General features: G+C 43.4%; 2 protein-coding genes, 1 long non-coding RNA gene and 1 pseudogene across 18 annotated transcripts; 3 read left to right on the forward strand and 1 right to left on the reverse strand.

The window, feature by feature from the left end:
- Window positions 1-760: 760 nt before the first annotated feature.
- BMPR1B (bone morphogenetic protein receptor type 1B) lies at window positions 761-368400 on the forward strand. 15 transcript variants are annotated; one of them, XM_053254098.1, is made up of 15 exons: window positions 200894-200968; window positions 202045-202273; window positions 211439-211519; window positions 266437-266656; window positions 270047-270162; window positions 323170-323329; window positions 332952-333054; window positions 335839-335941; window positions 341993-342089; window positions 345032-345170; window positions 347657-347849; window positions 349267-349564; window positions 356038-356213; window positions 357421-357551; window positions 362571-368400. In XM_053254098.1, the coding sequence occupies exons 6-15, from the start codon at window positions 323217-323219 to the stop codon at window positions 362694-362696; spliced, it is 1479 nt and encodes a 492-aa protein (XP_053110073.1). In that variant the 5' UTR covers window positions 200894-200968; window positions 202045-202273; window positions 211439-211519; window positions 266437-266656; window positions 270047-270162; window positions 323170-323216; the 3' UTR covers window positions 362697-368400. The 15 variants fall into 15 exon arrangements, with proteins under 15 accessions (XP_053110066.1, XP_053110067.1, XP_053110069.1 ...); XM_053254091.1 differs by lacking the exons at window positions 200894-200968; window positions 202045-202273; window positions 270047-270162 and adding exons at window positions 761-1076; window positions 105865-105932; XM_053254092.1 differs by lacking the exons at window positions 200894-200968; window positions 202045-202273; window positions 270047-270162 and adding exons at window positions 761-1072; window positions 105865-105932.
- LOC128328617 (uncharacterized) lies at window positions 317934-318070 on the forward strand (annotated as a pseudogene).
- Window positions 368401-375047: 6647 nt separating the features above from the next.
- On the reverse strand, window positions 375048-879565 carry UNC5C (unc-5 netrin receptor C). 2 transcript variants are annotated; one of them, XM_053255346.1, is made up of 17 exons: window positions 879354-879565; window positions 587880-588101; window positions 554855-554998; window positions 514989-515092; window positions 483914-484094; window positions 478054-478221; window positions 475062-475226; window positions 456571-456627; window positions 453661-453852; window positions 448250-448594; window positions 444886-444973; window positions 433503-433671; window positions 429396-429629; window positions 417692-417841; window positions 414302-414466; window positions 387613-387791; window positions 375048-386328 (listed from the first exon to the last, which is right to left on the reverse strand). In XM_053255346.1, exons 1-17 carry the CDS (start codon window positions 879475-879477, stop codon window positions 386163-386165), a joined length of 2853 nt encoding a protein of 950 aa, XP_053111321.1. In that variant the 5' UTR covers window positions 879478-879565; the 3' UTR covers window positions 375048-386162. The 2 variants fall into 2 exon arrangements, with proteins under 2 accessions (XP_053111321.1, XP_053111322.1); XM_053255347.1 differs by lacking the exon at window positions 456571-456627.
- Window positions 468433-488256, forward strand: LOC128327101 (uncharacterized). Its single transcript, XR_008308469.1, has 3 exons — window positions 468433-468559; window positions 469886-469999; window positions 488014-488256. It is a non-coding gene; the product is annotated as an uncharacterized LOC128327101 (long non-coding RNA).
- Window positions 879566-1153433: the final 273868 nt, after the last annotated feature.

Genomic DNA, 1153433 nt, shown 5'->3' on the forward strand with positions numbered 1-1153433 from the left:
AGGCATGCTTATATGCAGGGATTCATATTGACTTTACTGGTTGAAGTTCAGAATCTGAGAACACAGGACTTCCAGATTACTTAACACAAAACATTAGTGGGCTATAAACTTCAGACCTCCACCTTTGCAATGGGATGCTGTCATGTAGCACAATCCTGTGCATGTATGTTTACTCAGAAGCAAGTCCCTTTGTGTTCAATCTCAATGGTTCTTACTCCCAAGGGGTGCATAAAATCACAGCCTTTGAGCTAAAGAACTGCAGCATTTTGACAAGGAAGGAGCATTTCATTCTACGTGATGGTGGGGGAGACCATGTGACCCGCATGGGAGACTGTTTTGCGTGATGATGATCACACAGGTAGGGTCAATGAGAGTGCATTCCTAATTTTGGGTTGGCCCCTTAATTACAATACTGTTTGACGACTCCCTTGCATCGTTTATTCTAACGAGGTGCTAAAGTTCGTTGAAGAACACAACCTCATAAAAAAGGTGTGCTGCACATAAATATGTGTACAAGCAAGCAGCAAAAAATCACTCTTGCGACTGGTGAGATAGTACTTATTTCCTGCCTTTCCTTTAATATATGCCCGAGGTGGGTTGCAAAGCCGGGAGACCAGAGCCTGAAAATCATTGCACGTGACGAGCGACAGACGCCTTGCACGACACGTTGGCCTCTTACACATAAGCTTCGTCTTTGGAACGTGTGAATCAGGCGTTATGGCGAGCGTAACCTGCGCGCGCTCCTGAGGGGGAGAAAGAGCTGCCTGATCATCTCCTCTCTTGGAAGCATTTGGCTCTCTACAATCACTAGTGGGAGCTGGAGAGGGCAAGGAAACGAAATCAAACAGAGCCGTCTGTAGGAGACGGAAAGAGGCAGGCAAGAGCAGCTGTATCAGGGGCTTGGAGCCTGGGGGAGAAGGGACTCGGACCGCGCGGAGCAGAGCCTGCCATTGCTCAGGGGCGAAAAGAGGAGAAGCTTCAGCCAGCACAAGGGGGATTCTCTCCGGAAAGAAAAAGAAGCCCGGCGTGACTCTCCGCAGCTTGCCAAGAACGGCTCCGGTGTTCAGGACTTGTGAGTGAGTTGGAGTGCCCCGGGGAACCGGGCTGGAGCCGGGGTGCTTTGCTCGACCGGCTCTGAGGGGAGCGTGTGGGTTGTTCTTCGCTTGTTCCGCCGCCTCTTGCCTGAGCTCTCTGCTGCGTCCCCCACAACTCGTGCTTTCCCGCCCCCTAGTTCTTTTGGAGGCGCCGCTTGCCCCCTGAAGCGAGGCAGGGCTTTTTGTGGGGCCGCGTCTGTGGCTGGGCTGGATTGAGGGTGGGTATCTGGAGTCAGGGGGACCTGGTTCCTTCCGAAGTTCTCCAACTTGGTCACCAAGGCTTGGTGGGTTCAGAAGAGGAGGTTGCCTCGTCTCCGGTGCGCAACGTTGCAAAGCGCCCCCGCCTCCCCTCAGTTCATTTGAAGGGGGTGCTGAAAAGCGTCCAATGCTTCTGGACGCACAGAATGCCTGGAGAGTCCCGCAGCTCCCCCCCCCCCCATTCCCCGCCGGGTTGCTGTACCATGAAGTGCCTGCAAACTGACCTCGAAGCACGCTGAGCGGGAAAAAGATGTGAGAATGCAGCCGATGGTTTTCTCCGTGTAATTTTCAGCGGCCTGTGGGGAGACCTTGGAGACGTATCTTGGGGTGAAGGTTGCGAAAATGAGGCGTAGTGCAAACCCTCTTACCATTTTGCACCCTCACTTTTCTCAGGCGAGAAATGTAACAGTATCAGCTAGATTGAGTCAGCGTGGTTACAGTGTTGGGAGACCCGAACTCAAATCTTCACTCGGCCGTGAAGCGCACCGGGTGATCTTGAAACAATTAATATCCCTCGCAGGGTTGTTGTGAGGATAAAATGTGGGGGAAGGGAGAAAAACCATGCATACTACCCTGACCTCGGATAAAAATGCAATTGAACCCAATTATAAAAATGCATATCTAGTCCAACCTGTTCCCTCACATTAGGGAACTATTGCTTTGAAACGTCATGCAAAGGTGCCTTTAGGTGGCAACTTCTGTAGTGACAGTGGAACCAAAACTTGGAGAGGCACCATAAAGGACTGATAGTCTTTGGGGAGGAGGTAATGTTGACTATTGTCACTGATTTTGTGCCAGCAGCACACTTTATGTGTTTCCTGTTTAGACTGCTTGGTGGCCAGTGCAGTGATTGGTTCAGCCCTCACATGGGTTGCAGGTGTTGGGTGCCTTGAACAGGACACTTGCAAAAATTGTGTAGCAGATGAACTGAAATTCCAGAAAAGCAACATCCTTAAGTCTGTTGCAGCAACCTACAAAGAGTCATGTGGCACTTGGCGCTTTAAAGATTAATACATTTATTTTAGTGTGAGCTATTGTGGCAAGAGTCGAAATCGAAAAGCCTCCAGGGTCTTGGAACAGAGCAGAATTTCACATATGACAGGGGAGGTTTGATGTCTTTTTTTATTTAGAGTTTTGGCACAGGGGACACCTGTTGCCATTGAATGGGGCTGTATCATTTTGGAATAAGGATAATATTCACAAAACAAGAAATGGTCCTTAAAACAGGACATGGGTAGACTCCATTACAGAATGCTAAAGTCTCTATGGCTGACATTCACTGTTTGCATTCATGTTGCTTCTGAGGACTTGTCTACTATATTATTGTTTCAGTCTTGAGATTAAAGGCTGGTTTATATTAATAATAGTAATACATACAATTTATTATAGAATACTTTACTGTTCAAAAGTGCTTGCCCTATATTATCTTATTCATTCTTGCAGACACTGTGTTCAAAAGTGCTCTCCCTATATATCTCATTGATGCTTACAAACATTGCCTAAGGTTGGTCAATGTTGTTGTTCCTGTGTTGCACAAAGAAGATTGAGGCTTAAAGAGAGTGGTTACCTAAGACCAATATCTCTGAAGTTTCTAAGAGTGACAACATCTAGGACTCTATGTAGTGTCTCTCCAAAGATGTATCTGTGGAGTTCAAGTGCACTACTATCTTGAAAATGGTGTTTGGGAAGTGAAGGGCTATTCTTGCTAAAACGTAGTATGAAACAAACATTTATGGAGACAAGAAAATGCACATTAAACTCATTATGACTATCATTATTGCAGTATGTGAAATGAACCGATTTGATTTTGAATCCTTTCTTGGCTTTCACTCTGCATATCTGCAGCATGAGTAGATGCAATTGTTTTCTGTCAGAAATGAGCAGGAATGCACAACTACACAACTTGCTTTGGGATTAAAAAAATGACAGACCAATATATATGTGTTGGTGGGAAGAATGTGCAGGGACACACATCATCCATACTGATGGGAGAAGCCTTTTTCAGACATGCAAGAAAATCCACTGCTCTGAACTTAGGGTTTGCTCCTAATTTGACATTTAATTTAATTCACAGGTGGACATATCCCCAAAATCATGCAGCTTGAACCAATACTGTGTATTGGCCTACAGTAGGTCACTTACAGAGCAAACCTTGCCTCATGTGTGGCTTTATGGGCTAGGGATAGATGGAAAGTTAAAGGCAAAAGAGAGTTCTGCTCATATCCTTCTGTTAGTAAAGGTCAAATATGCGATCACTGAGCTTGTACTGAGCGTCCTTTATCTAAGAACTGTACTGGCAGCAATGGCAAACTCCTTGTTCTAACAGGTGTTCGCCCTCTCTGCCTGCTTTAACTTCCCACTCCTGCTGGTATAATGAACCACAGTTTACGGAGAACTTCAATAAGTTAACTATAGCTCAGCAAAGGCACTAATTCATAGGATACACACTGCACCTGCATTGTTTTGCCCTTTTCCACTCCGAAGAACAGGCTAAAATATTTACATTGATACTCTTCCAATTTGCCTTGATTTTCCTTTCTGACTACATGGGTGAACAATATTGTGTTTTGGCAGCCCTGAGAACCTCCGCTAGTTTAACTGTATGAGGAACTGGTCTTGGAGAAGCATTTTTTTTTTAACACAAGAGAGTGAATGAGTCCATGTGCATGGTGAAAAGGAAAAGAGAGAGAAGTCTCTGAGAACGATTGCATGTAGCTGCAAATAAGCCATTATTGCTAAGTACATGCTCAGAAAGAGGTCAGTACATTTCTTAATTTTTATGGGCCGTATTCTAGTGTAGGGGTAGAGCGTATGCTTTGTGTGCAGAAGGTCTTGGGTTCAATCCCTGGCATTTCCAGTTAAAGGTTGCAGGGTTTTGAAAGAACTTTGCCTTGGGCAGCTACTGCCAATCAGAGAAGTGGTGGATGAGTCAATGGCAGTACAAGACTGGCATGTGTGCTTAACAGGGCAAAGATTGAGTCTGGTAGAAAGTGAGCTGAAAAACTAGAAGTCCCCTTCAAGAAGAGCAGCTGATGAGAACTGTAACAAGCAACTAGATCTTAGACATTTAAAAGTGAAAACATGGAGTTGCAGATATCTGACATTTATGAAGTTAAACTGTCTGCCTTGAGGCAGGATCTGCTATCTCCAGAACTATTGTTTTTTATTTGTATAGTTCATTCACTGTATAAAGTGCTTTTTATTCTTAGCTTACACTGTTGCAACCACAATATTAACTTGGTTAGGTTGATAGATGAGTTACCCAAGCTTTGAGTCATGTTGTTTCATGGTTTAGCAGAGAATTGAACCTGGGTCTCCAGGGTGAATATTGCAAAACTTTGCTTTTTTCCTAGTCTTGACTAGCGGTTTTTCATGGAAAGCCTGCTGTTCATAAATTTTCAACTCTGTCCAATCTGTATCAATCAATTTTCACAGAAAATCTAGCTATCTCTTCAAATTTCTGTAGGTTCTGGTTGCAGGTCTACATATTCAGTATTCCTTGTTCTACCAAGTGCCCTGGATGTCGTGTGTGTGTGTGTGTGTATGTTCTATGCATGATCATGCTGAATCCTGAGTTTGTTGTTTAAGGCTCCACAGACAACTCTATGTATGTTTTGCTTACAAGCATGAATTTGACTTGTGCAGAAGGGCAAAAATATTACAATGCAAGTACTGAAAAACAGAATTCTTGTTGAATTTGAAGCTCATTTGAGAATCAGTCATGTTGAATTTGTTGGAACTGCAGTATTCAACCTGAATTTCTTTTTTTAAAAATTGGCAGCAAATCTACTTTATACAGGTGGACCTTACTATACGCGGTTCCGCTTTTCACAGTTTCGTGTATCCGTGGTCCACAAATAGCCACCCGACCTCGGCATACGCTGGTGTACAAAGAGTTAATACCCACATATCCGCAGTTGCTAGGTGGGAAGGACCTCCAAGGTCATTTCCGGCCACCATTTTGTGTAAAGGAGCCATTTTGTGGCTACTCGGTTGAAAAATGTTTTTTTCTGCTATTGTTGCTGGAAAATAGCCAAACTCACTGTTTTTAGAGGGCAGTGCTGGACAGATGGAGACCTGCAGAGCATGGTATGGTATTTTCAAGTAATTTTGCAATCTCTCACTGTTTTTTGAACTCCCCCGCCCAGCTGCAGGAACCTAACCTCTCAATTCTCATAGATGCAATGACTCGTTACTCGGGGTTGTAGGTGAGGAACAGAACCCCCGCAAGTAATGAAGTACATCTGTACCCCAAACCATATTCCTGATATAGTACCTAACACATTTGCCCATGTTATGAAATGTTCAGGGGTTCTGAGCATGAAAACAGAAGAAACCAAAATGTACTGTGCTGAATATTTCTGTTTGAAAACAGAAGTTTGAAAACCTCTACTAGTGAGCTTGTAACACTGTAATTGCCTTGTGGGAACCTACTGTAAAGTCCACTGTTCTGTTGCCAGGCAGACTTCTACTTTTGGGGAACTGATGGCTATTCTCTGTTGTTTGTTTTCAATATTTGATAACCTTGTCTCTGAAAATGAAGTAGATGGTGACTAATGGTCATTGTTAGGGGAATCTTCCATGATAGGTCTGTGACAGACACAGTGCAATATAAGGCCAATGTGGCTGTGGATGTTGGGAGTTGTAGTCCAGCAACATCTAGGGACTCAAGTCTGATAACCCCTGGATTAAGGAAATTTACTTTGTAGTATGCCTGTTGTAGATGTATCATGGAGGATTCCCTGAACAGTGAATATTCCATATTTATACCTTCTCCGCTGGGCTCTTGAAGCAGTCTACAATAAAAACTAATTTATTTATTTATCTTATTTATAGATCGCCTGATATATACACACACTATATATTGTAATGTACACAGTTACAATATAAAAACAAAACAAAACATTTTAACAGAATAAAAAACAACTTAAAAACAATTCACAGAATAAAACAATTAATAAATTAAAATTAGTTTTAATTAAAAGCCTGAGAAAACAGGTGTGTCTTAAGGGTCTTTTAAAAAGCAATCAAAGATGGAGAAGTTCTTATTTTTGACAGGGAGTGTATTTCACAGGGAGCCTGGGGGCAGCCACAGAGAAGGCCCGGCTCTGAGTTGCCACCAGACAAATACAATAGCAATTTTAAAAATCTCTAGTAGATATAAAGTTATAACTGTCTTGGTAATTTTGTATCCCATCTACATGCACATTCAGCAACCACTGACAATATTATTAATTGAGAAAAATATTCATTAAACATGAAGAGTACTAGTTGAAAGACTATGCAAACTGCTACCAAAGTAACAATTTTGCCAAAAAGCATTTCCTAGCTTTTGTCGCTTAGCACATCCATTTCGCAGCAACACAAATGTGATGTGGTGTACACTAGCAGATGACTGACAACCTTCCAATCATTTGTAGGCTGTCTGGTGAGCTGAAGTTGGGCAAAAAGCATGATGTCCACTTATGTTTACAGCATTTTATTCTATAGCGGTTTGAGGGTTTTTGAAGTGAGATGATCTTGCATGCCGGAAGCAGAGAGGTTAACAAAAGACTGTACTGCAGATATCTTGCAAAAGCAGGATGTGCAGTTGGCCATCAACCACACATACCAGAACAAGTGTGAATGAACTTTTTTTTTCAAAGGGCAAGGGGGTGAGGTGATTTTGCATCCTGGAATCAGGAAGGTTAACAAAGGGCTATTTTGAAAATATCTTGCAAAAGCAAGATGTGAGAGACCATCGGACCATCACAAAGGATACTAGAATTGGTGGTAGTGAGCTTTGAATAAACCCTGGCCTATAAGCCATGGTGCAGAAGGGAAATGCTTGACTACCAAGCAGAAGGTTGCTGGTTTGTTTCCCAGACTATGAGAAACACCTATATCAGGCAGCAGCGATCTATGAAGATGCTGAAAGGCATCATCTCACACTGCGTGGGAGGAGGCAATGGTAAATCCCTCCTGTGTTCTACCAAAAGAAAACCACTGGGCTCTGTGGGTGCTAGGAGTCAAAATTGACTTGACGACACACTTTACTTTTATGAGCCGCAAGGCAGCTGCAAAAGTGCTCCCTCTGGAGTGAAGAGGGAGCTCTTTCACCTTAACCTCACCCAGTTACTTGTAAAGGAAGAGAGAGGCAGGAGGAGGGTGGCAGGGAGCGAATCTGACAGGATGTCTGCAACGATAGGATCCAACCGGACAGTTGGGAGGGGCCGACATGGCTCTTTCCAACAGTGCTGCTGTGTCGTGTCTTGTCGAAATCTTGACATTTCGGCCATATCCAAGCCTAGTTTAATTCACACATATCTGAAATGAGTGTACAGAGATTCAAGGTTGAATACAGTGTTTCAAGCTTGAGGCCAAACTTCTTTTCTCCATGTGGTGTCCAAACAGCCATATGTTCAGCAGAGACTCTTCCAAATCCTTTCACAGCTATCTCTTTGCAAATAATACTAACACAGAAGCATCACTTATATGAGTGAAGCTCTAATCTCGAATATGATTAAGTGGATAAAAATTATATTTTGCTACCTAGCAATATGCACACTCTTTCATAAGCACACTTTTTTCTGTCTCTACCCAAGGACAGTAGTCTCAAATGTGGCCTTCCAGCTGTTGTGGGACCAAAGCTTACATCATATCCCATCACTAGGGTCAGTTGATAATGAAGTTCTGATTTAAATTCAACACTTACTTTTAATTGTTTTAAAGCAGATTTGAAACCTATTCTTGTGTGATATTAGACAGCATATTTAAAGTCTGGTGGTGCTTTACTATATTGGATTCCTGAGGTAAATGATAGGAAAGCTGTTCATAAAACTAATGTTTATAATCCATTATTTTCTTGTACATAAAAGTCTAAAGTGTCTTGGTTGCATTCAGTATAAAGGGTTTTGCTGTGCAGATGGCGGAAAAGCTGGCTTTCCACACCAGTTAGCCTCTTCATCATGTTCTGTGATGCTCATATTCCATAAAAAGGAAATGGATTTTCTCTGGAATCTTCAGATCTACATAGGCATGTCTACTGTTGAGCTAGGATGCATCTGTTCAATTCATAACAGCATGGGACATTTTTCATGCTTAAGAATTAAAATAGATACACATGTATGCATGCACATGTCTGGTTGAGGTTGTGAGTATTTAGATACCAGAACAATACAACAGGCTTTCTCACAGAATCAAGAAAATGCCCCTATTTCATTCTGGATGTGTGTATCCTATTTAACAAAGCACTGATTTTGGTAAAGCTGACAGACGTTTTATAAATGTTGGTTTGGATCTGAATTTTGCTTGACACAAATTTTACAAACATCAATAGCCCCAAAGATTTCTAAGTTTGCAATACTCCACACAGCTTCCATTGAACTTGCTTGGATTTATTACTGAGTAAGTGTGCATAAGATGGTAAAATATAATTTTTCAGTTTAATATCATTTTGATAGCTTTAGATATCTTCAGTTTCTATCAGGAAAGAGAGGCTGAATATAAACTAAATGAATAAAATGTTTTCATTGTGAAATAGAATATTAATGCACATAATCTCCTAAAGCAATTTTGATTTCAGGTGCAGTTTGGAATCTTTGCTTATCAATGATTGCCTTAATAACTGTTGATTTCCTGTTTCAGTTTCCAGTGCATAGCCAGATGCAGAAGACTTAAAATCTTGCAAGCCTTGAATAACTAGCGAAGCTCATATATTTCCTAAAGAGGGAGATCCAGATGCATTTCAGTGAAATCTGTGTGGGGTTAAGTAGAGTACAGTTCTGCAGGCTGCAAGTGATCAGCTGCTTCAAGGCTGGTGATGAATTTATGGAGTCTGCTATCTCTTATTTCCGAACTCTTCCTAAAAGGGATTAGCTGACACAGTGGCTCTTCTGTCAGTCCGTAGGCCAGGTGGAGACCTGTTCCAGTTCACCCAACTTCATCTTCATCCATTTGATTCAGAAATAAAATTGCTTTTTGTACATACTGCTTTGTTCTAAAGCGTAGAAACAAGTAATACAAACTAAGTCTATATATTATTAGAGTGCTTGCACATCCCAAGCATGATGTTTGGTTTACGTATGACCAGTGCAGTACTTACTATTATGACCAAGAGAGGGGAGAATCCAGCTTGGTGTACTGCTCCCTCCCATAAAGCCATCATCGGCGCTAATGTTGCCTTGTGGGATTCTGTTAGCTCTGCAGCTTTCATATTGCAGCAAGAGTGAAGGGGAAGTCTCATAGGAAGTCACCAGCTACTGAGTCAGACCAGTGGTCCATCTGACTGGCATCAGTCTCCAGTGCTTCAGGGAGGAGTTTTTCTCAGGCCTATGTGGAGATGCTCATCCACATAGAGGATTGAACCTGGAACTTCCTGCATTCTAAGTGGATGCTCTACCATTGAGCTATGGCTAGTCCATGTAGACAATATTGAACTAGATGGACCAATGGTGTGGCTTGATTTAAAGCAGCTTCCTATGTAAGTCTCCCTACTCTTTAATGCAGTGGCCTCTGTTAGGCGGCACAGTTCACCTGAGAGCAACAGAGTTTATTCTTCGATGTGATCTCTGTCTGTCACATGTGGGCTCTGCGTCCACGTAGTAGCAGTTGATGGAACTCAAAAGCTTCTCAGATCTTTGGTGGTAGCTCTGCTCCTTCCAGCTTCAGTTTTATTTCCCTTCAGAGCAGTGTTTTGTCACCCGCCAAACAACTAGCAGCTGCTTCGGCACTCTGTGGCTTCTCAGCATTAAATTCCTTAGGTTTTGCTACTTTACCTTCCTTTTTTGATATATTGTGTGGTTCTTTTCTGCCTTTACTCTCTGTTATCCTTCTGTCGCAGTTTGCATTTTGCTTTGACTCCCGGTTCTCCCCGCCCCCTCAGACTGTTTTAGATAGCTCTTTACTGTCTGTTTTTGGGCAAACAACTTTTTTACAACAATTTTTGTAAGGAGGGAGGTGGTTTTCCTGCCTTCCTCGGCACTTGGTCTCAGTGAGAGTCTCTTTCCCCTCCCTCTTTGTACTCCTCTTCGCTCCTACAATTTTTTCCTGACACACCAATTTTTTGGAGGGTGATTCCCATTGGTTCCCGTCCGGCCTTCCCTGTATGGCCAGCAGAATAATTGTTAAGCACTGTGCACTGTAAGGTAAAGTGTACTGTTAAATCAGTTTTGACTCCTGGTGCCCACAGAGCCCTGTGGTTTTCTTTTGGTAGAATACGGGGGGGGGGGGGGGGCGGGTACCATTGCCTCCTCCCATGCAGTATGAGATGATGCCTTTCAGCATCTTCCTATATCACTGCTGCCCGATATAAGTGTTTCCCATAGTCTAGGAAACATACCAGTGGGGATTTGAACCGGCAACCTTCTGCTTGTTAGTTAAGCATTTCCCTGCTGCGCCATTTAAGGTGGGTGCTGTGCACTGTGACACATGGAAATAACCCTTTCCAGCGGGCACTCTTGGTCTCTTTTGCCTTAGGGACTCTCACAAGGTAGAGGATTGCCCTCAGTGCCTCAGGTTTACTGAGCAGGTGAAGAAGAATAGAACACTTTGCCTTTGCTCCCTGCTGTGGGAAAGAGCTCTTTCACCCATGATGGTGTTAGTACCGAGGACCCTCCTGGATGCCCACCCAAGCAATGTGGATCCCTCCGGTTCTGGGGATCCTGGACTGGAAGCGGCAACAGTGAAGATTTCCATACTGATAGTCGCCCCAGTGGAGCTACCGCCACCTTTGGCCCTGAGCGCTCATGCTACGGTATCGATCGAACAGACACATACTGTGCCGTGCAAGCTCGTTTCCATCACTTTAAAGCTTATAAAATGTCCTGTTGACATGGACGGAAAACAACCAAAGAAAAAAACCCAGAAAGGGCTTGAAGGGGACGCTGCCCCAAAGGTTCCCACAGAAGACCCAACTCTCCCAGCAGATCAACATCTTCCAAAAAAAATCAAAGAAAAAGGTAGTCCAGCCCCCAAGGAACCTGAGAGGAGAGCCGTCCGGACTACAGCCTATGGACATGGACCCAAGACCTATGACTCCATGCCCTGATGCTGACCCCATGTCAGCTCCTGATGGTTTGCCAGTCTACTCCCCAGATTATGTGCTGGACCTGTATGACGACCCTCATGAGCTGTACCCATATATCCGGGCCACTATTATCCTTATCTCTATGATGTACCTCCACGCCATCCTGGGTACTGTGACACTAAGGTGTTTTTCTGGGATCCATATCACTATTCACACTGTGACTCTAGGGAGGATGTGCATTGCAGATACTGTGACACCTCTCCTTTGGATTCATACCTCCGGTACCAAACTGCTGCATCCTGTAGCCTTCGGTTCCATTTTAGAGATAGCTCCTGGACTTGCAGAGATCACTCCAGGGACTGATCGAGATCTAGAACCCCTGTGCCGCATCAACTTGTACCATGGGGGTGTTGTGGGGCTAATGGCAATGATGCTGGTGAGGGGCTCTGCGTCAGTTCCACTGGTGCTGCCTTAACAATCCTAGGTGCCTCTTTCCGCACCACTGCAGCCGATTCCACAACCACCTGTCTTGCCTTCCCAACCCGCCATTCTGCCTTTTGCCTCAGAAGACCTGGACCATGATCCAGATACTGCATCCGAACCAGACTCTGAAAGCTCTGTATCCTCTACCCACTTGTCTCCAGGAGGTGGAGACTTTCCAGACCTATCCCTGGAATCTCCTACTGAAGATTAGCACCTCTGTTCTGAACACATCCATAGAATGGCAACCTCATTGGGACAACCTCATTCAGAGAATGTTAGACTTGATGGCATCCACCATGCCAGTTCTCCCCAGTGCCTGCCTTTACATGTGATGCCTCCAACTTTGGTTCCTAGTTCTCTTCAAAGCTCATTGAAACAGCCCCGCGAAACAGTTCCACCTTCCCCAGATGATTTGTGGATCTCTGGTCTGGTGGACCTTCCGCATGAATCTTGGTGAAGGTACTTGTTTCAACCCGTCCAAACCGAATTTTGTAGTCGCAACGCATGCTTCAGAATTGGGCTGGGGCACCAAATTAGAGGATGCTAGAGTGTGGAGGAATCCAAGCACCACATAAATTATCTAGAATTGCTGGCTGTCTACAAAACGCTAAGGGGATTCCATCTCTTCCTCCGGAACCACTCCATCCAAATCCAGATGGACAACATAAACACAAAGTTGTATATCATTCGACAAGGAGGTACTGGCTCTCGGACCTTACTGTGTCTCGTGCTCCAATGATGGAATTGGGCGCTAACTCGAAATATGATTCTCTCGGCTATTCACATTCAGGGGAAAGACAACTTCCTGGTAGGTGCACTCAGCAGGGACTCAACGGATTCACACAAATGGCTCCTCAACCCCACATGTCTGAGATCCTTGGCTCGCAGTTGGGTTACTCCAGACATAGACATCTTCGCTTCCATTCAGAACCATCATTTCAACTGCTTCTGCACAAGGCTGGGCCTAGGGAAGGACACTCTAGGGGTGCTTTCGTCCTCAACTGGGGTGCAGGCTTAGTCTACATGTTTCCCCTGATACCCTTGCTGCCCAAGATTATCCAACATATTTGGAATCACTGGTCCAAGGTCGTCCTTATTGTTCCATGGTGGCCAAGGAGACCTTGATTTCCACACTTCAAACACCTGGCATCAGGAGGTTGGATCTCCTTGCCTCGTATTCCAGCGCTCCTGTCAATGCAGGACAGCTGTCTACTCAACCCAGACGTATACCACCTACGCCTGATGATGTGGCTCTTGCTCCCGTCCTAGGGTCACCACTCCATGACGTAGTGACAATGTCCCGGAAACTGGCTACGAGGAAGTCATATTGTTGCAAGTGGTCCCGCTTCACTCACAGAATGCGAGGCTTGCACGTAGACCTGTCTAACTCGATACTTTCCGACATCTTGTCATACCTCCTGGAACTAAAATCCTCGGGCCTCACACTGTCTTTGGTTTGGGTGCATTTGGCAGCCATAATGTGTTAGCTCTCAGATTATGACCACCCCTCTTCCATTTGTCAACCCCATTATGAAGCAATGTTTGAGGGGACCAAGTCTGCGCTACCCTGATCCCCCAAGGATCACCACCTTCTGGAATCTTGCACTAATACCAGAGGAACTGATGGGGAAACCGTTTGAGCCCTTGACATCCTGTGATTTCAGACTCCTGACATGGAAGACAGTGTTGCTAGTAGCCCTTACCTCAGCGCGTAGAGCGAGCATAATCGGGGCCCTTTGGGCTGATCCGCCTTTTCTCATATTTCACAAGGACAAGGTTCAACTATGTCCAGATGTTGACTTCTTAACGAAAATGGTCTCTTCCTTCCATCATAGTCAAACTGTCTCCCTTCCGGTGTCCTTCCAAAACCCATCCACAGATTCTGATTGCAGATTCCATTCTTTGGATGCCTGAAGAGCCCTGGCCTTCTACGCATTCTGGACGAAGGGCATCCAGAAGGGTCAATTTCTGTTTGTTTCATATTCTGAAAAAAGTATGGGAGCTTGCCCCTCCACACAGACTGTGTCCCAATGGATTGTAGAAGCCATCAAACTGGCCTGCCAGCTTGATAACTGTTGCCTTGTACTGTTGCCTGGTTCTTTTTGGGTCCATTCGACAAGAGCAATGTCGATGTTGGCTGCCTTTGATGCCCATTTGTCTCTAGAATAAATTTGCCAAGCAGTTACATAGGCTTCTCCGCACACGTTTGTGACTCATTATGCCCTAGATGTCTGGTCCACACAAGACTCGATTTTTGGCCAGACGGTACTCCGCACCCTCTTCCAGTGACTGTGGCCCACCTCCTTTCCAGGTGAGCTTGAGATGTGCCCACGTGTGATGGGCAGAGACCATGCCGAAGAACAAGTTGCTTTTCTGTAACGGAGATTCTTTCAGTGGTCATCTGTCCGTTCACATGCCCGCCTATCCGACCCCCCTGCAGTCTGGGGTTTTCTTTGTCTTCTCTGTTTCAGATCGCTAGACTCCAGAACTGATCTGAGGGTAAATGAGAGTAAAGCTGAAAAAAATCTGAAAAGATTGAAAGTTCTATCAACTGCTGCTATGTGGACGCAGAGCCCACATGTGAATGGGCAGATGACCACTAGAAGAACCTCAGTTACAGGTAAGCAACTTGTTGTTCCACTAAAAGGGCAGCACTGCTTTAAAAAAACACAAACCAGAAGCAGGGGACCTGGCTTTTATAAAGAAAATCCTATAATATTCCATGGGCAAGGGAAAGAGGGAATGTCTCCTGGAAAGGTTAATGGACAGTAGGATTTCAAAAGCTTTAAACTTGCTGCATTATCTGTTGAGGTGTTTCAGATCTAAGACCTGAAACAAAAAGACCTATTAATAGTTCTTTTGGGGGGAAAACAATATTTGAAATAAAGAACTATTGTAATAATGGACAGAGTTTGCAGTTTGGGGATCAATTTCATTTTTTGTGAATGTGGTGCAAGTCTGTATCAAGTGGGCTTTTCAGTGTGAAACTTTACTTGGTCCCTTAACATTTTGCTAAAGAGGTGCATCCTTTTGTAATTGTCAGTTACCTCAGCAGTCTAGTGATGTCACAAGTTACTTGAGCTTTGTCCTTGTGCTAACCATAATGTCATTACAAGCTCCTTGATGTGTGTGGTATCGGATGGCCTGATTCAGATCTCATGAAATAAATAAGGGAAAGCATAATGGAAAGCATTAGTTGAACCAGTTTAAAACTTACATGAGCCCAGAATAAATCTCATGAGCAGATGCAATGTTTTAGGGTTTCTTGGGATCCCTTCCTAGTAATCTCTGCTTAGCTTACCTACAAGCATGTCATTCTAAATGAAGATTATGGCCTTTTCTCTTTGAAAACTGCTTTCTTGAAGGTTGTCTTTAACTGCAGAGTATCAGAGCATGAATCAGCAGCTCTGAGTAAAATGAAATTTCTTGATTCAGGTAATAGGCTGTCTTATTTAACTGTGACTATATTGCTGCTGTGAATTTGAAAATTTTAAGGCATGAAATCTTGCTCTTGTTTCTTGTGTGAATAGCCTCATTGAATCTTTGAGTCACTGTCTGAGTGAGTTCATGGAGCAGTATTTCGTGGAAAATGTGGTAATCGTTTGAAAAGTGGTTCTAAAAATTACATCATCCTCTTTCTCAGTGGTCCAGGTCAAATATACATGTTTGGAATATATAATGTTAAAACACTTGAAAAAAATCCAAACTCACAGGTTTTGTGTTTTGCTTCTTACATCACTGTACTCTCTTTTTGGAGAATTATACTTCACAGTAACACTGTCTGACTCAGAGATCTTATCAAGTGATATAGATGTGAGTTTTCCCATATTGCCTATCATTTAGAGTGATCAAAACAATTCACTTATATTAACTCTGTAATTTTTACAACTATTCTGGAAAGTGCCAATATTATTATCCCTATATGGGGGCACCAGACTGAGTCAGATGTGTAGAATGTTCTGAATTGGAATGTTCCGAGCTCGGAACAGAATGACCTTTGGATAAAGGGGCTACTCTGAGCTTGGAAGAGAACAACCCTGCCATTTTGTATGCCTGTTTTCCCTTGCTGATTGGTTTTCTGGCACTGGCTTCTGATTGGCTTGATCTCCTTGCTTCGATCCAAAGCTAGTGTTGTCATGGGAAACTGCCCTCATTGGCTGAGGGGAGCAAGGAGGGAGGGGGAAGCCAAAGGAGGGATTTTCAAAATTTATTTAAGAGACTGCTTGGAGGCATATTTTGAATGCCTCGGGAGAGGAGAAAGATCAGAGAGAGACAGAGATGGCAGCAGTTCAGCACTGGTGGGTGGCCTGTGCTTATTTGTTTTTTATTTCCTTGCCAACCCAACTCATATATTGTACCAGCAGCCCCAGTGCCTTTAGCAGGCTGCTGCTGTGTTTTTTGAGTTTTATTTTTCTTCTGTGGATTTTTTTTTGTCATCCCAGTGGCTCTAAGTGGGTGCTGCTTTGAATTATTTTTCCCCTTCTGTGGAATTTTCTCCCCTTAATAGTAGAGCAGCAGCCTACCAGCAGCCCGAGTGGCTTTAACTGGGTCCTGCTTTGAATTATTATTTCCTTCTGTGGATTTCTTCTTCTTCTGCTGTGTATCTAGCCCCCAATAACTTTAATAAGTGGGATGCTGTGCTGACTTTTTCTTTTCTTTTGCAGCCTCAAGCTGAATCTTTGCTTCTGATGTGTGTTTCTGGATTGTATTTTTTATTTTTGTAGTCTGGTGTGTTGTGGCTTCTGTCTGGTGTCCAGGCTCTCTTTGTTTCCCTGGTGTGTGTTTCTTTTTTGATATTTTTATTTGAGTGGATGGGTGCCTGACTGGTGCCTGCCTGCCTACCTTCACCCCAGCTATTGAGTCCCGGTGTCTTCTTGGCCGGAGAGCAACTCCAGCCCAAACCGGCTGAAGAGACTGGAAGGTGAGAGCCCCCAGTGCCTTGGTCAGGTTATAGAACTTTGAGTTCTTTATATATGGCCTAGTTTGGGGAAGGGTGGGATTAGGTACTTGTAGGACAGGAGGGGTGGGTTTGGGTTAGAGACTAGAGACTGCCCATTCCCTCCCTTTCCTTTAGAACTACCCAGTTGTTTCTCTTGCTCCCCTCCCCCGTGCAAAAGCCCCACTCCAAAGCCTGCTTCTTTATTGGGGGTGGGATTTAATTTCTATAGCTTCTATGCGTGCAATATAATTCCTATAGATAGCACTGTGTATGGCACACACAGTATAAATACACCATTCCTGATCCACACCCCCTTTTAAAATACCCACCTTAAAGGCGCTTCCTCCCCTCTGGGCTTCAAATAGAAAACCCCCAAGATGTCTGGGTGGGTGTGAGGCAGAGCCAGGACTAGATTGCCAGGAGGGATGGGTGATGCTGCTAGTTGTTGTGGATTATGGCGAGGGGCCTACTGCCAGAGTCATCCCCACTGCTGTGGCACTATGTAGGCTCACCTATCTGGAGGAACCTGGTCCTGCAGTGCAGCTGCCTGTGGCAGCTGAGGTAAAATTGGGGGGGGGTGTGTGTTTCTGTCAAGGAAGAAGATCTTCCTGTGACAGTGAAGGAGGAGGTGATTGTGTTGACTGTTATTTGCCCAGTCAAATCAGTCCCACCTTCCTCCCTAATCCCCCTTGGCAGTGCGAGCCCCCAGTCTGAGGAGGAGCAGAAGGGAGTCATTCCGGTTCCTGGACCTTCTCAGCTCCAGACCAAGGGTGTTGGTGGTGGCCCCCAGAAGGAACCAGAGCTCCAAGACCAGCACCACTGCAATGAAGATGGACTGCCTCTGGTCGTGGCAGCATGGTGTGGGACCACTTTGAGCCTGGTGATCCAGCCTCTGCACCCATTGCAAGGCACAGGTCAGCAGGGGGATTGATCCTAAGTGTTCTGGGGCATCGGGGTTGCTGAAGCACCTGCAATGGCATCACCTGGGGACCCCTTCTCCTGCTGGCAACAATAGGCCTAGTGTGCCCTTGACTAGTGGCAAGGCACCTACTCCTGATGATGGGTCAGCTCCAGACCACGCTGACCACTGAGGAAGCAATCGCCTTGTCAGGTTGGCTGAGGACCGGAGAGGTGGGATCGGCTCAGGACACCCTTGTGTGCATCAGCAGAGCATGTTTTGTCCTCCCTATGTGACCCGAGGATGAAGGGCAAAGCTGTCGCCCCTGAACAGCTGCCCAGGTGGAGGGTTGAAGTGTGGGTTGAAGGTAGAGGGTTATCTAACCTGGTTGAAGAGGTTAGGCAAGCACAGGAGAGGAGACTGGGGCTCAACCAGGAGGAGGGTGCTGGAGTGTCTGTTGTTAGTGCATAGTCCACACCTAGCAGTAGGATCACCACCGCTTCTTGGTCCAGCAGCGTAGTGTCTATGGAAGGGCCAAGGGAGCTGGACATTCTGCCTGATTGTTCCACCCAGTGGTTTACGGAGGACTTCCTTGTCAGCTTTCCAGAGGAATGGGAGGAGCCCACTGAGCCCTGCATCAGTGCTGAGCAATGTGTTCTGTAGTCCTCGCAGGAGCTGTTGGCAGCCTGGGAGTCGGAGCCAATCCAGTTTTGGGCAGCACATTGCCAAGTCTGGCCAGATTTGGCGATGGTTGCCAGTCAGTTCCTCTAATGTCTGCCAAGCAGTGTCCAGAGCGAGAGGGTGTTCTCTGTGTCTGGGGACATGGTCACTCCGTCGTTTACTCTTGGATGCTGACTTGGTGGATCAGCTGGACTTTCTGAAGGCCAACCTGCTCTTGCTGGGCTATCTAGAGCTGGCCATGGAGAGTGAGTGACTCATGGTCACCCCCACCCACTGCAACACCACTACCAGCTCAATCCACCCTGGCCAAATCCAAGACCAGATGTGTCATAGTCTGCCTGTTAGTGCTGCAGACACACACTCACATAACTGCCATGGCCGATGATGAACTGGTGCCCTGACCCGTGTGTCCAGCGGTTAGCCAGAGTTCAGTACTAACCTGAAGCTGTGGTGTTGTTATCCAGACATGGACAGGGAGGTAGGCCAGCAGCAATGTTGCGGGATATATGCTGGAGAAGAAGGATTCTCATGGTAAGAGAGTAGAAGCTTTGTTTCTTGTGCATCTATCTATCTAACTCAGTATTTTCTGCAATCCTCCTGTCTCTTTTTGGCAGGCAGGGTGGAAGGAAGGTTTGATTTTGTGTTTTTATTTTCTCAGCACCAAGTATAATATGATGTGCTATTGCTGCTACATCTGGTTTTGCTGGCATTTAGATTTACAAAGGCAGAACTTGCGTGCCGGCCTTCCTCAAGTTGTAGTTTGTTTGTGAGATAGTGTTCTGGTGAGAAATGAATAGTGGCAGCTCTCTGACTTCTGTGTGTAATATTTCTTGATGATTGGTGTGATGAGCTGCTTCATTTCTGGCCTTGAGACTAACTTGTGCTTCCCTTCACTTCATGGTTTGCTCTGCAATCCATAGGGTGCTATGGGGTTTTTTGGGAAAAGTTAATTAAAAAAATAATAATCTGCTTGCCCATTTCCTTTGTGGTTTGGGTGGGAGGTAGCACCCATCCTGCCCTACCGCCAAATCCACTTTGGTGTCCCTAGAAGCCACCCATGGGGATCAGTGGGTTGTTTTGAATTCCCCATTGCTCCCTATGGCCAGAACACATGGAACACACTTGGAATGTTTCAGCCATCCGTGTTCCGTTCTGAGTTCGGAATGGAATGCGGAATCGGTTCCATGCACAGATCTAGTAAGGTTACTTACTGAATTAATGATAGAGGTGAAATTGAACATGGGGATGGGGCTGTGGCTCAGTGAGACAAAGCATTTGCTTTGTCTGCAGAAGGTCCCAGGTTCTTCAAGGCAGAAGAAGAGGATCATGTCCAATTGAGGCCAGTGTCAATACACACTTCATACCGGTAGTAGCAGATAGGTTGGCTACAGCTTATATTGGTCTGCTTTACAAAAGGTTAATAAAAAAGACTCCGAATAGCCTGAAGGACAAGATTGGTGGGCCACTATGCAAAATAGGATGCTGGACTAGATGGGCCTTGGGCCTGATCCAGCAGGGCTGTTCTTACGTTCTAAGATTCAGTTCTACCCTTGGAGCTGGGCAGGTCTGGTCCTATATACGTACTGGATGGGAAGCATTTGTGTATGCGTAAGACTATTGCAACTCTGAAACCTTCAGAGAAGAGAAAGAAAGAGATAAAATAAACAAATGAGGAATATTTGGGAGAGAATAATGTCTTGACATGTGCTGGGAGCCATGTCTCCACCCCCACCCCCTTCACATTCTGTATGGGAGGAACATTGATGTAAACAAGGCAGGTTTGCAAGGTTAGCATAAAATATGAATTTGCCCTAACCAGTTTTAAATATTCTACCCTTTTCATGAGACAACTAAGCATAATTCATATGGCCTGTTTGTGCTAAGAGGGCCCCAGACTTTAGAATTGTTGCATTCTCCCACATATACTAGCAGGTGGAGGTAGTCTACATAGTTAGCTGCTGCCTTCTGATGTGGGCCTGGGTGGAATAGGAGCTGGCTGGTCAAGGGCTGGTAGTAAGGGTTGGCAGTAATCGGGTCTGGGAGCCTGGCAATCCATGCAGGCTGACAGAAGACACAGATAGTCCAAGTTTCGGGGGCAGGCTAGGTTCCCTGGAGCTGGCAGAAACAGCAATAATCACTGTGGAATCAAGAACTAGTCAAAACTATGGATGTGCATGAATCATGATTTGAAGGACATCCCCGGCGCCTTTAAAATAGAAGGGAGCAGGAGCATACCTGCTCTTCTGCTTGCTGCCACCTCCTGAATCGGCGGTGCTCTTCCCCAGTTGCTCTCGTGTGACATCAGCACGTACATGGCCTCCGTGCTAACCATGCAAATGGCTGCCGTGCATGCACAGAGGCCATGTGCATGCTGGTGCCGCACGAGGGTAATTGGGGAGAGCGCTGCCGATTCAGCTGGGGGAAGAGCGTCGCTGCACAAAGGAGTGCTGCCAGTTCAGTAAGTGGTAGTGAGCTGTGGAGGAGCAGGTATGCAGCTGCTCTCCATTTTTAAAGGTGCTGGGGATGTTTCGAATTACGCTCTGAATCATGATTCGTTCACACCCCTAGTAGGGATATGCGAGCTGGGCTCGCCATCAAGCTGGCCCGGTTCAAGTGGTCCGAATTTGAACTGATCTGCCCCCGCCCAAGCCGGGTGCTGGTCTGAGTTTGAACTGGACTGGCCCCCAGTTCAAAGAACTGGCTCATGGGCTGGCTCAGGTATACTTGTAAAGGGCAATCCCTGAGGATTCCCCTTTACAAGTAAAGGGCATCGCTAATCCTAATGGTAAAGGCAGGTGGGGGGGTTACCTAAAGAAGGTGGCCCCCATTGTCCTCCGTACCTTTCTAGAGAAGGTGGCAGAGAAGTGGCAGTGGGGGCTCCTCCAAGCTCCCCACTGGCCTCCCAATTGACAGCTGTAGCCTGGTTCATGCCTCTGTGCAGCGATTCTCCTTTACAGGTATACCCAAGCTGTCCTGTGAATCAGCTTGGCCCGGTTTGGCCAAGCCTGAAGCCAGGCAGGTTGAATGGTTGGCTCACACACCCCTAATCCCTATCTGGGCTGCAGCAGGCACAGGCTGTCATTTGGGAGGCTGGTGGGGGACTGGGAGGAGCCCCACCACCTCAACTACTTTGCTGCTGCCTCCTCTAAAGGAGGCCACATTCTTTAGCTACACCCCCAGCCTTTACCATTAGTATTGGTAATCCTGAACTGGCCTGTGAACCAGCTTGGCCTGGTTTGGCTGAGCCTGAAGCCAAGCGAGCCAAGCAGTAGGCTCGTGCACCCCTAATCTCCAATAAAAACTTAGTGAAGAAGGCAGCTATAATGCATTTTAGTGAATTTTTTTATAAATCCATTGATGACATATTATGTGCCGTTGCTTATGACATCAGCATATTCTTGTGTATTAGCATATCTTGCCCAGGTTTCTGACCCTTTGAAGCACAGGGACTTTCCCTTTTGATGTTCACAAAAGCAGGATTTAATCTTTATTTTTCTTCATCAAGATTTCATATTCCCCAGCTCTCCCCCGCTGCTCTCTTGCGGACATGTTGCTTGATCTTTGGCCTGGTTTCAGATGTGAAACCCTGACAGATTCTGATGACCGAGTGTCTTCTGAGAAGTTAGAGAGCTGTAATAAGTTTGTCTTTGTCGAATCTGCTTTTGAAAGAACGATTAAAACTTTTAACTGTCAAGTTGTGCCTAAAACAAACCTAGGAATCGGATGACAGGATTCTTTTGAGTGAATAGCAAAGGCAGGTGGTTGTTTGTTTGCATTGTCTTTATGAAGCTGGGAGAGGCTGTTAATTTCCATGCTTTCTGCTGTGTCCAAGATATTGGGTGATCCAGATTCCTGGGAACAATTGCTTGCATAGGCTCCGACCTTAAGGAACTTATTCTTGTCAAAATGTGTTTTGTGAAGCAGGATATTGAGATGTGTGGAGTTGGGCACCATTTCATTTCTTGGTGAATTATTTTCTCACACTTGAGTCTGACTTGCCTGTCGAAGAGCCAACCACCACCACCAAAATCACTACTTTAGAAGAACCTTATTCAAATTCACCTCACATGTTTTGCCATCAAATACAGTTTGATTGTATTGTACAACTTTCTGGTTTAAAACATATGTCCCCGAAGGTTGCACATGAGGAGAGCTAGTCGTGGAGCAGCAAAAATAAACTGTCACCTTTTATATGGTGTCTCTGAATTACTTCATAGGCCATTCTGGCTGCTGAATTTTGTACTAACTGAAGTTCCGGGACTACATTCAAAGAGAACATTGTAGTTGTCAAGCCTAGAGGATACTAGCAGCAACTAGTTTCCAAAATAAGCATCGCATATGATGATTATTAAATTAATCCTGTCTTGCCTTCCCATTTTAAAAATGTCCAAGGTGGCTTACAACAAATATTTTTTGGCAGGATCCTGCCTCAGTTAATGACTAAGTCCCATTGAAATTGGTGGGACCAGTGTTCCCTCTAACAGGGATTCCCAGATGTTGTCGACTATAACTCCCAGAATCCCCAGCTGCAATGGCTTTTGCTTGGGGATTATGGGAGTTTAGTCAACAACATCTGGGAATCCCTGTTAGAGGGAACTCTGGGTGGGACTTAAGTTAGTCATGTCTCATCTCTTTCACACCTTAAGTTGCTGCAGCAGGGAAATGCTTGACTAACAAGAAGAAGGTTGCCGGTTCGAATCCCTGCTGGTACTATATTGGGCAGCAGCGATATAAGAAGATGCTGAAAAGCATCATCTCTACTGCACAGGAGATGGCAATGGTAAACCCCTCCTGCATTCTACCAAAGACAACCACAGGGCTCCGGGAGTTGAAATCGACTTGATGGCACACTTTACTTTACCATCTTTTTCAGTAGTGCTTAACCATGGCTAACTTAGTCTGGATTCTGGCCACTGTTGTCAACCACTTTAAAAGAAATGAATTAAGATGAGGCTAAAATGCAACAGATATTTCACAATCAAATTCAAGTCTAGGGACGCAGAAACTTCAAACCAGCAGATTGACAAACTAAATGTTAGTGGAAAAGAAATGTCTTCACGTGATGAAGAAAAACCAAGCTGGGGGGTGGGGTGAGGGAGATGAACCTTCCTAGGCAGAGTTCCAAGTCTTGTGCAGCTACAGAGAAGGTCTTCTCACATATTCCATCCAACTGCACCTCCAGTATTGGCAGGACACAAGAAGGGCCTCAGTAGCCAGGCAGACTCAAAACAGGTTTTACTTGTGTACTTCAGCTAGTAGTAGTAGTAGTAGTAGTTTTTGTAGTTTTGGGAGCCGCAAAAGCGGAGGAGGAGAGACTACTTAGGCAGCAAGGGGGCAGAGTGCCCTCTCCCCACAACCACAGGGGGCGCTCTCTACCAGCTGGCCTCCTGGAACGACTGCAGAACGGCTGCCTTGTCCTCAGCCACCCACTTGATGTTGGCCTTGTTCTCCATGGCCTGCCCAAGAACCCGGGAAAGTGAGAAAATATTATGATTTTTTTTTTAATGATAGTTTAACAATTCTCTGAGTGATGCTTAATGTTCACTTCTGAAAATGCACAGTGCGATCACCAATATGTTGATGCGTCTCCTGAGAGATATTTGCCAAGTTAATCATTATGTGTGACTAATCAGATGTCTGTTTGGCATGGGCATTTGTCAGACCAACTTCAAAGAAGTTTCTTGGATTCATGTCTCAGAAAAGCTTCATATGTGCATTTTTCATCTTTTTTTCCTTGCTTACTTGCTTCATCAAGGTACACATGGAAAACGAGATGCCATAGCTATTTTTAACAGCACGCTTTGCATAGAATGACTGCAGAAAGTGTCCATGAGGATACATTTTGCAGAGACGCCTTATTAAAAGATGGTATAGTTTCTCTCTTCACATGATGAGGAAGCACCAGTGAGAAGAGAAAAATGACTTGTGTGTTTCCCCCCGCATACACACTAGGTGTATTTTTCCATATATTGTACATAATGTGCTGCCCCGCCCCCCTCCAATATTCTAGCATTTTCCCATTAAGAGTTTCAGGGAAAGAGCCTTGAGAGAGAGAAAAGAATATGGATACCAGCTGTAATCAGTTTTAGAGATTGTAGGTCCTGCTTTGGATATTTACAGTGAAAACTGACATATGTTGTGGTTTTTACTTTAATGTGCAAGAGGCTGTTTGCGATCTTCATTTCATGTGACTTGATATCAGCCAAAGCCTAGAACTAGGCTGTCTTGAACAGACTATCAAGTGGGCCAAGCTGTATATTTGCTGCTCATCAGGATTTTGTCCACAGTTATGAATACCTAACTGTAGTAAGGCCTTGCTTTATTAAAAATGGGAAACTGAAAGCTGAAAAATGTTACAAGAAACGCATTCTGCTTAAGAGACAGATTTGATAATAGGGTTAGATTCCCAGACAACACACTGTTATCAAGCAGTGGTTCATTACAACTTTAAAAGGCTTACTCTTGCTTTTGTTGTCATACTATATGATGTTTTTGTATGGAATCTATGTTCAGGTGTTATGTTTCGGGAACTTTAAAAAAAGTATTAGGTTTAAGACTGCCTTAAGTGAAGGTGTGTCCTGGTCTTCTTGCTGTTGTTTTAAGAGTTCATTTGAGCAACTCCTTTAATGTATTATAAAAGGTTGCAAGACATCTGTTGTTTCAGTGGTTTCATATTATTTTTATTCTGAATGGCTTAAAAAAAATATATTGCCCTGCTTGACAGACCCAAAATACAGCCTGTTTTTTAAATATCAGCCATGAATTTGTCCATTTTTAAAAGGCATAATTCCTAATAAAATTAAAGCATCTTAAAATCCCATGTATTTCTACAGAGGAGTAAATGTATCCTTAACTTTCTCTAATTGAAATCAGTGGGACTTTAAAGTGCTGATATTTAGCACTGGATTATGCTGTGTTTTCTAGCTTAGAGTGGGTTCAGTTTTTCCCCTGTGTTGGAGCTCATCAGATAGGGTTGTGCACTGAGCATGCTCGAGACAGGACTGGATCACGTGGTTTGATTTCCTGTTGGAAGCCACCTCCTAACCCCAGTTCCAGTTCTGTTTTGCTCAAGCTGGCACGTCTTTTAGAGAGCTCTTCAATATTTAGCGGTTTTTTGGCCTCTTATTCCTTCCTTTCCTGCTATTCCCTCCACTGTCTAGATTGTGCGAGGGTGGGAAGGGAGTTATCTTGATCAGATCCTAAATTATCTCTTTCCAAATACAATTCTCTCTTTTCAATTTGGGCTAATTGGACTCCAAAAGATTTTTCTTTTAATTCTTCTTATCTCTGGCGGTTTGCAAAATGGAGCTGGCTCATGCTGAAGCCCTCTTGGAGGGCTCTCAGCTACTGCAGGACCTGGATAGTTTAGAGCAGAGATCCACAACCCTTCTCTGGCAGCCGGAATTGGCTACTCTTGCCACGCCCACCATTTTGATTTGAGAGCCGGACAACTTGGAGCTTCCTCCCAAGAAAACCAAACACTGCAGGGACCAAGTCCAACCAAAGAAAAAGAAGCGCAAGAAGTCTCCTGCCTCTAATGCAGAGAGCTCTGTACGCCTCAGTGAGCGGCTTCTAATCCAGGCGGTATGCAAATGCTCTAAGCAAAAACCACGCATACCGATCCCGATTGAGGTGGACGACCAGCACCCTTTGGGTGATCCTGTGGAGTCTTTGCTCTCACCTTTGATGGGCCCAGTGCTTGGGGGAAACCAGCTGGCCCACGCATTCCCTCCACACTGCCAGCACAGCTGCTGCTGCCTGCCATTCCTTTGGATGCTTCTCTGCCTATGGCCCTGAGCAGCCCTGGTCTCTATAAGTTCTTTTTCTCCTCCTATTGATCCATAGTTTATGCTGTGGCTCAGAGAGTTCTTCAGATCCAAATGTTTTGCAGCCACCCCGCTTGAGCCACCTGCAGCTCCGATTATTGAGCCACCCGATCTCTCCCTCCACAGCCCCCATTCAGCTGCCCGCCATTCCCATGGCGCCCCAGCATGCTCCTAAAAGAGGCAGAGATCGCCTTTCCTCCTTTTCTCCTGACTCCAGCCCCCGCAGGCAGGCTATCCTGCTCACAGAACGGGGTCCTTTCGTACCTAGAGCCCTTGCTCTCAGGTGCAAGAGGTGGTATGGGCACTCATCCTCTTCTGAGGAAGAGATCAGACCCAAGTGTCCTAGGGACCTTCCTCCCCCACCCACCCCTCCTCCTCCTCTCCTCCCTCCCTCAGGGGTCCCAGCTGTGCCTGTTCTGTCCCCCTGACCACCCCCTCCTATGTCTACTCCACAGGCTCCTCTCCCCTTACCTCCCCACTCCTCCTCCTCCCCTTCCAGTCAGGATCCCCGTTTCTGACTGAGGAGGGCAACAGCTCTGCTGCAGGTGAACCAGTGGACCCCCCTGATTCAACTGAGGATGGTGAGCTCTTGGATGAAGAGGTTATCCCTCCCATCCCCAGCTCCTCTAGATTCTTCTCTTCAACTGACTTTGATGTTCTCCTTTCCAAGGCAAAAAGAACCATCAATGATGTTGCACCTTCTGAGTCTCCTGAACCTTTTCCTACTTTGGACCAGAATGTATTTTCCCTCAGGCACCAATATTGCTGCGGCAGTCCCTTTTACATCTCTCTTTCGCAAAGTCATGTGGATGGAATGGCAACGCCCAGCCTCCTCCAAACAAATAGGCAACATCCTGAAGAAACATTACGCCTTGCCACAAGAAATTATGTCCCTGCTGGCAACTCCTAAGATTGACCCCCCGGTAGCGCAACTGGTATCTGGATCTCTCCTTCATTCTGAGGGCCAAGAACAATTGGGAAACCAGGAGGATACGAAGTCTGACTCTCTTCTGAAGAAGGTTCATGATGCTATGGCCACAACCATCAGGGTGGTTACCACTAATTCCATTTACGCTCGCACCACTATTCTCTGGGCCAAAGAACTTGCTATATTGGTCCCACCTGAAAACACTAAGCTCCACCAAGGAATCAGTAAGATAGCCAAGGCAGTGGCGCTTATGGCAGACTCCAGCTTAGACTGCATTCAGCAGTCTTCCAGAGCTATGGTTGCAGGATTGGCAATACGCAGGTCCCTTTGGCTCAAAAGTTGGAATGTGGACATCAAGTCCAAACTTGCCCTGACCTCGCACCCTTCTCCTGCGCCAACCTTTTTGGTTCAGCACTGGACCCTATTCTTATAGAAACCAGAGGCAAGAAGAAGGCTATGTCCTCTAGATACTTGCAGATTTTTTTGAGCCACGACACAGCCCTTTTGCCCCAACAGGCAATTCAACAGCCAACCAGCCTCGCAGTACTGAGACTTCCATCCCCAGAACTCCAGGGGTTTTGGAAGACCACAGTGGTGACAGAGGTTCAGAGGGAACTCTAGGGGCTCCAACTCCCGCCCCTTCTCCTCCACGGCACCACGTAAACAATGACTCCATCCCTGTTGGCAGCAGGTTGCTAGAATTCACCACAACCTGGATATCCACGTCCAACGACAAATGGGTCATCGACACAGTCTCCAAGGGCTACTTCCTTGACTTCTTCTCTTCCACTCTCCACTGCTTTGTGCCTTCACCACGCTCCAACAACCCGGCCAAACATCTTGGGATGCTCCAAGCTGTTCACCATCTCCTGAGGATTCAAGCAATAGAATGTGTTCCATCTATGCAAAAATTTCAAGGCATGTACTCCATCCTATTTCTGGTTCCCCAAAAGGATGCCTCCTGGAGGGCAGTCCTTGACCTGAAATTCCTTAATCGCTTCATCAGGAAAAGAGAGTTTCGGATGGAATCCCTACGCACTATAAAAGAGACCATATATTTGGAAGGTTATCTCGCATCCATAGATCTCTCCGAGGCCTACCTCCACATCCCCATCAGACAGGAGCACCATGTATTACTTCATTTCTCTTGCGACAACCACCACTTCCAGTACCGTGCCCTCCCGTTTGGTCTCTCCTCTGCTCCCCAGGTCTTCATGAAGGTCATGGTAGTGATCATAGCACACCTCCACCTCCAGGGGGTGCACATCCACCCCTATTTAGACGACCGCCTCATCAGATCACATTCCTTCTACCAAGCCCAGGAAGATGTCCACAGGACTCTTCAATGCCTCAAGGATCATGGGTTCGTTGTGAACTTCAAGAAGAGTCACTTCATCCCTTCTCAGTTTCTCATCCATCTGGGAGCCCTCCAACACAGCTCAGGACTGCATTTCACTGACACTGGACAGGAGAAAGAGGATCGTATCCCAGCTACGCCCTCTCCTCCACTGTTAATATGCAGATGTCATGGACCTCTCCCAGGTCCTGGGATCTATGATAGCTTGTCTGGAATGTACTCCATGGGCCAGGTGGCACTCTCACCCCCTGCAGTGGTTACTCCTTCCCTATCAGGACCTTATCATGGTCTCAACCTACCTCTGGATACCCCTTCCTCAGGTCATCAAGCAGTCCCTACGGTGGTGGCTATCCATGGCTCTCCTCAAGGGCCTCCTCCTATCCCAGCCACTCTGCCTTGTAGTTACGATGGATGCCAGTCTCCTGGACTGGGGAGCCCACTGCTTCAGTCACCTAGTGTAGGCCCGCTGGTCCCCGACCGAAGCGCAGCGTCCCATAAATTGGATGGACTCCAGGCTGTCCGCCTTGCACTCCTTCACTTTCAGCATCTTCTCCACGGAGGCCACATCCTGGTCCAGATGGATGTCACCACCAAGGTGCATATCAGTCAACAGGGTGGCACACATTCAAAGTGCCTGATGCTGGAATCTAACCTGTTTCAGTGGGCGGAACACAATCTGGCTTCCATAGCTGCAGAACATCTCAGGGGGACAGAAAATACACAGGCAGATTGGTTCACCAACAGTCCCTCAATCCAGCAGAGTGGTCTCTACACCCAGAGGTCTTCAGGTAAATTGTCCAACTGTTTGGGCATCCCTAGGTAGACCTCTTCGTGTCTACTGCCAACCATCTCCTCCCTCGGTTCTTCATGAGATTCCACTCCTCCCAGGCGGAAGTGACTGATGCCCTGACTTCGCCCTATCCGAAGACTCTCCTTTATGCCTTTCCTCCCATGGCAGTAATTACCAAGGTTCTAAGGAAGGTGGTTCTCGAAAAGGCAGAAGTAATTCTCATTGCTCCTCACTTGCATTGCAGACCTTGGTTCCCCGAGCTTCTCGATCTCTCAGTCAGACCCCCATGGCAACTCCCCACTTGCCCGGATCTGCTCTCACAGGGCCCTCTTCTCCATCCAGATCCAAGTTGGCTACATCTCTTCACCTAGAAGTTGAACACCAAAGATTCGCCTCCTGGGGCTACTCCAAGCAAGTACAAAATACCATCCTGGCCTCTCGGTGGCCCTCCACTAACGGAGTCTATCAAGCAACATGGGTGGCATTTCTACGCTGGTCATGGACCAATCGCAAGAACCCATTGCCCACCGGTGTCCCAGAGGTGCTAGCTATTCTACAGGCCAGGCTGGACCTTCGTCTCCACCCCAACATCCTGCAACACCAAGCCTTGGTGCTTGCATCAGTTCTCGATATTTCCCTCTCTGATAGGGGTTCTTCTTCACTTCACCTGCATATTTCCAAGTTCCTCAGGGGGGCCTCCAACGTAGCTCCCCTTCCAGTTCAGTGTTTCCCGTCTTGGAACCTTAACAAGGTTTTGAACGCTTTGACCAGGTCTCCTTTCAAGCCTCTTGCCTCTATTCCCCTAAAGACCATTGACATTGACCTTCAAGACATTGACCTTCAATGGCTTCATAGTAGCCATTGCATCTACCCGTAAGGTGTCTGAACTAGGCGCCCTATCTGTACGTAAGGAACTGTGTCCTTAGAACATCGTCCTAAGGCTACACCCCACCTTCCTCCCGAAGATCAATTCTACCTTTCATAGGACCCAAGATATTGTCCTCCCTTCATTTTGCCCTTCCTCATCCCATCCCCAGGAAAAACTCTGGCATAAATTCGACATCAGGATTGCTTTGCACATCTACATCAAATGCACCAAGGACCTTTGCAAATCAGATGCCCTTTTTATTTCCTTCTACCCTCAAAGGCAACAAAGCTTCTAAAGCCACTCTCATGAGTTGGATCATGTCTTGTATTATTCTCATCTACGGATCTCTCGGCCTTCCTCCACCAGCGGGGCATAACTGCACGTTCTACCAGAAGCGCGGCCACCTCAGCAGCATTCTCTGTGCACACTCTGCTTCCAGAAATTTGCCATGTGTCCACTTTTATTACCACTTATCTATTACCCCTTTTGTCCGACATTATAAGATCTCCTTTCCTATCCCTCAGGCTGCCTTCAGCCGCACAGTCCAACAAGTGGTCTGATACATCTTTCCCACCCTGTTTTTTCTCTTCTCTTTGCTTGGGCAAGTCCCTATCTGATGAGCTCCAACACAGGGGAAAAAGGTACATTGGCTTACCGTGAAAGGTTCTTTTTCCCTGTGTTCGGAGCTCATCAGCCCCACCCAGATGTATGACAGGACACTGTGCTTCCCCTTTGGGAGGGATAAATGCATAGAAATGTACCTGTTTGTCCCTGATGTCGCCTTTTTGGGAGGGGGAGACAGCTCTCAGGGTAACAATGTTGGTAGGCTGTCGTTTCCTTCTGCCTCTAACTTCTCTCTCTCTCTCTCTCTCTCTCTCTCTCTCTCTCTCTCTCTTTCTTTCTTTCTACCCAAGCTGCTTCCTTCATTCAGCTCACCTTGCCTCAGCTCTCTCTTCCTCACTATCCAAACTCCTTGCAACAGCCATGGAACTTGGGTTAGGAGGCAGCTTCCAACAGGAAATTAAACCACGTGATCCAGTCCTGTCTCGAGCATGCTCAGTACACAACCCTATCTAATGAGCTCCAAACACAGGGGGAAAGAACCCTTCACGGTAAGCCAATGTTCTTTTCTACCTCGCCTGTCTTGTCCCCCCACAAAAAGCCACTGTATGTTAGGATTTGCATAAAGCTGGGACCTAACAACATGTGATGGATTCCAGTGCTCAGCTTCTGGCCATTTGCTATTTCCTGCTTAAGATCTAATCACTTATTTGATTATATAATCAGAGGAGAGGAGAACTGGTCTTGTGGTACCAAGCATGACTTGTCCGCTTAGCTAAGCATGGTATGCCCTGGTTGCATATGAAAGGGAGACTAGAAGTGTGAGCACTATGAGATCTTCCCCTCAGGGGATGGAGCCACTCTGGGAAGAGCAGAAGGTTCCAAGTTCCCTCCCTGGCTCCTCCAAGATAGGGCTGAGAGAGATTCCTGCCTGCAGCCTTGGAGAAGCCTCTTCCAGTCTGTGAAGACAATACTGAGCTAGATAGACCAATGGTCTGTCTCAGTATATGGCAGCTTCCTATGACCAAAAAATGTCATGCAATGAGAGAATAGTCTTTGGTATAAAAAGACTATAATGAAGTTGGAAGCTGTACAAGACCACCTGAATCTGTACAAGATCACCTTGTATAGTCTTCTGCAGGATATGGTGGGACAGTCTGACAAAACTACTTGATTGAAGTCCTGTTAGAATTAATTAGCCCTTTGGAGTAACTCTTGCATAATACTATTAATTAATGTCCATCTGGATATCAGCTGCTGTATCTATGCCTCCTCCACAGATACCTCTCCAATATTTTCTTGTGAACATTTAAAGGAGGAGTGTTCGTAACCTTGCCTGACAGCTTGGTCCAGTTGTTAAACTGGTCTTATGGTTCAGAAATTCCTCCTGTTGTGTTAATCCAAATCTTCCTATATCAGGTTTCATACTATTGCTTCTTGTTCCATTTTTTGTATATATAATTATTTCTCGTTTCCTAGAGATGTACATATCAGGCAGTATAGAGATATGTTAAATGAGTAAATTATCCATGTGACTTCTAAAAAATCCAAGTTTTCTAAACTTGTAAACAGAATCAGTTTTTGCAGTATACAGAGTATGCCAGGCTGTGTCTGGGACACTACATATAAAACTCAAAAGAAAATGGGACACTGAGTGTGCAGAATTTCACAACTTTTTCCTTACTGTTGAAACAGTGGCCAAAGCTAACTAGGGTCACCAGGGTGTCAACCAGAGCACAGGCAACTTGGTGGCCACTGTTGATTTAAAACACCTTTGCTTTTGGTTTATGGTCTGAGTTTGTCTCTTTCTTTGTTCAGATACTCCATGCCCCCCACATAATCGTCTGTGGGAATGTGTAGGCTAGTGTGTATTGCTGACAAGCTTGGAGTTGGGCAGAGGGTTATTTGTGAGCATTGTGGCAACTTTAAAAAGGGCCAGCATGCCTGCACAAATTACTTTGGTCATGTATATAGGCTTCACATTCAGTCCACGTGTCCATGGGATCCCTGTTGGCAGCCTCTCATGGGGCAAATGCAGTTGGGACCACCAAGAATCCATACTGGCCATAAACCTATGATTAGCACCAGCATATGGCATCTCCCCACCTTACGTCCGGTGCTGCTTGGTCTTTTGCTGGCAGACAAGGCCCATATCACTCTTCACATTTTTTTTTTTTTAGTTTATTTGCTCTTGGCAGATTTAGTTGCTGCTGCTCCTGCTAAGTGAGCACTGTTTAGTGACATTTTCTTGTCAGTGCAAGAGGTGGTATAGCAGGAATGTGAGCAAGGCAGCTGGTGGCCTGTGGTGTTGACAAGAAGAGAGGCACTGCCAGCCAGGGAACAGATTTATTAGTAAGGTTAGTATCCTTTTCCAGAGCCAGAACAGAAGATTTCTAATGTGGTTTCCAGCATCACCCGTTAATTGGCCTGTGTATTCGTCCACATCACCAGAATACCAGTGGTGGCAACAAATGTCAAGTCCTTTGCAGACCTTAAATAATTTTACTGAAGTCAGAATGGGTTATTAGTTTAGTGAGTCATTGGCATTTTCTAGCTGAGTTTTGCAGCAAAATGGTTGCTGATTAATATGTATTTCAGTGCAAGGTTTTTGTACTTCAAACAGCCCTGTCAAGACTGCAAGATTCCTTTGCCTTCCCATGACACATGGCCTCTATGGGTTGCATGGTCACAAGGGTTGCTACCCACTTATGCTGGGTGTTGCTCCTTGATTCTCGAGCAGCTGAAGAGGGGGGAAAGGCAGCCATGACTTTTCCAGGGTTCTTCTTCCCATTTCCTCCAGTCTATTTGGGTTTGGCAAAGCTTGAGACCAAATGTTATAACAAGGTAATAGCTAGACATAAATATCACTTTGCTGCTTGCTCCCTCCCTCCCTCCCCCTTTCTTCTGTTAATTTAAAAAGAAAAGAATGAGTAACACAGGTTCCATATGATAATACTTCCAAAACTTCAAGGAATTCTCATCTCTCTGCAGGACTACCCTTCTGTTTGCCAGTAGCTTACACAACTTAGTTTGCATCACTTATGTTCTTTTAGAAGGGTGTTTGTGCGCACACGCATGTTTGCCTGCCTGCTTATGGACCAGAGTGATTGTATATATGGATATTCGGCTTCTGGTAATGATAGAGATGAGAGCTGTTAGAATGGATTAAAAACAGGCTCTCAGTTTCTGTCTGATGTATCTAAAGGGTGAAGCAGGGTATAACATTTACCGAATTTCATTAGGTCACAGGATTGTTGCAGGATTCCCTTATCACTTTCTGCACTTCCAAAGTGAAGTGATAAGAGGTGTCCTGGATTTACATTTGGATCTTGTTCTCTCAGAAGGGGTATGAGGCTCACATGATTGAAAGCTCTCCTATGTAAGAGTTCCCTGCACAAGGAAAACTAGCTGTTGGGGGGAAAGGTTTCTAGCCTAACCATCTCTCTCTGATGTGCTAATTTTCTTTGTGCAGGGAATTATTTTGTATGGGGGTAAATTCAATCATGTATGTGAACCCCATCTGCAGTCTGTAATTCAGACATGGGTTTAATACAGGCCTGCTCAATTTAGGCCCCCCAGCTGTTTTTGAACTACAACTTGCATAATCCCCAGTCACAGTGGTCAGTAGCCAGGGATTGTAGGCCACCATCTGCTGTTGGGCTAAAGTTGAGCAGCCCTGTCTTAGTCTCTGCAACAGGTTGCTCCAGGTAAACATAAGGATTTACTTTATGTCATTTTTAGGGGCTTAAGCAGGTGGTTAGCAATCCATGCCTAGTTATTTTGGTGTTGTTTCGGCTCTCCTGAAAGTGCTCTAGGGCAGGGATTCTCAACACTGGGTTCCCACATGTTATTGGATTTCAACTCCCATAATCTCCTGCCAAAGGCCACTGGGGATTATAGGAGTTGAGGTCCAATAACATCTGGGGACCCAACGTTGAAAATCCCTGCTCTAGGGATCAACCAGTTGGCTAGGAATTCAGCCACTGCTTCCAGTATTCAGTTGGAATCTTGAGTACTGCAGGGTGGCACTGAAGTTCCATCATCTGTCTACAAATATCACTTTGGAAAACCTCTTACATAGTAATGTGCCACTTTGATGAACAATTAGTTGTGCTGGTCCTGCTTTTTCTTGTACAGTAAACTCACTGGGAGATAATTGGTTGGAATGGATACTATATAAAGGACTGATAATTGTCTAAATTTAAACTGGCCAATTTCAAATGCAGTAGTATTAGATCTATTAACAAACACAAAGTCATCCGACTAAATTGTGAGGCCTCTCGAGTAACCTGTTCCTGAACTGCTTAAAAAAAATAAAAAATTATATATATTTGAATGCAGAGTTGAATATATGCCTCTGTGTTTCTCTTGCTTAGTGTTTCAGTTTATGCAATATGGAAACTATTTTCTAGCACATGTACTGAAGCAGTGAGCCTTGTGTTAGATCCAATTAGAATTTTCTGCTTTGACCAAATGGGAGACTCCAAAATGTTTTACTTGGCTGTAGGGGAAAAAATAATAATAATCTAGTCATACGGGACTCCCTACTTTGGTCTTCACTAAAGAAATAGCACTGTGAATATTCCTGGTCATGTGCTATACAGTATGTCCTGAGTTAGTCTAAGAACAGCCAAGAAGCTTTACAGTATATCCATTGTTAGTGCATTATTTCAGAAGTCAGTACATTATCACCTGCCAGTGGTGTGGAAGCCAAAGAAGAAGAAAATGCAGTATGGGAAATGGATTGCTTTATTCCAGCACAATAGTTAGGGTATCTTATGTTGTATCAGTTGTATCATTGTAAACTAGTTAAGGCGGTTATTACTGGCAGGATTCAAAGAGCTGATTTAGGCATGCTCAAGGAATTTCAGCATGCCTAGTAGGATTCTCCTCTTTTTTTTTAATTGAATGGTTCATTTTTTTTTTAAATGAACAATCTTCCTGCCCTTGCCATATCATGTATTGCTTTTGAAAATCCCAGATTCAAAAAGGGTTTGCCATGAGCCATGGAGAGCTGTTCGTCAAGAAACTGAAGCCAGAGCTCCCTTGGGCATATGGAACAAGTTATTTAGTCTCTTTTAATCCTGTCCTTAAAAAAAAATAAATTACTTGTGTTGCAGGAAAAATTGTGCATGCTTTCACGTTACAGAGAGCTCTTCTATTCTTCTGTAAATATAACTGAAAGCAACTTCTTTTCCATTCTACTGATATAATTATATTTACAGAAGAATAGAAGAGCTCTCTCTCCAAAAGCTTGCATCTTCTTTCCCTAACAGAAGTTGATCAAGTATAAGAGATTGTGCCTTGTATTATATGCTTATTCTTTGGGACTAAGGTGACAATAAGGAAGTGTTTATTTCCTTATTTTGGGGAAGCTGCAAACATACTCCTAGGAAAAATTGTGTAAGTCTTATTTATGCACACAAATTACAATATCTTAGAAACTGGCACAATACTTTGGATGCTGCCTTAGTTAAAATTTAGGGTTAATTCAGTAGGCCAGTTGTAGGGCCTATGACTATGACTTCTTGAAAAGTTTATTTTTTGTTCCAGAGCAGAGTACTTATAAGTGTACAGTTTCCTTAGAGGTCTGCTTTTAAGTGTTTTGCTGTGAGACAAAAAGGTTATCCACAGTGTACAACTGATGCAGCATGCACCAGGAGTGCTATCTATACTACTCATTGTCAGCTAAAAATCTTGGTGAATCTTGATATTTTTTAATTACAAAATCTACTTCACTGTTATGCCATACAGTACCTTATTTACATGGGATTTTCCAGGCTGAATATATTACCTCTTTTAGCCACACACCAATTCACTTATCAGAATAAAAACACAATTAAAGTATCTGAATAGGACTGATAAATTAAGCATAAGATCTCCTCGTAGTAGAATTAGTTCTGTTATAAGAGCAGCACAACGGTTCTTGCATAATGAATGTTTCAGATATCGCTCTTCGGGTTGCTTGCATAGCTTCAAGTCACCTTATCGGTACACCTAATGAACAATGCTAGAAAGAAATATGTGATCTTCCAGTTTATTCAGAAGATATTTACTCTTTATTTCTCTTTGCTGATCACTATGAGATCAGTTTTTATTTCGAATCTTTTATAATAAGATCTATTTTGTGATCATATTACGTACATTACATAAGCAGCTTAAGATATTGCTGAACCATGAACTTGATCTTTTGCTCTTTGCTAAAGAAATTATGCTGCTGACTGATGATACTATTCTAACAAAACTTTTGTGGAAGGACACCAGACTGGTGCAAAGCTGTTGTGCCAGCTGCTTGTGCTAAGCCGCTTGTGTTCAGACTAGTGTTGCGCTACCACAAGCATGCTTGCACTTGCACTCCTGTGGCACAGCTCATTTGTTTTAAATGGAACTTCTGCACGATTGCATAAATCTTTGATTTCTTTAGCACAGCTGTGCAGTCTTCTTGCACTAGTGTGCAACTGTGCTCATTATACAAGTGCTTTGTTAGGATGTCAGCCACTGTCTTATTCTACCACCATCCTTTTTGCACTGTTTCTTATACCACAAGTTAGTTGTCAGACCACAACCCTACCCCCACCCCCATGTTCAGTGATAGACAACAGGTCTGGGAACTTGGTTGCTGTTCCAGCAGCAGCAAATTGACAGCAGGCGGTTATGGTTTGAGATGGATAAGCCATAGGCATGTGTGCCCTGTCTGATGATTTCCTTCCACAGCCAGTTCTGCAACCAATTTGTCTGTATGTGTATTGCTGAGATTATGTAAGCCCTTGCTTGAACCTCGTGGAGCATTCTGGGTTGTGACTGTTGAATTTGTAAGGGTATTTTATGTATCTAATTGGGAATATTAATGTCTGTGGAGCTTTTGAAATATATGAACTGTATTCTTGCAGCCCTTTTTGAAATTGTTCTACTATCCAAAACCAGGAAAAGCTGAGGTGCACCAGAATAAAAGAATGGAGGAAATTTGCTTTACAAAATTTGTTTTTCTAAATTGCATAGTAGCTTACCTCTAAAAGACATATTTTGACTATTCTAGTATTGTACTTGCGATTATTCCTGTATTGACTGCTGTTAGTTTACAGTATTTCCATTCAAATTAAAAACAGGGCCTTTGAAAGGTATTTTTTAAATCACTGAGGACCTGATTTGTGGTAGACCACCACAATAACCTACCTGAACAAGAATATTATTTATTGATATATTTTTTATCACATTTCTTTACTACCTGACATTTGCATCCCTAGGCTGCAAATGTATATATATATGTATATATATATGTGTGTGTGTATATATATATATATATGTATGTATGTATGTATGTATATGACGTGATGAAAACAATTTTAGGATAGAAACCCAATTAAAAGCCTTAGAAAACAGGTGCATTTTTTAAAAAAAGAGCCAGAAGTGGAGAAACACTGAAAGCCAGATGAAAATAAAACTCCTACCCACAATGTCTCTTCGTGTAGCCACTATTGTATGTGAAAAAGTCTTAATTTCTCTTTAAACATTTTTTTAAATTGCTGAAGCAATAAGTACTGGAGAAAGATCCATAAATTTCAGTGGCTGTGATCTTTGGCAACAGTTTCTAAAGGAAAACAGAGATGGGATTTTCTTTTTTCCTCTGTTCTGGAATTCATCTGACTTGGTTGTGGACTACGCATGCTTGAGGCAGGACTGGACCACATGGTGCTAATTTCCTGTGGTGGGAACCCAGAGCCCCAGTTCTAGTTCTGCCTTGGTCGTGATTGCTGGTCCGGAAAAGAGCTCTTCATCTAAAAGGCTAATTTTCCTCCATTTTGTGGCATTTTTTTCCTCTCTGCTCCCCCTCTTCCCCCCCTTCTTAGATTGTGCTCGGCTCTCTCTCTCTGAGGGAACTCAGGAGACTGGAGGAAAGTGCATTAAACAGCCATCCTCCTCTCTCTCTGCGATAGACGCACCACGACCGGCTTCTCCAGTTCCCGTCCAGCCATCGTCAGTAGTGTCCGAGAGAACAGATGTGACTCTGCTGGCCCAAAAAGCCGCCCAAAAGATTAAACATTGCAAGGAGCCAAAGAAAGAGTGCAAGAAGCCGCCTCCTTCCATTCAGCTCAGCAAGTGCTTGCTCATTCAGCAAGTCTGCCTGCAGAGGAAACCGCACCACCTCCCCGTAGCTTTGGCAGACTATGTGGTGGTCATGGTAAACGCTAACTGCCCTAAGGCCCATCTGGGACTTCGGACCCAGATAGTTTGGTGATTGGCATGGTGGAGGGGGAAACGGCTGGTCCGCACATTCCCCCTGTGCCTAAACTACCTTGTCTCTTAATGGATGGCTCTGCTCCACTTGACCAAACTCCCACTGGGACAGGAGGAAATTCAACTCCAGCTGAGCCACCAGCTGTGTTTAAGCCATTAACTGAATACTAATGTCCCTCCTCAGGGACCGTTCAATCTACTTAGTGGGAGCAGTCAAGTCCCTCCTCAGGGACCATTTAACCCCTTTATACCTGAAATGGCGGGTTGGCTGAAGGAGTTTATTGCTAAAGACTGCTTAGTGTTCCTCAATAATATTGCACCTCCTCATGTTCCAATCATTCCCGTAGCTCCACAGCCCCCATCTGAGCCCCCGGCAAGACCCAGAAACTCAAAATGCAACTTTCTTATTTGTCTCTAGACACCAGCCCTATTAGACAGGCCATCCCCGCCTTCGAAAGGGGGCGCTTTGCATTAGTTACAAGTTAACACAGGCTGAAAAGGAGGGTTTTTCACTATTCCTCCTCAGAGGATCCTGCTCTTCAACCTAAACACCCAGACCTCCCCCCCAGCCACTTCTGCTCCTGCAGTATCTGCTTCGTCTGTCCCAGTTCCTTTGCCTAGATCCCTACAGCCACCTCTCCCTCCCATGGTACCCAATGTTACCATCCAGTCCTCTCCACATATCCAGCCTGCCTTGCCTGCACAACCTCTCAGGCCTCTCAAAGGCAACACTATATCTGATTCCTCTCACTCTGGGCCTATTGTTCCTGCAGAGCCAGATAAGGAGGATAGGGAGTTATCTGAGGAAGAGGTAGCCCAACAGGCACCTATCTCTTCCCGACTTTTTTCATTCTTAGATTTTGACATGCTGCTGGAAAAAGCAGCCATTCATTATGTCAGCCCACCAGATGAGCCCTTATCCACCACTGAACTGGATCAGAATGTGTTCCCAGCATCTGCCCCATCCTCTGCTTCTGTTCCCTTCCCCTCTATGTTTTGTAAGGTCATGCTAGTGGAATGAGAAAAACTCATGTCTTCTAAAGCAATCAGAGTTTGCCCCCCAAAGCATTATTCCCTCCCATAGGAGGTCTCTTCCCTCTTGGAGGTGTCATGCGTTGACGCTCCAGTGGCACAGTTTATGTCAGGTGCTCTTCTGAACACGGAAGGTCACAAACAGCTCAAGGTTCTAGAAGATAGGAAATGTGACCTAATTCTCAGAAAGGTGCATGAAGCATTGACCACAGTAACCAAGGCCACCACCACTACATCTATTATCATCAGGGCCTCTATTCTCTGGACCAAAGAGTTAGCAGCCCTTGTCCCCCCAGAGAACACCAAACTCTGTCTAGGCCTTAACAAAATGGCAAAGGTTGGAGCCCTTATGGCAGATTCCAGTTTTGATTGTCCTCAATTTGGCTCTAGAGCTATGGCTGCGGGAGTGGCAGTCTTCAGTTCTTTATGGCTAAAGAATTGGAGTGTGGACATCAAGTCCAAATTGACATTGACTGCATCTCCTTTTTTGGGCTCTGACCTCTTTGGGCCATCCTTAGAACTGGTCCTTGTTGAGACCAAAGATGATAAGAAGGCTGTGCCCTCTACCAGACGTGATCCATGCAGGCCATATCGGGGCCAGGGCTACTCCTTTCTCCCTCACAGGCAGTCTCAGGGATACCAGCGTAGTCAGTTCAGAGACTTCAAGGGCCCCATGTTCAGAGGCTTCTGCCATCCCCAGTGGAGACAACGCTACAGAGGTCATTCCAGATCACGAGGCATCCACCTTTTCAGTCTCCTCTCAGCACAACAAAAAAACAATGACTTGCCTCTGGTGGGAGACAGACTGCTGGAGTTTGCGGCCACATGGATATCTACCTCTCAGGACCAGTGAGTGCTCAACATAGTCTCCAGAGGCTATTCACTCAATTTCATGACACCTCCCACCAACCTGTCATGGCTCAGACTTCAGAATCAGAAGACTCAGAGCAGGAAGACTCGCCTGCTAGTGAGCCACAGCAGCAAGATTTGGCAGAGAAACCAGACTTGGGACCGGAGGATTCTCAACAGCTGTCAGACTTGAATTCTGATGTGGAAGAGCCTGGGATTCCACCTATAGTGAGATGAAGTATCAAGAGGCAGGCTCAGAGGGACTCATGCAGGTGCAGGAGATAACAGGGAAGAAAGCCAAACTGCTGACTCAGGGAAGCCTGATTGGTTCCTGGTTCTGTTGAGCCATATACAGGTGAAACTCAAAAAATTAGAATATCGTGCAAAAGTTCATTAATCTCAGTAATGCAAATTAAAAGGTGAAACTGATATATGAGATAGACGCATTACATGCAAAGCGAGATAAGTCAAGCCTTAATTTGTTATAATTGTGATGATCATGGCGTACAGCTCATGAGAACCCCAAATCCACAATCCCAGAAAATTAGAATATTGTGAAAAGGTTCAACAGTCTAGGCTCCAGGTGTCCCACTCCAATCAGCTAATCAATCCATAACACCTGCAAAGGGTTCCTGAGCCTTTAAATGGTCTCTCAGTCTGGTTCATTAGGAATCACAATCATGGGAAAGACTGCTGACTTGACAGTTGTGCAGAAAACCATCATTGACACCCTCCATAAGGAGGGAAAGCCTCAAAAGGTAATTGCAAAAGAAGTTGGATGTTCCCAAAGTGCTGTATCAAAGCACATTAATAGAAAGTTATGTAGAAGGGAAAAGTGTGGAAGAAAAAGCAGCAGGGATGACCGCAGCCTGGAGAGAATTGTCAGGAAAAGGCCATTCAAAAGTGTTGGGGACTTTCACAAGGAGTGGACTGAGGCTGGAGTTAGTGCATCAAGAGCCACCACACACAGACGGATCCTGGACATGGGCTTCAAATGTGGTATTCCTCTTGTCAAGCCGCTCCTGAACAACAAACAACGTCAGAAGCGTCTTACCTAGGCTCAAGAAAAAAAGAATTGGCCTGTTGCTCAGTGGTCCAAAGTCCTCTTTTCTGATGAGAGCAACTTTTGCATCTCATTTGGAAACCAAGGACGCAGAGTCTGAAGGAAGAATGGAGAGGCACACAATGCAAGATGCTTGAAGTCCAGTGTGAAGTTTCCACAGTCTGTGTTGATTTGGGGAGCCATGTCATCTGCTGGTGTTGATCCACTGTGCTTCATTAAGTCCAGGGTCAACGCAGCCATCTTATCAGGAGATTTTGGAGCACTTCATGCTTCCTTCCGCAGACGAGCTGTATGGGGATGCTGACTTCATTTTCCAGCAGGACTTGGCACCTGCCCACACTGCCAAAAGTACCAAAACCTGGTTCCATGACCATGGGATTACTGTGCTTGATTGGCCAGCAAACTCACCTGACCTGAACCCCATAGAGAATCTATGGGGCATTGCCAAGAGAAGGATGAGAGACATGAGACCAAACAATGCAGAAGAGCTGAAGGCCGCTATTGAAGCATCCTGGTCTTCCATAACACCTCATCAGTGCCACAGGCTGATAGCATCCATGCCACGCCGCATTGAGGCAGTAATTGCTGCAAAAGGGGCCCAAACCAAGTACTGAATACATATGCATGCTTATACTTTTCAGAGGTCCGATATTGTTCTATTTACAATCCTTGTTTTATTGGTTTCATGTAATATTCTAATTTTCTGGGATTGTGGATTTGGGGTTCTCATGAGCTGTACGCCATGATCATCACAATTATAACAAATTAAGGCTTGACTTATCTCGCTTTGCATGCAATGCGTCTATCTCATATATCAGTTTCACCTTTTAATTTGCATTACTGAAATTAATGAACTTTTGCACGATATTCTAATTTTTCGAGTTTCACCTGTATATTCAACAGTCTCTCATGGCTGAGTTGCTGTTTGCAACTTCGCTGGCAGCAAATACTGTGCTCTTGGAATTAGATCTTTTCCATGTTCTAGTTTGTTTTGTCTGTACTTCCCTGTCTTGTTCCCTTAATTCCTTGTTCTGTGTCCTTCGCTTGTTTCATTCCTTGTTTTGTCTTTTCTTCCACTTATTACTCAGTTATTGTTAGAGTGGGATACCTAGTTTCAGTTCAGGGGACTTAATTCATTTACTGTTTTCTTTGCGAGCCTTTTATTTTCCTTCATCCAGTTTTGTTGCTGCTTTCTGTTTACTCTTTCTCTGGGGGTTGTAAATCCTGTAGGGATAGCCGGGATAGCAGTTCACGACACAACCACTTCATTGTGTCTCCCAGATCCAAGAACCCAAAGAAGCACCCGCGTAAGATGCTAGCAATTCAACATCAGCTTCAGATCCTGGCTATTGAACCCGTCACACTTGCAGAAATAGGTACTCCATCCTTTTCCTAGTCCCAAAAATAGGTGGATCCTGTAGAACAATCCTGGATTTAAAGAGGCTCAACAGGTTCATACCGAAAAAAGGGTTCAGGACGGCATCCCTCCACACCTTCAAGGAAGCAATCCAGCTGGGTGACTTCCTAGCATATATAGACCTCCCAGAGGTGTACCTCCACATCCACATCTCACCAATGCACAGGCACTTCCTCTGGTTTGCCTACAACCAGACCCATTGTCAATACAGGGCCCTTCCCTTTAGGTTCTCATCGGCCCCGAGGGTCTTCACTAAGGTGATGGTGGTCATGATTGCCCACCTACACCAGCAAGGGGTGCAACTACACCCCTTTTTGATGACCTTCTGATCAGGTCCTGCCTCTCTAACTCAGGCCAGGAAGGACTATCTGCATCTCTCCAATGTCCCAAGGATCACGGCTTTGTAATTAATTATGAAAAGAGCAACCTCCAACCATCACAGGTCCTCCAAGACCTAGGGGCACTATTCGATACAAAACAAGCCCTAGTCTTCCTCCCCCAGGAGCGGAAAGACAAAATAGTCTCTCTCATGGAGCCTCTGCTATGACAGCACTCAGCAGACCTGATATTCTTGTCTACAGTTCTGGGGACCATGGTGACCTGCCTGGATTGTACCCATTGGACCAGGGGGCACTTGTGAACGCTCCAATGGCTCCTCCTTCCCTTCAAGACGATATCATGACCAGCACACACCGACAGGTTCTCCTACTGGTGAAGGTTAACATCTTCCTCTGGTGGCTTTCCCCTGCCATTGACAAGGGTCTCTCTCTGAAGACCCCTCAGCAGATAATCATCACCACGGATGCCAGTCTGACAGGGTGGGGAGCACATTGTTCAGACCAGTTCGCCCAGGTTCGCTGGTTGCTGGAGGAGGCTCACAAGAACATCAACTGGCTCAAACTACGGGCAGCCATTTGACCCAGGACCGCCATGTCCTGGTAAGGATGGACAATATCACCATCAAGTTGCATGTCAGCTGCCAGGGCAGCACCAGATCCTGGACCCTGATGGAGGAATCCGACCTCCTCTTCTCCTGGGCGGAGATGCACCTTGTGTCCCTCATCGCAGAACACCTCTGCGGCAATGCAAACCTTCAGGTGGACTGGCTCAGCAGACACTTGATAGCCGCAGTGGAATGGAACCTACACCCAGAGGTTTTTCATCAGATGGCGGCCCACATGGGCCAACCACAGATAGACCTATTCACCTCCAATGTGAACCACCAACTTCCCCAGTACTTCACAAGGTTCCACTTCCCCACCACTAGGCAGAAGCGACAGATGCCCTCCAGGTGCCATGGCCACTAACTCTCCTTTACGCCTTCCCACCCACCACCATAATCCCACGAGTCCTCAGTAAGATAACCATGGAGAAAGTGGAAGTCATCTTCATCGCTCCTCACTGTCCTCGGAGGTCCTGGTTCTCTGATCTAGTGGACCTATCCGTACGTCCTCCTTGGCATCTTCCCATACACCAGGATCTTCTTTCTCAAGGACTCCTAGTATATCCAGACCCAGGATGGCTACAACTCTGCACCTGGAAGTTGAGCATGTCAAACTAGCCTCCCACGGCTATTCCTCTCTGGTTCAAGACACTATTTTGGCATCTTGGCGTCCATCCACAACTCGCATATATCAGACCACTTGGGCGGCCTTCTCATGTTGTTCCTGCAGGAAGAACATTAATCCTATCTCTGCAGGTGTACCTGAAGTCCTTGCTTTCCTCCAGTCTGGCCTGGAACACTACCTATGCCCAAACTCAAGAAGCAAACTTTGGCGATGGCATTGGTCCTTGATCTCTCTTCTTCTGGCTCCCCTAACCTCCATTCACATATCTCCTGTTCTTGAGAGGAGCTTCCAACTTCATTCTCCCTTCAGTACACAGGTTCCCATCTTGGAATCTGAACAAAGTCTTAAATGCTCTGACCCAGACTCCTTTTGAGCCCCTGTCCTTGGCTGCTTTTCAGATTCTCTCCTGTAAGGTGTTATTCCTAGTGGCCATAACATCGGCCCACGGAGTGTCTGAATTAGGGGCCCTCTCGGTCTGCGAAGTTTTCTGCCTCTTTCAGCTGGATTCGGTAGTCCTCAAGCTGGACCCTATCTTTATCCCTAAAATCAACTCAACCTTTCACCGCTCACAGGATATCATCCTATCCTCCTTCTGTCTAGCTCTGTCCCATCCTAAGGAAAAGGCCTGGTACACCCTGGATTTTCGTAGGGCGCTCCATTTTAGTGTGTGTGTGTGTAGATGAGTTCTGTCGGACACTTGGCACTTGTGTATTGTATGACATGATACTCTGCTCATAATATGGATAGTTATAATGCAGATGTTCCTTTTAAAGAGCAAGGATCCAATGTTAAAATTGCATTTCTTGTGCTTGCTTAACTAGTTGTATGGGCCTTTGGACTGTGAGTGTGACAAAGCAACATCCATAAAAGACAATATTTTCTTTTGTTTCTTAATGTTGATTCCTGCCTTAATTGGTGAACAATAATATAGTTCCATCCCACTTCATTTCCTAAATGTTTTCTGTTTGCCATTTACTACTCTTTTCCTGTTTCATTTGGTATAGTTTTCTGATAGTTTTCCTTGTTTCATTCATCTTTCCTTAACTAACTTGTGCTTATTCCTGTCCCAGCAGTCTCTCTGTGAGTATAAGACTGGATGGAACTGCAGACTCCAGTTCAGAACAGTACAATACATACTTGGCTATTCTCATTCATTCAAAAGGAGTGATATGCTTTAATATTTTAATGAGTGGGGATTTTAATCTTGGTTTATAGAATAGTCTGAAAGTTTCCTTTTTTGGTTGCCTGCAAAACAAAAACAAAGCAAGGTTAGTCCGCAGGACCTTGGAGAGGCCTGAGGGAACAATTTGACTTGATCGCAGTCAAAGGCAGACTCAGCCTTTAAGTACTTAGGAACATTGGAAGCTGCCCTATACCGAGTCAGACCATTGTCCATCTAGCTCAGTATTGTCTACACAGACTGGCAGCAGCTTTTCCAAGGTTACAGGCAGTAGTCTCTCTCTCAGCCCTATCTTAGAGGTGCCAGGGAAGGAACTTGGAACCTTCTGTGTGCAAGCTCTGTCTGCTTCTGCTGAGCTCAGTGCTTTTGTCCACATGAGACCAGATGTTCCTCACCCACCTGGCTAGTCCTGTCCCTGGGCTGGAGCCCACTGACACCATCCCTCATTAGGGATGTGCATGGACCGGTCCGGAGGCCGCACGCGCATGCGTGCTGCTCTTCCCAAGGCTACCAAAGGCTTTGCAACCAATGACGGGGGCAGGGGCGGCAGCGATGAACACTGCCGCCCCAAAAACTTCACTAATCACGACAGTGCCGGAGGGGAAAGTGCGGCGGGAGGGGTAGGTTCTACCCCCCGCCCTTAAAGGGAGACCCCCTCTCGGTGCCGGTCCGGACCGCTCCGGACCGTGCACATCCATATCCCTCATCCTTCTTTTCCCTCGCCTTTGCCTCTCCAACTCTCTGCCTCTTCACTTTCATTAACTTTTAAAATAATTTTAGTGAAATAATTAATTAATGTGCTGAAAATTGACCTTGGCCCCTGCACTCAAAGTAATGGTTGGTTCTGGCCCACCAGGACATTTGAGTTGTGCAACTCTGGATTAGGCTGACTGTGACAACAAGCCAACAATTTTATAGTCTCTTATACAATAATTGTATGTGCATTTTCCAGAACCTATTTGAAATGTTCATTTGAAGACAAATGCATAAATGCTTGGGACATGTTACACTTTAGATATCATACATTTAGCATATTAAAAGTGTGTGTGTGTGTGTGTGTGTGTGTGTGTGTGTGTGTGTGTGTGTATCAAGGCTGATTGATCTCTGTGCTGAATTAGAAGCAGTTTCTCCAGCCACTGACTGGGCAAATGGTTGATGATTCATCCTCTTGCACTCCATCCTTGTGGCTCACAAGCAGAAAAAGCCTCAGTAATGGCTAATTGTTAGCCATTAACCCTGCTAACTGAGCAAAGAGGCACCTTTTAAAGTGGTGATTCTCTTATATTTAGCAAGGGGAGAACAACTGGCCCTATCCCTCAACCAAGGTGAGTGTTCCTGATTTCCAGTAGAAGAAAAACATTCTCTATATTATCATTTTCCTTGTCTAGAATGCAGATTTCTAATAGGCTCTGAAGTTACTAACATGTCTACATATGTATATGGAACTCCTTCCTCCTAATCACACCCAATTTTCAAGCATTGAAAGCTAGGTTAAAATACCATTGGGGCCGTATTTCAAGATATCACTTATTAGAAATCTAGTATTGTATTTTATCCCCAAAGGTTAAAGGTGAATCTGAAAAGCTCAACTACTAAAAATACATTTTTGTTAGACATCTAACCCTGAGTTGGATGTGTTGAGAACTTTGGTGTAGGAACAAAGCAATTATGGATTAATGCTGGCACAATATGCAATACATGCTGTGCCATTTTGAAGTACGATGGGTGCTGGTAAGACCTTTTACAGCCATGTTTTCTTCTATTTATACCTTTTACTTGAACCTTTGACCTGCTCTGAATACTACATAATATAATTTGTTCTTCTTGAATATTAAATTTAGTGCTCCTAACATTCTCAGGCAAAAAAAAATTTAAGTCAATGATGTGTCTACTTACTTAATTTAAGCATATGTATGCTTATTTTAATATTTCCTCAGAAATTTTGGAAGTGTTCTGGAGAACATTCTTAAAGTCTACAGTCTTCTCAGTTAACTGGCCTATTAATGCCTAAGAAGTCATTAAAAGCAGGAGCCAACTGACAATAAAAGTAATGTACATTTCCCAGAAATTAAGTACCATTGGGCTGGATAGTCATTTGGCCCCCAAATTGGTATTTTCCCCTTTTTGTTTTGGTAGAACTTAATTTGTTACTTTTTGGCATTTTATTTAATAAGGAGGTGTGAAACTTGAAGCTTTGAGAACCGATGTAATCTGTGAAGGATGTTGTTTCTCTCTTTTCCAAACTATCCACAGCTGTTGCCAGTGGAACCTGACTTTCTCATTGCTCTGGTCATATTTCACCACTCCTTTAGGATTTGTGCTGGCTTCTCTCTCTCTCTCTCTCTCTCTCTCTCTCTCTCTCTCTCTCTCTCTCTCTCTCTCTCCCAACTTTCTCCTTTTAAAGCCGTAACATTAACTTCAGTCTATATGTGGCTGCTTCATGTCCCCCACTTTAAGCATTTTTCTAATGCTCATCATCTAAAATCGCAGTTTACAGTCTAAATGTTGTGGAAGAGCTACGAGAAGCAGCATCCATTAGTTCTTTCTGTTCCTCCATAATGTGCTGTAATGTTTATGAAGTGTTTGTGAAGCAGTTTGAAAACAAACTGGTTCGTGGTTGGGTGACCGGTTAGTTCCAGTTTGGCCCAACCATGAACTGGTTCAGAAGTTTGAGAGAGGCACCGGTGGTGGGGTGCAGTGAGCGTCGTCTTCAAAAGTGAGTACAGCAGGTCCTTACCTATGTGGTTACCACTCCATGTGGCTTCCTGCTGCGGCAGCACTCTCCCCAAAGCCTGTGCACGGCAGTGGCGTGGCTCTGGCACGCACATGGCTTCCATGCATGTTTGGAGGCCATGTGCGTGCAGTGGCTACGTGGCTGCATGCAGGCTGTTGGGGCAGCACTCCTGCAGTAGGAAGCTGCATGGAGCTGTGGTCACATAGGTAAGAACCTGCTGTACTCACTTTTAAAGATGCTGCTTGCTGCCGCCCTGGCATCACTCTCGAACTGCTGAACTGGTTTGTAGTTGGGCCGAACTGGAACGACCCAGTTTGTTTTCAAACTGCTGTACGGACTGAGGTTCGTGCACATCCCTAGTCAGGATGTGAGATTCTTTTCCACATCACTGGCTTGCAAGGTGGAAATTTCCCAAGAGTCATGTCAAGGGTTAAGTGTTACTGCTTTTTAGTGTGTGCTGTGTGTGTGTCAGTGGGGGGACTTAAATCATGTGTCACACTTGATATGAGCATGCTAATTTTGGTGGCAGCATCAAGGTTTTTCATAACATTTCAGTCCTCCTTTTAGTTTTATCTGTAGACTGAACACACAGAGAGGGAGAGTGATTTCACTGACAGGCCTGCTTCCTCAACCTCTTCATATTGGGCTAGAGAGATGAGAATGGGGATTCTACACCTATATAGCTGTATGTGCATTAACCCTTCTATATAATTGGGAACTCTGCATGTGTAGGGCTTCCAGTCATGTGGAAGCATCTAGGCACATACAGCGGTACACACATAGAAATCTCATCTTGGCCTTAGGCCCAGTGGAAGGAGCCAGATTTATTTACTTACTTACATTTTATATCCTGCTCTTCCTCCAAGGAGCCCAGAGCGCTGTACTACATAAGTTTTCTCCTCACAACAACCCTGTGAAGTAGGTTAGGCTGAGCGAGAAGTGACTGGCCCAGAGTCACCCAGCAAGTATCAAGGCTGAATGGGGATTTGAACTCGGGTCTCCCCGGTCCTAGTCCAGCACTCTAACCACTACACCACACTGGATAGTAGAAGATCACTACATAAGACCTTTCCAGTAAAACTTGTGGCTGCTTGAAATAATTTGCACACTCGTTTGTTGTGTGTTAGTCAATAGAAGTTGAGTGAGTTTTCCTTGCAAGCTACTGGTGACTGGTCTTTTGACACAACTTGCCGTCTTTTAGCTCAGCCAGTATTTCAAAACGTTGAAGACTCAAGCTTTTGCTTCAGCATGTTTTGAGACATTAACATGTCTTGCCACTAAAATTTATTTATTTATTACATTACTGTGCCACCCTACCTGATTGGTTCTAGGCAGTTTACATCACAGTCACTTGAAAAATATGGTGATTTGCCTTGCAAACCTTATTTTGAAAATGCCTTAATAGCAGCTGAAATCTGGGTGTTCAAAGATGTATAAAGTACTTAAATTATCTATCTATCATTTATATACTGCCTAATATGGATTTGGAAAGCCAGAATATGGCAACCCTATGCCCCCACAAGTTGCCATTTCAAGCCACGAGGCGCTCCTCGCAGACCTGCCAGGTAACTTTAGGGGAGCTGAGCATGTCCCATCCCATCACTTGTCATGGTGAGGGTTCCTCAGGGTGCCTGGCTGCAGCTGCAACACAAACCCCACCACTCCCTGCACAGTGTTTCCCAGTGGGTAGATCCTAAAAGCACAATCCCTCATGCAGAGGCAGCAGGAGAAGGTATGTTGCACTAAGCGATGGGATGCCAGATCTGAGTCTGATTCTGGTGTACGAAGTAACTGATCTGCCAGAGTCTCTTGGTGCTACTGGGGGTGAGAGGTATTTGGGACGTGTGTGTCCTTTGGTGCTGTGAAAAATGGCGATGTGCTGCACTTCCAGCCACCGCCACAAATGAATGCTAACACTGTACATGCAAAGGCTGTGAGGGGGGCTGTAGCGAATAGCAGGATTTAAACCCAGCCTTTGTCTCAGAGCAAGCCCATCATGGGGGAAAGAAAAATGCTGATTCATTTCCTCCATGTTTGCTCAACAAAGGCTATTCCTTTAAAACCTAAAACTGTCCCTTTGGTAATCACTGCCACCACACCCAATTTTAACAGAATTTAATCCCTCCCTAGTGTGGGCGAAATTCCAGGGAAACTCTCCTTCGTTTACCAGTGAAACAATACAGAAAACCTTCCACGTGAAGTCTACATGTGAAGAGCAAACTTGGTAGGTGCTGCTGAACAATTAACATTGAGGCATGTTTGCACCAGAGTAAACCCCTTTTTCCTGAGTTAAAAATCCACTCAGAGGCAGGTGAAATATAAAGGATTGGGGGGAACTTTCTTTAAAATACTATAGACTGCTTCAGTCTGAGGCGCTCTCAGTTTTGAGTTACAGGTAAAAATAAATAGTACTTTACAATATTTCTTCCAAAGAACACTCCAGCAGGTATTTGGAGTGGCACGCTTTAAAAATCATGATTACCCGGTTGCAAGGATAATTCAAAAATCATCCCCCATTGCAAGGAACCTTTAAAAGCACCTTAACAGGATACAGAGACTTCTACAGCCACCTGGTTGGATAAAAAGGGCTCAGGCTAGAGTTTCTTAGAAGGTTATATTACAAAATAAAACACAATAGACCAGATGTAAGGATTTGCAAAACAAAGGAAAGTAAATCGTCAAACGCAGGCTAGCTGTCACACTATTCTCTGTCTAAGTCTTTCCAAAGCCAAAGCCCTTGGCTTCCTTTCTCTATGAACTCACCCCAAACTCCAGGAGAGAATTCAAGCTTCCTGCAATCCTGTCTCTCATGGATCTGCAGATGTCCTTCCATGAGAGAAGTCCCCAGGCTGGCTGTTGGCCATGAGGCAGCAAGACTTTGTTGCTGGTGCTCACGTCACAAAGCCTGCTCCCCATCTCCTCTCATTGTCCTCCTGGCCTCTTCTGAGAACAAAGACCCCCTTCAGTTCCTGCTGCCAGGCCCTCTAGGTCCCGGTCACTGTGTGCTGAGTGGCTGATCCCCAGAGGTTACTGCCTGACAGACAGGACAGGGTTCATTTCCGGTTCACTCTTTAGGGTAATGGAGGGGCCGATTGCTACAGGGGCATCCTGCCGGTAAGTGTAGGAGCACATTCTCCCAGCCCCAAATATCTGAGTGTCTGCACCTTCCATCTGCATTATCTATCTGGGCTAGCCACCTGGTTACTGGCTGCTCCTCTTGCTGCATAAATGCTTTCCCCTTTTGTAGTGACATGGTAGGGAAATATCCCCTTGCGCAGGACCATTATGTTATGAGGAGGGAAATGTTAGTGTCTGTGTCAGGATCTCGGCCATGAAATGTAGTGTAATGCATGTGTTAGTCCCTGTGTAGAAGGCAGAGGACAGCCATCTTGCTTAAGAGTTAGTGGCTTGTATAAAGCATTCATTCTCTCTCTCCCCTCCCCCCAGCCCCTTGTTTTGGTTAGTGGTATAATTAGCTACATCGCCTTATCCGCGTTCTGTATGAGAACCTTGTTCATTATATTGTGTCTCTGTGCACCTGTGTTGGCCATGCTTTGCTCATATGTGTGTTTTTGCCAGCAGGTGAAGCTGAATTGTAATCAACTATAAAAAAGCAGCCCCTTTAGAGTGCAAATTGGATATCACTGATGGACTAGTGCACAAGTGCCCTGGAGCAGTGCCAAGAGCTACCTCCCTTAATGCAATGGGATCCTCAATAGTGCGTGTTTAGAGGGATGTAAACCTTTTACTCCTTTATCTTTCTCTAGTTAAAATGGCATTTATTCAGCTTCCACTATATGCATGTCTTAGTCTCAGTCCCAAGAAAACTGTGCCTGCATGGCCACTGGTGTAGTCAGTGGAGTGGTGGCCTGCCCTCCCAAAGTTATTTGCAGCCAGCACTTGCTTCTGGCTGTGTTTGTTTCCCTTCGTCTTCCTCCAGCAAAGGAGAGGAAGGGGAAACAAACGATCAAGCCAGCAAACATTGGCTGAAAATGAGATCTGGAGGACTGGGGCAGGCCCGCTGGCAGTTGGGCCATGCCCCCTTTGCACACGATGTCATGTGCAACAGGTGCTTCGGCGGCCCTTTCCATTGGCAGCCTGTGTTGTTTGAATCCATTCATTAAATAGTGGCTCCACACCTGGGCATGGCACAACAACTTCTCATTGAATTGCTCCTTGTGTCGCCCTCTGCTGATGGGTGCTGGGTTGGTTGGGGCTGCTTGGCATCCCACATAGGGTTGCCGTACATGAGGATCATCGATAGGCTGGGTACTTGGGAGCAACTGGATGGGTGGCCATTACCCCTTGTAGCTACCTTTGCAGTTGCATCTGGGCACTTACCCCTTTCCTAGGCATATCCAGGGGCTGCAGATGAAAAGGGTTGTCTGTGCCCAGCTGCTAGGCACCACCATGCCACTGGTCAGGGGCACTGTTCAGCAGCCGTGCTGACGATTGGTATCCGCGGGAAGGAGAGAAGGGAATGTCTTTAAATCACGCAAACAGAAGTTATGGTCCAGTGGTCAGGCAAGAGGGAGTGGAAAGTCATCTGCTCTTTCTTTCAAACCTCAGTAGCCTTCCTCCCAAAGTTAGCACATTCTATGGGTATGGAAAAGGCATTAAAAAGTAAAATGGGGATGGGAGAAATTCATTAAGTTTATCATGGTGGATACCAAATTATTTGGAGCCATCTCTGTGCAGGTTCCAAGAGAACCCTGTTCTTACAGGCTTTTAACTGGCATTAATTGTAATGATTTGTTTTAACAACTTGTTGTATGAGATTGCTTTTGATGTGTGTTGTGGATTTTTAATTTATTTTTAATTTTTAATTTTTTTAAAATTTTGTGTTAGATTTTGTACAACACCTAGAGAGGTACCTATCAGGTGGTATACAAAATTATTATAAATAAATAATAAATAAAGAGGCTTATAGAGATGGTTCTCTGCAAGTTCCCTGGGATGCCCTTTGAAGCCATGGTGGATGATGGGTGGCTTCCAGCAGGGCTGCTCAAAGCTGTGGGTCAGCACCAACCTGTTCCCATGCCAGTGGCCCCATTTCCACAGTGCACATGCAAACAGGTGCATCCCAGGGAGTGCTGGGAGTTTGCATTCGCCTATTCCCAACTGGCAGTAATGTCTATATGACCTCTGATTGGACTGGTGGGCGGCCTGTTGGGTGATGGCTGCCCACCCTCGCAGCTGCCTCTGCTCTGGGAAGAGGGGTGGCTTGGAGCTCAGAGTGGAGTTTGCAACCTTTGCTGCTGCTGGGAGTACAACTAAAGCATTAAGGGCTGTCTCCAGTGTCTGGATGTATCAGCACCCTGAGGCTTGACGGAAATGTCAGAGGCTTCTTGGCATGGCAGCAGAGGTCATGCGACCCTTTTGGCCCTCTCATGGAGAAGCTGCTGCCATCATCAGGCCTTTCCAGTTTACTAACAGTGCAATGCAATGCTGGTATAGTGTGGGTGTGCCTGGAGGACTTTAACTGGCAAGGTGGGGCTTTCTTCTCTTGATTACTTGCTTCTGCAGGCATAGCTGGCTCCTGGACTCCAATAGTCTGCTTGTTGGTTTTGCTAAACTTAATCACACCTCTGCTTGTGGATGCCTCATGAGGTTGAAACGTGGCCACATTGGAAGCTACCTTACACCAAATGAGACCATTGGTCCATCTAGCTCAGGATTGTTTACACAGACAGGCAGCGGCTTCTCTGCCCTCCTTACAAGCCTAGAATGTTTGTGTGTAAGGGACTAGAGATTGATTTGTAAAGGAAGAGGTGCTGGGGTGCAGCATCCCCAAAGCCAAATTTGCTGACCTGAAAGCTCTAACCTCCATGTGTCATATGTGGTAGGCCTATCTATGGTTACTCAGCAATGAGCAAAATCCAGTCTGTACATGCTTTGTGGTGCTCTGTTCTTTATGGTTACTTCAGATCCATATTTTAATTCTGGCACTGAAAGCATGAGTTATACATGATCATCTTTCTGGTATATGGTTTCACTTTGGTCTTTTTTTACAAAACAAACAACATTTTTATTACTGGGCAGGTATTTATATAGAGAATGGAGCTCTTACTGGAGATTTTCACAAGTTTAGTCCACAGTGCTTCATCACTGGATACCTTTCATTATGCCCTCATGGTACACCAGTTGCCCTACAATGAAACATTATGCCTTGCCTTTGCTGGCAGCAGTGGCTGGCACCCTTTTAATTTCCCAGACCTGGGAACTAGAGCACATCTGTTTCAAAGTGTGGCTGAGCTAGAGGTGATCCCATATGTAAGCTGTTCAGGAGGACCACCCAAGTGGCAGCTCTGGAAAGTAAAATACAGGCACTCATGGTCACCTCCCCCACCCACTGCCCTGCACCATGTGTTGTAGTCTGCAAATCTATAGAAGTAACAATCCCAACTTTCTTAGCATATCTTACCCAGTTTTCTGAAGGTGATATCAGCTACTCTGAAACCACACACAATATTAATTGGAGACAAGGAGGAGGCTTGTTTCCACGCCACACCATTTTAATCTTGCTGGCAAAGTTTTCTCCTGCCCTGCTCTGCTACTATTTGTAGCACATCCTCTTAAAATAGTTGTGCCAATGTATGCTGACCAGAAGCTCTGTTCAGTTCATTAGAATCGGCGGAATATGCGTGAGCACATTATTTTTTAAAATGGTAGTCTTGGTGGTGAAATACATTTGGAGAAATCTTCTAATTGCCCCTCAAGCTATTGTAGCACTAATTCTAATAAACTGCCCAGATTTCATCATGATGAAAAGGTTTATAAAGTGTGGGATAGAGTTGAAACAGAAGTGTTTCCACAGGCGAGCCACAAACATTCATTCCTACATTTGCAGACCTAAACTCCACACGCTCTTATGGAAGCTTCTCAAGCTATGAATTCAGTTCGTAATTGAAGGCCGTATTCTAAGTGTTCCTCCCCTAAAATATGCTTGGGGAAATGGCCAGATGAGATATGGGAATAGCATTTAAGGCAGCAGCTAGTTTTTCGTCTTTGTTGTAGTATTTGTATTTGTTTTGAGTGTGCCTCCTCATTGAGACAATTGGTGGGCCTGGCCCAACAACACTGCAGTTGTTCCCTCCTCACACACCTCTTGTCCCACATGGTCAACCCAAAGGCTAGCCTCTACCCTTTGGGGACCCAGGTTTGGCCTTGGGGTCTCTTACTGCTGATCTCCAGGAGCTTTTCTGTTTGTCCCTCACCATTGATAAATTGCCAGCATTCCATTCTGCACTCTGACTTTTCATGTTATAAGAATACAGATAGAGGAAAAATATTTTGGAAGTGGTCCTTGGTGGTGGCAAGATATTTCTCCAGTGAAGTAAGGTATGCTCGTGATTTTTAATTTTGCAGGTTAGTGTTCAACTAATAATAATAAGGTCCAGCAGTATTGTTCTGAATTTGTCAAACCAAAAAGGAATGCTGATCATGTCCGTACACTTAGCCAGGGCAGGTAAGAACCTTTGTTAGAGCACAGTTGAAGATACAGCAAGTTGAAACAAGCAGATCAGATTTCCAAAGTTGAATATTCTCAAGGAGGGTGGCAGGGTCTGTACCCAAAGCAAGCAAAGGTCAGCATCCAAGGAGTCTGAAGATGAGATGACACATTCAGAGAGGCTTGGGGGTCAAAGGCAAAATCAGCTTCCAAATCCAAAGCATGCTAGGGCAAGACCACAAGATTCTAAGTATTAAGGAGCACTAGTTCGTGTGTATCCCATAACTTTGGCAGAACTGGTAGAAGTACTCAATCATTTAAACAATGTACAGGGGTGCAGTGTTAGAAGATTTTTATGCTAATAGAGAAATACTCTGTATGGGGTAAATTTGGGCTTGGATATTCTTTATAAGCCTTTCCCATTTACATGAGCATTGGTGAAGTCTATTTGACATGACATTCTTCCACAGAATGATCCTGTTGTGTTTGTTCATAGCCTTAGGATTGAAATGTACTACTCATTCCTGGATTGTTTCCCTCTTTTGATCATTCTGTAAACAATCTTTGGTCAATGACCTGTCCACTACTTAATGGCTTGGAAGAAGTGCCTCCTTCTCACTCTTTTAGTTTTGGTTGTAAGTCTTTGGCTGCATTCAGGCATCGCATGAAACCCGAGTTGCAGGTCTGTAACTCCAGTTTCATGCGATGTCTGAATGCATGCAACCATAGCCTCACAACCAAACCACAAGGTTCAGTTTACTTACCAAACTGGAATTTGCATGCATCCGCCGCTGTAACTGTAGTTGCATGTTATGCAGCCAGTGAGAGGGCAGCTCGGAGCAGCACCAATAGTGGTTATGCTCTAGGGCTCACCCAGCACTCCATGGTGTGTGCCTTGACTGAATGCCACACCCCTCCCTGCACACTTCCTAATTCCTCTGCCTGCCAACAGGCACACCAGGCCCTGTTGCTCTTATAATTAAAGGGCCAGAAGCACTACTAGGGAGCACTGCTTGAAGTCTGTGATCCTTGCAGCAATGGCGCTGGTAGATCTGTGCTGGACACGTTGGACCTGTAGGAACACCACCCCCACCCACCCGGCCTTGTGAGCGATTTCCTGGGGCTGTGAAGCCATGTCCACAGCCTGGCACCGGCATGGCTGTACAAGTGGCAGGTCAATGCAATTAGAATTGCTCCTCAACTTAAAAGTGGGCGGAACTGTGTTCAGAGGACCAGAAAGTGGGAGGGGAAACTCTAACCTGCCGCTGGAGTTTCCCAAATTGGCAATGGGGGGGTGTCCGGTTTAGAATGTTAACTGCAAACTGTAGTTCTAAGCCAGTTCCCGGGATGTTTGAATCTGGCCTGTAGGGCTGTCAGTATGTGTTCAAGCATTAGCAGACCTAACCTTTCCTTCCACTTATCCTTGATTTGTAAAAGAAATGGCTATTGACAGCCCTTGTCATAGTGCATTGTTACATATGTGGGGTGTGTGTGGGGGAGGTATTCCAGTGTAGGGCCCTAATTTGGAGCATTTTCTGTATCCCTACTCTATTATTTGCAATAATGGGTTATGGATGAAACCGCAAACATACAAATCCATCAGCATCTGTGGGGTGGTGTAGTTGGGTGCAGTTAAGGCACTTCCATTCAGCATTCTTCCCTGTACACTACAAAATGATCTAAATGGCTGGCATGATTTATTTTATCCATTTATTGTTACATTTCTCTACCGCCTCAAACAAAAGTTAAAACAAGCCTATAACAATTACACAATTAAAATATCTAGCTAGAATATAAAAATACAAATCTGATTAAAATATTAAGAACAAGCACCATATAACCAATATAACAAATACAAAGCAGCAGCAATAGAAATAATCATATAAAAGTCTGGGTTAAAAGCCACATTTTCACTTGCTTTCTAAAAACTGTGATGGAGACTGATGAGTTTATTTATTTAATTATTTAGTTGTTGAATTTGTATACCACCTTTTTTTAAAAACAATCCCATGGCGTTTGAAAAATTAAAACAGGACTATAAAGTTACACAAACCTAGCTGAACCCACACAGAGCGTCTGTGTGCTCTTTGGGGCTGGCGGTCCCCCCCCCCCAACTTCTGCGCCAGTCCCTCGTGCTCTCCCTCCCGCCTTCTGCCCCAGTCTTCTCAGCTTTTCACTCCTGGCCACTGGTAGTGCTTTCCTTCCCGGCCGAGCGCAGCTCTGCCGCCTGCCTAGCTGGGCTGCTCTCTTGGGCATGGCTCTACCACTGCCCGCTGGCTCCACTTCCTGGCGGCCCAGCCACCTCCCCGGGCTGTGCTACCACCTCCCCACCACAGCTGTTGCCAGGCTGCTCTTGGGGGTGCGGCTCTACTGCTGCCCGCCACCTCCCCAGGCCAGACTGGGCTAGGCTGGGCCTCCTCCTCCATTACCATGGTTGGAAATCTCGCGCGACCTTAGGAGAGTTCCGCCGCGAAGAGCTTGACGCGCATTCCCATGGGCAGCTAAGAAAATTAATAATATAGAAGATATTAGGGGTGTGCACGGAACCGCCGTCTGCGGTCCAGCACTGGGGTGGCGGTTGCTTTAAGAGCGGGGGAGGGTTTACTTACCCCTCCCACCGCTTTCCCGCTGTGGCCCCCGTAATTGTAGTAGTAATCGGGGTGGCAGGATACCTCTCTGCCGCCCCTTCGCCCCTTTCGCTCTTCAAAGCAACCAGGAGTCCTGTGCGTGCGCGCACTTCACAGAGACCTCCCTGCCGCACCTTCCGCTATTCAAAGCTAGGGAGCTTTGAATAGCGAAGGGGCAGCAGGGAGGTCTCTGTGAAGTGCGCTCACAGGACTCCTGGGGGCCAGAGCGGGAAAGCGGCAGGAGGGGTAAGTAAACCCTCCCCCGCTCTTAAAGCAACCCCCCCCACCCGAACCGAACCGAACCACCCAGGGCTGGACCAGTCCAGACCGGTTCGGAGGCCTTTACAGTGGCTTCCGGACCGGTCCGGGCACATCCCTAGAAGATATTAAGCCAGAATATAAAAACATAGATTTGACTAAAAAAATTTAAAATACAAAGCAGCAGCATTAGAGACAATCATATAAAAGCCTGGGTAAAAAGCAAAAATTTCATACACTTTCTAAAAACTGTGATGGAGACCGAGGAGCAAATAGCCACTGGGAGAGCATTCCAGAGTCTGGGGGAAGCAACAGAGAAGGCCCTGCCCCGTGTGCATGACAGCCAAACCTCCCTCATTGTCAGCACACATAGCAGAGCACCCCCCCCCGCCCGTGACCTTGTCACACGGGCAGCAACCCTTGAGAGCAGGCATTGAGCTGGCATTGACAGCTCTGGTGACAGGTGGAGGAGTGCAGGTCCACAGAAAGCCTTTCGCATCCCTGAATGGAAGGCTTCTTGTGCAGCAGAGCAAGAGTGGAGGGGGAGTGATTTTTGTGTCTCTCCCACCCTACCTTGCTGCAGAAGCATAAATCTGTTCCTGCATTGTGTTCAGGAACAGATTTATGCAAGTGGAAAGGGCTTTTGCAAAAGAGGTGAGATGGGTGGGGGGGAATTGTTCCCCTCCCCCGCTCTGCGTATTCCACTGCTTAAAAAACCTTCAGTGCTGAAGTTTTTCTGCACACCCTCCAGTCTTCTTCCATCACTTTGCAGCTGCAGAACATGTGGGCTAGTTTTCCTACTGCATTTAACTTCTTCAATCCAAACAATCATATGCCTATTTATATGGTGCCAATTGAAGCACCAACTTTTAAAACTTACTACTTTTTAAAGGGCAGTCAAGACACATTTGTTCACCTAGGCCTTTAATTAGATACTGTTTTAATTGTGTTTTAATATAATTGTTAATGTTTTAATCTTTTTGTTGGTTGTTTTTATTCTCTTGTAAACTGCCCAGGGAACTTGCGTTTTGGGCGGTATAAATAAGTTAAGTAAGTAAGACCATATAGTGTTAGAAGTGTGTCAGCCTTAAGAAAAATAGTAAGTGGGGAAGCATTCAGTTTCCACCCACTGACCAGAGAGAGGGAGAGGGGAAAGAGCTGACAGCGTGACTTCAACATTTAATCGATGCACTAACCAAATTACTTGTGTGTAATTTTGCTTTGAAGAGCGGTGAATAGTGTCAAGACTCTTGTGGAGTGTGCATTGGATCTTGAACTGGTGGCCTGAGGATCTAAAGCAGGGATTCACAGCTGTGTTCTACCAACTAGCTCTGATCAAGGAAGCAAACTGCTGAACAGCAGCCAAGGAAGGCTCCTCACACCTCCTTAGACCAGAGCAATGTGGTTCATGGGATATTCTCTGATTCCTCTAACGCTTCCAGGTTAGGCTTGCTTGTGGTTTGGGCAACTAGGAAATCTGCTTCTGAGAGATTCAGACCCCTTCCCTCGCAGGAACCAGCTCTGACAAGTGGAAGTAAGGGCTGGGATACAGCATGTTTTTCTTCTCTTCCCAGAGAAATCTGCAAGCACATCTGCCGGTCTGGGAATTCTTCTTTTTCACTTTCCTCCCCAAACTCCACACTGGAGGCATGGTCTGTGTCCCCCCCCCCCCATATGGTTTGTAGGGATGTGCACAAACCTGTTCGGCGCCTCCTTAGGGAGGCCACGCATGGCTGTAGTGCTGCTCCCTGCAGCCTGCATGTGGCTGCATGGAGCAACCCTATGCTGCGACCACACACATGGCCTCTGTCTGTGCCGACACCGTGTGCAGGCTGTAGGGAGCAGCGCTGCAGCCCCGTGTGGCCTTCTGTAGAGTGAGCACACACCTGGAAAAGCGGTGGGGTAGTGCAGGAGCAGGTAAGGACCTGCTTTTTAAGAGAGCCGTTCACTGCCCCACCTGTGGCTGCCTGGGCCCTTCAGGCTCATCCCTAATGGTTTGAGCACTTCTCTCTCTCATTCTGAGTCTTCATGCTCATTTGGTAGTTATGCAAGAGAGTTGATGCAGACTGGATTGTATAATCTTGTTCTTTCTGTTACTTAGACGACTTGGATGCAAAGAACTTGTGTGGAAAATGTATCATACGTTTTGTATGAGATCAAACTCGGTAAAGTTGTGAATTAGTCACACACATTGCAATCATTTTATAAAACTCTAAAAGTTACATGTTGACAGGAATGTTATCCAACTGCTTCTTTACACTCCCCCTGCATCTAAAACACAGTTGTTTGTGGGTGGGTGGGTGGAAGGAAGGGAAATGTTATAATTTTATGTTCTGTTCTTTGTGGGGGGAGAGGAGAAACAGCATATAAATTATGTTGTAATAAAATATTTGCTTCAGCATAAATCTGTGTCACATTAGCAAATACAGTCATATGTCTTACAAGGATTTTTAATTATATAGACATGGCAAATGTGAGGGGGAAAGCAAGCTGTTGTGTCATGTAAATTTCCCTGAAATATTTTACGTACTATTGGTTATAACATCTACACTTGCTTGAAATGAGGTGCAGATGAAGTAGGTAAAAAGGTCTATCCACGTTTGGTGAAAATTGGTTCATAAATGTCAGATTAAAATTACTCCTATGTAAGCAAACCCAGATTGCAGATTTTGTGTAGCATTCTCCTTTAAAAACCATAACACTTCCATTTTGTACTCCAAAATTTCAGCATGATGTGACTGGGGTTCCTAGAATGGCCCATTCACCACAGTACTGGTGTGGTGAAAATCAGTGAACCTGTTCAGCTCAGATCTCTCAGCAATGAGACTGGCTCTCCCTGGAGGTCACTGGTGGTTCTCAAAGATGCTCCTAATGAAGCTGACTCTGATTCTTTATATTGTTTTATTTCTTTGGCTCCTGAAGTACCTCATGCTCCTACACCCAGTTTGGAGCTTTTCACAGTCTGCTTGGGTTTTCACCATCTGCTGGGTTCATTCCACTAGAAATTAGGGGTGTGCATGGAACTGGGGGGGGGGGGGTTGAGTCCAGTCTGAGGGGAGTTCACAAACTTTATTTTTTTTGGATTTTTAAAAAACCTTTTAGTCCCTTCGGGGGGGCTTCATCGAGGCTGCGGGGTGTGTGTGTCTGCGAAGGTTCCCCCTCCCTGCCGCTAGCCTCCCTCATCACTGCCACGGCCCGTTTGGCTGCTTTATTAGGCCTGTTTGGGCCTCTGTAGACTTGTGTGGTGGCCATTTTGGACACCGCTGCCCATGCGCAAATGGTCTCTGCCTGGCATGGTCTAGGGCCTCGCAGAGGCCATTTGCGCATGCACGGCAGCCAATTTTTTTTTAAAAAAATGGCCGCCAAAACAAAATGGCCACCGCGCATGTGCAAATGGCCTCTGCAAGGCCCTAGACCATGCCAGGACTCAAAGAGGCTGTTTGTGCATGCACGGCAGTGTCCAAAATGGTCGCTGCGCGAGTCTGCGGAGGCCTGAACAGGCTGCGGCGATGATGAGGGAGGCCAGCAGGGGGAGGGGGAACCTTCACGAACCCCAACCCCCCCCCCGCGCGGTATAGATGAAGTCTCCCAAAGGGGCTAAAAGGTTTTTAAAAAATTGGCAGGGGGTTTGGTTCCGAGCCGAGGGGGTCGAACCCCCCAAACCAGAACCGTGAACCTCTGAACCGGTTCTGCACATGTCTACTAGAAATGTGCATGCCACCCATCATATATTATCTTCTCATTGATCCAGGATCTGTTTAGTCAGTTGACTGCTGTTCTTCAGTTCCAACTATGCATACAACAGTGGCCCATATTCTTTTTCCATGGTATAGGGAGGTCATCCTCAACGTGACGGTTTATCAGTCTCTGCATGCTCCAAGACAGAACCAATCGAATTTCAGGCAGGCTAGTACCTAAGTTAGGTAGCTGTTACTCAATCTTCAGTTCCAGTCCTGTCTTGCTCCGTTAGACAGCTCTTAGTTTGAGCTCTTATTTTACTTGCTATTTTCAGGCTGATTCAGGATAGTTCTTTCCTTTATTGTTCTAATTGGAATTCACTAAAGTGACTTTTAATTTACTAATTGGTGGGATAAAATTTGTGTCTTTTTGATCTTTTATCTTCTTGAAAATTGGCTCTATTGATCACAATCAGGCAGGCCCCCCACTTAGGCAACAAGCTGAAAGGTTCCATTTCTGAGGGACCTTTTTCAGAATCAAGGGGCAGAGACCCAAAGAGGGTGATCTCAGTCCCCAAGAGACCCCATTTGGTTTCTCCTCAGCGTGTTTGTGCACCTGGCACACTGACCAAAGTGGCTGGGGTTTCTAACCACGCGATTTTATTACCACTGATTTTTTTCTGCCAATCTCTGTGTGTGTGTGCGCAGACGCACGCATGCTGACAAGAACAACCAAACATCTGAAGGAGGCAGAGAGGGCTAAAAAAGAAAAGGAAAGCTATATGCACCTCTGGGTTGGGGGGCTCCCCTCAGCGAGAGTCTGCAAATATGGGCGGTTTGCAAGTAGCAGCCTTCCCGATTCCTGCTGAAGCTCTGTCAAGCATTTTGAATATGGCTTGATCTGCAGTTTTGCCCATCAGCTGTGCTGCAGCCTCCATTTTGGGAGCTGATACCTGTCAGGAGTCTAGTTTGTTAGCATATGAACATAAGAACAGCCCTGCTGGATCAGGCCCAAGGCCCATCTAGTCCAGCATTCTGTTTCACACAGTGGCCCACCAGATGCCGCTGGAAGCCTACAGCAGGAGTTGAGGGCATGCCCTCTCTCCTGCTGTTACTCCCCTGCAACCGGTACTCAGAGGCATCCTGCATCTGAGGCTGGAGGTGGCCTTCCGAGTTAGCGCCTGCTGTGAGTGTAACTGTGGTGCCAGTTAGAAATGCTGAGCCTGGACGAGCTGTTTCACCGCATGACCCCTCTGGGGGTCCAGTATCAGCGTAAGACTCCTGTGGGGTTTAATTCTGCTGCTGCCCGCAACACAGTCACTACTGCCATCCTGGGACAGGGAACGTGAGTACTGTTCCTGCCTTCTTGGAGCATCTGTGCTTCCACCTGATATCTCTAAGTGGCTGGAAGAATTCATTGCAAAACAGTGCCTTGCCATTGTGTTCATTTTAAAGTGTACCTGGGTACAGGCTCCTCAGATGCATGGTACAGATAGGAAGTGCACTGCTGCATCTTTTTTCAACATAATGTGTGAATAATTGTAATTGTGTATACTGTACATCATGTGAGTTTTCAACATCATGTGAATGTACATGATGTACATCATGTGAATGGGGCTATTATTGCCAGAACTCGGTGTGTGTCGGGGCCGCGAGGCTTGGCCCCTAATTGGGCGTGGCCTGAGTTCTTTGAACCCGTTGGCCCAATGGTGGCTCTGCCCCTGATAGTCCTTCCCTTCAGTATTTTCTTTTCTTATGTTGAATTGTACATTTCTTCTTCCATCTGCTGTGGCTAGAGTTGGCTTTCCACAGTGTCAGTCGGAAGGCCTCACTCATTTCCAATCAAGACAGCAGGTGGTTGCAATCGACACTTGCTTGTATCACAGTTGAGAAAGTTCAGTTTTTAATGATGGAAACAATAGGTCTATTAGCCACTAAACTTTATCAGTTATATGCTGGCATCTAAACCTAGAAGTGAGATGAAAAAACGACGACAGCTTTAGATTCTAACAAGTGACTACACTGTGTCACTGACCTGGGATTCTGTCCACAATAAACAGCTTATTCTGTGAGGTGTGTGGGCAGAGGAAGGAAGTAGGAATAAGGAGGTAGAACAAGAACACCTGCATGCCAAGGGCTGACAAAGTATTCCTTTTGCATTGGAAGAGCAATCTGAGGACAGTTTGTGGTTATACAATGAGTTACCTATTCTGCTGTGAAGGTCATGGAGACTTTGAGGATATTATTAGGAGTCTGGGGAAGTTTCACATACAGTGCCTTTCAAGTCAGGACACTTTATGTGGCTGACATATACCTGTCATGTCCACCACATGTTTTCTGATGAGCACCACAATGTTTGAAGCAAACATACAGTGAACACGTGCTATAGAGTTTAGCCAGAGTTCCCCAGTACGAGGGATGTGCCAAAACGCAATTTGGCTGTCCAGATTGAGGGCTTACACAGCCCCTTTAAAGTGGAGGAGATCAGGTCCGTAGCTGCTGCTCCTCCACTCACCATCATCATGGTGCCCCCCCCATCTATGCCCGTGCACCAGTGGGGCAGCTTCCAGCTTCTCCTGTGTGGTGCTGCCATGCACATAGCCTCTGAGCATGTGATGGTCATTTATGTGGCCAGCATGGTTGCTGGCCATGTGCATACTGGCGCTGTGCAGGGGCAGCAGGGAGAGGCCCCACTGGTGCACGGGCACAGCTGGGGGGAGCATCCGGATAGCGGCAAGCGGAGGGGGAGCAGGTACGGACCTGCTTTCCTCCGTTTTCAAGGGGCTGTGTAAGCTCTTGATCTTAAAGGGAGGTGCCCACAACTCAGATAGCTGAATCATGTTTCAGCACATCTCTACCCAGGACATGCCAATTGTATATTTTCATATAGTTACTAATGCACACATCTAATTAAAATATTAATAGAGCTCATAATGAGACATACAGTGTGCATGATGGAAACATGTCTGCTATGTAAAACGTTAAATGGTTCCAAGTGTTCCCTAAAATCTCATCCCTAAAACACACACAGGCCCTTGTTTGTATAGTTGTTGTGCAGAAACAGTTTCGCTGTACTAATGGTAAACATGTGAATTGGATCTAGTATTTCCATTTTCACAGAAGAAAATAGGAGGAGAGCTGGTCTTGTGGTAGTAAGCATGAATTGTCTCTTTTGCTAAGCAGAGTCCATCTTGGTTTACATTTGAATGGGTGACTACTTATGAGCTTTGTAAGATATTTCCCTTGGAGGATGGGTGCATAGTACAGTGGAAGAAAAGAAGCTTCCAGGTTCACTCCCAGCCCTACACTCACATGTAGGGCTGGGAAAGACCTCTTCCTGGAACCTTGGAGGACTGCTGCCAGTCAGTATAGAAAGTGCTGAGCTGGATAGACCAGTGGTCTGACTCAGTAAAAGGCAGTTTCCAATGTTCCTGTCACGATGCTGGTCTCTCCAAGGCCATTCTCTTGTTCACCTCTCCTTCTCAGCTCCCCCAGGCAGGGCCTCAGAGTTTTTGAGGGTTGGGGATTGGCTCATCTCAAACCTCCTTCTCTAGGCTCTCTCTCCAGAGGCCTCCACTACTTGCCCTCCAACTGCCCCTCATCACTGGCTGAGCCTGCCTTAAATCCCTCCTGCCCCCTCTAATTGGGCCTCCGCCCTGCCATATCAGGCTGCTTTCACCCTTATCCCCCACAGCTGTATATCTGCCTCCCATTCCCTCCTCCTCCCTCGCCCCGCCCTTCCCTGCAATGCACCCTGCTCACATCACCCAGAGGCTCCTTGCTCATTGCACGTTCCCTCGGCCGCTCTTGCATGGCTCCTTGGTCCAGCAGCATTTTGGCTTGCTGCTCATTGGGCTGTTCCAAGCGGCTGCCTCGCCTGGGACTTCTTCTGCCTCGGCTGCTGAGAGAATGTTGGAGCCAGTAAGGCTGGCGGGGGGCCCAGCCAGACAGTTACTAAAAACCGAGGTAAGGCCACTTGCCTTATGCTATGACGGAAGCAGTCTATGAATACAGATCCAAGTATTTCTATCCACTGGAGAAGTCTGGCTCTTGTTGCCCATAGTTGGTCTGCTTGTCAGAAAAGTCTGAGTTAAGTTTCACTCTTCCTCTTCCTCTGAAAAGAGCTATCTCATGGAAGAACTCATCCTTCTCAGAGATTTGTCAGCTTCTACCTGGTGTTGTGTAACCACCTAATGGCACAGCGAGGAAGTAACTTGCCTAGGGAGCAAGAGTTCAAATCCCCGCTGGTATGTTTCCCAGACAATGGGAAACACCTATATCGGGCAGCAGCGATATAGGAAGATGCTGAAAGACCTCATACTGCACGGGAGGAGGCAATGGTAAACTCCTCCCGTATTCTACCAAAGACAACCAGAGGGCTCTGTGATTTCCAGGAGTCGACACCAACTCGACGACACACCTTTTACCTTTACCAGGTGTTGTATCTAATTGCTTGAAATAATTAGGTGCTGTCTAGGAAGAGTTAAGCTGTAGTAGAACACACCCAATTGATGGAAGACCAAAGTTATGATAACATAGGAAGCTAGTTCCAACTGCTTTTGTGAGTTTCTAAAAACTTCCAGGAGTTTCCTGTTTGCAGCTATTCAAAAAAGGGATGAACCCTGTCTTCCAAATATGCTTCATTGATTGTTATTCCTAGAGTAAGAGAAATTGCTCAAGGAGTAGCAGTAATCCTTCCCATTTGAGAAGATGGTAAATATACTACTGCAAGTGTTCTCAAACTTGAGTCGCCAGTTGTTGTTGGACTGTAACTCCACACAGGGGCGTGGGGACTATTGAGCAAGGGGGAACAACCATCTCTCAGCTGCCAGGGTCTGGAGGGCCACCAAGGAACTTCCTTGCCTTTGGCCAGGGTGCCCCCTCACCCCCTCCTGGACTCAGCTGGCAAATGAAGCGTTCACCCGATGGGAGCACAAAGCATGCCCCTTTTCTCCCCAGTCAGCATTTTATTGAAAGGCTGGCTGGGCTGGGGGGAAAAGCCCACCCAGCCAGCATTTCAATGAAATGCTCACTAGGTAGGATGGGAAAGGGTCCGAATTAAGCACAGTGGCTTCCCTGAAGGGAATATCTTACAGTGCTCATGCATGTCTCCCATTCAAATGCAAACCATGGTGGACACTGCTTAGCAAAGGGGACAATTCATGCTTGCTAGCACAAGAACATATCTCCTCCCTGGATCTCTCCACTCCTGGATCCAGCATAAGCTCCTTATCTTCACCTTCAAATCTCTCTGGCCTAGCCCCTCCCTATTTTTAGATATCTTCTTTTATACCCTTGTCTGTGGCCTTTACTTCTCCAGCTTCACTGTTTCCAACCATCTAAAGATCTACCTCTCCCTTACCTTTTCTTTTTTGCTGCCCCTTATGCTTAGATCTGTCTCCTGAAAACCTTCATGATGCCTTCTTTCAGCCTTCCTTCAAATCCTTTTTCAAATTCCTCATTGCACTAAGGAAGACTTGGTATTCCCATGATCTACTGCTCAAGTACATGTAACTGAAATACTGAGATATTCTATCCTTGTTTATGCCTCCTCAGTTTTCCTCCCATTCCTCTGTTTCCTTCCTGATTTAGTTTGTCATCCCATCAGGGTAGGGACCTGCACCCTCAATTTTTATAAAGCACCATTTACATGGATTACACTATGTAAACAATAATAAATAATTAATTCTCTAAGCCGGCCAGATGTGTGTGGCGGGTGAAAATGCATGGGGATGTGTGGGGATGTGGCAGTGGAGGCAGGACCAGGCCCGGGCCTGATCGGCAGGAGGGAGTGAAGAAGGGGGGCAGAAGCAGGAGGCGGGGAGGTGGTGGCAGGAGTAAGGAGTGGCGGAGCCATGATTGCCTGGCCCGGGCTGGACCTGGTGAGTAGGCAGTGGTGGTAGCGGCGGCGTCCGGGCTGGCCGTGGTGAGGTGGTGGCTGTACCGCCACAAAGAGATGGAGGGCGGCAGAGCCACGCTGCGCCCTGCGGGGGTGAGAGGAGGTGGGCAACGGAGCTGCACCGCCGAGAGGAGCCCAGGCGGCCTTCGGAGCCGTACTGCAAGGAAAGCGTGCTAGCAGCGCAGACTGGGGCAGAAGGTGAGGGGAAGGGGAAACCACTGGCCCCAAAGAGCACACAGATGCTTTTTGCGGGTTCGGCTAGTAATAAATAATAGGCTGTTAGACTAGCTGATAATTGTATTTCCAGCATTCTTTGAATGAGTCAACCATGAGTACAAAAATACTTCAGAAATCCCACTGTTACTTGGTCAGGTTGAGTCCTTAGCCCTATTCACACATTATGTTCAACACTTGGATGAGTGTACAGTATATACAGGTACAGACCTTAAACAGGTACAATTATTTACATGTTGAACACAGGTACAGGACTACACTTCCTCTCTGTACCATGCCTTTGTGATTCACTTTTACAATAAACACAGGTACAGTCATTCACACAAAAATATGTACAACCTAATGTCTGAACAGTGTTCTTGTTGAGTCTGGAAATTCATCAGATGATGATATCTTTGTACACGTGCTTAGCTTAGTCTGCCAGTAAGAACTGGAGATAAATTGCCTTACTCTTCACCATCCCCTTACATTGGAAACATTACATGGCTAACATGCTCTATAGAAATGCAGATATTCTAAAATAGTAATTTTGAAGAATGAAATAAGGATGTGAAAGAGAGCCACCTTGGCTCTCTTTCCTTATATAAGCAAAGCTTATATAATTTCAGTTTTAAAAAAATAATTTCAACTGCTCTGTCAGGACAATTTTAAATAATGGTTGCTCTTGAGTTACTGTTTTAATATTTGATAAAATGACTAGAACTTTGCTTTAGGCATTAGTGTGGTGTTTTATGTTGACCACATCTTCAGCAGCCACATATGCTATTTAAATATCAGACGTTACAGCATGTTTGAAGGTTACAAAGGTCGTGAAGTGTTTGCCTCAGGCTAGGACAGATTAATTTATAATTTCAGGCATTTTAAAAACACACACACATACACAAGTTGAACCTTTAACCTGGTGTTTCCTGCTGAATGATTACAGGATGTGAAAATAGCCCAAGTGAAAAGCTTATTCATAGTTATTAATGGAATTAGTCTAAACTATTGTTACCTTATGTTTGATTCCATAGGGAAGTGATGTAAACGAAACTCAGTCCTAGCTACATGTTAAGTTGTAGGTGGATATATCATTGATTGTAATTAATCATTCAAAATGATGATAGATTGTTATGCTATTGGCTAGCATAAACAGTGGTGGGAAAATCTTTATTTTTCATACTAGCAACCGTTGGGACCTTTCTGTTATTTATTTATCTGACATCCCATTCTTCCTTTCATTAGAAAGCCCAGAGCTGTTTCCATGGGAGTCCCAGTGGTCTCTCGTCCAGACACTAATTGAGTCCACACTTCCTTAGCTGTACCATTGCTGTGGGAGTAGATGCTCCCAGGCCAATCCCAAGATTTTTTTGTTTATGTAAAAATGTTTAGTTACAACACGAAATTAATATGGTAGTCACCATGGACAAGATTGTGACTGAACATTAAGGGTCACCTATCCATGACCTTTCTATGGCTTTTAATACTGAATAGCTATAATCAAACACAATTTGATAAAGGTTTACCAGTCCTTTTCCTTGCATGCTACTTTATTCAATCAGATATTCATACATCACATTTAGTAATAGACTGTCATGCCTTGTTTAGGGAGGTATGGGTGGGCAAGAAGCAGAGGGTCAGGGTAGAAGGAGCAATAGATGATGGGGCAGGTATCACGTTTCAGTCAAACAGAGGGCCAGTCAGAAGCAGACAACAGTCAGGGTTGGGCTGGAATTGAGGACAACAGCAATGCATATTTATATACTGCTTTTCAACAAAAGTTTCCAAAGCAGTTTAGATAGATAGATAGATAGATAGATAGATAGATAAAGATGGATCCCTGTCCCCAAAGGACTCAGTCTAAAAAGAAACACGAGATAGATTCCAGCCTCAGTCACTGGAGGTACTGTGCCGGGGTGGATAAGGCCAGTTACTCTCCCCCTGCTAAATAAAGATAATCACCACGTTTAAAAAGGTGGCGCTTTGCCCAGTTAGCAGGAGGGTCAGTCAAGCAGAGGCAGGCTGAGGGCATGGCATCGCATGGCGAGTTGGGGCAAGTCAGCTTCACTACTCCGATGAATTGCTCAGACTGCCAGGCTGGCCTAGAGGCAAGAGGTTTATAGAATTCAACCATTGTGCCGAAGGGGGGAACATGAAGTTATGCCTTGTGTAGTACTGTATGGGATTGCTCTGGATTGAATCCCAAATCTGCATGTTTTTTCCCATAAGGCAAGTGTTCCAAGGTGACACGAAGCCATTGCACGTTGGGGCTGCTGCAGACCTGTAAGCAGCCCCAGTGCTATAGGGGGGAACAGACAGTTGTGAAAGCAGTACTACTGCATTTCCCCCCATTCATGATTAGGGGAGAAACTGCAGTAGCATTGATTGTGCAAACAACCATTCTCTATAGTCCTGGGGCTGCCTTCTGAGTCTGCAGCAGGCCTGACACAGTGTGCAGCGCTTCCGTACCACTGTGCGTCATGTCAGGCACTGTCTTATTTTTTATTTTATTTTATTTTATTTTATTTTATTTTATTTTATTTTATTACATTTATAAACCGCCCCATTCAGAGGCTCTGGGTGGTCTTAAATGGTATATTCAGAATTTTGTATTTCATTTTGGAAGATTCCTCCAGAAATGACTTATATTTTAACAGGGACAACTATATAAACTCCAGAGTCGACGTTTGAACCAACTGGACTCTTTAGCCAACATTATATTAGAATCCATCGATCAGAATGGGTATTGTACAAACACAAGACATTGTGTAGATGTCCTGGGGTAGGTGAGGCACTGCATCCTATCAGCGGATTTAATTTGGCTTCTCTTTTAGCAAGAGATGCAGAGTTCTCCAGCAGTGGAGGAGTGCATCTGGCTGTGGGTTCCTATCTCCCATTCTCTCCTAGACAGGGCCAATCAGAAATGTACATGACCCCCAGAGAGTTCCCCATTGCGAGTGGAAGGAGCTTCCCCTGAGAACCCAGTTCTGCCTTGTCTTGCTCCACTTAGATAGGATAGCCTTGATGCTCTTCTTTTGTTTTCCTAATTTCCTGGTTCTTAATGGTGGCAGGAATATATTTTAGTTATTAGAAAATCGTTTTTCTCCCCACTGTGGGGGGTTTTGTTCCAGAGGGGAAAAAAGAAAGTGGGGGGAGGAATGAGCATGGCTTCCAGGGAGGGTCCTGGTTCAGACTGTTCTAACGTGGGTACGGCCTCAACATTGCTTCCAAGTGAGCCTCGCAGTACAGGCTCTGGGGCAGAACTACTGGGAACAAAAAAAAAAGGACAACAGAGGGATCATGCATTTCACGCGCCTCATCCTCCTCAGTCGTGAGAACTTGCTCGGCTAGTCTGCGGGAGGGAACCTCTTACGGGGCTTGTTCCATGCCCATCCCTCTCCATGACGTCACTTGGGGGAACTCTGGAGAGGTAGGTGATTTTTCCTCCATATCTCTCCTCATAGTGGAGGACCAGGAGGAGGATCTTGGGCAGCCATTTGTGGGGGATAGGCCCCTTCCCACCAATGTGCAGCAATGGCTGCAAGAGATGGTCCTGAAGGAGGTGAGGAAAGGTTTGTTGGACCAGCAAAGCATCCGCCACAACAGGGGGTGCAGCAAATGGGGGGATTCTGGCACAAAAGTGTCTGCAGCTTCACAGGTTCCCATACCAGAGAACAGAGTTTCTTGTTCCCACTTGTGTTTCCACTCCCGCTCACACACTTTGGAGGGTTCCAATAAGAGTTCTCCAGACCACCTGGATCTGACTAGGAGGAAATTAGGGGGTTCCGGCCCAATAAATAGTTTGCTAGTCTTACCCAATTTCCCTCACACTGACCCTGTTCCGAGAAGCCCCTCTGCTCTTCTGATCTGGGCAGGCCAGTCAGGCCCTATTCCACTAATTCGGAAGAACCCATCTTGCATGGGGAGGTGGAGGCTTCACCTTTAAACAGGCTTTTAAAGGTGGAAGATTTTACTGTTCTCTTTCACAAGGCGCAGAGAGTGTTAAAATTGGAAACCACTGCCAGCAGTTCTGGGCAAGGCAGGGCTTTCTCTGAAGGGGTGGTGCTGGTATTTCCAGATGTCCAGGGATCTGGACATGAGTTAAGCATGCCTTGTCACAAGCTTTTAAAAAAAGAACCCTCCTTGAGGAATGGAAACTTCCAGGAGCTAGTAGCAATCCTACTGCATGCGCTAAGCGCCTTTACACTTTTGACCAAGAGATTATGAATTTATTAAAAGTTCTTCTCATTGATGCACTCGTGGCAGCGTTGGTCAGTGGTGTGGTGTTGGTGAAAAATGGAGATGACTTTCTTATGAGGATAAACGTGATGCTTTATTATTCAGGTCACATTTGTGCAGCCATGGCTACTTCCCTGTTAGCTAGGGCTTCTATTATGTGGTCCAAAGAACTGGTAGAAGCAGTCCCACCTGGCAATACACATTTGAAGCAGGGGATCAACAAACTCCTAAAGGCTTCTTCTTACGTGGCAGATACCAGTCTAGATTCATGCCAGTTCTCAGCAAGGGCCCTTGCAGCAGATGTTTCGGTTAGACATCATCTCTGGTTAAAGAACTGGAGGGTAGATCAGAGGTCCATCACAGTCCAGATCTAGCACAGTAGCCTGTTACGACCTGGTGCCTTGGGTAAAATTCCACTCTTGATTCCTTTAGTGGGCCCTTCTCCCCTACCAAGACAGGATTGTAGAAAGATCACGGGGTCCATTTCTTCTCTCAGAGCCAGCCCTCAAGTCCCTCTCATGGTGGACCTCCTAATCTCTATGTTTCAGGGTTCACTTCCTCCCAGTGGAAAAGGTCCAGGTGACTAAGTCTCTTTGGGTGAGGTGGTCATTGTGGTTCAGAGCAGTCCAGTGATAGTGGTCCATGGAGAAGGTTCACTCCAACTGGCTGGCGCTTCAGGTGATCCTCTTGTCGCTCCTGGCCTTTCAGTCCTTCATTTCTCAAAGGCATGTACTTGTCCAGATGGACAACGCAATGGCCAAAGCCCATATCATCCCGGGGGTGGTGGAATCCAGGTCTCTCATGGCAGAGGCCACCCTACTGTTCGAGTGTGCGGAGAGGCATCACCTGTCAATATCAGCGGAGCATGTCCGGGGAGTAGAAAACATGCAAGCAGACTGGCTCAGTTGCCAGCATGTAGGCCAAGGGGAATGGGCCCTAAGCGACAATGCATTCTCAAGGATCTGTCTGATGTTTGGAGAATTGACTCTGGACCTGTTCGCTTCTCCACAAAACAACAAGCTGCCAAGGTTTTTCTCAAGGTTCTTCAGTCCATGGGCAATGGGCGTGGACATCTTAGTGCACAGGCGGTCAAGAGGCCTTCCTTACACATAACTCCACAGGCGATCTTGCACAAGGAGATTCAACTATTTGGGTCTGCAAAGTGATAATAGTAGCTCCGGTGTGGCTGCGCAGACCATGGTACTCAGACCTGGTTCAATTGTCAGTAGAGCCTTCCTTGACGTTGGGGAGATAGCCTGGGCCTTCTCCACCAGGGTCCAATCTTTCACCCAGATCCGGAGTGGCTGAATCTAAAAGTGTGGAGATTGAACGGAAAGCTCTTAGGTTAAAAGGCTACCCTGGCAATGTTCTAGAATACATTGCTGGCATCAAGGGAGAGCTCCACTAAAAGGTTATACCAAGCCTCTTGGAAAGCCTTCTCTAACTGGTGCAAGAAGAAAGGAGTTTCTCCGACTTCAGCCTCTGTCAAATCTGTTATGTTTTTCCTGCAATGTGGGCAGGATAAGGGGCTTAACCCTAACATACTCAAGAGATAAGTTGTGGCTATTGCAATCCACAACTCTGTCAGCTCATCCCTGTGTCAAGAGTTTTTTGAGGGGTGCCGCTCTATTGAGTCCACCTGTGGTCCATAGATTTCCCACGTGGGATTTAAATTTAGTCTTACAAGCTCTTACTAAACTGCCTTTTGAGCCCTTGAAGTCAGTAGACCTCAAATTTATAACATGGAAGGTTTTCTTCCTAATAACAATCACTTCGGCTTGTAGGGTTTCAGAGCTAGGACTCTGTACAGACCCCTCCTTCATTCCAAAAATTAATTCGGTTTTCCATAAGGTGCAGGAACGTTTCCAGCCATCCTTTTGTCCTAGCCCGAGTAATGCAAAAGAAAGGTCATGGCATACTTTAGACCTTAGAAGGGCCATAAAGATCCTCGTCTTTGGAGAAGAAGGTTTCATCCTCATCCAAGTGGATCAAGGCCTGTATTTCTCAGGCTTATACCTCTTCAGAAGTTCCCCCTCCTTCTGGAATTGTGGCTCATTTTATACGCAATGCGGCTACCTCGGCCACCTTTTCCACAAAGGCCCCGTTACTGGATATTTGTTGGGCAGCGACTTGGTTGTCCCTCTCAACTTTTGTAAGGTGTTACAAATTGAACTCTTTGGCCTCCGCTGATGCTTTGTTTGGCAGAGAGAGATGCCCTCACAGTGGGACTGAAGCTCATGTAGGTCCTGCTGTTGGATGCACTCCTCCCTTGCTGGAGAATGGAGCATTGTGACTTACCTGAAGAGTCCATTCTCAGTGGGGCAATGGAGTGAATCTTTCCCACCCTGTCTCTCGGCTGGGTTCTTTTTGGCCTAACTTGGGTAGGTATGTTCTTGTTTACACAAGTTCTCCAGTTTGTGGGGGTCCATCCCCCCCCCCATGTTGGGTTTTGCTATTTTTCTGATTGCTATTTTTTCTTCTCTGCACCATTGGCTAAGTCAGTCATGTCTGGGCTCTCAGGGGAAGCTCCTCCCATTCGCAAAAGGGGACTCTCTGGGGCTTATGTACATTTCTGATTGGCCCTGTCTAGGGAGAGAGCAACCTGCTGTCGGATGCACTCCATTCCCCTGCTGAGAATGGACTCTTCAGGTAAGTCACAATGTTCCATTCTGCTGCTGATGGGCTACTACATCTCTAACCTGTTGCAGCCCTCTGCCAATACTTTGTAGCTATTTAAGGAAGAAAGCAATTGGTATTTCTAGGGGATCCATCAACAGCAGCATAGGGTCTCGCGCTGTTAATTTTTCCATCATACCTGCATGATTTTGAACAATAGTCATTCTTTGATATTTGCTCAATATTCATTGGCCTCATTTAGTGAGATTGCTGCTCAAGAACAGACTGCCAAAATTTATTGGCATTAAAAAATCCAAAAACACACACCCTACATTTACCTTTATTTTGGCTGTTTTAGAAACGTGAGTTAATTTTGAAAAGTGTGTAATTTGCCAAACTAAGCTATTGTACGGCATTTGTAGATCTTGTGGCATTCTTGATCATAGGTATGGCTACGTGAGAAGTGTGATCCTTCAGTTGGTAAATAATGTACTACATTATCTTTCTTTTAATCTTTTCATGAAAATAAATTGGCAGGTCTTTTGGGCACCTTTTGAAAAGCAATACTGTATGAGAAATAGGCAGGATGCATGTTAAAGTCAGCAGAGGTGGTCTGACAATTATTAACTTTGATACTTCTAAAACATGACCTACTATTTAGTTATTCTGTGTATTTCAAGACATTAACAGTTGTATCCGGCCTTCAATTTTCATTGTGAACAAATCCAAATCCAAATATTGTGTTCTTATTAAGCTGTAGTGTAACTTTCAAAATTACAAGTTATGTTTTCAAAAATGTTGGATTCTGTATCAGTTAAATGTTGGTGTGCCTTTTAAGGATGCTGGATTTTATTGATTTTTTTAAAAAATTCACTTACATGTTGCTTGTCCAAAAGTGGTTCAGGACAGTTCACAATCAGAATAAAACCATTTAAAATAATAAATATTAATTTAAAACTACTTAAATATGATTGAAAGTCAAGCTGACAAGGTGAGTCTTTATAGCTCTCTTGAACGCATCCAGAGATGACAAACCTCTTATACCAATGAGGAACACATTCCACAACCTATGATTTTTTGGCCCAATATGCATCAGCTTATAGGGATGTGCACAAATTGATTTTGATTCAGTTTGTACCCAAATTGAATCACCCCTAATTGTCCAAATCTGTCCCCCTGAATCACCCAGTTTCAGATCAATTCGGACCACTTTTCAAGGTCCTGGGGCACCAAATTTGGGTGGTGGGTAAGTACACATTGGTGCCACCTATCATCCAAATTTCAAGGCAGTGGGGCACTTGTTTTATTTTAAATAATATTTTTTAGTTTTTACTGGTTTTATATATTTCCGCCATAGGAAATAATGGGGATTTGAAGTTGCCCTATCCTATCCTAACCCTAACATTGATCCCCAGCTTTCTTTCTTTCTTTCTTTCTTTCTTTCTTTCTTTCTTTCTTTCTTTCTTTCTTTCTTTCTTTCTTTCTTTTTAAAAAAAGCTAAGCTCTAGCCCTTGTAGAAGTGGAGTTATGGAGCAAAATGTGTGGTCACTATTTCCCCCCCAAGTGTTTAGAGTCTTTGGTGTTGAATAACGTTTCCTCATAATGAATCCCTATGAGGATTCATTGCAGATCTTCATTTTGACTGTCATTACACAGTGCCAACTGTCAAATACACCCCCCCCATTGGGATACTCAGTTTATTTTTTAGGAATTTTTGAAGTGTTTAGATTCTTTGGTGTCTTCATTATACACCTTCATTTCTTCTGTTTATTTTGACCCCACTGCTTTGTGGGTGGGGATGGGGAATTAGTGGCATACCATGTGCCAACTACCCTCCCCCCCAACCTGCAAGCCACTGTGCACTCAGTTTATATTTTAGGAATTTTTGAGGTGTTTAGACTCCTTGATGTGTAATGAATCCTTATAGGGATTCATTATGAGGAAAGATTAATAGACACTAAAGAGCCTAAACACTTGAAAAAAATTCCTAGAATGTAAACTGAGTAGTACCCCACTGCCTTGTGGGTAGGTGGGGAGTGTAGTTGGCACATGGCATTTGACAGTTGACACTGTTCAAAGTCAGTCAAAATGAATAGATGAAATGAAGGTGTGTAAATGAATCCTCATAGGAATTCATTGTGGAAAAGTTATTATATACACCAAAAAATCCAGACACTTGAAAAATAGTGACCACACATTTTGCTCCATAACTCCACTTCTACAAGGGCTAGTGCTTAGCTTTTTGTTTTTAAATGAAAGCTGGGAATCTGGGGAAATTAATAAGTGGAATCAGAATTTTGAATAGATTTGAGTAGAATCTGGCGCGATTTGACTTGGACCCAAATCTAGCCAATGGACCACAGGGGTGATTTGTTGTCTCCAAATCACCCGAATCAGTTAGGTTTAGGTACAAATCAATTTCTACCCAAATCGATTCACACATCCCTATCCACTTGCACTTACTTAAACTGAACATTTGCCATTTCGTTGCCATTTGACCCAGTTTGGTTGGATCGTTTTGGAACTCTTCATTGCATTTTCATTGTCATGTATAATATTGGTGTCATCTGCAGATCTATCCACTTTGTCATCCTTAATGCCAGAGAGCCAACGTGGTGTAGTGTTGGACTATGACCCGGAGACTCAAGTTCAAATCCCCATTTAGCCATGAAACTCACTGGGTGACTCTGAGCCACTCACTTGTGCCTCATCCTAACCTACCTCAGAGGGTTGTTGTGAGGATAAACACAACTATGTACACTGCTCTCAGGTCCTTGGAGGGAAAGTGGGATATAAATATAAACTTTTATTTTTTATAAAAATAAATTTATTTTTTATAAAAATAAATAATAAACTCCAACCAATCTACATACAAGTTAAAAAGCACCAGTCTCAATAAAGATCCTTAGGTAGATGCCTAAAGAAATCCTTCTGAGTACCTTAGGAGGTGCCTCTGAGTACCAGTTGCAGGGGAGTAACAGCAGGAGAGCGAGCATGCTCTCAATTCCTGCCTGTAGGCTTCTAGTGGCATCTGGTGGGCCACTGTGTGAAACAGGATGCTACACTAGATGGGCCTTGGGCCTGATCCAGCAGGGCTGCTCTTATGTTCTTATTAAACCACTGTTTGCTTGCCTAATTATGGGGAAAACCTGTTTATGCCTATTCCCTGATTCTTGTTTAGTCAGCTGCTAGGATAAGAAGATTCTCTTATCCTAAATTTAACATTCATGGGACTGTTACTGCGATTCTCTTATCCTGTTACTGTTGAGTTCACTCACAAGCCTTTGATGAGGAACCTTTTCAAAAGTGTTTGTGTGTGTAGAAATCCTACTTGGTATTGTTTCCTGGATCACCTCATCTACATATTTGTCCTTTCAAAGGTTTCCAAAAGCTTGGTGAGGCAACTTCTTATATTGCACTGCGGTTTGGAGTTGGTATGAATGGGAGTGGGGAATTGCTCAGAGCATGTTGAGGTAAGAGGAAGGGGAATATGTGTGGAGGACAGAATGTTGGAGAAAAGGAGTTAATGTGTGCCCGCTGGGAAGTTAGTTGGGCTGGAGACAAGGCTGGAGGGTAGATTCTTGGGTTAGGAATAGATTAGGAAATCAGTTGACTCATTTGAAACATTGTCTCTGTCTAAAGTAAAAGAAAAAAGATGCACAAAACCAGCAATATCACATGCCTAAGCAAATACTTTTTTGTGCTGAATGTTTGTCATTCTTTTAAGAATAAATTATTAACTTTGACCTATCAGAGACCCATTCATTTAAGGCTTGAACATCTACCCCAAAGTGAAGTAACTGGCACAGACACTGGCATTTCCATTTGTAGAAGAAGCTAACTATTCTGATTCTTCCACAGTATGTCTTGTTCTTCTGTGTGCTTATCACTCTTTCTTTGGTTTCATTTGTTTGTTGGAAGAATTATTTCTTCATTTTTAAAAAAAAGCCTGTGTGAAACAAACCATAGTTCAATCTCCGGGTAGTTTTTCAACCTTTCATTTTTTTAAATTGCTTTTATCCCCACCCCAATTTTACATTCTGCTGCAGTTAAACTTATTTCTTCTTTTTAGGGATGGTGGCACTTTTATTGCAGATGCCTAGACAGATATTTGAAGATATTTTAGTCTTGCAGTGTTGTGGTGCTCCAGGTATACAGAGGCAGGTCTGGGAATGATTTAGGAGGCTGCTTTCTTTGATAGCCAAGTATTTGTCTTAATAGGTGCAGTGTGGACTTGGCACACTGATGAAAAGGTACTTCAAAATTAAGCTAAGATGATGCTCCTGTTAGGAGCCCGTTTCTCTGCAGAAGAACATTTGTGAAAAACAGGGGTTTAACTGGACACAGAGTGATCTAGTGGAGAGAGTATTTTATAATAGAATAACACTTCAGGTATGGTGGTAGGGTTTGGTCTGGAACTGTGTGATTGACGACCTCATTGTGTCAAAGGGGAAAAAACTTTCTTGAGTCTTTCCATGTGTAAGTAAAGCAAAACTAAAACCAGACAGCTTCATTGACATTGCTTGTTTTCTTCTTAAGCTTAGTGAAACAAACTACAGGAAGAAGCTAGAATAGAGCTATATGACCCCATAATAGATAGTGGCATCAGAAATGGATGATTCTTTGAAAATAAGTGGTTTCTTTAGCACTCACAAACTGAAAGACCAGTCCAGAGCCAAAACGTAGACAGATAAATTATATATAATATAAAATGTTGTTTAAATCAATGCTTTAAAATATTTTTAAATATTCACAAAACAATACACTTTCAAAACTAAATATTTAGATATTGTGCACAGTAACAAATATAGGAATTGCAAATGAGGTCTGCATTTTGCACAATAAATAAATGAGAAATATTTTGTTGCCAGAAACATTTTGACTTGTAGAAGTTTGTTGGAAGGCCTCTGAAGAGGATCTTGAAATTTTTTTGAAAAAGTTTTTGGTGGATTTTTAATTTAGACTATCTATCTATAACTAACTAACTAACTAACTAACTAACTTACTAACATATTTGTATACTCCCAAAACTTAGGTCTCTGGGAGGTTTACAATAAATACAAGATACAAAAGAAAAAATGTAAAATGTTACAATAATTTAAAATTTTAAAACTATGTTAAAAACTATTAAAACAGTACTTAATTAAAAGCCTGGGTGAACAGATGTGTCTTTAAGGACTTCTAGTTGTCAGAGATGGGGAGGCTCTTATTTCAGCAGGGAGTACATTCCAGAGTCTTGGAGCTACAACAGGCCTATCCCTGGTGACAACTGCAGACGAACTTCTCCTGATTATCTCAATGGGCGAATAAGACATTCTCTTAAAACCCAGGGCCTAAGCTGTTTAGGGATTTATAGGTTATAGCCAGCACTTTGTAGTTTGCCCAGGATGTTAACATTATAATCATTCATTTAAATTATGTATATATATTATTTGTATACATTTTGGTCCTGGTCTTGGAGGGTTTGTGAACTTTGTTTTTGGTCTGGTATTTATCTGGTGGTTCTAGTTGGCACTGCCATCATAAAAGGGTGGGTTGGGATCACATAGCCACTGACTGAGAGGAGGTAGCCCTCTTCCTTCTAGCAGTGCCGACTCAAGTGGTTGTGGTGCCCTTGGACAATTTTTCAAGTGATTGTGGCACCCTTAGCCACCAACCCCCCCCCCCCGGTTTTTATAGAGTTAAAAACAATTTTACTGTGGTGTTATTGTTTACTTCAGTACAATTTAATAGAATGAAATATATTCTAGTAACTTCCAGGCATCAGGTTCTGTGTAGCAGGCGTCACTTGCAGAATTTCCCCCCCTCATTCCGCCTGAACTTGCTTATAACAACAGCCCTGCTGGATCAGGCAGAAGGCCTATCTAGTCGAGCATCCTGTTTCACACAGTGGCCCGCCAGAAGCCCACAGGCAAGAGATGAGGGCATGCCATCTCTCCTGCTGTTGCTCCCCTGAATTTGGTATTCAGAGGCATCCTGCCTCTGAGCCTGGAGGTGGCCCATAGCCACCAGACTAGTAGCCATTGATAGCCCTGTCTTATGCAAATTTGTCTAAGCCCCTCTTAAAGCCATCTGAGCTGGGATCACCACATCCAGTGGCAGAGAATTCCTTAGATTAATTGTGTGCTGTGTGAAAAAGTGCTTCCTTTTGTCAGTCCTAAATTTCCCAGCCCTCAGTTTCATGGGGTGACCCCTGGTTCTAGTCTTGTGAGAGAGGGAGAAAATGTTCTCTCTGTGCACTCTCTCTTCTCCATGCATAAGTTCATACACCTCTATAATGTATCCCCTCGGTAGTCTTTTTCCCCCTAAACAAAAAAGCCCCAGATGCTGTAGCCTAGCCTCATAAGGAAGGTGCTCCAGGCCCCTGATCATCTTGGTTGTCCTCTTCTGCACCTTTTCCAGTTCTACATGGAGCGTCAGACTAGATTGTTAATGCTGGTTTGCCTGTCTGTCATGGTTTCCTGCAAAGATTTATTATTCTTATCTTGTTTGCACAGTCAGACAGGTGTTATTGACTGGTTTGTTTTATCCAGACATCGAGTCCTTCCCAAGGACCTGGGATGCCAGAATTTTATTGTCAATTGTTATATATATCGTCGCAGAATATAGGCTGTTCCCAGTAAAGCTGCTTTTTGTAATTGGCTGATGGTGATTTCTGTGGCCCCTATGGTGTTGAGGTGCTCTTCAAGGTCTTTTGGGACTGCACCCAGGGTGCCAATTACCACTGGGATTATTTGGGTCTTTTTCTGCCACAGCCTTTCAATTTCAATTTGTAGATCTTTGTATTTGGTGATTTTTTCTCTTGCTTTTTCTTCTATTCTGCTATCCCCTGGTATTGCTATGTCGATTATTTTGACTTGTTTTTCTTTCTTCTCGACTACAGTGATATCTGGTGTGTTGTGTGGCAGATGTTTGTCTGTTTGTAGTCGGAAGTCCCATAATATTTTTACATCTTCATTTTCTTCAACTTTTTCAATTTTATGGTCCCACCAATTTTATTACTAGCTGAACCCGCACAGAGCATCTGTGCGGTAGTTTACTTCCTTTTTGGGTTTAGTTGGGAGAATTTGTTTGGCTGGTCCTCCCTTTGTAGCCATGCACCCTGTTCCCCAGGGAGCAGCTGGCCTGTGCTTATCCCTTTGTGGTTTGTTTGTTTTTGAAGGGGTGACTGGGAGTTGAGGGTTTTTTGTTTTTTTGTTTTTGATGGTGTGGGGTGTGGAAGACTGGCTGGTGTTTTTTGTGGGGTGGCGGAACAATGGCACTAGGTTTGGGTTTTTTCTTTTTGGGCGGGAAGGTCAGCAGCGCGTCCTCGCAGTCCCAACGGTTTTTAACGGCCCCTTACCTCCCAGCGATTTTGGGCTTCATTTGGTTCTACGTTCTGTCCGTTCTGTCGTTTATCTGCCAGCTGCCTTCTCTCTGTGGTCGGTTTCCTCCGCCTTTCCTTTCCTTTTCCTTTCCTTTCTGTTCCATCCCGAGTCTGCCGATTCCCACCTCCCTCGCTGCTGCTCCCTCCCCAGGCAATGGTTCCTCCTTTCCCCTCTGCCTTTCCTCTTTTCTTCTTCTGTCTCCTGAGTCTGCCCATTCCGCCTGCCTCCCTGGCTTGCTGCCCCTCCCTTCCCAAGGCAATGGCTTCAGGCATCCGCACGGCTCCGGACGTAGTCCTCAACTTGATCGTCCGTAAGCGAATTATATATATAGATTATTATTATTTACATTTTATATCCCGCTCTTCCTCCAAGGAGCCCAGAGCAGAGTACTACATACTTGTGTTCCTCCTCACAACAACCCTGTGAAGTAGGTTAGGCTGAGAGAGAAGTGACTGGCCCAGAGTCACCCAGCTAGTATATCATGGCTGAATGGGGATTTGAACTCGGGTCTCCCCGGTCCTAGTCCAGCACTCTAACCACTACACCGCGCTGGCTCCCTGGGAAGATGCCAAGAATTCCCCTGTAGAGGTCCCTCTCCTCCAAACCCTAGGCCAGGCTTACCATTAACCGAAATTCTCTTGGTTGGCATCAGAGACAGGATCCCTATGCATGGTGCTGCCACAGTTGTGGAGTCATCTCTTTCCAGGGAGATCAGATCAGCTGGGCTCCTTCTTTCTCCTCCTCGGCAAAGAGAGCTTTGCTCTAGAAGGCTGTTAGTTCTGTAGAGTCCTCTCACTGGGTGGGTTTATTTTCTTATTTCATGGATCCAAATTCTGTGTTTATTTTTTGTAAGCCACTTTAAAATTCCTAACTTAAAAGTGGAGTATAAATGCATTTGATAAATACATAAGATGAAACAATTTGAAGGCAGGGCAGAATTTTTAAAAGTGACATGTCTTATACATACGAGCAAATATTACAGCAAGTCTGCCCTTAAGGAGACTTCCTGATAAGAGGTGCAGAGGCAGTGCATCTCCTAAAGACAGAAATGATGACACAAGAGGAGCAGTGTTCCCTCTACGGCATGCATGTGGTCGCACACTTGCATGTTTTTTGATGTCCATTCAGTTAATTTTAGATCACACTCAGGTTTAATCAAGAACAAAACTCATTCCCACAACAAAACTCATTCTGCACACAGATGGGGGGAAAATAGAGAATGCTGAAGAGGAGGTCTGGGTGCAAGTAGGGGCCAGTCTAGCAGCCAATGATGTGCTGGCTGGTCTTGGAAATCGAGGATTTTTGCGGCCTTGCCTTTTGCACTTCTGCCCACATGCTCACCTTCGGCTCTAGGTGCTTTCCAATCTAGCCTTGGCAAATAATTTTGCTTTGGAACACAAGAGGGCGGTTCTCCTTTTGAAGATACATCTGTGCTGGTCAGGAAATTGAATTATAAGCAAGGCTAATTAATTCTTGCAAATTGGTTCAGGAAAGGAAATGGGGGCTTTCCATCAGTGTTAGAGTGGAGAATGGTGGGCACACATACCTGCTCATTGTGTCAGCAGAAAATACAGACAGAGATGTGCTTCCCCAAACCTGTTGCTGGGCTCCTTTTGTACAGTTTGCCTGCTGCTCTCTGCTCTGCTCCTCCCACTGACATTGACTTTGCCTCCAGACTGTATGATCCTGCCTGGTTCCTAGATAAAAAGAAGGCTGAGCTCAGGTTCTCTCTTTGAATTCTAAATTGCTGCTTAAAGTTCAGGCCTTTGGTTTTACAGACTGGAGCGGCAGGGAGAGGTGGAACGAAACACTGCAAGGAAACGCACCACCCCAGGATGGCAGCCCTGCCTCGAGATCTTACCCCTCCCTCCAGTGTTCTCTCTATTTTTTTTTCATCCTGTGTTCAGAATGGGTTTTGTTCTGGGCGGCGGTATCGAGGCAGTGTGTACACAGAGTGAGGCCTTCCTGATTCAACATGAGTGGGATCTAAAATTTACTGAGCGGACATAAAAAAACTTGTGAGCACATATGCATGCCTTAGAGGGAACTCTGCCGCCCTCTCCATCAAGTGTAGAATTGCTTAGCCCATGGCATGCATTCATGACATAGTATCTGACAAGTCATCGCTTTTACTGGCAAGCCGGAGGCCTTCTTTATACCATATGTATCTTATGGAACCCATTGCCACTAATTCTGGTGATGGCCACAAGGCTTTAAAATGATGGCTGCAGATGTTTGCAGTGGCAAACAAGGCCAAGGCCAAGTCACAAGGAGTTCACATTCCACTCTATTCCTCATTAGTCAAACCTCATCCAGAGTACTGTGTCTAGTTCTGGGTGCTGCACTTTAAAAACTGGAACATGTTTAGGGGAGGGCAAACAAGCCCTATGAAGAAAGATTGAGGGAACTGGATAAGTTTAGCTTGGAGAAGTCAAGTCTCAGGAGGAATACGGCCACACTCTTCACATCCCCAAAGGGCTGTCACATAGAAGAAAGCAGAGTGTGGTTGTTCTCTGCTGCCCCAAAGGGCTGGACAAGATCTAATGGGCTTAAGTTATAGGAGGGCAGATTTGGGATGAACATTAGGATAAGCTTCTTAATGGTCAGAGCTGTCCAACAACAGAATCAATTAACTTGGGAAAGTGTGAGTTCTACCTGGCTTGAAGTCTTCAGGCAGAGGCTGGACAGCCTCTGCTGGGATTGCTCTGCTCTGGATTTCCTGCACTGAGCATGGGTTGATCTAGATGGCCTCTACGGACGCCTCCAACTCCAGGAAGGATTTCGAACATTCACTTCCAATACTAGAGTATTAAACTGGGCCATGCCATGTCTCTTTCCAAATGTATTCCTTTATAACTACTGTAGCTGAAAAAGTGCAGATCAGTGTTCCTTCTAAGGTGTGTGCACACTCACAAGTTTTTCGAAATCCACTTAGTTAATTTCAGATCCCGCTCAGGATGAATCAGGAAGGTCCCACTCTGAATGCACATGCGTACACACTGCCTTGATACTGCCGCCCAGAACAAAACTCATTCTGCACAGAGATGAAAAAAATTAGAGGCTACAATGGTGCAGATACAGTTTTCTTGCCTAGGAACGCTGTAGATAACTGTCCTCTTAGAGCCCAGGATGCTTAGCCCTTCAGGTTTCTAAGTTTGTTTGTTTTTTTAATCTTGCAGGCAGGGAAAGCTAATAGGAAATGCTGCATGTCATACAGCTCTTAAAGGCACAGGAGGCCTGTGAGTTGAGGTGGGGTGGGGGAGTTGTAGACAGCCCTTTCTAGTTTCCGAATGGCTGAGCAGGGAAGTGACTTGACTTGCAAGCCAGAGGTTGCATAAGAACATAAGAACAGCCCTGCTTGATCAGGCCCAAGGCCCATCTAGTCAAGCATTTTGTTTTGCACAGTGGCCCACCAGATGCTGCTGGCAGCCACAGGCAAGAGTTGAGGGCGTGCCCTCTCTCCTGCCATTACTCCCCTGCAACTGGTACTCAGAGGCATCCTGCCTTTGAGGCTGGAGGTGGCCCACAGCCCTCCGACTAGTAGCCATTGATAGACCTCAACTCCATGAAGTCATCCAAACCCCTCTTAAAGCCAACCAGGTTGTTGGCTGTCACCACATCCTGTTCCACAATTGGATCACGCGTTGTGTGAAAAAGTACTTCCGTTTGTTGGTCCTAGACCTCCTGGCAATCAATTTCATGGAGTCACCCCTGGTTCTACTGTTGTGAGAGAGGGAAAAGAATCTCTCTCTCTCCACTTTCTCCACACCATGCATGATTTTATAGACCTCTATCATGTCTCCCCGCAGCCGTCTTTTTTCTAAACTAAAAAGCCGGAGGTGTTGTAGTCTTGCCTCATAAGAAAGGTGCTCTAGGCCCCTGATCATCTTGGTTGCTCTCTTTTGTACCTTTTTCAGTTCTACACTGTCCTTTTTAAGATGTGGTGAGCAGAATTGTATGCAGTACTCCAAGTGTGGTTGCACCATAGTTTTGTATAAGGGTATTATAATATTAGCCATTTTATTTTCAACCCCCTTCCTAATGATCCCTAGTATGGAATTGGCCTTTTTCATGGCTGCCACACATTGAGTTGACACTTTCAACGAGGTGTCCACCACGACCCCAAGATCGCTCTCCTGGTCAGAACTGACAACTCAGATCCCATCAGCATATACTTGAAGTTGGGTTTGTTTGTCCCAGTGTGCATCACCTTACACTGGAGAGATCCTTTTGGAGCTCCTCACAATCCATTTTGGATTTTACTACCGGGAAGTGTTTGGTATCATCTGCAAATCTGGCCACATCGCTGCTTACCCCTGCTTCTAGATCATTTATGAATAAATTAAAAAGCACAGGTCCCAGTATAGCTCCCTGGGGGTCCCCAGTTCTTACTTCCCTCCATTGTGAAAATTCTCCATTTATACCTACCCTTTGTTTCTTGTCTTCCAGCCAGTTAGCAATCCACACATGTACTTGTCCCCTTATCCCATGACCACTAAGTTTCCTCAGGAGTCTTTGATGAGGAACTTTGTCTAAAGCTTTTTGGAAGTCCAGGTATACTATGTCAACTGGATCACCTTGATCCACACACTTGTTGACACTCTCAAAGAACTCCAAAAGGTTGGTGAGGCAAGATTTACCTTTGCTGAAGCAATGCTGACTCACTCCCAGCAGGGCCTGTTCTTCTAGGTGCTTTACAATTTTATCCTTGAGGATGTTTTCCATCAATTTGCCTGGAACAGACATTAGGCTAACCGGCCTGTAATTTCCTGGATCGCCCCTGGATCCCTTTTTGAAAATCGGTGTTACATTTGCTACTCTCCAGTCCTCTGGTACAGAGCCTGATTGCAAGGATAAGTTCTATATTTTAACAAGGAGGTTGGCAATTCCACATTTGAGTTCTTTGAGGACTCTTGGATGGATGCCATCGAGCCCTGGTGATTTGTTAGTTTTCAGCTTTTCCAGACAGTTTAGAACATCATCATCACCAGTTTGAATCTCTGCTGGTATGCACCTATATCGGGCAGCAGCGATATAGGAAGATGCTGAAAAAATCATCTCAATCTGCATGGGAGATGGCAATGGTAAACTCCTCCTGTATTCTACCAAAGACAACCACAGGGTGATGTGGTCGCCAAGAGTCGACACCGACTTGACGGCACACTTTACCTCTACTGAAGCACTGAGCAAAGAGAGAAGAACAGCCAAGTGCAGTGGCTTCAGTGCCTTCTTAGGTTGTAACACCTAGCAATATGCTAGGAAGCAGATTTCAGTTCTTGTTCTTATTTACCCTGGCAGGCAAATTAGTTCTGTTTTCTTTGTAACTAAATTCATGGCTCCGGCAGAAACAAACAAAAAACCCTTCCAAACAAAAACAACAAAAATATTTATATACCACTTTTTAACAAAGTGTAAAAAGCAGTTTATATAGAGAAATACATAAATAAAACAAGTTCAAGAGTGCTTTGCCTGGCGCAAGCACTGTTGAGTTTGAGGAACTAGGTCAGATGGTTTTATTTGCTCATTCTTTTAATGAACTGAAATGCAGATTTTTATTACTGCTCTTTAGTGTTACTGTTATGTGGTTTTATTTTTAATATATTTTTGTTTTGTGTGGTTTTTCTGTTTTATTCTCTTTCTGTTTTAATTGCAATTTGGAAGTTAGTCACATTCAAACAAAAGTAAAAGATTGAATTTACACAGCTTTAACATATATAACAGCATAAAATAATGAAAATAATATCAGGTTGACTTGTTTTTCCAAGCAAATTTGTGTTTAAAGCGAAACGAACAAAAGAGATTAAAACAGCACTATGTGCTGACAAGCGTGATGTGGTTTGCACCAGCTAGAGTGCAAACCTCTCTCCCACCGCCTACCCCACGGTCAGAGGAAAGAAAGCTGGAAAACGCCTTTTTTTTTCCCCTGAGAGGGGAGAGAAACAGGCTGGCAAGGCCCCAACCCCTTTTCTCCTCAGGGGATGGAAGCCAGTGGCCAGGACTGACTGACTAACTCAGGCAGGGAGGAGGACCCAGCTGCGGATCAGAGAGGCAGCTCTCTCTCTCTCTCTCATCTGTTCGGTTGGAGAAAATGTCAGCCAAGAAATTGTTGCTTTGTGCCTTCTCAACTCCTTCTCTCCCCCATTTAACTTTACTAAATAATTTACTAAGGAAGTAAAATGGCAAGACCAGGTAAATGTTCGTGTAAACGCTCCTTCCCGCCTCCTCTCCTTCCCGCCTTTAGGTGTCTCGCTCAGGCGCAGGCGTGTTGCCTATTTGGGCCAGGCGGGAAAGTGACTTGGGTGCTCCATCGCCGCCTCCACTCACCCCCGAGCAAGTGGGGCTTGCAGTGGGCAGTGGCAGCAAGCTGTGGCGGACTGGCCTGGCTGGTGGCAAGAGACGGCGGGCGGGTGCCCTCGGGATCATGGTGGCAGGTGGGGGTGGGCCTCCCCTAGAGCGAGTGCGCCCCAGGTGTGCCATTTTGGCCTCCAGCTTAAGCTGCCCCTGTCTTCTAGTCCGCTCAGTGCATATACTAAATACTGGACTGGAAGAGTCCTGCTCATCATGCGTCACGTAGCAACTGCCTGTGCATTTTGCGAGGTACATATGCAAATAGATGGCTTTCTGTTTGTTGTTAAGACCACTCCTTACTGACCTCTCACATGCAATGATATATTCTGGCTGTCACTGCAAAACCACCATCCTCTGATCCAAGGCTGGTTTGACCACAGCGCAGTTGCATCCTTCCTCGTAACGGGCTCTGTGGTGGAGCACTGACTGTCATAATTTTATTTTTTTGTTAAGTACTTTGACTGTTTTTAAATTTATATTATTTTTTCCCAGGGAAATGTCACCATTAAGTTAAAAAAAAAATCCCTACCTTTTTCTATGATTTTAGTTGTTATTAATGTGTCTTCAGATGATGAAATAGGTACAGAAAAAGAAACGATAGAAAAATTACAGGGTTTTTTCATCTCATGGGAATATTTTCATGTAAAGCCTGCCCTGCATAAAAATCCTTAGTTGGGCTTCAGGAACATAGGAAGCTCCTTATACTGAGTCAGACCATTGGCTCATCTAGTTCAATATTGTCTACCCAGACTAACAAAAGCTTCTCCAGGGTTACAGGCAGGAGTCTCTCCCAGCCTTATCTGGAGATGCCAAGGAGGGAACTTTCCGGGATTTCTGGGTTTTTAATTACTGCAATGGTTTAATTGTTGTTTTAAAATGTTTTTAAAATGTTAGTTGTTATATTGTTTTTAATTTGTTTTAGCTCTTTACTGTTTTAGTGGTTTGTTTTAACTGTAAACTGACCTGAGCCATTTTGGAAGGGCGATAAATAAACAAACAAACAAACAAACAAACAAATAAATAAATAAATAACTAGCTACCTACCTAACTAACTAACTTAGAACCTTCTGCATGCAAGCATGCAGATGCTTTTCTCAGAGGAGCCCCATGCCCTGAGGGGAATATCTTACAGTGCTTTCATGTGGTCTCCCATTCAAATGCAAACCAAGGTTTAACAAAGGAGCAATTGTCCTGCTTAGCAAAGAGGAGAATCCATGCTTGCTACCACATGACCAGTTCTGCTCCCTGACCTGGCTTTGTGATCATGCATCTTCCTAAATTATGAAAAGAGCTGTTTTGAGCCTTTCCTCAAAATGTGAGAATCCCATATTTAGCCTAAATAAATAAATGCTAGTAGATCATAAGTAGATCACACCTTTTTAGTGTGGATAGTAAAATCAGTTTTATAGAATAGCAACATCTTGCATTTTCCTTGATTCACGAGGACATGCATGACTCCAAATGCTCAGTTGCTTTGAGAGAAGCAACTGGAGTGATTTGGTGCTCAGTGTTTATGTAGACAGTTGACTTCTGAGCAAAAGTAATCTGCCTGTGTGGCTCTGTCTGAATTATGAGACATATGCTGTCCTTTGATTAAAGATAATGGGCTGTGCATGTTGCTGTTACCCAGCCTGAAGTATTCCTGGGTGAGGAGAATGATGGAAAATAACTTTTTGAGCTTCCACAAATAGGGGGATGTATTGTGTCCCAAGCTTTGTAGTATAGAAGATTTCACGAATGATGGATTCTGTAAATGTGGCTTGGCAGCGGTGTCTATGTTGTGTATTCCTGCCTCCATTTGGCATGTAGTCAGCGTGGTGTAGTGGTTAGAGTGCTGGACTAGGACTGGGGAGACCCGAGTTCAAATCCCCATTCAGCTCTGAGACTTGCTGGGTGACTCTGGGCTGTTGTTGTTGTTTTTGTTGTTGTTGTTGTTGTTGTTGATGATGATGATGATGATGATGATGATAATAATAATGATAATAATAATAATAATAATAATGTAAACAATAATAATGTAAACAAGAAATAATAGGAACAGCCTATATTCTGCGATGATATCTATAATAATAGCAACAACATTGATAATAAAATTCAGCCATCCCAGGTCCTTGGGAAGGACCCATTGTTTGGATAAAACAAACCAGTCAGTAACACCTGTCTGACTGTGTAAACAACAACAACAACAACAATAATTAATAATGTATGCCATAGAATAGATTAGCAAGAAATTCAAGTATCTATAAATCTGTTCTTGAGTCCTTCACAGCAAAACCAGTACCTACTTCTTTTTCAGTTATTCAAGGATCTCTTCTTAATGAGATATTGAATCTGTTCTCACGTCCAGCAGGAACTGGGCTAAGGGAGCCCTGCCCAGTTTCTGCTGGTTGTGAGAACCTCCGGGAGTCCTGTGGCTCCCAGTGGCAGCTTAGCGGCAAGCCTGCTTACAGAACCACCCCTTTAAATGAGGTTAATGGAGTGAGCGTTTTGTTAACCTTATTTTTTTGCTTGTGTGTCTGCCATGGCTGCTTGCAGTCACGGTGGACATATTTGGGGGAGAGAGGGGGGCTCCCAGGAATGCACTGCGCGCTCGCACGGTGCATTACTGGGGCTCCAGGGGGTGGGGCGCTGTGCGGTGGCGCTTTCCTTCACCCGACTCCCGGAGTTGCCGGGTGAGATTTGGTGAGGCGTGGGAGCGCTGGAGTCTAGCCACTGCTTGTCTGGGTAGGCATTTCACCCGCCTGAGAAGGGGTAAGTGATCGTCTGTGGGGAGAGTGGGTCAAAGCCGCTCTCCCCGCTGAACCCCTTTCAGCTCTTCACACTGATCATGTGAAGAGCCTTTTTATATCTGTGGCATCTCACCATTTCTTGCTCCAGTTCAAGACAGACAAAGAAGAGTATTGTGTTTACCTGGATCCAAGACTAGATTCCCCCTGCCCCCCAATTCTTTGATGTTAGAAATTGGGGTGGATGGGTCATCTTACATTCAGTGCTGTTCATTTGGGTAAAGCCAGTGTGGTGTAGTGGTTAGAGTGCTGGACTAGAACCGAGTTCAAATCCCCATTCAGCCATGATACATGCTGGGTGACTCTGGGCCAGTCACTTCTCTCTCAGCCTAACCTACTTCACAGGGTTGTTGTGAGGAGAAACCTAAGTATGTAGTACACCGCTCTGGGATCCTTGGAGGAGGAAGAGCGAGATATATTATCTAAAAATAAATAAATAAAAAATAAATAAAAGTATAACCTGTATTTAATCTCTTTTTCTTTTAAGTGGGGTCATCTTAAATTCAAGGTCAGCTTCTTTGGGGGTAGATATGGTACTACTACATACGATGCAAAATGAAGATATAGAATTTGTTGCCGCACAATGGGATGTTGGCCACTACTTGATTCCTTTAAAATAGATTAGGCAAACTTATGGAATTTATATCTAGAAACATCTCTTAGACATGGCAGTAAAATGAGACCGCCTCATATTTGAGGCACTATACGTCTGGATACCAGATGTTGGGAATCACAAGAGGCATAGCTGTTGCCTTCATGTCCTTCTGTTGGCCTTCCTGGCATGTTGCTTCCTGGCATGTTGCTTCCTGGAGGTATCTGGCAGGCAGAATACTGTTGCAGGCAGAATGCTGGACTAGATAGACATTTGAGCTGGTCAAGCAAGGCTCCTCTTGTATTCTTGTGTTCTTAACTTTGGGTTCTCCTTTCCTCTCCAGCTTTTCACACTGGCATGTGTGCCATGATACACAACATTGCAGGACCATAGCTGATATGCTGAGTTACCAAAGTCTTTGGGTAACAGTTTCCAAAGTTGCTTAAGTTTCTTTGAGGAACATGTTCTAAAGAGTTATAAAATCACTAGGACATGTTTTTGGCCACTTATGAGTCCCTAGCTCATCTTGGAATTTTTTCTGGATTATATTAGAAAAGACTGTTACAAGACCCCTCTGGCACTGATGCGGGAAGGGTGGTTGGAAGTCCCTGTTTTGCATCATACTAAAGCTACATTAATTCTTTGCTTCTCACATCTTTGTTTCTCACATGTCTCTCTTATGTTTCTTTTTTAGATTGTGAGCCCTTTGGGGACAGGGAAGCCATTTTATCTATTTATTTATTTTTATTTCTCTATGTAAACTGCTTTGGGAACTCGTGTTCAAAAGCGGTATATAAATATTCACCATGTCATACTGTAAAGATGACTATAGTTATTGTATACTGACTCTGGAGTATTGCTGGAGGATAGTATACTTCTGGCTGCAATCCAATTAACACAGAGTATTTGCAGTTATGCCAGTTTATTTCTGTGGATGTTAATGGGGCTGGAGACTCTTGATAATGAAGTATTGTGGCTCTACTTGGATAATGGATCAGACGGTTTTAAGATTCTGCAACTAGGCAGTCCTGGGCCACATTAAGTCCTGGGCCAAATTCCTTTGAGGAATGCTAACTAGCACCTTTGTTGCAATACAGAGGAAAACGAGGCATGGAAAATGGGGACAACAAACTGGCAACAAAACTTGCAAACAGGTCACTTGTGATAGGAATTGAGGTGGTGGCCCACCACACTTTACTTTTCATTGGTCTTTTATGAAAACAAATTTCTGATTTCAATACTGCATGTTATTGACACTTAAATTGTTGTTTTATAAATTGTTTCCCCAATACTAGCTAATGCATCCCCTTTTAGTCATATCAGTGTAATATTTATTGAGTTTGGCCTTTTTCCTCCTCTCTCATGTGAAATATTTCACCATTTTGCTTCCCTACCAACATGCTCCTACTTGGGTAAGATAAAGTGTGCTGTCAAGTCGATTTCAGCTTCTGGCGCCCACAGAGCCCTGTGGATTTCTTTGGTAGAATACAGGAGGGGTTTACCATTACCTCCTCCCGCCCAGTCCGAGATGATGCCTTTCAGCATCTTCCTATATTGCTGCTGCCTGATATAGGTATTTCCCATTGTCTGGGAAACATACCAGTGGGATTCGAACTGGCAACCTTCTGTTTTTTAGTCAAGCATTTCCCTGCTGCACCACTTAAGGTGGGAGGACTACTCAAATGCAACTTTAACTTGAGTCCTATTCGCACATTATGTTCAACACTTGTAAAGTGTGCATAGCTACAGTTATTCACACATTATTTTGAATGTGGGTACAACAATACATTTCCTATGTGTGTCATTCATTTGAGATGCTTTTACCCAGGTTCATTTTCAAAATGAACACTGGTACAGTCATTCGCCCCAAAACATGTACAAGCGTACAGACATCTGTACACTCCTACAACATACTGTCTGAATAAGGCTTTGGTGAACTTGAAGCTGACAGCTTCTGACTGTTTTGTTTTGTTTTTAACCTTAAGTTGTAGAGCCAAGAAAAACAGGCAGCATATGTGGGTTTCAACATGAGATCTGCTGTAATAAAGTGGAAACTAGGTTGGGGGTGGTGGTGTTGGAAGATTTGATTTAACAGCAAAGGGTTGAACAGCTGGAGTAACCAGAACCCTCCACTCTTCTTTCCCCCGATTCTTTTCTCACAAGTTGGCTCACTTCTGGTAGCCTGACTAAGGGATAAATGCTGTGGGGAGGAGGGAATATGAGGTGGTCAAGTGTGGCAGAAGCAGGGCTTCTGCTTATAAAAAATTCCATCTACCTTTTATAGTATTACATTGGCCCCACCCTCATTTCTACAATCATAATCGCAGTTGATCCAGGTTTAAACACATGGATCTATTGTAGTTGTCACATCTAAGTTGGCCCTCACGTTTGCTCTTTTATCTTCCAGTTCATGGTGTGTGAATTTAAAGCAGCTTTCAGAATATTATCTTATTGGCTTAGTGAAATGGCTTAGTGAAACAGCCTTCTTTTCCTCTGTTCTTTTACTGCCAGTGCTTAGATGCAAGCTGGTTTTAGGGCATGGAAGTATTAGCTTAGTTATCAGTCCATAGTAATTTTGGATACATTATATTTTAATGGTGACCACTTTACTTGGTTGAATCTCAGTATTGCACTTGCTTCAGCTAATTTACTTGAGTTGTTGGATCCAATGAAATGTATTTTGAAAGGTGACTTTGCCTTTAGAATGCAATCTCTTATCTATATTTGCTTTTTACCTGGAAGTAGACATGCTATCTGGAGTAGATAGAATGGTACCCAGTGTTAATAGATTAGGCTTGGCTAATATTTGTGTAATGGTCAATGCAAGCCCTCCAAGGTGAATTCAGTGTTAATAATCTCTAGATGGTGGTGTTCATCAATCTCTTTCTCTCCTGTGCTGAAACACAAAGGCATGATGGAGTGGACTCACTTTACCAAGGCTTAACACATGGATAGTGTAAGCAATATCCTGACATGCCTGTGTTATTAGCACTCAAAAACATCTCTGGATTCAGGCGTATCAATGGTCATGTCAAAAAAGTACACTTCTACATTGCAGGATAAGAAAATTCTTCCATAGTCTCTGGTATCTATAGAAAGTTTGCTACTACAAACATCCTGACACCTTTTTGTTTTATTACATTTTATTATATATTTATTTTCATACTTCTTACAGAAGTATCACATTTGCACCCCACTTTCTTCCAAGGAGCACATACTTTAGGTTATCCCATTTTGATCCCAAAACAACCTTGAGAAGAATGAAATAGGCTCTAATTGTGTCAGAGGCTAGGGCTATTCACATGATTGCGCAGGTTGGTGCATGCATAATTCCCATCTTTTTAAAAGGCAGGAAGGACAATCCAGCCAATTATTAGACCTATCAGCCTGCTCAGCACAATCGGTAAACTCTATGCTAGACAACCTTACTGGAAATGAAGGGACTGGCTGGAACAAGAAAACATCCTGGTGGAGGAGCAGACTGGATTCAAGGAGGGACAATCCACAATTGACCAGAGTCTTGTTTTTCAGCACCTAATTGAAAAATACTTCACTCGCAACCCTGTCTCCCTGAATGCAGCCTTCATTGAGCTCAAGTCTGCTTTTGACTCCATATCAGGACCCAAATTATGGGAAAAATCCGAAGCTTCCTAAATTGACTGATGCCTGCTATTCCTCATTCGTACCCTGCATGATGACACGTCCCTGAAAGTTAGATGCAGCCCCCAAGGACACTCAGCTAATGCCGTCCCAACCCATATGGGCATCAAATAAGGTTGCATACTTACTCCTCTCCTGTTCAACTTCTACATAAATGACTTGGTGGGCCATCTAAACAATCCAGATGTCTACCCCCCTGAAGTTAGCAGAGAAATATAACTCCACCCTGTTATGTGTTGATGATGTGGTAATCCTCTAAAGGACCTGCATAGGATTTAAAAGAGTACTGAGGTTCCTCACCCAATACTGTAAGGAAGACCTCCTGGAAGTCAATTACCATAAAACGAAAATAATGGTCTTCGTTAAGAGACCTAGGACACACTCTTGGAATATAAATGGGGATGTTATTGACCAGGTCTCATGCTTCAAATACCTGGGGGTGGTTTTTCATGCTTCTGGGACTAGAAAGGTCCATGGTGACTTTTTTGCCCCAAATGCCCAGAGAAACGCTGCTGTCAGTCTAATATTATTCAGATCAAAAGGAGGCAATACATACCTGCAACCCTTAAGCTATTTGAAGCTAAGTTGATGGCACAACTTCTATATGGTACCCAGCTTGGCCCCTTCTCCAACTTTGTCCAGAGCAGTACCCTATCCATCCTCAGCACAGTATCTCTTCAGTGGCTGTTGCTTGTGTCTGTTTTATGTTTCTTTTTTAGATTGTAAGCACTTTGGGGACAGGGAGCCAATTTATTTATATCTGTGTAAACTGCTTTGGCAACTGTTGTTGAAAGGTGGTACATAAATATTCATTGTATTTGTGTATATATAAATATTCATCATCTTATTCATTCTGCAAGTCCCCAGATGTGTCTCCTCTACGAGCTTTGCGACTGGAAGCAGGCCTAGTGAAAGTGGAGGCCAGAGTTTGGCTGTCTATACTCAACCACTGGCTGTGATTATCCCACCTCTTAATGGGCCAAGCTCAATCAATGTTTATGGATGTCTTCCAATCCACATGGAATCGATCTCTATCTGCGAGACTATCCTTACTTGGACTCTCCTCTCCCCACCTACTCTCCTCGGCTCGGGACAAGTTGAACTCGACTCGGGACAAGTTGAAACTATTGAGTATGTTCTCCTTCACTGCCTGTTCTATAGGGATGTATGAAATGCCCTTTATTCTTCCACTACTCTCCTTGGGTTACAAGCTGGCCAGAGCACTTATCAAACAGCACATAAAGGATGCAGAATGCAAAACTGATCTAGATAGGTCCCTGAACTCTCCTCTCTCTGAAAGTCTAAGGTATATAACTGCTGGATACCTTACACAGCTAGAAGTACCTGGCAACAGAAGGACCTGTATCCTGGCTTGCTGTATCGCCTTCCCTCGGCTGTCCTTGAAGGAAGACCCCTCTCCTGGAACATTTGTGCCCCTGCGACTCGGGACAAGTTGAAACTATTGAGTATGTTCTCCTTCACTGCCTGTTCTATAGGGATGTATGAAATGCCCTTTATTCTTCCACTACTGGACAGGTTCCAGGATGCTCACGCCAATACTACATCTTCCTATTATTCTCAGACAATAATCCAGCTATAACATACAATGTTGCTAAGTTCTGTGTGGCCGCATGCAGAATTCACTGGGCTCTGACCACCAGCAAGAACTAACTTCTTCAATCATTCAACCTTGCTGCTTTTAAAGTCTGTTTATCGTCTATAGATTTTAGCATTGCAGCAATTTATAACTTATAGTATGTAACTTTGAACAGCATCTCCTAGATTTTAGCCCTACCATGACTCCATAGTCACATGCTACTTTTTTTAAAAGCAATTTTATAGTTCCTTTACAGCCTTTTAGTCATTCATAGTTTATAATCTTATAGTTATTTCATAGTAATCTTACAGTTTTTATGCTTGATGGCTCAGAGAAGTTCCCTGGCTATGCGGAGGTTTTTTTATACTGGAGGAGGCTGTTGTATGGTGCGCAGCTAGGACCCTATCCTTCCTATAAACCCCTAGAAGCTGTACAAAATAAATTTCTTAGGGCAATCCTGAGAGCACCCAGATGTGCTTCTTCTGTGATGTTGAGAGTTGATCTGGGTGTTCTGAGAATTGAGGCCAGAGCTTGGATGCTGATCCTAGCCTTTTGGCTTAGGATAAACTTCTTTCCTCAAGGATGGATCTCGGCAATTTTGGCTGATGGTTTTCAATCCTCATGGGCCCAGGCAATTCATGCTAAAATTATTTCACTGGGATTTCACTGGGATTTTCCATGGATTATCTGGTTTTGCTGAGCCATAATCAAGCTCTGCTGGCCTTGAAGCAGAGAATCCTGGATATTGAAAATCAATACGAGATCTCTATGATCCCTGAATGCTCAAGAAGGAGGTTGGGTTTTTATATTGCTGTTAGAGGTTCCACTACTCATTTGTATACCTTTAGAGAACCCATGCTATCTGCAGGCTTTTTTTTAGAGCAAGGTATGATATGCTCCCATCGGCTGTGCTTGCAGGGAGAGTAAAGAGAATACCTAGGGAAGATAGAATCTGCCCTTGTGGCTATGGGGAGATTGAATCCATCCAGCATGTATTGCTCCACTGCCCCTTTTACAGAGAGCTAAGATGCTCCCTGATATCTACCTGTCAGGCACCTTTTCTACGAGGCTCAGAAGATTTTTAAGCGTCTCTTATCTTCTGGCAGATCAATTTCCATCTGTTACATATAAGGTGGCAAAGTTTTGCTCTAATGTTATGTGGTTACGTCAGCATTTTATTTCATGTGTATGTTCTCCTTGAACTTTGAGTCTTATTATATTCATGCTTTTGTTGTTAGCAATTTCTAGTTAAGTTTTTGTTTGGTACTGTATGATTGATGTTTTATTACTTTCTAGCAATTGTTAACCTTTTGCAGGATTCTCTGTATTTTATTATGTGTAATTGATTGTAAGCTGACCATGGGTTGTAAAACAAACAAACAATCATATGCTAATAGGCATAGATAGACTCTATTGCTTTTATTTGCTTATAATATCATCTGTTATATGCTCTTTTTACCTTATTCTGGTCTGAGACCGTAATAAAGATTGATTGATTGACTGATTGATTGACCCCCACCCCCGCTTCTGCCTTGTTCCTCCCCACTCCTCCCCTATTGCTGAGGCCAGGCATACAGGGAAGGAAAGCACAACTGCCCCCTCGCCCTCTCCAGCCTGCAAAGCCCTTGCTTCCTGCTAACTTGATGCTTCCTTTCACCCAGCTGGCACAAAGCAAGCATTTCATCGACTGAAGAGGGTGAGGAAGCTGCCAGGCTTTATTTCCTAGCACTGACCACAAGGACGCAGGGTGGAATATGGCCAGAGTGGGTCTTTGTACCTGGCCTCTGGAGCTGGAAGAAGGAACAAGGCAGCAGCAAGTGGGAGAAATGCTGCCCTGGCAATGGGGGTGGCCAGTAGAGAAATGGGATGGTGTGTGTGGGGGGTCATTCTCTGGATTGTTGCTTTGCTTGCTATGCCCCGGTGTGAGAAAATGCATGATGCAAATCATACTACACATGACAGGGAAGAGGTTGAGAATTCAGGATGGGAATGTTATTTCCACCACCTCCAGTTACGTTGTACATAACAAGTACACCATTAGAGTAGCTCCAGAGAAAATCAATGACAGCTATGAACAACCAACCCCTTTATGCCCTCATTGTGTATATCTGTGTCTTGTTTCAAATGAGGTGCTGTCAGAAGGGAGCTGGGAACCAGGGGTTGGGCTAGGAAGGCAGAGCTGAAAATTGAAGCCATAGTAGGAGCACACGGAAACACACTGGAACCAGGAAGACTCTTGTTGCTCAGGCAAAATCCCAATCGAAACAGGAGGGCTTTTATAGCCCTTCGTGCCCAGGAGTTCCCTGTGTGAATAGGTAAGGCCAGTACAGAGCCTGAGAACACTTCACCATCCAGGAAGGTCTCCAGACTACAGTTCTGGTGATTTATCAATCCTGGTAGCTCCAGACAGGCTACAAACACTAAGGCAAAGTTTCTCAAACTTGTGTCTGCAGATGTTCCCATAATCTGGGAATCCAGTTTTGAGAACTCCTGCACTAAAGCAATGTCTACATTCTACAAAGGATAATATCTCCCCTTCCTCCCCTTAATTTTCCTCCCTCTGGACTGGTCTTTAAGAGTTTTGTTCCTATTGTGTGTATGCACTGGTCTTTTGCATTATTCTGTTTGTGTTCCTCGAACATCTTTTATATAAAAGTGTAGATGTTCTCTGGCTAGAGAACTTCCTCCCCCCGTCCGCCCCATTTGGGCTGTTTGACATGAATTCCTTTACTTTTCTTGGGAGAAAAACTAACCTCCTTGAAACGGGGAATTCTTTTGACTAATTAGAATCATTTGTTTGCTTTGAGCTGTTTGTTCTAAAATACGATTCTTTAATTTCTGTTGGGAGCCACACAAAGATACCAAACATTATTACTGATAGATCACTTTATTAAAACAAATAGCCCTGCTCTATAGAAAGGACTTTGTATCCAAAGTTGCATTATTTTCCTTATGTTTTGCTTCTCCAAGTACTGGCAGTTGTATAGCTGCGGAATCTTGTGTAGTGCTACGTGAGCTCATTTTTTCTTGTAAGCATTTTCAGTGATTTTACCATGCAGAAAAGGCATCAAATGAAATACTACCTTTTTCATGTTGTAGCACTTTTCTTGTAATTTGCTGCACTCTCAGAAGTTTAATGATAGATTCTTATCTTCTCAAAAGATTTTGAGCTCTATTGAATTTAAGTAATTTCCTTAATTATCTTAATGCTGTCCCTGTAATTATTTCAAGATGTTTCCCTTTATCAGAATTTGCCTGGCGGGGCATATAATTGGCATGGCAGGGTAAAGGCCAACTTGCTTTATTAGGTTACCTTGATGTTGCTTCTGCGGAATTATTCACAGTGCATTGTTTTAACGGCTGTTATTCTTTTCTGAATACCACATTGTGAGAGATCCTCAAAGCAAACTTTCAACAGTGTTGTACTTCATTGAGAACTCTTGCAGGTTTTCTGCACAGTCAATGTGATTGTGTTCCATAATTTCAAAATGAAGCATTTTTAATAAGTTTTCCTTCAACTTTTGCTTCTGCTCATACTAAATCCTTGATTTTGACCTGTCATTGTTTAAGTCTTTGCTGGTGTGAAATTCAGAGAAGTGATCCAGCCCACCCAGTGGGTAAATGGGGTAATCTTTTCCAGGTGGTGAACCTGAAGGATCAGCTGAACTTCTTGCAGTCCCCTTCAGTACTGCTATTCTGAGCTGTTCCAGCCTCAGGGCCCTGGTTTCACTATTGCACCCCAGTATGATTATTTCCTTTTCCTTTCTTTCTCTCACTCTCCAAAATACAAGGAACCCTACTAAAAATAGTGGCTGATGTTGCAGTGAATGGCACAGCCAGCAGAAGCACTGCTAGTGGAACTGCTCATTCTGAGCAGCCCTAACACTGCCATAGGACTTTGCAGCAGCCACAGGGCGAGTGGTAGGGTGACAGAAGGCTGTGCATCATTTCAGCCACCAAACGTAATATAAAACGTTTCTACACAGTTTGATTTTTTAAAAAGTAATGGGAAGAATCCAGAGCTTTAGTGGAGTGGTGTTCCACCAGCAGAACCTTTTTATGGTGTAAGGAATGTTGCACCTTTGCAAGGGATCCTTTTGCTTGTTCAGGGTCCCCTTGCACAAGAGCAGTGCTGCTTCTTTGAACGCAAGCAGCTTGCACTGATGGAGCATCACTCTGTTAAAGATCTGAATGCATCTGTTGACTATGTCCAAGGCTCTGATGCTTTGCACACTTACCTGGCACATCATAACTAAGCAAAGAGATAGCTTTTAAAGTGGTGATTCTCTTATATTTAGCAGGGGGAGAGCAATTGGTCCTATCCAGTCCGAGCACAGCATCCCTCCAGTGGCTGTTGCTGGTGTCTACCTTTTTAAAAAAAAATAGATTGTGAGTCCTTTGGGGACAGGGACATCTTATTTATGTATTATTTATTTTTCTGTGTAAACCACTTTGAGAACCTTGGTTGAAGAGTGGTATATAAATATCCATCGTATTAGAACATTTAAACATAGTGGCTGATATCCTGACTCATTTACTCATAGTGGCTGGTATCCTGACTAATAATTTACTCATTGAAATTAACAGCACAAGTCCCACTGAAATTAAGAGGACAAGCTTGTTAATTTCAATGGGACTTACACTGAGTAATTCAGTCAGGATTTTGGTCAGTAAGACTGACTCTCAAGTAAAGATGCATAGTGCTACATAGTGTAAATATGCATAGAGCTGCACAGTGTAAGCTGCATAGTGTAATTTCTTGCACATTGAGCATTTGAGACAAACATCCCAACCAAGAATAATGCAGGAGATGAATCTCTGCTTAACCACCAGAACGGTACTGTATTTCATGTGCTAACTACATAGATAATTAGATGTTCAACTAACAGTTGAAGCCATTTCTCTCTCAAATATGTATATAGCTCAAATACATGTTCAAAACTGGATCTCATATTTTCTCCATTTCACCAAGATATACTCTTCCTGTTCCATCATCCTAACATTGTGGAAGTCTTCATCTGATTGACATGTGATTAGGTCCCATAACATGTTCTGAAAGCACATGATGCCATAACTTTGCTGAAGCTAAGCAGGCCTGGAGTTTGTTCAGAGTCTGGTTGGGAGAAACGTAAAGATCTTTGACAATAGTGTACCACCCAAGTTTACTTCGATTCCTTCTTCCTTCCATATGCCACTCTTAACTGCAATTTAATTTATGCTGTTGCTGTACCTTGAAATTCGAATTTTTTAATTTAAATAAATAAATCTTCCACAGACCACAGATTTCACCACCATCCACTCTCTGAGGGAGAAGTAGCACATACCCAGACATTCGCATTAATCTACAAAATGCCACCAGAAAAAGGGTAGGCATGAGCATCATGTAGAACATTAATGTGTCTAAAGAGGAGATGATTCTCTTAAGGATCCACTAAAAAAATCAATTTACTGTCTAGTTTGTTGTCAGGTATTGGAGGAGTTCAGCAAGTTGTTCATTGAATACAGAAACAAAACTAATGGCTTACTGATACTAGTAAACAGCATGATATGTTTGCAGTAAATGTATCTTGTACTGCCCCTCCTTCTAAATATTTAAAATGTGTTTTTGTATGGGGTAATACAGAATAGCCTTTTCAAATTGTTTGCTAAGGAAATCTATTCATTTATTACTTTTATTACATGTATATAGTGGTATACACAGGGTTGCTAGGCTTGTTTGTAGTGTGCCTTATTTAGACTTCAGTTTGCTTGATCTTTAAGTTGGAAAAATTGGTTTATTTGAAGATATATGGCTTATACTGAAGCTGTATTAATAAATACACAGTGGATTCAGTGTCTAATATGGTTGTATTCATTATAAATTAGTTCAGATCTGATCCACTGAGCTCTACTATTTTGTTAAGATGTTGTTGTGATATCACTCTGTATTTTTGAAAATAATCATAAGGCAGTTTGCAAGAGCATGATTGCTACATTTAATTATGTGTGAAGAGTAGGAACAGCTTCAGCAACAGAAACGTTTAGGGCCAAGTTACACAGGAGAATAATGTACTTCAGTTCTGGTTGGACTATAGTTTGGACTGCAGGTAAAGGAGTGACTGCTTTCTTATATAAATAAAACCCTTGGCACATAGAAGAAGTGTCATGTCAGTGACAAGGCTAGGCTAGAACTCGGGTCTCTAAGAGGCTGTCTTTCTGTATATAGGGAATGTTGTAATGAAGACTCTTTGATGCCATCCAACAAGAGCTATACTACATGATTCTGCTGTTGTGCATCTGGACATTTAAGGGGTGGCTTTTATTTTATTTATTTATTTAAAATATTTATACCCCGCCCCTCCAGTGCAATACTGCTCGGGGTGGCTTACAACAATAACATACACAGAAACAAGTAATAATTTTTTTTTAAGTCAGATTGAAAACAATTATTAGGTTCAAATTAAAACAGAAAACTATAAAAAAGTTAAAGATGCTAAAGAAGCTACCAGATATAACAAAATAATGATATTAAAAAGCCTCCTTAAAAAGGTATGGTTAAATGTACAAGCCAACTACTTGAATGTAACTGTAAGCCCTTCCAAATAATTGTTGTAAATGTTATCTTAAGCTAACATTTATCTACACGTTGGGAGAGCTTTTTTATCTTATTTTTTGGGGCCTGTCTTCTATTTTTCTTTTCCTTCCATCTGAACAGCAAGCAAAGGGATAGGACAGAGATTGGGAGACAGGTCTGGACTACCTCCCTCCATGGTTCTCTGTGCATGTAATCTGGATTTGAACCCACACAGAGGCTTCCATTAACAAATGTGGACCATCAATGCTTTATGTTCACACTGTCCAATGTGGCCTACTTCCCCTAATAGCTGTCTGAAAGTGATGCTGGTCCCCACAGTAGCAGCAACCAGCCTCAGACTCGAAGTGGTGCATCTGTGATCCCCAGCATCCACATGAGAAAATAGCATCATGGCCATGATGGTACTTCTTGGAGTTCTGTGAAAATGAGGATAAAGCCTTGAAGGCCCTACTTCTAAACATTTCACCCAGCATGCTTATCCAACATTCCTGCACAACTGAGGATCAATGACACGAGTGCTGATATCAACTTCAAAGCATGTAGACAATGTATGGAGGGGGAGCAGGACTGAATTGTTGGCTCTCACCTCACCTCTGTGCAATCAATGGAATACTAGAATTTTAGTGTTGAAAGATAGTCCCTAGAGATCTTCTAGTCCAGGATTGCTGGTCATTGCCTGTAATAAAATTCATCCATCCATCCATCCATTCTTTTAGTCCAGCTTCCCTGCATAGTTTAGGTAACTGTTATATTATTATTCCTGACAGCTGGCTGTCCAGCTTCTGCCTAAAAAAACTTCAGCAAAGGAGAGCCCATCACTGCATGAGGGAGGGTGTTTCACTGTTGTACAACTCCCTGAATCCCCAGCTGCAGAGGCTTTTGCTTGGGGATTATGGGAGTTGTAGTCAACAATATCTGGGAATCCCTGTTAGACGGAACATTGCTCTTACGGTTAGGAAATGCTACCTAATGTCTAGCTTAAATCTGCTTCCTTGTAATTTCAGCCCATTGGTTCTAGTACTGCCCTCAGGAGCAGCAAAGAACAAATCCACACAGTCTTCTTGTGAGCCCTTCAGCTTTTCTGAACAATGTTTATTTTGGCACAAATATATGAATATATTTCCTGCTAAAACTATGATGGACTGTTGATATTAGCTTACTGCTAATGTTAAAATAATTCTTGTTTTTATATAGGATAGAATCCCCTTCATTGCTATACTGAATTGAAAAAGAGAAGCACTTCTTAGATTTTGCTTAAAAAGGTAAGGGACTATTTTTTAATGAGTTTATAGATAATGTGTTTATCACTTGAGATAAAAAGTTGTTGCAATACAACATTATGAAGTGGATAACAATTTGTGACACAGTTAGTGACTTTGTAGCATTCTCCATACTTCCTATAATCCAAAATATTGACTTATCTAGCCATAGTACTGTTGATCAAACATTTGCATAAGTGGCAAGAGCTGTTAAGCTACAGAATAATCTTTATGAAGTACTTTAAATGAAGGGAACAAGAACTTGAGGCCATATTTTGTATTTTAGCATGTTGGTGGAAGTGTGTTTGTGTGTGTGTGTTTTGAGCAGATGATGATTTAGGTCAGGATCCAAACTGCAACTTAAAGCTTGTACCATAGAATTTTGCCAAACTGCTTCTTAAATTAATTTCTGCCTTTAAAAAAACAACAAAAAACAACCCTCCTTCCTTTCCAATAAGTAGGGATGTGCATGAACCCATTTGGAGGCCCTTTTAAAGGCCTCCGAACTGGTTTGAAAAGCCAGCTGTTTGCTGGTTCGAAGGTGGGGGGAGGGGTCAGACTTTAAGTGCAGGGAAGGCTTTTCCCCCACCGGCACCCCGTTTTCCCCCACCGGCACCTCCCTGCTGCCCTGTTCCTTCATTGGCTGGAAATACCCAACGTGTGTGCGCATGCTGGGCATGTGCACGTCATGCTTGTGCCCGACGTGCACATGAGCAAACACCACGTGCACTCGGCGTGCGCACATGCACTGGGTACTTCCAGCCAAAGAAGGAATGGGGTGGCAGGGAGGTATGCTGCCGCCCCGAAGGAGTCTTTCCTAACAGAGCGCTGGCGTTGGGAAAATGGAGGGAGGGATAAATGTATCCTCCACTACCCTTAAAGTCCAACCCCCACCCCCCGCCTTTGAACTTCCTCCACCCAGTTCCGTGCACATCCCTACCAACAAGTATGGAAACATAACAAAAGAAAAACCATACCAGGGAGACATCACAAATATTATCAAGCACTTGGAAAACATGAGTATGCAGTAAGTCTAAATATTACATGTAAAGGGCATATAATTTTTTCCAAAATGTTTGCTGGTGAACTACATTAAATTAATTACATTACATTACATTAATTTAACTACATTAAATTATTATTTAAGTATAGTGTCCTCGATATGAAAGGGGAAATATCTCTACCCCTTCTCTCCACAAGGGACACTTGGTATGAGAAGCTGCAGAAACAGAATGCATTCACAAAATTAAGACCATTTCCCAGTCTGACTAGGGATTATGGTGTGTGCTGTTATAACAAAGAGTAATTGCTTCCCGTGTGGTGTTCCAAATGGACATCATATGGAGGCAATATGCATGCTTTGATGCTGCAGTAAATGTTTGGTTTACGTATTGTATTCATTTTTCCACCCCAGCTATCATGATGTGTTCTTTGCATTCTTGTTATCTTTGGTCTTCACACTTCGTTAAATTGGTTAAAACCAGCACAGGACAAAAAGGGGGAATGAGAACAGAGATCTTATTATTCAAAGTAATGAGGAGCCTGCATTTTCTATTTGCTACTGCCTGAGTACTTGCTTCCGTGTTGGAGATGCATTATATGGACTTTAAGCATGTCAAGGAAAAGCATATGTTTCAATCTAAGCTGTAACTGTGTATCTTCTGCCTTCTATTTCTTGGCCATGCTTTACTAGGGAATATAAATTTTGGGAACTGACTTCTTTATCTATACTTGCTTAACCCATGCAGAGCATCTGCACGCTAGTACTTAATTGCTTCCCTCACCTCAGAGCTCTATCCACCTTCACCTGACCTGCTCTTCTGCTCCTCCATCCCATTGCTTCCATCCCCCTCATCCTCTCACCTCTTTTGGTTTCTTCTCCATCTCATTGCTCCATCCCGCCCCTCTTGGTCGTGGCTGCAGTATTGCTGGTGCCAATTGGCCAAGCCGCAGCCCCATAACCCCAGAGATCTCTCCACCCTCACCCTCCCTGCAGGAGTAGCAACAGTAGTTGATTGGGTCCTTTCTCACTGCTGCCGCTGCCATGGCTGCTCATACCCCTTAGGATGCTGACAGGTTCAGGCCCATCCTTTGCCTTCCTCCCTTCCTCCACCAATGGCCTCTGTAGCTCCGAGCAGCGGTGACGGTTACCTGAATCCAAGACTAGGTTTCCCCCCAAGTTTTTTTTTTTAATACAGGAGGACCTCGCTATTTGTGGGTTCAGCACTCATGTATTCACATGTCCACGGTTGGTAGTTAGCACCCAACCTCAGTATACACAGGAAAAAACCCAGTCAATAAAGCGTTAAACCCACATATCAGTGGGATGGGGGTGGCTGGAAATGACCTCAGAGGTCATTTTTGGTTGCCATTTTGATTGCTGGAGTGATCGGGAGCCATTTTATGGCTGAAACTGGGGCAAAACCCACAATTTTCGGCTGGGTTTCAGCATGGCAGGGCACTTTGCAGCACAGGAGGGCACTTGGGGGGGATCTGGAGGTGATTGGGGGCAAGAACCATGATTTTTGGCCTATGTTTTGCACTTGGGAACCTAACCCTCCGATTCCCATTGCTTTAATGCCCCTTTCTTTGCAAATTCGGTATCTGCGGCTATCCCATGGAATGGAACCCCCACAAATAATGGGGTTCTCCTGTGTTAGAAATCAGGAGGTTGTATTAAATTCAGAATCCCTTTTGAGTAAATGCAGGTGTAACCTGTATTTAACCTCTGCATTTTAATGGGGTTGTCTTAAATTCAGAGTCATCTTCGGTGTGTGTGTGTGTGTGTGTGTGTGTGTGTGTGTAGAGCTGGTCTTGTGGTAGCAAGTGTGACTTTGCTTGCATCCCCTTTGCAGAGCAGGGCCTGCCCTGGTTGCATATGAATAGGAGACTACATGTGTGAGCACTGCAAGATATTCATTCCCCTTAGGAAATGGGGATGCTCTGGGAAGAGCATCTGAAGGTTCCAAGTTCCCTCCCTGACATCTGCAAGATAGGGCTGCGAGAGATTCCTGCTTGCAACCATGGAGAAGCTGCTGCCAGTCTGTGTAAACAATACTGAGCTAGATGGTCTGACCCGGTATACGAGAGCATTCTTGCTCTTGCTCTCTCTCACTCGCTCTGTGTGTGTTTGTGTGATTTAAAAGAGTGTTATTTTATCTTGTACAAGAAATAATAATACCAGAGGGGGAAAGTGCTAAACGTATAATGTGACTTTTGCTGAACCAGTAACCCAGTAATTTCATAATAATTATAGGAATCAAGATATACAGCCACCTGATATTTGTCCATGAGAGACTGTGGGACTTCTTTCCTTCCATTTCTAATCTCCCTGAAAATGGGACTAAGTCTGATTTTGGAAGGGAAAAAATGTGGATCTTTATATCAAAGGAAATAGAAATTCTACTTTATCCCTCTTCCTTGAGTTTCAATAAAATATAGACAGAAACTAGTTCACCTTTTCATCTGCCCTATTATAAATTAATATAACTTTTAAACTTATCAATTTGATGTCTCTTCCACCAATAGTCTATTCCAACCATCTCAAGTGTAGTAATGAAACGTATGACTAGTTCTTCAGAAGTGCTTGGACTGGATTATTTCAGATAGCTTAAAAAGTATGATCCAAAGATCACAGGGTGTCTATAGATAGGATTGTAATAACTTATAGTTATGTCTCCGCATCTCCCCTCCCCCCCGGCCAACTGGGAAAATTCACCACATGTAAATAGATAATCACATTTTAAAGTTGTCAAAATGTTATATGAATGCAGTATGGAAGTCAATTTATTTTTAAACAGTAAAATAATGTAACGTTAATCTAGCTGAGTATGCAACCTAAATGATGCAGAGATAATGCTAGAAAATTGCTATCTCTTTGTTGGGTGCTTTAAGGAGTTGAAGGTATTGGACTGTTTATTGGCTTGAGAGAGAGATTTTTCTCAGCTGTCTCTGGATGGGTGGAGGGCTTACATTCTTGCCCCTTTTACACTTCTACACCTCTATCTACCAACTTTGCTGGTAGAGATGCTGTTGCTGCTTATTTGCTTTCTTCAGTCTTGAACTTTTGTGTTACTCCCTGAATACTGTTTTGGAAACCTTCTCAGGCTTGTACCATCCAGTGTTGCTGGAGGTTTACTCTTGTGCATCAGTGTCAGCGTTCATTATTAGGAAGCCACCTTCTATTATCATTTCTTTGTAGTTGCTATTGTACTTTTGTGCTTCATAGCGAAGAAAACTCTGCATTCCTGCCTTACTTGTCATGGGCCCAGTTTGATTTTGGTTCTTAAAAGAAGAAGAAGAAAAAAAAGCTACTTCATCCCCAGCACATGTTCTGATGCAAACTCAGAGAGACCTAGGCTACATGTTGCATTTGCCACAGGGATAGCATCTTTAGCTCAATTATGGCCACTCCCATATCAAATCTGGGAGAATTTAAGCCCAGAGCTTCCTAGACTTCTGTTTCTGTTCCAGTCAGACCTCCCTGGCCCTTCCTGTGATGGCCTTGTCATCAGCTGCTGAAATGATTAAAGTCATTTCATTTATTTTGTTGGCCCCGATCTCTAGCCTAAGGACTAATACCCCAGTCCTGAGCCTTTTGGAGTTATTGGAATCAACTCCTAAAAAATGGATGAAGCAATGCAAGGACAAGAGCACTCGTACTTTGACCAACTAAAGAAGTACTACAAAAATTAAATATTGTCTACTTTCACATCTGCTATCAGACAGTGTCAGTCTGTGGTTTGTTTGTTTTTTGGTAACCATCCACTTCGCAGCTGGCTCCACTTTCTCCGTCTTTGGAGCCTCTACCTTCTGTGAGTGTTGCATCCTCATCTCAACAGATCCTTCCATCGCAACTGTCTAGCCATATTTGGCCTTCTCCAGAGATCCAGTATGTTGGATTCAGAAGTTGACCGTCTAATCCCCTTGCCTGGGCTGTCCTGAATATCCCAACCCTAGGGATTGGTCCTTAATTGAACTTCAATCCTTGGATCAAACCAGAGAATGTGGAATTGCCTGGCCAATGTTAAGCCCTGAGATGTAGCCATAGATCACTTTATTTAAGATCTAAGAAAGCCGATATGAGTGGATGAAACGGGATGGAAGCTAGCGAGAGCACAGGCCCAGGACACTGATGATGATTCCCTCAGCTGGATTGATGATACTTTCTTCAGAGGCTTGTATACTCCTGTACTACAAATGATGCTAGCTTCAGACCTTCAGCTAATTCTTGCAAAACCCATAACTAAACTCTTCAGAGCTTTAGTTCTAGCTTTGTGTGACCTGTGACCATTGTCCTTCAAAGTCTCCTTTTGGTCACAATTATTTCAGGTTCATAAGTCAGTGCAGTGGGCGCCCTCTAGACTGACTCACTTTTCCTAACTTTTTATTGTGACATGGTTGCTCTGCAGCCACATGTCTTCTCCTTTTTGCAAGGGAACTTCAGTGCTACAGATACTCTTTCCCTCACTGACCTCTGATGGGGAATGTGCTTTTCAGTCACTCAGTGTCAGGTGAACCCTCTCTTTCATTGTACTGCAAGAAGGTAAACTATTTTAAAGAAGCTGCTGTGGTGGGAATGAGGGAGTTTTGTGTGACTGACTGCACAGATGACCACTTGGACAATATCAGTTACAGATAAGCAACCTCTTCTTCTTGATCTCTGTGGAGCCACACCTATGGGAGATTAGCAAGCCACCTTGCTTTGAAGGAGGGTGCGGTGTTCTTAGTTAAGCAAAGACTGCTTTGTTTAATGCCACATCAGAGCAGGAGTGAATGTTGAGAGTCTAGTAGCTCATGCAAGTAGAAATGAGACCATGTGGCTGCTTGACAGAGATCAGGAATTTGTGACAGCTCTGTTAAAGTCTGCAGACATTGCCATGACACTTGTGGAATGACCCTGACAGCTTCAGGGACAGGCTGACGAGTCAGTTGGTAAGACCAATTGATAGTAGAGGAGATTCAGCATGGAAAACATCTAGAAGACAACCGCAAGCTGGAGTGGCATATTAAAAGTTGCAGAGCTCAGCTAAACATTATAGGCTAAGACAGTGCTACTTACTACTGTGGAACCTCTCTTTTAATTCAACTTCCAGATTATTGTAGCAGGAAAAATACCTCAGTAGTACTTATAGTGTGGAAGCAATTTCTATTAAGGGTTCATTCAGTATATTTGTTTAAGACCACAGGTCATCATAAAAGAATAGCAAAAATATAAGAACTTGTGGCTGGTATCCTGGGTAAGGAAGCATGCCCATGCTACTCCTGGATCCTCTAGCACATGTGGTATTATTAAGATAACATTTTGTTATGGGGCAGCTTACTACTACTACTGTTTAGAATTTGGAGCACTCCCTGTGCTCTGGAGCTGCTCTGTAAGTTTGGAAACACATCACAGAGGCTCCACAACATGTTTTTAGTTGTTGTACAAGGCAGTTGCAGAGTACAGGGACTGTGTCAGACCTGAAATCCTCTTCTGCAACAACGTGTATGCTAAGGGACTTTGGGGGGGGGGGTAGCACAGAGGTTAGTGCTGTCTGTACCCAGGGGCTCAAAGCACACATGCATTGTTAAAATGTCAACCAATAACATTTAAAGGAATATTAAATTCAGCAAAGCTCACTGGGCAAATGGGGATAAATCAACAACAGGGTTGACTTGAAGAAAGCATCAAATTCCAGGTTACGGTGGAGAAACGTCTCAGTTCAGTAATCCTATATCAGATCATTGTTCTTACAAAGCACAATGTTTAATTGAATGTGGACATACAGTATGAAGCTGCCTTGTGCTGAGTTGGATGTTTAGCCTGTCTAGATCAGATGTGGGCAGACTTTGTCCCCCAGTTGTTGTTTGACTTCAGCTCCCATTATCCCCAGCCAAAATAAGTTGTGGCTGTGGAAGATCGGAGTTGTAGTTCAATCACAGGTGGAGGGACAATTTTGGCCACCCCTGATCTAGATAATTATTGTTTATGCTGACCAGCTGTGGCTCTTCAGGATATCAGACAGGGGTCATTTCTAGCTTTTTGTCAAAATGCCAGGGATTGAACCTGGGACCTTCTACATGCAAGCATCCTACCACTGAGTTATGGCCTCTTCCTAGATTTACTTGCATCTTACATTCTGGGTAGCTGTTGGAAATAATGCATTGCTAGAAGCGATCAGAAAGCAGTTTACAAATCCTTTCCGGGATTAAGTGTAGCAGGACAGCTATTATATAGACCAGGCCTGCTCAGCTTTGACCCTCTTGCAGATGTTGGCCTACAGCTCCCATAATCCCTGGCTGTTGGTTGTGGATTATGGGAGTTGTGGTCCAAAAATGACTGGGGAGTGGGCCAAAGTTGAGCAGGCCTGATATAGACCCTGAATAAACACTTGTTTAGGTTCGGTTTAGGAACATAGTGCGTAATAGCCTCAGCTGCATCCTGGCAACAAACACAGATGCATAAATTTGTTGTTGCTTTGGTGTACGTAGGAGTAAGATAGTTTGAAGAAAGTGAAGGGCTATGAAGGCTTTTCTCAGTGTATAAATATGAAGGATTTGTGGAACAGTACAGTATTTCTGTGGTCTCAACCAAGCTATTTCCAGTGCCCAGGCAAAAGTGTATGATGGATAAGCTAAACACTACATCAGCTAGCAAGAGCAATCCTGACAAAGCACAAGAAGATGAAGGGCTTTTAGGTCACAAACGATGTCTAGATTGTTTAGGAGAATGTATATTGTCCAGCTGTTCAACATCATACAGGCACTCTAGAATGTACCACTGTTTTGCTTTCAAAGGAACATAACAGGAACACTAAGTCATCTTAATTTTATGCCAAGTGCCTGCAAATTTAAATAGCTTTTTGCAGAAAGATCAGTGACCCATCATCTCTCACACACTGATTCCTGACGTCTTTGTAAACTCACTACCCAGCCCATTCCCATTCATATGTTTCCTTCCACAATTATATTAGAAGCAAAAAGTTGAACTTGCGCTTTTATTTCTAAGCTGAAAATGTGCAAATTGCAAGCAACCTGATAAATTTATATTTTCATAGTAAAAAATTTGTAACTTTTTCATGCTTGCCTTCATTTTGCATGTCTTGGGATAGTTAATGGGAGAATAGAAGGAAACATGGCTAAAACACATGTTCTTTTTTGAAATAGCTAGCACTCTCCACCCTGCCCCCGCCGGGCTTGGAGTTTGCAAGCATTCCTCCTGTATCATGAAATGACCATGCACTCCTCCTTCAATCCTTGCTAGTTTGATAACCAGAAGAGCTGCTTTACTTTGAGTGTGTAATAGTGTTGCTGCCAAGAACCCCTAAAAAGACAAATTCTAGGAGACTCCATGAGATAGATGAACAACTTTTAGTGCAATTTTTTTGTTCATCAATTTCTTAAGCTTTGTGGTAATCTGACACCGAAATCCAGTGAATTGAAACAATATAGCTTGTTTCTTCATCGTTCTGTGAAAATCTGGATTTCTTTTCTGTAAAAGTACTTGAGAAAACAGCCAAAGTTTTGAAATGAAGGCATCATTTCCCATGTTTTTCCAATGGGAGAGTTTTTCTGAATTTTCTAGGAAATTAATTAGTTTTTCTGGTAGTGTGGATGAGGTCTGGAACCTATTTGCCAAACTGCATGTTTCTATCTTCCCTGGTTTGGTCTGGGAATTTTATATCAAGGAGTGAGGCCCAAGCAGCTGTATGTACCCTATGTATGTACCCTCTTTCTTCCATAATGGAACTCAGGGCAGCATGGATGGTGTTCCCAGGCACCACTCATCCAGGCACTGACAAGACCTAGATTTTTTGAACTTCAAAGCAGCTGTACCATTTGCCCCCAGGCCATGCCCTTAAGCAATGTGTGTTGGTGTTGTCTCTCCCTCTTGCTCCCCCCACCCCTGCTGTATATCAAATGCTTTGACGCCAGGAGATCTCTTATGCGGTATCCAATAAATTGTGCCATATTGCATCCCAAACAGTATGCCACAGGAAATAACCCTCTTGTGAGCTCAAAGTACCCAGCCATACAGAATCTGCCTACTATATTTGTATGTGATTGGCTACTCCTTTGTTCTTTCCAGTCAGTTTAAATTTGAAGAGACTGGGACTTTTCCCCATCATTGCAGCTACCCAGATTATCATCTGACCCGGGCCATAGTCATGAACACTGGGATTTCTTCATCAATTCAATGCAGTTCAAAACAACTACAAATTAACCCTTTTGTGTGTGTCCCTGTGTGCATCCTAATAATTTCAGGGATGGCATACAAATTCAAGAAGAAATATTTATTCCAACCCATGTTAACAAGCAAGGCACATTTTATGTTCCCTCCTCACAACTTTTGTGGTTGCAGCTTTTGTGTTGGATTGCTGGAAAGCAACAGCTGGAAAAATGTGGGTTTTTTCCTGTTTTGCTTCATCCATGAATGCTGGTGGTGTGGCCCAACAGAAGCTACTGCAGTAACCTGTGATGTTCTTTTGTGTGCATCTCAGAGACAACTTTCTCAGCCTAGATCTTACTTTGTATTGTTCTACAGTGTGGCTGTTCCAAAACAGAAGAAACCTGAGAAGGAGATACAACTTTACTGCAAGTAACAGATGGTTACTGTTTAAATGCATGCATAACCCAGTCCTTACCTCACACATAGTACTGCAAGAGTATGTATGTTAGTGGGAGGGAAGGTGAAGGCGAGGGGGTGGGGAGGAGGCAGCAAAGGATGAAGAATCAGAAAAGTTGATTGGAGCTTGCTCATATCCTCCTTAATCACAGTCATATGGTAGATTTCTTTAAGCATGCAGGAAGGGGAAGAAGTGATGGCCGTTCAAATGTGTAGCGTGTGTTGGAGTTCTGCAAGTGAACTGTGCCGTCTAGTAAGATTTTCTCTTTTTTGGTGTGTTCTTGCTGCTTTAATGAATAGAGTCTTTCCAAAGCTGCCAAGCCTGCAGCAAATGCGGTCAAGGGATTTATTATGAAAAGTACCAAATCTTGGCATTGAGCTAATTGTGTATAACAAGAAGCGTGCTGGAAACTCAGACCTGAGAAGTGACAAATGCTGCGAGTATTCTATTTCTGACATCTCTGAAAGAGGTTTTGTGTAGGAGAATGCCAGCATGCCAGGGCTCCATTGCTAATGAGCTCCTGAACAGAACTGCATGTTTTCTTATTGCTTTGTGGGGTTAAGATAAATGAAATGGAAGATTCTCATTTGGATATGTTTTTTTCTTTAAAAGCCAGTGTGAGAGGGATAACTCCCACCTCAAATCTTACAAGGAAGTGTTTAAGAGCTGTTTTCTACTTTGTTGAGCACACCCAGATAGTAACGAATGATCAATGTACATTGTTAAGATGGTGCCATTCTTTCAGATATTTATGGTGAACATTTGGAAAGAGGGACCAACATTTTAAAAGCTGGGGCCTTACATTTTAAGGGAAAGAATAACAAATGTTTGCCAATTGTCAGGCTGTGAGGACTGTAAAGGTTTGTTGGTCTCTTTGTGTATATGTCTCCTTCTATTCACTATTGAAATTTATGCTAATTACAAGCAATATCCTAGTAACTACTAAAACAAACATTAAGGGACTGGCTACCTTCTTCTGCCTTTTCCACTGCTCCTCTTTGCATGAGTATTTATAGCACTCCCATTGATTCTAGCTGCCCGATTTAGCAGTATATAGTGAATATATCCTATCTCAGCCACAGCAAATATTTAATCTGCCCCCTCCTTTGAGATCGGTGTGATATTCCAAAAGTAGTCTCAATAGACAGTCTTGAGTTGACCCTCAAAGTACAAACACAAGTATTGGATGTGTTTTGTGGCAAGCACTGGAAAGGACTTAACTACTGAAGCATGTATAGGGCTTCTGAAGTGTTGGAGGCAGTAGCATTTAGGAGACAAAGTTTATTTTATGCTTTCTGCTCTTTTAAGAATTTTAAAAGGTGGGCAGGATTCAGAGTGAGCCTGGTTCAGCTGCAGCTAAGAATGCTGCACTGTAGCCTTCCAGAGTACACACATGCACAATGATTGGCATCTTAGATCAGGTGCCTCAGGCAGGTTTACAAGTGTGGTGTGCTACTTCAAATCACCTGTCTCTAGTTACTAGTACAGTTATTCCCAGTGACTGACACCCTGGCTAACAAAGCATTGGTGCAAGAGGAAGAGCTCTGGTGCTTCTGAAAAGTTCAGATACATTACTTTCTGTGGTCTCCCCTTCCCTAAGAAACACTCTGAGCCACCTGAAAATATGTCCCTGAGGGTCATGCAACCTTCAGAGATAGGTTTTTGGGGGACACAGAGGACTTCTGTGGGAAGGGGAGGTTGCTGAAATTCCCAGCCAAGAGTTCCAGCCAAACCCTTCACTGTTGCTCCCACAGTAGCAGCAACAGTGCAGGGTTGGGCTGGAACTCTTCAGAAGCACTGGTGACCTGCTGATGCTTGGTTAGGATGTCATCCAGTGTGCTAGGTGAACTAAAGTACGAATTTCTGGATCTGCCACTATGAGGCTATTTTCATGCACAGCCAGCCTGGATTGGGCTGTGTGTAAGAACCGCTGGAATCCCAGCGGTGCCCTGGTGGCAAGCCTGCCAAAGAAGCCTGCCAATTAGTTGAGGTTAAGAGTGTGTTCATGCCCATGACCGTGTCTAACTGTTTGTATGTCAGAATCAGCTGCTTGTAGCTGGTGCTGAGACAGTGCGGGGCTCTCAGCTGGCACTGGGCGGTGGCAGGGGTGGGAAAATCCCCACAATGCACCATGCTGGGACAACACACCTCTGTGCTCCCTGAGGCAGCAGCACACTGTCTGGGTGTGTGAACCGTGTGCCCAGATGATCTTTGGAGATTGTCTGCAGAGAAGATTCTTGAGATTGTCTTGGAGATTCTTGAGATCATCTGCAGAGAAGGCAGGTTTCTGCAGCCTTCCGCACTGCCCACCCAGTCATGAGAACGACCTCTACGTATATATTGATTGGAGAGAAAAAGCACTACATGGCTATGATTTCATTCCCACCTGCCAATGTATGAACAGTGACACCATCCTAAGGGAGGGCATAAGGATCTATTAGGCTTCCCTGCTGCATCCTCCACTTCAGCTGCCTGGGTAATCCCAGAAAGCACAGCCTCATCCCCGAGCTCTGTCTGACTGGGTTGGTTTTTTGTTTTTTTTAATATTTACATTTCACTCTTCCTCCAAGGAGCCCAGAGCGATGTACATGGTTAAGTTTCTTCTCACAACAACCCTGTGAAGTAGGTTAGTTGTCCTAAAGTAGTCCCATTGTTCTTGGAGATAATATATATTATTATATTATATATTTTTATATTCTGTAATAATGTATGTAATGGAAATAATGTATATATTTTAAAGAGCAAGTGTGCCTCCACATTTAATCCCAGAGGTGAGGAGCTAATGTCTAGATTTAAACCTTTTGGGAAACACGGCAGAATCTAGTCGAACCAGTCCCATGGTAGCAAGCATGAATTGTCACCTTTGATAAGCAGTGTCTGGCTTGGTTTGCATTTGTATGGTAGACCACATGTGCGCTATAAGATACTTCACTTAGAAGATGGGGCTGTAACGCTGTCTAAGGAGCATCTGCATGTTTGCAGAAAGGCCCAGGTTCACTCCCTGGCATCTCCTGGTAGGGATGTGAGAGGCTCCTGTGGTCATTCCTGCCTGCCCCAGTTGCACCCCAGTGCAGAGAACAAAAATACTGCTCTGATAGGTATCCCCAAAGCATGCACGGAGTGCACCAGAATAGACAAAGCTTTGGAGCACTGAAACTGGAATGCAGTTTCCCTCTCCTAAGGGGAAATGACTTGATTATAAAGCCAGAGGTTGCTGGTTTGAATCCCCGCTGGTATGTTTCCCAGAATATGGGAAACACCTATATCAGGCAGCAGCGATATAGGAAGATTCCAAAAGACATCATACTGCATGGGAGATGGCAATGGTACACCCCTCCTGTATTCTGCCAGAGACAACCACAGGCCTCTGTGGTCGCCAGGACTCAACAGCAGAAACGCCAAGGCCATTCAGAGGGCATCCTCCCTCCCAATAGATAAGATAAGATAAGACTTTTAGATTCAATGGAGTGAGTCATGCTGAAAATCAGTGTCTTGACTTCCTCCATTGATGGAAATTCATTCAACCTTTTTGTTTTAAGAGGAATGTCTAAGAGAGTGTCCACAGTGGGTAATACCTTTAGGAGCTCCCCCCTTTAAAAACAACAACAAACCAATAATAGCTTGGGCACTGGAAGTCCAGTCAGTGCTGAGATCAGGTTTCTAGAAGGTGGAGAACATACAGCCCAGCCGCTGTCAACACTTTTAATCTTAAAACTACCCCCCCTCTACAGAACAATTGACATACCCATTATCATGCCCTCAGGCTACTTTGAAGCTATAAAAAACCCCTCTTGCCACCTCACATTGGAGGAGGAGGAGGAGGAGGAGGAGGAGGAATTAAAACTGCAACCTCTGGAGCCCACGTCCCATTGACCTAGACAGGTAGTTATAGACCTCTTTTTCTATTCTTGACCTTTCTCTGTCTCTCCCATTTCCTAGTGTCTGCAACTGTGTACCTGTCCCTCAGCGCTAAGTTAACCTGTAAATGTGTGTTAGAGGCCTTTCAGTGCCATTCTCAGAGCATTAACCCCTTAAGGGAAGATCATAACCAGCAACCTTGCTCATTGCCTTTACTGTAAATGTCTGCTCTTCAATAAGCCTTGCTTTCAAAGACCGTGTCTGTACTCTCTTATGCCCTTCTGAGTGTTCTAACTTGGATGTATTCTCTACAAGGTCAGCTTTCCCAATACCTTAATTTATAAGTTGGCTGTTTTCAGGCTTGCACTAAATTGAGTTAAATTCCCCACATTAAGCCAAAGCATAGTCACGAAGGGTGGTAACTATTATGCTTCAGAGTAAACCTGGTGACACTCCTGCCTGTAATCTTGGTCAGTAAATAATACTGAGCTAGATGGACCAGTGTTCTGACGCAGTATAAGTCAGCTTCCTATGATTAAGTTAGTTATGAGCACAGGTACTTCCACTTTCAGATATCGGTGTAGTGCCTCTCTGTCCATAAGCTTACATTTTCAGCTACAGTAAACATTAGCATGCTAGGTCACTTGCAGGAAGCATTTGAATGACTAAGGCTTTAATGTGAAACACACTTATTGGGAAGTATATCTCATTAGACCTCTCAGTAGCAAGTGTGGTTAGGATCAGGCTGCATAGATTGTACTAAGTGAAAACTTCATTTTTGTTACAAATAAGAACATTGAATGCTACAGAGCTGGCCTTGACTGGTAATATGAAGTAAAAAGTTTACAAGTCTTTCAAGTGCTGCCTGTAACTGGTTCTCATGTATCACTTTATCAGAGTAGGTACTACCTGGTACTGTTTTTCAGTGATGCAGTAACACATTTTCTCCTAAATACATGACCATAAATTACAAAGGGGTTTCCATAAATATCACAGTTGGAGCAAAGGAAAAGTGTGCTATGTGCATTTGTCTTATGTGAAAAGTCATAGTGGGCTATAGTACAAGCTTGTCTGAATATTTGTTTGCTAACCATTGGAGATGCAAATGAAGCCAACTGTAAGTTCCTGTGCCTAACCTAGAGGTCTCCGTATGTCTTGGGACCTGTTGCCAAAAGTTTGCTTGGCTGTTTCCATTTAATGTGTGAAATTCCACATCTACCCCAGACACCCTGCCAGATGTGCAGATCAGCCGCTCAGTGTCCTTTTCACAACTCCCTACCTTGTTCCTCTTTAGCCCTTTATTTCCTTTATCTTTCTCTTCAGTCTGTGTTTCTAGTTGTTGCTTATTCTGTATACTTCACCTTACACCAGGGGTCTCTGTCTCTTAGCTCCTCTATCTTCTCCCCTTTTCTTACTTGCTGTGTCTATGCACATGATCTCCTTTTCTTTTGCTTACTTTCTGGGAATATCATGTAACCTTTCCCATACCTGTCTAAAGTTTTACCCTCCATCTACCCTGAATTTTCACTTCGTTGAGAGAAGCCACATTGTTTGTCAACATTTTGTTGCTCATAAGTTCACCATGAGCAATTAGAATGTTTGTAAGTGTCCCATGACGTGACTGTACAGTGTCATAAAGTTGTCAGGGCTGTGGACAGGGCAGTCATTGGTTTAAATCCCTGTTGAGGATGAAATTCACTAGTTGGCCTTGAGCAAGTTGCTATCTGTTACTTTATCTCATAGGTTTCTTGCAAGGGCAGAATGTACACAGTATGAGCTCCTTAGTGGATAAATGTGATAAGTAATTGAAGCAATTCGGGCTCACCTGGGACCATGAGTCATGAAGTTAGCTTTGCAGTTGATGTCAGTCCCAGAACACAGAACCATTGCTTAGAATCTGTTGCGTATAGCAATGAGTACTTGACCAGCTACTGTAAACTGGCAGAGCTTCATATTTTCTTATTTATTTAATGCATTTATACTCTGCCTTTCTAGTGCCATACAGCCTATAGGGAATCTTAAAAACATAAAACAAATATCAATTTAAAATAAAGTACAGCAAACACAAGGTCAAACAAGGTATGTTTAAGTTGGATGTTACCAATTAGTTGGATACTACTGTATAACTTAGTTGATTGTTACAGACTAGTGGGCATATTGATTTTAATGTTAATTTTAAGTTACTTACTTACTTACTTACTTTATTTATTTATTAATTATATTGATACCCTGTCCCTCCAGTACATTACTTCTTGGGGTGGCTCACAACAATAGATAACAATGAAAAATAAAACTAATAAAATTTACCAAATTAAACAAATTAAAAATCAGGCTAAAACCACAATCAGAATTAAGTTTTCAAATTAAAAGTTATTTTTAAAGCTAAAATTTGAGAATTATAAGAACTAAGAACCTACCAGATATAACCAAAGATGTAGCATTAAAAATCTTCTTTAAAAAAATTTAGGCCGCTGCTGCCATCCTTCCTCCATCCTTCTCTGGCTGGAGGAGGAGGAGGAGGAGGAGGCTGAGGCCCCTGGCTTGTGGGGCGGGAGTGGGAGGCGACGGCAGCACGGCGCCTTCCCTTTCTGGATGGGGAAATGGGGTGCTGGGCAGTTGAAATGGGGTGCTGGGCATTTGGCCGGTGGCAGTGGGCTCAGCAGAGACTGCACACACCAGAAACGGCCGCTTCGGGGCCCCGGGGTTGGTGCACGCATGCGCACCTTAGAGGAAAGCCTGGTTACTACCACCATATTTACCTGAATCAAAGACAACTCTGAATCTAAGATGACCCCCTTAAAAAGCAGAGGATAAAATACTGGTTATACTTGCATTTACTCAAAAGGAACATGACTCTGAATTTAAGATGACCTCCTGATTTCTAATATCAAAACACTTGGTGGGGGGGAAGCCCTAGTCTTGGATTCAGATTAAAACAGTACTACTACAGCAGCCCCAGATTCTAAAAACATCAGCAAACATACTCCATAAAAGGCAGGCAGAAGTTAAAACAGATCAACTATGAGCCAAAAGCTTCTCAAAAAAAAAGTGTGTGTGTGTGTTTAGTTTCCTTGTAAAAACAGGAAGGATGCAGCCTGACTGGGATGGCGCTACAACTGAAAATGCCCTCTCTCTGGTTACCGCCAAAGACAGTGGCAGGCTTTGAAAGAGAGCAAAGATTGAGAAGGAGATCTTAACGCTCGGGCAAGGTTCATATGGGAGTAGGCATCCCTTCAAGTACTCTTAAGGCAGGGCACTCAAACTTTGGTCCCCAGATGTGAGGAGGAGAACTGGTCCTTGAGAGGACAGCTGGTCTTGTGGTAGCAAGCATGACTTGTCACCTTAGCTAAGCAGGGTCCACCCTGGTTGCATATGAAAGGGAGACACGATGTGTGAGGACTGGAAGATATTCCCTTCAGGGTATTGAGCCGCTCTGGGAAGAACAGAAGGTTCCAAGTGCCCTCCCTGGCTTCTCCAAGATAGGGCTGAGAGAGATTTCTGCGTGCAACCTTGGAGAAGCCACTGCCAATCTGTGTACAATACTGAGCTAGATGGGCCTATGGTCTGACTCAGTATATGGCAGCTTCCTGTGATACTGTGATGTGTTGAGTACAATTCCCATTATCGCCACCCAAAATGCCCCCCTGCCCCCCCAGCTTCATTTGTGTATGTTTTTATGCATCTTTGTTCAATTAGGTTCTTTTTCATCTAATTTGGACTTGAAGTAAAATCAGTAGGGTTGCCAGGTTGCAACCAGGAGTCTCTTTCTGTAACTTTAAATGCTTCACTGCGCTGGGAGACAAAACAAAATGCAGCTTCTCCTGTGTGTTTTCCCTGCAGCCCTGTCACCTAACCTTCCGCCTCTTGCTGTGCAGCACATTTGGATTTCATTACAGCCAGTAGCGAGGAACAAATGGGCAAGATAACGGGGAAGGCAAAGCAGGCAGGCCGAAGACATGGCTGCCAATTTTTAGATTTGCAATGACAACCCTAAAAATTGGTGAGGAGAAATAGCAATCCTCAAGTCAAGTCAAATAATACTAATGCTTTGCAAGCCACTTGTTTTGCAATAATTTTGAAAACTAGTACTTGGAAATAAATTTAAAATGATATGGAAAGAAAATGACCAAAGAGCCTTCATTTATGCTTTAATTGAATGATCTACATTATGACTGTGAATATTTTTGGTCCTTGATCTTTTTTGCTAACTGGGTCAAATGCCTCTATTTATTCAACTTGGGATGATGCCCAAAAGTATTTCCATTGTGGAGAAACACTTTCATCCATTTTTCAAATGTCTTTTTATGCTCCTCCTTCTAGTAGGGTGCAATTGTCAAATTCATTTTCCATGCAGAAGTTGAGAATAATGGAAAGAGTAAACATTTTCCCCTTCAAAAAGGTACAAAATATGTAGCAGTTGTAGGCAACCTACAACAAACCTCCTGGCGACCACAGAGCCATGTGGTTTTCTTTGGTATAATACAGGAGGGATTTACCATTGCCTCCTCCCGTGCAGTATGAGATGATGAGTTTCAGCATCTTCCTATATTGCTGCTGCCCGATATAGGGTTCATACCAGCAGGGATTCAAACCAGCAACCCCTTGCTCGCTAAGCAAGTTACTTCCCCGCTGTGCCATTAGGTGGCTGCTAGTTGGCTAGGACTTGGGTTATTCATGAAGGCTTAAGTGATGAGAGACACAGAGCTGCTTTCATTCCGTGTCTCATGTGTCTCCTTTTCCTGTTAATGTCTAGGTAAGAGCAATGTGTGGTATGATCTGGTATGTGAACTGCACAGGGACATGCGTATGGGGCGGTATTAAAATGTGTTAAACAAAAATAAATGTCATAGATGTGCATGTGCAATGCACAGCATGATGCTACATCAGCCCTATGGGCCCATTCACATATTATGTTCAACACTCATACAATAAGGGTACAGTGTATACAGGTACAGATCTGTACACAGGTACGGTCATTCACATGTTATGCTGAATGCAGGTACAGAAGTACACTTCCTAGCGGTACCATGCATTTGAAGGTCCTGTATCCAAGTTCACTTTTAAAATGAACACAGGTACAGTCATTGACACAAATACGTGTTTAAGTGTATAGACATCTGTACACTCATACAGCATAATGTCAGAGTCTCTCTTATGTCTCCTTTAAATCTAGTTAATCCCTAAGTGTATTTTTCTGTAACATAGGTCTACTATTTTAGGAATTAAAAAATTAAAAAAACTTCCCTCCTCCATGGTATACATTCCAACTGAGCTTTTATTATTGTGGTTTTAAGTAAGTTCCATGCTTTCTGGAAAGCATTCCAAACTTTCGGTAATGTTTGGTACTTCCTAGCAAATGATGAAGCTCAGGACCTAGGTTTCTAACCCAGTTCCTGTTAACTTTCAGTGCAGGTGTGTGCGAATCCCATTTATTTAATTTGATACTGAATGAAGAAGAGGAATAATAGAAAGTAGGGGTGTGCAATTCAGATTTTCTGTGTTTCGATTTGTATCCAAATCGAAACAGGCCTGATTCGATTTGGATCCGAATCTAACCCATCCGAATCACCCCAGATTAGATTCAGATCTGAATCGCGGATGATTCAATTCGAATCAATTCGGGTTCCATATCTATCCTATTATTTCCCCCAGATTCCGAGCTTTCATTTTTTTTAAAAAAGCTAAGCTCTAGACCTTATAGAAGTGGAGTTATGGAGCAAAATGTGTGGTCATTATTTTTCAAGTGTTCGGATTCTTTGGTGTATAATAACTTTCACTCAATGAATCCTTACGAGGATTCATTACACACCTTCATTTCTTCTATTCATTTTGAGTGTCTTTTCAACAGCGCCACCTGTCAATGCCATGTGCCAACTACACCCGACTCCTACCCGCAAGGCAGTGGGGTACTAGTTTAAGTTTAGTGCATAATGGGTAGAGGCTACCACCCAAATTGCAGAGAAGCTGGGCAAAGGGCTGATTTTTGGTGAATTGTTGAAGTTTACGCATCTTTAAGGTTTTCCCCCATAAGGTATAATGGAGGTTTCAGCAGCCCCATAAGTGCACTTGGAGGGTGCTGGGGTGGCCCAGAGCAAGTGGTGGTGTAGTGCACATAGGGTGCCAGCCACTCCCATGGGTTGCTAACCCATGGGGTACAGGGTTCTGTTGCTTCTGAGGTGGTCTGAGTGTAGATTCTATGGTAGGAAATGAGATTGGATGGAGAGTGTATCTCTGTTGCTGCCCCCGGACTCTGGAATGCTCTCCCAGTGGCCATTCGTTCCTCGGACTCCATCACGGCTTTTAGAAAGCTTGTAAAGACTTGGCTTTTTACCCAGGCTTTTACATAATCATTTTTACTGCTGCTTCTGAGTGTTTTTATCTGTTGTATTGTTTTATGCCTGTTTTTATATGTTTTTATTGTATATTTTTAACTTTTGTAAACTGCCTTGGGGCTATCTTTTTAACGAAAGGTGGTATAAAAATGCAAAAATAAATAAATAAATACATACATAAATACATACATACATACATAATCTTATTTGCTACCAGAGAATCTACACTCAGAACACCTCAGAAACAAGGGAACCCTGAACCCCATGGGTTAGAAACCCATGGGGGTGGCTGGAACCTTCTGTTCACTCACTCTGGGCCACCCCAGTGCCCCCCAAGTGCAGTTATGGGGCTGCTGAAACCTACATGATTCCCTATGGAGAAAAGCTTTAAAGATGCATAAACTTCAACAAATCACCAAAAATCATCCCTCTGCCCAAATCCTTTGAAAAAATTCTGGTAGTTTCCTTGCCACCCTTGGGCACTACCACCAACCTCACACCACTCTAGGCCACCCCTTTCCCACGAGCATGAAGCGATACACCTCCAGGCTACTCTACATATGAGGTGAAGGCCCGAGAGCATAGCAAACAGGGATAGCAAACAGGACCTAGGAGCTTTGCAGGAGTTTAGCGGGAAGTGTGCGGGGGAGCCTGGAATAAGCCCCTGCGATCACAAGGATCACAAGGAGCCTGGTGGAGAAGAGAACGTAAGTACATATCCCTCCCTCGTATCTCTCATATTCTTGGGAAAGGCTGTTGGGACAGTTAAATAGTTGTCCATTACAGCTGAGACCTATCATAATAAACTATCTAATAAACGGACAATAAGCTCCCTAAATACTGTAAACAACCAACAAAAACAGTATGAAGATAGGTCAGCAGGGGAAGGGGCACTTCCCAGTGTATTGCACAGAGTGCCACATGTATGACTATTTGCCCCATGGGCAGAAGTCATGGGTGTGTGCTCGGTGCAAGGAGCTCCTGGCTCTCAGGGAACAAATCTGTTCCCTTGAGACCAAGGTGGCGGATCTGGAGAAGTTCAGAGAGGCATGTGGACGAGACCTTCAGGGGTATGATAGAGGCATTCCACTCCAGGGCTTGTAGCTCCTCTGCTGTCAGGGAGAATGAAGGTCTTGGTCAAGGAGGAGATAGATCTGAGGAAGAGGGAAATGCTCCTTTAGAAGAGACCCCTTCTGTGGATGATGAGCCCATATCCTCTCGCACAGGGGATACTTCTCTGGGGGGTGGGGGCCTCCTTGTAGTTGGTGATTCAATCATTAGAGGGATAGAGAGATGGGTTTGTGACCCGCATGACTTGCCTGCCTGGTGCGAAGGTTGCGGACATTACGCAGCATCTAGACAGGCTCCTAGGCAGTGCTGGGGAGGAGACAGCTGTCGTGGTGCACGTCGGCACCAACGATGTGGGGAAATGCAGTCGGGAGGTCCTGGAAGCCAAATTTAGGGTGATAGGTAGCATTTTGAAGTCCAGGACCCCCAAGGTAGCATTCTCCGAAATGCTACCTGTTCCACGTGCAGGTACAGTGAGACAGGCAGAGCTGAGGGGTTTCAATGCATGGATAAGACGGTGCCGGGAGGAGGGGTTTAGATTTGTTAGGCACTGGGACACATTTTGGGGCATGCAAGGCCTGTACAAAAGGGACGGGCTGCACTTGAACCAAGATGGAACCAGACTGCTGGTGCTTAAAATCAAAAAGGTTGCAGAGCAGCTTTTAAAATGACACCTGGAGAACAGCCGATGGGAGCTGGGCAGTATCCCGTTTGGCAAAAGCCATCCTTTAAAGTGTGAGGCTGCAAAGAATTCAGATAAAACAGAAGGGGACAGAGCAGAACCGCATAAAGAGCAGACGGGAGCCTGTGCCAGCAGGTCAAAGAGTCAAAAGAATAGCATACATCAGGGGAGAGATTCAGTGTATAGGTGCTTGTATGCCAATGCCAGAAGTCTCCGAGCCAAGATGGGTGAGCTGGAGTGCTTGGTTGCTAACGCAGAAATACATATAGTGGGCATAACAGAAACATGGTGGAACAGTGAGAACCAGTGGGACACTGTTATCCCTGGGTATAAACTCTATAGAAAGGACAGGGAGGGGTGCCTTGGAGGAGGGGTAGCACTGTATGTTAAAGAAGGGATAGAATCTAACAAGCTAGAAAACCTAGGTGGACTGGAGTCCTCCACAGAAACCCTGTGGGTGACTATACAAGGCCGGAAAGGAACGTGCTACTGGGGACGTGCTATCTAGGGATGTGCACGAACCAGTTCGGAGGCCATTCTAGAGGCCTCTGAACCGGTCCGGGGACGGGCGGTTCAGGTTCGGACAGATTGGGGTGGGGGGGTTCCATTAAGGGTGGGGGAGGGTTTACTAACCCCTCCCGCCGCTTTCCACATTTGACACCGTATTTTCTGTAGCAATCGGGGCGGCAGGATACCTCCCTGCCGTCCCTTTCCCCGCTTGACTGCATGCCGGCTGCTCAGCTCCTGTAACAGTCGGGGCGGCAGGATACCTCCCTGCCGCCCCTTTCCCCGCTTGACTGCAAAAAGCTTTAAGAAGCTTTTTGCGTGCGCGCCGTGGGCTCCCGCTTGCCTCCTCGCTCCCATGAAGGCAGGCTAGTGCGAATGAAGAGGAGGCGTGCAACAGCGGCTGCTCTCTCTTTCCCCCTAGTGTCCAAAAGGCCGAAGCGTGGTGGCATGGAGAGCGTCCTAGGGCCAAAGCCCGCTTCCCTTTAGACGAGACCACTCAGTCACACTGTGCTGCGGCTCTTTAAGTTTGGTGGTGGAAGAAGGGCTTGGCTCAGAGAGTGCGGCGACTACGGCAATGCCCCTCACCTTGCTCTACGCCGCCCGGCCCAGCCCCAGCCTGCTGCTCTGGGCGGGTCTTGGCACTTCTTTTTCTCGCTTGCTCGGAGCTGTGGTGACACTGTCACCGACTCGCGCAGTATATAGTAGAGGCAGCGTGTGCTCAAGCATTGCCCGCTGACTAGGACTCGGAGGAGCATGGAGCCAACTCTTCGCTGCCGCCACCGACTGCTGCTGGCCCTGGGTAAGTCCTGGCATCCCACTTGCTTTGCCCTGCACCACGGCCTTGGCCAGCTAGAAGTCCGCTCAGCTGGATTGTTAGAAGGGAAGGGCGGCAGCAGACTTCAGTCTCTTCCACAAACTGTTGCGCGGGCGGGGTAGGGGGTGGATCCGCTTGGAGATCAACTGTGTGACTACACGGATTGGTTTGGAGGAGCCAGAGTCGATTCCGGTGTGCAGTATGGGTGTGATTTCCAGTTCCCGCCCTTTGGAATATTCGTGGAGAAACTTTATACATTTTGTCAGTGCCCCGCCACCACCACATGCTGTATTTATGGGTGCTGGTGTCATTGATGCCTTTTTCTGCTCAGAGCCTGGTACCACTTGGCATTTTTTTTTAAAAAGTTAACTAGTAGCCACACAGAGCCCATAAGAGAGACCTCTTGCCTTCCCAGAAGAAGTTACCATTGCCGTAACAGATAAACGTTCTGTGCAATGATTAAAACCAAGCAACCCTTTCCGTGCCTTCTCTTGCTGAGTAACTTTTACAAACGTCCCCCAGCACTGCAAGCCTGTCTTTTTCTCCCCATAACTCCGTGTGGGCAGAACTCCACGTTTCTTTCTCCGACACGCAGCTGCGGGTGGCTTCTAGCAGAGCGGAGGACCAGCCTGGGAAGGGACAGTTTGGCCGTTTCCTTTTCAGCTGTTGTCTGCTCAACATCCCCTGACTGACCACCCTGTATCTTTTCCCTCTGGGGGAGGATGGCGTGAGGGTGGTGGAAGCAGCAGCTGTGCTTATTTGGAGAGGGCGGATGGAAGGGAAGGGTTCACAGCCGGAGAGAAGCGAAGCCTAGCCTAGCATTTTAGAGCTGAAAGGGACTTGGAGTCCCCTGCTCAAGTGGGGAAAGGGGTGGCAGGGAGGTATCCTGCCGCCCCGATTGCTACAGGAGCTGAGCAGCTGGTGCACAGTCAAGCGGGGAAAGGGGCAGCAGGGAGGTATCCTGCCGCCCCATTGCTACAGAGAATATGGCGCCAAAGGTGGAAAGCGGCGGGAGGGGTAAGTAAACCCTCCCCCGCCCTTAATGGAACCCCCCACCCCAGTGCCGGATCGCAGCTCTGCGGTTCCATGCACACCCCTAGTGCTATCGCCCTCCGGATCATAATGCCGACAGTGACTGGGAGTTGCAGGAGGAAATCAGGGAGGCGTCAAGGAGAGGCAGGGCTGTAATTATGGGTGATTTCAATTACCCACACATAGACTGGGTAAATTCACATTCGAGTCAGGACAAAGAGGTCAAATTTCTAGATACGCTAAATGACTGTGCCCTAGAACAGTTGGTCATGGAACCAACCAGAGAGAAGGCGACATTGGATCTAATTCTGAGTGACACCGAGGATCTGGTGCATTATGTCAGTGTCATTGACCCTTTAGGGAACAGTGACCACAGTGCCATCAAATTCAGCATACATGCGGGGAGAGAATCACCAAGGACGTCTAACACAGACATTTTGAATTTCAGAAGAGGAAACTTCTCCAAAATGAGGAGTATGGTGAAAAGAAAGCTGAGGGGGAACATCAGAAGAGTCACTTCAGAGTGCATGGAGTTTACTCAAAACCACAATACTAGAAGCCCAGTTAGATTGTATACCCAAAAGGAGGAAAGGTACCACTAAGTCCAGGAGGATGCCAGCATGACTAACGGGTACCGTCAAGGAAGCCATAAAAGGGAAGAATACTTCCTTCCAAAATTTGAAGGCCTGTCCAAACGAAGAGAACAGAAAGGAACACAAACTCTGGCAAAAGAAATACAAGGTGACGATAAGGGAGGCAAAAAGAGAGTTTGAGGAACATTTAGCCAAAAGTATCAAGGGGAATAACAAAAACTTCTTTAAGTACATCAGAAGCAGGAAACCTGCCAGGGAGGCAGTTGGACCCTTAGACAATGAGGGAGTGAAAGGGATTATTAAGGAGGATATGGAAGTTGCAGAGAAGCTGAAGGAGTTCTTTGCATCTGTCTTCACGGCAGAGGATACTGAGCATATACGTGTTCCTGAACCAGGCTTTTTAGGGATGGAGGCTAGAGAGCTGAATCAGATAGAAGTGACAAGGGATGATGTTCTAAACTGTCTGGAAAAACTGAAAGCTAACAAATCGCCAGGGATGGATGGCATCCGTCCAAGAGTCCTCAAAGAACTCAAATGTGAAATTGCCGACCTCTTTGCTAAAATATAGAACGTATCCCTGAAATCGGGCTCTGTACCAGAGGACCGAAGAGTAGCAAATGTAACACCCATTTTCAAAAAGGGATGCGGGGTGATCCGGGAAATTACAGGCCAGTTAGCCTAACGTCCGTTCCAGGCAAATTGATGGAAAGCATCCTCAAGGATAAAATTGTAAAGCACCTAGAAGAACAGGCCCTTCTGGGAGTGAGCCAGCATGGCTTCCGCAAAGGTAAATCTTGCCTCATCAGCCTTTTGGACTTCTTTGAGAGTGTCAACAAGTGTGTGGATCAAGGTGATCCAGTTGACATAGTCTACCTGGACTTCCAAAAAGCTTTTGACAAAGTTCCTCATTAAAGACTCCTGAGGAAACTTAGCGGTCATGGGATAAGGGGACAAGTACATGTGTGGATTGCTAACTGGTTGTAAGACAGGAAACAGAGGGTAGGTATAAATGGAATGTTTTCACAATGGAGGGAAGTAAGAAGTGGGGTCCCCCAGGGATCTGTACTGGGACCGGTGCTTTTTAATTTATTCATAAATGATCTAGAAGCAGGGGTAAGCAGCGAGGTGGCCAAATTTGCAGATGATACCAAACTCTTCCGGGTAGTGAAATCCAAAATGGATTGTGAGCAGCTCCAAAAGGATCTCTCCAAACTGGGTGAGTGGGCAACAAAATGGCAAATGCGGTACAATGTTAGCAAGTGTAAAGTGATGCACATTGGGACGAAAAACCCCAACTTCAAGTATATGCTGATGGGATCCGAGCTGTCGGTGACAGACCAGGAGAGGGATCTTGGGGTCGTGGTGGACAGCTCGTTGAAAGTATCGACTCAGTGTGTGGCAGCCATGAAAAAGGCCAATTCCATGCTAGGGATCATTAGGAAGGGGGTTGAAAATAAAACGACTAACATTATAATGCCCTTATACAAAATTATGGTGCGACCACACTTGGAGTACTGCGTACAATTCTGGTCACCACATCTTAAAAAGGACATTGTTGAACTGGAGAAGGTACAGAAGAGGGCAACCAAGATGATCAGGGGCCTAGAGCACATTTCTTATGAGGCAAGACTACAACACCTGGGGCTTTTTAGTTTAGAAAAAAGACGACTGTGGGGAGACATGATAGAGGTCTATAAAATCATTCATGGTGTGTAGAAAGTGGAGAGAGAGAGAAATTCTTCTCCCTCTCACACAACACTAGATCCAGGGGTCACTCCATGAAATTGATTGCCAGGAGGTCTAGGACCAACAAACAGAAGTACTTTTTCACACAACGCGTGATCCACTTGTGGAACTCTCTTCCACAGGATGTGGTGACAGCCAACAACCTGGATGGCTTTAAGAGGGGTTTGGATGACTTCATGGAGGAGAGGTCTATCAATGGCTACTAGTCAGAGGGCTGTGGGCCACCTCCAGCCTCAAAGGCAGGATGCCTCTGAGTACCAGTTGCAGGGGAGTAATGACAGGAGAGAGGGCACGCCCTCAATTCCTGTCTGTGGCTTCCAGCGGCATCTGGTGGGCCACTGTGCGAAACAGGATGCTGGACAAGATGGGCCTTGGGCCTGATCCAGCAGGGCTGTTCTTATGTTCTTATGTTCATTATACCTTATTGGGGGAAAACCTTAAAGATGCGTAAACTTCAACAATTCACCAAAAATCAGCCCTTTGCCCAAGCCCTCTGCAATTTGGGTGGTAGCCTCCACCCATTAGGCACTACCACCTCACCCCAGTCTTCTATCCCAGATCTCGCTTTATGCCCCAAATCTGCCCCAAAGACACTAAACCTTCAACAATTCACCAAAAATCAGCCCTTTGCCCAGTTTCTCTGCAATTTGGGTGGTAGCCTCTACTCATTAGGTACTTAAGTTAAACTGAGTAGTACCCCACTGCCTTGTAGGTGGGAGTGGGGTGTAGTTGGCACATGGCAGTTGACAGGTGGCGCTGTTGAAAAGACACTCAAAATGAATAGAAGAAACGAAGGTGTGTAATGAATCCTCGTAAGGATTCATTGAGTGAAAGTTATTATACACCAAAGAATCCGAACACTTGAAAAATAGTGACCACACATTTTGCTCCACAACTCCACCTCTATAAGGGCTAGAGCTTAGCTTTTTTTTTTAAAAAATGAAAGCTGAGAATATGAGGGCATTAATAGAACAGATATGGAACCCGAATTGATTCGAATCGTATCAGCCGTTATTCAATTTGTACCCGAATCTAGCCAATGGACCACAGGGGTGATTTATTTTGTCTCTGAATCACCTGAATCAGTTAGATTCGGGTACAAATCGATTTGTATCAGAATCAATTTGCACATCCCTAATATCAGTATGATTATGTAATTAACTATTGAGCCTGTGATGTGACAGTGCATAGTGGGATACACAGCAGCAGCTATACTGTCTTTGCAGCAATGTTACAGTGGCATTACAGAGGCAATTAAACAACCACAAAGGCTTAGGTAAAGAATCAGAATTTTAAGGAATTTTCTAATTACATGTACATGCATAGTAAGCATGAAGAAACTTTCCCCAGTCAATCTAGTCCTTTGTTGTTTCCCGAGTTTGTTGGTGGTGGCTAATTGTAGTAATTTAAATGCTCATCTTGTTCAGTTACTAGTATTGAAAAAATTGTCCTATGAAGAGGCATTCTTGTGGAGTTCATATTTCTCCTTGGTAATGCACCTGCAGATTTCCTTTACACTGAATTTCTTCCTATCCCTTAAGCATTTAAATTATGCAAAAAAACATATGTCTGGCCTCTGGGGCTAGAAATAGCACAGGAACATTTGTCAGGTATGTCCCACATAGCAACAGTGAAGACAGGTTAAAGCTCCAATGAACCATTTGCGAAAGCTGTTGAGTACAGAGATGTGTGATAAACTATCTCTGGGGTCCTTAGCCTCATGTTCAGCAAGTTTGCTGTGAAAAACAGAGGGAAACGTTGCACTCAAGGGAAAGTCAACTGAAGCAACAGGCCCTGAATCATTTGCAGCGTCCAAGCACATGAATGCCCATCTGCTTAAGTAACACAATATTCAGCAAGCTGGAATTTCCTCAGTTGATTCTTTCACAGTTTGGGGTTTTTCTCTAAGGCAGGTGTTCCTCCAATTTGCCATGTTCATTTCCGCATGTTAAAAAAAAAAGAGAGAGAGTGAGTCTTCACTGGTGTAACAACTGCTGGATTTTTCTCTTACCATGAGGTATCTCCTCCCCACTGCCAATTCTTGAGAAGCTCATAGAATCTCACATAGGGTTCCTAAGTGGTTTCCTATCCAAGCAGGTTATACGGTCAGATTTCACAACTGCATCATTTGTCTTCAGACTGTTATCTAGAGATATGTGTTATTTATTTGTTTTATAAATCTATATCATGCCCTTCAGTATAAAACCTTCCCAGGGTGCTTTGTAAGAAAATAACAGTAAAATTGAAGGAAGGGGGTGGGGAACAAAACAGCAACAGATAAAAGAGCAGGCTGAAACCAGCAACATTAGAAACCATTTTCATAAGAAATAAAAAAGCCCTGAAAAATGAGAGAGCTTTCGTTGGGTCCTGGAAAGATATCAAAGTTGATATCTGGCAGGTGTTGCTTGAGAGAACATTCCATAGGTGCAACAATTAAGAAATGCCCAGAGACTTGTGTTTTGGGTGGTATAGAGATATGTTTAATTTAATTTAATTTAGTTTAATTTAATTTAATAAGAAAGCTCTCTCCCCAGTCACCAGCCCAGCTCAGTTTGGATGTCACAACAGTCTGCAGAGGGGTTTGGGGTTGCTCTTAGATTTAGCTTGGTCATTGGCGGCCCAAGTGGCCTCAGCATGGAGTGCCTTCTCCCAGGTAAAGCTAGTGCACTACCTGCAATTGCTCATGGACAGGGAATAGTTTAGCCATCCATACTCTGCTAACCTCCAGGACTACTGTAATATGTTATACATGGGGTTTCCCTTGAAGTCTGTTTGGAAACTGCAGTTAGTTCAAAATACAGCTGCTAGCCTGGGACTGGCTGATGGGAACACATCTTGTCATTGTTTAACCTGCTCCCTGGCTCCTGGTCTATTTCTAAGCACAATTCAAAGATTGTCATGTCATTAAAGCCAATAATGGCTTAGAACCTGGATTGCCTACTTCAGTATTAATGTGCCTCTACGTTCTGAAGTATTGTGACCAAACTACAGGAGAACCTTGATAGTCACAGGGTTTGTGTTCTGGGCTGCAGCTGCGGATATGGAAAATGTGAATATCGAGTCATTGGGCCTATAGGATTGTGGGAGTTAGGTTCTCAGTCGGCTGAATTGTACAGGTGAGGGGAAGCTTCTTACTGTGCTCTGCTGCTCCCTCTGAGTCGTGCTGTGCCCCGAAATTGGCTGAAAATCAGAGTTTCCTCCCTACTTATTTTACAAAGATGGGAGTCATTTTGTGGCTCCCTCAAAGGGTTGCTGGAAATGACCTCTGATGTCATTTCCTGCCAACTCCAACCCGCGGATATGTGAGGTCAGCATGCCCTCCCCCCACCATATACTGAGGTCAGGTGTATTTTTCCTGACCATGGATATATGAATCTGCAGGTGTGGAATCTGTGAATAACGAGGTCTACCAGGGAGCAGAGATGACAAAGAAGCAATGAGCTGCAGTGCTGAATATGACCTAGTGATTTGATTTGATTTAGAGTTGGCACCAGACTTTTGAAAGAATGAAATTCAAATTGAATTACAGGGTTCTTATCTGAGAATTTCCAGGGGAAATCAAAGAGTTTCTATAAGACGAGTGACATTTCGGAGAGGAGAGTTCAACTCTTTAACCAGGCAACAGATGATGGTGGCTGCTTCTTCTTCTTCTAACATTTATATACCACTTTTCAACAAAAGTTTTCAAAGTGGTTTACACAGAAAAAATAAATAGTAAACATTATTAAAATGTATGTTACTCCCAGTGTATGTGGTACATGGCTGGCTGACTTGAATCAATCAGTAGCCTTTTGCCCATGTTAAAGAAAAGTCATGTGATAAACGAATCTCACCTTGCAAGAGCCATTGTGCTTAGCTCAATCATCATTTTGCCCGCTGGGTTATTTTGGAGGATAGAAAGGGCTTTTTGGAAACGAGAAGCGGACTTTTTATCAATGTAGGCTTTGAATAAATGTTTGGCACCTTTTAAAAATAGTTCAAGAGGTCCTGGCCACTTTTGCAGAATTAGTTTGCTTTTCCTGCATGGCTTTAATACTTAGCTCCCAGGGAATGACTTACAAGATAAGGAACTGTTCATAGCCTTAAAACAACCATGTATGTGTATTCAGTGGAATACCAGACACAAGCACAAGTTTGACATTGCTATTAATCTGCTAGGACTTTGTCTTAGTTCTGCTGCTGCTTGCTGACCAACACAGCATTGAGTGGAATGATTACTTCTTATGAACTGGACATTATGCCTCTGATAATGCAGCCTAAGATCACAATAGCTTTTTTGCCAGTGGCATCTCACAGCTTGTTTATTTTAACAAGGCACCATGATGTGAACAGAGTGGTGGTGTCATTTGGAATCGGTGGCAAAAAGTTACTCCTTTGTATTGTTCTGTGGTAAAGCTGGTTTTAAACTTAAAGTACTAGTCCTGGGTGCTCAGGGCTCATGACAAGACTTTGCAGGTACAGTAATGGACTGTCGTAGGATTCAAGAGTTAAGATCAAGGGAAAGCAAGATAAAAGTTAACAATGGGTGAGTGATGGGTGTGCTTAGTGCCAGGGCCAGCCTTACCATGCACCAGTGGGAAGCAATAACTTTGGGCAGCTGATTCCAAGGGTAAGCCCTGCATCCCCATCTCCATCATTAAAATAAACAAGCCTTCGGCCACAAATAGAGTGACTGTGGTCCTTTGACTTATCATAGTTACAGTGAATTTGTTGACTGTGAAATAGTGACAATCCTGGAAAACGTTTGCGCATATTTTCAGACTCAGAGAATACAGTAAATGTTGACAGTTGCCTCCATGTCAGCATTCACTGGTGTATGGGTGTAAAGTTAAGTTGAGAATTAAGTATTATTTGAACCCAGTCATTTAGCTCATAAGTACAATGATCTAAAAAGGTCTATCCATTGTACTTTGTATGAATGATGGAACCCGCCCCCCACCCCCCACTTATAACATGTTTAAACATAGGATCTGCTTATAGCCCTGGGGCAAGATTTTTGCAAGACAGCCCCTGACATGGGGACTAATATAACTGAAACATCAAAGAAGATCCTGCCTTAACATAATTATTTATACAGTATAGTAATCAGTAATGTTCCTTTCTCCTACCCATAACAGAAATGCACGACTCTTAGTCTGTATATGACAGCATTCCTCCTTTAATATAAATAACAATTTGTGCTTTTAGCACACTAAATCAGCATGTCTCTATGCTGAGGGTGGGGGCGTTGCCCAGGCAAGACTCCAGTCTCTACCAATTATAAAGAGCCTATAGCCTTGCTGAAAAATGGGAAGGGAGCTATCTTTCCCACATTGACCCCAGTCACCCTTCCAAAACAACTGCATATCTAATGATATAATTTGGCCTTAAGCTGCTGGGAGTTTTCTGATGAGCCCTTGTGGAAATCACTTGTGAACACACAATCCTCTTCAGTTGCTCCCTTGTTTACAAGTTTTTATGGCCAAAAGAGTTGAACACCATCTCTTCCCCGCCTGAAGCTTCAATACCAGAATCCCCAACAGCACATTTTCAGCTGAAGAGTACTTTATCCTGTCCATAAAGATAATTGATTGGCATGATAGTGGCGGCAAGAATTCTTCTGGATCTTGAGCTTAGAAACCTTTCTAAGTGAGAAGGAATCAAAGCCAAAGTAGATGAAGCATTAAACATGTCATCCTTTCTCTTATGTTTTCTTTCTGTTTAAAATAGAAGCAGCAAGCATGGTAGGGCAAGAGCTGGATATGGACCATGTTAAGAACATAAGAACAGCCCTGCTGGATCAGGTCTAAGGTCCATCTAGTCCAGCATCCTGTTTCGCACAGTGGCCCACCAGATGCCGCTGGAAGGCTACAGGCAGGAGTTGAGGGCGTGCCCTCTCTCCTGTTACTTCTCTGCAACTGGAACTCAGAGGCATCCTGACTCTGAGGCTGGAGGTGGCCTATAGCCCTCCGACTAGTAGCCGATGATAGACCTCTCCTCCATGAAGTTATCCATACCCCTCTTAAAGTCATCCAGGTTGTTGTCTGTCACCACATCTTGTTATGGATGGAGAGGCCTTTTTGTGTCCCCAATTGCTTCCAAAGGTACTATTGTAGAAAATAGAGAGGATTTTCAGCAGAAAAGTAACATGCGCTCTAAGGGTTAAATGCCTCCCCTCCGCCGCCCCACCATGCATACTGCTTCCAGATTTCCTTCTACACCGTTACTATTTTAAAGGAAGAAAGAATGTGAGAGAAATGATGTATTAAATGTCCCATCTAGTTTGACTCAGTTTAGATGCTCATTCGTTTTGTGTGGCCATTACACCACTATTCCAATTTAGATAGTGATTCTATATCTGTGCCACTATTTTCACTGGCTTCCGGATGATGCCCCAGAATTAGCTGTTTGATTATTGCAGCCGTGAACTCTACTGGATAGACTTTTGCTGGTCAAGCCAGCATAAGTCATGCTAAATTAAGCTTAGTTAGAAGCAACTTGAGTTGGAGCCCAGTGCTGTGAACTGTGCTCATGCATATTATATAGCTTGGCCTCAGTGCAACTTAACATCCACACTGCTAGTAATTCATGCAAGTAGCCATGCAGTAGCAACCAGTGTAAAATGAAACTAGCTGTAAAAACCTATCCTTCCTATTTTGTCTTTTGGGGAAATGCTTGTTTTTCCTTCTCACATGGATGCTGTGTTGCACTGGATGAACAAAAAATAGAAATGACATTCCTTAAGCCCATAAGAGGAAAGGGTAAAAATATGCACATTATTTTGGAATAGAATTTTGGGATAAGTTCAATGACCTGTACTGAATTCAGGCAGGCAATTAAAGTGTAATTTATTGCAAACCATGTTGGCCATTCCCCTCTTCACCCTATAAAGTGAATAACTACTAACTTGGTCAGATTGACTTGTAGTAGATCTTATGTGCAAATTAACTGTTTCCCCCCACCTACTGCAATATGCAACACACACATAATTTTTCATATATAGTACCAGTGATTTGTTACCTGATGTTATTGGAGTTGCTGCAGAATATGACAGGTTATTACTTTGTGGGTTGGTTCTGGAGGACCTTGAATTGGAATGATAGGGCAGAGTTGGGGGTGGGGTAGAAATAACCCACCAGGTGGAATTTTCAGAAACCTTCTGTAAACAAGTCAAGAATTATGGCAAGGTTTTTAATATTAGTTATTTGTTCAGTCATAACATTCCATGCTGAGCGACATGTGTGGAACTAAAAAGACCATCCAATGTGTTACATTGCAACATCTCATTCATTATCTATTTTATGTACAACCTGAATATCCTATGTGAGCTGTTTTTGATGATGTGTTTTGTGATTTGGAAATGTGCATGCATATCAAACACGATTACCTGATTCGGATATAATACAGAGCTCTGATTGAATCCAGGTTTCATGTGATGTTTCCTAATGTCAACCATGTGCACATACTCCTCCCCTTTGTGTGCAAGGCATGAGAGGATTCTATTACTGAGCTTGGTGTAGAGTAAGCCAGATTTTTTATTATGTCCAAACCAGATGATCCTGGCTTATACTTTCAGAGTTTTCAAAATTAAACAGGAGCTAGGGTTATATCCCAACTTCAGATCCTGGTTTATTTTGAGTGTTTAGTTAGAATAAGTACACCCAATTCAAATGTTAAAACAGATCCTGACATCTTGTAAGTCAGGATCAGAAGTAGAAGCCTTTCTCCACTCGGGTGCAAAGGGAAGGCTGAGTCGCTGGTTCTGCATGACTTGTGAACCCACCCAATCTGAACTGAGATGAGTATCCTAATTCATCCTTAGAAAGATTAAACATGTTTCAACCAGTGTTCCCTCTAATATTTTTCATCAGTGCGCAGAAAGAGTTTTGTTCTGGGCATCAGTATCAAGGCAGTGTGCACACATGTGCACTCTCTCTCTCTCTCTCTCTCTCTCCACCATGCTGCTTCCCCGGCACGCCCTGCTTTCTGGCTGACTGGCCACTCTCCCCCACCTCACGCGCTTTCTGGTGGGCGGGCCGGCCTGCTTCCTTCCCCCCCACTGCAGTTTCTGGTTGGTGGGCCGGCCAGAAAGCCGGCCCGCCACCTCCTCCCACCCACTCCCGGTAGCGACCTCCTCCTCTCGTCGTCCTGCCCCCCGCCACTGCCTCCTCCCGCCAGTCAGGCCAGGCCAGGCCGGCCTGCCCCAGCTCTGGCTGACCAGCTGCCACCACCATTGTCTCCCCATCGCTATCCCCCAGGCAGCTGCTCTTGCGAGTGCGGCCACACATGGGTTAGCGATGGGTATGTTTAGGAGAATTATATATATATTATAGTTTTAAAAACATTATAGATTTAAAAAAAAATAAAAATAAAAAAAGTTTCAACTGTTTTGTTGGGAAAAAACCACCTTGAGATGTTATAATTTGGTGGTAAATAAATAAAGTGAGTAGGCAGTCCTTCAGGTAATTGTTTTGGGCCAAGTTAAGGACTTTTAATGTCAAAACCAGTGCCTGAGAGATTTTTGCATAACCTACAGCTTCTTCTAGAATCCAAACAATTTTCTAGGCTTCCAAAAAAAAAATTAAAAATTTTTATAGACACACACACACACACACACACACACACAAATGTTAAAGGCTCAGAACCAAAGTAGTTTAAGAAAGCCATAATTCCATGTGTTTAAGCTATTTCTACAGAGCACACCCACAGGAGTATGCTGACCAGCTTTGATATCATCCAGTACATTAACTTGCAACAGGGGAGAGAGACAGCATTTTTACCCAAAAGAACACTTTTTCTTCTCTTCAGAGCCCCAATCACAGCCCAATCCCTGAACAATTTTCCTTGCAGTGGCAGAGATGCAACTCCCCTCGCCCCTCAACTTGATAGGTTTTAATTAATTTTAAAAAACTGTGGTGGCAATAGTTGCAGGGAGGGGTCGAGGGGAAAGTCCCCCTTTTTGCCCCTAAAGATTGCCGCTGCCAGTGGTGGGCTAGGGTGCAGATGGCTGGCTACTCTGTGCAGTGTGGTGGGATGGTGTGCAGCAAGCTCCTTCCACCTCTCCTCCTCTCAAGTGACTGCAAGGGCCCTGTTCTGGCCGGATTTGGGGGGGGGGAGGAAGTGGCGGCGGCCTGGCCGGGGAGAGGGGGGCACAGGGTGCCATGCAGTTGGACAGCGGTGGCGGGCGCAGCAGAGACTGTGCACCTGCCAGAAATTGCTCCGTGGGAGCTTGGGTGTTTGTGCACATGCACAGCTTAGAGGGAACAGTAGTTCCCAACTCAACTGAATAAAGCCAGAATGTCAGGTCTTGAGGTCAATGACTTGAGCTGGAAGCTGGAGCCCAGAGTACAGCAACAGAAAGTATTGCTCTGTTGACCACTCTGGAGTTCAGTATAAGCTTTTAGGACTTACTGGAGGTGGAGTGGCTTCTTGCATGTAACTATAAAAAACTCGGGTCACCAGAGGCAGAACCTTTCTCTGTCCACATCTTCATATGGTACACAATTTGTTGATCGTTTCATTTTAGTATAAAACAGTTTCAACTTAAGGTTGACACCATAACACTAAAAAAAGAACGTTTTTCTTTTAAACGGACCATTAGTAGAACCTGCAGTGTAACAAGGTGCAATGCACATTTACAGATCCATTTAGAATTCTCTAGAAATACTAGTGGTCTTAGAGTGTGTCTCTCCCCCCCCCCACGTTTTCCAGTTATGCTTGGATGGGCATCCGCAAGACTTTTCCAGGGGGCCAAAGGCTGCAATCCTTTATCTGTTTACCTGGAAGTAAACCCCATTGAATTCAATGGGACACACACACCCGCCCTGCAAATGGGTGCCTGTAACTGCAAATTGAGGTGAGAGGAATTAGCCCATTGCTAAGTGCTGCTACAAAATACATTTGTAATTCAGGTTTTGTACTTTTAATAAGTTAATTGGAATGGTTGACCAATTTTAACTTGCAAAACCAAACCCTTCTGAGGAAGCTTTCTTCCTCAAGGAATAAGTCTCTTGACTATTGTAGTAAAATGTTATAATGAAACTAACAGCTATTCCAAGACACACATGCATAAACATGTTTAGATATTAATTAGCAGTAAACATGGGCATGGAAGGTATTTGCTATCAACATGAGAAGAGACAGTCTTTGTCTGTACGATTAGCTAGTGCTGTATTGACTGTCTGGAAATGTTTAACACCATTGAGAATGGTAAGGTTAGTGTTATATGGCCTGAAACCAAAGCCACTTTTGTAGAATTAGTTTGCTTTTCCTCCACAGATTAACACTTAGCACCGATGGGCTGAGTGTCAAGGAAAATGAGCTTGCAAACGTGTATTTTCCTCTTGTTTGTTTTTCTTAGCCTACAGCTGGTGTGTGTGTGTGTGTGTGTGTGTAGGAATGCCAAAAAAAACCCCAACAACCACCCCCCCCCAAACCCACCAAAAACAAAAAAACAAAACTCAGCAACGTTTTAAATTAAATAATCCATTTAAAGACTTCAGGGATTTCTCTGTCTGGCTACTTTAAAAAAAATGAATCACTAAATATAACTCACCTTTTGGTAGACACCAGGAGGATTGTTTTTAGGTTATAAATATTGTGACTGCAGGGCTTTTCTTAATTTCTTTTTAGAAATGACCTAAATAACGACATTCACAGCTAGTCCTTGATACAAATGCAATTGGAGTGTGGATTTGGTTGTTTTATAGTATGTTTACAGGCATAGGCACTTGTGGGCTGAAAGGGAGGCACCGTGTCTGAATTTGAATGGCAATTTTTTCTTACTGTTCTTTCTGAACTTGGGATCAGATTCCCAGATATAAAATAAAAGAATATTGCACCCGCTGCGAATGCACCATTTGTGACTTTTTGATCTAAAATTATTGTAAGTGGTTAATGAGTAATTTCAAGTGGAAAAACTGGAACAGGAGCACTTTTTATCAGTTTTGGCTGATACGTCACCTATGCCCATTTTTGGAGGTAAATGATATTAAAACAGTAGTATATATGCTGGTGGCCTCTGGGCTTGACTGTGTAATGCACAATATGTGGGGCTGCCTTTGTACACAATTCGTAAACTACAACAGAGTGTGGCAGCCAGATTGGTCTCTGGGATAACCCAAAGGGACCATATGATACCGATTCTGAAAGAATTGCACTGGCTCCTGATAGGTTTCTGAATGAAATATAAAGTGCTGGTTATTACCTATGAAACCCTGAACGGTTTAGGTCCAGGGTACTTAAGAGACCATCTTCTTGATCATGAACCCTGCTGCCTATTAAGATCACCTGAGGAGTCCGGTTATGGTTGCCACTGGCTCATCTGGTGACGACTCAGGACTGGACCTTCTCTGTGGCTTCTCAGGGCTTTGGAATGCACTCTCTGTCAAAATAAGAGCATTTCAATCTCTGACTGCTTTTTGAAAGACCCTCAAGACACACCTGTTTTCTCAGGCTTTTAATTAAAATTAGTTTTAAACTGTTTAACTCTTTTTATCCTGTAAAATTATTTTGTTTCACTCTGTGAATTTTTAATTTTTTTCCTCTGTGAAGGTGTTTTAATTGTTTTTGTTTTTATACTGTAATTTGGATTGTGTACACCACCTACAGTATTATATACCAGGCGATATATAAATGTGATAAATAACAAAATTAAAACAGTTAATTCCTGAAATCTTACACAGCGTATTGCCGGAAGCGATCCTAAGTCAAAAAGAATATACGGAGTCATGCTCCCTAGCTTTTGTAAAAGTAGTGAGCAAGGGAGATGAGAGGAAGACATCCAAGACAATTAAAAAGAAGAGAACTGATAGCTCAAGAACTGCTAGTCATGCTGGGTCAGGAACAGGTAAAGAACTGTTCTTGCTTCAGTGAAAGCTGGAAGGCAACTGAAGTCTGTTTTGGGAAAGACACAAATTTGCAGCAAGCTACCATCCCTTGAATATACATTGAGGATTGTTTGTGCATTTCTGAGGTGGTATAGTCCTGTGAAGAAGAGTGTATCATTTGCACTGCTGACCATTTGGACTGGTTCTCAGAGAGAAGGGAAGGCTTAGGGGGTTGACTTAGTCAGGCTTTGGGACTTATGATTGGACTGAACTAATTTAGTTGATTGCTCACACGGAATGCCAGCCAGCTTGATGCTTGATAAAGTGCAGCTGGGCCAAAATTGAGCTAGTTTCCTGAATCCTGGACTATAGCAGACCAATGACTGGTTATGAGTCTGACTGGAAAGGTTTTGGCAAAAGGTGATCACAAAACCTTCTAATTCAGCTTCTTGATATGAAGCAGTAGCATAGGCAGCTAAGATACTGGTGGACGAAGGGTGTGGCAAAGGTTAAACAAATTCCACCTGGGTTTTATAACCAAACCTATAAGATTCACAATTTTCCAGTTGAAGAAGTATGTCTCCTTTTGCCATCAGAACTGTAGATATGCAAAAGCAGCCTAGCCCAACCTGGAAACGTGCACCAGGGATCTCCAGCCCCCATACTGTTGGCACATGCTCTTTGTTCCCTTGGCTTGAGATAGGCAATCAGAAGAGTGGAAAGTACACTAGACTTTCCAGCACACGTCGTTTCCTCTCACGGTATTTTGAAGAATAGGTTATGGGACAGCTCAGTCCTTTTTCCAGGGACAAGTTCTGTTTTTGTTATTAAAGAAAGTGAATTTTGCCAATACAACTGTGATTCAAAGTCCCCGTAATCAGGTGTTGCATTTAAGTTAACACCAGCTATGAGAACTTTACCAAAAGGGATCCTTCCTGTAGCTCCGCAGTTCTTGACATCACAATTAGTGCCATGCTTGTTAAACTATGGAACACAATTTTAAAGGGCGATTCAGGACAAGTACCATCCAAAACCTACATTATGGAAACCTACAATAATTGTGCAGTTGAGCCAAGTGGCATGAAATTGTGGATGGAATTTCCCCATGCTTCCTGTACTTGCACATTTATTGTGCACTATCTGGCTGCATTATACAACCTTGAAATATTTGTCCAGAAAGAGGTTACATTTAATGAAATATTTAGTCCCTTTGTTCTTTATTTGGAGGGAAAATGCTATCCATGCAACTTCAATCATGCTTAATTAGCCCCACATTGTAAGTCAATACTTAAAATGTCATTTTATTAAGTTATATTGGTCCAATATGTAAAAGAAAACAAGCCACTTGAAGACCATACAAGAATATGGAGAAAAACCATATGTTTATATTCTACTAGAAGTCATTGGCCATGCGTGGCATCAGGAAAGATCCTGCCCATTCCAGTCCTGCCTTGGGCCTCATTGCATGTGAAGATTTTGATCTGCACACATTGTATCTGCAGGTTTGCGCGTTCAGCAGAGCTATTTCAGGTTGTGAGGAGTTTAAATTCTGCTCCTTCTGTCTTAAATCAGTCCCCAGAAATGTTCTGCTGTGAAGCTTTTAATGGGTTCTTTGTGGACAAAATCTCCTGTATTCCATCCAACTTGGACTCTACTATTTCTGCAAAGTCTATGAAGGGGGTGTCCAGCAATCCCTCTTGCAGTGTTAGATTGGATCAGTTTTAATCTGTGACTCCTGAGAATGTGGACAAGCTGCTTGGGGCAGTGAGGCCTACCACTTGTTCTATGGATCCTTGCCGAACTTGGCTGTTTCTATCTAGCAGGGAGATTATTGGAGGTGGCCTAGTTCATATCATAAATGCATCCCTGAGGGATGGTAGGGTGCCTCCATGTTTGAAGGAGATAATGTTTAGACCGCTTCTTAAGAAGCCTTCCCTTAGCAATGGATAGTTATAGGCCAGTCTCCAGTTTCGCTTGGTTGGGCAAGGTGATTGAAAGGGTGGTGGCTGACGAGCTCCAGGCAGTTTTGGAGGAAACTGATTATCTAGACCCATTTCAAACTGGCTTTAGAGCTGGCTATGGGGTTGCAACAGTCAGCCTGATGGATGACTTTTACTGGGGATTCAACAGAGGGAGTGTGACTCTGCTGGTTCTTTTGGATCTCTCAGTGGTGTTTCACCATGGTATCCTTCTGGAACGCCTGGGGGAGTTGGGGATAGGGGCACTGCTTTTGCCATGGTTCCGTTCCTATCTCTCGGGTAGATTCCAGATGGTGGAGCTTGATGACAGCTGCTCCTCTCAAAACAGGAGCTGTTACATGTAGTCCCTCAGGGCTCCATTCTGTTACCAATGCTTTTTAATATCTGCCTGCCTACAGGCAGATATTAAATGCCTAAATGCCTGCCTACAGGCAGTAATGGGCTGGATGAGGGATAGCAAATTGAAGCTGAATCCATGCAAGATGGAGGTGCTCATTGTAGGGGCTCAGAATTTGAGGGACGAATGTGCTGGATGAGGTTACACTCCCCCAGAAGGAACAGGTCCACAGCTTGGGGGTACTCCTGGACCCAGGCCTCACCCTGGTATCTCAGGTGGAGGCTATGGCCAGGAGTGCTTTCTACCAACTTCAGCTGATTCAACAGCTGCGTCCATTCCTTGAAGAGAACAATCTCAAAACAGTGGTGCATCAGCTGGTAATCTCCAGTCTTGATTATTGCAGTGTGCTCTATGTGGGTCTGCCTTTGTACATAGTTCGGAAACTTCTGTTAGTTCAAAATTTGGCAGCCAGACTGATCTCTGGGGTAACCTGGAGAGACCATATTATGCCTGATTTAAAACTTTTTTTGTGTGTGTTTATTTTTAGATTGTGAGTCCATTGGGGACAGGCAACCATCTTTTCATTTCTTTTACTATACGAATGACTTTGGAAACATTTTTGGTTGGAAAGGGATATATAAATGTTTTTAATAATGACTGGCTTAATGGCTCAGAATTGATGTAGACTTATCATAGGAAATGCGCAGGTGTATAGTAGGAAGAGTAGTACGCTCTATTTTTCCAGAAGAAGTTTAAAGGTAAAGGTAAAGTGTGCCATCAAGTCGATTTTGACTCCTGGCACCCACAGAGCCCTGTGGTTCTCTTTGGTAGAATGCGGTTTACCATTGCCTCCTCCCGCGCAGTTTGAGATGATGCCTTTCAGCATCTTCCTTTATCGCTGCTACCTGATATGGTACCAGCGGGGATTCGAACCGGCAACCTTTTGCTTGTTAGTCAAGCATTCCCCTGCTCCACCACTTAAGGTGTATAGTTTAGGGAGTGTGAATCTTTCCTGAATAACAGATGTGAGTAGTGCTTTTCATCTGTTATGGTTACATGTATATGTCTTAAAGTAGCACTGAATGTTGTCTTCAGAAAATATTGTGATCTGTTTTTGTTATGTGTTCTTTCCTGTCTTCTAATGACAGTGAAGATCAAGTCACTTGTGCTTGGGTTGCATTATGATGAGTTATTGTATTGCATACTAAGACAGTGGATGAAGTTCTTTACCTCTAGGGCTAGAGGCCGAAGAACAAGGAAGCTAATTCCATTATTTCAAGAGGGCTTTAGATTCCACTTTTTCCCTGGCTGATGTATGGGATGTATATGTTTGATAAAGATAGTTCAAAGGAAAAAAGTCAAACATTACATTGGACTAGTGCACATACTTTGCATTAGCCAAATCCATTTAATTGGATCCCAGCCTAGATAAGCAAATGTGTGCCCTATTTTTGTATTGAATACATCACCACATTTTATGATCTTACAAATTTGAGATAAAACTCAGCCAAAACCAAATAAAACCAAACCAACAACCACCACCAGAAAACCCACCCTTAACAAAAACATGTTGATGGAAACATAATTGGAATGCTTTTAAGCATTCTTAGAATGGTTGGCCATATGCCAACTTTCATTAAAGGGGGTAGAGGGAAACCCTTATTTTAACTGAAAGGCGCTCAAAGATTTTTCCATGCATTTAGCTTTCAGATTTTTAGCCCCAAATTTTCTGTGTGGTTGTTGGATTTTAATTAGTCAAGGAATGTAAGTTAGAATTTGACCTCTGAATGACCTTCTTGCTTGTAATACTGTGTAATCAGTTACACATAGGCCCACAATGGCTGCAGATCTCTTTTCTCAGTAGTTATTTAATTGGTAAGTGTTTGCTCATCGAAGCGTTTGACATGAGAGGTGGAAGATGTCAACTTTGGTGGCACTGACACTCTGGGTATCAAAGGAATTCTCCTTAATGTCCCAAGAGGGCCCCATGCTGCCACAAATGTTGTAACAGGACCAAGACATTCATTCCTTCATGCTGGGTAGTCATGTCTGAAATGTTCAGTCCTTCATTTTAATGAAGGGACAATATGATGGGCACATGCTGCTGAAGCTGGAAAAATTGAAATGTTCTGTATTTCAAAGAGCTAATCTGTACTTGAAGAACAAGGTGCATTTCATGGCACTAATCTGCCCCCCCAAGTGAAAACCAAAGGAAGATAGATTAATAAAATATGATAGAGGTAGAGAGATAATATACTACCACTAATTACAGGATAAAGTCATGGGTTTTCAAAATATCATTGCTTTGTAGATGAAAATTTGATGAAGCAATAATAGTATAATTTATTTTAGAATAAGTCACATTGAACAAAGCTTACTTGTAAAGAAGTCTATTACTGGCAATTACGGATGTAGAATTTTTTTTAATAGTTGTAACTTGTGGTTAAGTGAAGATGGAGTTTACTGTTACAGCAAACATTGGCTGCTGTGGAAAATGGCAGCCCTGTTTTCCTCCTCCTATAACTTGTCAGTCTCCCCTTGTACATTGTTTCCCTGCGTACACAGGGAAAAGAAACGAATAGCACGATGCATGTGCCACAATGTTTGAGCAGTGTCCATAGAAAATGTTGCATATTTTTTCCAGCATTTCCAAAGCATTTTGAGTTTGAGTGTGCGTTTAAACAAAAAAGGGAGATTGGATCTCACATTATCCATAAGTATGTTGTAATAATAAACAGGGATTACCTGATACATCGTATTTCTGCAAGTCTCATACTTCCTGAGTTGGTCTCTTGTCCAAGGTGGAAAGGAAGGTTGCCCTATCCAACTGAACCCTGTGTGAAATATCGAAGTGTGGTTCCTCTGCAACAGAGTGTGCCTGCACAGCACATCTCCCAAATCTCCAGTTTGGTGCTAAAGACCAAATCAGGAACAATAGAAATCCACTAACAGATGAACTAGATTTGTTTGTTCATTGAGAAGAGAGGTTTGGAGTTGCCAAATGGAAAGCATCCTCTCCTGATGGGACTACTAGGTTGGTGCTAATAATATGTATATAGTGGTGGTAGCAAGTCGTAATTAGAGTCAGGAATGGATAATAATGTGTTCTATAGCAAGGGCAGAGGAAATTTAGGTATATTTAAGAGGTAAGTAGCTGAGGAGAAACTTGGCCGAAATAGTGGAGCTCATACCTCTGTACTTCAGAAATGTATTCTGTTATGTTTAATGACCATAATGTGTTCAAGACCTTAGTTTTTAATACTCTCTACAAGTATTTTACAGTTTCAGTCATGGTGCTAAAAGCATATTTTCAGTCCTGTTACCAAAATGAGTAATGACTTAGTGGAGGCTTGGACTTTTTGCTTTACAAAGCAGTGTTTATCATTTATTGTATTTCAATATAATGTCAGTCATACTTTATTATGTTTTGATTGCAAGTATGCATTCCATTGGAATCATTCCAAGGAAAAGTGTTTGAGTCAACTTCAGGTGCCATAGTCTTCCAATCTACTAACACCTGAAACTGACTCAAAATTATTTACATGGAATAATTCTGATTGAACTTACATCCAAGTTTGCATGTTTTGGATTGCAAGTCCATGTTTACTTGAACACAAGTTCCCCTGTGTTCAATAGAACTTACTCTCAAGTATGTTTGCAACCACAGCCTCAGTCTTACAATACTTTGCTATAATTGGCAAATTGTTCACTTGTTTCAAGGGAAATACGTTCACTAGACTGAAGGAACTAAGGGCCTACAAAATTTCCTCTTTAAATTGTTCCCTCTGTGAATTCCAGTATTTGGCAATGTGAATTGGGATAGAAAGGGAAAGGCAGGTCACCCATTGTGGAGGATGACTTCTGCAGCTGAGAACATTTAAAAATGTGAGCAAACATAACTGTTTTCCTGTATTACAATATCAGATGGTATCCAGACATATCTGGATTGTTTTATTCCCAGAAGTTGTTCCTCATCCCTCTTTTGTATATATCCATAATCTTATTCACCAGTAATAATAGGCACATGTTTTTTATACCAAGCAGAAAATTATTTAAGGTCCACCACAAAAATGCAGCAGGAAACTGCCACATAATACAGTATATTAAGTATTATGTGGTTGAGCAGTGCTGTTAGTTAGTGAAGGTAGTTGAGAATAATGTGAGAGTAATGTTTCTAACTCGCATGGAAGCAATAAAGTGTTTTACAGCTTTGATATAAAAATATCTTGTGGATACAATTAAGTATATTAAATATGGGGGGCGGCGGGAATCCATTGGTCTGTAGAGTTGAATCAGAAAACACATTAAAGGCTCAACTGATATATTTTATTTATTTATTTATTTGATTTATTTGATTTATATACCGCCCTTCCAAAAAATGGCTCAGGGCAGTTATATATATAGCAGGGGTTCTCAATGTTGGGACTCGAGATGTTGGACTACAACCCCCCCATCCCCTGCGAAAACAAGCTTTGGTCATTGTGCCTAGGGATGATGGGAGTGGTAGTCTATCATCTGGGGACCCAAGGTTGGTGACCATTAGATCAAGGTTGGTGATCTAATTGATCTACTTGGATCAGTTAGAAAATAAATAAATTCTTTTGGTGTTATGCATCAAAATTGCTCAGAAGTTGTAGTCTGTGACAAACAGTTGCTGATCACAAACTATCCCTCTAATAATATATGGTTTTGACCCTTTGGTTCTGTTTGCATATGGGACCATAGTTCAGTGAAAGAGCATTGGCTTTGCATGTCGAAGATACCAGATTCAGTCCCGGGTATCTCCCGGTAGTGCTGGGAAAGGCTTCTGCCTGAAACCTTGGAGAGCTGCTGCCAGTCAGTGTGAGCAGTGTTGAGCTCGATGAACCCCACTAGTCTGACTCAGTATAAGGCAGCTTCCTACGTTCTCCCCTTTTGCCCTCTACTTTTGACCTGGAGCAAAAAGCATAGAGTAGAGCTCAAATAGTTAACTGCTTTATAAAAGGCATACTGTTGGAATAGGCATTTGCTTCTGTTGAGGAGAATCCCTACATGCCAACAACCACAAACAAAAGAAAAACAACAACATTTTGGCATATAGTAGACTAGTCACAGCCACCTAATGGCACAGTGGGAAATGACTTGACTAGCAAGCCAGAGGTTACCGGTTCGAATCCCTGCTTGTATGTTTCCCAGACTATGAGAAATACCTATATTTTATTGTTTATTTTATTTTATTGTTGCATTTATATACTGCCTTTCGTTAAAAGACAACCCCAAGGAGGTTTACAAAAGTTAAAACATACAATAAAAAGGCAATAAAACATCAAGCTAAAAATATATATAAGAACATATAAAATACAGGTATAAAAACAATACAACAGATAAAAACACACAGAAGCAGCAGTAAAAACGATTATGTAAAAGCCTGGGTAAAAAGCCAAGTTTTAACAAGGTTTCTAAAAGCCGTGATGGAGTCCGAGGAGCGAGTGGCCACTGGGAGAGCATTCCAAAGTCTGGGAGCAGCAACAGAGAAGGCCCTGTCCCGAGTGCACGACAGCCGGGCCTCTCTCATTGTCGGCACCCGGAGCAGGGCCCACTCAGATGTCCTCGTCAAGCGGGCAGCAACCCTTGGGAGCAGGCGGTCCCTCAAATACCCCGGGCCCAAACCGTTAAGGGCTTTAAAGGTCAAAACCAGCACCTTGAATTGGACCAGGAAACGAACCGGCAGCCAGTGCAACTCTTTCAGAATGGGGGTGAAGTGCTCCCAACAGGCAGCTCCGAAAAAAACCCTCGCTGCCGCGTTTTGCACTAGCTGCAGTTTCTGGATATACTTCAAGGGCAGCCCCACGTAGAGCGCGTTACAGTAATCCAGCCGCGATGTGACTAAGGCATGGGTAATCGTAGCCAGATCTGCCTATTTTCCAGTAGGCTTATGAGATCATGCAACATATTGTGTGTATATTGGGCAGCAGTGATATAAGAAGATGCTCAAAGGCATCATCTCATACTGCAGGGGAGGAGGCAATGGTAAACTGCTCCTGTATTTTACCAAAGACAATTATTTATTTATTATTTATTTATTATTTCTCTGCGTAAACTGCCCTGAGCCATTTTTGGAAGGGCTGTATAGAAATCAAATTAATAATAATAATAATAATAATATAATTAATAGTTTGATCAGATACAAGAAAATCAACATGCTGTAAGTTAACAGCAGTTCTGGTTTATAGACAAGAATTTGTGGAGGGGCACACATAGCTGTAAGGACTTCGAAAGGAGAAGTTGTTTTGATACATAAATTCAAAACAGTCAGCCCTTGGGGGGTGAAATGGCGTGTACTCATATGTGTATACTTGTTTTGGCATTGTAGTGGAATTTGAACTAGATGGTTGAAGTATGTATGTCTGTATAATAATCCTAGAAAGACTAATGGTCCATATATATGTATCTGCAGGTAATAAAAGTTTTATCATTGATCGGAATGTATACAGGTGGCCCTTGTTATTCATGAGGGTCCCATTATTGCCTATAGGCGTGAATACAGAAATCATGAATAATGAAATGTTGAATCAATGGGAACTGGGGGGTTGGGTTCCTAATGTTTAAAAAAAAAAGCCCCAAAAGCAAGGGGAGAAGAAATAAGAGACGAAAAGGACAGTACTTTAGTCTCCAGCTCTCTAGCAATGTCCCCCAAACCCCCCAAATGGTCTAATATACACTTTTTTAAAAAAAAGACCTACAGATTGGTTCTCTGCTGGAAAAGGATGGCTGGAAATGATAATGGAAGTAATTTCCGGGTCATTTCCAGCCATTGAAAACCATGGATAGGCAAGTTCCACCTATTTTTCTACCAGCTAATAATGAAACTAGGTCTCTAAGACCCAGTTGCAGATATGTGGAAACTGCGGATATAGAGTCATAAGAACAGCCCTGCTAGATCAGGCCCAAGGCTATCTAGTCCAGCATCCTGTTTCACACATTGGCCCACCACATGTCTCTGGGGAGCCCACAGGCAAGAGGTATGTGTATGCCCTCTCTCCTACTGTTGCTCCCCTGCAACTGGTATTGAGAGGCATCGTGCCTCTGAGACTGGAGGGTGACCCACAGCCACCAGACTAGTAGTCATTGATAGACCTATCCTCCATGAATTTGTCTCTTTTAAAGCCATCCAGGCTGGTGGCCATCACCATATCCCATGGCAAAGAATTCTATAGATTAATGATGTGCTGTGTTAAAAATTACTTCCTCTTGTTGGCCCTAAATTTCCCGACCCTAAGTTTCATGGGATGACCCCTTTTTCTAGTGTTGTGTGTGTGTATGAGAGAGAAATTTCTCTGTCCACTCTCCCATTAGGTCCTAGAAGAGCAATAAAGATCTTGGTTCAGTCTTGCATAGGACAACTGTCTTGAGATAACTTCCCAAAGACCAAAGTTATGTCCTTTGCAAAAAGGCCCAAAATCCTAAATTTGGTTATTGATGGTAATAGGATACAGCAAAGACAAGACCCGTAAGCATTTGGGTGTAGTTTTTCACATGGGGGAGGGGGCATGGAAGGCACAAACTGACCACGTCGTTCAGTTGGCCCAAAAGGATATCCTGAGATTTTTAGCCTATTTTCCAGTAGGTTTATGAGATCACGCAACATTGTGTGTGTGTGTGTGTGTGTGTGTGTGTGTGTGTGTGTGTGTCCGTGTGTTCCTCACTATCAACTTCGCAACGCCTGGACCAATATGAACCAAATCGGGTACAGTTGTAGGGACATCTCAGCAGTGTAGTTTGTGATGATGTCATCCACAATGATTCAAGATGGCAGACGTGTAAACCTTTGAGGCACAAGTGGGCTAACTTGTGAACTGCTTAACCAGTTTGAACCAGTGGTCTTGTGGTTGCAAGCACGACTTGTCCCCTTAGCTAAGCAGGGTCCACCCTGATTGCAAGGGTGACTGGAAGGAAGAGGCTGTGGGGGTAAGGAGTTATTATCTGGCTTCTACGCTCCACTCTCCTCTGGGTGGGGAAGGGTCTGGCCAAGGCTTTTTCTTTGCTCTTATCCTCCTTGCTGTAGCCTATTTGCTATCAGGGGCTGAACTCACTCTAATTGTGTTCACATATACTCTGCACTTGGCCAAACTGCCTGATTGGTGTGTAATCTTAAACCTAAGATTAAAAATTGTGCCATAATATGTTTTTAAATACCTTAGTGAGTAGTTTCTGAGAAATGTTAAATTCGGGGGGGGGGGGAAGAATCCCAACTTGAGTGGTAGGAACTTTTGCATATGTATCAAGGATGTATGTGTTAGTGAGTGTATGTTTGAGCATTGTCTCCTTGTGAATGTCGCATTGCATTCAGGAGGTCCCTTGACCTTCAGGAATGTCTTTTTTAGATGGCATAGAGGGTGAGGGCTGTAGGAAGAAAGCGTGTGACAAATCCCCAATGCAAGCATGATATTCAGTGCACAAATCCTTTGGATCCTGATCTCTTTAAACCTATCTCTTGTGCAGATTTGAAGGTGTGTTTTTGTACAGAGAAAGGGAAGTGGTTGTAAGGTTTAATGGAAAATCCATGCAATGATTGAAAATGTGCTCAGTTCTTCTATAAAAGCAGTGTTGATAAAGCAGGAAAGGTGCAAACAGCAAGAGATGCTTTGTATTGATTTTCTTTTCCTTCCTCTTTGGATTCTGATTGTTTCCAGTTTCACACCAGCGAATTCCCTGGTGAGAGTGTTGTCACTTCTTGTCTTTCAAACTTGGTGTAGTCCATCTAGAATTACTTTCTAGTATTTATTATATAATATACTTTGATCCAGGCTTGATATTCTTTTCAAATAGGAAAAATGAATGGAATTTCCATCTGTCTAAATGTTGTTGGTTTTATTTATCATCCCTGAAAAACACCATTATTTCTGTACCGGGAGGATTCAGATGCAACAACAAATCATGTTTTGGCATCACATGAAAGAGCCCTGAGGACCCTCAGACTTCTGTGCTCTCTTCCCTTGCATGTTGTGGATATTCTTTATATCTGCGTTAATTGGTGACTTATCTAGTACCATGTATGTTTCTTTGAATTCTGTGATGGAAGAAAGGCTTTATTCCTTTTTTTAAAGGAATGATGTGGGACGGGGATGATCAACTCCATTATGTTGTTGTAGACAGCAACTCCCAAATCCAATGAAGGAGTGAGTTGGGCTGCCATCATTATTTCACAGATTTGAAGATGTACTGGGCATATAAAATCTGTTTAACAGATTTTGCAAAATCTGTTGAACAGCTTCCTTACAAAAACAGTCTGGTCATTCTTGCTGAGACTTTGGAATAACTTCTTGCCACACAAAGGTAATGGCTATTGCACGGGTGCCACAGCTGTCCTCTGTGTCCTAAACAGGTGGCCCAGCAAGTCTTAGGATAAATCCATTACATAAAGACTTCTCAGTATTTTACCATTGTTTCAGCAACTGAAATACTTAGGGTTGAAAAAAGATCTAAAGAAAATACCTTCCTACTTATTCTCTTGTAGTAGATTGATGAATAGCACGCTCTCTCTCTCTCTCTCTCTCTCTCTCTTTCTCTCTCTCTCTCTCTCTGTATATATAAAAGCATCTGAAACTTTAGAGTTAGCACTGAAAGAGGCCTGTTCTTTCCTGACTGTGGGGATTTTCTCTCTATCCACTTTCTCCACACCGTGCATGATTTTATAGACCTCTATCATGTCTCCCCGCAGTCGTCTTTTTTCTAAACTAAAAAGCCCCAGGTGTTGTAGTCTTGCCTCATAAGAAAGGTGCTCTAGGCCCCTGATCATCTTGGTTGCCCTCTTCTGCACCTTTTCCAGTTCTTCAATGGCTTTCTGGATGGCTACAATAAGGGTTTGGATAACTTCATGGAGGAGATGTCTATCAACGGCTACTAGTCGGAGAGCTATAGGCCACCTCCAACCTCAAAGGCAGGATCCCTCTGAGTACCAGTTGCAGGGGAGTAACCACAGGAGAGAGGGCATGCCCTCAACTCTTGCCTGTAGGCTCCCAGCGGCATCTGGTGGGCCACTGTGTGAAACAAAATGCTGGACTAAATGGGCCTTGGGCCTGATCCAGCAGGGCTGTTCTTATGTTCTTATTGTTAACATTTCTTTTGCCTTTATTTGTTTTTAAGTGCTTTTGGAGGGGGTGGTTATTAGGCACAGTGGCCTTCACTCTTTGGCACAAATGTTCATGGAGACACTTCCTCCCCCCTTAGGGGGGGAAAAGGGAAAGACAAAAAAGAAAACAACACATAAACAAGGCTGCCTTTATCTCACAATCATTTCTCAACATTTTAGTACATTTTCTTCATCAATTGTTTCCCGTATTTAAACAGCATATAGTTCTGTTTGCACATGTGTGTATACTCTCTCTCTCTCTCTCTCTTATACTTTTTTTTAAAAGGTCTAAGACATTCGAACTCTGTAACAAAGTTGTGCACTTTCTCTGAAGCAAATCTTTCCACTTCATTACCTTTGAGCATTGTCTTGCTGGGCCATGTTAGACAATCCATTTCATACTTATCCTGCACCTTACCCTAGCCCATTGCCAAATGTGTATACAGGTAAAGAGGCATTTGATGCCTCTTGATGTGGCATTTGTCAATGCCTCTATGCATTGACTCCTAGATCTTATTGGGGATACTGACCATGCAGTCTTAAACTTAACTTTCTGGTTTTTTTGGGGGGGTCCTTTAGTGGGGGATAGGGCCATAGCTCAGTGGTAGAGAATCTGTGTTGCATGCAGAAGGTCCTGGGTTCGTTGCCTGGCATCTACAGGTATGGCTGGAAGAGACTCCTGTCTGAAACCTTGGAAAGCTGCTGCCATTCAGTGTCGTCAACACTGAGCTAGATGGACCAGTGGTCTGATTTAGTATAAGGCAGCTTCCTATTTCACCACTTATATACCTTGCATGGATTTCAGGCCCGTAAAAAGTAGGGTAGGCTGCCAAGTGAGTGGGAAGGGAAGGCATGCTCTTGTTCCCCATCACACACATGGGTTCATTGTATTATTTTGAATGCTATATTATGGAAATACATGTTTAATAAATTGTTAGTAAGAGCAACAGTGAAAAAAATATGGACTTGGTTAGGAGCAGTTATTGCCCACTTCAGCCCACTATAATGGACTATGCCCAGACTAGCATGAAGGTGCCACCGATAGCAGCCCGTACTACTTTTTAAAAAAATACTCATGTCTCTTGATCAAATGTTGGAAGAACACTCTATCCATAGAGTGGCTTCTGTTTAAATTTTTCTTAATTTTTTAAAAAAATATGTCTCAGTTAACTCTAAATTTAGAATAGGAAATAACTGTGGCACACTTGTGATGTGTTTTGGCAAATATTGACTTTTTGGAACATTGACTTTTGTTGTCATTTGGTATGTGACAAACATTTTAATGAGGCTAGCTCAACTCTAAAATTGCTAGGAATACTGAGTCCCAAAATTAAGGACTATGAAAGCTGCCCTTCAGCTGGTTAATTTATATCAGTTACCAAGCTTTAATTTAACAGTGTGGCATTTAGGAATAGTTAATAAAAATATTTCTGGTGAACAGATATAGAACATTTGGGAGAGGATTTAGTGATCCAGCTTCTGCTCAGGATATGAAGAAATGCCTTTATTTTGCTTAAGTAACATGTCCTTAATTTGGAAATTTACTGGAAATGCTGATTTTGGAGATTCCCTTGTTTATTTTAACAAGATCATCTGAATTTAGGATAACAGCATACAGGGAAACTTCATTGATCGCGGACCCAGCACCAGCGGTTCTTCGACGTGGTCTCTGTCTTCTACACACATGGGCTTTGCGCCTGCACACATACCTCGTTGGAATCTAACAAACTTGATCTCTCCTGCTTTGGGTTGGAACCCCGCCCCCAGCTGATATATGCGGCTGCGCCACTCATCCCCTCAGTCTTTCTTCGTCTGCACTTCAGCTAACATCGTGGAATTTTCAGCTTGACAATGAGTAGGATCAAAAATATCCCTTGTTGTTTTTCTCCTTGCTTATTCTTTCCTAACCTCTTAATTCTTCTTTCTTTGATTTTCATGTAGTGGTGTTTTTTCTTTGGCATTTTTATTTGATGGTTTCCCCTTCCTGGAGCTCCAATCCCGGCTGGGACGGAGCATAGTGGCCTGCCTGCCTTCGAAGTGTATGCCACGCACAAAGAACTTTAAGAAGTGTGTCCACTGCAGATCGAAGATCCCTTCTCCCGATATGCATGCCAAGAGCCTCTTGTGCTTGGGGGAATCCCACATTGTCGAGACCTCTCCGCACTGCAAGAAGTTTACAAAACAGGCTCGCAGAAATAGGGCTTCTCGCTTGCATGCAGCCCTATGGGATTTGGCTCTCCATTAGTCGGAAGACTTGTTATTAAAACAGTAATTGAAAATGGCTGCATCGATACTGTTGGACTGTGCGACGACTGCTGCTCTGGAGACCGAAAACCAGACACAGGTACCAGTATCGACACCATAGAACGCTTGGCCTTCAATGGATTCGAGTGAAAGGGCGCACTCGGGAGAACTCTTCGTATCAGCTTCCGGCTGCATTGCAGACCTCCCCGAACTCTTCGGGATCAGCATCAAAGATTAAGAAGAAGAAGCTGAAACGACATAGACAACTGCTGGCTGGTCAGCATCTCCCTCTGATCTCCAAAAAGAAAAAGGCAGAAGACATCCTGCTATCGGAAGCTCCAGTGCCTAAGAAAACCAAGACATCCTCGGATCGTCCAGCACAAAAGTCATCGGCATTGACGTGCCCTGGTTCACCCGTAGCGGCAGAGTCACGGATGAGCCGGTGTATGCCTCGTCTGAAGAAGAAGCCGACACTCCACCCAAGCCTGAAGAAGGTACTTCTTGGTTGCCTAGGTGAAGATCGCCCCCTCAATGGCTTCGAGAAGATCACTCCTCATCTTATTGACAGGATATTCACTGGGAAAATCAGGATCGATATTGAGTACTTGAGTATTGATACCCCTTATTGGAAGCGGAGTCTTCCTATGGTGCTTGGCACCGAGATTCTGGATCTTATGATCGATACCAGCCATACTATAGATTGGACTTCTCAGACTATACCCCACCTCGTTATAGGTCCCACTACCCGGAAGACCCTGTGTATGGAGAGCCCGTGGCAATGAAAGCTTGGTGTGAGCCCCCTTCACATTCTGAAGGGCGACCACATTTCTGCTCGCCACATCGTTTCCCGCGGGATCGAGCTGAAGGAAGTGAAGCACTTCAGTTGATACTGGCGTTCCAGCAAGAGTCTGTACTAGCCCAGGGGTTGCCATTGGACCTTTCAGCTTTGGTACCGGACAATCCCAGTAGTGCACCGGGCTCCCCTTTGGGTTTGATGCCCTCAGTGCAAGACTAGCCGGCGCCTCCACACCCTGCGTATAAGAGCGATGATAGCTCTCCAGACTCTGAGGTTATTTCCAGTGGGTCATCCCCACTCAGTATCCATTCAGACTCTAAGCCTGTCTCTCCATCGGAGGATCTCAAACTATACATGGCCCGTATGGCTTTGGCTTCCTGTTGGGCAACCAACAGAAAGGTGAGCTGGACCCCTTATTCAGCTTGATTGATTCAGAGGCCAAGGTACCAGCCTCCTTGCCCTTAAATTCGGCCTTATTAAAGGTTATGGAAACCCACTGGGAAAAAACCTAATACACTCAACCAAACAGACGTCTAGAGAACTTCTACAGAGTGCAGTTCCAGGATGACACGGACTTCTTGAAAAATCAGTCCTTACAGAGGACCAGAGGCCATAGCCAGTTGACACCAAGCGATAAGGAAGGCAAGAAGTTGGACTCTTTCGGGAGAAGACTTTATTCAGCTGTAGTCCTGCTCTTGCATGTCGTTAATTATCAGGTCTATAATGCCTGATATAACCATTTTTTGTGGGAAAAGGTGGGTCCTTTCCTGGATCTCCTCCCGCAAGACAAGAGGGATCCTGTAAAGGCTTTATTCAAGTGGCTAAACAAGAACTTTATTCAGCCTGACATTCAGTGGAGTGTGCTGCTAAGGTGATGGCCCCGTCTGTGGCACTAAGACACCAGGCGTGCCTTGGGTCATCTGGCCTACATCATGAGGCCTGCTCCAGGGTAGAGGACCTGCCCTTTGGGAGCTCTAGCCTCTTCTCTGAACAAAATGATGACACACTCCAGAAAGTACAGAAGCTGAGGAACACTGCACTTTCAATGTAATATACTTCACCAACTTCAAAACCACAGAAAACTGCCTCATCGGGCACAGAGGGCTCTGGCCCAACATCAGTCACCCTTGGAACGGTTCTTTTGGGGTAACAAGTTCCCACTCAGATACAAGTTGGGAGGCCAGCCTGGTAAGCCGGCTTTCCAGAAACAGCGCCTGAGTGTCCCCCAAAAGAATCAATGACTTGGGGCGCTTCGGGACTCGCCTGGCCCCGTTCTCAGCGAGTTGGGACAAAGTGACTATGGACAAATGGGTCATCATGGTTATACATTTGGGCTATGGCCTGGAGTTTTGCGGGCCATGGCTGGTGTCTGGGACTGTGGTGACTCCTTGCACACCGGAGTTGGATCAGGAGGTTGCTGCTCTCCTGGAAAAGGACGCGATCCAGAAAGTCTCCAACCCCGACAGCCCCAGGTTCTACTCCTGATATTTTCTTATGCCAAAGCTGGATGGCTGTCAGCACCCCATATTAGACCTGAGGGCTCTGAACAGACATTTGGTCTATAAAATATTCCGAATGCTTTTGCTACCAACCATCATGACCATCCTGGACAGGAACATGTGAATGGTCTCACTGGACCTAAAGGATGCGTACTATCATGTTTTAATATGCCCTCAACATCAGCACTTCCTGTGGTTCCAGATAGGGAGGATCCACTATCAATTCAAGGGCTTGCTATTTGGTCTCACCGTACCAGGGGTCTTTATGAAATGTCTGGTTCTGGTGATGCCGTTTCTGCAGGAACAAGGTTTATAGGTGCTGCCATATCTAGGCGAGCACCAGACGGGCAGTTCTGGACGCCCTTGGGATCGTGATTGATACCCTACAGGAGTTGGGCTTCCAAATAAACTTCAAAAACCTCAACTGGAACCTACCCGTCAAATTCAGTTCATTGGGCTGATATTCGGCACAACCTTGGAAAAGGTCTTCCTGACGGGCTGCATTGTAACTCTCCAGAGTCTAGCTGCTGCTTTCCTAGCCGGGGGCCCACAGACCATGCATTCCATACAACGCTGTTGGGCCACATGGCATAGAGTGCATACGTTCTACCTCAAGCTCGCCTTCGGATGTGTGTCATTCAAAGATGGTTATTGTACATGTTCAATCCTCTTCGGGATCTGGGCCATCTAGAACGCTCACCCCCTCCTTGGGTACGGGCGATGGCGCAGTAGTGGACAGAGTTTCAGCATCCAAGTGTTGGCACTCCTTTCCAAACACCTCCAGACAGCAGGATTGTTACGACGGACACGTCGGAGCTTGGACGGACACGTCGGACCTCCTCTTGAGACTGAAAGAGGTGTTGGTGGTTGCTAGGAAGCAATCCACGAGAAAATTGTATGATTACAAATTGACTCGTTTCATATCCTTTGCTTCCCTGAACAGGTTTGATGCATTTAATCCGTCTGTACAAGACATTTGTAAGTATCTCTTGTCCCTTAAGGAGTCTGGGTTGAAACTGGCATCCTTTGAGATATTATTGGCTGCCATTGTGGCACGTTCTCCCTCTGACTGGCCTTCTTGGTTTAAAAATCCAATGGTTAAAAGTTTCCTGAAGGGTCTGACACACTTGTTCCCGGACGATCCGGTCATGTCATTTCAAACCCTTGTTAACTTGGCAGAGGCACCTTTTAATGTGGTGCTTCTCTTTATTTAGCAGGGGGAGAGTAACTGACCCTATCCAACCCCAGAACAGTACCTCCAATGACTGTTGCTGGTGTCTATCTTATGTTTCTTTTAGATTGTGAGCCCTTTGGGAACAGGGATCCATCTTATTTGTTTATTATTTCTCTGTGTAAACTGCCCTTAGCCATTTTTGGAAGGGCGGTATAGAAATCGAATGAATGAATGAATAAATGTCACCGGCCTAGGACCTAGCCGTGGTATTGGCTGGTCTTCTATGACTGCCCTTTGAGCCTTTGGCTTCTATTGGCCCTCATCTGTTGATCTGGAAGGTTGCCTTTTTGGTGGCCATTACCTCCGCCAGGAGGATAAGTGAGATGAGGGCCCTGAGGGCCGACCAACCATACCTGCAGTTCCATAAAGACAAGGTAGTACTCAGGACGGATGTCAAATTCCTACCAAAGGTGGTGTCCATGTTTCACCACTCGTCCCCGCTCACTTTACCCGTGTTCTTTCAAAATCCTTCATCTGATGCGGAGAAACGGCTACACCGTTTGGATGTTTGAAAGTCCTTGTCCTTCTACGTTCAGAGATCTGCTGAGTGGAGGAAGTCTCCCTCCTTGTTTGTTCTATACGATGGACCATGTAAAGGGCTCCAAGTCTCGGCCCAATCTATGTCCAGGTGGATAGTCTCCACTATTGAACTTTGTTATCAGTTGGCCCATAAATAGTTGCCTGTTACTATGAAGGCACACTCTGTTAGGTCTGTGGTGCCCTCTGTGGCCTTTGATTGTGCGGTCCCATTGGACACTATATGTCAGGCAGCTACTTGGGCTTCACCCCATTCATTTATTCAGCATTATGCTATTGATGTTAGAGCACATAATGATGCTGTATTTGGAAGGATTGGCTGCAATCTATTTTCAGTTGATTTTGCTTGCCCTGAAATAAATTCTTTCTGTCCGTTTACATGTTGCTTCTGTTTCTTCCCTCTTCTTTGGGTGCTTGCTTGTTATGCACCCATGTGTGTAGAAGACAGAGACCATGTTGAAGAACTACAGGTTACTCACCTGTAACTTTGATTCTTCTAGTGGTCATCTGTACTTCTACACTCCCTCCCAACCTTCCCACAGGGTTTGCTGAAGCTGTACTCTGTGACTGAGGGGAAGAGGAGTGGCGCATCTGCATATAGTGGCTGGGTGTGGGGTTCCCACCCAAAGCAGGAGAAACAGAGCTTGATAGATTCCGCCAAGGTCTATGCGCAGGCACATAGCCCATATGTGTAGAAGTACAGATGACCACTAGAAGAATCAACGTTACAAGTGAGTAACCTGTAGTTTGTCAAACCTGCGTTTGGTTAATTGCCACCCGACCTTGGCATATGTGGAAAAACCAGGCAATTAAAGGCTTAAGACTCATGTATCAGCAGGTCGGGTATGGGTGGCAATGACCTCCGAGGTAATTTCCACCCGCCATTTTGTGGCTTGTTTTTTTTAGTGGGCAAAGTGATTTTTTGCAGAGGGGAACTTTCGATTATGGACTTTTGGGTGCCATTGCTTGACAGCTGGGGACATACAGAGCATGGTAGGGCCCCTCCCCCCCAGTATTCCCCACTTTTAGTCTTAGGAACCTATCCCCCCACCAATTCCCATTGCCCTAATGCCCTGTTATCCATGGTTTTGCTAGCTGTGCGCGCCTCCTGCAGAACAGAACCCCTGCGGATAATGGGATGCTCCTGTATTCTCTTTCAGAGACTGACATGGTCACGTTCTGCAGGGGAAACCATTTCATTTGAACCTACTTCCTGGCATAGATTAACAGATTTTTGGTTTGAAACCTTCCAGAAATAACATGTAACACAGTGGCTGATATCTGAGCAGCAAACCATCGTGGAAGGATGTTATTGCATTAGTTATTTGCCCTAAGACTGGAGCTTGTCCTTGAGACTAGTGTTGCATTAGCATGCTTGCACAACAGTTGCACAATTGCAGCATGCCTCCTTAGTTTTAAAGGGGACATTTGTGCAAGAGTGCTATAGTGCAGCTCTGCAAATCCTTGGTTTTTAGTGCAACTAAGCCAACTTTATGTGCTAGTGCAAATTTGCTCATTCTCCAAGTGGTTTGTTGCTCTGGATGTGGTTTGTTGCTCTTTTTTGGGTTGACTCTATAACTTTTAGTTTTCAGCTTTTATCCTTTATTTTTGTATGCTACACATTTTAATTGTCTGCAGGTATTTTAAAGATATGGGATATGTTTTAAAGTTTGTGTAAGTGGAACATGCATGTTTAGATGTTTATATTAAGTAGGAGAGTGGAAACAAACTAAATATTTGAGATACTGCATGCCTTTGGTTATTTCTCTGGGAAAGTCTCCCAAAGACTGATATTTTCCCCATTATTTGATTTTTGTACTGCAGTTATTTTGTTTAGCTATACTTTCCCCTCTGCCGAAGACACATTTACTGAGAAGTCACAATTGGCCATGGCATTACAGCATCTGTTCACAAAATGGAAATTCCATGTATAGGATCATGGAACATGTTGATATACCTGTTGATATATTCATTCATATATGGAAGTGTTGTCCATGTAGGAATTTGGTAACCTATGAAGAGACTCTTAGATTGCTAAGCAGTATTCCACTGATCAGCAAAGTACAATACACTATAAGCAAACTTAAGCATTTGTTTGTTTATACCTTATATTTTGTTTGCAGTTGGAAAGAATTTAGGGACACCACTTGGTAAAGTGGGCATGTTAGATTGCAGTATACTTGCCAAACATTTATTCTGGGTTAGATTTATATAAAAGACATGCTTCAGCTAAATAACATCTAATTGTTAATTTTCTTGCTGAAGTGACTCTTGTTTAGGGTTCAAATGAAGTTTCTTTCTTCTCCAGGTTTTTCTGTAAACTCTGGTTGTGTAGTATATTGTAGAAGGTATTAAGAAAACATTTTGACCCTCAAAGATAGTGCAGGTAAAAATTACTTTGCTTTAATGAATGAGTTAAGTCACTATTTATGTTAGAGAGTGTTAATCTTCATCTTCCTTTTATAGTTGTTATCACAAATTGACCCATGTACTCAAAATGGGCCATCTTGCTTAAATTTATTGCAGTGTATATTTACTTGCTACGTGTGGCAAGATAGTGATCAGGAATTTGGAATACAGTCATCCTTTCCCAACCACGAGGGTTCTGTTCTGGCAAAACCTCACCGTTGGCAAATTCGTGGTTGGCAAGCAATTGAAATCAATGGGAATCGGGGTTAGGAGAACTGCAGTCCTGACCCACCACTGGTGTGGGAAAGCCTGGGTGGGTGGAGAGAATCCATTCTTGAGGAAGGCGGTGAGTCATGTGGGAGAGGCTGGGAAAAAGTGCGTGGGGACTGCACTTCTCCATGGGAGAAGCTCTGGGAGGAACTACAGTTCCTAAGTACCCTCGTGCTTTTTCTTACTCCCCACTTTCTAAGCCAGCTGCATGGGGAGAATGCCAGCACCGCACTGGTGCTGGGTCAGGATCTAAAGAACCACCCCCTGCAAACTACCTGGGGCAGTTGCCCTGTGATTGGTGCCTCCCTGTGGTGGGGGTCAGGAATAGTGATGTTGGGACTTCTGGTCTTTCTGAATGCACAGCCCTACTGGTTACTGTTTCAGGTCCCAGTAGAGTGCTATAGTTTTGATTATATGTGCATGTGAAGCTCCCTTATACCATTTCAGACCATTGGTACATGTAGCCCATTATTATTGATTCTGACTGGCAGTAGTTTTCCAGGATCTCATGCCAAACTCTTTTCCATAACCCGATCCATGAATTCAACCTCGGATCTTCTGCAAGCAAAATATGTGCTGTGCCACTGATCTATAGCTGTCCCCAAAGGTACCATCCCTAGTCTTTCTCCCACAACAGTGAGCATTTTGCCGCCATCTCTGCAAACAGCTCCAGTAAACCCATTTCATTCTCAGTTATGTAAAAATGCACTCTTTGGCTTTTCAGGAAGTAACAAATTTAGTAACAATGCAGTGAAAATTATAATTTTATCCAGTCATGATTTTTTTTCCTGAATAGGCAGGCCCATTATTGTCTCCAGGATATGTCCCTTCAACTTTCAATATCAGCTTTATATACTAACATGTACTAAGATGTGGCTTGTTCTTTAAGAAGAATTTCTCATGTGGTCAACAGGCAGCAGCTTTGTAATGGGAAAATGATCTGTGAATAAACAATTAAACCTCTGATTTCCTCAAGGGGAAAAAATTTCAGAGGGGGAATGTTCAGTAGGTTCATTGAAAAACCAAGTAATTTTCATCAGTAACTAGTGGGGAGCCCTTATATTTGCTGGATGTTGAAAACAAACTCCTGAAATCACAGTTGACAAACTAGGCAAAATTTGATCTTTTCCTTGTAGCAAACAAATGCTGACATTCTGCTGTTCAGTGGGTACAAATTGAGCAAATGTTTGTTTTAATATTGGTGACCTTCTCAGCATCACTGGCTGACATCCTAACTAAGAAAGTGTTTGCCCCTCACTGATATGAATCTACAGTGCAGAGGATTTCCAGAGTACCACAGTGCAGAGGGTGGAGGTTGGTTTTTTCCAATCTCTGCTTCCTCTGGAAATGCCCAGCACTTCCCAAAAAATATGTGCCTGAGGGTTGCATGATTCCCAGGGATATATTTTTGGATGATGCAAGGCATTTCCAGAAGAAGCAGGGATGGGAAATTTTTTTCATAGGAAGTTGCCATATACTGAGACAGACCATAGTTCCATCTAGCTCAGTATTGTCTACACAGACTGGCAGCGGCTTCTCCAAGGTTGCAGGCAGGGATCTCTCTCAACCCTATCTTGGAGATGCCAGGGAGGGAACTTGGAACCTAGATGCTCTTCCCAGAGCAGCTCCATCCCCTGAAGGGAATATCTTACTGTGCTAACAAGTGTAGTCTCCCATTCATATGCAACCAGGGCAAACCCTGCTTAGCTAAGGGGACAAGTCATGCTTGCTACCACAAGACCAGCTCTCCTCCAGCATTGTCTCTCCATTCTGTGCAGCTAAGGTCTGCCGCATGGGTGTGCCTTCCTGGGATGTTTCCACTTCCTTAGAATGTCAGCCACTACAATAGGGAACACTGTTAATGTATACCAGCAGAAAACCTTACAACACTGCCATTTTCCTTGCATGTCCTCTTCTGTAACATAAAAAGCTTGAACAAAAAACTTTGCACAGAACTATTGCAATTCATATAACTGGTTGAATTAATTAAAATTAAATTTTCTTCTGTGTGGACCTGAACTTCTTGAAGTGTGGCCTGGTGACGTGACTGCCAGCTAGTGTACTCTCTATTTTTTTATTCCAACTTTGCGCAGAATGAGTTTTGTTCTGGGTGGCAGCATCAAGGCAGTGTGTTCCACATGCATTCAGAATGGGACCTTTCTGATTCAACCTGAGTGGGATCTAAAATTAACTGAGCGGACATTTAAAAATAATAATAATGGATGAGCACACACACGCCTTAGAGGGAACACTGCTGCCAACCCTTGAAAAATGGGGAAAATTGGGTACTGGAATGGAACCTAATGGTTAAGCGGCAGAGGTCAGCAGCACCCCCAGTGACCTGAGATTAACTCTGGCTACCCATCCGTCTGAGAAAAAAAGGAAAAGCTGGAGAGAATAATTTTTGGCTAATTGGAAGTCTTAAAATTGGCCAGCATCTTCACTAACAGTGCAGAAGCAATGTATGCAAAGCCCTGCTAACTGGGCAAAGAGGCACCTTTTACCGTGGTGATTCTCTTTATTTAGCAGGGGGAGAGTAACTGGCCCCATCCACCCCCAGCACAGTACTTCCAGTGACTGTTGCTGGTGTGTGTCTTATGTTTCTTTTTAGAATGTGAGCCCTTTGGGGACAGGGAGCCATCTTATTTGTTTTATTTCTCTTTGTAAACCGCCCTGAGCCATTTTTGGAAGGGTGGTATAGAAATCGAATTAATAATAATAATAATAATAATAATAATAATAATAATAATAATAATCTTGGTAGCACTTAGTTGTCTAGATGCTATTGTACAGGCAGGGGCCGGTTTTTTTGTTTTGTGCATAATTCCTTCACACTTTTAATGAGAATGTCAGCACTCTCTTTAGAAATCCAACTGAAGTACTCCTGGTAGTGATACTGTATAGTCTAATATGAACAAATAGAAGTAGAACAAGTAAAACGAATATGAACAAAACTATAACAGTGTGCGATGATAGTACATTAATGCTAGCGTGCTCTGTGTACACACAGGACTAATTCAGGTAATCTTGGTTTAGATTATCTTCTGAACCAGACTTCTATCAGTATCTATATATGTGTATATATATATATTATATGAGTGTAACAGAGCAAGATCTGTTTTTGCCAGTGTTTTATCTTAAAACTGAATAAAGTTTTCTATGGGATTTATTTCTATAAAGCCATTGAAGGTTATTCTGTTTGTTATAAACCAGGCTTTGTTCAGGCCAAAGCTTTCTTTGAAATATTTTAGTGGCTGCTCAGTTTTTACTGTAGCTCCGGCATGTTATGCCAGTCACTTCAAAAGATTGCTTTATTGCTAAAATGATATACAGTTTTAGTTCAAAGAATTTATAGAAATGGCTTATTGTATGACTGCTCTACTATTTATTATTGGAAACTTTTTGAAAACTTATTGGACACCTTTGGAGTCTGTTTTGCTCTAGAAAATTCTGTCCATACTCTTTGATTAGAAACCAATGGATCTCTCACTTAAGAAGTAGGAATAAGGGTCCAGATGAACACACAGTGTTCTTGTAGGCCCAGTGTAGGGGTTTCTGAAACCTCTTCCCCCCCCCACTGTAATTTTCACACTGTAGAAAAACAGTGCATGACTGTAAGATAGATTTTCAACTACAAAGGTGGAACTTTTTTCTGAGCAGAATGTTTTGAATGATTAATTAATACTGCTGCTTAGTTATTACTTTTGTTGTCCTTTCATTATTATTTTGTTGTTGTCATCCTGTAAATTGTTGTTGTCATCCTGTAAATAAACCCCTGCGAACTTGGCAAAGAGGCACCTTTTAATGTGGTGATTCTCTTTATTTAGCAGGGGGAGAGTAACTGGCTCTATCCACCCCCAGCGCAGTACCTCCAGTGACTGTTGCTGGTGTCTATTTTATGTTTCTTTTTAGATTGTGAGCCCTTTGGGGACAGGTTTCCATCTTATTTGTTTGTTGTTTCTCTGTATAAACCGCCCTGAGCCATTTTTGGAAGGACGGTATAGAAATCAATCAATCAGATAGATAGATAGAATCAGACCCTTAGTTCACCTGGCTCAGTATTGTCTTCACTGATTGGCAGTTGTTCTCCAAGGTTTCAGGCAGGAGTCTTTCTCAGTCCTACCAGTCCTCCCAGGGACTGAATCTGGGACATTCTGCATGGGAAAGCAGGTGCTTTACCACTGAGCCATGGCCCATCCCATAATTTTTACTAGTAAAATGGGCTTGCAGTTTGCAGGCATGCATTCTGCACCACACAATAACCATGCACTCTTCCTTCACTCCTTGCTAGTTGATGTGCAGCAGAGTTTGTGTTTAGAACAAGTTGTTCTGGTAAGAACTAATCTGTTCCTTTCACTATCCCTAATTGTACCAGATTTGGTCTAAATAGTTTCCCACTAGTGCTTCTCAGACATTCACATGTCCACCATCTTGAATTGAGGTGGATGACATCATCACATAGGGAAACTTCAGTGGTGTAGTGTGTGATGATGTCATCTACCCCAGTTCAAGATGGCAGATGCATAAACTTTTGAGGCTCAAATGGGCTAACTTGTGAACTGCCTAACCAATTTTAACCAAATTTGCTACAGCTATGGGGACACATAGGGACACCTCAATGGCGCAGTTTGTGATGATGTCATCCACCCCAATTCAAGATGGCGGACAAGTAAACATTTGAGACACAATTGGTCTAACTTATGAACCGCCTAACCATTTTTGACCAAATTTGCTACAGTTGTAGGGACACATAAGGATGGCTTAAGGGTGTAGTTTGTAATGATGTCATCCACCCTGATTCAAGTTGGCAGACATGTGAACATTTGAGGTGCAAGTGGGCTAACTTGTCAACTGCCTAACTGATTTGGACCAAATCTAGATCAGTTGTAGGGATAGTGAAAGGAAAGTAGGCAGATTAGGTCTCACTAGAAGAATTTGTTGATTTTTCTGGTAGGGCGAGGTCTGGAACGAGATCTGGAACGTACCTGTAAAACTGATTTTATTTTAATATTTTGTGGTTTGGTCTGGTAGTTTCATGTCAGTGAGTATGTGAGGCTCAAGCAGTTTTATATACATTACTAGCAATTTTCAGCCTGTTAGATTAACGGGCGCTAGTAGACCACCCCCGGCCCCCCGAGTGCGGCCGCCAGCGGGCCCAGTCCGCCCCGCCACCTTCGGCCTCCCCTTTCTGGCTTCCCCCGCCTCCTCGCCCGTACCTATAGCTCCGCCGCCGCGCCCGTACTCCCTTGGCAGCGGTGGCTTCCATCGGGGCCATGCGGCTGCCGCTGCCTAACCCACACTTTCGCCGCCGTGGCGGCGGCCGCCATTGGGGCCAGTCGCCCCCCGCGGCCACCGCCGCCTCACCCGCCATCAGGGCCAGTCGCCCCCCCGCGGCCACTGCCGCCTCACCCGCATTCTCACCATGGCGGCGGCCGCCGCCATCGGCGCCAGTCGCCCCGCCGTGGCTACTGCCAGCTCTGGCCGAGGCCATGGCTCTGCCGCCGCATCGCCAGCACTCTTCTCCCGTTGGCGGCGGCCACTTCTGCCAGGCCGCCGCTTCTCCTGCTCCAACATGGCCGCCCGTGTCTGGGCAGCCGTATCTTTTTCGGCAGTTCTGAGCATGCGCTCCGCGCATGCCCAGAACTGCCGAAAAAGACACGGGCGCACGGGATCACACACAGGGCTTTTATTATAGAGGATATAACATGCAATAAATAGTTTTCATTTTAATTCACATAGTGTTATAAGGATACCCAGAAAACTGATCAAGGTGCTGACTAGCTTCTTCTTCTTATTGTTGTTGTTCCCTGTCCAAGTGCTGACAAGTTTTTTTGTTAAATGCATGGTTTTAATGCACAGTGTTGGATGAAAATACCAGGTTGGATTATTGTGCATTATTCTTCATTCAATGCACTTGGAATCACCACTTCTTGTCTTCATTTGTTTGGAAGCCTGTTGCTTTATTTGGGATGCTTACTCTTCATTGGAGTCGGGGAAACCCCACCTTAGGTATCCTACCAAGCCTACAGGTAGAGTACCTATGTAGGAGCTTCAGGGGAACAACTGGGGAAAATGCCATGCAGAAAAAAGGTTAACATCCCCTGCAGCATCATGGCCTCAATTTGAATAAGAACATTTTAAAAAAAAATCAAATCAGCCACAACGAAGCAAACAAAACACAGAAGATCTTGTTTACCAATCTTCCACATGATAACTAGTTTGTTTACCATGACCCGGCAACACAGGGCCCATTGCGCATGTGCGGCAGCCTCCAAAATGGCCACCACGATGGGGCAAAGGCCCGGAAAGGGCTGAAGAATGCCTGAACCAGGTGATTTTTGTCATTAGGAAGGCTAGCGGTGGGGGGGGGACCTCCGTGGACCCCCCTGTGACCTTGAAGAAGACCCCCGGGGGGGGTAAGTAAAAATAATAATAATAAATATTCTCACCGCCCCCGAATGGCCGTGTGTGTGTTTCAGTCCGAAGTCGAGCTGAAGTGTGGGGCTGGTGGTTTCAGCTTGACATTGAGCTGTCAAACTGAACTGGTTCATCTTTGAACAGGTTCGGATTCAAACCTGTTCGTACATTTTGCAGCACCCAAAATCTGCTCTGAACCAAAGGTTCAGATTGGAGTTTGGGGAGGGAAACCACGAGTCCCTTTCCCCTGCAAATTCAATTCCCCCAAATTCAGAAATGCGGATTATGAAACCGGAGATAAAGGGATCTCCGGTTTCCTGTTATGTCTGAATTTGGCTCAAGTGATCTCAGTGACACTGAACACTTGAAAACATGAAAAAACCAGGATTAGTCACTGAATTAGAGGGTTACTGGATCTGTTCTTGTTGTGCGATACACAAATTCCATTGACATGTCAACACAGAGCTTTTAATATAAGCAGCATCTAAAGTTCAAAAGGATAGCATTTTCAGCAGACAGCTTGGTTTATACAATTGTATTCTGGGTGCTAAAAATGTATAATCCAGTGTCTTGACAGAATTTGTTAGCAGTCATACAGCAACCAAGAATATCTCCCGTGTGCTCTTGCTACCAAACCTTGTACACAGCTGTACTGTTAAGAGGCTGCTCTTCGTGTACCTTAGGTTTCATGATGGTTATGTAGGGTACAAGCTCTTTGTCAGTTAGCTAGTTTTGTAGCTTTTGTGCGTTTTACCACTTTTTATTAGTTAAGCATAGTTTTATTAATGTAAAGCCATAAAAACCTGTGAATTGCCCAATCTCAATAATAATTTTAAAGACTGTATTATTTGCTATGTGTACAGTAATATGCATGGTGCAATATGTGAACATGCATTGTTTAAAAGGATTGAATGGCTTGCCTGTCTGATACATTTTAATCGATTCCAGACTTTTTCCATGACATCATCACTATAACAGGCTGTTTTTGCAAATACGAACAGCTGCTGTGTGCTTTTTGGTTGTTTTATGTTACAAAGTGTAGCAGCTTTTCTACTCCACACAAATGACACAGATAGTGATAGGCCAGCTTTTGATGCAAAGCAAAGTGACTGGAGTCAAGCAATGAGCCAAGAAGCTTTTAACAGGGAGTGTAATTGGCTAGTGGTGGGCGGCGGGAGGGCCTCTATATCAGGAGCATTTCAGAATGTGTTTGGGGTCAACATGTTAAGTTACAGTGTCACTTGCCACATTGACCAGAGGCTGCTTTTGTTCAACCAGTTTTCTGCATATCTAAGATGCATCTTGGGTTGATAACAAAAAGCATAGTACTGGTTTTCTGGAACATATGATAATTTGACTATAAACAATCTTACCACAATAACCTCTTTGATGGTGCTGTAGAACCTTTTGTCTAGTTTGTGTAATTTGTGGTATTTACAGTTTATTTCTGCAGACATTAGATAACTTGCTGCTTTTAAAATATTTTTGGCCTGACCCTTTAAAATACACTTTCTTCCCTTGCAGATGGCACCATATTTTGGCTGATCCCCTTAATCCTAATTCCCCACTGTAACCAAGCTTTTAGTACATATAATGTCATTTGCCCACATTCTTTCCTCTCCTCCTTTCCCTCTGCTGTTTTCCTCACTTTGTTTTAGATTGTTCCTTCAGGACAGAAGCCTATAAGTTGCCATTTACCTTGATAGTGCAGTGTAAATAACTGTAATAATTAATCAAGTAGAGTAGATACACTGGGATTAATCAACACCCCAGGTTCTTTGGATCATTTACATGAATACATTTAGTTCTTTCTGTGTGTCTAAATGAGCAATTAATTCCAATTGGTGAAGAACAAGAATATGTAGCCTGCCCCTTAACCAGTCAAAGTTAAAAGAAGGGGAGGAGGAGAAGTGGGCCGTGAATGGCGGGGCGTGGGGAGTATGACATATCAGACCTATCAGACCTATCAAATGACACAGCAACTGTCACATTGTGTCATGTCCCATCATTCCAAGTTTTTTGGCCATGCACAGGTGTAGTATCCAAACCAGTGATGCAATAACAGAGGAAGCTCTTTTCATGAATTGAAGTAGAGTTGAACTCACGTGGGGGGTCTTTGTGTGAGTGAAAGGCGTCCTTGTGTGAGCAGAATTGTCCTTCTGTTCATAAGAAAAGCTTCTCTTGGTAGCACACCTCTGCACTAAAGATCTGGATGCCTCCCAAATAGTGTATTATCATTCTCACATGTGCAAGAGGTCATCGGTAACAATGGCGTCAGGCCTGCAAGTACCCGGACTGTGAGAAAGGGCTACTCAAGCCTTCTCCAGACAGGCCTCAGAAGTTTTGGTAACATCACCAAAGGGGTTTGGTCACACTCACAGAACCCTCAAGTAGTGCTCCTCACTCACACTGAGTCATAGGGCACTCACCAGCATAGGTCCTCCTTGTTAAGATCTGGCCTCCCTCCCAGCAGACGTTGGGAGCAGGATCTCCAGTTACTTTCCTGTCTTGCTCCTGACTAGACATATGAACTGGAGCTCCTGCTCTCATTCCATGTGGCCTCCAGTTTTCTTCTCCTCGCTGCATTTCCATGATGTGGTGAGCTCAATTTTTTATCTTATTTGTTTCCCCTTCTCCTGCTTTTTTTACACAAAAAAGCCCCAAACCTTTTAAATTTATGATCTGATCTGCCTGTAATTTCCACCACCTCCTTTCCCTTCTGTCTCATAGAACTTTCCCAGATAGAGGATATTTTGCCTGGTTTCCTCTCCTAGGAACTCTCCTCTGAGGAGAGAGGCTGGGCCTTTGCTAGGCCAGGGCCTCGAATAAGTGCCACCATCATTCAGCCTCTCCTCAGCACCAGAAGCTAGGGTGAAAAAACATAAAAGTGGCAGTGCCATTTTGAGGTGCGAAAGGGTTTAAAGGGTGAAGCCAAGAACAAAGGCCAGACCTAAGAAAATGGGCACCAGGCAAAGTGAGTGTCTGCTAATTTAGGCTATTTGCAGTGGTATGTGGCTCAGCAACCTGCCCCTTCACCGCTGCTCCAGCCTTCCAACCCACTTGGCCACTCTTTGTGCTCCCACTGCCAGCCACACTGGGCCCAACACTGATTCCATCACTAGGCCTTCCGCCCGCCTGTAGCAGTTCTGACAAAGCTTCTGGGCTTCTTGCTCAGATGCTGGTCAAACATGGGGAGTTGAGTCCCAGCCAGGCTCCAGGATTGGACAGCACAGTGATGAAGCCTCTGCCAACATGGCTGGGTGCATGATGGCACAGATGCCATAGACTCCAAATTCCGCCAGTCAGGCAGCAGCGCTGGTATTGGGGCAAGGGCAGCCAGACTCTCTCTGCCGGCTGGTAAGAACACCATGCTGGGATTGGGAGTTGCCATAGGATCTTTCATTATGAAGTAGGGAACTGGTGACTAATGGTGCAGTTACTGGCACAAAGGCCCAGTTTCTTCCCCCTTTAAATTCCATGGCAGGCCCCTCAACAGGGCTAGTGGGTTTGGGCCACAGACCCTAGCACAGGCCACAGGCATGCACAATCTGACCTCAAGAGACCCTTCCTACCCCAGTCATCAGCAGAGGCAGGTTTAGCCTCTAAGGTAAAACTCCGGTGGATTTGAACTCAGAACCGGCCCAAAGGAGGAAGTTGAGCTGTTGGAGGAAGGGATGGGGGCTGTAGTTCAGTGATAGAACATCTGCTTGCATCCAGAAGGTTTAGTCTCTGATGTCTCATCACATGGTAGAGCTGGAAAAGACTCCTGCCTGAATCCTTGGAGGGCCACTGCCAGTCAGTGTAGACAGCACTGGGCTAGATGGGCCAGTGGTCTGTTTAAAGCAGCTTTTTATACATCCAGGGGATTTTGAATTCTTACTAGCAAAGGTCAGTAATGCTTCTTTGTTTTCCTCCAAGCCACCAGACACAGACATCTGTTCCTTGGCCCATAAAGTCTTTCCTTGGCCCTCCCTGCAGGAAGCCACCATGCTGTGTCTTAACCAGTGGATCCATGTTTCCAGTTTTCTGTTTCCAGTCATCGATGCTGCAGTCGCTGCCCTGGTCCTTGGATCACACATGATTTCAGATGGTGATGAATGGTTCAAATCACTGAAGGACAAGTAAAATGACATACGTTTTCGTAAGTTACACGAGGCTTTGGCCACTGCCATCAGGGCCGCAGCCTCTGCCCAGAGCATAGATGGCCTGGCAAAGTAGCAAAGGATGGTCTTAATGACCATTCCCCAGGACAAACCAAGCTAAGATAGGGCCTTAACAAAATCGCTAAGGCTGCAACCTTCATGGCACATGCCAGCCTAGATTCCATTCTTCCTCCAGGGCTGTGGCCTGTGATGTTGCTGTCCATATGTTTTTGCAGTTGAACCACTGGCATGCTGACCACTAGACAAAAATGTATTTGGTTTCATCCCCACTTTAAGGGGAGGAAGCTATTTAAGCTACTTGAGAAATCCCTAGAACGAGTCCTGGCAGAGATATGTGGCAAGAAGAGGGCTGTAGGGAAACGTGCAAGGCTTTTGCCCTATCAAAGTTCCTCTCACCTATCTAGGGCCCTCACTAAATTGAAGGACAACCAATTCTTTGATAAACCGGCACTCCAGTGGAATTCCAGAAACAGGGCCAGCCCTTAGGATCCTCACCCCACCTACAGGCTTCCTCTGCCAGGCCAGGCACAACCGTAAACAGAACTATCTCCTCATACATAGGAGACTAGCTGTGGTACTGTGCCTCAAGGTGGGCCTCCTCCACTCACAATCAGAGGGTTCTCAAAACTCTTAAATTATGGCCACTCCTTAGACCAGCTGCCTTTTTTTCCATGCAAGCACCTTATTGCCTCTCCTGTCTCTAAGAATCCAAACAAACTGTGGGTGATGGATCAAGCCATCCTTCACCTGTTTTAGATGCAGGTAATGGAGCCTGTTCCCTGGGCAGAATTATGTCAAGGCATTTATTTTATTATTGACATATAAGAGAGACAGAACAATTTTAGATCTTAAACGGCTTCTTCAGTAAACCCTATACATCTTTGGCTCAATTAATACCCTCTGAGTGACTTTTCTCTTCTCCCTCAGGCAGGAGGGACAGGATCTACCTTCGACAACCTGATGTTGTCCTCCCAGGTCCTAGGTTCCATGTTTGCCAGTACTAAACATACATCTTGGTCCTGCTGGCACACACGCTACTCCAGTGGCTGCTTTCTTTCTGGGCATAGATCATGGCATACTCCCATGTGTCAGTCCCTCTACCCACTCATCAGCCTGCTGGGAGGGAGGTTGGACTTCCTGTTACCTGGTTCTTAATCTAACTTGTCTACTAGGAACAAGTAGAGGATGATTACCCATTGTTGCTGATACTCTGTGTAGGAAGAACCATTCATGGTAACTCTGTTTCTTTCTTAGCCATTTCCCCCTGCGGCCATCTTTTATGTATATCACATAATCTGTGATTTCAAGTAGCTTTCTTTTATCTTGAAAAACATTGCTAAATTCTAGATTTTATGAATATGTGTTTAATTCCACCAATTTGAAAATGTGAATGTGTCTACATAGGCGTACCCATATTTCTTCTCAAATATATTGAATTGTTTAGCACACATTATTTTAGCCTTGAACTGGAGGATGGAGTTGTGCATGTACACACGATAATTTTTTCTGGAACCAGGGGTTCCAGCACACAATCCCATATTCCACTGAATTCTTATTTCTCTCTGAAGTGCAAGATTTTTTGCTCATCAGCCCTTCTTGGGTACATAATTGCTGGATTTTATACCCAGGTTTAGTCAGATGGAGAGGTGTAACACCTTTCAAACAGGAATTGGAGACAATTTCAGATGCCTGGTTAATAATGAACTCTGAGGTAACTGAAGTAATTATAGTTATTTTCATTATTTTAGATCCTTCACAAGTTCTTCATAGTCATGAAACAGATTCTGATGTGTAATATGTAAAAGTGAAATTTAATGAGTGACCAGCTTGGCACAAGTATTTGGGGTTTGTAGCACTTTTGGGCAAGAGCTGAGTATAGCCTGTCAGCTGTGGCTATGGAATAAAGTTAGGCATGCACTCCTATGTACCTCCTTCTACAGATGCTACTGCTGCCTACTCCCAAATTTAAAAGGCTAGATAGAGGTAAAACCACATTGAAGCATTAAAGGGGCAGCTTCCAATCCTTGGACCCGACTGGTGGCCCCCACTGAGGTACTTGATAGAAATCTATAGAGTGAATCTAGATTAGAGATATGCAGAAACACCCTGAGGAAATTAATTCATCTAATAGAACGTTGTTGGCTTTCTTTGAACATATGTTCCTTCTTGGGAGCATTATCCTGAAATTCACTTCAAATTCTTTGAATGTCGTTTCTTTAACATTTCAGTGCTATTTCAGACCTAAACTTCTAATTGTGTTCATGGGATCAAAACTATTAAAACCCAAATTATTTTATAACAGTATATGACATGGTAGATGGAACTTTTGAAACTCCTGCATTGTCCTAACATATTTCTGCAAGTCTTTTGATTTTGACTTTATCCAGTATGATAATATGATGTTCAGAAATAGTATTTGTGATTAAATAATGATTTAAATTAGCTGGTTTTTAAAAGTTCAAACCATACCATTTTATAATGCAGGTGAAACTGGTCAAGTCAACGTACATTAGAAAGTACATAATTGTTATTAGATTATTGCTCTTAAAATTTTACAGAAAAGAGTACATCTCTTAAAGTGAAGATTGTCCTTTTTGGTTTTGTAATCTAATATATATTTTACACCACAGCTGCTCTTTTTATAATTGTACTGAGAGTGGAAAATGGGAAACTTCTACATTTAGGCAGTGGGAAGTGAGTTTTCAATTATTTATTGATTTATGTTAGCATGATTGCCAGATCAGCCACATACTAGGAAAAGTTCAGTCAGATACTTAACTTGCCACTCAAGAGAATAAATCAGAATCCAACATTGCACCAGTTATGATGAAGCATTCAGAGTTGCCTGCTTTGCAGCAGCTATGTTTACCTTGGTGTACTTTACACTTAACAGTAAATCTGAAGCTCTTTTTGGTAAGCCATTTACAATTCTGTCACCCCCATGATTAACAAAACAAGAACTCCCCCATTACTTCACCTGGTTCATATTATCGTAACAGTACCTGATCACATCACTATATATTGGCCTGATAGTATATAGGGGTATGCACGGATCATGGTCCGAGCTGCGGTCTGACAAACTAGTTTGGCCTGGTTTGGCCAAATTGTAGACTGGTCTGGTGTTTCTAGGTGGCACCGTTGGGGGGGTGGGAAGTGGCACCTTTAAAAGTAAAGGTGCAGGTCCTTACCAGCATGACTATACGCTCCAGGCAGCTTCCTGCTGTGGTGGGGCTCTCCCTCCCCCCCCCACCCCCAGCCTGCATGTGGTGACAGCATGGCTTCGGTAGTCACCTGTCTCTGCACATTCCTGTTTGATAATGTGCCTGTTAGATAATGACTGTTTCATACTTTGTAAATTGTGGTGGTGATTTATGTATCTTGGGTATTCAGGTTGGTTTCATGTATATGGAGCAATTTACTTAGATGATGACTGTATGTTCATGGAGCACCAGGAGTATTTATAATTGTAAAGGCTAAAACATTCACTTCTAAGAATCCTTCATCCTATATAATAAAATGCTTGGTGTCTGCATCCGTGTCTTTTTCGGGTGTTCTGCGCGTGCGCGGCTGGGCACGTGCGCAGAACACGCCGAGAGAGACATGGACGCAGGCGCCGGCCGCCATGTTGGGCGGGTAGAGAAGAAGTGGCGGGCCGAGGAGAAGCCGACACCGATGCCAACAAGGAGCAGTGACAGGCTGAGGAGAAGCGGCCGCCGGGCGGGCTGGCGGCACCGGCCGTGGCGGGAGGACTGGCTCCGCTGGCGGCCATGTTGGGCGGGTGGAGAAGAAGCGGCGGGCCGAGGAGAAGCGGCCGACGCCAGGCGGGGGAAGGAGCAGCGGCAGGCCGAGGAGAAGCAGCGGCCGCCGGGCGGGCTGGTGGCACCGGCCGCGGCGGGAGGACTGGCCCCGCTGGTGGCCATGTTGGGCGGGTGGAGAAGAAGTGGCGGGCCGAGGAGAAGCAGCCACCGCCGGGCGGGCTGGTGGCACTGGCTGCTGCGGGAGGACAGGCCCCGCTGGCGGTGCCGGCCGCGGCGGGGAGACAAGGGCTTATGAAGGGCTCATGAAGGGGAAAGGCTGCCTGCGAGTGTGGGGCGGGGAGAACATGTTGCATGATAAACCTGAGCCCCAGCTCTCAAACAGGCTCCCCCATGGGCAGGCCCCTTCCTCCTCCGACCCAGCGCCAGCCAGGCCACCGCTTCCAAGGCAAGCTTCCCTCCAGCCCGACGGCCGCCCTTACCTTCCTCCGCCGGGAAACACGCGAACAACAGAAGGAGGGGAGACGAAGAGAGGAAGGGCGAGCAACCCAGCATCAGCCCCCTGCTCCGGGCCGAGGGGAGGGGGGAGAGGAGAGGGCGCCGCGCAACTCGAGCCACTCTCTGCATCCCTCCTGCGCTGGGCACCGGCCATCCCTTCTGCCTGCCGAAGGCCCACCCTCCTGGCCCACTTCCAGGCAGCCATCACCATTCGGCACGCCGATATGATACAGTAGCCCATAGAGATAAGAAAGCGATAGACTTCTGAGTTCTGTATTACCATGTTGTTCCTCTAGGAGACGGGGTCCTTAATCGAGGAAGAGAATTAGTAGAAGAGAGGGGACTTCAACCACTCTGTTGAGAGACAGGCCTTTAAAAAGTACTAACTGAAGCCTAACCCATAGGAAAGAGTTGGTCAATGAGGCTGAAGTAGTGGGAACTTTGTGGGAAAGTGTGACCATGTAGGGAAGGAATTATTGGTTTTATGGGAAGCTAAAGGAACATAGGCAGCTAAAGGAGCATGGGCATGCCCTCTACTCCTGCCTATGGGCTTCCCAGAAGCAGCTGGTGGGTCACTGTGTGAATGAGGCAAGATGCTGGACTCGATGGGCCGGCCTGGGCCTGATCCAGCAGTGCTGTTCTTCTGTTCTTAAGCTGCTTTATACCAAGTCAGACCATTTGTCATAAGAACAGTGGTGCTGGATCAGTCTCCTTGACGCCAAACGGCCAGGCGAAGCAAGGAGGCGGCGGGGGAAGCCGGGCGAGGCGGCAGCGGCCCTGGGTGGCGCCGGCCCCGGCCGGAGGAGGCGGCGGGCCCGGGCGGGAGGAGGTGGCGGGCCCGGGGGAAGCCGGAGGAGGTGGCGGGCTGGCGGCCAACATCGGGCTCCGCGGCAGCGGGGAGACCGGGCCCGATGGCAGTGGCGGACGCACTCGGCCCCGCCGGAGACCGTGGGGGGCGGGAGAAGAGAGAAAGTTAGCTGGCCCCAAAGGTCTACTAGCGCCCGTTAATGTAACGGGCTTAAATTTACTAGTGTGTTCATGTTATCATGGGTTGACAATCTAAGTAAGATGGACAAACCAAATACTACCTAAACCCCCTCAAATGGCTTATCTTTTAAATTCTGCCAATGCTTCTTTAAAAAGTTAACATGCTCCTCATCATCCCATAAGCTGTGATGGCCACGGTATTCCTGCACAAGTCTCTTGAATAGCTTTTAGAAACGTGTCATTCAATTGCTAAACAAAGTACAAAAACTATTTGGAATTTGATGGTAAAAGGAGTCTGAAGGGGTCTGTTGTAACTTAAAAGAACAAAAGAAGTAGTGTTTCTAGGCAGAGATCCTAAAAAACTTGGAGTCAAAAAAGGAAAATGTTTATAGTGTTGTATAGTTTTACTACTACCGACTGAAGGAAAAACAGTTTAGTTAACTAAAGCTTTTGGAGTAGAGAATTTGAGCAGGTTCAGGATCTAGTTCTGATTAAAAACGAAACCTGTCTCTGTGTGTTTCAAGAGAGCTCATAGTTTTGAGGAGACAGCTATAACTTCACCAGCACACATGGGGTTTGATCCCTGGAGACAAAGTGTGTTTATTTTGGTATTACATCTTCTGAGATACCTAAAATCTGGAAAGTACAGCTGACACTTTTAAAAATTGTTGGGATCAAATATGCAGCTAAGTCTACCTTTCAACTTCATATATGCATCTAAGCCCACCTTTCAACTAAGCCCACCTGTCAAAAGCCCTATGTGAGTGATTCAAGTGAATATTGAAGATTTGCAAGAGTCTTACAACTCTTTCTTAATTCTTAATTGTTACAGACTCAGTGAGTTGATTCTCACGATCGCCAAAAAGTGGGCCAAGGAAGCCTAGCCTACTTTTTGGCGAGTGTGAGAACCACTGGGCGCTCCGCTAACCCCGTCTTTTCGATCATGTGTTGCCACGGCATGGCTCCACACACTGAAACAAGCCTCCCGCTGCTGGGAGTCTCTCCAGGATGCCCTGCACCCTTATGCGGGACATCCTGGAACTTCTGGGGACCGCACGGCCCCCGATCCCTGCAGCCCCCACCAGCTCCATGATGGAGCTGGCAGTTGTGTGGGCAGCCAATTCGGCCACCTAGGGCTGCAGCCTGGATCATCTGCGGGGAGAGTGGGCCAAGCCCACCCTCCCTGCACAACCCCTTCCGGCGAGTCTCACCGATCGTGAGACTCATCTCAGTATGTAAGAGTTACTATTTCTGAAACCTCTTTCTTGATCTACCATCCATCAGCAACAAGTACCCTGTACTAGTATTTGGCCCTTCTGCTGCCCCTTAACTGTCCATACCTTAGATCTTTTTCTCTTTGCTTCCCTTCTCCTAAAAAGCACATGGTCAGACCTATCATATTTGTCCTTTGTCATTGTTGTGCACCATCCAACCAGCCTTGTATTTCCTTGACAGCAGCTGTAGTAATTTTCAGCATTCTGACCTTTGACTCCTTGGCATTTAGACTGTTCATGAACATTCCATGACATCATTGCAGTTTAGCTAATGCCTGAGGAGATTCACAGGTGACTGAGAGGCAGACAGTGTTTAATCTAATATGTGCAAGATAGCACATTACTTTCCTTATTTGTAATCATTCCTCATTTCCAAGGCATTTTTCCTGTTCTAATATTACACTTTCAGTCCATTCTTTCTCCCCCTTCTTCCTTTCCATCACAAACTTCTGGTGAATTTTTTTTAGATAACGTTTCTTTCATCCAATCTTTGTTCTTCTCTTTATCTTCAGGTTCATTGCTTGCTTCTGTTGTTCTTTTCCTATGTGGTAGTCCATTTGCCTCTTTCTGTCTGATTTCTTTACCAAATCGGCTGCATTTTAATTTCTTTTCCTTTGCTTGGAAAAGTAAATTTCTTTTAAAAATAACATTGGCCTATAAATCCTCTACAGGAGAGTAAGCAGCCTAAAAGTCTTGAACTGGAGATCAGAAAAGTGGGGGTGGACCATGTTATATGGCAAGAGCCGAAGGCCACTCTCTCTCCAGAGCATCACCCACACAATTGTGCATTCTGTATATACAGTCTCTCTCTCTTGTATGCCAGGACAAAGATTGCACTAATGAATTGGATGTGGGGGGCGGGGCAATACTTGATGGAAGTACCACAACTAAGGAAAAGAGATTAATAAACATGCAATTGGTTATTGCTTCCTTTTTAAAACTTGGAACCTGAAGGAACATTTGAAATAATATATTTAAACATTTTAAATTTTGGAAACCGCCTAGAGATGTACATATCAGGCAGTATAGAAATATGATGAATTAATGAATAAATAAATAAAATAAAAATTTAAATTTTACCATCACAAGTGGTCTTCTGACTGGCTCCAGCCATCTCCACTACTCAGTTAGAGAGGGAAGTGAATAGTCCTTAGAAAGTGGTGGTAGATTAGATAATAAGATACAGTGAAGTGATCTTGTCACAAACTAGAGGGGCAGTGAGTGATTCAGATGCAACACAGTATCATGGGGTGATAGATGAATGGGGAGTGGGGGCGGTGCATATGCTAAGGCCCATGAAAGAAAACTAATGTGTGGGGAGGAACATCTTGCTTTCTTGCCACTCCCAGCTGAGCATTTCCAATATCTCCTCTCCACTTTCCTGGTTTCCCCCAAGAGTCGGGAGCTGTGTATGAAGGGAGTGTTCATGTCCCAGTGCCCAGTCCCCCCTCTCCGCAGGGGAATCTGTACCTTCTTTCTCCCCACTGTCCTAGACTGGTCTGCTCAGGAAGGAAGCCAAGTACCCAATACACGGCCCTCTGATCCCTACCCCTCTTTTTAAATTTGGAGGGACACTGTCTTTTGCAAATCCTGCATCTGCCATTCTTTGGGGTTCATTTCCTTCCTCTGGTGTACTGAGCCTAAGGGCAGGGGAAGAACAATGAAGCAATTTCTGGGGGCTGCCAGGGGAAAGAATGGACCATCCATTTCCTTTTCCCCCCTCCCCCAAACTTTGCAGCTTACCAGGTCTGTGGGTGGGCTGATGCTGCAGTTGCGAAAAGCAAAGGCTCCTTCGGTGGCAAGGGGCAACTGAGCAGGGTTGGTGATGGAGGGGTCAATTCTTGTGCCCAGCCCCTCCCTTCCTAGGGCTCTTAAGGAGTCTCCTTGTGTCCATTTTGACCCTCTGCCTGCCTTGTCAGGGGTCACTGGCTGTGGGGCCTTTGGCTGTGTCACGCATGAAAGGGCTAGGGCAGCAGGCAATTTAGGACTCCTGCCCACTTTGTCGAGAGTACCCTGCCTCATCCGCTGGCTGGCTGCTTTCTGCTGGTCAGTTGGCTGGCTCGCTTCGCGTCACCACCGAACCGAAGCTGCTGCACTGCATACTGGTCTGGCCTGTGGGAGAGGAACGGGGCTCCCTGCAAGTCTGGTAGAGCCTCTGATTGGATTGCTTGTGCACCAGCAGCAGGCTGCCAAGTCCAACCTCGGGGAGAAAAAGAACCTGTGTGGCACATGCAGACCTTAAAAGAGGTCCTCTGGGTTGGCAGGGGAAGAGGAATTTCTAGAAGGAGGGGAAGGACACCCCTTGGCTATGGGCCTGATCCTCTATACTAAAAATTTAGAATTCTGTAATAGAATCCCCCTCCCCCCACCTTTAGGTCTTCCTTTGTTACTACTGGCCCATGTTCTCTGCAGCTTTACAAGGGCAGAGCAAGAGTTCTCCTTTGCATGGAGCCATCTGATGACTGGAAGGATGTGGGCCCCAGTGCTTATGCAGGAGATGACTTGGAGCTTTTCCAGATTGCGAGCTTTACTGCAGGGCGGGTGGGGGGCGGGGGAGGTGACTTAACTTTGCATGAGTTAGGATGCAAGTATATAAACAAACTCTATGTGCATATAAACATATAAATAACTAAAAATCAAAGTAAATCTGGGTTCACATTGTTGCTGCCGCCATCCCTGCTGCTTTCTCCTTCCCCACCTCTTCCTCCTGCCTCTGCTGCCTGTCTTCCACCCAGTGCGGGCACCTTCCCAGCCTCTTGCCAGCTTGCCAAGCTGGGTAGAGGGGTTCCTTTCTCTTACGAACTTGAGTGAGAGGAGGAGCCCCCACGAGCCTCTTGTCTTGCTCACATGAGAGTGAAAGGAACTGCTCCACCTGGCTTGGCAAGGCTGTGCCATGGTGTGAGGCTGGAGGAGGTGGGAAAGGAGAAGGCTGGGTGAAAGGAGAAGGCTGGGTGGGAACTGGAGGCAGGGGATCGAGGAGGCGGAGCAGAGAAGACTAAGGCAGTGAGTGGGCACCTGTCCATGTGGGGCAGAAATGATGGAGTATCCCATGAGCAGAGGCTCTCTTACCCCTTGACTTTTGGGCAGAAGTCCTGGGTCTCCACACCCCAAATCCTTTTTAGTCTTCTCAAGTGGTGGTTGCCTTGCCACCAGCCTCTGCTGCGCCAGGCAGCTGGGCGTGACTGTGACATTCACCAGGTGGCTGAACATGACCTCTGCTATAGAGACAGAGTGGGGAGAGAAATAAGTGGGATGGGAATATGTTAAATTGAGTGTTGAAATGCTTCTGCTAATGCATATTTGCATAAATATACCTGTTTTATATTCTTGTGAGTATAGTTGCTGTTTGTGCCCTCAGGGACCCACGTGTTAAAAATCCTGTCTGTGTGTGTGTGTGTGTGTGTGTGTGTGTGTGTGTGTGTGTAGGGGGATGATGCTTAACTTGCAGCGGGGGGCAGGAGCCTCCAAAGACCTTTAGGTCCAAGCTCCAAAATTGCCTAGGTGCACCTCTGCCCACGAGACTCCATTTCTTAAGTGTTAAAATGCCAACTCACACTGCTGATTCTGTTTCTGTGCCTATTTTAAGCCTTGGTCCCAATAGGAGATACAGAAAGGACAGGGCAGGAGGTCTTCTAACAGAGTGCTCTTCCACTTCTGTAAAGTGCCTCCTTCCCTTTTTACTTTTACTTCACTTTACTTCCTAATGTCTCTTACCTTTACACGATAAGCCCGCGGGTTGTCTTATAATACATTTTGTAAAGTGGCAGTGATTTTACATAATGTATAAATCAAATATCAACCCAGCCAGCAAGGCATTTAATGGCCTGTGTCATCCCCTATCTGGCACACATTTCAAGGCATAGTGACAGCGCATGAGAAGAATTTTTAAAGCAAATTTCCCAGTGTGGCTCTATAAAGCTAGGACACTGACATGGGGAGTCACATGAAGGCTATTGATTTAAGCAGATGGAACATTCTGCTTTTTTCCAAACACATATGTATACTGATAAAACGGAGCCCCTTTCATATATATTTTTTAGAAATCTAGAATTTAGACATTTAAATTTCCGTTTGTAAAATTTAAAGAAGTCAAATTAAAACTGTGGCGGGAGCAGAAGAACAATATGAAATACGTTTCATTTCTGTGAGAGTATGAAGAAACAATGTCATCCCCCGCAAAAAGTGGGGAGGAGAGGAGAAGCAGCAGTGTGAGGGCAAGAAAGAGTTTCTTCAGGCTGATGGTTCAACAGCCTGCTACAGGGCAAGTGTCTCAAAAACAATGTAAAAATTTGACCGTTGTACCCCGGGGGCTGGGTTAATGTGTTAAAATTGATACAAAAACGCCACTTGACATAACCTTTGTGTGATAGATTCTCCACAAAGTGGCCATAACGGTTATGTGAAAAGTTTCCAAGCTATGACCAAGAATTACTGTCTCTTATTTGGAGACTGTCAGTACAGTTGGCTCAGACCCGTGCTGTGTGCTTTTTGCATTATAGCCCTTACATGGAACAATCGTATTGAACTGTTTCAAGCTGCCTCCATCTGGAAATATTATAAAACGTATATTGGCTTGAAGAATATAAATCCTGCTCAAACAGCAATGAGTGATAATGATTTAGAATATGCAAAGTAATAGTAAAGTGAGGCTTCATGTTTACCTTTCTTTGTTTTCTCTGTGTATGAAGTGCTGCTGTCAGGAAAGCAGTGTATGTATCCTCTGCACCTGTGGCCCAAGTTGTGATTGAGATCCAGGCCCCTTGGGGTGAAAATCATTAGCTGTATGGCCCCTTGACAATTTATCTTCCTTTCCTATAGTGTACATTTAATTAAAATGACTGTAAATTGATAGTTCATCAGGGACTGCATTACAAAGCCTTCTGGAAAGCATCATTACAGTATTTCTCAAGAAATAACAATCACAGGCAGCCTCTCTAGCACTTTTCAGAATAGGAATGACTTGTGAGTTCATAAATGCATGTATCCTTTGTGCATGTATAAGGGCACGTGTGTGGAAGTATCCTGTTTTCAGTAGTTCGGGGCTCTTAGCAAGAAGTAGGATGGGTGAGCTCTCCTACACTTGCCTTATATTAACTTGGAAATGATCCAGTTTCTTTCCCACAAACTGGAAAGAAATTGGGTCAGAAAATGATCCAGTTTAGGCAAGAGAAGCAGCAGTGGTGGCACGTGGAAAATGGAGCAGTGGAGAAGTCTTTTTCCTTGTCCACTATCACCAAATTCAACTCAGAAAGCAGAACAAGACTTTGCAGAATACAATTATTTATATTAGGATAGCAATAAAAAATATTTTTTTTAAACCACCCACAGTGAGTAATAGCAGCAATCGGTTAGAAAATGCCTGTCATCCAGGACTTGAAGCTTTCCTAAAAACAATAGTCTTCACCTGCTTTCTAAAAGTTGGTTGGGAAGGAGTTCTAGTGTCTGGGAGCACCAGCCAACAAGACAACATTCTAGGTCATACCTTAACTCTCCTCAGTCAGTGGGGGAGTAAAGAGGCATCCCAGGTGTTCTGAATGTGTGGGTAGAAAACATGGGACAGATGTGGGCTTGCCACCCATAGCATCTAGCAAGACAATGTGTGGAATGAGTTCTTCACATTGAGTTTTGCTGCCCCTACTACATATTATTAGTGACTGCTCCTAGAGACAGGGAAACGCTGCCAGTGCAATGATGACATGTCACATGGTGAGTTTCAGTAGATGTTATAGGGGAGAGGGTGGAAATTAAATGTGGTTAGGCCGGGCCATGTCTTCTGTACCTCCAGTTCTGCCCTAAGTAACTTGTTTGTAAGCAATATGAGATAATTAATGTGCAAATTACTTTTAATGTCAGTTTTCTCATTTTCATTGCTAATTATACACTGACTGCAGCTTGGGAAATGGAAAAGGTATTAACTTTGAAGGCAGAGTAAGCCAGCCATCTGTTATACCATGACACCTATTTAACTGAGATCAGCTTTTGTTTTAAACTCATGGTATTGTTTTAACAGAAGTACAGTGTTATGGGTTTGTTCTTTCCAATAACTAATTATGGAAATATGACTGCAAGTTCTTCTTTTCTTCTCACATTTCAAGAGGGGATGCTGTCTGGTAGCAAACAGCGTTTTTATATATATATATATATATATATATATATATATATATATATATATATATATTCCAAATTTAGACTGTCTCAAGGCATAGCAAACTTTTTCCAAGAAGTCAAAATAAGGGGCGACTGTCAAATTATTTTATCCACAGATATTATTTTTCCAAGCAAGCTATTGATTTGGAAATTACTTATCCCACCACCACCCCTTGCTGGAAAGATGTTATAAATCTGATAAATTGCTTAAGTTGTTTTAAATATGAATATTAATTCAGGACCTCACAGTGTTTGATCATGACACTAAACATCCTGCAGTTTGGATTCCTTCCAAGTATATTGAAAGTCCTTCATTTCTTTGTCTACCCTGCTATATTTCCATCTACTAACAGGTTGGTCCAGATGTGCTCATCTTTCTAAGATGAAACCTCAGAAGCTGCATGCACTCTCTCGCTCTCTTTTTAGAAAAAAGTGGGTCTTTTCTGCTTCTCTTTTCTAATGCAGCAAGCATCATCTGTTTTTTAAAAGATATGTTTCAAAGAACCTCTTCTAGTTATTTTCCTTAAATCTGAACATAAGAAAGCCTTGTTGGATTAGACCAGTCTAGCATCCTGTTTTTCCCAATGACCAGTTGAATTTCTCCTGAGAACCTCAGAAGTGGACATGTAGGCAAATATCCTTCCCCACACCATTGCTCCCCAGAGGCATTGATTGATTGATTGATTGATTAAGTGCTGTCAAGTCAGTGTCAACTCTTAGCAACCACATAGATAGATTCTATCCAGGATGATCTGTCTTCAACTTGGCCTTTTAGGTCTCTCAGTGATGCATTCATTGCTGTCATAATCAATTCCATCCACATTGCTGTTCTCAAGGGAACTGGGTTTTCACATAATGTGTCCGAAGTATGGTAGTTTCAGCCTGATCATTTGTGCCTCGAGTGAAAATTGTGGATTGATTTTGTTCTATGATCCATTTGTTTGTTTTCCTAGCTGTCCATGGTATCCTCAAAAGTCTTCTCCAGCACCAAAGTTCCAAAGCATCAATACTTTTTCGGACCTGCTTCTTCAAAGTCCAGATTCACATCTATAGAGTGTCATGGGAAAAACCATCGTTCGAACAATTCTAATCTTTGTAGGTATAGACACATCATGGCATCTAAATATCCTTTCCAGGACCTTCATTGCAACTCTACCAAGTGCTAGTCTGTGGCGTATTTTTTGACAGCTAGATCCTTTACTGTTGATGGTAGATCCTAAAATGCTATCCACCACTTCAGTGTCTTCATTGTCAATTCTGAGGCTGGTTGCTGTAGCCGTTGTCATTAGTTTAGTCATCGTTACATTTAGTCATAGTTCCATTTTTTCACTGTGCTCCTTGACTTTCATTACTAAAGCTTGCAAATCATCCACATTCTCAACTATCAGAGTGGTGTCATCAGCATAGTGCAGGTTATTGATGTTTCTTCCTCCAACTTAAAAACCATGCTCCTCTTCTTCTAATTCAGCTTCTCTCATATTCAGCATATAAGTTGAATAAATAGGGAGAAAGTATACTTTGCCAGTCTGGAACCAGTCTGTCTCACCATGTTCGGTCTGTGGCTTCCTGTCCTGTGTATAGGTTTCTCATGAGGTCAATGACCTCAATTTCATACTGAGGTCAAACCGCCTTGGGGTTATCTTTTTAACGAAAGGCGGTATATAAATGCAAAAATAAATAAATAAATAAATAAATAAATGAGATGTTCTGGGACGCCCATTTTCCCCAGGATATTCCACAACTTGACATGGTCAACACAATCAAAGGCTTTTCTGTTGTAAATGAAGCATATACTGACTTTAAAAAAAATTATTTGGCTCTCTCAATTATCCAGCATGCATCAGCAATAATGTCTCTTGTTCCTCTTGGAACTATGTCTCTTGGCCTTTTCTGAAACCAGCTTGAATATCTGGCATTTCCCTTTCCACATAGGGCTTTAATCTGCGTTGGATGATCCTGAGCATTATTTTGGTAACATGTGAAATTAAGGATATTGTGTAATGGTTTGTGCAATTGGTTAAGTCTCCTTTCTTTGGTATGGGTATGTAGACTGACCTCTTCCAGTCTGCTGGCCACTGTGTCGTTCTCCAAATTTGCTGGCATAGTTTGGTTAGAGCCTTGACTTGATTCTTCTTCTGTTGCCTGCCATATTTCTGTAGTTATCCCATCAATTTCTGTAGCCTTCTGACTTGGTAATGACTGGAGTGCTAATCTAACTTCATCTTCCCATACTAGAGGTTCTTGCAAGTAGGAAATCTCTTCTAGAGTATCTTGGATTTTGACATCCCTACTGTACAGATTTTCAGTATACTCCTTCCATATCTATCTGATCTTTTATGAAACTGTTACTATTTGTCCTTTGGCATCCCTTAACATACCAATTTGAGGTTGGAACCTCCCTCTGAGTTCAGAGTTCTTTTTAAAAACTTTCCTTGTTATGCAGTGTCTACTTCCATCCTCGTGGTCACCTTAAGTGGTGCAGCGGGGAAATTTATTTATTTATTCATTTATTTATTCATTTATTTATTAAATTTATACCCCGCCAAAACTTACGTCTCTGGGCAGCTTGACTAACAAGCAGAAGGTTGCCAGTTTGAATCCCCGCTGGTACTATATCGGGCAGCAGCAACATAGGAGGATGCTGAAAGGCATCATCTCATACTGGGTGGGAGGAGGCAGTGGTAAATCCCTCCTGTACTCTATCAAATAAAACCACAGGGCTCTGTGGGCACCAGGAGTCGAAATGACATCACACTTTACCTTTTACTTCCATCCTCAAGGTCTTTACAGGTGTCGTCGTAGTACTGCTCCTTGTGTCTTCTAACAGCTTTCTGAAATTCCCTATTAAGTTCCTTCCTGAGGTCTTTATCTTTCTTGACTTTGGCTTCTCTCCTCTTCTTGGCAATTTCCACTGTCTGTTCTGACATCCACTTTGCTTTCTTCTGTTTTTTGGTCTTTGGTAGTCTCTTTTTGCATTCGTCCTTAACAACTTCTTTGATTTCATTCCACAGTTCCTCTGGTTCCCTATCAGTGAGGTTCAGAACATCACTGTGGTTCCTGATGTTCTTCTTGAAAATGGTGGGTACATTCCTCGGATCATATCGTGGAAACTGGATAGCTTTGTTTTTCCGCTTTAGCTTGACTTGGAGCTTGCACATGAGCAATTCGTGATCTGTTCCACACTCGACCCCCAGCTACATCTTTGTTGTTATAACTGAGCTCTCCCACCTCTTTGCACCAATAATGTAATTAATTTGATTTTTGTGTACTCCATCTGGTGATGTCTATGTGTATAGGCGCCGCTTTGGTTGGTTGAAGAATGTATTCGCAATGAAGAGATCATTGGATTGGCAGGAATTAATAAGTCATCCTCCTGCTTCATTTCTGTTTCCTAGGCCATACAGTCCGGCTGTGTTTTCCTCCTTGCCATTTCCAACTTTGGCATTCCAGTCTCCAACCACCACCAGCACTTCTTGCTTGCATGTTCTGTCAATTTCATACTGAACTTGAGCATAGAACTCATCAACTTCCTCTTCTTGTGCACCAGTTGTTGGGGCATAGACTTGAAAAACTGTCATGTTAGAGTGTTGTCCACAAAATCTGATTGATATTAGTCTGTCACTGACTGTATTGTACCCAAGTATCCTTCTTGACTATGAAAGCAACACCGTCCCTTCTTTGTTTTTTGTGTACTGAGTAGTAAACGGTGTGATTTTCTGACTGCAAGTGTCGAGTTCCAGTGTCCATTTTAATTCGCTGATGCCCAGAGGTCTACTGAACCTGGAAGTAGCATGCAGCCATCATGATTAAAAGCCATTTGTGGATCTGCCATTCTTGAATTTGTTTGCTCCCCTTTTCAAAGCTGGATGGCTATCTGAGATGTTATAGCAGAATCCTGCACTGAACCAGGGGTTTGCACTAGAAGGCCTCCAAGGTCCCGTCCAACTTCAAAAATTGATGGATCTTATGGCAATGAATTCCATAAATTAATTGTGCACTATGTGAAAAAGTGCTTAATTTTGTTTGTCTTCAATCTTCTTCCAGTCAGTTTCATTTCACTCTGGGTTCTGGTATTATGGGGAAAAGAAATATCCACTCTGTCTGCTTTTTCCATCCCATTCATAATTTTATAGATCCATGGGTACAAGACCTGTTCATTAAAAGGTATTATGTCTGATGTTTTGTGAAATCTCTGTGGCCTTTGATTTGTGTGTGGTTCTTTCATATATGCAAGTCAATACATGTGGTTTTCAAGTGATGAACACACGTGTGATTTCTCTGGATCTCCATCCCTCTGTCCCCAAACTCCATTTCTGTTGTTTACATGCCAGTTTAAATTACAGAGAGTAGAACTCATGTGTTGCACACCTACAATGCTTATCATCCTATATTAGTGTCTCCTGAAACTTGGCATATCCTGAATTATTAGGAGAAGGCAGCAAGGAATTGGCAAATTCTGTATGTTCAAGAATATTGCTTTTTTTAAATGGGTTGATTTTTTTCACTCTGGTATTCCTAGTTTTAATTAGTGCCTTATTTTAGTCTAGCTCATGAGTCCATCTTTAACTGATTGACTGCCCATACATATGCTGGCAATATGTTTCTAGAAGGAATTCAGAGCTAACTGAAATGTTTAGTCTGCTTTAAGTGGTCTGCTTTAAGTGATCTCCTCTCATTGCATATCATTGTTTCATTCCCTTCCCCCCTCCTAGTCAGGAGTCCATGACTTCCCAGCAGTTGTCCCGCTGAAAGAGCAGGCAGGTAGGCACTGCAGCTGTTGGTGGACATCGGATCTCTAACGCCGTGGGAGACTTAGAGCAAAATCACATCAGGTTCACACATGCACACACACTTTCTCTTCACTTTAAAAAAAAGGAAGAAGGGAAAGGGATCTAAAATAGCTTGTAACATAGTATAGCAAAACAATTTATTTTTTAAAAAGGTTGTGTTGTCATTAGCACAGCATGTTCACACTGACCTAATGGAATTCTGAATTTGAAAGCGTTGTAAAGTGTAAGTAATGGTAGAAAAATTCAAGCACCCATAGGCTTGGTTCTTTCTTTAATGTACTTTACTTTACTTTAATCTATACAGTGAAATCTGTTAATTATCTCTCAAAGGTGCTATGCTTAAAGGCAATAGTAATTACAGAATTATAAATGCATATGTATGCTGAGGACAACTATTCTCTAGCTGTTTAGTGTCTCTGCCTTCATGGCAACAAACAGGTCTCATTCATGTCACCCTCTAGGCATCCTATGAAGCTTGACTTGGCTTGGCTCAGAAAGAGAAACCATAGTTTCAGAGTGCATTTAGGGTTGAGATAACAAATCATGTTTAGCTGTAGTAGCATTAAACATTATGTTTACATTGCATCACTAAAGGAGAGCAAATGAGAGAGAACCAGAAAGGGAAATAAATGTCCATGGCAGAATTAAGTTGCATTACAGTATGTGTATGAAAGATAAGTTGAGGATCTCCATCTGTTTGTGCAATGAGCACAGGTGTTGTGCAAATTTTATAGATGATGCAATCATAATTATTGAAGGTAATGTATTGTGCCCTAAACTGGATGCAAATTTTAGAGTTCAGTACTAGTGGCTGAATTCCTGACAGCATAATATGGGTGGTTTAGAACCTCCCACACCACAGCAGGGCTCACAGCCCAAGATGTTGTGCAAGAGGACTTCAGCAACATATTTCTGATACTGAAGAACTCTTCCAGAGCACAAGCAGCGCATAAAAGTCTAATGCCTCTTGCACAGCAGCGTATATGCTAGAAGTAAAGGGTGCATTGAGTGAGGGCCCCTATCACACCTGTAGTCCCTTGTACTTTGTTAGGATAGTAGGCAGTACCTGCAGTACAGGGATTTCAATGTGAGCACTGGGTTCTGTATAGATGCAATAGATTTTCCATTCTTTTCTACAAGAACTAGGTGTTTTGTACACACATTGAATATTGAGATAGGTTTATACTTGTGTCTTCATGGGGGAGGTTTGCTATACTGCTCTCAGGTTCACAATATTCCCATTATCATTTTTGCAGGTAGACAAACTCTTCCCACTTTATTGCTTGGGTCATGAGAATGACCTGTAGTAACTCCGTGATGGAAAATTGTCATGTCCAAAGCAGACCTTAAAAGGATGAACAGAAAGTGAGGAAGAGAGCTCTCTTGCAGCGTGAACAGTTGTATAGAAAGAATTTAACGAAGTGTTGCTTTTCTCATTCCTGCATGACAAGTTGCATTTGCCAAAATTCCTTCTTCTTCACAACTATTCATGGTTCAGAAGCCCAGGTCTCCCTTTTCTTTGTTAACCCTAGACTGAAAGTACAGAATAGAAAGCAAAGCCATGCCAAAAGCACTCCCCCTAAACTACTGGGAGTGCTCCACCATGAATTTTTGCTGTATACAAAGCCATATAGGTTAATAATTTCTATAAAGCATTTTTCATTTGCAGCTACACTGGTTTCGTCTTTTCAGTGCTCAGAAACCAAATCTGAGTTATGCAAAGGGTTTCTGGAACCCTGTCCCTGTTTAAAAGTAACACTTTATTTTACAAACAGAAAGGAAGTGAGGTGGCCGTGTGTGTGTTCCTTTATAAACAGAAGGGGTAAGGTGGATAATGATTTATGTCATGAGCTAATCCATGCCTTTAACCTTAATTAGTCACCTTTTAATATTCCTTTCCACACCCAAATCCCATTTCATTAAAGCTAAAAGAGCACAGTTCTCAGGAATTCTTTAATTGGTTTAAAGCCTTATCTCATAAGGTAAACAAAACATGACACATACGCTTTAAGTTCTGGGTCTAGGGATATAGTTGTTAGCATCTCTGAAGATTTAGTACATTCAGCCATGTCATATTTCAGATAAAGAACCCAATCCTGTGCTCTGCCGCACCATGCTGACTGACCATAAGAACAGGTGCAGGGGGGCCCCTAACACTAGATTAACGCAGTGGCCAGCTTGTTCTTTTGCTCTGGTGCTGGGGATTGGTTTTGCAGCCTACTCGATCCTCTTTGGTATTGTAAGCTCATAAGTGCCATTATTACCAGAAAAGTGCTTTATCTTATACATTGGGGGGGGGGAAGCTTATTTTGTTGATTTAGAAGAAAGTTTCTAAAAAGTACTTCCATGCTGACAGCCAGTGAAGTGTTAACAGTTTCCTCGAAACACACAGAGTGACACTTAAAGTTCATATCAACGTCTTGGATATGCTGCCATCGTATTTGGTTTGTGACCTTACTCTGGTTGTATGCCTCAGCACTAAGCATAAGACACATGCCCAGAAAAGAAGGTATGTTCCGCCCCCTTTTTTGTGTGTGGTGGCGGGCATACTCCTCATGTCAGCATGCAAATGCTAGCCATCTAGTTTGTTACACTTTATAAAGAAATGTACTTCAAGTTATTGCGACTGCACAGCTCATGGTAGTGCTGGGAATGGCTCCTATCTGTTGATCACTGGCTGAAGTCCAATTACTTGGGAGGATAGTGAAAGTGAAAGAGTGAATAAGGAGTAGAACAACAGAGTGGGAAGAGATAAAAACAGTTTGCTGTGAGTGATAAGGGTGGATCTCGGATGGGGGAACCTGTGTGCATGCTGCAGTAAGCCTTCTCACTATGGCTGTGGGGGCAGTGTCCTAGGCTTCTAGGTAGGCACCTTAATTCAAGGGGTTCCAAAGTCTGTATGCCTAGCGTGCATCAGGTTCCAAGCTGTGTACCATAAACTGGATTGAGAGGCAAAAGACATGTGCGAATGAAGGCTCTTGGCTGGCAACCCCAGATGAGTTTTGGGTAGAATGTCCACAAATACGCCTGGAAGTCTGGAAGGTCTGGGTTTGGAGCAATGTGTCTGCCATAAAGCAGTTTTGGGGAGCACAAAGGCAAGCATTTGGATGGGAGTTCCAACAGGGCAATATTGGGAAGAGTGTTCACTAGCCATCTCATTTCTGGAAATGTACTGCATTCTGGGAGCTTGGACAGGAATGTTGTGTTTGGGGTGTCAGATTGGTCTGTTGCAACTTATGATCTGAGAACCCTTACTTGCATGGTTGGCAGTTTAGGTTCGTCAAAACTGCAAGGTTACTGGGTGCAGTTCCCACCTTTGTCAGGTTCAAATGGCTGTGTTGCTTGCCTGAAATTGAGGCTGATCCTCAAAGCACAAGGTCTTGTTCATGTGCAATTTTGTTAAGCCAAAACGAAGATTCAGTTTCAAAGTAAGTGTATGTGTCTGGGTTTGTGTGCGCACACACACGAATGTGCCCTTGCTCGCTCTGTCAATAACAATGATTTTTCTGACCAGTATAACAGTTATGGTCACAAACATGCTTCTGTTAATTTTATTTTGTGACAATCTTGACTGCAAGACTGGCAGAGAGTTAAATGTTTGTGTGTTACAGGCTTATTGTCTTATAAGATGTTCCTGAATATACATGGAAATGGTAACTGTAGTCTGAAACTCATTAAAGGCGCTATCAAAGCCAGTGGGAAAACTTAAAGCAGGCTTTGGTGTACCCTGTTCTGCCAAACTGACTCAAGCTTGATATGGAAGGAAGACTTCCAAAGGCAGTGATGGTAGTTAATCATGGAGGCCATTAACATGCTTTGCCAACAGTAAGTAGTGCTAATTATTTCCCACTGTGGTGGTTTCTAATGTGTGAACCTAGTTAATCATCTGGCAGCTTGTGGTGCTGCAAAACTAGAATAATTCCTGCCAGAATAGATGCTGGGTTCTCATTCGCAGAATATTAAAGATTTATCTAAATCTTTAATATTCTGCGAATGAGAAATACACGAGAAAACAATTCTTATGCTAGGAGCATCACTGACTTCTTTCACACTTTAATCCTGGAACCCTTTATAAAGTTGTGAGACTTATAAAGTTGTGGGACTTATAAATGTCAGATGCATACATGTTTTCTTTTTAAAAGAAAACAGAGCCAGACAAAGCCCGTCAGCTGCATATTATAGCTTGACAAGTTCTGTACTACCCTTGATTTTGTGGGCTCACCTTAGGTAGGCAGAGGTTAATTGAGCTCTTTTTGAGCTGCCATGTGTGGCTTGTGGGCTCCATTAGACTTGGTGGGTGACATAGGCACATGGATAAACTTAAACGATGGTCTCCATCATGAACCCAATCTTCTATGTACCCTCATTCATTCTACACAGAGATGTACGAATCCCACAGTGAGTCTGGAAAAAGAATTGAGCTTTTGACATGTTCCTGCCAAACATTCGAAAATGTTCAAGGCATTCAGCAGGAATACTTGAAAAGTTATTCAAAGGGACCGGGAGGCAGAGAGAGCATTATACTGTGCCTCTCTCTTGAAGAAGATACATCAGGAAGAGAGGAGAAAGGAATCAAGGAAGGTTTGGTCTTGTAGCTTTCTTTGCTCAGCACTGAGTATAATATGCTGTGTTATTGCTGCCATAACTATCTGGTTTTGCTGGATCTCAGATTGACAAAGTGAAAAACTGGGTGCCTTCCTTCCTTGAATTGTGGTTTATTTTGCTTGTGAGGTAGTGTTGTGGCAAGAAATGAACAGTTGCAGCGCTCTCTCTCTCTGTATTATGTAATATTTCTTGGTGATTGCTGTGATAAGCTCCATGCATGTCTGGCCTCGAGACTAATTTGTGCTTAACTCACTGTTCTGATCTGCTCTGCAGTCTGCATTGCAAGGTATACTCCATCAAAGAGTTGCTCTCCATCACCTTGAGAGCAACTTGTGCCAATGATGATATTGCAGCACAGGCACTGTGGCTGGCAGTGAATTCTGGGTCAGTGATTTTGGGGGGGGGCATTTTGGGGACTATGTTTGAAATATGTGTTCTGTGTTGGGAGGGACAGATTCCCTTTTACTGTGTGCTTCTGTTCTGCAGTGTTTTTCAAGGCAGGGTTGCAGAATGTGTTCACTTTGCTTGTTCTGGCCAAAGCAAACAATGGGGTACTCAAAAGAACCCTTTGTTCATGGGTTGCTCCTAGGGACACCACAGGACTTGGTCTTGTGGCAGCAAGTATGACTTGCCCCCTTAGCTAAGCAGTGTCTGCCCTGGCTGCATATGAATGGGAGACCAGAAGTGTGAGCACTGCAAGATATTCCATTCAGGGGATGGGGCCGCTCTGGGAAGAGCAGAAGATTCCAAGTTCCCTCCCTGACTTCTCCAAGATAGGACTGAAAGAGACTTCTGCCTGCAGCCCCTGCTAACTTAGCAGAGAGGCACCTTTTTGGAGAGGAGAGCTGGTCTGGTGGTAGCAAGCATGACTTGTCCCCAGAGGCATAACTATAGGGGGGGCAGGGGGGACATGTGCCCCGGGCGCCATCTTTTCTGGTCACGTGGGGGGCGCCGCCATGACCAAACTTTTTTAAATTTTTTAAATTTTTTTGTTAATACAAATGTTTCCTGCTCAGTGCAGCAGCGCTGCAGCATTCAAGGGAGCGCGTCGGTGCCCCTTTCCCCACGAGCGGTCCCTTCCGCGCCGCCTGCGCCCCCCCCATTGCTTTGCTGGTGCCTGGCGGCCAGTCAGTGGCCTGGCTTGGCGGCGGCAGCGGGCGCTTGTGAGGAAAAACCTAAGTATAATGTAGTATGTTGGGGGGGCGCGGGGGGGGCGCCATTTCAGTGCTTGCCCCGGGCGCCGTTTTCCCTAGTTATGCCTCTGCTTGTCCCCATAGCTACGCAGGGTCTGCCCTGGTTGCATATGAAAGGGAGACTAGAAGTGTGAGCACTGCAAGATATTCCCGTCAGGGGATGAAGCTGCTCTGGGAAGAACAGAAGGTTTCAAGTTCCCTCCCTGGCTTCTCCAAGATAGGGCTGAGAGAGATTCCTGCCTGCAACCTTGGAGAAGCCACTGCCAGTCTGTGAAGACAATACTGAGCTAGATAGACCAATGGTCTGACTCAGTATATGGCAGTTTCCTATGTTCTTATGTTCACAGTGGGTTGTGTTGTAGGGCATGATGGGTGCTACCTACTACCCAAACTACAAAAGAAATGGGCAAGCTGCCGATTTTAAACAATTTTTTAACCTTTCCCCCAAACCCCCTAGGATTAATGGAAAGTTTCCGCCATTCGGAATGTTTCGGCCATTTTGCGTTTCATTTCAAGCTTGAAACAGAACGCAAAATCCATTCCGTGCATACGTTATGCTCTTGCATAGCAGTACAGTGATTTTCAGTGCTCAGCCTGCATTCTAGGAGCACTCTGTTACAGCAGAGAAACGTTCCTGATCACCCTCAGTGCTATATTTCCACTGGAGCATAGGGAGAATACAAAAAAAAAATAAAAATCATGCTCTCATGCAAGAGCACACATACTTAGGATGCATGGGGGCTAGTGCTGCATGTACGCTGGTTTTAGAGGCAGTATGAGTCAGGTTGTCAGACATTATATTTTAGCTTGAGTCATGGTATCGTTTTGTCATTTTAAGTCAGAGTTTAATTTTGCAAGAGTGAAAAAGACAGACTGAAAGCACAACTCCACAGCTTCCTATGTCTCTTCAGAAGTTGCACTGTGGTAATGCTACAGCTAAAAGGAACAGCCTGTTTATTAAGTGTTCAGACCATAGTTTTGCAGCTAATAATGAATAATCACTTACCATGATCTGTCAACAGTAAAAGTCTTTTGGAGTAGAGTATGATCTTCTTGTCTAGTCCCAAGACTCCGAAGTATTTATTACTTGGAAACAAAGGCTCTTAGAGTCAGAGGTAAGCAACTTGGGGCTAAAGGAGCAACAGCATGCCCATAAAAGTGAGAAAGGAAGAAAATAGTTAATAATGGCCTTTCAGCAAGCTACACTCCATACTTAATTTTATTTTCTTCCAACCTCTAGCCTTGTAATCCCTTTTTGCTGAAAGCCACAGTTCCCTATGGCCTTGCTCATAAAGAGCAAGCTCACAAATCACCTATAGTTTTCATGTGCTCATTAGTTTGTGAGGAATGTAACACTATGCATGGCCATTTTGACTAAACAAAGAGCCCAAGGTTTTAGGCCCTTGCTGTTGAGAGCATTTTTGGATGTTAATGATATGCACAAATGCAGGAAGTGTGACTCATTCATGCTTCCTGTGTTCACATCTATCATTAATATCTAAAGTCACTCTGAGTGCAGTGTTTATAATGTTGCATGCTACCAGAAGAGCTTGGGAGTTGGTGTCTTTAATTTGTGTTGCCCAATGAAGCTTATCTACTTGAGTTAAATCAAAATTGAATATACAGTACATATATACATGCACATGTGTGCCTTTTTGTCTAGGAGAATCAAAACAAGACAGAACACAACTGCAACAAAGTTGTTTCAACAAACAGCCAAGACAAACTGAGGCCTTAAATAGAACAGGTGTGTAGTCCTGCCTACTACTGGAGAAATGCAAGACTTAAATGGGTGGTGCCCTATTCTCCAGGTGCTGGCTACAGTGGAGATGGGGAACTGCTGGTGTAGCTTCTACCTCGTCCTTTGAATCAGAATAAGGGTAAGGGTGCATTGAAGGAGTAAAGGGATACTGGAGGTCCTGGAGGTGAAGGCGGAGATCCCTTGAACCCCTCAGAGGACACTGGAGACCTTGGTGGTGAAGATTCCTCCAACTCTTCTTCATCCTGCAAGTGCTCTGCATTTTCCCAGGGGTCAGACTCGGGGTTAACATAAAAACAGCCCTGCTGGACCAGATCAGGCCTATCTAATCCAGCATCCTGTTTCTCACAGTGGCCCACCAGATGCCTTTCAGAAGCCCACAGGCTAGTGTTTAGGGCATGCCCTGTCTCTTGCTGTTGCTTTCCTTCAGCTGGTATGTAGAGGCATCTTGCCTCTGAGGCTGGAGGTGGCCTATACCTACCAGACTAGTAGCCATTGATAGACCTGCCCTCCATGAATTTGTCTAAGCCCCTTTTAAAGCCATCCAAGTTAATGGCCATCACTACATCTGATATATTTAACCAAGTTTTTGTTGTTCCCCTTGACATTTCTAGCTATATGCTCTTCATTCTCTCTTTTTGCATCCCATATTGTCTCCTTGCAGTTCTTTTGCCAGATTTTGTGTTCTCTTCATTTGAGCAGGACTTCCATTTTCTGAAAGAAGTCTTCTTTCCTTTTATAGCTTTGCTGACTCTACATGACACATGGTTCGTGACACATGGTTGAATTGGATTGATCTTCAATATATTATTAATGGAATGTTCTATTTAGCCTTGCCATACAGAATAGGACAGGTCAGCCAATAAGCAAATTTAAGAAGGATGTTGTCAATCACCTTATGTGGCCCACTGAAGAGAAAGAGGTGCAGGATACTTTCTGATAGTGGATCATAGGGAATTTGTTTAGCTTGAAATTCTGTTCAATACATTGGCCAATATTATAACATTGAGTTTATACAACATATAGGTAACCGTTTCGTTCAATTTCCATTCAATATCCTAAAGAAAAGACATTCTACTAAGGTTTCTGGCTTCCAGAACACTGCAGATCCGTTGCTGGTGGCAACATTGTCAACAGATAGCTCAGCTCCTGATGAAGGGGATTTATAGCAGAGCCCATTGGATGAATAGAGCAACTGGGCCAAAGAGGCCGAGGCTGGCAGCTTTTCAGGTGGCCTGAACAGATAGTGCACTTTGGAACCAAGGATCCAGTCCTCTGACAACTGCATTTTAGGTATTGATTCCAGTTATTCTATGGAATGTCCAGGGAATGTGAAGGAAAATAAATGTATAAGATTTTCCCCAGTGTTTTAAAAATGCCTTAAGTGGCACAGCAGGGAAATGCTTGATTAACAAGCAGAAGGCTGCCGGTTCGAATCCCCGCTGGTACTATATCGGGCAGCAGCGATATAGGAAGATGCTGGAAGGCATCATCTCATACTGCACGGGAGGAGGCAATGGAAAACCATAGGGCTCTGTGGGCTCCAGGAGTTGAAATTGACTTGATGGCACACTTTAGTTTACTTTACTAGTGTTTTAAAGTGTGGTATAAAATTCCTAGGTGTTCCTTAGATTACATGAATTGAAGTTTTTTTCTGTTAACACATACAAAAACAGATTTTTATTAGGTTTTTATAGGCATTTATCATAGTATAAGAACTCATTAGTGGATTATAGCAATAGCAATTGAACTTTGTGTGTGTTAAATAAAATACAATTCCTATGAAAAAAATGGCACACAAAAAAGAACGGTGAATAACTTGGAGTGGATAGGGAGGAAAGGAATGGGTCATATTTCTACCCTTTATCACTGTAGAATATTAAATCATAGATAGAATCTGCAGTTCCTTTAGTGAAGATCCAAACTAGATAAAAGAAGCAGCCTTTTTCTAATATTTATTTAAAAACAAGTAAAGTGGAAAATTTATTGCCTGTTAAAATGTTGTTCTCTAGCAAGGTTGGGTGCAGCTGTAAGGTCTACTTATTCATCTACAAATGACTGGCTGGCACTGTACTTTATGATCTATTACACGGTGGTCACATTACAATAAGCATCTGGCCCTTGCATGTTTGTTTTTGCCCCCCCAACAGCAGCTGTTCCCCTTCTCAATTTGTATAGGGACTGCAGTGTGGGAGAGCCCCCCCCTGCAATTGCTTTTACTTTGAGCTGCCATGATCTGGATTGGGTCCTCTGTGCTGATCCCCTGGTCCCTTACGAGGCAAATATCTGCTGTGGGGCAGGGGGGTACCAGTCGTGACGGAGGCACAGGAACTTAGGAAGCTGCCTTTTACCAAGTCAGACTATTGGTCCTTCTAGCTCAGTATTGTCTGTACTGAAGGGCAGAGGCTTCAGGCAGGAGTCTTTCCTAGCCCTACCAGGAGATGCTAGTGATTGAACCTGGGACCTTCTGCATGCAAAACAGATGCTCTACCACAGAGCTACAGCCCCATTGTGGAGGACAGGGGTTAAAGCACCCCCATGCTGTGGTCCCAATCAGCTGCTGTCTAGGAGACAAAAATTTCCAGGGCCAATTGTATGCTTGTTGAAATGTGTAGTTTGTTCCTAACTTAATGAGCCACATAGTTTGCTTCCAACTAACTCTGATGTGTATTCTTTTAAGAACTTGGTGCAGTTGGCATCTTTACTTAATGATCATTAGAATATATTCAGTTTTGATATTAAGGCCAGTCAGTTTCCAGTGGAATTAGTGAGCCATACTGATGGATATATTTCATTAATAATATTTGGATTATTGGCACTCATTAAAAGATTGTCAATTACTGTAAGGGTTTGAATGTGTTCGAATTGAAGTAAACAGAAACGTTGCCAGTGCTTACTTAAAGTGTTATGTCTGGAAATGGACTTTATATGAGGAAACATTTTGAAGTTTAATAAATTCTATTAATGATATTATTTGCCTTTTAAGTTCTCTCCAAATGTTCCTTTTTAAGAATTTCCTAAACAAATGTAAAATTGCATGGATATGTCTGTATCTGGCACGAAAAGGAATACTACTCAAATGTTTGTCAACTTATTTTTTATCCTAGAAAAACGGAAAGGCAAGTCTTTTCTCTTGTCATGAATGTGTTGCTAGCTATGCAGTCTACTAGCAGTATAATATAAATATAAAAACTTCATATTTTTATATTTGTGTTTCTCAAATAAGATTTATACCACTTTACAGTATTCAGAGCCATTCACATACACAATGATTTGCAGCTATTAGTTATAAAGGTTGGCAAACCACCCTTCAATGTGTGTGATATTAAACCACATATCATGCAGTTTCCAGACACTGACTATCAGGGCCAAGACCCTGCCAAAAGTCAACTCTGGAGGTGCTTTGAGCTCCCATTTTAAATATATGCACGTTTAATGTTAGAGTCTTATAGTCTGCTGCCTGCTGTCACTGCCAGCTCCTCCTCTTGGGGAGGAAAACTCCCCAAAGCTGCTTGCCTGACCCAGAGTGGGCTGTGCCTATCAGATTTTTTCTTCCCAGAAGTCAGGATGAGGAGAAGACATTGCTGTTGGTAGCAGCAGCAATAATGAGGAGCTAGGTGAGCGAGCCACTTCCCTCATCTCGCTCCCTCCCTGCACAGATAACTTCCTTTGCTTTACTTTTTGCTGCTCCTTCCAACTTGTATATATGCCCGGTGGGTGGGTTGACACCATTCCACAGCTACAACTTACTTCCGTTTCAGGCCAAGAGGCTGTGGGATGCTTTGTTCCTCAAGAGGAAGTGGTGGCAGTGGCAGATCAGCCAGCCAAGTGACTGCAGCGTACTAGCTTTTGATCTGCTGTTGCATTGCATGTGTGCACATGTGCGCATGTACGTACACACACACACCCCTCAATGTAAACTAGAGGGCTTGGAGTTTCATTTTGATGTCTGTGTATCTTGGCCTTTGAAAGCAATTTCTACAGACCAGCCCACTTGCAGAGCGCTCTCTCACATTACAGGATGTGGTGAAAGGTGAATGGCAAGAGAAGCAGAGCTTCCTCTTTGCATGCTTCTGCTGTGGTGTGCCAAGGGGAACCTTCTGAATCTTCCCGAAGGGAACTATACACTCACATCTGGAATTTACTCCAGGGAGATGTTAAAGTTTCTCCTTTCCACACTACTATATAAAGGAAGTCCAAAAAGAGAAAACACAAGCCTCTCAAATATCCTATTTTGCCACTTCCTGTAAAGAGCCAATGAACCCATTGAATAAAAGGTGCACTTGATCCAAACTTCTATCAGTGAAGTATTTGGCCAGGGAGAAATATGTATGTTATGTTTTCAAAGAAACTGCATTACTTTAACCAGTTTGCCCACAGTCTGGAGAAAATGGAGGCCAGGACAGAGCAGGCTTATTGGGCTAGCAGCAGTGGAGGATGCTGCAGGATTGGCCCTGGAGGATGGCAGTGCTGGGGCCATTAGAAACCTTAGGGCCAGAGATAGGGTTGCCAAAATCCAGTACAGTATGTGTTAATATGTAGCCTTGTTATGTAAGAGAACCAAAGTCTGAGTGCCCGTGGCTCATACAGCTAAATGTTAGTTCTAGTAGATTTGCTGGCTTGGATCCTAATTTATATTCCACGAATGGACTGGGGCTTTCCGTGAATGGACTGAATGAGGGGGTCCTCCCCCCACTCTGGGATTGGAGGATCTGGCAGGGTTGTTTGAGACAATTATAGACACATCAGAAGACAACAGAATAACAATAATTTATCAAGGGAGATAAAAAATGGGATATTCCCATGTGACGGATGTACATGCGTGTCAACTCATGTGTCAAAACATTTATTTTCTACAGTTTCATGAATAAAAACCTTAACTGCTCATAAATCTAAGTAGAGTCATGTATGTGACAGATAGGTAAACTCTCCAGTGCTAACAAATGGGGCTTGGATTCTTGGATGTGAGTGTACATGGAGGCGCAGAAACCAAACTTGAGAAGGCACCCAAGACTCCCAGGGGAAGACATTGGGTGTTGTACCAGTTGAAGGTCCGGGCTTGGTTATCCAGCACTCAAGGAAGGCCTTGGACTGACTTCTTAGGTGGGGATATGCATATGAAGGCAGACAAAGGATTCCGGGACTGGGTTTACTGTAATTAAGAGTGTATTTAGACTAGCAGACGATGGCCAAGTAATCCAGGAAGGCCCAGCACACACTAGGCCACATGACAGCTCACTGGTGGCGGGGGGCAGGGTAAGCCTTCTCATGAGAGGACCCCAGTCCACTGGAGAAAGAAGAAGCACCATGACCTTCAGCTCTGTGCTTGATTGCACTTTCATGAGGTAGCCTTTTCAGCCATAGGGGGCCCACTGATGTGGGGCTCCCAGTACTTCTGGTTAACAATAGAACTCACTCATGCTGCAAACCTTCCCCTTTACACTCAGCCCTTCTAAGGGGACACTTTTTTGACTTCTAAGGTGACTGTTAACAATGAAACCGGACATGAGAGTGTGTTACTGGAAGTCCAAACTCTGAGAAAGGAGCACTTACATTCTTGGTCTGTGGACTGAAAGAGATGTTGCTGTGGGACCCTTCCCCGGGGTTCGGATGGAACTCTTCAACTGGGCCGGGTGATGAAAGCTGTCTAGCCCGCATGCATGTCTCATGAGACAGTTGTCCACATCTATCTATCTATCTGTCTGTCTGTCTACCTATCTATCTCTATACCATCCAAAACTTGCATCTCTGGGCTAATTACAATTAAAATCATTTAAAACATTAAATCAATTGACAATTAAAATCATTTAAAAAATTAAAAACATTTAAAACCCTATTAAAATTATTTAAAACTATAAATCTAATTAAAAGCCTGGGTGAATAAATGTGTCCAGTGCCCCTGCTAACTGGGCAAAGAGGCACCTTTTAAAAGTGGTGATTCTCTTTATTTAGCGGGGGGAGCGTAACTGGCCCTATCCACCCCCAGCATAGTACTTCCAGTGACTGTTGCTGGTGTCTATCTTATGTTTCTTTTTAGATTGTGAGCCCTTTAGGGACAGGGTTCCATCTTATTTGTTTGTTATTTCTCTGTGTAAGCCATTTTTGGAAGGGCGGTATAGAAATCAAATTATTATTATTTATTTACACAGTCAGACAGGTGTTGTTGACTGGTTTTATCCAGACATCGAGTCCTTCCCAAGGACCTGGGATGACTGAATTTTATTGGCAATGTTGTTGCTGTTGTTATAGATATCGTCGCAGAATATAGGCTGTTCCCAGTAAAGTTGCTATTTGTAATTGGCTGATGGTGATTTCTATGGCCCCTATGGTGTTGAGGTGCTCTTCAAGGTCTTTTGGAACTGTACCCAGGGCGCCAATTACCACTGGGATTATTTTGGAATTTTTCTGCCACAGCCTTTCAATTTCAATTTGTAGATCTTTGTATTTGGTGATTTTTTTCTATTTCTTTTTCTTCTATTCTGCTATCCCCTGGTATTGCTATGTTGATTATTTTGACTTGTTTTTCTTTCTTCTCGACTACAGTTATATCTGGTGTGTTGTGTGGCAGATGTTTGCCTGTTTGTAGTCGGAAGTCCCATAATATTTTTATATCTTCATTTTCGACCACTTTTTCAATTTGATGGTCCCACCAATGTTTGGCTACAGGTAGCTTGTATTTTTTGCAGATGTTCCTGTGTATCATCCCTGCTACCTTGTCATGCCTTTGTTTGTAGTCAGTCTGTGCGATCTTTTTACAACAGCTGATTAGGTGATGCACGGTTTCATCTGCTTCTTTACAAAGGAGGCACTTGCTTTTGTTGACTTTTCTACTTTTGCTCTTATTGCATTTGTTCTTAGTGTCTGTTCTTGTGCAGCCAATATCAGACCCTCTGTTTCTTTCTTCAAGTTGCCATACTTAAGCCATTGCTAGGTCTTGGTGATGTCTGATTTTCCACTTATATTGTGCAAATATTGACCATGCAGTGGCTTATTTTTCCATTTTTCTGCTTGGTTCTTGACTTGTTCTTTCTTGTAGGCCTGTTTTGTTTCATTGGTGTTGAATAGTTTCTCGTTATTGACCATTTGAAGTGCATCTTCTTCACTGTCTTTGATATCTTCTTCAAGGCCTCTTTTCTCCTCCTCTACTGTTTGATGGACTTGCAGCATTCCTCTTCCACCTGAGCTGCAAGGGAGGTATAGCCTCTCTACATCACTGTGGGAGTGCTATTATTATTATAATTTTTAAAAGTTGCCAGATATGAGGAGCCTCTTATTTCACAGGGAGCACATTCCAAAGTCCAGGGGCTACAGCAGAGAACGCTCGTTCTCAAGTATCCACCAGATGAGTTGGTGGCAGCTGCAGGTGAACCTCTCCAAATGATCCTAGCAGGCATTGAGGCTCATGGATTCATGTTCTCTTAAATACTCAGGGCCTAAGCTGTTTAGGGCTTTATACGTAATGACCAGCACCTTGTATTTTGCCCAGAAATGTATCAGCAGCCAGTGCAATTCCTTCAACACAGGAGTAATATGGTCTCTCCTAGATGACCCAGAGACCAACCTGGCTGCTGCGTTCTGAACCAACTGCAGTTTCCGGACTATGTACAGGGGAAGCCCCACATAGAGTGCATTGCAGTAATACAGCCTAGGGGTTACCAACAGATGTACCACTGTTTTGAGGTCATTCATCTCAAGAAACGGACGCAGTTGGCACATCAGCTGAAGCTGATAAAAAGCACTTCTGGCCACCGCCTCAACTTGGGACACCAGGGAGTGGTTTGGATGCAGAAGCACCCCCAGACTGCATACCTGTTATTTCTTGGGGAGCGTGACCCCATCCAGAACCAGCAGACCAAAATCGTCTCCCAAGTTTCAACCCCGCACAATAAGTACCTCTGTCTTATCTGGATCCAGCCTCGATTCCTCAACCAGCCCATTACTGTCTCCAGGCAGGCAGTTAGGGAGGTTATGCCTTCTGCTGATGATGTTGAACGTGGAGAAATAGATTTGGGTGTCATCAGCATATTGATAACACCCTGCACCAAATCCCAGCAGTTTCATGTAGATGTTAAACAACATTGGAGACAGTACGGAGCCCAGAGGGACACCATACAAAAGTTCAGATTTTGAAGAACAACAGTCTCCAAGAGACACCATCTGGAATCTGCCTGTGAGGTAGGAGCAGAACCACTACAAAGCAGTGCCTCCCACCACAAATCCCCTCAGATGCTCCAGAAGGATACTATAGTCAATAGTATCGAAAGCCTTTGAGAGATCCAAAAGCACCAACAAAGTCTCACTCCTTCTGTCAATTCCCAATTGGAGATCATCCATCAGGCTGACCCAGGCATTCTCCACCCCATAGCAAGCCCGGAAGCCAGATTGAAATGGGTCTAGATAATCAGTTTCTTCCATCTGGAGTCATAGAGTAAGATTAGCTGTCTTCGTTACACAGGAAGAATCCTGGGCTGTTTGGAATCCTGCTCTAGATGGACAATTCTGCTCATGAGGCTTGGTGGAGATGGAGCATGCTTTCACCCCAGAGAAAGGGGCTGGGCCCCTCTTCTTTTACCAGTGGTTACAAAAAATAGAACAAAATTCCTCTAACACCAAAACAAAAGGGCATATCTTAAATCATCCTAACCTATTTCCAGCAGTCTAATTTTGGGGATCCACACACAGTCATTAATACTTGGGATAGGGAAGGGGGTCTAGTCAGAGGATAATAATAAAATACCCCAGAGACATGGGGAGGACAAGACGATGCATTTTCTGACATACCTGCTGAGGAGTTGGGCTGGTGTGAAGTCCTGAACCTGAGGTCTGTTCTGGAGAGAGAGAGCGAGGCGCCTTATGAAGCTCCTTATAAATAGGGTTGTAACCATGTGGTTGGAAAATTCCAGGGATTCCTGGCCTTCTAGGGAAGATAAAGGCAAGGAGATAAAGTTGGGGTTAGGAATATGTTAATGTGCCAGCCTTTTTGCCAGGTGATAGTTTTTTTCCTGCCAGGACAATGACCCAGGTGAATTGGAGAGTGGTCTTTTGTTTATCTAGGGATTGAGTGATCCCCTGGGATCAAATTGGTGAGTGGGCTTCTGAGGAATGCAATGAAACATGTTTAGCAAACAGAAACAGGCAAAGGGGCTTCTGATTTATCAGTCTGCAGAAGGCTAAAGGGATTTGAATACAGAAAGTCAATCTCAGGGAATCAGCATGACTCTGCAGAAACTTTAGACCTGTTTCCAGGGTTCTCATACATGTGACTTTTCTGACCCTTTATTTTGCCAGCACATACACGTGTCTTTCTTGGACTTCAGGTCCTTTATACCAGCACTGCATGTAGGAGTACAGGGGTCAAAGATGGCCACTGCCTATAACACCCTGTGAGGTTCCTTTGTCCGCATCCCCCCCATTAATTGCTAAGTATTAGGGGTATCTTCTGGAATAAAGTAGTAGAGGGATGCAGCAGGAAGGGGGGATTAGTGAAAATCTGGTGTCTTCTTTTCGCAGGAAAATAGGATTCCAATTGATTCATTTAGCTCAATATACTGACTGGAAGCGTCTCTCCAAGTTTTCAGGCAGGAGTCTTTTCTAGCCCTACCTGGAGGTGACAGAGATTGAAACTGGTACCTTCTGCATGCAACGCAGTTGCTCTATCACTGAGTTATGGCCCCATCCCCACGATCACCTTAAGATTCAAGCCATTGCAATTCCCTTGAACTTGCTCTTCATTCTTTGTCATTGCCTTTTTCTGTCATTGATAAATGCTGCATGCATTTTGAACACATATGGCGGGGGGAGGAAGCATGTGGATATCTCCCCCCCTTTTAAGAAACTGGTTCTAAAGAATGCCTTTCCAGAAATTTTTGACATCCACGTTATGGAGTAATTAAATTTAATGATCCTAAGTGAATAATATTTAGATACGTAAAGCCATAAAGGGGGTTGGAGATTAGTAGTTAGGCCAAAACAAAGGTAGTGCTTCCCTCCTCCTCTGTTTTTTCTCTTTTCCCTTTTCCACCTGCTTGGAGAAAGCTCTGTTTCTTCAGACAAGCCTCATAATTACCCTTCTGTGCCTGACTTGAGCCTGCAGGAAAGGCCCACAGCATCTGTAAAGCTGGCAGCAAAATGGTATTTCCAGGCCGGCAGAGAACTGCAGGGTAGGGAGCCAATTCATGGCTTTGTCTGAGCAGCTGAGGACTTCAGCCGAGTAATGCCATGGTGTACAGTAACACAGACCTGTGCCATGAGCAAGTAAAAGAGCAGGCAAGTGCCGTGGCTAATATTTATAGACCACTACATAGCAATTCTGGTTAGAGGAAGAGAGACACGCACACATTCAGGAAGGGAGCAAGAGCAGGCATGGGCTGCAATGAAGGTGGATTTGTAGCTGTTTTGGATTTTTGTTTAATTGAGTTTCTGTGCACTGAAACAATGTGTGTTCTTCCCACCTACCAGGTTTAAGCTGCTCTTGATGGTGAATCATAGCAACCTTGTTCCAACGACTCAAGGGGAGCAGAGGTAAAGAGGATTCAAAAGGTATGTAACTGCTTTTTCAACCTCACCTTTACACCGAAAGCTTTTGCCTGGTTGCATGCATTATCCTTCTGAGAGCAGCGTAGCAATCGCTAGGAACCTGGAATGCATTTTGTACTTGATTTGTTAGCACTGCCTTTTGGTTTATGGCTGTTCTGGTGAGTGTGGCAGTCATTAAAAGTGAGATATTTGTAGCTGGTGAAAATGTTGGTCGTCATTCGGTAATGCACTTGAAAGGGGATGGGTGGTAATGGGGAAGGAGGTTCCAGGATTCTGTCACATCACAGATGAACGTTCTTGGGGGCTGAAAACATATGTGTATCTGTACCTTGTAGTTTTCTACTTCTAAGTGTCCATAGTGGCACTGAGTGATCTGAATATGTGCAGGTGCACCGGGGACTGGTTTATATATTCTCCTCCTCTACCCCTAGTAAACAATTTAGAGCGAAACCAAATCATTCAATGAGAGAATGTCTGTATTCTGTTAGGCTCAAGCTACACATAGTGACAGCAGCCTCTTTGTTTCAATGCAGGTCGTCTGCAATTGTGTATAAAGAACGGGGGGGCACTTAGAAAGAAGCAGGAGTGGGGTACTAAGCCCTGTCCTTGCTGAAGGCTTATATCCCCCCCCCCCACACACACCACCCTTCTTTTCAGCCAGGCTTCAGTGCCAAGTGTGAGCTTGGTTGTAAGAAAAACACTTGATGTGGAAGCTTTGGGGAGGCAAGTGAAGGATGAAGGGGAAGGAAGGATGCAGCTCCTCTCGCCCATATGTCCCTCTAAAAATTGGATCTCCCCCTTAATATGTGATTAGGACAGCAGAATGGAGTTCAAAGAAATTCTGGACTACATTATATGCAGTTAATGTCAATCAAGTCAAATTCATTTATCGTAATATAGCAATTTGTCATAAAACAAGAAAACATACCTTAACACATTGAGCATTTAGAAACATTGCAAGTTGTTACAAAAATCATGACACCGGGAAAGTACCAAAAACTATATAGGAAGCTGCCTTATACCGACTTATTCCATTGGTCCCATCTAGCTCATCTAGCTCATTACTGTATATTCAGACTATCAGTGGCCTCTCCAGGGTTTCAGATGATATTTTCCAGTGTATCTTGTTATGCCAGGAATCATGACACCGGGAACGTACATGCTAAGAGAGCCAGCGTGGTGTAGTGTTTAGAGTGCTGGACTAGGACTGGGGATTTTCAAATCCCAATTCAGCCATGATACTAGCTGGGTGACTCTGGGCCAGTCACTTCTCTCTCAGCCTAACTTACTTCACAGGGTTGTTGTGAGGAGAAACTTAAGTATGTAGTACATTGCTCTGGGCTCCTTGGAGGAAAAGCAGGATATAAAATGAAAAATAAAATAAATATAAAATAAATGAGCAAAGAGGCACCTTTTCAGAGTGGCAATTCTCTTTATCTAGCAGGGGGAGAACAACTGGCCCTATCCATCCCCAGCATAGCATGCCTCCAGTGGCTGTTGCTGATGTCTATATTATGTTTCTTTTTTAGATTGTGAGCCCTTTGGGGACAGGGAGCTATTTTATTTATTTGATTGTTTATCTATGTAAACAGCTTTGGGAATTTCTGCTGAAAAGCGGTATATAAATATTCGTTGTATTTGTATTGAAACTGGGACCTTCTGCGTGCAAAGATGAGACTGTTCCATTCAGCTATGGTTCTCCCCACCACTGACACGCAGTGATCTTTCGTTGTCAATACCCTGTTTCCTTGAAAGTAAGACCTACCCCGAAAGTAAGACCTAGCAGTAATTTCTGATGTACCGCTAATATGCCCTAGTGCATTTTTTGGGGCTAAAATTAATATAAGACACTGTCTTATTTTCGGGGAAACACGGTAGCAATGCAGGAAGTAAGATATCTTGCGGTTCTTAAGATAATATAGGAAATCTACCTTTCATAGAGAGGTGTATGATGATAGAGAGGAAATGAAATTTCATATGTAGCAAAATACCTGCAAGCAACATGTGAAAACAGAGGCTTTTGCCATGGCATCGTTGGAAGCTTCCTCCATCACACTTTGTTTATATAGATGCGTGTGGCAAAATGTACTCAGAAAAGAAATCCATGGGAGATTTTTTGACAGGTTTCCTGCCATTTTGTCTAGCTACCAGCTTATCCCTGCTATGGATGCTAAATAAAAAAATGCCACTAGACCAGACAATTTGTGAGAAAATACTCTTGGTATAAAGTGTGGAAGAAGAAATAGTACATGTCAGTCACTTCATAAAATGAAAAGCAAAGCAAGGAAAGCCCCCCTCCCCATTTAACAGGTGCATTGTTTTAGTTTACTCCTTGAGACAAATAGGAGATTGAATTAATATGGGTAAGGGGTTGTTACAGGAGAAGTGATTATTTCAAGCAAGGCCTGATACTTTGCTGCCTGGGATCTGATGATGACCAAGTTTAATACCTAGCATTAAGGTGAGTTCTCACCATGCTAAGTACACATAATAGCATGCTGTGTAGAATATACTGTTGTGAGCAGGCCTCTGGGCTAGAGAATAGAACAAAAAAAAAAAAGCTCAACTTGACTCAGTGAAGGAGTAATGCTATTTTGGTTTGGTCTGATATTCCATGAAGTGGAGATTTGTGGTGTTTGTTTGCAACTGAAGATATAAGAACTTGCGAACGAGGCTCCCATAAGGCGGCTGCTGATGTCCTTGCTATTCTTATTTATCTTGCAAAGACCTTGGCTTTTTTACCTTGGGTTTTGTTTTTTTAAAACTTGGCTTTTCACGTTCCTTAAAAAAATTTTTTTTACTTCACTTTTTAAACTTTTTACTTTAAAAAAACTTTTTACTTGGCTTTTAACTTTTTTTACCTTGGCTTTTGTTACCTTGCAAAGACCTTGACTCCAACTTTCTGCATTGACAATAGTCTGGCTGAAATTTTCTTTCCTGTGTGCCCTCTTCAGACATCCCTCTATGCATATTCTGAGTGTGTGGAGAAAGGGGGAAGGATCAGAATTCCTGCCCTCAACTTCAACAAATTCAGCGGCAGTATGAAGGAGTTCTAGATATTTCTGAAACATATGAGTTGAGTATCAGACAGTGCATTCCCCCCACCCTAGTTATCATGGCTCAAACCATGATGATGGTTTTTTGTTTGTTTGTTTTCCCTATTGGGATGCAAGGAAACACATGATATAATGAAGTCACATGATGTGCTAAATGCTGCTGCACATGACAGAAAAAGGAAAATAATGACCAGCAGAATAATCAACATAGCATTAGATGAGCATTCAGAAATTCTAGGAAGTAAGAATTCTACAGAAGTTAAAGGGTTCCCTTAATAATCCTATCATTGATACTTAACATTGGTGTGTGAATGGGGGTCATGTATCTGAGAGGGCAGAAATCTGGATTATCCCCTGCAATGTGGGCAGATGGAGACTCGCATTGGTTGAAATTGGGGATAATAAGTCAGATCTCTTCTGGCAACAGCCATCTTGCACCTCCCTAAGCAGCCCTTCCCCATTATTTAAGAGCCTTTGTGTTACAGCATCAAAGGTTGTACATTCCTGCTTCAAATAATCCCAAAGAGCTTCCAGTCTAAACATCCAGTAGTGCTTCACATCATTCTAGTATCTGATAAAAACCTGTTTAAATTTAGAGGCAGAAGAGATTGGGAAGTGACACTATCTTCTCATTTGCCATTTTCAGTTTTGAAATATTTCCAACCTGTTCATTTCTCAGGCAGGGGAGGCAGGAAGGAGAGGGATTATTTTTTTCTTGGGCACCCAGTTTACGCAGGCAACCAGGAAGACCCAATCAGCGGTGTAGCTTTCTTTCTTTCAAGTGTGAATACTAAGATGCGACAGGGGCTTTGGCTTGTTCTGATAAATTGGCACTTGAGAAATAGCCTTCTTTCTTAGCAGGAGTCCAGCTATACTAATTTTTCTATATCTTTCATGGTCCAGATCATGTTACCATAAGACCATATGTTTTAGTTCCACTCCACCCCCGAAGGTCAGCATATCCTTTGCTTGGTGCCAGAGCACTGAAGCAGGACCTGGTGCTTTTGTTGAAAACTGAAATAAACCAGTGAATTGTGGTTATTTATTACATAACTCCCTACTCCCAGAAGTGTAAAGTATGACTTTTAATTAACAAGCACATTGTCCCTGTGCCTTGAGTTGGAAAATTACATATCGGTATCCACATTGGTTAGTTGGCTTTTCCTTACTTATCAGTGGCTATATATAATGTCCTTCTCCTTCTCAGCTGACACCTGTTTTCTGGCTTTCTATACGACATTGTTAATTAACAAGCTATGACAAATTACCAAAGATGGTTGCATACAGTGAAACAGTTTTTCCTAAGTGCAAGAAGTACCCAAGTTCCATGATGTGCCTCCCTATCGCCATCATTCACATGGCCATTGACGTTCGCTAACAGTTTGAAACGTGATGTCCATGTTTATTGTTGGTTCGCGGCTGGTAAATCAAGTTTGGCAAGTCAAGCGGTAGGCTGGAGGAAGCGAAGCGACCTAGGACACAGAGTTCCATTTAAATCTTTTGAAGGCTATTTTATACCCCCCCCCCCCATTATAATGAATCTCATTACAAAGTGAGCAACCTAGTTAGCTAATTATTAATGGAAAACCTTTGAGAAATTGTGACTTGTAATCCCATTTTTGGTGCCAGTGTATGAAATACAGTACCTTAAACTGATACCTATATCAAGGATTGAAAAGCTTGCACGAGGGAAGGTCAGGAAGGAGGAAGCAGAAGCGCAAATAGGTAGAGTTACAATAAGGAGTTTTCTTGGGAATGGTGCTTCTCTTTTAGATGAGATTCCAGTAATAGTGTTAATGAAATTATTTCTTTCTCCAGAAGGGTTATCCAGAAACTCTAGCATCAGGGTAGTGCTGGATTTAAGGACTGCCTAGTTCAATTCCTGACACCCAGGCAAGTTTCCTTCAACCATAACAGATTTACTCTATCATGCCATAAGCAGGGCACATGAGAAGAAGACCAAAGTGTACCATACCAGATGTATCTTCAGGCCAAATCACCCAGATAACTATTTGTTCTGCAAGCATGTATTTGGTATTTCTTTTTCATATTTGATGGACCCTTTCCTGCACAATCAGGGCAGTTCAATACATTTTGCTGCCTTAGATAAAGGACAATATTATACACCCACACTCGCATCCATCTGCAGGCAGGTGCTCAGCATTCTCAGGCCATGCTGCTTGGCTGATAACCGAAATATCGTTTGAACTGAACTGTTTCTAGAATGGTGGCAGAGCGCATGCAGACTATTCCACCAAGCCAGGCAGTGCTGGTAGGGAGTGGACATTCCTAGTTCATATCGGCAAGGGGAAGAGGGGGAAGAAGAGGCACGTTGCAGCAGGCTGAGGAAGGGAAAATAAACACGCCACTGTCCTTCCTCACCCAATGGGGTGAAGATGGGCAGTGGGCCTGTGGGATGGTGCCTGAGGTGGTGGGTTGCTGATGCTTGCTGCCGTTGCCCCCCTTCTTGTGTCCATACCTGAAGGGCCACCCTTGATTAAGGTGAGAAGTGGGAAATGCTCATTCATATCCCTAATCGTGTGTGGGCATGGCTGGTTCTGATTTATCAAATGAATCAGTCCTATGTGGGATTAATCTATATGGAGAAACTCATGAAAGATCTTCCCAAGGAGCAACAGGTCAGTCTTAATTACTCTAGAGTCGCTTTAGGTGTGTGGTGTTTAATGCAACATTCTCAGATGGCTGAATCATGCAAAACGTGATGTCCATGTTTATTGTTGGTTGCAGGACAAACTCTCGAGGCCACTATCCTTCATAGCTTAAAGGCAGTGTGTATGGTTTTCATGTAGAGGCAAACCTTGTTATATGCTGATTTTATATCCACAGTTTTATGAAATCGGATAAGCAGTTTCGTGAAATCCGTCACATGATTCATTATCTGTGGATACCAAAGGGTTAAACCCCACATATCCATGGTTCCTAGAGGGCTGGAAGTGACCGTGGAGGTCACTTCTGGCTGCCATTTTGTCAGGAGGAGCCATTTTATGGCTCATTTTTAAAAAAACTTTTTGTCTGCACCTTTTTGCTGGGGAAAAAGGGGGATTTGGGCCTGGAGAGGAGCATTCCTGGACAGCTGGACACCCGCAGAGCATGGTAGGGGACTTTCCCCCAGTTTTTTTTGTGTGTGTTGCTGCTGTTGCATTTTTGCACTTTTTTTTGGCCCTCTTTCCAGCTTTCAGAAACCTAACCCCACCCCCAATATCATAGAGTCAATGCCACAGTATTCTCAGTTTCAGCATCTGCAGTCCCCCCTGTAGAACAGAACCCATGTGGATTTGACTCTATAAGGTTTATGGACTACTGGCCCAACTTAAAAGCATTTCAGGCAACAGGCGTGGAGAAGACTTCCGCTGGAGAACTTGTAGAATTGCTCTCAGTCCTAGATGGACAAACAATGTGAGTCCATACAAGGCAGCTCCTTTATCTACTGACCTGGAGAGTGTGTGTGTGTGTGTGTGTGTGTGTGTGTGTGTGTGTGTGTGTGTGAGAGAGAGAGAGAGAGAGAGAGAGAGAGAGAGAGATTCATTCCTGGCCCCACGTCTATTTATGTTAAAATTTCTACTCTGCCTCCTAGCCCACCTATGGGGTCTCCTGGTAGATTACCAATCAATAACAGAGTGTGAAAGCAAAACCTGCCCCCCTAGAGAATGCTGCTATTTAGCACAAGTCTGCCCCAACTGCTTTTAGGTAAAACCTCTAACACCTTGATTCTACACACTCTGACAGTGATCCACAAAGCCTCTTTATGAGCCTGAATGGGCTTTCAGGAGCGCTGTGGTACTTCTTCCTTCACCTCTGAACAGCAGCTCCCAAAACTACGTTGCAGGCTAATTTTAGGTTTAAAGGCAGCTGTGATGCAATGCAATGGTGGTGCTTGAAGAAATGGTTGGAAAGAATTCCCCTGTGCTCATGGATCTGCCCCTGTTGCTCTGTTTTGCACAAGGATTCATTTTAATGGGACTTCTGTAGTTAGGATTGCAGACTAAATTTAAGACCAAGCCAATGTTTTAGAATTAGTGACATTTATTTGACCCCCCCTTTAAAAAAAGAAAAAGGAAAAATATATAGCCATACAGAAGCTGTTGGAGTTAAAACTAGTTCTACACACTCCCTCTAGAGGCTAGAATTGGAAAAAGAATGCTGGTTGCGAAATTCCTGTTTCCTCTGTGAAAATTAAAAAACGGCAACTCAACAGCAGGAGGGTACCTGAGCTCCTTAGAATTTTATCAGTGTGTATATAGCATTCAACTTGAGTTTTAAAATGTGGTGGTGGTGGTGGGTAGGTGGGGGAGCGGGAATCTTTCCAACCAAGATATTTTTTTAATTGTTGCTGGAACAGGGTATGGTAGAAATTCTGTTTACTAATTTCATGCCTTGTATAAAAAGAGCTTTGCTGGGTCAGACCCCTGGACTGTCTAGTTCAGTCTCTTGTTCCCCACAGTGGCTCAGCAGATTCCTCTAAGGAACCCCCAAGCTGGAGATGAAGGCATGCCCCCTCTCCTACTGTTGCTCCCCTGCAGCTGGCATTCAGGGGAATTGTGCTTCTGAACTTTAGGGTGGCCTGTAGCCATCAAGACTAGTTGCCATTGATGGACAAATTCATGGAGGACAGGGTTAAGTCTCTTTTAAAGCCATCCAAGCAGGTGGTCACCACCACATCCTGTGGCCTTGTTATATGTTCAGTCATACAAACACCTTATGTTTAAGATGAGTTAAGATTTTTTTCAATTTTTGCTCATGATCTAAAAAGCATGAAAACTGCAAGTTAAAGTGCATAAATTAATTTCCATGCCATATACAGGCTTGTACCACCTACTGGCACAGCGGGGAAATGACTTGATTAGCAAGCCAGAGGTTGCTGGTTCAAATCCTCGCTTGTATGTTTCCCAGACTATGGGAAACACCTATACTGGGCAGCAGCAATATAGGAAGATGCTGAAAGGCATCATCTCATACTGTGAGAGTGGTGGCTGCTGTTTTCTGGATGCCTGCCTGCCGGTTGGCCAGCCAACCATCTGTCATAAGTCAATCTTGCATCCATTTTCAAGAGTCAACCTCTTCACATGTAAGAGTGAGGTCTACTCATAAGGTTGAGGGACTACTTACAAGTAAAGATGCACTGCCTACTCACAAGTAAGTCTGAGAGTCAGCTGATGAGGAAGTTCAGTTGCCTACTCATATAAGATGTGATGTCTGCTTGTGAATAAGGATGCAATGTCTACCCACAAATGAGTTTATTTTATACTGCCTAATTTGTACATCTATTGATCTATTGATCTACAAAATTTAAGACACAATATAAAAGAGAGTAAAAACAGTTAATGTTAATTTCATACAATAGAAACAAATTAAACTGTTTAAAGTTAATTTCAGCTAAAAGCCTGAGAAAACAGGTGTGGATCTTCTTAAAAGCAAACAGAGAAGGAGATTCTCTTATTTCAACAGGGAGCATATTCCAACTCCCTGAGGCAGCCACAGAGAAGGCTCTGCCGCAAGTCACAACTAAACAAGCCGGCAGCAGCTGTAACCAGACCTCTCCAGATTATCTTAATAGGCGGCAGGGATCACGACAAAGAAGGCACTCTCTTAAATACCCTGGGCCCAAGCCGTTAAGAACTTTATAGGTAATAACCAGCATTTTGTATTTCACCTAGAAACATATTGGCAGCCAGTGCAGTTCTTTTAAAATCGGTGTTATATGGTTCCTTCAGGTTGTCCCAGAGACCAGTCTGACTGCTGCATTCTGTACCAATTGTAGTTTCCGGACTATGTACAAAGGCAGCCCCATGTAGAGTGCATTACAGTAGACAAGCTTAGAGGTTACTAGCATATGCACCACTGTTTCAAGGTCATTTACCTCCAGAAATGGATGTAACTGACATATCAGCCGAAGCTGATAAAAAGCACACCTGGCCACTGCCTCAACCTGAGAACCCAGAGAGAGTGTTGGATCCAACACTCCCAAGCTATGCACTCCCAAGCTAAACCATCTCTCAGGTCCCAAGCCCCCTCAATCAGATTCCCTTTTACAAGTATACCTCCTGATCCAACTTGTGAGTTGGGTCTTTGAGCTGGAAGGTGGCTCTACTTGGACCCAAGACACCGGTTCAGTTTGAGGGTGAACCTCTGAACTGGGCCAGCTCAAACTTGAGCTGCCTCACACATCCCTAATCTCAACCACTCAACAGCCAGTTTGAAATGGGTCTAGATAATCTGTTTCCTCCAAGACATTCTGCTTGGCACCCCACCTTGGCATACGTGAAAAAAGGTGGGGGGGGGGAATCACTTCGACGTCGCATATCCACAGGTTGGGGTTGGCCAGAAATGACTGCAGATGTGCACAAATCATTTTTTTAAATTCAATTTGTACCCGAATGGAAAGGCATCGTCTCATACTGTGCGGGAGGTGGCAATGGTAAACCCCTCCTGTAATCTCCAAAGAAAACCACATGGCTCTGTGGTCACCAGGAGTCAACATGCACTCAGTGGCACACTTTACCTTACTGCTCCAAGGAGCTTACAATCTAAAATGCTGACAATGGGGGAGACAATGTGAGAGTCAGTAAAAATAGAAAGAGAGGAGTGGGTAAGCAGAAATGGAGTGGGGAACGGTCCTCTCTGAGGAGCTGTATAAGCTTTTCTGGCCAGGGGGAGTCATGGTCCTTACGTGACCCAAATGGGCACAAGAATGGTGAGGAGAGAATATGCACACTACTCTCACTGTCTTCCTTCCTGGCTCACAGAATTCTGTCCTCCCTCTTCCCTTGGTCTCACTCTCCTGTCTTGCTTCTGCTTCCCAGCTGTCTGCTTCCCCCTCCCAATGACATCACCATCCAGCCTCTGCCTCCAAGTATATTCTTATACCAATCACTTCTGTGTGCTAGTAGTTCTCCCTTCTTGATCTGAGGTGGTGGGAAAGTCTTTGTTGCCACAGAAAGGCCCGATAACAAAGAATGGATATGATCAATATCTTATATTCAGTTGGGCATAAGGACTAGGGAGTTAAGTCTAAAGTTGCATGGAAAGATTTTGAAGGAGGAGGTGGTGTCCTATATTTGTTCCTGGAAAGAAGATCCAGGTGCAAGGGGCAGCATTGGAGATTGGATGGAATGGCCTAAGAGAAAAGGCAAGTTTATGGTGGTTGCAGAGTGGGACAAGTAGAAAACAGTCTGCTCTCTGCAAAATGCAGTGTTGAAATTGGAAAAGCCAGGTCTGAGTCCTTGAGAAACCTAGGATGTATTTGCCTACTAAAATAACTGTCTGTGGACACCTGCTGCTGGATCCCGTTTCTCCTTATTAGAATTAGCTATGCAACAAATAAAATGCTTTTAGGTTTCATATGCTGTAGTATTTGTGCCAGTAAGTAGTGGGATGAAACTGATCTTAAACAGGTATTTCATTACTTCTGTAAACTGTGATATTCTTAATGTATAATCACATATGGTTGCTATAGACACCATGTTGTTGTTTAATACATTAGGGGAGAAAAGGCTAAGTTCCAATTAGATCTATTTTAGGTGCAGTGAACTTTCCAAGGTAGGTCTGTACATACACTTTCTGTCTGTCTGCCAATTTCTGTCTATTTATGCTTGAAGTGCAGTGAGGCTTTTTAATTTTTATTTTATTCAAGGCTATCATAAATCATCTGTAATAGAGACCTGATGCTTAAAGGATTAAGTTTGTCTTCTCAGTACTAAATTGCTGTTTAGTAACAAACGTATGCGGAACTATTCAGAGGAATGGCATGATGATAATTTTAGGGCCATCTCAATATCTGGAACCTTTTCTCCATTCTTCTCCACTGGGAGCTGATTTATCACAGAGATGCATCTCATAGGGAGCTTCCAGGTGCACCATTTTATTTACCACAAACAGCTGTATGAAGTCCTATTTCCTCACACCCCATGCAAATGCTAGAGTATATAGCTACCAAGATAAATAATAATAGTATAAAATAATATACTGTTAGTATAATAGTATAAAAACTACCAAGATAAGTAAAACACCTTTGGCAGTGCAGTGAGGGGGACTTTATATTATTTTTGGTTAGCTTTTGGTTCACAGTTTAATGGATGTTCTCTTGCGCAACTCCCACTAAAATGAATGGGGCTGTGCTCTTGCAATTCCTAGTGGATTTTGTTTGTTGTTGTTGTTGTTGTTAATTTACATTTTATATCCTGCTCTTCCTCCAAAGATCCCAGAGCGGTGTACTTTATACTTACGTTTCTCCTCACAACAACCTTGTGAAGTAGGTTAGGCTGAGAGAGAAGTGACTGGCCCAGAGTCACCCAGCTAGTATCATGGCTGAATGGGGATTTGAACCCGAGTCTCCCTGGTCCTAGTCCAGCACTCTAAGCACTACACCACACTGGCTTCTTAATTTTTAGAGCTCTGGTTCACCCTATCCATGCTGATTTGAGGAATAAGAATGTAACATTTATAAAAGCAAGCTTTCTTCATAATAATTATGGTTATAAAACAATAAAAACACCGAAAATTGCATATTTTACAACAATAAGCCCCCTGCTAACATAGGGTTGGAAAGGCTGCCTATAAACCTTGTGGTAGAAAACAGTGAGAAAAGGGAAAGTAAATCCAAAGATGTTGCTTCTGTTTGTGCAAAAGGTACACACACTGGTTGCTCCAGCAGTAACAACTGCTATAGAACTTCCCATTACAGAACTGTGTGAACTCTTAAGTAAAACAGCACTCATAGGAACATAGAAAGCTGCCTTATACCAAGTCAGACCATTGTTCCATCTAGTTCAGTATTGTCTACACAGAGGGAAGGGAGTATGGCAGTTTCTAAATCTAAATACATTTGCCACCGGCTCGTCTGGTGGCTGCTGAGGGACGAGCCTTCTCCGCTGCTGCCCCGAGCTTTGGAATGCACTCCCTAGTGAAATAAGAGCCTCCCCATCTCTGACAGCTTTTAAAAACTCTTTAAAGATGCATCTGTTCACCCAGGCTTTTAATTAATATTGTTTTAATGGTTTTAATGCTGTTTTAAAATATTGTTTTAAAAATTTTAAATTGTTGTAATGTGTTAAACTTTTTGTTTCTGTTTTAACTCATGTTTTACTTTCTGTTTTTATTTTGTTGTAAACTGCCCAGAGACGTACATTTTGGGCAGTATAAAAGTATGTTAAATAAATAATAAAAGAAAATCAGTATTTTAACCAAATGAACATGGTGAAAAAGCAGTTATGGCCATCCTTCATGTTCTTGGCATGGCAGGACCACCATTGAATTTAAGTACTGTAATACCTGGGGAGGGGATTGTGACACAGATTGTTCTTTAACATCTCTGACTAGTCATCTACTACTAGTAGTGCTACAGAGCTGTGTACAGCCCACAGGCTAAGAATGGCTTTAAGATTCTCACCAAGTACGCAAAGATAAAATAAGTAGCTTGCATGGGACAGATTGTAAAGATGGCGATAGTATGAATCTGGTAATGAAATCAGGGAGAAGAATTGGAGGCCTTACCTGATGTCACTGTGCTGCGCTCTTCTTTTATATTATATTTTACATACATATGAACAACCTGTGTGTGCAAAATCAGGCCCAAGGCCTATCTGGTCCAACATTCTGTTTCCCACAGTGGTCCACCAGACGCCTCAAGGAAGCCCACAGGCAAAAGGTGAAAACATGCCCTCTCTGTTGCTTTTGCTGCCCTGAACCTTGAGGTGGCCTTTAGTTATCAAGACTATTATCCATTGACCGACCTGTATTCCACAAATTTATCTAAGCCACTTAAAGCCGTTCAAGCTCTTGGTGGCCATCACTAGGGGTGTGCATGAACCAAAATTTGTGGTTCATTTCGAGTTAAAACTGAACTGCTGCTGGTCCATGAACCGGTTCAGTTGAAGCGACTGGCCGGTCCGTTCCATTTGACCAAACTGCCTAGGTGGTTTGAGGGGCTATGATTGTAAAGGGAAATCCGGTGAGGATTCGCCTTTACAAGCAAAGGGGTAGAGGATCCTTAAAAAGTCTTCTACAGGGTGGCTAGGGGGCTCTGAGGGGCACATTTAAAAGTAGATGAAGGTTCTTCCTGGTCTGCCAGTGGCCTCTGCCGCTCCTCGAAGCCCTCCTGGCACAGCACAAGTATGCGGCGCTCCCTCCAGCAACCCGCCCATGCAGCGGTGGTGCAGTTCCAGCCTCTGCAGATGCACAGAGGCTGGAACCCTGCTGCTGCTGGGTGGGCAGATTACTGGGGGGAACGCCACATGCTTGGGCTGCACAAACGGAGCTTCAAGGAGTGGTAGCAGCTTCTGCCAAGCTGTTAAGAATCTTAATCTAATTTTCAAGGTGCACTCTTACCACCACCGCGGTCGCCCTTTAGAAGATTTTTCAAGGATTCCTCCACCCCTTTGCTTGTAAAGGTGAATCCTCACTGGATTCACCTTGACAAGCATAGCCCCTCGATCCTGAACCAATAAGCCATAGAATGGGCGTGGTTTGGTTCAAATATGAACTGGACTGCCCAATTCGCAACTGAACCATCAAACCAGCCCAGTTCAAGGCGAACCAGTTCTGTATTGAATAGTTTGTGCACATCCCTAGCCATCACCACATCCTGTGGCAGAGAATTTCATCAATCGATTATGTGCTGTGTGAAAAAATACTTCCTTTTGTCGGTCCTAAATTTCATGACAGTCAATTTCATGGGATGCCTCCTGGTTCTAGTGTTGTGAGAGAGGGAGAATAATTTGTCTCTGTCCACTCTCTCCACACCATGCATAATGATATAGATCTCTACAGTGTTTTCTCTAATTTTTTCCATCTGTGTGCAGAATGAATTTTGTTCTGAGCAGCAGTATTGTGACAATATGTGTGCACGTGTGTTCAGAATGGGGTCTTCTTGATTCAACCTGAATGGGATCTAAAATTAACTGTGAGCAGACATCAAAAAACTTGTGAGCGCACGCACACATGTGAACGCCTTAGAGGGAACACTGGACCTCTGTAATGTCTCCCCTTACTTGCATTTTTTCTTAACAAAAAAGCCCCTGATGTAGCCTTACCTCTTAAGGCTGATGTTCTAGGTCCCTGATCATCTTGGTTGCCCTCTTTTGAACTTTTCCCAGCACTGTAATGTCCTTTAGAGATATACGGTGACTAGAACTGTACACAGTACTCCAAATGTGGCTGCATCATTGATTTGTATAAGGACATTATAATATAATTTTCAGTCCCCTTCCTATTGGTTGTGAGCATGGAAATAGCCCTTTTCACAGCTGCTGCATGCTGCGTCGACACTTTCAATGAGCTGTCCGCCACAAGTCAAAGATCTCACTCCTGGTCAGTCTCTGACAGCTCAGTCCTCATCAGTGTATTTGTGCAGTTGGCATTCACATGATGTTCAGTTGACATTGTATTCTTTCCCTTGAGCATTACTGGCAAAATAAATGTGAGGGTCATTTCTGCCCAGTAATGCATCAGGAAAGATGCAGCATAATGATAGTACTTCTCCCTGCAGGGCATTATGGAGTGGCTTACAGGAAGAAAACAGTTATTTAAAATGGTGTTGCAGTGGCAGTTTATCCAAGCAAGGAGAGCCACCACACTACAGATAGGTAAAGCTGACCTCAATCACTAATTCTGTCCAGTCCGATACAGGGTATACTGCACACTTTTGTATCAAATCCTATTGGATCAGACTGTATCAGTCTGATACAGTTTTTTATCAGATCTGAGCTGAGGAAAATTTCTTATATCAACTGATTCAATCAGCCCAGTTTATGGCCTTATTCATAGAAACAACATAAGAACATAGGAAGCTGCTTTCTACTGAGTCAGACCATTGTTCTATCTAGCTCAGCATTATCTACACAGACTAGCAGTAGCTTCTCCAAGGTTGAGGGCAGGAGTGTGTCTCAGCCCTATCTTGGAGATGCCAGGGTGAGAACTTGGAACCTCCTGCATGCAAGTATGCAGTTACTCTTCCCAGTCCGGTCACATCCCCTAAGTGGAATATCGTACAGTGCTCACACATGTAGTCTCCCATTCAAATGCAAACTAGGATAGACCCTGCTTAGCAAAGGGGACAATTAATGCTTGCTACCAGAAGACCTGCTCTCTTCCCTTTTGATGCATAGCCCTAGAAAGAAGCACATTTCTTACCACCCCAGAGGTCTAACTGTGCTTTGAGGAATCGGGCACGGAGCATGCTTAAATTTAGCGCCAATGCTAAGTTGGCTGTACTTAGGTTTCCTTTGCAGAAACTGAATATTGGATTTTATTGTGTTTATATATGAAATATATGCATCTCCATCTGATGTCCTTGTTGAAGAACCTTCAAAACATTTAACTACTCAGTGGCTGAGGGTGAATTAATTTGGTCTATGATTTTGTATCAATGTTAGAGCAAAGACAGTAACTTTTAAAAGTGTTTTAACAGCTGTGAAAACATGCTTATTACAAACACAGACTAAAGGCCCTCCTAAAGAACTGGTCATGCCTATAGTATTTAATTTTTCATTGTTGAAGTACTTTTTCAAAACATCTGTCCCTCATTCAGCATGTTTTAAGTGCAGAAGTTATGGAATAGTGTAGATGAACTTAGCACTGTTTATAGTAAGATGCTGCTTTAGCTACTGAGAATAAAGAAAAACCTCAAAACTGACATTTCTATGAGAAGAGAGAAAAAGGTCATGAGTTATGATATGGGTCATTGACTCTCAAACTCTTGTAAGCATATGGGATCTTCTGTAGAATTTACTACAGACTTCCTTCTCACCAATAACACATTTATAAGAATATGAATATTAATGTGGCTGGCAGAGGAAAGCTTTCTTAAATAAATATGGAAGATGCAGAGAAGTCTGAAAAAGGAGAGGGCTGTGTGGGTCTTGGCCGTCTACCACACATCCTGCATCAAATTAAAACCATACCGTTCAACTGAGTGGGATGCTACAATAAGATGGAAATTAGGCTTTTACCTGATACTTCCTTTATGGGACAGTTTTTAAATAGTGAGTTCTGCCCTTAAGGATGAAAAGACCTACCTTGCATGAAATCAAAGCATTTGTCTATAAAGAGCACGCCTTAGCAGGTTGCTGAGATGGATTGATCATGAGGCATTGAGAAGCTGAAAATGTTAACTTGGCGAGAGGATACAAAGAATTTACTCCATTAGAGTTTTAACAGCTGCTGAAGTGTTTCAATGGGAAGAAAATTATTGGTTGCAAATATATATAATTAGGTGAGCATAACAAACATGATGCACTTAATTAAATGTTTAAGGCTATTGATATCACATTGCTACTGTTGAAGTAAATGAGGTGGGAAATGGTTACCATTTGTCAGTTGATAAATTACTTTATAATCCACTCAGGGCCCATTTGATCAGTTGAGCTCTTTTCTGGTGTGTATCAACAGGTTTTATTCAGCTACTGGTTATTTCTTGACTAGCCAATTTAGGACTGATTTTTATTTTAGTTCTTCCAGTATTCCAGAATTATGAAATTCAACTGGTTTAAAAGTATTCATACCCTCTGTTTCTGTTTAGGACAGCTTACAAATAGTACAATAATACATTAATTAAATTTAAATCAATCCAGTAGTAAAGGTGAAGTGTGCTGTCAAGTCGATTTTGACTCCTGGCGCCCACAGAGTCCTGTGGTTTTCTTTGGTAGAATACAGGAGGGGTTTACCATTGCTGCCTCCTGCGCAGTATGAGATGATGCCTTTCAGCATCTTCCTATATCGCTGCTGCCCAATATAGGTGTTTCCCATAGTCTGAGAAACATACCAGCGGGGATTCAAACCGGCAACCTTCTGCTTGTTAGTCAAGCATTTCCCTGCTGCGCCACTCAAGGTGGTTTAGCACGAGATAAAACACTAATGACAAGATTGAAAGGGGGGGGGCTGAGGGGTGCAGACACAGAGGGCGTACATGCTTCTCAAGCTCAGTGTTCCCAACTGTAAAATGGCTGTGTATGTATGGGACAAAGGACTTGTAAACACATGCAATAGCTGTATATCTTACACAAAAATACTGTTGACTGTGGTGGGGGTTTATCCTAGGCATGCACTGTCTTTGCCTTCTAACCTATCAAGCCCTACTTCATGAACCACAAGGTGGTCCTTCAGGATCTGCCCCTAAGCTCTATCCAGCTGCAGTAATTATTTCTTCTACGAACTGGTAAGCCTTTATTCAGGGGGAAGTATAAATTGAATGTGTGGAGGGTGGAGCTCTTTATACTCAGGTTTGCTTCAAAACTGTTTGCTGTGGATTTTTTTTTAAAATTCTGTGGGGAAACATTTGAAAACGTTTAGTAATGTGTGCTGAAATTGCAAACTCCACTCATACCAGCTTTATGATATGTGTGTGGCAGTTCTGTCCACAGGTTTCTGTTCTTAATTTCACTAATCTCATATGTAACTTGATGCAGGATCAATCTGTTCGGGACATATTGAAACAACAGCTCATGTGCTCCTTTATTGTTAATTTCACCAAGATATACGGCATAAACATATAAAAGGGGTGCCTTTTATTAGCTGCCATCCAGATTTTACAGATTCTTTTTATCTTGATTATCTTTTAACTGATCAAAATGACTTGAGATCTTATAATTTAGCTAAGTTCTGTTTAATAGCCAATAAAATTCACAAGGAGTTCATTAAGAATCATTAACTGTGCTTAACTATGTACTTAACCATTGTATCATAACCATGTAGGTTTATTTTGTTGGGCTTCTGTTTGTAAATTGTGCTGGTCTGTGACTGTAATAAAGTGATTGATTGTTCAAGTTCAAGTTCTTTAATGTTACAGCCATAAACCAAAACAAGAGAAAAAGGTTACAATTCGATTGACTGATTGATTGGTTGAGGATTAATCTGTTGTTGCATGCTTCCCTGAGTGATGAGGAATTCCAGGGACAGTGCTACCTTGATTTGGCTTCCTTTGGTGAATTATGATGTTGTTGTAATATTTGGTTCATCATCTTGGTGCACTTGGTGACAGTTGTTCTTCAAAACAGGAGCTGCTATATGGAGATACCCAGGGCTCCGTTCTGTCACCATTGCTTTTAAACATCTACATGAAACCTCTGGGTGAAGTTATCAGGGGATTTGATGCTGAGTGTTATCAATATGCTGATGACACCCAGATCTATTTCCCCTTGTCATGGATATCAGGAAATGGCATTAGACCATTAAATGCCTGCCTACAGGCAGTAATGGTCTGGATGAGGGATAATAAATGGAAGCCCAACCTTTTGGGTGGGCAGAAATCCTTGGGACTCCCAAATTGGGAACAGGCATTCAGGTATCCAGGACACAAAGTGTTAAGGGCTTTAAAACTAAATACCAGCACCTTGTATTGGATCAGCAAACAAATTGGCAGCCCGTGCAGCTCTTTCAAAATAGGTGTAATATGCTCTAAGCGATTAGTTCCAGAGAGAACACTGGCAGCTGCATTCTGTACCAATGGAAGTTTCTAAATATTCTTCAAGGGCAGCCCCACATAGAGTGCATTGCAGTAATCCAGCTGTGACATGACTAAGGAACTTTTAGCCATAGCCAGATCTGCCTTCTCGAGAAAAAGATGCATCTGGCACACTAGCCAAAGCTGTGCAGGCACCCCTGGCCACCATAGCCCGATTGACTTTTTTTACTGACCAACAGCACCTCCGTCTTGTCTGGATTTAGCCTCAGTTTGATAGCCCCTCTCCAGCCCCCAGTTCAGAACATCCACTGCTTCCCTAGGATTGGATGTCAGAGAAAGGTAGAGCTGAGTGTCATCTGCACACTGATGACACTTCAGTTCAAACCTCCTGATGACCTCTCCTAGCGGTTTCATGTAGATGTTAAACAGCATGGGGGACAATACTGAGCCTTGCAGGACGCCAGAGGCCAAAGAGTTGAAGAAAAGTCTCCCAGCACCACCTTGACCCTCCCCCAAGAAAGGACTGGAACCACTCCATTGCACCCCCCTGATCCCTATACTTAAGAGGCAGTCCAGAAGGATGCCATGGTCGATGGTATTGAACACCATTAAGAGATCCAGCAGAACCCACAGGAGGCACTCTCCCTGTCTAGTTCCCAGCGTAGGTCATCCTCCAGGCAACCAAGGCAGTTTCAGTCTCAATTGTGTCATCCAAGACCCTTTTCAGTTGTACAGACACCACACACTCTATCACCTTGCTTAAAAAGGGAAGATTTGAAACAGGTAGATAGTTATCAAAGTTGGAGGAATCAAGGGAGGGCTTTTTAAATAGTGGTCTTACCACCACCTGCTTGAGGCTTGATGGCACATTACCTTTCCGTAGTAAAGCATTAATAATTGGTTCTGAACACCTTTCTGTTCCTTTCCTGGCAGATTTTACTAGCCATGAAGGGCAAGAGTCCGAAGCACATGATGTTGCATTCATATTTCCTCATTTCAAACATTCCAAAGAGATCGGTGGATGTCTCCAACCATTACCTCCCATTAGGGAGACACCACCTAGACATCCTGGATTATTAGCATTTATTTATTTATTTGCCAGCTTAATAAAAGAAATGACTCACAAGCAGCCACTATACTATCATGCTTTTATTCATTCATTCATTCATTCAATCAATCAATCAATCAATCATATTTTTATAACGCTTGCCTGATACGTACATCTCTAGGTGGTATACATGCTTAACCTTTATACACGCTTATAACATTTATACATACTTAATTGTCATTTAAAAACTTTTATACTGCTTTTAAAATTTGCATTTGCTTAACTATCATGTCAGTGTTAATTTGGCATTTGCCTACACCCGTGGTCCCTCTAATTTTTTTCATCTCTGTGCAGAATGAGTTGTGTTCTGGGCGGCAGTATCAAGGCAGTGTGCGCTCACCGGCATTCAGAATGGGGCTTTCCTGATTCAACCTGAGCTTTCCTGATTCAACCTCTAAAATGAACTGAACAGACATCCAAAAACTTGTGAGCGCACGTGCTCACGCCTTAGAGGAAACAGTGGCCTACACAATTATACCCAACAAGGGTGTAGAAAGGTTGGAGTGGATAAGTGAAGATGCTCCACACCTTCCTCTTCTTTTTGCCCCCTAGTATCTTCACAGCAGAATAATTGGCAAACAAAACACAAACTGGGCACACTGGCTTCCTTCTTCCTCCCAAGTGCTGGAGATTCGTGGCCAAGGCTCCACCATACCTCTCCTCATGACTGGCTTTCTTGAAGACTCAGTGAGCATCAGCCAGCTTTTCCCTCCCTACTGAGTCTGTCTGTCTGGGGGAGACAGAGGTGCACTGAACTTGCTAAGCATCTAGTCTCGAGGAAAGGAGATGGGAAAGACACTGTCTGACACTCCTCAGCTCCTGGAAAGGAAGTATCTGTCTTCAGCCAAGATGCCTCCTCTGATCGGGAGGCGTGTCAGTAAGTTGGGAAGGTAGGATGGAGATAATATAGAGCAAGCTGTCATTCAGCCAATAGCCCTCTCTGTCAGTGACTCAGGGACAAAAGTCTCACCTTGTCCTACTACAGCTCTGCCCCTGGTACCCTATGAATTATATCTGCATTTCTCTTCCAGCTACAACAACAACACCACGCATACTTTTGATTGCAATAATATATCCCTGGAGCTGGTGTTAACTGTACCTGTAGTAATAAATAATGCTGAACGGAGGTTTTCAACAATTGAGGACCATAATTTTAATGTTCTTGGTTATCATTCGGAATGTATTGGGAATATAAATTCTGCACATATATGCTGGCTTGGTGGCTGAAGAGGCATGAACTGACGTTCTGTAAATAAATCGCCCTTCAGGGCAGTAATTACTGACATGGGGGAAAGGCAGGTATTCACTGATCTTTAACTGGACACATGTAAGCAAGCTGTTACTTTCCTCCACATCTGTTGAATGACCTTGAGGAAACGATGAGATGGACTTGCATTTTGGCTGAGATATTGTGCAAATCATGTTACTAATTATCCCTTGAAATACATGTTTGTTTTACTATTGCATCCATAAACATATGTTTTGTTATAAAAGAGATGTTGGTGATTATGGAGCAAGTTTAATCCAAAAGTTAACAGTGATTTAAGCTTCACAACCCTGCTGAGTTTTATGCCATTTTGTGTAGAGAAATGCCTCTCTAGGGGTAAGAGCCTGGGTAGGGAGACTTCCCTGAGTGTTTGACTGGTACCTGGTTATTATGTATTTAGAACATGCAGGATGGAATAGCCACTTGGAGAGACTGCCCATGTGTTTAGGCTGAACATGCTTGATCTTGTCTGACCTCAGAAGCTAAGAAGGGTGAGGCCTAGCTAGTACTTGGATGAGGGACCACCTGGGAATACCTTAGGCTAGCCACATGTCAGGATTAGCCAGAACCTGAACTGAAAGCTCTCTAGTCTATGCACTTGTACTTCAAAATGTACAAGTAAAAATGTACTCAAAACTTCAAAATGTAAGGAAAGGGGCAGCATTGACTGTGCATTGAATTGGACGGATAATTGCACTCAATTCAAAGTGGGTCCTGTTGGACAATTTTATAATTTGGTTGGGTCTCTTGAAAAAAATAGCCCAATAGGGTCTGAGCCAATAGAATCCTATTGGAGGATGTCCAGTACACCCTGGATTGCACTGGAATTGATTAGTGGGGTGGGGGGCTTACCTGTCAACAACTCAGAAGATGATCTGTCTTCTTACTAGAAAATGTTGCTGTTATGATAAGGCAGCAAGCAACACTGGGTGGGCACATTCTTCCCAATAATGGGAAGAAACTAGGGAAATGACTTGGGGAATCTTGGAATGCTGAATGAATACTCAGCAGACAATAAATTGCTAAGCCAGTATGCCACAAGTTTATGGTCATGAGCACTAGAGGAAAGCTCTTTTTTCATATTCCATTAGTGCATGTGCAGACTTTTTTAATGTACCTGAAATGGGATAACATTCATGGTATCGAGCTGTGCCTTGTCTGAGCACCTGACCTTCATGTGTTAGTTGAATGTGTGTTCAGTGATAGGTTCACCTCAACTGCATGTTCTGCAGTGTGCACTCCATTTTTCTAGTATAATTGAAGCCTGTGCCTGTAAGCACACGTTCAGCTGGAGATTGGGAACATGGAGATTGCAGGCAAGACCTGCAGTTGTGATCATGATCCTCTACCCCACACATGAAAAGAACATGTATTAAGGCTTGTGATAAACCAAGCAAATTAGTAAGAGTTTTCTGACTGTCCTTTTGAGAAATTTCAGCTTGAATTAACCTTCAGTATAAGTGATTTCTCATGCGGACTTCATGGGTTGGTTCAGTCAATACTTACTTTCCAAAGTTTATTTTATTAAATATGCCTTATTTCCTTTATGTGTTTGTGAAAATAAACCCAAGTACAATTTAATTACATGTATATATTCAAGGATTAATTACATTAGTGAATGAATTTAGTATTTAGTATTATAGTTTAAATATTATCAGATTTCTGAAACAGTGGTGCACTCACTGTCATTTGAAACTCTTCTTACTTTTGGAAAGAGGGCTGCACTGACATAAGAACCCCTTCCCCTGGTAATTGTAGCTTTCCCTCTCTTTGGATGCTGCTCATTGTGCAGTTACATTTCTATTTCTTCTTTGAAATGCCTCTCACATAAAATAAATTTATTTCATATTTGAAATATGTTCAATGAGTTATTCTGAATCCACTGACAAGATATATCTTGCCAAGCTCTGGGTACAAACAGAAAGAGAGGAAGACATGGATAACGGGGGAAGTATGTTATGCTACAGAAGGTATTTTAACAACATAAACTTTAAAAGTTTATATTAAAAGTATCCCTTCTGCAAAATAATGCAGCAAATTCGTGTGTGCTGCATGGAATTGTAGGCCTTGAACTGTGTTTAATTATCCCTCCCTCTCCATTTTCTGTGTTAATTGGCACCTCAGAATCTGTACTAATTAGTGGGGTTGCATGGGGCAGGTGGTGCCATTCTGTTTTGATAATCCTTGTCAGCAGCGTCTGTATAATCTTTTTGTTTAATTAAAAGTAATGTGTAATAAGGGCTCATGAACTTTGACAGGTCATTGCTGTTGTTTTTGTGCCATTAGGGGTTCATTGGTTGAGGGCCATCTAGAGTTGTAACAGCTGAAGATGCTGAAAATTCTGCTGCAGTCTAGAGAGTTTGTAAAGAAATACTTGCTCATTAAAATTTCCCAAATGTAAATATTTCAGAAATGTGTCGAAGTTCAGCAATGAGAACTCAGATGTATCCCTTAAATTAAGCTCCTGAAGATTTGAAGGACACAAACTTTATTTCCACCATGTTGACTGAAAGTGAAAGTAGCACACTTCAACTTTTCTGCCAAACAAGGAAGATTTTCAGATAACATGTTAACTGAAATCTTGTGTATGTTTACTTAGGAGTATGTGTCACTTTGTTCATCAGTCCCTCTCCCACCCCCGGGTATGTGTGCATCAGAGAGAGAGAGAGAGAAATTTGTATGTAGGATATTGAAAATTATGTTGGCACATTTAAATGTTTAAGGAATGAAAGATATAAATACTCTGCTCTCCTACAACCCATTCGTGTGTGGAAACTGACAGTCTAGATGATATTAAACATTTGTTTATATGAAAAATTATACCCCACCCTTTGTCTTTATACAAAAATGCCAAAGGCACATTTAATGTATTAAGCCTAACAGTCAGCATGCGTATAGGTGTAGCATCCATGGGGCGGGGGGAATGTCCCCTGGCCCACAGGGCCCCAAGGCCAGCACCCCCCGGCCAGTCCCTCTTTGCCCTCATGAGTCGCTCTCACGACCGCACACTCACTGGCTGCTGCTCCCCTCCTCGCAGAAAGTGCCACTTCCTCTGCAACTGCTGCTCCTCCCCCTCCCACTGGCATTCCCTCTTGCCTGGTGTTGCTCCTTGGTTGGCTTGGTTGTCTCTCAGTTGCTTCCCAGGTTCCCACCCACCCCCTCCATCTCCCTCACTCCCCGCCTCTTGGGCTCTTGTGCGGGGATTGGAATCAGCTTGACTGAGTTGGCTCCTTCTGCGTCCCATTCACTGCCTCTGCCTCTGCCTCCACGTGGGCTCTGCCAAAGCAAGATTGATCTTGCCCTGGCAAGAGTCCACACCTCGGCCTCTCCCTGCCATTTGGGAGGCTTTGTCTTGGGGGGTGGGATGGGTGCGAAGCAGGAGGGTGCGTCGGATCTGCTGCTGCAATGGGGGCATTCCTTTCACCTCCCACTCTGCCATTCTCATGGCTCTTCTGGGCTCCCCCCTTCTCTGCCTCTCTCACCCCACAGCAAGAGTCCATGCCTCCACATCTTCCCGCCTTTTGAGCTCTTCTCCGTTTTGAGCTCTTTTTCTGTGAGAAAAGTACTTGGGGCATTGTGACGCGTGCACTTTGCGCATGTGATGGAGGCCCCTTGGTTACACTTTGTCCCCCAGCCCCTGGGACACTTGCTACGCCCCTGCCATGCACTGTTGTATCCTTGTAAATAGGGGTCTGCAAATGTAGCAGCCAGCAGCTGTGAATATTTATATGGGGATAAAGAAACTTCTATGGAGTGCTCCCTTTGTGACCAGCTCTAGGTCAAAATGGCATTGAAAAGGTCCCCTTTGGGATAGAGTGCTAAATGTTCCACTTGGATCGCAAGTTGGATCACATGTCAGCTTGAATGCAAAAGGACTTCTCACTGCATTAAATTGCCCACAAGTGTGCATGTTTCAAGGACATATGAGTTAGTCTCTGTTGTTATCCCTGAATTCCACTGTACTGATAAGGAATAATAGAATGCAAGTTATTCAGAATCTGTAGCCTCTGATAAACATAGAAAAAAAATAGTTTTCTATCCTGGGTTTTTTCACTTGCCATATAGCATCTAGGGAAGAAAGCTTGCATGGGCTTAGTAATGTGAGTCATCACCTAAACTAGGTTTTACTTGCAGATTAAGTGGTGAGACTAACAAGAGAGAAAAACTCTCTGGCTTGGTTCAGACATAATGATAATGCTAAGCCATGCTTTAGTGCTACCTGAACAAACTGAAGGGAGGTACAGGCTCAAGGACTCCATTGCTAGCTGAGCAAAGAGGCACCTATTTAAAGTGGTGATTCTCTTTGTTCAGCAGAGGGAAAGCAACTGGCCCTATCCATCTCCAACACAGCATTCCTCCAGCGGTTGTTGCAGGTGTCTATCTTATGTTTCTTTTTTAGATTGTGAGCCCTTTGGGGAAAAGGAACCATTTTATTTATTTATTTATATCTATGTAAACTGCTTTGGGAACTTTCGTTGAAAAGCGGTATGTAAACATTTGTCGCATTCGTATTGCTCCTGTAGTATCCTGTTTGATACTTTGGCCCTCCTGGTATGATAAGGATGTATGTGAACCCATATCCTTCCTCTCCTCCTGGCATACTAGGGCACTGTACATTAATTGTGTGGGAATGTGATTCATCCACCACTCTAGTTGTGTTCTGAATATTTGTAGTGTGTAAAGGAATAGACAGGATGAACCACAATCCCAGGATTCCCAATTATTAAGGAACATTACCCTGATGCACTTGGTGGGGAAGGACATGTGTTCTTGCGATTCTGATTATGCAAGGAGGGCTGGTCATATAAAATATTTCCAAACCAACCCAATGCAGATAGTTCTTGAAATTATTTGGCCTTTGTAAGAAAGAAGAGTCACTTCACCTTTGTAGTGTTGACATGCCCTAGTTACTCCCTAATTACACTATTTTTCTCTTCCCACACACAATTTACAGCAGGAATGCCTTTTTCAAACACTTTTGCAGTGGTTTGGGATATTATGTGGAAGACTCAGCAATTTTATAAGAACTTTCTGTGTTCCACCTGCCAGAACTGCCTCTTTATTGTGGTGTAGTGGTTAGAGTGCTGGACTAGGACCGGGGAGACCCGAGTTCAAATCCCCATTCAGCCATGATACTAGCTGGGTGACTCTGGGCCAGTCACTTCGCTCTCAGCCTAACCTACTTCACAGGGTTGTTGTGAGGAGAAACTTAAGTATGTAGTACACCGCTCTGGGCTCCTTGGAGGAAGAGCGGGATATAAATGTTAATAATAATAATAATAATAATAATAATAATGTCAGTTTAGCAGTGATTGCCCCATGATACCTGTTTTATTCTGATTGAGAAAACCAGATTGAGAAACAACCTAACAAAGGAAGATTGCAAACTGCAGAGAAGCAAGGGGACTTTCAGTGGTAGTTCTAGTACATACCAGCTATGAGAATGCATCCTATAAGTCCTTGGAAGACATTCAGCTGGCAAAACTATTCTACAGAATCAAGGCACAGCATTCCTGACCTTTTATTCACCTTCCTGTCTCAAATATATCACCAGGAGGATATCCTCCAAATTAGCACTGGCAAAAGATGCAGTCCTGAAAGGATTAGTGACTGGATTAGTGACTGGATTTAAATTTCCTCATCTGACTTGCCTCTCTCTTCCATTTTAGATTCTTGTTGTGATAATCTGAATCCAGTATATGGATGTATTGAACTCAGATGCTGCAAAGGTGTTAGAGGGTGGATGCTGGGTGGAATGCAATAGTGTTAAACAGGCAAAAGGCATTCTTTTTTCAGTAGACTTAGAGCTGTTTTGCACATTGTGGAGAAACAAACTTGGCTTTGCCAGTGAGAGTACACTCTGTGAAGAGTGGCAACCAGATGGAGCTACCTGTCAAGTTTGTGTGCTACATGTTTTGCGCATATATGTTTTGCATGTCTGCTTGTAACTTCTTGAAGTGTACACTGGAAAAATAGAATGTAGGGTTGATATTTATTTTTGACTTTGATTAGTGACAGCCACATAACCATTTGATGTTCCAGAGCAGTATCGATGTTACCTGTTGTTGCAGAACCAACAAGTCCTTGGGCGCTCAAACCAAACAATTTTGCGTGATGGGTCCCATCCCCAATTGAGTTTGTAATTGGGCTCAAGCTATTATCCTGGGGAAAAATTGGAAAAATAGTTGAATTTTATTCTGAGCCCAGTTACAAGCCCAATCAGATAATATCTCAGTGGATCTGATCCTTCCACCTACACACTTCCAGCCCCATCCCATGTGTTTATCTTGAGGTCCTGGTGATGTCAGTTTGAACATTTTTAAAACAAGCATAGGTTTTTCAATTTTCAGTATTTTTTCTGGCTTAGCTAGTAAAGGGAAAAGGCAGCAAAATTTACAAGGCACTAAATCCCAACTGCACCCACTAGGCAGCTTATTCTGCCACCCTTGTAATCTTCTGAGATCTAAGCAACCATTGCCCACTTACTTTCAAGTGCAGACATGCAATCACACAGGGTAGAAACTTGCTTTGGAAAAAGACATACAACATAACATGACACCTGAGCTTCCCAGGAAGCTGAATTCTGTGTCCAGTGCCATGCTATTTGCTTATTCTATGCTCCTTTGGAATTGTAGCACACACCTGCTTTCCCCATACTAGATGCCAACTGAGAGAATGTTAGGGCTGTGCAGTTGGATTGATCCAATAGGAATATCAGACTGATATGCCCGCTTTCTGGCATTATTGGAAGGGTTTACGATACGAAAGCAGGGAGCCCTGATACTAGTCAGAATTCTGACTAAAATCCCTGTTGTCCTATTGGAAAAGCTTCTACTTTCACTAGGAATATTGGAACAAAACCACCTGGGGGCTTGGAGAAACTTGCTCTCCAAACTGACTCCAGACCTGGACTTTAAGGACTGCAATCCTGAAATGTGGGCGGGGGGGGGGGCACACCCACTGGTCCAGGGCTGCAGCCAGCTTGGAGAGACTCTGTGATTCCAAGCTGGCTCTAGGCAGTTTTTAATTGGGTGTTTTCTCATAAGGATTATTGGTAAAATATTGGGACAATACCAACTTGATACTGAGAGGTTTAGGAAGACCATATAGGGCTACCGAAATATATTTGTTTTGTTTGCAAATAGTTTCTGGATCAGTATTGATTCAATATTTTTGTTTGTGCACAGATCTAGTGAATGTGTAGTGAATGTGTGAACCATTCCATAGGTCTCCATATGCATGTCAGTAGATAACAAATTCTAAGCTGCCTTTCTCTGCACAGTGTAATAATCTGCACCTAAAATTAAGTAATTCATTTTTAAAAAACCCACAATATTCTCTGTGTGTATGTACACCCATGTGCACGCGCGCGCGCACACACACACACACACACACACACACACACACACACACACACACAGAGAGAGACAGTAATACCGTACATATATATAAGTATTTTCATGGACTCAAGCCGCAAAGGCTTCAAAAAATCCAGATAATTGTTCTGCTGAAAAATGAAGGTAGTAGTAAAATAAAGCAGTGACTGCTCTTTTCCAGTAGTGACTTGGGTGCCTGCCTTTGACCCTGTGGCTTGCAGTAACATGGGGATGCTCCAGAAGCAACAGCTTCCACTTTGGCAGCTGTGAAAAATCCTTCTTGGCTACCAGTCTCTGCTTGCCTTTTTCATCCTCACACTAAAGCAAGCCTTTCTTCTGGCCTTTCTCACGCTCTGTTATTCTGCCTGTCTTCTGTGGGCAGTTCTCTTTCTTTTAAAACAGCCTGTTGTTTACTTCTATTTGTAGCTCTTGTTTAACCAGGCAAGTAGTAAATGAAGTTGCTACCATTTGATCTCTTCCACAAATGTTAGCACCAGGGGCGTAGCAAGGTTGGAGTGGGCCCAGAGACAACATTTTAAAATGCCCCCCCACACACACACTGAAGCTCAGCTCATGAAGTGAAGAAATCTTAAATGAGGCTGAATAGTGGTAACAAAAAGCATTATGTATGTATATGTATATGTGTGTGATGGTACTAGAGAAAGACATGCTGTTCTGGTAGCTCTGGATCTTAACACTCACATCAATTTCAGAGGATGAATACAACTGAAGGAAGCCCGGGCTGGTGTGCAGCTGGGGGAGTAAGTCGTGTGACTTGCCTCGGCAGGGGGGCAAGGCATTGGGCTCCCAGACAACTGTCTCCCCTTGCCCTATTATAGTTACGCCCCTGGTTAGCACTTCTTTAAAAGCCCCAAATACAAAATTACAACCTGGCTTTAGTGGGTTATAGGAGGACTTTTATGTATTGCATACAAGTCTGTCATAAGAGTAATTGTATGCATTTTGACAAGATGTAAGATAAGACTTCTTTGGCAAACCAAATCACAATGGCTTTATTTGGAATATTTGGAATTATGTTTATTTGGAGACACTGAAACAAAGATGAAATTGACTTAATATATCCAAAGTATTCAAGATTAACTGGTTTGTGAATCAGAACCCAAGTGCTTTAGTTAATTTCTATAAATTCTCACTATTGTGAATATGGAACATAACTTGCAATGAAGTCTAGAATCAATGGGATTTCATACACAGGAGATTATCTAACATAGAAGAGAATGTGACATTGTGGCAGTCCAGTTCATATAGAATATTACTGAAGGTGATGTTAGGACAAAACATAATTTTATCCCCATGAAGATGTGATGTACCTTATCTAAAGTCATGGTAAGTTTTAAAGAGCATCTGACCTAATATACCAAGCTCATATGGAGATTATGAAATACAGTCTAATATGTCTCACTTTACTTGGATTAATTGAGAATTATTAAGCAATTTCCATGGACATGTAGCAGAATAACCCCTTCTTAGATTTTTGCAGATGGCCTCAATAATAGAATTGTCATTTAATTATGGTTAATTCTGAACCATCAGATTAATATCTTTGCTCATTCTGAGAACTGAAAATAGTTTCATTGGGTGACCAGTTCCTTTCATTTCATTTTCTCTTACTCAGTTCTACTGAAGCAGTGAAGAATCAGTAGTCTGGGATAGTCAGGAAACAATATTTTTCTCTGGGCATATTATTTGCTTAAAGTATTTCAAGGTTTAATGAAGACCAGTTTTCTCTCTTTTCTGAGGTGAAATGCCCTGAAGAGCTCCTGAAACTCTAGGGAATTATGTAGGTAATACTTCAGTAATGCAGTGTTTAGGAGCACAATATTGAGCATAAAGCATGACAGCTCACCTGTTGTCCAGTATGTCCCAAACCATTCTTGCCCTTAACCACTCACCTGGTCACCACAGATGACCTAGAGTTGATGTCCAGGTGCATAGTTGCTGCAGAGCTTCTCTCCTATTAAAAACTTGTTTTGCCTCTGCAGGCAGATTCCTCAGTGTTTGAAGCAGAAATAGTGTTCCTGGCAGTGGAACAGGAAGCTGCCATATACTGAGTCAGACCATAGGTCCATCTAGCTCAGTATTATCTACACAGACTGGCAGCGGCTTCTCCAAGGTTGCAGGCAGGAGTCTCTCTCAGCCCTATCTTGGAGATGCCAGGGAGGGAACTTGGAACCTAGATGATCTTCCCAGAGCAGCTCCAACTCCTGAAGGGAATACCTTACAGTGCTCAGTCAAGAATTGGGAATGGCAAGAGGGAACATAGGAAGTTGCCATATACTGAGTCAGACCATTGGTCTATCTAGCTCAGTATTGTCTTCACAGACTGGCAGTGGCTTCTCCAAGGTTGCAGGCAGGAATCTCTCTCAGCCCTATCTTGGAGAAGCCAGGGAGGGAACTTGAAACCTTCTGCTCTTCCCAGAGTGGCTTCATCCCTTGATGGGAATATCTTGCAGTGCTCACACATCAAGTCTCCCATTCAGATGCAACCAGGGCAGACCCTGCTTAGCTATGGGGACAAGTCATGCTTGCTACGACAAGACCAGAGAGGGAAAATGTCAGTCAAAGAACCAGGGGCGGGCGGGGGAGGCAAAGGGGATGGGGGAGGCAAAGAAGAAAATAGTCTGAAAGAGTTCAGGTCTGAGAGGATGGTGGAGCCGGTCAGGAGAACAGAGATGGAGGGTAGCAGGGAGAGAGAGCTGAAAGGCAGAGCTGGTCAGGAAAACTGGCATAGGGACTGGAGGGGAGAGAGAGAGAGAGAGAGAGAGAGAGAGAGAGAGGAACCCAAATGGGTTTGGGGAAGGAGAAGCTAATCAGGAGAACTGACAGGAGTCCAAGAGAAGAAAACCAAGAGAGTTTGGGGAGAGAAGGAAGGCAGAGACAGAGAGGAAGAAAGGGGTGGGGGGAGAAAGACCAAGCGTGACTTGTCCCCTTAGCTAAGCAGGGTGTACCCTGGTTGCATATGAATGGGAGACTACATGTGTGAGCACTGAAAGATATTCCCCTTAGGGGATGGAGTCACTCTGGGAAGAGCAGAAGCTTCCAAGTTCTCTCCCTGGCAGCTCCACGATAGGGCTGAGAGAGATTCCTCCCTGCAACCTTGGAGAAGCTGCTGCCACTCTGTGTAAACAATACTGAGCTAGATAAACCAATGGTCTTACTCAGTATATGACAGCTTCCTATGACCCCAAAATGTCATGCAATGAGAGAATAGTCTTTGGTATAAAAAGACTATAATGAAGTTGGAAGCTGTACAAGACCACCTGAAGCTGTACAAGATCACCCTGAGAAACTGCTTATTTGCTTTGCAGGGAGAGCAGTTTCTGGCTCTCTGGTGAGGGGGTGGACTTGGGGCCAAGCTATGCAAATATTGGCAGGTTGCTGGGAACCAGAAAATGAAATGTGAGAACGGAGAGGTTCTCTGCACCGTTAGGGCCTGCTTTCAGGGCCATAGAATAATTTTGTTATGGTGCTCAGAGAACAATTTGTTATGGGGTGGCTAACAAATAAATTTGTTGTTGTTTTTGTTATTGAAAAGGATGAACGGTGTGGGGGGTTGCATCATTTTGGGGTTTGGGGGGTTTGCTGAGCAGAAGGAAAGGGAAAACAAGAGGTATCAGGGTTGGGTCACCTGAGCTGAACAGGACACCGGCTGGATGGCTCTGGCTGGAAAATTCCACTAGACACTATCTTCCTTGTGCTTTGCCTTTCTGCTCTAGAGTGTGCTATCCTGACATGGGTGAACTATGTCTAAGTACAGCTTCCATCTGAAAGAAGCTTGCAGTCCATTGGACAGCTCCTATGGGATCGGTGGTCCCTACAGTGTACCTTTTTTAATCTGGTGAGGAGTTGACCACCCTCCCCGCTTTTACAGGTGAAAAATACATCTGAATAATTAAAAATACCTCGTAGCCTAGTCTGGTGAAACCTCAAACATTCACACATATACTCGTGCCCAGGGAAGGAAGGGGGAAATCAGGGATGGAGAGACAAAACTCCCGAGTTGAGAGGTTATTGGGAGAGGAGAGCTGGTTTTCTGGTAGCAAGCATGATTAGTCCCTTTAGCTAAGCAGGGTCTGCCCTGGTTGCATATGAATGGGAGACTTGATGTGTGAGCATTGTAAGATATTCTGCTTAGGAGATGGAGCCTCTCTGGGAAGAGCAGAAGGTTCCAAGTTCCCTCCCTGGCATCTCCAAGATAGGGCTGAGAGAGATTCCTGCCTGCAACCTTGGAGAAGCTGCTTCCAGTCTGTGTAGACAATACTGAGCTAGATGGACCTATGGTCTGACTCGGTATATGTACCTGTCAGATCTGCCCAGAAGGTAGCTGGATTCTCTACAGATATAATGGCTGAAGATGGAGGAGCAGAGGATCACAATCTCCAGAATGGATCCCAGAAACTGTGCAATTTTGAGGTGGGGGAGGTTGGCTGGCTATTTTTATAGGTTGGGAGGTGCTTTGTTACCTGCTGCACTGGTGCCCTTTCAGTTAATGGTTACCGAGAGTGACTCTGGAGGAGAACAATGGGTTTCAGGGTAGTGACACAGGAAGATGGGATTTTCTTTTTAGGATGGAGATGAAGCTAGCCTTTAGGGATATATGGCTTGTTGATTCTAGGGATTTGGATAATCCAAGAGGCATGCTTCGATTATTCTGGTGCTGAGGCCAGGAGTGCAACTATGTGAGTGGGAGAAAGGGGAATCATGGCTGCCTGTCCTGGAGTCTGAGGGGCACCAAAATTTCTATAAAGGAAAACTGGTTTCCGGATACTGGGACACCTACGTTGGGCTCCTAACATGGGGATCTGCAGCTGAGTTCCCTCCAAGGCTAGTCTCACTACGCTGTTTCCAGCCACAGTGGCGAACACTGTCTAACTCCTGGACTCTCTTCAGGGCAGGCAAGTCCAGACAGCATGCTTCTCTAGGGGTGCAGGGTTTGTGTAGAGGAGGTGTACTATTCTGGTCCTTTGAACAACCCCTCATCTTTGTGCCATCTGGAAGGACTCATTGTATTTCTTATGCTTCAGGCAGACTGCTTAACTTCTTATTAAACCTGACCTTATACATGCTTATCCTTCATCTTATTGATAATTTTAAAAAAGGAATTTTTTGAAGAATAAAATGACTTCATGAATTTGTGGGGAGGAGCTCTCTTGGTGAGATCACAGATACCAACCAGATGGTGTCATCCATAGGTGGCTTCTGATGTAAAATCTATATACTTATTTCTCTAAGATGGGCCATGCGTGGAGACGTGGCAGAAAGGAGGCGATTGGCTGACAGAGAGGGGGAGGAAAGGAGGTGATTGGCTGACGGGGGGAGGCGATTGGCTGACAGCACGCAAGAGTTCTGAAAGCAAGAAGGCAGCAGCTGGAGAAGAGTGTGGGTGGCCGCCTTGGAAAGCCAGGGAGTTTGCCGGCTGGGGTCATGAAGCAGGGAGTTTGGGGACTGGGGACGGAGTTTGTGGAGGGCTGCAACATAAAGCGCCAGGGCATTCGGCAGAAGGGGGCGGATGGCAGTTTGCTGCCTCAAAACGCACCAGGGAGTGCTGCAGAAAACGGTTGGGCAGCAGGGAGGCCGTTGTTAGTGCCCGCCTGCCACACCTGCCGTTGGAAGGGAATTTGCCGGCCAGGGTCGGCTGTACTAAGGCTCTGTGGAAAGCGGAAGGGCAGCAGGGAGGCCGTTAGCCCTGGAGAGGAAATGTACATTTGTACGGAATATAATCAACTACTTGAAGATTAGATCAACCCAATTGCCTACAGATATGTGTTTGTTTTTTAAATGAATATTTATATATGACTTTTCATCAAAAAGTTTTCATCAAAAAGGCTCACAGTCTAAAAAAGAAACCTAAGATAAACACTAGCAACAGCCCCTGGAGTGATGCTGTGCCGTGGATGGATAGGGCCAGTTGCTCTCCCCCTGCTAAATAAAGAGAATCACCATTTTATAAAGGTACCTCTTCGCTCAGTTAGCAGGGGACTAAGTTTCCCAGAGAGGAAACGTACATTTGTACTGAATACAATTAACTACTTGAAGATTAGATCAACCCCATTGCTTAATGTTTTCTGTCTTTCATGCTCACTCTACTATATTCCAAATAACATGCTAAATTACAATCTCCCAAAAAGCTAAGAAAGAACTATATTTTCCAGCCAAATATATTGCAGTTTGAGAACTGGAGGGATGCCTGGTCCTATGGGACAAATTGTTTGTTTGTTTGTTTATTATATATTTCTCTTAAATATACCCATTGCTAATCCCTTCTGTGGAAGCTCTCGCAAGAGTTTGCAAACATCTGCTGGATAGTGTTGGGGACTGGCGAGTGAGGGGAAAGAAACGCTGACCAGGAGAACGGCCGGGCAGGGAGGGTGAGAGGAAAGCCGAGAAGAGAACTAGTGGCGCACATGCTCTGCACTCAGTTCAGCTAATTAATATAGATAAAAAGAAAAGCGTTTGAAAAGCTTTTATACCATCAACACTTTCAGGATTTTTATTGTTATTTTATGTATTAAGTTTTTTTGAAAACTCTCATGTATTAAAAAGACTTTGTCAGAAACTGTTAAGTATTTATGTGAATAAAGTATTGTGAACAATTTATTATTAGAATTCCAGTATAAATATATTTAACTATATTGCGTGCACACACGCGCTCTCTCTCTCTAATGGATACCCAAGTAAAGTGTGCCTTCTGAGTCAGTGTCATCTCCTGGCGACCACAGATCTCTGTGGTTGTCTTTGGTAGAATACAGGAGGGGACTATTGCCATCTCTCGTGCAGTATGCATCTTTCAGCATCTTCCTATATTGCTGCTGCCCGATATAGGTGTTTCCCATAGTCTAGGAAACATACCAGCAGGGATTAGAACCAGCAACCTCTGGCTTGCTAGTCAAGTCATTTCCCCTCTGTGCCATTAGGTGGCTACATACTGGATACTACCCAATATTTATATTGTTGAGATAGGAGCTGTTCCTGTCAAAGCAAGAGGCCCAGTTTAAGTAAGCAGAGAGATTCCTGCCTGCAACCTTGGAGAAGCCGCTGCCAGTCTGTGTAGACAATACTGAGCTAGATGGACCAATGGTCTAACTCAGTATATGGCAGCTTCCTATGTTCCTCCACTATGTCACAGATTCTGGCATTTCCAATTGGCAGGTTGGGCTGTGGAGAGCAGATGGCAGGAGTTTCCACATCTGCTTGGATGTTCAGCTCTAGGTATAGGTAACAATAAGAGAGGATGGATGGAGTTGTTTAAGAGATCTGGAGACCCTTTGGGCAGCTAAGGGCATAGGATAAGTAACACCCTGGGTGAAGAGTGCCTTTGGTGCTTGCATGGTTAGTTTATCAGTGTTACCATGGTCTGTGGCTTGTGCAAGCTCACTTGGCACACCCTTTGGGCATGTGACTTGAGTGACCACCTGACTTGTTCACGCACCTAAGCCAGGTCTGGCTGAGAGTGATGTAAAGGCAAGGACTTGGAGCACATGAAGAAACAGGACAAGGGGTTTCAGTGTTGTCACATGAACAGGTCTTGTCACTCTCATTCACGCTTCCACAGTGTGAGTTGACTTCTGCAATATACTGCATGTGTAGGGCTGCCTTTGGTGACTCTTTGGAAGTATCAGCTGGTGTAATAGGATACACATGCCTGCCTCCCAATGCAAGAATGAGGTCCTAGGATCACATTACTCCAATGCTCCATTACTTATGCTGGTACTTCGTTGTTTTTAAAGACATAACAATGGGTAAAGTTGGGAAAAAAATGTTACTTTTGTCAGAATTTTCAAGAAAAGAAGGCAATGTTGGGAAAAATGTATTATGCCAAAGGAAAGGTTATTTCTGCTATGTACCCCTCACAATTTTGACCAGAAAACTTCTGGCTGATTGATATAGCAATTAAAAATGCATAGTGCAGTTATTTTTATTAATTTGCATCCCATATTGCCATTTCCAAAATAGGCTAAAGCACCAGCTAATGAAATCTCTGGATTTGAAATTGCCATGTGCTGCTTGAGCTATGCTAGATGACAAGTTGTTAGCTAAATATGCCTTGCTCTAAAGTCATAGAGGCTTTACATTCATGTATTGTGTCAATTGCCTGCCTGAGTTGCTGCAAAGTTCATTATACTGTGAAAACTGTCAGGGGGTATTTGTGGATAACTGTGTGCAGTGAACCCATGAACCTGAACTGGTCATCTGCGTGTTGCCTATAGCAGTGATTGTGCTTATTCTTAACACTGTTGGCAACCATTTGATTGTTTCTGGAGTGGGGGTGGAACTGTAATCTTACCTTGTTCAAGAGGGACTTTCGAGGTTTTGCATGGTGAGGCTTTACTTTAAAATCTGCTTTTAGCCTTTCACGTGACTTGGGCTCTTTCAGAGAATCAGAGCTGAATGGAGCTTTACTTTGGATTTTGCACACTTCCAAATTTTGATCTCAGATTAAAATGTACCTCTTAATTTGAGGGCTGAACAGCATCCATCCATCCATTCATTTGATTTTTATACTAACTAACAAAAATTTCTCTAGGTGATTTACAAAAAGATAAAAATAAGGAAACCATTAAATACCAAAATTTAAAACAGCCAACTAAAAGAGTAAAAAAATCCAACACAATTAAAATATCAGAATGCCTGGATGAAGAGATGTGTCTTTAAAGTTCTTCTAAGTGATATCTGTCCATCACAAAGATGGGCTTTGCGCTCGCATGAAGAAAGCATCCAGAAAATACTCACAAGCTTTTCTTTACTTTTGTCTCTCCTGATAGGTAGCTAGCCTCCTCCCCCTCAACACTTAGGTCACGTGCTCAGCAACCTCCTCCTCAGTTCTTTTTCGTCTGCCAAGGAAGTATCATCCAGGTGGAAATCCTTGCAGGCTTTTCTAAGTTGTTAATAGGGTTTTTTATTTGTGGTGTTATTTTTATTCTCTCCTCTCTCTTTCTTTCTTTCTTTCTTTCTTTCTTTCTTTCTTTCTTTCTTTCTTTCTTGTTTTGCACCTTTATTTATTTTGCATTTAATGTCTTTATCCCCCCCAGCCTTTTTCCCCTGAGGGGATGTTTTCTACACCAATGTATGGCCAGCAAAGTGTCCTTTATATGTTGTTCACAGTGCCGGGCTTCTATCCCCTCAACAGATGGACATGGTCTTTGCTTGTTTTGTTTGGGGGAAACCCATTTAACATCAACCTGCATTCATTGTCAGAGTTTTTCCAAACAAGCGTGCAGGAACAGGGCCTCTAGGCTACATCTCTTTTTGTGGGAATGTGCCTTGTCAGCCCAGATCGCAATGGAACATGTGAAACTCACTAATATGCCTCTGGCTCCCAAGGCTGTGAACTCGACTTCTGAGGCGGCTGTTCACCTGCCGCCTTTCAGTCCCTGGAGGGCCTGGGACTTCTTTACTGACTACCTCTGCCTCCGTTAAGACCCCCTTGCCAATAGTGCTCCTGCCTCAGGCACAGCAGGAGCAGGGGCTGCCTGGCCCATTGGTGGCCATACTGCAGAACTCCAGTGTTGGGCTACCTCAGACAGAGCTGACTGGGCTAGCTCCCGCTTCTCAGCCTCACAAGCAGCACAAGAAGAGGAGGAGCAAGGAGGAAGGATAATCGGCTACAAAGCTGAAAAAGAAGAAGCCTCTGTCAGAGGAGACCCGGGAGCTGAAAGGAGCGGAGACAGCTTCGTCTGTGCTTGCACAGATGGCCTGCTCAGTACCACAACCCCAGCAACTGCCAGCGACCCCTTCAAAAGCTGCAGCGAAGGTGGAACATTGCACGCCTCACACGCAGGGCTCCCAGACGGCAATGAGCAATCCGCCGGGGCCGAGGTCCCCCCTTCTGAGTAGCCTGCGCCAACACTCCTTTGCTGGCCAGACCAGCCCTTCCCGGGCTAATGCTGACAATGAACCCCCATCTTGCTTTTGGGTTCGACAGACTCTCAATTAGAGGTCCACTTTCCAGGAGAGGATGGGGCTTGATTGTGACTCAGATGAGGAACCCTGGCATTTGGATGACTCCAGGGAGAGGGAATAAACCCCAGAGGACATGAATAGACTGCACGAATCCCCTCATTCTCTCCTTGTCAAATATTTCCCTGACACTTTCGATGAATATAAATATGAGCTCTCTGATTCTGGTGACTTGGAAGGGGACTATGGGAGTGATTACGATTATCATATTGGGGTTACCGCCCAACCATGTATGCCCAGCTTCATAGAAATTATGGGAATGCACGCTGGAAGCACCATAGGGAATACAGGTCTCAATCTGGGTCTCCATGTTGGCCGTGCTCTTGACAGTTTGCACCACACAAGAAGGGAATCTTTTCCACCTGTGTGTGAGTGCTGCCATTCCCGGGAAAGGGCTGATGGCAGTGACTCGTACAGTAGGCACACCTCCTCACAATGTAACTCCTCCTGCTACTTACCACGATGCAACAAGACCCCTCCTCCCCTGAAACCAGTGCTCGATCTGGTATTGATCAGCTGATGCTAGGGATGTGCACGTAACTGGGTGGGGGTGGCTCGAGGGGGGTGGGGGTGCCACTCTGCATTTACCCTCCCCCCGCTTTCCCCCCACCAGTGCTCATTGCCCGTAAAAGCCTTGGGGCAGCAGTGTACCTCCCTGCCGCCCCTTCCCCCTCTTCGGCCGGAAGTACTGGGTGCATGTGCGCACATGCCCATCTGACGTACACTCACGTGCACCTGGTACGCTTCTTCAGAGTTCCCCTCCTTCCTGCACTGTTATCTCAACAAGCGGGGAAGATACTCCATCTGGATGTACAGAAGCTGTGCCTAATGGCATGGCGAATCCACCCATCTGGTCTGCGTAACTGACTGAGGTCTTCTCAGCGTCTAGGAAACGCTCTACTATGTCCTCCTATAGGCCAAACTGGAGGCGTTTTTCTGAATACATAAGATCTACTGGTGACATGGACCCTGCTGTGGTTGCAGTAGCTACCGTTTTGTCATATTTACTCCATCTCAAGAAGTTGGAACTTTCAGTGTCCTCAGTCAGGGTTCACCTGGCTGCAATATCTGCCTTTTGGAGTGCCCCCCCCCCCGACACCTTGTTAACTTTAAAGGAGGTCAAACAGGTTTTGAAGGGATTGGCATGCCTACACCCAGACAGGCCCACCATATCCCCTTCATGGGACTTACCAGGTGTGCTCTCCATGCTCATGGGCAAACCTTTTGAACCTATGGCAATGTGCGATCTTCGATTGTTAACTCTCAAGACCGTATTTCTGGTCACGCTTACGTCAGCCAGGAGGGTGGGGAGTTACAGGCCTTGTGTTGTGACCCACCTCTCCTACTGTTCCAAAAAGAGAAAGTTGTTTTAAGGGTCGATGTTCCTTTTCTGCCTTAGATAGTCTCAACCTTTCATAGGTCGCAAGCCATTTACTTACCAGTTTTCTTCCCGAACCCTCCTTCTGAATCAGAGCGGGAGTCGCATGCTCTAGATGTTAGATCGGCGTTGGCCTTTTATGTCCACCACACAGCACCATTTCAGTCCACCACGTCCTTGTTTGTAACCTATGGAGCACCACAGAAAGACCAGAGAGCTTCTGCTCAGTCTATTTCGGCCTGGATCATACAAGCCATCAAATTGGCTTACCAAGTGGCAGGGTTGGAACCCCCCTCTGCATTGAGAGTTCACTCCACCAGAGCAGTGGCCACCTCCAGAGCCTTTGACTATCTTTGGATTCCATCTGTCACGCTGCAATGTGGTCTTCACCTTCATCTTTCATAAAACACTATGCTCTGGACATTCGGGCCCGCAATAACGTGGTTTTTGGCAGATCAGTTCTATAGGCTCTGTTTCAATAAGGTGTTTGCTCAGTTGTTCTTCTGTTGTGTGTTATCTTCAATAAAGCATTCTGTTCATTAATGAGAGACTTTTTAATGCTCCTTCTTGGGTCACCTACTGTCTGATTATAGTGTTGTTCTCTGTGCTCGGGCTCTGCTCCCTCCTCCAAGGTCCTGGAGTTTGAGATGTGCCCATCTGTGTGATGGACAGAGACCACTTAGAAGAACTGCAGGTTGCTTACCTGTAACTGGAGTTCTTCTGGTGGTCATCTGTCCAGTCACACACCCACCAATCTTTCCCCACTGCAGAGCCTTATGGCAGAAGACTCCAGAATTGAGGAGGAGGGTTCTGAGCACATGACCTAGGTATTGAGGGGGAGGAGCCTAGCTACCTATCAGGAGAGACAGAAATAAAGAAAAGCTTGAGAGTATTTTCTGGATGCTTTCTTCATGCGAGTGCGAGGCCCATCTGTGTGACTGGACAGATGACCACCAGAAGAACTCCAGTTACAGGTAAGCAACCTTGAAGGCCGGAAGAGAGGGTGGATGGACCACATATATTGTTTGAGAGCACTTTTCAGAGCCTAGTGGTGGATACAGAAAAGGCCCAATCCCACATAGCTACCATTTGAATGTGCTGGAGGGATAGTGCTTTGGAGCCATTGCATAGAACTGGTATTGTGAACTGGAGGCTTAGATCTCACATTGTCCATGAATGAAATCAGTGGTTTTAGGCAAACGACCATCTCTCAAACCCCTCATTTGCACTGGCCTGCTTTTTATGACTGTTGTAAGGATTACTGAGCTGCCATGAGAGCCATTTCTGCCTGGCTTGCAGCTTATACATATAGAAACAAATACATACAAAAAAGGAATGATGTGTATGAAGTAGCTTGAGCACTCAAATGTTCAAGGATTATTGTGTACCAAAGGAGGCCATGGTATATGCATGAGAAATCAAGTGATGGGGTTGAGGCCATAGCTGAGTGGTAGAGCATCTGCTTTGCACATAAAGTAGTGTGCTGTCAAGTTGGTGTTGACTCCTGGCGACCACAGAACCCTGTGGTTGTCTTTGGTAGAATACAGAGGGTGGGGTTTACCATTGCCATCTCCCGCGCAGTATGAGATGATGCCTTTCAGCATCTTCCTATATCGCTGCTGCCCGATATAGGTGTTTCCCATAGTCTGGGAAACATACCAGTGAGGATTCGAACCGGCAACCTCTGGCTTGCTAATCAAGTCATTGCCCCATTGCACCATCAGGTGGCTTGCTGCTTTGCATTTAGTTTAATCCCTAGCATCTCTCGGTCAGACTGGGAAAGACTTGAAACCTTGGAGAGCTGCTGCCAGTCAGTCTAGACAATATTGAGATAGATGGGCCAATGGTCTGAATAAGGCAGCTTCCTGTGTTCCTAAGGGCCTCATGCAAGGATGGAAACTTTTGCACTCTTTGGATACAAATATACAGGAATTCAGATTTACTCAGTGCAGTACTACTATGGACAGTATGGTAGCAATTCTGGTATGGTAGCAATTGAATCTGGGGCCTTCTGCATGCAATTCATATGCTCTTCCACTGAGTCTTGGTCCTTCTCTGCAAAAAGTAGCTAAAGTCAGAGTCCCCCAGCCTGTGTTTGTTCTTACAAATGGAAGAATTGAAGCTCTGCGACAGTTTTTCTAAAATACTGGGAAGAGTTTGTACTCTTTCAAGGCTACATAACTTTGCAAGCATGGAAAGCAGATGACCCATATAGTGTTTACTTCAGGAGTTCCTTATTAAGAATGTTTCATTGACAATTCTTGCTAGTCTTTTGACACTGAATGAAACAGGAAAGCTTGAATAGGCATTTAAATGTAGAATCAGAATTGTTACAGCTGTAAATTCTGAGCTTGTCTTCCAAGTTCCCTTTTTACAACCTTCCTTGTCAGCGTAAAGAGAGTTTGTATTTCAGTAACTCAAGTAGGGATTCCTTGGGCTTTACACAGTCCTGAGACTGCCCTTTAAACCATGTGCATGCTTATGGCAGATAAGTTTCATACAAGTAAAAATTGCCATTCAGTGTGTAATATAACTGCACGTGTTGGTAGTTTTCTAATTTTGGAAAAGAGTCCATCAGGAGCTACTGTGTGAGTGTTAACAAGACTTTGATGTTTCTCCCCTGTTATCTGACTATCAGGTTAGCTTTTCTGGGTCTCCCCAACAGTGGCCAAGCAGATGCTTCACAGGAACCCATAAATAGGGCATGAAGGCAATCGCCTTCCCTGCTTTTGCCCCCATCCCCCACCCCAGCAACAGGTATTCAGGGATATCATGCCTCTGTACATGGAGATAACTGAGTTGTTTTTGTAAATAGCCTTTGGGCTGAAAACAATTTGTGAATTCTCATGAGAGATTCCTGAATGCTTTCCTTCGAGGTACGTTGACATTCCAGGTCATACCATAGTGATATGGACCACTCTGTGAAACCAAAGCTTCCCTCATTCACAGTGCTTAGTGAGACACTGAGGGAAACCATGCCTAAATGTCACACTGTGTTGTGAAGCTCACTCTTGTGTAAGTGTGCATTGGATCACACCGCTTTCACTGGATGAACTAAGATTGAACATACTTGAATTGCAAACTTTGGAGCCACACAGAAATAGTCTTCATATTTGGTATTGGTTCATCATGTCATAAAAGTGAACCCTTCCAGCATTACAAGCATTAATAGGTTTAATAAAAGGCGTACCCTCAATTGCTCTGTGTTTTTTTCTTCTATGTGACCAGCATAACAACTGTGATTGTTCTTTAACTAGATTCAAAATCACCACCCTTGGTTTTCTTCTCCCAGTCCCTAGCAAACTAGTGTTCCGATTGTGTGTGTGTGTGTACACACACTGAAAGCATTACTGGAATATCAGTTCTTACATTTTTCTTTAACTAGTGTGATTGTGAAGACAAAAGGGCAAATGTATTAAAAGGGGAAATTAATCCATGCTGAGTGATCTTGAGAATGAGCCATGATTGAAAAGGAACTATTTGAAAAGGATCTATCTTACTGCTTAATCTATTTTTTTTTAAATAGAATCAGAGGATACGAAAGATTATGCATTTAATACTCTGTTGGCAGGACTGCTGAAGCAAACATCTGCAATGCTTTGTTTGTTTTAGCTTCACACTTTCTAAGTCCTGTTTTCTCTGCACTGTGTCAGTCAGTACAGAGCTTTGCTCTGCAAGCTTTAACCCCCCCCCCCGCACCTTAGAAGATTGTTTAAACAATTCATAGGGCTACACTCACCCAGCCTGAAGAAAATCCTGTATGAACTGGAAAGTGTTAAACAGGATTTAATGAGATTATCACAAATAATTCTCTCTCTCTCTTAAAAAAAAAATTCCCATAACCCAACTAGCTGCGCTTACAAATTAGGACAGGTGACAGAATTTGAGGGAATAAAAATGTTGTGTAATAGCTGAGAAATGGGACATTGAAAAAAGTTGTGTTTTTGTTTTCAAAATTAATCTCTAATCCACTACCAACACTGTATCGGATACAGTTGTTTGTTCTGAAATAGAAGCATTTTTTCCTTTTTTTAAAAGTTGTTGCCATTTCTCATCTCATTTTGTTCTAGAGCTCCTTCACTTGCTTTGTCAACCCCCTTGTTCCCTCCAGAAACTTAAACCTTCTGTTTTGGCCCCGGGCTTCTAAACATGGAACGGAAATCACTACGATGCTTGTGATGTGTTGTCTGTCTGTATCAGCCTGTGGCTGCCACATTCCGTTCTGGACAGGGCCCTTGTGCTTTTAAGGACCTATCTAGGAGACACATCTCCAGGTCCTTTAAGAGATTTATTTTTTGTAACTGAGGAGATGGCATTTCTTCAGCCTAATTCAGGCCAGTTTGTCCATCACAGACTCCCAAAATCAAAGGTAATGTGCAGAGGGGGGAATGACCTGGTTGGAGCGGGGGGGACCCGCTGGGTGTCAGCTTGCTCTTTGTTCTCCCCCTTAACTTTTGTCCAACCTTGTGTCCCTAAAACTGTAACAAATTTGGTTCAAATCGGTTAGGTCAGACCTGCTCAGTTTCGGTCCTCCAGCTGTTTTTGGACTACAACTCCCATAATACCCAGCCACTGTGGCCAATAGCCAGGGATTATGGGAGTTGTAGGCCAACATCTGCAGGAGAGCCACAGTTGAAAAGCCCTGGGTTAGGCAGTTCATAAATTAATCCAGTTACATCTCAAACATTCGTGCATCCACAATCTTTAATGGGGTGGATGACAACATCCCAAGCTACGTTATTGAGATGTACCGATGTGATACTCACTACAACTGTACTAAATTTGATTCAAATCGGATAGGCATTTTGCAAGTTATCCCACTTGCACCTCAAGCATTAATGTGTCTGCCATCTTGAATCAGGGTGGATGACATCACAGACTACGCCACTGAAGTGTCCCTCTGTGTCTCTACAACTGTACCCAATTTGGTTCATATTGGTCCAGGCATTGCAAAGTTGATGGAGTGTGGGGGGAGAGGTACAGATATACTCCCCCGCCCCGGTGATCTCATAAGCTTGCTTTCCTTAAGGAAAGTCGTCTAAAGGGAGGGGAATCCCGACTAAAGTGCCTTTGCTGATAAAAACAGACTGTAATTGAATGCTCCTGGATTGTCAACATTTTTTTAAAAGGTAAATTATGGAAACAATGACAGATTCCAAATACCCTGAACAATTTGAATGAATGCATAGATAATTCTACCTATAACTGTCTGCTGCTACAAACTAAGCATAGTCTGAAATTAATTAGACAGAGCCAGGATGGTATAGCAACATAGAGTGTTGGACTTAGACCAGACAGAAATGGGTTGAAATCCCCGCTCAGCCATGACTTACTGTGAAGAAGAGTAAAGATTAAGAAGCTTGGGCCAGTCATCTTTTCTCAGCCTAACCTTCTTCACAAGAGTGGATTACTGTGAGGATAAATTGACTTATCATTATACATGGTCCAGAAAGTGCAATTGATGCAGAATGCTGCTTGCACATTGGCCTCCAGGACATCCCAAAGAGACCTTCATAAGGTCCATAAGGCTTGGACCCAGGGTATTCATAAGGTCCATAAGGCTTGGACCCAGAGAACACCTTCTTCGTTATGAACCCCACCCCCCATTGAGATCTCCAGGGAAGGTTCATCTGAGGGTGCCACCTCCAGGGCTGTGAAATACACTTCTTGCTGAGATTAGAACTGCTCCATCCCTGTTGGCTTTTTGGAAACAACTAAAGACACATCTCTTCAACCAAGCTTTTAAATCTATCTGGTTGTTTTTATGAGTAATTTGATTTGATCTTTTTAGATGTTTTATTTGTTAAAATTTCATTTTTGTTGCTGTAAACTGCCTAGAGACTTCAATAGTGAGCGGTATACAGATATGTTAATAAATAAATGCACTTTATAGAGTGCTTTGTGCTCTTTGGTGGATTTGTAAGTATTAGAAATGGCTTAAAATGGATGTTTATGTACAAATGCTTATTCATGATCAAATTTGCCTTAACACATTCACCTTTTTCTATAACTGTGCACAGAGTACAGACTGCACGCTGATGCATCATGAATGCTCTCTAGGGATGTAACAAGATCGGAGTGGGTTCTGGGTCAAAAAGTAAAGATGGCCCCATGCCTCCCTGCTGGGGATGTGCGAGCTGGCTTGACTTGATCTGGGCTTGAATTTGATCTGACTGGACTTGAAGGGTTTTGCTTGAGCTGAAATGGGCCTGGTTTGGTTCGAGGCATTTTGGAAATTACTGGTAAAGGAAAACCTGGTAAGGATTCCCCTTTACTAGTAAATGGGAGAGCAAGGGGCTTCACTAGAATGAGATGGGATAGGAGGGGAGTGAATTTTTACCTTTAAAAGTGCAGCCAGTGGCAGCAGTTTCCCCCACCCCTGGTGGAGCAGGCAAGCCTGGTTCAGGCCTGTTTTGGGCCTCAGCAAATATGTGGAGGCCCGAAATGGTCCTGCCTGCTTTGGTGGGGCTGGGGGGGATCTGCACAGTTCAGACCTCTGTGCAGACGTGGAGACCCGAACTGGGCCTGAATTGGTTCTGCTTGCTCTGGTGGGCATGAGGGGGAGCCACCGCCACCGCACCCCCCCACCACTGGTGGCACTTTTAAAGATAAAAATCCACTCTCCTCCCACCTCAACTCATTTTAGCAAAATCCCTTGCTCCCCACCTTTCCTGGTATTCCCCTTTACCAGTAATTTATGAGCTGGCTTGAGGTGGGCTTGGTTTGCACCGGACGGGGTCTGGCTTGAGTGTGTAGAAAACTGAACTGGACCCGGTTCAGCTCAAGTCCGGTTCGATTTGAGCCAAACCAGGTTTTCTGGTTTTGTGCACACCCTGCTTTCTTCAGAGAGGTGCAAGGGGGAGAGCAAAGAGCAAGTTGTCACCCAGCTTGTGGGGTCTCCTCTCACAGGGACCTGGGTGCGCTTGTCATCTCTCCCCTCCCCCCCACAATTCAATTGTAGCTATGCCCCTGAAGCTTTTCCCTCCATCATGACGACAGTATTTGTCTAAAAGCCCAATACCCTACAGCACTGGCAGTCATGAGGAACAGAGTTGGTCTCTCTTCACATAAGTGCTGTCCATGTGAGGAAGGGTTTACGTGATGTGTTACTGCACGGTGGGGGGACTTGCAGGGAGCATTTGTAACTGTGTGTGCTGCACACAGTTACAGGAGGACTGAATTGAACGATTGTTTTCTGCAGATATAGGTGGCTAGGAATTCTGTTACTTAATTCCGGGTAGGCTTATTTGGAAGCAGCTCCCACAAGTTAATTTATGCTTACACCCTAGTAAGTGCGGGTGGGACTCTAGTCTTGGTGTTTGCTGATATTCATCATCCTAGCGGTAGACTTTGTGGTGTGTTTTATTTCCTCCTGAAATCTCTACCTGTTTCTTGCTATCGATAATTTAACATTAACATCATGTTGTGTGTGTGTTGACTGATATTTTATTGGAGAAAACTGTTTGGAAAATAATTTTAAAAAACTTTCTGCCAATTTGTTCTTTCATTTCCCCTGGCTTAATTTCTTGAAGACATGGTTGCCAATAGCAACTGCAGAGAATTTGTTGAAAAACACACTTTTGGGGGAGAAGACAATGGGCCCCAAGTCTGCTGTGGCACAGCTTTAAACTTTATTAAGTCTGCCTTGGACTCGCCTTTCCTCTCCTCAGTTAAATGGAAGAAAAGTTTGGCAGCCTCCCTGCTGTGTGCTTGATTGATGCACAGAACATCTGAGGAACTTTTGTTTCCTTGCTTGCTCTCCATGAGTGCATAATGTGTGAATACTCAAATAAGGTCAGCCCTTATCACATGTAATCTAGGCCTGAAAGCAGATCAACAGTGACAGTCATACCCCATAAGCGAGAACACAAATCATCCTCTGCAGGCTTTGGAAAAAGTTATGAGATTTTCTCTCCTCTCCACATCTTGGAAGGTTGCAGGGGTGTGGGGAGAGAGGGACCCAGCACAGTTCTGAAAGGCAAAGGGATACGTGCTTGGAATATAATACTGCTCATTCAAGGGGGCTGGGGGTGCGGAGAGGGTTGGGGGTTGTTTATTTGTAACAAAGTGTTAGTCTTTTCATTGGGAGTTTGGAGTGATTTCTCTACTATGGGTTGCTCCTGGCCAGTGATGTGGAATTTTGCAAGTTGGGAATGGAGTGAGGAGAAAAAGGCTACTTGGTTTTTAAAAAGAAGAAAATGAAAGTTTCCCAGATTCTATTTGATAATGACTAGGGAAACTACTGAATGGTTCTAGGCAGATAAATCGAAAGACCAAAAATTGTCTGATTTAATTGATTGATTGATTGCATTTATAAACCGCCTCATCCAAAGGCTCTGGGCGGTGTACAACAAGTTCTAAGATTCTTAGATTTAAGCTTATTTAGGCTGTGAACCTAAACACAGGTCCTTGGATGTTGTTTCAGTTGATTTCAGCATGATACCAGGCATGCAAGAAAAAGTTACCTCTGTATAAAATGGACTCCTCACTAGCATATCGGTATTGTGCCTGCCCACATCACAGTCTGATCCCTGCTGTGTTAATGCAGCATGTTCAGGAGAGGTAACCTTGTTTTATATGAGATTCCAGGCCCATGATACACCATAGGAATACATTTGTCTTACACACCTGTCATCCTGCTTGAACAAGGAGCAGGGCACTATTTTCATATAATTTAAATCTGAAGTATTCCAATCTAACTGGATTGTGGAGTGGGCTAGCTCTTTTCTGCTTAAGAACTCACACCTTACAACTAAAATAAGCAGCCAGCTAGCCAAATGGAACATAATTCTGTTGTGCAATCTGTTTATGACTTTATATAGCAACATTTACAACATGTGACAACATTTACACACTTCCATTACCATCCTGATGACTGGACATTTGTGAGCATTGCTAATACAGGAATTGTGATCTGTGTTTCACTGAACAAAAATTCCAAGTATGTTCGGAGGAATTTTAGACCTGCAATAGTTTTTCAGGGGCTAATTTTCAGCAGTTAGTATTTTTCTTTGAAACAAAACCAATGCATTCTCTTAGAGGTTAGCATAATCCTTAATACTGAGAATTGTATCTGTCTATAGCAGTAGTTTAGTGGTAATAAGTTGTTTTTGGCTTGAAGCAGGAAGCAGGCAGAATTTATTTTTCCTCCCAGTTATTTTTGCATTTGTGATGCACAGCTGTTGGTTTGCTCTTCTACCCAATGGGTACAGTGGCTTTCTGATACAAAAAAGTGCATGATAGGATTATTAGCAATAAAAAACAAAATCAAAGCTAGAGTTACATTCTAAGATTAACAAGCATGGAAACAATGATGTCATTTTCTAAGCTACGGAAATAAATGATATTACCCCTCATTCGTATTTATGTTATCTTGAAGATTTTTATGGAAGGACCCCCCATGTAGAATTTAATAGTACTTGTGCTAGCCATTGTTTTATATGATGGAAAAATGTAGTATGAGTTAAATTGCTTATATTGGGTAGAAACTCTGAAAGCCTAGAGCTCTGTGTCCAAACCTGGCATAATCGTTTCAAGCTTTAGTTATTTTATTACTGACCAAATATAACATCCTTGATACTTACTTAGATACATACATATAGTTTGATTACTTAATTGTTTTCAACTATTGTACACTGAAAAACAGAAATAAAATTAAGTAAAACCTGAGCCTCACAACAAAATTCCCTTTGCTTCTTCCACCTCAATTCACAGAGGCTAGGATGGCTTTTTGTATCATGTTAGAAATATTTGCGCATATTTATTCTTATTTCACAGTAAAAGTGGATTTAGGGTGGTCTTGGCATTTCTTTTGCCTCGGACTTCTCTTTCAGTGGGACCATATTTCTTGACATGTTGCTGGAGTCGGGCATTGGGAGCTTACCTGTGGCTGGAGGATGAAATCCTGCCAGTGGCTCCCCCACCTCTTATTATTAAATGTGCGCACAAAGTATGTGTGCATCCCAAGCCATGCCCCCTGCACCTGACATCAAATGCAGTGGGTGTGGCCAATACCAGGGATGGAGCCAATCAGCCCCTGCAAAGTTTCTCTAATCAGTGGTTGGTTGAATTGCTGACTGGGGGCTTTCCCCCCTGCCTCCATGGGGACAACAAACCGCTGGCTGGGGAAACTCTGCAGGGACTGACAGTACTGTTCCCTCTAAGGCATGCACACGTGCGGGCGCTCACAAGTTTTTTGATGTCCGCTCAGTTAATTTTAGATCCGGCTCAGGTTGAATCAGGAAGGCCCCACTCTGAATGCATGTGCGCACACAGTGCCTTGGTATGCTGCCTGGAACAAAACTCCGTCCGCACAGAGATGGAAAAAATTAGAGGGACCACTGGCTGACGGGCCCTGTCCCCCATATTGGCCACACATCCTGCATCTGACATCAGATGCCGGGAGCTTGGCTGCTGCCCAGGAGAGGGTCCATTCAGACCCCAGTCATTCATTGGAAACACTGGCTGGCAGGGCTCCCCCCACCCACCCACCCCCAACCCATGGAACACTGACTGGGGAGGAGACGAGTGTGCCTTGCCTTCCCAGCCAGTGAGTGCTTCATTTGCCAGCTGGGTGCGGGAGGGGGCAAGGGGGTACCCCTGGCCGAGGAGGTTCCTTGGCAGCACCTCCGGACCCTGGAGGCCAAGGGGCGATCATCCCCCTTGCTTCATTGTCTCCATGCCCCTGGCTGGAATCACTTACATAAAATGTTATAGGAAGCACTGCCGAAAGGAATTGCAACTCCCAAAATTTGATTTTATCCCAAGCATTGTGTCTTAAAATTTCAGCAGTTTTTGTGACATTTAAAACAGTTCAGTAAGTTGAATGGTGGACTTTGCTCCTCTGAGTGTTCTGACCTCCCCTTTTGTAAGATGGAGGGCTGGCTGATAAAACACCTTTTATGTCAGCTCTGCTTATTCTGACAAGCGAATTCTGTTGAGAAGCACTCAAAGTGAGTTTGAAACAAAGCAGACATGGTAAATATATACATTAAGAACTGTAGTAGAATCAGAGTTTTATGACATGAATGATGATGTAGGATGGGCCACAAATTGATTGAAGAAATACAGAGGAACAGTTTCCAGGACACACATGCCAGTAACACCAATTAAGTTAACCAAGGACAGTTGTGGGGACTGGCTAGCTGGGTATGCATTTCTTTTATATGGTATGAAATTCCCTTCCAAATCCACACAGTACAGTTCATGCATTACCCCTGTGATGTGACATGCAGTTTGACTGTTTCAAAATTCCTATTACCTCATAGATGAATGGGGTGCGATATCATAGGGTTAATGCATATAAACATGTCGATTATGTAGGTTGCATGGTTACCTCACTCACCAATGCCACATCTCTGGCAAACCTGAGGAGATGACCTGCATGACTGGCACCTGCATAGTACTAACACAACTAGGTTAAGCATAACTCAGTTAAGGAGATCTGGAGCAGATCCATTGCTATTAGTGGCCATACATTTGTTGACTTCAGCTTTAGAATTATGGGAACAAATGTTGTGTGAAACAGTGCTCAAGTTATACAAGCCATCATTGGAGATATAAACTCTTTAGGCAAAGAATTTCTAGAGGTTCCAATTAATTCTATTCAGGATAAGCAGTATTTAGAAAAAATATTTCAACAGCCTGAAGTATGAACACAGCAGTATTAATAATAATAAAATTAATATTGTACAAATGTGTACAAGTTAGGAGACAAGGTCCCCATGTTGGAAAGCTCTATATGAAACATAGTCAGGATTACTTGTATGGTATCCTTTGCAGTATATCTGTAGTGAGACTTTGTGTTTGAGAGAGAATGGGTTAGAGTATATATGACTAGAGATGGCACATGTAGAAAACAGGTATAGAAAAAAAAATCACATAATGTTGTGGCCCCTTAAAGACTAGCACATGTATTGTGTCATAAGCTTTCATGGGCAGGAACTCACTTTATCAGATACATGATTAAATTGAACAACAAATGTCAAGAATGTTGTAATACAGGAACCAATACGTCCAGTTAAAACCGTCCTCTTTTTGAAACACAACACTACAGGCCGGATCCACATTGTTAGTCAGAGGCGCACTTATCACGAGTCCAAAGTCCAGTCCTCTGCATTAGAGTGACCTCCAAACGCCCCCCAGGGGCCTGTCTTCCATGGCAGCGTGCCATGTGTGCCGCCGCTGCCGCTCACCAAGACCCACTGGAGGGCCTCCACCAGCCACATGCTTGAGAGGGAGCCCCTCTCCGGAACCGCATGGTACCGCTTGCTCCGGCACGGTGCAACTCAAGTTGAGCAACCATGTGCTCACGGGGGACCTCCGGGTGCCCAACAACTGGAGTAGAGCTGGTGGGGGCTTTTGGCAGTGGCAACTCAGCGGGGGTCCTCCGGAGCAGCACTCAACCATGTGCTTGAGCGGGGGGCCTCATCGGCATGGCGGTCGTGTGCTTGCAGGAGCCTCCAGCAGCGGCTGCCATAATGTGCTGGGGGGTCCTCTGGCGGCAGCAGCTCCAGCAGGCTCCAGCTGGGGCCTCTGGTGCCAGCAATGTGCTTGTGGAGGTCAGCGGTGGGGGTGGGTGGGCTCCGTGGCATGTACCGATGTGTTTTGAGAAGGCTGCCTAACTGCCAGGCTGAGACAGCTGGCCCACCTGCCTGCCTGGCTGCCCGCGCCATGTCTGCCTCTTGTTGGGCAGGGCGACTTTCCTGCCTGCTGGCCTACCAGCTGAGCCCCAGTCAAAGCTGCTCTACTTGACCTATGCAGACAATCTGCGCTCAACAGACACAGACCACGAGGAAGGCAGGCAAGAAGGAGTGCTGTGCTGGTGAGGCTTGGAGCCGGCCATACCCTGGAGCTGCTGCTGCTACATACAGTCTCTCTGCTAAGCTCACCCCCCCCCCGGCTGTCTTCTCCGTCCATGCTCCACTCAACATACACTCTTTGTTTTGCTTACTCTTAGGGGTGTCTAGGCTGGGAAGGCAGCAGGGGTGTGTGTGTGTGTGTGTGTGTGTGTGTGTTACTTGAGTTTTCCTTCACACATATGCTCTCTGCTATGATCTTCTGGCTGGCTTGGATTGAGTTGACTGAGTAGTGGCGCATACAGAGTCTCCACAGGCGCAGCACATAGAGGCTCCCCTCCCTTACTTCAAGAGACCACAGCAAGGAGAGAGACCAGCAACTGAGACTGAGCCAGTAAAATCATTGCGTCCCCTTCCTTCTGTTACTCTCTCCTCTCCTCTTGTCTGTTATGCTGTGGTGGCTGTGTGGGCTGGGGAGTTAGAGCTTTTACAAACACGCCCCCCCCGGGTGGGGGGCGGGTTTGGCTGAGAGAGATTAGGAGTCCAGTGAGTTTCATGGCTGAATGGGGATTTGAACTTGGGTCTTGCCTTCCTAGTCTTAGTCTGACAGCCAGTAAAATCACTGAATCTCCCCCAGTGTTCCCTCTAACAGGGATTCCCAGATGTTGTTCATTACAACTCCCAACATCCCCAGCTGCAGTAGCCTTTGGCTGGGGATTATGGGAGTTGTAGTCAAAATATCTGGGAATTCCTGTTAGAGGGAACACTGGTCTCTCCACTCTATCGACGTTATCCTCAATTCTCCTGTTATGCTGTGGTGGCTGTGTGGACTAGAGTCTTGGAGCTTTTACATTGAATAATGTGTTATTAATAGGATTTTTAAAAGCCACAATACTTTGATGAGCCAAATGTGCAAGCAGAGGAAAGCGGTCATATCACCTCTGAGAAGACGCCCAGAGGTTTCATGGTTATTTTTATCTTCACAACCCTGTGAGGGGGGTTGGACTGAGAGAGATTATAGGAGCCCAGTGAGTTTCACGGCTGAATGGGGATTTGAGCTTGGGTCTTCCTGGTCCTAGTCCACACTCCCCAGTATATTCCAAGGCATTACATGTATTCTAGAGGATAATATTACTTATTGGTCACAGAAGAGCTTTTGTATTCTGCTCTGTAAGGGCTTCTGGAGCACGATCCTTTCTATTATTATAACATTATAACTTGTACATCTTTACATTCATGCAAGTTCAGTTGCTTAAATATTGGATCCTTTAGAGACGGAGTGGGGAAAGAAACATGTAGGATGGGAATATGTTAAGTTGCATGTTGAAATATTTCTGTTAATTCATGTTTGCATAAATATACTTTTTATATTCGTACATTCTTGTGAGTTCAGTTGCTGTTTGTGCCCTCAAGAATCCACATGTTCAAAAATACTGTGTGTGACATGGTGTGTGTGTGTGTGTGTGTGTGTGTAGGATGATGATTAACTTGCAGTGGGGCCTCCAGTTGGGGGGGGGGGGGCGGGCTCCAAAGGCCTTTCGGTCCAGGCTCCAAAATCACCTAGGTGCACCCCTGTTGTTAGTCATGGCTAAGCACCTTTGAAATAAATGGCAGAAGTTGGCCATGATAAACTTAAGTCCTATTAATTTCAGTGGCCAACATGTACAAGGCAGTGCTGACATTTGCAACCCACTGTGCATGTCAAAGCCAGCCCTGGTGGTGTGCAAGAGTGCAGTGCGACAGCCACGTAAAACAGTGCACAGGCACTTGCGCAGAAAGGGAGACTGGCCTCTGGCAGTGCTTGCTGCCTGCTGTTTGCTATATGGCTGAGCTTAAAACAAATCAAAACCAAAATAGCTTGTGTTAGGCAAGACCATTCCAAATTAAGTATTAGGAAGCTTGTCTGTCAGTAATGCCACAGAATTTAAGTACAATAACGCACCAACCATGGCATATATAGAGAGAGTCAAGAGTCTATTTTTTGATTCTTTATTTATTAAGGCCACATTTTTATCATGAGTCTGCAGAGTGAACTGAAGGGGGGGGCAATAAACAATGTTTTAAAAACCCATAATTAATGCAGTTATGTAATATTAGAGCTATGCAACCTCATGAACAGTACAAAGAGTGAATAGTGAGTAAGACAAGTCACATTAGAGAAACAAGAGTTGTACTTTTAGAGGGCTGGGGTGGTGGGGTGCAGATTCCATGTTCATCATAGTGCCTAATAGAATATGTTCCTGTGCACTCAGTGAGAACCTCCAGATTCTCATGGCTTTGTTGTGTGCATATGAGTGTGAAACAGAAGAGGGGAGCTGAAATCTGTCTGCCTCATCCCCCCACCCACCTCTTTGGCTGCAGCTTCTAAGTTTACACAAATTCCCTGTGTGGGCAGCAATCAGTCCATGCTCCTGTCTTAGGAATCCAGTCCAGCTTGGGAGTCTTGCTGCCCTTTTGTTTTCCTCCCCACGAGGTGATCAGTTGAGGACTATGCGGTGACAGAATTGGTATGTAACAGGCTTGTCTTTCACCTTCACATCTCTAGGCTTTGCTGGCAAGACTCACCCGAGGATCTGGGAAAGAGGCGGGAGCAAAAAAGACTCTAAGTAAATTAAGAGAGAGAGAGAGAGGAGATTTAAACTACAAGCAAATTGGAGTTGCTGCTCCTCCTGCTGTTGCTGCTGCTGCTACAATGAACTGGCTAAATGAACCAAACTGGCAGCTTCACGTTTCCTTGCTCATGTTGCTCTCCGTGCACACCAGGGGTAAGAAGATAAAATGTTGTGCAATGCATTTCTGACAGGGTGCTGACTGAGCTAAAGGAGAGCATCCAAACTGCTCTATTGCTATTGGGAAAGGAAAAGCTTGGGGGAGGACTGTAATTTTCAAGAGTTACAAGCCAGTGCTTTGTGTGAAGAGTGTAGCACGATAACGGCTAATGTGCAACATTATTAGCTAGTGCATGGGAATTGAAAGCAAAATTAAGAAGCATCTGTATGCTGCACTGGAAGGTTTTGTTTACTTCATCTTTTCTTTCTCAGTTGGGTGCTCAAGTTCCTGAGTCACTTCATAATGTGCTTTAGATAAGGTGATAATGTTCCAGCAAAATGTCTTTGAGAGCATAAATACATTGTCAAGTGATGTTTACTCTTACAGTGTTGATGCAATTGTTTAGAGAATGCTTTCAGACAGTGTTGCAGTTAAATTATAGAAAGAAGAATTTAAAGTGAGGATTTGGAGATTTCAGAATGTTCTCTAAAACTTTTTCTCTTCTGTTTCTATAGCTTCTTTTTTAAAAAAAGTTAGGTGACTCAAATGCAAATGATCACTCAAACATGAGTCAGCATAATTTATTTTTACTTTCTTAGAAGGATTGAAAATGCTCATTTTTATAAGTGGAAAGTAAATAGAGTGATATATGTAAAGTACTGTACAGTATTCCTAAGGAAATAAATGCTTGGTAAATTTTAAAAATATAATAAATCAGAACTCACCAGAGGGACACAGGTTAACATACTGGAATATAAATAATAGTGGATCTGTATGAGGTTGAAGTATCTTTATACCTATGAAGTCTGGGGCCAGGACCATTGTTGTTACTTGAATAGAATACTTTAGGTAAGGCTAGCTGATTAACTAGAATTTGGTTAGCTAAACTTGGGTGACTTAGCCTACAATTTCCTAGTATTTCATACTGTGATATTTTAAATACGTTTTTAAAGAAACCTTTTGGCTGTAATCCAAACCAAAGTTAGACATTCATGGAAGGCAGATCTATCAATAGCTACTAGTCTGAGGGCTATAGGCCACCTCCAGCCTATGAGGCAAGATGCCTCTAAATACCAGTTGCAGGGGAGCAACAGCAGGAGAGAAGGCATGCCTGTGGGCTTCCCAAAGACATCTGGTGGGCCACTGTGTGAAACAGGATGCTGGACTAGATGGGACTTGGGCCTGACCCAGCAGGGCAGTGTTCCCTGTAACAGGGATTCCCGGATGTTGTTGGCTACAACTCCCATAATGCCCAGCTGCAATAGCCAAAGGCCAATGCAGCTGGGGATTGTGGGTGTTGTAGTCAACAACATCTGGGAATCCCTGTTACAGGGAACACTGCCGCAGGGTTGTTCTTATGCCAGCCCATTATAGCAGTGGCCCACATGTTCTGCAGTGTTAGGGGGCTGGAGTAAGAGCTGCATGAGGGTGCAGAGAGGCTGCTGTGGAGCGCAGGCAATGGCTTGTCCTATCGCTGAGCGCACGTGGATAGGGAGGGGAGAGTAATTTTTGGTGTTCTCCTCTCCCTTGAAAAGTACTCTTTGGTTTCCAGAAATATGCCCCTGGAGGTCATGCAGCTTTTGGCTGAGCTCTGCAGCAACTGTTCTGCGAGGCTGCAGCTCTTACTCTGTCCTCCCAACACTGCAGGCCATGTGAGCAAGTGAGTTGCCTAACTATGGCCTCATTCACTGTTCTTCATTGCAAGGCCCAGGGACCAGTGGCACCCCCCCCATCAACCTGAAGTGGGGTTCCCTGACTAATTGTGTTGGGTCATGTGTGAAGCTTCAGCCAAAACTCAATACCCTCCACAGTCCCCCTGGCACCAGGGGGCACCATTCTCAACGGCCAGTGCTGTATCCAGTTTTGGGGGTGGGAGTGGGAGACTCCTTTAAGGGAAATGGAGCCCTCTTGAGCCCCTGCACCATCTTGGAAGGCATGCACACACAGAGTGCTGAAGTGTAGCCCTTCCTAGTGCTTTTCTCACAGAGCACTTAAGGAAGGGCTCTGTCTCTCTTAAAGGGTCCTCCCAGTACAGACACGTCCTGAGTTACAAACACCTGACTTAACAAACAAAACTCCATAAGATATTGCATTAAGGAAGTCCCCAGCTTTCATAGGCCAACCCGCACATACAAACAGATCGTCACTATTCAGAACTATATGCATTCTGAATTATGAACATCTGGCTTACAAACTAGCTTTTGGAATACAACTAGTTTGTAAGTTGGGGACTCCTGTATTGAGAAAAGTGCAGTACTGTGTGGAGATCAGCACAGTGGGAAATGGCTCTCCCACTGAAGGTTTTGTTGTTTTGCCAAAGTGTCCTCCTCCTGAAAAAATAGTGAAGATCACTGCAATTGGCAGTTGAAGTGGTAAGCTGATATCTGTGGACTTTACTGCAGGTAATGGCTCAGACATTCTGTAATGCTCCTCCATGAAAAGCAGCACTTCTGCATATAGAAAACTAGCATGTCTGAGAGAGATCTTATATGTGACCTCTAGTTTTCTATATGCAGGATTTTTGTGTGTTTTTGTTGGGAAGAGGGGATGACCTTACAGTCTGAACATCTGCTGTTTGTGAAAGCTAGGCTTATGCATTGAATTGCTCTGTTTATTTTGTAGGGAGCAACAAAAATGTAACATTCTAATGAAGTCAGTGTCTTAGCATACTTGTTTTAGCTACTTTTCTCAGAAATATAATTTAATATCTGGGTAGGTAAATTAGTGAACATTGAGTGCTGTACTAAATGAAAAGGGTGGTATAATTAAATAAAAAGTTGGTTGTCTAGACCATAATAGAATGTTTCTAATTGGGTGCATTATCCTAAATAAGAAGATCAGATTATGATTGTTTAGGATATTCTGTCCTAGGGCAGTAGATTAACTGGATGACTGATAGCAGTCTTCTTCTTTTTTGGTCATTCCACTGTCCTAGGATAGTATTTTCTGTTCCTAAAGCACACTTGACAGGTGCCTGACATCATTTGTTGTCAAGTACTGATATTATCTTGTTTCGTAAATATTTGCTGATTGGAAAAAATTCTTAATTGTTACATACAAATATTGTTTCAGGCAGTGTTTCCCAAAAAATTTCATCCTGAAGCACACTTCCATTTAAATAAAATGGTGCACTCTCCGCTTCTCCTGCAACAGACACACTGCCATGCAGTTTTTATGTATTGGTTTTTGCTTCCTTCCTCCTTTTTATTCTTATATAACAGCACATGAGCTGGTTTAAGGGAAGACACTGAGTGGCTCCAGTGGGTGGCCATAATCGGTGGCCATAGCATCTTAGCCCAGACTGTTTGCAACCATGTGAAGAGATGTTCATTTGTAGCATTTGGCCACCTTGTACAAATTTTTTTACCACATCTTTGTGTCCCCAGATTTATGATTGGTTATGAATGCATGGGAGAAATCTGCCTGCCAGATGCCACAGATGACTTGGTTTCCCATGTGATTTAATGCAACTTGCAGTAACAATGCAAGTGATGGCATGGTGGTAAGTCGTTATCAGTTGCTGCCCCCCTGCACAGTAATATTTCTAGGTAAGGATTGTAGATTGTAGCTCCTCACTCTCTTGGAACCTCCGAGCTAAGAAGTAAGACCTTGCTGTACTGCTTTCAGTTGTAGAGTTACATTTCTGTTGTGATAGCAAATTTTGCTTTGATGGCCATGAAGTAGTGGCATATTTAATTTGATATTCATACAGTGGATTATGCTGCTGAGTGATATTTGAACATATATGGACTATTTTATATATATGCTTTTCATGTTGCCTCATTTTGTTTCTGTTAATTGTTTTTTAAGCTGTTACTTGCCTTCTGGTGAAACAAATAGATTACTGCTGTATCTACTGCCATCATCATAATTATGACAGGACAATACTTGGTAGAGAATGATTAATACTCTGACCTTTAATATACCCAGGCATTCATTGGTCTTAGCTCCTGAAAGTTAACTTTGTGTTGGGATTTGCAAGCAGCAAAGAAAATCAAAGCCTTACTTACATCTACTCTTTGGCCATAAATCATGGCAATATGGAAGCTGCTTAAGAATATTATCCCACTGAAAGAAAATTACATTGCTCTTATTTATTTTTTTCTTTAATGTTGTGTCAGATAGTGGGGACTGTCATAGAGAGTTGTCAACGTCTTTTTTTTGGGGGGGGGGTGTTCCAGAAGACATGCCTACAATTGTGTTACTGGTACTAGGTCATTGACTAACACTGTTTGTCAGGAGATCAGGAGAGCAAAGAGAGTTCTTTGTCACACAATGTAGTTAATTTATATACCATTTGCTGCTTTTTGTGTTGATGGCTACTTGTTTCGATAGCTTTGAAAAAAGACTGGACAGATTCATAGAAGGTATGTCTATCACTGCCTATTTTGTCATGATAGCTATGTGAAGCCTCCATATTTAGAGGCCATATATCTAAATACCAGTTTCTGGGGGCCAACAGCTGTGGAGGTCTATTGCCTTCATGTCTTGCTTGAAGACTTCCCAGAAGCATCTAGTTGGCAACTGTGGAAGGCAGAATGCTGAACTTGAAGGACCTTTGGTCTGATTCAACTCTTCTTATACTGTGGAACCTTTCTCTTTGTGGCATCTGCTTTTGGTTATTGCTCATGTTCTTCTACCACAAGGTGTGGTGTTTGAGAGATTTCTAAACATATTTCTGATAAATGGGGGTGTTTAGTTTTTTCATTCCAGAATGTCTTCTTGGAAGTAAGCGGCATTGTAGAGATTGCTTCCAAGGAAGTATGGTGTTGTTCATAGTCTGTGTGAAAATTTGGATGTTTGAGTGCAGGTGCTCATTTTTTAGTCTCTGAGGAACTATCAGGAAGAAAATGTTCTGATGTTATTGAGGAAGTTTAGGAGTGGCTTCGGAAAAAATTAAAGAACCTTTAAACAGATTTTGAATATATAGATGATATTCTACCACCAGATGCTAAGCAACTCCTCCAACCTTAAAACACAGATTCTTAATGGTTTGGCTGAACCTCAAGGGAAACAGATCTGTACTAAGATATGAACATCTGTAAGGGCGTGGAGAGATTTATACAGGAAACCTGCAGTGGGCTGCTGAAAGACAAACACCGGCAATTTTTCTACCCAAATGAATGGAATTTTGTTGTCTTATTAGGATATTCCAAATAGGAAACATGAGTAAAAGTAAAACAAATATACATGGAAGAATACAAAATCAAATCAGAAACAAATTCATTTTAACATGGTTTTATATTTATCACTCCTCCTTTCCCACACTCAGTGATGGTGATATCAAATTTGTAGAGCCCTGTAATTTGGTGCATGCATAGCCCAAGACTATATCCTGCCCCTCCAGTGCAATATGACTGACTTGATACTTCTACTTAGTTCATTTTAAAAGGGGTACTAAAACCGTACCCCAAAATAATTAGTGTATTTCCAGATTTGAAAGAGAGCGAGAGAGGGAAGGGCTATACCTAGTAGCAAGGAATCTCAAACAGACTAAGGGTCAACCAACATATTACAATAAACATGTAATTTGGCCCTGCATAGTATTTTTTAGTAGCAACTTTTTGGATGGTAGAATCAGGATTGGGAATACAGAATGCAGTGGATACTATACCCTTTCCCAACATGGCCCTGATGAAAATCTCACACCAAAATCTGTTGTTATATCTGGGGTGGAAAGATTTTAGGAAAAAATAAGTTTGGAGATCTGATCACCAGGCCCCAATACCCCTGATTACTAGAATAGTCTGATGCAGGAATGTTTATACTGTTAAGTCTCATTCTCAAAACAAAGGACTCATGTATTCCTCAAATTGGTTAACATGCTTCCAACACACACACAGTCCAAGATACACTGGACATGGGAAGTTTTTATGTTTCAGTTTTTACCCTATAACAGAGGCCAGCATCCTAACCTAGCAAACCAAGGAAATATGAGATAGAATGTTGGAGTTTGTGACATCCTTTACCTTTTTTGGTTTGAGTTCAGAGCATGATTTCTGTTTGCAGATTGTAAGCTTCATTTATTAGTACTGAATATTCATCCACATTAAAGAACAAGAGTTAATCAGGTAGAGAGTCATCAGAACACGACAGACAAGGTGGTGTAATGAATGGTTGGGTGGCTTCATATGGTCACTGGCAAGTCTAGTACTCTGGAAAATGAGCATGCCCCCAGAGGGCATATCATGAGCACCTGCAGAAGTCTGTTTCCTGACTTTCACCTGATATTCTCCACACACTTGGAACCAAGATTTAAAGTTGGGTAGAGAAAGTTTTATCCAAAATTTTGGAAATACCAAAAGTCATCCAAGAAGAGAGTAGCCAAAGTCAAGAAAGGTAACGACCTCAGGAAGGAACTTAATAGGAAATTTCAGAAAGCTGTTAGAAGAGACAAGGAGCAGTACTATAATGACATTTGTAAAGACCTTGAGGATGGAAATAGACACAAAAAAACAAGGAAAGTTTTCCAAAGGATATCTGAACTCAGAAGGAGGTTCCAGCCTCAAATTGGTATGTTAAGGGATGCCAAAGGACAGATAGTAACTGATTCAGAGAAGATCAAACAGAGATTGAAGGAGTATACTGAAAATCTGTACGGCAGGGACGTCCACAACCAAGATACTCTAGAAGATATTCTCTACTTGCTAGAACTTCTAGTATGGGAAGATGAAATTAGATCAGGACTCCGGTCATTACCAAGTCGGGAAGCTACAGGAATCAGGGTGGATTTGATTTAAATCAAACTGATTTAAATCACGATTTAAATCACGATTTAAATCACTAGCAGGGTGGATAAAAATAAAAATTAAAAAAATCCGATTTAAATCAAAAAAATCCATCGAAAAGCTTCTCTTGCTTTAGATAGCCTGAGATCTGTGACTCACTTCAAACCTCGGGTACAGATCTTCTGTTGTTTGAAGCAAGTCGGTTAGAGTAAGCCAAGGCTGGTGGGTTTGGATGACATGACCAGTCTTGGCTTATTTTCAGCTAGATAGGACATGGACGCTCAGGTGGAGGATGTAGACACTCAAGAGGAGCACACATTGTGAGGCTCAAGGACAGTGTGTGGAGCTCTACTCTACCCAAAGTTCCATGTGACATCTGAACCAGCCCATTCTTTCGCTCTCAGAATTTGAGAGCATGGTGCTCATGCTGCACACACATTCCCCTCCTCACTTCTCTGTGCATATGTTAGAACTGAACACGCCATGATCTTCAATATATGTTTAGATAGAAGCCATGAACATGTCATGACAATACTGGTTCACCTGATAAAGGAAACCTGACAAGTTTCAAGCATCCACAAAGATTGTATGTGACTCACTACAGAGCTTATATTACTTTTAAAATCTCTCCCTGTGCACTTACGCGTTAACTAATTATTAATTAACGTATTAATTTTGAACTATGTAGAGATCAAAAACTTCTTGAGCCAGAGCATTGATCTTTGCTTTGTCCAGTAGAACACAGTGGAAACCACCGAGAAGCGATCTTGCCTTTGTCTGATTCCTTGGTCACACCTCACTGTGGCAAACAGATAGAACTGAGAAACTCGTGAATCAAATTGGTTGATTAAAACTATTTCAGTTCTAATGGTGCAAACTTGATGCTTCCTTGGGTTTGCCCCAATTCATGGGTTAAAATACAGATATCCTAGAAGAACTCGATGAGCTATATGCTTACGTCCTTTGATAGACTGAGAAATAATTCAGAGTTTGTAAAACTAAGGGAACACTATTTAATAGATACATGGTGCAGTTTTATGGCATTTTCCTAAATATTATTTGTTCAATGTAAAGTGGTCCATGGCAAAATGTGCTCAAAGTTTAAATGGGGGTAGAAACAGCTGTGTATTTAAGACTGTGAACATCAAACAGATGACAATGGGTTTACCCCTTGGAGTTACTGACTTGGGAACTCCAGCCCCAAGGCTTTAAACTACACCTATTCCATGGCATTCATGGTTATTATTCTTCATTATTAGTCTTTAGTAAACACAACTTGCACTGATCATCACAGATGCTTGAAATTTAATCTGTTCTGTGATTTACCTGTGGGGAGGGGATGACAAAAACTTGGCATCAGTTTTCATCATTTCGCTCTTTGTTGTGAAACAGGTGTAATCAATGAGGCTGTCATTTTTTAATGATTAAAAATATATATCATAACTAGGCACTGTAGAAAAATAAAGCTAACAAGTCCCTGACCGTGTTCCTTCTAATTTTTTCCATCTTTGTGAGGAATGAGTTTTGTTCTGGGCAGCAGTATCAAGGCAGTGTGTGTGCATGTGCATTCGGAATGGAGCCCTCCTGATTCAGTCTGAGCAGGAGCTAAAATTAACTGAGAGGACATCAAAAAACTTGTGTGTGCAAGTGCGTGCCTTAGAGGGAATAATGTCCCTGACCCTAGGCTAACAGTTTAATAAGCCAGCCTGTTGCAATTATGGCTGTCCAGCATAATTCAACACATTTATTACTTCTACATGCTGATATAATCAGTTAATATGGATTGGATTAAGTAACTATTTTAATCTGATTTATATACATAAACACATGCATACATCTTCTTGGAAACTTGTATCATATACACCGGAGCTGCACAAATTCAGTCCTCCAGCTGTTGTGGGAATACAACTCCCATCATCCCCAGCCACAGTGAGGGATGATGGGAGTTGAAATCCCATAACAGCTAGAGGGCCAACGTTGTGCTGCAGAATGACACTGTTTGGAAATTTCTTTTTTTTTAAATAAATAAATATGTTTTCTGTCATGTTGATTAGAGATCAACATGTCTTTTGAAGAGAATAAAAAAACCCAAGTACTTATCTGGGGGCGGTGGGAGGTTACACTGTGTTCACTCCTCCCTGCACTTGGCAGTTGCTGAATATCCTTTGGGGAAACATATTTCGAAGGCTAAAAACTGATATTTTTGCATATATCAGCTCATGGAGACAATTCTCAGAGTAATTTTGATGTCAGTAAAACAGAAGAAAATCAGTAGCACACAAAGCTAATTTCCAAGGGTTTCCTGCCAGTTAGATTTCTATGAATTCATTATCCTTTTCTGCAGGTCTGGCTTCAGGGTCTGGCCAAGTTGTGCCCTGGCTGAGGACCCATGGCTGTTCCCCAAGAACCCAGGGCCCATACAGGGGCATCAGAAGGGGGCACCACCACTACATGTGTCTTACACCACTGCTGCCTTCTCCCACATATCTCCCCAACTGCAAATATGAATGTCTCTGGAGATGCTTTCATTTGTAGATGGGAACTGAGAGCTGGTCTTGTGGTAGCAAGCATGAATTGTCCCTTTTGCTAAGCAGAGTTTACCTTGGTTTCCATTTGGATGAGAGACTACATGTGAGCACAGTAAACATATTCCCCTCAGGGGATGGGGCCATAACTCAGTGGAAGAGCATCTGCATGTTTGCATGTGGAAGGTACCAGGTTCACTCCTGGCTTCTCCCAAGTAGGACTCCTGCCGGTAACCTTGGAGAGCTGCTACCAGTCAGTGTAGACCAGGGCTGCACAGCTCTGGCACTCTTGCAGACAACTCACATAATCCCTGACTATTGTTCACTGTGGCTGGGGACGATGCAAGTTGTAGTCCAAAACAGCCATAGTTGTGCAGCTCTGGTATAGAAAGTACTGAACTAGATGGACCAATAGTCTGACTTGGTATAAGGCGACTTCCTAGCTTCCTAATGTGTGGGAAAAGACAGCAGAGCCTTGCTGGATGGCAATTCTGCCAAGAGTCCCCTGTGTTGTCAGAGAGGATTCTAGGAGGAGGATCCATTTGCTGAAGGGGTGGGGAGGAGCTGCAACTTAGCGACTGCCCCCTCTATTCCTATCTTCCCTAGCAACATATATGGGGGGGAGATATGGCAGTAGCTCCTCCTCCTCCTCCTCCTCCTCCTCGCTTCTGAGGAAAAGTACTGCTTTTAGCTGTTGTCTCAACTATGCCTGTTTCTGGAAAAGATAGATCTGGCCATGGTTATATGAATACTGGTTATATCAAGACTGGACTACTCAACATGCTCTGTGTGTTGAGTTCCATGGGGGCCCATGAGGTCAGATGGGGATGATGATGGGGGTGTCTCTTGGCTCTGACTACCTCCCTCAGGCTCCACCCATATTAGCATATGCACTAATCAGTAGGCCCTTGCACATCAGAATAATTGAAATTCCAGTGTTGAAATTCTCTTCCCCCTCCACCAGGAGGCATTAGACAAGTACCCCAGGTAGAGTCCTGCTGGTGGTGGTCTTTTAAATAACTGTGCAACACTGGCGAAGGCGCAGCTGAGCAGTGCAAAGATGATTGGGGGTTTAGGGCAGGGCGGACAGGGAGCACAGAACTGCTCACTGGGAAGCCCGCTTGCTGTTGGGAAAATGTGTGGGCTTCTGAAGATTTTAGTCCCACACAGGACTTCTCCCTTTGAGACCATACGCCCCACGGTTTAATGTCTCCTGGTTGGGGGAGCTGGGAATTCTGACATTGGAATTCAAGTTATTCTGATGTCCACAGGCCTACTAATCAGCATTACTATCAAAGGTTGCAATTTTTGGAATGCATGATGGACTAAAAGCTAAGCTCGTTGCATTTAACCAAAGCATCTCAAAAAATGGATTTCAGTACACAACTTTTTGAGTAGAAAAGTGTTTTCTTGTATTTATTCAAAAACGCTTTTTTCAAGCTTAAAGGTATGTTCTCTTTATGAAATTTAATGTTCATAAATATTTCATCTCTGTTTAATTAAACATATCAGAGCTTTGCAATTTGGAGACATCTGATATTTTGTCAAACCAGATGGATTACTCCAACACATTTCTTATTTCTTTCCAGCGAATGAATTATTATTTGAGTTACTATTTGTTGTCTTGGTGGCTTTGCAACAGTTCTGCGAAGTGAGTCAAAAGAAACCTGGGTACAGCTAGCAGTGCCTTTTGTCTGGCTGCCTGACTAGTTTGGTCAAACTGTGGACACCATCTTTGTATGGCTCATAGAGGCAACAAATGTTCTTCTACCTTTATTAATTTTGTTGCATTTGTTTCCTGCCTTTCTTCTCTGATGTAACTCAAGGCAGCAGCATACATAGGGTCCCAGAGGTCATCTAGCGAGGCACTAACAAAAACATATCGTATTTACCCAAATAGAAGGCAACTCTGAATTTAAAACAATGCCTTACAAGAGAGGTTAAATACAAGTTATGCCTGTTTTTTGTTTTTTTTTTAAAGAGGACTCCAAATTTGATGACCTCCCTATACTTAACAGGAAAGAACTGTGGGAAAACTTCATCTTTGATTCCGTTAAATATGGTACTGCTCCAGCAAGGTGGCTGCATCCTGTTCCTTCAGACCATAAACCTGTTTTTCTGTAACTCTGGTCATAGAACTGCATGATGGGCAGAGAACTGCAGGCCGTTTAATCAGCCCAGTCTCAAAGAGTGTGCCTCAAATAGTTATTGGACCCGCAGGGTGTGCAAGTACTTTTGTGGAAAAGCAGATTTGCCTGAATCCAGACAAATTGGAGTTTGGATCCATTTCAAACATAATGTCAGTAGCAGAATAATGCCTCCTCCTTTCCCTCCAAGTGTTGCAATGTATAGAATAATTTATATGCAAATCTTCCAGCCTAGAATGCAAAGCCCAAACAAGTGCCTCTCTCCTGTCTCTTAGCTGAGTCTACTTGTGCTTACTCAGATATTATTTAGGTTACAGTCTAACGTTACAGTATTAATTGATTATTTTCAGTGTTATGTCCATGCTCTCACCTACCCACCCCCATTTTGGTAATTGATATGTGGATTCTCCGCAGTTGCCTAGTTAAGTTTCAAATGAGCCTTGTGATTTAAGACATGTTTGTGAATCTTCAACAAATCGTTTTAGCCAGCAAATTACCACAGAGCTAGAATAATGATTTTCTTTCCCCCGCATGCTGTGCATTTGCCTCTAGTAGGAGTGTGCATAGCCTTGGGTTTGGAAGAATGTGTACTTTAGTTCTGTGGTTGAGCTTTTAAGTCTTGTGTTCAATACTTAAAGGGTTTTAAAGAGCTAATTAAAGATGTGGTACAAATGATGCTGTGGTTTGTTTTTGCAAGGCTATGCTTTTCACATGCCAGCCTTCAAGATTTCCTTATATTCTCTTTTCTTTTTACCAGTCCCTGGTTTTTTTTGTTTTTGTCTCTGTGGTTTCAAATGTATTGCCAGCAGTGTGAAACCTCATTATTAGAGTAAAGCAATAAATGAAGATAAAGGGTGGAAATCCTCTCTCTACAACTACCTGAATCAATACATCAAATGCTCTCAGGCAGTACTGTTGTTTCACCAGCTGTAATCTATTTGGGGCTATTTATATATTACATTCCTGTAAGATGGCTGCAAAAATCTGATTTTTTGCTTGCAGTTCGGCATTTTGAGAATGTCAAATTTGCTTTTAAATAGGAGCATATTTCTGGCCCTCATGACTTCATTAAGTGGAGAAGACTTGAAACTGTGTGCGTGTTTCCTGGCTAAATCTTAAAAGTCATCAGAAGATTGCTTAAGATCACCACTGACCAAAGGGCTAAGCTTCAGTACTGTACCTTGAGGCCTTTCAGACCTTGACAACAGCAAGTCCACCCAAAACATTTGCATGGATGGTGCGAACAATGGGCTGCGGCATGGACCCTTTAACCCATTCAAAATTTCCATACCAAGACTGGCGTTGCAGTTTATGTAGATCAGCTGCTGGTGCAGGCACCGCCAGGGAAGCAGCAGGAGGCACCTTTAATTATAAATTAGTAGGTGCTTGCCTTTCCTCCTGCAACACCTGAAAGATGTTCAGAGCAGTGGCGTGCTGCCCAGCATCTGCTGTGGCGGTGGATCGGCTCTGCCACTCAACTGACCTCCACACATGCAAGGAGGCCATTTGTTGGCCACACAAATGACCTCTGCCAGCTGATGGTGGAGCCGATCCTCTGCCATAGTGGATTCTGGGTGGCGCACCACTGCTCTGAACAGCTTTCAGGTGCGGCTGGAGGAGAAGGAAGCACCTATCAGTTTACAGTTAAAGGATCCTCCCCCAAGCGCCCATACCAGCTGCCGACGCAGGGAATCCTGGATTAGAGGAGCTGGCATTTTCAGCAATCCCTGGCAGGCCCTGTGGCCATGATGGGCAGAGAAAATCATGCATACTGTATGTGCTGTGGGGAGACCTGACTGCCAGAGGGAGTGATTTTAATCCTGCTGTCCCACACCTGCTGAGACCAGGAAACGTATTGCTGGGGTACCCTTCACCATGGCTTGCAGGAACCTAGTAAACTGGGCTGGGCAGCAGCAGTCCTCCAGCCTGCAGGCATGCCTCTATGGCCTGTCACTCTCATAAGAGAGTGGGCCTTGAGAGGATGTCTTAAGATTTTATTGTGACACCTAGCTTTATTGCTGGGTCAGTATAACCAATATGTAGGTGTAACCCAGGACGGTCCTTCTCGTGAGGTATGGCCAACTGTATGTTTGCACCTCAGGGGAAGGGGCTTTCTGTCAACTCTTTCTGTGAAAAAAGAAAAAAGAAAGAACTTGGTTGCTCCAGCTTCCCTGCTCAGGTCTGCCTTTTTATACCTGCTTGCGTCTGCCTTTTATATAGATGGACCAACCATTTGTCCCCCACCTGGTACTGTGATGGGGTGCCCTTCTCATGCTACTGCTTGGACTATTTTGTGAACATACATGACTGTTTGTGAACATACATGACTGTTGCTCCCTTCTCAGGGAGCAAGACACTGAGTGCCCATCCTGTAGTCCTGTGCTCTCACCCTACTGCTTGCTGGGTGGGGGGAGCCAGGGATGCAGCAGGAATCGGGGGTGCCCCTGAGCGGTTGTGTGACTTGACAGGCTGACCAGTCCAGGATGGGGCGTCCATGTAGCCTGGCAACTGAAAACCTGGTTTTCAGGGTTTTAATTGTTATGATAGGTTAATTGTTTTTTAAGATGTTTTCAAATTGGTGTTAATATTTATATCTCTGTTATAATTGTTATTGGTTTTAATGGTTGGGAAACCAGACAATTTGGGTACCTGGAACAGGCCCTCGAATGATGCCTGAAGTGAACAGGAAATTAGCAGGTCTTGGTTAGCATCCTACGGGTCGTTGGCCTAACCAGAGTTAGATTCATTCATCCTGAAAAGGGGGAGAATCTACATAAATACATCTTTAAAAATTACGATGTAAGGTTGTTGTCATGAACATCTTGTCATTATTAAAAATCTTGTCATTATTAAAAATTTCTCTGTTCAGTTCAGAAGTTTAATGTATGCTGCAGAACAGGGAGCTTAAGATAAAAGGCTGCTCATACGTTCTCAAAATAAATAATCTAAAGTAGAAAATCATTTTTGTTTTCCTTAAGAGGTGACTGTACAGATGTGGATTAAACTATACTTTTTATCTGTGCAATTCTGGTAATCTTGTAAAATAAAGGTGCTCTTTGGTTTGGTGTGTACTCTCCTCTCCCCCCCCCCCGGCAACAATTTGCTTTGCACTGTTTCTGTGGGAGTAATGTGAAGTTAAGCAAAACACGGACTCTTCCTGTCAGCCACTAGAGGGGTTTGGAAGAGAACATGAATTAAAATCTATAAACAAAGATGAAGCCTTTTCTCAGAACTGTCTCTTGAGAAGTTTTCCAAAACCAGCAACATCCAAATGCCATATTTCGCTTAGTTGTTTGTTTCTAACACCTGTATGTCTCTCCTAGGGAATAACGTTGAATGCAGTATCCTCCTTGAAAATCCCATCCATCCCCAAAACTACTAGAAGCTTAGTCTCTAGGATTGCCTCTAAAAACATTTGATACACATCTCAATGAAATTTAAGATCTGCAATGCTCTAGATGGTATAGTGTATGTTTCTGTGAAATCTTCCCATCCCACGTTTGAAAAAACTATTTTTCATTCCTCCCAAGGGGCAAAGCCTTTCTAGAAAAGAAAAGAAAGAAATGAACAGATGCTCTTTGCCATTGCTAGGATGAGAAATGCAGATTCTACTATATTTTATTATTATCACATTTTAATCCATCATTCCCCCAGTGAGCTCAGGATGGCACCCATGAATGATCTCACAACATTTTGCCAAGTAGGTTAGGATGAGAGAAAGTGACTGACTGACATACTGCAAAGTGTTCCACACAGTGTTCCCTCTAACAGGGGTTCCCAGATGTTTTTGACTATGACTCCCATAATCCCCAAGCAAAAGGAGGAAGACTCCCATAATCCCCAAGCAAAAGGAGGAAGACTCAACTCGAATCTGACAGATTACAACATAGAGAACATTTGAAGATCCATGCTCTGGCAATATCGGCGGCAAAGAAGCGATTCTTTTAGGCACGTATTGCACCTGCAAGCTCATGTCCAGTGGAGTTGTCTAGGGTTGTGAGAGGGCTAGTGAGTGCCCCTCCAACCTTGAATCAGAATTTGGAACCATCTATTACCCACTGTGATGTGTTTAATGATTTCTTGTGGATAAAATCTCTCATTTTCGGGCCGATTTGGATTCAAACTCCACAATTGCTGCAGTGTCTGAATCGGAGGTGTCCAGCAACTCCTCTTATGTGGTTAGGCTGGATTGGTTTCAGTTTGTGACTCATGAGGATGTGGACAAGCTGCTTGGAGCAATTTGGCCTACCACCTGTTCTCTTGACCCTTGCCTGACGTGGCTAATACTATCTGGCAGGGAGGTTGTTGTAGAAGGCCTGGTAGAGATCATAAATGCTTCTCTGAGGGAGGGCAGAATGCCTCCTTGTCTTAAGGAGGCAATTATTAGACCACTTCTGAAGAAGCCTGCCCTGGATTCCTCAGAATTGAGCAGCTATAGGCCTGTCTCCAAGCTTCTGTGGCTGGGCAAGGTAATTGAGAGGGTGGTGGCCTCCCAACTCCAGGCAGTCTTGGATTAAACTGATTATCTAGACCTGTTTCAGACCGGATTTCGGGTGGGCTATGGGGTGGAGACTGCTTTGGTCGGCCTGATGGATGATCTCCAATTGGGAATTGACAGAGGAAGTGTGACTCTGTTGGTCCTTTTGGACCTCTTGACGGCTTTCGATACTCTCAACTATAATATCCTTGTGGAGTGTCTGAGGTGGTTGGGGGTGGGAGGCGCTGCTTTGCGGTGGTTCCACTCCTATCTCTCGGGCAGATTACAGGTGGTGTCTCTTGGGGACTGTTGTTCTTCAAAATCTGAACTTTGGTATGATGCCTCTCAGGGCTCCATATTGTCTCTGGTGTTGTTTAACATCTACATGAAACCGCTGGGAGAGATCTTCAGGAGATTTGGTGCAGGGTGTTATCAGTATGCTGATGACACCCAAATCTATTTCTCCATGTCAACGTCATCAAGAGAAGGCATAACCTCCCTATACTCAGTCTGGGGGTGCTTCTGGACACAGAACTCTCCCTGGTGTCCCACATTCAGGCAGTGGCCAGAGGTGCCTTTTATCAGCTTCGGCTGATACTCCAGCTGCGTCCATTTCTTGAGATAAATGACCTCAGAACAGTAGTACATTTGCTGGTCACCTCCAGACTTGACTACTGCAGTACGCTCTATGTGGGGTTGCCTTTGTACGTAGTCCGGAAACTGCAGTTAGTCTAGAATGCAGTGGCCAGATTGGTCTCTGGGTCATCTCGGAAAGACCATATCACTCCTATCTTAAAACATCTATGCTGGCTGCTGGTAAGTTTCCAGGCAGAGTACAAGGTTTTGGTTATAACCTATAAAGCCCTAAACAGCTTGGGCCCTGGGTATTTAAGAGAAAGTCTTCTTCGCTATGAACCACACCGCCCATTGAGATCATCTCGAGAGGTTCGTCTACAGTTGCCACCGGCTCATCTGGAGGCTTCTCGGGGATGGGCCTTCTCCTTTGCTGCCCTGAGGCTTTGGAACACCCTGCTGAAATAAGAGGCCCCCACATCTGTTACAACTTTCAAAAGGGCAGTCAAGACACATTTGTTCACCCAGGCTTTTAATTAGATACTGTTTTAATTGTGTTTTAATAGTTTTAACTTTTTAATTGTTGAAATGTTTTAATCTTTTATTGGCTGTTTTTATTGTTTGTAAACCGCCCAGAGAACTTGTGTTTTGGGCAGTATAGAAATGTATGAGGGGGAGAGAGAGACAGAGAGAGAGATGAATGCCATTGCAGCTGGGGATTCTGAGAATTGTAGTCAACAACATCTGGGAATCCCTGTTAGAGGGAACACTGGTTCCACACATGTTGTTATGAAACATGAGTGCAGTTGTGCATTTGCTCTTGTGCAAATGCAAGAAATTGTGCTAACACTGGTGGTAATGACCATTCATCATGCAACTTTGTTGGTGCAACTTCATACATTTGTGCAATAGTGCTCTTGTGCACCTGTACACATGTTACATTACAACACGTATGGAATGTTGCACAGTATTGCAGTCACGGGCCAAATATCACCCTAGTCATATCATACTAGTTGTAAATATCATACTAGTTGTTTTGCAATGCTGCATCTTCCTATTTCTTTCCCACCTTTTCTGCTCATAAGAAAGAGGTGGTGCTGAAATCTGAAAATATCTCTAGTGATAAATATTGCTTTGCTACACACGTCTCTCTCTCTCTCTTGCTTCGTTAGGAAGCTGCTTGCCCTTGGTTATTTTGATTTCTTCTCCTAGAGTTCCATGGGATTCATCTGACTTTTTAACAACTAATGAGATGAGAGTGTTCTTCCTATTAACCATTAGTGCTCTTAGGAGTTGAAAGTAATATGTTGCAGGATATATGTGCACTCTAAGGGATTGTGTCAAAGACTTCACAGAAAAAGTGAGGTTTCCAAAGGGATTTGAATGAAATAAGAGAGGTGGCATCATTGAGATATTTCAGAAGGCAGTTCCAAACATAAGGTGCAGCACATCGGAAAAGAGGAGTTTGAGATATCTGTTGATATTCATATACTGTGTATCGATACCTTCCAGAGTAGGTAGAGGCAATGTAATTTTGCAGAAACTATCCAACCAGCTAAAGATTCCCCCACTTCCTCGGCTAATGCCCCCCACTTTCTTTAGAACAAGAGCTCTCTAGGTAAATTACCAATTGATAATGTTGGTGGAAGACATGCAGCCTACTAACCACACAATGGGTCCCACCAAAAGCAAGGTAGGAGATGTCTCCAGCCTTAACATGGGAGCCGGGCGTGCTTCCAATATTTGATCATGTGTAAGATCAAATTAAGGGTGGAAGCAGGGAGCATGCTCATCTGTCAATCCCCAGCTGGGTAGGACCAGCATACCCTACCCAGGTTTCATCCCCCAGCTTTTTACCAAGATAGGAAGAAAACTCCTCCTACCCGGGTAGGGCTTGTCAGATAAAGCCTGCAACCTTACTTCTGTCTTCCGCATGATCAAACAGCAGGAGCACGCGCAGCTACCGCACTAGTGCTGGAGATGCCTCCTACCTTACTTTTAGTTGTGAGAACAGCCCCATTGCCTTTTCCTATTTTAGAGCCTTTTGTTTGTGCAAAAGATGTGTTATTAGTGTCTTGTTGGCATGGTCTCAGTACGCAAGGTGAGTTATGGTCAAGCATTTGTGTTTATCACACAGAAATCTATATTTAATCATATAAAAAGTCATGTTCTCAAATATTTCATAATTGTGCCATTTGCAGAATGGCAGGCAGCCAGTAAAGCACTGAATAGTATTTTTCCCCCTGTCCATCCTCATCTGTCTAGCTAACAACGTGTGCTGCTTTTTGTCTTGTAGACATTACACAGTCCTCTGTCAAGGGGACCTACTTTATATTTAGACATACAATAAATTAGTCTTGGAGAAGGCCCAAGTCATTTAGCTGTATTTCTTGCAAGCAAACTGTATATATATATTGCACAGAGTTTTTGGATACAGTGTTTTTTCTCCTTAATTTCAGAAAGTGTTTTCGGAAGTGTTCACCTGCTCAGTACTGAAACTTTCAAAGAAAGCATCCTGGGGGTGGGGGGTGGAAATCTTAGCATTGAAGCAGATGGGCTGGCGTTTCATCTAATATATGACTCTTTCCGTCTGTATTTGCTACGTTTGTTGTGTTCTGTACAGCTCCTGACCGTAGTATTTGGGCATATCTATAGTTACCTGTCTCAGTAATACCTTTGTGATTTGGTGGCAAATGGGTCCTAGGAAATCAGTTTGTTGTAGAGGACATATTGATGGACTTGGACTGGAGAGTTTTGCGTTCGAATTCCTGCTGAGCTATTCATTCATTGATTCCTTCATTCATTTTATTAAAATATTCAAAAATGACCACCATAATAAAAGCACATCAAGATTTAAAACAGATGGAACAGGAATGAAACTCACTGGTCTGGTTTGGATGTGAAGCTAAACCACAGTCAGGCACTATCTGAATGAACCATGTTTCTGTGCACTCTCTTCTCTGCTGCCCCCACTAAGGATTCCCTCCTTAGTTTCAGGTTCTCTGCAAGCCATAATTTGGTGTTTCATCCAAATTGGGCTAAGTATGCTTCAAAATATATAATGGAAAACCAGGGATATATCTTTAAATTCTAAACAATGCTGCCCTGCACGCCTTAGAGGAATAAGAACGTAATAATGAAATAGAGGAAGAGTTTTTCTTAAACAAGGTGGTTCTCTATCTTCTCAAGGATTTGCTTGTCAGATTCCATTCGTTTCTGTGTGTCTAAAATGGCAACTTGCTTCTCTGTGGATAGTGTGCAAAGAGATGTCCAGATATCCCAATATAATTAAAAGGGTGTTACATTTCATTGATTGCAAAGGACATGCTGCTTTCCTCAACAATTTGCAGTTATTTCTGTTGTCATTGTGGATATCGTGGACCAATCAAGTGTACTTAAGGGTCCTGACAACTTACTCAGTCTAAATGGCGGGATGAACATATTAACGTGTGAAACTGCCTTATACTAAGTCACACCTTTGTTCCATCTAACTCAGCAGTGTCTGAGTTAACCAGGGCTGCTTAACTTCGGTTCTTTTGCAGGTATTGACCTACAACTCCCATAACCGCTGACTATTGGCCACTGTGGTTGGGGATTATGGGAGCTGTAGTCCAAAAACAGTGGGAGGGCCGAAGTTGAGCAGCCCTGGTCTACACTGACTGGCAGTTACTCTCCATGGTTCCCAATGGATCTTTCTGAGCCCTACTTAGTGATGCCAGAGATTGAACCTGGACTCTTCTTCAGGCAAAGCAGATGCTCTACCATTGAGCTATAGCCCCATTCCCAATTTATTTTACATTCCCCATATTTACTGTAGCACCTGGCTTTGTGACCTTTGCAAGCAGATTTGACTCAAAAGACAAGTGTCTGCTTTGACTAATGCAATGTCAGTTTATGCAATGGCTCACAAGTACTGTGTGTCCTTTGCTCTGTGGTCTGGCAAAGATGAGTTAAATGGGCCAGCATCTTTCTTAATGACTCTAAATTGCATGCCTCTTTTAAAAATATTATTATTTCTTGTTTACACAGTCAGTCAGGTGTTATTGACTGGTTTGTTTATCCAGACATCGAGTCCTTGTTGTTGTTGTTGTTAACATTTATAGCCCGCTCTTCCTCCAAGGAGCCTAGAGCGGTGTAGTACATACTTAAGCTTCTCCTCACAACAACCCTGTGAAGTAGGTTAGTCGGAGAGAGAAGTGACTGGCCCAGAGTCACCCAGCAAGTATCATGGCTGAATGGGGATTTGAACTCGGGTGTCCCCGGTCCTAGTCCAGTACTCTAACCACTATACCACACTGGCTCTCGTGTTCTAGTTCTCTAGTTCTGTGTTCTAGTTCTCTAGTTCATGTTCTAGTTCTCTAGAATGATAGTTAGTAGTACAAGACCTACTGGTCTAGCCAGAATAATAGCATTTTAAGCAAATACAGAGGTGATGTGTAGCATGATGTGACTTTGACAATTCTAATCATGCCATTCATAAGACGATAAATGGATTTAGTAAATGTAGTTTAAATGCATTTGCTAAAGTGAAAAATAATGAGAAGTAACCTTACTGAAAATCTGAGCTAGCAAGGAATTTGCAGTGCTGTGCAACTCTAAAACTTACTTTGTAAGAGCCAGTGATGTGGATAGATTTTGAAATTAAACTGGGGAGTCCCCCATTCCAGTTCATGCTCTGCTGTGATGCTTATAAGGTGATGTGGGCCAGTCGTGAATGCTCAGCCTAATCTACTTCACAAAGTTGACATGAAGATGAAATAGAAGTAGTGAGCTGTAATGGGAGTCTGTGTTTCAATGGCAACCCTCTCCACTCCCAAAACATTCCAGTGGGGATAGGAATGTTAAAAGAGTGTTTTTCCTGCCCTCTGTATCTTTGTATAGCGCTGCCAGAGTTTGAAGTTGTCTGCCTACATAGTGGCATTACCCACCCATCCCCTCAAAACGTAAGAGCCAGTGTAATTTTCTAGAAGCCAGATAGGAGGGAAAGTCATTTTTTCATTTGCCCTCAGTAGCTGTCAATGTTGCAGCCACTGGGCCCAATTCTTTTTTTTAAGTGCTTCTTGAAGCTAATGGTTGCCTAGATTTTTGTACCCTTGCACAGAAAATTGAGAAGCTGTTCTCACCAGTAGCCTAGCCCAGTCTATTGGGCAGCCTAGCCTGAGCTAGGCTGCTCATGTGGAGCACCAGGATCTGTGTGGATTCTGCGGCATTCCTGCCCAGCCAAATCAACTTTCAAGCCTGGCCATTAGCCAAGGTTAAGAGAGTGAGCAGTGGTGCACCTAGGTAATTTTGAAGCCTGGAGCTAAAGGCATTTGGAGACACACACACACATACACACACACTGCTGGAGCCCCCCCCCTTCCAAGTTTAGCATCACCCCCCCACCCCCCCACGCACACACAGGTTCTTGAGGGCACAAACAGCAACGGAACTCACAATAATGTAATAATATAAAAAAAATATTCTTGCAAATATGCATTAGCAGAAACATTTCAACATACAACTCAACATATTTCCATCCCATATATTTCATTCCCCATTTCCCACTCTCTCTCTAAAGGATCCAATTTTTAAGCAACTGAATTAGCTATAATGTAAAGGTGTAAAAAAACAAGGTCATGTGTTTTGTTTTGTTTTGTTTCGAGGTGGGGACAACTTGAGATTTTTTGATGTTTTTTTATGTAACGGAGGCTGGGTGGGAAAGAGGATCCACCATTCAAAAAACCAGGCAAGAAGTTGGAGCTGCTTTGCTGTTCCCTCACCCCCGCCCTTTGCACTCTTTCTCTCGGCAGGAGTGCTTGGAAGGAAGGCATTCTCCCCCGCCCCCCGCCACCCAGCTTCTCTCCTGCCTTTGCTTTTTCAGTACTTTTTGAAGAGTTCAGGAGTTTTGCAAGCACAGAGAGCAGACACTGGCATATGAAACAAAACATAGACAGACCCGATCTCCACGAGAGTGCTCCATTCTCCATGCTCACACGCACATGAAACACTTCCCCTTCCCCCTTTGCCTACGAGAGAGACAGTTTGCAAATTGCAATCCAAGCTCTGTCAAGTGCTTTCTGTCTCCAAGCTCTCCACAATTTGCCAAACAGACACAAAAAAACAAACCCAGAGGTTTTATTGAGCATGGAGTGGGTGGGTGGGGGAATGGGGCTTACTTTTTCTTGTCGTCTTTGTGGTGTCTCCCACACCCTTCCTCAGGGTGAAAGAAGGCAGATAGAAATGCTCCCCCTCCTCCTCCAAGCTCGAGTAGCTCAGCAGCAACCCAGCAATCTCAGTTATGCTACCCGGGAGGAGGATGTTTCCTTGGGGCAGAGCATTCTAACATTTTGCTTTGTTGCTCAGGGGAAGTTTGCTTCACTCCGTCATTCCATCACCTCTCAGCAGCCTCCGCTCTCTCTTGCTCTCACAGGCATGCTGTGTGGGTGAGGAAGCAGGGAAAGATTCAGCTAGCCACCGCTGGAGGCAGACAGGTGGCCCACACTTGGGCCTGCATTCAGTCACCACCTCTGCTCCCTCTCGCTCGCTGGTTCGCAGCATGGGCAGGAAAGCCAGGAACAATTTGGCTAGCTGCCACCGCGGAGGCAGGCAGGCGGCCTGCATGGCTGCCACGCCCACACTCGCAGCAGCCTCGGCTTCCTCTTGCTCTTGCAGGTGCGCTGCATGGGCAGGGAATCCGGGAGCAATTCGGCCGAATCCGGGAGCAATTCGGCCGAATTCAGGTGCCACGGAGGCAGGCAGGTAGGATGCCACGGCCCACACTCACGACCATCCCCTGCTGTGCACATGAGAGATTGGGTTCTTAGTGGGCCTTCTAGGCTGCTGGAGTCCCATGAGTCATGCACTTGGCTGCTGGCACTGGCACAGCATTAGTCGATGCCAGCAGTGCAGCAGCCACCACTGAGGTCCCCTAGGTTTGGAGCCCCCCCCCATGACGGAGGACTGGACTTCCATCCGGAAGTCTGGTTCAAAGATCACTAGTGGGTGTGAGCATGCTCTTAACTCAGCTGTTGGGATCTTGTGTGGCACACAGAGACGGGTGCCTAGAGCACTTGTCTCATCGGGGTATCGCCCAGTGCACTGTGCTTGATGCTATGCATTGTGGAATACCTGGAGGCCAGGGCGCATCATCCTGATCTCCAAAGTTCTGGTGAAACCCTGCCTTCCACTGTGCCTGCCTGTCCTGTTGGTCGTGAGTGTTTTGGTGTAGTTGTTAGAATAAACTTACTCAGAACTAACTAAGGCTGCAATCTTAACACACTTATGATGGAGTAGGCACCACTGAACACAGTGGGGTCTACTTTTGAGTAAACAGGTGCTTTTTAGTTGCAATACTAGGCACAATTACTGGGAAGAAAGTCCCACTGAAATAAGTAGGACTTCTGAGTTGACTGCATGTGTAATTTAACTTCTGAATAAATGTGTTTCAGATCAGTCTGTAAGGTTCTTTATTTTTATGTGAAGTGAACAGTCAACACTTGTTAAAAGCTTGTACAGAAAGGTCTTAGTGTGTCCTTCAGCCACAACAATTCTTGCTGAGTCTGATGTTATTTTATCAATTCAAATCAAAATTCAAGAGACTGGGTTGTATATTTATTGCCATGGTAGTAATTTCTTCAATTACTTTATACTTGCAAACATTTATACATGTTATAAATGTATGTGACACGACCCCTGCTCCTTTCCTGAAAACTAGTAAAAGCCCTCTTGATTTAGGAGAGGGCTGTTCTTCCATTAATAGTGCATCAAAATCTGTGGACTAGGCCAGAGCTTTGGTTGATCACATTTTGTAAATTTCCCCTGGTGTTTCACACTGTGGGGAAGAATTCAAGATTTTGTCTTGGAATCTCATGCACCAAATGTTGCCCAGGCTTAAGCTATGTTTTCCATCCTGAATTTTGTCATTCAAAATGTTTGCATCCTCCTTAATTTGAGATGATATTGTAACTATTGACATGTCCCATGCCACGGACTGTCCTCATTCAGTAGTACTGCCTGTCAGTTTATAGAACTTTGCCATCATATTGAGATCATGGATCTCTTTTCACACACCTTACCATAGGAAGTGGAGGGCAGACTATGTACAGATGGTTGTATTTAGTCTGTTCGCTGCCTCCGATGCATATATTGCTGGTGTATGTTCTGAACAAATGCCCGTGGCAGTCATTGTTTGCAAGCCCTTTTCCATGTCATGTAGTTCTTCTTTCTTCTTTATATATAAATTGAGATTTCCTCAAGGGAGAAAAGCAGTGTGAAAAGAACAACAGTTCATGACATCTAACTCACCTCTGACATGCATAGCATTCTTGTTAAAAAAAAACACACCAAAAACAAAAAGACCCTACCAGAAAATAAACTATTCCCAATAATTCCTTTGCCACAGAATCAAAACCTGCAATGCAAACCCCATCTTTCTTACCCTTTTGACTTTTCTTCATTACCTATCTGCATAGCACAATAATAAAATTTAAGAATGCAGTTGTTCATAGCTATTCTGTAAAGAGGAAGCCGTTTCCATGGTAAACATGATTAATCACAGAAGTTTGCAGTGGCAGCCAATAAATACAGTGTCATGCAAATCCAATTATGCTATACAAATCTTAAGGATAATGATGTTTGTTAAATTAAAAGAGCAAATCTAATGATTGTATTGGAGTGGATAAATGGTTGTACACAGGAGCTGTCTGAAGATATTTTGCCTTGCGTTTTTTAAATATAGTATGAGAAAAGGGATGAGAAAGATGTACTTCTGTTCCTCGTAGTAAAGTTTTATCTTTACAGCAATGGTGGTTTAAGTAGAAAAAACAAATGAGAAAACAGAAATCTCTTGCAGGTACACTCAGTTTAGTAGTTTGCCATTTCTCTTTTGACACTATGTCTTTTTAGTATTATTTCTCACATCAATAGCCACTTTAAAAGGAGTAGTTATGTTGAAGACCTTTTCCTATCCACTAAGCAACTGCAGCATAACTTTAGAACTATGGAGGATCATTTCCTTCTAGGAGAAATGGCAGATTCCTTGAGCTTCAGCTGTACTACTCCTTTTCGATATTAAGCAGTGCAACAACATTCTGAAAACATGATCCAGTTTTGTTTCCCAGACCTCTGTATAGTTTATAGTTGCACTCCAGGACCTCTGCTTAAACCTTCTGCTATTCTGTACCTGACTGTACCCCGCTTTCTTTCACCACTGTGAAGCAACTTGTTCTTCCCTGAAGAGAACTTTATTTTGCAGTAGCTGTACAATTGTTTCTCTCTACTCAGAATTGGATCTTCAGTTTTCTCCTCCATTTTTGCCTGTAGGTGAACTGTAAATGTGTCCAGTTTTGTCCTCCTTTCATTGTTTGGTGGTTTGGATGATAATCCATAGATGGTTAGGTTTGTCTTATCCTGAGCCCTCATTCTCACTGAATAAGTAAACCTGTATTTGGATTCAGCCTCATAGGAACATAGGAAGCTGCCATATATTGAGTCAGTCCATCGATTTATCTTGCTAAGTTTTGTCTACACAGACTGGCAGAGGCTTCTCCAAGGTTGCGGGCAGGAATCTCTGTCAACCCTATCTTGGAGATGCCAGGGAGGGAACTTGAAACCTTCTGCTCTTCCCAGAGAGGCTCCATCCCCTAAGGGGAATATCTTACAGGGCTCACACTTCTAGTCTCCCTGTCATATGTAACCAGGGCGGACCCTGCTTAGGTAAGGGGACAAGTTGTGCTTGTTACCACAAGACCAGCTCTCTTCTCTTACATGATTGAATGGCTCTTCCATGCAACAATGTCCCCTACATATAGAAAACTAGCTGTGAGGGAGAAGGATTAATCCAATCTCTACAATGTGCTATTTTCCTATCTGCTTGGAATTTTGGCGTGAACAAAATGGATGTCACTTCTACTTTTTCAACTGTTTTGGTGGCACTCATAATATGGTAGATGGACATTGGTTTTTGCCAGATGACATGCACCTTTTTCATGGTAAGCCCATGCTGTAAATGGCACAATGTAATGCTGGACTTCCTCTCCTCGATCCATATATGATACAGTCTTCAAGGGGAAAAACATCATCAACCAGAAACGCTCACTGTGTTATATGTTGCTACCTTTCAGCTTTATTGTTTTAAGTTAAACAAGACTTTTCCCACCCTGGGAATATAAATCACTTGGAGATGTTCCTCAAATAGAAATGTTCAACTGCCTTTCCTGTGAGTGCCCTTCCAGGAGCAGCATAATATTTGCGTTATAAACAAAACGAAAGGGAAAAAAGGGATTATGGAAGCCAGTCTTGAAAAGAAATTTACACAACAGTTTGGATAGTTTACATCTCCTTAGGGTTCTGGGTTGCATCATGGCATCAGAAGCTGGAACAAACAAAGCATGGGACTACTCTTTTAAGAAAACACCCTCTTCTTCAGAACTTCAGGAAAGGGTAGCCTGTTGTTTCTGGGACAGCAGTAGTTTTTATCCATGAAGTTTCTCTTGGTCTGAAAGCAAAAACATCTGCAAATGTCCTACTGCGTGAGCTGAGAGGCTGACCAAATGGCACTCATTACATTTGTTTTCCTTCGTGAGTGTCAAAGCACTGTCTGAACGGAAGTGCACTATAAAGATAAAATACACCACCCTCATTTAAAAAACTAAAGAAATAATCAAGAGTTTAGCTCATGTTTCATTCTGAAAAACAGATACCTGAAAAAATGTGTGGAAAGGACTCCCCCCCCACTTTTCATAGAGCATGCAGCCCTTTTTGGTACACATGGACACAGAAAATATGTGCATATATATACTGTGTATGAACGTCTGTGTGTTCTCGTTCGTTCTCCCCCCCCACTCCAGCTTTTCAGCTCATCTTGGTTACCCCCTGCCTTCCTGGCTATAGAATAAGCCTTTTCTCGGTTAGGCAAAGTGAGACAGATGACTGGAATGTCTATTGAGGACAGAGGCTGGTGGATGTTAGCAAGGGAGCTTCATCCACCTTCTCTCTTACCTGGGCCAGCAGAAACCTGAAGTCACTGCCCTTCATTTCAAACATCAGTAATCTTTTGGTGCTGGTTCTGATAAAAGAGAACAGATTGTTAGAGGAAAGTATGGTGAAAGGAAGCTATGCATGACTTAAAAACCCGCCTTGGGGTTGTCTTTTAACGAAAGGCGGTATATAAATGTAACAATAAATAAAATAAAAAAACAAAAAATAAAAATAAAATAAATAAAAAAAACTAACCATTTGTGACATGAAGATCCATGATTGCATTTCTCAGCTTTTTCCTGAGTCTAATGTAGCTATGATTTTGATCAAAACAGCAGTACTGGGGGAGTGGGGTGTTGAGGCTCCCTCTGCGGTTTTCCTGATCTAAACTGGCCCTCCAAGGTTGCTGTTAGCCTCCCTGGGGGGTAAACTCTAGAGGAACTTGTATAATGTCTGAGTCCCACCCCCCACCAGTTGGGGCTATTATGCAACTTTGGGGGTATTTCGGTCACAAAAATGGCAATAGTGGGAGAGTTAACACCCCCTTCCTGGGGCTGCTGCTTGATCAAAATAAGAGCCCTTTGCAGATGTTCTAAAGTTGTTGCTGTTTTTTTGTTGCCATGTGGGAAAAGAAAATCTAAAGCTGCAAAGACAGAATTACAATGGGAACGTGGAATGTATATGGGAAAGCTCAACACAGTGAAAGATTGTAATCTTGGGCATCAGTGAATTAAAGTGGACTGGAATAGGACACTTTCGGTCAGAAAGTCATACCGTTTACTACTCAGGACACAAAAAGCAAAGAAGCAACAATGTTGCTTCCATAGTCAGGAAGGATATAGCAATAATAGTACTTGGGTACAGTGTGGTCAGTGACCAACTAATATGAATTAGATTTCGTGGACAATCCTTTAACATGACAGTACTTCAAGTCTATCCCCCAATGCAGAAGAAGAGGAAGTTGATGAGTTTTATGCTCAAGTTCAGATTGAAATTGATAGAACATTCAAGCAAGATGTGCTGCTGGTGGTTGGAGACTGGAATGACAAAGTTGGAAATGGCAAGGAGGAAAACACAGTCAGACTGTATGGCCTAGGAAACAGAAATGAAGCAGGAGAATGACTTACTAGTTTCTGCCAAGCCAGTGAGCTCTTCATTGCTAACACATTCTTCATACAACCAAATTGGTGCCTATACAAATGGACTTCACCAGATAGAGAACACAGAAATCAGATTAATTACATTATTGGTGCAAGGAGGTGGAAGAGCTCAGTTATAACAGCAAAAACGTGGCTGGGGCCGATTGTGGAACAGAACACGAACTGCACATATGCAAGTTCCAAGTCAAGCTAAAGCAGAAAAACAAAGCTATTCCACAATATGATCTTGGGAATGTACCCACCATTTTCAAGGAGAACATCAGGAACCACTTTGAAGTTCTGAACCTCATTGATAGGGAAGCATTCTGTGGAATGAAATCAAAGAAATTGTTAAGGACGAATGTGAAAAGAGGTGTCAGAGACCAAGAAACAGAAGAAAGCAAAATGGATGTCAGAACAGATGGTGGAAATTACCAAGAAGAGAAGAGAAGTCAAAGTCAAGAAAGATAAAGACCTCAGGTAGGAACTTAAAAGGGAATTTCAGAAAGCTGTTAGAAGAGACAAGGAGCAGTATTACAGTGACACCTGTAAAGACCTTGAGGAGGAAAATAGGCACAGAAAAACAAGGAAAGTTTTCCAAAAGGTCTCTAAACTCAGAAAGAGGTTCCAACCTTGAATTGGCATGTTAAAGGATGCCAAAGAACAGATAGCAACTGATTCAGAGAAGATCAAACAGAGATTGAAGGAGTATACTGAAAATCTGTATAGCAGGGACGTCAACATCCAAGATACTCTAGAAGATATTCCCTACTTGCAAGAACCTTTAGTACGGGAAGATGAAGTTAGATCAGTACTCCGGTCATTACCAGAGCCCCTGGTGGCACAGTGGTAAAACTGCTGCCCTGTAACCAGAAGGTTGCAAGTTCGATCCTGACCAGGGGCTCAAGGTTGACTCAGCCTTCCATCCTTCCGAGGTCGGTAAAATGAGTACCCAGAATGTTGGGGGCAATATGCTAAATCATTGTAAACCACTTAGAGAGCTCCGGCTATAGAGCGGTATATAAATGTAAGTGCTATTGCTATTGCTATTGCTATTACCAAGTCAGAAAGCTACAGGAATTGATGGAATAGCTACAGAAATATGGCAAGCAATAGAAGAAGAATCAGTGAAGGTTCTAACCAAACTATGCCTGCAAATTTAGAGATAGTGGTCAAGGGATTGGAAGAAGTCAGTCTACATATCCATACCAAAGAAAGGAGACTGAACATATTACACAAGAAAGGAACATATTACACAAGAAAGGAGACTGAACATATTACACAAACCATTGGACAATATCCTTAATTTCACATGCTAGCAAAATAATGCTCAGGATCATCCAATGCAGATTAGAGTCCTACATGGAAAGGGAAATGCCGTATGTACAAGCTGGTTTCAGAAAAGCCTGAGGAACAAGAGACATCTTTGCTGATGCATGCTGGATAATTGAGAAGGCCAAAGAATACAAAAAAAGAAGTCAATATGTGCTTTATTGACTATAGAAAAGTCTTCAATTGTGTCAGCCATGTCAAGTTGTGGAATATCTTGAGGAAAATAGGTGTTCCAGAACATCTCATTATTGTCATAAGAAACCTATACTCAACACAGGAAGCCACAGTCCAGACGGAGCATGGTGAGACAGACTGGCTCCAGATGGGCAAAGGCGTAAGACAAGGCTGTATATTTCCTCCATATTTATTAAACTTATCTGCTGAATACATACTGAGAGAAGCTGGATTGGAAGAAAATGAGCATTGTTTTAAAGTTGGAGGAAGAAACATCAATAACTTGTACTATGCTGATGACACCACTCTGATAGCTGAGAATGTTGATTATCTGCAAGCTCTACTGGTGAGAGTCAAGGAGCATAGTGAAAAAGTCGGACTATGACTAAATGTAAGGAAGACTAAACTAATGACAACAGGCAGAGCAACCAGCCTCAGAATTGATAATGAAGACATTGAAGCGGTGGATAGCTTCTGCCTTTTAGGATCAGCCATCAACAGTAAAGGATACAGCAGTCAAGAAATACGCCGCAGACTAGCACTTGGTAGGGTTGCAATGAAGACCATGGAAATGATATTTAGATGCCGTGATGCGTCTATACCTACAAAGATTAGATTCGTTTGGACAATGGTTTTTCCTGTTATACTTTATGGATGCGAAAGCTGGACGGTGAAGAAGCAAGAGAGAACAAGTATTGATGCTTTGGAACTTTGGTGCTAGAGAAGACCTTTGAGGATACCATGGACAGGAAAACAAACAAATGGATCATAGAACAAATCAGTCCACAATTTCTCCTCGAGACATAAATGACCAGGCTGAAACTATCCTACTTTGGACACATTATGCGAAGATCCAGCTACCGTGAGAAGTCCATAAGGTTGGAAAAGTTGAAGGAACAAGAAGAAGAGGATGGCCAGCAGTAAGGTGGATGGATTTGATTACGACAGCAATGAATGCACCACTGAGAGACTTTAAAGGCCAAGTTGAAGACAGATCATCCTGGAGAGAATCTATCTATGTGGTTGCTGAGCATCGACACTGACTTGATGGCACTTAATCAATCAATCAATCAACTCACTGATATCCCTTGTCAAGTCTTTTTTTGGTCCCTTAGTCCCACTCTGCTCACAAGGAATAAGGCACTTTGCTATGCAAGAGATTCTCTCTTATCAGCATATGTGTAAATGGAATTTATATGAGTCAAATGGGAGGGAGAGTTTGGAATGAGCACTGGATGGTGCGGTGGGGCAGGTCTCACAACATTTGCAGGGACATAAGTTGGGCATCCACTGAAACGATGCATGACCATGATTGACTGTGAAGTTCTCCTGTGGTGATACAGTTCTGGAAAATGTCAGTCTTGCAGTAAACTTATACTCTGGAAAGTTTCAGGTCAAAAAGTGTTTGTCATGTGAAACTTCTTTCAAACTCAGAATTACTGCCATTGGCTACATGCTGCCTTCAGATTCAATAGCAGCATGTTTCCAAATACCAGTTTTAGGGGAGTAATAGTGGGAGAGGACTTTTGTCTTCCTGTCCTCCTTATGGTCTTCCCAGAGGCATTGTCCGAATTCAGACATAATGGGGAACCGGAGGCAGAGCAGCCAGAGGTCCCCAAACCTGAACATCTGAATGTGGGAAACTGCAGTACAGACCCTAACTCAACCTGAGGGTTCACTCACCAAACTCCAATTTGAACCTCGTTTGAAGTGAAGTTCATTGCTCGGGCCTCTGGTTTGAAGCTGTCTCCATTACATCTTAATTCAATAATGAAGCCAGCCTTCCACGGGGCCAGAGTTGAAGGAAGGAAGCTCCTCGCTCTCTCTATCCTGATTGGCTGCCATGGCTGTCCATCAATCAAAAGAGGAAACCCAGCAGCCAGTTCCTCCTCGGCTCTACTGTCTCACAGCCTGCAGAGAGGAGGCCAGCGCTTATGTCACAATTCAACAGGTAAGCACATGAGTGGGAAGGAGCAGAATTGCAGGTCCATTGGACCCTTGGTTCTGTGTTATGTCTAATTCAGCCATCTGGTTGGTTCCTGTAAGGAAACAGAATGCTGCACTGGATAGGCCTTATCTTATGTCCTGCCTTGGCTTGCAGGATGTTTGAAGCCCAGAATGACTGCCGTGACTTGCAGGAAATGTCCGAAATGCTATTACATATAATATCCTGGTAAAATATGCTTTGTGGTGTATCCATAAATGTTTGGATTATGGTGAATTAATAAGCCCTTCCACTTACTATATTGAGATAAGACTGCTTCCTCAAACACTATTGTTGATGAAACTGCTTCAGGGTTATTGGTCAGCACCCCCAGTTTGGGTGAATGTGGGGAATTTAGCTCAAAAGGGAAGTCAGCTTCAAGCAATTTTAATTTGTGCAAGCATCTGAGCTCAAGAAAATTGGCTTGAGGTTTTAATTAACAAAAAGAGTCTATTGTAAGCAAAACAAATAAAAGCAATAAGACTTAAGTTACTAGGTGGCCCTAATGTAAAGGCAATACAAATATGTTTAAAACTAGACTATTGTAAGGCACATTTAGCTTAAAGTTCCAGATTATGTATAAATTCCCGGGCAGGCTAGAGAGAGTTACTTTAAGGTAGTGGGGTAAGGTTTCAGAAATTAGAGAAAGGGATAGATTCGACCCTGAAGGAGCCAGGCAAGAGGTTATATAACCTGTCCTTGTGAAGATCTGACTTGGGCAGCTGGAGACTAGCTTCCATTCGGGGAGGCGAAGTGGGGAGCAGGAGAGTTGAAGGAGTTAGTGGGATTCCTCATGAGTGTTCTGGTGTGAGGCCACCTGGATAGATTTGCAACAGGGGGACCAATCTAAAACCAGGCACAATGAGCTGAGCCTTGGCACGAGTGCAGCGAATTGGCAGGCAAGTAGTTATTTCAGCTTGGGTGGCCCCAAAGGAGAGGGGAATGCTTGTAGCAGTGGAATCCCTGGTGGGATAGAAAGGGGAACACACAGATGTCTTGCAGTTGGAGTCCCCAGTACTAGACACGGGAAAGCACACTGGGTCATGGGGTTAGGGATACTTATATCCCAAAATGTGCCTTGGGGGCACATTGCTGTAGTCATACTCCACTGAATAGGGGGAGTCCTGACAGGCTTTTTCGGAATGCATTGTGTCTGATCATCCTTCCTGAGTAGGAATGTGTGTGAATCGCTTATTGTATGCAAGGCTGATTGTAATGAAAATCAGAGTCTGCAGGTGCATCAAAGAATATCCTGTGTTTGGACTGACTCTCCCAATATTTCTATCAAACTTTTCGATGGGCACCTTTTCAAAGCTATGTCACTGATTCATCCCTATTGTGAAGGAGTCTGCTGATGCACTTGTCTTATTTGCCTTCCCTTCCTGGCCTAATTGCGTCATTAGCATCAGGTGTTATTTTTCTTGCGAGAGGAGTTTAGATCCTAAGTCCAAAATGACCTTGGATGCCAGAACTCACAATAGCTAGTTCTGAAGTCTGCTTAGCCAGACCCCCATGTAGGGAGCGGGAATGTGAAGCTAATCCCCTTTGTGTAACTTGCAGCCCAAATCTAGGGGCAACCAGTCCACTGCCAACTAAGCAACTTGTCCCCATGTATAACATAAACTGGGAGCTCACATTGCTATGTAGCTCCTGAGCATAGCACAAGTGCAATCTCCAAGCCTGGAGATGCAGCTGTAAAAAGGGAGGCTTCTGGGATCTGGGCAGAATAAGCTCAGCTAGTAACACTTTTCAGAAAAATACTGAATCTTGTTCATTTCTAGCTCTGGATCTTCAAAAATGTAGAATCCATGGGAAAGAGTTGTGGTATGCAAGGACAAAGCGGTGGAGTGGAATCAGGAATGTTAATAGTTTAATGAAACAGATATTATATACAGAGAAGCAAGTGCAGACAGCTTTCAGTGCTCTTGCTGCTGGCTGTTTCTTAGTCCCGCCTGTGCTCCAGGACTGGAATAGAAGTAACTAAAGCCCCATTCAAAAGCTGGGATCAAGGAATGGATTAACCAAAAACACCACAAAGAAGTGCTTTTATTCATAATGTGGTGTTCAGCTGCCTGATGTCTCCGGTCAGTGTAGAAGAAATATGATCTTCAGCCTTGTTTTAGCAGCTACTGATTAAACACCAAGTGAAAAAGTTGGTTAATCCAGTTGACCTTCACTGAAGGCTAATTTCAACATGATGTTTTCCATATTTATGATAATAAAATAGGCATGTCCAAATGCTTTTTCTACTGAACCCTTAAAAACTTAATTCTTCAGAAAAGAAACAATTCAGAATTTATCTCTAGTAGGAGTTGTTTTTAATAATTGGAAGTTAGTATGTTGGAGAAGAGTTCTTGCTTAGATATTTTCCCTGATCTGGGAAAAACAGATCTGAAAGCATTTAAACTCCAGACAAACTCTATTATGTGTATGGGTTGGTAGATATAACATTTAGTCTCATGCATAGGATATTGGATAAGTGGTAGTTTTCTGAGTGTGGTTTGCATAGTTTACAAGATTATCTATGAGAATTTGATTCATCCTTTTATGCAAATACAGAGATGACTTTGCTGAGGGCAAGCTAGCAATAGTGATAACTCTTTTGCATGTGGTAGTTTCTGCATTTCAGAAACTAAAGTATCCCTTTAATGTTCTTCACAGCTCTCTTTTTGAAATGGTTCCAAAATCACAAACCCCCATAAATTTTAGTGAGGGTTAGTCACACTTGCTGCAGATTTTGAATTGTCATGCTTGGTATTTCAACCATCTGTTTTTTGTATAATCTTTGGAAGTGAAACAGACTCTGATTCAACTTCTGTGATCTGTGCATGGAGGACTATGATGGAATAAATACCAACCAGAAGTAACTAGTAACTTGAAGGAAAAAAATGTATTTTATAAAAGCTATGCTTTCCTATGCTGGATTCGCCAAAGTTCTTCAATCTGCCCGAGTGTGAATCTTGATCAGTCCAGAAAAAAATATGTCCAGACATTGCTAAGAGAGAACCGAGGCTTATCTGGTAGCAGCATTCATTCTACTCTTAGAAGACGGGGGGGGGGGGGAGGGAAAGAGGGATCAGTGCTGTGAGCGTACAGCAAGTTTTAATGTCCCTGGTGGTAAGACTTTCACAGAAGGAAAAACTGAAAAGTAAGCCTTTGGACTGTCGTGCCCTTTACGTTGGTCGTTCAATTCAGCTGGGCCAACCAGGATTAGAAATTATGGTTTGAACTGGAGGCAAACTATGGTTTTGCAATAACCAGAGTTAGCCCAGGTCAGATGTAATAACAAGCTATAATTAAGAACCAGAAAGGAGAAAATGTAAGCACTGAAGGGCATGAGGGACTGCATAAACCTAAGCGTGGCTCGAATGGCCAAACTGTGCTTTGGTCGTGACATCTGAAACAGGCCATTATGACCCCCCAAATGCTTAATTATTACTACAGTGTAATGCAGATGAGGAATAAATGCCATATACACTCTTGTTGGGAAAGATTACATTTCTACATTTCTACATGTCTATCCAGTTCATACATTTCTACATGTCTGTATCCAGTCATTAACATGTAGGCCCTTCTGAATACAGATGTATAGCTCAACACTGCTTTTGTTCATGAGAGATTTATTCAGCACTGCATTCATTAGCAGTGTTAATATTTTACACAGTAAAATGTGTCTTGGTCCTATGATTCTGTGTTCTCTATTTGCCCATTCTCTCACTATATGCTGGCAGAAAATGCTGTACAATTAGCACATTTATTTGTGTATCAGATTATGTAGAGTATATTGTAGTGTATTACCTCAATTTGCACATTAAAACCCCACCCCTGCCCCCAATAATATAAGATATTTCATGCACTTTGAAAAGTTAAAACCTTAGGAAAATATTATTCTTTCTCTTAGAAATTATACAATCTGCCACCATGAAGTGCATTTGGTTTAGTCACCTAGTTCTCATTCTTCAGTATTTGTTTTAAGGTCTGGCCAGCTGTTTTTAAAGGAAACCACTGTCACGGAACAATATATTTATGTGGAGAATAGAAGAAAATCTAAAAGCCAGAGATTGGAGAGAAAATAAAGCATTTTCTTTTATTCCAACATTAAAAATAACAATTGCGTCATAACTTCCATTCAGAACCTCAGGATATGTTACATACATTTTAATTTTGAACAAGTATTTGCTGTTAGTGAGAGACAAATGCGTCTAGTTTTTTAGTGCCTTATTCTGCTTTATTATTCCATTGGTGTATCATCTGAAACGCACAACTATTATTATTTTTTTAATGATGCTTAAGCATCTCTTCAGGAAATTTGAAAATGCTGGTCCCTGAAGGATGTGTGAAAAGCCCTGGGCACCCATAAACAGTTGGACTGTTTAGTCTAGCCACAGCATGAGAGGTTGCAGGAAAATAAAATAGAGAGGTGGAAAACAAGGGGCACAATTAGCTTTGCCAGATAGGTGAATGTGTGGAACATCCTTATACTGAGTCAAACCATTTGCCCATCTAGCTCACTATTGTCTACACTGATTGGCAGCAGCATTCCAATATTTCAGGCTGGAGTCTCTTCCAGCCCACCCTGTAGATGCGAACCTTCTGCATGTAAAGCAGATGCTCTATCACCGCCCCATGCCCAGTAATATTTGTTTCTCTTACAGAACTGTTGTAAGAGATGGGAACTCAGGAAGCTGCCTCAGACCCTTGGTCCATCTAGCTCAGTACTGTCTACACTGACTGGCAGTGGTGTTAATGATACACTGCTCCTGAGGGAATTGGCAAACACCCCCTGATTGCTTTGGGCTTGTGTGGGGAACTAGCAAGTTTAGATGGAGCAGATCATTTTCAGAATAAATGTGTGCAAAGCTTCAGTCGCAGAAATGGCTGACAGAGTTTGAAGTTCAAAAATCGAATCAGGTTTATTTTAGGGTTTTGGGGTACCGGAAGGAAATCTTGATTAACAAGCAACACAATAATAACTTAACAAAATTAACAGAGCTAAAAAATCAATAAGACTAAATTGAAGCTCACAAAGAGGCATTTTGGCTTGAAATCTGAATTAAATCCGCTCAAGGCTGACCAGAGAAATAACTTTAGATTTAAAGAGAGCAGAAGAAGAGGGGAGCCAGAGGCTTTAGAGCAGAGATTAGTTATGCTTTAGTCCGTCCGGTGGGGTGTGTGGACCCTTGTAGCTTTCCTCCGGGACAGGCAGGAAGGCAGGAGTGATGGCCCAAGTGCCACACAAAGGTCAGAGAACCAGGCAAAATCCAAAGAAGGTCTGATCTCGGGAGACCAGTATCTGGGTGCAGCCAAGTGTGCTGCACAGGTTGGGCTTCGAAGCAGGGCCGATCTGGAGGCAACAAGCAGGATGGGAACAAGAGTCCAGGCAAAGCAAGATGGTGTAGCTAATGCTCAAATGCACGAACATGCAACAGGTGAATCCAAAGAAGAGAGACACAGTTGAGTGGTCTTCAGGGCTGAAATAGACAGCATCTTGCCCTAAGGCGAAATGCTGACCACACCTTTCTGTTGGAAAGTGTGACAATGGTGTCTGACATTGTGATGACATTGTGTCTGGTTCAGACTTTGCTGGGTGTGCTTCTACCAGCACAATGAGGTGAATAGGTTAAGAAGCCTGTGTAGGGTAGAATGAAATGAGTGCATCAGAACTTATCTTGTGGTCAGGAAGGACCTTGGGAGTGTCTAGGAATGTTTTAACAAGCTTGTTTCCCATGCCCCGAGCCAGCCATTAACACTTTTGTGAGGGAAGGAGATGAGCCTGCTACCTCTTACCTTATTCCTTCCTGCAAAGGTGATAAGCGTGAACTGATCTGATGTGCCAACATAGGGGGGAGAGCATTTGGCTAGTTCTTTAGAAGGATAGCTCTTAATTAACACATGTCTACTCTGGCTTCCTCACCTGGATTGGAATCAGGAAGGCAAGCAGAGGGATAGTCCTCCTGCAGTTGTGTGTTAAACTTGACCTAGAGCCACTTCTCCCAAGCTATGTGCCAAGTGACATACCCCATGAGTTAGTTCATGTGAACTGAATGGTGAAATCACGATCCCATGGGTTCAGAGAAGCAAAATGGAAACTACAAGCCTGTAGCTCCATATCAGGTGTAGGGATGCTCCTGGGAGTCCCCAAACAGGCTATCTGGGTAACTGTGGCTCTTCAAGATTTCAGGCAGGAGTCTCTCTCAGCCTTACCTGGAGATGCCAGGGATTATACCTAGGCCCTTTTGCATGCAAAGCAGGTGCTCTACCACTGAGCTATGCTCCCCTCAACCCCAGAAAAAGAATGGTGTCTTAGGCATATGAAAAAAAATCTGAGAAAATTATTTGAAATTTCTTTCAAACTTCTGTTCTGTTCTCTTTGGGAGGAAATTCCTGTATTTATTTTCACATTTCAGTTTTTCCTTGGTGGAACTCTGAAATTCTCCCTGAATTTCAGAAATTTTGGGAAATCCCCAATCTCTGAATGGGGTAGTTACTAATAAAGTAGGAATCATAGAATGAAATTTCAGGGATGTAAAGTCAAAAAAATAATGGTAGGACCATGGGGTGGGTGGGGGAACTCAGCATATTACTTTTTTCATTTCATTTCATTTCTATACTGCCTCATCTAACAGCTCTGGGCAGTTTACAAAACCAAAACAAAATATAATCATTTAAAAATCAAACTTAAAACCATAACATCTGAACAATGCAAACGCAGTTTAAAACAGTGTTTGAAATTATTTATTACATTTATATCCCGCTCTTCCTCCAAGGAGCCCAGAGGGCTGGTACATGGTTATGTTTATCCTCGCAACAACCCTGTGAGGTAGGTTAGGCCTCAGCCTAACGTTACTGGCCTACAGTCACCCAGTGAGTTTTATGGCTGAATTTGAACTCCGGTCTCCTGGGCCTAGTGCAACACTCTAACCACTACACCACAATGGCTTCCAATTCTGGTAGAGTTTGGCTCATGCTCATTATATTATCTCAGCCATGCTTATCCATTAAAATATAATGGACAGCTCCCTCCCACCTACTTAATCTCAGAAGTCACCATGATGCACCTCACTGGATCAGTTTAATGTTGTTGTGCTCTGAGCTCCTCGGAGGAAAAGCTGGTTATAAATGTAAATAAATAAATAAATAAATATCCACACAGTAGTTATCCACTCCAATCCATTTTCCTGGAAGCAGTGGGAAATAACGGATGCACCAACAAGTAGACTTGGTAGGTAAAATATATGTGTTTCAGAACAAAGAAAGGTGACTTGCATATGGCCTCAAAGACTCGCAGTGTTTGTGTGCATGTACTTCCCATGCATACAAACCTGTGCAAAGAAGAGCAGGAGAAAGTAGATGTTAGAAGGCATTAGAATTGGAAGACACCTTGGACGTATTCCAGTCCAACTCCCTGTACAGTACAGGAAACTGCTTCAGCATCCCTGATTGGTAGCATCCAGTTTCTCTTTGAAACCCTCTAGAGAAGGAGAGTCCACCACTGCATGAGCAGACTCTTCCATTGCCAAACAGTTCTTCTTGTCAGGAAACTCTTCCTAATGCCTAGCCTAAACCTGCTTTGCTGCAGTTTCAACCCATGGTTCCTGTTTTCCCTTATGGTGGGAAACAAGTCCTTTCCTCCTCCTGTGTAGGATAGTTGAAAAGAGCTATCATATCCCCCCTTAGTTTTCCCTTCTCCAAGGCAAACACACCCAGCTCCTTCAACTGTTCCTCATAAGATTTGCTGTCTAGATCCCTCACCAGTTTAGTTGATCTTCTAGAAGATGCATCATACCTGTATGAGACAGCCTTGCTTTCTTTTCAATACTTAAATCAGATATTTTATCTCAGTGGCGTATTGTGTTTTGGCTGAATAGATGGGAATACTAAAATGGAGTTGATCAACTCTTAGTTTAATTCTCCACTCTTCAGATGGAATTAGTACATGATTCCATTTCCAGTCTCTCCTTTGTGAAATGTGTTTGCTGGGATTTATTTTGTTTTATGGAAACCCTGCAACATATCTTGGGCTGTGTTGGGATTTGGGAAATACTCTTAGACAGAATGCTTTTCAACTTCCTTCTGTAGGTTTGGGTTTTTTTTTTAAAAAAAAATCTGCATGTGGGAATCATGCTACCCTCATCATAAGAACAAAAGAAGAGCCTTGATTGATCAAACCAAAGGTCCGTCTAGGCTAGCATCCTGTTTCCCTCAGTCGCCACTTAGATGTTTCTGGGAAGCCCAGAAATGGGGCCTGTAGGCAAATTTCCCTCTGCTGTTATTGCTTTCCAATAAGTGCTATTCAGTTACTGTTTCTGAACTGGTATTCATATTCCTTGAAGTAGTACGTAGCTGTCATGACTAGTAGCTATTGATGTAATCAACATTGTAGGTCCAGTAGAGGCTATTGTCAGTATTTGTGTGGATCCTGATATTATTTGGGACCAACGGGGCAACATTTTTGGAGCCCTTTCTCATGCATATTGATCTATAGGAACACAATTCCCTCAAGTTTTTTTAATCTCAAGGTATGAGCGAAAGGGCAGTGTAGGATGAAAGCTTTCTTCTTAAAAAGCATTGTGCATTGTCTGTACAGGAGAAGTGACCCTGAAGAAACATAAAAAGCCTTTATGTGAGAAGGCACTGCAGAGAGCCACATTACCAGCCAAACCAGCTTTGCACAATGCAGATAAAGGGGGTGAGGTTTAAAGAGATCAGGGGTGTTTGTGAAAATTAGTCCGTATTAGTGTACTATTCCTCCAGGGAGTGCTTATAATGCCCACCGGAATGTGTGCATGGTGGAATCAGATTCCAGACTAACTTTGGTCGCGTTTGGTTACTGACATAACGCGCACACCTGTGTATTCTCTCATCTGACCTCTGAGCTCTTCTGTGAAGACCCTGACACTTGAAATTAAGGCTGGCTTTTGTGTGTGGTTTTTCTGTTTGTTTATGGATGAAATGAAAACATGGTAAAAACTGAGCCTATATTGTTAGCAAATTTCTGTAGTTTTGTTTTGGGTGGTGGTGGGAGGCAACAGAAAAACATATTTTCTGTTTGCAGGTATAGCTTCTAATTTGTTGTGGACTTTTCATACTGATGTCTCACTGCAGATGTTTGGAAATGTTAGTGTAACAAAAATGAATGTTATTTTGACAGAAGCATTTTTTATAAACTTATTTAGGACTAAGTAAAGCTCATTGCTTGTTTATCTGGGCAGAGGATTCTGTGCTGCTTCATTTATATCTCATAACCCATATCAAGCTGGATAATGTCATCAGCAGAGAAGGTTGCTGTTGCATAATTAAATTCAGTACAAACACATAATGATCTGCATTGCCCTTTACATGTTTAACCAATTGCATGAGAGCCGTTTATTTGTATGGCTTTGGATAAGATTAGATCCATGCATCTGGGGACAGTCTAAATCAGATCCTCAAGTATTACCCATGGACCCCCACCTCATTTGTATATTTCCATAAGGCTCCAGTAAATGTCGGAGCAGGGTTGCAGAACTTCAGTCACACTGAAAACGTTGGACTGCAGCTACCATTACCCCTTACTTTTGGCCACTGTGGCAGGCGATAATGGGAGTTGTAGTCCAACAACAGCTGGAGTTGTGCAGTCCTTAATCAGAGTAAAAACTAATGCTTATTTAGTTATTTTCAGTAACTTTTTATGGCTTATCATGAAGCAAATTAAATTCAGTGCAGCAAAGGTTTTCCATGAACCACCTGGGCCCCAGGGACCCCAGCCTATGAACCCCTGGTGTAGATTTGAATCTAAGGTCTGGTTCTCATGATGCAAAATCGGGAGGCGGTGAGGACCAGGAATGATTCTCTGCTCCAAGCAATCATGGTCAGATGGCATGGGCAGTGGACCTCCTCCACCCTACATCAAATGCCAGATCACCTATGCTGGCAGCAGATCACCCAGCTTTGGGGAGAAGAGATGGTCTTGTGGTTGCTAGCATGAATTGTCCCCTTTGCTAATCAGGTCCACCCTGGTTGCATTTGAATGGGAGACTACATGTGATCATCACTGTAAGATGTTCCCCTTAGGAGATGGGGTCGCTCTGGGAAGAGCACCTGCATGCTTACATCCAGAAGGTTCCAAGTTGCCTCCTTGGCATCTCCAAGATAGAGACTCCTGCCTACAACCTTAGAGAAGCGTCTGTGTGGTCAATACTAAGCTAGATGGACCAATGGTATATGTCAGCTTCCTATGCCCAACCTGGATTGCTTGAAGCAGATGGCCACTTCCTGTGCTTGACATTTTAACTGCCCTCACAATAGATTATCAGACCGTGCACGGTTCCTGATGTCAGCTGGAGCCTCCTCCTCCTGGCATTGGACCCTGAGAACCACCCCTAAATGTTCCAACCAATCATGTGGGCCTTTCTCACAGAGGCACATTCTGCACAGCAGTTGCAGCCTCCAGCCCAGTTTGTGGCTTCCACTTGACTGGGGGACCTTTTCAGGTCACCACAAGTCCCTGTGCACTTGTAATGTGTAAAGCTACAGCAGTAATCTCTCTGTTACCTGAAATAATGACCCCCTCATCTACTTTGAAAGTGCACACAATGTGAAAGCTTCTGATTACCCAGGAACTCTTTCAATAACAAGTCTACCATGAGCCAGTGCAATGCTGCAGCTTCAGGCACTGGACCCCCCCCTCCCTTTGGAGAGTGGAGGGTTGGCAAATTTTGAATATTTGTACATACAGAGGAGAAATATTTGACCTTTAATGGGCCTACCTGTGGACAGAAGCATGCATTAGTCTGCTCAACCAATATTGGGGAATAAAGTCATCTCTAAGTTAGTGCCACACTTGCTTACAGTATTTGCATGCACTGAAAACCATCCTAGGGATGTCACTGGACATTTTCAGGAATCTGTCATATTCATACAATGGTGTGTATGTGAGAATCTTGTTTTACCACAAGTAAGGAAGCATTAAATCTATGGGGAAAGGGGGGTTAGGTCCCGGGTAGAGGGAGGGATTAAAAATCTCCCAAACGGACTCAAAATGGGCCAGAACTTACTCTGGTGTGTTCCATGGGTCCCCCATGTGCTCATGAATGCCCCCCCCATCATGAAAAATTGTTGGGGGAAGTCAGTCCCCCCCCCGAAATGAACCACAAAATGGCTGCTCTTGTCTTTTCCTGGCCTCTTAGAGACAAAATGGCGGCTGGAAGTGACCTCCACACTCACTTCTGGCCCTCTAGGAACAGTGGATACATGGGTTTTGACCCATCCGTGGGTACTGGAAGGAGGTGTTAATAAGACACCCTGTGGATATGTGGGACCACAAATAACGAGGTTCTCCTGTATTCAGTATATTAAATCATATATTGAATATATCTCAGTCAGTATATTCAATCATATGGTATGTATACAAATGGTGCATCTGAGAGTTGTCATTACCTACCACATAAACTGGGGGACTGGTTGTGTGAGCTTCTAGGCATATGTGTCCATATTCTGCATCAAATGTAGAATATGGCCAGAAAGCCAATGCCAGAAAGCCTAAGGCTTGTTTCTCTCCTTCAAGATTGCTCCAATTAACTTCTTGATTGTGTAATAGAATCAGACCAATGTACGTTAAAGGGTTTTACATTTCAGCCTTGCTGATTATATTGAAAATCTGTTGATCTTTCCAAAACATTGTATGTGCAGCTGATTAGACAAGAATGTTTCTGAAAATAAATACATTTCACAAATAACTTATGATGCCATATTTTGACTGCATTTTCAAACAAGGTCATACAGCCTCTGTACATCTACATTTTAAACTCTTCTAGACTGAGATATGAATGCCCATTCCTTGTACATTTTAAGTGTCCTTGGCATAGATGTTGCTTGAAATCCATTCTGTACCTTTGCTGTTTGAGTTTAATGTTTTCTTTCCAGATATCCGAAATAAATAGCAAACCATATCATTCTTGCTGTTGGTATTCTTGTGAGATAGACTGCATTAATTAAAAACGCATATTTCTGTTTTTAAAATGTAAATGTTATAGGCTTTGACACTCTGCAGCTTATTTCTTGCAGTCTGCTAAATTGAGTAGTTTCTGCTGTTTATCCTAAAATGTAGATAAGTAGCTTTCAGGGTACTGTGTGTAGTTTAATCGTTCCGGAGAGCAGAGTCAACACATTATTATCTACTAGACTCTACTAGTCATAACTGATGATCTCTTGGCTTGCAGTACAGAACAAGCCAGGAGACAGTGAACTCTGCAGAGAAAAGGAGCCCTCCCTACAGCATGTGGGTAGTTTGTATGTGGTGGCGCCTGCAAGACAGGACTTTCACTGCACTGTTGCATTAATTAGGAACAGAAAGTAGTCTTGGGCAGCCTCTAACTTACTGTCACTGAACTGTTCAGCTTATGAACATGAAGGTAAGGCTGGGTTCAGCTGGCATTGCTATGTGCAACAAAACAACAAAAATAAAGCAAATAGTATTAATTTGCTATCCTCTACCTTCCAGGTATGTTTAATAGGTGCATTGTCTGTTTACAGTGGGCATGGTTCAGCCAAAGTTAAGCACATGCAAGTCCAATTAACTTCAATGGGAGAGTTAAGCATGTGCTTAAATCATCTCCCATTGAAATAAATGGAACTTTAAAGTACTGAACTTTGGCTAGATCATACCTTGTATTTCCTGGCTGCTGTCAAAGGCTATGAAGATTGGGGGTTTTTTAGCACATAAGGAACAGGATTTGGGACGGCACTGAGATATTTATGTTTAATTTTGGGTGGACTTAGGATATGTACAGGCTCAAATAGATTTTCTATATCTTATCTGGATGGACATTTTCATCCACACCACACAACCAGGAGCAGTGACCTTCCGGCCACATTTTTCACTGTATCCTGCCCAGTACATCTTGGCTTGCTTGCATGAGTTTGCTTTATATGCACCATTCTGCAATACACCTGTTGTTTACTTGTGGTTCATTATGATCATGGTTGCATAAGTTGTTCCTGAATGGGGCTAATGGAAACCATAGCAAAAGGTTGTATTTGACTGCCTTTTTATCTCTTCTAGTTTTGTATATAATATTAATTTCTTTCTAATAGAATACTAATAAGTTGCAGAATTAAAAATATTAAGGATCTGCAGTTAAGCTTGTCATAGAGAGTAACACATTTCTTAAGATCTGGAAAAGAAATGATTTTTCAGAGTTGTTCGAACTCACAATTGTGAATTTTTAGCAACCGTTTTAGAAGTTGCTTGGCTCGCCACTTCCACCTTCATGTAGAATACTTTAATAAACCTTACATCACAGAAATTAAATGTTTTAAAAGTTTACTTGTTAACTGAATAGTAATCATCCTTGTTTGTATATATTTGAACTGGAGTTCTACATGTTTATTTTTTCTTCTCTTTTTTTGCTGTAAATTTAATACTTTCCCCCAGATGATATTGAAAGCAGTGATTCCAGATGGGTCAGTGAGCATGTCCTTCCATTTGCAGACCCAAAAGTCAAAGGGAGATCTGGAGGGAGTAGCAGCTGCAATAATAAAACAGGCAACTTTAAAGGAACTGAGCCTTCTAAATATCATACTTCAAGGAAAAATTACGAAAGTACTTGAGGTGTAAGGCCAGTGCTCAGGAAGTATGTTCTGATGCCTACTTGGGGTTACATCTTCTATATACTGAAGCATGTTTCACATTTGCATTGCAACATGGCCACTGCATAGGAGTATTCCCCAATGCTGGTGAGAATGTGGTAGGCCCAGCTTGCATGATACACTCCCTAAGGTTGTTCTCCCAGCCAGTACTGGGGCAGGTGGGGAGGAAAGCAGGGTTCAACCTACCTTCCCCCAGATGATTGATCTTTGTGACTTCAGTGTGCGAACTGTGCACCCACACGATCCGCGCCGCCAGGAGCAGCAAGGATCACTATCAACAGAGGCTGGGGCTCATTTTCCCAGCCTCCGGATATCCCACAAGGCACTGCATAATGAGTTCAGTTCCTTGACGGCTTTGCCCATTAGACGGGCACTCTAGGTGCCCATGTCTGTGTCTCTTTGGACTGACACACAACCCTAGCAGCCAGATTAAGGGTGTGCTTATGCCCTTAACCCTGACTAAGAGCTGGACTAAGAAGTGGAGTTAGGCTGGGCAGGAGCACTAGGATCTGCACAGATCCCAGCGCTCCACATTAGCAACCTAGCCCAGGCCAGGCTGCTCCTGAGCACAGCCTTATTATCTCTCCCATCCCACCCCCGATGTCACATTCTGAATTTTTCTCTTCTTGATATGCATTTTTAGCATCTGGCTTCCACATTTTCTAAACATGCTATGATATGCAGTTTGACCTCTGGTCAAAAGAAATTCTGTGAATTCTTCATGAATTAAGCTCATAAATCACAACCTACCAGTGCCTGTCATCTTATATCCAGCCACTCTCTGTGCTAATCTGCATTGTTAGTTGTATCTCACAACAAAAGGGAGAAAACCCTCAGTAGTTTAGTGTTTGATGCTTTGTGATTTACAATTATGTTTGTATGGCAGGGTTTGGTGGCTTTTGTATTGGCCTAGATGGTCTAAATGTGACCCTGGGCTTATTAAGTAGGCTTGGGCCCGAAACGTTTCGGAGGCCATTATGAAGGCTTCCGAAATGTTTCGGCTCCGGGGGCCATTTCGGTGCTTCGGCACCGGCGGGAGTAGTCCTTTAAGGGCGGCAGAGGGTGCACTCACCCCTCCCACCGCATATCCCCTGCTGGTGCTCTGTTACTTTTAAGCCCCTCAGGGCAGCAGTGTTCCTCCCTGCCGCCCCGTTTTCATCTTCGGCCGGAAGAAGCAAGTGCGCATGCGCCCATCATGGCCACTTCCGGCCACTTCCACTTAAAGGACTACCCCCGCCGGTGCCAGAGAAACTTCGTGCACATCCCTAATATTAAGAAAAAACTTTACTCGTATAGGAGTCCAAAGAACCAGTCTTGCATTTAAATAGGATCTGGATGCCTGTGCATGCAGTATTTGCACACCAGGAATCTGTGACTCCCAAGTGTATATTGAACCAGTTTCTTAATAAGTACAGCCCCCTAGTGGTGCAGCAGGGAAATGCTTGACTAACAAGCAGAAGGTTGCTGGTTCAAATCCCCTCTGGTACTACAGGTGAAACTCGGAAAATTAGAATATCGTGCAAAAGTCCATTAATTTCAGTAATGCAAATTAAAAGGTGAAACTGATATATGAGACAGACGCATTACATGCAAAGCGAGATAAGTTAAGCCTTAATTTGTTATAATTGTGATGATCATGGCGTACAGCTCATGAAAACCCCAAATCCACAATCTCAGAAAATTAGAATATTACATGGAACCAAGAAGACAAGGATTGAAGAATAGAACAATATCGGACCTCTGAAAAGTATATAGTGTACTGTGCTTGATTGGCCAGCAAACTCGCCTGACCTGACTCGCCTGACCTGACCCCATAGAGAATCTATGGGGCATTGCCAAGAGAAGGATGAGAGACATGAGACCAAACAATGCAGAAGAGCTGAAGGCCGCTAATGAAGCATCCTGGTCTTCCATAATACCTTATCAGTGCCACAGGCTGATAGCATCCATGCCACGCCGCATTGAGGCAGTAATTGCTGCAAAAGGGGCCCAAACCAAGTACTGAATACATATGCATGCTTATACTTTTCAGAGGTCCGATATTGTTCTATTCTTCAATCCTTGTCTTCTTGGTTCCATGTAATATTCTAATTTTCTGAGATTGTGGATTTGGGGTTTTCATGAGCTGTACGCCATGATCATCACAATTATAACAAATTAAGGCTTGACTTATCTCACTTTGCATGTAATGCGTCTGTATCATATATCAGTTTCACCTTTTAATTTGCATTACTGAAATTAATGGACTTTTGCACGATATTCTAATTTTCCGAGTTTCACCTGTTTATCGGGGAGCAGCGATATAGGACAATGCTGAAAGGCATCATCTCATACTGCATGAGAGGAGGCAATGGTAAATCCCTCCTGTATTCTCCAAAGAAAACCACGGGGCTCTGTGGGCACCAGGAATCGAAATCGACCTGACAGCACACTTTACCTTACCAGCATCTACTTGGATTAGAACTGATTTGACATCAGCAGTGTGGAACACCATACCAAGAAGGGTGGTTATCCCCCACCCACCCACATGCCAGTTGTTGTTTTTAACATGCTGCTTGTTGCCTTTGAAACAGCTCTGAGGCAAGTTGATCCGTAGCAGGAAAGTAACACTGCTCTTGCAGTCACACCACGCTTGACTGATGATGTCGCCACACCCAACCCTGACTTCAGTGCATATTGATACGGGATGGGACAAGGAGCACAGTGCATGTCCTTGAGTTGGATGTACATGGGAGTTCTCTGTAATGGCTAATTATTGAGAGAAAATCCTAAGGCTGGAGACAGACAATACCTTTTAGGAGTTTAATGTAGTATGACAGAGGCATTGTTCCCTGTGGTGTACATAGGATTTTCAGAATTTTGAAAGCCTTGCAAAATCTGTTTCCTAGAAACAGCAGGTTGACTGTAGGAACCACAGGCAACAGCACCTCTACCATACTACTTTTAAGTCTCCGAGAAAGTGTCAGCTGCCTATCATTTAATACGGCCTACAATTTCTGTTGGAGAAACCAGTATAGCGTTGCATATGTCCATATGCATGGACACATTACATGTAATTGGGTATGTATCTGCTCCACACCTTTCCTACACATTTTAGTCTCCATTGCCACCATATTGTATGGACCAAGACTAACTATTAATTCCTACACAGTGAAAATGGTTAAGTCACCAAGAGAAAAGGAATATAGTTTTTCTAATATTCTACACTTTGGATCTTTTGGCTAAAGAGTCACACTGGGAGTGCTGTAAGCTTCTAGCCAGATGTGTCCATATTCTACATCAAATGTAGGCGAGAGATCAATCAGATTTATGTCCTTTATTGTTTATTGGGATCTGTACAGTACTGGAACGTAAATTATAATTAAAAAGTATTGTTTGCATGCAGGAATATTCCCCAAAACTGTTTGTGGAATTATTGAAACATCTCTTCTTGCCACACACAGTCAATTCTTCCATGTATCTTGGTATATTGTGAAGGTAAAGTGTGCCATCGAGTCGATGTTGACTCCTGGCACCCACAGAGCCCTGTGGTTTTCTTTGGTAGAATACAGGAGGGGTTTACCATTGCCTCCTCCTGCGCAGTATGAAATGATGCCTTTCAGCATCTTCCTATATCGCTGCTACCCGATATAGGTGTTTCCCATAGTCTGAGAAACATACCAGAGGGGATTCAAACCAGCAACCTCTGGGTTGCTATTCAAGTCATTTCCCTGCTGCGCCATTAGGTGGCTTGCTATATTGTACTTATGTGTAAACGCCATAAACATACCAGCTTAATAAAATGCAGTCCATTGGTTTAAAAGAGTTCTAGACCTTCGGGCTACAGAGCAACATTTCACATATAGGCTTTGTGGGCAGCTTTTAATCCTTGTGAAAATGGTAATAAATACTGTATGAGCAGTAAATCAGTCTTTCTTTCTAATGCCTGGGTTTCCTTTTTCTTTCACTTTTCTACCATCACATGTGCTGTGTCCCTCCTGTAGCCTTGTGCCTAGTTGGACTACTCCTTGCTTGCCAGCTTTACAATCAAAGAAAGTACATGGAGAGGAGGGAGGAACAGCTGAGCTGTATTAAGCAACCGCAGCCTGGGCTGCATTTCTTAACTGCTGAATAACAGATCACAGGTGCAGGATTAACCCAACATACGGTGCTCTGTTTTGTTAATGGAAGTCCCTTAGCAGCGGTAGTTTAGTGGTTTGTCACATGATTCTCATCCAGGGGGGAATCTGGCAAGGATATAACAAGCCTACGGAAATTGAATGTAAGTAGAAGAGGTCAGCTTTGAAACAAAAAAACAAAATACTTTAGGGAAAGTTTTCAGTTTATTCGCTTTGTGTGAGGGGGGAGTTATGTCTGACCTTTTGTAAAAAGCCACTGGAGACACATGACTAGAGAATGCCATTTAGCTGAAGTAGGGCTCTTTTAAAATGTGCAGTGGAGCTAGCTACCTATGCAGCTAAATTTTTTTGTATTTCTGTGTTTCGCCTCAGAAACACAGAATAATATTGCCCAATAGTCCTTTATAGAGAATAGTCGGCTCTCTGATCCTGATTATAGGAAGTAAATCATATGGATTTCAACTGAGCTTACTTCTAAGAAAATGTGCTTGGGATCATAAACGAAGCTTGTGGATCCTATGCAAACACACCTGGGAAGAAGCTTCATTGAACACAGTGGGACATGCTTCTGAGAAAATGTGCTTAGGATTGGACTTGCATATATTTTCAGGTCTGGGTTTTTTTCGGATGCTAACTTTTGTCACTTCTGTGACAGAGTAATTTTGAAAACCTAAAGTCCTTTTCTCCCTTTCAAAATGCCTTGTTAAAAAATACTTATGAAACACAACAGCCTGTAAATAAATCTATTAATGTGGTTCTTTTGTTTCCGCCTTTCTGTGAAGACTCAGGAGATACATATATTGTGTCATTCAACATGCAGAAACATTTCTGTCCTTCACACTTTTATATTGAAACAAAACATTGTGATGTGATGACATAACTGCTGTTCTTTGTGTGATGTACAGAGAAGGGGAGTTTTGAGCACATGTAAAGATCAACTTTGTTTTGTCAGGGATAGCACTTACGGTGGCAAAAATTTGTTAATACGGTGTTAACTGAAGATGCACTGCAGCGATGCATTATTGACAGCAGTTGTGTTCTAGCAATTTTTAGAAGCAGAAAAGAATTATATCTTTTGAAACCCTCATTAATAAATGGGTATTAAGTGTGTATTTAGTAGAATGTTATATATTTTAAATGATCTTCCCTTTCCGTAGATCTTCAGAGATCAGTGCTTCTCCTATGTACCACAACAGTGGGAGAGTCCTCTTAAAAAAAAAAAGTTAGTTGAAACCAACAAGACTACATAGCCTTCTCTTTCCCTGCTTCACAAGGATTTCCTGTCATCTAGCGTCCCAGTGGCCTTTGGTTGGGGATTATGGGAGTTGAAGTCCAATAACACCTGGGGACCCACTGTTGAGAATCCCTGATCTAGTGCACCCTTTTCCTCTTCTCTCTCCACTCTTGTTTCTGAGTGTGGCATGCAACAGATCTGGCGTTGAGCTCAAGTGCAGCCTTTTTCTTGCAGTGTGGCTGTCACCCTTACAAGTGTTGTATGAAAGGAAAGAAGATTAGCACTCCCCTTGATAAGGATGGAAGAAGTCCCAGTGGCCTGTACAGCAGGCTTTGCCCCTTACCTACCCTTGGGGAAGGACCATCGCTCAGTGGAACTGCATCTGCTTTTCCTGCAGAATATCCCTGGCATCTCCATATGGGACTGAGAGAGACTCCTGCCTGAAACCTTCAAGAGCCACTGCCAGTCGGTGTAGAACTCCAGCTGTTGTTGGACTACAACTCCCATCATGCCCAATCACCATGACCAATAGTCAGGGATGATGGGAGTTGCAGTCCAACATCTGCAGAAGAATGGATGTCTGTTTCGTATAATTTAGCTTCCTATGTAACCTATGCAGCAAGGCTACCCACCATTTCTTATGAATTATGGAAGTGTATACACCCTGTTAAGATGCTGTAGCCTGCCTTTTAATGATCTGGAAAGAAGCTCATACTCTACCATTTCACAGATGGAAATATTACATGGTTACAAGGCCCCCTATTATCATGCCAAGGATTATTGCTTGAACTCACTCTCTCCGTTAAACATGTGAGAATAACTATATTCCACCTGCTGTATATATTTATTTTGCAGTAGTCTATATGCCAGTGATATAAACGCCAAGAGAGTGATGGTTCTTGGTTAAATATATAGCAGGAAAAAAAGGATCGCCTTGCAATATATGCTCAACTGTTAAAAGTAAACCTCAGCAGCTGCAGTATGTCTGAATGGGAGCAGGCTGTAAGGATATCATTCATGCCCATGCATTTGTTGACATGTGTGCTGGAGGCATGATGCAGCCTCCAACCCATTCAGCAATTTAATTTATAGAGACTCTGAGAAGGGAGCTAAACCTTGAAGAGTGGGGACACTAATAATACCCTAATAATAATAATTTGTAATTTTTTAACTCTTGTTTTATCTTTTGTGTGAACCGCCTTGAGATTGTTGTAATCAAAGGTGGTAAAGTCTAGCAATAAATAAAATAAAATAAATACATAAGCTTAATAAACTTTTAAGAAGACATTCCCCAGAGGCAATAATAGGAACATTGATTTAATTGGGAGAGGGACCATTAAATAGAAACCATTGCTGCATATGAAACCTATTCAGACATTACTGGCTGATGTCTGTCTTGCAGGTTGGAGGACATCCCATGTTCAAATAAATGTAGGCGGCAGTTCCCATTTCCCTGGGCTGAGGGAGCAAGAGAGCAGCATGAAGCAGTAGGAGAGGGAGCGTAGAATACCAAGACCTGATCTCAGGCTCAGTAGTTAGGCCCAAGTAATGTTTGGCCAGGCTTCATGAAGCAGCTCATGTCTAAGTAGGAAGTCTAGCTAGATGTACAAATCAGACTGTCAGTGGATTCAGAATGGTTTCTGATTGCATGCTTTAAATGAATTTGTGAGATTTGCCCTCCTTATTCTCAGGATATTATCAAGAAAAGATGGTGTGCCTTTCACAGGACTAAAAAATGTCCTTGCATAGATAATTATTTTTCTCCCCAAAGTATAGAACAGATAGTTGACACAGCATTTTTATTAACCAAAGGCAGAAACTTTCTCCTCCCCCAATTCTGTGGCTGCCTGCCAAAAGAGCGAACAGATTCCTCTGTATTCATATCAGAAGATGCAGAAGTCAGTGCGCTTCCACCACCACTAAGCTAAACAGTTGTTTTGCATTTCTGAAAAGCAGAAAGGTTTGTCTCCTCTTTGGAATGGATCTGGTAAATAACATAGTGCTGATGCTGGGTCAAGAGCTGGCTATTATTGTTTCTTGCATAGTGTTAATTGTGGTTTGTAAGACGCTTTCTCTGCCATTGGAATAGGCTCCACATCAAACTGACTTGAGGTGCACATGACCACTCTCCTTTCAGGGCCAGTCACTTTTGCAAAGAAAATTGAAGTTTTATTTACTGATATGTACTGCAGTTTTATGGTCCATCTTGCTACTGCAAAACAGTAAGTAGCTCACAAATGCAATGCAATCCATAAATAACAGATCACACGAAACAAGACAACATGGATAAAGACAATGCTATGATGAAACCACAGCATAGTGGGAGTATGCCTCTCCTCTTAGCTTTCTTTTATTCAAAAAGCAGAGCAGAGCAAAGCCTCTACTGGCACTCCAGCTTGTCGTATTGATGAATTTCTTGATACGAATCTGGGAGTAGCATTATGCTGTACCCTACCTATTGCCTTTCTCAATCTGATCATAATATGGACCTTGGAGAGCCAGATAGTTTGCCCTTCATTCAGTACATGATCATTGCCAGTAAAATTTTATCAGTGAAAGTTTGCTAAGTATTACCCTCTGAACTACTTTATGCAGTAGACCAGACTGTAGTTTAAGAGACATAATTTATTGCAGTTTCCTTATAGAACTGCTGTTTTATTGTTGATTAGTTGCCAAAAATATCCTGTGGAAGTCAGTTTATCTGATGCCTGAAAAGTATAGGGAGTTAAAACCGCTAATATTTCCCTTTCCCATAAAAGCAGTCATTTTTAGGATGTAATTGGGCTTGTTCAGATGTAATCAGTCTGTTGATTGTGCTCTAGCGCATTCAGCACTACAGTATTTCCGGATACTGTTTTAATAAAAGGAAATTCTGACGACTGAAGCTGAGTTGTTCGGCATGCAACTGGGGTTATGTATGCTACTGCAGGAGTGAAGAAAATAAGGGCACGATCCACTGTTAAGCACATTTTATTAGAATAAAGATACATATTCTCCAATTTAAATTGATTGGATTTTAAGGTGCCTAGCCAAGGGACATGGGCAAAGGGAAAACTTTGAGGAGCAACTCATCACAACTCTGGGGAGCGGAGCAAAAAACACTTTTGAGGGGAGATTTAGATTATTAGGTGGGAGGGAGCTTAGTAAAACAAGAGCGGAATTCAGCAAATTCTTGGAAGGGGTGTATCTCCACCCCTAATGTAACTGGCTGGATGCCCATAATTATTTGAAATTTGTTTATGGAGGTTTAAATGAGAAAACATCAAGTCTAGGACCTCAGAGGTGTCGCTCTGTGTGTGTGTGTGTGTGTGTGTGTGTGTGAGAGAGAGAGAGAGAGAGAGAGAGAGAGAGAGAGAGAGAGAGAGAGAGAGAGGTCTTTTCCTATAAGCAGCAGAAGTTGAAGAAACCAAGTACACCCAAAAAAGTAATATGGCAGATGAAAACAGAGCCTGGTATTTTTATTCTTCTTTACTATTAATATTTTCATATAACTTGGTTGCTCCCTGAGCCAGATGTCTGAAACCTCTGCCTAGAACATTTTTAAAAGTTTGCTTTCTGTCCATGAATAACAATGTAACGCAGTCACAATCCCAGCTTTGTTTCTGTTTGCAGAAAGAGGGGGACTTCATTTTTAAAGGCTATGTTCCACTGACCCAGAAAATGAACATCTGTTGATGTTAACTTGCCCTGTGTAGGCTGGCTTTTAAAATATCCTAATCCAAAAATAATCCTTTTAGAGGGAGGGAGACTTCTTTTCTAAAAGAAGTACTCTAAAAAAGAGCGGGGGTGGGGGGAGCATGAGACATATCCAATCATAGCTGCTGCTTTGTAGACTGAAGATTATATGCACTCAACTTCTAAAGTTCTAATCTCATATTTGCTGTTAGGAATAGCAAACTTCATCAATTTTTTAAAAAATGGAAATGTTTAATATTACTGATGCCTTGTATTGTTGTAGAGTAAGGAATGGTTCAGTAAAGGGCCGAATCACATGTTCAGAAATATTGGACAGGATCTAGACTGTCATTATTAAAGCCTTATTCAGAGTTTATGTTGTATGTCTGTTCAGGTGCCTGTACACATGTACATGATTTTGTGCAAATGACTATACATGTGCTCATTTTAAGGGTTAATCTGCTTAAAGGCCCCTTGAAGCAGGATACAAATATGAAATGTACTGCTGTACATGTGTTCAACAAAACATGTGAACGTGTTGCCATACATGCCAACAGATCTGTACATGTGTATACTGTATACAGATTGCATGTGTGTTAAACATACAGTGCGAATAGGGGTTAAGTCTTGTTGAATTCAGTGGCATTGAAGTTAGTCATGAATTTGGATCCTGTCCACTACATGGTACAGTTCTTTTTTTATCTAGACAGCATGTGTATTGCACATGTGAATGCTTTCCTAGGCTATGCTTCAGACAAACAATCAAATCTCCCTGCCTATAGAATAGCACACTGATAAAAAGGCTGGAAACTTTATCCACAGCATGTCAGATTTTACCATATGCAGAGATGTTTAGCATGGGAACATTCAAATAGACAGTCTGCCATATTCAGCCTGAAATTGTACTCTCCAGGAAGGACGATGTCATGTGCTCTCTCTGAAGTTTAGTTTTAAGTTGCTTTACATTATCGACTACTTTCAATGCTTCTTAGATACTATTATGTGTTGCTATTGAATCATTTAGTCAAATGCATTAAAGTACCAGTTATTGTAGTATCAACCGATTTGTGACCCAGTTTAAAAATGTGGATAATTAAAAACTTTACTAGATTTCAGAAAAAATTGGTCATATGTCATTTATTGATTAATTATCCTCATATTCTGACGATTTTGCTGTATAAATGTGATAAAGTTTGATATCTTTTTCCAGATGTGGAAATTTTAACTAAGAATTGAGCTAACAGTAATATTTTTTCCCTATAGAATACAGTTTTTACTGCATCTAGCCACGGGTTATTAATGATGATGAATACTGGCCTGTTCTTTAACTTTATGTTCCTGTCAGTAGCCAACAGTGCAAAAGGTCTTTGTGCTCCCTATGGTATATTTTATATATATATATATATATATATATATATATATATTCCCATGAATGGCACAACACCACTTTTAATCCTGTCAATATCATCAAAGCTCAATTTTAGGGAAATGATTTTCAATAGGAAGCTTTATCAGGTCATATTGTAAGTTTTAGTAAGTAGTTCATTCACCAGTTTGTGCAAGAGTAGCAAGTCCAGAAAAGTTACTAGCCGACAAGAACTTTCAGCAGCCCATGTGCCAAAACAGGTACTGTGTTATTCTCTTGTGGCACATTGATGGTCGAAAGGAACCAGTTCTCTTTCAGTTTACAGAAGCATTCCTTCCTAGTCCTCTAGAGGCTATCCTTGTTTGTCATAGGTGATCAGTTGAATGACTGGTTACAATCCCACTGGCAACCCTGCATAAAAACTTAATTTTTGTTTCTTTGTTGTGCAGCAAACTTCCTAGATAACAGACCCTTGCGCAGTTCTGTGAAAGTGAACATGGAAACCAGGAAGGAAGATGGTGGGAGCACAGCAGTTGCTCCTCCCCAGAAAATCCTGTGGTGTCACTGCCATCACTACTGTCCTGAGGATTCAGTCAACAACACCTGCAAGTTGGTGGAATTTTTTTTTAATGCAATGCTTAATTATTTTATGATATTTGCTGTCACTGGCTTAGATGGTTTTGAAAAGCAATTAGACAAATTCATGAGAGATGTCTATCAACAGCTACGGCAGCTATATGAAACTTCCATGTTCAGAGGCAGTGTACCTCTGTATACCAGTTGGTGGTGGGTAAACCACATGGCATGGTCGTCTTCATGTGGCTATATCACAAGCATTTGCTTTGTCCCGTTGGAAACAAAATGCTGAATTGCATGGATTTTTGGTTTGTTATGTAATGGATAACTATACTATATTGATATATGGGATTTTATCAGGCATCTAGATGGAATTTTAAATACCTACAGTGTTGCTGGTGATGATAGGAGATCCAAAAATGGGCCCCCGGGCAACTCCTGTTCTCCTAAGAGGAAGCATGTAGTCCAGGCCTGCCTGCTCATATGAGGGTCCAGGAACAGGCAGAATCTGCCCCTGGAGCTAGAAGCCTCAGAGGGAAGCCAGCAAATGTGGGTGCCTAGCCATTGCTCCCTGTCATAGAGTGACCTTGTCACAAGCATTCTGATACCCCAAACCTGCTTTTCCTATGAAGACTCCAGCCGTCCTGAGACTCGGTGCAAGGCGACCATAGCATTCCTTTCACCCAGTTTCTTTGCTGCACTCCTGACCTGGGCACTGATGCCACTGAGTCATGCCTCTTGGATCATCCAAATCCCTAGAACCAACAAGCCAAAATTCTACCTCTATCCTAAGGAAATCCCATGTCACATTCCCACAAAACCCATTGTTCACTGCCCGGAGTCATCCTCAGTAACCATTAGCTCAGAGGGGCACCAATTTAGAATGTAGATTTAACCACACAAAGTATCTCCCAACCTATAATATAGCCAGCTAAAGCCTCCTAAACTGTGCAGACTCTGAGATTAATCCCAAAGGTCATAGACCTCCACACGGCACCTTCTCCATTGAGGATCTGGAATCTTCTTCCATCATGTTGGGACAGGTCCTACAGGAGAACCCTTCCTTCCTCCACTCCTGGGAAGTTCCCATTTTTCTCCCCAATTCCTGCTCCCTGCATATATATGTATGTGTGTGTGCATGCATGTTTGTGTATGGTACTAATAAACCAGTGTTGGAGAAATCTCCCGGAGTTCGCTTAATGAGCAGAGGCCACACCATCCATCAGGTTCAAGATTTATTATCACGACATGCCGGGTGTCTGCACACCCAGTAGACTGGGTGAAAGTGCTTTATACATTGACAGATTTCATTGCAAATATAGGCCAATTAGGGGCTTACAGCACACTTGTCTGAACCAATCATAATAGAATAAAGTTACAATATTGTGCAAAATAAGGATTGTAAAGTTTCTCCAATCAGGGGCATATAACCTAACCAGTTAGCCAATTACATTACAGGTCAAACATCAGGCCATATTACTAGCAACATTGAGCGTATGCACTAACTACCATTTGCCAGCAGTTCTTAACACTTTAGCCTATATGTTCTCTCAATTCCCTCCACATAGTAGATGGCTACATTATGTTACCATGGCAACCCTTACTGCAGTACTGAGATCCAAAACTTACAGGCCTTGCCTAGATAGTTGACTAGGCCCAAACCAGACCCAAATAAAGTTTTTCTTCATCACCAGGCTAGGAGATTCTTTCTCTATTAGATCTGTTTTTCACCAGTAAAGATTTGGAGGTCAGTCAACTCCTCCCTTGGTTAAAAGGAGTAGCCCCAAGTGCTGCTGAGAACTCACAACCTTGTAGGATCCACCCAGACAGACTGCTTCTTTCAGATGGAAGCTATAGGCCCCATGCTAGGGTAGAGAGAAAGCCCTCTAGAGAACACTGCCCTGCAAAGGGCAAAGCCCAGGGAAGATAGCTTCTAGCTGGTTTTTCCAGCCAAGGGCATCCTGCAGTTGTTCCTTTCAGTTCAGGTGACCTAGATCACACACCTTCGGTTCTTTCCCTCTCCCCTGTTTAACAAAACCCTGGTAGGTTTGAAAGAGTCCACCAATTCCCCGTAAGCAGCTCCCAGCAGTGCAGGGAATGGCCCCCTTCTTAGATTCCCAGCAACCTCCCAACATTTGCATAGTCTGCCCTAGAACTGCCCCTTGCTAGAGAGCCAACAGCTGGCTCTCCCGCCATAGTGAAGAAGCCATTTCTTCCTGTGCTTCTCAAGTTCCACCAGCCAACTCCTCCTTCATTTTTTGCAGGCTTCTTTCTTCCCTTCCCTCAGTCTTTCTCCCAGTGCTTTGACCAGCACCTCCTTCACTTTCTACCTCTTTCAGATCCCTCCTCTTGCTCCCCTCGGTCCCTCTGGTTCTTTGGCCATGTCCCCTTCCTCCTCTACCCACTCTTTTAGGCATCCCTCCTTCCCACTCCAAGTCTCCTGCTGGCTCCTCTGGCTGGCCTTGCCTTCTTACTCCTCCTGGACCCTTCTGGGTATCTTACTTCCCTTGGTGTTCCTGCTGGTTCTCTGACTGGCCTTGCTTTTGCCCTGTACCCACATTCATTTGGGGTTCTTTCCTTTCTCGCTTGATGTTCTTGTGGGTTTTCTCACTGGCTCCTTCTTCCCTTTTCTCCCCAAATTCATTCAGTTTTCTCTCCTTGCCATTCTTGGTCTTTGACTTGATTCTCCTAACCGGTTCCTCCATCTTCCTACACCTGAACTCGTTCAAGCTCCTCTCTTGGCCACCCCTGGTCTTTCACTGGGTCTCTGACTGACTCTGCCTTCCTTCTCTCTCTCTGAACTCATTCAGCTCTCTTGCCTTTCCCCTCTCGGTCCCTGGCTGGATCTCCTGACCTTCCTATGCTACCCACATGTTTTTGGACTCTGTTCCTCTTTGCCTCCCACCCCACTGCCAGTTCTTGGACCAAACCTTTTTGCCTAGGCCTTCCTGATTCTCCTCAGATTTTTCCTGATTCTAGACCTTCCTGATTCTCTGTGTATTGGATTCTTCCACTGCACAGACCACACTGTATTGCTTCCCTTCTTCATCCACCCCCCTCCATTATTAAGCACACACCACTTATAGCAGAAATACCTCATTATTTACACAGTACCTCATTATTTGCACAAATTCCATTCTCGCAGATTACCGTGGGTAATGAAACTGCAGATATTGAGTTAATGGAGTTCAGTTCCCAAACTCAAAAACCCCTCACAAAAATCGCCATCCAAAATGCAAAAACGGGCCAAATAAAGTGCCCCACTGTGGTCTGCAGGCCTTCAGGAGTCCATAGATGCCCCCTGCAAGTCCCAAACCCATAGAAATTAGGTTGAAAATCACTGTTTTTGTTTTGTGTTTTGTTTATTTTACAAATGAGACATAAAATGGATCCTGTGCTCAAAATGGCAGCAAGAAATGACCTCCCAAGTTTATTTCTAGGCACCTGCGAATATGCAGAATTATTATTTTTGTCTCCCCCCCCCCGGCATATGCCAATGTGGGGTGTCCATTACCCAACCACAAATATGTAAAGCCATGGATGGTGTGTCCGCAGATAGTGAAATAAGCTTGTGAAGCAATTAGTCCAATTATGATCATAATTTTTAAAAAATCTGAATTGTACAAGCCAAACCAACAATATTGCATAGATTGTAAAACGATTCCTAAAATGTGTTGTGTTCAGATAAATTTAGGGTGCCATTGCAGGTTGAAAACTGTTGATTATTTTTTAATCATAATTTTTAGCAGCTTAAAAAAAATCCCTGTTATTTCTAGATCTTTGAGCACTTGCCAGCCCTCACCTAAGATAAGGTACAGGTGGCCCTCATTATTTGTGGGGGTTCTGATCCCACCAATTAGCTTGAATTTGAAAACCTCAAATAATGAAACTCTCAGTCAATGAGAATTGGGGTGGGGTGGGGATCAGGTTCCTCGCTCTGAAAAAAAAAAGCTAAAAAAGTAGGGAGAGGGCAGCCGCAGAAATAAGAGTAGAAAAGCATAGTACCTTATTCTCCAGGTCTCCAGGAATACCCCCAAATCCTCTTATTTTCAGTTTTCTTTTCTTTTTTTTAAACAAAAAAATATGCTGCACAATGTCTCTGCCCTTCAAGATGGTGGCCAGAAATGATATCAAAAGTAATTTCCGGCCACTCAGGGACTGCGGATAGGTGAAAATTGCCTCTGTTGCATGCTGTGGACAAAGAAACCTGGTCTCTGACCCATCCTCGGATACATGAAACCATGATCTGTGAAACAGTGGATAACAAGGGTCTCCTCTAGTAACTTTACCTATTCCTTTTGTGCTCCTTCACACTGAGTATGGGGAATACTCTGAAAAGTGCAAACAGAAATTATTCAACTGTAAATATTTACTTGGTTACATAATATGCCTGGATTTTTCCCAAGTGCCACAATGTGGCTGGCTGGTAATTTGGTCCGGCAAATGGTTGCTTTGCACCTAGAATTTCGAAAGGGTGAGGTGATTCACTGCTTGTGTGTATTTGGGCTCAGTATGAATCTCATGGATTCTGGTAGCTTTTTAGGGCTGTGGTGTTGAATTTCCTTGTTACCTCACATCACCACAAAGGATATGTAAATATTGTCAGTGTATCTGAAGGAGGTGGTGGCTGAGTGCACAGGTGTTTGGAGGACTGATTGATTAACAAGGACCTTTCTCCGGGAAAGGTGAAAGCTTTTGAAAGTGCTCCCTAAACCAAGGCTTGTAAAGGTTATGTTAGCCCTCAGCTTTTGAAACTTTAACCATCTCTGTGACTGTGCTCTGCACCTGGGAAGTTCCAAACAGACATTTATTTGCTCGTTCTTTATAAACATATTTCTGTCAGAAAGCTTTGATGTTTTTGAGACCCTCACTGCCTCCCTTTTAAAGAACTGAAAGGTGTACACGTCTTCACCATGTTGTATGCTGCTCGTTTTAGAAAGCATCTGCATCACACAGCTGGCTCATGTTTAACTTACTGTCCACTAAATTACCTTGGTCCCTTTTGTATGTACTGCTGCCAAGCCGAGTCTCCTCCATCCTGTGCATGCACATTTAATTTTTCTTCCTAAACACAGAACTTTACATTTATCTCCAGTGAACGTCATCTTGTTGGTTTTGGCCCAATATTCAGGCCTGTTGAAATCAGATTGAATTTGATTCTGTCTTCCAAAGTGCTAGCTGTCTCCCCAGCTTCGCGTTATCAGCAGATTTGAGATCTACCGCCTCCAAGTCATTAGTGAGAAAGATTGAACAGCAAAGGACCCAGGACAGAGGCTCGATACTTGATACTTCCCTCCAGGATGATGTGTGGAGCCATTGATGAGTGCCCATTGCATATGGTTGTTTAACCACCTTGTAGCATCATGTAGCCCACATTTTACCAACTTGTCAAAAAGCATGTAGAGGCAGACTTTGTCATATCCTTTGCTGAAATAAAGATACACTGACTGACATGCAGAGCATTACAGAGCACAACAACAACAACAAATATTTAGATGCTGCTTTCCCACAAAAGTTCTCAAAGAAGTTTAAATAGAAAAATAAATATTTTGGGATGCCCTAGTACCCAGGGGTTGCTGTGGATTCGAAGCCCCAAAACCAGTAAGAGTGGGCAGTTACGGCAATGGGGGAAACTGCTTGAACAACTTCTCATTCTTAAAAGTATCAGGACTATCTTCCAAGTCCTGTATATCTTGAATGTATCGTGAATGTGTGAATTGAAACCTTGTGTTGGGAAGGGGCCTTCAAAGATTCTTTTTAAATATCTGGACAGAAAAAAGTACTTTGACTAAGTTTGGTAGTTAAGGTGCTACAACCATCATAAGAGATGGGCCTTTCTCCCATAAAGACATCTGCTTAAACAGCTGCAAAGGTGCTGGCCTTCATCTCTCTCTTCTGGCATTTAGTAAAGGCCTCCATTAAGACCACCTCCTTGGACTAGGTAATTTTTAATTAAAACAGCACCGTCTACTTGAGGCTGTCAGCATTTCCGTTACAAACTGCATTTTCCAGGTGTTTTCCTTGGCTGATAAATTTACTCCAGGGGGCAACATGACAAACTAAATCTCTGCTGTCTTAATTATTGCATCTGAAAGCTGTACTATGTGATGCAAAATAAGCTGAATGCAGAAGTAGATATTTTATATATCCCCCCCACCCCATTAATAAAGCTAAAAATGGTACAAGGGGACTTCTTTCAAGATCAGATGCATTGGAACATACTGTTAACAATTCTCAAGATACATTACACAAACACATACGGTATTCCCCATTTCAGTTATATTACATGTCCTGTCAAAAAAAATTTGAATATAGTACAGAAGAACCTCGTTATTCACGGAACCACTATTCGTAGTTCTGCATATCTATTATTGCATGTCTCCATTATTCGCGTTTACTGTTGGGTGAAAACCCATATATCCACAGTTACTAGACAGCTGGAAGTGACCGCGGAGATCATTTCCTGCCGCCATTTTGTCTTGAGAGAGGAGAATACAGGAGGAGCCTTTTTGTGGCTCATTTCCTGGGTGGGGCAGACTCCCCCCCCGCAAATTTTCGCAGTTTGGGGTGTCCATTTCGTCCTTTGGAGAACATGCCTGGGCACTTGGGAGAGCTGTGGAGCACACTACAGTATGTTTGGGGCGGCTTGGGGGCTTTCCCTGACTTTAACCTCCACCCTGGAACCTAACCCCCCTTTCCCCATAGCCCTAATGCCTTGTTACTTGCAGTTCCATTACTCACAGTAGTAGGTGAGGAACAGAACCCCCATGAGTAACGAGGTTCTCCTGTACAAACAAATCATACTTACTTCGGTGAGGAGAGATGATCTTGTGGTAGTGAGCATAAACTTCCCCCTTTGCTAAGCAGTGTCTGCCTTGCTTTGCATTTGGATGGGTGCCTACATGCGAGCACTAAAAGATATTCCCCTTAAGGGATGGTGCCATGGTGGAGCATCTGCTTGTGTGCAGAAGATCCCAGATTCAGCCTTGCTATCTCCAGGTAAGGATTGGAAAGATTCATGCCTGGCAAAGGGATGGAAAAACCCGTGTCTCACAGCCCTCAAGGATGTATTTTCACATGTTAAAGAGCACTTCCAGGGCAAGGAGAAATTGGCAAAAATTGTCCCCTCCCACGCAGTGGAATCCTGGATTTATTAAGTGCTGTGGAGGTGCTTTACAGGCAGCAATTCTTCACTGTAAGTGAGGATGACAGTGTGATTTTTTGATGGGACAATGAGAACATAGTTAATTTTTTTCATTAAATGTATGGAGCTGCCTTCTATTAAGACAAACCACAGTCTATTTAGCACATTATTGTCTACTCTGTCTAGCAGTGGCCTTTCAGGGTTCAGGCAGAGCTATTTTCCATCACTTGCTACTTGACACTTTTTCAACTGGAGGATGCCAGGAATAGAACCTGGGACCTTCTGAATGCTACATGTATGCTGCCACTGAGCTATGGCTCTCCCTAAATTGAATGAGACTTGAAACTGGTAGCTTGTCTGGATGGTGTCCAGGATTTGCTTTTTTCTTTGTGCCACTTATTACAATGGCATGGAGGTTCTACGTTCTTTCCTCTTGTAGGACCTCATTATCAGGATGTCACTGGCAAAAAAAGACTAATTGCTATCCATTGTTTTATTCCATTATCCTTGCACATTGATTTGGATGAAAGACATCATGCAAATAAATAAAGTGGAACATAATGTAATTATGTTCCATTTTATTTATTTGCATAAATAACCTAATGGATGTTTTTTCAGACTCTTCTTGGCAATCCTTCATATCATTCTTTTTCTGTGCTTGAGAAATGAAGTCATGAAAGTTGGTACCCAGAAGAACAATGGTCTTACTTGCATTGCCTAAATACGTTGCAGTAAAGTAGAATAGAAGTAATTAGGAATTGCCTGCTTCTCTGCTCTGTGTAAATAGTTGATGTTAAAGAAGATGCAAAATGTGCCTAAGCTTTCAGGATACCAGTCTTGGGAGTCTGGTTACGTGAGATAAGAGGTTATGCCCGGACATTTGCTCAATTGCTTCCTTTCTCAACTGTCTTTTCTGCAAGTGGACAAATGGATTGGGCAGATTCGTGATGCAGCTGCTCATGTTCTGAGACAGATCATATGTAAAATGTATGGCAATTCTGAAATCATGAGAGGAGTAGTTTTTTCTTATTCTGAACACCAATTCTATCTGTTTTACTTTCTGTCCCACTACAATTAATACATCCTTGAAAATACTAGCATAGCCAGGTCTCTTTAAATCTGGTCACCCTAGTTGAGTGTCACTGGCCTCTGGTGAGTCCCTAGAGTTGCTAGGATGCCAGGATTACACATATGTCCCCTCCTCTGATTTTTCTGTTATTTGCAAAGAACTTAAGAGAGCTGTTTTATATGCTCTCCATCTGCTCCAGAGGTCAGCACACCATGCAACCTCCCTTTCCCTTTTCCCTAATGCTCTGGACCATCCAGAAGTGGAATCCTCTCATTTCATTCCTCCTCTTGCTCAGTAGTCTAAATGGGCTGGAAATGTACATAGATGAAAGGGGCCTCAGTGAAATATGTGCTTGGTGGTCTCTCCTGGAGGCTTTACACACAGGGCTTCTGCCCCGAATCTCCTTTAGAAGAGTGTGTGTGTGTCCACACACCAGCCAAACTTACCTCGAAGTCCCTTCGAGATTTTTGGACCCACTCCACACACAAACTGGTCTTTGTGGTGCGAATTATAGCTTATCTCGACATATGTCCAGGCGCTGATTTTAAGCTACTTTTTCAGAAATGCATCTGTCTCTGGAGAAGCGCTCTCTCTCTCTCTCTCTCTCTCCCCCCCTCCCCCCCATTGGCTAAAAGGAAAACACGGAAGCATGCCATGTGGACTTGCAAAAACAAAAACCGAGAGAAGAGGGGAAGGGATGGTTCCCTCAGTGCCACAAGTGTACTTTGAAATGGCTTTGCTCAACGTTTACCCCCGAAGCCTGAAGCCAAGTGCGAATAACTCCCTGGCAACCTTCAAAACCAATTCACCAGGATTGCTGAAGAAGAGAGCACCTTTGCAGTAGAGTTTGCAGCAGAGAGGTGGTGGCCATGGCAGCAGCATCTGCTGTCTCAGCTTTGGGAAATGTTCCTCACTCATCATATGCCACTTGCGCTCAAGGAAACTGGATCCAGCCTTTACTTTTTAAAGCTGCTTTTTTGCTGCCTGAGACAGTGTTTATAACAGAGGGCTTGTTGCTGAACTCCAGCTGCAGTACCCAGAACAGTGGGAGGGAGGTGAATGTAGTAAGTGTAGCCCCTACTGTTAAGTTCAGAATAGTATCTCATCACATAATTGCTTTGTGCAAGTGACTGGAGCAGGCAAGAGTAGTATGAGTTTTCCCTGCTTTGACCTGTTCCAAATCTCAGAGGAACATGAGAGGGCCCCCTCCTTCCCCACCAGGGGCACTGAGTGTGCCAGAAAACTCAGGGAAGAGGAAGGGTCAGCAACAGCTGACAGTTCCAGCTTAGCATGTAGCATGCCGCTGAATTTAAATAAATGTTTGGTGCAATCAGAGTGACAGTTTTCCAGGAAAGGTGATTTGCCAGTTATGACCAATATGTAGGAAGCTTATGAGGGAACTTCTGGTTGAATACATCTATTTCTCCTTTTTCTCCATCCAGAACTAATGGCTATTGCTTTGCCATGATAGAAGATGAGGACTCTGGAGGACAGACTCTCACCACAGGCTGTCTAGCATTAGAGGGTTCTGACTTCCAATGCCGGGTAAGACCTCTGCACTAGTTTTGAAGTCTTTTGGTTGTTCAGCTCAGAGTCAGCCTAGAAGTAATTGGTAATAGAGGTTTACTGACATGGTTCTGGTTAGCTTGAAACAGGTCATTATTTTTTCCCAGAGGAGTTCACGTTCTTGAAAAGTAACATCCCTAATTGTTCTAATTAAGTAAGTAAGTTATTCACCCATGGATCATTCTCTGTGTTCTGCAACAGGGGCACACAGCGTCAAGTCATTCAACTGTTTCCAGCTCACCAAGACTCTTCTCACCTGCATAGTCCCATATTGCTACCATATGGCAACTTGACTTCATGTCATTTGTTGTGGGGGTGTGTGAATGGAATGGAGAAAGCGTTTTCTGGATGCTACTGGTTTATTAGGCTGGATATAGCCCCCTAACCTTGTATTATTTAATAGAGTTCTGAAATCCTCTTCTACATTTGGCTTAATCTCTGCATTTAGAAAAAGCATGTGGTACTATACAATTTCAGAATGTAGACTGGAAAATAGCATATTTGAATTCTCCCTCATTAGAAACAAGTTATAGTAAGAACTAATCTGCCTACTTTCCTACATATATGATACAACTGGACTAAATTTATATGCCTACAACAGGATTTGTATTTAGAATTACAATACAGTACAATACAACGAATATGTATATACTGCTTTTCAACTAAAGTTTCCAAAGCAGTTTACACAGCTATAAATAAATAGTAAAATGGCTCCCTGTCCCCGAAGGGCTCACAATCTATAAAAGAAACATAAGGCAGACACCAGCAACAGCCATTGGAGGGATGCTGTGCCGGGGATGGATAGAGCAATTGCCAATTTGTATGCCTACAACTATATGCCTACAACAGGACTCAATTTGGTCCAAATCGGTTCACAGGTTAGCCCACTTGTGCATCAAATGTCCGCCATCTTGAATCAGGGTGGATGACATTACAAACTACGCCCTTGAGCTGTACCTATGTGTCCCTGCACCTGTGTGTCTACACCTTTGGTGTAGCAAATTTGGTACAGATTGGTTAGGCGGTTCACAAGTTAGCCCAGTTGTGCCTCAAATGTTCACGTGTCCATCATCTTGAATTGGGGTGGATCACATCATCACAAACCACGCCATTGAGGTGCCCCTGTGTGTCATTCACTACAACTGTACCGAATTTGGTTCAGTTCGGTTAGGCGGTCCACAAGTTAGCCCACTTGCACCTCAAATGTTTGTGCATCCCCCATCTTGAATTGGGGTGAATTACATCATCACAAACTATGCCATTGCGGTGTCCCTATGTGTCCTTACAGCTGTACTTGATTTGGTTCACATTGGTCCAAACATTACGAAGTTAATGTGGGACACACAAACATGCACACACAATGCTGGGTGATCTCATAAGCCTACTGGAAAGTAGGCTAAAAAGACCTCTTCTTTGTACGCAGAACACTAGCCTTTGAGACAGAAGGCTAAAGCTGTTCTTTCAGGCATGCTGCCTTTCCTTGTATAGAGAGTTTGCATTGTAAGGGACAGGCATTCCATTATGAGACACTTGCCCCACCTCTATTTTATAGAAGTACTGTAGCATGTATAGATTGGAGATTTGTCCCAAGCACCTTCACCCACACCAAAATATATCCACACTTAGGTTTTGTCACCCATCTAAATGATATCTGGGTTTTGGCAAGTTTACAGTGGTAGGAAGTTGCTCAGCTGTAAAGCAACCACCATCTCTCTTTATGACCTTGGTTGTGTGATCTAGAAGATAGGAAAATGAACCAGTCTCACATTGAACCCATTGCAATTAAGGGTTTATAAAACAGAAAAATATTTAGGTTATAACAAGCACCTTGAATTATACAGTGTTGTTATTGCAACTTCTGTTTCCATACACTTAGAAGCGCTGTTACCCCTGGACCTTGGGGCACTGGCCCATGGCCTCATAGGTCTGGGGGGTGGCCTCCAAAGGTCCTAGGGGACCTCCTGCAGCCACTCTGCACTGTCTCACCCCTATGCCTGCCCTAGCTCACCTTTAAAAAGAACAACACCACTGTGCGGTTGCGGCACTAGCTGTGGGGAGGTGGGGTGAGATGGGGAGAGTTCCCCTTTACTGAGATCTTTACTCTGGGGAGGGTGGGGTGAGGCACGGCAGTGGCAGTGGCAGTGGCAGGAAGGGTGGGGGGTGAGGATGGGAGAGTTCCCTCTGTTACCATCCAGGAAGGGAGGCAGCGACCTCCTCCCAGCTCCGCTCCCTCTTCCCAACTGACTGGATGGGCCTCTCTGCTTCCTCTATGTGGAGGAAGGCCGGAAACGACCTGCTCAGCAGAGAGGCGAGAGGCCATCCAGTCACTTGGGAGGGGGGAGCGGAGCTGGGAGGAGGTCACCGCCTCCCATCCTGGACAGTAACAGGGAGCTCTCCCCTCCTCACCCTCCCTGCATCCACCAAGGCCCATCCCACCCTCCCCCCAGGTAAATACCTTGGTAAAGGAGAACTCTCCCCGCCCCCCCACGTAGCTAGTGCCGCTAGCTGTGTAGTGGCTGTGCTGGTTTTTTTCACACTGCAAAAGAGGGGGGACTTTCTCCTCTCCACCAGTGTGACAGGGGCACCTCTGAAGCCCTACAGGTCCTGGCTCCCAAATGCCCTGGGTGTGCCACTGCACACACTTCTTATTGCATCTGAAAGGTTACAGCATTTCAAATGCAATTTCCTTAGTTTATTCCAATTAGCTAGGCATGTTGTAAGTTTGTTTTGGACAAAAGATACTCATAACCATATCTATTGCAGGACACTCCAGTGTCCCATCCAAGAAGATTAATTGAATGCTGCACAGATCAAGATTTCTGTAACAAAGATCTCCACCCTACGCTGCCACCACTGAAAGACAGAGGTAACAGAAGAAGCAATCCTTAGTTTATAGTCACCATGTTGCTTTTGTTACTAAAAACATAACCTCACAATAGATTGTCAGTGCCAGTGGCATCATGTAGTATAAGCATTCTGTGTGCACCTTTTGTCCGTACAGTGTTGATAAGGTTTTCCAAAGATAAACACTTGATTGGAGAAATTAGTCATGAGAAATTAGCTGCATTGTCTGACTTAGAAAACACAGCATTTCAGTACTTTGTTTTTATTCACTTAGCTGATTGATTAATGGGTTAGAATTAGAGTTGCTCTGAATAGTCTCCAGTGTCACATTTCTGTGTAGAAACAAGCTAGAATTTTTTGCCCGGAAATGTTAAGATGTTTACCATTTTTTATCCTATTTGTTGGAATAACGGTTTCTCATTGCTCCTTTTCTGACACCATTTTTTACTTGTGTAAAACTTCTTCCGCCTTCCTAGATCAGTTACAGAAAGGGTCCCACACAGTGAGGGATCATGCACTGAATAGGATGGTATCATTATGCTACGTAACCAATCCAGTTTAGATACATGATAATGTCACCGGGGGCAAATGATGGCAACATAAACTAATAAACAGTCAGTTTCTCAAGGAGTGCAGAAAAACAGAGAGATACAAGAGAGACTTTCAGTACTGCTGCAAATGTTAACAAAAAACTACAAATATTTTAGGGCCATCTCTAGGAAAATTAAAAAAACATGACTGTTGAAAGATCTCCATTTGACAGCCCTGACACACAAATGGAAAATGCAGTTCCCATTCTCACTCTTTTCCTTTTTTATGAAATCGTCTATCCAAAGAAGTGGTCTAACCAAGCTTTTACTTGGCATTTGAAAAACAAAGCAAACTCTGCTTCTGATCCAGGAGCCTTATGACCAAAGTCATGTCTCAAGGGGAGCTGGGGTCTAGGGAGGTCCTCCAGCTGTAGGTCAGAGGTGGTTGAACTACAAATTAAGCCAAGCATAGAGGTGATGTCAGCAAGAGTGGGGATATTGTTCTCTGAAAGTGCTTTTCCATGCCTGGAATTTAGGAAAGGGCCATTTTCTGAATACGAAAGAAGTGAAGTGCTTGAACATAACAGAATGAGGAGTTAAAACTAGCCCCCGGAGGAAGGGGGATCTTAGTTTTCAGGAAGGAAGGGGAAAAACACACCACTAGCTCAGCTACTTCCACTATTTGTAGTTCTGAATGGCCTCTTTGCCCAATGGGTAAAATAAAAAGTCCTGACGAGAACAAGAAGCTCCTGTGCTAGTCAGGCAGACTCCTTATTTAGGAAGCAGGAAAAATAATCAGATCCCAATATAACATTGCCATTTTAAACAATAAAAAATATTACTGGAAATCCCAATGAAATGGCAGGCTGCAGGCAGATGAGAGGGGAAATTCGTCTTTACTGATTCAACAGCCTTATAAGCAGAAGTGTTGGTGCCACTGTGTCTGGCTCTCTGCCTGTATAGCCGGTGATTGAATGAACTGGGCAGTGATGATTGTGGAAAGGATAGAGTTTGATGTGTGTGCAACCCACGTCAGCCCTCTGGCTCTTGCTGCAGTAAACATGAACACTGTGAACTTGGGGAAGAGAGAGGAAAAGGTATACAACCAACTTGAAAGTTCTTCTCCTGTGCAAAACCCAGTGAAAATGAACAGGAGCACCGTTATGTTCTCGTTTAGCTCCTGCTCCTTTTGTGTGGGGCTTACACGCGAGAACTTCCCAATGGATTTCAGCCTGGACAACCATTCCATCACTTTGAAATCTGTCAGTCTTCAACTGTGACAAACTTTAGCTAAACCTTCAGCAGATTATCATGCTGAAAGTGATGCCACAAAGATTTGTGGGAAAGAACTATCCCAAAGACTTGTGCGAATCAGTATGAGGAATTTCTAGAGCATTTCTTTTGTTGATTCCTAAAGGTAAAGTGTGCTGTCAAGTCGATTTAGACTCCTGGCACCCACAGAGCCCTGTCGTTTTCTTTGGTAGAATACAGGAGCCATTGCCTCCTCCTGCGCTGTATGAGATTATGCCTTTCAGCATCTTCCTATATTGCTGCTGCCTGATTTAGTACCAGCGGGGATTTGAACCTGCAACCTTCTGCTTGTTAGTCAAGCATTTCCCCACTGTGCTACTTAAGGTGATTCCTACTCAACCTTGATTTTGAATTATTAGCCAAGCAAATAGCAATTAGTATTTTTTTTTTAAACAACCAACATTCAGCATAACAAACTGGCATATTAACCACTGTAATAAGCTGACATATTACACACTGCACATCATAAATCTTCTCAAGAATACTACTAGAATAGCATGCTATTATGGAAATTATCTCCTAAATTTTTTCTTCCATGAACAACAACTCTTCTCTCCTTCACTGAACAAGTCTTTCCCATTCTGATCCACTCCTTTCCTCTCTTTCCCCTTCACTGAAGGCAACAATGACACCTGTCTGTGAGTTGCTGAAATTACGTTAGAGTGTCATTTCTTAAAAGCTGAATACTTATCTGCCAATTTCTGTAAAATGTCAAATACTACCATTCATCTGGAGCCTATGAAGGAGCATTAATAACCTTCTGGGTATTCATTTTGTACTACCAGTGCCTCCAAGCAAAATTAAAGGGGTTGTGCCAAAATGTTCATTCTGTTTCCTTCTCAAGCTTTCTGCCGATTTCCATAGCTCTGCTTAACCCTGATTTGCAAACTGGGAATGCATTGCTGGGCACAAATCACATATAGTCTCTGGAATGTGATATAATTTCCTCTCTCATCTGTATTCTTCCTATCCTTATGAAGACAAATGGATTGTAATATTAGCCCTATTCAAGGATTATGTTATACAAGTGTACGTGTGTGTGTGTGTGTGTGTGTGTGTGTGTGTGTGTGTGTGTACTGTAACTGCATTCATTTTTAATGTGGATCTAGGTACAGGCCCCTTAAATGCATGGTACAGATAGAAGCTATACTACTGTACTATGTTCAAAATAATGTGTGGATAACTGTACCTATGTACAGATCTGTAGGAACATAGGAAGCTGCCTTATACTGAGTCAGACAGTCCATCTAGCTCAGTACTGTCTGTAGAGAATAAGCATTGACTCAGTGCAGCTCATGGGAGGAAACTATTTGCTGAGTCATCCTCACCACCACCACTCTCCAGAGGAGTCTGAGTGGGCTTCCCTGAAAAACCTTTTACTTAGATCTCCGGTAGAGTAAAATGCTACCGCCACCACCCCCTTATTGGCAGAGCCTGAACCCACTGAGCTTGGGGTGGAATATCCCAGGGAAACTCTCTGAACTTTGCTAACAAACAAAGTATGGGGAACTTAGTTCCATGTGCATAGCTGGCAAGCAATCCATGAAGACTGGTTTTGCACCAAAGGAGCACCCCCTCCCTCCCAGAGTTAACGAAACACTCTGCGAGGATTTAGAAGTAAACAAAACAAGAAAAATGTTTTATTAAAAAGGCTACAAAAATAGGTTGTTTTAAGCTTCCATTTTAGGTCACATTTAGGAACACTTAAATGGTTACAGAGCCTTTTTCAATGTCCTAGGTGGTTTAAGCATAGGCTAGTATTTCTTATTTTAGTTACGTTTGCAGATAAGCAATAATAGAACCATATCAGGGATATGCAAAGCACACACAGGGATCAGGGATATGCAAAGCACACTCACAAAGAAATAGAAATTCCTGACGCGAACTCTGATTAACCCCTGCTAACTTGGCAAAGGGGCACCTTTTAATGTGGTGATTCTCTTTCTTTAGCAGGGGGAGAGTAACTGGCCCTATTCACCCCCAGCACAGTACCTCCAGTGACTGTTGCTGGTGTCTATCTTATGTTTCTTTTAGATTGTGAGCCCTTTGGGGACAGGGATCCATCTTATTTATTTATTATTTCCCTGTGTAAACTCCACTGAGCCATTTTTGGAAGGGTGGTATAGAAATCAATCAAATAAATAAATAATAAACACTCTTTTCCTATACTAAATCCCCGAAGCCAAAAGCCCATGCTTCTTGTCCTTGAACTCACCAAACTCCTGATGAGAAGCAAGCCCCTGCAATTCTACCTTCCAAGAATCTGCAGTCCTCTGGTTGCAGCAAACTCCATTGCCGCATGTCCTCCGCGCTCCTCCAGCACAGACTTCCTTTCTTCTTCCCAGAAATCCCAGCAACAGCTCTCTAGGTCCCACCCACCTGGTGTACTGATTGGTTGAGCCCTGGAGTTCGCCAGCCTGTCATTCAAGACAAGGGTTCATTTCCTGTTAATTCTTTGGAGGGTGTGGGGACTGGTCACTTCATTGCCTACACAGACTGGCAGCAGCTTCCCCAAGGTTGCAGGCAGCAGACACTCTCAGACCCGTCTTGGAGATGCTAGGGAGGGAGCTTGGAACCTTTTGCATGCAAGCATACAGATGCTCTTCCCAGAGTAGCCCCATCCCCTGAGGGGAGTATCTTACAGTGCTCCCATTCAAATGCAAACCAGGGTGGACCCTCTTAGCAAAGGGGTCAATTCATGCTTGCTACTTTGTACACTAAGCCACCTAATGGTGCAGTGGGGAAATGACTTGACTAACAAGCTTAATGGTTCGAATCCAAGACTAACAAGCCTCATGGTTGCTGGTTCGAATCCCTGCTTATATGTTTCCCAGACTATGGGAAACACCTGTATTGGGCAGCAGTGATATAGGGAGATGCTGAAAGGCATTATCTCATACTGCGCGGGAGATGGCAATGGTAAACCCCTGCTGTATTCTACCAAAAACAACCACAGGGCTCTGTGGTCGCCGACGACACACATTACCTTACATTGTACACTGTACATTCAGTACGAGTAATGAACATAATGTGTGAATAGGGCAACTGTTTGATTTCTCATGCCGTTTCTCAGTTTTTAGTTATTTTAGCATTTTTTGCTTTAATGGGTTCTGTTTTAATTAATTTTTGTAAGCTGTTTTGGGGACTGAAGAGCAGGGACTAAGTACCTTAAAAACACATTTAATAGGAATGACCAGCAGAAATGTCTGGTTAACCATGATATAGAGCATTTGTTCCCCATCTACTTTGCCTCTTATAGCAGCCACTTCCTTCATAGGCACAAGTGGTCTCCCTGGTGGATTCTCACTTTCCAGTCTGCCCCCCCCTTCCCTCCCTGCACACACACTTGGAATGATGGCTCAGGTACAAATCTGCTGGCCTGCTGAGAATACGGAACTGTTGTGTTTCCCTGATTGCCAGTGTCTCCTTTCAAAAGGGATTTCAAAAGTGGCAGCAGCCTTGAATGTTTACGCCGCTAATGCGATAGTAGCAGGTAATGTTAGGTTAAAACATTGAACCTGATGCAAACAGGAGACACATTGTTTGTCAGCCTCTCACACGCTGGAAGGAAACGTTGTTTAGGGGCCAAAATAGAAGAGGAAACCGGAGCTTGGAAATAAAAGTGCCTAGTCGAAAGCTAAGACTCCCCCAGGAACCTTCCTGTCGCATCAGTCTGGTAAACCTGAAATGCAATAGCCCTATTCCAGGCCTGATCAGTAAGAATGGAGTTCTCTCAGCTTATGGTTTGCTCATCTTTATCTTGGAGCCAAAGTACAAGATAGTCACGCCGAAAGAGCTCTTTGTGGTCCCGGGCAAATAGAGGCATGGAGGATGCATTGGTATGTCAGTTCTAGAAATGCACGCTTGTGGTGGGGAAAGGTTGCTCCCCCACCCCTTGTAAGCATGAGCATATCCCAGAGTCTTATCTACATTGTGTTGGTGGCAAAATTTGGAAGTGGGGGGTTTGAAATGCAAACGTCCCCCAGTTCAGCAGTCCCTGAGCCATTGCAAGCCGAGTCAACCCCCTTTTGAGTTATTGCTGAATATGCTTCTGATAGTTGTTGCTGTCTTTGGGGTTTTAAAAGAATTGTTTTAATTATGTTGGTAAATGTTTCAAATGGTTGGAGAATCCTGGTATAATGTGGTTTCAATACATATATAAGATTACAGTCATTGTTGATCTGCTAAAGCATTTTGTGTTTTTGTTTTGTTTTGTTTTGTTTTAATTCAAGATTTTGCAGAAGGAAATCTTCACCACAAAGCTTTACTGATTTCAGTGACTGTCTGTAGCATACTTCTGGTGCTGATCATCATATTCTGCTACTTCAGGTAGGATTCCATTTACTGTTTCTTTCGGCCATCAGTCTTGTATGTTTACAGATAAAATAGAAGGAGGAGTGAATGTGAAGCTGATGGGCAGCATCCAGACCAGTGCTGTGCCAGGCAGCCGTTCAGTTTCCAGACTTCCACTGTGCTGTCACTTGAGCGGAAAAAGGAGCAAGGCAGCCATCTCAGGAGGCAGACTCTTGTGGTGAAGGGGTTCCTGCCTCTGCTCCACCATGTCTGAATACAGAAGCTGTGCTTCAACCATGCCTTACAAACCAGGATGCAAAACTGTGATGTAATCAGTGTTCCCTGTAAATACTGATTACATCACAGTTTTGCATCCTGGTTTGTAAGGCATGGTTGAAGCACAGATCACCAAATAATGTTGACTACCACTTCCATGATCCCCAGCCAAAGGCCACATCGTTTGTGGGGTGGTTGGCACCCTATGTGCACTACACCACAACCTGCTCTGGGCCACCCTGGTGCCCCACAAGTGGAGTTATGGGGCTGCTGAAATTCCCTATTATTCCATATGGGGGGGAGCTTAGAGACACACAAACTTCAGAAAAAAATTAAAAATCACCCCTTTCACCAATTTTTTTGAAATCTGGGTGGTAGCAGGCACCCATTGGGGCACTACCACTCTTCTGCCCCCCAAACCCCCTTTCTGCCCCAAATCTGCCACAAAGACATGCCAACTTAATTTTTTTTTAATTTTAAAAAAAACCAAAAACCACCCCTTTGCCCAATTTCTTTGAAATATGGGTGGTGGCTTCCTTGCACCCATTGGGCACTACCACCCATCACAACCTGCTCTGGGCCACCCTGGTGCCCCCCACGTGAAGTTATAAGGCTGCTGAAATCCCCGTGGGGAAAAGTTTAAAGTCCTTTGTTCAATTTATTTGAAATTTGGGTGGTAGCTTCCACCCATTGGGCACTACCACCCACCCTATTTTGGCCACAAAATGGAGGCCTGAATCTCTGAATCTTTTGGGTCCGAATCTGGGGTGATTTGTTTTGTACCCGAATCTGGGCAATTGAGCACAGGGGTGATTTGTTTTGTCCACAAATCATCCGAATCAGCCAGATTTGGGTACAAATCATTTTATACCCGAACTGTTTTGCACATCCCTATTAATTATACCTAAGTCCGTCCAGTGGGGTGTGTGGACCCTTGTAGCTTGACTGATGTTGAGAGACCTCTATCCTCCAGGACAAGTGGAAAGGCAGAAGCGGGGAACCAGATGCCACATGAGGCAAAATCCAAAGGGGATCTGATCTCGGGAGACCAATGTCTCGCAGACAAGCATGCTGCGCCGATTGGGCATGGGAAAAGGGCTGGTCTGGAGGCAACAAGTGGGACAGGAACAAGAGTCTGGGCAAGGCAAGATGGAGTAGTCAATGCGCAAATGCATGAACATGCAGCTGGTGAATCCAAAGAAGAGAGACACTGATTGATTTGTTTTGACTAGAAATAGACAGCATCTTGGCCTGAGACCGAATGCTGACCACACCTTTCTGTTGACAAGGTGTACAATAGGGATAGACCAAAGAATATATCTTTGTTCTGTTCAACTTTGCTGGGTGTGCTCAGTCAGCACAAAAAGGTGAATAGGTTTGAGAAACCTTTGTGGGATGAAATGAAATGGGAGCATCAGAGCTTATTTCATGTTTTGAGAAAAGACCTTGAGAATGCCTAGGAATCTTTTAACAAGCTTGCTTCCTGTGCCCCGAGCCAGCCATTAAAACTTTGTTAGAGGAGGAGATGAGCCCATTACCTCTTATCTGACTTCTCCCTGTGAAGGTGATAATATTGAACTGCTCCAATATGCCAGCATAGGGGGAGAATATTTGGCTAGTTCTTTAGAAGAATAACGCTTAATAGGGATGTGCACGAACTGTCCGTGTACTCCCAGGAGGGCGGGGGGGGGAGTTGTTTAAGGGACAGGGAAGGCATTGCTTACATGTCCATCCCAGCCCCACCGCTTTCCCCCCACCAGTGCTCTCCAAAAAAGTGGGTGCTGTTTTAGCTAAGATCAGCATTGTCACGCTCATGGCACATCCTCATGGCAAGCATGTGCGTCGGTCATGAGCGTGATGACGCTGTTCGTGGCTGCAACCCAGTGCGCCTGCTGTTTTGGAGAGCACCAGTGGGGGGAAAGCGGCAGGTCAGGGATGGACATGTAAGTCGCGCCTTCCCTGTTCCTTAAAGCAACCCCTCCCACCCTTCGAACCATTTTGATAGTCATCGAATTGAACCATTTCGGCACTCCAGGAAGGGAGCGCCGAACTGGTTCGTGCACATCACTGGCACTTAATTAACTTGGGTCTACTCTGGCTTCCTCACCTGGATTGGAAACAGGGAGATGAGCAGAGGGATAGTCCTCCTGCAGTCGTGGGTTAAACTTCACCTAGAGCCACCTTTCCCCCAAGCTACGTGCCAGGTGACATACCCGATGAGTTAGCTCATGTGAACTGAATGGTGATCCCATGATCCCATGAGTTCTGAAAGGCAAAATTGGAAACGACAGGCCTGTAGCTCCAAACCTGGTGTAGGGGTCCTCCTAGGAACCCCCAAACAGGCTGTCTCGGTAGCATAGGACTTTATAATAAAGTGATCAACTGTACAAAAATATGTGTTTAAAAAAATAACCAATCCAGAATTTTCATTCTGAATTTGGGTGAGGGTAGGATACTGTATAGGGTTTGTAATTTTGCACATCTCATTGAAATGGATGGAGCTGAGTTGAAGTTAACTTAAATGAAAGTAGTGCTTTGTTCACTGAAGCTGCTGAAAATAGACTAGAAACCTTAAAAGTTTTAGGGAGTTTTAGAACACGACTCTAATGGGTAAATTAAACAGACCCAAATAGTGCTTTTTGCCTAATCTCCGACCACCCAGTTGAAGAATCACCCATGTTTATTTTCATATAAATCTGCAGGTATAAAAGGCAAGAAAGCAGACCTCATTACAGCATCGGGCTAGAACAAGACGAGACTTACATCCCACCTGGAGAATCCTTGAAAGACCTCATTGAACAGTCTCAGAGCTCAGGAAGTGGTTCTGGGCTCCCTCTGCTGGTAAGAAAAGAGTACTTAGACAGAATAATATTTTCGGTACAGCTATCACTACCTACACCAGGGATTCTCAACGTTGGGTCCCCAGATGTTTTTGGACTTCAAATCCCATAATCTCCAACCAAAGGCCACTGGGGCTAGGGATTATGGGAGTTTAAGTCCAATAACATCTGAGGACCCAACGATGAGAATCCCTGACCTACACCATACTGCCTACAACATTTTAAAAGGTATTAATTTTTGATGTTTCTTAAAGGTGAAGACTGTATTATTTAGGAAAGCCTTGGGCAGGTTTTATTTGAAGACAGCTTTGGGGTTTTGTCCATTTTGTGCTTCAGCTTTTTCCTTTAATTTGCATCTGTATTTCATTTTTTAAAAACTTTTAAATTGGTTTTTAATATTTGTAAGGTACCTTGAATGTAAAAGGGTTAAAATCTCTTAAATAAATGTCTTAGTTCTAAGCATTGTGGCTTCTACAGCTTACTGTATCCAAACCAGAAAGTGAATAAGGGCAAACAGACGGGCTTCCTTTTGAGTGGCCTTTGCCACTCAAGAATTCCAATGTTGCTCTTGCATTGTAAGGCTGTAGCACTACTCAATAAACAATGGTAGTGCTATTCAAGCTTCTTATACACAAGGAATGATTGTGTGTTATTTTGTTTGCTGAAGAACCTTTGCACATTAGCTATGGAATTGCTTTGCATTGCAAAGGATTCTGGGATGTTTTAAGAACATAACATGCAAGAAGAAGAAATCTGACTAAAGGTCCTTCTAGTCCAGCATTGTGCTTCCCAGCATGGCTAGCAAGATGCCCTGGGAAGCCCACAAGCAGGGCATGAAAGCAATGACTTTCCCTCCCATTTCTCCCCAGCTACTGGTATTCAGTTACATATTTACCTCTAAACCTTGAGGTTGCATGTAGGCATTATGATTAGCCACTACTGATGGACCTCTTGTTGTCTGTGAATTTGTCTAATCCCATTTGAAAGCCATCTAAGCTAGCGCCATCACCACATCTTGTAGCAGCAGATGCCGTAAATTAAGTATGTATCATTTGAAGAAGGTACTTCTAGAGTGTATTCTTATCAATTGCAGAAAACCAGCCAGAGCTGTTTGTCAAAACTATTGCACCATGTGAGCAAAGAAAGTGCCCAGTGCTCCCTTGCAGCAGCACCTTAGGGGACAACTCGAGTAATTACAGGCAAACTGTCTTTCAGGCAGTTTCGCCACTTTAAACCAGTCATCTCAACAAGCAACCTCTCATACAAAATCTCAGGAACCCCAGATTCCATTTTCTCCTTTTCTTTAAAAAAAAGTTTGAAATCACAGAACTTTGCTTGTGGATATCTAATTTTCATAGCTGCATGATCCCTCTCTGCTTGATATCTAAAAGATGCACCATTTGCTGAGCTGTGGCCCAACATCTTGAGAGAGGAACCAGCGTGGTGTAGTGGTTAGAGTGCTGGACTAGGACCAGGGAGACCCAGGTTCAAATCCCCATTCAGCCATGAGACTAGCTGGGTGACTCTGGGCCAGTCACTTCTTTCTCAGCCCAACCTACTTCATAGGGTTGTTGTGAGGAGAAACTGAAGTATGTAGTACACCACTCTGGGCTCCTTGGAGGAAGAGTGGGATATAAATGTAAATAAATAAAATAAAATAATCAATCAATCTTTATTACGGTCATAGACCAGCACAGGTTATAAAACAGTAATACTGTACAATAAATGCTATATAAAAGGGGGGAAATGTTACAGTATTATGGAGAATAAGATTGATATAGCAGATAAGGCTGAGAAGATTGATTGATTGAAAATAAAATAATAAATCATCTTAAAACTTGGGCTGTCCATCTTTTGAAGGCTGGTTATCTCTCTTTAGTTCCACTGATGCATTGATTAATTAGAAAATAATTATCTGTGTCTTAATACATCTGCTACTTGCTGTTCACTCATTATGTTCAGCGCTCCTACAAGTATACAGTGCACACATGTATAGTTGTCCACACATTATGTTGAACAGGTGCCGCACTACCTGCCCTGTCTGTACACAGCACTTGAGGGGCCAGTATCCAGGTTCACTTTTTAAATGAACGCAGATAGCGTCATTCACACAACAGCAAGTACAAGTGTACAGAAATCTGTATACTCGTACAATATAATGTCTGAATAGGGCTTCTGGAGATTTTTCCTGAAAATAAACATATTTCCTAACAAATGAAGTTGTGGTACTTTCCCCTTTATAACAATCAGATTGATAAAACAGTTCAGAAGTGCCATTGCAATCAGTTTGACTTATGCTTGAATAACTGTTTATGGGACAGCAACCGCAGATTGCATAAGGTCAAACTGACCTTAAAGACCATTTATCAAATATTGGGCTCCCTCTGGTGGTAAATTCCAAACCTTGAGGATGGTTCCAAACTACAGATATAAAGAGTGTTTATTCAGGCAGTGCTTATGCTAATGCTATGACTTTGCACCCAACAGGTACAAAGGACTATAGCAAAGCAGATCCAGATGGTGAAGCAGATTGGTAAAGGTCGCTATGGAGAGGTCTGGATGGGGAAGTGGCGAGGAGAAAAGGTGGCTGTCAAAGTTTTCTTCACCACAGAGGAAGCTAGTTGGTTCCGAGAGACAGAAATCTATCAGACTGTCCTGATGAGGCATGAAAACATTTTGGGTGAGTTGTATTGACTATGAATAAAGTTTCACATGACTCAAACTCCCTCATATTGTATTCCTTGCTGTGTTTAATCAAAAATTCTTTGCAAGTTGTACCAAAAGGTTATGAATGTCTGCATGATATATCAACCTGGTTTCTTCTTAGGCTTGCTTGCTGCTTAGACCTTTCCTAAGGAAATGGAAAAGGCATATTTGGACAGCCTATTTGCTTCAGTTAAACCAAAACTGCAATTTTGGTTTATTTTCATTCATTCATTCATTCATTCATTCATTCATTCATTCAATTTATATACCACCCTTCGTAAAGTTGCTCAGGGAGGTTTACATTAAAATAAAAAACATGTAATAAAACAAAATAAAAAAACACGTTTAGACCAGATGAAAATTAAAACTAGATATCATTAAAAGTCAGGCTAAAAAGATGGATCTTTAAGGCTCTCCTGAATCTACAACATCCATATTGTGGATGTGAATGTAGAAAGCTCCAAAATTTTCTTCCCTGAATGAGGGTGCATGTTTTGGGCTTCCCCATGTGAACACTATTTATTATTTCCCCCCTTTCCAAAGGCAATTAATCAAAACTCAGGTACTCACAGTTCGTAGAATTATGGCATCCTAATTTTAACAGAGGCGTGCTAACTCTGATTGTACATGTGGTGCAGCTTTCTGTACTAGAGCTCAAGTTAAATTTGAATTACAAAACAGCAAATTTTGGACTTACAAATATTTGAATACTGAACCCTTGCATATGACTTTCTTCCTACATTGTAATTTCTTCAATTCTAGTTTCAAGTAAAGGGTTAGGGAAACAGGAATCAAGCACTCAAGTTTGTATCCTTGTTCATAGAATATATTAATCTGCCTACTTGAATTTATTACCCACTCTGACTGAATTTCAGTTTCAATGACAAAATTAAAATTGCTGCTCAAAATGCTTGAGCAAAATACAAATATCAGACTCCTTAAATGAGATCTAAAATTGAATATTGTGAAAATCCACCACCTTTCTTGGATTTGTCAGCTATGCCAGATTTCTGATTTGGACGATATTTTAGTTTGGTCATTTTCTTGTAGTCCTCAAGGGCTATAATGAAATCAATGCCCCTAATGCCAGGATTTGCTTGGTACTCTGATTCAGCCACAGAGAAATCACCCAGTGAGCATAATCTTCCCTATTTAGCACAGTGTTGATGGAAGTGCTATATCTGCAAAAGAATATGCAGCTGTCATGCAAGTTGTTTAAGGTGCTTCTGACGTTGAGGTCTTTAATGTGTAGTGCAACTGAAATAAACTTAGAATAACAAAGTAAGTTAACTTAATTACTTACTCAGCAAATTAAGTTGAAGTTGTAGCTTCCAATTTGTGTGTGTGTGTGTGTGTGTGTTTTAAAATATTGCCTTCCTTCTTCCTTGTAGGGTTTATTGCTGCAGATATTAAAGGCACAGGGTCTTGGACTCAGCTCTATCTTATCACAGACTACCATGAGAATGGATCCCTGTATGACTACCTGAAATCCACCACCTTAGATACAAAAGCCATGCTAAAGCTGGCATATTCATCAGTCAGTGGACTGTGTCACTTGCACACCGAGATCTTCAGCACTCAAGGCAAACCAGCTATTGCTCACCGAGACCTCAAAAGTAAAAACATCCTGGTGAAAAAAAATGGAACCTGTTGTATAGCAGACCTTGGTCTAGCAGTTAAGTTTATCAGGTGAATAAAATCAGGTACATTTCTTTGTACCAGGTTTCTGAACTTGAATATCATAAGTGGCTCTTATCGCGCACCCCCCACCTGGGGGGGGGCACATTTTATTTGTTTTTTATATTGTGATATGCACCACCTTGAACATAGTTGGGAATATATAAATATTGTAAATATATAAAAACTATATTCATCTTTTAAATAAATAAGTGGGTTTGAGATTGGGCCTGGAGGTGACACACTCAGGGTTGTTACAGAAGAAAAAGGGTTGAAATCATGGCCATGCTGGACTAGCAATAATTGGAAATATTCATATAGCCCCGAGGAAGTTTTATTCATGCTCATTTAGAACTGATTTATTATTTTGAATGTACATAGGCAGCTATCTTATATGGCATCAGACCATTGGTCCATCTGACTATTTAATACTAACTTGTATTTTCTACAAACTCTCAGCGGCTTCTCCAGGGTTTCAGCTAGGAGGCTTTCCCAGCCCCACCTGGAGATGCCAGGGGGTGAACCTGGAACCTTCAGATGCTGTTCCACAGAACATAAGAACAGCCCTGCTGGATCAGGCCCAAGGCCCATCTAGTCCAGCATCCTGTTTCACACAGTGGCTCACTAGATGCCACTGGAAGCCTACAGGCAGGAGTTGAGGGCATGCCCTTTCTCCTGCTGTTACTCCCCTGCAACTGGTACTCAGAGGCATCCTGCCTTTGAGGCTGGAGGTGGCCTACTCTGACTAGTAGCCATTGATTTACCTCTCCTCCATGAAGTTATCCAAACCCCTCTTAAAGCCATCCAGGTTGTTGGCTGTCACCACATCTTGTGGCAGAGAATTCCACAAGTTGAATATGTGTTGTGTGAAACAATACTTCTGTTTGCTGGTTCTAAATTTCCTGGCAATCAATTTCATGGGATGACCCCTGGTTCTAGTATTATGTGAGGGAGAAGAATTTTTCTCTGTCCACTTTCTCCACACCATGCATGATTTTATAGACCTCTATCATGTCTCTGCGCAGTAGTCTTTTTTCTAAACTAAATAGCCCCAGCTGTTGTAGCCTTGCCACATAAGAAAGATGCTCTAGGCCCCTGATAATCTTGGTTGCCCTCTTCTGCACCTTTCCCAGTTCTACAATGTCCTTCTTTAGATGTGGTGACCAGAATTGTATGCAGTGCTCCAGGTGTGGCCACACCATAATTTTGTATAAGGGCATTATAATATTAGCAGTTTTATTTTCATTCCCCCTCCTAATGATCCCTAGCATGGAATTGGCCTTTTTCACAGCTGCTGCACATTGAGTCGACACTTCCAACCAGCTGTCCACCACGACCTCAGGATCCCTCTCCTGCTCATTCACCGACAGCTCAGATCCCATCAGTGTTTTGGGGTTTTTTCGTCCCAATGTGCATCACTTCACACTTGCCAACATTGAACTGCATTTGCCATTTTGTCACCCACTCCCCCAGTTTGGAGAGATCCTTTTGGAGCTCCTCACAATCCATTTTGGATTTCACTACCCGAAAGAGTTTGGTATCATCTGCAAATATGGCCACCTTGCTGCTTACCCCTACGTCTAGATAATTTATGAATAAATTAAAAAGCACCAGTCCCAGTACAGATCCCTGGGGGACTCCACTTCTTACTTCCCTCCATTGTGAAAACTCTCCATTTATACCTACCCTCTGTTGCCTGTCCTTCAACCAGTTACCAATCCACACATGTACTTGTCGCCTTATCCCATGACTGCTAGGTTTTCTCAGGAGTCTTTGATGAGCAACTTTGTCAAAAGCTTTTTGGAAGTCCAGCTATACTATGTCAGCACACTTGTTGACACTCTCAAAGAACTCCAAAAGGTTTGTGAGGCAAGATTGACCTTTGCAGAAGCCATGCTGGTTCTCTCCCAGCAAGTCCTGTTCTTCTGTTTGCTTTACAATTTTATCCTTGAGGATGCTTTCCACCAATTTGCCTAGAACTGACGTTAAGCTACTCAGCCTGTAATTTCCCAGATCGCCCCTGGATCCCTTTTTTAAAATCAGTGTAATATTGGCTGCTTTCCAGTCCTCCGGTACAGAGCCTGCCTAATTGCAGGGATAAGTTCTATATTTTAGCCAAGAGGTCAGCAATTTCATATTTGAGTTCTTTGAGGACTCTTGGATGAATGCCATCCATTCCTGGCGATTTGCTAGTTTTCACTTTTTCCAGACAGTTTAGAACATCTTCTCTTGTCACTTCTGTCTGACTCAGTTCTTTAGCCTCCATCCACAAAAAGCCTGGTTCAGGAACAGGTATATGCTCAGTATCCTGTGCCATGAAGACAGATGCAAAGAACTCATTTAGCATCTCTGCAACCTCATATCCTCCTTAATAATCCCTTTCACTCCCTCATTGTCTAATCGTCCAACCGCCTCCCTGGCAGATTTCCTGCATCTGATGTATTTAAAGAAGTTTTGTTATTCCCCTTGATGCTTTTAGCTAAATGTTCCTCAAACTCTCTTTTTGCCTCCCTTATTGTCACCTTGCATTTCTTATGCAAGCGTTTGTGTTCCTTTCTGTTCTCTTCATTTGGGCAGACCTTCCAATTTCAGAAGGAAGTCTTCTTCCCTTTTATGGCTTCCTTGACATTACCTGTTAGCCATGCTGGCATCCTCCTGGACTTAGTGGTACCTTTCCTCCTTTTGGGTATACAGTCTAACTGGGCTTCTAGTATGGTGGTTTTGAGTAAACTCCATGCATTCTGGAGTGAAGTGACTCTTCTGATTTTCCCTTTCAGCTTTCTTTTCACCATACTCCTCATTTTGGAGAAGTTTGCTCTTCTGAAATTCAAAGTGTCTGTGTTAGACCTCCTTGGTTATTCACTCCCCACATGTATGCCGAGTTTGATCGCACTATGGTCACTGTTCCCTAAAGGGTCAATGACACTGACATCCCACACCAGGTCTTGAGTGCCACTCAGACTTAAGTCTAAGGTTGCCTTCTCTCTGGTTGGTTCCAAGGCCAACTGTTCTAGGGCACAGTCATTCAGCGTATCTAGAAATTCGACCTTTTTGTCTTACCTGACAGTGAATTTACCTAGTCTATGTATGGGTAATTGAAGCCACCCATTATTACTGCCACGCCTCTCCTTGAAGCCTCCCTGATTTCCTCCTGCAACTCCCGGTCACTGTCAGCTTTTTGATTCAGAGGGTGATAGTACGTCCCCAGAACTATGATCCTATCCCCTAAGGGGAATATTTTACAGTGCTCATGTGTGATCTCCCATTCAAATGCAAACCAAGGCAGACCCTGCTTTTCATGTCACTATCAGAAGACCAGCACTAGTTCTCCAGAGAGAGACAATATTATTTTAAGGCGCCATGAACCCATAAGCTTGAAATTGCTCTAAGCTACCCTAAGCCCTTGGAAACAAAAACTCCTCCTCCTCCTCCTCAATAATGATGATGATGATGATGATGATGATGTAGATAGATAGATAGATAGATAATTCTGCAGTGCCAAAAGAACTTAAACACCATCTCAACAGCTTGGGCATCAATAAAATTACAACACATCAACTACAGAAGGCCACACTACTTGGGACAGCATGAATAGCACAATGATAATCTTTAATTTTTCTTTAGTTATCCTAGACCCTTGGAAAGGGCTCTCTAATTAATGTACCAAATCCAGTCAATAACGTCTGGTAGACTGTGTGTAAATAGCATCATCATCAATCATCATCATCATCAACCTATAATGTCCTGAGCTCTGTCCATAGATTAAAAAACCAGCACAGCCAGGCCCTGCCTACAGGCCTACAATCTAATAGAAACAATACAAAAGGAATGAGGAGAAAAGAAGAAAATAAGCAAATTCAAGTACCAATTGTTACATAAATTTACACTTAACTGCTGCTGTAATGATCAAATGGAATAGCCACTGAGGGGGTAGTTGTGGGAGGGAAAGAACCAAATGACTGTTAGTCCATGAGCTGACAGAGGGGTGTTATGGTCTTGCCCCTCTCTAGATGAATGAGTGAAATGGCTGTGGATGAAGGCAGTTCTGGGATTAGAAAATAATAGTGATGTGCACAGACCAGTCCAGATGCCGTTCTACAGGCCTCCGGAGGCGGAGCGGTCCGATCTTGGGGCGGTTTGAACGCCGGGGTGGGGGTGTACTTATCCCTCCTGCCGCTTTCCCCCCGCTGCTGCATGTTTTTTTGGTAAGCATTTGGGGTGGCAGGATTCCTCACTGCCACCCCTTCCCCCTCTCAGCAGCAAAAGGCTTCAGAAAGCCTTTTGTGCGTGTGCATTTCATGCCCCACGTTGCCAGATTGGCTGTTTAAAAGCCAAATTCTGGGTTACAGCTCCTATTTCACATGAGTATACCCCTCAAATCTGCACGCACACAAAAGGCTTTCTGAAGCCTTTTGCTACCGAGAGGGGGAAGGGGCGGCAGGGAGGTATCCTGCCGCCCCAAATGCTTACCAAAAAACCGCACACCGGCGGGAGGAGTAAGTACATCCTCGCCCCACCCTTAAAAGAACCCCCACCCCAGTGCCAGACCGCAGCTCTGTGGTTCTGTGCACATCCCTAGAAAATAATGATAATAAATCAAAGGCAGCTCAGTATTATTATCCCCATATTATGGCCTGGGGTATTTAAGAGGACACCGTCAACATGAGCCCCACTGCCTGTTAAGGACATCTAGAAAGGTCCGCCTACAGCTTCTGCCAGCTTGTCTGGCCATGATCCATGGTCAGGCCTTCTCTATAGGGGCCCTGGGCTCTGGATCCCTGCTTGAATAAGAGGTTTAACATCTCTGGTGGCTTTACTGAAGGTCTTGAAAACACACCTGTTTAACCAGACTTTTGGTTGAGGTTTTACACTGTTCTGATAATTGTTTCGATATATTTGTTTTGATTTGTTTTCTTTGTAAACTGCCATGAGATCCTTTAATTTGGTGGTATAAAAATGCAATAAATAAATTGTGGAAAGGGATGAGGCTGACAGCAGCTTGTCTGTGGCGGCCTAGTACCATATTTACCCAAATGAAAGACAACTCTGAATTTAAAATTATCCCCTTAAAAACACACACACAACCCAAAACCTAGAGGTTAAATACAGGTAAATAAAAGGACTCTGAATTTAAGACAACCCCCCCCCCCGATTTCTGACATTAAAGAACTCGGGGGAGGGGGACCTAGTCTTGGATTTAGGTAAATACAATAAATTCACACCCAGGGCTGGAACTGAACCCAGAACTTCCTGATTCACAGATCAGTATCCCAGCTTTTATATCACACCAGGTCTCAGCTTGGCATTTAAGGGAAGATCATCTGTGCTAACTCAGCTTTCATTAAGCAATTGATGAGAAAACCAACTGGTCTAATCAATTAAAAAGGAAGAGAAGGTAGGGTGCTGTCAGTCACAGTTTAGATAATGAGCAGGGAAGTCAGGTTAATTTCACTTTCTTATAGCTAACTCACTTTTTACTTCTGTCTGAATGTTGTCTACACATGGCCTGGTTTGTATAAATAGCACCTCACATAATTCTGTCTGAGGTACAAGAGCACAGAAGACTACTCAAAAGTTCTTGTGTGTATGTTTTAAATAGAAGAGATAGAAGGCAACAAAGGGCTGTGGTAAAGATGGGAGAGATCCAAGAGGCCTCTCTGGTGGGCAGTGACACTCTGGGTATCATTTCCCACCATTCCCTGCTGCATTACGTATGTTGCAACTGTAGTCCAGCTTCCTCATCCATGGTGGGAAATTATATTCAGAGCATCATTTCCTACCAGAGAAGAGGCCCTGCGCTCTTGTCTTCACCAAATCCCTCCACTAGTTTTCCACTGCCCCTTCCTTCAAGGTAAGCCTTTTAAACTTGAGAATGGCTAGCAGGCTGTGAAGGGAAAGGCTGGGTGCGAGCAGAATTGAAGTGGAGCCTGCCTGGCGAGGGGCCGAGGTCTGTGCTCGACTGGATTCTGTTCATTGTAAAATTGAGGAGAGGTGCTTTCCTAGTCCAGCATTCCTGCTTCCAATTCCCACCCCATGCCTAGAATTTGATGTGCCCTAGCCTTTTTGGTGTCCTTCATGAATAGCTGAGAGACTGGACTAGACTATTAGGGAGCTGAGCCCTGTAAAGAAAAGAATCTTTAAGGGGGGTTTAATTGTTATTCTTGGCATCAGAGTTCCATCTTAATGCTAATGAAACCTCACAAATGTTACCAGCATGTGTCTTATCTCTGATGTGATTCTGTATTTGAATACTTAATATAGCCCCAAGCAAGTAAGCCATTTAAAAACGAGTCCTTGGTTAACTGTTAAGAAGCTTTCCTCTATCATTTCTTTTAAGCTTATCTTCTGCTTCTGCCCTTGCATAGTACAGGAATTAATTTTGGGTCCCCCTCCACTTTACAGCCAATTGGGATTTCTGAGATGCATTTTTAAGATGCTTTCAATATATTTCACTTTGGTTTTTATGCCTCCCCCTTGTCTTTCAGCGATACAAATGAAGTGGACATACCACCAAACACTAGAGTTGGAACGAAGCGGTACATGCCTCCCGAAGTCTTGGATGAAAGCCTAAATCGGAATCACTTCCAGTCATATATCATGGCTGATATGTACAGTTTCGGACTCATCCTTTGGGAAATAGCAAGGAGATGTGTTTCAGGAGGTAAATTGATTAAGCTGGGTGCTTCTCTACATAGTTTCTATTTCTTTTTCTTCTTTTTAAAGTGAGTGCGAGAGAGAGGGGAGGGCGGGAGAGAATGAATAGGAATCTGTTTAAAAGCACAGGTGACATTAAACTTACTCCTTCCCATTTCTTTCTCATTTAACTCCAAAGATTTATTTTCTGTTTTAATAGTCTCTTTAAAGATGCTGTGCTTCATAATTGTAATGGGAATTTGGAGCTCATTTATGGGCATTTTCAGAGTTATAAACAGTACTGCTAAAGCAGGAGCACTCCTGTTGTTTATGTAGAAATACAATGGGGTTGATTTTACTTGGGTACCATGATTAACAAGGAGATCACTTAGATTTAAGTGCAGAAAGATAGGAATTAGCAGGTGTTAGCTAGCATTAAGAGGACTGTTGTGGGTGGGGTAGTTGGGGGAGCAATAGAGCGCTTGTATAAAATGAATTCCACAGCTGAGAAGATTAGCAGTTCTAATCTCCTTTAAAAACGGCAGTACAGAGACTTCATGTACTGAGCTCAAGGCATTTTAAAAAGGAAGCTGGTTTTATTGTCACCAACATAATGTCTGCATTATGTTATATGAGTGTACAGTACATGGTTTTGTGTGAAATACTGTACATGCATTCATTTTTAAAGTGAACCTCAAGCAAGATGCTGCTGTACCTGTGTTCAACATAACATGTGAATTCCTGTACGTGTTCTGTGCACTGTACACTCATTATACTAATGTTGAAAATATTGTGTGAATAGGGCTTTTGACGGCATAACAATTAAAGGACTGACATGCTCACCAAGGTTTAGGCCTGTATCTGGTTTTCAGTTTGAAGCTCAGCCATGTGATTTATGAAAATTAATTTAGAGACAGTCTTCTGATATGTGCAAAATAGCATTTTTGTGGAGCAATTTTGTAACATCTCAGGATGCTTGCTTTGAAAGTATTGACGACCCCAAATAATTTTCCAGTGGCATATCTCACCTTATGATACACAATGTATGGGGCATCTAGTGCTGTGAATGAATGCAACAGTCATCCAACTACTCCCCATCACCATGTTTTGAACCCAATTACTGTCTTTGCCTGGTTCATCTCCTCATTTGGGGTTTAATAATCAAGATTTCTTTAACCTTCAGGGTCTTTTAGTTTCTTGATATTGATATAGCTGACAAAAGATACCTTTTCCAGGAATAGTAGAAGAATACCAGCTTCCCTACCATGACCTCGTGCCTAGTGACCCATCGTATGAAGACATGAGAGAAATAGTCTGTATCAAGAAATTACGACCATCATTCCCCAACAGATGGAGTAGTGATGAGGTAAGAAGAGAAGTCTTTTGAGACTGGTAGTTTGTGCCATGTCTGCCTAAACTGAGCTTTGCCTAAACTCAGTCAGATGATCTAAAAAGGAAAAATGTATAAAATGTATACAAAGGCTGCAGTATTCTACCTTTTCAATAAAGGTAGAATACTGCAGCCTTTGCTGTCAGGAGTGGTTTTTCTCTTCAGTAAGGCCATCACTAAACACATTTTTGGAAAATGGGTTAAAAATGTAGGCTACTCCTGCAACCAAGTATCACATGCATATGGTCCTCCCTCCCCTACCAACGTGATTGTCCACTTCCTATCTAGGTTAAAATAAACCAAGATCAGCGGTGATATATAAACCAATCTCAGTTTATTCTAGCCTATTTACTTGAAATGTGTTGAGATCTGAACCCAAGGTTTGAAGCAAGTTACAGATCTTGGCATGTTTTGAAGTAAGTAGACTAGAATGAACTTACATTGGTCAGTTCGGACCTTGTGACCAGTCTAAGTTTATTTTAACCCAGATAGGAAGTGGGAGCTTGTGCGGGGATGGGATGGGGAGTACATGCACCCAAGGCTCAGAGATGTCTCACGCTTTAAGGTTCTGCTCAATTAAAAAAACTGCAGTAGTGCTTCTTGTACATTCACTTGTTCTGAATAGCATTGGGACTGCCTACGAGTCTGTAGCAGCCCTAGGATAGAATGTTACGGCAGCAGTAGGCTTCACAATAATATCAACCTGTATAACGCAGAAATAGAGTAGAACTGTAACTTGTGAATGCAGATGCATTCTTCTACATGCTTGTTTGGGACATCTTATTGGTTTGACTAATCTCTTAGTCTGGAAACATATTTACGGCCATGAATTGCTTGTTGGTTTGATTTGATCTATATTAGGGCACAGAATTCTTTTTGTGTGGGGCAGGGTTGATAAGTAGAAGAAAGATAATTGGGCTGGAAGACCTTTGCATTCTAGAACTCTATAGAAACTTTGGCATATGATCCTAGTCACCCTTATTTTACTGTTTACTGTGTTACTTAGCAAAATATACAAGCACGTATGCTGATCTATCTATCTATCTAACACATTTATATTCTGCTCTTCCTACAAAGAGCCTAGAGTGGTGTACATAGTTATAGTTAAGTTTCTCCTCACAACAACCCTGTGAGGTAGGTTTGGCTGAGAGAGAAGGGATTGGCCCAGAGTCACCCAGTGAGATTCATGGCTGAATGGGGATTTGAACTCAGGTGTTCCCAGTCCTTGTCCAACCCTCTAACCACTACACCACGCTGGCAATAGACTGTGCTAGCATTAGAAGTACTTCTGCAAAACCTTTTCTGGAAGGGGTCTTGAGAATCCATGTGTGAGTCTTTTGCCCCTCCCCTGCATTTGCAAATTAATATAGGAAATTGCTTTTCAAATATGTTCTGGTATTTGCCTTTAGAGAAGAGAGGGCAGGAGGCAGGAAGTTGTCTGAACACTTTCCACTGAGAATTTATAATGAAGCAAAATTGTGTTTTGGAATCAGTAGACCAGTAATTGATGTACCGTAGACAAATCTGCAGACAGTTATGGTGATGCTATGCAGAGGTCATTAATCTTGTTAAGTGGTACAGTGTAATGCTATTATTGTAGGAGACAGCTGTGATTTGGGAATAGCAGTCTTTGCTTAAGTATTCTGCAATTAGATTTAAAAAGACTTTAAATGGCAAGAGTTGTAAACAATCTTGAGTGTGTGGGGGGGGGCAGGTTGAGGGGTTGAAGCAAGGAGGCAAAATCAATGCCATACCAAAGCAGACTGAGCAAATTTGGTATTTGGGGACATTTTCCTCCTGACCCCCAGTGAACAAGTTTCCAGAGAGCCACTTGCTTCCTACAGTTATGGACTACTGAGGAATCCTTTGCCATATGATAATTAAGACAAAATCATTCCATTCTAGTTTTAAGAAGATTCTAGGTCATTGATATGCTTAAAACAGCATGCCAGTGAGGGTAACACTTATTGAAGTGACTATACCAGCCTCTTTCCTTCACTAGCAGTGCCCAGAGGAGGAAATCCTGTATTTTGAATGCAGTGTGCAAGTTACTTGAAGGGCTGAATCAGACAATAACTTATTGGCTCATGCAGTTTGAAAGGGCACACATGGAGAGTATGCCCATCATCATGGCATCTTCCACACATTTCCTGACAACCTCCCAGCATGCCGTTCTATTGTGTGGGATGACTGTTTATTGGAATGGCATCTCCATATGCACTCCTGACATGATGCACAGCATGACACAGATTCTGCGCAGTGTGTTGGTGCTGCTGCAGATGGGTCTAGGACAACTCTCTGCAGCCAACTCTCTGTGGCCAACTCACTGTGGGACACCTCAACATGGCTGACTCACTGCAGGGACAACTCAATGCGAATCTCCGACAAACACTTCAAAGCAGCTCCCTGCTCTCTCTTTGTTCTTCAACAAACCCGATAGTGCCCCACACTTCAAAACAGTTCCCTGCTCTCTCTTTATGGGGCTTGGAAGTGGGCGAAGGAGGCGCAGAACAGCCTGCCCCCCACTTCAAGTGCCCCGCTCTTCAAAACAGTTCCCTGCTCTCTCTATAGGGATGGGAAGTGGGCGAAGGAGGCGGAGAGCAGCCCGCTCCTGCCAGCAACCAGCGGACACACAATTATTACTTTATTTGAATTTGAGTTTAATAGGATGTCTCCTCCTACCTCAGGGGTACAATTCATCAGAAGGCAGCAGGGCAGGCTGTTTGTTTGTGAAGAGAGAGCAGGGAGCTGCTTTGAAGTGTTTGTTAGAGATTCTCATTGATTTGTCCCTGCAGTGAGTCGGGTGTGTTGAGGTGTCCCACAGTGAGTTGGCCGCAGCGAGTTGTCCCATTCCCGCTGCAGATTCACAAGGCAGCCTTGACCTTGCAGAGAACACACGGTTGTGCAAGCAGCACTGCTCCAGTTTCTCCTCTTTGTGGCAGTGCTGCTTGCACAACCACTTTCTCTACAGCATCACAGCTGCCTTATGAGTCTACGGCAGCCCTGACGCAGTGTGCTGTGTCTCTGTAAAAGTGTGCATCATGCCAACCACTAGTTTTAACTAGTATTTAGGTTTGTCTTTCACTTGTCTGGTGGCTGTGCAGGGACGGACCTTCTCTGTTGCCGCCCTGAGACTCTGGAATGTGCTCCCTGCTGAGATAAAAGCCTTTCCTCCCCTGGCAACTTTAAAGACTTCTCTAAATACTTGTTTTTCCCCCTCTCCCAAGCTTTTTAACTTGACTGTGGGTTTAAATTGTTTCAAGGTTTTCATTTTAAATCTGTTTTATGTTGTAGTAAACTGCCCAGAGATGGAAGTTTGGGGCAGTCTACAAATTTGAAAAATAAATCAGTAAATACTTGAAGTGTGTGTAGAGGGGTCATAATGGGATATGCCAGAGGGCATTGGGACGTCTCTGGAAGGCATCACAATGCTCGTACTCTGGGTGTGTCCCTTTTCTAACTCCATGGGCCAGTAAGATGTTTGAACCTCCCATAGTGGTTCAGAAACGATTTCCCCAGTCTGGAGTCTGATTATGATCCCACATAACTGTGGGAGCCACCGTGAGAATGCCTGTGCACTGTGGAGTTCTGTGCACTGAACTCCAAGAACATCCAAGTGGAAGGGTCACATGGCTGGACAAAAGAGGCGCTGCCTTCCTGTACGATTTGCCCTGCTTAAAAGCGGGCAGAAAGTTCCAGGTTCCATTCCGGTTTAAAAGCTAGCAAAGCCAGGGGACCTACTGCTAGCCAGTTTGGGGCTTGATGTACCAGTGGACTGACTCAGCATAAGGCAGCTTCATTAGATACTGTTTTATATTGTTTTAAGCAGTCTGTTTTAAATTGTGTTTGTTTTTATGTTTTTTAAACTTGTGCACTGCCCAGAGCCTTTGGATGGGGCGGTCGAGAAATGAAATAAATAAATAAATGAAAACACGTCCCTATTTTCCCATTCAGGTGAATGGCAAAATAGGGACATGTTGGCAGGTATGATGTACTACATCAGAGTGATGTACTACATCAGAGTGCATACCACCGCAGATTTTAGGTGAGGCGGATATATAATAGATATTGTTGTGACTTCTGGAGTGAAATGGTCGAAGGTGATCAACATGAAGTAACACAGGCTCATTACAAACTGGGAGAGCACGTCTTCAGCATTAGGTTGCCAGCCTTTTCCTAACAGGTCGCCTGTTATTTACAAATTTCATGGGAAACATGCATGTGCAGGGAAGGCAATAGCTTAATTTGCTGAATCTTTGTTCTCATGCCCTGCCTTTAAAATATCAAACAGCTGGCAACCCTGTTTTAGTACAGCTATTGAAGAAGGGCCAGAAGAAAGGTGCAGGGATTGAAGTAGGGGTTGGATGTCACAGAACACTTCCTGATTAGAGGGCTGGCTGATCAATTACATGATAGTCACTAACCTTAAAATATATGAGCAGACTTCATTCCAATAATTTATCTGTCTCTGGGAAAGGAACCTCATTAATACTTCCTAAATCAGGTGCTCACTTGGGTGGTCCTCTCTGACTAAAACTACCACATAATCCAATCTATCTGTACACACTCAGACCTGAATTGACCACTTCATCACCATGCTCTTATTAGGCATAACATGAATGCTGCTTACACATGAACCTTCTAACATGAATAAGCTCATTATCACGTGTGATCCTGATCCAGCAAAATCAGTGGGTAAGGATCATGCAGTATCAAGTCTCAGCATATAATCACAAAAGCATCTGGTACATCCAACATCTGGAAATAGAACAAGCAGAGGTAAGCTTTGGATGGGAGAGTCACACATGACCCCTCCAGATCCTACTAAATAAATGAGAACAGAACTATAGATTCAGTAATGCTTCTTGACTAAACATAAGTTTATTTTATTTTTATTTTTTTTTAGATAGCATTCATGTGTGGAATTTGGATTGCAGCCAGCATTAGAACTTAATGTGTGTATATATGTGTAACCCTCCCCCCCTTTTTCTGCAGTGCCTAAGACAAATGGGTAAACTCATGACAGAATGCTGGGCACACAACCCTGCTTCTCGGCTCACAGCCCTGCGAGTAAAGAAAACACTTGCCAAAATGTCAGAGTCACAGGACATTAAGCTCTGATTCAGCTGACAAAAGGCACCTCTTTGCTAAAGCTTGGGAGGAACAGAAGACTTTCTTTCATGTTTCAAAGAGACGGGAAGAGGAATTACAAGCCTTAACTAATATATACCTTGAACACAATCCTTCAGCATGTTGGCGCAAAATCCTTTCCAGGGGAAAGAAATTCAATCAAGAGACTTCAGTTACTATACTAAAGTTGAGTTTGGCTTCTTTTGGGAAACACGGTATCCATAACTGTGTCACGTTCCTGCATGCTGCTTTCTATGAAAGCCCATAATAATAATAATAATATTGTTATTATTTGGATTGTTTAAATTTCATGAAAGTGAACCTTTGAAATATCAAGTACAAGAAAAGAATTATATTGTTACTCTAAAGGAAACCACATCTGAAGTCTAAACCAAATTGGCTATGATCTCCCATTGATGATAAAGACTGTTGCACTCCAGGACAACCAAGCCCTCCATCGTTTTGTGAAATGGAAGTACTATGGAAGCCATCTTATAACTGACCTGCAATGTGCACCTGAGTTTTGACGTCCCACGTAAGCAGTTGTGTACCTTTTAGAAAGACCATGTGCCTGAAATCACCTGAATTGCTGCCAATCAGTGCTATGTCCATAGAAGTCAGAATCCTCGAGCAGTGCCTCTTGCATAAGACCTGTTGAATGGATGGCTATACTTTTGCATGGCTTAGATGCATTTCTGTGCAATGTGTGAAGAGGATATGCCTGGTGTGTTGTGGCCAGAGCATGCTGTTTCTCACCTGGTCGCAAACGTGAGAAGGCAAAGGGAGTTTTGTATTTAGAACTGTTGATTTAAAGCTGTTCTCATTCCCCACCTCCCTTCACTTTTCTGGTCCCTTAGGGAGATATCTTTGATAGGATCTTAGGACCACCTGGTTTTCTGGCATTTTACAGTCAAAACAATATTTTGATATGAATGTGAATTAAATAAGGTTTGGTAAGATAAGTAACCGAGTATTCTTACTGGCCTTTTCATTTACAGTAAAATCACTGATATATGAAACTGCTCCAAGGCAGTAAAAAATCCTTTGCCTTTAGATAATTGAGTTAGAAAGTGAAGTGTTCAGAAAAGAGTTTTGTTTAATGTGCGTCTAAAATTGAGAAGGTTATAATCACAAGGCAAGAAAAACCTGTAGTTTTTTCCCCTTTTTTTTAAACTCATGAAGTAAGTATCCTTTTGAAAAAGAGGTCTCCTTTATTTTTCAGGATGTTTGTTCAATATAGACTTCTTTCTTCCTATTTTATTTTACAGACAAAGTATAAAGACGTATGAAATATCTGAAGGGAGTTAAAAGTACTGGGTTATTTGGCCAGATGCTTCATTCTGGCCTTGTCCAAATTCCCACTGGAGCCCAAGAGAGAGAGCCGAAAGAGGTCTTTTTTTCTTGGTATTATTTCTCTCTCTCTCTCCCCACCACCAGTGAGGTGTTGGATTGTCATTCTTTCCTCTGTAATCCTGACCCCAAACCCCACCATATCTTTAAGTTGATATTTTGGGCTACAATCCAGAGCTCTGCCAAGTTGCATCTGCACATGTACCAGAAACCTTTTGCAACAGCTTAAAAAGCCACTTTTGGGAACTGGCTGACTCTCTAGAGTGGGTTTCAGTTTAGGCCTGTTCTGTTAACCTGTGCAGCAATGAGGTGTAGAATGCTGAGATGGTAGAGTAGAATGGACTAAATCAGACAGCAGGCAAGATGCCACATTTCTGAACACTCCCCTTCACCAAAGCAGGTAAAAGATGGGCTTAATTCTTTATGCCTTAACTAGTAATTTTCTACTGGCTGCTGTTTTTGTATACAAAACATTCAAAGTGATGCCTTCCACCCATAGTCTGTGTTCCACAATCCCTGCACTCTGCCACTGCCTTCTCTTGCACTTTTGTTTACAGCTTTATTACAGTTATATACTGCCTTTCATCCAAAGGCCCCAAGGAGGTTTATAGGTGTCATAAAACACCATTCAAATATAGAATATGGTGACTGATATGATGATCTGGTGGTAGAGCTCCCAGCAATACCGTTTTCCCCCCATTTGGAGCAATGGGAATAAATACAGTCATGCTGGTAGCACTGCCACCAGTTATCTACAGTCGTTTTGCTGCTTCCAGGTCTGCAGCAATGGCGCCACAAGTTCTAATGGGGATATTTGAACTGTGCATCACGTTGGCCAAGCCGTAACTGGTAGTGACTTTTCACCTTGTTTTAATTTCCTTCTCCTCCAGCTTAGAGCCAGTTTTTGGCCACTGTGAAGAGAATGAGTTCGTTCAACTTGAAAGGTAGCAATGGGTAGAGGTGGCCATGATGACATTTGCCTTGTCTTTTCATTCTTCTAGACCTAGGCATGCTGTAAGCAAAACCAAAGGAAGTTCCATGTGTGTGGTAGTGGAAGGTCTTTAGGTAGGCAGGCAGGCAGGCATGCCCTATGAGTTTTCATCTTACTTTGGGATCTTCTTTAAGGTTATTCATCATGCTTTCTCCTGAACTTGTGCTTTGTCAGATAAGAACTCCCAGATTTTTTTTTTAAAGCAACCACACTTAAAAATAATAGAACTAATGTATGGAGTAGATTTTTTAAAAATAATTGTTATCAGCATAATTGACAAAAATACACCCTTTAGTGAATCTGCACCCCCCCACCCGCAAGAAGTATTTCTGAACTGCAAATACACAGCTAACCTTGATATGGAATTTTCAAACAAATATGTCTATAGAATTTTGAGCATGGGTTTAACTGGTACTAAACACTTGAGTAGTGTTATTGAGTGCTTTTGCAGATCACATGGAAGAAGTTCATATAGATTTCAGGAAATGAGCTTTATTTAACATATCTCGAAGGGCCATTTGTAATGGCTTTTATGCCTCTAGGGGGCACTGTGCAGCTTTGGATTCTCAGAGCAGAGGCATCAGTAGCTTGCTAAGAGTCTTAAAAGCAAAGGCTCCATTGAAATGGGCTGAATTCTGCAGGTATAACTATACTCTGGAAGATTAGTGTATGTAAAAAAATATATTGAGGAAACAACAAATCATGTTAAATACTTTTAGGGCAAAATGTTCATAGTTTGAAGTTGTTTCAGACTCTGAACTTCAGAAAGGAATATTTACCTACAGATTGATGGAGCAATACATACGCTTTTAGACATAAAAGTCTAGCAGGGGTGTCCAGGTAATATTAAGACATTTCTGCAGTAGATCCCTCAAGCAGTAGCATCTGGGGGACCATCTGTATAGATTATTTATTCAAGAACAGTAACAAAGCATACAAACCAAAATAAGCTTACTACTGCATTTAGTTACACATGAGGGACTTTCATTGATTTGGAGTAATGTATTGGCTATTCTGAGGGCTGTTTGACTTCTGAAGCGATTAGTTGCTTTTAATGTGAACCTTTTTGTTCCAAAGCAGAGTCGCTCATGCACAATGCCAGCTTCTTCTCAAGTTGTACATTTCTCCCCTCCTGGGTGCTTTGTGTCTTGACAGCCGACACCATAAATCACCCATAGCATGACTGGTGATTAGTGGTTAAGGATGCAAAGTCTTTAAGAGCTTCTGATGTGCCTAGGAGTTCATAAGATCTCTCCCTTCAAATACTAGTTTACAAAACAAAATTCAAGACATTGCTGAGGTGAAGCATTGCTGGGGTGAAGCATTACTTGTTTAATAAAAAAATCTCTGAAGGCTATTGAAATCTGAAAGCCACATCCCATCCAGTGTTGGTGTAATTCCAGTGCAATTTTATCCAAGTCGATGAAGTTACCGTGATATAAATTGACAGCACTTGTGCATAGGATTATACTGAAATTAGGATTAGCTGATAGGAATTGAATGGCAGATACAATGGAAATCATGGGAAATGTCAGGAGGTGCTTAAATAAGTGCATTTTATGAAGTAAACTGCTTGTCATCTCCTTGTGATCTCCAGCATAGGACAAAAGAAGCAAAGGGCGCAAGGCTACATTTTCATGGCCGTGTGGGGTCCCTCATACTGTTTAGGCACCTTCCTAGGTTTTGTAGTTTGCCTCACATTCACGAAATATAGATACCTTCTGGCAGTCATAACAATCTTAAATATGTTGTCACCTGAGGAGTTCCCATAAATCTAATTCTTGTCTCTAAGGGAAGCTGTCTGTTGGCCTCCACACACTATAGCCAAATCTTGGCCATTATAAAATTGATTCTGTGTTACAGTTGAGTCTCTGCTGAAGCTTGCTTCACTGCTTTTCAGGTTGCTTTTACCATGCCAGCAGAGCTTCCAGAAAGTGATATAAGAAGGGTAAGCTAAACGTGTGGTGAGAAATTACCTGGTCATGGAGAACACCAGTCAGTCAGTTGCATCACCCTCATTTGAGCTGCAACATGAATAGAAACAACCCATATTTTACAACTCAAGAAAGTCCTTCTGAGTCTTGACATCTAGCTTTCACCACTAAAATATGTATTAATGTTAAAGTAAAAGGCCCTTTTTGTGTAGGGTTGAACCTTACAATGTAGGGCTGCCTTTTCTTTTGTTTTCAGGTAGACCACCTCAGATGACAAAAGCAGATTATTTTATGCTTCAAAAATAAAGCCTTAGAATTCTGAGTTGCTGAATTTATCAATAAGTTCAAGAGGCAAAGTTGTTTGTTATATGGTTCCTGAAATGAAAGGGATTTTAAACTGCTAGCTGATAGGCCGTGTAGTTGTTTAAATTGTTCGGAATTTTTTTTTTTTAATGCATATGTGTCTGGGTGAAATATATATTTTATTTCAGTTGGAAGGCTGCAACAACTCCATTATGTGGATTAAGTATAAAATAGTACAGCTGATAAAGCACTAAAAGAAACCTATTTATTTATGAAAAAGTGTAGGTTGACTATTCACAGTGACAGTGTGATATGGGGTGGGGGGACCCAATAAATAACCAATTAAAAACCAGTAAATAACCCTGGGATATTAGCCCTGAAATAACAAGGGTGTAATAATAGTGTTTTTGTTTGTTTCAGTTTTGCCCCACAACTCGAAGGGCTAGGGATTTTTTCCTCACTGTCTGTGCTAGCCCCACTGAAATATAATCATGCAACACGGTTGTTCATGAGGACAGAAAACATCCCTAGCCACTGTTGCAAATTGTTTGTTTTTAGCAGTAATATTTGATTTACCACATTATTACTCCCGCAGATTGCCAGGCTGTAATTGTTCTGTTTCAATGGTGAATCAAGCTGTCACATTCATACATACAAACCATTTAAAATGATGTCCTTGCTGGTGATTATGCTCAGAATCTAACTGCACTTCAGGCCATCACATGTCTGTCAAAGTTAATAGTTAAATACAGCTGCTGGTGAAAAACAACTTGGAACTGCATGTTGAAAACAGCTTTTTAAGTCAAGGTAAATGTGAGTGAGATTGTCTGGGTGGCAGATACAGTGGGAAGGGCAGGGAAAGGTTCAAGAACAATGATTTGGCTACTGTTAGGCCTTTGGCTAGCACAGCTAGCAAACTATTTCTTTTGAAGAAAGGTTGACAGTGTAATTTTTAATCATACTGATTGGCGTTCTTTTTTGAGAACCAGTGCCTTATTTAATCTGTAAATACTATAATTGTAAAAACTAGGGAACAAGCCTATGTTGTAATTGTTCAGAATGGTACATGTCTGTTTTAACATTCCCCAAATAAAATGTTTTTGGTTCTCCCCTTTAATTTTTCTTGCTTTCAAAAATTTGTTGTTTCTTGGAAACATCCAACGTTGCTTTTCATCCACAGACATTTTGCCCATGTCACATTTCAGATTAGCACGATCACCATTTGTTAGCAAAGAAAAAGGAATGTTCTGCTTCAGTGGTTGGGGAATTATATTTTTGAATGCTCCCAACATCAAGAAGCAGCAGCAGCAGCAGCCTTTCTGCACGTAGCACACGGGGAGCAAGCTGGGCTAGAACTGTTTTCCCCAACATGCTAGTTTTTGTGAATGTAAGGAGGTATTCAAAAGTGGCATCCCCTTCCTGCATTCTGTAGGGGTCCAGTCCATTCTAATGCTCCTCCTGCCTCTGTTGACCAGTCTTGGGGACCAACCAGTGGACTGTTTATACCAGTGGTGGGCATCCCTTTTGTTAAGTGCCATAGAATTTATTTATTTATTTATTTATTTATTTATTTATTTATTTATTTATTTATTTATTTTTGCATTTATATACCGCCTTTCATTAAAAAGATAACCCCAAGGCGGTTTACAAAAGTTAAAAACATACAATAAAAACACAATAAAAACATCATGTTAAAAGTACAAAAACATATAAAAACAGGCATAAAAACAACACAACAAATGGAAACACAGAGAAGCCGCAGTAGAAAACAATCATGTAAAAGCCTGGGTAAAAAGCCAAGTCTTTAAAAGCTTTCTAAAAGCCGTGATGGAGTCCGAGGAATGAATGGCCACTGGGAGAGCATTCCAGAGTCTGGGGGCAGCAACAGAGAAGGCCCTGTCCCGAGTGCACGACAACCGGGCCTCCCTCATTGTCGGCACCCGAAGCAGGGCCCCCTCAGATGTCCTAGTCAAGCGGGCAGCAACCCTTGGGATGAGAATGAGACCTGGCCACTCTAGAATACACCACAGTGCCGCCCCAAGTACTTCCAAGTGATTTTGTCTTGTTCTACTAAGCCAGACAAGGAAATTTCTCAGTGATGGAGTACTGGCCTGATCTCATGTCATGTCCATGCCAACAGACTTTCTTGCTCATGGCCTGGGTGCCACAGGCTTTTGCTGTCTATGCTTTTGTAGCACCTGTACGCCAGGCTCTCATCTGTTGCAGTTTCAGGTAGATGCCTGTCCCATGGTTTATACTGTCTATAGTACTTTTATGGTCATCAAGGTGCAACATTGTGACAGCTGCAGTGGAAACTTTCCACGTTCGTAGCAGATACAGATCGATGTGTGCTTTTGGAAGCACTCTGGGACTTCCAAGTTTCCTCTCTCCCACTCTTGGTGCACATGTGCAAGGTAAGAATGGCAGCAAAGATATCTGACTTCACAAAACGCAAAGCTGTCCTTATCATGTTCATTTATCTATTCTGAGCATCCAGAGTAGCACGTCTGCATGCAAATCTCTTCTGTTCAAGCAAGAGGGGCGGGGCGGTTTCCACCAATCCAGCCTTTCCCCTGGAGAAGCCCCTTGTCTGTCCATCTGTCCCCACTGCAAAATCTGCTCCTGGGGGTTCCTTGAGGCGTAAGAGCAGAATTTTGTGGGGAGAAGTGAGGATCGGTGAAAATAAGCCCTTGCATGAGTTCCACTCATGGAAGTGCTGGCCTGGTTGCTAGCTGCAATATTTAGGCCTGTGTTTGAAGGTTTGGTAGATTTTGTATAACAAGGGGTGGGGGGAGAGTCAGGGTTAAGCTAGTATTAAGATGGGATTGTAACAGTAAAGTTTTATGTATTTCAAACTGATTTAAAATGGATGTTTTAATGTTGCATTTTTAATTTATTGCTGCTTCCCACAAGCCGCCTCCTGATTTTTATCCTCCACTTTACATCTATATTTTATTGTAATTGCATTTCATTCCTGCCAGTCACCTTGTGCTTTGACCACAGTGAACAAACTTTATTTCCAGTGTATGCAAGGACAGATCCGCTCAATGGATTAAATAGTGGTAAGTTCTGGAGTCCCTGTCTCCTAGTGCAGAGCTTTGCATTTGTTTCTGTTTTCTTAAGATGACACAGTCCTGTAAGTGAGTTCATTGTTAGAATCCATTAAGTGCTAATGGGGCTGTGCAGGCTGAAAGACAGTGGCTGGCATACGGCACAACATTACACGTCACACAATTGCGCAAGAGCAAAAATTGTGCAAATCGAATTGTGTGATATTGGAGCCATTATATACAATGGCTTAACTATTGTACGGGAAGTCTCTCTGGTAAGAGAAACCCTTTTTCATTATAGCACAGTGCATAGAGGCACAACACAGCAGAATTTAGTTAGGCATGCGTGTATGCTGAGAGTAAAGTAACTTGGAGCCAGTTCATAGTTTCAAATAAATTTAAGTAGTATTTATTAGAGAACTCCATTCTAGATAGGAAAGTGAGGAGATAGAATCTCTAATCGATCTATCTAGTTGGATGCAGATGGATTCTGCATCTCTGCACAGGTGTTACAGGAGAGAGAAGCTTGCATGTTGCAAGGGAGAGGAAGGGAAGAGAGGAAGTGACAAGGCCGGAAGGAAGGAAGTCCCTGAAATTAGCAATCTACATATCAAAGAGGTAGTGTCAGAGCAGTAGAGAAGGGATGACCAATGTCTTGACTATCTAGCCCTCTGACTCACTAGTCTGTCCCCCTATGTCACTGAGACAAGAGACAGTGCATAGTCCTTCACTTCCAACACATTACACGTCACACAATTGCACAAGAGCAAAAATTGTGCAACTCGAATTGTGTGATATTGGAGCCACTATATACAATGGCTTCTCTATTGTACAACTCTGCACACATTTTGTGCAACTGCGTGAAGGTTATGTTCTACTGTTTGTGTAATGTTTCACAGTATATCAGCCAGTGGAGCTGCCCAAGGCCACCAAGGGTGGAGGTGAGATTACCATGGTGGAGGTGAGATTTGAACTACAGAATCAGTCATTTAGCTGCTACCCTACACTATATGGAGCTATGTTATTTGTCCCAACCACAGTTCAGGATTTGATATGCCAGCATGAGAGAGTGTGTGATTTATTGTGAGCAGCTTGGCAGAGATTTAAGCCTGGTCTTTCTTCTACTACAAGTCCACACTCTCACTTCCATACTACACTTGGTCTTTGGGGCCTAATTTCTTTTGCCAGCAGCTTCATGCCACTCACATCAGTTTCTTCTCCCAGTCCACTAAGGAAGGGTAGTGCGATGGTTAAATGGAAGGCATGACTCCTATTCATATATTATTTCAACACTCATACAATTTGTGTTCATTGTACACAGGCACAGACCAGGTTCAATTTTTAATTGAGCACAAGTACACAAATTCATGCAAAAACATGCACAGATGTACAGACATCTGACTGCAAGTACAACATAATCTCTGAATACAGCTATGGGACTATGAAGCTATGGTACAGTGCTATGACTCTATCGCAAGTTCTCTTAGGAGGGAGTTGGCATTGGATTTCCACTGCATACCAATCCTGCCACCCTTGTATCGTGGTGGAGATAGAGTCTCTGTCCCTTCTTGCTTGCACATGTGTGTCTTTTCCTTACAAAATCCATCTGGTCACATTCTATTAGTCTTGAACCCCACAGCCAAATTGCTGCTTTATAGTAACAAGACAAAATCCCTTGTGCTGTCTCCACAGATAACAACATATTGGTTTGTCTACGTTCAAACTGGCTGCATCATGTTATTGATTTTCATGTAAAACACCCATTGGATTGCGGGTGAAAGTTCCGTGTGTAGATTGATGGCAGGACACAGTCCATCATGCAGGAGATGCAGCTCTTCAGCTGTGGCTTTGAATATAAAGGGACACCCAGTTCTGAACATAGCCATTGTCTTTTATGAAGTGAAATACAGGGAGGGAGATTGCAGTTTGATTCAAACATGCACGTAGGACCTTATGAAAAATAGTTTGTAGATTGTCTTCTGCTAGAGAGGCTGTTACCTTTGTGATAGAAAATATTTCTGCTATGATAAGATGGTGAAGGCCCAAGAACATCAATTAATTCTAGTGATCTACACCACTTTGAAAACAATGTAATGTCTCCCCAGCTCTACGAGCCTATGAATGTGTATTCATTAGCCAAATTCTTACCTGCAGTTAATTGTCTTGCATAAAATGGCTCCCACTACATCTCTGAGGCGTTAAGTCACAACTTCTCTTTCTACAAAAGAAATTGTTTGGGGCCTGTATACATAAGGACTGCCTGAATCTACCCACCTGACAAGGTTTGTTGGGAGTGTCCTCCTCTGCATGCCGATGTCTGCTGAAGCTCATTTATTGTGAAGTTCTCAGCGCTTGTCCCTTGGCAGTGGCACTCGCTTTCAGTTGAAGATCAGTTCTGCCCCCTCAGTCGCAGACTTTCTGGCAAAGACTGCCCTTTTCATTCAGGTCCTTGGCCACATAGAGTTTATGGGTGACAGTTGGCAGTCTAAAGGATTGGTTTTTATTGCTGCTGTTGTTGGAACTTGTATTATTTGTGTTGTATTGTAGTGATATTGCATTTTCAATTTCTTTTTTGTATACTATCCTGGGGTCCTAGGACCAAAGGGTAGTTAATGCAGATAAATGAATGAAAGACATGGAGGCTTGAACCTTATGATCTTGTAGCTTCTCCTGCTCCATCTCATTGTGGGTGTTGGCTGGTTTTTCAGTGTTGAGGGAACTGTACTCTGTATGTACTTAAAAGATTCCTGTTATTTATTACCTTTATTATATTTATTGTGTCGAAGGAGTCAGTTTTGGAATGTCAAATAGTCTTCTGATGAACTTCTTGGGTCCAAATATGGCCTGATATCATTATAATAAACAGGCCAGAAAAACCTGTGACCACCTGATCCAAATGCAGCTTACCAGGTATGGGGGCTCATCAGGTGCTTGAAAATCCTGTTTTTGGTCTCAGCGAGGCAGCAAAAAGAACTTTATCAAGCCTAGTGTGGTCACTGTCCTAACAGGTGGGCTGCCTTTGTAAAGAGCTAGCTGATACTAATAATAATGGTTGACATACTGCGCAAAAGTAGCCTAGTAATGGTGTGTTTGCACAATTTGTGTAGTATAACAGCAAGCCCATTGGAAATAATGGGCTTACTCTTGTGTAATGCAAAATTTGTGTTAGCACAATTTGACCAAACACACCATTACCAGGCTGGCATACTGTTGCATAGTATGTTAGCCAATAATATGTAGCATTTGTCTAACCCAGACTTTCCTCTCAGAATCCCTCAGCTGCTCATCTCCTGGTGCAGTTTCAAGACCAGAAGTGATTCATTCTGGGTGGCTGAGGGGGCAATTATATTCTAAAATGCCCTTTGCCTTGCATTAAATGTAACCCAACTGAAAGGGGCCCAGTAGGAGAAGTCATGGCAAGCAATTACTTTTCTCTCAGTTGTATTTAACAAAGCGACACATCTAACTGCATAAAAAAATTATATCTTCCAGGCTACATCCTATCCTATACTATCCTGGGGTCCCAGGACCAAAGGGTGGTTAATGCAGATAAATGAATGAAAAACATGGAGGCTTGAACCTTATGATCTTGTAACTTCTTTGATAGCACACAGTACAAATTAGACTTGTTTAGGACTCCAGAGTTCTGGCCTGCCTAGCTCACTACTGCAGTAAGGTGGAAGTTGAAAGTAGTTCACACAATTCAGGATTTTTCAGCAAGAGGTGACTTGTTCATTTAGATTCTAGGTCCCACTGATTTAAGTGAGGTTTATGGCACAGTAGGGAAGTAACTTGCCTAGGGGTTGCTGGTTTGAATCCCCTCTGGTAACACCTATATCGGGCAGCAGTGATACAGGAAGATGCTGAAAGGCATCATCTCGTACTGTGCGGGAGAGGGCAGTGCCAGGAGTCGACACCGACTCGATGACACAACTTTACCTTTATGCAGGTATTACACATCATAATACTGTGTGTTAAATGTTTTACAACAGAAAGATTGATTGATTGACAGCCCCTTTAATGGAGAACACAGTATGTCTAAGGCCTGGTTCATTCTTAGTTGTTCCTCAGCCAGTCACTTTTGCCCCAACATATATTTGTATGATTTGAGTAACCGACAGGTTCCAAAGAAAGAACAAGAAGGTGAAAAGGCCTGCAGAAAAGGATGCCTCAGCTTTAGTTCCTCCTGAAGCTTTTACTTATTCTGTTGTTGAAGTACCTTCAAGAGGCTATGAATGAATAGCTGTGCCACTGGCCTAAGAAGCTCGGACCGCTGCAGAGCTGGCCATTGCTTTTCTACAAGAGGTTCCCATTAGCAGACTCCAGGTCCTATCCCTACAGGATTTGTGTTGTGTCTCTAAGCAGTTTTACATTTATTTATTTTTTAAATTACTGGCCTGGTTCTTTGGCTCCTGGGCTTTGTCATTTCCCTTCAACATGTAAGGGTTGCTGATTGTATAAAATAAAAGTAGTTTGGTTTGTATTGCCTTTTTTTGATCCAGGAATCGTTTGAGCAGTTCTTTGAATCTTAGCCTTTGTGTTTTCCCACCAACATTTGAGGAAACCCAAAGAAAAACTCACTTGATCCAAGCTTGTGAACATGAACTGTGGAAGAAAGTTGAATTTTTGAAACTTCACATCATACAGACAGAGATGCTGGTCTTTGCAATGATACTTTGTATTGGAAGAAAGGAGACACACAGCATTTTTTCACTTGCTTATAAATATAATTTATAACCTGTTTAAAAATTCTTTCTTACACTTTGTACATGTCAGGCTGACAGCATAAATGCAGGCATTTACAAACAGAGGGCAGAAGAAAAAAGGGGAGAAGGGGACAGAGGCACACTCTGAACTAGTAAACTACACCTCCACTGTACAGCAATACAAAGAATGCAATGGCTAGCACTTTGCTCTGTTAGTCATAGTAATTCTTTAGAAAAGGAATTGCATAGAAGATACAGCAATAAGGGAGATCAAAACCAAACACTTTCTTATATCAGCAACATAAAATAAAATAAACCAAAACCTTTTGCCAGCACAAACCCTAAGTAACACTACTATGGTCCAGCTGTGAGATGCAAAAAAGTTGAGAAACGAGATTCTCCTTCCAAGCACAAATTATACATCAATCCCCCTGCCCCTCTTTTTTTAAATTTAGGGTTGCCTCTGCCTGTATTAAGACAGGTATCAAGTGTTGATTCTGTTCAGTGATAGATGGATAGAGCATCTCTCAGTAAAGGAAGTCAAAAACATAGATGCCATAATATAATCCTCAGGAGAATCATATTTCTTAGTACTGGTTATGTTCAATGCTCTCTCTCAGAAAGAGGGGTTAGAGGTTGATGTGTGGTTTGGGATTTATTTTTGGAAAGGATGATTTGCAAAGGTTATGGAGGGAAAATGAAAGCAAGCACCACACTTTGCTCTGTATTATCTTGTTTACTTTGCTGGCTTATTTTCCCTCCCCTGCTCTCCTGGGTTTATATTACAGTCAGTTTGTGGAAATAGCCATGTGTAGACCACACAAGCTCGAGTAAACAATGCAACAATGTATTTCCTAGCAAAGGGGCATTTCCCCCTGCTACTACCAGCCTCAACTAGAGTTCCCCAAAGGAAGTGACATTTGGCTTCATGACCCTGGGAAGAAAACCAGAATCATTACATAAGAATGTCATCTCTGTAGTATTCTTTGGTGACAAGGCCGTGTCCATCATCATATACAGGTAAGGAGATCTTGGTGAGCTAGAATAGATGTTAAAATAACAATACACATTTTCACTGACATGACAGAAAATGCTAAATATCTTTCTCCAGTGGGACACATGGGCTATCTGTTCCTTTTGCAAATAGCACAGCTAAAAGAACTAAAATGCCAAGAAGATGTATGTAAATTCCTATGCTCTTTTCAGTATCCTGATACAGGGCCAACCTACATTATTCAGATTAGGCTGAAGTTAAGGCCCGTCTTTAGCTGACTTATAATGATACTTCTCTTTGAACACTACTTGACAAGGGTGGTGGAGAGAAAGTGTAGTGATTCTGGTTCTTGACTTTAGCTATTCTAAACCAAAACCATTGCCACAATCTAGCTCCAGATTACAAGTCACCTGCAACAACTCATAGTCTCAGATGGGGGACCTGCACTTCTATCTACCTCAAGAGAGAGATCCAGCCTGTTCAATAGGGCTCATCATGATGCTAAAGGGAATGTGCATTTGCACACAGATAGTTGTGTCTATGTGCAGGTGTCTCTTGTTGGATCAGAGTAAAAAGGTCTGATAAGATGCGAGCATTTAATGTATAAGCATTCACCTTGGGAGAAGAGCCAAGGGAGATAAAAAATCTACATTGGTCTCACACAGTGGCTGATACACCATGCATGAGTCCATCTACCTAAACATTGCCTTGGGCTTATTCTTACATAACACAATTTGCAGAAATGTTGCATTTGGACAACTTATGCAAATTGCACAATGCAATGTTACTAGGCTGATGTCCCTTTGTATAGTATGTCAGCCAATGAACTTGTGCTACTGAGTACCACCTAGTCCTAAATTTTTCTGGACAAGTAGAATATTTGTAAGCTGTAAGAACTGTAGCTGTGATCAGTGGTCCCACTAATTTTTTTTTCAGCTCTGTGCGGAATGAGTTTTGTTCTGGGCGGTAGTATCAAGGCAGTGTGTGTGCACCTGATTCAACCTGAGCGGGATCTAAAATTAACTGAGTGCACATCCAAAAACTTGGGAGTGTGGGCACTCTTTAGAGGAAACAGTGACTGTGATGTGAGAATCTAGTGTTCCGAACAATATAGCAGCACATCGCCAACTTTAATGCTACCCTAGCCTTGAAGAGAACAATGTTACTATCAGGCTGTGGAGACATTTTTTGCATTCTATCTTGTTTGAAGAATTGGCATGAAACTTTTGCCTTAAAATATGGCCAAATGATAAATTATCTTTAAGAAGTTTCTGTAGACTTCTTAATGGGCCACATGGAAACAAGAAAGTGGAGAATCATGATCTGGTGGGATATCCTCAACGGAGGATCTATGTGAAGGGTAGGGATTTGGTTTCTTATTCAGAGATGCTAGCCAAGCTCTGGAGTGAGGATCACAGAGCAAAGATACCCTCAAAACACTATGAAAGCTAATGAGCCAATTTTATGACGTATCCTGAATTTAGGAGCAGTCAACTATCGTTTTGTATAAAATTAATATGCATTTACATTTATTGCTCATTAAATGTAAGATGATTATCATAACTAAAGGGAAAATGAACACTTTAGATAGGTTGCCTCGGCAGTCCAGGAAAGCTGGGTCAGTATTGTTATCCTCATAATACAGGGAGGGAGTTGAGCTGAGGGAAAGTGGCTTGCCATATTCCTCCTGATGAGTGGCATGATTTAAACCAGAGATTTCCGGGTCCATTGCTCAGCCTCTTAGCCACTCTACTGCACTAGCTCTCAATACAAATGTTCAGCTAAAAATGGACAAGAAATCACATTCATTACCAAGATAAGAAACCCTTAGGGCAGGGGTTCTCAACCTTGGGTCCTCAGATGTTGATGGACTTCAACTCCCATAATCCCCAACCAAAGGCTGTTGGAGCTGGGGATTATAGGAGTTGAAGTCCAATAACATCTGGAGACCCAAGGTTGAGAATCCCTGCTGTAGGGTATCATCTCTGAATCCTTGACAGCATTACAAGAACAAATGATTCATGAACACCAGACATGGAGAGGAAGAGAAAATACCTTGGCCCCAATCCAGAGATGTTCACACACGCCTGCATTTGACAATACCATCCTCCATACCCTGCTATAAAAATTAACACTTGGACTTATCACCTCAAGGGATCAACTTTCCACTGCATCAGGGCAAATGGATCCTGCTGTTTCCCCAGATGTCAGGCTATAGAAATAAATGTGTATGATCATCCATCCATCATTATTCTCATGAAAAACTCAATGAAATGGATAGGAGCCTGTGTAGGGAAATGCAAAGGTCCACTATTACCATTGGTAACCATTATTACCACCCTGAAAAAGGAAAATTCATTACAAAAGATCTAGGGGCCATTGGCACTGTAGTCATGAGGCTAAACCTTGACCATTCCAGAGATGACCCAAAAAACAGTATACATAAAACTATTTTAAATGTTATCAGAATGGACTGACTATTGTCTTTTTCAAAGAAAATGCTGCAAGAAAATTTCAAAAAAACCTGAGGCTAAAATAACTTCCTTGTTATAGGACTCTAAAAAATAAAATAAAATTTAAAACATTTCTTCACCTCTAGTTATTTTTACGTAATGTATATGTCTCTAGATATATTTATATATTTTATTTATATGATTAACAATACATCATTATGAAGAGGTATACATAATGGATGGATCTATAAAATCATAAAAGGTTATCTGCGAAATGTTAACAATTTATTTAATACAGCAGAGTCTCCAGGAATTGAGGACTCTAAGGATATTTTTTAATGTATCTATCTAATCTCTGCCTTGATTCCATCTATTGACAAAAAAATGCAATTTGCCAAGCTCTTTAACTTCACTAGTTTAAAAAAAAAAAGTATACCAATATTGGACTATGTCACTAGATGGCAGTGGACTCAAACATTCAGAACTACAGTCAGAATGATTCTGGAATCCGTTTTCTCTCTCACTCTTCCTCAACCCTAGAATTTATTTCCACAGGCTGCTTCATACCCAACATGGGGGTTAAGAGCTGTGTAGTAAAAACAACCACCATATACACTGTTCATATGTGAATTTGGATGTAGCCATTTTGCTCTTCTGGCTTTCCAACACATGTATAATTGACTAAACTCATCAAATTCACATGTGACAGTCTACACCTATTTTACTATATGGAAATTTTTGTCAAGAGGGGAAACAGACATGAGAAATTATCAGAATATAATGTACACACATACACCATTATCCAACAATTCTCCCCTTTGTGAAGGCCTTTTTTGAAGGGGTAGGCAAAGTGGTCAACTGTTCCAAATTGCATACATGGAGGGGACCCACCACATCAACACTGACAAACAGTACACTCTAACTGAGAACAGACAGAAAAGAGCCAGAGGCTTAACCACAATTGAACAAGGGAGGACAACAGCCAGCTGTGGGGGGAACTTCCTCCTTGCTTTCCCCCTCATGCCCCTCCGAAGAAGGAGGGGGTATGGGGGCATCTTCACATTTTGTCCCAGGGCCCTCTCTAACCTTGCTATGCCCCTGCAAAGGGGCCTCTCAAATGAACACTCAATCCCAGAGCTTCTCAGTGTCTTTAGAAGGGTCTATCTCTGTGATATTTAAATATTGAATGCTATATTAAATTGGCCCTAGATCCCACCCTGCCGGCTTGGGAAAGTAACAATAGAGACCACACACAAAAGGCAGAACCAAAACATTCTCTCACAGGAATAATTAACATTAATATAGGAGGTTAAATGGCAGCTGTGATGTGAGATAAAAATGGGATGGTAAGTGAAGACAGCTGAAATGTGGACTATAACTAGCAAGTCATTTGGGATCCCATGACAAATATTAAGTACCCCCAAGGTCAGACTCAGCTCTAGGTTTCAGAAGACCCCAGGCAAACTGCCTTCCATGGGCCCTGAGAAAGTAGCTCTCCCACAACCAAGCAAGGACTGTGGGCATAGAAGGAGTGTCAGATATCAGCAGAGGGCTCTGGACCCTCAGCAACTGCCCAGTGATGCCAGCCCCTGATGCTGACCCTGGCCAACCTACAAGCTGTGAATGTTGAGCTACTTATCATGCTGAGATACCTTTTTGTCAGAGCAGTCCAAATTAACAGATTACACTTTTTTTTTAAATGAAGTAAGAGGGACTTTATAGAGTAAGATGTCTTGTATTCTATGTAAGGAAGGAACATCTGGGATTTGAAATGATCATGGATGGACTTACACCAGTTCCGTAGTGTCAGTATGTTGGAGCTTGTGCATGGGATGTCTTTGCGTAAGCTACAGCTCACTTACAGTAGGGAATTATGTTAATAGGACTATTCAGGAGAAAATTGGTTGTGTGTTGTACCCATCATTTGTTGATTATTATTTTAATTTGTCTACCCTTTCCTTGTTAAAAATAAGAACATGGCAGCTTATAATAAACAAAGCATAATTAAAAACAGTAAAACACTATCTACATAAGCCCGTGTAAGAGCAAGGGAATGGTAGAGCAAATGCTGTTTTTAAAGATGTGAATTCCCTGTTCCCTTTGGTAACAAATGGTAGGTTTTGATGTCTAACTTGGTGTCCTTCCTTCACTCATGGGAGCTGTGCCCACACCTGAGCCACTTATATAACAGAAATGACAGGAGCTCACAGATCTTAGCTGTAAATCTTGTCCCAAAGGAGACAGGTTAGAAAGGTTATGAGCTAACTTTTACATGTTCTACAAAACAGTGGCATTTTTTTCTTATTAGTTACCCAGTCCCCTTCTGCTCAAAAGTTGAGCCAAGGTTTTTACAACATACTGTATCTGAACAGTATGTGAAATGGTATTTGAAAGATACCAAACATGCATATTAGAGTTTCTAATACTTGCCCATTGTATTTTTCAAGGAATATTTTCTTTTAATTAAAGGGATGGCATCTTTAGCAACTCAACAGGATACCCCTGATGAAGGTGGCATGAAAAATTAAACGAGTTCAAAAACATTTTAGCAACATAGAGGAACATTCAAAATGCAACTCAGTTCCACCACCTGCAGTCTGAAGTGGTTCAATCTACCTTACCACATCATTCTTTTGCAGGTGTAGATCAGCCCTCACAAATGGCTGACATAAAATACATCTTTAGTGCACTTTTGAGGTTCCCTCTCTTACTGCTGCTGTATTGGTACCTCCTCTCCTTTCCTTCCCACATGGAAGCTATAGACAGAAGGTTATAGATATGTCACTATAATTACAAACAGATTTATATCCAGAATGCCAGAATTAGAATCAATTATGCAGACTAGCACAAGCTATTTAGAGGGCATCCATTGTTCTTGCTTTCAAGAATACTCTCTCTCTCTCTCTCTCTCTCTCTCTCTCTCTCTCTCTCAGCAAGGGGAGTAACAAGGACTATCAACTTGAGCACCATGCCAATCAAAGTGATGCCAAGGCACCACCAGCCATGTCCCCTGACGCCAGGCACCCCTTGATGGTGCCACCCTTCCCAATCTTGTAAATGCTGTGCCTGTGCCAGCCACTTCCCTTGCTTTTGTCTCACGCACCTTCTCTTCCATGTGGAAAAGGAAGAAAGCAAGAGAGCAAAAAGGCCAACCAGCAAGCAGAGTGGCTGGCAAAAGCATGGCAGCTGTGAGAGGGGGAAAGGGCAGTGTCAGCAAGGAAGGGGCTGGTGATCAGAGTGGGGCTAGCCCACTTCCATTGCATGCATCACCTTTCCTCATCTCACTGCTGCTGTGCCTTTGCCAGTCCTTTTGTTTGCTTTCTTTCCCCCTCCCGCCCCCGTCCACTACACCTTCCATCAACAGGTTTGTTGTGTGCAGGGACGAGAGTAAGAGATCAAAACATCTGGCAAAAGCACACAGCAGCAGTAAGATGGGCAAGGGCAGTGTATGTAAGGGAGGTGGGCTGGCCCCACCCCCTGGTGCTGGCATTGGTGTCAGGCGGCTGGGCCAGGCCCATAAATGGGGGGCAGAAAGGGGAAGTGGTGAGCAGCTTTGGAGTGGCTGGCAGATAGGTGAGGTGATGCCAATGGAGGTGCAGGAACTGCCTCAGGTGGTCACCTTGCCTCATCTCATGAATGGACTGGCCCTGGTAGCAAGAGTGGCGTGGGAGAGGGAAGGGTCAGACTGGTATTGCTCACTTATTGGTGAGCAATAAGAAGCAGCATGTGGAATAATGGGTACCGCTGGGGATTATGGGGAAGAACCAGGAATTCTTGTTGAGTGCAGCTTTCCTATTATCATGAAACTATTGTAATTAAACCTGCCTGCCTGCCGAATGTTGTGAGAGCCAGAAGGCTAATACACTAGCAGTGGTGGATTAGACAGAAACTGCCCAATAGAGTAGCTGATCCTACTCTAACCTGTTAGGCCTTGGCAGAGAAGGCTAGCAACTTTGCTTGTATTTTGTATTTTTTTGGACTCTTGTCAACCTAATCTTATCTACTGTTCCTTATCTACTTCTCCCCCCTTCATTTTTGAAACTTTATTACTCAAGTAAACCTTTTCCTGTTTTTACTATATTTTATTGGTGTCTCTGTCAGTTATTTTAGTCCCACCTCATGCCTACCTGCCCATTTTTCCTACACTACTAAGTTTTGGTCTTGCTTTTAAGTAACAGAAGATTCGGTGACTGCAAGCCTATGAAGTCACACATGTTTAAAAATATTTTTGGTGGCAGAGGATGGTTAGACTGAGGGTCAACTGCAGCCAAGCGCTCACTGCCATACAGACACCTCTTTATGTAAGGGAGAACCTTTGGCAGGAATATTATACTGATTAAATGCAAAACTGAATTTACAGAAGTATGAAGGGGAAAGCCATGGGAAAGACCTTCTGACCTCCAAGAGTTGCTGTAGCTGACTTCTGAAAAGTTGAACAGAGGCTTTCTCTGGATAGAAAGGACAACCTGATCAGGAAGGCAGCCGTGCTGGACCCAGAGTCATTTGTAAAGCTCCGCTGGAGCTTTCTGGACCAAACCCTGACCACAGTTTGAAAAGAGCCTTCTGTCCACCATGAACCCAATCAAAACTTATCCCTTGCTTTTGACTGTTCAAAGGCTGAAGGCCAACTACTCTCCTCACACGGAATGTTTTATGAACGCTGCTCTGTGTTTAATAAAAACACAGTCACTGGCTTGAAAATAAAAGCCTGTGGAAATGTCAAAATAGGGAAAAGGTCAGACAAAATTCGCCTTCCATGTTAACCAATGGCATTTTCACAGTTACCTTTAGAAATGCAGTCTTGAGAACCTTCAGAGAAGTAAAATCTTGCTGAAGAATGCAAAGGAAAAGAAAAATATGCCATTGCTGGACTGGTTCCATGGCGGGGGTTTGGGGGTTAACAATGGTGAAAGGAGAGACAGAAAAGGTTAGAAGGAGAAGCTGAAGAAAGATTTCCCGATTTTCACAGAGGAGACCCTCTCATTAAGTACCAAGCAAACAAATTTAAAGCTGAACAATTACTAATTTCATTTGTCATTGGGCCACATCAGCTGTCCTAGTACTTTGAAGCAAAGAGGCCATGGGATGAAAACACTCGTGCATAAAACAATGGTGAAAATTTAGTATATGTGCTGCCAAAGCGAGTGAAAATGGACTCATAAGACAGGGAAAACAAACTCAAAAGGTCTAGACCAACTCTAGACAATTCTACCCTTGCTATTACAAACTGAGCACTCAACAAAGCCAAACCTTTGCTGACAACTGGATGGTTGTTGCTTATGGGATGCAGGAGAATTAAATGGTTTTGCAAAAGGCCACTGTGTGCATCACAGTGCTAGATTTTGCACCATCAACAATTAAGACACACATTTCAGCTATTGAATGTCATGATTTGATCATGGATACTATATGGGAAAGGAAAATCCTTATATTCCCATTATTGTCTTGAACAAATATTAAAATGAAGCTTGCTTTTTCTATACGAAAAAAGGTGTTGATTGTTGATCACCCATTTATTTCCACATACCATCTGGTAGATGAATTCAGGCACTCAAAAGAAATGCCCATACTTGCATTTCTGGCAATGAACATTCATGTGCTCTTGGCATAGTCACTTCCTTGGCTTGAGGCAGAAAATCGCCCCAAGCCAGCATTCTCCCCTTGTGTCCACTGGAGCCACTGAAGATGCACATCCATTCTTTACATGAAACCCAGATGAAATTCCACTGAGGTGCCTTCCAGATACAAAGTCTAATGCATGTTCATGGGTGTTGGGAGCCAACCCACTGCTCTACCTTCAAATGCCCAAAACATCAAGCATGCAAAAAATGGGCACAATCCAGGCAGGCTACCTGCCTGAACCCAGCTGTGCAGAGATATTTCCCTCTGGTCTCAAATATGAATGAGCAGTCCAAGCGGCTGCATCCTACAGTTGCCAAGCATGGAACTATTCACAAGAAATATCTGTTTAACATACACAGGCATCTTTGGATTGGGACCAGTATCTAGAGGGACTCCTTCTCTAAAATAATAGCAATAATGAGGCTGTCAGAGGAATGCTACACATAGGTCCAGGCTATCATTGAGAGATGGCAAAGCTCACTGACTCCCATGGAGCTTTGATGGTTTGTTTAGCAGCAAATATAAAGGAAAGACAACATCATCACCACTGGAGAATGTCTCTACGTGATTAAGAGCAGATTAACACATCTTTTAAGCCCTATTCAGACAGTATGTTGTATAAGTGTACAGTTGCCTGTACACTTGTACATGTTCTTGTGTGAGTGACTGTATGTGTTCATTTTAAAAGTGAAACTGGGTACAGGCCCTCAAAATGCACTGCTGTTGTATCTGTGATCAACATAACATATGATTAACTGCACCTATGTACAGATCTGTACCTGTGTATACTATACATTTGTTGTACGAGTGCTGAACATAATGTGTGAATAGGGCTTTAGTGTCTCTCTGATACGAAACAACTTATTTGTGTGAAATGGCCAACACAGATTAAACATAGAGCATTGTTATCCATCAAGGAAGGCAAGCATATCATGAGGAAGGCTTGTTGCTTGATAACAGCCAACTCAATAGCACACTGGAACTGATTTTAGGGCAGCCCTTAGGCTTGAGGGAGATAGGTTTTACAGAGGAAATTGATGAGAAGACCCTTGGCAGCCACAAACAGCTTCCAGGGTGGGTGCTGCCATTGCTCAAATGATTAATGCTGCAGATAAATTGGAAAAGCAAAAATAATAGTAGTAATAATAAGAAATATAATATAATTTGCACTAGATACTACAGTATTCAGTAAATAATCATACAAGCAATTCCCCCCCACCTTTTTTTGGTAGGGTTTTTCTCCCAAACCATGCCAAATTGCATCTCTCTCTCGTACACACACACACACACACACACCATATTTTGATGATGGAGGCAGGGTATATTGTGAGCTGGAAATAAACATGAATCCCTGCAATTTACGCCACCAAGGGACACAGGCATCCTTGGGGAAGATAGGGAGAGGTACGTGCATTCCTGTTCAGCATCCGCATTATCTCCTTGCCAGATGCATGAGTTTAAAACTCTGGCTTAACAACTCAATCTAGAAAGCGTCCTGATGATGGGGGATGCATTAAGACATTTGATGGACAGATTTGCAACCATGAAATGGGTCTGAAATTGGTGCTGGGAACTGAGTTTTCTGAAAATAGCCACAACCCTGCTTTGTCCACAGCTTGGTCTAGAATGGCTTTCAACAAAATAAGAAAAAACAAATATATAAAAAGAGAGCCATGGACAGTCCTTTCCCTCCCGCTGTCCAGGATTTGATGTAAACAACGTTTATAGAAACTGGGATTGTTAAGAAAGTTTATCCATATATCTGGATAGCAATAAAAAGCGTTTCCTAGGAAACTGTAAAATTCTGTACCAAGCAGTGTACAGCCAAGCTGAGAGGAATGTTAGATTGAATTATATTATTAGGTAACAACTTTGCATGATTTTCTTTCAAATCCTGTGATAATGTACAAGGAGAATGCATGTAAGAAGTCTAGATTTTATGTCTTTTCCCTCTGGAATGCCTCTATTATGAAATGCATTGGTCTGGGGTGCTCGGTTTGAGTTAGTCACAGTTGACATGGTTAACATTCCTTCCTCCTCATTCTAAGGTTGCCTCAGTACTTTCCTTCTGCTGCCAAAGAAACGACTGTCTCGTGTCTTCCCATCTCTTCAAGCACTGCAGCCAGCATGCTCAGGTTCCCATCAGGGAAATTCTGGGCTTCCCAAAGGTCTAGGATCACACCAGTGGGGCTTGATTTTGTAGCAAAATAGTTGAGGTACCTGCAGTAGGAGAATGTCTATGGTTAAGAATGATGCCATTCACATCAGTAGTCCCTTCCATCTAATCCCAGGCTCTGTCAAATTAGGAATATAGGAAACTGCCATATACTGAGTCAGACCATTGGTCTATCTAGCTCAGTATTGTCTTCACAGACTGGCAACAGCTTCTCCAAGGTTGTAGGCAGGAATCTCTCTCAGCCCTATCTTGGAGAAGCCAAGGAGGGAACTTGAAGCTTTTTGCTCTTCCCAAAGCCGCTCCATCCACTGAAGGGAATATCTTACAGTGCTCACACTTCTAGTCTCCCATTCATATGCAACCAGGGCAGACCCTGCTTAGCTAAGGGGACAAGTCATGCTTGCTACCACAAGACCAGCTCTCCTCTAAGTAGATGGTCTCTAATGAGAGACCAATGTAGAGTGGGTTGGCTGCAGTGTAATGCTGTATTCAGCTATCACTGCTGAGTATCAGCCCATGTCCTCACTGGTGGGGGTCACAGGCAGGCAGCAGGAGCAAGGCACAGTGGGAACCTAACTACTGTACAGCTGTACATCTGCTGAATGGTCAACAGCACCCACCATGGGTGCAGCCTATGTTCCCTTCAGCAATAAAGGCCTCTCCGAAAAGACACGTGGTCCCCTTTCCCATTGTGCAGTGGTGGCGGCCACGTACTACATTCCGCCCCACCTCACAAGCCACCACTATTGAATGTTAAAAATCACATGCAAGCTTTTCTATCTTGACCACTTGGTCTAAAATAGCCACCACTCTCTAGTCCATGGACGGGCAAACCTGAGCTGTTGTTGAACTGTTTACTGTGGCTATTTATTGTAGTTCAGCAACAGCTGGAGAACCAGGTTTGCCCACCCTTTCTCTAGCCTGAACTCATACATTTAGAATTCTTCTCTGTTCCTAAGCATGCATTGAAAGAATAGGAAAATCTACCCTTTTGACCACTCTGTGACTGAAAGCACAATTGTGTTATCAAGTGTGCTAAAAGAAACTCAATTGCATTGAGTGATATTCTGTTATGTGCTTTATGGGACACAGGGTATAATCTAGAAAAAGGGAATTGGGCTTCAGTTGCATACATTGATTCAGATTAAACTTATTTCCATAGTTGACTTTGTGCACTAGATTCAAGATAAATGGATCTGGGCAAGAGTGCATTTGAATGGGAATTGTGCTGAAGAAGTATCAGATGGATCATGCCATACAGCAGTAGCATATATATTTATTGTCCATTGCCACACTATATAGCTTATACTGGCCACACGCTTACCCACCTGTCCAATTTTAGTTTGTGGGCTAACATCCGCCAGTCATGACCTCTTGTCTGAGGAGCATCTAGGCTGCTGCAAAGTTTCTGTCGGATTGGAAGGGGAATACTGAATGCGCAGGGTCCTAATATGGTGGTGATGGTACTTGCTGGATCCATGAGTGGATATTCAATGCCAGTAGGTTCCTGCATTTTGGAAGAAGAATAGAAGACAAAGCAATATGATTTGCAGAGGAAATAAAATTATCCACTGGAAAGCAATCACTGAAACATAGGCTCCTAGGGAATGTAAACACTGGTGTTATGACAGAGCATATATGAACATATAAATGGTCTTAGACTGAGTCTGAAAGCCCAGCAGAGGCGTATCTAGGGAAAATAGCGCCTAGGGCAAACACTGAAATTGCGCCCCCTGTCCAAGCATCTGACACCCATCTTTCAGATAACTTTACCATAATATCAGCTGAAAAATACAAGTCAGATGCGTTAATCTTTTAATATTTCAAAAACAATTTTAGCAGTGGACTTAGCCACACCAAAAAATGCTGGAAAACGACACATTTCAGTATGCTGGGGCTCATGAAATACCCAAATACTATGTGGAGGTGTACTTGGAAAACTAAACAGAAGTGCCTGTCTAATTCTCTACTATGTATTGCAGCATCACCGTTACATTAGCTTTAAAAATAAATGGAGAATTTGACTTTTCCCAGATACTCTGTAAATAATTAAAGGATATGCAGAGTAAACTGTGTCACTGCTTGGAATATATTCTAGTCTTTCAGAAAGACAGTTAAAATGAGAGAAAGAGAGCAAGAAACTCCCAGTGGGCCTTAATATTAAGGATTTCACACTGATTCAAAGACAAATTCACCATTAATAGCCATATTAGCAAGACATCACATTTAACTCACTTATCACAAGAAGCAAAGTAAGAGCAAATGAATACAATCCTAGCTCATAAGCATCAGCTCAGTATTCACAAGCCCTGATTCTCTGTACATAGTGCCAATCTGAATATGTGTACAGTGACTTATATTATATATTATTATTATTTTACCTGTAGCCCCTTCGGGGGGCTTCCTAAAGGCTGGGGGGTTTGCAAAGGTTCCTCCTCCCCCCACTGGCCTCTAGGGCCTCGCAGGGACCATTTGAGTATGTGCAGTGGCCATTTAAAAAAAAATTTTTTTTAATGGCCACTGAAAACAAAATGGCCACCGCACATGCTCAAATGGCCTCTGCAAGGCCTGGCATGACCTAGGGCCTCACAGAGGCCATTTGAGCATGCACGGTGGCCATTTTGTTCTTGGCAGCCATTTTTTTTTTAAATTAATTTTACCAAATGGCGCCCCCCTTCAAGTGGCGCCCAGGGCACATGCCCTGCCTGCCCTACCCCTAGATACGCCCCTGTAGCCCAGTATTGTCTACACTGATGGACAACCAACAGGGGTTGGGGCCATAGCTTCATGGTAGAGCATCTGTTTTGCATGAAGAAGGTCTCATGTTCAATCCCTGGCAGCAACTCCAGGTAGGGCTGGGAAAGACTCCTGCCTGCAACCTTGGAAAGCTGACGCCAGTCAGTGCAGAAAACACTGAACTAGATGGACCAATGGTCTGACTCAGTATAAGGCAACTTCCTATGTTTCCTGGGCATTTTTCAAGGTCTTGAGCAAGTATCTTTCCCACTCCTGCTAACTGATATCTTTTTATACCAGAGATTATTATTTTATCATCATCATCATCATCATCATCATCATCATCATCATCATCTCAGACATCTGACATCTGCCAAAGTGGCAGTCAAAGAGAATAATAAAGGAAAACAAAATAATAATACAGACAACCTTATAAATTATTAACCTAAAAACTATTCTCAAATTTTAAGTGAAATGAAGCAGCAACATTTTTTAAAACTATGCACCAGACAGAGAGAAATGTATTTAAAGCTTGAAAATGCATTTACCAACCACCAAAATTACAACAAGGAGTGAGGAAGAACCAGGAGGATCTCCTTAGGAAGCATGCCCCACAAGCTGAGACTGCAATTATCTCACCTGGACAAAAGACAGAAATTGAGGCAGAGTTTCTCCTGCTAATCTAAGAAGATATGGATATGGGAGCAGGCACACCCTTAGAATTGAGCCTGGGATCTCCTGCTTGGAAAAAAGGGTTTTCTACTGTAGATCTGGGATGTCTTCCAAGTACTTTACTAAAGGTAGAGACACTAGTTTCAGGACTACTGTACTGGGTGTATACTTCAAATGCATTTACCTATATTTAGCACTGATAGGAAACAACTTACTCCAGAAGGGAGATAGGTAGACCAACAAATATTATTGTCCGGATCAAAAGCAACAAGAAAAATGGATTTAAAACCCAATTGTATGCTAATTTCACTGAGAGAATTCCAAGTAAATTCGCACAGGATTGTACCTTTAACCAAGCAAGCACTCACCTAGGCACGCCCAGCAGCAGTGTGGTCTCCCAACCCAATACAAATCCCTGAACAGTCATGTTAGTCTGTGGCAGCAAAAGACAAAAGAGCTCAGCCTAACAAAGGCGAGCTTAAGGCCACTGATTTCAATGGAATTAAGTATGCCAAGTTCTGGACTGGATTGTGGCCAAAGAATTCAGTGGGACCTTACAGACAAATAGGTTCACTGTGACATAAATGAGCAAAAGAGGTATCTTTTTGAAGTAGCGATTCTCTTTATTTCGCAGGGGGAGAGCAACTGGACCTATCCATCCCCAGCACAGCAACCATCCACTGGCTGTTACTGGTGTCTCCTTTATGTTTCTTTTTTAGATTGTGAGCCCTTTGGGGAGCCATCTTTATCTATCTATCTATCTATCTATCTATCTATCTATCTATCTATCTATCTATCTATTTGTAAACTGCTTTGGGAACTTTTGTTGAAAAGTGGTGTATAAATATTCATCATGTTCATATATAAATGTATTTATTTATTTATTTTATATACCGCCCTTCCAAAAATGGCTCATTGCAAATGAAGATCTTACCCAAAATAAACTTAGAAACAGTTTTTATATTGTATTAATAGCATGGTTGTCATTGCAGTAAGGTTATGGCTCATGATGTTGCTGTAATGTTTGAAACATGGATTATCAATTATTAAATGTACATGTATCCAGATCACAGTTTTTCCTTCAGATATGTGGGAAAGGTTTGGACTCTCACCTACATAAAAGAATAAGCCATAGAGATGTTTTTTGTTCTTAAGAATAAGAATCAAAGTACAAGTATTTCATAAGGAGGAGGAGGAGGAGGCCCTATTTCTTGATAACAAACTTCAACACTTTCTTGCCCTAAACGATATACTATAAACGACAAAATACAAACTGGAGAGAAATACAGGAACATAGAAAGCTGCCTCATACCAAGTCAGACCATTGATCTGTCTAGCTATAAGTACTGTCCACACTGACTGGTAACAGCTTCTCCAAGGTTTCAGGCAGTTGTCTCCCGCAGCCCTACCCAGAGATGCCAAGGCAGCTTCTTCGTGCCAGAATACAAATACTCTTCCCCTGAGTATGGCCCCCATCCCCACAAGATTTGTTTCCAGGTCTATTATTGCTCTTAACTTTGTATGTGATTGTGTTCATTTTTATCATATTTGATTGTTGTTTTTATTGCAGACCACCTTAAGCAGCAGTGTGCTGGAGGGACAGGGTAGAAATGTGTGTGTGTGTGTGTGTGTGTGTGTGTGTGTGTGTGTGTGTGTGTTTAAACTGGTAAGATGCTTTCCTATGCCTATTTTAGCAAAGATCAGTCAGAATGATGCACAGCGCTCTCTCTCTCTCTCTCTCCACACACACACACACGAGCTGTTGTAATGGTTTGTTGTAATGGTTTGTTCCCTTGTAAAATTGCTACTAATAAGAATAAGAGTAAGCAAGTAAGTAAATAAATAAATCCTTTTGGTATTGCATTGGCTTTGCAAGCCAACTAATGGATCCTGGACCTATGCAACAGTTTTATTCAGCTGGTCATAAATACCATTACATAAGATCACTGCAGTCCCATGTAAAAAGCTGTTCAATATTATTAACTGGTTGAAACATACATATGTGGACAAGGGCACAATTGGAAGTGGAAACCACTTACCTATTACCCTCCCAAAGACATTTCAAACATTACACAGCCAGCTGGGTCAGCAGCACCCTTCACACCTGATATGCCCTGTCTTATTGAGGTTGCAAGTGATATATAGCAAAGGAGGAAGGAATTGTTCTACTTCCACCACACACAGAACACCTCTCTAACTCCATCTGTGCAAGCCACAGCATTTGTTGCTACATATTAGTCCCAGCCAGAGCCCGAAGTTGCGACAACCATAAATGAAGGAGAGGGGAACAGTTAACACTTTATGTACTACTAGTATTTTTAAGCCCGTTAAAATAACGGGCACTAGTTGGGTTACGTTTTTCCTCTCTCCTCCACCCGGCTGGGCCTACCGCCACCTCTGGCACCACACTCTTGCCTCTCTTCCCCTCCCTCCCACCCCAATCTCTTGCCCTCCCTCCCCCTCTCTCTCACCCTCCCCTCCCTCTCACCCTCCTGTCCCAGTCCCTCTTGCCCCTTTCCCCTGCCCCACTCCCACTTGACTTTCCCCCTCCCCCACTCCCTCTTGCCCCTCCCCCCTGCCCCACTCCCTCTTGCCCTTGCCCCTCCCCCTGCCCCACTCCCTCTTGCCCTTGCCCCCCTGCCCTACTCCCTCTTGCCCCTCCCCCTGCCCCACTCCCTCTTGCCCTTCCCCTCTGCCTCACTCCCTCTTGCCCCTCCCCTGCCCCTCCCCCACTCCCTCTTGCCCTCCCCCTGCCCCACTTCCTCTTGCCCTTACCCCTCCCCCACTCTCTCTTCCCCCTCCCCCCTGCCTCACTCCCTCTTGCCCTTCCCCCTCCTCCCTGTCCCACTCCCTCTTGCCCCTCCCCCATGCCCTTGCCCTTTCTCCCCCCCCTCTGCATTTTTTAATTTTCTTCTTACCAGCCCGCCCGTGGCTCTCACCAGCACAGCCTTGTCCTGCTCGGTGACTCGGCTCCGCCGCTTTCACCCGAACAGATTCCCCATCGCCACGGCCCCGCCCTCACGGCGGCCCGGGCCTACAGTGGCCCCACCCAGCCCCGGCTTCAGTACGGCGGCCACCAAGGCTCTACCCTAGCGGACGCGGAAGAAGACGGGCTAGGTAGCCGGACCAAGATGGGGAATGCTCAAGAAAGCGGGCGGGACTTGCAGGTAAAACAGTAAAGGAACGGGGCCAATAAGGGAGGGGTGAATATTGTTGCTCGAGGAGAGCAGCTGGTGCTTCCCATGCCACCCGCCTAGACGCTGTTCCCGAATCCTGGCTTGTCGGGTCTTCAGAGTGGTTTGCAAAGTACATAGAGATATATATGTTCATCCCCCCCGCCCCGCCCAATACTTTCTTGAATGCAGCCCACTTGAGAACGCTTTAGGCCAAAGCGAAGCTTTCCTGTTTCCCCCACCGCCTCCTCACCCCGTCCATGCAACGGTCCCGCCGCTGCCACCTCCGCCCTCCCCGGTCCCCGTTTCTCCTCCTCCCTTCTCCCTCATGGCCGCCAGGCTCCATACGGCTGCTTCAGCAGCAGGGCCGGTCCCGGCGCTGCCACCTCCGCCCTCCCTGGTCCCCGCTTCTCCTCCTTTCGCTTTGGGAGCCAACATGGTCGCCCGTGTCCCTGCGGCCGTATCTTTCTCGGACGTTCTGGGCATGCGCTCTGCGTATGCCCAGAACGGCTGAGAAAGACACGGGCAGGGGGACGGGATTACAACCAAGCTCTTTATTATAGAGGATTCCCCATGAAATAATGCATCTGAATTCTTTCTCAATAACTATTAGTTACCACTTTCAAAAGTTGAAAGAATTTTCCAAAAAGCCTCTCTCAAATATGCTAATGACCTAAATATTTCAAATTTCCAGATATGGCCTGCCTTCTAAAACAAAGAAGGCTCTGCAGGTGGTGGTCACCTTCATATATCCCCAAAGAGATATACATTTTGAATGAGCCTGTGAAAAGAAGCCGTCTTTCTGCAAAGGAAAACTCACAATGGAACAGACATTTTAAATCTGTTGGGGAAATGATATTGACAACCCCAAAAAGCAAATAACAACGGATTCACATCATTGGGCAGGCTGATAACATTGAAGTTGTCCTTATACACAGCACACCTCATCTGTACCATTCCAAATCAATTTTCAAAGCATAATTGCCCCCATTTGCAGATGGGGAAATTGAGGTCAAAACACGCGTCCGAGAGAACAAAACAGCTCAGTAGCATAACTAACGCTCTGACCTCTGCCTTGTTTTTTCCCTGAGATCAGCACCCTTTTTCTCCCGCATTCACAGTTGAATGAAATGATATGAAAAAGCACTCCAATTGAGACTATCTCCTTGAAGGAAAAGGTTTACTGCATGTCTGTCAGAGAGGCAAGTATATTGTTAAAACCTGTATTAAAGCGTACACAAAAATATCCATATATATATATATATATATATATATATGAGAAAAAGCCAGGGTGACATTTAAAGTAGATGAGAACAATAAGAATGTATCATTCCAGGATCTTACATCTTCAGCAGAAGAAAGGAAATTAATTTGGCCATCACATCAACCAAATGGAAAAAGCAAAGCAAGCATTGTCTGTGAACTACTAAAGCAATAAAAAAGATCTGCTTGAAATGTCAATTTCTTTATTTTTCAACTAGCTGCCTTGTTGATTTCCATGGTATAGCTATACAATGCAGCACTAGAAACAGAACCATTTTAAAACCTCTGCAATATTCAGGAGAAGCTCTCAGAGGCCACAGGAAAAGGTATGGTGCAAGGTGTCTATAAACTCCAGTAAGGATAGCATGATCCCCCCCCACCCCCCACACATATCCCTAAGGGCTGCACAACCCTCGGGGGCATATGTTCAGGTGGTACAGAGGGCTTTCTGAGGAAGGGGAGAGTGTCAAAGATTGCCACTTCCCTGCTGCATCAGTGGAGTTATTTGATAAGTGTTGTTAGGCTGCTGTCTCTCTGTACTGGTGCATCCTTGCTTTCTATGTCAGCCACTATCTATAAAAATAGGGGGAGGAGAAGATTTCAGAAACCAGCTGTTCAGATTTCAGTCCTTTTGCTGCCTGTCAAATCCTCACTACTACTATTACTACTACTACTAATATTTATATACTGCTCTTCAACCAAAGCTCTCAAAGTGGTTTACATTGAAAAATAAACAATACCTAAATAAGATGGTCCCCTGTCCCCAAAGGTCTCACAATCTAAAAAGAAACGTAAGGTTGACATCAGAAACTGTCACTGGAGGGCCCAAGCTGTTTAGGGCTTTATAGGACACCTTGTATTTTGCCCGGAAACATATCAGCAGCCAGTGTAACTCCTTCAATACAGGAGTTATATGGTCTCTCCTAGATGACCCAGAGATCAGCCTGGCTGCCGCATTCTGAATGAACTGTAATTTCCGGATTACGTACAAGGGCAGCCCCACATAGAACGCATTACAGAAATCCAGTCTGGTGGTTACCAGCAGATGTACCACTGTTTTGAGGTCATCTTTCTCAATAAATGGACGCAGCTGGCGTATTTTAGCAATGCATGTTCAAAATACAAACAGCCCCCCACTTGAAAAGGTATATCTACAACACAATACAAAGGATGTTTATAAAGCGCTTTTCAACTAAAGTTTCCAAAGTGGTTTTCACAGATATAAATAAATACATACATGAATAAATAAAATGGCTCCCTGTCCCCAAAGGGCTCACAATCTGAAGAAAAGAAAAGAAAAAAGAAACATAAGAAAGACACTAGCAACAGCCACTGGAGGGATGCTGTGCTGGGGATGGATAGGGCCAGTTGCTCTCCCTCTGCTAAATAAAGAGAATCACCACTTTTAAAAGGTGCCTCTTTGCTCAGTTAGCAGGGTATCTAAACCCAGACTCCTTTGACTATCCCAAAATGGGGTTTGCTACTTCCCTGTTGATACTGTCAGTTCCCTACTGTCAGTTACATTCTACTCCAGCAGAACAACAACAAAACCCCTTTGCAAATGGGGAGAGGATCACTGGCAGTGGGAGAAGGACTCATAGACTGGTGCTACTGGTTGTGGAGCTTTCCCAGCAAACTTAGTTACAGAGGATTTGCTGGTGGGGAGTTGTTGGAGGAACTGGCAGAGAAGGGGAATGTGCAAAATCTCCTTGAGGGTTTTTTACCCATAAAGGTAAAGTGTGCCGTCAAGTTGATTCCGACTCCTGGCGCCCACAGAGCCCTGTGGTTTTCTCTGGTAGAATAAAAGAGGGGTTTACCATTGACCCATAAAGGGAGTCATAAGGGAGGAGAGCTGGTCTTGTGGTAGCAAGCATGACTTGTCCCCATAGCTAAGCAGGGTCTGCATCTGAATGGGAGACTTGATATGTGAGCACTGTAAGATAGTCCCCTCAGGGGATGAAGCCACCCTCCCTGGCTTCTCCAAGATAGGGCTGAGAGAAATTCCTGCCTGCAACCTTGGAGAAGCCACTGCCAGTCTGTGAAGACAATACTGAGCTAGATAGACCAATGGTCTGACTCAGTATATGGCAGCTTCCTATGACATCTCCCCTGCAGCATGAGATGATGCCTTTCAACATCTTCGTATATCGCTGCTGCCCGATATAGAACCAATGGGGATTCGAACTGGCAACCTTCTGCTTGTTAGTCAAGCATTTCCCTGCTGCGCCACTTAAAGTGGTCCTTTTTGCCCATACCAAGAGGAAAAGGAAAGGAAAAGCTGCTCTTGCCAGAGCCTGGGGGAAGGGAAGGAAGACGTTCTGCTTGGCGGGGTCCTGGCTGGCTCTGCTCCTCCAAGTGACTGTTAGAAAAGAGCTGCTCCTGCCAGAGGCGCAAGCCTAAGGGTGTGGCTCTCAGCCTTGAAGCGAGCAGACGGAGGCCCCACCAGCAGGAAGATCATTTGGCTATTCCCTGCAATAGCTTGTCAATGTGGGCTAGCTAACACGGAGCATTAAGACACAGTTAGCAGCAGCAGCTTGGTTTGCAGGCAACAGAAGCAGCCTGGTGTAACAACAATAGCCTGTTTGGAAGGACTTTAAGACCAGACACCCAGAGTGGCTTTTCCCTTGGGGTTGGTTATTTGGAAGTGTTTGGTCGGGATTGCTGTCAGTGGCTTCTCTAAGGTCTGTGGGACCATCCCTCTGGTTGTCTGTGGGAGTGTCAATGATCACTTCAGGTGCTGAGAGGGGGCAGGGTGAGGATTGGTGAGAGGCATTCTCATTTTGGCCTGCCTCATCTAAAGAAAAAGAAAGGTTGTGCCATCGAGTCGGTGTCGACTCCTGGTGTCCACAGAGCCATGTGGTTTTCTTGGTAGAATACAGAAGGGGACTACCATTGCCTCCTCTCGCGCAGTATGAGATGATGCCTTTCAGCACCTTCCTATATTGCTGCTGTCCGATATACGAGTTTCCCATATTCTGGGAAACACACCAGCAGGGATTCGAACCAACAGCCTCCTGCTCTTTAGGCAGGTTACTTCCCTGCTGCGCCTAGGAAGCCTTATTTAAATTATCTCCCCCTCCTTCAACTTGGAAGGTGCTATTTGGGCTGGCAATTGTAGTGCTTCACCAGGCCCAGGATTGGTGTGAGCATGCCTGGGTGTGGGAGAGGGCTTGCAGTGGTTTTATGCATGATCAAGAGAGTTTGGACTTGGTGCTGAGGACACATAGGAGCTGAGGTAGGAGTTGGGTTGAAGAACGTGTCAGGGAGAGTGGAGAAATGAGGACGGTCTGGGGGCAGTGATTTCTCAGGTAGCAGGCAGAGGGAGATATAGTGGTGGGAATTGGGTAGGCCGTTACCGGGGGAAACGTTCCACACAATTGAAGTCTGTTCCTTTTCCTGGCTCTTCTCCCAATCCTGCAGCTCCAGGGAGCTCTAGAAACACACTCTCAAGGATGAAGGTGCTGCCAGAGGCGGATTAAGTCTTTTGCCACCTGTAGTGGCCAAGGATTTGCCACACCTTCCTGCAGTGAGGGTAAGGGTGGTGGGGGAAAGCCTCACTTTTTTCTCCGTAAAAACCACTGCGGTGCACGGTGGGATTTAAAACGCTGCACAGGTGGTGGGGCGGCAGTGGCTGCAGCAGGGAGGGTGGCAGTGGGCCGAGGGGAATGTTCCCCCCTTTTAGCAATGCCGCTACGAGGGTGAGCTCCTTCCATCTCCCCTCCTCCCTCCCAAATGACTGCTTGCCCCATCTGCAGTCCGTTATGGGCCTTTGTCCGCACCGCAGACAGGGCATGCAGTCATTTGGGAGGGAGGAGGGGAGATGGAAGGAGATCTCCCTTGTTGCCCTTGCAGAGGCATTGTTAAACAAAAAACGGCATTGCTAAAAGGGGGAACTTCCTGTCCCCCATAATGTTCAACTATCTACATTAAATAGGTCATCCGGGAACTTGGACTGAGTTGTCAGCAATATGCAGATGACACTCAGCTCTATCTCTCCTTATCACCTGATCCTAGGGTTGCAGTGGATGACCTGAATTGGGGGCTGGAGGCTGTGATGGGCTGGATATCAGCTAGTAAACTGAGACTGAATCCAGATAAGATGGAGGTGCTGTCGGTCAGTAGGAGAGCCAATCAGGATGAAGGGGTTCGGCCAGTTCTGGATGGAGTTGCACTCACCTTGAAAGAACAAGTGCTCACTGCACTGGCTACCAATTTGTTTCTGGGTCCAATTCAATGAGATGGTTTTGACCTTTAAAGCCCTTATAGGTCTGGGCCCTAGATATAAACAGGTTGCTCAGCTGTAACTTATGATCTGGTAGAGATTCGTCGACATCAGTATGGTAGCAATGCTGCATATGATCTGGTAGAGATCCGTCGACATCAGTATGGTAGCAATGCTGCATACTGTAGCAAAGCAAGTAGCAATGCGGTAGCAATGCTGCAGCTCGCTGAAGCGTCAAGCTCCGCCCCCCAAAACCTGGGGGGACTGGGCGCCATGTTCCTCAGTTCTTGGATAACTGCTATGAAGGACGATCATCCAGATAAACAGGTGAATTAGTCATTATCAAAGGATAATGGCATGAACACTGGTATGCACACAGCAGAACACTACTGTAGAGGGGTGGTCCGACAGGGTCTTATGGATGTCGACGGATCTCTACCAGGTCATAAGTTACAGGTGAGCAACCTGTTTATCTGGATCGAGATCACTTGAGATCCATTTGCATGGATCTTGGAGGAGGGTGCAGTAGTAATCATTGTAACACACGCTTCAATAGACTTCTCCCGAAGCAGAGTGCACATCTATGGCATAATGCTTAACAAAAGGTAAATCTGTGAACCATGTTGCTGCTTTACAGATGTCTGTGAAACTTACCCCGATAGGTGTGCAGCCGAGGAAGCATAGGCATGAGTAGAGTAGGCCTTGATTGCTTCTGGTGGTTTTATGTTCTGCAACATGTAGGTCAACAAGATGAGCTTGACCAGCCAGCTGGACATCCTTTGGATATGCAAGTGCCTTTGGCAGGACCCTTGGAAGCCACAAAGACCTTTTGTGGATCCTTGGAAGCCACAAAGAGGCATTTGGTGGATCTAAAGACTTTAGTACATACCAGGTAGAACAGCAGTGCCCTGTATACCTCTAGAGAGTGCACTGAATGTTCCAAAGGTGTAGATGGTTCCCTGAAGAATGTAGGGAGCACTATGTCCTGACAGATGGAAGTTGGATACTATCTTGGGCAAAACTTCCGGGTCCATACGCATCAGCACTTTATCAGGATAGATCCTGGTGTAATGGGAATCAATCCTTAAGACTGTAAGTTCACTTACATGCTTTGCAGTGGTAATAGTAAGTAGGAAAGCTGTTTTTAAAGTCAGAAGTTTGATGGTAGAAGTAGCAATAGGTTCAAATGGGCTCTGAGTCAATGCTGAGAGTACCAAGGAAATGCTCCATGGTCCCACTGGAGTACGAAGAGGTGGGTACACATTCATAAGCCCTTTCAAGAAGGCCTTACTATTGGGTGTTAGCCAAACCCTGGGGCTATTCTCACGATCAGCAAAAATCAGGCTAGGAGACCCTAGCCCGATTTTTGCTGATTGTGAGAACCACCAGGCTCGGCTGCGAGCCCAGTGGTTCTAGAGCAGGTAACCTGCTCAAGTATCCCTCCCCTTAGCCGAGGTTTGCGGAATGAGTGCTCCACAAACCCGGGCTAGCCATGGCTCAGCTCCACGCTGCAGCTACTTGCAAGTAGACCCCCAGAGGGGAGGTGAAAAGCTGCCTCCCGGCTCCGGGGGTCTCCCCAGTATGCCCTACATGCTCGCATAGGGCATACTGGAGCTTCCGGGGGCCACATGGCCTCCGAGCTTCCCAGCCCCCGCAGGCTCCGTCATGGAGCCAGCAATCGTGTGGGTGGCTGATCTGGCCACCCAGGGCTCCGTCCCCGATTGTGAGCGGGGAGAGCAGGCTTAGCCTGCTCTCCCCACTCACCGTACTAAACTGAGTCTCACTGATCATGAGACCCGGCTCCCTGTGTTTTTAATGTAGTCAAGTAGAGGAGTATATCCTTTATAGCTGCTTGTTTGGGTAGAAAAACGTGTGCCCTGGCATGGGTCTTAAAATGCAGCCATTTCCCAAAGTAGTTCTGTCTAGTGGAGGGCTTTCTTTGGTTAAGCATGATGTTGTTTGCCATACCATCAGACAGAATGTGAGTACATCTGGGTGGAAGACGTGTCTGTTGTCCTGGGACAGGAGATCTAGCTCTTGACGTAGATGATGGTAATGGTTTCCCAATAGCTTGAGTACCTGTGGAAACCATGGTTGCCTTGGCCACCATGAAGTCACTAGGATGAATGAGGTAGGAGCAGCCAGGAGACATGCCACCACTCCAAGGGATGCGGTGGGAATATGTACGGTGTCTCTAGAGTCCAGACCATCTTGAAAGTGGCCCCTAGAAACAGGGTCGTGTCCCACCCTGGAGCAAAATCAATTGCACTTTGTGTTCTCCGAAATTGCGAACAGGTTGGGCTCATCCACAGGTCTAAAAGAGGAGCACTATATTATTTCTTGAGCTCCCATTCGTGTTGCTGTTGCTGTGCAAACATGTGGCTTAGATCATCTGCTAGGACATTGTCCAAGCCCTTTATGTGGATGCCTATTGGAAACACTTGGTGCCTGATGCACCAGTGCCACAGTTGTATGCTAAGTGCACACAGGATCCATGACACTGTTCCCCCTTGGCAACTGATGTAAGCCTGAGCAGTGGTGTTGTCCAATTGCACTTGGATGGCTTTGCCTTGTAGTAGTGGAAGGAAGGCTTTCATTGCCTGGAAGACAGCCAGCAACTCCAGGAAGATGATGAGTAATTGAGCCTGCTGAGGGGTCCATTTGCCCTGAATTTGATGGTTCTCACAGTGGGCACCCCAACCCAGCAGAGACACATCTGTTGCCAACCAGACTGATGGTGATGTAGTCTGGCAATGGACTCCATCTAGGAGATTCCAGTTGTTTGACACTATGACAGTGAGCGGAGTATTTGTGATGGTATTTCCAGATGCATGAGTTGACTGTCTCGGTTTGGATGGAAAACTGATAGAAACTACAGTTGTAGCTTCCTCATTTTCAGCCATGCATGACATATCATTGTGTTGCAGGAGACCATAAGGCCCGGTAGTTGCTGGATCAACTGAGCCAGTTGAGACAGATGCTGTTGGAATTCCTGAATTAGGTCCCTGATGCATTTGTATCTTTCTCTGGTTAAGTAAGCTCTCCTGGTTTTCGTGTTTAACACTGCTCCTATGTAGTTGATGGCACGTACTGGTTCCAAGTGGGACTTTTTCTAATTGACTTGGATCCCCAAGTCCTGGAGAAGAGTCAATACATACTGTATCTGTGAAAGTAACTCTTTTTGGTCCCTGGAAGTCAGGAGCCAATTGTCTAAGTACTGGTAGATTGCAATACCCTGTGTCCTCAGGTGGGAAATCACAATGACCATACATTTGGTAAACACCCTTGGGGCGGTGGAACGTCCAAAGGGTAAGACGTTGTACTGGTATACTTGTTCGTCTACGGTAACATGCAGGTATTTCCCGTGTTGCTCCCGTATACTGATATGAAAGTAGGCATTTTTCAAATCCAGCGCTGAAAGCCAATTAGCTTGATAGAGAAGTGGTAGGATCTCTTGTAAAGCTATCATGCGAAATTTCCAGATGTGGACCAGTTTGTTCAAGAGGCGTAGATCCACGATGGGGCAGATTCTGCCATCCCATTTTGGGATGTGAAAATAACGGGAGTAAAAACCCTCCCATCTGTGCGCCCACAGCACAGGGGTGATTTCACCCTTTTCTAACAACTCCTTCACGTCCTCCTGTAATGATCGAGAAGGTGGAGTGAACTTCATTCCTGTAAAGCATGGGGTCGTCTTGAATTCTATGGCGTATCCCAAAGATATGATCTTCAGGACCCAGCAGTCCAATGTGACGTGGTGCCATGCAGAAGCATGGCATGCCAGCTTGATAGACTCGCAAGAGATGGGATTGCAAGGTTGTTGATGGTGCTCGCTTGCCAAGAAGGTAACACCCCTGATGACAAGATTGGAGAGGAGTGCAGTGTTAGTGGGCAGTCCTGTATTTCAAAGGTGCTTCTGCGCTTCCCCCTGCTTGGTCCGTTGGGACTGGGTGTTCTTGCCCTTAACCTCGTAAGAACATTTGTGGTAAGGGTTAAATTGCTTCCTATAGACCTGGCAGTCTTAGTTGCCTATAAGCAGGTTTTTGTCTGTTAGCGTAAAGCTGATACTTTGAGGAATAAGTCAATGTTGATAGTGTGGAGGTAAAAGCCTTCAAGGTAAATGTTGATATTTTTAAAGACTCCATTGTGGAGTCAGTTGTTTCACTGGAAAGGCCTTTTCCATCAAAGGTCAAGCCTTCAGTCTTCTCCTTCATATCACTTTGATGGTTGGTAGATTGCAGCCATGCATGCCTCCGCAGAGTGACAGCTGTGGTTAAAGAGCAGGATTCTGATTCTGTGAGATTTTTCACAATGCCCAACTGCTGCCTGGTCAGTTCTGCCAAATTTTCTAATGTTTTTTGGCATTTCTTTTTGAATTCCTCAGGCAACAAGTTATCCAAAACTCCCTGTAAGGATTTCCATAGGAGATGGTTGTACTTGGCAGTGCAGACTGAGTAATTTGCTACTTTAATGGATAAGCATGAGGTGGAGTATATCTTTCTTCCTAATAGGTCTAATTTTCTCCCTTCCCTATCAGACAGGGTTGTGTGTCATCTGCCAGTTTTCGATGAGGTGGCACAATCAATCACCAGGGAGTTTGGTGCCAGATGCTTTAAGAAGTAAGTGTTGTCCTTCTCCTGCATACGATATAGACTTTCCAGTCTCGTATGTATGTATGTATGTATGTATGTATGTATGTATGTATGTATTCGATTTCTATACCGCCCTTCCAAAAATGGCTCAGGGAGGTGGGAGTCTATCTATGTAGCACTTCCCAGGAATATTTTGCAGCCCTGGAGATTACAGGTAGAACAGGGAGAGCCACTGGTTGAGTGGCTTGTGACTTAGTCATGAAATTGTACACTGGGTCATCTATGATAGATAGTTCCAACATAAAATCCAAACCCAGTGCTTCTGCCATGGCCCTTAAGTGTTTGTGGTAAGCCTTCATCTCCTCATTTGGAGAAACATAGGTAGAAGGAGGCACATCAGTGGGAGGATCCCCTAAGCTATCTGTATTCTCGAGATCGGATTCAAAATCCAAGGATCCATGGTGGTCCGATGTAGTGCCACATGGATGGAACACATGTCTGGGTTCCCACAGTAGATTTTAGCAGAGGAGACTGTGCCTGTTTGGGTACCTATCACCCGAAGAGGCGGGGGGGGGGGGGTAGTCTGTGTTCCCCGAGACATTCCAGGTGGTGGTACAGTTTGTACTGCCTCAGATGCGTATGTGATAGGCCTGTTTCAGGCATGGTGGCAACTGCCAGTGAGAAAGCAATTGGAGTGTAGGATTTGTTGCAGAAGACTTCCATGGCTTTTCCCTCTGGTAATCATAGGGTCTACCTGGAGAGCAGGAACCCATGGAAGTCATAGCAAAGGCATTGCCTGCAGTGAAGGTATGAGAAAAACCACAGGAATGCCAGGCTGAAGGACTTTGTAAGTGAGCTGCTGATAAAGCAGTTGTATGAGGTCGGGATGGTGGTGCTGAAGTACACAGGTGAGGTACCTCAGTACCTGTGGGGAGAAACCACTTGAACATAGACGTGGATGGAGTACTCGAAGAAGAGTCCAAAACTGAAAGTAGCATGTGTGCTGTAGAAGGATCTAAGTGTATTCTCGTTTGCATCCTCTTCCTCCTCGTCAGTTTCAAACGTCGGTATTGACAGTTAGCAACGTGAAGAAACTTGTTTCAGTGTTGATAGTACTGGAGTATGTAAAGTCAATGTTGAGAGTGAGAACTGAGGCACCGGGGTCGAAGGAGCATCTTGTTGACGGTCCTTCAGTGTTGATGGTGCTGAAGAGGCAATCAGTGCCGGAGCCAATGATTGTGCTTCTGATGTTGACCGTGCTGTTAATCAGTGGTCGGCATCAAGTGGTTCCAGCGGTATCGGCGAGTTTCTGGAAGGGGCATCGTCGAGAGTAGGCTCCGACATCGATGGTTACTTCGGCGGTAAATGCTGCAGACCTGAAGGAGATGAGATTCAATCCCATGACAGGTTGATAGTTTTAGATTTCTTCTTCTTCGGTACTAGTGGGCAAATGTCAGTGGCTGTATGCTTAGACAGTATAGGCTTTGAAGGTTTAGGTGTCAAGCCAGATCCAGTATTAGAAGGTAGCTGTGGACTTCGAGTTGATGATGTTGGCGTAGAGACCTTCGATGTTGAAGGTGTTGTTGTTGATGTCGACGTCGATGGCTTGCAAGGCCTCACCGTCAAAGGTGTTACATGTGGCATTTTTGAAGAAGAGGTTGAAGGGCGTGGTTTGCCCAGAGTTGACGGGCTCAGGACCTCATCGTAAATGGCGGCATGAAGCTGAAATGCCTGATTTTTGCAGGTCTGTTTAGAGAATGACAGACAGATTTTGCAAGTGGACACGTTGTGTTCCTCTCCCAAACAAACTAGGCACAACTCATGGAGATCCTTGGAAGAGAGTTTTGCTTTACAGCCCTCACACCTCTTAAAACTCTTTTTCTCCTCAGCCATTCTGATAAGCACATACATTAGTCAAGTCCGTTCCAGAGGTCAAAAACGCCAGTCATAGTCCGTCAGCCAAGCCAAGTCAAATACCAAACGTCATTCGTCAGCCAGAAATAGGTCAAAACCACGTTAACAGTCCATTTTTTAAAAAAAGATGAACTCACAAGAAAATAATAAAGCTGAAGAACTATTCCGACAACGGAGCGACAGACTGAGGTCCAAACGCAACAGTGGTCGGAAAAGAACTGAGGAACATGGTGCCCAGGCCGCCTTTAAATAGCATGCTGTAGGCATGGGGGTGGGGTTTGGATGCCTCAACAAGCTGCGGCATTGCTACTGCATGGTTCCTGCACAGGCACAGAACCCATACTTATGGATCTCGATCCAGATCTGAAGGACATAGTTTCTGTCCACTTGACAAGATCATTGGAGCGGGCTCTGCTCCACATGCCAATTGAGAGAGAGGCTGTTGAGCATGCAGGACAGGGCCTTCTCAGTCATTGACCCCAGGCTTTGGAATGCTCTCCCAGCTGGCATCTGTTCCTCAGCCTCCATCACAGTTTTTAGAAAACAAGTGTAACCTTCAGGCACTAACAGCCTTTCCTTTCCTGTAAAGAGTGAACCAGAAGTGAACCCTGTCTTGACTGACAGACAGTGGATCAGCCACCCAGCACACGGTGGGTGGGACCTTAAGGGCCTTGAGGCAGGAAGAGAAGTGTCTTTGTGCAGAAGCAGCTAGGTGGGAAGAGAGAGGGAACGGGCGAAAGGCTTAGTGAGGAGCAATGGAGTTTTGCTGCCTCAGGGTCAACAGCTAGACTGGAGAATTCTCTCATGGAAAGACATCTGCAGATTCTGGAGAGACAGGACTGCAGGAAGCTTGAATTCTCTCCTTGAATTTGGGGTCATTTCAAGGGGGAAGGAAGCCAGGGCTTTTAGCTTCTGGAAGGTTAGTCTAGGGAACAGTTTGCTAGTAAGTTTGCATCAGGAATTTATTTTCCTTTTGTGTGCTTTGCAAATCCTTACAACTGTTCTATTGTGTTTTATCTGTAATGTAGCAAGCTATGAAACACTGAACTAGCGCCATTCTAACAGGGTGCTGCAGAAGTCTCTGTAACCTTTAAAGGTGCTTTTAAAGGTTCCTATATCCCTGTTCCTTGCAACTGGGGTGCTTTTTGAAGTATTCTTGCAACTACTGAGTGTTCATTTTACCTGTAAGTAAAAGCTGAAAGAGCCTCAGATTGAAGCAGTCTGTAGTATTTTGAATAAAGTTTCTTTTTTCTTTTTTTGTTCTTTGCTCATCTTAACCAGCCTTGTTGAGTAGGTTTTTAACTCAGGGAAGGAGGGCTGGGAGAAGGGCTTGTTCTAGTGTAACACATGTCTCAACTTTGACTGCTCAGCAACTCTACCAAGTTCTCTCATCACGTGTAGGCTGCACGTGGAAGGTTTTTTGTACTTTTCCAGTGGTAAAGAGAAGGAGAGTTCCCTGGAATTTCGCCCACACCTGGGTGGGGAGTGGGATTAAACTCTGTTAAAAAGTGGGCATGGTAGCAGTGATTGAGCTACTAAAGGAACAGTTTAAGTTTAAAGGAACAGCTTTTTTTAAAAGCAAGAGAGAGGATGATTCAGCATTTTTCTTACCCCCATGTGGGCTTGCTCTGAGACAAAGGGTGGGTTAAATCCACTACATGAGTAAAATGTGGCTCTTCACCCAGGCTTTTAAATGGAAGTATTGTTTTTGCTGCTGCTGCATTGTGTTTTTTATGTTAATGCTTTTATAGGTTTTTAAACTTTTAAACACTACCACTACTACAGATATTTATATACTGCTCTTCAACCAAAGTTCATAAAGCGGTGTACAAATAAAAATACAAAAACAGATTTTTATATTTATATGTAATATCTGTACTTTTTGTATTTGTGCATTGTTTTAATTATATTGTAAACTGCTTTGAGATTATTTTAATGAAAAGTGGTACAGAAATTGAACAATAAATCAATCAATAAATACAATAAAAGACCCAAATGATTTTTGAGGTGAGAGGTGTGCTCTGCGGAGGCAAAACAGCAAACTCCACAGGAATAAAAACAGGTTTTTACATCCTTAGTTTGTAATCATCAACACTGTGTGTTTTCCTCTCTGATAGATGGGATCAGAAGTGATATTTTTGCTCCTAGCTTCTTTCTTAATAGATCAATTATGTACAAAGAGATAAAGTTTGTTATAGTGCACACTAGAGTTTCAGTAAATATAGTACTTGCTCTTTTGCTACGTCGATAGCTTAAATCTGAGGTTATTTTAGGGCAGCATTTATTGTAATACTTGTTTAGGGTACTTGTTTTACCATCTGTCTTTAATGTTATGCTGTCCTCAGCTGAATATATAGCTTTATACCCAATAAACAAGCAGATGTTATCTGTAATGAAGCACAATGCTGAATTAAGAAACTTTCAGCTCTCATCTCCGGGCCCTTCAAAACTGACTCGGAATAATCTGCTTTTTGTGATCCAAACACCTCAGACCACAAAGGTTGTTATAAACCGACACAACATCAGCTCAGCCTGGATTAGGCTGCTCGTGTGGAGCACTGGTATTGCTCCCGATCCCAGCACTCCCACCCTGTCTAACCCTACTTTTTGCCCTAGCCTTTAGCCAGGGTTAAGGGCAATTAATTACGATTAATTGTCTGCGCCCTTAACCCTGGCAGGGATATCATGTGTATGTTGGGTCGGCACATAGCCTGAGCATACATCGAACCGGGTGGCAAGAGTTGGCTGAGGGAGGATCCCTCAAAGCACTGTGCTCCTGGCATGGTGCACTGAGGGATGCCGGAGGACCTCCTCCTCTGGCTCTCTGCTCTGCTACTCACCACAGTGCCATTCATATGCCGCAGCAAGCAGCACAGTTGTCTTAGGCAGGAGCCTGCCTCCCCTCCCTCCCTCCCCACTGCCAGCAGTCCTGGCCGTGCACACAACCTCTTCATAACTTAATTTTACCATTAAGGTATATTCATAATGTAAGATTTTATTTTATTTTTGTATTAATGTACATCCTGGTTCTTTGTCCCAAGAAACAGCAGTCATGGCTAGAAAAAGGTAAGCCCAACAATGCAACCCTGATTTTTCTGGTGCTTCTTGTTCCATGCTATCAAAGCACTGGACAGCAAAGTATTAGCTATGACAAACTGAAACAGGTTCAGAGGAGGGCAACAAAGATGATAAGGAGTCTGGAAACCAAATCCTATGAGGAATGGTTAAGGAAGGTGAGTATGTTTAGCCTGGAGAAGAGAGACTAAGTAAGGGAGGTACAACCAGTGTTTTCAAATATACAAAGGCCTATCACATAGAAGAAAGAGTAGATTTGCTGTCTTTTGCTCTTGAGGGCAGACTAGAACCAGTAGCCTGATATTAGAAGAAAGCAGATTTAGGCTAGACATTAGGAAGACTTTCCTAACTGTAAGAGCTGTTGGACAGTGGAACACTCTGCCTCATACAGTGGTAGCTGTCTTTTATTGGCAGCCATATGTGCAGGGATATCGGAACAGGTTCCAACACTGAGCAGTGGGGGGTTGCCTAGAAGCCCCCCCCCCCAGGTGCCTTCCAACTCTAAAATGCTATGATTAAAGCTTCACAAATAATTCTGTGACTCCATTTGCTGCATTTTAAACATTACATTCCACAGCTTAAATAGTACATGGATCAACTTTTTGCTGCCTTTTAGGGGGCCAACATGAATGCAAAGAATACATCCACACATCAGAAAATGTGCACAGTACAATTGACCCTGCAACGATACTGCTTCAAAATATGGGTGGGAATGCATGCTTGAATGTGCTTCCATTTAATAGGTTCTCTACAAAATTGAAATCAGGACATCAAGCAGAGGGCCAGACTAGTTCCTGCCTTTCTGGGAGTTAATTATTCTGTTATCTCCACTGTCAAAAAGTAGACTGCCTTTACTAGCTATAGAGCTCTTTCTCTGGTGATGCCAACACTTTGGAATTCCTTCCCTAATGAGATCCAAAAGGCTTGTTCAATAGTGATGTTTAAGTGGTTATTGCAAATTTTAACTTGTCTCCACATCTTTTGTGTTTATGGAAATGGTTGATTTTCACTACATTTAATTTTATTTTAAGATGATATTATTTTAGAAATGTTTTACTATACGTATGTCTTCCTTTTGTTATTTTAGGTCTTGATTTTTCATTGCTCTTTTTTAATAATATAGGTCTCTTTGAGAGCTTTTGGATCAAAACAGAATAAAACCCAAAATCTAAACAGACACACAAAACAATAATGAAATGGAAAAAAGGAAATCTAATTTTTCCTATTTGCCACCAAGCAAGCATTTGACAGAGAGCCAATCTATGAAACTTACGCTTCCATATATGTGCTTAGCTAATTCATGCAATACATTTTTAAGTATAGTTTTTTTAAAAAAATAATCTTGGGTGTATACTAAAAACATGTATGAAGAGGCTCTCAAGTTCAGTAGTTTCACTCACTTCTGTCCTTCTGATATGACCGTTGACGGGTATCACCCGCCTCTTCTCCAAGCTGTAAATAACCCCATTACTGTCCAAACAGGCATGAATCTGATAACAGAGAAATCTCTCTTTTTCAAGTTACCAGTGCCTCCCAGCTAGGTACTTTGTAGAATCTTATTTATTTATCTAAGATAGCTGCTGGTACAGAAACCTCATCAGCATGTCTCCCATCCATCCCATTTGGAGGCTCATACTGTAGCAGAAACGCAAAATAAACCATTCTTTATCCCAGTGCAACAGACAGAAAGTCTTTATGTTGCTGCTGTCCTCTTTGAGGAATCATTTTCCCACAAAAGGGGGATTTTCTCTCCTTTTCATTTGTCCCTGTGTCTGATCCACCTTCCTTTTTATCTGCTGGCACTTATGCACACCAAACAGAATGAATTTATCAGAAGGATAGCTGCCCCTTCCCCCCAAATCCCCCCCCCCAACTATGTTCCTTCTGTTGTTGTTAGAGTTGTGTGGTTATTGAACTTCACAGACCTGCTGGGCTTGGAAAGTAAAAACACCATCCAAAGCCAGCAGGGTGGAGCTGTGTGGCTCAGAGATATGGCCTGCAGAATGAAAATGGATGGCTGGTTGCTATGGTACTGTGAGACCAGGATCATTCCTTATTGAGGTCAGTGGGGCCTTCTGACAGAAGTTGTTTGTAAGTGAAAAAGAGTTGTGAGGCTCTGGGTGACTGTGCCACAGTGAGCTGTGGGAAAGAAAGGGGAGGCCAAGGCAGCAACCCGACAAATAAGTCTGCCTTTAATTGTGGGAGAAGAAAAGGAGGACAGAATGTTTCACCTTGACTGGGCCATTTTTGCATTGCACGGGGGAGTCAACAGCAGCACTTCGAACATTTTAAAAATAAAATTACGGTGACAGCACTCACTCTGCTGTTGCCTCAGTGATGTCCCCTTGAAGTCAACGAGAGAATTCCATGGTTCTAAAGTCAAATGAGATCAAGACTACCTTCCCAAATCCAATTATGATCCTTCAGACTCGCATTCATTACTTAGCTAGAGTATACAATGCAAGAACAGTAGCAATCCATCTTCCACTGAAACAAAATTCTCATTCATTGTAAGAGATCAGGATTATCTGCTGTGCTTTTTCTTAGAATGCGACTTCTTTCTTTCTTTCTAGAATGTGACTTCCAAGTTTTTCCTTATTTTGAAAAATCACAGTGCAATCTATTTCCAATCCTAAACAAGTTCTTAGAAGTGGAACATGAATATAAATATTCATTTAAAAAGCAGTGCTATATACATATGCAATATACATATTGGTGGTGTTAGTAGTAGTAGTAAACTTTACACATTTAGGTTGAATCTTCTTTGAAGTGAGATATTTAGAAGTGGGTGTCAGGCATTCAATGAACATGGTTTCACCTATTCTTTCCCCCATGTGGTGGATATATATTCAAGCAGTTTACCAACAAAATGGTCACATTTACATTTCCTCCTGGTGCAGGAGGAAAGTTTGCTCTAGAGTTTGCTCTGTCAGCAAACTGTTTCTCAAGAAGAGCAACACACTCAGAAACCCCATGAACTAAGGAGTCACCTCAGCAGACACTGTACACTGCAATCTCCACATTCTTACATCTTCAGACATGGGTGTTTGTATAAAGAATGTCCCCCACCTTATCTTTTAAAAAAGACATGATTATCTTTTAAAAAAGACATGAGTGAAGCACCTTTCATGGTGGGCCAGTTACATGGATCGGATGTCAGTTACAGCAGCATAGCTTTCCCCCCAAAGAGCCTACCTATTAGGGATGTGCACGGAACTGCGCGGCGCGGTCCGGCACTGAGGGGGGGTCTACCCTTAAGGGCGGGGGGGTAGAACTTACCCCTCCCGCCGCTCTTCCCCCTCTGGCGCTGCAGTTTAAATCAAAGTTTTTGGTGCGGCAGCGTTCCTCCCTGCTGCCCCTGCCCCTGTCGTTGCCAGGAAGTCTCAGTAACAGGAGCACGCATGTGCGTGTCGCGGCGCGTGCACACCCGTCGCCGCCGTGCGTGCATGTGACGTAGGCAGCACGCGCGCACGGCGGCGACGCGCGCATGCGTGCTCCTGTTACTGAGACTTCCTGGCAACGACGGGGGTGGTAGAGATGAGTCTGAACCGGTTCGGAGGCCATTGTAAAGGCCTCTGAACTGTCCGGACCGGTCCGGACCTGGCCGGTTCAGTTCGGGTGGGGGCTCTCCCTTTAAGGGCGGGGAGGGTTTACTTACCCCTCCCGCCGCTTTGCCCCCTCCAGCGCCCGTATTCTTTGTAGAAATTGGGGCGGCAGGATACCTCCCCGCCGCCCCTTCTGCCGCCAGGACGGGGTGGGCGCGCGGGGGCGGCTTCGCTTTACAAAGATCCTGTTGCTGGTGCTGAGGGACTCACGGTTTAGTAATTACTGCTGCCAATGGTATTGAAAAAACCCGAACAGAAGCCAGCACAGCACCGAGCTGGCCTCCGCTCCGGCGGCGCCGCCCAGCAGCCACTGAGAACGGCTCTGCCAGGGAGGACGCACCGTCGCCGACGCGCTGCAGCGCCCAGGCAACCCTCACTTCTGGCTTCCATGCGACTTCCCCCCCACATGGCAGCCATTCTGCCACTCTGTATGAGGGGGGGAAGTCGCATTGAAGCCGGAAGTGAGGATTGCCTGGGCGCCGTGGTGCGTCGGCGACAGCGTGTTCTCCCTGGCGGAGCCGTTCTCAGTGGCTGCTGGGCGGTGCTGTGCTGGCTTCTGTTCGGGTTTTTTCAATACCATTGGCAGCAGTAATTACTAAACCGTGAGTCCCTCAGCACCAGCAACAGGATCTTTGTAAAGCGAAGCCGCCCGCGCGCACCCACCCCGTCCTGGAGGCAGAAGGGGCGGCGGGGAGGTATCCTGCCGCCCCAATTTCTACAAAGAATACGGGCGCTGGAGGGGGCAAAGCGGCGGGAGGGGTAAGTAAACCTCCCCGTCCTTAAAGGGAGACCCCCCTTCGGTGCCGGTCCGGACCTCTCTGGACCATGCACATCCCTAGGGGGCGGCCGGGAGGAACGCTGCCGCCCCAAATACTTCGATTTAAACTGCAGCGCCGGAGGTGGAAGAGCGGCGGGAGTGGTAAGTTCTACCCCCCCCCGCCCTTAAAGGTAGACCCCCCCTCAGTGCCGGACCGCCGGACCGGTCCGGTTCCGAACCGGTTCGGAGGCCTCCAACATGGCCTCCGAACCGGTTCGTGCACATCCCTACTATCTATAATGTCCTTCATGCCTTCATGTCCTTCATGTAAGACCTAATCAGGTCAATTTTATATTGAATAAGTGCATAGATAGGTTAGCCATATTGTATCAGATAGATGCTTGACATGGGTCTGTTTGCTCGACACAGTTTAGGCCTTGTAAGTTGAGACCATGCCAAATTCCCCTGTTCTAGCAAAATTTTCCATGCTGTCAAGAGCAGCCCCCATCTAGAGCTTTTGTCTAAAATCAGAGAAAATTGGCCTGTTGGCTCGGGCACACTTCCTCATTTTTCAGTACCTCAGATCGAAAGTACGCCAAGACTCGGTGTTCCATTTGAAGGGGGGTCGCTTGGCCCACGCCTTGTTCCTCTTTCACATCTCCCCTAGCCAATGATATTAAATGTCAAGCGGGGAACAGGTTACCGGAGGGTCATGGATGGTCAGGACCCCTTCTTTATCCAATCACTATTAGTGCGTAGGTGGGAAAGGTGAGGGTACTTAAGACCCTGATCTGGAGCAAGAGGGGGTCTGTGGGACCAGTGAATGCAGAAGGTGAAGAAAATAGAGGAAGGAGGGGAAGGAATCGATCGCCCAATCTGACACACCCAACATCTCGCAGAAGAAAAGGAAACATCAGTTTCCTTTGGTAAGCTCAGGGGAATTGAATAAGCCATAAAGAGTGAGTGAAAGTTCTGGCAATCTAGAGCGTGTCAGCTTAATATTGCTTTTAATTGCTGAGAGAGAGAGAAAGATTAGAACTCTGTGTGTGCAAAACTCTGTGTGCGCTGCTCTGTTTCTTCTGAATATTGGTAAGAAAATAAATCTGTTTTGATTAAACACAACCCCTTCATTCTCCTCGTGTCTTCTTGAGTCTTGAGATTCTCGACAGCCATGACCATCAGAAAGAACCCAGTTAGTGTAAGGATTTTTGGAATCTTCATTTATTCCTGGTTGCAGGGATTTTGAGGTGCCAAAAATCTCTTACATTTCCAGGAAGTGGGTCAGCAGACATTTTACAATCAGGATTCACCATGGGCTAATGAAATTTATGGCTGCTTTTATCTTCCCAAAGTTGTAATTGGAATTTGTTTGTCTACATTATTAAGCATTTAGCTAGCACTTTGCAGCATATAAAGATCCTAGTAAATTGTCTCATTTGCTTTCACAATAACGCCTTGAAGCAGTAAATAAGGGCTGTTCCAAAAATTACATAAGAATTTGATGACAGAGTAGGGATTTGAACCCAGGCCTTGCCAAGTTCATTCCCAACACTCTTTCTCTCCGAGACTCCCAGTATAGAAGGAAAAAAGCTTAATGGATATAAAAAAGAAGTTATGACTTACATCTAAAGTTGCTCTTGAACAAGGGATTGCCCTGCCTTTCCCCAGGCTCTCCCCAAAAGCTACTCTTGGGGGTCAGGGGATGCTCAGAAATGGCAAAGAATGTGGCTCAGGGGTCTGCAGGGGGAGGGGGGAATCCCCCCAAATTGTGCAGAGGCACCTTCTGTTGTGCAGCTGCAGTGGCAAGTAGGGAGCAAGGAAGAACCCTTGTGGAAGAACCATTGCAGGAATGCTACTTTCTATGTATGAGCATGAATGTATGTATGTATTCAAATACAAAGTTATGTATTTGAACCTCTGAAGTAATATTGTTGGGGGTGGGGGGAGGGGAGGGGGAGGGGGCAGGCCACCATTTCCCTCCTCCCTGCAGGAATCTGAGCCTCCTCACCTCTGAGACAGAGCAGTTGAGCTGGAATATCTGCCCCTCTCCTTCAACCTGCCGTATGCAGAGTTTGCACACCAGTTCCACTGTATTCAGGCTGAACCTTTCCAGGGTGAAGGTACAATGTAGATTTCTTTGACATCCACTCCAGATGTGGTAAAAGGGGATTTCCTGTGGAGGAAATGGTAGTGAATGAAAATGGGCACTGACTTATTTCAGTCAAGTCCAAGTAGAAAAAATTCCATTATAATTGGGGAACACAACAACTAATGTATCACTGATTGGCAGCAGCTTCAGGACAAAAGAAAATACAAATCTTTCCACAATGGGCAGTTAGTGATTGAGTTCTCTACAAAGGCAGTAGCCACTGACTCTATCTATCTATCTATCTATCTATCTATCTATCTATCTATCTATCTATCTATCTATCATATTTTTATATCATATATTTTATACCACCAGATATGTACATCTCTAGGCGGTGTCCAAAACTTAAAATAATCTAAAACAAAATAAAAATAGAATTTCACAAAATACAATAAAAGCAAATTAAACAGTTTGAAATTAATTTCAGTTAAAAGCCTACGAAAAGCTGCATCTTGAGGATCTTCCTAAAAGCAAATAGAGAAGGGAACAGGGAACATATTCCAAAGTCCTGAGGCAGCCACAGAGAAGGCCACCAAACAAACTGGCGGCAACAGTAACTGGATATCTTCAGAGGATCATGACAGGTTTCATGACAAAAAAAGCGCTCTCTTAAATATCCTGGGCCCAAGCTCTTAAGGGCTTTATAGGAACTGCCGCCGTGGCCTGGCCCACCGCTGCCGCGGGCCGAGTGCCACGGCCGCCGCCAGCGGACCGAGTGCCCCCGCTGCGGCCGCCGCCGCCAGCAGGCCAAGTGCCACCGCCAGCAGGCACTCCTGGGTGCGCCAGCCAATCAGGGACGCATTTTTCCCTGGCACACCCAGGAGAATTAAATATATAGATAACCAGCACTGTGTATTTCACCCAGAAACATATAAAACTGGTGCTACATGGTCCCTTCGGGTTGTCCCTGTCTGGCTGTCGCATTCTGTACCAATTGTATTTTCCGGACTACGTACAAAAGCAGCCGCACATCGAGTGCATCACAGAAGTCAAGCCTGGAGGTCATCTATCAGGCTGATCAAAGCAGTCTCAACCCCACAACCTACTTGAAAGCCGGTTTGAAATGGGTCTAGATAATCTGTATCATCCAAAACTGCCAGGAGCTAAGAAGCCACCACCCTCTCAATCACGTTGTCCAACCACAGAAGATTAGCAACAGGTCTGTAATTAGCTAACTCCGAAGGATCCAATGCAGGTTTCCTATCAAATAAGATCTAATAATAGCCTCCTTAAGACAAAGGGGCATTCTGCCCTCCCTCAGAGAAGCATTTATAATATTTACCAGAACCTCTCTGATAATACGATTACCAGATGAGATAGGCCCAGTTGGGCAAGGGTCAGGAGAACAGGTTGTAGGACACACATTCCAAAGCAGTTTGTCCACATCCTCAGGAATCACAAACTGAAAATGATTCAATCTAATTCTATAAGAGGAATTGCTGGACACTTCCACAATAGACACTGAAGTAACTGTGCAATCCAGTTTGGCCCAACTATGAGAGATTTTATCAGCAAAAAAATCACTGAAAACTTCACAAGTGACTGACGGTTCTAAGTTCAAATTCAAGGGGCAGGGAACATGTACTATCCTCATCACCACCCTAGACAACTTGGTTAGACGTCAATTTGCAGAAGCAGTGCAGGCAGAAAACAACCATTTATTTGCCACCTGCACTGCCAGAGCATAGATCTTCAAATGTGCTCTCTGTTGTGATCTGTTGGATTTGCACCGAGTCTTCCTCCATTTGTGCTCTAGTTGTCTACCTTGTCACTTCAGCTCCCATAGTTCTTCTGAATACCACGGGGCTGACTTTGAAGCAGGTCAGAGGGGGAGCTTAGGAGCAATTGTGTCTACTGCTTCCGTAGCTCATTATTCCATGTTTGCACCATAGCATCGACAGAATCACTAGCAGAGCCAACTCTAAACCCTTCCAAGGCTTCTTGGAATCCTATTGGATCCAATAACCTTCTCAGGCGGACCAACCTAATAGGTCTTTCACCCCCAGACGTGAGTTGCGGTTGCAAGTCCTACATTAACCAGATGGTGATCCGTTCATGACAGGGGGGAGACAACAGGAGCCCCCCACCCATGGGACACCACCCTGATCAGAGTGGAAAACCAAATCGAGTGTTTAACCAGCATAATGTGTCAGTCCAGAAACCAACTGGGATAGGCCCATAGTCGTCATGGCCACTATGAACTCCTGAGCCACTCCTGACAACCCAGTCCCAAAATGAACACTGAAGTCCCCCACAACCAACAACTTTGATTGGGACTTGTGTGTGTTTAACATTTCCCAAACCAACTTTGGGGAAATTGATAATAAATGTTTTACATTGCTTTACAATGTTAAAGCAGATGTTATTCCACAGATTCGGCATTAACAACGATCAGATAAGGCAGGGCACAACACAGAGAGACATTGAACTCAGGGACAGAGCCATAATTGGGCAGAGGGGTTCAAAGAACCTGAGCTTTCTAGCTCCTGGGAGCTGCCTGGCTCCCCTCTGCCCTGAGCTCCAGCTGGCCTCATTCCCAACCGGCTTCATGGACAGCTTTGGTGTTTTCTTCATTTCCCCCCTTGCTGGGGGAGAAAATGAAGAAAACACACAAATGACAATGAAGTTGGCTGGGAAATGAGCTTGGGAGGACATCACACATGGGGCATGGCTGGAGCACATGAGGGGCCACTGGGGAGAGGGGCAAATATGAGCCCACTCTCCTCTAGCTATGCTCCTAACTGAACACATGAACACACATAAAAACCCGGCTCTGGTTTCACAGTAAAAAGAACCAGGAACTTCAACATGTTTATTCCAAATTCCAAGAGGAGAGCTGGTCTTGTGGTAGCAAGCATGACTTGTTCCCGTAGCTAAGCAGGGTTCACCCTGGTTGCATATGAAAGGGAGACTACAAGTGTGAGCACTATGAGATCTTCCCCTCAGGGGATGGAGCCGCCCTGGGAAGAGCAGAAGGTTCCAAGTTCCCTCCCTAGCTCCTCCAAGATAGGGCTGAGAGAGATTCCTGCCTGCAACCTTGGAGAAGCCGCTGCCAGTCTGTGAAGACAATACTGAGCTAGATAGACCAATGGTCTGTCTCAGTATATGGCAGCTTCCTATGTTCAAATGAGTCACTCACTATATTTTTAGCTTAAAAAATCATTGCATGATGCGAAGTATCTCCAGTTCTTTTTATTGTGTCATTCTTGAGCATAGCAACAATCACTTCCAGCACTCACCAATCCTTACCTGGTACTTAGCCAGCAGTTTGCTCTTCCAGAGGGAGTGGGCAATATCATGAATAGACAAGCGAAGGTTGTGGGTACTTCCTTTGAAATGCAAAGATTTTGGTTCTTCCAGTAGCTGTCCACCCATTTGTCTCTCCAGCTGCAGCACTTCCTAAGGGTAGCAGAAAGACAAAAATGCAACTGTGATTGAAAGTCCATGTTTTGTGAAGATGCTACTTACTCTACAACCCACTTAAAGAACCAATATTTGGATTAAAACCAAATTCATGCCCCTAGGCAAAACAAACCTTACTACTCCTACTATAACGCGCTGACCTCCCAGCTTAACCTATCTCACAGGGTTCTTCCAGGGAGAAAATAAGATAACCCTCCGTATGCTAGCCTGAGCTTCATGGAAGGACAGGATACAAAGACTCACACACAGCACAAGGGAACACAGGCAGCCTGAGCAACGCCCCTGCCCTTGCATGCTTGGAAGCACTGTTGATGAGGCTGTGTTGGAGGGCTCACAGCACTCAGTTGCTTGACATGATGACCACTGGAAATAATGGCAGTCACACGGTGCAACTGTGAGGATGGAACTCTTACAGTGGAGCAAGGTTGCCATGCAGTGCAGCCCACTCGGAGATACTTATGAGTGCACAGGGGCGGGGCAGTGCTCAAGGCACTTGCATTCCATTGTGCTGTATGTGAACCTTTGTGTCTTGTCCTTCCATGAAGTTCAGGATAGCATACCTGAGCGTTACTTTACTTTATTCCTGGAAGAATCTTGTGAGGAAGGTTAAGCTGGGAGGTCACCCATTAAGATTCACAGCTGAATGGGGAAACTGAATACAGACTGGCCCAAGGCAACGCCTTATCCACTGTACCATACTGGCACTTGGTTCAAAACTAGTAGTTCACTCTTATCTGGGCCAGGAAGTGAGCTGCCTGCTGTTAAATACAACTCTGAAGAGTAACTATTACAGAAACAACAGTCCGTGAAAGAAAGGAATGAATGCTTCCAGATAAGCACACATGCATCGAGCTCGGACTTGCCCACAGGGCAACAGGACATATTCCCTGTGCACCCCATCTATGAGGCGCCCCTGCACCCCACCGCACTCGGCAGCAGTGAGTACTCCCACCCTTAATTACCCATTCTGCTCAAAACCCGGCGCCCTCCACACATACATTCCACCGCCCTCTGAGTGCCCCCAGTCCAGCCCTGACATGCATTACAGGAAGGACCTCTGTTGTGCAAACTTATTCCAGAGGAAAGACACAAGCAGAATCTGTTGCAGAATTGTAGCAGCTGTAACTATGTTCCCATTGGAATAAGTAATATTGCATGATAGGCTGGTTTGCCTTGTTATGCGGTTTGCTTAACTGCTTAAGAGAGTCAAGATCAAAGCCCAAGTATACAGGTAACACTCCAAATTGACAAAGTGTCATTCTGGATACTGTTCAGCCTGAGGCATCTTCAAGAGAGCCTTATTCCTTGCCTTCAAGAGGCCAGCTCATGAAGTTGTTGCTAGCTTCTGGGCTACTCACTGAAAATACATCTCTAAGGCAGTCCATGCAAGAGAAACGCCACAATTGTTTTGAAAGGACTGTCTTGACCCTATTTACCTGCTAAGACTGAAAGAGCATTATGAATGAGGAGGATTTAGACAGGGATGAAAAAGAAACACTAGATAATCATTTTTAATGACTACCTAGTATAAGAGATCATTCCTTTGCTAAAATAATAAGCTTGTATGTCAAAGCATATTGGCAGACATCCCACCTAGTTCTTGCCAGTGCAAGAAGAGAAGTGTTGCACACTGAAGAAATGAAGCTGTGGTGCTCTGTAATGTTGCACTACTAGAAGACTTTGTCCAGCACATATACGAGGTGGTTCAACCTGTTGTGCAACTTGCCAGCAACTTCCATTAACACAAGGGCAAATCTGGAAGAGACGCCCCTTTCTTTGTACAATGTCCTTGTTCTAGTGCAACAGCATTATGCAAGTGCAACACTAGTCTAAATATAGGCTAAATGTGGACAATTACAAAGACTACCAGACCTTCACCATCTGCCATAAAATTATATTAATGTCAATTATGATGTGAACAAAACATAAAACTACAAACAATGCACAGCTGGATGATTACATATGCAATTTAATATACAAAAGGTAGCTTCATAAATGCAAATAGTCTGAAGTAATGCTTTATCTGTGTCTGTTTCCTCATACATGCATGCACATGTGTGTGAATACACACACACACAATTGGAAAGTATATCCTATACAACCACTGTTTTCTGCACATAAATTTTCAGTGGTTTGCAGAATTTACTTCCTAAACCAAATTTAATGCAATATCTTTGCTTCTTTAGGCTGATAACGTATTGATCTTTCTATGACAACAGTGAGCGGCCTAAAACATTATCTACAGGTGGCTTCAGCTTCACAAATGGATCTACGGACACATGCAAGCAAAGTATTTTCCCTAAAGACAGAAATGGAAAAAACTTTTGAAATCCAGAACAAATGAAGTTTAGCTTCCGCAGTGAACTGTAATAACATTATGTTGGCCATGTTCAGATCTAGTTAGCAAAAATGACAACGCTGATGTCCCCTACTAACCTGACACCTGACAAGTCCTAAAGTAAAACGTTGCTTGTTTTTAAGCTATTAGAAGAAAAGGAACATAATTAGAAAGCTTTTAGAATTAGGGTTCTGCCAATCAATCAGTTCCAGTTTCTTTCTACTTTTCCTAGTATGCCTTAATTACCTCATGAAGATGTCTAAAGAGAAAATCAATAGTAATTATTTGATTACTATCAATGTTCATTACGTCCAAATTATCTCCCTGGGTTTTCTAAAGAAAAATTCATCTTTGCATTCAATGTACTGATATATGCATCCCTCCCACATAGTATGGGTACACACCATCAAAGAGTTTCACTTGTACATGCATATTTATGACCTGATGCATATACTAATTCTACTGCCACTTAGCATATATATAGTGCCTTAGTGTAGCAACTAAATTCAAATCCATTATCTCAGCAATCCTAACAACCAACCTTTGTCTAAGCCAGGGCTGCACACAACTTTGACCCTCCTGTAGATGTTGGACTGCAACTCTCATAATGCCTGACCATTGGTCACTGTGGCAGGGGACAATGGAAGTTGTAGTCCAACAACAGCTGGACTAGAGCGGTGCTAGGGATCATGAGGAAGGGTATTGAAAATAAAACTGCTAATATTATCATGCCCTTATACAAAACTATGGTGCGGCCACACCTGGAGTACTGCATACAATTCTGGTCACCGCATCTAAAAAAGGACATTGCAGAACTGGAAAAGGTGCAGAAGTGGGCAACCAAGATGATCAGGGGCACCTTTTTTATGAGCCAAGGCTACAAGACCTGGGACTTTTTAGTTTAGAAAAAAGACGACTGTGGGGAGACATGATAGAGGTCTATAAAATCATGCATGATGTGGAGAAAGTGGATAGAGAGAAATTCTTCTCCTTCTCACATAACACTAGAACCAGGGGTCATCTCATGAAATTGATTGCCAGGAAATTTAGGACCGACAAACAGAAGTATTTTTTCACACAATGCATAATCAACTTGTGGATTTCTCTGCCACAAGATGTGGTGACAGCCAACAACCTGGATGGCTTTAAGAGGGGTTTGGATAACTTCATGGAGAAGAAGTCTATCAACAGCTACTAGTTGGAAGGCTATAGGCCACCTCCAGCCTCAGAGGCAGGATGCCTCTGAGTACCAGTTGCAGGGAAGTAACAGCAGGAGGGAGGGCATGCTCTCAACTCCTGCCTCTAGGCTTCCAGCAGGATCTGGTGGGCCACTGTGTTAAACAAGATGCTGGACTAGATGGGCCTTGCGCCTGACCCTGCAGGGGTGTTCTTATGTTCTTATGAAACTCACTGGGTGACTCTGGGCCAGTCATGTATCTCTCAGTCTAACCTTCCTCACAGGTTTGCTGTGAGGATAAAAATAAGCATATACACCGCTCTGAGCTCTTCAGAGGAAGAGCGGGTTATAAATGTAATAATAATAATAATAATTTTAAAAAATGGCTTAAGAATGGCAACTTGAAGAAAGAAACAGAGGGTTTAATACTGGCTGCGCAAGAACAGGCACTAAGAACAAATGCAATAAGAGCAAAAGTCGAAAAGTCAACAACAAACAGCAAGTGCCGCCTTTGTAAAGAAGCAGATGAAACAGTGGACCACCTAATCAGCTGTTGTAAAAAGATCGCACAGGCTGACTACAAACAAAGGCATGACAAGGTAGCAGGGGCGATACACTGGAACATCTGCAAAAAATACAAGCTACCTGTAGCCAAACATTGGTGGGACCATCAAATTGAAAAAGTGGTCGAAAATGTAGATGTAAAAATATCATGGGACTTCCGACTTCAAACAGACAAACATCTGCCACACAATACACCAGATATAACTGCAGTCGAGAAGAAAGAAAAACAAGTCAAAATAATCGACATAGCAATACCAGGGGATAGCAGAATAGAAGAAAAAGAAATAGAGAAAATCACCAAATACAAAGATCTACAAATTGAAATTGAAAGGCTGTGGCAGAAAAAGACCAAAATAATCCCAGTGGTAATTGGCCCCCTGGGTGCAGTTCCAAAAGACCCTGAAGAGCACCTCAACACCATAGGGGTCACAGAAATCACCATCAGCCAATTACAAAAAGCAGCTTTACTGGGAACAGCCTATATTCTGCGACGATATCTATAACAATTGACAATAAAATTCAGCCATCCCAGGTCCTTGGGAAGGACCCGATGTCTGGATAAAACAAACCAGTCAATAACACCTGTCTGACTGTGCAAACAAGAATTAATAATAATAATAATAATCTTTTGCAAATGAACTGAGGCTGAGAGATGCTTGGATGGCCAGAACACAAGACGTTGCCTTACACCAGCTCAGACCACTGGTGCAACTGGCCCAGTTTTGTCTACACTGACTGGCAGCAAGTCCTCAAGGTTTCAGCCAGGAGTCTTCCCCAGCCCTTTCAATGCCAGGGGCATTCTGCATACCAAGCCCATCCCTGAGCTGCTGCTGCAAGATCTGAGCCAAGGATATTCCAGCTCATCGCTGGTACTCTTAGCCACTTATGCAACATCATCATCATCGGTTACTTTTGTGATGACGCTGCTCCCCACTCCCATGTTTCAGCATGATCAGGCTGTATGTGACACTACTAATATATCTAAGCAGATGACGTGGGCCACCCAAATCACATAGTTATTTCACACAGAGATGCTATTTCTTCAAGTGGGCCTCTGGTATTTGCATGAGAAGCAACCGGATAGTCAGGCAGGTTACTCTAAGGAGCAGGGCCTTCTTTCTTGAGCATTCTCCTTGCAGAATTCTCTAGACTGGAGAGGCTCTATGCACTCTGACCTTCAGAGAACAGTCAAGACTTTTATTTATAAATGGTATTTGAGATGCTCTTGGGGTAAATTTTACTGCTGCTGTTTTTCTATTTAATTTATGGTGTAGGCGATGTGGGTTTTATGATGGTTTTATGATACGGCCATTACCTTTTTAATATTGTGATTTGTAATATTCCTTTGTAGGTCCCATGGGGACTATAAGATGAGACACATTTTTTAAAAAAATAAGCAAACAAGCAAACTACGGTGACTTATGTAATGTCAGTCTGCTTACATATTATCACTGTCATGTGCAGCTTGACCATGTGGTACCAAAATCCTAGAGCAATCTAGACAGGAAGAAACCAGCTGGCCATAAGCAGCATGGTTCTTGAAGGCGGAATGGTTATATAAATGCTGGGACAAGGTGAAATTAGGAACATAGGAAGCTGCTATATACTGAGTCAGGCCACTGGTCTATCTAGCTCAGCGGCGTCTCCAAGGTTACAGGCAGCAATCTTTCTCAGCCCTATCTTGGAAACGCTAGGGAGGCAACTTGGAACCTTCTGCTCTTCCCAGAGTGGCTCCATCCCCTGAAGGGAATATCTTCCAGTGTTCACACTTCTAGTCTCCCATTCATATGCAATCAGGGCAGACTCTGCTTAGCTAAGGGGACAAATCATGCTTGCTACCACAAGACCAGCTCTCCTCTCCTAATTGGTTAGCAGCTTTATTTGTTTCTATACCATCCTTTCTGAAGGCTCTGGATGGTGTACTACAACAACAAAACAAAAAAATGACAAACAAATATAAATCATGATAGATTGCAGTTTATAACAAATAAGATTGATTCCAGCCCAGACTCCTGCTTCATCCAAACAAGTCTGATAGGGTGCAGGGGGGACAGGCAGGAAGAGGTACAGCAGGCCACCCAGCCAAATATTTGGGGCATGTGCCCCTTGTGCCCAGTGCTAGTAACAATGATGCTCGATAATACCCAAGGAAGCTGCTTGCTTCCAATATTTTTCATAGCATGTACAACAACTTTTTTGGGGGATAGGCTCTTCTTCCATTATCCCATTAAGACATGAAAAACAATGGCAATATTTTGACCCGCACCTGCAAATTTCCCCACAAATGGAAAACCCAGTGTAAAAGAAACCTTATAACTGATTGTTGCTGGGTCAGACACAAACTTTTGTGCCTCCACAAAACATTATTATTTATTATTATTATTACTACATTTATATCCCGCTCTTCCTCCAAGGAGCCCAGAGCGGTGTACTACATACTTAGGTTTCTCCTCACAACAACCCTGTGAAGTAGGTTAGGCTGAGAGAGAAGTGACTGGCCCAGAGTCACCCAGCAAGTATCATGGCTGAATGGGGATTTGAACCTGGGTCTCCCCGGTCCTAGTCCATCATTCTAACCACTACACCATGCTGGCTCTCCATGTCTACTTCTACAAGTTGCGTTTGCAGTGACTAAAGCCATGATTATTTAGGACAAGTCATTAAGCTGTCCTGATGTAACTAAGAACTGGCAAGCACTGGGAGAATGTTTTCTTGACATCATTACAGGAGAAAATCTGCTGGATTACTACAGCATTGGGCTTATTACTGTGGCTTCTTCTCTGCCTTCAGTGATTGCTAAGATAGATGTTGTACATATTAGACCCTGTACCATACGATCAAGTAGCATATGATAAACAACTTAGTAAAATCAGTACATAAAAACTCAAAAAAAGCTCTCCAAACATGAAGACATATTCCTTATTCACAAGGTAAAGGTAAAGTGTGCCATCGAGTCGGTGTCGACTCCTGGTGACCACAGAGCCATATGGTTTACTTTGGTAGAATATAGGAGGAGCTTACCATTGCCTCCTCTCGCGCAGTGTGAGATGATGCCTTTCAGCATCTTCTTATATTGCTGCTGCCCGATATAAGTGTCTCTCATATTCTGGGAAACATACCAGCGGGGATTCGAACTGGCATCCTTCTGTTTGTTAGTTAAGCATTTCCCTGCTGTGCCACTTAAGGTGACTATTCACCAAGTAGGATTTCTCAAACCCCAACCCATGAACAGTCCACATGATAATCTACTTAGCACTCTTAGGTGTTCAAAGCACAACGTATGAATGAAAAAGAATGATAGAAGAATTCTCCATAATAAAAGCCCTGATACCTTACTGATATTCTTGTATTCTCCTAATTACAATAACTGAAGGCTGATTAGTAAGGGACTAGCATTACACACGTTGAGATTTATGGAACCTAAATCCCTGACATTTTCCTGACATAATCCCCAATATCTGACATTTTGAAAGTCAGAACTTGGGTCACTTGACCAACCCCATATTTCTATTTCTTTTCTTTCTGCTGTACCTTACAAAGGATATCCCAACATTATGCTGACTTACTCACAGAGAACGAGTTAGGCAACCTGCATCTGCTTCAGCATCCTCACATGGCAAGGGTTATCACCTGCGGAGAGTGTTTACAGATGGTGGGGCTTCTGGGTCTGCAGAGCATGATGGTTCAGTGCACCAGAAGCTTGAAAGTCATACAGAAGCTGTGCCAATCCCCTGTTTGCTGCTAGTCCAACTGGCAGTCTAGAAAGTAGCAGAATCCTCACTGGTGGTACGGTCCAAAAGCAGAACTGCAGTGCCAATCAGCACTAGCTGGTATGCTTCCCTAAAGGAATATTTCCTCACTTTGGGCTAACGCTACAGTCCTGAACCCATGGTGGGGTAAAGCTGCTGCATGGACACAACCACAGGCAGGTCTGCTTGACAGGTGATGTCTGTGCCATTTACAGCACGCCAGCCATATACTGCACCATGCCAGATGCTTCACAATTCCCCCTCCATGCTGTTGTTGTTGCTGTTGTCCTGCTCGTGGTATACTGCAACATATAGCTAGCATGTCATGTGTGGTCCTGAAAAGAGTGCACATGTGCAAACCTCACCTAAGGAAATATAAGTAAGCTTCGAATTGTCCACCCACACATCAGCAAACCAACAGAAAAATATAGTGTGTCACTTTGTGCATTCCCTCTGTATCTGCATATATGGCACTATCTAAATTCCTATATTCAGCTGGCTCCCTGATGGACCCACAAAATCCAAGACTCTGGGAACAGCTCCTAGACTCCTGTACATGCCAGCAGGTTAGATGCCTCTATTACTAATTTTCAGTGGATGTTTGCTTGTATATGCAAATTCTGGGGATATGAGAACAGCCCGTGTGGACCAAGATGGGCAGATAGGGAAAGATAATTTGTCTTTGGGAGACTCAGACCTTGACACTGCTTAGAACTTAATCCCCTTTTAATGAGTTTGGGATGCTAGTAATAATATTCTGATGAATAAAAGGCAGTAATTTTCTAGCAGAAGCTGTCAGACATTGGCCCAAATACACCGCATACAGAGCAGGGAAGCTTTGTCAGCCTGCATTCTCTGCCGCAGACAGGCAAGAGCTTTTAAGAGTGGTGAGATGGTATGTTGTGGCCTTCTTGCCCACAGTGTACCATTTTCTCCTGTTCCGCTGTCACCTCTGGTCAAATAGGTCTTGCAGGTTTTTGAAGCACTATCAAAACCTGCAAAAATGGTTTGATCAAAAGAGACGGTGGGATGAGTGGACACACCAAGGGTAACAATGCCTCTTTCAGGGGTTTCCCAGGGGGTGGCCCAAGCCCTTGAAACGAGGTACAAGATGCTGCCCTACCCACACCCCTGCTACCCCCTCTTTCAAAACCAATCCTTGCAAGTGTCCGAAAGTGGTGAGGAGGAGACTAAGTTGCCAGTACCCTCTTCTAGCGCTTCTTGACATCTTCTCAAAGGAGAAGAGCCTTTACTCTTCCCCTTGTGCTCCATGCAAAGTTTGCAAGGGTCAGATCTATCCTTAAGAGCCACTCAGGTAGCAGTGGCAGGCAGAAACTTGCTACCCTGCTGCTGCCTAAGCCAACTGCCTCACCTCACCTCAAGAAAGGACCACCCCCAGCCTCTTTCATACCGCCTTTAACTGTCTAAAAAACCCTCCCTGAAATGTCTCAAGCCTATTATTTCAACCACTCCCTTGCTGCGTTTCTGATATCTGTAGAAACCAATCCCCTAACATCTCTAAGATAAGGATAATACACGGTAATGTTCTGAAAAAGCCCCTGTGCCAGACAACTTGCAGAATTTGCTACAACACATTAAGAAACACAAACATCTTCTGGGCAGTATTTGTAGATATGTCTTTTGGATTGACATTACCCTCTCCATTCTTTGACATCTGTGGCTGCTTTTAAAAAATAATGAAAGACCTCTTTATTTGTTCAGGCTTTTACCCCATAGGGGCTGCCGGGTCTCTCAGCTTTCCTGCTTCTGTTTGGTTTTTTAATGTTTATTTGTGGGGGAGTATTATTTTTACTGTTTAACTGATTTTAAGGTTTTAAATGTGATTTTTACGGAGGTTATTGTGTTTTAAATACAAATATTTTATATTTAATACAAAATTATTTTTTGTATTATAAGACTTGGGATGCCCTAAGAAAGGTGGCATAAAAATTGAACAATCAATCAATCAATCAATAATGTATCTCTTACAAGTAACCCACTCTACAGGTGAAACTCGGAAAATTAGAATATCGTGCAAAAGTCCATTAATTTCCGTAATGCAAATTAAAAGGTGAAACTGATATATGAGACAGACGCATTACATGCAAAGCGAGATAAGTCAAGCCTTAATTTGTTATAATTGTGATGATCATGGCGTACAGCTCATGAAAACCCCAAATCCACAATCTCAGAAAATTAGAATATTACATGGAACCAAAAAGACAAGGATTGAAGAATAGAACAATATCGGACCTCTGAAAAGTATACAGTGTACTGTGCTTGATTGGCCAGCAAACTCGCCTGACCTGACCCCATAGAGAATCTATGGGGCATTGCCAAGAGAAGGATGAGAGACATGAGACCAAACAATGCAGAATTGCTGAAGGCCGCTAATGAAGCATCCTGGTCTTCCATAACACCTCATCAGTGCCACAGGCTGATAGCATCCATGCCACGCCGCATTGAGGCAGTAATTGCTGCAAAAGGGGCCCAAACCAAGTACTGAATACATATGCATGCTTATACTTTTCAGAGGGCCGATATTGTTCTATTCTTCAATCCTTGTCTTCTTGGTTCCATGTAATATTCTAATTTTGAGATTGTGGATTTGGGGTTTTCATGAGCTGTACGCCATGATCATCACAATTATAACAAATTAAGGCTTGACTTATCTCGCTTTGCATGGAATGCGTCTGTCTCATATATCAGTTTCACCTTTTAATTTGCATTACTGAAATTAATGGACTTTTGCACGATATTCTAATTTTCCGAGTTTCACCTGTATATGCTACTAAAAATGGCAGCAGCAAGATCCTGACAGTGCAGTTCAGCTACTCACAAGGGGGATCTGAGCTTTCACAGCTGCATAGATGCCACCTGGGAAATAGCAATGCTTGTGAACGCAGCGAATCAGCCTTAGATTCGATCATGTGTGCACAGATAACTCTTTATAAGCCTACTGCAGTAGATATCATATGTACATTTAGTAAGTAATATGCATTAACACATCACATAATCATTTGTGGCATATGACGAGTAAGATATGTGTCTATTTAAATATGCATTGCAGAGTCAGGTGTACAGATACAGAAGAACGCAACACCCCTGTTTCATTTCCATTGCAAATTCTCAGCACAAAAACTGCAGACGAAGTCGTCTAACAAAGCAATATAGCAGCAGGAGCTTGATTAACAACCCTGGAGCTTCTTTTATCATTATCAACTATTTACAAAGAGGCATTTATATGTTTTGCATCTCTGGGGACTCGGCACTTAGCATTAAAAATACATGAACCGCCAATGAAGTCCTTGTGCACCTTACAGCCTTTCAATAATGCAAAAATCTCAGAATCCAGGTTATGATACAGGTAAACAGAGGATGAAAGAATGCTGGAAGAAGGATTAGCTCCATGTAGAAGGGAAATCATTAAGCAGAAGGCAGCATGAATTTTCACCTCCACACACACTTCTACTCTTCTCACTACCCCATGATGTAACAGTGTCTTGTTATCAAGCATCCTCCCAATCAAAAACAACTTCAAAAAAGGTAATGCATGCTGCTTGTAATCAAGAGGCTAACAGATATGGTAATTGCAACATTAAAATTACAACAACATTTTTTTCTAAAAGAGTGGGTTGTACTACTACTACTACTACTACTACTACTACTACTACTACTAGCTATTAGAGTGGGGCTAGTTACCTTAAGGGCATCCTGCGTGTCATCCAGACAGTAGACACGGATGTTGTACTCCAGGGATGAGCAGATCAGTGGCCCAAAGATGGCCAACTTGAGCCGTTTTGCAGCTGCTTTGGTGATCGACTGCCCTACCAAGGCATAGGTGCTGAGAGTTTCTGTCAGGATATGGCAAGCCTCTGGATCCAACTGGATATAGCATGGAGTGGTGAAGTTTTCTTCTCCAACTGCTACTACATCCTACAAGTGATAAGTGAAGAACATAAGAACATTTTTGCTACGTCCAACCAATGATGGAATCCATCCAGCTCACCACCATGACTCAGGCCTTGCCTGCCCAAGGAAGACACAATGGTGCAGTTCCCAAACTTGAGAAGGCAACCAAAGGCAGAGAACTACCAAGCTGAGATTCAAAGAACAGATTTCAAATATATCCAGAGGTGATACCTTTACTTTGTTTTTTTAATTTTAAAAGCATATCTAAAATGAGTCTACCATTACAAAGAAACCTATGTTAAACCAAACATGTATCAACTTCAACATGAAAGCTTAAATGGGAAAGTGTGACTGTGCCTCTCAAAGCATTGTGTGAATGCAGTCTCACCAACTGTGAACGAATGTATAAAGATGAGCAAAAGTATGACTTAAATCCACACACGTGCAGATCTATGAAACTGTGCATGTATCGGGGCGCCCATAACAAATCACAACCACTGGACTACATTCAAAGAGTTAATTTTGTTCAACAATGGGAGCACCTTTCCCAAGGCAAATGGCAGCTACAAGCTGCGTGGTCAAGAACAGGATTGTTAACAGAGGCAAATGGTTAAAGCAGCTCCTCTTACACCATGCTATGATCCTGATCTGCATCCCATACCACTGTAAACATTAGTTGGAAAAACAACAAGCAAGCTGGGGCCAGCCATATGATCCTGTCTCTGTTTCTATACAACTGGTGTTTCCATATGCTACCATATGTATGGAAAAAATAGAGCACACTGAATGTGACACAGAAAAGAATGTTGTGCAACACTGCATATTATCCTATGCATGGAGACAAAACATGCCTTACATCTTGCCTTCAGAAAATTAAAACCAAAGTATGTGCATATTTTAAATGCTGTCTTTGTGAAACAGCAAGCTCTGATGAATTCACAAACCTTCTCTTTGCTGCCTCCAAGCAAAAAGCTGGCAATGTTGATGATACTAGGAAAATAGGGCAGTTGGGGTTTTTGAATTCCTAGCTTAGGAACAGATTCAAGTCTCCGAGTTTAGGCCAGGGTGATGCTGCACATTTGCAGAGGTGAGACCATCCTTCCTATGGTGTAGGGAAAAGGTGCAATCTGCAATGCTGATTCCACCCACCCCTGCTGGCTAAACTCTGAAACATCTGTTTTGGCACTCAGAAGAGTGACTTTCCTCGAGCAATGAAAATATCTTCAATGGAGAGACAGAAGATCTGTTCCAAAAAGAGTGTGGGAGAGGAAAAGAAAATGAGCATGCAGAAAATTTAGCTTATTGTGCTAGAATAAGAAACTGGGTGCACTTCTGCAAACTGCATACATAAAGCCAAAAAACAGTTTAATATGAAACCAGTTTCACATGAAGTATGACGTTGATGTATTTGAATCCACAAAAGGTGATAATTGTGTACATATTTAGATACATGTGTTTAACTTAACAGAAACTCAGAGTCTTGTAATGATTAAGTGATGTCTTAGGAGACAGAAGTCTTTGATTCATGCTGATATGGCATAGCCTGTTTAATCATCGTTGTGTGGCCAATGTTTGTGTAAACTGTATACTAAAAGGTATAAAAACTTATGGAAATTGTAACTTAGGGTCTCAGCTTGTTGAGAACCAGTTGGCACCCTCTGTCTGCAGCAGAGCAAAATAATAAAGCCTTGGAAATGTTTCTCCTATGTCTGGTTACTCTTATAAAAAGAGCCCTGACAAGAACCCAGAAAGGTGCATTTAGGCACATCAATGTCTACCCAGCTGAGTATTGGAAATGCTTTAAGAGCAATTGCACATGGTGCTATATTCTCTTAGTGTTGCTAGTGACCCATGTCATACAACTACTTCAAACTAGGGGTCTAAGCCAGGGGCAGGCAACCTTAACTCTTCAGCTGTTGCTGAGCCACAATTGATTGTGACTGGAGATGATGGGAGCTGTGTTTCAACAGAATCCAGAGAGTCAAGGCTACCTACCCATGCTCTAAACTAGGGATTCGCAACGTTAAGTCCCCAGATGTTATTGGACCAACTCCCATAATCCCCAGCCAAAGGCTACTGGGCCTGGGGATTATGGGAGTTGAAGTCCAATAACATCTGGAGACCCAATGTTGAGAATCCCTGCTCTAAACCATGGCTTTTAAGTAAAGTGACTGCATTTACAAAGAGTGACAAGCAGATGCCACAAATGAATTTCACCCAAACCTGCAGAGATTTCCCTCTTCTTTCAGAGGTCAATGCTGAAAGCAAAATGCTAAGATCCTGCTAGTGAATGTGTATAAGAGCAGTCAGTTATGTCCCAAGCAAGGAGATAACAGCAAAAATGAAAGGAAAGAGAAACCAAGTAAAACACGGACCACTTTACACGAAGGAACAGAATGAACTCTGGAATTATCAGTAGTACAGGAGATGGTTGTTTCAAACCAATATATTTATTGTTGTGTATAAGGAAAACCTAACTTATGGGAAACTTGGCAGCATCAAGCAGAAAAAAATATTGTCACTCACTTCTGGAGGAACTTGCATCATAAGACTGGAAAGAGGTCTCCCCTGGTTAGAGTGCCCCTCCCCTCCAGTAGCTAATAGTTCTGCTAGTGCCAGTTCACAGGGTGGCTTTTGCCTGTGTGGTCTATGCCAGATGATAAGAATGCACAAGTTGATCACTAGAGCCTTATTCATACATTAAATTGTACAAGTATACAGATATCTGTGCAGTTGTACATGTTTTTATGTGAATGACTGTAGAGGTGTAGTCTGTTATCTGTGGGGGTTCCATTCCCACAGATTCCAGTGGATAACAAAACCCCAGATAATGAGGCATTGGGGCAATGGGAATCACGGGGGTTAGGTTCCCGCATTGGAAAAAAGTCTGGAAAAGGGCGAAAATAAAGGAAAACACTGTGCTGTTCAGGCCTCCATCTTCCAGTAATGCTCCCCCCCCAAAAAAACCCTGTCAATTTTATCAGGGAGGGTTGGGGACTGGGATTTGTCATGACAGCCCCCCGACATACTATAATGCACCACACAAATGCACAGTGCAACATGGGGGTCCCCCCTCCCCTCCCCTCCCCTCCCCTCCCCTCCCCAGGCTCTTCACAGCAGGAAAAGGAGGTTAGGAGAGTGCTCGTTGTGTTGCCAGGTTTAGGCCCAATTCCGGTGGTTCACACACACATGGGTTGGGATCCCTTTGCCCAGTTCACCCAAAACTGTGTTGGGCTTTACCTTAAACCGGGTTGGGCTCCCTTTGCCCAGTTCTGCATGCACATATATATAGCCTCAATATGTAAATAACTGTTCCTATGTACAGTTCTTTACCTTTGCACACTGTAAATCTGTATGAGTGCTGAACATATCATGTGAATAGGGCTTAGGCACCTGGGAAGGAGAATTTAGAGATTATTGTCCCAAATCTCTAGGAACAGTAATGCCACTTTCTAGTAGTACCAGAGCTTTTCTTAGCAGGTTAATCCAGGTGAAATCCATTTGCTTTGTTAAAGCTTTATGAATTCGATACGAAAGACAAATATTCATTTATTTAAGGCAATTTCATTCTTGCTGTGAGTTCACTCTTTGCTTTCCTTGGTGTGAGTTACGTTCGAAGTGGTTTTCCAGACACTGAAGACACATACATAATACACACTAAGCTCAATATTCTGCCTGCATGCTTTGAAACAGTCAGATAATTTGCCAATGAGCAAGGAATTAACTTCAATTTTTCTACATTGGCTACAACAAGGGTTCCCAACCTGTGGTACTCCGGATGTTGCTGAACTACAACTCCCATCATCCACAGCTACAATGTATTTTGGTGTCTTGGAGACGTATCCTGATGGCAGTCAAACCAGCCTAGCAGTATATGGTGAAGGCCTGAGATCTCACCTCCCATTGTCCCTGGGCTGTTTGATTCTTCAGTTGTATCTTCCAGTCTTCAGTGTTTGGTTCTGCGCAGTGATGCATGGTGATAATGACAGGCCGAGTCAGCAGAGCTCCTGGGGGTCCACAGCTCACCACAGGGGTCAAAAGGGTTTGGCTGTCTTCCACTGGTGGCCTGACAGGATTATGGGGATTGGGGGGAGGAAATGCATGTCTTAGATTATTTGAAAGGATATAATTCCTGGATGCTCAATACACAGTCATATCAGAATAGTGGCACATACAAATATGAATACGACGAGTAATTATATACCTCTTTTAACCAAAGTTACCAAAGTGGTTTACATACAGAAATTAATTAATTAATAAATATATACTACACATCCACCTGGTGATGGAAGTGAGTCGCATACACGCTGCCTCTGCACATCCTGAAACTGCACTGGTGCACCTGGTGATGGCATGGGAGACTCAGTCCAAAAAGTGTGCTGCGACAGAGCAGTTCCACCTGACTCCCATTGGGAATGCTGGGAGCTGGACAGAGCTGCTCTGCTGCAGCACTCTGATTGGAGAGAGCCTCCTGTGACATCACCAGGCATACCAATGCAGTTTCAGGATGGATGGAGGCAGCCCACATGCTGGTGGTTGCACGGTATACAGGCCACTTTTTTTAATAATAACTGAATGTTTTGGGGAAATTATAATTTACTTATTTGGCAGCATCAAATAAAATTGGTATAAATTTAATCACATATAGAGGAAGATATCATAAGAAAAAAGTAGTGCACAAGATGTTTTGACAAAGTCAATAGATAAGGATAAGCCCGCTTGCACTGAACAGATGTACTACAACATCTACTAGATTTTCTGCATCACTGTTGTCTGTCTGAGGATTATGGAGGTGGCGTATTTGCTGAGATTTTTGTTAAGCTTGCAAAAGAATTTGGCAGTCTGGATGCCCCACATTATAGAGAAGAGTTAGAATAAGCAAATATATTTCCACTCTTCAATAACAAATCCTTAAAGCTATTCCTATTTTACTGACATTGTAATTTCAGGCTGCTGTTTTAACTGCCATGTCTTGTGAGCAGCTGAGATGCTGGAGTCACATTGTCCTCACTACAACTTAGGCACAGTTCATGAACCCACACTTCCCCTTGGTCTTTCAGACACAATCCTCTTCCTCTGTAGGCTGGTGGCAACATGGAGGTACAACATGAAGGTACAACAATGTGTAGTAAGACAGATGCTTGCAAATGATGCAACTTTTAATTCTGCCAACTAACTTCTTTCAAAAATACTTTTAAACTCACGAGCCCACTTTAACTAGTCTCAAACCATGATATCCTAAGCCCTATTTTCCTGTGGAAGACCGAGCCTTGATGCTCTGGGAGCAATTTTCTTTTAGAAATATGAAAAACAAGATTTATTACATGCATTTTATAAACAGGTTGCACCAGCTATTCTGTATCTTTAAAAAAAATGATACTCCCACAAATTATTTCAGGATGTTATGGATCTCGTCCATTCATTTTGAGCCCCCTGGGGTCCAGCTGGGGGGAAAGTGTGAAAGAGTCAGTGCATTCCTGCACTGACTAGGTACAAAATTCAGTTTTAGGCCTGTTCCTTTAAAATGTGTTCAAGCAAAAAACACTGCAGGAACATTTGTGGAAAACTTTTAACCTAAAATTCAAAGAGCATAAATGCCTTAAAAATGCAGAGATTATGTAGTCTCCAGAAGGCTGCGATGAAACTCATTTTATAAGCACTTTTCTCCAATTCTCCTCACTACCTGTATGTTTAAAGAGAACTGCATCTGTGAATAGTGTGTGCATACAAGAACGTGGAAGGGAAGGGAAGAGAGAATGAATGAATGGGGCGAGGCAATGTTTGAGAGAATTATAGGAGAATGGATCAGATAAGATATTACACACATAAAACATCCCCTTCCACAAATCTGATTTATGTTCCCAATTGTAATTACTTGAGACACATATTTAATGCTTTTTTAACAACCTTTGGGGGCATGAATCAACCACTTACTGCCAAAAGATTAGGAAGAAATGTTCCTGATAAACATATAATCTATAATATATGCATTACGGGTGACTCTGGGCCAGTCACTTCTCTCTCAGCCTAACCTACTTCACAGGGTTGTTGTGAGGAGAAACTTAACTATGTTAACTATTGTTGTGAGTGGAGAAACTTAAATCTTCCTTCTTGGAGGAAGAACGGAATAGAAATGTTAAACAAACAAACAAACAAACAAATAAATATTGAGGATAAATATGTGTTTCCCCCCACTCTGGAGCAACATTGGCCATAACCAGACTGTGGGCATAAAACTATTGAGGCACTGATTATTGGAGGCCAACTGATACATTGCTTTTTTCTTTTTCATTGATGGATTTTAGAGTAATATAAAGCTGGAGAAGAAAACAGACTTTCTGGGGGTAAAAATGCTTATTAAAAACACCTTTGCTAATACTTGGCCAGCTGTTGCTTTCAGGTTCAAAATCCACATTTACCATGGATTAGTAAATGTATATGGTAACTGAGAAATGTACCAAAACCACTTTAAGATTTCCTGTCACACCTCTCATGTGTATTTTTTTTCCATGTTAGGATGTCCTAAATGCTTCACCCCTTGGAGCCAAGACTTGCCGTCTTTTGTTGGTATTACGAAGTTCCTCCCTTGATCACATCTCCCAATATTCAGAAACTTTGCAGAATGCAGCCTATCTCTTCTGAGAGACATTTTATAGAGGCTGATGTAGGGTTTAGGTGCCCTAGGCAGAGTATGACTTACACACACACACACACACACACACACACACACACACACACACACACCGGTCAAGAAGTGTGGGGCCCCATGCATGTCCAGTAGCCAGGAGTGCTATGCATTCACAGGGGCAAGCTCCTTCTCTGCAGCCCTCAAGCCCTGAGCATTTCCTGTGCCTCAGTGCTGGAGGGGAGAGAGCAGGCAGCAGGTGGGGAGAGGCTGCAACTGCTGTCTTTACGGAGTGGGGTGCACGCTCACCATGGCCCAGCCCAGGCACTGCCAGGCGCCACCACCACTGTCACATCTGTCTCCCTGGTCTCCTCTGCCATCGCCTCCACTTCCACTGCCTCAAAATGAAATTTGGTGCTCCAGGCAACTACCTAGGTCGCCTACATGGATGGTACTAGGGGTGTGCAATTCGGATTTTCGGGTGATTCGGCTCGGACCCGAGCCGAATCACCCCCGTTCTGTTTTGTGCCCGAATCTGGGTCACCCGAATCACCCTTGATTCGGTTCGGATTCGGATTTAATCCGAATCCGAATCTGAATTGATTCGGGGGGGTAAAAAGGGGCCCAGGGGCAAAATTTTGGGGTGGTGTGGTAGTGCCCAATGGGTAGAGTCTACCACCCCAATTTCAGGGGGATTGGGCAAAGTCCTGATTTTTTTGTGAATTTTTAAAGTTTTAGTGACTTTGGGGCAGTTCGGGGGCATAGCATGGGATTTGGGCAAAAGGAGTGGGGTGGGGTGGTAGCGCCTAATGAGTGCAGGCTACCACCCCAATTTCAGGGGGATTGGGCAAAGGGCTGATTTTTGGTAAATTTCTGAAAATTTCATGTCTTTGGGGCAGATTGGGGCATATTGGGGCAGAAAGTGGGGGCTGGGGCAGAATAGTGGGGTGGGGTGGTAGTGCCTAATGGGTGCAGGCTACCACCCCAATTTCAGGGGGTTTGGACAAAGGGGTGATTTTTTGAGAATTTTTGAAGTTTTGGTGACTTTGGGGCAGTTTGGGGGCAGAAAGTGGATCTGCCCCAAAATAGTGGGGTGGGGTGGTAGTGCCTAATGGGTGGAGGCTACCACCCCCATTTCAGGGGGATTGGGCAGAGGGCTGATTTTTTGAGAATTTTTGAAGTTTGGGTGTCTTTGGGGCAGATTGGGGGCAGAAAGTGGATCTGCCCCAAAGGAGTGGGGTGGGCTGGTAGATAGTGCCTGATGGCTGGAGGCTACCACCCATCCCCAATTTAAGAGTGATTGGGCAGAGGGGTGAATTATGGTGAATTTATTTGTATGAGGTTTGTCTTCATAAGGTGAAGTGTGCTAAATTGATTACTTCCTCATATTATTCATAGTAAAGGAAAGTGTGAAAAAGTGAAAGTGGGGTCATGAGAGTTGTTTAATTGAAAAAAATCTCATTTGCTATGATAGAATGAGAATTCACACCTCAGAAAAAACTTCTGAGGTGTGAATTCTCATTCTATCATAGCAAATGAGATTTTTTTCAATTAAACAACTCTCATGACCCCACTTTCACTTTTTCACACTTTCCTTTACTATGAATAATATGAGGAAGTAATCAATTTAGCACACTTCACCTTATGAAGACAAACCTCATAAAAATAAATTCACCAAAATTCACCCCCTGCCCAATCACTCTTAAATTGGGGATGGGTGGTAGCCTCCACCCATTAGACACTATCTAGCAGCCCACCCCACTCCTTTGGGGCAGATCCACTTTCTGCCCCCAATCTGCCCCAAAGACACCCAAACTTCAAAAATTCTCAAAAAATCAGCCCTTTGTCCAAACCCCCTGAAATTGGGGTGGTAGCCTGCACCCATTAGGCACTACCAACCCACACCACTATTCTGCCCCAGGCCCCACTTTCTGCCCCAATATGCCCCAATATGCCCCAAAGACATGAAATTTTCAGAAATTTACCAAAAATCAGCCCTTTGCCCAATCCCCCTGAAATTGGGGTGGTAGCCTGCACCCATTAGGCACTACCACCCCACCCCACTCCTTTTGCCCAGATCCCATGATATGCCCCCGAACTGCCCCAAAGTCACTAAAACTTTAAAAAATCGCCAAAAATCAACCATGAACCGAATCACCCGAATTTTTTTTGCCCGAAATTTGGGTGTTTCGGCTCGTGTCCGAAAAAATTCGGGGGACATCGGGGGTGATTCGGTTCGGCCCCGAATCACCCGAAATTGTTCGTTTCGGGCACAGATCGTTCTGTGCCCGAAATTTTTTGCACATCCCTAGATGGTACAGCTGTGGCATTTTAACAGCTTCTCCCTGGAACTACGTTTGACTGCCCACTCCCTAGAGGCATTCAAGGAGACCTAAGCCAGCTATAATAGGGTTTTGGCAGGAAATGGCCTGCCACCATCACTGTGTGACTTTTCAATCTCTTGTGGGCATGTTGTGTAAATGTGAGTGTGAAATCTACTGCAACCCAAGATTATGCTGGCTTCAGAATATGGACAATGGCAACAGACATTAGACTGCAACGCTCCACCCACCCAATTTCAATTAGTTATTCATCAAATAGTCATCACTCTATAGAGTGAGTTTCACAAGGAGAGACTGCTTTCAAATTGTTTTGCCATGACTTCTTCCAAAGTATGCTAGGAGATGTAGTTCATGTAAAATTTCTCAGAATTCTGCTTGTGCTTTTCCTAGATGCCTCACAGAACTTCAATTTGCAGCACTCCCTGAAGGAAACCAGACTAGCTAATCACTTTAAGTTTGTAGCGTATACAATGCTGAGTGTCATTATGTCATACAGATTTCATTAAAGCAGTTATGTCCCCTCTGTCATTGTGCCTGCCATTTGGGTTGCAGAAATGAAATCTTGCCTTTTGACTGACACACAGTCTTATTAAGTGTGCTCAAAGAAAAAAAGGAAGAATGCTTTAGAGTGAGGAAAGGGAGATGAACAACTCACAGGAGCAGATGGTAACCCTTCTAGTCATGTTAAAGTGGGTTTTACAAAATTAAAACATTTGCCATCTCCCTACTGCTGTTTTCCTTTATAAAAATATTTTGTGTTTTCTAAATTAGGATCAAGATGCCTTGGGCATCCTCTATCAATCTTATACTGTACAATATTCTTCTATGTAGAATTGTCTCATGCTATATTTCTTATTTTTATTTCCCCTTCTTTTATTTTTTTTAAACAAGCTGCGAAATTTCTTCCTGAAACTGAAAATCATTCACAAGTTTGCCTATGAATGCCAACAGAACAGGAAAGAAAGACTTCGTAGGCTTCTGATCTAATTTGACCTAAGTTTTATTCATTAGCACTAAATTAAGTGTACAAAAATGACATCCAGGATCAAATTATTTACTTTCCCCAAAGGTATTAGTTCAAAAGTGAAAACTTAAAACATAATTCCTGGATATTTCCTAAGGGGGCCTCACCAATTAAGCCTCCCCCACCCCCGCTCGCATCTGCTTCTCTGGCATTCATAATGCACCATTCTACCATATCCTCACTCTCCAATGCATTGGCTCTCTGAGAGGGTATACAGATTATGGCCACCCTCCGCAAGCCATTTGAATCACAGTGCTTGGCTGTCATCATCACAATACGTGCCATTTAATGCATAGATTGCATAACAGTCACAAGCTTTTCTCACCCAAGGAAAACAGTGGGTTTTGAACATGCTTAACTTTCATTTATCCCTATGCCACAGTTCATAGGAAACTACTTTCAGACCATTGGTCCATCGAGCTCAATATTGTCTACACTGATGCTTTGGCTTTTCCAAGGTTTCAGGCAGGGGTCTTTCCCAGCCCTGCATGGAGAGGCCAGGGACTGAACCTGGGACCTTCCGCACGTAAAGCAGATGCCCTTCCACTGAGCTACAGCCCCATCTAACATGCCCTCCCTCTGTTCAAACAGATGGGAAGAATGATGCCTACTACTAAGATGTTTAAATTATATAGTAATGTTTTAACAGCATTAACTGATTCATATTCGTAGTAACTTACAGGAAAACTGGCATAAAATGATGACCAGATCTTGTTTTATCTTTCAAAACTACTTAAAATTATAGTTCTTCACCATTCTTGATGCTGGAAATCAGAAAACATATTTTATTTTCATTTTGAGTGGGCTTGCCCTTTTGCTGAGAAATACTGGTCTAATGTCATTAGACATATCAATAGAGTAACTAGAATGAAAATCACTTGCAATCCTTTAATATTCTTATCGATGCACACAAAATTAATTAAGAGGTGTTGTAACCTCTTTTGTAAGATGAAGTAATTTTGTGACAGCAAGCAACTTTCTTCATGTTAGGTACTGGCTATAAAAAGAAATTCCAATAATTAAGAAGTGGAAAAATAAATTACACAAATATGGAATTATGGCAAAATCAACACATTATGTATGAACTAAAGAAGGAAGACAAATATATGTTACAATGAACATTGACATTTATTATTAACTATTAAAACGAAGCACCTGTGAATCTTGTTTTTAATCATCTATAGACTGTCACTGACATACATTATAGTGGAGGAAATATTTACATATGTATGCCTGTTATCTGCAAGCATTTTAATTGAGGTAAGCTCTGTTTATGCATATGCATGAAAGTCGAAAAATAAAACTGATGCTCATATTTTGTATATTTCTACAGAACAATGACTATAATTACAGCAGAGTCTCACTCTCTATGTCATGTTGAACTTGGAGAGCTGTCCTTGCCACTAACACATACTTTGGGAAACAACATTGTGGGACTACTGGGGATAAACACTAGCATTTCACATGGCCCATTAGACTCCCATGTTGAGGGCTAAAGATAACACTTCCACCGACACTCATGCTTTCATACACTTTAATGGGAAGGAAGTAAATAAGAGGCCTCATGGTGCTTTGACACCCACAACCTTCAGTCAGTAAAAAGAGCAGTTTTATTGGGTTGCAGAGTGAACGCTGCCAAGCTCAAGCTACTGGAGAAAGGCAACAAAGTGAATCCAGGGAGATAAGATGGAGAGAGAAAAGTTTCAGACTATGGAGGTGGGAAAACAAGGAGCTGGCATGTAGAGCTCTGAGGAATAACACATTTCTACTTTCTGTCTGAACTATTAACAGTTGCCCTGAGGTGAGACTTGAGGGACTGTCTATTTGCAAAGCATTTGTTCAAAGAGGCCTTCTGTGCCCACATCTCTGACAGTTCAACTTGGGTCTTCATTGTAACTTTAACATCGGTTTTGCAGTTTAATCAATTTAATCATTTAACCAAACCACCCTAAGTTCAGGATTTCAGGGTGTCTGTATGTAATACAATGGACTTTTAAACTCATACATTGTTTACCAAATTCTGAATCATACAGGTTATCCTGTAGTCAGTCTGCTTGTTGTAACTAGGCTAGGCCTCAGCCACTATGGTGCAAAGATGACAACTTATGTGGCAGAACTACCTTCTCATTCACAGAGAGACTGAACAGCACAGGTGCATCTAGCTGTCTGAGAGAGGAAAATAATGGGCAAAATCTCTATAGCATGCAGAAATGGATCCAGGAATAGATACCAAGGCTAGGACATGTCCTCATAACATCCTAACCCAAATTAGGAGCCAGGTTATGAAACCTTGATTTTCAGTATGATTGGTTTGCAGCTGTCATTGCAGGAACGTGACCAAGAGCAAGTTCCAATTTCACCACTCTTTCCCCAAGATTTTTCAAAGTTTGGAGTGACATTATGTTCAATTACAGGAGTGGGGCTGAAAGAGGACAATTTTACATTGGGTGGATTCAGATGACTCATTGAAAGTTTCAAGTGTGGACTCTCAGCAGGCACGTTCCCTATATCTGCCAACCTCCAGTTGATGGATAGACTTCCTGACTTCAACCAGACCTCGGCCTGAGAACTGTAGGGCTGAAGTGGGGCAGAGAAAGCTGAGCTGAAATCTAGCTGCCAACCAGGGGTTGGTGGTTTGGATGGCTTGTGTGCCAGGTAATATCAGGTTTTTTACATCTGGTTTCCCGTTTACAATAGGCAGCTTCAGATGACCCACTCAAAGTCAAGAGGGTCATCTGAAGCTGCCTATTGTAAAAACTAGTTGGATGGTCAGGTATGGTTGACTATTTCCTATTGCTTCTAAACAGAAAACACAAACTAGAAAGCAAGTCACGCTGCTGCTGCTGCTCTTGAGTAGCAAAAGAGAGAAGATATATGGCCAAGCAGTATTCCAAGGAGAAACTGCATCATGTACTATGGCTGCAAGTTCTCTAAGATTTGTTGTTTTGGGGACAGGTACTTCACAACCCATAATTATTACACTGTTACATTATGCAACCATGATATTAAATGTATACAAATGGCACAATCTATTATTTTATTATTAACATTGTTGAGGGTCAACTAGACCCCACATACCATTCTATGTAGGTGTTATGCAATTTACACTGCACAGTGTAATTAACCCCAATGATTCCTTTGAACTATATTGTTATACTGAAAAAGCAACTTCTTCAGAAAGCTTTGATTTTGTTTTAACTTGCAAATGCTTTCATGTTTAATACCACCCCCAAGTGTTTCCTTTTTGTGGCTTTCTTGGGGTACACTGACCCCCAAACTGGATTGATAGTAAATATTGCCCAATGGCAAATACTGCCAATTTAACCAAGAGTTAAAGAAAAGCATCTATGAGAAGCTGTAGTCTTGAATGGAGCAAATGTGAGGGAAGGGGTTGCTTAACACTTTCTCCTCAGGCTCTGTCCAGTCAAAAATCGCTTTCTAGCTGCTTTTCCTCCCACAGGACAACAGGAAACTGGGACCTCTATCAAGCACTAATCAGAACATAGGGGACCCTTGTGAGGCAGAGAGCAGAAATAAAGAAAAACTATTTCTTTCAGGCCACTGATATACCACTTATGGCCTTTGCCCAGTTTCAACTAATCTGCCAGCTGCACCCCTGCTCGAGAAGGCTGATCCGGCCTCTGTCACCCTTGCTTTGGTAACATTATGTTTTAATTATTGCAATGCACACTAGCTGGACCTGTCCTTCCGCACCATCTGACCAACTACAGCTTGGTGGAGAATGTAGCAGCCAGCTAGATTTCTGGAGTCACCCTGCAGTACATGTAGTACACCTATCTTGAAGACCCTGTACCGGCTGTCAGTTTCCAGGTACAATTCAAGGTGCTGGTTATAACTATTTTGGCCCCCAGGTACTTTGGGCCTGCTCCCAGTTGAATGCACCCACTTGGTCAGCTGGGAGGGCTCTACTCTGTTTACTAACTCCTGTTAAAGCTTGTTTGTTAAGCATGCTGGGCAGGGAACTTGCTTTCAGATGACTCTCTCACTCCCAGTGTTTCAGGAGATTGAAGACTGCGCTTTTGATTCAGCCTTTGACCAATGAGTAGTCCCTTGATTCACTTTTCGTTGTTTGTAGCTGTGTTTATTTGGGGTGGTGTTTTTAATAAAAGCTTATTATTGTTGTTTTTAATTTATTGTTCACAGACCTAGGGACCCAGGATGAAGAGTGGCATATAAATGCAAATAAACAAACAAGAAGAAGAACATGTCTATGTGGGCCTAACTGCCACTAGGATCCCTTTTCAACTCTTTAAGACTCAGCGTGGCCGGGGGAATGTGTCATTTTGCTACTAATGGGTGTGTTTTCTCAAGCGTTTGGGATTATTTTTAAAGAAGGCATGGTCTATAATCAAATAAAAAGGTCACACTGCATGAGAACTGGCTTGGGACAAGACTTTTGTTGTGATTAGCCATTTATAAAATGCAGGACATGAATAATGAAAGCAAAAACTGTTTCTGCTGTAATTTAATTTTCTAAATATATTAGTTTAGGGATGGATGACAGACTACCAAACCACAAGAGTGTATTCAGTATCACACAGGCTAGAGATATCAGTGGCTGAGTGCACAATGGAGGCTCTCATGGAGGAAATAAATGAACACTGAAACCATCAGGATGCTGCACTTTGCATCAAATATTGAATTCCACAGTTGTGTGATGTGTTCATGGAATTGTAGAATACACACCACCCTGCATACAGCTAGACCACAGTCAGTGGTAAAGGGCTTTCAAACACTGCTGTCACTACATACGTACAGGCATACTACCGTGTCTGTGCATGTTAAAGTGTTTACAGTAAATATTAGATTTTTACTAGAGTAGAGTAAACCTATGTAAATGTCTCTGATTTGCCTAACCCATTCTGAATGCAGAATATGCACAACACAAAATTTGAGGGGGAACTGCAAAGGGCACACACCAAACAGCTTAAGATAAGAGTCTCATTGTACTGCATCCTCACAGCTATTCCACTTTTCTCCCGCTTACCTTAATTATTGACATAGTTGGAGCAATGCAAACTGAGAGCTGCTTACCTGCAAAACTTGACCCCTTATTACAAAATCACATGCCAAAGTAGGAGAGACCTGTGCTTCAATTTCCCCCAGCTCTCCTTCTGCGCCCGCTTTGCCATTATGTGCCCTCAGCAGCTTTTCAGCCTTGCATCAATAAATATATATATGCTGATCAGAAATGTTGTGTTAACACACTTTGCCTCCTCCCGGCAATTAGTGCTCAAGCAAATGCACTGTAAGCAGAGCCTCTTTTACCTCATGTTCTCCTTTCGGTGCACTGTCATATACATTTCATAGACTCTCCCCTGGGGAACAGCCCCTGCAGGAATCAGCAAACTTATTCCTGCAGAACAACAATGGGGGAAAAGAAAGAGAAGTAGATAAAATAAAGGCAGCCAAAGGAAGGCAGCCTGACCTTTGGAGGAAGACGTCTGAGAAGATGCAGCTCTGCCTGCCCAAATCCCACCAAACCCTATCACAAAACAGAATGTTTTACAGCTACCCAGGCACTTGTACCTGGAAGTTTATTCCTTGCTGGTGCTGCCTCTGCGTGTCTTCCTCATTGTAGGAGGAGGAAATGGGGGAACACTGCCCCTCCCTTTTTGTTTTATTTAAGGAACAAGCAGATGGCTGCTCTGCTGCTTGCATTGTAAAAATGAGGGGGTAAACCAACAGTTGCATTTATTATTTCAAACAGCAGTAATGGGTTCATTTCCCTGGGCAATTCTTATTTAATTGAAGCTTTAAGAACGCCAGCAGAACATTGTCCATGAAACAACAGGAACCTCCTTTTCCCCCCTGAGCAGATCAGTTTTATCTGGTCATCAGCCACCATTTATAGCACGTAGCTTATTCTGAATAAATAGCTAGTTTGTAAGGGGAGGCTTTTTGCTATTTGCTGCATGTCCAAGATGGCCAAGAATATGCCACAGTCCAAAACTTTAAGAACTCTAGAAGGGTATGAAAACAGACACTCAACATGCAACAATATATAAATCATGAAAATGAAAAAGACTGAAAATCAACATGCAGTGGGTCACATGTTTTACAGTCAGATGAGGGCAGAGCCCCTATCATATAAATGGCTGCACATTCCTCACTGACACATTTGTGCAAATGAAAAGTGCTTTTGCAGGGAACGTGTACCATGTGGACCATGTCAGCCAATGCAGCAGCATAGATAGAATGTTGGACTTAGACTGGCAAGATCTGGGTTCAAAACCCCACTCAACCAATCTTTAAAAAAAAAATTACATATATATCCTGCTCTTCCTCCGAGGAGCTCAGGGCGGTGTATATGGTTATTTTTATCCTCACAACAACCTTGTGAGGTAGGTTAGGCTGAGAGATACATGACTGGGCCAAGTCACCCAGTGAGTTTCAAGGATGAAGGATGAAACCCAGTGAGTTTCAAGGATGAAGTCACCCAGTGAGTTTCAAGGATGAACTTGGGTCTTCCCGGTCCTAGTCCAACATTCTAACCACTATGCTATGCTGGCTCTTGGATCTTGAACCAATCTCTCAGCCTCCTGTAATTAACAGGGTTATTGCAAGGATAAATAGTGTGGAAAGAGCTATGTACACCACTCTGAGCTCCTAGGAAGAAGGGTGGTACAAAAATGTAAATCATCATCATCATCATCATCATCATCTTTCAACCAGATCCAGAAGCTCTTGTTCCAATCCAGTCTTGCACCGAACTGATGTACAAGTGAGTGGATATCATCGTTCAGGAGAGAGGACAGTATAGCTCGTAAAAAGGATGTGTGCATGGATCGCCATTTAGGAGCTCAAGTCTGCCCAAATGAAAGTGAAAGAGCACAAGTTTTGCATAAAGAAGTTTCCAGGTTCTGTTCCTGGTATCTCCAGTTAGGGCTGTGAGCTACCCCTATCTGAAGTCCTTGACAGACACTGCTTGTCAGGGTAGACGGTAGATCTAAGAATGGCCTGACTCAGGTATAAGGCAACTTTCCATGAACACTATGAATATACAATAGCCCTTTTCCGATATTCTAAGTGGGTACAATGGACACAAACAGGGAGCCCCAGCCTATGTGCATTTAGAATAACTGTAAGTTATTCCCCTCAGGGGATGGAGCCGCTCTGGGAAAAGCAGAAGGTTTCAAGCCCCTCCCTGGCATCTCCAAGATAAGGCTGAGAGAGTTTCCTGCCTGCAACCTTGGATAAGCCACTGCCAGTCTGTGTAGACAATGCTGATAGACCAATGGTCTGACTCAGTATATGGCAGCTTCCTATGTTCCTAACTCTTGTAAAAAGTTCCCCACTTCTGCATGCCAAGCCTATGCTCTACCAATGAACCGCCCACTATTAGCATGCATCTATTAAGCAAGGGCTTTGGTAATCTCACTGGCTGACATCCTGACAAACAAAGCACTAGTTCTACAGGAGATGTCCCAGTGCTGCCCATGGCTTTGAATAAGCAGCACCAGATGTCATGCAGGGGGAAAATTCTGATGGTGGTCCAGCTTGGAAGCACTCTGGGCCACCTAAATATATGTCCCTGATGGTTATGCAGTCCGTAGGGACGTATTTTTGGGTGGTAAAGAGGGCTTCCTGTGAAGGGGAGGTAACTGAAATTCACATTCCCCCACACGAGCACCGGTGCTGCATAAGTCTGGAATACAGCAGCAGCAGCAGCAGCAGCAGCAGCAGCAGCAGCAGCAGCAGTACATCTTATATAGTACTGGTCCTTTGTTCGTTAGGGTGTTGGCCATATTTTTCTAATTATTCAAGCCCCTGCCATGTCTGAGAATATATACTGTGTGCTGTGGTAGTGTGGAAAGGACTGGGTAAGTAGACATAATAAGGTACAGAAATCAATTTTAGTCAGACAACCTCAACTCAACTATTTCTGTTGGGCACACACAGCTAAATGCACTCAAGGCTCTTTCCACAGAATCAGGAACTCTTTCTTTGCATCAGCCTGCTACTACCCCTGTGTGTATTGATTAGGAAATCTGAAAAGACTTAAAATAATCTTTTAAAAAATACTAGGATTTTTCAAAGTGCATTCAACCCTTTGACTATTGCATAATATCTTAAAACCATATATTGAGGGGAGAAAGTAATATACTCTACTGGCATCTATTCCATCACCTGGAATAAAAAATATCCAAGCATTCTAAATGTCTTCCTTTTGTACCACACTGTCTGAAGCAACTGAAACTTGGAGCAAGTGATTTGTTTTCTAATTAATTTGTCCTTTTTATATCTGGTGGCAACAGTAAGGCTTTCTGCCTTGAAGTTATTTTTTTGGCACTCCATGAGAGAAAAGGTCAAGGGTTCTGAATCCCACTTCACACAAGGAAGTTGGGAGGTCTAATGCTTCTGAAGGCAATGACTCAGAGCTTTGTAATTTTCTGCTAAAGGAGGTCAGGGCTTTGGGGGAAAGAATGTGTGTAATAGCTGAGTAAACCCAAATGGGAGAAAGCCACTGTTTGGTCTAAACATAGAATATATAGATTTCCAAGAGTGACCTACATTCTTTTCTCCACTGGAAAAAGAAAAAAGATGCCTTTGCTTTAAGCCTTTTTTTTTTTTTAAAGATAATTCATTTTTTCCCTAAAACTTGCAATCATTATTACTTGCAATCATTTACCTGAATTGGGTACAATCAGATGACCTCCAAGAGAGTTGAAGGTGCCAAAAGCAGTGCATGATGGGTCCGTTTGCCGTGCAAGACTCTGATTTTTAATATTTAAGGCTTCATTCTCCAGCAAGGATTGAGTGATCTGCGGGGAGAGTTTGGACGAGAAGTCGGACAGGTCATCCTGTGGAGTGACCGACCCTGAATTGTTATACACCTTGATCTTCAAGTTGGGCAGTGGATCAAGAATTGGGGAGTTGGTCATTGGGATTTTATCAGACACATCATGCAAAGCATAGACAGGCCCTCTGTACATGGCTGCAGCAGATGTGAGGTCTGGAGGCACAGCCAGGAGGTCTGTATTCAAAGAGAAAAATGTAATGTGAGAGGCATTATGCATAGCTATACTATACCATTTGAAACATGGTCACTTTGAGATTAAGAAACAACAACCAAGTAGCTTTGTAACTGACAGCTGAAGGCTAGAATGAATATTTGCATGAAGAAGAGAAGAGAACCCCTCTGCTTGACTGTGAGACAACCAAGTGTTACTCCTTAAACAGATGTGAGTGGATGAATGTTGACTTCTAGACTGATATGGATTCTCCTTTCTCTCATCAGCAGGCCACCTAATAATGAAACACCACCTAATAATGAAACACCAAATGTTTGTTACAGTACTGGTATCTTGGTAAACTCAGTATTGAAGTGGAATTATCTCCCGCACCCCCACCCCTCCGACTTTACCAAGTATGCTTTGGTATTTGTAATTATGTTTCTGATTCCAATTTTTAAACACTAATTTCAGCTAGTTCCAGCTCCAGTTGCTGTATGTTTCACAATGTTTCAGTAGTCCATGAATAGATGCATCATCCCATTTTTAATGATGCAGTTGGTTTTAGGACTGGGCTGTAAAAGTACTGGGCAAAGATTAAAAAGGCCACAATCATGACCCTTGCAGCCCAATCCCAAAGCACAGCAAAGCACATTTCCCTTGGCATATTTCTACAAAATGCTGACTGCAAAACATCAATCTGCATAATCAAAGGGAACAGAAAAAGAAAACAGAGAATCACAAAGAACTATGAAATCATATACTTTATCATTCCTAGTCAGGGATGAAGTGTTGCCTATGGCGTATTCTTGAGTGTCTTCTGCAGCACTGATTTAAATGAATTGTTGGCAAGCAAACTACAGCTCTGCTAATCTTCTGTACTGGACAAAACTCTGGTGATGTTTACTTCCTAACTTTAATTTGTGAAAAGAAATTCCTTTAGGTTATAAATTGCAGCCTTAATGAGTGCCTTCCATCTTAAAGTTCAGCTGGCATTCATGCCTTCATTTCTGAATTATTAGAGCCCCAAATATTTGTGGGCATAACTCAGCATCAGTGCCACTTCATAATCAAGTGGGACAATTTTTCCTGGACTATACCACTTCAGTCTGGGTTTTTACATGTTTCTTCTGAGGAAAAAAACCTAAAAGTATACAGAAAATGATTGTGTCAGGGAAAATCATTCATCCTAACATTCGTCCTAGTCTCTCATGCATTCTATTTGTTCTAGTGTAGGCAGATTTTCTCACTGGAAAGCATTCAGTCATGAAACTCCTCTCCTGAAGTGGTGCTGTTCAGGAAAAAAGTGTTACCAATTGAGTCTGCCAATTGTATAAACCCATATTTACCTGAACACAAGATGACTCTGAATTTAAGAGGAGCCCCTTAAAAAATACAGGTTTAATACAGGTTATACCCTTATTTACCCACAAGGAAGAGAAGTCTGAATTTATGATGATCCCCTGATTTCTAACATGAAAAAAATAGTCATGGATTCAGGTAAATACAGAACTGTCCCAGTGATAAGCATGTTGAAGTTTCATTGGTTTCATATTAAAGCAAGTACTTAAGTCTTCCAATTTAATCAATGGAACTTTAAAGTGTTTAAAGTGTCTTTAAATTTTAAAGAACTTTAAACTTTATAACTTTGGATAGTGCTTCGGTTAGAAATCAAGCAGTGAAATAAATCAGCTATTGTAAGTTCTTTTCACTGCATCCTGAGCTCTCTGTTTCATCTCTTGTGCTGATCTCCATGTAAGTAGAGAGTGATCACACTAAAGTACTATTGGTATAATAAAGATAAAGAAAGTTTACTTTTATCTTGTGAAGCATGAGTCTTTTCCCACTGCAGCCAAAGAGCTTTCTGCCAGTGGATGTGAAACCTGAGTCTCCACATCTACTTTAAAATATCTTTCAAGCAAAATGGGCCATACTCCCAAGAAGGTATGACGCCTTAGTGCTAAGGTCTCTTCCCTGATTTCATTTTAAAAGAGAGTAATTTTTTTTTTACTCTTGTTACATATTACACAAACTATTTGAGGAAGCTGAAAATCAAAACAGAGCGCCAGACCATTTACCCAACTGCATGGTGGAGAGCAAAAGGACATCATCCCTCTCCACTTACTTTGCAAACTTATCTAGAGTCCAGTTTCTCAGCAATCACCAAATGGTCATAATATAACATCCCAGGAAAAACAACAACAACCCGGGAATTGACCATGTGATACAGGCCTAAATGCATGGATATTATATGCATATTGAAATGTAATACAACACATTAATATCTGGAGTATCAGATGCAGCAAAGATGTGCCAGTTGGGCCTGATGGGGCAGGGGGAGAGAAGCAAAAGTATGCTTTCATTCTCTCCTCACAAAGTTGGGTAAGTGTATAATCTGATACTGATACAATCCTGTGTGGAGCTCTCTGTGAAGGATTTCTCCAGAATAAGTGAATGGCTTATTCACTTATAAGGCTCCGTTCCTACCTAGGTGGGCGTACTCAAAAGGTGGTGCTGGGGGATGCCTGCTCCACCCCTTGGCCTTTGGCCTATGGGGTGCCACAAGGATCTATTCTGTCCCCCCATGGTGTTTAACATCTACATGAAGCCCCTGGGAGAGGTCATCCGTAGGTGTGGGCTGCGGTGCCATCAATATGCTGATGACACCCAACTTTACCTATCTTTTAAGTCAGCAGACACCAAGGAGGCAGTCGATGCTCTGAACTGGGGCTTGGAGGCTGTTCTGGACTGGATGGGGACAAACAAGCTGAAACTCAATCCGGATAAGATGCAAGTACTCTGGGTTGGTAGAACTGATCATCTGAGTAATGAGGTAAATCTGGTCTTGGAAGGGGTCATGCTCCCTCTGGAAGACAAAGTCCGCAGCTTGGGGGGTGCTTCTAGACTCAATGCTGTCCTTGCAGGCGCAGGTGGCGGTGGTGTGCAGAAGCGCCTTTTACCAACTACGGCTGGTACACCAGCTGAGACCCTACTTGGAGAAGTCAGACCTGACCTCAGTCACTCATGTGTTGGTAACATCCAGAGTGGACTACTGCAATGCACTCTACGTGGGGCTGCCCTTGAAGACTTCAGTTTTGAAGCTTCAGCTGGTCCAGAATGCAGCCACAAGGATGCTCGTGAGTGCAAGTCACGAGTATTACAACCATCCTGCGTCAGCTTCAGGGCCCTCCGCTCATCATCCCAGGCCCAGCTCATGACCCCACCACTAACAGAGATCCGGTTGGCAGGGACTAGAGACAGGGCCTTTTCAGTTGTGGCCCCTTGGCTTTGGAATGCCTTCCCTGAAGAGCTTCGCCATGCTCCCTCCCTCAGTGTTTTAAAAAAAAATCTTAAAATGCACCTTTTAAAGGAAGCTTTTTAATGCTCTATTATTATTTTGTTATATCTCTGGCAATTTTTAAAAAACACATCTTTTCTCTCAAGCTTTCTCAGCTTCTTAAAATTGTCTGTTTTAATTTTATGGTTGATTTTAAACTGTTGATTAGTTTTAACTTTAATATGTGTTTTAATTGTTTTAAGTTAACTGCCCAGAGATGAAGGTTTGGGCACTATATAAATTTGATGAATGAATAAATGAATAAATAAAATAACTGGTAGGTTCTTTAGCTTTTTATAATTTTCAGTTTTAATTTGAACCTAATAATTATGGTATTTAATCTGACTTTTTAAAAAACAGCTAATTTTATTACTTTTATTGTATCTGTGTCTATCTTATTGTTGTGAGCCATTCCGAGCAGTAGTGCACTGGAGGGGCAGAGTATAATATTTTAAATAACTAAATAAGATAATAAATAATGGGCAACCAGATGACTGATGAGATTCAGCTTGAGAAGTTACACATATTAAGACAAAAACACGAATGAAAGTCTTGGGATCACAGTAAAAAAAAGAAGAACAAGATGGCACAGTCCTCAGAGACATATGTCCGGATTGCAACGAGTGCTTTTGAAGGGGTGGGGGTGGGAGGAAAAATTGGAAAAAACAACTCCCCTTTCCCAAGTACTTGTATTTCTGAAATGGGGACGCTACTGCTGTAGCTGGACATCTTATTGCTGCATGAGTCAGAATGCAGCATTTGTCAGGATGTCAGCAAGTATCTACTAGCTATTGGAGGGGAAGATTTGGCAAGGCAGTTGAAAAGCTTTGAGGAAGTCTCCTGCAGGGAACCTGTACATCCAGCCAGCTGTTGTTGCCAAATGGCAATAGATAAGGGAATAGCCAAGCAGGGACCAGCAGTCAAGTCACTGCCATGTTGCTTCTGTACAGAGACCTGTAGTGACCCAAGCAAGCTAATGACTTCTGTAGGCCTCCGAGTTGGTGCAAACTACTCTTGCACACCTTATCTGCTTCTTGCTGTTCTTCTGACTTCTGTTGACCTCAGTTGACACTGCATTGTATGTGGTGCAAACTTCTTCTGCACCCCTCATCTGCTTCTTGCAGATCCAGCAGGCGTCCTCACTATCAGTGGTGTAGGATTAGTGGCACTGCAGCATCTAAGCCATATTGCACCACATACAATGCAGTAAAACCAAGCACTGAAGGAAATGAAAGAGAGACGGGCTCTCATTGTTTCTCATGATGGATTCTTCCCCTCTGAGAAAGGCCCTTGAAAAATGGTCTGCCACAGATGGCTGTTATGGCTCTTTGGAGATGAAACTGAGGCCATTACAATTAACAGATGTCATAGTGGAGTAGTGAGGCCAAAGGAAGAGGTGGATGATTTGGCCCTGCTATCTACAAACCCTGTGCAACACTGAGGACATTCCTATTTGATCTAGATTGACCAAATCTAGGAGGAACAGAAAAGCAGGAAAATGAATAGGAAGAATGATGTAAGGGAGGCTAAACTAGGAGCAGTCATTTGCTCAGCTTTCAAATACTAACACCTGGGTTTCATGCTCTTCTTCAGGAAACAGATGTGTGTGCGTGCGCACACACACACACACACACCACTCACACACACTTTGCATTGTAATAAAATGCTAGGCTTCATTCTGCAAATATACTTGATAGGATTTTGGAGACTGTTTTCTTTATGGCACATTTTATCAGGTGAGGAGACACTAACCTTGCCTTGCAGCTTTGATATTAACAGGCTGGAATCCACCATTCAGAGCTGAGGAGTCTATAATATCTGACTCAAAGTCCCGGTGGTTCTTCCGGTAGATGAACAATGCAACAATCACTGAAATAGCCAGGCACACGATCACGGCGATCACAATCCCAACATAGAGAGCGACATCATCTGAATCTGGAGCAGCTGGGGGGAAAGGAAGTGGGGTGGGGTGCAAAAGTGTGTAACATTAACTATGGCAAAGAACCTCAGTACTGTTCAGAAACAAGCATCCATATTACCATAATTTCCTAGAGATGTTACTAGAGGTTAATTTTAAAATCCACTTTAAAAGCTCTGTAACAGGTCCTTTCAGCACAATTCCCCCCACCAATTTCTCCCCCCCCCCACATTCTTATCTTTGTCTCAACCTTGTAAAGAGGCAACAGAGTGATTATAACCAAATGTACAAGGTAAATTTATTAAAACAGGTACTGACTAGAGCCATTCATGATGACATTATCAATTCTAAGTCAGCAGTACATTTGACAACAAAAGAGTTTCTTTTGAATGCTTTACTATTTAAAAAAACCAAGTAAGCAAATCTAAACTGAACAAGCTTGAAGAAATGGCTGGTGTGCCCTGCTAACTGAGCAAAGAGGCACCTTTTAAAAGTGGTGATTCTCTTTATTTAGCAAGGAGAGAGAAACTGGCCGTATCCATCCCCAGCACAGCATCCCTCCAGTGGCTGTTACTGGTGTCTATCCAATGTTTCTTTTTTTAAGATTGTGAGCCCTTTGGGGACAGGGAGCCATTTTATTTATTTATTTGTACCAATGTATACTGCTTTGGGAACTTTTTGTTGAAAAGTGATATATAAATATTGGTCGTATTCGTATCTTCTGAATCTGCATATGAATTTAGATTGCATATTCTAAGAGGAGGCCAGATGAGGTGGCTGTCTATGGTGACAGAGGGCACCCCTGCCCTGCCTACCACTGCTGCTTCCATTTGCCTCTTCCACCAACTTACCAGGCAATCAGGGGCATAGCTAGGGGAGAGGGGGCCCGTGTTCGTCCCTCTCTCTGGAGGCCTCTCAGAGTGAGGGAGATAATGAAGAAAATAGAGACACGTGGAGCTAGGAGGTCCTCAGGATCCGGGGCTCCCGGGTTTTTTGAACCCCTTCACTCAATTACAGCTATACCCCTGCAGGCAATGATGCTCCAGCTACCACCACTGCTTGTGTTCTCCTCCCATTCCTATCTCTGGTATTGTCAAAAGTCAGAGGGAAAGGGAGAGGAACCAAGTGTGGAGGAGGGCAGGGTGCTCTTGCTTCTGAAAATCATAGAAGTGAGAGGAGGAGGAGGAGGAGCAGGAGCAGCAGCAGTATTGCCACCATCCGTGAGAAGGCAAGTACGGCAAGGGGGAGGGAGGACCTAGGTGGGTAGCAATGAGAATTGCTGGAAAGGTAGGGGGAAACGGCTAGAGCTGGAATATAAGTGGGGGAGAACAGCACACGTTTTGTGCTGCTGGGAGTGCAGCTGGCCACTGCACTGCCTCAGGTGCAGGTTTGTGTGCAGGATAAGCCCCCATATTTTTGTGCAAAATTATTCAAGTTTTCAGTTTCCCAGGTAGTGCGGGCTAATGGCAGCTGCCCAAGGAAATAAGGGTTGCTTCTGGGTTGATGGTGGCAACACAGCAACACACTTAAGACTAAACAAAAATACAGTGAAAAGGAGAAGGGGGGAACCACAGGAAAACAAAATGAAATGTCAACATGCCTTGAAGAGCATACTGGATAAGTATGAAGGATGAAACAATGACTGTATCTGCACAACAGAATTACTAGCTGGCATTATATAGCACAATTTTAAGTACTCAAAAGGTAGACCAACACTATTATCCCCATATTGCAGGTCGGGTCAGGTGAGACCGGGATTAAGAGGTAGCAGCTTGCCTATGGCAGAGTTCATGGCTGCAGTGACATTTGAACCTGATACTGTCCCTCAGTTTGCTCTCATACCTACAATGCTACATCAGTTTTCAGAATTCAGTACAGACTGCAGTACTACAAAAAGCCAGCCAGGATTTTCTGTAGTTTTCCTGAGGGAACCAGGCCAGCTTGTGAGACTTTTCGCTATCTGCTTGTAACATATCTCCTGCACTAATCCCAATGTAATACTTAGTGCCACACTTCCCCCCGCCAAGATATCTCACCGAAAGCCTTGAGTACGTGAAAGAAATTTGATGGAGACTTGGGGTAGGGGAAAATTCCCATCATTATTTTTCAAGCAGGCTGAGATTAGAAAAGGCAAATATATCAACCTTTTCTAAATTATTATTAAACCAATTTGCATTCTGTCTATCTACGGATACGTTAAAAAGAACCAAAATACTTCCTGGGCTTTTTTTTGTTCTCTGCTACATCTATATCTCCAGTCTCTCAACTGCACAGGTGATGTCCAAGGGAGAATGATCAGACTTAATATACTCTGTGCTGATGGAGGTCCATCTTGAACTTAAAGATCCATTTTTAAAATGCTGCCATTTATTTTACTCTGTCGATCAGCAGTCAGGAGTGGAAGCACTATCAGCCAGGGAGCTTCCCCATCTGGCTGTCTTCTTTTCCTTGACCAGAATCAAATGTTTGCAATAATTTTGCAATTCCCAATTTCCTAATTTCCTTCTTTGGCTGACATGTGGATACATTCCTCCTTTCCATTTCCTGCTTCCACCTGGTCTACCTCTTTTCTCACTATTTGCACTGGTTTCCCTGATATCCTCAGCCTCTTTTAAGCAAGCAAAATAAAACCAACTCTCTCTGGATTTAGTACTTCCTCTTCCTGATACTCATATGACTGGGATGAGAGTAAATCTTGGAGCAGGAAATTAGTATCCAAGAACATAATATCAAACAACACTTACAAGAAAATCCATATTCATTGTGGGTTCTCTGTTCAGTTGAAATAGGGTAAATGAAACCTTTAAAAGAAAAAAAAAGATGGGAACAAAATCAAATTAATGAAGGGAGCTTTAAAAAAACACATGAAAAATGGTTTAATTTTAAAAAGGAAAGGAAAAGGAAAAGAAACCCATGGTACTTTAAAATTCTGATTCAGCACACTATTATAATTTTGCATCTCCTGTCTGCTCAGGAGTCTCACTAAGAATTAATAAGTAGGCAGATTGAATTTCAGAGCCAAAAATCGGTCTCGAGTCACTAACTTTGGAGTGCTTAAAGTCTTTCTTTTATTGAGCATAAACTCTAATGGATCTAATTTATTTCAGACATCAAGGGTCATTAGCATATGGAAAGTCTTCTTCCCCCCAATTCCTGCCATATGCTTTAATTCCCAGGACATATTCAGCAGTGCTCTAAACAGGTTTTTTTATTTAATTATAGTAGCTTGCTGTTGGCGTAATAGAACTGAAAGAGGCTTGCCGTCATTGGTCAGAGGTTAAATACCCATTTACTGAGAGCTCAGCCCACTCAAAAGCCTCATCCCCTGCCCCCTTTCCCCCCTAAATTTCCGGGGAATGGTTTTAACCTTCCCTTTAATAGAAATCCAATAGGAATTCTCCAGGGAGCAAGCAATTTGCAAGAGAGTTGGAATCGGAATGTGTTCCATTTGAGATCATTAGAAAATCAATAGCAGCCTTGAGATTGTAAAGTAATTTATTTTAGATTTTGAAGGCATTGTGTGATATTGACAAAATCATAACACAATTCACATTTGTATTCTAGAGACAAATAGCAAGAAAGGTGACTTCTGTCTCCTTTCTTCTTGATTTCCAGTGATAATGCAGGACCTTAGCACTCCACCTGCCCCGGAAAATCTTTATTGTAACTCTCTGAGAGATCAAAGTTATTTTTATTTTCTTTGTGTCAAGAGAGATATTGTGGCTGAAATCTTAAACATGCTTACTTTGAAATAAATTCCACTGGAATAAGTTGGACTTATTTTCAACTTATTGGAAAGTAAACATGTTTAGAATCTGGGTGACAACTGAGCTAATACTCCTGATTGGGAAAATGTTTATGGACAAAAAAAAATACTGCAATGTTAGTCCCTCAGGAAGTAAAATGTCTGAAGGCTGTCAGACAAAGAACGGAATGTAGGTACCATTTCTGGGCATACCTATCAACCAGTGGACTTTGGAAAAGGACCAGAAGAATGTCTACTTAACAAATACCACAACATGAAATGAGGGAATCAAGAAACAATGGAATAAAACAATACAATATGGAGATATATGCATCTTTATGAGAAATGAAGGAATTTCTAAAACACTCTCTAACCTGCATGACTTTGTTTGCCCATTAATACTTTATGGAGCTAGTAATATGTCTTACTGCAGAGACATATTCTGAAATACGATATATGTCAGAACAATTGTTGATTCTGCGAGGCCTCTGAAGGTGTACAGAACTTGGTAGTGAAATGGGGAATCCTCTATGAAGATTCTGCAGTGCTGGGGAAAATGGTGTCTGGTTGTCCCATAGAGAAATGTGTTGCCATTTCCCACAGTGGTTTCAAGCAGCCACATAATGAATATTGTCCATGATCCCATAACAGGCTGCACCATCTGGCTAGGGATTTCAGCCTTAGATAACCACAAAGAAGATGAAAAGACCAAATCCACTGGTCTTGTGCACTGTTTCCCACAGTGGCCAGGGCCAGATTAGGACATGTTGAGGCCCTAAGGTATGTGAAACTTGAGGTCCCATAGCATTAAAAATATATCTGAACAAAAAGGATATTAAAAATAGAAATAATAAATGTTTACTTTGTTCATATATGCTTGGCAAAGATGCAATGAAAAACTAATAATCTAAGAAAAACAGTGATCTTGCAATAAGTCTATTTGCTTTATAAAAACCTTTAAATGAAAATACATTATGATTTCTTTAAAAAAAATCAGAGATGCTAATGTACAAAAACACAAGAGCAGTTACACAGTTCTGCACTACTAAATTGAAAAAGCAATGGGGAGGGGGTGGTTCCAGTTAACTGGGAAATCGCCCTCTCTTTGCTCTCTCCTTAGTTGACTCAGTGAATTGATCAGCGGATAAATGGCAAAAATAAGCTGAATTATGCACTTTGGGCTACAAAGCATGACATTTGGCAGAAATGTTCTGAGGTGTGTGTGATGCCCGCTTGACGAGGACATCTGAGGGGGCCCTGCTCCGGGTGCCAACAATGAGGGAGGCCCGGCTGTCGTGCACTCGGGACAGGGCCTTCTCTGTTGCTGCTCCTAGACTCTGGAATGCTCTCCCAGTGGCCATTCATTCCTCAGAATCCATCACGGCTTTTAGAAAGCTTTTAAAGACTTGGCTTTTTACCCAGGCTTTTACATAATCGTTTTTACTGCTGCTTCTGTGTGTTTTTATCTGTTGTCTTGTTTTTATGCTTGTTTTATATGTTTTTAGCTTGGTTTTTATTGCTTGATGTTTTTATTGCTTTTTATTGTATGTTTTAATTTTTGTAAACCACCTTGGGGTTTTCTTTTAACGAAAGGCGGTATAGAAATGTAAAAATAAATAAATAAATAAATAAATAATAAAATTTTAAAAAAATATAGGTGATTTGATTGATTGGTTAAGTGCTGTCAAGTCAGTGTCGACTCTTAGTGACCACATACAGGTGAAACTCGGAAAATTAGAATATCGTGCAAAAGTCCATTAATTTCAGTAATGCAAATTAAAAGGTGAAACTGATATATGAGACAGACGCATTACATGCAAAGCGAGATAAGTCAAGCCTTAATTTGTTATAATTGTGATGATCATGGCGTACAGCTCATGAAAACCCCAAATCTACAATCTCAGAAAATTAGAATATTACATGGAACCAAGAAGACAAGGATTGAAGAATAGAACAATATCTATTGTGGGGATCATGCAGAATGTGATGTTCTCCTAGTTAACCTGGTCCTAAGCCATTTAGGACTTTAAAGGTAATTATCAGTACATTGTATTTTGCACAGAAACCTACTGGCAATTGTTTTAAAACAGGCATAATGTTTCTTAAGTGATGGAACAGGCATTTAAGTTCCTTAAGTGACGGAAGAACTGATATGGCGATGACTACAGTGTTTGTGTTATTGGCTTTGATTAAAAGTTCCTTACAACCCGATGATACTGCATTTTTGGCATGCACAAATATGTGCACATTGACCTCTTCATGTGAGCAAGGAGCCAAATTATCTACACAGATATCTTGGTTGTTTATGACATTTTGTCCTTTAATTACAATAATTTTCCTTCCGCACAGAGTGCTGCTGTCTTTGCTAATAAGTGGGAAAGTTCACTCTTCTTGTTAGAATCTCTTAAAAGAGATTCCAATCATTTGGGTCTGTGTTGATTCCTGCTACCCTTCTCCTCAGACCTTTTCCTCAGGCACACCCGGTCTCTACTTTCAGACTCTCCTCCAAGTACACATCAAATACAATATCACATCTCTTGTACTTTGTGGAATATGTCCACTGCACGGAGAAACACATCCTTTGCATAACTATCAAAGGTTATTCCTGTTCTCTGAGGTGGCAGGCTATTCACCAGTGCTTTATCTGCTGGTGGTTCCTTCTGCAGCACTGAATTCAATAACTGAATGAGTGCTTCAAGAATTTCAGTCAGTTGAGACTTCTCACAGGTGTGTGAAGCTTCCTTTTGTCACTGAGTGATAGGCTGGAGAGAACTGAATTTCATACTTTTAAAACTCTTGAAATTCAACTGTCTGTTCTAACAAGAGAGAAAGAATCGTGAGAAAAGATTGCAGTCTTCCATCATGGTAGCCTGTGGAGCAACAACCTGCTGCTTTAAGAAACCCAACTTGTTTTTCTTAATAGGTCGATAGAAGGGTTTTTCATCTTCATTGTTTAGTCCCACCATTAATGGCTTGAACTGCTCTCTTGAACTATGACCTGTGTCACAGTGTGTAAAAATCATGTCAGCAAAATTCTGATCTGCAATATCTTGGGTGTGGAGAACAAGTAGGTTTGTTGATTCTTCTTTGAAAGGCTGCCTCATTTCTAGAATCACATTGGTGAGCTTGCACACTCTATCAAATATTGTGTACTGCTGGGGAAAAGTAATTTCAGAGCATAGACAGAGAACAAACCAAGAAGTTAGAAAATATATAAGGGCTGGTTATGTATTCAAATACTTTGAATACAGCTGTCCTAGAACTGTATTCTAAACTAAAGTTGTCCAGTTGTCCAATACAGTTGTCCTAGAACTGTATTCTTTTTAAAACCACACGTAGCTGACAACATGTCTGCCAAATCTTAGACCTTTATCTATAATTGGATTGATTCTGGTGAGCATAAATATTTAATATTGCAATACTATATTGGCTGTTCAGCTGCTATATTGAATTTTCGGGGTTCCTACCTTTACTTTCTAAAACCACACATATCTGATGTCTGCCAAATCTCCAGTTTTTATCACTATTTTAATGATTCTGGTGAACTTAAACATGTAATATTGCAAGGCCATATTGAATTCTGAATTTTTAGGTGCCATATTGGATTTTGGGAATGCCCACTGATATATTTCTAAAACCACACATATCTGACAACACACATCTGTTGTAAACCACTGAGAGATGGAAGTTTGGGGTGGTCTACATATTATTTTAAATTCAAACATTCAAACATTTCTGCCAAATCACATGCTTTGTAGACAAAGTGCACAATACGATCCTCTAGCTGTCCCACTGAATGGCAAACTGCTGATTCCTGATCAGAGTGTGAAGAGTGTATGATATGATTTGCATAGGAGTGAGAGAAAGGGCATGCCAAGATGCTTCCTGCCCTCAGTCTATATAGTTCTTCTGCAGCAAAGATATCGGGATGTGGGGAGAAGAAAGAGGAAGGGGCTGAGGGCCCCATCTCCAACAGGGATTCCCAGATGTTGTTTACAACTCTCAGAATCCCCAGCCAAAGGCCACTGCAGCTGGGGATGCTGGGAGTTGTAGTCAACAACGTCTGGGAATCCCTGTTAGAGGGAGCAGTGCTCTCCAGCCAGTGTTTCACTAAAACACTGGTTGTGCTGGGGGGGAAGCCCCTCCAGCCAGTTACAATGAAACGCTGACTGTGGAGGGATGGGGCCGAATGGACCCTCTCCCAGGTATTGGCCCCATCCCCGCTTCTGACATCAGATGCCAGGGGGAGGGGCCAATCCCTTCCCAAGTCAGCAGTCTGTGAGGGAAAGGAGCTCCCAGTCAGCAATTCCACAATCCGCTGACTGGGGAAGGGAAGCTCTGCAGGGGCTGATCACCAAATTCTTGGCAATTGCCCCGCCCTCTTGTGTCTGACTTCAGATGCAGGGGTGTAGCTTGGGCCATGGACAAGCTCCCTACACCCCTGTTCGTCATTGATGCTCTAGGGTCTCAGCATGGAGTGAGAGCATTTGGAAAACAGAATGGGATCCTTTATAAACTGATTACTAAAGCAGGTTTATCTTAATGCAAACACAATTTGAGCCTAGTGGCAAAGAATCTGCTTCCTCTGTTGCATGCTTGGTTCAACCCCAAACCTTACTATGAAGCTGATGAGCTGAAGTACTCAGAATGCTACATGTGAATGAGTCAATGCAAATTAATCTCAAGTCAGTTCAAATGGTTTGATTTATACTACCATAGGCACAGGGGCATCCATGTGCAGGGGGATGGGAAAATCTTGTTTCACCCTTCCACCCTCAGTTCATCCACATGGGCTCTCAGTGCACCACAGGATTGTGGGGTGTGTACCTCATAACTGTGTGTACCTCCCAAATCCCTGCCCCAAGTAATATTGAAAGGAGAGAGTGGGAAGGGATGAATGGGGTCATAGGAGGCATCCACAAGCCCCCATTCCTCATGATAGTCTGATGCATTGTGTGCATGTGCCACAGGGAGAGGTGGCAAAATAGGACTTCTATGCGGATTGCTCTCCGTGTGGACAATGTGGCCATGGTGGTAGACTGAATCAAGTCCTCCAAGTTTTCAGTGTTATTCATTCAACATGTTGGTCTAAGCGCAATTAGGCATTGAATAACGCACTGAATAATGAACTGATGAGAGATCAAATAATGTGTGTGCATGTGTATCTCAGCCAGAAATCAGCCTGGGGTGACACTGCATTGTTTTTCCTTTATTATCTTCCCTATATTATCTCGCATGACTCTTCCATTCTGATGGGACTGGAAGGTGTACTATGTACAATGTCAAAAGGGACATTATAGAGCTGGAAAAGATGCAGAAGAGGACAACCAAGATGATCGGGGTCTAGAGCACCTTCTTTAAGAGGCAAGGCTACAACATCTAGGAGGTTTTCGTTTAGAAAAATGGTGAATAAAGAGAGAAATGATAGAGGTTTCATATGAGTAGGCAAGCTGTTGAAATAGGGAAGAGAGATACATTTTTCTCGCTCTCTCGCAACAATAGAACCAGGGGTCATCCCTTGAAACTGATTACCACGAAATTTGGGAGTGATGAAAGGAAATACTTTTTCCACATAGAACATAACTGACCTATGGAATTCTCTGCCATGGGATGTGGTGATAGCCTCCAGCTTGAATGGCTTTAAAAGGGGCTTAGACAAATTCATTGAGGATAGGTGTTGCTATAGGCCACCAGGGGAGCAACAGCAGGAGAGGGGGCTGTGGGTTTCCAGAAGTTTCTGATGGGCCACTGTGGAAAACAAGATGCTGGGCTAGATGGGCCTTGGGCCTGATGCATCAGGGCTGTTCTTATGGAAGTAGCTCATAAGCCATGACTGCTAAGTGTAAATCATGCTTTTGTAGCCCCAAATGTTCTCCCCCCCCCGATTTTTTTTTAACACATATCAGTCAAATGCACCTGTTCTGAAAAATGCTTATGGCCAATAAACATCCTCCCGCCCGCACTGCTGTTTTTACACAGACACTTTTTCAGAGTAGGGGTTGTCTTTAAATTTTAAATAAGCTGAGCATCTATCTAAATTAACTTTCAGTTTAGAATTTAAATAGGAGTGGGAGAGGCAAGGAAACTATTTGGGGACACAAACAACTGTTGCTTGATGACTGCTCCCTTCCAGGATGTGGGTAGGGGCCTCTCTCTATAAAGTGAGTTTGTTTGTCCTTTTTTTTTTAAACTTGCCTATCCAATCTTTCCTATAATAAGAAAGGACATTTCCTTCAGATAATGAGGCAAATCTGCTGAGATTAGAACCTGCAATAATGAAAAATGACTTTTCCTTTAGCTTCAAAGTGCGAGCAGTGCAAAGCAGGGATTTGTTCTCCCCACTCCTTGATCAATTTTGCTAGCGGTATCAGCACCGCTGCATGGCAAGTACCGGAGGGACTTCAGCTATTACTATCACATTTCTTTACTCGAGGAAATTCAGAAAAAGGTGCTCTTGGATTTGACTCCACGATAGTTGCTGGCACTGGCACTGCTGATCTGTGCCTGTAGCAGCTGGTGTCACAGTCAGTAACTTGCTTTGAGAAAAACGTAATTTAAGCTGCCTCAAGTGGCTTTTGATGAAACAAAAAAGTATTTTCAAAGGTTCTATTGGTGTTTGTTGCTAATGCCTTGTGTGTTTACTGCTGGAATAGTCACAGTGCCATTAGTTCAACATTTAGATAGTCCCTTGCATGTAAATGAACATCTCAAATTATGCAGTGATGGGAATTAAACATTCCAGTTTTCAGGAAGTGAAACTAGGACATAGCTAGACTTAAGGCTTTGTTGAATCTCCCAGTACTATTTATATTTCTTCTAAACTGACACTGACTTTTGATTTTGATTTTCACTAGGGTGCAGGGGTGTAGCTATAATTGAAGAAGGGGGACAATGAGCCCTTGGCCACTGAGGGACAAGGGGTCACCAGCGGAGTGACAGCTTGCTTTTCGTTCTCCCCCTGAAGAAGGCGAGGAGGTGGGGGGGGAGTTTGTCCCAGGGCCCACTGCAACCTTGCTACACCCCTGAGGTGGTGAGCTCTATTTCTACTTATCTCCTGCTTAAATTTTATAGTCTTGAAAGCTCATGGGCCTACAGTTTTGCAGTGCAGTCTCATGAGAAAGAACAAAGTAATATATTGGGAATTGTAGGTTTTTTTGTGAGCAGACTTAGGAGCATAGGAACATAGGAAGCTGGCTTATATCAAATCAGACCATTGGTCCATCTAGCTCAGTATTGTCTACACACACAGACTGGCAGTGGCTTCTCCAAGGTTCTCTCCAAGGAGAGAGACTCCAAGGCAGCAGTCTCTCTCAGCCCTATTCTGGAGATGCCAGGGAGGGAACTTGGAACCTTCTGGATGCAAGCATGCAGCTGCTCTTCCCAGAGGGGCCCCATTCCCTAAGAGGAATATCTTACAGTGCTCACACAGTGCTCAATATCTTACAGTGCTCACAATAGTCTCCTATTCAAATGCAACCAAGGTGGACCCTGCTTAGCAAAGGGGGGCATTCATGCTTGTTACCACAAGACCTGCTCTCCTCTGTTTGAATATGACTTGAAGCATATCCACCTTGGCCCAAGATACAGCAATGACATTTACAGAAAAGATCAGTGAGCATGGCGGGAATTGTAGCTTTGTGATAAGCACTGAGCTGTGGCAAGATCTCACAGTGAAAATATATGAGGAAGACAATTTATGAAGACAAATGTGGTCTGCAGCTGTACCAAACTAAGCATGCATCCAAATGGGGCAGCCTTTCCATGAGGCAGAGTGAGGCAGCTGCCTGAGGCATAGGCACAAGGAGGGGTTCAGGAATGGCAAATGCTGATCCTGACCCTTCTGGCTGCCAGCTGCCAGAGCCCTTACTAAACTCACTGTGGCATGCTGTTCATTTCTCCCTCCTCATACCACTAGGTGTGAGGAGAGCCTCTTCATTGCCCTCTTCTCCCCAGCATGAGCTAAAAACGTCTCACTTCTACTGCCTGGCTTGAGGGCCTAGTTTGAGATTGCCCACTGTTGACTTGCCAGCTCCTGACTTGGCAGCATGACCTGAGAATGCTGAGCACCCACCCCATATGGGAGGAGTTATATTTGCTTGGGGCAGCAAGATAGCTTGGGCTGCCCCTGCCTCCAAATTTTTTCCAAACAAGTTCCAAAGGTCTTCTGGAATTTCAGAAATGGATAAGCATTCCAAATGAAATTTTATTCTCCCTATAGTTCAATATGAAATCCTTGGAAATCTACAATAAACACATTGCCCCACATGTTGTGCAAACCTATGCTGGTGTTTCCAATCTACCTGTACTGCTGCAAGTTCTATTCCAGTGTAAGTTGAGTTCCCAAAGTGCAGGAGCATAACTTTAAGTATTTATGTACTTGCACTCTTATGCAAAACCACCATAACTACCTTAAGAAATACCACCTTCAGTGTGCACAACTTGTGGACCTTTTTGATCAGTTTGCTGTATACAATGCAACACTGCATTGCAGCCTTAATTTCTTTTCTCTGACTGAAATATGATTCCAAAGGAAGGTAGTATATAGCTATTTAATTGGAATATTAAACAGAAACACCACTTAAATTATGAAGCCAGTTGTCAGGAAGCTTAAGTATGCAGGCTGGTATGCAAGGCAAGAGTTTCTGCTGAGACTCAAGTTATGTGTTTAAATGTCTCTCTTTTCTCAGTGGGCTGCAGAAAGATGGAACGGACAATGCTTTCAAGGTAACTCCTTGATTCTTTTATTAACATGCTATATTGAGTTTTTATTAGATTTATGTGGCATGCAATATAACTGCTGTTCATTTTAAGAGTCTGTCTTGGGGACCAGAACCTGAACTGGGTAATATTTTATTTAGTATAGTCAAATTTCAATAAATCAAGACGTAAAGCATACTAGACTTGCCTGGTTCCTTTAGTAGACTGAGGGGATCTTTCCATACTTCATCTTAATTAATAGTAGCAACAGCTACAGCTGTTACATATGACTATAATGTTGGACCAGTCTTTTAAAAATCCAGCCACACTATCTTTAGGTTGCTGTCTGTGTACATTTTACAATGAATTTCTGAAATTTGGCAAATGTCAACATTCATGTATCAGTGCTGACAAACCCAGCTGAATTACAGAAATGCAAAAAGAAGAAGAAAGATATAGAACATGAGAGCTGTTGACAAATTTGGACATTGGCAGCAACATGCGTACTAAGCCAGACAGAGATAATAGATTATACAATACTTGAACATCTAGATTTCATAATTTTGAAGCTGCTAAGCTGTAGCACTCCTTAAATGAATAATTCTTAACATGGATAACACCATGGAAAATGTATAGTGTTCCCCTGAAGATTCAGGACATGAGAGTATGATCGCCACAAGCCATATTTCCCAAACCTTTATGAACAAAGAGAAATCCTAAGTGTTTCCAGAGTCAAATCAGAACAAGGCTGTCCCGTCTGCTCTTATTGTCAAGTTATCTACTGTTCTTTGGAAAGTATTTTGAGTTTGCACTAATGATGTCAGAGGTCAGCGCTAGCATCAGACATCCTGAAGATAAATCACAATCATTTATCTTCTTTTTGAAGGGATAATTATTGACAGCTAGAGGGTGGGTGATCACCATGAAGCATGAGGTATTCTTAGGCCCTCCAACCTTTTACTCATCTACTGACTCAGATGTTTCCTGAGGGAGTAGGTTAAGTGAAGGCTGCCTTTCTTTTTTTTAAATGAAGATGTTTATAATTCCATATAGTGAAATCATACCTGCATATAAGCATGTATATGTTATGTCCTTAAGTGATGGTTGCACGATCTCTCCCCAGTTTTCCAATCTAATAGTGCTACCTTTTGCTTGATGGGCAAATCAAATCACTGTAATTTGATATTTATTAATTTATATCAAATGCTTCTTGAAGAATTAGTGTCATACTTTTGGTGGTGATTTCACTCTACAGTCCCCAACATATAACATGGCTAGTCTTTTAGTGCAGAGAACTACAGATTATATGTGGGTCCATCTAACCCAGCATTCTTTTTCATCAGCCATAGCCAGCCAGTGGTTTCTGAAGAACCCACCATCAGGGAATGAAAGCTACATGTGAGTAAAAGAGACTTGCTTTTCCTAAGAAAAGCAATTTTGGGGTGGGATTTGAAAAGGAGAAGCAGAGTTACTGGAAGAAGGGAAAGCAAGCTCAAACTCAGTTTAGTAGTACAAAATAAAAGTGAAAGGCAAATTTAGGAAGAAGTTAGTTTATAGGCACTTGGCAGGAGACACTCTCATACTGCGATGACAAAATAATGTCAACACTTCATCAACACACATAGGTCATTCTCACGACCTCTTATGTAGGGGGTGGGGAAGGCTACCTGTCTCCTCATAGATAATCAGAGGTGTCTGAAACCCACTGCTCGCACACCCACACATATGCAGGGTGGCAAGCAGCAGTGTGCTGGCAGCAGAGTGAAAAGCCATTCTCCATGGACCCAGAAGGCAGTGGAGTGGCTGCTTTTAGTATAGCAGTCACTCCAGGTGGCTCCCAAAAATGGCAGCGGGCCAGTTGGAAGCCATGCTATCCGGGGCGATCATCCACATGATCACCTACCCGGGTAGAATGAAACATTGAATTTACCAAATGAACTTGGTAAAAAGCAAGGTAGCAAAGTTGGGCTCTGAAGGTTTAGAGCAGCAGGGACCAGAGGGCTCCCAGAGCTCCAGACAACACAAGCTGCAGGGGGTAACCCAGGCAGCTCATGTCTTGTGAATGGACTCATCACCTTTTGAACTCTATCAGATTTTTTCAGAGCCTAATCAGACTACAATTCCCAGAGTTCTTTGGGGGAAGCCACGACAGTTAAAGCTGATATCAGTCTGTAATAGAAGTATGCCCTCTGACTGTTTTCCTGTTTGATTCTTCCAGATGACTCTGGATACCACTGATTTTTCTCTGAAATGTATACTACTGAAAACATGTGAAGCATTCATCTGATAAAGTATGGTAATACTTGCATAAGATCTTGTAACTTGAGATTTAGTCTTTAAACTTCATCTTTATTGGAGTTCCTATGTTTATGTATGTGGGAACTTTGTACTATGCACTGGAGATCCGAAATGCATCAAGGCTCAGCTTCAGAGTGCACACGTCTAGAGACATTATACAGTTAAGGATATGAGCCTTCAGAGACAAAGAACTGTCTTCTTTATGAATAAATCACTGTAACCTGCCCTGAATACATTGAAATGTATGAATCAAAGTAACACTTGAAATTATTTCAAATTGTTATTCTATTGCCAGTTCAGAGAAAAGATTAATATTTTTATATCTTTCTGAATCTGATGAAGACAGTTGGTAGGGTCATCAGGATGACCTATTGCCTCCCCCCACCCAGGGCTGTGAATGATGTCCTTATACCATGGCACAGCTGGCAAAGGGTAGCAAGCCAGACGACTGAGGGCTTAGCAAAGTGGGCTTAGCAGAGGCGGCAGGTGACATGGGGGTCCTCCTGGGAGAAGGAAAGAGAGCAAAGAATTGTGTGTGGGGGTAGGCAGGCTAGTGAGTGGTGGGGGGACAAGCCCTCGGCAGCCCCTCTTCTTGGCAGCGGGTGGGCGGGCAGCTCGTGTTCTTTGAATATGTCTGCCAAATCACAGTTACGCTCCTGGTTATTCTGGCGGCATGGTTCCCACTGGGAACTATTCATGTGGACAGCCACTTATGTCAAGTGGCACCCATGTAATCTGGATCAACTTAACCAAGTCAAAGATCATTCTTATTTTGATGTTGATGTAATTACCATTGGTTCAAACCACATGTGCACCATTGCATTCAAGCAGCCTATAACATGGAGAGGATTAGATGCTTTTGACGCTTGGAAACAGCTAGGGGACGACCTAAGTTCTGGTAATGAAAACAAATTTCTAGGCTGAACGTGTACTCAGAAGTATCTTGTCCCCGAATTATAAGGGTATATGAGCCACAATTTTGCACCGGCCTCTGGCTGGTAGACCTTGGGGGGTCTAGTACAAAATGAAGCAGGTCCCATAATCCTTCAGTCTGCCCAATCTTGGTCTAGGGATCCATTTTAATACATACATCCTAATCATGTTGATTCACTGTCTGCTGCCCTACTCTGCTATAAATCAAACAAATCATGGTATTTGCATAATCAACATGAAGAGGATAAAACTGAATAAGAGTGTTATTAATTTATTTATTTTTCATTTATATCCTGCCTCTGCAGTTTTTCTAAAGGGGCTGACAGACAGCAGTTACTGATTGTCTATAAAAATATTATTTATTTGTTTCCCTCATGTCTTGTCAGGAAATTTGAAAAATGGTGGACTGGAGGCACTGGGCATTAGTTTGGGACCATGGCATTATCTTCCTCTCCACATCATCTAAGAATCCAGGTCCCAGAGATCCTCCCATAACAAAGGTTAGTGAGAGAAAGTGAGATTACACAACTGTGAAATTATTTTACTGAGTATGACTCTAAATTAGGGCTGCACAACTTCAGCCATCCAGCTATTTTTGGACCACAACTCCCCTAATCCCCAGCCACACTGGCCACAGCATCCCTCAGTCAGGAATGATGGGGGTTGTAGTCCAATATCTGCAGGAGGACAGACGTTGTGCAGCCCTGCCAAGACGGACTTGGCCTGATGGCTTTCATTATGAACTTTAAGGTTGAATCCTTCAGAACAGTTCTGGCGAATTAATACACTGATATAATTAACTGTGATGTTCCAAGCACATACAAATAGAAAATATGGCATATGTGGAGGTAAATAAATGAACTCTTCTGGATGGCAGCTGGCCAGATTTTAATGTGCCTTACAGCATAGAATGTTGCAGAAGGCTAATTAAAGCCATTACAATAATTATTAAAAGATTGTAAGGACTCCAGCTAGAAGTTGTATACTTGGGAGGCCTCCTCGAGTAATAGCAGTGCTAAATTTCCACTACAGCTCTTTTTCTTTTTCAATTCCATATCACTCTCTCCTTCTCTCCTTATTGCTCTCTCTAGCTCTCTCTCTCTCTCTCTTCCTCTGAAGGCGCACTAGCTTAATGACTATTCATCCTTTCACGTTAGGGGGAAAATACTAACTACAGAATAAGAGAGTGTGTGTACTGGCAAGATCATTAGTCTGAATAAATGTGACAGCCGAGTTGCAACAGAAATACCACAGTTAGTGGTAAGCAGAAACTACAGCTTTGGGTGAAAAATACTATAATTACAAGGGATAGGGAGGGGAGAGGGGGAAGCAGGGAGGGCTTCACAGTTTTCATCCCCAAAGAAATCAATACCAGTTCAGAGTGCTATTTTACACAGGAGTAGAGCTAGGTGAATGAAAAAGCTTATTGATTTGCCTGAGTGATGCTACTGTAGTGAATAATGGACTGGAAGAGAAAAGACTTGTAAATGCAAAGCAATATTTGCTGGGATATCTGTATTTATTTACACAGCTACCTCTCCTTGACCGAGACTGCTTGTGCAAGTTTTCCATGAGCGGTTTATTCAAGTTGACATATGTCAATGCTCAAACTATGATCTTCAATTCATTTTGGCTCTACAAGGCTGCCTAATCACCCGGCCCAAGATTACCCAGCTGGTTCATGGTTGACAAATTCGAATCCAGGATTTTCCTGTCTTTATGCAACATACTGTCTACTGGACCACAAGATCCTTTCACAGCACATGACCCCAATGGTGGTCTGCAATGTCTTCCATCAAAAGGAACTTTGGAGAACTGAAACTTTGTGAAGGTGTTCAAAATTATTTTAAGACCTCTCTGACTTTACCAAAGATGTCCCATTACCAAGATCAGGGGTGCTGATATACCCATGCAAACCATCCACGTTGGGAGGGAAGTCTAACCTAAAACTAAGGCCTAGGAAACCACATCACAGCTTTGAGACAAAGGCTGAGTTAAATCTACTACATTGGCATTGATCTGGGTGCTTAATACATCGGCTAGCAAGTGCTTGTGCAAAAAGCAAAGTTGTGCTACTAGTGTAGGAAAATTGCCCAGTTGTGCTAAAAATATATATTGAGATTTGTGTAATGGCACTCTTGTACAAAGGTTCCCTTTTAAACAGGTTGTGCACCTGTTGCACAAGCATGTTTGTGGGTAGCACAACACTAGTCTAGAACATAAGCTCCAGATTTAGCATAAGTAAGCCACCTAATGGCTTTGTGGGGAAATGACTGACTAGCAAGCCAGAGGTTGCTTGTTAGAATCCCTGCTGATAAGAAACCTATATCGCGTAACAGCGATATAGGAAGATGCTGAAAGGCAATGGCAAACCCCTCCTGTATTCTACCAAAGACAACCACAGGGCTCTGTGGACACCAGGAGTCGACATCGACTCAACGGCACACTTTACCTAACTAGGGAAACATCCCTCTGCAAGTGCTTAATGAGGATGTCAGCCATTGTCCTTACAAAATTATCTTAACACAATTAATGGACCAAGAAGAGAGGCTCACACACACACACACCAATATTGGTATGTTCCAAGAGTAGGCTTGGCTTAGCACAGTAGCCAAAAGGAAACAGGTCTGAGAAGTGCAAAGATGAAGCAGGTAAAGGAGGAAAACTTGGCTGGCATAGGTAGGAAGAGATATAGGTTTGAAGCAGTTTATAGCAGTAAAAGTTTACTTGGCTGTCTAGAGCAGGGATTCTTAACGTTGGGTCCCCAGATGTTATTGGACTTCAACTCCCATAGTCCCCAGCCCCAGTGGCCTTTGGTTGGGGATTATGGGAGTTGAAGTCTAATAACATCTGGGGACCCAACGTTGAGAATACCTGGTCTAGAGTAAAAGTGAGGCTGGCATACTACTCTAGATTAATCTGAGTATTAGGGCTCAGACAGGCAGCTAAGAAAAAGCAGGAAGCTTTGGTCAAGACATCAGGAAACCAGCTGTCATATACAAGTGGTTCAATTTTTGGATTTGCTCACACAAATTCCCATCAGGGTTGTTTTCTTCTTTTCTGACAGAAGATCTTTACTTTGCTGGGAAGATTGGCATATACCCATCATGCAGCTGATAACTGCTGATGAGTATATTTTCCTTCTTTTCCAGCAAGAGGAATATTTTTAGGCAGGAGCATTCAAATTTCAGGAAGTTCTCACTTCTGCCCAGCCTTCACTATGATGTAATAATACACACTGAGTGGCTTTGTATTCAGGATCTAAAAAAGATTCTGTGTCCCCTCCCTAGATCCTCTTGAGCTACAACCATCTTGAAGAACATGAGTAAATCCAGAAGTAACTGGAATGTTTTACACATTCTGAAGGAGGGGGAGAGGAAGGAAGAAAGGCAATATAACCAGAGCCATAAAATGTGGCAAATCAATGTTTTCAGCAGGAATGGATCATAGAGCAAGATTATAAACTTTACAAGCATATGCACCCCTCAAGTATAAAGACACTGTTAAACAGAATCTGAGAAGGTCAACATGCAACTCTCTCTCTTTCTCTCTCTCTCTATATGCAACTATATATATTTCTTTGGGGCAGGGGAATTTTTTTTTATATATGAAGAAGAGAATGTTCATATTAGCATCAAACACTCTCCTGGAGAGGATGAAGGTTTTACACTCAGCAGTTTACTTTTGCAAATAAAAAGCCATATTGTATCTGCATAATAATGGCATACCTACAGGGTTCTCATTCTGCAGTAGTATAATGATTTCCCCCTCAACGTTTCTTCTTAAATGGCTCTGCTTATGCATCCACACAAAAATGACACACACCTGTCTAAATATAATCTGGTAATAAAGCTCAGTTTGAAATGGAGATTTCTTTCCTTGCTAATTTCTCATAATGGCTCATTCACACCACTGGAGTTATGTGTACATTAGTTCTTCTACCTCCAAGACATCCTGTCAGAGAGTTAAATTCCATACAGATTCCCCCCCCCCCGCTTAGAATTACAAAAAAGTTTGGCTCTCTCTACCGCCATAAACCTTTTGCTTCCCTCCCCTTCCTCTTTCCTAGAGACTGGTGTATTGCAGGCTGCTTTACAAGGGGATTGCCAACAATGGAAGAACCTATTGAGATGGTTTTAAAAGTAAAACCCACATTAACTAGATCTGGGTTACCTAGCAAGGGGGGCGAGGTGGAAGCAGGCAGGAAGAGAACATCATTTTGAATGTGTTAATCTTTGCAGTGCTTCTGAAGTCAATATAACTTCTAAACGAGAAGTTTGTCCAGAGGCCATTGTGGAACAGAAAAAGTGGATGTGTGTACCCCAGGAGCAATTATGACTCTATCAAAGGCTTTTTCATAGACTCTTCTATATTTCTTTCAAGGCTTTGAAAAACCATAAACTCTACATAGTTTAAGAGGTTGCAATTCTGTGCACACTGACTATGGAGTAAGCTCCACTGAATCCAATGGCTGACATTCTCTGCAGTGTTATAAGGGAAGAGCAAGAGCTCTACCCTTCTAGGGAGCTGGAGACTAGCTGAGCTGAAGGCTTGCCCAGTATGAGGGGGATGGGGATGTAATTTTTGCTCCTCCCTTTTCCTGCAAGAACCCTTTTGGCTTCCACAAATATGTCCCTGAGGACTACATGACCCTCATCTCTTGCTCTGGCCTCGTCACTCAGCCGAAAATGTCAGGCACTAGGATGCTGACATGCACACAATTGCATTGCACTGCCCACTGATTTTTCAGGAAACCAGATGCTCATGAGGAGAAGTCACCAGCAATATGTTATATTGATTACACATCTTTCCTTCCACTTTGCAGACCAATTTCAAAAGTAATCCCATGGAGGCATACATCTATGCGGAAACTAGCCTTTTGCTAAGAGGCCCAGCCTATGCCTGGGAGCACTTTCAGATAGTGACTTTTCTGACTGCCCATTGTATCCAAACACACATGACACACTTGTACCCAAAACAGATGTATTGATGTTATCATTGTTTCAATGATTTTTTTAAATGGATGTTTATTGATGTCTGGTATTCTTTGTGCACATTGCCCCAAGATAGTCTTTTATGGAAAGGGGTCTCTAAAACTAAAGAAAATAAAGACACACATGGACTATTCCAATTCACATACTGACTCCTGTTATCCAAAGGATAGACTGAAAAAATCAGTGAAATGGTGTGTGTTCAGGTAAAACAAACTAAAATAAAGGATCTGATGTGCAAGAATCCATGCAATTGTGTACCTCTTTGGAAGGGAGCATTGTCTCCTGTTCCCATAGTTCAGGAGGCTGCAGTCCATTAGCAGAGCACAGAACATGACTCATTTTTGCCAAGGTGAGCCTGGTCTTTTAAATACAGTGGGTCCCCCCACCAATACCCCCACTCATACTGTTGCAAAATAGGGTATTCTCTTTGGATCTATCCCAGAACATGCTTGCAGAAGCTCATTTTTTAATAGGGTGAGAATGCTGAAGATCTAATTTGTTTTTCAGGGATAATATATTTTCCTAAAATACAATGTCAATGTAGCAGCATTAATGTGCTTCCACTTACTCTGCATACACAGCCCATCTGTACAGTTCTTGGACTGCAAGACAAGACCCTCACAGTCTTTGCCGCCATTCTTTGGTGCTGGTGCTGTACATTCTCTTCTGCGCCAGTGGGTACATTCTGTTCCACATGTAGACCATTTACTCCATGCTGTCCACCTCCCATCCACTGTCACAAGAAAAAGGGAATATTTAAATACAAACATGTGTTTGTGTGTGTGTGCGCGCGCATGTGCAAGAGAGAGAGAGAGAGAGAGGCAAATAAAGACAGGTTTTTAATTGATTGTGTTTTTTAAAGGTTACTGTGCATGAAAGGTACTGGCACTGAGAAATCCAATACTCTGGTCAACATCCTAACACTGCACTTGTGCAATGAACAAAGTTAGGAACATAGGAAAGTGCCTTATACTGAGTTACACCATTGATCCATCTGCTCAGTATACTCAGTATGCAATGACTGGCAACGGCTTTCCAAGGTTTCAGGCAAGACGCTCTCCCAGCCCTACTTGGAGATACCAGGGAGTGAAACTGGGGCCTTCTGCATGCAAGCATGCAGATGCTCTTCCACTGAGAAATGGTCCCCTCCCCTAATGTCAGGAATATCTTACAGCACTCACATGTAGTCTCCTATCCAAATGCAAACCAAGGTGGACCCTGCTTAACAAAGGGGACAATTCATGCCCCCTACCAAAAGAGCAGCACTCCTCTCCAAGTTATACCCACTAGCCTACACTAGTGTAAGAACATTGTGTAAAGGTAAAGTGTGTCATCAAGTCAGTGTCAACTCCTTCAACTCCTGGTAACCACAGAGCCTGTGGTTGTCGTTGGTGAAACACAGGAGGTTATGTAGCTGTGTTAAATCCTAGGGGGTTTTTGGAATTGTGCAATTGTCCTATTTCACAAAGTTCCCTGCCAAACTTGCACAAGTTTGGAACACAAGTTCTAAAAGTATAACCAGCTAGTGGAACATTAGCCATGACATTGGTCTCTGGCTATTAAAAATATAGATCATACAGATACAGTCTCTGTTCTAGCCAGAAAAAAAAGCCCTTCAATCCTACACTAAAGGGCCACATGTCATCCAAAGTATTTCCTGAACCGTTGACTGGTTTGGTTAAGGAACAGACTTTACTTTTGGAGTGCAATGCTGGAATGAAATCTTTGGAGGATTCTGACATTGATTCATATCACCTGGGTATTGCAGACTCCACTCAGAGAACTGCCAGTCTGTGTACAGATGAAATCCTTTCCATAAGACTGCTTACACCCTGATCCAGAAAGACCCTGAACCTCTCTAGATGCTGGTGCTGCTGCAGTCACTGAGAGAGGGGTTAGGGAGGTTATAATCCTTTGAGTGAAGGTTTTCCTACTAAATAAACAGTAGTAGTATGCAGAAAAAGTAGTCTCACAGCAAACTGCAAGACCAATTCCTTAATCAGAGCTTGCTGCACTATTACCTTGTTAATAACCCAAACATTATGCACAACAGTGATAAATTAAATTCAGACACACATTTTGCTCCAGTGCAGTCAGTATATATGGGTGTGCTGATGCAGAAGTGACAGCATGTCCCCTTTAGTGACATGTTCTCTTTAGCATGTTCTCTTTAGTGAATTGGAAAAATGCTCTATGTATAGATAAATCAAGGGGCATTCCCTGGTTGAACAGAGCTCCCTAGCTAAAAGCCCCAAGGACCTTCCCACTGCAGCCAAAGCAAGCAATCCTGTGCACTCTTCCTGCAGAGAGTAGGATGTGGAGCAACACCATTGGAGTCCAATACTGTCTTCCCTCCTACTCCTCCTAGTCTTCCCTCCTACTCCATGCTCTCCTGTGCCTCATCTTGAAGTACTCAGTGATCTGCTCCTCCCACAGCTTCCTCCCAACCAGGCTACTCTTTCCAGAAGCCAGACTAGTCCTACCCAGGAACACAACACACAGGAAGCTGGCTTATACCGAGCTAGACTGTTGGTCCATCTGGCTGAGTATTGTCTATACTGAATGGCAATGGCTTTCTGTGGTTCCAGGCAGGAGCCTTTACCAGCCCTATTTGGAGATGCCAGTGAGTGAATCTGGGACTCTCCGCATGTAAAGAAGATGTTCTACCACTGAGCTATGGCCCCATCTCCACCTAGGGGCCTAGGAATGAACAGGTTACTGAGTCCTTCAAGATAAGCAATAGCACTTACATTTATATACCGCTTTATAGCCGGAGCTCTCTAAGCGGTTTACAATGATTTAGCATATTGCCCCCAACATTCTGGGTATAAGGCTTGATAATGCTGTGGGTAGCATCCACAACCTGGATTCTTAGCCTTAGAACAGGAATGCTTGCTCTGGAGTAAGGATTGCTGACTGAGGACTCCTATTCCAAACTAAAAACAACTGTGGAGCTTACCTATTATATTTAGTGCAGAAGTGGCATTAAGGGGATGGTGAAGACTATATTAGACTTCAATGGAGCCACACTGCTCACCATAAGGGAAGTGAACAAGATTCTGGCCAAAGACTTGCAGTTAAGGTATTTAAGACTTCTTTCTTCTGTGAATACTTTAACCTTTCTGCCATGTAACACAGGAAAGCCATCATGCAAATGTTTCAAATAATGTTTTTGACTTTGCTGCGTAAACCCTGCTTTTGCCTTAAGTGAGCTTACTAATATGGTTTGGCTCAGAACCACTTTAGATACTTAAGTTCCAGTTTATTTCCAGAGATTTCAACAGATCATAGGCTTAAGCCTCTAAGAATTTGACCTTTGAAATGTTATGTAAATTCTCAGAATTACAAAGGATTGAGATGATGGGATAGGCTTTCTACAACAATGGGAATTAACCTACTGCTGTTTGCGCACCATTCCACAAACTTACATAATAATAGAGTATTTATTCACCTAAAAGAAGAAAAACCCAGAAAACAGTCACTTCCCCAAAATTTAATGCTAACAGAACAAAGCAGCTACCAAGTATATGTAAATGAACTATCATAGGCACACAACATACCTGGACACAAAGTGGTACAAGCTATCTTCTGAAAACTCTGGCCTTCACACACAGCACCCCCATTGAGTGGGGCAGGGTTGGTACAGGTCCTTGTACGTTTCTGAAAGCCTCTTCCACAGCGGCTATTGCACACTGACCACTCAGTCCATGTGGACCATCCTCCATTGACTATCAAAATGAGAAAGATCAAGTTGGGTTAGAATCAGGTTAGAAAATTCAGTGAGGACTGAGAATTCAGAGTCGTCCTGATGCCATCACTGATGGCATCCAGGAGTCGTCCTGATGCATCAAAATGGGTAAAATGTTGTTACGTTTTCCTGCTGTTCTCTTTATTAAATCAATTTCACCAAAAGTTTTGCTTAAACTTAAATAACTATAGTTATCTATACTATATATACTATCCTTAACTTGCAGTTAAGTTTATATAATAAACATATATATAAACTTATATAATAAGTTTATATAATAAACACGGGTGTTTATTGTTAAATTTTTATTTCTTTATTGTTAAATTTGTACTCCAACTTTCACTAAGAAAATCTCAAGGCAGCTAAGCCTATTCATCTAAGCTCTTCCTTCCAGCATTCCATACAGTTTTCCTCTTGCTTTCCTCTCTAGAACTGCCAAACCCTGCAGTTAAGTGGACTACAATTAGGTAAGCACCAACTGATTTTAGATCTTAAAAGAGCAGCTATCCTTCCACATCCCCTTCTCAGCTTCAGTGCTAGTATATTGACACGGGCACAAAATTCATACATTCTAATTAAATGAATCAAAAATTGCAAATGAACAGTGCATCTCTCCGTCCCCAATAATTGTGGCTATCTAAACAACAACTCTCTTTTATCTTAGCAAGTTTTTAATTCACGAATTTCATCCATTAACTTCCACTTGTTTTTAACAAGGTTTGTGGCAGATAAGGCAACCTTGTTCACATGTGCTGCTAAAAACATGTCTCTGGAGCAGTGGGCTTCTTTCCAAGAGACACATGGTCTTCCAGACTGCTCAAACTGTGTTACTAAGAGACACACTACACACTGTGCTCTTCAGATACAAAGAAAAAAGGAAGTTGTGCTCATCTATAGCTTCCCAAGAACACACCAATTGATTCAAAAGCCTCACCCAAAGGCTGAGCATGCTTATAGCATTTACATAAATGCTTCAGTCTTTTAATGATGAAAATACTCTCTTCATGCTCCCAATGCTTGTCTTTGCAGAAGCCACTGTAAATACGGACAACATGGTGGGGTGAAGTTTCTGAGCACATCAGTGCCAGGGCGGAGCTTGTGCACACACTCTTGGGTCGTATTTTGCAGGATTGTGCAGCCATCAGGGACATATTTTCAGGTGGCACAGGCACTTCTGAGGGAAGGAGAAATCAGCAAAAATGGCCACTTTCCTTGCACAAAAAGCACTGTGGTGCTAAGCAGTCTGTGTCAGTGAAGATGCTTCCTCCTGGTGCATGGGTGCAAGCTTAGTCAGCATGTCAGCAGTGTCCTTACAAGTCTGGACTACTTATCTGTATTTGTCCATGGTGATCTGGCCTTCCTTCCATTCCCTATATATGCCCTCTTTTTTTAAAAAAAAAAACCCAGCTCATTACTAAGCTTTTTGTGCAGTCATATTGACTTTTTTTTTTAAAAAGAGGTCTACCATTTTTCTTTCTCACTGCAATTGTTTTTAACTGTGCCTTTAGCAACTCCTCCTTCAGGAACTCCCACCCATATTGCTTCCTTTCCTTGTCAGCTTATCTTTATCTCTGGAGGACACACTCAAAAGTGGTGACAGTATGCTTGATAAGATTTCCAGCTCACATTTTCCATTTCTCTTCTATGAATGGGAGATGAAGTTCCACCTACCCAGTCAAACTTTTCATGCTATAGAAAGGATAATTATTGTGCGTGCCTTAAAATTTGCTAAGGTTCAAGTAAGTCTTGCAGGCCCCATCTGAACTGCACAGTACTTGTCCGTTGTGCCTCCATTACATCACAAATACTGCTAATCAACTCTATTCAACTAGGTTCCAATGGAAAGCAGAATTAAAAGACCTCAACTGAGGCAATTGCTTACAGTTAAGCAAAACTGCTGCCCTGGCTGTGAAATAAAAGTTCAAGCATAATCTGCCTTGTAGTTAAATGGATTGTCATAAAACCTGAGAATCAACTTCTGTATAATTAGAGTTAGTTCTCATCATTGCAACACTTTCCTTACTTTAGTAGTCAATAAGGGCCATCTTATGCATTAGTGAGCCACACAGGAAACCCTTCTGCATGGTGTGGCTGGAGGCACACTACACAAAGTTGCTTAATAATTGGATCTGCTGAAAAGAATGGGAAGTATTCATGCTAGGGCCAATCAGCCACTGAAAAGTGTTGTTAGTTCAGGTGGTTTGTTGACTTCAAGGAATCTATCTATGAGCCCCTGGTGGCGCAGTGGTAAAACTGCCGCCCTGTAACCAGAAGGTTACAAGTTCGATCCTGACCAGGGGCTCAAGGTTGACTCAGCCTTCCATCCTTCCGAGGTCGGTAAAATGAGTACCCAGAATGTTGGGGGGAATATGCTAAATCATTGTAAACCGCTTAGAGAGCTCAGGCTATAAAGCGGTATAAAAATGTAAGTGCTATTGCTATTGCTATAAGGTTTCCCATATAGCAATATCCATGTGACTAGTCTAACAGGTACACTGGGCCATATGTGATAAGACCATAAGAATGTAAACAGATCCCTGTTGGATCAAAGCAAAGGTCCATCCAATCAAGCACCTGGTTTCCACAGTGGCCAACCAGATACTTCCAGGAAGCTGAAAAGCAGACCCTGAAGGCAATAGCCATTTCCCATTATTGCTCTCTAAGCAATTGGTATTCATTGATGTACTGTCAATGGTTCAATATATAATCATCTTGACCGGCAACCACTGATGGACCTAGCCACAAATTTATCTAATCCCATTTTAAAACCATTTCAGCTAGTGACCCTTGCCACAGCTTGTGACAGCGAATTCCTATTTTCATTATGCATTGTGTGAAGAAGTACTTCATTTTGCCTGTCCCAAATCTCCTGCCAAACTGCTTCATTTGATGACCCTGAGTTCTATGTTATGAGAGAGAAAGAAAAACCTCTCTCCATCTTTCTTCATATCACGTATAATTTCCTAATGACCATAAGGTCGTTCACACGACTGACTTGCCTGTGGCGGGGAGGGCGAGCGGGAAGGCAGCCTCCTACCTGCCTCCCCACACACAATTGCCAGTTGTCCTAAAGCTCTACTGCTTGCACACTACATGAGCGATGCCTGGGCAAGTGGCAGTGCCAGGAGCTAGAGGAGGAAGCCCTCCAGCATCCTACAATGCAACATGCCAGGAGCATGGTGCACTGGGGAATGTCCCCACTGCCGGGAGCTCTTGCCATCTGGTTTTGTGAATGCTTGGGTTGCAGGCAACCTGAGTGTTCACACAAGGGGGGAGTGGGGTAGAAGGACGTACTCGAGTCCTTCTACCTCACTATTAGCCCAAGTCAAAAGCCTGGGTAACCCCTGCACAGAGTGCTGGGATTGATCGGAGCACTTCTCACCAGCTCTATCCAGTTAGGGCTCTATCCAAATAGGGCTGGCCTAGCATGGGTAGATCCGGTCAATAAAACAACCTTCATGTCTCCTGTTAGTTGCCTTTTCCCTAAACTAAACATGCTTTAGGGAAGGTGCTCCATCCTTCCTTTGGCACCTTGTATAGTTCTTTAATATACTTTCTCCTGCCTTTGCTTAAGCTGAAGGTCTATGTGATCGACATACAGTTCAGCTGACATCTATATGATCAGACATATATTCTCCTTGTAAGGGCTGCTACAAGAGTGATTCTAGAACAACTAGTTTGGTGGAGAAAAGGTATGGCAAAGAATGATATTAGTGGAGCAAAGAATTTGCTGTACATTAAATACTTACAGAGATCAGATAATTCATGTTGTTAGTTTCTTTATCTTATTAATATTTATCTCTGTGGCTGCCCCAGGGCTTTGGAATATGCTCCCAGCTGAAATGAACATCTCCTTCTCTGTTTGTTTTCAGGAAGACCCTCAAGACTATCCTTTTCTCATAAGCTTTTAATTAGAATTAAGTTTTGCAATTTTACTTTGTTTTATACTATTATGTTTATTGTTTCATATATGTTAATCTAATTTTTAATATCGTAAATTTTGTAAACCACCTAGAGCTGTACATATCAGGCGGTATAAAAATATGAGAATTAATTAATTAATTAAGCAAGCTTGCTTGATATTTTCAGACTTATTCAGGAAATGGGTGTGCTCATGACCAGAGCTACCTAGGTTAACTTTCTTTTACCTAGGTAGCTCTTAGGTCTGTGCAAGTCAGACACCCTTTAATTTTCCACCCAGCACTGGTGCAGGAATGGTTAGGTGGCACAAAGATGATGGCGAGTTAGGGGTAGGGGTGGGCAGGGAATGGGGAACTGTTCCCTAGGAAGCCTGCACGTGGCTGGGAAAGTGTGTGGGTTTCTGGAGATTGCAGACCTATGAAGGAATTCTCAAAGTGAGAAGTCCTGTACAGGGCTGCAATTTCCAGAATCCCACACATTTTCCCAGCAGCTGAATGGCAATCAAAAGGGCCTCCACTACCAGGATACAACCCAGGGCACTTGCCTTGCAGTCTACTGCAGTGGAGGCAGCAGGGAATTCCCATGTCGAGTAATTCGGTAATTCCCATGTCATATGGGATCCACAGTCGGTAATTCCCATGTCACATGGGATCCACAGTCTTGCTGTAATTCCCATGTCAAAATTCCGATGTTTCCGACTTACACAGGCCTAGTAGCTCTGGTCATCTGTGGCAGCGGGAGCCCTCCCAAGTCACAAGCTCTTTCCCTGGGTAGCCCAGATTGACTATCCAGGTGAAAAATGAGCTGGGAGGAGAACAAATCCCTTCCTATCTCCTTCACACTGTCACTTCCAACACTGCTCCCAGGTGGCTAGCGGCCATGCTTATCAGAGTGTTTGGTGAGGGGAGAGGCCAGGCAGAGCAGAGCTGCTGCAATGCTGAGGCAGCCATTTTGCTGCTCACACATTGCATTGTGGGATCCTGGAGGATCCAGTACGAGTTTTCTCCCTCCCAGCAGAGCTCTGGAGCTCACCATCATGTCGCTCATGTGAGTGTGTGAGTGGCAGAGCCCAGAGGAGGCTCGTGTCATGTAGGAGCAAAGAGGTAGATGCCTGCCTTCTGTTCTGCTCCCCTCCGTTTGGTCATGGGAATGACCTTAATTGTCTTTTCAGATTGGGCCAAACCTTGCAGTCTGGTTTCTGAGCTAGTTTTTCCTCTCTGTCCAAGACCATGTGGCAGAAAAGACTGAGGCAGGGAGAGAGGTCAGGACCTGACTAGCTGAAATCTGCAGGGGAGATGAGCCTGCACCCCTCTACACATATTATCTCACCTAGCACAGTTCCTGGCCAGGAAGGAAGCTAAAGAGTTGGCTTGGCTTCTGGGAGGCTGGAGCAGTCTCCTATCTATCTGGCTGCACTGGCTTCTGCTGCTTGATTTGGGATAGAGGAGTGAGAGGATGAGACTTCCTTAAACAGTGGAGGCTTTGTAAAATAATTAATTGAAGCTATAACACCATAATCTACTATGGCTATATTGTCTGACACTTTGCTGTAAAGTTCCAGTCTGCTGGATGGGGCAGAGAAAGGGGGGATAGAAAATAACTTGGAGGAGCTGCTGTCCCTTGGCGTCATTCCTGCTGTCCCTTGGCGTCATCCCTGGGCCTTGAATTTACACACTGAAGATGGGGAGAAATGGCAACTCTACATTTGATAGACATTTCAAGCTGTTTCAAGGCAGAACCAGTTCCCTTACCATAAACGATGACAGCAGCAGTTGTACTCTTCCGCTTTGCCACAATGTTTTTGGCGACACAAGTATAATTGGCTGTGTCTGAGAGACGTGCCTGCTTTATGATCAGGTTGTGATCAATAGTGATGTAAAAATTTCGGTCTTCAACAGGATCTATCACATCTTCGTTTTTCAGCCACTCCACCTGATTGGATGTATAGGATAAGGTCAGCAGCCCTCACCAACACAGAACAGGCACTTTTATATTAGCACACATTCCACATGCAATGCTTGGTTCATTGCTGTAAAAACCATACATCTCTGAACTTCAATAAGTGTCCCACACATATTGTCCCAATTTGAGAATTCTCAGATTGTCCAAATTTGATCATTTCTGAGCCATACTGACTGATGAAGCCTCTCAATCTGTTTTCTCCCATTTCCCCTCACATATCCATTGTCCCCAAATACTTCTCTGCTTCTCCTACATTACCCCTCCCTGATCTATCTTAATTTCACTTTGCCTGTACCTTTTCTGCCTGCTGACTTCGCCTATCCCATCCCTCACTATTTATTTAGGAATCCCTGATTTCTCCCATTAACTGCTGCCTAGCCTTTCTAACATATGATTTTAAATTGCTTCTGCGCATGGATAGTCTCCTTTTCTTGTACAGCACAATGCATAAGGTTGGTAGGAAATTAATGTTAACAATAGTAGTTGTAGGTAGGGATGTGCATAAAACCGGTTCTCCCGGTTCGGTTCGGATCCGAACCGGGTCCGAACCGGACCAGGGTGGTTCGGTTTTGGTTTTGCCGAACCACCCCCCCGGTTCGGTTCGGATCCGAACCGGTTCGGATTCGAACCGAACCGGTTCGGATCTAAAAAAATAGCTGGTTTGAAAGGGGACCTTGTGTTCTACCTGCCACCCAAATTTCAAGTCGATTGGACCTTCCTCTGATTTTTGGCGATTTTTTAAAGTTTTAGTGACTTTGGGGCAGTTCGGGGGCATAGCATGGTATTTGGGCAAAAGGAGTGGGGTGGGGTGGTAGTGCCTAATGGGTGCAGGCTACCACCCCAATTTCAGGGGGATTGGGCAAAGGGCTGGTTTTTGGTAAATTTCTGAAAATTTCATGTCTTTGGGGCAGATTGGGGCATATTGGGGCAGAAAGTGGGGCCTGGGGCAGAATAGTGGGGTGTGGTGGTAGTGCCTAATGGGTGGAGGCTACCACCCCAATTTCAGGGGGTTTGGACAAAGGGGTGATTTTTTGAGAATTTTTGAAGTTTTAGTGACTTTGGGGCAGTTTGGGGGCAGAAAGTGGATCTGCCCCAAAATAGTGGGGTGGGGTGGTAGTGCCTAATGGGTGGAGGCTACCACCCCAATTTCAGGGGGATTGGGCAGAGGGCTGATTTTTTGAGAATTTTTGAAGTTTGGGTGTCTTTGGGGCAGATTGGGGGCAGAAAGTGGATCTGCCCCAAAGGAGTGGGGTGGGCTGGTAGATAGTGCCTAATGGGTGGAGGCTACCACCCATCCCCAATTTAAGAGTGATTGGGCAGAGGGGTGAATTATGGTGAATAGAAAAGGTGTGAATTCTCATTCTATCATAGCAAATGAGATATTTTTCAATTAAACAACTCTCATGACCCCACTTTCACTTTTTCACACTTTCCTTTACTATGAATAATATGAGGAAGTAATCAATTTAGCACACTTCACCTTATGAAGACAAACCTCATACAAATAAATTCACCATAATTCACCCCTCTGCCCAATCACTCTTAAATTGGGGATGGGTGGTAGCCTCCACCCATTAGGCACTATCTACCAGCCCACCCCACTCCTTTGGGGCAGATCCACTTTCTGCCCCCAATCTGCCCCAAAGACACCCAAACTTCAAAAATTCTCAAAAAATCAGCCCTCTGCCCAATCCCCCTGAAATTGGGGTGGTAGCCTCCACCCATTAGGCACTACCACCCCACCCCACTATTTTGGGGCAGATCCACTTTCTGCCCCCAAACTGCCCCAAAGTCACTAAAACTTCAAAAATTCTCAAAAAATCACCCCTTTGTCCAAACCCCCTGAAATTGGGGTGGTAGCCTCCACCCATTAGGCACTACCATCACACCCCACTATTCTGCCCCAGGCCCCACTTTCTGCCCCAATATGCCCCAATATGCCCCAAAGATATGAAATTTTCAGAAATTTACCAAAAATCAGCCCTTTGCCCAATCCCCCTGAAATTGGGGTGGTAGCCTGCACCCATTAGGCACTACCACCCCACCCCACTCCTTTTGCCCAGATCCCATGCTATGCCCCCAAACTGCCCCAAAGTCACTAAAACTTTAAAAATTCACCAAAAATCAGCCCTTTGCCCAATCCCCCTGAAATTGGGGTGGTAGACTCTACCCATTGGGCACTACCACCCCACCCCAAAATTTTGCCCCTGGGCCCCTTTTTACCCCCCCGAATCGATTCGGATTCGGATTCGGATTAAATCCGAATCCGAACCAAATCAAGGGTGATTCGGGTGACCCAGATTCGGGCACAAAACAGAACAGGGGTGATTCGGTTCCGGTCCGAGCCAAATCACCCGAAATCCCAAATTGCACACCCCTACTAAGCACACACACAGAGAAGAAGCAGGAGGCGGAGTGTGGATTCTATGATAGCATATTAGAGTGGATTGATGGTGTCTCATTGAAAATCTCATTTGCTATCATAGAATCCACACTCAATACCTCAGAAACAAGAGAACCCTGTACCCATGGGGGTGCCCCTACCAGAGATCCCTGTACCCCATGGGTTAGAAACCCATGGGGGTGGTTGGCACCCTATGTGCACTACACCACCACTTGCTCTGGGCCACCCCAGCACCCCCATGTGCACTTATAGGGCTGCTGAAAGCTCCATTATAACTTATTATGAGGAAAAACCTTAAAGACGCGTAAACTTTAAAAATCACCTCTTTGCCCAATTCCTTTCAAATAATTCTGATAGCTTCCTTGCCCACCCTAGGAACTACCACCCACCACACTGCACTCTACGACACCCCTTTCCCCCCGACGTGAAGCTATACATTTGCTGCAATCCTAATTATTCTCTATGAGGAATTCAAAAACACTTAACAATTCACCAATAATCAGAGGAGTGTCCAATTGCCTTGAGATTTTTTGGGTGGTAGGCACCCATGCCTGTCTACCACCCACCCTGCTTTTGTGCTCCTAGGTCCTCCACAACAGGGGATATGGACTGGTTCGGGTCCCATTATACTCAATGAGAAAAATAATTAAAAATATTTCAAATATTCATAACAAATCATAGGGGTGTCTGATTGCTTCAGGGTTTGCATGGTTGTTGGCACCCATGAGTGCTCCACAATAAGAAATAATGGCCTTGTTCGGGTCCCATTATATCCTATGAGAGAAAAATAAAAATATTTTTCAAAAATTCATAAAAAATCGTACGAGTGTCCGATTGCTTTGGGGTTTGGGTGACAGGTACCCCTGGGTGCCAGCTACCATCTGACCAATTTTCAGCTTTCCGAACCGATCCGAACCGGTCCGAACCGGTTCGAAACGAACCACCCCCAGTTCGGTTCGGATTCGAACCGAACCAGGGGTGGTTCGGTTCGATCCGAACCTCCGAACCGGAACCGGTTCGGACCCGAACCGGTTCGGATCCGAACCGGTTCGCACATCCCTAGTTGTAGGATCTTGCTCATCCTCTAGCATTTCCATGTTACAGGATGTTGGCTGCTACCGTGTTTCCCCGAAAATAAGACAGTGTCTTATATTAATTTTAGCCCCAAAAAATGCACTAGGGCAATTAGCGGTACATCAGAAATTACTGCTAGGTCTTACTTTCGGGGTAGGTCTTACTTTCGGGGAAACAGGGTAATACCATTTTCAGCTGACAGTTAGCTATTCTTACTTTAAACAGTACTATTTTTCAGATGCTTTGGGTTAGAGATATCCAACAGAATGTGCACACTGATTAGCTATAGTAATTAGAGGTTATACCTCAATACACCTATACTTATCCAGTGATTACCTCAGATTTGGCTGATTTCTAGCTATGCAATTTCAGCAACGCTCTCACTTTTTTCCTTTTTTTTTCTTTATTCAGTTGTGCACATCTATCAACTGAGTATTGCTGAGTTACTGCTAAATGTGCAGGCATGAAAATCTTTAACATGGACCCAATATTAGGATCAATTCAGTTTCTGAATCTCAGGAAAGATAACAGGAAGAATCTATCGTGACAAGTATCAGTGGCCAAGAATACTAAGGATGGAACCAAGACTGAAGATGCAGATTATATGGTGCAAAACCAAGGTGTTCTATGGAGAATACCCTTAATAAAGAACTTTGATACATTTTGGCTCCTGATGCTGCTTTTGTCAGGCCCTTAATACAGCACCACCCCACACAGGCCTTGGCTTACTGGCTGCTGCTGCTGCCACCACGGACTGACTGCCTGCCTGGACCCTGCAGCCCTTTCCAAATGTTGCTGCCACTGCCACCTGCCACTCACCTGCCTGGCATCCACAGCCCCTACTACAAGCTGCTGTCACCGGCTGCAACACCATATAATGATGTCACCTCCCTGTGCCTATTCCAGGCACCTGGTGATGACATCATTATACTGTGTCTACTAATAGCTGTAAGAGGGGTTGTGGACACCAAGCAGGTGGCAGCAACAAATGGTAGGCAGGCAGAGGCAGTGAGAATGGCAGTCCAGCAGTGGGGTCTAGCAGCCCATGTTCACAGGACACTGGAACACCCCTGACACAACAGGGGACTTCATGACCACAAGATGTGGCAGAGACTACTAGCTTAGTTTTAAAAGAAGAATAGAACCATTAATAGAGGATAGGTCTATCAATCGCCATATGTCAATACAGAAACTCAGTATTCAGAGGAAGTAGAATGCCAGTTATTGGAAGCATTAGCAGGAAAAGACTATTGTCCTCATCTCTTGCTTGTAGGCTTCCAGAGGCATCTAACTGGCCATGTGGAAAACAGGATACTTGACTAGATGGACCTTTGGTTTGATCCAGCAGGACTCTTATGTTCTTAATATGATACATGTTTGCAAGCAAATGTTTGTCTCATTCCATGTTACATTTTTAGGTGTAGACATAAAATATTTTACACGTTAAGTAAGAAAATATATATGTTGTCCATAGGCAAGGTTAAGGTGGAGTTTTGTCCTATATTTCATACAATAATTTCTTTTTAAAAACATTTTAGGAAAACAGAGGGTAACTGTTAAGGGTCTAAATATGTGCTTTCAAGCTATACAACATTCCATTCATTTCTACCCTAAAGAAGCAACCCATTATTCAAGAGCTGCCCGAGGTAAGCCACCCTAACATAACTTGGCTGAACATTCAGTGGCTTATTTGCTTTTGAACTGAGCAGGCTTTGGAGGCCAAGGATGGATCAAAGCAGTGCCTTCAATGATTACTGGATCATTGGAATTTGTGCCCAGCTCTTTAATCAAATGAAGAAAAACAAAAACATTTTCAGTCCACCGGCCAGCCCAATGGAGTACAGAGGGGGCTGACTGCAAAGAAAGGCCTGGTTTGTACTGACATACATCCTCTTCACCCAAAACCAATTGAACATCTGCCCGAGGAACTCGAAGTCAACAAAGTCTGCTCCATCCTATTTCAGTCATAGAAATGATCATGATTTTGGTCATGACCATGGACTATGCACCATGAATGTTTGTAGTCATTCATACAGGCAATTGGACCTCTCCTATTTTTGCTGACACAAAGCATGATTCATTCTCTAGTAATATTAGTCAAATACCACAGAAGTAGAGATTACTCCATGGTGCATTCAAATAAGCATTGCACTCAGTTGGATTGGTTCTCACTACCATCACCATGCAAGCAATTAGGAAGGGGGCATGCTGAGACCGCACCCATTGAAACATCCTCCTGGCATGTCCCTTTAGCTTATGGAAGGCTGTTTATCCAAATGGGCCCTCTACACACACTCCAAATACTTCTTTAAACAAGTATTTAAAGCATATGTAAATGGACTATTCAGATAACATCACATAACACATGATAAAGGGATATGTTGGAAGAAAATTAGGATGCTTGTGCAGGATGTACCTATGGGCATGCTCTCAGTACTCTTCCTAATTGCAAGCACAGGGATGATACATTCCAAACCGGTCCACTGTCACTAAGGGAACTTCCAGACATGTTACTTGTAACATCAGCCAGTTATTGCTTCCCACTTACAGTAACATGAGGAACCCCAATGTTTTCACAGATGCACACCAGGAAGATACATCTGCGCTGCAGAGAGCTTTCTTAGCAGTGCCATGCAGAGCATGGAGGGTGGGGGTGGGGGATAATTCCCAGTGATCTCTGCTTCCCCCTATGCAACCCCCAGGGATATATTTTTGGGTGATGCATATTGGGATTTTTCCATAGACATAGTATCACTTACTTGTATGGGACATGCTTCTCTATGTGAATGTCTCTATGCACTGGCTTGGGGGTGGAGTCACAGTTTGTTAGTCTTCTCCTTACTTGCTGTCCTAAATTCAAACCTGAGAGGTTTTCTCTCTGTCTGCATAACAGACAGCCTGTTTATTGTTTTCTTAGGAACATAGGAAGCTGCCATATACTGCGTCAGACCATTGGTCTATCTAGCTCAGTACTGTCAGTGGCTTCTCCAAGGTTGCAGGCAGGACTCTCTCACAGCCCTATCTTGGAGAAACCAGGGAGGGAACTTGAAAACCTTCCCAGAGCGGCTCCATCCCCTGAGGGGAATATCTTACAGTGCTCACACTTCTAGTCTCCCATTCATATGCAACCAGGGTGGACCCTGCTTAGGTAAGGGGACAAGTCATGTTGCTACCATGAGACCAGCTCTCCTCTCCTCTTCTTAGCCTAGATTTAGTAAGTAATAAATATAAAACTTGTTTCTCAATAAAAGTTGGCTTCCTGTTCAATTACTTATAAAGGATAAGTAATTTCTCTGCAACTTTGGGTTATGGGCCCAGTTGTGAAGCAATAAGATGTGAGAAAAAGAATGTACAGTATATATACAGTATGTACTGTATGTACTGTATAGGCATGAAAGCTAGACAAGATGACTACTTTTGTATCTGTGGGGGAGGCATCCACTGTTGAACTGCTCAATGAAACAAACTACAGAAAACACTCCTTCAGAGAGAAGATGTTGCTTAATACTCTAGGACTACCTTATGTTCTGGAGGAACAAAGACCAACAGAGAATGAAGAGAAACAGCGAGAATGAGATTCTGCAAAAAAGCAAGCCATGGGACACATATCTCTGACTGTAAGTGATCAATTGATCTATCACATAGAAGACAAACACACAACTAGAGAGATGTGGGAAAGATTGAAGCAGGTCTTTGAAGAAAGAACCATGAATAGTCAAACTTCTCTTATGCTTACATACAGTTGTATATTAAATTTTCAAAGAGGGAGAGAGTTTGCAGGAAGACATATACTCATTTTAGGGAATACTGGCTTGATTTGGAACTGCAGGAGATAAATATGCCTGAACCAGCAAAGATTGGACTTTTGCTTAATACCTTGCCTAAAGAATATAATAATTTGAATTTTCTGCAAATTAAAGAAAATGTGACTTTGTCAAGCCTACAAAGTTGCTGATGGTAGGCAATGTTTTATATGTGGAAATACCTTGCATTTGAGGAATGCTTGTCTTAGTAAAGAGCAAGGGAATTATTCTCAATAGAAAAAAGGGAAAAAGACGAAATTCCAGAAAAATTGACTTTCTAACAAAAAAAACCTTGCATGGTCACCAGGAGTCGACACAGACTTGACTGCACAATTTACTTTGCCATTATGCAAAAGTGAATGCTATGAAAATAGAAACAAAATATATTTACATAGTGGAACTACTTCACGTTGCTTCAATAATGTGCAAGATTTCTCTGAGATAAGAATGAAACATAGAAGTCCTATATACCTTGCTAATAGACAGCAAATTTTTGCAGAAGAAAAAGGAACAGTCTATCTGAAGTGTAATCATGGTGCAAATAGAATGAATGAATGCATTCCAGGGGCATACTATGTTTCAAGTTTTCAAAACAGTTTAATGAGTGTAAAAACAGCCACAAGGCATAGGTAAGGTATAGAGTTCTTTTCAGAAGGGACCATTGCTTTATTTTCAGAAGAAAACATCGGATGAAAGGCATGTTGAAAGATGGTCAGCTGTATGAAATAGACTGCAAAAGAGAACAAGCTAATGTTCCAAGTGAGTGTGCACACAAAGATTGCATGAATTTATGGCATTGTCAATTTGGGCACACAAGCAAGGAAAGCATTTTAAAATTAGTAAAAGAACAATTGGCAAGAAACCTACAAGTTAAACTATGCAAATCTGAAGTTAAATGTATGGAATGTGTTAAAGCAAAAGCAACAAGGTTCACATATTTATCAACCATAGAAAGGCAATCCAGTGAAGTCTTGGATTTGATTCGCAGTGATAGTTATGGGCCCTTCCCAGTAAAGACACCAGGAAAGAATCTCTATTTCCTGACTCTATTTCTCTTGCTATACTTACACTTACCTACTCAAAGAGAAAAGTGAAGTGTTGCTAAAACTTATTAAAGAATATGTGGCTAGAGTAAGCAACAAATCTGGAAGAAAACCAAGACTGTGCAGTGATAATGGTGGGGAATATACTGGTAAAGATATTGAGCAATTCTTAAAAGAAAAAGGAATATTCATAGATTATGCAAAAGCTATAGAATACTGGATCCTATCAAAGAGACTGTTAAACTGCTCAGTGTTGCATATTTTGATGAGAGGTAAAAGTCAAATGCCAATGTGATGTCTGACTGAGACCTGTGAACAGGCTGAACAGCAATCACAGCAACTAAATGAACAAGTAATCATAGGCTATGATATAACAGAGAGACTCAATTGAGAAGGGGAGATTGAGACAGAAACAGAGAATTCCAATCAAGAAGGGGAGATTGAGATGGAACAAGAATAGAAACACTCAAGCAGAGTCAAAAAGACTGTCACTGACAGCCAGAGAGGAGAAAATGCCAGAACCTATAGACTGACACATAACTGAAGGCACGCCAGATTCAGAGACAGAAAATTGCTACAATTGGGAAGGGAAACGATTTTATCACATCATTAAAGAAAACATGGGACTCAGAATTCAAGAATGAGACAATTAGAAGGGGAATATTGGGATTTTTCCATAGACATTGTCTCAGTTATTTATATGGGTTATGCTTTTCTATGTGAATGTCTCTATTGGGGGTGGCTTGGGGGTGGAGTCACAGTGTGTTTGTCTTCAGCTTACTTGCTGACTTAAATTAAGACTGAGAGGTTCTCCCTCTCTCTGCAAAAGAGAGAGGGAGAAATAAGCACAAGCTTATTCATTGTTTTCTTAGCATATGTTTAGTACACTTACTAAATATCAAACTCTTGTTTCTCAATTAAAGCTGGCTTTCTGTTCAATTACTTATGAAGGATAAGTAATTTCTCTGTGACATTTCAGGGCATTTCCAGGGGAAGGAGTAACAGGAGAAAATCACCACCCACCCTTCATGCTCTGAATGGTGCAGCTAAGAAGCCTCTCCACAGTGTGGGTGCACCTTCTTCATTTAGTGAGTATGTCAGCTTACAAAGTCATTCACACAATCAGCCCCACCCAGGCTTGCACAGACCTACCCGGGTAGGGCTGATCATGTGGAGCACCAGGATTGGTCCCAAACCCAGCTCTCTTCAACCTGGTAGCCCAGTTTTTTACTCGGGCTAAAAGTGAGGTAGAAGGGCATACACACCCTGCTACATCACCCCTCCTGGTCGTGTGGATGTTCGGGCTGTCTGCAGCTTGAGCATCTATAGAGCCAGGTGGCAGGAACAGCAGCAGGGAAATCCTCCAATGCACCATGTTCCTTGTGTGGTGGAGGGAATCTTCAAGATTCCAGCTCTCTCACTCACTGGTAGAGATGTGCATGAGCTGTCTGTGCACTCCCTTGTGGGGCAGGGAGCGGTGCCTTTAAAAACACAGGTAAGGACCGCCTTACCTGCTGCAGACCCTCCCCACCACTCCCCCACCCCCAGGTGCTCATTTTAGAAACAGCCGTGAGGAGTTGCAGCTTGAACCCTGGTTTTAGAACCGGTTCAGTGCACCAGAAAGGGAGCACAAAACCTGTTCGTTAACATTCCTACTCACTGGTGCACAAGCAGAGGAGTTATGAGACAGAAATATGTCATGTTCCCCAGGTAGCCTCATGCTTCTCAAGTTGTAGCCTGCCTCCCCACCAGCCTTCCCCAGGCCCAGGTAAGTTGGTCGTGTGAATGACCTTAGTGTCTTTTTTGGACCGTTCCCTCTCATCCCTCCTGTTTATGATATTGCTGTATCTGGGAACGTGGCCCTCACAAATGACAGAACAAGAGCACTAACAACAATCCACACATGCAGTCTTTGAGCTGCTGTACTGCTTTTCTCAAAAAAAGTTGGATTTTTTGCATTGATAAATGAGATTATTTAAGCATGGGGGAAATATAGGCAGGCAACAGATAGATGACAACTTCTTGCAAATTCCCCAAATGAAAAAAAGTGTGACATTCCCAGACTAAACATCCCATCTGGAATTACCCTGTATTTAGAAACAGATTTTAAAAGAAGCAATGCAGCAAATGAAACATGGCGTGAACTTTATCAACACAGACAACATACTCAAAGCTGTTACTGATAAAGGATTTGGCCTAAATTACCAGTACCTGAAACAGAGAACAAACTAGGGTTCAAAATGGGTATAAATTATTACTACTGCAGTGACAACCATCTCCTTTCTTCCAAAGCATTTGCAAGATCAGTTCAAAGGGACTGGATACAGTGGTCCCTCTAATTTATTTTCATCCCTGTGCAGAGTGAGTTTTGTTCTGAGCGGCAGTATCAAGGCAGTGTGTACACAAATGCATTCAAAATGGGGCCTTCCTCATTCAACCTGAGCGGGATCTAAAATTAACTGAACAGACATCAGAAAACATGTGAGCGTGCGCACATGCGCACACCTTAGAGGGAACAGTGACTGGATAACAAGGTGACCAAGAAATTTTAATATGAACACCAGGGGTCAGAACATTACCAACTCCTTGAGCTTAAATAACCTAGGAAATTGGGGGGGGGGGGGGCACAGAGATACTGTAATGTAGGGAAGCATAGAGATAAAGCAAAAGAAAATCTGGTGCAAGGAAAATGGGGATATGAGATAACTTAAGGGACTTATATAATCGTATGATAAAGACAACACTGAGCTGAGATGCGGGCACAGACTAAAGTAAAAAAGCAACCCTTGAAATAATCTTTCTAAAATATCTTGTTAGGCCTTTCTCCAGCACATTTTAGGTTAACCTTTTTCTATGGAGCTTTTCTCTCTCCCTCTTTTGCAGTCTTTCTTAAAATTAAAGCCCTCTAATGTCTTTGTTTCAGATCCCTGTTAAAAATTCTCTCCCCAAATGCTGCATTCACTTTCTGAGAATGAAAATTCAAGCCATTCAGCGATGTTTTATGTGTATCAACAAATAAATAAATAAATAATCACAAAAGTCAGGATATTACATTTCAAGCTCCTTAGGGCTTTGACCAAAACTATCAGATCTACTTGCGCAGCCTTTTTAAAATGAGGCAGTTATAATGGCATTGGTAATAGTACTATAAGGCATACAAGAATTGCACCTGATAGAAAACACTTATCACAATTACCTTAGGAGTATGAAAGGCTATTTGCAATAAAAACACTGCCTCATCTACACTTTTACACAGGATATCAATGGTTTTGTCCCCCCACAATATCTCTATACTTTACGCTTCCTTCTATTAGAAATCCCTGAGTTCTGGCCTTTGGTTTCGGGAGTGAAAACAGAAAAAGGAATGTATTTATTACCAATGTATTCTTATCTTCCTGTAAGGCCTTCAGGTAGGTTTAAGTTGTGTTTACCCAATTTATCCTCACAACACATTGTGAAAAAGATATGAAGGCTGCTCTATAATCAGGGCTGCACAACTCAACTGCCCTAGTGGGCTGGAACCATCCACAACTTGGCGTGTAGGGGCTGAGGTAAATTTTTAGCACATTATTACATTAAAATTAAAAATAATATTAGTTACTTGTGGATCTATTCCCTCTATCAATGGGCCCATAGTTTTAACTAAGAATAGTGGCCAGAAAATAGGGTTTTCAGAAAAAAGGGTGCCTGCTCAATCAGTGGGGCCCCTGGAGTGCAAGCCAGTCCAAAATAAATGCCAACTCCTCTCCTCTCCCTAAATTGTCGTTGCTTTCAGGCTACAATCATAGGCATGCTTATATGGGAGTAAACCTCATTTGGTACACCATGGAACATATTTCTGGGGGGGAAACATGCACAGGATGGCGCTATAAGGCAGTTTCTAGCTCCTGTGTTGCTGCAGGATACCTGGAGGCTAGTAAAATAGTCCCTGCGGGCCAAATCTGGCCCCGGAGCCTCATGTTGTGCAGGTAGGCATCCTTAGCTCTCCAGCTGTTGTTGAACTAGAACTGGGGGTGATGGGAGTTGTAGAGCCCCATCAACAGTTGGGGAGCCAAGGTGGTCTACCCCTGAATTAGACCACCCTTGAACTAGACCACTGGTCTATCTCAGGGGTTCTAAACCTTTGGCAATCCAGATGCTGATGGACTATATCTTACAGTTTATTGTGGCTGGGGATGATGGGAGTTATATAGTACAGCATCATCTGGAATACCACAGATTGGGAACCCCTAGTCTATCCATGTCTGTACTGTCTACACCTGGGTGAAGTAGAAAAGGGTATGTGTGTGTGTTGGGTTTTTTTGTTCTTATTTTTTTATACAAAGGCTCAACTGAACAGCAGGAGAAAAGGGGAAAAAAATTCATCACACAGATAATTGGACCAAGAAGAAGCACCCAGTTCTGCCTTCGTACAAAATGGAGGCAGCATGGACAGAAATCATGGATGCTTGCCTGAAGCCCTTAATTGCTCACAGAGAGTGAACTGTGACTCCAGCAGCTATATCACTCTAGCACCACAATTGATAGTGTGCCCTGTTAACGGCACTTTAGCTAGCTGTAACAGGGCACCTGGACGGTAGCACCATCATTCCTCTAGTAAGAAATCCTAAGAACAACTTTACTGGGTGCCATTCCACACTACCTTCTCTCTACTGTATTGCAAGAGCATTTGCAAAGCTCTCACGATGACACTGTGCCTTCACAATGAAGAAACGTGCAATCCAATGTGGCAGTAATTTAGAGCACTCTGCACCTTGTAGTTTCTGCTTCCCACCCACCCCCCATCCTATTCCCTGGTGGGAGACAGATGTGTTGTCTCTAATTATTCACTGATTGGCACTGGGAGATGTATTAACATAATTGGCACATTTGTTCTAATTAACAGAGGGAACCTGCCACATGTCATCTAACATGAAATGTGAGACCAACAGCCATCAGCAAGAGAGGGGGGAAACCCACAACTGTCACAAGGACTCTCTGACACAGCCCTAATCAGGCCCCTGTTTCCCCAGAATGTTTTCAGCACTAGTTCAATGCTTAAATAAAGCATCACACATAATAATAATGGCAGACCAGAAACATTTAACATAAGGCTCCCTCAAGTATTGACTTGGTGAATACAGAGTGCAATATACAGACCAACAGGCACCAGGGTTTTCACACTCCTCTCTCCTCTTCTGCAGTGGACACATCACTGAGGATGCATCAGCTTCAAGCTGGTGGTTCTCAGATGGGGAACAAACAGCACAGCTGCAGCATGTGGTGGCAGAAGGCCTCTGAGTACCCCTGGGAACACTTCAGGTACTGCTAGTGGTACTAGTACCCGCTGTTGGGAACCCCTTATTTAGAAAAGGCATTCTCCCTCTTTCTCCAGCAGGAGAAAATGCCCTACTAGGCAGAAGAGAAAGTGCCTTCTGGTGGGCTACTCATCTTTATTTCATTTATATACCTCTTTTCAACAAAGGTTCTTAAAGTGATTTACAAAGGAAAATAAATAGTAAATAAATAAGATGGTCCCCTATCCCAAAGGGCTCATACAAAGAAACACGAGTTAGACACCAGCAACAACCACTGGAGGGATACTGTGCTGGGGTTGGATAGGGACAGTTGCTCCCCCTCTGCAAATAAAAGAGAATTATTAAAAGGTGCTTCTTTGCTCAGCACTAGTGTGGCTGGAATCACCGTTGATGAGTACTTATCACCATCATGAGTACTTATCACCATCACCATCATGAGTACTTATTTCTCTGTTTTTTCTCTAATTTTTAAATAAATAATAATAATAATAATAATAATAATAATAATAATTCAATTTCTATACCGCCCTTCCAAAAATGGCTCAGGGCGGTTTACAAAGAGAAATAACAAACAAATAAGATGGCTCCCTGTCCCCAAAGGGCTCACATTCTAAAAAGAAACATAAGACACACACCAGCAACAGTCACTGGAAGTACTGTGCTGGGGGTGGATAGGGCCAGTTACTCTCCCCCTGCTAAATAAAGAGAATCACCACGGTAAGAGGTGCCTCTTTGCCCAGTTAGCAGGGGTTAATTACTGGAGCCTTATGAAAATATAAATATATAAATAAGAAATCATCCATGATTTGATTACTGATGAAGTGGTTCACCTGGTATGTATCACAGAGACTTGGCTGGAGGGGGCTGGTGGCCCAGCCTTGCCCCAGCTTCTCCCTCCAGGGTGCTCTGTTGAGGAACAGCTTAAGGGATGTGGGTAGGAAGGTGGAGTGGTTGTGGTCTATAAGAATAACTTTTCCCTTACCAGGATCCCTGGCAAGTGTCTGACCATATCAAATGTGTGTACTTAAGTTTGGACCAGGGATAGACTGGGACTCCTGTTGGTGTACAGATCACCCCACTGCCCAGCACAGTTTCCAGCTGAGCTGATAGACTTGGTCTTGGACTTGGTGTTGGATTCCCCCAGGCTTGTGATGGTGGGGGACTGCAATGTTCACTTTGGGACCAATTTATCTGGGATGGCTCAGGAGTTCATAGCGGCCATGAACACTATGGGCCTATCCCAAATCATCTCGGGACTGGCACACACTGCTGGTCACACACTTGATCTGGTTTTTCACTCTGATCACGGTGGTGTTCTGTGGGTGGGGACTCCTGTGATTTCCCCATTGTCATGGACGGACCACCATCTGGTTAAGCTTGGGTTCTGTCATGCCCCCATCCTCAGATAGGGAGGAGGAAGAGGAAGCTGGCAGTCCTCCAGCAGCTGTAGCGGTACCTGAAGGGAGAGGCTGGCTTTCTAAATGATCTCCAATTGAGAATTGACAGAGGAAGTATGACTGTTGGTCCTTTTGCATCTCTCGGCCGCTTTCAATACAATTGACCACAGTATCCTTCTGGAGCGTTGAGGGGGTTGGGAGTAGAAGGCACTGCTTTGCAGTGGTTCAGTTCCTACTTCTTGGAGAGATTCCAGATGGTGTCCCTTGGAGACTGTTGCTCTTCAAAATCTGAACATTTATATGGTGTCCCTCAGAGCTGCATATTGTCTCCAATGCTGCTGGGAGAGATCATCAGGAGATTTGGTGCAGAGTGTTATCAGTATACTGATGACACGCAAAACTATTTATCCATGTCAACCTCATTAGGAGAAGGCATAACCTCCTTAAGTGCCTGCCGGAGGCAGTGATGGGCTGGATGAGGGATAACTAACTGAGACTGAATCCAGATAAGATGGAGATACTTATTGTGCGGGGTCAGAACTACTGAGAAGATTTTGATCTGCCGATTCTGGATTGGGTCACACTTCCCCATAAGGAACAGTTACCCAGTCTGGGGGTGCTTCTGGATCCTAAGCTCTCCCTGGTGTCCCAGGTTGAGGCAGTGCCCAGAGGTGCTTTCTATCAGCTTTGACTGATAAGCCAGCTGTGTCCATTTCTCTTTGTCAGGTTGCCGTTGTACATAGTCCAGAAACTGCAGTTGGTACAGAATGTGGCAGACAGGTTGGTCTCTGGGTCATCTTGGAGAGACCATATTACTCTTGTATTGAAAGATCTGTTGGAGATGAACTTCCAGTGCAACGACCTTTTGCACCAACTGTCCTAATGAACACTAGGGGCATTGGGAGTAGAGACAGTGAGTCAGGGTCTCCCTATCTGTCCCTACACTATGACCCCTGAACTGACTCTGCAGCACTTCCTATGCTGAGTCACAATCCTTCCTTTCTTCCTAGAGAGCAGATGGAAACATCTCTCTCTCTCTCCTTACCTATCCATTATGTAGTCCTTTAGATTAGATATAGGTCTTTCCTATCTAAGTGTATTTAACCAATAAATATTTAGTGTTTAGTCACACAAGGATCTCCATGTGTTTTCTCTAAATAGCTGCACTATCCAAACCATCCTCTGCTACCTACTCTGTAACTGGAGTGTGTGCTCATTCCTAGTGCTCTGCTGTTTTACCTATTGTGGGTAAAAATCAACAACCTCTAACAAGATCTATACTGGCTGCCAATAAATTTCTGTGCAAAATACAAGGTGTTGGTTATAACCTATAAAATCCTAAACAGCGTAGGCCCTGGTATTTAAGAGAATGTCTTCTTTATATTTTATATTATTTTAATGTTTTAACATTTTTAACTTTGTTTTAATTTGTATTGTTTTGTTGTAGACCACCCAGAGACACATGTTTTGGGAGGTATACAAATTTATTTATTTTTATTTTTATTTATTTATTACATTTGTACACCGCCCCAAGCTTTCATCTCTGGGCGGTTAACAATAGTATAAAACAAGTTAAAATACATACAAATCAGCCATGAATTAAAACTTTAATTTTTTTAAAAAAAAATGTATTAAATTAAATTAAATTAAATTAATAAAATGAGGTGGGGTTCCATGCGTAATACTCAAGTATCTCAGGAGTTTGTAGATACAAAAATGTTAAGAACCCCTGGATCAGAGGAAGTGAGAAGGAAGGTGAAGTCAAGCCTTCTGGATTCAAGGAAGGAAAGTGGAGGCTGGCACTGCTTAGACTCAGCTGCAGCCAACCTTTATGGCAATGTTTCGATTTTTATCCCCACCATTTTGTGTTCTTTACTTTAGGCTCAGTTATTAAAAGCCACATTGCTTTCCTACATAATCCCTTCCATTCTCCATGCTATGAAGACCTTCCTCCATCTGTGTCACAAGGCACTGCAAGTGACAAAGCCACTTCCTAACCAATCAGTATTCACAGCCATCTCCCCCTTCAGCTCTCTACTCTCTGTATAAAAACTCTCCCTTTCTGAACAGAATACCAAACACAGCCAGGGTGACAAAGGCACCTGCATAGAAATGCACACACACAGGAGTTCCAATTAAGGGATAACGGTGGCAAAACAGGAGCTACTCTCATCAAACAAAGCAAACAGCAGTTATATTAACAATCAATTAGACGCAGCAGCCACCTGATGCTGTGTATTTGGAGAAGTCCCAGCCTGCTCCGAGCTCTTTGCCCAGATAATGCCAGCTGAACAAAATGTGTGTTACGCTCATCCCAACCTGGCAAGCAAATGTAATTGCTTGACACCGTGGTGACACCCCTTCATGCCTCCTCCCTTCTAACTTGATATGAGCAGGTACAACAGACGGTTTTAAGTCCAATTGGGTCACTGAGTTTTACAGCTGATGCGCTCCAATTAAACTCTCAGGGAGAAACAGCCCCTTTATAATTAGTGAAGCAATTATCCCCTTGTTGAAGGTGCAGCGAATCACACATTCCCATGCAAAACTTCATTTAGCTGCTTATGGCATATTAACTAATCTTAGATCTCATTGATGTTTTGATCTATAACCTTATTGCAAGCAGTTAATTTGATGAGGCTGCCTCACTCAGAGACCACTTCCCACTCCCAAGGAGACTGGTGTGTCTTTGAAAAGAGCAGAAGCAATGAAAAAAGGGATTAATTGCTAATAACTCTGCTGTGTTATCCTGGGAGGATATCAGAATGTGCCCAGGGGGTGGGGGGTTTGATTTTTTCCCCTTGGCTTTCAAGAAATTCCTAAATGAACTAACTAAGAAAAATAATGATTATCGAGTAGCCCTAGTTCTGGTGTAATGTTACCTTATGCTCACAGCTATGCATACCTGCCAACTGCCCCAATTTACCTGGGACAGCCACAAATTCCCACCACATTTCCAGGCTCAAAACCATGCAATGGAAATCCCCATTTAGATGGCCTCCCGCCTCCCTTACGAGAGTCGTACGCGTTTGAGATGCAGCTTTGAGGGAGGAGACCATTGTGGAGAGACATCGTTTCTCTGAAGGGAGCCTGGCCACAAGGTCTCTCTTTCAGAGCCGATTAGATCTGCAGGAAAGCAGGGTCTGATAGTTTAAGAGAGCACTTGCTTCATATCCCTGCAGAAAGGGTAGGATCATTTGATAGAGCACTGACTTCTTTGCTTTTCAGCATATTAATTTATTCAGTGTATATATACCCCTGCAGAAAAGGGTCATTTGAGGGAACACTTGCTTTGGAATTCAGTTCATATCCCTGTAGAAAAGGGTCAGACTATTTGACAGATCACTGATTTTGCTTTTCTGAGATCTTCTGAGATCAGAGAGTTGATTTGGCTTGTTGCCATCTACGAGCTATGCACAGAATCCCTGCCCAGGGAGTGGGGGGGGGGGAGGATTTGCACAACACACTTTGCACGGTGCATTGTCCCCATTTCCCATTCTGAAATGTTGGCAGGTATGACTTATGGAACACTTAAATCCTCAACTAGACAGTGGAGGACAAAGATATTGCAAATGCTGCCTTGGCCATTGTTTCTGGGTGGGGGCGGGGGCAACCCCCCCTTTCAAAATGAACCCTTACAAGCTTTGAAAGTGGCACAGGGGATAGGGAAGAGGAAATATTGCCAGCAGCTTCCTCTTCTCTCCTTGTGCTTCTTGCAAGCTTTGCAATGTGTCTGGGAGAAGCACTCCATGCAAAGCTTACAAGGGTTAGATCGATCCCAAAAAACCATTCTCATGGTGGCAGTGGGGGGAATTTTGCCACCCAGCTAGTGGACCAATCATCTGCTGCCTGAGGCAACCACCTCACTTCGCCTCTTGAAAGGGCTGCTCCTGCAACTAGAGATGGTTCCCGATGCTAACCTGCAAACACCACCACAGATGAAACCAGTAAAGTATCTGAAAGCATTCTCCTTCACATGATTATTTTACTACAGGGTTCCCAAGGATTTGGATGTGGAAGAGAACATAACAACTGAATGATCAGTATCCCTAACAAACTACTTTGGAATGCATTTATCCACATGATAAATACGCTTTAAAGTACAAAACGTTACATCACATCCAGCCTTCTGAATTAGCATTTTTAGGCAAATTCTTAGCAGCTGAGACCTGGTGTTTAACAGGTGTAAGCATGTTCAGCTACTAGCAGAGCTTGTGTGTGCACATCAGCTCAGAAAAAAGCACATCCAAGGCACTTAGCAATTTCAGAAAGAGTGGTGTGAAGCAAATAAGCATCAGACTAACAGGCCGAGATCATCATTATTCCCACAGAAGCCCTGATAAGTTGTGGCATTAATACGGAATGCCCCTCCCCTGGCCTCGGGCTGAGGGGAGGGCGATTTGTCCCAGCCCCTTGCACAAGGCCCCAGCAAGGCCCTGATTGGGCCTCAACCAAGAAGGGAGCGGGGCTAGAGCGACTGCTCTAGTGGCTCCCCGCCCTGGCTCTTCAGTTCGGTCTATTCTAGCGGCTCCCCCACCCTCCCTCCCTAGGGGCAGAGCGGGTCTAGAGGCTGGTCGTCCTGTTGGGGGCCGAGTAGGAATTTTTGGCTTCCAACGCATTGGCCAAGTTGGGGTTTTTCCCCGCCTACACTGTTCTGCTGTCCTAGTCCCGCTTGCTAGTTAGTCAGGTCACGGCTTGGCAGGGACAGTGTGGGCTGGGTGGTAAGTAGACAGGATGGAACATCGGTGAGCACCCTTGGACAGTTAAAAGGGTGATTGGTCAATCGCTCTCGTGTGGTCTGTGCGGCCCAGGGAGGATGATTTGCCATGAAACCCCTTCAGGATTTCACAGACTCTTGGGCTGCATGGTCTGGGATCTGTGAAGACCTAGAAGTGTCCAGGCCCTTTTGGGGGTTGGCTGTGAAGGGAAGGGGTCAGGTTTTACCTGCTGCCTTCCAGAGGCAGGGTGTGTCACCCACGCAAGGCATGGGAGAGGATGGTGAAGTCTGAACCCGGTCTTGGTTAGGCCTGCACTGTCGTTAGAGGGGGTATTTACCCCTATCCAGTCCGCTAATCCTATTATACTGCAGTTGTTCAATAAAGCTGTGGCTCCTTATACCCACAATCCTGTGTCTGTGCCTTCTTGGGGTTGGGGACTGGGGACAAGTCAATGTTTCCAGGATTCAGGAATGAGAGAATAGGCCTACAATTTATAGCTGCCATTAACCAATACTGAGAATTTTATGCTGAAGAAACAGAAAGTATTTTTTATTTAGAAAAGGAAAGGGGCATCCTGAAGTTAGCATCTTAGGTGGGGATTTCTTTTGTTTGTTTGTTTGTTTGTTTGTTTATTACATTTATATGCCACCCTATACAAAAAGGTTGTTTAAAACCTTGAACAATTTGGCTTGGGTATGATGAAGTTTAGGAAGTAAGAAGGGACACGATTGAAATTTTTCATTAGTACACACTGTCAAATGTATTGTCATTTGTTGTAGGGCACCTTCTAAAAGATGAAGATTGTACAAACAGGAACTTTGGAAGAGATGGTCAGAGGCTGATTTCCTTCTAAATGGTGACCTGCATTGCCTGTGTACTATCAAGTAGGCCACATCTTGTCCTGCACTTCACACATTACAACATGACTTAAAAAAAATATATCACAAAATGCTGTAAGCCTCTAGTTTCAGGAAAAATGGTTCACTTCTGCAAATGAAAGAAATATATGAATACGTACAATGGTAACTGTGACTTTTTTTGTGTTTTAGCATTGGAAACTCTAGCATATGGAGCTTCAAAAAGCCAGGGTAGAGTGTAGTGTTTAGAATATTGGATCAGGCCTAGAGAGACCCAGCTTCAAATCCTGACTCAGGCATTAAGATCACTGTGAGACCTTGGGTCAGTCACATTCTCTCTCAGCCTAGTCTACCTCACAGGCTTGTTGTAAGGATAAAAGGCCAGAGGAAGAATGATGTACTCTACCCAGAGCTCCTTAGAGGAAAGGCAGGATATAAATAAATAAAATATGGCAAAAAGAAACAGAAATAGGACATGACAGTAAATAATGGGGCAGAGTCCATTAAATCCACAGAGGTCATTCTCACGACCTCCCGCCATTGCTGGGGAGGTCTGTGGGGAAGGCAGAAGCTTGTCTGCCTTCCCTGGAAGACGAGTAATGTCATCTTTACCTTCGTCACGTACCCACATGAGCAACAGTGCAATGAAAGCAAAAGCTAGGAGGACTTTCCTCTCCTGCATCCCAGAGTGCCCCACACCATGAATGTGGCGGTTGCTCTCATTAGAGCAGCCACTACACCTGGAGCAGATGCTCTTTCCCCCTGCTCCCTGCCAGAAATGGTGGTGGGCTGGGTGAAAACCTTTTTACCTGAAGGGAATCATTCACACAATCTCCTAGTGAACTACAGGTTCATTTTATCTTGGCAAAACACCGGGTTAAAAAGTCAGGCTACCCTCTTCTGGAGCAGCTAGGAGCCCTCCACTCCTGGCACTCCGGATGACAAGAGCTGTGTTGTGAGAAGAGCCTTTAGAATGTGTTAAGGCATCTTAATCTGTGGAGTAGGAATGTGTGAAACACTTGGAAATAGGATAGGAAGTTCCGGGAAGGGATTGATCCTGAGGCAGGTAGAAGCTTTCCCCAGCAAGATATGGAATGCACTCCCTGCGGAAATCCGTAATTTGAGTTCCCTGTTGGCCTTCAGGAGGGCCCTTAAAACGTATTTGTTTGGCCTGGCTTTTCAGGGTTTTTAAATTTACATTTTTAACTTGATTTAGGGGTTTTAATTACTTAACCCCCCCCCCAGCCTTGTGCAGAGGGGAGGGAGTTTGTCCCAGCCTTCTCTGCACGAGGCCCAAGAAGGGTTCCGATTGGCCCTTTTGGTCAAGGGGCGGGGTTTCGGCCAGGATCGGCCGATCCCCGCCCCATTCTCTTTTCAGTTGGGGCCAGGCAGTCACAGGAGAAGGAGCTCTTTCCTCCCTCCCTCCCTCCCTGGTACAGAGCGGGTCTAGCTACTGGTCGCCTGAAGGGGCTGAGTAGGAATGTTTTGCTCCCAACGTATTGGCTACTGTTGGGGTTTTTTTTCGCCTACTCTGTTCTGTGTTCTGGGTGCGTAGTTAGAGTTAGGTTGGCCACAATGGCAGTAACAGTGCGGGCGGGGTGGTAATTTGAGGGTTAGAATATCGGTGAGCACCCTTGGATATGTAAAAGGGTGATTGGTTAATCGCTCCTTTGTGGCCTGTGCGGCACGGGGAAAATGATTGCCATGAAACCTGCTTCAGGACTTCTCCAACCTTTGGGCTGCGCGGTCCGGGGTGGACGAATGCCTAGAAGTATCCAGATCCTCTCTTACAGAAGGGGGGTTGGCTTTGAAGGAATTGAGTGGGCGTACCTGCCCAGTCCCGAGCCAGGGTGTGTCGCCCAGTAGGGTGATGGGTAGGACTTCAGAGTTCTGACCTGCTTCTTTTGGCCTGCACTGTTCTCTAAGGGTGATTAATCACCTGGTGTTCCAGTCTGCCATGCTGTGTAATAGTTAATAAAGTTGTGGCCCTTTTCATACATATTAAGTCTACGTGTCTTCTTGAGCTGGGGTCTGGGGACAATGTTTAATTCTTGTTTTAAAATGTTTTTTAATTGTTGTGTTATTGTTTTTAATTTGTTTTAGCTTTTCATTGTTTTACAAGTTTGTTTTAATTGTAAACCGCCCTGAGTCATTTTTGGAAGGGCGGTATATAAATCAAATCAAACAAACAAACAAACAAACAAACAAACAAACAAACAAACAAATAAATAAAAAGATATGGGTTGCTAGAATGCTTTTAAAGCAGATAATCTTTCATTGGCTCACACTGGACTTGTGTGGATAAGTGTTCCTGCACTGGTCTTAACACCCCTAACCTGATTCTAAAATAGTTGCTGTATAATTCTAATAGTGTTTACCAGTGTGTGCTTTTAAGAGGAGTCAAATTTCTTCTGCTGCTTCTTTTTCTAATGCCAGAGTTAAATTATTGCCTCCGTCCACAGATCTTTGCACACAGTAGTGCTCAATTGCACACAAGGATCTATATGTACTCTACTATTCAGCAATAAGTTCCCACGGTGGATAATGTAGAAAACAGATTAAAAGAAGCAACATGAAGGAAACAGATCAAAATAATAAAATCAGCAACAAATATAAATGCTAAAACAACAAGATAGTAAACACATAACATTGTAAAGTTATAGCAGCACTAAAACCAGATCCAGTCAAAGGCCTGGTAAAATAAAAAGGTCTTCACTGGGTGCCAAAAAGACATAAGGGCTTGCACCAGATGAGACTCCATAGGAATGCCTTTCTAGAGATGGCACACTACAAGCAAGAAGGCCTTTCCCTAGCTATCCACCTGCCTAACCTCTGACAACAGGATTATCCAAAGAAGGGATAACCTAAATGTACGAGAAATTTCATGTGCTCCCAAGGGTTTCTGCCCATCCAACAAGGTTGTCAGAGAGAACTTTGCTCCATGTGCCAACATTGAGGGAAGCTCAATTGTCAAACATGTCAAAGGCATGCGGAACAGGGCCTTCTCTGTTGCTGCCCCCAGGCTCTGCAATGCTCCCCCGGGATATGTGTGTCCATTTTTTAGTGTTTTATTGTGTTTAATTGATTTTTAAAAATTGTATGGAATTTTATTGTATTTTAACTTTTATAAACTACCTTGGGCTGAGTTTTATGAAAAAATTGAATGCAGCTCAATGGATTTCAAATTGCATTTTTTCAGCAGAAGATTATTTTCAGGGCCTATTGGACTCCTCTACATCTTAAGCAATTAAAATTGGTTTCAAATAGTAACTGCGTAGATGTAACAACCCTCACTCTGATTAAACACATATGTTTTGGGATTGCCCCACAATGCAAGGCTTTTGGAGGGAGGTTACTACGGATATTAATTTGGTGATAGATTCTTCTCTTGCACTGATGGATTTGAACGCAATACTGGGGTATATCCCAGCCAATTGGGAGCTAAAACCAGGTTCTAAACAATGGATATGGAGAGGCTTACTAGTAGCCAAGAGATTAATACTGTGGCAATAGAAATCGCACAATATATCCCAGGCATTTGAGTTCTTCTATCAGGATCTGTTCTGAATTTCATCTCATGTGGAGGCTAGATTATCCTCCATTGGGAGTAGGATCTTATTGGTAGTGGCCCTGAGTTTTGGAACTCTTTTTAAAATGACATCTATATAGCTCCCTCCCTGCTATCTTTTTGAAATGCTTACAATTGAGATGGTTGAGATCTTGTATGGCCATTACGTCTGCTTGTGCTGGTTTGTTTTATTGTCTGGTTTCAATTTTTATCGCTGTGGATTACTTTATGGACATCTTTATTGTTTGTTTTGATTTCTAAACTACTGCTGTAGAATTTTCCAATGAGCAGTGAAATATATATATATATATATATATATATATATATATATATATATATATATATTTAAATTGAATAAAAATTAAAAATAAAATAAAATGAGGGTGAAATCAGTCTTTTAAGTACCCAGATCCCAAGCAAACATTGCTTTAAAAATAAGAACCAGTCCTTTGAAATGAACCTAGACTGGATAGGCAGCTATGAAGATGTTCACAGTGGCCAGTCCCAGTTATCAACCTGGAGCGCTGTTTTGGACTAACTGCAGCTTCCTAGCAGCCTTCAAAGGTAGGATACCCTGGAGGGGCCACAGTGGGGCAGACTACAATCTTCAGCTGGTAGAAGGCACTCCATCTTTTGGACAATGCTGAACCACGCAGTACACCCACCTCAGAATCTGATCCTTTAGGGGGAATAAAACCCCACCCCAAAGTAGAAAAGCACTACCTTACTGGGCAGATTAACCACCCACTGGAAGTTATAATTCTGTTTCCCCTGCCCCAGTCAAATAGCACAGAGCCCCAGCTTTAACTTGAGCTACACAGGCTACTCATTTACTGGGATGGGAGAGAGTTTGGGATGGGAAAGAGAGCAGAGCAGAGCAAGGCAAGATTGGCTTTCTTAGCCTGCTCTCACACACACACACACCCGCCCCTGCGCCCCCAACCCTACTCCAGAGAGGAGAGCAAATGGGCCCTCCCAGCAAATCAAACATGTCAGTAGTTGCTGGGGAAAGGGAAGGTGGAATGTCACACACACACACACACACACACACACACACACACACACACACCCAAGAATTGGTGCCCTAGGCAACCAACTAGGTCTGTCCAGTAAATGAGCCAACATTAACCAATAGTACCTCCATCCTGTCAGAACTGAGCTTCAAATGATTGGCCTTCATCCAGTCCAAGATGGACTGGACAATAAGCTCAAAAAGTTTTTGAAATGCTGGGCTGAGGTCTGCTTGCCTTCTAGCAGAGCAACTGGACTGAACTGCTAATAGTGCTTGTGTTGTTTTCATTACACAGTCTCACTTGGGACCTCAGGGGTCACAACTAGCTGTCTGACTCCTAATTGTCCCTTCACTACCTTTTTAACCATAATATTACAATAAAAGTCTTCCAAACAAATTAGTGAAGCCTTAAACAAAGAACACATTTATCTCCAAATTAAAATACGTATAATCCTTCAACCTACCCAGTTATCTTTCATCAGTCCATTTTTCTCCTTCACTACTTTATCTTGCCAGCTACAGCTAGTGGCAGTCATAAAATGCCACATTAAGGTATTCATACTCATTTGTGTTTGATCCTTTGTTCTTATAATAGCATTGGAAGGAGTCTACACAGAAGCCCTATTAGGCTAATCTCCAATCTGGGTGTTTGATCTCCCTCCTGACTTCAAAAAACAAAACAAAAAGTGAGAAGGCAATTGAGGGGAGGTGGGTTGGGGGGAAGGGGAGCTATTAAGTAGAACTGTTCAGAATAGCTACTGCATAGATGACTCTTGGACCTGCCAAGTGTTAATTGGTGTCTGCCCCGACTGCAGTACAAATAGGTTTCACAGCCAATTAGCTTGCAGCCATCAATCTTTTCTGCTTGACAAAGTGAATTAGTATGTTGCATGGTCTGGAAGAACAGCAGTTATTAACAGACCAGCTCATGGATGATCATTCTAGACTTCAGTCAGTGCTGAATTTCTAAGAAGAAAGTTAGTAAAAGTCAGGCACATCTAGAAGGAATGTCCTATGTCCTACAACACAGAGATTTTTAGGCAGTTCGGGGGGGCAGAAATGCAGTCTGCAGATGCTCAAAGGCCTCTTCTTTATCATGTTCCTGATGTAAGCCCTGGTTTAAATTATATAGGGACACAATATAAATACATAATATAGGGACACAGAATTAGCACTCCAGGTTGATAACTGTTTGATCAATTAATTTGTGTTTCTTTGTTTCAACAGCCTGGTGATCTAGTTGAAGCTCAGTGACAGAGCATCTGCTTTGCATGCAGAAGATGCCATGTTCAATCCCTGGCATCTCCAGATAAGGCTGGGAAAGACTCCGGCCTGAAACCCTGGAAAGACACTGCCAATTAGAAAACACAATAATTAACTAGATGGACCTGTGGTCTGATTTGATGTAAGGTAGCTTGATATGTATGTATAATATTTGAGGACAATGTATGTTAATTTGAAATATGTAAGCTGCAATGCTGACTTTCACAGTAGGGATGTGCAGAAAGTTTACAAGCTCAAAAGGCTCTGACTTGAAACAGACCATTTCAAGTGTTTCAAACTCAAAACAGAACGGCTTTTAATTAAAATTAATTTTAAACTTGTTTTTATCTTGTGAAAGTATTTTGATTTTTTAAAAATTGTTATATTGTAATTTTAGATTGTGTACACCACTTAGAGATGTACAGTATATATCAGGCAGTATAGAAGTATGATAAATAAATAATGTCACATATGTCTAAGAACATTTCATGCAAGAGGAGAAGGGCAATTTCAGCTAATCTCTCTTTCTCTCATGCCCCCTCAAACATGTCCCAGAAGGCCCCTCACCCCTCAGGAACATATCTTCAGGGAGCATAGGAAGCAGCAGAGAGAAGCAGTGTTTGGTGAAAAATCACCCCTCTCCTGTTGCATACATGAAACATTTGTAGGCATTGTGACATTAAGGAACCTTAATATATCAACAAACCTGCCAAACCTTGGAATGCTGATAAACACCTCCTAGCCCCTGTATTTCTCTCTCTAAGTTATATAGAATTCTAAAGGAAAGCAAGTTGGAAGATTGCAGATATAAAGAGAAATGAGAGAGGGCCTTACATTTAACAGTTTAAGAATCACAATGGACATGTTTATGTACAAAGGGACTAAAATGTTCACTAAATGTCTCATAAGCTCAAAAGAGAATTTGTATAAACTACTATATCAGTGGTACTTACTATGTCCCATTTAGTACTATAAAAATGTGCAGAAATACAGCTGATACTTCCTGGGAATGTAATCATATTACTGTGAACCTCATACACATATGATTGAACTGTAACTAAGCACTTTAAGTTGGAGAAATGTTATTAAAACTGGTAGGGATATAATTGGTTATGATATAAGTCTTCATATCATTATTTTGGGAACTGTGGCTGGTAATTTGCTGATAAGCACACAAATCCTTTTGAGTTCTTATTGGGAGAAAATATGTTAACCTCAGTAGTGAAATAGTTATCAAGATTTGGCAAACTATCATTTAATGAATGAAATAACTTTTTAAAAAATGTGGATGGGGAGGAAAAATTAAATATTGACCTTTTATATTATATTGGAATATAATTAGGCCTCGGGAAAATGTATGACAAGACATATTGGCAATTATATTTAGCACACAGTTATATAAAAATAACTTACTGCCTATGAATTCAGCTCTGTCAAACTGCTAATTTAGAAGCGTATAGCATTTCTAAACAATGGTTGTTAAGTACTTCCTTGGTTTATCATTTTCCTTTTTAAAGTTTAAACATATTTATTTCTTGGCAGGATGTGCACAACAAAATGAGAGAGCTTCTTTCCTATTTAGCAAACTTTTTCAATCTCTCCCCACATACTCTAACCACAGCACATGATCTGCTTTTCGGATGGAACCAGCTATTAAGATGCTGGGAGGTACAGATCTGTGTTATGCACATAACACTGCACACATACCATCTGCCAGTCATGAGTAATCTCAGCTCCTAGCAAAGGTAATGAAGTCCCTAAGTACCATCATTGCATCTGAGATATGACATGCCCCATTACAAATACTCTTGTTGCTGTGCAACAGCTGGTTGGTAGGATGTTCAGAGGCAAAGAAGCTGATAAGTTCTTCTTGAGAAAATAAACTGATTAATACCATGGCTGTCAGAAACCTGACTTACTAGAAGTCAACCTATCTTTGCACTAAATTATTATCCCCACTACCACCACCAAGGAAATATGACAGCAAAGGAGGAAAATATGGGAATAACATAAAATGCACCATACTCTATTAATTATTTTTCTCCTGTTGTTTGCAGACAGATTTGCTGAAATTGTGAGGTGCTCCAAACCCTGGTTTCACAGGAAGGTAACACACAGAATCTCCTGAGAAATCTGCCATCAAAGGCGAATGACAGCCACCTTGCTACTTAACAATGACATTCTGACTCGTCTTTATGTGAACTGGCAAGAATTTCTTGGTTAGAAAAGAAAAAATGAGAGGGAACATTCTGAAATGGTGCATGGTGTGTGTGTGTGTGTGGGTGGGTGGGTATGCGCGCCAGCATCATTAACAATCAGGTTTTCTTCTAATCAGCAAAAGTGCCTTTCACTTTTCTGAAAGTCGTTCAGAAGGAGAAATTTTGTGACTGATGCAAATTCTCCAACTACTTAACTTTTCACTATGAGTGCAAAAGGTGCTGATGTGTACTGAAAGGAACCCAATACCATGAGGAAGGCCTACACCACAGCATAAAGGCCACAGCCTATCCAGAGGCCTCTAAGCATCAGCATATGCCAGTGACATAATAACATAATAACAGCCCTGCTGGATCAGGCCCAAGGCCCATCTAGTCCAGCATCCTCTTTCACACAGTGGCCCATCACTGATATGTGCTGTGAGCACCTGTGAGTGCTGGAGGAATTTCTGGCAGAACTTCCCTCTTAGATTGCACGTTCCCCTGCAAACACATTGGAAGCTTCTGTTAGACACTAAATATCTCAGTGGCAATTCAGAACATCCCTCTTTCATTTGAGTATGTTTACACGACATGGCTCATATAGTTTCAAACTTTTCTTCATATGTGTGCGTGTCAAAATTTGCTTCTTTAATGATCTATTTTAATTTTGTATTATAAGGTGCCTTGACACTATATTGTGGCTGACATCCTGACTAACCAAGTGTTGGTGCTACATGAGATGTGCTGGTGCTGCTGATGGGTTTGACTGATGTAGCATTAACACTTGTGCAGGGGGGTGAATTCTGATGACCTCCCCTTCCCCTGAGAGTGCTCTGTGCTACCTGAATATATGTCCCTGAGGGTCATGCAGCCCTCAAGGACATATTTTCGAGTGACACAGAAGGCATTTGGAGGAAGAGGAGATTGTCAACATTCACACACACATACACCCCACTAGAGCCAGTGCTGCAGTAGTTGGGAACTCAGCAGCAGCACCTGTGCATCTCACATAGCACCAGAACTTCATTAGTCATGATGCTGGTTGTTATTATTATGGTTGGCAAGGTGGAGTAGATATTTTAGAAATTATGTGCCCTAACAGAAGAGGGCACTCACCATACTATTATGAATCCTTTGTTCATTTAATATTAAACAATCATTCAGATCTTCCTCTATCAAGAGCTAGAAAGACCTCCTAACCCAAATTAAAAGAGAGCATGAGTGTTACCATAAGCAGTACAACCACCATGCTGGGGAGCAGTCTTCTTTTCACAGAAGGACTCACCACCCCACACATCCACGATTTTCTCCTCATCTCTCTCTCTCTCTCTCTCTCTCTCTCTCTATATATATATATATATATAAATATAATTTTATTACATTTTATATCTTGCTCTTCCTCCAAGGAGCCCAGAGTGGTGTACTACATACTTAGGTTTCTCCTCACAACAACCCTGTGAAGTAGGTTAGGCTGAGAGAGAAGTGACTGGCCCAGAGTCACCCAGCAGGTCTCATGGCTGAATGGGGATTTGAACTCAGGTCTCCCCAGTCCTAGTCCAGCACTCTAACCACTACACCAAACTGGCTCTCTATAGAGTCACTTACACACAACAGATAACAGAATACTGTCCTACAAGTTTTTAATTGCTATTAAGTAAAACAGACAAGCAACATTAAAAGATGGATTATACTCTCTCTTTGTTTCAGCTTATTATCAGATCACAGCAGGTGCATTCTTACAGCTATGCGGCCTGAATGACTCACCATATGCACAAGCAGAGCAGTAAAACAAAGTCTAGTATTTCTTTTAAAAAATATTGTTGTTTTAATAACATATCTGAAAATGGGTTGCCTCAATGTCAGTGTGTTAGAAAAGGTGGGGATGGATGAGTAGGAAACAAGAGTGTTGCATTCATAAATTCTACCCAGTGTTTGTCTTAGAGATAACAGATAGAATTCTGCTGTGTTCTCATTTCTTGTAAAGGGAGCAAAAGAATGAAACTACTGCCTGTAGCTCTGCCTAGTGGGGCATTCTAATTGACTCTGAAGTCATTAATCAATTCCCAATCAATCTATTCTACCAGCAGCAGGCAGTTAGATCTCCATTACCTCCCATTTATCATGCCATCGCCTAATTCTCTGCACCATTAGCCACAGATTAGGCCTCAGTTAGGATAACTGTGTCAGTTTTCCCTCTTCTCTTCCCTTAAAAAAGGCTAATGCCACTCACCTCAGCCACTGGGATTCCTTCAGGTGGACGACACTGGAGCAGGACTTCCTGTTCCAATGATACTTCTTTCCCAAGAGGCTCCTGCTCAAAAGTCTTTCGCAAATCTAGGGTGGAAAAAGACCAAAAGTATTTTATGGTAGTATTCATCAGAGCACTAGTAATATGCCCATTATTATAGGAACCTAAAAGACTACTGAGGAGAGGAGTGCTTGTCTTGTGGTAGCAAGCATGACTTGTCCCCATAGCTAAGCAGGGTCTGTTCTGATTGCATATGAATGGGAGACTTGATGTGTGAGCACTGCAAGATATTCCCCTCAGGGGATGAAGCCGCTCTGGGAAGAGCAGAAGGTTCCAAGTTCCCTCCTTGGTTTCTCCAAGATAGGGCTGAGAGAGATTCCTGCCTGCAACCTTGGAAAAGCCGCTGCCAGGCTGTGAAGACAATACTGAACTAGATAGACCAATGGTCTGACTCAGTATATGGCAGTTTCCTATGTTCCTATGTACCTTACACCAAGTGGGTCTATTGGTCCATCTAGCTCAGTACTATCTATGCTAATTTGCAGGGGCTCTCTAAGATTTCAGGCAGGAGTCTTTCCCAGCCCTATCTGAAGATGCAGGACTGAACTTGGGAACTTCTGCATGGAAAGCAGATGCTTTACCACTGAGCTATGGCCCCATCACTGATTATGATGTGTGAGGTGTTTGTGTGTGTATAGTGTTTCTATGTTGCAAGGCATCCTGGAGGATACAAATCTAACATTTCATCCTACTGTGTAAGGTGTTTTGTTATTGAGGGCTGCATCCTGGATGTGGAGAAATTTCTCCGAGGTAGAAATTCTTCCCTAATGTCAGGGTTCTTCTCAAGGAGAAACTGAAATTCTCTCTGAATATCAGGGCTCCTCCCGAGGAGACATATTGGAGAATTTTTTCTATTTCTCAATATCCCAGTGGCACCCAGTGGTAGAAGGCAGTTTTTGCCTCGTTATGTTCAAGCTAGGCCAACATCCTGACTAAAGCTGTATGTCTGCAGTCAAAGGATGCATGCCCGGTAGGATCCCTGCTTCTGAAGTGTGGATGCTTGTACATGGGGGAGTGATTTTAAATGGATTGCCCCTTCCCCCAAAAGCTAATGCTGTGCAACCTTAGTATACTAAGGATACTAGGGATATAATAAACATTGCTCAGAACACTTCTAAGGGAAGGGGAGATTGCTACTGTTGTGGGCATGCATCATTTAGCTACACACATGCAGCTTTAGTCAGGATGTCAGCCACATTACTTGGCTCCATGGGAATGAATGGCATCCATTCACTTGTATGAGATAAAGTAAGAGGGGTAAAATTCAGGAATCATAATGGAAAGAAACTGTTTTTGATATAGATGGGTAATACATCACCTGTGGAGGCTTCATCCTTGATAGACACTGTTCCTTATTCATCCAAGGCAACGTTTGAGTACCTGTTTGTCTAATTTATTTTGGGAATATAACTATTTCTTAGCAGACTAAAAAGTCACTGATATTGGTTCCCGGATCATCTGCTGAGATGGCACAAGGCCATCTTGCTTTGCTGGCACAGGTCCATAATGCACTGAGTGCAGGTTGATGGGTACACACCACTATTAGCAAACAGATGACCTAAGGGCTCCTTGCAATTAGGTTATATCAACTGAGCTCAGTGGCAAACCACAGAAACAATGAAGCGGTGCAGAATCTGTTTAGGTTCTTTATAACATTTTGTTTTCTAGGGGGAAATAAAATTACATCATACAAAGGTAAATTACAAGATGCGTATCAAGTTCAAGAGTGCAATCTAGTAAACTATCAGGGAGAAGTTACTACAGAGGTTTTGGGAAGTTCTGCTCCTTGCCTATGACGATTATAATAGAAACTATACTATACTCAACTAGACTGTACTACTCAACTAGTGTTTTGCATTTCCCTTCTCTTACTTAAGTCTGATCAACATTTAAAACAAACATATATATGATAAACACATAGTGGAGTGGCAAGCTATTCTAAGCAATGTTTTAAATAAATGATGTACAAAAAGCAGGGTGGGTGGGGGAAGGAACTACCAATTTCTCTCCATATCACTGCACTACATCTGGAATGGAGTTTTCAATCACAGTACGTGGTATGCAAATCAGCTGTTTACTGCTGAGTTCAATGGATTGTTTCCAAAAGCAGATGCAAAGGAGATGTCCCAACCTGCAATGGCAGCACCTCCCACAAAAGGGGGGGGGCAGAAGGGCAAAGTGCATTTCTGGATGGGCGAGCTGTGTCCCACATATTCGATTTCTTAAACAGAAATGGGGGTGGGGTGGGGGGAGCAACTACTCTTCTGAGGGAGCACTTGCCCCTCTTTGCCACCCCTCTGGAGCCACCATGGTCAACCTGGCTCTCTTCCTGAGGTAGGCTGCCCACACAGTAGAGAGGGCAGAAGCAGGACTGGCCTTAGGAATGATGAGCCAGGTGGTCAGCCAAGGCTGACCTGACTGAAGTTCACCTGAAGAGTGCACTACGTGACTTGCTAATTGTTTAATGTGCTGTCTGCTGTGAGCCAGGGCTAAAGACAAGCAAAAAAAGAAAAGTCCAGTTGAAATTAAAAGGACAGATTAGGCATGCCTAACTTGTCCTTTTAATTCCAATGGAACTTCTTTGAGTAAATTTAGTCAGGATGTCAGCCAGTTTATCTAATCTTTTATTCATGTTCTACAGGTTGTGTGGACACTAACTTACCAAAAAAAAGCTTCCATCAAATACCATGGGGGAGGCACGCTGAAGATGCTGCTTGCTCAGGGCCCTATTCATCCTAGGCAGATGTTTCAGGATATAATACCCAATTCTGAAGACTATGGGGTGTTATTCATAAAGCCTTCTTAACCCAAGGTGATGCTTACATCTTTATTGATGTGGGGACAGTACTATGGTAGTTACAATAGCATAGAATTATAGCAACAAACCGTATAGAGATAACCAACCCCAACATAGCAACATGCCATATACTGAGTCAAACCATTGGTCTATCTAGCTCAGTATCGTCTTCACAGACTGACAGCGGCTTCTCCAAGGTTGCAGGCAGGAATCTTTCTCAGCCCTATCTTGGAGAAGCCAGGGAGGGAACTTGAAACCTTCTGCTCTTCCCCGAGCAGCTTCATCCCCTGAGGGGAATATCTTGCAGTGCTCACACATCAAGTCTCCCATTCATATGCAACCAGGGCAGACCCTGCTTAGCTATGGGTACAAGTCATGCTTGCTACCACAAGACCAGCTCTCCTCTCCCAAGCATTCAAGATTACTGCAGTGAGAGGAACAGTAGCATATTAGAACAGATAATAATCTAAGTTTGTTCCCTGGAGTTTGTTTTTACTCCCCACCCAACATGCATCTACCAGAGCATTAATTTAGACCTGATGTTAATACTCCTGCCTTTTAAATATGATCCTCTGTGCTCATAACACATTTTGTTTATGAAAGCACAATTTTGCAGGCAACTTCATTAATTCTAACGGTTCTTTCACTCCTCCCCTTCTCAACAAGATTAATCCTGTTCATTATCATGGAAAAAAGCAAGAGAGATGCAGGCGGACAGTGGGCTTTTCCCACCAGTACTTCAGAAGGATTTAATGACTCCCCCTGCCTGTTTCCTTCTATCACAGTGACCTGATATGCTGCAACACTCAAAAAGGTGCCATTACATTCCACTGGGTCAATGATCCACAAACTGAAAGTGCTCTTAACCACAGACCCTGACATAATAGACTGTAATGTCCTCAAAGTAGCCATTAGAGACTATCAAGTAAATAATACCTAAAAACAGAGAGAGGACAGAATTTTGTGTGTTTACAAGGCACGGAAGCTTTTATATTTATGTTGGTTACCTCCTTTTGTGTACCTAGAGGTGTACTCTACTAGATTATGTATATCTATTTCTCCCTTCCAATCCAGACAAATACAAATACCAGCTAAATGGTATGTCTGCCAGACAGTGAAAACCAAGGCAAGGAAATACATTAGTGTCAGGGGGGGAAGTCTCCGTCAGTTTGCTCTGAAAATGCAAAAGAAGCAGAGAACATAGGTAAATCGGAGACTTTGCATATAATTGGTTTATTATTAATTTTATTATTATTAATTTGATTTCTATACCGCCCTTCCAAAAACGGCTCAGGGCAGTTTACACAGATAAATAATAAATAAATAAAATAAGATGGATCCCTGTCCCCAAAAGGCTCACATTCTAAAAAGAAACACAAGATAGATACCAGCAACAGTCACTGGAGGAAGTACTGTGCTGGGGGTGGAGAGGGCCAGTTACTCTCCCCCTGCTAAATGAAGAGAATCACCATGTTAAAGGATGCCTCTTTGCCCAGTTAGCAGGGGATATGTGCAAAAGCAAGTATGCATTTGTTTTTCATTTACTGAACTTATGTCTTCCCTCAAGGCTGCAATTCTGTTGTCAGTATGCTGAATTGTCTTGAGTGCTCAGAGAACAGTATACGGTACTCTTATTACTGCATGGAGTGCATTTGTGTACCTAAGAGATCTGTTTTTGTGATGTAATGAGTGACAAGTGATACAACTGTCTCCCTGAAGGCCTGAGGGCTATTTTACTGCATTTTATTTATAAATGTCTTTGGAACCTGTTCACTCTCCTGTGGTACAACTCCAAACACACTAACTTTTGTCACTGTTTTTAGATGGAAGAAAAACTTGCTGGTTATGTTCAGATTACAGTTGAATGGGAGAAGTAAAACCCCTTCTTGGCACTGTCCACAGCTTTACAGCTGCAAAAAGCAGGCACATGAGTCCCTAAAGAATCAGTGAAGTAAAAGTAGCTACACTTCTAAAAGCGCAGAGCTGCAGGTGGTAATTTCACAGTGAGTTTCTGTGAATATCACTCTATGTGGCTGAAATCCCCAAAACAACAGTGAGATTTTACTCTATTTCAAAAGAAACTCAAATAGAGTTATGACTTGAGTTAGATATAGATATAGATATATAAAGTCAGGGACCAAATATGCAGTTCAATCATACATAACAACATACATTCTCAGTGAAGTTATCGAGCGTTCTTGCATCAAGCTCACTGATATACACCTCAACAATTCAAACACCCAGGCACAGGATTTATTGAAAGCAGAATCAGCATGAAATTCAAGGGGAGGAGAAATCAAGTAGATGGGAGTCAGTGCTGACATCCCTCTACATGATTTCCCCTATCCTTGTCAATTTGGTTTATTTTGGTGCTACATGGTGATATTTATATGTAGAATGAGGTGCTTTAAGTCCATCTAGGTCAGTGTGTCCAACCTTGACAGGCATGGCAATTTTAGCCCTGCGAATGGCAATCTCATTGGGAAATGAGAAAGATCAACTATGAGGCTTTAGAAATACGAACTACTCGACATCCGATGTTTTCGAGTTACGAGCGACAAAAAAGACCGGAAGTAGTTGCCGGTTTAGATTCAGCTTACTCGACCTACGAATTTTTAGATGCGGTTTCCTCGACTTACGAATGTTTCCAGACTTCCGTGGTGCGCTCTTCGACTTACGAAAATATCGACCTCCGAACGTGCGTTCGGAATGGATTAATTACGTAAGTCGAGGGACCACTGTATTTACCTTTTCATAGGCATCCTATTTCTGTGCCATTTTTTACTCACACTTCATCTCCTCACATGACTTCCTCTTTGAATTTATAGTCCTTAAGGAAATTCCTTTGTGCAAAATTGCCACTTAATCTCATCTTGTACTTTTGCAGGACTTTGCTGTGATGGAAGTGGATTTGAGTAAAACTTTAAAAGATATCCTTTATCATTTTCTGGGAAATGTGATAAGAGGCAGGTGAGATGCCTTCAAGGCAGTGCTAATGCAAGGGTGACTAATGAATAAGCATGAAAAACGGACACTTGTCAACTAGGAATTAAATGTAAACCAGAAACATACTGAACAATAGTGCATTACTGTCAGAAAAAGATGGATTTCTGTCCTTGGTAGTTCTTAAAGACTCCTTTTTTCTCTCATATGCTCTTTTCAGTAATTCTAGCTCAGTCATTCTAGGACTTTCCTTCTAAAATAAACATAGCAGGAGGCTATAGAAAACAAGAAGTGCTTTTATGTGCATTCTTCTTAGACTGAAACTTGATTTAAAGCAAACTGGTGGGTTTTAAAGCACTCCTTTTTTCACACAATTTTGAGAATAACTCTAAAGACTCCAAGAGTCTTTTTAACAAAGACATTCACAGATACGCACACTAAAGGAAGTCAAGATGCCACAATAGTGTACAATAATGTTTTAGGTCTCCATGGGGACTTCATTTTGAAGAAAAGATTCATTTATTTCTTCCATTCTTGATGCTGTTTAAGTAAATTGCCCGGTTGCAACCTGGTGCTCATTAAAGAGTCATCAGGGCATGCTGTACTTAAACACAAATGTGTTGAAGTACAGCATGCCCTGATTCTGTAAATCGGGGACTGCCAAGAAGTAACCAATACTCCACGAAAAGTCAAATACCAGAGTGAAATCCAAGTGGCAGGATTATTCTTGTATCTGTATTGTTTGATAGGATCACGAAGCTTTTTCCTGCTTTCCATCTAACAACCCATTAATAATATTTTCTTTAGAAGAATGGCCTGTTCCATCTTTCTTAACTGTAAGTTTGTATCAGTTCCCTTAGCTGTAGGTATATTGACTCAGATACTATGCAGACACACTTGACAATCACAAAACACAAATTTCCTATTTGAATTATTGATCAGAAGCTTTCACATATGCCAAATTCAGAATGAGATGCACGCCCAAAAAATTGAACATCACAGAGGCAGAAAAATAATGCACGTTGTAATATGGATATATCATGGGGTTAGAGAAGATATTATTTAGTGATATGCTTGCTACATACCTATGAATTCTTTAAATTGGTTGTGGACAATATTTCTATATAATTAATATACATAGTTAAAGCTGCTTTAGACATAGCTTAGACCACAGTCTCAAACTGTGAACCTCCTGAAAATCTCATCATCCCTGGCTACTGACCATTGTGACTGGGGGTGATGGGAGTTGAAGTCCAATGAAAGATGGAGGACTGTAGCTGAGACATTTTCCTATATGTAATTAATTTTACTTAATGGGGGGAAATGTTGAAACATTGTGGTGGAGATTCTGCAAACCATTCATCTCATATGTGCATCATAAGCAACTTGTAAAGCTCCTGCAGAATCATCACTGCAAACCCAGGACACACTCATTTTACCAGGTGCTTATTAAATAAGTCAATCTTCAGCTTATAACTGGGCTGTGCTACCCTTAGGGACATATTTTCAGGTGGGACAGAGTACTCCCAAGGGAAGGGGAGCTCGTCAAAATCCCACCCCTCCTTCCCCAGCATGACTGTCAGTTCTGCGTTAGTTGTAACTATCAGCACCATCGGTGCTTCTCAAGTATGACCTCTGCTTTGTTAGTCTGCTTGTCAGCCTATATACTGAAACATAATGGGTGAGAGGATGCAAAACACCCCTCAAAAATAAAAAGCAAAAATGAAAACAGCCCAGCAAATATCCCAGTAGTAACAAAGCAGGAAAGGTATGTGGCTGAGAAAATAGTATCAAAATTCAAATAAAGCCAAGGAGTAAACAATGGATTTCTTCTCTTCTTTCCAGGCTCCCACACCTTTTTCGCTAGGTAAATGGATCAAAGAAGAGGGAAAGGCTTCCTTCAGCATAAGTACACAAATATATTCAGGGCAATGCTGCATTTTTCTGTGCCATGCCTTGTTCTGGCTAGGAGCCCCATGGACTACAGGGGTATGTATGTATACATATTAATAATATATTTATTTATTTATTTATTTATTTATTTATTTATTTATTTATTTATGGTGTACATACTTTAAAACACAACAAATATAAAACAGTGTAAAAACAGTTAAAACAATTTCACAGATTAAAATATTAAAACAATCTCATAAGATAAAAACAATTGAACAGTTTAAAATTAATTTAAATTAAAAGCCTGAGAAAACAGGTGTCTCCTGAGGGTCTTCCTAAAAGCAGAGAAGATGCTCTTCTTTTGACAGGGAGCCTATTCCAAAGCCCCAGGGCAGCCACAGAAAAGGCCTGGTCCCAAATTGCCACCAAATGAGCCAGCAGCAACCATAACCACAGCTCTCCAGATGATCTTAAAAGGTGACCGAGTTCATGACAGAGAAGCTCTCTCTTAAGTACCCTGGACCTAAGCCATTGAGGGCTTTATTGGTAATAACCAGCACTTTGTATTTCTCTTGGAAACATATTGGCAACCAGTGCAGTTCTTTTAAAATTGGTGTTATATGGTCCTTTCGGGTTGTCCCGCAGACGGGTCTGGCTGTTGCATTCTGTACCAATTGTCGTTTCTGGACTTCATACAAAGGCAGCCCCATATAGAGTACATTACAGTAGTCAAGCCTGGAGGTTAGGGATGTGCATGAACCAAGGTGTGTACACTGGTTTGGTGCTGCTGGGAGGGGAGAGGGGAGTGAGAACTTTTTTAAAAAAAGGAGTTGCAGCTACCTGCTGTGATGGCGCCAGAGGCATATCTAGGGAAAATAGCACCTAGGGCAAGAACTGAAATTGCGCCCCCTGTCCAGACATCTGACACTCATCTTTCAGATAACTTTACCATAATATCAGCTCAAAAATATAAGGTCACATACAAGTCACATATCTGAATATGTGTACAGTGACTTATTTTTTTAAAAAAATTACCTGTAGCCCCTTTGGGGGGGGCTTCCTAAAGGCCATGGGGGGGTCTTCAAAGGCTCCCCCTCCCCCCTGCTGGCCTCTAGGGCCTCACAGGGACCCTTTGAGCATGTGTGGTGGTCATTTTTTAAAATATATATTTTTTAAATGGCCGCTGAAAACAAAATGGCCATCGTGCATGCTCAAATGGCCTCTATGAGGCCTGGCATGGCCTAGGGCCTCACAGAGGCCATTTGAGCATGCACAGTGGCCATTTTGTTTTTGGCAGCCATTTAAAAACAATTAATTTTAAAAAATTGTGCCTCCCCCTTCAAGTGGCGCCTGGGGCACGTGCCCTGCCTGCCCCACCATAGATATGCCCCTGGACGGCGCTTGTCCCAAGAACCCATGTACGGTGTTGTATGGTTAGCAACACCATGCTGACCACGCAAATGGCGCCCGCGCATGCTGGCACCACACCCGTGTTTTTGGAACAAGCAATGCCACAGAAGGAAGCTGCATGTTGCGGCGGCGAGCAGGTAAGAACCTGCACTCCTTTTTTTTAAAGATCCCACTCCCTGCAGTGCTGAACCAGTGTATGAACCTCAGTTCTTGCACATCCCTACTGGAGGTTACCAGTTTGAGTGACCTACCAACTTATGACCCATGGTTTGGCCATCCTACTCAAAATAAAATCATAACTAAAGTTATTAAAATTCCAAAGTTGCCTCTTTCTCAAACTTTGGAATGTTAATAACTTTAGTTAGTTATGGTTTCATTTTTATTAGGGACGGTCAAAACATAGTTCATAAGCCCTCTGTAGTCTGTAAGTGTGTTGGAGCTTGGGAAGATGAGAAGTAATGCATGTTTTTCTGTGACTTTATCTGAATTTGGATACAGTTTTTTCAGCTGCATACCTTTCCTATTTTGTTGAGTTGATTTCATTGGGGACATTTGTTGGGATGATTTCATTTTCTATTTTGAGGAAGCATTTTTTAACCTTCTTTGGAACATAGGAAGCTGCCATATACTGAGTCAGACCATTGGTCCATCTAGTTCAGTATTGTCTACACAGATTGGCAGTGGCTTCTTCGAGGTTGCAGGCAGGAATCTCTCTCAGCCCTATCTTGGAGATACCAAGGAGGGAACTTGGAACCTTCTGTTCCTCCCAGAGCGGCTCCGAATATCTTACAGTGCTCACACATCAAGTCTCCCATTCATATACAACCAGGGTGGACACTGCTTAGCTAAGGGAACAAGTCATGCTTGCTATCACAAGATTAGGTCTCCTCTCCTAGACCAGCTCTCCTCTCCTGAGAAAAAATATAAGAAAAAACGCTCTGTGTTAAAATATAAAACGCTTTAAAATCTTTTTTTAAAGTACTAATAGGAGCAGTACATATTACTTTGAAATGCCTCTTTCTCAAAGAAATATAGACTATTCCTGGAAGCCTAGATGTGCATAATGCCTGAATGACTCACTCTCGTGCAGCTCTCTTGAAAAGGTCGTTCCATTCATAAGTTATAAAATAATTTCTTCAGCTTGTAGTTTCAAACGAAAAAAGAAAATCCAAGGTTAGCAAAGTTTTCATGAGAACACAGGACTCATTTGTTATGGTGCCTGTGCACACTTGTGGTAGTTTAGTATCCCGATTGTGAAGATGCTTGCCACAGATGCTGGCTGGGGGTAAAAAGAGGGCTTTAAAAACTTCTCTGAATTACTGCCATGGCAATCATTGCCAGCACCTGCTGAATTAATTTGCCTATTTCTCCTTTGCCTGACTGGTTTAATTTCAAAGGCGCATCTCAACTTTTGCCAGCACAGCAACATCCTTTGAAGTGTGTGTCTGATAAGCCTTGCTTAAGTGCAATGCTCAACAGAAATGGAGAAAGATGACTTAAGAACTATCTTGGGTATCCAATGGCAGCTTTCCTTCCTAAACAAATAGCAGACACTGGGAGTGGTGGTGGAAATCAGAACTGTGGTGAAGGCAAGGGGTTAAATCCCTTTTCTCCCCATACCATGGTCCCAGTTATGACTCTCTCCACAGTTACCACTTAGGAAATAAAAACTAAGCATTTTGGGTTAATGATGGCTTAATGCAACATGTAGTTTGACACTGAAAGCAAAGTTGATGTGGGGACTGGAGTCCAGATATTAAACCCTAAATTAATTTCCCTTCAGTTAGGTTCCCTTCAGTTAGAATTTTGAATATATTCAAAATCACCGAAGATCCCCCCAAATTGATTTTCCACCACTGATTAGCCAACACAATTTCACTCCCAATTGTTTTACACTAATTCTTCCTTTCTCCCCAAATCTCCCATTTTCTCTTACTTCCTGCCAAGCAATTCTTCAGTGCAACCAGATTTTCCCTTCCCCTGTCTTAAAGGGACAGAGCAAAGAAGGCATAAATGGCAGCTTCATTAGCAAACACCAACCAGTATCATAGTCAGTCTGTCGTCACCACCACTACCACCTACACTGCCTTGCAGTGGTCCATGTTCATCTACTGGGGCAGGCAGGAGTAAACCCTGAAATATCTTATTGCATTCAGATGTTGGCATCATTTCCAGTTTGGACCCTCTAAATAATCTAAGGGGGGGGGAATCACCCTGTTTCCATGTATGAGCATTGATGGTGCTGATTTTTATTTTTTATTTTTTCGTTAAAACATTGTGGATGTTGGCTGAGTTCAAAGAATAAGACATCAAAACTGGGAAAAACCTGCACACAAGGAAATCAGTGCTCTCTTTAAAAATATTTAATAAAGTGAGCATTAAAATAGTTTTCCTGTTATTCTTGGAAATACCACTTAATATGTAAAATAAAGATGTGAAAGTTCAACCATCTTTGACAACCACATCTAAGCCAAAGGAAACACAAAATCTTAATACAAAACATTGCATATAAAAATTAAACATCATAAAATATATGAGGGACCCTTCCATCACATGATGAATGTGTTATTGGCCATTTCTTGTAACTCTGAGGAAGTTGAAATTTCAGGAAGTGTGTTGGACTTTATCCTTCACAAGATGTTTAGCTCATTGACTTTGCCTTATTCCTTTAATATGCTGCAATATGCTCTTTTGGCAGCCATCAGCTATCCCTTTACAACACTGTTGGGGTTATAAATACAAAGATAGAAAAATGAACTTGAGGAAAAAAATAATAATTTATGAACACTTGACCCCAGAAGAAAGGTCAATGGAACTCTGAGTGTCAATAATGAATGGGCAATTTATTTATTTATAGCTCTTGAATTCTTTTTTTAAAAATATAAATGCCTTTTTCATGAAAGGGACTAATCAATCAGAAAGACCTTCCCACTTTTCATTGCCGCATTCATCTTATCTGTATACAGTACATGATGTATGAATGCAAGCTACTGTTTAAACTTCCTTTAAAACAAACTTCTGGAGAAGGGAGCTTTTTAGGGAACTCTGCTGAAAAGCATGCCTTTAAATGAAGTCCAATACCAGCAAATCATTAAGTGATATTGATTTCTTCTTTTTAAAAGCATTCTTTGAGTTACCCTTGGTTTGATTACTGGAAGATGTTTTTATTAATATTCCAGGTATTCCAAAAGAGCTTTTTGACAAAATTCTGAAATATTTTAACTCATTTTCACAACAGATCTGCTTGATAATATGCTTGCTGTGCTTTTTTACCAATCCTTTTTCTGTTTTTGAGGATGGGGAAAGGGGGCGGGGACTTGAATGATGGGAAGCAGCAGAAGTGTAAATTAGTAAGAAAAGTACCATGGAGTAGGATGATAGGGCTATGAACCAAAGAAGGCAAGGGCTCCCTCGCACCCACACACTCACACAATTGAACAAGTTGCTTTTATTTAAATGCTGAAACTTAAGTGCATAATTGTTGATGCAAATATTTTTGGAGAAGCAGCATACAAAATCAGACAACTTTATTACAACTTTCTCTAATGTTTTTAGCATTCCAATAAAAGTGTCCCACATACTGTATAATGTCCTGTAGGCAGTTTCTGTACTGCCTGCTCTGCTGTGGGCATTTGAAAGTTGTGGAAGAGTGCTGTTGTGCAAACATTGAACTATTGTGCAAATACAGTTGCATGGCATCATGATCAATGGCTGTAGTGTTGTACAACTGTGTTTGTGCAATTTTTTTTTTTTTGCATTTGCACACCGGTGCTCTTGTGCAACTACATCAATTTTGTCTTAAATGTCCACAGCAGCATGGAAACCGCCTGCAGGACACTGTGCAGTATTTCAACCAGTATTAGTAACCCTGTGACCCTTTCAATTTTCTCTTGCTTTTCTTTCTGTTCAGAACCCACACATAGAATAACTGCATTGGTTCACATTAATCTCTTACGACCCTTATCCCTCTAGTCTGCCTTTCTCTGTCCCTTCTCCACCCCAGCATACTTTAGATTGTACCTCCTTGGGCACGGATGTTTGTTTTTGCTAATGCTGTAAAGCACACTGTCTGACCTCCTACTGGAGTGCTTGCATCATGAGCAATGTGGTGCTAGCAAAAGAAAATGGCATAGTTGCACTAAAAAACCCCAGGGATTTGCATGGTTGTATAGAGTCCCGTTTAAAACAAATGAGACATGCTGCAGTTGTGCATTGTTGTACAAGGATGCTTGAACATTAGTGTGGAACACAAGCTACAGATTTACTACAAGTAGATAATGCAACAGTGGGCCTGGCTCCCGTGACCTTACAAGACAGTTTTCAATCTTCTTGGAAAAGGGCCGTGTGGTCTAAACAGCCTCTCCTGGGCATTTCTCTCACTCTCCTATTTGCTATAGGCTATGTTCAGGTGAAAACAGCCATCAAACAGAGGATAATGGACACTGAGCGCCAGGCTGACCTAGGTAGGGTCCCAACTACTGTTCCCTCTAACAGGGATTTCCAGATGTTGTTCACTACAACTCCCAGCATCCTCAGCTGCAGTGGCCTTTGGCTGGGGATTATGGAAGTTGTAGTCAACAACATCTGTTAGAGGGAACACTGGTCCCAACTTTCCTATCCCCGGAAAAGCCTCAGATACACTGCCTTCCCCGCAGCGTATGCGTCAAAGCTAGAAACCCCAAGCCACAGAAGGACGTTTACCCTCGCCTGATGTTATGCCCTCTCCTCCACTGTACTGGAAGGCAAATACAGAAAGATCCCAATGGCAGAAAGACTTTGCCCCATGACACTGGTGAGGTACAAACCACAGAACGTATACTTTTCCTCTGCCCCTTTTATAGAGACGTTCGGGCCGAGTTTATTTCTCCGCTGCTTCACAAGTACCCAGGCTGCCAAAACCATGTCTACACTTGTTACTGTTTTCAGATGAAGTTCTGGCCTTCATGTTTAACACCGCCAAGTTCTGCGTGGCAGCGTGCAAGATCCGTCGGATCATGACGACCAGGCCTTGTCCTCACATCAGCTATGTATAGCTTTGAACTGCTGTCCATACCCCTATCTTCTAGCACTCCCATCTTATATACTCGATTTTAGTCACTGCTTTTTTCAGTATGTACATTAGAATTTGAATAATTTCATAGCTCCCCCGCTTTCAAGGGCAGCTGTTTTTAAATACCATATAATGTAATAGCTTTTATTATTAAATAATTTTAAAGTATCATAGTTTTATGGTTCCATATGTAGTATACTGGTTTCATAATATGCTTTAGCAGTAGTTTTATAGTATTATCTATAATTTTAGAGTAGTTTTTTTTAAAGCAAATATGGTTTATAACAATTAGTATAATTAGTATTTTTATAATAATTTTAATGCAACATGATGACCATATTGCTTTGTAACTGCCTTTAATCATGTTTTTCTGTACTATCTTATGCTGGTCTTGGACCATAATAAAGATGATTGATTGATTGCAACAGTAAGTAGCAACAGTTTGCACTAGCTTTATATCCTTCTGTATGTGCTTCATTAATCAGAATTTCAGCTACTGTACATTGATGACACTAGACAAATAATGAACACTGAATAAAATGGAGTCCTGATTGTGGTCACTGTTGTTCAGTGGCCACCTGTCCCTTGTTAACAGGCCCTTGGAAGAGGACACTTGGAAAGAGCAGAAACAGCTTCAGGAGGTGAGCAAGCTTTTCTATAGAGAACAACATCTAACCTTTCCCCCCTTCTCACTAACTAACAGGAGGAGAGGAGATTCTGAGGGGCTGCTTTCTCTTTAAGGGATAAGTCCTAGTCTTTGTGTTTGTTATTTGCCAGGGCTAGCATTTATTATTTATTATTATTAAAACTTTTATACCCCCCTTCCAAAAGGCTCATCAAAACACCATTAAAATCAGTTAATAATTAAAAAAAATTATAACGCATAAAACAATGATTAACAATTAAAAACATCATAAAACAACAATTAAATAATCAGAACAATTTAAAAACAAGTTTTAAAAAGCTGAGAAAGCCTGTTTGAAGAGATGTGTTTTCAGGTGTTTTCTGAAAATTGCCAGAGATGGGGAGGATCTTATCTCAGCAGGGAGCGTATTCCACAATCTCGGGGCAGCAGCCGAGAAGGCCCGTCTCTGTGTAGCCACCAAACGAGTTGGTGGCAACTGGAGACGGACCTCCTCAAGTGACCTCAGCAGCCGGTGGGGCTCATAGCGAAGAAGACGCTCTCTTAAATACCCAGGGCTAGCAAACTCCTGTGGCATCCAGTTTTTGTTTGTCCATGCCTGGAGGGGGTGGAGTCAGCTAGGAGGCCCCACATTCCTTTGAGCCACATCCTGTGTCTCAGTTTGAAGCCTACTCTCTACATAAGAGGTGAAGGCCCGAGAGCATAGCAAACAGAACATAGCGAACAGGGATAGCAAACAGCGCATTGGAGTTTAGTGGTCCTGTGATCACAAGGAACCCGGTGGAGAAGAGAAGGTAAGTACAAATCCCTTCCTTACATAAGTACTGATCCCTCCCTCAAATTCTTGAGAAAGGATGTATGGACAGTTAAATAGCTGACAAATACAGCTGAGACCTATCCTTCTAATAAATTATCTCTAAATACTGTAAACTGCCAACAAAACCAGTTATGAAGATAGAAGGTTAACAGGGGAGGGGGCACTTCCCAGTGTACTGAATAGTGTGTCACATGTATGACTGTTTGCTCCATGGGCAGAAGCCCTGGGTGTGTGCTCGATGCAGTGAGCTCTTGGCTCTCAGGGAACAAGTTTGTTCCCTTGAGACCAAGGTGGCAGATCTGCAGAAGCTCAGAGAGAGAAGGTGCATTTAGACAGGACCTTCAGGGATGTGGTAGAGGCATCCCACTCCAGGGCTGATAGCTCCTCTACTGTCAGGGAGAATGAAGGGCTTAGGGAAGGAGGACATCAGTCTGATGAAGAGGGAAATGCTACTTTAAAAGAGACCCCTTCTGTGGAAGATGAGCCCATATCCTCTCGCACAGGGGATACTCCTCCGGGGGAGGGGAATCCTTGTAGTGGGCGATTCGATCATTAGAGGTATAAAGAGATGGGTTTATGACATGCGTGTTGACTGCACGGTGACTTGCCTGCCTGGTGCAAAGGTTGTGGACATCACACAGTGTCTAGATAGACTGTTAAGCAGTGCTGGGGAGGAGACAGCTCTTGTGGTGCACGTCGGCACCAACGAGGTGAGGAAATGTAGTCGGGAGGTCCTGGAAGCCAAATTTAGGCTGATAGGTAGATTATTGAAGTCCAGGACCCCCAACATAGCCTTCTCAGAAATGCTGTTTGTTCTACACACAGGTACAGTGAGACAGGCAGAGTTGAGGGGTTTCATTGTGTGGATGAGATGTTGGTGCTGGGAGGAGGGGTTTAGCTTTGTTAGGCACTGGGATACATTTTGGGGCAAGCAGGGCCTGTACAAAAGGGACAGGCTGCACTTTAACCAAGTTGGAACCAGACTGCTGGCACTTAAAATCAAAAAGGTTGTAGAGCAGATTTTAAAATGACACCTGGGGAATAGCTGACAGGAGCTGGGCAGCATCTGGTTTGGCATATGCCATTCTTTAAAGTGCAAGGGTGCAAAGGATTAAGATAAACATGAGGGGACAGAACAGAACTGCATAAAGAGCAGACAGGAGAGGGCATACCCTCAACTCCTGCCTGTAGGCTTCCAGCGGCATCAGGTGGGCCACTGTGTGAAACAGGATGTTGGACTAGATGGGCCTTTGGCCTGATCCAGCGGGCCTGTTCTTATGTTCTTATGACAATGGAAAAGGAAGAAAGAAACATTCTAACATGAAGTCTTAGCCACACCTTCTAAGGCTTCTGAGCTTTTATCAGCCACTGTAAATTGTTTCTTTGCAGCTCTATACAGGTGAAGTGTGCCATCGAGTCGGTTTCAACTCCTGGCGACCACAGAGCCCTGTGGTTGCCTTTGGTAGAATACAGGAGGGGTTTACTATTGCCTCCTCCCACACAGTACAAGATGATGCCTTTCAGCATCTTCCTATATCACTGCTGCCCAATATAGGTACCAGCTGGGATTCAAACTGGCAACCTCATGCTTGCTAGGCAAGTCATTTCCTGCTGTGCCACTAGATGGCTTTATATAGAGGCTAAAATCCCAGAATGACCTCTCAGAATACAACTGGCTTTATTTTTATGGGAATTTTGACTTTCTAACAATATTAATTTAAAAGTAATACATTTTTGTTGACTTTTGTGAAGGCCATCCCCCCCACCACCTTTCTATTTTAAAGCGCAACATTCACTGTACAGTATCTATTTCAGGGCTTTTTAATTGACAATGTTGCTAGCACCCTTTCCAGAAAACCTGACCAGGTGCTGCCTAGGATAGTGAACAACAAAACCAGGTCATCTTTATCTGATATTCAATTTCCCCCAAATTAACCACATCCTTTGTTTCACTATCACAGTCAACTGCAAAATTGTGAGGTTGCAGGAATTGAAAAGATCCAAACAAACAGTTTCCACATAGGTGAAACTTTCAGTTCTTTAACTTTCCAGCAGTTAATTTTAGAGTGAGTTTGCAACATCCTTTACAAAGGAGGGCTTATCATCATTCTTCAAGACGTTGCTAAATATAAGTCTGGACACAGAAAATAATTCACACAAAGGTTTGTGAGGAGTGACATGTCATCAGTATGCTGCTAACACCAGTCTGTATTTCCGTTACTAGGTATCTCAGTGGCTGGAAGCTGTGGTCAGCTGGATAGCCTTGAATCTTGGAAGGGGTATATTTTCTTCTGATTAATATGGTTGCAATTACCCCATTAGAACAGGTTGAGAGTCAAAAAGTGGCCTTTGATTCATCTCTTCTCTTAGATATTTCAGCAACCTGCCTATAAAATAATTCCTTCCATTAGCTCCATCTGCAGCACAGGCTTTGTCCCTTCTTGGAGAGACTCTTGCATGTTTTTATCACCTCCAGGCTCGACTACTAATAATATCCAGGCTTGACTACTGATAAACTAATAACATGTTTTCATCGCCTCCAGGCTTGACTACTGTAATGCACTTTACTGGGGACTTCCCTTGAATGCAACCCAGAAGCTTCAGCTAGTACAAAATTCTGTCACATGTCTCTTGAGGTATGTGAGGCGGCATGGAAATATTCAGCTGATTTTATTCCAACTACATGAGTTGCCATATGTTCCTGGGTTCAATTCAAGGTGCTACTGCTTATCATGAAAGCCCTTCATGGCCTAGATAGTGTTTCTCTGAACCATTTCCCACATCAGCTTCCTTCAGCTTCTCAAGGCCTACTTTGGTTTCAGTTTCTTCTCAAAGTAAGAACTATCATGGCAAGAAACATGGTTTTTACATCAAAGGATCCAAAGCCCTAGAATGAACTTCCTCTCCAAGTTGCAATTTCTCCACTCAGTCGCATCCAGTCAGGTCCCAAAAGGGTAACAGGCAAACTACAGGGTTAAGGGTAGGCACAGATCAAGTCCAAAAGCAGTAACCATGAGTCTGAGGAGTCCAAGCCAGTTAATTTGCTGTAAGCCAGGCAGATAGTCATCTTTTAGAGCAGGTCATAGATAGGGCCAGATGGTGAAAAAAGTCAATATCCATTACCAAAGAAGTAGAAATAGAGGATGCTTCTCACACACAAATAGGTCTCCAGAAAGTCTCCACCATACAAAAATTTGCATATATTGGCATTATATATGCATATTTTGATAAAAATCTGATAACAAAATGCGAACAAAATGTTCCAGCTTCTCCCAGAACTCCAGGCTCATGCAAAAAGGTCATTTGGTCCCCAAAATAGCTGCATGTCCTCTATAGAAGTCCTTGGTTGGCACAACCCTAGTCAGGGGCAACAACATGGAGCAAGACAGGCAGATTTCTGGAAAGCAGCAGCATTGCTATGCACAGCAACACATTACTCAGATGGGGGAGCCAGGCCTTAGGCAGCTGTTCTATAAGGCCAGCAGGGCCTCTATTGGCTCTCCGAAGTCACCCGATGGCTGTAGGCTGACCAGTTGCAAAGCTCCGGCCAGCCATTTCCTCTGCCTGTAAACTGTCCCATGGGAAAGAGTATAAGATGCCCTAGCTTTGCTATCAGATTATCAGATTCAAGCCCAATGGCACCTTACTCTTCTAGTCTAACAACAGTTGTTGCCACATTTTTCTGGTGGGCAGTCTTCAATGCTTGCTGATTATGCATGTGTATGTGCGCGTGTACACACACACACACACCTAACCGACAATTTCCCAATTATAATACACTCCCATCAAGAGTGGAGCCACTATTAAGTGAATGGGTTCAAAGAACCCGGGCCGCCATCCCTCAGGGGCTGCGCTTTGTGCCCCAGACACCCCACCCTGCATCTGATGTTAGGTGAGGGGTGTGTGACTTAGCTCCCAAATAGGGCTGCGCAGCCCTGTTTGGGAGCTAAATCACACCCCCGTGTCTGACATCAGACATGGGGGCGTGGCTAAATGCTCTCTGCATCTGTCATCAGATGCAGGGGGCGGGGCTAGGAGGCTGCAGTGGTGGCAGACCCTGGGCCGCTGCTGGCCTCCCTCTGTGTCTGACTCCCATGTATCGTATGCAGTGCTAACATTTAAAAGAAAATGGAGCAAAATCATTGCTTCCAATTTTTATCCACACCAGCAAAATTGGATTTGTTTTTCTTCCCCCTTTCTTTGCCTCGAGTTGCCCGGACAAGGAGAGCTACTGATAGCTAGCACAAATGCTAAAACTCGCTCTGGCAGGAAGTAGGAAACATAGGGGTACAGCTACAAAATTTTGTTTGTTTATATTTATTTATCATATTTTTATACTGCCTGATATGTACATCTCTAGGCCATTTACAAAATTTAAAATATTTTAAAAAACAGATTAAAATACAAGACACAATAAAAACAGCATAAAACAGTCATTAAAACAAATTTTAAAAATTATTACAAATTAATTCTAATTAAAAGCCTGCAAAAACAGGAGAGTCTTGAAGGCCTTCCTGAAAACAAACAGAGAAGGAGATGCTCTTATTTTAGCAGGGATCATATTCCAAAGTCCTGGGGCAGTCACAGAGAAAGCCCGGTCCCAAGTTGCCACCAGCATGTCTGTAACCGTAACTGGGCACCTCCAGAAGATCGTAACAGGTGGCAGGGTTCATGACAAAGGAGGCACTCTCTTAAATAGCCTGGACTCAAGCCGTTAAGGGCTTTATAGGTAACAACCAGCACTATGTATTTCACCCGGAAACATATCGACAGCCAGTGCAGTTCTTTTAACACAGGTGTTATGTGGTCCTTTAGTGTTGTCCCAGAGACCAATCTGGCAGCTGCATTCTATACCACTTGTATTTTCCAGACTACGTACAAAGGCAGCCCCACATAGAGTACATTAGTCAAGCCTCAAGGTGACCAGCAGATGTACCATTTTAAGGTCACAAACCTCTAGAAATGGATATCACTGATGTATCAGCTAAAGCTGATAAAAAGTACTCCTGGCCACTGCCTCATACTGAGACAACAGGGAGAGCTTTGGGTCCAGGAGCACTCCAAAGCTACGTACCTGATGTTTCGGGGGCGGGGGGGGGGGTAACCCCATCCAGAACATGCAGATCTAAACCATCTCCTGGGTCCTGACCCCCCACAGTTAGTACCTCCATCTTATTTGGATTCAACTCCAGTTTGATATCCCTCATCCAGCTCACTACTGCCTCCAAGCAGGCACTTAGGGAAGATATGCCAAATGAACACATTGGGGGAGGACAAGGTAGGGGGGACCACCTGAGGTTTTCTTGGTAGAATCCAGGAGGGGTTTACCATTGCCATCTCCCCCACAGTATGAGATGATGCCTTTCAGCACCTTCCTATATCGCTGCTGCCCAATATAGGAGTTTCCCATATTCTGGGAAACAGACCAGCAGGGATTCAAACCAAGAGCCTCCTGCTCTCTAGGCAGGTGAAGCAGGTACTACTTGTAAAAATGCCTCCCCTTTCCCCCCTAAAATGTATATCTCCATGTATCATATGCATCATTGACTGAGGCTATTATTAAAGGGAAAGAAGTGTATTATAATTGTATCTACAAATAAACCTTACACTTTTTACAAATTTACAGATAGATCCCTCTCAAATACCCGAGGTTCTTAATACATTTTCTCCATAATTTTTTGCAGAGAAGCTTCCATACTGACCATTATACTATATACTTTCAGACATAGGCTTACCCCTATCGTCATTAAACAAATGCAAACTGGTTTTTTGGGATGCACATTCTCCACACTTTCAGATTCCTTTTTGGTTAATTCTATTACATGCATAGTGAACTGGGATGTTGAAGGCTATCTATCTATCTGTCTATCTTAATGGACTCCAGAAAGAGTCTTCCACAGGAAACACTAATTCTACAATCTCACAAAACTATAATTCTAGTGGTCAGAATAGGAAGAAAAATGGATCTTCCCCCAAAATGTGATAGAAAGCACTAATTATATCATGGTGGCACAGTGTGACTTGTGTAGCAATCACCAAAATTGGTCATTAAGGGAAAGTAACTACTGCAAGCAGAGCACTTTATGCTTCTTTCTCCTCCCTCCAAATATAATAGTCTTCATTTTAATGTACTTATTAAAAATGAAAAATCTCTAGTCAAGTGTCATAACGAAAAAAAGAGATTGTGCTTTTTTCTCCTGCTTTCTTCTGCAGTTGCACTTGCAATTCACAAGAGACAGACTTTAAAGTAGTCCCTTTTATTTTAGTTGGGCTACACTGGAGTAAACAGGGAGAAACAGCAGGAGAGAGGGCATGGCCTCACCTTTTGCCTGTGGACTCCTCAGAGGCATCTGGTGGGCCACTGTGGAAAACAGGGTGTTGGCCTAGATAGGCCTTGGGCCTGATCCAGCAGGGCTATTCTTATGTTCTTAAATAAGACTGCAGATTCCAGTAAAACCATGAACCTACAGACACATGTTGTATGTTGTTTCTTAAACTATTATTCTCTATCATTTTCTGTAGTACATAGAGGAGGCACAACAGTCTACCCACACAACTGGACTTTTCGTGACTGACCCAGATCATCATCATCCCCACTCACCAATGTGCATTAATATAGTAAATAATAAAATCATAGATAAATAAATGCATTATAAATGGTAAGTTTCTTTTGGAACTTCTTGTGGTTATGTGTGTTCAAATTAGCTTGCATTTTGCAGTGCTGGCACTTCCACATATAAGATTCCTGAGTCTGTTTTCCTATTGTGAACTCAACCCTTATTACTATTATTTATATAGTAAATACAAAACAGATTGTGAGCAGCTCCAAAAAGATTTCTCCAAACTGGGGGAGTGGGCGACAAAATGGCAAATGTGGTTCAATATTGGCAAGTGTAAAATGATGCATATTGGAGCAAAGAACCCCAACTTCACATATGGGATCTGAGCTGTCAGTGACTGACCAGGAGAGAGATCTTGGGGTTGTGGTGGGCAGCTCTTTTAAGTGTTGATTCAGTGTGCGGTAGCTGGGAAAAAGGCTAATTCCATGTTAATGGAAAATGCTAATACTATATTGCCCTTATACAAATCTATGGTGCCGCCAGATCTGGAGTACTGCGTACAGCTTTGATCACTGTATCTTAAGAAGGATATTGTATAACTAGAAAAGGTGCAGAAGAGGGCAACCAAGATGATCAGGGGCCTGGAGCACCTTCCTTATGAGACAAGGCTACAGCATCTGGGACTCTTTACCTTGGGAAAGAGGCAACTAAGGGGCGACATGATCGAGGTGTATAAAATTATGCATGGAGTGAAGAAGGTAGACAGAGATAAATGTTTTTCTCTCACACACAACACTAGAACCAGGGGTCACCCCATGAGACTGCAGTTCGGGAAATTTAGGACCAACAAGAGGAAGTACTTTTTCACACAGCACGTAATTAATCTATAGAAAGAATTATTTGCCATGGGATGTGGTAATGGCCACCAGCTTGGATGGCTTCAAAAGGGTCTTAGACAAATTCATGGAGGACAGATCTATCAATGGCTACTAGTCTGGTGGCTACTAGTCTGGTGACTGTGGGCCACCTGCAGCCACAGAGGCACAATGCCTCTCAATACCAGTAGCAAGGGAGCAAGAGCAGGAGAGAGGGCATGGCCTCACCACTTGCCTGTGGGTTTCTCAGAGGCATCTGGTGGGCCACTGTGTGAAACAGGATGCTGGACTAGATAGCCTTGGCCCTGAGCCAGAAGGGCTGTTCTTATGTTCTATAATGCTTTTCAGAAGAAAAAGAAAAGTTATTGAAATGCTTTACACAGAGAGAGAGAGAGAGAGAGAGAGAGAGAGAGAGAGAGAGAGAGAGATGGTTGGTAACCCTTACCCACTTATGTAAAGGCTTCCTGTATCACAACTGTAATTGCAATACAATTACAGTATTAAATGCAAACAACTTCAAAACAACTCCATGGGGAAGGTAGCTATTATGGTCATTATTAGGGTTGCCAACTGTGCCCTTATCAGCTGTTCTTATCAGCTTTTCTTGTGCCCTTAGCAGCAACACAATGTGAAACAATTCATAGGTAAAGCTGTTCAGAGCAATGAAATATATCACCTCCTAACGTCTTCATATCAAGATGCTTAAACAGCACAGTTATAGAGATCAATTGATAAAATGGCAGCCTTATCTATTAAACTGATGGAAAACTGAGGTTGCATGCTGAAGATTATTTAACACCAAATGCTACCATATCATACCCTATAACCACACCATTCATAACCAGGGTGGCTGAACAATGGAGCTTTTCTACTCTACTGAAAATGCATAGTAATGGATAAAGTAAGTGACTTTGAACATGGTGACTGTGAACACGGTGACTGTGAACATGGAACCAAGGAAGAATAGAAAAGTATTACTGAGAATGAACTCAAATCCCGTTCCATACTTCCCTCAAAACCAGTTTGATGTTGTAGTACTAAACTACATGAGGGAGGAAACATAATTCAAGGAAGAGATACCAACTAGCATGAGTATTCCATTCAGAGAACCAGCTGAGAAAAATTTCATAGGAACAAGAAGCTGCCTTATACTGAGTCAGACCATTGGTCTAGCTAACTATTGTTGGCTCTGAATGGCAGCAGCTCTGCAGGCTTTCAGAGAGAAGTCTCTCTCAGCCCCACCTGGAGATGCCAGTGATTGAACTTGGGACCTACTGCATGCAAAGCAGATGCCTTGCCACTGAGTTGTGGCCCCATCTCCATCTCTCATGTTTCTTCGTGGGAGAAATCCTGAAATTCATTTTCTGATTTCAGCTTCTCCTTGAGGAATCCTGAAATTCTCTTTCAAAGTCCACTTTGGAGAAATTTCAGTCCACTACTGTCCTGTTTTCGACTCTGTGCTACTTAGGGTAATTATACTATACTAATTTATATTTCAACGAAATATAACTTTTAAACTTTTAACTTTTAAATAGGTTATAGCTTTATAAGCTATTTAACTTTTCAAGGAAAAACAATCTCAATGTAGTTTACAGGAAGATTCCGAGACTCCAAAGGGTTCACCGTCTAAAAAGAAACACAAGGTGCCTTATGCTAGCTCCTCCTGTTCCATTTTGAATATTAGTGATCAGTTAGTCATGATGAGGAATGGCATACTCCCCATGTGGCTTGGTCTCCATATGGTTTTTGACAGGCATACTTCAATCAATTAGCATTCTCAGAGGTGGAACCACCATTGGGCAAATGGGTTCAAAGAACCCGGGCCGCCACCAATCAGGGGCCACGAGTGCGGCCCCAGACACGCCCCTATATCTGACATCAGATGTGGGGGGATTTCTTCGGTCCCAAACAGGGCCCCGTGGACCTGTTTGGAGCTGAAATCAACCCACGCTGCTTTGGGCAGCGCGGCCAGAGTGACTCTCCCTGCTTTAAAGGCAGGGAGAGCTGTTCCTGGTCTCACTGCCAATGCAGTGGGGCTGATTTATCTGACATCAGATGCTGTGGGATTTCTTCGGTCCCAAACAGTGGGCCCATGGACCTGTGTGGAGCTGAAATCGACCCACGCTGCGTTGGGCAGTGTGGCCAGAGTGACTTTCCCTGATTTAAAGGCAGGGAGAGCCGCTCCTGGCCTCACTGCCAACGCAGTGGGGCTGATTTATCTCCCTCCCAGACAGGGCTGCACGGCCCCATTTAGGAGAGTGATCGGCCCACACTGCATTGGCAGAGTGGTCGGAACAGCTCTCCATGCCTTTAATTCCATGACTCATTTGATCCAGGAATCTGAACACTTTCTACATTATATTGACAGGATTACATAGGCTTTTGTACAAGTGTGTCCAGACTAAATGCTACGAAGAGCCCAGCTGAATCTGCCTTGCTCACCACGCCCACTTCATCGGAATAGAGTGGATGATCACATGCGGTTGGACCTTTACAGTGGTAGCACCAGTTTTGTGGAACTTCCCTTTCAGGGATGTTAATCTCATTTCCTCCCTGCATTATTCCAGCAAAGTTTTGGATTGCATGCCTTCTGGCATGCCTTTATATTAATAGCTGTTTTTCATAGCTGTTGTTCATAATCTGTTAAATAGGTATTTACAACTGGTGTTTATATGTCATGGATTCGCTGTATTTTTAAAAAAATGGTTGTAACTCGTTAGCTGCCTGTAATTATTTTTAAATGGAACTGTGGCATATACCTGTTTCAATACATAATTCAATAAATTACCATTCATTGTCTTCAGGACATGTTGAGGCTGTCACCTGTGCTCACTGAGTTCAGTAGTATTTACCTCTGATTTATCGTGAAAACGATTGGACCGCAAAGTCATCTGATGAGTTGGAAACAGAAAGGCAATTATGCTGTGTAGCAAAAATTTTTGTACTTGTTTTCTTCTCCAGCCAAAGCATGTTTAATTTAAAAAGGCCATTGCCAACAAGTAGCCGCCAAATCCAGCTCATCATTCTATCTACTAATTATCAACCTGGGTTCAAAGAAAGCCATTTTTTAAATATGCATACGGGCTATTAAGCATCTGTGGCTTTAGACATTTTAAAGCATAGACTTAAACAACACCAAGAGTAAATCCTTGCACAGTGATGTTTTTGAAAGAAAGAAATTATTTAGCCATCCTATGTTGCAGTGCTAGTCTGCATGTGGTAAAATAGCTACATGCTACAGTATAAGGAGAGCAAAGTATAAAGTACAGCAAAAGCATTATAGGACAAATATGACTCAAGAGATTCTGGGTTATCAAAGCAGCCAGAGCTTTGGAACCAGAATTAACTGGATACGTTTATTCTTCTTCCAGGGCTACTTTCTGGCTAATGATTTTCAATCATGGAAGTGTTCCCTCCAAAACAGAATAGAAGAAGATTGTGAACATGTATGTAAGTGCAAGACATAAAGAGGTATGCCAAGCTGCGCCTGGTTTCTTAGCAAACTTGTGTTGTCTTGTGAACAGCTTTAAGTGTTGCAACCCAAGAGGCTAAGCATGGTTCCCTACTTGCCTACTGCCATAAAGTGGACTGTCATTGAAGAGGATCTGGAAAATACAATTGGTACATAATGCTGCACAGCCACCTAATGGCACAGCGGAGAAATGACTTGACTAGCAAGCCAGAGGTTGCTGGTTCAAATCCCCGCTGGTATGTTCCCCAGACTATGGGAAACACCTATATTGGGCAGCAGCAATATAGGAAGATGCAGAAAAGCATCATCTCATACTGCATGGGAGATGGCAATGGTTAACCCCTCCTGTATTCTACCAAAGACAACCACAGGGCTCTGTGGGCGCCAGGAGTCAACACTGACTTGACAGCACACTTTACCTTTACATAATGATGCAGCCTGGTTGTTAGCCAAGACTGCTTGCTGGGAGCACATTATTCTAACCTTCTGGCATCTGCACTGGCTTCCTGTTTGTTTCTTGGATCAGTCCAAGGTGCTGTTTTGAACCTTTAAACTCTAAACAGTTGGGACCTGGATACCTTAAGGAATACCTACCCTGGTATGGGCAACCCATATGCTCCAGTTGTCAACGGAGTCCCTGCTGGGGACAACTTTGCTATCTGGAGACACTGGGCATTCACCAGGGGTAGGGCCTTTTTGGTGGTAGTGCCAAACTTGTGAAAAGCCCTTCCTGTAGAGGCCTAATTGACCCCCCCACATTATACTCCTTCAGGTGCCCAGTTTTTAAAAATGGCTTTTAAAATTTATTTTTATTTATCTTTTAAATTTATTTATGTAATAGATTTATTATTATTAATCGTATTATTATTAATATATTTATTATTATTTATTTAATAGATTTATTATTTAACAGATTTTATTTATTTATTAAATTTGTGGTGGCTAGGGCTTTGCTGCTGGAGTGGACTGTTGCTAGAGAAGATTGTTGTAGGTTGCTATAAGTTGGCTGATAGGCTTCTTTAATGTACGGCTATACCATCTGATATCATGTATACCATCTTATGATTATGTATTATATGGGATTTAAGATTATGTGGTTTTTTAAAAAAATATTTGTTTGGAGCTGCCTTGGATCATCTTGATGAGAAAGGTGAGATATATATGTTTTAAAGGATGGGAAGTGCACCTTCGCATATAGTTTGCAATGGAGCTGTCAACCTTCCCTTTGTGGTTTAAGTTACAGAAATGACCTATGAGGGCAGTTCAGAAAATTGTAATGTGGGGAAAACTCAGTCACAATCTAAATTATCAGTAAACCTACTTCTGTGGTTTTCACGAATTTCAGGACAAGGGTTTGATCATACAATAGTAATTATTTTGTCAAGAAAAGCCAGAGGATTACTTGGCACTGACAAATTGTCAAAAGTAACTGAATAAACATTTGTTCACCTGAAAAAAAGAAGGCTGAATGCATAAAGTTTAATATCAAAAAATGGAGCAGACTATGGGGCTATTCACACACGTGCAAAAGTGGGCTAAGGGAGCCTAGCCAGTTTTATACGCGTATGTGAACTACCGGGATTGAACCCGATCCCAGCGGCACCACAGCAGCAAACCCGCCTATGGAGCCTCCATTCTAAACAGGCTTAGGAGAACAATCTTGCTTGAAGACTCAGGGAGGGGAGGAGGGATCCTCATAATGCACCGCACACTCACTCCGGCGGGGGGGGGGAGGGCGACGCATCCTGGCACCCCTCCCCCCACCCAGGGACGGCAGCCTGCTCGTGTGCAGGGAGGTAAGCGTTTTCAGGCTTCCTCCCCGCAAAACGGGTAGCCCTTTCTCACTGCATGTGAGAAAGGGCTCTATTCCTAAAACCATATTGGGTTTACATTTCATAGTCTGAATCTCTTAAATGTGTTACTTGAAAGATTCTTCAATTTATTTATTTATTTAACATATTTTTAAACTCTTCAATGTACTATCTATCTATCTATCTATCTACCTACCTACCTACCTACCTACCTACCTACCTACCTACCTACCTACCTCTTATCTGGCTTATAATTGCCTGCTGACCAGGCTACATGATGGTGTGGTGTTGCAGCAATTAACTAAAGAGAAAACCACTTAATGCTTGGTTGAATGGAAACAATATATCATAATAGTTATGAGAAGTATTCGAAGAACTTTAACATGAGGGGGAGCTACCATCTACATATCTCATTACAAGAAAAGTAATTACACACACACACACACACACACACACACACACACACACACACACACCCTTAACAACAATGCTCTGTTTCATTAGACCATGCTAATTTGAATTAAAAGGTCTAAATATACCATGGCAGAAATCTGCCATGGTATATTGGACTTTGGACTAAATCCTGAGTGGTATATTGGACCTTGGGCTTAATCCTGAGTAGTGCCCAGGACCTGGTGTGGATGTCACTGTCATGGAACCTTTCGGGAACAGAAGAAAGAAGTAGGGTCCCCCTGGGATCTGTACTGGGACTGGTGGTTTTTAATTTATTCATAAATGATCTAGAAGTTGGGGTAAGCAGCAAGGTGGCCACATTTGCAGATGACACCAAACAACAGAGGGTAGTAAAATCCAAAAGAGATTGCAAGAAGCTCCAAAAGGATCTCTCCAAACTGGGTGAGTGGGTGACAAAATGTCAGATGAGGTTCAATGTTAGCAATTGCACCGATGCATATTGGAGCAAACCACCGCCCCCCCTCCCCCAACATCATATATACACTGATGGGATCTGAGCTGTCAGTGACTGACCAGGAGAGGGATCTTGGGGTTGTTGTGGACAGCTTGTTGAAATTGTCGACTCAATGTGCGGCAGCTGTGAAAAAGGCCAATTCCATGCCTGGAATCATTAGGAAGGGGATTGAAAATAAAATTGCTAATATTATAATGCCCTTGCATACAAAACGAGGTGCATCCACATTTAGAGTACTGCATACATTTCTGGTCACCCTATCTTAAGAAGGACATTGTAGAACTGGAAAAGGTGCAGAAGAGGGCAACCAAGATGATCAGGAGCCTAGAACACCTTCTTTATGAGACAAGGCAATAACACGCGGGGCTTTTTAGTTTAGAAAAAAGACTACCGAAGAGAGACATGATAGAGTTCTATAACACCATGCATGGTGTGGAAAAAGTTGATACAGGGGAAAATTTCTCCCTCTGGCATGACACTAGAACCATGGATCATGCCATGAAACTGATTGCCAAAAAAATTGGGACCAATAATAGGAAGTACTTTTTCACACAACACATAAGTAATCTATGGAATTCTCTGCCAGAATATGTGGTGACAGCTAACAGCCTGGATGGCTTTAAGAGGGGTGTAGATAAATTCATGGAGGGCAGGTACTAGTCTGAGGTTTATATAGGCCACTTCCAGCCTCATTTTGTAATTTAATGTAGTTTTATTTTTGTCATCTAAAAGAACTGGTGAAACATTGCTAAGACTCTCCAAGGCCCTTTGCTAACAACTGAAATGGATACTCAAATGGATACTCATTTATCTATCAGGAAGGTCCCTGAAGACTACAAATATTTGTTTGTTGCCAGAAGCATAATCCTCAATAAAATGCCAGATCTCAGATCTATTTCTTGTTAGGGTTAGGGTATTCATATATATTTTTAAGAATAGGAAAGCTCAGTTGCCATTTGCTTGTTTACTCAGAAGTAAGTTTTAAAAGTATAAAAGTCTTAATAATAAATAAATAAAATTTATTTTATTTATATAATAAAAAGTATAAAAGTTTTTATAAAACTTTTAATAATATATATTATAAAAAGTTTTAATAATAAATAAATAAATAAATAAATAAATAATAAGTCTCACTGAACTCCACAGGGTTTGCTTCTTACTAAATATGTTTAGGATTGCAGCCTGAATCTCATTATGGGCATTGCAAAAACCTTCACTGAATCAACAGATGCTTATTAGGCTCACTGCCTTGTGGAAATTCCTATGTACATAAGAAGAGGCCTTCTAGATTGGATCAGAAGTTTATTCAGTATAGTGTAATATTTCTCATACTGACAACAACAAATATTTATATGCCACATTTCAACAAAAGTTTCCAAAATGGTTTACATAGAGAAATAATAAATAAATAAGAAGGATCCCTGTCCCCAAAGGGCTCACAATCTAAAAAAACATGTAAGATAGACACCAACAACAATCACTTGAGGTACTATGCTGGAGGTGGATAGGGCCAGTTACTCTCCCCCTGCTAAATAAAGAGAATCACCACATTTTAAAAGTGCCTCTTTGCCCAGTTAGCAGGGGTAGTCAGATATAGTATTTGACCAATCAGATAATTTTGGGAAACCCACCAGAAGGTCATAATGACAATAGTCTTCCTATTCTCTTTTCCCCTTAGCAAGTAGTATTCAGTAGCAACCTGTATGGTTCTCTCCCTCCATTTCCAGGGCCTTTAAGAAAGGAAAGTCAGATCTGTGCTGCTACCACACACACCTCTGTACTTTCTTTGTCTGTGTTTTGTTGTCTAGGGTCCCATTCCATGACATTTAGAAGCCTACACGGGGTGGGCGGTTCATATGTGTGGAAACTCAGTTGAGGCTGAGCTCCATGTAACCTCCCTCAGCCCCAGGAACACACACACACACACACACACACACACACACACACACACACACACACACCCCACATCTCCAAGCAAAGTTCTACTTCCTTCCTAAATTAGAATAAGCCAAGATTGGTCATGATATCCAAATGCCTCAATCTTGGTTTATTGTTAGGTATTCTCTTCAGAGAACCAGAGATTCTAGAAAGAAGTTTTCAGAAAGAGCATAATTTATCTATGCAATTCTCTGCCACAGGATATGGTGATGACCACTAACTTGGATGGCTTTAAAAGAGGCTTGTACACATTCATGGAGGACGGGTCTATCAATGGCTACTAGCTTGGTGGCTATAGGCCACCTCTAGCCTCAGAGGCAAGATGCCTTTGAATACCAATTGAAGCACGAGAGGGGGCATGCCCTCACCTCTTGCCTGTGGGCTTCTCAGAGGCATCTGATGGGCCACTGTGGGAAACAGGAAGCTGGACTAGATAGTTCTTGGGCCTGATCCAGTGGGGTTGTTCTTATGTGACTTGAAACTAAGTTCAACCCTCAGGTTCAGATCTCAGGTTCTCTGAAGAAAGGAGCTATGAAAAAGCTCTGATTGGCAGGTTCAGATATCAAAATCAATCTTGGCTTGTCCTAACTTAGAATGAAGTAGGTACTCACATGGGGATGGGTTCAGGAAGTGCAAGTCAGGCAGGTCGTGAGAAACTGAGCTTCAACCAAGCAGGGGCGTAACAAGGCTGGAGTGGGCCCAGAGACAAAATTTTAAAATGGGCCCCTCGCTCACACACACACACACACACACACACACACACACCAAGTCATGTGGCTTGCCTCTGGGGGGGCCCTTGAGGTGTGGGGGGCCCCAGGCAGCCACCTCCCCTTGCCTAATGGTAGTTACGCCCCTGCAACCAAGGTTTTGCAATATGTCTAATCCTGCTCATACAGAGGGAGAAAATACTCAGAACTGGGAATCTGACAGCTCTATATTAGAAAAGTGTTTTTTCCAGTTGGTGAGGACTCTGTAGGGAGCAGCAGTGGAATCCACGGGAAAGGCCTTTGGAGGAGGAGGAGGACGAAATAGGTACGCTTGATCAAGGTCTGGGATCAAAAGGAGCTTGGACTACTCACTTTCCTTTATTTAATGTTATCAGTCTCTTTTTACATTGTTATGGACCAGTACACAACTTTAGACTTAAAGGTACCAGCCCAGAAGTATGTGGAATATAGGCCTGTGTCTGATTTCATTTTATATTAAGAGTTCAACTAAATGCCTGAACTTGAGGGGAATCTCATGACTGCCTGGTAAATGATTTGTAGAGGCAGGAGTAATCTAGCATTGTCTATCAATGTTTGTGGAAACTCACTGAGACACAATGGGTCAGGCTTAATTACCAGTCTCACACTGCTGAAATTAACCTGTTGTCCAGTAACAGGATGCTTCTGCCTTAAGTCAAATGTGTTGATTAACCTGCCTCACACATGTACACCTTTTTATGTTACTTTAAATATTCTCTTGTTATAATCACACACTAGATAGAGGTACACAAGAAATAATGTAATTGCTGTCTCACACAAATAGAACTAACTCTCCTGACTTTTAACACCTTTTGGGACCAGGCTAGCACATCTGGGGCCCATCTGCAACTCAGAGATGTAGATTTCCTTTGGGCAATGTCCCCTCCTCAAGACAGCAGCTAACAGAAGATGAGATTGAGATCTCTCTGGACTGACCAAATATCCTGAGCTAATTTTGGTAATTAAAAGACAATATTCAGTGGATAGCAGGAATAGACGCCTTTTGTGATCCAGAAGACTCAAATGGACATCAAAGGATGGAACCACTATAAGAAGGAGTCTCTGGACATGGCAGTTGAGCTATCTTGTGCCTCCAAGCAAGATCTGCTCACGAGCGATCCCAGAGTTTGCTGCCCAAGCCGCGGGGCTAGAGGCAGGAACTCTGTCCATGGACAGGAACTGTTTGTGACTTCTGCTGCGCAGTGAGAAGTCAAGACTTCCCCAGCCATGGTACTCTGACTCTCAGCCGTGCTCTGAGTAAACTGCATGCTTGATCCAAACGCTCCTGTCCTCAGCCAAAAGCCTCTCTCCTTCAGCTGAAAGATCCACCGCTCTTAAAGCCTCTGATCCTGGTAAATATGCTGCCTTCACAAGCCTTGGATCCCTACTTTCCTCCCCCTTACTAATCACTACTACCCCCCTTCCTAAGCTCCCCCTCCTCCTTCTTTCTCTGCTTCTCTCTAAATGTTTTATTTAGGACTTGTTAGATTATTAGATATCTGTAATTACTGACTGCACACACATATGTTAGTTAGGCACATTACACTACACCTTGAATCGGAAACATGTTTTTAATGTGGATTATTTTATCCTGATGAGCAACTTTTTATAATAAAGCCCATTGAACTTTCTGTGTGTCTCTCTCTATCTCTGTTTGTGCTCCCAGATCCTACATGGTCACCATCTCCAAGAACCAATTCAGTTTGTGCATGATATGACTTTGCCTCTTTCCCTCTGAGCATGTACAGAGTGCGAAACCAGGTATAGTTCACAACAACATGTGACAATATAATGCAACTTTTGCATGACTTGAATTGTTGAACTGCACAAATGTTTATTTTATTTCACTTATTAGGTTTACAAAACCACCTGATATAAAACACCTCTAATTGTCCTTTAAAACAATTTTTGGGGAGGAACGGCATTTCTGGTTGCATATTTAAAAAGCCCTGTCTCATCCTTTCCAGGTCCAAAAAGCTCCTTGCGCACACACTATAAGCATTTTGCATGCTGCTGCTGTCAGTGCAGGAGATGGAGTCAGATCCTACACTGAAAGAATGGGGCAAATTAAGAGCCTTGTAGAAAAGCTGGAAACCTAGTACTGAACTCTATGCTTTTCTGCTTTTGCTCAACAAAAAGTATTCAATCAGCCTCTCATGCAATAAAAGGCATATGAATGGTCACTCCTGAAAGGAATTGGAAAGGCCACTTAGCACTAAATTTTCAGTCTGGCTGCATTTCAAACATTTATCCCTCCCATATTTATCTCCCTTCAACAGGAAAATGTATGTACAATTACAGCTATAGATATAAATGTTAAGACATGAAGAACAACTGAGAGCCTTGTTTGAATTTGTCAGCATAGCCCTTCTCATATCCAGTGATATATCATAAAGAAAAGAAAACCTAAGTTTAAATGTTGGATATTAAATACCTGACTACTTGAAGTCAATCCATGCAACCCATTTTGGGGTCTCATTTTCCATCTGTGTTAACTTTTTATCTTTGTAATGGAAGATGGAAGATTGAGATACAGAAGTTGTTGTTTCAAGGGCTGGTTCACAGATCCATGTGTAGCACTTGATTGATGTAAATATGACTGCTGTACACTTGACTTGCAACTGACCACATTCATTCATTCATTCATTCATTCGATTTCTATACCGCCCTTCCAAAAATGGCTCAGGGCAGTTTACACGGAGAAATAACAAACAAATAAGATGGATCCCTGTCCCCAAAGGGCTCACAATCTAAAAAGAAACATAAGATAGACACCAGCAACAGTCACTGGAGGTACTGTGCTGGGGGTGGATAGGGCCATTTACTCTCCCCCTGCTAAATAAAGAGAATCACCACATTAAAAGGTGCCTCTTTGCCAAGTTAGCACATGAACCAACTGCACTGCACATATGACTTGCAGTGATACAAAAATTCTACCTGTGGCAGTAGGGTAACATCCACACAGGCATATCATCACTTGAGGTAGCAGACATCAAGTGAAACATAGGAACATAGGAAGCTGTCATATACTGAGTCAAACCATTGCTCTATCTAGCTCAGACTGTTCACCATGTTCACAACACGTGAAGCAGTCCTGAGTGCTCCATTATGGCACCAGCTTCCAAATGCAGCTTCTCTAGAAATTGTTCAAAATATGGCCTGAGCTAGTCTTGAATATGGCATATTTGCCCCACTTATCCATAACTGGATTGAGGGGGTAAAGGTTCAGTCTGGGGTAGGTGGAAACTGCATGCCCTGCTGTAGTGAGGGTTTGCGTACCTGCTCAGACTCTCATTCTGCTTTAGTGGCATCCCTCCCCTACTCCCTGGAGTTGAAGCTTCGCTGGTGTCCTTTTGGGAGACGGACAGGAATTGTTTGGATCTCCATCAACTGGCTGAACTGGGGGGTGAACTGACATCACACTGTCCGACATCACAGTCAGATTTCCAATAGTTGTGATGAGCAGGTGCAGTGCAGGTCTGAGGACACCTATATCAGTTCAATGGTGAGCATCCTAAGCCACATTTTGGTGTGATGAGAATACCCTAGAGCAGGGATTCTCAGTGTTGGGTCCCCAGATGTTATTGAACTTCAACTCGCATAATACCCAACCAAAGGCCACTGGGGTTGGGGATTATGGGAGTTGAAGTCCAATAACATCTGGGGACCCAACGTTGAGAATCCCTGCCCTAGAGCAAGGCTAGGCAACCTTGGCTCTCCAGCTGCTGTTGAACTACAACTCCTATCATCCCCAGTCACAATTTATTGTGGCTGGGGATGACTGGAGTTGTAGTTCAACAAGAGGTGGAGAGCCAAGAATGCCTACACCTGCCTACACCTACTGCTACACCTGTGGGGGTGGGATCACCAACCTTAAAGGCTGCACAGCTTTGCAGCAGGAATATTTCCCAACAGTACCTTGGCCTTAGTGGCTGGCTAAGAGAAGAGCAGCAACTGGCCTTATGGCTGTGAGGCTGCTCTGAGCTGGGGTGCAATTGCCCATAAAAATGTAGGCTAGGGACTGGCAGCTTGTCCTCTCTGTTGTATGTAGATCCCACACTGTAGTGCCAGGTAGAGTGTCAATCCCCTGGTTGTCTTGTTAATTGGCTGTTTGAATTAATAATGTCCCATTACATCTAACTTATTACCTTGTGTCTTCCTTAGCTTGGGAGCAAAGACTGGGCAATCACTTCTCTACCTTAATTTTTAACTCATGTTGACCATATAGACACACACACACCACCACCACCACCACCACCAATAGAAAGCAGTCTAAAAATTAATCAATAAAATCAGAGCTGTTTGTCAGGAGGGAATGGGTAAGCATAGGAATTATCCTTTCCCCCCCTTCAATTTAACAGCCTCATTGTCTCATTTATGACTTCTTCTAATAGCTTGTACAGTGCACCATGGAAATATCTACATCCCACAAAGGTTTTTCTGGGGAATTCATTCATTTTACTAGAAGAGAAATTCTCTTTCACTAAAATGTCAGGCTAAATGCCAGACAGACAGCCAGTTTCTAGTGAGCATTCACCAAAAGCTGTTTGTCTCTCTTCCCCAGAGGCAAAGAAAACCACGCTCTGAGTGATGTGGCTTGCTTCCATTGTAGTCAGGATAAACTCATTTCATCCGCATGATAGTGAAATGAGAGTCTCCAGTGCAAATACTGTATTACAAATACAGTCCTCTCTTTGAAAATTAATGAAAATTAAATATTTGTATAATAAACTGGATATCTGTGTTTCTAGGAACTGTTCGCCTTGAGTTATGTCAGGGGACAGAGAGTGAACGATAGATGTGACAGGAGAAAAAAATTAATATTAATGTCAATAGGTTAAGGCGGCCCTTTTGCAATCTCTTTTCCTTCTTTGATTATGGCAAAATAATCCATATCCATTCTGTTTCCTGATTTATAAGTGCAGCGCAATGAAATGGTTACACAGATCTAACCTACAGCATGGGACTGCACTCATCCCATCAGAAGGCTTATTTGGATAGCATAACTGTTTGTAGACCGCAGACAGTTTCTTTTGAATGAAGAACATTACTTGCAGCATACTTCCGATATGACAAATTAATGGATCCACATGGTGTGACTCTGAGTTCAAGTATCTGCCAGGGGAAATAAATACCAACTTTGATTTGTGAATTTGGAAAGCACTATTAATTTTAATTTCATCTGTGATGCTGAAAAATATTCACAATGGACTTCAAAATCTGTCTAGTTCTGTAGTTTAAGTGGTGCATTGAGCCAAATAAACAAATACTGGAAGATGAGTCACTTAGTTGAAAAGCACTACAGGTGGCCCTTGTTATCTGTGGGAGTTCCCGTCTGCCCTACAACCGTGTATAACGCAACTGCGAATAATGAGACCTTGAGTCAATCAGAATTGGGGGGTTATGTTACAAGAGCTTTTTAAAAACCCCAACCTGCTGGGGTTTTATCTGTTGTTGTTGTTGTTGTTGTTATTATTATTATTTACATTTATATCCCGCTCTTCCTCCAAGGAGCCCAGAGTGGTGTACTACATACTTGAGTTTCTCTTTCACAACACCCCTGTGAAGTAGGTTAGGCTGAGAGAGAAGTGATTCGCCCAGAGTCACCCAGCTAGTTTTATGGCTGAATGGGGATTTGAACACGGGTCTCCCCGGTCCTAGTCCAGCACTCTAACCACTACACCACGCTGGCTCTCTTAAAACCTCATATTGGTCAATAGATATATTCTTTCAAATTACTCTCAAGACTTAGCCATTTTCTAAAGTCTCTGGCATAACCTCCAAAACTAAGTACATAGCAGCTGCATTTTATCCTTGCCCTTCTGCCACAGTAAAAATGCATTTATTCATTTACAAAATATCTATGCTGCTTTTCCGCAATGCAACCAAAGCAACATACAACTAAAAGAGCAAAACACTACCAACAGAACAAAATAGCATAAAAATAATGGCTGATATCCTAAGAAAGTGCAAGTGTTACATAATAAATGTTGATGCTGCTGCTAAGTCCCAATGAAAGCAGCACAGCATTTACATGTGGGGATGGGAATTTTGATAACCTTCTCTTCTAGAGATGTGCACGGACCAGTCTGCAGCCCATTCTAAGGGCCTCCGGACCAGTCTGGGGCTGGTTCGGCAGTGTGTGTGTGTGTGTGTGTACCTTTAAGGGTGAGGGAGGGTGTACTTAACCTTCCTGCCGCTTTCCCCCCTCCAGCACTCATAGTTTACTTTTGTAAGCATTTGGGGTGGCAGGGTACCTTCCTGCCACCCCTTCCCCTGTTCCTCGTCAAAAGGCTTTAAAAACCTCACTGCTCATGCGGACGTCGCATGCACACACAAAACTCAGGATGTGACACACACAGGGAGGCTTTTGAAGCCTTTTGACAAGGAACAGGGGAAGGGGCAGCAGGAAGGTACCCTGCCGCCTCAAATGCTTACAAAACTGGGAGCGTTGGAGGGGGAAAAGGGGCAGGAGGCGTAAGTACACCCTCCCTCGCCCTTAACGAGCCCCCCTCCCCAGTGCCGAACCGCGGAGGTGCGGTTCCGTGCACACCACTATTCTCTTCCCATGGGAAACCCTCAGTACCATCCAAAAATATGTCCCTGGGGCCTGAGAGACCCTCAGGGACATATGTTTAGGTGGCACCGAGTGTTTCTGGGGGAAGGGAAGTTAATTGAAATTCACCCCTCTCCATTCATACACATTTGTACACATTGTAAGCTCCTTATAACAGGGACCATTTTTGTTTTGCTCAAGTTGCTTTGTGGCCTAGTTCAGACATAATGCTATATCATAACTTAGTGTGCAAAAATGAACCCCAGCAAGGCTTAACTGTGTGTCTCCTTGGGCTTCCCTGTTCGTCTCTCCTGGGTCAGGTACAAGGTGAGTAGATTGAAAGCGTCCGCTTCTGATTTTTAATAAAACACCTGCTGTATTAGCACAGCACCTTAAATGGCGCAGTGGGAAAATGCTTGACTAACAAGGAGAAGGTTGCTGGTTCGAATCCCCGCTGGTACTATATTGGGCAGCAGCAGTATAGGAAGAGGCTGAAAGGCATCATGTCATACTGCGTGGAAGGACACAATTGTAAACCCCTCCTGTATTCTGTCAAAGAAAACCACAGGGCTCTGTGGGCACCAGGGGTCGAAACTGACTTGACGGCACACTTTACCTTTATATCAGCATATGGGAAAATGTGGCTTATTCTAACCATGCTTAGTTCAAACAAACCAGGATCAAACTGTGATTTTAGATTCCGATTGGTTTAATAATCACAATGGAAGCTTTCAATCTCTTCTCCTTGCATGTGAAAGAGTAAGAAGGTGTAGCAAACAAGAATGAGGCTTGTTGAAGCATTCTTACAATGCCAAAGCACCACTATATTACGTCTGAACGGGGTCTGTATGCCGACGGCAAAATAATAATAATAAAATGTCGCTGGTGCTAACATTTCTTTTTCAAAGTTATAAATAACAAGAGCCTTGACAGGCCACAGTGGATGTCCTCCAAAGAACCACAAAAGAAGGAGGGCACGTATGGAGCAGCTATCCATCTTTTTTCATCCATTCTCATCTTCCAGGAAGTCAAAGGTTTAGGAACAATCTAAGCATGACAAGTTAATAGTCAACAATATGTATGCCTGCAATGCTGAAGGAAATCCATGCAAACTTGGCATAACATAATGATTTGAAGCACAAGAATTGATTAAGCCCCACAGATGTAAGCACCGACACATAGGCACAAATTAAAACCATTGATGCTTTTAGTGCAATACTTCTGGACCACTTTCTGATTCATAGCCTTCAGAGGAGAAAATAAGTTTATTTAGACTGAATTAGTATGATGAAAAGAGCTACCATTCAAACAAGACAGAGACATGTAAATATAAAGAAGCGAATACTTACAAGCTATACGAACATAGGCCTTCCGGCTCTTGGTAGTGCCTGCAGAGCTCCAGGCAACACACTGGCACCAGTAATCTTCAGGTCCAAAGAGTTCTTCCACTTGCTGGCGTGAAATCTCAATGCTCACCTCTCGGACAATTAGTCCTGCCAAAGCAGAATCAATATTCTCATATTTATTCAGAACTGGAAAAGACAGACACACACAACTGAATTATAACAAAAACCAAAGTGTAGCTCAAGCATATCTATCTAGCTATCTGTCTGTCTGTCTGTCTGTCTATCTAACATATTTGTATACTGCCCAAAAGGCAAGTCTCTGGGTGGTTTACAACAAAACAATACAAATAACAATTTAATTTAAAATGTAAGACAATGTTAAAACTATTAAAACAAACAACAAACTATTAAAACAGTATCTAATTAAAAGCCTGGGTGTACAAATGTGTCTTGACTGCCTTTTAAAAAGTTGTAAGAGATGGGGAGGCTCTTATTTCAGAAGGAAGCGCATTCCAAAGCCTTAGGGCAGCAATGGAGAAGCACAGGCACGGGGCGACGGGGTGGGGTGGGGACACAACAAGGGGACGAGCTGAACCTGTTTTTCAAGCACATGTTCTTTCGTAGAAGGTCGAGTGAACTGCTCAGAGATTTGCATATGGGGTGATATAGAAATGTGCCAAATAATAATAATAATAATAATAATAATAATAATAATAATGATGCATATTCACACATCTTAGCATTTGTTTTAAGTTAAGCCTGTATCTGCTGGGGCCTTCCATTCAGCATTTCAAGTCTTGCTCACGGGTCGTTGGAGAAGCTCTTACTTCAGCAGGGAGCACATCCTAGAGTCTCAGGGCAACAACAGAGAAGGCCCGTCCCTGCGTAGCCACCAAACGAGCTGGTGGCAACTGCAAACAAACCTCACCAGATGATCTCAATGGGTGGTAGGGCTCATAGTGCAGAAGTTAACTTCCAAATCTTAAATTTGGTTTCAACTGGTCCTGTTTTTCATTATTTTATACTGTTTTTAGATAGATTAGATTTGAATGTTCAGTAAAATTGAACATGTTAGCCTCTATTTATTTATTTATTTAAAATATTTATACCCCACCCTCCAGTGCAATATGTTCAGGGTGACTCCCCAAATTAGTAAAAAATCTGTTTTACTAATTTTGGGAGCTGCCCTGAACATATTGCACTGGAGGGTGGGGTATAAATATCTTAAATAAATAAATAGAGGCTAACATGTTCAATTCCTGCAACTTAAATCACAGCCACAGAGGGGAGCAGCCAGGATCAGGACTGTGGGAGGGAGAAACTTCAACCCTTTGCCCCGCCTATGGTTCAGTCTAATTTACTACCACCCATGGTTGTTACTCCCAGGATATGGCCTGCTAGTCTGAGAGCAAGAGGAAGCAAAAAGCTTGAATTTCTCTCCTAAAGAAGATATCAAGCAAGGGAACACAGCACAGAAATAATCAATCAATCAATCAATCAATCAATCTCCAAGAAAACAAGAAGGGAAGAATAAACTAAGTTTGTTAGGGCTGGTGATTTTCTAGGGTTTGATTTCTGGCTCGATGGGAGTGTTTATGTCTTTGACAGAAGAGTAGCCTGAGTGGGGGAATTCATTCCAGGCACTCGCCTCAGCTTGTGGGAGGGGTCACATTCACCTCAGCTTGTGGGAGGGATCACATTCCTGATAAATTCCTCACATTCCTAATAAACTATCTGTAAATACTGTAAACAGCCAACAAAAACAGTTATGAAGATAGAAAGCCAGAAGGAGAGGGGGCGCTTCCCAGTGTATTGCACAGTGTCGCAAGCATGACTATTTGCTCCATGGGCAGAAGTCATGGGTGTGTACTTGGTGCAAGGAGCTCCTGGCTCTCAGGGAACAAGCTCGTTCCCTCAAGAGGAAGGTAGCAGATCTGGAGAAGCTCAGAGAGACAGAGAGCCATTTAGACAGGACCTTCAGGGATGTGGTTGAGCATTCCACTCCACGGCTGATAGCTCCTTTCCTGTCAGGGAGAATGAAGGTCTCAGGTAAGGACATCTGTCTGAGGAAGAGGGAAATGCTCCCTTAGAAGGGACCCTTTCGATGGATGATGAGCCCATAACTTCTTGCACAGGGAACGCTCCTTCAGGGGGTGGGGCCTCCTTATAGTGGGCGATTCGATCAGTTATAGAGAGATGGGTTTGCTAACTTGGCAAAGAGGCACCTTTTAACGTGGTGATTCTCTTTATTTAGCAGAGAGAGAGTAACTGGCCCTATCCACCCCCAGCACAGTACCTCCAGTGAACGTTGCTGGTGTCTATCTTATGTTTCTGTTTAGATTGTGAGCCCTTTGAGGACAGGGGTCCATTTTATTTATTTAGTCTCTGTGTAAACCGCCATGAGCCATTTTTGGAAGGGCGGTATAGAAATTAATCAAACAAACAAACAATTTTAAAAGGACATTGTAGAACTGGAAAAGGTGCAGAAGGGGGCAACCAAGATGATCAGGGGCCTAGAGCACCTTTCTTATGAGGCAAGACTACAACACCTAGGGCTTTTTAGTTTAGAAAATGATGACTGCACGGAGACATGATAGAGGTCTATAAAATCATGCATGGTGTGGAGAAAGTGGATAGAGAGAAATTCTTCTCTCTCTCCCATAACACTAGAACCAGGGGTCATCCCATGAAATTGACTGCCGTGAAATCTAGGACCAATAAATGGAAGTACTTTTTCACACAATGCATAATCAACTTGTGGAATTCTCTGCCACAAGATGTGGTGACAGCCAACAACCTGGATGGATTCAAGAGAGGTTTGGATAACTTCATGGACAAGAGGTCTATCAACGGCTACTAGTTGGAGGGCTATAGGCCACCTCCAGCCTCAAAGGCAGGATGCTTCTGAACACCAGTTGCAGGGGAGTAACAGCAGGAGAGAGGGCATGCCCTCAACTCCTGCCTGTAGGCTCCCAGCGGCATCTGGTGGGCCACTGTGTGAAACAGGATGCTGGACTAGATGGGCCTTGGGCTTGATTCAGCTGGGCTGTTCTTATGTTCTTATGTGAGGGTGATCTTGCTGCAACATCTGTCACCCCACCGGTCGCCAGGTGGGGGGTTCTGATTTCCGTCAGGTGAATTGATCCCACTGGAAACAATGGGCCATTGCAGGAGCTACCTTCCCTCAACTCCAGTACCTTCCCTGCGACTGGAGTTTGATGAGTGAACCCTCAGGTTGAGTTGGGGTCTGAACTGTGGTTTCCCGCATTTGTATACTTCTGTCCTCAGGGTAGACATTAATATATTCAGAAGAAGTAGCAACAGACTGATGTGTAAGTAACATAAATGGCTCTTTCTTCACACACCCAGGTTTCAGCTAATGGAGAAGATGTTCGTTCTCCAGCTTTGCAGGAACAGAACATGCATCAACCCTCTCATGACTTTTAAACAAAAAATCAGTCCCGGAACAGTAGGGAAAGTCAGTTCTTTTGATAGACTGAAATGGCTTCACTTCAGGCAAAACAAAATCTTGAATACATAATATCTCTATTGAAATATCTCCATGCTTCATTAGCTATGGGTAATAATAATAATATAACAATTTCTGAACTATATTTGCTTCTAACAGGATGGCTGCATAGCTATTCATATACCTGAAGAAGTGGCTAAGGAGAGAGAGAGAGAGAGAGAGAGAGAGAGAGAGAGACTTTAACAGACTAATTCACTTCACCACAAAACAAGGTTAAACTATCAAGGAGATGAGTGCCAATACACTGAACATTAATATATTTCAATATAATAGTAGCAACATTCTTACAGAACACCTGCTCAGTCACCCTTTCAAACTGCACATCAGTGATCGCAAACATAACCTTAGTTATCTGAAACCATGTTCCTCAAGCCTGCAGTTTAATTCTATGACTCAGAATACCTATGTGTTTTCTACATTGGCCCTACATGGTACCAAGTAGCCTCCACTTCCAAAGCCATAGTGCAGTTCAAAGAAGTCTTCTTCACAAATCTGGCTGACAACCAACTGTGTGACAAGTACTGTCATTTCAGAGCAAGTGTTTGCTCATAAATCCCACATTGAATGCTGACTGGATAGTGGAGTTCCCTCCTTTTTTCAGGCCAACAGCTTTACTGTGACTGCTGTTGGCATCATATACCAGTGTTGAGTTTTGCCACTCAAAAGTTTAGGATTGATAGCCCATTCGTGCTCTTTAATACATCAAAGCTAGCAAAATAGGCTTAGAGCATTAGAGAAGATTTTTGGGCTGAGGCCATAGCTCATTGGTAGGAAAGATGTTTGGCATACAAAAGATCTCTGGTTGAGTCCTTGGCATCTTCAGGAAGGGCTAGAAAAGAAACCTTTCTAAAATGCTGGAGAGTCACTGCCAGTCACTGTCTTACATATCATGCAGCCCACAATTGATAAGTGATATGCATGCATACTGTTATGTTCTACTCAAAAGCACACGGGGACTGGTTGCAGAGGCGGGGCACCACTATGCCTACTAGGCCCAGTGTCCTTGCTGTTCCTATGTTGTTCCCATCATTCCTGAACAACAGTGGACTTTGCAGTATGCAAGCCATTGTAGACAAAGCTGAGTTATATGGAGCAATAGTCTGACTCAGTATAAGGCAGATTTGTATATTAATACATTCAAAGAACACCTTTTAGATTTGCTACCATATTTGATAAGGGTTCAATAAAAGTGCTGTGCAGGAGCCCCTGTTTATTTTTAAAGAGATACAATTGATAAAACCCATATCATTAAAATACTCCTGCACAGTATCACACAGCATCCCCCTTTTCTATCTCGTTGCACAGCTTGATCCCAGCTATACAATAATAGTTATGTAGCCTAGTTCACATTTTCAATCTGGGCAGATTGCAGGCCAGTTTGGATGATACTGTCCAACAGGCTACACTTGCACACACCTATGGATTGGAGTGTGCCATGACACATGACCTGTCCCCTCCTGGAGTGATGCCATCTAATCATCCAAAATGCAACTCCAGACATAATTTGTTAGCTTAACCATCGCAGAGCATCTGTGCACTAGTACTTGCTTGCTCCCCTCACCCCTTGCCACAGCTTCCCTCACCTCAGAGATCTCTTCACCCTCACCTGAACCGCACTCCTACTCCTCCTACTCCATCCAGTTGCTTCCATCTCCCTCATCCCTCTTGGTCACTCCTCCATCCCTTTAATCCACCCCCCTCACCCCTCTTGGTCATGGCTGCAGTGTTGCTGGAGCCTATTGGCCAAGCTGTAGCTCCCCCAGAGACCTCCCCGCCCTCACCCGAGCCCCAATCCTCCCCACAGGAGCAGCAGGAGCAGCAGCTGACCAGGCCCTTCCTTGCTACCACCACTGCCATGGCCATTCGTTCCCTTCAGACCACTGACAGGCCCAGGTCCGTCCCTTGCCTGCCTCCTTCCACCAATGGCCTCAGTAGCCCGAAACAGCAGCTGTGGTTGACTGGGCCCTTCCTTGCTGCCACCACCGCCATGGCCACTTGTTCCTCTCAGGCCTCTGACATGCTCAGGCCCATCCCTCGCCCTTCCTTCTTTCTCTCTTCCCCTCCCTTCTTTTTCTCTCTTTCTCTCTCCTCGCTCTTCCCCTGTCTTTCTTCCCCTCCATAAAGTCCATCTTCCCAGGGTTGCCAACTGAAGCTGCTAATTGAGCAAAGAGGCACCTTTTAAAGTGGTGATTCTCTAAGATTTAGCCAGGGGAGAGCAACTGGCCCTATCCAGCACCAGCACAGCATCCCTCCTGTGTCTGTTGCTGGTGTTTTGCATTATGTTTCTTTTTAGATTGTGAGCCCTTTAGGGACAGGGAACCATCTTATTTATGGTTTTTTTCCTATGTAAACCACTTTGAGAATTTTGTTGAAGAGCTGTATATAAAAATCAGTAGTAGTAGTAGTAGTAGTAGTAGTAGTAGTAGTAGTATAGTTGCATAGTGGTCCTTATGCTGTCTGTCAGTTCAATTTCTTTTAAGTCAGCATAACTATAAGATGCAGTTTCAATGAGAAGCAGTTTTTTTGTTAGGGGCTCTGTTGAATGCCACTTTATTAATTATTAATTATTGATTATTGTTATTATTATTATCCTTGACTTCTTCTTCTTCTTCTTCTTCCTGTGGATGGTAATGGCGTACCAGGACCGTATGATCCCACTAACGCCACCTACTGGAAGACTGATAAAAGAGCTCTAGTGGTTGAATCAATAAAGAATTATAAACGTTCAGATAAATGCGACGACTTGAGAAAATTCCATAAAAGCGAGACTGCCTGTTTCCAACCTCGTCGATCCAAAAACAACTCTCGGATAGACCTACCACTAAAACCAGCGGAATGAAGAGAGTGAAGAAAACCAACACGATCGTCACTAAAACGGATACAATCCCATAAAAGATGGTTCACAGTTTCAGAAACCCCACAAAACTGGCACAGTTCATCCCCTGATTTTCCAAGAAGGAACACCCTATCCCCAGTCGAGCAGTGACCCGACAGCACCCTGAACAAAGAGACTTGCCGGGACCTACCCAAGACACCAAACAAGCTAAAATCATCCAACTTCGGGCAGAAAGCATAAACCTTTCGACCCGTGGAGTCCACATCCCAATCCGCCTGCCAGACCTTCCGCAGTTCTGACCGTACCCAAGACCTAACCTCCATGCCATTAAATGGGATTCTGCAATCCACATCTGGGCGGTCCAAAGACTCCTTTGCCACCGCATCCGCAAGTTCATTACCAAAGATCCCAACACGGGACCGTACCCAACGAAACCGGATGAAAAAAAACCCCAAATGGAGTAAGTTACTCAGGATCCAGATATTATCCTTGACATTTTGCCCATTGAATTATATTAACTACTTCAGGGACAACACATAATAGCTTTTCACCTTGAAATTAAAAGACCCAAAGTATAGCTATTGTGGTTCAAAGGCCTGAGAACAGAGGAAGAAAGCATAAATATTTGGGAAAGCTGCAAAACACAACTCCCTAGACCACTGCTCGCTTTGAAGAGCTGTTCTGGTTCCAGAATGTGGTCCCAAGGATGCCTCCACTTCTGTTTGCAATGTGAGATCAAGTTATTGAACTGTGTATTCTGAAATCTGGTTATGGTTTGAACTTCAGTTGTTTCTACATGAAAGCTTTTTACAAAACAAGCTTTGAAGATGTAACCTTTCAGAAGTGACAGCATTATGGTGTCATTAAATGGAGAGGAATTACAGTAGGTGAGCAGTCTTTTGCATCAACTGAAGCACGGGATGGATTGCTAGGGTTGGAAATAAAGCTTCCAATTCCAGGATAGGCCTGGAATCGCCAGGAATCTCCGTCAATCTCCAAGTGACTATTAAAAGCCACTGCAGATATTTTAATGCATGATATTGTGAAAAATATTGAGGGAGGCAGAGAATCTCCATGAATAGCTTCAGTTGGCAACCCTGGGAAGATGGACTTTATGTTAATTCTGTGTGTGTCACAGTTTGTTTTTAATTTGTTCAAGACAAGAAACAGATGGTTCATTTATAGCACTACTGTGGCCATATAAATGCACCAGGATCAGTTTTACCTTGGTTTATCCATTTTATTATAAAAACAAGCAGCACACATACAGTATGTTTCTAGAATGTTTCAAAGCTACTTGGCTTCTGCTGTCAACGTATTTCACATTCAGCCATGACACTCACTGGGTGACTCTGGGCCAGTCACTTCTCTCTCAGCCTAACCTACCTCATAGGGTTGTTGTGAGGAGAAACATAACCACGTACACTGCTCTGGGCTCCTTGGAGGAAGAGTGGGATATAAATGTAATAATAAATAAATAAAATATTTCATAAAGTTATGAATATGAATATATATGGCATTTAGAGCTATGTAAACCACTTTGGGAACTTCTGTTGAAAGCAGCATATAAATATTTGTTGTATTCATGTTCATAAAATTATGCACAGCTCCAAGCATTCAGCAGCACTCCAACATCAGCAAAGATCAGTGTCAATTTATTGACAGGAATCATTACTTCATGGGACTTCCCTGTTCCACTGTGCACAGAGGAACCTAACATATTGATGGAGAAATCCAACATGGTGGCTTAATTTTTCAAGGCATTTTCCAGTCCCTATCATGGCAGACCACTGTATCAACATATCACCTGCTATTCTATAATTCTATACAGAATTTTTATATTCTATTTGGTTGCCTTTCGACAATCAAGGAATGTATCTCCAAAGGCCATCAATACATCATAAAAGCTGTGACTGTAAATTGTATGTTAATCCTTTAAAACGCTCTGTAAACCTGTCAATTATATGCCTTGCAATTCCAATAGACTTTAAAAAATGCTCAGTTTGCCTCTGCTTGTATAATAAGTTTGGCTTATGATTTTGAGATTTTAGCTGTAGATAGCCAGTTTCCCACCAGGAGTCTACTAGTCAGCTTAGGAAGTAAAAGAAACTTCTTGTCAGATCAAATGAAGGAGGCAGCTGTACAGCTTCAACAACTGGAAATGGGATATTTCTTCGCTGCAACTACTAAACTAAATCTTATCAGCCTTTGCTAATACAGTTGAAGTCCCTAATATGATAACGCTTCCTAGGTGTGTTAGAGAAAATTAAATTTGCTAAAGCATTTGTGATGGCAAAGAACTTATTATGTGGGTACATGATGCAATACTGGAGACAAAGTGGAATAACTAATTTTCTTCTTCTTTGTGGTCATCTGGTGCTGTATCACCAAAACGTCTCACATGGCAAATTATAATTTAGAGAAGAGAATGTTTGTATGTGGCACCTGAATTTGTACACTTGCTAAGGTATTCAAATGAATGTGCATTCATACTTCAGTAGTAGCAGCTATGCTGATCTATACAGTGATGGGAGTAAATATCTGCCAATTTATTTATTAAAGAGAGTTTTAAAAGGACTAGGGCTCAAGTGAAGTGAAAAGATCAGGAGCAAACCACAGGGTTATCCTCTCTCTGCCCCTTGGGAACAAATCCAAGCCTCCCATCTCCCATGGCTGGGCTTAACTGTGTGGTTGGACACAAAAGACTGACACTGAATTCAAGAAGCACCAGAACTTCCAGCTAAGTGCTGGTGTTGTGTGGCTGCTGCGGCAGCGATTAATGCAGCATCTGTAGCATACGGCCAATTTTTCCCAGTCTCGCCTTCCTTTGATGTGCTCCCTACAACTTGGAAGGGTGCATAGCCCTCAGGGATTACTTCTGGGGGAAGGGGAAATTGTCACAAATCCTCCTCCTGTGTGCTGTGTACATGAGAAAAGCCGGTGCTTCCTTAGTTGGATGTCAGCCACTGTCTCTATTGATGCCACTGGGGCAAAGGCAGAAGGAATTATGCAAGCAGTTTGTTTTCAGTCTCTTAAGAGTACATCTACATCACCGGTGTGAAATGTTAAACAAATGTCTTCCTTCTTACCTTCCCAGTGTTTTAATTCTTTGCATACACGAAGTCCCGTTTATAAATTCTGTGGTTCTGCATTAGAAGCTTGCCTGGCCAACAGGCTGGAACCATGTGTAAGGGTCAGAGTTTCACTACTGGGGTCAGGTTGCCAGGATTCATTGTAAAACTGAGGCAAATAATGTAAGCATTTTGGGAGAGAAACAGGTGGTAGTTGTTGTCAGTTTGCTCCTGTGTTTCACATCACTTGTCTATCATTTGGGAACACTAATATCATTGTTCCTTCATGCTGACTTTTACCATAAGCAATTAAATGGGACCAGTGAAAACTGAGCAGTGCTTGCCCAAGAGGTCGCTGTGATGAAGGAAAAAGCTATTCCAGAAGAAATGGTTAAAAATGGGTTAATTGTTCTATCCAGTTCCTGGCAGACCAGATTCAGCATCACTACCAATGTATACACACAAAACGCACAACTGAATAACTGCCAATAACCTCTGAGAAAAACCCAGGAAATTGCAAATTTGCATACATTAATATATTTGCATAAATTCAGACACCAGGCCTCAGAAGCATGTGCTTTCCATTTAAAGTTATGTCATAACAAACTTAATTGTAGAGAAATAATTGCATGAGTTTGCAGAAGTGCAGAATGCTCAATAAGTGCTGCACACTGTATGAAAACTCTGTAATTAAGAATTGGTAATGAAATGCCTTGTGTGTTCATTTATGGTATCATTTCTGATGTTTTCCATGGTGAGCAGTAAGAAGGCCACAATGTCCCAAGGATGGGGGAACTCATCCGCCTTGTAAAACCTCTATTTTCTAAATCTAGAAAGGAAACAGCAGCACTTCCATGCCTTATATAAAAACCATTTTTATTATTATTTTACAAAAGCCTGACCTGAATTACATCCTTTTCTACAGCTCTCTGATTTGTTTGTTTTTAATTTAAGCCCAGTGTTCTACAGTCAGAGGCTAAACTTTTATTTTAAAAAACTGCTGGAGCTTTTGAAGCCTTGCCCAAAGCTGGGAACGGTATCCTCCACCCAAGATGTCTGTGGGGTGAGTTGTGATCCCCCTCTGTTAATAAAATGGTACTCCATGCATTATTACTTTTGACATGTTGAGCAAAGATCAGATATGCATGCTGCACATACAGCAATTGCAGTATTAAAACTCAGCAGGTCTGGGTCTAGTCACTTTTTGTATGGGACACCACCTGGGAACTCTGTGTTTGCTGCCTTATGTTACAGTGTCGGAAAGCGGCAATATAAATGTAAAACACAAATAGGACATGATGCTGAAAACAAGTCCCAGGACAGAATGCTGATGAGCCCTTACCAGGATGTTGGGGAAATGGGATAGAATAAACATATTTTATAGTATTCCCTTTTACTCCTCCCGACAGAATAGTTAGCAAGTGTAACCTGATGAAAAGCACAATCTGCGGATGCTTCCTTGCTGATCCCAGAAGGCACAATGGCACATACTGTTAAGAAGTCCATTGAGGTACAGGTATATAGGCTGCATTTAAGAGCAGTTCTCTTGATCAGTTTTAAATGGCATCAAAAGGGGGGAAGGCTTGCAATCCTGGAGCATTTGTGTGTGTTCAGCAACACTAAGTATGTCCTGGAAGCGATTCCACAGAAGGAAGCCAGTCAAGAGGAGAAAAACAGCAAACCTCTGTGAAACCTCTCTGAGCAATGATGCTGGTCCTATCAAACCTCATCAGGTTATCCTCAAATGTTTCACCCGAAAAGGAACCACTATATTTCATTTAATGTTCCACGCTTGGTAATGTTTTGGTGACACCTCTGGAAAAGAGTATTAAAAGGTGGTGCGGGGCGGGATGCAGTCCCAGCATGATTATTCAAACAGAACTTTTTAACAATAATCTGCCAGGACTAGCACAAAATCAATCTGCAAGCAGTGCACTGAGTACATTTTCCCATGAGATACTGTTATGCACTGCCTCTTTAAGAGCCAATCAGAAGGCCTCAGGATGAAAACTGGTGAAACCATTTCAATTTTACAGCAGAAGTCTGTGCAACTTCTTGGACCTGTATGATCTACTCAGGTCTGAAAAGCCTTGGTCATGAAATTAGAAGTCCTAGTTGAATGTGTTTTGTTTCCACCAATATTTTATGCACTGGGCTTTTCCAATGAGCTGGAGGCAACAAATAAAGAAGCCTGCGTTAGATCCCTCAGAGCTGAGCAATTATAGGCCTGTTTCCAACCTCCCATGGCTGGGCAAGGTAATTGAGAGGGTGGTGGCCTCTCAGCTCCAGGCGGTCTTGAAGGAAACTGATTGTCTAGACCCATTTCAAACTGGTTTTTGGGTGGGCTTGGTCAGCCTGATGGATGATCTCCAATTGGGAATTGATAGAGGAAGTGTGACTCTATTGGTCCTCTTGGATCTCTCGGCAGCTTTTGATACTATCAACCATAGTATCCTTCTAGAACGTCTGAGAGTGTAGAGGGTGGGAGGCACTGTTTTACAGTGGTTCCACTCCTATCTCTTGGACAGATTCCAGATGGTGTTGATTGGAGACTGTTGCTCTTCAAAATCTGAGCTTAAGTATGGTGTCCCTCAAGGCTCCATACTTTCTCCAATGCTTTTTAACATCTACATGAAATGGGAGAGATCATCAGGGGATTTGGAGCTGGGTGTTACCAGTACGCTGACGACACCCAGATCTACTTCTCCATGTCAGCTTCTTCAGGAGCTGGCATATCCTCCCTAAATGCCTGCCTGGAAGCAGTAATGGGCTGGATGAGGGAGAACAACATGAAGCTGAATCCAGATAAGATGGAGGTACTTATTGTGTGGGGTCAGAACTCCAGAGACAATCTTGATCTACCTGTTCTAGATGGGGTCACACTTCCCCAAAAGGAACAGGTTCACAGTCTGGGAGTACTTCTGGATCTACACCTCTCCTTGGTTTCTCAGGTTGAGGCGGTGGCCAGGGGTGCTTTCTATCAGCTTCAGCTGATACGCCAGCTGCGCCCGTTTCTCAGGAAATGGTACATTTGTTGGTAACCTAGCTTTTAAAAATTGTCTATTTTAATTTTATGGTTGATTTTAAATTGTTGAATTGTTTTAACTTTTTATATGTGTTTTAATTGTTTTATGTTAACCACCCAGAGACAAAAGTTTGATGAATAAATAGAAGTTTGATGAATAAATAGTTGAGCTATTGGAAGATACATGCTGTATACTGCTATTCTCACATCACTACCTTAACGGTCAGAGTGAGAAGTCATCCTATGTTGCTTCTGCCTACATTCCTTCCAGGTATATGAATTAGTGGGGACCAGTAGGGCCTGAAGACATGTATGGACTAAGGCATACAGAACACAGGAACCTAGGGAGCTGCCATATACCGAGTCAGACCATTGGTCTATCTAGCTCAGTATTGTCTACCCAGACTGGCAGCAGATTCTCCAACGTTGCAGGCAGGAATCTTTCTCAGCCCTATCTTGGAGATGCCAGAGAAGGAACTTGGAACCTAGATGCTCTTTCCAGAGCGGCTCCATCTCCTAAGGCAGGAGTGGAGAACCTTGGCCCTCCAGCTGTTTTTGAACTACAACTCCCACCATCCCCAGAGACAAAAATTGTGGCTGGGGATGATGGCAGTTGTAGTTCAAAAACAGCTGGAGGGCCAAGGTTCCTCACCCTTGTCCTAAGGGGAATATCTTACAGTGCTCACGTGTAGTCTCCCATTCAAATGCAACCCCTGCTTAGCTAATAACGCCTGCTTAGCTCAGGGGACAAGTCATGCTGGCTACCACAAGACCAGCTCTCCTCTCCTCAAGACACTTTCCTCCTAAAAATGAAGAGGATAACTGTGCAAATGAGCAAAAAGGTCATCACATGGCGCTATCATCTCCTGAAGCAGAAGAACTGAAAGCAATAACATACTGAGGCTGTTCATATGAGCAGCCCTATCCAAGCTTGGGCAGCCCTACCTGGGTAGGCCTGCTCATGTGATGCACCAGGATCAAGGCCGATCGCCGTGCTGCCTCCCTGTGTGGCTCGGAATTTTTACATGAACTTTTACTTGGGTCATTGGTATGCTTGGGCTGCATGCAGAGTGGGAACCTAGAGTGCCAACTCACAATGGAACCCTCAGTTGACCATGCTTGCCGTGTGGTGCCTTGTTGGATATCTGGAAGTTGGGGTGAATTTTCCCGGCCTCCATAATGCTGCTTGGCTGACGGCAGCGCTGGTCATGTGGGTGTGTGATCGCCACACCATGTGATCACCAGTTGCGTGGGTGTGTAATCGCTGCACGGCTGTGATCACCACTGGATTGGCTGGGGGGAAGGCGAGTGCTATCTTGCCTTCTCCCCACCCTTTCCGGCCCATCAAAAAACTGTCTTTTTCTCATAATAAATGGCATTTCCTACACTTCAGCTAAGAGTTTAATCACTTTTTAAATGGCACGAATAGCTCAAAATTATCTAGGCATCATCTGTGATTTCTATCAAATTTTAGACTCTTATAGCCCAAAGTGAAGTGACCAATACAAAATTATTAGGTTTGGTCTTCCATTGGTAGTGCTGACATCCAGACTAAATTACTAAATTGAAAGTAAGTAAGTAGTCCTACAGTAACTCCAGGGTAGTAATATTCTCTAGGACTACTTACTTTCAATTTAGTAGGAATGAATTACTGTAGTAGTAAATAATTTCAGTAATTTAGTCTGGGTGTCAGCCTGTAGCCCACTGAGGTTTTTGGTGACTATATTCAGGGACTTTGGGTGACTAAAGCCAAAAGTCTTCAAAGTAGTAAGGTCACCAAAGTTCATTTTCTTGACTCCACATACTTGGCAGCATTACACACCAACTGGTGTTTTCCTCCAAAGATCTAGTTTAGCTTGGAAATTAAACTAAGTACCTCAGTCCCTGGGACCCTGACTGCTGCAACAGCAGTATCACAAATTAAAAACAGAATAGAAATGTAGTCTACCAGGGTGTCTGAGGCTTCAAATATGGAGATGTCCTGGAAACTATACTCCTAGAACTCCTTGCACTTGGGAGACTTCGGAAGTTCAGAGTATGATCACAACACACACACACCCCCCACAGGCAATGAGCCCTAGGACATGTAAGTTCCAAGGCATCCTGCCCATACTTAGGATTCAGGAATGAGACATGCCATGAGATAGAATCCTTTTTTAAATTTAGAATGCAGTGGCTTGACATTCTGATTGACACTGTATGCAAGCACGCATGTTTAACCCCTGCACTTTAAGGATTAAAACAACAGATGATATAGGCTTGTCCAGTAGGGGGCTGCAAATTGAGTAGGGACTACCATATATGGTTTTAAAAGGCACAATCCTTGGAGGATCCAGGGGCCTGCAGAAGAAGGTCCCTGCCTAGAGAGCTCCTGTGAGACTAGCTGGTAGTTTGATAAGCCTATACTTATTAATTTCAGAATACAAGAAGAAGGGTCAGCAACATCAGACTGTGTCTCAACACCAGCCAAGAAAGAGCAAGATATAGAACTGTGAGATTCCAGATTTTGGTTGGACTTTAATGGGAAAGAAAGAGCTCTCAAACAACTAAAAGAACTCAACAATGAAAAGAAACCCTCAGTTTGGGACACGTGAGCAAGTCTCTGTAACTTTCTTTTTGCAAATTCTGTTGTTTGTGTTGACAAAAGATAAACTTTGAACAAAGTACACATTTATTGTTTAATTGTTGTTATATTTGTGATCATTTATAAAGGAAGAGGAAAGGAAATTCCAGAAGCCAGGATTACACTGCCATTGTAAAAGAACCCATCTATAGTGTATAGGCATTGAGGTAATTCTCACGATCGCCAAAAAGCAGGCTGAGGGAGCCTACCCCGCTTTTTTGCGATCGTGAGAACCACTGGGCTCGTCCTCAAAGCGGGTAACCTGCTTAACTTGCCCTCCTGTTAGACAAGGTTAGCAGGGCGAGCAGTCCACTAACCCCATCTTTTTTATTGTGTGTTGCCACGGTGCGGCTCCGCACCGTGGCAACACATGAGGAGACCCCTGGTGGGAAGCTGAAACCAGCCTCCCAGCCCTGGGGGTCTCTCCAGGATGCCCCACGCACTCGCGTGGGACATCCTGGAACTTCTGGGGGCCACACGTTCCCCAATCCCCACAGCCCCCGCCGGCTCCATGATGGGGCCAGCAGTCATGTGGGTGGCCGATCCAGCTGCCCAGGGCTGCAGCCTAGATCGTCTGCAGGGAGAGCGGGCTAATCCCGCTCTCCTTGCAGAACCCGCTCCAGCGAGTCTCACTGATCACGAGACTCCTCTCATTGTTATACATACATAGCTAGCCTCTGCACTTCCCAAGCATGTGTCTAAAAGTGAAAACATTTTCATAGCTCTTCCTGCACTCAGGAAGCACTCTGCTATATTATTGTTTCATGTACATATTAAAAAGCATTGGTGACAGAATGGAGCCTTGAGCTCCTGTTTTGAGGAGCAGCTGTTACCAAGCTCCACCATCTGGAATCTACCCGAGAGATAGGAGTGGAACCACAAAAAAAGCAGTGCCCCCTATCATCCAACTACCCCAGGCGACCCAGAAGGATACTATGGTTGATGGTATCGAACACCACCAAGAGATTCGAAAGAACCAGCAAAGTCACACTCCCTCTGTCGATTCCCAAAGGTCATCCATCAGGCCGACCAAGGCTGACTCAACCCCACAGCCAGCATTAAAGCCAGTTTGAAATGGGTCTAAATAATCAGTTTCCTCCAAAAACACTTGGAGCTGGTCAGCCACCACCCTCTCAATCACCTTGCCCAACCAGGGGAGACTGGAGACTGGCCTATAACTACTAATCACTAAGGGGTCCAGGGACAGCTTCTTAAGAAGGGGTCTAACCACTGTTAGACAAGGAGCACCCTACCCTCCCTCAGCGATATTAAAGCAGAAACATGTCCCTGAGCATGGGGAGGGCTTCAAAAGTATTTGCACTCTTTTGCAAGAGCAATACTTTGGAAGGTGGGGGACTAGCATAGGGACTAGCGCTGCATGTATACTGATATTATAAGGACATATGCAGCATTAGTCAGGATGTCAGCTAATACAGTTTTAAAGAAGCAGTGTACTGATTTAGAGAAATTAGAATACTTATTTACAACTCAGTATGCACTTTTATTACTCAATCGTGGCAGGCTCCACATTTTGTTTTAAATAAATGATATGGCTCAAAACACAGAAACATTCTTTTGATATTAAGAAGCATTAATCTTGTTCTGGGAAAGAAACATGTTTACAGGCTTCTGGAATACAGACCTCAGAAATGCGCAAAGAGTTTCTGTTCAGATATTTCAAAACACAGTGCTTGAGACTTAAAACATTAATAAACAGGTAGCATGTAAATGGGCTTCAGATGTAGAAAAGAGAGGAAAATGTTGCTAAGTAAAAAATGCTTTGTTTGCATCTAAATGGGATGACGATGACTGTATATAAGGCATCTGCTTGATACACAACACATTTTCTGTACTTATCAATTGGCTTCCTTGGGAATAAAACTCAGAAGCAAAATGACTTGAGAACTATGTACACTGCATCAGAGGCGCTCTAACCCCCGGACCTTGGAGACCTGGCCCATGGTCTCCTGGCCCCTCTGGGGGGCTCCTGCCACCATCCCACGCCCACCCTGCCGAACCACCAAAGGTTACCTTCTTTTTAGCCGCCAATGTGCACAGCTGGAGGGTAGGGGGAGAGACAAGCAGGCCTCCCCCTGCCCTGTGGCAGTGAGCAAAGCGGCCACTGGGCCTGCCTGTCTGGCCCAGCAGTCCTTGAAAACCGTGAGGTGCTCCTTTCTGTGCAGGTGTGCTGGAGCGCCTCACAGTTTTCAAGGACTGCTGGGCCAGAAAGGCAGGCCCAGTGGCCACTCTACCCCCCTCCCCCCCACCGCCACGGGGTGGAGAGAAGCCTGCTCAGCTCACCCCCACCCCACCCCCCAGCCACACACTGGCAGCTACAAAAAAGGTTACTTTTGGCAGTTTGGTGCAGGGTGACAGCAGGAAGCCCCCCCCCCCCACAAATCCAGGGGGACCTCACAGCAGGGGGTGGTCTGGGCACCAGTAGAGTGTATAGGCAAACCCTGCCTTCATACATTTGCTGAGGTCAGATGGCACTATCACTTGTGATTGGAGAAATGAGCTCACTCGCCTCCCCACCATCATACAGGTGTGAGGGCATATAACTCAAATACCCCGGCGCACAGACACCTAGTTCACGAAATTCCCCTCTTCTCTGAAATATGGGAACTGGGCTTGTGTGCAACTGTACCCAGTTGCTCAGAAAGTGAGCCAGGAACTACCTGTTCAAACTAACCCACTGCCACAAATTCTTCAGATGGGAGTAGCCAAGCCAAAATTTCACTGCTCCACCTCACAATCCTCCGAAATACAACTATAATAATACTGACGTACTTCACAAAGTTGTTGTAAAGAAGACTGAAATATATAGGTGAAGTAATCTGGATATAAGTGAAGTAATCTGAATTTTCTAAAATGCTACATAAATGGTTAAATATTATGATTACTCAAGTTTTTTCTCCTGGCACAGTGAGACTGCTGAGCTTCCTATCTGCCCTGATGGGTTGGTCATATGAAGCACTAAGTAAATGTTGCAAACAACTTCTTATAAACATTAGATTTTTAAAAGAATTAGTTTGTGGAAATTTTCCTATATGCAAACATGTTTCAGGTTTTATGGCACTTGGGCAGTTGACAGTAACATTAGAGAGTGTACATGGAAACAAAATATTTGTTTTATACACTTAAGATATTCTCCCTGCCCCCTTTCAAACTCAGGTGCATAAGCCTTTTGGAATGGGTGGGGTTAATGCAGTAGGGCACGGGTTTCTTTGGCCATTGCGGCTACAGATGATGAGTGTTGAAGTCCAACAACATCTGGGGACCCAATGTTAAGAACCCTTGTAGTAGATAATTGGTTGGAGTTAGCAATTGTCATGTGTGGCACTTGAGACAGATAATCACACTCCCCCCACACAATACAGTTGAAGTATAATATAAAGAACTTACAGATCACCATCCATAAATGGTGTGCACATTTTTTCTCCCTGAGGGCACCTCACAATATGCAATGATCAGACCATCACCACAACTATGTTTATAGTTGTGTTACTCTAATTACAGGTGGTCCTAGTTATTAGTGGGGGATGAGTCAATGGGAATTGGGAGGATTAGGTTCCTGACAACAAAAAGGGCCAAAAAAGCAAGGAGGGAAGAAATAAGAGAAGAAAAGGTTGGTACCTTATTCTCCAGGTCTCTAGCAATGCCGCCCCCCCCCCCCAAATCATGAAAATGGTGTGTGGGTGTACATGCCACAAAACTGCTCTCTGCTGGAAAATGGCAGCCGGAAGTGACATCAGAAGTTATTTCTGGGTCATTTCTGGCCATTCAAAACTGCAGATAGGTGAATTATGCCTATTTTTCTACTTGTGGATAATGAAACTGGGTTTCTAAGACCAAGTGCAGATATGGGGATACAGAGTCCAATAATGAGGGCCACCTGTACGGCTAATTTATCCATCTCAGAACTTTGGAGAATTACTGTAGTTTCAAACAAACAAATACACCCCCTTCTGGAACACAGGCAATGGTTTAGCTACTGATCCACAATCCCTGCTTGGTTATAACAGGGTTAAAATAACTCCTAAAATAGGCATAGATTCTGGTTCATGAGCATAAATACGTTTGTGACAAGCTGTCTGTGCTGCTCGGTGCTCTCTGTCATTCAGTGGTTCTTTATTGTCACATTTGGAGAGCCCTTAGCAATGCTTTGAAAGACTGGTACAAGTGAAACAGAGCACAGGGAGGAAAGGTCCAAGTAGGGAAATATAGCTACGAATGCTAGCACGAGTTATTCTTGCTCTTGACGAAGACCAGGGTGGCTTCATCCATTTCTTTATGGATGAAGCATATACAAATGGGGAGGGGGGGGAGAGGGGTAGAGGGAGGGAGGGAGGGAGGGAGGGAGAGAGAAATCTCTGCCAGAGATTAATGTTTTACATAACCGCAGATGAGACTTCTCAAAGGAAATCTGTGCACTTCTCATTCCTGGTTCAGAGGATTTACATGCTCTTTCTAATGATCTGGCCCTTCAGCACTGGGTAATACTTCGCAGCCCTCAGCTTAGTGTTCAAGTAAAACTGAAGCACTTTAAAGCGGTTTAAAGCTAGCAGATGAATCTCAATGTGCAGGGAGAAAGTATAATGGCTCCTTAGTGTCTTTTTTTTGCTGGGGGGGGGATTCTATTCAGCCATTTGGGACCTTAAGAAAACGTTGCACCTTTCCTTGTTTCTTAAGATGACCAACGAGAGGGAAGGAGAAGAGAGTAACAACAAATAAGATTTTATAAATATGATTCATATAGTAAAGGGTTTCTTTTTCATTTTGTTTAATTCATCCACCTTACATACATTTGGAGATACTGCTTGGATGGAAAATGCTTTATTCCCATGATCTTCTTGACAAAGTGTCACACAGTTCAGTGACTGGCAGAGACATTGTGGGAATAAGTATAATCAGCGAAGTGACACAAGGGGTCACTAGGGAGCCTTGTTGAGAGCTTGTTTTCCCTTTTCCTGAGTTCATAAAGTGCAGAACAGCAGGACAAGGGTAGATGTCTAAAATCACTACTCTATATTTTCTTCTGTTGTCAGTTAGGGATCAAATTTCACAGCTAACTTCAAATCTTGACATTTCTTTTTTTCTTTTTTAAAGAATGAAAGAAAGGCAACGGCGTTCAAAGGTTCTGCTTTCCCCCAGTTCTTTTCCAGGGCATTGACAAGTAAAATGACTTTCTCCAGACAGACAGCGGCTGTCTGCTCCCACATTTTAAGCACATTCAGGCCAGGAATGTTTAATCCACTTCACAAGCAGCACTACCCACTCTTGAGAGGAAATAAATGGGTTGTCAACAAAACGTTGGGTCTGAAAAGTAAGTGCTGTCTTCACAACTTTCATGACTTCTAAAAATGCCAACCTAGGCAACTGGAATAAAATGTTACACCTTAGTGGGTGTGGGTGTGTCCGTGGGTGTTTGTGTGTGTCTGATTGAAGGCCCCATGGAATCTATGTACACTTCATTAGAACGGCATAAGTATTGGCTTAACCAAAATTCCCAACTTCTTTGGGAAATATCAATCACCCTATTGCTTTCTTATAGGAAAATCTATATTGAAGTCATTGGAAATAAGAGCTTCAATTCAGGTTTGTGGACTGCAACCGTAGTGGGTCAATAGCAAAGTTACTGAGTTAAACTGCTCTGCTCCTCATTTATCACTATGACAACTTTATACTGCCAGTTATAACCACACCTAGCCTTGTGGTGGGGTGGAGCGGGGTGGGACAGTGCACTTTCTGACCAAATCTCTGCCCTCTTAGTTTATGATCCTTTTCATGTAGAAATACAGGTAGTTCTGAGTATGTAAATCTCTCCACCTCTTTAAAAAGGGAAACAGAAGAAGAGGCAGAGGGCCTCCAGTACACACTATAATCGAGTTTAATCTTCTTTCTGAAGATAGATTTTGAGCAAACTAGATACAGTAGAATCTTGATATTTGTGGATCCAGCATTCACCAATTCGCATATCCGTGGTTGGGTAATAGTCACCCAACCTCAGTATTAAAAGGTTTTAAAAGGTTAAATCCATGCATCAGGGGTGGCCAGAAAAGACCTTGGAGGTCATTTCCAGCCACCATTTTGTGACCATTTCTCCCCATGCCACAGTCCCACCAAAAGCACCTTGCTGCTAGTGAAGCTGCTAGTAGTGACAGGAGAAAAGCTACTTTTGGCACCAATGGCAGTTTCCCTCCTGACGTAAATAGCAGCTTAAGGAGTGAGGAACATAGGAAGCTGCCTTATGCAAAGTCAGATCATCAGTCCATCTAGATTTTACATTATCCCCACCGCACGTTAAGGTCATCTGGGGAGGTCTGTCTCCAGTTACCACTGGTTCGTTTAGTGGCGACTCAGAGGTGGACCTTCTCTGTAGCTGCTCCAGGGCTGTAGAATGCATTCCCAGCAGAAATTTGTAATCTTAATTCTTTACTGACCTTCAAGAGAGCCCTTAAAACCCATCTGTTTGGCCTGGCCTTTCATAAGAACATAGGAAACTGCCATATACTCAGTCAGACCATTGGTCTATCTGCTCAGTATTGTCTTCACAGACTGGCAGTGGCTTCTCCAAGGTTGCAGGCAGGAATCTCTCTCAGCCCTATCTTGGAGAAGCCAGGGAGGGAACTTTGAAACCTTCTGCTCGTCCCAGAGCGGCTTCATCCCCTGAGGGGAATATCTTGCAGTGCTCTTTCAGGGTTTTTAATTAGTTTTAATTGTTTTAATGTTAACCTGGTTTTCAGGGTTTTAATTGTTTTGATTGTTTAATTGTTTTTTTAAGATGTTTTTAAATTGGTGTTTATATTTGTATTTCTTTTAAAATTGTTTTTAATGATTTCTGTTTTTTAATTGTAAACCGCCCTGAGCCAGCTTGGAAGAGCAGTATAAAAATCAAACAAACGAACAAACAAATAAATAATAGATGAATACTGCCTACACAGACCAAGAGCAGTTCTCCAAGGTTTTATGGAGGGATCTGTCTCAGCCCTACCTGAAGATATCCCAGCCCTACCCAAAAATTGAACCTTGAACTTTCTGTCCCCAAAGCAGATGCTCTGCCACTGAGCATCCCCAGTTTCCTAAGTCTGATCTATGTGTGACTTACATAAGCCAATAAAAGGTAAAGTGTGCGTCGTCAATTTCGACTCCTGGCACCCACAGAATCCTGTGGTTTTCTTTGGTAGAATACAGGAGGGGTTTACCATTGCCTCCTCCCGCACAGATGATGCCTTTCACTATTTCCCTATATCACTGCTACCCAATATAGTACCAGCAGGGATTCAAACCGACAACCTTCTGCTTGTTAGTCAAGCACTGACCTGCTGCACCACTTAAGGTGTATGTAAGACATAAGCCAATATCAAGATTAATTTTCAGATACCGCCACTGTGGCCCCTCCTCTTCAGCCTGCCAGTCCCTGCTTCTCATCTGGACAGGGGGAACCAACAGCTGCAGTAGTGCACCTGTACAATTCTGTATGATGAACTGGAAGCAAGAGACAAGTCTAGATTACCTCTAGATATGGTACTTTTTCTAGCATTCCTGGTGTCATGCAGAAGCTGATTCATGTCCCAACACTGTCTGTAATGACACAGGGGAGTCTAGAGTCCAGATGTGAGTGCCTGGTTGTCTTTGGAAAGTCAGGATATTATTCTGGTAAAGACTTCACTGGTACATATACAAAACTAAGGCATTTCTGTACCACTGGACCTGGGTATCAGGTTTTCTGCAAATGCAGAAAAGCCCAAAATCGAACGATAGCTGTCATTTGGGAGATAGGTGGGCTTGGATTAAGAGGGGTATCGCCACCCACTTCGCCACCACGCTGCAGCACGGTGGTGGTTTTAAAGTTTAAAAATAGATTTTAACTCCACCTTAAGTTTAAAGTTTATTTTCTTCTTCTTCACAAGGCCAAAATTTGCCACTGGGGGAGTTTTGATGCCATAGACAGTTGCCTCTACTGCCTTACCTTTAATCCACCAGTACAGAGGCCTCATGTTGCTGAACCTGGAGGCAGCCTTTATCAAGACTAGTAGCCACTGACAGCCATTGATCAGTCATCCTTGAATTTGTCTAAGTTCCTTTAAAAGCCATCCAACCTACTGGCCATCATCACATTGTGTGGCAGAGAATTCTATGGATTAATTATGCACTGTGTGAAAAAGTACTACCTTTTGTCAGTCCTAAATTTCCTGGCAACCAGTTTCATGGGATGATGGCTGGTTATAGTATTGCAGGAGAAGGTGGGGGGACCCACTCTATCCATTCTCTCCACACCATACATCCTCTCTAATAAAAGGCTTGGTGTCCATCCGTGGACAACCAAGCGTCTGTCCGTGCCTCCCTCGGCCGTTCTGGGCATGCGCGGAGTGCATGCCCAGAACAGGCCGAGGCAGAAACGGACACAGGGACCAGGCAGCCATCTTGGTTGCTTCGCCTGGCCGCGGAAAGGCCAGAAGCGGCTGCCGCAAAGCCAGGGAAGAGGTGGTGGGGGAAATTGACCGAGGCGGCGGCAGAGCCGCCGCCTCGGCCAGAGGAGAGAGGCCAGAAGGGAGAGACGGAGACCGGCCCGGGGAGACGGAGACCGGGGACGGAGCAGAGACCAGCACAGAGGCGCCCGCGTAGGGCCCAGCCCGGCCACGGAGGCCGGCAGCGGCCCGTCCGGAGACCGCCCGGCCGGTGACTTGGTTTTTTGGAGAGAGGGCAGGGAGGAAGGGAAAGATGGAGGAGGGAGCCCGCCGGATGGGCGGGAAAGGAAGGCGAGCGGCGGAACTCTCCCCTACTAGCGCCCGTTATTTAAACGGGCTTGAAAACACTTGTAATTTTATAAATCTCAATCATGTCTCCCTTTAGTCGCCTTTTGTCTAAACTAAAATTATTCATTGAGGTATGGCAACTTTCCCCATGCTTGTGGTTTAATGTGAAAGTACCAAACTGGAAACTCAAGAAGTTTCTCTGCAGACATTTCCTTAGCAAATTGTGACGATTACAAAAATTCAAAAGAGCTGACATCTTGGATTTTCCGCAACAAGCCACCAATGTATTTTCTGTACTGGAACTTTAAAGGCTTTAAAGTGTGGAACTAGTCTATTTCCAGTGTTTTCCAGTGTAGAAGTAGAAGTTTCCCTTCTTTTAAACAGGACTAATGCATTGTTTTTCCCATCTGATGCTCTTCATCTACCGAGGATCTTTTTTTTAAAAAAAGTTGATTTAAAAGCTGTAAAGCCATGCTTTTAATAATGATGCTTATGGGCCTCTTCATTCTCAAATAACTTGTAGGAAAGATGTGAAGGCAGCAGAGGAAATGCCTGGGAGACACTTAAAATGACAGCAATCTAAATGTCAAATATGATAAAGGAAAAATTGCATGGATATATTTTATATCGAGCAGGAAAAGCTGCATTCCATATTTTATGGTTATGATGTTACTGGAGAGTGATAGCATTCTGGTGAAATACAGCTATCCGGTAACAAGACAAATGGGTAGATATATCCTGTACCACCATACTGCATGTTTTCTTTGATGATATTTGTGTCGAGTATTTGGCATTAATGCCCATGCAACACCCATTCTTCTGGGTAAAGTTTCTCCTCTTCTGCTGTGCCAGCAAATTTGTTTAAAGTTCCTAATAAAGAAGCTTTTATTTGTTATTGCCCCAATGGTAATGTGTTTAGCTTCAGCTCACTTAAAAGCAAATGGCAGCTGTACTGCGGCCCTTACCTGATAATCTACAACCTCATTAATTATGTGCAAGAAAAACAATGGCCCACATATTGCATAGGCTTAAGGTGGCATTTCCTGTTGGCCCACACTGCTGTGGGCATCTAAGCAACCGCCAGTAGTCTTACACAAGTGTGCAAATACTTAAAGTTGTGCATCAGCACAATCAAGTGTGGATGCAGAACTTTAAGTATTTGCGCTCTTGCTTTCACTGATCTTCCCTTCCCCCAGAAGCACTCTGAGCAACATGCAATTATGTTCCTTCAGATGCAGGGATTCTTACCACTGGGCATGCTTCCTTTGGCAGGATTTGAGCCAAAGTTCCAGGCACTGGCTGAAACCTACACAGTATTAGTCTGGATGACAGCAACTGAAGTTCTTGAATGATATAACATTGTTTGTTCCACCACTCACTAACATTATACCATTTTTTGGTCATTCAGGCTTTGTTTCACTGTGAAGCATACATGGCCAAAATGTAATTCAACAGAAATCTCAAGGCTATTGAAAATAGATCACAATATAAAGGGATGGCAGCCTGAAATACTACAAAGCCATCCTTCTTCAAAGATGAGAAGTTGAGGTCTAGTTTAACTTGTCGCTGATAGGCAGAACAGAACTAATTGCAAGAAAACATTGCCAATCTGCCATAACAAATGCTTCAGGTGCCTTGTATTCTACATGCCAAAATAAAGTGACAGGCAGGAAGGAGAGTTTATGGAATTTTGTTTTCTAATTTATTTGTAATGATTGTATTAGAATCTGTATCTCCAATTTGGTTTACTGGGCCATCAACAAAGCTGCAGGAACTGAGGTCTACGAGAGACAGGTGCAAAGAAATATGGGAGCAAAGGGTTGTAAACATGATTTCATTATATCTTACTAAAACATCACGTCCAACATCGTAATGAAGTGTTGGCTTAGCAGTGTTTCATTCCAGACTGTTGTGCTGATGAGGTCCAGGGACATATTCCTGGGTGGTGCACACAGCTGCAGAAGGGGAGATCAATCCCTCCCACCCATCTTGCAAGTTAACTGGAAACATTAACTGGAAACCCTCTAGGTGCCCTGCTAGTAATAGGTTGTTTTGAATCTAGCAGCATATACTTGTGAGGATTCATGTACTGGCTGACATCCACACTAGCACTTGCCAACATCCAGACAATCGTTGTGCCATCACACGAGAGGGAAGCAATTTTCATTGTTCTCCCCCTTCCCTCTGAAGCCCACTGTGCCTCTTGAAAATATGTCCCTGAAGGTCAAACAGTCCTCGAGGATATTTTCAGGAGCCACAAGGGGCAAGAAGTAAAAATTGCTCAATTGTGCAGTATTAATCTGGATATCATCAGTGTTGCACCAGTAAAATGCTAGTGTGGATGTGAGCCACTGACTACAATTAGCAACTGATCCCATAATTTTACTTTGAACAATATTTCTCACAGAATGCAGCCTACACTACATAAATGGATAGCTAAAGTGTGTTTGCATCTATTTAAAACATGCTTTACAACACTGATATTGATAATAACTTCCCACTCTTAGTCAGTTAAGTAGGTAGAATATGAATACAATGAATATTTATATACTGCTTTTCAACAGAAGTTCCCGAAGCGGTTTAGATAGATATAAACAATCAAACAAACAAACAAACAAATAAAATGGCTCCCTGTCCCTAAAGGGCTCACAATCTAAAAAAGAAACATAAGAGAGAAATCAGCAACAGCCATTGGAGCTGTGCTGGGGATGGATAGGGCCAGTTGCTCTCCTTCTGCTAAATAAAGAGAATCACCACTTTTAAGAGGTGCCTCTTTGCACAGTTAGCAGATGACTAATTTTTTTAAAAAAATTCATTTTTAGAAATTGAGTCTCTAAGGACAATTTTTCTTTCTTTCCAGCTACTCTCAATGGGAATAGGATAGCTAAGCCTCCCTCCTTGCCTTCTGTTTCTAGTTATAGCTAGCACAGAATATACTGTTCAGCCACTGTTTTTATCAATGATAGAAATACATTCTCACCACACACACAAAATGCACTGCCTACTGCATCTACTTTCATCAGTCTTGACCCTTCCCATGCTTCGGAGTTCATGAACATGTAATCCTTTACAGCCCTTAAAAGATTTCTCCCCCCCCCCGCCCCCAACACACTCTCCTTATCTCTTTACTTTTTACAATCCCAGATAAGTTCCCATGTCAAGGATCTTCAACATTATGCCTTTATTTCACATTCCCAGTCCTTCGTCCCTGTAATCTCCAGCTAACACCTGCCTTTTAGGACAGAATGCATGATCAGACATTGCCACTCCATGCGTGCATTTACTACTCACTTGTCTTGTTTTCCTTGTCATTTCTTACTATCTCAGAGCTTAGAAGAAAATCTGTTTCTAAGATAGCATTTCAGAAACAACTTAAGATGGGCTTCGCTTGTTGTTTGAGTACTGGTGCAGCTACAGCAACAGGAGGGAGAAATGTAAGTTTAATCTTTCTTCACTGGTTAACGACGACTGTTCAGCTAGATGGCTGTTTACAAGCTTCTTTATTAAGAATTTAAGAATCATTGAGAAAAACAAATAAAATAGCATCCACAAACACCTTAAAATGATGCATAACCTTGATTTATACCCTGGCTTTCGAATATGGCACTGCCAAAGAATCCTGCAATGTGCCATGCTGAGCTTCTTAGCTATGTTAAATGGTCAAAACTACTGGGATCTGCACAGAGAGAAAGCCCCTTTGAGCCCCTGCATTATTTTGGAGGGCATTCATGGAATGCTTGGAAATTCTTCCCAGTGCTTTTTCCCTAGAGCTCTTAAGAGAGAGCTCTATCTCTGTGAAAAGGCCAACCCAGCACTGAGAAAATAGCAGTACTGCGAGGAGGTCAACAGTGAGAAATAGCTCTTAAATTGATTTTTTTTTTTTTTTGGCCAAAAAGTAACACAGGACATAGGGAACTGCTTTATACTGAGTCAGACCCTTGAGTCCATTTAGCTCAGTAGGTCTCTAAGGTTTCTAGAAGAGGTCTTTCCCAGCCTTACCCGAAGTTGCCAGAGATTGAACCTGCGACCTTCTGTATACACAGCCCCATCCTCAAACTGGTTTCTCCAGTTAGGCATGCAAACGAGGCTCATTATTTGGCTCAAGCCTGTTGGTCCTCATTATTATTTGTTTAGCAATTCCGTTTCTACCCCTCAACTCAATGGGAGTTCAGAAGAAAGCTGATTCTCCATGAAAGGCCACATGATGACTGGTGATTCTACAGAAGGAGCATGTTAGCCCTGCCTACCTGACCCTACCTGACCCTGACCAAGACATTTGCCCAAACCAAAATGCAATGGCAGAGAGGACTGTCCAGTAATAATCAAGAGGCTGGAAGCTCACCCATGAGTTCTTGATTAAGAAAAGAATCCTGCTGAAGGATTCCCATTAAGAAGAAGTATTTTACAGAATTATCCATTTCACCCGGTTTCACAGGTCAAGGTATAAGGGATAAATTGTTTATTAACAATCAAGAGCTACTTCAAGCAATGACTTTGAACTTGTCAGGCAACCTTTTTTCCCAAACAATATTGCACACAGAACAGGTTTAGTGTCTGAACAGTTCAATACAAACACATATCTTTGTTTTGTACCCTGAAAATCTTCCTAATGTGGCTGAAGAGGTGTGACCTGCTCAATCTTCTGCTCATGGCAGACACCTTAAATAATCCATTTACCCCATGGTCACTGTAGTCAAGGCCTTCAGAAAAGCCACAAGACACACACTGGTAGGGATGTGCATGGAACCGGTTCGGAGACCCCTTATGGGCCTCCAAACTGGTTCAAACAGTGGGCTGTTCCACCGGTTCGACAGCGGGGGGAGGAGTGCAGCTTTAAGGGGGGGGATGCACTTACCCCCCTGGCTGCGTTTTCCCAAGCACTCAGTTTTCTAAATGCCCATCGAGGCGGCAGCATACATCCCTGCTGCCCTGTCCACTACATTTTCTGGATGTACATGGAAGTGGTGTGCATGTTGCGTGAGCGCACCCATGTGCGCTTGCGGAGTGTGACATGTGCGCACTCACATACATCATGTGCAGGCGTGTCCACTACTTCCAGGTATATCTGGAAAAATTAGTGGACAGAGCAGCAGGGATTTATGCTGCTGCTCCGATGGACATTTAGAAAACCAAGTGCCAGTGGGGGGAACGTGGCGAAGGTGGTGGTAAGTGCATCTTCCCCTGCCCTTAAAGCTGCACCCCCCGCTGTCAAACTGGCCCCTGCTGGTTCCGTGCACATCCCTACACACTGGTGTGCATCTATGCAGTGGACGGGTTTTAGTCTCATAATACCTGTGGCAAGACTGCAGCCTCTTTACTTCATCAAAAGTCAGTAGGAACAGTTGAGAACCAAAGATGACCATCTCTATCTACGATACTCTTCTCTTGGTTCTATTTCTTGGTCATGCTCGAGTGTGACATGGGAACATAGGAAGCTGTCTTATACTGAGTCAGACCATTGGTCCATCTAGTTCAAAACTGTCTACACAGACTGGCAGTGGCTTCTCCAAGGTTACAAGCAAGTCTCTCTCTCAGCCCTATCTTGGAGATTCCATGCACATGCTCCTCCAGAGAGGTCCCCTAAGGAGAATATCTTACTGTACTCACACACATAGAGGCTGTTCACACGTGCAGCCCCAAACCCTCTATTGACTGTTTGTATGAACCGCTGGGAGGCAAGCAGCTCCCACTGGTGGCATGGTAACAAACTCGCTTAGGGAGCCTGCCGCTTACCCAGAGTTAAGGGCTAAGTGATCGTGTGTCAGAACTACACAGTGCTGACACAGGAGCAGGCTCCTGGCCAGTACGGGGACGACTCCCACAATGCACTGTGAACTTGTGCGGTGTATTGTTGGATTTCCAGCTTCCAGGATGATGCATCCCGGCCCCCAAATCTTCGTGCTGCCTGTGATGGCAGTTGAGCATCTGGGTATGCGATCAGAGCACCCAGACCCTACAAGAGGATTATCTGCGGGGAAGATAAACATCTGCTGCCTTCCCCGCTACCCACCACCAAACACTTTTCACAACTTGTACTCTGCCATTCAGATGCAAACCAGGGTAGAACCTGCTTAGCAAAGAGGACAATGCATGCTTGCTACCACAAGACCAGCTCTCCCTCACATCCAAGACAAGAAAACTGAATACAATAATTGACTTTAGTTGTATGCACAGATGAAGATTTTGATTTTAACACTTATTAATATATGTGTAACTTATAGTTTCTGTTTTTAATTGTAAACCACCCTGAGCCATTTCGGAAGGGCGGTAATAATAATAATAAATAACTTGCCTTTTGACTAAAAGTCTCACAAGCAGTGAAACTATGGGGCTATGCGCACAGCTGTGCATGTGGTGTGGGGGGGGGCAGGGTTCAACCTACCTTCCCCCAGACGACTGCTCATAGCCCTGAAGGTGTGCAAGCCATGTACCCACACAATCAGTGCTGCTGGGAGCAACATTGATAAATCTTGGTGCTGCTCCCTGCAGCGCAGGTAAACAGAGGCTTGGACTCAATGTTCCTGCCTCTGGGAATCCCACAATGTACTGCGCAAACTAGCCCAGGTGCTCTAGAGACAGGCACTCTAGGCACATGAGCAAGTAGCCCGGGTTAAGGGAGCACTTGCTCCCTTAACCTTGGCTAGCAGCTAAAAAGCCGGGCTAGGAGGCACTGGCCCACCAAGATCAGGTCTGATCCCAGTGGTTCTCACACGCAGCCGAACCCAGGCTGGGTATCCCTAGCCTGGGTTAGGCTGTATGTGAGAACAGCCTATATACATCATAATACCATACTGTATTAAAACTGCCACATTTTAACATACTCTATAAATATTAATTAGTGGCAGCATCAACCATAGCAGTAGAAATAAAAGAGAAAGCAAGGTGGGCAACAGAATATTTCCCAAGAAAAAGGCTGACAGCATAGCATCTAAAAGATAATCAAAAATTAGTGTAAGAGTGTACACACACACACACACACACACACACACACACCTCTTTCTCTGTATATATGTATGCAATTGATAGGAAAATTAATTTACTAATTTACTAATTGGTAAAGTGGTACACATTTCTTCTTATGTGGCTTCTCTGATAATAGGACTGTTACTTCCAGCAACCAGAGTAGTGATTCCCCACCCCCGACTCCACTTCAGAAGTGGTCCCTCTGCACTTTCTTATTTGGAAATTGTGCATACCACTACACTGTTAAAAGCGTATGTTTCTGAACTCTGTGCAAATAAATGAGCTGAAACAAATAAAATCCAACTCACATGAGAGTTCCAAGGCATCTGGTGGAATTATTTTTGTGAGTAATTAGACCCAGTGATGTGCAATTCCCAAATGAAAGAAACCACCTTGCGTAGTACTTGGTAGCTGGGCTATTCTTCATTACTGTCAGACAGTACTGAGCCCCCTCTCCATCACGTATGTGGTTCAAACTGTATTGATTACTAATCTTTCAGAACAAGATGTATCACATCATTGAAATAAATATGTTTATAGCCCGTGGGATATTTTCTAAGCCTCTTAGCTCCCCCCCTCGCCCAAAATTAAATGCAGTCAATCAAGTCCATGCCAGACTTGAGCCCTGTGCAGTCTTTACACTGTATGTGCGTCTGACAACATGAATGCATGTACAGAGTAATGAAGAATGTCTGGACATGTGTTCAAACACAAGATGTACACCAGACCCTGAACAGTCCTGTGCAATGTGTGTGTGTGTGTGTGTGTGTGTGTGTGTGTGTGTGTGTGTGTGTGTGTTTGGGGGAAGACTGCAGTTACTATGGCAGGTCTTGCACCTCTGAGCATCTTACTTCCATATGTTTGTCAAAGGAGTGCACAGTGGACTTTCCAACTACATGATCTGTACCTCTAATGGGTACCACTATTCATGTTTAACATAGCAATATCTGGATAAGATCAACAACAAAAAACAGGCTTCTCTCTTCCATTTGGAGAGTGTTGGTGCTTCTGTTCCCACCTAGCATTTAAGTCAGGGGTTCCAAACCTGTGGTACTCCAGCTGTTGCTGAACTACATCTCCCATCATCCCCAGCTAAAATTTATTGTGGCTGGGGATCATGGGAGTTGTAGTTCAGCAACAGCTAGAGTACCACAGGTTGGGAACCTCTGATAAAATAACAGAACATCACACCTAGAAAAAACAAGGAACTAATCTGCCTACTTTCCTTTCACTATCCCTACAACTGGACTAAATTTGGTCTAAATCGGTTGGGCAGTTTAAAGTTAGCCCACTTGCACCTCAAACATTCATGCATCCACCATCTTGAATTGGGATGGATGACATAAACTTATGATGTCATAAACTATGCCTTTGAGGTGCCCCTATGTGTCCCTACAAATGTACCAAATTTGGTTCAAATCAGTTCCCACTTGCACCTCAAAGGTTCATGTGTCTGCCATCTTGAATCAGGGTGGATGACATCATTACAGACTACACCACTGAGATGTCCCTGTGTGTCACTAACTACAACTGTACTAAATATGGTTCAAATCGGTTAGACAGCCCACAAGTTAGCCCACTTCCACCTCAAACGTCCACGAGTCTGCCAGCTTGAATTGCGGTGGATGACATAATCACAAACTATGCCATTGAACTGTCTCTATGGTCCCTACAGCTGTTGAAATTTTGGTTCAAATAAGTTAGGCGGTTCACAATTTAGCCCACTTAAGCCCCAAATGTTTATGCGTCCACCATCTTGAATTGAATTGGGATGGATGACATCACCATAAACTACGCCACTGAGGTGTCCCTACAACTGTACCTAATTTGGTTCATATTCATCCAGGAATTGTGAAGTAGAGGTGGGGGGGGGGTGCAGGGGACAAAACACACAAGGACGGACACATACACAGAGTGCATAAATGAGATACACGGATGTCATAAGCCTACTGGAAAGTTGGCTAAAAATATTCACAAGTAGACTGAGCTAGCAACTATCAGGAAGGATGTTGGACCAATCAAACAACCGATTTTTCAGCAAAATCCTCTGAAAAAGCTGTCTTGTATTGCCTCTGTCATGTAAGAAATGATTGTGTGAGTCATCCATAATAGAAGTCACATCGTATTTTATTTCTAGCATTGTGGTAAGCAGAGACTCCCTAATGGTCTTTTCAATAATTTGTTCAATGTAACTATTGCTACATTTACTCAGAACAACTCACCAGATGTTTCGTCAACTCTTTCATCTACCACATGGTCCTTTTGATGAACCCATTCACTGTTGCATTTGAAATAGATCTGGGTAGCAGGGCTAGCTTTACAATAAAGGTTCACAGGCTTGTTCTTTACAATGTAGGCTTCTTCAGGTTCAATGAGGAAGTGCGGAAGGGGCTCTGGAGGGTCAGAAGGGAAGGTTTCTGGGAGCTCGTGAAAAAAATCATCATCTGCAAGAAAGAAATGAAGGGAAATTGTTAAAAAGCTTAAATAAAATTGTATCTATCTAGAAAGGGGGGCCCTATATTTCAGCCACTATTGTGGGGAAAAATAAATACTCTGAAGATGACAATCCTCACTTGGATGATATATACAGTATTTGTAGATTACAGCCTTATAACAATTTCAAATATTTTTTAGAGACTTGACTAGGTGTTAAAAATGTCATAAAGCTAGACATATTCAAAATTACAATTATCTATTCAAGCAGCCAGATCCAGGTTTCCCAACATCATGCTTTATCAACTGGCCTCCATACCAGGAGTTCTCAACGTTGGGTCCCCAGATGTTGGACTTCAACTCCCATAATCCCCAACCAAAGGCCACTGGGCTGGGGATTATGGGAGTTGAAGTCCAATAACATCTGGGGACCCAACTTTGAGAATCCCTGCTCTATACAATACTGGAGGTAATGAGATGGACTTGTTTAATTGAGGTTAATAGACCCTCATAGGTGCAACCGGAGGTTTTCTATAGAAAGCCTCCTTCTACCTTAGCAGCATTGATTTCTCAGTATCTTAATAATACTTCTCTTAATAATGTAAATACATCTTAATAATGTAAATGTTTTTTCAGTAATGATAACAGGAGCATGAGGATTTTACAAGATTGTACTAAGTGGTTTAACGCTGATCCAAACATAATTTTCTTTCTCCAATATAGGGTAACTAAGTTACCTATAGATAAAAGGTTATTTATGTGGAAAGACTGAGTGAATGCCAGTATTTTACTGTTGCAAGGTCTCACAGATTTTTGGGGATACCATGGACAGCCAGGAAAACAAACAAATGGATCATAGAACAAATCAATCCAGAATTTTCACTCAAGGCACAAATGACCAAGCTCAAACTATCATACTTCAGACACATTATGCAAAGACCCAGCTCCCTTGAGAAGTCCATAATGCTGGGAAAAGTTGAAGGAAAGAGAAGGAAAGGACGATCAGCAGCAAGTGGATGAACTTGATTACGACAGCAACGAATGCACCACTGAGAGATCTTAAAGGCCAACTTGGAGACAGATCATCCTGGAGAGAATCTATCTATGTGGTCGCTAAGAGTCGACACCAACATGATGGCACTTAATCATCAATCGAGTGTTAAAAAGCTGTTGAGAAAAATAGCCATTAAAAATCTGCAGATTGTATTGAGAATTTCTTCTAAATCCTGATGTAAAAAGTAGTGCATTCAGCTAATTTCAGTGGCAGGGTTGTTCATGCAAAATTTGATATCCGTAGGTCATCGGGAAGTATGACTTTATTTTGCACAAACAAACCAATTCTTCAAAATATATAATAGATATATTATGTGGCCCTCCTGCTAGAAGCCTCTGTTTGAAAATGATGTTGGTACGTATACAGAGGCCACCTAATGCTGCAGCAGGGAAATGACTTGACTAGCAAACGAGAGGTTGCCAGTTCCAATCTCTGCTGGTATGTTTCCCAGACTATGGGAAACATCTATATTGGGCAGCAGCAATACATGAAGATGCAGAAAGGTATCTTCTCATACTGCGCTGGAAATGGCAATGGTAAACCAAAGCGGTATTCTATATTCATTATCAGTGGTATTCTTTTGGTATTCTACCAAAGACAACCACAGGGCTCTGTGGTCATCAGCAGGAGTCAACACCGACTCGATGGCACACTTTACCTTTACTTAAACAGTAACAAGTAGGGAAGTCTGAGTAGGGAAGTTTTAAAAAAGAAGATTGCCTAATAATAATTGACTAATAATTATTGATGATTAATAATATTATTATGACAGTGGCTGACATCCTGACTAAAGGTGTACTTGCAGAAAGATGTTGTGAAAGCACAAGGGCATTGCACAGGAGAGTTCTGCTAAGTCTGGCACAATACTAATTAAGCTAGTATTGCTATTGTAAGTGCACTACAGCATGCTTCATCTGTTTTAAAGAAAATGTTTGTGCAAGAGTGCTATAGTGCACTTTTTAAAATGCAGTTAAGAAGTCATGGAAATCTATTGCAATTTTCTAGGAAAGGTATTTTGAAAAGGAAGGAAGGAAAGGCTGGAGGAAAGGAAGTTAATCAGACTAGTGTATGCACACATAACCATGTGATACAGGGAATTATAAAACATACTTGTACCAGACAGCAAGAGCAAGCAAGTTGCTGACTAGATAATCACCAAGTACGTTACTGTAAAATGGTACTTTCTTTATATACCTGTGTTTTGTTTCCTTCATTACTTCACACCCGTGTTATTAATTTACACTTGTAGGACAGCTAGTGGTGGGAGCATTTACTTAATGCTAGATCCTTGGATAATATAGAACAGTGTACATACACACAGCCTAGCAGTCAAACCTTTAACCCTGGCTGCCCTGGCCTGGGTTAGGCTGCTCGTGTGAATTGCCTTGATGTCTTTTTTAATTTCCCCTTCCTTTCTACTATCAGACTATATGTAAATTTTGTAGCAGCTTCTATTGCACCATTTAAACTGAGTAAGGAGCAGGTTCTCTCCCTCTAGACACAAACAATTTGGCTGCAATCCTGAAGGCCTAGAGCAGTTAGTACCGTCTGCTGGACTGCTGTTGTGCAACAAGGCATGCAATATTGCCACCAGTCTATGTTTCGAGACAGGCTGTTCCCCAACTTCCCTATAAGTAGAGATGTGCACAAACCAGTGCTCAGCTGGTTTGGCGGAGGAGGGGGGATTACCTTTAAGGAGCAGGGTTCGTCACCCACGCGCACTGGCCACTCCTGCGCTGACTGGGGCAGCAAGAAGATATGCTGCCGCACCACGCCAGCAGTTTTGGAGACAGTGCCGGGGGGAAATGTGGGGGGTGAGGAATGAGCACTCAACCTGCTCCTTAAAGGTAACTCCCCCCCCCACCAAACTGGCCCAAACTCTGGACCTCCAAACCAGTTTAGTGTTCCAGAAAGGACTGCTGAAGCGGTTTGTGCACATCCCTACCTATCAGTATTTGCAGGACCCGTTTCCTTAGGTCCCTTGCACACAGAATACTCCCTGGGAAAGCAGGTGGAAGCCTGGGGCTGGGAATTCTTCGCACATAGGTAAGTGCGTAAGGTCCTCCATGGCACTAATGGCCTGGTGGCAATAATGTGTGCTTCGCAAGTCAGCAGAGGAGGAAAAGCTCTACAAACTTGGTGCTTGGCACTCCCAGTGTGTGTCTGAGGTAGGGTGGTGAGCTATTACCTCCACCCCCACAGTGTGCAGCACGCACGCACCACTCTTTCTCTCCACCCCCATAGCATGCAAAACACACTATGCATTTCTACCTATGAACCCCATATCTCCTTCCTCACCCAACACAGTCTTTTCACCTGCTGGTGGCAGCCATTGTCACTCGCTCCCTCACTCACTCACCCTCCCTTCTCCTCTTGCTGAGCTCATCCTGCTCCCTGGCTTTTGAAAAGGCACAGAGGACGGGGAACAGAGTAGCAGCATGTTTTCAAAAGACAGGAGTGGGAAAGCATCAGTGGGAAGAGGAGGAGCGAAGTGGCCGGGTTGGGTAGGGACAGAGCAGCCAGGGAGGCAGGCACAGTGAAGCAGCCAGCAGAAGCAGGCACCAGATGTTTCTCCAACAACGTCCACAAAGCTGCTGTCTGAGGTGCCCCACCACAACTCATTGATGGTCTGGCCCTGATTGACTTCTGTGGCTGTGCAACAACCCTGTGTGTTAAGGGTCAAGATGGCACACACAAAACCCAACTGGGAGGAGAATTCCTCCAGGAAGCCAAAACCACTGAGAGCAAAGGCTTCATTTACAACCGAAACGAAATCCAAACACTGCTTATGTGCTACTTCTTTCCTAAGTTTTGTTTTACAATCCTTACTAAGGCTCCCTGCTGCTTTCAGGGTAGATGGTAGGGGACCAGCATGGCTAGAGTGTTCAGTGCATGCAGATTGTGTGAGATGGATAAACAAGAGATTAACAACTGTTCCACTTAAAAATTACCACTACCCATTACAGCTCTAATCCATTGCACAGTTCTGTGTACATTCATATGGTTGCTTTGATAATGATGTGTATTTAACTGTATACAGGATTGTAGCCTTACATGGAACTATTAATGTCATATTTTAACGTTATATTTTTGTATTAATGTGCTATGACTATATTGATCTGTGGTGATTAGTGATATGCACTCTCATTGTATTCAAAATGCTGCCATTTTATTTTCTCTGAACCCCTTTGAAAAGGGCCCTGCAGATACTCAATGTATTGTGAAAAATATGGTGTATAAATAGACTCGGCCTATGGATGACATCAGAGACCCATTTTCAGTGAACCAGAAAACTACCAAGGTAAGTCAGCAAGACTGCTCTTTGATACTGACCTATTCCGCTGTCTAATAAAGCACAGCTTTTTCATCAGCATGCTAATTGCTTTCACTGAAAGAAGAGTTTTCCATAGAGAAGCCAGTCAAACAGTTCAAAATGAGCTCATTTTCATACAGCCTCATGTTTCTCCTTGCTTAACCCTTTAAAAAAAGCCAGACATCAATCTGCTTTTTAAAGGGGGTGGAGAATCACAGCAATTCACTGGAGAAAAAAGCTCTTGTCATTGACTTCAAGCTCTCTCGTCAATATGCAAGAGCATTTGAGATACCCAAGACAAACAGTTCTCACAGTGGTAAAAGGATGAGGGAGTGGTAACTATTGACAGATCTATCAGTAAGACGCTGACAGTCCTGAAGGCCTTATTCAGTCTCCTCTTTTCTGCCTCTGAAGCAGTTATCGTTATACACAGTGACGGACGCCGGTGATGATCAATAAAGCGCCACAGAATATCAAACTAAAAATACTGCAGAAGGTTAGCTCTCCTCTTCATGTCAGTCTTCATGAAGATTAAATGTCAGACAACTACCTTTCTTTACTCTAGGTATACCTATATTTTCCTCTGTCCAGAATTACAAAGGATATGAAAGGCTTTTCCTCCAGCCTCAGCCTTTGTAGAAAGACAGATAATGAAAGAACAATGATGGATGAAAGGGGCTAGACGGATAGATATCAGGGTAGCAATCTACATAGCTAGAATTACACCACATCTTTATTGGATATGGGCAAATCAAAAGGGTTTGAGGTTTCATGGACCTCTGTTGCCTCTCAAATTGTATATGAAGAATTCAAACCTTTCTGCGATCATCTGAAAGTAGAGTATGTAGTGGTTAATGCAACTAGTTATATTAATTATGTTTAATTAAAACAGAATTACCCCTGCTAACTAATCAAAGAGGCATCTTTCAAAGTGGTGATTCTCTTATATTTAGCAGGGGGAGAACAACTGGCCTTATCCAGCCCCAGCACAGCATCCATCCAGTGGCTGTTGCTGGTATTTGCTTATGTTTCTTTTTAGATTGTGTGCCCTTTGGGGACAGGGGACCATCTTCTTGATGTATTATTTTTCTGTGCAAACCGCTTTAAGAACTTTGGTTGATGAGAAGTATATATAAATATTATAGTAGTAGTAGTAGTAGTAGTAGTAGTAGTAGAAGAAGAAGAAGAAGAAGAAGAAGAAGAAGAAGAAGAAGAAGAAGAATGCACTTATCAGGGCTGTGGCAAGGTTGAGTGGGTCCTGGGACAAGAAATAAATATGGACCCCTCCCACCTACAAGGTCCTCCCACCATCTTCCCTTTCACCCACTCCCATACCTTTCCTGAAGAAGAACAGTAAGGGCATGGTGAAAAACAAAACATATCTAGCACACCCTTTCTCTTGCTTCTATGCAAATAATATCACACACTCCCCATACATACCTGCATGCATACTTTCTCTGGCTTAGAACCAGGTTGTTGTTTTTTTGTTTTTTTGGGGGGGTGCATATATACTTAGTACAATCACATAGGAAACATAGGAACATAGGAAACTGCCATATACTGAGTCAGACCATTGGTCTATCTAGCTCAGTATTGTCTTCACAGACTGGCAGCAGCTTCTCCAAGGTTGCAGGCAAGAATCTCTCTCAGCCCTATCTTGGAAAAGCCAGAGAGGGAACTTGAAACCTTCTGCTCTTCCCAGAGGGCTTCATCCCCTGAGGGGAATATCTTGCAGTGTTCACACATCAAGTCTCCCATTCATATGCAACCAGGGCAGACCCTGCTTAGCTATGGGGACAAGTCATGCTTGCTACCACAAGACCAGCTCTCCTCTCCTTCATATGCAATGCTTATTATTATTATGCTTTATGTATGCTCCTGGTGGCGCAGTGGAGCCCCTGGTGGCACAGTGGTAAAACTGCCGCCCTGTAACCAGAAGGTTACAAGTTCGATCCTGACCAAGGGGCTCAAGGTTGACTCAGCCTTCCATCCTTCCGAGGTCGGTAAAATGAGTACCCAGAATGCTGGGGGGCAATATGCTAAATCATTGTAAACCGCTTATAGAGCTTCCAGCTATAGAGCGGTATATAAATGTAAGTGCTATTGCTATTGCTATTGCTATGCTCCTATCAAAAATTCTCTCTTTCTCTTGTTCTCTCATATCCACCCACAAACACTAGCCAAACAAACACTAGCCTATTACTTAGACTGGTTGTGTGTGGACAGAACCCAGGATTTAGGGGTAAGCTTAACCCAGTTGCTAAGGAATATTTCTGGGGGAGGGAGAAAATGAGTGTTGTGATTTTATCCTTTAAATAAATAAGGCCAGAAGTTTAAAAACAAAACAAAACTGCCTCCATGCTCCTTTAACTGAAGATATTTTCAACTCTGCCTCAGCTTTAGGAGGAGAGGGAAAGTAGTGTCAAGCAGCATCTCTCCTCCTCACCTCATGACTGGTTGGTGGAAGCTGAACATTTGGCTTGCGGTTGAGCCTATTACTCAGACTGGGGGTGCATGGACGGAACCTGAGCCCTAGTCAGCCAGTTGGAAGAGGAGGAGTGAGGGAGGGACTCTGCCTGAGATTCCTCCCCCCACTTTTGGAGTGGGCTTTTCTAGCTTGAAGGCAAGATGAGGCTTCAGATCAGGAGCTAACAGATCAGGAGGTGAGGGGGAAAGTGGAGAGTAAGCTGCTGCCCAGTCAGCAGGCCCCTGCCCCAGGGCCAATGGAATTTGTCCCAACTTGTTCAATTATAGTGATGACCCTGGCATTTATTGAGGTGCGTCATATAAAGCTAGTGCAAACCAGGTATATCTCTGAGAAATGTCAGTAGTCTTGTCAAAACTACTTTCCTCCCTTGAGATTCCTCAGGCACTTCCTTCATAGGAAGTTCTAAACTGACATCAACATCCTGCTTTCTGTTACATTTGGAGGACGTTCTGGCTGTAGTTTCATTTGCACATTTTCATAGGGTTGTTCTGCAGCAACTTTTTATTTGTTTTCCTAAACCTATTTTAAGAATGCGTATACAAAGCAGCTTGTGAAATGGTCCTCACATAAACACATGCACAAAAGCACAGTACAAAGTGTAACCATTAGAGATGAGTCATTTCCCCTGAATAGCCACAGGGCACATCTTTTTCTTCTGGTCATTTAATTGCAAATCAGCAAAGAGACAGATGGAAACTAACAAAACACACATATGTTTTATAATTAAACAAGCATTGCCTCACTAATTCCTGGTGACTGGAAAAACAAACGTATTCATTTTCATCGATAGCTCCCAGCACAGTTACTGAAGATAATGTTCATTATTATGGTATCCAAGCAAGTACTTAAGTTTTGCCTCACATGCCCACAGTTCCAGTTGTTCAAACTCATGAGATGATGGGCTCTCTCACACCATGTGGACCATTTTAAGCCACTTTTTGGTCCTTCTGTTTTTCAGACAAATGCTTTATTAGCTATTATTACTGCAAACCCAGGTTGATTTTGCTCATTGACATAGGAGCACTAGGAAGTATGCTTCTGTAATGGTGATACTGTGGAATTACTGGGGCGTTTTCTCCTTTCAAAACAGTACTCCACAAACATCAACACAGCAAAGAAATGAAAATCAAAAGATTTTGCTTTCAGAGTTTAGGAATTAAGATTTTTCCACTATTTAAAGGACATTCTGTAAAAAACAGAAAAACAAACTTCTAAGAGCCAGTGTGGTGTAGTGGTTATAGTACTGGACTAGGACCGGGGAGACCCGAGTTCAAATCCCTATTCAGCCATGATACTTGCTGGGTGACTCTGGGCCAGTCACTTCGCTCTCAGCCTAACCTACTTCACAGGGTTGTTGTGAGGAGAAACCTAACTATGTAGTACACTGCTCTGGGCTCCTTGGTGGAAGAGTTGGCTATAAAATGTAACAAACAAACAAACAAACAAATAATATGCCTAATATGCCACTCATATTTTATAATTGGTTGGTTCAAACATAATGGTGGCACCTGAGGTGTGGCGGGAACACAACATCCGTAATTTACTTCAAATCTGAGTAAATTTCCAGAAGTCAGATTCTCTGACAAAAATTTCAGTTTACCCCTAAATCCTGGGGCATCTCTCAGTGGCGTTTGATACCATCGACCATGGTATCCTTCTGGATCACCCGGAGGAATTGGGGATAGGAGGCACTGCTTTGCAGTGGTTCCCCTCTTATCTCTCAGGCAGATTCCAGATGGTGGAGCTTGGTGAGAGTTCCTCTTTAAAATGGGAGCTATTTTATGGAGTCCCTCAGGGCTCCATTCTGTCACCAATGCTTTCTAATATTTACACAAAACCGCTGGGTGAGGTCATCAGGAGATTTGGTGCAGGTTGTTATCAATGTGCTGATGACACCCAAATCTATTTCTCCTTATCATCATCATCATCATCGGGAAATGCCATTCACTCCCTAAATTCCTGCCTACAGGCCATAATGGGCTGGATGAGGGATAACAAATGGAAGCTGAATCCAAGGAAGACGGAGGTGCTCATTGTGGGGGATCAGAATTTAAGGGATGAGTTAGAGCTTCCTGTGCTGGATGGATGGGGTTACACTCCCCCAGAAGGAACAGGTACGCAGCTTGGAAGTGCTCTTGGATCCAGGCCTCAACCTGGTATCTCAGGTGGATGCTATGGCCAGGAGCTCTTTCTATCAGCTTCGGCTAATTCAACAGCTGCGTCCATTCCTTGAAGAGAACAATCTCAAAGCAGTGGTGCATCAGCTGGTAACCTCCAGGCTCGACTACTGCAATGCACTCTACATGGGGCTACCTTTGTACATAGTTCAGAAACTTCAGTTAGTTCAAAATGTGGCAGAGTGGTCACTGGGGTAACCCGGAGAGACCATATAATGCCTTAAAACAGTTGCACTGGCTGCCGATATGTTTCTGGGCAAAATATAAAGTGCTGGTTATTACCTTTAAAGCTTTGAATGGCTCCAGTCTGGGCTACCTTAGAGAGCACCTTCTTGGTATGATCTCCATAGCTCATTGAGGTCATCTGGAGAGGTCCGTCTCCAGTTACCACCAATACGTCTGTTTGAGACTCAGAACCGGGCCTTTTCTGTAGCTGCTCCTGGCCTATGGAATGCACTCCCAGCAGATATCCGCAGTTTAGGCTCGCTGTCAGCCTTTAAGAGAGCCCTAAAAACTTATTTGTTTGGCCTGGCCTTCCAAGGTTTGTAAAGTGTTTTTAAAAGTATTTTAATTGGTTTTAAATGGTTTTGTTTTTGAATTGTTTTTGTATTGTTTTTAGCACTGTGTTTTGAATTGTGTGTTTTTATGTCTTTTTAAAGTTGTTGTACACCGCTCAGAGCCTTTGGATGGGGCGATTTATAAATGTAATAAACAAATAAATAAAAAATAAAATAATAATATGGTTTTGTGTGTGGTTTTGGTGGCGGTTTTTTTCTTTTTATTTTATTTTCTAACTTTCCCTATAGATTTATATGGGGATTTTTATTTATTATTTATTTATTCGATTTATATACCGTCCTTCCAAAATGGCTCAGGGTGGTTTACAACAGAATAAAAACAATTAATACCAGTTAACAATTAAAATCAAAACTATAAAAACAGAATAAAACCAATTAAACATTCAAACAGCTAAAAACCCCAGAAAACCACTTAACCAAACATTTAAAGCAATTTAACCAAAAACCAAACATTTAAAACAATTTAAAACATTTTACTGTAGTAAACCCTGGAAGGGTAGGCCAATATCTTTGCCAATATTTTCATCAGGTTTCCTTCCAGAAATCCAATACCAAAGCTGATACTAGATTTCTGAAGGCTCCAAAGGACCCAAAACTGACACCTATGATTCCGGATCTGACTGGATCCCATCTGGAACTTGTGATTGCACACAGCACTAGTATTTATCATAGTGCCATCCTTCCCATCCTCCATATGGTGATGGCGCACATGGAGTTATTTCATTTTATTCCCACAATTCCCCTCAGAGACAGGGTAGTCTGAGAGACAGTGATGTGCATAGGACATCCAATGAGCTTCATATGAAATCTATGAAGAACTGTGTCGCTTGTAAGGATCCAGCACAGTTTCATTAAAGGGTAAGGAATAAAGAGAAATCAGGAGTAGGATATGTGTAAATGTAGCCTTCTCCTGATCTCTTCCTAGGAACAATCTTGCCAGAAAGCATCTGAGCAATCTTTACATATGGAAATCAGCCTATCTTAAGATCAGCACCAGTGTTCTTTGAAAGATTAAGAAACACATTGCTAGGGATATATATGTGTCCCAATACTAATGGCATAGACTATATACTATAGTAGGCATTCCTTTTACATTTGCTTCATGCAGATAATCCTAAAAGGAGTAGACATTTTCCCCCATGTTTTTCATACCAGGACATTCTCATTCATTTGCAGGGTTCATATTTTTCCCCATTATTCAGCCAGATAATAGGTTTGTGGAAGTGAATGTCTAACAATGAGAAGATGATTGGATTTTGCTACACCCTACAAAAATAGCCCAAACAATCAGATGGCACAGTCTCATCTCCATCAGCATTCAAGTCCTCTAGCCTACACATTTGCTGCTCACCCCTAAGAAGTAATAGGCACAGCCTTATCAGACTGATGGAATCAATGCTGGAAACTCAGTTTGTGCTTTTCTGGGTTCCCAGATGTGATTAGATCTCCTGCAGCAAGAAGACAAAACATTATTTCCTTCTCTCCCAGGCAGAAAAGCTATGTCTTTACAAGTGCCATTCCTGTATATGCCTTGGGAAAACAGTTCTATTGGAGTGTGTGTGTGTGTGTGTGTGTGTGTGTGTGTGTGTGTGTGTGTGAGAGAGAGAGAGAGAGAGAGAGAGAGAGAGAGAGACTGTCCGCAAATTACAATCTGGATGTCCTCAAGCACAGTTAAAACATACAATCATATCTCACTGTCACTGTATGATAGCCCTGATATAACCCCCAAAGTGCTGAGCATTAATTTGAGCCACCTGAGGTACAATACAAACCCATTTTTGAGCACAAGAACACAAGAACCCAGACTCAGCAATACAAAATATGAACAAATATGAAAGCCTCTATGCAGAGTGGCTTTCTTTTAATATTAACTACATCTAGACTGTCCTACACCTGGGCCAGTTTGCCCAAACCAGCCTCTATTGTCAATCCAAAGGGCCTTCAGGGCAGGGGGGAATGGGCTGAGAAAGTATTCAGAATTTCTGAGTCACACCCCCAACCTGCAGAAATGGGTCCATGATGACTGGGGAGCCAAGGAGAAGGGCACGCTCATGCCCTGCTGCTTAGAGAAAAGCCCAGGGGAAAGCCTCAGGCTCCTCCGTGGGGCCATGCCGGGATTGGGCCACATCCCGGTGCTTCACAAGAGCAGCCCTATCACAGTAGGGCTGTGCAAGCCAGGTTAGGACTGCTTATGTGAGCAGCCTTTGTATTTAATGTGATATTAAATTATCAAGTATTACAGTGTTACTTAGAACTGAAATTTGTGATATAGCTGGTCAAAGACCATAATAAAGTTGAATAAGAACTGAAATTTCTCAAACAAAACCCTTGGGGCCTTCAGAGTTCAGTTTTGTGTTCTTTCTATGTTACTCCTCTAACTGTTGCTGAGAAACAATGGTCAGAATTAGTCCACAGTAGTAAACAAAATACCAAGTATGTCCTTGCTTCTCAGTAGCAAAGTCAGAACCCAATGTTGTTTTTCCCTCTAGAGCAAACATAAAGAGCAGAAGCACTTGGGATCATTCTCCAAAATTATCACAGGACCACTTCTGTGCACTGTCAGTCTACAACATTCTTACAAAATGTCATATTCATCTTTATTTTCATATGATAAAAAGCACAGAGTTGTTTGTGCTGTGTCACCAGGACAACAGACCTGTTTGAAAGTTAAACTGGCTCGAATCATGCAATTTACTTTTTTATCAAGAATGTAAATTTACCAAAGCCATTTGCCTCTGCAAATTTAATTAAGAATGTATTAAGACTTTCATGGTCTGGGTGCAAAAGTGCTCTTTCACCTCCATGCTTCAGCACCCTACTAGAACATATTAATGGTAGCAGACCACAACCTCAAAATAGTGGAAATATCCATAAAATTAATAAAATCTCAACCATCTGCCCCACCTGAAACAATCAGGGCACAAAACTGTGTTTAATATTTCATACATCGTATGTCAGTGCTTTAACTAAAGAGTTAGGTATAATCCAGCCACTAATTTCAATGGGTCAAAATTCCACCGATTTCAATGGGTCAAAATTAAATTAAATTTAAATTACTTTAAAATGGCAGGATTACAGCCTTATTCCTCATGAATCAGTACACTGTTTTCCAAGATTTGTTAGTCCAAGATAATAGAGAAAATAATATACCTCATTGTATATTTCACTTTTTGCTGACTGCAGGGTTGATTTGATTTAAATCAAATCAATTTAAATTATGATTTATATCAAGGTTTAAATCACTTCACAGAAGAAAATTTTAATGATTTAAATCACAATTTAAATTAGGAAGATTCTATTTAATCATCATTTTCTATAAAAGTACATTCTTGTCTAAGATAAACTTAATACATATTTAGAGATAGATGTAGGTTTCATTTTTAGAATACGCCCTATCCTAATGCTAATGAAACAGTATCCTGTTTCATTCAGGCAACCAGGCCTTGCATTTCATTGTTGCACTGTTTGCCTTTCACACACATGCCTTTCTTACCCACAAGTACAGGGATTTCAGTAAAATATTCCCAACTGGGATCTCTTTTACAACCTGATGTCATGATAGGTGTTTCTCTTCAACAATGGAGGATACACTTGGGGCAGAATAAAAGAAGGCACATTTCGCATGAGCCTCCTTAAAGTACACCTTCCCTTAAGTGGCATGTGGATACCAAGACTCAGAAAGTGCCGCGGTTGGGCTGCAGCTTGCTAGATGTGCCAATCAAGCAGGAGGTCTACTCCAGAGCAAACAGGCACCCCAAAGGTGGCACGGTTCAGACGAAATACCCTAGAGGGCATTAGCAGCCCAGTCCTATGGAGAGTTAGGTGTGCCGGCTCTGCATAAGCTCAAGCTGAACAAGTGGTGCGCTGCCTTGCAAAGGGAAGCATGCTCCTCCAGCTTACACTGCAAAGAGACAAGGGACAGACGGGCTGTTTTGCTTAGGAGCTTAATGCATTGCCTTCCTTGGCGTGCTTACACTTGTATTCTAATGCAGCTGCTTCTGATGAGGTTAATTAATAACCTTTATTAATAATCTTGCAACTCTATAGAATGAAATGAGCGTTGGGGGAGCAACAGAGATATTCTGAAGGTATTTCCAGGCACACTTCCATGGGGCTGGGATGACCCAGGCAGGAAGAACTAAAGAAGAGCTTAGGAAAGAGGGAGTGGAGATCTGGAGCCGAGGAGAAATGGAGTGGATTGTTTGGACAGAGAAAACAAGGCGAGCATGCAAAGTTAGCTGCAGAGAAGGGCGCTGTCCAAAAAAGGGTGCTGTCCAACAGTGGGAGGATAGAGGGATCATCTGGCAAACTGGGAGGAAGTGGGAGAGTGGGATCCAAATTCTTGATGATAACTCTCTCTCTCTCTCTCTCAATTGCTTTGCTGCCAGAGTGTTGGGATTGGCTTTGGGGCTTGGGTGGGCTGGGGGGCAGCAAATTCCTTGCTGCCTACGGGCAGCAAAAGGGTTAATCTACCCCTGAGAATGCATTTGCTTAGGATATATTATATAAATTACACCAAACATGGCCTAATTGCACAGGGAATGAGCATCAGATTGAATACCAAGGTCAGCTTTGCACTTTGTTTATACTTGGGGGCTTCGCCTTAGCCCGTTCCCCAGGAGCTGTGACCTTCCCTGGGTGAGGCTTCCAGGGGCGGAGCAGGAGGCTTTCGTGGCAGGCAGGAGGCAGTTTGGCTCAGTTGCACAGTTCAGAACAGCTTCTTCCTCCCGCCATGCCAGCCCTTCCCCCCACCCGTTTATCTTGGCTGCAGCTAACGATTATGTATGAGTCAGAGGGGACGGTGAGGCTGAGGGTGGGATAGAACGACAGACTGATGGCGAACAGCTTAGAATAGTTTCTTCCCCAGCAGCAGGCAGCAAAGGCAAAGCCCCCTGCTGCCTAACAACATTGCATTGTGCTGCTGGCTGCTGCCCTGCTGGCCTCCCGCGCCACGAGTGACAGAGACAGACTGATACAATGTGAAATATTTATTTATTTCAAAAAAAAAATGCCACTGGGCTGGGGGAATGTTGCTGCCATAGGCAGCTGCCTCTACAGCCTCTCCTTTAATCCGCCTATGGATACACTCGGAACAAGTGTCCTCAGGACTGCATGAATGTGTTTTGTTCACTTTTGGTTTCACTTTCTATTCCCCTCCACTCCCCATCCTGTGCATTTATATCCAGACTCCTCCTCCTTACTCCATCCCCCCCTCCCAATCCTCTATTCATTCATCAACTGTCGTTGTCTTTGCACTTTTGGGGGTGGGGGGGGGAGCAAGGACTTGACTCTGTGTGTTTGTGTGTGCTGCAAGTACACAACCTGCAGAATATGACTAATCAGGTCTGTTATGTTCACAGAATATAATTAGAAGTTATGATTAATATTCATGATTATATCTTTGACCTAGGTTCTTTATGAATTGTGTTTAATCAATTTAAATGTTAAAAAAAACCCAGTTTTTTTAAAAAAACAACCATAGATTTTTATCAATGATTTGTTGACTGATGGTTGACAGATACAGAAGCTCCAGTAACAGGAAAATAGTGGCTGATATCAAGAACAACAAACTGCTTGTGGAAGGACTACACGAGTGCAAAACTGTTGCGCTAAATCTGGAGCTTGCACTCCAGGCGGGTGCTGCACTGCTGCAAGCATGTTTGCAGTTTTGCTACAGTGGCATGCCTCTCTCTCTTTTTTTTTTTAAATGGAGACAAGAGCACTATTTATTTTAATTGCACAGGAGCACCGTAGTGCAATTTTGCAAATCCCTGTTTTTTAGCACAACTAAGTTAATTTGCTCATCCCACAAGTGGAACACACCCGTGAGCTTATTCCTATATTACCAGTCTTCTAGCTATAGATCAAGACCTAAATCTCCTCAGCTTTTCATGTAACTCCTTATTTCCAAGTTCCTGGGCTAAAATTATTAGTACTAATATCATAATATATATGACTATTATCTCTTTGCCTCAGATATAAAGTAAATTCTTCTCAAATGAAATTTACTTCAGAATGGTTCAGAAGCAATTTAAAATAAAATAGCTGCCGAGATAATTCTGTTCACATTTGGATTCCCTACGTTCAGTTAAATCTTTCACAATGCATTGTAACAAAGGCAGCTGGAGTTAACTGCATGTTTGGAATTTGTGCTTGGTTTTTAAATGTTATGATTAAAAGGCTTTCTGGAAGAACAAATCCTGTTTTGTGTGAAATTAACAGCAGGTGCTACTTTGGACAGACAACTTTATTAGGCAGGAGATAATGGCTTGTTTATAGTAAGCACTCTTTCCAAAAAGGAAAATTACTCACTAGTAATTTTTTTTTTTTTTTGCATTCTTCCCTTCTTGCACTCTGTCAGATGAGATGGCCAAGGGTATATTATTGAGTATTTCTCCTTTTAGGGAGAAAGAGTTCAGTCATCGGTCAGTTTTTTTATACTAGATGGTCTGTAACCTGCCATCTCAAGGCATCCCTCAATTGTTTTTATTTTATTGTTTCTTCTCATTATTACATTTTTAAATTTTCTACAAGGAGCACATGATAGTATTTACCAAAAAGGCCAATTTCATGCTAGGGATCATTAGGAAGGGGACTGAAAATAAAACTGCTAAATTTATAATGCCCTTATACAAAACTATGGTGCGGCCAGTGCCACACCTGGAGTACTGCGTACAATTCTGGTCACATCTAAAAAAGGACATAGTAGAACTGGAAAAGGTGCAAAGGAGGGCAACCATGATGATCAGGGGCCTAGAGCACCTTTCTTATAAGGCAAGGCTACAACACCTGGGGCTATTTAGTATAGAAAAAAGACGACTGCAGGGAGACATGATAGAGATTAGGGTTAGGGTGGAAAAATTATTCTCCCTCTCACATAACACTAGAATTTCATGGGTCATCCCATGAAATTGATTGCCAAGAAATTTAGGAGCAGCAAACGGAGGTACTTTTTCACACAACGCATAATCAACTTGTGGAATTCTCTGCCACAAGATGTGGTGACAGCCCTCAACCTGGATGGCTTTAAGGGGGTTTGGATAACTTTATGGAGGAGAGGTCTATCATCGGCTACTAGTTGGAGGGCTATAGGCCACCTCCAGCCTCAAAGGCAGGATGCCTCTGAGTACCAGTTGCAGGGGAGTAACAGCAGGAGGGAAGGCATGCCCTCAATTCCTGCCTGTAGGCTTCCAGCGGCATCTGGTTGGCCACTGTGTGAAACAGGATGTTGGACTAGATGGGCCTTGGGCCTGATCCAGCAGGGCTGTTCTTATGTTCTAACACACACACACCCCGCAATTTTATGCACACATCAACCCTGTGAGGTAGGTTAGTTTGAGAGATAATAAGGCGATTCACACAAACAGCCCTATGAGGCTAGGGCTGCTTGTGTGATGCGTTGGGATCTATCCAGGTAGAGGCTCATGAGTGCACTCTTCTACCCGGGTACCCGGTAATGTATGTGCACGGGCTGCATATAGTCCACACACACAAAGAGCCGGGTGGCAAGAGCACCCGGCTTGAGGGAAAATCCTCCTCTGGTACCCTGGATCCAGAGGAGACTTCCTCCTCTGGCTCCCTGGTCTGACACTTGCTGTGGCGTGGGTCATGTGCTGTGCAAATGGCAGAGCCTTCAGTATAAATTTGATCTTATCCGGGGAGCCCTTCCTGCCAGCCCTCCCCCTGCACCATCATTACTGGTATGAAGTCATCAGTGAGCTTTATGTCGGATCAGGGATTTGAACTGGAGTCTCTCCAGATCTAATCAGACACTATTTCCATATTGGATGTTCTTTCTTCCAAACCTTCTGGAGGCTATGCAGCATTGGAAATAATCAAGTTGTTGATATGCACAAAGAAATTTAGGATTCTCTTTAGTGCAGTAGAATTAGTGTTTGACCCAACATTTAGAATAACAAGATGAAAATTGTAGGATATGTTCATTTGAAACATAATGAAAGTCATAAAGAGTTCAGCTTGGAGAAAATCCACCATATAGGAAAATGGGAGATTTCTGAAAGCAACAGTTTTTCAGAAACTAATGAGATGTTTCTGAAATTAACAAACTCAGTTGAACATAGTGGCACTCGAAATAGAAGATCTTGGAGAACAATTTTGGATATAATTTTGAAACCTAAGGTTTTTGGGGACTTGCTATATGATTATCATAGCTTTGAAATCAGCATATCCTGCAATTTTCAATGTTTATTTCTGATGTCCAGGTCAAATGCTAATGGCACTGGACTACATACACTGAGCGCATTCACACAACCAGGCAGGTGGGCAGGCAGGGTTCAACCTACCTTCCCCCAGACAATCCTTCTTTAGCCTTCTGGCACGCAAGCTGTGCACCCATGTGACCTGCACTGATGACTATCCACGCTACTCCTGGAAGCATGGAGCAACAGAGGTCGGGATTTGTTCTCCCAGCCTCCACATATCCCATAAGGCACTGCACGATGAATGCGAGGCCTTGGGAGACAGGTACTCCTGGTGCCTGTCTCTGTGGAGCCAAGGAGGCACACAAGCCTGGCAGGCAGGCAGGTTAAAGGAGCACTAAGGGCCAGGCGCTGAAATGGGGTTAGGCTGGGTGGGAGCACCAGCATCCACGTGGATCCTGGCACTCCACACGAGCAGCCTAGCCCATCTTGAGCAGGCTAGGCTGCTCATGAGAACATCCTTAGTATCTGTCTTAGCTTAGAAAACAAAGTACATGTTAAATGAAATAAGAACAAAGTTGCTTGTAATCATATAGTTTAGTGCTTGTCTTAGTCTGCTGAAAGTTGACAACTTTACTGACTAATGTAGATACTGAAATCACTTGCTAGCACTAGTGAGGCAAATCTACACTAATTACATCTTCAGAACTCCTCCTATACTCCCTTAAGACTGCTGAACGGCAGGTCTTTAGGTTCCTGCAACATACCCTCTATAACATGCTCAGTCCCCCACCATCTTTTTGCAGCCTGATAAAGAATGCAGCACACTTGAGACTTTGAGGTCATTCACATAACTAAAAACTGAGTAGGACAAGTGTGCTGCCCAGGTTTTGGAGCTCTGTGTACTCCCAATTTTTGGATGTGTGGGTGCAAACAGCAAGGTACGAGGAGGGAGAAGTGGTTGCATGGAAGCAAGGCAGGAGGAAAAGCTGGGTAGGAAAGCTTTTCCTTCTACCTTGGTCAAATGCTGAGTATGAAAGCTGGGTATGGCCATGCTGTCCTACCCAGCTTTTCCTCCTACCTTGCTTCCACAAAATCACTTCTCCTTCCTGCTACCTTGCTGTTTGCATCCACACAACTAAAAATTGGAACCGCACACAGCTCCCAAACCTGGGTAGGACACTTACCCAGTTTTCAGTTGTGTGAATGACCTCTTTATGCCATTCTAGTTGCTCTTAATAAAAGTACTCCTAAATATGGCTGTTGAATCTAATTTTAGCCCTCCATATTTTCACTCACGTTTGTGGATGCAGACATCCAGGCAGCCACTATGTCCATCTTATTCCTCACAAACATATCCAGGCTTCCTACGGTTTGGGTCCTGCACATTTGGAAACATTGGCTAACAGCAATGAAACATGCAAGCAGTGTGCTACATTGCAGGCTAAAGCAGCATGGGCATTTGTGCACATGTGAGGCAATTTTTGCCAACCCTCGGGGACATAGGAACATAGGAAGCTGCCATATACTGAGTCAGACCATTGGTCTATCTAGCTCAGAATTGTCCACACAGACTGGCAGCGGCTTCTCCAAGGTTGCAGGCAGGAATCTCTCTCAGCCCTATCTTGGAGATGCCAGGGAAGGAACTTGGAGCCTAGATGCTCTTCCCAGAGCAGCTCCATCCCCTAAGGGGGAATATCTTACAGTGGTCACACTTCTAGTCTCCCTTTCGTATGCAACCAGGGTATATCCTGCTTAGCTTAAGGGGACAAGTCATGCCTGCTACTACAAGACCAGCTCTCTTCCCATATGTTTGAGTGCCACAAACATATATGTCTGAGTGCCACAACATATGTTTGAGTGCCACAACATGCTTCAGAGGGAAGGGAGATGAGTAAAACTCCTCTCCCCGCCCCCCGCACAAGTGCCCATGTTGCTTTAGTTTGGAATGCAGCAGCTGCACACATGTTCCCTTTGCTGCATGCATGCTTCATTAGTCAGGATGTTGGCCATGATTTACAAATGGACAAAGGTTTGACTTAATCCAGTCAACTTGACTCAGACTGATGAAAGTTTTTTCTTTAGTAAACCTTAGCTGAGGGACAATTAACTTTAAAGACTTATGATTTATTTATTTAATTTTAGTATATGAACACAGGGATCAAAAAGTATGATTGGGATCCACTAGGGCCACCCAGCCAAAAATACCATGCCTTCTAGATTTATCAAGCAGAGGACTTGGATTTTACAACATTCAACTACATGAAGCCAATGAAGGCTAAATCACATAACCATTTTTATGTAGTAGCAAGCATGACTTGTCCCCTTAAGCTAAGCAGGGTCCATCCTGGTTGCATACAAAAGGGAGACTAGAAGCGTAAGATATTCCCCTTAGAACTGTAAGATATTTCCCTCAGGGGATGGAGCCACTCTGGGAAGAGCATCTAGATTCCAAGTTCCTTCCCTGGCATCTCCAAGATAGGGCTGAGAGAGATTTCTGCCCGCAACCTTGTAGAAGCCGCTGCCAGTCTGCATAGACAATACTGAGCAAGATGGACCTATGGTCTGACTCAGGATATGGCAGTTTCCTATGTTCCTACTATTATTTTTCAATAGACCTGGGCATATTGAATCAGTTTCTCCAACTAACATGCACCTGTCAATTACAAGTCATGTATGTCTGGACAGTCAAGCTAAAAAAAGTTATTTGCAAGGTAGATGTTTAAGTATGGCACATGCAAATTAATTCGAGCTTCTTTTCACTGTAAGCTATTCTTTCCAAAGGCCTGTCTCTTGGCTGTTTTCACTTATGCTTTCCACTTGGCCGTCCACAAGCTTCTTCTAGATAGTTTGTAAAAATTCAATTGAAAGTTACCCACACTGGGTTGGATTGGCTCTTGGATTAGCCTCAAATTATAACAAAAAAATTAATAATTTGAAAATAAAGCTTGCCATGCTCACTGAAGCTAAGGGGGGAAATGCTATGGAAACTTCCTTCTAATTATTACAGTGCTTTACATGGTTATTCCTTTGTACTTCACCTTTTCTTTTTATTTGTTTAAACCTCATAAAACATTTAAGCTCTTAAAAAAAGGAAAGTGGGTCACAAATTGAGTCAGAAACTTAATCTGTGCAGCCTTTTTCATGCAACAAAAGCATACAGTCTCTAGCTCAAAAGCACTCCAAGTGTGAGCTCCAGACACTTTATCTAATTGGGAAACTGACACTAGTCAAATTAGAAGTGGCTGTGATGGCAGATTATGAGCAGTTCAGTATCATTAATAAAGGGTGTTCACTTTCCTTGAACAACAGAATTCTGGATTTGGAGGGGTGAGGACTTGGCAGAGAAATGTAGGATCAGAAGATAAGATCTCATCTTTTCAGTGTGCTCATTGAGCTTAAAGGCATTATTCCATTTGGCCCGCTCTCTCTCTTTTTCTTCTCCCTCTCCCTCTCTGGAAAAGCCTGTCTTCTAAAGCACAGTGTGAGCTTCTGAACCACCTGCAACACAAGAAACATTTGTGCCCCTGACTGCCATTAGCAGCCCTAATGGTTGACATGGGGTCATAGAACTATTGCCCCTTGAAGCAGCATCATTTCCTTCACAGTGTAAGGCTTCATTTTTCTTTGACACATTAGTCCTGAAACAGCTCCAGGCTCTTGACCCCCCTTTAACCTTGATAACTAATTAAAGATGGACAAGGCTTAGGCTAAAATAGTTTTTGTTAAACCTATTCATTCCTCAGTCCCCTTAAGGCACACTTTGTCACTTAGGATACAGTTTGCCATATTTACATGAAGATGAAAGCTGGCACCTACATGCATGTAGAACAAGGAAACAAATGGGAGAAAAATGAAACTTTTGTTATCATGAATGCTTCATAGCACTCCAAATACCTTTCAAGAAAGACGCTAGAAGCAAATTTCCTAGGAACATTCTCAAGCACACGGTTTAAGTTGAAGTGGGAGGCTATTCATTTTATATCCTTTTACAGTCAGAAATGGAGGTTATGTCCTTTACCTTAGGTGATATTCTGCACACAAAACTCCAGTACATAAAATATTAGACTTTGCTCATTACTGGGATATTGTGGTTTTATAAATACACCTCAATCTTCATACATACATATATCTATTTGGCAAAAATATTATTCCTGTGCACCGACACATATAAGAATACTGAGTATTTAGTATTATTAAAAAATATTTATATACTGCTTTTATTTTGAACAATAAACTTCTCAAGACAGTTTACATAGCAAAAGGGTATGAAAATTGTTTGCTGTTTGAAAAGGGCCCACAATCTAAACAGAAACACAAGCAACAGACTGAGTGGCAATCTGTGCTGGGATAAAAGGGGAAGTTGCTCCCCTGCTGCAAAGTTACCACTTTTAAAAGTGTCTCTTTGCTCAATTAGTAAAAGTAAAGGTAAAATTGTGCCATCAAGTCAGTGTCGACTTCTCACAACCACAGAGCCCTGTGGTTGTCTTGGGTAGAATAAAGGAGGAGTTTACCATTGCCATCTCCCGCGCAGTGTGAGATGATGCCTTTCAGTATCTTCCTATATCGCTGCTGCCCGATACAGGTTTTTCCCATAGTCCGGGAAATATATCAGCAGGGATTTGAACTAGCAGCCTCTTGAACTTTAATATGTTCAGTCCTTAAAGGCATAACAAGTGACAACTACTAAGCTAAAATGTCATTTTGTTGCTGGTGATGGGAACAGAGCAAGGTAGTGACTACAGTACTGCATTTTGACATTAAAGATAGTAATTCAACTCCTTTTTAAGTCATTAAGTTCACTGTGGGCATTCTCAGACAGGAGCCATCTTCTAGACTAACCGACCCACAGTTACATCATTAAGATAAATGAAGAATGGTCAACAATTACATATTATTAAGAATTGATTTTTTCTGGAGAGGAATGTAAGAACCATTCAGATATTCAGACTGGAACATGTGTGTCAATCAATCATCTTTATTATGGTCAAAGACCAGCACAGGGATATTTGTGTCTCTACATGGAATACCCTATATTTTTTCTGTGTTTAAGAAAAGAAAACAATTGCCCTTGAATTTTGCTTTAATATACCAGATAATACTTGTATTCCTAAAGAAAATGCAGGAGGCAGTGTGTACAGAATTGCACACTATTTCAGCATAAGAGCTGTATCAAAGTGACTTACTCATTGGATAAATGCATCTTACTTATGATCAAATATTATTTTTTTAGATGCCAAATCATTACTATTCCTTGGCTCCTAATTGTATGCATTATTTGCTCAACATGAGTTGTCTAATGCATCTACTGCCAACTTTGCAAGGACCATAAATTATTCGCTTTGTGATGGATTTATCTTTGCATAAGTCCAAATTGCATTAGAAGTCCATTAGTGACATTCTAGAGATGAGGCTGGCAAGGAAAAAAAACACTCTTTAAAGAATTATAAATCTATCTTAATACTGAATTAGGATGACGAGTTCTCAAGCAACAAAATGTTAGTTAAAACTCAAAATAAGGCTTCAGATTGGAAAGATGGTAAAAGCTTATCATAAAACACTCAAAGTGGAGCAAGATATCAAAACCCAACATTATTCCAGAATTGAGGTAATTGTACTGCTATGCATCAAATTTGGGCACAAGGGAGTCAGCGTGGTGTAGTGGTTAGAGTGCTGGACTAGGACCGGGGAGACCCGAGTTCAAATCCCCATTCAGCCATGATACTTGCTGGGTGACTCTGGGCCAGTCACTTCTCTCTCAGCCTAACCTACTTCACAGGGTAGTTGTGAAAGAGAAACTCAAGTATGTATTACACTGCTCTGGGCTTTTTGGAGGAAGAGCAGGATATAAATGTAATAATAAGAAGAAGAAGAAGAAGAAGAAGAAAAGAAGCAGCTGCCATCCCAGGTCCTTGGGAAGGACTCGATGTCTGAATAAAACAAACCAGTCAATAACACCTGTCTGACTGTGTAAATAAATAATAATAATAAAGTTGTAGTCTTAAGCACACTTTCTTATTCCACTGGCTGACATCCAGACAAAGTTATGCAGGAGTTACTCTAAAGTGCTACTTAATTTCAATAGGACTCCAATCAAGTAATCTTGTCAGTTATGTCAGCTATTACTGAAAGCAGAGAGCTAACTTCGTGGTACTTTGTGACTTACTCCGTGGTACTTCATGGCAACCTGATATCCCAGTCCGTCCGTGGTTAGGACTGGGATATCAGGTCGGCTAAGAACTAATTTGTACAAATCAGAAACATCACATGTAGCTTTCCCACTACTTCATTCTAAAGATGGGAGAATTTTGTGATTCAATGCTCCCTTACAAGAACAAACAAAAGCCCTTAGTGCACACAAAAACAGCATAACAAGGAAAGCAGTTCTAGGTTAGTCTTCTTTCTCATCTATATCATGCAGGGAACTTCTGACTTTTCCCCACTCTCACCTGACATCAGATTATGCAGCAAAGGTACAGCTACATAATCCGATTCTGCTGCACGTGTTGTCAAGCTCTATGGCTGGTGAGGGCTAATTAAGCAAACATACAATTAAACAAACATGTGCTGCATTATGGTTTCCAAAATGAATTAAAGAAAACAGAGAAAATTTGTATGCAAAATCTAACCTCTTTTTTGCCAAAAAGAGAGAAGGAAACATAAAACTGGTATTAACTTGGATGTGCTAATACTTAAAGACATTTCTGGGGTGTCATTTCTCCTAGTAGAGCAGCACATTTATTGGGGATGTTATACATATAATGTAGCTCTTTGAGCCTGTATATGTTTCTATACAAGACGGCATACCCATTACTTTCCATAGTTCATCTCATTCTCAGCCACCAACACACTCAGCAAAACATTTCAGGAATACAACTAGTGCATTGATATTAACACCCCATTTCTTTTCCAAGGTTTTAAACAGCAACTGATTAATTTCAAGGCTCACAGTGGGACACAGAATTCCATCTGGCTCATATGACTTACAGAATCTATAGACACAAAGTGTAAAGTTCACAAAAGTGCAGCAATATATGGGGGTATTGGGTTACATAGTGCAATTTTGTTTTAACTCTTGCAGCAACTAATTCCATCTACTCCTCTTTTCAAAATCTTGCTGATTTGCTGTTCTCTAGTTCCATTCCCCCCCCCATCACCCCAATTTATTTAATTTAATGAAAGATGTCAAACTCAGGAAAGGAACTCTTGAAATTTGCTTTTCAGTACCCATCACCCCACACCCTGTTTGACAGGCCTTGCCCCCCTACCCACTCCCCACTCTACCTACACAAAAGCTCAACACAAGTTCCACAGTTTGGGATCTATTCCCTGGGAGGCTGACATCAAAGCCAGTTCAAAAAAGAGCTTGTGGGCAAAGGTATGACACATTTGTTAAAGATTCAGAAAACTATATACATTTATCAAATGTCCATACATAAAATACTGGCTAAGAGAGAGTCCATCCTGCAGTTATAACAAAACCAGAAATCAAACATAAAAGGCATTAGCTTCTAACTACACCCTCCCCCGGAGCTTTCTGCACATATTAATCAATGTCTAAGATTTTGGATCATGCATAGATGTCCTTCCAAGTAATATGCATGTAATTCATGCTAGTAGTAGTAGTAGTAGTAGTAGTAGTAGTAGTAGTATTCTATTCAATAGATGTTTTTTCTGCCCTTCCTCCAAGAAGCTATGGGTGGTATGTATAGAAGCTATGGGTGGTATGTATGTACAGAGATAACTTTGTAGAGTTATCTCTCCCTTCCCATTATATCCTTACAAGAACCCTGTAAGGCATGTTAGGTTGAGATAATCACTGGCTTAAGGTCACCCAGTCAGTATCATGGCTGAGTGGGGATTTGAAAGTGGTTCTCCCTGGTCCCAGTCCAACACTCTCACCACTGCACCATACTGGCTCTTATTGTGTGCAGTCAGTTGATCCCTACACCATAATTTATGAATTTATCTGTATGACTCCCTGTCATACAGTAGAGAAGAATGCAGTAGAGAAGAATGGAGTCTTCTCTACTGCATTTATTCAGGGTGTTTATCCTTCCATCCATTCACCTTCCATTCATTTTGCATCTTCTCATCTTGCTCATGATTCTTTCTTGCTTTGCCAACTGCCCTGTTTATGTGATTTATCTGCTTATCATCAATACATGAAGGGTGGAACTGGGATAGCTCTGCAGCCCACCTTGTGTTGATCACAGCTCCCCCACCGCCCAGCAAATGCAGTTTGCTTGTAGAGTGTCTAGATGCAATCAACATGCGGAGAATTGGGGGCAAGGCCAGATCTGGATTCCTCCATTTGTTAATTCTATCAGATAGTAGTTGTTTGCACAAAGATTTTCTGGTGAAGATGTCTAGACTATTGACAAGGTGAAAGGCATGATACAAATCCTGAGCACATCAGCATAAAACGGCATTGGACAGCATGATCTAATTTAAATCTATTCAGGGCTAAGATCAGAGTCCAGTCTAAAACACCCAATCAATAGACACCATCAGGCAGGCTTTTGATCAGACATTTGGACCACTGATCTGAACAGCATAAATATGAGGTTGTTCAACAGATTTCTGATTTGCAACCAACAGAGCAAAGTAACAGTACTTCAGATTTCAGCAAGTATTTGTTAAAAGGTCACTCTGCATGGATTTTTGGCTACATATATTCCCCCCCCCCCATTCTTTTTCTTATGGCTACATGGATCCTTAGGAGAAGATGAAAGAGAAAGAGTTAGTTAGTTATATTGTCACTGAAAGAGAAGGTTTTATTCCTGAAATGTCATTTCTCTTGATTTACATTTACTCTCATAACATTTCACCAGTGGCAAATGGTAAAGTAAACGAACGCTGACTTTAAAAAGAGTCTGTGTATTTTGGTATTAACATAGGTTATACACAGACACTTCAATGCATAGGAAGTGATTGTTTGGTCTTGCTTCTGTTCAGCTGTTAACCAATGCAGCCAGCACTTTGGTTCCTTGCTCCTCCTCAGCAATAAGAAAAAATCTGTCATGCACAAAATCGAAGGGGCTGAAACACAAGAGATGTGTATTTACAATCCGGGCTTGTGAGAAGGCAAGTGTGTGAGAAGCAGGTTATAAAACATGCAGATTTTGTGGGGATGTCATGTACAGGTTCTTCAGATGCTCATACCTTGAACCACAGCTAGAATTTCTCATTACCTAGGTCTCTTTGAAAGATACAAGAGCATTCCATACAACTGGAAACTGGGTAGGAGACAAGTCCTACCCAATTTGGGGAGCTTTGTGCACTTCCACTTTGTGCTCGTGTGCTTGTAGAAAGCAAGGTCAGAGGTGGGAACTTGATTGTCAGTCAAGCCCCAGCTTGGCAGGATGATTTTCCTGTCTAACTCATTAGGGATGTGCCCGAACCAGCTCGGGCAGCCACAGGTAGGGTGGGGATCTGTTCCTTTAAAAACCAGGTAAACAGGTCCTTACCTGCTACTCCGCCGACCTCTTTTCTGGGTGCAGCGCTCATTTCCCAAATGGTTGCACACAGCTGCAGCCCTGGCACATCTATTTATTTATTTATTTATTTATATACCACCCAAACTACTGGGTAGTAGGGATGTGCAGAAACAGTTTGTGATCCGAGCTATTTCGAGTGGTTCAATTGTAATTTCGGACCGAAACACCGCTACTGGTCCATGCACACCCCTACTGGGTAGGGCACACTTTTTCTAGGCAGCTGGGGCTTGACAGACAATCAAGATCCCCACATCTGATCTTGCATTTTACAAGCACACAAGTGCAAAACACCCAACTCTCAGAACTTCTCCTACCCAGTTTATGGATTCTTCTCCTACCCAGTTTATGGTCATGTGAACTGCCCTAATGAATCATCCACTATACATGCTTGCCAAGATGCAACAGAAGTGCTACATCACTGTATTACTGTAATGTGTTATATGTGGGGCAGCCTCTGAAGAGCGTTCAGAAACTACAGCTGGTACAGAATGCAGCAATTAGCTTGTTAACCATAGAGAACATATCATGCCAGTCTTAAAGGCTTCACTAGGTATTAATTTGACTCAGGCTCAGTTCAAAGTCCTGGTTTCAGAACCTTTACAATTTATGGAAGCCCAATTTATGGAAGCCCTGCTGAAAAGGCGAAAAAACGGTTTAGTCAAATATGTTTAGATTGACTGATTGATTAAGTGCCGTCAAGTCGGTGTTGACTCTTAGCAATGTTTAGAAGCCACTTGAAAATCTAAATGATGGAAAGATGGGGTATGTATCTGTTACATAAGAAAACATTTAAAGCCCTAATTGACTTGAGGCCTGAATATCTGGTGTTTCAGTACAGGTCTTAGTGCTGGTGTACCAGGTATCCTGTTGCTCAGCATTCCCTAAATAAAACTTGCTTAACTCATCTCTGAGGTGCTGAATTTGTTTTGGTGTTACAAATTGCAAACCAGATACGCATATGAACATATGAAGCTGTTTTGTAATTGAGTTAGACAAGTTGAAAGAGCATGGGTTCTTCTGGGACTCCTCAACCATCAGAAGTTGGTCTGACCAAAAGTTATGACCATACCTACTTTCTGTCTGAAAGATCCCAACAGGTATTTGATGTATATGAACAAATACATGGGGAGGCTGCTAGGAATTATGCAGGAACAGTGTGAAGAACGAGATGCTCTACATGACAGTTCATTTCTGGAGAGCCAAGGAGATTAATGTCTTCACCTGCAGCTCATGCATTACTGTCCCCAGCCATAAAGAGATGAAATGTTGTCATGTTCAGCAGGTTGTTCTTCATTGCTCAAGCAGAGAAGGCAAGTCCTCTGCCGAACTCCAAAGCCATGGAACAGAATGTTTAATTAAGAAAACCATGAATATGGAGCAGCACTTTGTGTTTAAATAATGCACTGTAGATGCTAGTTTCCTCAAAACAAGTTGATGTTATATGTGAAAACTGATTCAACCATAAATTATTCTACTATAAGACATTGCATTCTGATGCAGAGATATTTTACCTCTCACAAACAATGTCAGGAAGAATTCTCAATCATGTCTTTTATAAGACTTTGACTTTATAATCTTTGATTGCCTTTATAAGATAAACTGAAATCTTAGTTGCTTTTGTTCTAAACTAAAAAGCCCCAAACATTGCTGCCTTTCCTCATGTTGTAAACTGCCCAGAGACGTAAGTTTTGGGGGGTATTAAAATATGTTAAATAAAACAAATTAAGTAATGCACCAGCCTCCTGATCATTTCGGTGGCTCTCTTCTACACATTATCCAGTTCTATAGAGTATCTTTAAAAAAATGTTGTATGGAGAATTTCATGCAGTATTCTACAGTTTCAACATACTGTACTGGGTCTGGTCCTCTAGCATGTCTCCTTTTCTCCCCCACCCATATTTGCTTCCTCTGCTAACTCCCCTAGGGTGCTTCTGGGCCCATGTGGCTTCTCCCATTCCCATGGAGGCAATTTGGCCTCTTTCCTGCTTCTGGGCTAGTTCATGGTCTTTCAGTGCCTGCTAATGCTATCAGCTCCAAGCCCCAGATGGTCTCTTTGGCAGCATGGGGCTAGAACATGGGCATCCTGTCAGTAGCTTCGGGATGTATATCTCAAAGCTATCTCAAATAGTGGTGTCTCGGAATCGCACCTTCTCTGTAGCTGCTCCTGCCCTGTGGAATGCACCCAGCAGATATCTGCAGTTTAGGCTCGCTGTTGGCCTTTAAGAGAGTCCTAAAAACTTACTTGTTTGGCCTGGCCTTCCAAGGTTTTTAAATTGGTTTAAAGTATTTTAATTCATTTTAAATGCTTCTGAATAGTTTTAAATTTGTTTTTATATTGTTTTAAGCAGTGTGTGTTAAATGGTGTTTGTTTTTATGTTTTTTAAACTTGTTGTGCACCACCAAGAACCTTTGGATAGGGCAGTCTAGAAATGTAATAAAATAAAGAAACAATCAACCAAACAAACAAATGCTACTGCTAATGCTAAAAACAACAGCAATCCTTAGATGTTGGTGACGTGGAGCTTGGAAACAAGTGGTTAAGACTGATGAATACAATAATTTTGTCATGTGAAAATCATCATTATGCACTATGCTTTGTACTGATATCTGTGATCATGGTTGCCCAATGCCCAAGTAATTTCCCACAAGCACAGCTCAATAGTGAGCAGAGAGCAAAAATTCACCCACTTCAACATAAGGTCAGAGGTGAGCTGCACATATAATAAATTGCTTAAGGTAACCTCTTGACTAGGGATGTGGGAACCGGTTTGAGCCAGTTCGCTATCGAACTGGGCCTGTTTGATGGCTTGCCCTTGAGGCAAACTCAGCCCGGTTTGGTTTGGTCTTCAGCCAAATCGAGGTTTTTAAGACTATTTTAAAAAAAACAAAACTTACTGACCAGTCTGGTGGCGTGTGTGTGTGTGTGTGTGTGTGTGTGTGTGTGTGTGTGTGTGTGTTGCTGTGGGCATGGGGGTGTGTGTCTACAACGGTTTCCAATTCCCCTGCCGGCCTCCCCCCAGTCTTTTTAGGGTCAGTTCAACCCATTTATGGGCCTTTTGGGCCCTCTCCCTGCTCGCAGACGCCATCTTGATGGCTTGCCCTCGAGCCAAACTGGGCCTGGTTTGGTCTCAAGCCAATCCCACCCACCACCAGGCCAGATCGGCAGTTCTAAAACAAACATTTTTTTTAAAAAAAGAAAAATTACCAACTAGTCCAGTAGCCTCCGGGGAGGGGGGGGGTGCTGCCATGGCTGCGGGCATCCCCAATGACTCCCCCAGTTTTCTTAGGGCAGGTTCCGCCCATTTATGGGCCTTTCAGCCCTCTCCTTGCTCGCAGTGGCCATCTTGAAGGCCACTGCTCGTGTGCACCAGGTCCCGGATCACATTAGAACAGCCCTGCTAGATCTAATAAAGCCTGCTCAAGGCCCATCCAGTCCAGCATCCTATTTTACAGTGGCCTACCAGATACCTCTGGGAAGCCCACAGGCAAGAGATGAAGGCATACCTTCTTTCTGCGCAAGCTCCCCTGCTATTCAGAGGTATAATGCCTCTGAGCCTGAAGGTAATATATAGCCATCAAGACTAGTAGCCAGTCCACCATGAATTTGCCTAGCCTCTTTTAAAGCCACCCAAGCTGGTAACCATTACCATATCCCATGGCAGTGAGTTCCACGGTTTAATTACATGCTATGTGAAAAAGTACATTCTATCATGTATCCCTTTAGATGCCTTTTTTCAAAACTAAAAAGCCCCAGATAATGTAGCCTTGCCTTATAAGGAAGGTGCTTAGGCCCCTGATCATCTTGTTTGACAGCTTCTGCACTTTTTCCAGTTCTATAATGTCTTGTTTGAGATAAAGTGATCAGAACTGTACATAGTACCTCAAACATGGCCGCACCGTAGATTTGTATAAGGGCATTATAATATTAGCATTTTTCTTTTGAGTCCCCTTCCTAATGATCCCTAGCATGGAATGTGCATTTTTCACAGCTGCTGCAAATGGAGTCAATATTATCAACAGCTATATACCATGACTCCAAGATCCCTCTTCTGGTCAGTCACCAACAGCTGAGACCCCATTATTTGATATGTGGAGGGTTTTTTGCCCCAATGTACAACACTTTATACTTACATTGAACCACATTTGCCAGTTTTTGCACTCACATTTTGCATTTTTGCACTCACCCAGTTTGGAGAGATCTTTTGGGAGCTCCTCACAATCTGTTTTGGATTTCACTACCCAAAACAGCATAGCATCATCTGCAAATTTGGCATCCTCACCACTTAGACCAACTTCTAGATCATTTATGAATAAATTAAAAAGCAGTGGTCCTGGGGGAACCCCACTTCCTACTTCCCTCCATTGTGAAAACTGTTCATTTGTTCCTACACTCCATTTCCTGTCATTCAATCAGTTACCAATCAGCACATGAACCTGCCCCCTTATCCCATGACTGTTAAGTTTACCCAAGAACCTTTGATGTTGAACTTGGAGTCCAAGTATACTATGTCATAAGTACAGCCCTGCTGGATCAGGCCAAGGCCCATCTAGTCCAGCATCCTGTTGCACACAGTGACCCACCAGATGCCATTGGAAGCCTACAGGGAGGAGTTGAGGGCATGCCCTCTCTCCTACTGTTACTCCCCTAAAAACCGGTACTCAGAGGCATCCTGCCTTTGAGGCTGGAGGTGGTCTATAGCCCTCCGACTAGTAGCCGTTGATAGACCTCTCCTCCATGAAGTTATCCAAACCCCTCTTATGTCAACAGGGTCACCTTTATCCACATGTCTACTAATACTAATACTCTCAAAGAAGTCCAAGAGATTAGTGAGGCAAGACTTACCTCTGCAGAAGCCATGCTGGATCTACTTCAGCAAGACTTGTTGTTCTATATATTTAACATGTTTATCCTGAGGTATGCTTTCTATCAATTTATCTGAACAGACATTAAACTAGTTGGCCTGTAATTTCCTGGATCCCTTTTTGAAAATTGGTTTTTGATTACTTTCCAGCCCTCTGGTACAGAGCCCAATTGTAGGGACAGGTTACATATTTATGTTGGAGATGAGCAATTTCATATTTTAGTTCTTTAAGAACCCTTAGGTGGATGCCAGGTGGCCCTGGCAATTTGTAAATTTTAAGTTTTTCAAGACATCTTAAAACATCATCTCTTATCACCTGAGTGTCTGGAATGCCTGAACAGTTGTGTCCTTATTGGCTTTTATGGGAATAAATGCACTCACATGTAAGTACTTCATCTTAAATGGGCCAATTAAGAGTCTTAGACATTCCTTTCTATAACACAAAAATCACAGCAATAGATATAGCATTATTAGGATCAAATTGAGTTCAAAAGTAGCCCTGAAATTTTCAAATTAAGTTTTGAGCACCAATTATATGTTTTGCTTTTAAAAGAAATATGATTGTTAGTAATTGGTGATGATAACAGCAGTAGTAGCAGCAGTAATAATGGTAATAGTCTCCCCTCCCAGGTTTTCAGAAAAATTATCTAGATAGCATTCCCTGTTTTAAAAAGAAAACAAATTTAAATGCTGGAGAAACAAAACTCAGCAGGCATTAAGCATGCTTCCTACCAACTCCCCACCCAACGCCTACACATTCTAAAAACAAATTTATTTCTAAAGTAATTATAGATACATAACCTATTTGTAATATTGCTTTAGTAGCTTTTAATGTAAGCACTATTAAGACTGCAATTGAAAATCAGCTAGAGGTTCTTAGCCAGAGCGATCAAAATCAGCAGAAAACAGCAATGCACAATGAATTGCCTTTCTCTGTAGGCCGAGTTATATAGTAGGTAATACTAGACACAGAAGAAGATACCAGACCTTCACAGTATGATGATGTTAGATAATATTTCCAATATGATGCAGCACATTAGGAATTGTCTTGACAAAATATTGCATTAAAAACTCTCTGTTGTATGAGCTTCTTGAATATGTTGAGCCTAGTTCAGACATGCATGTCCATCCTTTGATGATGGCGATATCAACTGATGGTTTGCATGTGTGGATGGGCCATTACAGTTACTGTAGAACAGAGCTTTGGGGCTGAGTCTCTCACACAAGCTGCCAATAATAAGAGCTGAAGCAGGAGAAATAATGGCAAGTGAATAGTTTAATTCCTAAGAGACACAGCCTCCCTATGGATTGACTAAATATCATCTCCACATTTCAAACTACCATCTGTTGAAGTAACCAGTGAGCTACCACATAATTAAAGGATTACTTAATATATATTATGCAGAGTACATACTACATATTTATTTAAAAGAGTTCTATCCTGCAGAACACTACAACCATACCGCCCTAATAAATAATAAAACATGAAACAAAAACAGCAGCAAGATAAACTAGAAGACATGACTTAAAACAGAATTAAAACCAGAAACCCAATTAAAGCCAATTATAAAATGTTTCTTTTAAAAGGAGGGTTTTCAGATTTTTTTAAATCAAGGAGGGAACACCTTGAGTGGGCATTCAAAAGTCAGGGGGGCCCTACCAAGAAGGCCCCATTCCTGGTCTCTGCCAAGCAAAACTATGTCAGTGGTGGGGCAGGGCCTGCAATGGTAATGTGAGAACCCTTTAATGCTTCCTTTCTGCCCACTGGCCATGCCCATCTTTGCTTTCTTCTCCCACAGCCAGGGCACTCCACTCTGCCAAGCAAAACTATGTCAGTGGTGGGGCAGGGCCTGCAATGGTAATGTGAGAACCCTGGCAGAGTCATATAGGTGAATGTGGTCCAACAGGTACCCTGGTCCCAAGTCAAAACCAGCACTTTGAATCTGGCCTGGAAGCAAATTAGCAGTCTGTGGATCTGCTGCAGGATAGGTGTACCGTGTAATATACTTGTGTAGAAATTAATGCATTGCAGCAATCCAATCTGGATGCATCCGATGCATGGGTAACAGGGGTCAGATATGGTCTCTCTAGGTAAAATCACAGCAGGTGTACCAGACAAAGCTCGTAAATGGCACTCCTGGATACTGACTCCACCTGGGCCTCCAGGGACATCAAATCCAGGACAAGTTCCTTAAAATATACAATCAGGGTAGCAAGAAATGGTACGAGGGGATATCCTCATTTCTTCAATGTATGTTTTATGTATGGAGCAATGAAGTCAATCCAGTTTTAATGATTGTGAGTTCAGAATCAGGGAATAGATTCCCCACCCCCACCCCACCCCGTTAGTCAGCTCAGTAAAGGGTCTTGACTTTTAACTGGCTTTCATGCCTAGATTTGTGCAACAAAAGGTCAGCCAGCTGAGTTACTGAGTGTTGGGACCCTGCTGTGGCCGTGACGGCTCCTGGTTAGGCCCGACAGGGACTGCAGGAGAAGGAGACTCACTCGGAGACCCAAGTGAGGCAGAGGAGAGAGAAGAATCATGGTTCTGCCGAGTGGCTGCTTGTCCATGTGGGGACAGAGCCAAATGAATGGGAGAGGGCTGCAGTCTTGTGAGAGCGTGGGATCCTCTATTCCTGTGAGACCTCCAGGGGCTGTGAGGGAGTATTTAAAAGCTTGGTGAGCGGCCATGGAGGCTGCAAAAGATGCAAAGTGAGAGAGAGAGAGAGAGAGAGAGAGAGAGAGAGAGAGAGAGAGAGAGAGAGAGAGAGAGAGAGAGAGAGTAGGCGGGGAGGGAGGATAGTGGAGCAAAGTAAACCGCCATTTGATAGAGACGGGGCTTTAGGTGACAAAACCTCTCCACTCCCCCATATCCTCCATCGGTTGCAGAGGCCTTGCTGAGGCAGAGAGAGGAAGAGATCTGCCCCAAAAGAGCATGAGAGAGGCCCTTTCTCTAACCAGGTCACCTATGTTGAGTTTATGTGGATGCCTGGCCTATAGCCTGACTCCAGAAAAATTACTTTATTTTACCCCAGTGTTGCTCTGGACTGTATAAAACTGAAGGGCAGCAACCTTTTCCACTCTTTCTCATTACAGTCTGAACACAATAAACTAAGATGTGCCCCCAAGAAGCACACAAAGTATTCGTTTTTCTTTTCAGTTCTTTGTAAAATAGTGCCCAAGAAACAGGCATGGAGGGAGGCCAGTGGTGGCTTGGGCTCAGCCCGCTGCGGCGGCCCCCATAGCCCCACCCCAGTGTCTGATGCCAGTTGCGGGGCCGTGTCTGGGGCATGAAGCGCAGCCCCTGAAGGGTAGCAGCCCGGGTTCTTTGTACCCGTTCGCTCAATAGTGGCTCCGCCCCTACCAAGAAAGATTAAAACTCTCTCCTCAGATCACCAGTAGACCTCTCTATCAAGACTATGCAGAAACTGACCTGTGGCTTGCTCAGCTCTTTGGAAACTGGATCATTAGGACCTCATTAGCACCAGCTACCACTGAGCAGTTAGTCATTTATCTGGATGCTGCTGCTGCAGAAATCACTGCTCAACAATTAACTTCTATTAATGTGGAGCAGATATGATCCATTGCTAGGGACCAGACCTCCCTTGCAGGGCTCTTCCATTATCAACACCAAGTGACAGAGAGCAGATTTCATGGAACAGGGATTTTCGTAGTGAGTTAAGATATGTGGATATGCATATAATGGATCTGTTTTAGGTCACTGATATATGGCAGAATGCAACATATATATGCACATTTAATGTTCTTATGTATTCAACATATTTATATACTGCCTAAACATATGTCTCAAGATGGTTTACAAAGTCATGCCATAGCTTGGATTTTATGTGATTTTATAGGATGCTTGGTCTACTATGCATACTATTGTATCTATTAGTCTGATATACAGCTATATATGGTTATTTTTAATTCTGTAAGCTGTGGGCATGATCTCTACTAGCATAACTGTAATTGGGTAGATACGTTCTAAGAGCACAAGCCATCCTGCCCCTTTCCCCTGAGGGCCCCTCACCTGCCCCCCTGCCTGCTTTCCCCTTCTCACCTCCTCCCACGGATTACCTGCTGCCTATACTATACTGTACTATATTCTTAAGTTTCTCCTCACAACAACCCTGTGAAGTAGGTTAGGCTGAGAGAGAAGTGACTGGCCCAGAGTCACCCAGCAAGTCTCATGGCTGAATGGGGATTTGAACTCGGGTCTCCCCGGTCCTAGTCCAGCACCCTAACCACTACACCATGCTACACCACATCAGCTCACCTGTTGTATCTTGGGGCCACCACCAATGTCACCACACTCCTGAGCATGATCCATCCACTCCTGTGAGCACAGGGCTGGATACATGGGAGAGGTTTTCCAATGGAGGATCTAGAACCCTGCTGGCCCTCAGCTGTTGTGCAGAGTTTACTTCATCACATCTCGTCATTATCTTAAACATGCAGCCTTCTCAGAAGGGAGCAAAAGGGATCATCGGTGCTTGTGAAGATTTCCGCCCATGTACTTCTGTGCACATGGGAGGGAACCAACTGTGCTCTGTTTTATTAGACTAATACTGTCTGTGAATATTGCTGTCTTTACCTACGGGATTAGTAAGCCTCTCTTCTCCATGCTCTTTACCTTTATGTGGGAAGGTATTTAAAGTTAAGTAACAGCTGGGAGATCAAGGGGGAAATGGCACACTATAGCTGCCTGTTGTACTTGCACCTGTTTGTGCTGCTCTGTGCCATCTTGAATATACATAATAATAGTCATCTGACTGTAAGAGCGCTTACAGTGGAACAGTCTGCCACATGCAGTGATGAGTTCTCCTCCTTCAGAGGTTTTCAAACAGTGGCTGGATTACCTTCTGTCAGGGATGCAGTGCAGACTCCCGCACTGGTGGGGGTCGAGGTTGGACAAGAGTTTCCAACTCTAAAATCCTATGGAGATTTGGTACCCCCTTATACACAAATGTGCATTAAATTCAAGCAGCTGGGTAAGGCAGACAGCAATATCTAGTGGTAGCAGTGGAAGGAGATACACGGGCTGTAGGCAGCGTCCAAATAGTCAAATCTGTATTGTGGGAAGGTACAGGAGTCGGGGGTGGGTGGGTGGACAGGCGGGGGGAATATACTTCCAATGGGAACCAATTCAGGTCTTACCTAAACTCACATCCTCAGCTCTTTTTGAATATGTATTTTGGTACTCTGCTTGCTTCATCTAACTTTGCAATAAACAGAAATTTACCCGACCTCCAACATTTCAGCATTATAGTATTTTTTGTTCAGTTTAGCAAGATGCTATATTTGCTTAGAGAACGGTGTGAGCGTTATATATGAGGAATGTTATATATAACAGGATTCTACTGTTCTAGTACCTTCACCTCTTAAAACAGTGATATATCCCACATTCTGGTGAAAAACCATGCCAAGCAAATGCATTGTCACCCCATTCTCCCTCCATTTCCATCAGTCCAAACAGAGGTTCACAGAGGTAGTTTTGGAGCCTGGACCTAAAGGCCTTTGGAGCCCCCCACAGCTGGAACCCCCCCCCAAGTTAAGCATCATCCCCCTACACGTACACACACCGTGACATATGCAATATTTTTAACACATGGGTTATTGAGGGCACAAACAGCAACTGAACTCACAAAAATGTAAGAATAAAAAACAGGGATATTCATGCAAATATGCATTAGCAGAAACATTTCAGCATGCAACTTAACATATGCCCATTCTACATATTTCTTTCCCCATTCCCCCCCTCTGTCTCTAAAACACCTGGCACAGGTCACAATCACACTCAACTGCCTGACACAGTGCAGGCCAGCAGCGACCACATCTCCCAAGACAGACTAAAGAAGATTTGGGGGGGCCCCAGGGGGCGTGGAGGCCCTGGACTTCGTCTCCAAAGTCCAGGTGTAAGAGCACCACTGAGTCCAAAGTGATTCTAAAAATCTATGAAGAAAGAGACAGAAGTAGAGGAGCATTTCTCATGGTTCTTTCATCTGGCTAACAAAGCTGAAGCAACACCAAGGAGGCCTGGATAGATTGGTATGGGGAAACCGAAACGGGAAGATGGATGTGTCCTCCTTCCTGATCAATCCCAAATGAGTCCATACAGGCAGGTACCACCTCACGTTTACACATTTTTGGAGGATAAATACCAAGTTGCACCTTTTCCTCCCCTGAGCCTGCTCTCAAATAAAACAAGTTTGACCAAACAATTTCCTATTGGTTCATTACTGGGTGCAAAACCTGCTAGTTACTTCCTATAACAATCCAAACCCAAAGTCATATCAGACTCTACTCACTAACGCCGGTTGTTTAATGCTAATTTGTTTGAGCCCACTAAGAGAAATTGCTATCGACTGCTTTCATTAGGCAACTATTGACCCTGCTCCACTGGAGCATCCTGGGGAAGAAATTCTCTAAATGTGCCCATATGTCATCTTTTGAACTTCAAGGTGCAACAGTCATGCTGAAGGATATGGTTTATTTAATCCAAAATTAAAATTTTATAGGCTACATTACCTAAAGTAAATTGCTTAATATATTTACAAGAGCAGGTGCTTTTATGAGCCTGCTTCTTATGCTACTAATTCTTCTCAAGGGAGTGTCCTTGTGAGCCAGTCCTGCAAGGTAAAGAGCAACAGCAGAAAGAATTACACATACCTCCATTTGCAAGTCAGACAAGTGGCTGTGAAGCCACTTTCAGGTTTGGTTTGCATGTCTTCAGGGGGCATAAATTAGGCTGAACAACAAGCACTACCCCATCAGGAATATTTTAATGCCTACAAATTTCACTGGAGAAAGGAAATAGGTCTATCTTATCTATTTGCAGACAAATGCAGCAGAAGGTGAATATTTTCCTGCACTAAAAGTAGTGTAGAATGTTAATTAAGTTCAACAGAATCAGGATTTTCTATCAGGATTAATTAACATTTATTATTCTTATACTACTTGTCAGTTGCAGTAGCATAGTAGAGGCTAAAGTGCGTTGAGTGTGGATGCGAGGAACCCAGATTCCAATCCTTACTCAGCCACAGAGCTGAGTTTGAATGTGAGGAACCTGGTCACTTCCGTAACTTAACTGGCAAGCCACTAGTTGGCGCTATAAAAATTGGCTTGCCTGTTCAATTGTGAGAGCCATTGTAATCAGGGGTGGTTGTTTCATAAGGCAATTGCCCTGGGGGTGGGGGAAGACTTCTGCTGGAGTACCTGCAGGATTTCACGATGCCTCAAGATGGCCCCCTTTGGAGCATCCTAGATCAGTTCAACAGAACCAACCTGACCCTTACCAGCACTGCAAGGAGTCCCTCTCCTCACACTTCCTGCAAAGCTTGCAAGAAACACAAGGAGATAAGAGAAGGTGGCTGTCTTCCACCCTCCCTGCCTCCTGCACAACCTTCAAAGCTTGCAAGGCTGGCTCCCACCTTTAGCATCTCACCTCAGGCTGCCCCTGGCTGGATCAGAAACCTCAAAAACTACTTGAACTGTTTCCCCTTCAAGTGTGCACATAGATTTTCAGGACTGCAGACTAAAACTTAGGAAGCTGCTGAGTTGTACTGAATCAGACTGGTGGTCCATCTAGCCCAGTATTGTTTACATTGACCGGCAGTGGTTCTCTAAAATTTAAGAACATAAGAACAGCCTGCTGGATTAGGCCCAAGGCCTATCTAGTCCTGGGATTCCCAGATGTTGCTGACTATACCTACACTCCCATAATCCCCAGCCAAAGGCCACTGCAGCTGGGGATGCTGGGAGTTGTAGTCAACAACATCTGGGAATCCCTGTTAGAGGGAAGAGTGCCTCCAAAGGCCTTTAGGTCCAGGCTCCAAAATTACCTAGATGCACCTCTGGTTGGTATTGAGGTGATATGAAATGGTTGCAACTACCAATGTTGTTCTTAAGGAAAGGTGGGGGAAGCACCTTGCAAGAGGTTTAAGCAAATCAGAAACTCCTCCACCACCACTTGCAGCAATTTTGTCCTGGAAAGGTGATGGAGGGGGAAGGAATGCAAATAAGATTGCTGTGTGATGGCTGCACATTTGTCCAGTACCTACTGGCTTCTGTTTAAGTAAGTTGAAGCTAAAGGTCTTCCTGTGGACTGTTCCTTGGGAAAGGGTTTTACATCAAAGTTCAGCCTACAGATTGTATTTGTATATATAAACCGGTATGTGCCCATACGGATAATGGTTTTCAAAGTAAAGCTCTCTACTGAGCTATAAGCACATCTTTCTGGGAGAAAAAACCACCCTATTAGCAATCTCCTTGCAATTGCTGTCCCACCTGGGAGTAAGATGGAAGTGTTATATACACGATCCAAGACGCTTAGTTGCATCAAACGCACTTATCTCTACCGTCATTAGTGCTTTCGATTAGGCACACAAAAGAAACCCAACTGGGGAAAATCTGAGAAATATACAGAGAAATATCTGAGAAATATACTTGCATACTGACCCTCTCTTGCATAAGTTTACTCCTGTGTTAAATTCAACAGTTAAATGCTCCTCTTCTGTACAGTTTGCAGAGTCTTTGCAGTGGGAATTCAGCCATTGCTGTTTCTCTTTGCTTTGCCCTCATGCTGAGAAGAAAAATAGCAGCTATCCCATATCCCTTTGCACTGAGTAAGTGAAACTGCCTTTAAAAAAAAGCACTCTTACCTAAGTTACTGTTTTGTTTTGCCCAAGGAGAGACAGAAATGATTATGCTCTACCCATCATTAGTCTGCAGTGTCTCAAACATTCTAGGCAAACAGAAGTAAACTACTGCTAGATCTTCAGCACTAGCAATTTAATACCCTACCATTCTGTGGATCACAAAGTATGAACAGATAGGATGCATCCAGCAGTAGTTCCAAAAGGAAAGAACGGGTAAGCTGGCAGTGGAAATTCAGATTTATTTCATCTAACTTATTGGCTAGACAGGCTACACACTAGTTCAAGGCACAGATGTTCCAAGCATGCCTGGAAGGTATACCTTTTAACCTAGACAATCTACCCCTTTGATTTCAGATGGGTTGGGGCAGTCTATGTCTATTCAGCCATGAGGCAAACACACTTCCGTCACCTACTCACAATCACTCTGTTCGTCACATGTTCCAGTGTTTAGCTGACCTTGAGGCTGCAGCATTTGGACTGGGGGTCATTATCAGCTGCCACGGATATCCACAATATCCAGCTAACACCACTAAAATATTAAATTGTAATAAATGAAAGAGAGAGATTTATGTGAAATTCTAACACTCAAATATCTTGCAAGAGACAAGATGGGCAAATAGCACCTTCTAATTGGGCCAATGTCTCTCAATGATTTACACCAGGGCTGCACAACCTTAGCCCTCCAGCTGATTTTGGACTACAACTCCCATCATCCCCAGCCACAGTGGCCAATAGTCAGGGATGACGGGAGTTGCAGTCCGACAACAGCTGGAGGGCCAAAATTGTGCAGCCCTGTCTGCCACAAAACGTTAGCAGCTCTCAAAAAGTTCCTCAACCTAGGACTGACACCTTTCCTCCCCAGCAGGGCTCTGCAGAACAGGCACAGTCACAACCAGCTCAATAATGAGGTTCAGACAATGGATTGCTCACCAACTGTCTCTGCCGATCCATGGCCTCTGGTTGTCTCACCTGGCCAACTGCCCCATACCTCAGTCAGTGACATGCACACGTCAGCCACTTTCTTGGCCCTTGTCCCAGTCCCACCCCGTCTTTTGAAGAGGCAGAGAGTGGGAAAGTGGAAGAGGAGGGAAGTATTTTTAAAGCTACATGTGGTGGGCCAGGAGGTTAGAACCAATAGTGCCTGTATTCAAACATCTTCAAATATAATTTGGGGGGGTGGGGTGGGGGGCGGGGGAAAGGAATATATCCTAAAGGATGACAGCAGGCTGACTTTGTTATTAGCTTGAATATCTGTTCTTGGGCATAATGGCAAGTATGCATTTTACAGAGACGTTACAAGAATGCTTGACCCCAGCCTTAAACTCAATCCATTAAAGCAGAGAACATTAGTTTCAGCGAGGCAGCACTTCATCTCAGGGTTAAACTAGATTTCAGAGACTGGAGCACAAATGAATAATTAGTTACGGCTCTTAACAACCTCAGGCCAATGCCAGGTGTGTAATGTTTTGAAATCACCCAAAATGTAGTGCCTCCATCTCTTTACTTATACAAACACAGTTGGCTCCTTACCAAAGCAATTCCAATAAGTACTCTGGGCTGGTTACAAATGCTGACTTTTGAAGAGGCAAAAAGTTTAGATGAATTTCCCTCAGAACCTAAATGGTAAGACTGGCTTTAGTAAGATGGTATTTACAACGTCTGGTTTCAGCGGGTTATTACAGGCACAACCGTTGCAATGTCAGCATACCTTCAAATTCAGCAGCTACTTCAGCACAAACCTACATCACCTAGTATGTAATAGTGACCGACTAACTGTACTGGATTGTAGTTCAGGACTGGAACAAGAGGAAGCTGCCTTATACCAAAACAGTCCATGTAGCTCAGTATTGCCTATACCAGGGCCACACAAATTCGGCTCATCAGCTGTTGTTGGACTACAACTCCCATCAACCCCAGCCACAGTGACCAACAGTGAGGGATGATGGGAGTTGTAGTCCAACAGCTGGCAGGCCAACATCGTGTAGCCCTGTTCTATGCTGACTGGCCACAGCTCTCCGAGATTTCAGACGGGAGTCTTTTTCTAGCTGTACCTGGAGATGACAGGAATTGAATTTGGGACCAATTGAGGACATAGTTTACTACACCAATAGCTATGGCTGACTCGTAGCTACTGCTGTAAAGAGGATGATAACGTGCCTATATGGATGTATGCTATTCTATGCACTTGCTGTTGTAGCTTTGCATATTTTGAAGAAGTGGGGAATCCAGTCTTTACATGAACATAAGAACAGCCCTGCTGGATCAGGTCCAAGGCCCATCTAGCCCAGCATCCTGTTTCACACACTGGCCCACCAGATGCCGCTGGAAGCCATAGGCAGGAGTTGAGGGCATGCCCTCTCTCCTGCTGTTACTTCCCTACAACTGGTACTCAGAGGCATCCTGCCTTTGAGGCTGGAGGTGGCCTATAACCCTCCGACTAGTAGCCGTTGATATACCTCTCCTCTCTGAAATTATACAAACCTCCCTTAAAGCCATCCAGGTTGTTGGCTGTCATCACATCTTGTGGCAGAGACTTCCACAAGCTGATTATACATTGCATAAAAAAGTACCTCCATTTGTTGGTCCTAAATTTCCGGGCAATCAATTTCATGGGATGACCCCTGGTTCTAGTGTTATGTGAGAAGGAGAAGAATTTCTCTCTATCTACTTTCTCCACTTCATGCATGATTTTAGAGACCTCAATCATGTCTTCCCACAGTCATCTTTTTTCTAAAGTAAATAGCCCCAGGTGTTGTAGCCTTGCCTCATTAGAAAGGTGCTTTAAGACCCTGATCATCTTGGTTGCCCTCTTCTGCACCTTTTCCAGTTCTACAATGTCTTTTTTTAGATGTGGTGACCAGAATTGCACACAGTACTCCCGGTGTGGCCACAACATAGTTTTGTATAAAGGCATTATAATATTAGCAGTTTTATTTTCAATCCCCTTCCTAATGATCCCTAGCATGGAATTGGCCTTTTTCACAGCTGCCACATATTGAGCTGACACTTTCAACGAGCTGTCCACCACGACCCCAAGATCTCTCTCTTGGTCAGTCACTGAAAGCTCAGATCCCATCAACATATACTTGAAGTTGGGTTTTTTCGCCCCAATGTGCATCACTTTACACTTGCCAACACTGAACCAAAAAGTATTTGCCATTTTGTCTCCCACTCCCCTAGTTTGGAGAGATCCTTTTGGAGTTCCTCACAATCTGTTTTGGATTTCACTGCCCGAAAGTGTTTGGTATCACCTGCAAATTTGGTCACCTCACTGCTTACCCCTACTTCTACATCATTTATGAATAAATTAAAAAGCACCAGTCCCAGTACATTTCCCTGAGGGACCTCACTTCTTACTTCCCTCCATTGTGAAAACTCTCCATTTATACCTACCCTCTGTTTCCTGTCCTTCAACCAGTTAGCAATGCAGACATGTACTTGTCCCCTTATCCCATGACTGCTAAGTCTTCTCAGGAGTCTTTGATGATGAACGTTGTTGAAAGCTTTTTGGAAGTCTAGGTATACTACAGGTATGTCAGCTGGATCAACTTGATCCACACACTTGTTGACACTCTCTAAGAACTCCAAAAGGTTGATCAGGCAAGATTTACCTTTGCAGAACCCATGCTGGTTCTCTCCCAGCACAGCCTGTTCTTCTGTGTGCTTTACAATTTTATCCTTGAGGATGCTTTCCATCAATTTGCCTGGAACGGACGTTAAGCTAACTGGCCTGTAATTTCCCGGATCGCCCCTGGATCCCTTTTTGAAAATTGGTGTTACATTGGCTACTTCCCAGTCCTCCGGTACAGAGCCTGATTTAAGTTCTATATTTTAGCAAGGAGGTCGGCAATTTCACATTCGTGTTCTTTGAGGACTCCTGGATGGATGCCGTCCAGCCAGGGTGATTTGCTAATTTTCAGTTTTTCCAGGCAGTTTAGAACATCAACTCTTGTCATGCTATCTGACTCAGTTCTTTAGCCTCTATCCCCGAAAAGCCTGTTTCAGGAACAGGTATATGCTCAGTATCATCTGCCATGAAGACATACGCAAAGAACTCATTTAGATTCTCTGCAACCTCCATAATAATCCCAGCGTATCTAGAAATTTGACCTCTTTGTCATGACCTGACTGTGAATTTACCCAGTCTTTGTGCGGGTAATTGAAGTCATCCATTTTGAATGTAGCATTTCCTTTCAGGCCTTGTATTGTCACCCACAGGGTTTCTGTGGAGGACTCTGGTCCACCTAGGTTTTCTACTTTGTTAGATTCTATCCCTTCTTTAACTTACAGTGCTATTCTACCTCCAAGGCGCCCTCCCTGTCCTTTCTATAGAGTTTATAACCAGGGATAACAGTGTCCCACTGGTTCTCACTGTTCCACCATGTTTCTGTTATGCCCACTATATCTATTTCTGTGTTAGCAACCAAGCACTCCAGCTCACCTATCTTGGCTTGGAGGCTTCTGGTATTGGCATATAAGCATCTATACGCTGAATCTCTTCCCTGGTGTATGCTATCTTTCTTTTGACTCTTTGACCAGCTGGCACAGCCTTCTGTCTGCTCTTTATGTGGTTCTGCTCTGTCCCCTTCTTTTTTAACTGAATCCTTTGCACCCACGCATGTTAAGGGATGGCATTTGCCGAACGGGATACTGTACAGCTCCTGTCGGCTATTCCCCAGCTGTCATTTTAAAAGCTGCTCTGCAACCTTTTTTATTTTAAGCACCAGCAGTCTGGTTCCATCTTGGTTCAAGTGCAGCCCATCCCTTTTGTACAGACCTTGCTTGCCCCTAAATGTATCCCAGTGCCTAACAAATCTAAACCCCTCCTCCCGGCACTAACGTCTCATTCACGCATTGAAACCCCTCAGCTCTGCCCATCTCACTGTATCTGCGCATGGAGCAGGTAGCATTGAAAGAAAACAATGAGCACCTCATCAAGCTCTAGCACTGCTCTTATTCATTTCAGTATGGCCTGTGAAAGGGAAGCTTCTGCTGGACGGCACCCAACTCATTCAATTTTACAGAACTAATAACACGTCTATAAAAGCTTTTGCTCATTTATGAAGATACTTATCCACTTAACAAGACATATTCAGTACAGTACTTTAGAACTTCACAAAATGAATAAGGCAACTTAATACAGACATCGTGCAGTTTAGGGAAAGTAATCCCATCTCAATGCAAAAACTCACTTCTCTTTCTACATCAATACAACTCTTCCTCTATTCCTAATAAAGGCCTCTTTAATTGCATTTCCATATGCTTTCAGAATCCCTGTTAACCTGATTCACTCATGAGTAAACTGAAATACTTTGGGCACGACTGCGTGCAGTTAGATGCTGAGAAGAAAGACAGCTAGCAAGGAAGATAAGGGAAGGAAGAAACTAAAACCTCCTCAGGAGACCCTGGATCTTCAACTTCATTTAAACCTTAACAAACTTTACATTTCAAATCATATCTTGCAGGACAAGTGATAGGATTACACAGCTAAATCCATAAGCATTGATTTTGTCTCAGTCACAGATGCACAGTGTGCAGTATTGGAAAATCCGCTAAGAAGATAAGGTTATGACATACAGTAAATAGCATGCAGCTATGGTTTAGATAAACCTGTCCATATCTGAGCTTCACATCGTCTGAAAAATACAAATGCATCTGGAAGTATATGGAGATTTCCCCCCCTTCAGATCAATGACCTTCTCTCTTGGAGACTGCTGCCGAACATTTACTGTCTCAGACATGGCATTATTGCCATTGGTAATGCCATGGCTCACACCTAACATTTCTCCCCTGAATCCACTCAAGCTAAACAGCTACAAGCTTCGCTTCTGGAAAGCAAAGTTTCATTTCTTGACTGATATCAAGTGAAAGGAACTCAACAGCAAATAAGCACTTAAGAATGAGTGTAATCCGACTATGGAGTATACATGTAACAATCTCCTAAGAGCCCCAAGATGTATTTGAAGTAGGACGAGTGTGAGGAGGACAAAACACAGTCTCTGTAAATCTACACAATCCACAGATGAGGTGGTTAAAACAATTCCAGGACTATATCCTTTTAGACTGGAGGAGAGGATCTGAATTTATTCTAGTCTGCTTTTCACAGAAAAATTCAAAGCAACGTATAATTTAAAATATATGAAACCAATTAAAACAAGTAAAAATCATATGTACAAAATACAACAGCAGCAAAATGAAACAACCTGCCTTCAAGAAGACAGCAGGAAGGAGACTCTAATTTTTCATGGGTTATCCATTCATAGTTTCAGCTATTAGCAATTCGGTTATATATACCTGGTTTCCATTATCGTGGGGGCACCAATGCCAAAACTGTGATAACTGAAATAATTGATAACTTAAATCTTGCACTTATGGGAATGATGGGGTTAAGTTCCTTAGTATTCAGTAGGTCTTCAAAGTTCCAATTATAACAGTTTTGGGGCTTTTGTGATGTTAGCTGAGAATGTAACTGCTGTGATAATAAAAGGTCTCCTGTGGTACTCCCTTGGTAAAGGGCATTCTGAAGCCTGGGACCATCAGAAAAAAGCCCCTGATTTTTGTGGAGGCAATTCCAGCTTCCATATGAATGAAGATCTCACTTACAGATCTTAACTGCTGAGATTACAATGTTGAGTGCTTCTCTCCCCCTCCCTGCCCAACTACATATAGAACTAAATGTAAGGGAGAAATGTTCTAAGGTGGCCTTATCCCTGATATATTAATTTTGTACAGGCAGAGATTATTTTCCCCCACGGGGGAATATTTATTCTTATGGTCTTCCACCTGCAGTCTAAAGTGCTACAGTAAGGAATTGTTTCATTTGCTGATTGCCTGGACTAGGTCTCCACACAATCATTTGTTCATCAATAAATGGAATGGTTTGTACATGTTATTCTGAAAGAGAAGTGGTTCTAATAAAATAATTGTACTTATCCATGTCACATACAGTTTAAGGTTAGGTCAGTCTTTAAAATTCATGTCCTTTGGGCAGTAAGTGGTTGAACAGAAAAGTCATGGATCTGTAATCTGTACCTGGTAGTACTTGGTCAGGGAAAGGTAATGAATGAAAGCAGCAGGGCCATCCTGCCCATTTGAGAAATGGAGCATCCCAGCTGCCAAGATCCCCAAAGATGTCAATCATTCAGAGCAACTGTAGTGATAGTCAGGCTTGAGGGAGGATTAGGCCTCAATTAGAGTAACTGCTTAAAGGGTTGGCATCTCCAAATAAGAAAGCAAGCCCGGGAGAATAAAATCCCTGTGGCCCAATCCAGGGTGAGGGGCAGGGTTTACTGGACAACAGCCTATAGAGAAGTAAGGAAGGGTGTGTTAGAGTTCAGTTCTTCCCTGGAGGCTTCGGAATCTGAAGGAAGTCTAATCAGCAGCTACTAGGGGTGTGCACGGAACCGCCACACTGCGGTCCGGCACTGGGGTGGGGGCCACTTTAAGAGCGGCGGGAGGGTTTACTTACCCCTCCCACCGCTTTCCCGCTTGGCACCGTAAGTAGTAGTGTAATTGGGGTGGCAGGATCCCTCCCTGCCGCCCCTTCCCCGCTGTGGCTCTGCAAAGCTTTGCCGAGCTTTGCAGAGCTGCAGCAGGGAAGGGGCGGCAGGGAGGGATCCTGCCGCCCCAATTACACTACTACTTACGGCGCCAAGCAGGAAAGCGGCGGGAGGGGTAAGTAAACCCTCCTGCCGCTCTTAAAGCGACCCCCCACCCCCAATCCGGACCACCCAGGTCCGGACCGGTCCAGGCCCATCCCTAGCAGCTACTGTAGGGAAAGAGGAGATTCACAGCCTTGAGCTGGGAATGAACTGGAAGTAAGTAGGAATGATAGAGAACAGTTTAGCTAGACAGGTCAGGGACCTTATTTTTGTTTAAGTGCTTGAATTTGACTGCATGGTTTTTTTAGTTCCTGGGGAAGGGTTTTACTTGAATGGAAGCAGAGATTGTTGATGCCTTTATATCATCTTCCTTATCATCCAATTAGTATTAAATCTTTCTTGTTATAGAGTGTTACTCATTGGTCCTATTTTGGGTCCTACCCTAGTCACACGCTCCTAAAGGCCTAAGACTGCTCAAGCCTTTCCTGTAGGGAGGGGTTTTCCACTTTAGTCTCCCAGAATATTCCCTTGGAAGGGTGAATCTGCTCATATTAAAAACCTGGCACTCCTCACAGCTAGAGGAGGGATTCTGTATCTCAACATCCCCCGCTTGGATCATTTCAACAACAAGCAGGCAGAGGCATCGTTCTCAAATGACAAGACCTGCAATGCCAGTAAAATAATGTTGGAAATGGTCCAGTTCCAATAAATTTGCTGGTTTGTCTATTTTGTTTTAGACAAACCGCAGATTTGTCTATTTTCTTTGGTTTCTGAAATCTGGTTTCTGATTGTCAGCCTTAGCTTTGTATTAAAATGGATCTATACTCTGCTTTGGGTAGTTGTAGTGAATATGCACACCATTCGTTGAAGAACTGCAGCCAGTCAGTGTAGACGATACTCTGATAGATAAACCAATGATCTGACTTGGTATAAAGTAGCTTCCTATGTTCTCTTCCCAGATAATGGTCTAAGGGCACATGATACAGCCACCTTGCTGAAGCTAAGCAGTTCTTGGTATGGTCAGTGCCTAGATACGAGACTTATACATGCCACCTTTGGAAAAGAGGCCATCACTCCATGATAGAGCATTTGCTTTGCATGCAGAAGCTCCCAGGTTTACTCCCTGGCATCTCCCAGTAGGGCTCTGCCTGAAACCTTGGAGATACAGTGCCAGTCAGTGTAGACAGTACTGAGCTATATGGACCAATGGTGCGACTTGGTAAGGCAATTTCCTATGTTCCAATGGCAGGTAAACCCCAACCCCTATATTAATACAATCCATACAATTCTATAATCAATGCTAAAAAACTAAATACCTACAAATTCTGTTTCAATTACTTGCTCATAAACAGGAATGTCACTTTTGATTTTTTTTTAAAAAAGCTTGAGATAAACACAGGAAGGACAAACAGCTGGTGCTTGGACTTATATTCCAGGGGCGCCATATTAGGGATCTGCACGAGCTAGTTCGGTGCCTCCTCTGGGAAGGGCTAAACTGGCTCAGGAGGCAGCGTTCAATCCGGCTCAATGGGGTGGGGAGCAAAATCCTTAAAAAGCAGGTGAGGAGCTCTTTACTTGCTCGTCCCCATCCTGCCACTTTTCCGCTGGCAGCGCCCGCTTTCCAAACAGCCCCATGGGGCTGCGGCGCTGTTCCTGCATGTGTACTGGCCATGTGCATGCCAACTCCACGAGGAGGCTGCAGGGGACAGCGCCACAGCCTTGCATGGCTGTCTGGAGAATGACCACCACCGGCAGAAAAGCAGCAAGGTGGGGACAAGCAGGTAAGGAGCTCCTTACCTGCTTTGTAAGGGCCCACCCCACCAGCAGGTGCATAAATGGCTTGTGCACGTCCATACTCCACAACTGCAAGGCTGTACTGGCTGTATTTTGGAAGCAATACATCCAATAAACGAAAATGTTCCTTTTCAGAAGGTAAGAGCAGTCAGCATCATTGTGCAACATGGAGAAAGGTTTGTAAAGCTCCATTCATACGGAATGCAAAATGGCACAGATTTTCAGTACGTCATTATTTTACATTCCATTTAGAAATTATGGAGATCTATAATAGGACTTAACTGGGTAAATGCACATTGCTTCACAGGCTGCCACCCTGCAATCTTTGAAGCGGCACTGCCTCACTTTCCTCATATTCTCAGTTTATACTCCGGATGGAGCTGAACATGGATCATGGTGTTCTATTTTAAAGAAAGAGTTACATTAATACCTAGATAATCCCAATCACTCACTCGTTAAACCATAGTTGCATTTGGGATTTTAAACCCCTGACAATTACAGATTTACTAGTCAATGGTGAATGCCTAAGATTGTTTAGTATGCTTACAGGCCACTGTTTAAACTATTTGGGTACGCAAACATCTGGATGAAGTAAACACTGATGAACAGGAATTCTGAGAATATAAATATTTTCCTCCTTGCACTCTCTCTCCCTCAACTGATGTACTAAACACGTCCTTGAGAAGCCCCACAAAATTTGCACAGTTTTGCCTTTTGCATTACTAAATCTGATTGGGTATAACAACAAAGTTTCCAGTCATCTTCAGTAAATTATTGGCCATAAAACAGACATTTCTTGGCCAAAGGTATCAAGTGCACAAACCTCAGCCAGGAGCTGTGTTTGACAAAGACATTTTTGGCCATGGGATAAATAGCCACTCTGTTGTTTGATTGGAAAATGATTCCCCTATTTAGCCCCTGCTTCATCAGTGCTTGACTAAATGTAAAACTGAGAGGGAGCCGCTTCCCCAGGGTACACTGTTCTTGATAGGTTAGCTGTCAAACGCTCCATTGTCCAAATTACACCACTACTGCAGATTTCCCGCTAAGAAACAATTTACTGCAGCCTTGCGCCATCCGTCTTGTGGGCCATGTTTTCCAGTGAGTTTTTCAGGTATCAAAAGCTGATTAACTTGCTGGAGACATATGAACACGCTTGCAACACTGCTGTCATCTATTTGCCCAAATTTCAATTCGCTGTGTTGACAGCAGGGTATAATAATAGGAGTATACCAAAGCAAACCTTTGCTTGCAAGTAAACCATAGATCTAAACCATGAACCAGGAAGCGGTGGTGAGCTGGAGGAGTGCACCACAGGGGGGGAACTGTCAGTGGCCGAATGGCAGCCCCAGGGCTGGGCAAGGCAGCCCCGGAGGCAGGGTCATGCGAGTTCTTGGAACTGGTGCGCCCTATTACAGCTCTACCCCTACAGGCATTGTCTCCTTCCATATTGATCATTTTCTCTATAAACCATTTCCCCACTAATTTCCCACAACCTTGAAAAACAAGAGGATCATAAACATTTTCGCCTTTCAAGGTACATGTTAAACGCTCTTTTTAAATGAAATATAGCATAGAAACCACAACCATCGTTTATCTGTTGCTGACCTGGCTATGAACCTTAGAGTGCATGAGAAGCACACAACACTGTTGTTTTAACTCTTTGAAACAGAGCAGCCACTCCAGGACTGAATTCTGGGATTTTCTTTCTTGGAAAGGGGAGCGGGGGGAGAGGAGTGGGAGATCATCACACTGAATCTCATGGATCTGGGGGACCTTCTAAGGTAAGTGGTTGACTTCTATCAAAAATACATGAACCACTGCAGGCAATGATTACAAGACAGTTAAGCAGATAAACAGAGCAGTGTACCGAGGCTATACATTTGTACCAGCATGAACAATAATTCATATTCAACGGGTAAGCAGTCACATTCAGACTGAAAACAACTTGCTGTGGTTGACCTATTTTCAAATAAACAGAATGAGCACTATACATGGCATTACATTTAATAGGATGTTGGATGCAACAAGCAGAAAGAATAGCAGCTGTAATGGGGAAGGGACATAATAGAACAGCAAAGAATTAAGTTCATGAACTGAGTTGCATCATGTTAATGTGGACTATATATATTTACACAAAAGCGCTCCTTGATTAAAATTCTGTTCTATTAATCACAAGAGATTTTGGTGGATTAGTTTATAAATCCTAGGCTATTGTGCCATACAGTGTTTTGATCATTATGATGGGTACATGGCTACTGCTTGAATATTCTTGCACCATGCAATGTTTTGTCAACCTCTGCACAATTACTGTCACTGTGGGCCAATTACCCACAAATAAAGTTCTACCTTTAACATTGATTTCTGCCCTATATAACTCAATTTGCATGTGTGCAACTCTTAACAGTATCCATTTCTTATGTGCAATTCTAAATACACAGCACAGCATACCACCTTGGCCTTAATTTACTATTCTAAATACACAATAACATAACATGCCAACTTGGCCTTAATTCATGAAGGAAGCAAAGGATACTTTCATTCCCCATTTCAAACTAATTTTACTATTTCAAGTCAGGTGACAGAGATAATTCCAAATGATCAATCTTAGTTCCATAATTACACAGCTGGCAAAGTAATGGAAGGTGTGTTCGGGAAAGGAAGCAGAACAGAAATGACAGAAGAAAAGTATCTTTGAGCTGAAATGGAGCACCAAATGTTTGTACCTTCAAGAACAGAAAGTTAAAGACTTGCAAAGTGATTACCAATGTACTTATTATGAAAGCACATCATATACTCTTAGAAAGCACATGCACTCTTATAAAGCAAATCATGTGAAGCCTACTCTTAGAAAGCACATCATGTCCATACAATTGGGATGCTTGGCATGGATTCTCACAGTAGATTTTGAACTCAGTGGCACAGTGGGGAAATGCTTGACTAACAAGCAGAAGGTTGCTAGTTCGAATCCCCACTGGTACTATATTGGGCAGCAGCAATATAGAAAGATGCTGAAAGGAATCATTTCACATTGCACAGGAGGCAATGGTAAATCCCTCCTGTATACTACCAAAGAAACCACACGGCTCTGTGGAGGGTGCCAGGAGTCGAAATTGATTTGACGGCACACTTTACCTTTACAGATATTAAAGTATAAAACATGAACACATCACACTAGTTATGAAAAGCATGGTAAATTGCCACTTTCACCTTTAAAAATATATGAAGCAGGGCTATACTCCTTTCCTGGTCTCAGGTTCTAAAAGAAGAGTGGAGATGTGCATATATGCATGTGTGTGTGTGTGTGTGTGTGTGTGTGTGTGCATGCACACACACGCGAACTTGTGCATTCTGTATTCTAACATAAGAAGCTGAAAAGCATAGTTGTTACTTCTCAAAAGGCCTTGAGGGGTGGTCTCTATACCACGACTGCTGTGCATGCACGGGTTTGCTGACCACACCCCTCCCGCACAGTGTTGGCCAAGCGTACATGTGACAGAGGCCCCCATCCATCCATCTACCTTCTCTCTCGCATGAAGTCAACAGGTTAGAGTACCATGCTCCACTCCTCAAACCCCCTGCTTTGGAAGTTGTCACCAGCCATGCAGTCCAGCATCCACCCACCACCTCACCATCCACTAGTGGCCCTGTCACTGGCACCACCATCAAAAGCAGCCAGGCTGGGGATGGAGGAAAGAAGGTCTGACCAAGTTGTGTATGGATGCAGAGGCAGGTTTATTTGTGGACCTCTGGACCTCCACGAGTGTGCAGTCACAACTTCAGAACCAGTTCAGGAATGAGGCCACATTCAATTGGATTTCCCAACAGGTGGCACAGAGAGGATACCTGGTGCCCCAACCAAATAGTTAAGGTGGGAAGAGAGGGGCCCAATCCTCTCTACCCAGGGCGAAGGGCAGGGATCCAAAGGCCCTTCCTCCCCAAGTGGGAAGACACTGTGTCTTTCCCCAGGGAGATTAAAAGAGGACCTCCACAGGGGAATGCAGGGATCCTCATATTATTCAGTGAACAACCACTTTTCTGGCTGTTTATTGATAGCCATGGTCGGAAGGCTGGCAATTGGATTTCCCCTAGGGAGAGTTCCCTTGCTGCTCATAGGCTGCCATCAAATAGCAGGGTATGCTTCAGAACAGGGATCGTTGGAAAGGGCCACCACAGCCCTTTCTAATGCTGTGATCACAAAGTAAGTTCGGAAATGCCCCCCCCTTCTCTAAAGTGTCATTCTCTTTATGACAAGGCCACCACCTTGTCATGAACCCTGCCGCCACCTATTACAATCTTCTGGCGAGCTCCAGTTACAGATGCCACTGGCTCGTTTGGTGGCAACCCAGAACCAGGCTTTCTCTGTGGCTGCCCCAGGCTTTGGAATATGTTCCCTACTGAAATAAGAGCATCTCTTTCTCTGTTTGTTTTCAACTCTCCTGTTTTAGCAGGCTTTTAATTAGAATTAATTTTAATAATTTTAAAACCTTGTTTTAATATCTATTTTATTCTATTGTTTTTATTGTCATGTATTTTAATTTGTAACTTTTACATATTTTAAATTTTGTACAGCACCTAGAGATGTACATATCATGCGATATAGAAATATGATAGATAGCTAGATAGCTAGATAAAGTTTGGATGCACAGAACGCAGGTCATTCCTCCTGGCCAAAGGTGGGGCCAGCATAGATAAAATATGCAATATACACTCAAGAACACCATGAATAAAACAGCACTTGATATTCAAATTAAAATACAGTGCTTGAGATCATGTCTGTTTTAAAATGTAAAAGAGAGATGATCACAAGGATAAATAAATTAAACATTAAAAGCCTGGCCTTTTAATGTAAAGTAAGCAAAGCCTTTAAGCTGTGGCAAAAAAACTAAACCGATCAGAAGAGTACAAACATCCTTGGCATTCCAGAGCCATGGGGCAATCACTGAGAAGGCCTGTCCCACATGCGTGATAGACAGGCCTCAGCTGGTGGCACCACACAGAGCCAGACCTCATCCGCACCAGCCAATTTCATGCAGTGGGAAGATTCTGCTGGGAGAAGACAGTCCTTCAGATATCAAGGATCATTTAAGGTTTTAAAGGTTAAAAGCAGCACCTTGAATTGAACCCAGAAACATATTGGTAGCCAACACAATTTTTTCAAATTTGGGGTGATATGATCACATCACCTGGCCTCTGATAACACTCTGACTTCAGCATTTTGCAGTAGCTGGAGCAGCTCCTTTAATATCCAGATTGAATGATACTGCAGCCAGCAACTTACTCCCATAGAAGATCTACTACCATTGAGTGAATTTCCACTTCTTTTCTATGAGAAATCTGCCTTATAACAGTCATCAATAGAATGTGTGTTACCGTTGGAGAGCCAAGATCCAGCACTTTGTTGCATTTTCTGTTTGCATCATAAATTCCTCTTTCATAGGCAGTGGCAGGCCATCAGCTTGGAAGTCATATAAAGACATTTCAGAGATATTTATGCACCTGGCCTGTTGCCCATTTGAACAGTTGCACTGAAAACTCCCATCCGTTCCAAAAGCTAGGAAGTCTTACTCTAGCCTACCACCCAAAGCAAGTCTTTTGGTTCTGTGAACAAGGCCCTACGAGAAGACCCTTTCTCTTAGAAGAATCAAGCAACAGATAATTGCCGCCTGCTAGGGAGCTCTGCTTCAATGTGCGCAACAGGCTGGCCTAGGCTGGAATGCAGATCACAACCACCATGTTGGGCAGACAGCTCTTTCTCCAGAGGAGTTTGGCTCGGCCAATATGGATGCCAGTCTGGATAACAATTCCAGACGTATTCATTCATTACATTTTTATACCGGCTACTCAGTATGTCTCTAGGTGGCTTATATTTTTTAAAATCAACACTTAAAACATAATTGAACAATTAAAGCATGTAGAAAGCCAAACAAATATTCCTGCAAGGAAAACGCCTTCAACTGAGCCCCAATGAGCCCCTGGTGGCGCAGTGGTAAAACTGCTACCCTGTAACCAGAAGGTTACAAGTTCAATCCTGACCAGGGGCTCAAGGTTGACTCAGCCTTCCATCCTTCCGAGGTCGGTAAAATGAGTACCCAGAATGTTGGGGGCAATATGCTACATCATTGTAAACCACTTAGAGAGCTCCGGCTATAGAGTGGTATATAAATGTAAGTGCTATTGCTATTGCTATTGCTAACTGTAAATGCATGAAAGACAGTAATAATTACACAACATGATGCAATAGGATGTAAACTGCCTAGAGACACAAGCTGATGTGGTATAGAAATCCATTAAATAAACAAACAAACAAACAAACGGAATCTATATTTATTTTATTTATTTATTATTGTTATTTTATTTATTCAATTTCTATACCGCCCTTCCAAAATGGCTCAGGGTGGTTTACAATTAAAATAGAACAATTAAAATATGTTAACAATTAAAACAGAGATTATAAAGCACCATAAAACAATAATTAAACAATCAGAACAACTTAAAAACCCTGAAAAATATATTCATAAATGAATATATATTCATATTAATATATAATATTAATCTATACATTATAATACATATATTAATAATAATTAGCTGGACCGGGTGCAGAATATCTGCGCCTCTAGTTCTCCCCCATTCCTCCACCCCTGTTGTCCCCACCACCACTGGCGTTCCTGCCACCCGTGCTCCTGCCTTGTGGCCAGCAGGTGGGCTGGAGAGAGATGCTGCACAGCTCTCTCCGCCGCCCGCTCACTGGCTGCCATTCCCCGCTGTGCTCCTGCCTTTTGGCCAGCAGGCGGGCCAGAGAGGGAGGCTGTGCCACCCTCTCCGCTGCCCGCTAGCTGCTGCCACCATTACCATTTTCTCCCCTGTCCCCGTGGCTAATCGGCAGCTGCTCGCGAACTCTCGCGAGAGCTGCAACTCATGGGATTAGCCACGGGTACATCTTTCAGAAATAAATATATAGATTGTAAATCTGAATAGAATATGATCAAAACCGATCTTGGTGGTGGTGAGGATTCCATACTGATTGTGGGCTGCTGTGGTCATACTCGAATATTATAAAATATTTAGTTGGGTTCCTAGCCCAAATTTTATTCTAACAACTTTTCTCCACTGTGCAATGCTTTTATCTACTATGTAGTGATAATGGTCAAGATACTAAGACGCGTATCAAAAAATAACAGAGAAGCATTTTTGTTGCCTGAGTCTTTCAAATGTTTTAAGATAAATGTTTCTTTTCCAGAAAGCTCTGCTGTTTAAGAGGGATACAGACAAATTGGAACAGGTTCAGAGGAGGGCAAAAGAGATGGTTGTGGTATGGAAAAAAGCCCTATCAGGAAAGCAGTAATGGGTATGTTTATCCTGGAAAAGAAAAATCTGCATGTGGGGCAGGGACACATGATAGCATGTCACATAGAAGAGAGCAAATGCTTGTCCCATCTAAACCTGCTCAAATCTAGGACTAGATTTAATAGGCTTAAATAACAAGCAGGTCCATTTCAGTGGGATACAGCAATTCACAATTGGAATAATTACTTGGGGAGCATAGGGCTCTGCCTGGCTGGGGGTCTTCAAGCAGAGGCTGGACAGCATCTTTCTAGCTCTGGATGTCCTGTATCAAGCAGTAGGTTGGAAAAGATGGTCTACAAGACTCCCCCAACTCAATGAATGGATTATTCTGTTTGCTTGGCTCCTCACTATTCTCCAAAGATTTTAAAATTGTAAACACAAGGAACTCCTCTGGAAGTGACAAGTGTGGCATGATGAACTCTTCTACTTATTGCTGAAAAGTGTAATATAAACAATAGTAATTTGGTAAGGCAAAACTGGCTGCAATCTGTTTCACCACACTGACCCCAACATTCATTTCCATTATGAAATCATCATAATATTATCATTACAGTTAAAAATCTCTCAAGACATTGTGAATCTTGTACCTTACCATGCAGAGGTGCAGAGAGAAGAAATGTTTATCATGTTTAGACTGCTTTCAAGTGTGTGTGTGTGTGTGTGTGTGTGTGTGTGTGTGTAAAACACACACACACACACACACACACACACACACACACACACACACCCTCTCAGCAATGCAGCTTGTGTGCCTCTCAGCAATGCAGACCATATGCTGGATGATATGGGCAAATAATGGCAGGTATGCCGAGATAGAAAGGTTGTTCACATGACCAAAATCCCTGGGGCTAGGAACGGCTGATGGGGAGGAAGGATTATACTTACCTTCCCTCACATGATATTGGCTCCTGCTTCGCTGCACCACTCACTCACATGATCACCACTATGGTGAGAGGCGCAGCGATCAGCCAATGAGAGCAGGATCTGGCCTCCAGGAATCCCACAGTGCAGTACATTGGGGGAATGCCAGCTGTTGGGATGCTCCTTCATCCTGGCTCTATGGTTGAGCTGGCTGCTGGCAGTCCACTCACCTACACAAATGGGCAGTGAGGTTGGAGGGCACACGTGCGCCCTCTGACTTCACTTTTAGCCCAGATAGAAAACTCGGGTTACCAAGCCAAGGAGTGCCAGGCAGTGTTCCCTGTAAAAGGGATTCCCAGATGTTGTTGACTACAACTTCCATAATCCCCAGCTGAAGACCATTGCAGCTGGGGAAGATGGGAGCTGTAGTCAGCAACATCTGGGAATCCCTCTTACAGGGAACCCTGGTGCCAGGATTACAAGGAATCTCGGCACTTCTCACAACCTGCCCTACACGCGCACAGGTATATGTAAGAACAATTAAAACAGGATATGCATTTGAGAACCATCAGGCTTCGTCCCATCAATCATGCAAAACACACATGGGTTTTATCATAAGGAATGCATGAATAATTCCTTAAATGGCCACAACATTTTTAAAATTGTGTGTATGTGTTTCCTTTTTTTGTTAGCCTTGCTAATAATTATGGGAGTAGCCAAACGTCTGGCATAAAGGGCATTTTATTCGCTACATATTTTGTAAAACTGTAAATGAGAGATTGGATAAAATTTTGCAACTGAGAATGGAGAGAAACATAGCAACATATTTTGAGCCTTCAGCTGTATCAAAGCAGAGGTGATGTGAACACATTTTGAAACTAAAAGACAGCCAAGCAAACACAGTGTCAGCCACTTCTGGTTCATGGTCTTGGAGAGATTTCTCTCCCCACTCCCTCCCCTTTTTTGTGTACAAAGCAATACAAGACAGGCACGGCACTCATCCGGCAGACCTTTCTATGCTTTAATAGCTCCAGTTTATAGCCCTTGCAACACAAGAACGGCTTTACTTTCTCTAAGCACTCCATTACCAACCCTATGAAAAACCACTAAAATCACCACAAGCAAATTCCTAGGACCTCACAAACAACAGATCCTTTTCCAGTGGAGTGCTATTACACCTGCACATTTCAACAGTGCCATGCTTGAGCGATCACTTTGGAGAGTATAGGCCGTTAACAATGCTGGCATCCACAATGCATGATTTGCTAAGGCATCTGAAGTAGTAAAGCAGTAAGCAGTATCTCACAATAAGGGCAGCCCTAAATAATGGAGCACACCCTGCAAAGACTAGCTCTATGTCCTAGGCACTCATCTTTCCTCAACATCTGCCAGTGCTACCCTCTCTATCCCTATGCCACGTTGTTCCTCCCCCACACCACCCCTTTCCATTGGTGATGCTCTGCTCCACTCGCTGCTTATAGTTTCAGGGCCAATACTTGCACAAATATTTATGAAGTGTTACACATAATCATTTTAAAGTTTCACATAATCATCTAAATTTCACGTGTGTGAAACAGCTCCCAAATGAGAAGCTGAAAAGTTCCTCTATTAGAGAAAACACTGAATGGGCAGGGGCTGGCATCCAAACTAGCATTGCACTAGTTGTGCACACTTAAAAAGTTTGCACAAAGTTGTGATGCACCGTGATGTTGTTCCACTAACAATTACTTTCTCCAGGAGATATACAAGGTTGTGCATCATGTTGCACCTGCACAGCCTGTTCAATGTTCCCTCTAACAGGGATTCCCAGATGTTGTTGACTACAGCTCCCAACATCCCCAGCTGCAGTGGCCTTTGGCTGAGGATTCTGGAAGTTGTAGTCAACAACATCTGGGAATCCTTGTTAGAGGGAACACTGACCCTGTTGTGTCTGGTCCCAACTTTGCGGAAATAGCTAGCACAACATATTTGCTCAAGCACATTAGTCTGGATGTCAGCCAATATAATACAAACACACACACACACACACACACACACACACACACACACACACACACACAGTCTTTACCGCCACCACAATAAATGAGAGAATTGCCTGTAAGATCATTATTACACATTTGTACCCTGCTCTACATCCAAAAATCAAAAGGTAGGTGATGTTTTTAAACAAGCACAATCATCTTGTGTGGGGTAGGTTAGACTGAGAAGCAATAACTGGGCCCAAGGTCACACAGTGAGTATTAAGTATTTTGTGGCAAAAGTCCAGCATTCTGCTCAACACACTCTGCTGGCCCTCCATTCAGTTTATCCAGAGAATGAACTGGGTGTGTGTTAAAAGGCTACAAAGTAACAGGGAAATAAAAAAATCAAGAGAAATATACCTTAAGCATTATTTTGTCTACAGTCCAGGGAAATGGTATGTCCTTTATGCTTACTGCATTCTGTAAAGCTGGGCAACATGAATTAAAGGCTGAAGAGAAGGTTAAAATAGACTTGGTTATTAATGCATCAAAGAATTCACAGTTTACATTAACCTGTTGATGAAAGAATAATTATTAAGAGGAAACTAAAGACTACTAATTTATAACATAATTAGCCAGTACGTTTGAACAGATGTTCCTGTCAGTGTGAAGTAAAAAGCAAAGACAGTCACAGTATTGGGCTGAAAGAAAAAAACAGACCTCTCAAGCAATCTTGCTTTGGGGCAGTCAAGATTATTCTGACACTGACTGGCTGAGCTGATGTGATGACACAGAATGTCCAATTGCTCAGGGCATCAAACAGTTTGCAGACCAGCTTCTGTGATGCTATCAGTTTAGCTGAGATCTCACATAGTTCTCATCAGCAGGGGTAGCTGGTGTGGTAGAACTGGAAAGTAGTTCTGGGATGAAGGTAAGATAAGAGATAGGAACCCCAGAGGCCCTAAAGTTAAACTGAAGCTGTAGGGTCCCACAATTAGGATCAGGATTGTAGTGCCCAGGGAGGAGATCTTTGTCCTTTCTTCCACTGCACAGTCCTAACAAAAACCGACCTTCCCAAAGCTGTCCTCCAGCTGTTTTTGGACAACCATTCCCAGCATTCCCAGCCACAGTGGCCAATAGTCAGGGATGATGGGAGCTATAGTCCAATATCTCTAGACATAGATATTAACACACAAAATGAGGGCAGAGTCTACTGCTGCCACCCGCCACCAATATTAATGCTACCAGGATGGAACAAGTGAAAGGGGTTACTTCTTGTGTTTTACAATGGTCAGATGTTACGAGGGCCTCACTTGTTGTTAGCAATAAGGAATTCTGGTTAATATTGCAAGCTACAAAACTAGGAAGATTTTTAGCTAGGATAAATGCCCTTGTATACATTCTGCAAACAATAATTCTGCATTAAAATCTCTTCATCTTAATGATCATAGGTACTAAATGAATGCCTATTATTCCTTTGAAGCACTCAACCACCACCATCTCACATTAGCCTTCAAAATGTCCTTGAACTTGCATGTATACATTACAGTGACACCAGAAAATTAGTAGGCTGAATGAACTATCCTAACAAAACCTGATGTTTAAGACAGCATTTTCTCCCCCAACAATACATTATCACTTAGCCTCTCTAGGGAATTCTCTTTGGATAATTGGTTCGGGTGGCTTACTTCTGATCTGATTTCTATTGGCAATTATGTGATCTGACACTACTCTTTCCAAAATGGATTTTTCCTTCTACATTTCTGAAGTAAATATAGAAAAGCCAGTAATTGGAACCTGCACATTTTTAATTGTGCATGCGTGTTGTGTGGATATATTCCCCCACTTTAGCATTTGCTTATTTCAATTTCAGGATACAAAGAAGAGCTTTATTTTGTTTTATTATGGACAGCTGTTACATAAATTACAAAGGGATTTTATAGGCTATAAGAAGCGATTCTCACACAATCTGCTTCCTTAAGATAACTTACTAAAGTTCTTTCCTCTAGGCCTGGAGGCTTGCAGGCAGAATTGTGAATTTAAACAAGATTAAAGTTATGATAATGGTCTCCCATTATGAAATCGGTTGCTGGCTAGTTACACAGAAGCATACTGCAGAATACTGCAGTGTGTCTTCATTGATTTCTTTCATCTTTAAATATGCATTGAATAAACAATTTGTCCTTTTATCCAGTGGGATAATAGTGATATGGTGGAACAAAAACACTGTATTATGCAGAAACTCTGTTCTCCATTTACTTCTGTTGTTGAAGGAAGAGGCTTACATCTTGATCCTAGCATTTAAATTACTGACAAAAGTAAATGTCAGTAATACTTTCTCTTGACCTGAATACATTGTACATGCATTGACAGCTATGGGAAAATGTGAAGTTACGCTTTGATTTTTTAAAAAAATAATTCTACTTTTGGGTGCATAACTCTAAATAGGGGGCAGGCCGCCTCAGTTGCTACCCCAAGATTGTGGAATGCGCTTCCTTCTGAAATGTGATCCTTCCCATCTCTGACAATTTTTAAAAAGCCTTTGAAAACCCACCTCTTCACACAAGCTTTTTCAGCTTTGTAACATTTTTAGGTTTTAATCTGTGTTTGATTTTAAATTATCTCAACTGTTTTAAGTTTTTATATGTTTTTAACTTGTTTTTATGTTATTGCTAACTGCCCAGAGACAAATGTTTGGGGCGGTGTACAAATCTGACAAACAAACAAAATCAAAACCAAACCTCATATTTAGGAGGAGGGGGAAGCATTAGACAGTTATAACTGACCTCACAGTTACATTAAAAGCTACTTGTATCAGAAAGCAGAAATGTTGTTAGCTAGTGACTGTAGAACTCAAGAGGTTTGTACATTTATTACACCTATGCACAACAAAAAATGTAGGATCCATTCTGAGCTGATTGACCTGACAGATAAATTGTCAGGAGGACTAGCATGGGCACCTCAAAACTGTCAGAGTTGGAGCAGATGGATCGGACATTTCTCCGACATTATGTCAGAACTTTCTTCTCCCTTCCACTGCCCTCTCCTTCTCCTTCTTTCCCCCATCCTCTCCCGATTCCCTTCCTTTACCTGGACCTGACTACCACAGCACAATGTCCTGGAAGCTGTAATCAGCTGCCTGTTCCTTGCCATGGCTTCTATTTTAGGACCCTGGCTGACATGGTGGATTGTGGGGATCATAGTTCTTGGAATGGATGCAACCACTGCACCAGCTGGGGTCCTAAGGTCCACAGCAAGGAGTAAGAAATGGTTGGCCACTGTGCAAAACAGGATGCCAGACTAGATGGGCCTTGGGCCTGATCCAGCCAGGCTGTTCTTCTGTTCTTAAGCACCCAGGCTCCAGCCTGCAGAAGAGGACATTGTACTGCAGCCCTCAGGTCCAGGTGAGGGAGGGAGATGGTAAAAGCGAGGGGGGGGTGTCTTTCTGGAATTCCAACAGAATTCCAACAACAGGAGGAAATTTAGTCAGAGTGCTGACTGCTGGAGCTCCATTCTGTCATTTTATTCCAACTAGCTGACCCCCACACAGAGCATCTGTGCGCTCTTTGGGGCCGGCTACCTCTCCTCCCCCACCTGCACGGTCTTCGGCCAGGCCCAGGCTGCCGGGCCGAGTGCCGCCGTAGTGGCCGAGGTGCTGCCGCTGCGGCCGGGCCCGCTGCCGCCTCGCCTCCAGATTGCTCGGCCGGTCAATTCTCCTGAGTGCACCTCAGCCAATCAGGCGCCTCCACTGCCCAGCCAATCAGCTAGGTGCCGGGATGCACATTCCAAGGCACACCCAGGAGAATTAATATAATAGATAGTGTCCAACAGGGTATACCCAGTCCAATATGCCTGTCTGACCTATCTGCCTGCACAGTCCTTCATATTTTCTCATTCATAATCTCTGAATTAGTAAATATTCAACACAGAGCTTTGGTGATCCTGACAGAAAATACTTTTGAGGCATTATGTTGAATGCATAGAGAGTGGTGTGGAATCATACATGCTATTCTTCATCCTAACCTCCATGGTTCAGATTACCATATTACATAGATCTTACTTGCGTACAGGACCCACACAGTCATGTATGCTGTAAGACTTGTGTGACTAAGACTCAATGCTGTCAGGAACACTAGAAAAAAGCCCTATGAACATGCTAAGAGCACATGGAGATCAGAAGTGGGAATGGTGTATGTAATCCTTCCTCCCATCATGCATTCAAAGTAACGTCTGAGAAGTGCTAAAGAGAGGTTTGGGTGGAGAACATGGAAGATGAGTGTCTTGCATACCTGCCCTCATCCCTCCCCAAGCCTTTTCAGAGAAACTAAATACCTAAACCAGACATGCCACATTCATACCACAATCAGAACATAAGGGTAGGTCAATCCTTATGCTCTTATAATACAGCCATTTCTCCCCCCACCCCACCCCTCCCCTCCATGCACAGGAAGAAAAAGGGACGACAAAATGAATCATTTTCTACTATAGTATTCACAGCTACTTCAGCATATAAAGATCCTGCCCAAACTTGACTTTGAGGTTTATCTATAGATGTGGAACAAGTTGAACCAGCAAGGTTTACTGCTAGAACATGCAGATTCTTAAACTTTTTTCAGTGGAAAAGCACAGAAACATACAGTTATGATTCCAAGATGAGAAAGATTATTTCATCATTGATTGCTCTTTTTGTCTCTCTCTCTCTCTATTTTTGTCTGCTTGCAAAAATAATCCTGCTGCTCTGACAGAAAGGAAGGTGAAGTCTGCTGTGAAGTATACTGTTAATAGCAACTAAGTGGCATCAGCAAACCTAACACAACACAACATCCTCACTGTCCTGCATTCTCAACACCTAAAACAACAGGCTGTGAAAATGGTTTCATTAAAAAATAACAAGCACCATCTCACCAGGGAATAGATGGGGGGCAAACGAAATAAAAAATTCTTCAATCATTGCTCAAGTAGGTCAACTAGAATTAATTCAAAGGGCAAACATTCAGATTGAGCCTGCTGCCTCCCAACCCCCAACTCATACCAGACCCAGGCTGAACGACCCCTCTCCCAGTCCTTTGACATGACCAAGTGGAAAGCTTGACACACTGATTATTTGATTGGAAGAAAGCACCGCTATGCTAGCCCGATTGCCCGAGAACTGCGCTGTAAACCTTAACAAAACCCACTGGAAGACTGTGAAGTATATCTCTATTTGCAGGAATGGCTGTGGTTTGCTATCTCTGGTTCCAAATACATATTGAAACCCGAATAGAAACAAGATCAAATGAGAATGACTTTGCTCCAAACCTAGAAACCATGAACCCATGCACAATGCATAAGCAGAATCCAAAGGCTGCCCTTTGGGCACAGAAATGGGTTCTAATATGTACTAGAGAATGGTACAAATAATGATAATGATAACAGTAATGCATGCAAGCAAACAATCAGTGAGAGCAGAAAACAATCTAGGTAGAAAAGAAATGAATTGCAAATCCGTGTTTTAGTGGCACTGTTGGGTGGGGAGATCAGTTTGAGAAGTGACTTCTTGGGTGCATGAGATTCAATTTCCTTCCACAACACCAGCTCTTTCAAGCAAAGACTGTTCCACCTGGACACCTCAGTTTCCCTGCTCTATTATTATTTTACATGTTATATCCCGCTCTTCCTCCAAGGAGCCCAGAGCGGTGTACTACATACTTAGGTTTCTCCTCACAACAACCCTGTGAAATAGGTTAGGCTGAGAGAGAAGTGACTGGCCCAAAGTCACCCAGCTAGTATCATGGCTGAATGGGGATTTGAACGCGGGTCTCCCCGGTCCTAGTCCAGCACTCTAACCACTACACCAAGCTGGCACAGTAACTATATAACAAGTGGATAACAAGTGGATGCAGTCTCTAGTAGGTAGCAAGGTAGGCACTGCTATCTGGAGATAGTCCCTCAAGAGAGGGGAAAAGTAGTATAAGCCACACACAAAGGCTCACATCATGATAGTAAATCAAACACATACGACAAGATAAGTTGTGCATAAAACAAAGTCAAGATAAAACAAAGCAAGCAGATATTCATTTACATCTTTCGTTAGGTACTCAGGTTTTTCCAGTCAAACATTGTAAGACTGTAATCATCTATATTTTCAGTTCAATTTGAACCCCTGTAGTTTCTTCAACCACACTGCCCACATTTACTATTTTTTATATAGCGTCCCTGTACATAGCAGCCCTTCAGTGTTCAATCCATAAAATCCGTCCTTGGTTAGAGAGGTCATTTGTTTTGCATAGTTCTTCACTCAATGGAAAGTACTTCTGATGTACCTACATAGCATTAATTCCCTTAATGGCTTTCAGCTTTTTGTACATTGAGAGGCTAGCAGATTACTAGTTGTGCTTAAGAGACTTATTTATCTTGTGGTAATGTAGTTTATAAATGATATTTTTTTTTAAAAAAAAAATTGCCTCTCTCTTTTCCCAGGTGAACCACTTTAAAATAAAAAAGGCAGAAAACACAGATCTCCAGCAAAGATAAGCTATACAAGCTGAGAGAGAGAGAGAGAGAGAATAACACTGCCTTCAAATGCAAGCTTGTGATATCCGGTCAGAAAAGGTTAACTCTTGAGGGGGTATTGCTACAACAGCTTTCCACCCTGGCCTCTCTAATGTAACAGCTGTTGCAATTTAAGTTGCTCCTTTCCCACTGCCCTAACGAAGCTAATTAACCCTATCGCTAGAAAAAGCACAGCTTGTTGGTATAATAAAGATGTGCTGCTTTCTTGACACTGCCATTATGAGGAGTCATGGGGCATTAACTAGCATCTATGTTCTGCCTAGGTTTCTTGTTTGCTGAATGCAACAGCCAAGATAGGATAGCCAGCTCAAATGACAGGAAACTACCACACTCAAATTCCAGAAGTACAGTATTTCATTTGTCATTGCAAAAGAAGACCATAAACATGTGGCACTCTAGGGACTAATTGGGGTTATTGTGGCATAAGATTTCCATAGGTTTTTCCAAATGCAGGAAGCAGTCTGAGTGGAAAGTGCATACACACGCACACAGGCACACGGGTGAAGGAACGATGGAGGAGAAGGCAAGCTCCAAAGAAAAGGCAACCATACTTTTTTTTAAAAGCACAACCAAAAGAGTCCATGTCCTGTGCTGTGTTTAGTAAGCATCTTTCCTGACCTTGTATATTTATTTCATCATGTAAAGATTTTGCTAACTAACCTCTGCTAACTACACAGAGCCACCTAGACAGAAAAGTGATAATCCTCTTATATTTAGCAGGGGAGAACAACAGGCCTTATTCAGCCCCAGCACAGCATTCCTTTCTGTAATGGCTGTTGTTGGTGTCTATCTTGTGTTTCTTTTTAAGACCATGAGCCCTTTGGGCATGTAAAGGAATGAGGCCTGAATCTCCTCTTTTAATATATAATATTTCTGTATTGCAATTGCTTAGCTTACTCCCTATGCTAAAATGCTGTGCAGGGGTCAAATGTTAACATCTGTTCTACAATTTGGTTTTGGGGAGAGAATAATTCTGCTAGTTTAATTTTGGAGGGAAGAGAGTTTGATTAGATTGGGTATGTTTTTAAATAATGGAGGGAACTTGGGTTGTTTTGATTGGTTTGTTTCAAAAGATTTGGAGGGGAAAGGAGAACATAAGGAGGCTGCCTTCAGCAGAGTTTTAGTGCAAGTTGGAGAGCTGAAGAGAGTTTAAATGCAGGAGTTCAAGGAGTACAAGTTGCTCTCACAGTCAGAGAGAACCAGAGTTAGTTCAGGAAAAAGAGTTGAGAAATCACTGGGGAAACTTTGAGTTTCTCTGGAGGACTGAATCATCCCCTATGCAGCTGAAGAAACAGTTGGGATTGAACCCCCAGAAGTGGTAAGGAAGAGCAGAACCTGAGGCTAAGCAAGCGACAAGCCAGGCTTGCTGCAGAAGCTAAGGGTGATTAGAAGATGACTGTGAGTGAGGGCTCAGTATTAGTGCAGGATAGATTGGGTGTATTTTTCTTATATTTTATTTATTCCTTGTGCTCATTTGGTTGCTGTTTTGTACTAAATTTTCCAAAAGAACTATTGTCTTGAACTGAACTATTTTAGATTGAAATTTTGTTTTTGAAATTAAAAAATTGTACCTTCTGTCTATTTCCCCACCCCATGCTTAGAGGCCTTTCTGCCATACCAAACTTTGAATGAGACAGAGGTTTGGAAGGCTGTTTTAGTAGACCCAGCCAGAAAAAATACACAAGTCTACTTGATGGCAGCAGTTGAGCTTAACATGGCTGGTAGAGAGCCAGTGGCATAGCTCGGGGAGAAGGGGCTTGTGTTCGCCCCTCTCCCCAGTAGCCCCTAGGAGTGAGGGCAATAATGAAGAAAATAGGGAAAGGTGGATCTGGAGGACCCTCAGGAGCTAGCGGGGGGTGGGGCTGAGTACTTTGACCCCATCTGCTAAATTATAGCTACACCCCTGTTGAGAGCAGGCCATGATGCATGGTGGGATCTGTGGCAAGGCAACAAGGAACCATCGTGTGGATGGGTATGTAGCTCAGTGGTAGAGCATCGGCTTTGCATTCAGAAGGTCCCAGGTTCAATATCTGGCATCGTCAGGGCGGGGAAAGACTCCTGCCTGAAATCTTGGAGAGCTGCTCCCAGCCAGTATAGACAATACTGAGCTATATGGGCCAAAGGTCTGATTCAGTATAAGGCAGCTTCCTATGTTCCTATCTTATTATTATTCATTTTCTATGTAAACTACTTTGAAAACGTTTTCATTGAAAAGCATTATCTAAATACAGTAATAGTAAGTGGTAGTACTTTTTTAAATAAAAATTAACAAACCCAGAAAAAATGACAAGCATTTCTCATCTCATATTCATATTTCTCTGCAAAAAACAGCTAGGTCAATTCATCTTCAGCTTATTTAATTGTTCAGTGCCCACTAAGTACTCTTAGGAAAAGCATGGAGTTTAAACTTTGTAAGTAGGTGACTTAATCGGTCATGAGCACAACCTAAGCCTGCACATTTACCTCCTGTGCTTACATGTTGCAGTGTTTGATGTTTGGGTAATGCCCATAGGTGGATTACCATAGAGGCAATAGCCTATGGTGGCAAATCTGGGAGCAGTGGCACAAATCCTGGGGTGGGGGAAGGTTTGTACCTTTAAAAAAACAACTTAAAAAAAACTTTTAAAACTGCCCCCACTGCATGGCGGTGGCGAGAGAATAAGTCTTTTACCACCTCCAGAGGTTAGTGGGGTGGCGAGGAGGAAGGAAGTCCCTCCCCATTTTTCTTTAAACCTCACCGCAGTGGCGGGATGGATGGGGAAGGGGGGCAGTGCCAGTGGGACAGGGGATGAAGGGAAAGTCCCCCGATCCTTTTACATTAAAACGCCCCATGCAGTGGTGAAATCAGGAAGGTTGTATGTTGGGGGGAAGAAGTCCCCCATTTACCTTAAAGCATCAGACGGATGCTGAGAAACAAGGGTTCTGAAAAACGAAGCTCCTTCCAGCTCCCCTCCTTCCTGGCGTGCACTCATTTGGGAGGAAGGGGGTGGGAACTGGAAGGAGTTCTCCCTCATTGTTTCTCGGCATGTATCGTACAACCCTTGCCACTGGCTGCTGCCCTATTCAGCCACTGGGCCGCCCCCCCCCCCCGGCCCTATCCATCCCGCTGCTGCGATGGCGTTTCAAGAAAAATGGGGGGACTTCCTTCCTCCTTGCCACCCCTACTACCCTCCTTGCTGCAACAGTGGTGGTGGTGGGGCAAAAGACTTGTCCGCCTATGGGCGGCAAAAGGCTTAATCTGCCCGGGTCATGCCATGGAATAATTCCACATCTAGGGGACTGGAATTTCCACTGGGGAGCATCTAGCAGCAAAGAAAGATGGGAGATTGCTTTTTAATACAACTTTTCTTTTTATTTGGGGTAATAGAATCTCGAACCTGTCTAGCAGGTCTGCCCTAAATGCAGGTGAGATCCTCACCTCTCCCACCTTTTGCCAGGATGTTGTTTGACACTTGTGAAGATTGTTCCATGAGGCTTCTGTGGCCTGGTCTGCCTGTTCACTTCACAGGGAGGCTGTTCTCACGACCAGCTCTACACGGGTAGGGCAGTGGTCAGGACCTGGGCAGGGCTGGTTGAGAGAAGTGCTGGGATCACTCCCAATCCCAGAGCTCTGCCCACAGATAGCCCAGGTTTGCAACCTGGACTAATGGTGAGGTAGGATAAGAGGTGTGTCTCTACCTCAATGCATAATCAGGTGGATGAGCGAGCTACTGGCATCCTTACTTACCACAGAGGTTGGGGGAAGAAATGTCCCAGCAGTCAGAAGATATCCCAGTGTCCTGCAGTGCTCATGTGGTGCACTCTGGTTATCTGGCAGTCTGACTGTCTCCCCTACCTCGAGCTCACAGTGCCACTCATCTGGGCATGTGAACAGTAGAGCCCTCTGCAGGCTTGGATTGTGCATGTGTGTTTGTGGAGCGGAGTCAGGTAGGCTGTATGAATGACCTCATGAACTCCCTTCTCCCCACCATTCCGCTCCCTTCATGGCTCCTTCAGTGGCTCCATCTCTCACTGGAGCTTGAAGAAGTGCTCTTCTGCTATAGGCACAGCCAGCATGCAACACCCCTGCGCACAATGCTCTCCCTTCTTAGAGGCGGCTCTGTCCCCTTATTGATTAAGCAGCCTATTGGGCTCCAACCAGCTATTTCCTGCTTCAGGTGTGCCCCAGGAGGGCAGGTTGAGTGGTTTGCAGCTGGTCTCATCGTGATGCCTCCTGTAGGCATCAGTGAAACCCGAACTCCTGGTGCCTCTGGTTTCTTCACTGCCCAGTCCCCTCTGATTGTTCCTCTTCCTGTGGTGCTACAGGGGGAAACCACAGGGTTGCTAGTCATCCCAGACCATTTTAAAACTCCAGCTTAAAATGCTGCTTTAATCATGGTTTGTAAACCATAGTTAAAGCAAAACTCTTGGTTCAGACAAGCCACAGAACTGTAGTTTAACCAAACCATTATACTGACATCATGGCCCAGAGTTGGAGCTAAGGTGGTAAAGAGAGAGGAGCATGCACAGGCTTGAGCCACATTTATGACTGAATAAAATACACTTTATTTAGTCATCTGAACTGAACCAGTATGTCCAGCTAATAATTAGAGGCATTAGCAGTGCTCTTCACATTTCTAGCTCTTGTCTTGAGGGAAAAGAAGCTGTTTTAAATAAGCTCTTCCGTACAAGGTATACAGATAATTTTATGGTACTATTACAAAGATTGTTATCCAAAACATTATTCCTAGCTCTCATTTACATTTAAGTGCAGCTTTTGCCATAATTGATTGTGTTCCTCTCACACTTCATAATTTAATGTGTCTAAGGCCTATTTGGGTTTCATAGAATTGGTCTCTTTATTATACCCTTGGGCTGCAATTCTCAAGCAGGAATTGTTTAAATGTAGTGTTTTTCTTCCTTTTCCTATATAAAATGTTTCTCCCTATTACCTGCAAGCTTAATCCCTCAGGGCAAGAAAAGAATCCGTTCTACTTGAACTTGTATAAACTGAGACAAAGACTTCTGTGTCTAGAATCAAACTGTTTCTCCACTTTCTCCGATTGCATGGCTAATCACAGGAAACTATTTTCCACTACTTTGTACAAGGAAAATGTCTTCCCCTGCTGAGTATTTATGTCCTCCATCTCATGATTAGAAAACTGGAAATAATCAAGTAAGAACTGGACCAAATGCCAGAAACTGCAACCCCAACTTCTTAATGTGAGTCTTGTTACAAATCCCCATTCAGCCATGATACTTGCTGGGTGACTCTGGGCCAGTCACTTCTCTCGCCTAACCTACTTCACAGGGTTGTCGTGAGGAGAAACTTAAGTATGTAGTACACCGCTCTGGGCTCCTTGGAGAAAGAGTGGGATATAAAATGATGATGACGATCACGATCATCATCATCATCATCATCATCTTAAACAGCATCAAATCTGAACCTGGGGGGCATGTGCCTATACTCTCCTAAGATACTGGTTGGCCCTGATGGATGTGACAACTCCCAGAAAACGCTAATGGACCTTCTCTGTGAAGTTCAGTGATCTACAACACAGTCAAATTCTTTCTCAGAGGCTGCATCTTGAAGAGACACTGCCATCATTCTTAATTTTTAAAAAAGAAGCTGTAGTAAATGTGAATGTGTGTGTTGCAAATTACATGCCTCTGAAAGACTGCAAACTGCATGTAAACAAAGCAACTGGACTTTGTTTTAATGAGATAAAGTTTAGCCGACACTTCCTCAGTGGAATTATTATTATTTAACTATCTAATTGGTAGCAGCTATTTCAGTAGCCTGTCCTCTTTCTGCCAAAGTGTTTTCTAAGTGGGAATAAGGGAACAGAAGAAGGTGCACAGCAGTTCTGATGGAAATTTGGTTTATAACTAATTAGAGGAAATCGCAACTGAAGAATAAAAGCAATTTATAAAATAGAATTTTAAGAGCATTTTGCTGACACAAAGCTCAGTGAATAGGATAAGATATCTTGTCCAAAGTCCAAATAATAAAATGTTTGTTTTTATATCTCTTTGTAGTGCAATGCACAGAAGTTACTTATTTGTATTTCTTTAGGATTTGCCACTCTGAAATTCAGTCACGAACAAGAGTATAGGCAGCAACATGACAGAATCTTCTCATCCTAGCGTATAAAGCAACAAAGTAAAGTGCAGCAACTTGCCAACAGCAAAACGTTATTGCCCAACAAGAAGAAGAGGCAGGTTCCCTAAGCAACTAACCTTCAAGGGGTTATTAAAGAAGCACCTGGAGAGCACAGGAGGAGAATGCTCATTTGGAACCGGCCCCTCATGTAGCGACTTGAAGTTAGCTGTGCAGGGTGGCAGATTTGGGGTATGTGGTACATTCTGGTGTATCCAGTCCACCACCCTCTATCTGCTTGCTCACCAAGTTCTATCTGCTTGCTCACCTAGGAGAGGAGAGCTGGTCTTGTGGTACCAAGCATGACATGTCCCCTTAGCTAAGCAGGGTCCACCCTGGTTGCATATGAATGGGAGACTAGAAGTGTGAGCACTGTAAGATATTCCCCTCAGGAGATGGAACCACATCGGGAAGAGCAGAAGGTTTCAAGTTCCCTCCCTGGCGTCTCCAAGATAGGGCTGAGAGAAATTCCTGCCTGCAGTCTTGGAGAAGCTGCTGCCAGTCTGTGAAGACAATACTGAGCTAAATAGACCAATGGCCTAGTCCGCTTTCTGGCAAGCGTGAGAACTACCAGGCTCGCAGGCAAGCCCAGTGTCCTCAAAGCGGGTAACCCGCTTATGGAGCCCTCCCATTAGATGAGGTTATTGGAGCAAGTGCTCCGCTAACACCATCTATTTGATTGTGTGTTGGTGTGGCGTGGCTCTGCACTGAGGCAACATACAAGACCCCTGCCGAGAGGCTGAAACAAGCCTCCCAGCCCTGGGGGTCTCTCCAGTATGCCCTGTGCACTCATGTGGGGCATCCTGGAACTTCTGGGTGGAGCCCACACGACTGCCTGATCATCTGCAGGGAGAGCAAGTTAGGCTGATCGTGAGACTCGTCTCATTACATGGCAGCTTCCTATGTTCCTACGTTGCTGCTGCTGGTGCCACTACAGCTGAAAAGAGATGAGACTCTGTAGCCCAACACTCTCCTCCTCTCCTTTCCCCTTCTGCTTCCTCCCCATCATCCACTTGAAATTCAGCACAGGAGGAAGTGGTGGAGGAGCGGCTATTTGCCTGCCTGTTGGGTGCAATTCATCACCACCTTACTACCGTGAAAGGGTGTAGGGCAGGTGATGAGGGTGGTAGCATTTGGCACCCGCTTCAGGTACCAATATATCTTCGGCCATGATTGTGTTAATCCAGTGTGCATCTACTGCCAGCTCACATGCTCTGGTAACCCCACTCCCAGGCATCTTGCAAATTGCACCACATCTAGCAGCAAGTGATGGATCATGCAGCTTCTGCTGCAATTACACAGAAGAGAACGATCCTGCTTTCCCAAGGTACTTGCTTTGCTGGTTGTCCACATCCTAGAACCCTGCACACAGACCGAACTGAGAATAGGAAGCAAAATGCCATCGTGTCTGGAGGATAGCCAAAGTCCATTTGGGAATTCATCAACTTGTATTAAAATATTTTTCCCTTCATGAAATTATCCTTTAGTTGCAAGACTAGTTGATACAAAACCTGCAAGTCTGACACAAGTTGGATGGAAGTAGTGATGTGCACGGAACGGTCTGAAGGCCATTCTACAGGCCTCCAAACCGGTCCAATCATGGGGCAATTTGCGATTCGAACGCTGGGGTGGGAGTTCCTTTAAGGGGGGGTGTACTTATCCTCCTGCCGCTTTCCCCCCACCGGCGCATGTTTTTTTGTAAGCATTGGGGGCGGCAGGATACCTCCCTGCCGCCCCTTCCCCCTCTCAGCAGCAAAAGGCTTCAGAAAGCCTTTTGTGCATGTGCATGTTGCACGCACGCACGTTGCAGATACATGATGCACGTGCACCATGTGCGCACAAGCAAAAGGCTTTCTGAAGCCTTTTGCTGCCAAGAGGGGGAAGGGGCGGCAGGGAGGTATCCTGCCGCCCCAAATGCTTACCAAATAAGTGCGCCGGTGGGGGGAAAGCAGCGAGAGGGGTAAGTACTGTAGTGCACCACTCAGAAGTTTGTGGAATATAGGCCTGGAATATAGGCCTGTGTCTGATTTCATTTTATATTAAGAAATGAAATCACACCTGAACTCTGGGTGAACTGCCTGCTCTGCAAAGGGAGAGGCACATTCCAGCACTGCATTGTGGACTGGATACTTAAGAAAACACAAAGGGCCGGGCCTGTGCTAATCAATATGCTAAAATGTAACTCACTATCAGATAATGTCTGTGCAACAAATCCATGCTAATCATTGTCTATGATGGCCCTGCTATGCCTACAGGGGATCGTTCAGTTGCTGTCTATAGAAATTCCACCCTAGGAGAACACCTGTAGATTTAGTCTTTCTACTAACACTTGCTCCCCCGCCCCTCCCTTCTCAGCACAGAGTTTACAGAAGATGAGATTCAGAGATCTCTCTGGACTGGCCAATATCCTGAATAATTAAGACATTGTCCAGAAGGTAGCAGCGAATTGTCACCTTTTTGGACACCCAGGAAAAGAGGGGATTTTGAATAGATTCTATTCAAGGATCAAAGAGAAAAACACTATAAAGAATGAGGCTTTTAGACAGAGAGTTCAGCGATCTTTTGCCTACAGCAAAAAGCTGCTCACAGGATCCCAGAGTTTGCTGCTAAAGCTGCGGGGCAAAGCAGGAATTCTGTCCATGAACAGAAACTACAGCAATGCCTGAGTTTTGCTGCCCAAGCTGCCTGATCTGAGCAACTGCACAGCTCCTGTCTCAGCCAAGCGCCTCACTCCTTCAACTGAAGTGATTCTCTGCTTTCAAGCCTCTGATCCTGGGTAAATATGCTGCTCCTTTACAAGCCTTGGAATCCCCTCCATCCTTTCCATGCTCCCTTCTCCTTCCCCCCTTCTTTTCCTCTACTAATCTCCCCAAAACCATTCCAGCCCTCAGCCTTCCTCCCCCCCTTCTTTTCTGCCTGTATCTGAATTGTATTAGTCTCTAGGAAGATTTAAAAAGCACACACATATGTTAGTTAGGCACACGGGTTGAATATTGGTACTGGCTAGGATGTTCTGTTTAAATACTGTTAGCAATATTGATAGAGTGCTCTGCTTTCTGCTTTGCTAGATTATGTTGTTATTCTTTTTATACTCAATCAAGCCCATTGAATCTTTGAGTGGTTTGATCTCCTTTCTTCCTTGCATCCAGATCATATGTGGTCACTAATATAAAAGAACTTGGTCACATTGGTGACATTATTTATGAGCCAGACCTGTTTTGTATACTAGCCAATGAGCATATTTAGTATATAAATCAGGCCTGGTCTGTAACAGTACACCTCCCCCCCGCCCTTAAAGGAACACCCACCTCAGTGCCGGATCACAGCTCCGCGGTTCCGTGCACAACCTTAGATGGAAGGCATTGATTATGGCCTGGAATTTTCAGTTCATTCAGGCTATGGACTACTAATAAAGTACTGGATCGCTTAAATGGCCCTTCAGCCATGGCAAATATTGACATACAGCAAAAATTCACACACACTCACGCTACGGAGTTAGAAGCAGGGGGGAGAGAGAAAGAAGTAAGTCTCCTATCCCAACCACCTGTTCTGCTGGTGCCACCATCAGCTTCCCCTGAACATTGAGTAGGTGCCTTGGGCTGACTGGAATTGCAATGCAAGAAATATATTTGCTTCAGGCCAAGCTATAATGGAGGTGTCACTCATCCCAAGGCCCTACGTAACTCTGTGAGCATGCAATTCAGTCAGGAAAGGAAGGGGAAAGACTATGTTTCTCCCTTCCTGACTCAAATATCATGGCTGGAGCAATGACAGAGCAGGATTCTTTCCTCCAGATCAGGAGATGATTAGCTTTGCCAATTTCTCCCTCTACCCACTCCCCGCCTCTGACATCTTCTTACTCTTCTAGGGATTAAAATAGGCAGTAAATGTGTTCCAGTGCTGCTGATGCCTGTCATCTGAAATGCTGAGGGCTCTGGTTGATAGTGGAACATAGAAAGCTGCCATATACCGAGTCAGACTGTTGGAGCTCAGTATTGTCTACACAGACTGGCAGCGGCTTCTCCAAAGTTATAGGAGTCTCTCCCAGCCCTATTTGGAGATGCCAGGGAACCTTCTGCATGCAAGCATGCAGCTGCTCTTCCTAGAGTGGACCCAGCCACTAAAGGGAATATTTTTACAGTGCTCACATGTAAACCAGGGCAGATCCTGCTTCATTCACATCCATTCAAATGCAAACCAGGGAAGATCCTGCTTAGCAAAAGAGACAATTCATGCTTGCTACCACAAGATCAGCCCTAGTGATGCCCCCAGGGGGGCAGGAGGTGAGCCCAGGTCGATCCCTAACCATGCTGATGCCAGGCCCACCTTTGACATAAAACACATTTCCTTGAAGCTCCACTGGTTTTAATCACTTTAGAAATGGCTTCGGAGTATAGTCTTGAGGAATTTGTGTAGCAGATACACCTGGGACAAAGGAAACTGGGCTAATATGCTTGATACAACCTTCCATGTTTTCTCCCCCACCCGCCAATAACCATGTAGAATGAATGAGAGTCTGTTCAGTGGATGATTTGCACCCCAGTTTGTCAAAGCAACTCAAAGCAGGCCAAGGGAAGAGCTATAAGTGGGTATTGCTCTGGAAAGTATGCAAAGAGAGATATGGCTCCAGTCACCCTTGCTACTATAGCTGTGGAATTTGCAGAGCAGCAGTGCAGTGAGTGCAGAGACCTCTGTTTTCCACGCATGCCTCCTCAGCTTGCAAAATGCGAAAACAAACATGTTTCTGAAAAACACAGCAAGACTATTTTCACTCATCCCTGAAAAGGAAACCGCCTCTTGGGGAAGAGAAAAAACTCCTGCAAACTCCTCACCACTGAAAATAAAGGAAGCAACAGATGTAACAGAATAAGTCTGGAAATTATAGTTCAGTAACAGATGGTATTTATCTGAGAATTCCAACAAAATCAGAGAGAAAAGTCAAGCAAGTTACAAAATATTTAATTCATTGTAAAATGCAAACCAGTGTACTTGATGTCTGTCAGCACTAAGTTATTTTTAAAGAAATGTGTGTTCTCAACCTGTCTTAAAAGAAAGGAGTGAATCCAAACCATCTAATGACTAACTCACTTGCAGTCTTCGTCCTGAGAGGCAAACAGTTCCTGCTACCTCCAAGCCAGAAATAATAGAAAGAAAGAGGATCCTAAAAATGACCTTACTGCCCTGATTAAACTTAAGCTGCTGAATAATATGAAGTATGGCCACAGAAATGGTTATCCTAGAGGGAACTGCGAAGGAAGATCTACAGTGGTCCCTCGACTTACGAACTACTCGACATAAGTATTTTTCGAGTTACAAACGGCAGTTTTAGATCCGGTTTTAGATGCAGTTTTTTTGACTTACAAATTTTTAGATGGGGTTTCCTCAACTTACGAATTTTACATGCGGTTTCCTTGACTTGCCTGCCTGTTTACTGCCTGTTTATTCTCCAAAAGAAATGTTCCTGTGCAGTTTGCAAGCCTTACTGGGGGTCTGGGTCTTTTTTCTAGGCTCCGGAATGCATTAATCCATTCCCAATGCATTCCTATGGGAAACTGCTTTTCGACTTACGAACTTTTCAACTTACAAATGTGCATTCGGAACGGATTAATTTCGTAAGTAGAGGGACCACTGTAGTAGAGTGATCTATCTCAGTGTTTCTCGACATTTTTGGAGTCATGAAAAGGCACATTCTTTGTGTGCACTTTCGTGGACCAGAAGTTAGTAATGGGGTTGCCCCCACCCCCAGGAACCCTCCAAAACAATTTCAAGCTGGGAGGGGCACCGCTGCTGTGAGCTCTCCGGAGCTCATTTCTAGGTGGGCAGCCCTTGCTGCTGGGATAACACTCATTTAGCTTCTTCAAAATGAATGTTATCCCTGCAGCGAGGGCTGCCTGCCTAGAAATGAGCTCCAGAGAGCTCTCAGCAACAGAGGCTCCCACCAGCTCAAAATTGTTTTGTTGGGGGATTAATTCCTCATGGGCCAGCACGGACCGGCACTCAACTGCTCACGGACCAGCACCAGTCCACAGACCAGTGGTTGAGAAATACTGATCTAGCAGTTCAAGAGGAAAGAACACACTGATCAGGTGTTATGAACCATCCATGCACATCTGAGTCGGACTCAGAAGGGGAGCCCATGCTTGAGGGACCTCCTTTCTGCCCAGACTGATTAAACATACTGTAAGCCATTACAGTATAACCATAGATAGGGAGACACCACTGGACATGCAGGAGAGTGAGTGGCCAGAGGCAGATCCTGCATCACCAGAACCCAGGGAGACCCCTAGCTCCTAAAACTTCATGAACAATCCCGAGATGAGAGCAGGGACTCCGAAGCCCCCCTGTTACCAACAACAAACCCCAAGTGGCTGACCCCAAATCTGGACCCAGAAGAAGGGACCAGCAGCCTCATCCGCCATTGCAGAAAAGCCTGGGCAGAGCTGCAACAATGATGGAAGAGTGCAGAAAACCTTGCAGCCAGGCCTGGGCTGTCACAAAAGAGCCTACTTGACAGTAAAGGAGCTCCTTGGGATCAAGGGAGAGACCAAGCATAGCTGTCTGGACTAATGCCGGAGCTCACAGCTTCAGAGCAGCAACCTATAAAGGTTTCCTACTGACACTCCCACTGTGCTGGAACAACAGCTCATATCAGCTGCTGACTCTAGCCCCAGAGCTATCACATTGCAGGGGCCTTCAAGGACTTTCCTACCAGCAGTCCTCTGACCTGGCTCTTGCTCCGAACACTTTGGTCCAGTCCAACACTTTGGCTTCTGAGAACCCCACTTTGTACCCTGTGCCTCCTGAGAAACAGTGACATCAGAATAGAAATTAAAGGGAGCTGAAATACATACATACATACATACATACATACATACATACATACTGCTTTTCAACAAAAGTTCCCAAAGCAGTTTACATAGAGAAATAAAAATAAATAAATAAAGATGGATTCCTATCCCCAAAGGGCTTACAATCTAAAAAGAAACATAAGATAGACACCAGCAACAGCCACTGGAGGAATACTGTGCTGGGGTTGGATAGGGCCAGTTGCTTTCCCTCTGCTCCATAAAGGAAATCACCACTTTAAAAAAGGTGCCTCTTTGCTCAGTTAGCAGAAACAACATTCTCCAATGTGTGAATTCTTCAGTGTATAATACAGAGCAAGAACACCTTTTGAAACAAAATACTTAGTATAAGATCTTTTCCCACATTGGAGAATGTTGTTTCAGCTCACTTTACTAGCTCTTTGTTAGCTGTACTGAAAGGAGTCTGAGTAAGAGAGGCAGAATGGCTTTGTATATACTGTAGTTAGGGCAAGATTCTTCAGATTGCTATAATTTTAGGGGTTCAATTGATGCTTCAGTGTACTGTTTTCATGTTGATTTCAAGCATGAAAACAGTACACCCACCTAGCCCAAATCTCCCCAACTACTTCCTTATTCAGTGAGTATATGTAGATGGAAACCTAAATTACAGTAGGTATGCCAGTCTGAAAACCATTAGTTCTTTACAGCTTTTTAAAAAAACCACACTACATTTTTCTTTTAAAAATTTGTTCAGTATTCTTCAGTAAGATGCACTTTTGTACTTAAATGCAAGCATTAGGATCAACTGTATTTACTCTTCTGCACGAAATATTATAGTTCATGAATAGGGGAAAGCTTGAGTTGCTCTCAGAAAAGTGCATTTATTTACTAAGGGTACAGATAATCATCAACAGCAGTCTGATGCCAGATGGAAATGCTGAGTAAGAAAAAGTATTAAAGAGAAAGATACATATGCTTATTTAACGCAACAGAACGGTAGAGCGTAAAATCACAGAGACTTGCTAATGAGAAATGTGTGAAGAGATTACTGTTGGAAAGTACATGATGTACCTGGGGAAATAAAACAAACAGGGGGAAAAAAGGCTTACAGTTACAGGATACATGAGATGATGATGAATATCTCAAGCAGCCTAAATTTTTAAAAAAGCATTTGAAAAAGGAGACAGACTCCATTTTTGATGCTTTTTTAATTTACTAAAAATGTAACAGCTCATCTTCCCACTGAAGTAATGTAGGTCAATATAAAGGGAAGCAACACTTTCAACAGACACCAGTTAAGGCTAGAAGCTTCAGAAGGAAAGGAATAAGGTAAATTCAGAGTTTATAACCCCCCACTGCCACATTCTGGAAATAGCAGGCCTCAAGTAGATCAGATCCCCTGCATATATGATTGTTGATGACAATTTGCTGCTAGAGTTGAGCCCTAAGGGGAGGGTTTTCAGAAATATTTTCATTAGCAATGAATAACACCTCCCTTCAGTGATGTTTGGGTTCTCGCTTTGAAAAAGGATGAGATTATTTCCCTGTTAAAGCAGCACTGCCCTCAGTCTTAAGGGGATTTTGTTTACCCTCTTTGACATAAATCAAATCTGATTGGCTATGTAGTGCTGTGACATTATCCTATTCACCACTATAAGATACCTGATAGGCTGAAATGACTCTAGGAAAAAGAGGGTGGCTTTACATTGTAAGCGATTTGTAGAGCGACCGGAGGCAAGTCCAGTTGGTGCAAACTGCCGGTTCCTGGTAGGAACATGATCCTGGAAGTTTTTCACACCCGGCTTTCAGTTCACATCCACTCCGGAATGGAGGGGGTACGTTCACATATTGGCCAAATTTACCCTGAAGTTCCTGTGAACTATTGGGGAGCACTTCACACACTATTCGGGTTTTTTTAAAAATTGCACATTAGAGTGTAGCCCGATTTATATTCATGGTTAAAATATCCACATTTTGCATCAGATTTTTTGGGCGACTTTGAACTCACATTAAAGCCTCTCAGTAAACCTGCAGTAAAGCCTGCTGTGTTTTGTTGAACGAAACTGCCAGTGTTGGGTTGCCAAGCCACATTTCCCTCTGCCAGCCATCTGCCACCCAACTTCAAATTTTGGTTACAGATGTTGAGTGGCGGAAGATGGTGTGGCTTAGCAACCCGACACTGGCACATGAAATGAAAGGGGTGAAAGTACCAGCTCATGCCAGGAATGTGCACTCACTGGGAACCAGCAGTTCACATCAACTGGACTTGGCGCTGGTCTTGTGAAGCCACCCACGGTTCTATAGCGATCCCACCCACTCCCCCGCAAACTCCTGAAGCTTCAGTGATTGATATAGTAGCTCGAATCCTTCCATCCCTGATTTCTATATCTCTTATATACCACCAGTCGCCACCTATGTCAGGCTATTTAAATAAATAAATAGATAGATAGATAAATTGTTATTTAGTTTTTTAAGAGTGAAAATGAAGAGATATATCTGAAGAAATGCATTATTTGCATTAATGCTAATAAATAAAGCAACTCTGCCAGAGAAAAAGACAAGATGAACATATAACTGGTGGGAACAGAAGAAGGGCGGAATATAGCACCATAACCTTGAGCAAGAAGAGAGTCAAGCCTGAGGCACAAAAAGAAAGCATTTATTGAATGTGTCTGAGTGTATCAGATAACTCCAAACATTTAAGCAGATGACAGCCCGCTGATCAGAGGGGAACCAATCAGTGTTCTCTTTAATTTCCCCCCAACTTTGTTCAGAATGACTTTTGTTCTGGTCGGCAGTATCAAGGCAGTGTATGCACATATGCATTCAGATGGGGCCTTCCTGATTCAACCTGAACGGGATCTAAAATTAACTGAATGGGCATTAAAAAACCTTGTGAGCGTGTGCACACCTTAGAGGGAACACTGTAACCAATACGCAAAAGAATCCTGTCCTTTCTCTTCCTATCCTCTATTCTTAAACTACTCTTAAACTAATACATGGAATCAAAGCACTTCACTGAGTCGGCCTTCATCTGCCTCAGGGTTAAGGAATGCAAGATCGGCCACTTGGGCTTTCCGGTTGGCTCCCAGTGGACTTACTCATGGTCTAAGGGCACAAGAATAATGTAATTTGTCAGGAAAGGGACAAATGCTGTAATAACAATGTTCACCTAAACTCAGGCAACAGCTCAGTTTAATTGTCCCTGCAAGACACCCTAGCTGGAGTTAGGCTTGGAAGAGCAGAGTATAGAAAATACGTTATTTGCCCATTCTTTATTGAAAATTTCAAGGAAACCAAATGTTGCGTTCCTTTGGGAGAGAGCCATGACAGGGAAGATTAATACATCTCACTACCACTGACAGATCTAACTTATAAGTATAGGAATATTATCATATCTTTCTGCTTTAAATGTCTTTATTATAGATACAAGATTTATGGGCCTCTTTCATGAAAGGGCGAAGGGAAACTTTGAACTGTACAAACACTGCAGTAGCCAGGTCAGGCACAAAAATGGGCAGAAAGATTAAAAGGTAGAAAAATCTACCACAGTGGTGAAGGTTTTTTTTTTTTTAAGTGTCATGCAATTTACTTTGCAGTAGACCTTATAAAGCAATAGAAGGCTCAGTTCAATCTCCTGAGATGTTTAGAGATGCAATAAAAGGTAAGTCTCATAACACTGTCTGACATGTTATAGATTTCAAAGTAGTGTGACATAGAAATGTGTCGGCATGTTGGTCTTTGCAAATTGAGAAATGCAGAATAAATTCAGCATATGCTAGACTGTAGCCAAAGTACTTCTTGGACGCAAGCTGAAAAGTTATATTGGTCTACAAATGTGTGTGCGTGCACACCTCAGGCATTAAATGTAATCTCAACAGTCTTCCTGAGCACGGATGGTCAGTCAAGATATTTTGATGACCGAGACAGAAAAGCCAAGTAGTATCTTCTCTTTCTAATAAATATACAGCATGGCTCACTGGGAAGTTTATTCTACACAAGTTGGATTGAAATGAATGGGGTTTATGCAAGGGAGCTCTGCTTTAGATTGTGCTCTACTGGCTCAATTTGTCTGCCTCCCATTCAACTGCCACTGATGGCTCCTAAGAATTGCTTTGCTGATTCACATGAAGGCCCATCTGGTCTTGCATTTTGCCACTGGTATCCCCAAATGCACACCTTTACTTTCTCCTACAGAATAAAAATTAACTGCTTCCTTGAAGACATTGTTGAGTTGATAGAGGCAGGCTACTGTGGACATGGGATTGAGCTAACATGCCTGTGTATGTGGAACATATTTTCCTCATCTCTTTAAAAATGATTGTGGCATTGAACAGCTGTTAAATGAAAATGAATAATGAGGTTATAGGCTGATATCTCAATGCTCAAGAGAAGTATCACATTGTAGTATACTTAACATCATTCTCAGCACCTTTGAAAGGGTATGGGGGTTGAGTTGATGATCAAACTTGCAATTTAGAATTACGTTTTGAATATGATCACCAATTTTCATTCTTATATTTCAACATACATGGTATGTTTCAACATACATAGTAAATCCCACATTACAATATGCCTTTTTGTATTGTACAAAAGTTCTCCCAAGTAAGTGTGGGTGAAACACTAGTGTTTGATCATGACATGTAGAAGTGTGTTCTGAACTTGCAGACCTAATTTCATTCCAATGTCTATGTGTTCAAGGGAGATATGTTATACAAAATACACAATGCCAAGCAGATTGGTTAGTTATAATCTCATGTTGCTTGGCCAATAATACCCTACACTAGAATACAGACTTTCCCTTACTAAATATGAATTATAAGGCCAATGAAGTTTTGTGTCTGCCTCTGGATTCCTGCTGATAACTAGATCACATTGTCTGAATAAACGCATTTGTCTTTATACTATATTTTGCACCTGCATTCATATGTCAATCTACATTCTATAACAACTTGCTTTTTTCTCTTTTCAGAGACCTCCATAATGTTATCAGGCTTGGTTATTATCAACACTTTTCTTCAGCTGAGGTTTGGTATTACAGTATTCACAGAGACAGATCAATCCACTGATTAAGACTGAATATGATTTCTTTTCTTTGTGTTTTTAAAAATGAGAATGAGGCCTTTGTGAACAACATGAAGTACTAAAGACATTTTAGTGACCAAAAGAATTTAACGGATTGTGTAGCAGCATGAAGATAAAATTAATTGGGTATCCTTTCATGGTATCTGTTTCAAATGCTGTTAAAATAGATTTGTGTTTTTAGGATGAGCAAGGGAAATGTCACTTTCATGACATTCTCCCTCTGCTTTCCTCTCCGCTCTGCCTGCTTCATTTTGTGCTTTTTGCTTTCATACTCGGAAACCCTTAACCATATTATCTTCTATTCACAGTTTAGTATGATGAGTTTCTTATTCTCTCTTTTTTTAAAAAAAAAGAGCAGCCCATTCCCTGAAGATGCCAATTATTTGGTTCCTTCAAAGCTTTTTGCTTGGAACATCAGTTGAGGAACATAAAAACCTAGCTCAGAAAGAGGTGAGCAAGCATCTTCTCTCCATGATCTGCAGATTTGAGAGGTCTGAACACAGCAATATTTTTTAAAATGCAAACTTAAAACTAAAACAACAAAAGAAAATCCTAAGCAAACAAATGGTAAAGGCCGTTGGGAGTGTGCAGAGAATTCAAAGTAGATTAGAATAGTCCTGAACATTTTAATCTGTTGCATTTCCCCCACAGTTTTAAAACCAAAGGGTTGCTGACATAGCTAGGCAGCCAATGCCTCTTTTCAGCCCTGTGCACCAGCAGCCCCCTCAGTGGTATGCACAGCCACCCCTCTCTGCTGGGGCTAGGGTTGCCAACTAGGGACTTTTATAGAAGACATGCGAGTATTTCCTAATACTAAAACACACAGGGTTTTTTTGCATTAGGAAGAAAAGAGACTATTTAATTTTATTTATTTATTTACTTACATTTCTAGCCCACTCTATACCCAATCTCAGAGCGGGTTACAATAAAACCAATATAAAACATAATTAAAATTCAGCATCATAAAATCAAAAATACAGTAAAAAATACAGTGGCTGAGAGGGGAAGAACCACTACATCCCTAGAAAAAGGCCAGAGTAAAGAGGTGCGTCCACCATTCTCCTGAATGTACACAATGTCAGAGCTTGGCGAACCTCAGAGGGGAGGGACTTCCACAACCTAGGGGCCACCACAGAGAAAGCCCTCTCACGTGCCCCTGCCCCTTTAATTGCTCACAATACCCTTTACCCCTGCTAACTTGGCAAAGAGGCACCTTTTAACGTGGTGATTCTCTTTATTTAGCAGGGGGAGAGTAGTACCTCCAGTGACTGTTGCTGGTGTCTATCATGTTTCTTTTTAGATTGTGAGCCCTTTGGAGACAGGGACCCATCTTATTTATTTATTATTTCACTGTGTAAACTGCACTGAGCCACTTTTGGAAGGGTAATATAGAAATCGAATGAATGAATGAATAGTGGCACTACCAAGAGGGCCTCTCCTATAGATCTTAACTGACAGGCAGGTCTATATGGAAGAAGGTGTTCCTTCAGGTATTTGGGGGCCAGGTTGTTCAGGGCTTTTAAAGTCAGTGTTAAAACCCTGAATCGGGCTTGGTGGCAAATTGGCAACCAGTGCAGTTCCTTTAAGACTGGCGTGATGTGCATCTGGCAAGAAGTGCCCATCAGAAGTCTTGCCGCTGCATTCTGCACTAGTTGCAGCCTCCAAATTGTCTTCAAAGGCTGCCCCACATAAAACACATTACAATAGTCCAGTCTGGAGATTACCAGAGCATGGATCACTGTGGCCAGGCTATCTCTGTCCAGAAAGGGCCAAGCTGGAGGACAAGCCTAAGTTGAAAATAGGCACTCCTGGCCACCGCTACCACCTGGGCCTCCAGCAATGAATCCAGGAGTACCCCCAAGCTATGCACGTGTTCCTTCCATGGTACTACTACCCCCTCAAGAACAGGATATCTCCTCACTTCATGGACTCGAGAGACACACAGCACCTCCGACTTATCTGGATTCAGTTACAATTTATTGGTCCACATCCAGCTCGTTACTGCCTGCAGGCAACAGTCAATCACCTCAACTGCCTCTCCTGATTGAGATGGAATAGAGAGATACAGCTGGGCATCATCAGCATACTGGTGGTACCTCACTTCAAGCCTCCTGATGACCTCTCCCAGCGGCTTCATATAGATGTTAAAAAGCTTAGGGGATAAGACTGACCCCTAAGGAACCCCACAGGCCAACTCCCAGGGAGCTGAACAATCCCCCCCCCCATGGCAACTCTTTGATATTGACCCTGGGGATAGGAGCGAAACCACCGCAATGCAGTGTCTCCAACCCCCAACTCCCGAAGCCTTTCCAAAAGGATACCATGGTAAACAGTATCAAAGGCCACTAAGAGATTGAGGAGAACCAGCAGGGTAGCACTACCCCAATCCCTCTCCCAGTAAAGATCATCAACCAGGGTGACCAAGGCCATTTCGGTACCACGACCATTTGGGGGACCAAACAACTTTTGCATGTGTTGTGGTGTCCGAAGTTCTGGGGAGCAGATGGAACATTTCGTTTGCTCAGAACACTTTGCTCTCATGAGCAGCTTCTCTCCCTCTCTCCTTCCCCTTCCTACTGACCATCCATCCAGTGGGGAAGCCAAAAGAGAGGTTCTGCTTCAATGGCAGGTTGCAGAGCCATGCAATGCAGAAGCATGGATAGGTGGGCCCGGCAGCTGCAGCTTGCTTCCTTCACGTGGTGGCAGCGAGAAGAGAGTAGTTAGCTAACGAACATAACTGACAGCAGTTACTAAGTAACTGAGTAAAAAGGCACCTTTTCAACTGGTGAATCTCTTCTATTTATAATGGGGAAAGAAGCTGGCCCTGCCCAACCCCCAGCACAGCATTCCTTCAAAGGCTGATGCTGGTGTTACCTTGCATTTCTTTTTTGTTTGTGAGCCCTTTGGGGAGAAAGGGGCATCTTATTTTTTATTTTTCTTTGAAAACCACTGTGAAACCTTCCATTGAAAAGCCAAGACCATGTGTAACCCCCACCATTATCATCCATATTATTACTGGTGAGTGATAGTAATAGAGGGCCATCAGTTGCCAGTTAAAGGTATACTGAAATACCCTCCCTCTCCTTATTACTGTTGAAGCATGCTCAGAGGCTCCAGAGTGTCTTCTGGAACCTGCTGCCTCAAAAGGAGGGATAGCTGCTCCTGACCTGAAGAGGAAAAGGGGGGCGTTTTGTACCTTTCTCCTTTATTCCCTTGCTTATGTCATTGAGGCTTGTTTCTCTCTCTACAATCAAGTTTGTGCACCAATTCAGCTCAAAGCCCTGGACAATAATAGGGATGTGCACAAACCGGTTCGGCGTTCTTTTACAGACCACCAAACTGGTTCAGAGGTCCAGTGTTCAGCTGGTTCGGTGGCGGGGAATAATTACCTTTAAGGAGCAGGGAGGGTGCCCACCCCCCACCCCGTTTTCCCCGCCGGCGCTGTCTGCAAAACTGGTGCTGCAGGGTTGCCGCGTACCTCCTTGCAGTCCTGTTCAGCAGCGAACCGGAAGTGGCCACTTCATGTGCACACGCCACCCTCCCTGCTCCTTAAAGGTAAACCCCCACCGCCGAACCGGCCGAACACTGAACCATGCACATCCCTACTGGACAAGCTTGAGGATTTGGTTTCATGCCTGTTCTTCTGGTTCAGCATACTCTCCAGATTTCTTAAGGGAGTATCATGGATTGTAACAGGATGACTTTTGGGACACTCCTAAAAAAAGGGGGGCTGGGCTTTTTGTTTTATTTGCCTTTCTTTGTGCACTGTCGAGACACCTTCTTCTTCAATGATCATAGCCATCACATATGGCTATATGACACTATTTTATGCAGATTTTTATGCCTGCTCTGTTGAAAATTTGCATTTGCATTTGAAATGGGTCACTATTGTTACATACCTGTGTATTGGAAATATAAATACAAATAGAATAGAAATATGTTTCTTAACCCTTTGAGTTGGATGCAAGACATTATTTTGTTTATTTTTCTCTGCAACCACTGGTGGAACTACACTGGTGGAACGTACCCACCCCTTAAGTAGAAGAGGGGTTACATGGGCATGCACCACTGCCCCAGAATGCAAAGAATCTGGCTTGGCAGTTAGGGGCCACCCTGCCTTGAGGTGAAGTTGCTGGCCTGGTTGGGGAGAGCAGGCTGGGTGACCCGTGGAGGAGAAGGACTGTGTGTGTGGTAAACCTAACCAGGAGATGAATTTACAGTTGAGAAGCCGGGGCCTTGAGAACTCAGCACCTAGACAGCAGACTGAGCAGACATACAGCTCACTTCATCATCAGTTTCACAGTGGTGAGCTGCATTTATTCTCAAATTATCCAATTTTTATCAAAACATACCAAGAAACATGCAAATTTTATGCAAAGTGGAGACTTTTTAGAGACCTTTTTGTTGAAAAGCACCCTCTATTTCTACTTGTTTGGTGATATTGACCTTTTCTACCCTAGCTGGGACACACTTGACCACCACCCCCCGAACCACCAGGGCGCACACCTTTGGCGCTTGCCTTCCTTCGCAGGGCAGCAATGGCCACCCCGCCATCATGGCTGCTGCTGCTGCAGGCTGCCAACCACCACCGATATCTGGTGCTGATATGTAGGGAAGCCCTGCTCTGTTCCTCTCTGGAGACAGGAATGAATGAGGCCTCCCTGCTTCCCAGCAGCCCCTGCACAGGATGGGAATGGATTGCATGCATGGGCACTCCATTCCCATCTGGCTTGGGAGTCACTGAGAAGCAGAGAGGGCCCTGCATTTCTCTCTCCTGAGAGGGATGAACTGGGCTTCCCTGCTTCTCAGTGCTGGATATGGAAGGGTCTGGTATCAGCGAGGGCAGTGGCAGGCAGCAAGGAGTCACAGTGAATACGACTATGAATATTTACTGAATATACCCCTTTTCAACTAAAGTTCCAAAAGCGGTTTACATAGATATAATTAATTAAATAATATGGCTCCCTGTCCCCAAAGGGCTCACAACCATCTAAAAAAAAGAGAGAGAGAAAGAAATATAAGACAGACACCAGCAACAGCCACTGGAGGGAAGCTGTGCTGGGGATGGATAGGGCCAGCTGCTCTCCCCCCTGCTAAAAAAAGAGAATCACCACTTTAAAAAGGTGCCTCTTTGCCAAGGAGCCACAGAAGCAAGGGGCAGGGAGGGGGGTGCAGAGACTGGTGAAGGGCCCTTGCTGGGGCCACTCTGCCAGGCCCCTGTTCTTGGAGCATGTTGGTATACTGGTATTCCCGCTCCTGAAAAGGAGCATTTGAGAAAGCACACACACACACACACACACACACACACACACACACACACACACACACATACATTTCACATAAGAAAACCAGTATGTAAGTAAATAAATAAATGAATAAAATAATAAAAATATAATCCTCCCTTTTAAGCCTTCACAAATAGAAATTCTTAATATTCTACATTTGTGGACAGAAAGCAGATTGATCTATCTATAATTAATATTTTCTGCTTTCAGGAATCTTTTCACGTATACCTCTTTCAATCAGGTTGACAGGAACACACTACACACTAACACTCTCATATTCCATTCCATTCACAGTGCGCTACAAAAGACAGATAACCATTTGGAGGGACCATTTGCAGGTCTTATAGCAGCTGCCTTAAAGCCCCAGTTCCCTTCCTGGAATGACACTTTCCCATTGAAGTTAGACAGGTTTCTATTTGAAACATGGCATTTTCAAAATTGATCTGAGGGTTTAGCTTGCCCATCTGGTGAAACAAAATCTTGCCAAGCTTTCAAAACTACTACTCAGAATGGGGGAAATAAACTTCCAAAAGAAGCCTGAAGCTCACCATTTCCAGTTGACAGATGGTGAACATAGGAAGCTGCCATATACTAAGTCAGACCATAGGTCTATCTAGCTCAGTATTGTCTACACAGACTGTCAGAGGCTTCTCTAAGGTTGCAGGCAGGAATCTCTCTCAGCCCTATCCTGGAGATGCCAGGGAAGGAACTTGGAACCTAGATGCTCTTCCCAGAGCGGCTCCATTCCCTGAGGTGAATATCTTACAGTGTTCACACTTCTAGTTTCCCTAGAATGATGTCACAGGGTCCTTTATCTCTGGGGTGTAGCTGCCTCAGTTTATTCATCTCTATAACATGATGTTTTATTTCTGGATCATGAGGCACACCCCAGACTGTATTCTACCAAAGACAACCACAGGGCTCTGTGTTCGCAAGGAGTCGACATCGACTCAATAGCACACTTTATCTTTATCACAAGATCAGCTCCCCTCCTATAAACAAGAGTAACAAGACCTTATCCTCCAAATCAATTTTTAGAGACAAACCTCAAGAAAATTAAGGAAACCAACAGAACTGCCTACAGCAACCAACCAACCCTGCATGGTTTCTTTTAAAGTGGTTGGTCAGAATTTATATATGCCCAAGATACTACTCAGGCATAATTTTTCAAGGCTGCTCTTCAGTTGAGTTTTTAATACTACTACTGAACCCAAAAGGAAAAAATATTTTTCTGGTGTTGTGAATTAATCAGGAAACAGCCAGCATGGTTATATTGGGTACACCAGCCCTCTCACCACTTCTGCTGAAGGGAAAGCCAGTTTCCTCACCTCAATTGGGGTTTTATTTTTTTTTAGATTTCTAAATTTTTAATTGGATTTTGCAAGAATTTATTCTGTCCATATGGGTAGTTGCGAACAGTAGAGATCCCACTGATTTTAGTGGAACTTAGTGGAGACCTTTTTTGGATACAACTCTATAATGTTTTTTCTATTTTTATCAGCAGTTAATAGTTTTCCTTTCAAGACTGAATGAAGTAATTTGCTCACCTTTCAAGAAAATCAGCAATATGGAAATAATTTTGTTTTGTGTGGGGGGCATCTTAATGATATGGAAACCAATTAAAAAATAAACCACCATGGTCTGAAATAAGCATTTGGGCAGTGGCATAATGCATGGGAACAGAGTATATTCATAGTCTACTGAGGCCTCCCTTCTACTACAAGAACAGGAACATCATTTACTAAACAAACACCAGCTGCCCATATATCTCCGACAACTGATCGTTTTGTGGAGTATAAAAAGCTTCATCAAACACAACCATCTATTAAGGAGGAGAAGCAAAGCTTTTAGTGCTAATGATAAAAAGTTAAATACATAAATAACCTGGGCTATGTCAATCCCAAAGGTACAGGAAATTATTTTTTAAAAGGCAGCCTATTATTATTATTATCTTTTTCTTCTTCCCGAGGACAGTGACACAATCTGTCATATTTATTTATTTATTTATACCGCCTAACCTAGACATCTCTAGGCGTTCACATAACGCCCACAATCCCTGGGAGTATGTGCTCCCTCCTCCGCTGCCCATAATAGCCTCAGCAGAATTCTGCTTCCAATTGCAGTTAAAACAAACCAAGATCTGTCATGATGTCCAAACCAACCAATCTGTCATAAGTCCAGATCCAGAACCTTTCACTTGCGGGGAGGTTGAGGCAGATAGTTTAGGAGATGATAAAAAGAACCTATGACCCAGACATTGGCTACCTTGTGTCACTGGATCCCTCTGCACCAGGAAAACTGGGGGAAGCACCTCCATTATGGCCCAAGGACACAGCACTGCATTTGTTCTCCAACTCAGAGGCCACCTAGCATCATGGAGCGAGTGCTTGTGAAATCAGGCAAGGCCCCTTTAATGAACACATCCTTTCCCTGCTAACTGAGTAAAGAGACCCCCTTTTAAAGTGGTGATTCTCTTTATTTAGCAGGGGCAGAGCAACTGGTCCTATCCATTAGGAACAACCACTGGAGGGCACAGCGTCCCTCCAGTGGTTGTTCCTAATGTCTATCTTAAGTTTATTTTTTAGATTGTGAGCTCTTTGGAGACAGGGCACCATTGTATTTATTTATTTATATTGATGTAAAGCACTTTGGGGATTCTTGTTGAAAAGCGGCATAGGCAAGGGATGAGGATAAGGCACTTTGCCTAGACAGCAGCCGTAAAAGCCAGCTGTCTGCTCTGAGAAGCCAAACGAGCAACATTATCCAGCTTCTGTAACTCTGTTTGGCTCTAGCCAAAGTGTGGAGTCCCTGCACCTGGAGGACCTAGGCACTGTGTCATTCCTCCCATGATAGGAATTCTTGTGTCCTTGATAGGATAAAATATATATTTCAACCAATATTCCTAAAATAAACAGATATAATAACCTAGGGATTGAAGTGGCGTTTGTATCTTGGTTTATTTTAGGAATGTTGGATAGACTAGTCAGTCTGGACAACACAACCGATCTTGGTTTGCTTCTATACTAAACGGAAATAAATAAATCCTTGGAGGATAGCACAGGGAGGTGGAAGCCTGTATTTCATGGTTCCACATAATGCCTTTAACCATGGTTCCACATAATACCAGAAGAGGCCTACTATGATACTGGGTTATCTTATTTTCAATTGCCTTCCTAAAGCAGATTTTGCCTTTTTCATTCTCCTACATATCAATGTTTCCTTTTAAAAATATATAAATGGCAACTTCTTGTGGGCCAAAATCTAGACTGGGATCATGGGGAGGATAATTCCTTGCCCTGACATGATCTACCCCCAGCAACTGCTATTTTTTCCGGGAGGGGAAGCCCCATTGGTGCTTCTGTAGGGGATTTCAATCTGAATTGGAATCATGGCAATAGCAAAGGGTTAAAGCCTCCCAAATCATTGTTGCCATCTTAATCCAAACCAGGGCCCATGCTGGGGTTATTTAAATAAAAAAACAAAACACATGGGCCCCAATTATGCAACTGATGGTATCACCTGGTTTTCCCCTGAGTTGACATTTTCATGCAGCTCACCACATCCCAAAGATCTTTTGCTTGGATAGCCACAGCTTTTTCAGATCCCATCCGTGTATTTGTGAAGCTGGGATTGTTTTTACTCCATTGCATCACTTTACGCTTACTGACAATCATTTTTTGCAGTTCATTTATGAACACCACTCACTTTTCCTCTCTTACCTGAAGATATTGTTTTGTATACAAGGTGTTTCAGCCTCAAGTTCTATGTTGCAGATGGAAGTGGATAATCCCTCTGAGTAGCTCAAACGTCAATGCACCAGAGGTCAGGAGTAATGGAATTACTGCAGTTGAGGCAATGGAGACAGCTGATAGCAAAGACTCCATAGTTTCAGACAGTTATGTGCTTCTTCACTAAACTTGGGATAATCTAGTTATTATCAAAAGACAGCAAGAAAATGAATGCAACGTGACTTGGACTAATTTTTCATAACAAAGTAACGGTTGCTTCCTAACTTAATACCTTCAGACAGACTTCTTTTTCCCCTTTGCTTTGAACAGACTATTTCTCATAAGACTGCAGAATTGGCTCTGTGCCTGCGTAAAACAGACAATATCAAAATCCAATTTTTCAATCCCTATATCTGTATTAATAGCTTCAGTGATTTCTGCTGCAATAATTGCATTAAGAGGATGAACAGGGCAGAACAGAGACATTTCTCATCAGATACAGAGGAAGCAGAAGACAGCATTTAAACAAATGATGAATAAAAGGTCGCTTGCTTATTTGTTTTAAAGGATACCAGCTGGAAGAGACTTGGGCGAGAGTCGTAAAGGTAACAAACAATATTGAACCGCTGAAGGAACTGGATATTTATTTTTTAAGAAAAGAATAAGGGGAACAATTATAGTTTATCTCACCACTTTTGATGGTTTAGGCCACAGCGATTAATTGGGTGGGTAGGAGGCTCAGATTCCCTTCCCTCCAACCCAGCAGCTGAACCCAGCTGCTGAATGAGGTAGGAGGAAAGTCATCTGACCCATCAGTTTCTTAGCACCCAGTTAAATCCAACCGACCTTGGTTTTAACTGACAGGCCATCAGCAAACATGAGCAAGCACAGCTCCCAAATTAGGGTAGGAGGCTTCAGATTAATTATGCACTGTGTGAAAGAGTACTTCCTCTATCCTAAATTGTCTATCCCAAATTGGTCGTGACTTGGAACCGGGCCTTCTCTTTAGCTGCTCCTGGCCTATGGAATGCACTCCCAGAAGATATCCACAGTTTAGGCTTGCTGTTGATCTTTAAGAGAGAATTACTTGTTTGGCCTGGCCTTCCAAGGTTTTAAAATTGTTTTTAAGTATTTTAATTGGTTTTAAATGGTTTTGAATTTTTTAAATATTGTTTTTATATTGTTTTAAGCACTGTGTTTTAAATGGTGGTTGTTTTTTGTTTTGGTCTTTTTAAACTTCTTGTGCACTACCCAGATCCTTTTGATGGGTCGGTCTATAAATGTAATAAAATAAATTTAAAAAAATAAAAATAAAATAGTAATAATAATTATAGAGGGTGTGAAGCTTTATGTGATTCAATGTTCTGATTTAAGGTTACAGATCATGATCATAGAAATTGCTGGGCAGACAACAAGCTATGGAAATGTCCAAGTCATACAGAAAATAGGGATGTGCACAAAACTAGAAAAACTAGTTCATCTTGAATCGAACTGTAGTCAAGCCAGGTCCAGTTCGGTTTTTTGGACAGTTGAACGGGACCTGGTTTGGTTCAAATCCAAACCGTTTTGGACCTGGCTCAAGAGGATGGGGACAATAAATTCTTTTTTTAAAAAATGATAGACTTACCACCACCAAGGGCTTTGGCGGCCTTAGGGGTGCTGCAGTGGCCGTGGGGGGTTTCTAGCAGCTCCAACTCCCCACCCCCCAGCCTCCCCCTGAATTTTCCCGAGCCAGTTCGGCCCATTTCAGGGCTGTTTTGGCCCTCTGTGCGTGCACAGTGGCCATTGGGGGGGGCTGCCACACATGTGCACTGGCCATTTGCGTGACCTGGCTCAAGGTAGTGTCTTCAAGCCAAGCCAGTTCAAGGTTGAGCTAGCACCGACCTCGAACCAGCTCACACACTCCTAACAGAAAACCGAGTTCAGCACAGATATTCCATAACACCAAGTTTTCATACTAGTTTTCATTTATTTCAGAGTGCTCCCCTTTTGTGTATCCAAGCCTTAGCTGTTCACTGTATGATATGTTTTGACATAGCATTCAGTAGAATGAGACAGATCTATCATGCTTCAGGTAGATTACTCTTATATTTCTTTCCATATTCATACACATATGCAAGTTTACATTGGGGTACATGGTTGTATGGTGCCAAAGTGCAGGTGAATCACTTTGGTTCACAGGTAGTTGAACCAAAACTGACTTTGGTTAGCCAGTAGTTAACCAAAGTATGCTGTGGGTATCATCTGCTTCTCACAGTACTAGATAGGTAAAGAAATTCTGCAGACTGTGCAAAGTGATAAGACCTGGGACTAGAGCTACCACCAAATTATACCGCAAGAGAGATTTTGTACGATCCTGCTTGATATAAACAAGCAAGGAATTTTGAGGGGGGCGGGGAGACCTCTGATCAGACTAGTGGAATTCTCAGGAAGGTTCCACACATCACTACATTTGTTCTTAATTAAAGCACTAAAATTAGCACTATGTTCCATGCCATGTCGCATGGTGGCTATTCTCAAGCTGCTGTGCAAAATCAACATTTCACATCATCTTGAGACACCAACATATACAAAAGAACATGAGCTAGCATAAGAACATAAGAAAAAGCCCTGCTGGATCAGGCCAAAAGCCATCTAGTCCAGCTTCCTGTTTCACACAGCGGCCAACCATGTGCCTCTGGGAAGCCTGCAAGTGGGGGAAAGAGCTCAATGCCCCTCCTGTTGGTGTTCCCTAGTAACTGATTTTCAGGGGCATGCCTCCTATGATCCTGGTGGAAATATACAGCTATCCAGGCTAGCAGCCATTGACAGCCCTATCACAGCTTGATATCATATCAATAATATCTTTATCACTACAATGATAGCACTGCAACCTACCACAACAACTGTTATGCTTAAGCACTTTTCAGACAAGGAATCTTTGGACTGGTGTGTTACTTTAGATGTAAGATGACTGCCTTTTCTTCTGAATAGAAAATGCCTATATCATAAACCTGCAAAGTGTTGAAAGGACAGAAGACCCCCAAGACAAAGGCTATGCCAAGTTTGTTTATTTTTAGCCTCTCTTCTGTTCTTTTAAAGTGTTCAGTTTTGATGTCTAAAGTCAAACTGAAGCCAAGAGTGTCAGGCATTTTAAAAGCACTCCACCTGAAAGATTGACATATCTTGTGACTGAGCAGAATACTTAGGTTGTATATGCCTCTAGGCCCAAATAGATTTACTTTCATGTGCTTGCCTGGTATCTATAAACTTCCAGCAAAGTGGACTTTCTTCCTTTGGCTTGCATCCCCGCCACCTCCGCCCCAAGGCTGCAATCTCTAGCAACAACCCAACACCATTCTTAGTAATTGAAAATGTTTCTTCTCCGAGCTCCATGCCAAGAGATTCCATTGGAAATGACAGCCATTTATCTGTTGTCACTCCATTATGGGAGCTGCAGTTTGCTTGTCAATACTGAATTTCTTTTCCATCGTAGTTTCCCAAGACATTCAGTTATTCCTGCAGTTTTGTGTTCAGGAAAACTTAGGGTTCTTGGAAGCTTACCAGTAACTAGCTGATCTGGCGCAGACCATCTGTGCCCCTAATTCTCCCTGTCATTTCCACCCCTCTCTTCACCCCCAGTCCGTTCTGCGCTTGGCTTTTCTTTCCCTCCCTGCCCGCCGGTGGCGGTTTCCCTCGCCAGCCAGTGTGGCTGGTGCCTTCCTTCCCCACCGGCCAGCCACTAATGCTATTTTCTCCCAGTCCCTATCCCTGTCTCCCAGGCAGCTACTCACAAACTCTTGCAAGAGCTGCCACACATGGGATTAGCGATGGGTACATTTAGGAGAATTATATAGATAGATAGTTGGTTGACAAACTTCCCTGAAAGACAGCTTATTCATTGCTACCAAATGTTCTTAAATCCCTAGTCACAGGGGATGTCTTAGGGGTGTTATAGGGTATACTCTCAGTTCAAGCAGGGCAACACTGAGGCCCAAAAAGCCTGCACAGTGTCACCCACGAATTGAGTGGGCTTTCTAGAATATACCCTAAATTCCTTTGTGCTAAGTGTATGATAACTGATTGATGTTCTCTCTTATTGCAAAGGAACACCTATGTGGAAAGGCAGAATATTTGAAAATTGCCACATTAGTGCATTCTGCTGTGCCCAAACCTGCTCCATAGGAACACAGGAAGCTGCCATATACTGAGTCAGACCATTGGTCTATCTAGCTCAGTCAGCTTCTCCAAGGTTGCAGGCAGGAATCTCTCTCAGCCCTATCTTAGAGATGCCAGGGAGGGAAATTGGAACCATCTGCTCTTCCCAGAGCGGCTCCATCCCCCTGAGGGGAATATCTTGCAGTGCTCACACTTCTAGTCTCCCTTTCATATTCAACCAGAGCAGAACCTGCTTAGATAAGGGGACAAGTCCTGCTTGCTACCACAAGACCAGCTCTCCTCTTCACACACACTAGTGAAACCTGATTTCTCTCTCTTTTAACCTTTATTGCTGTTTTTCGATTTGCATCAAGTTCAACTATTGGTTCAGTTCAAGAAGAGATACATCCAGCTGGTTTATTTTCCTATGTTGCCTCACCACCATTTCCTGACATTGTCTCCCGGACAATTCAGGCCCTACCATTTACCAACCTATATGTTCCACCAAAGCAACAAGAAATCCGGTAGTTTTCACCCCAACTCTATATAAAGCTTTGCAAAATATATTGCCTAGTTCTCTTTACAAAGTATGTCTATTAGAGCTGTGCAATATCAGATCTGGAATTCCTGAAATGGCCCAAAATTGAAATAGGGAAGCCTATTTTGCTCCAGAATTATCCAATATGGTTAGGAGATTTCCAAAGCATTTCCAGAAAATTATTGGGATGAGTTTCAAATGGTGGCAGAAATACTAAAATTGTGGCCAGGCCTGGGGGGGGGGGCGATCTGTCCATCTGCACATGCACTTATTTCTTTATTTTGCCCATTCTTTTACTTACAAATTAAAAAATTAAGCAGTTTATTCTCAGATGTTACATCATTTTTCTTCCATAATTTTTGGAGGCAAGTAAATTTCCGGCCTAATTTAAAAACAACAAATGTTCAGATTTTCTTGTAATTAAATACAGAGAGTCCTGCTATCCTTGCATACTTTGAGACTTCCGTGTCTAGCCATGGGTTTTTTGTTTGGCAATTTTTTTAATTTTCCCCATAGACTTCTAATGGGGATTTTTGCCAATATTTTTATTGCATTTTGGGAAGTAAATGCAATACCAAATCCAAGAATGGAATTTTGAAGGGTTCAAAGGACCTGAAACTGATACCTATGGTTCCGGATCAGATTTGAATCCAATCCAGATTTTGTGATTATACACAGCCCTAATGTCTATTTAAGAGTTCAGTCAGAGTCAACAGATGGATGGAAGAAATACATCACTTCAAAGTGGTTACATCTTTGAATATTCTACATACCTTGCACATGAGAAATAAAGGTAGTAGCCTACCACTCCTCCTGATGTGCTAGTTTTCTATGTACAGGGAAGGGTTAAAAATACAGAAGGGATTTTAAAAATGCTATTCCTCCATCTAGAGTTTGAATGGATATAGTTCCAGAAGGAGCCTATAATGTGATTTTCGCAGACTGTATAAATCAGTCCTTAGAGATCCTCATATATCAGATTTCTTCTCCTTCCCCCACCCCAGCAACAAAAATGGATAAAGTGGCCTCTGCCCTGCTCAAGTATATTGTGTATTTTGGAGAAAGAAACAGAGAGAAAGAAAAACAAAGAAAAATGACATTCCATATTGATTTTGATATTTCATGTTTAAATCTGAAGCATAAATTGCTCATAGACAGATTGTCAGGAAACCATAGAAGAAAAGGGCTTGCGATTAAGGAAATCCATCTCATTGTCAATGGAAGACTGTTGCTAACTGTGTACATTCTCTTAGTGTCTAGATTGATTATTCAGTCCCAATTACTGACATGCTCTAATTGCTCAGGCCTAGTTCCAGTGTTTATCATTATTTCTACAAGGTTGCCAGCTTCTGTTATTTTATTACATGTGTCATAAGTACATGCTACTTAGAGTGGAAAATTCATAAAAACTACCATTTGGGTTTTTTAAAAAAATCAAAGATCTCAGTACTTTGGCGCTCATAATTGCTTGTGTTTGTGCATGCGTGCGTACGTACGTATGCACATTTAAGACATAATTGTATTTTTTAAAGTATCATACTTTAAAATATTGCCTCCTTCCCCTGTATGCAGGTCCCTGAGAATCACAGAGAGCACTTCCAGGGGCAGGGGGGAAATCAGCAAATATTGATTGTTCCTTGTTTTCACAGTGCAACTCTGGATTAATAAATGCTGTGGAGGCACCTTCCGCACTCCTCACCTTAGTGAGAAGGCCAGCCACTATTTTTTTAATCATGTTTTAGGCTCTGAGTAACTAATTGCAGTAATTCTGCAGTTCAGAACTGTTTCTGCCATTTACATTTTTCAACCAAAAAGGTACTTTCAGAAGGAGCAGTTTTTGAATTCAGGCATGCCGTTCACCCCATGCCAATTGGTTCTACTCTAAATGACAGATTGGGGGTCCAGCATAAAAAATGAAGGATGAGCAGCCCAAAACAGACAAGCTAGCTTAAACTCCTCATGTTAGTTGGTTGATTATTTCTTTTTGGAGGTATCCTTTCCTTCCTCCCATAGTTTCCAAAAAATGAAAACAAAACAAAACAGAAAAACAACAAACAAACAAAAACACACTCAGAACACAGCAGAACATTGGGTTTTTAAGTCAATGCACCAGTTCACATGAGTTGTAATAGGTGAGCAGGATGAGGCTGGGCCAAGAGCATGCCTGCCTTTAATAACTGTAATTGCATGAAGATATCATCTATCTGAACTGCCCTTCTACACACACTCCCAAACCCTGTTTAAAAATGATTTTGGAGTATGTGTAGAGGGGCAATTCAGATAAATGTCCCCATCACATGATTAAATTATCCCCCAACAACTGGACATCCTGCAGTGACATCAGGATAGGCACACTGGCACAACCTCATCCTGCTCACATGTGCTGGCCAGCATTCATCTGAATCAGCTCAGTATGTTCCTTACAAGGTATGGTGTTTTTTTTGGCTCCCCTACATATCATTAGGGTCCAAAGCAGGGACTCACACACCTCTTCAATAGAAAGATCTGTGTGCTCCCAACGTAGATACAGCAGATGTATTTCACGTGGGTGAAATTATCAGGTCTCCGAGTTCAGCTGTTGATAATATGTAAAAATAAACTAAATGCTCAGTTGTACTATGTGCACATATAATTAACTTTCAGAAGTGCTCAAAAGACTCAAAGTTAGTAAAATGTCATAGGTATGATATGCAGCTATATAACACACAACTGTCCTGTGACATAGATAGCTATTATTCCCCTTCAGCAGTTGGCAAACCGACGGTACAAGAACAGTGCTGCCACATTCTGTGAACTGACTAATTTTGAATAATTATCTATCATTTTCATCATTCTGTACATGTTTAGTAATAATTATTTCCTTTTTATTACCATTTTGAAAGATGAAGTCTATGCTCTATTACAGTATGTGTCGTGGCATTTGCAACAAATCAACTGAAATCATCCATTAAGCAAACAGATCTATCCTCATTTACCACCCACAATAACTCACCATCCCTACTTGCTTCTCCATCCCTCTCCATCCTGCTACAAAATACTAATGATGGCAAATCAATGAAACACCAGAAACATCCAGCTCATTTGATTCTGAATATTAAGTTTTTCTCCCAGCAATCAAATTTTGCTAACTTGATGCTTGTTTCTATCATTCTAATCATTTTGGAAACCATCCTAACAGAGATAACTGTGACTGTGAACACAACTGATAAGCCTCGTGATTCTCTATCATTCAAAGGCGCATGTACAATGTAGGGTGCAGCCATAGCCCCTTTTCCCACTCGCATCTAGCTGGCTGGCAGCAGGTGTCCAGGGACTCTGTGCTACTCTTTTTTACCGCAGGTGTAAGGAATACTATGCACCATCATCCAGACACATCCTGAGGCAGTTTGCAGTTTTGTATGCCTTGTGCAGATGGAATGTCTCTGAATATATCAGTTCAAAGACTATTGCAGATCCAGCCCCTCTATTTCCCCAATATACATAAAGCTCCTACTTGATCCCCAAAAGCACATTACGTGCCTTGTGCCATGTTTCCTGAGAAATTTTAAATGAATGCAAACTAATTATTGTATTGACAATACAATAGCAACATTTTGAATTTAAAAGATACAGCTTTCTTGAGGTTACTTCCACAAAGGATACAGAGGACACAGTTCCCAGTTTTACAGATTTCCTTCATCCCCCTTGAGCAAACGGCCTCATCCCCAGCACCAGTTTTTCATGACAGGGCTTAACAGCATGCTAATAATAATAGAAAATGCTTTGAGAATATACAGAACACCTTTCTTTCACCAATCTTTCCTGCCCACTCATTGACTGATTGACTGATTGATTTCTACAAAAATAATATATCCCTATTTAAAATTTTTAAAACCTATTAAAAAACCAGTAACATGCAAAACATAAAAGCAGCAGCAGTAAAAACTGAACTCTCATATAAAGGCCTGGGTGAACAGCCACATTTTTAGCTGTTTTCTAAAAACTGTAATGGAGGCTGAGGAGCGGATGCCAACTGGGAGAGCATTCCAAAACCTGGGGGCAATGATTGAGAAGGCCCTGTTCTATGTGCTCGGCAGCTGAGCCTCTCTCACCATTGGCACACAGAGCAGAGCCCCATCTGATGATCTTGTCGACCAGCCAGAAACCCTTGGGAGCAGGCTGCCCTTCCGATACCCAGGGCCCAAACCATTTAGGGCTTTAAAGGTCAAAAACAGCACTTTGAATTGGACCCAGAAACAAATTGGTAGCCAGTGTAGCTCTTTCAGAATGGGTGTAATACAATCCCAACAGGCAGTTCTGGATAAAATCCGAGCTACCGATTTTGTACTAGCTGCAGTTTCTGAATATTCTTCAGGCAGCCCCACATATACATACAGTAATCCAGCCATGACGTGACTAAGGCATGGGTAACTGGCCACATCTGCCTTCTTGAGAAAGGGATGCAGCTGGCTCACTAGCCAAAGCACCTCTGACCACCACCTCCACCTGAACATCCAAATCAGAGCAAGGTCCAGCTGAGCACGTGCAACCTCATCCAGAACGGGTTGAATCCCCTCATCCCAGCTGGCTCTCCTACTGGCAAACACCACCTCCATCTTGTCTGGATTCATTATCAGTTTACTAGCCCACATTCAGCCCATCATGGCCTCCTACCCGCAATTCAAGTCGCCCACTGCTGCCCTAGGATCAGGTAGGTGATAAGGAGAGATAGAGCTGAGTGTCCTGTGCCTTTTGCTGACAACTCAGTAAAAGTTCCCGGACGACTTCTCCCAGCGGTTCATGGGGAACAAAACCGAACACTGCCACTCCCTCTGTTAAGCTCTCAGCATAGGTCATCTACTAGGGCAACCAAGGCAGTTTCAGCCCCATATCTAGGATGGAAGCCAGATTGAAAAGGGTCTAGTGAATCCATATCATCCAAGACGCTCTGCAGCTGAGAAGCCACCACATGCTCTATCACCTTGTCCAAAAAGGAAAGGTTAAAGACAGGTCTGTAATTTTTCAGGTTAGAGGGATAAAGGGAAGGCTTTTTTAAATTGTGGTCTCACCACTGCCTCCTTGAGGCAGAATGGCATCCTGCCCTGCCTTAATGAAGCACTTATTATAGCCTCCAACCACCTGCCCGTAGCCTCCTTGGCAGATTTTATTAGCCTTGAAGGGCAAGGGTCTAGAGCGCACGACATTGCCCGCACACTGCCCAGGATCTTGTCCACATCCTCAGGCTGTACCAGCTTAAAAGAATTCAACACAATAGGACTAGATGCTACCTGAGGCACGTCTGCTGGAACTGCCAAAATCCTGGCATCCAAATTGGCAAGGATGCGATCAACTTTATCTGCAAAGTGGCATGCAAACTGGTCACAGCAGGCTATAAATGAAGACTCTGAACAGCAATGTGTAACATCAGCAGTTATACCCAGACCCTCCTTTCACAGTAGCACTGGTAGTACAGCTTTGACAACAGCCAACATCACACAACTGACTGGTACTGTGATAGCTGTCAACAGGAAACAGAAATAAGTTCAAGACCCTGCTTGCAACAGCAACCTTCTCAAGTGCCATCCCAGCGGAGTGACAATGAGTTTGCAACCAAAACTCAGCACACTAAGACTGACACACATGAAATATTAATCTCCGCAATTGCCTACATTTGCATAGTAATAAAAGGAAGTTCATCCTCTTGGCCTGCTCTGGCCCCAATTAAGAATTCTGTTGCTGTATCTGAGATTTGGGGAAAAGATGGAGAAAGGGAATGGGCTATAACAATATTTCCCTCTGGAAATGGCAACATTAATGGAGCTTATCACTACCATCATTAATTTAATCAGAAAAAGCTTGAGGCAGAAAGCTGCAGCAATCTGTTAAGAAAACATTTTCCCAAAATGAAAGCAATTGTAATTTCAATTAGGTCCAAGCTTTTCTTGCCTCCCCCCACTCTATCTTCTTTTTAACCTTCTCCTTGACCCTTCTTTTTTCACACACCTCACTAATTCCACCCCATTCTGCCCTCTTTCAACTGGAGGTCTAGCAACAGAGTAAAGTATTGTTCACTAAGGAATGGTGTTAGCCACACTTCAGATCTTTCTTTTCTTTTAAAAATAAACTTCCTTTCAGCCTTTCTTTCAAGGTGCTGTTTTTGACTATTTGGGTGTTAATATTTCTCAGAAGTGGTTTCCTCGCCATGTCCCAGAATTGATCTTTACACTAAGCCGCAGGGGCGTGTTTAGGGAAGAGGGGGCATGTGTTTGCCCCCCAGTCCTCAGCCCCCTCTCAGAGTGAGGGAGATAATGAAGAAAGTAGGGAGAGCAGGAGCTGGGGGGGTTCCTCTAGAGAGTGGGTGGCTGGGTTCTTTGAACCCCTCTGCTCAAATATAGCTATGCCCCTGCTAAGCCAGAACCGCTTGCTTGACATTGACCTCAGTGTGTAGTGTTGTGCCCTGGGGAGGGTGAAACATTATTTATGTTGGTATATGCTCCATTTTCCTAACAAAATGAACCCTAAGGCAGCTTGTAACAGATGACAATAAAGACCCATTCCAGCAGTCCTTAGTCTTCTAGCCAATGGCGGAAGCCACTGGGTACTTCCCTTCAGGAGTCCCCAGCCAATGGGCAGCTTGTCAAGTAGATGAGTCATGAGCAGCAGTCACCAGGACAAGTCTGAAGCTGGGACTTATTAATACACAAGGAGTCCCACCACAAAGACAGCTGGGAGCCGGGAGACTCAAGACCGAGAGCCGAGAGCTAGTAACACATCAGAGAGATCAAGAGACCAAGAGACATCAGAGAGACCAAGAGCCGAGAGCTAGTAACACATCAGAGGTCAAGTTGGATAAACAATCATGAGTCAGAGCATCACACTAGGACCTAAGAGCCAGGAGCTAGCCGACGGTCAAGCCAAGTAGTAGTCAGGAGCAAAAGGGTCTGACAAGAGCCAAGAACATACCAGAGGCCAAGCCAAAGCGTAGTCAGCAGAAAGAGCAAGAAAACACATCAGCCCAAGCAAATCTTGATACTGAGGCAAAGTCTGATTAAGACTGGAAGCTTTTCTTCCCTGTCTGCAGGGAAGCCAATAACAGGCCTCATAGAGTGGGGCCAAGCAGAGCATAGAGAGAGAAGAAGCAGGCTCCTCCTAGTCTTTTCTCTTCTGAATGATAGACTAGTCACTCACTAGCCATGGTGGTCCTCTTGACCCAGACTACCAGCAGTGACCTGGTCACTGATTCACAGAAGAGGGATCAGCTGGGTCAGAAGCACAGATAGCAAAGGCACTGGATCAGGGTTGTGATACTGACCCTAAGTCCAACAATCAAGAACCTCCTGAACCAGAGCTCCCCAGATCAGAGGCCACTGACCACAACCTCCAGTCATTCACCTGGACATCACCAATGAGCCAGAATCCTCCTCATCAGGGAACTTCAAGCTTCCACAAGACTGAGCATCACTTTAGGCGGGGGTGGGGGGTGGAAGTTACTGCAGCAATTATGGAGGACTAGGCGGAGGACTATCCTTTAATGTCTCTTCATTCCTCAAATGAGGGCAGAGCCTAGGAAGAGTAATCAGGTCACCAAGTATATAAGGGCTCATAGCACGAAGTCCTATATCACTGTCTCCTTGGGATCTATCCAGGATTCTAAACGACCTGAATCTGACCATCTTTGAATTCTAATTGAGTAGAGCCATACTCCTGAGCTGTCTGCTCTCACTGTCTACTTCAGACCACTGACTGACCTATTTCCTGTGAATTCTCCCAGAGGGTCAGCATCACCAGGACTGGATACAGAGGCAGGGCACACAAACTAGTGGCCATTATTAATCCTCTTGTTGATGGCCTTTCAACACTAAAGGGCATCTGTAGCAGGTTACGTATCAGTTCCATCTTGCTTTTGCTGTCTATGGATTTTCCCAGGGTGGAGAGCTAAATGTTTTCCTAGCTACACAACATGAGCCCTCTGATGAATAATCAGACCATCGAAACAAATCTGAAGTTTTCTCCTGCTCTTACTTTCATATGTGCGTCTCTCAAGCCAATTCTAGCATCAAATATTTAGGATACTCACTATCACTATAAAAAAAATGAAAAAGGTATTACAACATATCGATTTGGGGGGAAATTGTGGGTTGGCCAAATTAGCCCCCAAATCAGAGAACATGATACACAGAGAGAGAAAATGAGGTGCTTTTAAAGAGCAGTTTTTGAAAGCTCTGCAATGTTTGGTTGAGAGTTCTTTGGCTTCAATTCATTGAATTGAAGCCTGCCTAGCCATGGGCTCAGCAGCTGAGGTGTTATGTTATGAATGTTTACGAACATTCCAACTACTCAAAAGTTGTCAGCACTCCAAGGCCTAGCAACAGATGGGGCTGTGTGCTCTTGGTGAGAAGGTGTTCAGTGGAGAACAGAGTAGGCAGCACGAATGAAGTGTTAATCAACTGTTGAACTCTGCGTGTAAGTGCTATGTGATCATAGAGATCAGTATGAACATGGCATGCATGCATAGTATGCATATAAGACTGTGGAGTGTGTGTGGTGTAAATATGTGTGCATGTTAACAGGGAAGAATGTGTGAGAGGGATAAATTTATTGGTAGGCTGTTACATACCCTGGACAAACAAACATGTGCACATGCACACACACACACATACACACACACACACTCTCTCTCTCTCTCTCACACACACACACACACACACACAATTTTAATAGACTTTTATTTTTATTCCTTCACACACACACACACACACACACACACACACACTTTCGCATAGACCTTCATGTGTATTCCTTAACAGGCAATACACTAATCAACTATTGGTGCAGTCATCTTCCTGTCCTTCGATCCAGATGTCTTTGTATTATGCATACCTGTTGAAATAAATATTCTAAATGAAAACATGGGCACTGAGCATCCCTAAAAAGCATATTACCCATTATGAAACTCCAAGCCACCAATGAATGTGAGCCGAATGCACTTCTGCAAAGTCTTTTGTGACCTCTTTAAACTCACCCATTCAGAGTAAAGGTCAAGTAGGTAAAAGCCAGCAATACTGTTTATCGACAAAGCTCCTACAGTTTACTGCCTCATGTGCAGTCCGTCCACTATTATCTATTATCTGCTATTCAGTTCCTGCACCACCCTGATCCTTAGCTCTAAGTCCTTCCATAACAGTCCCTTCCTTTCATGGGCTGCACTTTCTTTCTCTTGTAAAGGCTTCATGTAAGGCATTTGAAATCTCTCTCTCCTGTGTGCAGGGCGATCTAAGCTGTGGCAGTTGACAAGGAGGCCCCAAGCAATCTTTTTCTATTGGAGTCACTGGAGGGAAATTTTGCAGCTCAAATCCCCTCCTCTTAGTTCACTCAGTTCCATAACAGCGATAGAATGACATTACCCAAAACAATCTCAGGTAGTCTCTTATTAAAGTACTTTGTTGGCATATTTCCTCCCATTTTGGTTACTGTTACCAGGTCTTTAAAACATGAAGAAACGTTAGCAATGGTTTAAGAGCACACTGAGCTTTACTGTTTAAATCTGTTTGTGTAGACTGTATGTCAGCACTAACAGGCTTTTCCTGCCCATTACCTGTCCAGAATTGAAACAGGTCCCATATCCATGAGTTAATACAGGTCAAGGTGTCATACAAGGAATATATGAAATCCAGTTGGTCATTGACTAAGGCAACTTGTACTGCATCAGAAATTTCTGTTCCCAACTACTGCTGCACTACCACAAGCATGCTTGTGGCCGCCCAACAGTTTTGCAACTGCAGCATGCTTTATTTAATTTAATAGGGATTCTGCATACCCCTAGTCTTGGAGCATAACTGTGCTATCTTTTTGCGGTTGCACAATTTTTTCATTATGCAAACACTTTGTCAGTCAGGATGTCAGCCAGTGTGTCTTTATGGCTGAATTGCATCAGTTGCTGCTCTCATATTGATATGAACTGTCCTTTCAACAGCAGAGTCAATGTGTAAACAGATTTTTAAAATATTTATTTTAATCCATAGCTTGGGTTAAAAACACACCCTATTTATTGACTGACTGACTGACTGACTGACTGAACATATTTGTATACTGCCCCACACTTGCATCTCTGGGCGGTTTACAATTAAAACCATTTAAACATTAAATCAATTAAACAATTTAAACATTAAAATCATTAATATTAAAATCATTAATATTAAAATCATTTAAAACCCAACATTAAAAATATTAAAACTATAAATCTAATTAAAAGACTGGGTGAATAAATGTGTCTTCAGTGCCTTTTTAGAAAATGCCAGAGATGAGGAGGCTCTTAATTCCAAATAAGAGAGATTTTGTCCACACACACAAAAAACTCATTAAAAACATCACAGAGAGTAATTGTTGGTTCAAAGTACTGATTCAAAGGGGAAGGGGAGCACACTAGCCCCTTCACAACCCTGAACACCTCTGTGAATTTATGGATGTGATATGGAAGGGAAAATATCGCTTCTTTGCAACATGTATCGCCTGAGCATAGATCTTCAGATGCGCTCTATGTAACAATCTGTCAGATTCAAGTCAAGTCTTTCTCCACTTACACTCTAGTCTACCTCGCCGCTTCAGCCCCTGTAGTTATTCCATATACCAAGGGGCCAGTTTCGAAGCGGGTCGGAGAGGACACTTAGGAGCGATCATGTCCACTGACCTGATGAGTTGATTATTCCAGTTATCCACCAGAGTGTCAACAGGGTCACTTGCAGGGCCAACTAACACTTCTTGGAATCCTATTGGGTCCTATAACCTTCCTGGGCGGACCATCCTAATGGGCCCCCACCCCTGCAGAGATGGGATGTGGTCTTGAGTCCAAACTTAACCAGATGGTGTTCCATCCATGACAATGGGGAGATCACAGGAGTCCCCACCCACAGAACACCACCCTGTTCAGAGTGAAAGACCAGATCAAGTGTGTGACCAGCAATATGAGTCGGTCCTGAGACCACTTGGGATAGGCCCATAGTTGTCATGGCCGCTATGAACTCCTGAGCTGCCCTGGACAAATTGGTCCCAAAGTGAACATCCCTCCACCACCACAAGCCCGGGAGACTTCAACACCAAGCCCAAGAGCAAGTCCATCAGCTCAGTTAGGGTCTCAGTTGGGCAGTGGGATGATCAGTACACCAACAGAAGTCCCAGTCTATCCCTGGTCCCCAAACATAGGTACACACATTCAGTATAGTTAGACACTTCATCTGGGATCCTGGCAAGGGAGATATTGTTCTTATAGACCACAGCCATTCCACCTCCCCATCCACGCACCTGCTCTTCAACAGAGTACCCTGGAGGGAGAAGCTGGGACCAGACTGGGCCACCAGCCGCCCCAAACCAAGTATCTGTGATACATACCGAATTGTTCCCTTCATCCAGAATCAGATCATGGATGATTTCAGGTTTATTCTGGACTGACCTGGCATTACAAAGGAGCAAGAGAAGGCTCTGTAGGTGGTTGGCATTGTTTTCCAAGGTCAAAGAGCTCGCAGGACAGCCACAAGAGGAATCAGAAATTTAATTTCTGATTTCCCTTCCCCTGCAACAGCCTGCTGACCTGTCAACATTACTTCATCTATTCCCCAACACCACTGGAATAGCTGCCCCATAATCAGTGGATATACCCCATCCCTTCATCTTCAGACAGACCAAGGAACATTAAAACTCAACTCACTCAGGATTTCAAACAAAAGTCAAATTAAAATACCCACCCACCTTTCCTCACCCATGAGGGATCCTGAGCCAAACAGCCTGGCCCTTGCCCTTGTTATCCCCAAAGTAGCTCCCCCCAAAGGGGGGGTAGTTGGCACATGGCAGTTGACAGTTGGCACTGTCCAGTGACAGTAAAAAGTGCAATGAATCCTCATAGAGATTCATTATGATGAAAAGTTATTATACACCAAAGAATCTAAACACTTGAAAAATAATGACTGCATATTTTGCTCCATAACTCCACTTCTACAAGGTCTAGAGCTTAGCTTTTTTAAAAATGAAATCTAGGGATCCATGTTAGGGTTAGGATATGGCAACTTCGAATCCCCATTGTTTCCTATGGTGGAAATGTTCAAAATCAGGAAAAAATTAAAAAAATTAATAAAAATCAACCAAGTGTCCCACTGCCTTGAAATTTGGGTGGTAGGGGGCACCCATGGGGACCTACCCACCACCCACATTTGGAGCCCCTAGGACCTTGTTAAATGGTCCAAATCTGAATCAAATCAAAGCAAATACAAATCAAATCTGGGGTGATATGTGGGGGTAGATCTGGATACAAAACAAATCAAACCAAAAAATTTGATTTGTGCACATCCCTACTATACACAGGACAGGAAGCCACATTCCAGATGGAACAAGACTGGCAAAGGAGTACTTTCTCCTTATTTATTCAACTTATATGCTGAACATATACTGAGAGAAGCTGGATTGGAAGAAGATGAGCATGGTTTTAAAGCTGGAGGAAGAAACATCAATAATCTGCACTATGCTGATGACATCACTCAGCTGAGAATGCAGATGATCTGCAAGCTCTAGTAGTGAAAGTCAAGGAGAACACTGAAACAATGGGACTATGACTAAATGACAACAGGTACAGCAAGCAGCCTCAGAACTGATAATGAATACACTGAAGTGGTGGACAGCTTCTGCCTTTTAGGATTGACCATCAACAGTAAAGGATCCAGCAGTCAAGAAATATGCTGCAGACTAGCACTTGGTAGGGCTGCAATGAAGGCCTTGGAAAGGATATTTAGATCCTGTGACATGTCTATATCTACAAAAATTAAAATCATTCGAACAGTGGTTTTCCCCATGACACTCTATGGATGCAAAAGCTAGATTTTGAAGAAGCAGGACAGAACAAGTATTGCCACTTTTGAACTCTGGTGCTGGAGAAGACTTTTGAGGATACCATGGACAGCCAGGAAAACAAACAAATGGATCATAGAACAAATCAATCCAGAATTTTCACTCGAGGCACAAATGACCAGGCTCAAACTATCATACTTCAGACACATTATGCGAAGATCCAGCTCCCTTGAGAAGTCTATAATGCTGGGAAAAGTTGAAGGAAAGAGAAGAAGAGGATGACCAGCAGCAAGGTGGATGGACTTGATTACGATAGCAATGAATACACCACTGAGAGACTAAAAGGCCAAGTTGAAGACAGATCATCCTGGAGAGAATCTATCTATGAGTTGGCTAAGAGTTGACATCAATTTGACAGCACTAGATAGATCAATCGAAAAATCAATCAGTCAATCTGTCTGCTGTTCAATTGTGTGTGTGTCTACTCAGAACTAAGTCCCAATGTGTTTAATGGGGCTTACTTCCAGCTAGAGTGTGCATTGGATTGTGACCTACTTATACATACAACAGTGGATTAAAAATGAAGTATGTAACAAATGCCAACTATCCCCCAGCTCAATTAACTCTACACCAATTACTAAAACATGGACTGCACCCATTACTGAAAGCTATAGACTGTGAATACTCTCTGTGGAGGAGAATAAAATACTTGAATTATGAGGCAGTTATCAAGAATTTCACTCTATATATCTTTATAGGCTGAAATGTGACAGATGATATTAATAAGGCTCTCTTGGTCAGTTTTAAAAATGGCAATTGTGACAAATGGTCTCTGAGGGTTCCCATACTGGGGTTCGATACATGTCTTTGATACTTCTACATGATGGTGATTATGATAAATTATATAATTCCCTAGCTTCTGTGAAAGTGAAGCTGCTGGGATTCTCTGCATCATGGTCTTTTGTTGTTCTTCTTGTGATTGCTACTGCTACTAGGTGATTGCAGATTTCCTCTAGATTGGGGCAGCAATTGCCTCTTCTGTCCCCAGAGATAGTCTTCCATGGAATCATAGAATTTCAGCCTTCAAAGGAACCTTGAAGGTCTTCAACCCCCTGCTCAGGAAATGGCTACATCATCCCTGACAGATGACCACCCAGGATCTTGAGAACTCACCACCCTGCAAGGCAGACTGTTCCAGAATCAAATAAGTCAGCAAATTCCTTCTATGTCTCAGTTCTTACAGTAACAGAAATTCTTCCCCCTTTATGAACGAAGGAACCATGGGGGGGGGGAGGAAACACCCAGACCAAGTCTTTAGATCACATATTGGCTTTATCAGACTCCAGAACTGGTTATGTGACAGAACACTTAAACTGACTGATATGGATCTAATTGCATGAATGTCTTTGGACCATGCTGGACATGTATACAAACCAGTTGATTAGGTCTCATATGTGTGACACCTACTGCCCATCAAATGAAATGAAATACAAAAAGGAAACAAAAAAAATCATTATCTGAATTTAAAAAAAAAAAACCCAATTCCAACTATGCTAAATATAGAGTGTTCCCACCTCTGATGCAAGCGTCAGACCAAAGATCCTTTTTGATACTACTTTTGCAGCATGGAAGCCTCTGCCATATGCTACCTCAACACACTGGAAGGAAGGAGCCCATGATGAAGCTCATTCCCATGCCAGCATTGGTCCTCTTTGGAACAGGGACAACCAGTCTGAGAAGGAACCACATTTTAGCACCCCCAACCCTGCTGAGGCTAACATTTGACAGGAGTCTATAGAGGACAAAAGACGCCTATTTTATTGTTTCAGTATGCCTCCCAAAATGTATGTTCTTGGTGGTGGTGGGGGGGGTGTTGGCACACAGAGAAAAACGTGCACTGTCCCAGTGCAAGCAAGAACCTGCAGAATAAAATTAGAGCAAGCAGCCAACTATTAAATTCTTGCATGGTCTGATCAATTTTTGCAAAAGAAACTTAAGAGAGGGAGTGTATCTACTTTGAAAACCATTTCTTCAACCGTCCAATGCAATCCTGCCTAGCTTTGCTATACTGACAAAATGTCTGTCCCCAGTCTGTAGGATGAATGCAAAAGGAACAAAACACACACCACAAACACAAAAATATAAAAAGTGACTTCCAAAAAAGGGTGGGGGCATGGAGGAAGGCGTCCTTTCTTATTTGATAACAAGGAACAACCAAAATAGCACTTACATTTACATTTATATACCGCTCTATAGCCGGAGCTCTCTAAGCAGTTTACAATGATTTAGCATATTGCCCCCAACATTCTGGGTACTCATTTTACCGACCTCGGAAGGATGGAAGGCTGAGTCAACCTTGAGCCCCTGGTCAGGATCGAACTTGTAACCTTCTGGTTACAGGGCGGCAGTTTTTACCACTGCGCCACCAAAATAAACACAAATGGAATAGTTTATTCCATTTATATCCACTGATATAAATTACTTGGGTCTTTTCTAGAATCTCTTAGCCTTGACACATGTTAAGAATGCCAAGCAGAGAACTAGAGAAATGAACATTACACAAGTGAAAGAGATGAACAGACAAACAAAAAAGAAAAACGGGAGAGTGGAAGACTTTTAAATTTAAGTTTGTTAAGAAATTGGACAGACCTCAACATTTAGCTCAGCTGTTGTGTTCATAACCATTTCTTAGCTTTCGTAAGGAGCCACATTTCCTGAAGTGGTCCCCACAAATTTGGAGTATCTGCCATTCCTTAGAGTTATTCTTTAAGACCACCTATATTGTGTTGAAAGTGAAGGACTCTGCACTGTCTCATGTCTCAATGACAGAGGGGGACAGATTAGTGAGTCTGAGGAGTAGAGGGGTCAAGACATTGATCATCCCTTCTCTACTGCTCTGACACTATCCCTTTGATATTTAGATTGCTACTCTCAGGGACTTCCTGCCTGCCTGCCTTGCCCCTTCCTCTTCCCTTTCTTCTCCCTTGCAACACACACGCTTCTCTCTCCCTGCACCATGTATGCAGAGATGCAGAAACCATCCCTTTGCATCCAGCTAGCTACCTAGATTAGAGATCCTATCTCTCCACTTTCCTATCTAGAATGGAGTTCTCCAAGAAAGACTCCTTATATTGATTTGAAACTATGAACTGGCTCCAAGTTTCTTTTACTCTCAGCATACGCGCATGCCTAGGCAGACTCCGCTGTGTTGTGCCTCAGTGCACTCTGCTGTAATAGAAGGGTATCTCTTACCAGAGAGAATTCCCAACATATTGTTCTTGAAGTTCCATGAATATATTCAACACAGCTATACACATATACTGTGTTCTGGATTTTAGTTAAAAATGCAGGTTAAGTGTGAGAGGAAGCGCATCCCCCTTCAACGTTTTATTGAGATATTTCAGTCTGTGTTCCATACAAACACAGACACTTTTTGCTTTAACATTCGGTATCTCATGTCCTGTTTTATGTAACAGGCATTACACTTGGCCCTGTGCCCTACACTGCTAAAAGAGCACCCACTATGAAATTACAAATACTGGACTTGTTTTTCACCATCTCACACTTGGAAAAGCAGACCTCACAGTGGTTGGCCTTAGCTGTATATTTCTGCTGGAGCATTCCCAAGTTCACAGTGAAGGTGGAGGACTTGATTAAATATCTCTTTAGTATTTCTTCCTTTTCATTTTGTCAGCACGTTGTGGGAAGCATCTCTCTACACACAAAGGGTTGTGCCAGAAGTACTCATTGTAATAAGATGTCAAAGCTAATCCCACTCAGTACTGCAGAGAATGCAGTGGCTACAGGCAGGTCCTTCCTGTTGGCTGCCCTGAGGTTTCTTATTCTGCCAAATTTCAACTCAAAGAACCTACTGATTTTCCTTATGAACAAAATTGTGTGATCTGTTTGTGCAGCCTAGAATAACTATCTGTGTAGGCGCTTTGCAGGAGACCCAAAGGAGATGCAATTTCCCCGGACCCTAGGCTATATTCTGCCAGGCTGTCATAGCATATCACCACAGATTTGCCCACTTGCCCAGAAATGTACAGAGACAGGTCTCAGCCGGCAAAGACATCTCTGCTTGTCCCCAATGTTCTACAAGCCCTTCAGTAAAATTTGTTACTTATTTCCACCTGCCAGAGTCACATTCCACTTTATTGCCAAAGGAGCAGTAAACCAGTGCTTTCTTTGTTGCCGTTCAAACAAAGATACAATAGTTTTAGCAGTACAGAAATCCCAACATTTATGCATATTAAAATGTTATCAGGGAATAAAGCTTTTAATTATTAAAACTGGCATCTCACAGTGGTTGCAGCTGGCTTCAGCCATCTTGATGAAAATTAAGAACACTCAGCAGTAACTCAGCAGTGAAGGCTTCCTCTCTCCACCATCTTCCAAGCATTCAAAGGAGACCAGTTCACCAGAACGTTTGTCTTGTGAAACTTCTGTTATTTCAGAGAGACTTAAGCACAAGAATTTGCCAGTGGATTGTGCCCATAATCAGTTAGTCAAGGTGTTACCACAATTAGTTAGTCAGAGTGTCCACATCCCTGTGGATAATATGAGGGAAGAACATAGCTTTCCTGCAGCAATGCTAGGTTTCCGTGTTAGAAATTGAATTCTGTATTGCTGCAACAATAAGTTGGGGGTTTTTTAAATCAAGGAGACATGTTTGCCAATTTGAAAACATTATTTTCAAATATATTTCCTAAATTATGGCAGGGAAGATTTCTACAGATTACATTGCACAAAGCATTGAGGTGTGAATAAACTTTGATAAACCACCTCTATTTACTTTCAAATATTCTCCCTCTAATCTATGTTCTGACTTATTCAAGAATTCAGTACAGGTAGGGCAGGAAACAAAAATAGTAAATGCGACACCTGAAGCAGACGCATGGAAATCACATATATAGAAAAATGCAAGCCATCTCACTCAAGTTGTAGACTCATCACCATTTATTCCTATTGACTACGAATAAATAATAAATAAATATACCCACAACTGTAAAATTTGCATGATATACCATGCTAATGGATTTATTGCACTTATTAAACAAGTTTATTAAATAGCCAATATTAAATATGCAAACTTTGACTCCTTGTGCCTCATTTTTAACTTGAGTTAGTGCTAGGTAAAAAGGATTTATCTATGCATGTATTTTAGCATTTCTAGTGGCCCCAACAGTCATAATCAAGAATCATATTATGAACAATTATTGATTCCTTATTCTTTAAAAACTGAGAGTTTGCAGTTTATTGCATCTAATAAAAATAAGCAGCTGTGTAGAAGCACCTTTGTAACCCTGATAAAACATGTTGACCTTGCTCCAGCTCTCTTTATACACAGCTAGTGGACCCAGATAAGGATGTATATCTTCACCCACATCAAAAGACGCATTGGGCCAGTTCAGTGGGGTCTGGATGAGCATCCTGATGCAGTTAATCATCCAGATTCACATGCCATCAGCATCTGTTGTATGATTCAAAGCCTGCCTTCCCATACAGAACTCTTTTGTAGAACATTTTATCATTTATGGCTATATGTTTGCAAGAGGGGAGAATGACAGATTCAGGCACTGAGCACTAGTTCTAACATTACCTAGAGAAGTTGTTTTCAGATGCGCTCTTTCCTGGGGTTTCTCAGAAACCTATCCGGTGTTGATCAATGAAAGGCAGCTTAACCCCACCTATCTTCCCTCCAATATACATGTGCTGGGAAATCAGAGCGAAACCACAGGGAGCTGTTGAGTAGGAGTCAATTTAGACAAAACTCCAAAATAATTTCCTTAAATAATGTACCTTTGACAGGAAAGGGTCCCACAGTTTAGCAGTACTGAAATGCTTTGCATGCAGAAGACAACAGATTAAATCACTGGCATCTCAGTTTCAGGCCTGGCTTTTGAACAGAAACTGCTTTGGATGCCCTGTGGGATGACCTGTGCAGAGAGAAAGACAACGGGAGTGCAGCCCTGTTAATTCTCTTGGATCTCTCAGCAGCTTTTGATGCCGTTGACCATGGCATCCTTTTCGATAGGCTGACCAGGTTGGGTGTGGGAGGCACTGCTTGGAGGTGGTTCTGCTTCCACCTCGAGGCCCATTACCCAAAAGGTGGTGCTGGGTGGTTACTGCTCAGCCCCCTAGCAGTTATACTTTAGGGCTTCGCAGGGTTCCATTCTTTCCCCTGTGCTGTTTAACATATATGTGAAACTACTGGGAGAGGTCATCTGGAGATTTGGCCTGAGGTGTAATCAGTATGCAGATTACACTCAGTTGTATCTCTCTTTTTCATCAGACACAGGTGAGACAGTGCCAGTCCTAAATCATTGCCTGGATGCAGTAATGGACTGGATGAGGGTGAACAAGCTGAGTCTCAATCCAGACAAGACAGGAGTAGTGCTGGTTGGTGGTTCCTCTGCCCTGGTGAATGATGTTCAGCCTGTTCTAGATAGGGTTGCACTCCCCCTGGAGCACCAGGTTTGCAGTCTGGGGGGTGCTCATTGATCTAGCACTGTCGCTAGAGGCTCAAGCGGCCTCTGTGGCTCAGAGCGCCTTTTATCAGCTACGGCCAATACATCAACTGCGACCTTACCTGGATAGAGATAGCTTGGCCACAGTTACTCATGCTCTGGTCAGCTCTTGCTTAGATTACTGCAATGCATTGTACATGGGCTGCCTTTGAAAACAGTATTTTGTATTTTTGTTTGTTATGATTTCATGTGTTATGTGTTTTTAATTGATGTTTTACTATTGTGTTGTGAGCCACCCAGAGAACAATTTGTTATGCGGTGGCTAACAAGTAATGTTTGTTTAGTTATTAGTAAATAAATTAATAATAATAATAATGATGATGATGATGATGATGATGATAATGTTGACTTATTTATGTCCAGTTCAACAACATAGAAACCTGCCTTATACAGAGTTAGGTTTCTGGTCCATCTAGCTCAGTTTTGTCTACATGGATTGGTGGCAGCTCTCCAAGCATCAGATAGCCATACCTGGAAATGCCAAGGATTGAACTGAGGACCTTCTGCATGCAAAGCAGATACTCACCACTAAGCTACAGTCCCATCCACAAGGAGCCTGCACATGGAATCAAACTGTGTATGTATGAACTTAAAGAGAACAAACAGCCTAAATCTTTTCATACAACAAGATGGCTTCAGTGCATTCAAAGTGTATAGAAAGAAAACAAGGCCTATGGCTCATTAGTATTTTGATACAACGCAGCAGCAGTGGCATTTTGAAAAGTATCCATGAAAGCGTGAGATCATTACTTTCAATTAAGACTGTCAGCGTGCTTAAGACAGCTGAAATATCTGTCAGCGTTTCCATTATATACTTCTCTGTTTTCTCCTAGGGCTACATAACTGCATAGCGTCATGCCCAAGATCAGTATATTCAACTCATTTATCAATCCAGATGCAAATGTGGGCTTTAGCACAATTGAACATCAAAGGAGGACTGGTGGATCTCTATTGGGGAGATGTTCTTTTGATCATGATTCCTGAATGATCTGGAAACAGTTGCAAACAGCAAACTACAAACATTACCACATTTTACTAAATTACTGCGTACCCACATCCTAAGGGCACACAGGCAAGGCTGGCACAGGGTGATTGCTGTGTGTGCTGTAAGATCACTCTCATTATTCTGTGTGTCAGTGCTAACAGATTCCTAACATAGAAATTGAATAAATAAATATGTGAGCTGCTCACCATGAAATTATTTATTTATTTAACATATTTATAGACTGCCTAAAGTGTGTATCCCTAGGCTAGTTAGTATGTAGATCATCAAAGGAACATAATTTCACATCAGTCTGGGTGAATTTCACAGCGACTGGAATGATTATACTCTCATACATGACTAAGCTTTTCTGATCTTACCAACATCATGCCATGCTCTGCCCCCTTCCACTTTCTGTGCTGCTTTAGAACTCTGAGCTTGGCACATCATCTTCATTTCTACAAAACTGGCCCCACTTGGGGAATTGATCTCGATTCTGCCCTTGAGGAAGCAGAATGGTAATATGCCAGTATTTATATCTGGCACAGAAGATCAAGCTGTGGGATGCTTAAATCTAAAATATACTCTGAACAGTTACAACAGGATCTTGCAGTGCTACTGGTGTGGTCTAGAGAGTGGGAGATTCATTTTTTTTAATATGTGCAAAAAATGGTTGGCTATAAGAAAGCTATACTCACTTCAAAAAATGGAACATGTGGTGGTGGTGGTGGTGGCAAGGAAAAGTCAGCAGTTAACTAACTAACATACAGTAACTCAGTCAGCAGTTATCCCTGCTAAGTGAGTAAAAAGGCACCTTTTAAAGTGGTGAATCTCTTCTGTTTCTCATGGGGAGACGAACTGGTCCTATCCAACACCTAGCACAGTGTTCCTTCAAAGGCCGATGCTGGTGTTATCTTGCATTTCTTTTTACTCTGTGAGCCCTTTGGGGACAGAGGAGCATCGTATTCCACCCCCACCCGAAACCCACTGTGAAGCCTTCTATTGAAAAGCCATATATTAATGTTTGTAGTCTCAGAGAACAGCAAGCAAGTTGGAGACCGTGCATGCACCACTGCACTAGCTTGCAAAGAGGCTGGCTTGGCAACGAGCTGGCTGCTCTGCCTCAAGTTAAGAGGTGAAGTTGCTGACCTGGCTGGGGACATCAGGCTGGGTGACCTGGGTGGGGGGGAAGAAAGGAGACTCCTCAAAGAGGAGCCTGGTTAGGTTTACCCAGGAGATGAATTTACGGTAAAGAAGCAGGGGCCTAGAGAACTCTGCACCTACACAGCGGACTGAGCCGGGGCATAGCTAGGGGAGAGGGGGCCGTGTTCATCCCTCTCTTGGGCGGCCCCCCAGAGTGAGGGAGACAATGAAGAAAACAGGGAGGGATGGAGCTGGAGGGCCCTCAGGAGCTGGAGGCCCGTGTTCTTTGAACACTTTCATTCAATTATAGCTACGCCCCTGGACTGAGCAGACATACTGCTCACCTGGTCATCACCTTGACAGTTGTGAGCTGTATTTATTCTCAAATGATCCAATTTTTACCAAAATATGCACATATAAAACCAATAAACGTGCAAATTTTATACTAAGTGGATACTTTTGGGAGATATTTGGGGGGGGAAGTGTCCCGTATTTCCACCTTTTTGGTGATGGACATTTACTTTTTTCACCATTGACTTGGCAACCCTTGGGGCAACCTTTGAGGATGGGCTTCACTGCGTGTAGGAAAGAGCTGGGTTAGGGGATTGACAGTTGTGCTGCTCCATTTGTTATATCCCAAATAAAATGTAGAAGTGAATCACAAGTCTTCAGTGGTTCCTGAGGAGGTCCCAAGGCATGACACAGAAACCATACTAAAGCTCAGCAAATCTGCTTAGTATTAGTGTCTGGATGAGAGAACATCTGGGATTCCTATATGTAAGTTCCATGGAAGAAACATGGAACACAGGTGGAACCCCTGCTAAGTTAACTGAGCAAAGAGGCTCCTTTTAAAGTGGTGGTTATCTTATATTTAGCTGGGGGACAGCCACTGGCTGGTTTCTCAACCCATTACAGCATCCCTCCAATGGTTGTTGCTGATGTCCACCTTGTGTTTCTTTTTAAACTGTGGGCCCTTTTGGGACAGGGATCCATCTTGTTTGTTAATTACTTTTTTGTATAAACCACTGTGAGCTCTTTTCAGTATATACATATTCATAGTAGTACAGTAGTATAAATGCAATAAGCAAATAAAAGGAAAGGCAACAAGGTGATTAAGCTTCAGCTTAGTGCCAAATTTGTTGCTCTATGATCACTATCTCCATGTCCTTAGATGTTGCTTAGATGTTGAATTGTTTTTTTTTTTAAATAAAGATTCCAATCAGGGCTATGGTGCTGGGGGAGGGGAGAGTTAACCCTTTCTGCTTGCACCATTTTCCTGATGAAGATCTCCCTCGGAATTGCTGTTGACACTGTTAAGGAAAATGCATGGGTACGTACCAATGTGTTATCTAGTCTGGCACATTCAAAAGATTACATAATTACATCATGATTATATTAGTGAAATATCTGACATTATTGAATTTAGATTCATACTACTGAATTTTGCATGCAGTCCAGTCTCGAGATTTATAGCACTTGCAAAAAACTGCCTGATAAAATATTCTGCAGAATCTGTTTTGTATTTTAAGAACTGGGAGGCAAAACTTTAAAAGCGAGTTAGGATAAAAATGTGAATATTCTTTACCAATTGGTCCCTATCATCTTCAAGAGTGGAGAATCTTAAGAGATCAAAAACTGTTCAAAAGCCAAACTGAATTTTGCAACAGAGAACCAAGCCCATTTAAAAGATATACAGAGAGCTTTCTTAGCACACAGTACAGATTTCTTTTGCAAATTAGTAGACTGGGAAATATGAAACTTCTCCTCTATAGCAGAGGTATAATTAGCTTTCCTGTCCCACTTCATTTAGCAATGAAGTTGAAAAAGGTGGATATAATCACTGGAATGCTGTTCTGTCACACTAACTCAGTCATAATGATAAGATCTAATGCAATGCCACATGATACTACATTGGAAGCAATTGGCACATCCTGGAGAATGCCGCTAAATTGTTTTCTAAGCTCAAAATAAATAAAAATAGAGTGGCAGAATCCTTATCAGGGCCTAGGACTTTAGTGTGATTAATTCTGCAATTTAGCCATAGTTTATTTGAGTGTTAGAGATAACAGCAGAGCCGCGGGTAAAAGCTAGCTCACTTGTGCTCCTAACTCCATTAATAATCTGTACAGATTTCATTCAGCTACTGGAAACAAAAACAAAGCAGCTTTTTGTAGGGGGAGAAAAGGCATCCACTGTTGTTACCCCCACCCCCACTCTTCCCTTACCAGATAACTCAGCAGTTCCTCTGTCAGCACTGCAGGCAAGTCAGATATTCTCTTCTTCCTCTAATGTTTTAGGAAAGATTAAAACGTTTTGGAAATTCACAATGGAGAGTGTTAAAAGACCTGCAGACCCTAAATAATCCTTGGGATTTCTGCCTGACTTGCAAATCCATTTAATGCTGATTAAAAAATGGCTTCTGCTCCTTAGAATTCTTTGTAACGTTCAAGACTGAAATATAAATTCAACCTGTATCTTTTACATTTTAAATCTTGTGAACAGGATAACCATTTTTACCAACAGCACAAGAAATCTACTGAACATAGGAACATAGGAAGCTGCCATATACTGAATCAGACCATTGGTCTATCTAGCTCAGCATTGTCTTCACAGACTGGCTGCGGCTTCTCCAAGGTTGCAGGCAGGAATCTCAGCCCTATCTTGGAGATGCCAGGGAGGAAACTTGGAACCTTCTACTCTTTCCAGAGTGGCTCCATTCCCTGATGGGAATGTCTTACAGTGCTCACACTTTTAGTCTCCCATTCAAATGCAACCATGGCAGACCCTGCTTAGCTAAGGGGACAAGTCATGCTTGCTACCACAAGACCAGCTCTCCTCCTACTGAGTTGCTCTGCCGGTGGAAGATCCCATTAGGCAACTAACGGGGCAAGGAGTAGGATCAATCACAGCCACAAAGTTACAGAGCCAACTTCCAGATGAGATTCCTGGTATTCAGCATCTCTCCCGGTATTCAGAAAAAGTAATGAGCTGATTTATCAGAAAGCCTTTGGTGTGTGATGATTGTAAAGTCTGGCTGCTGTGGCTCAGTTCAGACATCACAGCAAGCCATGGGTTTCGCTAGCCATAATTTAGAACCCATGATTTGACATTTGAAACGTGTTGGCAATATTTTAAAGTTTCTTGTCTACTTTCATTTCCCACCTACTCAGCACCCCAGTATCTAGGTGTATAGACCTCCAGATACAGAACAGTCATAACTATGTTATTCATACATCACACCAAACCAACATTAGTACAAACTGTTGTTCACAAGCTCACAACTGTTTCTGAATCTGGCTTGATGGCCAACTGCAGTGTGTGGGATGTATCCAAAGGAGCTGCTTTACTGGAGAGGTAGTTCTAGTTTTGCAAAGTGGCTTCCAGAATACCACCCTTCCTCTGTGCACCCTGCAGCCCCATCCTACTGTCGTTGAGAGTCACAAGAGTGGATTTTGGGGGTGTACAGAGGACTGCACTGGCCAGGAAAGTCCCATTGCATGAGTGGAGCTCTGTTCATGCTATTTTTTATACAATCCCATGCTTTGTTAGTGCAGACATCACAGCAAATCATGGTTAAGCTTCCATGGAGTCTGTTGGAGTATTGTTTATTATTAGCTTGTTGGAGTATGTTTGAGTTATTATTTTGTGTTTTTATTTAGGATTTGAGGAACTGATACAGTATTCACAAGTTTTATATTTGAGTTATAAATAATTATGGTGTAAGCCACCTTGAATGCTCAGAGAGAGGGAGCAGAAGTGTTTTTTATAAAATGAATCTCACATTCAGTTTTGTTTTTTAAATTTCATGAAGACTTGCTGAGAAGCCACAATTATCTACAACTTCTTAGCATGCTTATAAGCAAGGAGAAAACTCAGGTGTATGACACTTAACATGCATGTTGCATGTCACTGTAGGAATTTTTCAGGGTATTAGGTAGTCTTCAATACCACCCCTGCCTTATCTGGATGCCTCCTCAAATGGTTGATTTAAAAAATGGCTTATACAGTATGTGAATCAGGCTTCAGTGGGCAACTCACACATTCTCCTGCTCTATGGAGATGGAAAACCATTCAATAAATGCCATCACCACCATCACTCCTAAAGCACTACAAATAAGTAAGGTTCCATTATGCATTTGCCACAAAGCAAGACAAACAACTCTGTGAGATGCACATCTGTCATAGCTAAATGTTCCCATGTCAAGCTAAGTCCCATTTCCATCCTTCACACCCTCTCCATAAACAGGCTGTTATGCAGCATGTTCTTCATCGGGACCTGTACATTAATACAGATAAATAATCAAGTCACTCTAGGAGTCACAGCAGAAGGAGGCGGCGGCAGCGGCAATGGTGGTGGTGTGGTATGGGCAGATGAACAGAACTGCTATCCTAAGCATCTAGAAAAGTGAACTGAATCTTTACAAGGTAAAAACATGTTTCTGCAAGAAGTTTAATCATTTCTCAAAATAGCATACTGTCAAGAGAAGTGGAAGATCTGTTCTTCCTTCAAGCCCAAGTTATGAATCTTGTACCGACAAGAAAGGCCATGGTAGGGTGAAGGAAACCTACTTTACACATGTCTCAATCAGCCTAGACAAGCTCCATGACCTCAACACTGGACTATTTATAAAGCAGTAGGCACTTTCATGACACACAGGAATCTTACCTCCACTATACCTGTTTCTATAAAGCTCAATTTACTTCACTGTCATTTTTTCAGTTCCCTGTGAGAAGGCTTCACTCAAGGTTGTTCATTTTACCTGATAAATATTAATTTCCTTCCTAAACTGCTGGAATGCAGTTTCCTATTTCTTATGATGTTATGTTGGGAAAGGACTTTTTACTCTTCCTACCAGTTACATCTAGGGATGTGCACGGAACTGGCAGGGGTGCACGCAAGCAAGCCAACTTTTTAAAATTGGGAGGAGTGAAAACTCACAACCCAGATTTCTGTGGTGGGGGTGGGGGGAATCATCCCAACTTGATTGCATTTGAAAGCCTTCCTAAGGCATTTTATTTCTGACACGAACTGTATTCTAAGCATCACTGAGTAAAGAAAACACAAACCTATGAAGAATGAATTGGGGTTGGCTGCTTTTGAAGGAAAACTCAGTCCCTCATCCCTACAGAACTCCCCAATTTATTCACATGTAAAAAGTTAAGTGATAATCTACACTCCACAGAACAACTGGATTGAGCCACCATATTGAATACTGGTGGGCCAGCCAATAGGAAGTGTTGGTGGGACAATTAAAGATGTAGTATCGGAAGGATCAGAGATAGAAATTGAAGATCAATTTGCCTCCTAGTAGCCTTTTCTATGTACAGAAAAGTTACATTCATTATATTTGCTAGTTTATACAGTACAGCAAATTCTTCTAAAAAAGATTTCTTTTCATCTAGCAAACAAAGATGACAAGACAAATCTATATAGTGAATATACATAGTGTGAACCCAATTGTTTTTTTTAGTGAATATGCCCACCATTTTAAAGGTGAGAAACCTCATTTTTATCCAAACCTTTAGCAGGCAACTTTCAAACAAGGTTAATTAGACATCTAGAATATCTTAGAAACCACCAGGTGGCAATATTGCATCTTGGGCAATGAGACTGAAACTCATTGTGTAGATACTACTCTGTAGGAAACCAGTACAGAATGCCTACAGCACAACTCTGATGCCAGCTGACACCTCTCTTAAGTCAAAGGATGCATAGCTTTCTTTTTTTGACATGCTGCTATGCCTAGAGGAGAACTTTGCCAACCATGAGCATCTTCACATACCTGAGATTTTGGATGTCATGTAACAGCCACCATATGGTTTCTTTGCAACCTATTTATTTAGGCCATGAATTCATCTAAATAAATTTAGTTCAAGCCTCTTTAATCTTGTCTACAGTAAGACAAAAGCATCATTTTTAAAATACAGCTTGGAAACCCAGCAAATTTTTTATGTAAACATGCACCGGAGCTACGCTTCACAAAAAGATGATCCCCCACCCTCCAATAACTTGCTATAAATAAAAACCAGTTTTTACAGGATCAACCAAATTCAGTACTTCTCAGCAGAGTTTACTGTCAGTGTGCTCTCATTGTCTTCACATGTATGTTCTCGAGTTGTAAAGTTCTTCAGTCAACAACTGTTTTCTTTTCTTTTCTTTTCTTTTCTTTTCTTTTGTTCCTTCCAACGCATTCTGGACATGTTTTTATGTACCTGCATACATAGTTTCTCCATCATGCCTTAAGAAGGTAAATACATATGCTTTTATATGAAAGAAATTATTTTTAAAAAAACCACAGAGGCTATTCACACATGCGAGGGTAACTGGGCTAAAGGAGCCCAGTGCAGCTCCTGGTGGTCAGCCCGCTTAATTGCCCCCCCCCAAATAAGGTTAGCGCTCCGCTAATCCCGTTTTGGCAAACATGCGTCAACTCATGATTAGACCCCCATCGGGGAGGCTGTAGCAAGCCTCCCGGCCTCAGGGGGTCTCCCAAGAATGCCCCCTGCATTTGCGCAGGGCATCCTGGGACTTCCGGGGGCCAGGCGCCCCCAATCCATGCCGCCCCTACTGGCTCTGTGCCAGTAGTTGTGTGGGTGGCCGATCCAGCCACCCAGGGCTAACCTGCAGGTTATCTGCAGGGAGAGTGACCCACTCTCCCCTAAAAGCCCCTTAAGGTTCTACACACTGATCGTGTGTAAAGCCTCACAATGTTGCACAATGCACAATGGCTGACATTCTGTTCAGTGTAATGGGAGTAGTTCTCAACTTGCCTCACTGCTGCTGGCATTGACAACACCCATGATGCTGCAAAATGAGGTGGTGCACTGCTCTTAAAAATGTGTGGTCGTTCTGCAGCGACACTATGGCCATTATTTCCAATGGCTGTAAGATGGCAAAAGGGCAATTTCAAAATTTTAAGCAGTAGTGTACCACCATCTCTGCTCCACAACACCATAGCAGGGTTGATTTGATTTAAATAAAATAAAATTTAAATCATGGTTAAAATAGCTTCACAGAAGGACTCAAATTTAATGATTTAAATCACAATTTAAAATTAGAAAATTTCTATTTAATCATCATTTTCTATAAAAGACATACCTGTTGTCTAATAAAACCTTAATATAACCTTAATACAAAACATAGGAAGGGTTTACTATTGCCCTCTTCCACACAGTATGATATGATGCCTTTCAACATCTTCCTTTATCGCTACTGCCTGATATAGTTGTTGTAAAACTAAAGGTAAAGTGTACCATCAAGTTGATTTCGACTCCTGGTGCCCACAGAGTCCTGTGGTTTTCTTTGGTAGAATACAGGAGAGGTTTACCATTGCCTCCTCCCGCACAGTATGAGACGATACCTTTCAGCATCTTCCTATATTGCTGCTGCCCGATATAGTACCAGCAGGGATTCAAACCAGCAACCTTCAAGCATTTCCCCGCTGCACCACTTAAGGTGACTTATAGGTGTTGTACACACTTTCATAATGCTGATTCATTCAGGCACCCAGGCCATGCATTTCATTGTTACATTGTTTTTCATCTGCATGCTTGCCTGACTTACCCACAGGTACAGGAACTCCATTACAAAATTCCCAAATGAGGTCTCTTGTACGGCCTGCTGCCATGATAAGCGTTTCTCTTCAACAATGGTGGATACACTCTGAAAATGTCTGAATGCATGAATATGTTCTGTTCACTTTTGGTTTCACTTTCTATTCCCATCCTTTCCCCATCCCGAGGAGTCTATAGCCAGACTCCTCCTCCTTGCTCAGATCTACTCCATCCCCCGCAAATCCTCTAGTCTTTCATTGACCTTCATTGTCTTTGCACTTTTGAGTGTGGGAGGGGAGCTTGGGGGTGTGTGTGTGTGCGCGCACACGCGCGCTGCATGTATACCACCTGCAGATTAGGACTGATCAGGTCTGTTATCTCTCATCCCCATATACTGCTGTTAACCATATCCACAGTATATAACAGATACAGAAGACATTTGTTGAAGGGGGGTGGTGCAGAAAATGGACAGAGAGAACACAGCAACATAGTGGAGGAACATTTCAGGAGGACGGAAAGAAAAAAAGCTGTCATCTCCAAGCCCCAAACAGTACTCCAGGGCTCCAATTCTAGACTGGCTAGATCCCTGAACAGAAACACTACTTTAGGGACTGGGCACACACTGCAACATTCACAGCTGGCCTGCTAATGAGGCTGGGTGAAGCAGCTGCCTCAGAGGATGGATTGGTGCAGGCAGCAGATTGCCTGGCTCCGCCAACCCATCATCTAGCACTGGTGCCACTGCCCTCCCAAACCTTTCCCAAAAGTTGCAGCATGTGCATATGCCAGCGCCGCAATTCTTCCTCTGCTCTTGCTGATCCCTCCCAGCTGTATCACGCTCAACCTTGCCTGTTCAAAGGGAAGGCAGGCATCAGGGAAGCTGGAAAATGCCTTTTGAACAGGCAGGATGTGATAGAACAGAAAGGAGCAGAATGAGGCTGTTGTCACAGAGATACAGGAAAGGCAGCCTGCTTATACTGTTCCAGGTGCTGCGTGGGGGCCTCGGGCTGAGCCTGACAACATTTTGCAGTTTGAAATACTTTCATTTGTCAAGTACTTAAGGATCACATAGGGACATTATTTAGCAGACATATTGCAAGTCTACTTGCATGTCGTTCTTTCCCAGGGCCACCAGTGTTGAGCTTAATGCCTGCAGTGCAGAGTTCTAGAAAAGTTCCTTATACCCAGATGCACTATTAGCTAACAATGCACGATAGTTTTCCTGAAATCTGATCATCCTGATAAGATGTCGCAGCACATCCATATCCTCTTTCTGCCGAGGGTGCAATCATGAGCACAGTTACTTTCACACCTGTCCTATTAAAATAAATGAAGTTCCCATATATGTGATGAATCACAGGGTTACAGCCCAGGTGTGCTTTTAATTACCATGGCAAAGTGGAATGAAACCATCCCACCAGGTTTAAGGCACATCATTTATTGACTCGTGGTAGAAATCCTTGTATTTCTAAAAACATCTCTTGGTAAAAATGATGGTCATGATCTAGCCAAAGTTAGATGTTCTTGGTTTTCATAGGAGGGACTAAAGCACATGCTAAACTCTCTCACTTAAATTGTGACTTTACTTTGACTGGATAGTTCCCTTTTGTTTCGACTCTGAGTAGGAGTCACAGACAGGGGGTGCTCAGTTGAAAGTCTGTGACTCAAAAGTCTGCACGGATGTACAAGCCTCTGATGGTTAGCACAGGGCAGACGGAAGGACTGCAGTGGTATTTTCCAGGGTCAGTTCTATGAACTGTTGGCAGAACCATGGCAATGCCTGCCAACAACAGAGCTTGATCACTTGTTTTTCTCTGACAGCCAACTGAAGGGAGTCCAATTAGAGCTATCACTTTACCTATTATGTGCTTCCGAACCTTTGGCAGTCAGAGGTGTTAACATCCATGACCATGATCCTCTGTCCATGAATGGATTTACTTCTTTAAAAAGCGGGATGTGTGTGTGTGTGTGTTAAAGAATCAGCTACTCTGCTCTATTTTAGCCAACTATTCCCCTTTTTTACCTTTTATAATATCAAAGATAAAATTGTCAGATATTATCTAAAATGTCCACATATATAATGAGTTCAAGAAAGAGATTATAACATTTGTATAACCAGCTGCAGTACCTGAACAGCACAAAGGCTCATTTTTCTGTACACGTTCCACTGTTATTTTGGAATCGCTGCTACTGTTACTTTTGATCAACATTTATTTAGCTCCAAATACACAATGCACAGTAAGTAGTCTAGCCCTGATCTAGAAAAGGGAGGGGGCAGCAGTGGATATTTGCATTCAGAACTTTGCATGCTCTTTCCTTTTGCCAAACAGCAACAGAATATATAAAAGACCTAGTCCTACACCCCCCGCTACCCAATACACTGAACATGCAAGGAGTTGGAATCATGCACATTTGTCTCCCTGCCCCCACCAGCATCACTGCATTTAGCATGCATATGTAAGGAGCATAATGTGCAGACAACTGTAGGTGATTAGAGCTGCTCCATGTGAACAGGAACTTGAAAGATCAGGGTTCCTGATCACACAGAGAGGCCCTGTGCATGCAGTACCCTTAAAATACATACTAAAGATGACATTGGGATGTAGCCAGTGGGTGTGATCCAACTTTCCCTCCATTCCTTTGGTTTTACAAGGGGGGCCATGAGCATAGGGTTAGAATTGCAAGCTACTCTGCACAACTCTTGTGAGTAAACAGTGCTTATTATGTTTGTTATGAATTAATATTATTACTGTTAAAATCAATAAAAATTCAATTTGGGGGGGGGAACTCTTGTGAGTAAACAGTGTTAGGCAGTGAAGAGAGAGAAAACAAGCCCCAATTTGTGTGCATAGTTCTTTACACATCTATAAGGGGTTGGACTGGGTTCCTAAAAATAAAATTAAAAAGCATAGTATTTGCATGGTTATTTGGATCTTGATATTAGAATTTACTTCCAAGGAATGTGGTTATTTAAATAAATTAGAGTTACTACCAAATAAATTTAGGAAAGACAGAAGATACTGAACTACTAAGAGTTATAGCATATATTAAGCTTTCTCCTGAAGTAACCAAGAAAACACTCTAATCTTGAAGTAAGATGAGGGTTGGTTTGGTACTTTTACTCCATTTTCATGACAGGACAAGTAGTAACAGAGTGGAAAGGGCAGAACAACATTCTGCCACTTTCCCTGCCGGTTCTTCATGCAAAGCTGGAAACCTATGGAATCCCCCAAATGAGTATTTCTCTAACTAGCTTTTGTGCAACTGACTTTGAGTTTTGCCCTTGAACTCAGCTGACACGCTGAGTGCCAGCTCCAGCTCTGTCAGCTCCTGCACAGTGGTCCATTCTGCTGTCACATCCTAATTAAAAAATCATTGCTCTCAGTAATGTTTACCAGCATGGCGGAAACTGAACCATGAGGCAAATTCAGGTTGAGTGAGGCCAAAGGAAAAAAATTTGGGGCTAGCTTCTGTGCTGTCAGACACATTCCGCCCAATCAGGAAGAAAATAATCAAATACAGTTTGAAAGAAAAAGTCTGGTTTTCTTCATGATCTTGATTGTGATTTTCTCTCTCTCTCTTACGGACAACTTTTGCTCAGAGCTAAAACAGAAATGGGTCCTACTCTCCACGAATTCGGAAATAAAATAGAACAGGTTTCCAATCATTTCATTTATCTCCCCATTAAAATTTAGATCCCCCAAACCTGAGAAATCTCAAGTCAAATTCAAACACCCTAGGTCTTTTGTGGGCCACTTCTTTTCATTCCCAGCATAATATGCCTGCCGTTGTGTCTGCTGCTGCTGCTGTTTGAGGCCATTAACGTTTATCTGGGGCTACCACCCCTTGTGCCGAACTGTCCCCCAGGTGAAAACCCTCATGGTCTAGGATGGAAACAAGGCTTCAATTTACCAAGTCCATTATCACCCCGGACGTGTAGAATGATAATGGAAGTGACAGAGTTGCAGCTGAAAATTGGCTCTTAATATTTTATGTCTTAAAGCGGAGGACTAGAAATCTCACACTGTTCTTCAGGGAAAACTCCCTCCTCCCTCCCTCCCTGTGTGTGAAAACGTCCGTCATTTTAGATTTGTTCTTTCTTCCATAGGTATGTCAAATGCCTATATTTAACTACTACGCAAATTAGAAAAGAAAACATTGAAATTGCACAGAGGGTGTTCTCATCTTGTTAATGTTGCTGTTTCAGCAGTATTTAAAGAAAATAGATAGCACTGAATGTAACAGTATAAAAACATGAACACTGTTCCTAAAATGTATAGGATATATGGTATTGCTGGAAGGATGGAAGGGAGGCATTGAGAACATACATGGCACAATCTGGCTTTCTTTTCATCTGTGTGTTCAATTTGGAAACAGGCTAGTGTTTGCCCTGAAGCAGCATTTTCAAATTGCTTTCTTGAAAACCATCTCTTTCCCTCGTTGTACTTTTGGTACCTGTTCCATTTCAGCCTGGTGATATAATGCTTGCAAATTAAATCCTTATAACAAGACAAAAAGCACCCCCTGAAAAACTATTAATCAAGGCTGTCAGGCATCTTTCCCCATGTAATGGGAAGAGAGAAACAACAATTTAAAAATTAAAATGCTTTCTGTATTCCTCTTAAGCAATTGCTTACACAAACAGAAAATCAACTGTCTGGCCCTCTGCCTGGCCTTGCTCACAGACTTTGTGCATCGTTATACTACTTATGGCAAACAACAGAGAAGCATGTGAGCTCTTGAAACTTGATGTAATCATATTTCATCCTGTTTCATGTGCTATATGGAGACAGTGATATGTCCCCATGAAAACTGCCCTCTTTTGCCCCTTCCCCATGAAGAGTACCATTCCAACAACTTATTCATGCAAATCAAAGCATCTCAAAATTTATGTTCCCCTAGCTTAAAAAATGGTTTCTTCTGGTACCACTCTTGACTCCAATTCTATCACTTGCATGAATCATGAAATCAGGGTTGGGAGGGATATATTTCAGTACAGTTCAGGAAACTGCTAGGGAATCCCTGACAGATGACCATCCAAAGGAAAATATAGAAGGAAAGCCCACCACTATATAGAAGGAAAGCCCACCACTACATGAAGCAGACTCATTCCACTGTCAAATGCCACTGTTCCACTGTCAGTTCTTCTAAAAGAACTGCACTGGCTGCTGATAGGATTCCGAACGAAATACAAAGTGCTAGTTATTACCTATAAGGCCCTTAACGGCTAGGTCCAGAGTATTTAAGAGGGCGCTTTCTCTGTCGTGAACCCTGTCGCCTATTAAGATCATCTGGAGAGGTCTGGCTACAGGTGCCATCAACTCATTTGGTGGCAACTCGGGACCGGGCCTTTTCTGTGGCTGCCCCAGGGCTTTGGAACGTGCTCCCTGGTAAAATAAGAGCATCTCCTTCTCTGTTTGCTTTTAGGAGGACCCTGAAGACGTACCTGTGTTCCCAGGCCTTCAACTGAGATTCAATTTTTAAATTTTAATGTCTTTTTAACATGTTTTATCTATAATTTTTATCTTTTTGTGAATTTTAAATGTGTTATATTTTATGTTTTAATTCTGTACACAGCCTAGAGATTTTTATACAAGGTGTTATATAAATTCAACAAATAAATAATAAATAGCTCTTACATCTAGGAAATACCAAATCTGCTTCCTTGAAATTTAAAACCAATCTAGCAATGGAGAACCAAGTCCATTCATGCCTAGGCCTATTTATACAGTACTTGGAAATTGTTTTGGGGTGTTAATATAGGCTGGATGAACACAGCCATTTATCTAATAGATTTCCAAGTGTGCAATGAGTTTTGTGAATGCTTCATTGCAAGTCCAAATATTATTTTCTTATGCCCTTAAATTTTTTTGATAAATTAGTTGTGTTAAGATGCAGTGATTTGTAATCTCGATGTCCAATGAGACATTTGAAAGTCAGGTTCCAAATTAATTAATTAATTAATTAATTACATTTTTATACCACCCCATCCAACGGCTCTGGGCAGTACACAACAAGTAAAAAACAAACACCATTTAAAACATACTGCTTAAAACAATATAAAAACATATTCAAAACCATTTAAAACCAGTTAAAAATATTTTAAAACAATTTAAAAACCTTGGCAGGCCAGGCTAAACCAGTAAGTTTCTAGGGCTCTCTTGAAGGCCAACTATAAGCCCAAACTACAGATATCTGTCAGGAGTGCATTCCACAGGCTAGGAGCAGCTGCAGAGAAGGCCCAGTTCCAAGTTGCCACCAGACAAACCAATGGGAACTGGAGACAGACCTCTACATACAACTCTGAGAAAAATGTTTGAACCCAACCGAAGAAATTTCAAGTACTAAGGTACTTCATTATCATGAAGTACTTACTATATTAGCATGTAGTACCGGATAAATTGGAAAAATATATAACTCGTAACAAACATCTCCCAGGATAACTTAACTATGCATGGGCCACAAACTAACTTTGTATGTATGCACATATGTTTGTTAGGCAATTGTTTTGATCCTCTGTTTGGTGGGAAGGGGAAGCAGTTTCTTTTTCAGTAGCATTTGCTTGTAACAGTGATCTTCTTCAATGCTTGCCTTCAGGAGAGACAGCAAGCTCAACTATGGGAAGATGCAAGGAGCATTATTATGAAGCTTTCTTAAGGGAAAAGACCTCTGTTATATCATAAGAACAACATAAGAACTTAAGAACAGCCCTGCTGGATCAGGCCCATCTAGTCCAGCATCCTGTTTCGCACAGTAGTCCACCAGATGCCACTGGAAGCCACAGGCAGGAGCTGAGCACATGCCCTCTCTCCTGCTGTTACTCCCCTGCAACTGATACTCAGAAGCATCCTGCCTTTGAGGCTGGAGGTGGTCTTTAGCCCTCCAACTAGTAGCCAATGATAGACCTCTCCTCCATAAAGTTATCCAAACCCCTCTTAAAGCCATCCAGGTTGTTGGCTGTTACCACATCTTGTGGCAGAGAATTCCATAAGTGGAATGCATTGTGTGAAAAAGTACTTCCGTTCGTTGGTCCTAGATTTCCTGGCAATCAATTTCATGGGATGACCCCCGGTTCTAGTGTTCTGTGAGAGGGAGAAGAATTTCTCTCTCTCCACTTTCTCCACTCCATGCATTATTTTATAGACCTCTATTATGTCTCCCCACAGTCGTCTTTTTTCTAAACTAAATAGCCCTAGGTGTTGTAGCCTTGCCTCATAAGAAAGATGCTTGAGGCCCCTGATCATCTTGGTTGCCCTCTTCTGCACCTTTTCCAGTTCTACAATGTCATTTTTTAGATGTGGTGACCAGGATTGTACGCAGTGCTCCAGGTGTGGCCGCAGCATAGTTTTGTATAAGGGTATTATAATATTAGCCGTTTTATTTTCAATCCCCTTCCTAATGATCCCTAGCATGTAATTGGCCTTTTTCACAGCTGCCGCACATTGAGTTGACACTTTCAATGAGCTGTCCACCACGACCCCAAGATCCCTCTCCTGGTCAGCCACCGACAGCTCAGACCCATCAACGTATACTTGAAGCTGGGGTTTGAACCGCATTTGCTATTTTGTCACCCACTCCCCCAGTTTGGAGAGATCCTTTTTGAGCTCCTCACAATCCGTTTTGGATTTCACTACCCGGAAGAGTTTGGTATCATCTGCAAATCTGGCCACCTTGCTGTTTACCCCTGCTTCTAGAACATTTATGAATAAATTTAAAAGCACCGGTCCCTGGGGGACCCCACTTCTTACATTCCTCCATTGTGAACATTTTCCTTTTATAACTAACCTCTGTTTCCTGTCTTTTAACCAGTTAGCAATCCACACATGTACCTGTCCCCTTATCCCATAACTGATAAGTTTCCTCAGGAATCTTTGATGAGGAACTTTGTTGAAAGCTTTTTGGAAGTCCAGGTATACTATGTCAACTGGATCACCTTGATCCACACATATTGTAATACCATCAACTAATACTCACCCACCTCCACCACACCCATTACATGAACATTCATATATCTGCTAATTATGCTAATTACACAACTTATAAACCACCTAATGGCATAGCGGGGAAGTAACTTGCCTAGGGAGCAAGAGGTTGCTGGTTCGAATCTCCACTGTTATTTTTCCCAGACTAGGGAAAACACCTATATCGGTCAGTAACAATACAGGAAGATGCTGAAAGGAATTATCTCATACTGCGTGGGAGATGGCAATGGTAAACCAAAGACTGTATTCTACCAAAGACAACCACATGGCTCTGTGGTCGCCAGAAGTTGAACTGATTCAACGGCACACTTTACCTTTACACTACTTATAAACAGCATTACAGAAAACAAACTCAAACTCTACTTTTCAGGTGTGTGCATGAACTGTTCAATGTAGAAGCAGTTCGTTTTGAACCAGGCTGGGCCATGGTTGAAATGAACCAAGCCCGGTTTGAGTGAACCAGTTCTGCATTGAAGGGAGCAGGGCAGAGGGGCGGCAAGAAAAGTAATCCTTACTGGCCAGCATGGCTGCCAGTGCCAGCGCTCACCCCCTCTCTGGTGCTGCCCAACTTAGCATGCAGGAGTCTGTGAATTTACCGCACCATCCATGTGGCAGTGGCGTGTTTGCGCAACATCCGCGCATGCCCGGAGGCTGCAACCACACTGCCACCGTGCAGACAGCTTAGTAAATATGGATTTCTGTGCACTAAGTTGGGCAGCACTGGGGAGGGGGAGAATGCTGGTGGCCACACCAGACCGTAAGGAATACTTGCATAACTTTTGTCACCACTCCGTCCCCTGCTGCCCCTTTGTAGTTTTCCCCATCCCTATCCTTTTACTTGTAAAGGGAAATCCTTACCGGATTCCCCTTTACAAGTATAGCTGAACCGGCTACATAGTTTGGTCAAACGGACTGCACCAGCTGGTCTGTTCAACCAAACTGGTTCGGTAGCACGTGGTTCAGAATTCAGTTCAGTTCAAATTCTATTTGAATTTGAACCGAATGGCACATTCTGGTTCATGCACACCCCTAGCTGCTATATTTAACGTCGCCAAGTTCTACAACTGACTTCTCTCCTTTCAAGTCTGTCTATCTGTTAACATGCGGTACTGAAATTTAATAACTGTCAAAGTTCTGATGATATATGCATTTTATGGTTCATGCACAGCATGATATTATTTTAGAAAGTCAAATTGCTACACTTGATCCAGGTTTTTAAGGTGGGTGCAATTAGCTCCTTGAAGAATTACAATTTTGAAAGTTCAGGAGATTGGATTACTCCTGCTGCATTTCAACAAGTACTAATTTTGCATGTGCCAGTCTCATTGCACAAAAAACAAAACAAAACCCCAAAACCATTTCTATGAATTTGTAATGATGCAAGGTAATTTTTTTCAAGGTCACTAGAAGTCCAAGCTGTTATTCACACATCAAATTTGTTCACAGACCTTTCCCTCTCCTTTTGGAAGCTTTGCACAACAGACAGCAAGAACAGCAGACAGCAGACCTAATTGCAAGGAGAGCTGTATGCACATTGATTCTATACAGTGGGTAAGTTAAATGTTAAATGCAGGATATTCTTATGTGAAATTCCCCTCAAACATTTTCAAGGTAAAAGGAAAATGCTCCAGCTTGTGTGTAAACCTTTCCTAGCTGCAAAAAAGCAAACTGACATACACATTTCTTGGTGAAAGTGAACTGGCTCCCTCCAGTATACTGGATGGGGATTCCCACAGGTACAGCTGCTCTGTGATCAAAGCATGTGCAAGAATTCAGACTGGGGTACAAGATTCCATAGATGTCAACAAAACCTACTTCCAAGTGCATACTTATGTTCCAAATCTTAAACATACAAGTAGGAATAATTTCAGTTTATAAAATTATTATATATAATCCCAACCAATTACTGTCATTACATACAGATGATACACATGACAGGTTGACATATGCTGCAGATTTTTCCAATGATCTAAATGTGGTGATGACAAAATAAATGACTGCTTCACTTCATTAACTGGTCCAGCAAGAAAGCCAGCATGGCTTTAATGGAAAGTGAGAGTCCTATGTTCATTTGAAATATTAATCCTTTAACCACCATTGAAGTTAATCAGCAAGAGGCACCCCGGCCAATGCCTTTCACAGGGCACCTACATAACTTTTCTGAATGAAGATGTGTGAGAGTTTTATTTTAGTGGAATGGGTAATTATTCAGAACTCTCTTTCATGATCAGAAATTTTTTTCTTGCAAGGTTTAGAAAATAATGGTGGGATTTGAAAACTGATTTTAGCAAGACATGAGGATGAAGGTGTAGTCTTGTTGAAACATACCAAGAGTCTATCTGGCATTTTATTTCCAACAGTGGTCAATCAGATTATTCCGGGAACTTCAGGAGCAGGGCATGACGACAATAGCCCTTCTGTGTTTTTGAAATTAGTACTTGGCAGTCTGTCATATTTGGCTTCTGAGCATGGAGGCTGAACATGCTTCTGAACATTTTTATTTATTTATTTAAAAAATTTCTTTACTGCCTCAAACTTGCATCTCTGGGTGGTTCTACTATTAATTTCTAATTTTAGAAATTAAAATATTGTGCATAATAGTTATTGGTAGACCTATCCTCTATGCCAGGGCTGCACAACTTCGGCCCTCCAACTGTTTCTGGACTAAAACTCTCATCATCACCAGCTACAGTGGCCAATGGCCAGGGTATGATGTGAGTTGTAGACCAACATCCATAGGGGGCTGAAGTTGTGCAGCTCTGCCCTATACAGGGAGGACTCCAAGGGGAGACTCCCTCCAAAATATTTCCCATTCCTCTTCTCACTTCCCCATCCACCAGTCTGGAACTGTACAGCAAAATGTCAGACAATACAATCATAGTATATTATGGCCCTATAGCTTGAACTAGTTATTTGAAAAGGCCTGCTTTGTTTGGAAAAATGTAATTTACTCATGCTTCCAGCCCAGAAGCAGCAGCAGAAGCCAGTGGAGTCAGGTAGGTCGGAGACTCCAGCCTCCCAGGAGCACTGCCAACCCCTCATCTTCCTTTCTGGTCAGGAACTGGGCTGGGTGAGACAATGAGGCCATTCACACAATAAAAAACTGTGTTCTACCCAGGTTTGGGAGCTGTGCGTATTTCCCATTTTTGGTTGTTGTTCCATTTGGTGTTGAAGCACGGTAGGAAGAAAACCTGTGTAGTTAATGACTGTGTGGAAGCAAGGTAGGAAGAAAACTTTGGTGGCTTTTTCTCCTACCTTGCTTCAACACAATCATTGCTACACAGGTTTTCCTTCTACCATGCTTCCACACAACTGCAAACTGGGAGCACACACAGCTCCCAAAACTGGGTAGAGCAGTTTTTGATTGTGTGAATGACCTCCATATGTGTACGAAGAGAGCTGGTCTTGGGGTAGCAAGCATGACCTATCCGCTTAAGCTAAGCAGGGTCTGCCCTGGCTGCATATGAAAGGGAGACTAGAAATGTGAGCACTGTAAGATATTCCCCTTAAGGAATGGGCCGCTCTGGGAAGAGCATGTAGGCTGCAAGTTCCCTCCCTAACATCTCCAAGATAGGGCTGAGAGAGATTCCTGCCTGCAACCTTGGAGAAGCCACTGCTAATCTGTGTAGCCAATACTGAGCCAGATGGACTTATGGTCTGACTCAATATACGGCAGCTTCCTATGTAGCTATGTTCCAGAGGAGGCAGGGTCATCTCCCCTGTAGATTTCAGCTGGCCTTTCTCCTCTACCCCAGTGTTTCTTGCCACATGGTCTTTTACACGAAGAGAAAAGAAGCCTGGAAAGCAGACTGTAAGGTTTGACCTAATCCAAAAAGAGATCTGTCCCACTTGCTTAACAAGTTTGAAAATGTCAAACAAGCTTCATTAATAAGTAAACAAAGCAACATTGGTTACTTTACCTCTAAAGTATTTAATGTATACTTTTTTTTAATGTATAGCAAAATGCTCACTCCCATAATAACGTTCTTTGCCATCCCTTTGCTCCCCCAAACTAGTTGTTCTAAGATACCCCTGCCTCTATGGAATTATCTAATCCTTTTGAAAAACAATCTAAACTAATAAGCATCTTGTGATACAGAATCTCATCAATTAATTATGCATTGTGTGAAGATGTACTTCTCCTAGAGCCCTTTCTCATGATCATGGAGAAAGGGATCCACGCTGCAGAGGAGGAAGCCTTAAAATGCTTACTTTCCCTGCAGGTGATCCTGGTCCAATCCTGGCAGTTCTCACTTGTGGGCAAGACTGGGCTTGGCTTCGTTAGCCCAGTTTTGCCTGCGCGTGAGAACAGCCTCCTGAAGTGTCTTTTATCTATTGCCAATCAAAATTCATATGTTTACCCATTTTCATATTATGAGGGAGTATTTCTTTCCAGCTTCACAGCGTTAGTAATTGCATAGTCCTCTGTCATTTCCCTGACCCTGCTTAGTCACAGTTTTTCTAAGCTAATTTGGACCTCTCTTGAAATTTGCCAAGAACTGTCAGACGGGAGTGGGGGCTGGAGCAGGGGCAGGGGCAAAACTCCTAATGTATGGGATGATATTTCCAGAATGAAAACCAAGCACAATGGTATAAATATTTTTGGCATGTTAAAATTTAGATTTGGCCTTTTATGAAAGTCTAGGTTTAGGAAATGGGGTTTCGCTAAGTTAAATTCCCTGAGCTAGTAGATTATCTGAAAACACAGGGATAGCAACCAACCTAGCCTTCTTTTAAATCCAGTGCCTCATTTCCATATGCACATCCCTGCTGTATGGAAGTTCAGTAGAAAGAAACGAAGCCCCAGTAGAGGGTAATTTGGGGCCATTATGCCGCTTCTGTTCATCAATTACATCTTCACAAAGAGTTAAACACTTTTATTAAAATCTAGATCATTAGGAAACATTCCCTCTGTAGGCTCTACAATTTTTTAAATCTATGTAAATGAATGAGAACATTAATTATATATATTCAACAAAAAAGAAAAAGAAAAGTGGGGGGAGGGGGGAGGAAAAGAGAAGTGAATGTACCAGCCAGAGACTGCATAAACATTTCTCCCTGGAGTTCCTCTGTACTTTTCAAAGGTGGCTTTGTATTTCCTGAAAAACCCATATTGCCTGCTAAATCTTATCAGACAGACAGCTTCTGCTATCAAAGAAATGCTGTTGCAATATCCACGATCCTCATCACCCCTGTCACTCTTCATTTGGGCGAGAGAGGCAGATGAGATTCCACTCTTGTGGCAACCGAATGAGGGAACAAGCAAGCTAGAAGAAAACTGCCTAGAGGAATCTTTGGCCTGCACACACATTTCCGATTCACCTGCATTTAATGCTGTTAATATTTTAGCAGCTGTGGTACCAGGGTCAAACTGAAATTTTGTTCTCTCTGTTTCACTCAGAAATATCAGTCATAGACCTTCTGTTGCATTCTCTCTCTCTCTCTCTCTCTCTCTCTCTCTCTCAGAATAAAGCTTATTTTATAATAATAACAAGCGAGGGAAGAGTTTCTGAAAAGGTCATAGCTGTCACTCTCATTAATTTCAATTTAAAATATTGCATAGCAGATTAAATAAGAATCTGGCCATCTTCATGGGAGAAACACTCTGTTTTTCCTTCCATGGGTGTCTTGAACATGAAATAACTTTCAGAGTTGAGAGAGATTATCAAGGTTCCTCTTCAAGAATCAAGCGTCTCGGTTCTGTCCATCCACTTCATACCAAAACATAAAGGACACCACAGATGGAATATGGATGAAAGCTGAGCAAAGTTGAACATTCAGCACTCCTGTAAACACTCGGGAGAGTTCTATACACTCAGGAGGGTGAACCTTACTTCGATACTAATTATTTTCAAACTGTGAAACCATAGGTTTTCTTGAAAGATTACCAATGGGAGATCAGAAATGGTAAACCACCTTTCCCAAAAGACAGCTGGCCCACCACTGATCTTCCGTCCCCATAATAAATAGCAGCAGAGGAGATCTGTTCCCATTGCATTCTCAGTTCATGCAGGACAAGGGCGAGGGTCAGCAGCCTTAGTAGTACTGTGAGATAACTATGTGCCACTGCACATGTCCCAGAAACCTTTGAAACACACCTGTCAAATGTGCGTTTCTCAACAGACAAGCCAATGTGGATTCTTTATAAACAGGAGCACTCCGTTTTGACTTTAACTTGTTTTTCACTTTAACTTGTTTTACCCCTGCGAACTGGGCATTACCCCTGCTAACTGGGCAAAGAGGCACCTTTTTAACATGGCAATTCTCTTTATTTAGCAGGGGAAGAGTAATTGGCCCTATCCACCCCCAGTACAGTACTTCCAGTGACTGTTGCTGGTGTCTATCCTACATTTCTTTTTGATTGTGAGCCCTTTGGGGACAGGGATCTATCTTATTTATTTATTATTTCTCTATGTAAACCGCTTTGGAACTTTTGTTGAGAAGCAGTATATAAATATTTGTTGTTGTTGTTTAACCGATAAGAGTAAAAACATTATAGCACACTAAAGTTCTAATTGTGTCATTTTTTCCTTTTCAACATCAAATCCAACATTACTTGTCTTCTTTGTATGAACAGTCTAAACCCAGTACCCAGTCTATACCCAGTACCCCTTCCATACGAGATTACTGCAACCCCCTCGTTGGTCCTCTCCATTGCTATATTCTCATTTTAAGCCAACCTCATATCTGTTCTTCTTTTGCAGTACTTGTGTCTTTCTTCCATTTATTCCCTACACTGGCTTCCTGTCATGCCTGCTCCAACATGAACCCTTCTGAGCTCTGACACAGTTGTTTAGATTTCTCCACAGCTAAGCTCAGGCTGCAGAATGCCCTCCCTAATGCCTCCTTTTTGAATTTGACACAATGTAAAAATGCTTCTATTTGCCTGGCATTTCATATATTTATTAAAATTATACTTCCTTTTTAGGTTAAAAACCTCTAGGTGACTTACATAAGCAAGAACAAAACAGAAGTAAGTACATTAAATTCAATTCAGAACATGGCTGTAATATTGCTGCATTGGAATTTTTAGCCTATCTAAGTTTAGTTTAAAGGATTCTCTTTCTGCTGCTGTAAAGCTTTCCTGCTGCTGCATTGCCTTATTCTTGTCATTTTTCTTCTGTTCCCTCGCCCGTTTTTATGTGTTTACGCTTGTTTTTATATTGTACACTTCCTCGTACTTTTTGACTTGCTACAAATGTAGCGAACAAACAAACATGCTTCATTTTGGTTTCAAGGTACTTTTTCTTTGGGAAAGGCAACTGTGGGTGGTCTTAAGTTAGCATACAATGCATTTTTCAATTTTATCTTGCATTTACTATCCACGAGCAAGCCTTCAAACCATAAAGTTAATCTTCCTGCCCCGGTCCCCATATCCTTGCTTCCCTACAGTGACAATTAAAATATCAGGAAGGACATGTCTAGTGCAGCCCACACACAACTACTTCCAAGTGTGCATGTGTGTCACTTATTAGAATGTACTGCTTTACCAAACTCTCCCTGCAGGGGGAAATGCGTCAGGGAGAAGGTTAGACCAGAATGATGTATGTGCACTTTGGGTCAGCACCAATGGCCCACACCAAGTGGCTGATCCATCCAGCTCCTCTAAGCATGCAATGTGGGATGTAGGCAGGCACATCCTATCCCTCACCTAGTGAGCCATCCTTCAGCCTCATGCTGCAGGGGAGCAGTTCATCCAAAGTGCCATCTGCATACAGCTTCAGTACTACATTGTATCCAGAACATGTACATTTATCTCTCACATAATATCATCTAAGGCGCCAGTTGGACATATCTTCCAAAGCAGATCAATATCATATAAATGGGAACATTTATAGCAGGCATACATTTAAAGAGATTAATATAAGCAAATCAGCAGTAATCTCAAATTCTCTTCTGAACTGCAGTGCCTTTACATAGCCAGAATTACAGCTTATGTTTAAAATAAGTAACAGAAGTACATTAATAAAATGTCAGTCCTATGAATACTCTTTGCATTCAGACTGACTTAACATGCAAATCTAAAATAAGTGGGTTATTGAAAAGCTGTTCTTTTCTACGAGCAACTGATAAATTTAAAAGCAGAGGAAACTCTTGTTTTTGCTTTTCAGTGCTATATCTGCCTTAGTAGGCTAAGAGACATTTCAGTTTTATAACCATTTGCAAGGCTGACATTCATTTTTCAAAAGAAAAAAAAGTAAAGCTAGGCAAATTAAAAGATGAATAGGAAAGTGAAAAGATTATTTTTCCAGCTTTTAACAACACTATCATCTTCTTGATGAAAATTTCAGTGCAAAATTGGCAGAATGTAGCCAGATGAAAGCTCAAGAAACCAGGGGGTAAATCAAAAGTGCTAACTGCCCCATCAGTTGACCCACAAGACACTCTGTAGGGTAATACAGCAGGTGTAATCAATGCGCTATTTAGCCCTATCAAATAGAAACAGCAACTTGTAAATATAACCAACAAAATGATTTTTTCCAATTATCAACCAATTCCCTAGATTGGATAGAAAGTCATGAGGATGCCAATTGGGTGGCTAATGCAAGGGGTGGTATGATTATAAGAACACTGACCGATATCCCAATTAATTAAGCTATGGAAGAAGCACTGGTATAGCACAAGTGCTTCTGTAGTGTTCCAGACTAATGTTGCACTGCAGATTACATGCATGTGGCATATTTTGGGGTGGCAGAGTGCTTCTGGGGGAAGGGGAGGTCACTGAAATTCTCTCGCATACACACACCTGTTGCATAACTGCTGGAGTGGAATTAGTTTGACTCTTCAGAAGCACCAGTGCTTCGGTAGTCTGGGTGTCAGTTCCTGGTATATTGACCCTAAATGGATTTACACTGAAGTCAGCTACAGGGATTTGCACAGAATGTATTTACCTGATAATACCTGGCAGCAATATGTAGAGTGTGAGTGAGTGAGCAAGTATGTGTGTGTAAGCGCTTGAAGAGTTTTACTCTAGTAATCCTTCCAATAACCCTGCAAACTATGCCAGCATTATTGTCCCCATACAATTGCCCCCACCCCCATGGCTTAGGCCCAGAATACTGAAGGGAGCGCCTTCTGAACGAACCCCACCATTTATTAAGATCATCTGGAGAGGTCCACTTGCAGTTGCCACCAACTCATTTAGTGGCAACTCAGAGCTGTACTTTCTCAGTTGCCACCCCTGAATGCACTCCTGCAAAGATGTGGGGTTTGGCCTCTCCGTTAGTTTTTAAAAGGTCCTAGAAGACACAACTTGTCATTTGGTGCTGGCAAAATTAGTTATTTAATTGTTAATTTTAAAAAATCATTTTTATTAATCCGTTTTATGTAGATGTTTAAAATAAAGAGCAATGCAGTTTCACAAACAATAGTAACAATAATACTGCAAAATTTTAACTTTACAGGGAATATACAGGGGGGGGAAACGGAATCAAAGGGATTATTCTTATTTCAGAGAGAAAGTGATTTTAACAGTTTTGTAAACCACTTAGAGACACTTCGAGTGGGTGGTAAAGAATTATATAATGAATAAACCAACAAATTAAAACACAAATACAGATCAGATCAAACTTAAACCATAGTTTAACCTAACTAGCACCAGCCTCAGGCTTGCATGTTCCCCTTTCTCCTTGGGCTCAAGAGAAGTCCTTTTAGACTGTGAGCCTTTTTGGGACAGTGGACCACCTTATTTATTAATTATTCCTTTTTCTATGTAAACAGCTTTGGCCACTTTTGTTGAAAAGTGGCATATAAATATGCATAGTAGCAATGGTAGTATCTGGGAGGACAAAAAAGCTGCAAGTTTCACTGCGGCCAAGCCTAGCAAATCCCTATTTGTTCTAGTCCCAGTTTGTGGTCAAAGCTTGACCACAGATTGGAGAGAAGACTGAAGTGGAGTCACTGCAGTTGTACTGTGCATCTTGCATTTCTCATGACCATATGAAGATTTTTTGCAACGGACTCATTTCCTTAAGCTTTCACCCCCACCATCCCTGTTCTATGGGTTAACCAAGGAGCTATCAAGCTCAGTGCAATGAAGCAGACTTAAAAAGTTCTGAAGTTCAAATGTAATGCCATAAGTAGTGTATTAAATAATAGAAAAGAAACTCTGTTCTGTAGGCTCTTCACAAGGGGGATGTATGAGTATTGGGGGGAGGGGGGGAGGATGAAGAGAAGAGAAGGCAGAAGACACAAAAAGGGAAGCGCAGTTTCTGCAGGGTGTCAGAAAATGCATTACTACTAAGTGGTGCAGCTCCAAATGAAATCTGTATGGGTCAGCTGCAGGTTAAGCTAACAAAAACAATAAAAAATTAAAACTGAACAATTACAAAGCCCAAGAGCACTCAAGAGACAGAGCAATGGGTATTTTTTCATGCAGGCGAAAGGATCAATCCCAGCCTCTCTCCCTCATGCTGATCTTTCAACCTGTGAAGTAAATTGTAACTGTATTTTCCAAGAGAGAATGAGAAGCTCCCCCTGGGTGGTGCTTTGCCAAACCATCTTGACTTTGGAATTGTCAGAGAGGCTGAATTTCTCCAGCTGACAACTTTTCACCCTGTGCTTTGGGATACACAATGGTTGTCTTCTGCACATGCCTTTCCTGGCCCCCAAGCATCATTCTCTCCCTGCCTCTGCACTGTTTGTTCTTGAATCTTGTATAGTCCCTTTGCTTATATCAATTCTTTAATTAAAAAAAGAATTAAAAATTAAAGTAGTACCTTAAAAAGCAGCTTCTCATCAACTTCTTTCTTCTACAGATATATATATATATATATATATATATATATATATATATATATATATATATATTCATATGTGTGTGTGTCACACTTGGAGATATAAAACAATAGCAGCTGAAATTAACTACAGTGGACCACATGTTGTTCAGGCTTAGACTGGAGTTTCTGATAGGGCGCTGTTTAATACATAAACTTGTACATCCACACTTTGGGAATGTAGCATACATGCTTTTGGTCAGAACTGCATGCTACACCTCCCAAGCTGCTTGGCCACATCCCCTATACCAGGGATGGGGAACCTAGGCACTCCAGCTGTTTTTGGACTACAACTCCCATAATCCCCAGCCACAGAGGCCAATAGCTAGGGATTATGGGAATTGTAGGCCAACATCTGCAGGAGTGCCAAGGTTCCCCATCCCTGCGGCCTATACAATGTACACCACGCCTTGCAGGTTACTTGGCCACACCACCTACACATTCACAGGCATGTCCCTATTTACATCAGTGAATTGCCGAAATATACAAAATTCACTCACCCCAGTTCCGGGAAAATAATTGCAGCCAGGCTTTGACAAATATCCAGGGAAGAGATTTCTCGGTCTCCAATCCCTGATAGCTGGAGGAAAGCACCAAGATCACCAGGACTTGAACCACATGAAAACAAAAGGAATGAGTGTGTTTCATGTGAATGTTGAAAGGAAGGGAAGACAGGACAGAAGTTGTGGAAAGCGGAGGTTTGAGGCAAGATGCCTCTAAATACCTGTTGCAGGGGAGCAACAGTCAGAAAGGGGAAACGTCTTCATCTCCTGCTTGTGAGCTTCCCAGAGGCATCTGGTTGGTCACTGTGGGAAACAGGAAGCTGGACTAAATCAGCCTAGGACCTGATGCAGCAAGTATTTTCTTATGTTTTTATGGAGAAGGAATATCTTAAATAAAAATAAAATTGTCTGAGGAGCCACTCAAGAGCAAATTCTCAAATACTTTTCAGCTTGTGGTACTGTATCTCCAACTTCTCATGATCATCAGTATCAAAGGCTGTATTGATATTTAGATGATCTTAGTTAATCAATGCCATTGCTAGGGCAAAAAAATAATAAAATCTATTGATAGAGATTTAGACAGTTGATGATATCCAAGAGTGGTTGTAGCTAAAGATTAGAGGCAGGGTATCAGCAAGCTGGGAAACCCCTATTCTCAAAGCATGGTTTGCTTATTTTGGAGCATTGGCCAAATAACAAGTTTAAGGTTGTTCTACTCTGCCTGAATGAGGCATTCATATGCTCAGCCAGTACAGGTCTTTCCTCTCACAACTGCCTTTCACCATCCAGAATTTACAAATGAACGCCATCATAACCCATAGCACACCACCAGCAGAAGACAACTGAAACTGATCCAATTAAACAGGATGAGACTGAGCCTCCCAAATAACAAACTCAGATTATGGTCAAAGCTGTGATTTCTAAACCAAGCCAAATTAAACTGATTACTTTTCTGTAAGAGAGATTGCTGCTTGATAGCAGCCGGTCTAATGACAGCTCTGCTTTTGAGTGGAGACTTCAGAGTTTACCAGATCATTTACTAGGTCTGTCAGATTACACTGCAGTGTCATAAACTGCAATATGGCAGCTTAGAACAATTTCTTTGCAACTACCAATGTCAGGACATCAATCATTTACAAATGATTTATGCTGCTGTTTGTTGTCTTCAGTGCTAGTTAAGAGCTACCTATGATCGTTTTTCTTCTTCCATTTCAGGTTCTTTATAAAACAAGGGGAAAATGTGCCAATGAAGCACTGGGAGTGGATTTCCAGGAATGGATGACTGGGAACAAGCAAATTGATGGCCAAAGTCAACCATATATTCCACAAGTCAATCAGGCCATTGACAGAGCAGTTATGGGTAATGGACAAATCTCCCCAGAGGACTCAAAATAGCTACATGATTCTCCAAGAATGCACAATCGCAAACCTTGGAAATATAGCAGTGATTAACATTTATTTTCTTACTCAAGAAGTAGCACTGTAATTTATTATGTTAAGCCAAAAAAAAAAAGTTAGAAGATGTTTTGTTCTCATTTTTAAAAGAACCCTAACAATGCAATACAGTCATATTCTCCTTGCCCAGTCTGTCACATAATGTTCCATATGCTGACCCCAGACACATTAGCTTGTCACCAGGATACTAGGGAGTCATTTGTTACTGTGACACCTCTCACTTAAGATCAACATGTATACGCCTGCAATTTCCTTTGGATAATTTGTTAATGCCGCCATCTTTTCTGACATTGTGTCAAATATACTTCTAGGGCTCTCTCTGGGCACTGCTGCAGTCCATCTAAGGAAAAAGTTAGGATTAACCCTGTGTCACTGACAGAATCAACTTACTCTGCCTTCACTACTGATGCAGAATCAATGGGATGGAGGATATCAGCCTCACAAAGATGAGTTGGCTGGAACAACAAAAGGATGGAGGCTGGGTGCAACAGTATGAAGAGCACTGAATCCATCCATAATGATGGATACTTCTTTCTTTTCTTTCCTTCTTGGCAATGGCCAGAGAAATTGGGTTTTTGAGCAGGATGCTACAGAGGATAGGGCAATAATTAATTATTCATGCTTCTCAATCTGGCTCCCCAAGATTAAGAACCACCACTCTATATTTTTAAGTTTTAATCTACTCCCAGATACGCAGGGTGACGGGTCTCACAATCAGGGAGACTCACCGAAATAAGGTCTGTGGGGAGAGTGGGCTTAGCCCGCTCTCCCCGCAGACAAATTGCCCGTGGAGCCCTGGGAGGCCGGATCGGCTGCCCGCACGACTGCCGGCTCCGGCAGGGGCTGTGGGGATTGGGGGCTGCATGGCCCCCAGAAGTTCCAGGAAGTTTCAGTAGCAGCTAGGACTTGCGCAGGGCATGCTTGCTCCATTAACCTTGGATAAGGGGAGGGGTACTTTGGGAGGTTTGCTGCCAAGAGTGAAACAGCTCCCATTGCAGCATACGATCGGCCAAAATCGTGCTAGGCTCCCATAACCCGATTTTGGCTGATCGTGAGAATAGTCTCATTGTCTTTTTAGGACTCAAATTTCAGCTGACGCCCTCTGCCAAACTCAAAGGGAAATACCTAGACATTCCATTGGCAGAATGGATATGTATTTATGGATGTGACCAGGTTGAAGATTGAAGTTCTTGTTTTGTCCTTTGTATATGGAACCAAGGAAGATATGTCTGCAGGATTCCGACAGATCATCCCCAGGATTTTGTAGGGAAATTATTGGGCAATGCTTCTTCCTCTAATGTACTCAGCTGCTGTATTTGCAGTAGCAGCTAGGAAACTATGAGCTTGTTTTATTTCAAGTAGCATGGGATGCTGATTTTATGGCTTTTCAAAATATTTTGCCTTGTTCTTACTTATTTTATCCTATTTACAGTAGAATTAGCAAAATACATTGTGGGCATTCACTCCACACCCAAAGTGTTGCCTCTTTGTCCTAGGTTGTTAACACAGCTGTAATAACTGACTCAGTAGTGAAGCACTTGTTTTGTACAAAGAAGGTCCCAGGTTCAGTCCCTGGCAACTTCAGTTAAATATATCTGAGGCAGCAGTGCAGGAACAGACTCTGAAGAGCCATTGACACTCACAATAAATAATTCTGGTCTAAATGGACCACAGTCTGACTTGTACCAGGCAGCTTCTTATGTTTAGGAAGCAACTGTAGCTCAGTGGTAGAGCACAGGCTTTGCATGCAGAAGGTCCCAGGTTGAAACCCTGGCATGTCCAGGTAGGGCCAGAAATACTTGTCTGAAACTCAGGAGAGTTGCTGCCAGTCAGTAAAGACAATACTAAGCATGAGACACCAAGGATCTGACTTGGTATATTTTTAACAGGGAAAAACAGCTCAAAACCTCATTGGGGAGGTCATTCCAGAGACCTCCAAAGCAGTTGAGAGCCAACTGCTCTCAAAGTAGAGCCAGCATGGTATAGTGGTTAGAGTGCTGCACTAGGACTGAGGAGACCCGAGTTCAAATCCCCATTCAGCCATGATACTTGCCGGGTGATTCTGGGCCAGTCACTTCTCTCTCAGCCTAACCTACTTCACAGGGTTGCTGTGAGGAGAAACTTAAGAATGTAGTACACTGCCCTGGGCTCCTTGGAGGAAGAGCAGGATATAAAATGATAGATAGATAGATAGATAGATAGATAGATAGATAGATAGCAGTAAAAGCCCTCTCCCTTACCACAGATGTCTTCATCTCATATGCTGTGGGCACACAGAAAAGGGACTGCCCCATCAAAGACTAAGCTGGGTTTTAAGGGCTAAGCTGCCCATACGCCAAGGTCACACATTGATTTACATAGAAAAAAGAATGGGAAAAGAACGAGAAAATGATTCACTGTTCCAAAGGGGCTCATACTCTAAAATAAGAGGCACTACAAGAGCCACTGGAAGGGTGCTATGTTATGCTGGGTTGCTATCTCCCTGCTAAATATGAGAGAGGGGCCATTTTTAAAGAGTGCTCTTTGCCCAGCAAGCAGAATTCCAGGGTACCCATCCCTTTCTCTCAAGCTCTCCTCCACCTGCCACTGCCACCACCGCTTATTTTTTAAATCCTGAGAGTCTAGGACAAGTTAATAACCAAGAATGTTACCTGCAGCTCCCAAACACCAACCTCACCATGGTGCAGCCGCAGGAGCAGAAGTAGCTGGTGAGGGTGCCGGTGGAGGGGCGGCAAGAGGCACCTCTAAGAGTAAAAGAATTGCTGCTTACGCTGCTTGGGGAAGCAGCATGCCGCCCAGCACCCCCTGCATCAGGGGATCGGCTCTGTGGAACCAGGTGAGTGGTGGAGGCGATCCCCTACTGCTGGGGGGTACTGAGTGGCACGCGCTGCTTCTCTGAGCAGTGTTCAGGTGCGGCGAGAGCAGAGTTAAACAGTTCTTTTACTCTTCAAGGTGCCACTAGCCACCCCTCCACGGGCTCCCTCACTGGCCACTACTGAGCAGGAGGCTATGCACAGGGATAGATTTCTGTTACCCCAGCAATGATTTTAGTCCCAGGGGCTCAGAGGGTCCAGTGGTGAAGACAGAACCAGAATTCTTCTGTCTGTCAGAATACATCAGCAGTAGAAGAACAGAGCCCCCTTTAATCCAGGCACCTGGGAGATGTTGGATTGGACATTGCTATGCTCTCACTACATAGACATTGCATGAGTTCTGTTATTTCTTCCCCTTTGTACTGCCCCCTCCAGCACTGGTAAAAACTAAAAAGTACTACAGTACTTGGCTTAGAATTGGGTCTTGGTCATGGGATTACAAGGTTGCCACTTATTCAGCAAGCTTCAAGGCTAGAAGAATTCACAGGAATGCAAGAAGGTCTTTGACACAAGTAGCACCTCCTGATTCAACCCCATTTTCAAGAGGAGCTTTAAAAGAATGAAGCGAACACAAAGTCAGACATGAGCAGCCCATTTTACCCTATCATTTCCCAGGAGCTATATTAATGCGAAAGCACCGCCTCTTTTGAGCAGGACAATGCAAATATGAATTCACCTTTCAATCACTCCTCTAGGTTAATGACACTGAGTAATAGGACATTAGCAAAGTGCCATTCCAGGCACCAGTCAGGCATGCCAAACAGATAATCTGACAATAGTTTCAGATTCATTTTCCATGAACAGAAACACGGCTAGGGCTTATTAACTGGCACATCTGTACACAGTGCAATGTGGCGCACAGGGGCTCAATGACAAGCCACAATATCTCTCATTAATATAATTTATAAGGGTATTTGGCTTGTTCCACTGTGGTAAAACTTTTTAAAAATGATCCTACTTAACAGTATTTCAGCTTATTTGTACTAATTGTTCCAAGTACCTGGCAAAGTGGAGGTCTAGCAAAAAATAACCTCACACCATTTCAAATTGACTTTTTATTTAAAATGCGTGTGCTCAATAATATTCCAGCTTATTTGTACTAATTGTTCAAAGTACCTACAAAGCAGAGGTGCAGCTCAGAAAATCACCTCACACCATTTCAATCTGAAATTATGCTTTTATCCAGTTGGTAAATACACTCCAATGTATTTATTTAATATGAATAAATGGCTTTGTCACTATGAGCCAAAGTTGTTTAAAGGTGAAGTGTGCCATCAAGTTGATTTTGACTCCTGGCGCCCACAGAGCCCTGAGGTTTTCTTTGGTAGAATACAGGAGGGGTTTACCATTGCCTTCTCCCACACATTATGAGATTATGCCTTTCAGCATCCTCCTATATTGCTGCTGCCCAATATAGCACCAGCAGGGATTCGAACCGGCAACCTTCTGCTTGTTAGTCAAGCATTTCCCTATTGTGCTATTTACCCATACTGAATTTATAGCTAATACTGAACTGACCTATCAAGTGTACCTGTGCAGCTGGCACAACATTCATTCAGCCATGATACTTGCTGGGTGACTCTGCAATCTTTCAGAAAGCTTGGCATATTGTGTGCCTTCAGACAATGCCCAGCAACAATGTCCTCCATGTTTGTTTCAAGAATACCTGTCTTCTAACACTGCAGAGCATGCCAGTGTTTTCGCTTCTCAAATATGCTCTCTTAGTTCCTTGAAAGTGTTTCTCATTAATATATGACCTCAATTTGTCCCCTTTACATTCTTCTCCAGGCATAATTCACACCTATCTTTGTTCTCCATGATATGATATGCTTTTGAATCCTTCCATTTAATTGCCATTATAAGTCAATCCATTACATAGGGACTGTGCCTGCAAATCATTTGGAGAGGGACTTGGAAGGAAAGGGCACTGCTCCCTGTCAATTTTCCTTGGTCTTTCTTGCTGCAAATTCAGTTTTCAATTGTTTTCTTCCCTGAACTCACCAGTATTTTGGCAGAAAACTAGAACTTCATTCTACAGAGGATTCATCCAGTTCAACTCTATGGTTAGCACTGGGATGTGTATCCTGGCAGCAGGAGCTGTTCAGTTTTTTGCAGATGCAATCACAGATAAATTCATCTGGTTTATATACCAAATTTGGACCACGACCTTAGTCAGCCATGTGCAGTTTTCCATACTGCTTCTAAGAGGCAATCCGAGAAGGTTTCAGAATAAGACAGACCATGGGAGTGAAATGGAAGAAAGATGTTCACTTTTGCAGCAGAGGTTGCAGCTGTATGACTTCCTTTGTCTTAGGCCCAGATGGACCCATAACCACAAAGCATTCTCTGCTAAGCTGTACCTTATCAGCTAAGTTGTACTATTAGAAGAAGTCTGGTCTGTGCCGCTGTTCTCACATATCCAACATCCACACAGGAATCTGTCTGCTGAATCCTTTAATGAAAACTACTTTGCTACCTATTATGTCCCTTCTCCTCTCCTATTCTCTGCAATGTAGAACTTTCCACAAAGACAGGAGGAGTCATGCAGAGTCCATTTCCAATTCTTCTGAACCAACAGTACTAGTTGGTCTCTGTAGGTAGGTCTCATTCATTGCACGGACCACCTATTGTGATTTTTCTAGGCAATAGAGCACATTCTCCCAAGCCTCTGCTGGAATCTTAATAGCCTGTGCTGCCACTGCTTCACTGCACCCAGCAGAGGTCTCTTCATGGTTCTTGCCAGTAGCTTGTGGCCTGATTGATCACCCATGCTGTGCACAGAGGTAAATGGGTAAATTTGTTGCACTCCACAGAACAAGGCCAACAAAGTCTCCTTTACCTTTTCTTCTTCTGTTTGCATTATTATGTCCCACAAGTCAAATAGATAGGCTCCTGTGTGCCTTTCCTTCTAAAGGGCTCCTACTTTCCCCAGCAGTTCCACTACACTTGCATTTCATATGAAATGCAAGTGAAATATGGCATTTCATATGTGATGTGTGAGTTTTATTAAGATTACCTAGAGATAATCTTTTTGCAGGGAAAAGGCATCCAAAAGGTAATTAAGGCTGTAATATCACAATAAAAAATGCATGTGAATTTTGCAGGAAAGATTCATCAATAGGAGAATAGATTTCTGCTTGGGGTTGCTGGTGGAGCCTTTCTGTCACATGGATCTGGCATCACAATGCAATGTTTTTCACTACACATATTCTTTTGCAGAAGCAGCTGTATTATCTTCAGCCAGCCCCTGTATCAGTGTCAGCAGCTGATGCAGATTTTTGCATTATGTTGCAAATTCTTCACTAAACCTCCAAATTAACTAATTCAAGCAGATTCCCCTCCAATAATCTGAGGCGGTGTTTGCTTTTTTTTTTTTTTTTAAGTGCTTATGTATATTACAAATCAAGCCACAATAATTTAAAACCAGAACTGTGAGTCTTATGCCAGGGTAACTGAATTGGCTTAAATTTCCATTGGTATAATTCATTTGTTCTGGACTTTTTTGTTTTGCAAGACCATGGTCTCTCTTGTTTTGTTTTCAGGCTTTGCTTATGGCAGCTATGGAAACGCTCATACTTTCAAAGTCCTACCTCGACATCTGATGCCACATGTCTGACGTCTCAGGCGAGTTCCTTGCATGAATTCACACTTCTATAAACCCACATTCACTACTGCGATCTGAACAAAGAGACACCTTCTAAAGTGGTAGCTCTCATATTTAGCAGAAAGGAGCAACTGTCCCTATTCATCCCAGCATAGCATCCTTCCAGAGGCCATTGCTTGTATTTCTTTTTAGATTGTGTGTGTCCCTTTGAAAAGGGACAAACTTTTTATTCCTTTTGCTATGTAAACCACTTTGAGATCCCCCCACCCCCATTAAAAAGCTGAATCTATATTCTTAGTAATAGTTTAGGATTCAAGTAGATGTTTGTCCAGGCTGCTGAGCCCCTAGTGGTGTGCCAATTAGCCAGGTGCTTTAGAAGAGCATTTCGACAACTCAGCTTGTTCCTTCCCATTTCCTCTCACAAGCTGCCCTTTCACTGCATCTGATTTTTCTAATGTTCCTTGTAAAATTTCCCTCAAGAAACATCTACAGAGTGTCCTTGTAAGCTATATTCAGAAAACTACCATAATTATTCCAATTTTGAGTTATTGGTTAGTCATGTTCGCTCTGTTCAGTTCTCTGAGTATATGAACATTTCTTTAACTTGCATTCCTGCAAAGAAGCACATGGCCAACTGTCTACGTGACAGGCCTTAAATATCTGAGTTTTAACAACACTTTGGGGTGTGCAGAAAAAATATTGCTGCAGTATCTAGATGACAAGTAAATGTTGTTGCTGTTGCTTCAGGAGGGATGATCTTATGCAAAAGGTGCTGTACTGGGATTTAAGAATCCCAGAATCAATTCCTCAGTTTGCCATAGAATTCCCAAATGACTCTGAACAAGCCCAAGTAATTTCTTACAGCAGTTTCAGATGTTATACAGACATGTATCTTAAAACCCATGTCAAAAAGTGCACACAACTGTGCTTTAAAGAAACTCAAGAAGTGTGTATGAGGGATCTTGATCATAAAATAGCCACAGATTTTAAGATGAATGTCTGTAAAAAGTAGCACCAGTTGAAGATCTCAACGCAGAGGAACAATATGGAACAAATGCCAGTGAACGAGCTATAAATAATATCACAAAACTTTACATCCATTAGCTAAATAACAGTAATAAATGGGCAAATAATAAAGTTAAAGCAGTTAGTTGAGATAGTTATTTCTATATTTGTCAAGCTGTTAAACTTGTACTATTTGTATCCCATCTTTTATACATTCACTTAATGTGGCTTACAACAATTAATGTTTAAAATGTAGCATAAAGCAGGTCTTGACAAATCCCAGGTGCCAGGTATCCAAGGCAACTAGAAACGGAACTGTGGAGCCTAGACTAGAATTTTCAGAGGTAGCATTATTTAAAGTCTTTATTTGTCCTAGGCAGTCCTCTAAGTATATTAGTCATTCCTCGCCAACCGTGAGGGTTCCGTTTTGGCAAAACCTTGCCTATGGCAAATTCGTGGTTGGCAAGCAATTGAAATCAATGGAAAGCAGGGGGTTAGGGGAACTGCAGTTGCAAAAAGACCAAAAAAATCAAAGAATAAATTTTTAAAATGCCAAAAATCATCTTGAATCCCTTAAAATCAGCAAGAATAAGCAAGAGGAGTGAGCAAATTGAACTTCTAGAAAAGTCTGAACCCCAAAAAATCACTCAAATGCACTTTTGAACCCCAAGCAGTCACTCAAAACCACTTTAAATCACTAGGCGTTGGCAGGGTCAGCAAGAGTAATGCGTGGATTGAGCCTCTGAACCCCCTAAAATTGTGGGAACCCCCATATCACTAAAAAATCTTGTCAAACCGTGGATACTCAGGTTGCGAGACTAGTCAAAATTTCCCATTCGTGGATATTCAAATCTGTGATTGGGAAATCCGCCATTAGTGAAGTATGACTGTACTTGTAAAAGGGGATAAAGAGATGCCCATTTACCCTTCTGTCCCCCCACAATATTCGTCACCCAGTCTGGTAAATTTGTCAAGTATTCATTGTCTGGCTCTCAAATTCTTGGTCTGGATCCTAGATCCTAAGAAAATGTGTCAAGGACTGGCATAAAGTAGAATGCAAACAAACCAAAAATAAGAGAGAGAACACTCCACTCAGTGATAGAGCATCTGCTTCTCTTGCAGAAGGTCCCAGGTTCAATTTCTGGCATCTACAGGTAGGGCTGGGAAAAACCTCTATCTCAAACCTTGGAGAGAGCTGCTGCCAGGCAGAATAGAGGATACTGAGCTAGATGAACTAACGGTCTGACTTAGTAGAAGGCAGCTTCCTAAGTAACCGAGAACAGGGGTGAGGGGGGAGACAGACTAAAAACTTTTGCCAGCCATTGAGGCTGTTCACACGAGCAGCCCTACCTGGGCTTGCACAGCCCTACCCAGGTAGGGGCTTCTCACGTGGAGTACTGGTATCGAGCCCAATCCTTGTGCTGCCCCACCAGGTAGCCTGAGGTTTTACCCTGGGCTATTACCCAGGTAGAAGGAAACAAGCATGCCCTTCTTCCTGGGATCCTGGTAGCATGTTTGCTCGGGTGGCCTACAGGTGCATTGTAGGCTTTCTGGAGGCTGGGCTGTGTTACTCCATCCTCCAGAATGCCACACTGCTTGCTACTTTGGCAACTGTGAGTGCAAGCCAAATGGTGTGGCACAAGGATCTCCACTGTCACGTGGGGGAAGGTAGGTATACTCCTGGCCTTCCCCACTCCCAGCCCTCCCTAGCCAGCAGGGGTTTGGGTCACATGGATGATCTTATTAAACAGCCAAAACTCCATGTCCATGCATGCCTTCAATTATTAGCACATTTGCAAACATAAAATAAAGTTGCCATCAAATACAACTTTGTTGAAACTATGCTATTTCCAGTTCATCCAACAGTCAGTCTCACCTAAACATTCATTTTCTACCAATCCAAATAAAACCCTTTTTCGCCTTCTCAAAGCATTCCTTTGCTTCACTGGACTATCCAAAAAGACTCACTGTCTTCTGGTGTTCTACCAAGCATGCTTCAGCTACTGTGAACATATACTATATATTCATTTGGATAATAACACAAATATCACTGGCTGCCTTCAACAGTATGATTTTCTAAGGCCCTCCTTGTAAGCTTTGAAGCTTTCACTGCCCCATTGGGCCTAGAGTGCCTGCTTGTTTTGGAGAAGACTTTGCTTAGAGAACGTCTCATGGCCAGGATGATTTCATGCCTCATTAGTCTGGTCCTGACGCAAATCATGGAAATAAGTTTTGAGAGCCAACAATTCTATGCATATGTGAAGGCTGTTTGTCCTGTGGGAGGAGAGGGGAAAGAGGGAGAACAAGGACCAAAGCAGACTCAATGATAAATAGATGTTTTTTAAAAACGGGGTGGGAACTAAGCCAAGCAGGGTATATATTTTGTGGGAGTGCCTCAAATCTGGGCAGTTTTGAAGGAACAGCAACTGTTTATGTAAAGCAAAGTTATTCTCTCTCTCTCTTTCTTTTTAAATCTGTATGTTCTTGTATTGCCATATGTTAGTATCCTTCACTGTAAGGCCCGGCAGCCAGTGGCAGCCCCCATCAACCCTAAGTGCAGTTATCTGACTAAAGTGCAGTTATCTGACATTTCAATGTAAACCACCCTGAGCCATTTTTGGAAGAGTGGTATGGAAATCAATCAATCAATCAATCATTTATTGGGCATATGTGAAACTTCAAAACACTGAATTCAGCCAAAGCTGGATTCTCTGCACCATGTGGATATGACCATTCTCACCATGCAAAAGAGAGCTTTGCACAGCACCGGGGGGCTCCTGAGCCCTCTTGAGCCCCTGGCACCATCTTGGAAGGCATGCACAGAGTGCTGGGAAGTATAGCCCTTCCCAGAGACTTCTTCCTCAAGTTCCCTCCTGTGACAGAGAAAAGCACAGCACTGCATGGAGCGCAGTACAGTAGGAAATTGTGCTTGCATTTTATTTTATTTTATTTTATTGCCAAAGTGGCTCCTGCTTGAAAAATAGTGAAAATAATTGAAATGTGTGGTAAATTGATGCATTATCTCACCATCATCTCAGACTCACCATCATCTCAGTTCCCCACCAAAGGCTCTTGATTAAATTTAGCAATCTCATAAGGGGACAGGTTCACATGTGGACAAAAGTGACTATAAGGAGCTCCAAAAGAATCTCTCCAAACTGGGGAAGTGGGTGACAAAATGGCAAATGTGGTTGTAAGCAAGCGAAAAGTGATGCATATTGGGGCAAAAAACCCCAACTTCACATATACACTGATGGGCTCTGAACTGTCAGTGACTGACCAGGAGAGAGATCTTGGGGTCATGGTGCACAGCTCATTAAAAGTGTCAACTGTGTGCGGCAGTTGTGAAAAAGGCAAATTCCATGCTAGGGATCATCAGGAAGGGAGACAGAAAATAAAAATGCTAATAATTTAATGAACAACTTCTGTGTTTCTCAAACCTGTTAAACCTGACCCCTTCAACAAAATTTTGGTATCTTCATCTCCCATCAAAATACTTTAGAGTATCTTAATTATGACTCCCCGGCAGTCTCCCACTAAGTAGGGTACATAAGTCCTGCTTACTTGCAGTATCAGAATGGCAACATGTGCCTGCAGATTATTCTCTGGTCCATGCAATGCATATAAACTCTGTTGCGTTCAGATGTGCCTTGGACTTCAGCTCTTTTATGCTTTGGTTCCATCAGTGGACAAAGTAAAAGTACGCTTTTAAATCCTTCCCACCTTGAATAAGACTCTACTATACTGGACATTAATTTGCTGTACTTTAGGATCATGACCATGTTTTCACAACCATTGACAATGTGAAGCCTCTGGTCCAAGAGCTCATACTAGGTCATCGTAGCCATACACCATTAACAGAGCACAGAGAGACTAGTCTCAGAAGTCCTTTTGGACACAGTCATAGTTAAACTGAATAGTGCAGTAGTCAGCCAGTTACAGGCCTACCAGCTGTTAGCGATTTCTCTGACCTCGTTTTCTCAAAGTCTCTCTTGCTTCCTAAACCATTTAGTGAGAGACAAAACCTATACCTTGACCACCGTTCATTTCTATTGTGTATGCAAAGCAGTGACAAGCACTGATCAATGAAAAAGACTGAATTCCTCAGGAACAAGTGATGTTCTAATATCACCACCCCACCAACAGCCACCACATCTCATCATTAAATTGCAGTTATGGTGGGGAGGCATTGTTGTGCTAAGCATCTGTTTGTCTGAAAGACCTGCACTCCGCCTTTTGCCACTTCTCTGCTATAATGAACCACAGAGCAGCTGTAGAGTTCTCCATGGCTCTGTGCCTCAGACAAGAATAGTCCATTTTCATAAAGTCACAAAGGAATCTGCTTGCACACCAGTGGGGAGCAGCAGTAGTTCCACACATGCCAACTGTTGCTGTCTGAGGGTGGGGGAGTATTTTGCTGCCTCTCTTCCATGACTTCCCAGTGAGACTCAATGTTCAGCCCTATGCCCTGGTACCCTAGGACAATCAGTGGCTAATAATTCTGGTTGCATTCAGACATAATATGTCATCAGTCTTGTATGCTTTCACCCAGCAAATAACTCACCATGACCCTTTCTTCTCTTGTTTCTTCTTTGAACTCCCGTTGAGCAACCCCAAAAGGACATTTAATGTTTTGTCAGTCTATTTTGTTTAGTAGCTATCAAAATCAAATCAACAACTCCCCCAATGTCTTTTCCTTTTCCTTTCCACGTTGTTTCTCTTTGTCTTTTTGGACTTCAGATCATTTAGCACAACAGGAGTTTGTGACTGATTTATAATAGGCTTCAAAAAACATCTGCTCTACTGAATGTGTCGCCAAATCCTAATTCTAAGAGGTTCTCTTTTGGGGTACTGACAATGCAAAAACAACTATGGCAATGCTATCCTGGAAAAGTATGCATACTACAGCATTTCCAAAAGAAATAGTTATGACAGTTTCCAAAAGAAAAACTTTTATTCCGTCACATTGTCTATCATTCTCCAGTCCAATGATCAGACAGCTAAATATAGAATTTATCTTGTCTTTCTGATCTCACAGAGATCTTATCTAGTTCCACAAGTGAATTAAATTACAATTCTGTTTCAAGAATGCACTCCCTGTTATTTAGACAGTTCCAAGTTTCACACCATTTCCCCCCTCTTATAAAGTTACATCTCCTTTTCTCTCTGTGATGTTCATTTGCCTTGAGACACTATAAATGTCCACAAGAGAGAATCTAAAGTAGGAATTCAGTCGTTCTGAAGTCTGAACCTGTCTGGGGTGGGGGGACTGAGAATTGGTCCAACAGGATCTGAACAGAAGGGCCAGTGCTTAGTAGGGGCCCTACGTAGAACAATCCAAAAAGCTGCATTTTATTTAATTATACCTGGGATGTATGCGCTAATAGATTTGTTCGTGTGCCAGTAACATTTTGCCTCTTGCACTGTACTTGCATGCACACAATTTTTTCATCTTGTAGGTGATATGAGAAACCACTTGCAAAAAAATATTGCCTTCTCACCCTAAATATAGTTGTAGGTCTAAGTTCAATAATAAGGCCTCATTTTTTGACTCAGGTTATGTATACCTTGTGGCCACATCTGGCATGCCATTGTTTTTCCATGGCCAAGAAGAGATTTTCTCCACTTTCCCCCTGAATGACTGGTCCATGGGCAAGTCCCCACACGGCAGCAGTATGGCCACTGTAATCTTCCAAGCATTACCTATGCATGTTTTAAAGTGCAATGCCATAAATGACAGACCGTGTAACAGAAATATCCTCCCACAGAATGAAAACTGATACATTCTTTCACATCTGGCCCCAAGCAGGGCAGTGTGAACAGAACACACACAAAACACACCCCCATGCTGTCAAAAGCATGACAACTCAGTGTACAGCAAGTATGCTTACTCTATATAATAGCTCATGTTGTCTCTCCTCCTGTACTGATAGCAGTTCCTTCCTTCGTACAAAATCATCAGCAAAGTCACAGTGATGAATCCTTCTCCTCAAAAGGTACTATAAAAGGAAGGTACTATAAAATGTACTATAAAAGGATTAACAGGACTAAAAAGAGGAGGTTTGCCAAACCTTTTTCCATGCTGGGTCAGAACCTCATCTTTAAGTAAAATGCCTTCACAAGAGAAGGAAAGCAGTAACAATTCACTGGTGCAGATGATAAATTATCTGTTGAAGCATTTGGGTGCTCAAGTAACATTTCCTTCCTCCTTTATTTACCTTCCTTTATTTACCAGTTTCTTACTAAAGAAACAGCAGCTTAGAATCCCAGAATGTTAGAGCTGGAAGGGACCTTGCAGAACTTCTACTCCAACCCCAGATTCAGTGCAGGGTTCTGCTCCTTGCTTAACATGATCCTTCAATTGACCTCTTTGTTTCCATTCAATGCTAACTGAGACGAAAGGAAAGAATGTGTCTGCAGGTAAACAAGATCAATCCTACCCTAAACCATCCTCCTGGGCTGATGCAACCCCGCAAATAGAGCACAGCAGTCTTAAAATAGATGCCGCTTGGAATATCTGTCATTTGTAATTCTGTTTCCCTTCTTACCAGTACAGGGATTTTATGGTGTAGAATTTATATTGCAATTTAAATTCAGCACAGTGTCTTATTAGTGAAGTGCCTCTGATGACAATTCCCAAAGAAAGAAGTAGAAATTCATTAACTGTCAGTGAATAGCCCACATTAGAGTTGCTCTGAATAAAGAATTTTCATGATTAATTTAATGATTTCTATTAATGTTTAAAACCTCTTTGAAAAACTATGTACATAATACATACATACATGCGCACACAATATTTCGTTAATGTATTTATGTCAATGTGAGATTATACACACACACACACACATATATATATATACATATACACACACACACACACGTGTGTGTGATCTGAATATTAATGGAATTTGTTAAACTTCTATTCTATATCACTTTAAAAAAGAATACTAATGCACATTATTATTCAAATCAGAGTGTTTATGCTTTAAAGGGGCTCATGAGGACTTAAAAGTGGACCAGGCTGCTTAACGTATAAGTATCAGTACATTTCCTAAGCCCATCAAAAGCTTAATGTACCATATGGAGTATCACATTTATCCTACAAGGTATAGTTCTCCTGTGGTGCATCAGTGTGCAGAGGAAAAACTGCAGCAGGCTTCTGAATTTGAAGGAGAGCAAGTAAGGGCAAATACAGCTTTACACAGGAAAGGCCTATGTTTGCCTTTGATATCTATCGATCTCTGATGCTCTGAAGGGTTCATCCTACCTGCACATTGCTAGGAGGACAGTACGGTTCCTGCTTAACAGCCAGACTCAAAAGTACAGAGTTATCAAAGCCTTCAAATCTAAAACATTTTTCCTTCTGGCTAATACAAAACCTAGGAAACTTTCCTGGGTGCATCACGATTTCCTTTAATGCTTTAGTGATTTGGCATGGATTTTGATAGAGGATCAGATCTGGTCTAGCTATATGTTCCCTAGTCAAAAGAAAATGAAGAATAAAGCCCTGAAATAAAAACCACAGCTCATAACTCTACCTAACTGAAATCAGTTCTGTAGCTGATATAAGTTTGCATCCTCACTTTGGAAATACTGGCCAACATCCAAATTAAGTAAGAGCTCATGCAACTACCACTGTACTGGTCCTGGGGGCAGGGGCTGATTTTTAGTCAATCTTTAGAGGGAAGGGAAGGAAGATGGACAAACATTATCTTTTTTGGTAGCACATGTGTAGTCCAGCTTCACTGGCACTTACTTAGTCAGCCATAGTGCCACCCACTTTATGTCATCATAGTTAGGACACCAGTCTCAACAGCTACAGGTAATTCCACGGTCACTTCAACACAACTAAACTCTCAAATCTAAGTGGTTGGGATTAACAAATTTGCTGATGGTGCCAGTTGTAGCTCATATGTATCTATTCACAGACAACTGGCCTAAGAATAAAGAACCACTTCTCCATGTAATTCTTTGTAGTACTATTTACGGAGACAAAAGTATGCCGTCTGCTTCACATGTAACCATATTTCTACATAGGGATAGCCTTTTCAGATATTATATGCACACAGAATGAATATACAGGAAACATAGGAAGCTGCCTCGAGTCAGACCACTGGTCCATCTAGCGTAGGATTGTCCATGCTGACTGGCAGCGGCTTCTCCAAGGTTGCAGGAAGGAGTTCATTCAGTCCCATTATGAAGAAGCCAGGGAGGGATCTTAGAGTCATCCGCATGTAAGCATGCAAGTGCTCTTTCCAGAGCGCCCCCACCCCCTAAAGGGAATACCCTAACAGTGCTCACATATGTAGTTTCCCATTTAAATGCAAACCAGGGCAGACCCTGTTTAGCAAAGGGGACAATTTGGGGCTCAGCCCAAATGTATCCTCCAGTTCATCAGTTAATTCACAGAATGTGAAATTCGTAGGGAGATCATTTCAGGAGGTTGGGGGGAGGCAAAAAGTAGAATATGCTTGGCAGCACTCCAAGACCATCATCCTCCTGCCATATGCAAAGTACAGGCAGGAAGCATTGCCCTCATTCTGATTGGCTTCAGGGATACACTGTGATGCCATCAACAAGTGTATTCAAGCGCATTCCAAGGAGAATCCTAGGGGAAGGGGAATGGTGGCTTTCAGTTGCTGGGAGTCCTGGGATCAGTACCCCTTGCTGGGTTAGGCCAAGGCCTCTCTAATCAAGATTACTGTTTCCCACAGTGGCCTGCCAGATACCACTGGGAAGCCCACAACCAGATGAATGCATGCCGCCCCCTCCCTGACAGTGCACCCCTCCAGCTAGTATGCAGAGGCATAGTACCTTTGAATCTGGAGATAGCCTACAGCCATCAAGACAAGTAGCCATTAACAGATTCCATGAATTTCAAAACCCATCCAAGCTGGTGACACAATCCCATGGCAACAGATTTCATAAGACTAATTATGCAGCGTGTGAAGAAGTACCGTTCTTTTGTCTTCCTAAATTTCTTGGCAGTTTAATGGGATTTTAGTGTTCTAGTCCTCTGTCTGTTCCCTCCACATCTTGCATAATTTTATAATTATTATAATTATTTTATAATCTGTTATGTCTCCTTTTAGTTGTCTCTCCCCCCACCAGTGAGCCATTCCTCTTAAGTAAGGTGCTTAGCCCTTTGATTGCTCTCTTCTACATCTTTTCCAGTTCTATAATATCATTTTGGAGATTATTATTATTATTATTATTATTACATTTATATCCCGCTCTTCTTCCAAGGAGCCCAGAGCGGTGTACTACATACTTGAGTTTCTCTTTCACAACAACCCTGTGAAGTAGGTTAGGCTGAGAGAGAAGTGACTGGCCCAGAGTCACCCAGCTAGTTTCATGGCTGAATGGGTATTTGAACTCGGGTCTCCCCGGTCCTAGTCCAGCACTCTAGCCACTACACTACGCTGGCTCTCCAGCGTGCAGAGATGGAGAGACCAGAATTCCAAATGTGTCTGCATCATAAATTTGTATGATGGCATTGTAATATTAGCAGTTTTATTTTCAATCCCTTTCCTTTTCCTATCAACAAATTTGTTTTTTCACAGCTGCCACATACAAGTTGACATTTTCACTGAGTTATCTACCATGACCCCAAGATCCCGTTCTAGTTGGTCACCAACAGCTCAGACTCCATCAGTGTATATGTGAAGCTGGGAGTTTTTGCTCCAGTGTGCATCACTTATTTATACCAAACTGCAATTTATATTTTGTTGCCCATTCACCCAGTTTGGTGAGAACGTTTTTCAGTGCATTACAATCAGTTTTCAGTTTCACCATCCTGAATAGTTTTGTGCCATCCACAAATCTGGCCATCTCACTGCCTACCCCAATTTTTATATCATTTATTAACAAATTAGAAAGCAGTAGTCCCAACAGAGATCCCTGGGGGACCCGACTTATTTCTCCCCATTGCAAGAATTGTCCATTTATTCCTACCCTCTGCTTTCTGTCCTTTAACCAGTTACTAACCCATGAATGGACCTTCCCCTTATGCTAAGTTTACTCAAGAACCTTTGATGAGAGGTTTTGTCAAAAGCTTTTGAAAGTCCAATAATCAACTTGATTTTAGAAGCAACTTACATATTTCTGCTAGAAAATCACGGATTTCACATTTGAGATCTTTAAGAACTCTCAGATGGATGCTGTTTTGGCCCAGTTACTTGTTAATTTCTAAGGAGCTGTAGAATATAGTCTCTTGGTAAGCAGTTGCACTTTTGGGAAATCCTCTGACTCCTCCTAAAGGTAAAGTTGTGCCGTCGAGTTGGTGTTGACTCCTGGCGACCACAGAGCCATGTGGTTTTCTTTGGTAGAATACAGGAGGAGTTTACCATTTTCATCTCCCACACAGTATGAGATGATGCCTTTCAGCATCTTCCTATATTGCTGCTGCTCGATATAGGCGTTTCCCATAGTCTGGGAAACATACCAGCACGGATTTGAACCAGCAACCTCTTGATCCCTAGATTTCTCAGTAAAAGTCTTTTAAAATAACTTTCAGCTAAAGAGATCAAAAGAGAGTGCCCTATGGTGAATCCTCTACTATAAAGAAGAAAGTACGTCACTAAATAGAGGGGCTATTTGATTTTTTTTCTTTAAAAAATTACAGGGTTTTTATGTTATTGCTCTATTTTTAAAGTGTGATACATAGAGAACTTTAACGGTCAATGTGGGATAAAACTGAAATGCAAATGACAGTGTTTTCAACAACTAGAGAGCTTTTTGGACAGGGCTCACTTTTTATACACCTAATGGTAGTCTGTCTTGAACACACTTGTAATGTTATTTATTAAGGAGAGAGTTGAGGCATAAAGGCTTCTGCTGGCCAGAAATCAAAACATAATAGCTACCCCTTTTATAATAAATCTTGAATACGCTTGAGTTTATTTTTATTCCTGTCCATATATTGCACATAAAATACATGTAGGTTTTATTTATGCTGCACTGCAGTGAGTAAGGGAAAGTATTCAAAAAATTTATTTATTTAAATTTTTATGGCACCCTATTTCGAAGTCTCAAAGCCAGTTATACTGCCTTAAAAACACAAGGAACAGAAATAAACTTTCAAAGTACTCCATATACACATAAAAACAACAACAAATATCAACAAGAGCAAATCACTCCCAACTGACCCCATTTAACTCAGTGAAATCTTAACACTGGTGAATCACATGTATTGCATGTTTCTACAGTCCACGATTAAGCCATCTCCTCTTAAAGAGGCTCTTCTCATTTAAGAAAACTCAGACCACGTTAATAGTGAAGAACTCTACCCAACACCCTGCCAAACTGCAACTAAAATCTAAAAGCCATATAAAACAGATTAAAATTACCATAAATCAAGCTTTTAAACTGTAAAACATCATAAACTAAAAGCCTGATGAAACAGGAACGTTTCTAAGAGTCATTTAAAAAGAGAGAGAGAGAGATGGGGAGATTCTGTCGTCATTTGGGAGTGTGTTCCAGAGCTTCAGGGCGACTCTAGAGAAGGCCTGGCTAGGGGACACCACCATGCGAACTGGTGGCAACTGTAACCGACCTCCCCAATTATTTTAAGAAGTGGTAAGTGTCATGAAGAAGGCAGCACAGGCACACTCTTAAATACCCTAGGCCCAAGCCTTTACTATCCAAAGGTACTAACCTTAGTTAGTATCCAAACTGTGCAGGGTTTTCAAGTATTACTAGCTGGCCCTGTACAGAACATCTGCGTGCTAGGACTTTATTGCTCTCCTTAAAGTCCCACCACAGCCCCTGCTTTATTGCTCAGTGTCAGCCACCCCACTCACAGCCACCCCTCCACTCCACTCCCCCTCAGCCACCCCTCCCCCACTCTCATACACCCACTCAGTCACCCCTCCCCTCCCCCACTTTCAGCCACTCCATTTGCAGCCACCCCTTTCCGCCCCACCACCACCACCACTCTCAGCCACCCCCTCTCCTCTTCTCTCCCACTTGCAGCCAGCCCTCTCCTCCTCCCCACCACCACCACCACCACTCTCAGCCACCCCCTTTCCCCCACTCTCTCAGCTCACCCAACCGCCACTCACTCCCTCAGCTCCAACAGCTGGCTTCTGGCACCCGGCCAAGTCTCCTCATGAGGAGGATGGCCAAGCCAGGGTGGGAGAGAATGCAGAGGGCCATCCGTGCAGGCCGGATGAGAAGCCCCAGCTTGGCCATCCTCCTCGTGAGGAGACCCGGCTAAGCATCAGAGGCTGGCAGTTGGAGCTGAGGGAGTGAGGGAGACTGCTGCTCTTTCTTCGGTCCTCTTGCTCCTTCTCTGCAGCAGATGCCCCTCCATCCACTCCTTAGCCTCCTCCTCTGTGCCCCACTCTCTCTCTCTCAGCAAGTGTTGTCAGAACTCTTGCGAGATGTGCTACGTACCGCAGGATTTCTTACATATGTCCTAAGGCTTTTATATATAAAGAAGATATTCATATTTCTGAATATAATTCTGTTATTGTAAGAGTTTTACCATCTCAAGCAGCTTTTAAAAGTGCTCTCAAGACTCATTTATTTCACCAAGCCTTTGATCAGCTGTGAGTTAGTTTTTACTATTGTGGTTTTTAAATTACTTTAAATGGTTTTAATTGTTTGGTTTAAACTGTGGTTTTGTTTTTATTCCTCTGTAAACCACCACCATGAGATATTTGTGGGGGGGGGGGTTTACTGTTAAAATTAATAATTGCTAATAACTTTTAAAATGTTAGTGAGCTACTTGTCAGGAAAGCTATAAAGGGGGTATGACTTCTTTCAGATATTGGAAAGTCTGCCCAAATGAAGAGAACAGAAAGGAACACAAACTCTTGGGGAAAAAAATACAAAGTGGCAATAAGGGAGGTGAAAAGAGTTAGAGGCATATAGCTAAAAGCATCAAGGGGGATAACAAATACTTCTTTAAATACATCAGAAGCAGGAAACCTGACAGGGAGGCAGTTGGTCTGTTAGATGATGAAGGAGTGAAAGGGATTATTAAGGAGGATACAAGATTGCAAAGAAGTTAAACAAGTTATTTGCATGTGTCTTCACGACAGAGGATACATATACCTGTGCCAACTTCTTAGGGTCAGAGGCTAAAGAACTGAGTCAGACAGAGGTGATGAGACATGACATTGTAAACTGTCTGGAAAAATTAAAAATTAACCAACTGCCAAATTTGGACCAGATGGCATCCACCTGAGACTCCATAAAGAAATCAGATGTAAAATTACCAACTTCCTTGCAAAAATATATAACTTATCCCTACAATCAGGCTCTGTACCAGAGCACTGGAAAGGAGCCAATTTAACACTAATTTTCAAAAAGGGATCCAGGGGCAATCCAGGAAATTTCAGACTGGTTAGCTTAAAGTCTGTTCCAGGCAAACTGATGGAAAGCATTCTCAGGGATAAAATTGTTAATCATATAGAAGAACAAGTCCTGCTGAGGGAGAACCAACATGGCTTCTGCAAAGGTAAATCTTGCCTGACCAACCTTTTGCAGTTGTTTGAAAGAGTATGTGGATAAAAGTGATGCAGTTGACATAATATACTTGGACTTTCAAAAAGCTTTAAATTAAGTTCCTCATCAAAGACTCTTGAGGAAACTTAGCAGTCATGGGCATAAGGGGACATAAGGTTCATGTGTGGATTGGTAACTGGTTGAAAGACAGGAAAAGAAGGTAGGCATAAAATTATTTATTTATTTATTTATTAGATTTATATACCGCCCTTCCAAAATGGCTCAGGGCGGTTTACAGCATAATAAAAACAATTAAAACAAATTAACAATTAAACTATTAAAACACAATAAAACCAATAAAACAGCTAAAAGCCCTGAAAATCAGGGCAACAGTTTAAAACAAGTTAAAACAGTTAATCATTTAAAACCCTGGAAGACCAGGCCAAATAGGTAGGTTTTAAGGGCTCTCCTGAAGGACAGCAATGATCTCAAATTACAAATTTCTGCCGGGAGTGCATTCCACAGCCCAGGAGCAGCTACAGAAAAGGCCCACCTCTGCATCGCCACCAGACGAACCGCTGGTAACTGGAGACAGACCTCCTTAGATGAGCTTAACGTGCAGTAGGGATCATGTAAAAGAAGGCGCTCTCTTAGATAACTCGGACCTAAGCTGTTCAGGGCTTTAAAGGTAATAACCAGCACTTTGTATTTTGCCTGGAAACATATCGGCAGCCAGTGTAGCTGTTTCAAGACAGGCATAATATGGTCTCTCCGGGTTGCCCCAGAGACCAACCTGGCTGCCGCATTCTGAACTAACTGAAGTTTCCAAACTACGTACAAAGGCAGCCCCACGTAGAGCGCATTGCAGTAGTCGAGCTGGGAGGTTACCAGCTGATGCACCACTGTTTTGAGGTCATCCTCTCCAAGGATTGGGCGCAGCTGTCAAATCAGCCGAAGCTGATAGAAAGCACTCCTGGCCATGGCCTCCACCTGAGATACCAGGGTGAGGCCTGGTTCCAGGAAAACTCCCAAGCTGCGCACTTGCTCCTTTTGGGGGAGTGTAACCCCATCCAGCACAGGGAGATCTAACTCATCCCTCAGATTCTGAGCCCCCACAATGAGCACCTCCGTCTTGCTTGGATTCAGCTTCAATTTGTTCTCCTTCATCCAGCTCATTACTGCCTATAGGTAAGCATTTAGAGAATGAGTGCCATTTCCTGAAGATGAAAAGGAGAAGTAGATTTGGGTGTCATCAGCATACTGATAACACCCAGCACCAAATCTCCTGATGACCTCACCCAGCGGTTTCATGTAGATATTAAAAAGCATTGGTGACAGAATGGAGCCCTGAGGGACTGCATATAGCAGCTCCCGTTTTGAGGAGCAACTGTCACCAAGCTCCACCATCTGGAATCTACCCGAGAGATAGGAGTGGAACCACTGCAAAGCAGTGCCCCCTATCCCCAACTCCCCCAGGCGATCCAGAATTATACCATGGTCGATGGTATCGAACGCCACCGAGAGATCCAGAAGAACCAGCAGAGTCACACTCCCTCTGTTGATTCCCCAGTAAAGGTCATCCATCAGGCTGACCAAGGCTGTCTCAACCCCATAGCCAGCCCTAAAAGCCAGTTTGAAATGGATTTAGATAATCAGTTTCCTCCAAGACTGCCTGGAGCTGGTCGGCCACCACCCTCTCAATCACCTTGCACAACCAAGGGAGACTGGAGATTGGCCTGTAACTGTCCATCACTAGGGGATCCAGAGAAGGCTTCTTTAGAAGTGGTCTAATCAATGCCTCCTTCAAACAAAGGGGTACCCTACCCTCCCTCAGTGATGCATTTATGATATTAACTAGTCCATCTCCAACAATCTCCCTGCTATCGTGTTTCCCCGAAAATAAGACAGTGTCTTATATTAATTTTGGGACCAAAAAATGCACTAGGGCTTATTTTCGGGTAGGTCTTATTTTTCTTGAAGTTCAAAAAAGTAAAGTATGTTTATTCCTGTTCAACAATTATACGGTACAAACTACTGGTACGTTAACACCTGTTCAACAATCAAATCAACATGTACGGTATTCATGTTCTACAAACTACAACGCCTCCCTGCCGCCCCTTTCCCTGCCGGGCTGCAAAAGTCTTTAAGAAGCCTTTTGCGCGCACATGCGCAAAAGGCTTCTTAAAGACTTTTGCAGCCCAACAAGGAAAGGGGCGGCAGAGAGATGTCCTCCCGCCCATTTCTAAAAGGAGCTTTAGAAATGGGCGGAAGGACACCTCCCTGCCGCTCCTTTCCTTGTTGGGCTGCAAAAGTCTTTAAGAAGCCTTTTGCAGCCGGGCAGGGAAAGGGGCGGCAGGGAGGTGTCCTGCCACCCATTTCTAAAGAGCAAACGGAGCAGGCTTGAAGGGGGCAGAAGGGGGTGGCAGGGAGGTATCCTGCTGCCCGAATGTTAACCATGGAGGAGTCATTCGAATACTGAAGCGGGCGGCAAGGAGGTATCCTGCTGCTGGATTTCTACACTAAATACGGCACCAAAGGTGGAAAGCGGTGGGAGGGGTAAGTAAAGCCCCTCCGCCCTTAATGGAACCCCCCACCCCAGTGCCGGACCGCAGCTCCGCGGTTCCGTGCACACCCCTAAAAAACGGTGGATTAGCGGTAGGTCTTATTTTCGGGGGAGGGCTTATATTAGCGGTACAGCGGTAATTACTGCTAGGTCTTACTTTCGGGGAAACATGGTAGATAGAAGCAGCCAAGTTGGGCAAGGATCCTGAGAACAGGTGGTAGGCCTCACCGCCCCAAGCAGCTTGTCCACATCCTCGGGAGTCACAGATTGAAACTGATCCAATATAATACTGCAAGAGGGATTGCTGGACACCACCTCCATAGACCCTGCAAAAACAGTGGAGTCCAAGTCGGCCCAAATACAGGAGATCTTGTTTGAAAAAAACCCATTAAAGGTATCACAGCAGAACGACCCCGGGGACTGATTTGAAGTAGAAGGAGCAGAAATCAAACTCCTCACAACCTGGGATAGCTCCGCTGAACGCGAACCTGCAGCCGCAATGCGCGCAGACCAAAAGCTCTTTTTTGCCGCACACACCGTGACCGCATAACTCTTCAAATGGGTCACATGCTGTATCCTGTCAGATTCAAACAGAGTTCTCCTCCACGTGCGCTCTAGTCGCCTACCCAACCGCTTCAGCCCCCGCAACTCCTCAGTATACCAAGGGGCCATTTTTGAAGCAAGTCGGAAGGGACGCTTAGGAGTAATCATGTCTACTGCCCTGATGAGTTCTCTGTTCCAGGTTCCCACCAGGGCATCGACAGAATCACCAGCCGCGTGATTCATCACCACATCAAAATCACCACATCAAAATCACCACATCAAAATCACCACATCAAAATCCTCCAAGGCCTTTTGAAATTCCACTGGGTCCAGCAGCCTTTTTGGACGGACCATCCTAATAGGTCCACCACCCCTGCAGGGGTGGATTGTGGCAGTAAGACCAACCTTAACCAGGTAGTGGTCCGCCCATGACAATGAGGAAATGACAGGATACCCCACCCACGGAAGACACCCCTGATCCAAACAAAAGACCAAATCAAGTGTGTGGCCAGCAACGTGAGTTGGTTCAGAAACTAATTGGGATAGGCCCATAGTTTTCATGGCCGCTATGAACTCCTGAGCCACACCAGACAAGCCAGTCCCAAAGTGGATATTGAAGTCCCCCAGCACTAAAAGTCTAGGATACTCTGCGACCAGCTCCATCAGTTCAGTTAGAGCAGTGATTCTCAAACTTGGGTCCTCAGGTGTTATTGGACTTCAACTCCCATAATCCCCAACCAAAGGCCACTGAGGCTGGGGATTATGGGAGTTGAAGTCCAATAACACCTGAGGACCCAAGTTTGAGAATCCCTGAGTTAGAGAGTCGGTTGGGCAGCGGGTTGGATGGTACACCAACAGAATCCCCAATCTATCCCTAGTTCCCAGCCACAAAAATATGCACTCGATATAAGTCAGCTGTCTCATAGGGGCCATAGTAAGGGAAATTGTATTCTTATGGACCACAGCCACTCCATCCCCCCGCCCACATCCTCTAGCCTACTCCACGACAGAATAACTTTGTGGGAGAAGCTGAGCCCACACTGGACCACTCGCCTCCCCCAACCAGGTCTCAGTTATACATGCCAGGTCAGCTCCCTCATCCACGATCAAATCATGGACAATTTTGGTCTTATTCTGAACTGACCTGGCATTACAGAGGAGCAAGGCCAGACTCTGTGGGTCGTTGGGGCTGCTCCCCAAGGCCTGAGAGTTGACAGAGCAGTTGGAAGTGGAAACAGTTACTAAATTACTGATTTCCCTTCCCTTGTAATGGCCAGCTGCTCTGCCAGCGCCAATTCTGTAAATGACAAAAGTGTGCCTTCGAGTCGGTATTGACTCCTGGTGACCACAGAGCCCTATGGTTGTCTTTGCTAGAATAGAGGAGGGGTTTACCAGTGCCATTTCCTGCATAGTATTAGATGTTGCCTTTCAGCATCTTCCTATATCGCTGCTGCCCAATATAGGTGTTCCCATGGTCTGGGAAACCATGGTCTGGGAAACACACCAGTGGGGATTCAAACTGGCAACCTCTGCTTGCTAGTTAAGTCATTTCCCCACTGTGCCATTAGGTGGTTAGGCATAAATGGTCAGTTCTCTAAATGGAGGGAAGTAAGAAGTGGGTTCCCTCAGGGATCTGTACTGAGACCAGTGTTTTTTAATTTAATCATAAATGAAACAGAAGTTGGGGGTGGTCAAATTTACAGATACACCAAGCTGTTTAGGATAGTGAAATCCCAAACAGATTGAGAGGAGCTCCAAAATGATCTCTCCAAACTGGGGGAGTGGGCAACAAAATGGCAGATGTCATACAGCAGATGGCAACTGTAAATTGATGCATATTGGGGCAAAACACCCCAACTTCACATATATGCTGATGGGATCTGAGCTGTCAGTGACTGCCAGGAGAGGGATCTTGGGGTTGTGGTGGACAGCTTGTTCAAAGTGTCAACTCAATGTGCGGCACTGTTAAAGAAAACTGTTAAAAGAGGCCAATTCTATGCTTTGAAACTTTAGGAAGGGGGGTTGAAAATAAAACTGCTAATATTTTAATGCCCTTATAGAAAATGATGATGCAGCCACATTTGGAATACTGTGTACAATTCTGGTCACATCTAAAAAGGACATTGTAGAACTGGAAAAGGCGCAGAAGAGGGCAACCAAGATGATCAGGGGCCTAGAGCACCTTCTTTACAAGGTAAGGCTACAACGCCTGGGGCTTTTTAGTTTAGAAAAAAAAAGATGACTGAGAAGAGACATGATAGAGACCTATAAAAACATGCATGGTTGATATAGAGCAATTTTTCTCCCTGTCGCATAAGACCAGAACCGGGGTCATTCCATGATACTGATTGACAAATTTAGGGCCAACAAAGGGAGTACTTTTTCACACACTGCATAATCAACTTGTGGAATTCTCTGCCACAAGATGTGGTGACAGCCAACAACTTGGATGGCTTTAAGAGGGTTTTTGATAAATTCATGGAGGAGAGATCTATCATCGGTTACTAGTTGGAGGGCTATAGGACATCTTCAGCCTCAGAGGCAGGATGTCTCTGAATAACAGTTAAAGAGGAGCAACCGCAAGAGAGAGGGCATGCCTGTGGGCTTCCCTGGAGCATCTGGTGGGCTACTGAGTGAAGCAGGATGCTGGACAAGATGGGCCTTAGACCTGATCCAGCAGGGCTGTTCTTATGTTCTTTTATTTGAAACAATAGCAGTAGGGGAGCTGCTCATTAGCATAATTTGGTTTCAGCATTCTCCTTTACCCAAAAGAGAAAAGGAAAAAATTTACATGACACACAGGAATGATATGACATATGCAGTTACCTCTGCAATTTAAAAAAATTGCTGGCACACTGAACACAAAGGTAGCTATACCAGGCAAGCTGGTAGTTGAAGATGTGTAAATCCATCTCCTTCAATTGTAACTTGGATTTTCCAGGTACATAAAAATTGTCTGGTATATTTTACCTAGGCACTGGTCTATAGTCTCATAGACAGAAAAAAGGGTGCACAGATTGGGGGGAGGGGTCGATGGGATATAGGTATCTTTTATTCAGAAGCTGACCAGAAGCTAACTATGATTTACTGTAATTCAGATAAACTATATTTCTGCCTAGAGTAGAAATGCCCTATTCATATTTTAAAAGTCAGGTTTTTAGAGAGGGCTGCAAAACGTATTGCTGTATGTAATGCTGTTCAGCACAAGCACTTTCAAGCCACAAATCATAGGGAATATCTCCTGTGTATGCCCTAGTGAGTGTGGATATGTTCTCTTGCACAGATCCTATCAGCTTCAGTGGGGCTTGACATGAGGCATTCTTGGCAGACACACATAGGGAAAGTGAGGTATCATTTCCTTCTTTAAAAAAATCTTAGAGTTATATGTTATGCTTCAGTGACAAGTTTTGTGGGTTAGAAGAATGTAGGTACTTTGCTTTTGGGTTATTAAGAGATCATCAGGAACAGTTTACTGTACACAAATAATCACCATCAATCAACAGTGTTTAGTAGCTTGAACAGACTCAGAAATTTAAAGAAAGACTCCCAAGAACGTAACCAGATAACATGGATAAATTTAATGAAACATTAAATTCAAGATTCATTGTACAATTGACAACTGTTGACATATATACTTTCATTAAAAATTACAAGTATTACTCAGACTTAAATAGTTTGAATTTACCAGGTCAAGCCAATTTCCAAAATGGTGTAAAGATGTACTTGAAATCTAGCAAGCTTTTTAAGGATAAAGCCTTGTTTCTATTGGAGAAACAATGATGGCCTTTCATTGTGACAACAAGCAGACTCTTAGTTGGAATTAAACCAGCTCAATCTACCAAGAGGTTGTTCTCATGACCAAAGAGGGGTGGGGTGGGGAAAGGCAGTACGGGTGTGCATGGAACCAGGAACCCCAGTTCAGATCAAATCAGACTTGAACCGAACCAGGCTCAGTTTGGTTCCTTGCATCTCGAGCCAGGACCCAGTTCAGCTCGAGGGCAAACTGGTTAGGGCCCAGCTCAAGCGTGGTGGTGGTGAGGTTTTCTATAAGTTAAAAGTCTCCAGAGGGTGTTGCCACAGCCATGGGGGGAGGGTCAGATGGTTTCCCCTCCCCCTGTTGGCCTCCCTCCGGTCTTTTTGGGGCCAGTTTGGCCCATTTTGGGGCCTTGTTGGCCCTCTCCCAGCCGGGCACGCAAATAGCCACTGCGCATGCATGGTGGCATTCAAAATGGTGGCCATGAACTGGGAGAGGGCCAACAAGGCCTAAAGGTGGGCCAAACTGGCCTGAAGAAGACCGAGGGGAGGAGAAACCTTCTGAGACACCCCTCATGGTCATAGGAGCACTCCCGTACGCCTGCACAATTTGTATCTTATTAGGGCAACACCTAGTCTACCAGGGACATGAGAAAACCTGGGTCAGAGGCTGGGCAGATGTAGTCTACAGACTGGAACTGTTATCACAGGTGGCCCCCTTAAGAATATTACAGACCTTTCTCCCTGAATTTTGAGCCTTCATTTTGGGTTTTGAGACTGTTGACCTGTTATCTTTTTAATTGTTATTTATGTTTTTATTTCAATTGCATATTCACTTTGTCTTATTTATAAATTTTTGAGTTGCAGTAATTAACTCCCTCCTTAAGACTGGAAAACTTTTGGTAGTTTCAGTAATATATCCTAGGGTATTGTGATATAAGTGGTATTATGTTTTTATTTTAAACTGTGTTGTATGTTCTATTCTATTTCCTTGTTGTGCTGGTCACAGACTGTAATAAACCTTGAACTGAACGTAACTGAGCCTTCATTTAAAACCAGACCTTTTAAGCATATTACCCTACGTGCACTTATGCTTCATCTGCTCTGCAATGATTCTCATCCCATTAAATTACTCATCATGATATTTCTGGCAGAAGAAATGACTATAAGCCCTGGACCCTATCCAAAACCAGTCCTCCATGTCAACTATTTGACAATTCGTAAGTCACTTCCAAAGCTTCATATACATTTAAACATGTTATCAAGGAAAGCAACATTGGCTACATCATTATCATCCTCAGATTGATGATGCAACAAAATATTACAGAAGTCATGCCCTTTTTTGTCTTGCTTGGGATAAAGGAAGAAAGGGCATCTGCTTCATGTGCATTGTTTGTTCTGAAATAATATCTCCCCCCGCCCTGCACACAAGTGATTTTCCATTTTATGTCCAGAACTCATGTTTTCTCAGAACAATTGGTTTTCTGAGTAGCTGAGAGATTCTCTCTCTCTCTCTCTCTCTCTCTCTCTCTCTCTCTCTCTCACACACACACACACAAACACACACACCCTCCCTCCCACCCAGCTTGGGTTGCAGCACAGGCTCTTAGTCAGTGGGAGCTATGATGTACTTCACAACTGGTCAAAGCACATTTGTGCTCAGGGAAAGAACAGCAACTCAGAGGTTTGCAGACCATCTCACAGGCACAAAATGGCCCGGGACTGTAAGGCAGGCCTCCTCAACTTAGGCCCCCCAGCTGTTTTTGGACTACAGCTCCCATAATCCCCAGCTACAGTAACCAATAGCTAGGGATTATGGGAGTTGTAGGCCAACATCTGCAGGAGGGCTGAAGTTGAGCAGGCTTCTATAAGGCCTTCTGCAAGGTCTTCTGGGGGCAATTCCTGCTAACTTGGCAAAAAGGTACCTTTTAATGCGGTGATTCTCTTTATTTAGCAGGGGGAGAGTAACTGGCCCTATCCACCCCCAATACAGTACCTCCAGTGATTGTTGCACCAGTGACTGTTGCTAGTGTCTATCTTATGTTTCTTTTTATATTGTGAGCCCTTTGGGGACAGGTTCCATCTTATTTGTTTGTTATTTCTCTGTGTAAACCACCCTGAGCCATTTTTGGAAGGGCGGTATAGAAATTGAATAAATTAATAACAACAACAACAACTCAGAGCTAGGGATCTGCATGGAACCAGTGGGGGGGGAGGTTTGAAGGCAGGGGGGTACATTTAAGGGAGGAAGAGGATGCCTTTACTCCTCCCACTGCATTTTCCACACCAGTGCTACACTTCAAACAGGTCTGGCGGGGTGGCAGCGTACCTCCCTGCCCTCCCATTGCCTCATCAGACTGGAAGTGACAAGAAGTATCCAGCATGTGTGCAAGTGCACCGTGCTCGCACCTATGTGCATCGGGTATGGGGCAGCAGGGAGGTACGGTGCCGCCCCGCCAGACCCTTTTGAAGCGTAGTGCCAGTGAGGGAAACGTGGCGGAAGGGGTAAGAGCACCTTTCCCCACCCTTAAGGGTATCCCCCACTTTTGAACTGGCCAAACCACCGGTCTTTCGAAACTGTTCAGAGGCCCATAAAAGGGACTCCGAACAGGTTCTTGCACATCCTTCCCTACTCAGAGCTCATGCAAAGCAGACTTTGAAAATGCAGACCATTACAGGTTATTTCATGCTTTCTTGATTTAAGACTAAGCTCAAACAGCAGCACCAACATCACCTGGGAATTTTTGTTGTTGCTGCTTTTTGCAATCATTGTGAGCACGCAATGCGTCCTGGTGTGAATTACCACAAATACACTAACTGACATCATTTCTTTTTCTTGTGTTGTCTACTAGGCGGGGGTGGGGGGAGGAGGAGATAAAATGAAAAGGTTGTTTTAACGATCTATTTAGGTCTCTTGGAGGTGATAAAATGAGAATGGTATAACACAGTGATATACCATTGTTGTTAATATATGATTTTATTTTTCTTGTATGCCAAGGAAAGCTAAATGTGATGCCGTGAGCAAGAGTATTTGAGGCCAGACAGGGAAAGAGCAGCTTGACTTTGTGAAGTCATGTTGCCATTTCGCTCTTTAATATTCCAGTCATATCTGTAAAGTGGAAATACACCTACATTTTCAGGTGGAGTGGTGTTCTGTCTGTAAGTCATTTCTTATATAGGACTTGAGAGAGATCAAATGTGCTGGGGGAACCTAAGGAGGTGGTCAAAGCTTGCAACACAGCTTTGTATACCATTCTTTTTGAGTGCGATGCCTTGGAAACACAGAAGAATCAATACTGGAGAAAACCTGAGAAACTGGGCATTTGTACTCAGAGGCTGACATCTTGACTAATGAAGCACTGGTGTAAAGTGAGAAGCACCAGTGCTTCTGAAAATTTCAACTTACTCAACTCCATTGCTGACTCAGAGGGGAGAGCAAGTTTTGAGAGCTCCCCTTCCGCAGAAAGAGCACTTTGCCACTCAAAAATATGTTCCAGAAGGACATATTTCTGGGTGATGGCACGAAGGGCTTCCAGGGGAAGGGGAGGTCATTGAAATTCATTAGTATGTCAGCCAGTATAAATCTTTAATAAGAATCCTGCAGAATGCAGCCAACACACACACACACACACACACACACACTTACTTTGAAATCTGAAATGTTAGAATCCCATTGTATTGAGTTCTTGAAAATATATCTTCCTCTTATAATATACAGGCCATTCTTGGAGGAAACTGATTATCTAGACCCATTTCAAACTGGCTTCCGGGCGGGCTATGGGGTGGAAACTGCCTTGGTCAGCCTGATGGATGATCTCCAGTTGGGAATTGACAGAGGAAGTGTGACTCTGTTGGTCCTTTTGGACCTCTCGGTGGCTTCTATCAGCTTCGGCTGATATGTCAGCTGCGTCCATTTCTCGAGATCAATGACCTCAAAACAGTGGTACATCTGTCGGTAACTTCCAGACTGGACTTCTGTAATGCGCTCTACATGGGGCTGCCTTTGTACGTAGTCTGGAAACTTCCGTTGGTTCAGAATGCGACAGCCAGGTTGGTCTCCGGGTCATCTCGGAGAGAGCACATTACTCCCTTGTTGAGGGAGCTACACTGGCTGCCAATTGGTTTCCGGGCAGAATACAAAGTGCTAGTTATAACTTATACAGCCCTAAACGGCTTAGGCCCTGGGTATTTAAGAGAATGCCTTTTTCGTTATGTGCCCTACTGCCCATTGAGGTAACTTGAGGAGGTCCGTCTCCAGTTACCGCCAGCTTGTCTGGTGGCCACACAGAGACGGGCCTTCTCAATTGCCGCCCCGAGATTGTGGAATGCACTCCTTGCTGAGATGCAATCCTCCCCATCCCTGACTATTTTTAAAAAACATCTGAAGACCCACCTCTTCAACCAGGCTTTTTCAGCTTTTTAAATTCGTAGTTTTAATTTTATACTGTTTTAATTTTATACTGTTTTTGAATTGTTAAACTGTTTTAACCTTTTATATTTGTTTTAATTGTTTTTATGTTGTTGTTAACCGCCCAGAGATGAAAGTTTGGGCGGTATTCAAGTTAAATAAATAAATAAATAAATAAATAAATAAATAAATAAAATTCTTGAATACTGTGGGCATGGCTTCCATGGGTCACCATTCTGTACACACACTCAGTTATCATGGGGGTCTTTTCGGTCTTTTGCAGGGTTTTCTTGTTGGAATTTAAAAGGAATAATCCAAATCATCCCCCAATAACCAAATCTATATACAATACAGTAAGGAGGGCAGGACAAGGAAGCACCTGAGGAAGGCTGTGAAGGAAATGCTGTGAGGGAAGGAGAGGAGGAAGAAGTGCCTGGAGGTGTTGGCAAAGGGCAGCTCTGGAGGCAGAGGAAGGAGCCTTTGGAGCCTCCCTTGAAGAACTGATGGCAGCAGCTTCACTGCCTCAGAAACAATTGGGAAGCACTGCCTCCGCTGCAGGTATGGAGCGGGAGGAAGTCAGTGAAAGGGAAGAAGTTTGCAACCCTATGACGTTTGCTTGAGAAGCGGTATAGGTGGTACATTCACTGGGTTGGGGGCTTAACTCCTAGTTGTCCGACTGGGAGAATTAGCAGCTTGCACCTGTTCTCAGGAACATAACCCAATTTTTCAAGTTAGGTTCCACACTTTAATACCACAGTTTCAACTTTCATGGTACTTCTGTGGAATGTTACCCCCATGATATTCAAGGGACTCCTGTATTTTGAAGCTGTTTTTTGCTTCAGTGGTACCAACATACATTTACATAACCCTACATGCTGAAAGGCATAATCTCATACTGCACGAAAGGAGGCAATGGTAAACCCCCTCCTGTATTCTACCAAAAACAACCACAGGGCTCTGTGGGTGCCAGGAGTCAACACTGACTCAACGGCACACTTTACTTTACCTTTACATATTGCTTATGTGACATGATTCACTTCCTGTGGTTTTTCTTGCTTGGAAGCAAGATACTGCTATTTTAGTGTGTGATTTTAGAACTGCATATTTTTGTCAAAAATCCAACCAAACATTGAACTAAATCAGGTATTTAAGGAGCTCACATTAGAAATAATTACATTAAATCACACAATTTCTGTAACCAGATATGGCAATATGAAAGGTGTTTTCTCCCTCTAGCTATTGGCTCCAACTGCAACACAACAAACAGAAGATGACTCTTTAGAAAACATCCATCTCTGTTTATCTAACAGTGAGCAACTGCAAAAGTAGCGAGTTCAGCAGCAGAGCAATCACCCTTACTTAATGGATCAAATACGCTGGACCACTAAATAGCTGCTTTGCAGTATTCAAGGAATTCTCTATCATAAGTATCAGGAAACAAACTAGGCACAAAGAGGCAGAAGTGACTTTATCCATGCATTTAACACAAAACCAGTAAAGAGAGTCCAGCAGTGTTACAGTTAGGAATTGTAAACACAAAGAAATTGTGTTTAAGAATTGCATTGCTGCTACAGAGGAAGCAGCAGCAGCAAAACAAAAAACAAAAAAACAATCTTGCCAAGTCATTAGACAAAAACAGAGTGGAGTGTAAAAAAAGGCTTTCAGGTTGGATGGTATGTAACACATATTATGATTTTGATTACATGTTGTGCTTTTTAGATTTCTTATCCCATATATTCCTTGAGCTGCTACAATTCTTAGAGCTGGCCTGGTCTGTGCCAACAGTAACATGAACAACTATCACTAAAGGTGGCGGCACTCAGAGTGCTTGGGGTTAACACAAGCAAAACTCAACAGAAAGCAAAGTATTCAAATAGCCATAGCACCCTACATTAGGAGGCCTTAAATTATTAACATGGCTTTGTTTTTTCATGATTAATTATTAAAAGTTGAATGCTTGTCAACATATTCATCACAGTACCAAGAGATTAGTGTTGTCTCATGCACTGTATTATCCGCATTCTATGCAGTGACCTTTGAGTCATATTTCATGTCTCAAAAGGTTTCCAGTTTTGGCATGTCTTATTTAATACAAAGCAAGTAACAAGCAGTGATTTTTATAAGCCACTGATGCGTTTAACAGATTGTGCAAAATTCTGTCCTCACAAATATACTAAGGAGCCTCAAAGGACAAAGTTGATCAGAATTAATGTGTTTTTACGCTATTGAATGACTCTACATTGCAGTTGCTAATTGCTGAAGTGGTTGTACCACATTTGGATGCATCCAATTCAGAACCCATCAAGAACACAAAGTTTCCAAAACTGCGAGGAGGTAAATGAAGGCTGAGTTTTATGCTGGTGTAGAACTTAAGTGGTAAAGTGAGCCCTTTCCCACAATCGCGGAGGAAGGCTTAAAATGCTTACATCCCCCGAAGACAATCCTTGTGTTCTGGCTGGGCAAGCAGATCACTCGCCCAGATGTTCACTGGCTGCTACCAGCAGCCAGGAGGTTTGGGGGCCAGGAGGCCCCTAGAACTCCCATAATGCACCATGCAAGTGTGGGAGCTTCCCAATGCAGGCTGCGAGGCTACTCATGTGTAGGTGCCCACTGACAGACAATCAGTTAGCCAGGGGTAAGAGCATGCTCATGCCCTTAACCCTGGCTAATAGGGGACTCCTTACAGGATTTGCTGCTGCACCACTGACGAGAGCTGCATGGCTCCTGGAGGTTCTCATGCGTAAGCAAAACTGTGCTGGGCTTCCTTAGCTTGGTTTTGCCTGCATGTGTGAATAATCCCGATTTCTTTCCAGTTAGGTGCAGTCTGGATCCACTCAACCAGGCACCTTCTCCTCTTAGCTCTGTAGGTTGGTCTCTTTGTTCACACAATGGGAGCTGATCAAAAGTGACATGTGGTTGAACTGCAACAACTTTGTCAGGAACACTCTCATTTTGAAAACCACAGAACTGTGGCAAACTTCTGAATGAGTTATGCTGAAACAAACTCCCATGACAATTACAAGGCAAGCCCAAATGTTCTTCTAAGTTTTATGAGCTCAGTACCAGCACATCCCTACCAGGGATGGTGCTACCTACCACTTAGACTAGCAAGTGGCACAGTAACCACTCAGGAAAAATGATGGCAGGATTAAAAAAAAAAGGTGACTTCCACAAACTGGTTTGGGGAAAATAATTCTGCCCCTCACACTATTCTGGCATGAAAACTGAATAACTGGATAATTATCAATGCTGCACTGGTTAAATAATCCTAGGACTAGAAACAAAAAACTTGATGTCGTTATTAATTTTCTCCAGGTAGCAACACAGAAAGGAAAGCAGTCAGAACCATATCTGACATGTTCGTGTTTTTGGAATCCCTGTTGCAACGAACATTATTTCCAGACACCTTTTGCTTCGCTGTTGAAAGCTTTGCAAGTCATTAATCCATTAACTTCAACTCAAAGTATGCAAATCAATGTCATTTAGATCTGCAGGTCAGCTCTGGTGCTCATAAACAATCTCCAGACTAATGACATCTATATTGTCTTCAGCCTGCATTTCCATTTCATCTTCAGTCTTCTTTGAAACATTTGATTTGGCATTTGCAAAGAAATAACTCACTGCAGGAGCCACATTTCAATATGATAAAACATAAATTATGTACTCAACATTTCACTAGGAAACTTTATCGAGTATCCAGGAGTCTGTGACCCGCATTTATCTTCAAATGTTCTAAAACAGTTATGGTACCTAGACAGCGTGAAAGAAACTAAATTAAAACATTAATTCCCTCTAGTTTGCCCCAGTTTCTCTTTTCATTAAAAGGAAGGACAGCACTAGTTAAACAGATACATATCTTAGCACAATGTTTTGATTTGCCGTCAAAATTTTCTCATCCCAGAAGAGAGACAAATATAATTCCCCACCATTTTGTTCCCACAATGTCATAAGACTGAACTGCTGCTCATAATCACAGAGCAAGTAGAATTCCAATGAAGAAACATGCACATGCGGGCACACACACACACACACACACACACACACACACACACACACACACACACAGCCTCAGGGTCTGTGCAGCCCTTGGGGACATCATTCCACATTCCTCAAGCATTTCTGGGGACAGGGGAGACAAAAAATCCTTTCCACCATGTACAAGCACCCATGCTTCAGAGGTAGGGACACTATCATTCTACTCACTAGAAAAAGCGCAGTGCACTAAATGTAGACTGGTGAAGACAACACAAGTACAACATTCCTGTGAACTGTCTCCAGCTTGCAGTCCAATTGGCCAACAACTGGCCTTGTATAGGCCCCTATATGATCCTTAGATCATACAGGACCAACCACTCATACAGGCTTCTGCTGACCCGTTCAGTTGTCCCATCTTTTCACCCTGAAGCCTTCTGGGCTTGCCTCTTAAAAAGGCAGGAAACAACATCAATGATGTACTTTTCTGTGAACTATGAATAATCCAATAGCTTCACAGTAATGGTGGCAGAATTACTAGTAGACATTTTTTATTTAGTCAGCATTATCACATTAACTTGCATTTATTTCCTCAATAGCATAACAGCAGCCTACTGTCTTCAGTGTTTTGTCTCCCTCAGAATTTCCTGTGTGAGAAGTCAATGCCAGCATCTATTGATGCTCAAAAACTCCCTTGATAATTGTGTTGGACATAACTTCCTTAATTGAATTCTGGGGTGGGCTTAATTTTTCTATTGTGCTCATCAGACAATCCGTACAGAACACAAACATCCATTGTAGAACTCTCTCTCAGCCCTCTCTGGGAGATGCCAGGGAGGGAAATTGCAACCTAGATGCTCTTCTTAGAGTGGCTGCATCCCCGAAGGGGAATATCTCACACTCCTCACACATGTGGTCTCCCATTCATATGCAACCAGGGCACACCCTGCTTAGCTAAGGGGACAAGTTGTGCTTGCTACCACAAGACCAGCTCTCCTCCCGCTTTGGAGTGAATGAGACAATGAATTAACTCTACAGATATTTTTATTGGACAAAGAAGTCTGTTTCACACACACTAGAAAATAGCTCTGAAAAAGTGTTTAACAGCATCAACAGTTTACTCAGGTTGGCAGTTAGTAGCATTCATTGTCATCTTAAAACATTTTGGAAATGAGCAGTCTCAGTCCAAGCAGTACTAACTTTCTAGAAGAACAGACATGTATAGACACAATCAGACTTCTCCTTTTCAGGGAGATAGAGCAGAGCAAATCTCTCATCCCAGCTGTGTTTTGGTAACAAATTTCAAGTGCCATGAAATCCCATTGAAGAATCATGAAAAGGATGGCTCTCCCTTGGTACACCTTCCTAAACTACGGATGATGTTAAGCCCATTATCACAACTGACATGCTTGTCTTTAGATGCATCAAACCCCCTGTAAATCACAACCAAAGTGGGGGGAGGGGGACAGAGAAAGAGGGCTTTAACCCTACCCTCCCACCTAGACCAAGGCTCCTACACCTACTATACAACAAAGAAAAAAGTTCCCATTGGTGCCAATAGGAATGTTTTTCTTTGTTTAATAATAGGTAGGGAGGGGTATGATACAGATTAGACCAGGGCATAAGGTAAAAGCTCTCTACTCTCCCTGCCATAGTCCCAGTCTGTGGAGGGCCTCATCCAGCTATTCACTTAGTTAAAAGCCAAGTCCATCAGCTCTAACACCACATACATCATATGTAGTTTGGTACTTTGCTTCTCTGTCTCAGCTCCCATCTTAATGTAGATTGGAAACCCTTCAGCAAGGCACCTGATTTTGCTTATGCTACTGTGGGATCAATCATATACCCTACAAATAAGAATTGATTGATTGTTCAATGCTGAGATCTGCTCTAACCTTCAGAACAAGATCAGTTATGAATTCACTGAACCAGCTGCATTCACTGTTGCCTCTAAGGCATGCGCACGTGCGCGCCCTCACAAGCTTTTGGATGTCCTCTCAGTTAATTATAGATCCCGCTCAGGTTGAATTAGGAAGGCCCCATTCTGAAAGCAGGTGAGCACACACTGCCTTGATACTACCACCCAGAACAAAATTCATTCTGCACAGAGATAAAAAAAATTAGAGGGACCACTGGTTGCATTATCTCTCTCAGTTTTCCATCTGGAAAACTGGAGTAATTGCAACTTGGATCCCCTCAAATTAAGCTATCTGAACAAATTCTCGCCCCCGTTAAAGGTGCCACAGCCACATACTGATCAGAGATGTTTCCTTCTTCTGGCCTTGCAAACACTCAAAATAATAATCTGCTATTTCCTCCCCCCACCCCCTACCCCAAGTTTTCACCTTGCACAACTATCATCAATACAATCCTATGAATATTTACTCAGAAGTGTTCAGCTGGACTGCTTCACTAGTGCATGTGTTTAAAACTGCAACCTTAGAATTCTTGAGTTGGTGCAGATGATATTTTCCAACCAACCCTGTTCCCTGCCCCACCAGCCCTGTTCCAATGTGATTAAGATGCAAGTTCACTGTGAATGTGCATGTGCACCAGCAGACTTTCCTTGCAAAGTGTACATGTAAGGAGAGGCTGTAGGGATGTGCTGGATGTCCTTTGTGCAACTGCCACACGGCTGGGTAGTGGAGTAGGAGGGCATGTGCCTGCCCTCCTACCTCACTCTTAGTCCAGGTAAAAAAAACCAAGCAACCCTATCCAGGCTTCCCTATCTGGCCTACCCTATACATGAGCAGCCATATCAGGGTAGGGCGGTGCAAGACTGGGTAGGGATGATCGTGTGAATGCTCTTAGTATGTCAGCTGCAGTACATGTAGAGAGCAGATTTGGACACACCACATAGACACCGGACACACACACACACACACACACAGAGAGAGAGAGAGAGAGAGAGAGAGAGAGAGAGAGAGAGAGAGAATATGCATTAGAGAGGAGACATACGTGCACATGTTTTAATCACACAGGAGTGGAACTGGTTGGAAAGTATCATCTAAATAAATAAATCCCCTGTCTCTATTATTGTACAGAAAGCAACATGCTTTTTGAAACCCAAAGAATTAATATTCCTTGCATTGAATGAATGCTCCTGTGATACATTCTAAAGAATCGTGCTATAGTTTGGGGGTCAGTTATGCCACTAACATATGTAGTACATTACATGTTCAACTCTTCTTCATTTAGTAGAGAGTGCCACTAAGCGAACGGGATTAGAACAGATGGTGTCAGTTTAGTTATTCCCTTTCAACTTTGCCATTCTGCCACTTTCTACCATGTTAAAGGCGAAAAAGCATTTTGTGGGTTTCTAAAAATAAACCAAGGAAAGAACGGGTGGAAGAAAAATATAATAAGTATGAATGATTTACACGGAAGACATGACAGCCTGGTTTATTGTTTTCTTTTGTCCTACATTTGTAAACAGGGTCACATGATCACTCTTGGTTTCAGTTATAAGCTATAGTCAGACATTATATGTTGTATGTCTATACATATGGACATGTTTTGTTTGAAAGACTACACATTCATTTTAAAAATGAAACTGCATAGAAATGCAGCCATATATTATCAGAAATTAAACAATAAACATTTCTATACAAACCAATCCTCTCCTTTCAATAATTTCCAGTTATGGAACTATCCGACATTGTACATTTAAGAGGTTCCACATTGCTTATTTGTTTTATTTAGTTTTATGCATCTGTCTAATATTTATTGTATTGATGTGTCATATTTATATACCGCCTATGGGTATCTCTAGGTGGTGTACACAATTTAAAATATAAAACAGAGTAAAAACAAAACCATTTAACAGAATACACAAGTTAAAACAATCTCATAGGATAAAAACAATTAAACAGTTTGAAATTAATTTCAGTTAAAAGCCTAAGAAAACAGGTGTGTCTTGAGGGTCTTCCTAAAAGCAATCAGAGAGGCAGATGCTCTTATGTTGAGATGGAGCATATTCCAAAGACCTGGGCAGCCACAGAGAAGGCCCAGCCCCAAGTCACCACCAAAGAAGTCAGTGGCAACCGTAACTGGACCTCCCTAGATGATCTTAACAGGTGTCGGGGTTCATGACAAAGAAGGCACTCTCTTAAGTACCCTGGACCCAAGTCATGGTTTATAGGTAATAACCAGCACTTTGTATTTCACTCGGAAATGTATCAGCATATAAACTATCCATTTATAGTTTCACACTCATCTAGGATTTTATTACTTTTTGATGCTTCACCAACTATGTATAAATACTTTGCTCTTCTCCAATAATTTGAATCCAGCAACAACTGTATGAACCTTTTTATTACTTGCGTGTTGCTGGATTGTAAAATATAGATTCAGTACAGGGACTTTGCCACAACGTGCCCTAGAATACTCTAGTGTTATTACATCTTTATTAAGTAAGCGACTGAAAAATGTGATCATGCAGTGAATTACAGAGCCAACTGAGGAGACTTAAAACTGAGGAAAAACAAAATAATCATGCACAACTTGGTTCATGTTGTTGTGTTAATGAAACAGTTGCTCAAAAGCTAATTTATATTCTCTGCCTATGTGAAAAGAGGAAGGCACTAACTGAGTCATTAAATCCTGCATTTCAGGATTTAAGAATGGTAGGTGTGTTCTTATTCATCACACACACAAAAACCCAACTAAATAAAATTCCTGCCAACATGCAACTGCTAAAAAAGGAGATGTAAAGCAAATTAGAGGTTATGGCAAAAAACAGAGAGAGAAACATAAGGAAGAGAGTGAATGAAGGAATGTCCCACACATTTTGTGCTGTGGGTTATTTGCATATTTTATCTATGCCAAAAGGAGAGCATAATAAATTAAAAGCAAATTATTACTCAAAGCGGGGGGTGGGGGTGGGGGGCAGAGACAGAAACATCCCTGTGATTCTGCCTCCTGTCACTCTGTCTTCTGTTTTCGTAGTGCACAGGCCACCGCCCTGGGGCAGCTGTCACACATTGCTCCTGTGCCTCTCTGATTCCAAACCTCAGGCCAGGAAGTGTGTCGAAGGCCAGTAAACCACTCAGCCTTGCCGCCTCCTCATAAATAATTCCACGAGGCCACTGAGGAAGACTAGATGTGGCTCTCAGCTTCATTATGGTTACTTGAGAGCACTCTTAGGCCCTGCATCTGTGCAGGCAGCTTATTCCTCTGTGGGAAACCGTAGTGGCCTACTGGGAGTGGCGGGAGAAAGTAGGCAGCAGTGACTTCTCTCCTTGCCTGGAATCCTCACTCCTGTGCACTCTCATGCAATCAATCATGACGGAAAGGTCAACAGACAGCTTTCAAATAACTGATCCATTTAACTACTGACATTGATCTGGAGCAAAGAAGTGGAGTTGTTGGGGAGGGTGAAGGGGAATGCAGGGGGAAGGCAGAAAGAGAAGGGTTTGTTGGCTAGTCACTAGATATCTAAATCGCTTTCATTTTAGAATGCACTCCAACACATTTTTACCTTAATTCATGAAGTGATTTGGGAAGGTCAAAAGATATTTCTTTGCCTTTGTGCCAATGATGGAGAACAAATGAACATAAAAAGGCACAGAGGAAAGGCTAGACAAAGACTTCTAGAGCAGACGTTTTCCAAACTGATAGCTGGGCCACATTTTTCCCCAATTCCCACTCCCCAATTAAAAATACCTACCAAATGGTTTACATTTAGAGTGTATGTTGCAGTGAGACCTGACCACTCTCAAAGAGTCCATCCTCTGTATTTCTGTGTGAGTAACAACTCTGGCTGTGAACAAATTGTTCTGCTGACCCCCTCTGGATCAGGCATGACTGAAATGGAGAAATACCTCCAGTGCAAGGACAAGACAGAATTATTCATTCCCAGTGAACAGAACGAAGGCCAGATCAGTGGATCAGGCAAAGGTGCAGCAGACAGTTTTCCAAGGTGGGCGAATACTTTAAGTCCATAGGATCCTTAATTATTCAAATAACTTTTGACAAGCACTAGGAGTTCTTTTACAGCACACTAGTGCTTCCTAGGATACAGTCTGAGAATTATGCCCTAAAGTTTGTAAATGCTGCTTATCTTTTCAAATGTACAGCAGGCACACTGTAATGTGCACAATGAGCAAGTGTTTTCTGGAGCTGTACTATAGAATCAGTGGCTGACATCCTTACTAAGGAAGTCAATGCATGCCAGAAAGATGCATCTGTGGTGCAAAAAGCTTCCACAGTACAGCAGAGTAGTTCTACAAACTTTGCTCCCTCCAGAAATGCCCTGTGCAACATGAAAATGTGCCGCTGGGGGCTGTACTACCCACAGGGACAAATTTTCAGGCGACTTGGGACATTTCTAGCAGAGATAAGAGAAACTCACCCCCTCTACTTTCCGCAGAAAGCTATCTGTAATGCAGGCATGTATTTCTGATGTGCACCCACTTCGTTAGTGAGGATATCAACCAGTATTAGTCATTTACTCATCTATTTTTTGTGCCTGTCTGAATAAGTAGCCCAGACTACCACGCACTCAGGATTGCTATAGTTTATATATACACACACACCCCATTCTGTTTTAGAAGGGAGTCCTCAATCTAGCTTGTTCATGAAGAAAAGAGAAAGAGGGAATTCCCACTTTCTATGGGGAGAGTTCAAAATATAGCATTTGAACACGATTAGAAGGAAGAGCAAATCTGCGTGTTGGCCCAGCCCCAATCTACATCTATTCAAGGTTAGAATTCTCTATAAGGCTCTTTCCACACAATCAGAAACCCTGAATTAACAGGGTTCCCAATAGCATGAAGAGATGCACACTTGCAGACTCTGTTCCAAATACAACATGGGTAAGCCAGCTACATTGCATGCACCGAGATCAGAGTTGGGGCTGATTGGGGCAAATAATTGTTGAACCCTCTACAGTGGGTATAGGAAAGAATCACCCCCTTTGATAGACCTTAAATTCTGGTTCCCTTACATCCTGAAATGAAAACACAAAGAAAATTCCCTTCACCAGCTGTACTTATCCAATGCAACCTATAACATCCAACTGAAAAACATCACAATTACAGTCCAGAAAAAGTGTCAGAAATAAAAAACAAGAATTACCGAGATTGAAAAAGGATCACGCCCCCCCCCCATGTCAATATTTTGTTGAACCACCTTTTGCTTTAATAACAGCCTTGAGTCTGTTGGGATACTTCTCTATCAACCTTGCACATCTAGACGGAGCAATATTTGCCCACTCCTCCATACAGAACTGTTCAAGTTCGGTCACATTGGTTGGTAGGTGTTGGTGGACTGCTATCCTCCCTGGATCCGGTCGGCCCTCCAAACTGGTGATTCTTTCCTATACCCACTGTACATGTGTTCAGTCACCCTGAACTGAATATCAGGGTGGGGGGAATAGGTCACCTTCATTAATCCGTGGTTTCACAGATCACAGTTTAATGTATCTGTGGATAGGTCTCAGAGACCCAATTTCTTTATCTGCAGCCTGAAATACAGGCAATTCCGCGGTTCCTAGGTGGCCAGAAATGACTTCTGATGTCATTTCCAGCCACCATTTTGAAGCACAGGGCCATTTTGTTGCTCTTTGTTAAATAAATAAATAAATAAATAAATAAATAAATAAATAAATAAATAAAGATTTAGGGGACATTCCTGGAGAACAATGTACTAAACTTTTCTGCCCATATTTCTGTCCCCTCCATGTTTTTCAAGCGTTTTTTTCTTCCAGAGTAAGGGACCTAACCCTTGGATTCCCACAGACGTAGGTATTTGCGGTTTCCATATTCACAATAGTTGGCAGGAATGGAACCCCCATGAATAATAAGGTCCACCTGTATATGTTTATCACTCAAAGACAAAGAGATGATTGCATGTGCAAACCATTCTTCACAGACCAAAACAGCAGGAAAGAATTTTCACATCACCTCAGTCACAACATCTTTCAGTGGAAGCCATCTACATGCTCTGCAAACAGTCATTAAGCAATGAAACAGCAGCATACATGGTTGTGTGCATTGTCTATTGCATTCAGGGGAGACCCTCTCACGGCATTTAAATCAGACTTTTGCTCCTTCATAGTCACACATCCCATCTGTCCTCTTACACAAGTTGTCAAAACATTAAGAACTTCCAACCATATTTCTTTCTCTCCATGGGCTCTTTGCTTACACCACAGACTAGGGAACCCAGAGCACTTTCTCCCATTTAGGAGTTGTTTTACTGCTGCCCTCTACTGACAAGGCCACCTACATTTCCGCCTAACTAATAGACTTGATCCAAATCTCTTTAAGTTAAGAAAAGGGTCATTACTGAGCTGCCCTCTATCCTTTCCCAAAGGAGAATAGTATGACCATGTAGATTTTGCTGGAGAGAAAATGGTCCCAAAATAGTAAGGTAAGATTTAGATCATCCTGAGATTCCCACATGAGTTATTTCTCAATAAAGTGAAGCCAAGAAAGAAACTATGCTCAAGGCAGTATCAAACATAAGAAATGAAATCCACTGTATGTTTATAAAAGTGTGTCAGGAGAAGCAATATTGCATTTAAGAAGGAAGAGGGTAGAACAGAATTAGAATTAGATATCAAGAACAGGATTAAATCATAAAGTCTATCTACTATGGAGAATCCAGTTCATGAGATAATCTTTTCTATAGAAGGAAGAATATTAAAGTAAATAACTCAAAGAAACCCAGGAAATGCTAAGCCTTCTTGTGTAACAGATGGATAATGCAATCTGGTGAGCCACACATCCACATTCTGCATATACAATAAAAGAGACAACTGGGGAATGTTACTTGCACCCCACATTATCTTGAAAAAATGCACACTACACTCACCACCAAATTTTTTGACACAGAGGAATTTTAGCACACAACAATATACACATTACAAGACTAAGCTTGGAATTTGACCAGAGATGCCGTTTATAATTTAGGGTATAAGCAATCGTCGTCCTTTTCTCTAGAATAGTGGCTTCTGATGCCATTTGACTGTCAACCTCACAGGTAACATTTAAGCCCCATCCTACCTCATATGGTTAACTTTGAGGTCTAAAGACCAACAGCCACTGAACATGGTTATATATCCCTTGAAGAAAAACATAAAAACTGACTAGTACTTGCAGGTTAAACATCAGCTTTGATAGGTTGAAAACAGAACCACCAATGTCATGTCAAGTTTCACTCCGAATCAAGGAGATGATGGTGTTTTTTGCAGGAAATATCGTTCAATTACTACAAGACCAAAGTAGCAATATTCAGTAAGTGACCAACCAGATTAAAAGGATACTGGATGGCCAAAACATAGAATAGGTAAAGAGTGTCAAATATCTAGTTCTAGTTTCTAAAACTGTCATAGGAACAAAAGAATTTTGGGAGAGGAGAGCTGGTCTTGTGGTAGCAAGCATGACTTGTCCCCTAATCTAAGCAAGGTTTGCCTTGGTTGCATATGAATGGGAGACTAGAAGTATGAGCACTGTAAAATATTCCCCTCAGGAGATAGAGCCGCTGCTCTGGGAAGAGCAGAAGGTTTCAAGTTCCCTCTCTGGCTTCTCCAAGACAGGGCTGAGAGAGATTCCTGCCTGCAACCTTGGAGAAGCCGCTGTCAGTCTGTGAAGACAATGCTGAGCTAGCTAGACCAATGCTCTGACTCAGTATATGGCAGCTTCCTATGTTCCTATGAATATCCTGAGTCAATATAGCCCAGTATTGTCTACACAGAATGGCAGCAAGTTCTCCAAGGTTGCAGGCAAAAATCTCTCTCAGGCCTATCTTGGAGATGCCAGGGAGGGAACTTCGAACCTCAGATGCTTTTCCTGCAGTGGCTCAATCCCCTAAAGGGAATATCTTACAGAGGTCACATGTAGTAACCCATTCAAATCTGGGGATGGGGAGACGGGCTCATGTCCAGGTAGCTATTCCGGTGGTGGTGGGGAATAGAAGAAGGGGAAAGGAAGTCAGAAATCTATTAGCTGATTCCCTTCCTTATGTTCTGCCAGCTCTTTGACCTTGGGGAGCAGTGCCCACAAACCCTTACCTTGCTCCTCTGTAATGCCAGTTCTGTCCAGAATAAGTCTGAAGCCATTCATGATTTTATTCTGGATAAAGGGGCGGACCTGGTATGTATTACAGAGACTTGGTTGGGGGAGGCTAGTGGCCCAGTCTGGTCCCAGCTTCTCCCTCCAGGGTACTCTGTTGAAGAGCAGGTGCGGGGATGTGGGTGGGGAAGTGCAGTGGCTATGGTCTATAAGAATAACCTCTCCCTGACTAGGATCTCTGTTGAAGTGTCTGACCATATTGGATGTGAGCACCTAAGTTTGGGGACCAGAGATAGATTGGGACTTCTGTTGGTATATCAATTGCCCCGCTGTCCAACAGAGTCCCTAACTGAGCTGACAGACTTGGCCTTGGGTTTGGCACTTGAGTCCCCCAGGCTTGTGGTGCTGGGGGACTTCAATGTTCACTTTGGGACCAATTTGTCCAGGGAGGCTCAGGAGTTCATAGCAGCCATGACAACTATGGGCCTGACCCAAGGGGTCACGGGACCATCACACATTGCTGCTCACACACTTGATCTGGTCTTTCACTCTGATCAGGATGGTGTTCTGTGGGTGGATACTCCTGTGATTTCATCATTGTAATGGATGGACCACCATCTGCTTATGGTTGGACTCACAGACACACCCCACCTTCGCAGGGGCCCATTAGAATGGTCTACTCGAGAAGGTTATTGGATCCAGTAGGGTTCCAAGAAGCCTTGGGGGGATTTAGTGTTGGCTCTGCAGGTGATCCTGTTGCCCTTGTGGAGAATTGGAACAGCAAAATTACCAGGGCAGTAAACATGATCGTTCCTAAGAATCCTCTCCAACCCGCTTCAAAATTGGCACCTTGGTATACAAATATGACAAATATTTATATACTGCTTTTCAACAAAAAGTTCCCAAAGCGGTTTACACAGAGAAATAAAGAAATAAGATGGATCCCTGCCCCATCACAGTCTAAAAAAGAAACAGAAGATAGACCCCAGCAACAGCCACTGGAGGGATGCTGTGCTGGGGATGGACAGGGCCAGTTGCTCTCCCCCTGCTAAATAAAGAGAATCACCACATTAGAGGTGCCTCTTTGCTCAATTATCAGGGGATAACTGAAGAACTAGGGGGGCTGAAGTGGCGAGGTAGACAACTGGACTGCAAGTGGAAGAAGACTCGATTCGAATTTGACAGATTACAACATAGAGCACATTTGAAAATCTATGCTTTGGGAATACAGGCAGCAAAGAAGAGATTCTTTTCAGCCCGTATTGTGTCTGCAAGTTCATGTCCAGCTGAGTTGTTCAGGGTTCTGAGAGGGCTAGTAAGTGTCCCTCCTCCCTTGAATCAGAACTTGGAACCATCTATTACCCACTGTGACGTGTTAAATGAGTTTTTGTGGATAAAATCTCTCATATTGGGGCCAACTTGGATTTAGACCCCACAATTACTGCAGTATCTGGAGTGGAGGTGTCCAATGACTCCTCTTATGCAGTCAGGCTGGATCTGTTCCAGTTTGTGACTCATGAGGATGTGAACAAGCTGCTTGGAGTGGTGCAGCCGACCACCTGTACTCTTGACCCTTGCCAGACACAGTTTATTCTATCTGGCAGGGAAGTTGTTGTAGAGGGCCTAGTAGAGATCATAAATGCTTCTCTGAGGGAGAGCAGGATGCCTCTTTGCCTTAAGGAGACAATTATTAGACCACTTTTGAAGAAGCCTGCCTTGGATCCCTCAGAATTGAGTAACTACAGGCATGTCTCCAACCTTCCGTGGTTGAGCAAGGTATTTGAGAGGGTGGTGGCCTCCCAACTCAAGGCAGTCTTGGATAAAACTGATTATCTAGACCCATTTCAGACTGGCTTCCAGGTGGACTATGGGTGAAGACTGCCTTGGTCGGCCTGATAGATGAATTCCAAGTGGAAATTGACAGAGGAAGCGTGACTCTGTTGGTCCTTTTGGACCTCTCGATGGCTTTCGATACTATTGACCATAGTATTCTTCTGGAATGTCTGAGGGGATTGGGGGTGGGAGGCACCACTTTGCAGTGGTTCTACACCTACCTCACAGACAGATTCCAGATGGTGTCCCTTGGGGATTGTTGTTTTTCAAAATCTGAACTTTTGTATGGTGTCCCTCAGGGCTCCATATTGTCTCCGATGTGGTTTAACATCTACATGAAACCGCTGGGAGTGATCATCAGGAGATTTGGTGCAGGGTATTATCAGTATGCTGATGACACCCAGATCTTTTTCTCCATGTCAACATCATCAGGAGAAGGCATAACTTCACCAAATGCCTGCCTGGAGGCAGTGATGGGCTAGATGAGAGATAGAGACTAAATCCAGATAAGATGGAGGTACTTATTGTGCGAGGTCAGAACTCAGGAGATCATTTTGATCTGCCTGTTCTGGATGGGGTCACACTTCCCTAGAAGGAACATGCACACAGTCTGGGGGTATTTCTAGACACAAGCCTCACCCTGGTGGCCCAGGTTTAGGCAGTGGCCAGAGGTACTGGCTGCTTCCTCATTTATCAGCTTTGGTAGATAACCCAGCTGTGCGCGTTTCTTGTGATAAATGACCTCAGAACAGTAGTACATCTAGCAGACTTGACTACTACAATGTGCTCTGTGTGGGGCTGCCTTTGCACATAGTCCAGAAACTGCAGTTGGTCCAGAATGTGGCAGCTAGGTTTGTCTCTGGGTCACCTCGGAAAGACCATATCACTCCTATTTTAAAAGTACACTGGTTGCCAATAAGTTTCCGGGCAAAATACAAGGTTTTGGTTATAACCTATAAAGCCCTAAACAGCTTGGGCCCTGGGTATTGAAGAGAACGTCTTCTTTGCTATGAACCACACCGCCCATTGAGATCATCAGGAGAGGTTCGTCTGCAGCTGCCACCAGCTTGTCTGGTGGCTACTCAGAGACAGGCCTTCTCCACTCCTGCCCCGATGCTTTGGAAAACACTTCCTGCTGAAATAAGAGCCTCCCCATCTCTTAGTACTTTTTAAAGGGCAGTCAAGACGCATTTGTTCATCCAGGCTTTTAATTAGATTCTGTTTTAATAGTTCAATGGTTTTTAATAGTTTTAATGTTGTTTTAAATTTTAAATTGTTATAATGTTGTTATTTGTTGTTTGTATGTGTTGTTGTAAACCGCCCAGAGACTTGTGTTTTGGGCGGTATAGAATATGTTAAATAAAATAAAATAAAATATAAATAAAATGCAATCAGGGTGGACCCTGCTTAGCAAAGGGGAAAAGTCATGCTTGCTACCACAAAACCAGTTCTCCTCCCATACAATCCAAAAGTTTTAACATGCTAACGGAGGTCCTCTGTTGGCACCAATAACCAGAATCTTTATAGAGAAGGCCATTACCCACTTTTATATGGAACTGAATTGTGGGGCATCTGTGGCCAAAATGTCATGTAAGTGATACTAAAGTAGGTGTTTAAGCACTCTCTTGTGTCTCCTCTGGGGCATGCCAGCTGGGAGACAAAGTTGGGCTTCCTTCTATTAAGGTTTGAATAAATAAGGCATTACTCGTGTACTATATAAAGCTAAACCAGATGCCTGACTCCAGGCTCCTCCAAAAGTTGTTTACTTGAACAGTTAACCTTGTGTAGCTGAAATAAGCCATGTGATGCTTTTGCTTTGTTTTCATATTGCAGTTGCAATCCCAGCAAAAACCTTGAGTTGCAGCTGAGCCTGGGATACAAAAGAAGTTAATGAAAAACAGCTTTTGTCATGTCTTCTTATCTTTTTATCATTATATATTGGATGACAAATCTCTCTCTCTAGTTCAACATAGTTATTACTGGAGCAATGTAAATTACAAACAGATTTTCCATTCAATAGAATCTTGTGTATTGGTAATAGGGGTGTGCCCGAATCGATTTTTTCATTTTGATTTGTAGCCAAATCAAAACACCCACAATTTGTTTTGGGTCTGAATCTGACCCATCCAAATCACCCCAATTCGATGCATACCCGAATTTTTTCAAATCTGAATCAATTCAGATTTTTTAAAAGGGTCCCAGGGTCAAAATAGTGGGGTGGGGTGGTAGTGCCTAATGGGTGGAGGCTACCACTCAAATTTCAAAGAAACTGGACAAAGGGCTGATTTTTGTGAATTTTTGAAGTTCACCCGTGTTTAAAGTTTTCCCCATGGGGAATAATGGAGGTTTCAGCAAAAGAATAGCTTCACGTAGGGGGAAGGGGGTGGCCCAGAGTGGAGTGTGGTGGGTGGTAGTGCCCAGTGGGGGCAAGGAAGCTACCACAATTTTTTCAGAGGAACTGGGCAAAGGGCTGATTTTTAAAGAATTAATGAATGTACACATCTTTAAGGTTTTCTCCATAGGGAATAATGGAGGTTTCAGCAAAAGAGGTAATAATTTGATTTCAGTCTTCGGTCTATATTTATATCTGAAGAGTATCTAGACATTTTCCTGGTTCCTGCTGTGTGTACAAGTGTCCATGTGCACACAAAAATATTTTTGTTCTGGCCATATTTATGGTGTTTGTAATACATCTTTTTCCCCCTATGTAATTTAGACAGAACTTTCAGCTCCAGTTCAACTACCGCAGACTAGAGTTTGGAACAACTACTGTAGGAATCACTAACAATAATAATACAGATATTATTGTTAGTGATTCCTGCGGTAGCTGTTCTAAACTCTAGAAAAAACCTTCACTGTATCTTCACTGCCTCCCTTGGGAGCCTTGGAGCTATTTATTTCTTGTAAGTGGCCGTGGATTTGTAAAACATGCAAAGAATATGTATCTACTAAAACAATAACTGAGCATGAAAAAGTTCTCGGCAGTTGTCAATGTTTGCCTTGCCTTACCCTATCTGTTGCACAGGGTAATACCTTTTTACTCTCGCTACTGCTCTTTGGGTTCACCTTCCCCTACAAAGAGTGGAAATGAGAAGACCGTGGATTTTCCTTGGTAAGGAGTAAAGCTTGATGTTTCTGCCTTGCTTCTCAGAATTAGTTAGAGCAATCAAAGATACAGTTTGCACTGTTGCAGCTAAAATGGCTTGATGTGGTTATGTATTTTCATTGAAAGCCCCCGCCCCCATATTTTGGTTGGAACTTGTGAATTAGCAGCATATTCCTGGCATACTAATATCTTGAGGAAAAACATAAAATAACTCTCTTTAATCAAATTAAGGCTAAATCATCGTTTATCCAGATGGGAAGCTGCTTATTACTGGCTATTGCTTTACATCGAAAACAATACCAGGACACATCAGTTCTTTGATCTTAATCCTTCCCTGAAGGAACACAGCCCGCTTTTCTTTTATTAGATCCATGATTGGTATATTGAAGGCATGAGTTTCCCTCAATTTCTAAGCTACTTTCTTGTATATGTCATTCCAGCACATTTGAGTCAATGTTAGAAACTAGATCTCGGCCCCAGAATTGATACCCTGTCTATTTACTAAGCTCATCCACCAATCCCTCCTGAGTGATCCATCTTATATGCCTATTTTATGCTCTGTCCATATGAGCTCTGCAGTTTGCTCAGTTCTCAAGGGATGAATACAAAATGAACATGTAATTGATGATTGGCAGGGGGAAAGCATGCCACGGGACATGCATCTTTAGAGTTCAACTCCCACGCCCTGCACCTTAGGCCACAGGTTGAAAGCAAGCAAGTGACCCTTCAGCCTGTGGGTAACATGTGTGATACTGCACTCAGCTACCTAGGTGCCCTGGCAGCAAGAGGACAGCACATCTATGCCATATGTTTTGGAACTTGGGAGAGGCAGGAGGTTCTTCCAATCCTCAACATTTGCCTGCAAGACTAATGGGGTTCTTCCTACCCTGTCTTCCATGCTTCTTAGGCGCTGCATCTTTCCACATAGTCTTAAATCATACTAGCAAACCGACTACTAACAAGCAAATGGACACTCTTCCCATTTCCTTGAGAGATACTGATCAATCCACTGACCACCAGCTCTTATTTCTGGAAAGTTCTAGCATTTGGTCTTCATTGTTTTATCTGCGCAATTTATTCAAAGTAACACCAAGATTCTACTTAGTTGTAACAAGTTAATGGATGTAAACCACCTAGAGCCACTGGGGTGTGGTGATATATAAATCTAATCAACAAAGATGTATGTTGATAATAAATGTATAAGTATGTGTCTTCTTAAGTTTCTTAAGTGTCTTCTTAAGTCTAAAAAGTCTCCCAAGTACAAATGGGAACTTGATATAAAATCAGTGATTTAAACTGGTTTTTCATCTTGATTATTTAAGTCAACTTGACTTAAAATCAATCCATTTCCATGGACCAAAGACATGTATGTCCCTTTGTACGTATTGAAGAGATATAAACTGTACATCTGAGTGACAGAAAGTAAGTTAACCAGATGGAGACAAAGAATGCCAGAAACACTTAAAAGTGTGCTCTTCTCCTCATAATTCTTATTTTAGGTACCTAGCTTTGAAGACTTCTTGAATTACAAGGCCGACATTGCCTTTGAAAAGGCTACTGGAGTGATGAATATCCTCTTACCTCTTTTTTGTCATTATTCTTATTATTTTTGAAACATAAGGCTTTCTGCTGATGATAGAAATGTCTACTATTCAGTCAAGAATCAACAAGGACAGTACTGAAACAAATCTGTAACACCAAACCTACTACTCTTTGTTTTAGGAATGGGTGCAGCCCCTCCAGCTCTCTTTCCTTTTAAGTCAAGTGGCCAACCTATCATTTTTGTATCCCACCCTTCATTCTGACAAAATGACATTCCATTTTATTCCCACAAAAGCTCTTTGAAACAGTCACCTGTCAAAGGGACCACCTGGTAAAATGCATGGTTCAGCAGGAAATTGAACCCAGGTCTCTCTTGTCCAACACACTATCCACAATATCACAACATCCCTCTTCCATTTTCCTACTCCCAATTCTGATATAAGATGCCTCCCTCATGTGGGCAGAGGGCAAAATCTAGAAGAGATTCTGCAGCCTATGAAACACTGGTCACATATACCATATAGTTCTACAGATGTTCTCATTAGACTCAGAGCAAAAGTTCACAACCAATTCTTTTTTTTCAGATATAAAGCCAGCCTGGTTGGAATATTTTTTCCTGAGTATGGAAGTGATGGTATTTAATTTTCAGATGTCTCAAACCCTCATCTAAGCTGTCAAACAAATTAGTGGGTTACTTGACATGTTTAACTCACCAAGGATCAAGCCCAGTGTTAGCTGAGCACTTTGAAGAATGAACAGAGTTTGTATTGTGTGTGTCACATTGTGTTGATGACATATCTGGGCCAGGCATCACTATCTTGCTATGTTTGCTTGATGCATTTAATAATGCAAGTCTGATCCAAATCCCACTAATAGGAAGAGTATATATTCCGCTGGTATGTACATCCTTCTAATATGACTCAATACAAATAAGTATTGATTATTAAACAGCAAATGCTTATGTTAGCACTTGGAAAAAATCCTATTAAGTACAGGTGCACAGAAAGGTTATCAAGTCACATTTTATTCAAACCTGTCCTCCAGGCCCCACTAAAGGCATTCATTGCCCTACAGGAATTGCTGCCATTGTACACCTTGCCCTCTCTGAAAGAGCCTATTTACAAAAATCATCTGTCCTGAAATAAGATAACAATGCAATGCTGAACAGACTTCAGTCAATTTCTGATTAGTTTAAAAGGTGAGTCATACCGACTAGAAACTGATTTAACCAACTCTTGAAAGATTGGGAGCTCTTCTTGCTCTCAATCAAGAATGCACATAAACAATAGCAGGGTTGAGTCTTCACAGTGAGACCTGTGAGTATGCTGTGAGTGTGCAACTGAGAGAAGGAATATGGCTTAAACAGGCACATGCTTATGAGGTCAACAATTATCTCTGAATCTCGAATGCTTGAACAAGTCATAACATAGGGTTCCTTTTCCACTTGGATCCCCATCTAAGTGGCTGACATCTTAACATCAGCAGGGCATCAAGAAGTCATGTCTGCCTCCCCATGGTGTGACCTCAAGCTGAGCTACATGACTTTCAGGGGGCCGGTTCTGGGTTACAGGGAGTGCTTCCGGGATAGGGGAGATAATTAAAAATTGCCCCTCCATGCATGCTTCCTTATTTTGGAGGGCAACAGCAGTGCATTTGTTAGTGAAGATTGATGACAGCCAATGCATCTAAATATCATATAGCAGCTACCCTAGCCACTGAGTGTTCACAACGATAGCATAATAATCTGATATCTGGGGAAAAAACCAACCACCCATGCTGTTTTTCATCTTTTCTCACTTGGCTTTTCAAACAGTATTCGTCAGTCCTTTCTTTTTTCCATAGACATGATTAGCTCCAAACCAATTTAGCCTATTGGTTTTGAAATGGGTACCAAATAGATTATACCACATGCTTACCGCTCTTTGAGTAAAATTGTTCTGCCCTATTTCTCTTCATTTCTTGATTATTAGAAAAGATGTCTCTGCCTGGGCTGTATGCCTTTTTAAAATCTCCCCACTAAAATATTCTCCTTCTCTATGTCTTCCTTTTTAGAAAAAAAAATCCTCATTAGGTATTGCTAAATTGCTTTCTCCGAGAAACGATAAACTTTCCTGCTTTAGTTGTCTTCCCTTTTAAAAAATGCTACTCCACTGTGTGCCACAATGGCTCCAAGCCAATAAAATTCTATCTATGAATAGTTGAGCAAACCTGAAGCCTGTCTTCCAGATAAAGTCTAACCTCAGTGCCTTGAATATAAACAATATAATTTCTGAGGATTTGTATTTCCTGCCTCCACTGATGAACCTATAATCATATTTGCCTTTTGTCCAGCTGCCACACTAGACCAATACCGTCAAGGACAGTTTTCACACGGAACATTTCTGTCTGGGTTTGCTTTGCTCTATGAATGCTCTCTTTCATCTAGAGCCTTTTTAGACCTTCACACTTTCCCATTACATAAAAACGCATGTAAATAAACCTGGAAGGGACCTCAAGTCCACCCGCCTGCTAGATACAGAAATCTTATCCCAGACTTTTCTTGTCAGAGGAATATGCAGCCAGTGATGGACAGACACCTTTGCATAGGAAGTGACTTTAAAAGATATGCCAATCCATCCCCCTGCTTCAGGCACTGAATCTATCTCAAAAAATAACAAAATGCTTGTCAAACCTAAGCCCTGTTTACACTATTTAATGCATGGATATTCTGTGTACAGGGTACTCGACATTCACATGTCATGCTAAGCAGCAGTACACTCTCTTCACATACAGTACACTCTATACAGCAGTACACTCTCTATTAGTACCTGTATTTGACAAGATCTTTACCCAGGCTCACTTTTACATGAATATGCATTCATGTAAATGTACAGCCATTCACAAAAACATGTACAGCCACATCAATGTACATACAACATAGTGTCGGGATAAGCCTCTATTCTTAACAGTCTCCAGCTGTGGGGATTTATGATACCCATAGGCAATCTGTTCCAGTACTCCATCACTCCTACATTTAGGAAGATCTTCCTTCCTAATGTCTTATCTGAATGTTTCTGGCTACAGTTTTGAGTGTTTGTCAGAATCAGCTAATAAGAGTGCTGGTTTGGACTTGGAAGCCTGGATCAAAACTCCTGCTCATCTATGAAGCTCTCTGGGTTGCCTTGGACTGGATATTCTCTTTCATCCCAAACTACTTAATTGGGTATTTGTATGGCAAAATAAGAGAACACCTGTGTGTGCCACTTTGCGCTTTCTGAGAAAAGGTAGGTACTAACGGGCAAATTATGGCTGAAATTCGGCATAGCTTTTTCATTCTTATCAACAAAAGAGAATAGCAACCCACATGTTTTGGGGCAAGGACGATCTGGCAAGGGGTGACAAAGGCAGGAAAAGCAGGGGCAGCTGATGAACATCTCAAGCGATGAAAGGCAAGATGCCAGCACTGGCCCACAGATTTACATTGGAACCACACAGATAGCCTTAGTCACTCAATCTCTGCCACTTATCTGTGATTATACTGACAAGGTAGAGGCAGTATAGTTAAAATGAGGAGTAGTTTCAACATTCCACCATTATAAGCCCTGAACATCATTTTGCTTATAAAATCAAAAGTATCAGTGCAATCCTCCTGAAATTCTGCACATATCAACTGCATGACACCATACCTCCAAATTTGGTGCAAATCAATTTGTAAAGTAAAGTGTGCTGATGAGTCGGTGTCGACTCAAATGGTTAGACTGCTTCTTAAGAAGCCTTCCCTAGATTGCTCAGTGATGGATAGTTATAGGCCAGTCTCCAATCTCCCATGGTTGGGCAAGGTGATTGAGAGAGTGGTGGCTAACCAGCTCCAGGCAGATTTGGAGGGAATGGATTATCTAGACCCATGTTAAATTGGCTTTAGAGCTGGCTATGGGGTTGAGACAGCCTTGATCAGCCTGATGGATGACCTTTATCAGGAAATCGGCAGAGGGAATATGGCTCTGTTGGTTGTTCTGGATCTCTCATTGGCTTTCGATGCCATCAACCATGGTATCCTTCTGGATCGCCTGGGGGAGTTGGGAATAGGAGGCACTGCTTTGCAGTGGTTCTGCTCCTATCTCTTGGGTAGATTCCAGATGGTGGAGCTTGGTAACGGTTGCTCTTCAAAACAGGAGCTTTTATATGGAGTCCCTCGGGGACTCCAACGCTTTTTAATATCTACATGTCACCAACGCTTTTTAATATCTACATGAAACCACTGGGTGAGGTCATCAGGAGATTTGGTGCAGACAGGCTGTTATCTGTATGAGGATGATACCCAAATATATTTCTCCTTGTCATAATCATCATTGGGAAATGGCACTCCTTCCCTAAATGCCTTCCTACAGGCAGGCATGGGATGGATGACATGGTGCTACCTTTGTACATAGTTTGGAAACTTCAGCTAGTCAAAAATGTGACAGCCAGATGAGCTCTGGGGTAACTCATAGAGAGTATATTATGCCTGTACTTAAACAGTTGCTCTGGCTGCCGATATATTTCCGGGCAAAATACAAAATGCTGGTTCAGGGCTTTTAAAGCCCTGAACAGCTTAGATCCAGGTTACCTTAGAAAGCACCTCCTTCTGTATGATCATCACCACATGTTAAGGTAATCTAGAGAGGTCCAGTTACCACTGGTACTTCTGGTGGCAACTCAGAACTGGGCCTTCTCTTCACAGCTCCTGGGCTGTGGAATGCACTCCCAGCAGAAATATGTAGCTTGGGTTCATTACTGGCTTTCAAGAGAGCCCTTAAAACTCATTTATTTGGTCTGGCCTTCCAAGGTTTTTGAACTGTTCTTAAACGTTTTTAAATTGTTTATTGTTTTAAGGCGAGGTTTTTAAATGATGTTTGTTAGTTTTTTGCTGTTGTGCACCACCCAGCGCCTTTGGATGGGGCAGTATAAAAATGTAATAAATTTTTACAAATTAAAAATGCTGACCAACCTTACAGGACTCCTGTAAGGCTGACGAGACAAAATATCTTGAACACTCTAAAACACTGTGCATATGTTAAATGTTCCATGTTTTCTCAACAGTGGTCAGACATCAAGCACATTTCATGGAAAAGAAAGTTAATGCTTTCCCTTCTTTATATAGGGTAGTGATAATTGTGTTAGTGGTGACGAGCAAGCTGTTTTGTTAATATACCTGAACTGCCTTGCGTAAGCAAACAGATTGATACGAGGAAAATATTCTCGCTTTTGAGAGTCCTTCAAAACAAGATTGCCTTACTACTGCAAGGACAATGACTGTATTCATGTCCAGAGGAAAGCAAGAGTGGATTGATCTCTTTGCCCATCCATCTATCAAGCACCAAAGTTCCTCAATAGCATTTGTACACTTCCCTGAGTCTTGAATAAATACCATCAGTTTATGGGCATCCCTTAAGTGTTTCTCTTGAAAGCATCATTGCTCTCTCACGCTTTTGGAAACGGCTGAGAAAACTTGTTAATTTTGCAAGCTTAAGTGTTTGTTTGGGTCCCCGCCCCCACGCCAAAAAAAAACCAACAAAAAAAACACCTCTCCACACAGAAAAGATTTTAATTTTAAAATTTCACACCAAGACATTTACAACTTACAAAGACTTACACACGTGGACAAATTTGTTGGTACCCTTACAGCTCATTTAAAAAGTGTTTTATGCCTCCTGAAAAGCGATTAAATAAAAAGCAATTGTCCCATGTATACCTGCGTGCCTTTGATATGCCATCGAGTAAAGCAAAGCAAGTGTGAAAAGAGATAAAGTATTGCTTATTCTACAAAGATATTCTAAAGTGGCCTGGACACATTTGTTGGTACCCCTAGAAAAGATCATAAATAATTGGATTAGGGTGATTTTTCAAATTAGCTGTTTTCTATCATTAGTATCACACATGTCTCCAACCATACAATCAGTCATTCAGCCTATTTAAATGGAGAAAAGTAGTCACTCTGCTGTTTGATATCACTGTGTGTCCCACAATGAACATGGACCAGAGAAAGCAAAGGAGAGAGTTGTCTGAGGAGATCAGAAATAAAATTATAGACAAGCACGTTAAAGGCAAAGGCTATATTACCATCTCCAAGCAGTTGGATGTTCCTGTGACAACAGTTGCAAATATTATTAAGTGCAAGGTCCATGGGACTGTAGCCAACCTCCCTGGACACGGCCGCAAGATGAAAATCGACCCCGGAATGGACAGAAGGATAGTGAGAATGGCAGACAAAAAGCCAAGGACAACTTCCAAAGAGATACAAGCTGAACTCCAAGATCCAGGTCCATCAGTGTCTGATTGCACCATCTGTCACTTTTTGAGTGACAGTGGGCTCAATGGAAGAAGACCCAGGAGGACTCCACTGTTGAAAGAAAAACATTAAAAAGCCAGACTGGAATTTGCTAAAATGCATATTGACAAGCCACAATGCTTCTAGGAGAATGTCCTTTGGACAGATGAGACAAAACTGGAGCTTTCTGGCAAGTCACATCAGTTCTATGTCCACAGACGAAAAAATGAAGCTTTCAAAGAAAGGAACACCATACCTCCTGTGAAACATGGAGGAGGCTCGGTTATGTTTTGGAGCTGCTTTGCTGCGTCTGGCACGGGGTGCCTTGAGTGTGCAGGGAACAATGAAATCTCAAGACTATCAAGACATTCTGGAGTGAAACATACTGCCCAGTGTCAGAGAGCTCTGTCTCCGTCACAGGTCATGGATCCTCCAACAGGATAATGACCCAAAACACACAGCTAAAAGCATCCAAGAATGGCTAAGAACAAAACATTGGACTATTCTGAAGTGGCCTTCTATGAGCCCTGATTTGAATCCTGTCGAACATCTATGGAAAGAACAGAAACATACAGTCTGGAGAAGGAACCCTTCAAATCTGACACAGCTGGAGCACTTTGCTCAGGAAGAGTGGGCCATACTACCAGTTGACAGGTGCAGAAGTCTCACTGAGAGCTACAGGAATTGCTTGTTTGCGGTGATTGCCTCTAAATGTTGTGCAACAAAATATTAGGTTAAGGGTCCCATCGCTTTTGTCCATGCCATCTTCATTTGTATTATTATTTGAAATATTCTGTTGCATCAAAACTCTAAAGCAAAGTCTGATTTTTGTTAAATGCGGAATAAACAATGATGGGTGCCAATTACTTTTGTCAGTTTCAAGTTATTTCAGACACAATTGTGGGTTCTTCTTTTTTTGTGGAGAGGTACCAACACATTTGTCCACGTGTGTATTTTATCCAGATTTATCTAGGATGGGCTAAAAGTTTAAAAAAACCAGAAACACTGCCTGACATACACACTATGGCAGCACCAGCACTTCCAATGAAGCATTGGTGCTGTTTCTGCATTCTTCACTAACATAGTGCATATGCCCACAGGGAAGTGTTTTTGCTGATCTTCCCTGCCCCAGACCTGGAATTAGGCCCCTGTGGGTCATGCAACCCTCAGGGACCTACTTTCAGGGCTCAGAAGCGCTTCCTAAATCTGCCCCATACTCTAGAGTCATGCTAGTCTGCAGCACAAGTGCTTTGGGAGAAGCACTGGTGCTTCCTTAGTCTGAATTTCAGCCACTTTTTCCATATAACAATGACACATTTAAACTTTTGGGGTGGGTGGGGCAAGAAGTATGCACTTTCTCATAGAAGGTCTGAGCTCTTCCTAGAATAAGCCAGTATAGTTCAACAGGGTAGAATTTTGGATTTAGGTATTACTGGCACTCCCGCAGCTTACAAACACCCATGCTTACAAACACCCATACTTACAAACAAAGCTCCAGAACATATTGCATTAAGGAGTTCCCGGCTTTAAAACATCAACCCACACATACAAACAAGTCTTCAGACTGGGAACTATGTCTGTTCCAAGTTATGAACATCCAAAGTACAAACAAGCTTTTGGAACAGAACCCATTTGTAAGTTGGGAATTTAAGAAAAAGGCTCAGACAGCAGCTCAGGGACATTTCACACATTATATAATTCCTATGCAGGCTACATGTAATTTATTCAAAATATTTTTCCCAGTAAGATATTTTCAAGGTGTTTTACAAAAGACAGCAAATGATACAATAATAAAAGCAATTCAGCCAATAACATAAGGTCCTCAAGAGCCATTTAAGAGTCCCTCAATCACTGCGAGCCTCTTAAAGCCAATTTTTAAAACATTCAAGGCTCAAGGAAACAAGTGTGTGAAGGTGAGTTCTGTGTTGGGTGAAGGAAAAATAGTTCCACTGCTGAAGTACAACCAATAAGAAGCCCATGTCTTGGGCAGCCACCCACTTGTAGGGCAAAGAGCTGATCTGATGATGATCTTACAACGTAAGAACATAACATAAGAACAGCCCTGCTGGATCAGGCACAAGGCCCATCTAGTCCAGCATCCTGTTTCACACAGTGGCCCACCAGATGCCTCTGGGGAGCCCACAGGTAAGAGGTATGTGCATGCCAGTGTGGTGTAGTGGTTAGAGTGCTGTACTAGGACCGGGGAGACCAGAGTTCAAATCCCCATTCAGCCATAAGACTTGCTGGGTGACTCTGGGCCAGTCACTTCTCTCTCAGCCTAACCTACTTCACAGGGTTGTTGTGAAAGAGAAACTCAAGTATGTAGTACACCACTCTGGGCTCCTTGGAGTGGGATATAAATGTTAGATAGATAGATAGATAGATAGATAGATAGATAGATAGATAGATAGATAGATAGATAGATAGATAAAATGCCCTCTCTCCTGCTGGTACTCTCCTGCAACCGGGATTGAGAGGCATCATGCCTCTGAGGCTGGAGATGGCCCACAGCCATCAGACTAGTAGCCATTGACAGACCTGCCCACCATGAACCTGTCTAAGCCCCTTTTAAAGCCATCCAAGATGGTGGCCATCACCACATCCCATGGCAAGGAATTCCATAGATTAATTATGCACTGTGTGAAAAATACTTGCTGTAGCCTTGCCTCATAAGAAAGGTGCTCCAGGCTCCTGATCATTTTGGTTGCCTTCTTCTGCACCTTTTCCAGTTCTACAATATACTTCTTAAGATACGGTGACCAAAGCTGTACACAGTACTCCAGCTGTGGCCGCACCACAGATTTGTATAAGGGAATTATAATATTAACATTTTTATTTTCAATCCCCTTCCTAATGATTCCATTTCCTAGCATGGAATTAGCTTTTTTCACAGCTGCCATGCACTGCGACAACACTTTCAATTAGCTGTCCATCTCTCTCCTGGTCAGTCACCGACAGCTCAGATCCCATCAGTGTATATGTCCCATCTTAGCAAGTGGGCAGGTTCATCAGTTACTCTGTTCCTAGGCCATTAAGGGCTTTAAAGGTTTAAACCAGCACTTTGAATTTGTTCAGAAACAAACAAAACCAGTGGTTCTCTAAATACAGGCAAGATAGGTTCATTTTTAGGTGTACCAGTTAAGCACCTGACCCAATTGAGGTCTCCAAACAGTATTCAAAAGGAAGCCTCCATGGTAATGTAATCCTTTATTCATTTTACTGGGGTACTTAAAGGATAAAATCAGGTTTTCAGCAGCGTAGCAACTACCTTCAAAAAGCAAAAATTGAGAAGCTACTTTATTGGAAATCAGCTCAGAGGCCTACTGTTGATCCGTAGTTACAAAAAGTATGGAACAATATTGAAATGATAAAATTGACAGCCATAGTCTGTGCAAATAAAAAAAATAGTTTTTAAAATGAAAAACAGACAGGTTTTTTATTAACTTTTGGAATGCTAATGATACATAGATGAAAGGATTAGATACCATTGGAGGCTATGTATATATGCTCATCTTCGTTTATAACTTTGCTTAACTTTTAAACAAACATTAAACAGAGAATAAAAATAAGCTATAGAAGTCATTTCCAAGTACAGGTAGCAATTACCATGAAACCTGCTCAAAGATTTTCACACAGGATATCCTTTTACAGAGGGTTTTTTGTTTTGTTTTTTGTTTTGCCAATACATGTAAATAAATGCTGCAGCTTCCAGAATGTATAAAGAGCAAAACCTGCATTTGAGCTCATTGAATAAAACAATCTTCATACAAATGGGCCACTTACTTCTGTTTAAGGATTTTGCAGCTTCTAAAGAGGCCCTCAGTGGCCACCTATTATAAGTCAAGGCCTGACTTATGCCCAAAAGTCATTTTGCACACATCACAGGGTGTTGTTGTTGTTTAAAAAAAACAACTGCAAATACTTACATACTGCTTTTCTACAAAAAGTTCTCAAAAGCAATTTACAAAGAAAAACAAATATAAAATGGTTCCCTGTCCCCAAAGGGCTCACAATCTAAAAAGAAACGTATGGTGGACACCAGCAACAGCCACTGAAGAGGTGCTGTGCTAGGGTTGGACGGGTCCAGTTGCTTTCGCCCTGCAAAACAGAAGAGAATCGCAACTTTGAAAGGTGCTTGTTTGCTCAGTTAGCAGGGGGAGAGCAACTACACTTGCCTACACTTATAGGAAAGTCCAAGCAATCACATACATGTAATATGTCAACCTCCCCTAGCCCTCAACATTGGGGATATTATAACTAAACTAAAATGCAGCAAGGAAGGAAGGAAAGAAGGAAGGAAGATAATATTTTCTCCTTAAGACAGAGCAAACATTTGATCGCGTTCTGAACATGTACCTACAGCAGCTATCAACCTTGTCAGCCAGGTCTGATGAACGCTGACCATGCAGGCACAAAAGTGGGACATCAGCTTGAAATACGTCACATTATTAATTATGAATGAATATGAGGTTCTGAGTAAGGATGACCAAGATACAAAAATGAGTATTACCAACAGTGAAAATTCACATTATGAATTCATTACTTGCAAATTTCATCAGGAACCCTATCTAAAATTACAAAAGTGGATGAAATGCCACAACAGTTTAGGCCCTATTCACATGTTATATTCGATGCACATACAATCTGTGTATTGTGTACACATGTACAGATCTGTATGTGCACACAGCAATTCACACATTATGTTCTATGCATGTACAGTAGTACACTTGTCTGTACCATACATTTGAGGAGTCTGCATCCAGGTTCATTTTTAAAATGAACACAGGTACTGTCATTCACACAAATTTGTATGTGTGTGCAAACATCTGTAATGTTTGAAAAGGACTTTAGTAGTCTTTGTAACTGCTCTTCATGCACCAAAAGCTACTCAAAGATGAATACTTTTAACTTTGCATGTTTTTAGTATTTTGAGTAGGAGTGATTAAAACATATACATAAATACATTTGTATTGATTTCAGTTACTTACTGTTTATAAAGCCAGTGAAAATGAAATTCTCTATTATGCAATTAGCATCACATACCTTTCTGCTTCAGAGGTTATTGTCTCACTATCTTTTTCACAGAAGGCCATATAAGACTTACTATGCCCACATTAACCTTCAAAATACCTAATGCACTATGGGATGAATCCTTTAAAAAGGATTGGATTGTCACTTCTGCTCTCTGGTAAGCTATGAAACTAGAAATGAGTTATTAATTTTAATAATCTTGTTCCTGATTTATAGTCCTGTTGGTGACACCACACCAAAGAAAGCTAGAAGGAGTCTAACTCTCCGTTGACTTCTTATGTCACATAAAAAATCAAAACAGGGACTAACATCCTGACTACCGAAGCATGCACATAAACAGCAGCTTTGCGCTTGCAGCAGAACTGCCCCTTTAGCTCCATCAGCTCCCCGAAATGCACATTTTTGAGCAACTGGGCCAGTGGGCACATCTCCCAGCATGTTTCCTTTGCTTCCAAAGCCCTATGTCAAATCAGAAACACAACATCTTTCTGCTATGACAGAGGGCTTTGGGAGCGCAGAAGTGCCCACTGGTGCAGGTACACAAAAATGTGCATGTAAGGAAACCAACAGACCTGTGGCGGCAGTCCTGCTGCATATGCACACACTTTGGTAGCCAGGATGTCAATCAGTGCTTCTTCTTGCAAACTGGATGGCAATTTTAGTGCTCGTAGGTCACAACTCAGCAAGACATAAACATCACAAGAATCACTCTCCTTTTTTCTAAAAAGCTTGGAGGGATCACTCCCCATTGGGTCTCATGTGAAAAACCATGCACCTTCAGAAACCAAGCTTCCTTTGTCAATTACAGCACTCTAACTCATAGAAGGAATATGCAAAGGCCGGTAGAAGATATTGTGACTTTTTCTGTATGCTGTAAAATGTCTATCAAGATGTGTAATTACTTTCTAGAAGCTTTTGTCGAACAGGATTCCTGTGATTAATCCACCCCTTACTCAGCTATATTTATTTTATTTATTATAGCAACATAATTTTATTTGTCATCTATGCCACATGCATATTTACACACAGGTGGCATCCATAGTTTCCCATCCTCCAGAACAGGGATTCTGAACTTTGGGCCCCCCAATGTTGTTGGACTTCAACTCCCATAATCCACAGCCAAAGGCCATGAGGGGGTGGGGATTATGGGAGTTGAAGTCCAATAACATCTGGAGACCCAAGGTTAAAAATCCCTGCTCCAGAACAATGAGTCTTCTTCCAGAGAAAAGAGTTCTTGTTCTGAAGGAAGGGAAACTGTGGATCTCAGTCCACATTTTCCTAGCTGCACATGCATTTCAGTTCTTCTATCCAAAATATCCTGAGCAACAAAATCATCACGACTCTGACATTGTATTAAAGGGACGTCTGTCTAAACAAATACCATGAACCAACTGCTAATGTCAATGGTCATTCATGGAGTGATTTTCCATGTTTTGCTGCAAGGCAAATGTGACCTCTTAGAAGACCTTCAATGCAGCACTAAAAGCACGGCCTCTCACTCGAAGTTTAAGTCAAAATGCCCTTTTCACTATATCAGTGTAAAATCCTGAGTAACATCAAGGTAAGTCTCATCAGTAAAAGCAGGTTGAACATATGTTACAAAGGATGTCTGGAATTTGGTGGATGTTGACAATCCAAGACAAACATGAATGTCTGAAAACTCAGAAACATACCATTTTATTTCCTTCCATTTTGAATATGTGCCTGTGTTTTATTATTTTCAGCTCATCACTAAACTTTTTGTGCAGCCATATTGAGTTTTCTAGATATTTCCCTTTTTTTCTCATTGGAATTGTTAGTGACTGCACTTTCAGGAACTCCCATCTATCAACCCATGGATTCCTACTTAGAATCCCAGCACTTCTCAGAGAACTGTGTACAAACGTACCTCAAAATAGCAGTAACTGCAGTGTTTTCACCTGGTGGTCAAAGCCCAACTTCCTCCAATCTCTGCTGGTTCTGTGGGCGTTGCAGCAGTCTGATTCACTAGTAGCTGTGATCCCTCTCCCCTTCCTTGTAATAGTTTACAGCAACATTTTACAAAGGGACTATGCTTCGGCTTCCCCTCACTCCCACCCCTGCCAAGTAGTGATGTGCACGGACCGGTCCACGGTTTGAGTGGACTGGGGTGGGGGTTCCTTTAAGGGTGGGGGGAGGCTGCACTTACCCCTCCCTCCACTTTCCCCCCACCAGCTTTTCCTGAAGCCTTTTGCAGCTGAGAGGGGAAAGGGGTGGCAGGGAGGTAAGGTGCACCAGCGGGGGAAAGCAGTGGGAGGAGTAAGTACACCCTCTCCCGCCCTTAAAGGAACCCCCACCCCAGTACCAGACCACAGCTCCATGGTTCCGTGCACATCTCTACTGCCAAGCACCACAAGCACGTCTGTGCACTTAGATATTTCTGATAAGCAAATCAGCCCAACAATCCCCATATCGGGTTTATCTATCTATGTAATTCTCTAAGGCATACCCATGGTTAATCCCGTGTGTGGCAGGTCTCGCGAGAGTTCTTGAGCAGAAGCATCATGGTGATTGGGCAGTGGGGATTCCATATGCAGATGGGGGGGGGGAGATTGTGATGACTAAGGTCAGTTGGAATGCAACTGTTACTGGTTGGAAGATGTTCTTGATTGTAGAGGAGAGGAATCTATATAAGGATAGTGGGCAAGGGTCTGCAAAAAGGGGCTGTGAGGGAGGAAACAGCTCCTTCAGGAGAAGGAGGCTGCTGTTGTGTTAATAAGATGAGGAAACAAGATGAACAAGATCTGTCAAGATCTGGGGTGGGTGGGAGAAAGAGGGAGAGAGAGAGAAAGGAGAAGAAAGACAGAGAGGAAGAGTGAATGGAGGAGAGAGAAAGAGAGAAAAAGAAGGGAGGAGAAGAGAGAAAGAAGGAAGGGTGAGGGACGGGTCTGGGCCTGTCAGCGGCCGGAGGGGAATGAGCAGCCATGGTGATGGCGCAGCAGTAGCAGCAAGGAAGGGCCCAGTCAACCACTGCTGCTGTTTGGGGCTACCGAGGCCATTGGCGGAGGGAGGCAGGCAGGCAGGCAGGCAAGGGATGGGCCTGGGCCTGTCAGCAGCCTATGGGGAATAAGCGGCCAGGGTGGTAGCAGCAGCAAGGAAGGGCCCAGTCGACAGCTGATGCTGATGCTCCTCCTGTGGGAAGGAGCAGGGCTCGAGTGAGGGTGGGGAGGTCTCTGAGTATAGGGGGCTGCAGCTCGGCCAACAGGCACCAGCAACACTGCAGGAGGGGTGAAGGGGATGGAGGGATGAAGTAAAGGAATGGAAGAGTGACCAATAGGGGTGAGGGGGATGGAAGCAATGGCATGGAGGAGCAGGAGCAGGAGTGTGGCTCAGGTGAGGTAGGAGAGATCTCTGAAGTGAGGGAGCCTATGGCAGGGGGTGAGGGGAGCAATCAAGTACTAGCGCACAGATGCTCTGCGTGGGTTAAGCTAGTTGGTAATAATTCCAGAAATAAGAGGCGGGGGCAAGCAGTCAGAACTCTGACTAAACCCCTTCTTTTTGATGCAGATTTACTCCTACCCTGCCCCTCTGCCTTCTCCCTCCCTCCATTTTCCATGCCTTCCCTCATCCTCCATCCCTTCCCTACTTTGGAGTCTCTGGGGGCAGAGGACAGCAGACAGGATCTTCCCTTCACTCCCATTGACCCCTTCCAGTGGTTTGCATCTTAAAATGATTTTTTCCCCTTCAGTGTAGTTGTAGCCTAGCTTGAAATGCCATAGCTACACCCATTCACAAAACTACATGTCCCAAAATGAACTGCTCTGGATTTTAGTACTTGCTTGCATTTCAAGCTAGGCTACACCTGCACTGAAGAAAAAAAAATCATTTTATCACAAAAGCTGCAGGAAGGGAACATGGCTTTTGGCTTGATCCAGGCACCATGGGAGCGAAGGGAAGATCCTGTCTGCTGTCCTCCACCCACAGAGACTCCAAAGTAAGGGAAGAAGATGGGGAAAGGGTATGGGGAAGGCAAGGAAAGGACAGATAAAGTGGGGGGAAATGGGGATAGGGTCAGGCCAGCACATGGAAGGAAAGGACCCAGCTGACAATATGTTGTAAAATATCAGACCCAATCCAATCCAGATTACGATCCTGATTGTTTGCCGAAGTCACGTAAGCACTAACAATAATTTTGCTGGCTTGGGGAACTGGATTGCAGCCAATATTTACTTTGGTGCACAGGCCTACACCACATGAATGTTAACATAGTGCTATGTTCATACAGCATATTATTTTCAAGAAAAGTGCAATCCATTTCAGGGGGCAGGGTGTAAAACTGCAGCAGAGTGTGATTTCAGCCACCAGGCTATCCATGCTCTGTACGGTCAATTATACTGGAAAAGCCACAGAACTTATTCCCTGGAGTGAAATAAATACATCTGCCAGCAACGTGGCAAGTATGATTTCAGCGTGCAGCGTTTCCTGTTTCTGAATGTGACCTGTCAGCTTCATGCAGCTGTCTCCAAAATGTGATGAAAAGTCTTTTGCAGGGGTACTTACCTATGGAAAGTAAATGTACATGTGAATTCACCAAAATGCAGACATGCACTGTAATGGAATTTATATGTAGTATAGCTATACTGTGAGGCTATTCGCACAATGGGGCGAAATCAGGCTAGCGGAGGCTAGCCCGATTTGCCCAATCGTGAGAACCACTGGGCTCAGCTGCGAGCGCAATGGTTCCTAGGTGGGTAACCCGCCTAACTACCCCTGCCCTAAAACCAGATTTGCAGAGCAAGCGCTCCGCAAACCTGGTTTTAAAGATAGTGAGTAGCTGCAGCGCGGCTCCGCAGTGCAGTTACTCATGAGTAGACCCCCAGAGGGGAGGCAAAGAGCCGCCTCCTGGCTCCAGGGGTCTCCCCAGTATGCCCTGCGCACTCATGCAGGGCATACTGGAGCTTCCGGGGGCCACACGGCCCCCGCCGGCTCCATCATGGAGCCGGCAATCATGTGGGTGGCCGGTCCGGCCACCCAGGGCTCCCACTCTGCTTGTGTGTGGGGAGAGCAGGCTTAGTCCGCTCTCCCCACTCACCCTTCCAAACCGGGTCTCACTGATTGTCAGACACGGCTCTGTATGTGTGTATACACACACATACACACACACACACCATATACATTTCATCATAGGAGGCTGCCTTATACCAGATCAAACCATTGGCCCATGTATTGTCTGCACTGACTGGCAGCAGTTTCTTCAAAATTTCAGACAAGAATCTTTCCCAGCCCTATTGAGAGATGCTGCCAGGGACTGAACCTACAAAGCAGGCAATGCAAATCTCTATGAATGCAAATCTCTGAGTTACGGCTCCACCCACAAAAGGTGGCATTCATGGACCTCCCATATACATCTCCTTCTCTCCCTCATACAGTAAGTCTTCATACTTTCGACACAATTGGTTCCTGAAAACTGTCTTTAAGACAAAGTATCTTAAAGTGGAACCTATTTTCTTATAAGAAACAATGTTATAAATGGGGGTTTGGTTTCTGAATCAAGGCCAGGTATCCAACAAGTTGCGACCAGCAAAGGAGAGCTGGTCTTGTGGTAGCAAGCATGAATTGTCCCCTTTGCTAAGCAGGGTCCACCCTGGCTGCATTTGAATGGGAGACCACATGTGAGCACTGTAAGATATTCCCTTCAGGGGATGGGGTCACTCTGGGAAGGCAAGTTTGAATAAGGAACATTAAGAACTTAACATCTTGCCTATTCTCAAAATAAACTTTGTTATTTAGAGTATATGTGGTTGGTCCTGGGAAACTATTCTGTGGAAACAGAGTCTGGTCACCTAGTTCCCCACACAGAGCAGTGATCCTTCTACAGGCTCAACTAGAGGAATAAATTTGTAACATTTCCTGGCTCTCTATCATTCTTCTGAAGAAGGAAGGGAGGCAACTGGGTAATTTATCTCCGTCTCCTTCTTCTGGGCAATAGTCAGGGAAGGCAGGCAGGCAGGTAGGACAAATGGAATGTGTGCTGGAAACAGGCCAGGCTCTCTCCTTCTCACTGTCACAGCGCAGCAGCTAGCTGAGCCTGGAGGAGGAGGAACGGAAGCAGTGGTGGCAGCTAGGGAAGTGTCTTGGACGGGAGAATCAGCCAATCTCTCTAAACCCTTAGATGCTGCAGCAGCTGCTCCCAGAACTAACAGTATTGATGACAATGTGAGGTTGAGCCAGCATTATCATCATCTCCTCTTCTAGCCCATGCACCAGCAGTTGTCTGCAGAGTCTCCCTTCCCACTGGGTATTGTAAAGTCGAAACACAGTTGTGAGGTTGAAAGTAAGGTAGCAATTAACAAATGTCTTAAGTGCCGTTCATCTTAACTTGTACCTTCTGAGGTCGAAGACTGCCTCAATATCTATTGTTCAAGATGGAAATTTAGAAGGCAAACAGTGCATCTTGTTTACGTAACTTTTATTGCCTCTTTTTAAATGTCTCTAAAAAGAATTAAGCAGAAATATTTGCCCTTGCATCATAGCATAACTTAATTTCTGTCTCATGACAGGATCTTTAAGAAACAGTATACCTACCAACTCCCCATGTCACAACACATTATTCCTGTTGAGAGAGTAAGTGTCAAGGCTAAACAACAGTAAGGAGAGGCATAAGTCATCCTCCGTCTTCCAAACTGGAGGGGTCCCTCCTTCCTGAGCTGAACCAGCTTCTCCATTACCAGTATCCAATTCTCCTTTCACCCCTTATAATTATTGGGTCATTTTTCAATTAAGCAGTTTCACGTGAACAACCTAAAGTCCCAAATGTGCAACACTCCATTGTGCAGGTCAGTGGAGCCAGGCAAATAAAGAGGCCCCATTTCCTTCCACAGCCTGGTCTTTATGAGCAAGCAGCTATGCAAGAGATCCTAGAAAAATAAACGGTGGAAACATTTCAGCAACTAAACTGCAATTTAGCAAGGCTTTTCAAAGAACTCATTGTAGTAGCCTGTTCTCATCATCAAAGATCCTAATTCAAGCTCAGAAGCTGTTCTGTTCTGTGCCTGCTGCTGAGTTAGCGCAACAGTTTAGGAATTTACTTCCTAATTGTACCGCGTCCTTCTCAAACATTTTCTTATATCATATATTACAAGCAAAGAATATGAACACATAGGAAGCTATTTAGAAGGAGTTTTAAATCTCATGTTTGAGAAAGTGAACGATACTAATAGTTACCTTTTATTTCACTCTTCCTCACAAAAAAATTAACCCATGTAAAATATGTTTTGCAAATAATTTAATTTAGTCTTCAGAACTTTTGATGTACATCCATATCATTGTGCCTACAAACTCTCCAAAGAAATGACTGTGTGAAAATAATTCACAGAAGAGGGACAGGCCCATGTCTTTCAGAGAGTTCTGCTGTGCTGTACATGTAGTGTGCACAACCTGGGTCCTCTTCTAAATAGAGATGTGCATGAACCAGCTGACAGGCAGTTCGATGGCAGTTACTTTTAAGGAGCAGGGAGGCTGCTCTCCCACCACCACCCACTGCGTTTCCCCCACCAGCACTGTCTTCAAAATTGCTCGCATGGGGTGGCAGCATATGCTTTTGCCTCCCTGGTCAGCACCAGACCAGAAGTAGCCGGTGTACGTGCATGTGCACGACGTGTGCAAGCACACCGGCCACTTCCAAACTGCCCTTGGCACAAAATCCCACACATACGCCACCCCACCCATACAGCAGCACACACGTTTTAGCAAAAGGAAGTCTAACACACACCTTTTAAATAACTCCCTATCGACACGCATCAAGCACAGTACCAATGCTATAAAAATATAGCCAACATAAAACAAACCCCGTGCCAGCAATTTTGCAGACCACACCGGTGGAGGAAACGTGTGCGGGGGTAAGAGTACCCTCCCTGCTCCTTAAAAGGTAAACCCGCCGCCGCCAAACCAGCCAGACTGCCAGACCGGTTCGGAGGTCTGGAAAAGGACCTCCAAACCGCTTTGTGCACATCCTTACTTTTAAACTGGTTCTGTTTTCTGGGTCCTCTAAAATTCAACATCAGCTGTTTTACAAGAGACCATATGGGCCACTTGTACAAAACAATACATAGGGCAATAATTCTTGCTAAAGCCAGGAATCTCTGTAAAGCATTGAGGCTATTATGGCTCACCTGCAAGAAGGGAGATTCTGCCTGCCAGGGGTGTAGCTATAATTGAGCGGATGGGTTCAAAGAACCCGCCCCCCCTCCCTATTTTCTTCATTATCCCCCTCACTCTGAGGGGCTGCTGGAGAGAGGGGAAAACACGGGTCCCCTTCTCCCTAGCTACGCCCCTGCTGCTTGCCACAAAGTTCTCTCTACCCTGGAACTTACATACTCCCCAATCTCTCATTCCAGGACTCTACGCACCAACTCACATGCAGTGGCTGCTGTAGCATCCGAGCTTGCCAAGCAGGACAAGTCTCCACATGCCTTTGGATCCACTTCTAGAGCACCACATCCCATTCAAGGTGCCCTGCAATACCAGGAGATACCGGACATATCCCACTGCTGAGAACCTAAACAAGACAATGGCCTTGTGCTGCACCCTTCATGTTACAGCAAGGTATGCATAAATCCAAAGGCTTTTATAAACATGCCTCTTTTACCAAACCTCGTGCACTGATCTCTAACACCTTTTACTCTAAAGCTTAATCAACGAAAGCAGAAACACCTTCAAATGGCAAAATCCACAGCATTGACTATAACTCACTGGTCCTTTCCCCCAGAACATTTCCCATGGTTTCGGTTGTGAACCAAAAAGGAATCTGTTAGTACACAATGCCAATATTAGGACAAGAAATTATTACAGAAAGAGTCCAATAAAAAATGATATCTTCAAATACTGTGAGTCTGCGTTCCATTAGATACACTGTTTGTACACCACCCAGAGACGCAAGTTTGGGGCAATATATAAATGTCAATTAATTAATTAATTAATTAATCAATACTGCTTATAGCATAGTCTAAGGAAGACTTGTCAGGAGAAGGCATTATGCTCTTTCCTTCCCATTTTTGAGAGCATTACGACATCTTCTGAAAGTATTTTGTGAGCTGCTATGTTAAGGGGTGTTTCTAAAGTGATGAAGAATATTAAGCCAAAATCAAGCCAACCGTTGGCTACCAAGCGAGAAATAGTTAGCCCTTAATTTACATTTGCACCCGATTAATTTTAAAATGTTACTGATATTCTGATATACTGTACATCAGTTGCTTCTACATGAGGGAAACCCACAACCATCCTTAAATGTTAAGCTGGTCTAAGAACTGTAATAAATTTACTTACTTCCACAACCATCCTGAAATTCAACAAAATCCTGCAACAAAATGTTCTGTGCAAGTACACTTAAAATCTTTAATTATTTCTGTTTATTTCAGCAGTCGAGAGTCTTTAGCCAGTTTTTTTGTGTATTGAAATTCTTGTTTATCTTGAACTGATCAATAGTTAGTTACACTAATTATATCTTGTCCAACATTCTAAGTCACCTTAAGTGAGTGATGATTATATAAAACCACCACTGAAAAGACTGCCTTGATGAAACTTTAATTTCATTAAGCACAAGATTGACTTTTTAAAAAAGAGAGTAAGCAGTCTTTAAGCAGCAGCAAAGAGATAATGTGAGAAGAGCTTCCATTGATTTCAAACACCAGTGACCACTGAAGTATAATTTTACAAAAAGTGTGGGCAAAAATGGAAGAGAGCAAGGACAGGGCAGCTGCAAACAAACTTCTAAGCATTTTAGAAACACATTAAAGAAAGCCAAGAATACACAGAGGACTCCTGCAGCTTCCTCTGAATAGGTAATGAAAGATCAGTGACTATGCACTGTTGCTACAAGACATGATGGCTCTAGCAACACAACTTGCTAGATTTTCAGATTGTAGTTTTAAAATTACATCATCTTTAAATCCAAGGACTTCCCTGCAATGCAACACAGAAGCGGCACTACATAATAAAGTGACTTTCACCACCATTATGTCAGAACATACAATCTCATCATTCACTAGAGGGATATGTATAACCAACTGCTCTGTCAGAATGAGAGTTGTGGTGAAGGGTAATGCAAGTAAGGATGCAATCGTTACTTTCCTACTGAAACATCTAGACCGGACTAGAGATGAGCACAGAATTGGAAGACACAGTTCAGCTTGAATTGGTTCTGTGCACAGTTGAGCCGGACCCAGTTTGATTCAAATCTGAACTGGTTTGGGCCTGGCTCAATGTAACACCGATTTTCAAAAAGGGATCCAGGGGCAATCCGGGAAATTACAGGCCGGTTAGCCTAACGTCCGTTCCAGGCAAATTGATGGAAAGCATCCTCAAGGATAAAATTGTAAAGCACCTAGAAGAACAGGCCCTGCTGGGAGTGAGCCAGCATGGCTTCCGCAAAGGTAAATCTTGCCTCACCAACCTTTTGGAGTTCTTTGAGAGTGTCAACAAGTGTGTGGATCAAGGTGATCCAGTTGACATAGTCTACCTGGACTTCCAAAAAGCTTTTGACAAAGTTCCTCATCAAAGACTCCGGAGGAAACTTAGCGGTCATGGGATAAGGGGACAAGTACATGTGTGGATTGCTAACTGGTTGAAAGACAGGAAACAGAGGGTAGGTATAAATGGAGAGTTTTCACAATGGAGGGAAGTAAGAAGTGGGGTCCCCCAGGGATCTGTTCTGGGACTGGTGCTTTTTAATTTATTCATAAATAATCTAGAAGCAAGGGTAAGCAGCGATGTGGCCAAATTTGCAGATGATACCAAACTCTTCCGGGTAATGAAATCCAAAACGGATTGTGAGCAGCTCCAAAAGGATCTCTCCAAACTGGGGGAGTGGGCGACAAAATGGCAAATGCGGTTCAATGTTAGCAAGTGTAAAGTGATGCACATTGGGACAAAAAACCCCAACTTCAAGTATACGCTGATGGGATCCAAGCTGTCGGTGATGGACCAGGAGAGGGATCTTGGGGTTGTGGTTGACAGCTCGTTGAAAATGTCGACTCAATGTGTGGCAGGGGTGAAAAAGGCCAATTCCATGCTAGGGATCATTAGAAAGGGGATTGAAAATAAAACGGCTAACATTATAATGCCCTTATACAAAACTATGGTGCAACCACACTTGGAGTACTGAGTACAATTCTGCTCACCACATCTTTAAAAAAGACACTGTTGAACTGGAGAAGGTACAGAAGAGGGCAACCAAGATGATCAGGGGCCTAGAGCACCTTTCTTATGAGGCAAGACTACTGTGGGGAGACATGATAGAGGTCTATAAAATCATGCATGGCATGGAGAAAGTGGAGAGAGAGAGATTCTTTTCCCTCTCACACAACACTAGAACCAGGGGTCACTCCATGAAATTGAATGCCAGGAGGTCTAGGACCAACAAACGGAAGTACTTTTTCACACAACGCGTGATCCACCTGTGGAACTCTCTGCCACAGGATGTGGTGACAGCCAACAACCTGGATGGCTTTAAGAGGGGTTTGGATGACTTCATGGAGGAGAGGTCTATCAATGGCTACTAGTCAGAGGGCTGTGGGCCACCTCCAGCCTCAAGGGCAGGGTGCCTCTGAGTACCAGTTGCAGGGGAGTAATGGCAGGAGAGAGGGCACGCCCTCAACTCCTGTCTGTGGCTTCCAGCAGCATCTGGTGGGCCACTGTGTGAAACAGGATGCTGGACTAGATGGGCCGTGGGCCTGATCCAGCAGGGCTGTTCTTATGTTCTTAAGGGAGGATGGGGGGCACTAAAAGCATTGAAAAATATGACAGACTTACCACCACTAAGGGCTTTGGTGGCATTGTGGGGTCTCTGGAAGCTCCCTCTCCCCTTGCCAGCCTCCCCCCAGTCTTCTACGGGGCTGTTTCAGCCCTCTGTGAGTATGTTGTGGCCATTTGGGGGGCTGTCACACATGCACACTGTCCATTTGTGTGCCCCAAAATGACCATCATGCATGCACAGAGAGCTGAAAAGGCCCCGAAACAGCCTGTAGGAGGCTGGAGGAGGCTGGTAGGGGAGGGAGAGCCTCCAGAGACGCCGTGGCTGCTACAGCACAACCCCCACCCCAAGGCTACCAAAGCTCTCAGAAGTCGTCAGTCTGTCATATTTTTTAACACTTTTACTGCCCCCGTCCCCTCTCGAGCGAGGCCCAAACCAGCCTGGCCAGTTTGGCTCAAAGGTTGAGCCTTCGAGCCGGCTCGCACATCCCTCAAACTAGCTTGAATGTCCCTAGGGCTGACTCTTCTTGTTCTCATCCTCCAGCCCCCAAGATTAATTAACTGGCCCGTGTACTTTATATTGCATACCTAAAATTAGTGACGTTAGGGTGGATTTGTTGAAGTGGGCTTTCAAGCCAGAGGTTGGAAACAATGGCCTTCTGATCATGGCCCATCTTCTGAAGCAGTATTTTGAAACATTTGAATGTCAGGGACACTTGTACATTACCTGGCCTCCCAAGGAACTACCGAGAGTCTGCCATGGAATCCCTGTATGCAGAGGATACCTGGAGATGTTCCAGGATGCACACCATGCAGGGAAATGGTCAGACCCATTGTCCTTTACCATCAACTGATATGAAATGGGTGTATGGCCTAAGACAGTGTTATGCCTGGAGGACAGTGATGGCCCCCACATCAACCTTAAGTATAGCTCCCCGTCTAATAGTTCATAGGGCTTGTGCAAAACTTCATACTCTGCCCCCTGGCACCATGCAGAGACAATAACATTTCCACCATGCAGTGCTGTGCTTTGCACAGTGCTGAGTGCATGTGTGTGTGTGTGTGGGGGGGTCTCTTGTGAGGGAAAAGGAGCCCTGGCACCATCTTGGAAGGCATGCACGGAGTGCTAAGAAGTGTAGCCCTTCCCAGTCCTTTCCCCCTCGAGCTCCTAAATGTGGGCCCCATCTCTCTTAAAGGGATGAAAAATGTGTAGTACTGTGCAAAGTCAGCACAGTAGGACATGCATTTCACAATGAAGAGTGTGGTGGTTGTTTGTTTGTTTTTAATTTCCAAACTGGCCCCTGATGATAAAATAGTGAGGTCATTTACACAATCAAAATCTGTTTACTCCCAAACCCAAAGATTGTGTTTTTTCAGTTGTGTGGAAGCAAGGAAGGAGGAAAACCTGGGTAGAAGTGATTGTGTGGAAGCAAGGAAGCAGGACAAGCTACCCAGATTTTCCTCCTACCTTGCTTCCACACCAGCAAATATTAGGAGCACACATAGCTCCCAAACCCGGGTAGAACACAGTTTTTGAGTGTGTAAATGACCTCCATGAAGTTCACTTGCCTAGGATATGCCCAACACTCTACTGCATGTACACATTGCAGGCATAGGTCAATAGTTGTGGCAGTGGCAGCTCTTACCTGAATATTTGTCAGCCATTTTACCTCCTCTGCATGTCTTCTGTAGCCATTTCTCTGATTGCCTCCCTGACTGTGCCTCTTCCCTCCCTGCAGCCTGGCCCCAGTACATAGGGTGGGTGACAGTAACAGAATTTTGCAAACAATACAGGAAAACCTTGGTATTTGTGGTGGTTCCATTCTCGGATAGAGATGTGAATACTGGAACCGTGAATACCGACGCATTGGGACAATGGGAATCTGGGGGTTAGGTTCCAAAGGACAGGAAAGTGGCAAAACACCAAGAAAACACACAGCACACCCCCTGCCAGTCCTTGGAACCACCAACTGCTATTAAGTTGTGGATAAACAACCTTCCGAACAAGATGCTCAGCCATTTACTGATCTTTTCAGTGAGGAATTCGCAATAAGTCTATAAGGACTGTGTGAAATTTTGACATCCAAACCACAGCCAAATTGAAAGAGAACAGTGGTCCCTTTAATTTTTTTCCATCTCTGTACAGAATGAATTTTGTTCTGGGAGGCAGTATCAAGATAGTGTGTGCGCCTTTCTGATTCAACCTGAGCGGGATCTAAAATGAACTGAGCGGACATCCAAAAACTTGTGTGCGCATGCCTTAGAGGGAACAGTGAAGGAGAATATCCTGCCAAATGATCAAATCAAACCACACTCACTCTCCAAATCAGATAGTAGGAATAACAGAGTTTCCTATTGAAAACTCCTGTTCTAATCCCATACAATTGGAACCAGTTTGTACTTACTTATGTCTCTTGGGAACATCTGCCACTCATAACAAAGAACAAGCCAATACTGATGTACTGCAACAGTGATCTTTACTATTTTTTAAGCCGAGGCCGCTTTGGCAAAGAGAGAGAGAGAGCGCTTCATCACAAGAGCCATTTCCCCTCTGTGTTAACTTCCACACAATACTGGAGTTTTCTGAGTGCCGGGAAGACTCTTTAAGAGGGACAGCCTTCTCTCAAAAACTCTGTGGGGAAACCACTGGAAAGGGCTACACTTGCCAGCACTCCATGCACACCATCCAAGATGGTGCAGGGGCTCCATTTCCCTTAAAGGTACCCCTGCTAACTTGGCAAGAGGCACCTTTTAACGTGGTGATTCTCTTTATTTAGCAGGGGGAGAGTAACTGGCCCTCTCCACCCGCAGCACAGCATCCCTCCAGTGACTGTTGCTGGTGTCCATCTTATGTTTTGTTTTTAGACTGTGAGCCCTTTGGGGACAGGGATCCATCTTATATTTATTTATTTATTGTTTCTCTGTGTAAACCGCCCTGAGCCATTTTTGGAAGGGCGGTATAGAAATAGAAATAGAAATAGAAATAGAAATAGAAATAGAAATAGAAATAGAAATAGAAATAAATAAAGGAGTCCATGGTACTAGGCAAAGTGCAGTACTGCACAGTGGGAATTGTCACCCCTGCATGGTGACAGAGGGACTGTGTGGAGTATTCCACTTTGGCAGAAGCAGTGCACAGACCCAACAAACAATTAGTCAAGAAGCTACACTTAGTGTTGATGGGAGCCAGCACTGGCTCCCAGGCCTTACAAAAATACTGGCCTACAACAAACCTCCTAATCCTGTTCTGTGTAACACTGTTTAAAGGATATGTGGAAGAAGTCTTTAGATTCATTGGACTCAATTTCCTATTCAAATGTGGAACTATTTTACACCAAAGAGGCAGAAGGAACAGAAACACACATGGAAGATGACAGACCAAATACATGCAAGACAATTCCTGTGTCAATAGATTTTCTCTGAAGGCTTCTGCTAAATTTTCCTAATTGAATAAATAAATAAATAATAACAATTATTATTATTATTATTATTAATGGGTTCCCAAATTTGAGTCCCCAGATGTTGCTGGTCTACCTAACCCTAAGCCTATAATCCTCAGCCACAATGATGGGAGTTGGAGTTCAATAACACCTGGAGACGGCTCAGCTAAGAGAGAAAAGTCCATTTTCAAACTGGTGAAAGATTAAATAGAAATTATCCTTCCAAGAAACCATTAATTCACAGCACTGATTATCTGAATCCATTATTGGCACCACAAAGGACTCAGAGGTAAATGCAGAAGAAACCTGGAGTTTTGATTTTGTGGGACCGTGATATATTCCTGGCTGATCTGTTTGTAACTTTAGAAGCAGTTAGATCTTTGCAAAATAATTACAGAACTAGATATAAATCTCTTTCATGGAGAAAATGTCCAACAGTTTTGAAAGGGTAATAACAACATCCACAAGGAATTTGCTCCCAAAGATTTGAGAATGTAAAGTTACAACAACTTAAACCCATCCTTTATTATATAATTAAAAGTTAGCAATAATATTAGCAGTGTGTATGTGTTCTTTTATCTGTGTGTCATGGCAAGACTGGATTTTTTGATAAATGACAATCCTTAAAATTTTGTATATCGACATTCAATTATTATTTTTTTAGAGGTGCAACTTCTTTTAAAAGTATGTGTGTTTGGAATAAAGTTTAAAAATGCACATGTAATTCATTCCATATTTTAAAAATACAGGTTTGATAACACTTCTATTAAAAGCTGCAAATACTTTACGCATAAAGTGCCACTAGAGGGTGGTGTTACTGCAATATAACACTTAATGCCATATCTCTTTACATTCCTCATGTATGCATGCAAGGGGCTGAATTCATGTGCTATATCTGAAGTCATGTGCTATATCTGTATTTTATAAGTTTGTAGGATCCACCATCAATTTCCATCTTTCTCTCGTCTTTTAATTTCATTTCCCCACCACTTTCAGTGCTTTTATCTAAGCCTGAGCATATTTTACTTTGTTTACCTGATGCTCATCAAACTGAATTGGAAGCGGGGAGTGGTGGTCTATTTTTCTTCTGCCATTTTTAATCACATGAACCCCTAGCTGGAGTTAATTTAGACTACTTCAACAATGAATGACAAATAACTGCTTTCAGGAGGATATTAAAATTCCCAGGTATGTTAACAGAGTCAAGTCTGCAGGCCCCAAATTTGATATAATGTAGTCTCGAGAGCAGACTTAGCATTTCCATAACTCAATTTGCCTCCTCCACGACAGAGATGTATAGTATTGATATGCAAAGAAGAAAAGTGGTTGTGTTGATGTCAGGGACAATCAGGGTTCCCGCTCCTGCGCCCATTAGCTGAGTGATTTGGAAGTGGTGTAATGGTTGACTCATTCCCATGGGAGATTTTTTTTTTTTAAAGGACACAGATACTCTGTCTGGGGATATTGATTGAGACAGGCAAGTAGCTAGGATACTTTTTCAGTGACAAAGAAGTTAATGATTTAGTGATTCATGGCACAGAGGCTGCCTCAACAACCTTTGGTAATTGTTTGCAATGCAGACAATGCCACATGATCTGACCTTGTCAAATTAGCAGAAGTCTATAATAATGTCATAGCTGAAGCTACCTTGCCAGCAAACTACAGAAGAAAAAACACATCATAAATGAAATCTACTATTTTGATGTAAAATGGTTTGCCAATTGTTTTGAACATGAGAAGTTAAATCTCAGGGCAGAGTATAACATTCCTGCTCACCTTGCTGTACTCTGGAAAAACCTTGCAATATTATTAATAATAACAACAATGTTCACTCTTTCCCCTCTTGTTCCCCACCATCAAACAAGGCAAATTGCTGGGATGGCATTTTCTTTCCATCTTTGTTAGAACTGATAGAAGTCATTGGGTCAGTGAAGTCCTATAGAAAACTACTTAGTGAGTTCTAACACCTTGTGCCAGCTTGAACTTGCTTATTCCCCTTCCCCGTTCTGGCTTCTAAGCACAAAGCGCAGCAAAGTGAGTATGGATGTGAAATGAGATCTCAGCAGGAGTTCAAAATAGGCCCAGCTGGAAAATAACAGGCCTCAGGGGATTGTTAATGGGCTACAGAGGCTGTTGCCTTGAGGCTACAGTTTTTAATACATTTCATATGTATAGTTAGCGGCATTGGCTTTCTGGTGTCCTGAACAACACTATTCAGTTGTTCAGCTGATTTAATTCTTGTTATACAATGGAATTCTTAATGCTTGCTCCTGTAATCACTTAAAACACCTTCATATTGAGAGTCCATACACAGTGTCCCTCAGATAACTCAAATCAGATGATTAGATGGATCATGGATAGCAGGATAGTCTATAAGTGACAAAGGGGAGCCAAGATATCAAATCAGGATCAAACTATGGCTTGGTATCCTGGTCTATAGGGACAGTTTAATCCACTGCTTCCTGGTGAGGACTGCAGCCATCACAATAAGTGTTGGCAATTTAACAAGCCAGCAGGGAACTTTCCATTTAGCCACATGCAAAAGGGGATGAAGGAGCATGCAGGCTTATGCATGAACAAAGCAAGTTGCCTTACACCAAGTTAGAACATTGGTCCATCTGGTTTAGTATTGTCTACATTGACGGGCAGCGGTTTCAGGGCAGTGGTTTCTCCAAGATTTGAGGCAGGAGTTGCTCCCAGCCCTATTTGGAGATGTCTGGGATTGAACCTGGGGCCTTCTCTTCTAGTGAGCTACAGTTCCGTCCTGCCTCACAATCCAACAAACCACAGTTTGTTAAATCATCTGAACTAGACCAGTGTGAAATCTTGACTTGTTCACAACTTCAAAACATGTTCAAATGCTTGGAGGGGGATTGTGCCCACTGACCCCATCCCTGAACTTTGTGCCCTGAATAGAAGAGACAAACAGAGTTCTATGTGCATACAACTGTATGTGTGTAAGCTCTTCTGGGCATTATCTGGGCATCATACATCCATTGTAGAACTTAATGTACACCTACTGATGGGTACACATAAATCATGGACAGAGTCAACTGATTTATTCTGCTATTGAGTAGCTACTGAAGATGTTAGCTACTGAAAGGTGATAATCACAAACATACCTGTAGCGCTGAAACACTGAACTGCTCAGGAAAGGGATGAAGTATGGTGGAGGGGAAACACCACTTCTGAAGTTGGCTACTGATTTGCAAACCATGGTTTGTAAAAAGCCAGGATCGTGTCTGCACCAAACCCATATAGACGATCAAGTTGTGTCATAACAGATTAAATTACATCTGATATTCCGCATACATATGACCTTTTGTTTTAAAACAGGGCCTGTTATCTTCCAGCTGGGCCTATTTTGAACTCCTGCTGAGACCTCATTTCACATCCATACTCACTTTGCTGCACTTTGTGCTCCCCCCCACATTTGTCTTTTTTTTTTTTTAAGGTGGGGGCAAGAAACTCCCTTACTGAGAGAAAACCCATCAGCAAAACTTTACCAGTGTATAAGTAATTATGATCCCTGCGGCAGGAATGTGTTACTGCATTGCAAAGCATGTAAATCATACTGAGCAGCATATATCTAAAGGGAAGTGACAGATGACTGTAACTGCCATTAAACCTTTATCGCATCCCTGCCATGTAATACAATTAGATGGCAAGAAACAACTAATGTGCATCGCTCTAGTGGGAGAATGGAGAAAATATTGGATTTCCTCAGTTAATCTATTTATATCTTGCAGTGGGGGCATTAGTTAGATTAAAGCTAGAGACGTTGCCCCCATTCAGTATGCTAAGTAGTGTTTGTCACTCATTGTGTTATACAACAGTAATCGCTGTAGAAGCCATGCACATTACAATCATATTGAATTAGCCAGAGATGTAGCGTTAACATCTTCTGCTCCTGTGTGCCATCTCATTACATACGCTTAACTTTATTTTCTTATAAATAAAAAGGCAGAGGAAGCAAGCTTACAGAATTCTTAATAATGAGCATTGTTTCCCAGAAACTGCTATCACTAGAACAACTGTGTGTTGCTATTTTAATAACAAACAGTATGGCTGTTTTATTGGTCAGATTAATGTGTGCTATTAAGCTGCCCTTCTCATCTGAGAATTTCTCAGCACTTGCAAAATAAGGGCCCAGTTCAGACACAACATGGAACCTGTATTATCCTAATTATGCACAATGCCCCCTAGCCTCAGGTGAGGGAAGGAAGGATGTTGGCTTAGAAAACCAAGATCTCTTCAGACACTCAAGCCAGACAATCCTGATTTATTCTAACCAGTTTCAAAAAACCGAGCCCATTCTCACAACCAGCCCTACTTGGGTAGGACAGGGCTAGCCCAGCTACGGCTAGTTGCCTGCAGCCCTGGGATCACTCCCGATCCTGCTGCTCCTCCACTGGGTAGTCCTGATTGTCTACCCAGGTTTAAAGTGAGGTAGGAGGACAAACATATGCCTCCTACCTCACTCTCTGATCATCTGGGGCTCCGCACTTCCAGCAGCTGCTCCTAGGCTACCAGCTACCATCTTTATAATAGAGCTGGGTGAAGGAGTGGCCAGGCAGTGTGGAGCTTCCCCAGTGCAGTAGCAATGCAGTAGCATTGTGCGATACCTAGCAGCCTTGGCTCGCGTCCCCCTTGATCATTGCTGGGCTCACCATCTCACTGCTCATGTGGGCGGGCAGGTGGCAGAGCCCCTGATGGGCAAATGGTATTTTGGGGTGAGGCAGGTAAGTTCCTGCCTTCCCCCCAGCTCCTTATGGTCATATGAATGACCTCATTGGTTTTTTTATTTAACAGGGTTTTAAATCCTGGCTGCAAGCAAGAGAGATCCTGGCTTATCATGAGCCAGGACTGAAAGTAAAATTTATTCCCTACATGTGCCTGAGACTAAGGGACTTCACAAAAAAGCCAGGATTTAATTCTGACTCTTTACTACGTCATACTGGGTAGTCAGTATGAATATTTTCATACTGGTTCAACAGCATAACCTATGCAACAGCAACTACCAGCTTTTCACAAATTAATTAAGAGGCCTAGAATCCTGGTGCAAAGGGGTGAGAGGATAAGGATTGTAGGAAAGGGAGAACTGTAGCCAAATGATTTATGCACAATTAATCTTCAAGTGTACAAGCGATGGAGACATTGCTAGACTTCTAGCAGCAACTATTTTAAACAGTCAAGGCAATGAAGCAACTTTTTCCTGGGTTACACCACCTCAGCCTCCAAGCATTGAAGAGATGCATGTTCAAATGCTCCTTCACACAAAGAAGTTCCTGCACATAGAAAAAGAGCATCTAAGGGAGAAAACTAAGCCAAGCTCTTCTCCTTGGTATGCTGGATTTCTACAGACAGAAGAGAAGCCTTCCAACACCTTTGGCCTTCCGCCATCAGCCTGAAGTTGTTAAGTCCAGGAAAGGCTTTACTACATGATTCTACAATCAGTACAAACTGCCTATTGAGTGTTCCCAGCACAGATGTGTTCTACTGAGTAAGCGTTGGTGGATATGTCCTTCTCCAAATAATCATGATAGCAACACCTGGCAGCTCAAGAGTCACTGGGTTTAGAGGAGGGGTGTCCAACTGCAGCCCTCCAGCTGTTTTTGGCCTACAACTCCCATCATCCCTGGCCACTGGAACAGAAGATGATGGGAGTTGTAGGCGGGAAAAAAAGAAAAGCACTGGAGGGCTACAGTTGGGCAGGGGTTTAGAGACTTTGCCTACTGCACAGAGGATTTAGAATGCAAATCCAGAGACTATGCAAGAGGGTATGCTCAACAGTTAGAAACATAAAAGGTGTGCTTACCAGCTATTATTTGCAAATCCCAAAGAGGAAGATTTATGCTCCTCTCTGATTTTCAGATAAGTAATTTAAGATGTACTTTGCAATTTGTTTTTATGGTTGCAATAATGCCTTAATAAAAAATTAACACTTGAGGAGAAAGTTGCAGCCATTAGGACCCAGTGTGGATCAACTCTGCTTCACAAATGTCAGCCTTGTGCAGTATCACAGTTCATAAGCTCTCTAAGCATCCATCCTCCAGCATCCTCAGCTAGTCTCATTGTATTCTTGAATGTACACTGAAAACGTACATGCTTGCTCTCATCATTTTGGTAGCAGTGTGCATTGCATCCCCTCTGGCAAGAAATTCACTAGCAGCATCAATAAGGATGAATTCAACCTGCCACTGCTCTTTGATTGATGGTGCTCGGAGTGATGCAATATGTTTGTTACGCCTCCTGTGAGTTTCAGTCCCAAAAGAAAAGAAAACACAAAAGCAGCCCAGCAACAACTAAAAGCCAAGCAAGATGAGCACAATGAGAGGAATTCCAGATTACATGATCATTGTTATATAAACATACTATGCCTGTTCACATGACCACATGGTGGTGATTGGGGAAGTGGAAGATATCCTACCCTAGTGCAGACATACAAGAAGACTCTCCATTGTGTTCTGCAAGCCCACCCAGATGATTGAGGCAGCTTCTAGCTCCATAGTTTAAACCAGGAGCTGAGGTACCCAAGTAGCCCACAACGCACTGAGCTCCCAGTAGAGAGGCAACCTTCATTGCACAAGCAGATCTCCCCTGCTTGGTCCCTCTAGCCACAAAACTCTGTTAAAGATGGCTGCAGCTGCTTTAAAAAAACACAATCACCCTCATGATCAAACTCCAAGGTAGGACAGCAGCTATTTTCCACCTACTGTGGTTAATGCCTGGGTACAAGAGTCAGGCTCCACACATTTGCAGGGGATGAGTCAGCAGAATTCCTGTGGTTCCACACAAGCCCTGCTAACTGGGCAAAGAGGCATCTTTTAAAAGTAATGCTTCTCTTTATTTAGCAGGGGGAGAGCTACTGGCCCTTTCCAGCCCGGCACAGCACCCCTCAAGTGACTGTTGCTGTTGTCTATCTTATGTTTCTTTTTAGATTGTGAGCCCTTTGGGGACAGGGAGCCATCTTATTTATTTATTATTTCTCTGTGTAAACCACTTTGGAAACTTGGGTTGAAAAGCAGTATATAAATATTTTTTGTTATAATATACCTGAGTTTACAGCAAAAATGCTGGTCATAAGCACAGCTCCTCTATGTTCTTATATTGTGAGGATAAAAATAAGCATGTACACTGCTCTGAGCTCCTCTGAGGAAGAGCGGGATATAAAAGTAAACAAAAAAGAAGAAGAAGAAGTTGGTGATACTGTGGGTCAGAACGGGTGATACATTCTTTCCAATCAAGTCCATTACATGGAGGGTTGTGTGACACACACCTGCCCACATGGCATGCCACCTCCAGTTGTTGATGTGGGGATAGCATATATGAATACAGCCTATGGACATAAAAATCAGACAAAAATGTGAGGTCAGTTACCAGATTTTCCCCCCAGGAATTGTCCATGCAATTTGTGCACACTGGATTCTGCATGTGTAGATTGCATTTGCATGTGCCATCTCTGCATAAACAGTCAGGGCTGGCAAAGGCAGGACTGCCATGCCAACTTGGTGGAGAGAGCAGTTCAGGGGAAGATGAACCAGTTCAGGGGGAAAGTATCATCCAATCTGGACACTATATCAGTAACAGACAAGGCAAAAACAATTCTGGAAATAAAGAGGCTACTGGAAATGTTGTGTGTTCATAACCAATTGTGAATAATGGATTTTCAAACATTTTGTTCAAATATTAGTAGACTAATGCAAGAAAATATTTGTCATTTGATGGACTCTGTCTCTCTATTTTGGAGTCCCTCTCTATATCAAGCTATTATGGAAAATTTTCAACAGAACACAGAGCATCTACATAAAACCATTAACTAAACCTACAAAATGTAGAGCGGTGAGAACAAAAAATCTCACTGCATTCAAGTAGCCTTATGGCCTTACCCAGTACATTTCCTCTTATAATACTGGAAACACATGGCCCAATGAAGAGAAACACTCACAATATAGAGTTCTATTTTCCTGGTGTGCCATTCTGGCTCTGGTCATTATGAGGGATCCTAACGTTTTCTAAGAAGTTTGCTTTTATAGCAAAATTAATCCTAAGCCTTATAGCTTTACTGAAATAAAATATATTTTGTCCTTTCAACACCTAGAAAATACTCTCTCTGACAAATACTAGCTGCAAGTAGTCGTGTCACGCCCTCGATCTCAGACAGCGAGGAGGAAGGGGAAGCTGTCAACATTCCAGCAGAGCCCGGCTGTCAGTTTCCAAGAAACGGCTGAGGCAGATGATTTAGAGCAGGCACAACAACCTGAGACAGCAGAAACCGTGACGGACCAATCAGAAGAGGAGCTATGCAAGCAACCTCCACTGACTCCACAATGGAGGAGAATTACAAGAAGAAGAACACAGCTAGAGACTATTAGGAGGAGTAAACGCCTCTAGCAGAGGGCTGATAAGCCTTGAATTCCTGCCAGCTGGGAGCTCTCAGCTTGTGCTATAAATTGCATCACCAGCTTTCTATTCACTGCTGGAAAGCAATGTTTGTCAACTTCTGTCTCGACAGCTTGCAGCCAAGCCTGATAAGAAGAACTGTGTCTGAGCTGTATCTTGTTTCTGCAACTCTGTTGGAGACTGTGAACTTCCCTGTCAGGTGGCCAGATACTGACAAGTCCTCAGTTGCCAAAAGCCTTGTAGGGAGGAAGGAACTTTAACATCTACTTCCCAGAGGCAGCGGCTGCCCAGTGGTGAGAGCCTGTGTGGTTGCTGTCTGCTGTTGTCAGCTTGCCAGCCTGTGTGCTGCCTAATGTGTGGGGCTGTGGTTGCCCTGCAGGTGAGTCTGTGTGGGATCAGGGCCAGAGGGGGTGAGTCAGCAGTTCCTGAAGGTCAGCTGCTCAGATTAGCCATCTTTCTGGGCTTATAAAAGGTCTGCTGCCTTGTGGTGGTGGGCCCACCACTGGTGGGGTTGCCCTCCTAGGGGAGCCACCTTGGGGGCAATGAGTTCAGTGCCTGTTGATATTCTTTGGCTTCTGTTGATTTCAGATCCTGGGTTTCAGATGTGTCTTGGTTTGTCTGGGGATGGGGAAACAGGGTGTGTGTCCACTGACTGTGGGGTTGCTATTCTGGTGGTGGTGGGGAATAAAGGAAGTAAGGTTGGCAGGTCAGTGTGTCGTTACAGGGGAAGGGAAGTCAGAAATCTGTTCCCCCTTCCAGCTGCCCTGCCAGCACAGACCCTCACCTTGCTCCTCTGTAATGCTAGGTCCGTCCAGAATAAATCTGAAACCATCCATGATCTGATTCTGGATGAAGGGGCAGATGTGGTATGTATTACAGAGACTTGGTTGGGGGAGGCTGATGGCCAGGTTCTCCCTCCAGGGTACTCTGCTAAAGAGCAGGTGCGGGGACATGGGCGGGGAGGTGGAGTGGCTGTGGTCTATAATAACAGCCTCTCCCTGACCACGATCCATGTGGAACTGTCTGACCATATTGAATGTGTGTACCTAAGTTTTGGGACCAGGGATAGACTGGGACTTCTCTTGGTGTGCCTAACTGAGCTGACAGACTTGGTCTCAGGTTTGGCATTGGAGTCTCCCAGGCTCGTGGTGCTGGGGGACTTCAATGCCCACTTTGGGACCAATTTGTCCAGGGCAGCTCAGGAGTTTCATAGCGGCCATGACAACTATGGGCCTATCTCAAAGGGTCTCGGGACCAATGCACATTGCAGGTCACACGCTTGATCTGGTCTTTCACTCTGATCAGGGTGGTGTTCCATGGGTGGGGACTCCCGTGATTTCCCCATTGTCATGGATGGTTAAGGTTGGACTCACAGACACCCCCACCTTCGCAGGGGCCCATTAGAATGATCTGCCTGAGAAAATTATTGGATCCAATAGGGTTCCAAGAAACCTTGGAGGGATTTAGTGTTGGCTCTGCCAGTGATCCTGTTGATGCCCTGGTGAAGAACTGGAACAGCAAGCTCACCAGGACAGTAGACATGATCACACTTAAGCATCCTCTCCAACTTGCTTCAAAATTGGCCCCGTGGTATAAGGAAGAACTACAGGAGCCAAAGCGGCGAGGTAGATGACTGGAATGCAAGTGGGGGAAGACTTGACTCTAATCTGACAGATTACAACATAGAGCACATTTGAAGATCTATGATCTGGCAATACAGGCAGCAAAGAACCGATTATTTTTGGCCCATATTGAGTCCGCAAGTTCACGACTGCCTTGGTCGGCCTGATGGATGATCTCCAATTGGGAATTGACAGAGGAAGTGTGATTCTGTTGGTCCTTTTGGACCTCTAGGTGGCTTTCGATACTATTGACCATAGTATTCTTCTGGAACGTCTGAGAGGATTGAGGGTGCGAGGCACCTCGGCCCCATCCAGACCTCCAGTCTACAAATGTTACACACAACTAATCCACAACTAGAGCTTGATCAGTGCAAATGACTGTAATCCCTTTAAAAAGTCAAAACAAGCATTACAATGTTTTGGGGTCTGATTTTTTTTTCCTAAAGATGCGGGAGAACTAGTTTTCTCGTTTCACTAGAAAAAGTATTTGCCCATAGCTTGGGCTGCTGAGTTGTATTTTCAAGTTGCAGCACTGTTAACCTCCCATAAAAATGAAAAAACCAAGAATTCTCATTGTTAGCTGGATCTAAGACTTGACAACATCTGGAAGAAGTTAGCCACAGCATTTAGTGCCAATCAAAGAGATCATTATCTATACATTGATAGCCATTTACTTGAAAGCGGGGAAAATCAACAGAGATTGTGAATATGTTATCCAAGCTAACCCTGAACTCCCTGTTCAAGCTCAGATATACCAGAGAGGCTCACATCCTGCCAGATTCTGAGAATGGAAGCTGTTTTATCTCATTTCAGTTTGGCTTAACATGTCACTGAAGGGGGTGTTTAAGACACAAGCAGTGGATCCTCTCTCCTAATACATCTTGTGCTGGAAAGCCCCACAGCCATCTGATGGACAGACAGATGGAAAACAAATAAGCAGATCCACATCAAAGTATAGACATAACTCACTCTCTCCCTCCTCCACTTTTTAAAAAGTCCTGTACTAAACAATTTTAAGCTTTTATCCCATGGATGCAAAATAGCTCACAAAATGGTGGCCCACATGGTGTGCAGCTTTACACAGGCATTTCCAATTGATCTGCACTGCTGTGGATGTCTAAGTAAGTGTCAACAGTCTTGCACAAGAGTGCAAATACTTAAAGCAGCAGGCCTACACTTCAGGAGTGCTGCTTACAGTGGTCCCTCTACTTACGAAATTAATCCGTTCCGAATGCACATTTGTAAGTCGAAAAATTCGTAAGTCGAAAAGCGGTTTCCCATAGGAATGCATTGGGAACGGATTAATGCGTTCCGGAGCCTAGAAAAAAGACCCAGACCCCCAGTAAGGCTTGCAAACTGCACAGGAACATTTCTTTTCAAGAATAAACAGGCAGTAAACAGGCAGGCAAGTCGAGGAAACCCCATCTAAAAATTTGTAAGTCGAGGAAACCCCATCTAAAAATTTGTAAGTCGAAAAAACCGCATCTAAAACCAGATCTAAAACTGCCATTTGTAACTCGAAAAATACTTATGTCGAGTAGTTTGTAAGTCGAGGGACCACTGTATATTATTTTCAATGTCAGCAGCACTCCTGAAGTGTGGGCATACTACTGAAAATATCTGCATATTTGAACAAGACTGCTGATACTTCCTCAGACACCCACAGCAGCACAGACCAACTGGAAATGCCCATGTAACACTGTACAACGTGGCCAGCTACTCCTCAAAGCAATCCATAAAATGACTCAAATAGCAGTAAATGAAATCACAGCAACAATGATCCAGTAAACAAAGCAATACAGTGTCCACAATCAAACACAACAACATCCCATAGGAACATAGGAAGCTGCCATATACCAAGTCAGACCATAGGTCCATCTTGCTCAGTATTGTCTACACAGACTGGCAGTGGCTTCTCCAAGGTTGCAGGCAGGAATCTCTCTCAGCCCTATCTTGGAGATGCCAGGGAGGGAACTTGGAGCCTAGATGCTCTTCCCAGAGCGGATCCATCCCCTGAGGGGAATATCTTATAGCACTCAGACTTCTAGTCTCCCTTTCGTATGCAACCAGGGCAGATCCTGCTTAGCTTAAGGGGACAAGTCATGCTTGCGACCACAAGACCAGCTCTCTTCCCTAAGACCAGCTCTCTTCCCCTGTTTAATCCCATGATTAAACAGCACCAAAGGCTTTCCTGAAAAGTCATTTCTTTACACAAGGCCTGAAGATACTAAAATGTGGAATCTTGTCCAGTCTCAACAGGGAGGCACCACCACCAAAATGGCTCTGTTTCTACTGAATGCCTATTCTAGCGAAGGCCCTATCCAAGATCGCCACCAGATGAACCGGTGGCACCTGAAGACGGACCCCTCCTGATGGTCTCAATGGGCAGTGGAGATCTTGTAGAGAAAGGTGTTCCCTCAGGTAACCCAGACCTAAGCCATTCAGGCAAGTCTAAAGGAGAAGAGCTGGTCTTGTGGTAGGAAGCATGAATTGTCCCCTTTACCAAGAAGGGTCCACCCTGGTTGCACCTGAATGGGAGACTACATATGAGCACTGTACAATATTCCCATTAGGGGATGGGGCCGCTCTGGGCAGAGCACCTGCCTGCTTGCATGCAGAAGGTTCCAAGTTCCTCCCTGGCTTCTCCAAGATAGGATTGAGAGAGACTCCTGCCTGCAACCTTGGAGAAGCCACTGCCAGTCTATAGACAATACTGGGCTAGATGGACCTAGCCATCGAGTCTGATATGGCAGCTTCCTAAGTTGGCTTTAAAGGTAATAATCAGCACTTCGTACTTTGCCTGGAAACATTCTGACAGCCAGTGCAACCGTTTGAGAACAGGCGTGATGTGTTCTCTCCAGAATACCCAAGACCAATGTGGCTGCTGCATTTTGCACTAACTGAAGTTTCCAAACTACATACAAATGGCAGCCCTACACAGAGAACAATGCAGTAGTCCAACCTGGAGGTTACCAGCTGGTGCACCACTGTGCACTTTAGAAATTAAATCCTGGAGTAGGGAGCAGATGAACAATATCTAGTGTCAATGCATGCAAATTATTTATTATTATAATTATTGTTTACACACTCAGACAGGTGTTATTGACTGGTTTGTTTTATCCAGACATCGAGTCCCAAGGACCTGGGATGGCTGAATTTTATTATCAGTGTTGTTGCTGTTATTATTATAGATATCATCACAGAAAATAGGCTGTTCCCAGTAAAGTTGCTTTTTGTAATTGGCTGATGGTGATTTCTGTGGCCCCTATGGTGTTGAGGTGCTCTTCAAGGTGTTTTAGAACTACACCTAGGGCGCTAATTACCACTGGGATTATTTGGGTCTTCTTCTGCCACAGCCTTTCAATTTCAATTTGTAGATCTTTGTATTTTGGTATTTTGTTGTGTTTTCTATTTCTTTTTCTTCTATTCTGCTATCCCCTGGTATTGCTATGTCGATTATTTTAACTTGTTTTTCTTTCTTCTCAACTACAGTTATATCTGGTGTATTGTGTGGGCAGATGTTTGTTTGTAGTCAGAAGTCCCATAATATTTTCACATCTTCATTTTTGACAACTTTTTCAATTTTATGGTCCCACCAATTTTTGGCTACAGGTAGCTTGTATTTTTTGCAGATGCTCCAGTCCCTGCTACCTTGTCATGCCTTTATTTGTATTATTATTTCTTGTTTACACAGTCAGACAAGTGTTATTGACTGGTTTGTTTTATCCAGACATCGAGTCCTTCTCAAGGACTTGGGATGGCTGAATTTTATTGTCAATTGTTATAGATATCGTCGCAGAATATAGGCTGTTCCCAGTAAAGCTGCTTTTTGTAATTGGCTGATGGTGATTTCTGTGACTATACTGCCATTCCAAAAATGGTTGAGGGCGGTTTACACAGAGAGATAACAAACAAATAAGATGGAACCCTTTCCCAAAGGGCTCACAATCTAAAAAGAAACATAAGATAGATGCCAGCAGCAGTCACTGGAGGTACTGTACTGGGGTTGGATAGGGCCAGTTACTCTCCCCCTGCTAAATAAAGAGAATCACCACATTAAAAAGGTGTCTCTTTGCCAAGTTAGCAGGGGTCCTAACATTAACACTAAGGCAGTGATATTTACTATTTTTCAAGAGGGAGACACTTTGGCCAAAAAAATAATAATAATAAAGGCCTTCAGTGAGAGAGCCATTTCTCACTGTGCTGACCTTAAAACAGTACTGTGTTTTTCTAAGTGCTGGGAAGTCCTTCAAGGGAGACAGAACCCCCTCTTAAGATTTCCATAAGGAAAGCACTAGGAAGGTTACACTTCCCAGCACTCTGTGCATGTCTTCCAAGACATGATCAGGCGATCAGGAGATCAGGCGGGGGGTCCCTTAAAGGAGCCTTACTGGCACTAGGCAAAAAGCAGCACTGCACTATGGCAATGGTCACCTCCACATGGTGACCATGCACAGGTGACTGCAAACTAATACAGCATACAGAAGGGAGAGTAGAGCTGTTAGCAATTTGTAATAGTGTGGGATGGGAATAGGACATACATGAGAAATAATCTGGGGATGGAAAATTTGAGAGTTACAGTGTACCCCTATTTGTTTCTGTGAAATGTTGAAGAGTTAAGGATAAAAGGAAATAAATCCTATAGAAAAAGTGAGATATATATGCAAAAAACATATAGGAACACAGGAAGCTGCCATATACTGGGTCAGACCACTGGTCCATCTAGCTCGGTATTATCTACACAGACTGGCAGCGGCTTCTCCAAGGTCACAGGAAGGAGGCTCTCTCAGGATTGTCTTGGAGAAGCCAGGGAGGGAACTTGGAACCTTCTGCTCTTCCCAGAGCAGCTCCATCCCCTGAGGGGAATATCTTACAGTGCTCAGACATGTAGTCTCCCATTCATATGCAACCAGGGCAGACCATGCTTAGCTAAAGGGACAAGCCATGCTTACTACCACAAGACCAGCGCTCCTTCTTCTTTTGATGATGTATCCCATTATGGAGTATTCAGTAATATTCAGCAAACAGCATTCTCTTTTCCCAGAATGGGTGCTAACTGAACTTACAAACTGACAGTTTTTACACACACACACACACACACACACACACCACATTTTGCACCATATTTTAAAAGGTCAGGGCTGTCTTGCTGCTTTGGCAAATCCTTGTTTGGATTTAGGAAACCAAGTTTTCCCTTTTATCCGTTGTCTGTGTTGCTGTCATGTAGTATAACATACTTCTGAAGATTTCAAATTAGCCTGCACTATCTTGTATAATAACCACAACCCAAATTTGATCTGCGTTTTCATCCATTCTTACTCTTCTTTTTTTTAGCACAGGCTAAAAAGAGAGAGAGAGCGCGCTCTGGCAGTTCTCTCACATCTCTGTAGGAACTCAATTTGAAAGATGAAAAAGATATTCAGTGGTCATAGAATGTTATTAATTATTGTCTCTTGCCACCCGTAACTGCAGGGCTATTAAGGGAAACAAATAAAAACCCAGTTTCTAAAAATGTCCACATCCACACTGCTGACACTTACTAATTTTGGCAAGACTGGTATCCAGAAACAATGCTTCAGGCATATCAATATTCTCATAGGAAGTATATTTACTGTAAATGTAGCCATTATTCATACAGCAATGTGCGCCTTGTTCACATGGATCGTGTCTTTTAAAAACCTTTCCATAACACTGATACAAATACACTAACTATGTACCAGACAAACTACCATCCACATTTCCTCAAGAAAATGGAGTTTTGCTTTACTGTGAGAAGTATCAAAGTTAGGAGATGGTATTCACTTAATAATAATAATAATACATTACAAATCTGCCAGGACCCTGGTCTTCACTCATCATCTTGAGCCCTGCTCCCAACCCCGCCATTGCCATCAATTGGTGGGGACTTCTCTGTTGTGGACCCGGCTTCCAGAAGAGTTTTGCCATGCTCCCTCCTTAGGGTTTTGTTTTGTTTTTTTTAAGCTTAGACTTTGTTTAAAGGGGCTTTTTAACATCTTTGATGGCTCTTAAATTTTAAATTTTGTTTAATTGATATTATTTTACTCTGTGTTTTACAGTTTTAAATTTTATATTACTTTTACTGTTGTGAGCCCCTCTGAGCAGTATTGTACTGGAGGAGCATGATATAAATATTTTAAATATTAATAACTTTATTAATATGTGTATAATTCAGCGTTTTCCCATATCTCACAGAACAGAAACAGCTCGTCTGGCATGTTTACCTTGACATTTAAGTCACCAAGGTGGCCAGCAATATTATAAATATAAGTTTGTTCTCTGTCCAAACACTGATGATCTACCATACTTCAATCAGACCTACCAGCTTCCTGAAAGGTAAAGCTAAAGTGTGTCGTCGAGTCGGTGTCAACTCCTGGCAACCACAGAGCCCTGTGGTTGTCTTTGGTAGAATACAGGAGGGATTTACCATTGCCTCCAGTATGAGATGATGCCTTTCAGCATCTTCCTATATCGCTGCTGCCCGATATAGGTGTTTTCCATAATCTGGGAAACATACCAGTGGGGATTCAAACCAGCAATCTATTAATTTCCTAGGTTGTCTTGAAAGCTAATCAAGTCATTTCCCGCTGCTGTAGGTCCCACAAAATAAAACCCATAAAGTCTCAAGTGCTCAGTCAGTGTCAACTCCTGGCGACCACATAGCTCTGTGGTTGTCTTTAGTAGAATACAGGAGGGCTTCACATGCTTTTGTGGAAGTGATGGTTCATTGACATTTTCTGGTGTGTAACTATGTTATGCAAATTATGTATTTGTTTATTTTGTGGAATAAGCTACCATAGATTCAGTTTCAGGTTGCCTCTGCCTTGATTATTCTTCATGTGAAACAGGCCTAAATTGCTCTCTGAAAATGGATCATGGACATGTTATTGTAATTTTTTTTTTTAATTGTTAAATTTGTAAACCGCCTTTTATTAAAACAATCCCAAGGTGGTTCTAAATAAATAAATGGGATTTAACAATAGGAAGATAGGAAATGTTTTGTTATAAATCTATACTTTAGCTATCTACATGCAATCTGAAGTCTTAGTTAAGGCAGCTCTACACAAGGTTCCCAGACACATAGCAAGCTGCAGCCTACTGAGTCAGACCACTGGTCCAACTAGCTAAGTATCAGCTGCTCTACAGGACTTCAGGCAGAATTTTTTCTCAGCCCTACCTGGAGATGCCAGGAATTGAACCTGGGACCTTCATGTATGCTAAGCAGATGCGCTACCACTGAGCTATGGACCCATCCCCATAGCTACATGCTTAATGATGCAGATATGCTGTTCATGCTGTGGGACACATTACCGCATAATGCAAAAGTGATTGTCATGTAAAGTTTGAAACCACCCATAGTTATAAGTATTATAAAGGAGCACTCTACCTTGAGGTGAACATGTTGTAGAATTTGGCACAACTAATATTTTTTTTCTTTTAAAAACCACAAGGACTTTAAATAGCACAACATTGTGGTGTTTTTGTTTAATCCATTCCTTGATCCAGGCCAGCTTTTGCATGGGGCTTTAGTTACTTGTATTCCAGTCCTGGAATAGAGGCGGGGCTAACAGCCAGCAGCAAGAGCATGGAAAAGCAATCTGCACTTGCCTCCCTCTACATAATATCTATTTCATTAAACTATTAATATTCATGATTCCATTCCACTGCCTTGTCCTTGCATACCTCCACTCTTCTCCTTGGATTCTACAAATGTTTCAAAGTTATTTAATTATTTTTAGTTAATTATTTAATAAATATTTATACCTCCCACTACCAAAATCTCTAGGCAGTTTACAGCATTAAAATACCAAGAATAAAACAAACCAAGAATCTAAAAGTTAAAACATAAAACCAGATTATAATATCCATAAACACACCAACTAACTAAAAAGCTTGGCTGAAGAGATGTGTCTTCAGTTATTTCCTAAAAGTCTACAGGGATGGAGCAGCTCTAATCTCAGTAGGAAGTGCGTTTGACAGTCCCAAGGCAACCATAGAGAAGGTGCACCTTTGAGTCACCACCAGATAAGCTGGTGTCACTCTCAAACAAATCTCCCCTGAAGATCTTAATAGGCAGCAGGGTTCATAACGAAGAAGGCATTCTCTTAAATACCATGGCCCCAAGCTGTTAAGGGCTTTATAGGTAATAAACAGCACTCTGTATATTGCCTGGAAACCTATTGGTAGCCAGTGTACATCTTTTAGAATCAGAGTAATATGGTCTCTATGGGACGTCCCAGAGACCCATCTGGCAGCAGCATTCTGCACCAATTACAGCTTCCGACTATGTAGAAAGGCATCACCACAAAGAGTGCATTGCAGTATAGTCAAGCCTGGAAGTTACCAGCATGTGCACCACTGTCTTAAGGTCACTAACTTCCCAGAAAGGGTGCAGTTTGTGAACCAGCTGAAGCCAATAGAAAGCACTCCTGGCCATTGCCTCCACCTGAGGTATCAAAGAGAAGGCTGGGTCCAGATGTACTCCAAAACTGTGAACCTGTTCCTTCTGGCGGAGTGTAACCCCATCCATATTTTAATCTGGTTTTATGTTTTAACTGTTAAATTCTTGGTTTGTTTTATTCTTGGTTTTGTATTAATGCTGTAAACTGCCTAGAGATTTCGGCAGTGGGCAGTATAACATTTATTAAATTAATAAATAAATAATTTTATGAAACATTTGTAGACTCCAAAGAAAATAGTTGTGGTATGCAAGGCAGATCAATTCCATTTCCTGAACTGTGGCTTCCTACAGTGAGCACTTCCATCTTGTTTGGATTCAGTCTCCATCTGTTATCCCTCATCTGGCCCATTACTGCCTCAAGGCAGGCATTTATGGAAGTTATGCCATTGCCTGATAAAGCTGACAAGAAGTAGTAGATTTGGGTGTCATCAATGTACTGATAACACCCTGCACTAAATCCCCTGATTATCTCTCCCAGGAACCATTTCATGTAGATGTTAAAAAGCATTGGAGACAAGATGGAGCCCTAAGGCTCCATACAAAAGCTCTCGCTTTGTAGAGCAGTAGTCTCCAACACCTTCTGAAATCTGCCCAAGAGGTATGAGCGGAACCACAGCAAAGTAGTGCCCCCTACAACCAGTCCATGCAGGCGATCCAGAAGGATACCATAGTTGGTGGTATCAAAAGCTGACGAGAGATCTAAAGGACCAACAGACTCACAAATCCTCTGTCAATTCCCCATTGGATATCATCCATAAGGCTAACCAAAGAAGTCTCCACCCCATAACCTGCCTGAAATCCAGTTTGAAATGAGTCTAGATAATCTGTTTCATCTAAGACTGCCTGGAGTTGAAAGGCCACCACCTTCTCAATCACCTTGGCCAACCATGGGAGATTGGAGACAGGCTTGTAATTGCCCAACTCTGAGGGATCCAGTGTAGGCTTCTTTAAAAGAGGTCTAATAATTGCCTCCTTTAAACAAGGAGGCATCCTACCTCCTCTCAGAGAAGCATTTATGATCTCAACCAAGCTTGATAACCAAGTTCCCTGCCTGATAATATAAGCCATTGTCAGACAAGGGTAAGGAGAACAGGCGGTAGGATACACAGTTCCAGGCAGCTTGTTTATGTCCTTAGGAGACACAAATTGAAACCAATCCAATATAACCACACAGGAGGAGTTGCTGGATACCCCTGCTAAAAACTCCGCACCAACAATGGAAGCTTGGTCGGCTCGAATACAAGAGATTTTGCCCACAAAAAGCTCATTAAAAGCTTTACAGTGGCTAACTGATGGTTCCAAAGCTGGAGCGGAAGGTGCCTGTACAAGTTCCCTCACCACTCTTGACAATTCCGCTGGACACAAACCTGTGGACCCAATACGTGTAGCAAAGAATCACTTCTTTGCCACACATATTGCCAGAGCATAGGTCTTCAATTGTGCTCTGTCCTGTAATCTGTCAGATACAAGCAGAGTCCTTTTCCACTTGGGCTCGAGTCATCTACTTAGCCCCTTCAGCTCCTGTAGTTCTTCCATATACCATGGAGCTAATTTAGAAGTGGGTCGGAGAGGACGCTTAGGAGCGATCGAGTCTATCACGCTATCACCTTGAGTTCAGAGAAAGAGAGAGGCAAAAAACACACCTGCTAATGGCGCAGCGGGGAAATGACTAGCAAGCCAGAGGTTGCCAGTTCGAATCCCTGCTGGTATGTTTCCCAGACTATCATCATCATCCTTTATTACAGTCAGTTCCAGACTACAGGAAACACCTATATCAGGCAGCAGTGATATAGGAAGATGCTGAAAGCCATCATCTCATACTGAGCGGGAGATGGCAATGGTAAGCCCATCCTGCATTCTACCAAAGACAACCACAAGGCTCTGTGGTCACCAGGAGTCGACACTGACTCGAGGGCACACTTTACATTTAATACCTGGTGAAGTCCTTTGAGATATAGCCTTCTTATTCATGCACTGCTGCATAAGTATTTATTGTGATTAATGGACCTGCTATCCTAAAGACACAGGTTAAATAAAGCCTAGAAGGCCAAGGCTGAACAAAGACTCAGGTTGACTAAAGAGTCAGTAGTCTCTTGGAAGAGCAATATGCCTTAGTGGAAAGACTGGTCAACATCCTAACACTGCATTTATGTATGGACACTGCACTAGAGCAAGGCTATCATGCTAGCTAGTTGCACTAACTCTGCAGCTTGTGTTCCAGACTAGTGTTGCACAACCACATTTGCAGGTGCACAACCTGTGGCATGCCTCATATGTCCTGCAGGAAACTTTCTGTGCATTAGCACAATTCAAAAAAATGTCTGTGAACTAGCGCAGCTACGCAATCTTCTTGCACTAGTGCATGGGCGTAACGAGGCTGGAGTGGGCCCAGCGACAAAATTTTAAGATGGGCACCTTGCTGATACACACACACTCACTTCACATGTGACTTGCCTCTGGGGGGCCCCTCGAGGTGTGGGGGCCCCCAGGCAGCCGCCTCCCCTTGCCTAATGGTAGTTATGCCCCTGCACTAGTGCAACATTGCTCACTGCACAAGCACAGTGTTAGTCAGGATGCCAGCCAGTGTCTTAGGAAACTGAACAGCAGTGTTATGTTTTCAAAGCTAACAATGGAAGAAATGCCCAAGGCTCTGCAAAAATATATTCCAGCAGACCTATAATCTTGAGGCAGCAGCCTACAATTACCAACACTTGCGTAGCTGGTGTCTAGGATCCATACCATTTAGTTCTACAGATGTGTGCCATATGACTTAAAGACATTCCCCTCTGGCTGGGAGTAGTAGTTGGTCATTATCTTTTAAGAGAACTACCCATTAGCCATCCAGAGTTTATAGAACTGAAAGCTGAAACCCATGAAAAAGCACGGAGAGCACTTCTGGGGGTGGAGCAAGGCAGTACCCAAAGCCAGCAGGCTACAGAACCCCTGTGAAATATGCCCAGCGGCTGACCAGCCCCTTTCAAAATCTTTGAGGAAGCCTCCAAAGGCACTCATTAAAGTTCTCTTTCCTTCTAAAGCCCTGCGAGCAATCTTAACAAGTTCTGTTTAGATGGAGAATAGGGTAAGAGTTTAAACTGAGGTTTAGGAGAGGGCTATATGAAAACAATGAAGAGCCTAGAAGGGATAGTAATGTTCCAAAATCCATGATGACTTTCCATTTATATGCACTCTCCTTAAACTACATAGATATACAAAATCTAGTAGCACAGAACTCTGGCAAAATTTTGTGCAAAACTGCATCATTGGTTGTCTAGTTTCCTTTTAATGTTTTCTTTGAAACAAGGCATGATGCTGCCTGGCTACTTCTCTTATGCTCTCTTCTCTCTTGATCCACACAGCTGAACACCATTGCAGAAGATGGCTTACTAGAGCTGATTAGGAAAATACTATTCTTTCCCAAATCTTGCAAACAAAGCATCTGCCACCAGAAGCTCAAATCAGATTGGCCTTTTATGCTAAACCAGCATATTGATGACTTGTGTTCTTTTGTTTCTCCAATATAATCTCAAATTCTTTTCTTGGAAGGATTTAGAACATTAAGGCTTAATTCTCAAACCTGTGATATCTGGATTCATGGTTTTCTGTCAGCTGGCAATCCAAAATCAGAAACCAGATATGCAGTTCGGCATAATGTCTGAACTGACAAATCATGGTTATGACTATTCTTCTACCTCCAGAGATTCTTCCACTATAGAAACGAAGATTACTGATCAGGTGAATTGCAAAAGCAAACAAACAACTCTAACCCATGTTTTGACTACTGTACATGAATGAATGAATTTTATTTCGGTCATCTTTGTTCTGGTCGAAATTTTATTTCGACTAGAACATTACAATTCACCAGTAATTGACTGATTACCTCTCACAAATTAAATCTAAACACCGGAAAAAAGCCAAAAATATGTTTAAAACCTACTTAAATACATAAAACTATCACCCTAATGCTTGATAGTCAAATGAAGCAATATCTTCTGACACACTTTACTTGTCATTAAACAGAACATTTAACAATATCAAATCATTTACATCAGAAAAAAGAAGGTTCACATAAAAATTATCCAACTAGACTACTGTACATTTGGAAGTTCAAAACCATGGTTTGAACTTCCATATTATGGTTAGAACAAAATGATGGTTTGATGTGATGTCCAAATTGAGGTATTTTTTTAAAGTTTGTTGTTGTTGTTGTTGTTCCCCCTACTCTATGCTTTACATTTGCCCTTGTTTATCTAATCTTGTCTGTTTCTCAATATAGGAGCTTTAAAAAAAACCCCAAACACACCAGCTGTTTACATGTAAAATCCTAGGTATTAATTAGAGGCTGAAATGAACCACAATAATGGAAAGGTGTCTCCAATACCTAGAGGCTATGGACTCATCTCTACTTCATCTCAAGTTAATTGTCTGTTAAAACAATTATTAGCTTGGATTAGAGATGGGTGAACTCCTCCATCTCAACTCAGAAAGCCTTACCAAGGTTTGACAGAAAATTCTCAGAAAAATCATGTACTTTTCTCAAGAGTTATCTGAAAACTTGGAAAGACCAGACACATTTCAAAGATGGACCTCATTATCTGCAGGGCTTCTGTTCCCACATAGGAACATGGGGGTTAGGTTCCCAGACTCAAGAAACCCAATAAAAATTGACAAATGAAGTGCCTTACTGTGCTCATGGCGTACAGCAATGCCCCCCAAATGGTCCCAAAAATTGTGGATTCCCCCCACCCTGTGGTAACTTCCAGCCCTCTAGGAACTGCGGATACATGGGTTTCAACCCTTTCATATCCACAGAAAATGAAACCGCGTGTCAGACACCCATGAATACGCAGAACCACAGATGTAGAATCCACATATAATGAGGTTCTCCTGTACTTTCCTACAGCCCCTCTAGTATCCCCAGCCTTTCCTGAATAAGTTTTGCTTCCATTCCTCCTAGCTTACCTTTCCCTGAAACTCACCCTTAATTAAGAATGACTGGTTGAAACATAAAGGGAAGGGTCCTTTAGCCTTCAGTAGACCCGAGAGGCTTAAAAGGAAAGTGCAAAGATCCCCAAGAATTTTAGCTTGCTGGGCCCAGAAGTCCTGGCAACTTCCTGTTGGCAAACCTAGGCAGTAGTTCTCCCCATTGCTGCTCATGGAAGATAAGTTTTAGGAAAAGGAAAACAAATGGGGGCAGAATAGACTGACTTGAGCTTATATATAACCCTTACCAAAATCAAGGGTACACAGTTTGGACAGGTGTTTAGAACTCACTGCAAGCACAGTGATCAGAGAATGACGGCAGCTACAAAGCAAAGGTGTATGGCTAAAATTCTCTGGGATGTCCTGCCTGTATACAAGGACAAGATTTGATCATTCAAGATGACAGCTTAAGAATCTCACATGGCATGCATTCAGGTTCCTACACTGAAGTGATCCTAGTTATTCTAAGGATTCTAACTAGTTATTCTAATGTAGAGGAACTTCACAATACTCAATAAGTTTCATTAGCTCTAGCAATGTGGAAGGAAATGTCTCAGAACATCTGGAGTTACCCATTCCTTCACACTGTCATTTATAGGAGTCAGCCTCAACAGCAACTGGTGCAGTAAGTGGTTCTAAGCAGAACGAATGGAGTCTATTTTCCATATCTTTAACATGGGGACAATTACCCAAGACTCCCTCCCATATGCTGTAAATTTCATTTTGTCTCTGTCACCACAAATATCACAAAGAGGAGTTGCTTATATTTTGAGTGGCTTCCAACTTCAAACAACATGTTAGATCAGCAAAACAACAACAACGCCTCCCATCAGGAGCATCAGGAATTCCTCCCATTTGCTGTGAATTTTGTTTTTATCGGACTGTTATAAAAAAAATTTTTAGAGGGGGACACGCAAATATACACAAAGACAGGAGGATATCAGAATCCTTCTTCCTTTCAGAAAGCATGCTAAAAATGGCTGCTTTCTCTCATGCATGCTTACTTGGATGAAAGTTCTGTTGAAATGGGAACTACACATAAGTAAATGCCTTTAGGACTGGAATGTGCATATTGCACTATGTTTGAGTGCACACAGAAAAACCATGAAGACCATAGTACAAAAGGTTACAAAGCTTAGTCTTATGGGTGCTTTTCTTTTGGGGAAGGAAGGGAGGGTTAAGCTAATACAGTATAAATGAGTATCAGAACACCTTGGAAACAAATTGCATGTATTTTGCTGACTCTTCAAAATCTGTGACATTGAAATACTGGTTTTTTAATCTCACCACAGTCTTCTGGGAATTAACCTTCAAGACGGAAAAAATGCTGGTTTGGTCAATAAAGAAAGTGATTTCAGTTGCTCAGCTAAAGTGGAAGCCAAGGGTTAATCCTTTTTGCTAAGTATTAGGATCCATCAAAATTCGTTTATGTGTCAGTTTAATAAAATGACAAATGTGTCAACGATTTTACTAAATCTAAGCAAAGTATTAAATTTCCTATCAAAAATCAAAATGGCCCTTTATTAGTTAAAGTATTTAAATTTCAGAAAGCCAAAGACTTACAGTGCATTCAGGTATTTGGACCTATCGTCGTTTCAGCCTCGTAAAAAGGTTTTACTTTTAAGATGGCTTCAGCATTTACTTACAGTAGCCTAAAAAATTACTTCAAAAGGATTCTCCAACTTCTTCTGAGATTCAGGCAATGCTTTTCTCTTAGGAAAAAAAGAGGGGGTGGGGAAGTCTGCAATATATTCCAGGCCTGTGTCTTCTAGCACTGACGTCTTTTTATAAACAGAAGAGTACCAAGGTGACCATTACTCAAAAGCAAAACAACCACTAAAACATGCAAAATTACTTTTTTTCCAGAAAGACAAGATATAGAATCAACCTGTATACTTCAGATAAATGTAATATCTTAGATAAGATAAATAAGATAAATGCATATCTTAATGAGATATGCACTAATGTCTAGACTTTGATTTCGAGCAATAAAATTTTAGACAGGGATAGAGAATGTGGAGCTCTTGAAACAGGTCTAGATGGTCCACTGGATGTCAGAACACTGGGTATGGCTGCTTTCAATGATTAAGGTTTATAGTAGGGATGTATGAACTGGCTGGGCTGGTTTGGAGATTCTAGAGTTAAAAAACACATTTTTTTTACTTACCGCCTTGTGGGGTGCTTCTCCAGCAGTCCCTCCTCCCCCTGCTGGTCTTCCCCTAGTCTCCATTTCAGCCCATTTTAGGGCCATTCGGGCCCCCTCTGAGGCGACGGTTGCCATTTTAGAGGCCGCTGTGCATTTGCCCTGGCCATTTGCATGGCTGGGTTGCACACAAATGGCCACAGTGAATGCACAGCACCCTCCAAGATGGCTGCTACCACTAAGAAAGGGCTGAAGGCTTGAAAATGGGCTGAAATGCCCCCAAAATGGGCTGATACAGCCTTCCGGAGACCAGGAGGGGGAACCACTGGAGCACCCCCACCCACGGCCGCATCTTCCAAGGCTGCCACCGAACCCGGTAGTAAGTTTTAAAAAACACCCTCTAGAACCTCCATATGGGCTCCAATTTGAGCCAAGCTGGTCCCCTCGTTTGGGGTGACAAACCTGAACATGCCCAGTCCATTTAGAGATCTGTTTGGACTTGAACCAAACCGGGCAAACCAGTTTTGTGCACAGCCCTAGTTTATAGTCCTCATGATTGTAGAAATAGATTTGAAAATGGTTAGCACACAGAGACACACCATTATGATGCACAGCAGACAAGAGTATTATATTTTATTGACTCCAACAGGGAGTTAGTGATGTTCCAATGCATGCACAGAACATGAGCCATCAGGGAGTACAGGGGCAGCCAGAGAGGCCTGCTGTTTCAGGCCTCTCATTCACGGCCACCATGCCTCCTATACTGAGCCGAAGGCCCTGGCAGCCCCAACACACCGTGTTCTTCATCCCCAGCCACACCACACTTCCCATCCCCACCAGTGGTGCTATGCATTGTTCCCTCTAAGGCGTGTGCATGCGTGCACGCTCACACATTTTTTTAATATCTGACCAGTTAATTTTTGATCCTGCTCAAGTGGAATCAGGAAGGCCCCACTCTGACTGCATGTGCGCACACACTGCCTTGATACTGCCACTCAGAACAAAACTCATTCCACACACAGATTAGAGAGAGAGAGAGAGAAAGAGAGAGAGAGAAAGAGAGAGAGAGAACGAACACTGGTGCTATGGTCCACAGTGCTCTTGTCTGGAAACCAGTCGGCTTCCCCACAAGCCAGCTGGGAATGGAGCATGCATTTGCCCTGTGTCCCAGCCGGCTCAGTGTCAGAAGCTGGCTGATAAGTGGCTGGTAAATCAGCAAGAGCGCAGTAGATCATAGTGGCAGGCGTGTGGCACCGCCAGGGATGGGGAGCAAGGGGAGCCCCTGATGGTACCCCATACTGCTGTGGCATCTGTATGAACACAGGTCTTCTCTCCCCTTGCTACGCCACTGGACTCCACCATGCTGCTAGAACTTCCAGAAGAGTAGAATTCCTTTCAATAAAGTAATGTGGGGGGAAGGAACATAAATCAGACAGAAAGTGAAGGAGTGTCCCTGCACAGAAACATATGGCATGACAATTCAAAGGAGCCAGTTAAACTTATCACATGTCTAACGGACGGACTTCATATCCATTCCAGATATGCCCTTGGCTGTCTCTTGAGCTTACTGGAATTACTACTACTACTATGGATATTTACATAGTGTTCTTAACAAAACATTCTCAAAGCAGTTTACATAGAAAAAGAAATGAGGATTCCCTGTCCCAAAAGAGCTCTCAGAAGTAGACACAAAGTAGACACTTGCAACAGCCACTGGAAAAATGCTGTGTTAAGGTTGGATAGGAACACATCCAAACCAAGACACTCATTCACTCACCTTCCCCCGTATGCTATGAAGAAGAAAAAAGAGCATGAAATTCCTCCCACCGTGTGACCTGTTGCACCAGCACAACACTAGTCTGGAACACATGCTCTTTATATAGAGCATCTGCATCCTTATGCTAGTGAATCCTTTATAAAGGATCCATATGTTCCACTTAGCACTGGAGATAGTTCCAAATAAAATATCTTCTATATTTATATTCTCAAAGGTGGAATAGCCATGATTTCTTTGTCCTTATAACCCTTGGTGCAATGTAACCTAAAATCTATTTTATAATCAGCATGAGCTAGTCTAATGACATCTGCACCTCACCTTCTGTCTGTACATCAAGTTTAGAACATCACCAACTGCAGAGTTTGGGGCTTTTTCATCATGCCCAACTTTCTCCTCAATTTATTTCAACATCCAGCCTGACAAAGTGCTCAAAGATTTGCTCACTACTTGCTACTGAAGGTTAGTCAGTCTTAGGTTATTATCCTAATGTATTTCTCTCTAATGAATCCATTGCCACCTGTAATTTTTCTGGAAGAAATGTTTACTATGCAAAAAATAATGGGGGGAAAGCATATTACAGTAATATTACCACTTCAAAATCAAATGTGAAAAATGATGCTGAGTTGCATAAGTAGCATAATCTAAAATTATAAAAAGTCATATTCATTCAGTTTTTTCCTTGGTATCCTAAGATTTCACATGGCACTGACAGGCAACAGAAAAAACCTGTATACAAAGGACAAGAACAGCTCAAGGACAAATAAAACATTACAAACTCTAGTCCTAATTGATTATAGTGACATTTGAGAGGGTAGGAGGTTCCTATAGTCATTTAAATCAAAGCATATTTAATGTTCTCCTACCACCAGGCATACAGAATCATTAGGTCTCCAAAATAATCATCTTTTGGCTGTACAAATCCAAAGTACAAGTGTCAGTGAATTTTATTTAAAAATGCAAAATGATATTTGCTTAATAAAACTTTTGATACCATCAACAGTTCAATATCATAGACCATGGTATCCTTCTGGATTGCATGAAAGACGTGGGATTAGCTGGCACTGTTTTACAATGGTTCCGTTCCTACCTCTCAGGTAGATTCCAGATGGTGTCACTTGGAGGCTGTTGCTCTGCAAAGCAAGAGTTACTGGAGTTGATTAAAAGCCTGAGAAAACAGGTGTGTATTAAGGATCTTTTTTAAGCATTCAGAGAGATGGAGAAGCTCTTATTTTGACAGAGAGTGCCTTCCAAAGCACTGGGGCAACCACAGAGAAGGCCTGGCCCCGAGTCGCCACCTGATGAGCCAGTGGCAACCATAATTGGACCTCCTCAGATTATCTTTTCTGACAAAGGAGGTATTTGCGTGCCTGCCGCACGTGCACAGAAGTCAAAGAGCACCAAAGGCAGCCTTGGCAAGAGATGCTAGGTGGATCACCACTGCTCAAGGAGTCTTACAGGTGCGAGCAATAATCAGATAATGATTTTTAAAAGGTACCGCCCCTCATCGCCACCCTCACCATGCTGCTGCCCCCACGGTGCTCGGAACAGTAGAAATGTTCTGAGCTCATTCAGTCAGAACACCAGCTCATCCTTAAATTCTGTTTAATGCAATTTAAAATTAGTTTTAATTAAAAGCCTGAGATAACAGATGTTACACAAGGCTCCATACTGTCTCCAATGCTCTTTAACATCTCCATGAAACCTCTGGGAGAAATCATCAGGAGATTTGGTAAAGGGTGTTAACAATATGCAGACAATACCCAAACCTATTTCTCCCTATCAACTTCATCCAGAAATGGCATAATTTCACTAAATGCCTTCCTGGAGGCGGTAATGGGCTGGATGAAGGTTAACAAACTGAAGTTGAATCCAAATAAGACAGAAGCACAAGCGTGTGTGTGGCGGCGGCGGCTTGTTTTCAGACTAGGGATGAGCATGGAATGGGATTTGAGTTCCATTCTGAGCTCAGAACAGAATGCAAATGCCTCAGAACATTTCATAATAGATAGGCTTAACATAATAGACCTTTCACAAATGGTAAAGATTCTCATGGTGATACAATGTGACATGAAAAAATGGTGGCAAGATGCATCAAATGAATAACCTCTCTGCTTGTTTTCATAGTGATCAATATATAGAACAGTTAGGCAAGAACATGAACTATTTTATGGGTGGGGGAGAGACAGTGCTAAGCACATTTTGAAATTAATGGGTCCAGAGGCATAGAATTGCCTATCCCCACCGTCTGCTGAGGTGTCCAATTCCATAAAATTCATTTACTCCCTCAGAAGTTAAATAACCAAAATGCATCCTTGCATTTTCTTTCTGCACATCTGAAAAAAGCTAGTGCAGCTGCCAAGGTTAACTATACAATCTCGTTAGGTCTCTGTAGATCTCATTAATGCCTCATAAAAGAAAATCAATAAAATTCCTTGCACAACGATATGAAAAAAGATAATTTGCTGTTCTTCAATTTACTGTTTAAGATAAACGGAAAAAAAGATATTTCAGTCAATAGACATCAGCAACATTTGTTTTCTGGGAGCACCTTTAAGAAAGAATTTAGCTACAATAGATAGTAGGGCTAGGTAGATGCAGATCTGATAGTCCCTGCTATCACAAAGTATTTATTCGAACACCAATAATAAATGTGTGTAGGTTTCAGAAAGAACCATGCCATTTGATCCAACACAATCCAGATTCTATTGTTCAGACCACTAGAAAAACTCTCCTATAACAGACTTTCAGCGAAGCTATATAGGGCACATCTAGACTACAAACCAATTTGAAACCAGTTTAATCGTCAAGGTTTCCCCCATAAAACCCTGGGAATATTTATTTTCTAAGGTAGTTGAGCATTTTAAGTCTTTTGAGAGAGACTGCTTGCCCTCTCAGAAAATTATACTTAGTTCCTTGATTGAGATCCAGGACTATTAAATTGGTTTGAAACCGGTTTAAATATATCGTGCAGAGATGCCCTCTTTTGAGAGTTCCTAACTGTCCTTTGTCCCTAAGTGAAAGCTAGTATAGTATAGCTCAGCTGCCATTTGGGCTCAAAATGTGATATGGACCCATAGTGGATCATAATACATACCCTGGCGAGCTGTTCACTTGGTTAAACATAAGGACAGCAGGTACAAGTACTACAAGCACAGTCTAAGATTGCTCACATGGGGCTGGGGAGAGCCCCTACCTTCCCCACAGATGATCCAGCCGTCCTCTTTGGCCATGCCGCTTGCACACCCACACAAGCTGTGCTGCAGCAAGTGGAGAGCTGGTCTTGTGGTAGCAAGCATGACTTGTCCCCATAGCTAAGCAGGGTCTGCCCTGGTTGCATATGAATGGGAGACTAGAAGTGTGAACACTGCAAGATATTCCCCTCAGGGGATGAAGCCGCTCTGGGAAGAGCATCTAGGTTTCAAGTTCCCTCCCTGGCTTCTCCAAGATAGGACTGAGAGAGATTCCTGCCTGCAACCTTGGAGAAGCCGCTGCCAGTCTGTGAAGACAATACTCAGCTAGATAGACCAATGGTCTGACTCAGTATATGGCAGCTTCCTATGTTCCTATGTTGAGCAGCCATCTGGAGGCCAAGGAAATGCAGCCTGGCCTCCAGAAATCCCACAATGCACCATGCAAGGAGCACAATGCATTAAGGGATGTCTCCACTTCAAGGCACTCTAGCCACCCAACTCTATGAACGCTTGGGCTGCATACAGTTCAAGCATTCATACAACCAGGGCCTGGGGTAGAAGGGTACGCCCAGTATAAGCCTGGGTAGGGCTACCCGTGTGAATAACTTCTGTGTTTTTAGGAGGTAGTGGCAACAGCAGTGCTCTTCCCATCATGATGCAGAGCAGGTGTGCTCAGCTTAGCCCCCCCAGCTATTTTTAGACTACAATTCCCATAATCCCCAGCCACAGTGTCCAATAGCCAGGGATTATGGGAGTTGTAGGACAACATCTGCAGGAGGGCCAAAGCTGAGCAGCCCTGATGTACAGTCATGAAGAGGGTCGGGGGGGGGGATAGTTGTCAGAAGAAGCACTTGCTGCTGCTTCTGCTGCCACCATGAGTAGGTCTCTCCCACCATCCCAATCACCAAAATGCCCATTTTCATTGCACACAAGTGAGTTTGTGAGAACAGGAGGACAATTTCAGCTCCTCCCTACATAAGAACTTCCCATAACTTAGCAAACTAAGTATCTGAAGTTGCTTGTTTACCTGACTGTTTGTATCTTTTTTGAATGGCACTGGTCTATATGCCTACCTTATTTGGGAATTCAGACTCAAGGCAAACTCCTCTTCTTGTGAAAGGGCCAAGCCTGATAAGAGAGTCACTTGTGAGAATACGGGGCGCTGGGCGGAGGGGGGTGGGATGAGGTGAATGCCATCCTCTTGGTTTGAATGTTACCTTTACCATGTTGGAAGTTTTACATTAAAATTTATTCAACAAAACCAAAGAAAAACACTTTTTAATACTAAAAAAGTGTCGGAAGTCACATTTGTAACAAAAAAAGGAGACTTTCTTGTTCCCAGTGGTCAAAAGTAATAGAAGGTACACAAACTTCCTGCTAAGTGAGCAAAGAGGCACCTTTCAAAATGGCGGCTCTCTTATATATAGCAGTGGAAGTACAATTGCCTTCATCCAACCCTAGCACAGCATTCCTCCATTGGCTGTTACTGGTGTCTAAATTATGTTTATTTTTAGATTGTGAGCCCTTTGGAGACAGGGAAGCATCTTTATTTTTTCCCTAAGCAAACTGCTTTGAGAACATTGTTGAAAAGGGGTATATAAAATGTAGTAGTACTTACAGAATTTTGCTACAAATGCCTGCCTAAACTTGACTTTTTTCATTACTTTCAGGATACTCCCTTTCCCTTTCTTTCTACAGAATTTCCACTTTGCCATCTTCTGGTTTTCTTTGATAATCCTGAACTTTTTCCTAAAGCAATATCTGTCTTTTCAAGCCTCTTTCTGGAATTCCATTATGGGCACCTGCTGCTGATAATTACAGGTCTGTCTCCTACCACTTCCTCTGTTTTATGTCTCAGTCCACTTGATTACAAACAACTACTTGTGTAAAAAGATCATTGCATGCAAGTCCCTGTGGTCATTATGTAGCTTTGTGTTTACTGAGGTTTTAACCAAAAGGAGTAGTTAAAACCATCTCATTTGCCTGAAGTAGTATGATCGATAACATCTTGTGTGCCTCCAACTCTGAACTATTATAAAGTATATCGTTTCCTAAAGTGGATACTTCCTTTAGTTAGATCCTAAAAAAAATGCCCTCAAACCAAATTCAGTAAATAGTTTCATTGCTTCCCAAAATTTCTAGGCAGTAGCTCAGCTGAATCAAAAGAATTTTCTGTTTACCATATAATTTGCATTCAGAAATAGAACCTGTGTGTCTTTGTGCCCAATGCAGCATCTCATTATTTTATCATCCAAAGGAACTCGAATGAAAAGCAATTATACTTAAGGCTTTCTCCATTCCTCAGAGATGTATTTTACCTTTCTTTCAGAATTCAGTTCATTCAAGTTCCTAATCTGAGGCTCAATTTAAAAGTGATGCTGACCATGTGGGAAAACAAAAAACTTGTCCATGTAAGAATACACACAGCTAATATCACCTCTCTATCAGGTCTGTGATTCCTGTACATGTAGCATTCACATGTAAGCAGAGTGTGTATAATAACATCCTGATGCTGCATGCTTAGGAACAGGCAACCAACTTCAAAAATGCTGGCAGGCATTCACCAGAACCATCCCTTGATGATCCAAGGTTTTCCATTGCATGATGATCATGAGGGGCACAATCTCTCCTTCCCTCGGTAGCTACCCATGCCTCCCAAAATGACCTCCCTGAGAAAAAAAGATGGCCCAATCCCCATCTAGCCCAGCATCTTGTTTCCCACAGTGGCCCACCAGATGCCTCTGAGAAGCCCACAGCCAAGATATGATGGCATGCCCTCTCTCCTGCTGTTGCTCCCCTGCAACTGGTATTCAGAGGCCTCTGAGGCTAGAGGTGGCCTATAGCCCTCAGACTCGTAGCCATTGATAGACCTGTCCTCCATGAATTTGCCTAAGCCCCTCTTAAAGCCATCCAAGTCAGGGGTCATCACTACATCCTGTGGCAGAGTATGCCATAGATTAATTATGCACTGTGTGAAAAAGTACTTCATTTTGTTTGGAAAATGGGTTGGGGGACCCTCAGGGAGGTACAAGTGGTTGCAGAGGGTAGGGAAGATTGGAAAAAGCTGCTCCTTGCCCTTTGAGCTATGGAAAACCCTGACATACGGTTAGTCTGGATGTCAGCTGATGCCAGCTGCAAATTAACCTTATATATAGCTAAATTTGTTTATATGCCCAGTAACACTTTCAGATTGGGCCTATATAAGGTTGCAAGCCTATGTTTATTTCTCTATTAAACTTCATGGGACTACTTCTTTTTAGTAAACATGCATGCAATTGAGCTGCAAGGTTTCAGCCTAAAAACTCTTACGGGGAAGCAAGCTACCCAGGTACGTGTGCTTATGACTAGCATGAAAACTTTCAAATTCTTGTTTTTAATTTTCACCATAAATTGATTAGAAAAGGAAAGCAGAGCCAGTAATAGAACCCATGATCAAAAGTGGTTCATCACATCACAACCAGCAACGCAGAGCTGTGTAGAAAAGGGTGTTTTAAAAAATGATTGACAAGCACCATCTGAAGAACACATATTTCTTGCCCAGAAAAAGGTAAGAAAGATTTACATCCTTTATTTTTAATGGATCAAAATGTTGTTTGAGTTAGGTCTAGCAATGGTTTACTAACAGCTTAAGGGGGGAAAAAACTTGCAAACTGAGCTTCCTTTAAAGTATTTTAAAAACCCTCATATACTTGCCATAAAAAGTGTATCACCCAGTAATTGCTGTTCTGGATGCATGTCTTTTATTTTGGTGCTTTTAAGTGGGATGAGATCTTGTAAAGATAAAGAAGGATTATTTTCATGACTGTTCAGTGGCACAACAAAATCTCCTTGTTAATGGCCAGAATTCCTAGCTAATGCAACTTTCTGCCGCATTTGCTTCTTTTGATTTTTGTATCCTTTGAAACAGTATTCCCATGGTAATGGTAATTTTTCTAAGACCAAATCATGTATGACAGTAGTATTTTGTGAACTCCACAGCCCAAACTATTAAAATATAGGTCCTCAGTTGATACAAAAAAGGGTTAGGTCAACTGAACTGAAGCTGAAACGTACATCCTAATTACTGAATTCCATAAAATGTTTAACATACCTGTATCAAAACAGGAATTAAGCTACAGAAAGCTGTTTATATCATAAGAATTACTGACATTATTTCAGAAGTCATTAACTGGAGACTGTTATTCTGACTCAAACAACAACTGAACTTCAGTCTTGTATACAAAGGCCTGGTTCAGATACCATGCTAAACCATAGTTTAGTGCAGGGATTCTCAACGTTGGGTCCCCAGATGTTACTGGACTTCAACTCCCATAATCCCCAACCAAAGGCCAATGGGGCTGGGGTTATCGGAATTGAAGTCCAATAACATCTTGGGACCCAACGTTGAGAACCCCTGGTTTAGTGTAATTACCACATACTTCTAACAAGCGAAGAAAGTTTGCAACTTCCAATCTGTGGATTTAACCTCATAATGCAGACTGCAAACCCTCATGTGGAAATACCATGTGGACCCAAGGCATGTGATAAGTATTCTAAGCCAAGCTTAAGCTATGGTGACATCTGAACCCAGCAGCCATTGACAGACAGTCACAGAAGATTTTAACCCCAGCCACAATGGATGAATACTAGTGACCATTTACCCCAAAACAATTTACCATGGTATACATACAACTACATCTGTAGCCCCTGCTATAGATCTGTGCCCTTCTTCCCCATCTTTCTGATTAGAAGTTGATGTGTGATTTTCTGTACTCTTCCCTGTAGGTTCCTGTTCAGGAGTTAGACTGGGCAGCACTGCATTCGCAGCGCTGGCTGATTTCGCTCATGAACGGGGCTGCAGGGCCCCATTTGGGAGCGAAGCCATGCCCTCTTCACCTGATGTATGACACATGGGTGTGGCTAAACACACCCTGCATCGTACATCAGATGCAGGGGGAGGGCCTGAAGCGGCAGCAGATCCTGGGCCGCTGCTTGGTTCCCTCTGTGCTTGCCTGCAGCGATTGCAAGCAAATAGCTGGCTCTTAACTACGTACAGCTGCAGCAAGTTATCTTTCTATAATGTATGTTAGGTGCTACATTTCTTCTCTGGGTGAAGATGCTGGGTTCTCTCCCTTTTAGGTTTAAAGTGTTAACATTTTTAAAAAAGGAAAAGAATGAGGGTTGGATGCATGGTGGAGGTCCCAAGGGATCATATGATATGAAATGTTTAGATGGCCACAGACTGTGTAAGGATGTAGGCGTGAACAATTTATGTAAAGTGCCTTGGGCAGGGGGCCTGCATTTGAGGACACCCTCTCTTGGGAACTGAAGAGAGGAGCTATAACCTCTGCAAAATGCCTACACGTAGAAAGCACCAAAGAAGCTGCCCTTCTGAGAACGCTATATGTCCGCCTTGGGGACCCAGCTCATGCTGCGCCTTTTGACAACAGCTGTAAGAATACCCCTTTCATGCAGGTATAAGTGATCTTTTAAATGCAGGGTGTAGGAGAACACATGAAGCAACTCTCTCAAATTTAGCACTTGGAAAACCCAGGTATGGGTTGAAAAGCATACACTATTAAAAGAACAAACATCATCATTAACTTTATTGTCATTGGCTGACATCCAGAGTAACAAAGGGCTTGCACAATGAATAAAGTTGCACTAGTGCAAGATCGCATCGCTGCATGAAGTCATTCGAATTTCACTCTTGTGCTAGCAGGTAACTTTTGTACAACAGTCTTGCATTAGCACAACATGTTTGCAGAAGTGCTTCATTAGACTGGATGTCAGTCAGCATTTTTAGCAGTGAAATGTTTCTTGCTGCTTCAAGAATGTGACCTGGTAAACATTTATTCCGTGTATATGATGTATTTCAGCTTGTAATGAAACATCTGGCTGAATGAGATCCATTTCAACAAATGTTGTTAAGTAACCAACGACAGTGAAATATAAATATTTCACTTCACCACACTCATCCAATAAATGCAGCCTGACTCTGGAATCAGGTTTCCATACTCATGTACCAGGTGTGCAAACACCTGCTGCACTGTGCCGGTAGGGCATGGAAACTGCATCCACCAACTGAGTGCTTCATACGTAGTACAACAGTACTTGCTCAGGCTTATGCTGAGCCAGCAGTTATCTGGATCAGGACCCATATCACTTATTAACAAGTGTATTATTGGATATTACTTGGCAACAACCAAGCTTATGCTTTTCAGAAATAATCAGCACAACAGCCCTCCACTATACTGAACTGCATCTTTCCACAAATGTCAAGATTTCTCCCATAAACCATATGTTATGAATCAGCAAAACATACACATACCAATCACACTTCTAAACACATTAGAAGTGTGTTTCACTTCTAATTCATGATCAAATTCCACCAAAATAAATCAGATGTGTTTGTGAATGTATGAGATACACTTCAATTCAAAACTTTCAAGCCAAAGGCATACTTTAGAAGCTACTGAATTAGCTTCTAAAGGTAAAAGTAAAGTGTGTGGTCAAGTCAATTTCAACTCCTGGCGCCCACAGAGCCCTGAGGTTTTCTTTGGTAGAATACAGGAGGGGTTTACCATTGCCACCTCCTGCGCAGTATGAGATGATGCCTTTGAGCATCTTCCTATATCGCTGCTGCCCGATATAGGTGTTTGTACAGCACTTACATTACACAGGCTGAGAAGAGTGACATAATCACTACAAATGTATGTGATTAGAATAAAGTTTACAACCTTCGATGGAAGGCATCTAAAATTAATATTGAAATTTTTAATAACTATGCATTACCTACAGGGCTAGTCCCACATACAACTGCACCTTGGAGAGAAGCCCTAATTATTGTCTTGCTGATTTCCTTTATCACAGCTGATACCACTCCCCCCCCTTCCCCCTGGTCATGTGCCATATTATTTTTGCCTCTCTCTCTCTCTCTCTCTCTCTTTCTCTCGTAATCTCTACTTGGAATCTCCTTCTTCCACTCAGGAAACAACACTGCATCCCTATCGCCAGTGGCTGAATTGTATAGTATTCTGTGCATTGTATACTTATATGCATCCTTGCATTACCATGTCTGAGAAGCTTATTATATTACCTTTAAAAGTTCACAACTCTGAGGAACTGAACTAGCTGCACAAGGTTAGAGACTCAGTTCTTCAGAACTTAGCAAAGCAGTACTGAGCCTGTGCATACCCTAGCCCAGGGCTTCATAGCTCCCGAGCCACGCTGCCAAGAAATTTAGTCATAGGGCCTAGATGGCATATTCAGAAATTATTTAATAAAATCTTTATGTGTCCCAATCAGCCCTGTTGCTATTCTAACTGTTACTTGCAAATGGTATAAAGAAAAGACCATTTACTCTCCCCCTCACAATGTTGGTAATTATATTCAGTAATTTTACTAAGTGTCCACTATCTGGTTCCCAAATTCTGGCGCTGGCTCCTAGATCCAAAGAAAATTGATCAAGGTCTGTCCTAGCTCTGTTTACATGCTTGATGAGTGTCTGAATGGACATACAGGCATCTCTGCATGTTCTTGCCTCATATAAATGACCCTTCTCCTCACTACTGGAGAATCAAAATGGTAGGTATTAGGTTTACACGTGGTGGGATTACAGATGTACAACCCACTCATCAACCCATTCCTGAAGAGGGTAAACCAGGTGAATCACTTTGTTTCCATCAATATTCAGGTTTTAATGGTGTACTGGACATATAAGGAGGCCTAGAGAGTACTGTCAAAAGCCATTTTGTGCAGAAAAACATTGATCCAGTTTCCATCTGCAGCACAGCATTATTAGTTCTAAAAATAATTCTATAATTTTCACAGCTTATAAATGTGTACATATTTATTTAGTCAACAAAACACAAGGATCATATTTTAATTTCACTGAAAAACATTTTGTCTGAGACACAACATGTTGAAAAGCTTGAATCTGACTGCAGCTTTTGAAGCCTAAACACAGAGATAACTTAAGAAGAAGCATTCAAAGCATCTTGTATATCAAGGGTAGACAACCTTGGCTCTCCAGCTGTTGTTGAACTACAACTCCCATCATCCCCAGCTTCAACAACAGCTGGAGAGCCAAGGTTGCCAACTCCTGCTATATATAGTCACCCGCATACATGAGCAGCAGAGCACTTCCCACACTGCTGTGGGTATATAAACCCCACCTATACTCTTGTAGAAGAGGACAATTCCAATCCATCCTAAAGTCATGCAAATGCAATTGTGCAATGCAACACCCATTATTTCAAATGGGCACCATGCCACTGTGTTTGTGCAACAGTGTGGAACTGCCCTGTTCCACAACAGCACAGGTGAGAGTTTACACACATACGTCTGCATGTTAATAAGCAGTACATGGGTGACTGTAAACAAATACTGAGCCACCTAATGGCGCAGTGGGGAAGTAACTTGCCTAGGGAGCAAGAGGCTGTGGGTTAGAATCCCCGCTGGTATGTTTCCCAGACTATGGGAAACATCTATATTGGGCAGCAGCAATATAGGAAGATGCTGAAAGGCATCATCTCATACTGTGTGGAAGATGGCAATGGTAAACCCCTCCTGTATTCTACCAAAGACAACCACAGGGCTCTGTGGTTGTCAGGAGTTGACAACGACTTGACAGCACAACTTTAAACAGCTACTACATTCATTGGCAATTTTTGCTTAGAAGCAATTTTGAGAGGCTGTGAATTTGATCAGATAGTTCATACTTTTGCTGTGGTTTTATTTATTTAAGAAATTATTGTACCACCCAAAACTCATGTCTCTGGGTGGTTTACAATAAAACACAATTAAAACAAGATTTAAACCTTAAAACAAGGGTAAAAGTATTGAAACAGTAAATCTAATTAAAAGCCTGGGTGAACAGATGCATCACGATTGACTTTTTAAAAGTTGTCAGACATGGGGAGTAGGGGTGTGCACAGAACCGTCTGGCCCAGTTTGGTCCGGCCCCCTGTTGACCTCCACCCCCAGTCCTGTCCCAGACCGGTCCGCAAATTTTTTAAAAAATTACATTAGATGATAAGTACCTTTAGCCCCTTCGGGCGGCTTGCTGAAGCCGCGGGCGAGGTGTGTGGTCCACGCAGGTTCCCTCTCCCCCCACCGGCCTTCCTCATCAACGCCGCAGCCCGCCGTGGCTGGGTAACTTGAGCATTTGGGGCCCTTTTGAGCGTCCGTAAGAGCACGTGGCTGCCACTTTGGCAGCCACCGCACATGTGCCAATGCCCTCAGCGAGGCCGCGGCAGAGGGCATTGGCGCATGTGCGTGGCCACCAAAATGGCGGCCGTGCACTCTTACAGAGGCCTGAAAGGGCTGGAAATGCTCAAGTTATCCGGCCGCGGCAGGCAGTGGCGGTGATGAGGAAGGCACGGACACCCCCCCAGGCACGGCTTCAGCAAGCCTCCCGAAACGGCTAAAGGTACTTATCATCTAATTTAATTTTTTTTAAAAAAAATTCACGGACCGGCCGGACCAGACCCGGCGGTCCGGTTCCAGACCGACGGAACCAGGGGGGCGGGTAGTTCGGTTCAACCCCAAACCCCCGGACCGAACCGCCGGACCGGTCCGCACATCCCTAATGGGGAGCTTCTTATTTCAACAGGGAGTGTGTTCCCAAGCCTCGGGGCAGCAATGGAGAAGGCCTGCTTTCCAATACAAATCACACTCCTTTAAGCTACAATGTATTCCTTTGAATTCTGGCTAAGCACATAAACAAGGTGCCTCAGCTCTCTTCCCTTCCCACACACACACAAAAAAACCTTACCTTCCAGAAGTCTGAGAAACCTAGGGCAATAGAGGGCCTTCCTTAGGCTTAAAAATCTTACCAACATGAAGCTCCCAGTGCAAAGATCCCCTGGGAATTTTAATGTCAGATGCCCTAGCAAACTACAGTTCACAGGGAGTTTCATGCCTGTAGCTTCCTGTGCTAATGTTTTTGGGTTTAGTGAAGTTCTGAAATGAAGCCCGCCCTTTAAACACTTCACATTCCGGTTGTTCCTGCTGAATGGTAAAGAGGAGGAAGGGATTGAGGAAAGGTACCAAAGACAACCATAGAGCTCTGTGGTCGCCAGGAGTCGAAATCAACTTGATGGCACACTTTACCTTTAACAAAGGAGAAAGAAGAAAAATGGATGCAGGGAATGCTAAAGACTGCAGAGGACAGAAGGGAAGCATTTGAAACAACCCAGATCTTACTGAGGTCTCAAAGAATTCTTGGGGTGGGAGTGAGGAACCAAGCTTTTCACTGAATTCTCAAAAAAAAAAAAAGCGCCCCAAAAAAGCGCCAGGAATTGAGATGCCATGATCATACACTTAGGAAAGCTTTACACTTGTTGATACTTGTATAGGAATTTACTAATAGACTGATAATACAAGTGGGTAGGAGAATGGGGACATACTAATACTTCAGAATAGTTGTAAGTGTGACATTAAAGTGATTAATCACTGCTTTATTTCAATCCCAGCTTGCACTTTAGCTTTCCAAACAACAGTCTCTCCCTGTCTCCACAAATGCAGCACAACAACACTACAACTGCTTTCACTGGACACTTCAAATTAACAATTTATCAACATGGGGCTGGATACCAATAGCATTTGGGCATTAAGCTGTTTGTATTTTAGAATCCTCTGATCTCTGGGTTAAGAGCTTCTAGTTGGCTGCCTGCTTTTTAAGATGAATAGTGGGGTTTTGTAAAGAACATGTGTCTTTATTGCACTGTCATTTATAATTTTAATTGTCTGCATTTCAATTACATTAGAAACATTTCCAAAATATTTTTCTCTATGCACATTTGGAAGCCTTTTCAGCAGACCCAGATATTAACTGCTTTAAGATTTTCACAATTTAACCTGTTTTAACAAAAGCCCACATGTGCATGGAAAATGTAAGATTTCCACTAACTGCTGCACTAAAATATGAATCTATATAATCCTTATATTAGAACATCCTAAAAGACTGAGCTTGAAAATGGAATTTGTTTTTCCTTGTGCAATGAGTGTCACAATTTACTTCTACAGATTTCCCTCTTGAACCTAACCACAAGTGGTCAATCTGCAGAACAAGCAATGGCCACAAACTCTTTAAAATATTCTGGCACCTGGGCTGGTCCTCCAGGCAGACATTGCACACATCTGGATGGGAGCCTGTTGCATCCATTTGTTGATGCTACAGTTTATCCAAGGCTTATTGCATGTGCTTACAGTATTATCTAGCAATACTGCTGACACATTATATCAGGGCCCCAGAGATCAACACAATCCAAACAACTCTGCTACAAATCAGAAAGGAGAAAATAATCTGCATACAGAGCAGATAACTCAAGAAACTGAGTCAAATCACAGACTCAGGGCAAACATAGGCATTAAATGATGTAGGAGACATGCTTCCTGCCCACACAAACACCTTTTCATTATTTTTAAAGCTCTACATGGCCTCAAACATGTCTTTCTGCTTTTATTTTCCCAATGTATCCCTGCCCGTGAACATAGTTCTTCCAAAACAACCACTCTAATCTGCCATTAAAAGTCTGCTACTTTCTTAAATGACTCCTGCCATTTTTCCTTTCTGTCACTTACCCCAAGAATCCCTTCCCAGAACACCAAATATGGTGCCACTACTTGTGTTTATCAAAAAAAACCACTTCTTCCATAAAACCCTTGCTATACCCACCTTCCTCCTAGTCTTCTTCCTCAACCACAGTAAAAGCTAATTTGCTCACGTTAACCCCTTGTTCTAGCAACCATACCTCCCCTTCCTCTGTTCTTTCTTCACTGTCAAACTTAGTTGTACAGTTCTGTGGGGAGGAATCTGTCTTTTTGCTTTTACCCTGTTTCCCCGAAAGTAAGACCTACCCCGAAAGTAAGACCTAGCAGTAATTTCGATGTACCGCTAATTGCCCTAGTGCATTTTGGGGGGCTAAAATTAATATAAGACACTGTCTTATTTTCGGGGAAACACGGTACCATTAAGTGCCACCAATATCTACCAACACTGCATAAAGAAATCATTCATCTGTCCATCCATCCATCCCCAAATATCTGAAAGCATTCATACAGTCTTAAAAAAAAACAAATCACAGGTTATTATTCTTCAGTGCATAACCTGTGATGAAGTCCCTGGGTGTTTAAGAAAGTTCCCTACACTCTTCCCCAGGTAATTTAGATTTATTTTATTTTCAGCAACTTGCAATCCTTTGCTATTCCATTTATGCTTTCATCTGCTTCTTACTAGCTTTAGCTTGGACTAATTACAGGTACTTTTCTCTTACATATCTACTACTATCAGATGATATTTGATTTCCTATAATGTACGTTGTTTTTTAAAAATTACATATGTCCCATTTGTGCATAATGTGAAAAAATCCAATGTACATTTAGCTGATATAGCATCAGCTGCTGTTTAAACTAGGCTTAGCTAATGGACTTTTAATGTCAGTGGGGTTATATGCAGTGAGTGGCTATTAGCAGGAATAGGCCATTTCTTTTTCTTTTTCAAAAAATTAAAAAAGATCTCTTCCTCAAGTGTGTGTTGTCTTTAAAAAAAATCCATCCTTTGATATAACAACTGTCACTGAATACAAACAAGCTTAAGGACTCTGGAATGCTCCTCTTCTCTTGAAAGCCAACTCATTAACCTCGGTCCAACCTTACAGTTGTCAGTATGTATACTGTGTTTTGGGCTGGAGTTTAGCCATTTTTTAAAAGGTAAGGGGCCAACAAAAACTTCACATCACCTCCCTTAAAAGCGGGGGTCAGGGAGCTTGTGTTACATAGATCTTCACCATAAGGTTCCAGTAATCGGATTTGTCCCAAGATGAGATCAAGATGTGCCAACTAGCATTTAAGGTTATCTCTACAAGAAAACGTTTGCAATTAAAGCAAATTACTTAGACTAACCTTGTCTGTGAGACATACCAGATGAGCAGTTTGTGGCGCATCATAAAATCATTTGAAGTCAGTTTACATCCTGTGATTTCTTATAAATGCAAATTTAAGACTTCCCCCCCGGAGAATTCATACCACAGAAATGCTTATAAAAGAAGTAAGTAAATGAATGCTTTCTGAACACACACACACACACACACACACACTTGGAATGCTTCATTAATCTGGTATTCATAGACACAGAAGCGTCTTAGGATTTATTCTGTTCTTAGAAAATAAGGATCTTCAGAAGAACAGTGCAGGACAAAGAGGCAAAGCAAAAACAATTGTATCTTTTCTGAAAAAGTCATTTTAAAAATAGCAGCAATATAGCTTACAACAACAAGGATAGTGCATACTTTATACAGAAAACACTGTTGCTCCAAATACACTAGTGTTGAAACCCATCTTCAGAGTTCCCAGATGAATGTATACCGACATAGGAGGTGGGAAATTGTAGAGTAACAAACATTGTTCCCTCTAACAGGGATTCCTAGACGTTGTTGACTACAACTCCAAGAATCCCCAGCTACAATGTCTTTTGCTTGGGTATTCTGGGAGTTGTAGTCAACAACATCTAGGAATCCCTGTTAGAGGGAACACTGGTAACAAATAGAATAGTGTTTGCTATATCATGGGTTGACTAGACAACATCCAGATGAAAATGGAGCTGGCCGCTGGGATCATAGTATACCCATTTTGAAAGAGCTACATTGGCTGCCAATTTTCTTCTGGGTCCAGTTCAAGGTGCTGGTTTTGACCTTTAAAGTCCTTAAGGGTTTAGGCCCTGGATACCTGCTCCCAAGGGTTTCTGACTGCTTGGTGAGAGGGGGCTCTGCTCTGTGTGCCGACAATGAAGGAGGCTCGGCTGTTGTGTGTGTGGGATAGGGCCTTCTCAGTTATTGTTGGCAGACTCTGGAATGCTCTCTCGGTGAGCATTCGCTCCTGAGTCTCCATCACAATTTTTGGAAAGCAAGTGAAATCTTGGCTTTTTACCCAGGCTCTTCTATGTTACTGCTGCTCTGTATTTTACAATCTTATTGTGTAACTGTTTTTTAAAACTTTTAATTAGATTTGTATTTTTATAATCCAAATTAATATTTTATTGTGTAACTGTTTGATAGTTTTGTATTATTTTAAACATTTTGTAAGCCACCTTGAGATTGTTTAATGAAAGCTGGTATAAAAACTTAACAAAATCAATCAGTAAATAACCCTGCAGCAACTCACCAAGGCTTTCTACTGCATGAAGGGAAAGCAGCAATTTCCAGCTATCTCCCCACTTCCCTCTGCAGTCACCTGTATCTCTCAACTCTCAGGAACATAGTTTCAGAAAGCACAGGTGGATGCAGAGGAAAAGGCAGAGAAATCACTGAAAAATGCCCCTTTTATTTATTTACTGAATTTATATACCGCCTAACATCAAAATCTCTAGGTGGTGTACAGAATTAAAACATGATATAAAACATTTAAAATTCATAAAAAGATAAAAATCATATTCGATAAAACACATTAAATTTTAAAAATTAGATTTTAGTTAAAAGCCCGGGAAGACAGGTATGTCTTCAGGGTCCTCCTAAAAACAAACAAAGAAGAAGATGCTCTTATTTCAGGTAGGAGCGAGTTCCAAAGCCTTGGGGCAACCACATAGAAGGCCTAGTCCCAAGTTGCCACCAAACGGGTTGGCAGCAACCATAACCGGACCTCTCCGGATGATCTAAATTGGCGGCAACGTTCATGACAGAGAAGGCGCTCTCTTAAGTACCCAGGACCTAAGCCATTAAGGGATTTATAGGTAATAACCAGTACTTTGCATTTCGTTCAGAAACATATTGGCAGCCAGGACAGTTGTTTCAGAATCAGTGTTATGTGGTCCCTTTGTGTTGTCCCAGAGACCAGTCTGGCTATCGCATTCTGAACCAATTGTAGTTTCTGAACTACGTACAAAGGCAGCCCCACATAGAGTGCATTACAGTGGTCAAGGCTGGAGGTTACCAACATATCTACCACAATTTTAAGGTCATTTGTCTCTAGAAATGGATGTATCTGGTGTATCAGCCAAAGCCGATAAACAGCACTCCTAGACACAACCTCAACCTGAGAAACCAGGGAGAGTTTGGGATCCAGGAGCACTCCCAGACTATGAACCTGATCTTTTAGGGGGAGTGTAACCCCATCCAGAACAGGCAGATCTAAACCATCTCTAAACCCTTCCCCTTGGTGCAACAATGAAAGTTAGTCTGTATGTCTATCACCTAAATCACAGGTACTTACAGAGTCATAGGAAACCACAATAAAGTCTGACTCCTTCTTAGAGGTACAGGCTACTCATTTACTGCAGTTCAGCCACCCAGCATTTGCTAGAGGTGCTTTGTACAAGGCCTGCTAAATGCAAAGATTATGTTACAGATTAGCTATGCTAAATGCAAATCATTTTGGTATGGCCCAGAGGGATGAGAGGAAAAGATAGGAACACAAGGAAACAGTTTAAGATGACAACAGAAACTGGGAAAGAGAATGGGCAGAGAGGAGAGGCCCACATGACTAGGATCTATGGAGGAGAGTAAATACATAGGTTTGAAAATGTCAGTCAGTTCCTTAACATCTAGTCATATTGGATAATGCCAATTCTTGTGCAACATCCATTTTAAGCCTAGATTTGACAGCTTAAATACATACTAAATAATACTTAAAGCTTAAGTATATAACATATACTTTAAGTATATACTTACAGAATTCTAAATCCCAACCCTCTCAGAGTCACATCTTAAAAATAAGCCATAAGATGATGATTTTTTAACTATGTAATCAATCATCTAATTCCAGCTATGTTCGTAAACTTCAGAGGCAAACACAGCTCTTGAAGCAATCTTCCCCACAAACACTTGCAGAGTGGCCACACTATTTATTTGTATACAAAAGTACAATATTTAGAACAAAAAATTAAGATGAAAAACAATTTCAAGAAATAGACATTTACTTCTGAAAGGATACTAAAGAGTTAGGTGAAAATCTCCTTAGGTATAACAAGTACAATTAGTTTCCTCAGACATGTAAAGCCTGTGCCCAGGAGAGAAACCAAGGTTGGTTTTTCCTCATAGGATTCACTGATAATCCACACAGCTTAACATTTCAACCTCTTGGCAATAAACCTGCTTTGCTTTGTGAAAACTGACTGAAAGGAGTAATCAGCTGCTGCCAGGTAAACCCTACTGAATTCTTCAGTACCGCACTTGTTAAACGAGCAAAATGCATAGTTGAGTTTCTAAGCATCCTCTAAGAATAATGCAACTTGACAGTCTTAAATCACTTCATACATTCAGCAGTAGCCATGTGGGTGGCTCAGCATACAGGCAGAGTTCCACGCTGAAAGTTGCTTGTATAAAGTAGCTTCCCACATCATTTTGAGCATGCACAAGTTCTGCATAGGGGGTTGGGAGCGGAGGAATAACATTGCCTTAGTTGAAAAACTGTATGTCAAAGCTGCATAAAGAGCAGCTTAATCAAGTGGAACTTCACCCACTTAGCTGTACTGTAAGTGGCCACCCATGTGGATGGTTGCATGTATGAATCGAGAGCTACATGTAGGTACCTGTAGAGAAGAACAATGTATTTGATACTAGGCAGGAAATTTAGCTGATTTCCTCTGGAAATGAGAAATCTGACTTCTCCGGCCCCCCAGAATTTAGTGATGGAACACCCCCAACATGAACTGTTTCAAATTCTCATAAATGGCACATATTATAGAATGTCTTTAACCTACATATTTTGCCTATGGCTTTTATACTACATGCCATTAATCAATATAAAAATATGGGCAGCATCCCACCTACTCCATTCACGCACAGATGACGTTCCACAAGTGCAAGAGGGGGAGGGAGGATTCCTGCCAGTCCTCCCTTCCTTCTGCTGCCCCCTACACACTCCAGAAGTCTGCTCCTGGGGGTAATCCAACTCTCAGGAACATATTTTCATGTGGAACAGTGGGCTACAGAGGGAAGAGAGGGATTGGCAAAAGTCACCCTTCCTCTATTTGCACAAACAGAACTGCTAGTTTAGATCATGTCCTATGTAGATACAATATTGGCTCACATGTTCCACAGCATTAGAAGGGTGAGACAGAGCTGCATCTTCACAAGAGGCTGCTTCGGAGCTCAGCCAGAGTACTGCAAGCAGCTAAATGCACATCGAAGGAGAGAGGGAGTGATTTTTGCTGATCTCCCTTTCCCCTATAAGTGCTATTTTGCTGCTAGGAATATGTCCTGGAGGGCTGCACAACTCTTAAGGACATAATCCTGGAAGGCAAAGAGCACTTTGGGGGGAAGGAAGGGCAGTGAACACCCCTCCCCCTGTATGCACACTGGCTGGGCTCTGAATCAGCTTCTTGAGAGGAGGCAGCTCCCATTCCACCTTTCCAATGCTGTGGAACAAACAGGCTTGTTCTTGAAAACAGAGGTGGGGGGATAAATCCATAGCCAGAATGCTTAAAGATACAAGGTGATGATTTTACAGAAATGGTACTGGTTGCAAGAATCATTTTTGTGGGGTTTACAGTTGAATGTGTCATAGTGAGGACTGTATAAACTATCCAACACAGAGAGAAGTTATGAGATCAGAATCTGGGCTAATGTTCCTGACACAATTTCAGCAAATTGGATTCATTATTCAGAAACAGAGGCCTGTTTAATGAAATACTGCTTTGTCCTTAGGCTTTAAATAATTACCTTTTTCCCCAGACAGCTATGCTGACAGATAGAGCATGAATGAGCACTGAAAAAGTTAAACTTCATAAGGCAGACTCATATATTTTAAAGCTAATCTTCATTTGTTCCAATCTACACCACAAATCTTTCAAAAGAAAGCAGCCTTACAGGGAACCAGAACAGTTCTCAACTTGGTTGTTCTTTAAGTGTGTTGATCTGAGCAAAATAATTGTCTTATTTCCCATCACAAAACCAATTACAGTTCTATCCCCTTTTCCATCCTAGCATACACAGGGCTTTACAGATAATATACCTTACTCTGCACAGTGAACCTGCCCATGAAACTTCATTTCATGTCAACTTTCCTAGCATCGTGTTTGTGAGACTTGCTTGCCTCACGTGGCATCCGGTATCCAAAATTGTCATATGGCCTTCACAATTTTCAGCTGCTTTTGGGTCTTCTGCATTATGGAAATGATTTAAGACCAGGGTGAGCTGTCTAGTCAGCTCTAGGAGCCAGACAGAGCTTTCATGTGCCAAGACAGCACGAATGAGCAATCTACCTGTTTTAGGTAAACATAATTTACAAATACTTTCATGACCACTGTAGACAGGGAATACAGTTGGCAGACATGATGCTCCCATTTGACAATCCTAGCATTGCAAGTCATCCTAAAATGTGAAAAATGAGTTGGCCGCAGGCATATGTAGAAGTATGAAGGCAACCAATTTAGACTTCTTATTTGCCCCTGAAGCTAGGGAACCAGGACTATGGTCAGCACAATTTACATCTCACTAGCCCTATTCAGATGTTGCTGAGTGCAGCAGTCCAGTCCTCACAGTTACAACTGCATAAGCATGGCGGGGGGCGGGGCGGGGGGAGAGTCCTGCCCAAGAGTGGCCACTCATCCCCTCCTGCCAGGTGCTCACGGTTACAGTGCTGTTTGTGTGAAGGAGGAAGTACCGTAACTTCCATGAGTGGAAACTTTGGGCTATTCAGGCTGCTACTAACAGAAGCACCAACTATCACAGTCGCGATGATTCCTCCTTCATAGGAACATAGGAAGCTGCCGTATACTGAGTCAGACCAACATTGGTCTATCTAGCTCAGTACTGTCTTCACAGACTGGCAGCAGCTTCCCCAAGGTTGCAGGCAGGACTCTCTCTCTCTCTCAGCCCTATCTTGCAGAAGCCAGGGAGGGCACTTGAAACCTTCTGCTCTTCCCAGAGCAGCTCCATCCCCTGAGGGGAATATCTTGCAGTGCTCACACATCAAGTCTCCCTTTCATATGCAACCAGGGTGGACCCTGCTTAGCTAAGGGGACAAGTCATGCTTGCTACCACAAGACCAGCTCTCTCCTCACCAAGACCAGCTCCATAACCCTGAGCATCCAGCAGGAAGGGGTGAGTGACAGTGGCCAGGCAGGATTTCCTCCCCGCTTTTGAAGCTGTAATCATGAGCGCTGCTGTGCTCAGCAACATCTGAACAGGGCTACTGAAATGATCAGAATTACAAATGAGGACTGCTGAATAATTAGGTATTTTGGTCAATTTACAATTTAGCTTTGATTAAACAGATTTGCCCACAACTGAAGATCTCAATGCAATGCCTTTTTGAGTAGACTTAAGGATAAGTGCAAGATAATTTACAACTGAACAAACCAAAGCTACCATAAGGAGAGGCAATCTTTAAAGGTTTGTCTATCTTAAAACCTAGCCTACAGAACATTCCCTTCTATAATTAATGCACCAGAACTAAAATGGATTCAAACAGTAAACAAGTTCAAATCCCATCAGTGTTGTAAATAAGCAGACTTAAAAGATGGCTACATCATCAACTTTATTTGCTGGTGGTTATTACTAGAAAGAAACCTGGACTGTTTTTATTTTGAAGTCCAACATTTATATACAATCTTAAAGAATCAGCCATCTTTGAATCTTTTCATCAACTCTGACACAGTGAGATAGCAGCTAGAGCTTCTACGTAGCCTGCATTGCAGTGTGCCCTTCAGTCTCAGCACCACTGATTAAAAACAAATGAAATTTTAATCTACAATTAAATTTCAAATAGATTAATCTTCCAAGAAATTCAGCTGAAGCTTGCAGTCTGACTAGAAACATTCTTTAAAAATGAAAGCTGAGTCTCAAGACTAACAGCCTGTTGGTCACACAAACGAGTGGCAATGGGAAGAAAGGAAAATGCACCTTAATGAAATGTAAAGTCTGAATATATGATCTGCAGGGATGCAGTCAGATGCTGAAAAGCACACAGCCACCATGTCTGGCTCCACAAAAACAAGTCCATTACTCTATGGAAGAAGGCTCCACAAACCTTATTCTGGAAACACCACTATCTACAGTTGACTTTTTAGTAAAATATTAAACAGCAGCAAGTAGTATGGCACAGAAGTGCTACATACGTGTGGAACATACATATAGATACAAAGAGCTCATGTGGGCTCACGCAAGGGCTTGGGTGAACACAGCACACACCTCTTTTCTCTCCAACAGCCTCCTTTTCTGCATCATGCTAAAAACTGCTTCTGAACTCCCATCCCTAAGTTTCAATAGTGACTTGAAATGCTGCACAGGAAGTCTCCATTAGGAGGGAAAGTGTACTTTGTGCACTGATATAATCATGAGGCAGGCTAGATACACTTGAAGATTTGTCATTAACAAACAAACGTAACCATTTAAGTTTTTCCCAAAATGAATTTTTGAGGGAAGTTTGGAGACTCTTCAGAGTCTGAAATTCTGAAGGAAGCAAAAAACAAACAAACAAACAAACAACAACCCCTTGAGAAGCAAAATAAAGTTTGAGTACAATTAGCAACATTTCCCCAGGGGCCTCCCTACATCAAATCTCTCTTTATGAATCAAGCTTCAGATGTTATTTTTATTCTTGCTTGCAATCATTCTCAACATTGTCATCTTTTGTGAAATATTTGTCATCTTTTGAGCCAGCGTGGTGCAGTGGTTAGAGTGCTGGACTAGGACTGGGGAGATCCGAGTTCAAATCCCCATTCAGCCATGAGACTAACTGGGTGACTCTGGGCAAGTCACTTCTCTCTCAGCCTAACCTACTTCACAGGGTTGTTGTGAGGAGAAACTCAAGTATGTAGTACATGGCTCAGGGCTCCATGGAGGAAGAGCAGAATATAAATGTAAAATAAAATAAAATAAAATACAGTAGTACATAAAACATTTATAGTACATAAGTGTTTGGATTGTTAGCTGTAGTTAAAAACCCTTTTGTTCTACAAAAGCACATTGCTTACAAATGTCTGGAATTAAAGTGGCCATTGAAATGAAGTATCAGCAGAACAGAGAGGTCAAAGAACTAGGCTAATATGAATTTGACACTTCCTTGCTTACATTTGTTTCCATTTTCAACTCATTTCCTCCCTACACTTTAGGACATTAATTACAAAATGCTGCAAATTAAGTCATTGCTTAGATAAAATGTGCATCCCAGAGGCTTAATGTCATTTCCTTAAGATTGCCCATTCAACAATATTATGATAGAATGAGCTCAAGAGAAGTCGGGTCTTGAGACTAGGCTCTGTGGAGCACTTGCCATAAATCACTTACTGCATTAGTGTTCTTTTTGAGTCCTTGAAAGCTACAATTCCATATAAGACTGTGCTGAAAGAACATTGAGGGTACTAGAAAGAAGGCCCGCCCGCCTGCCTTTTATTCCTCACACTTGATCCCTGACTTGGCCTCTAAAAACTCATACTGTTTTATCACAAAGCAGAAAGTCTAAAGGCAAGAAACAGCTAATGAAAATGACAGGCAATGCAACTGCTGTTTTATCAGCACTGATGTCAAGATAACAGCCTGCTAAACTTGAACATCTCCACTGGGTGGCTTAGAACTGCATACTTGGCAAAGTAAAAACATTTCTATCTATGAGATTGTGTGTACAGATAAGCTAAAGTATACCTACTAACTATGAGATTGTGTGTACAGATAAGCTAAAGTATACCTACTAACTTAACACTTTAAAATGTACTAGCAGCCAAGACTAAGATTTTACTTTGAAAATTGATGTTGTTCAGCAGCAGTGAATACTTCTAGTCAATTTTATGTACCAAAAGTAATTAAAATGCTGTGAAGTACTCTGGAAGAGCCTTCTGCCCTCATCATGAATGGAACTGCTTATACTGACCTACTCAACCAAGACTATAACCCATGTTTGTATCAATATTACAAAGATGCAAAAATGGGATTACATCCAGAAGTAACTGTAGGAGGGAGGGCATGCCCCCAACTTCTACCTATAGGCTTCCAGGGGGCCACTGTATGAAACAGGGTGCTGGACTAGATGGGCCTTGGGCCTGATCCAGCAGGGCTGTTCTTGTGTTCTTATCCCTGAGCAATTCTTGGTAGTTTCAGTGGGGCTTGTGCAAGAGATACTGCTGTTCAGTTGTACATACAATGAATTAGTAGGACTGCAATAAGTTTAAGCTTGAAAAAAAAGAGAGACACACCCACACCCCACACACACTGTTTGCCATCCTAAACATACTTCAAATGAAACAATTCCTATAAAACTCAATTGGACAGACTTCTGAGATTTTACCAAATTATAAAGCAGTTGAGCACACTTGCTTGGAAGTAATATCTACTCTAGTCAATGGGACTTTCTTCAGAATGTGCTTAGAAGTGATCTATCTTGATTTCTGCCCCACCCTATTTTGAAGACTCAGGGTGACATAAAACATATCTAAGACCAGTACAAAATTGATAATATCTAAATACAGTACAGTGTAGCATGATCTTTCATTTATCCAACAGAGGCTATTAACTTTAAAATCACTAACCTTTTCATGGCTCTATAATTCATGTTTCTTTTTACTTTTCTGGTAACTAGACCATAGAATTGATTTTTCTGCCTTTTGTTATGTAGTTTTTAGTTTTGCTTTCAAGCACTTCCCCCCTGCAATTAAATTAATATATTTAAAGCTGGTTTTCATCTCAGTAGGTGGCTATCATATTCTAAAGAAGAATACAAATTGTGATTGACAAGTGCACACAGCGAAAATGAAAGAAAGCTTGAAATGTGAATGCTAGCTGGCCAACAAATTATATTCAATTTGGCTTATGCCTAAGAGTAAGAAAATGAATACCATCAGTCAAGGCAATGGGCATATCCAACAGGCAAAGTGGGCCAGAGCCCTCCACTGTCAAGGGCCCAACTGGCTTAGAGAGGGCTAAAGGCAGTTTAATATGACTGCAATGCCTGAAAATGTCTTCAACTGAGCCAGTGCATTTGTCCTGTAATAATATTATGTCAGATAAATATTATAAAAATGAAGGTTGCCAAGAGAAATATATTTGGGAAGGGAGAATAGAAATAAATGGAAAAAGAGCAACAGCTAACAACCAGACCAACACTGCATTTACCAAAAACAATTTCACACTTGCAAAGGGCTGGGGCAACTTTTGCCAGTCTCCCGTTCTCTCTGCAGGGAAGGGGAGGCTGCAGAGGGAAGGGGAGATAGTGAAAATCTGCAAAACAATTTTTTTTTGACGTGCACAACATTGGTCTGAGTGTCAGCCACTGGAAATAAACTGGAACAGAAAATTTTAAATTGAGTTGCCTAGGGCTAAGAGAAATGAAGGGGAAGGCAGACTCAAATAAGAACAGGATGGGAATTGGGGCAAAATAAACTGAAGATGAAAAGGTAGGAGGCTAGTGCCTAGCAGCAGGCAATGCTACTACAATCTGGGAAATTATGACGACTTCGTGGGAAGTAATCCTTACATTTTATCACTAATTTTGTTTATAAATTTTTATAGTATTTTCTTAAAAGCAAGGATAAGCAAGAGAGGGCCACTAATTTATATTTTACCCAGGTCTATTAGAGCCTTGAAGCGGCTACACCACAAGCGTGCAAAACACACTAAAATAAGCTACTCTTACAACAGTTAAAGGAACAGTAGAAGTTGGAATCCAACATTAGTGGTTACGTTTTCCCATAATTAGAGACAGACTGCATAAATGCACACAATGAGCACCATCATACACTAAGCATTGTCTATCATTTTCATGATGATTTGCTTGAGTTTACAAGAAGCTCCAACAGACAGCTTTGATGATGTTGTGGGACTACCAGAAAAATAAGATAAAAGTAAGGGTGGCAGATTCTGGCCCCAAATTATTAACCTTGGTTAATCTATCAAGTACTCATGAGCTCAGAATTTATTTATTTATTTAAATCTGCAAACTCTACACAAACCCTACTCAGCACTTATTTTACAAATACAAATAGTTACACTTGGCATATCAAATGGAATTGGCTCACTGATGCATCAAGATAATTAAGCCCTTTTTTCTTCAAATCCTTCCCCCCCACCTTGCAACAGGATGCATTTAGGTGCTTAATTAAAAAGCGTATCCCCAGAAGGTTGGCATATTCACATATTATATTTCACTTTTTCCACACCAAGCATTTTCAAACTGCTGCTGTTGCTAATACAGTGAGTTAGGGTAAATATCTGTCCATATGGCTCCTTTTATTGTTCGGTTTCAAAATTATCACTTTAATTTAATTATAGGCACTTTTGGAGGTGTTTTTTTTTAAGTCTAATAATACAGTCTGCCTACACACACGGAACAGATGAAACAAAATCTGTGTAATATGCATAACCTTTGACCTCTGCTTTCAAATCCAGCTTTCACCATCATCCTCAGCCTATAAATCTGTCAGTACTGTGTGTGTCACCAGGGTACCTGAATGCTTCAAATAAGGAGAGTGGTTATAGTAGCCAAAATTAGTGGAGAGTTTTGGACAGCATCATGAGAGGCATAAAATGGAAATTCAAAAATGATTTCTAGCAGCATGGTGTAGTGGCTAGAGTGCTGGACTAGGACCGGGGAGACCCGAGTTCAAATCCTTATTCAGCCATGAGACTAGCTGGGTGACTCTGGGCCAGTCACTTCTCTCTCAGCCTAACCTACTTCACAGGGTCGTTGTGAGGAGAAACTTAAGAATGTAGTACACTGCTCTGGGCTCCTTGGAGGAAGAGCGGGATATAAAATGTAAAAAAACATTTTTTAAAAAAACATCAAAGTAAGGGAAGTTCTTAGAAGATACGCTCTCTCTAGCACTAGCATAGAAACATACTTAGTGCAAGGCACCCTACACAGATATGAGGAAGGGTTCATGCAACATGCAAGGCTCTCCTTTTCAGAGAGATCTTCTCCACATATGAACCATTCTTCATTATGGTCATTGTGACCCTGCTTCCGGCACCAACCCCTTATGAAGTGTAGATAATGGCAAGAAAAAGGAGTGCTCATAGTGGTGGCTCCAGTTCTCTGGAATTCCTTTCTTGGGGAGATTCATACTGTATTTATGAAAACACCTTAGGAACATAGGAAGCTGCCATATACTGAATCAGACCATAGGTCCATCTCACTCAGTATTGTCTACACAGACTGGCAGCGGCTTCTCCAAGGTTGCAGACAGGAATCTCTCTCAGCCCTATCTTGGAGATGCCAGGGAAGGAACTTGAAGCCTAGATGCTCTTCCCAGAGCGGCTCCATCCCCTAAGGGGAATATCTTACAGTGCTCACACTTCTAGTCTCCCTTTCGTATGCAACCAGGGTGGATCCTGCTTAGCTTAAGGGGACAAGTCATGCTTGCTACCACAAGACCAGCTCTCTTCCCACCTTCTTTGTTATTAACCCAGCCACCTATTATGATCTTCAGGGGAGGTTCCTATGATGTTGCTACCGGCTGGTCTGGTGATGGCTCAAAAGGTGAGCCTTCTCTGTAGTTGCCCCAGAACTGTGGAACCCACTTCCCACTGAGATTAGAGCTGCTCCATCCCTGTTGGCTTTTAGGAAGCAACTAAAGACACATCTCTTCAGCCAAGTTTTTTTGGGTTTTTTTTTTATTTATTTTAGCTATTTAGCAGTTTTTACAGTTTGGTTATTTTAATTTGAACTTTTATATGTTTTAATTGTTTTAAATTTTCTTGGTTTGTTATATTGTTGTAAACTGCCTAGAGACTTTGGTAGTGGGAGGTATGCAAATATGTTAAATAAATAAATATACCCCTGCTTGCTTTGAGGCAGCCTAGGGCTGCAGTGGCGCAGCGGGGAAATGCTTGACTAACAAGCAAAAAGTTGCCGGTTCAAATCCCTGCTGGTACTATATTGGGCAGCAGCGATATAGGAAGATGCTGAAAGGCATCATCTCCTACTGCACGGGAGGAGGCAATGGTAAACCCCTTCTGTATTCTACCAAAAGAAAACTACAGGGCCCTGTGGGCACCAGGAGTCGAAATCGACACTTTACCTTTAAGGCTGCAATCCTAAAGGCCACAGGACAGGCAGGCAAGAAGCACACATACAACTTTCAGTTATCAATGTTTTTATTGTAGTCAGGTTTGTATTGTAGTCAGCCTCAGTTCTGAGGCTTTGCTGGATAACTGATTTGAGGAAAAAATTGCAAAACAGCTCTGGCTGACTAGACACTTCTTCCATGTTTATGCTACGGCTGTCCAGGATTATGGCCAGAGGATGCCATCTTGCATACAGTTAAGTCATTTAATTCTCATTGAAGCCAACTGGATTTAAGCATCCTGAGTGCAGGACTGTAGCCTATATAATTTCTGTTGTAGAACCCCTTTATCTCCCTTAGGAGTTGAATATGAGCTGACTCTGCCTTTTTGAGTTAACATTGTGGTTTGGTGTATTATGTGTTTTTTATGCATACTTAAAGCATTGAGAGTCACTTTGGTTTTATAAATAAGGGCAGGGTGCAAATATTATAAAGCAAACAGCATGAGACTTGGGTTGTGGGGTGTTTAGGAAGAACCCAATCTTCAAGTCAGGCTAGTTAAACTCTATGAAACCTACCAATTATATTGTAGATCTCATCTAACAACTTCTTAATGTCATATGAAATCTAAACATCTTGAGAAAATCAAACATGCACACATTTCAAGATATTAAAATAAAAATTAGTAATACAATGGAAAGCTATCATTCTCTTCCTCATTAATTATAAACATAGTTCTTCCTAACTCTTTATCCTGAATGGTTTATTCTTATGCTCAGCAGAACATCTCTCTAGGGACAGGACTAAAAAAAAAAATCCATCAATTACTCAATTAGTGCATTTATTTTCCAAGAGGTGGTAGAAAGAGAAGGAGAAAGGATTCCAGAAATGCCCAAGGCATCTATGCCTACTTCAAAAGATCAAGAAATGAAACAGGGCAAAATGCTTGATAATTATGAAAACATGTTATTAGAGGCAAATAAAATTAAAACCATTCCAGAGTGTGTGTGTTTTCTTACAGCAAACAAAAGACTTACTAACTAGAAGTGGAGCAGCTGGGGGAAGTTTTCATTTAGAACAGTTTTTTTTATTGGGTATGGATTCTGCCAAAGCAAAACCTGGTTTGAAAACTGATCCCCTCAAGAGACTCAATGAGGTCATTCACACAGTCAAAAACTGTGTTCTACACAGGTTTGGGAGCTGTGTGTGCTCCCCAATTTTCATTTGTGGAAGCAAGCAAAGAGCTCTAGGTTTTCCTCCTACCTTGCTTCCACACAACTGAAGACTGGGGAGCACACACAGCGACCAAACCCAGGTAGAACACAGTTTTGATTGTGTGAATGATCTCACTGTCTAGTTATCAAAAAGGGCTTTCTGTTTACATGAATGCCTAGTATTTAGGTTGCAATCACTGTACCATGCTGAACAGAACACCATGGAGTCAAACGTGTCAGCCATGAGCTTGAGGATGATGTAACACAAAGAAGTCCAGTGCAGATATTCAATAAAAGCATGAGGTGTGGAACTGTAATCATAGCACTAGGCCTCACCCCCATACATACAACATCCATGCATTGACCATAACACCTGTACACACAGGGGTCTATGCACATAAGGTCCAAATCATACATTGCCCCTATATCATACAAGGCATACAGAGAAGATAGGAACTACCACCGCAGTCACAATCCCACCCCTCCACGCATTCACTAAATGCATGAACAGGGCAACAGCTATTAGATTAGTTGGCTGAGGGCAGGAAAAAAAAAGCCTAAGACTGACAAAAGGAAAGCTAAGCTGAGAAATGTATAGTGCAGCTTCTTCATCACCACTCCAGTAAGAGTTCAAATGGCTGTTGTCTCTCTTTTTCTGGCATGGTGTTTGTACTATATATTTATTAATGAGCCTATTTTCAAGGCATGTTATAGTTCCTCCAGGTGTGATTATTTTACTTGTACAAAGTAAGTTAATATCAGGATGCCAGTATGTGGTTCATAATCTTTGTATTATTATGATGAGCAAACAGAGAAAGTAGCAAGCATAATACAGTAAGGGAGTAATGTGTAAAAAGTTAACACCGGCCTCACACTGCACAGGTGTTTTCTCCACTGGAAGAGAAAAGAAGCTCTTCACTATCCCAAACAACCAAACTGCTGCCACCACCTCTTTTAACAGAAGCTTTCCTGTCCTTTTACTGGATTCCATTCCAGATGATCCTGTGCCAATTCTAACTGTAGCCATCTCCACTAAATGTGAAAATCCCCGTTATTGAAGTGTGCATAGAGCAACATTAATATCATCAACACATCATAAGCCAGATGTGAATCGCTAACACAATTAGAGAACACAAGATTTATTATTATTTATGACAATCCTACCAAGAGCCAGCCTTACTATGAAAAAAAAATGCAGGAGTTTCTCAAATGTTTTGAACATTGAGCCACAAACCCACTCACTGGTAGCCATCACCCAGTATCTTTGCACAGAATCTTTCCACTTAGCTACAACTTGCTGCATGTAAGCAAGGATTCTCAATGTTGGGTCCCCAGATGTTATTGGACTTCAGCTCCCATAATCCCTAGCCCCAGTGACCTTTGGTTGGGGATTATTGGAGCTGAAGTCCAATAACATCTGGGGATCCAACACTGAGAATCCCTGGACTAGAGGATGAGCCCAACACTGGCATTAGAAGAGAATCAAAATGGTGCACTTCAGACTTCCTCCTAAAACAAGGCAACCATGGAAGAAGGCATGGCTATGAACAGATGTCCCCATGGTTCTATGGCTGTGCAGTTTCCTTTGTTATCATAGCAGATTTGATGGCTACAATACCAAACCTCTACTGTTATGAGCTAAGTAACTCTGCCTTTGTCTACTGCAGGTTCTTCTCCCTGAGGTCTTATCTCCCAGGGGCCACCCCACAATATGGATACCAAAATACTGTGAAGCAGTTGCACCAGACAGTAGATTCCAGAGAGGATACTCTCTTGCTGCCTCTAGTTTCTCTACTGTTAGATAAAGAACTCCAGTCCAGAGCTGAGTCAGATAATTTTGATTCTTTGCTTCAGATTCAAAAATAAAAGGCCAGCACAGAGTTCTAGCCTTAATCACATAGCCAGCATATTAGCTAAGTCGGAATCAGAGCGAAGAAGAAGAGTTTTGTACAGGAAGGAACATGAAATGATCTCATAGACCTAGATGACAAAGACTGACATCATCATTCATCCAGCTGACATCTTCATCCATCCCCATCCAGGTAGCCCTTCAGACCTCTGCTAATCAACAAGTCCTCCAAGAATTCTTTGGAATCCATAAAAGTGTTGGTACTGTACTTCTTTATAATAAAATACAAATGTGACAATCTCAGCCATTGTCTTCCATTAAGATAATGTTGAAACAACTATAATTCCTGAGTGTGCCATACACACACACACACACACACACACACACACACACACACACACTGTTTGCCCTAGTTCTGGATCCAGAACTAGGGCAGAAGCCCTTAGTGTCCTCATCCAAACCTGAAAGAGAAAGGGTGTACAAACCAAGAAGTCTTTCATAGTGCCTCTGACTTCTTGTGTGGTTTATGCAAACTGCGAATGGCAGTCTATTGAGCAGTGGGCCCTTGGCTGCTCTTGGGATCCTGAACAATGTCCAGCCTTACCAACCTCTACTACTGACACTGATTTCCTCCCCAGACACATACATGGTTTCTTAGCTGTGACTGAAGTAAGTATGAATTTCTAGGTGCCCTCCCCACTCTCTTTTTTCCCCATGGTAACAATGAAAATAGATTTCTCTCTGCTGGTTTAATAAGAGTACTCATCTTTACTACATAGATCAACAAAATAGTGGGACTTCTTTCGGCTTATTCTTGGGGCCAGCTGGGTGTGTGACAAGGAAGGCAAGCACAAACAGTGTCTTTCAAAAGAAATACCTTTCAATCCAGTAGCCAAGACTGTACAAGCAGAGGTGGAATAAGGTAGCAAAACATTCACCAATGAGCATAGAGACGTGGGCAGACATAAAGGTAATTTTGAGGAGAGTATTTTACAGTTATCTTCAGGCTATGTAAAAGCATGGTTGAAGATTTATTCTCAAGTTAAAAATGGAGCTAGTAATTACATATAGAATTATAAGGAACTGCATTACTCTGTATATAAAAGACACATTCTTTTAGGCAGATTATGTTTTAGTAGGCAAGGGAAGAGGGGGAAACACAGCTCAGGAAAGCCCTGTTCCAGCTGAGTAAAGCAAAGAAGAAAGAAGGATCAACTCCCAGGCATCTCATCCTGTCAGAGATGGCTAATATACAAAGGAGCACCAGCAATCCAACTAATTGTCCCATTCATGGTGTCCTGCCCACTCTCCCCACCTTTCCAGGATTAATCAGATTATCTCCCCATTTGACTGTCTTTATTGAGCCTGCTTTGTTCCCTGATTAACCCCTTTATTTATTTATTTTTTGATGTTAGGAGATAAAGCGGGGGGGGGGAGCCCACCAGATCACTTTCAGCATGAGGCCTTATCAACTTCCTTCATTAATTCATTCATTCAGCACAGCTTCAAGGCTGCGGCGGGTGGGGGGGGGGGAAGAATCTTCTCAAGTCAGCCAGATGGCTGCAAACCAGCAACTGTATTTTTGTTTTAAAGTTAAACCTAAACAGCCACCCTCCTGCTGGTGCCTGGTGGTATTAATCTTTCACACTGACACAGGCTCTCCCCCACAAGCTCCAGCAGAAGTTTTATGTCTGTCTCTCCTCCTGGTTTTAAGTGCTATGGTCAAAAGGAACTAAACAACTGATACAATGGATCAGCTTAGATGTTTGCCTTGAGTTTATATACTTTGCAAAAGGCCATAGGGTATAGGGTCTCTGGCTTCATAGAATGTTAGTTGGAGGGGGTACTGGAGGTCTTCTAGATCAACTCTCTTGCTCAGCGCAGGAAACTGCTACAGCATACCAGATGGTGCCCAGCCTCTGTTGGAAGACCTCCAGAGAAGGAGAGCTGACCACTGCTCTCACAAGACAAACTGTTCCACTGTAGCTTCCTAATGTCTAGTCTTAATCAGCTTCCTTGCCATTTCAACCCATGGGTCCTGGTCCTGCTTCAAAGATCCACAAAAACACTTAAAGTCAGTTTGGCCCCAAGGACTTTGGTGATACTTAAAATTAATGAAGTGCAAACACGCCAGCTCAAGTGTTTTGAAGCCAGCACTGTCCACAAACACTTCAGGAGATACAACGTGCTGGAAGCAGGGGCTCTGTTTCATAGGGTCACTTGCTCCAGGGCACCCCTCAAGACATGTTAGTGCGCGGCACGAAAAACCCAACTGGCAACAGGAGCTACAATCCACAGGAAGTTCTACTGCACAAGCCCCACTAAAGTCAACATGACCAGATCCACCCCTCCCTATTTTCTTCAATATCTCCCTCACTCTTAGGGGCTGCCAGGGAGAGGGGTCAACACAGGCCCCCCTCTCCCCTAGCTAACCCCTGAACACGATCTGTGTGCCACTGTGTTCTTGTCCAGCCCGTATTCATATCAATGTGGCTTCTACCATCTCCACAATGGACTGTGGCCCATAGGTGAAATCTGTCTTGCTCTACCACCCTTAATGGTGGCCAACATCTGCCACCTAAAGCAGCTGCCCCACTTTGTCTCCTGTTTAGACTGACCACTTATCTGCAGACTCAATGTCTTTGAAGTCATCTTTACCGAAAGCCACATTCCAGAGCCCTGTTATTCTTCTGTTACAGGAAAGATGCCCATGCACACACCCACAAGAAGTGAGGCACCTTAAAAGCATATGTCATGAATAAATCTGTAGTTTGTAAGGTGTTAGCAAGACCTGTTTCGGGAGAAGATCTGGACTTCATTGGAAGGATGCCAGCTATATAGGAGGGCAAGAAATTCGAATTTCGGAGTCAGGAAAAATAAGACTTTTTTTTTTAAATGAGTGTTTAGTAAATGGTACTGGTGGTGTCATCTCATCGCTTAAGCTACACGCTAGATACAAACAGCTGCATCATAGCAACACGCGCGCGCATATATAAGCGCCTTCGGCTGAGACATAGAGCTGCGAAGCTCCCGCCGGCGAGCCGGAGATCATGCCGGGTCCTTTCCCCTCTGCTTCAGGCATCTGCCGAAGCGGGACGAGGGGCATTTCCCGCGTCACAGCTGGACCCTCCCAGTATCCTAAACATCCGATCCCAGCTGCCTAGTGCAAGTCGGATCCCCTTTGCCACCCACAGCTCCCTTTCCCCGAAAGCGTTTCGCTCCGGGAGGCACGCGCAGCCACTAAAACGTCGGAGCGGCTCCTTTTTTTCCACGGCTCAGCAGCCCTGGAAGGCTGCGATCGGGCTTGCCACACACACCCAGCTCAGGCTAGCAAGCACCCCACGAGCAGGAGCAGCCAGAGGAAGACAGGGATCACCTCCCAGTTCTTGAATACAGTAAGGAGGAGGTGTGTGCGTGTCCAGGTGTGTGTGTGTGTGTGTGGCGGGGGGAGTCCCTCCCTCCCTCCCCTTTCCTGGAGGAGCCGGGGACAGCCCTTGTTTCTTAAGTTTCTCCGCGTGGATAGAGGAGGTCGGTGACACACGCACACCCTCTCATGCACCCACATCATTTTGGTCCAGCGAGGGCAAGCGGGGGGAGCCCCCCCCCCCCGAAGAGTGGCTTGCTCCCGTTTAGGTTTCTGACATTCAACATAAGGCTCAGCCACCCATACATGCCCTTTGCCCCCTCCCCCCATTTTTTCTGGTGCCGTCACTGAGGTCCGGGGACCGCCGTCTACACACGCAAGCACACGACGCCTCCAAGGTTGCAGTCCTGGGCGCCCTCCCAGGGAGGTGAGCCCCAGCGAACTCGGTGGGACTGCCTTTGGAGTGAGCACGCCGAGGCGCCTGCTGCACAGAGGGCAAGAAGCTGGAAGTGCCCCCGCGCGTCAAAGCAATCACATCCTCCTTCCTGCCCTAGAGGAGGTCCCCCCGCCCCACACACCCACCACACGCCTTCTCCTCCTCTGTTATTTCAGTGAACCGGTGGACCTGTGGAGACCGCCAGGAGGCTGCTCCCTTTCGCCGGTCTTTGCACGGCTGTAGGGCAGACGGAGAGAGAGCTAGATAAGAGGCAGGCAGCGAGCCCTCTTTGGCTCCGGCGGCCAGGGAAGGAGTTTCAGGTGCAGGAGGAGCTCTTCCTTGGGAAGGAGAGCTGAGCGAGTGAGACGCCGCCTGCCGAGGCAAGCCAGCCTTACCTTGCGCAGCGGAGCCGGGGCTGCTGGCGCCCAGGATGGCCAGAGCGGGCAGCACGACCATTTGCAGCAAGTATCCCAGTCCCAGTCCGTAGCGGGCAGCGGCGGCTTCTAGCCCTTTCCCCATGGCTGCGTTGGAAGCGAGAGCTCAGGAGTCGCCGTAGGACGGAGAGAAAGAAAGCGGGCACGCAGGCACACACCTCGGCAGCCGGAGTCCAGCTCGCTCGCCCCCCTCCCGCCCCCACCTCCCCTCCCTCCTCTCTCTGCTGCAAGGGCTGCCTGGAAGCAGCAGCAGCAGCAGCAGCGACGTCCCGCGCGCGCCCCTCCTGCCCTCCTCCTGGGCTCCCTCTCGACTTTTCTGGAGGCGCAGCGAGGGAAAGCGAGCAGTTGGGGAAGTCGCCCAAGAGAGGCGCGCAGGCTGGCGCGTCCGCCTCAGGAGTGGAAGAGGCGGCCGCCGGCTCCCGCTTCAGGCAGCAGTTGGGCGCACTTGGCGACGCCGGGTTGTGGAGGAAGCCTGTCCGAAGCTGCCTGCCAGGGCGTCCCCCGCCGACTCTCCTTCAGCCCCGCCGCTGCTGACTTGGCCGACGGACCCAGCTGGGGTTCCTTCTCAGGCAGGACGGGCGCCCCTTCTCTCAGAGGCCAAGCTGCGCGCGGCAGGAGGAGCGAGAGGGAAGGCGCCCAGGCGGCGGCGGCGGCGGCTGCTGCTGCGAGGTGAACAGGAATGGTCATCTCATAGTCTGGCCAAGAAATCTGAGCGAGCTGGAGATTGCAGGGGCGGAGGAGGGAGCGGAAGCAGCAGCAGCCTCAGCAGCATCCTAACTCCGGCTGGGGGGACTCAAGACTGAAGGCAAGGCAGCAGCCCTGCAGAGGCACACGCCCCTCAGCGCGGTGCCTGCGTGAAGGCGAAGCGAAGGCAGCCAGCCAGCCAGCGCGCTTGAGCCCCTCTGCCGCTTCCCCACCAGAATGTTGTACACGAGCTGCGGAGTGAAGCCCTGGCTAAGGCACATTGCTCCAGCCAATGGAGCTCTGCTTTCTCAGGGGCACCTGCAAAACCGGAGCCGGAATCCCGGACTGGACTTGCTCCTCCCCGTAATGCTACACCGGCTTGCGCACCTCTCCAGCTCTGGAGTAGGGAGAACGTGGGGAAGACAGGCAGACTCTTGGGGATTGTGCAGACAGACTGCAGTCCTGAACAAAACTGTTGGGGAGGGAAGGGATCGTACTGAGACCAATGGCACTTATCTCCCATCTCTGGGTATGCCAGGTCGCTTTCTCCGCGACATCGGTATGGCTTAGTGACTCCTAAATGCCGTTAATCCCCCTCCCCGTATTATTCGGGGAAAGAGTGGTCACCGGAATAAATCCCTCCACCGTCGCCACACGCAACGATTTCTCGATCGTTTATAAGTAAAGACGGCTATATCTGCATGATAGTGACCGTCAGTACAAAATCAAGAATTCATTAGATGAGGAACACCTGGGTGTGGTCTTGTGAATGTAGTGTCAGTAGACTAAAGCTGTGAAACAGGTGACACACACAAACATATCCCTACCCAAAGTTCAGTTTTTCATACCACCTAGTGTGAGGTCTATACGGTGAAGTACAAAGTCTAGACTGTGCAACAAATTGCCAAAGAAGCATGTGCCTTCGGAAATGGCTTCTTGCTGTTGGAGATGCAGCTCCTGATGGCATTGACTCTTAGCACCAGCAGCAACCCTATTGGCCACTAGGGGTAAAGATAGTGAGCAAGGGAATCCCCTCTCTGACTATAGGGTCTCGACTCTACTTCCCTTTTGTGAGACTGATAGTCTCCAGTTTCATTCTGTCACCTGAAAAGAGAGACTTCCTCCTTCTCCCTTCCTCTCTTTTTGTATGTAGCTAGCAGCAAGGTGTAGGCTTTATCTATCTCCCTGATTTCCTAAATAAACTACTTCATTTAGAACTTTAACTTCATGTCTCCAGACAATCTTAATTAGCAGTGCTATCTGTACCTGTGCACATCTGCTGCTGCTGGAGTAGATAAAGCAATCTTCCCTCCAAGCTCTGTTCACACCTGCAGCTAAGGCAGGACATCTTCATGACCTCCCTAAGACTGTCCTCCTGACCGTTCTCAAAGGGCATTTGAGAGCTTTGCTGCACAACCAATTCAAAGAGTTTGAATTGTGGCACTGCCTTTCCTATGGAGAGAAGTGGTTACTCAGAGAGGAACTAACACCTTCCTGTTGGCTCCTTCCCCTCCCCACATTATGTAGATTTACCCTGCATTTCAGTTTTACAATAAAATTTACGAGGGTATTTTTCACACAGAGCTTTTAGCTCACATCTCCTCTGGAACAAAGGGTGTGAGTTCACAGATTTACTCCAAAGTCCCTGTGAGCTATCGGGGAGTGGTTCACGCACGATTCAGGTTTTTCACTGCACGTTGGAGTGTAGCCCGATTTATATCCGGAGTTTTAAAAAACACCACTTCTTGCAATTTTGGGGGGTGGGGGGCAACTTCAAACTCATGGTAAAGTCCTGCTGTGTGAAAAAGACCCAGGTGATGTTGGTGTTTAGGTCAGAAGGCAGATTATGAATTTGCTCTTTTTCTCCATCTATCCCCATCCCAGCCACAGAAACAGGGACTGCTGTGCTGTGGTGCTGCTAGAAAAGAGTGGAACACTTCCATTCATAAATACATAAATAAGATGGCTCCCTGTCCCCAAAGGGCCCACAATCTAAAAAGAAACATACAGATATGACAAATATTTATATACTGCTTTTCAACAAAAGTTCTCAAAGTGGGAAAGAAAGAAAGAAAGAAAGAAAGAAAGAAAGAAAGAAAGAAAGAAAGAAAGAAAGAAAGAAGGCTGATACCAGCAGCAACTACTGGAGGGATGCTGTGTTGGGGTTGGATAGGGCCAGTTGCTCTCCCCCACTAAATGTTTTATTTATTTACTTATTTATTTATTCATCAAATTTGTTCACCACCCTAAACTCAATAACGAGAATCACCACTTTTAAATAACCACTTGTTTCTTGACTTGCTCTTTATTTGACCAAAATAAAGTCCTTGAAGTCTGTAGTCCTTAACAGAGTTGCTTTCCAGCCATTTATATAAGAAGAGATTTATGGTCAACATTTGTCAGTTATGTTTAGTGTGTCTTGTTTTGTCTATTGAGCAGACAGGGCAAGAGAGGTTAAGATACATGATGTGACCAATTGTCAAAAGTATGTTACATGGATTGCTTTTCGTTGTGCTGCAGCTGGGTTGTTTTTTATTCTGTTCTTTGTGGAGGTTATTATGGCTTTAACCAATAAAAGCAAAATAAACTTGGCTTGACATGATTTAGGGAGACTATTGTGACAACCTTTGGGACACCTGTTGTATCTGAACTGTAGAACATAAGAACATGGGAAACTGCCTTATACCAAGTTAGACCTTTGGTCCATCTAGCTCAGTACTGTGGTTTCTCCAAGGTTGCAGGCAGAAGTCTCAGCCGTACCTTGGAGATGCTAGGGAGGGAACTTGGACCTTATAGAAGCTGCCTTATACCAAGTCAGACTATACCCTATTTGAGATGCCACACCTCTTATTCCTCGGTCCACTTTCTTGCTGTTCCTCTGTTCACTCCCGCCCCCACTCTGGCAAAGGACTTGTAGAGTTCTCAGTCTCCAGTTCAATGGTCTAGGAACAGGCAGTTGGCAGTATTTCTAGGTCTAAGGCAGGGATAGGCAATCTTGACACCCCAAATGTTGTTGTACTACAACTCCCATCATTCCTAGTCAAAATAAAATATGGCTGGAAATGATGGGAGTTGAAATTCAACAGCTGCAGTGCCAAGATTGCCTACCCCAGGTCTGGGGGTGTGTGTGTTTCAAGATCTTGCTCCCAACTTAGGTATGAGAAGATTAGTAACTTTGATTCCTCCCCAAATTGCAGTAAACTAGTCAAATACCACCCTCCCCCATAAATGTCAGGGTCTGCCTATGCCATGAAAATATCCTAGAGCTACAATTAACATATTGTTCTTAGAAGTAACATCTGGGGAAAGCTCTATGTGATTCTAACTGCCCTGTAATAATAGCTGACATGAAGGGAAACCAACAAAGAATATATTATCTTTATCACAAAGCTAACATTTGAATAAGTTCCAGGGTAAGAAATGAGTGCAGAATGGGTGGGCAATTTTTTAACCTACTTTCCAGTAGGCTTATGAGATCACTCAGCTGTGTCTGTGTCTGTGTGTGTGTGCACCATATTAACTTCAGAATGCCTGGACCAATATGAACCAAATAGGGTACAGTTGTAGGGACACATAAGAACACCTCAATGGCATAGTTTGAGGTGTTCATCCACCCGATCCAAGATGGTGGACACGTAAACTTTTGAGGCACAAGTGGGCTAACTTGTGAACCGCCTAACTTGTGAACCACCTAACTGATTTAAACCAAATTTGCTACAGCTGTGGGGACACACGGGGTGCCCTACTGGTGTGGTGTGTGATGATGTCAACCACTCCAATTCAAGATGGTGGCTGCATAAACATCTGAGGTGCAAGCAGGATAATTTGTGGACTGCCTAACCCATTTGAACCAAATTAGGTACAGTTGTAGTGAGTGACACACAGGGACACCTCAATGGCATAGTTTGTGATGATGTCTCCACACCGATTCAAGATGGTGGACGTGTAAACTTTTGAGGCACAAGTAGGCTAACTTGTGAACCACTTGACTGATTTGAACCAAATTTGCTACAGCTGTAGGGACACATAGGGATGCCCCAATGTTGTAGTTTGTGATGATGTCACCCACCCCAATCCAAGATGGTTGGTGCATAAATGTTTGAGGTGCAAGTGCACTAACTTGAGGATTGTCTAACCAATCTGAACCAAATTTGGAACAGCTGTAGTGAGTGACACACAGGGACACCTCAATGGTGCAGTTTGTAATTATGACATCCACCCCTATCCAAGATGACTGACACATGAACATTTGAGGTACAAGAGATCTAACTTGTGGACCTTGATTTGCATCAAATCTAGTCCAGATGTAGAGACAGTTAAAGGAAAGTAGGCTGATTAATTCTTACTAGAACAACTTGTTCTTTAGTAGGAAGGACAAAGTATTCCAAAGGAGTTTGATCCATCAAACAAGCTGAGATGAACTCTCACAGCCAAAAGGAGTACAAATTTATATTTGTTTTGTTTTGTTTTTCAAATTTGTAGACCACCCCATACTTTTGTCTCTGGGTGGATATGAAGGAAAATACTTGAAGGACTGGCATTTTCCAGCCATTAGGGACTTTCTTTCCTGCATTCACTGAGCACATGCCTCTAAGACATCCATCTCCCCTTTTCCTTATTTGTCACAGAATATACTGTTCCGTGTATTTCTTTCCCACACCATGAAAGGTTAGTAGACATTAAAAAGTTGGCTTTTGTTACAAATAGTCCCCCCGCCCCCAATACAGTGAGAAATGAACCTTTTCTCTCTCCCCACCACACCACCTAAGGACAGGCAAATAACAGCCTACTAAGGATGGAGAGGTTAGCATCATCCAGAGGATACATTGGTGCAGTGTGTTTGTCTCTCACTTAGAACAGGGGCAGTCATTCCCATGCACATGTACTTGAAATACTCTCCTTAGGCTTAACAGGGCTTACTTCCAAGAAAGTGTGTGTAAAACCTGCAGCACTAAAGATGCCTACTTACTGAGTTCATAGCCAGGAAGCAGTTAACAGTAATAAAAGGGCATGTTTTTCTCAAGCCTTCAACACTAGTTTATGAGTGGATGTTTGGATTTCTGGGAGTAATTATGAATACAGAACCAGGAAGGCCAACGTTTCTGACCCATGGAAGTGGCAGCCAATAAGTGGGAATGGGTGTGAGGAAAGTATAATGCTGAATGCAATGACAAAGATTTACTTACTTATTTATATTTATTTATAGTTTATTTCATTTATCTGCTACCCAATCTGAATAGCTCAAGTCAAAGAAACATGCTGTGTTTCTTTCACTGGATATTACTAGAGAGACATACAAGGAGGGTGATATGGGTTTATAGCTGTCGAGCATTCCCCATGATGTCTAATTAGGCCCTTAGGCTGGCTGGCTCTTCAAGCACATACTAGGGATGTGCAAGCCAGCCAGTTTGACTTTGGGTTCAGCAGAGCTGATCCGAGTCCACTCTGATTCAGCCACCGAACCAGGCCGAACCAGTTTATGGGCCAGTTCGGGGATACTTGTAAAGGGGAATCCTTGAGGATTCCCCTTTACAAGTAAAGGAGGCATCCTTAATCCTTATTCTAAAGGTGCTGAGGTCGTGGTGAGAGAAAGGCTCCGTACCTTTATTGGAGGTGGCAAGAAGACAGCAGAGATGGCGGAGGCAGTGGCGGGGGGTTGTGGGGACTTCTCCAAGCCCCCACTGACCTCCTGAATGATAGCCCGGGCTGGCTGTGGCCTGGTTCGGACCTCCGCCGGCACACAGAGGCCATTTGCATCATCACACAGATACCTTTTACAAGTATCCCTGAACCAGCCCGCAAACCGGTTCTTAGAACCAGGGCCCATCCAGATTGAACTTGGACCAGCCAAACTGGTCTGGCTCAATTTGAACCATTGTTTGAATTGAGCTGGCTCACACATCCGTAGCACATACATTTCAGCTTGAGTTACATAAGAACAGTCCTGCTGGATAAGAACAGTCCTGCCCAAGGCCCATCTAGTCCAGCATCCTGTTTCACACAGAGGCCCACCAGATGCTGCTGGAAGCCACAGGCAGGAGTTGAGGGCATGCCCTCTCTCCTGCGGTTACTCCCCTGCAACTGGTACTCAGAGGCATCCTGCCTTTGAGGCTGGAAGTAGCCTACAGTCCTCCGACTAGTAGCCGATGATAGACCTCTCCTCCATGAAGCTATTCAAACCCCTCTTAAAGCCTTCCAGGTTGTTGGCTGTTCTGGGGTCTGGAATGGAGGCAGAGAGCTGAAGTACCTTGGGGTGCAAAGGCTGCTCCCTGGGAATTGCTGTAACTTGCAGCTGACTCGTAGGAGTGCTGCTCTGCTATTTCAACTAATGCTCAACGTGTATATTTGTAAATCAACCATATATTACTTCAAGCCTCTAGCGATTGCTCCTCCCAAAGAAGCCGGAATCCAAGTAGCACTGCATCCCCGGAACCTATCCCTCTGAGGAATGGAGAGGAGCCAGGCATCTAACTTCTCCAAGCCCCCCACTGGCCTCCTGAATGATAGCCTGGGCTGGGTGCAGGATACTGCAGGGTTTCCGTTTGCTCATTGTCAGTGGCTTCTCACTGTGGAGGTTGCCCTAGGCAAGCCTGGTCAGTGTGACTGGATCTGACCAAGGGATGCTGATATTCTTTAATGGTTGAGGAAGATATGTTCCTGTCTCCGAAATGTGGGGTGAATGGCTCTGACTCTATTCTGGATGGAGGAGGCCTTGAAGAGACAGGCAGAATCAGCCTGATGGGAGGGGCTAATGAGGTATAAGGTAACCCCTTTCCCTCTGTGAGGAGTCTGCATTTAATCAGAAAAGAGATAGCAAACAGCCTAGCTAGGGCACAAAGAGAGAAACAGGACAGAAAGCATTTTTGGAGGGCCGGGAATGAAGCAGCCAGGCAGAAACCTGCAGCACCTCAGGGTATATGGTCTGTTCACTGGGAACTGATGTAACCTGTTGCTGATTTATAGGAGGGCTCTCTCTGCCATCTTCCAACTCTGTCTAATGCAGAGCCTGTATATTGCAAATAAGCCCAATATTACAAAGACATCATAAGTCTCCAGTGATCTCTTCTCTAAAGGAAACCAGGATCTGAAGTGCTGTACCTCTGGAATTTCTCACAGCTCAGAGAAGTGGTGTTTGGAGAGAATAGAAATGTATATCACTCTCTACTTTGTGCTGTTTCTTTCCTTTGGGTAAAGGTAAAGTTGTGCCGTCAAGTCAGCGTCGACTCCTGGCGAGTGGCGACCACAGAGCCATGTGGTAGTCTTTTGGTAGAATACAGGAGGGGTTTACCATTGCCTTCTCCCGCACAGTATGAGATGATACCTTTCAGCAGCTTCCTATATCGCGGCTGCCTGATATAGGGGTTTCCCACCTTTGGGTAGCATACTTTTATTTCTATGTGGCCTTAGACACCCAACATTAGGAGAGCATCGTCAGAGTAGTTTAGTTCAATTTGAAGGAGTATAGGAGGGGAAAGGCCTGGCATCACTCTTCACAGGATGCATTGTGAGAATGTGAAAGCATAAACAGCAAAATCTTTGGGCGGTATATAAGTTAAATAAATAAATAGATAAATAAATAAATAAAATATGTACTTTTTAATGTGAGAAGTTCCTAGATAAATATGAAGTCCCAAAGAGAATTTTGTGTTATAGAATTCAGTCAGCTGGGAGTTACATTTGGAGAAAATTAAGAGGGAGAGAAATAAAGGAAAACTACTTCATACTAATATGTATAGATAGATAGATCATTCCTCATACAGTTGCTGAAGGCACCAAGTGGAAATAAGATTTGTATCTCTGTGTATGAGCCCTGAGGATCATGCAATCACAAAGGAGCCTAAAGTAAGCCGCGAAGAATGGATACAGGAAAGAATGTGTTGGGAAGAATGTGGAGAACAAATATGCATAAAATTTTGAAATTTGCTTTTCAGCATGCATGTTGCTCAAATGTACATTGTGTATGTATCTTGACAAATAACACAAACAGAATATGAATGAACTTTCCATGCCATCTGTTGTGTGTAAAGATAAGGTGACCACAGGGCCATGTAGTTTTCTTTGGTAGAATACAGGAGGGGTTTACCATTGCCCTCTCCTGCGCAGTGTGATGCCTTTCAGCGCCTTCCTATATCGCTGCTATCTTGCACCTATACCGATATAGGTGTTTCCCTATATCCATAGTCTGGGAAACATACCAACGGGGATTCGAACCAGCAACCTCTTGCTCCCTAAGCGAGTTCCTTCCCCGCTGCGCCATTAGGTGGTCCTGGTGAGTATAGTTCAGAAAATTTGTTCCCATCCAAGTAGTTCACTCCAGTCTGCTACAGCTATATATATCTTCTCTAGCTGCTTAGAGAAACCGATGCAACATTTGTTTAAAGTTCACATTTTTATATATCTGCAAACCAGGTTGCTCACGAAATAACAGAAGTAAAACTAAACCGGACATAGTGGGTTTCTGGGCTGTACCTGAACGCTCACCCTCGCCTTAATAAAAATCCATATATTAGGTTTGCTTGCTTTCAAAAGTGAGATGTGAAGCCAAAGAGAGGAGCAATCGGCCGGGTTCTAAAGTCTCCGAGTCCCCTTCCCATGCCACCACCAGGAAAAATGGAAATAACTTGGCGGCAACGCTTGCAGAGCGACCAGAAATTAAAATAATGGAAATCCTCGGGATCGGAGTTTGAGCCAGAGACTGGGATTTCTCCCCTCTTCAGACCTGCGCTAAACTACTCCGCGGCGAGGTTTATGTGCATACTTAGACACACCGCCGAGACTGTGTTTGCGCATGTCAGGCTGAGCGACAGGGAGGGTTGGGCAGCGGAAGCGCCTTTGGCCCCAGTCCCTGCCTGGACTGGAATCCAGTAGCCGAGATAGAAGCCCTGGCAAAAGCCAAATGTTCCTCTTTCTAGTGGAGTTTTGCCGTTGCTCCAAGATACGAGCAAAATCGCAAAACCTGAGCTGGATTGTTGCATAGGAATGGCTTTACCATGTCCATCAGAGCGAGCGCGAGGAAAGGGGGTCGCCGCATGGACTGTTGCCCACTCCCGCGCCCCGCTCTTGAGACTTAAGCCTGTTTGGTGTGATGATGACGGCAGAGGGCGGCGATCGTACATTTTTATTCGAACAGGGAGGAAGAACCTTGTGTGTGCCAAAAAGAGGGTTATGAAAAGATATTCTGAAGGGCTGAATTCAGATATTCTGAGGTTCCGAATCTCTTTTTTGGACCTCTCCCTCTCCCTTCCTTTTTCTTTTCAGGAAACAATCCTGTGCTTTTAACAGCTCAGTTGCAATTAGCAATCTGACCGCTGCTGCTTTTTCCCTGCATGGCAAAGGCTTCACCTGTTGCAATCCATGCAGCTTCTTCACTCGACAGAATTAATTTATTATATTTGCTATCGCCAGGTGCAGTGATGGTTGTTGACTTGGATGGCTTTAGAAGGGTATGTGACAAATTCGTCAAGGACAAGACTATCAATGGCTACTAATCATGATGGCAGGAGAGCTAGTCTTGTGGTAGCAAGTATGACTCATCCCCTTTGCTAAGCTGAGTCCACCCTGGTTGCATATGAATGGGAGACTACAGGTGAAACTCGGAAAATTAGAATATCGTGCAAAAGTCCATTAATTTCAGTAATGCAAATTAAAAGGTGAAACTGATATATGAGACAGACGCATTACATGCAAAGCGAGATAAGTCAAGCCTTAATTTGTTATAATTGTGATGATCATGGCGTACAGCTCATGAAAACCCCAAATCCACAATCCCAGAAAATTAGAATATTACATGGAACCAAGAAGACAAGGATTGAAGAATAGAACAATATCGGACCTCTGAAAAGTATAAGCATGCATATGTATTCAGTACTTGGTTTGGGCCCCTTTTGCAGCAATTACTGCCTCAATGCGGCGTGGCATGGATGCTATCAGCCTGTGGCACTGATGAGGTGTTATGGAAGACCAGGATGCTTCAATAGCGGCCTTCAGCTCTTCTGCATTGTTTGGTCTCATGTCTCTCATCCTTCTCTTGGCAATGCCCCATAGATTCTCTATGGGGTCAGGTCAGGCGAGTTTGCTGGCCAATCAAGCACAGTACACTGTATACTTTTCAGAGGTCCGATATTGTTCTATTCTACAATCCTTGTTTTCTTGGTTCCATGTAATATTCTAATTTTCTGGGATTGTGGATTTGGGGTTTTCATGAGCTGTACGCCATGATCATCACAATTATAACAAATTAAGGCTTGACTTATCTCGCTTTGCATGTAATGCGTCTGTCTCATATATCAGTTTCACCTTTTAATTTGCATTACTGAAATTAATGGACTTTTGCACGATATTCTAATTTTCCGAGTTTCACCTATACATGTGTGAGCACTGTAAGATGTTCCCCATAAGGGATGGAGCCACTCTGGAAAGAGCATCTGCAAGGCAGCATGCCGAAGGTTCTAAGTTCCCTCCCTGGTATTTCCAGTTAGGGCTGAGAGAGATTCCTGCCTATAACCTTGGAGAAGCTGCTGCCAGTTTGTATAGACAATACTTAGCTAGATGGACCAATGGGCTGACTCAGTATATGATAGATTCCTATGTTCCTGTGAATGCATAGAATCTCCCATGTTCCGAGACAGTATGCTGCTGAATACCAATTCCTGGGGAACAGCAGTGGAGAGCACTATCATTGCCACCATGCCCTGCTTTTGGGATTTCCAAGGACATCTGATTACCCATTGTGGCAATCAGGATGCTGGAACTGGATGGGTCTTTGATCTGATCGATGAGGGCTCTTCTTCTTAAGGTACAGGAATCCTGTCAGAAGAAAGGAAAGCTAGTGCCATTAAGAGATGTTCCAAACAGCAGTAAAGTGCAGGATTTTGAAAGCTTCCGCACAAGCTCCAAGTGCTACCTTACAGTCCACACTCACTCTCATAGGCTTCTGTGCTCCTTCCTAGCCTGATTTTGCTTTCTGGTTACATGCTGAGCAGGGACCATGTTTGTGCAATCTTCACAGCGCCACCTGTTGGCCAGCTCTGGCATTCTGAGAACAACCCACTCGCTACTTTTGTGGTGACTGGGGAAAAGGGATGCAAGAACTGGAGCAGAAAACCCTGCTTTGTGGGTGGCTGTAGGCAAACCATTATGGGGATAATGGTGTCCTGCCAACCTTGAAGGGCTGTTGCTAGGATTGCTAAGATAACACATGTAGTCACACTGAACACTTGAGAACAGCACTATAAATTCATATTATTATTTATTTTTGAAACATGGTTGTGAGTATTGACACCAGACACTCATAAGCCTGCCCTGTTGACATGGAAGTATACTGTACAACTAGGCATAACAGGTGGTCCACAAATTAATCTTTCCTGCTGAAATATTGGTATTGAGGTGGGAAAACAAATGTGCTTTATGAAACAAGTATCATTTTATCAGGAGCAAAATATTATAATTTGGTCTTAAGATATAATATCATTGCAAGAGAAGTACAATCTCAAGGGAAGATGTATAGAGGTATGTGCAGCAAGGCAAATAGTGATGATTGCATATTGGCATGTGCACAAACAATCTATGGGAAGAGACAGGCTATATATACATTTTTAACCATGGGAACACCAGTAATGGTGAGGGTGATACACAATAGCACAAACATAAAGCAAGATTAGGTTGTGGGTAAAGACATGATGTCATCCGAAAGGCTGTGTTGTTATACATTGATGCAATAGCCCTAAATAATAATTTAAAAGTTTAGCACTTAGGGAATCATAAGGCAGGGCTACCATTTCAGATTCCCATAAAGGCAGGTAATATTCATATTCATAGCATGGTTCTTCTGATTTGCTCATCCATCTTTTTTCTTCTTCTCAAAATTAGAAAAAAAACCAGTGTAAAAATCTGGGTGAAAAATATTTAACAGAATGTGTTGATGTCCTTTTCATGCTTCATAACAACAACCAGGGGCATAGTGACAAGACTGTAGGCCCATGTTCACATAGTGAGCACAGGTGGCCTCCCCACTTGTGATGGTGTCCCCCTCTGGCAGCACATGTGCTCATGTGCACGTTTACTCCCCACATTGGCTTCCCTGCTCCAGCTTGCTGGCCACCTGCCTGTCCGGCTGGTGTCCCCACCATCACTGCTGCTGCTTCCTGCCACCTGGCTTCTAGGCCCACTCTCCTTCCATCGGCCCATCGGGAGCACATATGCACCCTCCTTCCATCAGCCAGGAGCCCAACCAATGGAAGAAGGATCAATTGGGCCTGGGAGCTGGGTAAGCAGCCGAAGGAGGCGGTTGGCGGTAGCAGGTGGCCGACGGCGGCAGAGGCAGGAGCCCTGGCCAGGGAGAGGGAAGCTTGGTGACTTCTCCCGGATGCTCAGCGGCTTCTGGATGCAGGGTGCCTTGGGTTCTTTGAACCCATCCACCCTGTTACAATGACTCTATCCACTCCTGATAATGACTATAGAAATGCTATCGACCCAGTTCAGATGGTTGCACTTTTTTTGAAGCAAAAAGGGTTTCATTTCTTTGGTGTGTTTATATCTAATAATGGTCACTCAGGGTGTGGTATCAATGAACTGACTCGAAGTGCAGGTGGGTTTTTGGGAAAGTGTGTGGTCCAAAATTAAGTGAGGAGGATAACAATTGATACCCCTGCATTTCCAAAATGGCACCACCAGTGAAGGGGCCTGTCCTGGAATACCCCTTACAGCAAAAAATATCAAGTCTGAAGAGGCTCTCAGAGACAGAACTTCCATGTAAGGTCAAAGTCTTGCAAACACTCAAAGTCCAGTTTCACAGTATTCTGGAACAGATCGCTTTCCTATCTGTCAGTCAACTCTGGTGGATTTTTGTGAGCTTTTTGCTGCTTCAAGACCTCAAGTGAATTAATATGCATAAAGTCAACTAGAATGACACAAAGAGAATGGACCAGATGGGCCAGATGGCTTCAGGCAGAATTTGACTCAATCTGACACAGGGTGTTTCCTTGGGGCTTTGGAGAGCCACTTTCCATCTCTGAGTGTGTGTGTGTGTGTGTGTGTGTGTGTGTGTGTGTGTGTGTGTGTGTGATAAAAGGTACTAGACGGGAGATGAGCAAGGCCTGAGTAACATGTAGTGGGATGTGAAGTTGTCATTGCTCTATGGGATACTAATGAAGATAACAGGAAGCATTGACCAAACAGCTTTTTCTCTCAGGAGGAACCCTGTGTGTATCACTATTACCAAGGGAACAAATTTTGCCTATGCCATAAAGCTCAAGTTGTGGCTCTCAAGCACTGAATGTACACACCAGTGGTCTATAAAGGACCTTTACACTGAAATATGGAAAGGTAACTTCTTTGGTACCATGATCTTTATGGGGTGCATTAGTGATTCTTGATCATGCTTCTTTATATGTGGAATGATGCATCTGTATAATTTCCAGCCCTCCTAGCTGTATTTGGTGCACGTAGCCCTTAATAATTTGTTATTCCAAATTTCATAATACCCATAATGTATTTTGCAGCAAGAGGGGAAGGGCAAACTGGGCAAATCCAGATTTGTAAAGGATGCAATTGAAATGAAAAGAAACTCAGAAGAATATTAGCGACATAACAACAAGGAAAAGAAAACCAAGCTAAAACCAAAGGGTTCAGCCCTGCTTCTATGAAAGAAAGCTACATAATTCAACTCAATGTTAATGGAGCAGGATTTCAGTCAAAGATTAAAGCAAAGAAAGCCAGAGGTACAGAACAAACTAGAGAGGAGGAGATCTTTGTAGTTCTCCCCTAATGCTATAGTATAAGTGAAACATCTACTCACACCGCATTAATAGTTGGTTTCTTTTGTCTTGCAGGGCATTTGAAAACAGCTTTGTAAGCTTTTAGGTTAGCTTTTCAATAGAAATTAGCTTTTCAATAGAGATAGAACTGGTTAATACTTTTTCTGATTCCCTGTCCCTTGCTCTGGTCGCCATAAACTCTTCATTGTGTATTAAATGTAGGGAGTTGTTCCTAAAGTTAAGTAGGAGTGCTCCAGGCAGTGGACACAAGCCAAGGTTAATAAAGGGACACCCCGCCCTCTCCACAAATATTCTGCATATTAACCCAGTCCTTTTTGTTGATTCTGCTGTCTATAACATTTACTGGCAGAAGAGGCACATGTACATGGGCAGAGAACATACAGCTGTTGTTGACGAAGAGCCTTTGCTTTTGGCCTTCAAGCCCACTGATAAGTAAAGATCCTGGCTCAGCAGCGGCAGGCCTGGTTTTGAAACATATGGCATATGTCAGGCTGGAGTTGGACAGCATTTTTCCTGATTCATTGTCTTTCATTAAAAGATAACTATGGCCCTGGGCATGCAGTGCATTCATGCTAAGCACTGTTGCTTTAGGCTCATGTTTCTGCTGAAGGGCTAAGGTTGCAGCCAGAATTCAATGTAAATAAAAGGATAAAGAACCAAGCCTTATGACAACCTGTGCGGGGGTGGGGAGGTTGTGATTATTTAGCAAAGTGCCAAGGAAGCTACCACTCCAGTTACAGTGTGTGGAGTTTAGTTGTTGCAGCTATTTAAAGAACATGCACAGAGATAGTCTCATTACTTTACTGGTGAAATACATTAGGATAGAAAAGACCTGTCTTTATCTAAAGGCTACATAATGAATAGGTAGGGAGAGAGATATATGTTTCCATCTTCTTTCTAGGAGGAAAGAAAAAGGACTGACTCACTCACATCCTCAGGATGTACCTGAGGAGTCAAAGCAAGGGTCGTAGAGTAGAGGCAAGCAGGGACAGGTAAGGAGACCCTCACTAACTACCTCTGCTCCCAATGCCCCTAGTGGTCATTAGTGTTGGGAATACTCTCTGGTAAGAGATACCCTTCTATTACAGTAGAGTGCACAGAGGCAAAACACTGTTGAATCTGCCTAGGCATGCGTGTATGCTGAGAGTAAAATAAACTTGGGGCCAGTTCATAGTTTCAAATCAATATAAGGAGTCTTTATTGGTGAACTCCATTCTAGATAGGAAAGTGGAGAGATAGGATCTCTAATCTAGCTAGCTAGCTGGATGCAGAGGGATGGTTTCTGCATCTCTGCACACATAGTGCAAGGAGAGAGGAGCATGTGTGTTGCAAGCAAGGGAGAAGAAAGGGAAGAGGAAAAGGCAAGGAAGGAAGTCCCTGAGATTAGCTATCTACATATCAAAGGGATAGTGTCAGAGCAGTAGAGTAGGGATTACCAATGTCTTGACCCCTCTAGCCCTCTGACTCACTAATCTGTTCCCCACTCTCATTGAGACATGAGACAGTGCAGAGTCCTTCACTTCCAACAATTAGGATAGTCAGTGCAAAAGGTCGATGCACTGGAACTCAATCTCTAACACAACCACATCAACAATGATGAATGTTTATATACCATTTTTCAACACAAGTTCTCAAAGCAGTTTACACAGAAAAATAAATAATGAATAAATACTTTGGTTCCCTGTCCCCAGAGGACTCAGTCATAATCTAAAAAGAAATATTAAAAAAATGTGGTGTTTTTAGTTAATCGATTCGTTGATCCAGGTTGGCTTTTGAATTGGGCTTAGTTACTTATATTCCAGTCATGGAGTAGAGACGGGGCTGACAAACAGCTCGCAGCAAGAGCACGGAAAAGCAGTTTGCACTTGCCTCTCTGTACATCAGGCCTGCTCAGCTTAGTCCCCCCCCAGCTGTTTTTGAACTAAAACTCCCATAATCCCCAGTCACAGTGCCCAGTAGCCAGGGATTATGGGAATTGTAGGCCAGCATCTGCAGGAGGGCCGAAGTTGAGCAGCTCTGCTGTACATCTCTATATATAATAAGCAAGCCCTGCCCACACAGTGCTTTACCAATCAGAGGTAACAGAACAGAACCACTGTGGTGATTGGGCACTGGGAATTCCATATGTAGATAGTGAAGGGGAGCAGGTAGGGGGTAAGTAAGTGAGTGAACAGCAGGGAGGGGTTGAGTGACTGGTGGGAGGTGAGTGAGTGAGTAGCAGGGTGTGGAAGAGTGAGCAGCGGGGAGCGCGAGAGAGTGAGAGTGGCGGGGAGGGGGGGCGAGTGAGCGAGCGGCGAGGAGGGGGCAAGTGAGTGAGTGGCAGGGAGGAGGTGGCTCCGAATGAGTGGCTGACACTGAGCAATAAAGTGAGGGCTGTGGCGGGGGTCAAGGAGAGCAACAAAGTTGTAGTGCACAGACGTTCAGCTAGTAATATCTATTTCATTAAACTATTAATATTCCTGATGCCACTGCACTGCCTTGTCCTTGAATACCACAACTCTTTCCCTTGGATTCCACAGTAAACACCAGCAACAACCACTGGGTTCGGTGGCGGCAGCAGAAAAAAATTGAGGGAGCCACAGAAGGGGCAAAGTGGAGCTGTGGTGGGTGAGCTGTGTCCCTCATACTAGGTTTCTGAAACAGAAATGGGGGGCAGGTGGGAGGCAGACTAATTGTCTGAGATGGCACTTGTCCTTCTGCACTCCCTGGAGCTGCCTTTGGCTGAGGTTGGACAGGACCAGTTGCTCGTCCCCTGCTAAGTATAAAAGAATCTGCACTTTAAAACGTGCTTTTTTGTTCAGTTAGTGGGGTAACTGCAGCCTCAACAAATGTATTGAGTTGGCGTTGCCCCCTAATATATATTTTTGACACACGTGATGGTAGTGGGGAACATAAGGCCAATGGACAGGGCAGCAAATGGAAAGGCAGGTGGGCAGGCAGGGAGAGAAAGCCGCGGCGGCTGGGGGGAGGGGAGAAAGCAAAAGTGGCAGTGGCGGCGGCGGCGGGGCAGAAGCAGTGGCAGTGGCAAGGAGAGAAAGTGGTGGTGGGGGTGGGTGGAGAGAAAGCAGCGGTCATGGGTGGGATGGGGGAACAAAGTGGTGGCTGGCCTAAAAAGTGACTTGCCAGGCAGCCAGCCAGAAAGAAAGAACATTGCAGGGGGGGGGAGAGGGAAGAGGAGGAGGGAGGGCTCTGAATGAGGAGCTGAGAACGAGGAAGAACTAGAGGAGCAGATGCTCTGCGCCTGGTCCAGGTAGTTCAAACTAAACCCACTTAGCCTTAAAACAATAAAATGTTAACAAACTGCTAAAATCAAAACAGAATGTGCAACAAGAAAAGCAGCAATAAAGATAGCGGGGCTATGGAAGCAGGAAAACTATTCATTAAAAGCTCAAGAGAATAACATTGCTTTCATATGGTGCTGAAAGGTCAATAACAGTGCCGGTGAGTGTCCTTTGGGAAAGCGTTTCACAACTGGGACACCTGAGAAGAACCTAGCTGAGGTCCAGAGTAAGTTACTCAATAGGCGTTACTTCAGGAGTAATGTAGTTTGGCTGTCAGCCCCTGTTTCCAGCTGCCTGCTACCTACCCTATCTCTGAAAGTGGTGGCACTCCAGAGCAGGACCTGAAAAGCAGATCTCAAGGAGTGGGAAGGTACCTATTGGAGCAGATGATCCTTCAGATCATTTGGTCTGTTTTGACATGACAGAAGCACTTTTTCTTATCATCTAGCAGCTGTGATGGAGATGTGCCCCTGTTTCCTGATTGTATGCCCTGTGGGTGTTTGGTGCACTGACAAGTTCCAGTGGCCTGGAGTAGCCACTGCCAGACCATAAATAAGCACCCTATTGTCCATTGGACTTGTGATAGCAAGCATGACTTGTTGCCTTAGCTAAGCAGGGTCTGCCCTGGTTGCAAATGAATGGGAGATGTGATGTTTGAGCACCGTATAAGATATTCCTTTCTGGGAATTAAGCCACGCTGGGGAGAGCAGAAGGCTCCTAGTCCCCTCCCTGGCATCTCCAAGATAGGGCTGCAGTGGCAGAGCCTGACCGCTGGTGGCCCATGTGCAGCTGCGGCGGTGGCCCTGCTGACCCCGCCCCCTGCGTCTGATGTCAGACGTGGGGGCTAGCCACACCCCCACATCTGATGTCAGATGCAGGGGGCGTGGTCTGGCTCCCGAATGGAGCCTTGAGGCTCTGTTCGGGAATTGGAGTTCAACTCCCGAAGGGGCCACGTGGCCCCTTCAGGAGCTAAACTAAGGCTGGTGCTGCGAACTCAGCGCCAGCCTTTTAACTCCTGAAGGGGCTGCGCGGCTCCTTCAGGAGCTACTTAGGTGGTGGTCCTGAAGGGGCTCTGCGGCCCCTGCTTGGGAGCTAAACCAGCACTCCCGCGTCTGACGTCAGATGCGGGGGGCGTGTCGGGGCCACGGCCCCTGATTGGGCACGGCCCGGGTTCTTTGGACCCTTTGGCCCAATGGTGGCTCCACCCCTGTAGGGCTGAGAGAGACTCCTGCCTGCAACCTTGGAGAAGCACAACCCCTGCTAACTGGGCAAAGATGTACCTTTTTAATGTGGTGATTCACTTTTTTAGCAGGGGGAGAATAACTGACCCTATCCACCTCCAGCACAATACCTCCAGTGACTGTGGCTGGTGTCTATCTTATATTTCTTTTTAGATTGTGAGCCCTTTGGGAACAGGAAGCCATCTTATTTATTATTTCTCTGTGTAAACCACTTTGGAAACTTTTGTCGAAAAGCGGTATATAAGTATTTGTTGTTGTTGTTGTTGAAGTATTAAGAAAGAGGGTGAAATAGATTTTTCCCCATTCTGTTTATATACCACATATAAATATTTCTGTATATAAATGTTGTTGTTGTTGTTGTTGTTGTTGAAGCCTCTGCCAGTCTGTGTAGACCAGGCCTGCACAACATAAGGCCTGGGGGCTGGATTCGGCCCACAGTGACTATTTTGCTCGCCCCCAGGTACCCTGCAGAGAGCTGGAAACTGCGTTATTTATTTATTTTATTTTATTTTTATTTATTGTTGCATTTATGTACCGCCTTTCGTTAAAAGACAACCCCAAGGTGGTTTCAAAAATTAAAACATACAATAAAAAGACAATAAAAGTATTAAGCTATAAAATATAAAACAAACCAAATTTGAAAATCTATAAAATACAAGCATGAAAATGATACAACAGGTAAAAACACATAGAAGCAGCAGTAAAAACGATTATGTAAAAGCCTGGATAAAAAGCCAAGTTTTAACAAGCTTTCTAAAAGCCGTGATGGAGTCCGAGGAGCGAATGGCCACTGAGAGAGCATTCCAAAGTCTGGGGGCAGCAACAGAGAAGGCCCTGTCCTGAGTGCACGATAGCCGGGCCTCTCTCATTGTCGGCACCTGGAGCAGGGCCCCCTCAGATGTCCTCATCAAGTGGGCAGCAACCCTTGGGAGCAGGCGGTCCCTCAAGTACCCTGGGCCCAAACCATTAAGGGCTTTAAAGGTCAAAACCAGCATCTTGAATTGGACCCGGAAACCAACTGTCAGCCAGTGCAACTCTTTCAGAATGGGCGTGATGTGCTCCCAACGGGCAGCTCCGGATAAAACCCTAGCTGCCGCGTTTTGCACTAGCTGCAGTTTCCGGATATTCTTCAAGGGCAACCCCACATAGAGTGCGTTACAGTAATCCAGCCACAACGTGACTAAGGCATGGGTAACCGTGGCCAGATCTGTCATAGCGCCATCCTGTGCATGCTTTCTCAGAAATATGCTTCATTTGGTGTGCCATGTAACTCCCATGTTACTCCCCTGTAAGCATGCCTAGCATTGCAGCCTGAAAGGAAAAACAATTTAGGGAGAGGAGAGGATTTGGCATTTGTTTGGGGCTGGCATGCACTCTAGGGGCCCCACTCATAGAGCAGAGACAGGACCTATTCTCTGGCCACTATCCTTGGTTGAAACTATGGGTCCATTGACAGGGGGAATAGATCCACAAGTAACTAATAATATTTTTAATTTTAATGTAATAGTGTGCTAAAAATTGACCTCGGTCCCTGCACGCCAAGCTGTGGATGGTTCCGACCCACCAGGGCATTTGAGTCGTGCAACCCTGATGTAGACAATACTGAGCTAGATAGACCAATGGTCTGACTCAGTATATGGCAGCTTCCTATGTTCCTATGTCCACTGCCCAGTGTTAGGCCACACAAAAGCCTAAACAGAGAAGGCAAGCTTCCACAGCCAAAGAACATGCTTACAATTGCATATTGTACGCCTGCATTTGGGCTGGATAACAGGGTCAGAGTTCTGTTATAAGTCCTGTAGTTTATCATAGACGCTCGGGACCATGTGGCACAGTGAAAAAGCAAGCGTGGAACATGCCTCACAGGAGTACCACATGCTCCTAAATGCTGCAGTGCTGGTTCACAGTTGGAATAAGCAATTCTATTTGGTTTTATTTGCAGCACCATATTTCAAATCTGCTAGGGAAAGGACTCATCTCAGCTCAGGAAATGATGCTCATCTCAGCTGCCTGACATTTCACAAATCCAATACAAAGGTAATTTTCATTCAGATTTTTGTGGGTATTTTTTAGATTTGTCCACGAGAAGCTACATTTATTTGGAAATGGAACATCCTGACCTAAAGGAAATTCCATGTATTAGGCAGAATAATGCCCCATTGCAGCATAAATCATATGCATTTACTCAGAAGTAAATTCTGCTGTGTTCTATGCAGCTGACTCCTGTAGGCGAAGAATGGCAGTTGGGTCCCCAAATAGCAGAGCAAAACCAGTTTGGTGAGAAAGCAGCAAAGCAAGAGGTCTTGAGACAGTTCTTTAGGGTTGAAGAACAACAAGGATTTATTTAAGAAGGTTACAAAAAAATGGAAAGAGCCTGCAGCTTATTTTAGCTGCAGCTCATGGCTGAAGAGAGACTAAAACAAACAGCCATCTTTGGAGAGACAAAATGGAGACTACAAACTCTGTGAGAAGAGGGGAGGAGTCCAGCACTTTCCCACCATGGCCCTACCCCCCCTCAGTGGTCACTATGAGACACTGCAGCTGAGAGCAGATGCTGCAAGGGTCCCAGTTCTAACAACTCCCATATATGTTTACACTGGATTATATGCAATCTTGTACAAATGTACTTGGAAATAAATTCCATGGAACTCACTGGGACTTAATGTGCATAGGGTTGAAGTGTTAAGCTTTCAAAGTATAGCTGTCCCTGCTTATGGACCCAAATTATCAAGAGTATCAATTCCTATGTGATAATTTGATATTTAAAAATAAGCATCAGTAGCCTATATACTTAATAACTTACTGGGCTCTTATACATAATCAGAAGGGGATGGGATTTACTACTGAGTACTACTACTGGTATTTATATACTGCTCTTCAATAAAATTCTCAAAGTGGTTTACACGGAAAAATAAAAAATATATCAATAAGATGGCTCCCTGTCCCTAATGGGCTCACAGTCTAAAAAGAAACATAAGGCAGACACCAGCAACAGCCATAGGAGGGATGCTGTGCTAGGGCTGGATAGGGCCAGTTGCTCTCCCCAGCTAAAACTTAGAGAATCAACACTTTAAAAGGTGCTCTTTGCTCAATTAGCAGGGGTTAGGGCTTGGAAGGGTTATTCCCTATTTAAGGCAGACTCCTCTGATTGGCTCTGCAAGCCCCACTCCCAGACAAGCAGTGCCTTGGTTCACACAAGGTTGCACCCCTGCATTATCTGCCTCTAACCTGGGTTTAGATGTTCATGTGAAAAGGTTTACTGTCTGCCTGTCAGGCCATCTTAGAATGAATATTTAGCAAACAGATGAAGTACATTGAGCCCTATTCAGACATTTGGAGATGGGACTGTGGCTCAGTGGTTGGTAGACCATCTGCTTCTGTAGTGGATTATGGCCTTTGTCTCAGAGCAAGCTCACGTGAGGGAAAGAAAAGCTGAAAAATCCCTGCTGAGTTTTCTGGCAAAGGCTACTCCCAAAATTCTGGTAGGTTAAAAAATGGCTGCCACCACCACCCCTCGCTATTACAGAGCTTGAGCCTCCCTGGCCTTAGGGTGGAATTCCAAGGGAAAACTCTCTTTTGCTATTGGAAAAGTACAAAAATCTTCCAACTACATGCCTACATGTGGTGATAAAATGGATAGCTGTTGAATGCCTGAGACATGTTTGCACCAGAGAGAAAAAAAAACCTTTCAGCCCCCGACTTTCTCCAGTTAAAAATCCACTCGGAGAGGCTTGTACGAGAAAAGAACAAAAATAAAAAACAGTTTTATTCAAATGCTACAGACTGCTTCCATCTGAGGCTTTCTCAGCTTTGAGTTACAGGTAAAAATACTCAGTAGGTTACAAGAATGCTTCAAAAAGCAGCTTGAATGATATTGGGGTGGCACACTTTAAAAAACATGGTTACCCAGTTGCAAGGAACAGGTATGTAGGAAAATACAAAAGCACCTTTAAAAGCTTATAAGTAAAATGTACACAAGACATCTATGTCAAAAGCTTATTGAGTGGGCAGAGCAGAATAATGTTCTTAGAGAGGAACAGGCTGGCTTTTGACTGTGTCGTTCCACACTGGACCAGGCCTTGGTTTTGTGTCACCTTATGGAAAAATATACCAGTAATAATGCCTCCTTATATGCGGCATTTATTGACTTCCAAGGTGCCTTTGACTCAATACATAGATCTTGTTTATGGAGTAAACTAGCCAAAACTTCAATAGACCCTCGCCTACTCTCACTCATTTATATGCTGTATGAAAATACTTTGGTGAGAGTTAAGTGCGATACCATTGGCCATTTATCTGATCCAGTTTCCACACAGAGGGGGGTTAAACAAGGTTGTATTTTAGACCCCTTTCTTTTCAACTTTTATATTAATTTTTTAATCCCCCTCCTGGATAGCCCTGATGTTCACTAACCAAAGCTAGCAGGCAGACCTACCTTCATACTGCTCTACGCTGACGATATGGTTATATTATCTACAACACTCGTTGGCATGAGAAGAGCTTTGAGAATACTCACACAATTTTGTGAGAATGAATCTCTTATCATTAATACCCAAAAGTCTAAACTCATGGTATTTGGTAAGCGACCGAAAAATCATAAATGGGTAATAAATTGCACCAGGGTTCAACAGATTAAAATTTATAAATATTTAGGTATTGTTTTTCATTCTAGAGGGTCGTGGAAACAGCATTATGAGTATGTGGCAGCAAGTGCCCAAAGGAGTGCAACTGCAGTTAAAAAATTCTTCTGTACTAAAGGTGGATATTATATTCCGGCAGCCCTCAAGGTGCTCCAGTCCAAAATATTAGCCCAAATATTATATGGGATTAAGATCTTCCCTACAGGTAACTTTTCTATATCGGAAGTTGTTCAGGCGGACTTCTTTCGGGCTATTTTTCATCTTCCTAAATGTGTTTCCAATGCCGCCTTACACCTTGAATCTGGAATGATCAGAGTTGAAGCTCAGGCGTGGTCATATCTGTTTAATTTTTGGCTTAAACTCCATGCCCGCCCCTTGGGCCTTGTGCCATTAGTGTTGGAAGATGAATTCCAGTCATCCTGGTGAAATAACTCACATGTCATCTTTGGTAAGTGTGGGTTCTCATGGCAATATCTGTCAGCTTTAACACCTGATGCTGCTAAAAAGATAGTCAAGCAAAGAGTGCTAGATATGGAGAAACAAAGAGACCTAAGCTTGATTACTGCAAAGAACACCTTAGGCAGTTTTTCGAACTACCCCCAGCCAGCAGGATATTTGATACACTTGACCAATTTAAGTCACAGAAGAGCTTTCTCACAGGCACGCTTTAATGTGTTACCTTCTGTGGTGTTAGAAGGGAAGTTTAAGGGAATTCCCTTAAGGAATCAGTTATGCCCTTGTGGTGCTGGAATTGTTGAGTCGGTAGCGCACGTCCTTTTACACTGTGCCTTTTATAGGACTATTCGCCCAATATGGATAGAACCTCTTTTAAAAGACAAACCGGGTTATTCTGATGATTATTATGTTTCTTACTTTTTAATGGATTGCCATGCAGAGGTCACAGAGAAGATTGCAAGATTTCCCCCCATAAAGGTATAATGGAGGTTTCAGCAGCCCCATAAATGCACTTGGGGGGCGCTGGGGTGGCCCAGAGCGAGTGGCGGTGTAGTGAACAGAGGGTGCCAGCCACCCCCATGGGTTTCTAACCCATGGGGTACAGGGTTCTGTTGTTTCTGAGGTGTTCTGAGTGTGGATTCCATGATAGCAAATTAGATTTTCAATGAGACACCATGAATCCACACTCATTTGCTATCAGAGAATCCACACTCAGAACACCTCAGAAACAACAGAACCCTGTACCCCATGGGTTAGAAACCCATGGGGGTGGCTGGCACCCTATGTGCACTACACCACTACTCACTCTAGGCCACCCCAGAACCCCCCAAGTGCGCTTATGGGGCTGCTGAAACCTCCATTATACCTTATGAGGAAAAACCTTAAAGACGTGTAAACTTCAACAAATCACCAAAAATCAGCCCTCTGCCCAAATCCTTTGGAAAAATTCTGGTAGCTTTCTTGCCCCCTTGGGCACTACCATCAAACCCACACCACTCTAGGCCACCCCTTCCCCCCGATGTGAACCAATACACCCTCCATTATACCTTATGGGGAAAAACCTTAAACACGTGTAAACTTCAACAATTCACCAAAAATCAGCCCTTTGCCCAATCCCTCTGCAATTTGGATGGTAGCCTCCATCCATTAGGCACTACCACCCCACCCCACTCTTTTGGCCCTGGGACCCATTTTTTGATCCAAATCAATTTGGATTCAGATTCAGATTAATTCAGATCCGAATAGAATCTGGGGTGATTTGGATGGATTAGATTCGGACCCAAAACCAAATTGGGGGTGTTTTGATTCGGATCCGAATTGAAACACCAAAAATCTGAATTGCACAGCCCTATTTCTTAGGTTAATTATGTTACAGGTAAGCAATCATAGAACAGTATCAGGAATATACAAAACACACACCAAAGAAACAGAAAGTCTAACACAGAATCTGACTAAACAAACTTTCCCTAGACTAAACTTCCTGAAGCCAAAGTCCAGGCTTCCTTTTTCTTGAACTCACTCAAACCCTAGTTGAAAATTCAAGCTCCTGCAATCTATCTTCCAAGAGCTGCAGCCATCTTCCTGCAGCCATCCTGCATGGCCGCATGTGTCCTCCTGCATCTCCAGCCCAGCTTCTTATAACAAAGAAACTCACTTTCCTGCCAATGGCTCTCAAGGTCCCACCTCATCTGGTGGGCTGTTTGGCTGAGCCCTGGAGTTCACCAGCCTGTCAGTCAGGACAGGGTTCACTTCTGGTTAACTCTTTAGGGGAAGGGTGGCTGATCACTACAGCTTCACTCCCTGACATTTCCAGACAAGGTTGGGAAAGACTCCTGCCTGAAACCTAGGAGAGCTGTTGCCAGTCAGTGTAGACAATACTGAACTATATAGACCAATGGTCTGACTCAGTATAAGGCAGTTTCTGATGTTCCTATGCACAATGCCCATGTGTACAGGTGTCTGTACATGTGCATGCTTTCATGTGAATGACTGTATATATACTTGTTTTAAAAGTGAGTCTGGATACATGTTCCCTGAAATGTAGCATTCAGATAGGGAGTGCACTGTTGTACATGCATTGAACATAATGTGTGAATAACTATATCCATACACATCTATACATGTGTATACTACACAGATTGGATATGAGATGAACATAACATGTGGATAGGGATTTCTTCTTTCCCTATTGATATTTTTCACTCTTCAAGAATCCTTTTCGATTATAGCCAAAAACACTGTCACACTGACAGCAGCAGAACCGGGATTTTATTGGTCAAAATCACTTGATTGCAGAAGTCCTATCCTGCAAGAATATAAGAACAGCCCTGCTGGATTAGGCACAAGGCCCATCTAGTCCAGCATCCTGTTTCACACAGTGGCCCACCAGATGCCTTTGGGGAGCCCACAGACAAGAGGTATGTGCATGCCCTCTCTCCTGCTGTTGCTCCCCTGCAACTGTTATTGAGGAGAATAAGAGCAGGGTGTGACCCTGTCATTTATTTCCATTATCCATTCCCTATCAACAGGTAGCTAATAATCACATATCCGCTGATAACATGGGTAATTACCCACTTTATGTATCGTGGGGAGAACTCTTTTGGTTTAGAAAGACAAAAACTTCAATATAACTTGATTTTGGATTAGAAAACTGAATGGAATGTGCACAGATTATTAATGAGGGATGCATGGTGGAACAATTTTGATTCCAGACAGTAGAGGGCACACTGTCTGGACATTCCAGTATCGGAAACAGGCATCCAATCTTTCTCATATTTTCCCAAGCCCCTGCCCCTGCTGTGATAAATCCTTTGCATTCTCAACAGCTAAGCATTTTGACTTTTGATGAATCTTAAGTCTACTCTAAAATATAACAATCTAGACCACACTTTCTAAGACTTCAGACTGGTTTTTGTTCAAACTGATGATTTTTTTTGGAAAATGCAGTTATATCTTCGTGAGCAGCTCAAAAGCACTGCCTGTTCTCCTTATCCTTCTCTGTGGGCACGACTATGCAATGGACACATCTTTGTCTTGCTTGCGAGTAAAAGGTGGGGCATACAAGCTCAGTATACATGGCAGGAGGTGAAAGCCCACTGAAGTGCTCAAACATGGAGGTTGGATTCACACATGCATAATAATACTTAGCACTTGTACAGTGCATTTGATCATTCAAAGCACTTCACAAGTATTATCTCTCTAAGGTAAGTGAATATAAGCCCTACACGGCTTAGGCCCTGGGTATTTAAGAGAACGTCTTCTTCGTTATGTGCCCCACCGCCCACTGAGGTCACCTCACTTGAGGAGGTCTGTCTCCAGTTACCGCCAGCTTGTCTGGTGGCCACACGGAGATGGGCCTACTCAATTGCTGCCCCGAGATTGTAGAATGCGCTCCCTGCTGAGATACGATCCTCCCCATCTCTGGCTATTTTTTAAAAAAACATTTGAAGACCCATCTCTTCACCCAAGCCTCTTCAGCTTTTTAAATTTGTAGGTTTTAATTTTATGCTGTTTTTAAATTTTTAAACGGTTTTAACCTTTTATATTTGTTTCAGTTGTTTTTATGTCATTGTTAACTGCCCAGAGATGAAAGTTTGGGTGGTATATAAGTTAAACAAACAAACAAACAAAATTATTATCTCCCTATTGTGGGGTGGGGCAGGGGAGTGCAAAGAGTGAGAATGAAGTTTGCTTAAGGCTACCTAGTAAGGTTATGGCAGAGGTGAGGTTTGAACCAGCGACCTCCTGACTGGCCTCTGATCTCCTGCAGTGCTAAATCAGTTTTTTAGCCACTGCACCTCCATCTCTATAGCACGTGTGCTATAATTATACCAAATTAATACTAACCAAACTGAATGCGAAATATGCAAGCCACTTCCAATGAAAAAATGTTTTGGTGCTTTGTTGGGTGTTTTGACAACCTGGAGATGCTGGGTGCTTTGACAACCTGGTTTGCAGATTTAGGAATTGGCATTGCTTATTCACATCTGCATATCATTGTTTGATGTGGCAACTGAGTGCAGACCAACACACACACACACCCTGCTAATTAAGCAAAGAGACATCTTTTTAAATGTGGTGTAAAGGTAAAGTTGTGCTGTCGAGTTGGTGTCGACTCCCAGTGACCTCAGAGCTCTGTGGTTTTCTTTGGAAGACTACAGGAAGGGTTTACCATTGCCTGTGGGAACGCAGTATGAGATGATGCCTTTCAGCATCATCCTGTATTGCTTGCTGCTGCCCGATATAGGTGTTTCCCATAGTCTGGAAATCATACCAGTGGGGATTCAAAACCTCTTGAAACCTCTTGCTCCCTAGGCATGTTACTTTCTCACTGCACCATTAGGTGGCTTAAAAGAGGTGACTCTCTTCTATTTAGCAGGGAGGGAATGGCTTCCTATCCAGCCCCAGAACAGTATCCTTCCTGCAGTTGTTGCTGGTGTCTGCTTTGCTTCTTTTTAGTTTATGAGCCCTTTGGGGGCAGAGAACCATCTTATTTATTTTTCTATGTAAACTGCTTTGAGAATTTTGTGTGTGTGTGTGCGTGTTGCAAAGCGGTATATGAGTATTTGTAACAACAACAACTCTAAATATATACGAATTTATACACATAGAATTTACTGATTTAATCAGCCACTCGGGTATGAGATTTGTTAGGGCAACATGACCTAGAAAGCTGAATTATGACACACATAGATGATTTGTGTATAAAATTGAGCTTTCTAGGTCATGTCGAAGTGCTGTAATGAAGTTCCTATAATCTAGGATACCCTGATTACTAGCAAAAACCGAAAATGAGACATTTGACTCTCCTTTCCCCAAATAGTTAAAATACTTCCACACTAGCAAGAAAGCTGGAATTTTGTAAGCACCTTGGTTGCTAAAAACGTTGAAAAGTGACAACTTTTCCCAGATATGTGAAATGCAAAAGCTCTTTTCAGATCTCATATTGTATGTGTTCTAACATAAAAAACTGAATTGTAGTGCATACTTAGCTCAAATTATTTTAATGACTATAAGTCTGAAAAGAGAGCTGCTGGTAATCTAAAATGATCGAAATCTTAAATCTGACTTGCACATGACCCCAAAGGCATTGATTACTATCAATCAATCAATCAATATTTATTATGCTCAGCCACTGATTGATCGATTAAGTGCCGTTAAGTCGGTGTCGAGACTAGCGACCTCATAGATAGATTCTCTCCAGGATGATCTGTCTTCAACTTGGCCTTTAAGGTCTCTTAGTGGTGCACTCATTGCTGTCGCAATCGAGTTCATCCACCTGCTGGTTGTTCTCTTCTTCTTTTCCCTTCAATCTCTTGCCTTCAACTTTTCCCAGCATTATGGACTTCTCAAGGGTGCTGGGTTTTTGCATAATGTGTCCAGAGTATAGTAGTTTGAGCCTGGTCATTTGTGCCTTGAGTGAAAATTCTGGATTGACTTGTTCTATGATCCATTTGTTTGTTTACCTGGCTGTCCATGGTATCCTCAAGTCTTCTCCAGCACCAAAGTTCAAAAGCGTCAATGCTTTTTTCTACTGTGCTTCTTCAGAATCCAGCTTTCAGATCCATAGAGTGTCATGAAAAAAGCATTGTCTGAACAATTCTAATCTTTGTAGGTAATACTCAGCCATAGGCCATTGTATATAAACAAAATACAATAATATCAAATAAAAACAGCTAAAACAAGTGCCCTTTAAAAAAGGCAACAAGTCTTACAATCCATAAGATCAACATTCCTGGATGCTTAAAATAAAAGAGGTTCATAAATTCCTAGCTGCCACAGCAAATAAGGCGATAGAATACGTTACATGTGGATGATGATGATGACGATGATGATGATGAATTCGATTTCTATACCGCCCTTCCAAAAATGGCTCAGGGCGGTTTACACAGAGAAACAATAAATAAATATAAGATGGATCCCTGTCCCCAAAGGGCTCACAGTCTAAAAACAAAACATAAGATGGACACCAGCAACAGTCACTGGAGGGATGCTGTGCTGCGGGTGGAGAGGGCCAGTTACTCTCCCCCTGCTAAATAAAGAGAATCGCCACATTAAAAGGTGCCCCTTTGCCAAGTTAGCAGGGGTGACTGCATCATCATGCAATAATTCCTCAGTTGCCTTGTAAGACTGTTGAAGGATAGGTATCAGAAATTTCTTCCATTGTTCTGTATGAAAAGGAGAGATTTTTCATTGAGCACTGCAGAATGGATACCTAGTTTATGTTATCAAGAAGCCAGCATGTCAGCAGTGAACAAGCCAAGACACTTATGAGATGGAATGCTGGAATGTAGCCTTGATCACCACTGAGCATGCTTACAACACTTCCCCCTTCAGACAAACAGCACCCTAAGTGTGTTTGTTGGGTGCAAGGGGGTGATTGACAGTGGGGTGTCGAGATTTCCTCTCTGCTTTTGCCCTCCTAAGCGTTAGCGCCCACAGCACTCATAACGTTGGAAGAGGGCTTGTGAGAGTTCAATTTCCACTTAGACGAAAGGCTTGAATAAAAGAATAGGGAACTTCCAACAGAGAGCAGGTACATGAATCTATGCTTTCAAAATGTTAGATTATATACAAAGGACACAGAGCAAGGATGCACCAGTGTCGTGAGAGAGCAGCCTAACAGTACTTCCCAACTAACTGCATCAGTGCAGCAGGGAATCAGCAATTTTGATGCCCTCCCTTTCCTCAGGAAGTTTTCTGTGCTGCCTGAAAATATGTCCCCAAGGACTGTGCAGCAATCAAGGACGTATTTTTGGGTGGCACAGAGGGTTTTTTGGGGAAGGGGAGGACATAAAAAAGTCCCTTCCTGTGCATTTAGTAGGGAAGTTTGGTTAGGCTGCTCTTTTGCTGCACTGGCGTATCCTTGTTATGTATGTCAGACTGTGTCTCCAGATAAGTATACTTGATGCTCACTTTTGATGAATCTCATCTGCCACTTATCTATTTTTAAGAAATCCTTTCCAAGCATTTCATTGTAGGGATTTAATTTTGCCAGAAATGGCTTTTTTTGCTGTTCAAACCTGACTTCAGATATTTTATGGATATGTTAGATAGCACCAAAAGCTACCTAATGGCACAGCAGGGAAGCGACCTGCCTAGAGAGCAGGAGGTTGCTGGTTCAAATCCCCGCTGGTTTGTTTCCTAGAATATGGGAAACTCCTATATCAGGCAGCAGCGATCATAGGAAGGTGCTGAAAGGCATCATCTCATATTGCACAGGAGAAGGCAATGATAACCCCCTCCTGTATTCTACCAAGAAAACTACAGGGCTCTGTAGTCGCCAGGAGTCAACACCGACTCGACAACACAACCTTTTATTTCCTTTTCCTAGATAGTACCAAACTATCCTTGGGGGACAATGGAGGACAACGTACCACTGGGGACATCGTCCCCATCAATGGGGGGGCAGCATACAGTACAGTTCCTTGGGGCATATCAAGCTGTCTTTTCATTCTTTTCTGGAGAAGGGAACAAACCATTCTCCCAGAAGAGTGCTTAGGAGCTCAGTTGTGGGGGTAATGGCCTCAGTAACCCTCTTACTTTGGTGCCAGATCAAGGTTATCCCAGCTGCCAGTCCTGACCCTTTAAAGGCCAGAGAGGCCTCTGATGGAGGAAGTGTAGACTAGAGTATCACTAGGGCATGTGTGCATCTTTTCTCTTCTGTTGGTAAGTGGCTAATGCCCCTTTACTGACTTGAAAGGGCAGTAAACAGCCTTCTGGGTAGTACCGTCATAGCAGACAGCAAGACTAGGGGGAAAGGAGCCTCTTAATATTTTCAGGAACACTCAGGTAAATACAAGGCCTTAAGAACAGTTTGCCATGCATAAACAGTGGGTATTTCTACTGAATAGTTTAGACGGTTCCTGAAGATATTCTGATGATCAGTGGAAAGCGGGCTAAGGGCGCTTAGCCCGCATCCCACCGATCGTGAGACTCACCAGGCTCTCAGCCGGGCCAGTTAAGTCAAAGCGGGTCACCCGCTTAAGTAGCCTTCCCCTAAGCGGACCAAGCACTCCACTAACCCGGGCTCTCCGATCGTGAGTTGCTGCAGCGTGGCTCCGCGCCGTGGCAACTCACGAGTAGACCCCTGACCGGGAGGTGGAAAAGTGGGTCTCTCCAGTATGCCCTGCGCGCTTGCGCAGAGCATGCTGGAGCTTCTGGGAGCCACGCAGCCCCCAATCCTCCCAGCCCCCGCTGGCTCTGTAATGGAGCTGGCAGTAGTGTGGACGGCCGTTTCGGCTGCCCAGAGCAGACTGCTTGGTCGTCTGCAGGGAGAGCGAGCTAAGCCCGCTCTCCCCACTAACCCTCCCCAGGCAGCTCCCACTGATTGTGGGAACCGCCTCCCTAACTTATTCAGTTAGGAAACAAAACAGTGAGTTCATACACACAATCAAAAACTGTATGCTACCTGGGTTTGGGAGCTGTGTGTGCTCCCAGTTTTTGGTTGTGTGTAAGCAAGGTAAGAGGAAAACCTGGGTAGAAGTGACTGTGTGGGAGCAAGGTAGCTTTTCCTCATACTCTGCTTCCCCACTATTACTTCTGCCCAGGTTTTCCTCCTACCTTCCTTCCACACAGCCAAAAACTGGGAGCACACACAGCTCCCAAACCCAGGTAGAATACAGTTTTTGATTGTGTGCATGACCTCTGTGTCTTTGAGAATAACTTATTTACTGGGGCACATATGTTGATAGCTCAGCACTCAAACAGTTCAAAACTGCCACCTCTAGATGAATGGTGTAGGAAAATACATCACATCATGATTATGTCAAAATTGTCAACAGACTTAAAGGTATGAGAAGGTCAGGACAGAGTATTCTTGCTGTTTAAAAAGCAGTTATGGAGTAAATGTGTGACTTTTTGGAATGGCGGATCTCTGTCTGAAAATCTACCATTGGAAGTCCTTTTTTTTGGACCAGTTTTTGTATTGAACTTTTCATGTTTTTTCTTCTTGATTTTTTTCCAGACTTTCTTTTTAATATATTTTTTATATGTTTATATCAAAGAAAAGTTTTAATGTAAGTTTTACTTTTTCTGTTTTATAGCTAAACAGTGGGGTGCATTTTGACTCCCACATAAGTGTCTTGCTCTCCTTCCACCCTCTTTTGGGAGAAGAAAGCTGGTCTTGTGGTAGCAAGCATGAATTGTCATCTTTGTTAAACAGGGTGTGACCTGGTTTGCATTTGGATGGGAGACTACATGTGAGTGCTGTAAGATGATGAAGCCACTCTGGGGAAAACATCTGTATTCTTGCATGCAGAAGATCCCAAATTCCCTCCTCAGCATCTCCAGATAGGGCTGAGAGAGACTCCTGCCTGCAACTTTGGAGAAGCTGCTGCCCATCTGTGTAGACAATACTGAGCTAGATCAGTGTTTCGCAACGTTTTTGGAGTCATGGACTGGTACATTATTCACGCACAGTTTCCTGGATCAGCAATTAGTAAGGGAGTCAACCCCCTCATCCCCAATCCCACCCTCAGGCACCTCTCAAAAAACAATTTTGGGCAGCAGGGGTGTAACCAGGTTGGAGTGGGCCCAGAGACAAAATTTTAAAATGGGCTCCCCCATCACTGCCTTCCTCTCCTTCTCCTGGCCTGATGCCTCTGCCATCGGGGGCTGCTGCCATGTGGTGGGGGCTGCTGCCGGAGCGGAGAACTTGCACCAGGCTGTGCGGGCGTGTGGGGGGAGAAGCGGGCCATGTGGTGGAGGCTGCCGCCGGACTGAGCGGATAACTGTCTTTCTGGGTGGGCAGGCAGGCTGGTGGGGAGGGGGGAGAAGCAAGTGGGCCATGTGGGCGGGCAGGGAAGAAGCGAGCCATGAGGCGGGGGTTGCCGGAGAAGTTGCAGGCTGGGAGGGTGGGGAGGGGGGGGGGAGAAGCAGGCCATGTGGGCGGGCAGGGAAGAATCAGTCAGAGTCAGGGTGGGAGGAGAGGAGCCACTAAAAGAAGAAGACGCCCCCAGCGAAAATCCACCTGCGAGCCCCGCTGCGCCCCTTTCCTCCCTGCTCTGTCCTTCCCACTCAGCTAACCTGACTCCTGCTGCTGCTCCATGATGTTGTCTCTCAGTCAGTCTCCACACTCCTAGCTTGTCTGTTGTCTGTCTCTCAAGCGGCAGGCAGGGCAGAGGGCTCACAGGCTGCGATGCCGGCGATCTCTGGCTTGCTCGGCGCATGTTCCAGGAAGCAGCCGAGCAAGCTGATCATGTGCCTTCTCCGGATCACGTGTGTCGCGGCCAGCCAATGGATGGGGAAGGAGGAGGAGCTCAGCCCACAGGGCAAAAGGAAAGGAGGGGGGAGGAGTGCTCCTGGAGGAGATACTAGTAAATACAGCGCGGTCTCATGGCGGAAGGAGGAAATAATTCAAGGAAGCTCGGGTGGGCTCTGGGTGGGGGAGACATGTGACATGTCTCTGGGGGGGCCCTGAGGCAGGGGGCCCCAAGACAACGGGCTCCCCTTGCCCTATTATAGTTACGCCCCTGTTGGGAAGTTCTCCAGAGCTCATTTCCACGCAGCCCTCTCTGCTGGATAATGTTCATTTCAAGGAAGTGAAATGGATGTTATCCAGCAGCAAGGGCTGCCTGGAAATGAACTCCCGATGGACCAAAATTGGTTTTTTTGGGAGGTGATTTTTATTAGTGATGCCTCACGGTCCGGTACCCAATGCCTCGCAGACCGGCACCGGTCCATGGACCGGTGGTTGAGAAACATTGAGCTAGATGGACCAAGGGAGTGCTTGCCCCCTAAGGGAGTGCTTGCCCCCTTAACCTCAATTTAATGGGAGGCTACTTAGGCGCGTTTGCTGCCATGTAACCGCGGGGATTGGGCCCAATCCTGGCGGTTCATGCATGTGCAAAACCAGGCTGGGCTCCCTTAGCTTGGTTTTGCACACACATTTGAATAGACTTTCTGTCAGACCATTGATCCATCTAACTCAGTATTGTCTATTGCAGGTAAGAGCCCTATCTTGGAGATGCTGCCAGGGAGGGAACTTTGCACCTCAGCTGTTCTTGCCAGATTAGCACCATCCCCTAAGGGGAATATCTTATTGTGCTCACACATGTAGTCTCTCATTCAAATGCAACCAGGGTGGACCCTGCTTAACAAAGGGGACAATTCATGCTTGCTACCACAAGACCAGCTCTCAGAAATTTTGGGTGGAAAGCTGGAGAATGTTGGGACTCTTCCATCAAGCCAACATTCATAACCAATATTTGAAGTTGTCTTCACAATGTCAGGGGGCAGAAGAGAACTGGCATTCTTAACCCAACATTTCTGGGCTCAGATGTTACAGAAATGGGGGAAAGTACCAGCGAGCAGCAGAAGTGCATGCTCACCTGGAATTTCTTCCTATTTCCTTCTATTTCCTTCCTACTTACTTTTCACTGGTTGACTGAACCTGCCCATAGTATATTCTCTTCCTCTCCCTCTCTCTCTCCAATCCAATTTCTATTGTAATCCATGCTATGCTCTTAATACATTTATGAAATAAGGACGGCAGAGGATGCAAACAAATGTCTTCATATATCCCCCACAGCAGTTTGCAAGCTTACAGCTCCTTTTCTAACTATTAGAATCATGAACACATCAGGAAAAAAAGGTATAATAATGTGCCAAGTAATTTTTTTTATTGAGAAAAAAATTAATATATATTTCCTTCAGAATGCAAGTTAATGCCTTTTTATGCATTAACACAACTCTTATGCACTAACCCCGCAAATGTGTTTATGTGCACTATAAAATGTACATATCTAGAGCTGTATTGATAGAAATTATGCTTTAATCAAAGTGCTAAGAGCTTGCATATTCAGGAAGAGAACATACATTTGCATATAAATCCTATGTCTATTTATAACATCCAGGAACACTTGTTAGGATGGCCACTCTTCAAGTAGCTCAGAATCAAATGAATGGCAATTGAAATTTGCACAGACTGGAATATGTACTTCCCCTCCTTGCAACATTACAGAATGTGCCAGTTGGTTGAGATTAGAAATGAGGTGATTTCTTCCTCACTAAGTGTATATTCAAACATTCAGGGTGGGCCTGTGAAAGGGCTTTCACTGTTGTCCCCCCATCACTTTGGAATTCTCTCCCCCACCCCCAATTTGGTCTGACTCCTCCCTTTCAGCCTTTAAGATCATATTGAAGATGTCTCTTTTCCACCAGGCATTTGCTCTTTGAATCTCTCTCTCTCTCTCTCTCTCTCTCAAATCTCGGATGCTGTTATTGCCTTGTACACTGCCCCGAGTCTGTGGATTGGGCGGTATGTTAAATCTTTTAATAGACAGACAGACAGACAGACAAACAAACAAACATCTATATGCCTGAACCCCCTCAGAATATATGGGATTCCCTTGTTTGACACCATGTCAAAATCTGTCTGCACATGGAAAGCTAACATGTCAGAAATAAGCTAGTTTAAAACTCTTCTCCAGGACACATAAATTAATCTGTATCTAGTGCTGCAAAGTGATACAGCTGATCCTGAATCTCATACATGTTTTCAAATACCCAGTTCTTTCAACGATCATTGCCTGAACTCCTACCCCCAACTCCACGGCACCCCACCTCAATGGGGCCATAGCACAGTGGTAAACCATTTGCTTTGCCTGCAGAAGGTCCCAGGTTCAATCCCTGGCATATCCAGGTATGGCTGCATGCGCACTAGAGACAAGATGTACACACCCATAACTCAGTGAGCTCATTCATACAATCGAAAACTGTGTTGTACCCGGGTTTGGGATCTGTGTGTTCTCCCAATTTTTGATTGTGTGGAAGCAAGGTTAGAGGAAAACTTGGGTAGAAGTGATTGTGTGGAAGCAAGGTAGGAGGAAAAGCTACCCAGGTTTTCCTCTAACCTTGCTTCCACACAATCAAAAATTGGGAGTACACACAGCTCCCAAACCCGGGTAGAACACAGTTTTTGATTGTGTGAATGACCTCAGTGATTTAAATTTGAGAGATTCTTGGGAGGGAACTAAACCCCAAACACTAAGGCTGGTTCTCACAACCAGCAACCATTCAGAACTGTGCATACTCTCATTTTGTGATTGTGTGCAAGTAATGTTGGAGGTTGTAATGTTTACCCCCAGATTAATTAGCATAGCACTAAAGAAGCTACCCACTCAAGTTATAGGCTAGTTTGCAGAGTTTCATTGTTACAGCGATTTATAGAAGACACATGGAGATTCTTGTAGAATAAAATATTAAGTAGATTTATTGGTGAAGTACACCTTTGGATAGGAAAGACCTAATCTTTAATCTAAAGAACTAAATAATGAATAGGTCGGGGGGGGGGGAGAGAGAGAGATATATGTTTCCATCTGCTCTCTAAGAGGAAAGGAAGGGATTCTGACTCAGCACAGGAAATACCTGTAGAGTCATATCAGGGGTCATAGAGTAGAGACAGGTAGAACAGCTAGGGAGACCTTTGCTCACTATTTCTACTCCCAATGCTCTTAGTGGTCATTAGGATAGTTGGTGCAAAAGGTTGATGCACTGGAACTCCAACAAGTAAAAATTAAGGTAAGAGGTAGAAGAAGTGATATTCTCTGAAGCTCCTGCTGGGTAGGATGACTTTTCCTCCTACCTCATTAAACAGCTGGGTACAGAGGTTGGGTAGGACAGAGCCCTCCCTATCCAGCAGGAGTCTCGCAGATGATCACTTGCCCCACCTCCTGACTTGCTTTTTACTCGTATGTGATCACAAAATAGAAGCACACACAACTTCCCAACTTGGGTAGGACACTTGTCCTACCCTTTGGAGGATTGTGACTCAACACTACCAAGGTTTTAAAAGACATCCCCATAAAGCAAAATTGGATGAAATTTCAATTTAATGTAATTTTGCATTTATATACCGCCTTTCAGGCAAACCTCCCAAAGTGGTTTACAAAAAACTTCAAGAACAGTATATCAAGTCACACATTTACATCTTTAAATGGGCCTCTTTCTTCTCTCCTCCCCTCAGAGCAGGAAGGTCCCTGGTCACGCTGTGGTGGCAGATGGGGGAGGGAAGGGACACTTGAGCTGGGACATGGGAGCTGGATGGTGGCAGTTCCCCAGCCTGTCTCTCTTCTCTTCTCCCCTCAGAGCAAGATGGACCCTGGTGACTCTGTAGAGGTAGTGATATACCAGGACAGGGAACAGAAAGTAAGAACCATCCCTAGTAAACAGGGACAGTTGGAGATTATAGAATCTGAGTATTTCTTCACTTGCAGATCTGAGTCCAACATAAATCTGAAGAGGTCATTGTGCTCCAGTCCTCATTACAAGGCTCTGTGGCAATTTCTATATAATGTTTGGCCCATCTGTGAATTTCATGTTTCTGCACACCTTTGTTCAGAAACCGTGTAAGTAAATTGTGTCAGTTTTCCTCTCCATTCTGCTCTTTAGAGCTGACATGGGTGCTGTTTAGTATGAACATAAAAGGGGTTCATAGTAGAGCAACCAGAATCAGCAGTTGAACCTCTCTGTAATCCTACACTGGCACTCAACATATAAAGCTGGCTTATACTACATTGGACCATTGGTCCATCAGTTCAGGGCCGCATATTTGCACAATGTTGACCCTAGAACTATTTTTGGACTACAACTTCCATCATCTCCAGCTACAGTGTCCAATAGTCAGGGATGATGGGAGTTGTAGTCCAGCATCTGCAGGAGGGCCAAACTTGTGCAGCCCTGATCTAGTTAGGTCATTAGACTCCCAAGTCCATCTAGACTGATCATTACAATAGATCATTGTGGTTGATATTACCATTGTGTATTAATCATTAATTAGATCATTAGGATCCTCAGCTCCATCTACATAAGTTTAGTCCATCTAGTTAGACCATTGGTCCATCTTTGTAATATTATACCAGCAAGTGATTACTCCACATACGAGCTGCCTTATACTGAGTCGGACCATTGGTCCATCTAGCTTATTATTGCCTACACTGACTGACAGCAGCTCCAGTTAGGGTCTTCCCCAGCTCCAGGGATTAAACCTGGGTCCTTCTGTTTACAAAGCATGTGCTCTATCACACCTTGCTCACGTTTTCTCACTTTCCACAAAACGGACTTCTTAAAAAGTTGTTAGGATGCAGTGTACTTGGACGATATATGGCACTACTCTGCCAGGGCTACAGAAATCCCCTTCCGTGGCACTATTGTGTGCAACAATCCTGGTAATGATAGCTGGTATTATGGTCTCAGTGTTATTGCAGCAAGAGGCATTAGTTGCTTACACAACAGTTCATGGAACACTGAATTTGGAGGGGCAAAAGGCAATCTGGCCAAAGGCTTGACCACTGACCTCTCACAGAACAATTTACACAATCGGGATCATAGATTGTCACAGGAGTATTGAAGAGGGCTAGGGTACAGCAGAAGAGCAAGCCAGAAAACTAGTATTGAACTGGATAAGACCTCCCCAATTGCAAATCTGGCTATTAGTCAGATCTCAGCATCACACACACACACACAAAAGAAATTTTGCAGCTCTTTGGTATATAGGCTGCTACAATTAATAATATTTATATACCGCTTTTCAACAGAAGTTTCCAAAGCAGTTTACATGGAAAAATAATACATGAGATGGTTTTGATGTTGGTATCCAACATCATGACCCTGACTCCAGATACCCCATAATCATCAGCTTAGGACCTTAGGTGTGGAACAGAATCATTTTTTTAAAATTAAGTTCACTCTGTCTAAGCTACAATAACAGCTGATCATGTGGCCAAACTGATTCTGAGCTGTACCACTTCAGATCGCAACTAGGTACTGCTTATTTGAGTACCCCCGACATAAAACAACAACACCATCTTAACACAGAAGGTTAGCACAGAAAAGAAAGAAGAGTAGTGTGGAGCCTTCTCACTGACATTTCGTCTTCTGTGTGCAACTATTTCACCTGCAGTTTGAAATGGTACAATCTAAGAGCAATTTTTATTGCATTGCATATTTGTACTAAGACTCAGCAAAACAAAACAGGACCTTCTACTCCTCTGCTCATCCAGTTCCCAAACTTCAGTTTGAACCGCTGCAGGGTATAAGGGCTTCTTTTTGCCCGTGGTTTGTCTGTGTATTCCACTTCTAGTCCTTCTCCTTCATGGATACTCAAGCGATAGCCAACAAATTAAATTAACCTTTTGCAACACTCCACTGTGCTAGACATGTAGTACAACACACATTTCACAAACAAGTTAACTCAAGCACAGAGAAGGAAATTCCAATGCTTGGCAAAGTCAATTTAGCACACAAAGACATGATCTCAAACTCTGATGGCTTCAAGGTGGGTAGAAAAGTGTTTTTGTATCATGTAGTCCTAATGGGAACTGTATCATTTGTATCATGTAGTCCTAATGGGAACTGCATTGGATAACTTATGTTTGAACCCACAATCACCTTCAATTTTTTATTGCACAGGCACACCACACAAACCACATCCATTTTGCACATGTGGTTCATGATCAAGGGGAATTCTATGCATGGTGTCCCTCTGCTGAATTAAGGTGAAGTGAAGTGAATATGTATTGTGATAAAAATATTAGTATTAATGTGTATGAGCTTGTGATTTTTTTTACTGTGGATTTAATTAATGTCTGTGTATATTTTTAGAGTAGATTAAATTGGTAGTTTAAGTGCTTTATAGTTATTTGGATTCTTTTCTGTCCAGTCCTAGGCACAGCTATTTGGGAGAAAGTCCCACAAATTTCAATGAGACTTGCTTGCAAATAAATGTGCATAGAATCACAGTATTTCTGTCCAATTCTATGTATGTTTAGTCAGATGTATGTTCCATTATAGTCAATGCAGCTTACTCCCAGGTATGTGTGCATAGAAGTGCAGTTTTTGCCACATCCTTTATAGCATAGATACGTCATCCCCTCATAAAAAGTACTGCAAAATTTTGGTGTTATTAGCAAGGCGGTATCTGCTGTAAGCATAACTGTCTTGAATTTTTCATTTCTTGCTCTGGGGAACTGAAGGTTATCAGCATCTGTCTAGACTGTTATGTCTTTAATTCGCGGTTTATATTTTGCTTTATATTGTTTCAGTTTTCAGTAACATGCGAGAATCTAATATCAAATAAATGACTGTATAATGGATGGTCCTTCGCCTGTGATAGCACACAATGTCTCCCATTATTAGAAGTCTCAGACAATCTATGTTCAAGGATTATTAAGTAGCTTACATGGAATTTCTTAGTTCATTTCATACCGCATGCAGTCGTAAATTAGTTGATGGTAATCTGTTAATAAAAACTTAATATTCTACATTATCCTCCATAAAGATATTCACATTTTCAAAAATAAAACAATTCTCAGCGTTTTTAAGATGCTGATGAGATCATGAAGATTAGAATCCTTGCTTTTATTTTAGCCTCCCAAAGGATGGATGCGTGTCTTTACTTTCTGTGAGAAGTGATGCGGCATCTAATAGAAAAAATTGAGTAGTAAAGTCATCAATGTTCCACCGCTCTAATATCCTTTATTATTCTGTCTACCTTCAGTATAACAAATGGCTTTAAAATATAAATAAAGGATCATATTGTTGAGGGGTTTGTATATGAATATTTCTGTAAGTCCCTTTTTCTTCTGATTTAGATAGGACTAGGTGAATGATTATGCTAAGTACTACAGTGTAGAATTCTATCAAAATTCTACTACTTTCACTATATATTAAACATCTAGCACAAGATCACAAATCATTAACCCTCCTCTCACCCTCAGTTCTGTACTTACTAGCCAGGCATAAAGAAAAGAAAAATAACTGCTTGTGAATTTTTGCTGTCACTGGCGCTAGTTCCTTGTGTAAGAAATTGATTCCTATGTGAGGCAGTAGAACAAAGATCTTTCACTTTTGCTCCATGGAACTTGGAAGATCTTCCCTATGAGGAAAAGCTATAAGGGTTGGTACTTTGGGGGGGGGGCGGGCGGGGGGAAGAAGCCTGCAAAAATTTGCTACTTAGTTGGATTGCTATGTGAAATTCAGCTTCCTTTTGTTGCATACTACCTAGTAATCTTTTATGTTTTGCTTTTGATAAATTTTGATAAAGTGGGGATCCTGTAGAGCATGTGGGGGGTGGTGTCAGAAAGAAAAAGAGAGGGGAAGGAGAAGGAGATAATGGAGTTGTTTCTGATTAAACTCTTAAATAAATCTACATATGATTTCTTTGTGTCTATGATGGAAACAGCTATAAAACACCCTCTCCCTCTGCTATTTGCCCTTATGGCCCCCCGTAGGTTGTAAGAGTCTCTCTTCTGCACAGTGGCGGCTGGTGACTCCTAGGACTGGGTGGGCGCCAGGCAGGTGGGCAGAGCCAGAGGCTTGGCAGGGCCCCAGAGTGTGTAACTAGGGAGGCGGGTGTAAAAAGTTTCTAAGCTACCCCTTCTGTTTTATAAATAAACCTGACCAAATGATGATCGGAAATATCTGCAGACTGCAACTATGGGAAACTTAGATTCCCAATTTGTGAAATGATGGTTTTTAAATCATGGCAGACCTGGCAGGAAATTAGTAATCATTGCAAGTTCATGATAATAAAAGTGCAAATAAAGCATGCATTGAGCAGGGGTGGCCCTTTCATGTGGTCGGGCAAAGTGATCGCTTCAGGTACAGACCTGAGGAGAGGGGCAGGGGGCTACCTACGCGTTTTGTTTTGTGCCGATTAGTTCCTCAAAGGTGCCCAAATGCACACAACCTGACAATTACATAAACTTAACTCCCATAATCTGTGGCTCAATAAACAAAATCAATGGTCTCTCAACAAGCTCTGCTCTCAGCACACTGTCCAAGAGTGAACAAAAGGGCGATTGCTACTCTCTTCCTTCAGAAGCAAGGACTGCCTCCGGCCACACTGATTGCTAGTCAGAGGCAGAGGGAGCTGTCAGTCAGTATGATGTCTTCCTGATAGGACTATTTGAATTCAGCCCATCTTTTGACAACAAAGGCAAGCCACGGAATTGGCTCCTGCCTTATGAACACTGTTATGTGAAACTGTTTCATGGGCTCTTATAGGTGTTTAAGGAATTTTACTACCAGCGCCCACTATAGGTCAACACTGAAGGCTTACAAGCTACAGGCAGGGAAGTGTAGGGCTGCAGCGACTGAGTCAGTCAGACCTGAAATGCTGGCAGAGGACAGAATGGCTGACAATTATTATTGGTTTTGGACCATTTTTATTAGTTTCTTTGGACATTTTGGCCTTTTTGCCCTAAGTGAAGAGCCTCCACTGCTTCTGCACACTAATTAAAGGAACAGCATATAGACTTAGGCCGAGTTCAGACAAAATAGGAAACCGGAGGTCCCTTCACCTCCAGTTTCCTAACCTGAAATTCCAAATTTGGGGAAAGGGAGTTTGCAGGGGAAAGCGATCCGTGGTTTCCCTCGCCAAATTCCACTCTAGACCTTCAGTCAGAGTGGAGTTTTGCCACTGCAGACTCCATTTCTGTGATGCCAGAGCTACGTTTGAATGCCCTGACAGAAGAACAGCCTGCACAGCCCAGCTCCCCCACCTCTCTGCAGTCTCACTGACTGCAGAGAGGCCCCTCTCCCCAACGTCTGAACACGGACTGGAGAGCAGGGGGAGGGTGGCACAGAGGGGGATTGTTGTCTGTGCTATGCCTGAACCCAGACTTAGTAATCCTTTGCCCCTTTGACTCCCTGGCCCACAATCCTAAAAACTGCTAATCTTCTTTTGTCCAGTTCCTTTCTTCCAATAGTGCATATCCTTCCTGTTCCTAAGCCCCATGGGAAATTTATTTATTTATTACATTTATATCCAGAGCGGTGTACATCGTTATTCTTATCCTCACAACAGCCCTGTGAGGTAGGTTAGGCTGAGAGATACATAACTGGCCCAGAGTCACCCAGTGAGTTTCATGGTTTAATGGGGATTTAAACTTGGGTCTTCCCAGCCTTGTCCAACTACTAGACCAAGTTTTGCCTTGGTCTTACTTTCTGGGGCCCCTCCAACTTTTCACTATCAATGGTTCCCTCAGGGCCCTGTTGTTCAGCCCTTTCTACTCTGTCCAACTTCTTTTTAGCCAAGGTATTCCTTGGCCAGACTTCCTACAAATCCTGTCTCCCTCCACCCACTATTGCATACAATCCCTCTTGACCTTAAGCACCAGAAGAATTTTTCACATCCTTCTCGCTCCAGTTCCATATTTATGGACAGATAAATATGCTCAATACAATATATATGACTAAGGAGGGGCATCATAGTGGTATATAAACAGAATGGGGGAAAAACTATTTCACCCTCTTTCTCAATACTTCAACAACAACAACAACAAATACTTATATACCACTTTTCAACAAAAGTTTCCAAAGTGGTTTACAAAGAGAAACGATAGATAGATAGATAGATAGATAGATAGATAGATAGGATGACTTCCTGTCCCCAAAATGCTCACAATCTAAAAAGAAACATGACAGACACCGGCAACAGTCACTAGAGGTACTGTGCCGGGGGTGGATAGGGCCAGTTACTATCCCCCTGCTAAATAAAGAGAATCACCATGTTAAAAAGGTGCCTTTTTTGCCCAGTCCACAGGGGTTAATACTAGATCTCAGGGGTTAATACTAGATGGGCAGGGATAATACTAGATCTCAGAGCCACTCAAAGAAATTGATTGCTAGTAGGTTCAAACAGGAAGTGACATGGCCCTGGGTCTGGAGGGAGCCCTGGATCTAAGGGAGGATCAGTCCAGGTGATCAGTCCAGGTGAGAAACCTCAATCCCATTGCTGTACCCTTGCTGGCTCCCTGAGATGCACTGATGACCATCCTCTCAGCTTGGAGGCTCTCCAACCTTGTTGGAGATGGCACCTGCAGGATAGGGCATTGCCCCTTTTAAGTTCTGACAACTTCTTCAGCTAGAGACATGAGTCAGAGAGCAGGACTACTTCAAGGCACACATGGAAACCACTCTTCACTAAAGCAACATCCTCTTGTCCCCTGGTGGATGTCCTGCACACAGCCTGTAGCTGGCAACATCTGGAGCTCTTCAAGTCCTTAACCCACTCTGTGAATGAGACTTTGGTCCTGTTTCCCTGACAACCTCCTGCTTTAGTCTGGCCTCCTTTCATCACTGACTTTGGGTTCCTGGAACCCAACAAGCCCTTGCACAGAACAGGATAGGAAAAAGACTACCCTATGTACAATGCTTTCTCAGTGTATGAAATCATTACCAGTGATTGGACTCTTGCTTAGATGGTTTTTGGAAAATGGTTGGAGAAATTCATGGAGTATAGATGTATCAATAACTATCACACGAGACAGCTAGATGAAGCCTCTATGTTTAGAGGCAGTATACCTCTGAGGAATAGATTTTGATGACAAACAAGGGGTGTCATTACTGCTTCAGGGAAGAGTGGCTTCCATTTTAACTTCTAACTGAACAAAGAGACACCTTTTAAAGTGGTGATTCTCTTATATTTAGCAGGGGGAGAGCAACTGGCCCTATTCAACACCAGCACAGTATTCCTCCAGTGGCTGTTGCGGGTGTCTGTCTTATGTGTCTTTTCAGATTGTGAGCCCTTTGGGGACAGGGAACCATCTTATTTATTTACTTTGTTTTTCTATGTAAACTACTTTGAGAACTTTTGTTGAAAAGCAGTATATAATTAGTAGTAGTAGTAGTAGTATCAAGTTTTGCTGTGAGCTTTCCAGAGTCATATGGCTAGGCACAGTTGGGAGACAGAGTACTAATGGTCTTTTGGTTTGAATCAGCAAGACAACATCTGTGGATGATGGGGATGATTATGAATCTATCTATCTATCTATCTATCTATCTATCTATCTATCTATCTATCTATCTATCTATCTATCTATCGCTTTTCAACAAAAAGACTTCTCAAAGCATAATCTCCCACTTGTGAAATATTTGCGAAACCTTCTGGGAAAAGGACTCTTTCCCCATTTTCCCAGGATGCTATGGCAAACAACAACAACAATAAAACCCTCTGGCACAACTGCTGGCATATGGTGTGTGCCTGAGGCAAGCTGATTGGGATGAGTGATGGGTGGGTGTAATGCAAAGCTGTTAACACAATCATGTCTCCTCATTGGGGGAAAGAAAACTAGGGCCAATATAATGAGCATCGAACTCATATTATCTTGGCAAATGAATGTATTATCAGGAAAGCAGCAGCATCCCATAGCTGGCTATTGAATCATTATAGGGAAATGTAGCAGATATGAACATTGAGATATTTCTTCATCACAGAGACTGGGTGAAAGAATGGGAAAAACACACTTATTGAATCTTAAATATTTCTGAAAAGTTGTAGAGTAAGACACTTTTACAAAAGTAGCACATGACATTGTTCCTTGCAAATCAGCACAGCTGGAGAAAGAGGAGTGGAAGCTCACTCAGGTGATCCATTTGAAGAATTCTACCTCATTATTTTTTCATTTTTTTAAAAAAAGGCTGATGATTTCAAACTGTTCATTTCGGTGACATCTAGCTCTCTTTTTCTTGTCAACTTCAGGGAACTCAGTAAGCTGTCTTCAAGCTGAGGATGATTAAAAATGAAAATGTTCACGAAACATTTTCACAGGTTTGTGGCTGGAGGGTGACGTTTGTTATTGGTGAACAGTAAAAAAAAAAAGTGTCATGAGAAAGTCATGTTGTCATTAGCTAAAAATTTGAGCTAAAATAACTGATGAAGTATATTGCCCGAACTTGACATTTTCACTTTCACTGTAGTCCGATATATGTTGACTGATGGTCAATCTAGCCCACTATTTGTCTTTAACATTGGTCAGGATGAGATCCCTAGAGGGGAGGCATTCAGCTTCATGTTTGCCACCTCCATTTTCTGGTAGTTTAAAACTGTCTGAAGCCTCAGCAAACATGAAGATTCATTGTCTACTACGTGAGAGACATTAAATTGTGTTTACAAAGAGATATGTCTTGTCCAAGCAAGATATTTAAGAGGACTGGAAATTAGCTAATATAAAAATAATTCTACATGTAAGTTTGCAAACTACAGACCAGTGAGCCAGCCTTCAATGATGGGAAAGTGAAAGGTGGAAAGTTAACAGGAAGTGGCCAAATGGATCTTCTTGGGTAGAAAGTTCTAAAGTCAGGATGGAGATACAGAGAAAACCCTCTCCTGCGTTCCTACTAACTATTAGCAGCAGGTCACAAAAGAAGGTCTTCCCAGTTGACCTCAGTGGATAACTAGGGATGGACATGGAAAGGTTAAAGTTGGAGATGGAGTTCTAGTGCATCAACCTTATGCACTGACTATCCTAATGACCACTAGGTAGGAAGTGGGGGTAGTTAGTGAGGGTCTCCTTACTTGTCCCTGTTTGCCTCTACTTTATGATCCCTGCCTTGACTCCTCAGGTACTTCCTGTGGTGAGTCAGTCCTCTTCCTTTCCTCTTAGAGAGTAGATGGAAACATCTCTCTTTCTCCCTACCTATCCATTATGTAGCTGATAGATAGGGCTAGGTCTTTCCTATCCAAAATGTACTTCACCAACAAACCTATTTAGTTTAGATTGTACAACAATCTCCATTCATGTTCTTTAAATAATTGCAACAACTAAACTCTACTCTGTAACTGGAATGGGTAGCTTCCTTTTTGTTGGCACTTTGCAAAACAACACACAAAATCCAACAGTTGAATATTTTCTTAAGGTGTCTCCAGTGGCTGTTATCTTCCCTCAGACTGTGAGCCTTTTTGGGACAGGGAACTTCATCCTCCTCCTGGCATTAGGTAGTTGGGAGCTCAGGTAACTCCAAAGCTTACCTGAAATAGCCCTCCAGGCATTTGGGTTTGCCTTTCCCTCCCTTTCCTTTGAGCCAATACTGCAATCTGATTGGCTTGCTGAGTGGAGGACATGGCTGTACCACTTTTAGACTCTCTCTCTTCAGGGTTGTTTTTACTTTACCTCCCATTCATTTATCTCCCATTTGTTCCACCCTCCCCCAAACAACTTCTCTTGCTCCCCTCCTGTCCTACAGCAACATTATCTTGGAATTCAGGGGGTTTGATGTTAAAATCCCTTATTCCATCAATGTAACCATTGTAGAAGCTGCTCTTTTGCAACTGGTTCTCCCTCTAGAAGCCACCATTTTGTGACTGGTTCTACCTCCCCATGCTGCTGTTTCTTGTCTTAGCTTCCAAGGCTGCGGCAAGAAATTCTTTTTATCTCCGAGAAGCCCTAAGTCTGCCCAGCCCTGCTTTAGAGTATGATCGGAACAAAGTGTGAGGATATTTCACTCTTAAGATGGCAGTCTGCATTAACCTGCATAAGAAGTAGAAAGTGGAATCCAGGCTGCCTGGCTCTCAGCTTGCTGGCACTATCAGATGTTTCATCATTCCTGGAAGTACTGCTTTTGAGTGTCTAGCTCCTAGCAATGATATCATATTATTGATAGTGATTAATCCATATTGCTATATCACGACTATACCTCTGGGAATTATATCCTAGCACAAAAGCTACTCCAGCGCTTAAATACTTCACAGACAGGTTGGCTACTTGAGATATACGTATGGGCATAAGATTTTTCTAGCCAGGTTGATCTCTAAAATCAATACATATAAAAGACATTTACTGCATTGTGTTATTACATTTCTGAACCTCTGATATTAACATTTTGACAGTAATAATGCTGTGAGCTCGTGGACCTTAACTGAATTTAGAAGTGAGTATGTCTGCAGAATTAAATCTTAAGTGAACCCATGGTGTATTTCAAATGGAAGGACTTTCACTCACTTTTATGCAAATGGATTGGGTTGCAGAATGTGGAAAAGGCCCATATTAAAAGCAGTGGCCGCTACCTCAGCAGCATGGCCTGAGAATGCTGAAAATCCATCCACCCCAATGTGCCTGCAGGGTGCAGGGTGGGTGAGATGGGGATTTTAAACACAAAATCTAACGTATATTGAAAACAAAGCAGTATTTGCAGGAGAGGCGGTCCAAGATTTTTTGCTGCCAGAAGTGAAGAACAATATGATGCCGCCACCCTCCGCACATTTGGGTGGGTGTCCAGCATTCTCAGGCCATGCTGCTGAGGTAGCGAGCACTCTCAGACTGTGCTACTCAGCCAGGCAGTGGTAGCAAGAGCATTCCTAGCTCAAGTCACTGGGAGGAAAGAAGAGGGGTGCCCCAGAGGACTGAGGAGGGGGCAACGAAGGAAAGGTGGTGGCAATGGATGGCAGGGTGCTGCCCGTGGTGGCAGAGGAGCCTCATATCCCCCTTCCCATACCGCACCTGCAGAGGCGTAACTAGGGAAAACGGCACCCGGGGCAAGCACTGAAATTGCGCCCCCCCCGCCGCGTCCCCCCCGCCGCCGCCCCAACATACATCTGACTGACACACGTTTCAGAAAACTTTTATTTTAAAAATTTAAAAAATTACAAAAATTACCAAAAATTTCAAAATGCACTACATACTTAGGTTTTTCCTCACAACAACCCTGTGAAGTTGGCTTGTATCTCAAACATCAGAATTATGATGCAATGATGATTATTTTGATTATGATGCCCCTCCCTCACGCCCTGGTTCTGTTCCTGACTTTCCCTTGTGAGTGACTGTATTTTAACAAAACAAAAACCAAGGACTCCAAAGTAATTCGAGGGACTAGGGTGATAGTGCTAAAGACTCCTTATTCTCCTGCTGTTAAAGAAAGACTCCCCTTTTCCAAAACCGTGCGCTATTTACACCAGAAAAGGTTTCAAATGGAGGGGGAAGCATTTATGCTTTGTTTTATGTTACGATTTCAAAGTTAGAAAAACTATAAAAGGGCCATTTTAGAGAAGATATGCACTGCCTTAGTTGCAAATCCTGCTTTTTTGAGATTCCCTGCAATTGAATAAAGCGATAATATACACCTTTGCTATTTAGATTGGTTGGAGAGTATTTATGACAATAAAAAATGAAATGGCATTTCAGATGCAACATTGGTTGCCTAAGACCACTCAGATTTAACTAATCTTCATCACATTGACAAAAAGAGCAATTAAAATTAAAACCCATGACTAAAACCAAACCACTTTGGGGTTGTTTTTAAAGAAAGGTGGTATATAAATTTAACAATAAATGTTTAGAAGTATATACTTTCACCCCCTGCCCAACCTACAATTAATTCCAGCTTATTTTCAAAGGGCTTCAAGTTTTATTTACAAATTGCTTGGCAGCACCAATGTTTAAGTAATCGCTAATTGCTCCTAATGATAGTTTTACTTATTGTTAAATTTATATACCACCTTTCATTAAAACATTCTCTGTTCATCTGATTTTCAGTCTGGTTAATTAAATCGGTGGAGGTTTAGACTTTCCTGATGGGCTGAAACAGCTAATCCATTTTGATGATGGCATATAATTAAATTAGCTTGCATTACATAGTGAAAAAGTCCAGGAAGGGAGAGATGGGGGGATGTGGAACCCAAGGTTCCACATCCCCCCATCTCCCCCTCCCTGAACCTTTTCATTTAAAACGTGGTTAGATTATAGGGGAGGAAGGACTTGAATGAGCAAAAAGGGGAACTGGTTCGGGCGTTCAGGAAGTTGTTCAGAAGAGGGAGTTGTTCAGGAAGTTTGCTCTGGTGCGTGTTCTCCTCTCAAAGCATGTGCATCTGGTGGCGGGGCGCCGGGGCGCGCCGGGGAGTGAGAGTCAGAGACTTGGACTACGAAGACGCCGTGGTGCCCAGTGCTGGATGAGCAATGCCAATGGGGGGGGGGGGCGGCGCCGGGACCGGGGGAGGGGGACTGCTCTGCAAAACAAAAAACAAAACAAAACAAAACAAAAACCCCAAACAAAAAAAAAATTTTTTCCAGCAAATCGGCGGGGGCACTTTTTGGCGCCCCCTGCCAAGTGGCGCCCGGGGCACGTGCCCCCCCTGCCTCCCCTATAGTTACGCCTATGCGCACCTGAAGGAACTGCCTCACCTTGCCTCATGGAAGTGACACCCCTTCAGAAAAGCAACACTTCATAAAAACAACTAAGCCTAGGTTGGAACTGAGACAGATATTCACAACCATTTGAATTTGCCCAGGTTTTCCAACTTCAACATTCAGAATTTTGAGGGCAGAATTTTGAATCCGAAATTTGGATCTGCATATGAAATTTTATCTTCAGTTTTTAAAGGCAAGGGCTTTAGACTTGCAGGCATGTCTTGATTGTTTTGATTTTGGCAGGTGCATAAGGAAGGCTTGTGAGATTGCATGAGGAAGGGATCTGGGAATGAAGATATAACTGCCTCCTGGGCAGAGTAGGAGCATGCCTTCATTTTTGGAAATGAATGAAAACTGGCTCAAAACTAGAACCATTTGTGTCCTTTTTAGTGCATTCCAGAATTAATGAGGAAAGTTCCCAGATAAACCAGTTGTATATATACCATTTGGTTCATTCATTCATTCCCATAACCCTTGAGATAGAAGTGGACACATGTTGACACACTGCTGCAAGCCACACTGAGCCCACAAAATACAGTGGCAGATAAAATTAATAAATAAATTGGGGGTGGGGGCTGAGGGCAGACATTCACTGTAATTCCCCATGTGGTCCACTATCCCGCTCCCCCGCCCCTGCTCTTCTCTGTAGAGGCAGAAAATTTCCCCCCTCTACAATATTATCACCAAGTATAACATTTAATTTCCCCCATATGAGTAAATGACACTTGTTCACATATATAGGTGGAGGTAAAAGCATACTCTTGGGCTCCATGCACATGGGGCTAAACATGTCCCAATTGCCATAGAATCCAGTTCCTGTTGTTTTGTTTGTTCCCTGGAACTCAATGCAAGATGCGGACAAACTAGTCCACTGCTATTTGCATAGCTACATCCTTCACCTACACAGTCCCACCCCAGCTTGTATTAGTCATGAAAGAGATAGTGTTGGGAACTTGGGAATTTTATAGAGAGAAATAGGCTAGAAATCAGAAACTCCTTTCTAGATTTTTGCAGATAGCTGCTCCTTACTGGGATATTATGGCCTGGATTATATGGGTTAATCTATGAGACACAGGGATGGGACTAGCACTCAATGTAAAAGCATCTGCTTTACTGGGGGGATTTAATTTATTTGGGGGGATTTAATTTTTGTATCTTTTGTGTGTGCACTGCAGTGCACTGTGTGTGGCACACAAAGGATAAATAGACCACCCCTACCCCACACACCCCTTTTAAAAATACCTGCCTTAAAGGTGCTTCTTCTCCCTGCCATCTCTGTCAACTTTTAAAAAGTCTTTAAAGACTTATTTTTCACCCTAGCCTTTTAACTTGTGGTTTTAAATTGTTTTAAGGTTTTCATTAGATAGATAGATAGATAGATAGATAGATAGATAGATAGATAGATAGATAGATAGAATAATTTTGAAAACCTCATGATGAATGGGAGGATGTGAGGCAGAGCCAGGAGCAGAGTGGCAGGCAGAGGGAGGGGTGATGCTGCTAGTTGTGGTGGGTGACAGTGAGAGGGGCCTACTCCTGGAGTTGTCCCCACTGATGTGGTTGTAAGCAGGCTCTCCTTTCTGGATTCTATGGGAAAAGGTTCAAATTTGTTAAAAATTACCCACTTGCCCATTTCTTTTGTGGGTTGGGTGGTAGGTTGCATCCATCATGCCCTACCACCCAACCACTTTGTCCTGAGGACCTACCCATGGGGACCAATGGGATGTTTTGAGTTCCCCATTGTTCCCTATGGCTGAACCACTTGAATCACTTGAATCACTGAGGTTGATTCATTGAAACAGCCAGTTACGGCTGATGTTTCAAAGAATCATTTTGAGGATTTTGCCATTTGTTCAAATGAACAAAATGAATCACAAAATCTGTTTTATGCACACCCCTACTGCCAAGCAGAGTAGACAATACTGGGCTAGATGAACCAATGGTCTGACTTGGTACAAGGCAGCTTCCTATATTTCAGGTGTGTTTGGAATATTACCCTGTGGAAGTGGATTGGACCTGATAATCTTCTAGTCCCTTTGTTCTGTGACTGCATGATGTCCCAAAAAACCTTCTAAGCATCAAGACCCAATGAGCAGAGTCAGAGGCATCACCCCAAACAGCACACTGCCAAGGCTAAAGCACCCAAGAAACAGAACCACAATGACACTTTGCTCTTGGGAGAAAAAAATCCTTGAAACTGAGCTGTGGATTAATGAAAATTCTAGGTCTCTGGGTAATCATACCAACCGTATCACCATGATTATACTGGCAATATATTCATTGCTTTGCATATGACATAAATTAAAAGCTCTTTGTTGAAAGGCATTGGATTTGTTTGAGTTAAAAAGGGCATATGCTATGTTCCTTCAATAACACTCCTTTGTCATCCTAATGCACACTCTGCACTCCTGGAGATGAAGCAAAGCTTTTACAATGTATGCGAGGGAAGCAAAAACGAGGACAGAATGAAGAGCCATGCGGTCTATTATGTTTTTGTTTGTTTGGTTTTTTTTTTACAATATAAGTGAATCATAAAGTTACAAAAGGCTAAAGAGGATGATCTCAGCTGATGTCTGGAAGTAATTTTATAATTGCCCCATAACTCAGAAATAACAGTGACTGTCTTTCCCCCATGGCATAGAGTCCACTGGCTGGTCTATTTTGTGACCTAACCCATCCTGTTCTGGGATTCTCTTGACTTTGGAATCTGTTTACCTTTATGGGCCGCAACATTCACTGCTGTAAATGAGATTTTGTCACGAAGGCAAACAGCTGGGGGAGGGAGAAGAAGAGTGAAGTGCTCATATCAACTATCCTTGTATGTTTCTAGTTTGTCTTGAATGATTGAGCCTATTAGGTTTAAAAGGATTCTTGCTCTTATAGCAATCCTTATTTCTCATTTCGATGGCTGTAGTGGGGGTTGTGCTCAGACCCCCCCACCCAGAACCTTCTGGGTGGGCTCTGACTGGTATACTGCTGCCACTACCTGTTCACAACCTGGAAAAGGATTACTGACCCCTTCATCCCACCCCCCTAGGGTTTACCAGACTGGATCGAACAGGATACCCAGTCTCCCTCACAGTTTCTCCGAATACCTGAAACAATAAAGTGATCACTTGGGAACTAATATTAGACAGTTGTGGTTCCTTTGGCCTAGGGCTTAGGAGGCATATGACTGGGGGCCCTCCGTGCCCCACTGAGCACTCAGGAAACTATAAACAACAACACAAAACAACATAACAAAAAGCTTTATTGTTACTATGGGATATGGATTGGAGCAAATGGGGGAAAATAGAAAAGAAGGCCTTCTCAATATACCCAGGCAACACAGAAAAGAAAAAGAACAAACTAATGCAGACCATCCCTACAATACCCTCCCCCCCCCACTGTCCTTGGGGTTGTTATACTCCACAGACCTCTGAGTGACCTCCCCAGCTCAAGCTGAGCAAGGCCCCAGGGGGAGAGACAGAGAGGAACTTCCCCATCTTCTCTTTCTCTCCTTCCCCTCACCAACTGACTCTAAACACACAAAAGGAAACGAAACCCTCCTCCTCCTCAAAGAGAGGGAAAAGCCAACTGCTAATTTGATTGGTTCCCCATAGGGGAGACTGTGGCCAACCACAAGGCCTGGTGCATGGTCTAAACACCATGTCATCCCTCCCAGCAACCAGGTCCAGATTCTATTAAACCCATTCTCACCACAATGGCTTGCTCAATTCTGTTTGAAATGGTGCTCACTACAAGCAGCTCTCACAGAGGCAATGGGAGGTTAGTAAATGAAAATGAGCGTTGGGAGGGAACAAACAAAGTCAGCCCAAGGTAGTCATTTTGCTTTTGCTAAACTCAGAGGCTCCCATACCATGCAGTGAAACATGGGTGCCCATGCTGCTGTGTGTCTCAGGTGCTGTGTCCTCAGGTGCTGACCAGAGCTAGGCCTGCTTAGCTTCAGGAAGGTGGCTATATTATGCGCACTTAGACCATGCCTTGGGATTGCTTTGTACTTGTATAGAAAAGAAGTCCAGGATGTTTAATTGCTAGAGGAACTCAGGGTGGTGCTACTGCATTGATGCAACTGTGCAATGTAAAGCCTTGTATGAGTCAGACATGGATAGTAGGGATGTGCACAAACATAGGAACATAGGAAGCTGCCATATACTGAGGCAGACCATAGGTCCATCTAGCTCAGTATTGTCTTCACAGACTGGCAGCGGCTTCTCCAAGGTTGCAGGCAGGAATCTCTCAGCCCTATCTTGGTGAAGCCAGGGAGGGAACTTGGAACCTTCTGCTCTTCCCAGAGCAGCTCCATCTCCTGAGAGGAATATCTTACAGTGCTCACACTTATAGCCTCCCTTTCATATGCAACCAGGGTGGGCCCTGCTTAGCTAAGGAGACAAGTCATACTTGCTATGTTCAAACACCAGTGTTTGAGCTGGTTCAATGGGCAGAGCGGTGGGGGAGTTCCTTTAACAAACAGGTATGGAGCTCCTTACTTGCTCGCCCCCTCCCTGCAGCTTCCTTCCATGCCAGTGCTTGTTTTAGAAACAGTCGTGTGGGGCTGCAGCATTCCTTCCTGCGGTCTTGATCAGAATCCGCATGCAAATGACTGCGGTGCACGCGCAAACAGGTACATGGAGCTTCTTACCTGTTTGTTAAAGCCACCCCTCCCTGCCCCACAAGAGAGTGCATGAACAGCTTGTGCACATTCCTAATTCCTGAGGTGCACATTCCTGAGGTGCACATTCACCGTTCTGGGCTCCTTGGAGGAAGAGTGGAATATAAATGTAATAATAATAATAATAATAATAATAATAATAATAATAATAATAATGCCCTAGGTGCAATCCCAAAACAACTTGAAGAGTACCTCAACACCACAGAGGCCACCGAAATCACCATCAGTCATTTACAAAAAGCAACTTTACTGGGAACAGTCTATATTCTGCAACAATATCTATAATAATAACAGCAACAACATTGATAATAAAATTCAGCCATCCCAGGTCCTTGGGAAGGACTTGATGTCTGTATAAAACAAACCAGTCAATAACATCTGTCTGACGGTGCGCCCTGGGTGCAGTTCCAAAAGACCTTGAAGAGCACCTCAACACCATAGGGACCACAGAAATCACCATCAGCCAATTACAAAAAGCAGCTTTACTGGGAACAGCCTATATTCTGCGACGATATCTATAACAATTGACAATAAAATTCAGCCATCCCAGGTCCTTGGGAAGGACTCGATGTCTGTATAAAACAAACCAGTCAATAACACCTGTCTGACTGTGTAAATAAATAAATAAATAAATAATAATAGATACAACAAGAAAGCAGATGCTCTGCCACTAAGCTAAGGCTCCATCTCCATCACAATGCACAGGTACACACTCAAGTGACAACTTTGTGGAATGCATCAACCAGGCACATCCACCAATGCATTTATACAATCAAGCACTGATGCAGACCCCATCTCTCTGATAGTTTCATGTTTGTAGACATAAAAGGAAGGGGGGGGGAAAGGACAATTAGCAGGTTGCAGATTGCAGGCTATCACAAATCACAAGATGCTGACTAGCTTGCACTGGTGCATCAGTAAACCTCTGGATACTTCATTAGAAATGAGTTTCAAGAATAATAAATTATGTTTATTTGATTCTTCCTGGACAGCAACCATGGAAAAAAACCAGTTTGGCCGGAGTGACTCAAGAATAATGATGGGTCAATCTAGGGCATCACATCATCAACAAAGAAAAATGTGGTGTTTTATGAGGGAGCTGCTGGCAAATGAATTGCAACTTCTGATAGAAGAAGGTGACACCGAATCCAGAATTTACACTACTGGATGCTTAAAGTTAGTCATCAAAATGCTAAAATACAGAATTGAGAATCTACCATTTGATGCAAACAGGGGTTTGCAAGGACTGTTCAATAGGCCTGCTGTTTTTGGACTGATTTTTCAGCAGTTTCTTTTAAAGGTGACCTACAAACATCAGGCTTGTGAAGTCTGCCTGAAGCTGCTGTATTTTATAGATCTACCAATAAATAGTCACTGTTGTGCAGCTGCTGCCATGTGCAGGGCAGGTTTTGTGTGTCTGTGTCTGTGTGCAAAACATGGGACTAAGAAGATATGTAGGCTGTGCTCAACAAATGAACAACATTTGCAATACGGTGTGTGTGTGTGGTGTGTGTGTATGTGTGTGTGTGTGTGTGTGTGAGAGAGAGAGAGAGAGAGAGAGAGAAGGGCCCATTTGCAAGTAACGCCAAACCGGAGTTTAATGGGGCAGAAGTTGGAATCCGTGTACATCCGAGTGCATGACAAAAGGCAACCTGCAGTTTTCCCTGCCAAACTCCAATTTAAACCTTCGGTTTGTAGTGAGTTTTGCTGCTCCAACCAGATGTTTGAAGGTGGTGGTGTTATGTCCCAATACTGATGCCATCACCACCGGGGTTTCGTGATGTTTCTGGAACTGAAATCATATAGAGGGAAGACCCACCTAGGAATGTGCCCACTCCAAGCCTGCTGCACTTCTCACTGCCCGTCTCTCAGCACACTTGTCCTGCTCGCTGCCTCCATGCTCTTCAAGCCATTTCCCAGCAACAGGGATGCTACCTTGTGCCATATTAAGCTTCTAAGCCTGCCAAAGGGAAAAGGCTTGCTTGATCCCTGCCCTTCATGGCTTATTAAACCAAGTAGGGAAGGAATTTTTAGCTGAGTCCATCAGGTTCTAAATGCCTCATTGAGAGAGGGAGTGGTCCCTGCTTCATTGAAGAAGCTATTATTCGACCACTCCTAAAGAAACCCAGTCTGGACCCAGAGGATGTAAACAACCATAGGCCTGTGGCCAATATTCCCTTCCTGGGCAAGGTGCTTGAGCATGTAGTAGCTGACCATCTCCAGACACTCTGGGAGGAAATGGATTATCTAGATCCATTTCAATCAGACTTCAGGCCTGGCTTTGGAACAGAAACAGCTTTGGTCGCTCTGTGGGTTGATCTGTGCAGAGAGAGAGACAGGGGAGTGCAACCCTGTTTATTCTCTTGGATCTCTCAGCGGCTTTCGATACCGTTGACCATGGTATCATTCTAAATAAGCTGGCTGAGTTGGGTGTGGGAGGAATTGCTTGGAGGTGGTTCCACTCCTACCTCGAGTTCTGTTTCCAAAAGGTGGTGCTAGGGTACTACTGCTCAACCCCTTGGCAGTTATACTGTGAGGTTCTGCATGGTTCCATTCTTTCCCCTATGCTGTTTACCATCCACATGGAACCACTGGGAGAGGTCATCTGGAGATTTGGCCTAAGGAGTCATCAGTATGCAGATGAAACTAAGATGCATTTCTCTTTTTCATCAGAATCAGTGAAGTGGTAACTGTCCAGAATCAATGCCTGGATGCAGTAATAGGCTGGATGAGGGTGAACAAGCTGAAACTCAATCCAGACAAGACAGAGGTATTGTTGGTTAGTGTTTCTTAGTGGTTAGTGTTTCTTCTGTCTGGGTGAATAATGTGCAACCTGTTCTAGATGGGGTTGCACTAGGAAGGACCAGGTTCACAGTCTGTGGGTGCTAATCAAGTGGCCTCTGTGGCTTAGAGCGCCTTCTAACAGCTTCAGCTGGTACACCAACTGCAACCTTACCTGGACAGAGATAGCTTGGCCACAGTTACTCAGGCTCTGGTCATCTCTCACTTAGATTACTGCAATGTATTGTATGTGGGGCTGCCTTTGAAAACAGTCTGGAAACTGCAGCTGGTACAAAATGGGGCTGCAAGGTTATTAACTGGGACTGACGCTGTGAGAATATTGCGCCAGTGTTTCGTCAGCTGCACTGGCTCCCAGTCTGTTTCCAGGCCCAATTAAAAGTGCTGGTTTTAACTTTTAAAGCCATAAATGGCTTGGGACCGGGTTACCTGAGAGAGTGCCTTGCCTCATTTGTCCCAACCTGGACCTTAAGATCTTCTTCAGAGCCCTCCTCTGAGTGCCCTTGCCAAATGAGGTGAGGCAGGTGGTTACTAAGGAGATGGCCTTTTTGATGGTTGCACCCCATTTATGGAATAGCCTCCCCGGTGAGGTTTGCCTGGCTTCATCACTTTATTGTTTTAGATGACGAGTAAAGGCCTTTTTGTTCACTCAGGCCTTTTAAATTTTGATTTTTAAATTTGATTTAAAACTGATTTTAAAAGAGTTTCAAAACTGCTTTGTATTGTGTTTTGTGTTTTCTCTTCCCCTCCCACCCTTTTTGCCTGTTACGTTTTAATGTGTTTATGTGTTTTTATTTTATTTTTTAATGCTGTGTTGTGAGCTGCCCTGAGAACAATTTGTTATGGTGTGGCTAACAAATAAAGTTTACTATTATTTTTATTAAGTCACATTGGGGGGGTGCCTGCTTTCCATTGGGTCTCTTGTTCCCCACTCTGGCATCCAGAAGAGAAAGGGGATGGGATGGCAAGAAGGGCACTATGACGCTTTTCTCACGACCTGTGAGAAAAGCTTCTGTTGGGCTTGTGGGCTTAGCCCGCTCTCCCCACAGACAAGCAACTACTCGTAGCTGGGTGGCTGGATCGGCTGTCCACATGGCTGCCGGCCCTGTCATGGAGCCAACGGGGACTGTGGGGATTGGGGGCCGTGCGGCCCCTGAGATTCCCAGGATGCCCCGCACAAGTGCGCAGGGCATCCTGGAGAGACCCCCGAGCTGGCAGGGGTCTCCTTGTGTGTTGCCGTGGTGTGGAGCAGTAGTTTAAGGGGTGGGGTACTTTAGGTGGTTTACTGCTGGGAGCCGCGCAGTTCCTGTGGCAGCAGACGACCAGGAGAAATCGGGCTAAGCTCCCTTAGTCCGATTTCTCCTGGTTGTGTGAACAGCTTCTATGTATTTTGGTCACCAAAAATAAATTGGTAAAGAAATATGTTCACAAGCACATGCAGTTATGGTGGCACCATAAATCGGGCAACCTGATTAGATCGCTGCAAAGATAAGATATGGCAGGGCAGCGATACCTGATGTCAGCATTAAAAGACAGCCCCACCAAGAGTTCTTGAATTTCTCTGCTCTTTTTTTTTGCAGAGAGAGGGAGGAAGGGAGAGAGAGGGGGAGAATATTCTGAATTGTGTTATCAATTGATTTAGTAATTTTGTGTTTGACTTCAGTTAGGATGCTCCTGGTTTACTTTCTGTTTTGGATAAAAATATTTTGATGCTTGTGTTTCTTTCATGAGGATTGTGTTGGACCCCTTAGACATGATTTAGGCACATGCAGCTATCCCATGAGCTCTGCACCTCTCCATTCATGGGAGATCACAGGGAGAGGACAACTGAGAGGGGAGGATCCGTGGCAGTATATGTGGAGTAGCACATATGGGAGACTGGAAAGATGCAAAAGTTTTCTGGATCATTCCCTATTTATTTTTAGTCATCTGTCATGCAGTATTGCTCTTCTCCCTAAATGATTAAATTGTTGAATATTTTAATAAATTATGAGTATAAAGGAGCATTTCTTGTGCAAAAGAAGAATGATAATGTGAAGGAGGCATTAGTTAGGTTTTGGGATGGTCATCATGTTGCAATCTGGAACACATTTAGTAGGTAGTAAATTCATTAAATACATCACTCACATACTGCACAGAGGAACGCTGAGAGATGAGAAAGGCACCCTTGCTGTTGTGAGGGTCTCCAAAGCATGTCAGCACTGCGGTGGAAGGCTGGTTGTTCTGTGCCTAATAAGTGTTGTGCAATCACAGTTGAGACACTACTTCCATTGGGAATAATGGAAGTAGCATCACAAATGTGATTGTGCAGTGCTTAGTAGACAAGGAGCAATCTGCCTCTGCGGCAGTTGATGTGCTTTGGAGAGCTTCACAGACGTGCAGGCACCTCTCTTACCCATCAGCATTTCTCTGCACAGTGTGTGAGTGGTCAGCTGATATCCAGATTGATGAAGCAGCAGAGTAGCATTCTGCATGAGTTCTCTGGGGGAGACGTGATTTTCGTTCATCTCTTCTTCCCTGTGCGGTTGACTGTAACCCCTGAAAATATGACCCTGAGGATCACACAGCCCTCAAGGACATTTATTCAGTGGTCTCAGTCAGCTTCAGAGTGAAGATAAATGAAAATCACCCCTTTTCTGAAGTGCATGCTGTACATTAGCTGCACCAGTGCTTTCTTAGTCTGGATGTCAGCCAGTGAGCCTAACTTCCAAGTAAGCATGCACAGGATTGCCCTGTCAGTCTCTTAGGGAATCTAACTATGACACATTGTTCTCTACAGTGGGGCACTGAACTCCCTGAATTCAGTGGGTCTTACTTCTTTGTAAGTATGCTTGGGATTGTCAGTTTAGGATGTTATTTTGCAAGGTATGTGGGCTGAATGAAAGCTGTTTTTCCAATGCCTTGAATACTGCTAAACTGTATGTTTCTTTGTCTTCATCTTTTATCTTGTTTATTACATTTCTTGGAAAGTAAATGTCAACAGGTGTGGCAGAATGTGTTGAAGGCATGTGGTGTTAATGCTTCATTGCTGACAATGAAATGCGGCTAATTAAAACCTCATCAGTGAAAATTATTTTCTATTCACAATAAGAGTTTAAAATAGATGAATCACATGCAAAAAATATGCTCTAGTTTTTGTGTTCCAAGACTTGCTTTGGTCAAATAGTAAGTAAGCTGGATATTGCTGCAGCAGAAGTTAAATCATACTTTGCTCTTATAGCTTATTTCGGTATTGAAAGCACTTTTCATATATTAAAGTGTACCGTCGAGTTGGTGTCAACTCCTGGCAACCACAGAGCCCTGTGGTTGTCTTTAGTAGAATACAGGAGGGGTTTACCATTGCCATCTCCCGCACAGTATGAGATGATGCGTTTCAGCATCTTCCTATATCACTGCTGCCGGATATAGGTGTTTCCCATAGTCTGGGAAACATATCAGGGGGATTTGAACCAGCAACCTCTGGCTTGCTAATCAAGTCATTTCCCCGCTGAGCCAATATGTCTTAGCAATACTCTGAGACATGAGCTGTAAGAGGTCATTTGAGTTATAAAGCTATCCACTGCTTCAGAGCAAGTGCTTAACACTGGAAGATGGAGCAATGCTCACCATTACTATAATCTGGTTAGAATTCAGGGCCTCATTAAATACATAAACACGGCCTTGGTCATGCTTGATTCCCCATGCAGTGAGACCGCCTTGCCTATTGGGGCACACTAAAGTGAAAACGAGGCATGAAAATGGAAAGAACCCTGACAGCAAGGTGGAGGCACTGTGGTTCTATACATGGAACTCATAGAAACCCATTGTTTCCCCATCTCAGTGCCTCACAATTTCAAAATGGGGACATGCCCTTTACTAGGGCAAGAGCTTGTTGTGAGCTGCTTGGAAACCCAAGATTCTCTTCTGTGGACAGCTGCCCCATGTGGTGAGCCACCCTCTCTATAGCTTAGAACAGGGTTTCGTAACCTTGGGCCCCCAGGTGTTGTTGGACTACAACTCCCAGAATCCTCAGCCACAAAGGACATGTCTGGGGATTGTGGGAGTTGTAGTCCAACAACATCTGGGGGGCCAAGGTGAAGAAACCCTGGCTTAGAACATCTCACTAGACAATAAAGAGCTCTCAGGTACTGGAGTATCGCTATCTACCCAGTCTGGCCATTGGCATCTAGAAGGCATATAAAGTAGGGCTAGAACCAAGGGAATTATTTCGTGGCTCTGGCTGGGTTTCTGACTCTAGCTTGATAGCACTCTGCCCCTCCCCCACTCTGATTCTTGATTCCTGTTTCCTGGCTCCCACTCAGTGGGTAACTTCATTTCTGATAGGGCCATTGACTTCTATGTAGGGATCAGGGAAATGAATGGCATCCATCAACTTCTATGGGGAAAAGTAATCAAAAATTCTCCATAGTGATAGACACTGAACTAGTATATACAGTGGTCCCTCGACTTACGAAGATAATCCGTTCCGAACGCACGTTCGTAGGTCGGAATTTTTGTAAGTCGAAAAGCGCATCCACGGAGTTCCGGAAACATTCGTAGGTCGAGGAAACCGCATCTAAAAATTCGTATGTCGAGGAAGCCGCATCTAAACCGGCAACGACTTCCGGTATTTTTTGTCGTTCGTATGTCGAAATCTTCGGATGTCGAGTACTTCGTAAGTCAATGGACCACTGTAGGTATCCTCTCTAATAAAATGCTTGGTGTCCGTCCGTGGACGGACACCAAGCGTGTGTCCGTGCCTCCCTGCCCTGTTCTGCGCCTGTGCAAAGCGCAGGCCCAGAACAGGACAAGGGAGACACGCTCGCCGGTACCCGGCAGCCATATTGGGCGGCCAGAAGCGGCCGCCCCGAAGAAGCCGGAAAACCGGCGCCGGGGTAAACTGAGTGAGGCAGCGGCGGAGAGCCCTAGTAACGGCTCTCCTGTCCCCCCGCTGCCATTCCCCCTCCCTCCCTCCCTCCCAGCTAACACCCCCCCCATTAAGGGCCAAATCGGCCCAGCCACTTGCCCGCGCAGCTTCCGCCGCCGACCAACCGGCCGCCCACCCAGCTTCCGATACCTCCTTACCGCCGGCACACATCCTCCGCTTGAGCTGCTGATCAATTAACAGAAGGAGAGAGGTGCTCGCATGCACAGCTCCACTCTCTTTAAAGTCTCTTCCCGAACTGGCGCTTTGCGTCCTTGCCGCCCAAACCGCCAGTTCGGGAAGAGACTTTAAAGAGAGTAGAGCTCTGCATGCGAGCACCTCTCTCCTTCTGTTAATTGATCAGCGGATCAAGCGGAGGACGTGTGCCGGCGGTAAGGAGGTATCGGCAGCTGGGTGGGCGGCCGGTTGGTCGGCGGCGGAAGCTGCGGGGGCAAGTGGCTGGGCCGATTTGGCCCTTAATGGGGGGGGGTTAGCTGGGAGGGAGGGAGGGAGGGGGAATGGCAGCGGGGGGACAGGAGAGCCGTTACTAGGGCCCGTTGTTCAACGGGCCAAAATTCACTAGTATCACATAAGATCATAGCCTTGCTGGATGACAGCAAAGGCCAGCATTCTTTTTTCCTCCAGTGGCCAGCAACCAGATGTTCAGGGAAGCCCACAAGCAAGAGATGAAGGCAATACCTTCCTGCTTCCATTGTTTCCCAGCATACTGCCTCTTAGAGGTAGCATACAGCCATTATGACTGGTAGTCGTTGATTATGACGAATGACCTGTGTTTTAGGTTGGGCACCTGAGAGCCTGCATTCTGCTTGCCTGTGTGACAGCCAGCTAAATGACAGCATCTTTGCCAGGCATGGTCCTGCCCAGCCAGACTGTTCATTGGCTCCTTCCAGGACAGGAAGGATGTAAAGGCTTCCTGTCTGGGCTAAAACTTTGTCAGAAGATCTCCTTGTGTTTTGATTCCTGATCATAGCTCTGCTTTGAGATCTTGCTTCAGTTATTCTTCTGTTCCTGGTTCGTCTGCGTGGCTTTGAATCTTGACTTTGGTGTTGACTCAGGGCTTGTTTTTTGCCCCAATTCTTGGACCCTGGTTCCCTTGCTCCTGGTCCCAGCCCTGACTCCAGGCTCCAATCTATGTTCTTATGAGTGCTTATGACTCAGCGCTGGCATTGATAGACCTGTCTTGATTAATACCATCATCCTTGTATTAAACAGAGATGGAGCTGTAATGAGAACTGCAGTGGTTGCCTGAGAGGAGCTTCAGACATGATTGGAAACACACTGCACCTTCCAGCTAAAGGTGTATTCCTTATGCATTTGGCCACTGACACTTTTTATCATTTTGAAGGGGAACTTGCACAACAGCTTCTACCCACCTTGTCAGATACACAAGCTCATGATGCAGGGAAAGCTTGCACATCTGTGTACATGCAGATATGCAGTTTGTTTATATGGCTGCCATCTGTTTCCTAAAGTACCCCAAGACTTCTAACCTATTCTTCCCCTCCAGATTATCAGGCATTGTGCAATTTCAAGGCCAGCCATTAGAGTCTGGGAAAACATGAGCCTTTGACAATGTTTTGTATAGTGCTCAGAGGAATGAAATGTGAATTTAGCTGTTAAGATCTGGTTTGTTTCCCTTTTCTTGTATACAACTTTGAGTTTGAGTTTGGGTTAGGAACATTTTGGTCACTGGGAATGTTTACTTCATATATTCATTGAGAGCAGATGCAAGGAACTCAATAAGGTCTGCAGCAGCAACCTTGATTAAACCTATAATAAGACCATGTGGGAAATATTGTGCAATGTTCTTGATTAGAAATGCATTTGAATATATTGTTTGAAAATCATTTTAATGGGATCATGGAATTCATGCCAGGTATTATTTTAGTCTAATTTGATTTTTTCTAATTTATTTTATGCCACTGAGAATGTATAAAAAAGAGGCCAGAAAGAAAGAGAGAAAGAGAGAAAATATAGATTATACATATAATTCAGATGTAGCACACCTCTTGATATCAGGGGCGTAACTACTGGTACTTGGAGATGGTCCAAGAACACAGGTCCTTTGCCCCCCAGGACCCCTCACCTGTCATCGCCTCCCTCCTCCATGCCTAGAGTGCCTGTCTTCTGGGGGAATCCCACAATGCATCACACATATTGCGCGGTGCCTTGTGGGATATCTGGAGGCCAGGCATCCCAGCCTCTGGAGCTGCATGCTGCTCATCTGGGAGTGCAGTCTGTGCTCCCCAAAACATGTGACTGCTCATCTGAGGGGAAGGTGTGTTTAACCTGCCTTCCACCCCACCCGACCGCTGCCCCACCTGCCTGCTGCCCCGCCCACCTGGTCATGTGAACAACCTCACTGTGAACCCAGAAGAAAAGTAAGCTAAGACCAGAGAATTGCAGGGGAAGTAATGTAACATCCATTGAAAAGACATTTTTCAATCTGGGACTGCCTTGGTCTCCCTGGTGGATGACCAACACCGGGAACTAGATCCCAGGGAAGCAGTGGATGTACTGAAATGAGTACTGGAGGTTGTGATGGGCTGGACGTGGGCTAGCAAACTGAGGTTAAATCCAGGCAAGATGGAAGTACTGCTGGTCAGTAGAAGAGCCAATTGGGATAGGATGACACAACCAGATCTGGTTGGGGTTGTACTCCCCTTGAAAGAGCAAGTGTGCAGCTTGGGTGTGTTCTTGGACCTAGTTCTGCTTTTGGATGCTGGTTGGAGATGGTAGCCAGGGTGCCTATGCAAAGGTTCGGCTAGTACCAGGGTTCTCTCTGGAACTGCTCGCTTGGAACATATTACTATTACCTATTTTGAAAGAGCTGCACTGGCTGCCAATTTGTTTCCTGATCCAAGGTGCTGGTTATTACCTTTTAAGGCTCTTAATGGTTTAGGCCATGGATACCTGAAGGTCTGCCTGCTCCCAAGCGTTTCTGCCCACCCAACAAGGTTGTCAGAGGGGCCTTTGCTCCGTGTGCCTACATTGAGAGAGGCTAAATTGCTGTGCACATGGGACAGGGCCTACTCTGTGTTGCCCCCAGGCTCTGGAATGTTCTCCCAGTGAATGTCCACTCTTTGACATCTGCAGCTGCTTTTTAAAAAAACAAGCAATCACTTTTTTATTTGTTCAGGCTTTTACTTTACTTTTACTTCTTAGGGGCTGCCAGGTCTCTCAGCTCTCCTGCTTCTGTTTATCTTTTTAATGGTGGTTGGTTTTGGGGGGATGTTTTATGGTTTTTATTTTTTAACTGATGTTAAGGTTTTAAATGTGATTTTTATGGAGTTTATTGTATTTTAACTTTTGTAAACTGCCTTGGGATGCCTTATGAAAAGCGATATGAAAATTGAACAATTAATAGATACATAAATAAATAAACACCAGAAAATTGCAGGAGGAACCCAGAAATCAGCTGCTTGTGAGTTAAAAATGGGCTAAGAAACTTTAAAAACTTTTTTTTAAAAGGAGATATGCATGGGCAGATAGAAGGCAGAAGATGGACCCTCCCTCATGTCTTTATCACTTAAAAAAGGAAAAAAGGAAAAAAAGAGCAGACTCTAACCACCACCCGGAACTCTGTAAAGCTCTGATTTTTTCGAAAGATGGTCGGAGAAGTCTGTTCCGAACTAGGCCGAGCAAGTTCAGGGTTGGACTCTCTCTGAATTCTTCCGATTTTACTGATTCAATTTTGCACAGGCCTAAGATTTATAGGGTTGCAGCCTTTTTTTCCTCCCACTGTCCCTGCTGGTTCTGGTTCTCCTATATATACCCTATTCTCAGTGACCTGACATATGTGGAATAAATCCAGTTATGGGTCTGTTTGCTTCATGTGTAGTTTCATTTGTTCATTTCTGTAAATATACGAGTTTGGGTTTGTGTTTTTCTTCAGGACTAATATCTGTTTTATAGTTCCAGTTTTTCTCTTATCCATCTTAGGAGTTGTTTATAAACGGAACAATTTACTGAGTACTGTTGAGATTCTAGGATCTCAATGAAATTAATGCAGTTTGAACAACAACAATACACTTATTCTGTCTGCTTCCTAACATGAGTTCTTAACTTTGGCTTTGTGTTAACCTCTTTTTTGTTTGGACAGAAGCCCAGTTTCTGTAACAGCCATATGGCAGACAGGTAGTCAACAGATGCAGCTTCTCCATCAGTGAACTTCTGTGTAGGAGGAATCTTCAACTGTTGACTTTGTGTCTATAATGTAACAGCAACAAAAAGTTCTGTGGCACTTTAAAGGCTAATAGGTTTATTGTGGCATAGCTTTTCATAGGTTGGTACTTGCTGTGTGCTGTGCATGAAGAGATCTGAAAGATAAGTATGCATCCAATAATTACAACTTTTTATTAATCAATTATACTTTTAACTAATTTATATACATTTTTGGATATTACCAAATCCTTAATATAGTTGTCTTGTTGTTAAGACACTTAAGAAATGTTGCCTTTTTCATTCCCATTAGAAATACGTAAGAACTGTAAGCAAGCTTGGTGGCTCAGATGCTATATTATTGCCATAAGTGAATAATACAGTGAATTTCTTCCAAGTAGGAAGAAATGTTTATCAGTGTGTTTCAACAAAGCCATTTTCTCCTTTCAGTCCAGTAAAGTTTATGTTGAGGAGGTCAGGAAATCCTTCATCTTGGTAGCTAAACATTTCCATAAAATATGAAACTTCATGATCAATTCACTAAGCCTCCTTTAAATTCTACAGAAGTTTGCACCCTATAAATATTTAAAAGAAAGCTCTTCCTGGTACATAAACACTCACTCCATCTCTTGTTTGGGTTTACCAGCATGAAAGAAGTCAGCAAGCAGGGGGGAGTCCCTTCTCTTTGTTCAGATGTTGTTTAGCATATCCCCAGATACAGTGAAACTTTTTGAGCTAATGGTCCTTTTCACTTTTTTAAAAAAATCATCCTATCATATTTCAAAAAATGCAGAGATGAAATCTAACTCTTAATCTTAGCTAATGGGAAATATGTCTAATTAAAATCTCATCAGTGTAAAAATGTGTTTTGTTTATTGCACTTATCCGAAGTATATAGTCTAAAATAACTCCTTCCTGTAATTTTGCCACTTTAATTTGGAATGCATACTCTGTATAATTACATAGTGCTTTCCCTCAATTAAGCAACTTCAGGGTAGCAAAATGTCTGGTGCCTTTTGCATAGATCTTTCCTGAGCTCACAATTCTCTTTCTGGATAATGTATTTCCTCTGCTGCTGAGTTGCATCTACTTTCTGGATGAAACTAGGCAGATTTTAAAACATTACAGGTGTACTGATGAATGAGAAGGCCCATGGACAGGTTGTTAGGAGTAGGATGATGTACAATACTTAGTTTCCAGCAGTAGGTGAATTCCAGTACTAGTAGGCAGCCAGTAGTAGTGAGTAAACAGTTCAGTCCAGGAGTCCGAGATGGCAGGCAAAACATCAGGACCCTGGACAGAGCATAGAAGAATTGGAAGCAGGGCTAAGACCAATTAGTAGGTTGCTCCAGCCTGACCTGGAGTCTTCTCAGAACTGGAATACTGCTGCATGGAAGTTATAAGAATGAATACTGTGGCATGGAACTGACTTCGAGGAGATCAGCTCCTAGCTAAAGTGTAGCCCTCTGGTTCTGAGGTTTCTGCTCTGCTGAAACTGTCAAGTCACCTGACATATTTGTTGCTGAATCATTTCATAGTGTGAACTTAAAGACAAACTGCCAAGAACTCACAAAGTTGGTACAGAAAGGTTATTGGTTTCCAAAGACATCGGCAGGGAGACAGTTCCCAGGGTGGGTCATGAAGGAACCACAGTTCCTGGGGATTCTTCTCTCTCATCATCTGATGATTTCTGTGCAAAAGAAGATTGGCTCCTGGTAGATGCTTCCTGAGATAGTCCAGAGAAAAAGCCTCCACCACCTTTGTGGCCTCCATTGCTCTTCCAGTAAAGGTTCCAGATCCAGGTCTTGGGCTATGACGCCTCAGCCATGGTACAGCAGTTTAGAACCACCACTCTTCAGCATCACATATTTTCCTGTGTAAACCACTTTGAGGAATTTTCCTGAAGAAGCAGTATATACATATTTGCAGTGGTAGTAGCATCACTAGACAGGTATGGAGAGTTACTGGCACTGTTGTTTCACTCTTTTCAGTGTATGCCTTGAATAAGTAAGGAAGCAGTGTTGCATGACTTAAAATACTTACCCATTATACAGGTGACTATGGTGTAAGAAGAGCCAAATTTCCCCTGTGAGTGGTGGGAATATCAAATCACTCCATGAACCCATCCTACAAAGATACTACAGGACTTTTGGCTGGATGGAATTATGGAATGATCTTTCCTTCTCTCCTTGACCAGGACTAGATCTGCTGGAATGAGGCTGCACTGGGAAGAGCTGATAGAGGGAAGTGCTGGCTGGAGGAATCTACAGGAGAAATTGCAGTTTCACAAATAAATAAAAAGAAATGCAGCAGCTGAAAAAAAAATCCCCAAACCAACATTACAGGGAAGGCACTTTACATCTCTGTGGTTGCAAACCTTTTTCCCGCTCATCCTGGATGTAATTTAAAAAAAATGTTATGTGAATTGGAAGCTTACGGAGCATGTCGAATTGACAGCCCATGAGATTGAAGTTCTGTTTATTCACAGACTAGGTATAGTACAAACTCCCCTGTATTCCTCTGCCAAAGTGCTTCTATCCAGACGAATGAGGCGAGATGTCTTGAGCAGCCTGTAAGTCTATTTCCATCCCTGTCCTTTCTTCTGAGACTAACAGCAAGGTTGCCACTCACGGGAAGATGAAACTTGTCTGCTGTGAACTCTTGTAATGGAAGTCAATTGCCAGCCATATAAGTAAGCCATTATGGTAAGTAAATAAGGAATTGTGTGTGTTTGAAACTGGCTTTCTAGGAAATGTATCATTTACCAAAGATTCTTGAAACGTCAGCATTTAATTATACTTAGCATGTGAATACCACTTTTTGCATTTGCAAGAGCTTTACATGTATTATCCCGATGTTGTGTGTGTGTGTATGTGTGTGTGTACAGGTGAAACTCGGAAAATTAGAATATCGTGCAAAAGTCCATTAATTTCAGTAATGCAAATTAAAAGGTGAAACTGATATATGAGACAGACGCATTACATGCAAAGCGAGATAAGTCAAGCCTTAATTTGTTATAATTGTGATGATCATGGCGTACAGCTCATGAAAACCCCAAATCCACAATCTCAGAAAATTAGAATATTACATGGAACCAAGAAGACAAGGATTGAAGAATAGAACAATATCGGACCTCTGAAAAGTATACAGTGTACTGTGCTTGATTGGCCAGCAAACTCGCCTGACCTGACCCCATAGAGAATCTATGGGGCATTGCCAAGAGAAGGATGAGAGACATGAGACCAAACAATGCAGAATTGCTGAAGGCCGCTAATGAAGCATCCTGGTCTTCCATAATACCTCATCAGTGCCACAGGCTGATAGCATCCATGCCACGCCGCATTGAGGCAGTAATTGCTGCAAAAGGGGCCCAAACCAAGTACTGAATACATATGCATGCTTATACTTTTCAGAGGTCCGATATTGTTCTATTCTTCAATCCTTGTCTTCTTGGTTCCATGTAATATTCTAATTTTCTGAGATTGTGGATTTGGGGTTTTCATGAGCTGTACGCCATGATCATCACAATTATAACAAATTAAGGCTTGACTTATCTCGCTTTGCATGTAATGCGTCTGTCTCATATATCAGTTTCACCTTTTAATTTGCACTACTGAAATTAATGGACTTTTGCACGATATTCTAATTTTCCGAGTTTCACCTGTATATCTATCTATCTATCTATCTATCTATCTATCTATCTATCTATCTATCTATCTATCTCAGGCAGTATATAAATATGATAAAGAGATAGACAGACAGACAGACAGACAGACAGATAGATAGATTAATTAATTAATTAATTAAACAATCCTATAAGGGAAGCATAATTATCCCTAGTTTTGCAGCTGGTGGGGAGTGGCTTGCCTTAGGGCACCTAGTGAGTTCATGACAGAAGTGAAATTCAAACCAGGGGAATCCTGATTCACAGCTCAGTCTCTTAAGTTATGTTCCACCAGCTCTCTTATTTCATTCAGAAGAGGCCATCATTGTTTGCGGATCCCATCAACTCTAGGTTGACCATAATTTTGAAATGAGCATTACATTCAAAGTTCAGCTGCTGCGATTCTTCACCCTAGCTCTCTGTGCCTTTACTTCTACTTTCTACTTCTACACCTAGAAGTGAGAAAAGTGATTTTGCTTGTATTCTTTGCGACCATTTTGTCAAAGATTGTTATTAGCCAACACCCAAAGAACAACATAACTAGTTTCAGGCACCCATGGCAGCTTGGGGTTCATATTCTTTGAACAACAGTCACACACTGTTACTACATACTGTAGTAAGCCTTTTTAAAAAATAGCAGCACATTTAAAAAGCAGACTATATTATGGCATGGGGGATTCTACTGCTCCATGTGCAAAAGCAGGGGGTGAGAATCCCACTGTCCCAAGCCCTTAGATTGCCTACAGTAGCTTTTGGATGAGCAGTATAGTATGAGAGTCAGTGTTGTACAGTAGTTGGGGTTTCAGACTAGGATTGTGGAGACTCAGGTTCAAATCTCTGTCCAGCCATGAACCTCACCATGTGTCAGATTTGAGTTGTAGACAGAGTGGAACCAGAGCATAAGCTGAGAGTCAAGGACCAGAGCTGTGAGAAAACCATTGTCCAGACACTCCCAGTCCAAACAGAAAGCCTTTTATAGATGTCATTATTGTTGAGGGGTGTGAGGAGAAACATTAAAATCCTCACACAGCAGAGTATGCTCTGGTGGTTAACCCGAGAGAATATCTGGAGGCATTAGGTTGAGTTCAAAAAACAAAAAATCATTAAGAAACTAAACCTCACATACTAAGAAAGAGCCACTGAACAACATCCACAAACAGGCACTAGCCTTCAACAACTGGACAATTCTAACTGACTCTAGCTGACCAAGACAGACCTATCAACATCTCATCATGCCTCTAGTGGCTAGAAGAGGTTACTTTGGTGCCAAGAGTCGATGCTTGCTGTAGAGAATTCTGAGCTCTAACAGTTCTCACAACCATGGTGGCTGGGGAGAGCTGAAAGGGAAGGCAGGATCCTACCAACTTCCTCCCACATACTTGGCCGCTTTGGGGCTCCACCACATGCATGCCCACACAATTGATGTGGTGGCAGATGCCCAATGTGGGTTCAGGAGGAGGAAGCCCTGTCACATCCCACAATGCACCACACAGCCAGTGGAGAGGCAGCCTCCTGCAGTGCAGAAGGGCTTTTCTCCCTCGTCAAGCTGTATTCAGGGCTCTGTGGCCGCAGTTCCCAGTGGCCATTTCCAGAGCCCCAGCACTGCAGACGACTGAAAAGTGAGGTTGGATGGACTCCTTTTCTCTCCTACCTCCGTTTTCGTCCAGGAAGTGGATTTGGGCTACCCGGGTCTGCAGCTGCTGGGTAGGGAGGCCTCCTGGTCATCCAGACTGCTTCCTACCCAAGCAGCCTGTGTCATGTGAACCGCCTCATAGTCTTCCTGCCTGGAAGGGTCTAAAGGCCAGCCTGTGTGGGCAGGACCAGTCCAGAGCCTGCACATTCTTTGCTGCCTGGGAAAATTGTCCCATCTCCAGTGTGTCCTGTGTGACTCCACACAGAGCTCCAGAGTTCTAGTCCCTCTAGTTCTTAATACTGCATGGGCTTGGCCCAATTGCTATCTGTCAGTCAAATCTACTTCATAGAGTTGCTGTGAGGATAAAATCAGAAGGAACCGTGTATGCAGCCCTGAGCTCCTTGGACAATGGTGAGATTAAATATTATTATTACTATTTCAGTAGACAGACTTGCTGATAATTTTAAAAAAAAAGATGGATATGCTTTACTAGGACAAACTGTGTCTCTCTCACACAAAACCTCTCTTCTAAAAGCAAAGGCTGAGAAACCCGCCCCCCCCCCAAAAAAAAACCACCACTCATGGATTTATTATTAGAAAGTGCACTAATGCAAATTGCTCATCACACTCCAAAACATAATTTTGTTTTATTTGCACAAATTGTTCAGCTTCTTATTTATTCTGTTTTGAGAGAGCTAAAGGTATGGGATTTACAGAGTATGTACTATAGTGTCTCTAAATTTAGATTGTGATCTGTTTGTTATTTTTCTTACCTTTGTGTATGGAAGTTGAAATCCACATTTATTGGTAACCTAATTCTGCCATGTGTATATATTACCTTTTATTCCTTTTAGTCTTCACAGATGTTGAAGTATGGATTTTTAAAAATACGTTTTAGATCCACAGGAATGGTTTTTATTGTTTCCCCATTTCTTTTTCTTGCAGAGGTAGGACTCAGATCCACCCTTTGTATTCGCATCTCTGGCAAACCTGTTCTATCCACGATCTTCTCCTACGCTTAAAGTATGTTTACCCTATACTTCTTCCAAGGAATTTACAGTGAAATGGTTCTTCCACCCATTGTATCCTTACAACAACCATGTGAGGTAGGTTAGACTGCAATATAGCATCTGGCTCATAGTCATCCAATGAGCATCAGAACTAAGTGGGGATTTGAACCTGGGTCTCCTTGGCTGTAGTCCAACACTCTAATCAGGACATCGTGCTGGTCTGCCCTAACCTGACCTGAATGAGTTCTGAGTCTCATTTTGTTTTATCACTTTTCTGAGGATGAGTTACAAATGCAGATGCATTGCTTGATATCTCAGCATTTCATGGCTCACAGTTACATGTGTGAACTGGCACCACTGAAAAGTGCTGTGTTTGGGATGCTGTGTTTGGGATAAAAATCCTAGAAGAAGAGAAAAAACAATCTGGAGGGAGAACAATATGTTTGTGAATTGAAGATATGGGTTGTTAGGTGTAACAAAATGGGGGGGGGACCCATCAAATGCTATGGGGTGGATTTTCACCCTTGATACAGATGACATAAAGATTCTGCCTGTGGTGTTTGAGCTATGTAGATAATCACTGCATACAGAGGCATAGCTAGTGCAGAAGTGGTTTGTCCCCCCCCCCCACATGGCCCGGCCCACCCAATCACCCTGCTGCCCACTGCCTCTGCTTGGCAGCCTTTCCTGCTTTCGGCTCCAACATGCCACAGCCTGAGACAACACAGCTCCAGGGTGTGGGGAAGCTGGGATAGCCAGCCAGTAGTAAAACATTAATCTGCATTCCACTCAAAGCCTTTTGTGATCAAGAATTTGGAAGGAGAGAAATTGGTTTTTTGTTTCACAGTCACCTTTTCTGTTGTTTCTCTGGTGTTCTCCTTTTGGGTAGCAATTTAGGAGTCGTATCCTGAGTTCGGCGAAGTATAAAGTTTCTCACCATAACCCTACAAACTAGGCTTCTGAAGGCTTTCAATACAAATTAGTAGGAGAAAGTATTGGCAAGTGGCAGCAGGCTGGCTTGGGCAGAGTGCAGATGGAGGCAGGTGTGCAAGGGAGACCACAGCTGGGGAGGGGAGGGAGGTGGCAGCCTGCGTTCCAAGAACAGGCAAGGGAGGTGGCCCCCAGGTAGCTCCATGCCTGACTGCATATTGCAGTAATAATGTGATACATATTTTTGTGCAGACTGGGCTGAAGATTCTGCAAAAGGTGATGACGGCAGATTATTGGGAGGTTCTACTTTCCTCTTTGGTTCTTGGTTCTAATTAGACTGTGCAAGATCCCCCTCCCATTTTGAGCTTCCATTAGCTTTCATGATTTAAAAAAAACACCCTTCATTCGTGTAGTTAATAATTTGTTAAAAAGTTGAGTAGTTCTAGATGAAGCTTCCCCATCTTCATCACCATTCATTTTCATAATGGCTCTGGGGTAACCTTTACATAGTAGACATGGTACAGCAGTAGGTTCTTTTTTTATTTTAAAAACCCCTGTTTTTAAAGTTAAAAAGGATTGCCACATCTCCCGGCAACTACCTTCTGGTGGTCTACCATGTTCCCCACCAGCTAGTGTCCCAGACTGCTGGAACATCAGCCAGGTGGCTGCCACATGGTGGCTGCCAGGAGACACCTTCTGAGAAGAGCTCTGATGCGCCTTTTCAACTTCAGAAATGGCTAAATAAAGAAAATTTATATACCATTTTTTGACAAAAGTCCCCAAAGCGGTTTACATAGAGAAAACAATAATAAATTAATAAGATGGCTCCCTGTCCCCCAAGGGCTCACAGTATAAAAAGAAAGATAAGGTAGACACCAGCAACAGCCCCTGGAAGGATACTTGCTGTGCTGGGGCTGGAGAGGGCCAGTTGCTCCCCCCTTTGCTAAATATAAGATAATGACCACTTTAAATGGTGCCTCTTTGCTCAGTCAGCAGCCACGCCCCCAAGCTCCATCACTTGCAGATAAGCCCTATAGCCCCCTTTGTTGCAAAAACAATGGGATAATAAATGAACTGAAAGGCTCATAGGCCATTGTGTCTGTTTGGGCCCCACTGGCATTCATTTCATAATAAATAGAACTTGGACTGAATAGGCCCAATTCAGCTCAGCTTTTCATTAGTTCCGAAATGAATGCAAATGGCTAGTTCTAATATTAATTGGGAAGGCTTAATAAGTTCAGCTGGCAGACTTAATGAAATGTGAGGAGTCCATTTTTTAAGACAGTCTAGAAACACAAATGCTGATTTAACACTAAGGGTTATTATTAGCTCCACCAGCTAGTAAATTAACACCCCAAAACTCACCTTGGAGATATTTGGCTTGAAGTTTCATGCTTTAATGCACTCTGTGAATGTTTGATGATAATAAATGCAGTCAGCAGCAGCAGTAGCATTTATAATGCAGGTTGGGCCTTATATAATCCTTCTGGGTACAATCCACCAGGAAATTCTCCTGCAGAAGCCCCACTGAAACAAAATAGAAGAGCACACGAGTACACTCAATGTAATAGGATTTGCTTAGGATAACTTCCCAGTGGATGAAGCCATTTGACGGTATAAAGGAGCTTCCGAACCAGAATATGAGTATTTTTTAAACTTGCTTTCTTAAAGTATAAATTTCCAAACAGGGTGAAGCTAGCAGAACACTCAGAGACTAAAGCCCTATTCACACATTATGTTCAACACTCCTACCTTCTGTGTACATTATACATAGGCACAGATTTGGATGCAGGTGCAGTTATTCATAAGTTATGTTGAACACAGGTACAGCAGTACTCCTCCTAGCTGTGCTATGCATTCAAGGGACCTGTATCCAGTTTCACTTTTAAAGTGAACACAGGTACAATCATTCACACAAACAAGTAAGTGTGTACAGACATCTGAACGTATGTTCAATGTAATGGCTGAACGGGGCTTAAGGCCAGACTGTTTTTATAAGTCTACACAATACATTCCTTGCACTGTGATCTACAAAAGGGCCAGTAGGAGGAGTTTTTCCAACACAGGGAAGCTGAGAAATGCAGAAGAGAGAGCAGGATAAATACTAAATAGCTGCACTATTTTTATTTTATTTTTAAATCAGTAATCTCTCCTTTCATAGTTTCCAATGCAGGTGGGTATTTTCTTTAAACAGAAGATCACAGCATGGATTAAAGGGTGATCAGGAAACTAAAATATAGTCAAATGAGATCCTCTTCTGAGTATGGGATAGAAAAGGGATGGCTTGAGAGATGCACACTTATTCAAAGCACCTTGCATATTTGAACAGAATGAGAAGAAATCCTGATTTCCTCATTCTGAAAATTACTGTGGAGCATATGCAGAGTTTATCCTAGAGACAATTGCTTCCTGAGTCCATACGAACGTGTTAACTATATTCAGTTGTCCAGCATTTGCTTTATTTATGTTTATATTTATCCCGCTCTTCCTCCAAAGAGCTTGGGATGGCGTATATGGCCATGTTCCCCTTTTGTTCTTACAATAACCTTTTGAGGCAGGTTAGGGTGAGAGACAGTGATTGGACCAAATCACCTACCAAATTATGTGGCTGAGAGGATATTTTATCCAGGGTTGAATCAGTGGAAGAACACATAGAGATACATTACTGCCATCCTGAGACTCAGGGGCATAGCAAGCTTGGAGTGGGCCCAGAGACAAGATTTTAAAATGGCACTCCCCCTCACTGAAGCTCAGCTCATGAAGTAAAGAAATCTTAAATGAGGCTGAATAGTGGTAACAAAAAGCATGGACAATACAAGTCATTTAATGGTACTAGAGAAAGACATGCTGTTCTGGTAGTTCCAGGTCTTAACACTCACATCAGTTTCGGAGGATTAATACAACTGACGGAAGCCTGGGAAGATGTGTGGCTGGGGGAGTCAGTCATGTGACTTGCCTCTGGGGCTCCCCCCCAAGGCAGTGAGCCCCCAGACAACTGTCTCCCCTTGCCCTATTATAGTTACGCCCCTGCTGAGACTTCAGACAATGGGTGAACATGTCTGAATGTATTCCCAGGTTAAAATAAAAAAAGAAAAATTCCTTTCATATGGAAAGTCAGCATGCCAGGGAGAAAGTTCTAGGCTAGGTTTTTTTCTCTGTTTTTCGATCCCCTGCTAACTGAGCAAAGAGACACATTTTAAAGAGATTCTCTTTAAAGCAGGGGGAGAGCAACTGGCCCTGTCAAACCCCAGCACAGAATATCTCCAGTGGCTGTTGCTGGTGTTAACCTTATATTTCTTTTTAGGTTGTGAGCCTTTTGGGGACAGGGGCCCATCTTATTTATGTATTATTTTTCTATGTAAACTGCTTTGAGAACTTTGGTTGAAGAGTGGCATATAAATATTTGTCGTAGTCATATGTGCAGGGTTTGCTTCATGTAAGCCAGCACTCACACATCTGATTCCAACCACAGTTTGAAGTGATAGTAAGTGGTACTGCCCAGGACAACTCCACAGGACTTCCTCTGAGGACTGGACACACCAGTTCAGTGTCCCTGTAGTTCTCATATGTATTGTAACTGTACTACTAGTTCCTATAGTCTTCACAACTGAATGGACCTTACTTCTTCAGAGATGAAGTTAATAAAGTTGATTTAACATACTCAAGGATTAAGACATATATATCATCAGAGGCTTCTGAGACCACCAGCCATCTTATAGTTAACACAAAGAGGTCCTTCTTCCCAGATACCTCTGGCAAAAATCCCTTCTATAACTATTATAACTATAACTATTAACCTTTTGGTGTCTGGAGGAGAGCTGGTCTTGTGGTAGCAAGCATGACTTGTCCTCTTAGCTAAGCAGAGTCCATCCTGGTTGCACATGAATGGGAGACTAGAAGTGTGAGCACTGTCAGATATTCCCTTCAGGGGATGGAGCCGCTCTGGGAAGAGCAGAAGGTTCCAAGTTCCCTCCCTGGCTTCTCCAAGATAGGGCTGAGAGAGATTCCCACCTGCAACCTTGGAGAAGCTGTTGCCAGTCTGTGAAGACAATACTGAGCTAGATAGACCAATGGTCTGACTCAGTATATGGCAGCTTCCTATCTTCTAAATATACTTTACTAAAATATCTATGGCTTTTCTGTTTTACAGATGGCAAACAGCACAGTAGTAGGCTCAGGGCAGGCTGCATTGCCCATCCAATCACAAGACTGATGTTGGTGCAAGGTTGTTCCATGCCACATCATGCCACCGTTCCCCAAGACATTTCTCCCAAACTCCCAATTATTTCAAATAAGCTCTAGAGCAGAAATGTCCAAAGTCAGCTCAAATCAAAGCACTGTTGCTCACTCTCCACTTCCCTGAGTGGTGAGAAATTCCTGGGTAGCACTACCTTGGTTTGGCTTCCTTTGGATGAGAGCACACTGGAGATTTATGGTATTTTGTAATATTTGCCTTTTTTTTTTTTTAAACAAAGCGCAGCACAAGTGGTGGCAAACAGGAGGCATTCCTACAAACCAGCAGATCTGCTATGGTATGTCCAGTTCCCAAAGAGAGGATGTCCCAATTCCCAAGGCTATGGTGCTTGCTGGGATATGACCTCAGCAGCCAAAAGCAGGAAGGGGCTATCGTGTCCTGAAACTGGAGGCTGCCAAACAGTGGATGGACAAAGGTCTGCAATGCGATTATGCTGGTTTGTCAACCTTGGGTTTCATCTTGCGTGCAATTCAGCCATTGTGTAAATGGGCACGGTTTTTGATTGTGTGAATGACCCATAATTTGTGTAACCTTTTCTTTTACACCCCACCCACTGGTTGTTCTTCGAATGCTCTATTGTGCTTAGAAAGCCTTGCAGCCAAAGGGAAGAGAAACCTGTCAAAATGCTAAGAAAACAACAACAGGGCCATGGATGCTGCTTGGATACAGTCCCAGTGTCAATTAGCCTTGGTTTCAAGTGGTTTATGGCTGACTCCTTCTCAGACAGGTGGAAGGAATCATGGTTCTTTTAAGTGTCCTATGTGTGCAGTCGCATAATAATTCCCTTTGAATGTTCCCCCGAAGTAGTGGTTTCCTGTCACCGAGTCCAGCACTTTGTGCGCTAATGTTAGTCCTTGTACTCTGCAACTCAGAGATTTTTCTTCCTTAATAGGCAGGTCAAGGCAAGGGCCTGCACTCATCTCAGCACCATTCCCACCAAAGAACTTGGTTTCCATCTTTATGACGATAATTCATAGTGTCACCCAGAGTAATTATCAGCACACACTCAACTGCCTCAAAAGAGATGCTCTGTCATCGTTCTAGTGAAGCCATGAAGATGGGTGGGTGGGGTGGGAGTGGGAGGATTCTGTGTGCATCTCTTTAAACGAGAAGCCAGAGGCAAAAGGATCTGGTCTCTTCCACGTGCAACTGCAACTTCTTCTTCATCTTCAGCACCTACGGATACAAGTACAGTATCTGGAAGCATACAGGGGGAGAAATGGCATCCGTTCCCTTTGTGTCCTGGCCTATCTCAAAGGCTCAGGGGGAGTGGCAAGTCTGTGTCATCCCCAAGCAGAGGCGCACTTAACCACAGACCTTGGGGATTTGGTCCGTGGTCTCCTGTCTCCAGGGGACCTCCAAATGTTCTGGGGGGATGCCTCCCCAGAGCCCCGCCACTGCTCCGCGCTCGCCCCGCCACTGGCCCGCTGTGCAAGTTAAAACCTTTTTTCAGTCGCTGCTGTACAGCGGGGATGGTAGCAGAAATGGGGGCAGCTGGCAGGGCGTGGACCCTTGAAGGGAGACCAAGGTGGGGGAAGCAGAGGTGGCAGCAAGAGCTCCTTCCCCGAGCCCACCTGCCACCCAAATAACAGGTTGGGACATTTTCGGCCCATTTAGGGGCTCTCTGCGCGCACATGCAGAGGCCCAAAATGGGATGAAAATGACCCGACCTGTTATTTGGGTGGCAAGCAGGCTTAGGGAAGGAGTTTGTGCTGCCTCCTCTGCCTTGGTCTCCCCTCAAGTGCCAGCACTCCCTGCTGGATGCCCCCGTCCCTGCCGCACAGTGCAGTGTCCATCCCTGCCATGTAGTGGTGGCTGAAAAAACATTTAAAAAAAGATTTAACTTGCCCCTGACCCCCACAAGCCCTCAAGTGGGCGGGGGGCTCCAAAGCCCTTCAGGTCTGGGCTCTAAAATTACCTAGGTGCCCCCGCTGTCCCCAAGCATGATAGCGAAGAGTGGTTCTTAGACCAATGGATCATCTTAGCCAAAATGCTCCTGGATATCATCAGTTTCATTGCACGTAAGAACAGCACTGCTGGATCAGGCTCAAGGCCCATCTAGTCCAGCATCCTGTTTCACAGTGGCCCACCTGCCTCTGGGAAGCCCACAGGCAAGAGCTGAGGGCATGCCATCTCTCCTGCTGTTGCTCCCCTACAACTGGTATTCAGAGGCATCTTGCTTCTGAGGTTGGAGGTGGCCTATAGCCCTCAGACTAGTAGCCATTGATAGACTCCACCCATAGGGAGGAGAGCTGGTCTTGTGGTAGCAAGCATGACTTGTCCCCTTAGCTAAGCAGGGTCTGCCCTGGTTGCATTTGAGTGGGAGACTCCATGTGAGCACTATGAGATCTTCCCCTTAGGGGATGGAGCCACTCTGGGAAGAGCAGAAGGTTCCAGATTCCCTCCCTGGCTTCTCCAAGATAGGGCTGAGAGAGATTCCTGCCTGCAACCTTGGAGAAGCCGCTGCCAGTCTGTGAAGACAATACTGATAGACCAATGGTCTGACTCAGTATATGGCAGCTTCCTATGTTCCTGTGACTTTTCCTCCATGAATTTATCTAAGCCCTTCTTAAAGGCATCCAGGCTGGTGGCTGTCACCACATCTTGTAGAAGAGAATTCCATTGTGTGAAAATGTACTTGCTTCTGTCAGTCCTAAATTTCTTGGCAATCAGTTTCATGGGATGACCCCTGGTTCCAATGTTGTGAGAGAGGGAATTTTTTTTTTGTCTTTATCACATCGCGCCCCCCAGTAACATCATCACACCAGTTTCTTAGGGAGGATCACATGCTGGGAATAATGGCAATATTCATTTCTGTAAGTGGTAGTTGGAGATATACTGTGCCTGAAAATGAAGCTCCACTTCATAGCTTCTAGCAGCTGAATGTCTCTAACTTCCATGTATGCAATGAATCATTTTTAAAAGCTGTGTATGCAAGTGGACATCACACCATTCTGTGAACAAGTTGTGTAATGGTATGCTTTCATTAGTTTCCACCCAGGAGCCCTTCAGAGGGCTGTACAATTATGTGGTTTTTTATATTTTGATAAACATTTCAGGGTAACTTTTCCCTATCACTCCTCTCTGTACCACTCATGAATTTAATAAGATTATTATAATGTCCTCTCTTTGTGAGTATATATCCTAAAGCAAAAACAAAACAACAACAACCCCACAACAACCCTTTCAACAGCTTAAAGTATAAAAATAAACTCTAAAGCTGGTAGACTATTAAGATGAATCCTTCAACACATTCCAATAAAACCACCTAGCACTTGCTCAATGGACCACTAAAGGCTTATTTGCATGTTACATGCACTATCTAGGGTGAAGTGTACAAATAATGATTCTCTCTCTCTCTCTCTTGATGTGTGTGTGTAGCTGTATCTGTATATATACAAAGGTTGTGTATGTCACAGAACCTTAAAAAAATCCATCTGTTGCTGATGAAGCCGTAAGCCAAAATGTTCAACTAAAAAATGTTTCCCTCTAATTATCTCTGTTGTCAGTCATCTTTTTGTACTGCATATAGAGAGAGAACTCTCTGTTTCAAATGTATGTGTGTCTATATCTATATCTATATCTATATCTATATCTATATATATAGAGAGTTTGCAGCTGGTGAGTGCTGCTGCAGGTGGGGGCAGTGAGGTCAGAGGAATGCAGTTTTAAATGGCATACTTTTCCATCTCCAGTACCTGGTATGTGCTACACTGGTATGCTCTGTGCATACACAGAGGCAAAGTGAGCAGTGGGGATGGGGCAGCCCTCCTGCCAGCATTGAGCATACCAAGTACTGGTAGTGGGTAGATTCACCACAATTTGAAGTTGTTTTCCCTGCCCTCACCGCACCCCTCCCAACTGGAACAGCACTCATCAGCTGCTATTGATATATCTGCTACTGATATATACACCACACTAGGTGAGCCAGTGTGGTATAGTGGCTAGAATGCTGGACGAGGACCAGGGAGAGCCGAGATCAAATCCCCATTCAGTCATGATACTAGCTGGTTGACTCTGGGCCAGTCACTTCTCTCTCAGTCTAACCTATTTCATAGGGTTGTTGTGAGGAGAAACTTAAGAATGTAGTACACTGCTCTGGGCTCCTTGGAGGAAGAGCGGGATATAAAATGTAAAAATGAAATAAAAATAAATATCCATATATATCTATGTAGCGGTAACGATGTAATAATAATACAGTTATTGATATATTATTGATGTAAGCTCAGTAGTAATTACATGGTTTTTTTGGTATATTTGTACAACTACCTTCCTTTCTCCTGTATTCCAAGATTCCTTGAAAATATCCAACAGTGAAGGGCACATACATGTCAAATTATGTGTCTGCCTTTTCAGAAAAAAACAGTTCAAAATTGCTGATTGGAAAGGACCAGGTGTCCACTTTGGAGCATTTTTAAAGACACACACAGTGTGTTCTGCATGTGCATGTTGGATTATCCAGAAGTGGTGTGATGTCATGATTGTAGAGTGATTGTGGTGTGTACATCTGAAGTGCTTGCATACTGGAAAAACAAATTTTAAGATGGATCTAGTAGGAATGCTTGTCCGCCGAAAGCCTGTATGATGTAAGTTAGCTTGCTGTTCTTGCCAACAAAATGACACTTGAGAGACGTGGGGCATAAATGGAAACTGGAACCAGACCGAAAAGAGCATTTAGCTCAGATTCTTCACAATTAATCTAAAGGCTAGAATGTATTCATAAGCTGATTTATGAAAAGGTTATGATTAATGAATCAATTGCCAACCATGTTTGCTACTAATTCACAAATGCAATATGAGCCTGGCTAAAAGTCTATCGTTTTAAAATGCATTTTCATTATAATATGTTGACCAGCTCAAGACAGTTCATCACAACGAAGGGAAACAATCAAATTATGCCCATTTACCTAGTCTTCTGTTTGAGGCAGTTCTCAAAAGAAGAACTTCCAATAAGGATGTGCAAGAATCGAGATTAGTGCACAGATTCGAAGCTGAACTGCTTGGGGCTGCCAAATGATTTGACTGGTGGAGGGTGGCATTGGGGAGTGAGGTAAGAGGTAGCGAGGAGCATCTTTAGAAGTGAGGACAGCAATCCTTATCGGCTCCTTTGCCACTCCACACAGCTTCCTGCTGTGGTGCTCTGTCCCCTAGTAGCCAGTGCGCAGCAGCGGTGCTCACCCCAGCATCCCTCTTGTAGCAGTGGTGTGGCAGCATGCACATGGTCTCTGCACATGTGTAGAGGTCAGCAACTGCTGGGTGTGTGTGCAGCAATCATGCTGACTGTGCAAATGGCCACTGCATATGCCACCACTGCACCACCGCCATATGAGGGTGGCTGGGGAGAAATGCCTCTGGCACGTGGACATTGCTGAGGGGTGCACCACCACAGCAGGAAGTTGCGTGGAGCGGTGGAGCAGCAGATAAGGACTTACTGCCCTCACTTTTAAAGGTGCCACTTGCCCGCCCTCCAGCACTGGCCTCCACCAATCGAATTGGTTTGGCAGCCTTACGAACCGGTTTGGCTTTGAATCTGCACATGAAATGATTCATGCAAATCTGTAATTCATGCAGATCCAAGAATAATCTATTTGAAATAAATGTTCATGAAGAACAATAATAAATTATTATTGTTGAATGCACCTCTGAAGTTAAATATCTGAAATTATCTCTGTATATATTTTTCGTAGGCGTACCCATCGCTAATCCCATGCGTGGCAGCTCTCGCGAGAGTTCGTGAGCAAGCTACTGGTAGAGGGGAAACAAAACAGTGGTGGGAAGTAGCAGCGGGTGGGGGAGGGCGGGAGAAGGTGGGATGGGTGTGGGGAGAAAATGGCGGTGGGCAAGGGGAGGAAACAGCGGACGAAGGGAGGGCGGGCGGGCAAAGAAAGTGGCATTGGCGGTGGCAGGCAGGTGGCGGAAACTAGAGGTGCAGATGCTCTGTGCCCGGCCCAGCTAGTTTAGGATATTGTGTGATGATTTTGGTCTGGTGATTTTGTGTTTATATGTGGATAAAGAGGAGGCATTAAAGATGGCTATGACTGGAAACAAGATTTTTTTTCGGGAAACTGATGGAAAACCTCCATTTCAACAAGCAGGTTTTGGTTACAAGACTGATGTCTTGACTGCCATATTTAGGGTCAGAAAGGTCTTCTCTGATAAGATTAGCGACCTCTGCATAGTATTGCATCATAGGGCTGTAGATGTAAGAGAAGATGCACTGGTAGAAATTTTACTTGTCTATACAATGACTAAAGATATAAGATCTCTGATTTTTGTTGCTTCTGGCCAGGAGAAGTTCTTTCATGAGGTGAGGTGAGGCAGACACTACGGAGGGCAGCAAGGTGCCCTCTGGAGCAGCTTTGCAAGGAGCAGCTTTCCTCAAACTCTTTTCACAGCTGGCAAGAAGAGAAAGGAAGGCCACCAGCGACCTCCCTCCCTCCCTAATCCCTGTGCTACTTTCAAAGCTTTCAAGCATTGGTTTTGAAGGGGGAACACAGGAGCATGCACAGCAACATAGCAAGCTACCTTGTTGAGACCATTGGGACCCCATGTTGCTCAGTTTTGTCTGTACTGACTGGCAGCAGCACTCCAAGGTGGGAGTCTTTCCGGGGTGAATTAAGATTTTTGCCTCCCATAGGCAAAAAGGCCTTTGCCACCCTTTTACCTTAAACAAAAAAGATTTGCCTTAAAAAAAATAAAGTAAAAGGGGGGACTTTCTCCTCGCCCACTCCACCTATGCTGCAGCAGCAGGTGCCCACAGAGAGGCATGGCAAAATTTGAGGAAGGGCAAAATTTGCTGTTCCTCAAGCTTTGCCTCTGTAGGCAAATGCCTACTCTGCCTCTCCGTTAATCCACCACTGAGTCTTTCCCAGCCCTGTCTGGAAATGCCAGCGATGGAACCTGGGACCTCTAACAGGGATTCCCAGATGTTGTTGACTACAACTCCTGCTGCAATGGCCTTTGCTTGGGGATTATTTATTTATTTATTTAACTAACGTATTTTTATACCGCCCAAAACTTACATTTTTGGTCGGTTTACGGGAGTAGTCAACAACATCTGGGAAGCCTTGTTAGAAGGAACACTGCCTGGGACCTTCTGCATGGAAAGTAGGTGCTCTACCATTGAGTTATGGCCCCAGGGGTGTGGGGCAAGGTAGCCTTTGACATCTTGCCACAGGCACCACAATACCTTGAGTCACCCCTGCTTCTGCCTTGGGCCAAATTCAGCTCGCATGGTTCAGCTACTTGCACTGCGACTATTTATCACAATTCCTACCTTCTCGCCTTGTTCCATCTCACTCATTTGATACTGCAATGCCAATACTAACTAGGCCCCTGCTCATGAGATGGTCTATATTTGAGGAATTGGGACAGGGAAAGTTTCTGGAAACATGGTGGGCAGTGGCTCGACAACAATAATGGCATGCTTCTCTAACTGCTTTCTTGTATTATAGCAACGATATGGAGAGAAGGCAAGGCCCATTCTGCTTAGAAACAGGCCTGCCAGATTTCGGAATCATTAACTTCTGAACTGTTTTCAGGTGAAAGCTGCTGTAAGAAGGGCTGAGAGAGGCTATAGCAGTAGGAGTAGATGAATGGGGAGGGGCTGATTATGTTGAAGGTGGAACTTGGCTGGAAATTAGGCTTGCGTTGCTACTCTTCCCCATTTTTTCCTTACCATCTTTTGGCAAAGGTTGCTAGGGTAGGATTGTTGATACTATCTAAGGCAGGGCTGCTCAGCTTCAGCCCTTGTGCAGATGTTGACCTACAACTCCCATCATCCCTGGCTATTGGACACTGTTTCTGGGGATCATGGGAGTTGTAGTCCAAAAACAAATGGAGGGCCAAAGTTGAGCAGCCCTAAGGTAATTTTACCCTCCCCCTCCAGTTTGTGGCACAGCACACCTGACCAAGCCACCTTGAGTCAATTCCTATTGTTTGCTAGATCTTTTGATCTAGATTATTTGGCTTTGTCCCTCAAGGCTGCTCGGTTGACCTAGTGTTTCCAGCTTTACAACCAGCTGTGATAGCTGTTCCTTTCACAGCAGCTGGACCTGCAGACCTTAGCAGCAGGTGATAAAATACTTACTTCCCTCTTGTAAAGAGATTCTCCAACTGATTTCTGCACATCAAGCGGCTATTAAGGGCACAAAAGGAGGGAGGCCAGAGTCTACTTTTCTGGTTGATTGGCAACCTGGGTATACATCCTTCTGCTTCTTGTGCTCAATATACTAGAGGGGCAGATTAGGGTGGCCCTTTCATAAGGTGAGGTGAAGTGGTTGCCTGAGGCAGCAGATGATTGGGCACCAGCAGCTGGGCAGCAAGATGTGCTCCTGTCTTCACTTTTTTAAACAAAGAAAAAGAGGGGGGAGGAAGGTGCATACAAGGGGGACAGCATTTGGTACCCTGCCTCAGGCTCACAGATGTCTTGAGTCACTACTGGGGGAAGGACAACATTCCGTGCCAATTGTGGCATTTTTTTTGGAGGGAGATTGAGCATGTTACCCTCTGTGTACCCCTTATCCAGGAAAAAGCAGTACATGCAAACTTAGACTTCTCACACACTGCCACTGAACCAATATGGTGAAGCAATTAGCAAGTTGGGCTTTAGCTGAGGGGATCAGAGTTCAATTTCTGGCTTGCAGGGAGCTCAGGGAATGAGCTTTGTTGGCACGAAGCTCACTGGGTGGTGCCCGGACAACAACTCAACTGAACCTACCTTACAGGATTGTTGTGAGGGTAAAGTGGGATAATCCACACCCTGGCACAAATTTTAATTTGAGGAAGGGTTGAATCCAACTGTGTTGATGATGATTGATGGTGGTGGTTTTCTTGGGTGCCCCAGGTAAAGTAAGGTTGGGTCCTGAGCCAACCCTGTGGTCCTGACAAATAACTTCTCTGGGTTTAGCCCTGAATTTTCTCTATTAGTCTCAATCAACTGATTTTTCTTAGTGATTAGGAGGAAATTTTCCCCACATAGATGCCCAGTGTGTATGTGTAGCAGCCTCCAAAATAGCCCAGAACTGGCCAAAGACAGCTGAAAATGGCCCAAACTGCGGCGAACTGAAACTGGGGGGAAAGCTGGTGGGGAGGGGGAACTGCCAGAGACCACACCCAGAGGCAGTGAGATTCTTAAAAAAAAAAATTCTATTAGATTCACCAGACCGGCCTGAATTTGAGCTGAACTGGGGCGGGGGGGGGGCTGTTTGTACGGTGTGTGGGGAGACCAAACATGTTCAGTTCCCTGCACACCCCTATTTAGTGGACCAGGAGCAGAGCAAACAAGAAGTAAAACATGGCTGACATTTAGCCAACCAAAAGAGCTCCCAGGGAAATAGCTTAGCTGAGCTACAAATAAGCACCCACCCAGCCTCCTTCCAGTACTGGGTATGCGCACAAAGCTGGTTTGCCCAGTTCGGTTAGAGTCTAAACCAGACTGGACATGTTTGGTTTTGGTGCCCCCAAATTAGGGGCATGGTTCAGTTAAAATCTGAACTAGTTTGGGCCCAGTTCGGGGGTGCCACCCATGTTAAAATGTGTATGTGTGGCCCTGAAATGGGGGGAGGCTGGGAGGGGGAGGGGGAACCATCAGAGACCCTGGCTGTGGCTGCAGCAGCACTCCTGAGGATGCTGAAGCCCTCGGTGGTCATAGGTCCATCTTCCCCCCCAATACAAATTTTAATGTGGATGGCACCCCCGAACCGGGCCTGAACCGGCCCGATAGGTTTGGCTTGACTTTGAGCTGAACTGTGCCCGGTTCAGTTCGAGGCAAGCCCTTGAACTGAGCCGGTTCCAGCTTGAGCTGGCTCGAGGTTGAGCCAGCTCACACATCCTTATCTAATCTCAGCCACACTTCTGTGCAAGAACTGTGGTAAGTCCCACACAGGACTTAGGATCTGTGTAGCTACATAACATATCATTTAGATAGGCAGGAAGATACTGGCCCAAATTTCTTGTAGGAATCCTCACATTTTGCTCGGCCAGACTAAAAGGCTGAGATCTGCTGGGAGCATCAAACCTGCCAATTAGCACAGTGTCAATATATTTTAGCAACATATCTTCACAGGGTATTCAAAGTATTTAGAATTTGGGGGAAGAGTACTGGAGGAATCTAAGTAATGAAAGACTGAAGTTGAGCTCCTGAGAGAAGATCCCATACTGCTATGGTCATGAAGAGGGCACTGAAACACTCCACCCCAGCCTGAAAACAAGAAGTGGGGTAAAACCTCTTCTCAGCGGTTTCTGAGAGATTACTAGATACAATGGCCATGCTTCCTTGCAATCATAAGAGCTAAAAACCCGTTTTTGCATTTGGAAAAGTGGAAAGCTGAAATATCCCAGCTGCATAGATCTGCATGGGAATCTATGCACTTCAATTGGAAGCTTAAGGATAAATATCTGGCTTGGATATTCCTTAATCAGTAAGGAGTTAATGTATGGAAGATCATACTTTAACTATGCGGAATCCCACTCAATGGGGCCATAACTCAATGTCTACCATCTGCTTTGCATGCAGAAGTTATCAGATTCAATCCCTGGCATCTCCAGGGTTGGAAAAACCTCCTGCCTGAAACCTTGGAGAGCTATTGCCAGTCACTGCAGACAATACTGAGCTAGGTGGACCAGTGGTCTGCCTTTGTAAAAGGCAGCTTCCTGTGTTCCCGCCTGAGAAATTTCATGCCTTGTAGAAAACATTTGGCTTTCCTTTAAAGATTCTCATATTTCTCCTTAGGAGGAACCCTGGAGCTCACGTCATTTTTTTCAGAATTTGGGTGCCAACTCTGAACTTATTGGGCTGCATTACCCGACCTCCGGTTCTTGGAGATGTGCTTCTCTTCCAGGCCCACAATTTTGTAACCTTGAGCTAACCCGTGGAAAGTATTACATCTCCCCAAGCAGAAGGAGATGCTAAACTGCTTCTCTGCAACAACAGCTATCCACCCGTTGCTCAGATGAATGGTGACTTTTCTTTGCCTTGGCAGAAAGACTCTGTCCTGCACTGATGCCAGTGTGGTTCAGTGTGGATTGATAGGCATTGGCAGAAGTGGTGCAGGGTCCTGTCGGTTTGAATCACTGACTCCTGTGGGATTTTGGCGTTCTCCAATGAGAAGTGGTGACTGAATGGGCAGCTGCAGCATTTTGTCCCCCAACCCCCATATCTTTTCTGGCTGTATTATGTATTCATGACCATATTGCTCCTCCTTTTTTTCTTTTTCTTTTTTGCAATAATAGACACATGACAAAGAAAGAGCTACAAAATGGCTTTGCATGGTTCAAGACCAAGGAGATGACACTTGTTTATACATTTTCAAAGCATTTTTCTTTATAGCAGCTAATGTGTACTTTGGCTAACCCTACCGTAGGAACAGAGAAGGGGGGCAGGGGAGGTCTGTTCTCACACAAAAGGGAGAAGTTAATTGGCTGTGTTCAGTGAAGAGCTTATGCACTCAGCAGTGGTTACGTGCAAGTGGGTGGAAGAGCTCCAAAGGCAGGCCCACAGAATGAAAATATCCCACAGAAGCTGGAGGAAGGAGCGAAACGGACACAGCTGCTAAATAAGAAAGAAGCTAAAAAGCCAACTTGAGAAACCCTTAGCAACGTTAGCAATATAATCCTCTTTATTATCCCTATTTATTATCTATTATCTACTATTCATTATCTCTTTATTATTTTCAACCAACTCTGCTGCTTCTGCGATACCTACCTACCTACCTACCTACCTACCTACCTACCTACCTACCTACCTACCTACCTTCTGTAACAGTGAAGCACTCCTAACCCATTTTGAATTAACCATTTAGCTGACAAGGATTCAGGGAAATGAGTGCATCAGAACTGGAGATGTGCAATCTAGACACCTGGAGGGAGACATCCTGTTCTTCAGATAGAAAGCCCAGCAGCTCTATTGAACACATCCAACACATTTACTTGTGCCTTTGTTGGGCAAGCTACCCTCAGAATAATTAAGTTGGAGTGACAATAGATTTCTTTGTCTTTCATGGAACCTGCCACCCTCTGGGTAGACAGAATGGCTTGGAAACTGCCCCAGGGCACATTTCAAGATGTATCTACCTCTGGCCAAAGCACATGGCCTCAGAATCTCTTTGGATCACTGTCCTATGGACAGTCTCATACAAGGGGATAGTAGCCCTTTGTAGGGATGTAACAAGGTTGGAGTGGGCCCAGAGAGAAAATTTAAAAATGCTCCCCCCTGTCACTGCCTTCCTCTATTTTTTTTAAAAAAAATTCAAGGAAGCTTGGGCGGACGTTGGGTGGGGGAGACATGTCTCCCCCCGCCCAAGGCAGGGGGCCTCGAGACAATGGTCTCCCCTTGCCCTATTATGGTTACGCCCCTGGCCCTTTGCTCCTCACTTCTTTCTGCTCCTCCTTGTTTGTCTGGCAAATAGGCCAACCAACGTGCAACAAACGCACCAACTTAACCAGGGAACAATAGGTAAATGATGTGCTTGCCCTTCTAAGCCTCCTTGCCCCCCTCTCTTTCCAGCCTCCCCACTTTCAGGCACTTTCCACGGCAAGCCTTATGCCAGGCTCTGGTCTAAGCACCTTTGATCTCTAATTTGGACTTCAAGCTAAATTATTGCCAGCCATACTTCCGTATAGAATATCAGCAAAGATTTATTGCCTTGCCTAACTAAGCTTTTGCCTACTGTACCCTTAATAAAACGTTTGAACTGTGTTTCTGGCATCTCATCTTTTCCAAGACACCAGACTTACTCAGATTTGATACTGGAACCAAGCTAATTCCCCACACTAAGCCAAAAGCATAGTTGGAGTGTCTAACCAGCACTTTGGGGCAGTTCTGGTAACAAGAAGGCAGCTTCCTATGTTTTCGTATGTTCTAAAGCTATGGAGCACAATGAGGTAAGGTGCGGGATGGGGAGAGAGTTGATCCCTTCCCCCACCTGCTCCTTTTCCTTAATTAAAAAAAAAAGACGGCACTGCAGCATGAAGGGAATAAATACCCCCTCTCCAGGCACTCTACATCTGACCCTGACCCTGTGACTATGTCAATATATTTTAGAAAGCAGACAAAATCTCCAATGATGTGCAGTTAGATCCTGAGTGTCTTCAACATGAAGAAGGAGCCTCTCCCTTACCTACAAGTTTTTTGTATGTGCCAAAGAACCTGGGGAGAAGAGCAAAGTCTGTTTCTTCCACCGAGCATAATGTGAGAGACTCTCACAATGTATGGAGAACTCAGGGAAGAGGAGGGCTTGCTTGTTTTGTCCTGGCCAGCAGAGGCAGTTGGTCACTGAAGATAGATTTATGCTAGTTGATGACTACTTTTTGGATCCCTGTTCTGCAGACTCGCAGCAGACTAATCTGAGAGAGGACGTCCACTTCCTTCCAAATCCCTGGGCATATCAAGTGGCTCAGAGGGAGCTATTCTACCTAAAGCAGCTCTGGAGGAAATCCTCTTCTATGCTCCTCCCTTTGCTTAATTCAAATCTACAGCCATGTCAGATGCAATAAAACCACAGATAGATGGCCAGGCAGACCACGCATTCAGAAAGTGAGCTCCACTACAATTAGCAATTCTCCCTCCGTAATTCTCACTCATTACAATTCTCACTTTGTATTTCCATTAAATCCAGAGCAAAGTGCTGCATCTTTTCACTCTTTCTTTGCAGCAATTTAACATCATGTTCATCTCACACCACAAGGAGAAACATTTCAACTTCCTCATTAGTTCCTGGAGCACTCTCTCTCACACAGGCATGTTTCTACATCCCACAGGCATCCATAGGCTAGTGACTATGAGGCACTCATCAGCAAGACCTTCCAGAACAATAATGGAGAACATATGGCTAGAAATGAGCCCAGATGAGATTTTTTTAAAAGCACCCCTTGCAGTATAGAAGAGAACAGAGCCATTTCCAGAAATGTGTGCTAAACTGCACTTCAGTATTTGTCACATAATAAAAAAGAAATCCCACTCAACTCATATTAAATACTTTCAGCAGCTGAAGTATTGCCCCTGCAGATTTGTTTTAGTTGGATGAGGGAGATGGATGCTTCCTGAAACCTGAGTGGAAAGTTTTCAAGATGAATGTTATTGAGAGAGGTTTGCTTCCCTTGCTAATTTTTAATGAAAAGAGCATTTGTGGCTGCAATTTACAAACACCTTTTGGACTAAGAATGAACGATGATTTAGAGCTCAATTTGCAAACCAGTGAAGTCCAAGTCGGTGGGACAGGCAGGCAGACTGATCCTTTGGCACCACTTTAGCTGCTGGTGGGGAAGCAGATGTTTGCACATCTGTTGTGCTGTTGATCTGAAGTGGTAACCTAGTCTAGGGGCCATTCCTGCAGTTAAAAAGCTGGTGTGTAACATGCAAATAGCAATAAGAGACACAGGTACATAGGAAGCTACCTTATTCTGAGCCAGACTCTTGGTCAATCTCGCTCAGTATGGTCTACTGTGACTGGCAGGACTTTATTCATTAAAAACACTTATTAGCTGCCTTTCCAACACTTGGAATTCAATTAAATAATAAAGACAAATCCAACAATCCCAACAGTCAAGAAAACCCAGCAGAACTGCACCAGTAAAGATCACTAAACCAGCCAGGCAGCCTTTGGAAGACCAGCACAACTTTGGAAGACCAGTCAGAAAAGGGTGTTCTGCACTTCTACAGAGAAGGTTCATCCCATAGCCTTGGAGCAATTGGTGTGAAAGCCTGCTTCTTGCTGTAAAAGAGCCCACTTTGCATAAAGTTGGAATTCAAAGCAGGACCTGTGAAGATGAATGAAGCTAGAAAGTTCAAGGTAAAGGGGTCTCTGAGATATCTAGGACTCATACTGGGAAGGGGTGCACTGGATGATAGGGGTGTGCAAACAGGTTCGATGTTGATGTCAAATGTGTTTGATGTCGAACTGGTTCAGTTAGACCATTTGGCGTTGAACTGAACCACCCCCTGTTAAGTCCGACTTCGGACTGGACCCCACTGGGGGTTCGTGATTTTTTAAAAAAATTATATATATATTAAAAGCACTTAACCCCCTTGAGTTGTTCAAGGTGGCGGGGTGGGTGGGTCTGCAGAGGTTCCCCCCTCCCCCCGCTGACCTCCCTCATGCACCCAATTGGCCTTTGGCCTTCCCCCTTGGCGCTGTGGCCATTTTGGAGGCCACCCCCAGGCCACGCAGAGGCCCATTGCGCAGGTGTGGTGAAGAGTGGCCAAACAGCTGATTAGGTGCATGAGGGAGGACAGTGGGAGGAGGGGGACCTCTGTGGACCCCCCCCACCACCTCAAACAACTCCCATGGAGGGGGTAAGTGCTTTAAATTATTATTTTTTAAAAAAATTGTGAGCCTCCGGACCGGACTGAACTGTGTGGCGTGGGTTTGAGGGGATGCCAGACAGAACTGGCCCGGTCCAGTTCGGGTCCAGTTTGGACTCGAACTGAACTGGATCAGCCAGTTCCTTGCCCATCCCTACTGGACGAAGCTGGTACAGGTAGATCAAAATAATTTTGCACTGGAACGTAGGACGCTGCCATATACCAAGTCAGACCATTGGTCCATCTAGGTCAGTATTGTCTGCACAGACTGGCAGTGGCTTCTCCAAGGCTGCAGGCCTCTTCCAGCCCTATCTTGGGGATGCCAGGGAGGGAATTTGGAACCCTCTGCATGCAAGCTTGCAGCTGCTCTTCCCAGCGTGGTCCCATAATATCTTATAGTGCTCACATGTAGTTTCCCATTCAAATGCAGCCAGGGCAGACCTGCTTAGCAAAGGGGTCAATTCATGCTTACTAACACCAGACCAGCTCTCCTGGTCTTGTACCCATAAGGAGATGTGCTGCAGCATTTTTCATTCACTGAAGCATCTGAGTTATCTTCAAAGGTGCCCCCATGATAGTAGAGGACAAACCTGAAGGATCCAAAGGCACAGGTTAGTGTTACAAGACATTTTCTTGTATCTTTACAGGAAATTCTTAAAGTGATGATTCTCTTAATTTAGCAGGGAGAGAATAAATGTCCTTATCCAGCTCCCCTGGAGAGACTGCTGGAGTCTACCTTGTATTTCTTTTTAGACTGTGAGCCCATTTAGGACAGGGAACCATCTTATTTCTTTGCTTTGAGAACTGCTGCTTATGAACAGCATCAGGGATTTCTTCTGAACTTTATAGCTGTGTATATCTGTGCATCATGTGTAAGCCATTGATTCAGTAAAGAGATAGCAGCATCTGTAGTAAATGGAATATAGGCCTGTGTGTCATTTACATACTGACACTTCACATCCTGACTAAAGATTATTTCCCCCAGCAGTTTCATATAGATGTTAAATAAGGTTGTTACCAACATTAAGCCCTTTAGGACTCCACAGGCCATCCTCCCCCCCCCCCCCCGCTCCGCGCCACCAGAAGGAAATCTACACTAGTTCTGCATGACCCCTAGTGGCACCATTTTGTGATGCAGTGGACTTCTGAAGAAAGGGGAGACTGATGAACATTGCCCCTTCCCCCACTTATGCGACAGTAGTCTGGACCTTGGGACTGCTGTATGAACACAATGCTAATCTGGACGTCAGTCAGCATCCCCAGTGACTCTGTGTCTGACTACGTTCTGTGTCTGACCACCTGACATTCAAAACCATTGAGAATTGTTTTAGACATTCTCCATGACTTCCTGTGCGGGGTCCAGAATACACAAGTAGGCCCCTGAAAGTTGCTTAACTATCAGGAACCTACTTCTGGGTTGCAAGGAGAACTTCTGGGGGGATTATATCTAAAATGGCACACACCCTGTGTATGCAATGTAAATCTGCTAGGAATGTGCAAACAGGTTCTAATTCAAACTGGTTCAAATTCAAACTGGTTTGGTTCGAAGGTATGAACTCAAATCAAAGAGGGCATTTAACTGGCAATGCCGGTCCCAGTTCAAACCAAAAGAGCCTGGTTCTATTAGAACTGGTTTGAACTGGTTTGAGCCTCCAAAACTGGGTTGGGTGGTAGGCACCCATGGGTGCCAACTACCACCCAAACTCCAAAGCAATCAGACACTCCTATGATTTTTAATGATTTTTTAAAAATTATTTTTCTCATAGGGTATAATGGGGACTCAAACCAGCCCATTATGACCTATGTGGAGTACCTAGGGGCACAAACCGGGGTGAGTGGCAGGCATCCAGTGGTGCCTACCACCCTCCAAACACAAAAGCAATTGGACACTCCTGTGATTATGCATAGGAGTCTCTCCCCATTCATATAAGTAGAACAGTGAGAGTGACCCTAATTGCTGTGAACTCTGAACTCAGAGTTCACAGCAATTAAGGTCACACACAGTTCTACTTATGAATCTGGAGACACTCCTATGCATTGCAATGAAAGGGAAAAAATCTTTTTAAAAATTATTTTTAAAAACCCCAATAAATCCTACAAACTTGGGATTGCCTGGGTGGAGTTGAGGCCATACCTGCCATACCCCCAGACCCACTCTGGGGTGCCCTGGCATCTCCCAAAGGTGGGGAATGGGGCATCCTCAAATCCCCATTATTCCCTATGGGAGAAATGCAAAAATTGAAAAAAATCTTCAGAAAATCATTAATAATCACAGGAGTGTCCAATTGGTTTGGCGTTCAGTGGATAGTAGGCAACCCTGGGTGCCTACCACCCACCCCGGTTTTGTGCCCCTAGGTACTCCACATAGGGAATAATGTGCTGCTTCAAGTCCCTATTATACCATATTTAGAACCTTTTAGAGCCAGTTCAAATTGGGTTAGAGTTTGAACCAAACCAGGGCGGCGGGGGGGGGGGGGAGGTTCAAGCAAAACCAAAACCAAAGCTACTTATCCTTGTTGAAATTTGAACCAAACAGGCCAAGCCGGTTCTGTGCACATCCCTAAAATCTGCATCACTAAACTTGGTAATTTTGTACGCTGCTTCTTTGCACCATTAGTCAGGATGTCAGTCATATCTCATATCTCATATTTGAATCAAACATTTGTTTGGATATATAGGGTTGGTTACATATTTCTTTGGATTGTGGCCATTGTTTCTGGTACATTTCTAATTTTGATAATCCTCAAACTTGCTTCTTTTTGCTGACAATTATTTCTTTGGGATAAAAATATGACCCTGAGGCTAATTAGGTAGTAAAAATTGCAACAACAGAGGGTCTTTTATCCATAGGCTTCCCTTTTAAGTTTAGACCAGGATGACAGGAGGTAAATGCCATTTCTGTAACAACAGCTGCTTGACAGCAAGACATACAGGAAAATGTCTGATAGAAATCCCGAGACAGAGGCATTAGCAAGCTCTTCCCTTTATTTAAATTCTTGTCATTAAGACCCTAATCTACAGTTTACTGGAATCAGCAAATGGCTTTCCCCCTTATGTTTCAGAGCAGTGTAGATTTTTAAAGAGCTATATACAAAGTCTCCATGAACAGTATGCAGTTTTACTAAGAAATTTACTGAGGCCAAGAGGGTGAATAAAATGTTTCAGTGCAAACAAATTAAAGTTGTATATTTTAAGTGCAAAGGGAGTCAGGACAATTGCAGACACTCACAGAGCCATGCCCCCAACACACAGCTCTCACCCATCCTCTACCTCTTGCCATATTTGCAACCAGGAGTGTAGCTATAATTGAGCAGGTAGGTTCAAAGAACACAGCCGCCCCCCAAGCTCCTGAGACCTCCAGCTCCATCCCTCCCAATTTTCTTCACTATCTCCCTCACTCCAAGGGGCCACCGGGGAGAGAGGCAAACACAGGCCGCCTCTCCCTTAGCTACACCCCTGTTTGCAACCACCTTTGCATGGATGGGACTGTAGCTCAGTGGTAGAGAATCTGCTTTGCATGCAGAAGGTCTCAGGTTCAATCCCTGGCATCTCCAGGTAGGGCTGGGAGAGACTCCTACCTGAAACCCTGGAGACCCACTGCCAGTCAGCATAGACAATACTGAATTAGATGGACCAATCATCTGGCTTGGTATAAGGCAACTTCCTACAGTATGTTCCTGTGTTCTTCCCCAGCTTGAGGGTAGCTCTTTTTGCTAGAGATTTATTGACCCCAAGTCACCCAGTGAACCTCATGGTTGAGCAGGGATTTGAACCATGGCCTTTCTGATCCTCATCCAGTGCTCTAATTAAAACAAATACAACAAATATTTATGTACCACTTTTCAGCCAAAGTCCCAAAAGCGATTTACATAGATATAAATAAATAAAATAAACAGAATGGCTCATGTCCCCCAAATGACTCGCAATCTAAAAAAAAAAAGAAATATAAGATAGACACCAGCAACAGCCACTGGAGGGATGCTGTGCTGTGGATGTCTAGGGCCAGTTGCTCTCCCACTGCTAAATAAAGAGAATCGCTTTGCTCTTTTAGAAGGGATAATAGCAGGGGTAACTATTACACCACACTGGTAACAGTGCGGGCCATGATCTGGTGACTCTGGTGCACATGCTGAAGGGTCAAAGCATCTAAAGAGTTTTGTGTTCACCAAGGGTGCCATATTCTCTTCTTTGAGTCTATGAATGCTTTGCAGGTTCCCTGAGGAATCTCCATGCTTGACCTGAGCACCCTCTGACTCTGTAAAGAGAACAGGACTTGCTTGCATTGGACTTTGTGTGGACACTGGAGTCTTAAGCTGTAATTGTGGATATCAAACCACCATGAGACACAGGTTTTGGGTGGTACAGAAGCAAACACTCGCTCAGAACCATGCAAAAGAATACAAAGAGCCTCAGTTCTACTGCCACTGCAGCTGCAAAAAGAGCTCAGGAAATGGAGCTGCAGAGGTAGGCATAGGGAGGTCATTGGGATAGAAGATTATAATCAAAGTCATGGGGTAGAAAGTTCTAGGGGCTATGTCAGCACATTTCTCATTTAGCACACTGATAAAAATTTATATTGCTAATATATTCAACATCAACGTAAGTATCATGAACTGCATGCTTAAGTGAAAACCTAGATTGTACACAGGGGCACCGTTAAGCACAGACCGGGGGCCCAGGTCCATGTCCCCACTCTCCTCATTTCTAGAAGGGCTAGCCCTAGAGTTCTGAAATTGGGCACACATGAGGTCCAAGATGTCAGGACCAAGATGTCGGAAATATTTGTATTTCAAGGAAATTCATCAATCCTGAGATTTTTAATCAATGTTTCCCCTATTGCAGTAAAGCTGCTAGAAAGTGTTATTCTTTCTGAGTATTCACACATCTAGGGAAAGTAGAACTAACTGTTACACCTGAATAAACAATTTTTTTAAACAAATGCACTATGCTCAAGTTGTTTTGTGATCCAAAAGGACTGCATGAGATGATGATAACTGTGATGCAAGGGGCATGTGTTGTGGTTTTAATTTCTGCCCCTTACATATGCACTATATGTCCAAGTTGGTTTTGTGTCTGAACTGAGGAGCAACGGACATGTGTTGTACCATAGTCATATTGTGTCCCAGTTAGTTTGTGGATGGTCAAGAAGCTATGTGAATCCATTGGGGCTCACATAGTCTTCTCCTTCTCCTTCTCCTTCTTCTGGCCTGGCCTGGCCTCCTTCTCCTTCTTCTGGCCAGGCCTGGCCCCCAGAACTGTGGTTCCATTCAGACAGTGACATGAGTTTCCACTGTAGTGAGTTTTGCCACTCCAACCTGAGGTTTTACACAGCCTGCGTTACATACAGATGCAGAAACGCAGGCTCTGTTCACTCCAACTGAGGGAGCTGAGAGAGAAAGCTCCTTTCTCAATCCGGCTGTCATTGGCTATGTGGGCTGGCTTTCATGAAAGAAGAAAGCCCGCAAGCTTTCATGAAAGAAGAAAGCCTGCAGTTTCCTCTACTCTGTGCAGTCTTGATGATGGCAGAGAGGGAGCTCTCCATTACACCTAAATTCAGACACCCGAATTCACTCCATTACACCCGAATTCTGGTAAGAATGGACAGTAGAACAAGCAGCCCTTCTACAGTTTCCCTCATCTGCTACAATGGGGAAGCGTGAAGAAGCACCACTTGAGCTACTGCCCATGCTTACCTGCATAAAGGCTGCCTCTTACTCTGCAGCAGCCCTGAGGTGCACCACTAATTCATGGACCTTGGGCAGAAGAACCGCCCTCCATGTATGACCATCAACACACTTAGGTTGGTCCTGACAGACAGGATTTTTTTGTGTGTGAGTGAGTGAATGAGTGAGGGAGTGTGTGTGTGTGTCCCCTCATGAGGTCACCTCTGCTGCTCTAGTGTGCCCAGACTAGACCATTGACCAGACCATCCATTATGTGTTTGACAAATAGTTATCACACAAAATGAAAAGTAATCTTGGCATGTGCTACGTGACCTAGTTTCCTGATTTCCTTCTCTCTTCCTCTCACTCCTTTGCTGTGCTTGTGATTATGCTAATACCAGCATTTCTGTTTTTCTCCCTCTTATACATATTCTGTATTACTTGCATTAAGGAAGCTTAATAGTATTAAGTATGATTGATTTATCAATCACTGCAAGATTTATGGAACTATTGTGAATTAATACAATGGCTAACATCATCTTTTAAATACAGAAGTGCTGTCTACACTTAAAACATACATTTATTCTGTCACAGCCTCAACTGGGTGAGAGCAAAGTTTAGAGGATTTGAGGCTTTACATTGTAAATTATCCTCATTTAAATATGAACATAAAGGGGCTCTCAATTTAAGAAAATAGGCCACTATTGGTTTGTATCAGCTTTTTACCCTTTAAATAATTAGCATTGAGATGATCTACACACTTATTGACTAATTTTGATTAACATCACAAATATTCTGCTGATATTTCCTCTAAGGTTTTCCCCAATAGATGACTATTTCCTCTAACAGATGACTCGAGAGAGACAACTTGAGTGCAAGTGGAGAAAGACTAGATTCGAATCCTACAGATTACAACATAAAGCGCATTTGAAAATCTATGCTCAGGCAATACGTGCGGCAAAGAAGCTATTCTTTTCTGCCAGTATTGCATCTGCAAGTTCATGTCTGGTGGAGTTGTTCAGGGTTGTGAGAGGGCTAGTATGTGCCCCTCCTCCCTTGAGAACAGAATCTGGAACCATCAATTACCCGCTCTGATGTGTTTAACGAATTCTTTTTGGGGGGAAATCTCTTGTATTCAGGTCGACTTAGACTCCACAATTACTTCAGTGTCTGATGTGGAGGTGTCCAGCAACTCCCATTGTGTGGTTCGGTTGGATCAGTTCTAGTTTGTGACTCCTGAGGATGTGGATGAGCTGCTCGCAACGGTGCGGCCTACCACTTGTTCTCTTGACCCTTGCCCAACATGGCTTATACTATCTGGCAGGGGAGTTGTTGTAGCAAGCCTGGTAGAGATAATAAATGCTTCTCTGAGGGAAGGCAGGATGTCTCCTTTTCATAAGGATGCAATTATTAGACCACTTCTGAGGAAGCCAGCCTTGGATCCCTCAGAGTTGAGCAACTACAGGCCTGTTTCCAACCTTCTGTGGCTGGGCAAGGTAATTGAGAGGGTGGTGGCCTCCCAGCTCCAGGCAGTCTTTGAGGAAACTGATTATCTAGACCCATTTCAAACTGGCTTTCGGGTGGGCTATGGGGTGGAGACTGCCTTGGTCGGCCTGATGGATGATCTCCAATTGGGAACTGACAGAGGAGGTGTGACTCTGTTGGTCCTTTTGGACCTCTTGGCGGCTTTCAATGCTATCGACCATAGTATCCTTCTGGAGCGTCTGAGGGGGTTGGGAGTGGGAGGCACCGCTTTATGATGGTTCCATGCCTACCTCTCAGGGAGGTTCCAGATGGTGTCCCTTGGAGACTGTTGTTCTACAAAATCTGAAATTTTGTATGAAACCCCTCAGGGCTCCGTATTGTCTCCAATGTTGTTTAACATCTACATGAAACTGCTGGGAGAGATCATCAGGAGATTTGGTGCAGGGTGCTATTAGTATGCTGATGACACCCAAATCTATTTCTCCATGTCAGCATCATTGGGAGAGGGTATAACCTCCCTAAATGCCTGCCTGGAGGTGGTGATGGGCTGGATGAGGGATAGCAAACTAAGACTGAATCAGTATAAGACAGAGGTACTCATTGTGCGGGGTCGAAACTTGGGAGATGAGTTTGATCCTGTTCTGGATGGGGTAACACTCCCCTAGAAGGAACAGGTGCGCAGTTTGGGGGTGCTTCTGGATCCAAGCCTCTCCCTCAGGTCTCAGATTGAGGCAGTGGCCAGAAGTCTTATTTATTTATTTATTTATTATCTGTGTAAACAGCCCTGAGCCATTTTTGGAAGGGTAGTATAGAAATTGAATAAATAAATAATAATAATAATAATACTTCCAACTACAAACAGACAAACATCTGCTCCAGATTGGGAAGTATGTTCAGGTGTATATCTGCTGTTTGGAACTGCCCCGGGGTTATTGGTAAACACCCCCAAAATTGTGTTTAGGTTTTGTGTGGGGAAATTAGCTCAGAGTAGTTCCATGTCAGAATAAATTTAATGCAAAGTGTTGGTTACAGGAAAATGACTGGCTGAGCGAGAGATGTTCAAAAAACAGAGAAGGTTTTATTTGAGGGTAAGGGGTACAATGGAATAAGAGAGTCACTAAAAGCAATATTATTACTAAAAATATGTTACAAGATTAACCATACAACTACTAAAAGGAAATTTAACTTAATGCCTGAATTAAAGTAGCTTCTAGGTTGGCCAGAGAAAGGAGGCTCAGATGAACAGGCTCTTGAATTTAGGAGAGAAGAGACAGGGAGCCCAGACTGGGGCGCAGCAGTTATCATACAACCTCATTTTTTCCTTCAGTAGCAGATGGACCCTCGTGGCTTAGGAGCGATCGACGGACCTCTTTCCTTGGGGATAGACCAGGGAGCAGCAAGTAGCAAAGAATTAAGGGAGTGAGATAGTAGGGATGTATCCAAAGGGCGTCTCTTTTCGGGAAGCCAGCTCCAGGTATTAGCAAGGAGGGCAGTGCAGATTGGGTCCGGCGAGGAAGCTGATCTAGGGCTTAGAAGCAATGGTGGCCTGAAGAGAGAAGCACAGCTAAGTGGTATAGCAAATGTCCACTGCAGCATCCAAGTAACCGGTGACTCCACACGGTGGTAACCAAGGGGAGCACACTGGCTCAAGAATCCAGGGGCACATAAAGCCCAGGGGCAGATAAAGCAGTGTCCTGAAGGGACATTCCAGTCAACCATCTTTCTCGACTAGGGCAATTCTGCGGAATCTCAAAAGAGCCCATTGTTTTGTCTGCTGTTCTGCTCTACAACACAATGCATGAATAAGGATGATGCAAATGGAGTGGTTGCATGTGCAAACATGGGAAATCTTTTCGAACACCTAGTAAACTAATCAGCGTTTTAATGGGTACATCTCAGAGTCAAGCCTTCAAGCCTTCTTTTGATACGGAAGGAATGTGCATTTGCGGAGCCTTATCTGACTTCCCTGCTGAGATAATTGGCTTTTAGGGCATTTGAGGCATCTATTGAGGGGAGGTAAACCAAAGGAGGGTCAATCATGCAGACAGACCTTAAACGGAGAGTTAACTGTTGCGAGTTAACTTTGGGAGTTTACTCACATATCTCAGCATGGGGAAGGCACGAAGTGAGCTTCCTTTCAACTTGCCTCTTTTGCAGCTGCTAAATCTAGGGGTTACTGTCCCACTGCCTACTGAGTGACTGTTCCCCAATATGCCAACAAATGGAGAGCTCACAGTGCTGTGAGGCTCCTGAGTATGTCAAAAGTGAAACCCATATGCCTGCCTGCAGTCTCAAATATAGGCAGAGGGGCTTCTGGGAATTGACAGAAAAGCAGTGCTAGCAATACAGCATGCACACCAACTATGCAAACATATGGCTACTTCCACACTGCAAATCTTTGCTGTATCTGGACATTTGTCTGCGGTCCCAACTACATTTCCTTGCTTCTAGGTAATTGTGTTCAGGATTGAGTTGCTCAAGAACACTATGCAAGAAGAGCCAATGAATTCTAAACTTGCAGTTGTTCACAGTCCAGTATCTTCCATGAGAAGTTTTTCAAGATTTATTATACTCTTAGAAAATGTTTACTGCCTTTTAAATTTAAAATTATTGTACCAATTATCCCAGCTTTGTATTGCTGTACTGAATGGAAACGCTGAACTGAGACCTGTTTAGAGTACATATATAATTAAAATGAATTAAAATGTGATTAGATGGGATATTAAGTCTTGATAGTAGGTTTATAATTTTCTGAGAATGGCAATAAAGACAATTGGATCACAAACATGTTCACACCTCTTGAAACTTAGCGTCCTCTTCTATTTATTAGCCAAATACTGTGAGTTTTATTACACCTTATAAAAGAAAGCATATAAACAACACATACAGGCTTATGTAAGCATAGAGAACCAGTTCATATAAATGTATACAGTGTGTCTGAGATCTTATGATTTTGATGCAGCCTCACTGAAAACAGTAGGACTGCTCTTGAGCAATGGTTTTCAGGGCTGCAGCATGGCAGCCTATTGGGGGCAAGGCAGTATCAACAGCTCATTCCTAAGATTTGTATCTCCCCTTCCCTCCTCCTCCTCCTCCTCGCCCAGTCACAATACCACTTTCCCCCTCCATGCAATGTACATGGCATTGTGTGAAAAGGGCTATAATTTTCTCTAGATATGTGAAGATCTTGAAAAAACCCTGGGGGGAAAAATACCCCCCCACTTTTCCCCTTGGAAAAATTGCATTTTTCCACACACACCCCGTGTCTTAACATCTCTAATCTTCTTGGAAGAAGTGTGTGGATAACTTGGTTTTTTAGTTCCTGTCTCTCTGTGATTCTTTAATTATTTATGGTAATACAGAGGTCTTTGAGTGATGTGTCACCCTGAATGACATGTGACCAGATGTGGCCCACCTCCTTACATTTTGTGACAGCCCCCCATGTTGCTGTTTTAGAAGGTTGGAAGTGGGCCATGTTTGGCTAAAATTGGTGTTGATGGGGACATCAGGGGAAGAGAATTGTGAACTGAGGATGCCTCTACACTCCCCCTGCCCTCAAATTCATACAGTGCATTGATTTTCTCATGGAGGCAAATATCTGAGGATCAGGCTGCAATCCAAAGACTTCAGTGCTACTATTACATACAGCTGCATTGCCATGGGTATTCTGGAGCAGGAGTGGGTGAATGTAAGGCTTCTGGGAGCTGCCTTTCCCTTCTTCTAGAGCTTTAGGAGTGACCAAAATGAAATGGGAGCTTGGGGAGGTGGTCAGTTGCGAAATGGTAGCTTGTACAAACATTCAGATCAACAGAATAAAGCTGGAATTCCAGGAGAATTTGGTGTAGTGGGCAAGAGAGGTGGGCAAGAGAGGCTGCTTTGTGGGAGGAGAAACTGGACAGGATTTAATGGGAGAGAAAGTAAAAATAACCCATATATCTTGGAGAGAGAGAGTGAGAGGTTGCAAAAAGGATGCAGTGAGTCAGTCAGATTTGCAGTACTGTCTGGAAGGTAGGAAGAAGCAAGCCCAAATGCCTATAGCTCCTGTGGGATGCCTCCTCACAGAGGCAAAAGTAGACATCTTGTCTAGCTTTCTTGCCTACAAACTTTTTGTTATCTCACAACTTATTGCTTCACAACTGGGCCCATAATGCAATGTTGCCGATAAATTACTTAGCCCTTTATAAGTAATTGTACAGGAAGCCAACTTTAACTGAGAAAAAAGAATTTGATATTTATTACTAAGTAAACATAGGCTAAGAAAACAATAAACAGGGAGTATCTCTCAGTTTGAATTTAAGTCAGCAAGTGAAGAGCAGACAAACACCGACTCCACCCCCAAGCCTGTACATAGATACATTAAAATTAAAATTAAAACCACACGCCCCATACAAATGACTGGGAAAATGTCTATAGAGAAATCCCAACAATTTTAACCTGGGTAAATGCTACCCAGGTTCAGGGATGCTGGTCAAGAGGAGTTCCCCAGATGACTACAGATTCCTGGGCTAACTCCCTCCTACCTAGAAATCTGTGGTCATGAGTAAAGGGTCAGTAGTTTCCAATATTTGCCACTAGCTTTGCAGGTTTGCAGCTTGGGGGGTGCTCATTGATCTAGTACTGTCACTAGAAGCGCAAATGGCCTCTGTGGCTCAGAGCGCCTTTTATCAGCTTCAGCTGATATGACCTTACCTGGACAGAGATTGCTTGGCCACAGTTACTCATGCTCTGGTGGTAACCTCTTACTTAGATTATTGCAAGGCGTTGTACATGGGGGGCTGCCATTGAAAATGGTCCGGGAACTGCAGCTGGTACAAATAGGGCTGCAAGATTATTGACTGGGACTGGACATTTTGAGCATATTATGCCAGTGCTTTGTCAGCTGCACTGGCTCCTAGTCCATTTCCAATTCATTTCCATTTCCTAGTCCATTTCCAATTCAAGATGCTGGTTTTAACCTTTAAAGCTCTAAATGGCTTGGGACCAGGTTACCTGAGAGCATGCCTTGTCCCATATGTCCTTAAGATATTCTTTGGAGGCCCTCCTCCGGGTGCCCCTGCCAAATGAGGTGAGGAGGGTGGCTACTAGGGAGAGGGCCTTTTCAGTGGTTGCACCCCTTTTGTGGAATAGCTTCCCCAATGAGGGTCACCTGGCTTCATCACTTTGTTTTTTTAGTCACCATGTAAATACCGTTTTATTCACTGAGGCCTTTTAATTTTTTAAATTTTGATCTGATTGTAACAGATTTTTTTTTTAAATGGTTTTTTTAAATACAAAATTGTTTTGTATTGTATTTTATATCCTCCCCCACTTTTTGGGTCTCCTATGATTTAATGTGTTGTGTGTTTTTATCTCATGTTTTAATGTTGTGTTGTAAGCCTCCCAGAGAACAATTTTGTTATGGGGTGGCTAACAAAGTTGTTATTGTTGTTGGCTAACAAAGTTGTTGTTGTTGTGGTGGTGGTGGTGGTGATGATGATGATGATGCTATTTACACATAGTCTACCAGATGTTATTGACTGGGTTTGGTACTTTAATTATCGGGGCCTTTCCAAGGGTCTAGGATGACGAAAGAAAAATTAAAGATATCGTTGAAGTATTCGTGCTGTCCCAAGTAGTGTGGTTTTCTGTAGTTGATGTGTTGTAATTTTATTGATGCCCAAGGTGTCAAGATGGTGTTCAAGTTCTCTTGGTACTGCACCAAGGGCACCAACAACTATTGGCATGACTATTGTTTTCTTTTTCCAGAGTTGCTCAATTTCAGTCTGAAGATCCTTGTATTTAGTTATAATAACTAAGCTGCAATATCAATGATCAGAAACCAATTCTTGATGACTATCAGATCAGGTGAATTGTATGCTAAATATTATTATTATTATTTAATAATAATAATAATAATAATAATAATAATAATAATTTATTATCAGAAGCTACCAATATAAAACCACTGGCTTCCACTTCTTACAAGACAAGAAATATTCACCAGAAGCAGGAAACTCCCACAGGCAGAAGAACAAAATGGTCCTCAGCAACACAGCAGCACTGTGTGCCTTTGCTGCTGCCTGCCGACGACGAGTTTGATACTGGAAGGTTCCAGAAGTTCAGCTTTTGTAGATAAGACAGTAGAATAACTTTGACTTTCCCTGAAGTTGCAGTTGAGCTATCAACCACAATCTGTGAAAGAAGTAATGTGGGGAAAAAATGTAATAATGGTGTATGAGCTCTCTTGTCGGTTTTAGTGCCTAACCATGCACCAGTGCTATCAGAGACTAGTTTATCACACAGTATATATTAAATGATGTTCCAGTTGATGCAACCCCCTCATGCTGTAAATACATTAAAATGAAAGCAAAAGCTGCACTTGGGGCAGTGTAAAGGACAGCATTTCCCCCCCTAACAAATCCACCCAGCCAAGGTTTCCTAACAGAATGTAGTGAAATTGTTTCTGATGCAGTTTGGCTTTCACATCAAAAACTATTGAAATAGGCACTCAAGACAAATAGCTGCCACTCTTAGAAAGTCTACTGTGGCTTTTCAAGTTTATTGTGGAACTCATCAGCCTAGAATGGGAATGAGTCGTGTAGTCATTTGGGATGATAGAGGGAAAAGTCATACTTGAAGGGAAAAAAACCCTATGATGTCATGCATGATTAGCAGAGCTCTCTCACTCATGAAGAAATTGGGATTTAAATTTCAAATCAGGAGTGATCTCTACACCAAAGATTTTTGTAGTTGTTGAGTGAGGAAGAAAAAGTCAGCTCTGCATTTCCATGGAGATTGTTTGTGAAGCATAACGTATGATGGGTTTAATCTTCTTTTATAGTGCCTTTGGTTACCACCAAACTATACATTAATCCTTCTGAAAGTAATGCTGCAACTCTGGAAAGCAACGCACAGTTTTTAATGGTTATGCTTTGTGACTCCATGTAGCAATAAAAGCAAGAGGCTTAATAATATGCTTGTTAAACAATGCAATGTCCATTTTCTTCCCTGGGTGCTAGCAGGTCTCAAAGTGTGAGTTTGGACTCCCTGGGAAGGCATGAATACTTGCTAAGTGAGACTTCACATCCTTAACCTTCATTGCCTGTGCAGAGAACAGCTATGATGTTGAACTCTCAAGGGAACAGTGTTGTTGGTAAGCAATGTCTATAACAATGTTGTAGATAAGTAAACATCAACTTTACAGAAAGTTTGGGGGGATATGCTGGTGACATTTGTGGATATGTGAAAGTATCACTGATGATCAGCAGCCTAAAAAATTCTCCACACTGTCCTCTTAAAAGGAGGTAGTGAGGCAGCCAGGCATATTTCTGATGGGAGGCTATTCTACATCCTGGGGGCCATCCATGGCTGAAATATTCCTCTCCCAGGTGCTACCTTCCTTATCTTAGATGGTGGCAGGACCCAGACAAAGACCTCTGTAGGAGACTGTACGTCCTGGGCAGGTTCATAAAAGGGGGAAAATGCTATTCCTGAGATATTCTCAGGACGATTATCTGCGTTGTTTACACTGAAACAATGTAATAGTTAGCCACTTTCTGCCTTGAATGATGAACTTTGATTATTCATTAGCCTTGAATGCTGTATAAAGTCAATGGGAGTGTGCAAAGAACATGAAAATGGTTCTCTCTTTGGTTTTGGAGCTCCTATCATTATTTGTTTGGTGCCCTCATTCAGCCTATGATCTGATCATTTTGGGACTCATTCAGAGGGCTGCAATTCATTTTTGGAACACCACTGGCTTTCATTCTTCTTAAGTAAAAGAAAAAAAAGATTACCTGTCTTCTTGTTGTTGGCAGGAACAGCATTACAGGCACCTTTCTGAATACTCATAACTACGTCAGGGTGCAGGATTATCCTGGGTTAAAAAGGGTGAAAAACAGTCACCTCCATGAAAAAAATGGCAGTCACTTTATTGATGGAGAACAGTGGTTTTTTCCCATGGTGATGGCTTAAAAATACACACACCAAAAATCCAAATGCATTTGGACAGTGCCCTGGAGGTGCCCTTCTGGTTATGGGTATTCAACATGGCAACCACCAGAAGGATACAGATGTGCATTGCAGGTGCATTACCACCCACACAGGTGATGACTAAAAACCAGATGAAGTAAGCATTTTTCTTTTACTTTTAAAAAAGAAAATGAATGGGCAATGAATGGAAGCTGAAAGGGAAAGTCAGGAGGGTCAAATCATTCCAGAAAGAATGGGACTTATTTAAAACCACAATAATAGAAGCTCAGTTGGAATGCATACAAAGGAGGAAAGGTACTACCAAGTTCAGGAGGATGTCAGCATGGCTAACAAGTAGAGTCAGGGAAGCTATAAAAGGGAAGAAGATTTTCTTTTTCAGCAAATGGAAATCCTGCCCAAATGAAGAGATCAGGAGGGAACATAGGTTCTGGCAAAAGAAATGCAAGGAGTCAATAGGGGATGCAAAAAGAGAGTTTGAGGAGCATATAGCTAGAAGTGTCAAGGAGAATAACAAAAACTTCTTTAAATATATCGGAAGCAGAAAACCTGTCAGGGAGACAGCTGGACCCTTAGATAATGAGGGCATGAAAGGGATTATTAAGGAGGATAAGGAGATTGAAGAAAAGCTAAATGAGATCTTTGCCTCTGTTTTTATGGCAGAGGATACTAACCATATACCCTCTCCGAAACTGAGCTTCTCAAGTTTAGAGAAGGAAGAACTGGGCCAATTTGAGGTGACAAACTGACTCAAGAAACTAAAAGTGAACAAATCACCAGGGCCAGATGGATTCCACCCAAGAGTTCTGAAGGAGCTCAAATGTGAAACTGCTGATCTCCTAACAAAACTATGTAACTTGTTCCTACAATCAGGCTCTATACCAGAGGACTGGAAAGCAGCTAACGTAACTCTGATTTTCAAAAAGGGATCCAGGGGGGATCTGGGAAATTACAGGCTGGTTATCTTAACTTCAGTGCTGGGTAAATTGATGGAAAGCATAATTAAGGACAAAATTGTTAAACACATAGAAGAATGGGCCTTGCTGAAGGAGAACCAGCATGGCTTCTACATGGGTAAGTCTTGCATCATTTACCTCTTGGAGTTCTTTGAGTGTTTCAACAGGCATGTGGTTAAAGGCGATGCAGTTGATATAGTATACTTGGATTTCCAAAAATCTTTGGACATAGGCTCTTGAGTAAACTTGGCAGTCATGGAATAGGGGGACAGATTCATGTGTGAATCAGTAACTGGTTGAAGGAAATGAAACAGAGGGTATGAATAAATGGACAGCTTTCACAATGGAGGGAAGAAAGAAGTGGGGTCCCTCAAGGATCTGTACTTGGTCCAGTGCTCTTTAACTTGTTCATAAATGATCTAGAAGCTGGGGTAAACAGCAAAGTGGCCAAATTTGCAGATGACAATAACTTTTTAAGGTAGTGAAGTCCAAAACAGATTGTGAGGAGCTGCAAAAGGATCTCCCCAAACTGGGTGAGTGGGTAATAAAATGGCAAATGCAGTTCAATGTAAGCAAATGTAAAGTGATGCTTATTGGGGTAAAACGCCCCAACTCATATATACACTGATGGGATCTGAGCTGTCAGTGACTGAACAGGAGAGGGATCTTGGGGTCGTGGTGGATAGCTTATTGAAAATGTTGACTCAGTGGCAGGGGCATAGCTAGGTGAGAGGGGGCCCATGTTCATCCCGCTCTCTGGCGGCCCCCCAGAGTGAGGGAGATAGTGAAGAAAATAGGGAGGGATGGAGCTGGAGGGCCTTCAGGAGCTGGGGGCCCGTGTTCTTTGAACCCTTTTGCTCAGTTATAGCTACGCCCCTGCTCAGTGTGTGGCAGCTGTGGAAAAGCAAATTGCGTGCTAGAGATAATTAGGAAGGGGATTGAAAAGAATGCTAGTATTATATAATGCCTTTATATAAATCTATGGTGTGGCCACATTTGCAGTACAGTGTACAGTTCTGGTCATCATAACCTTAAGAAGTATATTGCAGAACTGGGAAAGGTGCAGAAGAGGGCAACCAATATGATCAGGGGGCTAGAGCACCTTCCTATGAGGCAAGGCTACAGCATCTGGGGTGCTTTAGTTTGAAAAAGAGGTGAATATGCGCAGACATAATAGAAGTTTATAAAATTATGTATGGAGTGTAGAGAAATTTTTCTCCTTCTCTCACAACACTAGATCCAGGGGCCATCCCATGAAACTGAAGGTCGGGAAATTTAGGACCAACAAAGGAAGTACTTTTTCACACAGCGCATAATTAATCTATGGAATTCTCTGCCATAGGATGTGGTGATGGACACTAGCTTGGGTGGCTTTAAAAAGGGCTTAGACAAATTCATGGAGGACATGTTTATCAATCACTGCTTGCCTGGTGGCTATAGGCCACCTCCAGCTACAGAGGCATGATGCCTCTAAATACCGTTGCAGGCGAGCAAAAGCAAGAGAGAAGAATTCACCTCTTCCTTGTGAACTTTCCAGAGGCATGCTGGACTGGGTGGGCTTTGGGCCTGATCCAGCAGGACTCTTCTTATATTCTTATTATGAGAGTTAATCCTATTTGTATCAGTCATGCACCACTGAGCACATTTCAGAGTGAATGGTACCTCAGAGCAAACAGCTTTATTTGGTTTGGGTTCCTTTCATTCTGAAAATGAATGGGCACCCCTAGTTTCAATGTCAAATTCCTAAGCCTTCATCTATGCCTGCTAAGTGAGCAGAAGCATTTTTAAAGTGATATTTACCAGGGAAAAGCAACTGTTCCTATTCAACTCCAACACAACCTCACTCCAGCAGCTGTTGCTCGTGTCAACTTTATCTTTCATTTTAGAATAAGACTATATAATGGCAATGATATATGCACAATCCCCTACTCCAGACAAGATTTAAGACCTCTTTAATGCATAGATAAATCAAATAAAACAAAGATCTTACAAACTCGAGCAAATGTGTTTCAATGTTAAAACATCATTGTCAATCCTCATTGTTTTAATACTGAACCACATTTGCTCTATTTTGTAAGATATTTGTTTTATTTGTTTTATCTATGCTTTAAAGAGGTCTTAAATCTTGTTTTCTTTTAGATTGTGACTTTTTGAGTCCTTTGGGACAGGAAGCCATCTTATTTATTTTTCTACATCAACTGCTTTGAGAACTGTTCAAAAGCACTATATAAATATTTGTTGTAGTAGTACTTTTGGGAGGAGAACTGGTCTTGTGGTAATGATGATGAATAGTCTCATTTGCAAAGCAGAGTCCATCTTGGTTTGTATTTGGGTGGGTGACTACATCTGAGGACTGTAAGATATTCCTTCTAGGGGATAGGGCCATAGCTCCATGGAAGAGCATCTGCATGTCTGCATGCAGAAGGTCCCAGGTTCACTCCCTGGCATTTTTAGGTAGGGCCGGGAGAAATTCCTGCAACCTTGGGATTGCTGTTGCCAGTCAATGAAGACAATCCTGAGATAGTTGGGCCAATGGTCTGACTTAGTATAAGGCAGCTTCCTATGTACTTTGATTTTGTTGTAGTACTTTTAATTTCTTCAAGGGGTGAAGGGATGATTTTAAGGATGTGAATGAAATAGAGATTGTGTTTTGTTTCAAATTTGAAATGAAACACAAATCTCTGTAATGTTTCATTGAAATAACCGGTTGTTCCAATGGAACAAGCCTGGAGTATGATGAGTTTTTATTGCGTTCCAAGCACCATTTGGGAGGGCTGTTTTTCCGGGGAGAGGTGGTCTACCGATTGGGGTCAGCAGGTAGCCTCCACTCTGGACAGTGAGTTGCCCCCCCCCCGGAGGGCTGGTCTATCTGCTGTTTGAGACAGGTAGACCAGGCCTCTGCTCCAGAATTAGCACATTGGCTTACTGCAGAGAGCCTGTTCTACCAGCTGCATGAGGTGCACAGAACAGGTTTCTGCCCTGGCCTTAGTGTGTTGGCCTGCCTCAGAGAAATAGTCTATCCACTGCATTAGGCAGGTAGACCAAGCCTCTGCCCTGGAAGTTTTCTCTCTCCGCTTCAGACAAATGATTTACCCACTTTGTGAGGTGGGTAGACGAGGCCTCCACCCCACCCTCTATCCTGTGTACCAGTCTTCCAAGCTGGCCTGAAGTGCTAAGTCTAGGATGGAGGCCTCGTCTACCCACCTCACAGGGCAGATAGACCAGCCCTCTGAGGCAGGCCGACATGCTAAGTCTGTAATGAAAACCTAGTCTACTGCCTCAGGTGGTGGGTAGACCAGATCTCCAATGGACCGACGTGCTAAGTCCAGAGCAGACACCTAGTCTACCCGCCTCATGCAGTGGGTAGTCCTGTCCTCCGAGGTGGGCCAACATGCTGTCCAGAGCTGAGGCCTGGTCTACCCCAAAGACATTGCATTCCCTCCCAAACCAAACTGTAGCACAGGAGCTGTGAACCTTTGACCCCTACACAGCTTTTTAAACGCAGAACACAGTGGGTAAGCAAACAGATATCTAACAGAGAAATCTGTAACACAAAAAGAGAAGGTTCAGGCCTCATTCCTTCACAACTCAAAATGGCCTATTTCAACCGGAACGTCCCAAGCTTGAAAGATTTTGCACATCCCTACTGCATTTATCCAAATCAAAGATGACCCTGAATTTAAGATGACTCCATTAAAACATATGGGTGAAATATAGGTAATGCTATTTGCCCTAAAGGAAGAGGACCCTGAATTTAAGACGAGCTCCCAATTTTTATCATCAAAGAACTTGGGAAAAAACCTAGTCTTGGATTCAGGTAAATAAAGTAGATAGATAGACAGATCAATTGATCCATCAGTCTATCTCCAGAAAGTGAAGCGCAGGTATAAGAGCTCATCAAGTTATTTTCATATTTCATTTTGGATGGAGAACCAAGAAGGGAAAGTTTTCTTCTTATAGCAAATAAAACAGATTGCTAGGTCATCAGTCTGGGCAATGAGCAGAAGCTGCAGGAGCTCTTTATTTTCAAAGCACATAAGGGAAGAATAACTTCAATTTAAACCTACAGTGGGGAATTTAGGTAAAAAGAACCTAATTACCTATTTGGATTCAATCCAAGACACCGAGGTTAAGTTAACATTGCTTCTCTTGGAAGAATGCCATGATATACTAATGACCACAAGCACTGGAGGATTCGATTTCCCCATTTTTGTCTAAAAAGAGCCGCCAAGTGTCCCCTGGCATCATGTTGGGGGCATTGCCTGTGTACCCATTTGGGGGGGGGGGAAATCAGTGGAATTACTTAGGAACCAATATGATTTGCTGGAGCAAGGTGGCAGAATGTGGATATATAACCTACCCACATCTGATGACAGACTGCTGAAGTCAAACTATTCTTTGGTTGTTAAATTATTGCATATCCATTGCTGCTAATATCAATCTGATTATACTGTTCATCTACGTCCATACTTCAGAGCAGTGTCTCACTGACCCCAAGTGCAGCTCCATAATTATTTATTAGGCCTGACTTCTGAGTGATGCTTTGGCTGAAGTCAAATACTCAGCACAGCTTGCTTGGCACCCTGCACAGGTGACCATTTGCACCATGTAGTGCATGGGGCTCTTTAAAGGGAAATAGAGAGCCCTCTCAAGCCCCAGCACTCTCCTGGAGGGCATATGCGGAGCACTTTCCAAGCAGAATTACAAGGGGAATGCTCTGGGAAGGATGACACTTCCCCAGGGGCGTAGCAAGGTTAGAGTGGGCCCAGAGACGAGATTTTAAAATGGGGGGCCCCCACCCAAAGTCCAGGGCCTCCGCACACCCCAGGCCCCCAAGGATTTAAGTCTGATATTCCAAAATAAGTATGCTGCCTGGAAATACATTTCACTGAATACACACACACACGTCACAATATATAGTGATATACATTGAGTACTATACATTTGTTTTACTTTTAATGCCTAGAACACACTAGAAAGATGAATGATTAAAATGGCCCCCTCGCTGCAGATTAGCAAAGGAGACTTTCAACCATGCAGGGTGAGCCTATGTTTGTTTTCTCAGAATTCTGAACAAATTCAGTCAAGTTCGATTCCAGGAGGTTTTTCACAGGAGGCTTTTAAAGCCCTTTAACACACATCTCCTCTGGAATGGAGGTGCTGCATTCACATGTTGGTCAGATTTACCCTGAAGTCCCTGCAAGTTATTGGGGAGCAGTTCACACACAAGAAAAATAAAATAAAATAAAAGCACAAGACATGCTTCACAGTTCTCACTCAGACCTTCTGGGTTGCAAAACAACTTGAACATAAGTGCATTTATAAACGAAAGAATGAATAAATAAAATAAATATAATACTGTTTCTTCCAGAAGTTTTTGTAATTTTCTGCCATGAAACAAGCCACTTATAGGACTTTTTAGATAGTTTTTTTAAAGCCAGCAAATTTTCCAAGCTGTTTAAAAATAAATATTTCTCAGTCCCTCCCCCCCCCATATCAAAGCCCTATGGCAAGCAGATGCCTATATATCCGGGGCGGGGGGTGGAAGGTAACCACAAAAGGGAGTTCACACTCTACCTGGCCAATGCTGGGCTGTGCAGGGCAGCAAGGGGTCTGCTGCAGAGAACAGTGGTGGCCACTCTGGCTGCCTCCTCCTTCCTGGCTGGCTTGGGCCCTACTGGAGTTCAGGCTTCACAGAGGCCTACACGAGGCCTCCCTGGAAGCCCCGCCCACCCGCCGATCAGCTGAGAGGCGGGAGAAAAGGAGCTCTTTGCAGCTTGCCTGCTGCTGGATTGCCGGCCAGGAGAACAAGCTGGAGAGACGGCGAACAGGGCAAGTGGCTGAGGAGCCTTGGGGCTGGGCAGGGGGCAATGGGGAGTCACATGAGCTGCCTCTGGGGGGCCCCTCCAGGCAGTGGGGCCCCCAGACAACTGTTTCCCCTTGCCCTATCATTGTTAGGCACCTGCACTTCCCAGCATTCCATGCACACCTTCTAAGAGGTATACTAACCCAGAGGTATACTAACAGAGTGCTTTTGTGTAGACGTTTTTCACTGACTCTCACTTTCCAAACTGTAAAATGGGCATAATAAGAATCCTGCTCACAAGGCTGGTGTGAAGGCATGCAAGGTTATAAAGCTGGTTTTTTTCAATTACATTTCTACACAAAATAGTAAATATTAGCAACGATCAGCTAAGACCTTATTAGGTCTTATGCAATGCTTTTTATTAGCTCTGTCTTCTATTCATGATTTTTGTATACATGATATACAATATATATAAAAATTATAATTAGTATAATAATAATAATAAAATAAAATAATAATAATAATTTTTAATAATAATAATATTTAATAAATAATAATAATAATAAAATAATATAAAAGAAATAAAAGAATATAAAATTCATGATTTTTGTATACATGATAATAATTTACAGAATATGCTAATTTCTTCACTGGAATACTTCAGTCTTTCAGTGCAATACATATTTTTGTGTAGCAGCCACCTGTTAGTTCATTTTCTTTCTGATTTGGATATTCAGTGCTGCCATTCTGCTGACGTCAATGTTGTTCCTAATTTGTGTTGGCATAATGGAAATTGCATACAATATATATATGTTGTGAGCAGCGCAAATAGAATCCTGCAGTGCAAATAGATTCTTACTTTGCTTCTGCATGTAATGTTCTTGGAACACCTCATTGTATTGCCATTTTATAGATATTCTCTCCCCCCACAAGTTATTTTTATTCCCGCCTCTAACCACAGCACCACTGGAACACAATTGCTCCCTGTAGCACAGAGGAGTGCCATTATCCAAGGAAAAGGAAACAATGATTACATCACACCCACCCAGCTCGCTGTACTGCAACTCCCCATACAACATCTGATTGCATTTAAATTGGCTCTGTTGAGTTTTTATTGCTATTTAGATCTTGGTCTAAATACCAGCCAATTGAAATATTTCTAATGACCGCAATAGACTGTGGATTGGATCTTAGCTGATTTGGCCTATTGGTCACGCACCCCCCCCCCCGGCAATAGAATTTGATCTTCAAGGGGTTTTTAACATGGAGTTTCAGAATGAAAAGTCAGAAAATCTTACACATTGCTATACGACAAAGTGAACAAGTTATTCTAGTAAGAACTAATCTGCCTACTTTCCTTTCACCATCCCTACAACTAGACTAAATCTGGTCCAAATCAGACAGTTCACAGGTTAGCCTGATTGTGCCTCAAACATTCATGCATCTGCCATCTTGAAATAGGGTGGGTGGCGTCATCACAAACTACGCCATTGAAGCATCCCTGTGTCCCTACAGCTGTAGCAAATTTGATTGTTCACAAGTTAGCCTCATGTGCCTCAAAGTATACTTGAATTATCTTTAATTGGGGTGGATGACATCATCACAACCTAAGCAATTGAGGTGTCCCTATGTGTCCCTACAACCGCACCTGATTTGGTTCATATTGGTCCAGGCATTGCAAAGTTGTTGGGGTGGGCACACACCACGAAATGTCAGGTGATTTCATAAGCCTACTGGAAAGTAGGCTAAAAATAGTTTGTCATGACTTTCAAACAAAGAATCTTGGAATGTTAGTTCTTTGAAGGTGCAAGAATACTCTTAGGAAAAAAGAATTCTCAGGACTTTCACAAAATGACAGTTTCCAGGTCTGTTGTGGAGACCGTGTAGTTAAACTGGCTTCATATTTAACAGTGAGGTGTAGTTTTACTTGTGCCAACTAATTCTGTGCAAAGCTGGAAATTGACTTTCCTCATACCTGCTTGACCCTTGCCCTGTGGAGTGGAATAGACTGATGGGGTCCAAGGGGTAATGCTTCCTTGTGATGGTCCAGGCCTCATTGAAAGAGGTAGTTGTTAGGCTCATCTTAAAGAAACTCTCTTGTTCTGTACAGAGCTATTGATCAGTCACAGACATTCCTTTTGTAAGCAAGGTGCTTGAGTGGGTGATGGCTTTGCCACGGGAGGCACTCTTGAATGAGTATTATTATCAGGATCCATTTCAGTCTGGTTTGAGTGTGACTCTGTTGATTTTTCTGAAGCTCTAGGACACTACTGAACACAGCTAGGAACTTTGAACTGAGAGTTGAGAACAGGGTGTTTCTATGGTTCTGTTCCTACTTGGAGGTCCAGTTCCAGAAGTCGGTTCTGGGAGACTGCTTTTATATTCCAGGATCTCTCACGGTTCCATCTTCTTCCTGTGATTTTTAACATCCAGCAGCTTTTAGGAAACAACTAAAAACACATCTCTTCAGCCAAGCCTTTTAGTTAGTCGGTGTTTTTATGGATATTTTAAATCAGGTTTTTATAGGTTTTAACGGTTAAATTCTTGGTTTGTTTTATTCTATGCTGTAAACCGCCTAGAGACTGTGGAAGTGGGCGGTATAAAACCTCATTAAACAAATTAATTAATCTACATAAAGCCACTAGGAAAGATCATCAGGGAATTTGTGGTGAGGTGCAATTAATATGCTGATAACACCCAAGCCTCCTTTACCCTTACATCTGTGTTGGGTAAGGCTGCAGAACTGCTGAATCAATAACTGGAATCAGTAATGGGCTGGAAAAGGGCAAAGAAACTGAAGGTCAATTCCAAGATGGAATTGTGAGTAAGTTGTTCATCTGTGAAAGGCAATGGGGCTCAGCCTGTTTTGGATGGGCTTGTACTTCCACTAAAGGACCAGGTAGTGGGTGGGCAGGTGCTCCTAGATCCAATGGCCTCTGAGGCAGGGAGTGCCTTTCAGCAGCTGTAGTTCATGTGCCAGCTGCAGCCTCTCCTGGACACAGATAGCCTGGCTATAGTCATCTATGCTTTGATAACCTCCAGGTTTGACTGCTCTGTAATTCATTCATTGAGGTGCTGCCTTTGCCAGGAAACCACAGTTAGTTCAGAAAATGGCCATTAGGCTGCTAGCTGGGACTGGTAATTGGGAGCATATTGTGCTGTTGCTCCAAGTTCTCCACTGGCACCTGATTCATTAGGCTAATGCATTACTTCAATAAGCAGACAAATAATCCTTCTGGGAGACCCGAGCCCTCTCTGTCCTATCTTGTCTTCTCTTCTAGGAGAAGACAGATGGGGAAGGAGAAGAGAGACTGTACTCACATTTTTCTGGAGACTGGGGAGGATGAGGTTTTCACTAAACGTCTCCCATATGGGGTCTGAGATGTGAGAGAGGCAGGTCAAGGGCTCAGCTTTTTATACTTTGGCTTGCTTTTGTGCTTTCTACCTCTAAAATCAGAATTATGTTGATTAAACTCAGAATTTTCCATTTGCTCCTTGCTGTGGCAACCAAGAGAAACAAAGTAACCATGCAGTCTGAGGCCCGGTTCATATTTGTGTGGATTCCTACTGCTTCTTTTCTGTTTGCCTTGCTTTCAGATGCAAGTTAATAATTTAGCAGCATCACATCTGTGTTGCCTGACTTTGAAGTACTTTGGCCATACACATTCTGACCAGCCCTTCTGCCTGTGTTAAGTGCTGGCAAAGCAGAATCACCTGGCTTTGATAAGGATCTTGAAGACCAATCTACACATTACTGCAGACCCGAAACTGCTACACACTATGGTGTTCTGTATTAAGTTCCCCCCTCTCATAGGAACATAGGAAGCTGCCATATACTGAGTGAGACCATTGGTCTATCTAGCTCAGTATTGTCTACACAGACTGGCAGCGGCTTCTCCAAAGTTGCAGACAGGAATCTTTCTCAGCCTTCTCTTGGAGAAGCTAGAGAGGGAACTTTGCTCTTCCCAGAGTGGCTACATCCCCTGAGGGGAATATCTTCTTACAGTGCTCACATATACTCTCCCATTCAAATGCAACCAGGGCAGACCCTGCTTAGCTAATGGGACAAATCATACTTGCTACCACAAGACCAGCTCTCCTCTCTCCCCCTATGTGTAGTAATACTTAACCCTGTGATGACACTGATTTCCTCAACCTGCACCCCATCCTGCTCTGCCCCAGGGCCAGCCACTAATGGGGAGTGGGGATGGGGAAAATGCATAATATTACACCAGCAGAAGTTAATGGTGCACATTAAGGGGAGATGGCAACATGTGGGTGCTGGTTTTGGCAGCAGCCCTTGTAAAATATAGTTTGTCCTTAAGACAAAGTCTGTGGGGCTCTCCCCATGGTTAATGGGCTGGGCACAGCAGTTGAATGGGAGAAGGTGTATAAAAAGATTGGCCTTTGATAGCCACACAGAGGGACACTTCTGTAGCACTGGATATGGCCACCTCTGTTTTAGAATAAAATATCTGTCTTAGAGCAGGAGATGAGGTTCTGTGATCAAGTGGGTACTTTCCACTTCTGGTTTCTACAAGATAATGTCAAGGCAGTGCTTTTCTTCCATAGGGATCGATTGTATTTAACACACAACCTTCTCAATCCTACTCAATTGTAATTAAGTGAACACTTAAATGTATTAAAGGATATCTAACTTCTTTTAGATTGATGATGAAAAATTAATAAAGTCTTACAGCCTTTAGGCCAAGTCTTGTCCAAGGATGTTCATGCAGCTTTCTGTCTATTGCTGTGGAAGCAAAATGTGCACCTTTGAGAAGATTGAATAGGCCTTGCAAACTCTCTAGCATAACACACAGGTCATTCTGCCTTTAAATGCAATATAATTCAGCAATTCATCTCCGCCTTTCCATTTGGAGAAGAAAATGAAGCACACAGTGTTCACTTAGCCGCACAGAACGTCTTCTTCTCTGGAGCCAGACTGAATCATTATGTAGTGCTCTGTCTATTAGGGCTTACATAGACATTTTGCAAGTTTTGAATGCTGAGCAAATTTTGGTGTCCCAACAAATTTGCCTCAGGCCACAGAACTCACCTTGTCTCTCTGTTTCTTGCTGGAAACATTTCTGCACTCTCCTTCGCTGCTGAACAATTCATTTTACTTAAGCAAAGGCTCTGACACATTTCCAGAGAGTCTGTGTATGTGCACACAAATGGCTGTGTGCAGACCGACACTTCTACTAGCACCCTGCTATCGGTTCCTTCATGTGGGCACAGCCAGCATACAACCCATATACATACTATTTTTTAAAGAAATAGGAGAAGGCAATTATTATCACAGTTAGGCAGTCAAGACTGAAATATAGCACTTACCTTATGTTCACCAGTGAGTTTGTGGCAAAGGCACACTGAGGACTAGCTGGTTCACAACTCAGTCTCTCAGCCTCTAAGTCTCTTAGATTTGTCAGTGATGACAAGAATGCAACAGAGAGGAACTAGTATGGACTTCCTGTTAAATGCAAAGAACCAAGACTATTTCAGAGGCGTATCTAGGGAAAATAGCACCTAGGGCAAGCACTGAAATTGCGCTCCTTGTCCAAACATCTGACACCCATCTTTCAGATAAATTTACTATAATATCAGCTCAAAAATACAAGCCAAGCTCGTTAATCTTTTAATATTTCAAAAACTATTTAGCAGTGGACATAGCCAGACTTAAAAATGCTGGAAAACTACAAATTTCAGTATGCTGGGGCTCATGAAATACCCAAATACTATGTGGAGGTGTACTTGGAAAACTAAACAGAAGTGCCTATCTAATTCTCTACTATGCATTGTAGCATCACTATTACATAAGTTTTAAAAATAAATGGAGAATTTGGCTTTTCCCAGATACTCTGAAAATAATTAAAAGATATGCAGAGTAAACTGTGTCCCTACTTGGAATATATTCTAGTATTTCAGAAAGAAAGTTAAAATGAGAGAAAGAGAGCAAGAAACTCCAAGTGGCCTTAATACTAAGGATTTCACACTGATTCAAAGAAAAACTCACCATTAATAGCCATATTATTAAGATATCACATTTAACTCACTTATCACAAGAAGCAAAGTAAGAGCAAATGAATACAATCCTAGCTCATAAGCTTCAGCTCAGTATTCACAAGCCCTGATTCTCTGTACATAGTGCCAAACTGAATATGTGTACAGTGACTTATATTACATTAAATTTAAAAACATTTTTTAAATCTGTAGCCCCTTTGGAGGGCTTCCTAAAGGCCATGGGGGGTGTCTGCAAAGGTTCCCCCTCCCCCTGTTGGCCTCTAGGGCCTCACAGGGACCATTTGAGCATGTGTGGTGGCCATTTTTAAAAATATATTTTTTAAAATGGCCGCTGAAAACAAAATGGCCACCGTGCATGCTCAAATGGCCTCTGCGATGCCTGGCATATCCTAGGGCCTCACAGAGGCCATTTGAGCATGCACGGTGGCCATTTTGTTTTCAGCAGCCTTTTTAAAAAATTTTAATTTAAAAAAATGGCACCCCCCTTCAAGTGGCATCTAGGCCACGTGCCCTGCCGGCCCTAACCTAGATATGCCTCTGTCACAGAAGTCTAACTATTTAAAACCAAACTAATTGCACACTTATGTATGGATTTCTGTTCAGGATGGCCACTGGAAAAGTTGACTACACTCCTAGGAAGAGAGAGAGTCCTTTGTCCTGTCCCCCCCCCCCCTTTTTTTAAGCAGTGAAACAAACAAACAGGAAACCAAATCCCCAGGCATGATAACTCAGTCGCCTTTTTCTTTCTTTCTTTTTTTTGAGGCAAATAGGATGTTGGGAGCTTTAAAGATTTTGGAAGAAGCAACTAATCTGAAAGATTTTCCTAGCTGATTTTCAAACTTTCTAGCTAGCTTGAGGGTACCATTTGTACATTAATATGGCTCTTTAAATTCCCCTGCATTTTGCCACAGAAACTGTGCTGATGAGGAGTTATATAGCTGCTTCCCTGATACATACAAGGAAATCTTATATAGATTAACTATTATTATTATTTATTATTTATTAAACTTATACCCCGCCCAAACTTACGTCTCTGGGCGGCTAACAACAATTAAAACACATATAAAAGTTAAAACAGTTAAACATATAACACATATAAAAGTTAAAACAATACAGTAATTTAAAAACCATAAAATTAACAGTACTTTTTAATTAAAAACCTGAGAAGGCTTGGGTAAAAAAAATGGGTTTTCAGATTTTTTTAAAAAATAGCCAGAGATGGGGAGGATCGTAACTCAGCAGGGAGCGCATTCCACAATTTCGGGGCAGCAGCCGAGAAGGCCCGTCTCTGTGTGACCACCAAACGAGTTGATGTTAACTGGAGACGGACCTCCTCAGTTGACCTCAATGAGAGGTGGGATTCGTAGCGAAGAAGACACTCTCTTAAATACCCAGGACCTAAGCCGTTTAGGGCTGTATAAGTTATAACTAGCACTTTGTATTTTGCCCAGAAACCTATCGGCTGCCAGTGTAACTCCATCAGCAAAGGAGTAATGTGGTCTCTCCGAGATGACCCAGAGACCAACCTGGCTGCCGCATTCTGAACCAACTGAAGTTTCCGGACTACGTACAAAGGCAGCCCCATGTAGAATGCATTACAGAAGTCAAGTCTGGAGGTTACCAACAAATGTACCACTGTTTTGAGGTCATTGATCTCAAGAAACAGATGCAGCTGGCGTATCAGCCGGAGCTGATAGAAAGCACCCCTGGCCACCATCTCAACCTGAGAAACCAAGGAGAGGTGTGGATCCAGGAGTACTCCCAGACTGTGGACCTGTTCCTTTTGGGGAAGTGTGGCCCCATCTAGAACAAGTAGATCAAAATCATCTCTGGAGTTCTGACCCCGCACAATAAGTACCTCCATCTTATCTGGATTCAGCTTCAGTTTATTCTCCCTCATCCAGCCCATTACTGCTCCCAGGCAGGCATTTAGGGAGGATATGCCATCTCCTGAAGAAGTTGACATGGAGAAATAGATCTGGATGTCATCAGTGTACTGGTAACATCCAGCTCCAAATCCCCTGATGATCTCTTCTAGCGGTTTCACGTAGATTTTAAAAAGCATTGGAGAAAGTATAGAGCCTTGAGGGACACTATACTTAAGCTCAGATTTTGAAGAGCAACAATCTCCAATCGACACCATCTGGAAGATGTCCGAGAGGTAGGATTGGAACCACTGTAAAACAGTGCCTCCCACCCCCAACCCCCTCAGATGCTCCAGAAGGATACTATGGTTGATAGTATCGAAAGCCGCCAAGAGGTCCCAAAGGACCAACAGAGTCACATTTCCTCTGTCAACTGCCAACTGGAGATCATCCATCAGGCCGACCAAGGCAGTCTCCACCCCATAGCCCGCCCTAAAGTCAGTTTGAAATGGGATAATCAGTTTCCTCCAAGACCGTCTGGAGCTGAGAGGCCACCACCCTCTCAGTTACCTTGCCCAGCCATGGGAGGTGGAGACAGGCCTATAATTGCTCAACTCTGAGGGATCTAATGCAGGCTTCTTTAGAACTAAAGATTTATTCACCAACAATTCAATTTTCTCCTTTCTCTTCCCTTCCCTTTTCCTTTCTGGCTCCGCTCCCCCCCCCCACTCTCTACAGGACCCCCCTGGGACAAATCTCTAAATAAATAAACAGCAAAATGATTACTGGATGGAATATAACACAACCCTCCCCTTTAAAACAACCAAAAATTGAATTGATTTAAAATTTAGTAATAAAGTATTGAAGCGTTTTAAGTGGTCTCCTGTCACGCACACTGCTCTTAAGTCTTGGGTTCTTTGGCACAGGAGCTGTTTGTTCTTCTGGTACTGAGGATTGTTCATCACTTTCATCAGCCTCATCTGTGAGGTCAAAACTGGAGGCAAGATCAAATTCCTCTTCACTTCCTGTCTTGAATCAGACTCCTTCCCCTCTTGTCTCATAGTATGCATGCTGGGAAGTCTCAAACTGTTCCATTTCTTTTCATCATCCAGTATGACAGAATTTCCTCAGTTTTTGATTATTTGTTTTGGTCCAGAATATTGAGAACACTAGTTTCTCACTTTATAAGGCAGACATACTTAAACAAAGTCCCCATATTCTCTCTTACCTTATCATGCATCCCTGCATCATCAGGAGGAGATGTCACAGAAAGCCCCATCAGTTGTTGCCATTGAGTAAGTTTGGTGCTAACTTTGTGTCCTCTCAGTAGTTCAAACGGTGATTTTCCTATAGTAGAAAGAGGAGTCTAAAAAGCAAATAGACTTTCACAGATTGCCTCTTTCCAGGGTGGTGGTTGTGTAGTAGCCAGCCTTTCCTTCACTAACCTGTTCATTCTTTCCACTAAGCCATTCCCTCGATGATGATACAAGGAAATAATATCATTTTATCCCATGCTTATGCAAGTATTGCTCCATGTCAAATGAGGTAAGCTATGTCTCATTGTCAGTCACTAGTTCTTTAGGAATACCCCTCTTGCAAAAATAGCAGCCATGAACTGGGTCATCGTGTTTGTAGTAATGTTGTCAGAAAATGAAACTTCTGGCTACCTGGAATGGTAATCCACCACCACTATAACAAATCTTGGGTTTGCAAGTTGTTTATTAAAAGGCCCAATTGTATCCTGAGCATCAATTTCTTCCCAGGGACCATTGGGATACTCTACTGGAGTCAAGGGGGTGGTAAAGGTTTTCTGTGATTTGTCACACAGCAGAAGCCATTCAGTGCCTGATTACATTTTCAATGTGTTTGTCCATACCTGGCCACCAAAAACTTTCTCTGACTTGCCTTTTAGTCAAGTTTATGCCCAGGAGACCTTCCTGGGCAATTTTGATCACTTTTGCTTGTAAGGAGGTTGGCACCACCAAACGATCAGTCCTCACCACCAGCACATTGAGAAGAGCCAGCTCACTTGCTACGTTCATGTATGGTTGAAGATATTCAAGTAATTTGTTTTTTCATGGCCATCCATTAGTTATGTAAAGTTTAAGTTCAGTAAGCACTTGATTAGCAATGAGGGCCAATTTCCATTCAGAAGATTTGAGAACTCCATCATGACTGGATGTTGCTATTTGCGTGATTACTACTCCTTCATAATCTTCTGAGATCTCTTGGTCTGGAAGTGGAAGTCGAGATAAACAATCTGCAGTTGTATTCTGAACACCTGGAAGATAGTCTATCTGGAAATCAAAATCCATTAGTCTGGTGTTCTATTTGGCTATTCTCGGGGTTGCTTGACTAGATCCTCGAGTAGTAAGTTTTGGACAGTAAGAACATGGAGGTCTCTTTCAGGGTACAGCTTCTCTGAGGCAGTAATTACTCTGGAAGCAAAGGCAACTGTAACTTCCCAGTCCCCTTTTTGCTGGGTCAAGACAGCACCCAAACCATATTCAGAAGCATCAGTGGTTACAACAGTGTGCCTGTTGATGTCAAAAGAAGTGAGAGCAGGGTTTTCAGGAATGGCCGTTTGACAGTCTGAAAACTAGCCTTGCAGGATGCATCCCAGTTACGTGCTACATTCTTTTTTGAAAGAAGATGCAGTGGAGAAACTTTTGAGGCAAATTGTCTAACAAATTTAGAGTAATACTCACAGAGTCCTAAAAATGATCGAAGTGCATCCTTGCTGTGTGGCTCCAGTGTTTCCTGTATAGCTGTTTTGGGATGTTTGCCTCTCTGATCTATTTATTTATTTATGTGATTGATTGATTGATTGATATACCGCCCTTGATTGATTGATTGATTTATATACCGCCCTTTCAAAATGGCTCAGGGCGGTTTACAGTTAAAACAAACCACTAAAACAATAAAGAGCTAAAACAAATTAAAAACAATATAACAACTAACAACATTTAAAAACAAAAATTAAACCATTACAATAATTAAAAACCCCAAAATTTAGGATGCTGAGTAAGCTTGGGTGAAGAGATGGGTTTTCAGGTGTTTTTTGAAAATTGCCAGAGATGGGGAGCATCATATCTCAGCAGTGAGCGCATTCCACAAGCTTGGGGCAGCAACTGAGAAGGCCCGTCTCTGTGTAGCCACCAAACGAGTCGGCGGTAACTGGAGACGGATCTCCTCAGATGACCTCAATGGGCGGTGGGGCTTGTAATGAAGACGACGCTCTCTTAGATATCCAGGGCCTAAGCCGTTTAGGGCTTTGTAAGTTATAACTAACACTTTGTATTTCGTCTGGAAACCTATTGTTATCAAGTGTCCCAAGTACATCACCGCGTGTGCGCAAAACTGACATTTCTCTACAGAAGTAGTAAGTCCATGTTGTCAGAGTTTTCTTAAGACTTCTGTCAGTTTAGTGTCATACTCCTCAATGGTTTTTGCCATTTTAGTATACTAAAATGTCATCCTGAAAGTAACCGCCTAGAGCCTTTGGAGTCAGGCAGTATATTAAGCAAGCAAGCAAGTAATTCCATCTGTAGTCCCAAAAATTGCATGCTGAAGCTCAGAGTCAAATCCAAAGGGCAGTCTTTTGAATTTAAAATCCCTCTTGGGTAATGAAGGCTGTGTATTTGAGAGAACCTTTCAGCAGAGGAATTTGATGAAAGACTGAAGTCAAGTTCAAAGTTGTGAACACGGAGGTCTCTTTCAGAGTAAGCAGCATTTCAATGATATTGGGTAATGGATGAAAATCCATTAACATGTTGGAGTTCACATCTCTTAAATCTACACACATTTGAAGTGTACCATTTGATTTCTGCTCAAAAACAATAGGAGAGACCCATTCTGATGAATTAACAGGTTCTATTATGTCAGTATCCTGTAGTCTTGAGAGCTCCTCTCTAAGTAGTTGGTGCAATGCTATGGATATGTTCCTCACTTTGTATTGTATAGATATTGCATTTGCCTTCATCTGAATGGTATGTTTGAAATGTATAGCAGTGCCAGGAGTATCATCAAAAAATTCCTGGAAATCAGCAATCATATTGCTGGTCCAACAATATCCATAGATCTTTCTCCAATACTGAGACAGACAAAAAAGGAGTTTCTTGTAAAGTAGATGGGAAAATAATAGTGTATTAGTGAACCAGAATCAGCCAGCACCCACACTTCATGGCCATTAGGCTTTATTTGACAATGTGGAGAAACAGGATCTGAGTCTACCACACTTAAAATGTGGTTCATCTGCCTCATCCATATCATATAGTGAATCAGTAACCGGGTGGACTGCAGACTTGCAAAGCTTAGCAAAGGGTCCCCTTTTCTTGCACCTGTTGCAAAAAACCCTCTGTGCAAGGACATTGAGCAGAATCAGCTTTGTGGGCTGAGATTCCACATCGGTAGCATTAGTAACTCCTCCTTTATTGTGCTGCCACTTTCTGTGGAAGTGTCATATGAAAAGATTAGGATTGGAAAGATTTAGACTGAACAGTCTGGATTTCAGGAGGTTGGTTTTGAGGTACCAAAGAGAACAATTTGGCACAGTGAAGAGCACTTTCCACCCTCCTAGCCATCTCTATAATTTTATCCAAGGTAGGTTTCCACCCCAATAGGAGTTTTTCACACAGTTTGGAGCAGTTTGTTTTCATAACAATCTGATCCCTGATCATTCATCAGTAAATCTGGCAAACTCACAGGTTCCATTGAAGGCATGCAATGCTGTCATATACTGATCGATAGATTCACCAGGCAGTTGGGATCTAGAATAGAACTTGTAACATTTAGCAATCACATTCAAAGTAGGGTTGAAATGATCATCTAAAGTTTGAAGAGCAGCTTCACAAGCATTGGCAACCCTTTACAATTTTGTAGGAAAGGGCAAATAATTATAAATGCACTGGCTTTTCAGTGAAGCAATATAACCTTCTGCTTTGTTGGAGTAAAATCAGGGCACTTTATTGTGAGGAGGTAATTGCAGAAATAGGACCTCCATTGTTTCCAGAGAAGAGTAGGTTCTCCTGGGGTGGACAAGAAAAAAGGTGGTAGTGGCATCTGAACCATGCTGCAGTGGGCATCTAGTGAACAACATTGTCCAGGAGTTATAAGGAAGGAAAAGGTACCTTCAGGGGGTTGTTCAGGTCAGGAAGCTGGAGAAACAAACAAGCAGCAACAGTAGAAAGCAGTGCAGGAATATAGGCCCAGTAATCAAGTGAAACGAGGTTGCAGGAACATCCACAAGCTTTGCAGGCTCACATGCTTAGCTGGTTTAAAATCTCATCACCAAATGTTTTACAGCTGCTTCTCTCTCACACACAAGGAAATCTTATGCAGATTAACTTGTCTGGTCAATGACCGAAATAAAGGTTCCATTCCATTCCATGTAGATTAACTAAAGGTTTATTCAGTAACAACTCCATTTTCTCCTACTTCTTTCCCTCCCTTTTTCCTTTATGACTCCACCCCCCACTCTCTAAAGGATCCCCCCAGGACAAATGTCTAAACAAACAGACTGCAAAAGATTACTGGACGGACTACAACAGGAAGCTTCTGGGAACTATGGTGAGGGTACTGCCCAGGCCTGTTGGGGTCTCACCATTGGTCTGCTTGAATGGAGAATGGATCTTTGAGCCTGCTGCATTTTTAAAGTGATGATCAGTAATGGTGGACAAGTCTTCTTTCCAGAAACGTTTCCACCATCACTGGACTCCAGATGACATCAGTAGTGGCTCTTCTTTAAGGGCAAGAGGGGAGGTGTCCCCTCCCCAAACACATCTACACACCATTTACTTCTTTTTCTCAGCTGGCTGTCTCTTTTCTTGTTTTCCTCCTCTTCTCTCTTGCTCCCTGTCTCCTGACACATGCCCACTGCTGTCCAACAGAGGGCTTCCTCTCCGGCTGTGTTCCCCTCCTTGTTCCCCTCCCTCCCTGCCCTGGCTCTAGAGTGGATGGTGGCTCCATCGCCCATGCTGCACTGCTCAGTGCCTGCAGAGTCCAAAGATTTTGCACTCTGAAAGCAGTCAGGGTATGCTTAATTTTTTTTTGCTAAAGTGGGCAATGCCGTATCTGCCCAACAGTGAGTTCCAACTTGTCCACACATGTGCTTCAGTTCTAGGTGGAGAAAGGAGGTTGTTGCAGTGGCCTTTCTTTCTCTGTGAGAGACCCAGCAGGTCAAATTATTACAAGTGCTTAAAACGTGGATTTCATGTTGGTATGTTTGAGAAATAGAAGGGTGAAATGGGGGTTGGGAAGGGAGACGGGGGTGGGTGGGGATGTTTACAGTCATTTTCTCCCTTGCCTTCCACCACCCACATCTCTGCTCCCCACCCCCCCACTTTCCCTCAGACTGAGTTCATTCACTGGGATTAGTTTCAAATGCTTCAAACTAATGCTTCAAATTAGTTTATTTTTACAACAATGACCTTATCCCAGCAGCCATTTGCAAGTTTACTAGCAAAAACTCTTTTTCCTCCTCCTGGCTTGTTTTGTTCCCATTCAGTCATTAAGTGTGTTTGCTCCCTTTATTTACACTGCGGCTTTTGCAATCTCTCTGTAGAATATTTTCCCCCAGTTCCTTCATTTCTCTCAGCTCAGCTTCCATCAAGTCATCTTCAGGGAGGAAGAAAAAGATTGAGACGCTTCCTCTCGCTTTTCTTTCATTCCTCCTCGGCACCATTTCTACCCCCTTTCTCTAAAACACAGAGAACCTCCCCCCACCCCGAGGAGACTTGGAAGTGCAGAAATATTTCCGAGCGCTTTGAAAAAGGGAGATGTGAGAGCTGGCAAAGTGAGAAGAGGCTGGTGGGAGCTTCTAGTCCTTTTAAGCCCAAACAATTTAAAATGAAACAGTGAAGCTCCCTATTAAGGGAGCCCAGCCTGGTTCCTGCTGCTCGTGTGCAGCAACAGGAGTTGCACGGCTCCCAGGGGTGGCTTGGTGGCAAGCCCGCTTATGGAGCCTGCCACTTAACCCGGGTTTCAGGTGCAAGAGTGCCCCCAAAGCAGGTTAAATGAACGTGTGTCGCTGCGGCATGGCTCCGCACCACAATGACTCACCAGTAGTCTCCTGACTGGGAGGCTATGACAAGCCTCCTGGAGTTGGGAGACTCCCCCAAAGGCACCACACACTTGAGGCCTCTGAACCCCGCTGCCCTAACCAGCTCCATGACGAGCCGCTAATTGTCTGGGTGGCCAATCTGGCTGCCCAGGGAGGGCTCCCTGCTCATCTGCAGGGAAAGCACCTGCTCTCCCCGCAACCCCCCTTCCAGGTCTACAAACAGATTGTGTGTAGAGCCTTACTAAGTGTCTGAAAAAAACAAAGGCAAAGAGGCAAGGGGGTTGTCAAGAAGGTCTTGGGGGAGACTTCTGCCCTCCTCCTCCTTCCATATACAAACTTCCCTCAAATGAGTCATATGAAAAGATCTGGTATGTGAGTGGGTGCTGACCAGTTTTGTTGCTATTAATTTTGTATTTTTGATCTCACTTTCCTACCCCTTCTGTTCCTTTTCTTATGTTTTCCTCCAGTTGCTTGCTGGGCTTTTTTTTTTTTTTAAAGAAGGTTTAGCCAAAAAATTGTGTTTGTCTGCAATCCTATCCCTTCTCACATGGACTAGGAGAGGACCAGCTACGTACTTGCAATGGACATTTCTAAAAACAATTTTAAACACTAGCTTTTATATGGTCTTCTTTTAAAAAAACAAAAAACAAAAAACCCACTCTTTTGCTTTCACATTTCCATTTTGGAAAGAGTATATAGTCACCTGTCTCTCTGGTTTTAAATGTCATGTTTCAAGGGTTATTCAAAGAGGAAAAAACTAGTAGCCTAGTATTAAAATTTACAGAATTTTTTTGCTGAAGTAAATGCGGTAGGGGAAGGAATATGCTCCAGAAATAAAAATATTGTACTGTACTGACTTAATTACATTATGTTTTACTGACCATCTTAGTGATATAAGCTTCTCTGTAATGCACAGCTAATGTTGCTTCTCTGCCTGCCCCTCATAACATTTGTGCCCCTATGTAGTGATTAGCCACCTCTCCCCTAAAGAGTTAACCGGAAGTGAACCCTGTCCTGACTGACAGGCTGGTGAACTCCAGAGCTCAGCCAATCAGCACACCAGGTGGGTGGGACCTAGGCAGCTGTTGGGAGGAAGAGAAGACTTTTCTGTTAGAAGAAGCAGGCTGGAGTGCAGAGAGGAGGACATGTGATCATGAGAACTGGCTGTAGGAGAAGGTCCCTTCTGCAGGTTCTGGGAAGCCAAGAGGGTAGGCAGCTTGAATTCTCGTTCAGGATTTGGTGAGTTCAAGACAAAGGTAGCCAGGATTTTGGCTTTAGGAATTTTAGTCTAGGAAAGGTTTGTTTAGTCAGATTTTACTTTAGACTTTCTGTTTCTTTTATACAGTATGTTGCAAACCACCCTGAGCCATTTTGGAAGGGTGGTATATAAATCAAATAAATAGATAGATGCTTTGTATATCCCTGATACAGGGTTATTATTGTTTACCTGTAATGTAACTAAACTAAGAAACACTAGCCTTTGCCCATCCAGCCAGAGCATTGCAAGAGACTCGGTAAGCTTTTAATTGTGCTTTTGTATTTTCCTACATACCTGTTCCTTGTAACTGGGTAATCATGATTTTTAAAGTGTGCCTCCCCAACATCACTTGGGGTGCTTTTAGAAGTAATATTGTTACCTACTGAGTATTTTTACCTGTAACTAAAAGTTGAGAAAGCCTCAGTCAAAAGCAGTCTGTAGTATTTGAATAAAACTGAGTTTTCTTTTTGTTCTTTTCTTGTACAAGCCTCACCAAGTGCATTTTTAACTCAGGGGAAAGTGGGGGGGGGGCTTAAAGGGTCCCCCCTCTGGTGCAAACACCCCTCAGGCAGTCAACAGCTATCAGTTTTCTCATCACGTATAGGCTTGTACATGGAAGATTTTTGTACTTTTCCAATAGTAAAAGAAAGAGAGTTTTCCCTGAAAATTCCACCCCAAACCCAGGGAGGTTCAAGCTCTGTAATAGAGAGGGGTGATGGTGGCAGCCATTTTTTAACCTACCAGAAATACAGAAGAGTTTTAGGAGTAGCATTTGTTAGAAAACTCAGCAGGGATGATTCAGCTTTTCTTCCCCTCTCATGAGCTTGCTCTGAGACAAAGGCTATAATCTGCTATTGGTAGGAATTTGACAGATTAAGTCTGCCTATCTCCATGCTGGAGAAAACTTCATTTATTGGATCTCTGCCTGTTATGTAGCAATTAAAGACAGAAGGGCTTTCTAAGACCATCCTTTCCTCTGCACAGCATGAATGATTCTTCCTATCAACCTCTCCTGTTAAATAAACTATGAGAGCTTTGAGCAATAAAGTACTTCATATATCTAACATTAAGGTACTGGCCAGAAATATTAGAACACCTTCTAGAACATTCAGCACTGCTATAAAAATACCAAAGAAATTATTTAGGAAAAGTGTGGTGGATATTATTTTAAAGTTGTCGTGTTTTTGGTTTTGATTGATGGTGTTAAAAATGTTAGTAGGGCTTTTTTAAAAAGTAAACATTTTAGGGAGAGAGGGAACCACCATGGCCTGTTGACATTTTGCTGACTAAGATGTATGTGACAATTCTGTTGCATAATCAGATCAGCAATTGTTCTGTTTGGTGCTCCTAATCAGGTTTATCTTAAAATTATCATAAGCTGTTATAAGTCTTGCTTTTCCATTCTAAGTGTATGTTTAGGAGTGGATTTTGGTACATTTTGCCTCCAAAATTGCTGTGTTCAGAATCATGGTGTGTGTGTGTGTGTGTGTGTGTGTGTGTGTGTGTGTGTGTGTTCCATAATATTTAGCAATTATACCAGAAAATGAGTAACTTGTAAACTGACAGGTTGGACAAATCAAGAGCTGAGAAAAATGATTGTATACATGTGGAAGGTGACAAATATAAATATTTACCTTGAGGATTCTTCACACAGAATCTCTAAAAGGAGAAAGGGCTTTGTTTTTAAATTAAAGCATGTGTACCTGTTTGAAATAGCTGGATAATAGAATTTGCGTTATGATGCTGTAAGATAAGGCTATATTATTATTCTGGTGAGACATGATGGGATGGAACTGAGAGAAGTGTGACTTGCCTGAGAACCACTATCAGCATCTGAGAAGAGCTGGTCTTGTGGTAGCAAGCATGAATTGTCCCCTTTGCTAAGCAAAACCAGCCTGGTTTGCATTTGAATGGAAGACTACATATGTGAGCACTGTAAGATATTCCTCTTAGGAGATGGAGTTACTTGGGGAAGAGCACCTGTATGCTTGCATGCAGAAGGTTGCAAGTTCACTCCCTGGCATCTCCAAGGTAGGGCTGAGAGACACTGGCTCCACCTCCAGCAGCGCTCATATTGGCTCTATCTCCAGCAGTGTGCACACTGGCTCAGCCCATTACCTGCCCTGCCTAGTGACCACCCTGTCCCAGGAGCCACCAGCCGCTATGGGATGACATAAGCCAAGAAAGAATTTCCAAAACTGTTGACCAGGGCTCCATTTCTTCCAACTCTAGCTTCCTTGCAGAGTTTTGCATCATATATGGGAATTCACTTATCCAGCTCTATGTGTATTATGTACAACATAATGTACAACACCCCCGCTTGCAATGTTAAGAAAAGGCAGTGTGAAAAATCAAGTATAATTTCTCTATCTGCTTGTAGTTTCTCTAGTGTAGGTGCAACTCAGATGATTATCATTTTACCCTTGAATGGCAGCAGAGCTTCACACATGCTCCCACCTGTTCTTGTTGAGAAAGACAGTTGAGGGTTGTTGTTGTTGTTGTTTTAGAAAGCTTTGTAATAATTCTGGATGCTTCCAGATCATCAGATAGAATTCTGCTCCTTTCAAATGGCTGGAAAAAAGTAATTGATGCCAGTGAGAGAAATAAGATGTTTTCATCCAGTTGATGTTTCAGCAATCAAGAAAAGGCTCTTTTGAACAGAACTGTCACTTCTGAGCACTTACGTTATTCATCAACATCATCGTTAGACTCCTTCAAAGATTAATTAGGCATATACTGGAAATAAAGTATTCTACAGTTTATGATTATTTCAGGAGCAATGTGTCCATCATGAGGATGTGTGGGGTTTTTGCAGGGAGAGAACTTTCCAACTGGAGTGACCCCCCAGAGAACGCTCTGCACACATGCTCTGCACATGACCCTGAAGGATCCATCTCAGGAAGGGCAGGCCATACAGTGTCAAGGGGAGAGCTTGGAGGAGGAGTATAGATCTCTGGGGTCACACCATTACCTTTGGTTGCTTGGCCTCAGAAATGGGGTTTCAGGAGGCTTACAAGAACATTCACCTGGTCCCCCATCTCTACTGTCCACTACCTGTGCCTGCTGGGTGTCTCATCATGTGGCTAATCTGTCCTCCTTTACCTTCCCCTGCTCATCACAAGTCTTCCCCTGAAATACCCTACAACATCTGGAACAGATCTTTCTGAACACGACAGAACACTATCAGAGCATGGTCTAAGAGCACACGATACCGCACTTTGCTGAAGCTAAACGGGTCCTGGTCTGGTGGCCAGTGCCATGATGAGAGACCCATGAGTGCCACATGTGGGGATGGGGCTGTAGCTCAGTGGCAGAATACCTGCTTTTTATGCAGAAGCTCTCAAATTCAATCCCTGGCATATCCAGGTAGTGCTGGGAAAGACTCATGCCTGAAAACTTGGAAAAGCTGCTGCCAGTACTGAAATAGATGGACCAACAGTCTGATTCGATATAAGGTAGCTTCCTGTTTTCCTATGACTTCATTTCTAGGGTTACTGATTACTATAATGGCTCCTCAGTTGAACTGCTGCATATATTGCTACTTTGCAGTAGGGTATGGGGGCTGTACTGTAGCTGTGTCTTTAACACCTTAGTCCTTTTCATACAATCTTCAACTGTTCAGTGCACATGCAGTTCAGCATTGTGGCTGCAGATTATGGGTGTGTGTGGTGTTTTTGGTTAACCCATTCCTTGATCCAGGCCAGCTTTTGAATGGGGCTTTAGTTACTTGTATTCAAGTCCTGGAGTAGAGGCGGGGCTAACAAACAGCCAGCAGCAAGAGCACTGAAGGCAGACTGCACTTGCCTTCCTGTACATAATAGAGCTCTTCTCACGATCTGTGAGAAGAGCTCACGGGCAGTCTGTGGGGAAGGAGGGTTCAACTTATGGGCGGTTCCCGCTGCAGCTCCCGGGGTCAGGGTGCCGGGAAGCACCACTGTGTTGTCCTGCCCTCAAAGCCCCAATAAAGCGGTGCACAAGCAGTGCATTAATGGGATTCCCCTAAAGTGCAGCCACGGCTGACACACAATTAGAAAAATGTGGTGAAGGGAGTGCTCACTCCCGTAACCTTATTTAGCAGCCAGGCTACATAGGTAGGTTTGTTGCCATTGGGCACGATCCCGGTGTTTCACACGAGTGTGTAAAACCAGGCTAGGCTCCCTTAGGCCAGTTTTGCACACTCGTGTGAATAGTCTCAATATCTATTTCATTAAATTATTAATATTCTTGATTCCACTCCATTACCTTGTCCTTGCATACCACAACTCTTTCCTCTGGATTCTACAAGCTTTCCCCTACACATTAGATTTCTGAAACAGAAATGAGGGGCAGGTGTGGGGCAAACTACTTGTCAGAGAGGGCAGATCCCCCCATCCCTGGAAGCTGTCTTTGCTTGACTACTGATGTCAGGCTCTGCGAAAATGTTATTAAGAGGACACTCTTATCAACAGGGTTATAAACAGCTCTCTTGCAGGGCTGAAAGCAATATGTCTGCAGCAAGAAAAACAGGGCAGAGCTAGCTGGGAAGTACTTAAGGTTAAGGAGACAGTGCAGCATTAATTCACTGTGCCTGAATATAGCACAGGGTGTCAAGTGACTGCTGCTTACTTGTGGGGAAACAGATGTTGCCATGTAGAACAGAATTGTCTTTCTGCATGCATGCCTCCTTGTGAGGAAGACAGAGGTCTGAGCCTGCTAAGTGGCCATGCATGTCCCCACCCACACAGGGGAAGCCTGCCATGGTCACCTGTATCAGCCAGCCTTGGGACTGATGACACCACTGGTGGGTAGGGCAAGGAGGAGGAAGTTGAGGAGAGAGAGAAGAAAATTTGAAAGCCCCGCAGCTATGGTCATTCTCACAAGAGGATGGCTCTCAGGAGATGAGAGCCTGATCATCCAGAAGAACACGGGAAGTTGTCATATACTGAGGCGGTTCCCACAATCAGTGGGAACCGCCAAGATGGGGCTTGCAAGGAGAGCGGGCTTGTACATGACTTGTCAGTCGTCTGCAGGCGGCTGAACTGGCCACCCACACAACTGCCAGCTCCGTTACGGAGCCGGCGGGGGCTGGGGAGTTTGGGGGCCGCGCAGCCTCCGGAAGCTCCAGCATGCCCTGCTCGAGTGTGCAGGGCATGCTGGAGAGATCCCCGAGCTGGGAGGCTGTATTTAGCCTCCCCGCCAGGGCCTCATGATTTGCTGTGGTGTGGAGCCACACCGCGGCAACTCATGATTTTAAAAAATGGTTTAGCGGAGCACTCCCTCCGCTAGCCTTGGCTAAGGGGAGGTGGAAATAGTGGGGTTTGCGGCCGGGAGCCGCATGGCTCCCATGGCAGCAGACGATCAACAAAAGGCGGGCTAGGCTCCCTTAGCCTGCTTTTTGTTGATCGTAAGAATCGCCTCACTGAGTCAGACCATTGGTCCATCTAACTCTCTCCCAGCCCTACCTGAAGATGCCAAGGATTGAACCTGGGACCTTCTGCATGCAAAGCAGATGCTCTGCCACTGAGCAACAGTCCAATCTCACAAAGATTACCAGCTACAATTAATGTTTTCTTTTCCAGTCCCTTTCCCCATCCCACTCTACCTTTAATCAGTATCCATTGGTATTTAAAGCACAGTGTTTCCTTTTTATTACCTCAGTGGCTGTTTGAAAGGTGTGGAACAGGGGTGGTAGGAGTTAATTCTATCTTTCACTACAGGTGCCAGAACATCAAAGGTTGGCTCAACGTTCTCTTACGTATGTGAAAAAGGATAACAGACAAAGTGAATAAGAATAAGAGCAGCTTATACCAGTAAGGAACATTTGCCTGTGCCACTTGGGCTCTCAGGAGACACAACCCCAAAGGCTGATTACAGTTGCTGGTTTGCCTATAGCCAGCATCAAAGCAACTCAAAGTAGTGAATGTATGCCCATTTTCCCCTGAGGTGATATTTGTTGTTCCCTTTTTACAACAAGAAAGGCCCTTAGCACAATCTGCTGCAGCCTGGGGAGTAATTTGTTTACTTCATAAGAAGACTTGAGGATGTGGGATGCTCATTTAGCTAGAATTTGCATGAATTTTATTTTAATGGAAATGACTTTTCCTACTACACATGCTAATTTCATATGGAATAAACACAGAGGAACAGTGAGCTAGATCTAACCACAAGGCATTAGACAATCTACATTATCTATGCTAGTTAGAGGGGTGTTTTAATAAATCCCTCGGGTAATGTATTCTAAAGATGTATACATTATTTGATTTTTTCAATGGGCAAAAAAAAAGTTGCATTTAAATGTAGAGACATGGAGAAATGAAAAGAAATATCAAGATGCTTTCCTGTATCACACATATGCTGTCAAAGATGTATTTTATCTTCTTTTGCGGGACATATTTGATTACCATACCATATTTGACAACTGTGCTAGGTTTGTACCTCCCCCTCAAGTCCTGATATGCTGCCTCATTGTGGTGGTGGTGGGTGTTCCTAGGAGGGATGAGCGAAGTACGCCAGGAGGTATACTCTCAGTCACCCAAGGCACGAAGGTCAACCCAGCTGCCGAGCTAAAGCAAGCAGGCACTTATATTGGGTAGAAGCAGTCTAGGAACGATGATCACTGGGCGGGAGAAGGCAATGGTAAACCACTCCTGTATTTTACCAAGAAAACCACATGGATAGACAAGATAGAATGATTGTTGTAGTAGTGCTGGACGATGGGCCTCTCAGGTCAGATGGTACTCAACATGCTACTGAGGAAGAGCTGAGGATCTCTCAGAGTACCGATGGTGTTTAAGATGCAGTTAGGCTAAAGCCTTTTGGATGTCTAGCGGCTGATGTTGCCATGCTTGAAAAGAAAATCTGAAGCTGCAAAGACAGAATTACAATGGGAATGTGGAACGTAAAAGGCATGAATATTGGAAAGCTCGACACAGTGTAAGATGAAATGAATCAACTACAGATTGACATCTTGGGCATCAGCAAATTAAAATGGACTGGAATTGGACACCTTTGGTCAGAAAATTATACCATTTACTACTCAGGACACAAAAAGCAAAGAAGCAACAATGTTGCTTTCACAGACAGGAAGGATATAGCAATAACAGTATTTGGGTACAATGTGGTCAGTGACCGACTAATATCAATTAGATTTTGTGGACAATCCTTTAACATGACAGTTTTTCAAGTCTATGCCCCAATGACTGATGCAGAAGAAGAGGAAGTTGATGGGTTTTATGCTCAAGTTCAGTCTGAAACTGACAGAACATGCAAGTAAGATGTGCTGGTGGTGTTTGGAGACTGGAATGCCAATGTTGGAAATGGTAAGGAGGAAAACACAGTAGGACTGTATGGCCTAGGAAACAGAAATTAAGCAGGAGGACTACCTATTAGTTCCTGCCAAGCCAATGATCTCTTCATTGCTAACACATTCTTCAAACAATCAACGCTGCACCTATGCACATGGTCATCACCAGATAGAGTACACCGAAATTAAATTGATTACATTATTGGTACAAGGAGGTGGAAGAGCTCAGTTATAACAGCAAAAATGTCGCCGGGGGCCGATTGTGGAGCAGATCACTAACTGCTCATGTGCAAATTCCAAGTCAAGCTAAAGTGGAAAAACAAAGCTATCTGGTTTCCATGATATGATCTTGAGAATGTACCCACCATTTTCAAGGAGAACACCAGGAATCACTTTGAAGTTTTGAACCTCATTGATAGGGAATGAGAGGAACTGTGGAATGAAATCAAAGAAATTGTTGAGGATGAATGCAAAAGGAGACTGCCAAAGACCAAGAACAGCAGAAAGCAAAATGGATGTCAGAACCGACGATAGAAATTGCCAAGAAGAGGAGAGAAGCCATAGTCAAGAAAGATAAAGACCTCATGAAGGAACTTGATAGAGAATATCAGAAAGCTGTTAGAAGAGACAAGGAGCAGTACTACAATGGCATCTGTATAGACCTTGAGGATGGAAAGAGACATGGAAAAACAAGGAAAGTTTTCCAAAGGATCTCTGAACTCAGAAGGAGGTTCCAACCTTGAATTGGTATGTTAAGGGATGCCAAAGTACAGATAGTAACTGATTCAGAGAAAATCAAACAGAGATGGAAGGAGCATATTGAAAATCTGTATAGCAGGGACGTCAGTCAAGATACATTCAGTCCCTGTATAGCAGGGACGTCTGTCAACATATGAGATACTCTAGAAGATATTCCCTACTTGCAACAACCTCTAGTATGGGAAGATGAAGTTAGATCAGCACTCCAGTCATTACCAAGTCAGAAGGCTATAGGAATTGATGAAATCGCTACAGAAATATGGCAGGCAACAGAAGAAGAATCAGTCAAGGCTCTAACCAAACTATACCAGCAAATTTGGAGAATGACACAGTGGCCAACAGATTGGAAGAGGTCAGTTTACATATCCATACAAAAAAAGAAGAAAGACTTAACAGATTGCGCAAACCATTGCACAATATCCTCAATTTCATGTTCCTGCAAAATAATGCTCAAGATCATCCAATGCAGATTAGAGCCCTATGTGGAAAGGGAAGTGCTGGATCTTCAAGCTGGTTTCAGAAAAGGCCAAGGAACAAGAGACATTAAGTGGTAGATTGAAGTGGTAGGTCGCTTCTGCCTTTTAGGATCAATCATCAACAGTAAAAGATCCAGCAGTCAAGAAATATGCCGCAGACTACCTCTTAGTAGGGTTGCAATGAAGGCCTTGGAAAGGATATTTAGATGCTGTGATGTGTTCATACCTACAAAGATTAGAATTGTTTGGACAATGGTTTCCCCTGTGACACTCTATGGATGTGAAAGCTGGACTCAAGAAGCAAGAAAGAAAAAGTATTGATGCTTTTGAACTTTGGTGCTGGAGAAGACTTTTGAGGATACCATGGACAGCCAGGAAAACAAACAAATGGATCGTAGAACAAATCAATCCAGTATTCACTTGGGGCACAAATGATCAGGCTCAAACTATCATACTTTGGACACATTATACGAAAACTCAGCTCCCTTGAGAAGTCCATAATGCTGGGAAAACTTGAAGGAAAGAGAAGAAGAGGATGACCAGCAGCAAGGAGGATGGACTTGATTAGGACAGCAATGAATGCACCACTGAGAGACCTTAAAGGCCAAGTTAAAGACAGATCATCCTGGAAAGAAGCTATCTATATGGTCACTAAGAGTCAACACCAACTTGATGGCTATCTATCTATCTATCTATCTATCTATCTATCTATCTATCTATCTATCTATCTATCTATCTATCTATCAACAAGGTTTGAATAGAAAACCAATGAAAAATCAAAGTATGTTTCTCATATGGTGTTGATTGGAGATTGTTGCTCTTTGAAATCTGAGCTTAAGTATGGTGTCCCTCAAGGCTCTATACTTTCTCCAATGCTTTTTAATATCTACATGAAACCACTGGGAGAGATCATCAGGGGATTTGGAGCTGGGTGTTACCAGTACACTGATGACACCCAGATCTACTTCTCCATGTCAACTTCTTCAGGAGCGGGCATATCCTTCCTAAATGCCTGCCTGGAAGCAGTAATAGGCTGGATGAGGAAGAATAAACTGAAGCTGAATCCAGATAAGATGGAGGTACTTATTGTGCGGGATCAGAACTCTAGAGACAATTTTGATCTGGCTGTTCTAGATGGGGTCACACTTCGCCAAAAGGAACAGGTTCGCAGTCTGGGAGTACTTCTGGATTCACACCTCTCCTTGGTTTTTCAGGTTGAGGCAGTGGCCAGGGGTGCTTTCTCTCAGCTCCAACTGATACACCTACTGTGCCTGTTTCTCGAGATTAATGACCTCAAAACAGTGGTACATCTGTTGGTAATCTCCAGACTTGACTTCTGTAATGCATTCTATGTGGGGCTGCCTTTGTATGTAGTCTGGAAACTTCAGCTGGTTCAGAATGCGGCAGCCAGGTTGGTCTTTGGGTCATCTCGGAGAGACCATGTTACTCCACTGTTGATAGAGCTACACTGGCTGCCAATAGGCTTCTGGACAAAATACAAAGTGCTAGTTATAACTTATAAAGCCCTAAACAGCTTAGGCCCTGGATATTTAAGAGAGCGTCTTCTTCACTACGAGCCCCACTGCCCATTGAGGTCATCTGAGGAGGTCCGTCTCCAGTTCCCGCCAACTTGTTTGGTGGCTACACAGAGATGTGTCTTCTCGGTCGCTGTCCAGAGATTGTGGAATGTGCTCCCTGCTGAGATACTATCCTCCCCATCTCTGGCAATTTTCAAAAAACACTTGAAAGCCCATCTTTTTGCCCAAGCTTTCTCAGCTTCCTACATTTTTAGGTTTTAATATCTGGTTTATTTTTAAGTTGTTAAATTTTTAGTTTTTGTATATGTTTTTAACTTGTTTTATGTTATTGTTAAACTCCCAGAGACGAAAGTTTGGGGCGGTCTACAAATTTGATAGATAGATAGATAGATAATACAAAGAATGCCTTTAGTGATAAAATCCTGGGAAGAATAACAGAAGCAGCATTATATTTTGGCAAAATACTGAAATGACTGTTATGCGACATCTTTTGAACACGAAGGCTTGGTAACAGTCAGCTCATGTCCCAGGATCGTTTTGATAGTAGATACCAGTCAACACATATCTACATGCAGAGTGGAGACTGAAATGGGTGTTTGGCCAGTGTATATGGCCTGGTTCCCACAAACTACAGATGAGGAAGTAGACCTGTTTCTGAAAGTTGAGTTCTGATCCTTATGGTCCTTCCAAAATAGCTCTCTTGAAAGGAATTAAGGATGTGTGAAGCGGGTCAAGGTTGAATTGGTTTCCCATTGAACTGGGCTGGCTTGAGTGCTCATCCTTGAGCCGGACCGGGCCCGGTTCAGTTTGAGGTCAAGCCCAACCCCCCTGGACCAGCTCGGGGCCAGTTCGGGGTTTTAATTGTAATTTTAAAAAATGTACTGCCAGGTCTGTCGGCCTCCAGGAGGTGCTGCTGTGGCCAGGTGGAGGTCTCTGGCAGTTCCCCCTCCCTCGCCAGCCTCTTCCCAGTCTTCTATGGGCCTTTTGGGACTGGTTTGGCCCTCTCCGTGGTCTCGGTAGCCATTCAGAAGGCTGCCGCACATGTATCTTGGCCATTTTGAATCTGAGCTGAGCTGGGGTTCTAGTTTGGGGGTGCAAAACCAATCATGGCCAGTTCGGTTTAATTCCAGCTCGAACTCGAACCGAATAGGGCAAATCCATTTTGTGCACACACCTAAACGGAAGTTGGTAGAAAGTAGGTAGAATGACACAAATGGCCCTTTAGAACTACAGATATAGCTGTTCTTCAAGATTTTAAATTGGCTCACTTTTTCCCATCCCAGTCTTTGTATTAATATTTTTAATGAAATGTCTAATCAAAACATTCATCAAAATGTCAATTTCAGATGAAGATTTCAACAATAATTCCATGAAAAAGTAAAATATCACAAAAATGTAGTTAAGATGTTTGAACAAATTAGTGTTTCATAGGGATATGAATAACTATTATGGAAAGATATTTTTGATAGAGCTTTCTACTGATGTGCAACCACTGCTGCTGACGTCCATGGCAGGGGCAGCTCGTGAACTCTCCTCCGGGGGGGGGAGCGGCTTCTTTAAGATAAATGGAGCGGGTGCTCTGTGCTGCCCAGCAGCCCCCGCGGTGGGGAATTGCCTCTGCCACTCACCTGGCCGCTGGCGGCCTCCGTGGGAGCCAGGTGAGTGGCGGAGGCAATTCCCCACTGTGGGGGCTGCTGGGCGACATGGAGCACCGGCTCCGTTTACCTTAAAGAAGCCGCCCACTGCTCCCCCGGAGGAGAGTTCACAAGCCGCCCCTGGTCCATGGGTCTTACACGGGATTTCCCCCTACAAATCCCAATTCAAAAAATAAAGGTTATACAGGTGCAGAACTTGTGGGATTACTCTAAATCTTCAGTTCTTCACATCTTTACCTTAGTGTAAATCTTATTGATTTCAGTGGGACTTAGGCTGATTTACATGCACAGGGAAACTGCCCCACCCTGCAGCCTTATCCTGGGGTATGCGTCTTTGTCCCATCCCCTTAGAAACAGCTGCTGGGAGTGTCCTGATTGGTCAGGGCTGAAGGGGAGGGGGGGCTTGCATGCCATCGAGCTCTCCTCTGCTTCTTACTGGCTTCAGCAAGGGAGCTACTTTCTGCAGTTCCTTCCCAGCCATGTTGCCTTTCGGTCCGAAGATGAGCTCTGATGAGGAGCAATGGTTGAGCTTGGAGCAGTGGCCCCAAGGAGCATGTGGGAACGTGCTTGGGCCCGTTGTGGAGGCCTGGGAGTAAGGCTGGGGTGGCCGGCATCTCCGAGGCCCTCGCTGCAGTGGGTCAGTTGTGCAGGGCTCCTGCCCCTGTGTTTAGCGGCTGTGTTTTCCCTGTGTTGAGTGGCAGCATTTCCCTGCATGAAGCATTTTCCTTGCATTGAGCACTTTCTTCCCTGCATTTCCCTGAGTTGAGCACTTTCCCCTTTGTGTATCCCTGCACTAAGCGGCAGTGTTTTCGGACCGCTTGCATGGGATACGGGTGGGGCCAGTTGCATGGCCGCAGCGAGTTTGCCACCTCACCTTGTTGTGGGGCAGCTCTGTTTGAAGCTCTGGTGAGTGGCTGTTGCTGGACTCTACTGAGCTAGCTGCTGCCGCCTGGGAAGCCAGAGGTTGTGAGTTTGTTCCCCTGCCAGGGTACTTGAAATGAATTGATTTTAGAAGGGTGGGGGCAGCTGTAACTTCAATGAACCTCTAGATGTTTTAATATGCTTTGAGTAAGCCTTAGGTGCTACTGGGTCCAGGTTTAAACACTGCAATCACATATTTTTTTAAAAAGTCATTCCCCAAAGTTCTCATTTTATATCTGTTTACTGAAGGCAGAGTGCACTTTTGGACTCTTGTGAGACAGAAGGGGGAGTGACATTTTGCATTCATGAGACATTGGTTCAGAAGGTTGCATTTTCTGTTGATCTTTGCATCATGAGTGTCCCAGGCTGCAAATTGTTTTTAAAGGTCCTATAATCTGCCCCCCCCCGACTTTCATGACACCCCTGTTACAGACCAGGCCTGATCTGTATACTAAATATGCTCATTAGCTAGTATATAAAATAGGTCTGGGCCAAGTTCTTTTATATTGATGACCACGTTTGATCTGGATTGCAAAGAAGGGAGGAGAGCAAACCACTCAAAGATTCAATGGGCTTTATTGAGTATAAAAGATCTAATCTAGCAAGGCAAAAAGCAGAACCCTCTATCAATTTTAGCAACATTAATTAAACAGAATGTCCTAACCAGTACCAATATCCACCGTGTGCCTAACTACATATGTGTGTGCATTTAAATCTTCCTAGATTCTAATACATTTCAGATACAGGCAGAGAAGAAGGGGCGGGGGGAGGCTGCGGGCTGGAATGGTTTTGGGGAGATTAGTAGAAAGGAAGAAGGGGGGGGGACAGAGAAGGGGGCAGTAAAAGAGGAAGGGATGAGGGGATTCCAAGGCTTGTAGCATATTACCAGGATCAGAGGCTGTAGAGAGACGAATCACTTCAGCTGAAGGAGTGAGGCGCTGGCGGAGACAGGAGTTGTGCAGTTGCTTTAGATCATAGCTGAGAGCTCCATGGCTGGGGAGCCTTGACTTCTCACTACGCGGTGGAAGTCACAGCCTCTGAGCACGGGCAGAGTTCTTGCTTAGCCCCGCGGCTGGGCAGCAAACTCTGGGAAAGCGTGTGAGCAGATCTTGTTGTAGGCACAAAATGCTAACTCTCTGTCTCAAAAAGCCTCATTCTTATAGTGATTTTCTCTTTGATTCTTGAATAGAATCTATTCAAGATCTCCTCTTTTCCTGGATGTCCAAAAGGTGATAACGTGCTGCTACCTTCTGAACAAAGTCTTAATTATTCAGGATATTTTCCAGTCCAGAGAGATCTCTGACTCTCATCTTCTGTAAACTGCACACTCAGGAAGGGAGGGGTGGGGAGCATTGTCCACAGCAAATCTGCATATTTGCATCCTTGCTAGTCAAAAAGGTGTTAAGAAGTCAAGAATTAGTAAAGGGGATTCAGGATATTCTGTGTGAGACAGCAATTACATATGTACATATCCAGCATTCTTCTTGTAATTGAAAACAAGATAATATTTACATGTGTGGGACATTCAAGACATTTTGGCTAGGACAGAATCATCAGTGAGAGAATACTTAAAGCCTACAAGTATTTTCTCAGTATTCATTTGGCTATATTGAACTTCCATGGAGAACAATACAAGCATTTAACACTGACTTCTTGTAACAGGAAAGGGAGGGGGGGAGGGAATCAGCCCCTTGGCAGACTCTTCCCTAGACATAGTGAGTCAGATGCATTTTAGCATATGAGTGCTCAGGCCAAAGCCTTGGTCTCTTGCATATCCATTTTAGCAACACAATGCTAGATCAACTCCTCCCTTCAGAGCAGGGAGAGCAGGCAGTTCACCAGAGTTCAGGTGTGATTTCATTTCTTGATATAAAATGAAATCAGACACAGGCCTGTATTCCGGGCCTATATTTCACATACTTCTGAGTTGATACCTCTGGTTCTGATAGGTGGACTGTTCATAACACCAACACCACCCCGCTGGCTTTTTGGAAAGCTACAGGTCTGCATAGTCCCATAGGCTTGCTTGGTGACTGAGTTCCCCTCCGTCCCCCTTTCAGGGGCTGGGGCTGTAGCTCAGTGGTGAAGCGTCAGCTTTACAGGCAGATGGTCTCAGGTCTTGCTCACTGGCAGCATTTCCATTGGCGCTAAGGGAGGATCCTGCCTGGACCCTGGGAAAGTCTCTATCAGTCTGTGTAGGCAGTGCTGAGCTAATAATGGCATGCTGGCTGGCTATATACATTACGGAGACACTTGCCTGAAACTTTGTGGGAGCTGCTGCCAGTCAGTGTTAGGCAGTATTGAGCTGGATGATCCAGTGGTCTGACTCAGTATAAGGCAGCTTCCTATATTCGGAATTGTGATCTGTGTAAAGACAGGACCAGGGGTGTAGCTTATATTGCACAAGGGGGGGTGTCAATTGGACCTGGGCCCACAGGGTTTGAGAGGCCCCCCAAGCATGTAGCACCGCCTACACAGACTGGTAGAGACTTTCTGCTGCTGCTGACCCTAGCAGAGGATGGTGACCCCCGGTGGCCTTGCCCCCGGCCAGGCTCCATGCTGTTGAGCCGGTGCTGCTGCAGGCCACCCTTCCACTGTGCACAGAAGGTGAGCCAGAGGAACGACGGCTTGCTGAGGGTGGGTGGGTTAGTTTGCACCTTGCATCAGATGTCAAATGCAGGGGGCGTCGTTTGGGCACGCATGCGCTTTGTGGGATACATGGAGGCTAGAATAACAAGTCCTGGCTGCAGAGTGATCTGCCCTACTCCACGCTGCACAGAGCAGTGTGGATTGTGTGGGCGTGTGCTCCATGTTCCACCAAGCATAGGAGATTTATTTTTTGGGAGGGGAGTGCAAGATTTGCAAAGCCTTTCTCCCCACACCCGCCCACCTCCCCGCTAGGTTGTGTTAGGAACATAGGAACATAGGCAGCTGCCATTGGTCCATCTAGCTCAGTATTGCTTACACAGACTGGCAGTGGCTTCTCCAAGGCTGCAGGCAGGAATCTCTCTCAGCCCTATCTTGCAGATGCCAGGGAGGGAACTTAGAACCTTCTGTTCTTCCCAGAGCAGCTCCATCCCCTAAGGGGAATATATTACAGTGCTCACACATCAAGTCTCCCATTCATATGCAACCAGGGCAGACCCTGCTTAGCTAAGGGGACAAGTCATGCTTGCTACCACAAGACCAGCTCTCTTTCTTTAGACCAGCTCTCTTCTCCTCATGGCCCCTTTTTGTTTTATTGTATAGTGTGCGGTGTTAGACATTTTATGATAAATTAAAATAAAAGCAGTACATAATTCCCTGAAACAGATAGTCTGCAGGAAGGAATAGGGCAATCAGATTAAAAATGGATAGAGTCTCTTTACCTAATTGATGGGTAGAAGAGGAAATCTTCTACCCAAGTGCAGCTTTTCCTAAGCTCTGCATGACAGAGGTCCTAGCTTCTATCTAGCTACTCATGGCAATTAGGGGTGTGCAAGGAAATAGCTGGCCTGGTTCAGTTCAATTCCAGACCGGACCCGAACCAGACCGGCCAAGTCCGGTCTGATCCCTATCGGGAACCCACCCCCCCCCCCCCCCCGGTTCAGTCCGGGTCTGGACACTTTTGCATTTAAAAAAAAATTCCTTTAAAAATACATATAAATATCTTTAGCCCAGGGGTCCACGAGGGTTCCCCTTCCCTCCCGCTGGCCTCTGAAGTCACTGCCACAGCCTGGGAAATTGATCATTTTTGACCCATTTGGGCCTCTGTAGTGCGTGATGGCTGCCATTTTGGCCTCTGCCACACATGCGTAAATGACCCCTGCGAGCCCTGGCATGACCAAGGGCCTTGCAGAGGTCATTTGTACGTGCACGGCAGCCATTTTGTAAAAAAACAAAATGGCCACCACACATGCGCACATGACCTCTGGGAGGCCTTGGGTCATGCCAGGGCTCGCAGGGGTCATTTATGCATGCGCAGCGGCAGCAAAAATGGCCGCTGCTGCGCATTATGGAAGCTCAAACGGGCCAAAAATGATCAATTTTCCGGGCCGCACAGTGACTTCAGAGGCCAGTAGGGGGAAGGGGAACCCTTGTGGACCCCCCGCCCCCCATGGCATATAGGAAGTCCCCCAAAGGGGCTAAAGGTACTTGAAATTTATTTTTTTTAAATTTTAAAAATAAAAAATTTGCCAATGTGTCCAGAGGTTTGGTTCTGGTCCGGACGGAACCTGGGGGTTCGGTTCGATCCTGAACCCCCGAACCTCCAGATCGGTCCGCACATCTCGAATGGCAACGGAGCCCTGTTCCCTTTTTTCCACTTTTGGTCACCCTTGAAAGGAATATGTTGCTTTTGGTGGGGGGGCTGGGGTGTGAATGTGCGTGTGTATCTGCATGACTGCTTCTATATTCTTGCCACATGAGTGTAGCCAAAGAGCATGTGGCATGCAGGAGCAGATTTCAGTTAAGATTGCACTGGGTTTTCAGTTGTTACACCTAAAAGTCTAATGTCGATCTAATACTCATAAAGAAAAAGCAAATCTATACTATGTCACAATGAGGAAAAGGTTAATTTTATGTATGAATGGAGTAACCTTTTTCACAGTAACAAACTGGGACATCATAACAGACTTCTAATTTCACTGCACGGTGATACAGGAGGAAAACACCTCTTTAATTTCAGTGCAGACATTATTTGGCAAAGATAATATCTTGAAAATATGTAAGAAAAAAATGCCAGGATATTTTTCCATTGTGTTCCTAGTATCTGGCATGTAGCTAAGTGCCTGTGTGTGGTGGGTTTTTTTTAAAAAAAATTCTATAGCTTTAATCTGGTGGGGGAAAAGTCCTCCTTACAGTTTATTAAAAAAAATTTAGACCCTACACCCTAGCCAGCAGGTACTTTAATAGGAAGCAAGGCAAATGTTATAGACCAGTTATAAATAAATCTGAAGATATGAGTTTATAATGGAAAGAGGAAAAAACCTTTAATTGTCGCAGCATTAGGGTGCGCTGTTATGATATTGAGACTATCCAAAGGGTATGACTCCTTGTACGGATCTGCTGACTGCACACCTGCTCTGGCAAATGAAGCCTGAATAAAATGTCAAAGAATTTCTTTTGACTTAATGATGTTTAATCTTTTTTGTCCTCCTGGCCTCAGTATATGATTCTGGTACATGAGTTATACATATAAATGCAGAGTGATAAAACAGGAGCAAAAACCGTTGGCTAGGAAGTATTTTTCGCTGATGTATTAATTCATTTCATCTCATATGTGGTATCACCATCAAAGTTAACTAGATTTTATGAGAAGAGTCACTGAAGTGAAAATCAAGCCAATGAATCGTCTAATATGAACTAATGAAGACCAGATATAAAAGGCTTTCGTAACTGGTTTGCTACTAGAATTGTCAAGCTGATGTAAATTCAGAGTACTCCTAAGTAAAGCAGTGGGACTACAGTGGAGAAAGTGGAATCACTTCACAATAATTGGTTTTAATTATATAGCCTTATAAACAGCTCTGGCCTGTGGAATGCAAGTGCAAAAGGAGGAGTTTTTTCAAGGTAAAAATAAATTGCATTTGCAAAAGGTTATAAGCAGGGCAGAGAACACCATCATGTTTGCATTTGAAAATGTTTCTCTTCTGCTTATCACAACCAAGACCTAATTAATGTTTCCCGGTTCCTGTGAAATAAATGAATCCCATGGAGGCTGAATAAAGGAAAAATACACCATGCTGAACAGAACTGTGATCTATTCTCCAGCACAACACTCAGAAATGTTGCATGCTGAATGAGACACATATCCATGTATTTTTATTTTTAACCTGGGAGCTTTAATGTATGTTGTGGCTCCTGCTGGCTTTTTGCCCAATATTTGGGGTTGCAAGGACATTTTGTTTTTGTTTTATCTCATTCATTTAGTTAATAAAATCCTGCTTCATTTTGTCATTCATTCATTCATTCATTCATTCATTCATTCAAAATCACATTAGTTTTTAAATCCAAATAGGATTGGGACCCCCATTTGTTTTTGGAACAGGAGGCTTACCTTGTAGAGTACAGTAAAGGGGCTGGCTTTCATTCTTTCCTTTAACTGTTTAAAGTTCAAGTAAGCTGTTTAAAGCAGACCTCCATTACGCAGCCTGGTTTCAGAGGCGTATCTAGGGAAAATAGCGCCTAGGGCAAGCACAGAAATTGTGCCCCTGTCCAAACAGGAATGATGGGACTTGTAGTCAACAATATCTGGAAATCCCTGTTAAAAGTAAAATAAAATAAAATAAAAGCACAACACATGCTTCACAGTTCTCACTCAGACCTTCTGGGTTGTAAAACAACTTGAACATAAGTGCATTTATAGATGAATGTATGAATGAATAAATAACCCCTGTTAACTGGGCAAAGAGGACCTTTTACCCGTGGTCATTCTCTTTATTTAGTAGGGGGAGAGTAACTGGCCCTATCCACCCCCAGCACAGTACTTCCAGTGACTGTTGCTGGTGTGTGTGTTATGTTTCGTTTTAGAATGTGAGCCCTTTGGGGACAGGGAGCCATCTTATTTATTTGTTATTTCTCTTTGTAAACCGCCCTGAGCCATTTTTGGAAGGGCGGTATAGAAATTGAAATAATAATAATAATAATAATAATAATTAATAAAGGAACACTGTACCATCTAGACATGGTTGTTGATCAAAACCTGAAAACATGAGCCATCTCTGTAAAAGACTTAGAACAACAGTCAGGAGTTATGTGAGGATTCCAAGTGTCATTTTCTCTGTCTCATATCATGCTTTTTAAAAAACATGACTTTGTCCTAAAGGATCACCTGCCCAAATAGCCACTAGCAAAATAGGGGAAGAAGAAGGTGGTGGGGCGGAGGGAGTCTATAAACCAGTGAATAATTCTTGCCAGCCTTTGTCTTGTGATGACTGTTGGCTCATGATGGGGTATATGTGCATTCAACACACTAGTGCTTACTTTGACACCAGGAGGGAGGGAGGATACATTCGTTTGCCACACCAGACAGAGGAATTTGCAACAGGAGCAGACAGCCAAGTTCTGCCAGGGCCAAAACACTAAGAAATCATTGTAATTTGGCCTTTCTTGTCACAAGCAGTGTGCCATGCTGTTATTATTGACTCTAACTCTCAGATATCCCAGTCATGGATGGAAAATTCAGGGTCAATTTACAAGAGACACATTTTCTACAAGGAAGTTTCTTCTGTGCAGGTGTTGTGCAGAAACCCATGTGTAGTGACCGCCAGGGGCATAGCAAGGTTGGAATGCGCCAAGATGAGATTTTAAAATGGGCCCCCAGCCCCTCAAAGTCCAGGGCCTCCACAAACCCTAGGCCCCCAAGGATTTACATCTGATATTTCAAAATAAGTATGCTGCCTGGAAATAAATACACACACGCACACTTCACAATATATAGTGATATATATTGAGTACTATATATTTGTGCTACTTTTAATGCCTAGAACACACTAGCAACGCTAATTATTAAAATGGCCCCCTCGCTGCAGATTAGCAAAGGAGACTTTCAACCATGCAGAGTGAGCCTGTTTGTTTTCTCAGAATTCTGAACAAATTCAGTAAAGTTTGATTCCAGGAGGTTTTTCACACAAGGCTTTTAAAGCCCTTTAACACACATCTCCTCTGGAATGGAGGTGCTGCATTCACATATTGGCCAGATTTACCCTGAAGTCCCTGCAAGTTATTGGAGAGCAGTTCACACACAAGAAAAATAAAATTAAATTAAATTAAATTAAAATAAAAGCACAACACATGCTTCACAGTTCTCACTCAGACCTTCTGGGCTGCAAAACAACTTGAACATAAGTGCATTTATAGATAGATGAATGAATGAATAAATGAATAAATAAATAAATAAATGTTTGTTTCAGAAGTTTTTGTAATTTTCTGCCATGAAACAAGCCACTTATAGGCTTTTAAAGATAGTTTTTGTTTTTAAAGCCAGCAAATTTTTCAATCTGTTTTAATTAAATATTCAGAGACTTCTCAGTCTCCCCCCACCCCATATCAAAGCCCTATGGCAAGCAGATCCCTATATACCTAGCGGGGGGCACAAAAAGGAATTCACAGTCTACCTGGTAAAAGCTGTGCTGGATCGTCTGGGCAGAGGGTCTGCTGCAGAGGGTCTGCTGCCTGCCTCCTTCCTGGCTTGCTTGGGGCAGGGCCTGCTGAGTTCAGGGAGGTCTACTGGGAGGCCTCTCTGGAAGCCCTGCCCACCCGCTGATCAGCTGAGAGGCAGTGAGTTTGCAGGCTGCTCAGATCCTTGGCCTCGCCGATCCAGAGCCGGAGCCAAGGCAAGCAGGATGGCAAGTGGCTGAAGGGCCCTGGGACTGGGCAGGTGGGCAATGGGGTGCGGGTGGCAGGAACTGGCATGGTGCCCCCTCCTCAGTGGCGCCTAGGGCACGTGCCCTGCCTGCCCCCCCCCCAGTTCCGCCTATGACTGGTTTGATCCTGGTTTGATATCCTGGCTTTTTCACAAGTTGTTAAATCCAGTAAACTGGGATTAGCTGGATTTGGATGGAATAAATCCTTTTTAAAAGAAATCAAGAATGCAAGTTGCAAATGTTGTTCCCTTACATGTAAAGAGTGCACAAGCCTAGGTCTTGTGCTCCTAATGCAAAACCATTTTTAATCTTGGTTTAGTATTATGCCTGAACCTGGCCATTCTTTCAACCAAATAATCTATCAACCAAAATCTGTCCCCTGCTAGCTGGGCAAAGAGGCACCTTTTACTGTGGTGATTCTCTTTATTTAGCAGGGGGAGAGTAATTGGCCCTATCCACCCCAGCACAGGACCACCAGTGACTGTTGCTGGTGTGTGTCTTATGTTTCTTTTTAGAATGTGAGCCCTCTGGGGACAGGGAGCCATCTTATTTGTTTGTTATTTCTCTTTGTAAACCGCCCTGAGCCATTTTTGGAAGGGCGGTATAGAAATCTAATAAATAAATAAATAAATAAATAAAAATAATAAAATGTTGTTTGGGTTGCAAAAGATTAGGTCTTGTTTGAAGTTCCTTTTCCACCACACGATTACAATTTTCGGATTGTTTTCTGGGAAGTGGAGAGGCTATAAGTAATTTTCTTGGCGGCATACCACTCTCAAATGTTTTTTTTTTAAACATATGGGGAAAGGGAAATATGAAATGAATGTTCCCACCCTTTCATGTCATATATTTTTAAAATAGGCTTGCTTGTTTCCAAACAGTACATTTGTATGTTTCCAGTTTTCAAACAGCCTATTATCCTGTCTTTTGTAAGGAAACCACCATCATCCATAATTGTAGTAATAATATTTACCCCACTTTGAGAGCTCTGCATTTCAAAAGCAGTGTATAATATTTACTTCCCACTGCACCCCTGCGATGGAGGCTGGTCGAGCCATTCATGCACTGCAGATGGAGAAACTGGAGTGGGCAAGGATGCATAATGAGTTAATGGGGGGGGGGAACTATGAGTCAAAAGCTTTTGGCTCCAAACTTAAAGCCCACTTAGACGACTCTTTCTATACCCCATGCTGCATTTACCGCTGTGTACTTTTTCTTGTTCCTTTTCAAGTTTCTAAGCCCAGCTTTCCTCTTTGTTTTTTTTGTGAAAGCACATTTTGTACTTCATTTTATCATGAAGCACGCTAGAATTGTTTCCTTACTTGTATTTCAAAGTGGAATTCTTTCAATGCACTGCTAAAGCAAGGTTCTTCTTGCTGGTACCTGTTCTCACACTTCAAAGAGGGAATGCTTTGCTTCTTGTAGTTCAAAGCATGGTTACTTAGCTTTACACACACACACACACACACACTCAAACACGTTTGATTTACTTCCGTATTAGACATTAAGGGTATTCACACAATCTGTCACAGACGGGTGGAGGGAAGGCAGGGTCCAACTCACCTCTCCTCCAGATGATGGGGTGTCTCCTCTTTGGGTGTGCTGCCATGAGCAGCAAGGATCTCTGGAGGCTGGGACATTGCATCCCAGCGTCCAGGTATCTCACTATGCACTGCACTCATCACACATGAGACAGGTGCCCTTCTCTGTGTGTGCTCGGACTGCAAGCAGCCCAGGCTCACACACAATCCCAGCAAACCCAGCTTCCAGTCCCAGCATTTAGCTGAGGTTAGAAGTTGGGTTTGGCTGGATGGAAGCTCCGGGATCCATGTGGATCTCTGCACTGCACACGAGCAGCCTAGTCCAGGCTAGGCTGCTCATGAGAACAGCCTTAATTTGTTCAGCTGCTAGTAAAATACTTCATGTGTAAATGTGTTGAGCATTGTTTTGTGAGTTACTTTAGAGGCTTTGACCATTGTGCACTCCCACTGCTTTCTCTCCTCTTCCCAGAATGCCTAGTGTTCTCTCCTTTGCCTGATCTAGGACTAGATACAATAGTTGTAGAGGAGGCACCAAGCATTTAGAGCAAGAAATTTAACACAGCCTTTCCCAAATATCCCTACTGAATTGAATTTCTCTTTATGCAGATTTCAAGCCGGAGACTGGCAGGGTCTCGTTCAGCTGCTAGAATGTTGCTATTCTCAATTCCACTGCATTTCAGCAGTAATGAGGAACAGGACTTTACCAAAACACACACACTCAAAACCCAAACCTGTCTTGGCTGCTTATCGTACTAGAAATCAGTGCCACTAGCCCTTTGCTTTTGTCTAAGCAAAAATTGAAAACAAAACCAAATTCACTTCTAAAAGAGTATGCCCACATTTAAAATAACATAAAATAATTTGAATTTTGTTCTAATCGGTGTCATTTTATTGTAAACTGCCTAGAGATGTGAGTTTTGAGTGGTATATAAATAAGCTGAATAAATAAATAAATAAATAATAATAATAATAATAAAAGCCATAAACACCTGGACTATACCTGTTATCAGATACACTGCAGGAATAATAGACTGGACCCAGGCAGAGCTAGAGACGCTGAATCGTAAGACCAGGAAAATCATGACCATCAATCATGCTCTGCACCCCCACAGTGATGTAGATAGGCTATACCTCCCCCGCAGCTCAGGTGGAAGAGGAATGCTGCATGTCCATCAAACAGTAGAGGAGGAGAAAAGAGGCCTTGAAGAATATATCAAGGACAGTGAAGAAGATGCACTTCAAATGGTCAATAATGCGAAACTATTCAACACCAATGAAAGAAAGCAGGCCTACAAGAAAGAACAAGTCAAGAACCGAGCAGAAAAATGGAAAAATAAGCCACTGCATGGTCAATATTTGCACAATATAAGTAGAAAATCAGACATCACCAAGACCTGGCAATGGCTTAAGAATGGCAACTTGAAGAAAGAATCAGAGGGCTTAATACTGGCTGCACAAGAACAGGCACTAAGAACAAATGCAATAAGAGCCAAAGTCGAAAAATCAACCACAAACAGCAAGTGCCGCCTTTGTAAAGAAGCAGATGAAACCATGGACCACCTAATCAGCTGTTGTTAAAAGATCGCACAAACTGACTACAAACAAAGGCATGACAAGGTAGCAGGGATGATACACTGGACCATCTGCAAAAAATACAAGCTACCTGTAGCCAAAAATTGGTGGGACCATAAAACTGAAAAAGGTTAAAGAAAATGAAGATGTAAAAATATTATGGAACTTCCGACTACAAACAGACAAACATCTGCCACACAATACACCAGATATAACTGTAGTCGAGAAGAAAGAAAAACAAGTCAAAATAATCGACATAGCAATACCAGGGGATAGCAGAATAGAAGAAAAAGAAATAGAAAAAAATCACCAAATACAAAGATCTACTGTACAAATTGAAATTGAAAGGCTGTGGCAGAAAAAGACCAAAATAATCCCAGTGGTAATTGGTGCCCTGGGTGCAGTTCAAAAAGACCTTGAAGAGCACCTCAACACCATAGGGGCCACAGAAATCACCATCAGCCAATTACAAAAAGCAGCTTTACTGGGAACAGCCTATATTCTGTGACGATATCTATAACAATTGACAATAAAATTCTGGCATCCCAGGTCCTTGGGAAGGGCTCAATGTCTGGATAAAACAAACCAGTCAATAACACCTGTCTGACTGTGTAAACCAGAAATAATAATAAGAAAAATAAATAGAACAGGATGTAGGTTTGAGGTGGTCGTGTGCTCCCTTATTTCTGCATCCAACTACTCCCCAAAATTAAAAGCTTCCAGTAGCCCAAACCAAGTTGAACTTTTATGGATATAAATAGCAATAAGTCATCTATGCTCAAATGCTGCAGAAAATATGCAGTCAGAAGGGTGTAGTTGGGATCATTTCCATTGGTGGCCCTGCCCTGGCTCTCTGAGTTTATCTGAGCCTCTGCAAATAGCCTGTGCATGCATAAGCTCTCTTGGTTCTATCTGTGTGATCCATACCCTGCAAAGATTCAGGGCACAGATCACACATGGGCCCAGTTCCAGGAAACTGGAAGTCCCTTCATGTCCAGTTTCCCTCCATGTCAGCTTTGAACCTGGGGAAATGGAATTAGCGGGGGGAAGTGACCCACATTTTCCCTCACCAAACTCTACTCTGAACCTTCAGTCAAAGTGGAGTTTTGCTGCCACAAACACCATTTCTGCAGTGGCAGCATTATGTAAGATTACTGGCACCGAAGCTCTTCTCTCACTATGACCCGATTGGCTGTGCAAGCTGTCCTGTGAAGAAGGAAGCTCCCTCAGCCAGCTCCCCTACCTCTCTGCAGTTTTGCTGACTGCAGAGAGACACTCTCCCCAATGTCTAGATGTGGATGGGAGAGCAGGGGGAGGGGGTACGGAACCGCAGATCCATTGAACCCACGATTCTGTGTTATGTATGGACCAGGCCATACATAGCTTACAAGGATCAACTGAAGGTTTCAGGTGGTCCTTGGCAAACTGCCTTCCAGGGGTCTGCTCTGCTCCTATTTGTGTGGGTTAAGAACGCTAGAACAGCCCTGCTGGATCAGGCCCAAGGCCCATCTAGTCCAGCATCCTGTTTCACACAGTGGCCCACCAGATGCCTCTGGGGAGCCCACAGGCAAGAGGTATGTGCATGCCTTCTCTCCTGCTGTGTTGCTCCCCTACAACTGGTATCGAGAGATAGACCTGCCCACCATGAATCTGTCTAAGCCCTCTTTAAAGCCATCCAAGCTGGTGACCGTCCAAGGGTTCTGACTCTGCACCACTACCACGTGAAGACTCTGGACACAGGGGTGGTCTTAGGGTTCTTCTACTCTCAGCAACTGCCCAGTGATGTTGGTGTCTGGCCCTGGTCCCAGAGCCTACACTCATGCAGCTTGTTTGTACCTAAGCTCTGTGCAGAGGTTTGAATAAAGTTCAAGGACAGGCCCAGTGCACATGTTCCAAATCCCCTTCCATCATTCATGGAATTTAGTCAACAGGGCAAGACTAGAGACTAAAGCTCTGAAAATCCTAAAGACCAGATTGCTATTTATTTACAAAAGAAACAGAGGTTAAGTATCAGTATCTGGGCAATTTAAGAAGAAGAAAGAAAGAATCATAGTTGCAAATCATAACTTCACTTTTACTGAAAGGTAAGATAGAAATATTTAAATTAATAAATAGATACACAAAATATCTGGTTTGATCTAGATTTAGATTCCAATTAAAAATCCCTGATCTAGCTGGTCAGTTCCATGTAGAGAACAACCAGGCTGGAGATGCAATGAAAGACAAAAGGCTTGCCAAATAAGTTGCCAGTTCATTACTATCATCACATCATTACTATCATTCAGTTCCACTGGAAACATAGCACTGATTGGCAGCAGTTATGTCAAAAGCAAAATCCTACATATACTAGCAGAAACACAAGGGTTACGCTATGAGTTTGCAGCAGCTGAAAGCCCAAACAAGCTGGCTTAATTTCATGGACTCCACAAGTTGAAATTGTTGTGAAAATAGACCCTTAATAGGTCCTAACAGGTCCTGTACCAAGTGGTGTAAAGTAAAGATAAAGTGTGCTGTCAAGTCAGTTTTGACTCCTGGTGCCCACAGAGCCCTGTGGGTTTTTTTGGTAGAATACAGGAAAGGTTTACTATTGCCTCCTCCCATGCAATATGAGAGGATGCCTTTCAGCATCTTCCTATATTGCTGCTGCCCGATATAGTACCAACGGGGATTCGAACTGGCAACCTTCTGCTTGTTATTCAAGCATTTCCCACTGCGCCACTTAAGGTGACATTATCAAGTCGTGTGCTACTCTTGAAATGAGTCGGCTATGTAGCCTCCTGAGGTGTGGCTGCTGGCTGTTTAAGCCTAGTTTATTTCCTAAAAGCTTGCTCTCAGTGAAGTCATTTTTAAAATCACAATGAGTGCTGCTGCTATTTTGCTAAAGAGAGAAGAAAAAAATTGATTTCAGGTGAAATAGCTAGATATTCTGCTGGATTTCAATTTTCCTCCTCCAGAGAAATACATTTTAGTCATGGGAGTGGAGGTGATAACGGTTGAAGAAAGAGCACTTTTGCTCAGAGTTTCTCTGAGCATTACTTGGCCTCTCACCTGAGTATTCTCTTGTTTGAAAATAATTTTTTCATTGACTCTGAGGAACAAATGTTTCTAAAAGGGTCCTACACAGAGTACTTACCTCTTTTGAGTAAAAAGCAGGAAGTGGTTACTTTAAAAGTCCAATAATATATTTTTGAATATAAATATAGTTTTTCCCTGCCCACCAGCTAACACAGCTTCCTCTTATGAATGCTGTGATGTATCTGATTAGGTATTATTCAATTACAACTCTATAATTGGTATGGAACTTGCCACTTAGTGGCCAGTTGTTTGTGACAAGTGATGGATGATGGGAAATTACTGGAGAACTTCAAAGTGACATGCAGTATGTCAGGGTCACTAAAGTGGTAACAATTGTGGTAACAATTCTAAGCATGATCCAGGATTATCCCTTTTAGACAAACAAAAAAACCACACACACAGAGAACAAAACAAAAAGCAAACAAAAACTCTAATGACTGACCACTAATTTCTACAAAAGTATCTTTCACATTGCATACAGTTCTAATAATGATTTCCAGATTACCTGGGATTTGTCATGAGTTTCTCTCTTAAAACAGGCCATTTCCCCCCAAGCACCCAAAATACAAATCATAAATCCACTGTTCTATCACAGAAGTATCCTTTCCTTTCAATTTCTGAAGTATAAGGCATTTAGCCACAATTAGTGCCCGCAACTAAACTAAACTAAAAGCATTTTATTCTTTATTTATTAATATGTTGCTGGCTGCTAACAGAGGGCAGTTTCATGTAATTTTATTTATTTATTTATTACATGTTATATCCCGCTCTTCCTCCAAGGAGCCCAGAGAGGTGTACTACATACTTAGGTTTCTCCTCACAACAACCCTGTGAAGTAGGTTAGGCTGAGAGAGAAGTGACTGGCCCAGAGTCACCCAGCAAGTATCATGGCTGAATAGGGATTTGAACTCGGGTCTCCCCAGTCCTAGTCCAGCACTCCAACCACTACACCACACTGGCTCTCTTGCCCGTAAATACTTAGGTACGAGAAGAAGTGTAAGTGCTTTGGAGCGTCTGCTCCCAACAGGCATGATACCTGTACCCACCCACCTCTGGTTCCTGATCCCAGTTGTCCAATTCCATCTTAGGTTTTACTGACTTTCTGCACCCACTTGAAACCAGAAGTTAGCTTGATAAAGTTGGCAAAATCTAAGGTGGAACTAGTTTCCACTTGCTGAGGTAGTCCTTTATAATGCAACCAATTAAAAAGTTTTCCCTGCTTGTCTGACAAGAATTAAAATGTACGAGAAGTAGGGAACAAGACTAGGAGGTGGGACCTTCAAGGAGGAGTTGAGACACAGGACACATTTTTTATTTCCTCTCTGTCTGTCCAAAAGTTATTAGGAGTTGTAGTATGGACTAGTTTGCTATTTCGGTGGAACCTAAAACTGAGATACCTGGTCCATCTTTTTTTTCTTATGAAGCAGAAAACAAAACAACCAGTAATTTAATTCCTGGTGCTCATAATGAATTTTCTGTTAACTTGACTTTTACATTGCCCATTATGTACTCTCCGCATGGAAGAGGAGTAAGGAGAAAGGTCGCTGCCTTTCTCTTCCTGCTCATGCCCAGCACTGGGATCGAGGCCGATCCTGGCACTGCCTTCCCCAAAGTGTACCCTTTCCCCCAGGTATGGGGTCATGTGTCTGACTGGGCTGCAAACATAGACCCAGAGCCGGGCACCTTTTCCCCGGCTTGAGGGGGGAATCCCTCAATGCACTGCACTTCTCACGCAGTGCATTAAGGGATATCCGGAGGCTGGGCTTCATTTCCCCGGTCTCCAGAGATCTGCACTGCTCAGAGCAGCATGGATTGTGTAGAAGCGTGAGCTGTGCAGCACACAGGGACAACTGATCGTTTGGGAGAAGGTAGGTTCAACCCTGTCTCTCCCCTTACCCCCTGCCCCAGTAATGGCTGTGTGAACAATCTTACTGTTGAGATAGTTACTGGGAGAGGTAGAGAAAGGAGTGCTTTCATAAAGTGTGATGGAATTTGAGAAGAAAGGCATTTGTACTGCAAATGTATATTTTGGCAAATGCAGGTTCATATTGCAAACTAGTGAAGCAAAAGCTGCTTTAAGCCTCTGCACAGCACTCATCAGGCACTAATTTCAGATTACGCAATGTGAATTCAACATGTACTGACCTATGCATTCTGCATGATTAAATGTGGGAGGAAGTAAGACTTGAGTCATTATTGTTATGATAATCTTGAACTGAAGAGGAGTAAACGGCAATATGTATTGGGACAGAAATCTCAAGTTAATATTCTGATGTACTTGGCAAGACGCTGAAATTAGATAGACGCAGCTTTGAGACATAAGACTTAGTTCTAAGAGGGTGTTCTGCCAAAGTCTCCAACCATTAGGTAATGCTGTCCATTTAACTTCACTTGCCTCTTTACTAAATTAATCCCTGACTTTGTTAATATAGTGGAATTTGTTGTTTAAAAAAAAAAAATTTCCCATCAGATACATAGTTTTCCTCTTTCTTTTGATTATACATTATGTGAACATGCTATTCATGTATCACATGAGTTTGTAAATTTTATCACACCATTTTAGGTTCTCAGTAAACTTTGACTGTGTCTAGTAATGAGAGATGAAATAATACAAGAAGGTGAAGTGGGGGATTATTGGCAAGCAAATCTTGTACATATGTACACACACACACACACACACTCTCTTTCTCTCACACTCTCACACCCTGAAAGCTCAGGTAAGCCAACATCACAAACAAACCCAGCATTACAGCACCATTACATCACAAACAAAATACTCATGATCTAGGAGAACTGGAAGGACCTGATGATATGAATCAGATGCACTGACTCCAAAATTACACAAGTACAACCAGGATATTTTAAATTACAGACAAAGCCAAAGTCTACTGAGAGTCTAAAGTGGAGAGTCTAAAGTAAAAAAAAGTTAACGAGCTTGTTAAAAGCTTGAAGAAAATCTAACTCATAATTTCTGCTGCTCTATTAACTTAGCATATAGGCTGATCAGTGAACTGTCATGCAATTACCACATGAGAGTATCATCAAAAACCTGAGTCCTTTTGTCAAAAGCGAAGTAGGCCATAGTCATAGGGACATAGGAAGCCATTTTCTACCAAGTCAGACCAATGGTCCATCTAGCTCAGTACTGTCTACACAGACTGGCAGTGGTTTCTCCAAGGTTGCAGGCAGGAGTCTCTCTCAGCGCTATCTTGGAGATGCCAGGGAGGGAACTTTGAACCTTTTGCATGCAAGCAGGCAGGTGCTCTTCCTAGAGGGGACCCAGAGGGGCAACTGTTGTGCCAATGCAAGCCTGCTTCTGGTTGCACAATGCTAATCTGAAATGCAAGTCCCAGAGCATAGGAAACTAGCACAACAGCTTTGCACTAGTGCAACATGCTTCCACAAACACTTTGTTAGGGTATCAGCCGCTTAGTTCAGCAGCCGCTGGCAGTCTGTGTAGACAATACTGAGCTAGATGGACCAATGGTCTGACTCATTATATGGCATCTTCCTATGTTCCTAACTGGAATTTGGAGACATCCTGCCTCTGAACATGTAGGTAGCTTGTAGCCATCAGGGTTAGTAGCCATTGATAGACTTGTGCTCCATGAATTCCACACATGAGCTGCTACTTTCTGGATGTGCATCAGCTACATCCACAATTATCCTTCTATGGACTTCTGTGGGGTGAAGAGGTAAAATGTATATTTTTTGCATAGTTGGTTTTTATGAAGGATTGGCAGATAGGTTGTCACACACTGAGAGAAACAAATCAAATGTTTTTTCTATATGTATCATCTATGCACACTGTCCATTCCCTTGTTCTCTTTGCTCACTGTCCATCTTCATACATTGTCTATGACCTTTAGGAAGAATAATTAACTGGCTTTTGCCCATAGCAAGAAATTGTCCATATTTATATTCATGCCTGAAAATGGGCCCTTCTAATCCCTCCTCTGCTCTTAGCAGCAGTTTATCTGAAGTATAAAGAGCACTGAACAATTTGCAATGAGTATAAATGTGTTTTATTTTTCACCCAGAATTAATCAGGGCTCCATGTATTCATCCTTTTTGGACTGAGTAAAAACTGCTGTCTGTGGGCGGTTGATTTTCTTTAATTTGGCTGTTGTCCTAAATTATCAAAAACTTCGGCCCAAACTACACATTGTGTAGAATGTGTCATCATGAGACATGCTTAAGGCTGCCAACATCTCTATTTAAACAAAAAGCCAGGACAGGTGGGTGGGGGTCTGATCCAGATGAGGACCAGGGTATGTGGGAAGAGGGTTGACCTGCTGGAAATCCTGCACCACCTAAGCAGATGTTTGTAGCAAGGCCAGGATTAGACTAGAAATTGAATAGGCCTCTGTGCAGCACTGGAAATATTGGGTCAATTGTGATCTAATAATGATTCTCTGTCTCTATCCCTCTATATCAGGCAGACTGATATGGCCTCCCCAACAATTTTGGAATAGGTTTCAGGTCAGAACTGACTTGATATTTTACTGATATACTTATCAGAACCTCCCTCATTGCCTCAGCTCTGGGTCATCACCACCCTTGGCACCATTCTTAGCGCTGCCGTTCTTAGCCCTGACATCCCCATTGCTTATTCCAGCCCATTGGCATCTTCAGGGCTGTGTCTTCACCCTTCCATGGGAGTGCTGGCACTGTTGCTCCTGACACTGACCCTGCTTTTCCAGGTGGCAGGCCTCCAGCCCCACTGCTGCTTCGATGGCACCTTCGATGGCACCAAAGGCTTTTCTGAAGTGAGAGCAGGGGGAAGCCATTTTTAAAAGACAAACAGCATCTTTGGAAGGAGATGGAGCCCCTGGTGGCGCAGAAGGAGCCCCTGGTGGCGCAGTGGTAAAACTGCCGCCCTGTAACCAGAAGGTTACAAGTTCGATCCTGACCAGGGGCTCAAGGTTGACTCAGCCTTCCATCCTTCCGAGGTCGGTAAAATGAGTACCCAGAATGTTGGGGGCAATATGCTAAATCATTGTAAACCGCTTAGAGAGCTTCGGCTATAGAGCAGTATATAAATGTAAGTGCTATTGCTATTGCTATTGCTATCTTATTTGGCACTTGCCTTTTTGGGGATGCCAATGCCCTGCTCCTCCCGGGCATCCCCCAAAAGGCAAGTTCCAAATAAGGTATGTTTTGCATTTTTAAAATGGCCTTTCCCCACTCTCCCTAAAGAAGAGCCTTTGGCACCATCAAAGCAGCAGTGGCACTGGAGACCTGCCAGGAGAAGCAGCAGTTTTGGGGACAGGAGCAGTAGGGCCAGCTCTGGAGGCCTCCCATGGAGGCATGGCGGTATGGTCCTGAAGAGGCCATTGAGCTGGAGTAAGCCGTGGGGGCAGCAGGGCCAAGAACAGTGGCCATTGGGTGGCTGGATGGTGGAAAGGGTGGTGATGACCCCGAGCTGTAGCAGTGAGTCCTTTTAAACTTTAAATGTAAAGTGGCAGAGAGTTTAGTGGCAGGGGTTTCCCAATACGTATATTGGAAACAGGTTCCATTCTGGAACTGATAGGAGGGAATAGATTCAGAATTCAGGGGGTTCTCTTCAATTGGTTCTGGAATTAGTGCTGATAATACTGATATGGGTATTATTGGCCCAATATCCCTCTCAGAATTATCTGACTACACAGCCAGATAGCAGCCCCATAACTCTACTTGGTGGGCACCAGGGTGGTCCAGAGCAGGTGGTGTGGATTCTCTCATTTCCTACCAGAGAATCTACTCTCAGAAGAACACCTCAGACATTGAAAACAACAAAACCCATGCCCCATGGGGTCGTGGTTTTGGGGGTGGTTGGTACCCTATGTGAACTACACCACCACCCGCTCTGGGACACCCTGGTGCCCCCCAAGTGGAGTTATGGGGCTGCTGATATCCCCATTATTCCCTATGGGAAAAAGCTTAAAAACGTGTGAACTTCAAACATTTTTTAAAAATCACCCCTTTGCCCAATGTCTTTGAAATCTGGGTGGTAGATTCCTTGTACCCATTGGGCACTACCACCCACCACAACCCGCTCTGGGACACCCTGGTGCCCCCCACATGGAGTTATAAGGCTGCTGAAATACCCATTATTCCCTATGGGAAAAAGCTTAAAGATGTGCGAACTTCAATTTTTTTTAAAAGCACCTCTTTGCCCAATTTCTTTGAAATTTGGGTGGTAGCTTCCACCTATTAGAAATTACCACCCAAGCCACTTTGGCCACAAAATCGAGGCACGAATCTCCAAATTTTTCTGGTCTGAATCTGGGGTGATTTGCTTTGTACCCGACTCTGGGCAATTGCACACAGGGGTGATTTGTTCTCTCTACAAATCCCCTGAATCAGCTAGATTCGGGTACAAATCATTTTGTACCCCAATCAGTTTGCACATCCCTAACGTTAAGTGGAAAATGCCTGTTTAATTGTCCGTATACGTACAGTTATTTTGATCATGCTACATATTGTTATTGTTAGTGCAGGGGCAGAGCCATCATTGGGTGGACGGGTTCAAAGAACCCGGGCCGCCACCAAGCAGGGGCTGCGAGTGTGGCCTCAGACACACACCCCATATCTGACGCCAGACACAGGGGGATTATTTCAGTCCCAAACGGGGCCTCATGGCTGGGCTGACTCTCCCTGCCTTAAAGGCAGGGAGAACTGCTCCTGGTCTCGCTGCCAACGCAGCGGGGCTGATAGATCTACCTCCCAAACAGGGTCATGCAGTCCCATTTGGGAGGGAGATCAGACTGTGCTGCATTGGCAGCACGGCCGGAACAGCTCTCTCTGCCTTTAAGGCAGGGAAAGTCACTCTGGCCCGTGCTGCCCAACACAGCACTGGCCGATCTCCCTCCCAAACTGGGCTGCATGGCCGTGTGTCCCCATTTGGGAGGGAGACCACACTCCCGATTCTGACTCCAGATACCAGACGCAGGGCCACGGGTCCAAAGGGCTGCAGCCGTGGCCCCATACGGGCTGCCTCCAGCTTCCTTATGCTTCTGTGTTAGTGAGAAGTGACTTACCTTAGCATGTAAATCTCCTTTCACCACTTTTTCAAGCAAAGGGATATGTACCTTTAAAATGCAACTAATAATGCATAAATAGCACGACAATACAGATGGTCCCCCAAGGAACAATACTGGGGGGCTAATGAGGATCTATTTGTTGGCACAGTCTAATAAATATTATTTGCTGTTTAACCTATGCTTTTGAAAAATCTCTGCCATTTCCTCCCACTTCTTTTTTAAAAAGAAGATTTTACATCATGTTTAATCATGCAGGCTGATGAATGAATTCTGTAAATTTCAAGGATCTGAATTAATATACAGCTATATGTTTGACCAGATGTTACATAAGGACACTGGGACCTCGCTGATTAATTGAGGATATAAAAATTGTTATGGTAATTTTCCAAGACATAGAAAGCACACTCTGAAAATAGGTATATAAAAAAAGTATATTATGAGGTAGACTTTACATTTACATTTATATTCCAGTAGTTTGGAACATGCTCCCAAACAAAATTAGATCCTCCCCATCTCTTGGATGTTTTAAGAAAAAATTGAAAACATACCTGTTTAATTCAGGCTTTTAGTTCTTAATTTAAAGTTTAAGTTTTAAAGTATTTTTAATCTATATTTTTAACTGTGGTAATAGATTTATTGTTTTAATTGTTTGTGTTTTAAAATTAAAAAACACCCAGAGATTTATATATGGGATGGTATAAAAATGTGCTAAATAAATCAAAGATAAACAAACAAACAAAAAAGCCCACCAAAAAAACAAATTCTGCCTTTCCCCCATCATGCAAGGTAATGTACACAGAGTCCCCAGATTGTCACATACAGTTACTGAGCAGGCGAAGCCTGTTTAGTTTCCGCAAAGGGCCTGAATAATGTACCTCAGATTATGACCTGGAACCAATGGCCCACATCCTGTGCAAAAAAATGTGTGTAGCTTAAGCACTGCTTGCACCCCTGCATGTGTGCAAGTCCCAGCAACAAGGCTATGCTGCAGGGCAGACCCTCTCTGTCATAAGGGCCGACCCTCTCTGTCATAACTCTATGTATGCAGTTGCAACGTGGCACCCATTATTTCCAATGGGCATCTTGCCACAACTCCAGGCATGGAGCCCTAATAAGAGATTGGGGCTGCCCCATTGGCCACCCCGTTGGTGGGGCATACACATGCATAGGGGTGTGAGTGGTGCTCAAGCTGCCTATGTTCCCTTTTGTGGTATGTTAGCTAATATTCATATCTATCAATCCAGAGAAGACCAAGACTAGACTCACATGTGATTGAATGCAGGCAGAAGTTTCCATTTCAGACCCTTCCTTACATTGGGGTTGGGGACTTCCCATGGCAGTGAAGAATGCATTTAGGCTTGTAAGTTAGAGCAGCAGCAAAGTGAATCAGATCGCACCAGCTCTCCATCTATGAGGCCACATAATCCACACTTTGGCATGTCCTCAAGCAGAGAGCAGTGGTGAATAGGGATGTGCACGGTCTGGCGTTTGGCTGGTTCGGCGGGCGGGGGAGGGTTACCTTTAAAGAGCAGGGAGGATGTCCTTACCCCCCACTGCTCTCACCAAAATCGCTGGTGCATTGGGCACTTCTGGTTTGATACTGACCGGGGTGGCAAGGAAGTACACTGCTGCCACACGCCAGTGATATTGGTGAGAACGCCAGCAGGGGAAATGTGGTGGTGGTGGGGGTAAGGACACCCCTTAAAGGTAAACCCCCACTGCCGAACCAGCCAAACATCGGACCTCCGAACAGGTCCGGCAGTCTGGAAAAGGATCGCCCAACTGGTTGGTGCACACCCCTAGTGGTGAATAAGATGCACTACACCAAGGTAGCTACAGAGCTGTGGCTCCTTATGGCTCAAGGAAGAAAGCCAAACCACACATAATAACATGGCTATATATTATGGCTAATAGCATCAGTGTCAATCACAGCCATTTCATGTGTGCCGATATATTTTTTAGTTTCTTAATAAAAGCAAAGAGTCAAGACTCAAGACCTTAATCTAAACACAAATACTAGTTTAGACAGTAAATTTGGGAACTCTTGCTTATGGCTGCAAACAACATGATGAGACAATTCAACCATGCAGCTTTTTACTTGGACCAGTTCTCCTGATTATTTCTTGCACATATGTAAAGGACAGTTTATTTTTATTTATTAATTTTTACACTTATATTTACACTCTTCCTCCGAGAAACTCAGAGTGGTGTACAGAGTGGTGTATATCCTCACAATAACCCTGTGAGGTAAGTTAAGCTGAGAGATACATGACTGGCCCAGAGTCACCTAGTGAATTTCATGGCTGAGTGGGGATTTGAACTTGGGTCTTCCTGGTCCTAGTCCAACACGTCTTCCATCCAAATATGTGTGTTTGTCTTTGTGGGCTAGGGTCTACAATTCTGGGAAGGGGGAGGTGCAGTATGAATAGGCCCATGGATGTGGCACCAACAGTGTGCTGATATCAATAGCATGATCCAGGAGAAAACTCCTGAAACAGGTAGGCTCCCCCCTCTCCACCCCAAACACCCACAGAGAAAGCTGATCATTACCAAGATTATTCAAATCAAACTGAGTGGAATTTGCCCATCGCTATTTCTGCCAGCCAAAAATAGCATCTTTCACACTTTGAAAACTACTTTTTTTTTTAAAAAAAGGTAATGTTTTAAAAATGTCTCTTACACCTCCAGCCAAGCTATAAGACACACGTCCTTAACAAGGCTTTTGCTTGGTTCTAAATATATCTGGGTGAGAATTTTCAAGTGAGTAATGATCTTTAAGAAATCAGTGAGACAAGTCATTAATTCAAGTGCTAACATCCCTGTTACAAAGTGCCATGCTAAAAATCACATCTGCCTTTCGTATTAAGTGTATATATGCTGTAGAGGCTTTCGCAGCTGTTTTTGAACAATATTCCAAACAAGCATGAGCACACAAAGATAACTTAATGTACGATTATTAGCTGTCCCTTATTAAAATGAATCTTTCATAGTTGAGCAATATATTCATAGAAAGGATTACAATACCCTGTTGTAAGGATTACAAGATAATACATATGAAGTACACTGAACACTCACAGGGACTATAGAAATGCTAAGTATTACCAGTAGCGGCTGGTGAGCATGACTCCAGGGCAGAGGAATACAACTTTAAATTCAGTGAACTTACCTGCTGACAACAGCCACCTAATGGTGAGTGGAGAAGTAACTTGCCTAGCGAGCAAGAGGTTGCTGGTTTGAATCCCCGCTGGTATGTTTCCCAGACTATGGGAAACACCTATATTGGGCAGCAGCGATATAGGAAGATGCTGAAAGGCATCATCTCATACTGCGTGGGAGATGGCAATGGTAAACCCCTCCTGTATTCTACCAAAGGGCTCTGTGGTCACGAGGAGTCAACACTGACTTGACAGCACAACTTTGCTTTACTTAACTGCTTTCAGCTCCCAATATGCTCCATGGGGTTGTGTTGCCTTCCTCACCATCCTGCAGGGAGGCTGTCCTGCCCCCGCTGCTCAGTTGGCCTTTGTGCATGCACAGAGGCCAACTGATCAGCGGGGGGTAGGGCAGCCTCTCTGTGGGATGCCAGGGTGGGCAACACAGCCCTGTAAAGCATACCAGGAATCGGCATGGAAGTTTGCCACCATTTACTCAAAGTAGTCCAATTGAAATTGGATGTCAGCCATTATTATTATAGGTGCACATGAGAAAAATTACTCAAAGTAGTCCCATTGAAATTATTGCCTAACTTGCCCTTTTAATTTCAATGAGACTACTTTGAGTAGTTTCTCATGTGCACCTATAATAATAATGGCTGGAATCCAAAGCAAAGCGAGGAAGCAAACGGAGCATAATAATAGCACTTCCAGATTAATGGTGCACCAGGGAAGGGGCATTTTTTGACAACCTCCCAGAGTGCTTACACAGAGCGCTTCCTAGGGAGGGGAAAATTGTCAAAAATCTGCAATGTCTTGCTCTAGGTGTTAGATGATGACGATGATGACGAAGATGATGATGATGATGATAAAAACAAGGTTAATTTACTATAGAATGCCTATTACAGAATTATCTGCATAATGTAATTGACTCTTACAAAGATAGATAGATAGATAGATATAATGTTTAAACAATGATACTTGTTTATCATTATACTTCATTTATGAAGGATGAATTTTATATGTGTGTGTGTGTTTAAGGTGCTGGTTTTTACCTTTAAAGCCCTTAACGGTTTGGGCCCAGGATACCTGAGGGACCTCCTGCTTCCAAGGGTTGCTGCCCGCTTGACGAGGTCATCACAGGGGGCTCTGCTCCGGGTGCTGACAATGAGAGAGGCTAGGTTGTCATGCATTCGGGACAGGGCCTTCTCTGTTGCTGCCCCCAGACTCTGGAATGTTCTCCCGGTGGGTATCCACTCCTCAGTCTCCATAACAGTTTTTAGAAAGCATGTCAAATTGTGGCTTTTTACCCAGGCTTTTATATGATTGTCTCCACTGCTGCTTCTTGTATTTTGTACTATTTTTATGCTTGTGTTTTAATTTTTTTAAAAATCAGATTTGTTTTTATGCTTTTTAGCTTAATATTTTAATGTGTCTTTTTATGATCGTGTTTTTAAATTTTATTGTGAGCCACCTTGGGATTTTCTTAATGAAGGGCAGGGTATAAATTTAACAACAAAACAAACAAACAAACAAACAAACAAACAAATATCTTACAGTGCAAACACTTCTAGTCATACAAAACAAACAAAACCACAAACAAATCTAGTCCAGCATCTTGTTTCCCACAGTGGCCCAGCAAATGCTTCTGCATGCCCTCTCTCCTGCTGTTCCTCCCCTTCAACTGGTATTTAGAGGCATCTTGCCTGAGAGGTGGGAGGTGGCCTAAAGACCTCAGACTAGTAGCCACTGATAGACCTGTCCTCCATGAATTTGTCTAATCCCCTTTCAAAGCCATCCAAGATAGTGGTCATCACTGCATCCTGTGGCAGAGAATTCCATTGATTGATTATGTGTGAAAAAGTACTTCCTTTTCTTGGTCGTAAGTTTCATCGGAAAATCCCTGGTTCTAGTGTTGCGAGAGAGGGAGAAAAATTTCTCCCTATCCATTATCTCTACTCTCTGAATAATTTTATACACCTCTATCAGGTCTCCCCATAGTCTCCTCTTTTCCAAACTAAAAAGCCCCATATGCTGTAACCTTGCCTCATATATAAATGTATAACTATAAATATAAAAATACAACATAAATATAAACGTATAAATGTAGTACTTAGTTACTAGCAAGTGCTGCATATATTTAGATAATGTATACTGCATCTATTAAATAGGTAGTACTGCAGAAAAAAAACTGGTTGTACATCTTTTTTTACATGGTAAATTCCAATTTGTTATTGAGACTTACATTTCCATTCCCTGAACCATTTGTACCATTTCATAGCATTTCCCAATCAATGACTTTTAGGGTAATAAGATCGATCTCTCTGAGAATGCTCATATTCTTAACATAAAGTCTTGAGCCCATTTTTTAAAAAGCCGAAAAGAAGTGAGATTAAGAATCAAATTTGCTTTTCTGCATAAACAGAACACAGAAAAAAATAATCAGTGTTATAAATTAAACTTTGTTTACTTCACTACAGGAAACCCATCTTTTAATTCATAATATTAAAACTTGCCTATAATATGTACCTAGATCAAATGGTGAGATCTTCCTTCAATACGACTTAATTGCAGTTAATGTGAAAGTTCATTTGGGGGCTTTTTTTTTTTTTTAAGTAGAAATGATAATGTTTTTCTTAACTGCTGCTAGGATTTGCATAGCACCCTCATGGAAATCTCCAATTTCCCCATTGATGCTACATTGTTTTCTCAAATAACTTTAACAGTGAAACCTACATATTATAGAAGACTGAACAAAGGAATGCCAATTAACATATTTTAAAAGGCTTGGGTCCAGGATACTTAAGAGAGTGCGTTCTCTGTCATGAACCCTGTCGCCTATTAAGATCATCTGGAGAGGTCTGGTTATGGTTGTTGCTGCTCATTTGATGGCGACTCAGGACTGGGCCTTCTCTGTCTGTGGCTGCCCTGGGGCTTTGGAATATGCTCCCTTTTGAAATAAGAGCATCTCCTTCTGTGTTTGCTTTTAAAAAGACCCTCAAGACACACCTGTTTTCTCAGGCTTTTAATCAAAATTAATTTTAAATAGTTTAATTTGTTTTTATCTCATGAGATTGTTTTAACTTTTTATTCTGTGAAATTGTTTAAACTGTTTTCAGTCTGTTTTATATTCGTTGTGTTTTAAATTGTGTACACCACCTAGAGATGCACATGTCAGGTGGTATATATATATGATAAACAAACAAACAAATAGATAGATTTAATTAATTAATTAATTAATTAATGGAATGCAGGTTTCAGGATAATTTGTAAGCACACACATTGTTTTCACTTTTGAAACTTTTCACATTTAGTTTTAATTTTATCCATTTCTTATGTAATCATGCTACTGTAATAATTTATACTCTCCTAATAAAAAGCAAATCATAAAATTATTTTTAAGTGGAGTTTATGGGGCTTTGAAATCTGAGATTGCATCATTTGTTTATTTATCACCTTTGGGAAGGTTCACACAATCAACCTCATGTTAGTTTGATGGGAATCTGAGATTCCCGAGGTGTGTGCGCTCCTGTGGAGCATGCTGCGTGAACCCAGCCATTCTGGGAATCTCAAATTGGCACCATGATAAACCAACATGAAGCTGAGATAGTCAAGCTAACTTCAGATCTAAGATTACCAATCTTGGCTTTGTGTCAGTTTGGCATAGTGCCAGTCTGAGATTCCCAGTAATGACTCTATGGGAGTATGCACACCTCAGGAATCCCAGATTCCTATCAAACTTCTTGAGATCAATTGTCTGAACCCACTCTTTGTATCCTTCCCTCCTTCCCAGGATCTCAAAGCAGTACTTTAGCCCCACAAGAGCCCTGTGTTGTAGGTTAGGTTGAGAAATTGTGGTTTGGCCAAAGCCACGCAATGTGTCACAGACCCTAAAGATTTATGTGATGGTGATGCAGCTCACAGCACCTGGCTGGAAAAAAGAGGGATTCCTCCCCAATAAACATAGGACCCTGACCCACTGTGCAACACTTTAGTTCTATACAACCCATTCTAGTTGCGTGCCTGAATGATTCATAGAGCCAAGTTACACTGCTGAAGTGCTAAATAATAAGTAATTGCAGAGGAAGTGTGAAAGCAAGAGATGCTCAGTCAAGAGAAGGGGAGAAAAAGGTATGTTTTCTGCTGAGATTTGAAAGTAGCTGGTGAGCTAACAAAGCAGAGAGCAACAGAGAAGCTGTTCCAGGTGGCAGGAACCACAGCAGAGAAGCCTCTTTCATCACAGGTGGTCAGTTGTGTGCAGGGATGATGTGTACAGCCAAAGGGGTAGACAAGCAGAACATGAAAGGAGCAGTGGAGGAGATTTACAAATCAAAGAGGTTAGCTTGAATCAGAACCTGGAATTCATGGAAAGGTAGGGAATTGGGAACTGAGGCTAAGTTTTCCTTGCTGATGATGAACACGACAGTACCCTGAGCTGGGAAAGCTCTCTCTCTCTCTGTGTGTGTGTGTGTGTGGGTGTGTGTGTGTGCGTTTTTGTTTTTGTTTTTAGATGAGAAGTCTCTTCTGGTACACTGCTGCCCCAAAAGGAATTGGAAGCCTGGTACACCAACAAGCCCTGGAACATGTTTGCAGAATGGTGCCAGAACTTGGAAGATGTACATAACGTTACAGCTGTTGTCCCCCCCACCCCTTGCATTTATATCCCACCCTTCCTCTGAGGAGCTCAGACTGGCATATGTTATTCTTCCTCCCTTTCCTTTTATTTTCACAACAGTCCTGTGAGGGAGGCTAGGCTGAAAGAGTGTGACTGGCCCAAACTCAGTCAGTGAGGAGAGTCTCATGACTGGTGACAAGCACTGTAAGGGGGTTTGTGGGGAGAGCGGGCTTAGCCTGCTCTCCCTGCAGACGATCAAGGTGGCAGCCCTGGGAGGCTGGATCGGCCACGCACACAACTGCCGGCTCTGTCATGGAGCCGGCAGGGGCTGCGGGGGCCGTGTGGCCCCCAGAAGTTCCAGGGTGCCCCACGCAAGTGCATGGGGCATTCTGGAGAGACCCCCAAGCCCAGGAAGCTGCTTGCAGCCTCCCAGTCGGGGGTCTACTCATGTGTTGCTGTGTGCCGCAGCAACACATGAGCAAAAAGAGGAGGTTAACAGAGTGCTCGCTTTGTTAACCTCATCTTAGGGGAGGGGTATTTATGAGGGTTAACTGCTGGGTGCCGCGTGGCTCCCGTTGCAGCACACGATCGCCCAAAAGCAGGCTAGGCTCCCTTAGCCTGCTTTTGGGCGATCCTGAGAATTGCCTCAGGATGGGGGGATTTAAACTTGGGTCTCCACAATGCTAGGTTGATACTTTCACCATTACATTAAAAAGCGGTGGGTTGATGGCTTGTCAGGTGGAGATCCCTTTACACAGAACACTTGCATGTCATGGAAAATGAGGCTTAGGGTCCTGAGGACTGAGAACGGGTGCAGATTTAACACGTAGGATTTAAAGTTTGGATTCCTTCCCTGTTTGCAGTGACCAACAGCCTATTATCCTTCCTTCTAGGATTCCTCTTGCCCTTTCAGTCCAGTCTAAATCCTGGAATGGTGGAGCCTGTGATTAACTTTGGCTATTCTGAAATATTGGCCAAGAGCAAAGAACGGATTTGTGCAAACACTGCACAGAGTTCTAGCCTATTCTTCTTTCTGATATGCTAGTTTTGCATTATTTTCAATGGGAATTATTATTCATTCATGAAATCCACTATCTACATTGTGCAGTGGGACAGTTCAGGTACTGTTTTAGTAAGTGTGTGAAGCAGACCAACAATCTGTATGAAGCCCCTATTCTTTTGTACCTGGCTGGTGCTATGCAGTACACACCCTTATTCTTCCTAGAAGTTGCTCATCATTGAAGGGATGCATCTGCCTTTCTTAATTCTCAGCCTTGTGAAGATTGATCGATTGTCAGCAGAATCAGAGTTAAATCTTTCCCCATTTTCTTTAGGCATTCAAATAAGGATGTTCAATAAATGACATATATTATGCTCCAAATAATCCTGAAACATCATGCCATACGCTTAAATTATATGAGTTAGTCCCCTTGGCAATTAAAGTTGGTCATAGCTGAACTGTTCCTTACTAAACATTAATCCTTGACTGGCATTTAGTGCATCAGTGAGCTCAGGGTTGGATCTCATTCTGAACCAGCCTGTGCTGTGCTCTTAAGCAGTTAAGTGGGAGAAATGCAGCCTGCATCATACTCAAATTGGCAATTGTAATGTGCAAATGGGCAAATCTTTGGAACACCCAATGAAGAAGGGGCTAATCGTGGTGGTTTCCTGCCATTGATGGTGTCTCAGATATTAAGTCTTCCTTCCTGCATGTTATTTTACTGTATGGATATCTTGTTTTGGGAACCGCTGTAGTGCTGAAGTTTTGAATTTTATATTAGTGGATAAAATATGGTTGGGTTTTAAAAGCTCAGCATTTATGTTGTCTGCCATGCATCTGACACCTAACCTGAAGAATTTGAAAGCTTATTAGGGTAGCGTACTTGAGACAACAGTGATTTTTGCATTACCGTAGAGATTCTTCTGAATTGTTTTATACACAGCAGCAATGACCCAAGATATGTTAGTATCGGGGGCAGAAAATCAGAATGATGCCCCTATAGTGGTAAATATATAGCAGACTAAACAATTGACATTACTGTGCCCATTAAGGATACCCAAACCCTGTTTTCTGATGTGGACACCTCTTCCTGCTGCCCCTGCCAATCCGTATTTGGAGATTGTTATCCCAGAATTTTCATGAGCTAAGACTTCCCTGTCAACACAATCAAGGGATTCCAGGATGTTCTAATTAAACACTTTTGATGATTACCTTATGCACTTTACCATTACTGTGTTAATGGCCATCTTCTTCAGAAACTGTTTCTAAGAATTAATAATAATAATGACAACAACAATAATGCCACAATAGAACAGCAACAGAAATATTGTTGTCGAGAAGTCAGATCTGACCACAGTTACCCATGCCTTAGTCACGTCATGGCTGAACTACGGTAACATGCTCTACGTGGGGCTGCCCTTGAAGAATATTCAGAAACTGCAGCTAGTGCAAAATGCAGCAGCTAGGATTTTATCTGGAGTGCCCACTGGGATCATATTATACTCATTTTGAAAGAGTGCCAACAATAAGGGAGGCTTGGATGTTGTGCATGCAGGACAGGGCCTTCTTAGATATTGCCCCCAGGTTTTGGGATTTATTTATTTATTTATTTAATTGTTAAATTTGTATTCTGCCTTTCATTAAAACAATCCCAAGGCGGTTTACACAAAAATGAAGAACAAGACTATAAAAATAGTCTTTATTTAGATATACTATATAGATTAATAAATTTATTTATTTATTTAGAAATATTTCTATTCTGCCCCTCCAGTACATTTTTTTAAAAGTTTCAAATTAAAAGCTATAAATAAGTAGCTAAAAACTGAGAACTAAAAAACTAAAGAACGTACCAGATATGAGCAGCAGATAAAACATTAAAAAGCAGATAAAACATTAAAAATTAAACATTTTAAATTGTTTCTTAAATGCCCACTGGGAATGCTCTCAGTCCCCATCACGGTTTTTAGAAAGCAAGTGAAATCTTGGCTTTTTACCCAGGCTTTTATAAGAGTGTTGTTTTTGTTGCTGCTGCTTTGTATTCTATGGTTTTATTGTGTATGTTTCTTAAACTTTTAATTAGACTTGTATTTTTATATTCCAATTTAATATCTGTATTGTCTAACTGTTTTAATAGTTTTATATTGTTTTACATGTTTTGTAAATTGCTTTGAGATTGTTTTAATGGAAGGCGGTATAAAAATCTATCAGTAAAATGTCATCCTTGGCTCTGTTAATGAATTGGCTTGTAATTAGGTCCTGAATCGGCCCTTATTCCCAGATGAATGATATGTGAGTCATGAATAACTAAACTGATAATGCCAGAGGCAGCTGTTTTTCTTTTACTCCCAGGCAACATTCCTTTAATACTGAGGGGTTCCTGTCTCAGGATAACTGACTGTCTGAACAGAGTCTTTGTGAGGTGAAAATTTGTGCCTTCACATGGGTGTGGACCATGGCATTTTGCTGCCTGAAGTAGAGCATCAAATCATAATGTCTGCTCCTATTGCTACTGGGGGTGTCGCTATAATTGAAAGGGTTCGAAGAACCCGGGCCCCAGCTCCTGAGGCCCCTCAGCTCCAGCCCTCGCTATTTTCTTCATTATTCCACTGTGTGAAACAGGATGCTGGACTAGATGGGCTTTGGACCTGACCGAGCAGGGCTGTTCTTATGTAAGATGGCTGTCTGTCCCCTGGGTTCATCACAGTCTAAGAAGGAACATAAGGCAGACACCAGCAACTGAAGGAATGCTGTGCTGGGTCCCGTCTCTTCTGTCACCCTTATTGTTTTTTTTAAATTTAAGCTGCTCTTCCAGTTCCTTTCTTCTTTCAAATCTCTCCTTTCTTTTCTGAAGGAATTCTTCTTAGCAAAGAATGAGGAAAAGCTGCGTGTTGCCTTCTCACTTACTGTCTTCTGCCCAGGCTGTTCATGGGGAAAGTACTGGGAGAGCTGCCATGTACCCCTAAAAACTGGTCTGCAATCTGCTTCATGGTAGGGCTGGCCTCCACTCACATGGATCCTTAGGGTCAAACTAGACATGATGTGGAAAAGCTGTGATCAGGATTTCAAGTTCTCTTTAATGAATTTGCAGGCCACATGGAGTGGCACTGGGGGAACAGAGCTAAAAGAGCAAAGAGGCACCTTTTTAAAAAGTGGTGATACTCTTTATTTAGCAGGGGGAGAGCAACTGGACCTATCCATCCACAGCACAGCATCACTCCATTGGCTGTTGCTGGTCTTTGGGAGCCTTCATTCACCCCCCGCAAAGGGCTCACAATCTAAGGGCTCTCACAATATATGTATGTGTGTATATAGATATGGATATAGATATGGATATAGAGGTAGGTAGGTGTGTGAGTGTATATTGGGAACTTTGGTTGAAAAGTGATATATAAATATTCATCATATTCATGTTTACCCCTTTCCTCCTGTGCCACACCCATGAACACTCTCCACCCCTGAAGTTGTTATTAACTCTGAGAGCATAAGGAACTATATAGATACTTTTATGTTTCCTCCCCCAAAGCTAACATCAGGGCACAGTTAGATCAGGGAAACAGAGTGCCCCGATAGAGTGAACCCCTTCCCTCCATGCCTTAGCATTATTTTTTAAAAGGCCAGGAATCCTCGTCACAGCTTTCCTCCATTATGTCTACTTAGACTCCAAAGATGCAGTGAGTAAATGGGGCTGGTTTTTTTTTTTTTAAGCAGGAGAACCTGATTATGGATCAGGGTGCAACCATGACCACCTCCATTCAAAGAACTACACACCCCCTCAGTATTGTCTACACAGATTGGCAGCAGCTTCTCCAAGGCTGCAGGCAGATCTTTCTCTCAGCCCTATCTGGAGATGCCAGGGAGGGAACTTGGAACCTTCTGCATGCAAGCATGCAGGTGCTCTTCCTAGAGGGCCCCCTCTTACAGTGCTCATACATGTAGTTTCCCATTCAAATGCACACCAGGGTGAACCCTGATCAGCAAAGGGGAGAATTCATGCTCGCTACCACAAGACCAGCTCTCCTCCTTTAAGGAGGGAGATAGTGGGAAGGTGCAGGAAGGCAAGGAAACGGAGGAGGAAGGGATGTTAACAGGCTAGTAGGGGGAGGGAAAAGACTCAACAAAATGTGGGTAAAATGTCAGGTCCAATCTGAGCTGACTCCGACCATTTTCCTGTCTTAGGGAGTTGGGTCAGATTGGACCCAACCTCCCCCGCCTTTTTTTTTTTTTGCACAGGCTTACTGTCTGGTCTCTGATAACTAATTGCTTTCTCATTTGCCAGGTACAGGAGTGGACGGGAGGGACTCCCTGGCCAAAGTCTGTATCTTGGGGTGCCTTGACCAGAGTGCATGCATAGGTTGACCCCGAGTCTGTTCCCTGAACTGGAACAAAGCTTAAGTACACGGAACAACTTTTGTTCAGATTCCTCTCTCTCCCTTCACCTGCTGCCTCCTCCCAGCTCTACATTCAGATTTCAAGTCCTTTGAAGCTGGAACCTGCCTCTGACATGTCATTCTGGAAAGCACCATGTACACTGATGGCACTATATAAGTCAACAATAATCACAGCGGAACCTTCTCCTGGTCCCGTCCCTCTGTCCTGAGCAGCTGACTGGAATGGAAGATGACTTATGACTTTCCAAAGAAATGGACCCTAATTGCATGATAGGTATTGAGGTCCTTGTCTGATTGGTTAGCTGAGATTGTTGCTCAGTATGTAACCAAGTTTGGCTGTCCTGTCACTTTCTGACATCATTACCAGACATTTGTCTTTGTAAAGTGATTATCATTCTTTTTACCATCATTCCTCCAGTTGGCATGCTGACATGAAATGACAGGCATACTAAACATACTTTGTGATTGCCATTTTGGCATGTATTAATCACATCAGGCAGCTGCAGGAGGGCTGGCAAATAGGATATCAGACTGCAATCAGCCCAGTGAGTCAGGTTAACGTTTGATTTGCTTGTGTATGTTGTGGTCTTGGGGGTATTATGCTCCACGTTGAGATGCTGTGAGACAGAACAGCCCTCGAAAGTTCCATCAGATCTGAAACTTTTCTGCTTAGCACTGCCAGATGTTATTCCTCCCCGCTATTATGAATGAGTCAAGCATTTGATAGAACAAATAAGGCAGCCAGGATAATGGCACTACTGGCATATTCTTAAATTTAGCTAGATTGTTTTTATGACTAATAAAACCTGTTTCTATCTCTCTTTCATTATTTCCTCCCTTCTCCCCCCGCCCCCCTCCAAGTCCTCTCTCATTAAAAGTATTTATTGGACTGGCAGCATTATCTGGTCCAGGGAAGCTGAGCGGAGCAAGTTAATGAGAGCACAATCTAGGCTTTTGCTACTATTCATCCAATAGGTACATATTGCATGCAGTGCAGCTTCTGGAAAGGTCTGTCCTCATATTGCACAGCAGAGATAATAACAGATGGACTGAAAAAGATCTGTTTTAACACAATACAATTACTGGGTAAACTATACCAGTAAATATTAACAAAATAACCTAGATAACACAAAAATTGTATGGAAAATATTTGAGACTTTCTTTTTCTTTCTCCCCTACCCCTCCGGCAAGAAATAGAGCTACTCATTTATGTACTTACAAAATGTACAAGTGGTAATGCTGTGCATCCACCCAACTATGGACCTGTACTTGCGTATGTTTGCGCATTGTTGTTTCAGCCTATGGCAATGATAAATACAATATGCCCATCTAAAATGTATCTGCACATTCCATTTAGATAATCCATTTATCACATTCCATTTAGATAAAGATAAAACACCAGATACGTCCATTTCTGGAGACAAATGACCTTAAAATGGTGGTACATATGCTGGTAACCTCTAGGCTTGACTACTGTAATGTACTCTATGTGGAACTGCCTTTTTATGTAGTTCGGAAACTACAATTTGTACAGAATGCAGCAGCCAAACTGGTCTCTGGGGTTACCCGAAGGGACCATATAGCACCGATTCTAAAAGAACTGTGCTGGCTGATGATATGTTTCTGAATGAAATACAAAGTGCTGGTTATTACCTATAAAGCCATTAATGGCTTAGGTCCAGGGTACCTAATGGCTTAGGTCCAGGGTACTTAAGAAAGTGCCTTCTCTGTTGTAAACACTGTTGTCTATTAAGATCATCTGCAGCGGTCCCATTACGGTTGCCACCAACTTATTTGGTGGCAACTCGGGACTGGGCCTTCTCTGTGGCTGCCCCAGGGCTTTGGAACATGCTCCCTGCTGAAATAAGATCATCTCCTTCTCTGTTTGTTTTTAGGAGGTGCCTGAAGACATCTATTTCCCCAGGCTTTTAACTGAAATGTAATTTTTAAAATTTTAATAGTTTTTTATCTTTAGTGATTTTTATGTTTTATGAATTTTAAATGTTTTATATTTTATATTATGTTTTAATCTGTACACCGCCTAGGGATTTTTATATTAGGTGGTATAGAAATCCAATGAATGAATGAATGAATGAATGAATGAATAGCTACAAAAGCTGTGAGCTGTGTAAACACAAAGCAATTCTATGTTTTTTAAACTAATCTTCATTCAGAAACAAATCCATTGCCCCCCCCTTCTCCTTTACCTTCCTTTCCTTTCAGACTCCACACACTCTCTACACGATCTCCACAGGGACAAACTTCTAATTAACAAAACATAAAAGATTACTAATAGAATACAACACATCCCTCCCATTTATAACAAACCGTATTGAATTCATTTAAACATTGGTGACACACTCTTGAAGTCTTTTAGGTGGTCTCCTGTCACACATACTTCTCCTAACTCTTGGAGTCTCTGGCATAGGAGCTGTTAGGGATTTCTATTCTGGTACAGAGAATTGTCCATCACTTTTATCAGCCTAACCTGTGAGGTAAAAACTGGATACACGATTCTCTAGTTCCTTTTCTGAGATCAGACTTCCTCTCTTTTTTTCACAGCATGCATGCTGGAATGTTTCAAACTGTTCCATTTCTTTCCATCATCCAATATGACAAAATCTCCTTGGATTTAGATCATTTGTTTTGGCCCAGAATACTAGGAACATCCTTTTCTCACTTTACAAGGCAGCCATACTTGAACAAAGTCCCCCACCTGAAATGTTCACTGTTTTGCACCCATTTCTGATGCACATACAATTTGTATTTTTGTTGCTTCTCCCTTACCTGATCATACATATGCACCCGCAGAGTGAGATGGAATGGAAAGCCATTGGAATGTTGCCATCGGGTAAGTTTGGTGGTAGCGTTGAGTCTTCTCAGCAGTTCAAAAGGTGATTTTGAGCCATTTTGGAAGGGTGGTATAAAAATTGAATAAATAATTAAAAATAAGTAAATAAATTTTGAGCAAAGGAATTTGATGATAGGCTGAAGAAAAGTCCAAAGCTGTGAACACAGTAGTGATGTGCACAAGCCAGTCTGGAGGCAATTTTAGAGGCCTCCGAACTGGTTCGAATGTGGCCCAGTCCAGCGGTCCGGTGCTGGGGGAGGGGGGTCTCACTTTAAGGGGGGGTTGTAATTACCCCTCCTGCCACTTTCCCCCCTCTGGCGCTCCTTTTTGTGTGTGCAAAGTTTTTGGGGTGGCAGCATTCCTCCCTGAATCCTGAGTTGGTGTTACTACATACGGCTCCACATAAACACAGGATGATTTCTCCTCCGCTCCATGGCCTCAGTTATGTATGTATGTATGTATTGTATTTTTTTACATTTTTTCCTGTTCTTCCTCCAAGGAGCCCAGAGTGGTGTACTACATACTTGAGTTTCTCTTTCACAACAACCCTGTGAAGTAGGTTAGGCTGAGAGAGAAGTGACTGGCCCAGAGTTACCCAGCTAGTTTCATGGCTGAATGAGGATTTGAACTCGGGTCTCCCCGGTCCTAGTCCAGCACTCTAACCACTACACCATGCTGGCTCTCATTGCCTTCCACCATCATACTTTAACAGTCTCCATACATCCTTTCATTATGGTTCATGACACAATACAATGCTTCATGACCTTTGGTCAATAGATGTTGCTGGACGACAACTTCCATCATCCCCAGATATAATGGCCAATATAGTCCATTAGTATCTGGGGACCAATGGTTGGGACCTTTGCCATAATAAAATGGTTAATAAAGGGCCCCAGATTGCTTCACCATTTTTGCACATCAGAGAGAAAGGCATGGAGAGTGATCACCTTTTCCAAAGGTACTTCTTCATGAGCCAGCAACGTGTCTTCAGTGCTAATGGATTTTAACTTGCATAACAACAACAACCCTGCCCCTATTTTGTCATACAGGCTTTTGAGATCTTTTAAAGACCTTGGGGTTTAACCATTTTACACCTTTACCAGCTTCCTACTCGGATAAAGCCCAGATTAAACAAGATTGAAAAGCCCAAAAGCTCTTTCTTATTACAGATAATATTTGAAACACAAGCTTCCATGAAGTTAGCCTAGAATATTTTCTGGTTCACGAAACACAAGCTGTTTGTGGATGTAAATATTCATGCTGAACTTTTCAAAGCAAAATCGGAACAATCCTGTTCACAGTCTCCCATAATCATGGCACAGGCCTTCCTCAATGTTGTGTTTATTAGTAGTTGCCTCCCCCCACCCCACAATGAGTTTTCTGAGAGCACATTAGATAATAAATGTGATCAACAACTTCAAAAAATTAAGAATTTTGCTCATGATAATATGAGTACAGACATGATGTAGTTTACATGCAAAGTTCGCTCCTTTTTTCTCACTCCTTTTTTCTTACTGCCCCGTATAGCCTTATAGTCTGGCTATTATCCAGGCTTATTACTTAAGCTTTTATGCATTGTTGTCTTCTCATGTCTTTTAATCTTTTTACACCCATTTTTATGCCCCCCATCTCTTTCATGCCTTTTATGCACTTTTATGATTTTTATGCCTTTTCAGGCTTTTATGCCCTAATGCTTCTTGTGTATTTTCTATTATTTTTTATTATTACTAATGTTTTAAATATCATTATGTACCTTACATAATATTATTAAGTACCATACTATATGTAATCACCCTGTGTACTTTTTAATCTACTCTTATTTCTAATATACTTTATGCTGGTCTATGACCGTAATAAAGATTGATTGATTGATTTACATGCAAAGTCAATTATAAACTGTTGGAATATTTTAAAAGTTGTTCTGCCTCTTCATAGTAAAAGAGACATTATTTTGCTTTGTGGGAGATCCATGATTAATCTCCTAATGTTGTGTTTTTACTGGAACTCAGCCATGGGGGCCTCAATTTGTTTAGAGCAGTGGTAGAGTTAATCCTTTTCCTCACACATTTTCCTGATAAAAAATGTCCTCACCAAATTGCTGTTTGTTTTGTTCCACAGGGGAAAAAAAAATACAGGTACTTATATTTTGATCTTGTGGGCGTAATAGCAGTATTGTGTGTGGGAGGCTGAATCTGATTGGAAAAATGGAGCAGGCCAAAGTGTTAGATATTCTCTCCCCCTGCCACTAATTCATACAAATTAGCAGCCACCATAGCTGCTTCACAGTTTTAAAAAGCTTTTAAGAGAAATACACATCTCCTAGGTAATGAGGTCATTCACATGACTTCACACTGCCACTGGGGAGGTCTGTGGGGAAGGCAGGAGCTCACAAAGGTGTCATTGCCTTTACCTTCGCCATGCTGTGCACCCACATGAGTGGTGGTATGGCAAAGGCAAAAGCTGGGAGCAGGATAACTTCCTCTCTCACATCCCAGAGTGCCCCGCACCACGAGCCATGCTCGGCGTGGTCTCTCCTTCCCCCACTCTTGCTGCCAGAAATGGTGTCAGCCCAGGGGGAGCCTATTTACCTGGGGGTGATCGTGCACATGATCGCCTATCGAGGTAAAATGAACCACAGGTTTATTTTACTTCAGCAAAACCCTGGGTTAAAAAAACAACACAGAGCTACCACGTTCTGGAGTTACAGACAACACAAACAGCCTGGGTTATCCAGGAGGCTCATCTCATGTGAATAGCCATAATGTGTAGTATGTTCTTAAACTGCTAATGCTATTTGCATTGGTTACTCTTGGACAGATGAAACTATCACTATCATACTGAATCAGATCATTGTCCAACACAGCCCATTTTTGCCTCTTCTCCAAGATCTCAGGTAGGGGTCCTTTAGTAAGGTAGGTGTAACAACAATAACAAAAACAACAGCAACAGCAGCAACAAACACAGCCATAGCTCTAATTAATTGCCACAAAAATGATATTTTTTTTTTCTGCTACAGAACGTATGGAAGTACTGTACAACATCTGGAAAATCTGGAAAGCAATCACCTAATTGAACAATGACATGTTTAACAATGTACTCCATTACATTTCTGGTGCGGAAATCACTGGATGTACCTGGCTGGAGTTCGCTATTGACTCTTTCTCACCTCTCAGACTTTTAGATCAGGAGCAGTGAGAGTGATGGGAGTTCCATTGCAGCTGCAATGACACACTCCTTAGTAGGCACAAAGGATGTGCATGGAACCAGTTTGAAGACCGGTTTGAAGAACCAGTGTTTTCGCCAGTTCAAAGGTGGTGGGGGTCTCCCATTAAGAGTGGAGGAGGGTGCACTTGCCCCTCCCGCCGCTTCCCCCCCATTGGTGTCCGTGTTTCTTAATGCCCATTGCGGTGGCAGCATACCTCCCTGCCTCCCCATTGCCCTCGTTTTCCGGATATGACCAGAAGTCACATATGTGCTGGCACGCGCAGGCATGTTGGCGACTTCCAGCCATATCCGGAAGACGAGGGCAACAGGGAGGCAGGGAGGTATGCTGCCACCCCAATGGGCATTAAGAAACATGGACACCAATGGGGGGGAAGCGGCGGGAGGGGCAAGTGCATCCTCCTCCACTCTTAATGGGAGACCCCCACCACCTTTGAACTGGCGAAAACACTGGTTCTTCAAACCGGTCTTCAAACTGGTTCCATGCACATCCTTTGTGCCTACTAAGGAGTGTGTCATTGCAGCTGCAATGGGGGGAAAGCGGCGGGAGGGGTAAGTGCACCCTCCCCCACTCTTAAAGGGAGACCCTCACTGCCTTCAAGCTTCCCTGCTGCGGTTCCGTGCACATCCCTAGTAGGCACAGAGCAGCTCCACCTTTGCAAGTAGCATGGGCAGGCTGCAGAGTGTCTCAGAAGCAGTGTGTCTGCTTCTCCCTTGAACAGGTGGTGCTCTGTGCTGTGTGGGCAAAAGAGCCTTGCTCCCAGAGCAAGATCTGCCCAAGAATGAAAATGAGAGGGGTGGCAGGCGGAGCCAACACTCCCTAATGTCGCTCCCAGGCATGTAGCCACACCTCCATCTCATGCTTTATCGCAGACGTCTCTCCCTATGGCTGCATAAAAATGCCAGAGCATCGCACACAACCATTTTTGACACTCCCCCAAAGTACAACTTTTAAAAGATGATATACTACATTTAAGGGGAAATTATCAAGAAACAAGTCGAATAACGCTGCGCTGTATGAACAGCACCTTGTTGCCGTATTGAAATCACTGTAAATCCTTCCCATGTAGGAAACCCTCCCTGCAAAAAGCATAGTGAAGCAGGAGTAAGTTGCCGCTTGGAAAGAATCTCTTGCTGGAATAATAAAAGTTGCTTTAACTCCCCAAATTGCGGCACACTGGTCCTCAACCACCCCCTTCGCTGCCATATTATTTATTTGTTTAGGAGCTGCCTAGCTTGCTTATGTACTATAGGGGTGAAAGACTAATCGAACCATCTAGTAGCTGCTGGTGCCCTCCAAAGTTGCCCTTCCTGGTGCATTATGGAGCAAGTTAACTACAAAACTGGGGGATATAAATGTCCCATTTTTGGAGCCAGCTTACACACCAGAAAGGGTACATTCCTCCCATTGCATAAGGGAGCAGCCAGCTTCAAACCCAGGGCTAAGCACCTTGTTTGGGAAGCTGCATTGCTCCATAATGCCCTGGGAAGGCCATGTTATTTCCGGGCATAATGGAGTCAGCTGGCTCCAAAATCAAGGCCTTTAAGCTCCCTGCCTTTGGAGGTAAGGCAGTGCAGCACCCTGGCCAGTGTCCTGTGTCACCGTAGTGTCACATGGGGACACTAGTCTACAGCATCAGTTATGAACTTCTCTTCTGCTCTTTCTCACAAATTGCTTGCAACATCCTGGGATAAATTCCTCCAGAGCCAGCTTGAAAAACAGCTGTGTGTGATGTCCTGAGATTATTTTGGTGAGTGCTGGCCTATTCCAAAAGTTTTTCTCTGCAACCCTAAAAAGAAATTGTAAAAATGAAGCCTAAGATACCCACAATAGTTTTAACAGCATAGCCACATATGCTGAACATCCTCCAGCAAAGGATAAGGTGCAATAAAAATCTAATTAAAATCTGCAGTTTAATCTGTAATTAATAAATTACACCTATTAATTTATTAATGCATCTGGCCTTATTAGTATGCATATATTTCCTACCATTTCAATATAATAAAAAGTAGTGTAGACAGAGATCAGATTTTGGGGGTGTTGTTTTTCTTTCACAGTATCAACAATGTTTTGCCTTTGGAATGGATAATTTAAGTGCCTGAAGGAAAGCTTTGCTGCAGAGAAGAAGATAGGACAGCACAAAATCGTAATGTGATTCATTTTTCTGTTCAACATCAACAGCGAATGATTATTTGTTTCTATTACTTGATAGGAATTATTCTACTTTTATGCACAAATAGCTGGCACATGCATTCCTAGCTTAGTCATAAAATAAAGTAAAGTTGTGCCGTCGAGTCGGTGTCGACTCCTGGCAACCACAGAGCCCTGTGGTATTCTTTGGTAGAATACAGGAGGGGTTTGCCATTGCCTCCTCCGACACAGTATGAGATGATAAGAACATAAGAACAGCCCTGCTGGATCAGGCCCAAGGTCCATCTAGTCCAGCAACCTATTTCACACAGTGGCCCACCAGATGCCACTGGAAGCCTATAAGCAGGGCATGCCCTATCTCCTGCTGTTACTCCCCTGAAACTGGTACTCAGAGGCATCCTGCCTTTGAGGCTGGAAATGGCCTCTAGCCCTCTAACTAGTAGCCGATGATAGACCTCTCCTCCATGAAGTTACCCAAACCCCTCTTAAAGCCATCCAGGTTGTTGGCTGTCACCACATCTCGTGGCAGAGAATTCCACAAGCCAATTATGCGTTGTGTGAAAAAGTACTTCCGTTTGTTGGTCCTAGATTTCCTGGCAATCAATTTCATGGGATGACCCCTGGTTCTAGTGTTATGTCAGAGGGAGAAGAATTTCTCTCTATCCACTTTCTCCACACCATGCATGATTTTATAGACCTCTATCATGTCTCCCCGCAGTCGTCTTTTTTCTAAACTTAAAAGCCCCAGGTGTTGTATCCTTTCCTCATAAGAAAGGTGCTCTAGGCCCCTGATCATCATGATGCCTTTCAGGATCTCCCTATATCGCTGCTGCCTGACATAGGTGTTTTCCATAGTCTGGGAAACATACCAGCAGGGATTCAAACCACCAACCTCTTGCTCCCTAGGCAAATTACTTCCCCGCTTAGTCATAAGCCCTGCTAAATGGGCAAAGAGGCATCTTTTAAAGTGGTGGCTCTCTTATGTTTAGTTGAGGAGAGCAACTATCCCAATCCATTCCTGGCATAGCATCCCTCCAGGGGCTCTTGCTGGTGTCTACCTTGTGCTTCTTTTTAGATTGTGAGCCCTTTTGGGACAGGAAACATATTATTAGGCACTATCTAACCTGTCCATTTAATTTCAGTGGGACTACTTTGAATAATTTCCCTCATCATGTCAGCCAATAGTCTTCAGCAATGTCACTCAACTTTTCGATTCATGTAGCTTATCTAAACACGTTTCCTGCTGAAATTGAAGTGCTACCATTTCCATACATAAATATGCATTTTAACCTGGAAGTCAGTGCTGCTCTGCACATTTCAAATATTGCAATGAAGAAATATTAATATTCCTTTCTGGACTTAGCATTTGCCATACATGTGGCTGTAATATTCAAATAAAAGAATAAATTTAGGGTATATTAGAAGTTTTCCAGAATTTTCTGTGTTTATATAGTATACAAGGATACGGAGAAGAGTCATTCGATCAACAGGGTTAGCATTACTGTTAATTAGATCTTGTCTGCAAATGATGGATACCTTCATTCCTATCTTGACCCTTTTCAATTTTGCTTTTGTCCTGGTTTTGTCTTGGTTATTTCACTGAAACTGCATTTGTTGCTCTGGTGGATGACTTGTGCTGGGAACTAGATAGAGGGAGTCTGTTGGTTCTGCAGACTTCTCAGTGGCTATTGATACCATCGACCAGAGTATCCTTCTAGGCTGTATTGTGGGGAGGGGTTAGGAGGCACCGTTTTGCAGCAGTACTGCTCAGGACAGGTTCCAGAAGGTAATGTTGGGGGACTCCTGCTCATTGCCATAGCTGTTGGCTTACAGTGTTCTGCAACTTAACATGTTATTGCGCAGTGTCAGAACTTCGGGAGACAATTTTGATTTGCCAGTTCTGGATGGGGTCACGCTTCCACAGAAGGAACAAGTATGTAGTCTGGGAGTACTTCTCAATCCAAACCTCTCCCTGATGTCTCAGGTTGAGGTGGTGGCCTGAAGTGCTTTATGTCAGCTTCGGCTGATAGGCCAGTTGTATCTGTTTTTTTTTTTTTTGTTTTAAGATAAACGACCTCAAGACAGTAGTACATATAGCAATGGCAATAGCAATAGCAATAGCACTTACATTTATATACCGCTCTATAGCTGGAAGCTCTCTAAGCGGTTTACAATGATTTAGCATATTGCCCCCAACATTTCTGGGTACTCATTTTACCGACCTCGGAAGGATGGAAGGCTGAGTCAACCTTGAGCCCCTGGTCAGGATCGATCTTGCAACCTTCTGGTTACAGAGCGGCAGTTCTTTTACCACTGCGCCACCAGGGGCTCTTTACCACTGCGCCACCATATGCTGATAACTTCCAGACTGGATTACTGCAATGCGCTCTATGTGGGGCTGCCTTTATATGTAGTCTGGAAACTGCAGTTGGTACAGAATTAGGCAGCCAGGTTGGTCTCTGGGTCATCTAGAAGAGACCATATTATTCCTGTACTGAAAGAGCTACACTGGCTGCCGAGAAGTTTCTGGGCAAAATACAAGGTGCTGGTTATAACCTATAAAGCCCTAAAGAGCATAGGCCCTGGGTATTTAAGAGAACATCTTCTGAGCCTCATTACCCATTGAGATCATCCGGAGAGGTTCATCTGCAGTTGCCAGCAGCTTGGGACAGGCCTTCTCTTTTGCTGCTCCGAGACTCTGGAATGTGCTCCTTGCTGAAATAAGAGCCTCCCCATCTCTGACAACTTTTAACAAGTCTTTAAAGACCCCTCCTTTCTCCCACCCAACCTTTTTAACTAGCCTTGTGGTTTCTAATTGTTTTAAGATTTTTATGTTCATTTTAATTTGTTTTATGTTGTTGTAAACTGCCCAGAGACAGAAGTTTAGGGAGGTCTACAAATATAATGAGTGAGTGAATGAATGAATGAAAGAATGAATGAATGAAACAAACTGCTGGGATAAGTAATTGAGAAGTTTGGCATTGAGTGTCATGAATATGCGGATGATAACCAAATCTATATATCTGAACAAGTAGTTAATCTAGTGAACTGGTGTTTAAAGGCCATGGAAGATTTGATGCAGGCTAACAAGGTGAAATTAAATTCAGGCTAGACAGAGGTTCTTCTGGTCAGGAGAACTGCTGCTTCAGGGGTGGAAGTCTAACCTGTTCCTGTTCCTATTCCCCATGGTGGTACTCTCCTTGAAAGAGAAAGTTTGTGTCACGGGAGTCCTCCTTGACCTAGCATTATGATTGGATGCCCATTTGTTGCTGTAGTTCAGGGTTGGTGGGTTTTTTTTTGGGGGGGGGGTTTGGCCAAACTTTAGTTAGGATGCCAGTTGCATCTATTTTTGAATCAGTCAGATTCAGATTCAATCAGTTCTGGCTAGAGTGACTCATGCTCTTGTTACATCTTAAATTGATTACTGTAATGCACTTTATATGGGGCTGCCTTTGAAGACCCTCCAGAAACTTCAGTGGTCCAGAATGCAGCAGTGGTTCTTAACAGGTTCATGGAGCATATAACACTAGTCTTGTGGGGGCTTCATTGGTTACAATCTTTTTTCCACATGCAATTCAAGGTGCTGGTGATTACCTTGAATGAAGGTGCTGGTGATTACCTGTGAAGGGATTACCTTAAACCCCTTCACAGTTTAGGACCAGAGTACCGGAAGGATCATATTCTCCCACATGAATCTGCCCACGCTATATGATCTTACATATTCCAGGCACCGATTCAGGGCAGTCACTGCCTCACCTGTATCTGGTGAAAAGGAGAGATACAATTGAGTGGTATCTGCATATTGATGACACCTCAGGCCAAATCTCTGGATGACCTCCCACCAGCGGTTTCATGTAGATATTAAACAGCATAGGGGAAAGAATGGAACCCTGCGGAACCTCAAAGCACAACTGCCAAGGTAATCCCTGAGCAGTAATCCTCCAACAACACCCTTTGGAAAGGGGTTTTGAGATAGGTGTGGAACCACCTCCAAGCACTGCTTCCCACACCCAACTCGGTCAGCCTATCCAAAAGGATACTGTGGTCAATGGTATTGAAAGCTGCTGAGAGATCCAAGAGAATTAACAGAGTTACACTCCCTGAAAATGATACAGTAACTGAATTTCTTTGTTTCATAATATCTCATATTTGAGTTTCACACCATAACATAACGTAACATAAAATGAGCAATTAACTTAGAGAAAAAATAATCAAGAACCACTTTTCAAACCAAGGACTGGCCAGGAGATAGAACTATGTGTAATAGGATCCAAATGTGTTAGTGAGTTAAACAAAAATTGTGAACGAACATGTCAATTGCCTACATCCTGTATCTTTTTAGGGTCAAACTAGACATAATTTTCATGTTTAAACAGTGTGTGCAAGAAGGGGCAGAATCTGGATCAGGTGCCTTTTGCTTGTTATTTGCCCTGGAACAAAGCTTCAGTTGGCTTCAATGGGAGCCCCCCCACCCCCCCGAACAAATAGTATGTGTAATAGTAGTTCGGATTTGGATTGGGACATAAAATCTCCTACCCCTACCATGGGCCCCAATCCAGTTTGCTCTTATTTATATTAGAAAAAGCAAGAATGCCAGTGTTAATCAAATAATGGAAGTATAAGTTTGGCCCTAAGTTATAGAAAATTTAATTGTTAGGAAAGCACAATTATCATCAATGCATGGGTGAGCCTTCTCAGTGGTGGCCTCAGCTGTCTGGAACTCCCTGCCCCTTGATTTTAGGCTTGCCCCCCCCTCCCCATTTAATTTTAAAATAAAGTTTTTTTTTTTTTATTTCAGCAGGCTTTCTCCTAACACTGTACTTTTTTGTGACCACCTTGGTTTAATCAAGGTGTGACCACTCTGGTTTAATGATTGGCTTATCCTGCATTTCTATGATTTTAGAGGTTGTGTTTTACTGTGTTTAAAATGAATTTTGTTGTAAGCCACCATGAATTAATTTATGAAGAATGGTGGCATTAACATCTTTTAATTAGTTGATTGATTGATTGATTGATTGATTAACCAAAGTCCCTATTATGAATAACTGGAGGATCTTATAATCTGGTGACCATAAGATTTTAAGTCTCAAAATTTGCAGTCTCAAAAGAAATCAATTCTTCTGACTTTGGCCAGTATTTACAGTTAATGGTTTTATTTTCTTGACTGTCTACTTCTGGTACAGTACATAAATCATGTAGGTTTAATGGTATACAACAAAGTACAGCACAAATGTATCAAAATGTTTTCCGTAAGAAAGTAATAAAAGAAAGACAAGCATCAGGGAAGAAAGTCTGGCTAAGATGAGCATGAACTTCTTCAGGTAGGTGGAAAGAAGTCTCTACCTGGTACAGCAGAAAGAGAAGAGAAAATTCGCAAGGCTGTGAAGATCATTACTGTAATGGCTGAAAGCACACAGCAATCTGACTTGACATGCGCTGGAGAACAAAGAGCTAAAATTTCGGAGTGGAACATGTTACACATAATTAAATATGGATCCCTGCTAATCAATAGTGAGTGCATAATTACTTTTCTCAAGGTTAGTTAGGCAGGGCATTGAGAGGGGACAGAAGCCACAATGAACAGAGTCAAGAACTCAATGTGGAGAAGCAGTGCTAAGCTGCTTGGAAGCTGAGGAGGCTGTTAGGAGTCAAGCCCTGTCATACTTGAGAGGGTCATGCTGAAATTTTTTATCAGTAGCCTCATTAAGGAGTCATTAAACAAGGTCAAGTAGGCCTCTGAGAAATGATGAGCCACTCAAGTGGTTCTGCTAGTTCCTCTCAGCTTGTTCAGGGGGAGCCAGAGCAGGAGCCAAAGCCATGTTGGATAGTCTTAAGATGCCCTCCATAGGTTGGCATACTAACAGTGATCCCTGAAAGTTAGATGGAACCCCCAAGGACACTTATCTAATGCAGTCCCAACTCATAAGGGCATTAAACAAGGAGGTCATTCACACAATCAAAAACTGTGTTCTACCCAGGATTGGGAGCTGTGTGTACTCCCAATTTTTGATTGTGTGGAAGCAAGGTTAGAGGAAAACCTGGGTAGAAGTGATTGTGTGGAAGCAAGGTTAGAGGAAAACCTGAGTAGCTTTTTCTCCTACCTTGCTTCCACACAACCACTTCTACCCAGGTTTTCCTCTAACCTTGCTTCCACACAATCAAAAATTGGGAGTACACACAGCTCCCAATCCTGGGTAGAACACAGTTTTTGATTCTGTGAATGACCTCAAGGTTGCATTCTTGCTCCTCTCCTGTTCAACTTCTACATAAATGACATGGTGGGTCATCAAAACACACAGGTGCTCTAACTCCTGGACCCTGGGGGCCTGGTCCAGTCCTTCAAGGTCTGGGGGGGGGGCTCTGAATGACTGAGGCCCTCCATAGGCCACCCCACTAAACCTCCATTAAAAAAAAAATCATTACTGTGGCCGAGGGGTGGCTGCGGGTGGGTGGGAGCAGAGCAGTCATTGTCCTCTCTCCCACCCTCCCCCAGCGGTGGGGGCTGGAGCGACGCCGGGCCCGTCTATTCAGGCCAGCCTCTTCTTCCAACTGTGAGGCATGCCTACGTAGTTGAGATCATCGCAAGCCCATCATTAGTTACCCCTGCTAACTAAGCATAGAGGCATCTTTCAAAGTGGTGATTCTCTTATATTTAGCAGGGGGAGAGCAGCTGGCCCTATCCAACCCCAGCACAGCATCCCTCCAGTGGCTGTTGCTGGTGTGTGCCTTATGTTTCTTTTTAGTTTGTGAGTCCTTTGGAAACAGGGGGCCATCTTCTTTATGTATTTATTTTTCTGTGTAAACCACTTTGAGAACTTTGGTTGACAAGCGGTATATAAATATAGTAGTCGTAGTAGGAGGAGGAGGAGTAGGAGTAGTGATGTCACGGGCTTGCAATGATCTCTCAACTGTGCAGGCACGCCTTGCAGTTGGAAGAAGATGCTGGCCTGAATGGATGGGCCAAGTGTCGCTCTGGCCCCTGCTGCCTCTGGGGGAGGGGGAGAGGGGAGGACTGATCCCCCCCCACAGCCACCCCTTAGCCGTGGTAATGATTAAAAACAGAACAAAACAAACAAAACAAAAACAGAGGTTTGGCAACAGGCTCCCCACAGGAGGTTTCAGGGGGCCTCGCACAGAGGGGGGGCTCATGCTGAGGGGGGCTCACGGCTGGGTGGTGTGGGCACCCAAATTACCTAGGTGTGCCCCTGCCTAAACAACCCAGGCATCTATCCACTGAAGCTGGCAGAGAGACATATCTCCACCCTGTTCTATGCTGATGTGGCAATCCTCACAAAGATCCCCCATTGATTGATTAAGTGCCATCAAGTCGGTGTCAATTCTTAGTGACCACATAGATAGATGATCCTTCAACTTTTCCCAGCATTATGGACTTCTCAAGGGAGCTGGATCTTCGCATAATGTGTCCAAAGTTTGAGCCTGGTCATTTGTGCTTCGAGTAAAAATTCTTGATTGATCTGTTCTATGATCCATTTGTTTGTTTTCCTGGCTGTCCATGGTATCCTCAAAAGTCTTCTCCAGCACCAAAGTACAAAAGTGTCAATGCTTTTTCTATCTTGCTTCTTCAGAGACCAGCTTTCACATCCATAGAGTGTCATGGGGAAAACCATTGTCCGAATGATTCTAATCTTTGTAGGTGTAGACACGTCACGACTCTAAATATCCTTTCCAAGGCCTTCATTGCTACCCTACCAAATGCTAGTCTGCGGTCTATTTCTTGACTACTGGATCCTTTACTGTTGATGGTCAATCCTAAAAGGCAGAAGCTATCCACCACTTCAGTGTCTTCATTGTCAATTTTGAGGCTGGTTGCTGTACCTGTTGTCATTAGTTTAGACTTCCTTACATTTAGGTGTAGTCCCATAAAGACCACCCCCGCATAGGGGTCCTTTAAAAGAGCAACTAAAATTGCACTATCACCCAATACTGCAAGGAAGACCTACCAGAAATCAATTACCATATAACCAAAATCATGGTCTTTGCTAAGAGACCTAAGACACACTCCTGGTGTATAAAAAGGAATGACAATGACATACTTCAAATACCTGCAAATGTTTTCTATGCTTTTGGGACTAGGAAGGCCCATGGTGGCTATGTTGCCCTAAACACCCAGAGAAGTATTGCTGCCATTCTAAAATTCTTCCAATCAAAAGGGGAGCAGTACATATGCACAGCCCTTAAGTTATTTGAAGCTAAATCAATGGCACAACTTCTATAAGCCAGCTTGGCGCCTTTTCCAACTTTGCCCCTCTAGAGCTTTTTCAATCCAAATTCCTAAGAGCAGTACTGCAAGTTCCCCATTGTGTCTCCAATGCTGCTCGATGACTGGAAGCAGGCTTAGTGAAAGTGGAGGTCAGAGTCTGGCTGTCCATACTCAACCACTGGCTGTTATTATCCCTCCTCTTAATGGGCCCAGCCCCCTCAACATTGATGGATGGCTTCCAATCCACATGGAAGTGATCTCTATCTGTGAAACTATCCTTAATTGGACTCTCCCCTCCCCACCTATTCTCCTTGGGTTATGAGCAGGCCAGGACACTTATCAAACAGTGCAGAATGGATGCAGGATGCCAAACTGAACTGAATCATTTACTTCTGAGTAAACCCAGTAAACCTGCAAACTGTTCTCAAAACTTAAAAATAACCTACTTCTTTGTAATGCACATACAATGCTTTAAGCCTGAAACGTCAAGATAAGATCCAAAAACAGGCTCTGGCTGTGCGAACAAGACGTTGCTGTTCCTGTATGTAAGGCAGTGTCAAAACCCAGATTGTAGGGATGCACACCAAGCCTAAATCTTTCGAAACCATTTTAAGTTGCCATCTGGAAATCACTCTGGTCTTTTGTGTGTGCAGTAACTGTAACTATACATTACTGCCCTATGTGGTGGGGAAAGGTTTAAAGCATCATTATCACCACCACCACCACCACCACCACCACCATCAGTGAAAGCCAGGTTCTTTGAAGTTTCTCTCATGTATCTGCGATCTGAATTGAGAGGTATGAGGGTCATGGGATTGCCTGGAGGTAAATGACCTACTTGGAACTGTCCTGGAATTAGACTAACATTGGCCCTAATACCAGTGATGGCCAATTGACTTTGGAATTGACGGAGCAAATGGAGGGGTCGCCAAATCAAGTTAGGCTGCTGTGGGTTTTTCCCCCCCTTCCAGGCAGGCAAATAGATCTGAAAGTCTCCATGCTGACCATCCCACTGGGAAATTCTCAATGCCCTCTATAGAAGTAGTGCCCTTTGACATGGAAATAGGCTTGCCATTGTAGTTACATTTGAGTAAAATTTCTAGGATCCTCCTCACCCAAAGCATTTTCATTTACCTTCCCAAAGTGGTTCTTACAGAGTTAACAAAATTAACTAACAAATTGTCTCATTTCCAAGTTGCCACAAAATTTTTGCCTAGTGCAGAAATCATAGTTATTTCAGATAGTCTGTTCATGAGAATCTTCCTCAGAAATTCCAGAGGTTCTTGGAAAAAACCAATAAAGCAGCAACATCTTTCAGGGAAGTTTCACATATTTCCACATGCCACATCTGGAAACATTTCCCCTTATCTTCAGACAACTGGAGATTAGTTGAAGTTATCTTTTTTTGATGAAGAGAAGGTACACTGCATAGGTTTTCAAGGATAATACCTCATCCATCTGACACCAAATTTCCCCCAAAGTGATACTCTGAAGAAAATTTGGAAGTTCGTGATCATGATAAATTTGTGAAGAATTTGAGGGAAACAATAAGGTAAGTGAAACTTACTGCTAACTAACTGAGTAAAGAGGCATCTTTTAGAAATGGTGATTCTCTTTATTAAGCAGGGGGAGAGCAACTGGCCCTATCCAGCCCCAGCATAGCATCCCTCCAATGGCTATTGCTGCTGTCTGCGTTATGTTTCTTTTTCGATTGTGAGCCCTTTGGGGACAGGGGACCATCATTATTTTTATTTTTTGATGTAAACTGCTTAGGGAACTTTTGTTGAAAACTGGTATGTAAATACTGTTTTTTGTTGTTAAATTGCTCAGGATGGTAACATACCCTTTATTATTTTATGCAATCCAGAGATGAGCCTGAAACTTAAAATAAGTAGGGATGTGCAAACCGTTCAAGGCAGGTTCGGTTCTACATGAAACTGGTTCGGTTTGATGGTTCCAGGGTTGAATCGACCCCCCCCCCCCGTTCGGTTTGACCTCAGACTGAACACACACACACCCAGATGGTTCGGCGGGGTTCACAATTTTTAACCTTTAGCCCCTTCAGGGGGCATGCACGGCAGCCATTTTTACCCATTTTTTAAAAATGGCCACTGTGCATGTGCAAATGGCCTCTGCGAGGACCTGGGCCATTCCAGGCCTCACAAAGGTCATTTGCACATGCACGGCGGTGGAGAAAATGGCCACCGCGCCAACATACAGAGGCCTGAATGGGACGAAAAAGGCAGTAAAACAGGCCGTGGTGGTATTGACTGAGGCCGGCGGGGGGAGGGAGAACCTTTGTGAAACCCCCCTCCCCCCAGCAGCTTAGAGGAAGCCCCCCGAAGGGGCTAAAGGGAAACAAAATTTCCTCAAAAAACAACTTCACAAACCCCCTCCGGACCGAACTGGGGGTGTGTGTGGCTTCTAAGGGTGCCGGACCAAACTTGTCTGGTTAGGTTTGAGTCTGGTCCAGTTCGGGACAGCTGGTTCTGTACACATCCCTAAAAATAAGTTCTTATAGGGATAAATGCCATAAAACTACAAAAACATGAAAGGGAAAAGATGAACTCAGTATATCAGATTATCGGTGTGTTAGATGTTCTGTTGAGCAGTTTCTATATTGATCCATAATGGTGATTGTTATAAATATAAATAAGCTTATTCTTGGCCAAACTTAGCCAAACTGAACTTTAGCACAGATGTTCATGAGTCAGAAGCTGCCTAAGCGGGGAACTCAATATATGCTGATGCTAGAAACATTTAAATGGGGTACTTGTGGTTAAAAAGGTTGCTGACAGTTGTGCAAAAAAGTGCAGAGTAACAGAAAAACCACAGAGCTGCAGACATATATGGGCATGATTCTGGGAAACGGAAATGTCATTATATAGGAATATAATATTCTAAGTTGAGTGTACATGTTCATGGTGGTGTGCGTGATCATAATGTGTACGTGTGGTGTGGCACTGCCAATCAACATTTTTTGGGGAAAACAACTATTGTCAGCAAACTGTAGAAGATATAAAATGGTTTGTGTTACATTTGTTCTGGGTTTGACTGGGTCCCAAACAAGTTCAGTCAATCCCAACCGGTTGGTTGAGCTGCCTTGCTTCTCTGAACTTAGATGGTGGTAAGATCAAATAAAGCATTAGCAGAATAAACTCAGTTATTTTCTTTACTTGGGGCATTCTGGGAACAACTTGCCAAGGTCTTATTCACTACCTGAGGTCAATAAGGAGAAGATTGATTCAAGCAAATCCAACTTTTTGTACAGGATACTTTGGGTAGACAAGGCCAAGCCTATCTGAATTATTCCTTATATGTAATTGGATTAAAATCCTTCTTATTACCAGATCTTGAACTCTAACAGATGTATTTGTGTATTAATCAAGTAAAGACCTGCCTATTGCCAAAAGCCCTTGTACAGCATTGAAAATGTATTGGGTTGTTATTTAGTTCTTGCTTTTGTAATAATTATGGATGTCAATCATAGCTCATTAACCATCTTTATTTTAATGGATTGATGCATACATTAATCAATCAATTATAATATCGCAGTAGAAGTGAGAGTTTTCTGTGAAGGCAGCACTTTTCCCTGTCTAAATGATGTGGGAAAATCCTTTCGCTTATGTACAAAAATACATGGATCAATAGATAGACAGACTTGGTCAGTAACTGACCTCTATGGGCAGAGAATACCTGTAATGAGCTGACCTGCCTTCAGTGCAGTTACTCCAGAATCACAAATTCTGATTTGTAATTGAGCTTGCAGTATCTGAAGACAGCTAAATTGGCCATGAGAAATGGAATACCTAGGGCTGAAATAAATGAATCATCTGGTCACCAGCATGTTTTCAGTGTTCCAAAATAAAATTCTTTGTTCACGTACCCTTTCATTATCATACTATGTGGGGTGCTCTACACACAACTGTCCTCTCTCTCTCTCTCTCTCTCTCTCTCTCTCTCTCTCTCTCTCTCTCTCTCAGAAAGCTTCAACTGGTGTGGAATGCATCTGACTAGGAATAGATGTTATGCCAGTCTTCTGGCTTCTATATTGGGCACAAACCAACTTGCAATGTTGTGCTAGCAAGTCCTGAACAGTTTGGGTCCTACTTCTGCCTGAAAAGCACATCCTCTCCTAGGTTTCATGCTGGTCCTTAAGATTACCAGAGAGCAATTTTTGACTGTACCATAATTGTGCCAAATTTCTTTCCACTCCATGAGCAGGGGCAGCCCGTCCATCAGGTAAGGTTAGGTGGTTTCCTCAAGCAGCAGATTATTGGGGCATCAGAATGGTGGCAAGATAAACTTCCTCATTCAGCTCTATGGGGGAAAATCCTATTCCATTTTGCTCTTCTGAAGTAGGGCCCAAACTGTTCAGGACTTGCTAGCACAACATTGCAAGTTGGTTTACACTATTATTTTTAGCGATTTCTTCCACAAATTCACTAAAAATCAGAGGAGTGACCCATAGCTTTGAAAGAAATTACACAGAGTCCTGCCAATGTGGACTTGATGTGTGCTAGATTTAATAACTGTATGCCCATCCATTCAGGAGATATAAAAGGTGAGGGAAGGGGCATGCTATTACCCCTTTTGATGAAGGCAAAGGACAGATTCCTCCAAATACTGGTGTAATGATAGTACAAGGAAGATAGTCAATTGCAGAAGTTTTTGTAAAGTTCTGGCTTGAAAAAAGCCAGATTTTACCACTTCCAGCTATTTTTAACAAAACCTTCAAAAAACCACCAAAAATCAGAGTATTGACCAATTCTTGCTAAATTCACTACAGGGGCCCCTGACCTTCATCCCCATAAGTGTGGCACATTTCAAGGCTCTATGTCCAACCAGTTATTTTCTTTTGGATTTACCCTTTGATCACTATGGGGAAATATACAAATTTAAGTCAGGATTTGGATTTGGATTCTGAATCTGATCCCATATCCAACATTGCCTGAGCCCATAGAATCTGAATCCAATATTTTCAAATTTGGATTGGATCATATCCTAATCCAAATTTTCTGAATGCACATAGGCCTACTGCCCAGTGTCTGTAAAGGTCCACAGTCTGAGCCAGAAAGTGGAGAGTATCAAAATTTGTACGGGTTTTCAATGAAAAAATGGCTATAAAAAGGGGCCTGCAGTGCTGTATCTGACTAAAGGTATATCTAGTTCAGCATCCTGTTTCTCACAGAGACCAAGCAGATTCCTCTAGGAAGCCTTCAGAGAGAGACTAAAGAACTAGTTCTGCTCCATTGTTGCACACCAGTAACTGGTATTTATCAGAGCATGGCCAACGTATTATCCAGAAGAAAAATGGCTGTAAAATGAGAATTGTTGGGGGTGGGTGAAATGCCCCCTTGGACCCATCTCATTTCTTTTTTTGGCTATTTGCAGACATGATGATCTACAAATAGCCAAAAATAGTCCTATGTCTGAAGCGTAGGATGCTTGCCTAGGTTCTGACACTGTGCTGCAGTCTCACTGTAGCTCCAGATGCTAGGCACATGTTCCCAATTTCCTAGGAAACTGGGCAATGTACGCCCTAGCTGGAAGGCATCATCCAGTTGCCTAGGCAATACAGAGAGTCCCTCTTTTTCCATGCTGGACTGGGAGGATGCAGCAAAGCACAGGATGAGAGGGGAGCATTCCTGCATTGCCTGGGTAAGATGTACTTCCTTCCTCCTGCCCCAAGCAAACAGATATCCTTGCCTGATCAAACAGCCCATCACCTCCAAGCATCAATAGAACAGGGACTTTCCAGACAGTGACTGGAACGATCAAATTATGGAGGCTCTATGGAGCCATTCAGCCACTCTTCAAGGCCTCATCAGTGGGTCTGTCCCAGCTCTGCTACCTGAGAACCTTTCCACTGAAGACACCAGGCACAGAATTTGGAATCTTTTGCATGTTAAATATGTATTCTGCTACTGAGCTAAACCTCTCACTCTTCCAAAGGCTGATTTTAAGCAGGCTTAGAGTAAACAATTCTCTCCCTCTTTTTGAATTGTGTTTTAATAAGAATGTAATATATGGATTTTTTTTTTGAAGGGGCAGGATAGAAAACCAATTAGTATAGTAAGGAGGTATGTTTGGTTGTGGCAACCCAGTAAGCTTCATGGCTATACAGGTCTCTCTTGAGCAAGTCTATATTCTGTCCATTGCATCAAATATCGGCTCTTGAATGTGGCTTTTCTTTATGTGTCCATAAGGAGCAGCATACTGGTACTGCATAAATGTGTCCATGTATAAACATAATTACTCATGCACTGTGAAAGGCACTGAGAGCCAAAGTGTACAAAAGGCTGATGTCGATTGAAGAGGACTGGAACTTATTCTTCGGCTGACAGATGCTTGCTTGCTGACACTACAAATGAATGCAACTTAATAGAGTTGTGTGCATTCTGGTGTAAACAGCTCTTTGGCTTGCATTCTCCCACAAAACCATATGGGCAGATCTCCTAGATGAGTTGGCTTGCATTCTAAATAGGAGAATCAGGCAGTGACAGCAACACTGGGATGCAATTCAGAAAGGGATAGAGAAGACCTGATGCAGAGAGGGAACAAATGCATATGGTTAGGTGCATGAGACTCACCATTACTCCCCTTCTACTTCTGTGTAAAGAACTCCATGAGGGTGTGACTTTAATTAGGAACATAGGAAGCTGCCATATGTTGAGTCAGACCATTGGTCCATCTAGCTCAGTATTGTCTACACAGACCCGTGGTGGCTTCTCCAAGATTGCAGGCAGGAGTCTCTCTCAGCCCTATCTTGGAAGTGCCCAGGGCCGGACTGCAGGCACTGAGAGGCTGGTGGAATGTATGTGGGGAGGGGGCCGGGTTTTGAGCAGAATGAGTAATTAAGGGTGGGAGTTGGGGCGCAGGGGTGGGTGGGGCGCACTGGGAATATGCCCTGTTGCCCTGAGGGCAGTCTGAGCCTGCTTCTCACGACCAATCAGCAGCAGAGGAGGTGGGGCTCTCCAGACAGGGAGAGGGGGAAAGGGGAGCCGGGCAGCTGGCGCAGAGAGAGCCCAGCAAGCGCAGCAGGACGCACCAGGTGAGGGTGCACTGGGAAAATACCCTGCTGCTCGGTGGGCCAGTCTGAGCCTGGAAGTGCCAGGGAGGGATCTTGGAACCGTCTGAATGCAAGTATGCAGATGCACTTCCCAGAGTGGTCCTCATCCCCTTTTACATAGTTCTTCCCAATTTACATATATCCCCATTTACATAGGCCAGGGTGTGACCAAAGCCACATGGGTTGAGGCACCAAATCACAAGCAAAGGATCTGGGCAAGGTGATAGAGCGTGCGGTGGCATTGTGGCTGCAGAGGGTCCTGGATGACATAGATTCTTTCAATATATAGACTCTTTCAGTCTGACTTCCATTTCGGATATGGGACTGAAGCTGCCTTGGTTGCTCTAATGGATGACCTACATTGGGAGTTTGACAGGGGGAATGTGTCCCTGTTGGTTCTGCTGGACCACTCAGCAGCATTCGATACCATCAACCATGATAAGCTTCTGGATCACCTCTTGAATATGGGGATTCAAGGCACTGCTTTCATGTGGCTTCAGTCCATTCATGGGGGGAGGGTCCAGAACCACATTGGTGCTGGGGGACTACTGCTTGGCTCCTTGACCTCTGGCTTGTGGGGTGCTGCAGGGTTTAGTCTTGTTCCTTATGCTGTTTAACACCTACATGAAACTGCTGGGAGAGGTCATTCAGGGACTTGGACTGAGTTGTCAGCAATATGCAGATGACACTCAGCTCTATCTCTCCTTATCATCTGATCCTAGGGAGGCAGTGAATGTCCTGAATCAGGGGCTGGAGGCTGTGATGGGCTGGATGTGGGCTAGCAAACTGAGATTGAATCCAGACAAGACGGAGGTACTATTGGTCAGGAGGAAAACTAATCGGGATGAAGGGATTCGACCAGTTCTGGAAGGGGTTTCACTCCCCTTGAAAGAGCAAGTGTGCAGCTTGGGAATACTGCTGGACCCGGCTCTGCTTTTGGATGTTCAGGTGGAGACAGTGGACAGAGGTGCTTTTGCACACTTTGGCTAGTGCGCCAGCTGTGGCCCTTTCTTGAGAAGGCAGATTTAGCCACAGTTACCCACTCCTTAGACACATCAAGGCTGGATTACTGCAATGTGCTCTACATGGGGCTGCCACTGAAGAATATTCAGAAACTTCAGTTGGTGCAGAATGCAGCTGCCAGAGTTCTCTCTGGAACTTCTCAAAGCATATTACACCTATTCTGAAAGAGTTTCACTGGCTACCAATTTGTTTCTGGATCCAATTCAAGGTGCTGGTTTTGACCTTTAAAGTTCTAAGCTGTTTGGGCCCTGGATATCTGAAGCACCGCTTGCTCCCAAACGTCCATGAGAGGAGAGCTGGTCTTGTGGTAGCAAGCATGGCTTGTCCCCTTAGCTAAGCAGGGTTAGCCCTGTTTTATTTATTACTTATTTATTTTATGTATTTAGTTAACATATTTTTATACCGCCCAAAACTTACGTCTCTGGGTGGTTTACAACAAATAAAAACAAAAAGTAAAAAATTAGTTAAAACCAAAACAAAAAGTTTAAAAAATTACAACAATTAAAATTTTTTTAAACAATATTTTAAAATGTTGAGTACCTCCGTCTTATCTGGATTCAGTCTCAGTTTGTTATCCCTCATCCAGCCCATCACTGACTCCAGCAGCCAGATTGGTCTCTGAGGCAAACCGGAGAGACCATATTATGCCTGTTTTGAAAAAGCTACACTGGCTGCCAATATGTTTCTGGGCAAAATACAAAGTGCTGGTTATTACCTTTAAAGCTCTGAATGGCTTAGGTCCAGTTTACCTCAGAAAGAGCTGTCTTCTGCGTGATCCCCACCGCATGTTAAGGTCATCTGAAGAGATCCGTCTCCAGATACCACCGGCGTGTCTGGTGGCAACTCAGAGGCGGGCCTTCTCTGTAGCCACTCCTGGAATGCACTCCCTGCAGAAATCTGCAATTTGAATTCTTTACTGGCCTTCAGGAGAGCCCTTAAAACCTATCTGTTTGGCCTGGCCTTCCACGGTTTTTAAATAGTTGTAATTGGTTATAATGTTGTAACCTGGTTTTCAGGGTTTTAAAATTGTTCTGATTGTTTAATTGCTGTTTTATGATGTTTTTATTGTTAATTGTTGTTTACGCTGTTTTATAATTTTTGTTTTAATTGTTAACTGATTTTAATGGTTTTGTTTTTATTGTAAACTGCCCTGAGTCATTTTGGAAGGGCGGTATAAAAACTGAATAAATAAACAAAAAATAAAAATAACTATCATCCGGAGAGCACTATGGTAATTAGAGATGTATTAATTTCCCAATTATTGACAAGCTACAGGCTTATTTTGAGTTCAATCAAACATGTTTTAAGCTGGCGGCTTACATTTGATTTGCTCACCACTGCATTTCACTGAAGTTATACCTCCATCCTAAGTGAAACAGGGATTCCACATTCCATGCACTATAGAGGTAATGAAGTTGCCTGCTTCACGTCTGAGAAACAGCTGTTCATATTCCATAGAGTTCATATTTCTGACCAAGGCTCAGAGTTCTGGGGGAAATTATGAAAGAAAACAATGATTATTTTCGCACATGCAAACACTTGAAGATTTTATGGTACCAATAGCGTAATGACGATGACGCTTCAGCATAAGATATAGAAAGTGACAAGTTGGCTTCTTTTTTAAATAGCTCCTGGATATCCTTGACAAAAACCCCATTGCTTTGTAAATGCAGTCTACTTTATCCTCAGATACAGAACTAAACAAAAAGGTGAAGAATTAAACACACACACACACCTTTCCCTCTCCAGTTACCTTTCCCTCTCCAGTTTTTTGCTTTTTAAAATATTAAATGTCAGCCTAAGACAGTAGTTTTGCATGTCAGTGCTGTGACATGCAACGGGGCAAGCAATTTTTCCCACACTGCCACAGCTGCTGTACCATCCTGTCTGTTGGAAGGGTAGCCCAAACTATCCATCACTGCTCCCCAACAGGTCAATTCTGCCCTGCCCTCTAATTTTTAGGGCCTACTGTATATTAATCACCAGTGTGAGCCTTCAGTGCCATAAGCAGAGGTGGTCTTGTAATGGCCAACTGTGGGTGCAGAACTCTGTGTGCAATGGATTTTAGCACACTCCTGTTAAACAAGCAGCAAGTGCCAGTGGTAACTATGGCTGACATATGGAGCAAGGCTACACTGGTACAGCAAGAGAGCAGCCTAACAGAGCTCCCCAGCTAATTACACCAGCACAATGGGGAAGTGGCCATTTTTGATGCCTTCCCGTGGAAGTCCTCTGTGCCACCTGAATATATGTACCCAAGGGTTGCACAGCCTTCAGGGGCATATTTTTGGGTGACACAGAGGGTTTTCTGTGGAAGAGGAGGGTGCACAAATTGCTGCTTCCCCACTGCACAGATGCAGTTAGTTGGCAAGTTCTGTTAGGCTGTTCTTTCACTACACTGGTGCAGCCTTGTTCTGTATGTCAGTCAGCATTTTTGGTAACATCTTGGAGATTGCATTTGTTGGCCGCTATCACACCAGCAACAGATTCCCATTGTACAAAATCAAGGTGTTTTTGAAAACAACAAAATCCAGTTAAGATGCTTTTTAAATTAAAGTTAGGAAATGACACTTAGGACTTTTAACATGAAAATGGAAATCACTGTCAAGTGCATCCTGGCTTGTATGTTTACACCCAATGCATACAGACTTGTGTTGCTCAACAACTGTTGTAGGTGGCTGGTGCTGTCCACGGTCACATATCTCTGATTTTCTCAAGGGATGTTTATGGAATCTCCCTCTGCTCACATTCTCCTCAGAGTTCCATCTTACCAGAAATGTTTACTAGATTAGAAAGGGCTAGGAATGGACCCCGCTTGGGGGATGGCTCAATGCACCAACTCAGAGTTTTGGCGGCTTGGATTGGGGGTGAGTTGGGTCACCCCCCACTCAGTGGGGGAAAGCCTCGTGGTGACCAAATTAGTACCCAGCCATTCACTCTGGTGTGGGACAACCATCCCTAGGAGGCGGCCCCACACGGGAGGAGTGCCTGCACTCTGGGTAGTTAGGTACCTCGTCACAAGTCTTATGCCTTGTATTTTAATAAAGTGGCTCTTTACTCCAACTAAGTGTGTCCTGTCTTCATTGGGGTCTGGGGGTGCAACTCTGATTTTCTCAAGCAATACTTATGGAGTTGTCCTCTAATCATGTTATCCTCAGGGTTCCATATTCCCAGAAATGTTTACTAGATTAGAACTGATACTGTAAGAATGTATTTCTAGAACATGAATACACTTTGCATTTCATTTATATACTTATTTTTCGAAAAGTCAAACCTTTGTTTGATGATGTGGGAGTGTTTTAAATTTTTAATGGAAAAAAATTAAAAATTTCTCTGCATTAGAGCACAGCTGCATTCCTGAAGATATGGAAAGTAATCAATAAGCAGACACCGAGGGAGAAATCTTGTTTGGTGAAGGTTTGTGTTTTTTTAAAATTATTTTTTAATGTTTTAATTTGTTATTCTCCATTGGAGAGCTCAGCTGCACTGCAGCAGATATAGGAAACGTTTAAAAAGGAAAATTTTGGAAAGGGGGATACATTCAAGAAGAGAAACATTTGCAACCTGCAGACTTCTCAAGCAACAAACAGACTTCTAGGGCCATTATCAGTGTTTCAACATTCTCTTTTCTTGCTGGAAGACTACTGGAGTAGAGCGCAAGGCATAACAGAACCATAAAATAAGGATGGAGAGAAACTGAGCTAATCAGTTTTACCATCTGCTTTTTCCTTCCCAATCAGCAGTGTTCAGACATGTCACCAATGAGAAACTGCGGTTGTGCCTTTCTGCCCAGCCTGCTGCCCTTGCTAAGCCTCTAAGATAGTGAGGCTGTTCACACGCACAGCCCAGCCCAGCCTGGGCTAGGCTGTGTGTGTGAAGCGCTGAGATCGAGCCAGCACCACAAGCACCGTCCCTGCTCCTAGCCCACTTTTAAAACTAGTGTTTAGCCAAGGTTAAGTGAACCTGTGGCTAAACACCTGTGGTTCACTTAACCATGACAGGTGAACACCTGGGTGATCATTGCTGGGTTAACAGGCTTCCCCTGGGCCTGCCACCATTTCCGGCAGTGAGCCAGGGGGAAGGCGCAGCCATGCTCGTAGTGTGGGGCAACCTGGGATGTGGAGGGGGAGAGTCCTTCCACTCTCAGCAGCTGCCATAATCACACCACAGTTCATGCAGCCGCTGTTGTCTGTGAGCTCCTGCCTGACCCGCATTGCACCCAGCAGCAGCCATGAGTTTGTGTGAAAGACCTCAGTGGCTTTCTATTTAAGTACTGAAAAAACACTTCCTTATTCCATACTGAGAAGAAAATAGCTGACATGATGCAGAGCCCTGACAACTCATGTAGGGCTTGCAGCACCACTGCTGCGGACATGGAAGCTGGGGTGCTGCTATAGAGAATTGGTGATAGAGCTACCAATTTACAAAGAATTGTCAAGCAGCTATATAACTGATATGAAGCGTGGCTCAAGATTGTGTTTTTCTATGAGTATACAGTAGTGCCCTTCATTGCAAGGCCCGGGAGCCGGTGGAAGCTCCCATTAACCCTGCGGATTACTTGTTTATTGGACCTGTGTGAAGCTTTGGCCAAAGCTGAATACTCTGCAGAATCCCCCTGGCACCATGCAGAGGTCACTGTTCTCACCTGAGCCCTGCTTGAAAAAGAGTGAAGATCACTGATATATAGCTTGGGCAGCTGATGTGTGCATGGGCTTCTTGATGCATATAGTTCCAGCAAAATTAACTCTTGAAACATAATTTTGATGTGATGGTTTTCACATGTTACTCTTTGTGAACATTGTGTGGATGGGGAAAACTGCACTAATGCTGGTAGTGCCATTGCCAGTTAGTTCTGTACAGCGGTGCCACTGCTTCTGGGTCCACAACAGGGGTGCCCCAAGCCCTAACAGAGACATTAAGACTGCGGATCATGTTGGCCACTGTTACATAATTTAACACTGTTTTAAGAACTGTCATATTATTATATGTTTTTGAGTGGCTATTTTGTGCTGGCTGCTCCCGAGACAATTACACTGCCCCTTCCTCACCCTATTTACATTACTGGTATAATTGCTTGCCCATTCAGTGGGCCTAAGAAAAAGGATCACAAGATGCCATAAAGGGGTCAACAGGCACACTCCCCAAGCAGACAAATACCCCAACCATGCACAAGGTAGGCAGCTGATCTAGCACTGTCACAGAAAACGGTTAATATTTGGTACATACTGCTTGGTTTGCAAATCTAGAAATAGTAACTTGCCAGTTAATCTGTTTGAAATGAGAAACTGCCGACATCAATATTTACTCTGAAATCAGTGGTCAACCCTTGTACACCATAACGAATGCAGTAAAATGTCAATAGTTTGACTCATTATTCAAAGACGTCAGTGCTGCATACACATGACCTTGAGGTGTCAGGTGATGCGGAGAGATAGCAAGAATTTATCCACTTCAAAGCTAAAACAGCGAAACACGCAAGGTTACTTGCTTTAACATTTCAACATGAAAGACTTTCTCCACCTCTTTTATAATAGAGGATGTACTAAATGCATCAAGGAATTGTAAATGATGTTTTCCAGGAAAGAATTTAAACAATATAATAGGATATATTTACAGGAAGATAGGAGACAAAACCATCATATGTGAAAATGTGTATATGGTCATAATCATTAAGCATACATCTTTGGTCCCAGGCTCGTGTAGTATAATATAAAGTGGCTATATAACCAATATGAAGTGTGGCTAAAGATTGTATTTTTCTATGAGTATATAGTAGTGCCCTTCATTGCAAGGCCCGGGGGCTAGTGGCAGCCCCCATTAACCCTGTGGACTACTTGTTTGTTGGACCTGTGTGATGCTTTGGTCAAAGCTGAATATTCTGCAGAGTCCCCCTGGCACATGCGGGGGTCACCATTCTCACCTGAGCCCTGCTTGAAAAAGAGTGAAGATCACTGATATATAGCTTGGGCAGCTGGTGTGTGCATGGGCTTCCTGATGCAAATAGTTCCAGCAAAATCAACTCTTGCAACATAATTTGATGTGATGGTATTGACACGTTACTCTATCTCAGGCCTGCACAACATATGGCCTGTGGGCCGCCTTTTTTCTTGACCTGCGGGGCCATTTCCACTGCTTGCCGCTTGCCTCCCCCCTGCCATGAACTTCCATTGTTTGTTTTTTTTTTTTAAAAAAAAATTACAGTCACTGCATGGCTGAGAGGATGGCTGCCGGGGGGTGAACCAGTAATCCTTCTACCTGCCACTACTGGCGGCTGCTACCAGAGTAATGCAGGGCCTGCTGTTTGGCCCAGTGTCTCTTCCCAATTGTGAGGTGTGCCTGTGCAGTTGAGAGATCATCACAAGCCACAGGCAGGGTTGGGGTGCCTCTTTCCATCTCTCTCTCTCTCTCTCTCTCTCCCCAAACCTACCCATCCTCTTTCCATCTCTTTCTTTTTAAACTCTCTCTCTCTCTTTCTCTCTCTCTTTCTCTCCTCAAGCCTGATTTATCCCCCTTTCCTCTCTCTCTCTCTCTCTCTCTCTCTCTCTGGTCAAGCCTCCCCCACCCCCTTTCTCTTTCATTTTCTACACTGGTGGAGTTTCTGGTGAAGGATCAAAACAATGTGTGGTGAAGGATCAAGGTGTAATTTTAATCAAAATTTCAGAGAAAAGCTTCGCTTATTCCCCCCCCCCTTACAAGTGCTCCATGTTCAGTGGGGTGATTTGTATGAATAATAAACTGTGAAACCATGCGGGCTTGTATTACTTTTCCTTACAAATGCATTATCTTCAAGGTTTTTTTTTGAATTATCAAGAAGGGCTGTGAATCCATGGAACAGCCTCTGCTATTTTTCTTTTTAACAAGGGTATTTATGTATTTTATTAGAATGAAATTTAAATTTAAATTAATCTGGGCCTGCCAACAAAAGTTAAATTGTAATTAAATTCATTTTAATTTGATTTAATTAATTAATTAATATTAAGTGTTACTTTAATAATCAGCATCCTATAGATTGACCTTGGCCCCTACACTCCAAGCCATGGTCAGTTTGGGCCCACCAGGTGTAGAATTATGCTAGCTTTGTGATAGTAGTGATGCATAAAGTACTTGGCTAACTCGCACGTTTATAAAGATTCAGAAACAAGAAACAATATATTAATTTGTAACAGTGAAATACTTGGCTGAATCGCAAGCTTAAACAATATACTAATTTGTAATAGCTCATTTCTGTAACCCTATGAGCCATGTGATCTTGACAAATTAAGAAGTTTAGGTAGTGCTTACAAACAGTATGTATGGAGGAACGCATGAGTGAGCAACATCGTGTGCCCCAGCCCCACTCCCTCTCGAACACAAACAATGTTGGGAAAGACGCCAAAGGCCTGAAGAATCGGTGAAAACCAGGGAGAACTGCCAAAGACTTTGTAAAGGAGAAAGAACTGGGAAAGATAGGATATGTCTGTCCTGTGATCACGGAGATGAAAGTGGACTGCAGATGTACCAGCCGAAGTGGAAACTTCCCTTTATAAGTCAGGCAGGAAATCAGAAGACCCCTGAGAAGCAACACCACCCAAAGTGAGGCCTCTACACTTCTTCCACACCCCTTTCAAAGACTGATCATCTTTGGAGTGGGGCTGGTAAGTATATGTGTGTATGTGCGTGTGTGTGAATTAGGAGCTAGCTTGCTGTTTAACTGACTATAATAAACATGGATTATTGATTGACTAAAACCAGCTGGTGTCTGTGTCCGTTTCCTGGGGCTACCTTGTTGTTGGGCCGTGCAGTGCTAGAGGACTTAGAGTAAATAGAGGTCCCACACAAGGCATTTGAGTTGTGCACCCCTGCTCTATGTGAACATTGTCTAGTCTTATCCCATAGCGCAGAGCCCACAAGGTCTGGTAGCTGATGAAGCAAGGTGGCAGGAGTCAGGCAGCATCACAGACAGAGTCACGGGACATATTGATCGAACAACAGCCAGAGGAAGTTGAGCCTTTTAAATACTCTGAGCTCAGTCTGCTGCTGCTGGGTTCTGCCTCCCTGCTTGGAAAGCAGCAGTTTTAATGGACTGGAGTCTGGAACTCCTCCTCTTCCTCTTCCTCCTGCTCCTCCTCCTCTCCAGCTAATCCTGCCTTGCCTGTTGCCAGCACTGAAACATGGGTATTGGGGAAGGTGATGGAAGAGGAGGAGGTGGCTCAGCTGAGAGCTCGGGTTCAAATGGTGTCGCTTCAGGGGGTTAAAGCTCTATGGGTGTGGTCTTCAGGGGCTCCATGTATGGAGCTCTCTCAGGTTTTGGTCCAGTGTTGGAACATGGAACTGGATCTGGTGCTTGTCTTGTGTCTTCAGTGTCAGACTCTGAGTCACAGGGGTTGGGGTTGGGGGGCTGAGCGCAAACCAGAAATTATCTCCACATGTGAATCAGCCTATTTTGTTCCCCTTCTTTTAGCTCTCCTGCCTCCTCAGCTCTCTTGCCTCCTGGACCTTCTTTTCCTTCAACTACCTAGCTCAGCACCTCTGCCTCTATTGTTCCCTTCTTGGCAACAGCTTGACAACAGCTTGTAATATGGATAGTTTACTCCATATGCTGTTACCATTCTGAAATAATGGCAAATTAGCATTCAGGGTTATTTTCTCTCACCAGTCTTCAACTCTGGCTATACATCTCTCCTTTCTGCAACAGATAATAGCATCCTTGCTATGCCTTGGGCATCTAGCTATTTCCACTACATGGAAGCCCACATACTCAGCAAGCAAAGTCTGCAGCTTCTGACACTTTGCTGTAGTAGAGGTGGCTTATGAAGGTTTGGGAGGACAATGGTGGAAAATGTCCTCTCTTCAGGCTTCAGTTATATCTGCTGCCGTAGCGTCTCGTCTAACTGTCACTCTTTGAAGCTTCTGTGGTGATCACAGAGGAGAAATGGTCTCGAGGTTGAGGAGAGCTGGTCTTGTGGTAGCCAGCATGACTTGTCCCCTTTGCTAAGAAGGGTCTGCCCTGGTTGCATATGAATGGGAGACTACATGTGTGAGCACTGTAAGGTATTCCCCTTAGGGGATGGGGCCGCTCTGGGAAGAGCAGAAGGTTCCAAGTTCCCTTCTTGGCATCTCCAAGATAGGGCTGAGAGAGATTCCTGCCTGCAGCCTTGGAGAAGCCACTGCCAGTCTGTGTAGCCAATCCTGAGCTAGATGGAACAATGATTTGGCTTGGTATATAGCAGCTTCCTATGTTCCTATGAGAAATGCCTGGCATTCTGCCAGACTGCAGCCATAACATGCCAGAATCAACCCAGATTCTGGCAGATTCTTCCAGATTCTGACCTGGGGCTTCCTGCCCTGTCTCCACCACTCACCTGCTTTCCAGGGGCTTGATATTGTGAGGGAAAGGTGGTGTAGCTCAGTGGTAGAGCACATACTTACTTTGTAGACAGAAGTTCCAGTCTTAGGCATCTCCAAATAGAGCTGGAAAGACCTCTTTCTGAAACCCTGCAGAGCCTCTGTGAGTCAATATACCCAATACTGACCTTGATAGACCAGTATACTGACTCAGTGTAAGGCGGCTTTATATTATTACTTGTTTACACAGTCAGACAGGTGTTATTGACTGATTTGTTTTATCCAGACATCGAGTCCTTCCCAAGGACCTGGGATGCCAGAATTTTATTGTCAATTGTTATAGATATTGTCGCAGAATATAGGCTGTTCCCAGTAAAGCTGCTTTTTGTAACTGGCTGATGGTGATTTCTGTGGCCCCTATGGTGTTGAGGTGCTCTTCAAGGTCTTTTGGAATTGCACCTAGGGCGCCAATTACCACTGGAATTATTTTGGTCTTTTTCTGCCACAGCCTTTCAATTTCAATTTGTACAGTAGATCTTTGTATTTGGTGATTTTCTCTGTTTCTTTTTCTTCTATTCTGCTATCCCCTGGTATTGCTATGTCGATTATTTTAACTTGTTTTTCTTTCTTCTCGACTACAGTTATATCTGGTGTATTGTGTGGCAGATGTTTGTCTGTTTGTAGTCAGAAGTCCCATAATACTTTTGCATCTTCATTTTCTTCAACTTTTTCAATTTTATGGTCCCACCAATGTTTGGCTACAGGTAGCTTGTATTTTTTGCAGATGTTCCAGTGTATCATCCCTCCTACCTTAACATGCCTTTGTTTGTAGTCAGTCTGTGCGATCTTTTTACAACAGCTGATTAGGTGGTCCACGGTTTCATCTGCTTGTTTACAAAGGCGGCACTTGCTGTTTGTGTTGGATTTTTCGACTTTGGCTCTTATTGCATTTGTTCTTAGTGCCTGTTCTTGTGCAGCCAGTATTAAACCCTGTGTTTCTTTCTTCAAGTTGCCATTCTTAAGCCATTGCCAGGTCTTAGTGATCTCTGATTTTCCACTCATATTGTGCAAATATTGACCATGCACGGGCTTATTTCTCCATTTTTCTGCTCGGTTCTTGACTTGTTCTTTCTTGTAGGCCTGCTTTGTTTCATTGGTGTTGAATAGTTTCGCATTATTGACCATTTGAAGTGCATCTTCTTCACTGTCCTTTATATATTCTTATTATTTATATTATATTATTATATTTTATACTTTATACTTTACTTTATACTTTATATTATTATTATTATTATTATTATTATTATTATTATTACATTTATATCCCGCTCTTCCTCCAAGGAGCCCAGAGCGGTGTACTACATACTTGAGTTTCTCTTTCACAACAACCCGGTGAAGTAGGTTAGGCTGAGAGAGAAGTGGCTGGCCCAGAGTCACCCAGCTAGTGTCATGGCTGAATGGGGATTTGAACTCGGGTCTCCCCGGTCCTAGTCCAGCACTCTAACTACTACACCATGCTGGCATGTTGATCAATTTGCAAACTACATTTACTACAACAACAGCAACAACAAAAAAGATCTTGCTGCAATTCTCTTTGCATGATATTTCTCCATAAAATGTTTTAGCACCGATTCCTACGACAGATTTATTCAGTTTAGCCTGCCCCCCCCCCACTTTCCACGATAAATTGGATCCAGAAATGTTAGCGATTCAAAAAGAACATTTGCTGGAGGAGACAGAATTCTTGCACACTTTAACTGGTTGCTTTTATTCTGTTTGTCATATATCTTCTCAACAGTCAATCAGTTGCTGAAATAGGTCCCGGTTCTCTTTAATGGACTTCGTTCACTTTGCTTTCACAATAATTTATGTTGGCAAATTGAAAGGTGAAGCAAAAAGTTCCAAAGTTACACAAAAATCTGTTTCTTTCAGATGCCAGAAAAAGTAATGAGTTACTCCTGCTGTGCTATGAGGCAGCATATTACAGAACAAGGAACAGGGCGGGGGGGGGGGGGGACATACCTGACACTGCAGCCCAGTTCCTATGAAATGCATGGATTACTCAAACCAACAATCAGAAGCCAAGAGCAAATAATGAAGGGAGATCAGGAATTGGTCCTGTTTATGACCAGCTCATGGAGGTGATGGAATTGCTTGTACAGAAAGCAAAGACTCTCTGCACTCATCTCACTGCTGAAAGTGGTTGGTAAGAATGTATAAATGAATATATGCTGTATCTAATTCTTCTTTTTAATCCCACTTTATTTTCAAATAATTCAAAGAAGCTCACAAAACAATAAACATAAAACCGCAAACCAATAAATAAAAACAAACAAACAGTAGCAATAGATAGATAGATAGATTTTATTACAGTCTTTGACCAGTACAACACATGGAGAAAAGAACAGATTGTTGCACCTGTTATAATAGCAACGATACAGTTTTTACGGATATACAGTGACATAGTAAATTATTCCACTACATTCATCATTAGGTGTTGTCATATATTCATTGCTATTAAACAAAAGTTAGCCACATTGCAAGTGATGTTGGCTTGATGATCTGACAAAAGAAAAGAGATATATACTTCATCTTCTCTGCCTGGTATATCCTTAATCAGGGGTAAAATTAACGTCTCTCATGAGTCCCTATAAAAATTGCAGTACAGGAAAACCTTGGTATTTGTGGGGGTTCAGTTTCCAGCTAGTGTAAATACCAAGTCAATTGGGCAATGGCATTGTTGCGGTTAGGTACCTAAAGGGGGAAATCGGCCAAAAATTGTGGGGTGGGTTTTTTTCTTTTTAAAAAGGAAATTGCCAAAAAATGGCCCTAAAATGCAAATAAAAGCGGGGCAAAGCACCCTGCCATGCCCCAGGGGTCCCCAGCAGTCCTTCAGTGCTCCCCAAGTGCTGAAAATCAGTCCAAATGGTGGGTTGTTCTTGTTATTTTAAAAAGAAATTGACCAAAAAATGGCCCCAAAATACAAATAAAAGCAGGGCAAAGTGCCGTGCCATGCTCCAGGGTTCCGCAGCAGTCCTTCAGTGCTCCCCAAGTCCCAAACATTGGCCAAAAATTGACCAAAAATAGTGAGTTTTTTAAAAAGGAAATTGGTCAGAAAAACAGCCCCAAGATTCAAATAAAAGCAGGGCAAAGCACCCTATCATGCTCCCCAGCTCCCTAGCAGTCCTTCAGTGCCCTCAAGTGCCAAAAATCAGCCCAAAAGGGTGGTTTAAAAAAATTAAATAAATAAATAAAAGCACACTCTGCTTGCGTGCACAGAAAGGCCCCATAATGGCATGCAGATGGCCCACACGGTCATTTGGGAGGCAGGCAGGGAGGGAGAAGGAGTCCTTGCTGCTAGGGATGTGCGGTTCGGTCCGGATCCGGACCGGTTCGTCCCGAACCGGTCCGGATCCGGCGGCTCGATCCCGGACCGAATCGGGCCCTTCCGGGACCAAGCCGGACCGAATTCGAGCCGGTTCGGTACCGAACCGGCTCGGGTTTCCCGAACCGGTTCGGGAATGAAATTGAGTCTCTGGAGTGTCTCTTTAAAGTTCCAAGTGTGTCCTCCATTTTGTGTCTCCTTCCCGAAACTTTTGCTCCTCCTTGCATCCATTTTGTGATGCTATTTCCAGGCATTGTATTGGCTGCGCTATTGATCCTTGATTGGCCAGAATGAGTCCTTTGGTCTGGTAGGCTGCTTGGCTGTTGCACTGTTGAGAGCTGGCACCCTGTTGGCCGTGGGGGGAGTGCAAAGGTGGGGGCTCCCAAAGGAGGGAATTTCAAACCTATATAAACCCAAGCCTCTTCTCTGGAAACTTCTCTTGGCTGCAGTTGTGGGATCATCTCTGAGACCTGCTTGCCCTTTGCTGGCTGCTCTGGTGTCTCTGTGAGTCCTGACTGTGTCCTGTGTCTCTCTGTGTGTGCTCTGTCTAATCCTTTGTCCACCTGCCCTTTGTGACTCTCTGTGTGTCTCCTCTCTCTGTCTGTCTCTTGTCTGTATACTGTGTGTTACTTCACTTTACTTTCTTCTTAATTTCCCCCAATTTTCCCTGTTCCTTGTCTGTCTGCTTTTCTCCCCCCCTTTCCCTTCTCATCCTTTGGGCCTACCCTCCCCCTCCCCCACTCCCACCCACTGCATCCTCATTGCTTTAAAACTTCTTCCATTAATTATTGCTCTTTGTCCTGCCTTGTTTTTGTCCAACTTTTTGATTTTCACATTGCATTGCATTGGTTTCATTTATATATTGCTTGCTGGTTTTGCTTAAATTGTACCATTTTGTTTGTTTCTGCTGACTGCTGCTGCCCTGCGAGTTGGTTCCCTGAATCCCTCCCCCCCACCCCCAGAGGATTCTGTTGTTGTTTCTTGTTGTCCCATATAATCAGTTTTGGTTCCCTGCTCCCAACTTGCCCCTCCAAGTCCAACCACACCCCACCCCAACCCCACCCCATCCAGCCTTCTCCCAAGTTTGCCGCTGCCAAACAGAGTCCAGTTTTCTTTGCTTGGTTCCACTTATTCATTTGCTATTATTAATTTGCAGCAATTGTGGTTTCATTGTCTCTGTTCACTTAGTGGCCCCCCTCAGAGTCTGTGTTTGGTTCCCCCTCCCCACACCCCCACCCCCAAGTTTTTTCTGCTGGTTATAGTCTTTCTTTTCATTTTTTTTTAAAACTTCTGGCTTGTGTTCTCTTGATATATATTGCTTTATATATTTTGCTACCCTCCTCCTCCTCCCCCCCTGCCTGCCCCCCCACCCTCCCTCCTCCCAGACCCTAGCCCAGGCCCAGCTCCTCCCCCAACCACCCCATCCAGCCTAATCGCTGCTGCTGCCCGAGTTGTTCCAGTTTCTCCTTTGCTGTTTGTTGTTGCCCCCTCCCCTTCCCCCCAACACCCCTCTGCCACACACTAGCCCCCAACCACACACACCCTCTCTGCTCCCCCCACCCCACCTCTTTTTCTCCTTGCCCCTGACTCTCTCCACTTACCCCAGGCCCCCTGCCACACACTAGCCCCCAACCACACACACCCTCTCTGCTCCCCCCACCTCTTTGGACCGCTGCTACTGCTGTGTCCTCCCCCCACACCTGAATCCCCCCTCCCTGCTGCGCTGCGCTCCTCCTCTCTCCTCTTTCTCTCTATCCTCTCTATTTCTCCTCTCTCTCTCTTTCTTTTCTCTCTCTCTCCTCTCTTTCTCTTTGTCCCTGCCCCCCCTCTCTTTTCTCTCTCTCTCAGTCTTTTCTCTCTCTGCTCCCCTTCACTTTCCACCTCCTCTCCCACAGCTGCAGCCGCACACAGTAGCCTACCCACCTGGCGGCTGCCATCGTTTTTTTTTTCTTTTTATAGTTTTTGGTTGATTTTGTCTCTGCTTGGGGGTGAGTTGAGCGACACAAATAGTGTTGTCTCCTCACTTCTGCCCCTCCATCGTTGTTGAACTACCCCGGTTGCCTGTGTGCCTCGTGCGGCCGCCCTGCTGTGTCCCAGCCCAGGGTGGCTGGCTGGCGGCGGCGAATCCGTGACCAGCAGTGAGCGGCAGGAGAAGGACCGGAAGAAGAGGGGTTAGTGCGTGTGCGATTGTGCACCTTTTGTTGCCCCTTTCTCTCCCTAGCTGGCGGTTTTAAATAGGGACACCCCTATTCTGAAATGCATTTGGGTGTGGGGAGGAGGGAGGGAACCTTGGAGAGGAGATGTACTGTTGTAAAACTTGTGTCTTCATGCCCATGCCCAATAAAGAAATTGCTGCTGTGTGTTGCGTTGCATTGCATGCGTCTTGCAGGTGGTTTTTGAACAGGTGCCTTCCAGGGTGCTTCCTTGCCTCTGGGGCAGTCTGAGTGGGGTCCTGGCTGGGCTCTGATGCTGCCACTACATGCTGGGCCCATGCCATGCCAGAGTGCTTCCTTGCCTCTGGGGCAGTCTGAGTGGGGTCCTGGCTGGGCTCTGATGCTGCCACTACATGCTGGGCCAATACACACGTATGATGATGATCATGATGTTCAATCCATGAGGCTGCCATCAAGTGTTTGCTGCTGCTTGCTTGCCATGGCATTGGGCAGGCAGAGTCACAGAGTGGGTGGGTTCAACCTCTGTGTTGGTGTGACTGGGTTCTGGTTTTGGTTGTGTGCAATTTAGAGTCACTAAATAGGCTGCATTGAGTTTGATGCTCCCCCCACAGGAGCATTACTTGAGAACCACCCCCCAGAACCCACACTTTGTGTTCCAGTTCACTAAATAAGGGTTTCCTCCTTTGATCTGCAGGTTCCCAAGCGTTGACTGCATCCCTCCCCCACCCCCAGTAGGTGCTGTGCCCTCCCCCCATCCACTCTCCCCCCCAAAAAAAGTTAAAAACTTGCCACCCACACCACAACTACTCCACCCAACTGCCCGTGCCACCCTCCCACACCGGGGTTCCACCCTTTAACCCCCTATTTTTCTAAAAAAAACCCTCCCAGACCCATCTCCCCAATTGGCTTGGTGGTTGACTCCCAAATTCAAAAAGGACACCCTCCCCCTCACTTCGATTGGCTTCCCCCCCCCTATCAAAAAGTCTTCCTTTCCCCCCAATTGGCTTCCTTTTTTGAAAACAAACTTCCCCCCCGCCGCCTCCAAATCAGCTGCCTTTTTTTTGGCCCCTAAGCCCCTCCAAATTATTTTTTTGACCCTGTCTGGCCTTCCTCCTAAAGTCTCCCTCCTTCTGACCTAGCAGCATGTCTGAGCGCCGTGTGGCGGGCAGGGCTCGCTCAAGGCTGGCAGGCAGAGGTGGGAGAGGCCAGGTGCGGGGTGTGCCTGCGGCACGGGGAGGGAGAGGACGCGGGGAGCCTGGGGACACCCCAGTTCTCCCCATTGGAGAATTCTTTGCTCCGGCCCCATCTTTGGTGCGCAGGATTCAGTTCCCCACGCCTGCTGCCGCCAATCGCGGCAGAGGCAGAGGCACCGTTAGGGCTGTGGCGGGTCCCTCCTCGCCGGCGGCACCAGGTGCTGCTGAGCTACCGCCAGTTGTTGAGGTGGAGGAGACTGTGGAGTTGGAAGAGCAGGTAGAGGGCGGTGAGGACCGTGCGGCTGGCAGCGATGCAGCCAGGTTCTCCCTCCCTCTGGGGCCCCTTCCCCCTATCCTTTCGCCGCTCAGTGGGGCCCCCCCTCGTGAAGCCCGACACTCTGGTGGGGAGCGGTCTGGCAAGGTGGTGGAGGAGAGGCCTGCCTCTCCGATGCCAGTTGAGCCGGGCCCTTCCTCCGCTGTGGAGGGCGGAAGGGGCGGGTTGGGTGGCAGCAGTGGGCAGGCAGCGGCGGCCGCCCCCCCCCTAGGACTGCAGCCACCCTGCGAGAAACGGCCTAGGACGGCGCCCAGGGCGCAGGAGGCCAAGGGCAGTGGTGCGTGGGTGCATTTTGAGGTCCCTCAAGATGACCCATTCCACACCCGCTGTGTCCACTGCAGGATGCTTGTCAGCCGTGGAAGGGACCCTGCGCACCTGGGTACGACGCCTATGTGGAGACACCTAGAGCGTCACCACCCAGGTCTCAGGGGACAGGCTGGCAGCGCTAGTGCGCCTTGTGCATCTGCCACTAGGGCGGGCAGCGGCAGTGTGCCAGCCAGCAGGCAGGCTACACTGCCCGTCCAGCGGTGGACGCAGTCCTCGGGCAGCCAGCGTATTGTTCGCGTGGACCATCATCACCTCACCCGCCTCATAGGGGAGATGATTTCCACCGATGACCAGCTGTTTCAGGTGGTCGAGAACAACGGCTTCCGCCAGATTCTCCAATACCTGGCTCCCGAATATGTCATCCCCTCAAGGACGACGTTCAGCCGGAACGTGGTCCCCTCCCTGTACCGCCGGTGCAGGGAGCTTGTGTCGGCCGAGCTGCGTGCAGCTCCGGCCGGGACAAGCGTGCATTTCACGACTGACCTCTGGACCAGTGTCAGTGGGATGCACGCTTCTTTCCTGGCCCTCACTGCCCACTGGTGGGGACCGGAGAGTGAGGGGACCTCCGCGGGCGATGCTTCCGGGTCCGGCGCGGCTCCCGCTGCACTACGGCACAGGTGGGCCGTCCTGCACGTGGAGACGATGGACACGAGGCACACCGCGGAGGAGGTGGTGGCCGTACTCGACCGCCAGATAGAGGAGTGGATTGGCGGGTGTCCACACCTCTCCCGTGGCTTCATTGTCACCGACAATGGAGCCAACGTTACCGCCGCTGTCGAGACAGTCATGGACTGTGTGAACATACGGTGTATGGCACACACGCTCCATCTGACCGTCAGGGACGCCCTTGGCCTTAAGGAGCTGAAGGCGTCCCAGGAGAAGGGGGCCCGCCCCATCCCAGCTGCTGTTGCTGCCACGGCCACGCTTGTGGATAAGTCCCGCAAGCTGGCCGCCCACTTCCACCGCTGCGAGAAGTCCAGGAGACTGCTTCGCCAGAAGCAGGATGACCTTGGCCTTCCTCGCCATCTCATCCCCACGGATGTGGAGACGCGGTGGAACTCCACCTTCCTCCTGTTCCAGAGCCTGTTGGAGCAGGAGAGAGCCCTTGTCGCCCTGGCGAGGGACGAGTCCTTGGATGTCTGCGACTTCTCGAACGCAGAGTGGAAGCAGATGTCCGAGGCGGTGTCGGCACTCGAGCCCTTCCAGCTTGCCACGAAGGGCTTGTGTGGCGACACCACTCCCTTGAGCCAGGCGCTGCCCACAGCTGTTGGTCTCGAGAAGCTGATGGGTGGACTCCATATCTCTCTGACCACGCCAGAGGGTCGTGCTCTGGCTGGGAGGCTGAGGTCTGGGGTTGACAAGCGGCTCGTTGATGTGCTGGGAGACAGGGAGGAGTATGTCCTCGCTTGTCTCTGTCACCCAGCCCTCAAGGGCAATGCCGTGAGTGCCGACGACTTGCCCAGGTGGAAGGGCATCCTGGTCGAGAAGGTTAGGGAGGAGGAGGCCGCTAGGGCCCGCAGAGACCAGGGTGTTGGTAGTGGTGCGGGGGCAGCCCTCGCGGCCCAACCCGCACCCAGCAGCAGCATGGGCGGCCAGCCGGCGTCAGCTTCCCCTTCCCCTCCCTCTTCCCAGTCCAGCAGCGCGGCATCCCAGGCGGCGCCATCGCAGCAGCCATTTGCTACCGACTCGAGATCCGCCCAGTGGTTTCAGCGGTTCTGCTATGGCGCCATGCCTGGTATGCGGGAGGCTCGACCTGCCAGGCCCCCCTCCAGTGCTGAGCAATGCGTTGCGCAGTACTTGGAGGAGCCTGTGGAGGGAGACGGCGTGGACTGCGCACAGTTCTGGGCGAGCCGCCGCCAAGTCTGGCCGGACCTGGCGGTGGTGGCTGTGCGCCTCCTCTCCTGCCCCCCAACCAGTGTCCAGAGCGAGCGGGTGTTTTCACGTGCCGGGGACGTGGTGACACCCTCTCGCTCCCGCTTGGACCCTGGTCTGGTGGAGCAGCTGGTCTTCCTTAAGGTGAACCTCCCCCTGTTGGGCTACCCCAAGCTGGAGTTTGAGCCGGGCGAGTGATTACCGTGGGTTGCCCCATGGTTGGTCACCTGCCTGGCTCGGCCTCTGTGCTTATCCCTACCCTCCCCCCTTCCACCTCTAGCTGAGCTGACGTGACAGATGCTGAGCCGTGCCAGCCAGTCGCAGCGTGTAGTGTGCCCACACAGAGATGCAGTTGTAGTAGTAGTTGTAGTGCTGCGACTGGCCAGATGTTTACAATGCCCACGCCCACCTAAAAAGAAACCCAATGCTGACCAGCACAGGCCCTTTATCTATCCACCTGTCAGCATTTGGGGACCTGGCGTGGGCACGGCACCCCCCCCCAAAGTAGCACAGCCCACGGAGTACTAGACTTAGCGGCAGCGGCGGGTATACGTTCTAAAATGCAGTGTAGATATGTAAATACTGTATGTAAATAAACATGTAAATAATTTTTTCTTTAAAAACCCCATGTCAAAATCAAGCCTCAAAATTATGCAAAAGAAAGAAAAAAAGGTGACAGAGGGAGAACAAAATGATGAATGCCAAATGAATTGATTTTATTGAAAATGTCACCAGAAATCATGTGTGGGGGGCTTGGTTTACATGGAGAAAATGATTGGGTGATTTTTTCAAATGAAACGAATGAATTATTATCATCTTATGTTCATCTTGATTGTGGTCACTGTTGATGTTGGCTGATGGCAAAAAACCCCAAACCATCAGAATAGCAATGAACTGGCTGCCAACACAACATATTGATTGATAACTGTGCAGGGGGGGAATTGGGTCTGTGTGTGTGTGTGTGTGGTGCAGGCGCAGTCTGTCTCTTCCTGTTGTGTGTCTGTCTGTCTGTCGGTGTGAATGGATGCCTAGCACTGTCTCTGTGTGTGGATGCTTTCTGTGTGTAGTGTGGTGTGTGTCTGTCTACATGTTTTTTTCCCTCCCCCCCATGCCTCCCTCCATCCTTCCCCTCTCATCCTCTCCCCTTCCTCTTCACCACCTTCCATCCTCCCTCCCTTCCAGCCCACCACCGCCTCACCTGCCCCCAACCCCGGTCTGGCAGATGATGAGAGTCTGGTCTCTCCCACCAAAGCACACACGTGAGCACGTGTGTGCACAAATATGTGGCTGACCAACTCTGAGCCGGACCCTCCCCCCTTCAATCCCCTCTACATCCCTCTCCCCCTCCCCTTTCCTCCCCCCTGCCTCCCTGCCTCCCTGCCTCCCTCCCTGCCTCCCTCCCCCCTCCTAGCTAGCAGCGCACACATACACACACAAAACACCTGTGGTGGCAAACACCACCAGCAAACATGCACTCACACTGGTGCCACCACCTCTGCCTTGGGCCTCTGTGTCCTTGAGCAGATATGTGGTGGTGGACCAGAGAAGCATTTCTTTCCAGCAAGGCAAAAGGCATGCACTCACTGCACACACACACACACACACACGAAGAGGTGAAAAGACGAGAAGAGGCAACTTCTAGAACCAGCAGCAGCAGGTGAGTGTCGTGTAATTGTGTTGCTTCCCAAGGCCACTGCCCATGCTCAATGCTCAGTCTGCTGAAACTAAAGAACTAGCTACAATCATCCTTCCTCACACGCAACTCAGCTCAGCTCAGCTGCACAGCACACTGACTAACTAGACACTACAGCTGGTGGTAGAAAAAACAGAAGTCTAGATTCTAGAAGATGTCCTGGTGGATTTTAAACTTTCAAATCTGTGCTAGGATTGCCTCGCCTCCTCCTCCTCCTCCTGCCCGTAATTGTGCCCTCTCCCCTTGCAGTTGCGCCGTCGTGATGGGTTGGTGATGTGCGTGCGCCGTCTACTTGTTAGCTCTCTCCTCCTCATGTTGGCTGGGCTTGCCAGGCACTGGCTGGCAGCAGCTGTTGGCTGTGTGCTAGGCTCAGGCTGTGGCACGCGTGACTGGACTGGGAATGTTATTGTAGCGGCAACACTGGTTGTGGTGGTAGCAGTAGTAGCTGTTGTTGTTGCTGGGCTGGTGGCTGCTGGCCTGTGCTGACTCTGTGCACTTGGTCTGGTCTGGTAATTTGGATGCAGATGTAGGGTGTGTGTGCATCATCCATGGGGAGCAGCAGAGCAGAGCAGAGCAGGTTGGCTGGCTTCTGTCTGTCGGGCCTAGTCAGTGGCAGGCACTGAGTGAGGCGGTGGTTTCTTTGGGCGTCACATCACCCATCATGCAGAGCGGCAGGTCTGCTGCTCTGCTGCTCCGCCTCCTGCTTCTTCTCTGTGTGTGCTGCTCTTGTGCTTAGTGTGCTGCTCCGCTGCTGCTGCTGTGCTGGCAGGCAGCACAGCAGTGGCCTTTTTGTTAGATCAGAGAGTGGGTGTTGTCTCTCTGAGTGTCCTCCTCTTACTTGCTTGGATAGGAGTGGTGGTAGTAGGTAGGCATTAAGATGGACTGACTAGGTGTTATGTGTTAGGGCGCCCAGAGAGAGGGGCCAAAAAGATGGGGTGGCAATTGTTGGGTTGCTCCTAGTATTATTGGTGAATTTTTGAAGAAAATTTTTTTTCCATTGGCTAGAATGGGGGTTTGGGGCTGCCCCAGACCCGCCTCTGTGGGGTGGCAGCACCGCCAAAGTGGGTCCGGGGCCATGGCAAAAATGCCCTCAGTCCCTCCCTGCAATCCCCGTAGAGATAGGAGTGATGGTTCTGTTGTTTTTCTGAGGTGTTCTGAGTGAGTGTGGATTCTGTGATAGCAAATGAGAGTGGATTCATGGTGTCTCATTGGAAATCTCATTAGCTATCATAGAATCTACACTCAGAACACCTCATAAAAACAACAGAACCATCACTCCTATCTCTACGGGGATTGCAGGGAGGGACTGAGGGCATTTTTGCCATGGCACCGGACCCACTTTGGGGGTGCTGCCACCCCACAGAGGCGGGTCTGGGGCAGCCCCAAACCCCCATTCTAGCCAATGGAAAAAAAATTTTCTTCAAAAATTCACCAATAATACTAGGAGCAACCAATTGCCTTGGGATTTTTGGGGTGGAGGACACCCATGGGTGGCTACCACCCACCCCAGCTTTTTTGCCCCTAAGGGCTCCACATTGTGAGTTATGGGCAAGAATTAATTTTTTTAAATTTTTTTTGTAAAAAATCAGAGGAAGGTCCAATCGACTTGAAATTTGGGTGGCAGGTAGAACACAATGTCCCCTTCAAAACCAGCCACTTTTTGTGATCTGAACCAGTTCGGTTCGGATCCGAACCGGTTCGAAACCGAACCGGACCGGGGGGGTGGTCCGGCAAAACCAAAACCGAACCTCCCCGGTCCGGTCCGGACCCGATTCGGACCCGAACCGAACCGGGAGAACCGGTTTTATGCACATCCCTACTTGCTGCTGCCGCCGGTGCCATCCTGTGCCTCTGCCACATCCACTGCTGCAGCTGCTCCGCCGCCATACTGAAGATACTGCTGCTGCTATCCCCCTTGCCCCCCCTCCATCCCTTGACTTGTAAAGGGGAATCCTCGCCATATCCTCACCAGCCCCTGGTGGCGCAGTGGTAAAAAACTGCCGCCCTGTAACCAGAAGGTTACAAGTTCAATCCTGACCAGGGTCTCAAGGTTGACTCAGCCTTCCATCCTTCCAAGGTCGGTAAAATGAGTACCCAGAATGTTGGAGGCAATATGCTAAATCATTGTAAACTGCTTAGAGAACTCCAGCTATAGAGCGGTATATAAATGTAAGTGCTATTGCTATTGCTATATTCTCCTTTACAAGGATTCCCCTTTTGGATTCCCTTTTTGATCTACAAAAGCTGTGTGAAGTGGGATCTTAAAACCATACACAAACTTCTCCACCAGGTATTGCAAAATCACCACTTGATCTATGGTAGATCGATCTTCCTGGCCTGAATCCTACTTGTACCTCAGCTAGAATATTATTATTTTTGTTTACACAGTCCGACAGGTGTTATTGACTGGTTTGTTTTATCCAGACATCGAGTCCTTCCCAAGGACCTGGGATGGCTGAATTTTATTATCAATGTTGTTGCTGTTATTATAGATATCGTCGCAGAATATAGGCTGTTCCCAGTAAAGTTGCTTTTTGTAATTGGCTGATAGTGATTTCTGTGGCCCCTATGGTGTTGAGGTGCTCTTCAAGTTCTTTTGGAATTGCACCTAGGGTGCCAATTACCACTGGGATTATTTTGGAATTTTTCTGCCACAGCCTTTCAATTTCAATTTGTAGATCTTTGTATTTGGTGATTTTTTTCTATTTCTTTTTCTTCTATTCTGCTATCCCCTAGTATTGCTATGCCGATTATTTTAACTTGTTTTTCTTTCTTCTCAACTACAGTTATATCTGGTGTATTGTGTGGCAGATGTTTGTCTGTTTGTAGTCGGAAGTCCCATAATATTTTTACATCTTCATTTTCTTCAACATTTTCAATTTTATGGTCCCACCAATTTTTGGCTACAGGTAGCTTGCATTTTTTGCAGATGTTCCAGTGTATCATCCCTGCTACCTTCTCATGCCTTTGTTTGTAGTCAGTCTGTGCAATCTTTTTACAACAGCTGATTAGGTGGTGAACTGTTTCATCTGCTTCTTTACAAAGGCGGCACTTGCTGTTTGTGGTTGGTTTTTCTACTTTTGCTCTCATAGCATTTGTTCTTAGTGCCTGTTCTTGTGCAGCCAGTATTAAACCCTCTGTTTCTTTCTTCAAGTTGCCATTCCTAAGCCATTGCCAGGTCTTGGTGATGTCTGATTTTCCACTTATAATGTGCAATATTGACCATGCAGTGGCTTATTTTTCCATTTTTCTGCTCGTTTCTTGACGTTCTTTCTTGTAGGCCTGCTTTGTTTCATTGGTGTTGAATAATTTCTCGTTATTGAACATTTGAAGTGCATCTTCTTCACTGTCCTTGATATATTCTTCAAGGCCTCTTTTCTCCTCCTCTACTGTTTGATGGACTTGCAGCATTCCTCTTCCACCTGAGCCACAAGGTAGTTATAGCCTATCTACATCACTGCGGGGGTGCAGAGCATGATTGATGGTCATTATTTTCCTGGTCTTACCAGGGGCGTAGCAAGGTTGTAGTGGGACCATAGACAAGATTTTAAAATGCCTCCCCTCACTGAAGCTTAGCTCTTGAAGTAAAGAAATCTTAAATGAGGCTGAATAGTGGTAACAAAAAGCATAGTAAAATTTATATATATATATAACCTATGTGCCACAATAGAACATCATCTTAAATTATTTTTTAAAAGGTTTTGTAAATTGTGGATGATGCAAGTCATTTAATGGTACTAGAGAAAGACATACTGTTCTGGTAGCTCCAGAGCTTAACACTCACAACAGTTTCAGAGGATGAATACAACTGAAGGAAGCCTGGGTGGGTGCGCAGCTGGGGGAGTCAGTCATGTGACTTGCCTCTGGGCCCCCCCCAAGGCAGTGGGCCCCCAGACAACTCTCTCCCTTTGCCCTATTATAGTTACGCCCCTGGGTCTTACGATCTAGCGGCTCTAGCTCTGCCTGGGTCCACTCTATTATTCCTGCAGTGTTTCTGATAATAGGTATAGCCCAGGTGTTTATGGCTTGTATGGTGTTCCCGCCATTGAGTTTGGACTTGAGGATTTTTCTAACTCTCCTGATGTGTTCACTTCCAATTTTTCTTTTAACTTCAGTGTGTGCAATGTTATCAGCCTGGAGAATGCCCAAGTATTTGTAATGTTCTTTCTTTTCCAGGTTCTTGATGTTGCCTCCATTGGACAGTTCTATTCCTTCACTACCAGGTATTGCAAAATGTCTCCACCAGGAATTGCAAAATCTTCACTTGATCTATGGTAGATCTTCCTGGCCTGAATCCTGCTTTTTCTTCAGCTAGATTATTATTATTATTATTATTATTATTATTATTATTATTATTAATTCAATTTCTATACCCCCATCCAAAAATTGCTCAGGGAGGTTTACACAGAGGAATAATAAATAAATAAGATGGATCCCTGTCCCCAAAGGGCTCACAATCTAAAAGAAACATAAGATAGACACTAGCAACAGTCACTGGAGGTACTGTGCTGGGGGTGGATAGGGCCAGTTACTCTCCCCCCGCTAAATAAAGAGAATCACCACATTATAAGGTGCCTCTTTGCCAAGTTAGCAGGAGCTATTATCTTCTATCCAATTATTATTATCTGCTATCCAAAACTTCCCACCTTATTTTCAAATAATTCAAAGAAGCTCACAAAAATGTTTTAAACAATAAACATCAAACTGCAAACCCATAATTCAAAAAACAAACAGGAGTAATAGGGGATGGAGCCATAACTCAGGGCAGGTTCATTCCCTGTTATCTCCTGGTAGTGCTGGGAAAAACTCCTACCCCATACCCTGTCTTACTCAGAGTCGGGCAGTTTCCTGTGGTCCTTGTTGCTAGCAAAGCTTTTCTATTGGCTCCCAGAAGCCCCCTTGTTTATGTTTGGGTCTCCATGCTTGGAGATGCTTAGGATATGCTGATATCCACTCTGGATATGCTTAGGAGCCTCACAGTATCATGAGCTCTCTGTTTACTTACCAACAGTGGGCCAAGTGCCCCTAAATTTGGCTCCTGACAAGCAATTTGGAAAGGGGAACAGATGCATGCCCTCCCTATGCTGGGATACCCTAACCAGACCCACAAGTTTAATGAAAAGCAGGTTGACTCTCTGCCAAAGCCACTTTGCCCTCAGAGTGAACTGCCTCCCCCTCCTCTCCTTTTACAAAGGATAGCAGTCAGCTAATGTGCCAATTAGCTCAACAGGAAGAACACAGATAAGACTTGTGGAAGTATATCTCCCCCCTCACAAAAGAGGTTGAATCCGCAATAAAAACCTAAGAGATGCACCCATTAAAGGTACTGATTGGATTACTGGAACTTTCGTCCATGCAGATTTCCCTTCTCATGTGTATGAACTCTGTTTTCATAACAAAAGGCTTGGCATGCCTCAGCAACATTGTTACACCCAGGAAGAAAGATCAGCAGGAATCCTTGCCGGTTCCACCCAACATGCCTGTCTGAAAAAAAAAGGTCACTCGGAATGTGCCCCAAGGATATGTTTTTGGGGTATAAAAGGTCCCAATTACATGATCCAGCGTGCTCCTTGCAATCTTCGTGTTCTCTATGCACCAGCTACCTTGGAGTTACCAGCAGCTTTTGGGGTGATTTACTCTCCACAGGCCACCACACAAGGCTGTGTTCAGTACTTCATGCCATTCTCCAAATCAGCTTCCTTGCCCAGGTTGATCTGCCCAGTCTTCCTCACTAACATAGGAAGCTGGTTCCACGGAGGAAGCACTCTTGTGGATTCACATTTAGTGACTAGACCCTCCAACCTCCTTGCACCTGCCTTGGCCCGAGCTGTTCTTGAGGAACGAGGTTCATTGGTTGATCCTGGAGTCCTTAGTCCAGATCAGGTGATATGACCATTTGCCCCTCGCTGGGCCCAAACTCTATCTCGATTCCCCTTCCTTAACTCCAACTGCCTCCTTCTCTAAAAAGCCGCTTTCTCTTGCCCGCCTGGGAACTTACACAATTAGGACTCTAAGCTAAAATGCCTCATTGCAGTTCAATGTATTTTTGATAGTAATATTGCTTTAACTGCACATTTATCTCCTCTGTACCCCTCCCTACAATAAACATCTTCTTTTTATTTTTGAAACTCTAATCTTGTCTCAATCCAGTCATTTCCTGAGTCCACAACTTTGCACAAATTAAAACTAACATGAAACTGTTCCTTGCTGAGCTAATTTTTCACATGCAAGCCCAAAAGCAGATTTTGGGGTGATCACCAATAACCCCAGAGTAGTTTCAATAACATTCTAAATGATATGGTGCTTGACTGGGAAATTGTAACCAAAGAATGCTTCATGAGTATATCCAGTACAGTTCAAATAATGATGTATATGCACTTCTGGGAACACTCTAGTTCTGAAATCCTCTAGCAACCATGGAAGTACTGCCATTAATTGAACTGGGAGTAAGTGACTGCTTTAAAAACAACAACCCTTCTTTCAACAGGTTCATGAAGCTTTCTATTTTTAAAAGAACAACATGTATTTTGAGAGAAGGACCTTCTTATCGATCATGTTTGCTCTAGGATCTGATAGTCTGACACTGAGACTTCAAAACTGTAAAGTTTGAATCAAATGTCAGGGAGAAACATCAGAATTTTCAAGGGAAGCCAAGTGAATTTCTAGAAGACAAGTGAAATTTCCCGAGGGTTTTCTGCACATCCTAGTATCTGAGGGCTCTCTCTCTCTCTCTCTCTCTCTCTCTCTCTCTCTCTCTCTCAGTCCATGTACCAGAAAAAATGACAAATCTAACCCAATCTGACATCGCTGCATTCATTAAAAGAGATACACACACCTCAATGAACCACAGCAGCCCAGAGTCCTTTTAAGCACCTTAAAGCGGGGGGATGCCTTTGAACAGAACCCATGGCAAGAGGCAAGTGCCATGTGGCTGGTTGCAGGGCTTCACAGGAGTGAAGAGGATATAGTGCATGATGTTCCTACCTCCCAACACAGTGGTGGCACCAGAAAAATCAAGTTCTTCCAGTACGAACTAATCTGCCTACTTTCCTTTCACTTTCCCTACAACTGAACGAAATTTGGTTCAAATTGAGGTCCACGAGTTAGCCCACTCGCACCTCAAATGTTTATGTGGCCGCCATCTTGAAATGGGGTGGATGATAAGGTGATCCAGTTGACACAGTATACCTGGACTTCCAAAAAGCTTTCAACAACGGTTCTCATCAAAGACTCCTGAGGAAACTTAGCAGTCATGGGATAAGGGGACAAGTACATTTGTGGATTGCTAACTGGTTGAAAGTCAGGAAACAGAGGGTAGGTATGAATGGAGAGTTTTCACAATGGAGGGAAGTAAGAAGTGGGGTCCCCCTGGGATTTGTACTGGGACTGGTGCTTTTTAAGTTATTCATAAATGATCTAGAAGTAGGGGTAAGCAGTGAGGTGGCCACATTTGCAGATGATACCAAACTCTTTCGAGTAGTGAAATCCAAAATGGATTGTGAGGAGCTCCAAAAGGATCTCTCCAAACTGGGTGAGTGGGCAACAAAGTGGCAAATGTAAATGTAAATGCTGGCAAGTGTAAAGTGATGCACATTGGGATGAAAAACCCCAACTTCAAGTATACGCTGATGGGATCTGAGCTGTCGGTGACTGACAAGGAGAGGTATCTTGGGGTCGTGGTGGACAGCTCATTGAAAGTGTCGACTCAATGTGCGGCAGCTGTGAAAAAGGCCAATTCCATGCTAGGGATCATTAGGAAGGGGATTGAAAATAAAACTGCTAATATTATAATGCCCTTATACAAATCTATGGTGTGGCCACACCTGGAGTACTGCATACAATTCTGGTCACCACATCTAAAAAAGGACATTGTAGAACTGGAAAAGGTGCAGAAGAGGGCAAGCAAGATGATCAGGGGCCTAGAGCACCTTCCTTATGAGGCAAGGCTACAACACCTGGGGCTATTTAGTTTAGAAAAATGACTACTGCGTGGATACATGATAGAGGTCTATAAAATCATGCATGGTGTGGAGAAAGTGGACAGAGAGAAATTCTTCTCCCTCCTGCATAACACTAGAACCAGGGGTCATCCCATTAAATTGATTGCCAGGAAATCTAGGACCAACAAACGAAAGTACTCTTTCACACAACACATAATCTACTTGTGGAATTCTCTGCCACAAGATGTGGTGACAGCCAACAACCTGGATGGCTTTAAGAGGGGTTTGGATAATTTCATGGAGAAGAGGTCTATCATCGGCTACAAGTTGGAGGGCTATAGGCCACCTCCAGCCTCAAAGGCAGGATTCCTCTGAGTACCAGTTACAGGGGAGTAACAGCAGGAGATAGAGCACACCCTCAACTCCTGTCTGTGGCTTCCAGCGGCATCTGGTTAGCCACTGTGTGAAACAGAATGCTGGATTAGATTGGCCTTGGGCCTGATCCAGCAGAGCTGTTCTTATGTTCTTATGAAATCATCACAAACTACACCATTGGGGCATCCCTATGTGTCCCTACGACTGTAGCAAATTTCGTTCAGATCGGTTCGGCAGTTCACAAGTTAGCCCATTTGTGCTTCAAAAGTTTACGCATCTGCCATTTTGAATTGGGGTGGATAACGTCATCATAAACTCTTCCATTGAGTTGTGCCTGTGTGTCCCTCAGTACAACTGTACCCAATTTGGTTCAAATCAGTTAGACACTCCACAAGTTAGTCCACTTGCACTTCAAATGTTTATGTGGCCACCATCTTGAATTGGGGTGGATGACATCATAACAATCTACACCACTGGGGAGTAGTTTAAACCAGACTAAAACAGACAGTTAAACCAGACTGAAAACAAAATTAAAACTAGATATAATTAGAAGTCAGGCTAATAGGATGGGTCTTGAAGGCTCTCTTGAAGGCCTCCAAGGAAGATAGTCCTCTTATATCCATGGTTCTGCAACCCCTGGGTGACAACTGAGAAGTCCGTAACCCAGGTTGCCACCAGGTGAACCACCAGTTGGAAGTCTGATAAAATTCCTCTGGTACAGGAGGGATTTTAATCAGAGTTCTGGCTGTTGGGAGGGGGTCCCCACTATCATGGTGGAATTTATTCTGCAAGTGCCAGACTTTGGGCATATTGGGTCTGCCATGCCTGTTGGTGCGACACAACTGCACAGCTCTAATGTATATAGGGTTTAAACCACAGGTAGCTCTCTTTTGTTATAATTTTAAAAAAGATTTGTGATTAGCAATAAACATGCTTTTGTATGTCTTTCTTTTCAGCCTGCACCATCAAAACTCCCTTGATTCATTTCCATTATGCTTGTAATAAGAGCCAAACCAATTCCCATCCTCCCCACACCCCTATTGCTCTGAACTACCTATGAATCAAAAACATGCTCTTGCATGCTCCTGCTACATCAAAGTTAATCTTTCAGGGAAACTATTCAAAAGGGCATTTTATTGGTTTTATAAAAGGCATCACTTCAAAGAAACCTTTTGTACAAAGTGACCGGGCCTTAAAACATTAGTCATCTATTTTTACCCGGGAAAGCTGCAATTTGATCAAACTGCATCTCTCACAGGCAAAAATGAGCTTCCAATGACCACCACAGAGTACAAGGAAAAGTAAGTGACTGGGGTGTTAATAGGGCTTGGCTGCTATTTTCCAAGGTATGGTGGTCCATTTCTAGCTTTCACTGCTGTTGATTCTGCTGGCAGTTTAGCTTTCTGCAGATTCCACACAAGTGAAGAAATCTTACCATCTCCTTGGAGACAGAAGAGTGTGAGTCCCATGGAGATGCAGAAAGCCTTTTTATACATCCCCCCCCCCGCTACAAGACAGCAAGTCCAAGAGAAACTTGTAGCATGTAGTTGGAACAAAACATTTCCAGAAAGGAAAATTGGTCTTCCATTGTGTTTACCACCAACACAACTACAGAGCTGACTTCATAGGAAATGTTTAAGAATAGATACCTCTTATGAAGTACAGTAACACATCTGCAACATATTTTCCCCCCACCCTTTTTTGGAAGGATGGAACTACTTCTCATGATACCGTCACCACACAGAGGCTGCCTGAAAAGGCCTCTGAATGATAACTGGAGTGAACCATTGGTTGGTAATATTGCTTAGCTCTTGCTGTGCATTTTTGGTTGAAAAGCAAGAAAACACAAACAGACACAAGAGAGATGCAGATTCAACAGCTTCCACATAATGGCTGTATTGTGAGTAGTGACCTTCAGAGGTACTTGGGACATCCAGTTCTTGAGTGCAGTATTAAAGTGCCTCCTTACCACCAAATCCCAGCCCACTAGGACTAGTTGGCCAGGCATCACTTTTCCCACCTGGTCTTTTGGCTAATGGAGTTCCTCCACTTCTTCATTCCCAAAGCACTTTCTACCTGGTTGAAAGCAGCTGGAACACCTGGTAACCCATAAGAACATAAGAACAGCCCTGCTAGATCAGGCCCCAAAGGTAGTTTTAGCCTACCTAGTCCAGCATCCTGTTTCACACAGTGGTCCAGCAGGTAGGTGTGTGCGAGGTGGCTTGGTTTGAGCTGGCTTGGCTTGACAGGTTCGGGGTCGAACCGGACTAGCCTTTGGAGGTCTGAGTTCGGACCGAACCAGGTCCGGTTCAAACCAAGCCTGACTGGTAAAGGGGAGCTCTACTGGTAAAGGGGAATCCAGTGAGGATTCCCCTTTACAAGTAAAGGAGTAGGGGCTTCGCTAAGGGTAGAGCAGGATGGTGAGAAGTAACTAAGTATTTACAACTACCAGTGGTGGCAGCAGTGGCGGTCACAGGGGTATGAGTGGGAGAGGTGGCAATGACTCCCTTCCATCCCCACCAGCCTGTCCCAGAGTAGGCAGGGCCAATGGCAGCCTGGTTTTCGGCCGGATTCAGGCCTCTGTGCATTCAAGGAGGCCATTTTAGTGACCTCCATGCATGCACAGAGGCCAACTGTGTGACCACACAATCGTGGTCATGTAAATGGCCTCTGTGCATGTGTGGAAGTCACAAAAATGGCCTTCGTGCGTGCACAGAAGCCAGAACTGTCCGCCAGAGCCCTGCCTACTTGTGTAGGCCAGCTGGGGTGGGGGTGGGGAACCACTGCCTCCTCTGCCACTCCCTGCAGCCGCCACACCTGCTGCCTGCATGTGTAAGTTGTTACTTACTCTTGTCCTGTCTGTTCTACTCAAGTTGGATTTCCCAAAGGGATCAAGGAGAACCTTTAAGAAACTGATGACTCCCAAATAGCTTGGCAGAAAGTTCTGAAATTTGCCATGGTGCTGGTATGTGTCAAAGCTCTGTTTATGATTATAGAAGGAAATTGTTTCTCCCACTAAATTCTGATTAATTTTAAAATTTTAAAGCTTTTAAAAAGCACCATAACTGCCTTGTTTTATGGCAGAAAGTTATAAAAAGTGTTGAAATTTAAGCTCCCACTCTGGCCATTGAGCACAACCAGTTTGGAGTAAATTGCTCCTTGCCATCATATGAAAGAAGTAGCCGCCCTCTGGCAACTCATGTTACAACTCCGCAATGGCTGGGCAGTAAATTCTTAAATCTCTCATAGCAATATTAGCTTGGTACCTCACTGCAGTTGTGCATTGTGGCACACTTCAGATAAGACTGTGTACCTCCCCAGAAGCACTGTGATTGGAAGGCAACAGATTCAGACCATTTGACATAATGCATTGCTAATGGCCAACGTGATCTGTCATTCCAAAACTCTTCTCTCCTTCCTGCTTTAGTCTGTTCTAAATAAGGCAATTGCTATGGAAACATTATTTGGCTTGGCTTTTAGAAGCCCTAAAAAAATGCTTGTTAATTCCAACCATTCCAACAAATCTGACATAAATCTGACACAGCAGAGAATGCATTCCAACAATTCTAACAAAATAGAAGCCTATGGAAGTTGTGTCAGAATCACCCCAACATTTTCTGATATAAGCAATATCGGAATTGAGAGTTCTGTTGGATCCGACATGATGCACAGCCCTAGTAACTGCAGAGGACTGGAATTGAAAAGCAGCCCCCACAAATATAGTTTGTAGTCTAGAAAAGAACCCGGTCCTATTTTGTTGAGAAGACATTCTCAGAGTGTCAGCTTTGCAACAGAAAACAACATTGCAGGAAAAAGTTAGTTTCTACTTTAAACTAACTAAAAGTTAGCAGGTACTGATCCTGCTACTCAAAAGCCAATGGAAGACTTCTCAGGGAAATACAAATCAGCACAGCAGAAATGCAGAAGGAGTTAAGGAGTGAAAATGAGGCATGCTATTTAGAGGACAAATTCAGATGTAAAACAAAACCAGAGGCTGGTGAATCCATGGTTTAAATTTTAAACTGTAAATCACAATGCCAACATTCAACCGCCGAGGCCAATTCCAACAAGCATCATGACCAGACTGTGGGCAAAGTGTCAGCACGTCAGTGGAACAGTCACGATTGGAACAGTCATGATTGGCCATGATCCGCCTACCTTTGGCATGGAAAGGGCATTTAAATCCCTTTAGAAGTCATGCCATGTCATGCCAGTGCTTTTCCAGACAGTGATGGCACTGTTGCCCTCCAAAGAGCCCTGCACCTAAATAATTCTGCACAATTTCAGGGGTTGGGGGTTGCGGGGGGCAGAGGGGCACTATTTCCTTGTTACTCTGGAAAGGGAAGGGAACATGAAGATTTCCTAGGAGGGGATATGTAAATGGAGGGCAAAGGATCCTGCGGTGTGTCTGTCTGTCCTGCTGTGACTAAGGATGCTATTGCAAGGGATCACCCCATCAAAACATTCCATGCAGACCAAACCACACTACTGTTTCACTGGCAGCTTGCTACTGGTGGGCTATCCCTCTCATGAGAGGGCCAGCCTACTGGGGAGGACCATGGGGTTGTAAGCCCTAGGTCTCCTGTTGGACTACAAGCTCACAAGTTGAGCTAACCAAAGGGGTTTGTTTGGTGAGCTCAAACAAACAGTAAATTCCCCCACTTGTGTGGAGCCCCCAACTCTCCATTTTAAAAGACAGAACAGAAACTCGGCAACCCCCACTTCCCTGTGATGTTTTGCGTGCACCCAAAGGAGATTTTGATGCTCCATGTGTCAGAGCCTGGGCATGTGCATGGACAGGGCGAACACCGGGTGCTGTGGACAGAAATTCCCAGGTTTGGTCTGGTGTTGCATAGTATGCAGATCTGCCAGTGTGGGCAATCACAGGAGAGAGGAGTCCCGATTTCCAGTGACCCCCAGCAGAGCGGGGTCACCATTTCAGGACACAAGCAAGGGTATACATGCCCACATGGGCAGACAGGCTGGCAGGGGGCAAGCTTTGACAGCTACTTGGTGGCAGTCGCCAAGACAGGGAGTGTAGTCCCTGGGGTATCTGTCCCTGCGGCTTTCCTCCATATAGCAACCTGGTTTGATATTGAGCCCTAGTGGCCTGACATTCTTGTGAGAGAGCTGTCTGTGGGAGAAGGGGTTGTTTTGTCATCACACCTTATTAGAGATTTTGTTTGTCAACTCTCTGTCCTCTGAAGGTTCTTCTCATGAGTTGTGAGGGAGTGTCCCCGTGGTCTGGCACTCTCCTGATAAGAGCACTGTCTGCCCCGGGTTAGTATCCATCCTCATTGCATATGAGGAATCGCTCCTTTCACTGGAAAATGCTGATCCTGCTGCCTGGCTCTGCTAATGAGTAAGCCTATGGACTGCAAACCCCCAAGGGGAAGGGGATGAGCCCCACTTCCCCAACGTTTCAGTGGGGGTGGGGAATAGAACTTGGCTGCTAGAGAATCCCTGGGCATCCCACCATCAATTTCTTCCCCTCCTGGTGCTGTGATAGGGTGCCCTGCTTATGTTACCACCTGGAGTGTTTGTGCTTGTGAACATACAGCATTGCCACTTTATTCTTGGGGAGCAAAGCAATGTCCCCTTTCCCTCCTGTTTGCCAGGTGGTGGGAGCAAGGGACAGAGTGGAAAGAGGGAATGCCCCTGTGTGATTGTGCCACTTGACAGGTTGGCAAGCTTGGTATTGGTTGTGGAGGTATCCCTGTTGCTGGGCAACTCCACAGCTGGATAGGTGACATGATGGGTGGGGACAGAGCTGGATAGGTGACATGGATGGGTGAGACTGGCGGCCAGCAAGAAGCACTGCAGCCATGGAGTAACTTCTGTCTCAGGCAGGTCTGCACTTTTGTCTCTATGATTGCTGTTTCAAATCATTATGAAAGCGCGGTTATGGCGGTGTCTGAGCTCAGATGTAACTCTTCAGCAGCAAAACCTGAGGTCTCAGCAGCAAACCTTTATGCAAACTGAAGGTTCAGATTGGAGTTTGGCTTTGGTGAGGCAAACCACAGGTTGCTTTCAGCTCAAAACTGCAGTTTCACGATATCAGATGTAATGGAGCTGCAACCTCTGCCCCATTCAACACTAGTTTTCTGTTACTTCTGTATTTGGCCAGAGTCTTTTCATCCCCCTTTACATGCATCTTATACATCAACTGTGCATCTTCTGGAAGTCCTTGCTACATGCCAGAACAGTGAGCCATCACATGGCATTTCAGCTGGAATAGAGAACACATGTAATGACTGATTCAGAACTCAAGAAATAACAGCAGGATGAAAGCAGGCAAACACAAAGCAACTATTTCTTAAATGCAATACCTGCTATGGGCCAGGTTTTGAAAGCACTTCTTTCATTTACTCAGCATGTCGATCTGTCTCACAAATGTGGCTCGAGGAGATAACTATGGAAAGAGCTTTTGTTTTGTTGGCTCAATGAAAACCAAGCTACTTTGCACATCTTTTGTCTGATGCACACTGGCAGAGAGTGACTTTAGAATGATAGAACTGCGATGGGCCTTAAAATATAATTTAAGCCAGTTGTTTGAAATGAGTATTGCTGGGAACACTGATCTTCATCATGTACTTAATAGGGGCTTCTCAATGAGAGGATCAGTAATGGCAAACACATTTTCCTGGAGGGAAGCTTGTCCACTCTGACACATCTTCCCCTAAGGTCCACAGCTTCTTCTTTAAAAGCTCCTTCCTCCTTCTCTTCTACTCATTCTCCTCCTCCTCCTCGCTGGGTGCATTTTTCCACTTTGTATACGCACTACCAACACCATTCTGGCTGTGCTGTATCGCTTCCCACTGTCTGATGTGTAGGCAGTGCGATTTTGTAAAAAAAAACCCAAAAACAAACCACACACACACACACACACACACACACACACACACACACACACACACACACCACGTGGCAGTAGTCTTATCTTGGTGTGTGTGTATGCGCAATTAATACATGAAAATATACTAAATTACTTTTTTATAGAAAATTCCAAATTCTAATCATGTTCTCATCTACAGTGTTAAAATATTTGTTTTTATTTTAAAGAAGAAATTCTGGATATTATCGCCATATTTTAACTGTTATTGTTTTCCACAGATTTTTAGCATTCAATAACCAGATCAAGAATTCCAAAGCAACATGACCCAAAGCAGGACCCCTCCTCCCACCTTTAAAAGGTGATGCCCCCCTGAGTCCTCTCATGCCCTTCTTCATCCTCCTCTCCTCCCTATCTCCCTTCCCTTCTCTCCTGTGTGAGTCCCTCTTTTGCCCTCCATGATGACTCACTCCTTGTCATTCTGCCTCGTTGTCCACTGGATGGAGAAATGCTGGTGGTGGTACTGGCTGGCAGGCACCTGTGGAGGAACATGGGCAGAGGGCTGTTGGGACTGGGGAGAAGAGGACTGGCGCAGTGTGGTGGGCTGTTAGGGACTGGGGAAGTATGGCGTGGTGTGGGCTGTGTGTTTTGGATTGGGGAGGAATACTGGTGTGGCAGCGGGACAGGAAGGAGGAGCCTGTCAGCCGGGCTGACTCAGAAGGGCCACAGGGGTTGGCGGCTGGCGTTGTCGCTTTCCAGACTTAGGCAAAATATGCATTGTCCATCTGCATCACCTCGCCTTGCACTGCTCCAGTGCACATCATGCTCGTTTCATGCTACTGCAGCTGAGGCAGTCTGCTGCTGCACATATCACATGCATGAGCTCTGAGCCGGTGGGAGGCAGGCACAGTAAAGCGGTGACACAAGCAGTGAACCATTGTGCCCTGCTACTGCTGTTGCTCACAAGTCACCACTGATTCTTGGGAGGAGGAGGGAAGAGCATAAGCCGGCGAGGAAGAGGGAAGGGGAGGGGAGGGAAGGCAGCAGCAGGACAACATGATGTGTCACCTTTTGCTGTGCTGCTGCTGGTGAACTGGCAGACACTGGTAAGCAGTGCCCTGTGTAAGCAGGTGCTGTGCTGATCCCAGCTGGGAAAAGGTACTGGTACTCACCAGTGCATACCGACACCAAAAAAGCACTGTGTGTAGGCCAGAATATTGTTTCTTAACCATCATCCATTGGACCATCCCTACATATATGTCAGACTTCTATTATTGCTGATATTTCCCAGCAATATTTTCTCGCAATACAGGAATTCCTAGTGTTTTAAGATCAACCTGTAAACATAATTTTCTGCTTCTCACTGGGCCTGCTTTAGTTACACAGCTCTCATAAACGGCTTAACGATCCTTAAACCATTTACAAGTTGATCTTAAAGCACTAGAAATTCCTATATTGCAGCAAGAGAATATTGCTGGAGAATAGCAGCAACAATAGAAGATTAGTAATGGTGGGCAAGCTGTCTTCTAAGAAAACTTGTTTGCCATTACGGATTTTCTCATTGAGGACCCCCTGTTGAGCATCTGAAACAAAATTGCAGCAAATGACTTGAGCCATGCTGTCCTGTATCTTCCTTTTTTCAGTAGGTTCAAGTGTAGTTCATATCTTGATGAGAACCATTCTTTCTATCTTCAATTGGCTATCAGTGTATGCTATTTAGATCTCACTACCATAAAAATACTGTATTGAAACCCTAATACTGCAAGAGGTTATAGCCTTTTTAAAACAGCTTCTGTGAGTTCTCAACTCCACTTATACATAATAGACATTGCACTGTAGGTACTAAGAACATTTGAGATGTGTTCCTTTCCCACCCTAGTACCCAGGAGGTAGCTAGGGGTGTGCTCAGAACCAATTTTCAGGACTGAACCATGACCTGTGAGCTGGTTTGGTTGAACCGGCCAGCCCAGGCGTGGAGCAGGACCACCGACAGCCTGTGTGCTAGCCCACGTGGCCCCTTTGGGAGTAAAACTAAGGCTGGCGATGCTTTTGCAGTGCAGCCAGGAGCAGCTCTTCCCTGCAGGGAGGAGCCACTCCTGGTTGCGCTGCGAACGCAGTACCAGCCTTTTAACTACTGAAGGGGCCACATGGCCCCCGCTCAGGAGCTAAACTAGCACCCCGTGTCTGACGTCAGACGCAGGGGTTGTGTCGGCACCGTGAGATGTGGCCCCTGAATGGGCACGGCCCGGGTTCTTTGAACTCATTGGCCCAATGGTCAATCAGCTCTGCCCCTGGGCCAGCCGGTCCAGTCTGTCCAACCAAACCCGCTTGAACCGGTTCACTGGTTAGAGCGGCTGTAAAGGGGAACACACTGAGAATTCCCCCTTCTGAAGTAAAAAGAAAGTTTTTGTAAAGGGTGGTGGGGAGTGGCAAATGGGAGGTACCTTTAAAAGTCAAACAGAAGGTGCTTGCCAGCAGTCCTTCAATGCTCCCCCATCATCCTTGCAGTGATGGCAATATCTGGCTTCCCCCCTTTACAGCTGCTCAAACTGGTGAACCAGTTCATGGGTGAATTGGGTTCGGTCCGATTTGATCGCAGACCAGACCCCTTTTTCAAGAGTCAACCCAGTTTGTGGTGCACCAGTTTGATCGTAGACCGGTTTGGCATAGCTAGCAATGCCTACATGAATTCCCAGTACAAGAAGCAGGAAGCCTGCCACTGAGCCACTGAGACTGAGCCATTCTTTAGAAATATGAAGATTCACCTTGTTTTGCAGAGCAAGAAATTATGGGGCCTAGTGCAATGAGAGACGCACAATGGAACCAGTTGAGGCTTTGTGGATCCAGTCACACTCTACGATGATTTCACCCAGTGCCCAGGGTTGCTCTCGGGGACAATGGGCTGAATTCCTCCGACATGTTGGGTGTTCTTGACAAGGAATGCCATGTAGGTCATTGTGCTGCTTCCCATTTTACTTGTGCTTGTTCCCAGCTTGTGCTGCCTCCCATTTCACTAATCTGCCACCTGCTGCTTCTCTCCCTGGGCTTCCTGACAAGCAAAGAGAAACAAGCAGTGTGCACTCCAGCCTTGTCTTGGGGCCAATGCATGCCGCTGCTTATTTCTCCTTGCTTTATCAGGCAGCCTGCACTGTCTACGGACTACAGTTTCACTCCCTCTGTCTCTCGCTGCACCTGCGTTCTTCATTCCAGAACCCAAAGCTGGAATGGGACAGCAAAACCGGAGGCAGTGGAAACCTCCTGATAAAGCAAGGAGCAGCATGGCTGCCCCAGGACAAGGTCGGATTGCAGGCCAGAAGAGGAGTGCAAAAAGAGGCAGTGTCAGTGATGGCCCCTGGTCTGGTGGGCAGGGCTACTCACTGCCAGGCTTGCCTGGTGGTGGGATGAGTGGCATGTTGTGGGCTTGCCCTGGGAGGTCCAATGGAATGTGCCAATACTGAGGTGGCCAGAGAGATGAAGCACATGGAAGCACAGGGCCACTCTCTGGGGACAGAAGTAACTTATAGCTGACTTGTAGGAGAGTTTTGCTATCTCAACTCCACCAAATCCTCAGCTTGTATATTTGTAAATATACTTGTCTGGCAAGCCTTCCGGCCATTCGAACCAGCACGGCTGATCCCAGGGAGGTGGAGGCTGTGGGGGACTCGCAGCAGGGCAATGTCAGGCCTTCAGCAGCAGCGGAGAGGGAGGTGGCCGAGCCGAGCCGTGGGGAGGCTCCTGAAGGCTGCCAGGCAGAACGGGGTGCCTCCCAATGATGTCAGCAAGGTGCATCACAGTGAAGGGAGGGGCGAGCAGGGAAAGAGGATGGGAAGCAGCTGCAGGCCTGGGGGCTGTATGGGGGGTGGAGGCCCAATTGAGAGGGGCAAGGGATATGTGAGTGAGTTGCCAAAAGGCATTTGAAGCAGCTACTGCCCGTGATGAGGGGCCAAAGGAGGAAAAGTGGTGGTGGCCTCCAGAGGGAGGCAGGCACCGTGACCCCAAGGAACCCAGAGGAGGAGGTACAGCTGAGCTTAAATCCCCTCCCCTCTCATACTTTTGCAGGCCCCAGCTGCAAAAAGGATGGCTCAAGCCAGAACCAGGTTCTGATATATTGAATATTACACAAAGTTACCACGAGCCTCCAATGGCTCTCTCTTCCGCAGGATGCCAGAATCCAAATAGTGCCTTACCCCTGGAAGTTCTCACTGCTAGGGGAAGTGGGGTGTGGGAGTGTAACTATATACATACATGTACACAACAATTTTTCAATTCCTTTCCTCCCTGTACCTTTCATTAACCTCCCCACCCACCACCCCCTGCTATTAAAAACCAGAACACAAAGATGAGGCTGGTAGAAAATGCTGTGTAACTGTCAATCAAAGGGGGTGTGGAAAGACAAAAAGTGAATAGTTAAATCAGCTGCCGTGCTTGCTGGAGTTATCTGCATGGCAGAGATGTCAGAGTATTGTTTCCCAGCCTGACTTCTACATGCAAGGAGTAGCAGAGCATGTCCTGGCCTCTTTTATCTTTCTCAGGAGAGCAGCCAAGTGGCATAATCAATTCTTCCAGCCTTTTGTCTTTCACCTGATGTTTATTTTGCTCAGTGCTTAGGGCTCTGCTGTGCTTCTGCTACTTCAAAAATTCCTGCAGTTATTAAAAGGGAAGACGGCGGGAACAGAACGCACAGTGCAATAGGAGTGGCCGGTGCGGAGGTCTTCAGAGGGACGTCCCCCACCTCCTGCCTTTACAGCCATTCCTGCAACACAAAGTTTTTTTAATGGCTCCGAAAAGGCAGGCATGCAGGCCAGCAATAATAAGAAGTGAAAGGGAAGACAGAATAACCTTCCCTGGGCCAGCTGCTAAGGGAATTTTAGTCATGCTCGCCGAGTGCTTTATTGGCCTCAGATATATATTATGGGGACTAACGGAGGTCAAATGCAAGCAAGGAAGACGTTTCTTGTCACCTTTGGAATTAAAAAAGAGAAACTGATGGTTGACTCCGGTGCAATTTCTAGTAAAAGAAGCTCAGACAGTGCCTGAAGTGGGGTGCTAAGGGCCACTGTGGCTCCCTCTTTTGCCTGGTGGCATGCAGCACTGAATGCCAACTCTCTTACTCAGAGTCAGGAGTTGCTTGGCTTGAGGCTAAGAGTCATAAACTTCACATATAGCTTCTCCATGTGGCAGAGCATGAATTGACTCTGCCCAGGCAGGCTGACTGTTGGATCATGCCAGAGCAGGAAAGATTATAACGGCTTCCTGTTTGGATTAAGGGTTAGAAGGACTATAAAGAGCAGGAAAGACTATAAAGGCTGCCTGTTTGGATTAAGGCTTTGCACCGATATCAATAGCCCCATACAGACATTATGTTGTGCGAGTGTACGGATATCTGTACACTCGTACAAGTTTCTGTGTGAATGACTGTACCTGGGTTCATTTTTAAAGTGAAACTGGGTACTGGCCCCTCAAATGCATGAAGTTTACTGTGGTGCCTGCATTTAACATAACATGTGAATCATTGTACCTGAGTACAACTCTGTACTTGTGTATGCTATACACTCGTATATGAATTTTGAACATAATGTGTGAATGGAGTCTAATGTGTGTCTAATTGGCTTCTGGTATGTTATTGCCTGCAGTTCCTAGCTTGTTTTGCTCAGATTTGACCTCAGGTATTGGCTCTGCCTCTCACTTTGCTTCCTGATCCTGTTTGGTCTCCATGGCTTTGACCCTTGGCTTCCAGTCTGAGTTGCAGCTCATTTCCAGAACCTGGTTCCTGGTATGTCTCCTTGGTTTGGCCTCCAGCTTTGACCCTGAAACTGGCTTGCCTCCTGATTCTGAGTCCCAGACTGTCCCCCTACTCCTGGTCCCTTGCTTGGCCCTCCTGGTCCTGACATTGGACTCTGAATTATCCCATGGTCGCTGGCTACAGCCCTGTCCTGACACCTGGTGCTGTGGTGGCTGTTCCTCCCCCTCCTTCCCTCCTTGGATTTAAAAAGGAAGAGGGAAGCAGAGTGGGAAAGGAAGTTGCCAGGATCTGGGTGTCATGAGCCAAGCAGCTGCCTGGACATGGTCCTGACCTCATGTGAGCTGCCTGCAGTCAGGTGGCGCTGGCTGATGACATCATCTGCTGGCCAGAGTGATCGGAGCCTGCACTGGGAGTAGCCCAGCCTCTGCAGGATGCTCTGGTTCCCAAAGAGTCAGAAGATGTTTCCTTGCTCTTCTGAGGGTCTCAGCCCTTGCAAGAGAAGCTTTCCATCCCATCCCACCCCCAGTGGGCACACCACCGACACTCTACCCTGTTTAAAGTCAGTGCAGCCAATGATGAACCTGGGCCACAGGGAGAGGGCGAGATACTTGGCTGAGCCTATGATCCCCTGAAACAGCCACAGGAGCTACCAGTCGCTTGGCAGGATGGGAGAATTGTTGAAGCAACCTCCCCGCCGGCTACAATTGCTCTGAAGCCACAGGGAATGGCTGAGACCAGCATGGAGAGTAATACAGAAGTGTGGAGGATAGTTCATATTAGCCCACCACCCTTTTCATCCACACTTCCTTTTCTGTTTCATTCCCCTCCTCATTTTTCAATCCCGGGAGTGTGAGGAGGAGAAGAAGAAGAACCAGACGTACTCCAGGATATTTTGCTGCCTGGGGTGAAAGATAATATGATACTGCCCTCATCTGTGGGTGCTCAGCATTCTCAGGCCATATTGCTGAGGCAGTGGTGTTGGCATGTAAGCAGACTCTGCCACCAAGTATTGGAGGGAGGGTCATGCTGGAACAGCGGGGGGTGGAGGGAACAATGAGATATGCCCCTAGTAAGCTGAGGAAGGGTGATGGCAGCAGATGGCAGGGTGACCCATGGAGTGGGGCCTGTGGTGGTGGATTGGCACCTCCTGTCCCCTGCACCCCTCCTTGCATCAATGCTCGAGGCAACTCTGCTCTGTTAATCTGCCATCTGACACAATAATCTCAGTCCACCTCATGTCTGTCTTGTTGGCTCAGGTCTGCCTGTTTGTCTGTGCCACCGAGAACCATTCTGCACAACTGGCCTTTTCATATGGCAGAATGAGGTGGTAAGCTTTGAGATGATAAGACCGCAGCATTTCAGATCATAGGTGGGGAAATTCCTCTTTTGAGTGCTTCTTATGTTTAAAAAACCAACAACAACCTCTTTATATAGAAAACTAGCACACCAGAGAGAAAAGGTTCAGCCATATAATCTTTCTGCGATGCTACTTTTCTATTTGCAGGATATTTTAAACAATGAAGGACAGCAATAAAATGCCTTCTGAAATGGTACAGACCAATCTACCAACTCATCATTCTGTATATGTAAGTCATGCCAATATTACACAAAACGGGGTGAAATAATTCACACCTGTTCCACTTTAAGGACCCATTCTCACATAACATGAAACTGCAGTTAAATGGGGCAGAGCTTGGAATTCCTGTATGTCGGAATGTGTGAAACCACAGTTTTGTGGCAAAAGAGACTTGCGATTTCTCTTGCCAAACTTTAATTTGAACCTTTGGTTTGTAGTGAATTTTGCTGCTCAACCTAAGCTTTGAAGGTCGCAGCATTATGTTCAAATGCAGATGCCGCCATAACCACAGTTTTCTGCTGTTTCTGGAACTGAAATCATAGAGAGGGTGGCCCAGACTCACCCAGGATTGCACCCACTCCATGCCAGCTGCATTTCTCAATGGCCACCTCTCTTAGCACTTGCCCCTCCCCCAGTCTCCAAGCTACTCAAGCCATTGCCCAGCAACAGGGACACCACCAGATCCCATCCCAAGCTTCTAATCCTGTCAAATAGGAAAGTGAAATTGGGAGATGCCCTTGTCACAGTGTGTCCCTTGTTTTCCCCTCCTGGTAATCAGGAGAGAAAGGGGATGGGATATCAAGACAGGCACTATGTGCTTTGCTTTCTGAAAATGAATAGATAAAGAACTATGTACACAAGCACATGCAGTGACGGTGGCACCATAAATGGGAAAACCCGATGACATCGCTCAGAAGATCACATATGGCAGGGCAGTGATTCTTGAGGTTGAGTGGCAGCCCCACCCAGGAATTCTTCAGTGGCTTAGCTCTATTTTTTGTACAATAAAGTTGGGGAAGGGGGTCCCATCCCCTTCCACTTGGGTTCACACATGTGGTCCCTAGACTTACTCATGAGAAGAATTGTCCAGCAGGAGCAGCATTGCCTTGAGTGACAGGGGAGATTCCTCCTCTGTGATGATGATAGATGCTGCTCCCGATCAGACCACTCTGTCATGAGAGCAGTAGTCCCTGGGGATACCCATTCACAGCTCATAAGAAGAACCACCCAGGGGTTCAGAAGGCTCAGGAAGAATCTCTAATAATGTGTGATGACAGCTCTTCTTCCATAGACTGCTCTCTCATGAGTGTTAGGCCATGGAGATATTTTATTTATTTATTTGATTTATATACCGCCCTTCCAAAATGGCTTCCAAGATACGCATGCAAATGCTGCCCAGCCTGGCTGCCTGGCACAAACAAGCCATGGCAACAGGTACCCTGGCAATGCTTCTCCCCATCTTGGCAACTGCCTCAAAGAAGCAGTCCAAGCAGGACCTCAGCCAGTCTGGCTGCCCATTGAAACATATCCATGTTTATTTTTCCATGGAATGGTGACCCCACTCTCCTGGGGTCATTGATAATCGGGGCTCCCCTCTCATTCAACTCCCCAGGGTGGCCTATCTGCATATGTTGCTATGTAGGTCCGAACCCAAGAAATTTAAAAGAGAATGAGGATCTATTCCTCATTCTGGTGTTTCTCTAGTCTGCCCACCTGGGTCCACCTGGACCCGTGGAGCGGAAAATTACCCTTTGGGTGCCTGAAAGGGTTGCCTGTAGAGGAGGGGGTCACTGTGTAAAAGTTATATTATTAACCAGAGAGAATGGGGGCCCCACACAAGTGGAGCCCCTTTATTTGGCTGGCCATTTCATGAGAGCGCAGTCCAACAGAGGACTGAAGGTCTTAGAGCTTCAGGTCCTCCCCAGGTCCTCTCATGATAGGGATGTACATGGAACCGGGTGGGGGAGGCTCGAAGGTGTGGAAGGTGCTATTTTAAGGGTGGGGGAGGGTGCACTTACACCCCCTCGGCTGCTCTTCCCCCTTTGGTAATCCATTTTTAGAAAGTTCATCGGGCCGGCAGTGGACTTCCATGCCCCCCGTTTGCCCCCTTTACCGGAACTAACTGGAAGTTAGTCCACACACCTGTGCGGAGCGATGGTGAGGGAAGAGCAGTGGGAGGGGTAAGTACAACCTCCCTCACCCTTAAAGCAACAGCACCCACCTTTGAACCGACGGAAATACCTGCCATTCAAACTGGTTTGGAGGCCCATGAAGGGCCTCTGAACCAGTTCCGTGCACATCCCTATCTCATGAGAGGGCATATCCCTGGGCAGCAAGCTGATACAGGGGCAGGAGTTTGGTTTGGTTTTACACTCATATTTCTTTTGAGCATGCTGTACAATATTTTTGTGTATATATATATATATTTAAATGTTTGATTTTTGTACTTTAAAAAATGTCCTAGTTTCACACTCCACTGAAATTTGGCCGTGCTAATTAATAACCGCATATGAACCAGCCCTACTAATGGCTAATTTTAAAACTTACTAACAAAGCAAGACCTAACTCATCAGACATTTACAGAAGGGAATAAGGCATGTTTGTTTTTATACCACTCTGGTAGAAGGTCATGTTCAAAGGGCAACAGAATAAAGACTTAACCCTACAAGATGTGTAGCTGTCCCCTCCAGTTGTTTCTGCTTAATTGTAGTCTAGAACATGTAAAATAGGAGATATTGACTTTTGTTGGCTTAAGTCAATACAGACCTCTTGGGACAATAAATCTTGATATTCACTGAAACATAAAGTCAATGCACTATATGTACTGCTACGGCTGTTCATTTACAACCCATTCAAAGGAGTGGCTTGACATTCTTTCGGACTGCATAATAAGGCTGCACGTTTTTCAAAGCAGCAGCAACAGGAGCTTTAACCTAGAGCTAACCTCTAACAAAAGTAGCTGCATGATATCCATGTTTCCAAATACGTGCTTGTCTCATTCACACATTACATGTATAGAAGACTTCTCCCTGAAATCTTGGATAGCCGTTGGCAGAAGGTGTAGACTAGGGATTCACAACTTTGGCGTTCCATATGCGGTTAGACTACAACTCCCATCATTCCTAGCCACAGTAGTCAACAGTCAGGGATGATGGGAGTTGTAGTCCAACATTTGTAAGTGAACCAACGTTGAGCAGCCCTGATGTAGACAATACTGAGCTAGATGGACAAATGGTCTGCTGGAGCATAAATTGGCTTCCTTTGTTCCTATGTGCACTTCTTTTAAAAAACCAGGCAAATACATACTGTGTAAAACTGCCCACGGTTGGCCGCTCTGGAGAAACTGGCAGACATCCAGACTAATGCTGCATTCGTGCAGAGATGTTGCACTAGTGCAAAGATACTGCCAGGCGCGGCTCGTGGACTCTCCTCCGGGGGGGGGGCGGCTTCTTTAAGGTAAATGGAGCCAGTGCTCCGTGCCGCCCAGCAGCCCCCATGGCGGGGAATTGCCTCCACCACTCACCTGGCCGCTGGTGGGGGCTCACCTCCATGGGAGCCAGGTGAGTGGCGGAGGTGATTCCCTGCCACGGGGGTTGCTGGGCGGCACGGAGCACCGGCTCCGTTTACCTTAAAGAAGCCGCCTGCTGCCCCCCCCCCCGGTGGCACGTTCATGAGCCGCACCTGGATACTGCACTAGCTAGTTCTGCTAAATCGAGAGCTTGCATTCCAGACTGGTATTGCAACTGGTGGCACGCCGCTGCTGTCGATCTCTATCTCAATCCATGATACTATGTGTAGTGAACGACGCAGACCTATCTACTTTCCTTGATGCACATGCATGACACCCACACAAGTGGGCTGAGACTTGTGCTAGAGGTTGCACGACTTTGAGCAACTGCTCAGCTACTCCACAGTCTTGTGTGTGTGTGTGCGTGCAACATGGCACAAGTGCAGTCTTAGGCTGGATGTCAGCCACACTGTACTCTCATTGCATTCGTAAGCCTGCACAATTCAAGGCCAACCACCCCCCTGCCCCCGCCACAGCTGATATGTTATTGTTGTCAAAGGGACTTAAAACAGGGCGAACTCAAAAGCTTTAGATTTTACAGTCACAGGATGTGGCAGAGAACACGAGGTCAAAGGCAGCAGAGCAAATTACAATTAGCACACCTTTGATTTTATCATCCCACTACAAATTAATGTTGCTGTATTGAAGCTGTGCTTGGCTATTAACAGAGTTCTGGGAGAATATCAAAGAAATCCCTGACATTAGAAAATGTCAGTTTCCCACAGACAGATCCTTACATGCCTTCACTTAATGCTACAGCACAAAAATCAGAATTTTATTCAACATGAAAAATAATTATCTGCACTACTGTTGACAGTAAGAGCTAAAGAGCACCTTTGAGCCTCTCTCCTTCTAGTTGTTCGACAAGGGGACGTTGTTAATAATATTGCTAATATTATTGTTAATAATAGATGGCACTTGAGAGCCAGTGTGATATAATAGATCGCACTCAGACACATGAGGAGAAAGATTTTCTGCATTAGCTGTGATTTTCCTTGTGCAAGTTTCTTCCAATCTCTGATGTAAACAATCTAAACAATCCCTGATGTAAACAGTACATAGCTACTGAAACCAGAAGAAGATCTTTGGATCCTGGCCCCAATTGTTAATTATAGTTTTTAAAATAGAAAAAAATGCCACTTGCCTTGTGTATCATTTCTGTACAGAAATGGAACAGATACTTTTGCTTGCTTGCTTGCTTGCATGCTTGTTTGTCTGTCTGTCTGTCTGTTTGTTTGTTTATTTAACATATTTTTATTGCGCCCAAAATGTACATCTCTGGGCGGTTCAAAGTGAACAGTCATTTCAAAGTGAACTGTAGATACATTCATTTTCAAAGTGAATCTGGATACAAGTTCCTTCAAATGATAAGAAGAGTTCTATTGTATGTGCATGGAACGCAATATGATAGGGCCAGTTACTGCATGTGCAGACAGCTCTGTACATGCCTAAACTGTACAAAGATTGTATATGTATTGTGCATGATGTCTGAATTCAGCTAGATTGTATTTGAGTTGAACATAATGAATAAATAGGGCTACGGATTATCAACTTAAATATTTCGGTTTTTTAACCTCAAAGTGACATGAAACATACAAAGCAAAATTATATAAGGCTATATACATGACTGGCAGGTGGGGATGGCGGGCAGGAGGGGTGAAGGCTGTACCAAACTTACTTCCCCACCAGACAATCCTTCAACAGTGGTGGAAAGTGCAGACCACACTCCCACATGATCCTCACTGCATTATGGATCTCTGGAGGCCAGGATGATGTGTCCTGGCCTCCATGTATCCCACAATGCACCACATGACAAGCATGGTGCATCAGGGGACACCCCCATGCTATGGGCACTCTAGGTGCCTGTCTCTGGTCACATGACCTCAGAACTGGGGTTAAGGGTATACTCACACCCTTAACCTCGGTAAAAAGCTGGGGGTAAAAAACTGGGGTGGGCAGGCAGTGCTGGTAGCCACGTGGATCCCAGAGCTGAACACAAGGCAAGCTGCCTAACCCTGGCTGGGCTGTCCTAGCCTGAGTTAGGATGCTTGTGAGAACAGCCTTCACTCTTTTTCTTTGAGGACACATTACATCCTTGTTCTCTTCCCTGTTTTGTTTTTCATTAAAGACTTTGAAATGATTGAATATGTGAGAACAGCTGCACAGAGCAGACATCTTCTAACAGCTCCACTACTTATTGCTTACAACTTACTAGAAATTCTCAGAACATCAAAGTTGAACATCGAAAGCTGCCTTATGCGGAATCAGACCATTGGTCCATCTAGATCAGTACTCTCTTCACTGAATGACAGTGACATTCTAGCATTTCAGCTGAGGTCCTTTCTAGCTCTACCTGGAAATGACGGGGATTGAATCTGGGACCTTCTGCATGAAAAGCATGTATTCTGTCACTGAGCCGTACCCCTGCCTCTTATATTGCAAAACCTATCTGCAGTCTGTCTCTAGTTTCAAGTCCATCTGGGCCTGGGACTGTTAATAACATTGTGGAGATCATACCAGCCCAACCACTCACACAGGCTTCTGCTGCCAAAGTGAAACTATTCATCTAGTTCTCAAACATAAAGGTTATTCACACCAACAGCCCTAACTGGGCTTACACAACCCTACTCAGGTAGGGCTGCTTGTGTGGAGCGCTGAGATTGGTCCTGATCCCAGCACTTTGTACCAGGACAGCCCAGATTTTGTACCTGGGCTAATAGTGAGGTTGAATGGTGCAAGGGTGTCCTTCTACTACCCCACTCCCCAGTCATGTGGATGCAGGTATCCCGAGAATTCACAGAGCTGGATGTCAACCAGCTCTGGAAAATTCCCCAATGCCCTGTGCTCCTGGTATGGTGCATTGTGGGATGCTGAAGGACTCTTTCCGCTGGCTTTCAGCTCTGCTGCTTGCAATCATATGAGCAGCAGAGCTGTTAAGGGAAAGGTGATCGTGTGCAGGGAGGCAGGTCTCCCCATCAACCTGCCCCAGCGTGGTCGTGAGAATGACCTTATAATCTTTTTCATCCTGTGTCCTTCTGTATTCACACAAAAACATGTACACATGTATAGACGCTGAATGTGTACATGTGCACACAACCTGCACACATTTGCAATGTAATGTCTGAATAGCTTCTTCCTACAGTGTATGCATGTACAGATCTGTGTGCGCATACATTATGTTCAGTTCAAATACACTATCTGTATTTTGTTTTTGAGGGAGGCTTTACCCCGGCTTACTTCTAAAATGAATGTTTGTACAGCCATTCATATACAAACATGTATATGTGTACATGTTTGTACACATCTGTACAATTGTACAACATAATGTCTGAATAGGGCTTTTGAGAGAGGTTGGCAGGAGTTATTCATCATGTAATATGCCCTTTTGAGCAGAAATAAAAATGGCAGCTTGAGCTGCAGAACAAGAGCATACAACAACACATTTAAAACACAACCCATCCCCTCCCCCACCTGCCCTGAAGGAAATTCTGTATTTTACTCTGCTGGGTAATTCACATGTCAAGGGAGAGGAAGTTTTTGAATTGAAATTACTTGAATCTGTGAAGCTTCTGAGCCAGAAAATAAATACATAAAGGTTATCAGGCAAACAGACAATTCTATAAAGTGCCCTGCTAACTGGGCAAAGAGGCACCTTTTTAACATGGTGATTCTCTTTATTTAGCAGGTGGAGAGTAACTGGCCCTATCCACCCCCAGCACAGGACCTCCAGTGACTGTTGCTGGTGTCTATCTGATGTTTCTTTTTAGACTGTGAGCCCTTTGGGGTCAGGGAGCCATCTTATTTATTTGTTATTTCTCTGTGTAAACTGCCCTGAGGCCATTTTTGGAGGGTGGTATAGAAATCAAATAAATAAATAAATAAATAAATAGATAGATAGATAGATAGATAGATAGATAGATAGGCCTTCTTATAAAGTCAGTTTGACTTGGGAGAGCTGGTCTTGTGGTAGCAAGCATGAATTGCCCCTTTGGTAAGCAGGGGCCACAGTGGTTTGTGTTTGAACAGGAGACTACATGTGAGCACTGTAGGATGCCTTAGGGGATGGGAGTCAATAATAATAATAATAATAATAATAATAATAATAATAATAGTAGTAGTAGTAGTAGTAATAGTAATAATGTGCACGAATTGATTTTTTGGATTTGATTTGTACCCGAATTAAATCACCCCAGATTTTTTTTGGGCCTGAATCTATCCCCCTGAATCACCCCAAATCTGAATCCAAATTGATTTGGGGGGAAGGGGTCCTGGGGGCAAAAGAGTGGGGTTGCCCAATTTCTTTGAAATATGGGTGGTAGCTTCCTTGCACCCATTGGGCACTACCACACACCACAATCCACTCTGGGCCACCCTGGTGCCCTTTCCTAAGGAGTTATTACTAAGGCTGCTGAAATCCCCATTATTGCCTATGGGAAAAAGCTTAACGCGACACCAACTCAAAAATTCTTTTAAAATCACCCCTTTGCCCAATTTCTTGGAAATTTGGGTGGTAGCTTCCACCCATTGGGAATTACCACCCAACCCACTTTGGACACAAAATAGAGGTCTAAATATCCAAAATTTTGGGGTCCAAATCTGGGGTGATTTGTTTTGTATCCGAATCTGGGCAATTGAGCAAAGGGGTGATTTGTTTTGTCTACAAATCACACAAATCAGCCAGATTTGGGTGCAAATCATTTTGTACCTGAATCATTTCACACATCCCTAAAATAATAATAATAATAATAATAATAATAATAATAATAATAATAATGCTGATGATATCGTTGAGCACCTTGTATGCTGTTGTGAGAAAATTGCACAGACTGATTATAAGGAAAGACACAACAAAATTCCTCCAAAGATCCACGGGAACTTTTGCAAGAATTACAAATTGCCAGCAAGCAAGATTTGGTGGAACCATCCAATTGAGAAGGTCACAGAAAATGAAGAGGCAAAATTCCTTTGGGATTTTTGAATACAAACTGATAGGCATTTAGTGCACAACACGCCTGATCTGACAGTCATCGAGAAGAATCAGGTTCTGATAATTGATATTGCAATCCCAGGGGATAGAAGAGTCAATGAAAAACGATTGGAGAAAATAACTAAGTACAAGGACCTTCAGATTGAAATTGAGCGACTCTGGAAAAAGAAAACAGTAGTGGTGCCAATAGTTGTCAGTACCCTTGTTGCAGTACCAAAAGAACTTGAATGCCATCTCAAGACCTTGGGCATCAATAAAATTACAACACATCAACTACAGATGGCCACACTACTCGGGACAGCATGAAAACTAAGCCAATATCTTTAATTCTTCTTTAGTTATCCTAGACCCTTGGAAATGGCCCAATAATTAAAGTACCAAATCCAGTCAATAACATTTGGTAGACTGTGTGTAAATATAATAATAATAATAATAATAATAATAATAATAATAATAATAATAATAGAAAACGAAGATGTGAAAATATTATGGGACTTCCGACTACAAACAGAAAAACATCTGCCACACAATACACCAGATATAACTGTAGTCGAGAAGAAAGAAAAACAAGTTAAAATAATCGACATAGCAATACCAGGGGATAGCAGAATAGAAGAAAAAGAAATAGAAAAAATCACCAAATACAAAGATCTACAAATTGAAATTGAAAGGCTGTGGCAGAAGAAGACCAAAATAATCCCAGTGGTAATTGGCGCCCTGGGTGCAGTTCCAAAAGACCTTGAAGAGCACCTCAACACCATAGGGGCCACAGAAATCACCATCAGCCAATTACAAAAAGCAGCTTTACTGGGAACAGCCTATATTCTGCGACGATATCTATAACCACTGACAATAAAACTCTGGCATCCCAGGTCCTTGGGAAGGACTCGATGTCTGGATAAAACAAACCAGTCAATAACACCTGTCTGACTGTGAAACAAGAAATAATAATAATAAATAACAGCAACAGCAACTTTACTTGTTGGCTGCCCCATAACAATTTTTCTCTGGGTGTCTCACAAAATAAAACAAGTGAATAAAACTTTCAGTTGAAACATACAATGCCAAATGTTGCATTTTATCAGACAGAGAGCCCTTGCATGGTACCAAAAAATGCAGAAGTCTTACATGGAAGGTTGGGACAGGGAAATTCTCCAGAGTAGATTATCACTAAAGGTCTTTTGCTCTTCAAGGTGTCAGCAAGGCCTGATGTATTGTAAGAAGCTGTAATCAATAGGTTTACATCTGAGAGGCAGTACAGTAGGATGGGTTTGTCCCAATGAACAATCCATAGGATGCTGCTTCAGCAATTTTGGATGCTGTTATAATTAATTATCCAAATCAACAAAACTGTAGTGCTCAGCTGTGACAGAATTTGAGCAACAAAACCCTAGCCATTTCTCTGGTCTGACCAACACTTTTTGTTCCTTCTCTTAATATTCTTAAGGTCCCCCCACCACACCCTGAAGCAGGAATCTCCAAATGTTTGGATTTGACAAAACTTAGTCACCACTTTGGGATATGTGGACTCTCCTCAAACCATCAACCATGGAAAAATGACACCAGTCTTGTTGAAACCCATCTTATTTTTCACCAAATTCCTTGAATATTTTGCCTGAGCAAGAAGGTCTACATTTGAAATTAAATGTTGTCTTATGCCAAATTTGATTCTAGTAACAAATAGTAGCAAGAGCACACACAGGAATTTTGAATCTGACTATGCTTCCTGAGGTTGAAAGTTTTAAAAAGTGAGAACAAGGGAAACAGGAGAAATGAATACAAGACTCTTGGAAAACTAATGGGAACGATCCCTTAATCTCACCACTATAGGCTGTGAAATTCCTTCTCTTTCCCTCTAATTGATGAGAATCAGGGCTAGCCAGTTCATGAGGTGAAGTGAGGCCGTTGCCTCAGGCAGCATATTATTGGGATGGGGTGGCTGGCAAGATGCTCCGCGCCATCAAGACAGCTCTTCAAGACTGATCTGACTATTGCAAGCTTTGCAGAACACATATCTCTTCACACTCCTTGGAAACCATGCACTTGTAAAGCTTGTGAGGGTTGGTTATGAAAGGTGCATGACCCCATGGGGGACATGGGGCAAAGGCTGAAACCCTCTAGGGTTTCACTATTGCCAAAAACATGTAGACATTGGTGCTTTCTGGTGACCAATGAGTACATTCCTAGAAGAAGGCAATGGGGTGAGTCACACAATTATCCTGGGCAGGCTGGGAGGTCATGGAGGGAAGGCTGCACTTAACCTGACTTCAGAGGCGTATCTAGGGGGAATAGCGCCTAGGGCAAGCACTGAAATTCCGCCCCCTGTCCAAACATCTGACACCCATCTTTCAGATATCTTTACCATAATAGCAGCTGAAAAATACAAGCCAAGCTCATTAATCTTTTAATATTTCAAAAACTATTTAGCAGTGGACATAGCCAGACTTAAAAATGCTGGAAAACTACAAATTTCAGTATGCTGGGGCTCATGAAATACCCAGATACTATGTGGAGGTGTACTTGGAAAACTAAACAGAAATGCCTGTCTAATTCTCTACTATGCATTGTAGCATCACTGTTACATAAGTTTTAAAAATAAATGGAGAATTTGACTTTTGCCAGATACTCTGAAAATAATTAAAGGATATGCAGAGTAAACTGTGTCACTGCTTGGAATATATTCTAGTCTTTCAGAAAGACAGTTAAAATGAGAGAAAGAAAGCAAGAAACTCCCAGTGGGCCTTCATATTAAGGATTTCACACTGATTCAAAGACAAGCACACCATTAATAGCCATATTATTAAGACATCACATTTAACTCACTTATCACAGGAAGCAAAGTAAGAGCAAATGAATACAATCCTAGCTCATAAGTTTCAGCTTAGTATTCACAAGCCCTGATTCTCTGTACATAGTGCCAAACTGAACACGTGTACAGTGACATATTAAATTTTAATTTTTTACCTGTAGCCCCTTCGGGGGGCTTTCTGAAGGCTGGGGGGGGGGTCTACAAAGGTCCCTGCTCCCTCCGCTGGCCTCTAGGGCCTTGCAGGGACTATTTGAGCATGTGTGGTGGCCATTTTTAAAAATAACTAGTTTTTTTTTAAAATGGCCACTGAAAACAAAATGGCCACTGCCCATGCTAAAAAATGGCCACCGTGCTTGCTCAAATGGCCTCTGTGAGGCCTGGCATGGCTTAGGGCCTCACAGAAGCCCTATGAGCGTATGTGGTGGCCATTTTATTTTTGGTGGCCATTTTTAAAAATTTTCGAATTTAAAAAAATGGCGCCCTCCTTCAAGTGGCACCTAGGGCACGTGCCCTGCCTGCCCCACCCTAGATACGTCCCTGCCTACCTTCCCTCTGGACAACCAGGCAGGTTCTCCTTGGCGCACCTGCCACACACCCACACAGGCAGCCCTGCTCCGTGCAGCTCTGTGAAGCATAGAACACGGCGGAGTGATCTGGGGCTGGAACTTCTTGTTCCGGCTTCCGGGGATCCCTCAATGCAATGCACAGCACACACGTTGCATTGGGGATTCCCCCATCAGACGAGTGTTCTATATGCCCATCTCTGTGACTCCTCGGGCTGCACACAGCCTAAGGTGTCTAACTGTACCCGGTAGCCAGGGTAAGGGTGCAAGAGCACCCTTAAGTTTGGCTAAAAGCTGTGTTCATTAAGGGGGCTAGGCAGGCAGGATGTGGAGGGATCCGCAAGGATCCCACCACTTCTCAAGACCAGCCTAACCCTGCTTGGGGCAGGCAGGGTTAGGCTGGTTGTGAGAACAGCCTCAGTATCTGCTTGTCCTCTTTGGAGCAGCTGGGAAATCTTCTCCTTATTGGTTTATAACCAATACTCATATTCGTTGACATTTATTTAGCTCCTACATAAAGCATGTACTGTAGTTTCAGAGCCAAAGTGGATTATCTTTCCCCAGCTTAGTCCATTGTTCTTAAGTAGCACTCCATGGTTCGTTAGAAAAATGTCTAAAGTTATCATGGCTTGCTACAGACACATTAGTGTTTCATAAAAGGACTAGTCAAAAATGTGTGTAATCTTTTTACACTGATATTTTAGTGGGGTTTTTATAGGATTACAACATTAGAAAAACCTATTATAATTAAAAATTATTTGCCTGGATTTCAGTTTAATATATTTAATAAATTTTTATAATGGTGAAAATAGTAGATGGAACAAGCTAGAGAAATGATAGGAGAAGGAGAGAAACAGGATTTGCAGAGAAATGAACAGACATCCAAGACTGGAGGGGATCTCAGAAACCATGGGCTGGTTGGGATGATACTTCACCCAGTGGCTTGATTCCACACAATAATAAGGTCATGTGCACACCATGAGCATGTGGATCCTTCTTCCTTCCTGCTGCAGAAGCATCTTTCACTTATTTGTGGGGAGACAGTTTGTCTGAATTACCTTCTATGTGCAATTTTTATTCGCTTTGATTGGATACAGATTTGGACCAATTCAGACCACTTAACAAGGCCCTAGGGGCACGAAATTTGGGTGGTGGGTAGGTCCCCATGGGTGCCACCTACCACCCAAATTTCAAGGCAGTGGGACACTTGGTTGATTTTTAATTTTTTTTTAGTTTTTCCTGATTTTGAACATTTCTGCGATAGGAAACAATGGGGATTCGAAGTTGCCATATCCAACCCTAAAACGGATCCCCAGCTTTCATTTTTTTTTTAAAAAAAAGCTAAGCTCTAGCCCTTGTAGAAGTGCAGTTATGGAGCAAAAACGTGCAGTCATTATTTTTCAAGTGTTTGGATTCTTTGGTGTCTAATAACTTTTCCTCATAATGAATCCCTATGAGGATTCCTTATACACCTTCATTTCTTCTGTTCATTTTGACTATCATTGGACAGTGCCCACAGTCAACTGCCGTGTCTACTACACACACACCCCACACACACATACACTGGGGTACTCAGTTTATTTTTTAGGTGTTTTTGAAGTGCTTAGATTGTTTGGTGTCTTCATTTCTTCTGTTCATTTTGACCCCACTGCTTTGCAGGTGAGGGTGGGGAATTAGTGGCATCCCATGTGCCAACTACCCCGCAACTCACAAGCCACTGGGTACTCAGTTTATATTTTAGGAATTTTTGAGGTGTTTAGACTCTGGTGTGTAATGAATCCCCATAGGGATTCATTATGAGGGAAGGTTATTAGACACCAGAGAGCCTAAACATGTGGGAAAAAATCCTAGAACATAAACTGAGTAGTACCCCACTGCCTTGCGGGTGGGAGTGGGGTGCAGTTGCCACATGGCAGTTGACAGTTGGTACTGTCCAAAAGACAGTCAAAATGAATAGAAGAAATGAAGGTGTGTAATGAATCCTCATAGGGATTCATTGAGGGAAATGAAGGTGTATAATGAATCCTCATAGGGATTCATTGAGGGATAGTTATTATACACCAAAGAACCCAAACACTTGGAAAATAGTGACCGCACATTTTGCCCCCTAACTCCACTTCTACAGGGGCTGGAGCTTAGCTTTGTTTTTTAAATGAAAGCTGGGAATCTGGGGGAATTATTAGAAGGGATCCGAATCTTGAATGGATTCAAATCGAATCAGGCCTGATTCTATTTATAACCAAATCTAGCCAATGGACCACAGGGGTGATTTGTTTTGTCTCCAAATCAGCTGGATCAACTAGATTCGGGTACAAATTAATTCGTACCTGAATCAACTTGCACATCCCTACTCATAATCTAAATGTTGCCACACATGGAAGAGGAGGAGAGAAAGGAGGAGGCAGGGTAGATAAGAACAACTTAATGTACTCTTTTCAACTTAATGCAGTTAGGTTTAATTTCAGTAGGGGATGTGGCTAAAGGGCTTCACTGAGGGGTTGGGTGTGCATGGAATTCTGCTTAATATGATAGCTTCAATTTTTCTTTAAATCAGTGGTCTGGGCTTCAGGATTGTGAAGACAATTTGAAAATATACAAGAATCCAAATTGCAGAGAGAGGTCTCCAGCTCATAAGGGCTGCTCCATGAACTTAAGTGGAGGAAGCAACTCTGTGCATACAAAACCATGCTGCACCACCTGCATAAACTAACCAGCAGTAGGGTGGAGCTATAATAGAGTGGATAGGAACCCGGGCCACCCAGCTCCTGGGGGCCACCTGCCTCAGCTCCCCACTCCTCAAGGCAGTACTCATTTCCCAGCCAACATTTAATGGCTGGGTGGATCTATTTTCCTTTCTCTCCCCCTGGAGGGAGAAAAAGGGGAAAAAACTAACATGCACCAGCCAGCAAATGCCGGCTCGGAATGAGCTACAGAGGGCTTGTGCAGCCTTTCAGGGCTCTGGCCACGCCTCCTTGCACATGACATCACATGCAAGGAGTGTCACTGGAACGCATGGTGTGCATGCTTGGCATGGCCATGGGAATGAGGGTGAACATAGGCCCCCATTCTCCTGGCTATGCCAGTGCAACAGTGATGTTAGGAGGCAATACATTCAAAAAATTAACAGGGTATGTATATTATTATTATTATTATTATTATTACATTTCTATCCCGCTCTTCCTCCAAGGAGCCCAAAGTGGTGTACTACATACTTAAGTTTCTCCTCACAACAACCCTGTGAAGTAGGCTAGGCTGAGAGAGAAGTGACTGGCCCAGAGTCACCCAGCAAGTATCATGGCTGAATGGGGATTTGAACTCAGGTCTTCCCATTCCTAGTCCAGCACTCTGATCACTACACCACGCTGGCTCTCCTCCAAATTGCTGGCTAAATTCTCCTCCAAATTGCCCCTTGAGCTTGGAAAGATCTCCCCCTATACTATGATATTTCCTGCCAACCTAAGGTCATCTATCACCATCATTCTCCTCTCAAGGTACTGCTAAGAGAAAGGAACAAACATGTAACAAGGCATTCCCCAGAAATGATACACATTTCTGCCTCATCAGTGCAGTCGAAGAATTTCTGTAATCTCAGCAGGAAAGCACCATGGGAAGAATATGATTATGAAAGCAAGGAGACAAGAACAATTTAAAATCATTGCACTTTTAGGGCTGTGCTAAACACACAACATTTATCCAAGTGAACATTTGTCTGTGGTGTGTCAGTAGAATTATAATTATGTAAAGAATATCTCACTTTCCCCCACAGTTCTCTTTCCTTATTTCTGTACAAGTAAAGGGGAGGATCTAACTGCATGTGCAGTTTTACAACCTTGCATGTATGCATATTGTAACAGCTGTAAAAGCAAAAGTCTGTGTCTGTGAAATAATACTGTTTAAACATATCTGGAAATATCTCCATAAGCCTGGGACTAGCAATTTAGTTCATCAAAACTCTCTTATTTGTGAGATCTTCTTAACAGTTTATCCAAATGACACTATGCACCTTGAAACAATGGGCCACGTTCTGTTGTATTGCATGTTCTATTGTGACATTCTTTCCATTTTTATTAATCCATTTTAAATAAATTTGCCAGGGAGGTCTAATGAATGTTATGTCCTCTCTTCCTTTCAGATTATAATTCAGTTATAATTTCCAGTGTTGCTAGGTTTTGTGCTGCAGCTTGTATTGTTCAACAAAAGTTAACTAAAAATCCTAATTAGACGGGGACTCTAGGGTTTGCATTTCTAAATGATTTGTGCTGGTTTTGCTTTTTGGTATCTTTACTTTTGTGATTTATTGTATCTGCAGCTGGTCAACAACCCTAGATCTATCTATCTATGCAGCCTGAGTGCACACAGAATGGGTTGCCAAGAGGGCCTGGCTCTAAGGAAAAGGCACTGTGTTCCTGCGATGCTCTGAGGGATGCCAGAGGACTTCTTCCGGCTTCCTGCTCTGCCACTTGCTGTGGTGTGGCTTGCATGACACATGAGCAGCAGAGCTCTTCTGGTTGATCTGCTCTTGTGCAGGGAGGCAGGGAGGAGCCTGCCTCCTTGCCAGACATCCCCCGCCAGCATTTTTGGACTTATGCATGACCTCAATGTATCTCTAGCAAAATCTGTGTTTGATTAGAAATTCTCCTGGTTCACTATGATGCTTCATTCATACCATCATGGCAATCCTGGTTGTGTATCCTGGTCAAAATGTAGTTTAAGCAAAGCAGTTTGAACAGGATGGCCTGGAAGTTCTGGGTTCTCACAATCAGCTCTGCAGGGCTCAGCGATCCTGGTTAATTTTAAGGATTCCCAATATTGTGTGGATGCTGCTTATGTGCCTATACTCATTGGCTGACATCCAGAGCAATGGTGTGCTCACTGAGCAAATTTTCAAATGTTGTTGCAGCACAAGAAAATAGCAGGGATCTGCAGAGTTTGTTATAGTACTATAGTACTCTTGTGCAAACATTCCCATTGAAATAAAAATGAGGTGTACAGCAGTTGAACAGTTGTACACAAGTTCCAGAATTAGTGCAAATAGCTAGCAAACTAGTTTTGTGTTAGCTCCTCCTGCAAATTGGAGGAGAAGAGCTGGTCTTGTGGTAGCAAGCAATTCCCCTGCTAACTTGGCAAAGAGGCACCTTTTAACGTGGTGATTCTCTTTATTTAGCAGAGGGAGAGTAATTTGCCCTATCCACCCCCAGCACAGTACCTCCAGTGACTGTTGCTGGTGTCTATCTTGTGGTTTTTTTATAGTCTGTGAGCTTTTGGGACAGGGATCCATCTTATTTATATGTTATTTCTCTGTGTAAACCACCTTGAGCCATTTTTGGAAGGGCAGTATAGAAATTGAATGAATGAATGAATGAATGAAAGCATGAATTGTCAACTACACCCCCTCCACACACACACACACACACACACACACACACACACACACAGGTGTACTCAGTTTATTTTTTTAGGATTTTTTGAAGTGCTTAGATTCTTTGGTGTCTCTGTTACACACCTTCATTTCTTCTGATCATTTTGATCTCACTGCTTTGTGGGTGGGGGTGGGGAATTAGTGGCATCCCATGTGCCAACTACCCCACAACCTACAAGCCACAGTGTAATCAGTTAATATTTTAGGAATTTTTGAGGTGATTAGACCTTTTGGTGTGTAATGAATCCTCATAGGGATTCATTATGAGGAAAGGTTATTAGACACCAAAAAGCCTAAACACTTTAAAAAAATCCTAGAACATAAACTGAAGAGCACCCCACTGCCTTGTGGGTGGCAGGGGGTGTAGTTGGCACAAGGCAGTTGACAAATGAATAGAAGACATGAAGGTGTGTAATGAATCCTCATAGGAATTCTGAGGGAAAGTTATTATACACCAAAGAATCCAAACACTTGAAAAATAGTGAAGACACATTTTGCTCCATAACTCCACTTCTACAAGGGCAAGGACTTAGCTTTTTCTTTTCTTTTCTTTCTTTCTTTAAATGAAAGCTGGGGATCCATGTTAGGGTTACAGTAGGGCGCATTTGAATCCTCATGATTTCCTATAGCGGAAATATACAACATCAGTAAAAATAAATAAAATCATTAAAAATCAAGTGCCCCACTGCCTTGAAATTTGGGTGGTAGGTGGCACCCATGGGGACCTACCCACCACCCATATTTGGTGTCCCTAGGACCTTTATAAGTGGTCCAAATGGATCCAAATCTAAATCGAATCAGGGTGATTTGGGGGGACAGATTTGGACACAAAACAAATCAGGGGTGATTTGATTTGGGCACAAATTGAATTGAAAAAAATCAATTTGTGCACATCCCTAAAAATATTCCCTTTAGGGGATGGGGCTGCTCTTGGAAGAGCATTTGCATGGTTGCATATGGAAGGTTACAAGTTCCCTTATCTGGCATCTCCAGATAAGACTCCTGCCTGTAAGCCTGGAGAAGTCACTACCAGTCTGTGTAAACAATACTGAACTAGATGGACCAATGGTCTGACTTGGTAGAAGGCAGCTTCCATGTTCCTAAATGCTCCCTTGCTCTGAATGTCAGCCACTGAGTTGTAGCAAACTGAGTATTACTTCGGAGTTCTACTTCTACATGAGTAGAATGAAACTCATGCAAGGGATATTTCGTACCCCACTGAGACATGCAGAGCCTTCCTAGAAAGCAACTCCTGGGGGTTGGGTGTAGGGATGTGGTCGAAACATGATTAATCACCCGAATCTCAGCACAATTCCTTTAAAACTGAGGCCTTCCGCAGGCCCTAACAAGGAGGAGAGCAGATCCATCCCTCCTTGCATGCACTGTGGCCATGTGTGTCCCAGTGCCACGTGGGGGCACCATGGGGAGATGACTGCCGGCGCGGACATATAGCAATGACAGTGAGTTCAGGAGGAGCAGTGATGGACCTGCCCTACTCCATATTAAAGACGTTGCGGAAGCCCTCAGTTTTAAATGGATTGTGTTGTTATTCAGATGCTTAATCACATTTAGGTACATATCTATTTGGGTGACCCCCAGGAATGGTGTGGAAGTAGTTTGAGAAATAATCCCCAGGAATTGATAGGGCAAAATCCCCAGAAATTGAGTAGAGCCACTTTCCATGAGCACAGGATCACTTGTACAAGGCGGTCTCCATCAATTATGTTTATGTTGAAAACCACTCAGAGATGGGCATTTGGGGCGGTCTACAAATTTGAAAAATAAATAAAATAAACTAGCTGGCCCAGGCACAGAGCATCTGCACCTCTAGTTCTCCCTCGTTCTCAGCCTTCCCCCTCTTCTTCCCTCTTACAATGTTTTCTCTCTCTGGTTGGCCACCTGGACAGCCACTTTTTCTGGCCGCCCACTGACTGCCACTGCTTTCTCTCCTCCCCCTGCCACTTCCACTTCCACTTTCTCTCCCTGTCACTGCTGCTTTGTCTCTCTGCCTGCTCGCCTGCTCACCTGCCCGTCCATTCACTGGCCTGTCTGTTCGCCTTATGTTCCCCGCCATCTTTGCTTTCCTTTCCCCCTCCCCTCACTTGCGAACTCTCGCAAGTGCAGCCACACATGGGATTAGTGATGGGTACATCGAAGAGAATTATATATAGAGATAATTATCATGATGAGATAAGTATTTTTTAGATTCTAGCACCTGTGATCAATTGCTGGTTGCTGAAACTAATAGGGAGCCTTCAATAATAAATGCTATGCATGATTTATTGTGTACTTATCATGCTTAACCTTAGAATTTTCCCCAGTGGTTCTATTTACATAGAAAAGTGCATTTAACTCAGTGTGCTTCATAGCTATCCATGATTCAATTTGAAGAAATTATAAGTGAGAACCTAAACATTTTTATCCTGCTTTCCTTAAGGAAAGGAAGCTTATGAGATCACCCAGCATTCTCATTCTCTCTCTCTCTCCCCCTCTCCCTCTCTCTCTGTGCGCAAGTCCTATTGACTTCCCAATGCCTGGACCAATATTAACCAAATTGGGTACAATTGTAGGGACACGTATGGACACCTCAATGGCTTAGTTTATGTCATCTACCCTGATTCAAGATGGCAGATGTGTAAATGTTTGAGGCACAAGTGGGCTACCTTGTGAACTAGCTAATCAATTTGAACCACATTTGGTACCGCTATAGGGACCCATAGTGATATCTCAGTGACCTAGTCTTTGATGATGTAATCCACCTCAGTTCAAGTTGGTGGACATGTGAATGTTTGAGGCACAAGTGGGATAACTTGTGAACTGCCTAACTGATTTGGACCAATGTCAATCCACTTGTAGGGATAATGAAATGAAAGTAGGCATCTTAGTTCTTACCAGAACTTCTTCTTACAAAATAAAAACCAGTTTTAAAACTGATTTTTTGAAATACAAAAAGGTAGCTTCAAATAATTAAAAAACAACAACCCAGCAGCTGATATCTAGTATAGTTTTGCACCAGCAGAACAGCATTTTCCATTATCTGAAGGGAGCGGTAATTTTCAGGCATCCCCCCCTTCCCTCTGCAACCCTCTGTGCCTGAGCCAACAAAGTACAGCAAAATACAAACATACTTTTGTATTCATTCTGCTAAAAACCGAATAAATTTTCTGAGCTGGCCCTGCCTCCTCCCTTCGGCTTTGACCAGTTGCCAGCTTGAGCCACAGGCTGCATTCCCAGATGATTTACAGCTACGTGGGGGATAGTTTCATCAGTTGGGCTCCAGAGTCCACGAGAGAGGTGGGAGTATGGGGTGTTTTGGCTTAAAAGGACTGGGGCAAGCCAGAAGTGCAGCTGTTGGCACAAGGACCATTAGGCAGGCCACCATTAGTTGGGCCACCAAAGCTGGCTGCCAAAGGGGCTAGCCTTTGATGCAGGGCAGAGGTGTAGGACAGAGGTCTGAGGGGAAGTTAGGTTTAAGATCCTCCAGCCTTACTTTTAGTGTTTTGTTTTTCTTTCGTTTTAGTGGTTTGTGCCAGGCTGTTCACAGGGATGTGTCTGGGCTCTCTTGTTAAGGATGGAGCAGGGGGCGAGTTCAATGAGGTTGTGGTGGCTATTTTGGTACAGCAGGGAATAGAGGATCGGGAGTTGGCAAGCATGCCGTTATAGGGGGAGGGAGTCCAGTAATTTAATTACTGTTTTCTCTTCCAGCTGCCCTGTCAGCTCTCAGGCCTCAGGGAGTAGTTCCAACAGTCCTCTGAACCTAACTATGCTCCTTTGTAATGCAATGTAATGTGGCAACCCTAGTATTAGCTAGGGAAGTGCAAACAGTTTGGTTCGACTGTTCAATGGAACCACCCCCTGTTTGGTCCAATGAACCCCACCAGGTTCACAAGATTAAGATTTTTATACTTTTTTACACTTACCTCCTCTGGGGGAGTTGTCCGAGGTGGGGAGGGGGTTGGCGTCCACGGAGGTTCCTCCTCTCCTCACCGGCCTCCCTTATTTAAGAAATTGGCCACTCTTCGGCCACTCTTCTTTCTCCCTCAGTGTGGCAGCCATTTAGGAGGCTGCCGCACCTGTGCAGTGGGCCTCTGCATGGCCTGGCATGATCCAAGGCTTCAGAGTCCCACAGGGCTCCATTCTGTTACCAATACTTTTAAACATCTACATGAAATCACTGGGTGTTATCAATATGCTGATAACACCCAAATCTATTTGCCATCATCAATATCAGGAAATGGCATTAGCCCCTTAAATAGCAGTAATGGGCTGGATGAAGGATAATAAACTGAAGCTGAATCAAAGCAAGTCGGAGATGCTCATCGTTGGGGTTCATAATCTGCAAGATGGGATAGAGCTTCCTATTTTGGACAAAGTTACACTTCCCCAGAAAAAAAAAGGTTCATAGCTTGGGAATGCTCTTGGCCCCAGATCTCACCCTGGTGCCTGAGGTTGAGGCTATGACCATGAGTGCATTTTACCCGCTGTGATTTATTCAACAACTTCACTTGTTTCTTGAGGAGAATGACCTGAAAACATTGATAAACCAGATGGTAATCTCCAGGTTGGACTATTGCAATGTGCTCTATGTAGGGCTGCCTTTGTATTTAGTTCAGAAACTACAGTCAGTTCAAAATGTGGAAGCCAGATTTCAGCATTTTGAACTAACCAGGACCTAGGTCCGAGTTACCTGAGACAATGCCTTTCTCTACAAGATCCCCACTGCTCTTGGATCTGGGATAGGGCCTTCTCTGTTGTTGCCGCAGGTTGTGGAACACACTCCCTGTGGATATAAGAGGATTATCTTCCTTAGAGGTCTTCAGGAGAGCCTTCAAGACCCATCTTTTTAGCCTGGCTTTTAATATCTAGTTTTAATTGTAATTTTAATCTGTTTTAAATTGCTTTTTAATTTTAATTGTTATGCATTCTTTTATTTTAGTGTAAACTGCCCTGAGACACTTTAGGAAGGGTGGCATATAAATAGAATAAAGCAAACAAACAAAGGCCAAGCGGCTGCTTGCAAATCATGCAACAGAAGTTCAATACCACTTTTTGAAATGAAAGTCTGCTTCAGAAGGGAAGAAATCTGGAGCAGAGATGAGGCAGAAGTGTGTGTATGCTTAACTCTTGTCCTGCTCATGGCTTCTCCAAATAGACCTCCCAATCTACAGTCTCTCCCAGGATCCTAAATACATGGCCCTCCTCACAGAAAGAGCCCCAGAGAAGACACATATGGCTCTAACAGTCCAAAGCTTGAGCTCTAGTATCCCTAATCAAGGCCTGGTGACTGCCAGAGCCTACCCCTTGAGTGATGTTTCAGGGAATTTAAAGGATCATGCTCTGGCTTGGAGTTCTGTATTGTAGTACCTCAAATAGCCTTGTGGTTATTTAAATATCCCTTTTGCTATGCAAGATTCACCTTGGTTTGCATTTGGATGGGTGACTACATGGGTGACTATTTCTCCTTGCATGCAGAAGGTCCTGGGTTCACCCCCAGGCATCTTCAACTGAAATAGACTTTTGCCTGCCACTTTGGAGAGGTGCTGCCAGTCAGTGTTGGACCAATGGTCTGAATTGGTACAGTATATGACCTACATTCTTATGTGTTGTGACTTCTGACTTTTCCAGTGTTGACTCCCAGGAGAGCAAACAACCCTGGCTAATCAATTCTGACTTCTCAATTCACCCTTTCCCAACTACTCAGAGGCCTTTGGGGAGTTCCTTTTGAAAGCTAGGCCCAATGGATTCTGGGACTATGAGACCTCTCAGCAGTGGCAGCTCAAGGCCTCTGTGTACCTGAGGCAAGTTGCCAAATGCCACCCCCCTTGTGTGACAATGCTTCCCATCTTCTCCACTTTTAAAAAACCAGGGGCAGATGGGCATCTTCTCAGTCTCCTGGTGTCACAATAATCTGCTGCCTGAGCAATCGCTTCATCTCGCCTTATGGAAGAACCGCCCTGCCTTTCAGGCAGATTATTCTTATTCAAGGTCCTTATTAGAGGAGCTGCTATCAGAGAGCTCTGTGGTTTAGATCACAATACCTGCTTTTATCAACAGTGGACAAAAGTGTGGATGGGAAGAATGAAACCTACTCATTATTTTATTGTGCTTTAATTACTTCAGTGCCTCCACTGGCATCCCGGCAAGTGTAGGAGTTGTTAAACTTTGAAGGCTGAACAATACATAGCAACAGAGAAGTGCATTATTATGTAAAATAAATGTGCCCGAGACAATTGGATCTATGTCTCTTCATATGTAAAACAAAATGTGAGCATCTTAAGAACAAAATAATGTACCGGTAACGCTTTTTTCCTTCTCGTTCACATATTATGTTTTCAGGTCTTTTAAGAAAGAGGCAGATATCTGTCAAGTAGAGGACATATTAGGGATGTGTTATTGTTAAGATTCAGCCAAGTACATATAAACTTGCACATAAATAGTATACTTGTGTTGTGAAACAAGTGAAGGGCAAACCCCGCCCCACCCCACGCCCAGATTACGTGCATGATTTTTGTTATTTTTCTAGACTAATTATTACAATTATTGTAAAAAAAAAAGAAATAACTGATTTACAAGAATTAACATATCTGGCAAAATAACTAACTTTAGAATTCCTGCAGAATTTAAAATTCTGGAATACATTTTCCAAATCAAAATCAAATGAACCAGGAATATGAAGAACTTCCTATAACCATGTGCAAAAAGACCGGTGATGTGAGTATGCAAAAATGGGCATTAATTGAAAGCATGTATGTTACTTTTACAGATGTTTCCCTGCAGAAAGAGGTCTCTCTAGATGATAGCTTCAGCATCTTGACTGTTGATGTGTGATTCAGCTTTAACATGGTAGCTGTGTGTGTTTAAAGACAGCTACAATGTTAAAAATGGGTTAAAAGGAGATTTATTTGTCATGAGACAGTTAGTGGTTATTGGCCCCAAAGAGTATCTAAAATGCATAGACTTCTCAGATTTAAATAAATAAATAAATAAATAAATAAATAAATAAATAAATAAATGTATGTTTTAAAAGACTTAGGGGCTAATCTGACGATTTGCAAAAATCGGGCTAGGCAATTTTTGCAGGTCGTCAGAACCACCGGGCTCGGCTGCAAGCCCGGTGGTTCTAGAGCGGGTAACCCGCTTAAGAACCCCTGCCCCCAAACCTAAATTGTGAGTAGCTGCGGTGTGGCTTCGTGCCATGCCTACTCACGAGTAGACCCCCGGAGGGGAGGGGAAAAGCCGCCTCCTAGCTCCTGGGGTCTCCCCAGTATGCCCTGCATGAGCAGGGCATACTGGGGCTTCTGGGGGCCGCGCGGCCTCTGAGCTCCCCAGCTCCCGCCGGCTCCGTCACTGAGCCAGAAATCGTGTGGGCGGCCGATCCAGCCACCCAGGGCTCCCTCCCTGCTCACCCGAAGAAACCGGATCTCATGGATTGTGAGACCCGGCTCTTAATATATTTGGCAAAATAACTAAATTTCGAATTGTTTGTTGTGAATCACCAAGGTTAAATGTAACAAAAATTAAACAGCTATGTGGCAACCCCATTCTTCTCCTACTAAAACTAATCAGCTGTGACTCACAGAGGTTGGGAAGTGAGTAATTCTAAAAAATTTTTTTTGCTACAATAAATATTGTTTCATAACAAACTCAATTGTTTCATATGAGTCACATGAGCCAGTGTGGTGTAGTGGCTAGAGTGCTGGACTAGGACTGGGGAGACCCGAGTTCAAATCCCCATCCAGCCATGATACTAGTTGGGTGACTCTGGGCCAGTCACTTCTCTCTCAGCCTAACCTACTTCACAGGGTTGTTGTGAGGAGAAACTCAAGTATGTAGTACACTGCTCTGGGCTTCTTGGAGGAAGAGCGGGATATAAATGTTATCTATCTATCTATATCTATATCTATATCTATATCTATATCTATATCTATATCTATCTTATATGAACATTCAGGTTAGAATTAGAGCTAGTACAGAATTACACTGACACATTACACAGACTTTCCACGGTGGCTTCCCCGTGCATCACTTGTAGCATTTACAGCGGCTCACCATACAGATTGCCACTATTTCATCTGTATTTTCCATTCCAGCAAGGAAACTTGACCCAGTGGTAAAGGGGAGGAATCCAGAAGCAACCCCCAAATGGCCTGAGATTAACATTTGCCAACCATCTTGGCAAACTAGCAACCTTATGTTTCAAAGTGGTGTTTGAGAGCTGAGGTCACAATCTCATTAATTTTTTTTTATTGGGCCTTGTGCTCCCAAATCCTTTTCAAAGCAACCTCTTAAGTAGTTTGGTCATTTTTGAAAATCCAGGCAATTGCAGTCTCATTAACAGAAAGTACTTGTAAACAAGGTGGAGTAACATCTTTTTCCGTGTTAGAATTCTGTCTGCTCTCAACAAGGAGCCTCTCCCAAGAAAGGAAGAGGCTCCCTTCCTGCCTTCCAACCAAGGCTTCTTAGTCTGCTTTCCAAATACTTTCCCCTGTAGAATAAGGGTCCCTCTATTTAGTCCAATTTCTCAAAACACCATTGGTTAGGCTGTCAGCCTCCTGTCCTCAGCCTCAAGGACACTACTCTTGAACAAGATACAGCCTTAAATTGCCTGCTCAGAAAGGAATATGGTAATATGCCCGAATGTCATGGCCAAAGTACTGTGCACCTTGGCCTTTCATTTTCAGCATTAATAAAGGTAATTACTTAATTGATTTCTTTACACATTTTAAATATTTTCATGGTTTCTGATATCCAGGTCAGGCATTTCCTGGAAGCGGATGACAGAAGGGCTTTGCCAGGAAATACCCATCCCAGAATCTCTTATTACTGAAACATTTACATAAAATTTACAAAAGCTTTGCAGTTTTCTTTTGATTGCTACTTACCTGCCAGAATTTGAAACGGGGATGTCATTTGGGTTCAAAAACGTTCTCTTGGATATTTTCCAGATTAAGTACCAAACACGCGGGTTATCTTTAAAGAGCATGGGATATGATCACCTTTGTACACTTCACAGTAACCCAAGATCTGCATGCTTCTGAGCAATAATCACATATGATCTGAAACATGGTTTGCATCTGTGCACCAAATTTGAATGCCCAGAAGTAGATCTGAGCCTAACCTGAAAGTCTCAGCCTGTCATCATTCTCAACCAATGAGTGACTAGAAAATGTGTTTGTTTTCAATGTCTTTCAGTAGTGAAAACATCATGAAAGTTCTCATTGCCATCCTTTAACTTAGTTACACAGTCGAAATTAAAAGCCTGTTATCACAAAGTTGTTATCACAGGCTTAGTATTATCGTAGATAATGGACCCTTGTCCATACAAGTGAGAGATTCCAAGGTTGGTTTACACAATAGATCTTTTATCCATGCAAATGGTCCCTGAGGTCCCCAGGAATGCACTCAGATGAACAAACATAATGTGTAAACCCAGTAATCAGAGATACAGTCAGCTGCAGTTCTCCAGACTGCCACTAGTAAAATCCATATTATGCACTTAATTGTTGCTTTAGCTGAGAGAGCTCAGGCTGCTTGGATTTCACATGCTTGCATACAACTCTGTCCCAGTCTAAAGCCCTCTCACACAGAAAACCTTTCTCATGAGCAGTGAGAAAGGGCAAGGGCTAGCAAGGAGGAAGCCTTAAAAAGATTACCTTCCCACAGACAACCAAGGGCTCCCTCTTTGATGGGCGGATCGCCCACCCAGACAACTACTAGTTGCTGCCAGTAGCTCCGAGGGTCAGGGTGCTGGGAAGCATCACCTCACATTGACCCACGTCACCCCTCCCCCTGGAGCTCCCATAATGCACTGTGTGAGTGTGATCCCGGTGGTACACACATGCAGGCAAAC

Source organism: Hemicordylus capensis, chromosome 5 (assembly GCF_027244095.1).
Source record: "Hemicordylus capensis ecotype Gifberg chromosome 5, rHemCap1.1.pri, whole genome shotgun sequence".
NCBI classification, from domain to species: Eukaryota; Metazoa; Chordata; class Lepidosauria; order Squamata; family Cordylidae; genus Hemicordylus; species Hemicordylus capensis.

Excerpts from the sequence above, each read along its gene's own strand:
- BMPR1B (XM_053254091.1), top strand. The coding sequence starts at position 266,584 with ATGAACTGGCTAAATGAACCAAACTGGCAGCTTCACGTTTCCTTGCTC. Across the intron at positions 266,657-323,169 it reads GCTCTCCGTGCACACCAGGG|CAAACTTCCTAGATAACAGA; the intron begins GTAAGAAGATAA and ends TTTGTTGTGCAG. Across the intron at positions 333,055-335,838 it reads GTTCTGACTTCCAATGCCGG|GACACTCCAGTGTCCCATCC; the intron begins GTAAGACCTCTG and ends TATCTATTGCAG.
- UNC5C (XM_053255346.1), bottom strand. The coding sequence starts at position 879,477 with ATGGGGAAAGGGCTAGAAGCCGCCGCTGCCCGCTACGGACTGGGACTG. Across the intron at positions 484,095-514,988 it reads AAGGAATCCCAGTGGCTGAG|GTGGAGTGGCTGAAAAACGA; the intron begins GTGAGTGGCATT and ends ACATCCAATCAG. Across the intron at positions 386,329-387,612 it reads CACAAACTAAAATTGGACAG|GTACCTCAACTATTTTGCTA; the intron begins GTGGGTAAGCGT and ends CTCCTACTGCAG.